Source organism: Lissotriton vulgaris, chromosome 2_1 (genome assembly GCF_964263255.1).
Source record: "Lissotriton vulgaris chromosome 2_1, aLisVul1.2, whole genome shotgun sequence".
Lineage (NCBI taxonomy): Eukaryota > Metazoa > Chordata > Amphibia > Caudata > Salamandridae > Lissotriton > Lissotriton vulgaris.
In genome coordinates, this window is record NC_141687.1 from 1,288,366,214 (window position 1) to 1,289,406,758 (window position 1,040,545).

The following is a 1,040,545-nucleotide window of genomic DNA, read 5'->3' on the forward strand; positions in this document are numbered from 1 at the left end:
AAAGACTACAGTAAAGTATAGTTTGATATAAAGGAATGGCTGAGTGCAATACACCCATGCTAGAGAGACCTTACTTCAGAAAAGAGCTTGTGGCACAGAAGTTTATTTTGGGGCATAAGGACCAGCTGGTATCATTCATCACCAGAAAGCTACTACCTCTGGAACCTCAGTGGAGTGATGTTGAAAGAGAGGCCTTTAAGGCAGAACACTAACTTGTGACTCAGCACTCAAGCACTTTCAGTCTTTCCATAATGTTCTGCTGTGTTGACAACTTCCAAGAAAACAGATTGTTCTCAGTCTTCAACTGGAGAGGTTATGTGTATGGAATGACATCATTGTGTACATTTCTTTTCTGAAGGTTATGCTGCTATGATAACTTTGTGCATTGTGAAACTGTCATTCGGTACCGCAGTGTGTGTGCTCAGTACTTAAACATGTACGTCAAAATTGGTCACACCTAAAAGGGTTATTTAACTTTCCAGTAAATGGAGTAAAAGTTACATAACATATGTGGGCTGCATTGAGTATTTACACAATCTACCTAAATGACTAAAGTATATGGCTCCAGAAAACACTATTGAGTTAAGGTTTGATTGCAATTAAAATCACTGCAATAGAATGAGACAATGAAACGTGATTTGCCATGTAGAAAACTTAATTGTATTAATTTTGTAACTTACCCTTAAGTTTGCCCTGTAAGTTGACAGTATTACAGGGCACCAAAGCTATTTTTCACTGTGTATACCCATTTAGATTTTTTCCCTGAGCAGGCCTTGTTATTAATAAAAAGCCAATTGTTGTAACATGGCTTAGGTAAATTGTGCAAAGCTAATTTAAAGTTATTTTCACTCTTTGTCAAGGTGAACCTGCACCTGAGAGTAAACAGGCAATAAAAACAATTTGGCTAGCTTCCTTTACCCCTGTGACTGCAATTAGTGTCCCCGACTAGGTGTGAGTGCCTAGCTTCCTAAGGACAATTCCTCTGGAAGTAGGAAGACTGCAGTGAAGTAAGCAGTGACCACTTACAGGGATGATCAAATGGGTGGGGACAGTAACAGATGGCAACAAAACGCGTTGGTACAACTTACTCTTCTTTCGAGAGGCAATGCCAAATGATGGATCCAGGTGACAAAAAACATTTAATGTGAGAGCCCTCTGAGGCATTTATATCTGGTAGCAGCAGGAAGTCTTAACTTTGTTTTTTGAAAATAAACGTACTGCACTAATGAAAAGCAAACTGTAGCTAACACAGCAATTAGAGACTTCCCACTCCATTTTGTTTGTGATGTTTGCTGCCAATAATCTGTATTAAAGACACTGCACACCGGGTGGTTTTCGTAGTGGAAAACTCTGTTCATCCACTGCTCTGTGTGGTTCCAGGATTTATTGTCCCTGTTGACGTTCCTTGGTACAGAGTCTTAGCCTAGCCAACACGTGTTTCCTCGCTACCATGGAGTACACAGCGACTTCTTCAGGGCTAAATTCCTATGATTACAGTCCTTATTGTTGAAGTAAAAGCTTGTGTGACTCAGCGGCAATGTTAAGAGGGGTCTTTCATTAGAAGCCTGCCCAACTAGACAGCCAATGCTTGTCTAGGACACAGCGGCCTTCAGACGCTGTTCCCACGCCTCTTCCAAAAGAAGAGTCTGAAGCGAATTGATGATAGACAATCAGATGTTGAAACGCAAGGAGACTTTGGTGACAACAACGAGGCACCATGACAAGACTTTATACCAGCAAGATATCTTTTCAGTACATATTTTCTTTTTGTGGACTTCTGGTTGTGGGGATATATAGGACTTGTAGGTTCACAAAGAACCTGAGGAACCCAGAGCCAATAACTGAGCAGCTTCTTGCAATGGTTTTTTTATTTTGTACCTTGTATATAGCAATTGATTTGGGAAAAAATAAACAGGAAAAAATCGGTATGAAAGTCACCTATGTATTTCTGAAATAGGAACAAAATATAGAGTTTACAAACAGTAGCTATTTGCACATCTTCGAAATTCTGGTTACCCATACCTGCATGTGAATTATAGGTCATTTTTCTGGGTAATCCAACCTGGTGAGATCCAGACAAGTCACGCCATCCTGGCTTCCCCTTGGTAGCTAGTTTAAAAAAATGCATAGGTTTGCTAGGTTTCCCTAGGTGCCGCCAGAACTAGGATTTAAAATCTACAGCTAGGCACTTTGCAAAAAAAAAATCTGTTTTCACTGTGAAAATGTGGTGTGTCCATGTTGCGTTTTGGGCCGTTCCTGTCGCGGTCACTAGGCCTACCCAAAAAAGTTATGTACCATGTTTCTTAGAAGACTTTGGGGAATGAGAGGCGAGTGGAATTTTGTGGATCCATGAAGATTCCAGAACTTTGCACCACAGAAGTGTGAAGAAAATGTGTTTTTTTGGACACATTTTGAAGGTTTGCAAGCAATTTTGGGTAACAGAACCTGGTGAGAGCCAGAAAGGTCACCCCATCCTAGATCCCCCTGGGTGTCTAGTTTTCAAATATGTATAGGTTTGCTAGGTTTCCCTAGGTGCTGGCAGAGCTAGGGTTCAAAATCTTCAGCTAGGCTGCAATGTGAGGAAAATGTGTTTGTTTTTTTACACATTTTGAGGTTTGCAAGGGATTCTGGGTAACAGAACTTGGTGAGAGTCTGTAAAGTCACCCCGTCCTGGATTCCCCTGGATGTATAGTTTGTAAATATGTATAGGTTTGCTAGACTTCCCTAGCTGCCGGCAGAGCTGGGGTTCAAAATCTACAGCTAGGCACTTTGCAAAAAAAGTGTCAGTTTTCACAGTGAAAATGTGGTGTGTCCACGTTGCGTTTTGGGCCGTTTCCTGTTGCGGGCACTAGGCCTACCCACACAAGTTATGTACCATGTTTCTTGGAAGACTTTGGGGAATGCGGGGTGGATAGAATTTTGTGGATCCTCGCAGATTCTAGAACTTTCCACCACAGAAATGTGAGGAAATGTGTTTTCTGGGAAAAAAATGTAGGTTTGCAAGGGATTCTGGGTGCCAGAACCTGGTGAGAGCCAGTCAAGTCACCCCATCCAGGATTACCCTGGGTGTCTAGTTTAAAAAAATGTATAGGTCTGCTAGGTTTCACAAAATGCCGGCAGAGCTAGGGTTCAAAATCTACAGCTAGGCACTTTGCAAAAAAGAGTCAGTTTTCATTGTGAAAATGTGGTGTGTTCACATTGCGTTTTGGGACGTGTACTGTCACAGGCACTAGGCCTACCCACACATATGAGGTACAGTTTTTCTCTGAAGACTTTGGAGAATGCGGGGTGGGTGGAATTTTGTGGATTCATGCAGATTCCAGAACTTTGCACCACAGAAATGTGAGGAAAATTTGTTTTTTGGGACAAATTTTGAGGTTTTCAAGGTTGGTTTACCAAGATGACCGCCAAACCTGGGCCAAAAACTCAGGTGACCCCCCCTTGCAAAACCAGGTCCTTTTAAAATAAGTAATTTTGGGCCATATGTAGGTGGCCAAATACCGTTCGGTAACGGCCGATTTTGGCCGTTACCGACCGGTATTTGTACTTTCAGATGTAGGGGGCCAGAAAATTACCGATTCTGTATATTTAGCGAATCGGTAAATTTACTGAATTGGTAAATTACCAAATTGGTAAATGTACAGAATCGGTAATATGGGATGTAGGTGGCACTGGAAACAGTGCCACAGGCCCTTAGGAATTCATTATTTACCATGAAATACAATGGCATGGTAAATAACGAATTTCTGTGTACATGCACATCTGTGCATGTACACCTATGCCATGTGGCACACAAGCCAGAATCAGGGGTGCAACAGGGTGTCAAAGTGACATCCTGTCCCCCTTGACAATTCGGTAAATTTACTGAATCGGTATTTACCGATTCGGTAATTGGCATTGATTCCTATGGCCCTCAAGGCCCATAGGAATCAATGGCAATTACCGAATCGGTAAATACCGATTCAGTAATTACCGAATCATAACGATTCGGTAATTGATACCGAATTATTACCTACATGGCATTTACCGATTTGTAAATACCGAATCAGTAAAATTCGGTATTTACGATTCGGTAAATGCCATTTACCTACATATGGCCCTATGAGGTCTTCACAATACGTTTTGGGCCCTTCCCTGCCACGGGTACTTGTCCCACCCACACAAGTGAGGTACCATTTCTTGGGGAAATGCTGGGTTGTAGGACATTTTTTGTTTCTTTCTGAAGCGTGAACATTTTGGCACAGTAATGCAAGGAAAATGTGATAGTCAAATTTTTTAGGTTTGCAGTACATTGTGGGTAAGATAACTTGTTGGGATCCACAAGAGAGACATCACCATGTACTCCCGTGGGTGTTTAGTTTACAACAATATCTACAGTTGGTAGGTTTTTCTTAGATGGAATGTACACCTTGGCAGAGAGACAAAAAAGAGAAATATTACTGCACACCAACTTTTCCTCAAGCACACACACATTCTGGTTGGATTTAGCATGAGGGCGAGTGATGGTGCAGTATATAACATTTTATTAACAAGAGATTTCACAAAAATTAAATGCACTGTCAATAATTGAAAGGACAAAAAACAGAACCAGTGACTCACAGCTCGTGAGCTGTAAAGCCACATCAAGGACTCAACCGCTTTACAAGCCATTCACTCACCTTTCGTTCGTGATATACACAAGACCATTCACACCACCAGGCACGGAACCAACACATTACAAACACTCACAAAAAGGGACAAGGTACACCCGCTTGAGAAAGACAGAAAAGACAAATATTACAGCACAACCATCTATTCCTCAAGCACACATACATACCGGCTGGATTTGGCATGAGGGTGAGTGATGGTTCAGTATATACAATTGTATTAACAAGAGATTTCACAAAAATAAAATGCACTATTAATAATTGAAAGGACGAGAAACTGAACCATTGCCACACAGCTCGTGAGTTGTAAAGCCACAACAAGGCACCAACCTCTCTATAGGCCATTTATACACCTTTCATACGTGTGACACATACAAAACCATTTACACCACCAGCCGTGGGCCCATCACATTACAACACTCACCCCAGCAGACAGCGTCATTCAAAGGCCCATCACTTTCACACGCCCACATTCCTGACACAGCAACCACACCACCTGACAGATTGCGTGGACTGGCGTTTGGCTAGCAGTGTGTGTAGTGACCAGCAGCAAGCCACTACTCACACACCGCCAGCCAAGTGCCAGTTCACGCACATGTACAGGTGTTTTGAGAAGGGAATCCCCCTCTCACACATAGATAAACACTTTAGCTCGTGTATACACATAGTCTGAATTACACACCCACTAGTTTAATCACATACACTTATTTTTATTTAGTTCTGAAGAAAGCCAGCATATTCATAAGGCACTGGCTGAAACATGTTGACTCACCAATGGATGTGGGAGGTCGTAACTCGCCTCTAACATCCAACAGCCTTATTTTTAACCGCTGACGGTGGCCCAGGTATTAAAGTCTAATTCACCTTCGGGTACTGGGACCCCCGCCAAGCCATTTTAACATCACCTTCACAACACTCTTCACCGCACACTCAGCGGCATACTTGCTCCGCTGTAACCAGACGTCGAAGCACACCCGGGACACGCTCGGTGTCACTGGGTGGGCCCGATGATGAAGCATGCCACCAACTAGGTTGGTGGGTGAGGGCTTCATGAGCACACCAACCAGTTGCTCTTATCCCATGAGAAAAACATACCTGAGTCCTTAAACTTTTTGTTAAACTCATAATGCATAAGCTAGTCTCTTTTTGATTAACTATATATAAACCCCGGGGATAAGGACTAGCCTTCTGGTCCTCTCTCTCTCTCTTGATACGCAGTCAGTTCACGCACACCACCAGCCAAATGCCAATTCATGCACACCGCCAGCTGAGCACCAGTCCATGCATACCGCCAGCCGGGCGCCAGTCCATGCATACCCCCATCCAAGCGCCAGTCCACGCACACGCCAGCCAAGCACCAGCCTGCACACACTGGCAGCCAAGCACCAGTCCATTCATATCGCCAGTCGAGTACCAGTCCACACACACCGCTAGCCAAGCGTCAGTCCACGCGCACTGCCAGCCAAGCGCCAGTTCACGCACACCACCAACCAAGTGCCAGCCTACACACACCGCCATCACATTTAAGTTTTTTTTATACAATAAAGAAAACACAAACAAATTGTAAATAGATACAAATCTACTAACACAAAATCTGAAACTAAATACATTGCACAAATGCCAACCTTGAAACTAAACAAAAAATATAAAACAATACAGACCAGGCAGTTCACTTTACCACTCATGGATGCTCCTAGAAATTATTTTGCGTGTGATACATTCTAAAACAAGCAGGTACACACAGCGCAGGGTTAGAAGGACACTCGGGGCATTACATACGAGTCTCCTTCCGTGTACCTCTTCGCCAACAGACTCTACATCTCCCACTGGGAAAGTCTTTTGAGGGCGTGGGAGGAATGTGATCAGAAAAGTGGTGATCTTTCAATCTAGATGCATCCTCCACCACTTCAACTCTAGGAACACTTGCCTGTTCCACTACAACAAGACTGCCTATTACAGTCTCCTGAAACTTAGCAAAAGTAATCTTTGACTCAGGGCAACAATCCTTGAATGCAACGAAAGCATTAAAGGTTGACAATTGGAAAAGATGGAAAGCCAACTTCTTATACCAAATGTGAGCCTTACGAAGAGCAGTGTAAGGTTCCAACCTATGATCTACTCTATCAACACCACCCATGTGCCTATTATAGTCTAAAATGCAAACAGGTTTGCGCGCTCCAGCAACCTGACCCCAAATGGATAGTAGTAAGCATGTAGATATCTCTCCTGTCTGAAAACTTCACAGCTAGAAGTTCCTCGCTACGCAACACACTGCATAGTCCCCGCACAAGCTTTTGACAAACAAGTTCTTTTGGGAAACCTTTACGGTTAGAGCGGATTGTGACACAAGCAACATTGTCCACTTTGGCCAATTCCCTGAATAACTGCACATCAGTGTAGAAGGTATCTACATATATATGGTGACCTTTGTTAAAAAGTCCTCTACCAAGTTCACACACAATTTTCTCAGTAACTCCAAAAGTGGACAGACAACAAGGGGGTCAATCTTAGAATCCCTACTGGTGCATGTTGGACTCCACGAGACCCAAGCACTGCAGGAACGTAGCATGCACCAGTCCCCTTCCCTGGCCCACAGGACACCCACAGGATACACTCTATGGGTGCACCGGTAGACCTGAAAAGAGGGTGGTTAGTTGAAAAGACACCAAGTCTTACACCCTTGTTGGTACCGGGACCCGGCCTCCTTGGTCTTTGCACTTCTGCACCTATGATGTAAGCAGGACAGAACAATACAGTTTGTGTACACTGGAAACCCCTATTCCCAACCCCCTGTGACCACGCTTTCATCAACACCCAACCCTGCTCACCTGTGATCTATGCAGGCTCTGCTTTGCAAAGAGTTGGAGTACTACCGCTGTAACAATCAAGTACTCATGTAGCTGCTCGAGGATACTGGGCAGCAGGGGAAGGGGCCGTTTTACGAATGGTCGTAGTACCAAAAACAAAATAATAAGGGGAAAAAGGTGGGCTTAAATAAGCAGCCTATACCAAAAAAACCCCGTGAAAAACTAAAGATAACCAGGGGAGGCTATTACGAAGGAGCCTTCCGTTGCGCTACTAACTCAGCGCGTTTCCTCAAACAAACAGCAGCGGAGTGACCCGAAACGTCACTACCGCTCTCAAAGAGGCGAATCGCCTACAACACAGAGACGCGCTCGCGCTTGCAGCGTCTCACAGCGCTTCAGCGTAACAGACACGCTGTAGAGAACGGGAGCCCCCGAACCCTCAAAAATACACACAAAAGGTGCTGGCACAATACAAAACAAGGGGAGACAACAAGGGGAATTATACCTGGATACCTCTAACACGCTAGAGACAGACAACACATAACGCAAAAAACGGGTCACAAGCAAGGCAGGAACTGGAAACAAGGGGAAGCCTCTTCACGAGCCCGTGAGAGGGGAAGGGTGAAACTTCAAAGGATTAGGGGAGCAGAGAGGAGACTCTGCTCAGCACGTACTGCATCCAACAACCAGGAAGGGAATCTAATCACTGGCAATATCGAGCACTGAGCCAGAGGTAGGACTAGTTTTTATACCCCTCCCTTGTCATGTGATGTAAAAAGCATGGTCACAAAGAGGGGACTAGCCCGAATCCTAACAGTGCACACCCTGAAATTAGACTTGCAAGTAACAAGGAGCCCCCTGAATTGGATTAAGTTCCTGGGTCAGGGTAAGACAATTTATGACAGGTAACAAACCCAGGAAAAATATAGTATCAGGCAATGTAAACAGAAAAAGCGAATATGCACTGAAGTGACAAGAATATTCAATTTAATAAATTTGATAAAAATATAATAAAATAATCACTGATATATTTTCTTTTTTTTTAAAAAAAGGATTAAAAATTGTTGATACATCTATTCAAAAGAGATTGATCAATAATGTTCATAATATCCAAATTGATACAGAGAAAAGACGGTTTTCTTCAACGCGTTTCGACACAATGGTGTCTTCATCAGGAAAATACCATCTCAGATAATGTATCTAAAAATAAGCAAGCAATATTTTAAAAAACAAATAGAATACAATATACAGTGCAGAATAATTTATACAACTCATTGAGTAATATATTGCTGAGAATTAGATAACACAACATGATATACCGCTATCGTGGTTACTCTCATAGTAATTATCTACTTTGAGGGAAATGTAGATAAAACATCCATACAGAAGTATAATGGTATAAACATAATTGTCTAACCAATGATTCAATTTAACATAACATTAAAAAAGAATAAGAAGAGAAGAAAAAGAAAAGATAACTCAACAAACAGATAATGGTGCTACTCCTATATGTTATACTAACATACTAACATATTGGATGGCTATATACTTACATATTAGATGGCTATTTTTGGTGTAGTTGATGAGGGGAGGAAAGAAGGAGGGGATTGTCTCGGGAAATGGTGAATTGCTATTGATTCAAGGTAATAACAGACTCTCGTTACAGGCTGAAGTGTAAGGATAACGCCCTATGATAAACATTTAATGGCTATAGCTGACAAATCTAAAGGTTTATGTACAACTCTGATGGAGCAGCTTACCTCTAAAACAATTGGAATTTTATGATAGAGGTATCGATTCTTCCTTGAGGGGTTCAGTTAGAAGGCCTGTCAGGTTTAAAACGGCACTAGAGGAGAATCCAAAAAAATTGACAATACATGAAATTGACTTCTAATGAGGATAATTTAATAATTAGCTGAAACGAGGACCCAGAATTGAGCAAGGCTATGGTCCTAATTAGAAGGCAAGGTGGAAAATATGCAAGGCATTGATTGACCTGCGAGTTGCTTGTTAGAGAAAACTATGTGTTTTGATTAAAAGTAATGTCGGAAGCTGCAACGGAGAAAAGAAACTATATTCAAATAGAAACGTTGCATGATGGATAGTACATGTGTGACATTGGAATAAATATAAAAGTGAAGATACCTGCAGAGCGGATCTCTGGGTGATGATTCAGATTTAGTGGAAAAGTCTTAAATGGTTTGAAAAGCGGATTGCCGCTTTTGGCGAAGAAGCGCTGTCGAAATCTGCAATGGTTCATCACAAAGGTAGAAATTCGAGTGCACTCCGTTTTTAATCCCATTCAAGGTCTAATAAGCTAGTTTAGATTTGATTCTTGCGTGCATCCTGGATTTGTGGTACGCCCTTCGACCACATGGGGTGATTGTCCAACACTGAATACAGGGAGCAAGGTTCAGCTCCCTTTCCAGAAGCACTGCTGAGTTTTGCCTGTTGCAATAAAGTATACCACCTTAAACTGCGTTGTATTTCTTTTATTCAAATTCTATTCAAGTATTTTCGTACTTCTTCTCCACTTTCTTTTGTCACATGGAACCACCATTTTATGTATTTATAATTCTAATGCGGTAGACGTGTCCATCAGGACTTTCATTTTCTAAAGCAGGAATATATATACATAATTCATCCTCTATAGTGTTAAGTCTCCAATGCATTTCGGGCCTGTTTTGTTGCCCTTCGTCAGGGATTCACTATAAATGTAAACGGGAGCATTGCACTCTATATGTATGCAACCCACAGGTAAAACAATTTGCAAAACATTCATTTATACGATAATATTTTAAAGAACGGCGTTTTCCCTCTAACTAATCTATACTACTATTATAAAGAGAGAACTTGCACCTTTTGGCCAGGTAAACTTGGGAACCACAGCGCCAATCTACACACCCGATACATCTATGAAAATGTCAGGGTGTGTATATGGACATAGGCTATATAAATAAAAATAAAAAAGTAAATTAAAAAAATTAAGTTTGTAAACAAAGTAGTCCCCTGAAAGTAGCGCCGGCCGGGACCTAGCGCTGGCTGTGACGAGACGTGCGTGATGACTGCGACGCGACGACGCGCGTGATGATGACGTGTTGGAGTGGCGGACATGGAGCTGCGGTGAATTGAGGAGCGCTGGCGCATCATGGCGAAGAGGAGCGGAGCGGCAGCTCAGGTAAAGTAAACCTTGAAATCAGGGCGGGAGGGAGTCGGAGCGGGAGGGAGTCGGAGCGGGAGGGAGTCGGGGCGGGAGGGAGTCGGGCGGGAGGGAGTCAGGGTGGGAGGTGAGCGTAGCTCTGGTCTGGACCCAGAGATTCAATATGTCAGAGAGAGGGCAGCAATACCAGAGTAAAGTGATGGCTACAAAGTACAGATTCACAGTAATTAATCGGAACTTTGAGCAAGTGGGTCCGCAACACATCTTTTATCAGAACACCAAGTCACCATTCAGCTGTTCTTAAGAACAAACCTAACATCATCTACGTCCTCATCTTTGCCCAAAACACGTATAACTTTAAAAAAAGAAAGAATTGTAGACCATGCTGGCTAGATAACTTCAAGGATCGCCTTCATTATTATTTTCAGTAAGTGTTTAAGGGGCAGGTGGGAGGAGTGGGGGCGGGAGGGAGTCGGGACGGGAGGGGGTCGGGGAGGGAGCGGGTATACTGCCCCCAGACCCTTTCTGCCCCAGGCAACGATGGGGCGGGCTGCTAGTCATGATTATAATGAAACCAAGTAAAGTGTCTGTCCCTCCTTCTTATGAAGCATAGATTAAAAAGGAATCGTTAAACTCTTATTCCCTTATTTCAAATTTGTAGGTTATGAGGTACCCCAACATCTTATAGACTCCCCTCTTACCTATCTGTTATGTTATGGTATGTTAATTTATTTCTTCTATAGCGCTCGGCTACTCCGAGGAGCATCCCGGCGCTTGTACACATGTATTCACCTCATTCCTCGGTCTACTGAGCGTCTAATCACTTTCAATTAACAGTTAACCTTATAGCTTCATGGAACGTAACTCCTCCTCTATTCGTTCAAGGTCAGTCATTATACTACAAGCCCCATAATTCACCATAATAGATGTACATAACGTAAAAACTCTCATTGGTTAGATTATCCCGCCCGCCCTTAAGGTGTAAACATCCGCGCCGTTATATTAAGACAGTATGCATTTGTGATATCATTCCAAAATGTATAAACTTTGTACAAATGTTCAAATGGTTGAGAGTCATGCTGATACTTCCGCGATGTCCGTTGGCGTCGGACCAGTTTGATTGGCTCCCTTCAAAGAGGAGAACTGGTTAAACATGTGACTAGCGAATTCTTCTTCCTTTACTTTTTACACCGTATAGTCCGTGGGTGCTACCTCGCAAATCTGCAATGGTAACATGAGAAATGAGAGCCTATTGTTCATTCACAGGCGAAAATAATTGTGGACCTTTATAGGAAATTTGTGGTAATACCTGGGCTGTGGTAAAGCTCAGGCTCCAATGCGTGAAGCTATGCGATCCGTGATTATCGATGCATGCATTGGGCTATGCTCGCAAACGGAGTGCGTACCCATGTGGGATAGGAATGAATAATACTATTCATTTGTAAGGACTACATTATTCATTCCTATCCCACATGGGGCCAGTCGTGACATTCTCTATGTCTGGTTGTTTTCCTGTGGTACTGCATTGTTTCCATCCGTGCCTGCATCACCTGGCTGTGCTCGGTGACGTTCCCTTTAAAAGAAGGTGGGGCTCGTTCTTTTCAGCCAATTAGCATGACGCACATATATACCAATCAGCAACGACCTTCCTACCGTTGCTTCCGATGTGAGACGACACGCCAACACAGGAGGTTTTGCGAGCCCCCTTTTCAGGTACGCACTCCCTTTGCGAGCATCTGTTCTTTATTTTTCAGACTGTGCGCCCTGTTAATAGTATACTCATTCCAATCCCTCTATTGCTTTTGTTTTAAAGTTTTGGGAGCTTGTTTTATCTTACAATGCTTTCCTATTGACGACGCCATATTTATATGAATGCGCGAACTGCCAGGGACCGCACTACTTTCCGTACTCGAACCTGAGCCTTATCTTTGCCCAGGTACAACCATTGATAGGTTTCATTTTCCGATGCCCCACCCATTAACATTTACATATGCAAGTTAGCATCATGTGTCTAACTAACAAAGTATATACTTATGCCTTTACGTTTATTTTACTGTTCATGTGATTATTCATTTATGCGTGTGGTGATATTCAGTTTCCTTAGCTTAGCTTGTGTGCCTCCATTTTGAGTATTCCTCTGTGCCTGCGAGTCGCACTCGCTCATCCCCCCCTCCCGTAGGAATAGAAAAACTCTAATGCAGCAGTTTTTCGTTTCTTAGCTAGCTGTGGCCGAAACTAACAAGTTCCTTATCAGTAATGTTCTCATGCACCAGAGACGCTGAGGCCCGGCTCCGCGGCCTTGGGCAGAGATATCCAAATGTTGCCTCTGCAGGTGCAGATGCCTCTTGTATGATGCCATTGTTCCTCTCTCTCTGGGGTTCAGTATTTTTCCAGAAGGGGCGTGTTTTGCTTCGCTGTACCATGTTATAATGTATTGCTGTGATGATATGAGTTAGTCCTCTCGGCGCACTCTTAGGGGTGAGGCCGGACAGGGCCCTCTCATATGGGAGTTTGTGGCCTAATAAAATACCTTGTTTATTCTTCTCCACTGTCCGGCTGACTTCTTACTGAGTAACTATAGGTGAGTGTGGTAAGTCACTCGCCTGGATTTGAGCCACGCTTATCACCATCTTCTGTATTTTGAGTCTGCAACGACCTTTGATTGCCATATGCAGGCACTGATACTCTATTTTGTACTACTGCAGGTCACGATAGCGCCCTTACATCAAAAGCTTTCACCTGTCATCCACATAGCCCAATGCATTCACCGATAATCACGGATCGCATAGCTTCACACATTGGAGCCTGAGCTTTACCACAGCCCAGGTATTACCACAAATTTCCGATAAAGGTCCACGATTATTTTCGCCTGTCAACAATAGGCTCTCATTTCTCGTGTTACCATTGCAGATTTCGACGGCGCTTCTTTGCCAAGAGCGGCTATCTGCTTTTCAAACCATTTAAGACTTTTCCACTAAATCGGAATCATCACCCAGAGGTCCGCTCTGCAGGTATCTTCACTTTTATATTTATTCCAATGTCACACATGTACTATCCATCATGCAATGTTTCTATTTGAATATAGTTTCTTTTCTCCGTTGCAGCTTCCGACATTACTTTTAATCAAAACACATAGTTTTCTCTAACAAGCAACTCGCAGGTAAATCAATGCCTTGCATATTTTCAGCCTTGCCTTCTAATTAGGACCATAGCCTTGCTCAATTCTGGCTCCTCGTTTCAGCTAATTAATAAATCATCCTCATTAGAAGTCAATTCCATGTATTCTCAATTTTTTTTGACTCTCCTCTAGTGCCGTTTTTAACCAGATGGGCCTTCTAACTGAACCCCTCAAGGTAGAATCGATACCTCTATCATAAAATTCCAATTGTTTTAGAGGTAAGCTGTTCCATCAGAGTTGTACATGAACCTTTAAATTAGTCAGCTATAGCCATCAAATGTTTATCAAAGCAAGGGTCACATGGGGCGTTTTCCTTACACTTTAGCCTGTTGCGAGAGTCTGTTATTACCTTGAATCAATAGCAATTCACAATTTCCCCAGACAATCCCCTCCTTTTTCCCCCCCTCATCAACTACACCAAAAAAAGCCATCTAATATGTTAGTATATAGCCATCTAATATGTTAGTATGTTAGTATAACATATAGGAGTAGCACCATTATATGTTTGTTGAGTTATCTTTTCTTTTTCTTCTCTTCTTATTCTTTTTTAATGTTATGTTAAATTGAATCATTGGTTGGACAATTATGCTTATACCATTATACTTCTGTATGGATGTTTTATCTACGTTTCCCTCAAAGTAGATATTTATGATGAGAGTAACCACGATAACGGTATATCATGTTGTGTTATCTAATTCTCAGCAATGTATTACTCAATGAGTTGTAGAAATTATTCTGCACTGTATATTGTATTCTATGTGTTTTTTAAAATATTGCTTGCTTATTTTTAGATACATTATCTGGATGGTATTTTCCTGATGAAGACACCATTGTGTCGAAACGCGTTGAAGAAAACCGTCTTTTCTCTGTATCAATTTGGATATTATGAACATTATTGATCAATCTGTTTTGAATAGATGTATAAAGAATTTTTAATCCTTTTTTAAAAAAATGAAAATATATCAGTGATTATTTTATTATATTTTTATCAAATGTATTAAATTTAATATTCTTGTCACTTCAGTGCATATTCGCTTTTTCTGTTTACATTGCCTGATACTATATTTTGCCTGGGTTTGTTACCTGTCATAAAAAAATCACCCTGAAATTAGAGACATATCCAGTCCTACTGTCACACAGCATATACATCTTAATTCCATAGCGTGCCCTATTACTAGGAATATATTGCCTAAAAACCAAGCAGCCCTTGGACAAGACCAAAGACTCATCCACTGCTATTTCTTTCCCTGGAGCATAGATCTCAAAAAATCAATCTACAAAATGATCAATGACAGGACGAATCTTAAAAATCGGTCACAATCAGGGTGATCTCGTGGCAAGGCTAAACCCTTATCGACAAAATGCAGCATCCGAAGCCGGAGCAAATGCCTATCACAACTCATAACTGCTGGAAATATAGCCGTTGCCATCAATGGACTAGTAGACCAATATGAAGACATTGATGGCTTCCTTAGCAAGCCTATCAAAAAGGTAACCCCAAGACCTTCTTCAACTCATCCAGATTTGTGGGAGTTCAGCGGGTAGCTCTAGAGTGGGACCTAAGGCTGACACTGTTGTCTCTCAAATACTGTTTAGCATACAAATTAGTCTGCTCAACTATCGCTGCCAAAAATTCATTGTCCATAAACAACTGAAAAAAATGTCTTGCCAAAAATCTTTCAGTATTCACTCTACGCCCTGGAACACCAGTAAAGTCCAGCAATGCTGGCTGCACAATGCCTGGGGCAACCCAGAGGTCAGCACTACCAACAGGAAGCCTTGCAGCCCCAGGCTGCAACCCAGATGCCTTTTGCTGCACTATCGGCACACCAATGTCCTCCTCTAAAACAGGCACTTCATCAGCACTAGGAGTAGCTTCATACGCACTGAGAGTAGCTTCATCGTCCGATGATTCCTTGTGGACAGAAAACTCATAGCCTGAATCTTCCACTCCCTCCTCTGCCACAGATGCAGAGTCAGTCTCTGAACCATGGTCAGAGGAAGACTCAAAAAGCATACCAACAACCTGCTAAGCAGTAATCCTGCGGCCAGCCATAATCCTTACTAAGAAAGGAGACTGCAACAACAACCAAAACTGTTCAACATAAGTAAGTAAAAAAAATGTGTGCCTTTATCACAAAGATATACTCAAAAACTATTTGATTCACTTGCAAGAGACAGCTACACTCACCAGCACCTACTCTGCAGAGACACAGCAAACACCAAAGATATCCCACTAGAAAGAAAAAAACAAAAGCAATTACTCACATGAGAACAAAATACACATCAAGCACAAATGCAAAAAGTTTTTCACACTCAATAAAACAGAAGCTAAACATTACACCATTTACAAAAAGACATTAATGAAGGAAAAAGAAACTCATTTAGAGTAAATAATACAAAAAAAATGTTCTTACCAAACACATGCAACTACACCAACTGCAGAACCACCATTGACGTCATTATCTGATAGTAAGTTCCCAATAGAAGGTCAATGAAACATTTCTCTAAAAAGACAGATATCTGCTGAGGCTGGATGAGCAGTGAGAGAACGTTGACAAGGCTGGTGTTAAGGAAACATCTGAGGCAGGCGTGGCCAGCACAGGCAAGAGCGTTGCGGCGGTGGGGAGCGGCGGGTTGGGGGGAAGTCGACAAATGCGGGATAGGTAAAATGGAATAAAAGAAATTAATAAAACCACTCCTCTTGCGCTCGCTGTATCACTGAGTCCGCAATGCAGCGAGCACAAGGTAAGTGGGTTTCTTTATTTTTTTGATTCATTTTACCTGTCCAGGCGCGGCTAACACAGGTAAGAGCATTGTGGAGGTGGGTCAGGGTGGGCGGCGGGGCAGGGTGTGGGGGGCAAGTCGACAGACAATGGGATAGATAAAATTAAATACAAATTAAAAAAAACACTGACCTTGCGCTCGTTGCATCGCCGACTCGGTGATGCTGCACGAGCAAGGTAAGTGGTTTACAAATATTTTTTATTACATTTTACCTATCTCATCGTCCGTCAACTTCTCCCCCACCCTGCACCACCCCACCACCCCCACCACTCTTACCTGTGCCGGACACCGCACCCGATCCCAATGTTTATCGACTTTCCCGTTCCCCAGCCACTCTTACCTGCGCAGGCCACACCTGGTCTTAAGCCCTCATTCAAAGTCACCACAGTGGAATTGCTGTGTGAAATTCGGCTGCACCCAATCACAAGTTGGCCAATATTCATGCTTCCTTTTTTCCCTGGTGTAAGAACACCAGACCCAGCTTTACCAGCAGAAAAGAATGGCTTTGACAACAACAGCAGCAGCAGCAGGGTATCTGTTCCCATCACCCTAAGTTTTTTTCCTTTCTTTTGGCAAATAGAGCAGGTGTTAAATCTGAATGTTAAACCATTCGGGAATAGGCAAATCTGTGCAGTATTAAGCTTGGTAAAGCCAAGTCTGCATTGTTATTCCCCATGCAATAGGGTTTACCTCGTAATTGCATGGTACTGGATATTACTGCACAGTACTGTTAATTATGGATGCGAAGTTTGCATCCCTCCTGTACTGTTCAATTAGTAATGATGGCCTGGAGGGGTTGTATTTTGAAACATTCAATCAATCAATGATTGATTATTTGTAAAGCGTACTACATACCCGCGAGGGTCTCAAGGCGCAGGGGAGGGGGGCGCTACTGATCGAACAGCCAAGTCTTGACTATCCTCCTGAAGGTCAGCAGGTCTTGGTTCAGTTGTAGGCCCAGTGGGAGGGTGTTCCATGTCTTGGTGGCGAGGTGGGAGAAGGATCTTCCGCCGGTGGTTGTCCTTCGGATGCGCAGGACGGTGGCGAGTGAGAGGTCGGCGGAGCGTAGCTGGCAGTTGGGGATGTAGAGGGAGAGCAGTCTGTTGAGGTAGGCTGAGCCGGTCTTGTGGAGGTCTTGTGTGCGTGGATGAGGAGCTTGAAGGATATCCTCTTGTTGAGGGGGAGCCAGTGCAGGTTTCTCAAGTGGGGGTGATGTGGCCGTGTTGTGGTACATCGAGGATCAGTCGTGCTGAGGCGTTTTGCATGCGTTGAAGTAGTTTGATGAGCTTGGTCGGGGCTCCCGCGTAGAGGGAGTTTCCGTAGTCGAGTCTGCTGCTGACGAGGGCCTGGGTGACTGTCTTTCTTGTATCAGTCGGGATCCATCTGTAGATCTTGTGGAGCATGGGGAGGGTGTTGAAGCAGGAGGAGGAGACGGCGTTGACTTGCTTGGCCATTGAGAGCGTTGAGTCGAGGATGATTCCCAGGTTGCGTGCATGGTCGGTGGGTGTCGGGGCTGCCCCCAGTGCCATCGGCCACCAAGAGTCGTCCCAGGCTGAAGGGTTGGAGCCGAGGAAGAGGACCTCCGTCTTGTCCGAGTTCAGCTTCAGACGGCTGATCTTCATCCGGTCGGCTGACCGGAGTTTGTTCACTGTGCCCCTCCTTCGCTAGTTCCCGGCAGGCTTGCTTGGAGGCAAGGAGTTCTGGGGTGAACCAGCTGGCCCTCTTGTTGGTGTCTCTGTGGGGGTGTTTTTTCAGTGGGGCGAGGGTGTTTTGGCGCAGTCCTCGATCCAGCGTCTGAGGCTGTGAGCAACGTTGTCGGTGTTGGAGGGTTCAGTTGGTGGGCTGAGAGCGAGGTTTGCATGTAGTTGGTCTTCGGTGATTTTGCTCCAGCAGCGCCAGGGGATCTGTTGGGTGCGGTGGTGTGTTTCTGGAAGGCGAAGTGGATGCAGCTGTGATCGATTCAGAGGAGATCGGTGGTGTGGCTGACGGACACGTGCGGGCTTGAGGAGAAGATGTGGTGGAGCGTGTGGCCGGCGGAGTGGGTGGGCGTTGTGACGAGTTGCTTCAGTCCGAGGTTGGCGAGGTTATCGATCAGGGTTGTGGAGTTGATGTCGTTGTTGTTCTCAAGGTGAAAGTTCAGGTCTCCGAGGAGGATGTAGTCGGTGGAGGTCAGGGCGTGCATGCTAATGAAGTCGGCGACGGAGTCGCTGAACTGGGGACGGGGTCCGGCAGGTCAGTAGACGAGGGTGCCTCTGAGGGTGGAGTAAGGGTCTGTGTGGATCTGGAAGTACATGTGTTTGGCGGTGCTAAGCGCGTTGTCTGTGCTGGTCGAGACCCTGATGCTGTTCTTGTGGACGATGGCAATTCCTCCTCTGACTCCATTGGTGCAGTCTCTGCTGGTGATCTTGTAGCCGTCTGGGATGGCTATGGCGATGTCGTGTGCGGAGGAGTCGTTCAACCAGGTCTCTATCAGGAAGGCGACGTCCGGGGATGTTGTGTCGAGCAGGTCCCAGAGCTTGACAGCGTGTTTGCGTGCGGAGCGGGTGTTCAGTAGTGTGCATCAAAGGTGGTTGGAGTCTTTTTTGGCGGGTGGTTTGTCGGCTCTGAGGCTGGTATAGCTGCAGTTCCGGCAGGTGAAGGGACCGTGTGTGCGTTTTAGGGCGGCCTTGAAGCAGGTGTGGGTCTGTCCAGAGTTGAGAGTGTCCAGCGTGCTGGCGTCCTAGTGGCGGCAGTCGTCATGGCGGGTGCAGGGGACAGGGGTTCTGGCGCTGGGCGCGGTCCAGGCGCGGACGGACACATTTGTTGATGAGTGCTCTTACGGACTTCTTTTCTTCTCCGAGTAATCCTGACACCTAGACTACATGCACAATGCATACGCGAGAAGAGTCAAATGTAACCCCTTTTTTGAGCAAGAAGTGTTACTCTTTCCTATTCCTGTTTCCTCTTGGGTGCTTATGGTTTCTTGTCAGATTGTGGGCTGTTGTGTACATTTGGGGAGTGTGATCTGAATGGCTTTTCAATCTATGGGTCTCCCCACTGTGGTATGCCCCAACCAGATTGTCATAGTGAGATTAATGAGGGTTCCCCTCTCCTAAATGAATATCCTTTTTCTAACTTTCAAAGGTGTAATGCAACTCCTCAGGGGGGCCCTTTCAGCCTCAGGGCTATAAATATCTGTGACATATTGGAGTCTGAGGGTCCACTCAACACATTTTGCATGGTGCTCCCCCCCCCCCATCATTTTGCATTACACTACTGCTCAGGTTCCCTTGGTTATATCTAGATCAGTAGGTTGTAGGCCATTCAGTCCAGAACAGCATTATTGACTTCCAATCACACCATCAGAACATGGGGAGATCTACATTGGTTGCTTGTGGAAGCTTCTTTTAGATTCAGCTCGTTATGCATCGGTATTTATTACAATGTCCTTATTACAATGATCTTGTGCACTAAAAATCCAGGATCATCAAACTCTCACTGAGTAGATTTCTGAGATTCCACTTGGGAAATGTTTACCTTTGGAAACACGAGTGTAGTCCTGAGGGGGCAGGCAGTCATCCATAGTATCGCGGCCTGCTCTCTGCGATGTCTCCTATTTTTTTATGGCAGCTCCAGTCTTTTTGATGGACACAGGCTGTCTCTCAAACCAATGCTTCTGTTTGGGAATGCAAATGCAGGACGAAGATCTGCTGTCCCTTGCAGGCTTCCATCAATGCCTTTGCAGCCAATCCCAGAGGGTCGCAAACTGCAACATCTCCAATTAGTATTCATTTGGCAGGTCATTTTGAAATCCCTTGCAAATCTACAATTTGAAATAAGACCTATTAGTACATAAGTTACATCACAATTAAACCAGTCTGTCTGTAAATTGCACATCCCTGATTTGTGAGTGGGAATAGTACATTAGGCCCATTGTATCCTTTGCTTAACGTTAAAAAAGTATTTAAAGACACCCCATTTTCTATGGCCATATGAAGGGATCCATCTGTCTGCTTTGTTGCTCTGTATGGTCAGGGAGCTCCTTGGTGGCTAGCAATATCCTTATAATGCATGTCAGTGTGTATTTCATCACATATACAAAGTTGCTAATAACTCGTCTCCAGGTGCTATACATCAAACAATTAGAAACATCATATATTCGTATTCAGTTCAGTTCAGTTCAAAGACTTTATTCGGTTATATAACATTGATAACCATAAAAGTACATGTTTATACACAATTTGCACAATGTAAGACAGTTAAAATATATATAGGTTATTAAAAGACATAGGCTCAATACAATTAAAAAGAACAGACTATAAAAGTTATCGATTTCGGTCAATAAAAAGCGTTTCTGAGGAATATAGAGACAGATGCTACCGTAAATATATCTTCTAATTTCCTGATAGCCAGAAAGGCTGGGCGGCATTGTCTGAGGTTCATATACTTTAAATTTGGCTTGATCCACCTTGCCCTTGGAACTGAATAAAATTTGCAAAAAAATAAAATATGAATATCCGATTGGGTGGATGTATCATCACAGGGGCATTTACTTATATCGTGTGACCAATCATTATTAACAGGAAAGCTCAATATTCTAAAAAGAATCCTAAGTCTGAAACGTACCAACAAAAACCTTTCATGTTCCGTCAGTCGCAGGGTTAGGTATGGTTCGATAGCCTGCGAAATTAAAATCGATTGATGGGACATCATTGGTTTTTTGGTCAGCTCAGTTTGATCTCGTGAATTCACAAGATACATGATACAGAGCCTTTTCAGTTCCTTTCTCTTGGTTTTCATCATTGACATAGGGTCATCATAAAATTCGGGGTGATTAATATTACCACAAAAGCTTTTGATGTATCTCAGCCATTTCATTCGATAGACACCCTCCAATTTTAGAGCGTCCCCTAGTATGAGGCAGTTCAAATGACACTTGTTAGTAGTCCAGACCCTGTGCCACAGGAGAACTGTCTGGATTCTAATAGTATCCTCAATATATAACATACCAAGTTCAGCGTGGCAGTTGTATGTGGATGTACTCTCAGGCATGGTTAGGAGATATCTCAAAAAGATATTTTCTGTCAGCTGCAAACTACTGACGTTGGAGATGCCCCAAATTCCCGCACCGTAAGTTGCCACTGCTACACAGCTAGTTTTATAGATTCGTAGGAGCTCATTAACTGGTTTCGTGCCCATCTTTTTACTAAAAAGTTTAAGGGCCATTATAGACTTAGTAAACAACATATTTCTTCCCTCGACTGCAGTATTCCACTGGCCTGTGCAGTCAAACACAATACCTAAATAAGGAAAGGTAGAGATATGAATTAAAGGCTTAGAATCGATGAACATAGTTTTTTCCCTCTGTTTTGTTTTAACGCCACAATTCATGGTAAAGGTTTTGGTGCAATTCACCTTTAGATCCAAACCAGTCATGAAGTGGAAAAAGAGGTGATCATGTATTGCATTGCTACGGGGGTCCTTGCCATCAGAACGGCATCATCGGCATAGATAAGTGCCGGTATATTCCGTTTTGATGCCGTAGGCATATCTATACAGTCCCTCAACAAGATGTCCTCTAACTCGTTAATATAAATTTTAAAAAAAACGGAGCAAGGACACATCCTTGTCTCACACCCCTCGCAATATTAAACATTCTAGTGCACTCTCCATTTAAGCCATATCTGATTGTAGCCCTAGGCCCGTTATACAGCTCCCTTAAAAAGCAAATAAATATTATCCTCTACTCCCAATCGTGTCAAGATTGACCATAATTTGCTGTGGTCAATACAGTCAAAGGCGGAGGTCAAGTCAACAAAGGTTAAAAACAAACTCCGCCCTTTGCCTTAGTTTACTTTTCTAATAGTATAAATAAATTAAGTCCTTGATCTACTGTCCCTACCCCTTCTTTAAAACCGAATTGCAGGTCACTAATAATCTTATGCTCCTCTGCCCATGACTTCAACCTATCCAGAATAACCCTACCAATAATTTTAACAGTTGAATCGAGCAGGGATATAGGGCGATAACACTTAAAGCTTGCCCTGTCGCCCTTTTTAAAAATCGGTACTATAATTGATTCGAACCAGGTCTTTGGAAGGCCCACTGTACAAGCTGCATTAAAAAATCTTGTTAAAAGTGGTGCCCATAGTGTTATATTATTTTTAAAAACATCCACCGGTATGCCATCTGGGCCCAGTGCCTTGCCCCCCTGACTCGTACTAATGCCCTTCGTTACCTCATCCAATGTAAAAGAGAGGTTCAAGCCTCCTATGGTTGTAGGTGCTTTGGGCACATCCTGCTCGGGCGGTTTCCTCAAAGGGTCAACAGAGCTATAAAGGGACTCAAAATGGCTCACCCAGTCATCCTCGGTGATAGCAATCTCAACCCACGCCTTGGTGTCGTCCTTAAAAAATGGCGCGTTGACTGCCCACCAGAATGCTGTCATATCCCTCCGTTCAGAGGCTCCTAGTAGTTCCTCCCATGCTTCCTTCTTTATTTTAGCCCTTCTGTTCCTAATGGCCAATTTATAAGATTTCCGGAGCTCCCTGATCTGTTTTTGGTCTTTAGAATGCCCGTTCAGTGCCTGTTTAAGTTGACAGTGTGCCTTTGTATACTCGTGATCAAACCATCCCTTCTTTTTACTATTATTATGTTTTTTCAGGCTGATCCACAGGCTTTCCTTAATACATGTTACAATTGTTGTAAAATTGTTAAATACCTCAATGTCCTTGGACACCATGTCCAGGCAGGTATGGAAACATGTATTACAGGCCTTAATTAAGTTACAAAGAAACTCTTCAGGTACAATTTTTGACCACTTTAGGGCATATCCATTCTGTCTAGAGATAATGATATCCTTTCACTGCAACCTAGGGATACTATCAGGGATGACACGAGGGTCTACAATTTCCACCCTAATGGGGAAATGGTCGCTTAGTGAAATTTCCAATACACTGTAATTTCCAACACAACCCTTGAATCACGAGGAAATTAAAACATAGTCAATTATAGATGAAAGCCCTCTGCCACAGAAGGTTGCAGAGAACGGTGCCTCTGGTTGGCATAATTTATTAGCAAAGCCTAAATCGTTCATAAGAGGATCTCATTTAAGGCATCGCCCTTTCCGTTATGCTCAAAGTGAGTCAATATGGACTCCCTGTCCAAAGTTAGTCCACAGTTTCCCTTTCCAGCTCTATAGCAGAGGCCACAATTAAATTCCCCACCCCCCCAATATGGCAACAAACTCCTTTCGTTCATTGCAAATTATTGAAATTATTTCAGAGCTTAACTTTTTAAATACTGGGGCTATATCAGCCAAAGGAACATTATTGTATACATTTATAATCAGGATACAGAGAGTATTATTCATATGTAGGCCGACAATATGGTAGTAACAATTATTAATAAAAAACACAATGCTTTTACATTTAAAACAATTAGAAACATATGTGCAGAGCCCTCGCTTGGCTCTGCCATGTGATGAGCCTATGGCCGGGGTAAAGAATGTTTTAAAACCATTCAGATGGTACGCGTCTTTAGCCCATGTTTCTTGCAGGCATATGACATCATGACCTTCAATTAATTTAGACCAAAGTGTGTTATCCAACTTTGCCTTAAGTCCTGCAATGTTCCAGAAAGTGAAAGTCCAATTATCCTTAGTCCTATCGTGTATGTTATGTATCGAAGTAGTGGTCTTAACTATGTTATTATTTAATCTTCCCTTTTTCACATTTCGGGCCCCGGTTTGTATAACTTCCAGCCTTTCTATATGTATGTTTTCCACGTTTTCTATGCTGGCCAGAGTCTGTCCTCCTCGATCTTGTGGTTCCGCATTTATTTGATAGGTCTTTTCTAGAGGGGAATCGATTTTTTCTCCACAGGTAACGATTGCCTGATCCCGTACTGGTCAGTCCACCCCCCCCAAACCTGACAGGGAATCAAATCTATTGTAGGTTGGGACATTAAATAGGTTCCCTGTCTGTCGATCATCATGGAAGTTATACTGCATGAAACTTCCATGCATCATATGTGCCCTTGGAACATGGAATCGACTTCCAATATATGGTGCCTTACTTCGTGTCGTGAATTATATGGTTTCTGGCTGCCACCAACAGCGAAAGGGGCCGGTGGGTAGAAGTAACTTAAATCCAGAGAGAAAATTCCACCAGAGTTGTCATAATTTGGAAAACCGCTAATAAAGTGCGCTACTCTTGGGTCTCTTAAATTTACAATAATGCAGTCGCCACTAATGTCTTTTACTTTAGGGCCTAACCAGTTCCCTCTACAGACATTAATGATCTCCCCACACAGGTCAGGTCTAAGGGGTCTATTTTTCCCTAGCCAATACATGACTTTGTTCTTCAGTTTATGCAAATTTTCCTCCCTTTTGTTATTCCACTCCGGTACCTCTGCAAGCACAATTACATAGGGATAGGAGTCCGGGGGGGATCAACTCTCCTCCTAAGTCCTTTGCTACTGGGTGCGACTATTTTATCTAGTTCTGGTACAGCATTATCTGGGATCTTAGTTACGCATGTTTTAGGGCTATCTAATTTAGTTTGTTTACCGGCCTTTCCATCCTGCAGAGAATCATTAGCTTTTATCTCTCCACCGTCAGGATTTGACAGGTTTTTACTGCCTTGACCCGGTTTTACACTAACTGGTGGCATTTGGCTAATTTTAGGTAATGCTAATGAATTCTTTGTAGTAGGTTTTATATCCCCCAATTTTTTCAACAGGGCAGAATTATCCCTTGTAATTTTCTCCAGAGTGTCTAGCTGTTTGCCTATCCTTCTAGTACGTTCCATCAATGGGAGAATTAATGACTGAACTAAATGTTCAATATTGTCCAGTGAACATACAGTGTTTTTGCCATGTGTGGGCGGGCTTTCTATTACTTCAACGATGGGACTTGTATGTTTTGAGCCAATTTTTTCTTCCTCCATTGTTGTTTTATTCCTATACGTAACCCCCTTATCTTGACGCATGGGGAAAGCAGTTTTGCTCTTTTTACTAGGCAAGCCTTTTTGCTGCCTTCTGCCACCCTTATGTTTTAATGTAGGGGCGTTACCCTCTGCTAATACAGGGTGGATGCGTTCTAGTGGTGGCTTACTACTAGTTGGCAAAAGGCTTTGACGTTGGCCCGATTCCGCTAAAGGATAGGCCAAGTATGAATCTAAGCTTGCGTCAATGCCCCTTATGTGGAGTGTAGATGAAAAGTCTTGTTGTAGACAAGATATTTGAACATTCTGGGTCAGTGTATGTTCGGGGGAGGGTACTGTGGCAATTTTCCAAAGTGATGATTTCCTCATTAAAACTGGGTCAAGAGATATACGCCGTTCAGTTAAGGCTATCTCCTTCTCCAAAGCGGAGACCGCCTTAGTGAAAAAAGCGTCTATAGTGCCAATTAGTCCACCTGCAACACCCGTAATAGATGTTTTGTTTCCATTGCTATTTTTTGATGCCATACTTATGATGCCTATTTGTTTGCCCCGCTTCCTATGACTAAATATAAAAGTTTGTATACACAATTAAAAAGAACTGAATATCAAATGTAGAATTAAAGCTTACTAACAAACGGAACATAAAGGGAATGGCCCAGTCCAGTCTCATCCAGTCTCTGACGGGCTCAGACAGGACCGCCCTTGGCCCGGGCTTTGCCTGGCTCGTCCCGCGATGCGCGGGTCCGCAGGTAATTTGAAGCACCTGCTCTGGGCGTGTCCGGGAGAGTGTAGCCATGCCCTACTGACCTCTGGGCGATGTAGTCTCCCACTGGATTGAGCGGACTGCTCACGAGTGCGAGCGTGTCCCGCGAAGCGGGAAACGCGAGATGTAGCAGTGAAGGTGCAGGGAACGTGCGTGTTTCAGCCCCGGATCGAATGCCTCGTCAGCTGCCGCCTTCCAAACTCCAAGTCAGGCTCCAAGACTCAACGCAAAGGTTTTCGTATTCTTCATGCATTGTGGCAAACAGAGTCGAAAAATAACTTCCTTGCATACACCCTATAAATATTTGTATTCAATTATGGATAACTAGAATCGTAACTAGAAAGTATTGATAATAATAACATGTAATATTGTTCCTGCTAAGAGTGCCATGAGGTGTGTTAAGACTCTTTGTGATACATGGGGCCCGGGGACCCGCACTAAGATTCATGCATTTGCTATGGTGGTTAACATCACTACATTGGTGAACACGCATTGTAACCCTTGACCCACAATTGTGATTCTACTCACATACAATTATATATTGATTGGAAGTGCCCATGTGAATACCATAAGGTATTTTATGCTGTGGTTAATATTGCAGTGTTGTTATATCAAGTGCTTCTAATAACAAATGCTAATTTTAACCAAGATAATGGCACTCTGATAATCCACCTCAGAAGCATACATGTCTAAGTCGTCCCAGCTTTGAACAGAACTTGCAACATTCAACCACAGTGGATGTTAATAGCAACTTCTTACATTACTGAGCTCTTTGGACTGGAGCCCCCCGGTGCTGCTGCACCTGTCGTTCCAAAACAATGCGCAGAATGCTCTTTTAACCATTAAAACTCACTCCCGTGCCTTCTCCACACCTTTTGTTTCTTTTGCAGAGTTTTATACAGCGCAAACTTGACCCGAGGGTATCGGGTATCAGAGCATTTTACATGAGCACCAGTTGCGTTACATGAGGACACATTCATTTTTGTTAGGCGCAAGGGGGCAGATTTACAAGCCACTTGAGCCTTATTTACGCCACCGTTGCGTCACCTTTGTGATGCAGCAGCAGCGCAAATCCTGCGCCATGGTGCAGGGTACTTACAGCGTGATGCGTCTGGGAGATGCGTCACGTTGTAAAGCTGTGCGCCACATGTAGGCATTCCTGGGCGGGGGGCGTTCCGGTGCAGGAACGCCTCCTAAAGTGGCTGAGTGAAATCTACAAGATTTCACTCAGTCACTTTTAGGCCCATGTTGCGTCAAAACCCTGCGCCTGCCTGAAGCAGGCGTAAGGATTGACGCAGCATTAACTAGATAGGGCCCCCAGAGCATTGCCGGAGCGGCGTCGCGCTTGCGACGCAACACCAGCAATGCGCCACTTTTACAGCACAGATGCGTCACGCATCTGTGCCGTTTTTGCCCCATGGCGCGCCGCATTTATGTTGGCGGAGCTGTGGCGCACAATAACTGCTGCATCCCTGCTGATATGCAGGGATGCGCCAGTTATTGTAAATATGTCCCAAGGAGATTTAGTGATTTGCACTGAATCACAGTATGATCAGCGTCGTTGCCGAGACTCGAACCCGGTTCCCCACGAGGTTGCCCGCCCTTGCCGTTAGGCCAACTCCTCAATAACCTTGTTCAAATCTCTTGGGACCTCCACCTATCCAGATAATAAATACATGATATAGACTTGTTGACCGTATCCCTTGATACTGCCACCTAGACACATACCCCTACCTAGGACTTAGGTGGCTTATCATTTTTCTCATGTTTTAATTGTGAGAGTCTGGACCCCGAAGTCTCCATCCATTACTCAGACACACCTGATAGCTTCCTGATGAAGGCAACATGCCGAAACGCACCTAGAACATCATAGCCTTAAAGAATTATGACTTATGGTCACAATATGTATATCAATTGACATCATTTATCTCTTTTATTGTGTCCAATTTAGTATTATCATATATCAAAATATATTTTGTATATTTTCGCGTTATATTGTTTTTGAGAATGATTAGAAGTGTATGTATGTACGTTTGAGTGAGAATATGTCTGATGAACGTTTCTTTTTGTACTTTGAATATCATTCTATATTATTATTCATTGATTACAAATATTTTTCTCGTTTTGCTATAATAATAGCAACCAGTTGTGTTGTGTTACTTTGTGCCCCCAATTCGAGAGTATATTTACTTGACTTGGATTAATTGTAAACATTACTGAGATATCCTACATTATCTATGTATGACCAGATGCCTTCATGTCACAAAGGGATGGATCATTTTCAGCTCGGAACAGTGTGAATCCATCTTTTGCTGTGTTTGCTTCATACATACATATTTGAACTGTGGAATTCTGGCATACTCAGAGGCCTAATGATCTGCTCCCAGCTGAATGTGCTCCCCCGACAACAAATGGAACATCTTGTGTGTTTTAACTGCCATGTTTGACACTTTAGTCACTTGTAATGTGCGCACAAAGGTGCCACAGCTTCTCAAATGTAACATATCAGCCCTAAGCTTGAAAGACACATTTCCCCAATTAATTGCAAAGCAAAGGGCAACGTGCACCTAAGCAGACTAGGTTGAGAACCTAGGATGTTACCATTTATTTAGAAGAAAATGAAAAATGCGTTGGTAATTAAAATGCAATTTTTCTAAAGTTGCTATGTGAACTTTAAATGTAAATTCTACACATCTGCAGTGTTCAAATCTGAAAAAAAGCTTAAAAGGAGGTGTTTTCCCCACTTCCAAGTCATAGGGTACAGTGCCCTTGTGAATGTTTGTTTTATGCTGAAAGTCCCGAAGCTTTTGTATTAGAAGTGTGACATTTTTTGCTCAACTTTATCTTTCTAACTCATTTTGAAAATGTTACTCATTTCAAAGGCTTAGCGTGGAGATAAGGTATAGATAAGTCTGCAGAACAAAGCCATTGGAAACATTGGATCTGGATTATTATCTATTGGCAATTTTGTATTTTGTTGGGTTTCTCCTGTTGTACCAGTTCGCACCGGTTCCCCATGCACATGTATTTGTTGTTGTTCCCTTTCTGTTTCCTTAGGTATACACCTGCTTGCCTTTCTGCAACTGCACTGCAGTAACCTGGCCCTACCAATCCTGCTCAAAGGTACCTGGCATGTTCTCCTCTCTATCTCCTTTGAGTTTGCCACAGGAGTTTACTCACACCATATGGTGGGTGACACCTCATCTGCAACCTAAAGTATTAAGTATAACAGATAGCGCAACATATTGCGTAGCGTCCTGATATCTATATATCTTTTTTTATTTTTTGGAGTTCAAAACTGCTTTATTGCATAGGAGTAAACACAGTACACAGCTTTTTACGCCTACAACCCGGAGGCCGGCAGCTTAGTGAGGTGACAAAACACAGCCTTGTGACCAGCATCCCTGAGGCCCGGCGGCGTAACATGTGTATAGACGATGGTAGTGGCACAGCTGGTGTTGTGGTGGGTTGAAGGATGAACTGCAGCAGAACAGTGTTTTTAGTTATTGTTCATTTTCGTAAGAGTTAAAAGAACTTCCCAACAGTGAAGAAACTAAGAGGCATTACATTCTCGCTCGGAAATGAGGTGTAAAACCGGTATGGCAACCCAGATAGGCAGAGTCATGTATGTCGCAGTAGCCGCAGCCTATTGATCTCGACGGCTTATCATCAGTGCCATTTTCTAGCGACGTGCGTGGTGTCATGGAATGTCATTGAATAGAAAAGGTGCGAGAAAATATTGTGTGTGGCTCAGGGGATCCCTAAATAGGATAAGGGGGGGTAGACGATCCCAGGAGGGAGGTCCGCAGTGGTGGGCACCGTGTGGGGTGCGTCGGGCAGGCCGAAGCCTCGCGGCCTGAGGATATCATGTCCCCTGTGGTTACCCCGAAAAGGGATGTGGAAGTATTAGTGGGGATGATGGTCTGAGTCTAAGTCCCAGCCGTATCGTGAAACAGCAGCAAGACTTTCCTCAGGTGTATCAACGTCATCTGCCCGCGCAAGCAGATAGCACACTAGAGGATCCCAAAGGTCTTCAGGCCGGCTTGAGATGGGTAACAGTTCAGCGAATGTAGTATGCTGTTCCTGACAGTAGGTCAAGTCCGCCAGCCAGTCCTTAAATTTGGGCGCTCTGCCTCGACCCCAGCGGCACGCCACACGCCTCTTGGCCAAGAGTAGTGCGGTATCAACAAATTTCCGACAAGATTTAGGGATTTGCAAAGTGTATCCGAGGATTGTCACCAAGGGGTCCATGGGCACGGCTCCCTTCGTCATCGCTGTGAGGGCACCTGTTGCCAGAAGCGCAATATCTGAGGGCATTCCCATGCCAGGTGCAGGAAGTCCGCATGTTCGGCCCGGCAGCGTCCGCAGCGATCATCGTCCGCTAAGCCGAATCTGTGTTTCCTCACCGGCGTATAGTACACCCGTTGTAGGAATTTGTAATGTATGATTTTCAGTCTACTGCTGGCGGAAATGCGAGATGTGAGAGTACAGCAGTATTGCCATTGCCCGTCAGTGATGTCAGTAGCCAGTTCAGTAGTCCAGCACGCCCGAGCACTATATTCGGGCATCGGAGCTGCGCCCCTGAGCTGGCGATAAAGTCCGGAGACCAGATGGGCCCCATCCTGTGAGCATAACAGGAAATGGAGTGGAAGTGGGATTTCAGGTTCGTCAGGGAAGTTGGGTAGAATGTCTCTCATCCCCGCTCGTAGGCGTATATAATAAAAGAGCTCGAGGGGGGTGTGGCTGTGTGACGCAAAGAACAGCTCCTCAGATTTAAACTGACCGTTAGAGAATAAGTCACCCCAGCAAGTGACAAGAATCCTTGCACAGAGGCTGCGAAATCCCTGTTCCCGCAATAGGGCTGATATCTATATATCTAACATCTACTGTGCCTCGCCATAGGTGGAGGACAAGTACAGAAAAATGTGGCATAAGGACCAGAGCTGGCCCTTCGGTGCTGGTTAACCAGGTTCGAGTCTCGGCGTCGGTTCAACTCCTGTGATTCTGGGCACATCACTTACCAAAAATGAATGTGTTCTTGTGTAATGTAACCAGTGCTCATGTAAAGCGCTCTGATACCTTGACTTTGGGTCGAGTTTTCGCTATATAAAACTGCACACAAAAAAAGAGTGATGGTGTCCTGCAGAGCCGTACTAGTGTTTTACCCCCTCCCTGCCATTTTCCCTGTTTCCCATGAGATCTTTTGTGTAGACTTGTTTACAATTAAGTATTTGCCCTCAGGTTCAAGGGGATGCAGGGCGCCGGCGTCAGTGACGTTATGGTCTGGGACTACCGACCACACTCTCCCTGTCTTGTGCACCACCATCATCAACCCCTAAAGTATTTAGACATGCAAGGAGTTTTCTTTGGAAGGCAGGGGGTCTCACGACCCCCCGGCCGTATTTATTAAAACATGAAAATAAATGACAACATTTTGAAATAAACAATATTTACACACTCATTAGTATGCAAAATTCTGACATTAGATTTACAAGCAATGTAGACAGGTATCAAAGGGCTAACCTTAATAAATGTCTAATACAGCGTGTTTCCTAACCGAATCTAACATCCCACGTATGAATTTTGCATACCTAACATTTTATGGGCCTACGGCAAGGTCGCTAACCGGTGTCAGATCCTTATTACCTAGCTACGCCCTCACATATGAGTGCGCATGCGCACAGGGCCCGTTTACCGGTATACAACCTTTAGCACGCATCTTTTAGCACGCACTACCATTACCACACATCTGTTACAACGCATACCATTACAACGCATAGCGCTTTGATGCGATCTGACTTAGGGAATGGCTAGTGAATACGTTAATTTACTATCCAATAACCTTCCCTAGTGTCCACGGGGACTGGTGTTGGAATAGTAAATTAAACTATTCACTATCCAGCACCCAAAGCACTATGCGTTGTAAAGGTATCGCGTTGTAAAAAATGCGTGGTAATGGTATACGTGGTAAAAGTGTGCGTGCTAACATCATACATCCCCGTTTACCAAGAGAGTACTTCCCCCCATCCCGGCTACCCCGTATGCTCAATGAAGTCCATTAATCCAAAGGGGGGCCCTTTCACTCTGCGCCGTTTAATGACGTCATAGTGTACGTGCGGCGTGGCTAACCAGCCCAAAGAAAGCGTGACTCCCTCCCGCGCACCCATCCAACCAAGTGGATATACCGCCCTTGGAGTTCTAGGATAGACCATTGGCCCCTCCCCCTGGCGCTCAATTAAAAAATGGTGACGCCCCCTAAGGACCTTATATTGACTGCTCACCGATCATGACCTTACCGCCTGACCAAGGACTACAATAAATACAACAATTATGGCACCTGTGAACGGGAAAAAGTCCTAAAAAAAAAACAAGTACACAAAACTTTAATGTACACAAGATTGCTCACGTTCCATTCTACAGCCTGTAAACGGAAAAAAGGCCTAAGGAAGGAATTCACACCAACAATATTTACAGTGAAAATTGCACCTATAATCGGGAAGACCGACCAACACACAGACCAAGCTTCTGCTTCAGGGGCTGGTGGGTGGGAAAATTATTCAGCCCCTTGGTGGGGGCACGGAGCGGGCTCGGAGAGCGCGGGAGCAAGAGGGTGCCTCCCGCACTCTCTTGGCCTTTTAAACTTTACTGGGTGAATGGGGGCAGGCCAGTTCCCACTGGTCCTCCCCCCCGGGCTCCTCCCCTTTGACCCGGAAGCAATCCGGTTGCTTCCGGGTCAAACGCGGGAGCCGGCACCAAACGGTGGTGAGGCGCGCCCGCCGTGTCATCAAGACGCGGCGAAGGGGCCCACTCCACCACCGAGGATGCAGGGGAAGGGGAGGCCGATGCCCAGCCATACGTGCAAGGGGGGCGAGCAGCCCCCCCTTTCCTAATGAAACCTAGAGGGACCCCTGCAAAGTACACAAAGGGAGCCCCCACGAGATGAGTTTTCGGACCGTCACTATATATCACATTTATTTAAAACATGCAAAACCATTAACTTTTAATAATGTAGCGTATTATTTCCGTGCTCATTTCATGGACACGATTAAAATTTCGAACCCTTCAGAGTGCTCTTGATGACTCTATATTGAGAAGACACGACACAAGAAAAGACAGTGGCGCCACCCTCCTGTTGAAGGTCAATGGGGATTTAGACCAGAAGAGGATAACCAACACAATGAAGAAACAAGCATTGGCATAGCCAATAGGTCTCACTTTTGGGACCTTATAAGTATTTAGTTATGCAGCACAATATCCTTTTTGCAACAGCATCAACTGTTGCATGGCTAAACACTTATAAGGTCCTAAAGGCGAGACCTATTGGCTATGCCAATGCTTGTTCTTCTTCTGAAGTAGCACTACCTTCTATCCGCCCTCCAGTTCCCACTCACCTCACAGCAGGTAGAGTTAAAGTGGCAAAGGCAGGCATGGACACAAATCATGGACTCGGCCACCGACCCCTTGACTTCAGACAGGGGCCCCTTTAAAGTGACTAAAGAAAACATTTCTCGGGTGTGATGCGACTGCTACTAAAGAAAACCACGCACCCTCGGATTGTGCCTGTCATGTAGCAGGAGGGAAAGACCGAGAATGAGATCTGTGAAAAAAAACTTCACTGCAATCACAAGTTTGAGGGACTGAATTTGGCCTTTAGCAATGTATTTTTGAAATGTGGAGGATATAACCAGCCTCAGTTTCGAGTTTTTGAACTTGCTGATGGCAGGAAGCACTAGAATGGGCGCTTCGTGCAAAAGTGAAACTGTGAACACCATGTTTGTTTAATTGGCTGCGTCCATGCCTGGTCAGTAATCTGGTTAGCAGTAATGTAACCAGTGCCAGTAGAACATATTCAGTGAAAACACAACTTAAAAACCTGAAAGCACATATACCCAACTATTTACTACAGAACATATTTTTAGGGAGTGTAACGACCCAGCCCCCCTCCCCCTCCCAGGTATACCCCTGCCAGGTAACTTTAGTGGTCGTAAAGGCCTGCAGTCTGCAGCCCTACAGACAGGTACGCAAGACAAGTATATGCCCCTGTATTTAATAATTATTTTGAAATTAAACACCGGTGCGTGGCAGAACCCGGCCTTTGAGCTGTCCTGATGCATCAGAAGTGCACTAAAAGCCGACTGGCAGAGGAAAAACCAAAACCCAGGGCCCTAAACAGCCATTGCATGCTGCGTGCTAATGAGGCTGTGCAAACTTACATTTGGGCATCCTGGTTGCTAGGTAACACTGCAAGAGTACATGAAGCAGGAGAAGACGATAAATAAGGCTGGAAGAACTTGCCTGACCTGCACATATGTGGAAAAGCAGGCAACCAATAACACAAGAAAGCACCGAAGGTAGCCAATAGGTGGAAGGCAGAAAATGCAGAGACGTGACTGGGCACAATAAAGTTAAAAATGGGAAAAAACAACCTCACGTGACCGCACAACAACGTCCAGAACAAAGTCGAAGGAGGAAGCAATCTAATGGTAAAAACACGGGCACAGTCACAAGCCAGGAGCTGCAGAAGTCGAGGATACTGGTAAATCCATGCGGACTTAAACAATATGGTGAAAAGGTCACAGCTAGTGTTTGCTTTTAAGTCCGAAAGCAATTTGCTTTTGAGTGCAAAAGTAATAGAGGTTGAGGATTTAGGATCCAAAAACAAAGTCCGAAGTGCGCAAAACAAGATCCGATACGCGCTCTGTGGCGGGGGAGGGGCTGTTAACTGAGAGGGGGAGCAGGAGGTGAGCCTGTGAGTGGTGCATGCGGCAAAAGTGAAAGTGATCGCGAGCGATGTGCACGCACCATGAGGAGAGAGGAAAGCCAGATGTCATTGTGAGCGTAACCGCATGCTCTATGCCACCCCAAAAGCTGTGGTCGGACTTTTGAAAGCCTTGGTCGACTTTTGATAGCTGCGGTTAGACTAAATGCCTTGCCAGGGCAGCGCATGTGCTGGCTCAGGCGAGACCTAAAAAGTATGTCAGACAGGGCTGACATCTCCCTAGAGTTAATGTCAAGTGGTGCAGTGTAGTTCCTATATTCCCAATAGGCTCTGCGCATTGGAATAACATAAACAGCAGTGTAGACGTAGGACTGAGGTCATCTAGGTCTCTACTGACTATGTTAGACTTAATTAGTTTTGCCAGCTAGCTCAGAGGTTACTAGAAACTTTCTCGAATGAACAGGGAGGGGATAACTTCCCTGATTCAGGCAAGAAGGGATTAGCTTCTGACAACCGTATAACATGACAACTTTGCTCCCCCAGAATAAGGAGTATATCTCCAGAGTTGTGTGAAAACAATAGACAGCTATTTCACTCAGACTCCCCCCTTTCCTCTCAGACCCCACACCTACCACCTGCAGAGTCCCCAAGGGCTCCTCCCTCAGCCCGACGCTCTTCAACGTCTACATGGCTCCACTTGCCCCCATCGTCAGAACCTACGGACTCAACATTGTGTCATACGCAGACGACACCCAGCTCATCCTCTCCCTATCCAACGAGCCCAACACCGCCAGACGAAACTTTCAAGAAGGCATTGAAGCCGTCGCCAAATGGATGAAAAACAGCTGCCTACAACTAAACACCAACAAAACAGAAGTACTCATCATGGGCCCAAACCCAGACGCCTGGAGCGACACCTAGTGGCCCACCGCCCTCAGAAACCCGCCAACCCCCACAGACCACGCACGCAACCTGGGAATCATCCTGGACTCCGAGCTCAAAATGGACCGCCAGATCAACTCTGTCTCATCTTCCTGATTCCACATCCTCCGCCTCCTTCGTAAGACCTTCAAATGGATCCGCCTCGAACACCGAAAGACAGTCACTCACGCCCTGGTCACCAGCAGACTCGACTACAGCAACGCACTCTACGCCGGAATAAACAAAAACCTCATCCGCAAGCTACAGAACATCCAGAACGCCGCCACAAGACTGGTCCTCAACCTGCCAAAACACTGCCACATCTCCCAGCACCTGTGCACACTCCACTGGCTCCCCGTCGAAGCGAGAATCACCTTTAAGATGCTCACCCACGCACACAAGGCCCTCCACGGCACCAGACCAGCAAACCTGAACAGCCGGCTCAAATTCCACGCACCCCAAAGGACCCTACGATCAGCCCAGCTCTCCTACGCCGAGGTCCCCCGCACCAGAAAGACCAGATCGGGAGGCCGCTCCTTCTCCTTCCTCGCTGCCAAAGCATGGAACGCCCTTCCGCTCCACCTCAGACAGACAACATCGCTCCCCATCTTCGCAAGAAACCTCAAAACCTGGCTCTTCGACAGACCCCCTCCTTGATGGAATGGAACCTGCACCCACCCCTAGCGCCTTGAGACCCTTACGGTGAGGTTTTAATCAGCTCCGTACCTTGGTTATAGAATGAAGGAGGTCTTATATCTCGCTCTCAGGACTCGATCTCCCAGCAATCCGCAAGGGTGACTGGAAACACTGGAGCTGGATTTCTCAGCGTGAGAAAAGGCAGCTTCTTTCCTGGTGTGTCGAAGGGAGGGACGGCTTCCTTCGGCTCTCGCATCAGCTGGGCTTCGGATAAGTAGATAGCCGCTCTGCTCCACACCCTTGTGTGTTGCTTAAGGCAAGTGTTGGTATATTTATACCTGGGAGGTGCTGTGTTTGACATAAGGTTGGACATAAGACGTCAATAGAAGATGTCACTAGGAACTGGCCGTTCTTTTAGTGCTCGCAGGAGTTCTATGACAAATCAAAACAAAGGCATGGGGAATTTCCAGGTTGCTGGAGGCTTGGTTTGTTGAAAGAACTCATTGTGCTCTCTAAGAGTCTAAGGAAGTAGCCTTGCCGTATTTGGGCTGCATGAGCTAAGACTAAATATGGGTATGACTCTTATGCCTTTATTAGGACATGATTTATTATAACCATATAAGGGCATAAATATGGAATATTTAATTAGGGTCCTAGATACATTCACAACACCCACTCCACGTATAATGTCCATCATTACTAAATACAATATATAAACATATAGATATGCATGTGTTTTCCAGCCCACCCCAAAATACAATGGATGCATTTGAAATGGTATAGATATACGAAAATGAGTATTATACTGTACGCTTTCAAGCAGAGTTATCATTCAGGAAATGCAAATATAAATATTGGTTGAATGAATTGCGAGAATTACATTTATGAAATGGCTCTGAATACACAAAAAAGGTCGAGACCATTTCATCACATAGTTATACAAGATTGTACATTTGCTACAGGCTGATTCAAAATATTGTCTCTAAAGTCTATAAAAATAGAAATTCTGTTCTCTAAGAATAGTTATACTTTAAGCAGAGTACCATGTGCCAAAAAATGGAAAATATTTTGGAAATTTGGGAAAAATAATTTCGCTCTCGGGAAGGGAGAAAAAAATAGTTCCGCTGTTTTTTAAAGTTCTGTTTATCAAAAGTGAAGGCTGAATTCAGAGTTCAGGGAACGCTGTGAGCTCGCTTTTTCAAATTTTATTCTCGTTGTTAGGGGAGAACATTACTTCTGATAGGCCGGCAAAAAATGCGTCTACAACAGTAGGTGACAGTTGGGCCAACTCCGAAAAGGTGGAAATAGTGCATATGTGCGATGCATTGCCATCATCGATGTCAGGATCAGCAATGTTCACAGAAGGTTGTACCTGTGTGGTGCCGCTTTCATCTCGTACCTCACCGCCACCTAATCGTAATGGTGAAGTCTCAACGAATGCCATCATCAGAATAGGTAGCCACTGGGGACAACACGTTGCATTAGTCGTTACAGGACAAAGCAAAGCATCGATATCCATTGGTACTGCTGATGGTAGTGTAAGACAGACGTCCAACACGCATTCTTCTCCGGATAGCAGACATCGAAGCACAGGTAAGATGCAATTTTGCCAAATTGGTCTGAATGAAAGAAACCAGGTAGTATTCATGTCTCTTAGCCGGGCCAACCCGAGGACTTTAGTGATACGTTCTCGGTATCGTATTGCTAGGATCGTTTCTTCCATCGTAGCCAGAGTTTTGTCTGTGACTTGGCTTGCCATATCGGAGTAGAAGGAACAAAATTAAAATTCCTGTTACGAGTCCCAAAATAAGAGGCAGGCCACCGAAGAGCGAATGCACAAAATTCGGGAAGATGCCAAGAGCTGCTTCGAAGGGTGTTAGCAGTCCCGAAAAATTTGTCTTGAATACATGTGCGATGCCACTGGTATCTGACATGTTTAAGGTTTGACTTAACATTTCTATGAAATGCACGGGGCAATTTGTCGATAATAGGGTATGTATCTCTGCCGCTGTCCTTGCAACTTGCAGGTCATAAGTGTCTTTGGACGAGGTTAAAGGCACAGTTGTCTGTAAAAGAATAGATTTCATTCTGCTTAAAGTATCAATTAGAATAGAAGAGATATTCACGTAAGGCCATATTGCTGCCTCCATGTCTGGATTGCTGTTTGGATACAATACTTGCATACAGCAAATGACCCTGGACTTTACAGTTACGAGATAGGCTTTTCCTGGCACCATGCCACAGCAGCTGTGGTCACTTATTAGAACGTAGCTACTGTTGGATAGTTGTCTGAAAAATGGCTCTATCTGTGTAGTAGGGGTGCCCTGCAGATGGCATGAAAGGTTTTTTGATGAACCTTCGCAGGCCCCATGCAAGTTAATACCTTGACACAGGAGTGTACTGCTTAGTGATTTTTTACAATTATTACCACTAAGAAATACCTCTTTTTTCCCTTCACTGTAACATTTGTGTGTATAAGGTAAATTCCAGGTCGACTTGATGTATCCTTTACCCAACCTTTCATACAGGCCTGCTGGTATATATTTTTACAGTATTGAAACTGAAAAGTTGTTATCGGGATTGTAATGGTGCCATGTATTATCCATTCAATGACAGGTCTTTCTGACATTGTCAATGGTAATCTCTCAAGTTTTTCAATGCTCAGTATCGTATAGTCTGCTCCTTTTTGTGCCAAACTGATTTGTTTATCAGTAACGTTAAAGATAGAAAATAATGAAGTTGTGTTGATTAAACGCCATGGCACATAGCCTGAACGCAGGTTTTTCAACGTCCAGCCTAGCTGTACAATAGAACGTAATTGGGACTGGCCATGTTTTAACATTAGCATGTCCTGCTCTATTATATCAATAACAGATGATACAATGCTGTCCAATGAATAGATTCTGGAGGACAGAGTCGTTAACCCATTGTCCACTACAGAAAGTGATTTCTCCAAATTAATACGATCAATTTCTCGTATTTTTTCTGCAGTTTCAATTTGTTTTAATTTCCAAGCTTCATTGTAAGCTGCGTATATACCGGCGTATATGAAACGTTTTTGACGCTGTTTGCTAGGTCCCATTATGAAATCTCGCAAGTCAGCACCTTCTTTAAGTAAAGTTAAGTGTTGCTTAATTTTCGGGAAGTGTGGATTTCTTTAGCCAGTCAAGGCATAGTTTTCCTACACTATATGTTGTAATTATCCCTGAATGTTGTCTCTGGGAATATCTAGGGTCTGGCCTGTTCTGTTTGAACCCCTGTATTCTGTTCAGGAATCTATCTTGACAGTTATTTGTGTCTGTGGGCCAGATCAACTATTTGTTCCAATCAGGAATTGTTCTGTTTTGTTTTAAAATATAGGACACGTCTAACCCCTCATCTGTAGTGGTGTTTCTATCATGCAAAGGCTTTGGTATAGACGGGTTGTTTAAATCTTTTATCTTGGCTAAACCAAGACATGTTGTTTGGTGAATGGTGTAATTCAGGAATATTATTTGTTATGGGATCATGCAGGCTCTAAATAATGCTTCTAGACCTTGTACCTGCCATTCTTTTGTACCCCAGATGGTTTTAGTTTCAATGTTGTTTTTCCAAAATTCAAAACCACATGTAGACATTTTATCATAAAAATTTTCAGAATAAATCAATTTAGTATTCGTCAACATGTTTTTCATTCCTGTCTTATTTAACATTTTGAAATAAAACGTTTCTGGATCAGATAAATTAAACCCTGAAAAGTATGGGAATTTTTCATAAAATGCTTTTGAACTGCCTATTGGCGGAGTTGAACAATGTTCCCACTGATTATAAGTAAAAACATTTCTAGGTTGAGCAGTTTTATGCAGATAATGATGACCATAGTGGTTGTAACATTATATTTCTTCATAATTCGATAAACTCTGTAAATAATCATGTTTTGTAAATTTTGCTTACATTTCTAAATCTGACATTGTATTATTAATATTTTCAAAGTCCCAATCATCAGAGAAAGAACTTTGTGTCACAAAGTCACTTAATGAAATCTTGAATTGGTGTGGATATTTCAAGAGCTCTACTGGGCCATAGATTTCATAGTCAGTTCTGTCCCATGCTATACCCCCAGGTATTGGATTGGCTGTGATGTTCACTGATGATAGTTCTCTTTTCTCTATGTGGGAGGATCTGTGCGGTTTCAGGACCAAGTTGATGTTCTGACTTGCTGTGTCCATTGTACTATATTTTCCATCAATAAATTTTCCCAACCACAGAACCATGATGAGCCAAAGTAGTAGGAAAAGTACACCTAACACAAACCATAGTTCAATCCAATGGGAAATCAGATATGTTTCTTTGAGTTGATGAAAGAGCTCTGTAATTTTCTTTTTGAAAGTTTTTGTTGCTGGCTTGTCTCCATGTTCACTCGTATCATCGGAAAAGTCATCAAAGTTGATAAAGTAGCCAGATGCAGTTCTGTCAATTGGTGGGATTGCTTCCGGATTTCCATTGATCTTTGCATTTTCTTTTGTTACATTTGTATAGTCCGAGGCTACATCGTTGTAGACTGGTGTTTCTTCATGAACTGTTGCAATTTGGGTTTCAAGAGGCACAAGTTCCATGGCTTTGTTGCATAGTCCTTTTTTATTCACTGAAGGTTTATCGTAAGTGATTAGTCTCTCAGTTTGAACCTCTTGGATTGTAGCAAGATTTGGTCTTCTGCTACTTCTTGGGAGTCCACTGGGCCTACTGCTTATTATTGGCCACATGATTGTGGTTTCACCAGGTCGATGGATACAACTCTGTTCTCTTTTTTACCATCAAGTGGCGGTAGTACTACTGATCTTGTTCCACTGACAGCTAAGACAGGTACTGCTTTTCTGTAAGAAGGCCCAAATTCCTTCTTCACCACGATATTTTCTCTGACCAGATTTCCAATCTTTGGAATCCAGACAGGTCTTGCTGGGACAGGTGGTTCTTCAGTGGTTGTTGGCTTAAACTTTATGTTACTTAGACTTTTTCTTGTTTAATTCGGATCACTGAAATAATATCGACCTCAAAAATATTGAGTTGCCAAAATATCTTTGACAAAATATCGATGGACAAAATATCGACTGGCTATCTTTAAACAGGTAAGTACAAAAATATCGACTCTAAAATATCGAGTTACTAAAATATAGACTGTAAAAAAATCGTTTTTTTTTAAATGTTTTTAAATTAAGTTAATACTAATGTAGTAATAAACATATTTATTATAAACTTACTTTAAATTATTCAAATAATGTTATATTAATAAATATTAATTTTAAATTAAAAATAAATATAAAAAAATAATACATAAATATTTATATACTTTTTTTATATTAAATAAACATATATAATAATTTTACCGTAGCGTAGCAAAATAGTTAACAATTATTGTAACAACTGTAGTGAATTCTACAATAGCTAAAGCGTTGGATAGCGTAGGGGTAAAATTTACTATTCCCACTCCAGTGGGAGCAACAGTAGGGAAAGCGCTGGATAGCGTAGGGGTAAAATTTACTATTCCCACTCCAGTGGGTGCAACAGTAGGGAAAGCGCTGGATAGCGTAGGGGTAAAATTTACTATTCCCACTCCAGTGGGAGCAACAGTAGGGAAAGCGCTGGATAGCGTAGGGGTAAAATTTACTATTCCCACTCCAGTGGGAGCAACAGTAGGGAAAGCGCTGGATAGCGTAGGGGTAAAAATTACTATTCCCACTCCAGTGGGTGCAACAGTAGGGAAAACGTTGGATAGGGTAGGGGTTAAAATTACTATTCCCACTCCAGTGGGTGCTACAGTAGGGAAAGCGTTGGATAGCGTAGGGGTTAAAATTACTATTCCCACTCCAGTGGGTGCAACAGTAGGGAAAGTGCTGGATAGCGTAGGGGTAAAAATTACTATTCCTACTCCAGTGGGTGCAACAGTAGGGAAAGCGTTGGATAGCATAGGGGTTACAATTACTATTCCCACCCCAGAGGGTGCTACAGTAGGGAAAGCGTTGGATAGCGTAGGGGTTAAAATTACTATTCCCACTCCAGTGGGTGCTACAGTAGGGAAAGCGTTGGATAGCGTAGGGGTTAAAATTACTATTCCCACTCCAGTGGGTGCAACAGTAGGGAAATCGTTGGATAGCGTAGGGGTTACAATTACTATTCCCACTCCAGAGGGTGCTACAGTAGGGAAAGCGTTGGATAGCGTTGGGGTTAAAATTACTATTCCCACTCCAGTGGGTGCTACAGTAGGGAAAGAGTTGGATAGCGTAGGGGTTAAAATTACTATTTCCACTCCAGTGAGTACAACAGTATAAATAGGCAAAAGTTCATAATTAATTATAATTTGTAGAAAAATTAATACCAAGTAAATTTATTTTCCTATACCAATTACTTTTATTTACCAATTATTTTTTTTTCATGGACAATTATTAATTAATTAAACAATTTAATTAATTAACTTATTTAATTAATTATGTATTGATTTACTTCCCACCCTATTACCCTATAAACACACAACCCAGTACTGAAACTAATTTACTATAAATTAATTATTTATCAATTAAACAATTATTATGAATTAGCAATTATTTTTTATTTAATTACCTATTAATAATTATTTTACAATTAATTATAATTTACATAATTAATTAATTATATTTAAATTACTACCCACCCTATTCCCCTATAAACCCACTACCCGCTACTGATACTATTTTACAATAAATTAATTATTTATCAATTAATCAATTAATATTAATTACCTATTATTTTTTATTTAATTACCAATTATTAATTATTTGACAAATATTATTAATAATTACATAATTATTTAATTCTATTTAAATTACTTCCCACCCTATTCCCCTATAAACCCACTACCCGCTACAGATTTATATTACACAATTATTAAAAAGTAGTCAAAACTTACCTTATTTTCCTTTTTCTTTTGTCTATATTCTATATAGTCAATATTATGTCTAGTCTATATTTTTGAATCGAATTTTGGCTATTAATATCGATATAACTGGATATTTTTGTAGTCGATATTATGTCTGGTCGATATTTTGTGTAGTCGATATTTTTTACTCGATATTATGTCCTGTCTATATTTTTGATTCGATATTATGTCTGTTTACCGTTTAATTCAAGTCCTGTAAAACAGCCAATCGATCTTTGATATCAAAGGTTTTTTCTTCTACCACTGAAGTTTGACAATCTAAATCCTGGATTTTCATTCTAGTGCTGAACAATAGTTCGTATGGAGTGAAACCCTTTAGAGAATTTCTTGGCAGATTGTTAAGACTACGTTGGACACTTGTTAGATGTTTGACCCACCCATCACCCGAACCTAATACCCTCGCTGTTATAGATTGCTTTATGTCACGGTTTTTTCTTTCCACAACCGCATTTCCCTTAGGATGGATGGGAGAAGAGTACCGCAATGCAAAGCCCATGCTGGTCATGGCCTCTTTGTAAGCTCGAGAGCTAAACGCAGGACCCTGGTCAGAATGTAGCATGCCAATTGCGTATGTGCCGATAAAGACTCGCAAATCTTTTATAACAGTTCTGGCGTCAGCCGAGCGCTGGGGCCACATCCAAATGAATCTTGTGCAGGAATCCACTGCGACCATGATATATTTATAGTTGCCATCCCTTTGTAAGGGACCACAGTGGTCCAGGTAAACACATGCTAATGGTTTATCTGAGATTAGAAGGGGCGTCTGTGCTGGTCGTTTTACTGTTGATACTTTCATTCTCTGGCATATTTAACATTCTAGAACGTAATTCCTAGTTTGTTTTCTCATGCGTGGCCACCAATATCTCTGTTTTAATAATGATACTGTGGCGGAAACACCAGCGTGACAGAAGCATGCCCTTCGTGTGCCGCTAAAATTAGTCCTAACCTGTGTTCCATGTTTGGAATTGCCCTATCCCCCACTCCAGGGATTCGAGCAAAAGGAACATTATGCGCATCAGTTATGTATGAGTACTTTACTGGAAAGACTTTCGGGAGTGTTTTTCTATCATCTTTTACTGAAGCACTGACAGCTTGCATTATATCGCTGTCTATTTTTGTTTTTGACCATGTGATAGCAGATACGGAAGCCGTTTGCACAGCTGCCTTCGCTGCTTCATCAGCCAATGAATTCCCGCAACGTGAACGCCATCACGTTGATGACTCAGTGTATGTATCACGTGAGTCTTCTGTAGTTCTTTCTGTAAAAGACCTACTTGTTCCCAAAGCGTTTTATGCTTGATTGTGCCTCCTTTTGCATCTTTGAAACCATTTTGAACCCAGTTCTGCAAGTATTCATTGTAAGACTGAACGCAGTAATATGAATCGCACACTATTAGTGTGGGGAATTCGCGATCAGTATTTTCAAGCGCTATCTTAAAAGCCAGTAGTTCAGCTCGCTGAGCTGTACAATCTCCTAGAGATTGAGTTTTAGTGACCAGTGGTCTAAATTTTCCTTCGTGCCAACAACCTTTAACAATCGCGCACGCAGCACTATCTGCTTGTTTACCCCCAACTGCGGGTTGTGCTGATCCATCTGTATATATTATACAGCCGTAATGCTCCAGAGGCAGGATTTCGGTCGGCAGAGGACATTCATATTCATATTGGAGAAATTCTTGTGTTTTTAAATTAGGATCAAATTTGTATACTACGTCTGGTGCAGCAAGGGAATTAACCCACTGTATCCATCTTGGATGTAGTGCCTTAGCCTTTGGAATGCTTGCTCTTGTTACTGCTTCTAAAGCAGGTACAGGTGTAACTATTATTATACGTTTACCTTGTGCGAGGGCTCTTTCTCTTGCTACAGCACTTTGAACCGCTGTCAGAATTTTTTCTATAGAACTGAATTTCATTTCAGCTTGTGTGTACAAATGTGATTTGTAAGCTATTGGTACCGTTTCTCCCTCATTAGAGGTCAGGCATGTGAATCCGCATCTTCCTGGGATGACTCGGATTACAAGGTTGCGTTCGTTTGCGCGTGTTTGCAGTTTTGTTTTAGTTAACATGTCTGTCTGTAATGATCTCAACATTTCTGTGTGTTTTTATATCCAATTAATTGGTTTGAAATCAGGTTTTATTAATTCGTAGAGAGGTTTAACCCTCTCTGCATAATTTAGAATGTATGTTCTTCCGAAATTCAGGAAACTTAGTATTGATTGTTAAATTCTTCAGTGTTTTAGGTGCTTGGAGTACTGCACATTTCTCTAAGCAATTGTCTGCTAGGCTTTTGCCTTCACTTGATAATTCATATCCTAAAAATAGGACAGTTAGATGGGCTATTCTTGACTTTTTAAAGTTGAATTTGTAACCTTCAGATGCGAACCCAAGTATTATGGTTTTCACTCTTTTCAAGTGAGTCTCCAGGTCATCGCCTGTAAGATAGATGTCATCTACATAGGATAATGCCTCATCATCATACATTTGTAGTAATTCTGTTACCCTTGCTGAGAATAATCCTGGGCTATTCTTGAATCCCTGTGGGAGTCGACAAAATTGATTTTGCGACCCCATTGTTGAGAAAGCGGTCAAATACCTGCTTTCAGATACAATGTTTTGACAGAAGAATCAATTAGAGATATATAATGTTGTTTTATATTTTTTGCGCACAATGTTATTTATTAGTGCTGCATTGTGTGTGTTTTGGACTGCAAAAGTTTTACAGCAGGAGTTTAGATGTCTGTAGTCCAAAACTAGACGATATGAATCGTCTGGCTTGGAGACAGGAAACAAAGGATTGTTCATTTGTGAGGTGCATGTTTCAATCACCCCTTGATATTCAAGTTGATCTAAGATCTCCCTGACTTGCTTTTAAGCTTCTTGTTTAACTGGGTACTGCCTTTGAGAAGTAGGTTGATTTTTTAACTGGATTTTGTGGGGAGGAGAATCCTCATCCAATCCTACATGATTTTTATATAAAGCAGGGGCTTGGGCCACTGCCCATTTTCTTGCAAATGTGTATTTTTTATGAATTGGGATATGATTTGAGAAGGCAGGCATAATTATTTCTTCGCCATGAGGGCACTCCCTGACAAACTCTGGTGGCCAGTCTTTTTCAGCTAACCGGATATCATAGCCTTTAGATAGATTCTCCCAAAAGAGACCTTTTATTTTCCTAGTTTTATCTCCCTCTATACGTAATGCTATTTCATATAGTTTATGGGGCACGCTAACTCGCGTGTCTGCAGTTTCCACTTGAATGTATTCATTCATGTCCACTGTCTCCAGAAGATTCATCAGGATCTTGCGAGCTATGGTCACTTCTGCTGCGCTGTCTAGCATTGTCTGGGCCCACTCTCCGTTTTTCAGTTGTGTCCTCAGGATTCTCGGCATGTTTAATTTTAATACTTGCTACCTTCTTTCTGGGAAATTGTAATTTTTTACTTTGATGAGCAGGTTCTTTGTCTTTGGACTTGACGTGCTCTTCCTTGTGTTCTGACCGTCCTCTTCTTTCCGATTTCTGTGAGGACGTTTGAAAAGATCGAGAGGGAGGTGTATCAATATCTTGATATCTGTCAGGTTTTCTCAAATTGTCCCTATTTCTAAGGTTGTATCTTTTTTCAGAGGGCTCCCTTTGGGGAGACTTGCCCCCTCCTTCTGGAGATCTATTTCTCCGTTGGGGAGACCTTCCTCTGGACTGAAATTGTTTTTCTCTGGGAGTGGTTTGTTTATTACCCTCCCACTTCTTCTTTTGAGAATTGAGATTGTTTTTAATAAAGGTTTTTTCAGGATTTTCAATTAGTTTTTTTAGTCGGTAGGTTGTACCGTCAAGTGTAAATTGAACTAAATCTCTATATGCTGTTGTTAATTCTTTTATTTTAACTAAGAGTTCTTTGTTTGACATTTTTTCAATGTCTGGGTGTGGTGTGTAGCTGGCTAGAACCGGCCACGTGGCTCCTGGTCTACCTAGTGGACCGAGCCTGGTAATGTGATTTTGATGTTTTAGGGCGCCATTAAATAAGAGCAGGTGCTCTTGCTATGTTAGTGGAATTTCAACTTCCTCGAAAGGAGAGTATTCCTCTGGAGATTCTGCTATTTTATAGTAGTGGAACTCACGTGTCACAGCATGTGCTGCTGGAAAAGTTATCCAGCAATAGAATACCTCTGTCTGCCGATATTCATGGGCCTCCATCACAAATACAACTGTACCACCTCTCGATGATACCCCATTTTCTATAGGTTTTATAGTTATGGTTTTTCTTATATTGACCAGGATGAGTATTGCATTCGGGTCATCATTTTGGATAACTGTGTCATCCGCTAAGAGTTGAGCTGCTAGTCTAGCTCTTTCCCTTTCGTCCTCACTGTCTGACATTTTTACTGACAGAGAGTCTTTTGTTGCAGATCAAGTTTCAAGGAAACAAAGATTAGGTGCACAATATTCTGGAACACTATATCCTTCAACGTTGACTATACCATAAACTAATATATAGGATTCTCATCCTACTAAGTTTCGGCGGATATTAACCTTTCACCCACTCCAGACGTCTATTGGAGTTTTTACGGGAAAAGGGGTCTGTGTGAAAAATCACGACTGAGTTACTCTAGTATCTTGCGTTAGATTATCGCCTTACTAAACGTTGGGCGCCATCTAGTGTAGTTCCTATATTCCCAATAGGCTCTGCGCATTGGAATAACATAAACAGCAGTGTAGACGTAGGACTGAGGTCATCTAGGTCTCTACTGACTATGTTAGACTTAATTTGTTTTACCAGCTACCTCAGAGGTCACTAGAAACTTTCTCAAATTAACAGGGAGGGGTTAACTTCCCTGATTCAGACAAGAAGGGATTAGCTTCTGACAACCGTATAACATGACAACGTTGCTCCCCCAGAATAAGGAGTATATCTCCAGAGTCGTGTGAAAACAATAGACAGCTATTTCACTCAGTCAATCGTGCATGCTTAATTTCACCAGAGTGCAGAGAAATAGAGAGACGGGCGTTTTCAATAAAAGGTGTTATTTTATTGAGCAGTCTTCTTTCTCATGCAAGAGAAATGAATTGCCACAATTGCAATACTTATCATGAAGTAAAGTGCGTACAGTAAAAGGAGTATTATGAAATAATACTGTAAAAGCATTGATATGGTTTCTTAGCCATATGATACTTTAAAACTGATAAAATATTTACATACATAAAAACATTGACTAACAAACTCAACTGGTGCTTCTAAGATACGCTTACCCCGGTGTACCTGACCTAAGCCTAATACGTGGGAAGGAGTAAGTAAGTTGCAGTTTTAAGTTAAGTTGGGTTTTTGCCAAGAATCTGAATCAAGAATTCTCTTTAAGGTTTTAATCAGCTCCGTACCTTGGTAATAGAATGAAGGAGGTCTTGTATCTCGTTCTCAGGACTCGATCTCCCAGTAACCCGCAAGGGTGACTGGAAACACCTGAGCTGGATTTCTCGGCGTGGGAAAAGGCAGCTTCTTTCCTGGTGTGTCAAAGGGAGGGACGGCTTCCTTCGGCTCTCGCATCAGCTGGGCTTCAGATAAGTAGCTAGCCGCTCTGCTCCACACCACCGTGTGCTGCAGGCAAGTGTTGGTGTATTTATACCTGGAAGGTGCCGTGTTTGACGTATGGTTGGACATAAGACATCAATAGAATATGTCACTAGGAACTGGCCGTTCTATAAGTGCTCGCAGGAGTTCTATGACAAATCAAAACAAAGGCATGGGGAATTCCCAGGTTGCTGGAGGTTTGGTTTGTTGAAAGAACTCGTTGTGCTCTCTAGGAGTCTAAGGAAGTAGCCTTGCCGTATTTGGGCTGCATGGGCTATGACAAAATATGGGTATGACTCTTATGTCTTTATAAGGACATGATTTATTATAACCATATAAGGGCATAAATATGGAATATTTAATTAGGGTCCTAGATACATTCACAACAGTGGTGACATCACTTCAGAAGTATCAGACGGGGATATTATTACAGAGACTTGATGTCATAAATCCATGCTTCTGACAATTGTCAGACCGTGACATAACTCCATGAGCCCGACGCCGCACTGTGGTTTCACGACAGAGGAGTGATGGAACCTGCCTGAAGGAACTAGGTGACAGGCTTTGACCTCACTGCTTCAACGTTTTGTCAAACTGTAACACTGCAACAGAAAAACCGGACGCCAGCCAGTAACGTCTTTGCAGGTACCTGGGGTCACACTGTAAAAATACTCCAGGAACATGAAAGTATTGTTTCTGGTATTAAAGCATTCTTTCCATTTACTTCAATACAAGAAGGCCTGTTACAGTGCATTTACAGAAGGTTGTGCTCTAAAGAAACAAAATACGCGTTAACCAATAATAGTGAAATCGTATACGACTGGGCGCAAGCAAATGAGCCGGGTGTGGGAGGGAAACGCCCTGCTGCAGGGGCACTATAGCCTACCAAGGCAAAGGGCAGGTATTAGTACATGTTGTTCCCCCTCTTATACGTCAGGTACACAAGAATACCTGTGCTTAATGTCTCATATCCCATGGCAGGAGAGTCACCAAGGGGGGGGCAGGCCATTGACATGCCTTGCCAAGACATTGATAGCCACTCACACTACCTGGAGCCTTTAGGGAGGAACATTTTGGAAACAAAGACTGGGGTGCGCTGGGCCCAAAACCCCTCACCAAAGTTGTGGGGGGCATCATGCTGTCAGGTGTCAGTGAGGGATGGGCAAGGGCATCAAAGGGCTGTAGTTCGTGACAAGGCATTTGCAGGGATGCAGATGGGTCCCAGCGGATCCACCAAAGGGACTGCAGCAAAACATGTGACACAATCTTGTAGTCCGACACCAGTACTGGTGTAAGTATCAAGGGTCAGGGGTGGATAGCAGGGACTGGGCGTCTGTGACCGGTTGAAGGTTCAGCAAGCAGGGTGGGCTGAGTAAGTTGTCAGTCCACGAAAGAGTGCAGTGTCTAATATAGGTCACCATACACATATTCGCTCAAACCTGTTTTGACACCATTACTATGCTTGCCAGGGAGCAATCGAAAAGAACGGTAACATTGTCTGGTCAATGGGGCAAAGTAATGCACCCTAGAAGAAGACCATGAAGACCACAATGTGCAAATTAGCAACCAGTTGGGGAAAGGCAAACGTTTGTGGTCTGAAATCACCCACCAGCTCCCGTGGTATGGAGCTCGGTGGGGGGAGGAGATGTAGCCTGAGCGCAGGAGGGTCATCTGCGCTATGCGTACATTCACTGAGCAGAGGGGATTTGGCTTTATTCACAGGGTGTTTTCGAGGATGATGGGGTACATCAGTCCAGTATAAGCATGGACCTGTTCTTGCTGGATAGGGGAGATGCCCTAGAAATAGCAGAATGTAAGTAGGAATGCCGGCCTTGGTGGGAGGCCCTGGCTGCGATGGTCGCCACACCCAGGGCTGTGGCGGAGTTACAGGGCGATCCAGAGGCGGAAAGGTACTCAGCAGCACAAAGGGTGCTGCGGCCTAATATCCCCAGGAAGTCTTTGCGGTGCACCCTGAGGTGCAACGGCGCTCTGTCTGTCCTATGGGCGGTTGGAAACCTGTACAACCGGGGGGCCCTCGTAGGGGGGGGGCATAAGTAAGAGGGTGGACCGATGGTTCATCGGAAGTGGGAGAGGCTATCCCCTCACCACAACCGCTAAGCACCGATTGGCTAAGCCCACGATGCAAGCTGGCCCATCAGGTGGTAGGCCACGAGGGGCGGTTTGCCCTTGGATCGCCTGTAAAATAACCCACCATGTTGGCATATTTGGTATGCTAATAAACCTGCAGCAATTTTCTCCACCAAAAAGTTGTCTTGTCTGGTTATTTATGCTACATGTATGTTGCTGCAGGAGGGCTGGTGAGTGTGGCCGATATTGGCACTATGAGCCGGGTGTGGGAGGGAAACGCCCTGCTGCAGGGGCACTATAGCCTACCAAGGGGAGCCTCGGCTGCCTGTCACACAAAGTCGTCCGGATCACAGACCGTGAACCAAACACCACTGTTACTGTAGCAGCAGAGAGGCTCTGATGGCTTTGATGCCTCCATACCTTTGTGCAAGCAGGGGTGGAAAACCCGAGGATGGACAGGGTTGGCCTAGTTATCTCCTTGCCCTTGACACACACTAACTGCAGGCTGCTCGCTGCCCAGCATATATGCCTAAGTCAGGACCAGCAGTCCGACTTGCACATCAGATCATGGCTGCACCGCAACTTTGGACCTAGAGATGGGATCGAGGTGAGAATGGGCCTGTTCTCTCAAGCAACACGGAGAGTGGGGGAGGATGTGCTCAAAAGAGCAGTAGCACGAAGAGGGGGCAGAAGAGAGAAAGCAGACGGGGGAAGAGCACATGGACGAGTAAGTGCAACACAGAGCGCAGGGGGTGAAGACAGACAAGAGAAAGCAATACAAGGCGGGGAGAAGAAGATCATGGACAAGAGAGCTGAGGAGCTGAACTGTAGGGGATGAGAGTGAATGTGAGGAGGGGGTACCCCACGGACCAAATCAAAGCAAACCAGGGAAACAGCTGGAAAACATATGCTTTCTTCCTTGAAATTGAGCAAAGGAAGGTAATGTGTAAAGTGGATATGCTCCAAGGGAAGGACAAACGCAAATTGGACCATGCAAGACATCAAATAATGGGCAGAATAGTGATAATAAAGCAGACCAATTGTAAAAACTGTGCGGGTTTCGAGCTTACAATAGGTCTTTATCAACCAGAGAGTTGCGCAGTCTAGTAGGCTCAACCTAAATATGAATGCAAACAGCAACCGTCTTCAGTCTGCAGGGCTCAGTCCTAATGAGAATCCTACCACACATTTACCTATACCTATTGCACATACATAGGGTACAGATATCCCAGAAGCGTGTAACAATAAGACTGGATCATGCAAACTGACTCTCCTTGGGACTCAATAGAAATTCAATCGGTAAACTACAAAGAATAAAGAACATTGTGACTAAACAGGTCCTCAAACTCACCAGACTTGACCAAATGGCTCTTGCTCTAAAAGCAGTACATCAGTTACCTGTGGACAGGCGAATGTCCTTCAAAGCACTCTCTGCACAGCAAATTGGGTGAAAAGCTGGACCTAGCTTACTGTAATAAAAAATAGACCATTCAACCAAATGATAATCTTCAAATCAATTTTGGCTTCAATGTTGGCAAGGTAGGCAAACTACGTAAAAAAACTTGGCAAAGAAACTCTGATCAACAGCTATATGTAATTAAGAAGAGACAATAAGAGAAGACATCTCACCTAAACTCAAATATCTCTAGCACCGCACCCCTGGTTGCTTTCTATTGGCACTGTGTAAATCATACACCTCATTTCTTTACCTGCTGCCACATACAGAAAATGTGTTCAAACGCTGCGGCATCAAGCTTTGAGCACACTCTCCAACCTCAATACAAGTAGATGACCCTGCTACCACACCCTTCTCCAATGCACGCAGCTCAGAAGGGCAGCCATTCACCTCATCAACAAAGCATTTTGGGATCACAAGAGGGAGGAAACAGCTCTTGAAAATATTAAATGAAATACAATACAAGAAACACTGGCCCATACACCCTTCCCATTCCCCAGCCTGCTGATATGTATTTAGTCTCCATTTTGTTTTTTGTAAAACTTTGAAAATCATCATTAAAATTATGAAAATATTTTTTGGCCTGAGTAATGCTGCAAAGAGGGCTCGTTCGCCTTTCAGAGTCTTAAGAAGCTTGGGAGGGACGTGGGACGGAGAGACCAGCTCAACATTTTGGCTTACATTGGCTCAGCAGGAGTATGTGATACCTGGGGTTTTTAAAGATTATGCAGTTTCTACTCAGTTTGACAGCCTCGATTGCTTTTCCATTTTTCCTAGTTCAAGGAGTGTATTTGTTCAGCAGTAGGCAGTATAATTGCCTTTAAAGAAGTGCATGAATACTGCTCAGCTCACCGAATCCAATACCTGCTCTTTTGTCATCCATTTACTAGTTCGATACCATCTCTGTCTGGTGCATGTCGCCATCTATATTACTGGGCTGTCTCCAATTACACCCCCCCCCCCCCCCCCCCACACCCCCAGCCATTTTTGGGGTACACATGCCAAGCATCACCAGGCTGGTGCTATGTAGCTGCCTAAATGTTTGAGTCCTTATGACAATTATAATCTGTGAATATTTCACGTCCGTACCCATCACAACCCCAGACGCTGCGTCCAATAAACGATAATTGCCTCTTGATAGCCACCAGGTAGGATATGAAAAGACTTCCCACAAAGACTCAAAAGCAACATTTTTCCAACCAAACATTCTACACATCGCAGCATGCTGCTATCCTGGCGGGAAGTAACTGCTATACAAATGCTACAATACAAACAATATTCAAAAGAAATTTGATGGACACACTTGTTACTGTTCTGAATAAACGAATAACTACTTTTTAACAGGGGTTCTCGTTATTGGGGTTAATCATATTTGTCAGATATCCAGATTTTTGTTTCGGAAGACAGCTAAGACAGAGAGTGACACAGTGATTTGGTAAAGCAGGAAAAGCCAGGAATGATACCTGCAGAAAACATTTGTAAAAGTAAAATAATTAAAAGGAAGAACTTTCTCACATTTAAAAAATCGCAGATCACGGAACAACGTTTAGATTAAATGTGAATGAGGCCTGATTGCTGCAATTCATCCAAAAATCGCAAACCGGTTTCCTACGCTGCCCCTCATTGAGGGTGCGATTTTAGAGGTGTGCGCCCCTTCACAGGTTTTTCAATAATTGAAAGTGATTGCTGTTGCCAACCTTTCATATTTATGTAGGTGTTTTAAGCGATGTCAAAATGTCAACTTCTAGCTGTTTCAAAGCACTTTAAGACACTTTTAATACAAATAAATATGAAGAAATGGGCAATAATGGAAGTCAGAAAATATGGACTGCTTCAGAAACAGTAAGAAAACCACATCAGGATTTAAGAAGGTTGCAGAGCAAAGGGCATTAACGATTGGACAATGAAACAAGTATTCACAAAAATGGACAGTGATGGAGCAGTAGAAGAGGATTAGGCTTGTAAAGTGTGCTAAATTCCCTGCTTCTTATAGCAGCTACATTACATATATCGCATTTTCAAATGTAACCCACTGCTTGTTGACGAGGAATAAGAACAGGGGTTCACAACTCGAACGATGTCCGTTGCGGCAATATCTGGAAAGCGGCCATTAAGAAATGCAAGAAATCTTGTCAATAGGCACACCAGGCAACATAAGGCAGACTGAAAATGCATGCGCATGAATATTATACAGCAGGCGACCCGGTTCGCGCACTCAGTTTAACAGAAGGCGGTGACACCATTCACTCGAGCAGACGGGAGATTTCCACGGATGTATGATGTTACAACGCATGCTTTTACCACGCATGGCTTTACAACGCGGTTTTTACAACGCATGCCTTTACAACGCATAGTGCTTAGGGGCGCTGGATAGTGAATAGTTTAATTTACTATTCCAACTCCAGTCCCCGTGGATAGTAGGGAAGGTGTTGGATAGTAAATTAAACCTATTCCCTATCCTAGAGCGCCCCCCAGCGCAATGCGTTGTAATGGTATGCGTTGTAAAAGTTGCGTCGTAAAGGCACTGCATGGTAAAAGTTGCGTCGTAAAGGCACTGCGTGGTAAAAGTTGCGTTGTAAAGGATGTTTCCCGATTCCCACACTTTCCAGGACAACGCTGAACCCAGGTGAACTGCTGGATACCTTGAGGAAAGCCATCTGCAACAGTGACGATGAGCTGGGAAGAAGCCATCTTGGGAAAACAAGCGCGGCCGCGAATGCAGCTGCAGTGTCCCGCTGCTTCTGGGCTAACAAGTGGAGGGGGGGTGAGGAGGACGAGAGAATATACAGTGATTCCCTTGCGGGAGTGAGCATACATATGTTGCCAAAGCTCGCCCCCGCAAGGGAATTGCCAAACGTGCACGCATTGCAATTAAAAGCAATGCAATGCGTACACGTTTTTGGCTGAAAAGCCAAAGCTATTTCTATAGGTCTTTTTTCTATGCAGCGCATAGGCGAGACCTAAAAAAGGAAATTTATAGTCTGGTGGATTACAGTCTGAGGGACAAACAACCTTATTTTCCCAGCTTTGGCCCTTGAAATTGCTGAAGAAGCTTCTAAGGCGGTAGGTCTTTTCAAAATATACCCTCAGGGGAATGCCCCTGAAGAGACCACTGAGGAGGACCTACAAGATTCACTTATAATTGAACGGGGACAACGTGGTGGCTGTGGAGGGAAGATACAGAAATTGTTGTTGACAACTTCAGCAGATGCTTTTCAGTCTGAGTGAATACAGGAGTTGTTTTTACCTGAATTCTAATATTTACGTTTATGACAAAATGTAATAAAACTTTAGACACACAGCATTGGTATCACCTGTGCAGCAGCAATGAGAGCTTACCTCACAGAAGGAACAGATGCAACAAACTCATCAGCCCTTGAGTGGAGAGACCTCTTAGTGATGATGATGCTGAAAATGTGAAGTAAACCCTTGTGCTGTGCTCGGAGTTGGGTTGGAGTCAGTGATTAATTCATAAAAGGATAAATGCTGGGGACTAGAGGCTTGCTCAGATGTCTATTCCTGGCACTGTTGAATGGCAGGCATGTCTAATACCAAGACTGTGCAGCATTGATTCCGGCTATTGCCTCTTTCATCCAACATCCGACATTCCCTGCCCATTCATCTCACTCTTGCAGGATCTTTTTCATCCATGCTTTCTCTCTTTCTCACTCTTCCATCTTTCTCGTCCTTCTTTCTCCCTTTTTGTGTTTTTCTCTCTCTCTCTTGTTTGGAGTCAAAGTTTGATGAAGGAAAATAAGTACTGGTCCTCAAAATGAGTGCTGGTGGGTTCCACCTACAAACAGCAGCTCAAATTAACTATTGGGCATGGTGAGATGACAGCGGGATAGAAGCAAAGGGCAGGCATAATGGGTGAGTGTAGATGTAGTGGGGCAATGCTGAGGCAGGGGTCACAAGGCCATGGTGGCAACATAGTAAAAAGGGAGCATTGTAAGAAAAGAAGAGCAGTATGAAGGCCAGCGAAGCACAGGGTTCTGGAGCTGGAGGAGACATAGGTGCGGCACACAGTCAGGGTGGCACCTGTCGTGCCCACATTATGTTTATGATAAAGGGCTGCTTCAGGTTTTTTAGGTTCAGCAGGAAAGCAGACAGCAATTTCCCAAACAAAATTCTTAACACAGCTCTTGCCTGCTTTTCTCTTGCAATCTATAACACTAGCTCCATGTGACAAGCAGATAGAGGAACCCTAATTGCAACATGGGGCCTACATACATTGCTAGGATAGTCCATGTCAAAGACCAGCTGCTTTATTTGTAAAAAAAATGTACAAAATAAAAAAAAGTGAAGGTGGCCAAAATATTTCTTAGGTTCCACCTCTCACTTCCCCCCTAACACAGCCACTTTCACCACTGACACCAATTGCTGCTTTAATGGACAATGCTCAACAACAGATTCCTTCAAGAGTGTAGCAGGCAAGTCTGAACCTGGCCGCATGGTTAGGCCTTGGCCTCGAAGCCCCCTGAACAGACACATACACACACACACAGTGAGTGCAGGTATCAGCAATGGCCACGAGCGACCGTTTGTCCATTTATTTATAGCCTCGGACCAGGCCTGGCCCTCAACGTGCAATAGTGGATCGTGTCTATTGTAAACGCCAGGTGCCACTCTACATCTCTCCCTTATTTTTACATTACTTTGCAGTAAAATTAAGATTAGGCTAGTCGAGCCTAACAGACAAAGTCTCTTAGTCTCAATCTAGGGGCTGGGTTTGGCCGAAGACCATACTTCTGGCTCCAGGAGATGTTGTCAGTCCCTTGCCCCTCTCGCCTGAGTGTCATCTACTGAACCCACAGCAGGGGCACTTCCTGTTGGCCGTTGCTCATGTGATGTCGAAACTGGGATGTCACTTGTAGGGGCCCTTCTCGATGCTTGCATAGTCGCCCATTAGCAGAGAGGTGGGGACCATGGAGTACTCTTTATCCTCAGCCGTACACTCGTCTGCCAGTCTATTTGAAAGATCCATTGCAGCTGGCACCAGCTTGAACCAGAAGCCATTTCTGGTCACCTGTTGCTCGCGTAGTTGCACCGTGACCATTGTCCCATCGATCTTGACTACCTCGGAGTCCAAATCTTCCACCTGGGGTGTCTATTCTTCATGGTGACAGGTCCTCCAACTCACAGAGTGGGCTCCTGCCCCCTACGACACTGGCTGGCTTTGTCAATGGTGGTTCTTTCCCACAGCTGAGTGGCTTCAACATCCATGTCAGCGAGATGCGATTTAGAAACATCCGGGATACTATCCAGTGTTGGCCTCCGAAATAGTAGGTTTGCTGGAGTACAATTGATAGTGCGGTGAGGGGTTTTCCTGTAGGCCCGCAGGAACTTATGTAAACAGCATTCGGCACTATCTCCAAGGTCAATGTCAATACTCAAGGCTCAGTTGAATGTTTGTATAAATCATTCCACCTCCCCATTCACCTGGGGCCTCTGAGAAGTGATCTTCAAGTTCTGATGATGAATGGGCAGAGCCTCCAAGTATTCCTGGAATACACGCCCCAGGAACGGTGTTCTGTTGTCCAACTTCACCACATCATGAAGGCCCACCATCGCAAATGTCTTCTCTAGGACGGGCTTGATGTGGGAGAACGCTATGAACAGCCCTACCTCCACCACCAGGAACTTGGAATATGAATCGATGATCACTACAGTGATCCAACCATTTGGGAAGCTCCCAAAATGCATGCTGATCTTTGACCAAGACTGAATGTTGGGCTCATCCATCAGGACTGGTGCAGGTGAGGGGTCGCCGCACATGATGGCGCACAAATAACAACTGCGTACTTTTCCATTGACCATTGCGTCCATGCCCGGAAACCATACCTTGCTACAGAGGTGGGCATTTGTTTTCACTATCCCTGAGTGTCCATGGTTTTCTGGGTCGATCAAATGGGCCAGAGAAATTTTGGGCATCACAATCAACTGTCCGCGCAGCAGTTGGCCATCCTGACTTTCTTTGAGTTCACTCCTCAATCTCCATAATTGCTGCTGGGATGCTCTCTTGTCCAGCTGAACATGAAATGTTGCCATTGCCAGTTGGTCAATTCTTCTTCGCTCTTGCCAGGCTTCCACCATCTCTGGTTGCCTCACATATTTCCTAGAGGGTCAAAGCCTTGGGAAAACCTCACTCACAATCATCCCTGATGAAATCCTCCATCCATTCCTCTTCTGCTGTCGAGCTCTTCTCCTCCTGCGGTGATGGATGGTGTGACAAGTAATCTGCAGGGTTGTTGGCCCTGGGATGATAATTCACCTTAAATGCGTATGGTTGTAGTTGGATGGCCCATATTTCAATTCATGGAGGAGCCAATCGGGTAGTGCCGCCAAACAGGGGAAGAAGCTGTTTATGGTTGGTGACAACCTTAAACTCACTTAAACAGGTATAATTGAAAGTGTTGACATGCCTACTTAAAGGCCAGAGCTTTGCTCTCAATTTATCCATAGCTGGATTCCATCTCAGACAATGCTCGGCTGGCATAGGCCACTGAGACCCACTCTCGGTCGGACCCTTCCAGCATAAGAACTGCACCCAAACCAACAGGTCTTCCTCTGAGGGGGAAAAAAGGCAATGGTGACATTGTAGAAAAGAGCCTCCTTGATGGACCGGAACGCTTTGTCAGCGGCTGGACTCCTGTCCCAGGGAACTGTGGTGCGAGTGAGGGTTCTTAGCGGTTCTGACATTGTCGCGAGAATTTAAATGAATCTCCAGCAGTAAGTTGTCATCCCCAGGAAACTGCTGGAGATTCATTTAAATTCTCGCGACAATGTCAAAACCGCTCAGAACCCTCACTCGCACTTAGTGATGTCGGCCTGAAGGATTTGTCAATGTGCAGCTTAACTGACTTTCCTTTTAACTTCCCTAAGCCATGGAAAAGTTGCAGGAATTTGGCAAGGAGGGCATTGGCATGTGACTCGTGCACTTGCTTCACAAGGAACACCAATTAAAGATCCTCAGTGGTATGACATCCAAGCAGAGTTCCCTTCTCACCTTCGGTGATGTGAAATTTTGCCTTTGAGGAGTGCCCATCTCTTGTGATATCAATGTCTAATGTCCCCGGAGTGGCAAATGCTCCATCTCTCCATATGTGCAGATCTTCACCCTAGCTGGGAGCTAGAGGGGGATGTGGTGTTAAATGTTCATATTGTTTAGAGTGCATCCCATTCACTGACGCTCCTGGGTCAACGAGTGCATTAAATGGAGTGCCACAGATGTGAATTACACATATGGGAGGCAGCCGCCTCTACCGCGCTGCACGGCCTGCAAAACACACAACAAAGACATAATCTTCCTCCTCATCCAGGGGAGTGTCCAGTCCATGGCTGCCAGGCTCTTCTGCCTCAGTGGTGTCATGCAGCGAGAGCTGATGCAGAGTTGCTGATGGCGTTGGTGCTGTTTGGGCATCACATAGGGTCTTTCTACATGACACGCCTTTGCAAAGTGGTAAGCCTTCCCACACTTCAAGCATGTCTTCCCTCTTGCAGGGCATGTCCCATCCACTTTATATTTGAGGCCACAGTTTCCACAGCCACTCCCAGGCTTTGGGGATGATGCCTGAAGTGTGGTCTCCGGTCGCTGTTGAATTGCATTGGCCTGCTCAACCTTGACGGTGAGAGCCTTGTGCGAGATGGAGGGGGACATTGCCTTGGCCAAGGCTGATTCCATCTCATCTGCCTGGACATTCGATAGTTTGTGCAAGCAGGCCAGAATAAGGATATCATTCAGCGAGATGCCTGGTTGGTGGAGGATCAGACGTCATAGAACAGAGGACTGACACCCCTGTATGATTTGAGCTCGGATATCTTCATGCTGGTTTATGTTGGTGCAGGTGCTTGCAAGTTTCCACAACAAAGCTTAAAACATATACACCAACTCGGTGCTCAGGTGTGGGTCCTGGCATAATTTGAAACGTTTGTAATCAGCTGGTTGAGTGGAGAGTAAAATGTATGGTTGAGCACCCTCACAGCGGCGTCCAAATCGATGTTACTTGTATTTGGTAGAGTCTCAAAGAGGTCATATAACTCTGCACCTCCAAAATGTCAAAGTAGAGATTGCTTCACAACTCCACCTGCTTTCAAAGAAATAATGCTGTAGACGCCCAACCCTGGAACGCCATTTTAGCTCTGCCATGGCAGGATCAGATAGTTCACTGAACTGCGACAATGTTGTCACAGAGGCTTGGGTTTATGGGGCTGGGTCCGCTCGTGCTGCAGCCGAAGGGTAGTCATTTTGTGGTGGCTCACTGATGTTGCCAGACTACAGGGTGCAGGATGGAAAGAACTGAGGTGACAGTGAAAGGACTTGGAACTCTTGGCAGGTAAATTATGGTGGAGCAGGAGAGCAAGAGGGTGCATGCAGCCAACAGAAACCACCATGCAGGTAAGTGCTCACAGTCAGAGGCTCCAGTCTCTATGCTCCCAACTATGTTGGAATGTGCCAATCAGTGTACTCACCCTCAGAGATATTCTCCCATTCCAAGGTACTTTCAGGAAGTTTGGTGGCCAGAGGGACTATGTCCACACCCCTGCGAAGGACAGATCTAGCATGCAGGGACACAGCAGCAGAGGCAAAAGGCGAGGGACACACACACAGCTCTCCAGTAAAATTGCCCTCCAAAACAGTCTCAAGAGCAGATGATGATGGCTAATCAGGCCACAGGCCTGACCCACCTTAGGGGGAACATGATGTCGGCTTCAGGGAGGCTGCTGTGAATCTCCCGGCATGGGCCCCAATTAGACTCTGTGAAGTAATCGGGTAAGGAAGATGAACGCTACACGTCGTTGAATGAATATAGTAGATTTATTTCATATGCCGAGTTAGGAAGAACAGGAGCCCACGCCAACCGCTGCACAGGCATACAAGGAATACCCACACATAGGATTCCAAGTTCCAGTGCATGCGGCGAGGCGAGCACGAGAAGATGCACGAGGATACAACACATCCTCCTTTCTAGAAAAGAAAAAGAAAACATAACAACATAAAATGCATACAAGCAATACAATGAATAAAGCAACATAACAGTTTGATGTGATGAAAAATCATTTTCCAACATTGTAGTCTTTGAGCCAAACATGTGGTTTCCTTAGACAAGGAGAACACATTTTGCGGGAGGGAATGGGAACAGGTAGGTGCAGATGAGAGGTTGTAGGAAGGTGACATGAATTGGAAGAATGAGAGGTTCCTGACTGGTTGGGAGAAGAAGAACCACTAGAGGGAGACGGTCTCATACATAGAGACGGAACTTTAACAACCTTGGAGAGGCTCCAAACATTACCGTCTGACAATTCCACAACTTGCCTACCCACTCTAACAACTAGCAAAGGGTCGGAGAAGTGCGACACACCAGATCTAATAAAGCCAGACTTTCTCACACGTACCCAATCTCCAACCTTGCATGGATTGTTGGTATTGGCACAATCCACAGGAGCATTATGTTTCCTGAACTTACCATCGACAAGATCCCTCATCCAGGGCTGGCTCATGTTACACACACCCTTTCTCCCCCGCATTTTTTCGAAAGGAGACAAATCACCATCGGACTTTGGAGTATTCCTATAACTCCACAAGAGTTTCCTAACAGCATCGTAGCAATTCTCACCGTTGCATACAGCAAGTTGTAAACCTTCCTTGAGCACCCTAATCCACCTCTCTACCATGCCGTTACCTTGAGGATAATACACAGAAGAGCGTTTGTGCAAAATACCATGGTTGCAACAAAAGGATTTCATCTCCTCAGAGGTGAACTGTGTGCCATTATCAGAAAGGATGGAAGTAGGGAAACCTTCTTTTTCAAAAATAGAATTTAGGAAGTCGATAACTACCCTAGAAGATACATGGGGAACAAATTTCACCTCAGGCCAACTGGAGAATTGGTCTATCAAGACAATGGCATAGACTGGACTACGACCTAAAGACATCGGACCAGCAATGTCTATAGAAACGCATTCCCAGGGTTTAGAAGGTCTCGAGATAGAATCATGTTGATATTTTATAGGTTTTTGCGATTTATCACTCACACAACATTCAACACAGGATCTTACCTTTTTCTCAACCAACTTGTCGACACCAGGCCACCAAAATTCACTCCTTATTCTCCTTTTCATACTGGACATGCCCGGGTGACCCTCATGAGCCATGTCTAAAACGGTGTCTCTTAAACCGTGTGGTACAACCAAAAGCAAACCTCTTAACAAAGTTTCACCCTGGATAGAAAGCTCTTGTGCTACATGGAAGTAAGGCAAAATGCTAGGGGATAAACTGTTCTTGGAAGGCCAACCATTTTTGACAAAAGACAAAACATCCAAGTAATCACGATCATCACCACAAGCCAGTGCCCAATCATCTTCACGGATGCAACCATTGGACACCTCACAGATTGACACAACTTTATCAGGATCATCATCAGGAGCAACGTGATTATCATCTTCTACAGGTAACCTAGAAAGGAAGTCAGCTAGGACATTTTTCGCTCCAGGAATGTATTCGACTGAGAAATGAAAATCTTGTAACTTATACTGCCATCTTGCGATTCTGGAAGTGGCTTTACTACAACCTTTAGTCGTAAAAAGATCCACAAGAGGACGATGATCAGAGCGTACAACAAAATCTGTACCATAAACATATCTGCGAAAATATTCAATTCCCCACCAACAAGCCAAAGTTTCCTTTTCCAAAGTAGAATATGTTGTTTCCGCGCCACGTAACGGTCTCGATGCAAAAGCAATAGTGGCGAAGCCACTTTTTTGCTTCTGCATCAGCACCGCACCAACGCCAACATTGCTTGCATCAGTGACAATAAATGATTTACAATTGGTATCAAATGGAGATAAGGCAGGAGCAGAAATAATGCATTTTTTTACAAAATTGAATTGATCTTTGCAATTGTCATCCCAAATGAATTGTTGTTGGTTTTTCATTAACTTCCGTAAGTGAGAAGTTTTATCAGAAAAGGAAGGGATGAACTTTGCATAATACTCGGCTAAACCGAGAAAGGATCTGAGCTGATCCTTGTCAACTGGTTCTGGAGCATTCTCAATAGCCTTGACTAAACTCAATTTGGTAGAAATGCCCTCTTTACTGATGGAATGGCCTAAATAATCTACGGAATCTTTGTTAAATTTACACTTTTCCTTGGTAAGGGTAAGACCATTGTCTTGTAAGATGGACAGGACCTTAAATAAAATTTCAGAATGTTCACATTCATCTTTGCCGAAAACTAATATGTCGTCCTGAAAATATAATACATTAGGAACATTTTTTAACATGTTGTGCATGACCCGCTGAAACACTGAGGACGCGGACACTAAGCCAAAAGGCATTCTCTTATACCTGTAGGCACCCTCAGTGGTTATAAAAGATGTAAGATGTTTACTATCCTCGTGAAGAGCAATCTGATGATATGCGTTAGATAAATCCAATGTGGTGAAGATAGATGCATCCTTAAGTTTAGAGAACATTTCTCCAATATTGGGTAGAGGATGCCTATCAATCCACACATTGGAATTTAAATCGCGCATATCAACACAAAGTCGAATTTTACCATTGGGCTTGTGGGCCACCACTACAGGAGAAAGCCACTCTGAGGATTCAATTTCCTCAATTACATCCAAGTCACATAATCTCTGAAGTTCTTTTTTAACAGATTCCCTTAAAGCCAAAGGAATATTCCGTACTTTATGTACCTTGGGAACAGCATTGTGTTTAAGAATAATTTTATGTTTAACATTTTTTAGCAAACCCAACTTGGGGGAAAAAACCTGAGGAAAAAGTGTTTCCCATTTGTTGCCAGAAGACACATCAACAGAATTGATAAAATCAGAATACCCCAGAACCTGATCAGGATGATTAGGATCAAGTTTCATCATTAACTCTCTTTGTTGTGGCCAACCCAATAAACATGACCCATCTTTGGCAACATATACTTTAGCAGGTATCGACTTGCCCTTGAATGATAAGGTGGAGAGAAAGTACCCAAATACCTCAATAGGTTTTTTACCATAACCCCTTAGTTTTATGTCAGAAGGAAATAAGGATATAACATCCGGAAATTCTTTCAACAAAACATCGTCACCAATCAACGTGTATTTTGCACCAGAGTCTGCCATGACTTTTATAGATTTGGACCCGATCTGAAGCATACAGAAAGGTGAGTCTTTTTTTTCTTCTCCAACTTCATAAATGGTGCATATATCATCATAGACGTCATCATCCATGTTCACAGCTTGAACTTCAGAGAATCTGGGGCGTCTAGAATCAGAAGAAAAGTTCTTTGATCTGTTGCGACTTTTGCACATTCTGGCAAAGTGACCTCTAGATTTGCAATAGTTGCAGAATTGTCCGATAGCGGGACACCTTGTATCAGTTGCAACGTGGCCTGGAAAACCGCATTTGAAACAAACTACTTATTTTCTGAAACCTTGATACGATGAAGAAGGAAACGTAGGTTTGTTGGGGATAGATTCAGTTAGATTTTTCTTGACGGTTTGAACCACAGAAATATTGGGTTTTTCCAAAGAAGATTCTTTTGGTTTTTTATCGGACAATTCTTTGATGCCCAACTTCATATCTTCAAATCGGTGTGCAATATCAAGGGCTTTTGAAAGAGATAAATCTTTCGCATCGAGTAACTTTTCTTGGAGTTTCACATCAGAAACGTTATGCACAAGCTGGTCTCTCACCATTTGATCATGAAACTGTTGGTAGTTACACTTGGCAGCCAGAATCCTCAAATCTTTGACAAAATAATCAATGGGTTCAATGGGAAGTTGTTGTCTGCTTAGAAACTTGTGACGTGCTACAACTTCGTTGACTTTCTTGATAAATTGTTTATCCAGTTGCATGATGGCATTTTCATAAACATCAGTTTCTTCCTCAGAGGAATTGTCTAAAGTTAGAGGAGGAAGATGAGAAAGAACTTGTCTTCCTTCAGCACCCAGAGAATGTTTGAGAATAGCGAGTTTGCGTTTATCAGTGTAATTTTCTCCACCTATGGCTTCCAGGTAAGCTTCAAAACCTTCGCGCCACTGTTTCCACTCCAATGGAGGTTCACCTGGGCTTGCTAGAAAAGGTGGTGGAGCATTAAAACACTCCATTGTAAGTAACACAGAAATACTTTCAGAGATAAAATGATGTCATAAATAACCTTGAAAATAGTTTGAATTGGAATCAATTCTTTCAATAGAAGAATTATTGTGAGGTAATTGCAGTTCTTTATTGAGCAGAGAAAAAGATTTAATAGAAGAAACGCTTTGTGATGTCACAGAGGCGAGTGATCTGTAAGAATAAAGTTTACTTGTGCTGACTCTGCCTTTGTGATGTAACCAGAACGTAGAACACGAAGTTTGCTTGTGCTGACGCTGCCCTTGTGATGTAAAATAGAGCGTGGAGCGCGAGCTTATGCGCATGCCCTAGTTTGCTCGAGACGTAGTGTTTCTAGCGCGTGATGATGCGCATGCGTTGGTTTAAATGGCAAAGAAATGGAAGAAAAACGAAGAAAAAGTATAAAAGTCTCACCGCTTTAGTAGAAAGAGCAGGATTTTCGGGATGATTTGGATCACAGGATAACAAAGCTTCGGCGAGGTGCGTGTTGAAGATTGCGCACACAACTTCCGCAACGGTAATCTTGTCCGGAGGTCCCGGGGCTGTAGGCTCCAAAAATTACGTGAGTTCGTTTCCCCGACGTCGCCAGTGAAGTAATCGGGTAAGGAAGATGAACGCTACACGTCGTTGAATGAATATAGTAGATTTATTTCATATGCCGAGTTAGGAAGAACAGGAGCCCACGCCAACCGCTGCACAGGCATACAAGGAATACCCACACATAGGATTCCAAGTTCCAGTGCATGCGGCGAGGCGAGCACGAGAAGATGCACGAGGATACAACACTCTGCCCACCGGATCATAGGGTAGACAGCCCACGCCGACACACCAGGTCAAGTAAACAGGAGGCGGAAGGCGGGCCGCGAGCAGGAGAATGGCCGGGCCGCTGGGGAGGCTGCTGGCACAGCACAGCACAGCAGAAACCTACAAGGGTGGTAGCAGCCTAGTGTAGCCACAGGCTAAATCAGTGCCTGTTGCTGGCTGTGTGAGGTGGCGCTTATGGAGGCACCCAGGGCTTACGTAGGGGGTACAGCCAGGTACAGGCATCCCCCCACTCTTTTCACAGGGTGGACGCTGTCTCCCCTGCCAAGAAGTTGGGCCCCACAGAAATATGTTAAACTTGTCCCAGTGTAAGACACCGGGTCACGTTCAGCAGCACCTGCACGTTGCCTGCTGTCCATTCCCAGCAGCAACATGCAGGCAGTGAGGGAGCCTTTTTTCACCTACAACTGGTCCAAAGTCAAGGGGCCATCCGGCCTCCTTTTGTTTGTATATGCTGACTGGGGGCCGCCTGGAACCTTACATTTAAATGTAAATGCCACAGAGGGAAACAAACTGTTACAAAGCAGGGGTTGACCCAATTTAGTCCAAGGACCTGGGTATTCAGTAGTATAGACAACAATAGGTCCTTGACATAATTCTTACCATTGAAAACGATCATAACATTTTATCAATTTAATTCACTCCACAGCAAGACTGAATCTGTAGTCTTAATTACACCGATGATACTAGCCCACATCAACAAAAAATCACACATTAGGTGCCAATAAGCCAATGAAACCAAGAAAAAGTCCAATCAGGACAGTCAATTTAATATACAATATAACAACGATTGAAAATCAATGAATCTATGTACATATATTTACATGAATCATAAGGCAAAATACACTTTTATAAAAAGAGAGCGTGCACAGAGAAAGAGATAAAGTAGGTGCTCAAGTGAATGATCAAGAGGATCAGAAAATTAGTGTAGGTCATTCATATATAAAGAAACATGAGCCTGCCCTAGGTAATGCTTGTAAAAAATACTTCTTTTTACTAGCCTAATTCTATGTACAATTCCTTGGTCCTTAATTTGCACCAATTTGCAACAGGATTGTCAGGAAGAGGGGAGGGGGGGGAACAAGGGACACGGGTCAATAGGTACAGGCTCCCAAGGGGGAATGTCGTTGACGTTTCGACCCAACCATATAACGGGTTGTTTGAGTCCTCAATAACGGGTCTTCATCAGGACGGTGTGAAAAGGGGAGTCTCTCAGAGTGCACGTCAATTAAAATTAATTAGGCACCTGTAATGATAAATGAACAACGGGGCTAAGTATCACTGTATGGTTTCAATAGAGTCCACTAGTGACCATCATAAAAGAGCACTCACCCTTCCGTGGTGCCTTGACACGAGAAAAACGTGCGACGATAGGTCCGCACTACAGTTATGACAATATCCAAAGCTTTACTGTGAAATGGAGAGAAAAAGGTAGCCATTAGTGCTACAACCCCTATCTCCCATTTGTGTAACTATACATCAAACAGAAAACGGCGAATCCCATATGGTAATTCCCGGTGTCAACCAAAGTCAATAATTCAAAAACCCTGCCAGGATGCAAGAATTAAAATTATAAAAATGGGGGCCCATTTATACATAGTGGTCCACAATTTTAGGGTCTGTTGTCTATTCAACAAAGGGTTTGACTGTTAAATAACTTTGTATCCCCAAAACAATCTGGCAAAGGTAACTCACCCAACGTGTATATTCACGGGTGTTTGCAAAGTTTCTATCCAAACGAGTCAGACATCGAATGCTGCAAAGGGGAAAGACGAAATACGTCCCCGTTAGAAATGCTGTGATTAAATCAGAAGTTGCCTGAAAACATGGTAACCTCGCCCGGTTTCTAAATTTCAACATACCCCTTGTTTTGTGGTAAAAGCGTAGACTATTCTTTCTCCTGCGCTCAGCTCAGTTGCGCACCGCTTCCACTGCCAGTCGCGTTATGGAATGCGGAAACAAGTTGGAACATGCCGTGGTTCTATTCGTAACCTAGCAACCGACGCGCATACGTCATGGCGTCCTGTCGGTTGCTAGGAGATCGGCCATTTCCGCATTATCGCATCAGAATCTAGGTCGAGCGATAATGTGCGCTGATGGCGAAATATAGAGGTAGCTCGCCAGAGACAGAGTAGAGTGACTTGTATAACTCTGTCTCTTCCTTCATCCAAATACCATTGCCATGGGTTTTACAATGTCCATTACAGGCGCTGTAACCCTGGGTCATGAGTGTGAACATGACCGTTACATTGGCTCGCCTGCTATACCAGTCTCACACGTTGGTGTGACAACCCCCTTTCTAAAATATATAAACTAATGGATTCGATGCACTTATCTAAAAATATCGGACTGTTAAATGATAGAATTTCCCAGGTAGCGATTTTTAGACAAATTACAGTAATTTTCTGGCGAGCTACCTCTATATTTCGCCATCAGCGCACATTATCGCTCGACCTAGATTCTGATGCGATAATGCGGAAATGGCCGATCTCCTAGCAACCGACAGGACGCCATGACGTATGCGCGTCGGTTGCTAGGTTACGAATAGAACCACGGCATGTTCCAACTTGTTTCCGCATTCCATAACGCGACTGGCAGTGGAAGCGGTGCGCAACTGAGCTGAGCGCAGGAGAAAGAATAGTCTACGCTTTTACCACAAAACAAGGGATATGTTGAAATTTAGAAACCGGGCGAGGTTACCATGTTTTCAGGCAACTTCTGATTTAATCACAGCATTTCTAACGGGGACGTATTTCGTCTTTCCCCTTTGCAGCATTCGATGTCTGACTCGTTTGGATAGAAACTTTGCAAACACCCGTGAATATACACGTTGGGTGAGTTACCTTTGCCAGATTGTTTTGGGGATACAAAGTTATTTAACAGTCAAACCCTTTGTTGAATAGACAACAGACCCTAAAATTGTGGACCACTATGTATAAATGGGCCCCCATTTTTATAATTTTAATTCTTGCATCCTGGCAGGGTTTTTGAATTATTGACTTTGGTTGACACCGGGAATTACCATATGGGATTCGCCGTTTTCTGTTTGATGTATAGTTACACAAATGGGAGATAGGGGTTGTAGCACTAATGGCTACCTTTTTCTCTCCATTTCACAGTAAAGCTTTGGATATTGTCATAACTGTAGTGCGGACCTATCGTCGCACGTTTTTCTCGTGTCAAGGCACCACGGAAGGGTGAGTGCTCTTTTATGATGGTCACTAGTGGACTCTATTGAAACCATACAGTGATACTTAGCCCCGTTGTTCATTTATCATTACAGGTGCCTAATTAATTTTAATTGACGTGCACTCTGAGAGACTCCCCTTTTCACACCGTCCTGATGAAGACCCGTTATTGAGGACACAAACAACCCGTTATATGGTTGGGTCGAAACGTCGACGACATTCCCCCTTGGGAGCCTGTACCTATTGACCCGTGTCCCTTGTTCCCCCCCCCCTCCCCTCTTCCTGACAATCCTGTTGCAAATTGGTGCAAATTAAGGACCAAGGAATTGTACATAGAATTAGGCTAGTAAAAAAGAAGTATTTTTTACAAGCATTACCTAGGGCAGGCTCATGTTTCTTTATATATGAATGACCTACACTAATTTTCTGATCCTCTTGATCATTCACTTGAGCACCTATTTTATCTCTTTCTCTGTGCACGCTCTCTTTTTATAAAAGTGTATTTTGCCTTATGATTCATGTAAATATATGTACATAGATTCATTGATTTTCAATCGTTGTTATATTGTATATTAAATTGACTGTCCTGATTGGACTTTTTCTTGGTTTCATTGGCTTATTGGCACCTAATGTGTGATTTTTTGTTGATGTGGGCTAGTATCATCGGTGTAATTAAGACTACAGATTCAGTCTTGCTGTGGAGTGAATTAAATTGATAAAATGTTATGATCGTTTTCAATGGTAAGAATTATGTCAAGGACCTATTGTTGTCTATACTACAGAGGGAAACAAAGGCACACAGCTGCCCTTCTCTTCATAGGTACTTAAAGAGAGGCATGCTTTTGCCTTTGTTCTGTCCCTGTATATAAATGCAGACACTGTAAGACTGTAAGATGGGCTAGTCTGTCCCAGTATTTACACAAATAATTTAAATAGCACTATTTCATTTATTTTATAGCGTTACATTGTGACTACATGAGGTCATTTGCATATTGTTTTACTTGGTCAGTCCCCCCACTTCTTTTTATAGGACTAGTGCCCTGGAGGCATCTCACGGAGCGGCATAATATGGGTGGCGTCCAACCTGCTGTGAACTCTCCTAGTTACACTGGCACCAGATCAATGCGTGGTAGTGTGGTGGGCCGGTCTGGACCGGCCGCGTGGTTAGGCCTTGCACCCCAAGCCCCCTGAATAATTAGGCGCAGGCATCACAAAAGGCCATGAGCGGCCGTTTGCCCATTTATTATATTATACCCTTGGACCGGGCCCAGTCCTCCACGTGAATACTTTGTATTATAAGCTGGGTGGCACCCTACAAATAGGACATAGCAAGAAAGTGTTGCCATCAGATGATGGTAACATCCCTGACCTTGGGCACACATTTGTGTTCTTGAAAACCAAGACTCCTTGTTTGTTTCATCAGAATAGGGTTTATTTAAAGTTCATTGTAAATTAATCGTCAGTCCGTAGAGTTATTTCCACTCTTATCAATCTTATAATTGTTCCTTTATGCTCCAATGCATTTCGGGCTTATGGGCCCTTTATCTGGGAGCTCTAAAATGTAAAACATAACTGTAAGCCACATAGCTTTATCAATATACTATAAGGAACATTCATCAGCGCTTTAGTAAAACATTATCTCAGTACACAAATAATAATAAGCCAAGTATACACAAAGATCCTTAAAAACCAGCAGCGTGATTAATGTGATGGTGAAAGTATCGGGTGTGTAGGAGCGTGTGATATAGGTGTAGGTAAAGGTATGGAAAGCACAAATCAGCATGCACGGGTCAGTGTATTCATCTTATTCGTATTGACGCAGTAAATGGCATGAATGCCGTGAATATTACACAGTGCTTAGCATGTGCGATAGTGAAACGAAATACTATTCATCACCCCCTGGGTTATCTGATCAAAAGTGATCTGTCAGCGAAAAATAGGTGAAATAAGCTTACGGTTAGGTCGATCTTAGCTTACACGTGTTCTGAAAAGAAAACACAGGAAATTATCAATGCCCGACATTTGGTATGGGCTTTAAAGAGTATTGCATTCTGGATAGACCGATTGGTGACTTACCGAAAAAGGTGGGGGCCAGCGGCCTGAAAGTTCGACAATCGCGTTCGGCGGTGTGGGTAGGCGAGTGTTGCCAGCGTTTAATAACCGGCGTGTTCAAACGAGTAGACATAATCGGTGGACTAGTTCTTCCCATTATGGTCGGCCATCTTGGACTGGTGTGTGATTAGTGTGTGAGCAACATAAAAAAGAACCAGTGTGACCCGATGTGTAGCGGCCATGTGTAAGAAGGAAAAGGAACCGTGTGTGTGCTAATGTGATTAAGTGACAATATGACATAAACATACATGTAGTATAAGCTGAATCAAAACATTTTGAGTCTAAACAGTTTGGTTACATGTGTATATCAGCCTGAGTGTATATCAAGTGCAAAACCATTGCACACAAGGGGCTTCGTATCAGACATCATGTACCCCTTAAGAGGTATCTTCAGATGAAACATGCAAATTCAAAACGGTCATTTAATCCAAACGGCTTCATAGTTTGTAATTTGTAAATCCATGCCATTTCTCGCTGTAATAGATACTTGTTATTGTCCATGTTGTCTTGCTTTTTAACTGTTTCCAAAATCATGAATTTCAGTTGAGAAATATTATGACGTGCCTCATTAAAATGATTCGCAATATTGGATTTAGCATTTTTGGTACGTATGTTGGATTTATGTTCATTAATGCGAGTCTTAATTTTTCGCTCAGTCTTGCCAATGTAAGGCTTGCCACATGGGCATTTTATTAAATACACCACATTTGTGGTGTCACATGTAGCGTTCACTTGCAACTTGATGTTATAACCCTTCATTGGGTGGGTAACCGTATTGCCGGTGATAATGTTGTGACAGTTTGTTACAGTTCAAGCAGGGTTTTGTGCCTCTGGATTGTTCTGTTTTTGGGGTCTTTTTGTTGAGTATTTCTTTAATATTGGCATTCCTGGTATGTGCAAAAATCAGTGGTTTTTCAAACATGGTTCCAAAATCAGGTTCTGTACTTAGGATCGGCCAGTATTTTAAATGATTTTTTTATATGTTGCGCTCATGGTGGAAAATGTCGATACCAGGACCATCCTTTGTTATTTGGATTTGTGCGTTCTAGCCAGGAGTTGTTCTCTCCGGATCACAGATGTTCGTGTTTTGGCTTATTCAATTAGGCTGCTTGGATACCCTTTGTCTATGAATCTTTTTCCCATTTCTTCTAGTCGTTGCTGAGTTAATGTGTCATTCGATACTATTCTCTTTACTCGTAACATTTGAGAAAAGGGTAAGTGGTTTATCAATGATGATTGATGGAAACTGGAGTAATGCAGGGTATTGTTCCTGTCTGTCTTTTTTCGGTGTAAGTCGGTCTCAAAGCCTATGCTGTGAGGGTGATTTTTACATCAAGGAAAGTAATGGTGTTATCGTCTATTTCCCAAGTGAATTGTATGCGATCGTTAGTCTCATTTAATGTTTGTAATGATTCTTGTAGTTTTTCATTTGTGTTCGTCCAAATGATGAATACGTCATCTATATAGCGTACATATAGTTTCAAGTTGTTGGTCCAATTTGGGTTGTCATAAATGTTCATTTCCTCATATTGTCCAATGAATATATTAGCGTACATAGGCGCTCCACAGTTCCCCATTGAAGTACCGGATAGTTGCAGGTAACTTGTATTGTCATATTCAAAGTAGCTTTGGTAGAGGGTAAAAATCATGAGCTCCATCAGTAGTTTTTGCATTCCTGGTTCTATGTCACTTTCCATGATAGCCCTTTCCATTGCTTCAATTCCCCCATCATGGGGAATTGATGTGTATAGGGATTTGACATCCGCAGTACACAGTATCAAATGTTCATTCTCCTCCATGGTGATTTGTGTCAGTTTAGACAAGAAATCAGTAGTGTCTTTCACATAGCTTCTTAGTTTTTTGACTGTTGGTTGCATGTATCTGTCTAGAAACTTCCCAATTGGTTCATGTATGGATCCTCTCGTCGACACAATCGGTCTAAACGAAGGGTCCTCCAAGCTTTTATGGATCTTAGGTGTCATTTGTATGGTGGGACTTTTAGGATATTCTTTTATCAGATATTTCCTAGTTCTCTCGGCTATTGTTCCATCCTCATGGGCTTTTTTCACAATGTCAGTCAGTATTTCCTTGAATTGGATGGTAGGATTATTGGCCAGCCTCATATATGTTTGTTCATCATTGATATGATCTAAGATCTTCTTCTGATACATCTCAGTATGTACAATCACAAGGGCGCCCCCTTCCCTTTGTCAGCTTTTATACATTTGATGTTATCATTGTTAGCTATTTTCTTCAAAGTGTCAAAGTCTTTCTGAGTGATGTTCCTCTTGGGGGTTTTTTGTAGTTCAATTTTAACAAATCCTCTCTCACCAAATTTTCAAAAAGGTCAATACATTTGTGACTGGTGGGTGCTTGGTATGTGCTGTGCGGTCGCAGGCCTTTCAATTGGCCAGGTTTCTGTGGAGTAGCCGGTAACACATTGTCAAAGAAATATCTTAATCTAAGCTTGCGTGTGAATTTAAACGTACTGACTTCCAGTTCCAATTGATTGGTTTCCGTGGTAGGGATAAATGATGTACCTCGAGACAATAATTCCATTTGTTGTGGTTTAAGGGTCGTCTTAGATATGTTAATCACTAAGTGCTTTTCTTCTTGTCTTTCTTTGGTACTGTACAAATAGGGGAATGAGCATGATTCTCTCCCTGAGAACATTTAAAACTGCAGTCAAATAGTACATTTTACTGTCCAATTTTCTACAAAGGCATAGGCACTTAAAAGTCATTTATGAAATAGTAAAATGCTTTCACGGTTTGAAGGTTCAACCCTTTTTTGTACACCACGTACTAATATTTTTACTGATTCAGCTATTTTGTGTATTATTATTGAGACTAGACTAGACATTTCACTGTTAAAGAAGCCAGAGCGATTGTGTCCAATGCGATGTAAAAGGGGGAAAATGTTCTCACCAACGTGCTTGAGGTGGCCTGCTGGGGCAAACATGGGATGGGCGATCCAGCAGTAGCCTAAAAAGTAGGTATTTTGAAAGTTACAGTGGCCATGCATTATTCCATAGACGGCACAATAAACGCCTATTTATTAACGATCAACTTTCTGACCATGGATTTAATTGAAAATTGCGGTACAGTGTGTAAGCAATAGAACCTAAATGTGACACTCATGTTTCACTAAAGTGTTACTAGCTGGTTCTTCCTAGGTCAAGCTCTCTTTGTCTGCCTCTCTCCCTGATGCAGGTGCAAAGTCCAGCTGAAATTAGAGTTGTGCATGATATTTGTGTGAAATGTTTGTTCTATTGTGTATTGTGATCCATGTGTTAAATGCATAGTATTTGTATCTTTGGTCTGTGTGCTGTAAAGTCAGGCTGTTACATATGTTGTATGCTTTGTGTTGTACTAAATGATTAAGTGCTGCATGCATGGTTGGACAAGTCAATGCTTATTGTTAAGAACTGTAATGAATCTTTCTACAGCAGATAGTTATCGAGGCAGGACACTCTATGTGCATGTGTTAGTTTGTGCATTGTGTGTGCCTAATCTGAACTATCTACTATTGATAGGTCATAAATAATATAGACTTCCTGCAACTGACACTGTCCAAAGTACCTCTTGTCCCAACTCCCTGTACTCCTTGTTGGTCTGCACGCCTATATCCATGGACAAGCTTATTTAATAGTATGACATATAAATATGAATGTATCTATCTACCACGAGTATAGCGCCAAAATAAGTTGTGTACTTCCCTCTGTTCTTTTCAGTATATTGGTGTCATAAATATTTTTCGGATTTCAAAGTTTCATCAACATGATAAGTACAGCTACAGAGTACCTCAAATGAAACACTTAAAATGCAGATTTAGAGTTTGAATGGCCCTCTCTTCATATCAACATTTGAACAGGAAGAAGAGGTGACGTTTTGAGGGTCTCTGCGTGGGTTATGCTTGTTAGAAATTAGTCTCGGAGTAGTCATTAGTTTTTAAACGGAGCTATTCCCGCCTCTGCCTCTGATTATTGGATACGATGTATGAAGAGAGATCGAGAGAGAAGAAACTACCAACAAAATAGGGTGTAAAAAATGTGATTCGATCCTCCCCAACCCACCGCTCACCTGCATAAGAAATTTCCCAACTTTCCATGGCCACCTTTAAATAACTTTTAGGCTGCAGACATGGATAGGGAAGAGCAGACACTTCCTGACTCCCACTTCCCAGCTATATGCACTGAAAGCAGTCTAGTATGTCACCGGATGTATAGCCACTCTATTTGGAACATTTTGGAAAATGGGAAACACGGTACTGCTTACACAGAAAATGTCTGCAAAAGAGCTGCCTGCTTCTTATTACAGAATCGTACAAAGGGCACGATGTTGTTTCATCTACTTTGGCAGACTTTGAATGGAATAGCCAAGTGGGTCGCGGGCAGCAGTATGTATCTTGGGCCCTGGTGGTTTAATGAGGCGTTTCTGGCTCCACTGCTTCAGAACTGAAGAGAATTACTGACGCATCACTGTGCTTGTCGCGCTTGCTCATAGTCATGGCAGCTGAGTCCCAAGAGAAATCTGCCTCCTCCTGTGATTAGCACCTGTGCCTAGTCCTGATCCGAAAATCAGTGGAGTTTGCTTCCTTCCAGCTTCAAAGTAAAAGAAGATATTCAGGTTCATTCCAGTTTCACTTTTTTGGAGCAACTACAATGTCACTGTGTCTGCACTCAAGCTGTGCATTTACAACAAGGCAGACAATGGCGGAGCGGAACTGCCCAGGATAGGTTGCTGTAATGTCCCTTGGGTTGGGAGATATGTTACTGAGAGCGGTACTAACTGCACGGGCAGGGCATGTGGAGAAACCCCGTCCTCCACCTGTCCATAGTTTGACCCACCTGTGACGTGGCGCTTGTAAAAATAGAAGGGCGTGGCTGGGGATGTCAGTTCCGGCCAGCCTGCATAACCACGCTATGTGTGTCCATGTGACATCCTTGTAAGCGGCACGCGGCCCAGTCTGCAGAAGGGGTTAAGCACCGCACCAACCCCACACTAGCGATGACGGCCTGCGTACTTGTTGCGTCCCTGTGTGCTATCACATTGACCCTAAAGGTGGAGGCTGCTCGTCTTCGTTCATCGCCGGCGTGCTCATGCCAAGAGAGGGCCGAGCAGAGGGCAGACACGAGGCCTGCGGCAACCCCACCGTCTGCCCTCACCCCGACTGTCTGCAGCAGCAGCCGCCTGGATTTCTTAGAATCGGCGGTACTCGTGCCACAGAGGGAGCTAGGCAAGTTACACCCGAGGCAAGGTCCCTATTGCAGGCGCAGTGGGCGCACTGCAATCTCTGCAATGTTCACCCCTCACTGGAGGCTCTAGCGTTCACCACAGGCAGCCTGCATGTGCTGCAGTAAGGTGCCAGGCACAATCGACAGAGATAGCCCTGACCCAGACACTGACCACCGGTGCCTGAGGTGCAACGACGCAGGATGCCAGCTGCCCACGGGCAACGTCGTGCCAAATGAAGGCGATGGAGGTGCTATCAGTTCAAAGGCCACTCACACCTCGCCATGTCGGGCATACCGGCAATTGAACAATTCATCATCGAGGGTGCGCCGTCCACACAAGCACCCAAGGAGAGGGACTTGTTTTAGCACCCGAGACTCTACTTTGAGGCTTATGCAGTTCCGGTGGAAAGGAAAAGAGCGCTCCTACTCAACTTAGAAGGGAAAAGAATCCACAAGATATACAAGACACTGATAGAGGAGATGGAAATGGAAATGGAAATGGATGGAAATGGATGTGCATTTGTAGAGCGCGAATTGCTGCCCGGAGGCGTCCAAGCGCTAGAAGATAATAAAGGGGACCTCATAGAGTGGCTGCCTGGGGATTAGTAGGGAAGGTTGAAAAGGAAAGTTTTTAGTTGCTTTCGGAATGAGGAATGGTTAGAGTTGGCTCTGAGATGCAGTGGGAGAGCATTCCAGGTCTTGGCTGCATTATAGGCGAACGTCCTACCGCCCAACCTGGTCTTTTTTATTCTGAGGGGTGTAGCTAAGAAGGTCTGACTAGAGCGGAGGTTTCTGGTGGGTACGTAGTGGGTGATTAGATCCCGGGTGATCATAGGACCCGTGTCCCAGAAGGCCTGATGAGCAATACACATGACTTTGAAACAGATTCTTTGACGTACTGGCAGCCAGTGAAGGTTGACCAGACCGGACATCACTGATTGTGTGCGGGGGGAGTTCGAGCAGTAGACGGACCGCACAATTCTGTACTATCTGAAGTCTGCATAGGGTGTAATCTGGGGCGCCAAGGTATAACACATTGTTAAAATCCAGGCGGGACTGTATCAAGCCCTGTATTGCTATCTGCTTGGCTTCCATAGGGAGGAGAGGCAAGATTTTCTTGAGTATTTTAAGGAGGCCAAAGCAGGTTGCAGAGAGTTTTGTGGCTTGAGTCTTGAATGAAAGGGAACTGTCCAACCATACCCCAAGGCTCTTGATGTTGTCCTTGGGTGCTGGAGGAGGGCCTAGGTCAGAGGGCCACAGAGAGTTGAAGAAGAGGGGGTCGGAGGGGCCCAGAAGCGTCAGCTCCGTTTTGTCCCCATTCAATTTAAGGGATGATGAGGACATCCAGCTTTTTACTTCTTTTAGGCAGTCTCTAAGTCCGCCTGACGCAGGTGAGTTAGCTACCTGCGCCAGTGAGACCACCAGCTGTGTGTCGTCCGTGTAAGAGATGATCTTAATCCCAAAATGGCTGACGACATCGGCCAGTGGCCTCATATAGATGTTGAAAAGAGCAGGACTTAAAGAGGAGCCTTGGGGGACTCCGCACCTCAGCGGTCTACTCGTGGACACCGCCTCACCGTCAAAGACTCGGAAGGATCTGTCCTCCAGGAAAGATTTAAACCAGAGCCAGGCTTTGTTCTTAATACCGATGCTGGACATACGGTGCAGCAAGGTGTCATGGCTGACCGTGTCGAAGGCTGCACTGAGATCAAGGAGGATCACTGCCACTGATCCTCCCTGATTCAGGATTTTTCTGGATTCCTCCGTGACCATGAAGAGGGCGGTCTCGGTCCTGTGTTTGGGTCTGAAGCCCGTTTGGGTGGGGTCTAACAACTGGGTGTCTTCTAAGAAATTTACCAGATGGTGGTTAATGAATTTTTCTAAGATTTTGCTCACCCACGGGAGCAGGGAGATGGGTCGGTAGTTGCTATGGTCTAACGGGTCTAGATTAGGCTTTTTTAATAGTGAGCGGACCATGGCTCGTTTCCAGGCTGGAGGGACTGTGCCGGAAGTGATCGATGCGTTAAGTACATCCCTGATGATTGGGAGTGTGATTTGGGATGCTGCCATTAAGATATCTGGAGGGGCTGGATCGTCAGGTGAGCCGGTTTTTACTTTCCGGGCTATGGTTTCTAGAGAGGCAAGATCCAGAGGAGGGAAGTGATCCAGAGTCGGTTGAGGCTGAGGGGAGGGTGTAATTGGAACTGCGTTGGACTGGGTTAGGGAGGTGATATTGCTGGGGGGAAAGGTAGAGTAGATGTTATTAACTTTTTGGTGAAAGAACTCGGCAACGTCGTTGCAATGAGTTATAGATTTTGTAACGTGCAAGCTAGGGGGGGTTTGGATAATTTTTTTACAATCTGGAAGATTTCTTTGGGTTTTGATTTGGCAAGGAGGATTTTGTTCGAAAAATAAGAGGTCTGGGCGGATTTGATTTCAGCTTTGTATTCTCAGATTGATTCTCGATAACAGATTTTGCTTCCTGGTGAGTAGTCTAAACGTCAACGTCTTTCGTTTTTCCTACATAGGCGTTTCTTGTCCCTGAGAGCCTCCGTATACCAGGGATCCGTTTTGTGGGCGCGTTTTAGCGTGATTTTATTTTTTGGGAGGGTGTTGTCGAGAGTTTGCGTGATCCAGTCAGCATAGGCCTGGTTGGCTAGGCCTGGATCCTCATTGTAAGGAGGTTGGTTGATGGCGAGCTTGGAAGACCAGTCGTCGACTGAAAGGCGGGACCAAGCTCGGGTAATTTTAGTGGTGGGTCCAGTCTGCAGAGGCTTAAATGTGGTCCATGTGAAGGGCACAAGGAAGTGATCTGTCCACGGGAGCGGGATCAGAGGGTCAGCTGTAAAGTATGCACAGTTGCTAAATACTGGGTCCAGTAGGTGACCCTTAACATGGGTGGGGGTTTGGACGTATTAGGTAAGTTGTAGTGCAGCTAGGTCGTCTGCCAGTGTGGTGACTACCTGATCTAATGCAGAGTCAAAGTGCAGGTTAAGATCACCTAGCAAAGTAAAACAAGACGCAGTGCTAACGCGTTCTGCGACAGTCTGCGGAAGAAGGAGGTGGAATTGCTTAAGGGGACTTGGGGGACGGTAGATAAGAGTTCCGGAGAAACAGGTATTCGGTGAGAGGTCGATGCTGAACGCGAGGCACTCACAGTCGGGGATGGTTTCGGGGATAACACGGCACTGAAACTGTTCTTTATGGATAATTGCTAGGCCTCCACCTCTCCCATCAGGCTGGTCCTTCCGAGTCATTTGAAAGCCGGGCGGGAGAGCGCTAGCTAAGGCAGGATCGGACTCTGTGGTGAGCCATGTTTCCGTTAGGAATACTATATCCGGGGTGAGTTCTTCTAATAACAGGGCGATTTCTGTCCTATGTTTCGGCAGGGATCTGCAATTTAACAACAGCATATGGTAATCGTGGGTTCGTGCAGCTGTGGGCTTAGGTTTAAGAGTTGAATTACATTTAGGGCATGTTTGTGGAATGTTTTCGGCTGCGTAGCGGTGTCGTGAACAGTTCGAGGCAGGGGGCCTTAGGCTATGAAGAGTTTCAGCATTGTAGTGCCTGGTCCCTGGTGTCTGAGGTATAGGGGGTATGGCCCTAGGCCCGGACTCGGCGCGGACGAGCGCGGACGAGCTTGCCTTATGCGCACCTTCGGCGCGCAATCGTCGCGCCCGCTGCGCTCATCCGCTGCGCTTCCGGTAGATACACATGATTACAGTGTAGGGAAAAGTCCAGGGGGCGTGGCCTCAGAGTGGGCGTGTCCCTGTTTGGGCTTGGGTGATGGCGGTTGGAGTGGCGATTTTCTCCCTTACCAGCGCTCGTTCCGCTGTGTAGGGGAGGCCTGCACAAAGTAATCGTGTGTCAGGAGGAAGGGTGAGTCAATTTAAAAAAACAATATTTTCAACAAGTTAAAAAATCGATCAAGCGCTGTCTGCTGCCTACTCCCGGCTGTGCCTCAGGCGGTTCTTTACAATCTGCCGCTCGTGAAGTCAGCGTGTTTTTATGCTGGTTGCAAGGGGGCGTGGCCTCAGAGTAGGCGTGTCCCTGTTTGGGCGTGGGTGATGGCGGTTGGAGTGGCGATTTTCTCCCTTACCAGCGCTCGTTCCGCTGTGTAGGGGAGGCCTGCACAAAGTAATCGTGTGTCAGGAGGAAGGGTGAGTCAATTTTAAAAAACAATATTTTCAACAAGTTAAAAAATCGATCAAGCGCTGTCTGCTGCCTACTCCCGGCTGTGCCTCAGGAGGTTCTTTACAATCTGCCGCGCTCGTGAAGTCAGCGCGTTTTTGTGCTGGGTGCAAGGGGGCGTGGCCTCAGAGTGGGCGTGTCCCTGTTTGGGCGTGGGTGATGGCGGTTGGAGTGGCGATTTTCTCCCTTACCAGCGCTCGTTCCGCTGTGTAGGGGAGGCCTGCACAAAGTAATCGTGTGTCAGGAGGAAGGGTGAGTCAATTTTAAAAAACAATATTTTCAACAAGTTAAAAAATCGATCAAGCGCTGTCTGCTGCCTACTCCCGGCTGTGCCTCAGGAGGTTCTTTACAATCTGCCGCGCTCGTGAAGTCAGCGCGTTTTTATGCTGGTTGCAAGGGGGCGTGGCCTCAGAGTGGGCGTGTCCCTGTTTGGACGTGGGTGATGGCGGTTGGAGTGGCGATTTTCTCCCTTACCAGCGCTCGTTCCGCTGTGTAGGGGAGGCCTGCACAAAGTAATCGTGTGTCAGGAGGAAGGGTGAGTCAATTTTAAAAAACAATATTTTCAACAAGTTAAAAAATTGATCAAGCGCTGTCTGCTGCCTACTCCCGGCTGTGCCTCAGGAGGTTCTTTACAATCTGCCGCGGTCGTGAAGTCAGCTCGTTTTTATGCTGGTTGCAAGGGGGCGTGGCCTCAGAGTGGGCGTGTCCCTGTTTGGGTGTGGGTGATGGCGGTTGGAGTGGCGATTTTCTCCCTTACCAGCGCTCGTTCCGCTGTGTAGGGGAGGCCTGCACAAAGTAATCGTGTCAGGAGGAAGGGTGAGTCAATTTTAAAAAACAATATTTTCAACAAGTTAAAAAATCGATCAAGCGCTGTCTGCTGCCTACTCCCGGCTGTGCCTCAGGAGGTTCTTTACAATCTGCTGCGCTCGTGAAGTCAGCGCGGTTTTATGCTGGTTGCAAGGGGGCGTGGCCTCAGAGTGGGCGTGTCCCTGTTTGGGCGTGGGTGATGGCGGTTGGAGTGGCGATTTTCTCCCTTACCAGCGCTCGTTCCTCTGTGTAGGGGAGGCCTGCACAAAGTAATCGTGTGTCAGGAGGAAGGGTGAGTCAATTTTAAAAAACAATATTTTCAACAAGTTAAAAAATCTTTCAAGCGCTGTCTGCTGCCTACTCCCGGCTGTGCCTCAGGAGGTTCTTTACAAGAGATGCCAAAATCATATAACATCCTGGTCGCAGTCCTCAACGCGCATTTTTAACCCATGGCTAACCAAGACCATGAAAGGTTTAGATCCCAAAAAAGATTGCAAAGAAGCAAATTATTCCCCACAGAGCTTCTATAGCAGGCTCGCCAACACCTGTGGATTCATGGATGAGCAAGGATACATAAGGGGACAGCTCATCCAAGGGTGTGCATCGAGAAAGCTGCGGGAGAACATCTTTCAAGGATCTGGAAAGTCCCTACAAGACAGTCTTACAAAGGGTAGGTCGAAAGACCTCTTGAAGGTGAGAGCATTGCACATGGAGTAGCCCTACACAGAACAGTCAAAAGTGAACCCTTGAACTCTGTCCAACCCAAGAAATCACCAGAGAAACCCAAAACGACGCCAGAAGCCCTCAAGATGTGCGGCTACTGCAGAGGGCGCACCCACTGGCCCAACGACTGCCCTGCAAGAGGAAAAAAGTGCACAGTGTGAGGAAAATACAATCACTTTGGTCAACAAAAGGGAAGACGGTCAAAGAGACCGTAAACACCATTTCAGAAGGGGAAATGGAGTCAGAAGACATGAATGACGACACTGAGGAGCATACACTACACTTGGTATTCACAGTCGGTAACACCAGCGGCACCCGTCGACCACTCCCTCAGTGCTGCCTACAAGTAGGAATCGACACAGTCACAACAACCATCTACAAACTCCATCTCCACTGTCCAAGACCAATGTCTGGGTTTTTGCATATGGGCAAGACAAACCATTCTCAAACTGGGGCGACGTCTCGCCCCCAACCAAACGCACAGCTGAATTGCGCCTTTATGTCGGTCATATAGTTATTCAACATTTATCCATGTAATCCTGTTAATCCAAACTTTTAAGTCACTTATTTCAGCTTTTTCCAATGTTATATACATCTACACGTGGAATGGAATGCCAATTTTCTGTTTTCTTATGTTCAAGGTGGGCCATCCGAACCTCTTCCAAGAACACGAATGACGCAAATTCATCTAAGACAGTATTTTATTTGTATAAAAATCCAATGCATTTCGGGCCAAAGTTGCCCTTCATCAGGGGTCACTGTAATAACAAGCAAAACAATAACCATTATAACTTTAAGCCATAATTACACATAACGTGACATTACTAATCACAAGTCAAAATGTATTTTATCTAAGACTACATTGCGAAGTACCATGCGAGTCTGCTCCCATAACAATCACTCAAAAAGGTAATCTACAGCTCTAAATCAATGAAGCCTGCGTGCAAGGTTAACTGTTCCCCAATATATTTTGTGTAACTCCCTTTTGTAACCACAGGACAATACTCCATCTAGTATTGGAAACAGTGATTAGACAGATCATTCCTCATGAGGCTCCTGCTCCTTCTCCCAGTTTACTCAAGCTTCTTTCTCCCTTTTACTTACGCACTCCGACCGCCTTACACTTTCTATCAACCTCGCATAACTTTCCTGTCGCCCTCGCATGCAACTCAACTTTCATTATTTCTAACCTCGCACTCTCGCTTACACTCCCGCACATCACCCCACTATTACATGCTACTGTCTCCCCACTTGGCTCACTCTGTACATTCCCCATACCTTTCAACCACTCCTTCAACATCACTTAAACCTTCTACAACGTTCCGTACCTGCCATAAATGTTAAGACAAACCATTACCCATGCTGGGGAGATTCAAGAGCCATATCTCCCATGCCCAGGTAGACGCCAAGGAGGGCAGGGCATGCTCCTGAGCAAAGCATGGCAGAAGCCCTAATACTGGTCCAGTTCGCATTTGGCATGCTTATAGAGGAACTGGACCACTTAATAACCAAATTCTTGAACCTATTTGATTGGAATAGGATTGCAATAGGAGTGCATGAAGGACAAAGTCATCTGGCTACACATTGAAAAAAGTATGCAACCGGTGGTACTGCTCCTCTGCCAGATAGTGTTTCACCTATGGGCCAATGTTGAAGCAGAACTGGATAAACTCGAGGAGGCAGGGATTGTTGAGAACGTCATGGGCCCTACAACAGGGGTGGCTGTTAACATTTGAAAGTGGTGGGATGAGGGAAGTGCCCCGCCGATTACCAAAAGACATAAATAAAACAAGCATGCAAAAGAAACAATCACTGGCATGCATTACACTAACATTATAAATAAAATAAATGTTACTTAACCTGGATGCACCCTTTGTGTCCTTTGCAGTCTGTGGCTCCAACGGACACTTGTGGAAGAGGTAACTTCCCTAAGCAATCCAGACACTGCTCTCATCCTGTGAACCAGCATGAGAGCAACGCCAGGATTGGATGGAGTGGGCTGGTTAGATGCTCATTCCTGTGGGCATGTTCTTGGTCTCCGCCCAGCTGTTTAAGACAGTTGGGTGGAGAGCTTCAAAGTGCACATGTTTATTTGGTCAGAGCAAGACAGACGGACAAAACTAGCTTGTTCACTTTACAGTGTCTGGCCAGCCACTGCTCTAGTCCTCCATGCAGCACAGGACATGCCCCTCATTCCTCCCGGCTGCAGGGCAGGCTATCGGCTGTGGCGTGCCTTTTGAAAAATAAAATGGCAATGAGCTGATTTCATTACCATTTTATTGTTCACATTGATTTAGCACGGATCACAGCGGGCATGGGAGTGACGCTCCCCAACCTTCATGAAGAAATCGTCACTGTCCTACTCCCTGGGTGTCCCTGATTGTGATGACCAAGAAACTAAAACAGCTGGGAGAGGTCTGTATCTGCATGGATATGTTTCAAATTATTTATTAACTTTGATGCTATATTGGTATATTTGTACATGCACCATCTGAAAGTTTCCTAAGGAAAGGTTGCCTGCTTGTGCCAAATCACCAAGGGTTAGCCAGAGAGCAGATAGGGCAAGTTTGAGGGGTGTCTAAGTCTTTGATAGCTCACTATACAAGTGAGTTGTCTGGTGGAATGACACATCTTTGACTACCTCACTGTAAATGCAGCCTCACTGGAAGTGCTTCAGTACTTGCATACCTTACTTCTCAGGGGGAAATGATTTAATACCTCAGTGCACAGGCTGGTGGTCTGAAGTGGGTTTATTTCTTTAATACCTCAAAGAAACAAGCATTTGCAATGCAAAAGGTCTCGCATTTGCTATAGTTTGAGCTATTGGCATTGTAAATAACATTGCCTTTTATTTATATATTTTGAAAACCTGCAAGTGGTGCCTAAACACGCAGTTTATACTTCTGGTCGTTGTTTATAAGAAGCAAGGCTGGCAGTAAAACAGGCACAGTTATTGTCAGCTTTGCTTCTTGTAAGTAATGAGCATAAGTAGAAATTGCATGTTTGAAAACCTACAGGTGGTGTGCTAACACAAAATTAAAAGGTATTGTAATTTACAATGCCAATAGCTCAAAACCTCACAAATGCCAAACCTAGTGCATTACAAATGCTTGTTTACTTCGTTCCCATTCTTAAATTCAGAAGATGAAAAACATTTGCAAACAAGGAAGCGGACGCCTTTAAATAAGGGATTTCTGTAGTCAGGAACAGCAGAGCCTGGGAGAGAAGCGCCGGGTTGCATGCGACCCCGGTGAGGAGGTGACAGGACAGGCAGGGGCAGAGGCCTCTAACTACAAGGTGACCTTTAATTGGCTACCTCATCCGTGCAGGTTTCTTTAACTGCCAGCCGAAACCACCCAGTTTGTTGTGCCTAAGATTTCTGGGGTGTAAAACTACTTTCTGACTCGCTGAGGCGCTGTTCGACCCCTAAAAGTGCTTTCCCATAGACGGGCTGGGTGCAACTGGTCTGTTCCAGTTTTGCCCCATCAGAAGCAGGTTCAATTGGATCACCTTCCTCAGAGCGACAGACAACATAACATCAAAAGACACACCGAAAAAGGAGATGTGGAATTCCCTGGGCAATTATCTGAGCTCACACAAACCACCTTAGCTAAAAGACAAAGACCGCTGCCCACACATACCCACACACACGATGAACCCCAGCAGGATGGCCTCTGGCTAGACGCACCAACCACCCTGTCTGCTCCGCTCTATCTCTCCTTTATGACTTTTCTCTTCCTCCCTTTGAGGGCAATAGGCCTTGGACGCCTGGCCCTGTTATCTTGATCAAGATAGTGTCACTGCTGAACCTTCTCTGTATATGAAGGGCCGGATGTTTGAACTACGTGTTACAATATCCAGCGGGAATGGGTGAACAACATTTTGCTGTAAGTATAGAATTTAATAATTCATCAAATGTACTAAAAGGGCAGAGTATAAAAGTGAGTACAGCCCTTTACATAATATGATGCCAGTGCATGGGCTTTCTTCTTTTATTTACAGAGAATAAAAGCCCACGCGGAGGCGTGGCGGCAAGGATGACAAGTGCTGTCTCTACTGCTGGCAATCATCCCAATCACCAGTAGTACTCTCAATTTTAACACCCATACATGCTAAAACATATTTAGAACATCAAGCATGTTACCAACCCTAAGCAGGTAACTCATAGTTAATAAATACATTAATAAATCTGGTACAGCATGTCCCTCTTATAGTTATCTAACAAGACAACATGCACATGGGGAAATTGTATGCTGCAAAACAAACTTAAGTGGGTATGAAATAAAATCATTAAACTTTTCAAGTACTTTGACAACTCTTTGAAGTATTTCAAAACATGGCTCCACCTGGCGTAGATAGTGTATTAACACCCTAGTCCAGAATAGTACCGCGCACCACCTTAGCAAAATTGTGACATCAGCTGGTAACTGTACGGTAGAAGTATAGTTTAGAATAGATAGAATTAATTTGATTAATTTCTGGTCCACAATCGTTGACCTGAGGCAGTTTTTAGGGGGGGTTAGTCTGTCTCTAGAAGGAGAGCTTAGACTATAATTTCAGGCAGGTAAGGACGTAGAGAAAAACTGTTTTGTGCCACAGCTGCCCAAATTGGTATAGGCCCTTGGTTAGGGAAACTGCTTCAGCAACCTGGGTCCAACGAACGCCCCAACGGGCCGACGTGGGAGACATAATAGGTTAAGTTACGGCAGGATGGGCGAAGGGTTGATGGCATTGCGGGCTCATACCAGCCTTTTCGCTTAAGGGGGACACTCACCAGCAGGTCTAAGAAGTGGTAATCCTGGTGTAGAGGGACGGGGTGCTGAGGGAGTCAGACTAGTCTGCTCGCACTTGCGAGAATGGGATCCTCGAGACCTCCAGGACAGGTTGCGGGCATGCACCAGAATTGGGTCCATCCAGGACAGACAAACACTCCAGTGCCTATCCAATACACGGGCAGTAGCTGGCTGCCAGTTGTTTAGTGGGGCAGGGTGCTAGACTCTGAGGGGAACTGGGGTCAGTGCACACCTTGGCCTTATTGATGGATATAGAAGGGTTTGGCAACACCTGTACTCAGGAATGGCCAATCATGGCTTCGCCAGGACAGAGAAAGACATCCTCACCACCTTGAGCAGGTAGAGGAGAGAAAGGTTAGAACAACAGTCGGGGAAGTCCGGGCCAAGCATCCTCTTGCGGGAACCCCTGGGGGGGGGGGGGGGGTTTAAGATTACTTAGGGGCACGGAGGGCAAGATGCGACTGCTGGAAGCAATGAGGGGGGACCTAAGTACTTGAGCAGTGAGCTGGGATCGGGTGACCTCTGGGTCAGAGATGACACTGAGACCCATATGGCACGGGCGAGATCTCAGGAAGCATTGGAGGTAGCTCGCAACCGCATAAACGCAGCCATGCGTAAATTCACAGAGATGTGGGGGTTAGGTTTCATAAGGCACGGCCTGCTGCATGCTAAATCTGTCGGCTGCTGGGAAACTGACGGGGTGCACTGGTCCAAGGTAGGCATGGCAATATTCTTGCTAGACCTGGGTGATGCTCTAGAGACAGCCGGTTGCAAATAGGAAGAGATCTAGGGAGCTAAGTGGTGGGGACTCTGGGTGCAGCGGAGGCCACACCCAGGGCTGTGGAGGAGTTACAGGGCGATCCCGATACAGGAAAGGCACAGGAACAGGACCTGAAGCCTCCAGTGCTAAGCGCACCGTGCATAAGTCATACATGCTCCAAGGGGTCCTTCTTGGGAACTTGGAGTACGACGGCGCCCCGTTAGTCCTTAGGGCGGTTGTAAACCTGAACAACCGGGGGCTTGCCTTATAGGCTCCGCCCAGCTGGGGAAGGTGTGAGTCACTCTCCCTTGTTCAGAGGGTGGAGTTGGTGGACGATAGGTTCACCGGTGGGAGGAGTGATCCTCCCAGGTACAACACCGGGCTATGGCCGCTGGTGTTTCTCTTGGCTGAACTTCAGGTGCCCTGCAACGAGGGGTTGCGGGGCGGACGGGATCGCCTGTAAGATAACCCAACTTTTATTTGTATATCAAATAAACCTGCAGCTTCATCTTTCCAATATCATTGTGTCTGTGTATTATTGTGGAATATTGTGGGGCTGTGGGCGGCGGTGTACCGATGGAGATACTATGCAGGATGCCCGTGGTCCCTGCAGGGGACCCCATAGGAGGGCAGGCCTTGTAGTATCGCAGAGGACAGCAGACAGCCAGCCCATCCTGGGGTGGGGGGGGGGCGACGCGAGGGACAGGGTAGGGGGCGGGGATATGGATATGTTGGCCCCTCCTCCCGCACGCTCTCTTTGCCTGCTGCCCCCTCTCCCGCCAAGTCGCATCCTTGGCTGCTACCAGGCCCATTCAGCCGCGCCGGCTGTAGCCAGTCCCCCTCCCCGTCCAGGTCCCTTAGATCCCCCTTTGTCATCTCCCCTCCCCACCGCTCACCCGCTGAAAAAGGGGGGAAGTGGGGAGGGGGACTGTATTAATGTTTGTTTTCTTGTTGCAGGAGGAGTTACAGGGCGATCCCGATGCAGGAAAGGCGCAGAAACAGGACCTGAAGCCTCCAGTGCTAAGCGCACCGTGCATAAGTTGTACATGCTCCAAGGGGTCCTTCTTGGGAACTTGGAGTACGGCGGCGCCCCGTTAGTCCTTAGCGCGGTTGTAAACCTGAACAACCGTGGGCTTGCCTTATAGGCTCCACCCAGCTGGGGAAGGTGTGAGTCACTCTCCCTTGTTCAGAGGGCGGAGTTGGTGGACGATAGGTTCACCGGTAGGAGGAGTAGATCCTCCCAGGTACAACACCGGGCTATGGCCGCTGGCGTTTCTCTTGGCTGAACTTCAGGTGCCCTGCACAGAGGGGTTGCGGGGCGGACGGGATCGCCTGTAAGATAACCCACCTTTTATTTGTATATCAAATAAACCTGCAGCTTCATCTTTCAAATATCATTGTGTCTTTGTATTATTGTGGAATGTTGTGGGACTGTGGGTGGCGGTGTACCGATGGAGATACTATGCTCAGGCCCCGTGTCTCAGCTCAATATGCATACATTAATGGTGCGGCTCAACGATAGAAAAGGAGTGACACCTCTGCCCTTTGATGAAAGGTCATCTGCGTCCGGAAAGGCCACTCAGGCACCCACTGGGCCACTGGCTTCATCCGAACAAAACAGATACAGCCCAAATCTGCCCCCAGGCTGCCCAAAAAAGCAGCCCACAGCTGGAACTCGGACACCAGCCCTGCCTCACCCTCCGCCCCTGCCCCAGCCGTACTGGAAATTTGGCAGCTGCTTCATGTGTAGGCACTGCTACTGAGAGGCTTCTGACCAGTGCAGGCTTTTAATTCTAAATTCCTGCCATGACCATTGAATTGAATGGAGATTTGTAGTGCGCAACTTTGCCCGAAGGCGTCAAGGCACAAATGATGGAAAATAGTCAAGTACCTATATAAGAAGTATAGGAGCCTAAGAGTAGGCTTCGGTGAAGAGCAGGGTTTTAAGGCCTTTTCGGAAAAGGACAAGAGATTCTTGGTTCCTGAGTTCCAAGGGGAGCTCGTTCCAAAATCTAGGAGCGAGAGAGGAAAACGCCTTACCTCCCCATCTCGCTTTAGCAACTCGAGGGACGGTTAGCAGGTTCTGGCTGGCAGAGCGCAAGGTCCTACCAGGGACGTAGGTTGAGACTAGGGACCTGATGCCCTCAGCACCAGCACCATGAAGAGCCCGGTGGGTGATGGTCAGGATTTTAAATTTTATCCTGGCATACACAGGGAGCCAGTGAAGATTTTTCCTGATCAAGGTTCCTGAGGAGCGTCTGGGGGCATTGACGACAAACCTCGCTGCAGCGTTCTGGACGACTTGCAGGTGATGGATTAGTTTGTTGCTCATGCCAAGATATAAGGCATTGCAGTAGTCCAGGCGCGAGGATAAAAGGGCAACAGAGACAAGTTTCCGGGCGTTGGAGGAGAGGTAGTGGGTGAGCTTTCTTAACACCCTTAGGACCCCACAGCAGGTTGAGACCGTTCTGTTAACTTGCTTGTCGAAGGCAAGTGAGGTGTCAAATATAACTCACAGGTTACGGGCGACGGGAGAAGGCTGGGGGCATATTCCCAGTGTCTGTGGCCACCAGTCGGCTGACCAAACCTCCTTGTTTCCACCAAAGACAAGGATCTCAGTTTTTTACCCATTTAACTTGAGGAAGTTCAAGGCCATCCAACCTGCCACAGCTTCCATGCAATTTCTAAAGTTAAGGGCCGTGGTCTCGACGGATTGCGACCATGAATTGCTTCTGCCCAAAAGCGCAACTAGAGGCAAATAAATTTCGGGGGTGGGGTTGCTAATTCTTCAAGCAACGTAGAGCCAAATTGCGGGGTTGGGGTGTGTGTGTGTAGGCGGGGGGGAGGTTGCTAATACTTCCAGCAATGTGCCCATGTATAATGTAACTGGTGCCTCAATACCTTGGGGTGGAGTTCGAGCTGTACAAAACTGCAAAAAAAAACAAAGCCTAATGTTACTGTTCAAGAAATGCATTCTCACAATGTGGCAGCAAAAGTAATTTGCATCTTTAAGGAATAGGCAGAGTGGAGATGCAGGGGCTCTAGGAAGGGGTGAAAAAACAGCAAAGCCTCCTTATGATGTAAATGATCTTTTAAAGACCTGTGAAATACTGGGTGCAGCTGTGATAAGATGCCAGACCAGCCAGCACACAGCAGCTCAAGAACCGTCTGTGTGTCTGGGAAGCTGCCTCAGCCCGGGCTGACACAGCGCGGGTGGGGGGCTGAAGCCCTTTGACCCCTATGGGCCTTGGGCGCCTGATTCTGCCGCTGCCTAATTAATAATTCAACGACCTCCAAGAGCTCCTAAACAGTGCTCCTCTTCCTGGTCCTGGGGATTCTTTGGTGGCTATGCCAGTCTTGGTGAGACTGAGAGCAGGCGCTGAGTGTCTAAACACAGGGCACAGCTCTGAAAGTGCGCCACACCATGACCTCTAACCCTCACTACAATCCTAATCTACACAGTGACCTTAAACCTGTTATCAAATACTTCAGATGCATGTAAAGTGCAGAGTATGACTGGAGTCCTCCCGACTGAGCTGTCCTGTACAGTGGTGGTGCTCGGTCTGTCACACACTAGTGCCAAAATACTTGTATCTAAATGTTTTTTAATTTATTCAAGTTACAGCTCTTCTCACATTCCTATACGAACTGTGCTCAGCAGTCTAGAACTTTGTCTGTTGGTTTGTTGGTTACGGGGTTGTTTTTTATTTTTTTATTTTTTTTATTTTCTTTGTCCTCATTACGCAACAGTTAAAGTCAGGAGTTTTCAGGGACCTTTCTCAACTTCGTGGCACCCCTGAGGAAAGAGACCCCTTACGTCCATATACTTATAAGGAGGAGGCTTGATTAATCGTAGTAGGTTGAGCTAGCCATTTTTTGCTACTCTTGCAAGCCTTCCTCGACATTGTTGCGATAGCGTAATCATTGGACAGTTTACAGAGGAAGTAGTGGGAAATCCAGGAATGTTACCATCATATTACATGCACATTTTATATATACCACTCCACTTAATTCACCTCTTATGATATTCTTCCCACAAGTCCCAGAATTTGTATTTTTTAGAGGCGTATTTCTTATTTTTATCTAGATTAAACACTTTCAAAACTGAGGCCAACCATTCGTTGTGAGTAGGGGGAACAGGAGTTATCCATTTTACACAAATCTCTCTCCTTGCCAAAAGAATCAGAATGAAAAGTAAATTCTCTTGAGCTTTAGTAAAAGGTCTTCCTACAATCGTTCTTGAGACCCCAAAAATAACTAGGTCCATACTTACAGAAAGTTGTCTTCCAAATACCCCTTCTAAGGTAGTACCCACTTCTTTCCAGAAGGCATCCAGGCTGGGACAACGCCAGAACATATGTAAATCATCAGCCATCTGTAAATCACACTTTGGGCAGCTCTTCACTGTGGCCCCGTTCAATTTGGATAATCTTTTTGGTGTCCAGTAGGCTCTATGTACAGTGAGCAAATGATTTCTTTTAAGAGCAGCAGACGTTACAATTGACCAGCATATGCTCATAGATACTTGCCATGCGTTGCTTGTATCCAGCGTCGGCAGGTCTTTTCCCCAGATACTTTCTGGAATTCGGAAGTCGTCCTCCCCAGCCGAGATTAGGGCCCAGTACCAGAAGGAAGTTTCTTTCCGAAATGGATTAGACGTCTGCATCTTTATCTCCATGGCGATGTTACCTTTTCTAGTTTCTTTAAGGGACTTACTCCAACTCAGTAGTTGGTAATATTTAAATTTCGAAAGAGTGGAGTTCGTGCATTGAGATAATATATCCCAATCAAGCAGTTTATTCTGAAACAGAAGCTGTCCCCATTCCGTTATTCCTGCTGATCTTAGCGGTGTTGCTAAACTATCCTTAAGGCAGTCTGGTGTGGTCTGAGAATTCCAGATTGGGGCCTTATCACTATAAAAGGGGATATCCATTGTAGATCTAATACAGTACCATATTCTAGCGGCTGATTTCAGGACCTTTAGTTTAATTTTTTTAAAGATTACGGGGTTGTTGTGTCGTGTGGGCTGTGGGAGTAGCCGCCAACAGAGATCCCTACACTCAAGGGGCACCTGGGTCATGCAGGCCTGACACGTGGCCTTATAATAAATGCACGGACACTGGGGTATGCTTCTGGCTCTGCCCGCCGTCACCGACTGGCGTACGTGCGTGCGTGGGCCCTTTTATTAAACAAGCCACGTGGTATCACGTGAGACGTATCTTGCGCACAGCACGCAAATAGACTAGAACACAACATTCCTTACCAAACACAAAAAAAAAACAAAAGGAGATACATAGCAAATCGAGAATATGTGAAATGACCATCGGCAGCCGCCTTCAGTCTCTTGGACTACTTTTACAGTCTCACTTCACAGCTTAGTAGAACAGGATAATAGAATAGTCTTACGTGAGATGATCGCAGAGGCGGCAGGATGGCTCGGGGTTTCTTCTTAGTCGATAATGGGACGCCCAACGGCCTAGAGTGGCCCCGGCCTCGGCCAGGGACATTGAGCCACGGCCACATTCCTCTGAGCCATCCCCGCTCGGCTCCCCGTTGACCTTCTCGGGCATCCCCGGCGGGGAATCATCGCCACCTGCTGGACTTGTGAGTTCCTCTTCCAGAAGGCAGCCTGGCGGGATTGGAGACTCGACTGCCGCCGGACTCGCAGCTGCTCGGCTCTCTGACCTCTCAGGCATGGAGGCAGCCAGTGACTCTGGATGAAACAATTTGAAGTGGGACACATCGCGAGTTACAGTCTCTCGGTTTCTGGTCGCAATGATGCGAGTCCCTTCTATATCAACCACTGTCCAGGGCCGGGTCTCATACGTCAACCGGAACTTCCCACTGGTGACCCAGTTCTTGAGTAGCACAAGGTCTCCCCCGGGCGAAGTGGGATGTTCTGGCCCTTCGACGCTTGCTCGTGCGGGCATAGGTTTTCTGCCGCCTGGCTTCAATCCGGCTTTCATTGGAGGACTCTGATCTCCAGTGCGGGTGATTGGGAATAAAGTCAGTAACCACTCGCCCCATGAGCACATGTCCTGGAGCAACACCTGTAGTTGTGTGAGGTGTCTGTCGATAACTCCTCAGGAAGGTAAAGAATACCAGTTCTACCGACTGTCTCTTGTCATGAGCTATTCTGATGACCTTGTTAAGGGTTCGCATAAAACGCTCCACCTCGCCATTAGCTTGTGGCCAACGAGGGGTTATTCTGCGATGTTTGATTCCGAGGGCGCTGAGGTAGTTGGCTAACTCCTGTCCCTGGAAGGGGGGGCCATTGTCAGTTCGTAGTTCTCTCATCAACCCATGAGCAGCTATGATTTTTTCCAGTTTGGGGATGACCTCGGTGGCACTGGTGGTCGGGATCACCTCTACTTCTGGGTACTTGGAATGGTCGTCGATGACTACCATGGTGTGCCGCCCATCCGGAAGGCTCCCGAAATCCAAACTGACGCACTCCCATGGCCGTTGAGGCCGAGGCTCAGCAATGACGGGGGCTTCTCGCTGGGGATCCCCTGTGGTCTGACAGGCTGTACACGATCTCACAGTGTCCTCTACGAGAGTGTCCATGAGAGGAAACCACACCTTGGTTCTTAATCGGGACTTGGTTTTAACCATTCCTTGATGGACAACAGGGCCAGTTGCACTGCTTGGGTCGTTAAGGCGGATGGTATTACCAATCTGTGACCTCACAATAGACAGCCAGTGTCATCTTCGTTAAGTTCTTCCCTCACATGATGTAGGCTTTCCATGATGCGTTGAGCCTCGGGCGTCAGTATTTTCCACTCTTCTTTGGCTCTGTGCCAATTTCCGCTCTGAATTGCTTTGATGGCTCGTTGTAGGCAGTCGTCCTTTCGGGTGGCTTCGGCAATGCTCTTCACGGACATTGGCATTGGGCACGACCGGGCCGTGATGCATCTCACGTATTCCTCAGTGTCAGCTGTGTCTTCTCTTTCTTCCCGTGTGGCAGCTCTCGGGTGTCGGGATAGGTAATCCGCGGGATTCCTGGACCCTGGCTGGTGCTCTACTCGCAGTTGTAATCTTGGAGTTGGAGCATCCACTTCTCGATGCGAGGAGGGGGTTTGGTGGATGTTCCGGAGAACAGAGCAACCAGTGGCTTATGATCGGTGGCCACCAATGTTTCCTCTAAATTGTTTCCTCTGTGTGCGGCAGTGTAGGGTCTCTGTGCGCTGCAGCCATGGCTATGGGTGCCAGGAATCAGACTGCACGTTTGTGCAGCGCTAAATATCACTTAAAAAGTTTGCTTAAAACCCTAGCAGCCCAGCTCTGTTAAGAAGACACATTTTATTCCTCTGTCTGATGTAACATTTCCTATACATTAATTTAAACACGGTGATTCAGTATCTCTGTGTAATGTGTATGTGATGTAAAGAGCCTACCTTCTTATGTATGGGTGGCGCTATTAAAAAAATATATATGAAAGAGAGAGGGGTTATGGACACTTGAGGGTCACTGTTAAAGGTTGGTAATGAGAGTATCCGTGGCAGAGGTGGTCATTTGGGCGCTAACAAACATTGTCACACCAGGCACCACCAGCACTAAAGTCAGCCCTGTTCAAATGGCACTAATATTTATAGTGAAATTATGAAAACATCCCATATTGCAATTTAAAACCATGGCAGCTATGTTGCTGCATTTCTTTTCTTAATTGGGTTGGTCTGTGGGGTTAGTGTGTGCATTTGTTAAGGTTTTCGAGTTCATTGTAGCTCATGATGGGAGCTGCGATTAACATGAAAACTTTAACAAATGCACAGGGACATCTTAAGGATTTTGAGTGACTGGGCCAAATTTATTTGTAGGACCTCTGATTAGAACAGCTTTGGATTTATAATCCAATTCCAGCTTTTTCATGTCCTTTTTGGCCAGGTCACCCACAGTGCAGAGGCACATTGGTCCAAATTCAAAATGTGCTTCCATCTAATATTCAGGGATAGTGGTATGTGTTTTCAAAATTGTAACAGCCTGAAGGAAAAAGAGAGAGGAACAAAGTAGAAAAAAGTCAGGGCGCAAAGACGAGAAATAGGGAAGGGGTCATGGGGAAATTGGTAAGAGAGGGACGGAAAGAGAAAGGCAGGCAGAGGCTTTGGAGAACTGGGACAGAGAACGGAGAATGGAAAATCGGTAAGAGAGAAAGCAAAGAACAGGCAGGGAGAGGGAAATGGAGACAAGAATGGGATGGGGAGAAGGGGAAAGTGGGTAAATGTGAAGCGGGACTGATATGAGGAAGAAGAAAAAGAAGAGAAGGAGACAGCGAGAGCAGCTGGGGAGTGAAAGAAAATAGGCCAAAACATATGTCAAAGAAGACAGAGAGTGTGATATGGCAATGCTTCAGAAGTAGCGTTTCTGCATATCGACGTTGGGTTCTATAAGGAGCCTTTTTCCCCATCTTGTCATCTCTAAATGCTTGCTCTATGTAACCGTGCTCACCTGAATGAACTAAGAAGGGTGGAAGGCTGGTTAGGTCTTGCCAAGATTTTTAATCTTGCCAAGATGCAGGTCTGAGCAGATGGCTGCTGCAAGTGTGTAAATGACTGATCCATCTGTCAGGAGTATTCTCTTCACTAACACTTGCTCCCCTTCTCTCTTTTGAAACTCAGGGGCAGCAACATTGTTGTGGTGTCGCCAGGGCTTTAAGTGGAAGCTTTCAATATTATATGAAAGCCATAGTTGCTGCTTATTTATCTCATGCAACTAACAACCACTGACAAAGCCAATAGTCTGACTTCTTGTAGGTATGTTACTTGTATAATATATATGGATGCAATGACATCCTATTCCTGGGTAACAGTGGTCTTTATGAATTTTAATCAATCAAGTATACATTATAATATAAGAGTTATCATTACCATTTGGTCCATAATTGATGCATGTTTTGAATAGCAGCAGACTGTAAAAAATATATGGAGCTACTTATAGTCTGGTTTATGGTGTGCTATATTGCATCCTGATATATAGGGCATTTAAAAATAATTTGTGATTCTACCTCTCAGTGTACTTGTCTATGTAAATGGGATAATGTGAAAGAAAGACAAAAAGAAAGAGATAAAGAAAGAAAGAAAGAACGAAAGAAGGAAATAAAGAAAGAAAGAGAGAAAGAGACAGAAAGAAAGAAAGAAAAAGAGAGAAAGAAAGAAAGAAAGAGAGAAAGAAAGCGAGACAGAATGAAAGAAAGAAAAAAAGAGAGAAAGAGAGAAAGAATGAAAGAGAGAAAAAGAGAGAAAGAAAGAGAGAGAGAAAGAGAGAAAGAAAGAAAGAAAGAAAGAAAGAAAGAAAGAAAGAAAGAAAGAAAGAAAGAAAGAAAGAAAGAAAGAAAGAAAGAAAGAAAGAAAAGCTTTCTTTTAATAGCTCTTTCTTTTCAGGTGTGACAGCCCCGTATGGTCAACTCAAATGAACCTAGGAAGTATTGGTTGTGTCAGACAAACAGATTTGAGACAGCAGTGTTTCAGTTTACCCACGGGGCTGACGTCAAGCACTGTACGAAATACAGCCTGTCTTTAGAGCCAACAATCAGTTCTCACATCTCCAACAGCACAAATCTGGGACTGGCTCGGTGGCATAGAGAAGAGGTTTTCAGTCACCTTGTGGCGCATACTTGTGAGCTTCATAGTAAAACTAGGGCTGGTTCCAGACAGTACAGTGTCAAGAAGTGAGTTATGTGCGTTCAGGATTGCTTTTTCAAAGTAGCAGTGCTTTTAAGATGAACATGCACCTTTAATGTGTGTGCTTTTGTTCCCGATTTCTGTGCTACGGAAATATTTTACAATCGGAAAGGGAAGGAGGTTAAAGGAAGAAAGGAAGCAGAAAATAAGTAAGAAACACATAAAGGAATCACTACTTTAGAGTCAGAGTGAAAGTAATCAAAAAGGAAGTAAAATAAAGTGCCAAACAATGAATAAAGGGACGACAGGAAAGAAGAAAATTAGACTGCCAGGCTGAAAAAGACAAAAAAGAAACCAACAAAAAAAACTAAACAGGTAAACAAACGTACTGACTATTTAAAGATGCATTATAGGCAAATTGAAAAAAACACTATGTAAATAAACACAACAATACACATATATGATGATCTATGCTCAAACATAATTATAATCAAGATATCACAAATCATGTTGGAATGCCATGTGGCCTTCGCATTTGACTCAAAAAGACTCCAATCACAAGAATATCGGGACAATTCAAGTTTAGAAGATTCCTAAATTATTTTGAAGTTTCAAGTTTGTGGTGATTCAACCCTGTATCGGCCTTCTGAAAATATTTTCCATGTGTTTAAGAGGACAAACTTATTCTGTTTTCTCAAGGGGGAATCGTTAATTTGCCATTCTGTGGTGAGATACAGCCCAGCTCTGTTAAGAATGATTCAGGAAGTCTACAAATATGACATGTGCTTTTCACACCGTGTTTGTAGAGTTGCTGCATTTCTTTTCTTACCAGAGCTGGGCTGCGGCGTGATTGTGGGCCTTTGTTAAAGATTTCAGGTTAATCGCAGCGCCCGTCTGAAGCTGCAATTAACAAGAAAACTTTAACAAAGTCTCACAATCACCCCGCAGCCCAGCTCTGGTAAGATGAGAAAATCAGCAAGTCTACAAACAGGTCGTGTGCTTTACACGCCATGTTTGTGGCTTGCTGAATTTCTGTTCTTAATGGAGTGTCCAGCTGTAGGGTGATGGGCATATTGTTTGCTTTTGTTTAAAGTATTCATGCTAATTGCAGCTGGTGATGTGCTGCAATTGGCATGAGTACTTAAACAACAGCACACAGTATGCACTGCAGCCTGAATGAAACACCAGTTTTTCGCGCCGCTCGCTTTTTAAGAGCAACGGCAGGAACGTTCTTGTTTAATGTGCTGTGTGTGGGCGCTCCAAACACAGCACTGCGCGCTTCATGAAAGAGAGGTGCGCACGCGCCCACCCGCGCACGTTCTTGGGAACAGTGGTGGCCACCACGAACGGCTTTCCGTATACATATAGGTGGAAATGCGGATATACCCAATGAATGGCGATCGCCTCCTTCTCGATTTGAGAATATCTTTGTTCAGTCTCTGTGAGTGAGCGGCTGGCAAAAGCCACTGGAGCCCAATCCTCATCCGCTCTTTGTCTTTGCATTAATACAGCCCCTAATCCTACCGGACCAGCATCCACATCCACGAGTGTCAATTTCCAGGGGTCGAAGAAGGCAAGTGTGGTGGCTTCCGACAGAGCTCCCTTGATTTCATGAAACACTTTTGTCTGCTCTGGACCCCATCTCCATGGCGTGTTGTCTTTCGTGAGTTCCCTCAACGGTAGTGTCAAATTGGCGAGGTCGCGGATAAACCTTCCACAGTAGTTTACCATGCCCAGGAAGCTTCTGACTTCAGTAACGGTGGTGGGAGGTGTAGCTTCCTTGATGTCCTTTACCTTGTCGGGGTCCGGGTTGACCCCGTCAGCCGAGAAGGTGTATCCAAAGAATTGCAGCTTTCGTTTTAGGAACTCGCACTTATCGCGATGTAAGGTGAGGCCTGATTCTCAGAGTTTTCGAAACACTAGCGCCAGGCGAGTGTTGTGTTCTTGGATGGTTCTGGCGTGTACCATGATATCGTCGCTGACATTGATTACCCCAGGTATGTCAGTTATCAGCTCTTGTATGACATTCTGGAATACTTGAGCCGCAATAGACACACCAAAACTGAGGCGTGTGTATCTCCTGAGGCCCACATGCGTCGAGAAGGTCGTGATGTTGCGCGATTCTTCATCAAGCACCAGCTGGTGGTACCCAGATCTCAGGTCAAGTTTAGAGAACCAGCTGGCTCCTGCCATTTCCCCGATCAGATCGTCAATGGTGGGCATTATGTGACGCTCCCTCTTTATGGCAGTGTTAGGGAGTCGCATGTTCACGCAGAACCTGACTGCACCTGGTTGTTTTGGTTTGCGTGTGACTACAATGGGTGAGACCCAAGGAGTGGGGCCTGTGACCTTTTCTATGATTCCAGCTGCTTCCAGCTTCTTGAGTTCTTCTTCCACCTGAGGTCTGAGGTGGAACGCAATACGGCGATGTCTCAGGGCCACCGGCTGAACGGTGGGGTCGACGTGGAGATGTATTTTATTCCCTGTGAATTTTCCAATGCCTTTGAAGATGTCGGAGAACTCCGTGATTAATTGTTGGACGGATTCCTGGTGGACTCCAAGAGCGAACATGACTACTCCCAGGTCTTCAGTCGCCCGGCACCCGAGCAGCATGCCTTGCCCATCTTCTGACACAAAGATGTTGGTGGTGATGGATTGGTCTCCATGCGATATGGTCGTCTTGAACTTCCCTCGGATTCTGAGGGGGATGTCCTGGCCATAGGCGAATACCACGATGGGTGACAGACATAATTTTGGGGCGAGTCCAATGTCTGATATAGAGCGGCAGCCATGAGGTTAATGGTTGCTCCCGTGTCTACCACGGCCATGAGTTTTTGTTTGCCCACTCTAATGTTGCACTGAGGTAGTCGCCTTGTTCGGCGAATGGCGGTTCCAATCATGTGTACTTTATGTACCGTCCTTTCCTCCTCCTCCTCATCATCATCCATGTCGCTTGGATTGGGATCACCCTCTGGCACAGCGTTTACCACTTGTCTAGGCTTGCGGAATTTCTTGGACCGACAAACTTTTTCGAAACGATTAAATCGGCCACACCCAGAGCACCGCTTTCCTTTGGTAGGGCAGTCTGCCGCCTGGTGTGGTGGCCCGCCGCAGTATCCGCATGTTTTTCCTGATGTCCCTGCGGCAGTTCCTGTGCTTCTCTTGTTCCATTTCACGGGGGATTTCACCGTTAATTTGTTTACAGGTTCTGCATTCACCATCGCTTGGAGGGCGGCTTCCATGTGGGCAGCGCGGGCTTTCGACAACTCTTTGGTCTTGCCTAGGGTTAGAATGTCCGCAAGGGGCTTTCCAGATTCTTCTAGAATGCGTTCTCTGAGCTTAGCGGATGCACATCCTTGTATAATTTGTCCCCGTATCTCTTCGATGACATTCGTGAATCCGCATGTTGATGCTAGATTCTTTAGTTGTGCGTGATACGTGTCTAGGGACTCTTCCGGCAGTTGTCTGGCTTGTCGGAATATGAACCTCTCATAGTCCTGATTAGCCATAGGCTCGAAGTATGCATTCAGGGCATTTATGAGTGAGTGGTGGTTTTTTGGTGTGGCTTCCACTAGCGTTTTAGCAATGTTGTGGACATCTTTTCCCCCTAGGTGGAGAATCATGGCTCGCTTCTGGTCCTTATGGACTTTGGTGGCTTCAAAGAAGAACAGCAGCCGATCTACCCACTCCTTCCATTTCGGAGCCAATGATGACGGTGATCCTTCTACCACGAAAGGCTCTATTGGGGGTATTGTGGCCATGCTTGTGGCCATGGGGCGCCTTGCGTCTTGTAGAAACGGCACGCGTGATCCCACGAGCACGTGCGTGGTTTGGAGGTGTCAGTGCTTGTCGACCGTTGTAGGCAGGTGGGCCTGGTGCACTTGGCGCATCGTGAAGCGTGTCGACGCTCGCTCCTCCCCGGTGTTCGGGCCGTTGGGGCTCCTTTCACCCCCTGTAGGGCCAGCTCCACCCCTTTTGCCGCGCGGAGCGTGTCGCAGCCAGGCCTCGCAGCGGCGCACGTGGCTCAGGGTTCTGGGCTCAGGCCGCGTGGACGTGTGCGTGGTAACGCGGGTCTTCCTTCTCTCCCCGGCGCCAGCAGCGCGCTTCACGCACTGGCGGTCAGCCCAAGTGCGGCGCTGCTTGGGTCTCCGTGGCTGGGGGTGGCAGTAGGCGCTTCGGCGCCCGGGGGCCGTTCCGTGAAGCACGGTGTAATAGGGAGTGAAGTGCATATAGCGTGCGCACATGCAGGGCGCGGCGGCTCACCTGCACATAAGACCGCACGCGGAGCACTCCGACCCGGCACCTCCGACACGTGGCCGCACTGCAGGTGGATTAGAGGGGCACGAGCGCCGCGAGCGGGTGACAGAGCTCGCGGCCACCCCAGCAAGCCGGGAGTGACACACACACAGTGTGGGATGTGGCAGTAGCCGCCAACAGAGATCCCTACACTCAAGGGGCACCTGGGTCATGCAGGACTGACACGTGGCGTTATAATAAATGCACGGACACTGGGGTATGCTTCTGGCTCTGCCCGCCGTCGCCGACTGGCGTACGTGCGTGCGTGGGCCCTTTTATTAAACAAGTCACGTGGTATCACGTGAGACGTATCTTGCACACAGCACGCAAATAGACTAGAACACAACAGGGGTCTGTAGCTGTGGTGCACTTCTTCACAAGCACTTTTACTTGCAATAAACCGGTTAAATCTTACCGGCAATTGGCATTCAAAATTCATTACGAGGCCCTCCTATGCTGTTAGTGCCCTCCATTTCTGGTGCTTGCATTCGTTTTAGGATCTATGTGCTGCCAACCAACGGTGGTTTTGGGACAGTTGCTGTGTTCATCTAGTCTAATTACTGAAGAAGGTTGTCGAGTACGTGTAATGTGTGAGGACACACAAATAACCGTTTTAGTGCCATGGATATGTTTGCACTTGCATAAATAAACACTAACCACGCCCCTTCGCTCATCCCTCGCCGCCCTGGCGTGCTGCTGCAGCAGCTTTCATTCTGAGGGACTTTTATTATGAAAGGGCACTGAGCCAGCTATACTGGAAACCCGGCTCCCGTCAGCCTTACTGCACCATCCTTAGAATTAACAGCCTGCTCGGAGTTTCATATCCCCGCGCTGCCAGTTTGTCGTGCACCGTGCTAGATGTTTTTACGAATCTTTCTGGCCACCCTCGATATATTTGCATGCATAACGATGGATTTTATATCATCCTTACTGCAGAATACACCAGGTAAGCAAAAATGACCTTCCTTTTGCATTATTTACGGCACACCGAGCGCTCAGACTGTTATTAAATGACGTTCGTTCGTATAAAAAATCCGCTTACATATACGGAAATATTGTATTTGGTTAATCTGGACGGGGTGGCGTGCGTTGTCGCGGTTTATAAACAGATAGTTTTGCATTACGTAATGACGCCCAGGCAGAGCGCACCTCAATTTAAAGTTTTGGTACTAGAAGGAATGAAATAAATGAAAGGAGGTCTGTGGTAAGTGAATACTTTTGATGTCATCACATGGTCTCCTGAATTATTTGTTCACTTTACTTGTGTTTAGTGTATAGCATGTGGTTTGGACCAGCACAGCAGGCTTACTTCTATGACTGGATGCAACTAGAAATGTCATTAACGTTCTTCTGGATATTTTATTTTAAACACAAAAATCATGTATACTGTTGAAGTGCATTTCAGTAACTTTATTTCAACAAGGTAAGTTAAGCCTTAATTCGAACTTCTTCTACATTTATTTAATGGCATTTGTACTTAAATAATTTCTAAAGAAAATTACATTTTACAAATTGCCATATATGCCCCCCCCAGCTTCAGTTTGGGTTGCCATGGTCTTTCATCATGCTGGATTGGCAGGCTGTTTACTGTGCAGTGTGTACTTTAGAAACAGCTGCGCATTACTGTATATGAATTGATTCCTGTCTATATAACCCCTTAACTGTTGTGCTCCCCTCCTTCTCCCAGTGCTTGACACTTCTATGGCGATTGGAGTAGTTCTCGCTTAGAGCCCCATAACTTTTTTTCCACATAAGGTATCCATGTCAAATTTGTGTCCATTTTTCAAACATCCTGGGAATTGTGAAAGTGGGGTTGTGGATTCCCCTGGAGGAGATCAAGAAAATAGGCAAAATATAGCTACATTTTGAGGTTTATGGGAAAATTAGGTTAAAAGTGCTTTGGATAAAATTGTCTGTGCTTTTTTCTCCTAAAAGAGGCATCAATGAACGGATTACTGTACTAAAGTCATCATCTTCCCTGCTTTCAGGAACATTAAGAGCAGAATATATATATATATATTTTTTACCACGGTTTGGAGGTAGCCCATTTTTCCCCAATTTTTTTATGCTTTCAACCTACTTCCAGTTTGTGGTGGAAACCAGTGTAAAACCCATGAGTGATTCAAAAAAACCCAAAGATTTCTAAAAAGTAGAAAATATTCCAAATTCAGCAAGGATTCATATGTGTAGCTCTCTCAAGGTTTTCCCATGTTGAAATAACGAAATTTCGAAAATGAGTAGGAATAAATGGCCATTTGTGACAACTTTTTAACTGTAAATTGTTTGTCACAATGGCGATTTATAAAAGCAATATACCATTACGTCTGCTAGACCCTTCTGGTTGCGAGGATATACAGGGTCTCTCGGAACACAGGGGGCCATATCAGGGTCGGATTGGGACTGAAAATCGGCCCGGGCACACAAAAAAAATCGGCCCCCATTTGCATAATGCCTTTCCTCAAATCAGTGCTTCAGCGTAATTGCATTAAAAAGAAGGAGGGGGGGCTTAAAATATGCACGCATTAGTTTACACTAGTGAAAGACACATGAAAACAAGTGAGGCCACTTCTACTGAGGCCCCCTGCCTCGCTCAGTATGTGCATACATTAAGGGGCCGGCCAGCGAGACAAAGGGAGTGATACCTCAGCATGCTGCTAAACCGGGGGTGGGCGATCGGCGTTGTTGTTGGCGAGGGAGGGTGGTAACGAGCGCCCATCTGCCTGCAGAAAGGCCACTCAGCCACCCACTGGGCCGCTGACTGTAATGCGAAAATAGAGACACCGCCCAAATCGGCCCCAGACTGCTCAAAAAAGCAGCCCACAGCATGAACTCATACACCGGCCCCTCGGGCATTGCCCGAATGTCCTCGTTACCAATCCGAGGCTGGGCCATATTATCAAGCATGGCGATACAATTATCGCAGCTTTAGCGGCAGAAAATTGCCCCTTAAGCGGTAATAATGGGCTTGATAATATGTCCTTGAGAATTCCAATAGAAGCCCATGTTGACACCAGAACATGGGCTTCTATTGGAATTCTCAAGGGCATATTATCAAGCCCATTATCGCCGCTTTAGCGGCAATAATTTTAACGCCCGTCCTTGATAATATGCCTCAGGGTACCCAGAGCCAACAACTTAGCTGCACCGTATAATGTTTTTTCATTGTGACTGAGTATAGACCAATTCATACAGCAAATATGTAGAGTGAAAAATGGGTGTCAAGGAACCCTATATATTTCTGAAATGGGCAGAAGATACAGAGTTTAGCAGCAGTGGATATTTGTACGTTTCTGAAGTTTTTTTGACCCCCCCATTTGTCCTCAAGGGTGGCAGAAAAACCGTCACAATAGTTCGGGGGTAGGGGCATGGCAGCCCATCCCCTATAGTTATGTTAAAGATCGACGCTGGTGTACTTTCCACCCCCCCCCTCCCCCCCGGCAGATCAGGAGTAATTACCCCATCGGTCCCCAAGGGGAAGGGGGCAGAAAGACTGTCTTTCTTCTTGTTGGGTCGGCCATGACCATCTTATTTATTTATTTATTTATAAAGTTTTGTATAGCCCTAATATAACACTAGTAGATATCAGATCAAAAAACATGCATGAGAGCCGAACATTTGAGAAAGAAAAAAATTAGGCTTGGACTAGGTTAAGGTCAGCAATATAGCGGTCGATCATCAAAAGAGGTATGCATTTTCATTTTCACCAATATATTGTCTTAGGGTAAAAACATAGTTAGTAGAAAAGATTTTTGAAGCTGCTGTGGTGGGCAGCCCACACCCCTATATTTTTCTATAAAAACATTCTGGTGTTTAGTGGGCTTTCTAACACCTAGAGTGGCAGATCAGGGGTGATTATCTCCATTCGCTTCCCAAGGGGGCAGAAAGACTGTCTCTCTTCTTATTAGGGGAGGGGCATGGTCATTTTCAATATGGGCATCCACACTCTTATATTTGATTTCAATTACCTTGTGTGTAGTGGGCTTTAAACCCCCCAGATTGGGTTAATCACCCCCATAGGCATGGGAGCCCCCTCACCTGTAGTTATTTTAAAGATTGCCCCTAGTGTCTAGTGGGCTTCTATCCCCAAGGGGCATATCAGGATTAATTAACCCCATCCGCCCCCCAAGGAAGGGTGGCAGAGAGAATATCTTTCTACTTCTTGGGGTCGGCATGGTCATGCCTTTGGTGGGTAGCCCACACCCCTATATTTCTCTTTAAAAGAAATTCTGGTGTCTGGTGGACAAGCCCTTGCCCAGGGGGCCACTCCCCAAAAACCCAGCTTGGTGATGGCTCTCATATAGCGACTCCCACGCAGGGATCCACTGAGCAGAGATATCATTGAAAAGTGAAGATTCTCCCTTTTCCAACGGTACCTTTCCCACCCCAATCAGTGCTCGACGGGCTGAGATGTGCCCCTGAGCACTGATCCAGTGAAAGTAAAACAAGGCCTTCAACTCGTTTTACTTTCATTTTAGTCTAATGATGTCACCGTGCCGTGCATGCTGATCGTCTTTACAATAAAGAAAAAAAAAACAGACTTGGGCTGCTTGAGAAGCTGCTCCCGAGCCGCCCAGGGTAAAAAAGTAATACAGGAATCTCTTTGGTACGCTGCACCAGAGAGGTCTTTATGTGACTCCCCAGTCTCGGCCAATGGAGGTAGGGGGGATGTCGCCCATTGGCCAGCACCCGCACTAAAAGGGGTAATTCTCATTCACAGGTTTGGTGCAGTAATCCATGATGTATGCCTGTAAAATAAATCCAGAATTTAAATGACATTAGAAAATTGGAATGTTGAGAGTTTCATTGTAGACGATGGAGTGGCTGCGGGCTTATCATGGAAAACTACCCCCAGGCAGGAAAACTCCAGCCCAGCCCTACTTACCTCACTGTGGATCTCTTCCTGGCGAGGCCTTCCTGCTTCCGTACCCAGTAGCCAGCAGCTAGACCACTTATTGCCTTAACCACGCATATGTGTGGTTACGTTTTTTGCGTGGTTAAGGCAGGCGTGGTTTAGCTTGCGTATTCGGAACACGCGTGTTTAAGACCACGGTGTTCCAACTGTTTCCCCTTTGGAATTTGACAGGGCACTTGTAACAGTGGTGTAAGTCTCATATGTTTTCTGCCTTGTCTATTACATGTTTTCCACCTGTATTCTTTCTCATGCTGATTGATCCTGTTGTGCGTCTTTATGTTTTTTGTCACCAAGCTCTATATTTTTGTATTTATGTCCCAATCTGATATATTTTTATATAGCACACCTGTACCATGAAAACAAGGAACGAGTACGATACATTATTTGGGGGCTAGAATGTAATATGTCACAAACAATGTGGGCAAGCACGCCCTGCTTTGGGCTAGTTTTGAAATTGTGAAAACAATATGTTTTGAGGTTCTTCGTGAAGGCAGTGAGCAAGGTTTGTGCCCTATAGAGGACAAAATTCACTGTGTTTTCTTGTCCAACGATGAATGTCAATATTATCCAGTACTTTTAAGGGCACATACAAAATGTCAAACACATCCCCCACAAGCTACACCCTCTAGTCAATAACACCTGCTTAACACGCCTGTATGTGATGTTTGTCATGTACATTCCTGCGCAGTGGAAGATGAAGCCTGGGCAAAGGGCAGTTCTGTTAATGGCAAAAGAGGCATGTTCATGGCTATCAGTTTTTCTTATCAGTGTGAGACGTTTGGTAATATTTTGTGTGTGAGTGCATCCGACCTTTACTGTATCAGCCTGTATCTACTAGTCTGCTGTAAGGAAGATTGCCACTGAACAGAGGCTCCCTGTAGGAATGTGGCTACCTGACTATGGTTCCCCCAGATTTTTTGCCTAGTGTTTAGCTGGTTTTCGACTTAGTTGGCCTGGTTCCCTGCTAATCAGGGCCCCAGGCTATCTGCTCTCTCTGTAAAATGGATTCCATGTACCCTAGGTGCATAACTAGATTGGCTTGGGTCACCTTATCAGCCCCTGTACAGAGCACTATAGGTGCCCAGGGCATAGGTGCATCCAAGGCCTACCAGGGGCTGCAGCATAACTTTTGCCACCCCTGGCTGGCTATCTAAAATTGACACAACTGGCTGATCACTCAGCTGGGGCAAGGTGGTGTAATCACCCCTTGCTTAGATATAGTATGCCTATATCTAAACCTATCTGGACACATATAAACCTATAAGTCACTCCTATGGCAGGCCTTAACAATCCTGGAGGCAGAGTGCGTGGTTTTATGTGAGATAGTGCTCTAGCATGAGCTGAGCCTGTCTGCAGCTGTCGGGACCAATTCCCTTAGCTGTTCCGGGATATTGCCATACCATATACTAATAAGTGCATTATAATCCTCGCGGTTAAATGTCAACTTTGGTTTGGCTTTATCAAAACATGTTGTGTAAGGTGTTATACGATTTGGAATACTATCCCCTCGACGGTCGTGTCGACGGGGATAGCATTCCACCCTTCTAGAGGGAGAAGACATGTTACTTTACTGAAACGCGGTTGATTTTTAAAAGAGCCTCAGATCCACAGAATGGATGCTTCTGCCACAGACACGAGTCTGACCTCCTGCAGCTGACCGAAACTCAGCCAAGGAGGCCTGGACAAAGGGTTTCCTGTCACAGGGAGGTGTCACACCACCCCAGACAGGAGATAGTGGATTGTAGCAGGGAGGTTTGAAAGAAACCAGACAGTGCCTGGGTAGCACAAGGCTTCCCCTTGCATAATCTGGTCAAACCGGTTCTGGGGCACACCAGCCCCAGCTCCAGCGCGACCTGGACAAAGGGAAAGGGGTGTAACCACCCCCTTCCTGGGTCCCACCCATAGGAGGGGACCTAGCAGCAGGTAATCCAGCCCCCTAGATTGGTATAAGAATGGGAGCAGTGCCAACGCACTCAGATTATCCTGATGAAACATAAGAAACGAAACTCTGGACCCTTCGACATCCTACTCGACGTAGAAGACTGAAGAATCTCCCTTGTGGTCAAGGAGTGACCACCCTGTACAAACAGGCACCATCCAGCACCTCGACGTTTGCGTTGTTGCAGTTCCCGCCGGAACTCGAGTGACAGAGACTGACAAGACCAAGCGTGCCTGTCTTCTAACAGCCCGATCCACAGTCCCTGCAGAGCTGAGACCCGTGGAGGCGACCGGAAGCGTGGGGCCCGCCATCTTGGAGAAACCATGAGACGCTGACTGTGCAGCCCACGAGTGACCCTCGAAGCTGTACACCGGGGTTTGAGAAGCCCCAGCCCTGAGCCTCTTTTGCACCGAAGCTCACCCCTCTACACTCACCGAGTGCTGAGTGGGGCCCTTCTGCTTCTTTTGGCTCAACGCGTTGGCCCGGTCACTTGCCCGCTGGCTTGTGGCCCCTGTGCCGACAAACTACGAAATCTAACTTGTGATTCTGGTTGCTCCAGACTTGCACTCACTCCTCTGAAAAGGAGCACCCACTCTAACCCTCCTTGTCCGAGTGAGAAGCAATCTTCCTGTCCTGCGTGGATTGCTCTTGCCAAGTGTTGTTTGCTCCAATCTTGAAGCCAACTGCGCCGACGGCGAGAGCCTTCGTGGGACAGCTCGTGACCCGCTCCTGGATGTCGCAGATGCCCTAGAGCCCACGTGGCAGCGGAGAGAAGCTCCTCGACAACCACCTGATTGCGCCCGACATTGCCTGGTTCCGTCCTGGTTCCACCCTGGTCACTGCTGAGTGACCCAGACTCTGTCCCCTCTGCTTTCAGGTACTGTACGACTCTGATCCACCCTTGGATCACACCGGACACTTCTCCTTCACATCGCCTGCAGCATCTTCAGCTTCAAGCACCAACAACCTGCGTGATGAAACCCGACACAACTTCGACCCTATGCACCCGCTTCCTGTGGGTGAGGTAACTCAACAACGCCGGTGTTCCCACACTGGTACACACCTCTAGTGTATGTGTCTTAAATTTCGTCCTTCTAGGTTAAGTGGAAGTCTCCTTAAACAGTAACTTTATAACTTTTACGCACCATTGACTTTGCATTGGTGCATGCGTGTGCTTTAAGCGCTGCACCCGAATCCCGCGGGCTTTTCCCGACTTCAGCATTGCTAGTCCCGACTGCTCCCAGCGATTCCGTAGGCCCTAGGCCAAACCACTGTTCGATTGGTATCTCTTATACCACTTTCTTAATATATGGTTTGAGTGGCCACCCGCCCTCATCCATAATTGTACAACTTTCATATGTTTAACTGTGCTTTTGTTTTAACGCTTGTGCCCCTTTGCTCATAAAGAGTACTGAGGATTATTCTAGTAATAAATACATATATTTTTATAATATATACTTGTGTGGTGTCCTTTCATTTGGTATTGAAGTATTGTGATTGGTAAAACAGCTCGCTTAACACGACCTCTTGAGTTTAGCCTTTAAGGCTGCTTAGTCCATGCTACCACTAGGATAGCTCGTCTAATAAGGTTGACTTACAACCAGACACCATAAGGGATTGTTTGGACTGATACAAGGTGGTTCCAGAATTGGAAACATCACATATCAGGCCAACTTCTCACATTGGTGTGCAGCGGTGCGGATTTGAGCTTGCTGTTGTTTTTACCATTGCAATCTTTTTATCAAATTGAAAGATCACATCAAGTACCTTAGGTACATATAAAACAAAAGCTTAGCATATTTAAGTTCTACTGAACTTAGTAGTTGTAGATCAAAGGGAGTAGCACACCCTGCCTACAACTCACTAGCAAGGTACAGTAAGAATACACTTAGTGTAGGTAAGTGCACCACTTGCACCTCACTAGCAGTCATTTCTGGCACAGGAGGAGCTTCAGGCTCTTCACCTGTGAAGGTTGACCTTACCAAGGCAACCTCCAGCTATGACAAACTTAGCCATAAAGACTTGGGTCCCTTATGCATTGAAAGAGGGCAGATAAATGGGTCAGAACCAGGATTAGGCCTAAGAACGAGGGCAATGACCAGAAGAAGGAGTCTACCAAGCCTCAAGATAAGGATGGGGATAAAAGTAAAGAAAAGACTTCCCCAGGACCCCAAAACTCCAAGGATGGGGGTGGGTCCCAAGACACTTCATCTGTTCAAAAGAAGCCATACTGCCATGTCTGCAAACAGACTGGCCATTGGAAATCAGACAGCTGTTGTCCAAAGAATGGCAATAAGGAAAATATACCTCCAAAGCCAGCTCCAACACCTCCTGTTACTGTCAGCAGTAATCCCCCAGGAAGTGGGAGCACCCCCAGGAATCTGGGTGGGTATACTTTTGGAGCACAGGTGGACCCTGGCCTATCCAGGTCCCCATCACCAAATGATCTTGTCTATGAGACTGGCATGGGGTTTTCCAACTTCTCTGATTGCCCAAATACCTTGAGCAAATATAGACAGGAACCCATCATCAATGGTTTGAAAGTTGAGGCCTTTAGAGACACAGGGGCTAGCATCACCTTGGTGGCTGACTGTATAGTCCCCTCTAAGCAACTTTTACCTGGTGCCACATACCAAGTAACAAACATTGATGGAATACAAACCAATCATCCCATGGCAGTAGTAAGTCTCAGCTGGGGAGGTGTCACTGTCCCAAAGAGAGTGGCAGTGTCACCAAACTTGCCTGTAGACTGTCTACTAGGTAATGATTTGGAAATCTCAGCCTGGGCTGAGGTTGAACAGAAAATCCATTCTAGAATGGTAAATGCCAATGGAAAGGTTAGTGGGGCTGTAATGGCTACAGCCCCAACCCAAGATGTCCTTCCTGAAAAGGTTGGTAGGGCTGAACAGCTCTCTGCCCCATCTTTAGCTAACTCCCTTCCTGAAAAGAATAGCAGAGCTGTTATGATAACAGCAAATACCCAAACTGAGTCTCCTCCTGAAAAGGTTGGTGTGGCTGTGATGGCCACAGCCAAAACTCAAACAGATATGTGTGTTGTGAAGCCTGAAATGATGGATCACCCCACCCAAACTGAGAGCATGGAGGAGGAAGAGAAATCTCCCCCTCACCAGACATTAGGACAGGATCAGCCTCCTCAGGGAACTGATCTTACCTCTGATGAAGGAACTGCCCCAGAGGTTGTTAGGCCTGGCCTGACAGAGCCTCTGATGGCAGTGGACCCTTCTCAGGTGGAATCCAGTCTGGAGCAGGTAACCTGCCCCTCTCTACCATGCCTTAGTCAGCCCAGGGCTGCAGAGGACAAGAAGGACAGTGAGTCCCCACAGGGCCCCTGTCAAATAAAGCACCCCCATCAGCAGATTAGGGGCACCGAAACTAGTAACCCTAGTAAGGTGAAAACTTTAAAAACTCCTGAGGGAGCCCCCTTAAAAGTAGTTAGGGACCTCCCACAGATGGATTCTGTTGGGAACAGCCAAACCTGGGACCCAAAGGGCCCAAACCTGAATTGTCCCTCCAGTAAGCCAAAACAAGGGACCCAGCCTCCAGCTTTAGGTAGCCAGAGGTTGACCCTGAGAGCACAGTGCAACTCAGTTGAAGAAAGAAAGGCACACATTGTGGAGGATAATTGGAGGAAGCTGAGCCCTATATTAGTGGAGCCTCACTTCAATACTCCATATCAAAACCAGCCTTTTTTTTTGCATAAACACACCCAAGGTAGTGATTCCCTATGGTGGAGACCCTCTAATACCCCAAGGGTGAGGGACTGCTTAGTGGACCATGAGACAGGGGGTACCCATGCTAGTGCAGTTACTTCCTTATATGGCCACTCAGGCAATATAGGCTTACCTGGACAAGGATAGCCTTATCTCCTTTCGTTTGGGGGGGGGGGTTATGTAGGAAGGTGGCTACCTGACTATGGTTCCCCCAGATTTTTTGCCTAGTGTTTAGCTGGTTTTCGACTTAGTTGGCCTGGTTCCCTGATAATCAGGGCCCCAGGTTATCTGCTCTCTCTGTAAAATGGATTCCATGTACCCTAGGTGCATAACTAGATTGGCTTGGGTCACCTTATCAGCCCCTGTACAGAGCACTATAGGTGCCCAGGGCATAGGTGCATCCAAGGCCTACCAGGGGCTGCAGCATAACTTTTGCCACCCCTCGCTGGCTATCTAAAATTGACACAACTGGCTGATCACTCAGCTGGGGCAAGGTGATGTAATCACCCCTTGCTTAGATATAGTATGCCTATATCTAAACCTATCTGGACACATATAAACCTATAAGTCACTCCTATGGCAGGCCTTAACAATCCACGAGGCAGAGTGCGTGGTTTAATGTGAGATGGTGCTCTAGCATGAGCTGAGCCTGTCGGCAGCTGCCGGGACCAATTCCCTTAGCTGTTCCGGGATATTGCCATACCATATACTATTAAGTGCATTATAATCCTCGCGGTTAAATGTCAACTTTGGTTTGGCTTTATCAAAACATGTTGTGTAAGGTGTCATACGATTTGGAATACTATCCCCTCGACAGTCCTGTCAACGGGGATAGCATTCCACCCTTCTAGAAGGAGAAGACATGTTACTTTACTGAAACGCGGTTGATTTTTAAAAGAGCCTCAGATCCACAGAATGGATGTTTCTATCACAGACACGAGTCTGACCTCCTGCAGCTGACCGAAACTCAGCCAAGGAGGCCTGGACAAAGGGTTTCCTGTCACAGGGAGGTGTCACACCACCCCAGACAGGAGATAGTGGATTTTAGCAGGGATGTTTGAAAGAAACCAGACAGTGCCTGGGGAGCACAAGGCTTCCCCTTGCATAATCCGGTCAAACCAGTTCTGGGGCACACCAGCCCCAGCACGACCTGGACAAAGGGAAAGGGGTGTAACCACCCCCTTCCTGGGTCCCACCCATTGGAGGGGACCTAGCAGCAGGTAATCCAGCCCCCTAGATTGGTATAAGAATGGGAGCAGTGCCAAGGCACTCAGATTATCCTGATGAAACATAAGAAACGAAACTCTGGACCCTTCGACATCCTACTCGACGTAGAAGACTGAAGAATCTCCCTTGTGGTCAAGGAGTGACCACCCTGTGCAAACAGGCACCATCCAGCACCTCGACGTTTGCTTTGTTGCAGTTCCCGCCGGAACTCGAGCGACAGAGACCGACAAGACCAAGCGTGCCTGCCTTCTAACAGCCCGATCCACAGTCCCTGCAGAGCTGAGACCCGTGGAGGCGCCCGGAAGCGTGGGGCCCGCCATCTTGGAGAAACCACAAGACGCTGACTGTGCAGCCCACGAGTGACCCTCGAAGCTGTACACCGGGGTTTGAGAAGCCCCAGCCCTGAGCCTCTTTTGCACCGAAGCTCACCCCTCTACACTCACCGAGTGCAGCGTGGGGCCCTTCTGCTTCTTTTGGCTCAACGCGTTGGCCCAGTCACTTGCCCGCTGGCTTGTGGCCCCTGTGCCGACGAACTACGAAATCTAACTTGTGATTCTGGCTGCTCCAGACTTGCACCCGCTCCTCTGAAAAGGAGCACCCGCTCTGACACCCCTTGTCCGAGTGAGAAGCAATCTTCCACCTGCGTGGATTGCTCTTGCCAAGTGTTGTTTGCTCCAATCCTGAAGCCGACGGCGAGAGCCTTCGTGGGACAGCTCGTGACCCGCTCCTGGAGGTCGCAGATGCCCTAGAGCCCACGTGGCAGCGGAGAAAAGCTCCTCGACAACCACCTGATTGCGCCCGACATTGCCTGGTTCCGTCCTGGTTCCACCCTGTCACGGCTGAGTGACCCAGACTCTGTCCCCTCTGCTTTCAGGTACTTTACGGCTCTGATCCACCCTTGGATCACACCGGACACTTCTCCTTCACATCGCCGGCAGCATCTTCAGCTTCAAGCACCAACAACCTGCGTGACGAAACCCGACACAACTTCGACCCTATGCACCCGCTTCCTGTGGGTGAGGTAACTCAACAGCGCCGGTGTTCCCACACTGGTACACACCTCTAGTGTATGTGTCTTAAATTTCGTCCTTCTAGGTTAAGTGGAAGTCTCCTTAAACAGTAACTTTATAACTTTTACGCACCATTGACTTTGCATTGTTGCATGCGTGTGCTTTAAGCGCTGCACCCGAATCCCGCGGGCTTTTCCCGACTGCAGCATTGCTACTCCCGACTGCTTCCAGCGATTCCCTAGGCCCTAGGCCTAACCACTGTTCGATTGGTATCTCTTATACCACTTTCTTAATATATGGTTTGAGTGGCCACCCACCCTCATCCATAATTGTGCAACTTTCATATGTTTAACTGTGCTTTTGTTTTAACGCTTGTGCCCCTTTGCTCATAAAGAGTACTGGGGATTATTCTAGTAATAAATACATATATTTTTATAATATATACTTGTGTGGTGTCCTTTCATTTGGTATTGAAGTATTGTGATTGGTAAAACAGCTCGATTAACACAACCTTTTGAGTTTAGCCTTTAAGGCTGCTTAGTCCATGCTACCACTAGGATAACTTGTCTAATAAGGTTGACTTACAACCAGACACCATAAGGGATTGTTTGGACTGATACAAGGTGGTTCCAGAATTGGAAACATAACATATCAGGCCAACTTCTCACACTCCCGTTGGTAGCTAACAACTAGGACATTATCTATTTTTATTTGCTGTCACAGTAACTTTTCATTGGAATCTGCTTGGCAATGCTTGCCAATGATTCATTGGTAAGATGTTTGGTCTAATATTGAACGATTTACTTTATTAAGCAGTAATGTGTCTACGCACGTTAGTGTAATGTCAGGGTTATTAAATCTGGAAATGAAAGTCCAGATGATTTGCTGCTCAGTTTCATAATGTTTGATTTACATAGAATATGTATACAATCAGATTTGGTCAGATTTCAATGTAAAATGATTGAACTTTATGTAAATATATACTTACTTTGTGTAATCCCAGAAAATGAGACAAATAATAATAAAACATTAAGAAAGGTAAGGTGTTTGGGAAAATAATCCTCAAATTTTGCAAGAAGGAATTATAACATAGGATAGTCCTTAGTAATGTTTAACAGAAGACAACACATCATATGGTAGCACAGCATCAAACCCAGAGTAATCAATTGCACGTGCCATTTCTCACTAGTCTTGCTTTCCGTTGTGGACTTTATAGTTATGTATAATACAGAGCAGGAGGGCGTGGCCACGGAGGCGACCGAAATGGCTGCCTCCACGTGAAGCTCCGCCGACCGGGCTCCCAACACTGCCAAATAATATGTAATTAGTCACCATCCTGCCCACATCACCATTGAATCCAGCAGAGGAAGCGATTCCGCACACTTTGGTGCTTTCTGAAGCTCTGGGGACGGTGTTTGTGGAAGACGAGGCGGAGAGGAGTGTAGACCTCCCTGGCCTCTGTGATATCCTCCCTATCTGCGCCCGATCGCCGGGTAAGTGCTGTTAGGGGTGCTCCCGGCCAGGCTTGCTGCCCCCGTGCTCGCGGACCGCTGGCTTTCCTCTCCGCTGCCTGGGGTGCCTGGGGCTGCGCTGTTGGGGTGCCAGTCTTCTGGGGCGGCGGTGCCGCGGCTCTCGGGCCTTGGTGTGTCCTGTAGCCGGGGCTTCGGTGTGCGGGCCCGCCGGCGTGCCTCGGACTGCGGGGTGGGGCTGGGTAGTTTGTGGCGGTGGGGATTTCTGGCTGCGGCGTCAGGTGCCCCGGGTGGTGACCCCAGTTGTTCAGTGGCGGCCCCGCCTGGACCCCCACGTGGTGGATTCCCCCCCCCTGTTGTGGGGGGTAGAAGCGCAGAGGGGACTGTATTGAACCTGGGCCCACTGGCGGGTGACATCACTTCAGCAAGCGTTGGTTGCTGCTGTGGCTGGTGGGATCCCTGCTGGGAGTGCGGCTTCCCCTAACTTGCAATACCTGGCTGGCACAGCTTTAGACCACGAGCCGGGGCCCTGATTGCTGTGCACCTTAAGATTGGTTGCAGACTGATTTGGTGTTTCTGCTCATGCCCCCAAGTCTGCCTCGGGTTCCTAGTGTTTGATAACTCATATTGGTCTGCCTCATTATTTTGGACTGCGCAATTTTAACCCGCTATCTCGTGACTGGCCTCGGAGTGACCATGGGGAAGAGAGATCCCAATCAACGAAAGCTTAGCTTTCAAGACCCCCCTCCTCATGTCAGAGGCTCCCCCTGGCTCGTCTTCTGGGGCTACCGGCTCTGTTGAAGGCGGTGATGCTACCTCTTAGGTCACAGCCATGTTGGGCGAAATGAAAGCTGGTTCAAGGCGCTTGATGGCTGCTTTGATAGCCTTGAGCAGAAACTCGCCGATATGGGAAACAAGGTCCAGGCCCACAATCGTCGCCTGGACATGGCGGAATCCAGAATATCGGATGTAGAAGACAACGCCACGAAATCGCTCAAGCGGCTCGAAAGCCTAGAGAAGATACTAAAGGAGGTGGCCATAAAAAACTAAGATTTGGAGGCGCTTAGCCAACGAAAGAACATCCGTATAATTGGCGTGGCGGAGACAACAACAACGGGGCGATTTGACACTTTCGTTGAACAACTACTCATTGATCTGTTTGACAGAGACACTTTCACAAATGGTTTTGTGGTAGAACGCGCTCACAGGTCGCTCGGGCCTCGCCCTCGCCCTGGGCAGCCTCCGCGCCCGATCATTGCCAGGATCATGAATTTCCGCGACCGTGACGCCGCCCTGCGAGATTCAGTGGCAGGGTAGTACTCTGTCCTTCTTCCCTGATTTCACACTGATGGTTCAGGAGGCAATACGCAAATTCTCTGGAGTCAAGGCGACCCTACGCAACCTGGGCCTTAAATATGGCATGATGTATCCAGCGAGGCTGTGGGTTGACGTGGCCGGCAGATATCGCATCTTTGATTCCCCCACGGAGGCACAGGCATTCTGTCAGCACTATAGAAAACAGGGGTCTAAGGGGGGCCCCCAGCTCTACACTGCGTTTCCTGTCCCGTGGGGACTCCCAAAACAGTGTTGATCTTTTTACTGACCCGGGCCCGAGGTGAAGTCTTCGCATTACCTTTTTTTTTTTTTTTTTTTTTTTACAGACCGTTGTTATTAATGATTTGATGTGGGCTTTTCTTACGCTCTTTTTGTTGCACATTGTTTTTGATAGCATTAACAGTTGTGACTCCCGTCAGGCATGGCGTTGCTACCCCTCATGGCGAATGCCCTTATGTCTTTCTTACCTTGGTTTTTTTATTGATGCTCTGTTGTTTCACAGATTGGTTCAGTTACACTATACGTGCATATAGGGAATGCCTCTACGGGGAAGTCAGGAGGCTGGGTGGTGGGTGGAGGGTGGGGTGTATTTTGTTTTTGTGCATGTTTTATTATGTTGCAATTTTTTGATGCAGTTGTTAATGGATTGAGTAGCGCATTATCCAACACTCTTTTCTTTTTGCTTGTTTCATGGCAAAGGTAGGCCTTCAGTCTGGTCCTTCCAGACTTTCCTTGATGTCCTGGAATGTTCGTGGCCTGAACAATACTAGAAAGCGCAAACAGGTTTTCAATTATGTATTACGGCATAACATTGATGTACTTTTCCTTCAAGAGACACACTTGGCACATGCTGACTCAGCCTCCATTGCTAGGAGTTGGGGTGCCCATCGAGTTTTCTCTAATTTTAGTAGGTATGCCAGAGGCGTTGCCATACGTATACACAGGCGGGTGCCTTTTGTGTTGACCAGTAGTGCCACGGACAGTGAGGGTAGATATGTGCTTATCACCGGTGTTATTATGGGTTACAAGATAACGTTTGTAGGAGTTTATGGTCCCAACGCTGCCTCCCCCTCCTTTTTTCAGGACTTGCAGGTGAAACTGCTTAACTCAGATATTGATTTGCTGGTTGTTGGGGGAGACTTTAATTTACTGATGATCCCCGCCAGAGACAGCACCTCTCCTACCTCTGATATCAAGGCACGTTCCCGCCCAGTGCTATCTGACATTTGTTCCCATTTCTCCCTCATTGACATAGAAGCCCATCTTCAATCGCACTCACCTGATTACACGCACCATTCTGGGTACCATAACACTAGAACTAGAATTGATTATTGGCTTCTCTCCCCTGGGGTCGCTGGTTGGGTCGAAGACCTTCTCACCCTTCCGCGAACATTGTCAGATCACTCCCCTATTGTGTTAACACTGCAGATACCCAGATTGGGGGGTTATGAGAAACAGTGGTGTTTCCCCGGTAGAGCCTTGGCGGACCCTGTTTTTACGGAAGAGATCCGAAGTGCCATTGATGACTACTTTGACCCTAACACCGGATCTGTGGAGTCCTGGTCTACACTGTGGGAGGGATTCAAGGCCACTATTCGTGGGTTGTGCATTGCCAAACATGTGGGTCCCTTGCGAGATATCCGCTCCACTTTGTCCCGGATAGAGAGGGACATCTCTGCAATAGACGGAGATCTGGTGACTAACCCGACTAAGGCTGGTGAAGCCAAATGCTTGGAATTACTGATGGAGTTTAGGGAGGCTGCAGAGCGGGAATTGAGATTTCTGTGCAAACAGTACACGGCACGAAAGTATGGGGAAGACGATAGGCCTGGCAGATTATTGGCGCAGCTGCTTCGTCCTCCTCACCAGGCATCATATATTCCGGAAATCGTTGACTCACTGGGTACGAGATACCATTACACCCCTGACGTTTGTGACGCTTTTATGTCCTATTACAAAACTCTCTACACATCCACACTGTCGGGGGACTGGAGGGACCCCGGTCCTTATTTGAATGAGATCGCCATGGTCTATCTCGAGAAACACATGCAGGAATTTCTTGTCACTCCCATCACTCCGGACAGCGTTATCGAAGCCATTGATGCATTGAAAGGCTCCTCGGCGCCTGGCCTTGATGGTTTCTCGGCTGATTTTTATAAGGCGTACAAAGACGAGCTGGTTCCGAGATTGGTGGGGGTGTAAGCTGAGGCACTAGAGTCTGGCATATTACCGCCGACTCCCTGTGAGGCGGTTATTGTTCTTCTCCCTAAACCTGGCCGAGACCCTTCCTTTTGCGGCTCATACAGACCCCTTTCTTTATTGAACTCAGACTTTAAGATATTGGCTAAGGTTCTGGCCATTCGACTTTCGCTTTTGATGGAATCCATTATTTCGCCGGCACAATCGGGGTTTGTCCCACATCGGTCCACCTCTTTAAATTTGAGGACATTATTCTCGGTTTTACATAGGATTGAACCCTCTACCCCGGTCGCCGCTGTGTTTTTGGACACAGAGAAAGTGTTTGACACGTTAGAGTGACCCTTTTTTTTATCAGTCATGAGGCGTATGGGCATGCCGGATGTGTTTGTATCTACAGTTGCTTTGTTATACACCGCGCCTACGGCCCGGCTACGTTGAAATGGGACCATCTCTGAGAGGTTCTCATTGTCACGTGGCACGCGACAGGGTTGTCCCCTCTCCCCTTTGCTGTTCATCCTGGCGATGGACCCTTTGGTTCGCCATTTTCAAGAGAAACACCTCCATCGGGGTCTTCAGTTTAATACTGGGCCTCTTCTTCTTTCCTTATATGCCGATGACACAATTTTTTATGTACGAACGCCTCAAACTAACCTAGAGCCTTTAGTGTTGGAAATTTCCCGTTTTGGGGAGTATTCCTGCCTCTGCATTAACTGGCACAAGTCCGTCATTTTTCCACTCACCCCCTCCACCTTACAATGGAACTGTGCCTTCCCTCTGGAGTGGAATACTGATTCGGTAAGATATTTGGGGGTACATATTCACCTCGACACGGTTTCCATAATTAGGCTGAACTACGGCCGCGCTCTTGACTTCTTGGAAGATCATCTTGAAAGATGGATTTGCCTCCCTTTGTCCATGGCCGGCCGGATTGCTATAATAAAAATTATTGTATTGCCTTGCTTTCTATATCTTTTTAATATTATCCCAATACCACTTACCCAGGTTTTCTTTTCGCAACTTTGCTCCTTATTGTTGTGTTTAGTTTGGGGTGACAAGACTCCACGAGTGTCCTGGCATGTTTTGACGCTCCTCTATGAAAGGGGTGGCTTCGGGGTACCTGATTTTTTTCTTTATTTTTTAGTAACATAATATTCCTATGCTTATTCCTGGTTCCACCCTGATGAAAGGATTCTATATTTGAAACCTGTGGCCGACCTGGTGTTACCTGTACCGCTTAATTCCTCGTGATCCGCAGGATATCCAGACAGTCTCGGCCACATGCTGGGCCTGGGAAAAGCTACGCAGGCTGCTTCAAATTGACAGATTATATTCCCCCGCCCCTCATTTGCCCAATGCCCATTGGCTCCCCATAACCGGCGAACCCGTGGTTCAACGCACATTGTCCAAATGCCAACTCCACACAATAAGCGACCTGTTTCCGGAGGGACATGTCTTTTCCATATCTGAAGATCATCGTTTTGCCGACCGTACCTTTATGGACTCTTTCATGTTGACTAGACTCCGATCCTTGTTACGTGCCGAGTTCCACACATTTCCGATTTCTCCCGATGACACTGCACCTCTCACTTTTATCATACAGAGCCGGACTGGGTCACACGTGGTCTCTAAGCTGTACAAAATGTGTTTGGCCTTGCTTCATTCTTCGGACTCCAAAGTCCGCGCTGCGTGGGAGGGGGATCTGGGTTACCCAATAACAGACGATCAATGGGCGTTGTGCTGTTGAGCCACGAGGGATGTGTCCATCATTAGCAGACATAAACTCATTCACTTTAAGTTTTTGAGACGATTGTATCACACGCCCGCCCTTTCCCATAAGCTTGACCCGTGCAGGCCGCACTGCTGCCCTAAGTGTAGAGCTCCACAGGCTGATTTCTCCCACCTTTCCTGGACCTGCTCTCTTTTGCATGATTTTTGGGTCCAGGTGCATCGCATTTTTGGCGATATACTGGGCATTGCATTAATTCCCACTCCAGAGATTGCCTTTCTGCGCCCTGTTCGCAAACTGGCTGCCCTCGGATTTCTATTAGAGAAACGCGAAGTTGCGTTGCTTTGGTGCTCTAGACGTGCTCCATGTGCACGATCTTGGCTTAGAAACATGGCTTTTTGCAATATTAATTGCGCTGAATATTCTACACAGATCCCAATTGCATCCCCTCCAGCTGACATTTGGGGGGCCCATATCGTTCATATATTGCTAAGATTACTGAGGAACAACAATCTCGGACGATGAGCTCCATTATCCCAGAGGGGGTTGGGTAGTCCTACACATTCGATTGTATTGATGATGCCCGCACTAATCTCCTTGCTTCTACCACAATTGATGTGCCTGCCGGGATTGGATGATGCTCAGAAGGTATGTGCTGGACATTGCAATATATGTGTGTGAGACATATTTACATTTACACAATATATATTATGCTGGAACTTGGTAACTACTAGGGTCAAAGTTCAGGTAGAATTTATCTACAAATGAAGTCCTGCTATGCCCTTCCTGAATCGTGTGTGTGTGTGTGTGTGTGTGTGTGTGTGTGTGTGCACTCACTGGAACAAGATTCAGGAAGGGCATAGCAGGACTTCATTTGTAGATAAATTGACCCTAGTAGTTACCAAGTTCCAGCATAATCAAGCGAGCAGGCCAGCAAAAATACCGAACGGCCCCTTGCTTGTCTGTAGGTTGTATATCAGGACTGGTGCCTCAAACATTCAATGAAAATAGGCATTTTTTTGTCTGTGTTTTTGTATATATTGTGTAAATGTAAATATGTCTCATTCACAGTGATTGTTAATTGTATGTTTTGAAAAGTGTATTTTCATGTGAATTTTTGCTACTGAAATGGTATCATTCTCTAGACATATATGAATGAAGTTTTTGAAAAATGAAAAAATGAGTAAAAAATACTAAATGAAAAGTGTGTCCGCTTAGATCAATTGGGTAAGTGGTACTAGACTTTGTTGTTATAATCAATCTACCTGGCCAATGCTTTTGCTGTTTCATTGTATGATGTGCGCTGCTCTCCCTCTTCCATGTGAATGGTCACTTGGTCTTGCTTATTTCGTCATTGCATCAATGATATATTTGCTTGTATTGCTTTATGTCCTTTTTTCTTTTGAAACTGATAAATAATTTTTTTTAAAAAATGTATAATACAGAGCATTTTTCATAACTCTTTATAGCTAGTCCTTGGTTCAGTAGCCAGTGTATTGTAGTCATTGTAGTGGTTTGTACAGCAATCCATTTTAGTACAAAATGTGGTACATACTTTTATTTTCGTTTTTCATTGTTTACCTTTTGCTTCTCATTCTGTAGGTAAGTCCTTTTTTAACATTTTCATCCACATCATCTCATTGTTTGCTTATGTACCTGGTAATGCTTATTTTACCCCACTTTAATATATAATTATCCTGTAGAACCTTTAGCCCATTACTCCTTACCTTTGCGCATATAAAGTCTCACCCCTTCCCATAACCCCTTACTCATAACCCATTCAATAACCTATTACATTTACACCCTTAAGCTCTTACCCTTTCCACTTTACCGTTAAAGCTGTACCCTTACACATAATTTCTTACCCATAACCCCGTATGCATCAACCCCAAACCTTTAACATCTTATCTGTAACCTCTTACCCGTAACCTTACTGCAGTACCCTTAACCTTACCCCTTTATCCTTAATCCAACACCTTTACATGCTTAACCACTTATCCTTAACTCTATTCCATTTTCCTTTAATTTACTTACCTTTAATCTTGTAGTTTACCCAAAACATTTACCTTTAAACCCTTAATCTCTTACCTTCTCCACTCTTAATCCCTGACCTCTTACCCTTATGTTTAACCCGACCCTTAACCCATAATCCTACTCTTACCCTTTACCCTTAATTCTTACCTTTACACTCTTACCCCTTACATTTGACCCGTACACTAAACCCCTTACCATATTGCCTTTAAAACATTATATCTTATTTGTACCCTTATGTGTACATCCTAGACTCCTTACTCTTACTTCCTTACCCCAACCCTTACCATCCTACCCTTCCCACAAATCTGTTTATCTCTTCACCTCCCCCTGGGACGCCTCTTGGTGGCCCTCCGAACTTGGTCCCTCACCCACTCCAGCTGACCATGCAGAGAACTCGGGATCATTCTGGACATCAACCTCTCCATGAGACAGGTGAATCCCATTGAAAACCAGATGAACTGTCATCCAGGCTCTAATCACAAATTGACTTGATTACCAAAATGCACTCTACGTCAGAATCCCATCCCATGTTCTGCACCCACTCCAAACCACCAAGAACACCCCAACCAGACTCATCCTGAACATCCTGTGAAATACCCACATCTCTCCATACCTCAACAATCTCCACTGGCTCTCAGTAGCGGAAAGATGTACCTTCAAGCTTACATGTAAGTCCACACATACAAATCTCTCCGCAACACCGGTCCAGCTCACCTCAACCACAGCCTCAACTTCTACCACCCACCAGACACCTTTGATTTGCGTCCCAGGCAAGAGCACACCTCCCTCGCATCAAGAAGACCAGAAGCGGAGGATGCCCCTTTTCAGACCTCGCAGCCAAGACCTGGAACAACCTCCAAAAACACCTCCAACCCCCCCCCCCCCTTCTGCGTATCCTTCTTAAGAAACCTCAAGAAATAGCTCTTCGTAACAAAACAGGCATGATCTACTCCTCCCCACTCAGGTATGTCCTATCCGGTGCCCTCAACACCCTCACGGGTGATTAGCCTTGGTCTACAAATTCAGATAACATAACAGCTCCTTAAGCCCCTTACCTTAAACTGGATATCCTAATCCCCTTACTTAGCAGTTTTACCCTTCTCCTTATCTTCTTAACTTTACATGAGTAACTCATAGCACCTCCTTACCCCACTCCCTTAACACCCTACTCCTACCCTTTACTTTTCAATGTAACCCCTTATCCATAACACCTTACATTTAATCTTTTATCCCTAACCCTTAACCCAACACCATCCTGAAATTATTAGCCAGAAATTATTACTTTTGTATTCTTATTATATTACTTACAAGAAAATGACAAATGATGAGTTGGTCTATGATGAAATTGTAGTCCACGAGGAAATTCCCACCAGGAAATGGCATGGCAATGTAATGGATGCAAACAAATGGTACGCTGGATTGTAACATCGTTGGTCAAGGAGGAGGACTAGAAAACTATGAGCTTTGAAGAATCCGTTTTTGAGTTTAATTTTTCCAACAACGTGACAATTAGATTACTGTGACCTTAGCAATATTGATTGTGTGCAGTTATTATCTAAATGTATTTTGATACATTGTGTTGGATAAAACCAGGCTACATAAGACACCCAGCTAATTCTATGCCCTTTAGTTGATGTTTCCTTCTCTGCAGTCACCATAAGTTGCAATATGTATAAATATTTGTGCTCCGTAATATGAATAGTGCATGGTCGTAAAAGTATGTAAAGATAATTGCAACATAATGCAACACAAATGGAATATGATTTGTTGAGCAATTCATGTGACACACAATTTAAGTTTAAAGTTCACACAATTTAAAAGTCATTTAAAAATCAAGTAAACTGTTTTTTAAAGTTTTAATTTAAAGCAGTATTGATAAATATTTTATTTATTTGTATATGTAATTAGATTTCTTCACAATATTGAGTCATACCTTTATGGGTGTTTATGGATTGGGTAAGGCCTCCATCATTGCCAGAGTCAAATTCCTAGCACAGCATTTAGAGTTATTGAATTACTGGATGCGCTCATGAGTTAAACATACAAAGGTCAGAGTTTTATCTTTTACTAATGATAAAAAGAGAAGCTTCATACTAATGTCTTAGTTTTTTAAAAATATATACCATGAACAAGTTCTGAAACAGGATAATTGCAGTGAATACAATGCCCAGTGTACGTTAATATTAAAATGTTAGTGGATGGTTGTAGTGAAGAGCACAGTGGCGGCTCCTCGAGGGAGTGCGGCGGGGCGGTGCGGCAGGGTGGAGGAGGGGCAGAGTGGGGGATAGTAAACTCCGGCATACGGCCGAAGGGAGTTAAGTAAAGAAATAAATAAAATAAAACTAATTACATTGCGCGTGCTGCATCGCCATTTGGCGTTGCAGTGCGCCCAATGTAATTTGTTTTATTTATTTATTTATTTATTTTCATAACTTCCTTTGGCTGTATGCCGGAGTTTACTACCCCAATCCTGCCCCTCCCCTACCCCGCCCAACCACCCCGCAGCACTCCCTCGAGCAGCCGCCACTGGGATAGTAGGTTAGGAGAATTCCTAACAGAAAAATAATTGCCTTATAAAAATACAATAGTCAACTATCAAGATACAGTACTGCAGAGATCAGATAGAAAAGTCTTGGGATCAGTCAGGAGTAGCATTGTTGCCAGTAGGTTGACTTCTCCAGTGGGTCAATGTAATAAATTATATATTACTTGCGATCCTGCAATCCCTGTGCAAAAGTTTGTCTCTAATTTCCTTACTAAAGTCCAATGTTGGCATCTTTAGCCACCTGTAAGAAGAAAACTATATAACTCCTTACCCGTAATAACTTAATAAAGTTGAGCTGTGACATCATAAAGCCTACTGCAGATTCTATCTTTTTTCGTCATGTCTACAACCATCATTTCTCTTTCATATGATAGACAAAACCCCAAGGACATAAGCAGTTTGAGAGAAGATTTATTATATGACCAAGGGATAGCCAGACAAATAAAATACCCTCCACTTTGACCCATACATGGCAATAAATGTGCGAGTAAAGTGTGTGATCCCAATCCTCCGTATGAAATGTCATGCACATTGTACCCATGAAACATAATTTGCAGAAAATTTTGCAAAATTATGACTATTATAGCATGTTTTTACAGAGATGTTGTCAAAAACTACACATTTACCAGTATGGACCTATTTCTGTCATTCTTCCTTTCCATCTTCTTTCTTTATTTTCATTCTTCTCTTTTTCGTTCTTTTCATAATCTTTCTTTTGTTTTTGTGTAGTTCATTCTTAATTTCCTTCTGTCTATTCTACCCTCATTCCAGCAGTCCTTCTTTCTAGCTTTCTATTCATCTTTATATCAGTTTATCCTTATGTTGATCCTGGCATTCTTTCACACCTACTTTGTTTCTTTCCTCTTTGTATTCATCACATTCATAATTAGTGCTATCTCTATTTTCTCCATCAATCACCCATCCTTTCATCCCACATTTCTTCTTTATTTCATTATATTTGTCTGCTTTCCTTCCTTCTCTCATTCATGTTTTCTTTTTTGTATTTGATCTTTCCTTTTATTCTTTTCATGTCTTCATTCTTTATTTTCTTCATTCCTTTTCTTTTCTTACACATTTGTTCCTTATTTCCTGTGTGCATATGTAGCCTTAATCCTCCATGCTTCCTTTTTCCTTCCCACATTATTTCCATTCCACTTGTTTTCCTTTGCACTGTCTCACTTCATTTGCTCTTTTTGTTGTTGTAATTTTAATAGTTTCTCTTTCTCTTTCACCGTTTTAGTTTGCTTTTAGGTTTTCTTTTTGGTCCTCACTCACAACTGTATTATTATAGTTTATTCTTGCAGAATTTATTAGTTTTAACTTCTGACTTCTTGTCCTGCGACCCAAAGTTAAATGTTAAGAAGGACCATAAAACAATTTAAGCTGCCTCAGTAACATCCCCTGCTAAAGCTGGTATAGTGGGTGGTTTACTATGCCTTTGTTATGGCCATCCATTATAAGGAAAAATACACTCTGCCAGTGGTTAGAATCTTGCAGGTCACTTTGGCTTTCCTTAATGGTATAAAGGAGTTTGGCCTTTGACCTTTTTCCTCTACATGTTTACATAACTTCTCAGTGACTTGTAATATCCTTCTAATATATAGCTTACGGTGCTTTATAATGTACAGTAGAGATCCAGTGCCCACAGTGGACATGCGTAGGCACAATATTTTGAGGCAAGTATCCTGATATGTTACTTGTCTAAGTAATGCCTGTGTTAACAAATTTGTGTCTGATGCAGTGCATCTGTGGCTGCCATGGAATACTTTGATCCCGACCATGGGCATTCTTGGTGGTTCTGAGTACCTACTGAAAGTTACATTGTTTTTCCAGGGCAATTTGTAAAAACAATACAGGATATATGACACATCAGAGCAAACAAAGTTCTCAGCTCGCAGTTCTCAGCTCGGAAGCCCAGCCCAAAGTAAGCATGCTTGTACTGAAGCATCTGAAGCCCCCGACTTTGCCTGCTCTAGCCCACCTCGAGGAGCTCAGAGAAACAGGGCCAAGTGGTACTGCAGGCGGACAGGCCCTTTCTTCCAGCAGCCTTAGTTGCTGCAGGGCAGGGTGAGCACTAGATGCATGCAAGCAGCTGGACTAGGTTCCAGGTCTGCTTGTCCTTGTCAATGCTCCGACCTCTCCCCCACTCAGCAACAGCTCAGCCTTTACTTGGTACATAGCGGATCATTGAGTCTTCACCTTCTTCAGCTATGTGACGAGGGATGAGATCCAACTGCCGACCACTGTGAAGCGCTGTGGATTTTCCACTAGACTTTTCTGTCTATCTCCATTTTGATATTGGGCACTCGAGTGGTGAGGGCTGGCCTCTTTAGATGGTTGAGGCACGGCAGTTGGCCAGCAGTTGGCCTGTAGAAGTGCAGGAGAGGAAACGTGGGGGAAGCGTGTGACTCTTTTGTAAATGTGACAAAGCTCTGGTGCCGCAGGGTGAATATTTGGAAAAGGGTCCTAGAGGCCCCCTTCCCTCAGGCCCCAGAGCTCCCCCCCCCCCATCGGTTGGCTTGTGAGAAAGTTGAGTTACATTTCTTTCGGGGAAGTTGAGTGAAAGGAAGGCGATTGTGGAATCTGTTGGGCACCTGTACCGTGATAGTATAGCGCCCATGCCATCTTGTTATTTGCCTACGCCATTCAGTGCACTCGTCAGCACTACACTTTATATCACCTTTACTTGGACCTGTGGGGAGCACATGTGGACCTGTGAGGTGCGGCATCCTCCTCCTTCTGGGGGACGTGGTGTTAGTATGCTGTGTTGTTTTGTAGGCTGGTGGCGTGGTATAGTCTGTAATGAGGAGTAGGCTTTCACGCCAGCATACATACTGCTTGGCCCTATACAGCACTTGTTTCTTTAGTTTCTTTATTTTATTTTATTTATTTGAAAAGTTTTATATAGCGCTTCAAGACCCAGGGGTAGCAGAGCGCTTTACATGAGCATTAAAATTGCAGTCGGTACAGTTGATTCAACGGGATCAAAAAAATATACAGACATTGCACATTAGAAAACACTTTTTCAATGTACAAATAGGCTAATAGTTAAGGCCATGAGGAGAACAAACATGTTGCGACAGACAGTTAGCACAGAAACAATAAAAAAGGCAAGGGAGTAAAAGAAAGGGGGTAGTATTAGAGTGGAGAAAAAGTCTAGGAGAGAGAGAGAGGGGAGGGGAGAAGAGTGGGACAGAAAAGACTGTCAAGGGTGGTATGAATAACGGGGACTGAATAAAGGGTTGGATGCAGCGATTAAGGACCCCAGTATTTGGAGGGAAGGTAGAATTTGAGGTCTTTTTTAAAGCTGTGGTACAAGGGGTTGCAGCGCAGGACTCTGGGGAGGGCGTTCCAGATGATCGGGGCGTTGCCCGAGAAGGAGCAGGATTGTGTGGTGCTCCTATTTGTTAGGGGGAGGGGGAAAACCCATTTAAAGTCATCAGCAGGAATGAAGGGTTTGAGTTTTTTAAGATGTCTGAGTGTGCAGAGAGCTCCCTTTGCCGTGTTTTTGATGTGGTTGTTAAGAGTGAGTTTGTTGTCAATGTTGAAGCCAAGTGATTTGGCTGAGTCAGATAAGGAGAGGGAGCAGTTAAGGGCATTGAGATCAGGGAGCCAGACTTGGATGGGGAGCTTGTTGTTTTTAGGTGAGAAGAGAATATTTTCGGTTTTATTGGGGTTGAGTTTGAGGTGGTTGGAGAAGAACCAGGATTGGATCATGCTCAGGGCATTGTTTTTTTGTTTTTTTTCGAAAACCTTTATTATGTAAAAAAAGAGACAGTTACAGACCTACAACCACGGAGGCTGGTCAGTAGTCGCACACAACAGTATCAACATCAAAGTACACAGCTTCTCAGCCGACAACCCGAGGGTCCGGCAGCGATATCTCGTGATCTTGTAAAGGCACGTGGTATAAATAGGATTAGTGAAAGGTTTCACATTTTGTATTTTATATAAATAAAACAACAAACAAAACACAAAGAAGATCGAGGCATTACTGCGTGATAGATTGGCTGTCCCGTTATGGCAGCGGGAGACGAGTGGAAGACATGCTACAATATAAAAGAGGAGAAATGCTGGGGAGGGTAGGGGGGGACCCAGAGGCAAAACAATACAATGTATTCGACAAAAGCTAAGTATTAGGAACGCACAGTCAAGGGAGAAGAAGCGGATCTGGAATGTCGGTGAATGGGGGGGTGCAAATCTCTCCACGGTACGCATTCCATTGTCCCCAGACCCTACCCCATTTCTTAGGTCTGCCACGGAAACATATACAGTTTTTTCCCTGAACATGGACCAGTCCATGTTTTCTTTCCATGCTAGGAGTGATGGCGGCCTCTGAGAACCCCACAACTGGGCTATATCTCGTTTAGCAACCATATTACCCAATGTGACCCATTGAGTTTGTGCAACAGTACAGTCATTTGGCTCCCAAACATTCAATAGGCAGCGTCTGACCTCAGGCAATAACACAACACCTGTCACCTCACCCATAACCGCATGCACTCGGCGCCAGAACGTCGCCACCTCCGGACAATCCCAGAGGATGTGCAGAAATGTAGCCAACATACCACATCCACGCCTACACAACCCATCCACAGAGAAACCCATATGTACCAGTCGTGGGCCCGTGACATACACCCGATGCAATATTTTAAGTTGCACCAGCCTAAGACGTGCGGGAATCGCGACCTCCTTGGGGAAGATATCGCCGCCTGCTAGTCTTCATCGTCCAGTTCTAGCCCGTCACTGATCCAAGCATTCCGCAATTGTATAAGGAGATCCGAGCGATCATTGATCAGTTTCTTATAGATTAGGAATATAGTGCTATCAGGGGCGTATCCGTCAAGCACTCTATCCTCGAGAGGAGAGGACTCCGGGACCGTGGTGCCAGCCAGGAAAACCGAGTTAAGCGCATGGCTAACTTGAAGGTACCGGTAATATTCCTTGTCGCTCAGTTGATATTCCCGCTGGAGTACCTCGAAGGTCTTAACTTTGCCCTTGGCCCAAAGGTCGCCCACCCTGCTGATACCGATGAGATCCCACCTGTCAAAACCCTTCGACGTCCACAGGCCACCTAGCGCTTCCGCGGCGTACAATGGGGTCGATTTCGTGAGTTTATCTGTCCATCCCGTGGCGGCGGTCGCACTTCCCCAGACTCGCACCGCAACTGCAGTAGGGCCTGTGAGGTGCTTCCGGTCGGCTCTAGAATAGAGCGCTCGATTGTAATCCCCCCGGGGAGTTGCCATCTGTCCATCTCAAACGCGGGGTTCGGGACAGGGCCGTACATAGCGTGGTTCACAGCACTCAACTGGGAGGCCCAGTAATAGCGCTTGATGTCGGGCAACGCAATACCTCCATCGTACCATGGCAAAGTCAATTTCGCAAGTGCGATACGCGGTCGCCCGCCCCACATCAGCTTCCTCTGCAAGCCCTCGATCTCTCGAAAATAGCTAGCAGGTACCAAATCAAGTGTGTTTTGAATGGCATACAGGAAGCGGGGGAGAGACATCATTTTGAACAGGGCCGCCCTTCCCAAAGGGGAAAGTGGCAAGCCACACCACGCCGCAACATCCGACCGAAGCCGGGAAAGCGGAGGCACCAAATTCCGCTCGTAGCGGGCCTTGGGGTCCAGCGAGATGTAGATTCCCAAGTATTTAAAGCCAACTCTAGAAACCGGTATCGGACAAATGCGGGGAAGAAGAGGCACATCGTCCGTGAGTGGATAAATACAAGACTTGACCCAGTTAATGACCAAACCGGAATTCCTCCCAAAGGAGCGTAGCACATCAAACAGGACACCTAACGACTTACGAGGAGAGGTAAGATACAACAAGATATCATCGGAATAGAGCGATATCCGGTCCTCGAAGTCAGGCGACCATCGGATGCCCTTAAGCGACGGTTCCCAACGTAGCCATGCAGCCAGGGGCTCAAGAGCAAGCGCAAAGAGGAGCGGTGACAAGGGGCACCCTTGCCTCTTTCCGCGACCGAGGGTGGAGGGCTCCGAGGCCCTGCCATTGACCACCACCTGTGCCAGCGGCTGCTCATACAAAAGCTTAATCCACCCAATGAATTTAGGGCCGAATCCAAACTTAGCAAGGGCAGCCCACAAATATGGCCACTCTACCGCATCGAAGGCCATCGAGGCATCAAGGGAAACCAAGATGGCCGGCTCTCCAAGAGACCCCGCCCTTGCCAAGACGCCATGGAGGCGGCGTAGATTGAGAGCGGTATTACGGTGGGGTATAAATCCAGACTGGTCCGGATGGATCAAGTCAGCAATCACCGTAATCAGCCGATTTGCCAAAAGTTTGGCGAGAATTTTGGGCTCAACGTTCAGGAGCGAAATCGGCAGATTTATTTATTTATTTATTTATTTATTTATTTATTTTTAATACTTGTAAAGCGCATGCAATGGCCCGGGGGCGTCTCGGCGCTGAGTATCTGAATATTTACCCTGAGGAAACTATGGATGATTTATTGATTAAAGAGCCAGGTCTTAAGTTGTTTACGAAACGACCATAAAGATGGACTGGCTTTAATCATTGGTGGCAGAGTGTTCCACAACTTAGGGGCTGATACCAGAAATCTTCTATCGCCCCATGAGACCGTTTTTGTACGGGGTATCACAAGATCTCCTGAACAAGATGAACGTAGTGTTCTGAGTGGACGATAAGGGGTCAGATTGCGGATGAGATGTGCTGGTCCTTGGTTATGCAACGCTTTATACACAATGCACAGGGTCTTGAATTTTATCCTGTTTTTAATGGATAACCAGTGCAACTCTTTGATGGTTTTAGAGGCAGAGTGATGTTTAGGGATATTTCCCAAAAGCCTCGCAGCAGAGTTTTGTATTATTTGCAATTTATTCAAGACTCCTTCCTGTGCATTGAGGAACAGGGCATTGCAATAATCCAAAGTGGACAGCACAAGAGAGGTGAAAAGAGTTTTACCAGCTTTTTCAGGTAGAAAAGGGAGGATTTTTTTGATAAGCTTCAGTTTGTAAAAGGCTGAAGAGGTAATCTGGTTGGCATGTGGGTGGAACGTAAGGCGGTCATCAAAGATGACTCCCAGATTCCTCACTTTGCTAACAGGCTCGGGGGGGAGAGCCTAAGGAAGAAGGCCACCAATCACTTGGAAGGATGTCTTAGTCACTACTTCAGAGCAGCATCAAGGAGGGTCTTTAGTCGAGATTGAGGTAGCTGTAATTCCCCATCTCAATGAAGATTTTACACTACCAAATGTGAACATCGAAGCGAAAAATAATCTTAGAGAACATCGACATGCTACCATAATTCTTGCAACCTGTGTGTAAAACTCAAACTCCATGCAGAAGCTTTTTAGTAGTACACCTAGTCAGAAGTCATCCAGGGACTCGGAAAGCTGTGCCTCCTCAAACCTAGAGTACTTGCTAAGCTCCTAGTGAAATCTGCCAAGATCCTATTTCGAATTCTTTGAGTAACTTAAGTCCTTGGAAAGGATCCTGTTGTCTATTCTCGCATTACTGGAAAAACTAGTGAACAATGCAGTCAATGTAAAAGACTTTCTTGTGGCAATTCTTAAGCCATTAGGGTGCTTATCCAATTCTACTAATGGCTTACGGTCCCGGAAAGAAAATAAACAGAAAAAGTGTAATCAGCAGAAAAAGTAAAAAAACGACGAAGAATCCCAAAAAACGCCCATCAAACAGTTGTTTTAAGAATACTGAGGCACTGATCTTAGCAACCAAAAAAAAGGATAATCCTAGTTTAATGATGCATGGCAAAATGGTAAGCTTGTCAAGGATCTGTGTTAATCCTCCTCAGTCCATGCCGCCACACATAGATGCTTCTCATAATGGACATTATTCTCTTAATGTGCTTCCAAATAGTCTTAATCCTTTGGCTAAAACATTTGCCTATTCAGAACCATCCAACGTTACTGGAATGTTGCCATCAGGAAAAGTTAGATCACAGATTGTGCAGAGTGTAACATCTGCGATAGACTTTACTGCAATATTTGATCAAGATGTAATTCTGAAGAGTTCTTTTTATGATATTTTTTTTGATACAAAAAGGAATTGAAGAGGATACAAAATAGTGATATTGCTGTAGTGAATGTTAGGCATTCTCAAACGATTAGCAATAAAAAGTGACATTTCATTCTAGGGTGTCCGTCCGGCCGCTGTTCCCAATAACCTGCGCGCATGGGCGCACACCCACCTCTGGTGCATGAAGCACACAGTGCTGTGTGTGGAGCGCGCACACACACAGCACATCAAACAACAACATTCGAGCCGCTGTATTTAAAAAGCGAGCGGTGCAAAAACCGGGTGTTTCTTTCAGGTAGAGCCCGGCTGCAGTGCATACTGTGTGCCTTTGTTTAAGTATTCATGTTAATTGCAGCGCCCTCATGAGCTGCAATTAACATGAAAACTTTAAACAAAAGCACACAATGTGCCCATCGCCCTGCACCTGCGCTCTATTATGAAAAGAAATTCAGCAAGTCTACAAACAGGGTGTGAAAAGCACACGTCGTGTTTGTAAACTTGCTGAATTTCTCTTCTTAACAGAGCTAGGCTGCTGGGTGATTGTGTGACTTTGTTAACGTTTTCAGGTTAATTACAGCTCTGTGATTAACCTGAAATCTTTAACAAAGCCCCACAATCACCCCGCAGCCCAGCTCTGTTAAGAAAAGAAATGCAGCAACTCTACAAACACGACGTGAAAAGCACACGTCGTGTTTGTAGAGTTGCTGCATTTCCTCTTAACAGAGCTGGGCTGCGGGGTGATTGTGTGACTTTGTTTAAGTTTTAAGGTTAATTACAGCTCCAGACGGGAGCTGTGATTAACCTGAAATCTTTAATAAAGTCCCACAATCACCCTGCAGCCCAGCTCTGTTAAGAAAAGAAATGCAGCAACTCTACAAACACGCCGTGAAAAGCACACGTCGTGTTTATAGACTTGCTGATTTTCTCTACTTAATAGAGTGCAGCTGTGAGGTGATTTACACCTTTCTGTGCTTGGCATAGTGTGCCACCCTACTTGTATTTTACTGTTTCTGTCATTGCATCCCGATATATGATACCACAATTAACATCATACCCAGGGCTTTAAGTGGGATGAAAAAACTTGGGGGTCTTGCAAAGGTGTGTGGCCAGTGTAATTAAGGCCCTGGCTTAAGACACACAAGCTAAAAATCTGTACTTAGCATGGTGCACCACCCGACTTGTATTTTGCAGTTTCTGTCATTGCATCCAGATATATGATACAACAATTAACATCATAACTACAAGTCAGGACTATTGGCTTTGTCAATGGTTGTTAGTTCCGTAAGATAAGTAAGCAGCAACTAAGGCTTGTGTGTAATATTGAAAAGGCTTTAACTTAAAGCCCTGGAGGCACCAGGACGATGTTGCTGCTCCTGAGTTTCAAAAAGAGAAGGAAAATCCAGAGAGAAAATGACTCTCTTTAAAGGATTTCCCAACCCCTAAAAGTAGGGTGACTAGAGCATGCGACCCAAAAAAACAGGACATTTCGCTAAAATAGAGGAAGGACCACAAATGTTTATCAATAAAATGGCAAATAAGGACAGTCCTCATCCTCATAGAAACACAGAACAGGCACTAAGAAAATAAATGTAATTTTTTAAAACCAGCTTCATGTCTGTTTATTAAACTGCTTACTTATAACAGCTGCTTACTAGCCCTCCTTTGAAACACCTAAAAAATATGCCTCTCATTGTTTTTAGTTCACCCTCTCAAAAAAACGGGACATGAGCCACTTTTCCCAAAATCTGCTGGGACAACTGTTGAAAAACCGGGACGGTCCAGACAAATCCGGAACTCCTGGTCACCCTACCTACAAGGCTCACCAGGCATGATGTCATGCCCTAACTTCTCTACTAGTGAGAAGTGAGCAGTGTGAGCATGCGCACATTGATGTGCCTGCTGTCACTGCAGTCTGGAAAAAAACTGACTGCCTGTGCCAGGGCATAAAACAGAGACCTGTTTCGAGACCCCCTTTAAAAAACTGCCAGTGCTCAGCACCTGTTAGACACGGCCCACTTCAAGCCCTGATCATACCTACAAGTCGGACTATTGACTTTGTAAGTGGTTGCTAGTTGCATAAGATAAATAGGCCGCAACAATGGCTGGTATAAATTAAATCCATCTGAATTTGAAAGCAGCGAAACTCTCCAGCCATCTTTTTAGCTGTGATTAGGCTGCCCATGACAGAGACTTGCTTGAGTGTCTGTTATGGTCCCGCTGGTAGTACAGTTTTAACAATACCTTTTGACAAAATGTGACATTTAACAAGAAGCAGTTTGACTGTTAATGAGATTAACTTTTTTGTACTTGCATATATTAGGGCGAAAGGGGGTGATCTTCTATACAAAACTCAGCTCTGAAATTCATCAGGTTAAGCAGACTGTCTTGTGATAGGAGCTTGCGTACATCTAGTAGTGCAGCTTCCCTACTGTGGTTGGGACAGAAAAGTAACTAATGGGAATTCAACAGTTGGCTTGCTTCTAAATATTTTTCAAATTGTAGGGTGATTATTCTTTCCAAGTTTAATGGGGTCAGAGAAAGGAAGAAAAGGGAAATGTTTGTGGTATTTCTCAATTGTTTTAATGTAGGTGCTCATTATGGCAAGTCTGAAGAATAGATTAGATAAACCTTGACCCAGTGAGACACTGATGATGGTAACCGTAGTCTTGAGCAGTGTAGGAGCATAATCTGTTTCTGTCATTGCATCCAGATATATGATACAACAAGTAACATCATACATACAACAAGTCGGACTATTGGCTTTGTCAGTGGTTGTTAGTTTCATGAGATAAATAAGCAGCAACTATGGCTTTCATATACTATTGAAAAGGCTTCCACTTAAAGCCCGGGTGGGACCATGACAATGTTGCTGCCCCTGATGTTTCAAAAAGAGAAGGGAAGCAAGTGTTAGTGAAGAGAATACTCCCGACAAATGGATTAGTCATTTACACACTTGCAGCTGCCATCTGCTCAGACCTGCATCATGGCAAGATAAAAAAATCTTGGCTAGGCCTAACCAGCCTTTCACCCTCCTTAGTTTGTTCAGGTGAGCACGGTTACATAGAGCAAACATTTACAAATGACAAGATGGCGAAAAAGGCTCCTTATAGAACCCCCCAACGTTGATATGCGGAGACGCTACTTCTGAAGCATTGCCATACCACACTCGCTGTCTTCTCGGACTTATCTTTTGTCCTTTTAACTTCTACTCCTCAGCTGCTCTCGCCGTCTCCTTCTCATCTTTTTCTTCTTCCTCTTATCAGTCCCGCTCCACGTTTACCCACTTTCCCCTTCTCCCCATCTCATTCTTGTCTCTATTTACCTCTCACTGCCTGTTCTTTGCTTTCTCTCCTACCGGTTTTCCATTCTCCGTTCTCCCTCCCAGTTCTCCAAAGCCTCTGGCTGCCTTGCTTTCAGTCCCTCTCTTACCAATTTCTCCATTACCCCCTCCCCATTTCTCATCTTTGCGCCCTGACCATTTTTCTACTTTGTTCCTCTCTCCCCCTTTCTCTGCCACTAAATCCTATTTCTCACTAGTCTCCTCTCCTTTTCCTTCAGGCTATGTTACAATTTTGAAAACACACACCACTATCCCTGAATATTACATGGAAGCACATTTAGAATTTGGACCAGTGGGCCTCTGTAGTGTCGGTGACCTGGCCAAAAAGGACATGAAAAAGCTGGAATTGGATCATAAACCCAGAGCTGTTCAAACCAGAGGCCCCGGAAATAAGTTTAGCCCCGGCACTCAAAATCCTTAAGATGTCCCTCTGCAACACGTAAACCTTAACAAATGCACACAAACACCTAGTAGCTCAACCCTATTAAGAAGAGAAATGCAGTAACATAGCTGCCAATGTTTCAAATTGCAATGTGGGATGTTTTCATAATTTCACTGTAATAATTAGTGCCATCTCAGCCACGGATACTCTCATTACCAACCTTAAACAGTGACCCTCAAGTCTCTAAAACCCCTCTCTCTTTCATATTTATTTTGTTTAATAGTGCCACTCACACCAGTGTAAGGTGTTAAGCACTTTACATTGCATACACATTACACAGAGACACTGAATCATGGTGTGTAAATCAATGTATAGGAAATGTTACATCAGACAGAGGAATACAATTTCTCTTCTTAACAGAGCTGGGCTGCTAGGGTTTTAAGCAAACGTTTGTAGTGATATTTGGCGCTGCACACAAACGCAGTGTTTTTCCTGGCGCACATAGCCACGGCTGAAGCGCACATAGACCCTACACTGCCTCACACAGAGAAAAAAAATTAGAGGGAACACCACTGGTGTCCAATCTGATTTTGCAAAATATTGATTACTTTCACTGTAGGGCGATTGATGTAATCCCAGTTTCCTCTGAAAGTAGTAGTAGTTGATGCCTCTATGAAGTGGGAAATTTCTCCCTAGTAGGAGGGTCCTCTATGAAGGAGAATGAGCTGTTTGTGCGAAATTATGACCCTCTATTAGTTTCTCTGCTGAGATAGAGGTGGAAGGGAGCCCTCCGAAAATAGAAGAAGAGTTGAGAAGATGGAGTTGGCTGCCAGCCACCCACACTAGTAATCGTAAGTTGCGACAAGCTTTTAGTAAGTGCTTAAAAGTGCTTTCCCTGAATGCAGCAGGAATGTTGAACTACACTGATAACATTGACTTTTTAAATACTCAGAGTGAGAGCTGATATCGTCTGCATCCATGAAACATGGTGCTTGAATGATTTTGTCTTGGATGGTGATTTTATGCTTAGTTGTAGGACTGCCTCCTGTAAGAGTGGTCATGCCTAGGGAGGTGTAGCTATAGTTTCGAGCAATACTCTTAGTTGGCACCACTGTAGTTTCTCAGATTCATCAAATTTATTCCAAGCAGTAAAACTTTCTCTGGTGCATGATAGTTTGCAGAAGAATAAGTGCTATTGGTAAATCTTATATTGTTCCTGACCCCATGCATAAGGCTCTTCTCCCAGCCTTATTTTCGTTTATAAATGCGGTGGTAGACAAGGAAGGTGTGCATAAGGTTCTATTAGTTGGGCACCTAAATTGTAAAGTTTCCAACCGTTCAATCAGCCTATTTTCAGACCTAAAGAAAGAAGAGGTTTTAAATATTACCTTGGCTTGCTTCCCCGCAAATTAAAAAAATTATTAAAAAAAGGTCTTTAACTCCTGGATCTACTCAGAAAAAATGAGCACATAATAGTAAGTGGTAGAATAGACTTTGACTCCCTGGCACACTTCACCCATAAGTCAGCAACCAGGTTCGGGGCAGAGCCACCTGCCATACACTGAGGCTGCAGTGCTCCAGAGCTCCCCGCTGCCTGTTATCTCCCCGGCCCCATTCACCGGTCATTGGCTCCCTGCTTCCATAGTAGAAGCTTCCCTAAGTGCCTAGGACCTTGGCGGTGCAACTGTGTTTTCTCAGGAGTGCGGGCCAAGACGTTCAGCCACTGCAGTCTCTCACTACGGATCCAGTGCCCAGGACAAGATGGCAGGCCAATTTGTTTGCCACATTATTGATGCCCGCAGCGGTGAGATTCCTTGGGGGGAGCACCTCCTTCTAGTCGGTGATTTTTGAGGGGTTCGTAGACTCAGGCTCCCCCCATGCTCCCTCCCTCAGCGGGCATACGGATAATCAACAGTGTTAGAGCACAAAACTTAATCAGCTCTGCAGCCCCAGAGGGGTTCGCAGACTCAGGCTCCCCCCCCATGCGCCTTCCCTCAGCGGGCATAAGGATAATCAACAGTGTTAGAGCACAGAACTTAATCAGCTCTGCAGCCCCATCGTCTTCTTCAGGCTGCCTTCCAGCTTCCCAGTGACCACAGAGGTGTGTGTTGCGGGCCTAGTGCCCCATGTCTTTTGATGTGGGGGGCTGTGATATGGTTGGACTTCTCCAATACCCCCCTCAGAGCTCAAGGGCTGATACGTTCTACTGCTGCCCCCGCCCTGTTTCCATGAGGACAGATTCCCATATGCCTGTGTTGTGTTTTGCAGGAGAAGTGCTCCCTTTTCGGCATTGCTGTGGTGGGCCTGTGAGTTGGTTGGCCCCACTCCACCACTTCGAGAGCACTTGAGCGCCTACATTTGGTTGCTTGCCCCCTTATCATTGGATAAGGGGGCGAGCCGCACAGCCGAACAAAGGCTAGCTGCGTTTAAAGAAGCTGAGGCTCTACACCACTATTTTGAGGTGGGGAAGTGGTTGGCTGCAGAGATTTTTGTGGGGACTTGCCCAGCCCTTCTCACTTCCTTGTTACTGGCCCATTCTGTGCCTGGTCTGGGGCCTCTTGGACTCCCTTCAGGAACCCTTATTTCCCGCCGATTTATCGCCCATTGTGCCATTGAGGGAGATGGTGGCCTCTCCTGTGGTGTTCCTTGAGAGCCCTTGCTCTTTCTAGGTGCCATTATGAGACACACTTAACACTCTAAATACGATGTGGCTATAAGCACCCCCTGCAGGTAATGAACCAGGGCACTGGCGGGGCAGACACAGCATGTATGAATGACAGGTTTGGTAAACACCTGGCTGCCATCAGCGCTTCTGGGGAGTGCTTGGCAGGCAAAATTGACTAAATTTCCATTGATTTGGGTCTTATTCAAGAATATTCGCAGAAGGTTATGGAGAAGGTCACTGCCCTGGAGACTGCAGTACACATTTTGATGCCAGCGGTTCAGTCGGCAGGTAATAGCATCTCAGCCTTGGGAGTGCACTCATCGTCTGGCCGCTTGCCTGGACGACCAGAAGGGACAGGCTAGGCTTAATAAAAGCCGCATTGTGGGACTACCTGAGCATGCTGAGGCAGACTCACTGTTGGCTTTCCTTGAGGCCTGGGGCCAGGAGGTGGTGGCCCAGAGTGTGTCTCTAACTTCCTTGCCTTGGAACGTGCGCACAGGGTGATGGCCCGGGAGCTTCGTCCTGGGGCACGCCGTGACCTGTGTTTGCATCGCCTCCTGCTGTTCAGGGACTGGGATCATCTCATGCAGCAGGCCTGTGCTCCCAGCCTATTTGTGGTGGACAATCCCAAGGTGTCCCTGTATCCTGAGTTTACCCTCCAGGTTTAAATACAGAGGGCATCCTTCATGGCAGTGAAGAGGAAACTGCGTGACTTGGGGCTGCTGTACTCCTTGCTCTTCTATGTTCACCTGTGGGTCCAGTCTGAGGCTAAAGTAAATTTCTTTACCGATCCGTCTGAAGCGTGTGACTGAATTGAACTGTACGACTAGGGCACGGTGCGTCCTGAGATCTCTGAACATTCTCGCTGTTTGCTCCCCAAGCACCTCAGCAAGGGGCAACCTGCACTTCCAAGATACAGGTTGCACTGGAAATTCGTGGGTAGTCGACCCACACTTTCAAAGTGCCATTCTTCCGCTTCAGATTCAGAGGACTCTTCAACTCCTGGTCTTGGGGCATTCTACCCCGGAGTCCGTGGACAAACTGGTTTGAAGCGCTCCTACCTGAGGTGTTTGGGGGGTCCAGCTGTGGGGGGGGCATACATGTGGCATTCTTTTACACTGTTGTCTCTCTTGAGTGTCGGTTTTCCACCACTTGTAGGTAGCTCCTTTCCAACATGCTATTTTCTGTTATGGATCTAGTTGGCTTTTTGGCCTTTACTTGGCTCCTCTTTGTCTGGACAGGATGGCTTAATGTCTCAGTCCTTGGTGGGGGGTTGGGCGAACTGTTGGGGTGTTGGTTTTTGTTTTTGTGTGTACTTGTTTAATTGCTGGCGGTGGTACATATGGGGCTGTAGCACAATGTGTTTGGTACAGTGGGGCTTGCTTGGTTGTGTGTGGTTCTGCTGCTGGCAGGATCACTAGGGGGTCCTGTTTCTTTCTTGTCTCCCTCTTATGGCTACACAAATCAAGTTACTTACATAGAATGCACAAGGCCTTTCTTCTCCCTCTAAGTGGTATATATAATGTGTTGTCTTACTTGAAACGTCAGTGGGTCCATGTTGCGTTCTTCCAGGAGACTCACAATATGGAGCCTGCGGACCACACTACTTATTATTCAGCCTTTCGTTGGGCGCCCTTATTTGGATTAGCTCTGGGGTTCTTTTCCACTTGCACAGAGTGGTTACTGAACCTGAGGGGCGATATGTCCCAGTGTTGGGGAGCCTGGATGGCAGAGAAGTTGCCTTCTTAAATATTTACGTACCAAATACGGAGCAGGCATCATTCTTTACCAGCTGGGCGTCTCTGCTTTCACTTTTGGTCCCTTATAGGAGAGTGGTGGGGGTTGATTTTAACTGCGTCAAGGACTTAAGGCTTAATCATTTTTTTATCTGTCCCTACAAGGTGTGCTCCCGGGCCGGATGGCAGCGGCAGCCCGCTTGTGGTTTGGCCAGTGGGATTTAATAGATTGTTGGTGGGTTCGTTCCCCCGAGGCCCGTTGGGTACTCTTACTACTTTGGATTCCATGATCATGAGGTTGTACTGCATTTGCCATTTTACACGTGCTAAATTACATGTTGACTTCGATTCCATGCAAGGCTCTGATCTTCCATTTTGTTGCATCGCACTTCCATTTTGTGCTGCCTTGCCCTATAGTTACACTTCAGGAGTAACATAAACATGTTTTTCACATAAACCAGTACTAGCTGGTGCTAGACATCTCGTGAGGTTATTTTGTACCTTCAGCTTGTTTTTGCACATTCTATGGTTAGCTCTAGGACAGAGGGAGGATGCGCTGTGCAAGGCTCCCCAAGGCCGGAGATAGGGAAAGGAATGTCTTTTGCCTCGGCGCACCCAAACACAATCTGGCCAGGTCTGTATGGGTGGATCTGATGCAGAGATGGGGCCAGCACCTGTGGATAGATGGGCGAGAGCACCTGCTAGAGGCTTCTCGAACATGTTGATTTAAACTATAAAAAGCGGTGTCTGTGGGGTGGAGCTCAGGAACTCAGTCTTGGAGTCCACGCACTTGCGGGAAGACTTTGGTGCCAGGAGAGATTACTTCCTGTGCCCCAGTCTCTACAGGGTTGGTGTTTGCGGTGCTTGGCCAGGGATGTTGAAGTCTCCGGTGCAGACGCATCTGGTGAGCTGCTTTGTACATTAACTGTTTATATACCTGTATTCACAGTTTCATATTTATATTACCTACTGGCAGTCGCCAGTAGGTATATATAGTTAGGATTTTTTTGAATAGGGATTTCTGAAAATTCTATGTTGAATGGCTGAAATTTTCAGGAAAATGGCACATTTTGTTTCTGAGCGTCCCCTGAAAGTTTGGGGGGGTTTCGTCAAGCGGTGGCCGAGAAAAAAGGGGGGTCCCAAAACGTGTTTTTAACATTGAGTTTTCCATAGGGCGGTTGGACTCACTTTTAGCTCGAACGGCTGAATGGATTTCTATGAAACTTGGCAAAATTGTAGAGACTGTTTGCCCGATGTGCCTTTGCTAGGTCTCAAGATATGTGCTCCAGTGGATTTTGAGAAATTAACGTTCAAAAATATATATATATCTGTGACAGCGTCCCGGTTAGCGCCCCGGTTCGCGTACCAGACGCATAACGGAACTTCGCGAGGAGAAGCGGATTGGCTCTCCGGTGACTGTCAACATTCTAAACAGTCCGGAGCGGCCGCCATCTTGTCTCTCGGTAGGATCGAGAGACAAGAGGTGGAAATAAACGAAGGGGGAAATGAATGAAAGGGGGCAAGGTAGACCCCTACTGACCCCCTAGGATTGATGTGGGGGCTATTAAAGGGCCCCCCAGGGCAAAAAAATAAAATAATTTTTTTTTCGATTTTTGGCGGTGGAAAAGCTACCCGGTACGCGAACCGGGTAGCTCACTGGTAGCGTAACGGGAGTCCGCCATCGTGTTTCGGACGAATTTAGTCACAAGATGGAGGATAAACAATGTTGGGAATGGGTATAAGGGGGCACGGGAGACATATCCTGACCCCCTAGGTTTTCTGAGGGTGGCTGAGGAGGCCCATATAAGTAAAAAAAAACCCCTTTTTTTTTCAAATGTTCGCACGGTTAGCGCCCGGTCCGCGCACCGGGTAGCGTTCCGGAAAGCGTAACAAGGGGAAAACCAAGGGAAATAGTAAAATAATATTTTAGAGTGCTTTGAGGTAGGGTAGCTCTGAATAGAGCTGTTGTATTGTGTGGGTGATGTAAGTACCAACATGTAGGTACCAATGAAGAGTCTAAAATTCAATGTACACCTTCTCCTCTGTAGATATTTTGTATGTTCTAATATGGGTTATTTAAATGTAAATGTGTGGAAAAGCACTTCATGCTTTAAAGCAATTGTATTTTTGAACTGATTGTTCTTTCCTCTTAGTCCTCCTCTTTGGTTTTTTTCCCCCACACTCTTCTTCAGCATGATAGTTGATAAATTCGTTCCCTCAAAAAATTTATATACATAAAAAAATTATATTAAATACATATAAAATATATTTTTCCTTTAAAAGAAGAATACATTTTACAGCTTTTGATATTTGCTATTAAAAAACCATTGAAATTCACTGAAACAAACATAGGTTATAGACCATATATAGTTAGGAATTAGCATTTACAAAACCTTGAAAATTCACTGAAAAAACCATAGGTTATAGACCATATATAGTTAGGAATTAGCATTTACAAAACCTTATTTTACTCACACAAAACCATTGAAATTTGCATATATAGTTAGTTGCACTAACTATATATCGCGCACCCGCAATCCACTGCTGATCATGTCACATATTACATCATTCATGACATGGTCAGTGACATCACTGATGACATCACTGATGACATCTCAAATGACATCACTGATGACATCACTGATGACATCTCAAATGACATCACTGATGACATCACTGATGACATCTCATTTGACATTACTGATCACATCACTGATGACATCATTCATGTGATTATACGATGAACCTCTTCAGACTCTGATATAACCTTAGATACACTCAGTGTAAACAGACACTCACAGACTGTCACTCATCCATGGAGTTACTCACACACCTAGTCAGTCATGCAAAGAATCAATCACACCTCCATTTCCTCAACTATACAGTTATACACACCTTACTTATTCAAACATATACTAACACATATTTACTCTCTTATACAATCCCTGATACAAGTTCACAATGATCCATACAGCCACTCACACATTCACTGGCTCTTATGCACAGTTATTTATATATGTCAACTCTCACATGTACTGTGTTTTACATATGTACTTACTTTGACATGTAGCACTGAGATATCCATTCACTCACCAATACACTCATGCACACAGTCAACCGCCCATACAGCTGTTTCCACATGCACGTTTGAACCCATACAACTAGTGAATCAACTGCTCACACATCTATGCACAGAGTCATACACCTCCCAGCCACCCACACACACACTCAGTCTCCCATACAAATACTTGGGCAACCAATCAATAACCCATATAGTTACTCATATAGCTACTGATCAACACATGCAGCAGTTTACAGAACAACAGACATATTGATGCACAAATTAAGACAGTTTAGTCCCTAACCCATGCACTCAGTGAGACACATTTAATCACTCACTCATACAGTCAGTCATGCACCTACTAAATCCTTCATCCAGACACTTATTCATCCACTCATTCTTCAATATGTAAGACATATTTTAACTTTACAGAAACATACAGTCACTGGATGTTGTCATCAGTGATGTCATCAGTGATGTCATTTGAGATGTCATCAGTGATGTCATCAGTGATGTCACTGACCATGTCATGAATGATGTAATATGTGACATGATCAGCAGTGGATTGCGGGTGCGCGATATATAGCCTCTTAAGCGCTGCTGACGGCCAACGGTCGTCACGAGCGCTACCTCCCCAGTGCTGCGCACGACCATTGGACGTCCATTCAGCACTAGTTCCAATGGACAGCGCAGCACTGGGGAGGGATATTTGCGAAGCAGCTAAGGTGATAGTTAGTGCAACTAACTATATATGCGAATTTCAATGGTTTTGTGTGAGTAAAATAAGGTCAGTGACATCACTGATGACATCACTGATGACATCTCAAATGACATCACTGATGATCATTATGTCTGTTGTTCTGTAAACTGCTGCATGTGTTGATCAGTAGCTATATGAGTAACTATATGGGTTATTGATTGGTTGCCCAAGTATTTGTATGGGAGACTGAGTATGTGTGTGGGTGGCTGGGAGGTGTATGACTCTGTGCATAGATGTGTGAGCAGTTGATTCACTAGATGTATGGGTTCAAAAGTGCATGTGGAAACAGCTGTATGGGCGGTTGACTGTGTGCATGAGTGTATTGGTGAGTGAATGGATATCTCAGTGCTACATGTCAAAGTAAGTACATATGTAAAACACAGTACATGTGAGAGTTAATATATATAAATAACTGTGCATAAGAGCCAGTGAATGTGTGAGTGGCTGTATGGATCATTGTGAACTTGTATCAGGGATTGTATAAGAGAGTAAATATGTGTTAGTATATGTTTGAATAAGTAAGGTGTGTATAACTGTATAGTTGAGGAAATGGAGGTGTGATTGATTCTTTGCATGACTGACTAGGTGTGTGAGTAACTCCATGGATGAGTGACAGTCTGTGAGTGTCTGTTTACACTGAGTGTATCTAAGGTTATATTAGAGTCTGAAGAGGTTCATCGTATAATCACATGAATGATGTCATCAGTGATGTGATCAGTAATGTCAAATGAGATGTCATCAGTGATGTCATCAGTGATGTCATTTGAGATGTCATCAGTGATGTCATCAGTGATGTCATCAGTGATGTCATTTGAGATGTCATCAGTGATGTCATCAGTGATGTCATTTGAGATGTCATCAGTGATGTCACTGACCATGTCATGAATGATGTAATATGTGACATGATCAGCAGTGGATTGCGGGTGCGCGATATATAGTTAGTGCAACTAACTATATATGCGAATTTCAATGGTTTTGTGTGAGTAAAATAAGGTTTTGTAAATGCTAATTCCTAACTATATATGGTCTATAACCTATGGTTTTTTCAGTGAATATATATATATATATATATATAGTGTGGTGTATTCATTGTTTATTGCCTTTCACTCGGTGCCTAAGAATTTATTAGCTTCAGTGACTTATTGCCTTTGTCTACAATATGAATAAAGCTAATTTTACCTCCAGAGAAGTGTTGGAGTTTCTGTGTGAGTAAGTGGTGTGCGTAAGCCCAGATTACGCAAGTGGGCAAAGCAATACAGAGGTTCGACTAGACCTGCGGTATACATGTAGGGCACCTTATGTCCTAGTGATGGGGCTGGAATATATAACAAAAATCCATTCTGATCATGCTCTTGTGCTGGACACATTCTAGTGGTCCTCCCCTATGCCTTGTGTGCCTACCTGGTTCTTTGATCCAGCATTACTGGATGAACAAGCCTTTCAGGGCTTATTGGGAGAGCACATTTCTCAGGACTGGAGGGATAGAGTGGGAAGCTATGAAGGTGGTGCTACGGTGATATTGTATCTCTAGTAGAGTGGGGGTTTGTACTCAGCCCCTCTCAGATATTCAACAGCAGGAGCTTTGGATGGTCTTCTGGGTGGGTTGGAAGGGACCCTACATGGCAGGGGACATCTGCTGGAGGAGCGGGAGAAGCTGTTTGAACTAGATGAAGAACTAGGCACTTTTATTATACGGCAAAAATGGCTAGGGCTCATGGGGAGCAGGATAAGTCAGGCAGGATGTTAGCATGGCTTTTATGGGATGCCATCCTATACTTCAGATACATGGCCCTTGAGGGCCTGATGTCTTAATCCAGGAGAGATTGTATGAGGTTTTCCTGCAGCACTGTCGCACACTGTATTCCTTTGGGCAGGGGTAGGGAGGGGCGGGTAGTGAGAGTGAAATGTTCAACTATATTGTAGATACCTCGCAAGTATTCCTTGAATCAGTGGTGATGGATTAACTGGGTGGTATATTACCGAACAGGAGGTGCTGGAAGCGATTAAGGTGTCTGTCCTTGATAGGTTTCCGACGGGCGTCTATGTTGCCTTTGCGTTGGAGCTTGTTTCCAGACTAGTGGCACTTTTCAATGATTCCTGTCAGCATGGCCGGCTCCCAACCTTGCTGAGGGAGGCTGCCGTTGTGTCTCTCCCCGAGAAAGATAAGGACCCACTTCTCGATTCTTACCGCCCCCCCTTCCATGCTAAATGTAGAATATAAGATATTGAGTAAGATCTTCCTCAAATGTGCTCTCTCGTTCACCTGGATCAGACAGGCTTCATTCCTATGTGTAGTACCATGCTTAATATTCGGTAATTGTTTCTGATCTTAGACCATTGGGAACAACTCCCACCAGAGGTACTGGTTAGCTCTGTGGACATTAGAAAGGCTTTTGACTCCCTCCACTGGGAGTTTGTTTATGCTACTATGCTTGGCTTGGGCCTGCCCTTTGTCAGGTGGACAAGGCTTTTCTACACTGACCCATTGACCAGGATTCATACTGGGCCCTTGATTTTGGCGGTCTTCCCGTTGGAGGGGGCCCTGAACAGGGTTGCACCCTCTCACCTCTGCTCTTTGCATTGGCCATGGAGATTTTCATCTGCCCTGTACTCCAGGGATTGCACTATCAGGGCCTGAACCTCACTTCTAACTGTACTTACTCTCTGTATGCAGATGACATGTTATTGTATCTTAAGGGGAGGGGCATAGACCATCTTGAGGTGGTAGCAGCATTATCGGACTTCAGAGTTCACTTGGGTCTTGAGGTCAAGTGGTCTAAGTCATGTGTTTATCCTTTGAGGGGGATGCCCCTGTGCGTGGTCCTTTCCCAATGGCCTAATGTTGAGATGGGAATGCCATACATTTTGCTCCTTAAGTGTGGCTATTTACTGCTCCTCATATTCGCTGAATGAGGGGAGCATAGGATGTGTGATGGCCAGCTGCGTAACTCCGTTGTCTTCTGGTCTGCATTGCTCTTATTGTTGAATGGCTGCGTGGCTGTGTCCGAGATGATTGATTATATTGCCACGTTTTCTTTATTTATTTGCTGCTCTCCCGCAGGAGTTGCCCCAGAAATTCTTTCGTGAGCTGGGTGACTCGCTCCTGTCACTTTATTGGGGCACCTCACATCGCAACGTGGCCGTTTGGAAAGGGTCTATCTGCACCCGACTGGGAGTTATATTACTTAGCAGCGAAACTTCAGTTGGTTGCCTGTTGGCGGGCCTGTCAGTGGGATGGTGTGGGAATACCTAAGCATGGCTCTCCTTCCAAGGGTTGCCTTTTGGGATTCCTACAGAAGCCAACACCTGCTTCCAGGTTGCGGACCTTGAATATCCTGATTAGGACTGCACATTATGTTTTGGCTCATGCTTTATGACACAGTGACAACCCCATACATTTGTAAGCTCTGTGTTCTGGTAATTGGTGTCGCTTAGGGGGTGGGGGTGGTCTGGGCTCCATGAGAGGCTGGCAGTGGGGATTGATGTCCTGGGTGACCTCTTTACAGAAGGTGAATTGGGCCCTTTTATCAATCTCTGGGAGTCGTATAATATCCTGGTGGACCATTTCATACTTCCAGTGTTCCTTAACACGAAAGATGCATGAGTAATGTGGTGCCTGTATTGGAGAGCCTCTGCAGCACGTACCTTTTCTTCCTCAATAAAGACTAAAAAAAATGGTCACTTTACTGTACAGGGCTTTGTTGAAGGGGGCACAGATGGATATTTTGTCCCTTCGGTTATGCTAAGAAGCAGACCTACATAAGCCAACACCTGCTTCCAGGTTGTGGACCTTGAATATCCTGATTAGGACTGCACATTATGTTTTGGCTCATACTTTATGACACAGTCACAACCCCATACACTTGTAAGCTCTGTCTTCTGGTAATTGGTGTCGCTTAGGGGGTGGGGGGTGGTCTGGGCTCCATGAGAGGCTGGCAGTGGGGATTGATGTCCTGGGTGACCTCTTTACAGAAGGTGAATTGAGCCCTTTTATCAATCTCTGGGAGTCGTATGATATCCTGGTGGACCATTTCATACTTCTAGTGTTCCTTAACACGAAAGATGCATGACTAATGTGGTGCCTGTATTGGAGAGCCTCCGCAGCACGTACCTTTTCTTCCTCAATACAGACTAAAAAAAAAGGTCACGTTACTGTACAGGGCTTTGTTGAAGGGGGCGCAGATGGATCTTTTGTCCCTTCGGTTATGCTAAGAAGCAGACCTATGGATGCCTCTCTCTGACTCCTCTTGGGGAAGATATTGGAATCTAGTTATAAAGTGTCTAGAAATGCCCTCTTTAAACTCATTCAATTATTTTATATGCATCGGGCCTATCTGACTCCACAATGCATACATGTTATGTTCCGGGCTGCGACCTCGGAGCGTCTCCGGTGCACCATTGAGGATGCAGATTTCTTCCACATGCTTTGGTCTTGCCCTCTATGGTTTCCCTACTGGACAATGGTTCTCTAGGTGGTTTGGGGGTCCAATGTTAGGGAATTCCTTCTGAGCCCAATGTTATGCTTGCTGGGCCTTTATAAATGGTCGGCGACTGGGGAGGCTACCAATAGGTTCTTAGATATGGCCTTGATCCTCGTCCGCCGGCAACTGACTATGAGTTGGAAGTCTATTCGGGTTCCTGATATATACCACTGGTGGTTTGAGCTGACGATGTGGGCAACCTGTGAGCTGGAGATGATTTGTAGGGAGGAGGCTCAGGAGTTAGGAAGATTCCAATTTTACTTACATAGGATACGATTTTGTTAGCTTGCCCATAAGTGGATCACAGGAGTCGGGTGGTTGTGGATGCTTCTTATTCTGACAACTCTGTGCTGGCTTCAGATGCTGGAGCGGTGAGTCTGACCTCGGCTGCCGCCCCCTAGTGGCCATCAGATCTCCCTGTTTCTAGACTCTTATTTTCTTCACATTATTTTGTATAGGGTCTTTTGGGATCAGCGCATGATGGGTGTGCTGGAAGGAGGCAGTGCTGTTTCACTATTTCTGCATTGTGAACGCTGCACCCCTGTGGTCTTACGGCCTTTTTGTAGGGGAATGTCCTTTCCCTACTGAGCGTGTTGGGTAAACATCGTTTAGAGCGATTTGTACACATCACATGCCATTACAACGCGGTCATTACAACAACCGCATTGTTACCTGGCATGTCATTACCATGCCATTCGTTACAACGACTTGCGTTCGGGGCCAGAAGTTGTTGGATTTTAAATCCAAATCCTTACCTACTGTTGCACAGACTGGAGTTGAAATAGTAAATTATACTATTCCAACAACCAGCAACAGCATCCTCCCCTACAGCTAGTCGTCTTAATGGCTTGCGTTGTAATGGTCTGCGATGTAACAACGCGGTCGTTGTAATAGCATGCGTTCAAAAAGCATGAGTTGTAAAGTGCCCTTTTCGCATGTTGACTCCGTTATTTCTGCTAACTGTACCTCCATTATGCAAACTGATTATTGCTGACTTGTCTCAATTGTTAAGCCTTCCGGTGTCTTTTTGTTTCTTTATGCAGATACGCGATATACTGTAAAATCTTAATAAAAATATTTTTTTTTAAAGTTAGCAACTGTGTGTTCTATTATTGACTATCTTACAGCCTCTTATTCAGTATATAAATTGATTCTGGAAATGTCTACTGTCAATGACTGTACTGATCACGAAGCGATTTCTTTTTGGGTAGAAATCTGACCTCTAGCGCTGGGTCAATGGAAGCTGAACAGGAATATAAAGTTTTGGTAAATTATCAGGTAAAACCCATTTAAGGCCAGTCTTGATTAATAGAGTAAAAGAGCTATTGGAAGGGACTGTGATCAACAGGAAGTTATGGGATGCTGATGTATGTTTATTATGTACTGAGACCATGAGACAGTTTGTAAGTCAGGATGGTGAAAGAGAGATGCCAACCCGGGCCAAACCCCACATCAGCCAATTCTAGCATTAAATAAAGTGATAAATATAGTCTAGTTTGAATCTAATTTTCCTCTTACTCAGAGGAAAGAGAGAAATTAATAACTCTACTAAAGAAGAAAAGAAGGCGATTAAAAGAAAGGATGGCAAAAGCAGAGTATGACTGTAAATGGATTGAACTCAGAGCGGCAGCCTGCCGTTAGGATGTGAGAAAATATAGGGAAATTATTTCTGATTTCTGTGTGACGAGAGTAAGGTCTCTCCTCATCCCTATAAAGGAAGGGTAGTGGAGCAGAAAGTTATATGAGGCAAATAATATCACGGTCCCAGATATTCAAGAGGCAATTTATAATTCAGAAGTTAGGGCTTGATTAGGATCGCGGTTTGCCCGGAGGATGCGGGAAAACCGCTGCGGAGGCACAGAAGACCCACCGCCAAATTAGGATGGCGGTGGGTCTCAAAATCCGTCCGCTGCTTTTCCGCCGCAGTCGCCTTCCGACCGCGGCGGAAAAGCCCTAACATGGCTGGCGGTGTCTGTCAGACACCGCCAGCCATATTAGGATAGCGGAAAATATATGCTTTTCCACGCCGGCTTTTCCGCCGTGGAAAAGCATACAGAGATTGCCTTTGGGGGCCCGTTGCGGGCCCCCCTGGTGACGGGGGCGTGGGGGGTGCACATGGGGGGACCTATGGTACCCCCCTGCATTTGCGTGGACAAAGCGGCGGGCACCGCGCGGTGCCTGCTGCTTTGTGCACGCAAATGCCGTGCATGCTTTTTTAACATTGCGGCGGGTGCAGCTTGAAGCTGCACCCGCCGCAATGTTAAAGATTGAGGATGTGACCGCCACCCTGGCGGTCACATCCTAATCTGCACGGAGGGACCTCCGCAGCCCCTGCAGACGGTCCCTCCTACTCTATGGTGGCGGACGGACTCAGGTCCGTCCGCCATCATAATCGGCCCCTAAATTTGGTGGTTTGTTACTGTTACCAATGACATATTCACCTAACTATAATGTTTCTTTAAACTTTATTTTTTTCAGTGAATTTCTACATTTTTTTTTAAAGTAAATTAATTTTTTAATAATAAAATAACTGAGTAATATACCCTGTGTGTGGACATTATTCTGAAAGGGAGTTGCTTTTGTATTGTAACTTAAAAGGAAAGGGTGCACACTTTGCAAAATGTTTAGAAAAACATATTTTGGAGTATAAAACAGAGTAATACAACAATATTTATATTGATATTGTTAGTCTCCTCAGTTCTTTTGACTCTCATATTGAAACATTTTCCTAGCAATTTTATAAAATTGTAATAGCATACTTTTCACAGCCTTTGATGGTGTTTTTACATTAAAGTCGCAATTCTAATTCAGAAAGAGAGCATCTAGTTTTAAAAAAATATTGTATACAGGGTTCGAAAAATCATAAAAAATTTACCAGACCTGCAAGTCTAGTAACTTGAATACACTACTCGTCCCAACTGTAATGTACTTGACCTGTGAACTGGTCTCATCCAGATTGTCAGACAGTTCACTCTACAAAATCCTCTAATTTCAGTCACAGAAAAAAAAGTACCTTTAGAAAGACAAACTGACTTTTGACCTTTGTCTCTGAAAGTGGTGAAGTGTGAAAAGATAACAAGATTTAAAGGCATCTTTATTGCTCATTCACTTTGTGAGTAAGCAGAACACCTGTTGGAAGCTCACCAGAATAAGGGAGTAAGCCCTAAAAATAGCGCATCCTGATTAAATCTAACTCGCTGTTGAGAGTTGGCGAGTGGATTTTTCGAGCCCTGGAATAATATTAACTTTAATTATATAAATGTATTTTTTAAGTGTTTGATTACTCACTCGAGTTCTATGTTATGTTTTAATCTACTGTTTAGTTCTTTTTCATGTGTTCAGTTATTATTTAATATTATACTGTCAAAAGAGAGTAATTAAATATGATTGTAAGATTCATTTTTTATTTTTTAAAAGGCGGTGACTTGTGAGACAGTCTCAGAAGTTGTACACACAATCCCCTGCGTCGACTCCAAGGGAGATGTACTTCCTGGTCGGCTCTCGCAACCCACTCACGAGATCATACATTTGGGATTAAGTTATAGCAGTATTTTTCTGTAATTCTGAAAAAAGTAACAGGTTAAGTATGTTTGTAATATTGATTATGATTTGTTCCATTGAATATATAAATAATTTATATTTTTACGATATCGCGAGAAGCTTGCTGGAGTCGAACACACAATCCACTGAGTGGACTCCAAAGGGAATGTACTTCTGGGTGAGCTCTTGCGATCTACCCATGAGACCGTACATTTGGAAGTAGGTTAATAACAGTGTTTTCTTGTAATTCTGAACAAATTAAGACATTAGCGATATTGATTAGTTTGGAAAAATTGATTATGAATTGTTCCATTAAATATATATACCAGTGATATTTTTACGGTATGGCAAGATGGTCGCAGGAGTCTCGCAAGATGCCAAAGAGAGGAACCACACCCCAAGGAAGGATTGTGATTTGCTCATTGTGATTGTGATTTGCTCTTGTGAAGAAGACTCCATCCTTTTTACTTAATTTCCCTATAGGAATTTGGTGAGAGTAGGCATATATGACTTGCCCTCCTTCCCTGTTTGCCTCTCTTCACAAAGATGTCTTCGTCAGGTGCCTCTGCACCAACTCAGCCATCTAAGCCTCCCAAGAATCCTTGGTGTGCCAATTCTTTGCAATGAGGCCAGGTAGGAAGAAAGTTTTTGCAAAGTACATTACCTGTAAACTTTGCAGCAAAGAGTTCAGCTGGGGGAGCAGAAATAAAAATATAGCATGAGTACCACAGGGATGTGGAGATACCTGAGGTCAGTGCATCCACAAAGGCTTGCACAGACAGAGTTGGCTCCTGCTGCAGAGCTAGAAAATTTTACAGGGGCTTAAACACCATTTGTTCCAGGAGAAACTGTGCAGGTTCTAAATGCAGAAGTGGATAATAACTCAGATTTTTTCATAAAGCACTATTTTGCTGCTTTTGGGTAAGAAGATCATTTTTTCATCAGAGACAAGCAAGTCTTTCCAGGAGAAACTTGTGCATGAGCGTAAAAGCCCATGTAGCAAGTAGTTTTAAAAAAAACATTTCTTGTAAGTTTTTCTCCTTTTTGTTTTTGTCAAAGTAGTTTTTATTGTGGTTTCCAAAACACGACTCAAGGCACAATCCGCCCACATGCCCTCGCAGGGGCTCTCCAAAGTGCAAATCACAACAGTTACATCACTGGCAAACAGTAAATCGGAGTGCCCCTTAGCTACCATGTAACCATTCTCAAACCGTATCACGTTTGGAGGTGTCGATGTTGGGGCAAATGGGGAGCAATTGTCACGTCCCATATAGGGAACCATCAGTAAGAATGCTATCATGTCTCTATGTGTCTCTTCGCTCCTTCTTCCTTCTATGCTCCCTTCTTCGCAAAGGAGCCAGTTTGTGCCACCGGCACGCCATGACCCCCAAGGAGCTCGAAGAAGATCGTCAGTGGGTAGTGCACCTCGAGTCAAATAATAGAAAAGAGCGAAAACAAAGGAAAAAGGACCCCAACTCATCCCCCCTCCCCCCAAACTCCACCCCCTCCCCTCCCCAGTGGTGGTGGTGCGGCACAATAGAGTGTCCCATCGTAGGGTGAATCTTAGATTTGGAATAGATGAAGGGCCCTGATTGTGGAAGGGCATACCGCCGATGGCAGACCCTTCGATAGGAAGGAGACCAAGGGACCCCAACGGAATTCAAAGTTCTTGAAATCCTCGCAGGCTATGTTGGACATACGCTCTAAGCTCAGTAATTGCCACAGGCGGGAGTGCCACAGGGATATCGCCGGTGCTTCCTTCTTCTTCCGCGCTGCCGCTACAGCCAGTTTAGCAGCCCCCATACATAGCCACATGATTCTCTTGTGGGCCCTGGTTTGATGTTCTAGTGTAGGGTCTCTAATGCCCAGTAGAGCCTCGGTCATGGCGGTCGGGACGGGATACCCCAGGATGGATTTTATCTACGCCAGGATCTCCTCCCAAAATGGTCGAATGGAGGGGCAGTCCCACCAGAGGTGTTGGAAATCCCCCAGGAGGCCACATCCCCTCCAGCATCGATCCGATGTGCCGGGAAATATTTTAACTAGTTTGGACGGGTATAAATACCAGTCCATCATTACTTTCAGGTGGGCTTCTCTCAGAGCTGTGGATTGGTTAAACTTAAGGACATCTGACCATAGGTGGCTCCAGTTGTCCTCTGAGATGTCGCGTTGGGCCATCCCCTCCCACCAGGCCTGATATTTTGGGCGGGGGCTAGTTTCCGTGGAGAGTAGGAGCTTGTATAGCGCCGAAATAGCCCCCTTCATGGATTTAGTTTTAAGGAGGAGTAACTCAAGTTTAGTGAGAGGTCTAGTGGCTCCCTCCCTGATCCGGGGGTGTAGGGCCCAATGTAACAGTTGTGCATGATGGTACCGCTCACGATCCCCCACCTCATATTCTCTTGTGCAGTTCTCAAAGGTAAGTGGGTCATAGTTGTGGAATAAGTGTGTCAATGCAAGGCAACCTCCCTCCCTCCAGGCGTTAAACGGTCCCTCTACAAGTGCAGGGGGGAAGTGGGAGTAGAAATGAAGAGGTGTCAGTGGTGAGGGGAAAGATGTCCAGCCCTCCCTAGTAGCTACAGTGTCCCATACCTTAAGAGTAGTGCGTGTTGGGGTGCTGAGGTATGCGTTTGGGGGCCTATCCTTCTTCGCGCGCCAAATCAAGTCCCATATCGTCCTGCCTGCTACAATGCGTTCCATGTGGAGCCAATGCTTTTCCGACTCCATCTGCGTCCATTCGACTAAGATGCGCAATTGGGCCGCTTTATAATAAAGTTTGAGATCAGGAGGCCCTGCTCCTCCCTCCCTTTGTGGCCGTCGAAGTATGGAGAAGGCGAGACGGGCCCGTCCTCCCTGCCAGATAAAGTGCAGGATCATTGTTTTCGTGCGCCTAAAGAAGTCCTCGTCTAGTTCTATGGGGAGCACCTGAAATAGGTATGGTAATTTGGGGAGGAGTGTCATCTTTATAGCGTGTATATGTCCCAGCCAGGAGAGAAAGAGCGGCTTCCATCTTGTCAGTTCTGTTTGAATGCGGGCGAGGATAGGGGGAAAATTGTCTGAATACAAGTTCTCCAGCGTGGGCGTGAGTTGCACACCTAGGTATTGCATGGAGGAGGGCGCCCACGCCAACGGCGTTAGAGACCGGAGTTGTAAGGACTCTGTGTGCGAGAGGGTTAGGTTGAGTATATGGGATTTACCCAGGTTGACCTTGAAGCCTGCCGCCAACTCGAAGGAACTGAGAACTTCCTGTAGGTGTGGGAGTGAGCCTATCGGATTTGACAAGGAGAGGAGGACGTCGTCCGCGAAGAGGGAAATTTTATGGGACTCCCCAGTGAAGGGGAGGCCCTCAATTCCCTGGTGCTCCCTTACTGCTATAGCTAGGTGTTCTATGCTAAGGGCGAATAAGATGGGGGACAGGGGGCAGCCCTGTCTGGTCCCCCTGGAATGGCAGAATGAGGAAGATTGCACGCCGTTGACAGAGACTTTGGAAGTAGGATGTCTATAATTGGCCTGGAGCATCGTTATGAATGTGGGGGAGAAGCCAAATCTCGCCAATGTGGCCCATAAAAACTGCCAATCGACTCAATCAAATGCTTTTTCAGCATTTAGACCGACTAATACTGCAGGAATTTTACATTTGTTGGCTTTTTCGATTAAATGGACTATACGGTGGGTGTTGTCATGTGTTTGGCGCCCTTTAATAAAACCCGACTGGTCGGGATGGATAATGAGTGGCATAAGGTCCGTCAGTCGCCTGGCCAGAATAGAGGAGTACATCTTTGCATCGATGTTCAGGAGGGCAATGGGCCGGTAAGAAGAACAGCAAGTGACGTCCTTTCCAGGTTTGGGGATTACAGCGATCACCGCCTCCGCCATAGAGGCAGGGGTGTCGCCATCTAGGGCCATCTGATTGAAGAGCCGGACCAGGTGACGGCTAATGTCCCCCGCAAAGGTCTTATAAAAGACTGCTGTGTACCCGTCGGTACCGGTTGCCTTATGGGGTTTCAGTGCTTTAATAGCTGTTTGTACTTCCTCAAGGGTAATAGGCGCTGTGAGGGTCTCATTCCATTCTGGGGAGACTTGCGGAATTGGGAGATCCTTGAGGAAGGCCTGCTGGTGGTCCGTATTGAGAGTGTCAGATGAGTACAGAGAACTGTAAAAGGACTCAAAGAGTCCTGCCTTATCCTCGTCTCTATGTAGTATGTTCCCTGCCCCATCTTGAAGTCCCCCTATGTATTCCCTTTCCTGTTTGTCCTTCAATTGTCTAGCAAGGTGTTTCCCTACCTTGTTGCCCTGAGTGTAGGATAGATTGCGTAGTTTAAGAAGGGTGAATTCTGCCCTGTTGTTATATATGGCACGTAACTTACCCCTGAGTGCCGTGAGGGTGCGTAGTGTCTGCCTAGTGGGTTTAAGTTTGTGGGCTTGTTCAGCCTTCTCCAGCTCCTCCTCCAAGCCCTCTCTTTCTTTCGCCCGGCGTTTATTCAGGGCTGAGTTGAGCGAAATGCATTTACCGCGCATTACCGCCTTAAAGGCGTCCCATGTGTTGTAATCAGAGGTCGCATCTGGATCATTGAGGGTAAAGAATTCGGCGATAGCCTTCCTCAACAGTGTCATTGATTCCTTGTCCCTCGTCAGAGCCTCCGGGAAGTACCAACGGGCTGACTTCGGGGCAAAACCCAACCATGAAAGGCACACTGTGTACATACCGTGGTCGGACACCGAGATGGGAAGTATCTTGGCATCCTGAAGGTTACCCCGCAGGGACTGACTCAGAAAAATTTAATCTAGCCAAGAGTACGTCTGGTGTACGTGTGAAAAGAAGGAGTAATCGCGCGTGAGTGGGTATACTGTTCGCCAGGTGTCTAGTAGGCCCATGCCCCCAATTTGTGTCTGCAAGGCCTCGGGGAAGGTACCCATGTCAGAGCGGCGTGTGTGTGTGCTGTCAAGGGCTGGTTGCCACACTAGGTTGAAATCCCCCAAAAGAAATAGGGGGCCCTCTGCAAAATCGATCACCTTCCCCAACAATAAGTGCAAAAAGTGCTTTTGCCCCGTATTGGGGGCGCAGAGTGTTACAAATGTACAGAGCTTACCCTTTAAGCGGCCCTTAACCATTAGCCACCTTCCGTCTTTGTCACCTTGGGTGGCCAAGGGTTGGAATTGTGCCCCCGGGCTAAAGAGGAGAGCCACCCCTTTCTGTTTAGTGGAGGCCGAGGCTTGATAGATGAGGGGATATCTTTTATGTTTAAGACGATGATCCTCCTTCTTCAATAGGTGAGTCTCCTGGAGGGCCACTATATCTAAATGATGGTCTAGAATATACTTCCAGATCTTCTGGCGTTTCTGCGGGGAGTTAAGCCCCTTGACGTTCCAGGTTCCTATAGTAAGCGGCATATTAGGGCAGACCCTGGGGTTACTTCAATGAAAGCTGCTCCCGGTCCCGTTCCCCCTCGTAGAGAGCCATACCTTCCCATTTCCACTTGCGGTTGCCCCCCCGGATCCTCATCGGAGGCAACAAGGCCTCTCACATCCTTCCCCGCAACACCTCCCCGTCTCTGGTGCCCTACATAATCAGTCCACATCGTGTCCCCCAAAAGGCCTACGATGAAACCCAGTACCGCATCCACCCCACCCTCCCCCTCTCCCCCTTCAAACCCCCCCAAGAACAAAATATTCGTGGTCCCAAACAAAGAACAACAACTGTAGTACAATGTTCCAGGCCTAAGAAAAGACTGTCCGGGCCTGCAGTACATTAGGACAAGAGTGGGTTATGTGGCAGTGGCGGCTCGACGGCTCGAGACCCCCCGCCCGACCCCAAATCGAGTTGCCATACTTAACTGGTCAGGACCGTAGCTTCAGTGTCTCAAGAGCTGGCGCCAGTGTCTCTGGATACTTCCTGAATTGCCGCTGCTTTTTCTTGCTCCATCGTTTCCAGGTTCGGCTTGAGGTGTTTCCTGGAGGGACGTCCTCTTCTCACCTTTTGCCAGCCGTCGCCATATGTCCAGAGGGATCCGGACGGGGTCCCGATGAATGTCCCCCCTCCTCTTCATCTGTTCGGTCCTCCTCTTGCGGTATGCCCAGTAGGCTACATGTGTCCTTCAGGGATCGCAGTTGATGGAGCACCCCATTCCATTTAAAGATCAGTCTAAAGGGGTGCCCCCAGGAGTACGGGACCCCCTCTTTGCGGAGGAAGGTGGTGGCCATTTTGAATGATCTCCGCGTTTGCGGGGTGATTGCCGAAAGGTCCTGGAAAAGTTCCACCTCATGGCCCTGGAAGCAAAGAGGTTGTTTAGGCCGCGCCGCTTTTAGAATCCGTTCCTTGAGGGGGTAATCTGGCAGGAAAGCCAGAATGTCCGGTGTGGGACCCTGAGCTCGGAGGGCTGGGCCCACCCGGTGGGCTCTATCGATGCGAATTTCGAAGTCCTCACTCTCGTCCAGTACTGATCGGAACAGGGCTTGCAAGTATCCTGCCATATCGTCCCCCTCTGCTTTGGACGGCACATTTCGGACCCGGATATTATTGCGCCTCGAGCGGTTTTCAAGATCCTCCGTGTGTGATTGGAGGTCAGTTTGTTGGTCATTGAGCCTTATAATTTCTTGTCTCAAAAATTCCACTTCCTCGCTCCTTGCTTGTCCCGCGAGTTCAGTGGCGGCCTCCCTTTCCCCCAAGTCATCGACGTCTCGGCGCAGCTCCTTAAATTCCCCCGCCATTTCTTGTCTTAGGGTTTGGAAGTCCTCTTTGAGAGAGGCGAAGAGGGTCTCCATAAATGCCTTGGTCGCAGGGGCCTCCCCCTCGCCGTGATCTTTCCTTTTAGGTGGGGGAGCCTAAGCTGGTTTGTCAGGGCTTTTGTCGGTTTTAGGGGGGCCTTTGCCCAGCAGTTCGGTTATGGTGCGATTGCCTTTGCGATTGGAGGAAGTCATCCTCTCTCCTCAGGGCGATCCTGCCTTTTGTCCTCCTAGATGGAACCCTGCCGAGTTACGGTGGGAGAACCAGGGGGGGGCGCTCCGCAGCACGGTCCCCTTCGTCGTGAGTCGAGCTCTTCCCGGGTCCGGGACCTGGGCCACACTGGATCGTGGCGCTTCTTGACAGTCCGTTCCCAGCAATTGAGCCCGGTCTTGGTTTGCGCCGCTTCAGGGGTTCGGCAGATTCCCCCTAAGTTCACTCCCCAACACGACAGTCCTCCCGTAGGGCCCCCCTCGGGGTCGTCACAATCGCCTTTAGCTATTTGTCCTCCTTGGGGGTCCGATCAGCGCCCCAAGCCGCTGCTCTCGGGCAACCGCAGAGGTGGCGCCCTTGCTTCGGCCGGTGGCTCGCCGCAGTAGGCCTTATGGCGTTGTCTGATTTGCTTAGTCGTGCAGCCCTGGGTCTCCGCTACGCCCGACAGGGTCGTCGAGCGCCAAAGGTCTCGGTAGGAGTCCCCGAAGGTGCACTCCCTGGCCGTGCCGTGCCGCCTCGCTCACTTTCGGAAGCACCTTCGCTGCCGGGTAGGCCCAAGCTGGGGCCTCGAGTGTCTTCCAGAGCTGGCCCTGTGAGCGCCTCCCTCCTCGGGTCGTCCCCGCGAGTTCCACTGATGCGTCCCAGCGAGCGTCTCCTCCGGATCCCCGCACCAGCCGGGGAGGCCCTCAGAGCGGCCACACAGTCCAAGAGCTGGAGGCGGGGGCTCGCATGCTCCCCTCGCCGAGGCGCTAGGTCACAGCTTCCCGCTTCTCCAACGGTCTCCGCCGGCAGCTCCGCCCTGTCGGTCTCTGCTCCGTCCCCAAGGTCCGCCGGAGTTCCCGATCACTGCTGGGGAGTCTCCTGCGCCTGCAGGTGTCGGCTCCAGTGCTAGAAGATGAGACGGTCTACTTTTAGACCCGGTTTGGGGAGCGGGGACGGGGAGCCTCCGGAGAACACGTCTTGCTAAGCCGCCATCTTGGCCACGCCCCCGACACCATCCTCCTTTTTGTCTTTAAGGAGATGCTGTTGGTATTTATTTATGTAACATTTCAGAGTCTGTGTTTTTGTTGTATATTATTAAATAAAATGTAAAATGCCAGTTTGCTCTTTAAATGTTTGACAACACAGGAACAACAGGCCTCTTGACCATCACAGGGCTCTGTTTTTTTTTTTTTTGCACTCTTGCTGGAAGCTCGCAGGACTCTCATGAGCCCACTTACCAAAATATACAAAGATTTTTTTCCCTTAATATCTCAAAACTACTGAACAGATTTACACCAAATCTAGGATCTAGCTTACTGCCGAATGTAGCATTGTCTAAAGAAGTTTATACAAAATATTGTATAAGGTGATGGAGGCTAAGCCAAAGTCTTCACACATCTTAGGCCACACACAAATTTAGGCAAATCAGTATACAAAACAAACAGAATTCGGGTTGGTGCTTTCTTGGTTTCTACACCCTGCCACCTGGGGTGTAATGCCAAAACCGTGGAAACCCAGGTTGGCTTACTAGTTTCCAAAGAAAAAAACTGAAGCACATAAAGAAGTCCAAAAATATGAAATGCAATCAGTGAAAAAGTTTTGCAAAATTGTAGTTGTGTTTCATGTGATTTATTCTTTCCACAGTTATTCACGTTCCTTGGTTAAAACGTCATATCCAGTACAGACAGGCAGCCGACTTGTTTTGTCTTAGAGACTTTTTCAAGGCTGAGAAGTTTGGCAAACAACAGTGTGTTGCCAGAATGAAGTGAGCCCTTACTTCATTGCAGTAACACCCCCGATTGTCCCCGATACCCTTCCAGGCTTATCAGGGCACTGGTCTGTACTGGCCATTTCAACTGCATACTTTCCTCACATGCTATACAGATACTCCTTATTGAGGCATTATTTTGCCTATGTGCTCACTGGGATCACTGTATTTTGCCAAACTTCTCAGGGATGTAATATGTGAGACCATATGCAGCGTATTGCGTGGACTTAAGTTATAGTTAGCTCAAGTAATTATGACTGGTGAATTTCCCTGGTTTTGTACAAGTGAAATCTGAGCTTAACAATAACGTCCCTGTAACCTTTGTTTTTTTCAGTATGTATGTATATACACACACACACAACACAGATATATATTTAGATATTTATATAAGGGTGGCAAAGGTGTTTTTAGGGTTTAGTGGTGGACAAGGGTATAGGGTGGTATGGGTGATTTTAGAGATCAGGGGTGGCTAAGGGTATTGCATTGAAAGGGGATTTTTAGGGTTTAGGGGTGTGTAAGGGTATTGGGAAGTAAGGGTGTTTTTAGGATTTAGGGGTGGAAGGGGATATGGGTCGTAAGGGCATTTATAGGGTTTAGGGAAGGGTAAGGCTATAGGATGGTAAGGGTGATTTTAGACTTTAGGGGTGGGTACGGGTATTGTGTTGTAAGAGTTTTTATGGTTTAGGTGCAGTTGAGGGTATTGGGTGATAAATGTGTTTTCAGGGATTTGGGGTGGGTAGGGGTGTGGGGTGCTAAGGGTATTCTTAGGATTTAGGGGTGATTAAGGGTATTGGGGTGTATGGATATTTTAGCATTTAGGGGTGGATAAATATATTGGGTGGTGCGGATTTTCAGGGTTTAGGGGTGGATAAGGGTATTGGGTGATAAGGGTGTGTTTAGGGTTCATGGACAAGTAAGTGTATTAGGTGTTAAGAATATTTTTAGGGTTTAAGGGTGGTTAAAGGTAAAGTTATTTGGTGGTAATAGTATTTTTAGGTTTTAGAGGTGGGTGCGTTTAGGGGTCAGTAGTCGATAAGGGAATATGCATATTTATCAATGTATATATATATTCACTGAAAAACCAAAGGTTACAGTGAAGTTATAGTTTGGAAATAGCATTTAAAAAACCTTAGAAATTCACTGAAAAACCAAAGGTTACAGGGACATTTTAGGTTGGCTCAGATTTCACTTGTACAAAACCTTTGAAAGTCAGCAGTTAAAGTTGCCTTAGCTAACTATAAATACCGCTCCCACAATGGACTGCTTATGACCTCACATATTACATCATTAATGACATGGTCAGTGGCATCAATGATGACATCTCAAATGACATCCCTGATGACATCATCCAGTGAGTGTGTAAACATATCTAAGACTTAATGATATATACTAAGATATCGCATAAGTTAAATTACTATTCTCTACTACTATATTAATGAGTGGTACTGTTTCTAATATATGTCATTAGAGTGGCACTGTGATCTTCTGTATAAGTGTGTGAGTAGGTATGTGAGGGGTTGTATGGGTGAATAAGTGGTTGTGTGAGTAGCTGTATGGTTGAGTGGGTGACTGGTAGTGGTTGCATTGGAGAGCGAGTGGGTGTGTGAGTGGCTGTGCGAGTGCCTGTTTAGATAGGTGAGGGTTTATGTGAGTGGCTTTATGGGTGACTGACTGTGTTAGTGGCTCTATGGGTGGTTGAGTATGTATGTGAGTTGCTGTATTGGTGACTGGGTGGCTGTATGATTGGCTGTATGGATGAGTGACTGGGTGTGTAAGTGGATGTATGAGTAAGTGAGTGGCTGTTTGAGTAGGTGTATGGGTAGGTGAGTGGGTGTTTTGCACAGTAAGTATCTGTGTGAGTGGCTGTATAGGCGAGTGACTGGGAATGTGAGTGCTTATATCGATATGTGAATGGAACTCTAAGTGATTTTGTGGCTGAGTGAATGGATGTGTGAGTGAGTAGCTCTGTTAGTGCTGTATGAGTGAGTGAGTGGCTGTATGGGTGAGTGAGTGGTTGTCTGAGTGGTTGTATGAGTGCCGGTGTGAGTGGCTGTATGGGTGAGTGGTTGTGTGTGGCTGTACGAGTGAGGGAATATGTCAGGGCAGAGATACCCCTAACGGGGTGATCCCAGCGCTTTATACATTTTGCATTCATTCATGCATGTCAGTAGGTGCATGGGTCTAAAGATGGGTATGTGAGTGATTGTGTGGATGTGTGAATGGGTGTATGAGAGGTTGCATGGGGGTGTGAGTGGTTCTGTTGATAATAAGTGATGTCATTCGAGATGTCATCAGTTGCGTTCCTGACCATGTCATGAGTGATGTAATATGTGAGGTCATAAGTAGAGTGGGAACATAACTACTGAACTTCAGTAGTTTTGTACAAGTGAAATCTGAGCCGAACTGTAACGTCCCTGTAACCACCTTTGTTTTTTTCAGAAAATGTGTGTTTTTTAATTCTATTTACTAACTATAATGTCCCTATGACCTTTGTTTTTTTCAGTGAATATATATCTATACATATATATAAATATACATATTATCTTATCAACCCCTGAGCCCTAAACTCACCCACCCCTAAAACCTAAAAATACCATTAGCACCAAATACCTATACGCTTACCCACTCCTAAACCCTAAAAACACCCTTACCACCCAATACCCTTAACCACCACTAAATCCTAAAAACACGCTCACCACCCAATACCCTTAGCCAACCCTAAACCCTAAAAATACCCTTACCACCTAATATTCTTATCCACCTATAAACCCTAAAAACGCTCTTATCATCCAATACCCGTCTCCAGCCGTAAACCCTAAAATACCCTAAAAACCCTTTTACTGATTTTATATGAACTGTATTGGTGTTTATGCTGTGGACTGAATATATTTGTGTGATTTAATGAACTAATAAACTTATATAGTTAACTCAGATTACTATAACTGCAGAAATCCACTGGTTTTGTATGGGTATCTGAGCCTACCTATAATATCCCAGTAACCTTTGCTTTTTTTTCAGTGAATTTCTAAGTTTTTTTTGTTATTTCCTAACCCTAACTATAGAGTGCCTGTAAACTTTGTTTTTTTTAGTAAATTTCAAAGGAGTTTTTAATTTTATTTTGAAACTGTAAACAGGAACCTTTGTGATTGGGTGTGTGAGTGGCTGTATGGATCTGTTAGTGGGTGTGTGAGTAGTTGTATGGGTCTGTGAGTGGGTGTATGAGTCGCTGTATGGATCTGTGAGTGGGTGTGTGAGTGGATGTGTGACTAGTTGTATGGATGTGTGAGTGGTTGTATGGGATGGTGACTGGGTATATGAGTGGCTGAATGGGTTTGCGAGTGGGTCTGTGAGTGTTTTAGTGGGTGTGTGAGGCCTGCCTCCTTTCTTAGCCATTCTGCAAACAGGCCTCTTGGCGCAGGACTGTTTGGGGAGGAAATCGCCTTGGCTGCACTGGATGGTTGGGGGGGAAAAGAACCCCTCCTGTTACCACCAGTAAATCCCGCTCAGCTGGATTGCTGAGAAATCCTCAGTGGTCCGGTCAGCTTTCTTAGCCACTCTGCAAACGCGCCAACTGGTGCACCACTTGGGGGATGAAGACCCCTTGGATGTGGATGGTCTTGGGGGCTAAGAAACCATCCTGTTACCACCAGTAAGCTCCGACACAGTGGTATTGCTGCGAGCTCGTGGAAGGCCCGCCCCTTTTCTTAAGCACTCTGCAAATGTTCCTCCTAGCGCACTACCGGTTAAAGGATGATGTCCCTTTGGCTGCGGAGGGTCGCACACAGAGGTATTACTAAGAGCTTGTCAGAGGCCCCACCCCCTATCTCAACCCCTCTTCAAATAGCTCTCCAAGTCAACGCCGTCTCCGCGTCCTGCTTCAACACCCTCTGAATGCTCCGCAGGATCTTCAAATGGATCCCCCCCGACACGAGAAAAACCGTCACCCAGGCCCTCATCACCAGCAGACTCGACTACGGGAACGCCCACTACTCAGGAACAACAACCAAGCTCCTGAGACGATTACATCGAATCCAGAACGCCTCGGCACGACTTATCCTCGACGTCCCCCGACACAGCCACATCACATTCCACCTGAGAAGCCTGCACTGGCTCCCCGTCAACAAGAGGATCACCTTCAAACTCCTCATCCACTCACACAAAGCCCTACACAACACCGGACTTACATACCTCAACAACCGAATCAGCTTCCACACCCCCAACCGAAGCCTCCGCTCATCCAACCTCGCCCTCGCCACAGTCCCTCGTATCCGGAAAGCCACCGCCGGCGGAAGATCCTTCTCCTACCTCGCCGCCAAGACCTGGAACGCTCTCCCTACAAGCCTACGACAGACTCAGGACCTGCTGGCGTTCAGAAGACTTCTCAAGGCCTGGCTCTTCAATCAGTAGCAGCCCCCCTTCCCCCAGCGCCTTGAGACCCTCACGGGTATGTAGCGCGCTTTAGAAATGCAGTGATTGATTGATTGATTGATTGGATGCTACGGGTCATTGGGGGCCAAGAACCCCTCCTGTTATCACCAGAAAGTCCCTCACTGCGAGTTTGCTGAGAGCTCGTCGGGGCCCGCCCCCTTCCTCACCCCCTCAGCAAACGCCATTCCTGGCACTCTAATGTTTGGGAGATGAAGTCCCCTTGGCTGCTTAGAGTTGTTGGGGGCCAAGAACCCCTATTGTAACAATCAGTAAGTCCCTCCAAGTGAGATTGTTGACAGCTCTTTGGGAGGCCCACACACTTTCTCCACGACTTTACAAATGCGCCTCCTGGTGCACTACTCATTGGGGGGTGAAGTAGGACAAGAATCTCAGTCATGCAATTTCGGCTACGGGGACCTCAGCATCCGTGGTCCGGCCTCTTGCTCCTAGCTCCCTTGGAGCACAACCAGGTTACCCAGTGTAATACGTTGGGGACCGCGGGAGCCTGAATGCCCCCGAAATCCCTGATGGCTCTCTGCCTCCAGCAGGAGCCAATATTGCTCCCACATTGCATGTTGGACAAATTCTGTCATCTATTTTCCTGCCCGCTTGACAGTGGGCAGGGAAACAGATGAAAAGTCTGCTCCTAACTAGCGGGAACAGTTTTCCTTGCCCGGCCGCTAGGAGCGGAGTTACTGTTTGTTCTCGCTGGGAGGCAGCTGTCAAAGCGCGCGCCATGTGAGAGCAAGCTGTTAACTCCCAAGGGTGGACATCTCGGGAGATAGCAGATAGCAGGACCCCGCCATGGGGGGTGGCGGTCCTCAGGCCATTAATGTCTCCAGGAGGAGGGTCGTGCCCCACCCGCCCCTTTGCATGTTCTCATGCTCCGGGAAGGTAATGGTTACCGGGTCCAAATGTGGCCTGGGAAGGCGCCTCACGGATCCTCCCTTTTCTGCTCTACTTTTGTGCCCTCAGGAGGAGGCGGTCCCTGGGGCAATTGTGAAAGAGGAGGGGAGTTTGCGCAGCCCACCTTTTTTATAATTTATAAGCCCCAGGGAGGTGGTAGCCCCCGAGAACTTTTGGGGGCCTGCGAAGGGGGGCCGCGTGGTACACCTACTAATTATAAAGCCCCAGGGAGGTAGCTGTCCCCGGGGCTCGAACTGGACATGCGCCCCCTCCCCATTTGTTAACAAAAGAAATGCCCCACGACCTGGCCCACCTGTGGCTGAAAAATCAACAAGCGCAGGATAACATGCTTGTTTTTGTAAACATTTTCGATGCAGATTCGAGAATATTTCCGATTTCGCTGCAAAATGTCTTTTTTTAAAAAATGCATTTTTGCCATGTTAGGGTCTCTGGGGGACCCCAGCACTAGAGCTAGGGGGTCAGGGTATTCCGAACCTGCTCCACTTTATTTTTATGTTTTTTTTTAAGGACTTGGCTGATGTCGAGTGCCAAGATGGCTGCCAGCACTTCCTGGTTGAAGTGTGGGAGGCTAATCAGATGTCTGCAGCAGATTGGCAATATCCCAGAATTAGTTGTGACCCTAGATATACAAATTTGAATTTCCTTTAATATCTGGAAAACTACTGAACGGATTTACAGCAAATAACACAAAGGGTGCTTTCTGGACCCAGACCTATTTTTCTGCCAATGTTGGTGAAATTTCGTCCAGCGGTTCGGGTGTAGTTGTGTTCAAATTCCCCATGGGAATTAACACGAGAAACACCATTTATTTTCCAGCCCCTGCTTGACGGATCACCCCGAAAATGTACATGCACAATAAAACCCACCCGCACACTTTTTGGGGAATGTTTCATAAAGAGTCACCAAATGGTACCAAAGATATAGCCAAGTCAAAAAACGCTTTTCCTTTGGAAAGTTATATATATAAATATATATTTGCACATCAAAGGTTCCTTACGCAGGAAAACACCGCACTCCAAGAGAGTTTGGGGCATATTACCAACGTTAAGCGATATTTATCGCTAACGATTCTTAGCAACTAATTTTTTAACGCTAAGCATCGCCAGAAATTGTCACAGAAAAACCTTGCTATTATCAAGGTTTATCGCAAAAGCGATAAAAATCAGCCGCAATGCATGAATATCGCTGAAAAATCAGCTATATTCATGCATTACCGAGCTAATGCTCTTAGCCATGTTATCCACCTTCCATTGGATAACATGCATAAGAACAGCTCAGGGCAGGTGTTAGCTTTTGGAGATATTCGCGCTTAGTGCAAATGTTTCCAAAAGTAGGTAATCCTTGATAATAGGAGAAATGTTGCTTAACAACATTTCTCCTATTATTTTTCTCTGGAACGCCCCCTTTGCATCTCATTAGAGATGCAAGGGGAAGCGTAGAGAAAAAGGGTGCTAACATGCAAATTTGCGTGTTAGCACCTTGTTGCTGATAGGGAGATAATTTTATCTCCGCTTTCTTGGCTTTTAAAGCCAAAAAAACAGAGATAAATCCCTTGATAATATGCCCCTTTGTTTTTCAACGATTTATTAAGTGCAAATCTACACCATAAACCACCACCAACGCGTTTCAATTGATTCCCAGTCTTGCTCCCGGTAGCAAGACTGTGGATCAGTTGAAACGCGTTGGTGGTGGTTTACGGTGTCGATTTGCACTTAATAAATTGTTGAAAAACAAACTCTGTTGGAGTGTGGTGTTTTCCTGCGTAAGGAACCTTTGATGTGCAAATATCGAGGAGGACAAGCCCGTCCTCTGCACCGGCACCCGCTGTGGGAAAGAGCGCTCTCCTTTGGGCTGTTTGTTCGTGCTTCTCCCCCAGTTTTGCATGCCTACACATGGGGCTGTGGGAGGAGCAAACCCTAATCGGACAGCACAGAACAACAATGGAACAACATGCAATTCTGTACCTCAGGTATATTGATGATTTGTTTTTTATCTGGAGGGGTTCCATGAAAAGTGCTACTGATTTTGTTGACAAACTCAATGTAAATGATTTAAATCTTCAGTTTACCTCTACAATCAGTAATGTCTCAGTGAGTTTTCTGGACGTAGAAGTATATGTTAAGAACAGCAAAATAGAAACCAAGCTACACAGAAAGATTACCGCTGGTAACACTGTGTTACATGCCTCAAGCAGCCATCCTCGCCATCTTATTCATAGCATCCCCTGCGGGGAGATGTTAAGAATAAAACGTATCTGTAGTAATGAAGAGGAATATAGAACAGCTCAACTACAGTGTAAAATGCGTTTTTTGGAAAGAGGTTACAGCTCAAGAATGATAGATGAGGCTATCAAGAAAACTACAAGACTTGAAAGGGAACAGTTATTAGATAGTTGTCCTGACCCTACTGATGTAACTGAAACTATGATTCCATCAACAGAAAAAATTCAGTGTAGGGCCATAGTCACTTACAACCAACAACATGCTGAGATCCGTAAAATCTTCTCAAGAAATTGGAATCTTGTACAAGGAGACCCAGTCATTGGTGATCTAGTGAAAAGTAGACCAGAGATCACATTCAGGAAATCTCCCTCTTTAGGCAGTGCTATTGTAAGCAATACCTTAGACGTTCCTAAAAAGTGGTGGGAGCGTATCACAGGTTTTAAAAAATGTCAAGTTTGTAAAGCCTGTAAGCACGCCATTAATAAAACCCACTATACAAGTCCTTTCCATGACAAGCCTATTGCCATCAGACAAAAGCTGGGATGTAAAACAGAATTTGTGGTATATGTATTGATATGCCCATGTGGCCTACAATACGTGGGAATTACTCGTCTTCCAGCCCACAAACGCATCCTCCAGCATCTAAGGGCAATCTCTGGAAAGGACCAAGCCTATCCAGTAGCGAGGCATTTCAAAAAGTGTCACCATAGCAACCCAGAAGTGCTGCAGTATTATCTGGTGGACTCTGTTCTACCTTTGAGGAGGGGGGGAGACAGAGACAGCAAATTGCGTCTACTGGAAACCCGATACATCCTCGAATTAAACAGCAAACAGCCTGGGGGGCTCAACAGCACGGAGGATCTCTATACATGTTTATGAAGGGATCTCTGTATTTTCCCACCAGTACTCTTAAAGCTGATGAAACAGTATAAGATCTGTATGTTGTGTTCGGCAGCCTGTATTTCAATTCATGAAACTTATAGCATTAGTTTTATTATATATATTTTTTTGCACAGTCACTTTAATTTTAGTTTATATTAACAACCTGCAGGGAGGTAACTAGCGAGAATTATACATTTAATATGGCACTGGTAGTTAACATTAGGTATCATCTTTACCCACTTGGGCACTATTCAATAAACACTGCCAAAAGTCATCATTTATCTGAAACATTTTACCACGTATGACAAATCAGTCGGAGTCCTAATGTAAATAAGTAGTTTAAACAAACTGACAGATTCTGTTTAGGACTAATGAGGCATATTTAATGTGAATGTTTACAATGATAATTTGTGTAAATAGCCGTATATTTATTGTACATTGTGTAAATATATGAATTTAGATCTATATATTTTTCTACAAAAAGGATTGGTTTTAGAATTTTTTCTAAACATTGAGATTCATGAATTTTTTGCCTCTCGTTGTATACCAATGCTGCAACTCTGACTGACTGTTTTATCACAAATGATCAGTGTTATCGTGAACTACTTTTGATACATGATTGTGGTGTTAATAAGGGCACTGCGCCCTTGATAATGATTTGATGTATACCCCTTTAATAGTAACAGGATATACTACCGGTCATGTGACCAACTTTGCTATTTAAAAGTTACTTCCCTCCTTCTTTTCATGACATGTGATCAAGCCTCGGCTGAGGTGAAACGCGTCATGGCAACTGGTGGGCTGTTTATTCATCACGAATAAAAGGCACTGATAACGAGAGCACGGAGTCTGTGGCTTTACTCAATTTTCCGGTTTTGCTGTGTGGCGTGGCGTGGCTGCGCTTTGCTGTGCTGCATCGGACTAAACGCAAAATATATATATATATATATATATATATATATATATATATTACCTACTGGCGATAGCCAGTAGATATATATAGTTAGGATTTTTTCTCTATGGAACTTTTGAAAATTCTATGTCTAATAACTTTGGCGTTTGTGTACGGAATCGGCTGAAATTTTCAGGAAAATGGCACATTTTGTTTCTGAGCAGCCCCTGAAAATTTGGGGGGGTTCCGTCAAGGGGGGGCCGAGAAAAAAGGGGGGTCCCAAAACGCGTTTTTCCCATTCATTTTTCCATAGGGCCTTTGGCCTCACTTTTAGCTCGAACGGCTGAATGGATTTACACGAAACTTGGCAAAATTATAGGGACTGTTAGCCCGATGTGCCTTTGCTGGGTCTCAATATATGTGCTCCAGTGGATTTTGAGAAGTTAACGTTTAAAAAAACAGATATATCTGTGACAGCGTCCCAGATAGCGTTCCAGATCGCGTACTTTTCGCGTAACGGAGCTTTGCGTAGCGAAGCTGATTGGCTCTCCGGTGTCTGTCAACATTCTAAACAGTCCGGTGCGGCCGCCATCTTGTCTCTCGGTAGGATCAAGAGACAAGAGGAGGAGAAAAACGAAGGGGGAATTTAATGAAAGGGGGCAAGGTAGACCCCTCTTGACCCCCTAGGAATGATGTTGGGGTTATTAAAGGGTCCCGTGGGGCAAATAATAAAAATTTGATTTTTCGCGGTAGAAGCGCTTCTCGGTTCGCGAACCGGGTCGCAAACTGTTAGCGAAACGTGAATTCGCCATTTTGTGTTTCGATTTAATTAAATTACTAGGTATAAAGGGGTACGGGAGACGTATCCTGACCCCTTATGTTTTCTGAGGTTGGCTGAGGAGGCTCATATATGTTGATACATGTCTTCCAGCGGCTGTGCGTGAGCGTTTTTTTTTTTTGCTGCGTGACGTCTGTTAACATTCGATTCGAAGGAAATCAGGAAGTGTTGACCGCCATTTTGTCACTGCGAGTAAATATTTTGTTAAAAATAATTGTTATAAATTAATCCTTATTGATAAACATTGTCTGCGCCATCTTGCCTTTTTTGCAATGCCACACTTTTGTTGAGCACGGCAGCCATTTTAGATGCCTTGACCAGACCCACTCTCTGCACGCCGCCGATCCTCAGCATGGCTCCCCACCCTCGCAAGCATCTCCCCCACGCACTGGTCACCCCCGCTCTCTCTCTCATGCATGGGCCATAAACCTCCCCCCATTTGCGCTGCTCTTCCCTGAGAATCACACCCTGTGCCCGCCCGACACCTCCCTTTCACCCTATTCACTACCGCACCCTCTGACACTGCTCTTCCTCTGTGTCCGATTGTCCAGGCCGGTCCCAGGCTATCACCTAGCCCTGCAGATGTAGTTTATGGCCCCAGCTGTAGAGAATCACCCCTCTTCAAAGGAGTTACAGTAGATCAAGGCCCCCACCCCATGAGATCCGTCACACCACACGCGTTCCTACTATCTGATAACCATCCTGTATTGTGCTTGGGGAGGGGATTCTCACTGTGAGGGTGTGTGGGTCCGAGCCTGAAGCGGAACATTCCAGGGATGCCTTTTTGTACATCAAAGTCTTCACAATTATGTGTCACATTAAAAATATATAGCACTCCAACAAAGTTGTAGGATTATAACACTTTAATAACTTATAAATATATACAACGCTCCAACAAAGTAAACACGTTAAAAAAAACTTTTTAAACAACTATTTACATGACATTGCTTTAACCAGGATAGACAAAGAAATGGCACAGTGATGTAAAAGTTTCTGAAAGAAATGCCAAGAACATCCCATGTGAAAGTGAATTTTATGTGGCAATTTTTTTCTTTTCCTTCTCATGAAAAGAAAGTTAATGCCAGGTTCGTTACCTGCCTCATCTGCAAAAAAAAAACTCTCGAGAGGGACCGAAAAAAAATATAGCTATGGTAATCATACCATGCATCGGCACATGGAGAGGTGGCACTCTCTTAATTATTCTAAAGCACAACTTCGAGATTTGGTGGATAATCCCCGACCGGCAAAAACATCCACCAATGACTTAGCAATAAGTGAGTCAGAGGCAAGGGAAACGGTCCCAAATCTGTAAAAGAACTTTAGGCAGATGAGATTGACTTGTGTAGCATGTGGAAAATTAATTTCATGCGGAGAGATGAGTATTACTTTAATAAATAGATCATATGAAAATCATCAATGTCCAAAACGTCCTAGAAAGTAATTTTTGTCATTTTTGAGGAAGAGAGATAACCTACAGTGGTACGGGGTCGTTTTCGTTCGTACTAGGGGGGCCAGGTGACATTCGTTCGGGGTGGCTTAGGGGCATTTAAAACAATTTCCCTGATACAGGTAGCATATAAAGTAGAGGCTAAATACCAGGATCTTTATCGATTGCTTTATGCTGTAGAAAAATGAAAAACACACAACAAATCTGGACCATTCATATTTTCAATGTTTCTGTGTACTATACTTTTTAACCCTTAACTAATTGAGCTGCTTCATTTCACCTGCTTTTTAAAAAAAAAAAAATCGGAAACAGTGGCCATTTCTTCGAAACTTACCAATCTACGCGTTACAACTACGTTTGCTTTTTCAAAAACCTTTAATAAAAATGTTGGTGCCCAAATACGGGCTTACAACCCCGTGGGCTGGCCACGGAGCAGGCTGGAACTGAAAATGGGGGGGGGGGGTATTTATTTGTGGAAAACATAACAGAGAGTCAGTGGTCGTTGATTTCATAGTAAAAAGTGCGACAAGTGCAACAAAATCATATCGATAATTCATTATGAGCAAGTACCAAAAGTGTCGACAATTCGAACCTTCAATAATAAATACAGTAATCAATGATGCATTAGAACTTAATATCAATTCATTGTTCAAACGTGTAATCAGTACACGTCCCATGTCAATTCATTGTTCGAACGTATAATCAATACCCATCCTGGATCAATTCATTGTCCGAACATATAATCAGTCTTATCCCATATCAATTCATGTGCTAAAAACTGCATACATATCTCATGATATCAAGGCTGAGCAATCGGGGCACAACAAGGAGTTGAGAGTTTCATTTGTACCGGCGCCATTTTGGGTGAGGTCAGGGAGGTCCAAGTATAGTCAAAATGTCTCCACCAACTCGTGGTTGGACCAGGACCTCTTTCGGCAGTCCAAAAGTTTTCGTTGAAGGGTAGCAGAGGGGACTGGTGAAATGAACCATCAGTGAAAGTGGGGTGGGAGTAAACAATCTCTCCTACCGGGTCATACTGGTGTCCCACCGGAACTGATCAAGTTGGTAGTCTTGCAGGATTTTGGTGATTTCAAGACTGAGGCCGGAGCCGGCATGAGCGCACCGACGTCCCGCGGCTACGTCGTGGTCGTTCCGTGGGTGATCATGGCAGTCATTCCCCATCGGGGGTCGGGGGCCCCCGTGGCTCCTATAGAATCTTCAAAGTTGAGGAGAACGTTTCTGGACGCAGGAAACTAGAAGCGTTGTTGCACCGCAACAGTGGACGAGACCCCCGCTGGGTGAGCGGAGCATCATTGCCTCGCAATAGTGGACGAGACCTTTTGTCGGGTGAGTGCAGCGCCGCTGCATCGCAAGAGTGGAGGAACCCTTTTGTTGGGTGAGTGGAGCGTTAGGGGTGCAGCTGAGGGGCCCCCACCTGGGGGGGTGGGAGAGGCTCGTTCGCGCCGCCTCTCCCTCCCAGCGCACCCCACGCCGACACCTGGCGTTGATATCCGTGATGTCCGGACCAGGCGATAAGAGGGGGGGGGGTCGGAGGCAGAGGCAAGACATCCCCCCTCCCGTGGCCTGCAGGGCGTCGCTTCAGGCCCGAACGGGGAGCTCATATCAAGCCCACGTGGGAAGCGGGTCAGCGAGCCAGTCTAGAAGAACACCCTCCGGCCTTGTTGACTGAAACTTCATGGACTCACGCCAGGAATTCAAGGCAGCGAGCACGTCGCCAAGTGTAGGAAAACCTTTACAGTATTCAGCAAACGTGCCGACACCTGGCGTTGATATCCGTGATGTCCGGACCAGGCGATAAGAGGGGGGGGTCGGAGGCAGAGGCAAGACATCCCCCCCGTGGCCTGCAAGGCGGCAGAAGAAGGGAATCGGGAGACCAGTACATTTTGGGCCATCCACCCCACGGCTGATGGCGGTTAGCCGGGCCCCGCCCTGCACGTGTCGAGGCCTCATCTTCCGGATGGGCGTAACCGTGGTCCTGTTGCACTTCGGGAGTTTCCGGAAAGGGGGTAGGTATCTGCTGATTTGTATCTATTTCATGTTACCGTTATTGGGCGTGGCGGGCGGTGGGACAGACATGCTTGGAGCAGTGGGGGGGTGGCGGAGCCTAGCTACCTCGTGGCTGCCGTAACGTCAAGCTTGGCTTTTTTCACCACTTCCATGTTTCATGATACTCTCCTATGTGTGCTTAGCAATTTCAAGTCACTTCCCCCGGGTTCAAGGGCCTTGTAAATACGTCCCCATGTGTGTCTGGTCATTTGAAGTCATTTTAAGTTTCCTTGTAGTGTAAGGCCCTTGTAAATACGCCCCATGTGTAAAATTAATTAATTTGCCCTTAAATGTTGCGTTTTTGGTAATTTTACCGATTCGGTAATTTTACCGAAAATGCACGATTGAAATGTGGGTAGCCAATTTTCCATTGGCACATGGCTTTCAGAATCGGTATTTTACCATGGAATACAAATCCATGGTAAAATACCGATTCCTGTGTACATGCACATCTGTGCATGTACACATATGCCATGTGACAGACAGACGTGTCCTTAGGGCATGTCTGTGTGCCACATTGCACACATGCCCGTTTTGGGGGTGTTAGATGGTGTCAAAGTGATACCCCCTGCACCCTTGACAAATTCGGTATTTACCGATTCGGTAAATACTGAATCGGTATTTGAATTGAATCCTATGGGCTTCAAGGCCCATAGGATTCAATAGCAAATACCGATTCGGTATTTACCGAATCGGTAAATACCGAATTTTTAAGGAATCGGTAATAAATCAGATGTTGGTACCTACATCCCATTTACCGATTTTGAAATACCGAATCGGTAAAATTCGGTAATATTCGGTATTTCAAAATCGGTAAATGTGATTTACCTACATCTGGCCCTAGGTGTATTATTGTTTTACATAAAATGTTTTAAAACTTTGTTTGAATTCAAATGCATGCACACTTAGGGCCAGATGTAGGTGGTCGTTTCAGGCCATTTACCGACCGGTTACGGCCCTTTTCGGCCGTTTCCGATCGTTAAATGGCAAATCGGTATGTAGGGGCTTAAATCCAAGGCCACGTGTAGGTAAATCTACATTTACAGAATCGGAAAAATTATTTGTTCGGTAAAATACCGAATCGGTAATTTTACCGATTCTGTTAATTTGTTATGTAGGGGGAGTCTTCTGAGTCCCAAAGGCCTTAACGAATCGGTATTTTAGCATGAAATCAAACTTCATGGTAAAATACCGATTCCGGTGTGCATGCACATGTGTGCTCGCACACCTATGTCATGTAAAAGGCAGACCTGCCCCTAGGGCTGGTTTGCTTGCCACATGGCACCTGTGCCTGTTTTGAGGGTGTCAGAGGGTGTCAAAGTGATACCCCCTGCACCCTTGTGCATACTTTTTTTTTTTATAGCATTGTCGAATCTAGTTCTTACTGTTATCGATTTACTGTTTGGTAATAGTGGTTAATAACATTTTTTATTATATTTCACCACAGATTCAACTGCAGATTATTTGGGAATTAGACAATGCTGTCTAAGGATAGAATTCGAAAGGCTACAAAACGTCAAAGACAGCTTGACCCCGGGAGCCGGCCGCCTATGTCGGGTGCGATCTCAGGCTACACCAGGGCTATAAGACTTGGGGAGGGGGTCGGAGCCAAGCGTCTTCTCCGAGTCCGTGCCATCACACTGCCCCTCGGGGGCCTCCGTCAAGCGGTTTAGGGAGGTACCGTATCACATTGTTTTCAAATGCAGTCAGGTCCACAAACGGCCCCCACTTACTTTGAGAATAGTGAAGCTGCAGCAGGTGCAAATAAAGTTTAGACAGTGTTACAAGCGCTGCTTAGAACTCTGAAGTATGGCACCCAACATCCAGGACTTATGCCATTTGTGTAAAGCAGTGACATCGAAGCAACTCAGGGACCAAAACCATGAACGAACACTCATGTATGAAAATCTTACTATTGATGCTTGACTGAGGCCAAGGAGATCAGAGTGCATGAGTCTCATGCTCGATCGATTGAGCTAGCCGGATCGGGCAACTAAAAGTATAAAATAGTTATGTAAATAGTTATTTAATAAAATGTTTTACCCTGTTACTTTGCTGGTGTGTTGTATATATTTATAATATTTGCATAGGGTTTGCCGTTATTTTGGGTGGGGTGGGTGGCGGAGCCGAGCTGTATTGCAGCCATCATCGTGTGGAGCTCAGTTCATCTCACTAGTTTCGTATTTCTCATGAGGGGTTGTTCTTAATGTTTCTATTTTAGCTAGGTCAAAAAGAGATCCCATTAGTGGCCTACTGATTTTGCTAGATTCCTTTTGTTTTTTAAAACGATTTTTCACTATCTGCAAAGACTAAACAGAGTATTGCGACTCTGTGCTTGTTTGTAAATAGAGAATGAACCAAAGAGAACCAATTCTAAAACAGTAAATGCTTGGATAACAATCAATTAAATGGAGAGAGAAGCAGACACGACGGATTAGAACGGGGGCAAAGGCCTGCGTTAACTACCCTTCACTATCTGCAAAGAGAGAGTACTGCTAAGAGAAAAGCGAGGGGGGGGGAGGGGGGGCAGCGTTCAAAGTACATCAGCGTGCATAAATACGAAAATGTTTTTACCTATCTCGTACTTCACATTTGACAGCTTTTGATATTTGCTATTAAAAAACCATTGAAATTCACTGAAAAAACCATAGGTTTTAGGCCATATATAGTTAGGGATTAGCATTTACAAAACCTTAATTTACTCGCACAAAACCATAGAAATTCGCATATATAGTTAGATGCAATAACTATATATCGCGCACCCGCAATCCACTGCTGATGATGTCACATATTACATCATTCATGACATGGTCAGTGACATCACTGATGACATCACTGATGACAACATCCAGTGACTGTATGTTTCTGTAAAGTTAAAATATGTCTTACATATTGAAGAATGAGTGGATGTATAAGTGTCTGGATGAAGGATTTAGTAGGTGCATGACTGACTGTATGAGAGAGTGATTAAATGTGTCTCACTGAGTGCATGGGTTAGTGACTAAACTGTCTTAATTTGTGCATCATTATATCTGTTGTTCTATGAAGTGCTGCATGTGTTAATCAGTAGCTATATGAGTAACTATATGGGTTATTGATTGGTTGCCTAAGTATTTCTATGGGAGAGTGAGTGTGTGTGTGTGGGGGTGGCTGGGAGGTGTGTGACTCTGTGTATACATGTGTGAACAGTTGATTCACTAGATCTATGGGTTCAAAACTGCATGTTGAAACAGCTGTATGGGTGGTTGACTGTGTACGAGTGTATTGGTGAGTGAATGGATATCTCAGTGCTACATGTCAAAGTAAGTAAATATGTAAAACACAGTACATGTGAGAGTTCACATATATAAATTACTGTGTATAAGAGCCAGTGAATGTGTGAGTGGCTGAATGGATCATTGAAAACTTGTATCAGGAATTGTATAAGAGAGTAAATATGTGTTAGTATATGTTTGAATAAGTAAGGTGTGTATAACTGTATAGTTAATGAAATGGAGGTGTGATTGATTCAGTGCATGACTGACTAGGTGTGTGAGTAACTCCATGGATGAGTGAGTCTGTGAGTGTCTGTTTACTCTGAGTGTATCTAAGGTTATATTAGAGTCTGAAGAGGTTGATCGTATTATCACATGATTGATGTCATCAGTGATGTTGTCAGTGATGTCATTTGAGTTGTCATCAGTGATGTCATTTGAGTTGTCATCAGTGATGTCATCAGTGATGTCACTGACCATGTCATGAATGATGTAATATGTGACATCATCAGCAGTGGATTGCGGGTGCGCGATATATAGTTATTGCATCTAACTATATATGCAAATTTCTATGGTTTTGTGCGAGTAAATTAAGGTTTTGTAAATGCTAATCCCTAACTATATATGGCCTAAAACCTATGGTTTTTTCAGTGAATATATATATATATATATATATATATATATATATATATATATATATATATATATATATATGTATATATATATATATATATATATATATATTCACTGAAAAAACCATAAGTTTCACACCAGTTATAGTTAGGAATTAGCATTTAAAAAACCTATTAAATTCAATGAAAAAACCATAGGTTTCACACCAGTTATAGTTAGCTGGAAATTTTACTGACATAAAACCATAGAAATTCCAACATTATAGTTAGTTGGACTCACTATAACAAGCGCCTGCAATGCACTGCTGATGACGTCACATATTACATCACTCATGACATCGTCAGTGACATCACTCATGACATCACTGATGACACCAGCCAGTGAATGTGTGTCTTTCTTTAAAATAATATGTTTAATATTTGTATTTGTAAAGGTTGATGGAAGAATAAATGGTTAAATAAGTGTGTAAATGGATTTTTTTTTTTAAATGATTGGTTAACTGCTTTATTAAGTGTATTTTATTGAATACATATATTAGCGAGTAACTTTTAAATATTGAAATATATGTATCAGTGTTTCACTTTGTGTATAAGTAGCTGCATGGGTTGGTGACTGACTCACTGTTTGTATGTGTTTTGAAGACAACATATGTGCAGGACTGTATGGGTGGATGAGTGTGTATATGTGTGTGTTAGTGAGTGAATGACTGTATCACTAGTGTGTTTTTTAGTAATGACATATATTTTATTCTAGTGTATGTGAGTTTTGATGTATATAAGTGAGTATATGTGAGAGTAAGAGATTGTAAGAGTTCCTGTTTAAATAAGTATATGTTTATATAAATGATTGTTTAAGAGAGTAAGTATGTGTAAGTTTCCTTAGAAGTAAAGAGGTAGTGTGTGTATAGTTTTATATGTAAATAAATGGATGTTCAATAATTTATTTGCATGTGTGAGTATGTGTGTGAGTAACTTTTGGATGACTGTCGGTATATAACAGGATGTAGAGATGTATCACTACATATGATGAGTGAGTATATGTATGAGTGACTATATAGAACTGTTGGTAAATGAGTGGATGTGTATGTAGATGGTGGAATTACTGAATTGGTTGTAACTGGTATGGGTATCTCCATTTTTTTGAAAATGTTAGTTTCTATTTTTGAATATCTATTTCAAGGATAACATTACACTAAAAGGAGGTCTGTCACTCTGTCACAAGGATGGTGTCATCAGTGATGTCATGAGTGATGTCACTGACGACAGGGCCGGACTGGGAACTGAAAGCAGCCCTGGCAAATTTTGGCAGACCAGCCCACGCCTGGCGCGTAGCGAACCAGCCCCCGTCCAGCGCTAAGCGAGCGAGCGTAGCGAGCGAGCCCGACGACCACTAGGGAGGTTAGGGGGAAAATTTTGCAAAACAACAGACCAAAATGGTGAATTTTACAGCACATTTTTCATTACATATTCAAATTGTATCAACTTTCAAAGCACAGTAAACAGTAGATGATGACCTTAAAGAACATCAGGTTACCCACCCAGTCATATGTATTCATAGGCATTCTTTCAGAGAGCACCAAAAATAGACACAAGTAGTGAATCAGAGAGAACAAAGTAAAAGTGCAGCAGATCCAAAGGAAGAGACAGCTTTTTTGACATTACGTTTGTCAGCCTCACTTTCCTTTGCTCCTCAAAGTACAAACAAATGTGTGATCACACGATTACCTCCAAGATTTAAACACAACTGAATTTTTAGTCATATGAAATACCACAAAAGACCTGAACATTTGCTCAAAGTTGCGTGGAAAACTTTGAAATCCACAATTGTCTCAACCTTATACAAACATATTTTGACTTGAACTTATGTAGGTTGTCTATTTACTTATATATTATTGCGGGACCTCCTCTGATGTGTATGTAAAACGTACCTTTTGCCCCAAAGATTTGTACTGAATTTTGACATTCTGTCCTGAATGTTTGTTCTGAATTTTGACCCTTTGTCCTGAATTTTTACACTCACTGTCCTGAATTTGCACCCATGCCAGTTGGTCACCCTAATCATGCTGGTTACGAGGATCATCATGAAGAAGGCAGGCTTGGCGCGGTGAGTGCAGGGGATGGGACAGCAGGGTGTGAATACTGATGGCGATGGTTTTGCACAGATGTATTAAGGGGTTGTATTGGGCGAGTGGGCGATATCTGAGGGTTACTGTTTTGTGTTTCCGGCCCCCAAACCCTCAGCCTACCGGGGGATTGCCCGGTGCCCGGACTCACCAGTCCGGGCCTGCCACAAAGTCCTGCACACTGGGAAACCAACGTACCTGGCGTCCAAATTAGTTAAGACTGCCTATACCAGAACTCTAGGGAGCACCAACACACTCATCCTGCTAAAGAAAAGCAAACAAAAAGCCCTCTCACATTCCTTCCCGGGCAATGCCCCCAAAATCTAGAATTCAATCCCAATTCACATCAAAACAAATCCTTCCTTTGTGAGCTTCAAAAGACACCTAAAGGATCTTCTCCTCGACTAACATCATAACCCCCAACCCCTAACACCTAGCCCTGATCCTGACACTTCTCCTCTTACAGTAGACTCTTTGTATGCTACTGTTGTCCTGTCACCCTTCGAACTCTGTACCCATATATATGTATATTTATATTTTTATACAGACGTGTAAATAGCTTGATACCACTCTGAGTCTTTACCGTATAGCATATGCTATCTGACTCGACCCTGTCCATACTTTTGCTCCATAAAGAGCTCTGATACCATCGGGTCCTACCAGCGCTATATAAAACTCAATAAATAAATATAATAAAATGGTGAGAAGGACAGGGCTGAGTTATGGAGACCCGTATGGTTGCCGACCTTCCATATTGGTGGGGTGGGTTGGGGGGAAGCATGGAAGCGCAAGCATGAACACTTGAGGTTTGGCCACACTTAGGCAAAGCATGTCCTGATGTATGCAAACCAGGAAATGTGTTAGACAATCAGCAACTTAATGCTGAGACTCACATTCGACCTGTATAATTCTTACACACAGCCAGGCCTGCCTGATCATTACCAGACAGGAAACGCAGGGGGCTGTCAATCACCACCAATCAATGTTCAGTCAAGAAGCTTACAAACACAACATAAATACCAGTCCCAGTAAAAGAATCAATTACTTTATGTTAAAAAAAAGGTTTCATATCAATTAAATAGACCTTTACCGAACCTCTCTCACTTAATTACATTCTAACCAATCACATTAATGAATAATTATTTCATTACAAGAAGAAAACTTACAACCCACAGCATCTCACATGGGCATAGTATCAATAAATCCGATCATAATCTATTCCCTTTACCTTCTAAATCACTGTCGGAATCACACAACAGAAAAAGAGATTTAATTTGCTGCTCCCGAGCACAGAAAGCGTTGGGCCTCTCTTCTTGCAGTGACGTTGAAGCGTTTCATTATCGCGCAAAAACAGGAGATGGTGTTCTTATTAATAGGTACATGCAGACGACACGGTCAGATGGCGTGCAGCGTTCAGAGGAGCCACCAAGATAAAGTTACAATCCCACCCCCCACGCTCCCCCCTATTTTCTTCAGTGTGCCATTCGTGGCCTCGAGCTCGTAGGTTCTACGGCACAAAGGCAGTGGCACGGAGGGAGGTTTCCCTTCACGGACGCTGACGAAAGTTAGGGAGCTGCATTGGAATTTTCCGGAAAAGCAATATGTTTGGACCATTATCAAAACAATAAAATAAAGTGCATAACTGGCATGAGTTATTTTCCGTTTCTCCTTGTAAGCACGCCAGATACCCATAAAGAAATTGACGTCTCTTTTACTCCTCTCTACAACTTCCTGTTGTTGTGTAAGGTTCGCCATAAAAATCGTCTTAATTCCTAACACAATGTGCCACTGTGAGATTAGTGATGACGCAATTTAACTTTTCCATCTCGAACAATCTAGAACCTTTTTTTCGGTGACTGCCAAGTCGCAGAGGTGAGCAGCAAATCTGCAACACTTCTCTTCACTTTGTGTACAGGGCTTGCCTCTATAGTGATGGGTTTTTAAACGTGTTCTTCTAACTTGTATTTTTGCATTCATATGCAAGGAATATTTTATTACTGTCATGTTAAATAATTATGTAATGTTATTGTCACTTTGAAGAGTCCTGTTATGCCAACAAAGGCCTCTGGGCACTAAAAGAAGGGTTATGGATGGAAGTCCTCTAGTGAATATTTATGACCTTCTGAATGATTATACGGAACAAGGTATTCGATCTCTCCTAATGCTACTAATAGAGAGGCCTGGTCTAGAGACATTTGTCAAAAGCAAAAAAGAGCAGCCAAATCTTTGGAATAAGAAGGAGAAGGGCACATCATTGAGGACAAGGTTCTAGCTGACAGTCCTGCCAAGCATCACGCATCCGGTGTGACACTCACGCATTTCAGTGAGGTGCTCTGCATCACTGCACTGAAATGCATTGTCACGCATTTCGCGACTCGCCAGCTCGCGCCACCCGCGGCGCATGTGCACGGCTCCTGCTGCGAGAGATGTGCTGCCAGTGCCAGCCGCTGCTCTAGCAGTTCGTGAATAGTTAATTGTGGCTGAGTCCGTGAGAGCGCGGAAGCGCTCGGCGGCTACATTTACAATGTAAGAAGTGGCTCCAGGATGGCGCTGCAATTATTCCTGCCGTGCCACGCGGCTTAAGTACTTTGACACATTTGTTGTCAATTAAGGGGGGCGGCACGCCCTATCAGCACAATGCTGTAACTTGCTCTGCAGCCAGGCACTCACCAGCGCCCTGAGGTGCTAATTATCCGGATGTGAAACCGTACTTGCTGTTACCTCCGGAGGAAGAGGAACGGAAGTAGTGAGCACAAGCGGCCATGGCAGGGGACTCAAATCGAGTCAGGAGTCCTCCCCACACCGTGGCATGCTGCACTGTGGTCTCTTCGTGCGCAGCACACCTGAGCGCCACAAATATAATACCGCGTTGGCCAGCTGAGCCCAGAGACGGACAGACTCAGTGAGTCAGTGACCATGATGACGGTCCCTGGCTGGCGGCCGGCGAGTGACATTTTGGCACCGGCGCGGCGACTACAGTGCCACAGGAGGACATTACAGACACAGTGTCGACTCGCTGGCCGACGCCCAAGAAAAGGCATGGGGATCGCACGGGGGCGACGGCGGCGCTAACTAAAGTTTAACTGCGGCTGGCCCTGGGGATGAGGAGTGTGTCAGCAGCCAGTATCTGTGGGTCGAACTCTTAACGACAAGACTAAGGCAGTCCAGTGCTGCAGCTGAGTTGTGCCGCGGCGGGGATCCCTGTGAGGCCTCCGGACAGACAGGGAAAAAAGTCTCTTCTAGTTCAAGTAAGTGTTTACAAGTACATCCGAGTCAATCGAAAAATAAATATTTTCACACAATACAGCATCTCATCTGCAGGGCTGCTCACTCCCATCATCCTTCCCAGTGCGCCTCCTGGTTAAATCTGCAGTCACTCAGTCAGTCTGATCATTGTGAGTGATTATTACAGTCAATGCAGGCAGGGCCGCAGCCAGGGCTTCTCTGTCTGAATCTCAGGTCTTCTGATAAGCAACAACTATGGCTTGCATATAATATTGAAAAAGCTTCAACTTAAAGCCCTGGTGACACCACAACAATGTTGCTGCTCCTGAGTTTAAAAAAGAGAAGGAAATCCAGAGCAAATGACTCTCTAAAGGATTTCCCTTCCTACAACGCTCACCTGGCATGACATCATGCCTTAACTTCACTAGTGAGAAGTGAGCAGTGTGAGCTGCGCACATGAAGTGCCTGCTGTCATTGCAGTCTGGAAAAAAATGGACCGCCTGTGCCAGGGCATAAAACAACCCGATAGAGACCAGTTCGAGTCCCTCTTTTTAAAAAAACTGCTGTTGAGACCTGGCCCACTTAAAGCCCTGAGGGGAGGGGGGGGGGTGTCCTTTTAGTAGCAAGCCATAGAACCAGTGGCTTTGCTAAACCCTTGACCGCCTGTAAGGTAGTGGGGCTGCTGGCAGATTCTCGCCAGGGCCGGAGGATGAGGGGTGGGGCATTTTTTTTTGGGGGGGGGGGGCGTGATAGTCTCGCGTCTAGAGGATCGCAAACTCATGTGTCGCCCTTTCTGCAGAAACCCAGGGTTTTTAATCTTGTTCCTTTTGACAGATTTACAAAAAAAAATCGTCTCAAAGTTCAGGTGAAGAGTTTCTGTCAAGTACTTGGAAAATTGAGAATAATTCTGATCTTTAAACAGACGTGCCTCTATGACTATGAGCCGGTTCAGGATCTGGCTGTGGATTGGGAGGGTCTCCCTCGCCTGCCCTTGAAAGCCACAACGGCCCCCCCCCTGCTGCCCTCTCCACTGTGCCATAGGAATTTTGCGACGTACGGGCCCAAACCGATATGGGGAGTAGTTGTGGCGTAGTGTCTGAGCTGCTGACTTTGGAACAGAGATGCAAGGTTCGAGCGAATCGAGCTCCAGGCTTGGCTCGACATCTTATGGTTCTCGGCAGATCCCTCCTCCCCCCCACCCCCACCCCCACCCCCTTGATAAAAGCGCTCGAATGGCCTTGTACCCGCCGAGTTCGTGCTTTATAATAAACCTGCAAACATAAAATGGAATTCCATGAACGGAGTCCCGTTTGTCCTACTTTTTTTTTTCATGCAGATATATATAGCGCTAACACAACCCGAATGTATTGGAGCGCTTTAGGTGAGAAAGACACACATTATTTGGTAGGCGCAGCGAGATTAAGTGATTTGCCCAGAATCACAGGATGTTGAGCCGACGCCGAGGCTCAAACCCGGTTTCCCAGCTCCAAGGTCGGTAGCTCTAGCCGTTAGGCTACATATATTTTCTGTCTAGGTTGCTCAACATGCACAAAAACAGGGATTTTTTAAATTTGCGGCGAGGCCCGCTACATTATTTCGGAAAATGAGGCGGGTGTACACATCTCCTGGGTACCACTTGGATACCTTAAAAGGCAAAGCATAACATTGTTTTTATTTGTTTTCTAAAGCCACAGAGAGTGACCAATATACTAAAGTGACGAGATGGCAAAAAGTATAACGGGAGGCTTTTAATTCCGTCTATAAATTGTAGTTGTATCTATGTAGCGCTTATTGTCGTACAGACATTATTTGAGCCAAAATTATGTACTCGGGTTTCTAACACAATATTATCAGCCTTCCTTCCCTTGTTTTATGTTTGTCTTTCCAGTTTATCACCTGTGCGTGTTTGCGCTCTGCACGCGCTCTTTTATAAAAAGAAAAACCAGTTGAGCACGTGACCTACACAAAATGTACATAACTCTTGTATCGGGTCATCAGGGGTGTGTTACTTTCCGAGGACCTGGCTGCTTTTCAGTCAGCTGGAACGAAGCACTAGTGAAAAACATACACATACATTGTGCCTATGTAGGCAACACTCACTCCCCGCCCTTTGTAAGGTTAGCCGGGGCAGAAATTAAAACTAACTCACCTCACTCAGGCCTGCTGCCTGTGTGCTGACTGCTGTTGGTGGGGTCGGTCACGGTGGCACTGTAGCAGACACAGGGGGGTCGGGCTAGGCGGCGCCGGCGCTAGCCACTGCCAGTAGCCACTAGTCTAGAATAAAATTAATTTATGGGCCTGGCCGCTGACCGGGACTCCGTGCGCACCTCTGCAGACTGCTCCTCTCGTCAGTCACGCGCAGTTAATTGCCCAATGCGCATGCGGGCAGCGGGAAGGAGAATTACACCAGCCGCACCCTAGAGGCAGAGGAGGGGGCAGGCATAATTCTTTCTGCGCGCTGCGCACAGGCACCGCCCCCTCCCTCCTCCTCCATTTGTTTATGTTAGGTAACGGTTAGTACGGTTGCACAGTGCACACTGCACATTCAGCACACAGACAGCAGAGCACACCGGCGGTCAATCAGGCTTGCGGGGGGGGGGGGGGGGTCGTTCGGTCGGGGGAGTGTTCGTGCAGGCCTGCATCGGGAATTCAGACATGATTGATGGGCCCCTGCCCTGAACAAAGTGAGTGACGCTGTGGCCGGGGGCAAAATCGGCCCCCAGACACAAAACCGGCCCCCTTCTCAGAAACCGGCCCCCAAAACCCTCCAGCCGACCGGGGGATTGCCCGGTGCCCTGACTCACCAGTCCAGGCCTGACTGACGATTTCATGAGTGATGTAATATGTGACGTCATCAGCAGTACATTGCAGGCGCGCTTGTTATAGTGAGTCCAACTAACTATAACGTTGGAATTTCTATGGTTTTATGTCAGTAAAATTTCGAGCTAACTATAAGTGGTGTGAAAACCATGGTTTATTCATTGAATTTAATAGGTTTTTTAAATGCTAATTCCTAACTATAACTGGTGTGAAACCTATGGTTTTTTCAGTGAATTTCATAGGTTTTTTAAATGCTAATTCCTAACTATATATAGGGCCTCAAACTTATGAAATGTAATATTTTTTATAATGAATCCTATATTGTATATTTATATAATACTTTTAAAAAAGAAATATTTTTTATTTTTTTATTTTTTTTTGCCCTGGTGCGCTCCCGGTGCGCGCCCCGGTGTGCGCACTGGAAAGCGCATTTTTTCGGAGCGCCCCGGGTCGCGCACCGGTGAGCGTCCCGTTAGCGCTATTGCTGTGAACGAAAACATCATGACGTATCGTGTAGCCGCGTCCGCGTGATACGCACGGCGTAAGCGCACCCGGAAATACTCGAGCGAATACGATCGCGCAACGTTATCATCTGACGCGCTTACGCGACGTGCCTCGTGGCGTGACCCGGGCATGCCCGGGGGCGCGTCACGTAAGCGCGTCTGGTCATGTGACCTAAAAATAACACTTTTTATTGGTGCAGAACAGTTTTGGTTTCTAAATGATGAAAGCCCTGTCATGTGACCTGAAAATAACACTTTTCATTGGTTCAGGACAGTTTTTTTTTCCAAATGATGAAAGACCCCACCTTTTTTCCTTATTCTGACTTTGTCCTTTGACTGAGGAAGACCTGTTTGGAGAACAGAAATATTTTGTACTTTAAAATGGCTACAGTAGCAGCAGCAGCTGGAGCATCTGCACCACCACCACCACCACCACCACCAAGAGGACCACCACAACATTACATTGGTGGTCAAGAAGAGGAGGAGGAGGAGGAGGAGGAGGAGGGGAGAAGGTGGCTGCCAGAAGACAATACCCCATACAAGCCAAGGCAGCACATTGTATGGGAGTTTTTTTCTATCCCAGAGGGCAAGAAGAAAGTCAATGCGCCCAAGGTGACTTGCCAAATCTGTGGCATTGAACTGTCAAGGGGGACCCCCAACAAAAAATATTCTTTTGGTAATAATACCATGATTAGGTACATGCAGCGCAAGCATCCGAACAACTATACTGCCGCAGAGGTGAGAGAACTGGCCAGCAACCCTCCCCAATCTACACCCAGCACCTCCAAACGAAAACAATCCACTCCATCGGGACCAGAGACAAGGGAGACGATCTCTTGCATACAACCACGGTTTGGTGAATTCAGGATCACATGTATTTTTTGTGGTAAGACCATCTCCTATGGTGAGCAGAGCATAAAGCTCATCCTCCTTGCTGGGGACAACCACAATTGCCCCAAAAAACCCTAATTTTTTCCTGATTTTTTTTTTGCTCCAGTTGAGCCATTTTCAGTTCCCTGTTTTTTGTTTCACCCCATAAAAACGACAAAAAAATATAAAATAGTTCATAAAAGCCAAAAAAAGTACAAAATGTTCAAAAAACATTAAAAAAAATATAAAACAACAAAAAGAAGAAAAAAAACAGTTCTTTTTAGAACTACCTCCAATTTATAAAAAAAGGCTACATTTTTTAAAAACTCTATCATTCTTTTTTCCCCATGGAACGCTTCCCGGTACGCTCCGCAGTGCGCGTACCGGATGCTCCCCCGCGCAAATAAAAAAAATAATATTTTTTTTTTGCCCCGCGGGGTCCTTTTATAGCCCCCACATCAAACCTAGGGGGTCAGGGGGGGTCTACTCTGCCCCCTTATGGTCATTCCCCCTTTGTTTTTGCCACCTCTTGTGTCTCGATCCTACCGAGACACAAGATGGCGTCCGCTCCGGACTGTTTGGAATATTGACAGACACCCGAGAGCCAATCAGCTTTGCGCGTGCGAACTCGCGTAGTGCGCTGGTTAGCGCCCCGGTGCGCGTACCGGGGAGCGCTTATAGATATATATATTTTTTTTAACCTAAATTACTCAAAATCCACTGGAGCGCATATCTTGTTACATAGCAAAGGCACATCGGGCTACCAGTCCCTACAATTTTGCCAAGTTTGGTGGAAATCCATTCAGCCGTTCGGGCTAAAAGTGAGGTCGACCGCCCTATGGAAATTAACATGGGGAAAACACGTTTTGGGACCCCCCTTTTATCTCGGCCCCCGCTTGACGAATCCCCCCAAACTTTTAAGGAAGGACCGGAGCTTCGCGAGGCAAATTTGAGGAAATTTTCAGGCAGATTTATCAACCGGCGCCACAGTTATTCACAATAGAATTTTGAGATTTTGCAATGAAAAAAATCCTAACTATAACTACCTACTGGCGACCGCCAGCAGGTAATATATATATATGTATATATGTAGAGACTTATATTTAATGTACACCGTCTCCTCTGTAGATATCTTGCATGTTGTTATAGAAGTTATTGTGGTATATGGAATCCATAACATAGTCTGTCAGGAAAGCAGAAACAGATCCTTTAAGCACTCCCTGAGAAGTCCTAGGCGATCATGGGTAGTCTATCCTGCTCCCTTATGATGAAAAACAGATGTAAAATACACATTTGAGATAATATAGTGGGAGAAAGGTAGTAACTATGAGTAAACTTACTATGTAACTCAAAAAAGTTGCACAGTATACTATAAGTCTCATTTTATAATATAATCATTTTGGTACTACTTCATGAATTACATATAAAAATGAATATTGTCTCAAACAATTTTTAATTATTAAATATAAATTTATTCTTCTGATTCTTTTTCAAGATTTATTAAAACTTCTAACATAATATTGTCCGGAATTTCCTCATAATTTTTAGTACATGATTCTATTTGTTCCAAACATTCTATTAACTGTTGGTCCAAAGATTCATCTATGAAATCAAGTTCATCTTTATGTTCTTCTGGATTTTCCACCTTTATTTCGAAAGTATAGTTAGGGTACTGTTGGGTTTAAGTTCAGACAGGTACTTCTGAGTTTTTAACAGTGAAGTAATTTTTGGGCAGTGTATGGTTTCAGGCAGGATGTAGAACTATTAAAAAGTGCATGTGATGAAGCCTAATTAAATTCATAATTATTCCAGAGAAGTCTAACTCAATCCATAATTATAACAGAGAAGTCTATCTCAATCTCTAACTCTTCCAGAGGGACAGTATATAACTATCAGAAAACATTTTCCCAAATTAACTTAAAGTGCACACCATAGTTTCCCTTCCAAATTAACAACTTACCTTTTTCAGAGTAGTTGAAGTTTTGTGTGAAAATTTTTTCAAAATGTACCTCAGGTAGTATTAGTCAAAATGGCTGTGTTTCCCTTGCATTTTTCATATATATTCATGTACTTAACCAATCAAATGTCAGCACATAAAAGTACAAAATGTAAGTAACATTTTAATTGGTTGTAAATTCCAACAGTTTCATATGTGTTTTTGTCATGTAATTTACCTCAGGATATTTAGACAGGGCTACAGCCTAAATGGCTCAATGGAATACCACCAAATTTTGGAACATGGTAGGGACTGCTATGTAGTAGGGCCTATTCTATATTTGGTGAAAGTGTTTCCAGTGGTTTTTATGTAAATTAACTTCTCACATTTTTTGGGAGCGCTTACCGGTGCGCGTACGTGTGCGCTCCGGTACGCGCACCGGGAGCGCTACGGGAGTCCGCCATTTTGTGTTTCGGTCGAATTGAGACACAAGATGGAGGACAAACAACATTGGGAATGGGTAAAAAAGGGCACAGTAGACACCCCCTGACCCTCTAGGTTTTCTGAGGGGAGTTTAGGAGGGGCATATATGCAAAAAAAAAAATTTATTTCGCGGGGGGAGCGCCCGGTACGCGCACCGGGGAGCGTACCCGGGAGCGTACTCTGGTGAAAAATAGTGAAAAAAGTAAGAGAAAGATAATCATTTTGAGTGATCAGAGGTAGGGTAGCTCTGAAAAGAACTTTTGGGTTCTGTGGCTGATTTAGGTACCTACAAGTAGGTTCCAATGCACAGTCTTAAATTCAGGAGGAATATTCTATTCCCCTCATCTGAGAAGTGCACACCATCTCCTCTGTAGATATCTTGCATGTTGAAACGCAAGTTATTGTTGTATATTGAACCCATTCCATAGTCTCTCATGTAAGCAGAAACAGATTTATTCACATGTTTCCGTGCTTTCTCAAATTGTGGACAAAATTGGTTGGACCAGTTCCATTTCCGTCTTTGACATTTATTGGAATATACCAAGGCAGTTTGTGGAAAAAGTGTCATCAATTGATCAAAGGTGTCCTTTAAAAGCATTTCCAGACCTACCCCAGTCAAAGTGCCCAAGTCATTTCCTCCACAGTGCACTATTAAGAGGTCAGGGTTTGGCAGATGCAAAAAGGTTTTTACCAATGGTATCAATTGGTGACATCTCAATCCTCTCTGGCCAATCCACTTGATTTTCACATTTGTTAAATCAAGGTTGTGAAAATTTCTGCTAGCTGCATACCTTTGAGCCCAGTGGATGTAGCTATGTCCAATATTCCACACAGAATACATGGTGAGAGAAGGTTCTGGTGCAGTCAGATGAAGTGTGGGAATGAAATGGCAGTTGGAACAGTGGGAGTTTATAAAAAAATAATTGTGGAGTTTCACTGCTCTTGAATCACAAGCAATGATTGGTGGATTCAGATAGTTGAAAACTAAAAGTTAGGGTGCATGGTTGTGTTTTGTGAAAGAAGCAATATGAATGGTTAAGAAAAAGTCATTTAAAGAAACATTTCATCGGATAAGCTGGTGTATTGAGAGGTCAAACATCCTTGCTTAGTTCACTTGCAACATTGTAGAATAAATTTTGAACCTGAGAGTTAAGTAAGGAGGGAGTTGCTATGGTAACAGATAGAAAGGGCTGAGGGGGGAAGGGTACTTGTTTGAAAATAGTGAGGGAAGAGTTTGGATTGGTTGAAATGAGGCATATCTGTGTAGAATTAGAGGTTTTCTGTGCCAGTCATGGTTGCAGTGTGTGGAATGCATACCTTTTGATCTGCTAAAGAAAAATTGGTGTGTGTGTCTGACACTGTTCTCCATCTCCCAAAGCATTTGTAAAGGTAAGAAATGATTCATTTAATTTAGATAGAGACTTGCATGCTCTATGGAGAAGATTTGGAAGCAGATTGTTTTTTTTTAAATTTTGTTTTGTGTCATGTTTTTTGATAATGCTTGGTTAAAACATTTTAATGCATAGAGGAATTGTATTATGTGAAATAGTGAAGTTTCTCTAGTGACATGGAATGCTTGTACATAGGACCTGTGCTGTGTTTCTAAAATGTTATTTAAAAAACGATTTTGGGGTAAATTAATGCCTTTTATATTTTTGAGAAGGAATTATTAGTGTTTGCCTCATTAAATAAATATATTTGAACCTTTTACAATGATGTCACCTGCATTACCTCAGTTTAGGATGCAAATTGAGGTTTTTTTCTGGTTGGTTTGTGTCATGTTTTTGGATAATGCTTGGTAAATCGGTTTTGCAGCATAGGGGAATTGCATTATGTAAAATTGAGAAGTTTCTCTAGTGACATGGAATGCTTGTACATAGGACCTGTGCTGTGTTTCTAAAATGTTATTTAAAAAACGATTTTGGGGTAAATGAATGCCTTTTATATTTTTGAGAAGGAATTATTAGTGTTTGCCTCATTAAATAAATATATTTGAACCTTTTACAATGATGTCACCTGCATTACCTCAGATTAGGATGCAGATTGAACTTCTTTCTGGTTGGTTTGTGTCATGTTTTTGGATAATGCTTGGTAAATAGGTTTTGCAGAATAGGGGAATTGCATTATGTAAAATTGAGAAGTTTCTCTAGTGACATGGAATGCTTGTACATAGGCCCTGTGCTGTGTTTCTTAAATGTTATTTAAAAAACGATTTTGGTGTAAATGAATGCCTTTTATATTTTTGAGAAGGAATTATTAGTGTTTGCCTCATTAAATAAATATATTTGAACCTTTTACAATGATGTTACCTGCATTACCTCAGATTAGGATGCAGATTGAGCTTCTTTCTGGTTGGTTTGTGTCATGTTTTTGGATAATGCTTGGTAAATAGGTTTTGCAGCAGAATAGGGAATTGCATTATTTAAAATTGAGAAGTTTCTCTATTGACATGGAATGCTTGTACATAGGACCTGTGCTGTGTTTCTAAAATGTTATTTAAATAAACGATTTTGATGTAAATGAATGCCTTTTATATTTTTGAGAAGGAATTATTAGTGTTTGCCTCATTAAATAAATATATTTGAACCTTTTACAATGATGTCACCTGCATTACCTCAGATTAGGATGCAGATTGAGGTTTTTTCTGTTTGGTTTGTGTCATGTTTTTGGATAATGCTTGGTAAATAGGTTTTGCAGCATAGGGGAATTGCATTATGTAAAATTGAGAAGTTTCTCTAGTGACATGGAATGCTTGTACATAGGACCTGTGCTGTGTTTCTAAAATGTTATTTAAAAAACGATTTTGGGGTAAATGAATGCCTTTTATATTTTTGAGAAGGAATTATTAGTGTTTGCCTCATTAAATACATATATTTGAACCTTTTACAATGATGTCACCTGCACTACCTCAGATTAGGATGCAGATTGAGCTTCTTTCTGGTTGGTTTGTGTCATGTTTTTGGATAATGCTTGGTAAATAGGTTTTGCAGCATAGGGGAATTGCAGTATGTAAAATTGAGAAGTTTTTCTAGTGACATGGAATGCTTGTACATAGGACCTGTGCTGTGTTTCTAAAATTCAATAGAAACAGGACAACCCAATAGTCCCCAAGGAACTGGGTAACATAAATTAAATAGAAGAAGGCTCCTTGAGGAATTATTTCCAATGTCTCAACAATTTCTATTAAGTCTTAAACAAGTACTTTACTTCAAAGGAAAACATAAGAAACATGGTATCTCCAAAAATTTTTTATATTGATTAGAAAATGATCTTTTAAATTTTTCACCAGCTTCTAGAAGTTCAAATGATAGGCAACAAAAACAACACTACAATTTCCTGTACATTTCCTGTAGTGTGGTACACCGTTGGTACAGTATGCAATATACAGATATATACATAGGGTGCTCCTGTACATGCAGTCAGCTAATCCATCAATACAATGATGTCACCTGCATTACCTCAGATTAGGATGCAGATTGAACTTCTTTCTGGTTGGTTTGTGTCATGTTTTTGGATAATGCTTGGTAAATAGGTTTTGCAGAATAGGGGAATTGCATTATGTAAAATTGAGAAGTTTCTCTAGTGACATGGAATGCTTGTACATAGGGCCTGTGCTGTGTTTCTTAAATGTTATTTAAAAACGATTTTGGTGTAAATGAATGCCTTTTATATTTTTGAGAAGGAATTATTAGTGTTTGTCTCATTAAATAAATATATTTGAACCTTTTAGAATGATGTCACCTGCATTACCTCCGATTAGGATGCAGATTGAGCTTCTTTCTGGTTGGTTTGTGGCATGTTGTTTGGAAATACTTGATATCAACATATGCAAGATAGAGGAATTGTGTTTTGTGAAATAGTGAGGTTTCAGTAGTGAAATTGTATGCTTGTACATAGGACCTGTGCTGTGTTTCTTAAATGTGATGCGAAAAACGATTTTGGGGTAAATGATTAGTTTTTACATTTTTGAGAAGGAATAAATAGTGTAGATGAAGTGAGGCCTGTCACGGGTATAGATGAGGTGAGACCTGTCTAGGGGTGCAGATGAGGTGAAGCCTGTTTAGGGTTGTAGATGAGGTGATGTTTGCACAGGGGTGCAGAGGAGGTGAGGCCTGTATTCAAGAGTGTAGTGGGAGAGAAGTCTGTTCAGGGGTGCAAAGGAGGTGAAGTCTATGTTTTAGTATGCAGTGGGGGAGAGGCTTTTTGAAGTCTTGTCGATTGCAATCTTCGACACAGGCCTCACCTCCTCTGTTCTCCTGGACAGGCATCACCTCATCTGCACTCCTGTTCAGGCCTCACTTCATGTGCACCCTATCACTTTTAATTATACCCAATACATTGAGGTCTGTCAAGGGGGCACAGAGGAGGTGAGGCTTGCCCAAGGGTCAGATAAGGTAAGTCAAGTCTTTGCACTATTGGACACAGTGCTGAACTCTTTTGCACCCCTGGATAGGCCTCACCTCATCTGCTTAATCTGTTTACTAATCTGAGGAAACACAGGTGACATGATTGTGAAATGTGTTAATATATTTATTTAATGAGGCAAACACTATTAATTCTTTCTCAAAAATATAAAAGCCATGCATTTACCCCAAAATCGTTTTTTAAATAACATTTTAGAAACACAGCACAGGTCCTATGTACAAGCATTCCAGGTCACTACTGAAACTTCACTATTTCACAAAAGACAATTTCTTTATGCAGCAAAATGTTTTAACCAAGCATTATCAAAAAACATGACTCATCTGAGGAAACATAGATGACATGATTGTGAAATGTGCTAATATATTTTTTGAATCATGCATATACTATCTAATCAACCTTTTTTTTGTAATATTCTAGCCTTGAGTTACTCCCTATTACACCTTTTGTCTGTTTTATACAGTCTCTCTCCCTCTTTCTGACTTTTTTTCTCTCTTCCTGTTACACCCTCTGTCTGACCTACTTCTTGTAACATCCTGTCTCTGATTTACTTCCCCTTACACCCTCTCTCAAACTTACTCTCTGTCTCTTCCTTTACAGGCTCTCTCTGTTTTAGCCTCTTTTACAACCTTTTCCCTTCTAACACCCTCTCTCTGTGTTACTTCCTGTTACACCCTCTCTCTGTTTTACACCCTGTTACATCCTTTTTCTGACTTACTCCCTTTTTTTGACTTACTCCCTCTCCCTATTACATCCTTTTTCTGCCTTTCAACATATTATACACTCTCTCTGTCTTAGTCCTTTTGTATGTTTTACTCCCTCTTCCTGTTTCTTTGTCTGAGTCTCTCTGTGTTTTTGTGTTACTCCCTCTAGCTATTTTTCTTTGTCTTTCTCCTAGTTATACAGTTGCTGTGGTATAAACTTAGATATGTTGCAAATTAGTGTTTATATTGTTTGCTTATTGTCATTGCTTTGTTGTTTGCTAATAGTGGTCTATAATGTGTTATTTTTTTCTTTACCACAGATTGAAATCAACATTTCAAAAGTAAGCAAAAATGCAGTCAAAGCAAAGGAGAAGAAAAAATACCATATGGAAAAGAACAAAATCAGGAACGGAATTAAAGGAATCCTCTACAACAAGTACTTCAAAAAACACAAAAAAAGCTGCTGGTAAGACAACTAAGTCTTTTTTTCGCAACATATGTAGAAGAAAAAAAAATGTTAACGGGAATGTGAAGATCCAGAAGGAGAGAGCAAATTTGAAAAGGAAGGAGAGGCCCTCAAAAAATATTTCTACTGGAGCAGGAGAGAAGAGTAGGGATAGCAATAGAAGGCAAAATCAATTTAGGGACATTCGTAGACAAATGTTTCGCAATAGGGTAGTTTTAAATTTGCTAAAAAATGAAAAGAAAGGTAAACAGAGAGCTGCTTTTTACAAGAAAAAGAAAAGTGTAGAGAAGATTGTTGATCAGGCTTTTGAAGTTAAGAAAAAAATATTTATTTTAGTAATCAAAAGAATTAGGATACTTAACAAGGCAATTGATGTTTTCAAATCGAACAGTAGATGAAAAAGAATAATTAATCGGACTAATTTTTGTGAAGTATTTTCTGGAGAATGGATGCATAGTTCAAGTTCTGAGCCATTTTTTAATGAGGAGAGTTACTTTCAGGAAAATGATTTGGTGCATGCAGTTGACACCAGTGGTCGAGCATATGAGGTGAAAGATGGTTGTCCGTTGGAAAAAGAGAAACTTGTGTCTAGAGATGCAGAAGAGGTGTTAGCTGATGAAGTTTTAGGGAGACGTACTAAGGGTCCAGTGTACACATGGAAGTGCAGTAGTATTTGTAGTGTGCGACAGGATTCAATCCATTTGCTTCGAAATTTCTTACGTACATATAGTAAGAAAAGTGTAAAACAGAAAATGAAGATCTTGCAAGAGTTAGATCCTTGCAGAGTGAGAGAAAACACAGTTTTGCATGGGAATTCATTGGCTTGTCTTTCTGGAAAAGTATGTCAGAGTGTTTTTCATCATTTTAGGATGTTAGCAGTGCATCATAATAAGGTGAGGAAATTAGTGAGAAGTTGTATTATGCAAAAAGTCCAGCACTTAAGCTTAAACAGTTAAACAGTGCTCTTTTGCATGGATCTGAAGTAGATGTGAAGACTATTTGTGAAGAAATTGAGTTTTGTTATTTTGAGAACAAAGAGGACAATGTAGAAATGGATATAGTAATGGATGGTAATGTGGAAGACAATGTACAGATTTCAAGTATAGAAAAGTTTGACGAGGAAATTACCAAGTTTAAGGCGAAATCAAGTGAAAGGCCTAATTTAACTTGTGTGTGTTGTCGACGGACTCATTATAAGATTCAGACTAGGTTAGTTGATTTATATGCAAAATGTGAATTGGAAAATAATAGTGAATGGAAGGATTTTGTAAGTTATTTGTTGGTGGAGAATTCTTTTGATTTGAGTTTTGATCAGTGTATTTGTAATTATTGTTTGAAAAAATTAAATGAAAATAGAATGCCTGCTAGAGCTGTTCATATTAATCTTCAGTTGATAGATATTCCTTCTGAATCGATGGATTTAAATACTTATGAATCTATTTTGATTCAATGTGTCCATCCTTTTCAGGCTATTGTTCGCATGGAGCCTAAGATAGGGAAATTGCCTCCTACAGATTTACAAAGAGGATTAAAGGGAAGAGTTGTTTATTTGCCTCTAGATCTCAAGAAAAATATTGATACAATTGGTGTAGAAAGAGTAGAAGAGGATCCTCTGGTTATTCAAGTTAATGGGGTTCCGAGAAAGAGTAAGAAAATCTGGCAAGATTTAGTGGATGTTAGGAAAGTCAAAAAAGCAACGTTGTATTTGGTCAAAAACAATGAGTACTACAAAGATGTAAGTGTTGCAGCAGAGGAAACAGCTATAGAAGAAGACAGTGATTGTTCAGTTGGCCAAATTGAAAAAGTTGATGTGTCTAGAAGTGAAGAAATATATGAACATTATACTGTTCATCCTTTGCATTCCAAAAAAGTAATGGGGAATGCAATTGACTTGTTTCAAATGAAAGCAGCAAAAGGGAGTCCTATTAGTGTATGGGAAGAAAGTTTGGAAGCTCGTTGTTTTCCACAGTTATTTCCAACAGGTCGAGGTGGACGATATGACGATCGACCAGTTCAAATTCCTGCAGCTGAATACCGGACTTTAAGATTATATGCTGAAGATCCAAGGTTTCGTCAATGCATTCCGTATTTGTTTCATCTACTGTATGAACGTGATTTGTCTGGGCTTTCTTATGCAGTTAATCATATACTGAAAAGTGGAGCTCATCTGCAAAATATTTCGGCGAGGGACTTTATGGAGAAAGTCAATCTGCAAGACAGTATTTTTGAATCTCAGCTAATCAATCTCATGGCATGTCAGTGTGGAACAAACGAGTATTGGTTCCGTCGTCATGGGGAATTGAAATGTATGCTAAGAAACTTAGGAACTCCTACATGGTTCCTCACTCTTAGCTGTGCTGAGTATGCATGGGACGACTTACTTCAATTTCTACGAGAGGCAAATGGAAACATACAAAATATAGAATTGAAAACACCTGGAGAACTGTGTTCTTTGGATCCAGTGAATGTATGCAGATATTTTAATCATAGATTTGAAGCTATGATGTCTTTTAATACCAACAAAAAAAATCCTCCCCTTGGAGAGGTTTTGGATTTCTTTTGGAGGAAGGAGTATCAAGCGAGAGGTGCTCCTCACGTACATATGTTGTTATGGATTAAAGATGCACCCAAATTTGGAACTGATTCGGATGACGCAGTGATGAGTTTCATTGAAGAATATTCAACATGTGCTGTTCCGAAAACTACTGAAGAAAACAGTTTAAGGCTACAAGTTTTACGTTTTCAATCCCATCGTTGTGGAAAGTACTGTCGTCGAAAATTTAAAAACAAGGACAAATTCTACACGAAATGTCGTTTCGCGTTTCCACGACCAGTGATTTCTAAAGGAAGAGTAAATAATTTGATGTATTCTCTGCGACATACTGTGACAAGGAAATCACCAACAAATACATGCAATTTAAAAAGAAACGAAGAGTCCAAGTACATCAACGACTACAACCCAGTGATTTTATCCATGTGGAATGCTAACATGGATATTCAGTTCGTTGCTGACAAGTCTATTGCTGTGGCTCGATATGTGACGTCTTACATCACAAAAAAAGAAAGACTGAACTGAAGGAAATGTGGGAAGACATTTCACATGAAAAGAGTATAAGTAAAAAATTATACAGTTTCAGTCTGAAGATGTTGTCGCATCGAGAAATTGGAGCATATGAATGCTCTGATCGGTTATCATTAGCAAGTCTCTATGCCAAATCAAGAACAATCATTTGGGTGAGTCTAGGTCTTGCTGCAACACGAAACCGAGTTTTGAAATCTGTAAAGAAATTGAATATTTGGCGGAGAAAGAACCAAACAGTACAGATATTTTGAAGACAAACATGTTGGATACATACTATCCAAATAGAATACTCACCTTGAGAACACTTGTTTGTATGAAGTTCTGCAAAACTACAGTTATAAGAGGAACATCACAGAAGATATCAATAATGGAAAATATGCTGTCATTGGGTATGAAGGATGTCTAGTGAAGCAGAGAAAAGGCCATTTGATTAATCATCGAAAATTGAGTTGCGAATCTCCAGACAAAAGAGAATTTTACTATTTAGCTCTTTTGCAACTCTTTAAGCCATGGCGTACAGAAGAGGAACTACTTGGAGATTTTCTCTGTTATGAAGACTCTTTTAATGCAACCAAGGATACCATAGAATGTCCTGTTTTTCCAAATTATTTGCAAATGTTGAACGATGAAATAGAGCAAGAAGCCACAATTGCTGAAGAGATTGCTAGAGACAGTTCTCAAGACAGTCAGAGTTCTACTTCATTGAGACAGGATCCACTAGGAGGACCAATTATCCAAAATGAAGCTGCAACTGCCATGGATGAGGTGGAAAGAGCTATGGAACAAGCTCAAGAGGATGTAGTTAACTTAAAAGATTTGGTAAAGCAACTAAACGTTGAGCAGAAAAAGATATATGACGAAGACACAGAACAGATTGAACATGGATTCAGACATGAGAAAAAAGAGTGCTCATGTACATCATTTAAGCCTGTCCGACTGTACGTAAGTGGAGAAGCGGGAACAGGAAAAAGTTTTCTGGTTAAAGCCATTGCAACTTATTTGCAGAAAAGGACTGAATCACCGCTGTCTTGTGTTGTAACCGCTCCAACTGGACTGGCAGCACATAACATTAAAGGGATTACTCTACATCATTTACTGATGCTGCCAGTTGAGCATGATAATAAATTGCATTACAACAAGCTATCTGGAGATGCGTGTTCTGAAGTTTCCAGAGTCCTGAAGAAAATGAAACTTCTTATCATTGATGAAGTAAGCATGGTCTCAAATCTAATGCTTGCTTTTGTGCATTTGAGAATGCAAGAAATTCTTAGAACAGAGTATGATGTGTTATTTGGAGGAAAACACATTATTGTTTTTGGAGATCTACTGCAGTTGACTCCAGTAAAAGGACAACCAGTGTTTAAAATGCTCATGAATGAAGATACCAAGAAGTCCCTTGGAAGCATTGGAAACGTTAATATATGGTTAAATTTTAAATATGCAGAACTGTTTCAAAATATGCGACAGGCAAAGGATGAAGATTATAAAAATATTCTACAAGATGTAAGAATCGGAAAAGTAAGTAAGTTTGGGAAAGAAGCTTTACATGCTCGATTAATTTCAAATTTGTATCCAAATGAAAACATTCTTCCAGAGAATATTTTTAAGAAAATTACTGAGAAGAAATCTGGGATATGTTTGATGCCAACTCTGCAAGAATGTTCCATCTCCAACAACAAAATGTTAAAGTTAAAAAATGAAGAGATGTGAAACTGGAAGCAATAGATAAAATAGAGCATATGGGTGCAACAATTGTTTTGTCAGAAAATTTGAAAACAAAATTGGATTCATTAGAGAAAAGTATATCTAAAACAGCTGGTTTTGAAAAGACTCTGAATGTGTGTTTAAATTGTCGTATCATTTTGAGAAGGAATTTAAATGTTGATAGAGGTTTGGTAAATGGAGCAATGGGTCATGTTATTGATTTTGTGAATTATAGAAATAGAGATGGAATTGAATTTTTAAAAATAAAATTTGATGGCATTGAGCAAGTACAACAAATTAGTTGTTGTTCTGCTAGATTTTTGCTTGTAAAAGACTTATATGTTCGCCGAAAACTGTTTCCTGTTTGTTTGGCATATGCGGTAACAATTCATAAATCTCAAGGTTTAAGTGTAGATAGTGCTTTGGTGAACATTGGAAGTTCTGTGTTTAAAGAGGGTATGGCATATGTGGCATTATCACGAGTCAGAACTTTATCAGGATTGTACTTGATTGAGTGTGATGAGACAAAGATTTGTGCAGATCTAGATTGTGTTAAAGAATACAATAGGTTAAGAAGAGAGTATGCTCCACATATGCCTCAATATCCTCTGTTTGAAAAACGTGTGGTAGGCCGAAAAAGAAGAAATGAGAATAATTGCAGTGAGGTAGTAGCAAAAAGACAAAAAGTAAATGAAACTGTAATTGTAAGCAGAAAGAAAAAGGATTCTGTTCAAGATGTTGTTAGATTTCAATTTGAAAACAGTTCTGGTGTCAACTGCTATGCTAATGTAGTGGTTAATGTTGTTTTTTTTTCTTAAAACTTTACAAGAACAGATTGTTGAAAATCGGGATCAAAGATTCTGCGGTTTATTGAATTCTGTGTTTCAGAAATGTAGCAGTGATAGAGCAAAAATAGAAAGTGTTTCCGAAATTCGAAATCTTTTAGATATATGTTCAGGTCAAAAAAAATGTTCCCAAAATATTCAGCAGGATTGTCAGGAATTTTTAATGTATAAGTTTGGTGTATTGGAAGATGAAGGTGTAGATGTAGAAAATCTTTTTAGACTTTCTTATCAATGGCAGCATGACTGCGACAATTGTAGTTTATCAAGTAGTACTAGAATAGACGCTGAAAGATTTATATATTTGACTTTACCAGACTGCAAATCAGTGTCTTTTAATAATCTACTTAAAGCAGCTGATCATAATATGGTTTGTTCCCAATGTAAGTGTCCAATGCTGTCCACATTATTTATACAAACTTATGGACAGTATGTCATTTTAATGTTTCAACGATGTAGATCTGATAGAACTAAATTGACAACTTCTATTAAAAATTTCGTGGCTTCTCAGTTATCAATTTCAGGAAGAACCTTTGTAACTGTAGCTATTATTTATCATGACGGTCCTTCAACAACATCAGGGCATTATACAGCTTATTTAAAATGTCGAAAAGATTGGTCTTTCTGTAATGATACTCATTTGACTTTCAAACAACGTTTGCCTTTTGACTTAAAAAATTCTTACCTAGTGTTTTTAGAACCGAAATGTAACTAAAGGTAATTGGCCTATAAAGACAGGAGCAGTGAATAAAAGTTAGTCTGCTATTTAAAATTATATTGTGAATAAAAGTGATGAACATAATATAAAAAATCCAGTTCTCATATAGGTACTGTAAGTGGATCTCATAGTAAGTGATATCAGTATTATAGGAAATGTTGAACATGAGTGATCCAGAGATGGAAATATGAATAGTTATACATTGTGAAAATGTGGTATGAGCTTTTCTTTCAAAACATCGGATAAACGGTAATTTCTGAGTTTGAAAATAGACTGATAAATCTGATAAAATTTGGCCGTAAGGAATAGTGTTGGAATTAGGAAAGAGTCATAACTTAACACAACGAGAAAAAGAAAAAATTGAGACATATTTTAGATGTTCTTTGAGTTTTTTTTATAGAAAGTCGATGAAATGGAAGTTTTAGAGAATAGCAGAGTATTTTCCAATGAAAAGGACCTTCACGATCTACTATTTGGCCTCAAGGAAAAGTAAGTGAATCAAAGATTAGTGTAAATATGTGATTTGTAAGTTTATATGTTTTTTTTTCAACACAATCTTTTAGATTGTGTTTTTTTTTCCCCGCTGTCATATGATGAATAGTTGGAACTCACTGTTTTTAGTGAAATTCAATATATTCTGAGAACAGCAAAAATAAACTATGTAACATGTTGGAGAAGTTATTCTATAGTTTGTTTTGTGTAATTTATATTGTATTACCATTGTCTCACACTCACTTTCCTTTTTCCACCCTTTTCAGCTCTCTTTACTTACTCACACTGCCTTTCTCTCACTCTGTTTCATCCCCGTTCTTTTACTCCACTTTTTTCATAACCCCTCATTCCCATTTCAACTGTCTGCATCCCCTCTGTCCCTTGCACCACTTTTCAGCTTTCAGTCTCTCTGCTTTATTTGCCTTTTCCGTCTTTTACTCCTTTGCTCTTTTACTAATTTCTCTTTACTCACTCATCTCTTTTTTCGTACTCTGTCACATTCTTTTTGTATCTTACCTTCACTTCATTTCTCTCATCTTCTCTTCCTCTTTGACACTGAATTTATCTGCCTTACTCTTAGTAATTTGTTTTTCTTCTATTTCTTTTTCACTCTTTTTGTCCTTCTACATTACTTTATTTCCCTTTCTGTATCCTTCACTCTTGCTTTATTTCTTTATACACTTTTATGATTTTTAACCTCTTGACCTGTCTCTTTTATTTTAAAATATATATTCTACTAATTATAACTTATTTTTTGTTCTCTCTTTCACAGATACAAAGTGTAGAAAAAAAATATAATTAGGTTTACATTAATTATATGGTAAGTGTGACTAAAAAAATGTAGTTTGTCATGATCCTTTGCTTTAACCTCACTACTTTTCTTTCACGCTATGTTACCCCTGTTTCCTTACTCTGCTTCCCTCACTTATTCTTATCCTCCATATTTATTTCCTTTTTCCTTACTTTCCTACCACATTCAACTTCTTTCAGTCTTCCTGCTCCCCCACACTCCCTCACTTTCCTTTCTTTTCTGGTTCACTCAGTCCCTTTCTGTCACTCCTTCCTTTTCTCTCTCTATCCTTTCTCTCTGTCACTCCCCATGTCTTTCCTTTTCTCAGTTACTTCCTCTAACACCTTTTTTTGTCTTACTATCTATTACACAGTCTCTCTGTGTTCCTCCCTCTAGCTCTCTTTCCCTTTACACCACTCTTTCTGTCCCTTTTCTTTATGCTCACTCCTTCATTATTTTCTTTTTCTTTTTTTTTGGGGTGCGCTAACGGGACACGCCCCGGTACGCGTACCGGGCCGCGCCGGAATACTGCGCTTACCGGTCCGCTTACTGGTACGCGCACCAGGAGCGCTCCAAGACAAAAAAACAAAAAAAAAATATGAACAATATACATTAAAAAAATAGTATTACATAAATATACAATATAGGATTCATTTTAAAAAATATTACATTACATAGCTATTGAAATTTGCTATTAAAAAACCTTTGAAATTCACTGAAAAAACATAGGTTTCACACCTGTTATAGTTAGGAATTAGCGTTTAAAAAACCTATGAAATTCACTGAAAAAACCAGAGGTTTCAGACCAGTTATAGTTAGGAATTAGCATTTAAAAAAACCTATTAAATTCACTGAAAAAACCAGAGGTTTCACACCAGTTATAGTTAGCTGGAAATTTTACTGGCATAAAACCATTGAAATTCCCACGTTATAGTTAGTTGGACTCACTATAACTTGCGCGCCTGCAATGCACTGCTGATTACCCTTTAACGTGGTAATTTCAATGGTTTTATGTCAGTAAAATTTCCAGCTAACTATAACTGGTGTGAAACCTCTGTTTTTTTCAGTGAATTTAATAGGTTTTTTAAATGCTAATTCCTAACTATAACTGGTCTGAAACCTCTGTTTTTTTCAGTGAATATATATATATATATATATATATGTATATATATATATATATATCACGCTCCCTGTCCCACTGGAAAATCAGGGCACTCGCGGGCGGGTGCGGTGTGCGGTAATGGGTGCCCGCAATAACACTCTGCTCGGCTTCAGAACTCGTTTTTCCAAAGAACCGCACTCGTGGAACCAAAGTTTTTGCAGTGCTCACACCATAGGTGCGACGGACTCCATTGCTATTTGGGTCGCACCTATGGTGTGAGCACTGCAAAAACTTTGGTTCCACGAGTGCGGTTCTTTGGAAAAACGAGTTCTGAAGCCGAGCAGTATATATATATATATATATATATATATATATATATATATATATATATATACACACACATATATATTTCATTGCAGAGGAAAACGTTACACTCCGTGAAGTGTAATATCTCCTTTAATTCAAAATGCTTCATTGTTGGTGCAAAGGGTGGTAGTATATAAATTGGTAATATCCCTTTGGTTTTGAGAAAGCTGACCTCTCTTTTGCCCCCCTCAGTTAAGGTGATCTGCTACTAGCTGATGTCAAACCAAAGGTACTGAGGAATTTGGCAGTGCCCAGCCGATCAACGAGCTCCTCAGCTTCGGGGATGGGGTGAGCCTCAGTCCTGGTGACTGATTTGAGTCTCCTGATGTCCATGCAGAACCTGAGTTCTGGTTTTGAACCCAGCAGGGTTACCCTTAGTATCAGTACTACAGGGCGAGACCAGGGCCTGTTAGAGGGCTCAGTCATCCCTAAAGCTAACATCTTGGAGACTTCCGCCTTAATGCTGACTCACCCTGTCTGAAAATCTGTAAATGTTGTTCTTTACAGGGAGAGTGTCTCCTGTATCAACATCATGGATGCACAGGTGTGTGAGTCCAGGAGTGAATGATTACAGTGGGACAAACTTCCCCTGCTACTGGTAATAGTCACTTCGCTGCTCTGAGGTCAGGGTAGTAGACCCATCATGTTTATGTGCAGAGAGGTCAGGGAGAGGTTTACTTTCCACTTCCACTCCCTAATCTGTCACTAGAAACATGCTCACTTCGGACCTCTCCAAGTGAGGCTTCATCCTGTTCACATGGAGTACCCTTGAAGGTTTCCTAGGGGTCTGGATGGCCCCAAGGTCTGCTACGTGATCTCATATGGGCCAGACCAGTGATCCTGGAGAGCTCTGGGCTCTACTGGTTCCATGACCCATACCTTTTGGCCAGACTGAAACTCTACCAGTGTGCCTTCTTTTCGCACAAGAGTTTCATCACCTCTTGGCTGACCTCTGGGTTACTTTTAACCTTCCTCCAGGAGCGGTGCATCTGGTTCCTCAGGGCCAGCATGTAACTGACCACATCCTTGGGGGCTTCCAGGGAGCTTGCTGCCACCCCTCCTTGACAAGGCTTAGAAGTCCCCTAATAGGGTGTCCATAGATGAGTTCAAAGACTCTGAACTCCACTCCTTTCTGTGGCACCTCCCTGTAGGCAAAGAGAAGGCATGGCACTTTCTTTAGTGATGGAGTAGGTAAAGATTGAAATGACCTGTTGCTGACCGAACCACCACCGTCCTCACTAATAACATTCCACTACTTTAGAGCTAGAAGCGCACTGCGGGATTTACTTGGGGATGAGTTACTGAAACCCCCATAGGTACTTTCTCTCTCCGCCAAACTTCGCACAGATTCCCCGAGGACACTGGTCTCGCATCTGTATTCGAGGACGCAGGAGTGACACCGTAGCCAGTATGTCAAAGCTAGACTTGAATGGAAAGCTGACCTGGAGCTCAATATAGATGACGGCATGTAAAAATATTTCTGTGAGGCTACTAAGCGTGTTTCACTTGACAGTCGGCACCGCCTTACAGTTGACATTTCTTAACCGAATTTATCACACACCTGTCCGGTTGCACAGATTTGGGCTGCGTGACACAGCTGACTGCGAAAGATGTGGGCAGAGTGAGGCTGACTTCATACACCAAGCATGGCTTTGTCCCACTATCGAATGATTTTGGCTACAAGTGTTTTCTGAATTAAGTGATATTACACAAGAGAAGATTAGCCCTGACTCGCTGCTGGCCCTATTTGGCTACTCTAAAAAGTTGAAGAGGCCCATCAGACGCCCAGTACATATGGGTCTTCTAATTGCTGAACGTGTAATTGCAGTTCGCTGGTCCAGAGGTTCCTCCCTCTCTCTGTCCCAATGGTCTAGGGATATGGTATATTGCAACACATAACGGAAGCGTAGAGCAAACTACTTCCCCCCCCAGGAGCCGCCCAAAGAACTTCTGGAGCCTATACAATAACTACATTGAAGTTCAGACTCGGGAGCTTTCTGCATCACCTGCCTCCACACGTGGGACTCAACAGTCATGACAGATCTCACCTGTATCGGGTTACACTCTGCTGCCCCATACACAAGTTGCTGTGTAGTGTTCCCTCTAAATTACTGTGATTGTCACTATTTTCTCTGCTGAACGGAATTTGATATTAGCATATGTGCTTGCCTTTTGATTTCTGATATCTGGACAATTTCATGAGGAAACTTTCATATGTGCATTTTCCTTTATGTTTTATCATTTCTAATTGTATGGAATTTGATTTTGGATTTTTGTTTATTTTCTATTGATAAAATAGAAAAACAAAATAAAAAATAAATTTAAAAAAAGAGAAGGCATGGCAAGAGGATCTCTCACTTATGCCTCATGTGCTCAGGCAGGCCCATACTCGTGCATTTCAAGATCTTGTTGAATCTTTCAACCAGACTATTGTTTTGAGGTGATAGGTTGTGGTGAACTTGTAAGTTACACCATACTCCATACTCATCCCACATGGACTTTATGTCTGCTGACATAAAGTTAGTGCCTCTGTCTGAAACTACCTCCTTAGAAAACCCAGCTCAGGGAAAAATCCCCATTAGAGCTCTTGCCACTATGGTGCAGTCACTGTCCTCAGAGGGATGACCTCTGGGTAGTGGATAGCATGGTCCACGAAGACCAGTACAAACCTGTTTCCTAGGGCTGTCTTGGGGTCCAAAAGTGCAATGGCCTCGATACCCACCATTTTAAAGGGTGTGCCAATGACAGAAAGTGGGATCAGGGTAGCTTTGTGCTTTTTACCTGATTTCCTACTGGCCTGGGAGGTGGGACAGGTCCTGCAGAATGTATCTGAGGCTGTCTTCATTCGGGGCCAATAAAAGTGGGAGACAAGCCTGCTAAAGTTCTTTTCTTGCCCCAGATCTTATGCCAGGGGGAAGATCATGAGCCAAAACCAGTAGGAAGGACCGGTAACACTGGCTGACCACCAGCACACAGGCTGTCCCAGTACCAGGAACCTTAGGCTCACTATAAAGGAGATTGTTCTCCCAATAGGATAGGTGATCTCCAGAGGCTTCACCTGCTGCATGAGACGAGGGCTATCATCTCAGACCCTCAAGAGTAGGACAGTCTTTCTGTGCTTGACAGAATTCCTCCCCAGTTGGTCCACACTCCACCTGCCAGATTGCCAGCTCAAGTAGTTCACCTAGGGTGGCAATGTCTTACCCAGTTGATTCGGAGCCTCCTCCTCAGGAACCCCGTCAATCTCCATAGCAGGAACTTCAGGGATTGGTTTCCTGCCCCCCTTGCCGCTCTCCTTGACAGTTGTCTGGGCCATGGCTCCAGGCCCGGACTCCCTTGACTCCCTTCCCGGGTAGCCTTGGTACGTATGGTCGCACAGACCCACACAGGCGATCCCATCATCTCCAAGCGAAACCTAAGCTCTTCTTCCATCTAAGCAGTATGCTCCAAGTCATTGCCTAAATGACACTCCAAAGGCTTGGAAGGGCTCATAGGGGCTTTCAGAGAACCTGAGAACCCCCCGCACACCCACTCAAAGGGAACCAGAACAATTGGTAGATGGCTCTCACAATTGTTGGCGACTACTACTTGGTGGAATGTGTTTGCTAGGACCTACTCTCCTGACACCAGCTGACACTGTAATGCTGGGTCCTATGTCATGCAGAGCCTCCACCTGTTGCCTATTAATGATGACCCACTGCCTATAATTGGAAGTATTGGGAAGCATGTGGGCTTTTGGCACCATTTCTCTACCCCATAGGGAAACTAGTGTAATCTCTGTCTGTCCCCCAAAGCTAACTGGGCTTATATCCTCCTCTAGTGCTACACCTGCCAAACCTGGTGTCTAGCTGCCACTGGGGGCTGTGTCCTTTTGGGACAGTTGGAGTCGCCTTTTATGTGCCCATGCTCGGAGCACTCTGTATATTGTGGTACAAACCTCCCTGTCTTATAGTCAAAGAAACCATTATTTTTAGAATCAGACTGGGACCGATTAGCACTATTCTTTTAGGAATTATTTTGGGGGTCTTTTGATAATTCCTTATTTTAAGTTTTTCTCCACCTCTTCCTTCTGTTGGGAACCCGGACCACCTTTGTGGGTCTCCCCCAGATACCTTTTTGTACACTCTTGTGCTATACAAGAAATGCGCCTCCTCACTCAGCTTACTGTCAACTAGTTGCTGATGTAATTCTGTAAAACAGATACTGAGCATTCGCTCTCTCATGATTAAATGATGCTACCCATTATTCACTAGTAACTTTGCTGCCCGTCACCCAGCCATTCAGTGCCTTACTGGAATAATTAATACAAATTACTCAAGACTGGTTGGGGATCTTCTGGCTGTCCCTGAATCTTTGACGATAAAGTTTCAAGGGTCTGCCCAGATTTGGCATTGAAAATAGCTTTCATAGGAGTGCACGCAGTCCCCAACCTCTAATGTCAACAGAAGTGTGTCCCTCCCAAATGTAGGCATGTGTTTCCATATACCCCCCTTCTCCTCCCCAGTGTTCCTCAGGAACCATGTGAACCTTGAGTATAACCTCATAAGCAGGAAAGTATTTATCAATGTCAACCCAAACCACATAATTGGGCACCAGATCCCTGGGTATATTAAACCTTTTATCTCCATCAGGTGTTGCATATATGCTGCCACCATCACTGCTGGAATAAGACTGCCTGGCCTTGATCTCCAGCTCTTTCAGACCCAGTTCATGAGCCAAAAAAAGTTTCTTCTCTGCTAAGGCCCAGTCAGCCTCAGCTTTCCTCTCCTCAGCTTCCATCTTTAATTTTGTGAGCTGCAGCTTGAATTCTGTCTCCTCCCTCCTCCCAGCCAGCTCTGGATATAGGCCATGGGAAGAGACGCTACTTCGAGGGATTTTCCCTGCAACTGCTGCAGTTAGCTCCTCAGAAGAGCCTATCTCAGGCTCCTATAATCCATCATTCTCCTTAGAGAGGGCTTCTGCCTTGGCCCTCAGCCCCATTCGAGCCTCCACCCTTTTTGGTGTCTCCTTGGTCAGGTCCCCCATCTCTTTGCAGAAGCTTTCTAGCTAGTTTATAATTCTCCAGCTTGGCCAGTTCACACTCCATGGCTCCACTTGTAGAATCAGCCAGAGACATGATGTAAAGGTGGAAAGCAGGGAAAAGTTAAGAATAGTTTGAAGTGGTCTTAGATGTGAATGGGTAGTGTACGCGTAGCTATTATATGGCACTGCACAAACACAAGTCCAACCCTCACCGCTGATCACCAATGTTAGCAATTGGCTCTCTAGTTGGTAGAGGTATGTACCCAGTCCAAGTAGGGACCACAATCCTAGTCAGGGTAAGTCACAATACAATCCTCAATTATCCTGTGCTCACCCTCTGGCAGCTTGGCACAGAGCAGGCAGGCTTAACTTAGAAGACTATGTGTAAAGTATTTGTGCAATAACTCAAACAACAACACAGTAAGTACACCACAAAAAGACTTCCCAACAGTTTAGAAACATACAGGATATTTATCTGAGTAAAATAAGACCAAAATGACAAAACGCCAGTCAGTGGAAGGTACGATATTGACTTTTAAAGGAACAAATGGAGTAAAGCGCTTAGAAGCAAGTAGCTCTACAAAGGTTACAGTAGGTTACTTTAGGTCATGCTGGACAGGGGTAAATTCAAAGTTCGGGGCGACCTTGTGGAAGCGCGGGCCAGCAACACAGGCCCACACAGGCCCTGTTGAAAAAAGTGCCTTTCCTGGTCGCTAACAACGAAATGTGTTGATCTTTTCCACGCAGTGAAGGCTATGCATCGGTTTCGACTCAGGCAGATGCACTGAAGTCGAGCCTCGCAGTTAGATCTCACGCTGTTGAGCCGCGCCGGGTTGACATGGACTAGCACTGCGTCGACTTTGAAGAAAACTATGTTGGTTCCAATTAGTGCAGTGGTGACGTTGCATTAGTTTTGAGCAAAGCAGCTGCAGTAACCACTTCTGAGGCCCAAAGCAAAGAGGGGGCACCTCAGGCAAGGGTAGGACACACAGAAGGCAGAGCCCAGTAGCACCAGCAGGATTGCAGGAAGTCTTTTGTGTCCCTGAGACTTCAAACAACAGGAGGCAAGTCAGAAAGCACATGTAGATCACTTGGAGGGAAGGCAGAGTCTAGCTCTCCTTCAGCAGAAACAGGGTGAAGCAGGGCAACAAGTAGGAAAACAATCTTTCCAGACTTGCAGTCCAGTTGAGTCATTTGAGCAGCACAGCAGTACTTCTGACAGGTTCAGTTCAAGATCCTGAAGTGTCTGATTTGTGTTGGTCACGGACCCAGTTCTTATTCCCAAAAGTGCCTTTGAAGTGGAGGTGACATTAAAGGCAGGTCTCTGAAGTGTGCACAATCCCTTTCAGCCTAGTGTAAGTGTCAGCCACTCCCATTCCTCCCAGCACAGAAAGACCCATCAGAATGGAGATTAATGCAAATGAGTACTGAGAAGAATGCAGACGAGCCTCATCTTCCTGTGTTTGTGGCTGTCTAGAAAGAATGCACACAATTTAGCTGTCATCCAACCCAGACGTGTATTGGAGACAGGCTTTAGGGCACAGAACAAAATGTCCACTTTCTGAAAGTGGCTTTTGTAAAACAGTAATGTTAAATCCAAATTCAACCGTAAAGAGGATTTATCAAGACCGTTCCAAACATATGAAATATGAAAAAGCTATTCCTCTCTGATCAAGAATTGCAGATTAAAGGTTTGTTAAGGAATTATTAATGCTATCCTATGAGCAGAGTAGTGAAAAGAAAAATAGGCTGTTTGTCACTACCAGGACATGTAACCCATAGAAGTACATGTCCTAACTTTTATTTACATAGCACCTTTCCCTTTTGGTTACCAACAGCCTTATATATAAGAAAAGGGAGTTTAAGGATTTGGCAAGTAGTTTTACATGCCAAGTCGAAGTGGTAGTAAACTGCACAAACATTCCCTGCAATGGCAGGCCTCAGATAGGTTTGAAACGCTACTTGTGGGGGTGGCACAATCAGTGCTGTAGGCCCACTAGTAGCACTTAATTTACCGGCCCTGGCTATATGGTATACCACTTGATAAGGGACTTACAGGTAAATGAAATATAACAGACAGGTGTAAGTCAATCATAACATGTTTAAGAGAGAAGACGCATACACTTTAGCACTGGTTAGCAGTGGTAAAGAGCACAGAGTCCTAAACCAGCATAAATGAGTACAGGAAAATGAAAGATACAGACAAAATGTTGGGTAGAACCATCATAAGGCTGTCAGATCTAACACCCCCATGTTATGGTTGGTCAAGGTGGATGGTGCAAATAACACCCTGACAAATATTCAGTATATCAATCCTGACCACATACAGATTTCTAAAACCCACCTTGACACTTGATATTCATCGACCAGTCTGAACCAGTGTCCTTTAGGTACCGGAAAGGGATTGTCACACTTCATTTAAGGTTGCGAGGCTCTAGTGAATTATCATGTGGTTCATGAAATCATACAGAGACTCCGTTCTGTACAGGGACTATTACGTACACCAGGCTGGATACCGTGGACCGCAATTCTATCGAGGTGCCCTTGGTTTGTAGGGCTCGGGGTTGGAAGGTTTTTTTCATAGTCTGTTTAGAAAGGTATGCCTTTCTTGAAAAGAGGTTATACAATTGCAAAACCCCAGGTTAAAGTGGCCTTCACAAACATAGACCAGGATGTGGTAGGGACTGTGACGTCTGCATTAGCCAAGTGAATGAACAGTCAACACCAGGAAGGAGCTGAGCTTGTGGACATGCATAACACAGGTGCTAAAAGGAAGAAATAAGCATCAAGGCGGAGGCGCCCGCCTGCTCCTTATAAAAAAAGATATGCTTCAAAAGCCTCTCACAAATGAAGGTCTTCAAGTCGGAAGAAAACCTCAAAGAACAAGAAAACAACAGCCCTAGAAATTATTTTTTTAAACTCAACAACAGCAGCCATGTCCTTTGTGCATTGCACCTCTGGAGAATGCACCAAATCTGAGCTAGACCTATTTTTCTCAAGCTTATGTAGACCAGCATCAAATAGATTTCTCATGGAAGTCCACGTCCATGCTGCTCGCTCTGATAGAGGTTTTTGTGCTAGGGTCTACCAACATGAATCTGGACCTCAACAATGCTCTATTACAGCTGGTTTGTACAAGCACAAAAGGGTACAGTGCTAACATAGACGAAGATGCTAAAGTGGTGATGAATTCTTAACCCCTAGCAACCATGTTTAACCAAGTAGATATTACCTTCTGGAAAGGGTCGATGCACTCAATGCATTTCGTCATCTCTGGGGTGTCAGGGTTCAAAATCTTTTCTTGCATTGTCATCTTTACAACACCGTTGTGAGCTTCCCTTAAGATTAACAAGTCGTTCTGACAGTAAGCTGTCAACTTGGCTTGAAAATCGAAGTCATTTTCTTGGTTTTCATGATACCATTTTAAAATGCTCTCTTTTTCGTCATGCATCATATACTGTAGCTATTGGGCAGCAGCATAGGTCCCACGTAATTTTGATTTGCCCAGGTGTTAAGAAGGTGTGGGAAATAAACTTTAGACCCTGGAAACCAAAGGCTTTTGGCAACTTAACCAATTACATCGGCAGAAAATGTAGCGTATCTTGAATCCTATATGTAAGGGAACCCCTGTGAGCAGCATCAGTTTGGAACCCTGTGTGATGAGATGTACAGAAACCTTTTCGCGAATCATATTTTGTTAAATGAAGAAGGAGTCATAAGCTTTAGAGTTATGAGCCATCAGCCTGTACCCCTTGAATTTTGTTTGCATGAAAGTGTTAAGGAAATCGTTCACGCATGAAGGTCCTGCAAATTCCCAGGCATCATCTTAAGTTATATACCAGGCGAATATGTACTTGGGCTTGTGTACATTTTCTTGAGTACATTCTATAACACGACAATGGATTCAACACTGATAAGCAGACTTGTTGCTCTAAATGTAGTTGCAATGTGCACACAGGTAGTTAGCACCGAAAAAAACTCTTCAGATTCAAGATACCGTAAAAATGATGTTCATGTTGTAGGATGTAAACAGTCTTACTTCTGAAAGGCTCTCTGCACTTGAAATGCTTTCAAGAGTCGCTGTGGTACAGAACTTTTACGGTCACATCAAAGTAATTTTTAAATGGACCCAATTCGGCAAAACCGACCTGTCTATCAGGCAGTATTTCAAAATTGGCGTGGGCTTGCGCCACTCTTGACAGTACGGTGGCAACAACCGTGCTGTGGCCTGTGAGTCGCCTGCGATACTCACCGCTAGACATTTGATGCGCTTTATTGAATTAATTTCAGTTATCGTATGTTATAAATTCAGTTTATAATTGGTTATTGTATATAGTAGCTCAATTTATTGCCTATTATTTATCTATTATATGTTCCTTCCCATTCCCTCCCCTCCCTCCCCTTTCTTTTCGTTGTTTCATTGCATTACTTGTACTTTATTTGGAACCATGAATTCATTATAGTTTTCTGTATGTCTTGTTTATTGTTACTTATGATAAAAATCTCAATAAAATATTTTGAACTAAAAAAAAAAAAAGTTCAATAACCACTGCTAGTTTTTTTTCAATGACTTAGTAGAAAAGGTACTTTTTGAGGTTCTGCACACACCCCCCTTTTGTCTCCGGACAACTAGGGCAGCTATTCTGAAGGTGCCGACAGCTGTGGTTTCTGCTTTACTTCGCAGACATTTAGCAAGGTTTTCTAAAAATTCCACAGCGTCAAATACGTTACTCAGGAACATCTTGTGAACAAAGGACTCCCAGGACCCTGACTGTGGAAACAGAGCTGGAAAAATAATTTGGCTATAGGCCTTGCAGCAAACGCTAAATAAGAGTTTGCATTGCTTGATGAATAGCTAAAAAACTGTGATCCACGGATCTTATGTGTTCTAAGTTAACAAAGCGGAACTCTTCATAATACTCCGTGGCTTGAACTCTCTCTACATTTATCTGGTATCTTCTTACGCTTTCTAAAAGCACTGTCGCTGAATCCTGAGATTAGGGCTCTGAATGGGAGATCACAATCTCTACTGAATCATTTTTCATTTTGGGAAGGCTCAATCTGGTTCTAATGAGCAGCCTTCTTAATCTGCCTAGTGACAAGAATTCTGGCTTTCTTTAATTTATTGATTAAAAGCCTTTGCTGTTTGGCGCCATTAGCCCACTTTTTTTGCTAGCCCACCCTCTTTAAACATGTACGGGTTTGTATCGTCTCGGGAGTATTCCTTGAAATCCCCCTATTGCCGTGTCACAATCCTTTACCTTGAAGCCCACAGTTTTTTTGGCATTTCCTGTTCTCTTTGCTCTGCACAACGTGCTCTTGAAACGTTTGGAGCATCTGTAGATGCCTCCTAAACTAGTATTTCAGGTTCTCAGCTGCAGCATTCTAGGGTGTGATGGCATTGTGTTTGTGCATTGTAGACCAGCTCTAGTGCCGGGTACTAAATTATTGGATAAGACTGCACCTAGGAACCTCTGAGCTTTAGAAACGATCTCCTGCATCTTCTTTTTAGGTCTCGCGCCTAGCGTTGCAGTGCGCAGCACTGCTCGTGCAACACAAGACTTTATGTAAGGGCTTTTGAAAGCTGACCACACGCTAGTGTGTGTGGTTTTGTTATCCTTGCAGGCTATTGGGCGTTGCATGCTTCTTTCTAATGAAGACAGCTCGTAATTGGGCAAATGCGAGCGCATGTCCCGCATTTGCCCCGCCGATGGCCTATTGGTGTCTGTTACCCGGAAGGCCGACATCTATTTTGGATTAATGTGCCCGATAATGCAAAACAGAGGTCTCGCTGTGGGGCGCGCGTGCACCACTTGTGTGCTTGTTTGCGCTCAAGGTTGACAAAGCCTGTCAGTGAAAAAAAAGAGGCACAGATGCTGAAGGAGGTGATGCAACCACTCCTTGCGTTTCGCAGAATAGGAACAGTCAGCCTTGCTAACTCGTGATTATAACTCGCGCTTCACAACATTTGTTAAATGTATATCCTGTTCATGCTAAGCCTTTTCATGCTTTTCTGTTGATGGAGAGTTCTCACTGTTTTAGCACACTAACTTTTCCCCCTTTTAGTGGGATTCGGTTTCAACGTTTCCTCTGAAATCGGTATGTTGTGGCAATGCATGTTAGTGGGAGATTAAGAAACTCATCGACTCAGGAACCCATGTCGTTTATAGGACCTTTTCCTTTAAATTTACATTAGATTAAGGAAGACATGATCGGGTGTAAAATAAAATGTTGAAAGCTCAATATTATATTTTTTGCACAATATTTCGGTAATCGGGCGGTCTCTGAAACCGAATTAAGGAGTACCATACGATATAGGTAGAGCAGCCTGTGAAGCAGATTTGATTCTAATTTTTTAACAGAACTGGCGAGCATCGTCCAGGGTATGTTGGCAATTTTGCTAGATTATGGGTAACATTTTTCATTTCGTAGTAGATTTTATAAAGACTTGCGCCATAGATTAGAAATTGCTAACGCACACTGTAAAGGTATTTTGTGAGGTGTGCATAGAGTCGTTTAAGTTTGATATGGTTTATGGAACAACCGGGAGAGCAGGAGGTTGGTTTGCCATTGATTTTTCCTCTTGCAAGAGTGCATGCAGGGCCGTCTCTAAACCGGATTGACCTGGACAGCGCCCTTGGCTGAAATAAAATGTGGTGTTAGTTGTGGGTGCTGGGGGACGTTGCAGTGTGAGGACAGGTGTGAGGAAGATGGGAGGAGGACAGGGGGTTGTTGGGGTGCTAATAATTACTCTGAGGTACATTACGGGATGATTACAAAGACTTTACCTGGACCAAGTGGAATGGACGACCTGCTTTTCACCTGAGATTAAATCAGGCAACTCCCTGCTGCGCACCTCGGGATATTGGCACCGTGTGCCTGACCCCATCTCACCCATGCCCAAGACCGCCCTGAGTACAACCCCTGTAACGCCCTTTCCACAGCGGCTGCCTGCCTCCTTCAAGTTCAACTCAGACAGCTATTCCAGAAATCCCAGGAGACTTGGGTGGGCTCTCCCCAAGGGCAAAGGTCGATCGGGCAGGAGGCAATTGAGGTTCAGCAGTGAAAATGTCACTTGACCCCTTGACTTTCAACATTTAAATGCCACGGACCCCACCCACAGTCATCTCTGGAAGGCTCCGGATGGGAGTACATTTTCACTGGCTGCAAGAGATGTATCCTCTCGCCCCGTCTCCCACGGGCCACCATTAAAGGACCCCCCCATGTTGCTAGGCCCGCCCCTAACCCATTCCCCTGCACAGCCGTCCTGCCCCCACGTCATCCTCCCTCCCTGATTCGGCTCGGAAGCCTTGCTACTCACCAGTCGAGCGGCGAGCCTGCTGGCACGTTTTAAACACCCGCCGTTTGTTTGCAGAAGTCAATCGCATCTTAAATTTTCAAATGTGACTTGGAATCAATAAGGTGATGGAAAAGCTTGCTCTTTGCAGACAACAAATATCTGAAAGGGCTCCTTGCAGTGCACGTCGGTGAATTATATTCCCACAGTCGCTGCTTACTCGGAGTCTCTGCCCTGAAAGCAAGGCTTGTTCAATCACAGTACAAGGGGGCACCGCTGTAAACAAGGCCTTTCTGTCTCGGAGGGGGCCCGGCAGCTGCGAGGGAGTGAGGCTGGCGTGAAGCAGAGTCTGTCATGCACCCCGAGAGGGGAGCTGGGAGCCTTGCCACCTCCCCAGCCACAAATAACATACATGACCACCCAGGCAGCATTCAAGCTCTTCGTCCATTCCTTAGGGGCTGCTGGTGCCACTGGACACCTGGCTGGGGCTCCACATCACCCTCCCCTGGCATGTGACGGCATGTGACTAACTCTGCCCCAATACTGTTGGCCTTTCAGAGGAAAACGTGGCATGTGCCGCATCTGAACAGGCCTTTGAGAGCCGAGCCTGGCATTTGACTGACCCTTCCTCAAAGCTACCTACCTCGCAGAGGCCTGCTCAGCAGGGTTGGATAGGGATTAAAAATCGCCCGGAACACTAAAAAAAGTGGCCCACATTTGCATATTGCCTTTCCGCAAAACACTGTTTCTGCGAAGTTTTAAAAATAAACAAGCATTTGCAATGCAATAGGTCTTGCAGCTACACAAGTTAAAGCTATTGGCATTGTAAATGACAATGCCTTTTATTTATGTTTTTAAAACGAAAACAAATATAAAAGGCATTGTTATTTGCAATGTCAATAGCTCAAACTTGCGTAAATACGAGACCTATTGCATTCCAAATGCTTGTTATATTGTGCTGTTTGTCTGGGCCTGTTAAACAAAAAAGTAGGCTAGAGCACTTGGCATCAGTATAAAATATTGTTCAAGTCTGACAAGGCTGTTTCACTGGAATTGAGATCCTTGTATTGTAATGTACGGATCATCTCACAAAGTCTGTCACTACCTGTGTAGTTTTCATTACCCCTGTGGGCCTGCTTCTTTTACAGTTTAACAGCTTTAGTGTTACAGTTTGATTTTCGTTTTCTGAGGCTGGTATGCATCTCTTTAATACAAGTTACTGTTGTGATTAGGGTCAGGTGTATATTGCCCTGAATCTCCCCGAGTACCGCTCTCTTTTCACCACCCCTAACACCTACAGGTCTAGTGCCTGGTACAGTTTTATCCACGCAGGTCTTGCACAGTCGATCTAGGGATTAAAAGACCAGAAAATATGCGTTAGGAAAAGTTATTTCATGCCTTTGTAGCTGTACGGTTATAACAAGCAGACTAAATCACTCTTTACATTTTCACAAAACTCTTTCAGCTGATGGAGAAATGTTAGGATGTTTTTGTGCTTTAGTTCATAATACACACTGGATTTATCCTTTTGAGTAGTAGCTTTCTTTGCAGATGGACTGGGTATAGGATCCTGAACTTTCCCTTTTTTTAACAGAGTCTCAATCCTCTGCAGGCTCTGTGTTATGAACAGGTGTAGCATAGTTGTGGGATTCTATGTCAGGACCGGAGGCTTCGGATTATGCTTTTCTTCCTTCGCTTTATTACGTATATAAAAAACACAGCAGCCTTAGAAAAGCTCCAATCCATTTTCAAACTGCAGAAAAACTTAGGAACAAACGACTTTTTCAAAGTTTATCAGTCCAGGACGAACTACAGCTCCCATGAGCCTTCGAACATTAGTCCTTCTACTATATCCACTCCAGGTATGATAGCCAGTCCTTCCTCAACCTTCCTCCTCTTTCTTCGCTGCTCATGCAGCAGTCAGTTAAGTGAATTTTTCCCTTACTTGCATTTCTGGGCTGTGAAGATGAATTTTCCCGTCTGAGGTCTGACGGTGATGTTTTGGGCTCTGATGCTGTTTATGTAATACCTTTTTCCCCACAGAGCCCGAGTCGCGGGAGCGTCCTCGCTCCTTTCGCGGCGTTCGTCCCGGCGGCGGTGCGGTGATTGAAGCGCCCGTCAGAGGGCGCTCGTACGTCTCGCCGGCTCCTCGGCGCGCTTCCCTTCACTCTGAGGAGCCGCGCTGAGGAGTCGGTCTGCAACGGAGCTTTGCCATCTCCACCCCCTTTTACGCCCGGTGCTCCGGGTCTGTATCTGGCCCTGATTTAACACTTGACGCCCTGCGGGGTCTGTACTTGGCGGCAACGACCACGGTGAACGCCGATCGGCGAGTGCACGATTGTGATAGAAGGTTTGTGTGGTTGGGGGTGGTCGGACCCGGTCCCTGTGTGGAGAGTCAGCGCGTTTGGGGGTTTTGACGTGCAGCCCTACCTCGCCAGTTTTAGCTGGCCCAAAAAGTGATTGCAGTCCAAGTTGTCTGCCTATATCTTGTTCCCTGATGCCCTCTGTGGGGAGGGTACGGCTCATAACGCAGGTTTGCGACAGTTGCTCATTGTTTAGCTTGACAGCCATGGAGCAGGGGGATTATTTTGAGGAGGAACCCCACTCCTACTTACAAGATGAGGAGTTTTATCAGGCAGTCAACAGCTCTATTTATCGCTGTGTGACTGAGGTGGTGGGTCCCATGGAGGACCGTTTGTCTGCGCGCATTGTAGAGGAATGCGCCAAACTGGCGCAGGCCCATTTGGGAGCTCCTACTGGTCTCCCGGGCCCCTCAGGTGAGGCCCTCCTGCACCAAAGAAACCCTGCAGGGAAGGAGCTCCGGAAGGGGGCAAGGGGTGGACAGAGGCGCCTTTGAGCGTCTCAGAGACGCTTTTTTGGCCAAGGCGACTGCTGTTCCCCCTGCGCCACTTTCGGGCCCTGAACCTTCTGTGGTTTCGGAGACCGCACCTCCGTCTCCGGGGCTGGATTCCCCTGATACTGATGACGACGGGGAGTCGGTCCGCTCTTGGCGCCCCTCGGGCTCGGCCGCTGAGTTACCCCGGGACAGTTCCGGCATGTTGGACCCGGATGAGATTATGCATCTGCGGTCCACTGCCTGGACGCCGGGGGACACGGTGGCAAAGTTCGTGGCAGGTCGCCTGCGTAAGCCTTTAGAAAAAGAAGCCAGGGGTTGCCTACGAGGGGAGTGTCCGAGGCCCACCTTGGAGGGTAAGGTGGCCCTAACGCCCGAGTTAGACGCAAAAATGTCCATCTTCCTCGCAAAATTTATGAAGGACCCGCGTAAGGGCATCGACCGTTCTTGGCTGTCGTGCCAGGATAAATTATTGGATGCGGTGGGGCCCGCCACGAAGATCCTTGACATGGCGGAGGAGGCGAAAGCCAATGGCACGGTTATTTCCCCTAAGGTCTTGTCCAATTGGGCTCAGAGAGTAATCATCTTTTTGGGAAACGCCAACTGCGCCCTGTCCACCGAACGACGGAGATCTCTGCTTATCAAGCTGGACCCGAAGTTAGGTGATTTGGCTTCTTCGGAAGCGGGGGCGGTCGCCCAGGGCGGCCTCTTTGGAGAGCCTTTCATTAAAGAGCTCGGCAAATTTGTGTCTACGTTCACTTCGCTGGATAAGGCGCAGTCCAGCATTAAGCGACTGTTCCAGCAGGGTTTTCCCAAGGGGCCGGTCGGGGGAGGGGCCGCCCGACCGGCCGCGCAGGGCAGCATGCCAACGGTAGAGGGCAAGGCTGCGGCAGAGGCCAATACCAGACCTCAGCGAACTTTAATAACTTTTACCCCACGAGAGGGCAACGCTTCGGCGGTCGAGGCTACCGCAAGAACCCCGGACCCAATACTTCCAACGGTAAGTGTACAGTCTTCGGACCAGGTTCTCATGGGGGGCAGGTTAGCGGCCTTTTACGAGGAGTGGGCGTCGCTCACTGCAGACGCCTGGGTTTTGCAAACCGTGCGGGGGTTCCATATAGAATTCTACGACCAGCCATTTCAGGTGTGCCCTCCGCGGCCGATCATTTTTTGCGAGTCAGACGCACGCTTGATAGACGAAGAGGTCTCGGAGTTATTCCAAAAAGGGGCCATTTGCTTATCAACGCGGCATCCCGCTGGTTTCCTCAGCAATGTCTTCCTAGTAGACAAGACGGATGGGGGCAAACGTCCGGTGATCAACCTCAAGGAGTTCAACAGTTGGTTGGTCTACCGTCATTTCAAGATGGAGGGGATTCACCTCCTTCGGGATGTGCTCCTCCCACGGGATTGGCTGGTGAGGCTGGATCTAAAAGACGCTTATTTGGTAGTGCCCATCCATCCTCCACATCGACGTTTCCTTCAGTTTTGCTGGAAGGACAGAGTGTTCGAATTCACCGCCCTTCCCTTCGGTCTTTCCTCGGGCCCTTGGTGCTTCACGAAAGTGCTGCACCCGGTGGTAGAGTTCCTGCGGGGACAGGGGATTCGGATGATCGTCTACCTGGACGATATTCTTTTGATGGCCCAGTGCCCGGTGATCTTGAATGGTCAACTTCAGCAGGCAGTTCTGCTTCTCCAGAGGCTGGGTTTCATCATCAACGAATCCAAGTCCATTCTGGTTCCGTGTCAGAGAATTACGTTTCTAGGTTTTGTCATAGACTCCGTCGGAGCCTCCCTCAGTCTTCCCTCGAGGAAGATAGCCAAGATCAGGCATACGTTACGACAGACGATTTCCAAAGATCAGACTTCTCTGCGACAGGTGGCCAGAGTGGTAGGACTTCTGTCGTCCTCCATTCAGGCAATTTTCCCAGGGCCATTGCACTACAGAGCACTCCAGCGCCTCAAGGCCCAACACCTCCGAAGGGGCATGTCCTACAACCAGATGGTACCCTTCTCGGAGGACGTGAAGGAAGAGATGTCCTGGTGGCTCTCTCACATGGAGGCCTGGAATGGTCGGGCGATCTTCGGGTCGGTTCCAGATCTTGTGATAGAGTCCGATGCCAGCAGGTCGGGCTGGGGTGCCCGTTGCGGGGAGTTCTCCACCAGCGGCGCTTGGTCATCCGACGAACAACAGTTGCATATAAACTGTTTGGAGCTTCTAGCAGGGTCCTTCGCGGTCCGCTGTTGGACCAAGGATTCTGTGAAGTCCTGCGTTCTTTTAAAGATGGACAAAGTCTCAGGGGTTTGATACGTCAACCACCTAGGAGGCCCTTGCTCCCGAGCTCTGGCAGATTTGGCAAAGGAGTTCTGGGACTATTGCCTTTCGCATCACATATCGGTGACGGCAGAATACCTACCGGGTCAGGCCAATCAGGTGGGGGACTGGCACTCCAGGCACCTGAGGGATGCCAGTCAGTGGAAGTTGGACATCCCGGTCTTCCAGTGGCTGAACGCCCGCTGGGGTCCGTTTTCGGTGGATCTGTTTGTGTCCTGACTGGACCACCAACTCCCAAGATTTTTCAGTTGGAGGCCGGACCCGCTCGCGGAGGCCACGGACGCTTTCCTCCAGGATTGGAGCCAGGAAAAGCCTTATGCATTTCCTCCGTTCTCGATGATAGTACGGACGGCGGCCCAGGTGCGCCGTCAGGAGATGGAGATGGTCTTGGTTACGCCGCTCTGGAGGTCTCAAGTCTGGTTTCCAGTTCTTCTGGAACTTTCTTGGGATTTTCCAATCCTACTCCCCCAATTTCCTCACCTCTTGCTCAATCCGGATCGGGAGCCTCATCCTCTCATCATGCAGGGCTCTCTCCACCTCATGGCATGGAGGCTTTCCGGAGACGTTGGTCACTCCCGGGTCTTTCGGGACCGGCTGAGGGCCTGCTCTCCAAAGCCTGGGCTGATAGCATGGCGAAGCGCTACAAATACGCTTGGCTTAAATGGATGCGTTGGTGTCTTCGAAGGGACCTGGATCCCGTGGTCGCAGGACTCGTTCCGATCTTAAATTTTTTAGCCGAGTTGGTAACTAAGGGCCTAGCCTATAGGACAATTAACGCTATGCGTTCCCCAATCTCAGCGGGTCATCAACCTGTGGAGGGTTCCCCAGTGGGAGAACATCCCTTTGTTTGCAGGCTCTTGCGAGGTGTTCGTCTCTCCTTACCTCCGGAGCCCCGATATTCGGTCCTTTGGGACGTAAATGTGGTCTTGAACCTGTTCCTGCCCTGACAAGCTAATGCTTATTTGTCCTTGAAGGAGCTTTCAGCTAAATTAGCTATGCTTCTGTGTTTTGGTTTCTTGCCGACGTGTGTCGGATGTACGCGCCTTAGACGTGTCGGCGCAAGTTTTTTCCCCGGACGGGGTTACTTTTACAGTGGGGCATCGCACAAAGTCTGCGTCACGCACTATCTCGTACCCAGCCTTTGTGGACACTCCCAAGTTGTGCGTCGTGCAATGTTTGAAGGCTTATGAGGACATGACGTTGGATATCCGCCCTCCGGGCGAACAACAATTGCTAATAGCCCTGCGAAAACCACACAGAGCAGTCTCTTCCCCCACCATTGCAAGGTGGGTGCGTTGGGTCATGCAGGAAGCAGGCATTGATACTAAACGTTTTGGAGCTCACTCTGCCAGGGGAGCCATGGCTTCTAAGGCGTTTTTGGTGGGAGCTCGTTTGGAGGATTTAATGCGAGCAGCAGATTGGTCCTCGGACTCCACCAGAGGTTTTATTTTAAACCGGTGGCGGATCTAGCTCAATTGGTGGTGAGTAAGCTTTAAACTAGCATAATCCGAAGCCTCCGTTCCTGACATAGAATCGAAATTTGCCTAGCTTACGTAACGGTTCGAAGGCTCATGGGAGCTGTAGTTCGTCCTGGACTGATAAACTTTGAAAAAGTCGTTTGTTCCTAAGTTTTTTTTTTTTTTTTTGTTCCTAAGTTTTTCTGCAGTTTGAAAATGGATTGGAGCTTTTCTAAGGCTGTTGTGTTTTTTATATATGTAATAAAGCGAAGGAAGAAAAGCATAATCCTCGCCTTTGTGTCCTTAATAGAATTGAAACTTACCGTTACGTAAGCTAGGCAAATTTCGATTCCAGCTCAATCGGTCGGCTGTGAAGCAAGGAATCAAGATTACATTTCCAAAAATAAGTACTAGTTTAATGAGCTCTTTTGGGGTTAGAAGATACCGGGTGTAGGTAGGCAGAGACACAACAGTGTCTCTACACTGCTTTAGGTAACAAGACCTATGTTATTTACCTGTGTGCGGCAGGTTACATAGAACACCATTTAAACCGTGAAATGCATGTTCCTCCTACTCTGAGATAAATCTTCAAATAGTGCCTCAACTTGTGCAAAGTGAGGATCGTTCCCTGTTAAAACACGTGAACACAAAAGAGCGCAGTTTAAAATCTTTCATTATCCTATATCTAATTACAAGGATGTGAAATTCCTACAGCCCGACCCCCAGGACATATTATTTGGGGCCAAGGGGAGCAAGTTTTTATGTGTATTTTGTCCTGGGACAATTAGGCCAAACCCCCTACAGCACAAACCCTTTGGCTGCCAGTTTAAAGTACCACATTATGGATCAGGAAAGGGCATTGTCTGCAGTTAAGGTAATATTTGTGTAATGCTGTTCAAACTTGTATTTATGGTTCATTAATGCAAAGCCATTATTATTAAGGTGAGCGCCCTAAGTAAATGTTGTAAGCTCGGACTGCAATACTGACAGTGGTTCCAGTATAAAAATGTGTATTAGCAATATGAGGCTATGTATAATGATCCCAGAATGCTTTCTGAATAATTGCAAATATTTGCAGAGGCTACAAAGCAAGATTAAAGATTATTTGCTTTAAAAAATGTTCACAAAAAAATGCAAATAGGAAAATAAACATTTCACTAAACTATTGAAAAATGTGAAGTACCATTTCTTTGCAGCATTATTTAGTAAAATGTGTTGATGTAAGCTAGCATTTCCCCAAAATATTTATAATGGCAAATCTGTGTAACCATTTTCAATAAGATTATGGGAAACAAACATTATTAAGCACCAGCAAACCCAGTAGGTCTGAAATTGGTGGTCAGCCTTTTGGTTTTGTCAATGTGTCTTGTTTTAGCATGTATTTTGTAAAACCATATTGGTAGGGAGCTGCTGGGCCCTCACCATTATAACAAACATTGGCAAAAGCAAAAATATTTTTTGGTCTCAAAAAGCACACGTTGCCACAGTAGTTCATGGAACTGAACCAAATTTTATGTGCCAATATGATCCTTGTTAAAGAGCAGAATACAGTCATTCAAAGTGAAGCCAGCCAACCGAGAGAGACAGGCAGAATTTTAATAAACACAAAAGTCATGTTTAACACCAGACCAAATTAGGGGCCCAATTATTAAAGAAAATCTAAAAAGTGCACACATGGTATATGTCCTTGTATTAAGTGCAGATTTGCGACTTTCATTATTCCACATGAAATTACAGAAGTAAGCCAAGAAATAGTACACCGAGAAAATATTTCCCAACTGCATTGAAACATAAGCAAATATGCTTGTGTAGATTTGCTCATGTGAAAATCTGTTGAGTTTTTACAAGTTCACTTTCCTTCCAACCATGTTTTTCCCAGCCCTGGAAGACGTTTTACGTCTGCCATTGCCAGGAGTACATTTTTTACTCTTCTCAGTATGGGAAAAGATTAAAGAAGAGTTGGTAAAAACTCTTAAAACATGCAAGTTAGTAGGATTGCATAGACCCAAAAGGGCAATCCAACCCTGGCACTACTGCTTACTACCTTTAGCCACAGCATGTAGAGCTGCGAAAACATGGCAAAATAAGGGATTGCAAGTATTCAAACCATAAAATGGTAGGAGCCCTGGCATAATCAAAGAGGCTATATCAGAGCGCTTATATAATGAGATTTCTGCCATTGTTTGACGTCGCATTACATGGCACAAAAGGGACATGTGGATTTTGTTACAGGATGCGTAGATTTATGAAGCAACTTGCCCCATGGACAAGTAGATATTTTATTAAATTCCACATCCCTGAATAACTTGTTCATTTTACATGCTGCAAGCATATACTCTAATAAACAAGTGGCACTGTAGGATGAGGAAACAATGTTACTGTGATGTTTGGCACAGAAGGGTTGAAAGATAGCATGCAAGAGCTAGACAGATAGTGGGGGCAATCTGGATGGCACAAGAATAAGGCTTGAAAGGTAGTATTCAACAGCTAGACACATAGCGAGGCATGCAGGATGGTGCAAGAACAAGGCCTCTAATGGAATCAGAGCAATGCAAAACTATCAATACAGGTATACCTTTTGTGTAGGTAAACAGTTCCTCAATGTCCCACTCCGATGGCTGTACCAGCTGCACCCAAAACAACAAACAGGGTTGATTAAAAGATGCTACAGCAATCATCTACACTTACAACGCCGCTTTTTCCTTTTCTTAAGCCCCCCCCCCCCTTTCAAAACGTGATACACCAGAAGCCTGTTATCGTCCTGGAGAGGATGATGTTTTGATAGACCCCATGGGAATTTGAGCCTGGGTCTTCTAGTTCAAGCTCTCAGTCCCAGGCGGCTTAGACCCCTATAAACCACAGCCCCTTCACAGCATACAAAGCAGAATCACAATTTCACGGCATATTCAATTTGCATTGTTTAATATAAATGATCACCCGCAAGAGCAGTGCCATCAGTCACAGTCCCCTTTCAGAACATGCTACACCAGAAGGCATTTATGATGCTGGGACGGATGAAGGTTTGTTAGGGCCCATGGGAATTTGAACCTAGAACCCCCATCCCTTTTACAGCAAACAAAACAATATCAGGATTCCTCAACATATTCAATTAGCATGTTTAACATAAATGATAAACCAGCAAAAGCAGTGAAATCAGTCACAGACCCCCCTATTCATGAACTAACCCATAAGCAGCCCCACGCCTCAGGCAGCAGGGATCTCACTAGCAAGCCCTTTGGAAAGGACCACGCAGCTTTTTGAAACAAGATTCACATCTGACTGAGCTGCATCAAATCAGTCTCCTTTAAAACAAGTTTAAATCACACTGGAGCATTATTGTAGGTGTTTAGAAACAAGCTAATCTTTAAAACTGAAGTTCTTGTAACACCTAAATAGTCAGACAAAAATAGGAGTTAGTCTAGCCGCACCCAGCGCGGGACACCCTGTGAATCACTTTTAAAACATTTTCTATATATCCTGCTTACACACACAATGCAACTATGCCCCAATATCTTGTAAGAAAAGTATTATTCCCCCTTAAATTAAATGTCTATTTATTCAAATGTACACAATGTTATTTTCTTTTTCTCAACTTTTTCATTCTTTCATTATACAAGAATATTACTAATCTGTATTTACACATCAACTCTCCTATGCACTAATAGATTAATTTCATTCTTTGGGAATATTGTATGAACAAAGCGTTTTATCACACGTGAATTTAAAATGTAATACTCAAGAGAAAATAATCACTCCTCTTTAATGTTTACTCATAATGCATACATACATACATACATAAATAATAATACACGTACAGCACCACATTTTTTCTTAAACATCTTTATAACAAGCATTTGCAATGCAACAGGTCTCGCATTAGTTAGAGTTAGAGATTTTGGCATTGTTTATATTTTGCTTGATTTGTTTGTTGTTTTGTGTACTGAATGTGTTAGCTAACTACAGTTTTGTATGTATCTGTGGAGTAAGTATGTGTATTATACCTTTCGCATTGAATATTTGCTGGTGTAATATTATATGTAGCATCAGCAAGGGTAGCAATAATGTGTATTTGTAGTTGTGTTCTTTTATTATTTGTAGATAATGTTGTGTTGTAAAATTGGTGTGTTGTGTTCATTAGTATGTAGTGTAGGATATGTTTTTAAGCATTGTAAGCATGTGGGTTGCATACATATGTCCAGCACAAATGTTGTGTTTTTATAATTTTTTTATTATACATACATTTTTGCTGCAATCAAGTAAATATTAGTAAATAGTTTCTGAATTTTTTAAAAGACCGTTTTTATTATTAGCGGTACATTATATTTGCTCAATAATTTCTGTAATCCATCCACGGAGAGACACACACACACACACACACACACACACACACACACACACACACACACACACACACACACACACACACAGACTGAGACCAGAAAGACAGAGACTGAGACAGAGAAATACAGACAGTGAGACATAGAAACAGACAGACATAAATACACAGAGACAGAAACACATGTACAGAAAAGAACACACGCAGACAGACACGCACACAGAGACAGAGACATGCACACAGAGACAGAAATGTACACACAGAGACAGAGGTGTATACATAACTAGAGATGTACACACAGAGAGACAGAGACACACAGAGACAGAGACACACACACAGACTGAGACACACAAAGACATACAGAGACACACAGATACAGACACACAGACAGATACACAGAAACACAGAGACACACAGATAGAGACACATAGACAGAGAGAGACAGACACAGAGATAGAGATACACAGAAAGAGACATACAGACAGAGACACAGAAACAGACAGAGACAAATACACATATAGAGAGAGACAGATGTGTGTGTGTATGTTGTTTGGTGGCTAAATGGGCTAATGCATCTGCTACAGGGGCTTGTGTTCAACGTCAGGATAACAATTTTTTTCTACTGTAGCCCCCGCCCACTACTGAATCCGCTTCTACAGCTGCGGATATGTTGAGTAATTTTAAGATGCGGCTTATGCGCACATCGACATAATAATTCAGCTGTAATTAGACTATGCGTAAGTTTGAAACAATGCGGATTGCTGAATGTATGAAAGCATTATAAATATCCCCATAACCGCATACTGAAAACATAGCGTTGCATGTTGATAAAGTAAATGTACAAAGATGGTTAAATAGGCACGTACTAAAAAGCAGAGTGAAATTGTGTTTAATGGAAGCGCTCTGTACATGTTAGAATACGCACATGGTATAACAGTGCCGTTGGTTGCACGTTGTGTTTTTTTTAGCACTTTATTTGTACTTTACATGCATGCTAAGCGACAAATATTTTCGAGATAGCTTTTAGGTGACTAACGCCTTTTTCGTGCAATCTTTTGTGCACTTAGTAGGCAGTGATGCACTTTGTATTTTTTATTGCACATGCTAGTTTATCTCGAGAGTACCGAAATTTGCACTTCCATGGGGGCGGAGGGGGCGGTGCAGCTCTAACCATAAACCAACTGATTATAGTTTCTATCAAGTGACAAAATGTGGGGAGCAGTACAAAATGTATCTCCCGAAGAAGATACCAGAATTCCTTGAGATGAGACTGGATGTGAACTCATCCCGTTGTCTGACTCTTGGAGGAATGTATAACTCATTAGTACACTGGGGGACTTCTACCATACCTCAAACATAAACCCCACTCTAACCTCTAACGACAAGGCGAAGTGCTCTAAAGGAGCTTTTAGATGACACAGAACTAAAGTACTACTGGATTATTAATTATAACGCATGTTTACAATACACAGAGTATCACTTTGTAATACTCTTCCCATTTCTGTCTTCTTTTAGCAATCTCTTTGAAGTGTTGTGATGCACAGAATGCACAATACACCTTCCCCACTAGTTTTTTTATAAGCAAGTGATGATGTGGGAAGAAATAAACTCAATGTAAATTAAAATCTACCACAAAGCCCTCACTAAGAGTAGTCTTTTAATTCCGATGGGTGGCGGGGGCTGGTAACAGTTACTGGCCCACCTGGGATTATGAGATCTCTGGAAACAACGCACATCTCTCAACTTTCTCTTGGAGATTTCCATGTGAAAGTTTGCCCCAGAATGAGGAGTTGCTGGGGGAATCATACCTTTAGTTACCGATTCTGTGGTAATTCCTCATTTCTTAATGGACTCTCAAAGTCCAACTCCTATTGGGCAAGATTTTCACCACATCTAGGAATTACCGGAACCAGGGAAATTGGGAAACTCCATGGGTGGAGAAAATTCTCCTGCTTTTCTGGGCCACTCATAATGAGGGCCAAAGTGGGCAAAACCATAATTCAACAACTTGGGTTTTTCATCTTTCTCTCCTTCAGTACACGTTTTGGAAGCCCTAAAACCATGCAGTTAACCAAGAGCTTAACCTGCCAATTGTATGAGCACACAAATCAAATATTCTATGAAAAAAGATACATATTCAAGCAGTAAACGCTACACGTTTGTACCACAAACTGGGTCCTCAGGACCTGCTGGAAGCTGCCACTCAAGTTTCTGGAGAGCAGTTTGAGAAATTATTTAATACAAACATGCTAAATGAAAGGCTGTGAGACATCTTTGCCATAGCACACCCCCTTACTGCTCAAATTCACATCTGACCACATAATGTGCGTGAGCTGTGAAGAGAAGCAACGTGTGGGGGGGTGGCGATCCATGAGAGGTACATGCAGGGTGATGGACAGTGGGAAAGAGATCAAGAGAGACAGAGATGGCTGCAGGGACAAGCTGGAGATTGGCTGGTGAGGTTACAGAGCTGCAAGGGCCGACGGACAGAAACATCCATCCGTTGCTCAGTCCATCCGGAGCTCAGTGACAGCTCACCATCTGAGCAGCACATGTCAAGAGTAGGATCTGAGCCTATTACTTTCAGATCCAGGAGAGAAAAAAATAAACTAGCGCGCGCTGGTGGTGAACCTGGCCGCTCTGATCTCCATTGTAACAGAAAAGCAAACAAAATGGAGCACTGAAATGAAAATCATTTATAATGGATTGCAGCGGTGGCTGGGTCGAGAGTGCCTTTGAATTAATGGGGGGCGCATCAAAAGACCAAAAAAACACATGTTAGAAAACCCCTGCCTTCCACAGGTCTCTCCCTCACCTCCTACCCAGACACAACAGGGCCAGTTCCTAATTGTTCGTTGTGTTTTCAAACGCTGGCTCAACCAAGCATGTTTTTTCAGAGTGAAAAACACAAAATGTGTCTAGGTTTCGGTTTTAGAAGGCAGCTCTGAATTTCCCTTTGACAGCACTGGAGAACATATTTTCTCTATTGGCACAAGTACAGTTTTACCAGAATCAAAATTTTTTTTGTTTATTGTGGTAGCCTGGGGATACGAACATGTTCTATTTACGATATTCACTTGAAAATACTGTTTGTTCTATTGCCATTCACCGCACACCAAGCCTGAGTTGAAAGACCATGACAGGATAGAAATTGTAACAACAAAACAAACGAGTGGTGCGCGTGCGCACCCCACAGCTAGCCATGAGTTTCAATTATCGCGCCCGTGTCTGGTCACGATAATTGAAACCACATGGCAGCGCTGCACGTAATAGACACCAATAGGCCATGGGCGGAGCAATGCATCCACCTTTGCCTTTGGCAAATTGTGTGCTGTCTTTGATAAAAAAAGATGCACGCAAAGGCCAATAGCGTGGGCTAAAAGGAAAAGCACACGCACAAGCGTGTGCGATTCCTAGGTCTGTTTTCAAACCCCCTACACGAGATCTCTCGCTGCGCGACAGTGCTGCGCACTGCAATGCTAGGCGCGAGACCTAAAAAGTAACACACTAGAAGCTTAATGTTATAGCGCTAGGAAGGCTGCTGGTCAGTTTGCCCCCCCTTGGGATTTAAAGCAATGACTTTCAACCCAGACACCGAATGCTGATGAGTTATGCCCCTACTGGACTTCAACAAAAATATATAAATCAGGATTTCAAAATATATTGATTTTACAATATTAAGTATACATTTCATACAATAGCTGACAGGCCTTGGCAGCCCCTGACATAATGGAACTCAGCTCCCGCCAGACTGCTTTCTCCCCTCACTTAAGAAGCATCCTTACACCTCACTGAGTATGCTAATCCTATTAACTCAGCTTTTGTCAACTCAACTTATATGTGCAATTTACAGCATGGAAAAACTGTACTCCGGGGTCATTTTATTCATCACATTTTGTGCATTGTATGCTGCACATAATCACTGTCCTCTAAACCATGTTTAAAATACACCGAAACTTGTAGCAACAAACTAATCTTTAAACAGAAGGCCTTTTAATATCCAAATAGTCAGACAATAATAAAAGCCAGTCTTTCAGAGCCATCATAGCCCAAGACCCTTGAATCACTTCAAACAAACAGCACCCCTTACTTAGAATACATTTACTACTACTCCACGATATCCAACTCATTGTAATAATTGCAATAAACTCCTATTAAAAAATGTGTTTATTCTACAGTTTGTCATGACATCCCAATAGCAACGTTTTCCTTTTAGATACAGCCACATACACATATAAAACAATTACACATTTTTTACATTACATCGTGACTATAATACACACATGTTCAACTTAGCAGTTTCTTTCAGGGGTCTAGTAGCTTTTCAAAAACTTTGTTATGAAGTTCATATATAAAAAAAAAATTCCATCCAGAAAAGGTGATTGAGTGTCTGCGTCTCTAGGCCGTCGTGTCTAGATTCTGCCAAATTGTTTATGGGTGAAAGTAAATGGATGGTGGATGGATGGATGGAGTGAAAGGCTGGATGGATGGGTTAAAAGGGTGGATGAATGGATGGATGGATAGAAGGAGGAGTGAAAGAATGGATGAATGAGTGAAAGGGAGTATGACGGATGGCTGGGTGAAAGGGTGGGCAGATGAATGAGTGAAAGGGTGAATGGATGGAAGGATGAGTGTGTGAAAGTATTGATAGAAGAGTGAAAAAGTAAACAGATGAATGGATAGATGTGTGAGTGAAATGGTTATTCACAGGTGGATGTAAGGATAGATGAATAAAAGGGAAGAAGGATTTATGTAGGGATGAGTAAAAGTGTGAATGGATGGATGAGTGAAAATATGGATAGATGGGTGGGTGGATGGATGGATGATGAGAGAAAGGATGGATAGATGAGTGAGTGAAGAATGGATGAGTAGAAGGGTAAATGGATAGGTGGGTGGGTGTATGAACTGAGTGAAAGGATGGAGGGATGAGTGAACAGATGAATGGATGGATTGATAGGTAGATGGACAGATGGATGGATAAGTGAAAGGATGGATTGATGAGTAAAAGGGAGGGTAGATGGTTGGCTGGATGAAAAGGTGGACGGATGGATGAGTGAAAGGGTGAATGGATGGATGAGTGGATGAGTGAAAGGAAGGATGGATGAATGAAGTGGATGGATGAGTGAAAGAGTGGAGAAGTGTGGCTCACTGGTTAGAGCAGGCAGACCCTGAAGCAGAGGTCAGACCCGGGACCAGGGTTCAATTCCCGACGCGGCAGGGTCTTGAGCTCAAATGTCCATGGACTCGACAATTCTCGCTTCGGTGCCTGACCTAATCATGGGTTCACACTCTGCAACTCTGGGCATTAAGCTTGCTTAATCTCCACAACGGCCCCCCCCCCCGCGGCGGGATGCCTGGCTTTCACCTTGGGGATGCCCTGTAGGGGCTATCTCACAGGGAAAAGCCAGGACGGGTTCCCAAGGCAAGCGCGGAGATACCCCTTCGGGGGTCGATTCTGGTGCTATATAAGAAACATAATAATAATAATAATAATAATGAGCGAACATATTGATGGATGACTAAAAGGAAGGATGGATGAATGAATGGGGATCGATAAGTGTAAGGATGGATTACTGCATGTAAGGATGGATATGTTTGATCGATAGGTTTAAAGATAAATGGAGAGATTTGGATATGAAAGGGCAGACGTATGGATGGAAAGGTGACAAACTGAATGTTGAATGAAAAACTGAATTAATGACAGATTGTAAAGATGAAGTGGTGGATATCAGCGGGTGGATGGAAGGATGAGTAGATGAATGATAGATGCTTGGATGAAAGAGACAAGCAAGGTCTACAGGAAAGGGTCAACATTACTTGTTTCGCTTGCTTGGTGCCATAAGAGCTTTTGTTTAAAGTGGGGTGTATTTTAATTTTCTGGCTACTCCCTTGGGTCCACATTTCAATTGTCTTAAAAAAATGTGTGTCTTCGAGCTGCAGGCAAGATGGAGTGGGGTCTCCCATTGGGTGATTTATACTACAAGGTCTTAAATATGTGTACTGCTTCAACATAATAATGGGGGTCCCTTCCCCAGGAACGTGGGACCCAAACTGCTAATTTATTCTTATTTTTTTAATAAAGGAGAGATTTCTTTGACCCGCAATGCTATAACTTAAGCTTATTTTTTTCAATAAAAAGTGAGTTATGTGTATTATTTTCAGCAACAAGAGGTTTTCTTATCACTCTGTCTCTGTCTCTCTGACTCTCTCTTCCTCTCTCTCTGTAGCTCATCCTAAACAAGCTGAGGCACACAAGTGTCAGTTTGTTCCTGCCTAAAAAAACCTCAGCTACCAAGACTCCTCATAATAAAAGGGTGTACCATGAGTAGCAAATGCCCTGGCATGTTCAGATCCAAACCTGCAATGAGCAGGGGTTCGCAGGTTTGTGTCTGAACATGCCCAGGCTTGTTGCACCCCTGCTCAGTAGGTCTGTAATAGAGACCCCTGAGGTGTACCCTATATGGACACTGATAGTGTTCCATCATTGTGTGTTGCCCTAGGCCTCAAGGCAGATTTTCTGCCTACAGGTCAATCCAGCTCAATCCGGATTCAGAGCCTCTTATAGCACTGAGTCGGCTTTGGTGGAAGTCTCAGAGGCTATTCGGGAATGTTTGGATGTGGGAGGGAGGGCCGCTCTTATTTTTTTGGATCTCTTGGCAGCATTCGACACGGTCCCCCACTCTCTATTGCTTACCCGTCTTAAGGATATGGAGATCTCAGGTGCTTCCTTGAGTTGGCTAAAAACCTTCCTGGATGGGCGCAGCCAACAAGTCTGCTCCCTTCGTTCTCCTCCTCACATCAGGAGGTGACCACTGGGGTGCCTCAGGGGTCCTCCTTGAGCCCCCTTCTCTTTAATCTATACGTCACCCCTCTGATTTATTTGGCTGAAGAGCTGGGAGCCAAAATTATAGCGTACGCTGACGATACTCAGCCGCTGTTTACCTGGGAAAAATCAGACTGCTCCTCGTTACTAGCCAAAAATTGCCTGGCAGCAGTCTTTAAATGACTTTCCTCAGCACAGCTTAAATGCGATGAGGACAAGTCTGAAATTCTTCTCTATGGGTCCTTCCCTCCCCAGTTAAGAAAAACTCTATTGCCAGAGGATTCTCCTTTGCCAGCTGCAACGGGGCAACCTGCAAAAAATCTGGGAGTCTGGTTCGAGGGGAATCTTTCTTTCTCTACCAAGATTAAGAAGCTTGCGGGGAACTGCTTTGGGATGCTTAAAACCCTTAGGAAATTTCTCCCGCTTCTCCCCAGAGAGGCTAAGGAAACAGTGACCAGGGCCCTGATACTTTCGCGGATCAACTACGCCAATGCTTTGTATGCCGGCCTACCGGGCTACCTTCTTAATAAATTCCAGGTTGTCCAAAATGATGCTGCAAGACTTGTTTTTAACATCCCAATGACAAGCAGTGACAGGCAGCATTTGCGATCACTTCATTGGCTGACTGTGGCAAATTGAGTCTAGTTTAAAGTCCTGGCCCTGGTCCATCGTGCTTTGCATGACTGCCGCCCCTCTTATTTACGGAAGAGGTTCCAGTTCTATTCCCCCGCTGGATATCTTTGTTTATCTTCTCAGTTCCGGACCCATACGCCCCGTTTCGAACTCACTAGAGTGGGGGGGGGTAGCTCACTTGCTGTTAGAGCTACTACTGCCTGGAACGCACTCCCTCTGGGTCTCTGCAGTATTCAAGAATTCTGTCTATTTAAAAACAAATTGAAGACTTATCTCTTTACTTAAACGTAGATTCATGCATTCCGTGCTCACTTTCCCTCTCTCCAGGCTCGTGCCGGGACTCTCCTCGGAGTATCTGTGCGCGATACATGTGCAAATAACCTAACATATAGGTGCCTATAACAGCATTATGCCACACCTGGTCATGTAAGGCTCGCATAAGGCCACATAAGAATAACCCTTATGGGGCTGTACATTACATAGGTTGCTTTACAGCTGGTGGTTGCTACACCCCTGGGGCCACGTGACTGGTCAGATGGCTAAGGTGACGTCGCAACCAGGGTCCCATGCGCCCAGGGTCGGGGTTCACTAGTGACATTACCGCTGTCACGTAATCGGTCGCCAGTCTAAAGGGATGTTACACTCCAGTAGCCATGTGACTAGTCACATGGCCAAGTTGATGTCACACCCCATTTGACCGCCCCACCGGTCTACCTGACTAAAGTGATGTCACACCCCATGGGACCAGCCCAGCAGTCACGTGACCCAAACGCTTATGTGACCTGGATATTACGTCAGATCTGTGGTGAACCCCCAGGGGTCCAGTAGTCCTGGCCATGGAAGTAACTTCACTTCCGGGGTGGGACAACTGTCACTTTTTAGTTAGTTTGATGGAAGGTATCACATTATCCTACTTAGAGACACTAGAACTCTTGTAGGAAGTGTTACTTTATATTCCAGTGAGAGTTTGACAAGTGATCGCTATTTTGGATGTTTTACTATTTCCTTTTTTCCCCTGCCCAGGCTCCAAGGGGTCTGGGTTTCAATAGACTGGCGTCAAGTTCTTTGTAAGTGTGCTGGAGGCACCCTAGAAATGTAAAATGAGCAGGGAACAACTCCACCCCTCCCAACCTGCCAGGATGGCCCTCGTTCCTCTACACTGAAGTCCTATTGTTCACTATCTGGGCCCAATCTGCATTTCAAATGGGGAGGCAATTAACAGGCCCAGGCAGTTGGAGACTCCTAGAAGGTCTCAGAAAGTTTAGGGCAGGAAATTGCTACCTTTCTAAAAGTGAAATTTGCAAAATTGTAATCTAAACCCTGACTTTACCACTAAAGAGGATTTTACATTATTATTCATTTGATTCCAAACATGACATTTCTACCTGTTCCCAAACAAACGTTAGCACCTATTGACTATAATAGGGTAACCTAAGGGAGCTATAGGATTTGCAGTAGCTGTGCCAGGACATGTCCGCCTTTTTAAGTACAATGCACCCTATCTAAAGGGCTATTTCTGGCCTTCTTTAGGGATAGGCAATATGTAGTAAAAAAAGAAGGTTTAGTCCTCTAAAAAGTTTATTTTGCCAGTTCAAATTGCATGTTTAAAACTACACTACAGGATGTAATGGCAGTCTTGAGGCATGTTTTGAAAGGCTACTTTTAGTGTGTGGAACAATGAATGTTGCAAACTAGAAGCATTTAATTTGCATCCCCATGGTACCCTGGGTACCATAAACCAGGGACTTACAAGTAAATTAAATGTACCAATCAGATGTAAGTGAATTGTACCATGATTTAGGAGGAGAGCACAAATACTTTAGCACTGGTTAGCAGTGGTAAAGTGCACAGACCTAAAAGTTAACAAAAATGGGTTCCGAACACAGGAGAGGTAAAGGCAAAACATTTAGGAGTGGCCCTGCAGCAAGGACCAAGTCGAACATGCCCCTTTTAGCAAATCAGATTGCTACAAAAGTGACCCACATTTTTCAACTGGGGACATGTTTGAACTTGTAAAGACACACCATGTGGATGTTTTTCAAGGTATGAGAGATTACATGGAAGTGTGCTTGCAGCAGGCAATGTTTGTGGTAACATGAAAATCAACACTAAAAACCAACCCATCAGAGCACAAAACAGACCCCCAAACCAAACAAAAGTGGCCCACACTCTGAATTGTAAGACCAGCCCTTCTGGCACTGCTATATTATCCTATACGTCTGTCTGACCCTGTATACAATTACTGCTCATATATGGAGTAAATCAATAAACATAATCCTGTTTGGCTGGCTGAACAGGAAAAAATTTATTCTAATACATAAGATGAACAGACCAAGTAGCTGTAAGGAGGGACGATCTTATCATGTATTCACCTTCACATGTGCTAACAGAGAGGGAGATTATCACATAGTTGTCAGTATGCTAATGACCTGACCATTTACTTTATGTACATAGGAAAGGTTAGCAGCCCACTCTGTGACGTGAGCGACTACTCATATTGCTTTCACTTTGGAAGAATTGATTGTCTGAACTAGCTCGGAAGACCCACTCACACCAGCTAGTCTTTTAGTTCCACTTTCTCTTGGAATACTGTTAGCCCTCTGTATGTGTGAGAGGTTTGTAGAGTCCTAGTGAGTTGAAGTACATATGGGATCCTCGGATTTCTATCAAAGTTGTCAGAATCTGGCCTCTCGCACTCCTTTTTTCTCTCTCTCTCTATTTCTGTCTGTCTCTCTCTCTCTCGCACACACACACACACCCACACACACACCCACACACACACACAGACACAGAATACACACACATCCTTGCTCTATCTATATGTACAATGATAGGCCATTGACCGTAATGGAAATTCCAACTCCTCACGCTTTAATACTGGTGTAGGTTATACAGCAGACCAAAGCAAATATTACTGAGCTTTTACGTTTTTTGATGCACTTGCCTAAAAGTACGTAAATACACTAAGGGGACTTCTACCTATAGCGCAATGGTAATCGCAGAAACAGTGAACACATTTTACAGAGTACAGTCACCTTGAAGTGGTGAGGGGATGTAAGAAAACATGGAGCTTGCAAGATTGCTGAGAGGAGTTGTGGGTCTTTTTGTAACCCCAGAGCTGCTAGCTTGGTCAGTGAGGGGAAGGAGCACCTGACAGCTGCAGGGGAAAACTGCTAATAAGTGAAGCTCAGCTACTGTGTCCAGGAGCGCTATGGCAGCCTAAAAAATCATAGACTGCATGAGAGTGTGTAACTGGTGCTGAACCAAGCTTAGAGGGTACCTCCCAGCTCACTGAGCTAACCTCATGTCACCCAAATATCCTGCATAATGTGGATTGGTACGAATGATGATACACCCAACTGTGCTGCACCATGAGTGACTGCTAGCGGAAGTAGCTTCAGCTCTGAGTGAATGTGAGCTGAGACACCTACAGATATGAGTAACTGTGACTTGAAATACCAATAGCTACAAGTTACACTCTGATCCACCAGAGGATGTCTTTGCTGAGGGTTAAGTGACTGGTTCTGTCTCTGCCAACCGACATGGTCCACACAACAGCAAAGCCCCCAGTCTGATTGAAGGTGGACTAGTTACCTGCCTAGCGGTGCACTGACATGCTCAGAGACTCACTTGTTCTAGACAGGGCTCATCACATCACAATGTCAATACATAGGTAAAACTAGGAGTTGTTGAACTCTCATAAGTGCTTCACACTTTGAACAAAATTAGGTTGGGGCAACGCCATAACATTAACCACTAAGTACTTGGAAATTTGTAAGCTCTTAACCTACAGGTCCCTGAAACAGGGAAGATGCTTGAGCATTGGATAGTCAACCTATGTTAAACCTGATTAGTTTCAGTGTACAAAGTTGCATAATGCCTGCCTGTATGAATGCAATAAAATGAACTTCCATTTGACCAAGTATAATGCCCTCTCAAAATCTGTTGATATCCCACTTAATGACAGTGCTGTGTTTAGTTGTATCGGACAGTGTTGTGTGCTATGCCCTGGCATAAATCTGTTCTGGTCCAGATGGACCAGAGTCGTACTCACTCCTGCCAATCACATCACCAGCACCTCTGCTAGGAATTTGGTTTTGACCTTGAGCTGGGAAATGGGCAGGTATGAACCGCAGTGGTCTGGAGGGTTGTGGTGGATAAGAATTACTGATTGTGGCTAGGTCCTGCGGTAGCTCTCCATGTTCTAGAGCCTCTCCTTAAATGTCCCGTAATGGTGTGGTTAGATGCGAAGTATACGTTTGAAGAATTCCAGTGGATAGCCATTAGGGCCAGGTGTTCTTCCCGTTCGGAGTCTTTGGACTTCTGTCGCTATCTCTGCTCTTGTGAGTGGATCCTCAAGGTTTTGCCTATCTGTGTCCTTAAGAGGTGGAATGATCAAGTCTTCCGCAAGAGGTGTATACATTGTTGTGTGTGTGTGTAGGTCGCGCTGCATATAGCTGTTTGTAAAAGTTTACAAATTTCTGTACTATTTATTGGTGATTGGTACTAATGCAGTGCATGTTTAGCGCAATGCTGGGTATAACACGCAGGGCCTGTTCCTCGTTGGCCAGCCAGTGTAACAATTTCCCTGCCTTCTCTCCCACTTCATATATTTTATAATGTGTTGCTGCCTGGGTCATGAGCCCTAGTACCTAGTGGCATAGTATCACTCTCACTCTCATTTTTTAGGTCTCGCCCTGGCGAAAGCGCGCAAAGCGCGTTCTCGCTGCGAGAACTAAAGTCGTCGGCTCAGATGACAACGAGTGGAGACAAGAGATGGGCACGCGCATCATTGTAGCATTGTAGACTGGGATTTGGTCGCGCGCGTGAGCTTCTACCGTAGACAGCATGGCAGAATCAGATTACGACGCGCGCCTTGTAGGTTTCAGTTTAGTTTTTACTTGTGCGTGTGCAGCTGGCTTAAAAGTGAGCGACGAGGCACCCCCGGGGGAGTAGGAGGCCAGTGGAGGGAAGGAAGGAGCGGCGGAGATCCCCTCCTCGGAGACCCGGGTTGAAGAGGAGCAGGGCAGCGGAGAGTTGGGTCCGAGCGTCGGCGCCCGCGGAGGCACCACAACGAGCAGCAACGGAGGTGGCGGAAGCGCTGGAGGAAGGGCAGTCTCTCATAGATGCATTGTATACTTGAAGGTAATCCTTTATTTTGTCTTTCGTGTGCAGTTTATTTTTATTATGCTTTAGTCAAGGCTCTATGTGCACGCCACAACTACCAATGCTTGAGCAAAACTCCGTCCCAGGCAATAACGTGAAATAGGCCAAGTGACAGCAAGCGTGCTGCAGTTCTTCCGACTCCCGTGAGCTTCTGGTGCAGTCAGACCCGAGCGCCTTGCAGGCCTCCGGAAGCTCCCCCCACACCGCGAACGCTGTGTAACTGTCATGCCCCCTCCTCGTCTGACAAGTCCGGGGCTCCCCTGAGCGTGGCAGCCGTGACCCCAGTGGGTGGGGTGACGCATTCCTGCGGTGAGGTTGGGACTGCTGCCTGTCCGCTTCCTGTCAGCTGAGCGTGAGTCACCGGGAGTCCCCCCCTACCGGGGGCCTTCCGAGCACGGAGGTGGCATGGAGAGCGGGCCCAGGCTGACCTCCCACCCTCCCCTTAGGTCGTAGAACCCCTCCCACATTTCCCACACAGGCGTATGGGAACCAACAGACACTTCACAGTTCCCAGCACTGCTGAGGCGGCCTTACTGCCAGTGACTGCACTCTCAGCACTGACGGGGCTCCCACTTACCACACGCGGGGCTGAGTCATGGTGGGGGGTGGGGTGAAGCGGGATAGCGGGACGTACCTGGCATAAAACACGGCAGAACGGACAACTAGGGTGCAAGCGTCCCACACTCGAACAGACCAATTATAGCGAGTAATGGGATCACAAGCTTCAAAACCATAGTGCAAGGGCGAGCCTCCCTCGCATGCCCTAGAGAAGTATAGCGCAGGCAGTAGCGATTTGAGCGTCCCTCATACTCTCAACAGGAACAGCACAGTCAGGAGTAGATGAGTAGTGCAGGCTTCCCTCACAGGTACCGGGCAGCTGCAGCACAGGCCCCGCCCTGGGCAGCATTGGCAAAGCAGGGTCAGCTTCGCACCCTCTAAGGCCGGGCACAGTGGGAGCAGCTGGAATGAGGTGCCATGCTCCTCCCGCCCCCACTGCCATCTGGGTCACACCCCCGCCGGTTGTTCCGCACACGGGATAAAAATAACCCGGTATCTGCGAGAAATATGCAAGGTATGTATGAGGGTGGGAGGTGGGTGGGGGAATCCAGGGATGAGGAGTGAGGTCACCGAAGGAGGGTACCTGGTTCCTAGGGCACCTGAAAAGCGAGATCAGCGAGCGGGGAAGTGGGGGCTAGATCACTGGGGTGGAGAGGGGCGGGTGGGTCACGGAAGTAAGATCTCCATTTAGTTAACCTGGAGGCGGGATCGCGGTAGTGAAGTCACATGAGTCGCGAGGGGATGGCGCCTGGAGAATGCGTTCACCGAGATTAATGGGGGAGGAGGGGTTTGGGGAGTTGTTCACGGTAGTGCAGAGACGGAGTTTGCTTACCTGAGATCACCGGGTGTTGATTAGGGGTAGGCTCGTAGGGGCTGACTGCGTTGAGGAGAAGGGGCACTTAGGTCACTATAGTGATCACACACACACACACACATACAACCACACACACAACGACCCACACAACCACAACCACGCATACAACCACAACCACACCCACACAACCACACCCACAACCACACACACAACCACACTGTCAGTGCACACTTTCAACAGGCACAGACACCATCAGTCGTCCGTGCACGCTTTCACCGGGCACAAACACGACCAGCCGTTTGTGCATGCTACCACCAGGCATACACCACCAGACGTCAGTGCACACTTTCCCCAGGTACACACACACCACCAGCCGTCAGTGCATGCTTTCACCAGGCACACACACACCACCAGCCGTCAGTGCACGCTTTCACCAGGCACACACCACCAGCCGTCAGTGCAAGCTTTCACCAGGCACACACCACCAGCAATCAGTGCACGCTTTCACCAGGCACACACACCACCAATTGTGAATGCACGCTTCCACCAGGCACACACACCACCAGCCGGCAGTGCACACTTCCACCAGGCACACACACCTCCAGCCATCAGTGCACAATTTCTACAGGCACGCACACAACCAGCCATCAGTGCACACATCAATTGTTAACGCATCCACAATTAACTATTGTAGCAATCGCAGTATGGAGCACTTTACTTTTAAACATATTCATCTCAAGCGCAGCATGCCACCATTGCTACAAAAATAAATACACATTTGTTTGGCCTACAATTTATAGACTAGTGTTGCAATTGGTGTTGCAATATTTAGCAATGCCAATAGCTCAAACTTAATTATTGTGAGACCTATTGCATTGCAAATGCTTGTTCTACTGCTTGGCTATCTTGTCTCATCTGGTGTGTGCACTAGCTTTCTCAGCCTTGGCTATGTCATTTTGTAACTTTAGTATCTTGCTGTGCCGTTTAGGTTTAACTGCCATCTGGTAGTATATTGCTTGTGTTTTAGTGTTGCTTTCAGTGCCTCCCAGAGCATGACTGAGTGCTTAGCTGAGTCTTTAATAATGTCTAGGTAGTCCTTCATATGTTGCTGGAGGAAGTCTGCAGAGGGAATGCCCCGCAACCACTAGACATTCAGTCTCCATTGGTCGAATTGTCCTCTGTTAGGTCGCCTGCATGTAGTTTTAATTGGTGGGTGGTTGGTTAAAGCTCTGGGTAGTATGTTTTTATAGCCTAGCATAAGTGTGTCGACCAAGGTAATCTTTCCATGGGGAGGATCAATGAGAATAGAATGTGTGTTCAGCCGTTTGGGGTTGTAGCAGACAACAGGTGTCCATGAGGCCCACTGAGTTGGCCCAATGTGGATCTATGGGTGTGGGCGGAGTCAGTGTCGATCTCTGGGTCATCACCGCGTTAAAGTCCCCACTCTAATAGTGCAACCAGAGCTGGATTTTAACTGGATATGTGGTAGTGTATGCGGGGTATTGTCTACTAGAACCGGAAGGGTGTAAACAGAGGCAATAGTCCAGCGTGTGTCTAGACGATGTGGTGTAGCTGGTATGGTATATTCTGGTATTACCACCTCAAAACAGGAAGGGGCATTAATTGCCTCATAAACGGGTTTAGTGAAATAGTACCAGTTGTGGGAGATACCGTTTTAGGTATTGGAATACTACACCTCTTTTAATAATATTAACTTTGTTCACGTTCCATGAAAGAATTTGATGAGTTTCGAGCGCTGTGGTCATATTATGTTTGTAGCACGTGTTGCCAATGGGAGAGTTTTCGCTTGGCAGTGTGGTTGCTGTGAATTCAAACATAACAAAGCTAAACTAATGGAACTGCTAAAAATTCCAGATACCTCCCACCCTACTCTTCTCAACATGAAGTATCCATTGCCCCTTTCTCACTTTAGGAATGTTCATCTTGAGGTATGTTGCTTGATTCTTGCATTGGATGGTCCACGATGTGGATTATGATAAGTGATTGTGCTGCTGATCCACCCAAGTGTCCAGTTTGTCTCGTGGTGGTCCCGTGAGACCATTTCATACACCCGCCTGACCAAACACAGCCTTTATATGCAGCACAATCATCTAAGAGAAAAAAGGATATAGAGAGTTCAAGCAGTTGTCATCAGGTCTTCAAAAGACGGCTGTTCCGGGGACGGGTGCGATTGACACCTACGTCCCTTCTCATAGAGCACTGATGCTGGCTACGCGGTGCACTTGGTCTGATTGAGTGTTTGCCACAGGGAAGTAACAGTTTTGCTTGATGGTCTAGGGTGTCGGGACCTCACTTGGGGGTCCCGTGTCTCAGAGCCCAAATGTTGAGCCAGTTCCATAAGGCTTACATTGAAGCAGAGAAGTGAATATTTCGCTGTGTGTGATTTTTAGCGTGGCAGGAAACAGTAGCATGTATGTCAGCTGCATATTTCTCAGTTGTTGCTTGACTTCAGAAAAGGATTTGCGTTGGTTTTGGACTTGCAATGTACAGTCTGGGTATATCCTAACTGTTTCTGACTCAAGCGTTAGAGGGGTCTGTACTCTGGCTTGTTGTATGATAGAGTCACAGTTGGCATAGTTCAGAAATCTGGTGATCATCGGCCACAGGGGGGACACCTGCAGGTGTCCATGCTGCTAGTGATCTATGCACCCTCTTGTTGATGAAACATGCTGATCAGCTGTGGGCTTCCATGTCTTGAGTCATGTTCCAAGGAATACTTATGACTTTGTGGCTCCCACAACTTCTAGTTTGCTGGCCGTGCGTGGGTTGTTCCTTCTCGAGCACCACTCTGCTTCTTCTACTCTGTTTGAGATAGCTCACTGTTTCTTTGAGGAGGGCAACATCTGTGGGCATTATGTGGACCGTATCCTCTGTCATGGATATTTGCTGTTCTGCATCTGTGAGCCTGTCTACAACTTTACACAAGTCCTTACGAAGCAGTCCCAGTCCAACAACTTCAATTTGTGCTTCCAAGATTGTGCGCATCTCACAGATAGCTTGTAGAATTTGCATGAGGGATGACTTACAATGGGGCAGCGTCTGTCAGAGGGTCCACCTCCCCAGGTGCTTTCGAAGTTGAGGTGGAATATATATCTATCTTGGTTTGTTGGATGGTCGTTGTTGCCTGCATTTTCCCCATTGTGTGGTTAGCAAGGGGGACCCTGTGCAGTACTGGGTTGATGTATGTGCAGCGACAGCTGCACCTCTGCCCCTGAAGATTGCATGCTCATTGGGGTCACTGCTTATTATTGTGCTATGTTATCATTGGTGGGATGAAAAGTCACCAAGCTCCTGCTGTCCTGGCGGTTGCCCTGGGAAAGATGAGGGTGTTGAAATCCTCTGTCTGTATAGTGGGACACGTCACGCTCCAGTGTATGTGGGGTTTGGAGTGGGCCTGTTTAGTGTGTCTTATTGTAACTTTTGGCTCCTTCACTCCTTACAGCTCATCTTCATTTTGTGGAGTTAGTTGTCATCGGTGTTGTGTAGTGTGCTGGGGGTGGATTGACTGCCTGCTGCTGGAGCGATGTTTTGCTGCCTGCGTGGGGCAGGTTTAGCCAATCGACTTATGCTGTGCTGCGGTGCCCCGATCTGTTCTTCCCTCCACTTGGTTCTTGATCCCCTACAACACCCCCACCCCTCGGGCACTGGTCTGGCATTCTCTGGGGCCATCAAAGTGAGTGTCATGAGTGACAGCAGGAGAGAAGGTGGGGGACACTGCCTCTTCTTCCTACTTGTATTTTGGGTTCCAGGGGGCTCCCCGAATTCTGGCGGACCCTCTGCCTGCAACCAACACTCCCCCAGGGGTTCTCAGGCTTGTAAGGTTGCTACGCTCTGCTCGTCGGTCCTTGAGGTGTGGGTGCTTGTCTGTAGGCTGCAGGATGCTGGTAGGCCCCATGGTTACAGAAGACTTCTTCAGTCTCTGCCCCCGATCTTCAGCCATGGTTAGGGCATCTGGGTCTTGGACATACTTTCCGATAATGTTCTGCTCGGGCAATGGGAAAGGGGGAGGGCCCTTTTGCTGGCACTGCAGCTCCGGCAGCCCGGCACGTGTCGTGGCTCCATAACAACGTGCCTGTAGGCCTTTCCCTGCCTCCCGTCCGGGGTGTGCTTGTTTTCCTTCTGCTGGAAGCAGTGCTCCTCACACAGGTCCCATTGGATCTCAGGGGTGCTGCTAGATGGGCTGGCCCCCTCAGATTGGGTGGCTTCGGTTGTGTTGGCCATACAGCTGCGGATCAGGTCCCGCCAGTGGAGCGAGGTTGAGTTGCGACTACCACTCCCCTAAAAATTGTAATATTGAGAGTTCACAATCTAAATTATACAAAAAGGGAAGAAAAACAAGATCTGATCAAGCATGTCAATTAACAGTTCAACATTTCTATCATTAAGAACGTTTCAGTTATTTCAATGAATGCCGGAACAAAGAACACACTTCAAATTGCCAGTATTAAACACTCCTGAGCAATTATCCAAATGCACACCAGGATGGGATAATCCTTGCTTCTGTATCTTTAATAGAATTGAAAATTCTTGTTGTAACATCTAAAAAATATTTTATTCTATATCAGGACCGGAGGCTCAGATTATGCTTGTTCAAAGCTTATTCCCTACCAACCAAGCCACATTTACAATTGGTTTATAATTGACATGAAATCAAAAGACCAATCCACCCCCCATCATATCCCCCAAACTAGAACCCAATGTGTATGATTTGGAAACCATTACTCGCCTGACCGAGTGTGCTCAAAGTTTTGAACATTAGTATCTGCTTCAGCCATAATCAATCTACCCCATCTATGCAATGTTGCAGACGACACAGGCTTGCATGATTTCTGTAGAGCAATTGGTAATTGCACCTTGTGGTTAATTGGAAACTCTGTAAAACAATCCTTATAAGCCTTCAAACCTTTAACCAAGCACATCTTATCATTATTGAAAAAAGCAAGGTATTCTAATTCTTTTAATTAAATTGAATATCCGGTGATGCACACCCACTAGTTTACCAAGTATCTGTACAAGCTGGCAGAGATAGGAGATTCAAATTATTTACCAACATGTAAGCTAGACTGTTTGCTGCCTTAATGGCCACAGTCTAATCCACCTGAATGGGATTCACATCCCATTCAGCACACCAACCCATCCTTCTCCTCCATGTTGAGGAATATTCCTTATGGGTGGAAACTGCCCATGCTAGTTTGATATAGAAGGTAGTTTGGTTTGAAATTCCTGGCATTTGCCATTGTCCACTGAAATGTTCCAAGCCATCAGTGGCATTTGATTGTGCATCACGAGCGAATCAAACACCCCCATCAGATCACTCAATATTTCTGAAAAGGTCAGAAATTCCAGTGGATAATCCAAAACCTCTCTAGAAGTACTGGGAACCATGGATGCATTTTCCAAATCTGAGTTACTACTAACAGATCTGCCGTCTGCCTCCTCGCTTGTACTTCCGCTTGTAGACTCATGACTAACAGGGGAAATGCAGAGTTCAGTTCCATCACACAATCTTGGAGGAATGCATGAGTTTCCTTTGCCATGGGTACTGGCCTCCGAATCTCTGACAGAATATCGAGAGACAGGATATCGAGAGACAAAATATCGACGCTGGAATATCGAAGGCAAGTATATCGACACCCTATCTACAACATGGTAAGAACAAAACTATCGAAACTTAAATATCGATGTTAAAAATATCGTAATTAAATATATCGTTTTTTTTGTTATTAAAAAAGAAATATAAAGTAAATAATACCTTTATATAATTTAAACTCATGTAATATTATTTTAGAATGTTTAAAATGAATACATAATACATATTTAAAGTTAAACATTTAATTAAAATTAAACATACAATATGTAATATATATTTAATTAATTATAATATTTATTATTTTTTTAATTAATTTAAAAATATTAACAAATACTATAAATTACAAATACATCAACACTCATAAAATAATAACATAAATAATAATAAATATTTATATTTAATACATAAAAACAATGAAATATACTTTCAATATTAAAAAAATTAATTAAACACAACATAATGTAACATAATAAAAAATATTATAAAATACATAAATAAATATAAATTATATTGGATAGCGTAAGGCTAAAAATTACTATTCAAACTCCATAGGGTGCAACAGTAGGGAAAGTGTTGGATAGCAGATAGGTAAAAATTACTATTCCCACTCCAATGAGTGCAACATTAGGGAAAGCGTTGGATAGCGTGGAGGGTAAAAATTACTATTCCAACTCCAAAGGGTGCAACAGTAGGAAAAGCGTTGGATAGTGTAGGGGGTAAAATTACTATTCCCACTCCAGAGAGTGCAACAGTAGGGAAAGCGTTGGATAGCGGGTGGGTAAAAATTACTATTCCCACTCCAGTGAGTGCAACAGTAGGGAAAGCGTTGGATAGCGTTCGGGTAAAAATCACTATTCCCACTCCAGTGGGTGCAACAGTAGGGAAAGCGTTGGATAGCGGGTAGGTAAACATGACTATTCCCACTCCAATGAGTGCAACATTAGGGAAAGCGTTGGATAGCGTAAGGGTAAAAATTACTATTCCAACTCCAAAGGGTGCAACAGTAGGGAAAGCATTGGATAGTGTAGGGAGAATAATTACTATTCACACTCCAGAGAGTGTATCAGTAGAGAAAACATTGGATAGCGGGTGGGTAAAAATAACTATTCCCACTCCAGAGAGTGCAACAGTAGGGAAAGCGTTGGATAGCAGTTGGGTAAAAATTACTATTCCCACTCCAGTGAGTGCAACAGTATGGAAAGCGTTGGATAGCGTAAGGGTATAAATTACTATTCCAACTCCAGTGAGTGAAACAGTAGGGAAAGTGTTGGATAGCGTAAGGGTAAAAATTACTATTCCAACTCCAAAGGGTGCAACAGTAGGGAAAGCGTTGGATAGTGTAGGGAGTAAAATTACTATTCCCACTCCAGAGAGTGCAACAGTAGGGAAAGCGTTGGATAGCGTACGGGTAAAAATCACTTTTCCCACTCCAGTGGGTGCAACAGTAGGAAAAGTGTTGGATAGTGTAGGGGTTAAAACTACTATTCCCACTCCAGAGAGTGCAACAGTAGGGAAAGCGTTGCATAGCGGGTGGGTAAAAATTACTATTCCCACTCCAGTGAGTGCAACAGTAGGGAAAGCGTTGGATAGCGTACGGGTAAAAATTACTATTCCCACTCCAGTGGTTGCAACAGTAGGGAAAGCGTTGGATAGCGGGTAGGTAAACATGACTATTCCCACTCCAATGAGTGCAACATTAGGGAAAGCGTTGGATAGCGTAAGGGTAAAAATTACTATTCCAACTCCAAAGGGTGCAACAGTAGGGAAAGCATTGGATAGTGTAGGGAGAATAATTACTATTCACACTCCAGAGACTGCATCAGTAGAGAAAACATTGGATAGCGGGTGGGTAAAAATAACTATTCCCGCTCCAGAGAGTGCAACAGTAGGGAAAGCGTTGGATAGCAGCTGGGTAAAAATTACTATTCCCACTCCAGTGAGTGCAACAGTAGGGAAAGCGTTGGATAGCGTAAGGGTATAAATTACTATTCCAACTCCAGTGAGTGAAACAGTAGGGAAAGTGTTGGATAGAGTAAGGGTAAAAATTTGTATTCCAACTCCAAAGGGTGCAACAGTAGGGAAAGCGTTGGATAGTGTAGGGAGTAAAATTACTATTCCCATTCCAGAGAGTGCAACAGTAGGGAAAGCGTTGGATAGCGTACGGGTAAAAATTACTTTTCCCACTCCAGTGGGTGCAACAGTAAGAAAAGTGTTGGATAGTGTAGGGGTTAAAACTACTATTCCCACTCCAGAGAGTGCAACAGTAGGGAAAGCGTTGGATAGCGGGTGGGTAAAAATTACTATTCCCACTCCAGTGAGTGCAACAGTAGGGAAAGCGTTGGATAGCGTACGGGTAAAAATTACTATTCCCACTCCAGTGGTTGCAGCAGTAGGGAAAGCGTTGGACAGCGGGTAGGTAAAAATGACTATTCCCACTCCAATGAGTGCAACAGTAGGGAATGCGTTGGATAGTGTAGGGGGTAAAATTACTATTCCCACTCCAGAGAGTGCAACAGTAGGGAAAGCTTTGGATAGCGTAGGGGGAAAAATTACTATTCCAACTCCAAAGGGTGCAACAGTAGGGAAAGCTTTGGACAGCGTAGGGGAAAAATTACTATTCCAACTCCAAAGGGTGCAACAGTAGGGAAAGCATTTAATAACATAGATTTTTATTTTAACATACTTCGAAATAATTTTTATATTTGAAATAATGTATAATTAATTTTTCAAATACATCAATATCAATAAAAACAATTAATAATTAATAAAACCAATTACATTTGAATAATTAATTGACTATAAATTAACAACAAACACCAATAAATAATATTTATTAAATATTACTCACCAAATAATAAATATTAAAGAATACATTATTTATCATAACAATAAAATATTATTTAAATGTAAATCAATATTAAAAATTAAAATACGTTATACAAATTAATATTTAAAACAAAATAATGTTTAACAATTAATTAATTAATTTTTCTAGTTATTAAAAAATATTTACAAATTACAAATATTAATTGACAATTTAAAAAATAATTATCTATTGAAATAATGAATTACCAATTAATAATGATTTAATACATTAATCATCTATAACTAAAAATGTATAAATAATTAAATATTGAAAATAAAATTACTTTCCACCCAATACCCCTATAAACCCACAACACGCTCAGGTACTAAAACATAACATTTAATTAAAATTAACATTAATTACCAATTAAATAATAATTTATCAATTAAAATAATTATTTGCCAATTAACAATTAATTACAAAATAAATGATACATAAAAAAAATATTTTATTAATTAAAATTAAATTACTTCCCACCCTATTCCCCTTTAAACCCACAACCCGCTCCGGTACTAAAACATAACATTTAATTAAAATTAACATTAATTACCAATTAAATAATTAATTTATCAATTAAAATAATTAATTGCCAATTAATAATTAATTACAAAATAAATTATACATAAATAAATATTTTATTAATTACAATTAAATTACTTCCCACCCTATTCCCCTATAAACCCACAACCCGCTCTGGTACTAAAACATATAATTTACTTATAAATACATTTATTAATATATAAAATTAATACACATATAATATAATTTATTTTAAATACTTAACTAAAACATATAACACATACATAATAAAAAACAAAAAAAAATACAAATATCAATATTAGTGTCATCAAATTAGTTACATCAATATATATGCTATCGATATTACTAACTTCGATATTACTTACATCGATATAAAGAATTTCAATATTACTTACCTTAGGGTCGATATTCTGTCCAACGATATTCTTGACATCGATATTCTGCACCTTCGAAATTTCAAACACGATATTTTGGTAGGTCGAAATTTAAAACACGATATTTTGACTGTGTACCCTGGCCTCCAACTTTAAAATTCCTCCAATTTTCTGTTCAGTCTGGATGCAGAAAGTTCTATTTTACATGGTCATACCCTCTACTGTATTGATAGAAAACCTTTAGGATGTAGTTGTCAGCCTTTCGCATCTGTCAGGAATCTAGAGTACCAATCTGCTATCATGTTGCTCTGAACTGGAATATATATTCTGCTACCACGGATATCCTGTGTTTCAAGCAAAAATGCCCAAAATCTTTGCCTATTTCTGCCAACAACTTAATCCTGGCCCCTCCAACATTGTTTATGTTACTGTTGAAATATTGTCCATCTTCAGCAATATGCAGCAGTTGTTCTTCTTGGGCAAATGAGTCTTTATGGCAAAAGACATAGACAGAAATTCCAAGCATTTGAAGTGAAGATCTAATTTGTTTTGAGACCATCGTCAACCAATGGAGAAATGGTGTGCAGATAAAATAGTGAGTTGGAAATGTTAAAGTACAGAAATATTGAGTCCTAAGTATTGTGAGTCCGAAATATCGAACAAGAATATGATGGTCAAGAATATCGATTTTTAGGTAAGAGATTTAGTTTTTAAAAGTATAGAAATCATGGCTATTTGTTTGCAAAAAAATAGTTGTATAAAATATGGAGTTTTTTAATTAGTGTGATGTATTGTAGTATATATTTTAAATGTGTGTGATGTATTTTTTGTATAAGAATTGTTTGTTTTTTAATATGTGTTAAATTTGTGTTAGTTATCAATTTTATTTTAATTAAATGAGTTGTTTTTAGTTCCAAAGAAGGTTGTGGGTTTATAGGGGAATAGGGTGAGAAGTAATTTAATTATAATAACGTAATGATTATTTTCGCGAGCAACATCATGAATAATGATGCCTATAGCAGATCACAAGACTACCTGGGAAGCGGAAATGTGCCCACTTGGGCGATAGTATGGAAATCTCAGGAGTGTGATTGCTGTCAGATTGATTGACATAATTAACAACCCACTTGGCTATTGTATTGTCTGCTGTAAATAAGAATGATGGAAATTTTAGAATTGTTCCCCGGATGTAATTTGAGAGAATTACAGCAGTGGATTGAGTTCTTAGGGAGTATTTCACAAATGTTTACATTGTTGATTAAGGTAGGGGAAAGAGGTGCATGATAAGTTACCACTGTATCGAAAGTACCAACATGAACTTGCCTGCCACCCCTAATCGGCTCTGCCTTTCGGGTATTCCGGTTTTGTTAATATCGTCAAGACTGGGAGATTTGAGGAAGTTGTTTAACTAAAAATTGATTTGCGAGCATGATGAACAAAGGAGCAATACGTTATTAATCAGTATGCTGTTCACAAAGCGAACTATGATAAATTAATCCAAGAAAGTATTGTGGGTTATAATGCCAAAAACTGAATATAGATGTATTTTAGGGTATTTGTATTTAAAAAAAATACCGGAATGAAATTCTTTGATATTGTTGCATACCGATGTAGTATCATTCAATATAAGTTATGCTCATTTTCACCATTAGAAGATGGCCGACAGTGTTGTTACAATAGTCCACTTTCTATGTTTGATATTTTCACTGTTTACTTTACACGTCATGATTAAGTTTGTTTAAATCTCCGTATGCCGATAATGAATTCACCCGTGACCAAGGCGGTTTCCGCCAAAACGTGTTGGGTTTTTGTTGGCTTGATGCGTCAATACATCTTTCAAGCTTCTTGGATTCGTGCAATTCATTGGGAGTAGGGCATTGCGTACTTTGATGTGCGGTGAATGAATATATATATAAATATCGTGAATAAAAAGGAATAAGATCTTGTCTCAATCTGTGTTTCGTGTCCTCTCGCTTGCCAGCTCTGGAGATTAGAGGGGATTTGCATGTATATAAATATTTGCGTGTATATAAATATATATATACCTACATACATATATTTGTGAATTTTTATATAATTTCAAAATGATAAAATACATTAAAAGTAATAGTTAATTAATTGTTTTAAAGTAAATATATATATTAATTATTATGTATGTGTGATTACATTTTGTTACGTTTATTTGTTATATTTGTTAAAATGTATATTAAATCTATTTTTTTTTTAATTAATTTTATTATTTATTTCAAGTTATTTTTATTGGTTTTAAGTTTAAAACAGTACAAGACAAACAATGGTGGGAGCCACCAGCATAGCTTACAGATCAAGAGATACAGGAAACTCAAATGGCATATTCATCTTGTGTACTAGGTCTCAACCTGAATTGACAGCATCTTTTATGTCCCCCGCTGGTTGGATTGAAATGTACCACATCTCTATTTGCTTCCATTGTGGGTCATGGCATTCTTTAGCACACGCGTCTCCCACCCACACCCATTCTTCCCAAGTAACTCAAAAATAAAATAAACTAAACAAACAGTAGTATCACGGCAGCACAAATTCAAGGTTGGTCATAAGTGAGGACGGTCTAATGTGGGCCAGGCCCGAATTGAGCCCCTTGAACCCCCCAACCGATGAGTAGCGACCATCCAGACTGTTAAATATGAAAGAGGTGGAGGGCCCTCAATCTGGGGCCACAAGCAAATAGTGGCAAACCTTCTGACAAGTATTCTACCAGGGGGGCCCAGGTGTAGTCAAACCCTTTTCTCGAGTTCTCTACTATGTCCGCCATTCTTTCCATTGCCAGTGCTTGCCATAGCCTGGAATGCCATTGGGCAAGGGAGGGGGCCTCCACATTCTTCCACTCTGCAGCTATTGCCATCTTGGCGGCCTCCAAGCACAGCCACATTACCGAGTGATCCCCTTGCGTTTCATGTTTCAGACTAGGATCCCGGACCCCATGGAGAGTGTGTTCCATTGTAGTTGGAATTGAATAACACAGGATTGTTTTAATTTGGGATAACATTTCTTTCCATAAGGGTTGGATTGAGGTGCAGTCCCACCAGATATGCCCGAAGTCTCCCCTCCAACATCTATCTGAGGTGCTAGGGAATATTTTGTGCAACTTCTGGGGATTCAAGTACCACTGGTAAATAATTTTATAGTGAACCTCTCTTAAAAACATGGAACAATTGTATTTGGAAATGTCCTTATATAGGGAGCCCCATTGTTTTTTACCAAGGGTGGTAGCAAGAATGGAATCCCAAAACCTTTCTTGTCTCTGGGTTGAACGGGGACTCAGAACCTGTATGAGTGAGTAAAGGAATGAGATGGTCCCCTTTGTAAATGCTCACGATTGAGCAAATTTTTCAATTGGGAGTAAATCTCTAGTTGCGGCCAGCTGTTCCTGGGGTTGCTGTACCCAGTGTTAAAGCTGTATGTAGTGGAATTTTTCAGAGGGCTGAAGCTTGAATGTTTTGGCGCATTCATCAAATGTCATTAACTTCCCCTTTTAAAAAAGATCAGAGATCATAAGGCAACCCCCCTCCCGTCAGTCTTCGAACGGCCCCTCTTGGTGAGCCGGTGGGAACTCAAGCTTAAAGCGAATGGGAGTGTATGGAGAAGGGAAAGTGGTTAGGGGCACCAACCTGGTAAGGTCATCCCAAACCTGCAGGGTGGTAGCTGTGGGGGGGGGCTAATATAAATATTTAATGGCTGGTTTTGTTTTTGCTTCCAGAGGAGATCCCAAATCGTCCTGCCCACTATTTGTCAGTCCATATGGAGCCAGAGTTTTTCAGATTCACGGAGGGACCAATCTATGATCACTCGGAGTTGCGACGCCCTGTAGTAACCCAGAAAGTCCCGGAGTGCCAACCCTCCTCCACTCGCGCCTTAGTTAGCAGACTGGAGGATAAACGCACCCTCTGATCCTGTCAAATAAACTTAGTGATCATCTTTTTCAGGTCAGCAAAGAGAACCCTTTCTACCGGTATCCGAAGGCCTTAAAAGAGATCAATCAGCCTAGGAAGAACATTCATTTTGATGTTGTTGATGGAGTCCAGGAGGTATAGGACGATGTCCAGGAGGTATAGGAATTTCTCCACCTAGCCAGATCCGCTTTAAGCTGCCGCAACAAGGGAAGATAATATAGCCCCGTAAAGATTCAATAGCTTTGGGGTAAGTTTAATGCCCAGATAAGTGATGTCTTTGTGTGTGCTTTGAAAGGGGGCAACTCTTCTAGGACCTTCATGGTCTCCTTAGGCGCTGTCGGATTGAGGAGATAGGACTTCAATAGATTTACTTTAAACCCTGAGGCCTTTTCAAAAGAGGTGAGCTCTGTTTGGATGGCGAGGAGAGAGGACAACGGCTTGGTGACTGGGAGCAACACATCATCTGCAAAAAGAGAGGTCTTGTGTTCATCTGTCACGAAAGGCACCCCTCCTATGTCTGGGTTGGCCCTAATTCGCTCTGCTAAAGGCTTAATGCAGAGGGCAAAAAGCAGGGTAGATAGCGGACAACCATGCCTAGTTCCCCGCGAGAGTCCGAAGGGCTCAGAAGCCACCCCATTCACCACAACCCGAGATCTAGGAGCAGAACAGTTAGCCTGCACTATGCCTATGAAGGTTTCGTTGAACCCAAACTTTCTAATTGTTCAAGTCATGAAGGCCCAATCGACCCGATCAAAGGCCTTCTCCACATCTAGTGAGAGAAGGGCTGCTGGAATGTCTTTTTTCTGTACTTTTTCAAGGATATGTACAACCCTCCTCAAATTATCATGGGTTTGCCTCCGCTTAATGAAACCTGATTAATTGGGGCGGTCCAAGATGGCGGATTGACGCCGCCAGTGCGGAGAACGGTTGCTGAAGGGTCCGGCCGTGCATACTATGGCTTGTAACTTCTAATCGGCCAGGACTTAATCTAACGTTTGCTACAGAATTCTCCCTCTTCGACAAAAGTGGAGTTTATTTGCCGCGACTGACAGCGGCTGACAGAGAACTGCGTGAGAATCGAAGGAGGGGAGTAGCGGCTTACCTGCCTCGCGGCATCGAAGGAGGGCGGAGCAGAGCTGGAGCTGGATGCTGCGGCTGAAGCAGATTGAGAACCAGGCGAGGGAGCTGCTCCAGTCTATCCGGCTTCCACGTTTCACCCCTGTAGCTTCAAGGGGCTGGACGGCGCTCGGCTGGCTCGGTCTGCCGGCTCACTGGGGCTCAGGCTCAGGCTCATCAACGGCGGTAGCGGTGCTGCTTTCAATGGCGCCAAAACCTCAGAAGAGAAATGTGCGAACAACGAAGCAGACGGGGGCAAATACTGTCACGGACAGTGATGCAGTATCTGTAGTAGCGGAGGCAGGAGCTACCATGGAGGGGCAAGAAATGCAAACTCCGGACGGCGGAAAAAAAAATACGGGAAAGCAGGAGAAACTTGGATCAAATGCAAGTAAGCCACTTCTTCGTCTGCCGCTTTTTGTTAAACCTAATTCTGTACCTGTACCTGATAAAAATATATCAAAACTAACTTCTGCGGATCTTACAATGCTATCAGACACTTCCGGCTCCTCCGGCTCCTCGAGGCCACAGGGCAACATTCTTACTAATTCAGCAAACGGGGAGAACAGAGTTACAACTGCTGTCTTTAAAATTGCTGCCAGTACCTCTAATGATGTTTTGGGTGCGAATACAATATTGCTAAAAGACTGCGCTTCCAGTACAAATGCTCAGGCTCAATTAAAGGCTCAACTTGAAACTAATGCTAATATTAATGCTAATGCTAATGTCACGGTACCTATTTCGGCCTCAGTATCACTAACAGAGATGTCGGAAGGTCTTTGTGATGAAGATGAAGAACTGACGAGAGGTGAGGAGATAATAACGGAGGCTGGGCAGCTATCAGATGCAGGAGAGGAGATAACTAGGGAAGTAACGGGGGCAGTGGAGACTGAGCAAGCTGAACAAGTGGAGGGGACAGAAACGGACGAAGATTATAGCGATTTCCCTGACTTCCCTGACCCAGGCAATAGTACACCCCCGGGCTCCGCTAAGGATGAAAAGTTAATAGTGTACGGAAAGGAAGAGGCAAAGTCAAGAACAAGGTGAAGAAGATTTTAAATAAACCAAAGCCTACTACGGCAAAAGCGAAAGTGATTGCAGAGAATAGCCCCATAAGGTAATGGGTTCAGGTTAAAGGGGGTGTTAAGTCTATGGCATTAAGACTCTCAGGGAACAGCCCTACAGAGGCAGGCGTCATACCAGGGGGGATAAATTGCCTTGGTGATGAGACAACCCCGGTAGCGGCTTTAGTAGATGGACTGGATACTGCTATTATTACAATGGAAGCAACGGAAACCTCTTCTTTTCTCCCCCCTTCTTCCCAGGTGGTAGCAACGGGGATAGCTTCCATGGCAACTTCAGTACCCGTGTTATCCTTGGCAGCTTCAGTTGCAGCAGTAACAAAAGACACCGGCTCTACTCCAATCGGGGCAGATAACATGAATGATATATCTCTCTCAAATACCTCTCAAAAGGACACACCTATCGATTGGAATCTTCATGGGGAGGTATCCTCGTCATTTCAGATGATTCTGAAACTGCTCAATGAGCAAAAACATGAAGCTCAATCTCATTATCAACAGATGCGGGAGGACAGCAGCAAGACCCAGTCATCGCTACCGGAGATGGCTTGTAAATTAGGGGCTATATCTCAGGAGGTGGAAGAGCTACAACAGAGGGTTGTTCTAACGGAAGAAAAATCAACTCATATTGAAATAGTAGTGAACACACATGAGGCTCAGATCTGTCAAATGCAAGCCAAACTTGAAGATTTGGAAAATCGACAACGAAGACAGAATCTTCGAATATTTGGTGTAGTGGAAGGGGCCGAAGGAGCTGATCCCAGAGCATATATTTTACATCAATTTCAGAAAGCATTTCCTGTGTTATCGGACTGGGATTGGGACTCACAAATACAACAAGCCCATCGACTTCCTCTGATCCAAAGAAACAAGGGAAGCCAGTACCCGCGCCCTATTTTGATTTGTGTCGGTAACTTTCTACTTCGCCAAGCAATTTCATTAAAGGCAAGACCAAATACTCCAGTTACCATTGATTCAGTTACTTTTTTTTTGTTAGATCGGACTTAAGTAAGCTCACTATGGAGAGGAGTTGGAAATTACGACAGTATATTGACCCAATAAAGGAACTGGGGGGCCAGGCTTTTCTGCAAGAACCAGCCAAGCTAAAGGTTTCAAAGAATGGCCGTGTATTCTACTTCTTGGAAGAAAGGGAGGTTGAGCAAATTATCGGTAAATAGAAGTCAGAAAAAAATGGACAATGATGTATGTCTTGTGTACTTGTTTTATGAATAATGATGAATCATTCCACATACAGGTTGATTGTGATTGGGATTGGATTCTGGCCGTTTATTAGCTGAATTGGTAGCTGAATTGGAATTTCTTTCTTTATGTTCTGTTACAAGATATGACACGTGGTTTTGAGCTTGTAGTATTGTATGGCCGGATCCTCGGGCCGTGACTACGTTTTTTTTTTTTTGCTGCCATTACAGCGGCATCTGGATTAATGGGGGGACCTGCACGTAGGCACAGAATTGGGAGGGGGCGGGGCAGAGAGCTGCAAGGTAGGGGTTGGGGGTGGGGAAGTTCAGGGAAAAAATTGCATCATGGGGACAAGCAGTTTAATAATATTAAGGTGTAGCAAGGCTGATTTCTTTTGGTATATTGATTTCAAGGACAGGAAAATGTACTACATTAAATGTATCAATTAAAGTGTTTGGTATGGAAGGTGGCGGGCCTAAATAGCAGGATTAAAAGAAATCTTGTCTTCGAGGAGCTTAAAATGTACAATCCTCAGATAGCAGTAATAACTAAGACTCATATAGCATACAAAGACAGAAAATTACTTAAACAATTGGGCTACGACATTTTGGTATGTACTGATTTTAATGCTTCAATCAGGGGGGTGGCAATCCTAAAACATAAACAGCTTAAGGTAGAAATCAACAAGACATCAACTGACAAAGCCGGCAGGTGGGCAATTGTACAGGTAACACTTGAAGGTTGCAAATATACAATCTGCGGCATTTACACGTCTAATCTAGACGAACCCAGAATTATTGATCAAATTAATGTGGAGCTGCTTAGTTGGGAAGGGGAGTGCATAGTACTGGGAGATTTTAATTGCATTATGGATTACAATTTAGATACAACAAGAAGGGTTTCATTCCAGAGAATGCGGAAGACCAGGGCTGCAATCCAGGATCTTGCAGCAATTCATTTAATTAAGGATGCTTGGAGATACTTGTATCCTAACATAGCTAGCTATACTTATTACTCTGCCGCACACAAATTATGCTCACGCATAGATATGGTCTGGGTCTCAGATTCTATTCTTGAAACTTGTACTATGGTAATATGTCCAAGAGTTACCTCAGACCATAACCCTATTCTTTTGTCATTTGATGTAGCAACTCAAAGACAAACTTCTCGCTCTTTTTTATTACCCAGATATTTATTTTTGGATTCTATTTTTTTAATGTATATCTGTGGGTATGCGTGGATATGTCTAAAGATCCTTCCACTGCACCTTTAAGTTTAACAATAGGTGTATTGCTCCAGATACTTGCCAGTAAGAGATAAAAGTAGCCAATCTCTGATACATCTAACTTTAGACAACACAGGACATACATTCACAAGAGAGACGACACTTGAAAAAATGTGTGAGTCGCTAGAAGACACCTCACGGGCGCACCACCATTGGGGCCCCTGGTTGGTACTCACCAGGGTGGCCCTGTTCTCATCATTGGTGTCAACTAGCTTAACGGAAACGTGACCGACTCCCAAAAGGAAAAAACAGTGAATGGTGCAGTGAACACAAACTTATATGTGACAAGGACTGACAACGTTCAACATATAACAAAACACATACTGAGCGCACACGAATAAGGACCTCTTTATTTGTATTCTCCTGTCCGCTAACAGTAAACACATATATAAAACAAAGAGAGAAGCGAATACTCCCTATCGATTCGCTTACAACTCGCTGCCGACATGTTTCATTGCCATGGTCAATATTCAGGCAATTTCTTCAGGGCAAAGATGTTTTTTTTAAAAAAGCCACTGCCAGCAAAGTACTGTGGTTTATGTGCTGGCTATAGCATCGACTTTCATCACCGGATGAGGAGACGCCGATGAGTCCTTTGCCAGTGATACATTTTTACGGGAGGACAGACTGCGCTTACCGAGTGGGAGTGGGTCCGCGACTTTTTCAAAATTGAAATTTGATGATTGTAATGGTATGAAAGTCGATGCTATAGCCAGCACATAAACCACAGTACTTTGCTGGCAGTGGCTTTTTTAAAAAAAACATCTTTGCCCTGAAGAAATTGCCTGAATATTGACCATGGCAATGAAACATGTCGGCAGCGAGTTGTAAGCGAATCGATAGGGAGTATTCGCTTCTCTCTTTGTTTTATATATGTGTTTACTGTTAGCGGACAGGAGAATACAAATAAAGAGGTCCTTATTCGTGTGCGCTCAGTATGTGTTTTGTTATATGTTGAACGTTGTCAGTCCTTGTCACATATAAGTTTGTGTTCACTGCACCATTCACTGTTTTTTCCTTTTGGGAGTCGGTCACGTTTCCGTTAAGCTAGTTGACACCAATGATGAGAACAGGGCCACCCTGGTGAGTACCAACCAGGGGCCCCAATGGTGGTGCGCCCGTGAGGTGTCTTCTAGCGACTCACACATTTTTTCAAGTGTCGTCTCTCTTGTGAATGTATGTCCTGTGTTGTCTAAAGTTAGATGTATCAGAGATTGGCTACTTTTATCTCTTACTGGCAAGTATCTGGAGCAATACACCTATTGTTAAACTTAAAGGTGCAGTGGAAGGATCTTTAGACATATCCACGCATACCCACAGATATACATTAAACGATTGCCTTGTGGACTAGGTCACGTTGTCTTTTTGATTGCTTGAGTGGAGGGCGACCTGGTCCTGTAAATCCCTCTGTACTCCTAGTATATGAATGTTCTATTTTTTTAAGTCAATTAAAAGATCACATAAAAGAATTTATAGATATAAATATTCATTCAGCTTTACCAATGATAGTGTGGGATGCATGTAAAGCCAGCATTCGAGGATTTACACAACAGTATATCTGGCGACAAAGTAAGGAAATGAGAAAATGATCGCTGATATACTTTACACTGAAAGCCTATTGTCTGAAGCTTTGCTAAAAGGGGTGGCTAGTGTGGAAGCATTACATTTTAAATTAATTGAGCTAAAATCAGCTTTAAAAAACCTATTCAGGGAAAAAAGCATTATTAAACTCAAAAAATATCAATTAAGTCAGTATGAAGGTGGTGAAAGGATAGGTAAAATTTTAGCGTATAAAGTGGCTGAAGATCGAGCTCAAACGGCTATTAAAGAAATCAAAGGGGCTAATAATCAAACATTCCAGGATCCCAAATCGATATTACAGCAATTTGCTCATAATTATCAAGGGCTATATACACCGGAAAGCGAGGTCAGTGAAGATAGTATTAAAAGATATCTAACTTTAAATAAAGTCATGACTATTGAGGCAGAACAATCGCGCGGGATATTACACTGGCAGAAATTAGAACTGCTATTAATTCTTTGGCATCAGGCAAAGCTACAGGAGAACACTCGATTCCTTTAGAATTATTTAAAACCTGTACGGAGGAATTGATACCGTTATTAGCTAAGGTTATCCAAGCTATTGGAAATGGGGAGCAAGCGCCAAAGTCTTGGAACTCTACTCAAATTATTTTTTTCTTAAAAAAAGGCAAACCAGCTTATGAAAGAGGGTCTTATAGACCTATATCGCTTATAAACAGCGATGCTAAAATATTTTCAAAGATATTAGCAACTAGGCTGACACCATTAATGTGACAGCTGGTGTCACCCCAGCAACATGGGTATATCCCTAAGAGGGACACTACGGCACATATTAATATGGCCATTACGGCCTTCGATGTGGTGCGGATCGAGCCAACCCCACTCGGTATGATTCTATTAGATGCAGAGAAAGCATTTGACCGAGTGGGGTGGGGCTTTTTGTGGGCCACATTGCAGGCTTTTGGTATAAAAGGTCAATTTCTGAAATGTATTCAATCACTGTATGATAAGCCTTCTGGTAAAGTTTGCTATATGGGAAAATGCTCTTCTATCTTTCTGATCACACGTGGGACAAGACAGGGGTGTCCCCTATCACCTCTGTTATTCGCCCTTATAATGGAACCATTCTTGATTGCATTAAAGAGTCACGATCAAATCTCTCCTTTTGCAAATGGTTCAAATTCCCTTAAAATAACCGTTTACGCGGATGATGTTGCGGTCTACTCCACTAACGTTTTAGAAGTAATGAAGGGCATTATAACAGAGGCAGGGGAATTTGGCTTGGTTTCGGGATACAGGCTTAATACTGGTAAAATCCAAATAATTATGAACTACAAACCAACAAACATAGTGACGGGGGAATGTGATGTAGCTACTTACCTGGGAGTTAAAATCTCCTCGAATATCAACTCAATTTCTGCCCTAAACTATGAGTCGCTATTAAAAGAAACTATTACGTCATTCAAGAAATGGCACAAGCTACCTTTAAGTATTATTGGACGAATAAATTTGGTCAAAATGAAGGTACTTCCCAAATATTTATATCTCTTCCGCTCTATCCCTTTACGGATAAATAATTCTTATTTTAATAGATTAGACGGTATTATTAGCAGCTTTATTTGGGGGTATAAGAAAGCTCGTCGGGCTGTCTCATTGCTCAAACTCCCTTTCAATCAAGGAGGATTGGGTTTACCAGACATTAAATCTTATTATTGGTCTACTTTTCTGACTCGTTTTCGAAGTTTGATAATCCCCGATAAATGTTTGTATTTTCATAAATTTATGTTAGGTGAGGATTCAGATATGTTCCTTTACAGGTTAAATGACCCTAATTATTTTAAACGTGTGAAATTCAAGACGGTACGAGACACTGTTAGCATTTTGCGCTCCATTCTTGCTAATAGCAAAGCCTCTCTCTTCCATCTCAGAACCCCTTTGTGGTTTAATCTGGGATTACCGGGAATTTTCCATGACTCAGCTGGTTTAGTGCTGTCAGAATCCGGTATTAAAAAAGTGGGAGATCTATATGACCACAAGGGGTTTTGTACATTTGAAAGGCTGAAGGTGTGCTATAATCTCACAGAGGGGGCCCGGTTTAAATATTATCAAATTAGAGACTATTTGATGTGCAAACTAGGACTTACTAATATTCTGGACCCTGATTTATGGAATTGTATTTATAGAGAAGCTGATAAAGCATGGATTAGTATTGGATATAAAATCTTTATTGGTTATAGAAGGGACGACTCTACAAAACTGGCTGAGAAGTGTAGCAGGAAGCTGGGAATTGATGTGGCCCCAAACCTGATTACTTCTTCTTTAAATAGCTTAAATCGTTCTGTTCACTCCTCTAGCCTAAAGTTGCAGTTATTTAAAACCATATGCCAGCTTTACCATACGCCAGACAGGATTCTTAAATGGGCAAATATTAACAGTATCAATGAACGTACGAAATGTCCAAAATGCAATTTAGGAGCAGTGATATTATTCACATGTTTTTCACATGTCCACAATGAATTGAATTCTGGAACGGTGTAACTAAAGTTGTGTCTACGAAACTGGCATGTCCAATTGTACTGACATCAGTAGATGTGCTGGTGGGCACGTCTGGGGGGAACAGTTCTCAATGTGACTTGCTGAATATTCCAATTTAATGTGCTAGACTAATAATAGCTAGGGTCTGGATTCAACATAACCCACCGTCGGTTATGGAATGGTGGAGTCTTGTAAAGGAAATATATAATATGGAACTTGCTCTAGGCGCAACAAGGGGTCTCCAAACTAAATTGAAAGTAGAAAGGATTTGGGGACTGTTAATGTCATGATACTTGTTTGTTCCTTTTTTCTGCTACTATATGTCCTTGAAGTCTTATGATTTATGTATTGCCTTACTGAAGCTACTTTAATGTATTAATTATTTTTGATGTTTGTATGAAACTTTTCCTGCTATTTTATTGAATGTTTGTCCCTCTTGATGCAAAAAAAAAAAAAAAGAAACCTGATTAATCTGCCTTAATGAGAAATGGCATGGCATTCTCTAGGCGAATGGCTAGAATCTAAGGGTATAATTTGGCGTCTAGGTTCAAGAGCGCAATAGGCCTGTAGGAGGTGCAACTTGTGCGGTCTTTTCCCAGTTTGGGGATAACTGAAATCAATGCTTCCCCCATGGAGGGGGTCGCCTGTTGCGTGGCTGCAATATCATTAAATAATGTCACCAAGCGGGAAACCAGCTCTGGCGCGGAAGGACGATAGAAGTGAGCATTTAATCCATCTGGGCCAGGTGCCTTCTGCAATTTAAGTGTGTCTTTTGCCTTCTGTACCTCCTCACAGGAGATAGGTCTACATAGGTCCTCATTCGTGGAGGCTGGTATCTGTGGCAAAACAAGTTCTTCTAAATATTTCTCCTGATCCCCGGCTACCAATGGGTCAGCGGTGTATAGGGTATGTTAGAAATCTCCTAAGGCTAAGATATGCTTACCAAATTCCAGAGGGGATTAAATTGCAGGGAAGAATTGGCCGCACATTTAGGTTCATGATCTGTTAACGTTTGGTATTATGGCTGATACACTGCATGATGTATATATATATTTGGTGCAACTATATTTTTTACATTGATATTTTTTTACTTAAACCTGTTAAAGTATATTGAGTTGACATTTTTGCATTCTATATTTTTATCTTGATATTTTTTACATCTATATTTTTGAGGTCGATACCTCCGTGGGAACGTAGCCTGAATACACGGGGTGGATTTTTTTTTCTGGTTCGAAGGAGAGTGGATTAGGTATGGTCTGGATTGACCCAGGGACGGGACCCGGTTCAGTTGACCAATTCCACTTACGGCTTTTTGCTTTAGAGAGATCTGAATGAGCCTGCTGATCTGAGTCGGTCTCTGAACTGGTGCCTTTAGCTTGTTGGTTGCCTTTGCCAGTGGGTGCCTTATAACCATGATCATTCTAATAACTTCTGGAAATCTTTCCCATCACCTCTGTGGGAGGGAACTGTTTAGAATTGGCTTTAACCTTCTGTTGTGGTTTATCTACTGATGTCAGCCCCTGAGCTCGAGGGTTTGCCACCTTCCTGGCTTTTTGCAGATTGTTGGAGTTGTTTTGTTAGAGATTCAAGGCAACCGCCAATACCTTGTAACTGACATCTTGTTAACTGACATCTGCACAGAGTGTTAAAGGGCTTCCAACAAGCTATTATCTAAATATTATTGTGATAACTCTGGATTACAGGGTCCATACTCCTCATCCTGGAAAGGCCTAAACTCTGCTACTGTGGAAATATCTGTGTATTTAACAAGTCCCTCTGAGAAGAAACAGATGCTCCTTAGGCAAAGCCTGTGCTCAGATTGTTGCAGCCCCCTAATGGCTCTGAAAGAGGGGGCATCAGTCGATGCTATCACTTCAGAGCCTGGTGTTTAAGCTCTGTATTGCAGATTAATGTCAGTGGTAAATCGCTGTGTCCCAAGCTACTATTTTGAAGCAAGGTGAGGTTTTTCCTCCAGTGTTTATAATTTCATGGGCGGTCGAGTGTGTCCACTAATGCGCCAGTTGCATGGAAACAGAAAGAGCACTGCAAGCTCGGTGCCCAATTGGGCTGAGTGCGGACCGTTCTTGCTCCCTTCCGCCTCACATGCCATGCATGCCTAACTTCCATCATGTTGTTCTGCTGAGACTTACACTGCAAAAATGGGGAAAAAACTAACCGTTTTTCCATATGCTGGGTAAGAGACTTGCATGATCTGATAACTGCCATAGCTCTTCTGGCTCAAACATTTCACATGTGAGAGTAGTTGAACGTTACACCAGCTAATATGGAACTTGTAAGTACACAAAGAATGATATTTGAACCTAACATGCAACTCGTCCGTATGATAAAAATGACTTTTTGAACAATGTAATATAATCTCAGTAAGAGTGTTAAGAGGAAAAAATGATAGACTCTTATCTTGACGGGGAGAAGGTTAATTGGAGAGAGGAGCAGGAACCACAAGCCTTAGCGCTTCTTTGCGCCACATCACGCCAGAGCGCACTGAGCCGCATATTTGAGCTGTCCTGGGCCCCCACCGTGCATGAGCCTGTTAATCTGAGAGAGCAGCAGGAATCACAAGCCCCAGCGCTACCTGCGCCACGACAGAGCGCCTGGAGGCGCGTATTTGAGCGGTCTTGGGCCCCCGCTTCGCGGAACGCGTGTGGGTCGAGCCGGCGTGTGCCCAGGCCCGTCTTAGTCCGGGCATAGCCCAGAAGAGGCTGGGCTGGGCCACCCTTATTGCATGTCGACAACTGACCTATTAAGGTACAACTTTTTGCTTGCCTATAACAGTCTGGTCATCGTAGGAAAGGGGGGCGAGCTGCGGTAAAACATTTATAAACTTATGAAGCACTTACAAACGTAAACAGCTTCTGCGCTCATAACAAAAGCCGAACGATGAACCCTTCTTGTTATCAGCACCTGACTTTCTTTCGCCCCAAATATTTGTCTTCCCCTCAAGTTCCAATTGGGGTTTGTGTGCACACTGTCTGGCACCCACCGTAACTGTGCCTATTCCCTAGGGAACTAAATTCAACTGAACAACCGCAAAGGTGCACCACTAAATACTTCAAAGAACAATATTTATGAATACAATCAATCACGAAAGATGATGTTTTCTTGTCTTTCTTTATTTTCAATAATGAACACCAAACAGCCGTTTCGTCCACAAGGGACTTCTTCAGGGCTGCTAATATAAACATATATACAATAAGAATTTGTTAAAAAACATGTTTTTAGAAGACGATTTACAAAACATACATGTACTAAAGGACTTAAACAAAACAAATATACTACTTGGACATCGTTAAAATTAGGCCTACCTATAAACATCACTACAAGCCAGAAAAGAGAAGGTTTGCCCAGAAACGGTGGGCCTAATACACATTTAATAAAAGTGATGCTCAAACAGACAGCAAAAGCAAAGAGACTTTGAGGTCCACAAAGTTTTCTTTTAATGTCTACAACAGCAGGGTTCTCATACAAAGGCTGAATGAGAATCCCCTGATTTAAACTCACAATTTTATTAAATTGGAATAGGGAGCAACGAGCGTGAGGGCCCACGAAAGTCGTGGGGGGAGATAGCTTAGATCTCATTTGTGTACCACTTAAAATGTATATGACACACAGTGCTGGGGGAAGTACGAAAAGTGAAAAGAAAGGAAAAAGGGGAAGGAAAAGGAGGGAAAAAGAGCAAGAAGAAAGAGACCTGGAAATAGGGGGTCAGTAAAAGCGAGAGCTGTATTAAATAAAATATAATACCTTATATTTTGAAAGAGAATACTTCCAAATGAATCCTCAATGGAAAAGCTCCAATATGGCTCCTTACACCAGGTTGCTAGCTCATAGATATTGAAAGGTATTTACTCAATATTCAAGCGCGACTCTGTAGGAATCCAGAGCAGGGAAATGAGACACAGAAAGACGAGTTTAATAATACTATCTAGAATGTTTGATGGTGTAATAGCCTTTTGAAAACAGTACTAGTAAACAAAGAGGAAGGGGCAGAGGCAACTATCAACAAGAACTTACAATCTTCACGCGAACTGTGAGTAATACGGATGACCTGTATTTGTGTGCTAGCTCTATTAAGAGTCTTGCCACAGGTTGAAACTGAGTTTATGAAAGGTCGGGACAACCTGCGAAAAATAAACACACAAGCGGATATGTAAGACATGATAGGAATATCAAAAAATGACACATAATCTGGCATAAGGACGATTGTTTTATCTATAGTGCATTATAGGTGAAGTCAATACAGCGGGTTTATATTGCTGAATGACCACACTAACCAACAAGCAGCAAATACTGGGTCAACAGGTATATCTTTTCACATCATAAACATGGAGTTGGAGAATAGACTCCGAATACACCAATGATAGGCAAGATCCAAGTCCATGAAATATAGTATTACCTATCTTTACTTATGATGTCCTCTAGGTGTCCAACTCTGGAAGTTAATCGAGCAAAAGTGCGTTGGCGACCTGTCAGGTCTGAAAAAATGAGCAAAATAAACCAAATCAGGCTTATGGACAACATCACCCGAATAGGAAGTGGTTAAACGATTGTCAACAGTCAAAGTAAACTAACACATAATATCATGTTTTTAGAGTTATAGCCAAAAAGTGGCAATAAGCGATGAGAACTCCCCTCAAGCCCGAAACCGTTGTGACTCGTAAAGGTAAAGGGTCCTAGGATAGATTCAAGTATCTTTAAGTAAAAACGGCTATTCATCTGCGACTCCTAAATACTGGCCCCCTCCCCTTTCAAACAAGGACAAAGACGTGGTAGTGGGCCCCCAAGCGTCTTATGCCCCTAATACGAACAGAAAGGAGAAATCGGACCCCCAAAAGTCAAATGGCAGCGCTGTGCTAAGCGTCCAAAATCCAAAGAAAAAAAGAGTCGAGAACAACAAAATCTATCTTCTTACCGATCGTAATAAATCGTACCGTGGGAAAGTAAGTCCAGAGAGCCCTCGCTTCCACCGTAATCCGTATTTCGATGAGCCTAAGCATGATAGCATGCCACTGCCGTATTTATAACCAAAGAAATTGAAGGCAATTGCCTACACCTGAAATTGACGCACGAAATCCAAGAAGGGGAAGCCCGGCATTTGCTTCCTGGTGCAATGAACGTGCGTCGGCCATCTTGTAGTGAGTTAAACCACGTCAAATTCAGTACAAAAAGTGTCATAATGATTGTCTCCAAGCATCTCTTATAGATCCCAATGCATAAAAAGTGGTTAAGAAAAAAGACTCAACACATGGTTTGAAACAGTCTAGAATGTTCATGTTAAATTAATTACTTGATTGCGTCGATAAGCGTTCACATTATTAGTAGAATCGGTCTGTAAAGTCATGCCGAATTTACTAAGGGGAAAAACCTTGTTACGTGCCCGTGTTAGTTGTATCAATAGGTTTAAGGGAAGCTTGTGATCGGAAAACAGAATGTTCGCAAATTGGGTTGTGAACCCCAACCATGTTATTATAATGACAACAATCTCACAGGACGCGAGTACAGCGCATTCTCCATGTAATGGACAGCGCACCTTCTACAGTGTAATGCAGCGCAGATGTAATCGGTGAAGTACTGAAACCCACTACATAGTAATAATGTCTGTAGTGCTCGAAAAGCGCCAAGAGCGCTTATTGAACAAATGAAATTTCGCACCAAACACAGCGCGCTCAGAGAATGCAAGTAGATTGTAAGCACCCCTGTCCCACAATGTGACAACAAAGTTAGGGAGAATAGTAGGAGGCTAATGTAAAGCGCCAAAAGCGCTTAGTACACAAATGAAATTTCGCGCCAAACACAGCGCGCTCAGAGAATGTTAAGTAGATTGTAAGCACCCCTGTTCCATAGTAGGACCACAGATTTATGGAGAATAACAGGAGGCTAATGAAGGGATTGATGAGTAGTAAGGCGAAGAGGTACATAATAGAGGGACAGAAGAGGGCATATAGAAAGAGTCATTATATTGCATTCATGATATATGCAGACAGTCTCACCAAGCATAATAAAACGGTGAACCTAGTTTGCATATTCGAGGAAGGGAAATCAAAGTAATCATTATAGTGGTTACATTGACCACATCTTTGCACATTTACATTTCGATGCAATGTTTAGCATCTGGCTCTGTGGACTTGATGAAATTTACCAGATTGTTGAAACTTAAAGATAATTTTTCACGTAATCTCACTCATTATGAATCTTCGAATGATGTTAATTGTGTTACAAAGTATACTGTAAATGACATAAACACCATTCAAGCAATGATGACTGTTGAAGTTGATACATCTGTTGATATTGAAAATGTTAGAAGTGAACTTAACATTGTTGAGAATGTGTCAATTGAAAGTGGACTCAAACCCAGGTTCAGATTTATTCCTACTGGTACACACCCGAACATAGACATCTTTCGGGAAAATGTTACCCAGGGCTTTTATCAATTATTGGAAAGCCCGCCAAGACCTGGCACTCACAAATATAATCTTACACGTAAAGAATGTGAAGCCCTAAAAAACCTCCAGTCAAATCTCACTATTGTCATCCGGGAGGCGGACAAGGGTGGGAACGTGGTAATTATGAACAGGGAAGACTATATGGGCGAAATTGATCGCCAGTTATCCGATACCACCTGTTACACCAGACTCAAAAGCAATCCAACAGCGGCCTTGACCACCCATATCAACATGAGATTGGTTGAATGGCGAGAGATGGGCTTACTCAGTGAGGAAGAATGCAAGTACCTCACGGTAGTGGCCCCCTCCTTTCCCTGCATTTACATATTACCGAAAATCCACAAGGGGAGCCCATTTCCACCAGGTCGTCCGATCATCTCAGGGATTAACTCACCTTCAGAAAAACTCTCACAGGATGTGGATACATTTATTCAACCTATGGTACAAAATCTCCCGGCATACCTGAGAGATACAAAGGACATCCTTGGAAAACTTGAGGGGTTTACCTGGTCAGACACTCTTACTTTTGTCACACTTGATGTCGTTGGCCTCTATACCTGCATAAAAAAGGACTTCGGCTTAAGGGCACTAGAATCCTTCCTGGACAAAAGGACAGCAGACCAACTATTATATAATGCCGTCCTACTTGAAATGACGGAAATTATCTTGTCAAAAAATGCAGATGAACTGCGAAAGGTTCCAGGTTTGCTCCCGCTTACGCCGGCCTTTTTATGGGCTGGTTTGAGCGGGAGCACGCCTGGGGACGTCATGCGGCCAAATGGATGAACAACATAATATTCTGGGGTAGGTACATCGATGATGTGATCATGATCTGGGATGGGCCTACCCCAGACCTGATGGAATACTTTGGCTTTCTCAATGCCAACCCCTTTTAATGTTTGCTTTACGATGGCACACAACCAACAAACTATTGATTTTCTGGATGTGACGTTCTTTGTGGAGAATAATAACATTCACAGCCGCACGCATCGCAAACCGACCGCTTGTAACAGCATTTTGCATTATGACAGTTCTCATCCACGGCATGTAATTGACAATATCCCTTAGGGGGAAATGATCCGGATGCGCCGCAACTGCAGCACAGAGGAGACTTTCCTTCTTAATATCAAGGAAACAGAAAAACGTTTCCAGGATAGGGGATATCCTAAAAACACCCTTAAAAATGCTAACCGAAGAGTAATGAAAACAACTAGACAAAGCACCTTAGCATCTGCACCGGTAAAAACAAATAGCACTAGACCCCTGGCTTTCAGTGCGCAGTTCTCCGATCGAAGTAGCAGAATTTACAACACTTTGAGAAAGCATTGGCACCTCGTTGCAGAGATACCAAGCCTACAGGACTCTGTGGCTAAGACACCCAAAATATGTTACAGAAGAGGCAAAAACCTCCGCAACATCTTGTGCCCGAGCTATGTTGAATCCTGTAGACAGACAAACTGGCTCACGCCCACGACCAAAGGTTTCTACACATGCAACGACTGCAACATGTGTAAATTGGGGAGAAACAGAACCAAAGAGTTCTGCTTCAACACCAGAAAAATGTACAAAATAGATCACCTGATTAATTGTAACACCAAGTACGTCACATACATTTTGGGGTGTGAATGCAACAAAATCTATGTAGGCAGTACAAAAAGAGCCCTCAAGATTCGTATTCAGGAACACGTACGTGCAAGACGCAATGGGGATCTTTGACACCCCATGACTTTCCACATGCGTGAATTTCACAAAGACACAGACAACATGTGGTTTATTGGTATTGACCATGAGTCAGTCCACCCAAGAGGAGGCAATAGGGAACTTGCCCTGAGACAGCGAGAGGCGGGCTGGATATGCAGATTACGCTGCATTGAACTCGGCCACAACACAGAGGACGAACTGCATTTCTTCCTCGAATAGCTCATTCCCTTTCCTTATTATGAACAATCTCAAGAACGCATATAATAAACAGGCACAATTGCTTTATTTAGCGTCAGGCATATTACAACAAACAGGCATTAGAATGTTAACTGTAACCTTAGAGACAACCTAAGCCTGTATTCAGACATTTCATATGCTCACATGGTAAATGTACGAAATTATAAAGAATGTTCTGTTTGTAACAGAGCCAGATGTTAAAATTGCATCGAAATGTAAATGTGCAAAGATGTGGTCAATGTAACAACTATAATGATTACTTTGATTTCCCTTCCTCGAATATGCAAACTAGGTTCGCCGTTTTATTATGCTTGGTGACACTGTCTGCATATATCATGAATGCAATATAATGACTCTTTCTATATGCCCTCTTCTGTCCCTCTATTATGTACCTCTTCGCCTTACTACTCATCAATCCCTTCATTAGCCTCCTGTTATTCTCCATAAATCGGTGGTCCTACTATGGAACAGGGGTGCTTACAATCTACTTAACATTCTCTGAGCGCGCTGTGTTTGGTGCGAAATTTCATTTGTGTACTAAGCGCTTTTGGCGCTTTACATTAGCCTCCTACTATTCTTCCTAACTTTGTTGTCACATTGTGGGACAGGGGTGCTTACAATCTACTTGCATTCTCTGAGCACGCTGAGTTTGGTGCAAAATTTCATTTGTGTAATAAGCGCTCCTGGCGCTTTTCGAGCACTACAGACATTATTACTATGTAGTGGGTTTCAATACTTCACCGATTACATCTGCGCTGCAATACACTGTAGAAGGTGCGCTGTGCATAACATGGAGCATGCGCTGTACTCACGTCCTGTAAGATCGTTGTCATTATAATAACATGGTTGGGGTTCACAACCCAATTTGCGAACATTCTGTTGTCCGATCACAAGCTTCCCTTAAACCTATTGATACAACTAACACGGGCACGTAACAAGGTTTTTCCCCTTAGTAATGTCGGCATGCCTTTACAGACCGATTCTACTAATAATGTGAACGCTTATCGACGCGATCAAGTAATTAATTTAACATGAACATTCTAGACTGTTTCAAACCATGTGTTGAGTCTTTTTTTCTTTACCACTTTTTATGCATGGGGATCTATAAGAGATGCTTGGAGACAATCATTATGACACTGTTTGTACTGAATTTGATGTGGTTTAATTCACTGCAAGATGGCCGCTGCACGTTCATTGCACCAGGAAGCAAATGCCAGGCTTCCCCTTCTTGGATTTCGCGCGTCAATTTCAGGTGTAGGCAATTGCCTTCAATTTCTTTGGTTATAAATACAGCGGTGGTTTGCTATCATGCTTAGGCTCATCTAAATACGGATTACGGTGGAAGCGAGGGCTCTCTGGACTTATTTTCCCACGAGACGATTTATTTTGATCGGTAAGAAGATAGATTTTGTTGTTCTCAACTCTTTTTTCTTTGGATTTTGGACGCTTTGCACAGCGCTGTCATTTGACTTTTGGGGGTCCGATTTCTCCTTTCTGTTCGTATTAGGGGCATAAGACGCTTGGGGGCCCACTACCACGTCTTTGTCCTTGTTTGAAAGGGGAGGGGGCCAGTATTTAGGAGTCGCAGATGAATAGCCGTTTTTACTTAAAGATACTTGAATCTATCCTAGGACCCTTTACCTTTACGAGTCACGACGGTTTCGGGCTTGAGGGGAGTTCTCTTCGGTTATTGACACTTTTTGGCTATAACTCTAAAAACATGATATTATGTGTTAGTTTACTTCGACTGTTGACAATCGTTTAACCACTTGCTATTCGGGTGATGTTGTCCATAAGCCTGATTTGGTTTATTTTGCTCATTTTTTCAGACCTGACAGGTCGCCATCGCACTTTTGCTCGATTAACTTCCAGAGTTGGACACCTAGAGGACATCATAAGTAAAGATAGGTAATACTATTGTCACGTTTCAGGCCCTACTTAGAGAACTACATCTCCCAGAAAGCCTGTGGCTTAGTCTGTTGTTTGTGTTGTGTGTGTGTTTCACTCTGTTTTCTATATCTGTCCTTTTCCTCCTCCCTCCGGTGCTTGTCACTTTTGCTGCCTGCCTATCTGATATTCCGAGGATTGCTGAAGCCTTTCGAGGCCCCTTGCCTTTGCCTTGTGGATTAATTGTTGCTCGGAGGAGCGGAGATCGAGCGAAGCTGTGCTGCAGCCTGTTCTGCTGCACGGCGTGTTACTGCCCTTTGACCTGGAGCCGCGCTGAAGGCTTTGGAGAAGCCGCGCTGGAAAGCTGAAGCCGTGGTGGAAAAGCCGAGTCGGCGTTTGAGGAACTGTTGGGTACGTGAGCTCTGCAAGGCGTTCTAACAATTGAAATAGTTATCGAACGTTTCTGTTTAGAGCTTTTCACCGGTACCTTTGTAGAAGCGGCTGCTTCTACGTTTCATTACATTTTGGAGTTCTGAGGACTGTGTTTCGTGAGCACCATTTATTTTTCTTGACAGCGTGGGACTGTTGTCGAGTCAGGACGTTCGTTCCTGTGATTTGGCATAATTAAGTACTTTCTGCATAAGCACTTGACCCGGAGATCATTGACAGGCTATTAGATTTACGAGACTTCAGTAGAGAAAGCACATTAGCTTTGGAGATGTGTATTTAAGACTAAGGATTCTGCTTTCTCTCTGGAGCTGAAAACCCTATGGATTCTATTTTTTCTTTTTCTTTTTATCACTGTTTTTCTTGGATGATTGCGGCAGTTTAGACTAGTGAGTATACTTTGTGTATCTCCAACCCTATTTCTATTGTTTTCATATAAGGGAGGGGGTGTGTATTTACACGTCTCTTTTTGTGTATCCCTGCAGACTACCTACTTTAGCAAACGAAGAAAGAACTTCTAACCTGTCTTCGCCAGCTGTAGATGGTTTCTGGCTGCCAGCCTGTTTTCTTTATTTTCTCCATTTTTTCCCCTTCCCTGGGAGGGGTTTCCCTAGAGGAGTTTTATACTTATGGCTCGTCGGGGGAACTGTTCCTAGGGAGGAAGGAAGTAGGCAACGTCATCTCTCCTGCTGCATCTGACTATCAAGGTTAGTCATCCTGCCTCGATTGTGACAGAGTGACAAGCCCGCGTTCTCTTGCGGCCCGAGCGATGGATACCAACACAGTATTGCAAACCGTGTTGGATTCTCTAACTGCTTTACGGGTAGAGGTGGACGCAGTGAGAGGGGAGAACCATGATATGCGGAATGAGATGGGGGCTCTTAGACGTGATGTTGAGGGATTGGCCCAAGCTAGGACTGCAGGAAAGCAGTACATTAGAGAGGCTACTTTACCCCCCCCTGTCCAAACATCTTCCCATTTAGCTCCAGGAGGGCAGGGTCCATCCACCATTCAGGTCATACAACCCGTTCAGCTACCATTGGCACCGCCTGAAAGATTCTTAGGGGATCCTAAGAAATTTAGCACCTTCCTGGGGCAGTGTAAGTTGCATTTTATGTGCAAACCTACAGTATTTCCGGATGACCATTCTAAGACCGCTTTTATGTTGTCCTATTTAGGAGGCAATGCTGCAAGCTGGTCCTTCCCTCTCATAGACAAAAACGATCCTGTGCTAGCTACCTTTGACGATTTCTGTGATGAAATGCGTAAGTTGTTTGATCGCAAGGCTCATATGTTGTCCTTGGATCGAGAACTTATAACGCTCAAGCAAGGGTCGCTAGATTTGTTAACCTACATTACCCATTTCAATCGTCTTGTTGTCGAGACTGATTGGCCATCTGCCAAACAAGTTTCCTTGTTTTATCAAGGATTGAGAGGGGAACTGAAGGATGTGCTGGCTCAGGTGGTGAACATGCCCACCTGTTGTGAAGAATTGATAGATCTGACTATACAGCTGGATCATCGGCTACAAGAACGGAAGGGCGATAAGCATCGCTATGATTTGCGGTTTCCAGTATCCAAACCTAGAGTGGCGTCGGAGGGAGCTTCTACTGCTGATACCACGGAACCCATGCAAATAGGGGGAGTTAGAGGCCCATTGAGTACCGAAGAAAGAACGCGTCGACGTAATCAAAAGCTTTGCATGTATTGCGGAAAGCCTGGTCATTTCATCAGAGACTGTAAGGCTAAAACGAAGAGTATCAGAAATATCCCTGCGGTTGAATACCCCTCTTCGGATTCGGGAAACGAGAAAGCTCAAACAAACCAGAGGCCCTTGGTTTGAGCTATGATGGAGTGAAAGAGGTCTCTCATGCAATAGCTAATACCATGCAACCGGCTGTGCCCCATATGAATTTGTGTGTTACCCTTACATGGCATGGAGACATACCTGTCATGGTACATGCCATGCTTGATTCCGGAGCAACGGGTAACTTCATTGATGTACAATATGCTAGGAGGCTGGGAATTCCTTGCATCGAAAAAGAAGTACCTGAAGCGGTGAAAGCTGTTGATGGATCGGATTGGACATCTGGACCAGTGTGTTATCATACCTGTCCATTAGTGATGCAAGTAGGACATGAACATTATGAACGCATAGCCTTTGATTTAGTTGATGCTCCTCAGTTTCGGTTGATCTTGGGTATGCCTTGGTTAACTCAACATGACCCGCTAGTTAAGTGGGCTGCTCGTTCCATCACATTGAGTTCAGCATATTGTGCCGAACATTGTATTTCAACGCATCCTCATGAGGAAATCAAACTGGAAACCCCTGCTAGCACGTTGGCTTCCGGAGGAAGAGAGTTGGGAGTCAACGCCATCACCACCCTTCCAGAGGTATATCAAAGATACCAAGATGTCTTCAGTGAAAGAGAAGCCAGTAAACTACTCCCACACCGGGACTATGACTGTGTCATCGAGTTGGAACCCGGAGCTAATATACCGTGTAGTAAAGTATATGCTCTCACTGAAGCTGAAAACATTTATCTACAACAATACCTGAAGAAATTGTTGGAATCCGGATTCATCCGTCCATCTACGTCTCCTGCTTCGTCGCCTCTATTCTTTATTCCTAAGAAGGAAGGGGGCTTAAGAACTTGCATAGACTATAGAGCTATTAACAGAGTGACCAGGAAGAACAGGTACCCGTTGCCTTTGATTCCAGTCTTGTTGGACCAGTTAAAAGATGCTAGAATATTCACCAAGCTGGATTTGCGGGGGGCATACCACTTGGTGCGTGTTCGCAGAGGAGATGAGTGGAAGACTGCCTTCCGCACCAGATACGGGCTTTACGAATAACAAGTGATGCCGTTTGGCCTTTGCAATGCCCCTGCGGCATTCCAATTTTTATGGACGATGTTTTGCGAGGCTTATTGGATGTGTCATGTATAGTCTATATAGATGACATATTGATATATTCATCTACGAAAGAAGAACATGTCCAGCATGTGAGGGAAGTGTTTTGTAACGTTTACAACAACACGAATTGTATGCCAAGCTGGAAAAGTGTTTCTTTCATACAGGAGAAGTGGAGTTCCTGGGTTACGTCATCGGCCCGAATGGTATACAGATGGATAAAAAGAAAACGCAAGCTATTATCCAGTGGGAATCTCCTTCGAATGTAAAAGCTTTGCAGAGCTTTCTAGGATTTGCAAACTTTTACAGAAGATTTAACAAAGACTTCTCCAGGATCATACAACCATTGACCCATTTGTTGAAAAAAGGAGCGACCTTTAAGTGGTCTGATCCAGCGGAAGAAGCCTTCCGGACTCTAAAGATTTGTTTCGTTACTGCTCCCATTCTCCGACATCCAGATGCTAGCCAACCCTATATCATGGAGACGGATGCTTCATACCATGCCATCGGAGGTATTTTGTCACAGAGAAATCCGGATACTGGTCAACTACATCCAGTGGCTTATTATTCCCGTAAACTATCCTCCTGTGAAATCAATTACAGCATCACAGATAAGGAGTTGCTAGCCATCAAGAGGGCTTGTGAGGAATGGAGACACCATCTCATGGGGGCTAGACATACAGTGGAAATTTTCACCGATCATCGGAATCTCCTTTTCTTGAAAAGTGCACGAGCATTAACACCACGCCAATTAAGGTGGTCGTTGTTTTTCTCGGATTTCGATTTTGTGATCAAATATCGCCCAGGTCCACAAAATGGTAAGGCCGATGCACTGTCAAGACCAGAATCAGCAGTGAGAGATCAACCCCCACCTCTCAAAGAGCCACCTGCCATTCTCCAGGAAGTTTCCTTTCCTCCGTCGGTTTCAGCTATTACAAGTTCTCTTGATTTCCTGAAACAAGTGGAAGAGGAAGTCAAACTAATGGATGCGCAAACATGGATTGCTGTAGAACCACAGCAGAGAACAATTCGAAAAGGACTTCTTTTCAGGGATAAGCTGTTGTATGTGTTTACACCAGAATTACAAAATCAAGTTCTGAAATGGACTCATGATTCTACACTAGGAGGACACATGGGTGCTCAGAAAACCCTGCAAACTGTCATCAGGTATTTCTGGTGGGAATCTATGAAAAAGGACATTGCGGACTATGTGGCTAAGTGTCCTGTTTGTACCCAGGCGAAGGCTCAACATCAAAGAAGCAGTGGTTTGTTACGCCCTATACCGATACCTCCAGCGCCATGGCACACAGTCTCTATGGACTTTATTGTAGAGATGCCTCTCAGTCACGGCAACAATACCATCTTAGTGGTTATTGATCATTTAACCAAAAATGGGTCATTTCATAGCACTAACTAAATTACCTACCTCTGCGGAGTTGGCCTTAGTCTTCCTGCAAAATGTGGTTAGGTTACACGGGGTACCTTCTGTTCTTATCACTGATAGGGGAACACAGTTTACCTCTAAGTTCTGGAAGGCATTGTGTGACATCTTGGATATCGATGCCCGTTTGTCGACAAGTTATAATCCTCAGACAGACGGGAAGACTGAAAGACTAAATCAAACACTTGAACAGTATCTAAGGTGCTTTACTTTGCAACACAGTGAGGAATGGAGAACGTTGTTGTGGATGGCGGAGTTCGCCTACAATAGCGCTACTCATTCATCCTTGGGATGTTCGCCTTTCTATTGTATTAATGGCTTTCATCCCAATTTCCTGCCTTTTGATCACCCTGGCATATCCTCCCTTCCTTCTATACAGGAGCACCATGCTCACCTTACAACTATAGCACAGGAGGCCGGAGAGCAGTTGGTGGCAGCCAGGGACCATGACAAAAAGCAGGCTGATAGAAAAAGATCCCCTGAGCCTGAGTATACTATAGGGGATAAGGTATGGCTGAGTACAAGGTACTTGAAATTGAAAGGGAATACAAGATTGCAGCCCAAATATGTCGGCCCATATTCCATTCTTGCTGTAATCAATCCGGTGGCCATGAAATTACGTCTCCCCTCGAATTGGCACATACACCCGGTGTTCCATGTGTCTCTTTTGAAGCCGTATGTGCCAGGTACTAGAGCTATGAAGAGACCACAACCTGTGGAGATTGATGGGGATGTCGAGTATGAGGTGAGAGCTGTACTTGATTCTAGGAAAGTGAGAGGTGTGCTACAATACCTGATTGATTGGAAAGGGTATGGGCATGAGGAACGTTCGTGGGAACCTCGTTCTAATCTCCACTGTCCTGGCCTTTTGAGACGTTTTCACGCTAAGTTCCCATTAAAGCCTGGTGGACCGCCGAGACGTCGGCCTTAGTGAGGGGGTTCTGTCACGTTTCAGGCCCTACTTAGAGAACTACATCTCCCTGAAAGCCTGTGGCTTAGTCTGTTGTTTGTGTTGTGTGTGTGTTTCACTCCGTTTTCTATATCTGTCCTTTTCCTCCTCCCTCCGGTGCTTGTCACTTTTGCTGCCTGCCTATCTGATATTCCGAGGATTGCTGAAGCCTTACGAGGCCCCTTGCCTTTGCCTTGTGGATTAATTGTTGCTCGGAGGAGCGGAGATCGAGCGAAGCCGTGCTGCAGCCTGTTCCGCTGCACGGCGTGTTACTGCCCTTTGACCTGGAGCCGCTCTGAAGGCTTTGGAGGAGCCGCGCTGGAAAGCTGAAGCCGTGGTGGAAAAGCTGAGTCGGCGTTTGAGGAACTGTTGGGTACGTGAGCTCTGCAAGGTGTTCTAACAATTGAAATAGTTATCGAACGTTTCTGTTTAGAGCTTTTCACCGGTACCTATGTAGAAGCGGCTGCTTCTACGTTTCATTACATTTTGGAGTTCTGAGGACTGTGTTTCTTGAGCACCATTTATTTTTCTTGACAGCGTGGGACTGTTGTCGAGTCAGGACGTTCGTTCCTGTGATTTGGCATAATTAAGTACTTTCTGCATAAGCACTTGACCCGGAGATCATTGACAGGCTATTAGATTTACGAGACTTCAGTAGAGAAAGCACATTAGCTTTGGAGATGTGTATTTAAGACTAAGAATTCTGCTTTCTCTCTGGAGCTGAAAACCCTATGGATTCTATTTTTTCTTTTTCTTTTTATCACTGTTTTTCTTGGATGATTGCGGCAGTTTAGACTAGTGAGTATACTTTGTGTATCTCCAACCCTATTTCTATTGTTTTCATATAAGGGAGGGGGTGTGTATTTACACGTGTCTTTTTGTGTATCCCTGCAGACTACCTACTTTAGCAAACGAAGAAAGAACTTCTAACCTGTCTTCGCCAGCTGTAGATGGTTTCTGGCTGCCAGCCTGTTTTCTTTATTTTCTCCATTTTTTCCCCTTCCCTGGGAGGGGTTTCCCTAGAGGAGTTTTATACTTATGGCTCGTCGGGGGAACTGTTCCTAGGGAGGAAGGAAGTAGGCAACGTCATCGCTCCTGCTGCATCTGACTATCAAGGTTAGTCATTCTGCCTCGATTGTGACAACTATATTTCATGGACTTGGATCTTGCCTATCATTGGTGTATTCGGGGTCTATTCTCCCACTCCATGTTTATGATGTGAAAAGATATACCTGTTGACCGGGTATTTGCTGCTTGTTGGTTAGTGTGGTCATTCAGCAATATAAACCCGCTGTATTGACTTCACCTATAATGCACTATAGATAAAACAATCGTCCTTATGCCAGATTATGTGTCATTTTTTGATATTCCTATCATGTCTTACATATCCGCTTGTGTGTCTATTTTTCGCAGGTTGTCCCGACCTTTCATAAACTCAGTTTCAACCCGTGGCAAGACTCTTAATAGAGCTAGCACACAAATACAGGACATCCGTATTACTCACAGTTCGCATGAAGATTGTAAGTTCTTGTTGATAGTTGCCTCTGCCCCTTCCTCTTTGTTCACTAGTACTGTTTTCAAAAGGCTATTACACCATAAAACATTCTAGATAGTATTATTAAACTTGTCTTTCTGTGTTTCCTTTCCGTGCTCTGGATTCCTACTGAGTCGCGCTTGAATATTGAGTAAATTCCTTCAATATCTTTGAGCTAGCAACTTGGTGTAAGGAGCCGTATTGGAGCTTTTCCATTGAGGATTCATTTGGAAGTATTCTCTTTCAAAATATAAGGTATTATATGTTATTTAATACAGCTCTCGCTTTTACTGCCCCCCTATTTCCAGGTCTCTTTCTTCTTGCTCTTTTTCCCTCCTTTTCCCTCCCCCTTTTTCCTTTCTTTTCACTTTTCTTACTTCCCCCAGCACTGTGTGTCATATACATTTTAAGTGGTACACAAATGAGATCGAAGCTTTTTCCCCCCACGACTTTCGTGGGCCCTCACGCTCTTTGCTCCCTATTCCATTTTAATAAAATTGTGAGTTTAAATCAGGCGATTCTCATTCAGCCTTTGTATGAGAACCCTGCTATTGTAGACATTAAAAGAAAACTATGTGGACCTCAAAGTCCCTTTGCTTTTGCTGTCTGTTTGAGCATCACTTTTATTAAATGTGTATTAGGCCCACCGTTTCTGTGCAAACCTTCTCTTTTCTGGCTTGTATTGATGTTTATAGGTAGGCCTAATTTTAACGATGTCCAAGTAGTATATTTGTTTTGTTTAAGTCCTTTAGTACATGTATGTTTTGTAAATCGTCTTCTAAAAACATGTTTTGTAACACATTCTTATTGTATATATGTTTATATTAACAGCCCTGAAGAAGTCCCTTGTGGACAAAACGCGTCGGCTGTTTGGTGTTCATTATTGAAAATAAAGAAAGACAAGAAAAATCATCTTTCGTGATTGATTGTATTCATAAATATTGTTCTTTGAAGTATTTAGTGGTGCACCTTTGCGGTTGTTCAGCTTCTGAGCTCATGCCCACTGAGGAATAGAGGGTTGTGCCGGATATTTCCTGTATTATCAACCGAGGAACAGACACTTGGAAGGCACTGTGTATAACACACAATTCCTGGACACTTTATCAGATCTTACATTGACCTGCCATAAAAACATAGTATATTATATTATAAATCGTTTTAGACTATCCACAGTTTGCTCTGGTTTTACTAATTGAGGAACTCATCTATTTCTGTATAGTATTTCATACTCATCTATTTCTGTGTAGTATTTTATACTTTATGCTACATTTGACAACTTCACTTTTTAGGGTGGGTATAATATACTCTGGGAGATAAAAATGGTTAAATGTAAGGCACACGTCCAAACCTCAGTAACCGACATCTCACGCACAACTATCGACTCATATTAGGTACGAGAAGTGTTTTAAATGGGCCGGTACTCACCGGTACGGAGTACCGCCACTTTTTATTTTATTCCCTTTGAGTACCAGAACTTTTCCTTCGCCAAGGACAGTACCGGTACTCTTAGGGGAAAGTCAGGAAGTGCAGGCTTGATGGCATTGGGGGCTGTGCTCTGCTCAGCTGCTGCTGAAAAAGAGAAGGCAGAATGGAGGGAGGGGCAGTGTACACATCTAAATGGAGCCGCTGCTGAGAAATCCTGCAGCGGCTAATTTGCATCACTTAAGGGCTGTTTAGGGTTGTGGATGCCCTTCGGCCCTCTGTGAATAAAAGTTAAGGGTCCAATCAGACCCTGCCCAGTTAATCACACTGTAGCTGTGGGTCTCAGCCTATCTCCTACCCCACAAATCTAATTACAGTGTGACACCGGAAATGAATGCACCTCTCAGCACAAATCTGCGAGGGGGGGGGTTCACACACTACCTAGCATCAGATTGGGAAGGCAGACATTGGGCGATGGGATGGTGCCTAAGGGTCTCTCTGCTTTTCTGCCTTGCTTGTCCAGGCTAGCGCCCTGAAGATATAGTTTGCTGGGGAAGAGGGATAGTTAGTGAGGTGGCTGTGCGTGTGCCTGTGGTTAGCACCTTCGCTCCACTGTCTTTCAGGCCTTGGTGGGGGGGGGGGTTATGATTGCATAGACTGTGAGGCATCTTGCCCAGATAGGAAAATTGAGAGTATGTACTGTTAGGGTCAGAGTTGCCTTATAAGGAACTATGGAAATAGGTTTGAGTCCCAGCTTCTGCTCAACATCCTGTGATTCTGGGCAAATTACTTTTATGTTTCATATGTGCCTATGCTCAGAGACAATCTGCATTGGTTTGACATTCCCACAATAATAAACGTAACCTTTTGCACATGGGAGGAAAAACCAAATACTGTACAGATAGCAGAAATATTTATGTATTATCAAGCACAATTGGCACTAAGAAAATGTGGCTCCCATTAAATGTTTGCCTCCAAGCTCTGCCTCTAGCCCCGCCCACAAGAGGCCCTCCTCCATTCACTGCTTAAATTGATGAGTACCTGCACATATTTTTCCCATTTAAAGCACTGGGTCGAGCAGTTAGCCCAATTACTGAAGAAATAGGTAGGACAGAACGTCGCCTATCATTGGGACCAGGTGTAGTGGCCGAAGGGCAAACAGGAGATGGTAGTGGGTTAGTACTTGAAGGGAATGTGCAATTGGAGGCAGTAAATCATATTGAGGTTCCTAGAGCTCCTGTGTTCTCCCAAAGCACATCAGAATTAGACCGCAATTTACCCCCTTCGATGCTCATGACGGAACGGTTCCGTCATGAGCATCGGTTGAGCTGTGCTCATGACGGAACCGTTCCGTCATGAGCCCGTTGGCTTATTAGAACCTTCAGCACAGCGCGAGAATTTGCGCCGTGCTGAAGGTGTTACAAACCGACTCCCCATTTATTTGTACATCTGATGGACCCCCAACCCCAAAGAGGAAGAGAGGGTGCAAGAAGACCCAAGTAATGGCAGGAGTCAATAAAGGCAAGAAGGGACCCAGTCAGATGCCTACAGACCTAGCTAGCAAGAGCATAATTGATCCAGACGCCTCCCTAAATATGCAATCAGCACAAATAGTAGCCACTATAGTATCCAAAATAGAGGACTTGGTAAATTCCACACGTGAAAAACGTGATACATTGTCCTGTGAAATGGCTAAGATTGGTGGCTTATATAGAAACATCAGTACTAACAATGGGAAGGAGGAGGATGTAGTAAGGGGTGCATCTAAGCCACTCTGCCACAGGTAATTGTCTCCTTAGACAGAGTAATAAACAATGTGACAAGTAGAGAACTAGTTGGGGTACTAACAACTTAATAATAGTGGGGTGCAAACATGGGTGAACTGAGTCCACAAATATCATCCCAAGACAACAGACCCCGATAAACCAAGACCAGCTAGAAGGCACATTACTGACTTGGACCAATCCCTGTAAAGTATACCCAGATGAGAGATAATGTTACTTATGGGGTAGGAGTTGATGTTTCTATAAATTTGCCACCTGAATTCTGTCCTTATGTGGCAGTCTTAGTTAATGTCCCATCTTGCAACTGGGTCAAAATGAAACCTATGATACCCTAAAGAATAGAGTGGTACATTGGCTTGATAGGAATTGTGGGTACCCAGTGACAGGAGCTGACCAGACACTGTCGGCGCGAAGAGTGAGCTGGATTGGCCCCTTATGGAAGCACCTTAAAGGAGTTTGTATTATTATTAATTTTAGAAATCCAAGATGGGCAGAACATACCCTAGAAGGGGCAATTCCACCAATTCAGCTCAACTAGAATGTGTAATTTCAACCTCTTGTCTTTTTTTTATAGGCACCTAAGGTTGACCCAATACATGGAGGACAGGTCTGGTCGTTTATGCATGATCCCAGATTCAGAAATCCATCCTCTATATGTATTTCCTTTCTCGAATAGATACCAAGACCTGAGTACTCTGCAAGATAATGATAGACTATTCCCTTAGTGCTAAAACCATAATCCCTAAAGATGGGAAAGGTGATCATGGTGGGGAGTATTTAGATGCCATTGCCTTACCTTATAAAGATCTGGGAATGGATTCCCCAAATACCAAGACCACCCTCTTAGCTACTATTAACCAACATGAGGATAAGGATAGTGAGTGTGAGTTCTTTACTGTCAATCCAGTGCTTGAAATTGAAAATGGATATAAAATTGCAACTTGGAATAATGCTGGTTTAATAAGTAAATGGGAGTCCTTGGGATGGTATGATTTTATCAACAAACTTGACATGATTTGCTTACAAGAAACTTGGTGCACCGTTCCTTTTAATATAGAAGGATTTCCCTCACACTGGCTACAAGCAGTTCCATCCCCGGCTGGAAGAGTGAAAGGGGGGCTCTTGATTCTTGTCTCAAATAAGCTACCGGTAATTGTAAAGAGTCGTTACAATCGGAGTGTATTTTCAAACTATGTGGTTACATTGTAAAGATGGCAGGGATGTGGTTGTGATTAATTATTATAATAATGTGTTTGATTCAAACCGTAGTAGTATTGTACTAGAGCTGAATAAGGGACTTGATACCTTATTAAGTTCTATTAATAGCAACATTGTACTTATTTGGGTTGGGGATTTTAGTACTCAAATATGACCTTTGTCTCCTACTCAAGTATGTGGGTTTAAGAACGAAGAGGGGGATGATTATATACATTTTCCACACAATGACTATGGAGGAGCCTTGAACTCAATGATTGCTAAGTATGATTTAAAAATGCTACAGAGTGCTCGTGATACCAATGGTGACCTAATAACTACTTTCATAGGTAGGAATGCGGCATCTACCATCAACCATCGAGTGCTAGTTATATGTTTTCCACTTTGCAGGTTGTCCAGTTAGCACTGAGCAATCACACCTGTATCATATTGACTATCCTCTTTTTGGGTAGAAAGGTCATAGTCTACCCAAGTACTTTAACTAATATTGCCCTCTTTAGACCTAACGGGCCCGTATTAAATGGGAGGTGATGGACCCCCAAAAAATCTTACATTAAATTGTCACAAAATGTGGTGAGTTTTTTTGTTAATTGCCTTAACGATTTTGTTAACCCCTCTCAGTTGATAGTTAATTCTATCAAAATTAATACTATAATAGATGGGATATTGACTGCTCCCTTCAGGGGAAAAAATAGGCAATGTATAGGGTGGTTTGACTGTACTTACACTCAAGCCCAAAATCAATTGAAGCATGACCTACACTGTAAACTAAGAGATAATGCATTATTTAAAAACCTACAGTATAATTATAAAACAGTCCTTGAGGTTAGGAAAAAGGAATTACAGAAGTTAGCGTGGGATAAGCTATCCATGGCAGCAGATATTGCTAATAATAAATTGTTTGGGAAACAGTGAATTCGCCATTTTTAAAGTGGGATTCATTCCCCGAGTTACTATCCCAGGTTACATGTGAAGCCTGGGTATTGCATTTTTTAAGTATTTTTAATCCCCCAGATTATGAAGTATCTAGGGCACTAAGCCTAACACAGGGTAATTGGCCCTTTCGACCACTAAATATTACAACTGAACTGTACAAATTGGACTGAAGGGAAGTAAGGGGGGGGCTTGGGCCCAGACAGGGTGCCAGTAGGTGTCTATGGGGGGCCCATTCTTACTAGGATGTTTAATACAGCTGCGACAGAGCATATCCCTCCCTCGTGGGGTCAATCTATTATTATCCTTACTTTAAGAATGTAAGAAGCCAGAAGCAAAACATTACCACTCCATATCGCTCTTAGATTCCTCAGTAAAGGTGATGAGTAAAGTACTTCTAGTGAGTTTAGTAGAGTGGGCAAATGAAAATGAGATACTCAATATGGTTTTAGGAAAGGGTTAGGGACCATAGAGCAATGTATTAACTTGGAATTACTAATTGCCAACTATACGAGCACGAAAGAAGGGAGATTGTATCTATGCTTTGCAGACCTGAACTTGTTGGCCACTCAATTCTTTGGCCCACTCTTCTTAATATTAGCATGCCTAAGCCAATCATCTGTTTCCTTGCAAGGCTCTACGAGATGTTATCAAGCAAGGTGCGATATGGGCAACGGGGCGAGTGTACACCAAATTCTGATGTAAAATGAGGTATTCGCCACGGTTGTGTTCATGAACCCTCCCCCCCTTTTTTTCCTTATAAATGAGGTGGACAGAGTTTTGCAATTGGTCCAAGCAGATGCCCCACAAATTGATAGTAACCCTATACTGGTGTTGCTATACGCAGACAATGCTGTGTTGCTTTCTAGGACCCCAGTAGGCCAACAACAATTAATTGACAACTTCATTAAATTTATTGCTGCAAGAAAACTGCTACTCAATAAAACAAAAACTTTTACTATGGTATCCGGACCTAAATTAAAGAAATGCTAAACTTTTTATATTAATAGTACCCCTGAAGATATTGCTATCTGGGATTAACCTTCTTGGGCAGTGGGAATTGGTCATAAGAATAAACCAATGTTCGATTGAAGATGATTAAGAGCGCATATGGCGTTTTTAGATTTGCGTCAAAATTAGGCAATTTGCCCAATTAAGGAAATGCTAGCAATATATAAGGGCAAATCTGTTGCAACTGCCCTATGTGCGCAGGGGTGTGGAGCCATAACTGTAGTCAGATATTGCAGCAAGAAGAAAATTCTTTTTTAAAACGTCTCTTAAGTTTACCCTCTTCAGCATCCACTGAAGTAATACATCAGGAAGTAGGATTATTATACCTAGCCAATTTGACTGCCATGCAGCCGTTGTTGTTATGGAGATCTATTTGGGCCAAAGATCAGACTAATTTTACCAAGGCTATCATTAAGGACTGCCTACTTCTGGATGAGAAAATGTGCATTCCTTGGTTAAGATATATTAGTTATACATAGAGAAAATTATTAAAGTTACACATTCAAATGAACCCTGTGCAGCTGATTATCTCAACTAAACATGTAATTAAGGATGCCTTTGTGACTTATAAAACAGTTGCACGTATGAAAGTGGTAGGGAAACAATCAACCTTTATATGCTAACAAACAATTGAATCTTGGAAGGGAATCCAAGATTACCTGACTCAGGTGACTAAGCCTACACATCATTTTTTATTGATTTGATTGAGATTAGGAATAGTACACCATTTGGTTGCTTTCCCTGTAATGAAATTGTGTCCCCTAGATCTTACCCCCTGCCCTTGTGATGGGCAATCTAAGCAAAGCACAGTGCACTTTATGCTCTTTTGTAATTTGCATTTGTTCATTTTAGCCGTTATTATCTAAAACAACTTTTTTTAAAACGCAATGTGAGAACGCATAAATTTGCAATGAAATTACTTGCTGCCCTCAATGATCCCGGGATAAGTTTTAATGTTGCATCATTTATACTAAAAGCAATAAATATAAGAAAAGGCATTGTCCTCAGATAAAATGATTAACACGTGTTTGATATGAAGTGTCCTTCGTATGGCTGCTAACATTTCTTTTAAAGGACTGTTTTTAGTCTTGTATTTTACATTTTGTAATTGCTTTTATGGTTGTTTGTACATGCCGAATATAGCTTATATTGAATAGAATTGACTGCTGAGCAGCAAAGAAAGAGGCAGTAAGAAGGCGTTTCAGTTTAAAGGACTATTGTGATTAGTGGGAGAGAGATGATGTGTCATAGATGTTCATGGGATTTGTAGTATTGCATTATTTCTCTTTATTGGCTGGTGTTAATGTCAGTTAAAAGAAAATGTAAGCATAGTCTGACCTCCGGATGTGATAAGAATTGCAATGCAACAGGCTAAAAAACATATGTAATCCACCCAAAGAGCAATGAAATATTTGTGGTCGTAATGGTTGATATTGAATACATTGATACATTCAGTGTATCCATGAGGATTAGGATTTCTATTGTAAAATGAATAGATTTAAAACTAGCACTCCAAAAAAGTAGCTGATATAGCACTTTCGTTTGGTAATATATGCAAGACATAACTGTAATAATGTGATTATTCATCTGGAGCTTTGCTGATTTATTAATAGTTACCACAATATAAACCTGCAGCTACCCTGTAACACCTGTAAACTGGTTTAAACTCAGTTGAAGCACTCTTCAACCGAGTACAGGGCATGGTGTAATTCCTTAATATTTTGAGATTCAATTTGGCCGTGAAGATATATTTCACCCTAAATCAATAGCACAGAACATCACTAGCACTGCGAACAGCAAATTATGTTCTGTTGTTCGCGTTGTTCCAGTGATTTCCCGCAAAAATGTTGCCGCGAATGGCGCGTAATTATGTAACATGGTGTAATAGAGTAATTTCTGGAATTTCAAGTAATGTGAAATTACTGAATTTATGTTTGATTATACTGAGGTTACTAAAATTATTCCTGGGCCTAGTTTATTCCACAGGAAAAGCCCCCTTTAATCCAAATGTATCACAATGCCAACATGAGTTCACATAGACTCAGGGCACAAGTTTGCCTGATTGAATACTTTTATACATGACTTACTATCCTTTATGCGGCAGAGCACTGCATGAAAAGTTGCAGCACTCCATTGCAGCTGTGCTAAAAATGTGCACAGCACAAGACCTACAAAGCTTCTCGCATCCATGAACTCATCGGCAGCACATAAGCAAAAAAATAGCCTGTTTTGTCTTATAACCAGTCTTGTGCAATGGTGCAGTGGTGAGTCAGTGGCGTCTAATGTGGGATTTGTATTCAAGGCTGATGAAAACCTGGGTACGTGAGACTTTGCAGGACTTAGCTGCTTTGTGTTTCACAAACATCATGCAAGGGTTTAGTGAAATGGCTTTGATTTCAAAACGGGGTTTAGCCAACGCCTTTAAACGTAATGAACCTCTCCCAGGTGCTTGCTTGCATATCGTTTGAAATGAGTGGAGGCATGTGCTTAGTTACTTTAGTTTTCGAGAGAAACCAGATTGTTTATACTTGTTATAAAACTCTGTACACATTGAGTCTGTGGGCCCCATTCATAGAACATTCTGTGCACCAAAGGAAAAAATGAATGTCAAAAAGCGTCTCCTCTGCCTTCCAGGTGACAGACTACGATTCTGAGAATAAGGACTGGTAGATATGTGTATCTTGGTAGAACTCGTTACTGATGAAAATCCACATAATGACTGCTGGTTGACAGTATCCACAAACTTTTCCAATAGATGTTCCTATCTTAATTGTGTGCTGAATGATTAGTTGTGAAAATGGTAAATCACAAGCACGCATACGGGCACACACAAAGACATTCCTACACAGAAAAAAAGGTTTTCACCATGTAGAGAAAAGTGGTGGGAAAAAAATTGTGTTCACTGATGGACAATCCGCAGAAGTATTACTAAAGCCTACAGGAAATGTTGATTGTGCGATCTTCTCGTTGGATATTTCTGCCCCCCCCCCCTCCCCAATACTACAACCATGCAAGGTGCATAGATAATTATGGGATGCATAGATGTGGTCATTTCGCTGCAAATCAAGCCCAGAATGCTCGGATGGCGATTCAACTGTGTAATGTGCATATCGTAGGACAAAGGGGAGATATTTCGGAGTACTAAATCATCAATTTTCATTTTCTACCTCTTAAATGTTCCCGGATTGTGCCTGATTCACAAAGACAAGTGGAATCCTGCAACTCAGTCCGAATGAAATTGTACACTTTTTCCCAATTCACACACCTGGAAACTCAAACAAAGCACAGGTTTGAGGCATACAGATCAGTATGATATGGCACTTCACAAGCACTTCCATACTTTAAATCGTCTCCAGGTAATAAGCACGAACATCTGGACAAAGGCACAAGAGGTGCTCAGAAAGTTCTGCTGGCAACGTGCTGCACGGAAAACAAATGACTAGTTGCTTTAAACTGCGAAAGTACAGTGTAGTAACCCACCTTTCTGTTGGACAGGACTCTCCAGGATGCACATTTGTTTTTCTTTTCCATCAATGCTAGAACTTTGATATAAACACACAATGCGGGTCCAAGAATCGGATTCTTCATGGAATAGATTAAAAAAATAAGTATAAGTGCTATGGGCATTAGGGAAGTGTCCAAAGGAAGGTGTGACGACATTCCCGAAATAAATACTTAAATTTGCTCTAGTATTGTTTTAAAAGAAATTATGCAGTAGTCGCTATACATAAACAAATATTAATTTGGTTAAGTGAGTGACCCTTTTTTGTGGGCATTTGTACATAGCACAAACTCGACCTATTGGAGCACGTTAAGTTACAGAACACATTCATTTTTGGTGGCATGGGGAGATTAAGTGATTTGCCCCGAATCATAGGATACTGAGCCAGTGCCAAGACTTGAACCTTGTTCCCCAGTGTCAAAGTCGGTAGCTCTGACAGTTATGCCAAATCCTGGCTCTTAGAAAATTTAAATACATTTGCGTTTTCTTTTGAGAACTCATTGTGATTCTAAAAAAAGTGATTATTCTAAGTTTACCTTTTAATAATAATCATGGGTTGTCTATAATAGTAACACTTATCAGGCCATTTTCTACATACTGCTCAGTTTACTGAATAGTTAACAAACTATTCTTAGTAACCATGATGGCTACACATTAGCTGTACCAATCTTCTCTCCACCCGCCGTCCCGTTCACCACCCCAACCGACTGACATAGCCAATAGCTCGTCCAAAGGCGCAACCTATTGACTTTGCCAATGCTTGTTTAATTTTGGGGGATGCAAAGTTGCATGTATTTCTTAGTTCTTAACTGTCGTAAATACTATAATACCGATACAGTTGCATTATTTTTTACATTTCAGTTTTCACTTTAAAATCAGGACTTTTGCATCCCTTATAAGAAAGATGTGAGAAAAAAATAAATTAGCATTATTCATCCAGTTTCAGAATTGTGAGACAAGAAAAAGGAACATCGAATTTCAACACAAGCTAACACTGTTGATGAAATGTAATCTCTTTATAGCGCTCCCTAAAGAGAGTTTAAATTTACGAGTGTAAGCATTGAAAGAGAAAAGTTACTGGCTGCGGAATGGGATGTGGCTTAACGGCTAGAGCGACTGACTTTTAAGCTGGGGAACCAGGTGCAAGTCTGGGGGAAGGCTCAAATATCATGTGATTCTGGGCAAACCACTTAATCTCCCCATGGCTAGAAATGAATGTGTTTGTCTGTAATGCTACTGGTGCTCATTTAAAGCGCTCTGATACCTTCGGGTAGAGCTCACAATATATAATGCTAAAAAAAGGAAAAGGCGGTTTGGTGAATCTTCCTAGAACTTCACCCAGGAGAAGGTAAAGACAGGCTGAAGCCGAGCGAATCTGGGCCTTCCTCCACTATAATTCCTAGGTGCAGTTGGAGGAACTGCAAGGATATAAATTAGAGATGCGTGGCATCTGGCCACCAGCCATTAACTGAAACAAGCATTTGCAATGCAATAGGTCTCGCATTAGGAAAGTTTGAGCTATTGGTTTTGAAAATAGCGAAATTAATAGCTTTGTCATTTACAATGCCAATAGTTTTAACTTTCGCAAATGTGACACCTATAGCATTTGTAATGCAATATCTGTTGTATTTACGACTTAGATGTATTGATATTACAAATAACAAAGGCTTTTATTTTTTTTAAATAATTAATACTTAAATAAAAGCTATTGTAATTTATAATGGCAATAGCTTAAACTTTTGTAAATAACTTTTGTGAAGATTATGTTCAGTGTATTTTATTGTGACGAACATCCAAGAACAGAAGTAAAATATTAACATCTTTTTTTTACATTTGTAATAAAGCTTGAAATATTGAGGGAACATATTTGAACCAGTTGTTGAATGGTTGCACAGATTAATGCTGTGGTGGCGCTGAGTGATGTTGTGGTGGCGACGAGTGATGCTGTGGCATTCAGTGATGCTGTGGTAGCACATAGTGATGTTGTGGTGCCCCTGAGTGATGCTGTGGTGGTGGTGGACGTGGACGTGGTGGTGGTCGTGGTGGTGGTGGACGTGGACGTGGTGGTGGTGGATGTGGTGGTGCTGGCAGTGGTGGTGGACATGGTGGTGGTGGACGTGGACGTGGTGGTGGTGGAGGTAGGTGTGGTGGTAATCCTGCAGGAGTCTGCCAGTGATAGATAGATATATAGATAGAGTGAGGGCGATAGATAGAGTGAGGGCGATAGATAGATAGAGTGAGGGAGACAGATAGATAGAGCAAGGGCGACAGATATATAGAGTGAGGGCTATAGATAGATAGAGTGAGGGCGATAGATAGCCTCGTGGTGGCCATGGTGGTGGTGGGGGTGGTGGTGGTGGACGTGGTGGTGGATGTGGTAGACATGGTGGTGGTGGACATGGTGGTGGTGGACGTGGTGGTGGTGGATGTGGTGGAGGTGAATGTATTGGAGGTGGACATGTTGGAGGTGGACGTGGTGTTGGTGGACGTGGTGGTGGTGGAGGTGGGTGTGGTGGTGGTGGAGGATGTGGTGGTGGTGGACATGGTGGTGGTGGACGTGGTGGTGGAGGTGGTGGTTGTGGACATGGTGGTGGAGGTGGTGGTGGGTGTTTTGGTGGATGTGGTGGTGGTGGTAGACATGGTGGTGGTGGTGGAGGACGTGGTGGATGCTGTGGTGGTGGACGCGGTGGTGGTGGTGGTGGTGGACATGGTGGTGGTGGACTTGGTGGTGGTGGACGTGGTGGTGGTGGATGTGGTGGTGGCGGTGGATATGGTGGTGTTGGTGGTGGTGGATGTGGTGGTGGTGGTGGACGAGGTGGAGATGGGTGTGGTGATGGTGAGTGTGGTGCTGGACGTGGTGGTGGTGGACGTAGTGGTGGTGGATGTGGTGGACGTGGTGGTAGTGGTGGACGTGGAGGTGGTGGACGTGGTAGTGGTGGATGTGAAGGTGGACATGGTGGTGGTGGTGGAGGTGATGGACGTGGTTGTGGTGGTGGACATGGTGGACGCAGTGGTGGTGGATGTGGTGGTGGTAGTGGTGGACATGGTGGTGGTGGACCTGGTGGTGGTGGACGTGGTGGAGGTGAAGGTGGACATGGTGGTGGTGGACGTGGTGGACGTGGTGGTGGACGTGGTGGTGGTGGAGGTGAAGGTGGACATGGTGGTGGTGGACGTGGTGGTGGTGGACGTGGTGGTGGTGGTAGACGTGGTGGTGGTGGTAGACATGGTGGTGGATTTGGTGGTGGATCTGGTGGTGGTGGACGTGGTGGTGGTGGACGTGGTGGTGGTGGAAGAGGTGTTGGTAGACGTGGTGGATGTCATGGCGGTGGACGTGGTGGTGGTAGTGGATGTAACAAGTGACATGCGTTTGAGTCGCGGTAGTTATAAGTTAGGCGCTACAGTGAAATAGGACGACACCAATTTACACCAGCGGTTCTTTTCCCGCCCAAGTCTCTCACCTTTCTGTCACTTTAGATTCAAAATCCCGGTTCTGTGTAAATAATTCACTTTCAGCACCTTCAAAATGCTGCTGCACTTGTTCAGAGGCAGAAAATAAAGAAAGGACAGTAATCAAACTAAGCATTCGGTGAAACATTGCTGGAGCAGAAGAGAAGCTGGCTGCTGGGATAAATCCGGCATTCGGCTTAGATTCACTGCACACACAGCAGGTGCCCTGGAGTCAGTACCAAGAAGGGAAAGAGTGTATGATACTTGGGGGATGGGGGAAGAACAGGCTGCTGAGTACGTTCGGGAAAGAAATGAAAATAAAAGTGCCGCCATACATAAACAATTAAAGGCGCGCTTAAAGTGAATGTGGTGCCATTCATATACAAATGAAGGTGCTAGATCATGCTATATATTAAACTGCATCACTCATTTTTAAAGATACAGGGGAAATCTGTGTGCATTCGGGAAAGAAATGAAAATAAAAGCGGCACCATACTTCAACAATTAAAGGCGAAGAGGAACACTAAAGTGTGAAATAATCCCACACGTATGTTACAAGAAATAGCACACAGAGGTAGCAAAAGAGTGTTATCTTTTTGGGTAGTGAAAGATAATTGATGTTTCGAATAAAAAAATGAATTCTGTAACAATGTAAAACATCGAATTGAAGCCCAGAATGTGTATAGCGAGCTCAAAGTTGATGGGGATTCTGGAAAGCTGAGTCACAGAGCAGACACTTTGTAACTTGCAAGGCGTCATCACCAGCGCATGGAGGCTGACAAAGAGAGAAGCACAGATATGAAGGATCTGCCCCCATTTTCTAGCCAGAGAATGCGCTGCACCCTTTCGGCGCTGGTGCCCGGAAGTCCCCGTCCGCTGTTTTTATGGCTGAGAGAAAAAGAGACATTTTGGGGAAAGCTAGAAGTACAGTTAGCACAAATAGTTTTATTAGTTGAAGAAAAAGGCACACACACTTTCAAACTTTTAAACTAGAAAGCACAGTGCGAGCTGTGTTTAAAGAGATGCAGGAGTAAAAGTGAAAGCAAAGTGAAAGCGATGACACAGCCGGGCAGCCGTGAGATGCACTCTGTGGTGGGGGAGGGGCAGTTGTGAAGTAATAGAGAAAGTGTAATATAAAGCGAAGAGTATGGAGTAAGGTAAAAGACGGCAAAGAAGAGAGAGGTGCAGCTATGGAGGCCGTGGCATCAAGTAAATAAAGGCTCACAAGAGCGAGGCCAGCAAGTTCGGGAGCGATTTCCTTTAAAGTCTGATGGGGGGCGCGGGAGCGGGCGAGCGGCTTCCTTTTAAGTCTGATGCCGAGGCTCAGACAAATGGTGGTGTGCGAGCGGCTTCCTTTCAAGTCTGATGGGGGAGGGGGGAGGGGGAGCAAATGGTGAGCGCGTGCCCGACGCACATGCACTGGCCATGATCCGCATTCCAAAGCCCTCTTTTTAGGCTTTCCTGGAGCCCCTACATAATTTCTCGCATAGCGATTGCTTACGCAATATCTAGGCTCAACCTAAAAAACAAGCATCTGTATTGCAATAGGTCTCGCATTTGCCAGAGTTTAATATGTTGGCAATGTAAATGACAATGCCTTTTATTTATGTTTTAAAAACCGAAACATAAATAAAAGGCAATGTCATTTACAATGCCAATAGCTCAAACGTGCGTAAATGCGAAACCTATTGCATTGCGGATGCTTGTTTTGTTTACCATATACTTTGCAAACGAAAGCGAATTCACTGTCTCGGGAAAAACCTAAAAAACATATCAGAATGTTTTATGTTCGTCAGTATCGACAACCACCTCCCAGTCATTTATGCTGAGGGATGAGATGTCGCAGCACATCTTAAGAACTCTTGCATAACCTGCTGAATGACACTTTAGCTTGGTATACACTGTACCATGCAATTCATTTCTCACATTTAACTCTCTTCTGCTAAGGGAATAAAAGTTGACTCTGCCATGCAACCCAAGTGTGCAACCTTTAGCGGTCAACAGGCTTTAATTGCAGATGGGACCCTGTAATTTTTCACAAGCATTTAAGGTATACAATAAGTTCAGTTTAGGCTGAGTTACAGGGTGAGAAGGGGAAAAAAACACCCTTTCGTAGAGAGCGACACAAAGTGGCAATTTACACTGAAGCATAATTATACTGTGCATTTTATTTATCTTTTGCTGCCAAAGTAATGGAGTGGAACGAAGGCTTGTTTAAATACTGTTATTAACAATTAAAAAAGAAAAAATTGAATTGCAACGTAGAAGAATGCAAGTTATACGGCTAACTTTGTTTAACTGCACCTAATGTGCACATTGACAGGTAGAGCCTACAGTTTTAGAATCAACAAGTTAAACAAGCTGGTGGTCACAACTGCGCATGAGAGACCATCCTGCTCTCCTGCAGTAAGAGAAGCTCATTAAAGAAAATAGTGCCTACAAATTAAAGAAGACGTATAGTGTACCAACCGAAGCAAAAGTGCCAGTCCTCATGGGAGTTTACAAAAATGAAGACAAGACAGTACTAAGAAGGGACTAACACACCTAATAAGGAATCAGAAGTTAGCATTTACAAAGGACAATGACACAAGCCAATGACAAATATGGGCGGAGAGCGGGCAGGGCTTCAAGTACATACTCCAGTACACCATAGCTCACAGAGCAGTGCATGCGCTGCACAGGCTCGACTTAAAAAGCTAAATTGAATGTGAAGCTCAGGCTGCTAAAAACACAACGCAGATAAACACTCAGGGCTCGAGTCAGGGGTACACGCAGGTACACGGTGTCCCCCCACTCTTTTCACAGGGTGGACGCCGTCCCCCCTGCCAAGAAGCTGGGCCCCACAGAAATATGCTGAACGTGTCCCGGTGTAATTTTCAGACACCGGGACACGCTCATCACGTGACGTCATGAGGTTATTTGCATATTGTCAGTCCCCCCACTTCTTTTTATAGGACTTGTGCCCTGTAAACACTCATAAGCTTGCGTTGAGTACTTCAGTCTCAGAAGAAACATTTCGAAAAAGAAAGGGTATACCAGGGCAGAAGTCGTAAAAAAAGAAGTGGGGGGACGCTGTCACCGGAAGTGACGTCACGACAGGAAATTACATTACGAAAGGTGCTGAGCTCCTTGTCCCAGAGAGGCCAAAGAGTGAAGTCCAGCTGTTTGGCAGGGGGGACGGTGTCCCCCCGGTAAAATAAGTGGGGGGACACCGTCCACCCGCGTGGTACCCTGACTCGAGCCCTTGGCTATACCATTTAACCAAGGCTCGTGCAGGTCTGATTGAAGAGTAAAATGTAAGAAACATAAGTATGGGATAGGTTTTAGAGGACTGTCTCAAAACTAGACTGTAACATATTGCTTTGAACACTTGCGGACACATTGAACTTTTTGAACTTTGTGTGCAGTTTCTGTTTGTAAGGCTTCCACGAGGACCAATGTTCAGATGTGCCTACTGGGCAAATTCCAGCTCTGGTTGAGATTTTCCAGGCCCCATTGGAATGACAGTTGTGAAGTGCACCTTTTCATGTCTACATCTGTGAGCGAGCAGAAGATTATGTTAAGTACATCAAGTCCTGCACATAGACATTCCTGAATAAAGAATAATTTTGAAATCAGAGAATGTAATTTGACCCCGACAGGGCGTATTCTGCTGCTTCACTGCACATTGTTTCATCTAAATGTATATAAAATGATGTCATAATGTCTGTTCAATGTCACGGTACTATTTAGGTGGGTCATTCGTTGCGCTGTGTGACAAAGTGTTAAGGAATGGCCTATTCAGGGTTATGTAGTGATGAGTGCAATATCACGAAATAACTAAAGTATAGAATTTTACATAGCGCCCAAAAATTAAGCTATTGCACAAAAAAATAAGATTTTTGAAAAGGAATAGCGAACGGTACTCCGACGGACACTATCAGAAAATAGTCCAATATATTTCAGTTGGGGAAAAATGCAGAGGTTATAATGTTGAAATAGAAAGACATGATTGCCTTAATCATCCCTGTAAAATAGGAAAAAATATGTAATAATAAGGGCACAAATAAGCTAGTGTATTTTAGATTTGAAATCTTTTTCATTTCACTGGCATATCTCTTGCACCTATAAATGGCTGTCCTTTCGCTCGTGTCCTTTTCTAGATCTGCTGCTCTCCTGCTTCTGACTCCTTCTCCCTCTTGTGTCAAGACTCACTTGTCCTTGCATTTATGGTTGCTTCTTTCCCTGCGGGGCATACATTAATGCAGATTGATCAAAATTCCATGGTAGTGGATGTTATATAACACACTTTTTGACATTAATAACATCACTGGGAGTGGTATCAGGTGACCTTTAACCCGAATTGTCCCAGGAAGTGTGGCACAAGACCATAACACTGATGACATCACAGGGATTTAACAGATTTTACATAGTAACTGGATGAATCATGTAAGTGCACAACATAGAAGTATGTCAGTTGTAGATACCATCTACAGTAGGTTCCTGACACGATATGCATGGGAAATTATGTCTTTGTTTTGAGACAGTATAGTGACAGAAAACACATAACAGCACTGTATGTATACAACAAACTGTCATGACATTTTAATAGTTCCTCTTGTGAATACCACTAAGAGAAATAGAGAAATGTATAGAAAGATCTTAGGGAGAGGGAAAAAAGACAACAAGACAATAGTAGTTGTGTCTGTATATTTTAATTGATAATATGCTGCTGTTCGAAACGCATAGGTGGAGAAGGAGAATGAGATGACTTTCTGAATAAATCTTTATTGGGTTACCAAACCCCTGGAGATTGCAGCGTGATAATTATTTGGTGGAGAATATATATATATATATGTGTATATATATATAAATATATATGTGTGTGTATATATATATATATATATATATGTGTATATATATATATATATATATATATATATATATATATATATATATATATATATATACATATATATATATATATATATATTCACTGAAAAAACCATAGGTTTCACACCAGTTATAGTTAGCTGGAAATTTTACTGACATAAAACCATTGAAATTCCCACGTTATTGTCAGTTGGACTCACTATAACTTGCGCGCCTGCAACGCACTGCTGATGACGTAACATATTACATCACTCATGACATGGTCAGTGACATCACTCATGACATCACTGATGACACCATCCAGTGAATGTGTGTCTTTCTGAAAAATAAATATGTTTTATTTATGTATATGTAAAGGTTGATGGAAGAATAAATGTTTAAATAAGTGTCTTAATGGATGTTTTTTTTTTTAAAAAATGATTGGTTAACTGGCTTAGTGTGTATATGTGTGTGTTAAAGAATGAATGACTGTCTCACTACTGTTTTTATCAGTAACTACATATGTTTTAATCTAGTATATGTGAGTATTGATGTATATAAGTGAGTATATGTGAGAGTGAGAGATTGAAAAAGTTCTTGTTTAAATAAGTATGTGATTCTATAAGTGATTGTTTAAGAGAGTAAGTATGTGTAAGTTTCCTTACAAGTAGAGGTAGTGTGTGTATAGTTGTATATGCAAATAAATGGATGATCAATAGTTTATTTGCATGTGTGATTATGTGTGTGAGTAACTTTTGGATGACTATCGGTGTGTAACAGGATGTATAGGTGTTTCACTACATATGATGAGTGAATATATGTATGAGTGACCCACTTGTGGGACACCCCCGCGCCGCACGGCCACCAGCTGCTGCGTGTGCCCCTTGCCTGCCCTCTGCCTCGCTGCTGCCTCGTTTGCCGGCTGCCGCCGCTGCGAGTGTTTTGGCCGTTGTTTTGACGTTTTTTTGTGCTTGCTTTGTTTAACTTGGTTTAACTCTCTTTTTCCCCTGTTTTTTGCGTTAATTTGTGCCTGTTTGTTCGTATTTGCATTTTCCCCGTGTCTGCTCTCCTTCCTTGTTGTCCGCCTACCGCGCCGCCCCCCGCCCTCCCTTCCCGCCGCTTGTCCCCGCCCCTTTTTTGTCTTCTGTAACCCTCCCCGCCTCCCAGCTGCTCCGCCCACCCGCGCACTTCGCCTTAAATGGCGACCGTGCGAACGCGCAGCGGGCGCGCCGATTGTGCGCCGAAGGCGCGCCAAAGGTAAGCCCGTCTGCGCCCGTCCGCGACCGGATCGCGACCAGCGCCAGGACCTTTGGACCTCGAAGACCTCGACCTACCCGCCTGACATACTCAGCCGCCACCCTCATCGCTCTCAACACCGGCCGACTCCCAGAATGCCACCAAGCCACTCCAAGACGCACCCACGGACCTTTCAGCTGCCACGCCTGCAAGTTCTCCTGCATCCGGACCAGCCCCGCACCAGCACCCGCCAAGTCGAACTCCAGCAGCACCCACCTCAAGTGCATCCTGCTCAACACCCGCTCCGTCCACAGACACGCCATCGAACTCTGGAACCTCCTAGACGCCACAGCCCCTGACGTTGCCTTCCTCACGGAGACCTGGATGAACGCCTCTTCAGCTCCCGACATCGCCATCGCTATCCCAGAGGGCTACAAGATCGTCCGGAGGGACCGAAACGCCAACCAGATGGGAGGAGGCATCGCCATCATCCACAGGAACACCATCCGTCTCACGACCAGCACCGACAACACCCTGACCAGCGCCGAACACCTGCATTTCCAGATCCACACCAACCCGAACACCACCCTCAGAGGCACCCTGATCTACCGACCCCCGGGACCACGCACGCAATTCAGCGAGGACATCGCCGACTTCATCAGCCCGCATGCCCTCCCCTCCGCTGACTACATCCTCCTGGGAGACCTCAACTTCCATCTGGAGAACAACAACGACCACAACACCAGCACCCTGCTCGACAACCTCGCCAACCTGGGACTCAAGCAACTGGTGTCCACCCCCACCCACCTCGCCGGACACACACTCGACGCCGTCTTCTCATCCAGCACAGACATCGACTTCAGCCACGCCACAGAGCTTCAATGGACGGACCACAGCTGCGTCCACTTCACCTTCAAGAGAACGACGACCCACCAACACCAGCAACAGACCGCCCGCAGAAACTGGAACAAGATCACAGCAGACCAGCTCGCCACCTCCCTGAGCCAACACCCTCCTGCCAGCTCAGCGAACCCCAGCCAGGCCGCCGACAACCTCACGAAGTGGATCAGCAACTGCGCGGACGAACTCGCCCCGCTGAGGACCCCGCCTAGCAGACCCGGCAGCAAGAAGGCCCCATGGTTCACCGACGAACTCAAGAGCTCCAAGAAGAACTGCCGAGCCCTCGAGAAAGTCTGGAAAAGGGAACCGACACCGGACAACAGGACCTCCTACAAACTTGCCACCCGGAAACACCACCAGCTGATCCGCGCCGCCAAGAAAACAGCATTCAAGGACCGGTTGGACAACAACGCACACAACTACAAGGAACTCTTCAACATCGTGAAAGAGCTTTCCAACCCCAGCGCAGGAAACAACGACATCACCCCATCGCAAGACCTCTGCAACTCCCTCGCCTCATACTTCCACAACAAGATCACGGACATACACAGCAGTTTCAACAACCAACCAACGCACACCACGACCGACCAGCCAACCCCCCCACCACCACCCTCCACGCCTGGACCCCGATCAGCACCGAAGACACCATCCGCACGATGAACTCCATCCACTCCGGATCACCGACCGACCCCTGCCCTCACCACGTCTTCAACAAGGCCGACGCTGTCATCGCACCCCACCTGCGAGACATCATCAACACCTCCTTCGACACCGCCATCTTCCCTGAAAGCTGGAAACACGCCGAACTCAGCGCTCTACTCAAGAAACCAACAGCGGACCCCACCGACCTCAAGAATTACCGCCCCATCTCGCTTCTCCCGTTTCCAGCCAAAGTCATCGAGAAGACCGTCAACAAGCAGATGGCCGCCTTCCTCGAGACGAACGGATCCCTCGACCCCTCGCAGTCCGGCTTCCGAGCCAAACACAGCACCGAGACCACCCTCATCGCCGCCACCGATGACATCCGAGCCCTGATGGACAATGGAGAAACAGCGGCCCTCATCCTCCTAGACCTCTCCACGGCATTCGACACGGTCTGCCACCGCACCCTAGTACGGCGCCTCAGCAACATCGGAATCCAGGACAGGGCGCTGGAATGGATCATCTCCTTCCTCGACGGAAGAACACAGCGAGTCCGCCTACCACCGTACAAGTCAGAGGCCTCCGAAGTCATCTGCGGCGTCCCCCAAGGATCATCCCTGAGCCCCACCCTCTTCAACGTCTACATGAGCCCCCTCGCGGCCATCGTACGCAAACACCACCTCAGCATAATCTCCTACGCCGACGACACCCAGCTGATCCTCTCCCTGACCAACGACCCCGCCGCCGCCAGAGCCAACCTGCACGAAGGGATGAAAGAGGTAGCCGAGTGGATGACGACCAGCCGCCTGAAACTGAACTCGGACAAGATGGAGGTCCTCATCCTGGGCTCCTCACCCTCCGCCTGGGACGACTCCTGGTGGCCTCCCGCCCTGGGCACCGCACCCAAACCGACAGACCATGCACGAAACCTGGGCTTCATCCTGGACTCCTCCCTCTCCATGACCAGGCAAGTCAACAGCGTCTCCTCGGCGTGCTTCAACATCCTACGCATGCTACGGAAGATCTTCTGGTGGATCCCCACAGAGACCAGGAAGACCGTCACCCAGGCCCTCGTCACCAGCCGACTGGACTACGGCAACGCCCTCTACGCCGGGACCACCGCCAAGCTCCAGAAGAGACTCCAGCGGATCCAAAACGCCTCAGCCAGACTCATCCTCGACATCCCACGATCCAGCCACATCTCCGGACATCTGAGAGACCTTCACTGGCTCCCCGTCAACAAGAGAATCACCTTCCGCCTCCTCACCCACGCACACAAAGCCCTACACGACCAAGGCCCGAGCTACCTCAACAGCCGGGTCAACTTCTACGCTCCCAAACGCCACCTCCGATCAGCCAACCACGCCCTCGCCGCCGTCCCCCGCATCCGAAGAGCGACTACAGGAGGAAGGTCCTTCTCTTACCTGGCCGCCAAGACCTGGAACTCCCTCCCGTCCGACCTGCGCCTGACCCAAGACCACCTCTCCTTCAGGAAGAAGCTGAAGACCTGGCTGTTCGAGCAGTAGCGGCACCCCCCCCCCCCCCCCCCAGCGCCTTGAGACCCTACGGGTATGTAGCGCGCTTTATAAGTGTCACTGATTGATTGATTGATTATGAGTGACTATATAGAACTGTTGGTGAATGAGTGGATGTGTATATAGATGGTGGTATTACTGAATACTGAATTGGTTGTTGAAACTGGTATGGGTATCTCTATTTTTTTGAAAATTTTAGTTTCTATTTTTGAATATGTGTTTCAAGGGATACATTACACTGAAAGGAGGTCTGTCACTCTGTCACAAGATTGGTGCCATCAGTGATGTCATGAGTGATACATATATTTAAATATTTAAAAATTACTCGCTAATATATGTATTCACTAAGATACACTTTATAAGCCAGTTAACCAATCATTTTTTTTTAAAAAACATCCATTTAGACACTTATTTAAAAATGTATTTTTCCATCGACCTTTACAAAAACATTTATTTTTCAGAAAGACACACATTCACTGGATGGTGTCATCAGTGATGTCATGAGTGATGTCACTGACCATGTCATGAGTGATGTAATATGTTACGTCATCAGCAGTGCATTGCAGGCGCGCAAGTTATAGTGAGTCCAACTAACTATAACGTGGGAATTTCAATGGTTTTATGTCAGTAAAATTTCCAGCTAACTATAACTGGTGGGAAACCTATGTTTTTTTCAGTGAATTTTATAGGTTTTTTAAATGCTAATTCCTAACTATAACGGATGTGAAACCTATGGTTTTTTCAGTGAATTTATTTGGTTTTTTAAATGCTATTTCCTAACTATAACTGGTGTGAAACCTATGGTTTTTTCAGTGAATTTCATAGGTTTTTTAAATGCTAATTCCTAACTATATATAAGGCCCCAAACCTATATTTTTTCAGTGAATTTCAAAATTTTGTTAATAGCAAATGTCTATAGCTATGAAATGTAAATTTTTGAAAATGAATGAATCCTATATTATATTTGTATTTAAAAAACATTTTTTAATGTATATATTTATTTATTTATTTATTTTGCCCTGGAGCGCTCCTGGGGCGCGCCCCGGTGAGCGCCTTGGAAAGCGTAGTCTTTTGAAGCGCCCCAGGGCGCGCTCCGGAGAGCGTCCCGTTAGCGCTATTGCCACGAACGAAAACATCATCATGACGTATCGCGTAGCCGCGTCCGCCTGATACGCACGGCGTAAGCGCACCCGGAAGCACTCGAGCGAATACGATCGCGCAACGTAAACATCCGATGTGCTTACGCGACGTGACCCGGGGTGCGCCTGGGGGCGCGTCGCGTAAGCGCGTCGGGTCATGTGACCTGAAAATAACACTTTTAATTGGTGCAGAACAGTTTTGGTTTCATAATGATGAAATCCCTGGTCTTGTGACCTGAAAATAACACTTCTCATTGGTTCAGGACATTTTTTTTTCCAAATTGCTGGTGACAACCACAATTGCCCAAAAAACCCTAATTTTTTTCAGATTTTTTTTTTTGCTCCAGTTGAGCCATTTTCAATTCCCTGTTTTTTGTTTCTCCCCATAAAAATAACAAAAAAATACAAAATAGTTCATAAAAGCCAAAAAAAAGTACAAAATGTTCAAAAAACATAAAAAAATATAAAACAACAAAAAGAAGAAAAAAACAGTTCTTTTTAGAACTACCTCCAAATTATAAAAAAAAGGCTACATTTTTTTAAAACTCTATCATTCTTTTTTCCCATGGAACGCTTCCCGGTACGCTCCGCGGTGCGCGTACCGGGCGCTCCCCCCGCGCAAATCAAAAAAAAAATTTGTTTTGCCCCGCGGGGCCCTTTTATAGCCCCCACATCAGACCTAGGAGGTCAGGGGGGGGTCTACTCTGCCCCCTTATGGTCATTTCCCCCTTTGTTTTTGCCACCTCTTGTGTCTCGACACAAGATGGCGGCCGCTCCGGACTGTTTCGAATGTTTACAGACACCCGAGAGCCAATCAGCTTTCCGTGCGCACCTCGCATGGCGCGCCCGGAGCGCGCCCCGGTGTGCGTACCGGCGCGAGGCCATCGATATATATATTTTTTTGAACCTACATTACTCAAAAACCACTGGAGCACATTTCTTGAGACATAGCAAAGGCACATCGGGCTACCAGTCCCTACAATTTTGCCAAGTTTGGTGGAAATCCATTCAGCCGTTCGGGCTAAAAGTGAGGTTGACCGCCCTATGGAAATTAACATGGGGAAAATACGTTTTGGGACCCCCCTTTTATCTCGGCCCCCGCTTGACGAATCCCCCCAAACTTTCAAGGAAGGACCGGAGCTTGGCTAGGCAAATTTGAGGAAAGTTTCAGGCAGATTCGTCAACCGGCGCCAAAGTTATTCACAATAAAATTTTGAGATTTTACATTGAAAAAAATCCTAACTATAACTACCTACTGGCGACCGCCAGTAGGTAATATATATATATATATATATGTATATATATATATATATATATATATATATATATATATATATATATATATATATATATATATATATATATATATATATATATGCCAACTCGTGTTTCTGCGTGAAAGCCTTCTGGCCCTACCAGCGGCGGGCCCGGACGGGTCCGCAAAACCCACAAATCCACACAGTCCTCGTTCAAAAGAAATCAAAAGAAACGAAGTACAGGCCACTGTCCTTAGTTCAGCGTGTGTTTAATTCACAGCAGCTCACTCGACGCGTTTCGGAGATCAAGTCTCCTTGTTCACAAGTGCGAGTGTTGGGTGCAATAAAGTTTTATATACATGACATGTGACATTTCACCCAAGTGTAAAAATAAACAACAGACTCCCTGCATGTCTGCTTGAAGCAGGAGCTAGAAGGCAGACTCACATTCTGTGCTCTCAGGAGTGAAAAATTGTTTAGAGTAACTTTTAAAGCAACTTTTAAAACAAACATATTAGCACTGCACAATTCAATATTTCATGCCACCAACTTAAACACAATGGTCAATTCATAAGAAATTATAGTTCTTACTGCATATACCTCGTTTTGCAAAATGTACTTCCGAAGTAGGCTTAAACAAAATAAATCACAGAGTCAGTTGGTGCAAACTTATTACATTCTATTGCTAAAGTAAAGTAAAGTCTACCGTCATCACAGCCCAAGTGGGCTAAAATCATCTACTGAAGAGTATACTTGGGGCGCAGTGTCTGTAGGACAATAATTCAAACATCATTCATGATGCCATGAGTGATGTCACTGGCCATGTCGTGAGGGATGTAATATGTGATGTCAGCAGCAGTGCATTGCGGGCACGCGATTTATAGTTAGCCGAACTAACTATAACGGGGGGATTTCAATGGTTTTGTATGAGTGAAATGTCAAGCTAACTATAACATGTGTGAAACCTATGGGTTTTTCAGTGAATATATATATATATATATATATATGTAACATGAACTATGTTACTGGTTTAAATTATTCCTTATTTTCAAAATGTTTTGTTTTGATTCATGGTCATTTGCAAGCACTATCACTCAAGGGAAACATGGGTAATGGTTTTATTCAAACACATTTTGCTTGTTCTCAAAAAAATGAAACATGGCACTAACTTCTTTAACAAGCATTGGTAAAGCCAATAGGTCTCGCCTATATGGGAGATATTGGCTTTAGCAATGTGTATTAGCCATTGTCTACACCAGTGTGGCTGCTGTTCAGCATGGCAAAACATTAGTGACATGGAGTTGGTTCGGTTGGGGTAGATTGCAGTGGGGTAGATTGGGATAGAGAGAAATAGGGTAGAGTGGAGTGGGGTAGTTTGGCGTAGAATGGAGTGGGTGGGTTGGGGTGGATTAGAGTGAGGAGTTTGGTAGATTAGTGTGGTAGATTGGAGTGTGCTAGATTGAATTGAGGTACTTTAGGGTTGAATGGGGTGGATTGGTTTGGAGTGGGGTAGATTAAAGGGAAGTGGATTGGAGTAGATTAGAGTGGGGTAGATTGGAGTAGGGTGAATTGGATGGGGTAGGTTGTAGTAGGGTAATTTGGGGAGGAGTGTGGTAGGGTAGTGTGGAGTGGGTTGGGTGGAGCGGGTTAGATTGGACTGGAGAGAGGTAGATAGGGTAGATTGGAATGGAGTGTGGCAGATTGGGGTAGAGTGGAGTGGGGTAGATTGGGTGAATTGGATTGGGTAGATTAGAGTAGAGTAGATTGGAACAGGGTAGGTTGGGGTAGATTGGAATGGAGTGATGTGGAGTGAAGTTGGCTAGATTGAAGTGGAGTCGAGATTCGAGTGGAGCGATATAGATTGGGGAAGTGTGTAGTGGGGATTATTGGAGTGTAGTGTAGTGAGGTAGATTAGGGTGGAGGGGGTAGATTCAGTAAATTAGAGTAGCGTAGATTGGAATGGAGTTGGGTAGAATGGAGTGGAGGACATTGTAGTGGGGTCGATTGAAAAGTGATGATTGGAGTGGGGTGGTTTGGAGTGGGGCAGATTGAAGTGGAGTGGGGTGAGGTAGAGTGGTGGTGTAGATTGCAGTGGGGTGGGGAGGAGTGGGATGGAGCGGTGTAGACTGAAGTAGATTGGAGTGGATTAGATAGGGGTAGAAAAGAGTGGGGTAGATTGAGGTGGGGTAGATTGTAGTTGGGTGGTGGGGGTAGATTGGGGTGGGGTGGATGGGGGAAGTGGGTTAGATTGGAATGCAGTGGGGTAGATTTGAGTGGGTTATTTCTAACTCTTTTCTGTTTTAGATGAATTGTAATGCTTTCTGTTTAATTCTTTGAGACCCTAAATTAGTGGTGTGTTGAACACATTTAGGCTATGCATGTTTCACATGGGTTGGCAGTGGTAATATTTGGGGAGAGTGATGTTTTAATGCAGGAGCTAAAATTAAAACCAGCACACCAATACCTGGTCAGGTCATTGAGATAGTTTACTCCACTAAGGTAAAAGTCTTTATTCAATGTTTTGACATACTTGAAATTAATTCATCCATCCACTCCTCATCCATCCAACTATCAACTCGTTCTTTAAACTATACAGCCATATTCCTGATCTCAATCCTTTAAATGATTATACTAGGTTCTATAATGAGAAATGTGGTGTAAAACACACCATATTTGCAATTTTCTTTATAAATTATTTGGTGGAGCCTCCTTTCCCCTTATTATTACTCGCCTGCTGCACTCTCTCCTAACCTGTAGTATGAGGGCGGGTCTGACAAACTTTGCCAGGTCTGCTTCTGATCCCAGTCCAGCCCGGATCAGGTTTTTGAGTGAGAGCAGCTACAGGAATCAGGTGCTAGCTAATATGTCAGGAACTAGACATTTCTCCAGAAAAGGGAGGCAGTCTGCAATACTGAGGGTGAGTTCATTGGCAAGGATATTGCAGGTGTCTAAGATGTCACTAGCTCCAAAGTCTGAGGGGAAGGAGGTGATAGTAAAATTCCTTTTTGACTGAACTCACCAAAATCCTTTGACCTGTCCTGCAGATGCCAGTGGAGGTTGTCATTACAGGAGGATCTCATTTTTATTTCTTAATGGAGTTCAACCGCCATTTAAGGGCTGAATCAGGTTGTTTACATGTCTCTGGTACAGCCATCATTCAGACTGATTTTCCCTGATTGTCACCGGCAACTAAGTTCGAAATTCACATAGTTTTGTTAGTAGGTGTTGCTCTGGACAGGGGAGATTTTATGGATTTTGGGGCCCTGGGCAAGACGTATTCTGGGGACACCTGTTCTGAACAGCTTTGTATTTATGATCCAATTTCAGCTTTTTCATGCTCTCTTTGCATTGACAGCTCCTTCGCTAAGGTGGAGGAGCATCACCCCACTGATATTCAGCAGTGGAAGGAAAAATAAAATGATAGCTGAAAGTTATTATCATTTTATTTTTTCCGTATGCAGGTGCGGCAGCTTTGCGGGTGGGGTTGCTCTGCTGACAGTGCAGGGCAGGGGAGGAGTGCTTTGCACTCCCTAAAATTTGCATGAATGTTTGGCCGGCCCTCTGGTGCCGGCCAAATATTCATGTGCACTTAGCATGTTCTCGACCCAGGCCACATTACAGCCTGGGTGTAGAACATGCCCTGGCTCCTTGACCCCATCTGAGCCCCGTGGTTTGGTGCTCAGACCAATCACAACGCTGCAAAACAGCGTTTTGATTGGCCCAAGGGAGCCTCAGCCTGGGTGCTTCCTGTGCCTTGTTCCGTCCAGAGAGAAGGGACGAGGATGACGCGGCGAGGGAGAACGGGGTGAGGAGGTAAGTTGAATTTTATTGCTTATTTACCCTTCATCCGCCTCGCCACCACCGATCCATGCCGGCCGCCACTGCCTCTTTGGCCAGATCGCTGACAGTGCACAGGCGCACTCGTCCAAATTCTAAATGTTTTTACATTTCATATTCACGAATAGTGATTATTGTAAGAAGAGACTCCACGAAGTTGCAGATAGATTGAGAGAATTCTTCTTTATTAAAACACAGGTTTCTTAAGCCACGGTGCGGAGCAGTGTGTTCTCTCGGATCACGGCCACCAACAGCTGATCGAATCCACGGGAACACACGCTCCAAGAACATCATAGCATTCTTCACAAAGTATTCCAAAAGAGAAGACATGTTCAACATTCCTAAAGACACCAGACCACTACAACACCTCCCCCTTTATATAAAACAAAAAACAAACAAACAAAAAAAACCAAAAAAACAATACATGAGCTGAAAGCAACAAATAAAGTTCAATAAGTCACAAACTACCCAAACCTAGCAGGTAATCTAATAGTGCGCCCACTTATAGCAGACCTGTCCCCCACGACATTTCTTTCCACCGGAACAGCAGCATTAGAAGAAGGAACAACAAATGCACTGCCATTAACACTGGAAGCAGGAGCAGCAACAACATTACTTCCACCTTGATCCTGCTACCAAAAAGTCCATTCCAATTCATTAGAACAACTACTCTTCTTTTTTTTTTTTAAATTAACTCAGCCTGATCTTTTCGCAACTTGACTAACTGTCTCTTATTCCACCAACCTCTACCGTTGAGGAAAACAGCCCCTTTACTAACCTTACAAACCTGAATCGGGTCATAAAAATGAGACTCACCTTTCTTAACGTTAAAGGGTTTTTTGCATAACACCCAATCACCAACAGAAATATCAACATCATCCACCGACCCTTTACCGTCAAAACGTTTTTTCATCAGAGCCTGACTACGCATCACCTTCTCCAACACACCAGAAGCCTGCACTTTCACCTCATTTTTACCGACCAACCAAGAAGGAAGAAGTAAGGAATTAACTTTTCTTACCCTAAGTAACTCAAAGGGAGTTACCCCAGTGGTGCAATGCGGAGACACATTGTAACTCCAAACTTTCTCTTCCAAAAATGAACTGACATCCAAACCAGATGCCACAGCAGTTTGAATCCCTTCTTTAAGAATCTTATTACCACGCTCCACCAAACCATTAGATGCGGGGGAGTACTTAGCAACTTTCAGATGTTTAATATCCAGAGACCCCAAAAATGAACACATCCGTACCGACACAAAATGAGTCCCGTTATCGGTGACTAAACACCTAGGAGCCCCTTCAACCAAAAACAATTTTTTTTAAAACAAGATTGTATTCTCAGTATTAGGCGCGTCCACAAAGTTATAATACATCCATTTGGAATGATAGTCAACAGCCAGAATCAAATACCTACACACCTCCGGAAGAATTAAATATGGACCCACCTTAACCCAAGCTTGCTCAGGAAATTCAGTAGGATGAAGTGACAACTTCGGAATCTTCCAGTGCTTATCAGAAAGCAAGCATTCTTCACAACCATCAATAAGTCCTCTAACTTGAGCTTCCAACCCCGGCCACCAATAATGCTGCCTAATTTTCATACAAGTTTTGGTAACACCAAGATGGCCTTCATGACCCATCCTAATAACTACTTCCCTCAATTTAGACGGGGGCACAAATTTAACGCCTCTGAGAACAACATTATCCTTTACAGAAAGTTCATCCGCGACCAAAGCAAAATTCTTTAAGTCCCCAGAAAGATTTCTCACATCAGGCCAACCATCTTTACAGCAGCTCAAAACTTTAGTTAGAACTAAATCATCCAGAGAAGCTTTACTCCAGTCCTCTTCAGAAATAAGGGCACCACAACCTTCCACTGCGTCCAACATCGCCACACACTCAACATCATCCTCCTCAAAATTCTCCTCATCATCCCTACCCATCAGCATTCTGGACAGACAATCTGCACGAAAATTCTTACTACCCTGAATATGCTTTATGTCAAAATTGAACTCCTGCAGCTTTGAAACCAATCTTGTCAACCTAGCAGACATAGAATTGGTATTTGAAACTTTGTTAAAAATGAAAGACAGATGCTTATGGTCAGTCAAAATCTGAAATTTCCTTCCCCAGATATACATTTTAAATTTCTGCACCACCCACACACAGGCTAGCATTTCCCGTTCTATTGTGCTGTAATTTCTTTCAAAAGGCTTAAGTGCTCGGTACTCAGTCAAAATATTGAATCTTTAATTTCGACTTACACTTATATCGAGTTGCTAATATCGAAGGGACAGAATATCGATGTCCAGAATATCGATGGACAGAATATCGACCCTAAGGTAAGTAATATCGAAATTACTTATATCGATAGCATATATATCGATGTAAGTAATATCGACATTACTTATATCGATAGCATATATATCGATGTAAGTAATTTCGATTTACTAATATGTGTTAGAAATTTTAGTTAAGTATTTAAATTAATTGTTATAATATGTGTTAAATATTTTTTATATAAAAAATATATATAAAAGTAAATTATATGTTTTACTACCAGAGCGGGTTGTGGGTTTTTAGGGGAATAGGATGGGAAGTAATTTATTTGTAATTAATTAATTATTTTTTAATGATTAATTTATTTTGTAATTAAATATTAATTGGCAATGAATAATTTTAATTGATTAATTGAATAATTAATTGATAATTTATGTATATTTATAAGTAAATTATATGTTTTACTACTGGAGCGGGTTGTGGGTTTATAGGGGAATAGGGTGGGAAGTAATTTAATTGTAATTAATTAAATAATTTTTAAGCATATTTTAATTTGTAATTAATTATTAATTGTTAATTAATTGTATTAATTGATAAATTAATTATTTAATTGGTAAATAATTTTTGTAATTGATAAATTAATTCTTTAATTGGTAATTAATATTTTTAATTGATAAAGTAATTATTTAATTTCTAATTAATGTAATTTTTAAATAAATGTTATGTGTTACTATTGGAGCGGGTTGTCGGTTTATAGGGGAATAGGGTGGGAACTGATTTAATTACAAATAAATTATTATATTTTTATGTATATTTTATTTTTAAATAAAAATATTATTTGCAAATAATTATTTCAATTGATTAAGTAATTATTTAATTGATAATTAATTTTCAATTAAATGTTATGTGATAGTACTGGAGCGTGTTGTGTGTTTATAGGGGAATAGGGTGGGGTGGGAATAGTAATATTTACCCTTACGCTATCCAACACTTTCCCTACTGTTGCACCCTCTGGAGTGGGAATAGTAATTTTTACCCCTACGCTATCCAACACTTTCCCTACTGTTGCACCCTTTGGAGTGAGAATAGTATTTTTTACCCACCCGCTATCCAATGCTTTCCCTACTGTTGCACCCTCTGGAGTGGGAATAGTAATTTTTACCCCTACGCTATCCAACACTTTCCCTACTGTTGCACCCTCTGGAGTGAGAATAGTAACTTTTACCCACCCGCTATCCAACGCTTTCCCTACTGATGCACCCTCTGGTGTGGGAATAGTAATTTTTACCCCTACGCTATCCAAAACTTTCCCTACTGTTGCACCCTCTGGAGTGAGAATAGTAATTTTTACCCACCCGCTATCCAACGCTTTCCCTACTGTTGCACCCTCTGGAGTGGGAATAGTAATTTATACCCCTACGCTATCCAACACTTTCCCTACTGTTGCACCCTCTGGAGTGAGAATAGTAATTTTTACCCATCGTTATCCAACGCTTTCCCTACTGTTGCACCCTTTGGAGTGGAAATAGTAATTTTTACCCTTACGCTATCCAACACTTTCCCTACTGTTGCACCCTCTAGAGTGGGAATAGTAATTTTTACCCCTACGCTATCCAACACTTTCCCTACTGTTGCACCCTTTGGAGTAAGAATAGTAATTTTTACCCACCCGCTATCCAACGCTTTCCCTACTGTTGCACCCTCTGGAGTGGGAATAGTAATTTTTACTCACCCGCTATCCTACACTTTCCCTACTGTTGCACCCTCTGGAGTGGGAATAGTAATTTTTACCCCTACGCTATCCAGCACTTTCCCTACTGTTGCACCCTCTGGAGTGAGAATAGTAATTTTTACCCACACGCTATCCAACGCTTTCCCTACTGTGGCACCCTCTGGAGTGGGAATAGTAATTTTTACCCCTACGCTATCCAACACTTTCCCTACTGTTGCACCCTCTGGAGTGAGAATAGTAATTTTTACCCACCCGCTATCCTACGCTTTCCCTACTGTTGCACCCTCTGGAGTGGGAATAGTAATTTATACTCCTACGCTATCCAACACTTTCCCTACTGTTGCACCCTCTGGAGTGGGAATAGTAATTTTTACCCACCCGCTATCCAACGCTTTCCCTACTGTTGCACCCTCTGGAGTGGGAATAGTAATTTCTACCTTTACGCTATCCAACACTTTCCCTACTGTTGCACCCTCTGGAGTGGGAATAGTAAATATTGTTAAGTAAGTATATATTATATATGATTTGTTAATTTGTATTTTTTTTTTATTAAATATGTATTCTTTTTTTTTAACATTATTAAATATATTTAAATATGTTTAAGTAATTTATAAGTATTATTTACAGTATTTTTCATGTTTTTTTAAACCCCCAAAAAAACGATATATTTAACAACGATATTTTTAACATCGATATTATTTTTTCGATATTTTGGTACTTACCATGTTGTACATAGGGCGTCGATATTCTTGCAATCGATATAATTGCGCCGATATATGTGTAGGTCGAAATTCTGTCTGTCGAAATTCTGTCATCGATCCTAAGTGCTCTTGATGCGAAAGCCACAGTTTGCTCATGACCTTTTACATTTTGACTAAGAACTGCACCTAGCCCATTTAAACTAGCATCAACAATGATCATTGAAGGACAATCATCACGAAAAGCATGCAGTGCCTTCGCAGAAATGACTAGATCTTTTACTCTCTCAAAAACATTGTTCAAATCCTCTGACCAGATACATTTTTGACCCTTCTTAAGCAGATAGCGAAGAGGTTCAACCATCTGAGCGTAATTGCACACAAACCTAGCATAGTATTCAGCTAGCCCAAGAAAAGAGCGCAAAGCATCTTTATCAGTAGGAGGCTTAGCATCTTTTAGAGCTCTAATAACTGAAAACTTTGGACTAATGCCTTTATCAGAAATCGTATGCCCCAAGTAATCAAGTTCATTCACACCGAACTTACATTTGTCAGCCCTGATCGTCATTCCATTGCCTTCCAAAGTGCCCAGAACTCTTTTTAAGAGAGTTAAATGCTCATCACGGTTCTTTGTAAAAATCTGAATATTGTCCAAGTAAGCTTGGACCCCCACCATTCCCTTGAACATAGAGTCCATCAACCTCTGAAAAATACTTGCTGCCGAGGCCAGCCCAAAAGGGAGTCTCGGGAACTTAAACGCACCAAAAGGTGTATCAAACGTAGTAAGTTCCTGAGACTCCTCACTCAAAGGAATCTGGTAGTAGGCGGACTTTAAATCAATAAGGGAGAACCACCTAGCCCCCCCCCCAAATTGCCAAGAGTTCGTGGATCTTAGGAAGGAGATGGCAATCCACCAGAATATTTTTATTCAACCCCCTCAAATCGCGCAGAGCCTAATCTCCCCAGTTTTCTTCCTCGCCACGACAATCGGGGCGACCCATTGGGAAGACTCTGTAGGTTGAATAATTTTTTGGTCACAAAGGTCATTTAACATTTTCTTCAACTCCTCCCTAGCACTCAATGGAACAGGACGTACTTTATGCATGACCGGCTGAGCGTCAGGAACCAGTCTGATTCTATGACTAAAATTCTTTATGCACCCTACTTGATCTTTTAAAACTTCCGTAAAATCTTGAAGCAAGTGCTTACAGTCAATTTCAGAACTTCCCACACTCATGACCTCCAAACTCCTCACCTTAATGGGATTCTCATCCCCTGGTACTAAATACAAGCCCATTTTTGCAAGGTCCTTCCACCCCACAATATTTTTCCCCTTAATTGCAACATACACTTTTGTCATAATACACCGTTCAAGATTTTCAACCTTTGACAAAAAGAACCCCAACATGTCAATGTCCTTTTCTCGAAACGCCTTTGGATTAATATCAGGGGGAGCTAAGTGAACATCCTTTCCCCAATTGTCATAAAAATAAGAGTCACGTAAAATTGTTATCGGAGAACCTGAATCTCCCATCACAGTAGTCTGAATTCCATCACTCAATGCTTCGCAAAAAGGACCCTTTATCTCCAAAAGATCCTCCTTATGATCCAGAGTGAGCAGCAAATTATCAAAATCTTCTGAAAAGGACTAAACATTGCTGTTCACATTGCTAATTTGAACTACTCTCTTTTGCGCCTTACAGAACTTTTGAAAATGGCCAAACCTTTTGCAATTTGAACAACGCTTGTTCAAAGCGGGACAATTAGGAAAGTTACCAATGTGAAATGTTGATCCACATCTGAAGCAAAAAATTTGAGGCTTTCTTTGAACTGTCATTGATGGAGTAGATTGTTTCTTTTCGCTGACCTTTCCACCTATAGCCAGAACCCCCTCATCAGCGGAATCTTCTTGCTGATAAACTATATTAACCTTAGCAGCACAAGCTTGCGAAGATTTAGTAGAAATAGTGGACCTTTCGATTCCCAGAGCCAAATCAACTACTTCCGAAAGAGGAGGATTTTTACAACTTAAAATCCTTTCTTGTATTTTATGTGAAGAACAATTAAAAACAAATTGGTCCCTAATCATATCATCAACTGTTGGACCAAATTCACAAGTTATAGCAAGTACTCTCAATGCAGAAATATATTTGTCCACTTTCTCCTCTTCTTTTTGTTTACGTTTATAAAACTTATGTCGCTCCAACATAATGTTAGGTGATTCTGAAAACTGTTTTTTAAGCCTCTCTATAGCCTCCAAATAGACATTCCAACGTCTATCCCCAGACCCACACTGACCAGGTGGAAGTGGAATAGGAGGTAAACTCTGAAAAATACGCTGGGCGGCTAAACCTAAACTGCCAAAAAGAAGAGCATATTTCCTTTCAGGAGCATTTTCTGTTACATCTATGGCTACAATATGGTTTTCGAAAAGCCCAAACCACTCAGACCAAATAATGTTTGGCTTACCCAAAAATGGAGGAGGTTGCGTAAGTTGACTAATTTGCTGTTGGTTTGAAGCCATATTCAAACTGCTCAAAAACTGCAAACAAAAGGAAAGATGACATAAACTCAACTTTAACGCCGTCTTGCAGGCAAATTCAAACTTCGAGATTCCAAGTATCTTGTTATAGATTCATGCAAAACAAGGCTTATAATAGTTCCACGAAGAATCCAATAAAAGAAATTAAAAACGAACTCAAAGAAAATAAATAGAGTCAAAAACTCCGAGCTGTACCTCCAATTTGACCAAAACAGGTGTGTGTATCACCATGATACACAGAAAACGAGCTGTGAAGCCATCGGACATTCCATCATGAAGGAATCGGTGTTTGCTACGCAGCGCGTAGACAAGGAAACTGCAGTCACTTTCCCAATTCAAAATGGCCGCTCTGTCATGTAAACAGCGTGAGGACGCTTTCCTGGACCCTTCCCAGGATCCTTTGCGCACACGCGATACTGTGACATCAAGGGAACACTGCTCCCTGGCCGTTAGCCTCAGCGCGAGCCGCCACTCGAGCCGCCAACGACCCCGAAGACAAAGACTTTAATAAACAGGCAATACTTGCTCCTACCGGTCTTATTAAAGGACGAACAAAGCCCGGTTCCATCAAAAAGGTAGCACCAAAGGTTTCCGCTAAGAGGATGACAAGTGACCTTCAGCGGGTTCCAGCAAGAAACTTGCAGGTGGCAGAAGAAACCCCCAGCTAATCCATTGTACTTTGCAAGCGTGGGTTCGAATCCCATCCTCATCGCCAAATACTGTAAGAAGAGACTCCACGAAGTTGCAGGTAGATTGAGAGAATTCTTCTTTATTAAAACACAGGTTTCTTAAGCCACCGTGCGGAGCAGTGTGTTCCCTCGGATCACGACCACCAACAGCTGATCGAATCCACGGGAACACACGCTCCAAGAACATCATAGCATTCTTCACAAAGTATTCCAAAAGAGAAGACATGTTCAACATTCCTAAAGACACCAGACCACTACAGTGATGTGTGTTTTCAATATTGTACCACACCAGTACTACACTAATATTACTGCAAATAATGTATGTGACAGCCTCACATTCCTCATATGTGAGCTACTGTTTTGATCTAAAAGATGCTTTTTTATGGTTGTTGCATTAAACATAAACACATTTCTCTGCTTAATGTCTCGAACAGACTCACACATCACCCACGTTAAAAATAAATGACAGGAAAATGGTGTTTAACCCCTTCGCTGCGGCGGCTATTCCGCCGCAGCGCTAACGGGGTAGGGCGGCCGCGCGGCGGTCACGTGCTTGTGACGGAACCGCTCCGTCACGGCTCGCGGGTGAGCTGTGCTTGTGACGGAACGGTTCCGTCACGAACGCGCCCGCTCAATGGAACACGGCGCGCCGAGCGGGCCGTGACGGAACAGTTCCGTCACAAGCACAGCTCACCCGAGGCTTGTGACGGAACGGTTCCGTCACAAGCATGCAAGAGCCCACTTTGCCTATGCTTTAAAACGTCTCTACCCCGGACTTAACTTTGAGTTGGTCTGGAATATTTGTGGATAAACCACGTTTTGGCAAAAACCGTTCCTGAATCTATTTCTTGTTGCTGAGTTACTGGGTTGCCTTGTGCATGGTTTACACTTCTGTCGAAATATTTCAGTGCAAACCTCGTAGAGGAAATATTCAGATTTTCACACTCTTTATTTTTGTTAGATTTGTCATGTTTTTTAATGAGAGGTTGAATGGAGCATACGTGGGAGGAGGAGACGTGCACTCACCTGCTTACACCTCATTCTAAAAATATTGAAACAAAATGTCCTCAAGCATTAATTATTCGTCCATTTTTTTAAAAACGGGAGTGAGCAACAATATCTTTTTCTTTTACTGTCGAGACATGAAGGCGAGGATTATGCTTCTCTTTCTTTACTGACATTAACAGCAACCAAAAAGAGAAAGAACACTAAACTACAAATCCTATGAGCATCTATGACACATCATCTCTCCCTCACCTATCACATTAGAGCTAGATCCTTACAAAATATTAGAGACACAATCTTGCGGCCTCAGTCTTTGCCTAATAACAAAAGCACATCATTTATTTTAGTAGAAAATTAATAAATGTTGGACAATTCAAGAAAATGTTGTTTCCACTCCTCATGTGCACTCCATGAGATCAGGCAAATTTTGCGACCATTATAATTTTGTCCAGATGTTTACGTCTGTTTCTGATCCGAGGCTGCAATAGAAAATAAAATGGGAATAGGTTTATACTTTTTAAACTTTATTGTTTTTAGGATATATATCACAATTGACAACTATTTATCCATTTATTCATGTAACGTATTGGGCTCTCCCAATTAACTATATGAAAAATGTTGTTTACCATCCTAAAACAGGGCAGTCTATCATCTATTTCCTTGAGTACTCCAACCATGAGCCCCATGTTTTCTTGTGTTTCTCGGGGGCATCCCCTCGATTTATATTTGTATTGTTCTGCAGTGTAGCAATAGTCCATGTTGCTGTCCAATTCTTCTGCTGGGAGGGAGCCTTCTCGAATCTCCAGTGGCGTGAAAAGTCCCTCTTGGCCACCAGAAAGTCCATGGCTACTAGGAGTCTGGTGCTTCTCTTGGCCCCCCCCCCCCCCCACCCCACCCCACTTCGACTATTAGACCTAGTAATATCATTTTGGGTTCTGGGGTGATACCTCTTCCGGTCACTTGTGTTAATATAGTGCAAATGCCTTGCCAGTAATGTTGGGTTACAGGGCATTCCCATAACATGTGAAAGAATGTGCCTGTCCCCATTTTGCATCATAAGCAGTTGAGATCAAGTCCCTGGTCCATCTTCTGCAGTTGTGTTGGGTTATAGTACACTCTGAGTAGATAGTTTAATCATACAAGCTACATTCGCATGGAGATAACAAGCAGTCTTGGTGACATTTTTGCCTCTACCCAGTCCTCGTCTTCTAGCTCACCCATGTCTTATTCTCATCGTTCCCTCAATGCCTTCATAGAATTGAGTGTGTTATTTACCAATGTACAATAGATATATGTGATCATGTTAGAACTGGGGATTTTTTATTGGCAGAGGTAGGTACCTTTGTCCAAATAGGGATCCATGCTTCTAGTCAGGGTAAGGGGGATACACACTTTAGATAACCCCTGCTCCCCCCTTGTTAGCTTGGCACGAGCAGACAGGCTTATCCCAAAGGCAAAGTGTAAACTATTTGTACTCAAACCACACAGTAATACAGTGATAACACCACAAATGTACACCACACCAGCTTAGAAAAAAAAAATCTTTATCTAAACTCAACAAGACCAAATCGACAAAAATCCAGCATACATGCAGTAAAATAGCACTTCAACACAGTTATTTCCAAAATAAAGCGTGTATAAAATAAATAGCTCTACCTGGGGCTATTGCGACGTCGGGACAGCAATAGATCCAAAGTATTGCACCGACCGCGAGGGTTGCCGCATTGGACGCAGAGACATGCGGACCCCCAAACAAACAGTACCTTCAGATAACGAAGTCTATGTGAGGCGTCAGTGCCCAGGTCAGTGCTGGCTCCCTGGCTGCCACAGGGGAGGTGAGGCGTCATATCTGCGAGAAGGCGACGTGTCGATTCCAGGACAGGGGGAGTGGGTTGCGTCGGCGGTGAGGCGTCAGTTCTGGTGAGGTGATGCGAAGTCGGCAAGTTTGTGGAGTTGCCTTCGGCGGTTATCGGTGCTGCGATATCAGGATGCAGGCGCTGACGGTGACTGAGCCGGTGCGAGTGCTGACGTCGGAATGCCGATAACTGCAGGCATTGGAGCTGAGGTGCAAGCCAGGGGATGCCTCATGCACTTCACGAGTGATGCCCCTGGCCTCGATGCCAGTCGGGGCATCACGTCAGCATCGCTGACAGCATCGGAGATTGCTTTTCTTGCTTCTTTCTTGCTTCCAGCCCCCAACAACACAAACAACCTCCAGAGGCCCACAACTGTAATAGGCACCTCCTGGCAGGCCAGAACTCTTCTAACAAATGGTGTGCAGAGGGATACTCCAGGGACCCAAAAAAGGGTGGAGAGATTTTTTCAAAACTGAAAGGTAAGAGGATACATACTCCCACTGGAACAATCTTAACCCGAAAAAGTATCTTCCTTTCCAAGTAGCAATGATTAAGGAGAGGGAAAAAAGAAAAACTGTACTCAAACACACTGAGTAGTGGCATGCTTCATGATCAGGTTTAACCTATCTCCTAAAGGTCAGGGGGGGCTCCGTTATATAAAACTTTATAAATAAATAACCATGTCCCACTAGTAGCATTTGATTTACAGGCCCTAGCCCACTAAGTGCACTTTTCTAGGGACTTACCAGTAAATCAAATATTCTAGTCAGGGAGAACCAATTTACGCAGGAAGCACTTGCACTTTGACTCTGATCAGCAGTGGCAAAGTGCCCAAAGCATCTAAGCCAGCTAAAACGAAATCCAATACAGCATAAAAATCCAGGCGTTAGAGGCAAAGAGTCAGGGGAAGCCACGCCAAAGATGCCCAGTCTAACAGATCCCCTTCCTTGTAATCTTAGAATGGGTAACCTGTGCCTCTAGCAGATAGTGCTATATGAGGGACTGTTGGGTACTTTGATGTCGCTAGAGCATGTTGTAATTGTAAGTAGCAATAGAATTGTTTGTGGTGCGTATCTTAAGTATTGCAGAAGTTTTAGAATGTGCATATTGACTTTCCATATGTCTCCTAGCTTAGAGACTGCAATAGCATCCTATTTTCTGAATCTTCCCAGTTTGTTCATGTGGGGCAGCCATGTCCTTTTCCATAATGTGTTTTCTGCAGTTGCCAACCTGTCCCATTTAATCCATTGCAATGCCTGATGCCAGCAGGTCAGGGTCGCATGTGTGACTGGGGGGATGTTTACATCAGCTTCTGGCCGTATAATAAGCTTAGAATATCATGCTGCTCCAGTGTGCGCATCTCCATGGCTTTAGCCGGGTCATTGGGATCTATATGGTGCCAGTCATTTATGTGGAATGTCTGGCTGACCCAGTAATACAGCTTACGTCTGCTGGGGTTAAGGGCACATTGCAAAATGAGTTGCAAAATGAGATGTATGGTTGTGATCAGCAGTGCCGTTTGTAGGCCTCGGAGAAATTGGGATGATATCGAATGGGGCTAGTTAAGTATCTTATAAGCCAGCAGTGGTAGGGAGATAATTTTGAAGAGAGTTCCCGTGCTGGTCGTGTTTAGAGGAAGACTTTCACACATGTCCATGTCTCACTTGACCCCTGCTAGGAGAGGGGCATATTTAGGTCCCATGCCTGTTTCTTCTCCCGGGTAATGTGTATTCTGAGGTATTTGAAGTGTCTGTCCGCCCATCTCATTTGGGTGGTAGCACGCATATCGTCCTGATTCCCTGTTGATAACAACAGGTGAATTTAATCCAATTCATCGAGAGCCCAGAGGCATCTGAGTACACTTAAAGCCTATGCATCAGTCTGGGAAGCGAGGTCTTGGGCTTGCTAATGTACATTAGGATGTTGTCCGCGTATAATGATAGTTTGTCTTCAGGACCATTTGTCCAGCTAAAGCTGCCAAGTTCTGCATCACGTCTAAACCATTCTGCCAGTGGCTCAATCGTCAGCATGAGGAGAAGAGGTCACAAAGGGCAACCTTGACTGGTACCCTAGGTAATCGGAAAACTTGGGGTGAGTACTCCATTAATTTGGACTCTTGTCCATGATCTAGAATAAAGAACCAAGACTTACTTTTGAGAAGTGCGGCCCGAAGCTCATGTGTTCCATTAATTGGAACATGAACTTCCGTCTGACTAAGTTGAATGCCTTCTCAAAATCTATTGATATCAACACTCTATGATCTGTGGCTTGTCCAGTTAATGCCAGTGCTGTGTTTAGTTGTCTCGGACAGTGTTGTGTGCTATGCCCTGGCATAAATCTGTACTGGTCTGGATGGACCAGAGTCATGATTACTCCTGCCAATCACATCAGCAGCACCTTTGCTAAGATTTTGGATTTGAGGTTAAGCAGTGAAATGGGCCAGTATTAACCGCACTGGTCTGGAGGTTTGGGGGGGTTAAGAATAACTGAGATTGTGACTACTCTTAGGTCCTGCGATAGCTCTCCATGTTCTAGAGTCTGCGCCTAAATGTCCAGTAACGGTGTGAATGTATGCCAAGTACACCATTTGAAGAATTCCAGAGAGTATCCATTAGGGCCAGGTGTTCTCCCCACAGGGAGTCTTTGGATAGCTTTGACTATCTCGGCTCCCGTGAGAAGTTCCTCAAGGCTTTGTCCATCATGCCTGTAAGAGGCGGAAGGAACAAGTCATTTGCATTCGAGCGTATACATTCTGGGGTGTGTGTAGGTCACTCTGCATATAGTTTTTTGTAAAAGTTTGCAAATTCCTGTACTATTAATTTGTGATCGTAGTAATGCAGTGCATGGGTAGGGTGATGCTGGGTATTACATGGAAGGTCTGTTCCTTGTTGGGCAGTCAGTGTAGCAATTTCCTTTCCTTCTCTCTGACTTCATATATTTTATATTGTGTTGCTGCCTGGGCCCTCTAGGCAGTATCTAGAAGCTTATGGCATAGTATCATTTGCATCTTTTCTACTGCATGACTATCTTGTTCACCTGGTCTGTCCCCTAGCTTCCTTGTAGCCTTTGTTATGTCATTTTCTAACTTTAGTATCTTGCTGTGTCATTTATGCTTAGCTGCCGTCTGGTAGGATATTTATTATCTGTCCTCTTAGTGTTGCTTTAAGTGCCTCTCAGAGGATGACTGAGCCCTTAACTGGGTCTTTAATAATGTCTAGGTAGTCCTTACTATGTGTTGCTGGACGAAGTCTGAAAAGGGAACTTCCCGCAACCACTAGGCATTAAGGGCCCGATGTAGGTACCAAATACCGGTCGGAAACGGCCGATTTCGGCCGTTTCCGACCGGTATTTGGCCTACTGAGATGTAGGGGACCTTTTTTTGTCCAATTCCGTATTTTACCGATTCGGTAAAATTACCGAATCGCAAAAATACCGAATCGGTAATTTTACCGATTTTTTAAATTTGGGATGTAGGTGGGACTACTTTCAGTCCCACAGGCCCTTCAGATTCGGTATTTTAACACCCAATCCAATTGGGTGTTAAAATACCGAATCCAGGTGTGCATGCACCTATGCCATGTGACAGACAGACATGCCCTTAGGGCATGTCTGTGTGCTACATGGCTCACATGCCTTTTTTGGGGGTGCTGGAGGGTGTCAAAGTGACACCCACTGCACCCTTGCACAAATCGGTAATTACCGAATCGGTAATTACCGATTCGGTAATGCCCATTGATTCCTATGGGCTTCAAGGCCCATAGGAAGCAATGGGGGATACCGAATCGGTATTTACAGAATCGGTAAATACCGAATCTTACAGATTCGGTATTTACCGAATCTGAAATACCTACATCTCCCCCCCTCTAATTTACCACTTCATAAATACCGATTCGGTATGATTCGGTATTTATGAAGTGGTAAATGTAGATTTACCTACATCGGGCCCATAGTCTCCATTGGCCGAACTGTCCTCTGCCTGAGTGTAGTTGTTATAAGTGCATGGTTGGTTACAGCTCGGGGTAGTATGTTGTGTAGTTTAGCCAAGGTAATCTATCCATAAGAAGGATCGGTGGGAATGAGAGTAGAATGTGCATTCAGCTTTTTGGGGGTGTAGCAGGCACCAGGTGTCAGTGAGGCCCAGTGAATTGGCCAATGTATTAAATAAGGTGGATCTATGGGTGCGCGCGGAGTCGGTGTCGATACCTTGGATCATCACTGTGTTAAAGTCTCCCCTCTAATTGTGTGGTCAGAGCGAGATATTAACTGGATATTTGCTAGTGTATGTAGGGTATTTTCTACGGGGACTAGAGGGGCGTAAACAGAGGCAATAGTCCAGTGAGTGTCTCCTATGTGGCCATCTATTATGGTAAATCTGTAGAGGGTGTTGTGTGTTGTATTAGTGACTTGCACAGGAATGTATTGGATCGATGCTCTTCTTTTCCGCATTGTGTACCCCCTTCGTAGTCTACTACATAGACGTTTATTGTACTACTCTCATTGATTAATTTGTCTGTGAATTTTGTGATTATTTGTCTGGGATTTATGCGAGTATTCCTGTTGTGTAATCTTTCTTGTTGTAGATATAAGATTTATGTCCTTCCTTCCTTCCTTTGTAAAGCGCTCTGATATCCGTTGGGATTTTGTTTGCGCTATATAAAACTTTATAAATAAATAAAATAAATGTGCTTATGCAGTAGTATGGCAGTCCTTCTAGACTTTGTGGTGTAGCCATTGTGGTATATTCTGGTATAACCACTTTGGGACAGGAAGGGGCAGTAATTGCCTAGTAAACTGGTTTAGTGAAATAGTACCACTGGTGGGAGATACCTTTTGAGATATTGAAATACCAAGCCTCTTTTGATATTATTAAGTTTGTTTACGTTCCATGAAAGAATTCGATCAGTATCGATCGTTGTGGTCATATTGTGTTTGTAGCGCATGTTGCCAATGGGAGAGTGTTTGCTCGGCAGAGTTGTTGTTGTGAATTTAAACATAACTAGCTAAACTTAAAGAACTGCTAAACATTGTAACTCCCTCCCACCCTACACTTCTCAACATGAAGTATCCGTGACCCTTAACTTTAGGAACATGCAACTCAAGGTACGTGGCTTAATTCTTGCACTTGCATTGGATTATGATGAGTGATTTTGTGGCTGACCCAGCCAAGTGTCCGATTTGTCTCATGGTGGTCCTGTGGGACCGGTCCGTACTCCTGCCTAACCAACCCCAGCCCTTTTATGCAGCAGAATCATCTAAGACAAAAAAGGATATGGAGAGTGCAAGCAATTGTCATCAGGGTCTTCAAAAGGCGGCTGGTAGTCTCTTGTGTTGCTGTCGCTTTCATCTGGTCTGGTGCGATTGACAGCTTTGTCCATTCTCATAGAGCTTCTTGGGTGTGCTTTGTCTCGGTGTATAGGTAATGAGCCAGTCCTATATCGCTAGCAGTGACCAAAAGAAGTGAGTCTTTCCACTGTGTATGACTTTTAGCTTGGCAGGAAACAGTAGCATGTATGTCAGCTGCATGTCTCTCAGTATTCGCTTGACTTCAAAAAAGCATTTGTATTGGTTTTGGACCTGCAGTGTATAGTCTGAGTATATGCTGTCGCTGACTCAAGTGTTAGAGGGGTCTGAAATCTGCCTTGTTGTATGATAGAGTCCAAGTCAGCATAGTTCAGAAATCTGTCGAGCATCGGCCATGGGGGAAGGGGTGGGTGGGGGACACCCGATGGCAGCTGTGCTGCTGGTGATCTAAGTTCCCTCTCGATGATTAAACATGCTGAGAGAGCAACTGTGGGCCTCCATGCCTTGAGCCATGTTCCAGGGAATACTTCTATTTGTGTGCCTTCCAATATACTGAATGTACACAAGTTGTTCCTTCTGGAGCACCCCTCCGCATCTTCAACTCTGCATTCGAGATAGCTCACTTTTTCTTTCAGAGGGTGTAATCTGTGGAAATCATGTGGGCCATGTCCTCTGCTTTGGATATTCGCTCTTCTGCATCTGTAATCCTGTCTGTGACTTTACACAACTCCTGACAAAGCAGTCCCATTTCTAGTCCAGCACCCCAAATTTACGCTTTGATGGTTATGCTCATCTCACAGATAGCTTGTAGGATTTGCACGGGGATGACCTGTGATGGGGCAGCATCTGCGGGCGGGTCCACTTCCTCGGGTGTTAAGGTGGTATATTAATCTATCATGGTTTGTTGAGTGGTTGTTGTCACCAGCGGTTTCCCATCGTTTGACTAGCGAGGGGGAACCCGTGCAGTACTGGTTGATGTATGTCTGCCCATGGAGATTGTGTGCCCACTGGGGACTCTGCTTTTGATTGTGCTATGTTATCCTTGGTGGGATGGGGATGTCACAATGCTCCTTCTGTGCGGGCGATTTTCCCAGGCAAGATGAGGGGTTTGAATCCCTCTGTCTGTATAGTGGGACACGTCACACTCCAGTGGACGTGAGGGGGGTGCAGTGGGGCTGTTGTTTAGCGTGTCGTATTGTGGCTCTCTGCTCCTTCACATCCTGCAACTCACCTTCATTTCGTGGGGTTGTCTCTGGCCCAGTGCAGTGTGCTGGGGGGATTGCCTGTCCGCTGCTGGGTCAATGGTTTGCTATCTGCTGCAGGGAAGTGTAGCCAATAGGATTATGCTGTGCTACAGTTGTGGTGCAGTGCCCCACTCTATTCTTCCTTCAACTTGATTCTTGCTTCTTGATGCCCCCTCCCTGCAGTCACCGGTGTGGCATTCTCTGAGACCCCAGTGGGTGTTGTGGGTGACAACATGAGAAAAGGTGGGGGTACGCCGCCTCCTCTGCCCACTTGTATTGAGGGTGCAAAGGGCTCCCCAAGTTCTGGGCAGACCCTCTGCCTACAACCGCCACTCACACTGGGGGTGCTGGGCTTGCAAGACAGCTCTGCTCTGGTCGTCGGTCCTTGGGGTCCAGACGCTCTCTTCCCTCATGGGTCTTCAAGTTGCCTGTAGGCTGCAGGATGTTGGTAGGCCCCATGGTTGCAGGACACTTCTTCTGGACTCTTCTCCCACTCTTCAGCCTTGGTTAGGGGTTCTGGGTCCTGGGCATACTTTTAGTCTATGTTCCGCTCGGCAATGGGTAAGCGGGAGGGCCCTCTGGCTGGCGCCACAGTTCCGCGTGTTGTGGCTCCAACTCGACATGCCTGTAGGCCTCTTAATGCCTCGTGCCTAGGCTGTGTTTGTTTGCCTTCTGCCGGATGCTGTGTTCCCCAAAAAGCTCTCAGTGGGTCCCGGGGGTGCTGCTAGACTAGGTGTTGCCCCCTCAGGTTAGATGGCTTCGACTGTGTAGGCCGTACAGCTGCGGATCAGCTCTTGTCTCGTCAGGGGATGGAGGTTAAGTTGCGACCTCCATTACGAATGGCAGTCACGCCCCTCTAAAATGATAATTTTGAGACTTAGCATTCTAAATTATACAAAAAGAGAAGAAAAGCAAGATCTGATCCAACTTGTCAATTAACAGTCAAAATCTCTATCAGAAAGAACGTTTCAGTTATCGCAATGAATGCCCGAACAAAGATCATGCTTCCAATTGCAGGTATTAAACAATCCTGTACAACTATCCAAATGAAAATCAGGGTGGGATAATCCTTACCTCCGTGTCCTTAATAGAAGTGAATATTCTTGTTGAAACAGCTAGAAAATATATATAGATTTTTAAAAATCTTTTTTATTAACAAAATAAAATAAAAGTATCAGGTGACAAGCATTGGTTTCAAAATGGTCAAGCATACAATACCATATTACAGAATAAAACTTTAAAATAACATTCCGGGATAATGGGGAATCTGCCGCCACTAACACTTCTTCAACGACTGGAGGAGTACATATATCCCCCCTGTAACCATTCCAAGCTCCCCATACCTTCCCCCATTCCTGGGGCACCCCCTGGCGACGTACACTGACCTCTCCCTGAACATACACAAATCTAAATCCTCTATCCACTTCCCAATCTGGGGCACCTGACTGGCACCCCACAACCGAACCCTCCTAGCATACAGAGCCCTGGTGAAATCTCCCCCCGGCACCTGGCCACAGTCCATTGCATATCCAGATTCTAGAGGAGAGCCATATACAGCGTGATTTATCGCCACCAGTTGGGAGGCCCAGTAGTATTCCCGGAGGTTTGGCAAGCCGATCCCTCCGTCGTACCAAGGAAGAGTAAGCTTGGAGAAAGCTATGCTGGGCCTACCGTCCCAGAGAAGCTGTCTTTGTAGGGACTCAATTTCTGTGAAATATGAGGGGGGCACCGGGTCCATTGTATTCTGAAGTGCTTATAAAAAACGGGGAAGGGCCATCATTTTAAACAACACCGCTCGACCCAACAGGGAGAGCGGCAGTGACTTCCATCTCGCCACATCCCTGCAAAATCTGGCAAGAGGAGGACCCAGGTTATTATCATATCTCAACTTCGGATCTATAGTCACAAAAATGCCCAGGTACCAAAATCCCACCTGTGCTAGAAAATATTTTAATCTATATCAGAAATGGAGGCTTAGATTATGCTTGTTCAAAGCTTATCTACTACCAATGAACCCACATCTACAATTGGTTTATAGCAGACATGTTTAAACACAAAATCTGAAGACCGACCACGGCCCTCATGATATCCCCCAAACCGATACACAGTGTGTATTATTTGTAAAGCATTGCTCCCCTGACGGAGTGTGCTGCAAAGTTTTGAACATTAATGTCTGCTTCAGCCATAATCCATCTAACCCATCTAGACAGTGTTTCTGACGACACAGGCTTGAACTGTTTCTGTAGAGCAATCGTAATTGTCCCTTGTGGTCAGTTGGAAACTCTGTAAAACAATTCTCATACGCCTTCAAACCTTTAACCACACATAACTTATCATTGTTGGGAAAGGCAAGATATTATATACTCTAATACCTTTAATCAACTTGCATATAAGGTGGTTTACCATCTATCAGTACATGCCGGCAGAGATGTTTGATTGAAAATGATTTACCAAAATGTAAGCTAGTCTGTTTGCTTCCTGCTGGGTTAAAAATTTTTAAAGATCACCGTCTAATCCGCCTGAGCGGGATCCACATCCCATTGAGCTCACCACCCATCCATCTTCTCCATGTTGAGTAATACCACTAATGGGTGGAAACTGCCCAAGTTTATTTGGTTTAGAAGGTAGTTTATTTTGAAATTCTTGACATTTGCCATTGTTTCCTGAAATTTTCCATGATTTGACATTTTATTCTGCATCACGAGAGAGCGAAACGCCCCCATCGGATCCCTCAGTATTTTTGAGAAGATCAGTTTTTCCAGTGAATAATCTCAAACCATCTCTTGAAGTACTGAGAAGAAGCCATGGCTGCATTTTCCAAATCTGAGTCACTACCTAACAGATCTGCCGTCTGCCTCCTCGCTTTTACTGCCGCTTGTAGAATCATGACTAACAGGAGAAATGCAGAGTTTAGTCCCTTCGTACAATCTTGAAGAAATGCATGAGTTGCCTTTGCCATGGGGTCTGGCCTCCAACTGTAAAGTTCAGTCTGGATACAGAAAGTTCTGTTTTGCATGGTCATACCTTCTGCTATATTGATAGAAAACCTTTAGACTTAGGGCCAGATGTAGTTAATCCAGATTTACCGATTCTAAAATACCGAATTTTACCGATTCGGTATTTTAGAATCAGTAAATTGGATGTAGGTATTCATTCGGTATTTTTTACCAAATCGGTAAGATTCAGTAAATACCGACTCGGTATTTACCGATTCGGTATTTCCCATTCATGAATGGGCATAGTGCCCACACCGCCAGCGCTCGCTCCACACTGCGCACGTTAACACTTACATACCAAGGAAACTCATGAGACATATTATTGGGAAAGCAGTGGTGCAGGTTTATTTCGCACAACAAGTAGCTGATAAGGTGGGTCATCTTACAGGCGATCCAATGCGGCAGCCCCTCGCTGACCCGCATGCCTAAGGAGCCATCTTGCACGGCGAGTCGATGCTCTGACGGTGCAGTACATTATCACTTCATTTCGTTCTACTCCCGCCCCCCCTGTCAGGGCGGAGCGATGAGGCACACCCCCGGTCGGTTCAGGCCCCCCGACCGCCCGAAGGACTAACGGGGTGCCGACACTGTTTCCTGGAACCCCCTCTGCTCCAGGTTCTTGGCTCAGGCACCCTTACTGTGCCAGGCAGAGGTATTTAGACTGTATCCTTCTGCCGCAGAGGTACCCCTACTGTCCATCTGCTTCCAGATCGCCCTGTGACTCCGCCTGCAACACAAAACATGACCATTAAAAGTTCACAACTTCCGCCCTCGCTCTGCCGCTGGGTCAGGGTTAGGGTGGGAACAGCGCAGAGCAGCCCAAGGCACCGGCGCGGCAGGAAAGACCGAGCAACGTGCTGGGCCTGCTATAAAAAACCCCGTGCACGCCCCCCCCCACCTAGGAGCGCCCTCCCATTGGCCGTTAGTGAGGAGGGGGGTTGGTGCGCTGTAGGCTCCTCTCGCGCGTCGTGTGGTACTAAGACGCTGTCTCGCCCATGCTCCCCTCTGTGTAGCGCGGCCAGCGGCATAGTGCCCACACCGCCAGCGCTCGCTCCACACTGCGCACGTTAACACTTACATACCAAGGAAACTCATGAGACATATTATTGGGAAAGCAGTGGTGCAGGTTTATTTCGCACAACAAGTAGCTGATAAGGTGGTTCATCTTACAGGCGATCCAATGCGGCAGCCCCTCGCTGACCCGCATGCCTAAGGAGCCATCTTGCACGGCGAGTCGATGCTCTGACGGTGCAGTACATTATCACTTTATTTCGTTCTACTCCCGCCCCCCCTGTCAGGGCGGAGCGATGAGGCACACCCCCGGTCGGTTCAGGCCCCCCCGACCGCCCGAAGGACTAACGGGGCGCCGACGCTGTTTCCTGGAACCCCCTCTGCCCCAGGTTCTTGGCTCAGGCACCCTTACTGTGCCAGGCAGAGGTATTTAGACTGTATCCTTCTGCCGCAGAGGTACCCCTACTGTCCATCTGCTTCCAGATCGCCCTGTGACTCCGCCACAGCTCTGGAGGAGGCCCCCGTCGATGACAGAGCCCCCCACCCACCTAGCTACTTCACTTCGCTGTTTCGTACCACTTGTACATCCAGGGGGATATGTTCACAGCCCACAGATGGTGCGGCACGTGTAATTAGGGCGCCATCAGGGAAGCCTCTCTTAAGTCCCTGTGGAACATTTGCCACGGTATTTCGCCTCCAATTGTACTTTGTTTCTCTTATAACCAGCCCCTTGTCACTTGTCCCTTCTGTACTGTACTGTTAGCTACCTCATGTATTTGTTTACCTAGTGGCGTTACTTATCCCCGCACATTACGTTCGGGATCTATTACAGAGGCACCCTTCACCTGGAACCCACCATTGCCGTCGCAACCCCTTAATTTAGGCCCATTATTCAGATGCTTAAGCCTGGTAGTGACCATTGCATTTTGGGTGAGTGATTTAGTCTCTCCTCCTTTACTAAGCCTTTAGGTGCACCTCTATCATAGTACCCTTCACCACACCTCTGAAGGGGATTGCTTAGATACGGTTCTTAGGCCACGCCCTTAGTTACAAAAGCCACACCTCTTGCTGAGATTCCTTGGCGGTTTGTAGTTTTTGTCCGGACATATTATACGGGGGATCGGCAGGTGACTATTAGCATTATTGTATCTGCTGATAATGGCAAACCAGTGATATTTGTCCAAGCAAAGTGGTGGGCTTGTGAAAGACATGTCAGTGCTGTAATAATCATGGCAGTGAATGTCCTGGCAACTCACTGCAAGATCGTTATTTGAGATTTGGTTAGAGCATGCACTAGCAGATGCCCGTAGCCGTCGAATGTCATTCCCAGTTCTCTGTTGTATTGCAGTATTTCACCTCTAATTATACCGTATTTTCCCTTGTAACCTTTGTTTGCCTTTGCTGCTTGCACAAGTGCCACCATCGCCTACATTACGTTTGTTCAGGCCTGAGTGTCTAGCACATGTTGCAGTATTTTACCTCCAATTGTACTTTGTCTCTCTTGCAACCTGCACACTTATCACCTACCCTTTCTGCAATGCACTGTTTACTACCTCCGTATTTTGTTTGCTTCACAATTCACTTTACCTCATGTAACTTAACGTCTGATTTTGTACGATTATTCCCTGTCATTTCTTGTACTTATTGTGAAGAGCTCCGCCTTCGGGTAACGTCTGTGCTACATAAAAAACGCATAAATTAATTAAATGAACAAAAGTTGACCTCGAGCAAACGAAGGACTGCCTCATTCAGGATGACGTGCTTGTCAACCATGCATTGCATAATTGATTTTTCCGTGAGAGCCAGGACAGGGGCTGTGCCGCCTGCTAGAGCACTTGGTGTTCAGACTCTTCACTATCATATTTGAATATGCGTGCATAAAACAAATTCCTTCTCTGTAAGGGGCTGATAGCCAGGTAGCCGGAAGGTGGCGACGTCACGAAGCCTTGTCGGGAATGTACTGCTTCCTTGATGAAACAAGTTCATGGGCGGTTTCGACTGGCGCCCCTAAACAACAGTTTTAATATGCCATAATTCCAACTTTGTTTGAGCCTGTCTGTGCACCGCTAGTACAACCAGATATATTAGCTAATAATCTGTTACATAACGTATCAATCACTGTTCGGTCCATGGTAGGTTACCATACATTTATTTTTGGTTTCCTCTTACAAGTGAGCTTTTACCCCAATCACTGCTGTACTCCTCTTTCTGCATGCGGAGCGCGACCCCCGTCCTAGAAAGAACCAAGAGTTTAGGCTCAGGAAGGAGCCATTCTCCGACAGACTTAGATCCAGACTCCCTAACCACAAAACTGATAGCCTTTTTAAAGACTCAAAAGTTTACGTCTGCTTTTATAAGTTTTTCACCTGTCATTTAATGTTCCTATTGTGAAGCGCTCTCACGCCTTCGGGTAAAGTATGCGCTATATGAAAACGCCTAAATAAATAATTGAACGAAGGTGACCTCAACCAATCGCAAGACTACCCCACTCAGGATGACGTGTTTGCCGACCATGCGCGCAAGTGGCTGTGACTCCTGCTAGAGCCCTTAGTGTTAACTGCACGCACCGAGGGCACCCGTATAGCGATGCTGTACCTGCAGAATTTAATAAAGCAACCATGCCCGTCCTGGTCGATTAAGCAGCGGAATTACTCAATTCCATTTTAAAATTGGTCACCTGGCAGCCACCAACCTATAAACTTCATTTAAAAGCGTGTCGAGTTCGCAGTCATTTAAGGACCCAACTTGGATACAATTATCTTTAAAATTCCCTGCCAATTAACGGGATGAAACCTAAAAAACAGCCTTGACGAAGCCAAGGTACAAAGCGCAATATGACTTCATCAAAACCAAAGGAAGCCAAACCGAGCTATCAAACCTGATCCGATCATTCAAAGACCATAACACGTCTTTCAGAGAAAGCAACGCTAGCCCCTCGGTAAGTTTCACTATTCTCTTGATAGTCGCGTTGCACGCTAAGGATCAATAACAAAGGGTAATGCCTTGTCTGATTCAGTTTGCGAATGTGTGCATATTAAGCACAGGTTGACTCTGAATATTTCTTATTCACTGAGTGTGAGAGGAACCACCACGATTCCGGGCAACACATATGACGTTACGATAGGGACTGCCGTATGAGAATTCGGAGGACTGGGGGGACACAGTGGAGAATAAACCAAGCCCCGATAAGGAAACCGAGTTGGTGCTGTAGCGTTAAAGTTAAGGCAGGGGACTACAAACAACAATAACCAGAAGAGGACAGCAGAATGCGACCAATGACAAAGGAAGCTGGGTGCAGGCCAGCAACAACTGGAAAACACTTCCCTGGGGCTTGCGGAATCCAACCCAACAGGAGTGCTACACATTCCTGCACTGGCAGATGTAGCCAGATGAAAAATTGGGAAAGGCGGGCACACGCCCAGAGCTGTTCTAACAGGCAACCTAGGCAAAGCAGTGCACTGGGCCCTGCCTACACAAACACTCACATCAATAAAATTGTTGGATAGAGCAGCATGGGCCCTATGCTCGTGGGGCCCCTGGGAAACTGCTCGGCTTGCCCATGTGTTGAAGACAGCACTGCACACGCTAGCTTGGAGAACACAAATGTTCGGGCGATATGCGGATACAGTTAAACGACAAGGAAAGGAACAACTGTTGAGTAAAATCAAAGCACCGACAATGACGCCAGAGAACTGGGGTGAAGACGCTTCTATAATGTTCGAGTAACACTTGTCTGTTTTGATGAACATTAAAACACGCCTGTGTACACCACTAATACACACCAGCTGTTTATACCATAACTGATTAAAAGAAAATCTATTTTGATCCACCTCAATTATTGAACGTGATGTCAAAGATTTTAAGTCGATTAGTATGTAAAATTATATTATATTGATACTTTACTCCTATTAAAATTAGGATTCTTGTGACACAGGACATGATGTTTCCTTAAAAAACCATAAGACCTTAAGTCAACAGATGTATTTTCTAATTATTTTAAATTTGGCAGAAACTCCTCTTCTTAGAATTTACTATGGTCCCGTCCTCCCAGTGACCTCTACCGTGACCTCTACAGTTTTGCCCTATTGGGTAAGGCTCATCAGCCGACACATTTTATATCCTAGATTCATCGAAATGCAGCAAAGAGCAAATGCCTTATCTGTGATACACTCGGAATGGTAATAATTATGGCGGAAACCTTCAACTGAACCCTGAGCCAGCTCCTGAACAATGGGCCTCAGATCTTAAAACACATATTTTATTTTGTCTTGTCCATGTTTCCAAGTATTGTGTTGCCTCCAAGGCTTGTGGGAGGATGAAAGAATGAGAGATGGCGGGAGGAAGGAAAGAGATGGATTTTTTGTCCAAATACCAAGCTTAACATGAGAGTGCTTCAGTTTGAAGGAGCTGTCTGCTTGCGTCTATATCTGACACAATTATTCACACTCTGACACTAATTGAAAGCTACTAACGTGTGTTACTCCAAATGACCCTTGCTAGCCAACACTAATATAGCCGGCCGGGCCTTGCACATGCCCAGCTCCTCTAAGATCAGTGGCAACACAGGATGATCTTCAAAGACAGCTGGCATCGGTCCCAGGAATATATATTTTTATTTTTTTACTCAATTCCTATGTTGCTAGGGACGTGAAAGGTACGCTTCTGATCACAAATTCCCCATGGTAACAGGTGGGGCGAGCGTTCAAGTTTCAGAGTATGGCAGAAAGGGTTACCCTGCAGCCGGGGCTCCACAGAGCAGCGGGTTACCAGCAGGAAGTCTTTCAACAGATACGGGGCGCGGACGCCGCGACCGATTGTCTTTCGGCAAAACTGAGCTACTAAAAAATAAAAGAACATAGCTATTTTCATCGCGTTGCTCTGAGTGGGCTTTTTCAATGTTCGCCGCAACTTTTAACTAACTATTGCTTTAGAAGCAAGACAGGTACAGATCTGTTTTTCTGTCACTCGATATTTAAACTACCACTTTGAAAAAAAAACACCAATTTTTATTGACTCAAAGAAGGAAATAATTTAAATGTCGTCGCTCGTGGATGCACCGTGCAGGTTCATCCAATACAATCGGAAAAATACATATTTTTAGCCACCAAAATTAATGTAAGTACTTAAGGTCAGTATTCCCAAAATCTATAATATAGATTTGAGAATGATATTCTAATTCCAATAGCATCGTTGACGTTGTGTGTTGGTGCTAGCCCACAAATGCAAATTGTTCGCCAGTCTGCTGGCCAGTGACTTCCATGAAACGTGACCGACAATGCACAATGGAGTGCGGCCAAATATAATTCGAAAGAAGTAATACTCATGTGTTAAAGTCAACACCGATCACATTCAAGATTAAAACTGGATAATTTGTGACTCGCACCAATTGAGGCTAGTTCATAAAGGCTGTATATAGACTTAACCCTGGTTTTCATCTGTAATAAGTGAAAGTGGAAATTAGTGTAATTCACATCTGCCTCACAAACCAACCCAGAAACAAGAGTAAGTGCTAGGGATCTTACAATAAAAACGTGTTTATAAGCTTAATTCCGCTGTTTCCAAGAACTTTAAATGACAGATGCTGCTACTACGAAATCTAATTGCACTGCACTTACCAACACCAGAAGGATATGCAGCACAACACGTCCCAGCTTCCCTGTGAATACACCCGTGTCAGATCGGAAACATGCACTATGCCAGCTCAAATGTAGGCCTCTTTGAACAATGTTCCAAAATACTCCAGCAGCAAAATGCACTAAGGCGGCACCCCAAACTGATTGTTCCGGGAGGTGTTGTAACGAGGGAACTGATACCTGCGATCAATTAAAGCGCCAACCTAGTCCCACACACCAAACGCTGCACCTCCCGGCACTAACCACACTCCCGTAACACCCGACGAACCCTGAATGGATCGCACACCGGAAATTCGCCATTTACCACCAAGACAAGACTCGAACTCACTACGTCAAATCTGGAGACCGATGCCCAATCCCCTCCGCCACTGGGTTAACGCCTGAGCAACCTCCAAACAATTTCACACACGTGGCCCGAAAATGCTATACACTTCTCTCCCGCAGAGACACGGACCCACACAGCTACACTTCCCCGGCGCATCACCGCAGACTGTCACCAGTGTAGCGCCACGATGTATCCAACGAAACCCCACAGCTCCCGCAGACAGTCCCACGAGCAGAGCACCACGAGTGCATCATGCATCATTACCAAATGCTTTTGCCTGCCACGAAACACCCACACAGCTCGCAACAGATTTTCCTGTCTAGAATTGTAATGCAACCGACAAAAGTAATTTGAACAGGAAGGATAAGAACACTGTTCACGGTGCGCAGCAAAATGGGGCTAGACGAAGGATAAGAACACTGTTCACGGGGCGCAGCAAAATAGGGCTAGACTAGCGGACCATCACACATGCGCAGAGGACGCAAAACTATAACCGAATAGCATCGTCCGTGAAATAAGATATGCGCGCATTAATGATTCTCAACATCCAATCTTTTTTCAAATGCAGTGAAACGAAAGTCTGTCTGTAAACACAACTGCCGGCGGGTACTTCCACTATTTATGTGTTGAGCACAGAAACATGTTGCTCTCAAACGGCTAACATAGCTACAATGGCGGTTCACAGATGCGTGGGACAGCACAGTTAAACAAAAGTTTGGTTGCGCCCGTGGTGGTCAACAGTACGGCAGTCAGGGACGTGCAACTCGAGGAGAAGTTGGAAAGTATAACAAACTTGGGTAACTATCCCCTGCCCGACCCCAGACCAGCACCCCAAAGACACACTGCGTGCCGGTCCACAAACATCCCTAAAACCCGGGCCAAAAACAAACGTGCAAACACGAAAACCACATCCGTCCACTCTACCCTCCACGCCTCTTCAGAACAAAGTGCCGATCATAACAAAAGGCCCGAGGGGCCATCCCCCAAAACTCACCGCTAAAGACACAACCCGGACCCGGAAACGCAACCTCAGGCCAAAAGGGGGGTCAGACGACAACAAGATGGGCGCACGAGGCAGATCGGAACAGCGCAGAGCAGCCCAAGGCACCGGCGCGGCAGGAAAGACCGAGCAACGTGCTGGGCCTGCTATAAAAAACCCCGGGCACGCCCCCCCACCTAGGAGCGCCCTCCCATTGGCCGTTAGTGAGGAGGGGGGTTGGTGCGCTGTAGGCTCCTCTCGCGCGTCGTTTGGTACTAAGACGCTGTCTCGCCCATGCTCCCCTCTGTGTCGCGCGGCCAGCGGCATACTTCAAGGGTGTCACGGTGTCACTTTGACACCCTGTTGCACCCCTGAATAGTGCATGGGTGCACATGTGGCACGCATACATGCCCTACGGGCATGTATGTCGGCCACATGGCACTGTTAAAAATTGCAAAAAATTGCTTTTTTCACGGTTTTCGATATTTACCACCAACTTGTAGTTGGTAGTAAATAACGAATCCTGAAATGAGAAAAACACTCATTTGAGTGCTCCCTACATTAAAAATCCGGTAATTTGCTGAATCGGTATTTAAAGAATTCGGTAATTTACCGATTCCTTAAAATACCGATTTGGTAAATTACCAAATCCTACAATTTGGCCTCCTACATCTGAAATGCCTAATACCGGTCGGTAACAGCCGAAATTCGGTAATTTCGGCCGTTACAGACCGGTATTAGGCTTCCTACATCTGGCCCTTAGTTGCCAGCTGCTCGCATCTGCGAGGAATCTGAAATACCAATCCTCTATCACGTTACTCTGACTGGGGATATATACTGCTACCATGAATATCCATTGTTTCAAGCAAAAATGCTAAGAATCTTTGGCTGTTTCTGCTAACATTTTGGACCTGGTCCCGCCAAGGTTCTTTATATGTTACTGCTGAGATATTGCCCATCTTCAATATTATGCCACAGGTGTTTTTCTTGGGCGAATGAGTCTTTATGACAAAAGTCCCAGACAGAAATCCCAAGCAATTGATGTAGAGATCTAATTTGTCTTGAGACCATTGTCCACTGATGGAGAAATCACTGCATCTGGCACCATTTCCTGGATTTTGGTTAGAGTACCTGAAAAGTTCAGCAATGTCTTCTGATATGCTTGCCATACCCCATCTTTTCCATTTTCTGGGCATTTAGTGCACGTTTGAAGAAGAGTTTGCACGCTTAGATCGATACATGAGTTCTCTGCGACTTTTTCAGCTTGGGCAGGTCTAGATGGCCTGTGAGGTTGAAGGGAGTGAGAACGGTCCGCTCGCAGCCCAATTAAGCTCTGGGCTTGCAGTACTCTTTCTATTTCCATGCGACAGGCGCATTAGTGAATGCACTGGACCGCACATGAAATTATAAACACCGGAGGAAATGCCTCCCCTGGCTTCAAAAACAGGAGCGTGGGACGTAACGATTTACCGCTGGCATTACTCTGCAATATAGAGCTCAAACACCAGGCTCTGAAGTGACTGCCCCCGACCGATGCCCTCTTTTGAGGTCGTTTGGGGGCTGCAACAATCTGAGTACATACAGGCTGCACCTAAGGAGCATCTGTTCTTTCTCTGGGGCACTTGGTAAATACACAGATATTTCTCCAATAGCACAGTTTAAGCCTTTTGAAGCTGATCAGTATGGTCCCTGTAATCTGGAGGTATCAGAATATTATTTAAAGGATAGCTTGGTGTAAGCCCCTGAACACTCTGTGCAGATGTCAGTTAACAAGGCATTGGCGGTTGCCTTGAATCTCTAACAAAACAACTCCAACAATATGTAAAAAGCCAGGAAAGTGGCCCACCTTCGAGCTCAGGGGCTGACATCAGTAGATAAAGTGCATCAGAAGGCTAAAGCCAAGTCTAACCATTGCCCTCACACAGAGGTAATGGGAAAGATTTCCCTAAGTTATTTGAATCATCATGGTTATAATGCGCCCATTGGCAAAGGCAACCAACAAGCTAAAGACACCATTTCAGACACCGACTCAGATCAACAGGACCAGTCAGGTCTCTCTAGACCGAAAAGCCATATGGAGCATTTATCAGCTGAACAGGGTCCCGTCCCTGGATCAGTCCAGTCCAGACCATACTTAACATACTCTCTTTTTAACCAGAAGAGAAAAACAATCCTAAGTCTCCAGACTACGTTCCCACCGTTGACAAGGAGCTGAGAAATCACTTGGGAGCAGAATGCCCAAGACCAGGGGCGTAACACAGGCCCCTGCAGCCCCTGCAGTGCGGGGGGCCCCCACGCTCCAGGGGCCCCCTCGCTCTCAGCAGAGGAAGATGGCTGCAAGCAAGGCAGCAAGCCTAAATTAAACAGTGCGTGCACGCCACGGATGGTGACAGCCTCTGTTTAAACATTAAATTACAGGGTCGTATTAATTCAGGCCCCCGCAGGATGGCCCCACGCTCCAGGGGCCCCCTCACGGGGCCCCCACCCTCCAGGGACCCCCTCACTCTCGGCAGAGGAAGACGACTGCATCACTGCAAGCTATCCAGGCATGTAAACTGTCAGTGTGCGCACCGGAAAGTGACGTAACGGCCTGTCTATTTAACCATGAATTATAGGGGCTGTTAACAAGGCCCCCCCCGCAGGGGGCCCCCTCGCTCCAGGGGCCCCCTCACTAGTCTCAGCAGAGGCAAGCAAGCCAATAAACAGTGTGCACCACCTCGGACGGTGACGTGCCTCGGCCTCTATTTTAAAAATTAATTTTGGTGCTGTGCGCTGTGCACAGGCCCTACCGACCTTCCTGAGCTTTTTTCATTAAAATAGTTGGTGCGCACTGCGCAGTACAGCTCTCTTGCTGTTTTCATAATTAAATTTGTCCGTGGGCGTGGCGGCGCGCAGTTAGTCTGCGCGCCGCGGTCTTCAGGGTGGGGGTAGGGCTGGTGACAAATGCGAGCCCATTTTGTCATGCGCATTGTAAAAGTGCGCGTGACTTTAGTACAGAGGGTGCGGCAGCCGTGATAGAAGAGTACTAGCCCCTGCCTGGCCCTGGCCCCAGTCGCCCTGTCTTCTGCCGCCTGCCCCATGCTCTCCTTCAAAGCTGCAGGCCAGCCATACCCAAAAACGATTCAGAAAAGGGGGCCATACCCAGGCCTAAGGTGAGCTGAGCGACGAGTATGTGTCTGTCGTGTCCTGATTAGGACCCGGTGGATGTAATGATAATTTATGAAGTATGCCGGCTGTGCATTCTCAGGGCGGCATTGGTAGTATAGGAGAGGCGCAGAAGGGAGATAGCGAGAACCGTTAAGGAAATATTCCTTAGCGCTGCCTGGCAGGGCTGGATGTCGATGAGATGGGTGGGCGGGGGTGGGGGCTGCGAGAGAACGAGTACCGATAGTAGTGCTGAGCGGGATCCTGAAAGCAGTAGAGTAGGTGGACCTGGGTTGGGCCAGGAAAGCTTCAATGTTCCCCCTCAAGTGCGTGCCAAAGAGATGAGAGGCCCCCAGCGTGGGGTGGATGGAGCCCCCAAAAGTCACCAGTTCCGCTGTCTGTCTCCCACCCTGCAGGTGGAAGAAATCACTAATAAGTGCTGGGGGAGAACTGTGGGTGCTCATATAGCTGAGGGTTGCTGCCTAACCCCCAAAAGCCACTAGTCCCGCTGTCTGTTTCCAGTCTCCCAGTGCAGTATCCCATGCAACGTGAGGGGAAAAAAGCGCTACGCTTGTAAAGGGTAGGAGAACTGCAGCGGAAGCTTACTGGCTCACGGCAGCTGGGGGTTGCAATCCCCCAAACGCCATCGGTCCTGCTGTCTGTGTACCACGTGCCTACCACGCTGATGCCACTGCTGGTGTGGCACTGGCACTGTTGCTGGCATCACCATTGCTCAGGGGCCCCCTCAGCAGAGCCAAGAGCTCCTGATAAAATCCAGAGCAGGGGCCTCAAATTTCGATACACCACTGCTAGAATCTGCATTGCCCCAGCTGCCAGAGATATCGTGCTACGTGTGCCTTCAACACAACCTTACAATGTTCAGCTCAAAACGTAAAAATCATAATCGCATAGTTCTCCAGCCAGAACGCGATTTAATAAAAAATATATGGAGGTCTTAGTTACAGTCAAACAAGGGTTAGTTAAAGCCACGGAGGACTTACTCAGCGCTCTGAGTGACAAGCAAGCTGCATTCACACCAGCAGGCCGCCGAGTAGCTGAGGGTGCTGAGCACCACAACATGCGCTTACAATGAAGCAAGAATACGCAGGTGCTACAGGAAGTGCTAAAAAAAGCACACCCATTATATTCCCCAACTACAGCCAAGATGAACCCTGGGCTTCTTCCTGTCCTCTTAAATATGTGCCACTGCCGTGACTGCCACCTCGATCCTGCCGACAAACACGTTTTAAAATATATTTAAGAATGAAGTTTTCTATTTCTATATGCACAATCATGATCCACGTTTGTTCACCGGTGACAGAATGGTTACAGACTGGCAATACATTTACAGTACTTAACACCTAGCAGAGCGCTGCCCACATGTACCTTACGTTTATTTTATATTTGAGGCTGATGGAGACGCCATTTTGCCCAGATCACACAATTATTGCTCAAGTTCAGATCCTTCAGCAGAGAAAGGTTTGAAAGGAGCGGAGGGTAAGTCCCTGTCTAGTGTGTGCAGTGGGTAGATAGATTTACCCCCCACCTCCCTTTCTTAAACTCCAGCAGGGCACTGCATAAACATTGTACGATCAATAGCTCCTTATGTGATAAGGACATTAATTATTTGTTTGATTAATTAAAATCATTACAGTAGTTCAGAACATAATAAATAGACAATATCAAAAAGAGACCATAGTCTAAAAAACAGTTCAGTATAAAAAAGGATTAAAATACAAAACACAGTAATTCTTATCAGATAGCTCACTCCAGAAAGGGGTGTAGTCAAAGGGAGTCTCTTGGAAGTGCAGTGTGCCTATTACTGAGCAGGTAAGTTGAGAAATAAGGACATAGTTGGGAAAGCTGTCTGGTTGTCTCTGGGAGTTGATCTGCCACTGCAGATCTATATGTTGACTTGGACCAGAGTTCAAATCCATCTCAATGCGCCTAATGTTATCAACATTAGAAGGATTACATTCTAAATAGTGCCGGGATGGGTCGGAAACCAGCAGTGGGCACTGTAGCCCACTTTATTTTACTGTGTGGCCTTTCTAAAAAAAAAAAATCACACTTTGTGTAATCTTAATCAAGATTTGGCCTCTTAAAAAATGTACCACACTGAATTATCTTATCATGCAAGTAGAGTACACAGGTTGTTTTATTATGTTATCGCTGTTCACTGTGTAAACATTTTATACAGAGAACCATATCATTTTTTGATCTTCATTTCAGCCTTCTAAGGAAGATTTTATTAAATTTTTGTCAGTTAGAACTCTATATCTTAATTGCAAGTTATTAATTTTGTTTTCATATAGTGCATGCTACAACTGATAAGTAACACGAGAAAACCTGCTACTCCAGAACCCAATATTACAGTTAAAGTTAAATAATTAATGGATTAGTAATATGTGCTTTCTTTCTTTTTCTGGATTAAATGTGGTAAGTTTGTGTACGTTTGTAACGTTGTTGAGTGATTGTGTATTTAGGTTTAAAGTATTTTATTAAGGCACAAAAACACGGGGAGGGGAGCAGGAGGTCAAGCATACATACAATACAAGAAGCGGAACGTTGCAGCGAGTCAGAAGAAAAGCAGGGAGGCAGGAAGCCCCAGAGGGTAACTAGGCAAATACAAAAGGCAATAAGGCATTGTGAACGACCCCCCTGTTGACCCCCACTCCCTAAGCAAGGCCACACCCGAATAGCACCCCGCGACACAGTAAAGGAGAAGCATACCGTACCATCAACCCCCCGACCCCAGAAAGGAAGAAGAAAGGAGAGCAAAGGAGGAAAAGAAAGAAAACAATACCCCAACTTCCCCGTCCGAAAGGCAGCAATAGAAGCATATGACCCCTCCCCCCGCCCCCAACCCCCGGCCCCCAATCCGCACACTCACTCCGCCGCAGCTGCCGGCGGCGTCAGCCTAAGGAGGCGCAAATACCGTGGACACGTGAGCTCGTGGAATTCCGTGGACAGCAATGCCAAAAAGGGGTGCCAGAGCTCCTCGAACTGGTCGACATTCCCAGCCACCGTTAGCGACATCTTCTCCATGCCCAGTACCTGCCAGAGTCTATGCAGCCAGCCAGTGATAGAGGGGGCAGTAGGGGTGCGCCAGAGTATCAGTATGTTCTGAACGGCTGAACCTAGCGCAATCGCAATCTGCCTGCCCCTGCGGGATTTCAGCGGGTACATCAAATCATTGGGGAGGCCTAGCAAGACATACGCGGGGAAGCGCGGAAGCTCTATCTCAAAATGCCTATCCACCTCATCTAAGACCGCCTTCCAATAGGCCGACAGCACCGGGCACTCCCAGAGAACGTGCGTGAGGGTGCCCTCCTGTCCGCAGCCGCGCCAGCAACCTTTATCGCCTATTTTGCGCATCTCATAGAGCCGCTCCGGGGTATAGTACCAATAGGTGGACACTTTAGTGAAGGTTTCCGTCAGCCCAGTATGGTACGCAGAGTGCCTCGCCCGATACGCAATCCTGTCCCACTCCTTGTGACTCAGGGTCCTACCCAGTTCCCTGTGCCAGCGCTCCCTTCCTGGGTTATGGTAATGAAACGGCGGGGGTTGGAGAAATTTATACAAATCAGTGATGAGCTTGGCGTCCGAGGTCCGGGTTACCAACCATCGCTCGTAGGGCGTGATTGAACGGGCAGCGACGTCACGCACTGGGGGTTGAAGAGCCCAGTGGCGGACCTGCATGTAACGCAGCCTGTCCCCCTCCGTCAGGCCAAACTCCTGTCGGAGCTGCTGGAAGGGGAGCACGCCCTCCGGCCCGTAGATCTGAAAAAGCTCCCTGCAGCCCGCACTCACCCAGTGGGAAAAAGCTCCCGGCTCCAAACCCGGGGCAAAGTCCGGATTGTCAGCGATGGGAGTGAACGGCGATGGAAAGGTCGTGAGCTCACGCAGCTCGCACACCACGTCCCACACTCTCAGCGGGACCCGGGTGATAAAAGAGGCGTAGAGATTAGGCGGGCGGTGAGCGCGCCGCAGGAACGGGACCTCCTGGAGGGTACGGCCTGCGACTGCCTGGTCCTGAAAGAGCCAGTGTTTATCCGATTCCCACCGGCTCCACTCCACCAGATACCGAAGCTGCGCCGCCTGAAAGTATCTCCGGAGGTCCGGGACTCCGAGACCCCCCGCCTCCGGGGCCAGCATGGAGAGGACCCGCTTCATCCGAGGCTTACGGCCCTGCCACACAAAGCGAGATATGTCCGCCTGCGCCTGCCGTATCCAACCCACGGGGGGCTGGAGGGGCAGAGCGCGGAAGAGATACAGAATCTGAGGCAGTATCGTCATCTTCACCGCCGCGATACGGCCCAACCACGAGAGTAGGCCCTTGTTCCATCGGCCGAGTTCCTCTTTGATCTTTTTGCCCAGAGAGGAGTAGTTAGCTGCAACCATGGCAGGCAGGGAAGGAGCAAGCAAAATGCCTAGGTAAGGCACCGTGGAGGAGGACCACTGCAGAGGATAGAGACTCTGAAGGTCCTGCCTGGTGTCAGCAGAGAGCGACACATCCAGTGCAGCCGACTTAGTCATGTTCATTTTAAAACCCGCCACACGGGCAAAAGCGTCCAGTTCCTGGACGCAGGCAGGGAGCGACCGCTTGGGGTCGTCCAGGGTCAGCAAGACATCGTCCGCGTATAAGCTGACAGTGTGCGTGTATTGCCCCATCTTCACCCCAACAGCGTCCGGGTTATCTCGAATCCTCTGTGCAAACGGCTCCATATAGAGGGCAAAGAGGAGCGGCGAGAGGGGGCAACCCTGTCTCGTGCCGCGCTCAATGGCAAAGCAATTGGAGCTGTGTCCATTGACACGCACTGACGCAGATGGTCTCCTATAGCAGTTAAAGACCATAGTGCGGAACTTCTCGCCGAGTCCCAGTTTCCCAAGGACCAGCTCGAGATATGGCCAATGAACCCTATCAAAGGCCTTCTCCGCGTCGATTGATAGCAGCATCCGCTCCCCCGGAATGCGTGAGGCCTTTTCCAGCACGTGCGTCACCCTCTTTGTGTTGTCGACCGTCTGCCTACCGGGTACAAAACCGGCCTGGTCTGCCTCCACCAGACCTGGTAAGTGTAAACCCAATCTGGCCGCCAAGATTCCGGTGTAAAGCTTGAGGTCCACATTTAGGAGCGAGATGGGCCGGTACGAGCCGCACAGGGTCCGGTCCTTCCCCGGCTTGGGGATAACCGACACCGTCGCTGAGAGAAGGTCCGGTGGGATAGCTCCCGGCTCGGAGAAGGAGTTGAACAAGCGAGCCAGTAGAGGCGCGACAGTGGGACAGAAGGTCTTGTAAAACAAGGCCGTATAACCATCCGGGCCCGGGGCTTTGCCGTGTTTTAGCCGTGCAATCGCGGAGATGACCTCCTCCACGTGAATGTCCCTCTCCAGGTGGGCCGCCTGGGAGGGGTCCAGGGCCGGAAGGGTCACGGACTCCAAATAGGCCTCAGCCTCTCCCGGTGGGGAAGGCTCCGCCGCGTACAGTTCCTCGTAAAAGGAACGAAAGGTATCTGCCACCTCCGCGTCACCGGAAACCGGGATCCCGTTCACTCCCACCAGCTCCTTCACCACATTGCGCTGCTGCGCAGCCCTGAGCCTATGGGCCAGGAGTTTACCGCACCTGTCTCCGCCGGTGTAAAAGGCATGCTTCAGGCGCAGCGCAGCATACTCCGCCCGATCCAGATCCAACGCAGAGAGGAGTTTCCGAGCCGCCTTCAGCTGCTTCCAGATACGAGGAGCCCCCGTTCGGCGGTGAACCTGCTCGAGCTCCCGAACCTGCGCTGTCAGTTCCTCCCTCTTGCGTTGGCGTTCCCTGTTTTCCGCCGAGGAAATGGAGATAAACTCCCCTCTGACGACCGCTTTCAAAGCCGCCCACTGCGTCGCCAGGGACGTGGCAGAGTTGTTATTGTGGGTCAGGTAGTCCTGGATGACCTCTTCCACTCGCTTCACGACCGATTTCTTATGGAGAAGCGTGTCCCGGAGCCGCCACATCCCCCTAGAGGGGGGGGCCGCCGGCCAAGCAAAGATTCCGGAAACCGGTGCGTGGTCGGACAGGGACAAAACCCCGATGTCCACTGCCGTGGCGGCCGAGCGAAGCGGTCCACTCACCAAGAGGTAGTCCAACCGCGAATACGTGCGGTGCGCGTGGGAGAAGTAGGAGTAGTCCCTATCGGTGGGGTGCAGGACGCGCCAGAGGTCATGCAGGTCCATTTCCGCAAGCTGGTCCTGCACCGCCCTAGAAAGCTCCCCTGACTGCGGAAAGCGTTGGGCAGACCTATCCAGGGTGGAGTCGAAGACCATATTCAGGTCTCCCCCCAAGATGATATGGCGATCGGGCGAGGCAGTAACGTCCACCAACACTGATTCCAGGAAACGATCCTGGTGGTCATTCGGGCTATACGCCGAACCAACCGTAAAGGTAACACCTCCCAACCGCATGCGATACACCAGAAGCCTCCCTTTCTGCTCAGCATGTTTATGTAACACCTCCCCCCTGAAGGAGCTGGCTAAAAGAATGGCCACCCCAGCAGTCTTAGTCGTAGCAGAGGAAAAGAATTGCGTGGGGAACTTGGCAGAGCGCACCCTATGGCAATCTTTGGAAAGCAAATGGGTCTCCTGCAGGAGGCAAATATCCGCCTGCGACCCCTCCAACAGGGAAAGGATCGCCCTACGTTTCACGGGGTTATTCAGGCCCTTAACATTAAGGGTCACTACCTTCAGGGGCGGCATCGCCTCCAGGGAAACAACGCGCTATGCAGTGGGCAAGGGATCAGCGGAGGGGGCGCGCGGGGCAGGGGCGCAGGGAAGGCCAGAGGCAACATCGCACATGTTCGGACCACTTCGGACGGGACCCCCCCCACACCAAACCAACAGTTAAACCCCCCCAGAGCCAACCCATGGCAACCAACCAAAATAAGAAAAAACAGGAAACAACACCCCATAGTCTCAGTCTAGCCCAAATGGGCGAGTCTGTAGAAAAAAGTCAAGTGGACGTCCAGCCACACACCCCCCCCCCCCACCCCCCCAGCCCCAGCTCAGCACCGTTAAAGCTAAGAACCTCTCCCCCCGGAGAAAAGTTAGGCCGTCAGGGCCACACCAGTAGCTTCAGGCAAGTTCCTGGCCGCACTCCTCAGGGCCTCCGCCATTTCTGCCCTGATGGTGGGCGAGTCCGGACGACTCGCCGGTGCTGACGATGGGCGCCTCCTCGACCTCCGCCGGCCCCGCCGCTCGGGGCGCCGCCATGCAGGTGTAGCCCCCTCCTCCTCTGTAGCAGTAAGGCCCAATACTCCACAGACATCTTGCAGAGAGCGCAGCTGATGCAGCACCCCATTCCATCGAAAGATAAGACGGAAGGGGTGGCCTCAGGAATAGGGTGTCTCATGCTCTCGTAGAAAGTCCGTCGCGATGCGGAAAGACCTGCGCTTCTGCAGTGTGATGGCGGACAGGTCCTGATAGAGTGCCACAGGTCTGTCACGAAAGGTCAGCGGCTGCTTCCTGCGGGCCTCCGTCATGATGCGCTCCTTCAGGGGGAAATCCGGCAGGAAAGCTAGGATATCAGGCGGGGGAGCCGATGACTGGCGCTGGCGGCCCACCCTATGCGCTCTATCAATGCGGATCGGGAAGTCCGCTCCTTCCTCCAAAATGTCGCGGAATAAGTCCTGCAGATAGGCCACCAAGTCCCCACCCTCATCCGCGGATGGGACACCTCGCACCCGAATGTTGTTCCGCCTGGACCTGTTCTCGAGGTCTTCCGAATGGGCCTGGAGCTCAACACACTGCTCCCGGAGGCGGAGGACGTCCTGCTGGAGATGAGTTATCTCTTCATCGCGACGTTGGGCCGTCGTTTCCACAGCATCGACCCGCTCGCCCAGGCCCTCGACCTCCCTGCGCACCTCCCGGACCTCTCCAGCCACCTCGGCCTTAAGAGTTTGAAATTCCTCCTTGAGGGAGCTGAATAAGTCCTCCATGAAGGACCTCGTGACTGGTGGCTCGCTCACGGCTGCGTCCGTCGATGTCCGTGAGGCCCCCGGGGACGGCTGCGTCCTGTCGCGTAGTTGCTGGGACCTGCCGAGCATTTCCGGCAAGGTGCGATCTCCTCGTGCCGCGCCACGTCTCCCAGCCATCTCGGCCCCCGGTGAAGCCTAGGGTCAGTCGCTGTAGGCGAGCGCCACCGTTCGCGGGCACCAAATGTGAGGCCCTCGGTGGGGACAAGGGTAGTGCGTCACAGGCGACAAAATGGCGGCCCGGTCCTGGGCAAGACGACCCCCGGGCCAGCAGGGCAGGCAGCAACGTCCAAAGTGGAGGCCTCCAGGCACGTATTCCCAGGGAGGGCAGTAGATGAGTCGGTATCAGGACAAATCGGGGCTCTCGTAGAAGCAGGGTGCGGGCGAGGGCCACCGGGCACAGCTACACAAAGACAAGATGGCGGGAGGGTGGGACCCAAGGAGGTAGCCCGGGCCGGCAAGTCCATGGGCGACCCCCAAACAGCAACGGGTCCGGAAGGGGTGAAACCGGCGGCCCCCCTCGCCACCAGTTAATTCGCCCGGCACGGGCACAGCTCGAACTCCGCCATCCAGCGTCTCCGGGCGCGGAGTTCGCAAGGCGTCACCCCCCGAAGTCCAAGGCCGGGGGAGGGTCGCCGGCGCAGGGGTGAGGTCCGTCGCCCATCAGCGGTGTTCGCCACCAGGGCACTGGTCAGGCAGCTCCGGCACTCCGCGAAGTCCGCCGATTCCGCTCCCCCGGGATCTCCGGCTTTCAGCTGTTCAGCACTCGGCCTAGCCGAGGCGAGCGGACAGCGCCGCCGTATGCTCCGCCTCCAAGCTCTTCTCCTCGGGACGACCCAGGCTCCGCTCCTCGGAGCGATCTTCGGATAAACTTTTCGGGGACTTCCCCCGGGGCCACGAAAGTCAAAGCGGCATCAAAGTGTGCCCCAGGAATTCCGGCACAGTTCTCTCGCCCGCAGTGCAGCTGCGGGGGGAGAGAAGCGCGGCGATCAGGGCTCGGGCTGAGCCGGGCCGGAGGAGCTACGGGAGGAAGCGTCCGCTCACCCCGCCATCTTGGCCACGCCCCCGTGATTGTGTATTTAGAGGTGTTTTTCGTGAGGACAGAATGATGGAATTGGATTAGAAATGGGAAGTTATTGTCTTTGGGAATAGTGGACAGGTGTGCATGTTCAGTCAATTGTCTAAAAATGTGGCTGAAGTTAGAGAAGGAGGTTTGGGAGTTCAAAGTAGTAAGAAAGGGATGAGTCAGAGAGAGGTGGGTTGGAACAGATGTTGAAGGGAATAGATCTTTTTTTTTTTAAAGAACTGAAATTAACTTGTACATCTGTAGAGACATACCCACACAGGGGCATAACAAAGGCCCCAGTAGCCCCCGTGGTGCGGCCCCAGGCTTACCCATAATAAAGAGGGCCCCATCAGCCCCTACTGATGTGAGTGTGAGGGGCCCCTTCAGCATAACTTGCAGGGGGGCCCCCTCACGTTTTGTTACGCCACTGAGGCCATGCATGCCTAACTTCCCTCATGTTGTCCTGCTGAGACTTACACTGCTAAACATGGAGAAAAAAAACAGCATGGTCAGCAACGGTTTTCCCAAATGTTGAGTAAGAGACTTGCACGAGCTGATAACTACCACAGCTCTTCTGGCTCAAACAGTTCTCGTGTGAGAGTAGTTTAACGTTACACCAGCTAACATGGAACTTGTAAGATTAAAAACAATGACATTTGAACCTAACTTGAACTTGATGTTCAATAAAAATTACATTTTGAATAATACAATATAAGCAATGTCATATAATCACAATAAGAGTATTGAGAGGAAACACTGAGAGACTCTTATCTTGACTGCTGAGCAGCAACGAAAGAGGCAGCAAGATGGCATCTCAGTTTTAAGAACAATTGTGATTAGTGGGAGAGAGGTGATGTGTCAAAGATGTTCATGGGATTATTTCTCTTTATTGGCTAGTGTTTGTCAGTTAAAGAAAGCGTAAGCATAATCTGAGCCTCCGGTCCTGACATAGAATTGCAGTGCAACTGTTTTAAACACACCCAAAGAGCAATTAAATCCTTGTGGCCTTTACAGTATTGAAATTGTTTGATACACTTTGTGTTTGAATCAGTGTGAAGACAGCAACAGTGGTGTGAATTACAGTGGCCATGAAAGACTCCCAAACACATACATAGCTTTCTTACATGCTCTTTCTTGAGGGCTTGACTGGAGAACAAAAAGCAACCACGGCAAAAATGTTCTTTTGTCTCATTCTGTTGTCTCTTTCCATTAAATAACAAAAAGAGGGGGTCCAAGGGAATATTTAACGACCTGCCTATGCTACAGGTCTGGATTCTGATGGGGATATCTCGAAACACTCAAGGAGTACCCAGTGATTGATTTTGCTATTTACAAATCATCACAGTTATTTGCTTCCTCCACAGACCACTTTTTGTCCGACCCCTTGCTACCGTTTAGTTGGTAGTTACGTTGTCTCTTTCCATCCATCCATCCATTCTCTTTCTCTTTCTCCTTTTCCCATTTCTCTATTCTTCCTTTCTGATTGCTTTCTCTCTACTTTCCTCCACCATCCTGAAATGACAGAGGCACCGGGAGTGGCCCTGGGCTTTCAAAACACCTCCAAAGGCTCTATATGGAATCGAAGGTCCGTCCGGCCATATTTTTACTTTCCTAATGTTACGCTTCACGCCCCTATGTGGGGGTTTATTTTGTGCTACAAAAAGTGTCTACCTTTCGATTTATTAATACATTTTATTGGAAAGCTACTAGCCCCTAAAAACTTTAAATCACTTTAGTACATATAGTTATGAACTCAAAATACTTCATACAATTTGAAGTTAAACTCGTTTTAAAAACAAACTTGTAGCCAATTCCACATTCAGCATATATTTAGAGCATTAATATTTCTACTGAAAAATGAATACTCTTAACACTAGCACTCCCAAAAAGTGGCTGTAATAGCACTTTCGTTTGATAATATATGCAAGAAAACTTTAATAACGTGATTATTCATCTGTAGCTTTCCTGGAGTATTAATAGTTATCACACTATAGACCTGCAGCACCCTTGGAACTCATGTAAACTGGCCTAAACGCAGTTGAAGCACTCTTCACCCGGGTACAGGGTATGGCGTAATTCGCAAATGTTGCGAGATTCAGTTATGCTGGGAGGACATATTTCACCCTAAATACATTACACAAAAAAATCACAAGCGCTGTGATTTTAGTCTCTCCAACAGTGGCGGCTGGTGACATCTGAAAGTGGTAGGCGTAAAAGTTGGGGACTGATTTGAACAGGATTCGGAGGGGGGGTTCTCCCCCTGGGAAATTTGGAGAAAAAAAAGAGTGCACAAATGGGCATTTTAAAGCACATCTGAGAATGGAAGAAGGTTTATAACACGCAGACATTACCTAAAGGGGTTAGAGTGCTTTACAATAAAACAAACAAACTACAGACCAATGTCTCTGAAATGTTACCAGGTAGTCCGCGTTTTTGGTTATGTCCTGCAAAAACAGCTTGAATGTATTGCTTGCATTTGTAAGGGGTGGAAGAGCCTGCTTTTGGCAAACCAGTTTTATTATTCAAGCTACAAGCTATTTGTCAGGCCATAAATACAGGGCTCGCAGGACCTGCTGTAAAGCTGTTGGTGAAGAAAACACCAGGCTCTTGCCTTTGACATGCAAGCACGACGACACAGTCCATTGCCAATTGTACATGTTTTATTTTCTTCATATGTGCAAGCAGCAGATCCCAGTATATGGGGAATATGTAGGAGGCTGGGGGATATTAAGGGAACAGGGGCTGGAGCAAGGGTACATGTATAGTCGCTTCAGATGGAGCAGGAAATAAATACGAAAGAAGTTCCCACAGGAGTTTATGTGGTAAGAGCTGGTTTGATAGGGAGAGGGCACAATACGACAAGTGCTGGGAGGCATGGAGGGAGCAAAGTGGCAGTCTGGGGCTGTCTAACATAGCCGGGCCTCAGGCAGCGCAAGCTCTGGGGCACATGGCTGCACAGGAATATATATTATGATTTTTGCGTCAGCCGGAGTACATCCCGCCTGTCTTCTTTCATGCAGAACAGATGTTCCCAGACCTGGGCATTCGTTTAACACACCAGTGCATTCTGAAAATGTGTTTCCAAGTGTGAACTAACATTCTTATAGAGTGCCTATGGTTTCCAGCCCACATGGATGTTACAGTTACACTGTCCACACACGATTGTAATGCAAGTTCAACATTTACCCAATTTATACTTTGGGTTTGTCAGCAGACTCACGCACCCCGCTGCCGCTGTGCTTGGTGGGGTGGCCTTGTGACATGTCTGGCTACTTGCTCCAGTCCTCTCTAACCTTTGTGCTGACAGGCGCTGCTTCTTGGCGCTTGTCCTTTCGGTTTTGCTGCTGCTACGCTGTATGTACGGTTTTTGATAAACAGAGGGTAAACTGAAGTGGACTAGCAGCGGGAGCAATGATTTAAGTAAGTTATTGAGTCCATTTGAAACACTCAGTATACGCAGCGACCAGCCAAACTTGGATTCCTGCAGGACTTACAACTAAGAATCCACGCCCACTGTAGCAACAGCAAGCGCAACGGTTATTGAAAACATGACATGCTAAGCAGCCAAGAACAAAAGGAGTGAAATACAGAGAACGTAAGTGTTCCTTCGCTTTCTCCTTACCCCCGTGCACCACCTCCTCTGATCCCCCCCTATGCAGCAGCCTTGCTGCGTCAGCAGCCAGAAGAGCACAAACCCATTGCATTTCAATGATTGTTTTCCGCTGCAGTCTCGGCCGGATGACGGGCGGGTGAGGTGGGGGGGAGGGGTGGAAATAGTGTTGTCGCGCTGCGAAGGGGATGGGGGGGAGGCGGGATAAATAATAAAATGTAAAACGTACCTTCCCGCCTTTAAGTTCCGAGACTCCAGACTCCTGACTCCCGCCACCCTGCGTTTCGAATTCCCAGGGTGCTGCTCGTCAACAGGAAGGCTGCAGGCAGCCTCCCTCCCATCCACCGCGGTGTCTTTGATTGGTCGGCCGCTGCCCCACCCGCGTCATTTTCTCTCTGTATGCTGCAGTATACAGAGAGAACAGGAAGAGTAGGTGGTGTTACTCGAGGGCAGGGGGGAGCGGCTTGCCCACTGTTGTTAATACTGTCTGTTTGGGCAGCTTGAGGCCGCCCAAACAGACATTATTAACAACAGTGGGCAAGCCACTCCCCCCTGCCCTCGAGTAACACCGCCCACTCTCAACCAGGAACTTCTGCTTTCTCGCCGTGCGAGAAGGCAGAAACAAATGGTAGTTATTACGGTAATAACTACCATTTGTTTCTGCCTTCTCGCACGGCGATAAACTGTTCTCCAACTTCTGTGCAGCAGATGAGGAACAACCGAGTAGGTCACATACTGGCAGCATTCAAGAAATCTTAGGATTAACATATTGTTCACTTTTTGTAGACCAAATAACTATGTCTGTCTTTAATAGCTGCAAAATTCTTAATGACTTAAACATTAAAGTCTGTGATTCTTTTGACAAGGTCTCTCTCTATAGAGAACATTGCTAAAGAATTCAGTCTTTCCTCAATCATGGTGTTCCTCATTTTATTCTGTTTAAAGTGGAGAAATATCATTCTGCCTCTGCAGTTGTTAAAGGAGTGTTAATTACTATTTTTAGTCAAGCCACTGTCTCTGTAAGTGACTTTTCCATATTAAGTGTCTGAATTAAAGCGAGCAAAAAAATGGTACCAGTGACCTCCCGATACACATGCATTGAGTACATTACTGTCCACTCAGTTCTCAGATCCTTTTTGTTGAGCATAGGATAAGCTTCCACAGCCACATTCAGTGCTTACTCAGGGAAGGAAGTATCATATTTTGCAAACTGATCACTTTACAGTAATGTGGCTCTCACAAAATACTTTGTAAAAAAAAAACGTTCCTGTGCATGCGCAATTATAGTGTCACATATCTACTTTGCAATTCGGAACGGACTGCTGATCTTTTTCTTGCTGTTTGAGAAACTAGAATCGTCTGCTGTTTAAATTGTCAATCCTGTCTCTGACTTTGTTTACGTTGGTGACAGACTGTTAGCTCTTTGCACAAAGACAGTATCTATTTCTCGTTTTTGTAACTGGTTGTGTAATATGTCGACATGAGGCATTATTTCATGGAGAAAAAAAACAGAAAGAACTGAAACTCTCTGTATTGTAGTGTTCTAGCAAAGCCACTGGATTCAATCTGACTTTTGGATTCAAAGTCAGCATTGGTTTTTATTGTGTCGAAACATTTCTCAAGATCAACCCTTTATTAGAATATTAGTTTGATTGTAAGTACATAAAGTTCCAGCAAGTTGGGGGTGCCCTTGGAAGACCTTTGGCCACTATTTCCTCCTGAAGTACTTCCGTTGTTTTAGGGGAACATGAGAAGAATGCTGCCATGCCTACTTTATCCCAAAAGAAATGTGTGCATCGGTGTTCTTTGCTACTTCTTAATAAGATTAAGTTGGTGGGCATAACAGTGCTCATAATGGGCATTAGGGTACACATCTCTAATTCTTTTGTGTACTTCACCAAACATTCCACTCATTACTGAAGCACCATCATAGCTTTGTGCAAATTTTTTTTTCGCTTTGAGGCTGTTCTGGAAAATCAATCTCAGTTCACACAATATAGTTGAAGTAATGGTTTCTACACTTGAGTCTCTTAAATGCGAGAAGCCATAAAATACCCCCACAACTTTACTGCCATTGTCAAGGTACCAAAAGATTAGATCAGCCTGAATAGCCACAAAGTCTGTGTTTTTCAACTGTTGGATAATATAGCTTCTCATAATCTCTAGCATAGACTCAAGGAGTTCATTTTATATCATTTTAGAGGTGCTCTTAAACACTCTAGCACTTGATAAATGTGCTTCCATTTAACTGTCTATGCTTGCTATTAAATCGACAAAGCCTCTGAATATATCAGGATTTGAGGTACTTTCAGATTCATAATGCCCTCATAGTGCCAGTTCAAAAGCAACACAGAAACAAATGCAATCAATTATTTAGGACCGTATGTGTCCATTCATGTCAACTGCTTCATTGTGTTTCTTTATTGATTGCAGTACTAGTCACTTAGCTGGGCTTCAATCGGTGTGTCTCCCAGCATTTCCATTCTCGTCAGGTTTTCCATATAGATTCTCGTATGTGCATGCTTTTTTACTTTTTCAGACAAATGCTTTAAGTCTGTTGCTCCTTTTTCTCTCCAAGGAATGTCACCACCAAACAGCAAGCGGGGGGAACAGAACAGAAAATTTGTTGAAGTACATACACCCTGTAAGCCAATCAACCTTTGTGTACCAGGTGTTTGAGAATTTACTTCTGTAAGTCTTCCTTCTGTCTTGGGCACTTTGTTGTAGTTTTCGGTCTGGCCGTTCAGGTCCTAATTGTTTTACAATTAGTTTGTCTTCACGTCTCAGTCCAATGAATGGCCTTGCAAGTAGCTGCTCTACTGTATTCATGCAAACACATCAAATTTCTGTATAAATACATATTTTGTGCATTATCACAATATTTACCCAACAGCTCCTCTTTGCTCAATATGACTGTTAAAAATATAGCCTTAAAGCCTGAAAGCCTGAAACAGACATATCTCGAGCCACAGGTGAGGGCCTATACCAAGGCAAGGGATAGTGCCTTTAACAACCATTATCTCCCCAGGTAGCAGGGCTATAAGGCTATTACATTCCATCCACTAAGGGTAGAATGTTCGAAATTGAAAAGGGGACAACATAAAGACATATTTTGGAATTATGTTGAAACAGTAGGCTTACACCAGCTGTTATTATCCCTGAACCGATTCATTGTCTTCAGTGGAGCTCTCAACATTCAAATATATATTTTAATATTTATTACACAGTTCCATGCCTCAAATTGCCACTGATTTGCACCCAACTCACCCCCATGTAGACCACATACATAGCCCTTAGCTGCTATGTAAAAAAAAATATAGCATCAGTTTTCTTACCTTAAACTCTGGGGTTGTTGTGTTGTAGAGGTCAAAGAACAGCAAAAGAGGTTAGGGACTCTTGTTCTTTCCCCAAATAATAGGTGAAGTTTGTCAGGCTTTACCAGGTGCTGAAAAGAAAAATAAAACAATTTAGTCAGCCAAATAGATACATAATATGCCAAAGTCTAGCGATGGCTGGGAAAATCATTTCAGGTGATAAGGAGTTCCTTTGGAACCCTAGTTTCAGTGCTGGCATTGGCAATTCAATGATAGGCATTGTCAAGTGCTGGTTACTTTTACTCACTAAGATTTTAAAAATGAGAGGATTTTCCTATTTGAGCGCAAGTGAAGGTGGGAGTTTGATGGGAAAAAGAGGCCCACGCCAGACATCTTGCAGTATGAGAGATACAGCGACTTGGAGCATGAAGGCAGGTATTTGTCTGGGGGAGAAACACACGAGGGAGGGAGCTGTAAAATACATGCACTGTCCTTAAGCAAAATGGAAATACATTGAATAAAAGCAAGTACGTGTGAGTGACTGTAAAGCCCACCACTAGTTTGCAATTAGTGTGCTGTAAGCCCTAGGAGTTCTAATCCTACAATAGGTCTTTTGCAGCCAGACAGCTTGTGCTGTCTGGTAGGCTCGGCCTAAAATGTGGAGCACAAGCTCTCTTATCGCGAGAACTACTTCACTCTTTACTGTAATTATGTAAAAGACTTAGATGAGCTCGCTGTTTTTCCAAAAATATACTTTAAATGGGTTGTTCTCTTCGTTTATCCAAGTCCACCTTTAGAATTTATAAGGGTTTTGTCTCTTTCTATGTATTTTTTTTAATATTTCTGCAGCTAAACCTTTTCTCACATTCCTTTAAGAAAGATGAATGATGGTTTGATAGGCATGTGTGTCCTACTATTACACCAGGTATGAAAGCTACAGTCAAGTGGCCCAACACCGGACGAGCCAAAACTATATTTTACCTTGGAACTTCCTTCTCTACACTGTAGCCATGTACTCCTTAGGCTGGGCTGGAAATAAAATATGGCAAACCCTGAAATCGGTCCTAGGATGCTTGTTTGCAGTCCAGGAAGGACCTGGCTTGGCAATTCGGACTGTACTGTTCCCATGGGGAACAGGGTTAAGACTGATTTCCATATGACTGGGTCTAAACTGGAATGGCATGGGGAGCAAAAAAACGATGGCTTTAGGCCCAGATCTCTGGACTGGGGTGATTGTATGCCATTGTTCAGCATTCTGTCCATGAATTGTTCTTTTTGCACTTGTCACCCAGAGTGGGACGGGTATTCTCAGACGTGGGTCGCGTGCTCTCCATGCCACTGGAGTCAAGCTAGCCTAGCTGATGAGGGCAGAAATCCTGAAACCGGTCCTAGGATGCTTGTCTCCAGTTCAGGGAAGACCTGGCTTGGCAGTTCGGACTGGTTGATCCCATGGGGAACAGGGTCAAGACTGATTTGCATATGGCGAGGTTTAAACTGGCATTGCATTGGGAGCAAAAAAACGATGGATTTAGGCACAGCTCTCTGTACTGGGGTGAATTATGACATTGTTCAGTATTCTGTCCATCAATTGTTCATTTTGCATTTGTCACCTAGAGTGGAACGGGTATGCCAGATGTGGGTCCTGTGCTCTCCATGCCACTGTAGTCAGGCTAGCCTGGCTGATGATGGGTAAAACTGCACCCGGCAACCATGTCTTTCAACCAATCCAGACGATGCTCCCGTGCAGCGCAAGAATTGGCTTGAGCAAGGGCACTCACTGCTAATTTTTTTTGTTTAAATGTATTTAAATGTATTTATTGATTTTCCATTTTATGGTGTGCGTCAGGTCATATAGTTACATCACAATGCACTTTTTAACAACAATAGTTAACCTGAGCGACCGTACATCTCAGTATGTTTCCGTTAAGACTTTAAACTGTTTACAACATAACATTGATTTAACAGGGTGAATAACACATTTATGCCCTCTCTCAGAGCTGAAATAATAATGGTAGCGCCTTATTTTATTTATTATTTATTTAACGATTTATAAAGCGCCTGGTGACCCAAGGGCATCCCCGCGCTATAAAGATTTGTTGTCCAGATGAGAGGGAGGAAAGGAGGGGGATGACATTATTTAGGGAATAGAAGTGTTTTCAGTTTTTTTCTGAAAATCAAGTAATTGGATTCCAGTCTAAGGGTACGTGGGAGGGAGTTCCATCCAGTGGAAGCTTTCACGGAGAAGCGTCGACCTCCAGTGCGTGTCTTTTTAAATTTGGGGATGTTGGCTAGGTGCTCATTCTCGGACCGCAGGGATCTGGGTGCTTTATAAGGGGCAACCAGATCGCTGAGGATCGAAGGGCCACCTCCATTGATCAGTTTGTAAGCCGTGCACATGGCTTTGAATTCCACCCTTTGGCGCACGGGGAGCCAGTGCAGGGCCTTGATGGCAGGTTTCGCTGACACTCTGGAGGGAAGGTTCATATTCTATAACATATTCATGTTCTATAACATATTACCATGCTGCTTATCTATTCACTTGTGCGTCACACACAGCTATGTGTTTCCCTAGATGCATGCCCGGACCGAGGTTCTCACTGCACAACAGGTGTCTGTCTTATGTTGTTCTCTTTGGCCTGGGTAAATGTCAGCAGGGGCACAGCTCCTGCCACTCAGCTCATAGCACTGAGCCTGTGACGTATGCATAAACTTGCGCATTTCAGCCTGTCCGTCAGATACTAGCTAGCCCCTCACTCAGGTGTGCTATCTGATTACACTTCATCACCAGCGGCTGCTTCCCAATGCCTATCACGCCTTCCTGACGTTATGCTATGCTCTCCGCTTGCGGCCAGCAAAGTAGCGACTGGAACCAGGATTTCGTCTGTGGGGGTTCCGGGGATTTCCATCGCCGCTTGAGTAGGCGCTTGGCTACTATAAGCCCTAAGTCTATATAGCGGGATGTCACTTTATATTTACTAGACCTCTGGTATAATCCCAAGATGCACACCTCCCACGACCAGCTGAGCGTGAGCTCTGTGCATTGTGCTAGACTTCTGGTGACTGCTCCCCAAAATGATTGCATGTAAATGATATGTAGTAAGTCCCCGCCTGCCTCACCAAATCTTGGGCAGCTGACGTCAGTGTAATTAAAGTATTTATTTATTTTGGCTGGGGTCAAGTAAGCCCTATGTACTATATGGTACTGGATGAGCCGAAACCTGGCATTGCGGGGGATACGGGTAGGGCTCTTGAGGATATCCTCCCATTCAGTTTCAGTGCTAGGATGCCGCAGATCCGTATCCCAGTAGGCGCGAAGGGATTCTGTCAGGGCACTGTGTACACCCTTAATGATTCTGCAAACCATCTAACTAGATGGCGACCCGCAACCAATTCATGTAGATTTTGCATAGTCAGATGCGTGGCCTGCTCCTGCGCAACATTACCCCATGTTGCTTGCAGTGTGCGAGTCACGGCTGCATGTAATAAGAACTGACCCCAGGGTAGGCCCAAATCTTCAGCAAGTGTATTGAATGGCAAGAGTTGTCCGTCGCTATATAAGTCCCCTAATGTTAGAATACCCGCCTTCTCCCACTGGGGTAGTTCCGCGCTGGTGATAGCTCGGTATCTTCTGGGTGTGCCTTGAATAGGGAGAGATGGAGCATACGGGGTTACATGGCCCGTGACTCGCAGGCCGAGGTAAACCCACCGCTCATTAGGAGATCTGGAGCTAGCCTCTAGTGTGCATGTCAGGCTGACCAGAGAAATTCTTCGCCCAACCTGACATGCGCACTTGTGCTGTGCGCTTACTGACACCCATCACCATTCCTATGATGATGTCACATGTCTGTGACTGAAGCTCCAACCCCCTTCAGAAATGTTGACTGCTGCGGGCCGCTTCCTGCAAATAAAAATAATAATACAATAGTAGTCATGATTGAGAGTCAGTGTGAGCGTTTTATTATACATGCAAATTGAATGGGGGACCAGAATATTAATGGCAATGCCCCAGCGCCCTATGGCAGAAACTGCCGCTGGGTGTAATAGCGTAATTGCAGGAATATCATATAACAGTAGTAGCGTGAAATTACTGAAATTCTGTACGATAATGCTGAGGTAACAGAAATTATTCCCGGCTCTATTTTTTTCCACAGGATAAGCCCCAAGCCCTCTTTAATCCAAATGTACCACAAAGAAAACATGAGTTCACGTACAATCTGGGCAAGTGTTTGCCTGATTGAATCATTTTATACATGACATACTATCCTTTATGCACCGCAGCGCTGCATTAAAAGTTGCTAAACTCTTTTGCAGCAGTGTTTAAAATGTGCACAGCACAAGATCTTCAAAGGGTTTCACATCCATGAACTCATCGGTAGCACACAAGGAAAAATAGTCTGTTTTGTGTTATAACCAGTTTTGTGCTATGGTGCAGTGGTGAGTAAGTGGTTTCTAATGTGGAAATTGTACTCAAGGTTGATGAAAGCTGGCGTTTGTGAGACTTTGTAGGATTAAGCTGTTTTGTGTTGCAGGAACAATATGCAAGCCTTTAGTGAAAGGGCTTTTATTTCAAAACGTGGGTTAGCCACCGCCTTTAAATGTAATGTACCTCTTCCAGGTGCTTGCATGTCGTTTGAAATGAGTTGAGGCATGTGCTTGGTTACTTTAATCTTCACAAGAGACCAGGATGTTTAAACTTGCCTTTAAACTCTGTACACATTGAGTCTGTGGGCCCAATTCATAGAACTTTCTGTGCACCAAAGGAAAAAAATTAAGTCGAAAAGTGTAACCTCTGCTTTCCCAGTGCAGACTACGATTCTGTGAATAAGGATTGGTAGATAAGTGTATGTCTTGGTGAAACGTTTTACTGAGGATAATCCACACAATGCCTGCTGGTTGACAGTATTCACAAAGCTTTCCAATAGATTTTGCTTTCTCAATTGTGTGCTGAATGATTAGTTGTGAAAATGGTAGATCACACACACGGACACACACACACATGCAGATATTCCTCCACAGATAAAATGTTTTTTCATGTAGAGAAAAGTAGTGGAATGGAATTGTGTTTTCTGATAGGCAATCTTCATAAGTACTACTAGACGCAGGGCTTTAAGTGGGCCAGTCCCTCTAGGTCTCAGACCCAGTAGTAATTTAAAACGGTCATTGAAAAGGGTCCCTTTCAGGCCCTATATTCATGTCTTTATATTTTCATGCAAAAATGTTCATCGATTTCTGAACAAATGAGTGTGAAAAGCTGTTAAAGTAATGCATGTCATTTCTACTTATTTTCACATGCTTTAGTTTATCTTGCATTGTCCATAAGTGTTTGGTTTTTCCAGGATGTTGAGTTACGTTTTTTTCAGGCATCATATTATTCTTGTCTAGAGCATAATTTAGATTGAGTCGCATCCAGGTCTTCTTTTTTTTAATGTTAAATATTTTTTAAATCGAGAATGCAGTAACTATACATAACAAAAAAGGATAAGACAATGGTATATATTACAGAGCATTATAACTGTTAGTCAAACTATAACAAACATAAAAATTATTAAACGCAGTCTAATATTAAAAGCGAAGGAAATAACAACTTACATTTTTCCTTTTATTATGAAAAAGAAAAAGAAGTGTAAGAGGAGGGAAAGGGGGAAGAAATAGGAATAGAAAGTAGGGAGGAAAGAAGAAGGAAACAAAAGTAAGAGTGGAAATATGAGAATTAGAACATAGGTGTGTGTGGGTGTGTGTGTGAAAACAGAAAAGGAGGAAAGGTTGCCAATATAAATCAGATTTTATTTTTTTAATTAAAGAGGATGAAGAAACAGTAGATATTCTATGCTCATCATAAAGAAGATTCCACCATGTTAACATACATAGTTTAGAAGTATCTCTCCAACAAGAAAGTATACCTTAAAAGCAAGTGAAATAAAGAGATCAAATAATACAGACGGGTGAAAGATTGTCAAAATCAGCTGACAGCTGATATAGATGGAAGAAAACATTCTGAGTTGATAGTGGAATATTACATTTAAAAATCTATAAACATTTAGACCAAATAGATTTCCAAAAAGTAAACACATGAGGACAATAATATAGTAGATACATTAAAGTACCATTTGAAGAAGAACAGGACCAACATAATGAGGAAGTAGTAGGATCAATGTTATGGATACAGGTGGAAGTGATAATAGCTCTGTTATAAGCAAAAAATAAATATTGGGTCATATTAACAGCTTTTGAGTTGTTGAAATTGTTAAGCCTTAGTTTAACCACTGATGTACGGAAAATTATATCGAAAGGTCTTTTCTCATAATAGTTCAAAATGAGGTTTAAAGTCTGACAGAAAAAGCTGTTAATAAAATCCTATATATGAATGATGAGGCTTTGGGAGTTGAATGATGATCCATGTTGTATAATGGTGTCAAGGGAATGAACAGTATAGAATTGGGAGGAAATGTATTATTCCTTAAAAAGGATTGAAGAACTAATGATAATTGAGTATATTCTTTCAAGCTAGAGTTGGGTAAATAATATTGCACTTGTAGTTGAGAAAAAGGTATCATAGAGTTATGTGAAACCATATGATAAACATATAAAATACCATTTTCTTTCCAGTGCTTGATGTAAAATGAATTATGATGAAATTCAACAAATGTATTATACCAAATGGATGATGCCAGAAAAGACTGATAAAAATCAGAACCACCAGTAAATATTGTGTGCATCAAATGTTGAAAATATTTTAAAATACGGTTTTTTGAAATAAAAGTACAGTTAGACATAACAATTACATAATTAAACCAAAAATCATATAATAGAGAACATTAAAAAATAATTCATTGTGTTATGGGGGATTTTTGAAAGTATAGTCAATGCATAAAATTGTCATTAAAAAAGCAGTATGATATAGTTTAAAATCTGAGACCCGTATACCACCTTGATTCTTGGGGCGAATCAGTTTAGATAAAGCAATACAGGCACATTTATTATTCCCAAAAATGTTTGCACAAATAAAGGTAATCTGTGAAAAATAATAATTGGGAATTTTGAAAGGTAACAAAAAAGTATGTAAACAACATGTGGTACGATAATCATTTTGATGGTATCCAATCTGCCTCACCAAGATAAGTGAAGAGGAGACCAGGAAGAATTCTTAATTTTAAGATTTAGATATTATGGATAAGCACATTAGAAATAGTGAGAGAAAACCAAACACTCAGGTATTTAATTTTGGAAGAGCACCATGCAATATTTGTGTTAGCAAACCTGTTGCAATAGCATAGAGAATTTAATGGCAAAATCTCAGTTTTGGAGAAATGTATTTTAGAACCGAAGAGTATAAATTGATCCCTTGCAAAAGGGGATCTAAAGAGGTGAGAGGATTAGATTTATAAATCAAAATATCGTCAGCGTAAGCCGAAAGCTTAATTTCAAGGGAGTTGTCTTTAAATCCAGATATGAGGGGGTTACAACAAATAAGTTCAAGGAATGGTTCTAAACAGAGAATGGAGAGCAAGGGAGAGAGAGGACAACCTTGCCTCGTGCCTCTATGCAAATTAAAATAATGGAAAAAACGAACATTAACAAAAACTTTAGCACGAGGGTCAGAGTATTATAGTTTTATGGATTAATTAAATTTAGGGCCAAAAGCAAACCAGTGAAGGGTAGTGAACATAAATTGCAAATTAATACGGTGAAATGCCCTTTCGGCATCAAGGCATAAGGCTACAAGGGGAGAGTGGAATTTCTTTCCAATTGCGATAATGTTTGAGAACACTCTGTCATTGCCCTTAATAAAAGCAGATTGGTAAGATTTGACAAGAGGAATAACATCTTCCGGTCGGGATGCTAAAACCTTCACAAATATTTTACAATCATGATTAAATAACAAAAAAATGTAATATACGTTTTACAGAGGGTAGGGTCCTTTTCAGCTTTGGGGATCAGGACAATAAGGGCTTCTAAAAAGGAACCATTGACCTTTGAAAATAATTTTTTTGAAAGGGTTAAAAAGCTCAAGTAACTTAGGGGCAAAAAATAAATAAAAGGAAGATAGTAATTCAACCGAGAAGCCTTCTAGACCAGTGGCGTTGGATTTCTTTAAAAACTTGATAGCATCAATAACCTCTTTGGAGAGTTGTATCACTTCCAAGAGCATTAAAAATATCAGGAAAAGAGGGGGAGGTGGGAACCCCAGCAAAAAAAGATTACTTGGCATGTTCTGAAGGAATGGTCCATCTGTATATAGTGATTCATAGTAAAATTGAAAGGCATTGGTAATATCTAGGTGAGAGGCTACAATATTATTGGTAAGTTTATTACGAATAGGGCCAATATTTTTCTGTTCCAATTTCATTTTCAAATAATTGGCCAGCATTTTACCAGCTTTTATTTTGACCTCCGTGAAATTTTGATTTAACTTTGAGAAGGATATTACATGTATCATTGGTAGCAAGTTTATTGAGGGTAGACTTGGCTTTAATCAATTCATGCAAAATGGAGGATTTAGAAGTGAAGTAAGTATGCTCTAGAGTTTTAATATGTTGAAGAGTTAAAAAGGTATTGGGATTTTACCTTCTTTTTTTGTGGCTTAGTAAGCAATAGTTTAAGCCCTACAAGAAGCTTTAAAAGCATCCCAGTTGTTAGGAATGGAAGTGTCATTGGGATGTTTAAAATTAAACAAATTCCTTAATAAATGATTCAACAATAGGGAGTTATTAAATCTCTAACAACTATGTTTAGAGTTATTGAAAGATAAATCAAAAGAAGATAAAACAGGGGCAATAAAATAGAACCAAATTCTTATTATTGAATGGATGTGAGTAAGGATTTACAAACTAAAATATAATCAATTCTGGTCATAGTATGGTGAACATTAGAACAAAACGTAAACTCATATATATATGAGGGTTACAAGTTTTCCATACATCGAAAAATGGATGACTCGTGATAGCGGGTTGGAATGCTTTATGGGATTTATCAGGTTCTTCAAATTTACACTTGGAATTCCTGTCTGTAAAGGGATCTAATTATTCATTAAAATCCCCAGCAACAAGAGTATTAGGATTGTAAATGGAAGCCAGCTTTAATTTAAAACTATGCCAGAATTCATTGTCATGTTTTACAGGGCAGGAGATATTAAAAAAATTAATTTGGTTGTTGTATATAATGGCATTAAGCAATACCCATTGTCCATTTGTGTTGCATTCAGTAGATAGAATTTGTACATTTAACGACTTATGACACAAAATGGCAACACCCCCTTTGCGATCAATAGCTGGAGAAAAACAACTTGGCCAACCCACTGATGCTTCAACTTAGGTGATTGAACTTCATTACAATTAGTTTCCTGTAAAAAAGCAATAATTGAGTTAAGTTTTGATAAATGAGAAACAACCTTTTTATGCTTGACAGGATGCCCCAGACCACAAACGTTTCACGAGACAACATTAAACATGTTGGGGGGTAAAAACAAGGAACCAGGATGACAAGCTGCAAAAACAAAAAGAATAAGACACCATATGTTAACGATAATGAGACATTGAAATAAGGTGAACAGAAAAAAAGAAAAGACATAAGCACTCACATGATCATAGAGAAAATAAGAAGAAAGAATACAGAATGGATAGAAGAGTAAAGAGACAGATCAAGGATAAGAATCCAGATCTGAGAAAAAGAGTATTTAAAATGAGCATGAGACGAGTCAGCACCAAAGCAAGAGCAACAGAGAGAGAAATAAGATATTAAAAAGAAGGCATACAAGTAAGAGCTGTAGAAGAAACTAATCAGTGATCGGCAAAAACCAAATACTCAAGAAGGTTAAACATTAGTGTCCATGTTGTTAGATGACACATTCTGAAGAAATGCTTTTAATTTAGCAGGGTCATCAAAAGTTCTTGAAGTGAAATCATAGGTGATTTTACAGAAACAAGGATGCAAGATACCATAATGAATATTCAATTGTCTTAGTTGAGAACGCATAGCAAAGAATTATTTCTTTCTGGAATTGGTAGAGGTGGAAAGATCTTGCAAAATGTAAATGTTGTGACCAAAGTCACGAAATGGCTGCCGCTCACGTTTGACAGGGACTCACAGCCACGCCTTCCTGACAGTTAAATGCTGGTTATCGGTACTATACCAACAAAAGTTGTGGTGAAGGTATCCGGGAGGTGGAAAACAGGTTGAGACCCACCAGGCGCAGATAGAGGCAGCAATAAAATAATATTTGTCTCTGTGGTGCGACTAGTTTAGGGGACCGCCGCCATCTTGCGCTGCACGGAAGCCACTCCCCGCATTCTGGTCTTAATAACGGGCACAACATAGTAGAGCTGAAGGCAGTGCAAGTTTCTATCTGTGCTTGTCCGTGGGGCAAAAAGGTGTTTAGTATAGTAATCATTCAATCATTGCCATAGGTGCAAAGTGCACAGAGCAATGGTCTCATATGCCCATCTCAGTTGTGATTCTATGCAAATGTGTGGGTAGGGTGGCACTATATGAATTTTAGCGTATATGTTCATGGCATGCCCTTAATTATAAATATAGGCCCTGCCCCTTATGTACCCTGCATGTTATTCATCCCACTTAAAGTCCTGACTAGAGGAAATGTTGATTGTGCGATCTTCTCCTTGGAATTTACTGCATCCCCCAAAAAACACAACATCTATGCAAGGCGCACAGATAATTATGGGATACACAGATGTGGTCATTTAGCTGCAAATCATGCCCAGAATGCCTAGATGGTGACTCACTAAAAGTAATTCAATGTAAAGGGTAATTGAAGGGCAAAGGGGGGATATTAATGAGTACTAAATCATCAGTTTTCAATATTCTACCTCATAAATGTTATTGTGCTCGATTCACAAAGGCAAGTGTAAATGTTCTGGTGGAATTATTTTTATACTTTTTCCCAATTCACACATCTGGAAACCCAAACAAAGCGCAGGTATGAGGCACACTATTGCTGCTGTTATGTAACTGTTTTAAGGCTTCCTATTTCCCCTGTTGAGAATTGTAAATTCTGCATAGTGGAAAAAGCAGCTAAATGTGCAAAAGCAGAATATTGTCTCTTTTTTTCCTTGTAGAAAAAGCCCTCCAATTTACTTCAACCATATATGGGAGAGGTCCGTTCTCCTTCTTATCCTGTAAATGGAGTAATTCTAGCACTTTACTGGTTTAAATGTCCAACCATTTCTAGGGTCACCTACATCTTTGTGAATGCTCACAAACGTTGTTTGTTGGCGGTCACAGACATATAATACTAACTGCATTGTTTAGCCCACTTCACATGCCTGCGTGGGACTAACAAGTGTTGTTTTTAGATGTCTCCTGTGACAGCAGTTGCGCTACTAGGGCATGCACTAGCGTTTGCAAGATATTGTATACAGTAAGGGGCTTGCAGCCAGCCGTTGCTTACCATTTGTTTGCATCATTGTCCCTTACATTTCCTTGCTTCCCATTGGTCACTTTGTGTGCGCTTATCTTCCTGTTTGTGTGTCTGTCTCTTCCAGCATGGACCAAGACTGATTAATTCAGTTTCCTACCACTCGTCCTGCCTGTCGACACAAAGCAGGTACTTTAGGAAGCGTTGAAACCTAGTTTCGATTCACTGTGCATCAAAATAACTTTTTTTTTAAATCATTGTTGCTTTTTGCCTCCTGGCGGTACTTGCCCGTCCCTTCCACCTCCTCCTGTGTTGCTGCATGCCCACCGCCACCTCCCCCTGCATCTCAGTTTTTTTGTGGGATGCTGTCCTGCCAGGTTTCAGTGGAACAAGCGCATGAGGCATTGCTGCCATTTACAGAGTACTATGATACAGCACTCCACAAGCACGATCCTTCTTTAAATCTTCTCCAGGCAAAAGCACGAACATCCGAACAAAGGCATGAGAGGTGCTCAGAAAAATCTGCTGCCACCTTGCTGAGGCAAAACAAACAACCATGTTGCTTTAAACTATGAAAGTACACTGTAGTCACCCACCTTTCTGATGGACACGACTTACCAGGAAAAACATTTGTTTTTCTTTTGCACTCATGCCAGAGCTTTGATGTGAACACACAATGCGGGTCCAAGAAATGGATTCTTCATGGAATAGATACAAAAAAACAAGTATAGGTGCAATTTACAATAGGAAAGATTCCAAGGGAAGGCGTGCCAGCATTCCCGAAGTATATACTTAACTTTGCTCCAGTATCTTTTTTAAAAGAAATGATGCTTATCCCCTGCAGTACTTGATATAAATAAACAAATATGTATTTGGTTAACTTAGTACAGCTTTTGAGACTATTTCTTAGAAAATGTACCTACATTGGCTTATTTTTGAGAACTCATTGCGATTCTAAAGAAAGTGATTATTCTAAGTTTACCTTTACTAATAATCATAGGCTGTCTACAATAGTAACACATATGAGGCTATTTTCTACATACTGTGTTGTTTACTTTCTTTGACTAGCTAAAAACCTATTCTTAGTAACTATGATAGCTTCACATTAGCTTTACCATCCTGCTCTCCACCCGCCATCCCGTTTACCACCCGCCCAACTGACAAAGCCAAAAGCTTGCCAGAAAGGTGAGACTTTGCCAATGCTTGTTTAATTTAAGGTGTGCTTAAAGTTGCATAGATTGTCTATTGAGAGCTTCCCTTAATTCTTGCAGATACTATAATTAATACAGATACAGTTGCATTATTTCTTATATTCTAGTTTTCAACTTAAAATCAGGACTTTTGCATCCCATATAAGATGTGAGAAAAAATAGATTGACATCATTCATCCAGTTTCAGAACTGGGAGACATGAAAAAGGTAAAGCGAATTTCAAACAAACTAACACTGTTAATGAAATACAAAATGTTAATAAGAGCCACCTAAAGAGAGTTTACATTTCGATGGTAAGCATAGAAAGAGAAAAGTTACTCCCTGCTGAAGAAGTAAAGGCGGTTTGGTGAATCTTCCTAGAACTTCACTGAGGAGAGGCTAAAGGCAGGCGGAAGCAGAGCTAATCTGGGCCTTTGTCCACTACAATTCCTAGATGCTGTTGAAGGAACGACTAGGATATTCATTGGGATGCTTGGCATTTGGTCTCCAGCCATTAACTATAAAAAATAAGTGAAGTTGAACGTAAAGCTCAGGCCGGTAAAAAACACAAAGTAGATTACTCTGTACTAAGACTCAAAAGCTTGCGTGGACTGCTTCAGTCTCAGAAGGAAACTTTCGAAAAAGAAAGGCTATACCATTTAACCAAGGCTGGTGTAAGTCTGATTGAAGAGTAAAATGTAAGAAACTTAACGAAACACAATTACCTAAGTTTGGGATGGGTTTCAGAGGATTGTCTCAAAACTAGACTGCAACACATTTCTTGGAACACTTGCGTATACATTGAACTTCTTGAACTTTGTGTGCAGTTTCTGTTTGTAAGGCTTCCACAAGAACCAATGTTCAGATGTGCCTACCGGGCAAATTCCAGCTCTGGTTGAGATTTTCCAGGCCCCATTGGAATGACAGTTATGAAGTGCACCTTTTCATGTCTACATCTGTGAGCGAGCAGAAGATTATGTTAAAAGTACATCAAGTCCTGCACATAGACATTCCTGAATAAAGAATAATTTTGAAATCAGAGAATGTAATTTACCCCAGCAAGGCGAAGTCTGCTGCTTCACTGCACATTGTTTCATCTAAATGTATATAACGTTATGTCAAAATGTGTGTTCATTGTCACAGTACTGTTTAGGTAGGTCGTTTGTTGTGGTGTGTGTGATAAAGTGTGGAAGAGTGGCATATTTAGGGGTTGTGAAGTGATGAGCGTAATATCACGAAATACCTAAGCTGCATCAAAAATATTTGACTTTCTTCAGTTTAGAATTTTACATTGCGCAAAACAAATACAGCTATTGCACAAAACAAAATAAGCTGTTTAAAAATGAATAGAGAACGGTACACCGACGACACTATCACAAAGTAGTCCAATATATATGTAAGTTGGGGGAAAAAATGCGGAGGTTAGAATGTTGAAATAAAAAGTCATGACTGCCTTAATCATCTATTTAAAATAGATACAAATGTAATAATAAAGCCACAAATAAGTTAGTGTATTTTAGATTATAAATCTTTTCCATTTCACTGGCATATCTCCTGCACCCCTAAATGGTTGTCCTTTCACTCGTGTCCTTTCCTAGGTCTGCTTCTCTCCTGCTCCCCAAGCTTCTGACTCCTTCACTCACTTGTGTTAAAACTCACTTGTCCTTGCATTTATGGTTGCTTCTTTCCCTGCGGGGCATACCTGGATGTAGATTCACCAAAATTCCAGGGTAGCGGATGTGATATAACACACTCTTTGACATTAATACCATAACTGGAAGTGGTATCTTATGGCCTTTTACCCTGAATTTTCCCAGGAAGTGAGGCACAAGACCATAACCCTGATGACATCACAGTGATTGACATCGCAAAAGTTCCATAGTAACTGGATGATTCATGTAACAATACAACATCGAAGAATGTCTTTTTTAAATGGGAAACATCATTAACAACGAAGGCAGTACTACGCGTAACGTTTACAACGAGGCACTTACCACGTAAACGTCTTTCCAACGCGTATGCCTTCAACGATCGTCTCTACCACGAAAAAAAAAAAAACGTAGGATTAAAAAGGGGGGTTGGGGGGATCTCCCCCCCCCATAAAAAAACGATCCCGACGTGCCGAAGAAAACAGCGTCGTAAGAGAGGAAGCGGAATAAACTTCCGCTTCCTCTTTACGACGTAAGAGCGACGTGGTAAAGATGATGAGGGGAAAACGAATTCCGTGGTAACGCATGCGTGGAAAAGGCATGCGTTGCAACGGAATTCGTGCTAACGTCATATAACCATTTTAAATACTATCTGCAATAGGGCCCTGACACGATATGCATTGGAAATTATGTGTGTTTTATTTGAGACAGTATAGTGACAAAACACAGGGAACAGCACTGTGAACCTAAATTATGCATACCACAAACTGTCATAAAGTATACCACAAAGAGAAATGTATAGATAAATCTTAAGTGGAGGGGGAAAAAGAAAAAAAATATAGTAGCTGTGGCCTAACATAATAATTGATTTAGGCCATATGTATATAACGTGCACTATGTTATTAGTGTGAATTATTCCTTATTTTCAATATGTTTTGATTCATGCTCATTTGCAAGCCCTATCACTCAAGCGAAACACAGAGGTGAAGGTTTGATTCAAACATATTTTGCTTGTGCTAACAAAAACATGGCACTAGCTTTTTTTAAAGCATTGACAAATCCAATAGGTCTCGCCTATGTGAGAGCTAATGGCTTTGGCAATGTGTTTTAGCCATTATGTATACCAGTGTAGGTGTTGTTCAGCATGGATAAACATTTGTTTGGTGGGGTGGGGTGGATTGGAGTGGGGTAGATTGGGCTAGAGTGAATTGGGGTGGGTTGGCGTAGAGTGGGGTAGTATAGAGTGGGATGGATTGAGATAAATTGGAGTGGGAGTGTTGGGTAGGTCAGCATTGTAGACTGGAGTGGGGTAGATTGAATTGAGGTAGAGTAGGGTGGAGTGGGGTAGATTGGAGTGGATTAGATTAGGGTAGATTGGAATGTGGCGAATTTGATGGGGTAAATCGGAGTTGGGTAGATTGGAGTGAGATGGGGTGGGGTGGGTTAGATTGGGCTGTAATGGGGTAGATTTGGGTGGCATGTGGTAGATTGGAGTGGAGTGTGGTAGATTGGGTAGAGTGGAATGGAGTGTGGTAGATTAGGGTAGAGTTGAGTGAGGTAGATTGGGTGGATTAGAGTGGGATAGGTTGGGGTAGATTGGAATGGGTAGGTCGGGGTAGATTGGAGTGGGTTAGAGTGGAGTTGGATAGATTGGAGTGGAGTAAGATAGATTGGGGAAGAGTGGAGGGGAGTGTGGTAGACTGGAGTGGAATATAGCGGGGTAGATTAGGGTGGAGTGAAGTGGGATAGATTCAGTGAATTAGAGTAGGGGAGATTGAAATGGAGTGGGGGAAATTGAAGTGGGGTAGATTAAAAAGGGATAATTGGAGTAGTATAGTTTAGTGTGGGGTATATTGGAGTGAAGTGGGGTAGATTGCAGTGGGGTGGGGAGGAGTGGGGTAGAGTATGGTAGACAAGTGGAATAGAGTTGATTGGAGTGGATTAGATAGGGCTACATTGGAGTGGGTAGAATGGTATGTGGTGGATTGGGATGAAGTGGGTTATATTGGAGTGGAGTGGAATGGGGTAGATAAGGTGGATTGGATTGGAGTGTGATAGATTGGAGCAGAGTGGGCTAGATTGTGGTAGATTCAAGTGAAGTGTAGTGGGGTTGATTTGGTTAGAGTGGAGTGTGGTAGAGTGGAGTAAGGTAGATCACAGTGGAGTAGGGTAGATTAGGAGGATTGGAGTGTGGTAGAGTGGAACAAAGTGGCCTAGATTATGGTCAATTGGATGATTTAGATTGTGGTAGATTGAAGTGGGGTATATTGTGATAGATTGGAGTGGGATAGATTGTGGTTGAATGAGGTCGATTAGAATGTAGAGGAGTTGGATAGATTGCAGTGGCGTTTGGAGTGGAGTGGGGTAAATTGGGCTTGGTTAGAATGGAGTGGAGTAGAGTCTAGTGGGGTAGACTGGAGTGGAGTGGGTTTGATTGGGTAGACTGGAGTGACTTGGAGGGGAGTGGGGTAGACTGGGGTAGATTTCGGAGGGGTGCTGTAGATTAGGGTGGAGTGGGTTGGAGTGGAGTAGGGTGGGGTTGATTGGGTTAGATTGAGTGGAGTGGAGTGGGGTAGATTGGGCTAGAGTGGAAGGAAGTGGGGTAGATTGTAGCAAAGTGGGGTAAATTGGATTGTAGTGGATTGGATTGGGGTAGTTTGAAATAAAGTAGATTGTAGTGGGGTAGATTGGGTGTAGTGAAGTATGGTAGATTCAAATGGGGTAAAGTAGAGAGGGGTGGGGTAGATTAGGGTACATTGGTGTGGAGAGGGGTAAATTGAGTAGAGTGGGTTAGATTGGAGTATATAGAGTGGAGTGGGGTAAGTGGTGTGAACTAGAGTGAAGGGGCATAGAGTGGAGTGGTGGGTGTGTTTGGCCGTGGAGTGAGTGACGCAGATTGGAGCGGCATGGAGTCAAGTGGTGTGGTGTCTTTTAGAGTGCCTTAGAGTGTAGGGGCGTACAGTTGAGTGGCATGTCGTAGAGCATAGTGTAGTGTCTTAGAATGAAGTGGCGTGGCATAGAATGGGAGGAGATAAAGTGGAGTGGCATAGTGTTGAGTATGCATGTTGTAGTAGCACACTGCCATTACAGACAACACATTTTCAATTGAAATGACCATTCCATTTGCACGGAAATATGATTTTACTGTACACAGACGATAATGTGTGCAAATGTTATCGCCTGGTGTATTGATGTAGTTTGATCGTATTCAAATATTTGTTTCCACCACAATTCAGAATTACAAAAAAAGTGCTTAATTTGTACTAAATCTGATATATTCTGAAACATCAGCACAGTTCTTTTTTTTGTGTGTGCTAGCAAATAAATCCTACACCCTCTCCTATCACATGGATATTTAGCATGAATTGCACATAAATTCTTTCACTTTGAAGTTAGAGAAAGAAAAGTAACCTCAAGCTACCTCGGAAGAGTGAGCCAGACTTTTGACCTCTGTCTTTGAATACACAGCAAATGTGACAAGATAAGAACAAGATTAAAATGCCTGTTTACAGAAAGCGAGTTTGTAGAAGAATACAGTAAACTAGGTTTGGGTGACAGGAGGGACAAACTTAAGCTGGACAGCCTAAAGTTAATAAAGCCAGCAAATAGAAAGCTTGAAACTGTGAGTCACAAACCTGATAGTAAACAGTGGGCTGAATGCATTCCTAGGTCAGCTTTCTGAATGTCCCCAACATTTCTTTAGGAACTGTCTGGTAGGCTTCGACTTATAAAGTGGTTTGTTTTCAATTCATTTTATATTTAATCAGAAAAATGTGCATTGCACTGCTGTATTGCGTATTGTGCATTTGTACAACAATGAAGGAAGTATATCAGGAGAAAGGAAATGGATGACTGCTTATATGATTTGACACATCTGATGAGACTGTCTCTGGGGAGTCGTCCGCTACGCAAAAAACACACCGCAGCCGATCCTCCAACTCAAAGCGACAAGGGCTAAAGCTAGATCTTTTAAATCAGATTCAGACACAGCTCGTAAACTTGAATGGTATTACTCGGCAACAACAATGACCACGAGCATGGTTTATGGATCCAACCCAGCGAATACTGCGCAAGGTGGCCCTAATAATCCTGAATCTGTGGCTTCCTCACCTACATTGGAGCTACTGTACACTACCCTTAAGCAGATGCAGGGAGAGGACAGACAAGAGAGGCGAAGATCACTTCAGGCCACTAAAAAACTGCAAAGGTCTGTTTGCAAAATCAACAAGTTGTGCACCGATATGACTGAAGGGGTAACCCAGGTGGAAGAAAGAACTGCTGTATTGGAGGTTGAAGCCGTCAAGCTCCAGACATTTAAGGAATCACAGGAAAAGCAGTCTTTGGACATATGCTGGAAGCTTAAAGATTTTGAAAACAGGCAACGCTGAAGTAAAGTACTCGCCTGATTCCTCACTTCTCATCATCAGCTACTGTCAACCCAAAAGAAAGAGGGGATAAAGAAAGTGCAATCAAACCAAAAAAACATTATGTGTTACACGTGTTACATAACCCATTGTAGTGTGTCAATACCCCTACCAAAATGAGATACAGACATACCACCAATTAAAAAGAGCTGAGCAAAACTGGCAACTACAACTTTATTCTGTGCTGTTGGCTCACTCTATTAAAAATTAACCAATGGTTTTTCGTTTTGATTGCACTTTCTTTATCCCCTCTTTCTTTTGGGTTGACAGTAGCTGATGATGAGAAGTGAGGAATCAGGCGAGTACCAGTCTGTCAGATCCTCCCCTTGGTATTGCTTCCGTGAGGCACTGTCAACCTCCCCTCCCCTTTTTTCTTCACAGCTGGAAGGTATAGGGAGGTGTTAGGTCGGTGGTGGATCACATAGACACACATATACAGTTTTGAGAGTTGGTTTAGCCAGTGACAGTGTTCAGCACACTCAGACAGAAGGCGGAAGTATACCCTCTATCTGACCAAACTAAGTAATCTGGGTTTTACAACCACAGAGCACAAAAGGGGCAGGCCATTTTTGAGGATTGAGGTTTGAGTGGGGGGCGGCCTGTTTCCCATTCCCCCTGAGGCTCCTGAGAGTAGCTCGTGCTTAAACCATAAACATAAGCAACTATGCATGTGTAGATTTGCTCATGTGGAAATCTGTTGAGTTTTTACAAGTTCACTTTGATTCCAGCCATGTTTTTCTCAGCCCTGGAAGACTGTATACGTCTGCCATTGTCAGGAGTAAATTTTCAACTTTTCTCAGTATGGGAAAAGATTAAAGAAGAGTTGGTAAAAACTCTTAAAACATGCAAGTTAGTAGGATTGCATAGACCCAAAAGGGCATTCCAACCCTGGCCCTACTGCTTACTACCTTCAGCCAAAGCATCTAGATCTGCAAAAACATGGCAAATTAAGGCATTGCAAGTATTCAAACCATAGAATGGTAAGACCCCTGACATAACCAAAGAGGCTATATCAGAGCACTTATATAGTGAGATTTCTGCCATTGTTTGATGTCGCATTACATGGCACAAAAGGGACATGTGGATTCTGTTCCAGGACGAGTAGATTTATGAAGCAACTTGCCCCATGGACAAGTAGATATTTTATTAAATTCCACACCCCTGGTCGTAGTCAGAGAGGGACATGCTATACGACGGCAGTTAGTACAGACTCAGCAAAACTACGCCGCTCTCCTTTTGGATGAGGCTTGTCTCGCCTGGCTGGCTACTCGCAGTCGCATATATCAATAGGGAGATAAATCCGGTAAGATGCTCCATAGACCTTGTAAGGGGCTGTTCCATGCTCAGCCACTCCCTGGGACAGTGGGCTTGAATGGGCGGCCCCTCATGGATTCCCGAGATATAGCTGAAAGCTTCTCCTCGTATTTCGAGGATCTGTACGCCCCTAAAGAATGTATTGGTGAAGACGAGATTGGACGGTTTTTAGATGATCTACCCCCGCGGGCTCTGCCGGACGACGTGAGTGTGGAGCTGGATCTCCCGCTCACAGGGGAGGAATTGGGTGCCACCCTGGGTGACCTTAATTCTGGCAGAGCTCCAGGGCCCAACGGGTTTCCCTGTGAGTTTTTCAAGAAGTTCTTTTTGCAGTAAGGCCTCACTATCGTCGGGTGGTCGAAGAGTTGCGCGAGCGATGCTGTCTTCCACGGAACTGGAGGCATGCTGAAATTGTGGTGTTTCATAAACCGGGCAGGCCCTCAGATAGGAATGCCTCCTATCGCCCCATCACGCTCCTCAACATTGAGGCGCAGATTTTGGCCAAGGCACTGGCTAATCGACTGCCAGCACACATCACTACACTTGTCCACCCAGATCAATCCGGGTTTATGCCCCAGCTTGCTACCCGACATAATATACGTCACGCCCAGGTGGCTGTGGAGGCTGTTTGGGGACGTAGTGAGTAAGCAGCGTTGTTACTGGCTGATATGGATCGGGCATTTGATTCACTTAGTTGGGTGTATCTCTTCGCTCTGTTGAGCCGCTTCCTGTCCTATTTGTCTCTGCTCTATACTGATCTTACGGCTTCGGATCGGGTGGCTGGCGAGGTGTCCTCCACTTTCTCCTTGGGGCGCGGCACCCTACAGGCTTGCCCGCTGTCTCCTTATCTGTTTGCCTTGGCAGTTAAATCATTGGTAGCATGGGTGCATATTGACGCACAAGTGATGGGTTTTGAATGGGATTATGGGTTGTCGGACCGTATAGCGCTCTATGCTGATGACGTGCTATTCTTCTTAACGAATGTAAATAGGTCAGGTCCGCCTCTGCTCCGTATAATGCAGATTTTTGGAGATACGTCTGGTCTATATATGAATCCCAGCAAATCTACATTATGGCTTCTGGGGAACGCGTTGGGGGTGGGTGACTAGGCAGAGTTGGTTCGGGTGGTTTCTAATGGCATGAAATATCTTGGGGTGTTTCTTTCTGAGTCTCCAGCGTAGGCATGGGAGAGGAACCTGGCACCAGTGTGGGAACGCGCTCGGGAGGATCTGAAGGTCTGGTGGCATATACTGTTGTCAATATATGGCCTGTCGGCCATATTTAAAATGGTTGCACTTCCTTGTTTACTTTATCAGTTGCAGAATCATCCATACCCGATTCCCCCCCAGTGGTTTCGACTGGTGAATTCGGCGCTGGGGCAGTTCTTGTGGGCTGGAGGGGTGGTGCGTGTCTCCTTGCGAACATGTTTCAGGTCCACGTATTGCGGAGTCTTTGCGACCTCGGATGTATTGTCTTATGTGGCCTCACATTTGCTGGTCCTGAATGAGTGGTGGTATGGGAATCGGGACAACCCAGCGTACGCTGTGGAGCGGCGCCTCATGGGAGATCTTTCCCTCCACATGATCCTATATTCTGCACCAGCATGCAGAGCTCTGCCGTCTGAGACTCGTGTGGTCTTTCGGATCTGGCGGCAAGCATTGCGGTGGATAGGGTGGTGGAACACATTTACCCGGGAGACCCCATTGTGGTATAATCGGCGCCTACCACAATTAGCGGCTCTATCAGGGTTTCGGGGATGGGACATTTACGGCATCTGTACTCTAGGAGACGTCATGAGGGGGACCACCTTGAAATCCTTTCCAGACCTGCAGAGTGACTATCAGATGCCTAAGACCCAATTCTATAGATATCTTCAATTCCGTCATGCCCTTTCCGGTAGCCTGGCGGGCCTGGAGACACTAGCCGAATTCAGTCCGGTGGAAGCCAAAATATTTATGGGGGATCTTCAGGACCACAAAATTTCCAAGATATATCATACGTTGGTGAGCACAGCTCCCCTACCTTGCAGAATCTCAGGAGGACTTGGGAGGAGGACCTGGGCCCTATGGATGAGGAGGATTGGATGGAGGCTCTGGCCTCCCTGCGAGGGGCGGCCATAGCGGTACGTCTATGCCTTATCCAATTTAAGTATCTACACAAGGTCTAGTTTACAAGGGTCTGGCTATGAAGGGCGGGCATGATAGCTTCCCCGATGTGCCTTAGATGTGAACAGGAGGAGGGGACCCTGCTACATACGGTCTGTCTTTGCTCTTTACTGGCGCGGTTTTGGAGAGGAGTGATGTCCTGTCTCTCAGGAATGCTAGGCTGGGACCTGCCCCGGTCGTTTAAGTTGGTAATGTTACATGTCATGGAAGGGATTGGGGGCAACACCTATAAGCGTCATCTAATGACATTAGGCTTTACATTAGCAAAGAGGGATATAGCCAGGGCTTGGAAGGCTCCGGCCTCACCATTGGTGTAAGTATGGAAGAGGAGTCTAGACTTTTGAATGGGACTGGAACTCCCGATTTTTATAGCAAGAGGCTGCCTGCTGAAACATTATAAAATCTGGAAGCAGTGGGCAGACTATCGCGGACTGACGCTGGAGCCGATTGTGGAGGGGGTTTCTCCTCTTTTAGTTTGACCCCATGTGCACACAGGTCATTCATTTGTATACATGAATGGGTGGGGGTGGTGGCTGGGGTGCAGGGTCTTGCTTCAATTGCGATTATGGGATGGTCTGTGCGAACGGGGTGGGGGGGCAGTTGGGGGGAATTATTTGTTATTTTTATCTTTCAAAAGGAGGGAGGTTTTCTTTCGGATGCATTGCATTTCTATATCCTTGCTATATTTCTTTCCTTAACGAAAAAGTCAAAGTCATGATGGTGATTATTGATTGTGCAGAGGCTTCTGTGGTACAGAGCCCTGCTGTATATTTGTCATTTGATGAATAAAATTTGTTTAAAAAAAGAAGACGAAATTTAAGACTTTACTGGTCGCTTTTAAAATCTGGGCGGCATTTAAAAACAAGATTGGTCTTAGGAGGATCAACTATTATACCCAGCTCTATAAAAACCCCATGTTTCCTGAAATATTTTCTGATGGGATCATGCGGATTGGGCAGAGTGGGAGGTCCGGAATGTTGGGGATCTGATACAGACGGAAGGCTTTCGCCAGTTTGTTGATAACCAGATGGAGTATGGGGTGGATAGATGTAATTTCTTTGAATTCTTGCAGCTGCAAAGTTTTTTTAGTAAGAAGGTGGGGGAGTTTAATGGGTTTAGTAAAATTAAAGTAATTGATATTATTAGAAACAGCAGGAAGTGCGCTATCAGGTCAATATATGCTGAATTAGTCGAGCTTAACCAAGACGATTTGGTTAAACATGTGGGTAAATGAGGAGAGGTTCTTTGACTCTTTAGAATTTGCTCAGACGGTTATGTGCTCGGCAGGGCTTCAGGCACAGCACTATAAGAATGTCTTTGCACTTTATTACACGCCGGCGAGGATTGCACAGTGGGGCGGGCAGGTAGGAATTAGTTGTCCGCGGTGCGATGCACCTGAGGTGGATCTTATACACATGTTTGCATCCTGCTTATGCCTTGACAACCTGTTAGACTCCATCACAACGTTTCTTGATTTGACATTAGGGCTTAAAGTTACGCTAACCCCTGCTCTGATACTTCTTGGAGTTAGCAATAATGATGTGCAAGATTTATCTTATAAATTTCTCTTTCTGGCTATGGCCGTTGTACAGATAAGTATTGCCTCTGCCTGGCTTGATCCGGTGCCCCCAACATTTCAGCAGTGGTTGTCGCGGTTACTCTCAATGTTCACTCTTGAAAGAGCTATATATGAGAGAAAGGGTAAGAAAGCGAGACTGCTGGGTCGATGTATTTGGGCTCCTTTACTGAGATGGAAGGAGTCATAGAAGGCTAACGATCCCTGAACCATATGCTGAGAGGGATAGGAGAATCTTTCTGGTCTGACATCTGTTAGTGAATGCTGTAAATGTTGTTGTTTGTTGCATGAATAGATTTATGGCTGAGCTTGCAATTAATTAATTATATTTTGAAGTAGGATGAATAATAATGTATTTTCTTTTTTGACTATATATTTGAGTGGGATGAACTAATGCTTATCTCCTTTCTTTGATTGCTAAAAAAAAAGTCTGCATGTAACCTCATGGTTTAATAAGTTATATAAGTTTGTGCTGTTTATTAAAATGCCAAAATTTGAATAAAAAAATTAAAACAATTAATAACCTATATATATATATATATATATATATATATATATATATTCACTGAAAAAACCATAGGTTATAGACCATATATAGTTAGGAATTAGCATTTACAAAACCTTGAAAATTCACTGAAAAAACCATAGGTTATAGACCATATATAGTTAGGAATTAGCATTTACAAAACCTTGAAAATTCACTGAAAAAACCATAGGTTATAGACCATATATAGTTAGGAATTCGCATTTACAAAACCTTATTTTACTCACACAAAACCATTGAAATTCCATATATAGTTAGTTGCACTAACTATATATCGCGCACCCGCAATCCACTGCTGATGATGTCACATATTACATCATTCATGACATGGTCAGTGACATCACTGATGACATCACTGATGACATCTCAAATGACATCACTGATGACATCTCAAATGACATCACTGATGACATCACTGATGACATCTCATTTGACATTACTGATCACATCACTGATGATATCATTCATGTGATAATACGATGAACCTCTTCAGACTCTAATATAACCTTAGATACAATCAGTGTAAACAGACACAGACTGTCACTCATCCATGGAGTTACTCACACACCTAGTCAGTCATGCAAAGAATCAATCACACCTCCATTTCCTCAACTATACAGTTATACAAACTTTACTTATTCAAACATATACTAACACATATTTACTCTCTTATACAATCCCTGATACAAGTTCACAATGATCCATACAGCCACTCACACATTCACTGGCTCTTATGCACAGTTATTTATATATGCCAACTCTCACATGTACTGTGTTTTACATATGTACTTACTTTGACATGTAGCACTGAGATATCCATTCACTCACCAATACACTCATGCACACAGTCAACCGCCCATACAGCTGTTTCCACATGCACTTTTGAAACCATACATCTAGTGAATCAACTGCTCACACATCTATGCACAGAGTCATACACCTCCCAGCCACCCACACACACACTCAGTCTCCCATACAAATACTTGGGCAACCAATCAATAACCCATATAGTAACTCATATAGCTACTTATCAACACATGCAACAGTTTACAGAACAACAGACATAATGATGCACAAATTAAGACAGTTTAGTCACTAACCCATGCACTCAGTGAGACACATTTAATCACTCACTCATACAGTCAGTCATGCACCTACTAAATCCTTCATCCAGACACTTATACATCCACTCATTCTTCAATATGTAAGACATATTTTAACTTTACAGAAACATACAGTCACTGGATGTTGTCATCAGTGATGTCATCAGTGATGTCATTTGAGATGTCATCAGTGATGTCACTGACCATGTCATGAATGATGTAATATGTGACATCATCAGCAGTGGATTGCGGGTGCGCGATATATAGTTAGTGCAACTAACTATATATGGAATTTCAATGGTTTTGTGTGAGTAAAATAAGGTTTTGTAAATGCGAATTCCTAACTATATATGGTCTATAACCTATGGTTTTTTCAGTGAATTTTCAAGGTTTTGTAAATGCTAATTCCTAACTATATATGGTCTATAACCTATGGTTTTTTCAGTGAATTTTCAAGGTTTTGTAAATGCTAATTCCTAACTATATATGGTCTATAACCTATGGTTTTTTCAGTGAATATATATATATACATACATATATAAACATATATCATCTGTATATCTATATAAATACAAACATAAATGCATGCATACATATACGTATATGCATACAGATGCATGTTATTTACATGAAAGTTGAAAAAACACTAATAAAAGCAAAGCTAAAAAGCCACCTCATTACAAACAGAATGGCTTTAACTTAAACGAGGGCGAGATCTATTGCATTTTCAATGCTTGTTTACTTTGGTTCCATCAAGAAGGCATTCAGATGTGTCACACATTTGCCATAAATTCTGAATGTTAGCACTCTAGTTGCACATTAGATCACTGTAGTAAAGCTACTGCTCACCAGGGACGTCTGCTGCTGGTATTCAAAGTGCATGTTTCAGTCTGCATGTCAGAATTTTTTTAATGAAATAGAAGAGGATTTGAGAAGTCACTCAAAATGATCCCTAATTTTTCTTTCTGAAGCACTAATCATACTTTCTATGGCAAAATTAACCCTCCCATGTTGTTCCTTTTTAAATTGAGTGTTTTCAGACTTACCACTTCATTCCAATCAAGATGGCTTCTGGTGTGCCATACTTTTGTCATAAGTAAGACTGTTAGCGCTCTAGTTGTTCTTTAGAACACTCTGGGACATTCTGTCATTGGGCTATACTTGGGGTACATCTGGGTGATATTTGGGCTACATTTAGGCTCTTTTGTCTCTGGTGGCCATCTTGGGAGACTGTATGTCAGAATTTTTTAATGAAATTGAAGAGGGTTTGAGAAGTCACTCAAAATGTGCCCTAATTTTTCTTTCTGCAGCACTAATCATAATTCATATGGCAAAATATACCCCCTTATTTTGTTCCTTTTTAAATTAAATGTTTTAAGAGTTACCACTTTATTCCAATCAAGATGGCTTCAGGTGTGCCATACCTTTGTAATAAGTAGGACTGTTAGCGCTCTAGTTGTTCTTTAGAACACTCTGGGACATTCTGTCATTGGGCTATACTTGGGCTACATCTGGGTGATATTTGGGCTACATTTGGGCTCTTTTGTCTCTGGTGGCCATTTTGGGAGACTGCATGTCAGAATGTTTTAATGAAATAGAAGAGGATTTGAAAAGTCACTCAAAATGTGCCCTAATTTTTCTTTCTGCAGCACTAATAATACCTTCTATTGCATAATATACCCCCTCATTTTGTTCCTTTTTAAATTAAATGTTTTAAGAGTTACCACTTTATTCCCATCACGATGGCTCCAGGTGTGCTATACCTTTGTAATACGTAGGACTGTTAGCGCTCTAGTTGTTCTTTAGAACACTTTAGGAGGCTGCAGTAGAGCACAAAGGAATCAACTGACAGTCTCTGTCCTTGTTGGATGTACATGTTTTACTGAGAATGTCAGACTTCATTTTCACATGACTGAGAAAGATAATGTGAATTTACAGAAAATATGCTTTCAGTTTAGCTTATAGATCCCCTTCCAAACCACTGTGGGAAAATCATGAGATATTAGTTTTCTTTCAAACAATATTCATGCTATCACAGCAGAAGGCTTTTTCACATGGTAAAATCACCTTAGAACCCACCACAATTCCTAAAACGAGTATGGTACCATCAACAAATGATTTATAATGTAACTAAAGTCCTAAAACCCTCTATTAACTACAATGCTTTTTAATGAGGTGCTATCATAAATATTGGTCCCAAGATGGCTGCCAACACTTCTTGGATGAAGTGCTGACAGCCAATCAGATCAGATGTGTGGTTAGGCTCCGCCCAGATATATATCTTTTTTTGAACCTAAATTACTCAAAATCCACTGGAGCACATATATTGAGACCTAGCAAAGGCACATCGGGCTAACAGTCCCTACAATTTTGCCAAGTTTCGTGCAAATCCATTCAGCCGTTCGAGCTAAAAGTGAGGCCAACCGCCCTATGGAAATTAACATGGGAAAAACATGTTTTGGGACCCCCCTTTTTTCTCGGCCCCCCCTTGATGAAACCCCCCCAAATTTTCAGGGGCTGCTCAGAAACAAAATGTTCCATTTTCCTGAAAATATCAGCCAATTCCGTCCACAAACGCCAAAGTTATTAGACATAGAATTTTCAAAAATCCCATAGAGAAAAAATCCTAACTATATATACCTACTGGCGACCGCCAGTAGGTAATATATATATATATATATAGAGAGAGAGAGAGAGATATGTACCAATACCATAAAATCTAATACAAAATAAATGCTATTATAAATTTAAACATTAAACTATTTACAAATCTTCATACTTAAATTTCCCACTCCAGTCATTGCAACAGTAGGGAAAGTGTTGTATAGCGAAGGGGTAAAAATGACTATTCCCGCTCCAGTGAGTGTAAAAGTAGGGAAAGTGTTGGATAGCGGAGGGGTAAAAATTACTATTCCCACTCCAGCGAGTGTAACAGTAGGGAAAGTGTTAGATAGCGGAGGGGTAAAAATTACTATTCTCACTCCAGTGAGTGCAACAGTAGAGAAAGTGTTGGATAGCGGAGGGGTAAAAATTACTATTCCCACCCCAGTGAGTGCAACAGTAGGGAAATTGTTTGATAGCAGAGGAGTAAAAATTACTATTCCAACCCCAGACAGTGCAACAGTAGGGAAAGTGTTGATTAGCTGAGGGGTAAAAATTACTACTCCCACTAAAGTAAGTGCAGCAGTAGGAAAAGTGTTGGATAGCGGAGGAGTAAAAATTACTATTCCCACTCCAGTGAGTGCAACTGTAGGGAAAGTGTTGGATTGCGGAGGGGTAAAAATTACTATTCCCACTCCAGTGAGTGTAACAGTAGGGAAAGTGTTGGATAGCGGAGGGGTAAAAATTACTATTCCCACTCCATTGAATACAACAGTAGGGACATTGTTTGATAGCGGAGGGGTAAAAATTACTATTCCCACTCCAGTCAGTGCAACAGTAGGGAAAGTGTTGAATAGCAGAGGGGTAAAAATTACTATTCCCACTGCATTGAGGGCAACAGTGGGGAAACTGTAGGACAGCGAAGGGGTAAAAATTACTATTCCTTCACCAGTCAGTGCATCAGTAGGGAAAGTGTTGGATAGTGGAGGGGTAAAAAATACTATTCCCACTCCAGTGAGTCCATCAGTAGGGAAAGTGTTGGATAGTGGCGGGATAACATTTAATATTCCCACTTCAATCAGTGCAACAGTAGGGAAAGTGTTGGATTGTGGAGGGGTATCAATTACTATTCCCACACCAGTAAGTGCAAAAGTAGGGAAATTGTTGGATAATGGAGGGGCAAAAATTACTATTCCCGCTCCAGTAATTGTAACAGTAGGAACAGTGTTAGATAGCGGAGAGGTAAAAATTGCTATTCCCACTCCAGTGAGTGCAACAGTAGGGAAAGTGTTGGATATCGGAGGGGTAAAAATGTCTATTCCCACTCCAGTAATTGCAAAAGTTAGGAAAGTGTTGCATAGCGGATGGGTGAAAATTGCTATTCCCACTCCAGTGAGTGCAGCAGTAGGGAAAGTGTTGGATAGCAGAGAGATAAAAGTTACTATTGCCACTCTAGTGAGTGGAACAGTAGGGAAAGTGTTGGATTGCGGAGGGGTAACAATAAATATTCTCACTCCAGTCAGTTCAAAATTAAAAACAAACAAAATATTACCAACAAAAATATTTAAAAAACAAAATAAATGAAATATAAATGTTAAATATTAAAATACGAATATATTTAATATTTTTTTTTACAAAACATATTATAATGTTAAATACATGCGGCAAATACGTATAAATATTATATATATTATATTAAATAAAATAAAAAATTATTTCCAAACAAATATATATTTTACATTTGAAATTATTGAGAAAATAAAACATTAGGTATTACATAAATGTACTTTTTTTATTTCGTACTCTATAACATGAGACAATTCACAACACACATCTACATTTAAAAAAATTTACTTCCTTAATTAACATAATTAATTACCAATTAAAGAAATATTATTTAAAAAAACAATTAAATCTCATACTCTTTACCCCTATAATCCATGCAACCCACAGCTAAAATTAAACTGTAAAAAACTAATAATATTTAACTAATTATAAATTAAGTCAAATCAATTTACTCCCCACACTGTACCCCTATAAAAGTAACCCCCCCCCCCAAAAAAAATAAACAAATATCCTAATTAAATATCAATTAATTAATTAATACTAATGGTCAACTAATTATTAGTTAATTAAACATAAAATGCTTCCTACCCTTTACCCCTATAACCCCACAACCCACACCTAAAATGAATTACACAATTTCCATATATAATTTTCAATTAATTAATATTAATTACAAATTAATTATTAATTAAACATGAATTACTTCCCACTCTTCACCCCTATAAACCTCACAACCCACACCTAAAATTAATTACACAATATCCCTAATTCATTTCCATTAAATTAATTAATAGAATTAACAACTAGTTAATAATTAATGAAACATAAATTACTTCCCACCCTTTATCCCTATAAACCCCACAACCCGCACCTAAAATTTATTTCACAATTGAATTGCCATAATTAATTACAAATTAATTAATTACCATTAATTAACAAATAATTGCAAATAAATTACTTCCCACCCTTTCCCCCCATAAACCCCACAACCCGCATCTAAAACAAATTGCAGAATTACCATAACTATCAATGAATTACTTCCCACAATTAACACTATATAATGTGAAATAAATAAATATTTATAAATAAAAAGAATCATTCATTTATTATAATTAAATTAGTACCCACCGTATTTCCCTAAAAATCCACAACCTGCTATTGAAATAAACACAAAATTGACTTAAAATAAAATTGATAACTACTAAAAATAAAAAACAGATAATAAAAACACAAACAATACTTTACACAAAGTAAATACATCACATACATTTCAAATATAAACTAAAATATATAACACTAATTACAAAATCAATATTTTAAGCAACTATATTTTAGCAAATGATATTAATGACTTCTATATTTTTTAAAACAATATTTGTTACCTTAAATTCAATATTCTTTTTTTTTTTAACTTTTATTTATCCTTTTGTCATAAAGGTAATAACATGTGCAAGAGCGTTCACAGTCACCATCAGCAGATAAAAAGAAACGTGTGTAAACATATAGATACATGTTATGGATACAATCATCAAGAAGACCCAGTTTAGCGTCAAGGCAATAGCTCTCAAGATACAGTTCGTACTGCTCTTTATGCTTATCCCCTCATCACTATATGGCGATCGTCTCAGCCGGTAACTCAGTATACACCAGTCGTAAATATGCAAACAATACCTATAGTGAGATCTGGGTATCAAACATTGCTAAGGTTAGAATGCATACTGGAACCAAGCTACCCAACCCCTATTGGAACTATGCCATGCTCCAGCTGCGAAGCGGAGTCTAACTGCTGGGATGCGAGGTATGCTCTGAGAGGGCCTCAGATGTCTTTGGGGCGGGATGAAGAGGGCACAGTGGTGAAGTATACCTCACTCTTCATGTTGCACGAAGCCAAGCTTCCCATCCAACTCTGTACTGTGGGAAATGTTGTGCAGCCCCAGTGGCTAGCCACATCTCTCTTGGCCAACAGGAAACTAACCGCCACAAACGTCCACATTTTTGGGGGGAATTTCCCCGCATAGCCCAGCAGCTCGATTTCAGGTATAGGATTTAGGGGTAAATTGATCATGTTGCCCAGCGTCTTATGCACCGCCTCCCAATATGGTTGCAAGTATGGACAGGACCATGCGGGGTGAGCGAAGTTGACCTGGGGGGGCCGCACATTTGCGACAGGAGTGGGGTCTGGACTGATCAAGCCTGTGAACCCTGGCAGGTGTGATGTACATTCTGTGCAAAAACTTAGAGTGTAGCAGCTTGTGTTGGCAATTGAGGGAGACATCTTTTGTAACTGCACAGCATTGAGCCCATTGGTCGTCAGATATCGGGTTACCCAGGTCGCTCTCCCAGTCTCTACAGATCTTGTCATCATTGACAGGGATGATCCCTGAACATGCTTTGTACAGTTCGGAGATAAGGTGAACTCCCTGTTTGCTCTCAATCACCAGTGACAAAGGGGCTAACAAATCTGGCTCAAGGGGGAAACTGGCGCGCATAGCCGAGTAAATCAGACTCAGTACAAAACTGTCCATGAATGTGGCATTAGGGAAGTGAGTGTCGTCTCCCGCCCTGAAGGCATGGCCGTTTGGGTACAAGTCTCCTATTTCTGCAATATCAAATTTGGTCAAGGTGCGCTGTACTAGCCGCTCACCAGTAATTAGTAGCCAGCGGGCGTTGGGGAGTGGAAGGGCTGTTAAGTACACAGTGGTAGTTTTGGTGACCCTCCTAAGTTTCTCCCTTGCCCAACTAGTTGTGGAGACAGTCTGGATGTTGTTTGGGTCTCTGGGTAAGCCCTTGGGCAATACCATGGACAATCGCTCTGGAAGTACTAGGTCCGAATCTGTGCAAAAAAATGGGATCCTGTCGTCAGGGTGTTACCTAGCATGGGCGTAGCTGCATTGAGCTACTAATTAATACAAATGTAGGCACAGCACCACATATCCGCCCCTATCATAATGAAGTGTGAGCAACCTGACAGAGAACCCGGGCCCATTTGCCAACCCATACTAATCGAATCAAATGTGATCTGAGTGTCAAGAAGAAACTGTTAGTAAAGGGGATTGGAATGTTGTTGAAAAGATATAGAAATTTGGGGAGGATGATCATCCTAATGATGTCCACCCGACCTGCAATGAACAGTGGTAACCTCAGTCATCTGTCAATTTGTGCCTCAAGGGTGCTGATTGCTTTTGTAATTGAGGCGGACAATCTGATCTGTATCTAAATGGATGTGAATGCCTAAATATTTGACGGAGTCAGCACACCACTCCAGAGGAAATTCACACTCCCAGGGGGTTGTGCTGGATGTTAAAGAGAAAATCACGGACTTGTGCCAGTTAATGCCCAGCCCCGAATGCTGCCCAAAGCGGAGTATCTCTCTTGTGAGGGGCTCAAGGTTGACCTGTGGCTCCCTAACTAATAGGATGGGGTCATCCGCATAAAGCGAGACAAGAAGGGGGGCCGTGTTAAATTGCAGGCCTCTCTGTAAATGCTTTTCTTGAAAAGTCTTATTAAAAGGTCCCTAGCGAGAATGAACAAAAGGCGTGATAACGGGTAGCCCTGTCGTACGCCGTGATGAAGAGAGAAGGGACGGGAGAGCGCACCATTCAACCGGAGTCGTGCGGCTGGGCAACAGTAGAATAGCGCAGTGGTGGCCATGAAGCCCATAGACATTCCCATGTGGCGCATGACAGACAGGAAGAAGGGCCACTCTAAGTAGTCGAATGCCTTTTCTGTGTTCAAGCAGAATTGCGGCCGCAGGCACTTCTGGAGTCATTCTGTGAAGGACGGAAAATAGAGTCCTGAGATTTAACGATGTGGAACGGTGGGGGACAAAACCAGATTATGCAGGTAAGATAATGAATTCCATCAATTGAGACAGGCGCCTAGCAATAAATTTTGCACAGATTTAATAATCTACTTTTAATTGCGACGGGCCTGTATGATTCACATAATTGCAGATCTTTGCTGGGTTTAGGGAGAAGAATAATGACAGCCTCGCGAAGTGTGGGAGGTAAGATTTGTTTCTCAAGGATCTCTGCGTACACATCGATAAGTTGCGGCGCCAGTAGGTCTTTATAAGCATTGTAGAAGTCGCCTGTGAAGCCATCAAACCCAGGGGCCGAGGACGTCCGAAGGGTGTCGATAGCCCCGAGGACATCATTTTCAGAAATAGGTTCCGCTAAGAAATCTTGCATCTTTTTTTCGAGATATACTAACACAATCTCGAACAGATAGGATTCTTGGAGAGTGTGATCACTCCCTGTTTTGGAAGCATATAATGTTTTGTAATAGGCCAGAAATTGACGTAAGCTTTGCTGTATGGGGGTCGAAGCATCTGGGCTAGCACACGCCCCGGCCTTTGGCCTTCCCTGTGCCGCTTAGTAGTCTAGTATTTGCACATAAAAAGTATCTCCTGGTCAGCAGTGTCTCTATAATCTGTGAGAAGAGCTAGACGTTTCCCCTCCATTTCAGGGTTGCGGGCATGTATCTGGGTGCTGTTGAAGTCAGCCAGGTCTTGCTCTAAGTGGGACAGTGTGGCGCGCAGGTCTCTGAGTACTCCAGCATGTTTAGAAATACATACACCCCTTATGTATGCTTTGAGCCCCTAACACAGTACTGCCCAAGTGTTCATCGAGCCAGTGTTGATAGCAAAGTAGTCTTCAACTGCCTTGCGGACCTCGTTTTGAAACAGGTCATCTGCAAGGGTGCAACTAGGGAAGCGCCATTGTCTCTCAAATCCTTCCTGGCGGGGGATTCTTAGTAGGAGCAAAACAGGAGAATGGTCAGAGTATGTTACTACGTGATACCAACTGGAGACACCGGGAGAGAGCAACCAATAATCAATTCTAGTCCAGGTGTTGTTATAGCCTACATAATGAGTATATTCAGTTAGGTAGGGGTTGTGTGTGCGCCAAATGTTTCACAGGGAGAGTTGTTCGCATAGGGACAAGAGTGCACGCCGTGCGCAGAGTTTGGAATCTGAGGAGATGGAGGTGCTATCTCGCGCCGGATCCTGCAGAATATTGAAGTCCCCCCCCACCAGAAAATGCAAGGGACCTAATTTTAAGAGCTAAGTGAGGAATGAGTGAAAAAAGTCCAGAGAGACCGTGATTGGGCCGTACACGCATAACAGGGCCACCTCCTGTCCCATTAGTGTCCCAACCACAATGGTATACCTGCCCTCACCATCGTTTACTACTGTGTGGGGTCTGAAAGGGACCTGTTTATGAATGAGAATGGCAGTGCCTCTGGCGTACTTACTAAAATTGGCAAAATCTCTATGCGCACCCCAGCTGGAGGCAAAGAGGGCAGAATCAGATGTGGGCAAATGCGTTTCTTGTAGAAAGGGGACGTCGACGTCGACATTATGTCGCAACAGATACTGTATTACGTGTCGTTTCTTGCGATTGTCATTAAGGCCCCGGACGTTCCAGGGCATCAGGGTTAGGCCTGAAGGGCCTACAACGCTACCTAGCTAGTCATCTGGTAGATTTAACAGAGATGGTAAATGTGTCTAGTAGCAATGCACTGTGACTGTAAACAAGCAGATAAACAACCAAACATGACTAAGTAATCGCAATTGTCCAACCCCCACCCAGCCTCATTCCCAAACAAGTAAGGCATATCCAAAAGTGACCAATATTATACCAAGAGTACCATTCGACTTAACAAGGAAATTCAAAAAACCCAGAAAAGGTACATCCACAAAACCAAAAACAAAACCACGGTGTACACCAGTGGAGGGTGGCAACGCAACGCCAGTTAACCAGTTATGCGAAATGTTAAATGTTGAAGAGTAGCATCCCAAAGTTCTCATGGACCACTGTAAAGAAAGCATCAGGATTGGATTATCCAGTGCCAGCCCCAGAAAAGAGCTCCATGCTCGCATCAGAACCGCCATGTTGCGGAGAGGGTCGAATGCCATCTGCAACTGTCTGAGTGTTTTTCTTGTGCGAGCGGCAGAATTCCTGGACCTCCGTGGGGCTGTCAAAAATGCGGGCCCTTCAATTGACCTCCACACGCAGTCTGGCAGGATACAACATGCCGTATTTTAATCTGAGGTTCCTTAGAGTGGCTTTAACTCCATTGTACTTGTGGCGGGCCTCCTGGACCATAATGGTGAAGTCCGGGTAGAGTGATAACTTCGAGCCCTGTCATGTGGTGTCACCTCGTTCTCTAGGAAGGCACAGAGCAGTGTCCCGGTCCCTAAAGTTCATCACACGTGCAATGATGGGTCTTGGCGGGCAGCTAGGTTTGGGCCGGGGGCCCAGCGTGCGGTGGGCCCGCTCTATAACAAGGCCAGGAGTGGAGTCCATCCCGAACATCTCAGCCAATAGTGTCTCTATAAAGACGTCCAGGCGCCCGTGGTGGTGGATTCCGGCAAGACCAGAATGCGAATGTTGTTCCTCCGACTGCGCACCTCCAAGTCTTCATTCTTGACAGCCACGTCTTTGAGGATGCGTTCTACACGCTCAAGTCTTTTAAGGGATTGCTCTGTGCCATCATCTATGTTGGAAATGCGGGCTTCTGCGACATCAAGGCGTCGGTCATGCTCCTGGATTTTTGCACCCAGATCTGCGAGGCTCCTGTCCAGAGCATCAAATCGACCGTCCAGAGCTCTGAATCCTGTGCTTATCTCTCGCAGCAGCGAACCAGCCTGACCCGTGGGGTCGTCTAGCCTCCCTGTTTCTTGTCCGCCATGCCAACCACTCTCCGGCGCCCTCTTGACGAGCTTCTCAAAGGGCAGGGTTCTCTGTTTAGGGTCTTTGCAGCCCATACCACATTCCAGTGCCAGAGACAAGCGGCAGTAGGACAGCACCAGGCGAAACTGCAATCAGAGGGCAGGGACCAGAGCGCCTCACCCCACAGAATGAACCAACACAGGAGGGAGAGACGCACCTAGTGAGCAAGCGATGCAAGCAGCGTGTGTAGAAAATCTGCTACATGCCAGAGGAATCAGTGTGCCACAGAGCGAGCGTGCACAGTCCAGCAGGAGTAGTAGTGATGGGAGCCAATGGCGGTTGCAGCATCTGTGTGGGTTCGAGCAATAATGATCCTCGTGGCAGCCGGTTAGACACAGCGGGCGCTGTGGCGTGATGTGGCCCACCTTTGTGGGTGCGATGATTGCACAGACAGTAAGGAAAGGATATTGCGGCTGTAGCAGAAGTAAGTCTCGTCCGCTCAGGAGGCAGTGCGGTAATGGCCGTTCATCAGGCCGCAGGCGCTGTAGTGACTGTGGGAGGGGAAGATAACCGGGCGTGGGTCGCAAGGCTACCCCAGCCAATATCCCGCCGTGAGCCCACGAGCCGCCCATAGGCCGTCACAGCCCAACAGGACACCACTCAGTCAGGGCAAATATCAGGCAAAGGGAGGGCAGCGCAATGACAAACCCTGCGCCTGGCGTACTCACCATCCAGGCGTCCTCCCCGTCTCGTCCGAGCGCACTTCCTGGGCTCACTCTCCTCCTACGATCGCCGAATATTCCCGGCTGTAGCCGCCGCCATTACGTAGATCGTGCTCCGCTCCTCCCACGTCAAGATCTTCACAGCAATGGCTCCATTCTTCAAGCGGGCAAGTTCACCGGACACAGTATACGCTCAGTGATCGAGCGGCGGCAGGCCCATGGCGATCTAGCCGGCCTACATGGGGGATACGAGCAACGCAACTGGAAAGGCTGGCCGAGCTTCAATGCCGCGTGGCCATCTTGGTCCGCGGCTTGGCCACGCCCCCTTAAATTCAATATTTTTTAACACAATATTCTTTCTGTCGATATTTCTGTTTCACGATATTTCCCACTCAATAATTGTTAAAGACGATATTTCCAACTCGATATTTTTTCTGAATACCGATGGCTTCACTGTACCCTCAGATGTTTGGTACCAGACATCTAGTTTTAATAAATCCTCACTGATGCCAGTAATGGATTTATTAATAAATGCATACAGGGAAGACTTTCGAGAAGGGGTACTCACAAAAATTTCCTCATGGGCCGAAATGCACTGTCTGGCTTATCCCGAGGGGCCGTACAAATGACTGGGGAGGAAGGGGAGTGTGGCGGGGTTATTTGGGATCAGGGTAGAGTCATTCGGGACCAGACATGGGGCTAAGTTGGGCGTGACATTGCATAGTTGGGTGTTTGGTAGACACATTGTACCATGTGGAGAGAAACTATGCAAAGGTACTTCTTTAAACATGTAGATAGGTTTGAAATGTAACAATTCCAAAGGGTGTTCAAGTAATTCATAGAAAATGTTTCTCTTGTGGTATAAATCACACACATTGATGTAAGAATGATAAGCTCTGTCAACTGAAAGTACATTCAACCCACCACTTTTTAAAATGTCTTTTATTCCCATAAAAAAGTAGTATTCCGATTATGTACTTAATGCGTTCTGATTATTAGGTACCACTGGCAATGTTGGGGAAACATCAATCAAATTAATATTCAAAAACAGAAAGTAGCTAATAGTAAGTACAAAGACACACAGAATGTGGGAAAAGTGTTTGCCAAGGCACAAATTTTACACACTGATTTTACACTTCATGCTCGCAAACAATTTCTTCTACTCTGGAACCTTTTCAGAAAGTTAAAGTCTCAGAAGGTGATCCAGATGTTCATCAGTTAGTTTGCTTCTCTTTTTTATTTTTTATTTTTTTAAACAATTCTTTATTGAATTTTGCAGTGGTTAAATTAACCCACCCTCCCCACCCCTAAGAACCCCCCCCCGATACAGGCAACATTCTATACTTGCAAATACATCATCTTGGTATTGTCCCAAATAAAATAGTTTTAAATAAAGTGGTACAAGAAACAGAAAAAACAAAACACAAAAACAAAAAAATTAAATAGGAAGAACAAGAAAAGCAGAAGAGGGTCCAAGGACATCTCCATTTTAGTAATTACATATCATTACTATTCATTATATCATTACTAATCCGGTCTCCCTACCCATAATCTGACCGGGTCCCAAATTTCTAATCCTTTTTTTTTTCTTCTTCAAGCCCTTCCGACTATAATTAGCTATTTCAAGGTTGTATGTAGCTAAAAAGCGCGTCCGCCATTGTTGGAATGTAGGTGGATATTGATCCAGCCAGGCGGATGTGAGGCAAATTCTTAGTACAGCCATCGAGATAAATATGAGTCCCTGCATGACATTAGGTCTAATAGCCCTATCCACCCCTAATATTATTTCTGCTGTGGTAATCTCTATACTAGTCTCTAAAATTCCGGATAGAAATATAGAGATTTCTCGTTTAATAATGTCTAAGGTGTGGCTGTGGCCAGCATATGTGTCAAATCGGCTTCGGCCATCATACATCTAGGGCAAAGTGTACCTTTGCCCACACTCAATTTAGATATCCTTCTAGGGGTGCAATAGAGTTGGTAAAAAGTTTTGTAAAATTGGGCTTGTAGTTTGGTGGACATTAATATAGAGCTTGACAGTTCCAATGCTTTATGAGCTAGCACCTCTGAGATACCTAATTTATTCTGCCAATTACATGCATGTTTATCTAGATCATCTGGTAGTGCTGCAGTTAAATCTTTATAGATCTCTCCAATTTTAACCCTATCTGATCTAACCACGGTTTCAATTGCTAAAGTTTTCTTAAAGAACCCGCTGCCACCCCCCTTCTTTACGATGAAATCCCTGACTTGCAAGTATTTTAAAAAATCGCGGGAATCCAACCCATATTTACTTTTTAAGGATTCAAATGAGTAAAAACCCATATAATCATACAGCAAGCCGAACTGTGAGATTCCAGATCTGACCCATCGCCTCATACATGAATCCATAAAAATTCCAGGAAGATTAGTATTGTTCTCTAGTGTAGTATAATAAGAAAACCTACCAATCCCCAAAAGTTTTCGAACCTGGTTCCACACGGTGTAAATACCTTTAAGTGTTTTAAAGCACACTTTTTTGAGATGGCAATCATACGTTAATTTCCATAAGTGGTTACTTGCCGCATTGCCAAGGATAAGCTCCTGTGTGGTTGGAACTGGCCGAATGGGATTAGAATCTTGCCTTGGGGTTAAAAGTAGACGACTGTATTTAATAATTTCAGCCCACCAATACATTTTAAAGTTAGGCAGCGCTAGACCGCCTCTTTCCCATGTATGGGTAATGAATCTATGGGCTCTGCGTGTTCTTCCATATCCCCAAATAAAGTGAGAAAAGATGTTGTCTATTTCCTTGAATAGTGATGGGTCAAAATTTAGACAAATTGTACGAAAAAAGTACAGAAATTTAGGGAAGAATACCATTTTGATAAGGTTACACCTTCCGATGATTGTTAAGTGTAAATTATGTAACCTAGTTAGATTTTTTTTTGTTTGCTTCAATAGTGGGTCCAGGTTCAAGGTCACTAAGTTATTTAAGTTGGAGGTGATATTTACACCAAGATATAATGCATTGTCCACAACCCTTTCATCAGAAAAGTAAATTTTGTTATTAATTATAATCTGGGTTTTTGTTTGGTTAAATTTATACCCGGAGATCTCCCCAAACCTTTTCGCTTCTTCCTTCATTTCCTTAACTATTACCATTGGATCGGCTGTAACAATCGCAATGTCATCTGCGAAAGCTAAGGTCTTAGTATCGCCATTAGAGGTCTTCATAGGTTGTATAGTTTGGTTCGTTTCCAGCCTCACTATAAATGGATCGATAAATATGGCGAAAAGTAGGGGAAAGCAGGGACATCCCTGCCTTGTACCTCTCGTCACTTTGATGGTATCAGAGATGTCCCCATTGACCATAACCACTGCTTCAGGAGTGACATATATTTTCCGAACTGCTTTAATGAATTGGTCCCCGATCCCGCTCTTTGACATGGCGGACCATAGATACTGCCAGGAGACCCTATCAAATGCTTTTTCTGCGTCAAGCAGTATTAGGCCCATAGGGTCTCCTGCTACTTCGGCCATGTCAAAGAGAGTGATCACCCTCTGGACATGATCAGTGGCAGATCTCCCTGGGACAAATCCATGCTGCCTAACTGATATAATTTTATGGATTATGGGTGCCAATCTACTTGCTAGCATTTTTGAATATATTTTGGAATCGTTATTAATTAGGGTGATTGGGCGATATGCACCTAATTCAGTGGGGGCTTTGTTTTTTTTAGGGAAAACAATAATTTTGGCTCGTGCCCAAGATTCCAGAGGGCGTCCACTCTGAAACACATGAATAAACAACTTAGTTAAGATGTCTTTTAATACACTACTAAATCTGGCATAAAAATCCACAGGAATTCCATCTAAGCCTGTTGCTTTACCAGAGGGGAGGCTATGTATAGAAAGTAATATTTCCACCCAGTCAGGAGTTTCAACGAGAATTTCATGATCTGTTTGGGATAAGCAGGGCCTTGTAACTAGGTCTAGATATTCATCAATTTTATCCTGACTATTGCCTGTCTCGGTATAAAGCTCGGGGTAATATTTCTTAAAGGCATCCCTAATCTCTTTTGGGTCATAAGTTAAGCCGTGGATAGGGTCTCTGATTGCTGTAATCATAGTTTTGGAGTTTTGTTGTCTTGTACTAATTGCCAATTGATGGCCCACCTGTTCGCTCCATTCGTAAATTTTCTCTTTGTTCGCGGTGGGGTTACTAATTGCTTTGGTAGTGAATATTTCAGAATGAAATTTTTTGCTATGGTTACTTCCCTTACAGCCCCTTCTATATTGTTTCCACCTTGTACTGATCTGACTAGGTCTTCTTCCTTTCTGGCCAGATTGTCTTGTAGATTTTTCAAATTTTGTTTTGCCTCTTTGTTATTTTGGATTGAAAATCTGAGAGTTTCCCCCCTTATCCCTGCTTTTAGTGAATCCCAGACCACCTCCAACGGAGCACTACCCATATTAAATGTTAAGAACTCAAGGATCCAGTTTTCCCTATGTTTACAGTATTTTTCGTTGATTAATAACGCTCTTTCAAAAGTCCAGTTACTGTGATCGGATTTAATTGTCTCAGTATCGAAGCTCATAATGAAAGGATTATGGTCGGAAAAGACCCTAGGGAGCCGATCTATAGTGCATTTGGAAAGAATAGTGTTTGACATAAATATATAGTCCAATCTGGCAAGTTTTTGATGGGGGTGGGAGAAAAAGGTATAACCGTGGTTGTATGGTTGTTTCATCACCCAACAATCTACTAGCCCATGATTACAACAAAGTGCTTCCAAGGCCTTATATATTTTTGGTTTCCTGCCTTGATAATTAAAGGTGTGTCCCGAAAGCCATATTGGTGGAAGGTTAATATTGAAATCACCACATATAATCATGGGAACCGGCCACTGTGCTAATTCGTTAGATAAAACAGCAATAGTTTGGGATCGTCGGTAACACACTCGTAGATTGAGCAGATTGTGAATTTTTTCCCGCTAGCATATTGACACTCGGTTATAGCCCATCTGCCACATGGGTCTGAGGCTGATCTTATAAAATGAAATCCCCCACCCCGTGCCAGGATAGCTACCCCACGAGTTTTATTTGCCTGTGTAGTGGCAACGACGACTCTATATCCCAGGTTGTTAAAGAGATGTCTTTGAGACCCCCTCAATGTGGGTCTCCTGAAGACATACAATTTTAGCTCCAATTGATTGCAGACCTATTGCTAGTCTTTGCCTCTTTTTGACATCATTGAGCCCACATATATTAATAGTTAATATTCTTAGTTTAGCCATTCGTAAGTCCAAATTTTCTTTTGTATCTCTGTGTATATGCTTTTATTGATCCTGGAAAAGTGCCCATTTCTTATCTTGCTTGTGCACCAAGTCATATATTCTGACCTATTCTTTTGCCTGTACCATCGCCCCCTCCCCTGGAGCCCCCCTACTAACGCCCCCCTTCCCCCACCCCCTCCCCCACCATCTAATAAGGCTACCTGGTTCCCGTGGGCCCAGGTTGCGGGCATCTCAGTGATCCACAGGCAGCTGGCATCTCCGCGTCCTGTCCCCTGTAGCTTTCGGGAGAGCAGGTAATTTAATACTCGGAACTATATTTCCCTATATTCCCTACACATAACCATTAAATCTTTCCATGCTGGACCTCTTTATCCCAATCCCAAGTGGCTAATTCGGGGAATGAGTCTTTGAACAGGGATATCATATAGTTCCTTGAGTCGTTCCCCTCCGCTCCCTCGTGGATCCCCAAAATGCGTAGATTATTACGCCGAGCCCAGTTTTCCTGATCCTCTACTTTCATCATTAGGTCTCGAATAATCCCATCCTGTTCTTTTCCTTGTTTCTGGAGAGCAGAGACATCGTTTTCCAAATTCTCAGTTCGTAGCTCAACCGAGGCCATTCTGTCAGAGATTTCCAGACAAGTTTGGCCTACTTTGTTTATTGCCCCTTGGAGTTTCTTGTTATCTATTTTTACATCTTCCTGAAACTTCCTAATTGAGTTAAATACGTCCCCAAGGGATGGTTCAGCTTCCCCTCCTCCATCGCCTATTTGTTTGTGCTCAGTCTTTGGGTCAGACATGGTCGTGGCATGAGGAGATACATTCCTATGTCTATGATCCATCCGATCGATCTGATCTGCGTTACTTCCTTGGTCGGTGGTATCTTCATCAATTAGTTTGTTTTGTCTCCTTTGTCTTCTTTTCTTTTTATCTTGTTTTTTCTTTACACTGTTGTCTTTAGGAGAATTGATTGTTTTTCTAGAATTAGAGTTAGAATCTGATGGTTCAGGGGAGTCAGTATTTATCTGTACGTATCGCAGTCTCTGGTTCACTCGAGGTGGACATCCCAGTTTCGTAGATTTCAGACTCAGACTCAGCCTCTGACTCGGATTCTACTCCAAGCCTGTCTGATGGCTGAACGGTCCTGTTCGGGTTTGGATCAGGGTATCGTGCTTGATCTGTGTTTTCAAGCTCTGGGCTAATCGAGCTAAGGTAGATAGGGCACCTTGATTGGCTATCTGTACACATTCTTCACCTTGTATAACTGTTCGATCTCCTGTAATTTCTGTGATTTCTGTAAGTCCAATAGTCGTAATGCTACTCAAACTGCTCACAGATCCAGTCTTGATTTTCCCATCAATAGATACCTGGTGCTTGCTCCGATTGCTCGGTAATTTTGATAGGTCGCTTAGACTATTATCCATTTCTACTGGCATCCTCTGATCAACTGGCTCTTTGGAAACTGGGCTAAAGATAGTTGAAATCCGGGGTTGAGTATCGTTTGATAGACCGCTGGTCTTAGCAGCTGACTTTAGGTTTTTAATTGCCTGTTATCGGTTTGCTTTTTTTGCCAGTAATTCCATTTTGGCCAGTGTCTGTTGATTATCAGGATTATCAGGGTTAACTTTTCCTTTTCTTTATCTTTCTGTCTCTCTTTTTCCTTGTCCTTCTCCAAATTTTTGCATTTTTCTTCTTTGTTTTTAGCACCCCTTGTCTCAACCCGCCTTGTAGGGTTTACATGGCCTTGTATAACAGGATCATCCAGTGCATTTACAGCCCCCTGAGAGCTAATCATGTCAATCTCATTCTGGATGTGGTGTATAATTTGCTCACTCAGTGCGGATCCGTGATTGGACCCCTCCACACCGACCACACCATCCATGATGGCCACCTCGTTGCACCCCAACCCCCCTCTCTGCCTGTAATGCCGTCTCTCCGGGCCAACCTTTAAGCGGCAGAGGGAGGAAAAATAGGAAACAACTTTTGCCACAGCTCCTGCTGTCTGCAAGTACTTCTTTAGGTACTTCCTAGGCCTTGACTGGTGCCTATACTGACACCAGGGCAGCCTCAGACATCTCAAAGGTCTTTTGCTGGTCAATCGGGACACAAGCCTCAACAGTCTTAGAAGAGCTACCACCGTTGGGCCCAGATAGCTAGAAATGCTAGTAATGCTAAAAATGCTGCCTAAAGTACACCCCGTTATAGCACACTGGACTCTAGTCTCGTTTTTTTTAAGGGCCTTCTGGGCCAAGTCAAGCAGAAGGGCAGAGTGAGGAAATCCGCCGAATCAGCCGGTTCAGCCGATTCACCTCCACCTCCCAAGAGAACTTGGATTTGGAAAGTGTAGAGCGTGGATCCTTCCTTCTGAGCCCGAGACCCAGGATTGAGACTGAAGTAGTGCTCACGTTCACTCTCTCTCCCTCATGATGCAGGATGCGCCCTGGGTGCGCAGGACTCGATTCTCTCACACGGCCTCACTTCAACACGAATGCTGTCAGGACAGAATCGAAACGAAGCTGTACCGTGCCACAGCGGTTCCGCAGCGCTGTAGAAATCCTGGTTTGAACTGGGTGCCTAGCTGTGAGAGCGTGAAACATCAATGCCTGAGCATACGTGGTATCGGCAGATCGGTGGATCGGAACACACGTATCATGCACAGGTACGGCACTGCAACGGGATCAGGTGCGGGTGTGGGTGCAGGTGCCGATTTTCTTGTTTTCTTGTCTTGTCTTGTTTCTCTCCTCGGCGCCCTTGCTGTTGCCGTTGGCGCTAAATCGCTAGTGAAGTGCTATATGTTAAATTGGCTTGCCTGATTTGTCTGGTTTGTCTGGTTTATCTTTATTTTGTTTTCACAGCTTTTCGTTTTTCGCTAGATTAGTTGCTTGCTTGCTCCGGCTTTGTTGTGGGTTCGCTCAGGCTTTGTTTGCTTTGCCTGTTCGATAGGCTTGGTTAAACTTAAAATTGGTCTCTCATAGTCTCTCAAAGTCTCTCAAAGGGTGGCTGTCACGTTTCACTCCAATTACATTCCAGTTGTCTTAAACGCCATCGGTTCAGTTCGGTAGTTGATTTTACCTTATGCAGTGTTTTTTACCATAGTCGGAGAAAAAGAGGTCCGAAAAAGCATCACAATAGAACCACTGGGGAATTCAATCTATTCGGTCCTCTATTGCTTGGTTGAGGCGAGGTGAGGCGCTCCGTAGACATAGCACTGGGGTCAGGAACCGTGCGGAGTTCTGCCTAATCCTCCCGATCACACCGACACCATCTTGCACAAGTCAGTTTGCTTCTCAGTTTATTTTTTAGAACACCCATTGTGAAAAAGGAACATTCGCACAAATATGTGGAGTAAAACATGCAAAGAAGAGGGAATTTTTCAGAAGGCACACTTTGCGAGAAATCTTCTGGTTCCTTGTCCATGGGGGAGGACTCAAGCACAGAGTTGTATTGGATATCAATTAGTTCCATCTCAGCTTGTGGCCTTTTCAAACCAAGAAGTTCAACAGCTTCAAGATTCCCAGCACTAACCATCCATGGATTTTCTACAAGCCTGAAAAGTGGGGTGAGAACTTCAAACTGAGAAAATCGCCTATTAATTTCCCCAATCCTCCAGATAAGTACACAGATTGAGAATCAACAACATTTCCTGAACTTTTTGAACCCTCTGGGTTAAAGCCTGCAAGCTGGGGAAGTGTGCGCGATCAGCTGCTCTAGAAACAGGTCAAGTTTACTTTCGAATAAATATATGGCACTCCTCATCAAGGTCACAAGTTTCGGTCTACCTTGAAGTGTCAGATTGAGTGTGATGAAATGTGAGAAATGTCACGCACAAAATTGAGCATGGTGAGTCACTGCTAGTGATACAATTCTGGGAAGGATTGTCATACACTGATTAAAAAGTGGTAAACTTTCTAGAACTCAACCTTTGCTCAACCACCTTACTTCAGTATGCAACGACAGTTCGGCATATTCAGTTTCGGCATCCTTTAGTAATAAATTAAAAAGTCTGTGGTTGAGTGCTTTTGCTCGAATAAAATGAACAATTCGTACAACTTGCTTCAGAACATCATTTAGTTGTCCTTGATTTATTTTCACGCACAATGCTTCCTAATGGATTATGGAATGAAAGTGGAAGATGCATCTTTTTTCTTATCAGAGATACAAAACCCCTCTCATGTCCAATCATGGAGGCTGACCCCATCTGTAGTGATACTTACAAGATTGTTAAATGTCAGGTGGTCATATTCAAATAAATTACATATGCTGGTCAATACATCCTCCTCTCTTGTGTGACCATGCAATGGTAGAAGGAAGAATAGCTCTTCCTTTGTGATGATTTCTTGTCCCAAACACCTCACCCACACCATTGACTGCGCCACATCCCCTACATCTGTTGACACAGCAATGCTAAAGAGAATGGGACAGTTTGAGAGCATTGATGACCTGTGCTAGAACATTGTCGCTCATTGATTCAATTTGACATGTGCATGTAGAATCTGATGTGCACCTCTTGCATACAGCAGTATGCACCAAGTACACTTGGCAAACACCGATGCCCTCGTCTGCACAGAGCACGGCCTGTTTAACAAGCGCTTCGATGCTCCAGCTGGTATGTAGCTGGAGCCAGCAGCGACCTTCTCAGCAACGCAGATGGGATGCGGCAGGAGCCAGCGACGATGCCCCAGCAATACCGGAAATAGCCAACAGGATCGGAACGAGGACTCTTGTTTCAGGAGGTTGTGGGAAGAATAACGAACACAGCATTCATGGCGTGGCTCAGAGGAGACTCGTAAGGTAACACAGTCGGCGGGTGTTGTGAGACACAGCTGGCAATGACGCGGGTGAGGTGAGAACCTGTGTCCCCCCTTTTGAAAGCCACTGCCTCGCCGCAAGCAAGTAATGTCAGAGAGGTAGATGAGGGTGTGGAGTGCAGGTGAACTTTGAGACATTGATTGTCTGCGCATGCCCCTTTCATGTTTTTCTTGGAGAATGTGGCTCCGAGGAATCACAACAGGTAGAAATGGTGCTGATTCCGTGCCTGCTGTTGTTTTGCACAGGTGCCTCTTGGAAAGGCCAGGCGGGCCACACGTTCTTTGAATTCTGCAGCTTTAGAGGGTCACCAGTAACCCTCCCATGCACTGGTGTGTGTCTTACTAGTCTTAGCCGGCCTGCCACCACCAGACATGTTTCTGACCTCATGGGGTGAGAGCCAGTTCTCTCAGAGGCCAGGAGCAAACCATGATCTGGGTGGGCGTACTTCACACCTCCAGGCTTGAATGTGTTACGAGAGCGGGAACCTTTAAAGGCTGTGCCACCTGTGAAATGCAACCCAGGCAGCTCTAAAAAGTGGACAATGCTAACCCCCCTTTTCTGCTTCACTTTTGGCAAGAGAAAAGGTGGGAAAATTAGCTAGATGAGGAGGTGTGCCAACATTCAGTCAGCACCACCCCTAAGGTGAGGCAGGCAATGTAGACACAACTTTTCACTTTCCTCCAACTTGAGATGGTAGAAAAATAACCTATCAGGTGTAGGGTCGTGCCCCTACCCACAGGAAGTAGTCACGTAGAGGGTGTAGGCACCCAAAAGGTAGGTAGCCTATTGGCTACTACCTTTCACTTCCTTTAACACCCCTAAATGAGCATTTAGGTGGCATCCCTGGACCTTGAAGCTTAGATTTGACAAACACAAAGAAGATATGGACACACAAGAGTTTATTACGTGAGAACTGAAGTCCTGCTACAGAGATTTTGGTGCCAATCCCTGCTTGCTGCCTCAAGGACTTGACAGTCGTGGTTGTGCTGTCTTGTCCTGCAACTGTGAGGCCTGCAAGAACCCCGGAGCCCCTCCAGCCTTTGCCAAATTCCCCGAGAACCTCCCTAGGAGTAGAGGCTCTACTCCCCTGCACCAGCAAGCACCAAACCGCAGTCTCCGGTTTACCGACTTGCTTTTTCCCAGAGATGCTGACACAGCACCCCTACCAAAAGTGAAGCAACAGCTCCAAAGGGTCAGATCTGTCCCTCCATTAAGTTGGAGAACGCCAGGGCCTGCCAAAGTCATGCCGCACCAATACCTGGGATACCGGATCCTCTGCAGCATACACCAAGATGAAGAGTCCACTCCGGACTCCCAACTGCCCAGGAAGGAAGCACCCTTCAGCTGATGTCAAGACAGCGAAGACCCACTTCATGAGTGGCCCAGCTGTCCCAAAATTACCTCTACTACTTGCCTGCTTCTGACCACAAAGACATATTGACGTACGACGCCCGGCTGAATTATCCAAATTGCACCCAGCCTGCCGCCTTGGGTAACGACAGACCAACTGTGCTCCCATGGTCCTGAGACCCTTACGACCTACTCCTTCTACTGGGACCCCCAGACCTACCATTAAGTCCTCCTGTGCAGTGTGTTTTCCAAGGGCCCCCTTCTCCATAGAGCACCAGCTACTATCGACCTCAACACCCTGATCCTGGCCCAATCTGGGACTCAGAGAAACCGATGGTTGAACATTGGACCTGGCCTTGCTACCTACAGAGATCCAAGAGGGGAACCTTGAAAGTCGACTGTATGATTGTATATGCATTTTTGTATTTTATCCCCATTGTCTTCAATGATGCCTGAGCGGTCACTAAAGTGATTTATTTAGCGAACTCTAAAAAATCATAACTTTAAAAGTACTTACTGTAGAACAAAGCTTTTGGTCTGAAAAATTATATAAAATCAATATTATTTTTGCAAATTGGTCTCAGACTTATTGTTGAGTGTGCATCTCTTGGATTACAACAAATGCTTAGCAATACACTCTGATAAGCCTAACTGCTCACCCACACTACCAAAAATAGATTTTTGGTATTATCTACCTATATCTTCCTCACAGGCGTCTTGTAATCACGTGAGGGGGAAGATGGTCTTCTCTTGCAAGGCTTTGTAAAACCAAGTGACCATGTTTGGTGAAGTTGCAGGTATAATAAGTATTGACCAGGTGGCACACCGTGTTCTGTAAGATGTTAGTCAGATGTGAGAAATGGTCCATCTGTTTTTTTTTTTTTTAATTTTTGAAAACCTTTATTAGTGCATCCACAAAAGTACAAATACGGGCCCACAACCCTCAGGCCGGCAACGAAGACTGGTTAAGCACAAATGCATGCAATACGGTGACGCAATAGCACATCAATATCAATAAGCAAGTATTCAGCAGTTACATCGGAAATCACATGCCATCACGCCACAGGAGCAATGAAGGTTAATTTAAATTTTTTTTTTTTTATAGCAGCTATTAAAGTCCAGACTGTCCCGTTTTAATTGAAAATAGAAACTATAAAGTAAAAGAACAGGGTCCATGTAGACGTGATATAACAGTAGCGACCGAGTCACACACAGCCCAGCAACCCAAATATCAAATCCCCCCAGGCGGCATGGCGGCCCATATAGTGTGCAGCAAGGGTATCAGAGCCAAGATCCTAACAATTGTATACCGCCACCCGCCCACCAGCAACATCGACACGGACCCAAGGTGGAAAAAGAAAGAAGAAATAAAATAAAGAAGAAAAAACAAGGCACCATAGAAACAGAAAAGAAACTAAAAACCCATCCCCCAACCCCCACCCTACACGCATGCAAAGGCTACGGCCTACCCCCCCCCAGCAGTGTGTCTGTCGCCCCATAAACCCGAAATATAGAAAAGAAAGTAAGAGAAGGAAAAAAGAGAAGTACCATAACACATAGGATATAGGGAGCAAGAAAAGAGTAGCCTAATCTAAAACTCCCATGAAACCCCTAAACCGGAGGAGGGCCAACCCTAGACAGCCAAAATAACCAACAGGAGTGTAAACGGCCACCACTTCCCCGACCCCTAAGTCAACCATATCCAACGTCCAGCTACCCCACCAGTCCATCACAGTCCCAGGAGTGTAAATACCGGTAGTTAAGGCAAGAAAAGGGCGGACTCAGCCCTGGCCCCTACGATCCATTGAGCCAGCAAAGTGCAGTAGCGGCGCAGCCCCGTAGAGTAGGAAAAGCAGCCGGCATGACCGCCTCGAGAGAGGGCAACGTCCATGAAGTGTCATCCAAAGCAGGACAGTGTGATCCACCAGAGTACAGTCTGGGCAGGCATATAATAACAGTCTGCCGAGATTAGACAAGGCAATACCAGGTAACATGCCCAAGTGAAACGGAGCCATCTCGTCATCAGTACCCGCTGGCGTTGATAGACCTGGCGCTGGACGGCGAGCCTCGGGTGTCCGCACAAGTATAGAAAGCACGGTGTCCTCCATAGCTGCAACAGGCAGTGCAGCGGCGATGTTAAGCTCAGTCACATGTAACCCCTCATTGAGTCCTCAAAAAGGCTGCAAATGGCTGCCGAGCCCCAGACTCGGCGATATGCTACGCTCACAGCCGCCCGCCCGGTCAGCCGAGGAGAGTAGGGGCACAACAGCGTCCAGTCGGTGCTCCAGGTCACGGGCGCTGTAGCACCAAGCAGCTCTCAGATCAGCCAAAGCTTCCAGGACGTCGCCGATACTCAAGGGCATTACAAGGCAGGATGAATTGTCAGTCCCCTGCCCACGAAAATCACAGGCGTGTGGCAACCCTCGATCCCAGCCTTCAGTATTCATTGTTAGGCACCGTGCAGCAGAGCAGCTATCAGACAGGCAGGGCAAGGACGCAGGGATCAGGGCAGCAAACTCCAATTGAGCGCCTCGCACGGGGACAACACAATGACGATCCAGCCAGGCGCCATGTGCGATCGCCAGTCACTCAGCTCAAATAGCCCCCTCTAATCCACTAAGTAGCGAGAAAACTCACAGAAGCATCTGAAGAGGGGGATACAATTGTTGCGTCGACGGGTGTGAAGCCACGGAGCAGAGAGACTCCAGAAAGAAACTGTTGCGCTGTAACTGAAGATCCTGGCAGCCTGCCGCGTCTTTCCGGCGGTTCCAGTATCTCCCGTAATGGCCGACGTTGTTGTCTTCCAGCCAGGCGTTGCCGAGAACAAAGGACCGGACCCATGCAGCAGTCGACGGCAGGGGTTCAGGGCATTCCGTCACTCCCGGTGTAGGAGGAACGACGGGGAGCACATCATCGGACTCAGCGTCGCCTCCCAAACCCGTTACCGCACAGCAGGCACGATTCAGCAATCAGGAGAAGAAGCGGTACGGGAGGGAAGCGGACGGGTCGGCGGAGCCGAAGGCTCAGGCGGCCATCGCTGTTGCTGGCTAGGCTCCTCCCCCAATGGTCCATCTGTTAACAGGTCCCCTGCAGTGGACACATTGTGATTATGCCGTTGCTGTAGTGCCACAAATGTTAAAGTCCCAGTGCCACATGGTAGGCCACAAACAGGTATCTTTGGGGCATCAGGGCATATAGAGTGTATGAGTTGAAAGACTCAGGTGACACATTACTTAACTAACTTAACAATTCTAGAAGTTTTGGGGCAGGAGGAGTTGCAAGATTTTCCTAGGAGTCGGTATGCCTTGGGGTGAACCAATGTCATTCATGAAAAGGTCTGTGAGCCAGCAGGCAAGCACTTGGAGTTGAGGCTGCAGGTAGAAATGTTCAAAGGATTGGGATCCAGAACACCTCAGCCAACCAGTAGTTATAGTTTGTATATTACAATTTGCTGGCTGCCCGTTCTCCATATCAGGTCTCAAACATACAGTATACATTATGGAAGAACCTCTCTGGGAGAACAATTGGCACATTAGCAAAGTAATAGAGCAATCGGGGAAGCATTACCATCTTGGATAAGGCTGCCTTTCCCATGGTTGCAAGTGGAAGCATCTTCCAAAATGTAATCTGGGTGTGTAATGTTGGTTGGGCTTACACTAAGTAGTCCTCATAGAAATAGGCAGACTTCCTGAAAGACAACGTTCTTTTGGATGACACGAAGTGCGGCTTCAGTATAGGTCTCGGTATGGAGTCAGTCTTGATGGTGGCCACAGAAAAAATCTGAGCCGCAATGGATAAGGAGGGCAATGCTGTCCTTATCCTATTAGACCTCTCAGCAGCATTCAACATGGTCATTCATGCTCTTTTAATTAACCGTTTTCAGAAAGTGGGAATTCAGGATACAGCCCTCGACCTTCTGAGATAATTCTTGATACAACACTTTCAATCAGTCTCTTTTAAGGATTTCACATCTAAACCCTTTACGATGCCATGTGGAGTCCTCCTTGGGCTCATCTTTTAAGCCCCACTTTGTTCAACCTTTATGTTACTAGGCACTCATTAAATCATTTGCGTTGTCACTAGTTCCTTGTGCCGACGACACCCAGATTGTGGTTTCTTTATCAAACGAAGGCCCCAATCTGAGTAAGACCTTCAGCAGCTGCATGAGTGCAGTTGGGTCTTGGATGGACAAAAAAGTTCTTAAATTCAATTCCTCAAAAACTGAAGTTATACTGTTTGGAAACAATCCTACTTTATGGTTGCCAAAATAGTGTCCAGAGGAATTAGGTCCCCTTCCAAAACCGGTTCAGAAGGTAGGAAACCCAGGAGTCATGATTGATGACCATCTGACAAATAAAGAACAGGTGAACAAAGTTATATCCACTGCTTTTTGTATGCTATGGATGGTAAAGAAAATTGGTCAATTTCTACCCATCAACATACTTAAAACCGTTGTATTTGCACTAGTGCTATCTAAGGTAGACTACTGCAATGGGCTCCATCACAATCTGCCCAAAAAAATCATTGAATAAATTGCAAATTTTGCAACACTCAATGGCAAGTCTGTTGACGTCAGCCTCCCCAGCCATTTACAGTTTACATTGGCTGTCGGTTAGAAAACTGATCTTTGTCAAGGGACTCTGCACAGCCTTTAAAGCACTGCATTGCATTGGCCTGGTGTACCTGAAACACAAGTTCAGATGGTATCTGTGCAACGTGCCTAGTAAAGAGAGTGTACGTATCCATTTGAAGGAACTTCATTGGCTGCCGGTGGCTCAAAGGATTACCTTTAAAATCCTAACACTAGCATTTAAAGCAGTCAATAATCTTGGGCCTTCCTATCTGAAAAAAAGATTCCGTCGCTACACCCCCACTCATTCTTTACGGTCGGCTGACTGTAATTTTCTGAGTGTACCCCGTTTTCGACGAGTGCGCCTTGGAGGCAAGTCAATTGCCGTTCTCGCGGCTTCGACCTGGAACACTTTGCCTTTATCTTTGAGATTGATCCAGAATTTTGTTCCTTTTAAGAAGGCACTGAAGACGCATCTTTTCAGATCTGCTTACTAGACTTTTTTAGAATCCTCTATTTTCTTTTGGCCACCTGCTGTTCCCCCTCTTTCGCGCCAGGATACTCTGGTAGTAACAGAGCGCGTTATAAAACAGCTAAAATAAAAATCTCCTGGGCAGGTCTTTAAGATCAAGTTCAGCGAAAGACGTGGTAATAATCAAGCACAGACTGACCACTTTGGGGGTGGGGCCTAGGGGTTTGGGGGGTAGGAGTATAATTCTTTGTACAGCTCAAAACTGGAATCACAGTGCCCCCGGAACTAAAAACAGCGACCTACCTCATTAGGTTCAGGAAAGCATTAAAAGCCTAACTGTTTAGGCCAAACTAGTAATCCCCTATCCTGCTTCTAAATCACTTGTTAGTGTTCAGCACCTAGATGCCTCCAGGCATCTGTTTGTGCTTAATAAAAAATCAAATCTGTGTATGATACGTAAATAAACAGTAATATCTTAATGAGTGTGGAGTCTCCGCACATAAAAAAACCTATCTGTGAATAACAATTGTAAACTTACACAAAAGTGTAGGTTTACCTTTGTGAATAAGACCCTGTATGTATCATTTCATACATTATGAACTCAACAGATGCAAGAGGAACATGTACAAATATTTCCTAATTTTCCTCCTCAGCTGATGCTGTTTTTTCACTCTCCCCTCATCGCTTCACACCATACAGATGTGCAATCACTGTACCTCAGCTTGGTACAAATGGGCACACATACGTACACAAGCAACCATAGTGTGCACTTTTGGTTTCTGAAAGTCAAGATTCAGATGTCTTGACCATACGGGGGGTTGCTGCTGCACTTCCCTGAAGTTGTGTGCCAGATAATAGTAGCCTGTTGTCTCTTTCGCAACATTGCAGTAAGTCAAGGCTTACACATATCTCTCAACCCTTACCAAGGTCTGAGTCTAAGAAATCAGGCCATTGTTCCAAACAGAGTGCAGGATGTACAGGTGCATGACCAGCTGGTTGACATTTTTTTCTCTTGAGCCGTCAGTTGTGTGCCTTTAATGTGGTATCACAGTCTGTTAATGGTAATTGTTGGACATTTAACACTTTGTGTATAAATTCCATCCTGAGACTACTCTGTAAGCCATGCATAATGTATGTAAACAACAGCTGTTGTCAAGAGTTAAATGATAGGCTATGCAACTCATTTCTTGCACATGATAGTAATTAGTATGGGCACAGTCTCAAAGAACTGCATTGCTTTGGGGAGTAAATGGCACTGCATGTGTGGGATCTCACAGATAGTGGTCATCTGAAAATGTGCCTGCACCAAGAAATAATGATTCATGTTTAAAGTCAGTGAGGATAGGCACTGTGCACAAGATTGAAACCTGCAGGTATATGTGAAACAGATGAGATTACAAATATGTGTAATCCTTAGAAATTTGGGTTACCCGTATTACAAACAATCATGCCTTCCCCATGGTTTATCTGTGGCTTGCTGTGTGGCACACTGAACAAAGGCCCTTAAAAAACTTATGTTACATGGGGGTGACAGGAAGTGATAAACTTATTATTGGTCCACTTACTGTATATTTTAGGTCCAAATAATAATCAAAATGCAACAAAAGATATACTGCTAATTAAAATAGCAATTTAATGTCAGTGTTTGAGGCACAGCAGTTGTGGTGCTGACACAATGAGGCTATGAATATTAAGAAAATGCAGTGGCCAATATATGCCCATACCCATGTTGCATCATGATGGCCTGCAGGAAACTATTGTAACATACTCTATACTCCTTCTATCGCCATGTTGCATATGTGATGGAGTCAGACAGTACTGAATGCATAATGGTTAGTATCTGTGTGGAGGTATGTTTAGGTTTCGGAAATTGAACAGATGTATGTACAGGTAGGGAGATATGTTTTGTATTTGTGTATTCTGGTACTTATGTGGCTATGTGGTTATATGTCTGTCATACATCCATCATGGTGCAAGTGTACCTGTGTAATGACCTGGAATGTCGTTGCTCAGAAAGGGACTCCTTCTCGCGCCCCAACTAAAGAAAATTGTTTTGTTTTGTGTGTGTGATGCCGAAAGCTCCAGTAGGTTGATCTACTCTGGTTGGATGTGGAAATTAAAGGAAGAAGTCAACAGACAAATACAACAAACAATTATAAAGTACAACATTTTACATAGTAACTTAATTGCATTTACGATACAACTATGATGTTTACTAATTCATGCGCATGTTCCAGTTTTCAAAACTACTTTGAAATCACCAGCCGAAATGGGCCACTGTTTGTGAAGAAGAAATCGGAAGTCAACTTTTGTACTACTTAGTATTCTGGGACTTGTAGTGTGATAGTCAAAAAGAACTACACAAGAGTATAATTCACCATGAACATTTGCACAAACTTGAAGTGACTTCCATAGTCACATTTGCAGTTCATATTAAACATTTTTCTAATAGAGTCATTGTTTAACCATCACATATTATCTGGCACCACAATAAGTTTGTCATTCACAGATAACCCATGCAGCTGGAGGGGGTGTGCATGGTGGAGAGGTCATCTTTCTCGAGAGGAGTGATACGGAGATTGTATTCCAGCATCTTACACAAGGCGTGGAAATGGATCCTCTTCTATCATCGATTACTTAATATGCAGTATAGAGATATCGGACACATTCCATCACCTGAAAGTAAATTTTACAGAAGAAAGCGACCATGCGCTTTTATGCCTAAACACTGGTTGGTCGATAAAAACAGCTTCTTCTATTCCGATTATGTACCATAAGGGGAATATTGAAATTGATAAAAAGCAGAGACGAATCTTCTGGAATTCAGGGACACTAGACTATATAAATGGAAAGATTCTACAAAACAACATTTTAACCAAAATACACTCGGAAGATCAAATAATAAACTTCGAATGTATTATGACAATCCTTAAAAGATTTCTTCTTAACGGGGAGAAACCACGCAAAAACAAAGTCTACAAGAACTCTAATGAAAACATACACAGGAGGAAATTAAATAAACTTATACGAGGACAATTTTTAGATTACTCACCTGTTATACAGCAAGAGATAAATAAGTTAAAAAATCAACTTAGAAGGGAGAAGACAAGCAAAAAAAGAATGCAACAAGACAAAAATTGGGTGGACATTCAAGAGGCGGCGAAACAATACAATCAAAGAAAATATTGGTCTCTGATAGCCAAAATAACTGGAACTAAAAAGAAATTATATGCCATACCAGTACCACCCCAGGAATGGGAAGTCTATTTAACTGACCTATATAAAGCGAACCCAACTGAGACTGGCAATAATGCTGCTGAAATTTGTCTGGAAAGCAACTTAACACCAATAGAAAAAAGTACAGCACATTCTATTGAAAATCATATAAGAAATGCCAGGAACACTTCAGCGTCAGGTCCTGACCTGATACCGATTAAAGTTCTGCAGTCAAATCCTAAGGAATGGAGTCTGATGTTAACATCACTTTTTAATCTTATCTTTTGTACCAGGAGAATACCTAAATCATGGCAAGGAAGTACAATAATCCCTATTTATAAAAAAGGGAATCGAAATGTTGCTAGTAATTACCGCCAAATTGCATTAATGGACGCTACAGGTAAAATATTCGCAGCGGAGGTACTGGACAGATTAAAAGCCTGGTGCTTCTCGAATGGAATAATACCGAAGTTTCAAGCTGGCTTTCGCCCCAATCATTCAGTAACAGATAATATCTCAATACTTCAGACTATTCTCGATAAATACATTGGGAGGAAATCACAACCAGTGTATGCTGCCTTTATAGATTATTCCACTGCGTTTGACCGCGTAGATAGACCAACGTTATGGAAAAAACTGAGAAGACTGGGGATTTCTGAAAATCTATTGCAAATTATAATCACATTACATACGAACACCTGGTCCCAGGTACAAATGGGAAGTGAAAAAGGTCTGACGAAATCAATTAATACTTCGAATGGTCTTAAACAAGGATGTCTTCTTGCACCAATTCTTTTTTCACTATATCTGAGCGATCTACCATCTTACTTACAAAAATGCTCGAGCCTGCCACCAAAGATTGCTTTTCAGAGCATACACGCGCTGCTTTACGCAGACGATTTAGTTATGTTAGACCTCACCCCTTTTGGTCTTCAAAATTTACTGGATTCTTTAAATGTTTATTCGAAGGAACATTTTCTAATCCCTAATCTAACAAAAACAAAAGTAGTGGCGTTTTCTGGCCGGAAAAAAAGCGCTAAATATCACTGGAACCTTGATGGGATAAGAGTAGAGGAAGTAGATGAATATACTTACCTTGGCAGGATTTTTACTAAGAACTTACAAAATCTTAAACATATAAACAATCTAAAGAAAAAATCTGAAATCCATGCCGGGGCACTCTCTAGAATGTATACTGCCACAGGAAGTAGGCATTTCTCCTCATTACTCAAGGTGTATAAAGTAAAAATACCCTCGGTCTTGTCCTATGCAATTGAACATCTACCTACAAAACAATGGTCTTTCATGGACATTACCGAAGGAAAGATCTTGAAAAGATTACTAAAGGTTTCTACATCAACATCTGTACAGGCTCTCAGATTGGAATTTGCTTTGACAAGCTCATATGCAACAGCTATGGCAAATGTTATTCGATGGGCGTACAACATTTTGCACGCAAAGGAAGGAACGTTGAGATTCTTGTTGAAGACTGAGATATTTAAAACAGATTCTCGACAACTCAACTTTTCTAAGAACATGTCTGAAGCCTTTAAAACAGCGAACCTGACTGAAGATATTCTGTTATCATGGACAAAACCCCAGTTAAAACTTTTCCTGAAATGCTTTATTCCAAGACTAAGTTATGATCTCGACTTTATGCATTGTAGTAAGTTATCCACATATAAAACTTACATAGAGTCGTTGGAATATAAGCAATTACGGCCATACCTGGGGCTTTGCCTTACACATGGAGCAAGAAGGTCCATAACTATGTTGCGCTTAGGCATTCTCCCAGTTTCCACTGTTACATCTAAATGGTCACCAGGAGACTCCCCTATCTGTAAACTCTGTTTTGGTGGTGATCAAGATATTGTGCATATTTTATTTGTTTGTCCACACGCAAGTGTAGTTAAAGCACGGGCTAGTTATCTTAAGCCGATATACCAGAAATGCAATATTACTACAGTAAACAATTTACTAGCATTATGTAAACGACCGACTGACGAATGGGTTTGTTATAATTTCTATAAATTTTTAAAATCTTTTTTAAAACTATATTGATTATGCTTATATTCTGTAATCTGTTTTTAAATTTGTGGTCCTCAGTTGAGTACCAAAGCAAATAAACTTTTGACTTTGACTTTGTATTCCAGTGTATCCACCAAGGAGTACTCTGGGCACCTCTATCCAGGTGAAATTCTCCTTCACCTGTCTCCTCTCATCCTGCTGCCTCTTTTTGATGTCAGTGATGGTCCGGACATCCTCCCCCAATACACTGACTGCATTAGCCAACCGCTGCCATAGGGCTGTCTTCTGGGTTGCACTGCTGATGTATGGAACAAGACAATGTCGTTTTTTTGTAGTTCTCCACTATAAATGTGACTATTATCTGGGTCTTCTCCTCTGAAGTTTTTCTTCCTCCTGATATTTAACATTCTGATGCTTGGAATGGCAAAGCAAGGTGCAGAGCAGCCAGGTGAAGTTATGTGTGTGGAAAAACAGAGCATTGGATGTGTGCTGCTTTTATTTGGTTTGCAGTGCAAGGGTTGCAGATGGCACATAGTGGCTGCAGGTGTATGAAACTTCATTTTCCCTGTCCTTATTTCAGAGCTTCCGGCTAGATTGTGGTGATTCCACCCCAAGTTTGGAATCTCTGCCTCAAGTGTGGACGCTCCTAAGGTGTAAAGGTAGTGTTTGCAAGTGCGATGGTCAATAACGAAAAGTAGTAAAGCTAGACTTTGGTCTAAGTTACATTTTTGGTCTAACTTTACCTTTGTGAATGGGGCTTTGGGTCTTAAAGGGATTCGCAGTGGAGATACCATTTTGGGATTGGTGGGTGGGGTGTGCCCCATCCAAGATCAGGGACTTGAGTGTTGTGATCTGTATTCACTCTGACAGATAAGTTGTGTGGGCAGTGAGGGAGGCTGGCAGTATAGTATGCTATCCAACCGGACGTATGTCATGTGGGATAGAGTGGCAAGAGTACACCTGTGTAGTTGGGTGCAGTCATCACCAGATGTCAGTGAACTACCTTTGTGATAACCAGCAGGTAAAATGAGCTGTCGTTGATATATTTAGGGCTTGTGGCAGCAGAGGATGTGACTTTTCCAGATTTGCATCAAGGACACAGTTATAATCACCTCTAATAACCCATGGTATATTCGCCCGTGAGCTATTATGTTCGTAAGGCACATGAAAAAGACAGGCTGGTCTGAGTTGGGGGCATAGATGCTGGCCAGGAGTACCGAAGTGCTGTGTAGGCCCTCTTCTATGAAAGCGTATCTGCCATCTTTGTCAGTGGCTGTGTAAAGTGCTTGTAAAGGACGCCTGTCTTCATCCAGGCCAGTGCATTCCTGGTGTAGGCAGACTAGTTATTGGAATAGAAGGAACTGCAACAGCACTTTTGTAGCTTTACAGTTTCTGTGGCTATCGTTTGTTTCTTCAATGAAAATGATCTGTGCCTTCTGACGTTTTATGTAGAAGAAGATTGAGGGTGCTTCAGTGCCATATGCTTTCCTCTAATATTCCAGAACATGAAGTGCATCTCCTGTGCAGTAGCCATTTATTGCTGGATGTGCTGATGAAGTATAGCGTAGGCACCTGAATAGTAATTGGACCTTCCAGCAAGGAACCAACCCCTATGCTTGTCGTCATGGAGCTGTTTTGGTTTAAAGGGTCAACTAATATGCCTATAGGGGTATGCTGACTGTGATAAATGCAAAGGGCCTGCAGTTAAAGGTGCACATCGAAACAGTGCACTAAATAAATTCATCAGCAGTCTGCAGTGTCACTTGCGGGCCTGGTTTGAAGTGGGATGGTGATGACTGCGGAGAGGTCGCATCATCTTCACTGGAGCCAGTGTGTAGACCTGAGTCCATGGAGGAGGGGGGGGGGAGGCACCATGAAAAGAATCGGCAGCTGTCAGAGCAGCACAAGCTCCGAGTGTGCCTGGCTGTTTGAAGGCATTATATCCAGGTTGAGTATTGGGTTGTTCTGCCACCCCACTTGGTGCCGTCAACAATGGATAGATCTCTGGGGTAATAGGTGGTGGGAGTTGATGCTGTCATGCCCATAGTGATGTTCGATCCAATCGTAATCAGACAACTGTTCCATGAAAAATAGATTCTTTGGTCGCTCGTGACTTTGAGTTTTTTTTTTTTTTCAAGGGTTTTTATTGAGGATATTTTGTGACATGATACAGATACAGTACAGTTGTTATGCGGGGGCACATACAGATGAGATGCAGGCATATTGTGGTAAGCATACGGCATATAGGCATGGTGGCTGATATTAGTAATCGACGTATCTGTAGGCCCCGAGAGACTGTAAAGGAAGCGTGAAAGGAGGAAAAGGAAGAAAAAAAATGAGAATGCTGCGCTTGACACTCAAAAAGTAGGAGCGCTGTCTCTGAATGTTATGGGTATAGTCGGGGAACACCAGCATTTTCTGATTGGCCAATTTTGTGGGGGCTGCTTATCTAGCCGCTTGAAAGACTGAATATGGAGCAATTTAGCCACAACCCGTTGCCGCAGTTATCCCGATGGAGACGGTGGGAAGGAACTTGATGCACGTGTTCCACAGAGAAAAACAGGGATAGTGTTTGCTCAGGCGTAAAGGTTTTTAACCAAGTCCCTATGAATTCCATCATGTCTGATTCCTTCTCTACCCTCCTAGAGGGCCACTACTTGGATATCTTTACAATGGGCTCAACCCTCTAGGTGCTCAGCCCTGTTCTCTAGGTTGTGCAGCCGGTCCAAGATCTTCACTAGTTGAGTTTGATTTTGCTTGTCTGTGGTTACAAATTCTGTATTGCACATTCCGTTTCTGCCACTTTCCCAGCTAGTTTTTTTGTAGTCTGCTGAATTTATCTTGCAACACATAACCTGTAATGCACTGGTTTCAGAAGCTGCTGCAGAAAGTAAACAGTGCTCATAAATACACTGTTTACAGCGGCAATTAGTGATTTTTAAAAACTGTGGTGCATATTTCCTGCCCTGAGTTGTAGTAAGCGAATGAAGCAATTGAGCCTGGCTTCTTCCAGGTAAGGTTATGGGGCTCTCTCTGAAAACATTTTGAAAAATAAGAATCAGATAGTGCATTTTAAAGCACAATTATCAGATTAATTTCCTAAAACGTTTTAGCCTCTGAAAAAGCAGTAATTAAAAATTCAGATCCTTTCATTGTGTGCCAATGCAATCAAACCTGGCCTTCCCCATTAGTTGACCACATTTTTTTCAAAACGTGCTGTGGGTGCTTCCATATGTCACAAATTGCCTCCACCATGCCAGGGGCAGCATTTTGTCATGGGTGCCTTACATATGTCCAGGGTGCTTATTTAGACCAAACAATGCATACAAGATGCCAGTATCTCAGGTCTAGATATTGGGTGACCCTTATGTCAATAATTACCTCTAGTATATTGAGGCAAGAATTTTGTATTATGTCATGTTGTTCCACAAATATGCCAAAGATTACTTTTAGTGTAGCGCCACCAGCATTTTGCCACTGATGCATCATGCCAAGAATAACCACCATTATGCAGTATTTTGCCACAGGAGTCACTATGTTTCAGTCACAGCATCTCCGCCTCCTGCACACCCCAGAACTGCAGTACATTGCATGGTCTCAGGGTCCCCGGGGCACAGAAGACCCAACATGAAGCTAGCAGCTGCATACTGTGAGTTTCACTCACCTGGGACTTCCTTGCCGTGTGCCTCTAGGCTCCTAGATGCAGCTGTTTGCTCCTCTAGCTCCAAAATAATTAACACCTGTCTGAGGGTTTGTAGCTGCCTGTTAAAGCTGCTCTGCTGCTAATATACTTCCGGTTTTTCATTTGCTTTTCCTTTTCCAGCATGGTTGCTTCTTCCTTTGTTCCTTTCTAATTCTTTCTAATCCTTTGTGTTTTCTGTAATGTGATGTTTTGATTGCATTTCCTTTTCTTATTCCTTTCCCAAATAAAGGCTTCAGTCTGTGTTGGAAGGAGTTTCGCAACAAAACTGTGCTCCTTTGTTTGTTTCCTCTCTCCCTCCACTTGCTGATCCTGAATCTTTGCTCGAGAAGAATTTCACTATTCAGTACCTGTTTCTTAGTTTTCGTTAATCCGTTGAAGACTTCGGGGCATCTTTACAAAGAACTAATGCCGCCAGAATGTCACTTTTTTCGACATTCTGGTAGCATTAAGTCCTTCGCCTTACTTACACTTAACGTGGCTTAATGCCGCCTTGGAAATAATGCCCCTATTCACGCAGCACTTAGTGTGAAAGGGGCGTGCAATGGGTGTTGCAGTGGGTGTTCTGCCGCAACACCCATTGGTTTTTGACGCTGCATCATATTTACTAGGGTATGGGGCAGTACCAAAAATATTGCCAGTGAATACCTGGTCTTAAGCAGGCGATAGAAGGAGAAATGTTTCATTTCTCCTCGTATTTTGCTCTTTCCATGTGTGCTGCATTCTGCAGCACACGGAGAAACAGCACATCACCTGTGAAGATTGTTTATGTGCAGGAAGGTGTCTCTTTAATCACCCCTGGAGCACAGGAACCCTTGCAACATTATGTAAGGGTGTCTATGCTGGCACTAGGCAGCTTCTTTAGCATCAGCGCTAGGGGAAATGCAGGGGTGTGCTGCATTCTTGTAAATACGGCACATCCCTGCATTTTTAAACTGACGTAGTGCTGCGTTACCAATTTTGGCGTAATACTGCGTTCTTCCAGATTTGAGTAAAAATGACCCTTTCTCTAGCAAAGAGGATTTTTACGCATTGGCCTTTTCCTTCTGAGAAGATGGCAGCTTCTTCAGGGCACTTGCTTGCCACATATACTGTGTGTGGTTTCTTCTGAAAACAGTTGCCCGTATATCGGACAGCAGAAAACCTGGGCCTAGATTAATGGTAAGCGTCTAGACCTGAACAGTATGCCAAGAATTGCCTTCACTGTGCTTGTGGCAGCATTTTTCCATGGATGTTCCTTGTTCTAAATTTTATCTCCGCAGATGCAAAAACAACAGTTGATGGACAGAATGCAGAACAATGTCATACATTCACCCCAGTACAGAGATCTGGGCCTAAATCCATCGTTTTTTTGCACTCCACACCACCCCAGTTCAGACATGGCCATATGCAAATCAGCCTTGACCCTGTGCCTCATGGGAACAGTCCAGCCCGAACTGCCAAGCCATGTCTTTCCTGGACCGGAATCAAGCATCCTAGGCCCTGTAATTTTTGCTAAATATTATCTCCTGCATGCCAGTGCAGTATTTTGTCACAGATGACTGTCATTCTAAGAATTGCCTCCAGTATGCCAGGACCAACGTCAGACTTAAAAGATTACCTTCACATTATCATTCATGCTCACTTTCACTTACACACATTTTCAAACACTCACCCTCCCTGATTTGTTCTCCCTCTCTTGCACTCACTATTACTCTCTCTTTCTCCTAATAATTCTCACTCACTTTCACTAACTCTTACTGTGACTCACTCATACATTCTCACTCAGTCGCATTCGATCGCACTCACTCTAGCTCTCACTCATTCATTCTCACTTATTCTCACTCACTCTGATTCACTCATTTTTACTCATTAATTCACACTCACTCTCACTCACATTCTGACTTACACTCAGTCACTTATCCTATCCACTTACTCAAATTCACTAGCAAGCGCTCTTCTGACTCTTTCTCATTTATTTTTACCCACACTGACTCACTCCTTCTCACTCCTGATACACTTAATCATGTTTTCATGATTCCTACTGGCATTCTTTCATGCTTTCTAACTCCTTCTTACACTTGTTCTTACTATTGTTTCTCACTCACTCTCTTGCTGTAACTCATTCTCTCACTCACTCATCCTCACTCACTCTGATTCCGTCTTATGCACTGAGACACAATCTCACTCATTCCCAGTCACATACACATGCTGACACATGTAAACAGACCCAAACACAGACACACTCTCCTCTCACACAACAGAAATCAATGTTTCTGGTTGGAAGAGTATACACCCTCTCCAAGCAGGAGCCACAATCCTAGTCAAGGTAATTCAGATACACAACCTAAGTTAACCTGTGCTCACCCTCTAGTAGGTTGGCACAGAGCAGTCAGGCTTAACTTAAGAGGCAATTTGTAAAGTATTTGAGCACACTTTAATTACAGTAACAAAGTGAAATCACCACAAAAGACTCCATCTCATTTTAGAACAAAAGAGAATATTAGTCTGAGTAAAACAAGACCAAAACAACAAAAATCCAATTAATAGAAGACGATATGAATTTTCTAATTTTAAATGCAAAAAAACAGTGCTTTGAAGTAACTAGCAGTCAAAATGTTAATTGAGGTCGCAAGGGACTACCAGTACAAATCCAAAGTACAGGCTGACCATGATGAAGGGCAGGTCAGCTACAGATCCCACGCAGGGTCTGCTGAAAAAATACCTTGTGTGGAACAAGAGTCGGCGTCGAAGGATTCACTGCATCAGTTCCAATCCACACTGTCGGGACGCTGTGTCAGAGTTGAGCCTCGCAGTCATGGTCAAAAGATCAGTGCTGCACCATTGTTGAACCTCGCAAATGGGACCCTTGTTTCATCGAATTGGCACTGTGTAAGAGGTCACTGTGTCGGTTCCGATCAGTGCAAAGGTATCACTGCATCAATATTTACAGCAAGCAACTGCAGAACCAGCTTCTAAGGCCCAGGACTGGAGGGGGGATCTCAGGCAAGGGTAGGACTCCTAGATTGCAGAGTCCAGGAGCACCAGAAGAATTGCAAGAAGTTTTTTGTGTCCTTGATACTTCATAAAACAGGAGGCATGCGAGCAAGCTCTTGGAGAATCTTGGGTGCAAGGATGTAGATAGCAGGCCCAGTCCCTCTCACTCCCAGGCAAAAAAGCAGCAGGCAGCTGGCCAACACAGCAGAGCAGGTTGCATAGTGGCAGTTCATCCTACAGCTAGCAATCAGCAAGCATGCCAACACAGCTATACAGGTAGTAATGTGGCAGTCCCTCCATCAGCATAGCTGCTCTTCTTCCAAGCAGAATGTCCCTGGTTCCAGTAGAGTTCTGATTTTGTGGTGTCAGGGGTCCAGTATGTATAATGCTAATAAGCCTTTGAAGTAGAGGAGACATCAAAAAGGCCTTTGAAGATCTCAGGATCCCTGCCTTTCCTGCCCTGGCTCCAGACACATTACAGGGGCGTATGCAGCTGTTTGTGTGGGGATAGACCCAGCCCTATTCAGGGGCAAGTGTCAGATCCTCCCTCCCAATGTACCACAGGAAACCCATCAGCCTGGTGAGGGGCCATCAGGAAGCAATTGTCACACTCCTTCTCCCTTTGTGTGATTGTCTAGAGCGAATGCACAAAGCCCAGTTGTTTTCCAACCCAGACATATATTTAGAAACAGGCAGAGGCGCAGAATGGTTACAGTAAGAAAATGCCAACTTTCTAAAAGTGGCATTTTCAGACTTACAATTTAAAATACCGCTTCACCATAAGTTGTGATTTTTACTTGTGAGTCCAGAGACACCAAAATCCAAATTTCTATCTGCTCCCAATTGGCAAGTATTCATAAAAGGTGTTTAAGGCAGCTTTTGATGTTTCTTAGTTTGTTTTTAATTCCCTGAGTTCTACTCTCTTGTCATCCTCTTCCTGCCTCCAGACATACGGTGGATATCTTAGAATGTCTAGCATGCATTCCCAAGTTTATTATTAATACTAAAAGCTAACAAAATGATGGAAAGTCTAGGTTTATCTTCAAATGCAAATATATACATGAACTTTGTTTCACATGTCATATAAGAAGCAGAAATAACAGTAAGCCTACCTTTATTAAGTAATCAATGTTATTTAATGGTTTTCGTTTTTTAAATAAAATTGTGTTCAAAACTAGTGCCAGAGTTTCAACAAAATATAATGCCCATTCAAACGTTCACATCACTAAAACATTTTTTAACCAAACACGGATACAATGTAAAATGTACGAATAAAAATTGAAGCAGAAGAGGCCACCCCTCCATCTACTTTCTTACCACCACCCTTTTAGTGAAATACCTATCCACTTCCCCCATCCATAATTACTTTTACTTCAAATTCTATAAATATTATTGTTTTAAAAAAAAAATTCAATACTTAGTTGTTTGTAAAGTATATATTGTATTGGTTGTACAAAATAATAGATTTATTTGTGGTATTATTTTTCATCATTACCTTACTCTAATGTGGTAATAACTAGTTTAAAATAAATGAATCATTGTGATGTTGAAGTCAATAAATGTAAATACTTATGTCGGGACCAGTTGATGAATGTGGCATTCAATGAGTTGGTAGCATAGGAAAAGACATTATACCCTTGTTAGGTCTCGCCTGGCGTTAGCAGCGCGCATGCACAGCTCCTCCATGCGAGGGCTTCGTGGAAGCGATCCGATTCCAGAAGTCATGTCTGAGCTCCGCCCGTACTTTTCATTGGTGTGCGTCTTGATGTTGTTGCACCTTGGCTATTGTGCTGGGTAACTAAACACTTATAAGGTCCCAAAGGCAAGACCTATCGGCTATGCCAATGCTTGTTTATTCTGGCTCTGCCTAGGAAAAGACACAATACCCTTTTTTATTTAGGCTAAGCTGAACACAGGATGGCCAATATTGGTAGCCTTCAATCCAGACAAAGTGAATGCACTTGACCAATTTTACTTGATCTGACGCAGCTAAGATGCATTTTCTCAAGCGAATTGGTAGAGTTATGGAGATGACCCCCTCATTTTTTAGCTCAGTGCTTTCTGTGAATCTCCAGTTGGCATTTCCATTCTGATTGTTCACACACTTCATTTTCTGAATTTCCGTATTGTTTTTTGAAGTACACCGAACTGCCATCATTAAGAATGCATTTTTTTTAAAATCATAAGCACTTGATGAGTTGAAATGACACACCAGTTATGTAAAATGCAGGTCTTAGAAATGTCTTCCTTAAAATACTAAATATGACATGTTTGAAATCAAACTACTTAGGTTACAGATAGATCTTACAATAACATTTGTTGTTCAGATTGTGAAGCAGTGGTGATGTACCACTGGAGATTTTTGGTAATACATGCAGCTTTTTGAAGTTTTAAAAGGTGCCCACAGATTAGCGTCTTTCGGGTGATCATGTTACCCCATCGCACTTAAGTCTAGGCTATTTAAGAAAATGGATGCTAATGCCTTTTTTAATGTTCTCTCAGAATGTTTAATTTGTCATTAGTTGGCGCATCTAAGCGGTTTAAGGACGATTGGAATACTCAGGTGCTCTCAGTTTGTTAAATGAAAGTAATAGTTTGGGAAATTTTAAATACGGGTAAAATTCCAGAGGAGGAGGATATCACAGTTTGACTTTCTGCTTACAGTTGGCATCAAAATGAAGCAATAAAGCCAAAATGTGAGACTGAGAATCATCTTCAAAGCTCTATGCTACTGTTATAATGCTCTGTAGGAGGCTGGCATAGTATATGGGGCTCACTTATGTAATTGTAGCACCCTGCACTAATCCAAACGACCCTTATGGTGATTTTAGTGCTTCATGCTTAGTCCAGAAGGAGTGTTAAGCAGCTTGTTTTACCAGTAATTAATCTTATGGTTTAGGTTAAGTGAAAAAGAAACACACAGTGTAGCTATAAAAATATGTATTTATTATAAACACTCACTAACACATTGCAATATCTTCTACTCTGAGATTTAAACACAATACTCACAAATACTTTGGAAATAAAACAAGTAAGTAGCACAAATACACCTTTGTCTCCAGGGGAAACCAAACCATATACTAAAATAGTGGAATACGAACCACAACCTAAGTCGAGAATGGACCCAGAAGGCGTAGAAGCATCCGGACCCAAGGAACCACTCAAGGTGAGTATCTAGGAACCCCTTGGAGGCCCTGTGCATTGTGGGGACACAACAGACAGCGTACTCAATGCAATTCAATGGGTAAGTCGCTGTTGCAGTTTTAAAGAAGAAGGACCCTTCCCAGTGGACCCTAAAGAAACTCTGTGGAATATGGAAATTTGGAGAGTCATCCCATCTGGGGATACCCCAGGAACCAGGATACCTACACCAGGGAAGCCAGGTGCATTGGTGCTAAGTGGCATTGGAAACCGCCGTAGACCACAATGGAGGATTTCAGAGAAGATGCAGCTGGTGAATAAGGTGAATGAGTCCGGTGGACCCCAAAGGTGGATACAAGATGAGAGGTACCTGCGAGCAGAGGGGACAGAGTATATGCCACTCACGAGTGGCTTGGAGGCACGGAAGATGAATGCCCACTGATATTGGTGATGCAGGGAACTTGACAATGCCCTTAAAGTTGCAGCTGTGCAGACCAGGATCCGTTCACGGGCTGTCCCACATCGGATGTCGAGAGCTAAGGGGTCAGTGTCCGGCAGGGGCACCAACAAGCCTTGGTTACGGCAACCAATTTAGTCGTACAAAAAGGTGCAGTGTCGGGACCAGCAAGGTCCAAGTGACTCACCAGGAGCACGTAAGTCAGAGTAGGCCCCCGAGCAAGCAGGGGAGCCCACTAGAGCCAAAGAAGACACTCAAGAGGACCCACAAGCTGGAGGCAAAAGAGTCGCAAGAGGACCTCAAGCAGCTCACCAAAGGGTTAAGGCCGCAATGCAAAGGATGCGGTGCAGGCAAAGATCTTGGCTACAGGAGATTCTTGGAGCCCCAAGATCTCTAGAGGAGAAAGTCAACAAGCCTTGGCAATGGCATGTCTACACGGTGCAAAGGGGTACTGCTCCAGCGGTTCCGCGTGGGATATTGACTTCAAACTTGCTGTGAAGACAGGACATGCCTCGAGGGAGTTGCAGAGCTACCACCTGCAGTCAGCTTTGTTGCTGTGACTGCAGATGCGAGGGAGTGACTCCTTCACCCTAAGGCAGATTCTTTCGGGTGTCTTGGATGACCACGGGCCCTGTGAGGAACCTTTATGGAGCACAGCACAGACGTTGCAGAAGACTGGCAAGACGACGAGACCAGGAGCAGCAGGAGTCTTCCCAGTTGCAGTCTCGGGTCTCAACACGAAGTCCAGCGAAGTCCAAAGTGCCCAGACGGTTGAAGTTGAAGTGGTTTCGGATCTGATTAGTGTTTCACGATAAATTCAGGGACCCACCCACAGGTAAGCCATTAATTACCCTAAGGAAAGGATTGGGACGATTCGGGTGTCCCTCCCAGAGGAGGGGCTGGACAGTGGGAAAGATATTCCCATGTCCTTTGTCCAGTTTCGTGCCAGAGCGGGAGCCAACGGCTCCCTGAACTGGTTTCAACTGGAGTATGCAAGGAGCATACCAAATGTGCCCTTCAAATAAGTCTAGTGGCACTGGCAAGAGCCCTCACCCTGTCCTAATACACTAAGTCCTGTCTGGAAAGCAGTCACATCTCCCTGTCACAGGAAACCTCTTGTCCTGTTCCTCTGCTCGAGCGTGGCTCAGCAGCAGGAGGGCAGAATCGTGTCTCTGGTTGGCAGCAGCCATATTTTGCTGTCTGAGTCTAGAAAACTGGTACCGGGAGCACTGAGGGCCTCCCGGAGGAGCTTTACAGTGCTTGGAATCATACCTTTCACACCGTTTTGTGGGGGTATGATTCCAACATGTTGGATACCAAACGTGACAGGGTTCATCACAGCCAGTTTAGAGATAGCCATCGCGTAGTGACGCATGGCCACTTGCAACCTGGGAGAATAGAATCCAAGGGTAATAGGAGTGTCCTGCTCATGCAAGGGCACCCTCATACTTACAACCTCGCACCCTGCCTTCAGGAATTGAAAGACCTGCCATAGGGTTGACTTATAGGTTTTAAGTCAGTGACATCAGATATAAGGAAACTTATATCTGTCGTAAATGGTGCTAGCACCAGCTTACACAGGCTGCAATCACAGGTCTGTTGTCATAGTTTGAGTGGGCTCTCATGGGTGGCGTACTACATGCTTCTGCCCATGGGAGACCCCTGGTGTACCTAGGCCCTGGGTACCTTAGTACCATATACTAGGGACTTACAAGGTACCTCAGTAGCCAATCTGGAATGTACCTAAGTACTTACCATGACCAATTTAGGGAAGAAGCACAGAGAATGGGATCCTGATTAGCAGGATCCCAGTCAGACTTGTCAGTAAACCTTAATGACACCAGCAAAAAATTGGGGGTGACCATGAAAGCAGATCTTACTTTCCTACAGGCTATTTCCTCTCAAGGTCCATGTTATCTTCACTAGATGGCCAAACCTTATGTTCCATCTAGAAACCAGAGATCGGCCAAAATGAAACAGGCCATCATTCCAAAATTTAAGAGTCAGAATTGGAGGTAGCTCGTTTAGATACCTCAAGCCAAAAATCGGTAACTCTCTTCCTTTTGCAATCTGTCAGGCTTCAACTGAGACCCTATTCAGGAAAAAATTAAAACCTGGCTTTTGGGTCTGATTGAGACTCGATTCAGCATGGTGGGCAGTCTCTTTTTTGGGAGATAACATCCTAGCGCTGGGACACTTTGCAAGAAGTAGCTATGGACTTTATAAGTAATATTATTATTGGTATTATTAATAATCATAATAGTGGGAGTACAGGGCATATTCTGTGTGGGTTTCAGAGTCTTGTTTTCCTGCCTGCATAAATAAGGTCCATTATGTAGTTCAGTGCACAATGGGTTGATTGATCTCCTGCATGCTGAATACTGACTGTGCATGTGCTAAACATCTATCTCTCTTTTTTTTTCCAGTTTTGAAGAACTTTATAACCAGAGACCAGAAGAAGTTGTTCTTCACCGAAAAGAAAGGATTGGAGTGCATCTCGCCCCTCTTTCAGAGTGTGGAGGAGACCCCAGAGCCTATCCCTACAAAGATTACCGGGGATGTCCCTAAGTGGATCAATGGAAGACTGCTCCGAAATGGGCCGGGAAAGTTTGAGTTCGGAAATGACAAGTAGGCATTTTGTTTCCACCGCAAATGATTGATTGAATGCTTTATTTCGATAAAAACATATCTTAAAAGCATAAATACAACAATACAGTTTGGTTAAAAACCACAAAAGCAATTACTGTAGCAACCATATTTACATATTACGTAATCCAACCAGTTACACAAAACTATGAATGATATATTCTTGGGACTACATAAGAACACAGGTTCAAAAGAAAAAAAGAGTGTCAATCCATTTACATCGAGATTTTAAAACATATATTAAACAATTTCCTTAAGCCTTCGAGTTCTGATGGACCAAGCCCATCTTAAAAATGTTGCTACACCGGATGCATACAGTGTGCGAGTGTCTGTTTTAAAAATACGCAGTGCCACAAAGTGTTGCCTGGTTCCCAGTTCTTTACAAAGGGGCTTAAGCCAATAATTCCTTGGCGATCGATACAACGGGCATGCAAACAAGATATGTGCCATTGACTCTACTTTCGTAATGCAGAAGGGCCAGTATGGCGAAGTCTGGAGGGGGGTTTTCCATCGGGCAGTAAATTCACAGGTTGGTAGGTTGGCAATCCTAAATTTAAAATACAGCGCCCGATCAAATGGATTCTGGATAGTATCAAGATAAGGTTCACAGAAAGCAACATCCTTGATCCCCAAAAAATTGTCAGTAAGTCTGCCCAACTTTGGGTCAGAGCAACGCTTGGAAGCTACCCAATTCCAGGAGATTCTCTTCAACACTGACTTTGGTGGGGCAGATTTAGTTATCCATGCATCCTTGAGGCCCAAGTCATATAACAATGTTTTAACATCCTTGAGCCACCTGATTTTGTGCCAACCAACCATGGACATGACTTCCGCCAACCCCTCCGCATACTTTGCCAGCTCGGGGACGCGCCACAACCGAGCCCATAACAACAGTGGTCGAAGCTTGGCAAGATCGCTGATTAAATGGCATCCCAAATCAATAGCAAGGGAACCGTTGGGGTGCTCTGCGGGAGTGCCATTAGGTTTTTAAAGACCTTGTTTTCGGATCTTGTCAGCTGGTCCATATTACACATGCCCCACAGTTCTGCCCCATACAAGGCTGAGCTCGCCCCCTTAGCCTTGTATATTGCTATAACCGGGGCAATGGGCCTAGTAGTTGAGGACCGATGTTCTCTTAGGATGGCCCCCCTACCCTTTTATGGCATAATAACATTTTCTGTATGTGGAAAGTCCACTGCATATTGTCAGAAATACGGATACCAAGGTAGTCAAAACCAGAAACCCTCTCCAGGGGGACAAGGTTCAGAACAGGGGCCCTGCTAAGCTTTTTAGGCGGGTTGATCACCAGGTACTTTTTTTTATCAGTATTTGTAACCAGGCCTGCATGGAGCAAAAAGACTGGAAACTATCTAGCAAGTTCTGCAGGCCTTCAGGGGACTCAGAGATAAGAAGAGTGTCGTCAGCGAACAGGAGAGTTGGAATTTTTTCGCCCGCCAGGGACGGTGCATCAGATGGACATTGCAATAGATGCTGCACCACCCCGTTCACATATAATGAGAACAAGGTGGGAGCTAAAACACATCCCTGGCGGACGCCCCTGTTCACTGGAATTCTGTTGGTCTTTTGCCCCTGCTGGCCCCACCTTACTTGCGCAAAGTTGCCATTGTGCATCCTTACTAGTAGTGACAAAATATACCCCAGGATCCCCATATCCAATAGGACTCCCCACAAGCGTTCCCTAGGGACCAGGTCAAAGGCAGTCTTCTATACTACTATTATAAAGAGAGAACTTGCACCTTTAGGCAAGGTAAACTCGGGAACCACAGCGCCAATCTACACACCCGATACACCGTTGAAATTGGCAGGGTGTGTAGATGGTCATAGGCTTTAAAATTTTTAAAAAATAAACGTTATATAAAAATTTATATTTTTACAAAAAGTAGTTCCCCCAAAGTAGCGCCGGCCGCGACTGTGCGTCGTCACGTCAGGAGCAGGGGAGGAGCAGCGTCCCAGGAGCGGCGGACATGGTGCGCAGGGGAGGAGCGGTGAAGTGAGGCCAGCGGCGGAGTGGAGAGGCGGATATGGCGCGGGGAGGAGCGGCGGCGGACAGGTGGTGAGTGGCAGAGCGGCGGAGTGGAGAAATATGGACCGGCGGTGTGAGCAGCAGAGGCAAGGTAAGAATCCGGGGCAGCCAGGGTCGGGGCGGGTGGGCGGGGCACGGGCTGCTGGGGAATGTCAGGGCAGGCGGGGGTAGGGGAAGCCAGCATTTCAGGTTTGCGTGCTCTCCCGCCCCGGCCCCCGCCCGCCACAACATTGTCCAGGACACAGACAATGTCGTGGCGGGCGGGGGCCTGGGCGGGAGAGCACGCAAACCTGAAATGCAGCCCCCAGCCCCCTTCTACTCCAGGCAACGCTGGGGCGGGCTGCTAGTTAGGTCTATAAACGTGAGATAAAGACTGCCCCTGGCCATGATAACCACCTTCCAATAAATAAGTAACAGGCGAAATGCCTGTTCTATAGTCCCTGTTCCGGACCAGAAGCCAGCTTGGTAGTCCGAAAGAACTTTATTTTCATCTACCCAATGCAGGATTCTCTCAAGAATGACCTTCCCTGCAACCTTCTGCATGGAGTCAATCAAGCTTATCGGTCGGTAGTTGGCAGAGTCATCCCTATCCCCCTTTTTGAAGATAGGGACCACCTCTGCCCCCTTCCACGACTCCGGAACCATCGCACCATTATCGATGGCATTAATTAGACCAGTGATAAGCTTCCCCCATTTAGGGCGATCAGAAAAGGATGAGGTAGCCTGGGATGCCATCGGGGCCTGCGGCTTTACTGGGCACAATACAATTAATTGCTTTCTCAATCCCCCTCTGCGTAAAGGGATAGCTGTTTGGTTCCACCGACTTAACTAGGAAGGTTGGGCAAAAAGGCTGAGGTAAGGCACACTGAGAGCATGAGTACAATTTTGAAAAGTGGTCAAACCACCTTTGGCCTGGAATGTTGCATGTGATTAGAGCATCATCCGGTCTATTCTTCTCTCTAATGATGCTCCAAAAGCGTCCAGCATCCCTCCCTGCGCTTGCCTCTTTCAGTGCTTCCCAGTATTTGTCTTCCCACTCCTTTTTTGCTAGTAGTGCTACCCGCTTGTACTCTTTCCTAGCCAACCTTATCTGCTCTTGGAGTCTAGACTTAACAGCCTTAATTAACGCTGTTTTCTTGCTTCGACACTCGGAGTTATACCAGCCTTTTCTAGCAATAGAGGTAGATGGCTTCCTTCCTAGAACTGTAGAATTCTGGACAAGAAAGAGGTTACCCAGAGCTATGATTGTATCCTGAAACATTTCAGTTACCCCGTACTGGGCACCCTGGACATTGGACAATAGATCTAAGTCAGTCACTGCTGCTGATAAGAGAACCTCAATGCTATTAAGCTTCTCGTCGTCAAGAGTAATTCTACACCACCTCAGCCGCCTTCCACAATTGGATCGATGTACTTCCACAGTTATCATGTTGGGAGCCGCAAGTAAAGGACCCCGTTGGTTTGGCCACAAGGAGTTCAAGCTTAATGATAGTGATAGGGAGGTATGGTCACTATCAGTGGTCGGGAGGACTTCCATGTCCTTCATAACTCGCCAAAGCTTGAAATCGAGGAGGATATAATCAATCCTGGAAGTGTGGTTGGTCCTATTATATGTGTGGGCCCCCATTTGGTCTGAGATGGATCTACCATTCACGGCTCTTAGGCCAAATTATGCAACTAGCGTGATCAGTTGTATGGCCCGTTGCGACCACCTCTTTATAGGTTGTAAACGAAGAATTGGAATGCCTCTTCTGAGGTCGTCCTCAGCAGTGTCCAAAAAATCCTCTGCCGCAAGGGGCTCAAATGTACAGTTCATGTCCCCCGCGATAAGAACATGCGCACCACTAGGGCGCTGCCCAAGTAAATTTTCCAAGAGACTGATCACGGGTGATGGGGCGCCTCCTTTGGTTCCGCGGGCATATATATTATAAATGTCCATTTTCCTCCCTTTATGTTCTTTGCTTAATAAAAGGCCTAGAATGTCTGTAGAGCTGCTTTGTATCTGGCTAGTGTAGCAGCCCAATGAGATGCTCACCCATATCAGGAGCCCACCCGAAGGGCGACCTCTTCCCGAGTGTGGGGGAACTGCTGGGAGAAAGAAGGTGGTATGCCCAACTTTGTAATGTGGCACCAGCCTCCAAGTCTCCTGGAAAATACAAATTGCGTGAGACTCGATCAGCTCATTCCAGTCTGGTAAATCCACTTTCTTGGAGATGCCCGCTAGGTTCCAACTCAAAATCTTTAGGGGGGGGTCGGTCTCAGCTAAATCAACAGAGTTGCGGGGGGAGGGTAGGATAGGACTACCTATATCCTGAATAGGATCCAAAGTCCTGCTTGCCTGACTAGTACACATGGGGCCAGACGTACTAACTGGCCGCCCAGGATTAGCCGATGAAGGTACACCCAGTGGTAGTGGTTCCTTACAGAAACTCACTATACCGCTTACCGTACCATGCATTGCCTCTTGAGGGATTCCCCACATTAGTTCGATCATCTTATTAGTCGTATTATTCGGGGGACTAGAGTCCTCATTTCAGTACCTACTATTAGCCCCATGCAAATCAAAATCAAGATAGCTATTGTGGGGAGTTGTGTGCCAGGCAGGGCAATTGTTGCGGTTAGAATTGCTTACCCCCCCCCCCCCCCCCCCCCCCACTGGAATGCAACTTGATCAGCGTCTTGAGTGAAAAAAGTTGTCTAAAGTTGCTTGCTCAAATCTGTCCAATCTCTCAGCTAACGATTTAACCCTCTAAAGTACCGGGAGTATAAAGGATCTCATGACTTGCTCTATTTGTACTATGGAGGGAACCTGAGCTCCAGTGCCTATGGATGGATTGGGAGTTAGCGGGGGGATAGTCGACTCTGAGCCGTTACAGGGGGATGAGCTGCCTGCAGGTGTTTCTGCTCTTGATGCTAGCTTGACTGCTTCCCCTGCCCTCGCCTTTCCCACAGCTGACTCTCTACTAGCGTGCACTGTTGCCTTAAATTTCTTGGAGGTTTTTAGGCATCCCCCCTTCTGGCCACTACCAACTCTCTTTCTTTTGCTCAGAGCATTGCTTGACCCAATAGTGTCTGCGCTCTCCTTAGAGGTATGATAGCTCTGGGTGGTAATATCAGGGCGCATGAGCTCGTGTTCCCCATTTATATTGACTGGTTGAGATGTGCCCAGAGGGTACGCCCCGGGCATATTGCCACGCACGATGGACCTCTCGGTATCCACCTCTTCGCAGGAGGAGCCAATAGAGCCTTTACATGCTCCTTCGTTATGCTCTACATTGGGAGCCGGGAAAACTGCTGATGGCAGCAACCCCAGGGATGAGCGTTTGTGGGCTAATAAATCAGTAGAGACCCTTCGCTCTGTAAGGGCAATTTCTTTCTCTAAGACAGAAAATACTCGTGTTATGAACTGATCTAATGTGCCACTAACAACACAACCCCCCCCCCCTTTTCCCTTTGTTTGACCTAGTAGACATAGACATTCAGAGGGTCCTTAGAACATTTGTGCACGTAAACCCTATAATATTACAAATGTAAGAGAAAGGAAAGTACGCTTTGTGAAAGTCAATGCTTACAGAGTAAAGTTTCAGGGGGGTGGCCCAGCCCAGCCTCCTCCGGCCTGTGACGGCCTCGGACGGTCCCGCCCTTGTCCCGAGCTTCGCCCGGCACGGCCCACTTGCGTCCTGCGAAGCGGGAGGCGAGAGGCGCTTTTCAGGCGCTGCAGGTGTAGTGAGAGGGCTCAGCACGCCCTCAAAGTCCCTCAGGCTCCTGGGACAGGTAGTTTTGCTGCCAAAATCAGACGAAGCGTCTCACCGCAAATGTTATAGCTGTTAATTTGCAGAGAAAATGAAGGAAAAATAGATTTTTTTTGAGGCTCTGTATCACATACGTTAAAGGGAACAATGGAAGCTTCCCATAATCGAAGCTTTTGCGACTAATGATTTATTTATTCAGACCTACGATTGCCAAGTTGTACAAAAGGATACACATTTTTATGGAAAGGTTTAGAATAGAACATACAGTCAGCTGAATCACATTTGGGGCCATCTTTATGAGTGGCTTGGAAAATGGCCTGTACATTTCCCATTCCTGGCGTTTATAGTTCCAGAGGTAGTGGTTACCCCGGTGGTGGTGAAAATCTGTCCTTCCATGAGGTGGACTCTGAAAGAACCCAGAGAAATAATGAATTACTGGGGGAATCAGTAATCCTGAATGTGCCTCCACCAGTAATCCTTTGTTTTTCTCCAGACTTTCAAATGTGGATTTTGGTTGATCTCAGTAGCCATAAACTCGACGTTAAAAACGTATAATGGCGATGAGGCTGCTATCTGCTATCACTGGTCGCATCAGATTTAATGGGCCACTCTTAATGAGGGCCAAAGTGAGGTGCTTTTATAACATCTAAATGATTATACATTGAGAGAAGAAGTAAGTACAATTATCCTTGTACAACCTCCTAACATACTGCCCACCAGCAATGATCTCCTGAGTGTTATCCATGTGGCCCAAGATGCTCATTGTTCAAGTATTTCTATTATCTTTCCTTAATTTGTGAAGGTCGTGTCTGTTACACTTGCTGTATTACTGGGGAGCCCGCCTCAGGTCCTAAAGTACATTGCACTTTGTCTTTGTGTCTCATTTTCCACCAGAATCTAGTTCTTGTGTCTTTCTTGTAACGTAGGCGACTTTGGGGTCCACTGGCTAACTGTTAGATATGATTATGCAACTCTTCCACTGTCCAATATTCTGCTTAAAACTTCAATTACCTGCCTATATGCCAACCACAGTCTTTCTATTAGCCCACACACTTCACAGTCTCTTACATTATGCACCCAGCATTTGTCATGTGGTCACATTAGGCCAAGGCAGAAACATCACCATTTTACACGCTCACCTTTTAAAGTTGACATCTTATCTTGAAAGTTCCTATTTAACACATATTTGCTTGCATGCTTGTACAGATAATGTTCCATGAAATAACTTTGTTTACATTTGAATATCTTCGTAATCATATCATCGTAAGCATATAATCAGAGCCTTGAACATTCTGTATGACAGCTAAAGTTCACTGTGCAAAATGTTGTTTGTTATTGTTCGCTCAGCGACAGCTTTGTCAGGATAGATTCAATAATGACAGCCTGACTCGGACTTCGGCATGACAACATGGCTGAAGTTTATTATGAAAATGAAATCACTCCTTGGTTTAGTAAGAGGAGTATTTTACTGACGCTGTCGCCCAATGCTGGATTTCCAGCCCAGCTGAAACCTATTTACCTCCTGAGACAAATGGTGCCGAGTTCTACACCAAGATGTGCTCCCAGATTAAACATATCCACAGCTACCCTCAGAGAAGGATGGGCTGTCTCGTCCTTACAACAGCCTCAGGCTGGATTCTACTTGGAACCCTCCTGTAGTTGGAGACTGGTTTGAACATTTTTGTCTGAGTTGATTTTTGTTTCCAGTCAGTCCCTGACAGTTCTGGACAGGCAATGCAGTGATATGCTTGGAGTTTGTCCCATTTAAACAGGTGGGATCTGGAGTTACAGAGGTAGCCTGTGAGTGAAAGGGGGGAGTTTGGAATTTTTAATGTAGGAGAAAGATGTGAGAAGGGTGAGAAATGGCGAGAGAAGCTTTAAAAATGAAAAAGTGAGAAAAGGGAGGTGTCCGAAAGTGGGTTAAATAATTTGAAAAGAGTGAGCCCTTACAAACTTAATAAACACACTCTCGTTAGGTCTCAACACAAGTTTCCGAGAAAATCTACTCAATCGCTGGTGGCTGTGAGCCTGTGACACATGCAGAAGGACATTCCCCAGAGAAATGCATATGAAGTTCAAGCAGTACTAACAATTTCAAAGAAAATAATACAAATCAATTTAGTAAAATATAGAACATGTTTAAGAGCAAAAAGACACAAAAATCATATAAATTGCACCATGGGAACAAGAGATTTGAACGTTTGTAGTTTTGAAGCAAAAAATTAGTAGAAAAATTAAAGTGCTATTGAAAAACAACAGTTCACGACTGAACGGAACCTAGGCATGATTTCAGGCTGACTTCAATGGAGTTGAGGTTGGATAGACCAAGCAGGTTGTCTCTGTCAAATGTGTCAACTTAGGTCGTCATGTCTGTAGTGTAAGTCAAACTCCCTCACCAAGGCAAGTTCTAAAACTGAGGCCAGTGAAGATCCCATGAAGTCGCATACATCATCATCGTCAGGCTCTTGCCGAAGCTATTAGTTTTGGTGCCAAAATATGCAAGCAAGATAAATCTATATTCTGTAGTCACCATGAATACTTTGTTGCTGTGGTTGATTTGCTGCTTCACCCTGGTTCACAGTTGTACTTTTTGGCTTAACCACTTTTTTGATTCTCAAAAAGCTTCAGTGGGGTAAGGCTGGAAGCTGTAGCTGGAAAGAGTGCCATGAGGCTGGATACTTTTAATTTGAGGTCCCTTTAATTTTGATTTCTATGTGGCATGAAGCTCTGAAGTGGGTAAACCTTTTTTCTTGCCTGCTTTGTTTACTACCTCACTGGGCAAGACTGTGCAGATTGCCTCAGTCTCTTCGAGGTTGAAAAATGTTTCAGTCCTGCTTTTCTCCCATTGTTGGGAACGGTCCTTCCGATCACCCAATAGCATCAAGTCTGTCTCCTTCCAAGAGGTTCTCTGTGGTCAGCTGAGTACTTTCAGGGTCACAAGTCCTGATTTGGGGCCTGTAGCAGGTAAACAAGAGGTCATCCACCTCACCCATGGAGAGTACCCTGGGTGCCAGGCAGAAGTCATCAGTCAGAAGTCTTCTTTCTTCCAGCAGGGCCTTCTTTTTCAGGAGTGTTCTTCCCAGGTCCCCAAATTATCTAAGGAGAGGTGGTGAGTCCAATCTTATCTAGTGCACTAGCGAGTGAATGGGTAATTTCCCCAGTACAATCCTTTCTCACTCTATGTCCACACCTTCTTGAATCACTTCCTCTTGTTTCTTCTCCAAAAATTCTGAGAAACCCTAAAATCATGATAGTAAAATGTTTCTTCCTTCCAGAAGAGATCTGTTTTGATTAGATTAGCTCCCTGATATATTGTATTGGCTTTTTGAGGTGGGATGCAAGGCAGAACTTGTTTTAAGCCAGTTCTGGCTCAGGCGGATAAATAACGTTATCTTTCCACTAAAATTATCCAAAATCTAATTCCTTGTTTAAACCAGACTTTGAAAAGCAACAGGAAAATAATTTTGAATTGTTTTACTAGCATTATTCCAAGCGAAGATTTGAAATATATATTTTAATCACACTGAAAAACTAGCCTAACTTACACAGTGAAATCAGCATTTTTTTAAATGGAAAAACAAGTGTTTTTATGTGGCATAGTCGGTTTTCTTTTCCATGTATTACTGCAGTACCTTTAAACCAGAGTTGAGCAGAATAAATCAGTACTGTAATGGTACCTACACAGGGCTGAGAGGGAGCATTCCCTCTCTTTTTAAAAACCACTGCAGATGAAACTTTAATTTGCAGTGATTTTTAAACACAGAGGAATTGCTCTCTCTTTCAGCCCTATTTAAGTACGACTGCAAGGCATATATGCCTCAGCGCCCTTACATAAGTATGTAAGGGCACCAAGAAGTATGCACTGGAATGGATACCCCCCTGTGCCCTTACATACTTATGTACAGGCACTAAAAGGTATGCACTGCACTGGAGTGCACCACATACCCCTCGGTGCCCTTACTTAAGTATGTAAGGGCACCAAAGGGTATGCACTGGAGTGAATAACCCGCTGTGCCCTTACATATGTAATGCATTGTAGTGCATCGCATACACCTCGGTGCCCTTACATAAGTATATAGGAGCATTGAGTGGTATCCAATGCAGTTCATACACAGTGGTGCCCTTACATACTTATGTAAGGACACTGAGGGATATGCACTGCACTGGAGTACACTGCATACCCCTCAATGCCCTTACATACTTATGTAAATGCACGAAGGAGTATGCACTACACATTGCAGTGTCTAGCCTGCCCCTTGATGGAATTCTGCAAAAGTTTTACATAATTCCATAGCATTCTGCAGAATTAAACTCCACCAATTCTACCCACCTTTATTTTAAAATAGCTCACCCATAGTACAGTAGTTTTCTTGGTATCTTTGTCTTTTTTTGCAACTGTTACCACGGATTTTTTACAACGCATACCATTACAACGGATACTATTACAACGCAGGTCATTTTACAACGGATACCTTTACATCGCATTACACTACAACGCACATACTATTACAACGCATACCATTACATCGTAAGTATAATTATAGGTAAGTTTTTTTTTTTTTTTTTTGGGTTTTGGGGTACAGGGTTATTTTTAGGTTTTAGGGCTGGGTTTGGGTTTTAAAGTACAGGGGTATTTTTAGGTTTTAGGGCTGGGTTTGGGTTTTGGGGTACAGGGGTATTTTTAGGTTTTAGGGCTGGGTTTGGGTTTTGGGGTACAGGGGTATTTTTAGGTTTTAGGGCTGGGTTTGGGTTTTGGGGTACAGGGGTATTTTTAGGTTTTAGGGCTGGGTTTGGGTTTTGGGGTACAGGGGTATTTTTAGGTTTTAGGGTTGGGTTTGGGTTTTGGGGTACAGGGGTATTTTTAGGTTTTAGGGTTGGGTTTGGGTTTTGGGGTACAGGGGTATTTTTAGGTTTTAGGGTTGGGTTTGGGTTTTGGGGTACAGGGTTATTTTTAGGTTTTAGGGTTGGGTTTGGGTTTTGGGGTACAAGGGTATTTTTAGGTTTTAGGGCTGGGTTTGGGTTTTGGGGTACAGGGGTATTTTTAGGTTTTAGGGCTGAGTTTGGGTTTTAAAGTACAGGGGTATTTTTAGGTTTTAGGGCTGGGTTTGGGTTTTGGGGTACAGGGGTATTTTTAGGTTTTAGGGCTGAGTTTGGGTTTTAAAGTACAGGGGTATTTTTAGGTTTTAGGGCTGGGTTTGGGTTTTGGGGTACAGGGGTATTTTTAGGTTTTAGGGCTGAGTTTGGGTTTTGGGGTACAGGGGTATTTTTAGGTTTTAGGGCTGGGTTTGGGTTTTGGGGTACAGGGTTATTTTTAGGTTTTAGGGCTGGGTTTGGGTTTTAAAGTACAGGGGTATTTTTAGGTTTTAGGGCTGGGTTTGGGTTTTGGGGTACAGGGGTATTTTTAGGTTTTAGGGCTGAGTTTGGGTTTTGGGGTACAGGGGTATTTTTAGGTGTTAGGGTTGGGTTTGGGTTTTGGGGTACAGGGGTATTTTTAGGTTTTAGGGTTGGGTTTGGGTTTTGGGGTACAGGGTTATTTTTAGGTTTTAGGGTTGGGTTTGGGTTTTGGGGTACAGGGGTATTTTTAGGTTTTAGGGTTGGGTTTGGGTTTTGGGGTACAGGGGTATTTTTAGGTTTTAGGGTTGGGTTTGGGTTTTGGGGTACAGGGGTATTTTTAGGTTTTAGGGTTGGGTTTGGGTTTTGGGGTACAGGGTTATTTTTAGGTTTTAGGGTTGGGTTTGGGTTTTGGGGTACAGGGGTATTTTTAGGTTTTAGGGCTGGGTTTGGGTTTTGGGGTACAGGGGTATTTTTAGGTTTTAGGGCTGGGTTTGGGTTTTGGGGTACAGGGTTATTTTTAGTTTTTAGGGTTGGGTTTGGGTTTTGGGGTACAGGGGTATTTTTAGGTTTTAGGGCTGGGTTTGGGTTTTGGGGTACAGGGGTATTTTTAGGTTTTAGGGCTGGGTTTGGGTTTTGGGGTACAGGGGTATTTTTAGGTTTTAGGGTTGGGGTTGGGTTTTGGGGTACAGGGGTATTTTTAGGTTTTAGGGTTGGGTTTGGGTTTTGGGGTACAGGGGTATTTTTAGGTTTTAGGGCTGGGTTTGGGTTTTGGGGTACAGGGGTATTTTTAGGTTTTAGGGTTGGGTTTGGGTTTTGGGGTACAGGGGTATTTTTAGGTTTTAGTGTTGGGATTGGGTTTTGGAGTACAGGGGTATTTTTAACCTATTTTTACAAATAATAAAATTATAATTAATTAAAATAATAATTTTATTAAAAAAATATATTACAAATAATTAAATTAAATAATACATTAATAAATATTTACATTATATTTTAAAATTATTTATTATTATTATATACTTACCTATACTTACGTTGTAATGGTATGCGTTGTAATAGTATCTGCGTTGTAGTGTTTTGCGTTGTAAAGGTATCCGTTGTAAAATGACTTGCGTTGTAAAAAATCCGTTGTAATGGTATGCGTGCTAAAAGTACGCGTTGTAACATCATATATCCATGTAGATGGTATAAATACACACTACAGCCCACATATGGCATTTAGCTCCCATGCAATATATGTATTTACTGTGCCATTTGCTCCGGCTTTACAGGAAAGTTAGGTACGCCAAACAGGGTAACTGTACAATACATGTTTAAGGAAAAAACACAGGTGCTATACCATTGTTTAACTGTAGTATGGTGCACAGGTTCCTATAGTCAGCAAAATCAGGCAGAAGAAATGGGAGGACCACGACAAACATGATGCACTTTCTTACATGGGCTCCCTCTCTTTGAATTCAGGGTGAACCTAACCATGCCCATGAAAGTCCTCATTGCTAAGGTGGAACAACCTAAAAAGACCATCGGTGCTGGTGGGATTGGACTTCAAGTCAGTGTTCCACAGTAAAGTCTATTCCCTGTAGGAGTTGACCTGCCGCAACAGTTTAGTTCTCTCCCCTGCTTCTACATTAGTCATTGGTGCAGTCTGTGGTCTGGGTCTGTCTGAACTCAAAAATGTGTCCCAAACAGGTATGATGCCAGTTTCTTCAGGGTCCATACTACTATAAAGGACTCGCTGTCCATGGCACTTCAGCTTTGTTTTTTGGGTAGTAGCTGTCTGTTAATGAATGCTATCGGTTGTTCATGTTTTTTTATCACTTGCCCATGACATACTCTGAAGCAGCTGACTGCATCACTAATTACCTGTGTACACCATGTGCCTTGAACACTTGTGCCGAGCATAGTACTTCTTTCAGGTTGTGAAAAGCTTTCTGTCCAGGTTGCCTTTTTAGTTGCATTTTGGATTTGAATTCTGTAGGGGTTCAACAATGTTCGCACACCTCTTAAGAAATCTGTGGGTATGTTTGTTGAAAAAAGGCTCTCACATGAGTCTAGGTCTTGGGAGATTCATAGACCATAGTGGGCAGAATCTTGGGCTGAAGAGGATGCATCAGTCTCCCCCGCAAACATAGTGGCCAAAATACAACACAGCACCTTCCCTATTTGGCACTTACTGGCCTTGATAGTTAGGCTTGCCTCTTGTAGAGCATCAAGTACCTTCTTTACATGTCCTTTCCAACTTGAGCTGATGCCTGCAGTTTTATCCAGGTAGGTGGTGCTGAAGACTTCTAGACAGATAGGACTTTGTTGACTAACCTTTGAAAGGTTACAGGTCAATTTTTCAGCCCAAAATGCTTCACTTTAAATGTGTGTGTGGCTCTCTGGGTTTAAGAATGCTGAACTCTCCTTTGTACTCTTAGTTTGGCAATAAGCCAAGTTCCATGAAGTCACGTTGAGTACTCAAAATCTCGCTAGCTTCTCCCCTATCAATTTAGCTCATCTGCTTCCTGGACTGAGTCAACATCAATCTTGATAACTGCATTGAGACCACTGTAGTCCTCCTCACATAACCTTAGCTCTAGAGTGTTTATCTGCGGAGTGATCTGGGGTACCAAAATCACTGAAATGGACCAAGGCCTGCTGGATGGTTCAGTCACCCCAAGTTCCAGCATTTTAGGGGCTTCTCCCTTAACGTTTACCCTTGCCTTATCTGACCAGCAGGTGACTGCTGTGCCACAGGTCAGCTTCTTTTCAAAGCTCCCTGGGATCGGTGAACTTTGAATTAATCTTGTGGTGGCTCAGGTCTGTTAAATGGTGACTCATACTGTACTCTAGCCCACACAAATTACACAGCCCATCATAGTCATTTACTTTGCTGCCCTTCTCCTAATTGACCACTGACATTAACAATACATCCACAAAATATTTACAAGGCTGCTGTGAATGATTTGTGATGTCCTTAAACTTCTGGTTTTCAGGGATTGATTACATTTCAGAATGAGGGCGTCTTTCAAGGGATACCAAAGAACCAGCTTTTCCTCTTTCGGGTTCAGTAGGGTGTAGCTCTCTTGGATTGGCATGTGCCTACACCATCCACCCCGCCAACTTCCTTTTATATTATAGGCATTTGCATGGTAGAAACATTATTGGCAACTAGTCTATGTTATCTACAACCTTATATCTAACAACAAGATCTTTATCAGTAGAAAATATTAATTACCCTTCCTGGGTACTTTAGAGTTGCTGTCACCATTCTCACTAGACTCATATGCCCTTCTGACCCTCAAGTCCATACTGTACTGGCCCTGTTCATGAGGCAGCGTAACTTTCTGCTCCTCCAAGGGCAATATACCCCTCAAGTGCAGGTGTCTCTGCTGCCTGTTTATCATCTTCAGCCAAGGTCACAAATGCCTTCTTAGCTGCCTAATTTCTTTCAGTACACGGTCTGTTTTTTCTGTTAAGGAGCCAGGTCAGCAGCAGGCGTGGCAACACGCTTCTCCCCAGCTATCAGGTCTGCCTTTTCTCATCAGCAGCCAAGTCAGCCTTTTTTACCTCAAGGACAAGGATGGCCATTTTAAGGTTAGTAGTAGTTAATTTTCAGAGTACCTCTCATCCTTTCTGTCCTGCAGCTTCAGCCTGGTGAGCCTCCAACTCTTATGAGGGCAATGAGAGGGAGAACTCTGCTACCAGCTTTGGACAACATAGTTGCTCTCCACTGACAATCCTCTTCTTGTACTAGTGCCTCATCACCTTCATACTCATTTTTTTCTGAGATGATCTCTGCCTGGTGAGTACCTTTCCACGCCCTCAGCACGTTCTCATATTCCACTTCCTAGACTCCTGGCTTCTTTCGACGTATCTGAACGTACTTTTTTTTACCTATGACACCTAACAGATCCACCTCCACAATCCGACCAAAAAATCAAGATGTAAAAATGTGATTTAACAAATGAAAAAGGAAAAAAATAAGATAATTAAAAAGTTAACCAAGGAATCTTCTTAACAATGAAAATGAAAAATGTGTTTGCTTCTAAATGTGGAATGGGATTTTTAATCCATACCTTTTAAAATTGAGTAGTAACTGCTGGACAAATTCCTAATGCACTTCTAACCAACAATGTCAGAAAGCGATTTATCCATTTGAAGCCCTTACCAATTTGAAAAACACATCCTTGTTATGTCTCAAAGTAAGACACAGAGACGCTCTGCTCAACCCCCAAGAGCACGGCATAGAAAGGAGGCACTCCCCAGAGAAGTGAGTATTTTTCACATTTAAGCAGTACTAACAATATCATAGTCAGGAAAGCAGCCTTCCTGGGTAGTTAGGCCAGGCCACTTTTCACTGACGATGAAGAAAAGAAAAAAGAAAAGGTGTGGAATGCTTGAGTTAATCTCAGCCGCTTGAAATTATAGCAACATCCCAGACCATTGGTTTTTGTTCACCACCAACCTCCTCAGAGAGGAACCAGGCATATGCAAATGAGCATGGTCCTGTTTCAATAGGAACATTTGCTTTAGAACTGCCAGGCCATTCCCCCTTTGAACGAGAAAGCTAGCAAATCCAGATATGTTTTTACCTAGTTACATTTTGTCAGTGAGGTGCAGTGTGAGGGCATTCCTGGCTCATTTAGGGATTCACACTTAAGTGTGAAATATATATTTGAATCAATCATACCTAGGGCTGTCTATGGAAAATCTAAGCATGTAGGCTTTCAGTCACTGTGAAAAGCACCTATTTCAAATATGTAATGTGGCATATATATATATTGTTTTCCATTAATAAAAGAAGCAATAACAAAGTTTTCAGGTGTGACCAAAGTTTTTTCCCCTGGGAGTTAACGTTGTTGGAATATATATATATATATATATATATATATATATATATATATATATATATATATATATATATATATTACATCCACGATTTGTCTCCAAAATGACGAGGCTGCACACAGCGTGTAGAATCCATTTAATGCCAAGGATTGCCTCATCCACAGCGCAACACACAAATAAGGCCAAACGCGTTTCGGGCGTAAGACGCCCTTGTTCACTGGCAACAGAGACCCCTAGGAATGAGCAAACCACCTAGCACAATAAATGTCCCGCCCATGTGGGCGTGTGCCGCATGGAATTCTGGTCATGATGGTCCGTTCAAAATAACACCCCAGTGGGCTCCAAAGGATCTCAAAGTACATAGTCTTACCCCAGTGGGTATGCGTTGCTGCGAGGAATAGGATAGTAGCACCCTCCATGGCACGGACACGCTGCTCCAGAAGTGCCTCCAAAGTACACTGCACTCCGGACCCGCTGTTTCTGCAGTGGAGCCCCATCCCGGCCGAGCCAGCCGTTTTATGTTACATCCACGATTTGTCTCCAAAATGACGAGGCTGCACACAGCGTGTAGAATCCATTTAATGCCAAGGATTGCCTCATCCACAGCGCAACACACAAATAAGGCCAAACGCGTTTCGGGCGTAAGACGCCCTTGTTCACTGGCAACAGAGACCCCTAGGAATGAGCAAACCACCTAGCACAATAAATGTCCCGCCCATGTGGGCGTGTGCCGCATGGAATTCTGGTCATGATGGTCCGTTCAAAATAACACCCCAGTGGGCTCCAAGGGATCTCAAAGTACATAGTCTTACCCCAGTGGGTATGCGTTGCTGCGAGGAATAGGATAGTAGCACCCTCCATGGCACGGACACGCTGCTCCAGAAGTGCCTCCAAAGTACACTGCACTCCGGACCCGCTGTTTCTGCAGTGGAGCCCCATCCCGGCCGAGCCAGACGTTTTATGTTACATCCACGATTTGTCTCCAAAATGACGAGGCTGCACACAGCGTGTAGAATCCATTTAATGCCAAGGATTGCCTCATCCACAGCGCAACACACAAATAAGGCCAAACGCGTTTCGTGCGTAAGACGCCCTTGTTCACTGGCAACAGAGACCCCTAGGAATGAGCAAACCACCTAGCACAATAAATGTCCCGCCCATGTGGGCGTGTGCCGCATGGAATTCTGGTCATGGTGGTCCGTTCAAAATAACACCCCAGTGGGCTCCAAGGGATCTCAAAGTACATAGTCTTACCCCAGTGGGTATGCGTTGCTGCGAGGAATAGGATAGTAGCACCCTCCATGGCACGGACACGCTGCTCCAGAAGTGCCTCCAAAGTACACTGCACTCCGGACCCGCTGTTTCTGCAGTGGAGCCGAATCCCGGCCGAGCCAGCCGTTTTATGTTACATCCACGATTTGTCTCCAAAATGACGAGGCTGCACACAGCGTGTAGAATCCATTTAATGCCAAGGATTGCCTCATCCACAGCGCAACACACAAATAAATAAAACGGCTGGCTCGGCCGGGATGGGGCTCCACTGCAGAAACAGCGGGTCCGGAGTGTAGTGTACTTTGGAGGCACTTCTGGAGCAGCGTGTCCGTGCCATGGAGGGTGCTACTATCCTATTCCTCGCAGCAACGCATACCCACTGGGGTAAGACTATGTACTTTGAGATCCCTTGGAGCCCACTGGGGTGTTATTTTGAACGGACCATCATGACCAGAATTCCATGCGGCACACGCCCACATGGGCGGGACATTTATTGTGCTAGGTTGTTTGCTCATTCCTAGGGGTCTCTGTTGCCAGTGAACAAGGGCGTCTTACGCCCGAAACGCGTTTGGCCTTATTTGTGTGTTGCGCTGTGGATGAGGCAATCCTTGGCATTAAATGGATTCTACACGCTGTGTGCAGCCTCGTCATTTTGGAGACAAATCGTGGATGTAACATAAAACGTCTGGCTCGGCCCGGATGGGGCTCCACTGCAGAAACAGCGGGTCCGGAGTGCAGTGTACTTTGGAGGCACTTCTGGAGCAGCGTGTCCGTGCCATGGAGGGTGCTACTATCCTATTCCTCGCAGCAACGCATACCCACTAGGGTAAGACTATGTACTTTGAGATCCCTTGGAGCCCACTGGGGTGTTATTTTGAACGGACCATCATGACCAGAATTCCATGCGGCACACGCCCACATGGGCGGGACATTTATTGTGCTAGGTGGTTTGCTCATTCCTAGGGGTCTCTGTTGCCAGTGAACAAGGGCGTCTTACGCCCGAAACGCGTTTGGCCTTATTTGTGTGTTGCGCTGTGGATGAGGCAATCCTTGGCATTAAATGGATTCTACACGCTGTGTGCAGCCTCGTCATTTTGGAGACAAATCGTGGATGTAACATAAAACGGCTGGCTCGGCCGGGTTGGGGCTCCACTGCAGAAACAGCGGGTCCGGAGTGCAGTGTACTTTGGAGGCACTTCTGGAGCAGCGTGTCCGTACCATGGAGGGTGCTACTATCCTCTTCCTCGCAGCAACGCATACCCACTGGGGTAAGACTATGTACTTTGAGATCCCTTGGAGCCCACTGGGGTGTTATTTTGAACGGACCATCATGACCAGAATTCCATGCAGCACACGCCCACATGGGCGGGACATTTATTGTGCTAGGTGGTTTGCTCATTCCTAGGGGTCTCTGTTGCCAGTGAACAAGGGCGTCTTACGCCCGAAACGCGTTTGGCCTTATTTGTGTGTGGCGCTGTGGATGAGGCAATCCTTGGCATTAAATGGATTCTACACGCTGTGTGCAGCCTCGTCATTTTGGAGACAAATCGTAGATGTAACATAAAACGGCTGGCTCGGCCGGGATGGGGCTCCACTGCAGAAACAGCGAGTCCGGAGTGCAGTGTACTTTGGAGGCACTTCTGGAGCAGCGTGTCCGTGCCATGGAGGGTGCTACTATCCTATTCCTCGCAGCAACGCATACCCACTGTGGTAAGACTATGTACTTTGAGATCCCTTGGAGCCCACTGGGGTGTTATTTTGAACGGACCATCATGACCAGAATTCCATGCGGCACACGCCCACATGGGTGGGACATTTATTGTGCTAGGTGGTTTGCTCATTCCTAGGGGTCTCCATTGCCAGTGAACAAGGGCGTCTTACGCCCGAAACGCGTTTGGCCTTATTTGTGTGTTGCGCTGTGGATGAGGCAATCCTTGGCATTAAATGGATTCTACACGCTGTGTGCAGCCTCGTCATTTTGGAGACAAATCGTGGATGTAATATATATATATATATATATACATATATATATATATATATATTACCTACTTGCGGTCGCCAATAGGTAGTTATAGTTAGGATCATTTTCAATGGAAAATCTCAACATTCTATTGTGAATAACTTTGGTGCCGGTTGAGGAATCTGCCAGAAAATTTCCTCAAATTTGCCTCCCGGCGCTCTGGTCCTTCCCTGAAAGTTTGGGGGGGATTTGTCAAGCGGGGGCCGAGAAAAAAGGGGGGTCCCAAAAACGTGTTTTCCCCATGTTAATTTCCATAGGGCGGTCGACCTCACTTTTAGCCCAAACGGCTGAATGGATTTCCACCAAACTTGGCAAAATTGTAGGGACTGGTAGCCCGATGTGCTTTGCTATGTCTCAAGATATGTGCTCCAGTAGATTTTGAGTAATTTTGGTTAAAAAAAATATATATATCTATAAGCGCGCTCCAGTACGCGCACCGGGGCGCGAACCAGCTCGCTACGCGCGGAAAGCTGATTGGCTCTCGGGTGTCTGTAAACATTCCAAACAGTCCGGAGCGGCTGCCATCTTGTGTCTCGGTAGGATCGAGATACAAGAGGTGGCAAAAACAATGGGGGAGATGACCAAAAGGGGGCAGGGTAGACCCCCCCTGACCTAGGTTTGATGTGGGGGCCATAAAAGAGCCCCACGGGGCAAAATTATTATTATTTTTTTCGATTTTCGCGGGGGAGCGCCCGGTACGCACACCCGGGAGCGTACCATGGGGAAAAAGAATGACAGTTTTAAAAAAAAGTAGCTGTTTTAAAAAATGTTCTTTTTGTTGTTTTTTTTATTTTTATTTAAGTACCTACATGTAGGTACCAATGTAGAGACTAAAATTTAATGTACACCGTCTTCTCTGTAGATATTTTGCATGTTGTTACAGAAGTTATTGTGGTATATGGAATCCATACCATAGTCTGTCAGGAAAGTAGAAACAGATACTTTAAGCACTCCCTGAGAAGTCCTAGGGGATCATGGGTAGTCTATCCTGCTCCCTTATGATGAAAAAGAGATGTAAAATACACATTGGAGATAATATAGTGGGAGAAAGGTAGTAACTATGAGCAAACTTACTATGTAACACAAAAAAGTTGTACAGTATACTATAAGTCTCACTTTATATTATAATCATGTTGGTACTATTTTAAGAATTACATATAATAATGAATAATGTCTCAAATAATTTTTCATTATTAAATATAAATTTATTGTTGTGATTTTTCAAAATTTAAAAGAACTTCTAACATTAGATCATCTGGAATGTCCTCATTTTGATTCAATGATTCTATTGTTTCAACAATGTCAAGTAATTGTTGGTCCAGAGACTGATCCATAAAGTCCAAGTCATCCATATCTTCCTCAGGATTGTTCTCAACAACAACTTCGAAAGAAATATTAATTTTGTCTTGTTTTCCTTCCATTTTCTTGCTGTAAATTGAATAAAAAATAACTATTTCAGTAGAGTTAGGGTACAGTTGGGTTTAAGTTCAGACAGGTACTTCTGACTTTTTAACAGTGAAGTAATTTTTGGGCAGTGTATGGTTTCAGGCAGGAAGTAGAACTATTAAAAAGTGCATGTGATGAAGCCTAAGAAAATTCATAATTATACCAGAGAAGCCTAACTCAATCCATAATTATAACAGAGAAGTCTATCTCAATCTCTAACTCTTACAGAGAGACAGTATATAACTATCAGAAAACGTTTTCCCAAATTAACTTAAAGTGCACAACATAGTTCCCCTTCCAAATTAACAACTTACCTTTTTCAAAGTAGTTGAAATTTTCTGTGAAAATTCTTTCAATATGTACCTCCGGTAGTATTAGTCAAAATGGCTGTGTTTCCCTCTCATTTTTCATATATATTCATGTACTTAACCAATCATATGTCAGCACATAAAAGTGCAAAATGTAAGTAACATTTTAATTGGTTGTAAATTCCAACACTTTCATATGTGTTTTTGTCATGTAATTTACCTCAGGATATTTAGACAGGGCTACAGCCTAAATGGCTCAATGGAATACCACCAAATTTGGGAAAATGGTAGGGACTGCTATGTAGTAGGGCCTATTCTATATTTGGTGAAAGTGTCTCCTGTGGTTTTTATGTAAATTAACTTCCCACATTTTTTAGGGAGCGCTTACCGGTGCGCTCTCCGGTACGTGCACCGGGAGCGCTACGGGAGTCCTCTATCTTGTGTTTCGGTACAATTGAGACACAAGATGGAGGACAAACAATGTTGGGAATGGGTAGAAGGGGGCACGGTAGACAGCCCCTGACCCCCTAGGTTTTCTGAGGGGAGTTTAGGAGGCCCATATAGGCCAAAAAAAAATAAAAAATTAAATTTTGCGGGGGGAGCGCCCGGTACGCGCACCGGGGAGCGTACCGGGGAGCGTACTTTGGTGAAAAATAGTGAAAAAAGTTAGAGTAAGATAATCATTTTGAGTGACCAAAGGTAGGGTAGCCCTGAAAAGAGCTTTTGGGTTCTGTGGCTGATTTAGGTACCTACAAGTAGGTTCCAATGCACAGTTTTAAGTTCAGGAGGAATATTCTATTCCCCTCATCTGAGAAGTGCACACCATCTCCTCTGTAGATATCTTGCATGTTGTAACGCAAGTTATTGTTGTATATTGAACCCATTCCATAGTCTCTCATGTAAGCAGAAACAGATTTATTCACATGTTTTCGTGCTTTCTCAAATTGTGGACAAAATTGGTTGGACCAGTTCCATTTCTGTCTTTGACATATATTGGAATATACCAAGGCAGTTTGTGGAAAAAGTGTCATCAATTGATCAAAGGTGTCCTTTAAAGCATTTCCAGACCTACCCCAGTCAAAGTGCCCAAGTCATTTCCACCACAGTGCACTATTAAGAGGTCAGGGTTTGGCAGATGCAAAAAGGTTTTCACCAATGGTATCAATTGGTGACATCTCAATCCTCTCTGACCAATCCACTTGATTTCCACATTTGGTAAATCAAGGTTGTGAAAATTTCTGCTAGCTGCATACCTTTGAGCCCAGTGGATGTAGCTATGTCCAATAATCCAGACAGAATACATGGCGAGAGAAGGTTCTGGTGCAGTCAGATGAAGTGTGGGAATGAAATGGCAGTTGGAACAGTAGGAGTTTACAAAAAAATAATTGTGGAGTTTCACTGCTCTTGAATCACAAGCAATGATTGGTCTATTCAGATAGTTGAAAACTAAAAGTTAGGGTGCATGGTTGTGTTTTGTGAAAGAAGCAATTTGAATGGTTAAGAAAAAGTCAATTAAAGAAACATTGCACCGGATAAGCTGGTGTATTGAGAGGTCAAACATCCTTGCTGACTTAATTTGCAACATTGTAGAATAAACTTTTGAACCTGAGAGTTCAGTAAGGAGGGAGTTGCTATGGTAACAGGTAGAAAGGTCTGAGGGGGGAAGGGTGTTGGTTTGAAAATAGTGAGGGAAGAGTTTTGATTGGTTGAAATGAGGCATATGTGTGTAGAATTAGAGGTTTTCTGTGCCAGTCATTGTTGCAGTGTCTTGAGTGCATACCTTTTGCTCTGCTAAAGAAAAATTGGTGTGTGTGTCTGACACTGTTCTTAATCTCCCAAAGCATTTGTAAAGGTAAGTAATGATTCATTTAATTTAGATAGAGACTCGTATGCTCTATGGAGAAGATTTGGAAGCAGATTGTGTTTTTTTAATGTTGCTTTGTGTCATATTTTTTGATAATGCTTGGTTAAAACATTTTGCTGCATAGAGGAATTGTCTTTTGTGAAATAGTGAGGTTTCAGTAGTGAAATTGAATGCCTGTACATAGGACCTGTGCTTTGTTTCTAAAATGTTATTTTAAAAACGATTTTGGGGAAAATGAATGGCGTTTATATTTTTGAGAAGGAATATATAGTGTCTGGCTCATTAAATAAATATATTTGAAGCTTTCACAATGATGTTACCTGCGTTACCTCAGATTAGAAAGAAGAATCAGCTTCTTTCTTGTTGGTTTGTGTCATGTTTTTTGATAATGCTTGGTTAAAACATTTTGCTGCATAGAGGAATTGTCTTTTGTGAAATAGTGAAGTTTTAGTAGTGAAATTGAAAGCTTGTACATAGGACCTGTGCTCTGTTTCTAAAATGTTATTTAAAAAACGATTTTGGGGTAAATTAATGGTTTTTATATTTTTGAAAAGGAATTAATAGTGTTTGCCTCATTAAATAAATATATTTGAACCTTTTACAATGATGTCACTTGTATTACCTCAGATTAGGAAGCAGATTGATCTTCTTTCTTGTTGGTTTGTATCATGTTTTTTGATAATGCTTGGTAAATAGATTTTGCTGCATAGAGGAATTGCATTATATAAAATTGAGAAGTTTCACTAGTGACATGGAATGCTTGTACATAGGACCTATGCTGTGTTTGTAAAATGTTATTTAAAAAACGATTTTGGGGTAAATGGATGGCTTTTATATTTTTGAGAAGGAATTAATAGTGTTTGCCTTATTAAATAAATATATTTGAACCGTTTAGAATGATGTCACCTGCGTTACCTCAAATTAGGAAGCAGATTGAGATTCTTTCTTGTTGGTTTGTGGCATGTTTTTTGGAAATGCTTGATATTAACATATGCAAGATAGAGGAATTGTCTTTTGTGAAATAGTGAGGTTTCAGTAGTGAAATTGTATGCTTGTACATAGGACCTGTGCTGTGTTTCTTAAATGTGATGCGAAAAACGATTTTCGGGCAAATTAATGGTTTTTAAATTTTTGAGAAGGAATAAATAGTGTAGATGAGGTGATGCCTGTCCAGGGGTGTAGATGAGGTGAGGCCTGTCCAGGGGTGCAGATGAGGTGAAGTCTGTTCAGGGTTGCAGATGAGGTGAGACTTGTATAGGGGGGCAAGAGGAGGCGAGGCCTGTGTGGAGTGTAGTGGGAGAGAAGCCTGTCCTGGGGTGCAAAGGAGAGTACAAGAACATCTGAGCACCATAAGAGCTGACAAGTTAACAACAAAGCTGGTTCAACACTGTTTCACAGAGAAACACACCTTTAATTGGACAGTGTTAGAAAAGGTTAAGGGGACCCCCCATAATATTGAAGGCATTCTACTCTCAAAGGAAGCACGTTGGATTTACAACGAAAAAACTGACCAAATTGGGCTAAATGAAATTATAGAATGGAACAAGGTTAAACTGTGAGTGTTACATCTGTCTAGCACTTGTCCCCTGCACACGGAGCAGTGATCTCAGGGATGATTCTTGCCTACATTTGGCAGAAGGGCCAGGGCATACTACTTTTTCCACTTGTTTTCGACTTGCTCTCCATGGTTTTTTGCCGTTTGATCATTTGGCATTTAGCAATAAGAGACCGGATGGTTCTCTGAGCATGAGGTCCTTATTGGTATGGGGCATACATAGTTCCTGTATTGTCTAGAGGCAGAACCAAGTGTCTACCAGTCATGAAGGTTGGTTGATCTGTCTATACATGGACATTGGTCTCTGCAGCCATAGCCATGCCCTAGACATACATACAATCACAGTTTTGTCTTTAAAATATATAATATCATGGAGTATTGTGGTAGCATGATTTAGGAGCCTGTATCTAGTATAACATGTTCTCGATACCACTGTAAGAGGGCCACCACACACAGTATGTGAATAAACTTCGAAGAGCGTTTTACCATCTACAATGGTTTTGGTATACATTCGGTTGGAAATGGGGTGGTATGTTAAGCATCAGGTGCATAACTAAATGTATTTTGAGCTGGTTTGTCTATAAGCTCCAGCGCTCGAATTGACTAGTCTAACATGGCTGCCGTGGTCGGCACCAGAGTCACATGACAGGAGTGCACGGGCGAAGACCGCTTGAAGCTATTACTTCAGCGCGTCCGTGCCTTGCAAAGTTGAGGTGGAGGAATAGCGTCTACCCTACGGTAACACGGTGAGTAGTTTTCAACGAGGTCTGGTGCCAGGCAGGCACCGAGACTGGGGGCAGGACCAACAGTTTGCAATTGCCGATTATTTGGGTTATTTGACTGTTCCGAGTAAGCGGGCAGGGCAGCACACGGGTACTTGTCCAATTAAGAAGGCAGATGGGCTCGGATAGTTACATACGGCTTCTCGAAGCAATCCTGGCATCTTGTGTTTACCTTTCCTTCCCAGCGCGTTTACAATTAGAGTCCGTGTGCAGTTCCCATTTGAAGACTGTTTAGCAATAGCTGAATGGGGTTGGATGTAGAATGTATAACACTAAAAACAATGTGAGCAACTGACTAAGAGTCGTGTTTTACACACTGATAAGATTGCCTCTCGTGTCTTATTAGTATTTGCTTTACAAATTTGTGAAAACATTTTTTTCAACAGAAAACTTAATGATAAGTGAAGGTGATAGCTCACTATTGGAGTACCCTGATACCTTTGCAACCCCGGAGCGGCTGGTACGACTAACTTGGCTGACTCTGGGTAACAATAGTTATGCACCATTTGTTTCACATACGGATTGCTAACTGTGGGTTTACATGTTTTTAATTACGTCTTTTTGCCTGTTCTTCTTTGACAGTGTACACAGAACTAGTGTCCACAAGTGGAGTGGCGGCATATCAGTGCAGCCCTGATGAAACTGCTTAAATTGTTATAGCAGTGAAACCTGTCGGCACTGGTACTAGGTAATGGTATGCATGAATAGCTACCAGCCTTTTTAGCACCACAGCATTATCACTTCCCTATAAATAAAGTTGGTTAAGGGAACTTTATGCTGTGTTTTATGCACTTGTTTATGTTATATGTTTGTCACTAGCAGATACCTCTGCTTTCCACTGTTTGTCACAATTTTTGTTGTTTGTTTTGGACACTTCTTTCCTTTCTTCTAATTTTCTTTGAGAATCAAGTGACTACCGATGATGAGACAGGGGCTTGTCTGGAAATTACATACCAGTTACCCCGTTGGTGGTGTTTCCGTGAGGCGTCACTTGTTTCTCACACATTTTTTCTAAGGAGAATTTAGTCCAACACTACTGTGTGGACACCTGTGACTAACCTATTTAGGTCACAATACTTGTTGTTCTGTGGCACTGTCAAGGAGAATAGGTTTTTCTTTTAACCTGGGCGGAGTGCAGTGCAGTATCTCCTTATAAATTGTATAAGAGAGCGTTAGGTAGCAGGATATATTGACTGCCCCTTTTTCAATCAATCAATCAGGAGTTTGTTAAAGCGTGACTACTCATCCGCAAGGGTCTCAAGGCGCTAGGGGTGGGGGGGTTGGGGGGGTGCAGGTTCCATTCCATCAAAGAGGGGGTCTGTCGAAGAGCCAGGTTTTGAGGTTTCTTGCGAAGATGGGGAGCGATGTTGTCTGTCTGAGGTGGAGCGGAAGGGCGTTCCATGCTTTGGCCGCGAGGAAGGAGAAGGAGCGGCCTCCCGATCTGGTCTTTCTGGTGCGGGGGACCACGGCGTAGGAAAGCTGGGCTGATCGTAGGGTCCTTTGGGGTGCGTGGAATTTGAGTCGGCTGTTCAGGTATGCTGGTCCGGTGCCGTGGAGGGCCTTGTGTGCGTGGGTGAGCATCTTAAAGGTGATTCTCGCCTCGACGGGGAGCCAGTGGAGTGTGCGCAGGTGCTGGGAGATGTGGCAGTGTTTTGGCAGGTTGAGGACCAGTCTTGCGGCGGCGTTCTGGATGTTCTGTAGCTTGAGGATGAGGTTTTTGTTTATTCCGGCGAAGAGTGCATTGCCGTAGTCGAGTCTGCTGGTGACCAGGGCGTGAGTGACTGTCTTTCGGTGTTCGAGGGGGATCCATTTGAAGGTCTTACGAAGGAGGCGGAGGGTGTGGAAGCAGGAAGATGAGACAGAGTTGATCTGGCGGTGCATTTTGAGCTCGGAGTCCAGGATGATTCCCAGGTTGCGTGCCTGGTCTGTGGGGGTTGGCGGGTTTCCGAGGGCGGTGGGCCACCAGGTGTCGCTCCAGGCGTCGGGGTTTGGGCCCATGATGAGTACTTCTGTTTTGTTGGTGTTTAGTTGAAGGCAGCTGTTTTTCATCCATTTGGCGACGGCTTCCATGCCTTCTCGAAAGTTGCGTCTGGCGGTGTTGGGCTCGTTGGATAGGGAGAGGATGAGCTGGGTGTCGTCTGCATATGACACCATCTTGAGTCCGTAGGTTCTGACGATGGGGGCAAGTGGAGCCATGTAGACGTTGAAGAGCGTTGGGCTGAGGGAGGAGCCCTGGGGGACTCCGCAGGTGATCGGTGTGGGGTCCGAGAGGAAAGGGGGGAGTCTGACCCGCTGCGTCCTGCCGGAGAGGAAGGAGCAGATCCAGTCGAGGGCCTTGTCCTGGATTCCTGCATCGTAGAGTCTGCGTATTAGGGTGCGGTGGGAGACTGTGTCGAACGCCGCTGATAGGTCGAGGAGGATGAGGGCTACTTTTTGGAGTCACTGACATGCTTGGATGCCCTTGGACTGGGTCTTTTGTTGTATTATAGGTTTTGAGTGGAGGGCGACCCTTTCCTTTCTCCCTCTGATCTCCCATTGAGAATTTGATTGCTTGTATATAGGACCTGTGCTGTGTTTATTAAATGTGATGCGAAAAACGATTTGGGGGCAAATTAATGGTTTTTACATTTTTGAGAAGGAATAAATAGTGTAGATGAGGTGAGGCCTGTCCAGGGGTGCAGATGAGGTGAAGCCTGTTCAGGGTTGTTCATGAGGTGAGGCTTGTACAGGGGTGCAGAGGAGGTGAGGCCTGTGTTCAAGAGTGTAGTGGGAGAGAAGCTTGTCCAGGGGTGCAAAGGAGGTGAGGCCTGTGTCTAAGAATGCAGTGGGGGAGAGGCTTCATGAAGTCCAGTCTACTGCATTCTTAGACACAGGCCTCACCATCTCTGCTCCCCTGGACAGGCCTCACCTCCTCTGCGCTTCTGGACAGGCCTCACCTCATCTGCACAAACTGCTTCCTAATCTGAGGTAACACAGGTAAAATGAGCAATCATGTACACAGTATCTAAACCTTGTGAATAATGTAAAACTAATTCATGTGCTGTAAATCTTTTTTTAAATAACATTAAAAAAACAGAGCACAGGTCATATGTACAAGTATTTTATTACACTACTGAAATGTCACTTATTTTCGAAATACAATTCCTTTATGCATCAACATTTCTTTACCAAGCATTATTATTATTTTTCCACCTGTCCCCTTCTAACACCCTCTCTCTGACTTATTCCTTTTTACATCCTGACTCTGTGTTACACTCTCTTACACTCTCTCTTTGACTTACTTTCTGTTACACCCTGTCTCTGATTTATTCCCTTTCTCTCTTTTTTATAGCAATTTCAAAATCATACTCTCTTACATCCTCTTCCTGATTTACTCCGTCTTACAACATTTCTCTTTGTAACATTCTCTCCCTGTCTTACTCCCTATTACACCTTTTGCCTGTTTTACACCCTCTCTCCCTCTTTCTGACTTTTTTTATTCTCTTCCTTTCTTCCTGTTATATACTCTGTCTGACCTATTTCTTGTTATATCCTCTGTCTTTTCTTACTTCCTCTTACACCCTCTCTCAAGCTTACTCTCTCTCTTCCTTTTACAGGCTCTCTCTGTTTAAGTCTCTTTTACATCCTCTTCCCTTCTAACACCCTCTCTCTGTCTTACACCCTGTTACACCCTTTTTCTGATTTACTCTTTTTCTCCCTTTCTTTGACTTACTTCCTCTCCCTATTACATCCTTTCTCTGTCTTACAACATATTATACACTCTCTCTGTCTTACTCCTTCTCTATGTTTTACTTCCTCTACCTGTTTTTTTGTCTGACTCTGTCTGTCTCTTTGTGTTACTCCATCTAGCTGTTTTTCTCTGTCTTACTCCTAGTTATATAGTTGCTGTGATATAAACTTAGATATGTTGTAAACTACTGTTTATATCGTTTGCTTATTGTCATTCCTTTGTTGTTTGCTAATAGTGGTCTATAATGTGTTATTATTTTCTTTACCACAGATTGACATCAACAATTCAAAAGTTTTGGAAATATGCCTTCAAGGCAGAGAAGAAGGAAAGATGCCATACGGAAAAAAACAAAAACAGCAAAGGAATTAAAGCACTCCTCTACAACAAGTACTTCAAAAAACACAAAAAAGCTCCTGGAAAGACAACTAAGTCTTTTTTTCGGAACATATGTAGAGCAAAAAAAAATGTTAATGAGAAAGAGAATATACAGAAGGAGAGAGCAAATTTGAAAAGGAAGGAGAGGCCCCCCAAAAGTGTTACTACTAGACCAGGAGAGAACAGTATGAATAGTAATAGAAGACAAAACCAATTTAGGGACATTCGTAGACGAATGTTTCGTAATAGGGTAGTTTTAAATTTGTTAAAAAATATGAAGAAAGGTAAACAGAGAGCTGCTTTCTACAAGAAAAAGAAAAGTGTAGAGAAGATTGTTGATCAGGCTTTTGAAGTTAAGAAAAAATTATTTATTTTAGTAATCAATAGAATTAGGATACTTAACAAGGCAATTGATGTTTTCAAATCGAACAGTAGATGGAAAAGAATAATTAATCGGACTAATTTTTGTGAAGTATTTTCAGGAGAATGGATGCATAGTTCCAGTTCTGAGCCATTTTTTAATGAGAAGAGTTACTTCCAGGAGAATGATTTGGTGCATGCAGTTGACACCAGTGGTCGAGCATATGAGGTGAAAGACGGTTGGCTGATGGAAAAAGAGAAACTTGTGTCTAGAGATGCAGAAGAGGTGTTAGCTGATGAAGTTTTAGGGAGACATACTAAGGGTCCAGTGTACACATGGAAGTGTATTAGTATTTGTTGTGTGCGACAGGATTCAATCGATTTGCTTCGTAATTTCTTACGTACATATAGTAAGAAAAGTGTAAAACAGAAAATGAAGATCTTGCAAGAGTTAGATCCTTGCAGAGTGAGAGAAAATACAGGTTTGCATGGGTATTTACTGGCTTGTCTTTCTAGAAAAGTATGTCAGAGTGTTTTTTAACATTTTAGGATGTTAGCAGTGCATCATAATAAAGTGAGGAAATTAGTGAGAAGGTTGTATTATGCAAAAAGTCCAGCACTAAAGCTTAAACAGTTAAACAGTGCTCTTTTGCAGGGATCTGAATTAGATGTAAAGAGCATTTGTGAAGAAATTGAGTTTTGTTATTTTGGGGACAAAGAGGACAGTGTAGAAATGGATATAGTAATAGATGGTAATGTGGAAGACAATGTACAGATTTTAAGTACAGAAAAGTTTGACGAGGAAATTACCAAGTTTAAGGTGAAATCAAGTGAAAGGCCTTATTTTACTTGTGTGTGTTGTCGACGGACTCATAAGATTCAGACTAGGTTAGTTGATTTATATGCAAAAAGTGAAATGGAAAACAATAGTGAATGGCAGGATTTTGTAACTTATTTGTTGGTGGAGAATTCTTTTGATTTGAGTTCTGATCAGCATATTTGTAATCATTGTTTAAAAAAATTAAATGAAAACAGAATGCCTGCTAGAGCTGTTCATAATAATTTCAGTTGGTAGATATTCCTTCTGAATTTATGGATTTAAATACTTATGAATCTATTTTGATTCAATGTGTCCATCCTTTTCAGGCTATTGTTCGCATGGAGCCTAAGATAGGGAAATTGCCTCCTTCAGATTTACAAAGAGGATTAAAGCGAAGAGTTGTTTATTTGCCTCTAGATGTCAAGAAAAATATTGATACAATTGGTGTAGAAAGAGTAGAAGAGGATCCTCTGGTTATTCTAGTTAATGGGGTTCCGACAAAGAATAAGAAAATCTGGCAAGATTTAGTGGATGTTAGGAAAGTCAAAAAGGCAACGTTGTATTTGGTCAAAAACAATGAGTACTACAAACATGTATGTGTTGGAGCAGAGGAAACAGCTACAGAAGAAGACAGTGATTGTTCAGTCGGCCAAATTGAAAAAGTTGATGTGTCTAGAAGTGAAGAAATATATGAACATTATACTGTTCATCCTTTGCATTCCAAAGAAGTAATGGGGAATGCAATTGACTTGTTTCAAATGAAAGCAGCAAAAGGAAGTCCCATTAGTGTATGGGAAGAAAGTTTGGAAGCTCGTTGTTTTCCACAGTTATTTCCAACAGGTCGAGGTGGACGATATGACGATCGACCAGTTCAAATTCCTGCAGCTGAATACCGGACTTTAAGATTATATGCTGAAGATCCAAGGTTTCGTCAATGCATTCCGTATTTGTTTCATCTACTGTATGAAAGTGACTTGTCTGGGCTTTCTTATGCAGTGAACCATATACTGAAAAGTGGATCACATCTGCAAAATGTTTCGGCGAGGGACTTTATGGAGAAAGTCAATCTGCAAGACAGTATTTTGGAATCTCAGCTAATCAATCTCATGGCATGTCAGCGTGGTACAAACGAGTATTGGTTCCGTCGTCATGGGGAATTGAAATGTATGCTAAGAAACTTAGGAACTCCTACATGGTTCCTTACTCTTAGCTGTGCTGAGTATGCATGGGACGACTTACTTCAATTTCAACGAGAGGCAAATGGAAACATACAAAATATAGAATTCAAAACACCTGGAGAACTGTGTTCTTTAGATCCAGTGAATGTATGCAGATATTTCAATCATAGATTTGAAGCTATGATGTCTTTTATTACCAACATAAAAAATCCTCCCCTTGGAGAGGTTTTGGATTTCTTTTGGAGGAAGGAGTATCAAGCGAGATGGGGTCCTCACATACATATGTTGTTATGGATTAAAGATGCACCCAAATTTGGAACTGATTCGGATGACACAGTGATGAGTTTCATAGAAGAGTATTCAACTTGTGCTGTTCCGAAATTTACTGAAGAAAACAATTTAAGGCAACAAGTTTTACGCTTTCAATCCCATCGTTGTGGAAAGTACTGTTGTCGAAAATTCAGAAACAAGGACAAGTTCTACACCATATGTCATTTCGCGTTTCCACGACCATTGATTTCTAAAGGAAGAGTAAATAATTTGATGTCTTCTCTGCGACATACTGTGACGAGAAAATCACCAAAAAATACATACAATTTAAAAAGAAACGAAGAGTCCAAGTATATTAACGACTACAACCCAGTGATTTTGTCCATGTGGAATGTTAACATGGATATTCAGTTCGTTGCTGACAACTCTATTGCTGTGGCTGGATATGTGACGTCTTACATCACAAAAAAAAAAGACAGAACTGAAGGAAATGTGGGAGGACATTTCACATGAAAAGAGTGTAAGTAAAAAATTATACAGTTTCAGTCTGAAGATGTTGTCGCATCGAGAAATTGGAGCATATGAATGTTCTGATCGGTTATCATCAGCAAGTCTCTATGCCAAATCTAGAACAATCATTTGGGTGAGTCTAGGTCTTGCTGCAACACGAAACCGAGTTTTGAAATCTGTACAAGAAATTGAGTATTTGGCGGAGAAAGAACCAAACAGTACAGATATTTTGAAGACAAACATGTTGGATACATACTATCCAAATAGAAGTACTCACCTTGAGAACACTTGTTTGTATGAAGTTCTGCAAAACTATAGTTATAAGAGGAACATCACAGAAGATATCAATAATGGAAAATATGCTGTCATTGGGTATGAAGGATGTCTAGTGAAGCAGAGAAAAGGCCATTTGATTTATCATCGAAAATTGAGTTGCGAATCTCCAGACAAAAGAGAATTTTACTATTTAGCTCTTTTGCAACTCTTTAAGCCATGGCGTACAGAAGAGGAACTACTTGGAGATTTTCTCTGTTACGAAGATTCTTTTAATGCAACCAAGGATACCATAGAATATCCTGTTTTTCCAAATTATCTGCAAATGTTGAACGAAGAAATAGAGCAAGAAGCCACAATTGCTGAAGAGATTGCTAGAGACAGTTCTCAAGACAGTCAGAGTTCTACTTCATTGAGTCAGGATCCACTAGGAGGACCAATTATCCAAAATGAAGCTGCCACTGCCATGGATGAGGTGGAAAGAGCTATGGAACAAGCTCAAGAGGATGTAGTTAACTTAGAAGATTTGGTGAAGCATCTAAACGTTGAGTAGAAAAAGATATATGACGAAGTCACAGAACAGATTGAACATGGATTCAGACATGAGAAAAAAGAGTGCTCGTGTACATCATTTAAGCCTGTCCGACTGTACGTAAGAAGCGGGAACAGGAAAAAGTTTTCTGATTAAAGCAATTACAACTTATCTGCAAAAAAGGACTGAATCACCGCTGTCTTGTGTTGTAACCGCTCCAACTGGACTTGCAGCACATAACATTAAAGGGATTACTCTACATCGTTTACTGATGCTGCCAGTTGAGCATGATAATAAATTGCATTACAACAAGTTATCTGGAGATGCGTGTTCTGAAGTTTCCAGAGTCCTGAAGAAAATGAAACTTCTTATCATTGATGAAGTAAGCATGGTCTCAAATCTAATGCTTGCTTTTGTGCATTTGAGAATGCAAGAAATTCTTAGAACAGAGTATGATGTGTTATTTGGAGGAAAACACATTATTGTTTTTGGAGATCTACTGCAGTTGACTCCAGTAAAAGGACAACCAGTGTTTAAAATGCTCACGCATGAAGATACCAGGAAGTCCCTTGGAAGCATTAGAAACGTTAATATATGGTTACATTTCAAATATGCAGAACTGTTTCAAAATATGCGACAGGCAAAGGATGAAGATTATAAAAAAATTCTACAAGATATAAGAATCGGAAAAGTAAGCGAGCACGGGAAAGAAGCTTTACATGCACGATTAATTTCAAATTTGTATCCAAATGAAAACATTCTTCCAGAGAATATTTTTAAGAAAATTACTGAGAACAAATCTGGGATATGTTTGATGCCAACTCTGCAAGAATGTTCCATCTTCAACAACAAAATGTTAAAGTTAGCAAATGAAGAGATTGTGAAACTGGAAGCAATAGATAAAATTGAGCATATGGGAGCAACAATTATTTTGTCAGAAAATTTGAAATCAAAATTGGATTCATTAGAGAAGAGTATATCTAAAACAGCTGGTTTTGAAAAGACTCTGAATGTGTGTTTAAATTGTCGTATCATTTTGAGAAGGAATTTAAATGTTGAAAGAAGTCTGGTAAATGGAGCAATGGGTCATGTTGTTGATTTTGTGAATTATAGAAATAGAGATGGAATTCAATTTTAAAAAATTAAATTTGATGGCATTGAGCAAGTACAACAAATCAGTCGTTGTTCTGCTAGATTTTTGCTTGTAAAAGACTTATATGTTCGCCGAAAACAGTTTCCTGTTTGTTTGGCATATGCAGTGACAATTCATAAATCTCAAGGTTTAAGTGTAGATAGTGCTTTGGTGAATATTGGAAGTTCTGTGTTTAAAGAGGATATGGCATATGTGGCATTATCACGAGTCAGAACTTTATCAGGATTGTACTTGATTAAGTGTGATGAGACAAAGATTTGTGCAGATCTAGATTGTGTTAAAGAATACAATAGGTTAAGAAGAGAGTATGCTCCACATTTGCCTCAATATCCTCTGTTTGAAAAATGTGTGGTAGGCCGAAAAAGAAGAAATGAGAATAATTGCAGTGAGGTAGTAGCAAAAAGACGAAAATGTAATTGAAAACAGAAAGAAAAAGGATTCTGATGAAGATGTTGTTGGATTTCAGTTTGAAAACAGTTCTGGTGTCAACTGCTATGCTAATGTAGTGGTTAATGTTGTTTTTTTCTTCAAACTTTACAAGAACAGATTGTTGAAAATCGGGATCAAAGATTGTGCGGTTTATTGAATTCTGTGCTTGAGAAATGTAGCAGTGATAGAGCAAAAATAGAAAGTGTTACAGAAATTCGAAATATTTTAGACATATGTTCTGGTCAAGAAAAATTTTCACAGAACATTCAGCAGGATTGTCAGGAATTTTTAATATATATGTTTGGTGTTTTGGAAGATGAAGGTGTAGATGTAGAAAATCTTTTTAGCCTTTCTTATTAATGGCAGCATGACTGCGACAGTTGTAGTTTATCAAGTACTACTAGAATAGACACTGAAAGATTGATATATTTGACTTTACCAGACTGCAAATCAGTGTCATTTAATAATCCAGTTAAAGCAGCTGATCATAATATGGTGTGTGCCCAATGTAAGTGTGCAATGCTGTCTACATTATTTATACAAACTTATGGTCAGTATGTCATTTTAGTGTTCCAACGATGTAGACCTGATGGAACTAAATTGACAACTTGTATCAAAAATTTCGTGGCTTCTCAGTTATCAATTTCAGGAAGAACCTCTGCAAATGTAGCTATTATTTATCATGACGGTCCTTCGACAACATCAGGGCATTATACAGCTTATTTAAAATGTCGAAAAGGTTGGACTTACTGCAATGATACTCATTTGACTTATAAACAACGTTTGCCTTTTGACTTAAAAAATTCTTACCTAGTGTTTTTAGAACCAAAGTTTAAGTAAAGATAATTGGCCTATGAAGACGGGAGCAGTTAATAAAATTTAGTCTACTGTTTAAAATTATATTGTGAGTAAAAGTGATCAACATAATATAAAAAATCCAGTTCTCATATAGGTACTGTAAGTGGATCTCATAGTAAGTGATATCAGTATTATAGGAAATGTTGAACATGAGTGATCCAAAAAGGGAATATGAATATTTAAACATTGTGAAAATGTTGTTTGAGCTTTTGTTTCAAAACATCGGGTAAACGGTAATTTCAGAGTTTGATTTGATAAATGTAAAAACATACTGATATATCTGACTCTATTTGGCCGTAAGGAAAGGTGAAGGAATGAGCAAAGAGTTATGACTTAATACAAGGAGGAAATGAAAACGTTGAGAATTATTTCAGATGTTCTTAGAGCTTTTTTTATAGAAAGTCGATGAAATGGAAATTTAAAAGAACAGCAGAGTATTTTCCAACGAAAAGGAACTTCACAATCTACTATTTGGCCTCAAGGAAAAGTAATTGAATGAAAGATTAGTGTACATATATGATTTGTAAGTTTATATGGGTTTTTTAAAAAACAATCTTTTAGATTGTGTTTTTTTTTCCCGCTGTCATATGATGAATAGTTTGAACTCACTGTTTTTAGTGAAATTCAATATATTCTGAGAACAGCAAAAATAAACTATCTAACATGTTGTACAAGTTATTCTATAGTTTGTATTGTGTAATTTATATTGTATTCCCATTGTCTCACACTCACTTTCCATTTTCCATCCTTTTTTCGGCTCTCTTTACTCACTCACACTGCCTTTCTCTCACTCTGTTTCATCGCTGTTCCTTTACTCCACTTCTTTCACAACCCCTCAATTCCATTTCAACTGTCTGCATCCCCTCTCTCCCTTGCACCACTTTTCAGCTTTCAGTCTGTCTACTTTACTTCCTTTTTCCGTCTTTTCCTCCTTTGCTCTTTTACTAATTCCTCTTTACTCACTCACCTCTTTTGTCGCACTCTGTCACTATAACTCACCCATTCTCTTTCACTTATCTTTCTTTGCTTCTTTTCTTTTGTCTCTTTTTTCGTTCTCTACCTCTATGTCCTCAGTCCCTCAATCTCCTTGTGTTATGCTCACTTGTGTTTATCTACCTTCTATCATTTCTCTTAGAACAACTTCACTGCTCCTCTCTCATCATTCTTCACCCCAGTTCTTTTACTCCGGTTCCATTACTACCCCGCATTTCCTATCTTTCAATGTCCTTCTCTTTACTTTCATCACCGAATCACATTCTCTCAGTACCACTGCTTTAGTCCTCTTCCCCTCTCTTTCCTTCTTTTGCTCCTTTACTCATTTTCCTTTCTTCACTCATTGTACTCCACTTCACTCAGTCCTTCCCTTAGTCCTTCTGTGTACTTACTTCCTCACTCCTTTTCCCTCAATCCTTCTATATTATCCTCACTCCCTTCATCCCTTCACTCTGTGACTCCCCTTCACTCACTCTCAGTCATCTTCCATTCCTCTTTCTTGTAAATGGATCCTCAATCAGACTCCTTTCCCTCTCACTCATTCCCCTTTTACTTACTCCTCTTTCCTGATTTAGTTTTGGTAACTCACATTCTTTTAGTATCTTACTTACCTTCAGTAATTTGCTCTCCTTCTATTTCTTTTTCCCTCTTTTTGTCCTTCTACATTACTTTATTTCCCTTTCTGTATCCTTCACTCTTGCTTTATTTCTTAGTACACTTTTATGATTTTTACCTCTTGACCTCTTGACTCATCCGCTCCACCAAGAAAACTGCATTCAAGGAACGACTGGACAACAACGCACACAACAGCAAAGAACTCTTCAACATCGTCAAAGAGCTCTCCAACCCCAACGCCGGAAACAACGACATCACCCCTTCGCAAGACCTCTTCAACTCCCTCACCTCCTACTTCCACAACAAGATCGCGGACATACACAACAGCTTCAGCACTCAACCGACGAACCACCGCCCCCCACCACCACCCTCCGCGCCTGGACTCCGATCAGCACCGAAGACACCGTCCGCACGATGAACTCCATCCACTCCGGATCTCCGACCGACCCCTGCCCTCACCACGTCTTCAACAAGGCCGACGCTGTCATCGCACCCCACCTGCGGGACATCATCAACACCTCCTTCGACACCGCTACCTTCCCGGAGAGCTGGAAGCACGCCGAACTCAGCGCTCTACTCAAGAAGCCATCGGCTGACCCCACCGACCTCAAAAACTACCGCCCCATCTCGCTGCTCCCGTTTCCTGCTAAAGTCATCGAGAAGACCGTCAACAAGCAGCTGGCCGCCTTCCTCGAGACGAACGGATCCCTCGACCCCTCGCAGTCTGGCTTCCTGGCCAACCACAGCACCAAGACCGCCCTGATCGCAGTCACCGATGACATCCGAGCGCTGCTCGACAACGGAGAAACAGCGGCCCTCATCCTCCTCGACCTCTCCGCGGCCTTCGACACTGTCTGCCATCGTACCCTAGTACAACGCCTCAGCAACGTCGGAGTCCAGGAGAAGGCACTGGAGTGGATCATCTCCTTCCTCGCCGGAAGGACACAGAGAGTCCGCCTCCCTCCGTTCAGATCTGAAGCCACCGAAGTCATCTGCGGCGTCCCTCAAGGCTCCTCGCTCAGTCCAACCCTCTTCAACATCTACATGAGCCCCCTCGCAGACATCGCACGCCAGCACCACCTCAACATCATCTCCTACGCCGACGACACCCAGCTGATCCTCTCCCTTACCAACGACCCCGCCACCGCCAGAGCCAACCTTCACGAAGGGATGAAAGAGGTAGCCGAATGGATGAAGAACAGCCGCCTGAAACTGAACTCAGATAAGACGGAAGTCCTCATCCTGGGATCCTCACCCGCCGCTTGGGACGACTCCTGGTGGCCCCCCGCCCTAGGCAGCGCACCCAAACCAACAGACCACGCACGCAACCTGGGCTTCATCCTGGACTCCTCCCTCTCCATGACCAGACAAGTCAACGCCGTCTCCTCGTCGTGCTTCAACATCCTGCGCATGCTACGCAAGATCTTCCGGTGGATCCCCACCGAGACCAGGAAGACGGTCACCCAGGCCCTCGTCACCAGCCGTCTGGACTACGGCAACACCCTCTATGCTGGAACCACCGCCAAACTCCAGAAGAGACTCCAGCGGATCCAGAACGCCTCAGCACGACTCATCCTGGACATCCCCCGTCGCAGCCACATCTCCGGACACCTGAGAGATCTGCATTGGCTCCCGGTCAACAAGAGAATCACCTTCCGTCTCCTCACCCACGCACACAAAGCCCTACATAGCCAAGGCCCAGGATACCTCAACAGCCGCCTCAACTTCTATGCTCCCAAACGCCAGCTTCGATCGACCAGCCACGCCCTCGCCGCCATCCCCCGCATCCGTAGAGCCACCACAGGGGGACGGTCCTTCTCCTACCTCGCCGCCAAGACATGGAACTCCCTCCCCACCCACCTCCGCCTGACCCAGGACCACCTCGCCTTCAGGAAGCAACTCAAGACCTGGTTGTTCGAGCAGTAGCAGATCCCCCCCCCCCCCCCCCAAGCGCCTTGAGACCCTCTGGGTAAGTAGTGCGCTATATAAATGCATTGATTGATTGATTGATCTCTTCTATTTTAAAATATATATTTTACTAATTATAACGTATTTTGTCTTCTGTCTTTCACAGATACAAAGTGTAGTAAAAACATGTAATTAAGTTTACATTAATTATATGGTAAGTGTGACTAAAAAATGTAGTTTGTCATCACCCTTTGATTTAACCTCACTACTTTTCTCTCACCCTACCTCACCCCTGTTTCCTTACTCTGCTTCCCTCACTTATTCTTATCCTCCATGTTTACTTCTCTTTTCCTTACTTTCCTACCACATTCAACTTCTTTCAGTCTCCCTGCTCACCTACACTTCCTCACTTACCTTTTTTTTCTGGTTCACTCAGTCCCTTTCTGTCACTCCTTCCTTTACTCTCTCTGTCCTTTCTCTCTGTCACTCCCCATGTCTTTCCTTTTCTCAGTTACTTCCTCTAACACCTTTTGTCTGTCTTACTATCTATTACACAGTCCTCTGTATTCCTCCCTCTAGCTCTCTTTCTCTAAACACCACTCTCTCTGTCCCTTTTCTTCATGCTCACTCCTTCATTCTTTTTTATTTTGGTGCGCTGACGGGACGCGCCCCGATACGCGCACCGGGGCGCGCCGGAATACTGCGCTTACCGGTGAGCGCCCCGGTACGCACACGGGGAGCGCTCCAGGGCAAACAATATATATATATATGAATATACATAAAAAAATAGTATTACATAAATATAGAATATAGGATTCATTTTATAAAATATTAAATTTCATAGCTATAGAAATTTGCTATTAAAAAACCTTTGAAATTCACTGAAAAAACCATAAGTTTCACACCAGTTATAGTTAGGAATTAGCATTTAAAAAAACTTATTAAATTCACTGAAAAAACAATAGGTTTCACACCAGTTATAGTTAGCTGGAAATTTTATTGACATAAAACCATTCAAATTCCACGTTATAGTTAGTTGGACTCACTATAACTTGCGCGCCTGCAATGCACTGCTGATGACGTCACATATTACATCACTCATGACATGGTCAGTGACATCACTCATGACATCACTAATGACACCATCCTTGTGACAGAGTAACAGACCTCCTTTCAGTGTAATGTAACCCTTGAAGCACATATTCAAAAATAGATACTAAAATTTTCATATAAATAGAGATACCCATACCAGTTACAACAACCAATTCAGTAATACCACCATCTATATACACATCCACTCATTCACCAACAGTTCTATATAGTCACTCATACATATACTCACTCATCATATGTAGTGATACACCTATACATCCTGTTACACACCGACAGTCATCCAAAAGTTACTCACACACATACTCACACATGCAAATAAACTATTGAACATCCATTTATTTGCATATACAACTATACGCACACTACCACCTTACTTCTAAGGAAACTTACACATACTTACTCTCTTAAACAAACACTTATAGAAACACATACTTATTTAAACAGGAACTCTTACAATCTCTCACTCTCACATATACTCACTTATAAACATCAATACTCACATATACTAGATTAAAACATGTCGTTACTGATAAAGACACTAGTGAGACAGTCATTCACTCACTAACACACACATATACACACTCATCCACCCTTACAATCCTACACATATGCTGTCTTCAAAACACATACAAACAGTGAGTCAGTCATTGATGCATCTATGTGCTAAGTAATACCCCCACCAAACCATACAGACACTCATACTGATACTAAAAAAAACATCTAATAACCCATATACACACACATGTAGGTACTCACCAACCCATGCAGCCACTTATACACAAAGTGAAACACTGTTACATATATTTAAATATTTAAACATTACTCGCTAATATATGTATTCACTAAGATACACTTAATAAGCCAGTTAACCAATCAATTTTTTTTTTTAAAACATCCATTTAGACACTTATTTAAACATTTCATCTACCTTTACATATACATATATAAAACATATTTATTTCTCAGAAAGACACACATTCACTGGATGGTGTCATCAGTGATGTCATGAGTGATGTCACTGACCATGTCATGAGCTATGTAATATGTGACGTCATCAGCAGTGCATTGCAGGCGCGCAAGTTATAGTGAGTCCAACTAACTATAACGTGGAATTTCAATGGTTTTATGTCAATAAAATTTCCAGCTAACTATAACTGGTGTGAAACCTATGGTTTTTTTTAGTGAATATATATATATATATATATATATATATATATATATATATATATATATTACCTACTGGCGATAGCCAGTAGGTATATATAGTTAGGATTTTTTCTCTATGGAACTTTTGAAAATTCTATGTCTAATAACTTTGGCGTTTGTGGACGGAATTGGCTGAAATTTTCAGGAAAATGGCACATTTTGTTTCTGAGCAGCCCCTGAAAATTTGGGGGGGGTTCGTCAAGGGGGGGCCGAGAAAAAAGGGGGGTCCCAAAACGCGTTTTTCCCATGTTAATTTCCATAGGGCGGTTGGCCTCACTTTTAGCCCGAACGGCTGAATGGATTTCCACGAAACTTGGCAAAATTGTAGGGACTGTTAGCCCGATGTGCCTTTGCTAGGTCTCAATATATGTGCTTCAGTGGATTTTGAGAAATTAAGGTTCAAAAAAAGATATATATCTGGGCGGAGCCTAACCACACATCTGATCTGATTGGCTGTCAGCACTTCATCCAAGAAGTGTTGGCAGCCATCTTGGGACCAATATTTATGATAGCACCTCATTAAAAAGCATTGTAGTTAATAGAGGGTTTTAGGACTTTAGTTACATTATAAATCATTTGTTGATGGTACCATACTCGTTTTAGGAATTGTGGTGGGTTCTAAGGTGATTTTACCATGTGAAAAAGCCTTCTGCTGTGATATCATGAATATTGTTTGAAAGAAAACTAATATCTCATGATTTCCCCACAAGATATATATCTGTAACAGCGCTCCGGGTAGCGCTCCGGTTCGCGAACTTTTCGCGTATCGGAACTTTGCGAAGCGAAGCTGATTGGCTCTCCGGTGTCTGTCAACATTCTAAACAGTCCGGAGCGGCCGCCATCTTGTCTCTCGGTAGGATCGAGAGACAAGAGGAGGCCAAAACAAACGGGAAAATGAAGGAAAGGGGGCAAGGTAGACCCCTTCTGACCCCCTAGGATTGATGAGGGGGATATTATAGAGCCACGCGGGGCCCAAAAAAAAAAAAAAAAAATCCGATTTTTTCGCCGTAGAGACGCGTCTTGGTACGCGAACCGGGAAGCTAACCGGCAGTGTAACGGGAGTCTGAGGAGTAGCTGATTGGCTGTCAACATTGTAAACAGTCCGGAGCGGCCGCCATCTTGTCTCTCGGTAGGATCGAGAGACAAGAGGAGGCCAAAACAAAGGGGGAAATGAAGGAAAGAGGGCAAGGTAGACCCCTTCTGACCCCCTAGGATTGATGAGGGGGATATTATAAAGCCACGCGGGGCCAAAAAAAAAAAAATCCGATTTTTTCGCCGTAGAGACGCGTCTTGGTACGCGAACCGGGCAGCTAACCGGGAAGCTAACCGGGAAGCTAACCGGCAGTGTAACGGGAGTCTGAGGAGAAGCTGATTGGCTGTTATCATTGTAAACAGTCTGGAGCGGCCGCCATCTTGTCTCTCTGTGGGATCGAGAGACAAGAGGTGGAAAAAAAAAAGGTGTAAATGAATGAAAGGGGTAAGGCAGACCCCTCCTGAACCCCTAGGATTGATGAGGGGGCTATTAAAGTTCCCTGCGGGGCAAAAGAAAAAAAAAATTGCGATTTTTCGCGGTAAAGGTGCTTCCTGGTACGTTAACCGGGCAGTTAACCGGCAGCGTAACGGGAGTCCGACATATTGTGTTTTTTGAACGTTTGTGATATGTGCACGTGTGGATTTTGTCTAATTAAGGTTAAAAAAATATATATATATCTTTAAGCGTGTTCTGGCGCGCTTACGTTTTGGGTTTGGTTTGCGCTGCAGAGACGATACGTCACGGTTATGCGATGCATCATGAGGCGTCTCACGGGCTACGTGATACGTCACTTAATAAAGAATATATTTTACAGCTATAGATATTAGCTTTTAAAAAACCAATGAAATTCACAGAAAAAACCATAGGTTATAGACCATATATAGTTAGGAATTTGCATTTACAAAACCTTGAAAATTCAATGAAAAAACCATAGGTTATAGACCATATATAGTTAGGGATTAGCATTTAAAAAACCTTATTTTATTTGCACAAAACCATTGAAATTCCATATATAGTTAGTTGCACTAACTATATATCGCGGACCCGCAATCCACTGCTAATGATGTCACATATTACATCATTCATGACATGGTCAGTGACATCACTGATGACATCACTGATGACATCTCAAATGACATCACTGATGACATCACTGATGACATCTCAAATGACATCACTGATGACATCACTGACATCTCATTTGACATTACTGATTACATCACTGATGATATCATTTATGTGATAATACATCTTCAGACTCTAATATAACCATAGATACACTCAGTGTAAACAGGCACTCACAGACTGTCACACATCCATGGAGTTACTCACACACCTAGTCAGTCATGCAAAGAATCAATCACATCTCCATTTCCTCAACTATGCAGTTATACACACCTTACTTATTCAAACATATACTAACACATATTTACTCTCTTATACAATCCTTGATACAAGTTCACAATGATTCATACAGCCACTCTCACATTCACTGGCTCTTATGTTCAGTTATTTATATATGTCAACTCTCACATGGAGTGTGTTTTACATATGTACTTACTTTGACATGTAGCACTGAGATATCCATTCACTCACCAATATACTCATGCACACAGTCAACTGTCCATACAGCTGTTTCTACATGCACTTTTGAACCCATACACCTAGGGAATCAACTGCTCACACATCTATGCACAGAGTTATACACCTCCCAGCCACCTACACACATACTCAGTCTCCCATACAAATACTTGGGCAACCATTCAATAACCCATATAGTTTCTGATATAGCTACTGATTTAAACATGCAGCAGTTTACAGAACAACATAAATAATGATTGCCAAATTAAGACACTTTAATCACTAACCCATGCACTCAGTGAGACACATTTAATCATTCTCTCATACAGTCAGTCATGCACCTACTAAATCCTTCATCCAGACACTTATACATCCATATGGTTAGATTTCTGACATAGTTTTCCAGGAAAAGCGTTTTTTTTGGCTTGTTTATAACTTTGACAAACGTTTGACAAATCGTCATTACATTTTCCAAAGAAAGTGGCATGGTATGTCTAGTTCTGTATGGAACGTTTCAGAGTTAACCCGCACGTGGAGGCCGAGAAAAAGGATGGGTGTCGAAAAATTAGCATTTTCCTTCCAGTTTCCCCTGGGATTTAGAACACGACTACAGTCCGAACTACTGGACAGAATTACACCAGTTATGGCAGAGAAGTAGCTCTTGGTCCAGAAAGAACCCTTTATGTGGTTTGGTATAAATATCTTCTGTAGTTGTGCAGTTCAATGAATGAAAGGCAAAATTGTATATCTAGGAACACGGACCCTCCCCAGATACCCGACGTTGGATCCACAAAGTCACACGCCACCAGCAATGCTGTGGTTCATTGACCACAAACTGACTGGGAGTTTTTTTTAAAAACTTATTTTATTGATCTTACATAACAAACAAAGCCAGGAGACAATAGCTGGTATCACTTACATGACAGCATAAGAGTTCCCATAGGGAATTTAAGTGCAATCAAAGAAATAGTGTAATGCGCCTCATAATCAACCGCATCATTAATCAACATTGGCAATAACATGTAGCCATATCTCAACACTTATTTTCAATCACTGTGCTATATGTTCTTGTCTCTAATAAACATGTAATGGGGCATATCCTACAGTAATAATAATCCATGGTAACCCTTCCTCACACACAAGGAGAGGCTAAAAACGAACAACTATGTTTGCCCTCCCTCCCTCCCTTACAGACTCAGCCAGGAACTCCCACAACCGAATGACCCCCAGCAATTCATGTACCTCCCATGACATTTTTTATGCACAAGTATCACAATATATTTTAAACGTACATCAGCAGCTAATTTGCAAGATACTTCGGTAAGGGGCACGAGTGAGCTTGTTATAATTAATTCCATCAGTATGCTTGTACATCTATTGCTATAAATTCTTCTAACATAGCGTTCCATTCCATGGAGATGGGTCTTTTACGCAATCCCCTGTGTTCTTCCCTTTTTAGTTCAGCACCTTCAGCTATACCCCATCTAACCATTTCATTGTACCATTCTAGTAACGATGGCGGCTTAGCGTTCTTCCACCTCATAGTAATTTTTTGCTTAGCTAGGATTAGGGCCAGGTTAGCAAATGTATTAATAGGACCTCCCTTCTTTCCTCTAGGTCCCAACCCCAATAGGCAATATTCTAGTGAGTCAATGTTTTGCATCGGGGCTACAATTTAGTATTTTATGCACTGCTGACCAAGTGCCTTAATCTGGGGCAACTCCACAACATATGTAGCAATTCCTCATTTGCTGAGTGGCAGCGGGTACAACTATCTACTATGTCTGGAAACATGGAATTCAGACTGTGTGGAGTCAAATAGACCCTATGGATGACCATGAGCTGTATAAATTTAAATGTAGGGTTCCTGGAAACTTTCATTGGATATTCCAACAGTGTATCCCATTCTTTGTCTGTAAGTGCACAACCTACGTCCTTGGTCCATTTGTCACGGATGGGCTGAAGTGACACTGCTGCAACTGTACGAGTCCCTCAGTATAGCCATTTTGTCAAATGGCTACCATTTTCTATCAAATATTGCATATTGAGTAGTGCGTGTGTTAATGGTTCTGTACCCTCTGGAGCCCAAGTGGTGCGGATGTAGTGAGAAATGTTTGCATGCAGAATTAACAGTGTATTCGGCACCCCATGTTCTCGTACAAATGCATCATGTGTCATCAGGGCACCGCCCCTGAAGAACATGCCCACTGTGTTCACTCCAGCCTCTCCCTAAGCCAATATTCTTCTATTTGTAACAGTTCCTAACTGGGAGGGGAGTCCCAAAAGGGAAATATTAGGGGCATAAGGGGCCATTTTCTTCGTGTATCGTAAAGCACTTCTCCATTACAGTAATGCAACTCTCAGTAGGTGGGGCACTGTTCGAGGAATGTTGCTATTAGGTAGAAAGAGTGTATGCAATCCTCCACGTTCCCACGTTTATAAAGTCATAGCAGTCTCTTGTAGGTTACGACCTGCAACCCAGTATGCCAGTATGCCAGCCATTGTAATTGGCTTGCATAGCAATAAGCTTGCAAGTTCAGTGCTCCCATACCCTTCTTGTTTCGTGTCCAATTGTAGTTTCACGAGTCCAATTCGCCTGTGACTCGTCCTCAGGGCCGGATTGAGAACCAAAACCTGCCCTGGCAAAGTGCTCGGCTGGCCCCCTGGGGGTGCAACCGAGCTCTTTGTCGGGCCGGTTTTCAGACGATTTTGTTACAGGGCCGCTTTTGCAGCTATGCTGCAAAAACGGCCCTGTAACAAAAACGGCCCCCTGTGCCCAAAACCGTCCCCCACCCTTGCGGCGCACCGGGGGATTGCCCGGTGCCCGCAACAGCCAGTCCGGGCCTGCCCGTCCCCCATATCAATTCTATCAATAGGGAGTCTAATAATTTAAATACCTGCGCTGGGATGATAATGTGTAAATTAGTGAAGCAGTATAATAACCTAGGAAGCACCACCATCTTAGCAATGGCCAGCCTACCCACCACCGATAGGGGCAGTGAGGTCCAGAATTTTATTCGGGGCTTGAGCGCAGCTATAGCGCGGTTTATGTTTACGTTCAAAATATCCACTGTTTCTCTGTATATCTAAATTCCAAGATATTTGAAGTTAACAGGTGCTGTCTGAAACATCCAATTACCAAAGCGTATGGGGTCTTTACGTGCCGCATCTTTGAAGAAATATGCATAGGACTTGTTCTCATTTATGGAGAGACCCGAAAGCCGTTGGAATGTATCAAAAATAGTAGGTATGGGTTCATGGTCCTTATCTAGGTTCTTGAGATATAATATTAAATCATCTGCAAACTCTGAGATGACATGTATAGTATTTCCCATTGTTATCCCTTTGGGATCCGCCAGATTTCAGAGATTATGCAGGAAAGGCTCTAAGGCCAAGATAAATAATAATGGTGACAGTGGGTAACCTTGTCTGGTACCCTGCGCTATCCTATATTGCTGCGATATATAAACTCCCATAGGTGCGTATGACGCACGCTGTGGGGTTCGCGTACAGTAGCCCCGCCCAATTAAAATATTCTTCTGGTATGCCAAATCTCGAAAGGGTATATAACATGTTTTTGCATGTGTTGGTGAGTCCGTCTGCCACTATCTCCATGCCTAGTTTGAGTCTTGTTGTTTTAGACTTTTTTACCTGAGCTCACTGTTAGCTTTCCAGTAAACATCAGCACTTCAATGATGCGATAATGTGAAGCACGATTGCTTTTATCAAGGGCCATGATTATTAATACCAAGTAATTGCATTATTGAGAGAGCCGCTACTGTTACAATGTCTACACAGATATAGACAAATAGGTGTTTGAGTATGAATTATCTCTCTTTCACAGGCCGTCCTCCACTTCTGTGGGCACTTCTCCCGCAGTTTCATTACTTGGGAGGTAGGTGTTCCCACCTTGCCATGATGTGTAGATGCATGTTACTTGGTCCTGAAGAATTGCCATTCGATCATCCTGACGAGCAAGGCAAGAAACATGTTGACCTGTATAATTCTGAGTAGAGCGTAAATATCCTGATCCATCACAGTCACATACACACCACTCTTTCTTTTTAATCAGGCAGGGAACCTACCAGAATAAAGGTCTCTTATTGGATTCCCTGACCTGTTTTAATCACTGCACAAACTCATTCACTACATCTACTCATATTAGGCCCCTCACCGCCACAACACCATACGGCGTGGAACAAAAGATCTCCGCCAAAGAGCCCCACATTGGGTGCCCATCGGGTATTGCAGCGAGGACCCGACAAGGAGCAGGCCCAATGATGAAGCATGACATCTAGCGGGCTGGGTGTGTAAGGGCCCTAGTTCCAAAAGGAGTTATTCCCCTTCTCCTCCCTGTTGTTAAATTAGTTGGACTAGCCTTACAGTAATAAATCTGGCTCTCTCTCCTGCTCAGGACCCTTACAAGGAACTACGTACCCTCTTTTGTTACAATTGTCTAGGGCATGTACGTTGAACCTTAAAAAGCCTACTTGTTCCCTTCATTTGTTAAAATATATAAAATGTATTGCCAGAGTAGGGAGTCAAAGCTTGACATACTAATATAAACAAATGTGTGGTAAGGAGATGTATTATTCTGTAATTCTCACTAGTGAATGACGAGCATACCACACTAAGTATCAAGCGAGCGCTGCACCCTCTGTCTGTTGGTAAAGATAGACCAACAGACAGAGGGTGCAGGGCTCGTTTATATTAGTATGTTCGTTATCTATTAATGATAATGATGCAAAAACATACCGTCGGGCCTTGACATATATTTTGAATATGCGCACTATACAAGTTCTATTTGTAGGTATAGGGAATTTCGATAACCTGGTCTTAGATTAGGAAGATTCATGGTTATTTAGCCCTGTGGTGGCTTGCCCATGATGAGTTACTAGTTACTGCTAGTTCTTTTTCACAGGTACATGCCATTGAATTGAGGTTTTGGTTTGTTTTTCTGAACGTGTTGATCAGCTTTGGACTTCTTCTTTTTGATCTGACTGTCCTCTTCTTTCGGGTGTCTGTGACGATATCTGAAAGGTACGAGAGGAACGTGTATCAGTATCTTGATACCTGTCAGGTTTTCTCAAATTATCCCTATTCCTGAGGTTATACCTCCTTTCAGGGGTCTCCTTTTGAGGAGACCTACCTTGGGATTGAGAATCTTTCTCATTTGAATGTCGTTTGTTATTTTTCCCACTTCTTTTTAGAAGATGCAGGATTGTTTTTTGTAAAGACCTTTTCAGGACTTTCTGACAGTTGTGGTTTAACTGGTTTCCCACCCAAACTGTCTCTGCCTAATGCTTCATAGGATTTTTCAATTATTCTGGCTAGTTCTTGTGGTTGTTCTGTTACGCCGATTGCCACTGATGCTGCTTCTCCCTCAATGTTAGATAATATTATTGTTGAGACCTGGTTGAAAGTTTTCAGTAACTTCATACCTAAATTCAGAGCAGACTCTGCCCCGTATTCGTTTTGAATCTTTTTCTGGACGTCAGGTATTATCGCCATAGACGGAACACCATGTGCTTTAGTGTAGATAGCAGCAAAGACTGTGCCCCAAGTGGTGCAGTCTTCCAAATGTGGTGTTATCCCCATTGGTAAACATATTGTTAGAATTCTATGTTTCTCATAAGGGCTAGTATTGGGAAATACCGCTTCGATTTGAGTAATGTTTTGAGCTATCCAGAATGGAATTTGTTCACGTTTTGCGGGCAAGTTACCCATGACTGCATCTAAAGTCTGTGGTGTGATTTTTAGTGTATTCCCCTGGTGAGAGGTTTGTTGTGGAATAACTAATGGTGGTTGGACTGTGAGAGCGAGTAATTCTTTGTCTGTCATGTCCTCGATTTCAGGATGAGGTGTGTAACCTTCTAAAACTGGCCATGTTGCTCCTGGTCTACCTAGTGGACCGAGGCTGGTAATGTGATTTAAATGTTTTAGGGTGCCTTTAAACCAGAGATTATGCTTCTGGTATGTGAGTCGAATTTCAATATCCTCGAACGGAATACATTCCTCAGGTGGTCCATGTTCTTTGTAGAAGTGAAACATGTGTGTTACTGGATTTAATTCTGGGAATACTATCCATGAGTAGAATACCTCTGTCTGGTGATATTCATGTGCCTCTATCACAAAAACTGCTCTACCACCTCTTGGTGATAGGCCATGTTTTATAAGTTTTAGAGTGATGGCTCTCCTTAAATTTGGAGGAATGATTATAGCATTCTCCTAAGTTTCATTAAAACCTGTATAATTTAAAGCTGCTGTGACATCGTCGGTTACAGCTCCAACGGTTTCGGTGTTAGTCTCGTTATTAGACATTTGTTTAATGAAAGTTGCAGAGCAAGTTTCAAGGTAACAAAGATAAGGTGCACAATATTTTGGAACACTGCATCCTTCAACATTGAACAAACCAAACAGCTAATGCATAGGATTTTCGTCCTACTCAGCTATGCGGATATTATCCCTACCCACTCCAGACGTCTTATGGAGTTTTATGAGTAGAGGGTCTCTGAGAAAAGCATGACTGAGTTACTTCAGTATCTAGCGTTAAATTAGTGCCTTACCAAACCGTTGGGCGCCATGTGGTGTAGTTCCTATATCCTTGATAGGCTCTGCGTATTGGAATAAAATACACTATAGTTTTGACATAGGACTAGGGTCAGTATGTCTCTATTGAGTACATTAAACTCAATTACTTGTGTGTGCCAGCTAACTCAGAGGCCCCTAGAAACATCTGGAATGAACAAGAAGGAATTAGTTTCTGACAACTGCATAAACATGACAACTTTGTTTCCCTTAGAATCGGAACAATCTCAGAATCGTGGAAACAATAGATAACAATTTCACTCAGTCAATCGTGTATGCTTCGTTTCTACAGAGTTTGCACAAAAATAGGGAGACAAGCGCTTCAATAAAAAGGGTTTATTGAACAGTCTTTCTTCTCATGCAAGAGATATGAACTGCTACAATTGTAAGACAGAATGCGAAGTATAATACGTACAGTGTTAGTAGTAAGATAAAATAATACTGCAATAGCATGGTTTGTAGCTATGACATATATTCATAAAAATACATACATAAATAACATAGGCAAAAATACTCATCTGGTTGGTGCTTCTAAAATAATTCTACCCCAGTGTACCTAACCTAAGTGTAGTACGAGGGAAGAAGTAGGTGCTATTTAGCTATAGTCTAGTTTAGCCAAGAGTTACCAAAGGTTTCTCTAGGTTCTAGTCCGCTCCATACCTTAGAATGAGTGAGGTTGGAATCTCTTTCCAGGTCTTGATCTCTATCACCCCACAAGGGGAGTCAGAAACACTGGAGCCTGATTCTCAGCGAGGAGGATGACAGTGTCTAGTCAGTGCATCAGTTGGGGACTCTACTTCCTTCCGAACTTGCCGTGGCGAACCGCGCCGTGCAAGTAGGCAGCTGAACCGTACCATACCGTAGTTTGCCATGGCAAGTGAAGGTATATTTATACCTTGAAGGTGTTTAGGAATGCCAGTATTGATGTAAAAGTCGGGCATAAGAACGTCATGAATGAACCCCTAAGGAATAGATGTTCATTCATAATAAATGAGTTCTTGGAGAAATCAATATCCGAGCAAGGGGGAAGTCCTAACGGCTTAAGAGTCTAGTTTTCCAAGAACTCGTTCTGACGTGGATTGACAGATGTGGTTGATCATGCCTGTATTTGGTTAGCATAAGCAATGCCTAAATAAGGGCTGGATTTCTATGCCTAAATAAGGGCAATGTGAATTGTACCTATATAAGGGCATGAATCGGGAAATCTATATACGGTATCTAAATCGACACACAACAGGGGCAGATATCTACATGCCATTATTACTTTTTTTCCATCACCTATTTTGTTCGTAGGAACATCCATTGAAGGCATGCTCATTTGCGCACTCATGGTCACATTGTGGGAACACATTTCATCACTGTGGCTCAGAACGTTCCCTATTTTGAGCCCATAAAGTACAGAGGCAATCCTTTACGTATATGCATTTATGTGAGTATGAGAGCTCAATTGTGCAAATGATTGTAGGTTACCGCAGCATAATGAGGAGATTTTATATTTATATCTATCTTTTTCTTTATAATATCTATACATATCTTTGCAGAGGCCCTGCACCTAGATGGATAAGAAACTCTGAAGCCCATATCTTCATATGAAGCCCATATATATACTAAATCACAGTGTACGGCCCCAATACAACTTTTCATACTTAGAATACATCTTTTAGGCAGATTAGTTCAAATAACATATCACCTATTATTTTACTCTCTATAGATAGTGAAGTGGATTGAAATCCACTTTTAAAATAGGCACTGCTGCCATATGTTCTATCCAAACCTGCGCATTGCTTGAGTGTTGAGATCTATCTCAAAGGAAATTTGTAGGTTGAGCCCTCATTCGCTCTGCAAAATACACGCACTTATATGTGGAAGTACACCACGGGAATCTTACAAGCATAGCATGTTGCTATCTATATTCACTCAGATTAATTTTACAATTATTCTTTCATCTTACTGCATGGCACACCCTTTTTTCACTACTTGGAACCCCTCTCAGTAAGTAAGAGAGGTTTCAAGGAAATGTTTGAGCTTGCATAAATGAAAATAAAGTTTGTATATAACAATAGCACTATCACGGTTATGTGGTTTAAGGTTGTTAATCTCCATCGATTCTATACTTGTGTACAACGAGTTGGTCTGATCAAGTGTCTATTTTGTATATATTTCATAGTGTATGGGTTAACAAACATATATTATTATTGTTGTTTAGATACCCACTTTCAATTGCCTGTGTGACACTTTATTCTATTTGGGCAAGGTCCTGATGACGTTGTGTGTTAATCCACCGAAACACGCGTCAACCTCGTGTGTCCAGACCTTATTGTTTTGGTTATCTATTTAGTATTTGGAAACATTTTACATCCCTGTGTTTCCCTTAAACCCAAATGTGTATATGTGTCTTGCATGACTGTGAACGACTGTGAGGAATGAATGAGTTTGATACAAGATCAATTATATAATTGGGGGTCAACATGTTTGTATCAAGTTTTGTATGCAAATTATGTTTATATAAAAAAGGAAAAAAATATTTTTACATTTACAAAAAAAATGTCATTCAATGCATTGGCTAAAAAGTCAAAAAGTCAAACTATGGCCCTCATTCTACTAGACCTTAGTGCAGCGTTTGACACTGTAGCACATTACACCTTGCTACAGTGTCTAAACAATGGGGGCCGTCACAGGGCCAGCGCTGAGATGGATTCAGTCTTTCCTCACTGACCGGGGCTTTCAGGTTAGACAGGGTGAACACTACTCTCGGTCATTCGATCTTGATCAGGGGGTACCTCAGGGTTCATCCTTGAGTCCCACCCTGTTTAACCTGTATGTTTCCCCGGTGGCCACCATTGTTGAGGGCTATGGAATCCAGCTGGTGTCATATGCCGATGACACGCAACTGGCCATTTCACTATCACGGGCGCCAGATGTTGCGGCGGTCAGCTTCAGTGCCTGCATGCAGGAGCTTGCCTCCTGGATGTCTGACAACTGCCTGAAGCTGAATGGGTCCAAAACTGAGGGGCTCGTGGTGGGGAATGGTCCGAGTGTGTGGTCGTCGGCATGTTGGCCTGCCTGTTTGGGCTCTACCCCGATGCCTTGCCAACAAGCAAAAAATCTGGGGGTAATGTTTGACTCCGGTCTTACATTTGGTCCCCAGGTCGATCGAGTAGCCGGGAGGTGCTTTGGCATTCTTAAAAGTCTACGAAAGATTCTAGATTTACTCCCAGTTGGAGCAAGACAGACTCTTGTGCACACCCTGGTGATATCTAGATTGGATTACTCCAATCTTCTTTACCTGGGAATTACAGCAAAAAGCCTAAATCGACTCCAGGTACTGCAAAATGCCACAGCTCGGCTGGTGCTAAGACTTCCTAGAAGATCTGCCTCTAGAGCCGCGTTAAAAACGCTCCATTGGCTCCCGGTAAGGGAGAGGATAACTTTTAAAGCTCTATGCGTATGTCACCGCATCCTAAATGGCAAGGCACCTAATCCCTTACGGTCCCTTATCACTCCCTACAGCCCAGGACGCAGGCTTAGATCTTCTGGTACCGGGCTACTTGTAGTCCCCAAAATACATAGGACCCGAATGGGAGGCAGATCCTTTAGATTACTGGCGGCGAGGAGCTGGAACATGCTTCGGACGGAGCTGCGTCTTGAACCCTCCGAAGTAAAATTCCGTAGAGCTCTAAAAACACATCTTTTCCGTTCAGGTTTGGTGTAGCCTCCCCGTTGTGTATGCTCACTCTCGCTTTTTTAGCGCGGGGACACGCCGGTGTGCATGATGCCATGCGCTTTATAAAATTCCAAAATAAATATATATAAAAACGAAAGTATGTCTGTCTGTCTGTTTGTCCTTTATGCATTACTACACCATTCATCCGATCGCCATGAAACTTTGGGAAGTTGTTGAGTACACTCCCGTGAAAGTTTCTGTCATTTTTGTTTTTTAAATCGGCCCCCAGGGCCCTCATAATCTTTCGAATACTGAAATAGATAGCAAATTTGCGAGCATGGTGGACAGTTATGACCCCCAAACGGAAATCGATTGGTCAATATACATCAGAAGCACTAAAGAAAATGGCATTACAAGCTTCAGAAACAGACGAGCAACAGGAAGCAAGATTAGAAGCTGTTCAAATACAAACTGCTCAAACCCGTAATTCTCAAACGAACGAGCAACAAGAATCAAGATTGGAAACCGATCGTGTACGCACTGCTCAAGCCTGCTCGAATGAAACAGGAGAGCAACCAGAATCAAGATTGGAAGCCAATCGAGGACGCACTGCTGAAGCAAAACACTTAGAAATGTTTTCAAAAATAAAATGAATAAGTTTCAATAACAATGACACAATGTAAATTTAATGTTATCATAACGAGTTTCCTTGAATTTAATTTCTTCTGAGTTCGCAGCAACGCGCAATGGGTAAGCTAGTTACAAATAAAAATCAAAAATAAATATGGGTATTTGTATGTTGTAACTATGTAACTGTGCATATGTATTCACACCCATACCAGATTTAATCATTGGTAAAGAAATATAGGTCAAAGGAGAGCACTCTTATTCTAGTTGTCTTGATATGTATTCCCCTCTTACACCTTGACCACATTGGCCTCTTAGAGGGGGTCCCATGCTTGACGATTCAGAAGTGAAGCAGACCAAGACAAAAAGCTGTCTGATAGTAAGAATTTAAGAGTTAAGTGAAAAGTCCAGGTTATTGAGAAGTCATGGGTCAGGGTACATGATAGAACACATTCATACACCCAATTAACACACCCACTCACAAATCAACAGAGCCACTTACACACCCAGGCATACACTTATATAGCTACTGACACGCACAGCCACACACCGATACAACCACTGACACATCCAAGCATACACCGATACAGCCACTGACACACCCAGTCTAATACTGATATAGAAACTTACATATTAAAAACACAGAGTTAGCTCCTTGTTTGACCAGATGGTGGTTTTAACAACAACCAGTTTTTTTTGTAGAAGGTATTTTTAACAGTTTCTCTTTTTTTATAAAAGTAAACAGGTTACTAAACGGGTAATATAAAGAAATGCAAGGAAGCAATTGACTTCAGTGTTAAATAACTGGCAACTGGAAGCAAAACCCCCCCAGAAACTAACAGCGATGCTTCTTCACTGTCTCCAAGAATGCAACCACAGAAGAAATTTTTTACAGCGACAAGCATGTGGCATTTTGCAGAGTGAGAAAGCATCTCACTTAATTGCTGGTATGATAATGACTGCAGCTGTTGATGGTTCTCCTAGGGGTGCAATAGAGATGGCCTATCCTGCTGCACCTGCTTTCTTCCTTATCATCCGGTTGTAGATCCATGAATGAATTGTTTATAAACATTTCCACATCGAACTTGCCCCATGTGAATACTACTTTGCAGTGCCCCTGGATAACTGCTTGCTGCAAATACTACCCTGCACATATTTAGCTGTATCCTTTGTTTCCCCTTAAGGTTTATAAAATGCTTCCAGACATCACTTTGTTTTCTTGCAGCCGGTGTATCTTCTGTCCATCGTCAACAGTTTCTGGATTTTCACCCTGGACAGAAAATGAAGCTTCAGCCAGGCTATTAAACTACTTGCAAAAGTGAACAAAAGCAGAGCACCACTACTTCTGAATCCTCTTTCCACAGAGTTCACTGGACAAATAACATTTTTTGGGTGTGGTTTTACATGTAAATGGGTGGGGTCCTAATGTACTCAATCATAAGGCAAGGTTTGGGTGTGTCATTGAGTGAATGCATGATTCCTGTTGCCATATACATAGAATTATAAATATGTTCACACTGATGTCTTGAAAGAAGTAGAAGGATGCACATATTTAAAATTATTTTTAAAAATTTGGCAAATCTGTGAATTTCAGTTCACTGATTTATTGCGATCAAGTGATTGGAATAAATAACCATAGAGTATTTGTACTCATGTCTGTGGTTTCAGACTCACGAAGGTACAGCGGTAGCAAAAAATAATAAACAAAAATAAAGCTTGCTCAATTACATTTACAAAAACATTATATTTTTTACATTAACCACATCGCTGCTTGACAGATTCCTCTCCTGTGCTGGGCCCCAATGTAAATGGGTGTGGTCATGAAGAGCTCAGCTCGTCATGAGCACAGGAGCACTGTACTGTATGACGAGCTGAGCTCGTCATGAGCATGGAAGGGGTTAAGTAGATTTTTACTTATTAAAATGGGTTTAAAGTATTTACAGTTTCAAAAAATATATATAACTAAATTAAAAAGCAAAATAAATTGTAGTATATTTAGTATTAAAAATAAACCTTAGAAATTAACTAAAAAACAAAACATTACAGGGACATAATACTTTGAAAATAAAACCTGAAAAACCTTTGCAATTCACTAAAAAAAACAAAGGTTACAGGGAAGGTATAGTTAGGAAATAGAATTTTCAAAAACATTGAAATTCTCTGAGAAAACCAAAGGTTACATGGACATTATAGTTAGGCTCATAATATACATGCACAAAGAAATAGAAATTCAGCAGCTATAGTTACCTCAGTTAACTATAACCTAGGCCCCCTCAATGCACTGAATTATGAACCAGGGCTCGACAAATCCATTCGCCCGCTCACATTTGCGCGGGAGAATGGATGAGGATGAGCTATTTATTAGGTCCTACTCGCCCTTTCTGGCGAGTAGGAAAACAAACTAACTTTTGACCTCTGTCTTTGAAAACGGAGCAAAAGTGACAAGATAACAAGATTTAAAGGCATTTTTATTGCTCACTAAGGGACTGAGCAATAAAGACGCCTTTAAATCTTGTTAACTTGTCACTTTTGCTCCGTTTTCAGAGACAGAGGTCAAGTCGGTTGCAGTTGGGTCGAGGGGATTTTCCAAGTTACTAGACCTGCAGAACTAGTAAAAATTTTCAAATTTGTCGAGCCCTGTGACCTCACATATTACATCACTCATGACATGGTCAGTGACATCGCTGATGGCATCAAGGCTTTTATTCACAGTAAGTCAGAATACATTTTTAATCTTAGATAACTGTTCTGATATACCCAAGGCATTTCAGGCAAAAACGCCCTTCATCAGAGGTAACTATGATATAGAAAAACACCCATCAATAGCCAAAGGTAGGTTCAAAACCATAAGCATAAATGTAGAATTGTCCATTATATAACGTGATTCATCAGAACAATGTACACAAACCATCCCCAAAACACATGATGTAAGCATTTGCACCACTGAATTTGTCGTGCTAAATTAAACATTAAAACATTTGTCTTAGAAAAAGCAGACTGACGAAAAAATACTGAAAGTTTCCACTACTACTCTGTCATAAAAAAGAATGCTGAGCAAATACCATCTGAAAACAATGTGACAACCAAATCGTGATAGTCTAAACATGACCCAACAATACACTCACTGTGTACAAAAAATTTTGATTAGAATCTGCTAACGTTACCACGCCATAACCGGCAACATGCATGTCCGATGTATCTTTCCATGACACTGACAGAATTGTGCACTAGACGTACTAGTCGTGAGCGAACCCTTCTTGAACACCACAAGTGAAGCCAATCATTTATAACAAGCTATCAGATTCAAACTTGATGACGTGACCGAAGGGCCCTGCCAAAGAATACGTATGGAAGAAATACGTAAACCCCAAAGTTGAAAGATACCCTGTGCACCTTGCTATAACATACAAATAATGCGTTCTGCAAATTGTACTGATCACAACATGATTAACTGTAAATGCACTGTGAGAATAAAACCTAATTTAATTAAAACACCTCCAAACCGGGGGAGGAGCCGCGCCAGCGACCAAGATGGCCGCTTGAGCATCGGCTCCGCCGGCCGCCACATCCTGACTTGCCATCCGGCACACTATCCTGAGCCCCGTCCCTACCATCTGGTGGGGGACCGGCGCCTGAGCCACTGGGCGAAATTCCGAACGATTTGGGCGCTCGGATGACTTGAATCCATCGTCTGGAACTTTTGGGCCTTTAGGGAGCGCTACCGGGACCCTGCGTGTGGCACTGCCCGCTTTGGAGTTCACCAATAACGGCGAGTGGAACCGGAAGTGCGCGGTGGCACTTGGTCCACAGAAGTTGGGTCATATCCGAGGGGCCTCCGGGTCCCCATCTCAAACTATGTGACGTAGCGCACCCCCGCCAATACGGAGCAACCAGAGACTGCACCGATTGCCTCTGCGAAACATTGACTTAGCTTGGTTGGTGGAGTTGGTGCCCGTACAGAAGTTGAAAATGGCGGCGAGGGGGGACCACGAAAAGCTACCCCCGAAAACATTGAGGACTACCAGACCGATCCAGTCCAACAGACTGGAAAAGTATAGTTTCTCCAAGGGTTCCCCGGTGGACAAGAAAGGCGCTCAAGTGAGTGGCCAGGAGGGTGGCCCATCTGAGGCGGACCCGACACTGAAAGACTTGATGGCAGCGATCACTGGGATCCAGTCGTCCCTCGGTAAGATGGACTCCAAATTGGACACAGTTACCATTGAGGTGGGCTTAATCCGAGCTGACCTAACTAAAACCTCGGAAAAGGTCAAATCACTCGAGATCAAAACATCGAGTCTCACGGATGATGTGACGGACATCCAGCGAGAGGTGAGAGATTTGAAGGTGTCTCGGACCCAATTTGACCGTAAGCTGGACGAGTACGAAGGACGGGCGAGGCACAATAACGTCCGCATTCTTGGCATACCGGAGAGATCGGAGGGACAGGCCCCGGATCTGTTTGTGGAGGATCTTATCCTGAAACACTTAAAACCCAAGGGCCTCAGTAACTTTTTCACCGTGGAAAGGGCCCACAGAGTCCCTGGCGGACACCCGAAGACGGGGGCGCCTCCTCGTCCTATGATTGTCCGCATTTTGAACTTTCGGGACGACGACGCTATCCTGCAGACTGCAAGAACCTCTGGACCTTTGGCATACGAGAACGCGTCCTTGCTTTTTTTCCATGACTTTACCCAGGCAGTCCAGAAACAATGGCAGAGTTTCATGGATATTAAGAGAAGGCTGCGTGCCTCGGAAATTAAATACTCTATGCTGTTCCCTGCCCGCCTCCGGATAGAACGCGACGGCAAAGCTTGGTTCTTTGATCATCCAGATGCTGCAGCGGACTGGTTGGACCGAGTCCAGGGCCGGACACCGAGGGGGACACACCGATGGACAATGAGGAACAATGATCCCGCGTTGATCGTGTCAGTTGACCATGGTGGCAAGGGCGCTGGTTTGATCGGGGCGATCTCTTAATCCCCATTGACATTGCTAATATTTTTGGGGGTTTTCTGCATGAGACAGTGTTGATGGGGGTTTGTATGCGGGTTGGGATGGTGGAGGTTGGTGGCCTGTTGTAAGGTCCTCCTCCGTTTTCTACGTTTAGATATTGTAGTTAGTTCTGGGGAGACAGGCACACTGCTAGTTGGGGATGTGCAAAAGTTGCATGCAGGGGTGTAGGGTGGGGGGTCGGGGGGTCGGTTGTGGGGGTTTTTGTTTATTGATTTGTGTTTTGTTTATGACCAGTGCTTGCAATGGATGTCACGGAATGCTTCGGAATTTTCGGGGGACGAATATGGCTTCAGCTAGATTGGGCTTGGGTGTGTCTGTTCTCAGTTAGAACGTGAATGGCTTGGGACACAAGATCAAACGCGCTATGGTGGGGCAGCTGATCAGGCGCCGGTCACCGGATGTGGTCTTACTCCAGGAGACTCATCTTATGGGAAAGAGATGTATGGCGCTACACAGAGGAGGGTATAAAATTGTCGCTCATGCCGGTTTTACCTCAGGCTCCAGAGGGGTGGGGATACTAGTTAAAAATTCCTTTCCGCTCACCATACAAGCTACCTGGTCTGATAACCGTGGCCGATACGTCGGCATCTCGGGACTCTGGGAGGGCGGAACAATCACGTTCCTCTCTGTATATGTTCCCCCCGCACTGCAGACAGACACCTTTCGTGATCTGAGCAGGGTGTTCCTGTCGCTACCCATTGGCATCGTGGTAATAGGGGGTGATTTCAATGCGGTCATGGATGGAGAATTGGATAGGCACCCCTCCCGTGTGTTACTGCCCTCTAGTAGATGGTTGTCGGATTTTGTTTCTGGAACAGGTATGGTTGATGGGTGGAGACTCCGTCACCCTGGTGATTTGGAGTACAAGCAAGCGTCCGCAGCGCACCACTCTTTCTCCAGAATTGACTATGTGTTACTGCCTGCGTAGCAGACGATTTTTGTTCAGGAAGTACGTCATTTGGCATGCGGAGTGTCCAATCACTCTCCCATTTGGCTGCAGTTGAAAGTTGGACCGGGCAATGTGGCTAGGGTTGCCCCAATTTGCGATTGGCAGTTGAGAGACCCCGCTACCAAAAAAGAGCTGGTGTGTGCCACTGATAGCTACTTCCGCGAGAACGCAGGGACAGTTGACTCTGACTGCTCTCTCTGGGAGGCCTACAAAACTGTAGTCAGGGGGGAGGCTCTCTCCCTAATCTCTGGGCAGAAGAAGAAGAGTAGGGCGGAAATTGACAGGATTGAGGCGGAGCTATCGGCCACGGAGAGAGAGGTCACTACTGGGGACCCGGGGGATGTACACCGCCTCGGTCTCCTTCGGGATGAGTGCAAACACTTGGCGCGAGATGGGGCGAGGGAATAACACGCTAACACCCAAAGCAGAATCTACGAACACGAAGATAAGGCCGGGAAACTTATTGCGTGGTTGGCGAAGGGCGACTGGGGGTCGCTTCTGGTCCCGGAGCTGCAGATCGCGGGCTCGGGGGTCACGACGGATCCACAGCTCATAGTGGACGAGTTTGCCCGTTATTATGAGGAGGTCTATACCTCGGTGGGGCTGCACACGGTGGAAGAGAATGGGGAGGTCATCCGAGACATCCCAATGCCTGTTTTATCGGCCGAGAATAGGGAGTTTAAGGATTCTGTCATAACAAATGATGAGGCCGCGATGGCTATACGGGGGCTACACTTTGGGAAAGCCTCGTTGAACTTTATAAACTTCATGCGGACCGCTTGGCTCCGTTCATGAAGGCCATGTATTTTGAGAGCAGGGAAAATGGCGTACTTCCTTACGACCAATGTATCGCCAATATCGTTGTGATTTATAAAGATGGCAAGCCTCGTTTGGACAGTTCCTCCTACCGCCCAATTTCTCTCTTAAATGCAGAGCCTAAGATTCTGGCCAAGCTGCTCGCGAATCGGCTGGTAAAAATCATAACTGAGCTGGTGCACCCGGACCAGTCCGGCTTTATGCTGCGCTGCAACACCGCTCTTAATCTTCGTAGACTCCACGGGGTGAGGGCGGGCTCCGCTCGCATTCATGAGCCAGCGGTGCTTTTGTCGTTGGACGCCACTATGGCGTTCGACAGAGTGGAATGGTCTTATCTATTTGCGGTGCTGGAGAAATTCGGGTTTGGCCCGGAATTTATACAATGGATCCGTCCCCTGTATTTAGCTCCGTTGGCCCGGGTTGTGGTGAACAACCACAAGTCCCGTGACTTTCAGCTTGGGAGGGGCACCCGGCAGGGATGTCCCCTCTCGCCACTTTTGTTTGCCCTGGCCTTGGAGCCGCTTGCAGCTTGGGTACGATGGAATAGATCGATCAAAGGGTTACGTTGGACTCCGGAGTGGGAGGACAACATTTCACTATACGCGGATGATATCCTTATGTATATGACCTCCCCCCAGCAGTCCCTCATCGTTTTCATGGATATTTTGGCGATCTATGGGAGATATTCGGGGTTTGCCATTAATTGGAAGAAATCGGTCCTATTTGTGTTGAGCGGTGACCCTCCTAGACTGCCAGAGAGTTGTATGGTAAAAGTAGAACTGGTGGGTTTCCGCTACCTTGGAGTTTACATTTCTCGGGATCCTAAAACACATTTCGAGGCTAATTTGGTTCCCTCCCTGGCTAGACTCCGCCGGGATATTGCAAAATGGAAGGAACTGCCGCTCTCCCTACTGGGTCGGGCGGTTCTGTTTAAAATGATGGCGCTACCACGGTTTTTATATGCATTGCAGAACTTTTTCGATACCGTGCCTCCCTCCTATTTCAACGAGATAGAATCTCTACAGCGTCAGCTTTTTGGGGTTGGGAGGCCGCGGATCTAAACTGATGTTACCCTGGTATGACGGTGGGATCGGACTGCCCAGTATTAGGAAATACTACTGGGCCTCCCAGCTGGCCCCAATCAATCATGCGATCTATGGCTCCCCGGCTGGCCACGGGTTCACCATGGATCGTGGCCAGTTGCCGGGGGGTGAGTATACCCGGATATTGTACGCTAAGCGAGGCAGGTTTCCTTTGTTGGGCCCGGCGTCGGCTTCGGCGCGGGCGTGGCATGAAGCCAACCGTGCTCTTAAATGTGAGGGTAAGATAACTATGGCCACGCCATTATGGAACTCTGAAGCCCTGGGTAGCCTGTGGAAGTCGAAGGGTTTCGATCGTTGGGACTTGATCGGTATCTCCCAGGTCCGAGATATATGGGGCAAGAATGGGATATTGACTTTTGAGGAATTGCAGTCTAGACACCAACTGAATGAGAGCGAGCGATACCGCTATTCGCAAATTAAGCATGCACTAGCGGCGGCTGTCCCTCGCGATGTGACGCCGCCGGAGGCCTCCCCGCTGGAGGATCGAATCCTGGATGGGTATCTTCCCACCAGGGCGATCTCTCTGGTTTACAAGAAACTGGTCAACCACACTGAAGATCCCCTGGTGAAAGTCCGGGAGCAATGGGTTGCTGATGGTCTGGTCTTGGATGATGAGGACTGGGTGGAGGCTGTGTCCTCCCCTCAGGAAGTGGCGATCTCCATGAGACTTTGGTTGGTGCAGCTTAGGATCCTTCACCGGTCCTATACCACGGGCCCAGGGTTGTGCCGCATGGGGCTAGCCTCAAACGCAGATTGTCGAAGGGGTTGCGGTATGACTGGTACCTTTATGCACATTTTGTGGGAGTGCCCTGAAATCCATAACTATTGGACCAAGATTCACGAGAAAATGAGTGAGGTGTGGGGTGTACAGATTGTGCTAGAGGCACGCCGCTGTTTGCTTAATGTATGGGAGCCTTCCGACCTCACGAGTCACGGCAAGCTTTGGGTAACGCTTGCCTGTATGATTGCTAAGCGAAATATCGCACAACTATGGGGTGCTTGCCGAGCCCCCCAGATTGGGAAGTGGATGGATGACCTTGATTTGGTGTATGTTTCGGGAGAGAGCTGTTTATGTGGCCAGAGGGAGACCCCGCAAATGGGGGAAGATATGGGATGTCTGGAATGCTTACCGAGGAGATATCTGCACACCGCCAGAAACTGATCCAATAAGTGAGGACATTGAGGCACCATGAGCCCAGCTTTGATACTCCTGCATGATTATGTACTGCTGGAACCCAAATTCACCGATACTGTATCGCAGATGTCCATGGCAGGATGGTCTTGTTATTTGTATTTGTCACTTATGTTTAATAAAAGCAATTGTAAAAAAAAAAATAACTCCTTTAAAATATCTTCAAAATATATCAATAATAAGCAGGATTTGTTAATACATGTGCAATAAATATTTTTTTGTGTTTTTTCTTAAGTCTTCGCATATGCATAAAAGAAAAGAAAACAGTTCTCCTTGAGTGATTAATCGTTGTTTGACTGCCATAAAGATGACTCTCGCTGATATCATTTAAACAATTCAGTGTTTCCAAGTTGTGTCTGGAGTAATGCTTTGCTGTTATTTTAATCCTAAATATAGGGTGCAGACTATCCAAACAAGACAGTAGTATATAGTGTGAAAATTAGTGGTAAAATGCACTCTATTGTTTTAACCATAGTTGACAATGATTTATGATGCTTAAAGGCAAAACATTGCGCGCAGGCTCGGCTTATTTCTGCCCCAGTAGCACGTGAACGTACTCATAGCTATCTGGTGCGCCATCGTACACCATGCCCAAGCCACATAGCCATCTAACAATGAACCAGAGACAGTCCAACTAATCCAAGTAGTCCATAGCAAATGTAATTGATCATGTTAGAGTTGTGGTTCCTATATTCAATGGTAAATGTTTTGGTTACAAAAATAACACCAATCACATCAAAATAAAGATAACATACACAGGTTTTCTCGCACAATTAGGCTAAATCAGTTCTCTTAACTTAATATCTATGATTATACATGCTAAAGAAACACTTCACCCAACTTCACTGTTACAACCCGAACTTCATAATATGCTGGAACCAAAGAAAAGATGAAAAAACGTATACAAGCACCTTTCATTTCCATCCTCTATAGTCAAGTATGAGTTAATTTTGACATATTTCAAAGTGCAAATTTCACATAGAACACATATTTCCTCATCTTTATTCAAACCTCTAGGTTCGTCTGTATCAAGATTGAGTATGTATTTATATTCTGATCTTCGTAGTGCATCTTCTATGGTGCCACTTCACACTATAAATAGTATCCAGAATATCACACTATACTTAAGTAGTGTAATCTTGCCCTTATGGTGTTGCAAAAGTGTCTAGCCTTGGGATTCGAACTATCATTGCTTTCCAAAGTTCTCAGATGTTGTAATATCTTTTCGTGCACAGGTAGTTTGGTGCTAACAGTACACCTTTTAGGGTATGGGCAGGTTAACATGTACACCAATTGTAATACTCCTTGAGTTCTTTACTCATGTTAAATGCTTTACATTTGGAGCATTTAAAGCAGCAATCTTCTTTCTTAAGCCAGCTAGACTCTCCTTTTTTAAAAATTTTACTCTGTGCCTATTTATCATGCATCGGCATAGGTAATCTTAAGGTCACTTTCGTTCAGTGTCTGAGCTTACACTATATGATTGGACTATTCTTAAATACTGGCTAATATTTCTGTAACATTACAGAGATATACTGAGCACTAAAATCGGTGATGAATCTGTGACTTTCATTATCTGTTTTCTGAGACTTTGAGGATGTCTTAAATAATATGTCCATTTTTTATGTTTCTTATTGCTGCTTTACTAAGCATATCTTCTCTGTACTGTCTCTGAGCCTTTGGATTGCATCAGTACTGCAATTTCTCTGAATGTGCAGGAATTCCCCACATGCAGTACTTACTTTGAGGGCAATGAGATGGAAACTGCATGCAGAGGGCTATTTCCTGTCATAGGTTTCCTAAATACATTTGTGCATATTCTGCACATTCTGTTGTCAATAATTGTTAACTCAGCAATCAAGAATACCACTGACATATCATTAATAGTGCTTGTGAAATGTGAATTAAGGTCATTCACATTAATCATGGTTACAACTCCTCGGCTTGGGCCTTTTCCTCCACACAATAAACAGATCGTCAATAAACCTTAGCCACAAAACACTGTTCATTCGTCACTGCTCCATTTGCAGGGGTATGGATCACCTGTTCCTCCCACCAGCCCATCTGCAAATTTGTATAAATGGGGTCCAAATAGATGCCCATAGCAATCCAACATTTTTCTTTAAACCATTCATTATTTAACATTTACATATTTTCTTGTAGGCAACATTCCATAATTTCTAATAGCATCAATGTATGGCTGTAGAATTTCAGGGGACGTTATCTCAAATAATGTCAAGAGGCTCATAAACTATCTTGTTGTCTTAATATTGGTGTTTAGGGATGATACCTCCATAATCGCAGTACAAAATATTTTCTCACACGATATCTAATGTATGTTTTAAAAGATCAGAAGTATCCTGTAACTAGGAAGCCAATCAGTGTACATGCAGTCTTAAGAAGCTATCTATGACATGGGAAGTAGTCTCCAACAATCTTCCTTGAGTGGATATAATGAGCCTGCACTGGGGATTGGTTTTATTTTTATGTATTTTCAGAATTGGCTATAAAACAGGTACCTTTGGATGTTATACTCTCCCCAAAAATATTTCTTATAACTGAATAATCCCCTTTCCCTGTGTGTGATTCATGTCTTGTGTTAATTGCCTATTACAGTTCGATGCTTATTTTTAGAGAGGTTATCATAGGTTTTTTGTCGGCTATACACTTCCTTCAAATGCGCATTTAGGCCACAACACAATATTGCCTTTTTATTAGATGTTTTAATGATTCACTTTTTTTCTTTCAGAGAGGGTTTTGATTACCCTATTATATTCTCTGAAATGGTTGCCCCTTCGCCCTCTTTTTTAGTATACTGGGAGCACCCAGTTGTATCAAGTCATTAGTTACACATTGTGAGAAACCATCTATAGCATCATAAGGGATCTACAGGACAAATTTCGAAGGTGGCCTAAAAGAACTACTTCTGTCATGGCTAACATCCAATTCTAAAGTTACTAATAATTGCTGTTTGTACAAGGTATAATCAGAGATAGCATCATTTGTTTCATGGTCAAGTAGAATGCCTAATAGACAAACACCATCAATTTGCAAGTTGTCAGTTTTACTACATTTGTTTTTTCTCAATTCAAATAAACTTTAACAATTTGTGTTTTTTTATGAACCTATCTAAATCTATTCCTTCCTGTGAGTAATTCAATGAAGTTTAAGGCTGCAATGACAGTCTGAAGGATAGGATATGGATCTCAGCTGCAGATGATTGTTCATTAGTTAAATTCATTACCGTTTGTTAGATCAATGTTTATTGCTGTTCCTTGACCTTTTCAACCCATTCTCCTTAATTTTGTCTCCTCTTTGTCTTTTCCACTCTTTACCAGCTCATTCTTCTCCTCTGTGTTTTTGCTGGTCCCTTTATGATCCCTACTTTACCATTCTGGCCATTCATTAAAAATGGAACTCATCAACAATACTTGTGGGTTCTGCTGTACTAATGCAGCTTCCTTTATTTTTCACTTTGGAGCTTACATCAGGGCTCAAATCAATTGTTCTGTCCTGTCGACTCATATTGTCCTCCATTGTTCTTTGCCTCTTTACTGTATCAAATTCTATGGCAAATGTATAAATGCGTTCCTGTTCATAATCTCGCCTGTTCCTTTGGAACTTTTGAAACTTTAATAGTATCATCCAATTTTGTCATACTTTTCTTCATTCTGATACATGACAGCTCTGAGATGCACTCTCCTCGTTATTTATAATCACAAGTTCTCCTCGTTCTTTCAAAAAGAGGCGCTGGAACACTCCCATAAAGTGCTTCAAGTGTTTATTCCTCCTTCGCCATCACTGAGCTCAATGTGTTTCAGCTAACAGTGTAGACTTGGTCATGATAATGAGCACCATCTTGAAAGTGCATTATATTAATCATATTCTAGAAATCCCATTATGTAAAAAAATTCATAGATTACAATTTTACAGCCAGGTCATTGTCACATGCACAATTCAAACAGCATATACTCTTTAAATGAATTCATTTCACATATCGATCACCTTACTAGTGCTACACTACGTATGAAGCACTATTAAGGTGATCAGTATGTGAAATTAATTAATTTAAGGAGTTTATGCCATATGCATCCCCATCATGCACAGTGTTGTAATTAATGATGGCATTTTAGATGTTGCAGTGATGTTATCAGTGATGTCATAGAACACATCATGGGTGCTGTAATATGTGAGGTAATTAGAAGTGCAATGTGAGGGTGCAATTTATACTCTTGAGATACCTATAACTGGTGAATTTCAGTGTTTTTTCTTTTTGTAACTTTAAAAAGTTATGTTTCAACTGACATTGTCATCTAACTATAAACTCACTATAACCTCTGCTTTTTCACTGAATTTTTAAAGGAGTTTTATAAATACCTAAATATAACTCACTTTAACCATTGTTTTATTTCAGTTAATTTCTAGTTTTTTTTTAAATGTAAGTCATTCAGTAACTAGAAGGAAAACCTATTAATTTTCTCAAGGGTCATTGCAATCTCTATCAATAAATATTTAAATACAACATTTGTAGTCAAAACAACCTTATAAGGGTGCTAAAGACTTTCTTTTACACTTCTCAGGCCACATAATTCAGCCATAAGACCAACCAAAAGGGGTCACAGCCTTCCTAAACTAAAGAGCAAAACCTCTAGCTCTAGAAATGCTTAAAATATCATTAAATTTTCCTGGAGTCACATTCTGTAGACTCCAGTAAAAAAGAGATATTTTTGTAATATTTTTGTTCAGTGCTGCATTCCCCAGGTCGGGGCACCACACAATAGGAAAACAAATGACAAATTTGCCATTGATGGGCATTATAGAGAGCACTGGATGGGGCTCCCCCGGTGGCCATAAAATAGCTTGGGGAGGGGGTCCCATGCCACTCCCCTAAAAAAAAGTAATTGGTCTAGGGGAATGGGGTCCCAGAGCGGTACTACGGCTTGGTAAGGAACGGTCCATGCCCCCTCTCAAAAACAAAGAAATCATCCCTGGTAGATGGGGTCTTCTGGGACTTGAGAAACCTCAAAGCAGGTTGTGTCGGCCACACGCCCAACTCCTCATTAAAATTAGCATTGTACAAAGAAAATAGCGTGCCTCAAAATTGCTTGGAAAGGGAACGCCACATGTCCCCTTAAAAAAGAATCGCTTGCACCGAAGTCTCCCTGGACCCAGGCCCACACCGGGTAGCTTAAAAGCTAAAAGAGATGGAGCCTCCCATTATTATTTTTTTTAGTTTTATTGCTTACCCTCAACCAAGCCGTAGGGGGCAGGGTGTCCTTACCCTGTCCCACTATATGTTTTAAAAAAATCTTTTTGAAGGTTAGGTTACAGAGTAGAAGAAAGAAAGATTTAAAAAAAACTTTTAAGTATACCTCAGCACTACTTTATTTTAAGGTATTGTGGGTTTATTAAAAGTTATGAATATAAGGTTTTGATCGAGCATTATTCTCTTAATCACCCCTGATTTATTGCTGACATGATTTGGCCCTCACAATGAGCCCGGATGGGTCTGGGGCCTTTCTCAGGGCTGTAAAGAAACATCCCTGCCTATTCAAGCATGCACTCCATGCGTATAAATGAGACCAAGGCTCTTACCTGAAAATATGCGGTTCTTCTGTATTTCTGAGGGACCTAAAAGTGTGGAAAAACATGTAATGCTTTTACAAGGGACACACAGTATGCAGTTATCTAATGTGATTATTGGTGTGGTCCCGGCGTGTGACTTACGGGGGCCAATCGTTTGGTTACCTTTCATTAATCACGCTTTACATCTTTAATGACATGTAGCTGTACCCTGCTTATTTAAAACCCACCTCACTCTTTACACCCTTAGTTGTGATTTCACTCATGCTGAATAAAAAAATGTGCAGTAATAGTGTAAGCAATATCAAGTCAATTCCAACAAATCAAATAGTTGAAAATAAGAGTGTCACACAGTGTCACGTAACCTTGTTTCCTAAGCACTATCCCACTACATGAATTTCAGTTCAGACCCCTCTCTGCTAGTATCATTTGGAGTTAGCAGAACAGACTAGCTACAAAACAACAGTGGACTAGTGTGAATAAATGCAGTCCAGCAAACCGGTGTAGAAAACCTTGATGAAATTACCAAGCCCGTGTTAGAGAGCTTTTTTCGAGAACAGTGTCAATAGGAGATAAGCATGTAGGTGAGCAGCAGAAATAAACAGTAAGGGGCATATTTACAAGAAGGTGTGGGACCGCAAGCCCTTTGGCTGCACTACGCTCCGACACTTTCAGGGCACAGGAATGCTACATATTTACAATGATATGTCACATTCATTTGCTCTCCCCTGCGCTGGCGCACAAACAGCTGCCATGCGCCGCACAGGCACCCTTGCACCATGGTGCAAGGATGCCTGCATCATGGGGAGATTGTTTTTGTGCAGGAAGGGACACCTTCCTACACAAAAACAATCACTACAGGCATTTTCCTCTTTCAATGTGTGCTGTAGAATGCAGCACGCATTGGAAGAGGAAAAAAAACTAGGAGAAATGAAAATATTTCTCCTTGTTGTATACTGACGCATTTCCAGGTTTACGAATCCTCGTAAATCTGGAAATGTGTCTGGTTCCATGGGTGTTGCGTGGGAACACCCACAGCAACACCCATGGAACACCTCTTTCTCACAAAATGCTGCGTGTAAAGGGGCCATATTTACAAGGACAGGAAAAGCCATGCAGTGTGGTTTTTCCTGTCCTTCTAAATATGGGGAAGAGAAATGCGCTGCCAGTTTGTCAGAAAAAGTGACGTATTGGCAGCTCAAGGGGCTTGTAAATCTGCCCCAAAATGTTTAGGGTGAGACATCCATTTTAAAGAAGATGATGTTGAGGCCCATCTGAGGCCTAGTTAGCGTAAGCCAAAAAAAGGAACTTTAATAGGTCAAAGCAAAATCGATTCAAAGGCATAGTGTATAATAAGAAATCAGCGCCCATCCAGAAAGTATTGTCTTTATAGTCTCAAATGTCCACAGTACATATAAAGATGCACAATCTTGTAAAAAAAGGGATCCAAATTCTTGCAGAGTTTCTTGTTCAAGTTCTTTATTATAGTATTTCAGCACAAGGAAAATCCAAGAACACAAAAGGATTTACTTCTTAGCCAGCCAACTCGTTTCGTCTCTTACAATGAAACTTCTTCAGGGCTTCAATGAGAAATGGTAATCATACATCAATACATCATGGTAAATTTCCTCAAAAACAGCATATTAAGGTAATTTTCTCTTTGTTCTGACGAGCAGTGTTCAAGAGGACAGAACCCATACAAAATCAGGATTCCCTGTCTGTTAGATAGCTGTATTGCTCACACTGTTTTTGCTGTGCTTACTCTTAGTAGTCTTAGAAAGGTATGGTAACCAGCAGTGTATCCACATCGGCGGTAGGACAGCAACTCGTTTCAAAGGCAGTAACATCAGATAAATGAACACATGTAAATTCAAGTGTAAGTTACTATTCTGCATGTTAATAATAATGCCCAATTTTATAAATGCACACAAGATTTCCTCACATGTGCTCAATACCTTCGAGCAGGGTTGCCTTGAGACACTTTCATAGAGCACATTTGGCATGACTGAGTGCTGATGGTTAAATGAAAGCTGATGTGACAGTGGGACAATGCTGATTGAGCTAGAATAGCCCATATAATTACCTTCTTGTGTTGTGTATGTAAAGCGTGACAGTTCGTCATTGCAGTGCTTGAGATGAATGCATCAGATATCCCTCTGTTTCTATAGTCAACTTATGACAGAACAAAATCACTATGTTTTTTGGGACAAGAATGTCTCTTTTAGCAAGTCTTCTCTAACTTGTAAAATATAAACTGTCGTTGTTTTGTGGCTTTTTACCATCAGCCCGCTACGTATTGAATCACAGTGGTAGTCATTTGGCCCGTACTAGCCTGTGTATGGATCCATCAGAGTACTAGCCTGTGTTCTCTGATGGATCCATGTCTTCTCTTACTGCTGGCTACCAGTAATAGTATGAAAATCAAAAAGAACTAGCTGTTGAGTAGAAGCTCAATATGTGTGTTCAGGGATAAAGAAAAAACATTTGTTTTTTATGAAAGCCCTCACCCACCAACCTAGTTGGTGACATGCTTCATCATCGGGCCCCACCCAGGGCACTGAGTGCGCCTCAGGTGTGCTACGACGCCTGGCTACAGCTGAGCGGGTATTGCTTAGTGATGGTGTTGAGAGTGTAGGTTAAAAACTGTCCTAGGATCCCATTGTCCACAGGGGTTATTTTAATGATGGGCCCTTGGCAGTATTAAAAGCAAGGCGGTGGATGTGGTCAACACGTTTCAGCCAGGCCTTTTGTTAAATCTGGCTTTCATCAGGACTTTATGTGAAAAGTAATTTGAAAAGGTGGTCTACAGAGTATGTGTGACCAACTATGTGAGGCACTCGCTAAGGTGCGATATATGTGAGAGGAGCATTTCCTCTAGTGGCTTTGTAACTGTAATGGGAAAAAAACACATAAACAAACAAACATAAATGATGATTAGCTCCAGGTAAAGCACATTTAAGTTATGTGATTCTGTACCGTCGTGCCTGTGTTCTAATCGAGTAAAAGCGGTAGTGAGATACGGTACATGACGGAATGTGATGTATAATTGTCGTTTGAGCAGTATGCACTAGGTTGGTGGGTGAGGGCTTAAAAAAACGAATGTTTTTTCTTTATCCCTGAAACACACATTTTGAGCTTCTACTCAACAGCTAGTACGTTTTGATTTTATTACGTATACTAGGGGAAGAGAACTAGCCATTTTCTGTTCCTCTCTCTCCCAGTGATACCTATTATTACCTGTAACAGTAAACATAAAAAAGAGGGCAGCTATGTTTGGAGAATACTTGAAGTTCTAAACTGGTTTTGATAGAGTTTGTACCTGTTTATTATTGTTTTCTTTGTGTTTGTTTAGTAATTTTGAATGTAGCTGTTCAGTTGATGCCTTGAGGCATTTGTATAGCAGGATGGTTTATGGTATTGCCAATGTGGGCGTTGACATCCTGGGTGGGATTTGTTATTTAATCGGCTGTTACCTTGTTTGTTTTCATGGACAGCCATGATTTGGGGGCATCTCTGGATTGGAGTTGTGTTCGGATTAGTCAATAACTATTTGGAGTTCCTTTTCCAGGGAATGCTATATAAATGCTACTACAGTTCAGTACAATAGTGTAGAGGTTTTCATTGCCCAAGGTTTTTTTTAATAGTGCATGGTTTCATAGTTCTGTTCAATTCACATTATGTATTTTTATTTAAACAACACTCTGAAAACGTACTCGGTTGCTGCACCTAATATTTGTGCTGTTTTCAAAGCAGCATTGGAAGGATGGGATATAGATACCATTGATAATGTGGTTGTGAAGATGAAATTACACACTATTTTTTCCCCATCTCAAGCAAATGTGGTTCTGTAAGCTTTTTTAAGTCTCACCCACCAGACCACTTTTAGGTGTCTGTAGGCGAAAGCCTCTTGTGAACTAACCAAAACTTACTATAAGCTTGGATCCTGCCCATTGCTTCCCATTGATTAGTTTTGTTGTTACTCTAATTTTCTTGCTTCTTATTCAATGGCTTCCCTTCCTCTTCTTGTGTTTGTCCTTCTTCTGTAGCATAGTCTTTATACCACTCGTTTGTCTTACTGACTTTAATCCTTTCACCCCTCCTAGCTGGAGAACTACTTTTTTCTTTGTCCTTAAGTGCTCTGTTCAGATGGCAAAGGGCCCCGCACTGTGTACACTGTCCTGGGTGCCCAGCTGTGAGTATCTGGTATCTTGGTTTTCGACTCTGGCCCCAGCGTCCCTCATGCAGCATGTGTGCTAAGCGCTAGGCCTTTACTTTGACATGGGAGAGGTCCAGGACTTGGAGGGGAGCACAGATCGTATTCTCAATGGTTAGACAGTGGACTGTTGTACCTGGCATGTGTTATGTCGTGCAGCAGTGGCAGTGTACCTGTTGTGGGCTGCCAAGAACTTACAAAGCTTACAGCACGCCCATTGCTTACCATTTGTTGGCTTTATTGTCACTCATTTGCTTGCTTCTGATTCAGTGGATTTGCTTGTCCCAGTTTGTCCATCTTGTTCATGTCTTTCTCTTCAAGCATAGCCTTGTTTACTATAGCTCTGATTGGCTGGTTTCTATCCTTCTGCTGTTCATTTTTAGGAAAATATTTTTTCAGTTTTGCTTAAACACTTCATGAGAGTGCATGTGCTTCCTACCTCTCTCCCTCTTCCCCCTCCAATTATCTGTCCCTGCTCTCCATTTTTCTGTCTCCTATGTTGCAAGCTGTCGCTTGTGTACTTCTCTCCCACCCAAAGTGCTCTCATCTGCTACGTTTTCCTTCTACTGCCAACTTCCTTTTGCATCAGCCCTCTTCTCATCTGTTGCTCCAACTTAAAAAAGTGCTTCTTCTCTACATTTAAACATTGCTTCTTAATTTACTGATCAATCTTGGATTGGTAAGTAAAAACAAAAAAGCTGCCTGTATCATTTTGTATGTGCGCACACGTTACGCATGCACTCTTACCTACAAAGTGGCGTGGCTGCTACTGTTTCCTTGGCCATGCTGGTCAGCATCTTTCTGATGAAATACAACATTGCCAAAGGGCAATGTCAAAGTTGATAGGTCCTAAAGTCAAGACCTATTGGCTTTGCCAGGGCTTGTTTATTCATGTAATGAGAGTGGGGTCCAGCTTGGCAAGTCCTAGTGCTAGTACATATAATGTATGCGTGTATGTCCAAGTGTAACCTGCATGGTGTATACATCATGTGGAACTCTTCATCTTTTGACGGATGTCAGATCTCAGGACAAAGTCCGTATTCTGCTTGTAAAAACCCGGCCACCAATAACGTTCCTGCAATAGAGAAATTGTAGCTGCCACCCCTGCTTGTGCAGAAGCCAGACCCTCATGTGTAGCCAGTAATAGTCCTAGTCTGTGATCACTATTTGGTATTGCTCTGTCCCCCACTCCTGGAATCTGAACATGACAAGCAAATTGTCAGTATCCTGTGTTTTTCCTGCGGGCCCGAATGGAAAAATACTTCTTCAACATGCTTTGTTTTTTTGTGTGATCAAAAATGGAATATCTTCCCTTTTGGTGTAAATTTTAAGCATGGGCGAATCTTGCGAATCCGGCGTTCGCGAATTTGCGTATTTGAGAACTCGCAATCCGCAAAATCCGCGAATTCTCGCGAATTTGTGGATTTTTTTTTTGTGTGTTCGCAAGGGTTTCTGCCAGTTCGCGAGGGTTTGGTACCAGTTCGCAATTGCGAACTTACTTGTCGGCTCGCAACGGTCGCGACTATGTTGTTTCTACGTCTGGTTCATCATCACAGGTTCCCAGGACCCTCTGTTTCACCACTGCCACCCTCTGTTTCACCCATGCCGCCCTCTGGTACATCAATGCCACCCTCTGGTTCATCATCACTGTAGATTATGGGGAGGGAAAGCAAGCACACCTGCCCTGCTTCAACTGACATGAATTAATTTGGGGTTGGTTTATTAATGTGTCACTGTTTTAAAATTCCAGTCTGGCACCTGCTTCCTTATCAGTAATTTGCTTTCTGTTGCAGTGCATTTTTTTTTCCAGGACCTTTGTGGCCTACTTGTAGCTATTCTATGAGCCTGCTGTGAGGGTCAGAGCAGGGTCATACAATTGTTGCAACTAGCAACTGAACTCTGGAGGGGCCCCAGTCAGGAAGCACTACAGGGAATGGTTACTAATGATGAGTTTGAACTTTTGCACCTGCTGAGTGCTTTCACTTTTGCAAAACTCGTTTTTCTGCAATTTCGCGGGATTCGCGGGGCGCGAACTTGCGCGAGATCGAATTTGGAAGCCGCAAATTCGTGCGAATATGCGATTTGTTTTTTTGCGGCGTGTTAGTTCGCAAGGTTTTGTGCGTTTTAGCGAGCCGCTTGTAGCGCAACGGCGCAAAGTTACCCTTGCGGTCGTTCACGGGTGCGGCCATCTTGTTTGCATGACGTATTTCCGTTTCCGGGCGCGATGTGTAATCTCGCAAAGTGTGCGGCTCGCTAGTACAATTTCGCGTGTGTTCGCGAGGAAAATCTCGCGCGAACTTACCCACGCGGTCGTGAACGGGCGCGGCCATCTTGTTTCTCATTCATTGCTATGGTTCTGGGCATGCTTTTTCTATCCTCTCTGAATCTCTGCCATCCTTTGCTTGTTTGAAGTTTTTTTTAATCTATTTTACTTATTATCTATCCCTCTATTTTTCTAGCTCTATATTTTTGTGTTTTCTGCTACTTTTGGTTAATTTTAAACTACTTTTTTAAACTCTTTTCTTTTCTTCTCTTCCCTATTCTATTTTCTTTATTATTTAGCTTCCTTTCTGCCCAGACCATGGTAAAGGGAGCCGGGAAGCATCCCGAGTAGGGGAAGGATCCCGCACCCCGTGCCCGGCTCCCGTGCGGGCGTTTGAGGGGGGAGCAGGTCGCACCCCGGGAGATCTTCAGCCCAGAGGAGGTGGCCGCACTAATTTTTTATGTTCAGCGCCGCCTCCCCAGGACCATCATGGCAGGCGGCAAGATCGATAGCGGGTACGGGATCCGGGAGCGCCGGAAGCGGTGGGAGAAGGTGTGCCGGGCCATGTACCACCACTCTCGGGTCCGGCGCACCTACAGCCAGGCCACCCACCGCTGGACGGATGTCCTGGACCGGGAACGCGATCTGCTCGACCTGCTCAGCCTTGAGATCCCCGGGCTTGGTGAGTAGTAGTAGCTATTTCTTTACTATGTTTTCTCCTGCTCTGTGTGTTATTATCTTGCAAATTTTTGTTTTTTACCAAGAGCAATAATGCTGCTGATTACATTGTAGGTAAATTATATTTCAAAATCTTCTGTGCATTTCAGGTGCACTGCTCTCCTTCTCAGTAACGCTGCTACTATGCTTATTTGTTTTCGATTTTGTGCTCATTTCATTGGCCTGTGAAATTATGCATGAGTGTAGTTTTAAAGAACTGCCTAATGCTAGACACTAAGGGTCAGATTTTTAATTACCGGCGCATCCCTGCAAAGTAGCAGGGATGCGCCAGTAATTGTGCGCCACACCACCACCACCCATGGTGCGCCGTATTTACAATGCGGCCCACCATGGGCCCAAAACGTCACCAAAGCGTTACGCATCTGTGCCGTAAAGATGGCGCATTGCTGGAGTTGCGTCGCAACGATGGCGCAGCTCCAGCAATGCTCTGGGGTGCCCTCTCTCCCCAATGCTGCGTCAAGCCGTACGTCTGCTTCAAGCAGGCACAGGGTTTAAGTCATGCATCATTGTCCTCAAAGTGACTGATTGAAATCTTGTAGATTTCCCTGAGCCACTTTTTACAATGCGTTCCTGCGCAGGAACGCCCTCCCTTGCGCCGGAACGCCCCCTGATGGCGCAGGGCTTTACAACGTGATGCATCTCCCATATGCGTCACGTTGTTAATATACGCCGCACCATGGCGCCTCTTTTGTTCTGCCGCTGCGTCACAAAAGTCACGCAACAATGGAGCAAAAGAGCCGCAAGGGGCTTCTAAATCAGTCCCTACAGACTCAAGTCCAGTCCTTCCTTTGTACACATGGCGATAAGAAGAAATAGTGGTAGTGGATTGATAGTTTGAGTATTTTAATGACTGGTTAATGTAGTAGGAAACTTTAGTGTTGTCGCTGATCTGCAATCACGATGGACTTTGTCTGTCACTTCGCGGGCTGCGGACTGCTGCCTGCCAGTCCTAGGCAAACCTTTTTAGTACTTTGTTTAGTGAGTTACATAAGAACTTTCCAAGTCGACGGTCCGCAAATCAAGCAATACTAATAACGTAGTAGACCACATGAGATCGGTCAATATATCCCGTGGAATAGTTGTCTATTTGGCCAAAATATTTTGTTATTGTTCTTTTGAAATGTTTGATTTGGTTGACAAATCTCATCCATGTTTTCTGGTCTTTATTTCTTTCATGTTGTACATCAGCTCCCCCCAGGGGCAAGAGGGCATTGGAGGAGGCTGCTGCTGCTGCTGCTGAACAGGATCGGTCAGGCGAGGGCTCCTTTGCTGGCCCCGGTAAGTTTTAATTTTAATATAGAGTACCTATTTTTTCCTAGCGTTCCTCATTCGATTTTTTCTAAATCGTCTTTGATCTTCTTGTAGACTGTATCTAAATTCTTATCCTGCCTCGACTATGACTCCCTGTGGTATTACTAGATTATTCTTATTAGTCTGTCTGTGTAGCTAAGTAAGATTGCACATTTGGCAATTCCATTGGACTCCCATTCTAGTCAGCAATAGCTCTATGCACTGAGTGCAGTCCTCTGGGATTGTCCATAATGTCTTTTCAAGTCTTCTAAATGTTTATGCTTTGACAATTGCCAACAATAAAAAGGTGAATGACCACCAAGAATGAATAATATACTACTTTACTTTTGGTTTGGATAGGAGGACAATCCATTCTACTACTGTTGCAGGGACAAATCTGCACAGACAGAACTATGGACACTAAATAGTGCATTGTTTATCAATTATAATAGGCGCAGGTGGACTTTCCACATACCTCAGTGATATCAGACTTTGAAGAACCCCCAATCTCCTTACTGACTAGATAGTGTGGCAGAGTCATTTAGCTCCCGAATTCATCGATGATTGATCCCCAATGATGAATGAATATCCAATGCAGGACAAGAGTACGGAGTCAGAGTCCAGAAGTGTCAGAGGCACGGGCTCATGCTTGCAAATTGCAAAACCTTTTGCTCATTCACTCATGACCAAAAACTACAGAGTCTATTTAAGTTTTAAAGCTTCATTAAAAGTAAAAATATTTATTAAAATCAAGCTTGTCATAAAACAGAAACGGTTGATTAAAAATGGAAAAGTGCTAATAGTGATTTATTTCACACATTTATTGTGGGCGAGCCGAGCCCTCACCTGGTTTGAACTTTAATTTTCCTTTTTGGTGATGAATCGTTGGTCCCTCTGTCCTAGTGGTGATGATGATGATTTTTTCTTAGAAGTGAAGCTTCTGTCTGTTATTAGAAAAATGGTGCGTGTTAAAAAGCAAGCATTCATCAGTTGTGCCAAAAGGTGCAGCAAGACAAGACCCTTCACTGGAAAATTTTACTTTAGAGTAGACAGTCACAAATTATTAGATTGGTTTCTGTATTCACATTTCTTCATTCATAGACAAAATGCTAGTGAGTGGTGTATGTCTATGACATCTAACATTCTTAAATGTACTTTGTAGGTGGAACATCTGGTGCTGGGCCCAGCGTGGAGGTGGAGGAGGGAAGCTCTGGGGAGGAGGCGGTGCAAGTGCCGGAGCCGGACCAAACTGCTGTGCGGGTTGCCACGGTAGTGGCGGGCAGTGTTAAGCTCTTATATTCCTTACTTATTGAGGTTGCAGACTGCATAGTGTGCTGCTCCCCGTGAGAAAACGTAAGGTTTGTCCAGATGAGAGACATGAAGAAGAATGATTGACATTTAGGGGCCTATTATGATGGCGGACGGACCTGAGTCCGTCCGCCACCATAGAGTAGGAGGGACCGTCCGCAGGTGCAGTGGCGGTCCCTCCGTGGAAATTAGGATGTGACCGCCACCCTGGCGGTCACATCCTGTATTTTTATCATTGCGGCGGGTGCTGCTTGAAGCAGCACCCGCCGCAATAATAAAAATGTAAGTTGTGCATTTGCATGCACAAAGCGGCAGGCACCGCTTGGTGCCTGCCGCTTTGTGCAGGCAAATGCAGGGGGGTACCATAGGTACCCCCCATGTGCACCCCCCACCCCCCCCTTCACCTCTGGGGGCCTGCAACGGGCCCCCAAACAAAAATCCGTATGCCTTTGCACGTCGGAAATGCCGCCGTGTAAAGGCATGTGTTCCTCCAGACATCCTAAAATGGCTGGCGGTGTCTGATAGACACCGCCAGCCATGTTAGTGCTTTTCCGCCGCGGACGGGAGGCGACCGCGGCGGAAAAGCTGCGGACTGAAAAACAATCCCCCAGCCATCCTAATCTGGCGGGGGGTCTTTTTCAGTCCGCTGCGGATTTCCCGCATCCTCCGGGCCGGCGGTGGATTCCGCCGGCCCGGAGGATGCGGGAAATCCGCAATCCTAATCTGCCCCATAGTTTGAATGGATGGATGCCTGGATCATGGTACTATCTGAGTCTTAGATAGCATATGTGTATCTAGAGAGAGTAGACGGTCACTGGATGAACTAAGTGTTACTTTGAAGAGCATGTAACACCGCACCCGTACGTCCGTCCCAGTGTAGGAAAGGCAAGGAAAAGAAGTTGTAATTTTGTCCGAATACTACCATGCATAGTAGCAGTAGTTTGTATTGCAAGCACAGCATATATCCGGCTATTACGATGGCCACTTGTTACCTCTGTTAATAAGTTTAGTAGAACTCGGTCATTCATGTGTGGATGTATCACTGTTCACTCAATAAAAAGCAAAGCACCTAAAGTCATCCCATATGTAAGTAAATACATACCATGTGCAGTGATAGATAATCAGATTATTTATCTTCTTCATTTTCCCTTTCTAGTATTCATTGGCACTGTAGGGTGAAACTAAAATTAATTAAGCAGTAGCCCTTGTAACAGTGTATTCTCAGTGCCACCCGTAATAGAAAAGTAACAGCATCACCACCTGTATGTACTGGACTGGTACAGTAACGCAAGTCTGTCTCACTCATCATGGCGGGCGTCTGTTTTCCTCGGGTGCAAGTTGACTGCGCTGGCATGATGCCGGCTTGCAGAAGTTAACGTACCAATTTTGCTAAACAAAAGAGAAGAAGAAGAATAAGACTGGTGTACTGTCATAGTCGACTCTAATGGAGTGAGTCCATAGTGCTCGTAGAATTGATTCCTTAAACTCCCACTAATGTTAGAGCAAGGGTGAAGAAGTGGGAGGTTAGATAGATACTGGCCACAATAGTTATGTACTGCACTTGCAAGTTGCTAGTTCTACTGTGACACAACTTTCTGCTGAATCATTTTTTGTTAATCTTAAAGAGCATTGGTTACAGACTATGTCTTTCTTTCTTCATATAGATGCTCCTTCCAAACCAAGCCGGAAGGAGCTGGCTACACTGGCCTGGCAACGGAGGCTGGAGGCCACTGTCGCTGAATATCGGCGGCTGGTGGCCCAGGAGGAGGGGGACACGCAGTCTACCACTACATCTACAGGGACTGCTGCATCCTCCTCCGCGCTCCCTGGGCCACCCAGACGGCGCAGGTCTCCAGCGGTACGGAGCCGGTGTACCGCAGCCACCCACCACCGCCGAGCGAAGAAATCAGCTGCCCCCCACAGCAGTTGGAAGAAACGTATGCACCGCCTTTCCCTGAGGGTTTCCTACCTCGAGCAGGAGCTGCTCAACACCAAAACCCTGCTCGAGACCCTCCGCAAGGAGCATTCCGACCTGGCCCGGAAATTCAACAGCAGCAGCCAGCAGTAGGAGGAGACTGTCCCTTGCCCCTTTTTTAAAGACTTCTGGGGGGTGGGAATTGGGAGTTGGGTTTTTTCACTTTTTTGGACTTTTCACGGACATTCGTTGGGGTTAGGGAGTGGGGGTGGGTTGGGTCTTGTGGGAGATTATTTTTGTCAGGGATATAAATATACTTTAAACTCTATCTTAGCATACGTGTTTTTTTACTGCTTTTGAGGCTGGTGGGTGGGGGTTTAACAGTAACTTTGTTTTGGTGACACTTAAGTGGCATCTTGATACAAGTTGTGTAATTAATTGCCCAAATGTTTTCAAAACTAAGTGCCTCTCACAGAGTAAGTGAATTCAAGAGTGCTAGGACTTTAGTACTACTACTGTCAATCTCTCGTCTCTCCTAATACTCCATTATACTACCTCCCACCAAACGCTTATCTTACCTGTAATTTGTGTTTGAAAGTAGGGCTAGGCCCAGGGCTGGCTCCACGGGAAATGGCGATTAAGGTTGGCAATCCTGGGCGGATGAGATGTCCTCATTGCGGTGGTACTAGTGGTGTGACACAGTGGCAGTTGCATGCCTATGGAAAAAAAGAAAATGAAACCTGGTTTGTCCTTACTGTAGCATTACAACGGTACGATAGAGAATATAGCAGGTGACAGTACACTAGAACAGTGCCACAATGTAGCCTAACAAATGGTAAAGTATTGAAAGTATAACTAGTGCTTGCGTTGAATTTCTTCGACATTGGTTACTACTACAAGAAATAGTACTGAAGCTGAGTAAGTCTAGAATATATCCTCGGATTCCTTCACCAGCCTGTTGCTATGACCTTATCCTCCCCCGCAAGTGTGTGGAATTATTGATGTCATTTAGTCACACATCAATCAAAACCACACAGCCCGGGGGAAGAGGGTTAGGGTTTGGAAAATGGATGGGAATGGGGGTTTCTTTTTGGGTAGGTTTTGTTGAGAGAAAAAAAAAAAGCACAGCATGGACAAACAATAATTGAACATAAAGAAATCTTTGGGTACAAAGCTAACCATAAATCTTTTACGTGACATAAAGGAAGTGCATGCACTACTGAATGCATTGTTACTGAAAAGTAAGTAGTACTTTCGACAACTGTGAATGACAGAATGCGACAGTACAGGGCTACATTAAATTAGGTTTAAAAAATAGCTGAAGTAAAACCTATAGAATGGCTGTAGGGATCAATTTAGAAGCAGAGAGAGATCCAAGAAATGCTGTCACACTCATAAAAGAAAACAATGGATACTGTATCTGTATGTTGTTGTAGTTGTCCTGTTGAATTTGGTAAGTAAGTTGCATGCAGCAAACCATTCCTCTTATTAGCGGCACTCCTCCAATCCAGCTGACACTTCGTCCATCAATGTTGGTGACCAGAAGACACCCTCTCCACTGCCTGCCTGACGGATGCTGAATTGCGGCTCGCTAATGTGAAGCCTGACTCAATCCTTTTTTCCCCATTGCACAGACTGAAATCTGGCCTGTAATTATTGAACGAAAAACAGGAAGTGATATTACAACACCACTGATAAATAAATATAAGGTATGTACGCTGTGTAGTACAAAAAGTCACACTTTGAGTTTCCTAATAGACAGTACAATATTTTTGAAAGTGCGTACTCTGTCTGAGTCTCCTTTTGAAGGATAAATAAGTATGGGCAAATTAATTTAGCGGATCTTTCCCCTCAAGCTAGGTGTACTGTAAACTGTGTTTTAGAACAAAATTAGACCTTCCCAGCAGTGCTCCCACCCAGACCCTTACTAAAGCCAGTCGCAAAAATGTAGAAGACCCCCAATCAGATCTCAAAAAACGAGGCCTAGCAGAAAACTGGTGACAAAACGTGCTTTGAAAGTAAAAGTAGGCCCAAATACCCCCTTACCCACCGTGGATTGTATTCAAACCACTTGCAAGCAAGCAAAAGTATCCATAGCCAGCATCGCTCCAAGACTCGAAAACCCCCCCACCCAAACACATGCAATAGAAATACTGCTAACCCTAACGAGCCCTAAGTTAAGAATAGTGGCAAAGGCTTTCTTTAACTATGCCAAATCCCCCCTTTCCCACCATGGATTTTCTTCAAATGACTTGCAACCAAAATTACACATTCCCACGAGTGCTCTAAGACCCCAGAACTCAGTTACAAAAATCTAGAACACCCCGAAACACATTGAATCCTGCTGCTAGGGCTAACCCTAACGAACCCTAAGTTACAAAAAGTGCCAAAAGGCTTTTCCTTATGGATTTTGTCCAAACCACTTCTATCCGGTATTAGACCTTCCCAGCAATGCCCCAAGACCCGCCAACCCACCCGCAAAAAAGCACAACACCCCCAAACAGCCAAAAAGGAAAATCTCATACTTACAATATTTCTCGGCCTTCGGTCCAAACGCGCTGTGCAGCTAGGTCATAACTCCCGTTTTCCACCACGGGTTTCCTGAAAAGCAAATGCAATCAAGATTAGACTGTCCCAGCAGTGCTCCCAGACCCCAAAACTCACCCACAAACACCCGGAACCCCCCAAAGAGCACCTGAAAGGCAAGCAAGTCAGCAAAACGCAAAAAAAAATTCGCCTCCGATTTGGTCCAAACCACTTTTATCCGGTATTAGAGCTTCCCAGCAATGGCCCCAGAGCCGTCAACCCAGGCGAAAACTAGTAGAAGACCCCCAAACAGCCAAAAAGCAAAAGTACAAAAATGGGGACTTGGTCATTTTTTGGGCAATTTCCAAAATCACTCCGCGCGTGCTCTGCAGCTAGGCCCTAACTCCCCTCTGCCACCATGGATTTGCTTCAAACCTCTTGCAATCTAAAGTATCCATAGCCAGCAGTGCTCCCAGACCCCGAAACCCACCCACAAACACCAGGAAGCCCCCCAAAAACGCTACATTGAGCAAAATGTCAGAAATAGCAAAAGAAAATTCTGCATGGATTTTGTACGAACCACTTCTATCCGGTATTAGACCTTCCCAGCAATGCCCCAAGACCCGCCAACCCACTCGCAAAAAAGCACAACACAGCCAAAAAGGAAAATCTCATACTTACAATATTTCTCGGCCTTCGGTCCAAACGCGCTGTGCAGCTAGGTCATAACTCCCGTTTTCCACCACGGATTTCCTGAAAAGCAAATGCAATCAAAATTAGACTGTCCCAGCAGTGCTCCCAGACCCCAGAACTCACCCACAAACACCCTGAATCCCCCCAAACAGCACCTGAAAGGCAAGCAAGTCAGCAAAAACGCAAAAAAATGTTCGCCTCCGATTTGGTCCAAACCACTTTTATCCGGTATTAGAGCTTCCCAGCAATGGCCCCAGAGCCGTCAACTCACCCGCAAAGAAGTAGAACACCCCCACAAGTGCAGAGTATTTCTTCATTGGGCGTAATCCAGCCCTCTGCTTTGAGGGAGTCTGGAGGAGGAGGATAGAGGAGCATGTTCTTGTGAATTTGTGAACCTGAGGAATGCAGACTGCGGCACCTTCAAATCAATAAGCAAACAAGTGAAGACAGTTCTGCTGATGGGCTTGTTTTTGTGATTAGGTGATTAAAGTTTGAATTATATTAACTGTGCACAACAAAGAAAGACAGACACACAGGAATAAAAGTGAATAAGGACGAAAAAGAAAGTTATTGATTCATTGTCTCATTTTCAGGGCTCGGTGTCAGTGAATAAGAATAAGGCTTCGTCATCATACTCTGCGAATTCAGGCAGGGTGAGGTCAGTGTCACCTAACAGAGAAGAAATTCCCTCATCTACGTTGCTGTCCACCTCCTCTTCATCCGGCGTGCTTTCTCGTACTTTGTAATCTGGTGGTATGAGGTGCTGATTCATCTTGATCATTGTTAACCTCTCCACATTTTTGGGCGAGAGGCGGCTCCGTTTGGAAGTTACAATGCCACCAGCAGCACTGAAAACATGCTCAGAAGACACGCTTGCGAGTGGGCAAGACAAGTAGTTTATAGCCAGGTTGGAGAGCTGTGCCCACAATTCTTTTTTCCCATGCCAATACGCCAATGGGTCAACATTAACATAGACCTCTGTTGAGTCATTCAGATAGTCCTGCACCATCGACTCAAGGTCCTCCAAGGTTTCTCCACTTTGCTTACTTTTTGCTGTGACCTTTTGAGAACCAAACCCAAGCCGAGTTAGCCAATCCTCTTCTGCATCCAATGTTACTGTTGTGCATGGTGCAGATGATCCGGTTGCCGGTGTCTTTAACGGCTGAGAGGTCACTTGTGCCACAGCCACAGGTGCAGAAGTGGATTCTTTTGACTTGGGATGGCCTGCTGATGCTGATGTACTGCCTTTTCCTTCAATTTTCTGCCGTTCTCTTTCAAACCTCTTGGCTGACAAGGCTAGCCAACGTTTGTACTTTGTAACATCTTGATCACCAAAAGGAAAGAATGCTTGGCCTGCCAGCGCCTTTTTGTAGCGTGGATCCAGAATAGTAGCACAAATGTAATGCTGCTCTGAGTGGATCATTTTAAGACGTTCATCACCAAGTAGGCGCTCTATTAATTTCTCCGCCAAAAGAAAAGCGTCTTTCATTTCTTCATCTTTTTCAAACATAGAAGACACCGCCTTCAGTTGGTGCTCCAGCATGCGCAACAATGGGATAGCTTTTCCCAAATTATAGTCCTCCTTGCTGACTGAACGCGTGAAGACCTCAAAAGGACGAAGCATGTCTGTCAGGCTTTTAACTAGGTCCCATTGCGCCGCATCTAGCCTCAGGTCCTTCTGAGCTGTACCCACTGTTAAGAAATAGTGATCGAGTACCGTATACTGCTCATAAAGACGCTCAAGCATGTAGAAGGTTGAGTTCCAACGTGTTGCCACCTCCTGGATGAGTCCTTTCACTGGCATTCGACGTTCATGTAGCAGGGTCCTCAGATGCTTCCAGGCCTTAAAAGAATGGCTGAAATGGTTGCACATTATTCGGAAGATGGCCACTAACTCGCACGCTGGACTGTCTTCATCACTCAAGAATTTTTTAACAACCAGGTTTATACAGTGCGCCAAACACGGCACTCTGAAATAGTCACCCAGCTCCATGGCCTTAACTACATTGGCGCCATTATCCGTGGAAACATAACCAATCTGGCGTTTTTTTGGGGACAGCCAGTGAAAGACCTTTGTGTTAAACTCATTCAAAATGTTCTCTGCTGTGTTACGTTTCTCCAAGCCAAACATGGCTAGTGTTGCATGTTTCCGAGCAGCTTTAAAAACTTGGTCCGGGTCAACACCTGCGTTTAGCTTTGCTTTAACCCCTGAAAAAGAGACCCAGTGTGCAATGATGCGCATGTAATCAGCGCCTGCGCCACTGGTCCACATGTCTGTTGTCAGATGTATAGTGTGAACAGCACTCTTCTGCAAAGCTGCCCCAATCACCTCCAGCACATCTTCATGTAGTGCTGGAACCGCAACTCTGGCAAAATAGAACCGGCTAGGAACCTTCCATTTAGGGCAGAGCGCTGCCACTAATTCTAGAAAACCAACCCCTTCTACAAAAGAAAAAGGGAGAAGGTCCAGAGCTAGCATTTTAGCCAGCTTAGTATTATACAGACGCGTCAGTGGGTGGTTGCGTTCATATGGCGCTTCTGTAAACAACATGGTTCTAATGTTACCCTGGACCAAGCATTTACGGGATGATGATGATGACTTCTTCGACCCAGTTACGCTCGCTGATGAACTTTTTCGCATTGGTGTCTCACTCTCTCCCACACTCTTAGTGTGGCTCACATGGGGTGTGCTGCTGACAGGGGTACTGGGTGTAAGTGAAGTGTTTGACACGTCTTCTTCCTCCTCGTCATCATCAGATGAAACATCAACGTTTTCTTGACGTGCAATTCGGGCTTCCTTGATCGCCTTTAGGTGCGCAAACCATTGGACAGCGTGCTGTCTCTTAAGATGACCTCTCTGGCCTCCGGTACCATAGTTGGTACCAAACTTACCACGACTAACTGCAAGCTTACAAATGCTACAAATGGCGAAGTTTTCCCTTTTTGGGCAAACACTAAAGAAGTCCCAAGCTGGGGACTTGAATTGTCTGTGGGGGCCGGAGGAGGCGGCGATACTGGTGGTGGTGGTCATGCTGCTAATGCCAGATAAAGTGGAGGATGTGGATTGCCGAACTTTAGTACGTTGTGCACTTTCACCACCACTAATTGAAATCGAGGTGGATGGAGGTCCCTTCTGGCGAGGAAGAAATATGGAAGCGGTACGTGTTGGTGTACTAGTTAACTCCAATGATTGTTGTGTTTCCATTGCCTCCTCGTCGACATCATCATCACGCTCAGCAGCTTCTCGGGCTAGGGTCAAAATGTCTGTTTGCTGCATGCCCGCTGGGGCTGCAGTGACCTTTATGATGACTGGGTCGTCGTCGTGAGAGCCTTCATCAGCAGCAGTATCCACCACTTCTTGTTGAGCCTCATCACACTCCATAACTATGAGACTTTGGACGAGCTTCCTTTTACGCTTAAGTACCTTTGTCAGATCATGGTGTGCCTCACTCTCAGACGGCAGTGGTGCTGGTTCCCAATTTTGATCCATATCATCAGAAGGAGGTGTGTTTGAAGAAGATGTAGACACCACCCTTGATCTCTTCCTTGCTAGGGGTGTGGAAGACAATGAATGATCATCAGGAGGAGTGGCTTCCTCAAATGATACCTCGCCTTGATTGTCGATTTCCTGATGTGCCCCTACTTCGGGAGGAACAACTATTGTGGGCACTTGTGACCCTCCATGCACCTCTGCTTGCGCATCTCCTTGCGCTGCCTCTCCTTCCACTTGTACTTGGGCTTGTACTTGCACATGTGGTTGTTGTTGCGGCTGTGGTTGTTCAACACTCGTCAGATGAGTTACAACAACCTGTGTTGATTGAGGGACATTGCTGCTACTTTCTTGCGATGAGCCAACATCACTGGTCGATGGCTGCCTCTGCAGCACTCAAGGGCTTGGACTTAACTTGGCGTGGTGGTGGTGGTGGCACTGAGCCCAATGGAGCGGAGGTGCTGCTCCCAGCTTGGTCCCCAGCAGATCCCGCTGCTGCTGCAGGCGTACTTTTTTTTTACTCCCAAAAAATGTGGCGGGCGGCACACCAGTCTCCTTGGTAACTTGCTTCTTCTGCTCCTTACTGGCAACTTTCTTGCTAGAGGAGCTACGGGGAACTTTTGTTGGGGCCATCTTCTTCAGAGCAGGTCAGAACAGCAGGCCGCAGTTGCACGAGTTGCAGAGTTGTCTGTGGCCAGACGTGACGTTGCGTGACGTTATGCTGCACACACACACCGCTACAGGACTTCTTCCTGGCACTGGTGGTTCTCTTGAGTCTTGTGCACCTAAAAGCAATGGAAGACAGAGGAACATCAGTTCAGTTATACACCCCAAAAAAACGAAAATCACAGAAGAATCAGCACAATCCCAAGCCATCCAGGCCCTCCATGATGTTTAAATTCAAGACACCCCACAGAAAGACTAGGCCCATGCACCACTCACTACCCCTGGGCATAAAGATTGAAAGCTAGGCAAAATGGTTGCAGACCTAAGAACACTGCCTGCATTCAAAATGGCCCCCTGCCTCCCAGCACATGGCCAGGGCCTGCCTGTAGCAGCACTCAAAATGGCCCCCACCCACATGGCCTGTCCCCATGAACACCCCAAAAAAATCGAAAAACACAGAAAAATCAGCACAATCCCATGTCATCCATGCCCTCCATGATGTTTAAATTCAAGACACCCCACAGAAAGACTAGGCCCATGCACCACTCACTACCCCTGGTGAAAAGGCTACAACAACAGCCCAAAAAAACGAAAATCACAGAAAAATCAGCACAATCCCAAGCCATCCAGGCCCTCCATGATGTTTAAATTCAAGACACCCCACAGAAAGACTAGGCCCATGCATCACTCACTACCCCTGGGCATAAAGGTTGAAAGCTAGGCAAAATGGTTGCAGACCTAAGAACACTGCCTGCATTCAAAATGGCCCCCTGCCTCCCAGCACATGGCCAGGGCCTGCCTGTAGCAGCACTCAAAATGGCCCCCACCCACATGGCCTGTCCCCATGAACACCCCAAAAAATCGAAAAACACAGAAAGATCAGCACAATCCCATGCCATCCATGCCCTCCATGATGTTTAAATTCAAGACACCCCACAGAAAGACTAGGCCCATGCACCACTCACTACCCCTGGTGAAAAGGCCACAACAACAGCCCAAAATAACGAAAATCACAGATAAATCAGCACAATCCCAAGCCATCCAGGCCCTCCATGATGTTTAAATTCAAGACACCACACAGAAAGACTAGGCCCATGCATCACTCACTACCCCTGGGCATAAAGGTTGAAAGCTAGGCAAAATGGTTACAGACCTAAGAACACTGCCTGCATTCAAAATGGCCCCCTGCCTCCCAGCACATGGCCAGGGCCTGCCTGTAGCAGCACTCAAAATGGCACCCACCCACATGGCCTGTCCCCATGAACACCCCAAAAAATCGAAAAACACAGAAAAATCAGCACAATCTCATGCCATCCATGCCCTCCATGATGTATAAATTCAAGACACCCCACAGAAAGACTAGGCCTTGCACCACTCACTACCCCTGGTGAAAAGGCCACAACAACAGCCCAAAAAAACGAAAATCACAGAAAAATCAGCACAATCCCAAGCCATCCAGACCCTCCATGATGTTTAAATTCAAGACACCCCACAGAAAGACTAGGCCCATGCATCACTCACTACCCCTGGGCATAAAGGTTGAAAGCTAGGCAAAATTGTTGCAGACCTACGAACACTGCCTGCATTCAAAATGCCCCCCTGCCTCCCAGCACATGGCCAGGACCTGCCTGTAGCAGCACTCAAAATGGCCCCCACCCACATGGCCTGTCCCCATGAACACCCCAAAAAATCGAAAAACACAGAAAAATCAGCACAATCCCATGCCATCCATGCCCTCCATGATGTTTAAATTCAAGACACCCCACAGAAAGACTAGGCTCATGCACCACTCACTACCCCTGGTGAAAAGGCCACAACAACAGCCCAAAAAAATGAAAATCACAGAAAAATCAGCGCAATCCCAAGCCATCCAGGCCCTCCATGATGTTTAAATTCAAGACACCCCACAGAAAGACTAGGCCCATGCATCACTCACTACCCCTGGGCATAAAGGTTGAAAGCTAGGCAAAATGGTTACAGACCTAAGAACACTGCCTGCATTCAAAATGGCCCCCTGCCTCCCAGCACATGGCCAGGGCCGGCCTGTAGCAGCACTCAAAATGGCCCCCACCCACATGGCCTGTCCCCATGAACACCCCAAAAAATAGACAAAACACAGAAAAATCAGCACAATCCCATGCCATCCATGCCCTCCATGATGTTTAAATTCAAGACACCCCACAGAAAGACTAGGCTCATGCACCACTCACTACCCCTGGTAATAAGGCCACAACAACAGCCCAAAAAAACGAAAATCACAGACAAATCAGCACAATCCCAAGCCATCCAGGCCCTCCATTATGTTTAAATTCAAGACACCCCACAGAAAGACTAGGCCCATGCATCACTCACTACCCCTGGGCATAAAGGTTGAAAGCTAGGCAAAATGGTTGCAGACCTAAGAACACTGCCTGCATTCAAAATGGCCCCCTGCCTCCCAGCACATGGCCAGGGCCTGCCTGTAGCAGCACTCAAAATGGCCCCCACCCACATGGCCTGTCCCCATGAACACCCCAAATAATCGAAAAACACAGAAAAATCAGCACAATCCCATGCCATCCATGCCCTCCATGATGTTTAAATTCAAGACACCCCACAGAAAGACTAGGCTCATGCACCACTCACTACCCCTGGTGAAAAGGCCACAACAACAGCCCAAAAAAAAGAAAATCACAGAAAAATCAGCACAATCCCAAGCCATCCAGGCCCTCCATGATCTTTAAATTCAAGACACCCCACAGAAAGACTCAGTCCACCCACCACTGAGTACCCCTGGGAAAAAGGCCCAAACAACAGCCCAAAAATCGAAAATTCCAAAATTGTAGTTGCAGCAACTGTAATGCCCCAAACAAACTTACTTGTGAAATTTCTAATCCAAAAGTGATCCAAAGAAAGTCAAAAAGGCCTCAAATCCAAATATCCAGCAGCATCCACAAAAAGTAATCCTTCCAGGTGAAGAATCCGAATGAAAGTGACCAGCACATGAAGAAAGCACTGGGAGGAGCCTGCTGGACAGGAACAGGAAGTTGGAGACTGTGGGGCACTTCCTTCCCCCCCCCCCCACAAAATGGATTCCTTGCAAAAAAAAGTGCAGGCAAATGTCAACCTGAGAAGTTATTCTGATAAAAATCATCATTTTCAGAAGGTTTATGCTGCTTGCTGGTGGATTTCTTGTGCAGAATTGCAAATTTTGTATTTTCGCGAGTGCGACATTGTTGCTGCCCGCCGCATCTACGTGTTCGCAATTGCGAACTCCCGCGATACATGATCACGGCGTACTCGTGTTGACAAATTCTGGCTGTGCAAGGTGGCAAGCCGCGATGACGTAATCGCGGTCGCCAAACTCCCGCGGGATCCGCAGCAAGATCCAAAATGGCGCAGCACTCGCAAAATATCGAGAAAAACAACTCGGCAAACGCTGAATGACGGTAAGTGAACGCCGCGCGCCGCAAAATTGTATCACCAAGAAAAAAAAATCTGCTGCGTGCGAATTTGCGGATTTTCGGTAAATTCGCGAGCGTTCGCGGATTGCGAATTTACCAAAAATCCGCAAAATCCGCGAGCGGAACGGATTTTCCGCCCATGCTTAGTAAATTTTCCCCATTACTGAATTTAATATTTGAGGGCTGATGCCTGGGTTAGCTAATTTTGGTACTACTGCTTGAACAGTCCGTGCAGGAACGACTGTCAATGTTCTTGAATTGTGTCAAGATTTCTGGATATTGTTACTAGATTATGATATAATCCCCATATCTATCCTGCGATCAGATGATCAATTTTGGTATGCGGTGTGTATACGGCTAGGACTGATGTCGCCCCCTCATTGCTGAGCGGACCAAGGCTCACATTATGCATACTATTGGGAAGGGCACCTTCAAACCAATTGTTATGTTCTTAGTAAGTCAGAGGAATTTCTACCACCTCGTAAGGAGTTTATTTGTCTGGTGCTTCGCCTACTTCATATTCGTTAAATAATTGTGTGTCATCATCAACAGCAGGGAATTTTACCCATGAGTAAAATACTTCTGTTATAAACACTTTGTGTGCCTCTACCTCGAAGGTAACATCCCCACCGACTAGTGTTAGGCCATGTTGAAGTCATTTTCGAATGACTGCATGTCAGCAGTTCTCAGAAATATTCAGTGCCATGTTCTGTAAAATATGTATTAGAGAGTGCAGCTAACACAGTGGGACAGTGTCCATTCAAGCTTGAATTTACCATCGGCGAATACATAGGATATACCTACTCAGCCTAGAAGGATATTCCCCACCACGACGGATGTCTCTGGTTTTAAAAGATGTATAGGGATCTCTGAGAAAGCACAATTGAACTACTCAGTTGATCCATACAACATAAGAAACCAACCAAATGTGGCTTTGCCATGTTGTGTAGTTTCCACTAATCAGTAGGAACTGTGCGTTTGCAGGCATCATAAACTTAGGATGCTTCCAAACTGATTCCATGCACTTCCGTAGGATGTGTTGTCTCTTGGACCGTCTAGCTGCAGTGCCACATTTAGCCCCTCCAAACCTGAACAGGGAGTGAACAGTTCTGGCAACAACTGAACATGACAGCCCTGTTCCCATCAGGAACCATGGGGATGGATTTCAAGCTTTTGCTCAGTCACGTGCGCTTTCTTGTGCACAGAGAAATATACAAAGAATACACGAAGGGGCTTTTTCAATAATTATTGAACCTTTTGTGATCTGGTCTAAAAAAATGGACTGCAATGATTAATAGACAGAAGAAGACAAAGATTATTATGTGTCAACGCAGTGAATAAAACAAAGAGTACCACCATTTTGTTGAGACAGTTTATACATGCATACATATAAAACAAATATAACAATCTAGCATACTCCTACGATGCAAACCCTAACCAACATGTCTAGGGTGTGAATTTACAATCTGCCAAGAAAACCCCAGCCTGGATGATCTACCCCCTTTAACGGGTGGGCAAGAGTGTATAACCCCGTCCTGGCCACAAACTGGACACCCCTCGCGGAGATGTCAGTCAGCTGCTATGTGAAAACCTCATCATGCAGGGACCACTTGAAGCCAGCAGAAGTGTCTCCTCTGATTATGTTAGGAAGCACAAGGCTATATATAGAAAATGGCATCCTTTTCTCAGCCGAGAATGTAATCTGGCAACCATTGTTTGTGTTTTTCAGATAGCTGTGCCGCTATATGGATGAAATAATAAAACACATTTGTATTAAATATGAGAGCCCTTGCACAAATGCCAAGGCAGTGTGATAGTATTCTCATAAAGTGCTCCGTGTCAACAAGGTTGGTTTTCTATAAAATCAGTCCAAGCGTCAGAAATACAAAATGTGTGTCAAAGGTTAATGTGGGAAAGAGAAGGCAACTTTAGGAAAAAAGGATCACGCTCATGTGATTATAGCACTAATTCCTACAGGGCCTAACTCGGGTACATGACACTTGCTCCCAGCCATCCTTCCCCAAACTGAGAGGTCTTCTTAAAGGGTGCCCATACAGAAGTTCAAAAGGGCCGAAGACACACCCTGTAGGCAAAAAGCAGGCATGCTAAAAGGATGTACCATTTACACCTCATGGGTTCTAACTAGCCCACAATCATGCCTTTCAGGGTTCGGTTGAAACTGTCAGCCAACCCATTACTCTGGGGGTGGTATGGGGTGGTGAATTTGTAGTTCACTCTACACTCCTTCCACATGGCCTTCATGTACAGGGACATGAGCTTAGTACCCGAGTCAGATACCACCTCCTTGGAGAAAACCCATTGAGGTAAAGATCCCCATCAGTGCCAAGGACACAACGGGTGCCGTCACTGTCCTCAGAGGGATAGCTACCGGGTATGGGAAAGTGTTGACTTTTCTACCCTGGACACGGCGCGGAGTGGTAGGCGTCACTGCGGGTCTTCCTCAGTGTAGGAGAGTAGGGTCTGCTATCCTATGGTCAACCCAAATTTCTGATTTTTGCTTCACTGGTTTATGACTTAATGTGGCTGTGGGCCTGCTAATCAGACCCACAGCCTGCTGTTCTCTCTCTAAATTAATGCCAATGCACTCTAGGTGCATTACAAATTGGAACTGGTTCACCTTATAGGCCCCTGTAACAGTGTACTCCAGGTACCCAGGGCATAGGTGTATCCAAGGCCTACCAGGGGCTGCAGCATGTATTGTGCCACCCCTGGCCTGGCCTCCATATTTGACACAACTGGCTGATCACTCACCTGGGGTAAGTTGGTGTAATCACCTCTTACTTAGATATAGTATACCTATATCTAACCTAACTGGACACATGGTAACCTATAAGCCACTCCTATGGAAGGCCTCTGCAATCCTGGAGGCAGAGTGCGTGGTTTCATGTGAGATGGTGCTCTAGCATGAGCTGAGCCTGTCTGCAGCTGTCGGGAACAACTCCCTTAGCTGTTCCGGGATATTGCCATACCATACCATACCATACCATACCAGTGAAGTAGTGTGGCTCACTGGTTAGAGGCGGCAGACCCGAGAGCAGAGGACAGCCCGGGACCAGGGTTCGATTCCTGGCGCGGCAGGTTTCTGGACCAGGGTCAGCGGACTCGATAATTCTCTCGCCTCGGTGCCCACTCTGATCAGCGATCACACTCGGCAACTCTGGGCATTAGCTTGCCTCATCTTCACTAACGGCCCCACCAGACCGCCGGGGATGCCTGGTCTCACCCTGGAGATACCCATTAAGGGACCATCTCTCAGGGAAGCCAGGAAGGGTTTCGCAGCGGTCGAAGCGCCTTGGGACCCTACGGGTAAGTAGTGCGCTATATAAATGCCTATACATTTACATACATTTACATATACTCTTAAGTGCATTATAATCCTCGCGGTTATATGCTAACTTTGGTTTGGCTTTATCAAAACATGCCGAGTAAGGTGTCATACGATTTGGAATACTATCCCCTCGACAGTTCTGTCGACGGGGATAGCATTCTACCCTTCTAGAGGGACACGACATGTACATAACCTGAACCCCGGTTAAAGTTAAACTCGAGCCTCAGCATCACAAAATGGATGCTGCCACCACAGACACAAGTCTGACCTCCTGCTGCTGGGAGTCCTTCCAGCGAGGGTGGCTTGGACAAAGGGTTTCCTGCCTTGGGAGGTGCGAGCACCACCCCAGACAGGATTTTGTGTATTGGGTAGGACAGGGCTTAATAGAATCAGACATGCCTGGGGCACACAAGGTGTCCTCGTGCATAAGCCAGTCCAAACCTGTGCTGGGGCTTTCCAGTCCCAGTCCTGGCGCGGAGCTGGACAAAGGAAAGGGGGTGTAACCGCCCCCCTTCCTGGTCCCACCCAGAGGATGGACCTAGCAGGTGATCCACCCCTCCGATTGGGAATAAGAGTGGGAGCAGTGCCATAGCACCTCAGATCATCGTGAATCAACTTGAAACTAAGAAGACGACTGGACTTCGACATTCTGCTGCACAGAAGACTGAAGAGCATCTCCCTTGTGGCCTAGGAGTGGCCACCCTGTGAACACAGGCACCATCCAGCAACTCAACGTCTGCTTTGCCGTCCCCTCCTGCCGGAGCCCGAGCCCAGAGCCCGACGAGACCCAGACTCCCAGACTTCCCACAGCCCGATCCACAGTCCCTGCAAAGAAGGGACCCGTGGAGGCACAGAGAGACGTGGGACCGGACATCTCGAAAGGCCCCTGAGAAGCTGACTGCGCAGCACCCGAGGCACCCTCGACGCTGTGCTCCGGGGTTTGAGAAGCCCCACCACCAGCAGCATTTGCACCGAAGATCAGCCCCCCAGCATATCCACGATCCACTTGGGGCCCTTTAGCACTTTGCCACTCAACACGCCATCCCGGCCACTTGCCACGTGGCTTGCGGCCATCTTGGCAACAAAACCTACAATTTACACTGCGGGTCTGGTTGCTCCAGACTTGCCCTCGCTCCTGTAAAAAGGAGCACCCGCTCTGACCTTGCTGGTCCGAGTGATAAGCTTTCTTCACTTCCTGCGTGGCTTGCATTAGTCAAGGCATGTTTTCTCCAATCAAGTTGCAGACACCGCCATCAGCTAGAGCCTTCGTGGGACAGCACGTGATAGACTCCTGGACGTCCTCGACCTCTTCGTGTCCACATGGCTGAGGAGACAAGCTGCACCCCATCGCCTGTTTGCACCCGACATCGCCTGGTTCCATCCTGGTTCCACGGTAGTCACTTGCTAGTGACTTTGAACATTGTCCCCTCTGCTTTCAGGTCTTCACCATTTCAGATCCACCCTTGGATCCACCGGAACTCTTCTCGTCTCGACGCCTGCAGCATCTTCAGCTCCAAGCACCATCGACCTGCGTGACGAAACCCGACACTACTTCGCACCTGTGCACCCGCTTCCTGTGGGTGAGGTAACTCAGCAACGCCGGTGTTCCTACACTGGTACACACCTCTAGTGCCTAGGTCTAAAGTTTTGTCCTTCTAGGTCAGTCGGAAGGTTCCTTAAAAACTAACTTTGTAACTTTTATGCACCATTGACATTGCATTAGTGTATGCGTGCACTTTAAGCACTGCACCCGAGTCCCGCGGGCCTTTCGCGACTTCTTCACTGTTAGTCCCGAACAGTTCCAGCGATTCCCTAGGCCCTAGGCCTATTTCCTTTCAGCTAGGTGGTTCTTATACCACTATTTTAGTATATGGTTTAGGTGGCCCCTAGGGCTCATCCATATTGTGCAACTTTTGTGTATTTAAACTGTGTTTTGTTTTAACACATTTGCTTCTGTGCTCATAAAGAGTATAGGGGATTTGTAGTAAATAAATATATATATTTTCAAAATATATATCTGTGTGGTGTCCTTTCATTTGGTATTCAAGGGGATTGTGTATGGTAAAACAGCTTGCTTCACATGCCTTTACAGAGTTTAGCATAAGACTGCTTTGTCCACGCTACCTCTAGGATAGCTGGTCTATAAGGTTGACTTACAACCAATCATCATAAGGGTTGCTTGGGATGGTACAAGGTGATCACTAGAACTAGTGAGCATCATATACCAGGCCAACTTCTCACATTGGTGAGCAGCGGTTGGGATTTGAGCTTGTTGTTGTTTTCCCATTACAATCTTTGAGAGTATCATTTGAAAGATGATACAGGTACCTGCTAGGTACATATAAAACAAGACTAGTATACTTAAGTTCAACTGAACTTAGTTGTTGTAGAGGATGGGGAGTAGCACACCCTGACTACAACTACTAGATAGGTTTAGTAGGTAAACACCAGTGTAGGTAGATTGCAACATATCCACCCACACTAGAGCAATGTCTGGAGCAGAGGGGTCCACTGGGACTGTCCCTGTTGAGAGTGACCCTCCAAGGGCACCATCCAAATTTGCTATGCTTAATTTTAAGGAATTGAGGCAGCTTTGTGCATCAAGAGGTCTCAAGACGGGTCCAACCCCTACTACAGACCACCTTAGAGAGCTTTTAGACCAGTCTGAAGCTCGAAAGACCTCTAAACCAGACCCCACAGGGAATGGTGAAGGAGGCTCTCCCACTGAAGATGACAATACTGACACCCCTGTCCCTGTAGTCCAGATAGATGAGGATGACCAAGTCACTGGAGATACTCAGCCTGATGAGGAGGAGGAAGAAGAGGAGACAGAAGGGGGGAGCAGTGATTCTGATGATGGTAGACTTAGTCAGGTGCCAGTCAGAAGGCTTACCCAGGCTAACTTAAGTGTATTTGGGACTGAGCTAAGGAGGACCTTACCCAGACCCCAAAGTGGACTTAACCAGGAGCAAATGAGGAGAAGGAATCACTCAGGTGAATCCAATACCTCCCAAGCTTCTAGATGCTCTCATGGTCACTCCAGAAGGGGGATGACTAGCCCTCAGAGAAGGGAACATGAGGTCAACATGAGAGAGGCTGAGCTTGGGATCCAGAAGAGGGAACTAGAGGTTGCCCTGGCCCAAGAGAAACTTGCTAGAGCAAGACAGCCTAGAGAGAGTGGGTTAGTACCCACTGGTGGCAGAATTATCCCAAAGGATAAAGACAGGTCCTATGACAATAGAAACCTGAGTAAGATTGTGCCCCCCTACAAAGCTGGGGATGATATCCACAAATGGATGACTGCACTTGAGAGAGCCTGCAGAGTACAGCAGATCCCTCAGGAGCAGTGGGCAGCAATCTTGTGGCTCTCCTTTGAAGGTAGAGGCCGAGACAGACTCCTCACAGTTAGTGATGGGGATTCTAGAAACTACCTGGTCCTGAAGAGTGCTCTGATTGATGGGTTAGGCTTAACCACTGAACAGTACAGGTTAATGTTCAGAGAGACCCAGAAGACACAGATTCAGGACTGGTCTGAATTTGTTGAATGTGCCACTGAGGCTATGGAGGGATGGTTGCTGGGAAGTAAGGTTACAGACTATGAAGGATTGTACAATTTTTTATGAGAGAACACATTTTAAATAATTGTCAGAACCAGCAGTTGCATCAACATTTGGTTGACTCAGATCTGACCTCTCCCCAAGAATTGGGAAAGAGGGCAGACAAATGGGTTAGAACCAGAGTTAAGCAAAAGAACCAGAACCAGGGTGGTGACCAAAAGAAAACAGACCGGAAGGGTGGGGAGCAGAAAGCTAAAGACCAGAAGTCTTCAACAGGGCCCCAAACTAATACTGAGGGTGGGTCCCAAACTTCCAAGAAGAAGAAGAAAGAAGGTCAAAGAAAACCCTGGTGTAGTACATGTAAAAACACCTCTCACTGGACAAGGGAGTGTAAAAAGGGTGGAACCCCAACACTGCAGCCCCTAAGGCACCTGCACCCACTAGTACAGTTAGCAGTGTTGGTCCACAAACTAAGGGGGTAGTGGGTATCACCTTGGGAACTGAGGGAGATTCTGGCCTAGTCAGAACCCCTACACAGGCTGTTCTGATTTGTGATGGGGACATAGATTTGGCCCCTACTATAAGTCCCAGTAATCTAGGCAAGTACAGACAGACACCTTTGATTAATGAAAAAGTGGCTCAAGCATACAGGGACGCATGTGCCAGTGTCACTATGGTGACACCTAGCTTTGTGGAACCTGGACAATACATACCAGGTGACAATTACCTGGTGACCAATGCCAGCAATGTCACTACTACACATAGTGTGGCAATTGTTAATTTCTCCTGGGGAGGTGTAACTGGCCTAAAAAGAGTTGTGGTTAGTCCTGATCTCCCAGTTGAATGTTTGTTGGGCAATGACCTGGAGAGCTCTCTATGGTCAGAAGTTGAGTACAGGACTCATGCAGAGATGTTAGGGATATCATCACATGTCCTTGCTGTGACCAGGTCACAGGCCAAAAAGTGCCTCTCTGAACCTCAGGTCTTGGATCCTGGAACAATGGTCCAAGCACTTTCCTAGAAGAAGAACAGGAGGGTAAAGGCTGTGCCTTCCCAACTGCCTACAAGTGAGGATCAGCCTTCACAGGAAGATGATCTTGGGACCCCTGAAGGAACTGTCCCTGAAGAACTTGAACCTGATCAGGTTGAGTTTCTAGGGACAGGGGGACCTTCTAGGGCAGACTTGGGGCAGGCTCAGTTAACCTGTCCTTCTCTTGAACCCCTCAGACAGCAGGCTGCTGCTGAGGCTGCTGGGAATGCTCAAGGTACCCATAAAGTATATTGGGATGATGGGCTCCTTTATTCAGAGGGTAGAGACCCCAAGCCTGGTACAACCAGGAGGTTAGTTATACCTCTGCAATTTAGGGGCTTCCTTCTTACCTTGGCCCATGATATTCCTTTAGCAGGACACCTAGGCCAGAATAAGACTTGGGACAGGCTTGTCCCTCACTTTCACTGGCCTCACATGTCTGAAGACACCAAGGAGTTTTGTCGCTCCTGTGTAACCTGCCAAGCCAGTGGTAAAGCAGGTGGCACAATAAAGGCCCCCCTGATACCACTACCTGTGGTGGGGGTTCCCTTTGAAAGAGAGGGGATTGATATTGTAGGTCCAATGGATCCCCCTACAGCATCTGGGCACAAATTCATACTGGTGGTGGTGGACCATGCCACCAGGTACCCAGAGGCAATTCCACTTAGGACCACAACAGCTCCTGTTGTGGCCAGGGCCTTACTTGAAGTTTTCTCCAGAGTGGGGTTTCCTAAGGAGGTAGTATCTGATAGAAGTGCCAACGTCATGTCAGGATACTTGACAGCTATGTGGAAGGAATGTGGTGTCAACTACAAGTTCACCACTCCTTATCATCCACAGTGTAATGGGCTTGTTGAAAGATTTAACAAGACCCTAAAGGGTATGATCAAAGGATTACCTGAAAAGCTCAGGCGGAGATGGGACATCCTTCTACCCTGCCTTCTGTTTGCTTACAGAGAGGTCCCACAAAAGGGGGTTGGCTTTAGCCCCTTTGAATTGTTGTTTGGGTACCCTGTAAGAGGACCCCTATGTCTGGTGAGGGAAGGATGGGAGTTACCTCTCAAAAAGCCTACACAAGACATAGTGGACTATGTACTTGGTCTCCGCTCCAGGATGGCTGAGTATATGGAGAGGGCATCCCAAAACATTGAGGCTAGCCAAGAATTACAGAAAGCTTGGCATGACCAAAAGGCTGTCTTGACTGAGTATCAGCCTGGACAGAAGGTATGGGTGTTGGAGCCAGTGGCCCCAGCAGCACTCCAAGACAAATGGTCTGGACCCCATACAATTGTTGAGAAAAAGGGAGATGTTACCTACTTGGTGGACCTAGGAACTCCCAGGAGCCCCCACAGGGTGCTCCATGTCAACAGACTGAAGGCATATGTTGACAGGGCAAACATGGGCTTGCTCATGGCTACAGATGAGGGGCAGGAGGAAGAGAGTGACCCTCTCCCAGACCTGCTAACTCAGAACCCTGAAGATGGCTTAGTTGATGGTGTGGCCTTAGATGGCAGCCTCACTGAACATCAGCAACATGACTGTAGACAAGTTTTGCAGTCATACAGACATATGTTCTCATATGTTTCCCCTCCCCAGCATTGCCATTGTGCGTTGCTTAACACTAGGTCCCTTCCTCGCCATACCTCGGACATATGGGATCTTCTTACGCATTCCAAGATCTCTTGTTTATTCCTAACTGAGACTTGGTTGGGAGTGGGTTCGGAACCCGACATTGCCTGTGCTGTCCCGCCTAACTACTCCATCTTAAGGAGGGATAGAACGGAGGGAAGAGGCGGCGGGGTGGCTCTGATAGTGGACAAGGCTTTTGACTGTTCGTCCTTTGCGGTGGACAACATTGCCGGATGTGAAGCCTTAGGTTTTACGCTCTATCTATCAGCATCCCAGACCTGTACCGGCATTCTCCTCTACAGACCCCCTGGACCCATTGGGTCCTTTTTTGAGGATTTACAGTCGGCCTTGTCAGTACCATGCATGCGTTCAGAGCACTGCTTGCTACTAGGCGACTTAAATTTGCACATGGACTGTCTAACAGACGTTGAAGCTGCCAAACTCCGTGATATCACGGCGATGTTAGGGTTAGTCCCGTTTATCCACAGCCCTACCCACGTGAAAGGCCACACATTAGATGTGATTTTTTCCTCCATGCCTATTGAGGTGTCCCCTCCTCTCCCGGTACTTTGGTCAGATCATTATCTGATAAACTTTGCCTTAGTGCTGGTTTCTAAGCCTAGCCAAAGGGCTCTGAAGGAAGGGTCCCGGCAGTCTAGAGCCTTCCATCTAGTGACAGCTGACATGCTCTCCGATGCTCTCTGCCAATTCCCGTGTCAATTGACCGGGGTTCTGGAAGCTGACCTAATCCTGGTCCAGGATTGGCTGCAGGCAAGATTCGAGGAGCTGGCCCCACTGAGGGCTGCTAGAACAGCCTCTCATCTTAACTCTGCTCCTTGGTTCTCGTCCTCTCTACGCATAATGCGACAAAACTGCAAGAAGTTGGAAAGGCGCTGGCGGCGCAAGTATGATCTTGCGGAGAAAACTAAATACCGCGACGCGATTAAGTCATACTACAAACAGATTGCCGCAGCTAAAAAGAGCTATCTCGAGCAGAGAATTGACAAAGCTGATAATACCAGCCGGGAACTCTTTAGAATTGTGAAGGAGTTTGTCAACCCGGTTGTAGGTACTCCTGTCCATTCACATACGGAAGAATGGATTAAACAGCTTGCCGACTTTTTTGTGGCCAAAATCTTAAAGATTCAGGACACTTTTCCATCTGTGGATTCCCGAACGGCTGACGCCGTTTTAGGGGGTAAATCGACCTATTTAGATCCCTCACAGGCTGAATCTGGGCCCCTACTATCTGTCTTTCCCCAGTTGTCCTGCGAGACTTCGCTTGAGCTGTTATCTCGGCTGCAATCTGGCTCGCCTCTGGATGCCTGTCCGGCGAAATGCTTGGGCAGGGTGGCTCCAGCGTTGAACAGCTTGCTGAACCCCCTGCTTAATCTATCACTGAGTTCAGGGGTGGTTCCACGACAGTGGAAACACGCACTCATTCTGCCGTTGATTAAGAAGCCTCTGCTCGACCCCCTGCAATGGGCTAACTACAGACCGATCTCCCTCCTCCCTGCTCTGGCGAAGGTGCTGGAGAAACATGTTCAGCACACTCTGTCCACCTTTATTGAGAACAACAAACTGCTGCATGACTCCCAGTCCGGCTTTCGTGCAAATTACAGCACGGAGACCGCTCTGGTAGAAGTTACCGACGCCATCAGGGAGACGCTCGATCATGGGGGAAAGGCGATGTTGGTCATGTTGGACCTATCGGCGGCGTTCGACACCGTCCCACACGCAGGTCTCCTCTCTAGACTTAGGGAGATTGGTCTGCGGGGGACGGTGCTGGACTGGTTTCAATCCTTTCTTGCCGACCGCCGACAGGTGATCTGGGCTCCGCCGTTCTCGGCCGAAATGCCTTCGCTGGAGGTGGGGGTGCCTCAAGGTTCTATCTTGAGCCCCACCATTTTCAACATATATATGGCCCCTCTAGCGGAGGTAGCGGAGGTAGCGGAGGCGTTTGGGGCCCGGGTCATCTCATACGCTGATGACACCCAGCTTTTGTTCACCTGCAGGAAGGGTGAGGTCTTCAACGGCGGCAGAATTAGGGACTGTCTGAGTGCAGTCTTTGCGTGGTTTCAGCGGCACAGCCTGAAATGCAACTCAGACAAGTCTGAGCTGCTCTTTTTCGGCTGTGCCCCAGACCCGGGCTGGAAGACATGGTGGCCCCAGGACATGTTCCCCCCAGAGAAACCTTCCACTCAGGTAAAAAATCTCGGAGTGGTGTTTGACGACGATCTCTCCTTTCGTCCACATATCCTGGGATTAGCAGGAAAATGTTTCAGCATCCTCAAGATGCTTAGGAAATTTCTTCCTCTGCTTTCACTGCAGTACCGTAGGAATGTAGTCCAGGCGCTTGTGGGATCCCGCCTGGACTATGCAAATGCGCTCTTTGCAGGCATACCTAAGTATTTGTTATCCAGACTGCAGATTGTACAGAATTCGGCGGCCAGAGCCATCTACGGCCTGCCCAGGAGAACCAGCGCTTCAGCGCTCCTGGCTAGGCTGCACTGGCTGCCAATCGCGGGGAGAATCCGATTTAAACTCCTCACTCTGGCATTTAAAGCTCTCCATGCGATTGGTCCTAACTATCTGAGGAAGCGTACTGCTTTCTATGTGCCACGTAGGTTACTGCGGTCGGCGGACTTGGCCAAAATGGAGGTGCCTATGGCCAAACGTGTTCGGATGGGAGGTCGCTCCTTCCAACACGTGACTGCCTGCTTGTGGAACGAGCTCCCACTTTCCCTTCGGAAAGCGAATAATCTCCTGGTTTTCAGGAAGGAGCTGAAGACTTTGCTCTTCACCAAGTAACTTGCGGTAACTGTAGTGTGTATGCCTTTGGTTTTTCTTGTTTCTTGGGGCCTCTTTGCTAAAGCGCCGGGACACCTTTTGGGGTAGCCGTGCGCTCAAAAAGTTCGGCTTACATTAACATTAACATTGACACCCAGTCAGACTAACTGGTGTACCCATGTGGTGGACCCTAGTGACAGTCTTCCTGTGAAAAGCAAGATTTACAGGCAACCTGACCATGTCAGGGACTGTATAAAGACTGAGGTGCAAAAGATGCTGGAATTAGGTGTTATTGAGCCTTCAGAGAGCCCCTGGGCTAGCCCAGTGGTTCTGGTCCCCAAACCTCACACCAAAGATGGAAAGAGAGAGATGAGGTTCTGTGTGGATTACAGAGGACTCAATGCTGTCACTAGGACAGATGCACACCCTATTCAAAGGGCAGATGAGCTCATTGACAAGTTGGCTTCTGCCAAATATTTGAGCACATTTGATTTGACAGCTGGCTATTGGCAAATCAGGTTATCTGAGGACTCCAAAGCCAAGACAGCATTTTCTACCCCAGGAGGACATTACCAATTTGTGGTGATGCCCTTTGGGTTGTAAAATGCACCTGCCACCTTCCAAAGGTTGGTGAATCAAGTCCTTACTGGGTTGGATGACTTTTGCGCAGCATATCTTGATGATATTGCTGTCTTCAGCTCCACCTGGGTGTCATGCCTCGAGCCTCCTACGACACTGTCCCTTTAAATTTTGAGCTATTTAGGACACCATGAACCACGGAGCGACGCTTCACGTTCTTGCGTCTAGCTCCATCCTGTCCTGTGTCCGTCTTGTTCCTGATTGCCTGACTTCCTCTTGGTTGGAATACTTCCTGCTTTGGCGTACCGAGGGGAGCGTCCCCGGCCCCCGCGTTTCTGAGCGGGCTCCGGTTTTCTCTCTCCACCGGTAGCGGCCAGCCTTCTGTGGGCGTTCTCTTAGGGCGCCTATTTCTGGATTGTCTCTCGTACTCTAGTGTTTGATAGAGTCGGAAGGCCGCAGGGGAAGGCTGTGGAATATTCTTCAGATTCCTGACGCTCCTGTGGAACCTACCTGCAATCCTTACAGAACGTGAAGCCCACGTGGTGTGTTCTGCCCGAGCGTCATGGATCTCGAAGCAGTTACCTTGGCAGATTTAGCAGGCATGTTAGGAAATTTGCAGGTCGAAACTCAAACACTGATGACAAGAGTAGACACTATACAAAGACATCAGACTGCAGGGGCAGCAGGCGGGGGAACGCCGGTGGTACAAGTAACCACTCCCCCTACCATACCTCTAGCACCCCCTGAAAGATTTACAGGAGATGCAGCGCGATGCGCAGCTTTCCTTAGCCAATGTCAATTGCATTTTTCCTGTAAGGCTACCTGTTTTCCCTCAGACCAGGCTAAGGTAGCCTTTGTCATATCATACCTTAGTGGGTCTGCGGCTGATTGGGCAATACCATTAGTAGACAGAGATGACCCACTGTTACATAGCTACTCATCCTTTAGGCGAGAATTCCGCAAACTATTCGACAGACATATGTATACTCATTCTTCTGATACGGAATTACTAGATCTTAAACAAGGTACTCAAGATCTAGTTACGTATATAACTAAGTTTCTCAGGCTGGTGATCGAATCCGACTGGCCTGAAGAAAAACGTAGTACCATATTCTACAGGGGTTTGCGGGATGATTTAAAGGATGCCTTATCTCAGATAGTTGATCTCCCCACCTCTTGTACAGCACTGATTGATTTGGTAGTGAAAATTGATCATAGGATCCACGACAGGAAGAAAGAGAGAGGGAAGCATGAGTACCGATATGTTGCTGTGAAGGAGAAAAAGAGTGCTCCAGAGAAAACCAGTGACGATAGTGAACCTATGCAGATAGGTATAGTTAGAGGACCCCTGACTCCCGAGGAAAGACAGAGAAGAAGAACACTTAGACTCTGCCTGTATTGTGGTAAAGCAGGTCACTTTCTACGAGAGTGCCCGGTAAAACCCACACAGTCAAAGTATTCGGGAAACTAGTAAGCCTGGGTTCTTGTGAGACGAGGAACCCAGGTAGGTCTGGTCTTACAGTCTCTTCCTCTGACTATATCACCTCTCCCACTAATCATTTATATGTCTCCGCACATCTAACTCAAGGTGCACTTGGTTTACATGTATTGGTAATGATAGATTCTGGGGCATCTGGGAACTACATGGACGTGGAGTGGGCAAAGGAGAATATGATAACCTGTACTAAAAGAGAGATAGCCAGTAATGTCACCACCATCGATGGCAGCTCTCTTATTTCTGGTCCTGTAACTCATCGTACCACCCCATTACACATGACAATAGAACCTGATCATCATGAAGATGTAATGTTCAACTTAATTTGTTCTCCACAATTCCCGGTGCTCCTGGGTATTCCGTGGTTGAGGTCTCAAAACCCTAACATAAATTGGGAGACATCTACCGTAACATTTCCTCCTGTCACACCTTCACCCTTAGTTGGGGCAGCTGTGGACGAAGTACATATAGGCAGTGAAAGTAGTGAGAGTAGCCCTGCTCTACTGCCCTGTTATCAAGATCTACAGGCGGTCTTTGATGCTAAAGAAGCAGAGGTTCTCCCCCCTCACAGGGTCTACGACTGCCGTATCGATCTCGAGGCAGGGGCTAGAATTCCATGCAGCAGAGTTTACGCCCTCACCGACAAAGAGAATGTATATTTACGTGACTATCTAGACTCCATGCTTGAAAAAGGGTTTATCCGACAGTCTCGTTCCCCAGCCTCTTCCTCTTTGTTCTTTATTCCGAAACGAGAAGGGGGTCTGCGTTGCTGCATTGATTATCGGAAGTTAAATGATGTTACAATAAAGAACCGTTACCCTCTGCTTCTTATAGCCTCTCTCCTTGACAAAATCCGCAATGCCCAATTTTTCACTAAGTTAGACTTACGTGGGGCTTATCATCTGGTGCGAGTCAAGGAGGGAGACGAGTGGAAAACAGCCTTTTGCACCAAATACGGTCTCTTTGAGTACCTTGTGATGCCCTTTGGACTTTGCAATGCCCCTGCGGCATTCCAATTCTTCATAAATGAAGTATTAAAGGACATACTTGAAATTTATGTAATTGTATACATAGATGACTTGTTAATCTTTCCCCATACCTTGACTGGATGGATGGATGGATAGGTTTTTATATAGCGCAATATCACCGCCAGGTCTCCAAGCGCTTTGCATTGGGAACCCGTCCTGGTTTTTCCCTGTGAGATAGACCCTATCCCCAAGGTGAAAGCCAGGCATCCCGCCGCGGGGGCCGTAGTGGAGATTAAGCAAGCTATTGCCCAGAGTTGCAGAGTGTGAACCTGTGATTCGAGTAGGCACCGAAGCGAGAATTACCGAGTCCATGGACATTTTGGGCTCAAGACCCTGCCGCATCGGGAATTGAACCCTGGTCCCGGGTCTGATCTCAGCATCCGGGTCTGCCTCCTCTAACCAGTGAGCCACACTTCTCCACTGAAAACCAACAGCATGTACGCAACGTGTTAGAACGTTTGTTAGACAATCGCTTATATTGTAAGCTAGAAAAGTGTACTTTTCACACCAAGGAGGTTCCCTTTTTGGGATATGTTGTTTCCCCTAGAGGTCTTAGTATGGATTCCTCCAAGGTGGAGGCTGTTCTGGCATGGCCTGCTCCTCGTTCAGTAAAAGAAATCCAAAGTTTTTTGGGTCTGGCCAATTTTTATCGACGGTTTATCCGAAACTTCTCAGCCTTGGTATCACCTATTACAGCTTTGTTGAAGAAAGGTGTTCCCTTTGTATGGTCCTGTGAGGCAGATCATTCCTTTCGGCTACTAAAAAGGGCTTTCACTAGTGCCCCTGTTCTGCGTTATCCAGATCCTGCACTGCCCTTTGTGGTGGAGGTGGACGCTTCTCAAGTGGCAGTGGGAGGCGTACTATCCCAAGCGGATGCGGTGTCTGGCGAGTGTCATCCGGTAGCCTACTATTCACATAAGTTCACCCCTGCTGAATATAATTATGCCGTGGGGGACAAGGAACTTTTAGCCATCAAAAAGGCCTTTGAAGAGTGGAGGCAGTACCTTTTGGGTGCCAGACATCCTGCTGTAGTATATACAGACCACCGTAACCTCCAATACATCAAATCAGCCAAGGCACTTTCCATGAGACAATTACGTTGGTCCCAATTTTTTAGTGAGTTTGACTTCACTGTCCAATATAGACCTGGAAAGAAAAATGGCAAAGCAGATGCCCTATCTCGATTGGGATTTGAATCCCCTACAGACCAAATAGATCAGACCTATATCATTCCCAGAACTAATATCATAGGAAGCATACAGACTAAGGAAGAATTCCTGACACAGGTTAGAATCAGCCAAGCCTCGGTAGACATGATAACGGTGGTGGGTTCACATGAAACGTCTACGAGGGGAGGACTTGTGTGGGTACAAGGGGGAGTGGTATTACCGACAAAGGAGTTACAGGAGCAAGTCTTGAAGTGGTACCATTTTCATCCGGTAGCAGGTCATCCAGGAATCAAAAAATCCACCGAAACGGTGCGTGACCGTTTTTGGTGGCCTAATATGCTTAAAGACATAGAAAACTTTGTGAAGACATGTTATGTATGCGCACAAACCAAGGTATCACGCCTCAATCCTGTGGGACTTCTCGTGCCATTGCCCTCCCCTTCTGGCCCTTGGCATACTGCGTCACTTGATTTTATAGTGGAACTACCGCTCACGAAGTTAAAGAATAATACCTTGCTAGTGGTAGTAGACCTATTCACAAAGATGGCTCATTTCGTACCTTTAAAAGGGTTACCCACGGCAGTAGAACTGGCATCCATATTCATGCAACAAATAGTTTGACTTCATGGTTTTCCTTCTGTCCTGGTGTCTGATAGAGGAGCCCAATTTGTGTCAAGATTCTGGAAGAGTCTATGTTCTTTACTCCAGATAGAAGTCTGTTTGTCCTCAAGTCACCACCCACAGTCAGATGGACAAACGGAGAGAGTTAACCAGTGTTTTGAACAATACATAAGGAATCAGGTGTTACAAACCCTAAGGGACTGGGATGAGTTAGCATGGTTAGCTGAAATCTCCTACAACATCAGTACACACTCCTCCATCAACACCACTCCTTTCTTTTGTTCATATGGTTATCACCCGAAGTTGTTACCCTCCGGTATTTCTACAGATTGTCCGACCCCTGCTGCTTCCGACAGGGTAGAGAGATTACATGAAGTACAGAAGAAAGCATTAGAGAGTCTTGAGATGGCAAAGGTGAGATACACAGAAGGGGCAAACCTACACAGGAGATTGGAACCTATTTACGTACCAGGAGATGAGGTCTGGCTCTCCACAAAATACATTACTCTGGGGGGTCCACGCAAGTTTAACCCCAAATACATAGGTCCCTATAAGGTGGAAAAGGTGATCAATCCTGTTGCCATGAAACTAATACTTCCTCCTTCGTTTAAGATTCATCCGGTATTCCATGTGTCACTACTAAAACCGGTTGAACCTGGGACTAAATTGCCTGTAAGACCTGCTCCTATAACTCTTCAGGATTCGGAAGAATATGAGGTCGAGGCCATCCTAGATTCCCGTAGAGTGAGGAATACATTACAATACTTGATCCATTGGAAGGGTTGCGGTATTGAGGAGCGCACGTGGGAACCCGCTTCTAACATCCATGCACCTCGACTGTTACGGGTGTATCATCAAAAGCATCCTGACAAGCCCAAACCGGGAGGGGAACATTGTGGAGGGAGTGTACTGTCATGCCTCGAGCCTCCTACGACACTGTCCCTTTAAATTTTGAGCTATTTAGGACACCATGAACCACGGAGCGACGCTTCACGTTCTTGCGTCTAGCTCCATCCTGTCCTGTGTCCGTCTTGTTCCTGATTGTCTGACTTCCTCTAGGTTGGAATACTTCCTGCTTTGGCGTACCGAGGGGAGCGTCCCCGGCCCCCGCGTTTCTGAGCGGGCTCCGGTTTTCTCTCTCCACCGGTAGCGGCCAGCCTTCTGTGGGCGTTCTCTTAGGGCGCCTATTTCTGGATTGTCTCTCGTTTACGGATTCTCCCGTGAACATTTCTTCCCCCGCCCTTGAGTCCCGCTCGGCGGCCGGGTTCTTCCCCGCCATCCGGCTGGGCTCAGCCCCGTGTTTCCTTTCCGTTTTTGCTCCGCCTGACAGCCGGGCTTGCTCTCCGCTGTCCGGCCGGGCTTCTTTCTGTCACTTTCTCGCTTGGGTTGCTCCACCCGGCAGCCGGGCTTGTTCTCCGTTGCCCGGTTGGGTTTTCCTATTTTTACCCGTTAGTTAGTTAGTTTACTTTTTCCCCATATCCTCCCTTCTATATTGCATTACCCCTTTCCTTTTTTGTTAACACATCCCCTTGCTGAAATTCTTGTCCTGGGATTCAGCTTCTCGTATTTGTGGATTCCTTGCGTGGACCAGAGTGGGTGCAGCTTCATCTTCTCTACGTAGAATCACGGTAACAGCGCTTTTGCGCTGCATATTATATTGTTTGAAGGTTCCTGTCACAACAGAAGTCTGACTACATGTTTTTGGTTTTATAAAGCTTCATACAAGCGTCAGTGGAGTGGGCAATAGGTTCATTGCATGCCATCAGACTAGTGGATGTTTCTTCGAGCCTTCTACAACAGTCAAAGTGAGAAGTGTAACAAGTTAGATTTTTTGCACCTACTTGTATCGCAGTATAGTTACTCACTGATCTGTTATGTCATCTTTGCCACAGCTCCAGATGAGTTTCCTTAAATAAGATCCTACATATCAATCCTGCAACATTTCAGAAAACCCTTTTTGGTATGTAATGTTATATGCATAAGGTGTCCTAGTGATTGTAGGTTTAGTGTTTTCCTTAGTTAAGGATACTTACTTACCTTTTATTGCAGCCTACCTGTTGTCCAGTTCCTATTTGGAGTTGCCACGCATCCATTCTGAAGACCACCAGCAAGCATCTTTTTCCCCAACCTTTCCTTGTTTTGTCTCCCTGTTTTCCCTTGGTGTGTCTCTCGCACTCTAGTGTTTGATATTCTTCAGATTCCTGACGCTCCTGTGGAACCTACCTGCAATCCTTACACTGGGAGGATCACCTGGTCCACCTGAAGGAAGTCCTTGAGGCTCTGCAAAAGGCAGGCCTCACTATCAAGGCCACAAAGTGCCAGATAGGGCAGAGTAAGGTTGTGTATTTGGGCCACCTTGTAGGTGGAGGCCAAGTTCAACCACTGGAGAGTAAGATCCAGACCATAAATGACTGGTCCTATCCAACTACCCAGACTCAGGTCAGAGCTTTCTTGGGCCTGACTGGGTACTACAGGAAGTTTGTTAAGAACTATGGGTCCATTGTGACTCCTCTTAATGATCTGACATCCAAGAAGATGCCCAAAAAGGTTCAGTGGACAGAAAACTGTCAAAAGGCATTTGATGACCTGAAGAAGGCCATGTGCTCTGCACCTATCCTGAAGAGTCCTGACTACTCAAGAGAGTTCATTGTCCAAGCAGATGCTTCTGAGTTGGGAGTGGGAGCTGTGCTTTCACAACTTAATGTAGATGGTCAAGACCAGCCAATTGCTATTATTAGCAGAAGGCTGACCCCCAGAGAGAAACGTTGGTCAGCCATTGAGAGGGAGGCCTTTGCTGTGGTGTGGGCCCTGAAGAAGTTGAGACCATACTTGTTTGGCACTCACTTCAAGATTCAGACCGACCATAAACCCCTCTTATGGCTTAATCAGATGAAGGGTGAAAACCCCAAACTACTCAGGTGGTCCATTTCCTTACAGGGGATGGACTTTACAGTGGAGCACAGCCCAGGGACTGACCATGGCAACGCAGATGGTCTCTCCAGGTACTTCCACTTAGAACATGAAGACACAACTGGTCAAGGTTAGTCTAATGTCCCTGCGTTTGGGGGTGGGGGTTGTGTAGGAGAGTAGGGTCTGCTATCCTATGGTCCCCCCAAATTTTTGCTTTTTGCTTCACTGGTTTTTGACTTAATGTGGCTGTGGGCCTGCTAATCAGACACACAGCCTGCTGTTCTCTCTCTAAATTAATGCCAATGCACTCTAGGTGCATTACGAATTGGAACTGGTTCACCTTTTAGGCCCCTGTAACAGTGTACTCCAGGTACCCAGGGCATAGGTGTATCCAAGGTCTACCAGGGGCTGCAGCATGTATTGTGCCACCCCTGGCCTGGCCTCCTTATTTGACACAACTGGCTGATCACTCAGCTGGGGTAAGTTGGTGTAATCACCTCTTACTTAGATATAGTATACCTATATCTAACCTAACTGGACACATGGTAACCTATAAGCCACTGCTGCCTCTGCAATCCTGGAGGCAGAGTACGTGGTTTCATGTGAGATGGTGCTCTAGCATGAGCTGAGCCTGTCTGCAGCTGTCGGGAACAACTCCCATAGCTGTTCCGGGATATTGCCATACCATATACTCTTAAGTGCATTATAATCCTCCCGGTTATATGCTAACTTTGGTTTGGCTTTATCAAAACATGTCGAGTAAGGTGTAATACGATTTGGAATACTATCCCCTCGACAGTTCTGTCGACGGGGATAGCATTCCACCCCTCTAGACGGACACGACATGTACATAACCTGAACCCTGGTTAAAGTTAAACTCGAGCCTCAGATTCACAAAATGGATGCTGCCACCACAGACACAAGTCTGACCTCCTGCTGCTGGGAGTCCTTCCAGCGAGGGAGGCTTGGACAAAGGGTTTCCTGCCTTGGGAGGTGCGAGCACCACCCCAGACAGGATTTTGTGTATTGGGTAGGACAGGGCTGAATAGAATCAGACATGCCTGGGGCACACAAGGTGTCCTCGTGCATAAGCCAGTCCAAACCGGTGCTGAGGCTTTCCAGCCCCAGTCCTGGTGAGGAGCTGGACAAAGGAAAGGGGGTGTAACCGCCCCCCTTCCTGGTCCCACCCAGAGGAGGGACCTAGCAGGTGATCCACCCCTCCGATTGGGAATAAGAGTGGGAGCAGTGCCATAGCACTTCAGATCATCCTGAATCAACTTGAAACTAAGAAGATGACTGGACTTCGACATTCTGCTGCACAGAAGACTGAAGAGCATCTCCCTTGTGGCCTAGGAGTGGCCACCCTGTGATCACAGGCACCATCCAGCAACTCAACGTCTGCTTTGCCGCCGCCTCCTGCCGGAGCCCGAGCCCGCAGCCCAATGAGACCCAGACTCCCAGACTTCTCACAGCCCGATCCACAGTACCTGCAAAGAAGGGACCCGTTGAGGCACCGAGAGACGTGGGACCGGACATCTTGAAAGACCCCCGAGAAGCTGACTGCGCAGCACCCGAGGCACCCTCGACGCTGTGCTCCGGGGTTTGAGAAGCCCCACCACCGAGCAGCATTTGCACCGAAGATCAGCCCCCCAGCATCTCCACGGTCTGCGTGGGGCCCTTTTGCACTTTGCCACTCGATGCGCTATCCCGGCCACTTGCCACGTGGCTGTCGGCCATCTTGGCGACAAAACCTACAATTTACACTGCGGGTCTGGTTGCACCAGAATTGCCCTCGCTCCTGTAAAAAGGAGCACCCGCTCCGACCTTGCTGGTCTTAGTGATAAGCTTTCTTCACTTCCTGCGTGGCTTGCATTAGCCAAGGCCTGTTTGCTCCAATCAAGTTGCCGACACCGCCATCAGCTAGAGCCTTCGTGGGACAGCTAGTGATCGACTCCTGGACGTCCTCGACCTCTTCGTGTCCACGTGGCTGTGGAGACAAGCTGCACCTCATCGCCTGTTTGCACCCGACATCGCCTGGTTCCATCCTGGTTCCACGGTAGTCACTGGCTAGTGACTTTGAACATTGTCCCCTCTGCTTTCAGGTCTTCACCACTTCAGATCCACCCTTGGATCCACCGGAACTCTTCTCGTCTCGATGCCTGCAGCATCTTCAGCTCCAAGCACATCGACCTGCGTGACGAAACCCGACACTACTTCGCACCTGTGCACCCGCTTCCTGTGGGTGAGGTAAATCAGCAACGCCGGTGTTCCTACACTGGTACACACCTCTAGTGCCTAGGTCTAAAGTTTTGTCCTTCTAGGTCAGTCGGAAGGTTCCTTAAACACTAACTTTGTAACTTTTACGCACCATTGACATTGCATTGGTGTATGCGTGCACTTTAAGCGCTGCACCCGAGACCCGCGGGCCTTTCCTGACTTCTTCACTGTTAGTCCCGAACAGCTCCAGCGATTCCCTAGGCCCTAGGCCTATTTCCTTTCAGCTAGGTGGTGCTTATACCACTATTTTAGTATATGGTTTAGGGGGCCCCTAGGGCTCATCCATATTGTGCAACTTTTGTGTATTTAAACTGTGTTTTGTTTTAACACATTTGCTTCTGTGCTCATAAAGAGTATAGGGGATTTGTAGTAAATAAATATATATATATTTTCAATATATATCTGTGTGATGTCCTTTCATTTGGTATTCAAGGGGATTGTGTATGGTAAAACAGCTTGCTTCACATGCCTTTACAGAGTTTAGCCTAAGACTGCTTTGTCCACGCTACTAGGATAGCTGGTCTATAAGGTTGACTTACAACCAATCATCATAAGGGTTGCTTGGCATGGTACAAGGTTATCACTAGAACTAGTGAGCATCATATACCAGGCCAACTTCTCACATTGGTGAGCAGCAGTTGGGATTTGAGCTTGCTGTTGTTTTACTATTACAATCTTTGAGAGATCATACAGGTACCTGCTAGGTGCATATAAAACAAGACTAGTATACTTAAATTCTACTGAACTTAGTTGTAGAGGATAGGGAGTAGCACACCCTGACTACAACTACTAGATAGGTTTAGTAGGTAAACACCAGTGTAGGTAGATTTCAACATATCCACCCACACTAGAGCAATGTCTGGAGCAGAGGGGTCCACTGGGACTGTCCCTGTTGAGAGTGACCCTCCAAGGGCACCATCCAAATTTGCTATGCTTAATTTTAAGGAATTGAGGCAGCTTTGTGCCTCAAGAGGTCTCAAGACGGGTCCAATCCCTACTACAGACCACCTTAGAGAGCTTTTAGACCAGTTTGAAGCTCTAAAGACCTCTAAACCAGACCCCACAGGGAATGGTGAAGGAGGCTCTCCCACTGAAGATGACAATACTGACACCCCTGTCCCTGTAGTCCAGATAGATAAGGATGACCAAGTCACTGGAGATACTCAGCCTGATGAAGAGGAGGAAGAAGAGGAGACTGAAGGGGGGAGCAGTGATTCTGATGATGGTAGACTTAGTCAGGTGCCAGCCAGCAGGCTTACCCAGGCTAACTTAAATGTGTTTTTGGGACTGAGCTAAGGATGACCTTACCCAGACCCCCAAGTGGACTTAACCAGGAGCAAAGGAGGAGAAGGAATCACTCAGGTGAATCCAATACCTCCCAAGCTTCTAGAGGCTCTCATGGTCACTCCAGAAGGGGGATGACTAGCCCTCAGAGAAGGGAACATGAGGCAAACATGAGAGAGGCTGAGCTTGGGATCCAGAAGAGGGAACTAGAGGTTTGCCTGGCCCAAGAGAAACTTGCTAGAGCAAGACAGCCTAGAGAGAGTGGGTTAGTACCCACTGGTGGCAGCATTATCCCAAAGGATAAAGACAGGTCCTATGACAATAGAAACCTGAGTTAGATTGTGCCCCCCTACAAAGCTGGGGACGATATCCTCAAATGGATGACTGCACTTGAGAGAGCCTGCAGAGTACAGCAGATCCCTCAGGAGCAGTGAGCAGCAATCTTGTGGCTCTCCTTTGAAGGTAGAAGCCGAGACAGACTCCTCACAGTTAGTGATGGGGATTCTAGAAACTACCTGGTCCTGAAGAGTGCTCTGATTGATGGGTTAGGCTTAACCACTGAACAGTACAGGTTAATGTTCAGAGAGACCCAGAAGACACAGACTCAGGACTGGTCTGAATTTGTTGAATGTGCCACTAAGGCTCTGGAGGGATTGTTGCTGGGAAGTAAGGTTACAGACTATGAAGGATTGTACAATTTGCTTATGAGAGAACAAATTTTAAATAATTGTCAGAACCAGCAGTTGCATCAACATTTGGTTGACTCAGATCTGACCTCTCCCCAATAATTGGGAAAGAGGGCAGACAAATGGGTTAGAACCAGAGTTAAGCAAAAGAACCAGAACCAGGGTGGTGACCAAACAAAAACAGACCAGAAGGGTGGGGAGCAGAAAGCTAAAGACCAGAAGTCTTCAACAGGGCCCCAAACTAATACTGAGGGTGGGTCCCAAACTTCCAAGAAGAAGAAGAAAGAAGGTCAAAGAAAACCCTGGTGTAGTACATTTAAAAACACCTCTCACTGGACAAGTGAGTGTAAAAAGGGTGGAGCCCCCAACACTGCAGCCCCTAAGGCACCTGCACCCACTAGTACAGTTAGCAGTGTTGGTCCACAAACTAAGGGGGTAGTGGGTATCACCTTGGGAACTGAGGGAGATTCTGGCCTAGTCAGAACCCCTACACAGGCTGTTCTGATTTGTGATGGGGACATAGATTTGGCCCCTACTATAAGTCCCAGTAATCTGGGCAAGTACAGACAGACACTTTTGATTAATGAAAAAGTGGCTCAAGCATACAGGGACACATGTGCCAGTGTCACTATGGTGACACCTATCTTTGTGGACCCTGGACAATACATACCAGGTGACAATTACCTGGTGACCAATGCCAGCAATGTCACTACTAAACATAGTGTGGCAATTGTTAATTTCTCCTGGGGAGGGGTAACTGGCCTAAAAAGAGTTGTGGTTAGTGCTGATCTCCCAGTTGAATGTTTGTTGGGCAATGACCTGGAGAGCTCTCTATGGTCAGAAGTTGAGTACAGGACTCATGCAGAGATGTTAGGGATATCATCACCTTCAGAGAGCCCCTGGGCTAGCCCAGTGGTTCTGGTCCCCAAACCTCACACCAAAGATGGAAAGAGAGAGATGAGGTTCTGTGTGGATTACAGAGGACTCAATGCTGTCACTAGGACAGATGCACACCCTATTCAAAGGGCAGATGAGCTCATTGACAAGTTGGCTTCTGCCAAATATTTGAGCACATTTGATTTGACAGCTGGCTATTGGCAAATCAGGTTATCTGAGGACTCCAAAGCCAAGACAGCATTTTCTACCCCAGGAGGACATTACCAATTTGTGGTGATGCCCTTTGGGTTGAAAAATGCACCTGCCACCTTCCAAAGGTTGGTGAATCAAGTCCTTACTGGGTTGGATGACTTTTGTGCAGCATATCTTGATGATATTCCTGTCTTCAGCTCCACCTGGGAGGATCACCTGGTCCACCTGAAGGAAGTGCTTGAGGCTCTGCAAAAGGCAGGCCTCACTATCAAGGCCACAAAGTGCCAGATAGGGCAGAGTAAGGTTGTGTATATGGGCCACCTTGTAGGTGGAGGCCAAGTTCAACCACTGGAGAGTAAGATTCAGACCATAAAGGACTGGTCCTATCCAACTACCCAGACTCAGGTCAGAGCTTTCTTGGGCCTGACTGGGTACTACAGGAGGTTTGTTAAGAACTATGGGTCAATTGTGACTCCTCCTAATGATCTGACATCCAAGAAGATGCCCAAAAAGGTTCAGTGGACAGAAAACTGTCAAAAGGCATTTGATGACTTGAAGAAGGCCATGTGCTCTGCATCTATCCTGAAGAGTCCTGACTACTCAAGAGAGTTCATTGTCCAAACAGATGCTTCTGAGTTGGGAGTGGGAGCTGTGCTTTCACAACCTAGTGTAGATGGTCAAGACCAGCCCATTGTTTTTATTAGCAGAAGGCTGACCCCCAGAGAGAAACGTTGGTCAGCCATTGAGAGGGAGGCCTTTGCTGTGGTGTGGGCCCTGAAGAAGTTGAGACCATACTTGTTTGGCACTCACTTCAAGATTCAGACCGACCATAAGCCCCTCTTATGGCTTAATCAGATGAAGGGTGCAAACCCCAAACTACTCAGGTGGTCCATTTCCCTACAGGGGGATGGACTTTGCAGTGGAGCACCGCCCAGGGACTGACCATGGCAACGCAGATGGTCTCTCCAGGTACTTCCACTTAGAACATGAAGACACAACTGGTCAAGGTTAGTCTAATGTCCCTGCGTTTGGGGGGGTGGTTGTGTAGGAGAGTAGGGTCTGCTATCCTATGGTCACCCCAAATTTTTGCTTTTTGCTTCACTGGTTTTTGACTTAATGTGGCTGTGGGCCTGCTAATCAGACCCACAGCCTGCTGATCTCTCTCTAAATTAATGCCAATGCACTCTAGATGCATTACGAATTGGAACTGGTTGACCTTATAGACCCCTGTAACAGCATACTCCAGGTACCCAGGGCATAGGTGTATCCAAGGCCTACCAGGGGCTGCAGCATGTATTGTGCCACCCCTTGCCTCCATATTTGACACAACTGGCTGATCACTCAGCTGGGGTAAGTTGGTGTAATCACCTCTTACTTAGATATAGTATACCTATATCTAACCTAACTGGACACATGGTAACCTATAAGCCACTCCTATGGAAGGCCTCTGCAATCCTGGAGGCAGAGTGCGTGGTTTCATGTGAGATGGTGCTCTAGCATGAGCTAAGCCTGTCTGCAGCTGTCGGGAACAACTCCCTTAGCTGTTCCGGGATATTGCCATACCATAAACTCTTAAGTGCATTATAATCCTCGCGGTTATATGCTAACTTTGGTTTGGCTTTATCAAAACATGTCGAGTAAGGTGTCATACGATTTGGAATACTATCCCCTCGACAGTTCTGTCGACGGGGATAGCATTCCACCCTTCTAGAGGGACACGACAAGTACATAACCTTTACCCCGGTTAAAGTTAAACTCTAGCCTCAGCATCACAAAATGGATGCTGCCACCACAGACACAAGTCTGACCTCCTGCTGCTGGGAGTCCTTCCAGCGAGGGAGGCTTGGACAAAGGGTTTCCTGCCTTGGGAGGTGCGAGCACCACCCCAGACAGGATTTTGTGTATTGGGTAGGACAGGGCTGAATAGAATCAGACATGCCTGGGGCACACAAGGTGTCCTCGTGCATAAGCCAGTCCAAACCGGTGCTGGGGCTTTCCAGCCCCAGTCCCGGTGCGGAGCTGGACAAAAGAAAGGGGGTGTAACCGCCCCCCTTCCTGGTCCCACCCAGAGGAGGGACCTAGCAGGTGATCCACCCCTCCGATTGGGAATAAGAGTGGGAGCAGTGCCATAGCACCTCAGATCATCCTGAATCAACTTGAAACTAATAAGACGACTGGACTTCGACATTCTGCTGCACAGAAGACTGAAGAGCATCTCCCTTGTGGCCTAGGAGTGGCCACCCTGTGAACACAGGCACCATCCAGCAACTCGACGTCTGCTTTGCCGCCGCCTCCTGCCGGAGCCCGAGCCCAGAGCCCGACGAGACCCAGACTCTCAGACTTCTCACAGCCCGATCCACAGTCCCTGCAAAGAAGGGACCTGTGGAGGCACCGAGAGACGTGGGACCGGACATCTCGAAAGACCCCCGAGAAGCTGACTGCGCAGCACCCAAGGCACCCTCGACGCTGTGCTCCAGGGTTTGAGAAGCCCCACCACCGAGCAGCATTTGCACCGAAGATCAGCCCCCCAGCATCTCCACGATCTGCGTGGGGCCCTTTTGCACTTTGCCACTCGACGCGCCATCCCGGCCACTTGCCACGTGGCTAGCGGCCATCTTGGCAACAAAACCTACAATTTACACTGCGGGTCTGGTTGCTCCAGACTTGCCCTCGCTCCTGTGAAAAGGAGCACCCGCTCTGACCTTGCTGGTCCGAGTGATAAGCTTTCTTCACTTCCTGCATGGCTTGCATTAGCCAAGGCCTGTTTGCTCCAATCAAGTTGCCGACACCGCCATCAGCTAGAGCCTTCGTGGGACAGCTCGTGATCGACTCCTGGACGTCCTCGACCTCTTCGTGTCCACGTGGCTGAGGAGACAAGCTGCACCTCATCGCCTGTTTGCACCAGACATCGCCTGGTTCCATCCTGGTTCCACGGTAGTCACTGGCTAGTGACTTTGAACATTGTCCCCTCTGCTTTCAAGTCTTCACCACTTCAGATCCACCCTTGGATCCACCGGAACTCTTCTCGTCTCGACGCCTGCAGCATCTTCAGCTCCAAGCACCCATCGACCTGCGTGACGAAACCCGACACTAATTCGCACCTGTGCACCCGCTTCCTGTGGGTGAGGTAACTCAGCAACGCCGGTGTTCCTACACTGGTACGCACCTCTAGTGCCTAGGTCTAAAGTTTTGTCCTTCTAGGTCAGTCGGAAGGTTCCTTAAACACTAACTTTGTAACTTTTACGCACCATTGACATTGCATTGGTGTATGCGTGCACTTTAAGCGCTGCAACCGAGTCCCGCGGGCCTTTCCCGACTTCTTCACTGTTAGTCCCGAACAGCTCCAGCGATTCCCAAGGCCCTAGTCCTATTTCCTTTCAGCTAGGTGGTTCTTATACCACTATTTTAGTATATGGTTTAGGTGGCCCCTAGGGCTCATCCATATTGTGCAACTTTTGTGTATTTAAACTGTGTTTTGTTTTAACGCATTTGCTTCTGTGCTCATAAAGAATATAGGGGATTTGTAGTAAATAAATATATATATATTTTCAATAGATATCTGTGTGGTGTCCTTTCATTTGGTATTCAAGGGGATTGTGTATGGTAAAACAGCTTGCTTCACATGCCTTTACAGCGTTTAGCCTAAGACTGCTTTGTCCACGCTACTAGGATAGCTGGTCTATAAGGTTGACTTACAACCAATCATCATAAGGGTTGCTTGGCATGGTACAAGGTGATCACTAGAACTAGTGAGCATCATATACCAGGCCAACATCTCACACTCAGGACTATGACAGCAGGGGCTGACAGCCACAAAGGCAGAGACTTCAATCAATGAAATTGCGCGAAACGGCGATCTATTGAAAGATCAAAAGGTCAGGACGAGTTGGGGAACCAATAGTGGTCTCCAAAATGTGATTTTAATTAATTAGGTTCAATTGCAGTACATCAGTTAATGATTTCGTCCTAATTGGAAATGCTGAAATTCTCCATCATCAGATTGGAGGTTTAATCAGGGGCGCAATTTCATTGATTTAAGTCAGTGCCTTTGTGGGTGTCCTGAGGAAGACCTACAGTGACGCTTACCACTCCGCGCCGTGTCCAGGGTAGAAACGTCAACACTTTCCCATCACACATGTCTACACAGTTTCCTTGACTAATAGTAAATCAGTATTGGGTCTTGCATTACATGTATTAAATAAGAAGACAGGACATTAATTCAAAATTCTTTTAATTCATGTCACATATGTATGTTTTGTATATAGTGTACTGTTCACTTCACCAGTCACCACATGTTACCTTCTCACCATAGTCACCTTTGTATTTTTGCAATTTACTTGTATTTGTGACAGCCATTTAATATTCAATACTTCTTGAAAAATATAAGAGAAAATCAACTCTTGGTGTGTTCTTAAACTGAAATTGTTTTTTCATTTATTGTGTAAAAGGAAGTGTGAAACACCTTTTCTCTTGTATTGGAAACAGTTATCACAGCAATTGTATCGCCTGACAGAACCAATTGTTTTCTTACTTACCAATACCCAGGTTCTGAGAGACACCGAGTCGCCCCATGAGCCTTAATAATGGGTCAGCTCAGGCAGGTTTCCCAGTTCGGCCACTTCTTCCCCTGTAAGTTCCTGGGCACCCCCCTCAGGTTCAGCCTCCTCCTGGACCGTGGAAATCTCAGGAGCGGGTTTACCGCACCACTTGCCCCTCCTCTTGTTGGCAGGCTCCTGGGACACTGTTTCAGGCTCCCGGCACTTTTGATTACCATGGGCTCCCATGGACTGTGTGATCAGGCACGCCAACTTAGGCAATCCCAACATGCAAGTGTGACTTGTGATCCACCTCCCTCAAGGTGGTGTGTTCCAAGTAGTTTACCAGCAGACAATCCACAGGCATAGATGGGCTCACAGCTATCCTTAACACCTTGGCTGCTAAGGGTTTTCCCCTCCGGTGCTGACTTTTTTGAAAGCACATTTATTCATGACGAGCTCAGCTCGTCATAAGCACAGCTCAACTGTGCCTCATGACGAGCTGAGCTCGTCATGAGCATCGGAGGGGTTAAAGGACTAAAACCCTTCCCCCCACTCAAAGGGAAACTGAGCTATTTTACAAAAGCGCTCGCTGTTGTCTCCTGGAACTACTTGGTGAAGCACTCCAGGGACACCAAGTGACACCTGACAGTAGTCACATTGCTCCTGTGTATCTCAGAGTCTCTACTCTTTGTCCTTTGATGGTCACCCACTGCCTGTATTTCTTAGTTTTATCAGGTATTATTTTTCTCTGGACCATCTCACTGTCCCCTGGTGAGACAAAGGTTGTCTCAGCTGATTTCCCTCACCCACCTGGAAGCAACTCCTCCCCAAGCGCTACACTGGCCATCCCCAGTGTCTTCCCAATGGTGGGGTCCTGTGCCCACTTGGGACACTTGGGACTCCCTCTGAAGTGCCCTACCTAGCTACAGTCATGACACATCAGGGGGTCCTTCCCTCCAGGCCTCCCTGGTGGGAAATAATCCTTCTTCTCAGTGGGGGACTGGGGATCCTTACCCTGGGAATTATGTTGGGGCCCTCTGGGGATCTCACCATTTTTACCCTTGCCCTCCCCCCCCCCCCCTTCTGCTGCTCTGGAGCCTGCTCACCTGTGGCAAAGTCTCCCCCTACAACCGCTTGTAGATCCTGGTATGCACCCTGCAGTCCTCCTCCTGAGCAAGCCTCCAGGAGACAGTAAGCATGCTGTCCATCAAGTGCTGGTGCAGCTCTGGAAAATACTGACTAGACAAGTAGTCCCACAGAAGCAAATTCTACTGCCCCATGTAATCTGTGACCTGACTGCCCTTCCCCCAACCATCCAGTGCTCTGTAAAAAGCATCGACACACTCAAGCCATATCTGGGAATCCATGTTCTCACTCTGCCTAAACTGATCCCTGTACTGATCCCTGTACTAGACCATCCTGGGCAAGGAGGGCATAGTTCATGGTAGGGTATGTGCGGACAGGGGTGTCCCCAAAGGCCAGCAATGTGTCTGTCTCTCCCTTCCACTGTGAAGTGATTCCACAGTCCTGCCCCCCAATTCTTCTCACAGACCTCATGCATGTGAAGAGCTGCCTCATAACCCTGAAACCATCTCTGGATAACATCCTCCTTAGTATACTCTTTCCCTATATTTTTTGGAATGTGCACTACTTTCTCTGACTGCACTGATGAAACGCTGCCACCATCTGTGCTTGACTTGGCCCTTACGTCCAACCCATTTAACCTCATCTCCTGAGCTAGCACCATTTTTCTATCCTTTTGTATCCTAACTTATCCTCTTGGAGCTCTTGCTCATGTTTCGTCTTGAGCCTTTCCAGCTCCCAACTGATGCCTCCTGGGCTCCCGCCTGTATTCCAGCTCCTCTGGTGACAGACCTCTGTAAGAAATACTGCTGCTTGCCCTAGAAGGTGCTTTCCACCCAGGCAGATCCTGATTCACAAAATCCTTATACAGTCACAGTTACTCCACATCACCATTCTCATCCTCAGTAGGCCTACCAGCCTTTCTTGCTCCCAACCAGACCCTCAGCACCTTTTGCAGCTCCTCCGTTTCAGTGAGGCCTTTAAAAGAACACTTGGAATCCCTGCAGGTATTTTTAAGCTAAAGCAGCATATAGGTTTCCAGCTTTTCCTCCTCAAACGCAAAATCTGCAGATAAAAGTGATGGCTCCCCAGACTGAGACATGATTGTGGATTACAAAAACTCTGGAGTTGCCAAGTAGAGAAGAATCAAATGTATGTGGTTGAGTAACAGTCTCAATATGGTAGTAGCGTACACCAATCACTATATGCAAAGTACAAACACAAGACCTATCCTCACCACTGGCCACCAATGTTAGAAATGGGATCTCTAGTTGGTAGTGGTTTGCACCCTGTCTAAGTAGGGATCCTCTCTCTAGTGAGGGTAAGGGGATTACACAGCTAAAATAAACCCTGCTCAACCCCTTGGTAGCTTGGCACGAGCAGTCAGGCTTATCTCAGAGGAATGTATGATGTTACAACGCACACATTTACAATGCATGCCTTTACAACGCAGTTTTTACATCGCAACATCCTTTACAACGCATTCTTTTACATAGCATGCCATTACATCGCATTTTCAGAAACTACCTTTACAACGCATTCCATTACATCACATTATACCTTTACAGCGCATACCATTACAATGCATACCATTACATTGCATTTCAGGTAAGTGTTGGATAGTCTAGGGGTAATAGTTACTATTCTAACTCCAGTGAGTGCAACAGTAGGGTAAGTGTTGGCTAGTGTAGGGGTACAAATTACTATTCTAACTCCAGTGAGTGCAACAGTAGGGTAAGTGTTGGATAGTGTAAGGGTACTTTGCGTTGTGATGGTAGACGTTGTAATGACTTGCGATGTAATGTCTGCATTGTAATGACATGCGTTGTAATGACATGCAATGTAATGGCTGCGTTGTAAAGGATGTTGCGATGTAATGACTACTATGTGAAGGTAGTGCGATGTAAGGACTGCGTTGTAAAGGTTGTTTCCCATCTCAGAGGAAATGTGTAAAGCATTTGCATCTACACACAGTAACAACACACAAAAGGACACCACACCAGTTTAGATAAATAGCCAATATTTATCTGAATAAAACAAGACCAAAGTGACAAAAATTCAACATACACAAATCAAGATATCACTTTTAAAAAGATTACTGTTAAAAATAGCTCTTAGAAAACAATAGCTCTAAAAGGGGCTATCTCGATGTTGTGACAGGTACCACTCCAACAGTTCAGCTCAGACTGCAAGGAGCGCGGGCTGGCCACGGAGTCACTGAGACCCCTAGGAACAATACCTTTAAAGTGACTAAAACAAAGGCGATGCTCAGCATCGACGAGGTGACCCAGTGGTGGTGCCGCGTTGGTTCCTTACTGCCACAGGGGAGGTGAGGCATTGGTTCCTTACTGCTATGCGGGAGCGGTGAGGTGTTGGTTCCTTACCATGCAGAGAAGGTGAGGCGGCAGTGCGTCAATTCCATATGACAGTGCAGTGTCGTTGAATTCGGAAGGTTCCCACGTTGGTGATCAACTCCTCGATGATGCGGTTGAGGTTTTGGCAGGCTTCGGGGGCTGCGTTGCAAGTCAGAGCGGTGTGTCGTGCTCTTCACATGCGGCACCCTCGGCTCTGGTGCAGGCAGCGGTGGTGTGCAGCACTGACGGAGAGGTCTGGGCTGCGGTGCAAGTCGGGGTGGTGCATCGTGCACTTCACAAGCGGTGCCCTCAGCTCCAGTGCAGGCAGCAGCCTCGATGCCTAAGTCAGTGTCGCTAAGTGTCTGTCATCTGCAACACCAGGGCAGTGGTGTAAGTCAGGGTGGTGCGTCGTGCTCTTCACAAGCAGTGCCCTCACCTCCGATGCAGGTAGCTACGTCCCTGACGGAGTCAATGTTGCTGTTCTTCAAGTTCAAGTTCAGGGATTTATATAGCGCACTACTCACCCAGAGGGTCTCAAGACGCTTGGGGAAGGGGGGTTCAATTTTTGTCGAATAGCCAGGTTTTAAGTTCTTTTCTGAAGGAGATGTGGTTTTGAGTAAGGCGGAGGTGAGTGGGGAGTGAGTTCCAGGTCTTGGCAACCAGGAAGGAGAAGGATCTGCCACCCATGGTGGATTTTCGGATGCGCGGGACTGCGGCGAGGGCTTGATTGGACAATCTAAGTTGGCGGGTGGGTGTGTAGAAGGACAGTCGAGTGTTGAGGCATTCGGGTCCTAGTTTGTAGAGGGCCTTGTGTGCGTGGGTGAGAAGACGGAATGTAATTCTCTTGTTGACGGGAAGCCAGTGGAGGTCTTTTAGGTGTCCGGTGATGTGATCTTGGCGAGGGATGTCCAATATGAGTCTCGCTGATGCGTTTTGGATGCGTTGGAGTTTTTTCTGTAATTTTGCTGTGATTCCGGCGTATAGTGTGTTACCATAATCCAGTCGACTCGTGACCAGTGCGTGGGTGACAGTCTTTCTTGTTTCGAGGGGGATCCAGCGGAAGATTTTTTTGAGAATACGAAGTACGTTGAAGCAGGAGGATGAGACTGCGTTGACTTGTTTGGACATCGAGAGAGAGGAGTCTAGGATGAAGCCCAGGTTGCGTGCGTGGTCTGTGGGTGTGGGTGCTGTGCCCAGAGCGGAAGGCCACCATGAGTCGTCCCAGGCAGAGGGGGAGGATCCTAGGATGAGCACCTCTGTTTTGTCTGAGTTGAGTTTTAGGCTGCTATGTTTCATCCATTCGGCTACTTCTTTCATGCCTTCGTGAAGATTGGTTTTGGCGGTGTTAGGGTCTTTGGTGAGGGAAAGGATTAACTGGGTGTCGTCGGCGTAAGAGATGATGTTAAGGTTGTGTTGACGCGCGATGGAGGCGAGTGGACTCATGTAAACGTTGAAGAGGGTGGGACTAAGTGATGATCCTTGTGGTACTCCACAGATGACTTCAGTGGCCTCTGAGTTGAATGGGGGAAGTCGGACTCTTTGAGTACTCCTGGCGAGGAATGAGATGATCCAGTCCAAGGCTTTTCCTTGTATGCCGATGTTGCTGAGGCGTTGTATAAGGGTGCTGTGGCAGACTGTGTCGAAGGCGGCGGAGAGGTCGAGTAGGATGAGGGCCACTGTTTCTCCGTTGTCCAGTAGCGTTCGGATGTCGTTTGTAGCTGCGATGAGGGCGGTTTCGGTGCTGTGTTTGGCTCGGAAGCCGGACTGTGAGGGGTCAAGGGAGTTGTTGGATTCAAGGAAGGCGGCGAGCTGGCTGTTGACGGCTTTCTCAATGACTTTGGCGGGGAAGGGGAGGAGGGATATGGGTCGGTAGTTTTTAAGTTCAGTGGGGTCTGCTGTGGGTTTCTTCAAGAGGGCGCTGAGTTCGGCGTGTTTCCAGCTTTCTGGGAAGGTGGCAGAGTTGAACGAGCAGTTGATGACATCGCGGAGATGGGGTGCGATGATGGAGTCAGCTTTGTTGAAGATGTTGTGGGGGCAGGGGTCGGTTGGCGAGCCAGAGTGGATTGAGTTCATTAGGCGGATGGTGTCTTCGGTGGTGATTGGGTTCCAGGCGCTGAGGTTGTTAGTTGGTGGTGTAGGATCTGAGGGGGGTGGGAAGGGTTGTTCGCAGGGAGTGTTCTCGAAGCTGTTGTGAATGTCGGCAATTTTGTTGTAGAAGAAGGAGGATAACGCATCGCAGAGGTCTTGGGAGGGAGTGATGTTGTTAGATGCTGCGGCGGGGTTGGTGAATTCTTTGACAATGTTGAAAAGTTCCTTGCTGTTGTGGGCGTTGTTGTCGAGACGATCCTTGAAAGCGGATTTTTTGGTGGATCGAATCAGTTGGTGGTGTTTGCGGGTGGCCGCCTTGAGGGTGGCCATGTTGTCGGTGGTTGGGTTTTTTCTCCATGTTTTCTCTAGGGTGCCGCATAGCTTCTTGGATTTTTTAGGGTCATCATTGAACGAGGGGGCCTTTTTGCTGCCTGAATTGATCTGGTGCTTTTTCAGGGGTGCCAATTCGTCAGCGCTGTGGGTGATCCATTGCTTGAGGTTGGTGGCCGCTTGGTTTGGGTCCAATGAGAGGGTGGGAGGGTTTTGGTTGAGTGATGTGAGGAGTTGGTCGGAGGTGATTTTGTTCCAGTTTCTCCGAGGAATAGGTTGTGGGCAGTTGTGGGTCAAGGTGGTTTTGTAGCTGAAGTGAACACAGCTGTGGTCCGTCCAATGGAGAGCTGTGGTGCGGTCGAAGGAAATGTGCTTGCTGGAGGTGAAGATAGGGTCGAGCGTGTGCCCGGCTACATGGGTGGGGGTGTCCACAAGTTGTTTGAGTCCGAGATTGGCCAGGTTGTCCAGAAGGGAGTTGGTGTTACTGTCGTGTTTGTTTTCAAGGTGGAAGTTGAGTTCTTGGGTTGCAGCACCAGCCACACGATTCCAAGGGCCCAGGAACTCGAATTGTCACCTTTTGGCAAGCATGACTCTCAGCCGAGAAGTCCAGGTGCTGTTAGGAAGATGCCAGTGAAATCTTAGATGGCCCTGAGACTTCTTGACAAGAGGCAGGTATGCAATTGCCCTTGGAGAACCTTGGAAACAGGATTCAGAAGTCCAGTCCTTTGTTTCTCAGAACAGAAGCAGCAGGCCAGCCCAACAAAGCAACAGGCAGAGTGGCAGTCCCTCCTACAGCATCCAGATACCTAGCAGAATGTCCTTAGTACAGAAGTGTTCTGATTTTGGGGTTTCAGAGGGCCAATACTTATACCCCTTTCTCTGCCTTTGAAGCAGGCAAACTTTAAAGGAAAGTCTTTGTAGTGCACAATACCCTGCGCTTCCCTGACCTGGCTCCAGACACATTCCAGGTGAGTGGAGACAGCTTTGTGTGAGGACATGCACAGCCTTATTCAGGTGTCAGTGATAACTCCTCCCACCCCTCTAGCTTCGGAAGGCACATCAGTCTGGTTATGGGGCCTCAGGATATGCAAGGCACACATCAGCTCCCTTTGGGTGGCTGTCTAGAGTGAATGCACAAACATCCTAACTGTCATACTCCCTTAGACTTGAATTCTACAGACAGGCAGAGGCACAGGATGGTAAAGCAAGAAAATGCCCATTTTCTAAAAGTGGCATTTTCAAACACACAATTTAAAACCAACTTCACCAAAACATGTATTTTCAAATTGTGAGTTCAAAGACCCCAAACTCCAAATCTCTATCTCTTCCCAATTGGAAGATACACTTGTAAGATGTTACAAGGCAGCTCCAGTGACCTATGAGAGTGATAGTCTGTGTAATAGCGAAAAACAAAATTAGAAATATTTCACTATTTGGACCTGTAAAAACACACCAGTTCATATCCTACCTTTTAAGTACACTGATCCTGCTCATGGAGCTACCATGGGCCTACCTTAGGGGTACCTTACATGTAGTAAAAGGAAAGATTTGGACCTTGCAAGTCGTTGCACTTGGCAGGTCGACTTGGCAGTTTAAAACTGCACACGTAGACACTGCAGTGGCAGGTGTGAGACATGTTTGTGGGGTTATTCATGTGGCTAGCACAATCAGTGCTGCAGGCCCCCTAGTAGCATTTGAGATACAGGCCCTGGGCACACACAGTGCCCTTCTCTAGAAACGTACTAATAAATCAAATAAACCAAATCAGAGATAAACCAATCACCAATACATTTACTCAGGGAGATCATGCAGTTTAGCACTGGTCAGAAGTGGTAAAGTGCCCAGAGTCCTAAAACCAGGAAAAACAAAATGCAGGTCACAGTCGAAAACAGAAGACAGTAGAAAAAAACGCCAAAGATGCCAGGTCTAGCATCTTCCAATGTATCCTGACTGCTATATTTTACACCTGCAGCCGACCTGTCAAAATAAGGCTTTTGACAGGGGGATACCCCCTCTTAAAGAAATTGTGAGTCACCCCTAAATAGGCCTCGTAGCTTACAAGGTAGGGTGCCTAGTATTTTGAAATGTAGAAATGTAATGTTGTCATTCCCTACGGTAACAAGTCCCCAAAAGCTATTTTTCTGTTTTATGAAAAATAGAGGACAGATTAAACTAATCATTCTGCTATCTTGAGTTTGGAACATGGTAGAGAAATGGATTGATCACAATATTTAATGTTTATTAAAAATCCAATTCAATGGTACACCCAATTTATTTTGATGCTGCCTCCTATTTAAATAGGAGGCAGTGCCAAAATTAAGACCAGGGAAAACCTGGTCTTCAACAGGTGTTTAGCATTTTCCATGTGTGCTGCCTTGTGCAGCACACATAGAAACAGCAAGTTGCCTATGATTGTTTATGTGCAGGAAGTTCCTCCTTCCGGGACATAAACAGTCATTTAAAAAAAATCTGTTTTGCAACTTCTATGTGTGCTGCATTAAGGAGCACACATAGAAGTTACAAAACAGAATTTAAAGATTGTTTATGTGCAGGAAGGGGGTCATCCTGCACTTAAGCATCCCCTCAACACATGAGGTGCCTGCATTGTCACTAGGCAGCTAAAGTTAGCACCAGCGCAGAAGGAAACGCAGGGCTGCAGCATATTCTAGTAAATATGGCGCAGCTGTGCGTTTCTAAAGTAACAAAGCCTGTTGTTAGCCTTCTTGGCTTAATGACCCGCTTCCCCACTTTACTGTAAATATGCCCCTTCGTTTTTATTACTCTGTAGCATGAGTCTTAGAAGATATCTTTTCAGTAGTTGCACCAATAAATAATAGTGTTTTGTCAAAAAAGAATGATATTGTTTGTATTATTGCCTGGAAGGCAGCCTCTAATTATAAACTTTTAAATAATGTTTCTTCTTTCTTTTGTTTAGGTACAACCACTGGTTCGACGGCATGGCTCTGATGCATCAGTTTCGAATTGCAGATGGCGCTGTCACTTACATGAGCAAGTTTCTGCAGAGTGATTCTTATACGACAAACCAAGCCTACAACCGCATCGTGTTGTCAGAATTTGGAACCATAGCCTTGCCGGACCCATGCAAGAGCATGTTTGAGCGTTTCATGTCGACATTTCAGTTTAGTATGTTTGTAGCATCTGGAAATTGTTTAGTGAATTTTGACATACGTTCATCTATGCAGTGCAAACGCACTTGGAGGAATTACAGAATGTGCAATGGTTGTTAGAGTTAGTTATCAGTGCTGAGCCAGTGAAAATGTTCCTTTTCCATTTGTTGACGAAAATCTTTGTATATGGTTCAAGGCCAATGAAATACGGTAGCTGACTCGATGTTTGAGGGCTATTTTGCTGCTTAAAATGCTATGTTGGAAGCTGCATGTAACTGAAGCAAACCTATCAGTTTACCTAAGTGGTGCATAGACTTAGTAACATTAATTTAAATCTCACTTGAAGGATTGGCTTCAGATATCATATACCCAGTCAGTCTGGTCATGCTGCACTATTACCTGCTTCAGTTTCCTGGGCACTAAGGGTGGATTGTTGGTTTTATATTTCCTTTTGATTGTCATGCTACCTGCTATTTTTTTAATTCTTTGAAACCTTTTATTCTTTAATCATATCATTGAACAAAATCAGCCTTATGATTGTTTCTCTCAAATTATGTGTAATATGTACGTCCACTCTCTGGGCTCCTAGTAGAAGTGCACTGTGCACAGAGATGTGGAACTCTACTTCACAGAGTTTTGTGAGAACCTTTCAAACTTCAAATTGCCATGGTGTTATTTTTTAAAGTAAAATAAATAATATTGTTTTCACTTCTTAGGCTAATGGCTAAACATCCCAAAATAATTTTCTCAGAAGAGAAATGTTGCCTGATGCTTGTAAGAAAAAAATAACATTAATTTTGCTATTGCCTTTTTGATTTACATTATCAGAAAGATGCACTTTCCTCACCTACAACATCTGATGCTGACAGTTCAAGCTACCACTAGAAATCGACCAAGTTAAACCAGTAACCTAGGACAGGTCCGCATAGCAATATGTGTGTGGGTGTGAATTGGCCATAGCTCTGACCCTGTATACCCCGTCAAATGTTTCAAACCACAAGATTGCATTCCTCCCAAAATATAAAATGTTCAAAATCAACAAAATGACCTAACTAAAGAAACATTTCTTTACTTGTGCACACACATATCTAGTTTAAGGTACCAGTAACAAGTATAATGTAAATGCCCATTGGTGATCTCCTTGGGAACCCCTCACAGAAACCTTTGCATTAAACTCAGGAGTCATAGCAGTCCCTGGTATATCAGATCGGGACCCATTCCTAATGAAATCCGGTTCAGTCATTGACTCTCTTGGATCAAGCTGCTCTCCTTACCATTAACTGGTCTGGTTTGACCTGGAAATACTACCTAAACTATATTTGAACCCTCTCTTCCCCACCTGTGTGCCCCTTCTCAAGATATGACACATTCCTTGTGATCACTTCACCCTCACAATGATCAGTCACCAGTGAGTGTACCATTCACCATTGAGAGGGTTTGAAGAGAAGTAGATAATTTGACATCTTAGTTCTTCTTCACAGACTGGCTGCATTGTTGCTTCTTCAATGATTCCTTGACACTTGGTCAATGTATAAAGGAGCAGTTCGGGTGTTGAAGAATACTGTCCATGACCACTCAACGCAAACAAGCTTGGTTGTGGGACGGTTTGATAATCACACAAGGAGTCTGTCTGTAATTTCTGACAAAATAATATATTGCAAGTCAAGCAGCTGATGGTTAGCATGAGCGATGTAGATAACTTTGATGATGGTGCACATAAGGGGTTCCACCTCCCCATTGGCTTGTGGCCATAAAGGAGTTATTTTCGTGTGGGGAATCTCCAATGATTTAAAATAGTCAGATATCTCTTGGCTGTGGAACGGGGGGCCATTATCCGTTTGGAGTTCTTGCTGCAGCCCACGAATCGGTATCACCTTTTCAAGCTTGGTACAACTTTTTTAGCTGACATAGTTTTTTTATTCGTAACTCCGGATATTTAGAGTAATGATCTATTACTACCAGCATGCTTTTTTCATCCAGAATGTTGCCAAAGTCTGTGCTGACACATATCTAGGAGCCACTGAGATTTTCCTCTGAGATGATGGGAGCTGGAAGATCAGGATTTCCAGCTGTCTGAGACATCTTAAAAGTTCTCACTACTGTTTGAACTAGTTGTTCCATCTGGGGGAACTGTCTTTGGGCCTGATTACAATAGCGGTCGGACGACTGCCCGACCTCCATTGTTTTGGGCAGTTGTCCGACCTACTCTATGTTGGCGATTCCACCTGCCCCATTACAATGCGAATGCCCTGTAGGCAGTGGTAAAAATGCCTTTTACCATTTCGGCATGTGCTGCAGCCCTAGAAAAAGGCTGCAGCAGAAGCCGCAATGGTAAAAGGCACGTAGCAGAGGCCAACAGGGGATGGGGGCCCTGCTGCTGTTGTGCCGCTGCTCTGTGTAGGCAGGGTTCAAGGCCGCTCCCTGCCGGTGTGCTCCTGGTATTGTATTGTGCCTTTTGTACTGTGCCTGGTTGTTTTGTGACTTTTTTCTCTTTATTGTGCCTTTTTGTACTGTACCTGCTTGTATTGCGCCTTTTTTGTGCTTTTATACTGTGCCCACTTCGCTACCTGCTTTCCCCGCCGCTGCTGCCCCCGCGGCCCCTCCCCCCTGTTGTTTCCCACTCCCGCCTCCGAGCTACGCTTCCCTCCCCTATTTAATGTTGGCTGCTGTGCTACCGTGCGAGCAAGAACCCTGACCTCCTGGATCAGTGACCTGCTTTCTCCCCCTGCAGCTCCGCTGTGAAACCGCCGCTGTTGTTGTGCCGCTGCCCTGTGTAGGTTGGGTCCAAGGCTGCTCTCTGTCGGTCTGCTCCTGGTATTGTTTTGTGCCTTTGGTACTGTGCTTGCTTGTTTTGTGATTTATTTCTCTTTATTGTGCCTCTTTGTACTGTGCCTGCTCGTATTGCGCCTTTTTTGTGCCTTTGTACCGTGTCCACTTCGCTGCCCATTTTCCCCGCAGCTGCCCCCGCGGCCTTTCCCCCCTGCTGTTTCCCGCTCTCGCCTCTCAGCTGCGCTTCCCTCCCCCTCACCTATTTAATGGCGGCCATGCCGCTGGCACGCCAAAGGAAAGCCCATCTGCGTCTGACCGCGACCAGTGCCAGGGACCGCGGATCTCCAATCATCCACCGCTACGACTCAGCTGCTCTCCACGCATTTAGCCCCGGAAGAAACAACAACTGCGAGCTGTCCATGCCTAACACCACCCACGGCCAGGTCTCCTGCCATCACTGTCACCAGACTTTCACCACACTCCCACGGACACCACCCCCATGCCAGAAGCCAACACCACCGAAGCCCTGAAATGCTCCCTGCACAAACACGCCGTAGAGATCTGGAACCTCCTCGACACCCTCTTGCCAGACGTCGACTTCTTCACATAAACCTGGAACAACGCCGCCTCCGCCACCGATATCGCCACCGCCATCCCTGAAGGATCCAGAGGAAGGACCGCCCCAACCGCCCAGGAGGAGGACTCGCATCACATATAAGAGCTCCCTCCGACTCACCACTTCTCCACGAGGGACTCAAGTCCAGCACCGAGCACCTCCACTTCCAGATACAGACCAGCCCCAGATCCATACTGTGCATCCCGCTCTGCGTTCGCCCCTACCATCGCCGACCTCGTTGCACCACACGCCGTCTCCTCCACTAACGACATACTCATTGGGGACCTCAACTTCCACCTCGACAACCTCAACGACCCCAACTCTTCAACCCTCCTGGACAACCTCGCAAACCTCTGACTGAAACAGCTCGTCACCACCCCCACCCACAAGGCAGGACACACCCTCAACCCTATCTTCACAGGAGGTAAGAACATCCACTTGAGCCACACCACGCAACCCCTCTGGACTGACCACCACTGCGAACACTTCCACGCCAACAAACCCACCGCCCCCAATCCTGCACCCGACCACTGCAAAGGAACTGAAGCAAAGTCACTGAGGAGCATCTCAACTCCACCTTCACCTTGATGGCTCCCCCACCTCGACCAATGCCAACCTCGCTGCCAAAGAACTACATAGGATCTCCAACTGCGCAGACAAATTCGCCCCCCTCGGCAACCCCAACAGTCTATACCTTAGGAAGGCCACCTGGTTCTCTGCCGATCTCCAGGAATCTAGGCGCACCTGCAGAGGTCTAGAGAAGATTTGGGGAATCAGCAAAACACCTAAAGACCGCACCAATTACAAGAACAGCATGACAGAATACCGCCACCGCATCAGATCCACCAGGCAAACCTTCATCCAGAACAAGATCCCTGCCAACGCCTGCAACTTGACAGAACTCTTCAGCATCATCCAAGAGTTCACCAAACCCCTATGCGAGGCCACGGAGATCACCCCTTCCCAGAACCTCTGGAACAAGCTCAGCTCCTACCTCCATCTGAAAATCAATTCCCTCTACGACAATTTCAACTAATGAACCCCGGACTCCGAAACCCCCCCTTTCCAACTATGCCAACCAACCCACCATCTCCTCCTGAACCCAAACCCCCACCAAAGACATCGATTCACCCATGAAAGGCATCCACTCAGGCGCACCCACGGACCCCTGCCCTCCATACATCTTCCACAGAGCCACTGCCACCATTGCACCGGAACTACGATGCACTATCAACACCACCTTCTAAACCGGCACCTTCCCCGACAACTGGGAACGCGCAGAAGTCAAGACCCTGCTCAAGAAGCCCACGGCAGATCCTTCGGACCTCAAGAACTACCGACCCATCTACCTCCTTCCCTTTGCGGCCAAAGTCACAGAGAAGACCGTCAACGCACAACTCATGAAATTCATTGAAGAGAACTCCATCCTTGACCCCTCCTAATCCAGATTCCACAGCAACCATAGCACCGAGACCGCCCTACTCGCTGCCACAGATGACATCAGAACCCTCCTCGAACAAGGCCACACTGATGCCCAGATCCTTCTCGACCTCCCCGCAGCCTTCAACACCGTCTCCCACCACACACTCGCCTCCAGACTCCGTAACACAGGCATAAGTGGAACCGCCCTTGAATGGCTCCGCTCCTTTCCTCACCGGTAGGACCCAAAGAATCAGACTGCCACTCTTCCTTTCAGAACCCACAGAGATCAACTGCGGAGTGCCACAAGGATCATCACTCAGCCCAAAGCTCTTCAACATCTACATGGCCCCCCTCGCCGCCATCGTCAGACAGCACAGACTCAACATTGTCTCCTACGCCGACGAAACCTGGCTTATCCTCTCCCTCACCAAAGACCCCCATCTGAAAGAGACACGTTAGTGATAGATTCCTTACCTTAGAATATCTCCAGGTGTCAGACTGGATCCGGAAAATTTTGCTTAGCAGTACTCCTGCGCGTCGGTAGGTGGCGTTGTGCGGCTCTGCGCCCGTCACTGGCGTTGTGAGCATCGAGATGACGTCACGGAGATTACTTAGGCGCCACCCATGCGCGCTGACGTCAGTTCTTTCTTATTCCATGCCGAAAGCACAGATCCAGATTGAGCATGTACCTCAGTCATTTTTTGACTACTTTTTTGAGACTTTTGTCTCCTCTTCTCGTCTCTTGGTGCACGTAGGGATGCCCGGATTTAGGTCTTGTGGGTCATGCTGCCGTAACATGTCGGTGGCGGACCCCCACAATGTGTTACTCTACTGCCTGGAGACCGATCATGACTGTCGAGACTGTCGAACCATGGCCCGAAGGCCTTGCGGGAGCGGTGCAGGAAGTTGCTGGAGGTCCGGCACTCCCCTCACCACCGCTCCGGGTCTAGGGGCCGTTCCCAGGACTGCTCACGTGAATGGAACCGTCGCTCCTCGGACTCCAAGTCTTCGCCTTCAGATTCCGGTAAGCGACGCCATAAAAAGAAGTCGAAGAAGCGTGTTCGCTCTCTGACGTCCCCCTGTCGCTCCCCGGAGGCAGACAAGGGGGACAGGGGCTCCGCCCCTGCGGTTCCTCTGGAATCGGGGAGTCCCGCGGCCTACCCGCTATACCTGGGTCCGTCGGCGACTCCCGAACAGATGCAAGAGTTTCTTGCTGCCATGGACTGCCTTTTTAGGCCTAGGGCTCCCGCCTGCACGCCTTTGGGCCCGGCGGTCCCGTGTCCTGATTCTGTGGGCCCGGCGGTTCCGCCACTAGCTCCAGCCCCGGCGCCACAGGATCCAGCACCTCCGCCATGAGGTGCAGTACCGCTGGCTCCGGCCCTTGGCTCCGCCACAGGCGCCGCACTGGGTGCCGTTTATCTCACCCCTGCCCCAGTTCTCGGACCATTTTGTTCCGACCTGGGATCCGCATTGGGATACGGCTCCGGCTCGGCACCGACCGTCGTTGCTTACGGCGTCATTCCTGGTGCCGCTTGCCCCCTCTCTGGCTCCGGCCCTGCCACCGCAGCCGGCTCCCTCTACTCCGGAACCGGACGAGGACTGGGACGGCTCCAAGGACCCCCTTGCCTGGCAATGTGACTCCGAGCAGGATTGGGTGGACAACCTTCAAGATGTGGGCGAGCTTGATGTGTCTTCTGACCCGGGGTTTGACTCTCCTCCACCTACTATGGAGGAGGGTGCTTCCTATATCATGGTGCTGCAGAGGCTCTTCATCTCGACCTCCCTACGGTGGCCCTTAAGACCAACCTCCCTACGGAGGTGTTCCAGACGGCGTCTACGTCGTCTGAGCTGCTGCTCCCTTTCAATGAGGCTCTCACCGAGTCCTCTTGGGCACTTGGTTGCGACCGGCCTCGGGGGCGCCGGTGGATAAAAACGTCCCGAGGCGTCATCGCCCGGTGCCAGGTGACCCCGCCTTCTTGACCACTCACCCCACGCCTGAGAGCCTGGTCATTCAGGCCTCGACGTCGCAGAGTGCTTTCCCACGGCTCAGCTGGATAAGGACTCTAAAAGGCTAGACCAATTCTGCAAGAGGTTGTTCTCCTCAGCCAGCTTGGGGTTAACACCGCCTGCCGATACTCCCATGCAGTGTGGGATTCGGTAGCTGAGGTCTTGCCTCAGTGTTCTGAGGAGGTCCAGACTGTACTTTCCCAAACGATTGCGGAAGGCAAGGATGCGGCGAAGTTTGCCATCAGGTGTGGTTTGGACACCGCCGATTCGTTGGGCTGGGCAATTTCTACGACTGCGGCATTGCGGCGCCACTCCTGGTTGCTTTTCACTGGGTTCTCACCAGATGTCCAGAGCTTGATCATGGTCATGCCCTTTGATGGTTCCCGCCTCTTTGGCGATAAGGCCGACAATGCCCTGGAGCGGTTTAAAGACTCTTGGGCCACAGCCAAGTCTTTGGGTCTTTCCACTAAGAACCCTGCCACGCCGGGGTTTTGTTCCTTTCGTGGCCCAGGCACACTCTTCCAGCAAGCCTGTGCAGAACCAGCCTCAGCGCGGCCGTGGATTCCGCGGAGGTGGGTCGGGTAACCAGCGCATGGGTCAGTCCACTTCCACCTCCGTTGCTTCCGCCTCTAAGCCTTCCTAATCCGAGCTTCAGGGAGCACCCCACGCCGGTGGGTGGCAGGATCCGCCACCACCTCCACCACTGGCGCAAAATCACATTGGACAAGTGGGTGCTACAAATAATCGGTCACGGTTATGCACTCCCCTTTCTGTCCTCCCCTCCACCCAACCGGAGCACACAGTGGTGACGGATGCGTCCCTCCTGGGATGGGATGGCCACTTGGGAGAGGCAGAGATCAGAGGCCTCTGGTTTCCGACAGAGTCCCGGCTCCATATCAACCTTCTGGAGCTGCGGGCGATCCAAGTTGCACTGAAGGCATTCCTTCCCTCTGTCCGGGGAAGTGTAGTGCAGGTGTTCACGGACAACACCACCGCCATGTGGTACTGCAACAAACAGGGCGGGTGGGGTTGTGGACCCTATGTCAAGAGGCTCTGCGCCTCTGGACATGGCTGGAACATCAAGGCATTACCTTGGAGGTTCAACACCTGGCAAGTTCTCTGAACGCCAGGGCGGACGAACTCAGCCGCCGGTGCATAATGGATCACGAATGGCGTCTGAACTCGTACTTGGCGCAAGGTCTCTTTCTGCAGTGGGGAGAGCCTTGTTTAGATCTATTCGCCACCCAAGAGAACGCGCAATGTCATCGGTTCTGCGCCGTGGAATTTCCAAGGCGGCACTCGCTCGGAGATGCTTTTCGTCTCGAGTGGAGCTGCGGTCTACTGTACGCTTTTCCGCCTATACCACTTCTGCCCAGAGTGCTGAAGAAGATCAGGAGCAACCGGGCCCAAGTTATTCTTGTGGCTCCGGACTGGGTTTGAAGAGTATGGTATCCCGAGCTACTCAGTATGAGCATCAATCCCCGATCTGTCTGCCTCTTTGGGAATATCTACTGTCGCAGCAGGAGGGGGCCGTCCTCCACCCGAACCTGTCCTGCCTCCACCTCCATGCATGGAGATTGAGCAGTGACAGTTGATGGCTTTTGACCGTCCTCCCGAAGTCTGTGATGTCATTCTATCTGCCAGGCGTCCCTCCACTAAAACGGTATACGCCTGCCGATGGAACAAATTTGTGGCGTGGTGCACAGCAAAGGTGTGGATCCCCTTTAATCAATCAGGAGTTTGTTAAAGCGTGACTACTCACCCGTAAGGGTCTCAAGGCGCTAGGGGTGGGGGGGGTGCAGGTTCCATTCCATCAAGGAGGGGGTCTGTCGAAGAGCCAGGTTTTGAGGTTTCTTGCGAAGATGGGGAGCGATGTTGTCTGTCTGAGGTGGAGCGGAAGGGCGTTCCATGCTTTGGCCGCGAGGAAGGAGAAGGAGCGGCCTCCCGATCTGGTCTTTCTGGTGCGGGGGACCACGGCGTAGGAAAGCTGGGCTGATCGTAGGGTCCTTTGGGGTGCGTGGAATTTGAGTCGGCTGTTCAGGTATGCTGGTCCGGTGCCGTGGAGGGCCTTGTGTGCGTGGGTGAGCATCTTAAAGGTGATTCTCGCCTCGACGGGGAGCCAGTGGAGTGTGCGCAGGTGCTGGGAGATGTGGCAGTGTTTTGGCAGGTTGAGGACCAGTCTTGCGGCGGCCTTCTGGATGTTCTGTAGCTTGCGGATGAGGTTTTTGTTTATTCCGGCGTAGAGTGCGTTGCCGTAGTCGAGTCTGCTGGTGACCAGGGCGTGAGTGACTGTCTTTCGGTGTTCGAGGGGGATCCATTTGAAGGTCTTACGAAGGAGGCGGAGGGTGTGGAAGCAGGAAGATGAGACAGAGTTGATCTGGCGGTCCATTTTGAGCTCGGAGTCCAGGATGATTCCCAGGTTGCGTGCGTGGTCTGTGGGGGTTGGCGGGTTTCCGAGGGCGGTGGGCCACCAGGTGTCGCTCCAGGCGTCGGGGTTTGGGCCCATGATGAGTACTTCTGTTTTGTTGGTGTTTAGTTGAAGGCAGCTGTTTTTCATCCATTTGGCGACGGCTTCCATGCTTTCTCGAAAGTTGCGTCTGGCGGTTTTGGGCTCGTTGGATAGGGAGAGAATGAGCTGGGTGTCGTCTGCATATGACACGATGTTGAGTCCGTAGGTTCTGACGATGGGGGAAAGTGGAGCCATGTAGACGTTGAAGAGCGTCGGGCTGAGGGAGGAGTCCTGGGGGACTCCGCAGGTGATCGGTGTGGGGTCCGAGAGGAAAGGGGGGAGTCTGACCCGCTGCGTCCTGCCGGAGAGGAAGGAGCAGATCCAGTCGAGGGCCTTGTCCTGGATTCCTGCATCGTAGAGTCTGCGTATTAGGGTGCGGTGGGAGACTGTGTCGAACGCCGCTGATAGGTCGAGGAGGATGAGGGCTACTGTTTCTCCTTTGTCCAGTAAGGTGCGGATGTCGTCTGTTGCGGCGAGGAGGGCGGTTTCCGTACTGTGGTTTTTTCTGAAGCCGGATTGGGAGGAGTCGAGGATGTTGTGTTCTTCAATGAATGTGGCGAGTTGGCTGTTGATGGCTTTCTCGATGACTTTCGCTGGGAACGGGAGCAGGGAGATGGGTCTAGTTTTTTAGGTCGGTGGGGTCCGCTGAGGGTTTCTTTAGGAGGGGGTTGACCTCGGTGTGTTTCCAGTCGTCGGGGAACGAGGCGGTCGCCAGGGAGCGGTTGATGGTTTGGCGGAGCATGGGTGCGATGGTGTTGGCGGCTCTGTTGAAGATGTGGTGGGGGCAGGGGTCCGTGGGGGCCCCTGAGTGGATTGACTTTATTGTCTTCAGTGTGTCTTCGGTGGTGAGGGCTGTCCAGTCATCAATCGCTGGTTTCCGGGTGTCGGGGGTGGTTGGTGAGGGTTCAGTGTGTTGGTTGTCTTCGTCGAAGTTGTCGTAGATGCTCTTGATTTTGTGGTGGAAAAAGATGCTGAGTTTGTCGCAGAGGTCTTGTGAGGGAGGGATGTCGGTAGACTCGCTGGTGGGTTGGGCGAACTCCTTGATGATGCTGAAGAGTTCCTTGCTGTTGTGTGCGTGGGTGGAGATTCTGTCTTCAATCGCTTTTTTCCTCGTTTCTCTGATGAGTTGATGGTGGGCGTTGGTGGCGGCTCTGAAGTTGTTGTGGGCTTCTGTGGATTTGGTGTTTCTCCAGGCCTTTTCAAGGCGGCGGCATGTGCGCCTGGACTCTCGAAGTTCGGTGGTAAACCATCTGGCTTTCTTGGCACGGGTATTATTTTTCTTGAGGGGGGCTATGGTGTTGGTGCTGTCCGAGATCCATCTATGCAGGGTTCGGGCTGCGGTGTTGGGGTCGTCGTTTTCCGCGATGGTTGGGGTGGAGTTGTTGAGTGAGGAGGTGAGCTGGTCATCGGTGATTTTGGTCCAGTTTCTTTGTGGAAGCACGTGCTGGTGTCTGTGGATGGTGGGTGTTCTGAAGGTGAAGTGGACGCAACGATGGTCGGTCCATGGGAGTTTGGTGGTATGGCTGAAGGTGATGGAGTTTCCTGTAGTGAAGAGGGGGTCGAGGGTGTGTCCTGCTGAGTGCGTGGGCTCGGTCACGATCTGGCGGAGTCCAATGTTGTGGAGGTTGTCCAGGAGGGATGTGGTGTTGGGGTCCAGTTGATTGTCGTGGTGGAAGTTGAGGTCTCCCAGCAGGGTGTAGTTGGTGGATGCGATGGCCTGCGGGGAGATAATGTCCGTGATGGAGTTGGCGAAGGGTCAGCGGGGTCCAGGGGGTCGGTAGATGAGGGTTCCTCGGAGGGTGGCGGTGGGGCTGGCCAGTATCTTGAAGTGAAGGTGTTCCATCAGTTCTGTGGACTCGTCAGGGAGTGTGCTCAGGCGGAGGCTGGATTTGTGGACAATGGCGATTCCTCCTCCTGGGTGGATGGGGCGGTCCTTCCTGGAGATCTTGTATCCTTGGGGGATGGCGATGGCGATGTCCGGTCCCGAGGTGGTGTTGGTCCAGGTTTCGGTGAAGAATGCTACGTCTGGGGTGGTGCTGTCGAGGAGGTCCCAGATTTCTGTTGCGTGTTTGTGGAGGGATCGGACGTTGAGGAGGATGCATTGCAGGGTCTTCGGTTCGGTTGTGTTTTGTGGGCGGGTTGTGCTGGATCCGTGCTCTTGGCGGTGCTGCAGGTGTGCCGGCAGCGGTGACAGCTGAAGGGTCCATGGGTGTCGGCTGGTGATGCTAGCTTGCAGTTGTTGTTGCAGCCTGGGCTGAGTGCGTGGAGTGCTGCTGGGTCGTAGCGTTGGCGGGGCAGAGGTCCAGGGTTCCTGGTGCTGGTTGCGGACGGGTCGCAGACGGGCGCAGACGGGCGCAGACGGGCGCAGACGTGCTTGCCTTTGACGCGCCTTCGGTGCACCAGCGGCGCGCTCGCAGCCCGCGGCCACTGCGCGGCCGCGCAGTGGCCGCCATTAAGTAGGGGTCGGGGAGGGCTGGACAGCTGGGAGGCGGGGAGCGGAGCTGGATTGGGCCGGTCGTGCTGGGGGGGGGAGGGGCCGTGGGGGCAGCAGCGGCGGGGAAAGGTAAAGGGAGGAAAGAAGGGATAAAGAAAAAAGGGAAAATAAGCAGAAATAAGCCACAAAAGAGCAGAGATGCAGAAAAGAGCAGAAAGGTGAAAGATAGAAAGGGTAAAAAAACGAGTGAAAACGAGTGAAGGAGCAGAGGGAGAGAAAGGGAAAAAGGGCAGAAATAAGGCACAAAAGAGCAGAGGTGCAGAAAGGTGAAAGATAGAAAGGGGGAAAAAACGAGTGAAAACGAGTGAAGGAGCAGAGGGAGAGAAAGGGAGAATGGGCAGAAATAAGGCGCAAAAGAGCAGAGGTGCAGAAAGGTGAAAGATAGAAAGGGGAGAAAAACGAGTGAAGGAGCAGAAAGAAAGAAAGGAGACAGAGGTCCACTGGACCACCAGGGATGAGGCGCAGGGAAACCTACGGGTGGAGGAGGGCCTCGATCACCAACACTGAAGAGTGCAGGGGCAGGGGCACCTCACTTAATGGTGGAGCTGCGAGGGTGGGAGAGCAATTTCACTGACAATGAGTCAGTGGTCTTGCTCGCCTGTCCCCGCAGTGGCCGCCATTAAGTAGGGGTCGGGGAGGGCTGGACAGCTGGGAGGCGGGGAGGGGAGCTGGATTGGGCCGGTCGTGCTGGGGGGGAGGGGCCGCGGGGGCAGCAGCGGCGGGGAAAGGTAAAGGGAGGAAAGAAGGGATAAAGAAAAAAGGGAAAATAAGCAGAAATAAGGCACAAAAGAGCAGAGATGCAGAAAAGAGCAGAAAGGTGAAAGATAGAAAGGGTAAAAAAAGAGTGAAAACGAGTGAAGGAGCAGAGGGAGAGAAAGGGAAAATGGGCAGAAATAAGGCACAAAAGAGCAGAGGTGCAGAAAGGTGAAAGATAGAAAGGGGAAAAAAACGAGTGAAGGAGCAGAGGGAGAGAAAGGGAGAATGGGCAGAAATAAGGTGCAAAAGAGCAGAGGTGCAGAAAGGTGAAAGATAGAAAGGGGAGAAAAACGAGTGAAGGAGCAGAAAGAAAGAAAGGAGACAGAGGTCCACTGGACCACCAGGGATGAGGCTCAGGGAAACCTGCGGGTGGAGGAGGGCCTCAATCACCAACACTGAAGAGTTCCTGAGGTTCTTCTGTTTCTCCTCTCTTTGGCCCAGAAGGGCTCTGCTCTGCGCACCATCAAAGGCTATCTTTCTGCCATTTCTGCCTTCCTGAGGCTTCCTGATCTGCCTTCTCTTTTTAAGTCCCCGGTTGTTAACCGCTTTTTCAAAGGCATTACACACACGTTTCCTCCTGTGCCTTTCATAATGCCTCAATGGGACTTAAATCTTGTCTTGACTTTTCTGATGTTTGCTCCCTTTGAGCCTCTTCATAACTGTCCTTTATGTCTTCTTACTCTAAAGACGGCTTTCCTGGTAGCTATCACCTCTGCCAGAAGAGTGAGTGAGCTCCAGGCTCTTTCTTCTAAACCTCCTTTTCTTTCTGTTCATCCGGACAAGGTGGTTTTAAGGACCCGTCCGTCTTTCTTGCCAAAGGTTGTCACGCCCTTCCACATCGGGCAGACCATCACTTTGCCCACCTTCTTTCCACCTCCGCATCCTTCCAGGGAAGAGGAGAGGCTCCACCGTCTAGACCCAAAACGTCTGCTTGCTTTCTATCTGCAGTGTACAGAACAGTTCCGGTGGATGATCAGCTCTTTGTTGGCTACGTGGGCGCCAAAAAAGGTTGGGCTGTGCACAAACGGACCATTTCCCGGTGGGTCGTTCTCTGCATCAAAAGCATGTTACTCCTTGGCCAAAAAGGAGCCTCCTGTGGGGTTGCGTGCCCATTCGACCAGGGCAACTGCAGCCACTACTGCCTTGTGACACGGCGTTCCCCTGCAGGACATTTGTCAGGCAGCTACGTAGGCCTCGCTGCACACGTTTACCAAACACTACTGCCTTCACAGTCAGGTCCGGAGAGACGGCTTCTTTGGCCATTCTGTGCTCCGTGACTTTCTGGTTTAATCCTGTTCGCAGACCCACCACCGGGATTGGTATTGCTGGGGCATCTATTCTAAGGTAAGGAATCTATCACTAACGTGTCTTTTCAGATGCACAAGTTACTACTTGTATAACGATATATCTGTAAGAGACATATGTTAGTGATAGATTCCTTACCACCCCACCCATCCTCCCCGTTCTGCGAACTGATTACTAGGGTTAAGGTCATCTCCTTTTAAGGCCCTAGTTTTATGCACCAATGGTCAGTATCTTCCATGGCTCTGCGTTTCGGCACGGAAAGTCGTGTACAGAACTGACGTCAGCACGCTTGGGTGGCGCCTAAGTAGTCTCTGTGACGTCATCTCGGTGCTCACAACGCCAGTGACGGGCGCGGAGCTGCACGACGCCACCTACCGACGCGCAGGGGTACTGCTAAGCAAAACTTTCCGGATCCAGTCTGACGCCTGGGGATATTCTAAGGTAAGGAATCTTTCACTAACTAATATCTCTTACAGATATATCATCACACAAATAGTAACTTGTGCGTCACCACCAGATTCAGCTTTCAGGAAGGTATGAAGGACGTCTCATCCTGGATGCGCAGCAGCTGCTTGAAGCTCAACTCGGAGAATACAGAGGTCCTCGTCCTCTGAGCCTCCCCCACCGCATGGGACAGCACCTGGTGGCCCACCCCCACCGGCAGCCCGCCTACCCCCACCGACCACACCCGGAACCTTGACATCATACTCAACTCCTCCCTTTCCATTACCCGCCAGGTCAATACCTTTGCCTCCACCTGCTTCAACACCCTCCGCATCCTTCGCAAGACTTTCAAATGGATCCCCCCCGAATCAAGAAAAACTGTCACCCACACACTCATAACTAGCAGACGAGACTACAGAAATGCCCTCTATGCCGGAATCAACAAGTCTCTACTCCGCGAACTGCAGACCATACAGAACACCGCAGCCAGACTCGTCCTCAGCATCATTCTGCAGTAGCACATCACCCAACACCTGCAAGATCTCCAATGGCTCCCCGTCGAGAAGAGAATAACCTTTAAGATACTTACCCATGCCTCCACAACACTGGACCCCAACATCTTCAGGAAGACACTCAAGACCTGGCTCTTCGTCTAAACGGAGCTGCGTCCACCCCCCCCCACCCTCCCTCCCCCCTCCCCTCTCCGCACCTTGAGACCCTCACAAGTGAGTAGCGCGCTTACAATTCCGTGATTGATTGATTGATAATAACAGATTATTTCACAACAAGACCTAAATCTCTTTTGTTTTTGGTGTAGAGAGCATTTATTTGGATACATTCACACAGTATACCTCAAATAATAGAGTCACCATAAAGTAAGATATATATATATATATATATATATATATATATATATATATATATATATATATATATATATATATATATATATATATATATATATATATTCACTGAAAAAAACATAGGTTATAGACCATATATAGTTAGGAATTAGCACAAAACCTTGAAAATTCACTGAAAAAACCATAGGTTATAGACCATATATAGTTAGGAATTAGCATTTACAAAACCTTATTTTACTCACACAAAACCATTGAAATTCGCATATATAGTTAGTTGCACTAACTATATATCGCGCACCCGCAATCCACTGCTGATCATGTCACATATTACATCATTCATGACATGGTCAGTGACATCACTGATGACATCACTGATGACATCTCAAATGACATCACTGATGACATCATGATGACATCTCAAATGACATCACTGATGACATCTCAAATGACATCACTGATGACATCACTGATGACATCTCAAATGACATCACTGATGACATCACTGATGACATCTCATTTGACATTACTGATCACATCACTGATGACATCATTCATGTGATTATACGATGAACCTCTTCAGACTCTAATATAACCTTAGATACACTCAGTGTAAACAGACACTCACAGACTGTCACTCATCCATGGAGTTACTCACACACCTACTCAGTCATGCAAAGAATCAATCACACCTCCATTTCCTCAACTATACAGTTATACACACCTTACTTATTCAAACATATACTAACACATATTTACTCTCTTATACAATCCCTGATACAAGTTCACAATGATCCATACAGCCACTCACACATTCACTGGCTCTTATGCACAGTTATTTATATATGTCAACTCTCACATGTACTGTGTTTTACATATGTACTTACTTTGACATGTAGCACTGAGATATCCATTCACTCACCAATACACTCATGCACACAGTCAACCGCCCATACAGCTGTTTCCACATGCACTTTTGAACCCATACATCTAGTGAATCAACTGCTCACACATTTATGCACAGAGTCATACACCTCCCAGCCACCCACACACACACTCAGTCTCCCATACAAATACTTGGGCAACCAATCAATAACCCATATAGTTACTCATATAGCTACTGATCAACACATGCAGCAGTTTACAGAACAACAGACATAATGATGCACAAATTAAGACAGTTTAGTCACTAACCCATGCACTCAGTGAGACACATTTAATCACTCACTCATACAATCAGTCATGCACCTACTAAATCCTTCATCCAGACACTTATACATCCACTCATTCTTCAATATGTAAGACATATTTTAACTTTACAGAAACATACAGTCACTGGATGTTGTCATCAGTGATGTCATCAGTGATGTCATTTGAGATGTCATCAGTGATGTCACTGACCATGTCATGAATGATGTAATATGTGACATGATCAGCAGTGGATTGCGGGTGCGCGATATATAGTTAGTGCAACTAACTATATATGCGAATTTCAATGGTTTTGTGTGAGTAAAATAAGGTTTTGTAAATGCTAATTCCTAACTATATATGGTCTATAACCTATGGTTTTTTCAGTGGATTTTCAAGGTTTTGTAAATGCTAATTCCTAACTATATATGGTCTATAACCTATGTTTTTTTCAGTGAATTTCAATGGTTTTTTAATAGCAAATATCAAAAGCTGTAAAATGTATTCTTCTTTTAAAGGAAAAATATATTTTATATGTATTTAATATAATTTTTTTATGTATATAAATTTTTTGAGGGAACAAATTTATCAACTATCATGCTGAAGAAGAGTGTGGGGAAAAAAAAACAAAGAGGAGGACTAAGAGGAAAGAACAATCAGTTCAAAAATACAATTGCTTTAAAGCATGAAGTGCTTTTCCACACATTTACATTTAAATAACCCATATTAGAACATACAAAATATCTACAGAGGAGACGGTGTACATTGAATTTTAGACTCTTCATTGGTACCTACATGTTGGTACTTACATCACCCACACTACACAACAGCTCTATTCAGAGCTACCCTACCTCAAAGCACTCTAAAATATTATTTTACTATTTCCCTTGGTTTTCCCCTTGTTACGCTTTCCGGAACGCTACCCGGTGCGCGGACCGGGCGCTAACCGTGCGAAAATTTGAAAAAAATATATGGGCCTCCTCAGCCACCCTCAGAAAACCTAGGGGGTCAGGATATGTCTCCCGTGCCCCCTTATACCCATTCCCAACATTGTTTATCCTCCATCTTGTGACTAAATTCGTCCGAAACACAAGATGGCGGACTCCCGTTACGCTACCGGTGAGCTACCCGGTTTGCGTACCGGGTAGCGCTTCCACTGCGAAAAATCGAAAAAAAATGTATTTTATTTTTTTGCCCCGCTGGGCCCTTTAATAGCCCCCACATCAATCCTCGGGGGTCAGGAGAGATCTACCTTGCCCCGTTTCATTCATTTCCACCTTCGTTTATTTCCACTTCTTGTCTCTCGATCCTACCGAGAGACAAGATGGCGGCCGCTCCGGACTGTTTAGAATGTTGACAGTCACCGGAGAGCCAATCCGCTTCTCCTCGCGAAGTTCCGTTACGCGTCTGGTACGCGAACCGGGGCGCTAACCGGGACGCTGTCACAGATATATATATTTTTTTGAACGTTAATTTCTCAAAATCCACTGGAGCACATATCTTGAGACCTAGCAAAGGCACATCGGGCAAACAGTCTCTACAATTTTGCCAAATTTCATAGAAATCCATTCAGCCGTTCGAGCTAAAAGTGAGTCCAACCGCCCTATGGAAAACTCAATGTTAAAAACACGTTTTGGGACCCCCCTGTTTTCTCGGCCCCCGCTTGACGAAACCCCCCCAAACTTTCAGGGGACGCTCAGAAACAAAATGTGCCATTTTCCTGAAAATTTCAGCCGATTCCGTCCATCAACGCCAAAGTTATTCAACATAGAATTTTCCGAAATCCCTATCCAAAAAAATCCTAACTATATATATATATATATATATATATATATATATATATATATATATATATATATATATATATATATATATATATATATATATATATATAACATTTCTATGGCAAAATGAAACCCCTCATTTTGTTCCTTTTCAAATTAAATGTATTAAGTGTTACCACTTTATTCCAATCAAGATGACTTCAGGTGTGCCATACTTTTGTCATAAGTAAGACTGTTAGCGTTCTAGTTGTTCTTTAGAACACTCTGGGACATTCTGTCATTGGGCTATAGTTGGGCTACATCTGGCTGATATTTGGGCTACATTTGGGCTCTTTTGTCTCTGGTGGCCATCTTGGGAGACTGCATATCAGAATTTTTTTAATGAAATATAAGAGGATTTGAGAAGTCACTCAAAATGTGCCCTAATTTTTCTTTCTTCAGCACTAATCATAATTTCTATAGCAAAATGAACCCCCTCATTTTGTTCCTTTGCAAATTAAATGTTTTAAGTGTTAACACTTTATTCCAATCAAGATGACTTTAGGTGTGCCATACTTTTGTCATAAGTAAGACTGTTAGCGCTCTAGTTGTTCTTTAGAACACTCTGGGACATTCTGTCACTGGGCTATAGTTGGGCTACATCTGGCTGTTATTTGGGCTACATTTGTTTTTTTTGTCTCTGGTGGCCATCTTTGGGCTACATTGGGCTACATTTGGGCTCTAACATATATATAGCCCAATGTAGCCCAATATATATTTTTCAAAGTTAATTTTCGTAAAAACCACTGGAGCATATATCTTGAGACATAGCAAAGGCACATCGGGCTACCAGTCCCTACAATTTTGCCAAGTTTTGTGGAAATCCATTCAGCCGTTCGAGCTAAAAGTGAGTCCAACCGCCCTATGGAAAACTCAATGTTAAAAACACGTTTTGGGACCCCCCTTTTTTCTCGGCCCCCGCTTGACAAAACCCCCCCCCCCAAACTTTCAGGGGACGCTCAGAAACAAAATGTGCCATTTTCCTGAAAATTTCAACCAATTCCGTCCATCAACGCCAAAGTTATTCAACATAGAATTTTCAGAAATCCCTATTCAAAAATATCCTAACTATATATACCTACTGGCGACCGCCAGTAGGTAATATATATATATAAAAAAAACACCAAAACATCCAATAAGAAAGCTATAGAATAATATAAGTTGCAGTTGGATAAATCAGAGTTGGGGCTGCTGTATACCTCTCCTCTAGCTGTATATTAAATTAAAATAATTTTCATTTGCATTATTATGTACAAATTTGGGGAAATTATGTGAAATGCAAAACTGCGATTTGGCGAAATATTTTAGCATGGAACGCGTCCTTTTTTCAATTTTGAGCCCATTTGGGTGCATTATTCCATGCCCTCTCGAAACTTTTTTTAACACGAATGGAGTGTAAACACAGTATATTCACATAATTTCAGTATTGTTCCATAGTCAAGAAAGGCAAAGTGAAGGATCAATTAATAACATATTAATAACCCTTTTAATGTTGATTCAAAGGCTTATGCCAAACTCCTTTTGGTTAATCTTGAGGAATGTGTGAATAAAAAAAGGGACTGCTCCCATTTTATAAAACCGCCTATCGTTCAGAATGCAGCACCATATATAATGTATTTACACTGTCCGCACCAGCCTATCAATGCACCCGGATCTTTGGGACCGAGCTCTATTTTTATAGACTATAGAAAAGTTTTGGATGCTGTACACAGCAGACTGTTATGCAGCAAGCTGCTGGCAGGGGTCATTGACCAGAACTTGCAGTAAGCTATACAGATTCTTTACAGCATATCATAGGTAAAAATAAAATGTTGTATTGGCTCTTTCCTCTTTGACACATTTGTACAAATATGGAACTATAATAGGCATCTTTTAGCACCCTCATTTTAGCCCTTGGCTCATAAAATGTAAACCTTTCCCCCCAAAATTGCTGGCAAATACAGTATGCCGATGGTACTGCAGCACTTGACTGCATGTGAATTGGTTTACATAGGACCTTAAATATGCTTGATGCCTAGAATAATGCTAATAAGTTGGCATTTAGCACAAGTACATCTAAGATTTTAATATTTTCTAGAAATGTGAATTTGGGGTACCTGGACAATCAGCAGTAAAACACAAAATTCCACTTTTACTTGTAATTAATTGAGAATATGGCTAACAGATCTGAGGACTTCAAGATATTATCCAGCAAAGCTTAATTTGAGGAGTTCATCCTTCATTTGTGCTCTCTATAAAATACATGGTAGACTGGGAAGTGCCTTTGCTCAAACTAAATTGAGAGTAGTTAAGATAAAAGGTCGTCCTTTGCTTCGTACAATGCTTATAGAAAGAATTTAACCTTCTATATTTCACCTATCATGCCACCCCAAATTGGAGCTTGTTCTACAGAGACATGAATTAGCCAGTATGGCATCATATATTTAGCTGTGCATCTGTCTCTGGTTAGCTGACCAGAGTTCCCTAAAGAGCTTAGTGTGGAATTATATCCAGAACTGCAGATCTCAATTCCTGGGCAAGACATCTAGATCCCTTACTTATTAGCTAAAACTTTTGAATCTTTGCCTGAACAATAATCTCTGATACAATTTAAGACATTTATGCCCACATGCATCAAGCTCCCGTTTTGCGTTTCCAAATTTGCGATTTTTACCGAATCGCAAATAAGGAATCGCAAAACGGGATGCATTATTGAAAGTGATTAATATTTGCGATTCGGTAAAAATCGCAATTTTTACCGAATCGCAAATATTATGCGAATTCAAAAATGCGAATTCGCAATTCCCATTGATTCCTATGGGCCAAAAGGCCCATAGGAATCAATGGAAATTGCGAATTCGCAATTTTGAAATCGCAAATGTTGATGCATTCCATGGGTGCATGGGGGGGTCCAAAGGACCCCCCCTGCACCCCTGAAATGTATTTTAAAATGGATGTTTCACACACACATGTCCTAAGGACATGTGTGTCTGTAACATGACATTGTTTAAAATGCAAATTAGAACATTTTAAACATTTTTCGCAAATTACCACGAGGTTCAACCTCGTGGTAATTTGCACTTGCAATCTTCAAGATCGCAATTTTTTTAAAGAATGATGTATTGCATTTAAGGAATCGCAAAATTGCGATTCCTTAAATGCAATCACATTTTAGAAAATCGCAAAATTAGCGATTTTCTACTAAAACCAATGATGCATCTCAAAAAGCATTTTTGGAATCGCAAACGGCCGATTTTAAGGAATCGCACCGTTTGCGACTCCAAAAATGCTTGATGCATGTGGGCAATATTTCTTATCAAATAATAATAATGTCAGGAATCTTAGAGTATGATGACTTCGCAAAAAAGAAGTTGTCTCTTTATATCGTTTCCTCTCTTTACATTATACTGCAGCAAGGTTATTTGGAGAAGCAAACGCCATGAGTCATAAAATAACATGTCTAAGATTTCTTCAGTTTACAATACTAGTATGTAAGAAAATTAACTTTATTTATAAAATAGAACAATATAAATGCACACTACCCACCACTGAAACTGCCCCTTCTTTGTAAAGAAATTGAAAGTGAATGTCAGTTTTGGCTTGGGCCCTTGTTCCTAAAAGCTTGTATTCAGACCAGCCACGAAGATATTGGGCAGTGTTTAAACTGTGATATCCCAAATATTTTCCCAGAGTGTAAAATACTTTTTAACAGTCAGTAGAAGGCCCTAATGTATAGGAAGATAGAGCTATAGACAAGTAACTATGTATATGTTTTTGTTTAGAGACAATCTATTTTTCAGCTATGACTTCTTATTAATGATGATCAATTTGCGTATCAAAAGCTTAACGGTAAATGAGTTTTACACTAAATCGGCTTACCTGATTTACTATGCCTTTTAAATTTTGTATTATGGCTAGGTTCGGTAAACCAATTGTTAATTTTTTTTAATTTGTATAATGCGTTGAATTATTTGTGCAATAAATCTAATCTCTCTAATTTGAATTTTGTTCCTCTGCATGGCCAAATATATACTTTGCCAATCCCTACTATATTACATGCCGAAATGAACACAGGTTTTTTTTTTTCACAGCATATTTTTATTGTTGACAACAAGGACAAAGAGAATGCCTCTCACGGCACCCAGAGTGCACATAGAAGATGACAAATATGGATATCAACATTTTCAACAAGGACATTATACTGGTCATGCAAACAATAGGTTACAAAGAGAAATAATAACAGAAAAACAAATAACTGCACCACGTTGCCTCTGCTAGACAGGGAGAAATGTCGCATATATAAGGAGAGTCCTTGCCACCTGTAGTCACATCCAGCATGCATATTACGCATAGTCCAGTCAGCCAAATGCACAACAATAAGTCTGCAGTATCGGGGGGGGGGGGGCTCCAAATACAGATCCCTATAGTCAGCCCACCTTTTCCAGATATTATAACATTTCCGACGGCACCCCCTTGCTTCAAAGACTGGGACTTCCATGCCCATACAGAAGTCCAGGCCTTTTTTCAAGATCCCAATCAATGGCAGGGATTCCTCCTTCCAGGCACGGGCGATGTCTCTCTTTGCCAATGTAAGGCCTAAAAATAAAAGGTGATTCTTGTACCTGTTGCCACCCAGGTCCTCTGAAATATGTAGCATGGCCAGCCTCGGGGAGGAGTGAATATCCTACCCCAATACTTCATATAGACATGTAAACATCCCCTCCAGAACCTCAACAGAGCAGGGCAGGACCATACAGTATGCAGGAAAACTCCCTCCATTGACCCACAGCATAAGCAATGTGGAGATAGCCTGGCACGCCACAATCTATGCCTGGTATAATAAGCTCTATGTAGATACTTAAACTGGATAAGACGCAGGCAGGCCGCGATCGCTGCCTTGCGCGGGGATTCCAGGGTCTCCACCCAGTCGTCTTCTTCTAAGGGACCTAGATCCTGCTACCAAGCCTCCCTAATTTTATGTAGAGTGGTAGGTGTGTTGTTGATAATGGTACGGTAGATTTTAGTTATCCTGTGGTCCCCCAACTCTCCCACAAAGACTTTAGCCTCAATGGGGTTGAATTTGGGTATCTCCATCAGGCGGGATATGTAGGGGGTAAAAGCATGTTTGAATTGTAGATAGTGGTAGAATTGCGTGCGGGGCATAGCATATTCCGTTTTTTATGTCATGAAAGGACTTGAGGGTGCAGCCATGTACAACTGTCCCCACCGTGTCTATCCCAATGGCTCCCCAGCCCAGAAAGCCGGGCAGTTCTGCCAGCTGTGGCAACTGTCAGTTATTCCATAGTGGAGTTTCCTTGGTGAGACTCCCACACCAACCCATTTGGCGGAGCGCCAAATTCCAGATACTAAAGATCGTGACGTGGCAGGCGGTAGCACCTTGAGCAGTGCAGTTAAATAGAGAACTATGTGAAAACCATTGTCTCCCAGCAGCCAATGTTCTACGGCGTACCCCTGGTCTTCATGATCACAGCACCGCCAGTTGTTGAGGACGAGGAGGTGTGAGGCCATACAGTATGCGTGAACGTCCGGGGTAGCCACTCCACTGGAGTAAGTAGACTGGAAACAGGTCCTCAGCGCAACTCGCGATGCACCAGCTCCCCAGAGAAACCGGGCAAGAATAGCGTTAAATTAGCAAAACCACGTCTGCTTGATTGGATAGGGGTGATTTTGTAATTGATAAAGAAGGCGGGGTAGGGAAACCATTTTAAAGATGGCAGATCTGCCAAAGAGGGGCAGGGGCAACATAAGACCACACACGTGTCTGATCGCTCACCTGTATCCACAGGGGGGCGAGTTTCTTGTTCCACGCCACTGACTGGGACGCCAAGAGAAAAATGCCCAAATACTTGAAACCGTCTGGAACCACCACTACTTCCTGCAACCAGTCACCCGCAATGGCCACAGAAATGATTTCCCCTGATTCATGTATAGACCAGACATCTCGCCAAAGATTTGCATAATGCGATGAAGGCGTGGACCAGTCCGGTCAAGAGTTGTGAGAAGAAAACAAAACCTCGTCCGCATAGAGCACAATGCGGTCGGAGATTCCTGGTGCCCATTCAAAACCGCGCATCTGGGCGTCTATTCGAATCCAGGCCGCCAATGGCTCCATGGCGAGTGTGAAGAGACAAGAGGAGAGTGGACAGCATTGGTGTGTTCCCCGTCCAATGGGAAAACGTCTGGAAGCCGAGTAGGCCGCCCAGACCGAAGCGGTTATATCTGTATATAATAGGGGAATAAGGTTCAGTAACCGGCGGCGAACACAGGTTTCTGGAAGTCTGTTCATTTCCTTGGTGACTGTGTTTTTTTTAAGTGCAAATAAAAGTTACTTTTATTAACTTTTAATGAAAATATCAATATGATGCTTTGTTCTATCATTGAATTTAAGGCATTCCAAAACAGTGATTCCTTAGGAAAATTATACTATAAATGCCTACTTCACAAAACATGGAACTTGTTATTTAATAAAATGTTCTAACAATGAAAGGTTCCAGAAAACTGAAATTGATTTATGCAGTAGATTTAGCTAGTTATTTGAATATCTAGGCTTTTAGCAATTCCGTTCTTTTGGTATTCGTTGACTAGACTCTTTCCTCCAGAAGGCTGAACTGCAACTACATTTTCATTTATTTCAGGATCCACAGACAATGCCAATGTAAATTACACCACTTACAAAGGCGACTACTATGTTAGCACTGAGACCAACTTTATGTATAGAGTGGATCCTAAGACACTGGAAACCAAGGATAAGGTATTAAATATTTACTGCTTGTAATTACTAAATTAAAAATGTACTGTGATGTTAATTTTGTTATACTGTTGCCTCAAAATAGAATTTCTATTTTATCTCTGCTGACAATGCTACAAAGAGAGGTATTTAATAAACCCTCACACATTGGAAATAATTTGCTTCCAGTATCAATGGCAGTAATAGGTAATAGTTACACCTATTAAAGGAAAAAACTGATAATTCTTGATTTGAACCTTAATAATTCAATAAGCCCTTTTGGTAAATTTTAGACCCATAAAAGTCCCAAAAAAAGACAAATACGAAATGATATTCAAAATGATAGGCATTGAATTGTATCACTATCTCTGGAACTAGGTAAATTGAAGCTCTGGCACATGTAGGCAATGCTTCAAATAAGTCATCATTTTCTTTAATTTAATATGTGAAGAAAGTAAACAGATGCCATGCGGGAAAATTCATCCCATTGTCATATCGGGTTAAATAATCATTTTACAAAAATGTATTTACTTGCAGGTGGACTGGAGCAAATTTATCGCTGTGAACGGGGCTACAGCACATCCACATTATGATCCAGATGGGACTGTGTTCAACATGGGCAACTCGTATGGCAAGCACGGTAGGCCTTTATGTTGTACACAGTGCTGGAAAGTAGAGGGATTGCACCAGATCCTGGTTCCGTCAGCTATTTCTGGTTCGGATCTGGGATCTGTCCAACAAAGGGAAACATACTGAATTTTTCCTGGTATCATTTTTGCAACACCTTGACACATTCAACAGCGCCTGCACGCTGTCTGCATTCCGCTCTGAGGAGCAACGTACATACGTCAAGGGGGCTTTCTGATTTTAGATTTCAGCTGGGCCCAAAACATAGCCCTGATTTCAAAGGCCATGAGCCATCCTTTGCTCCTATCATTCTGACTCGGAACCACCTGGAGCCTAACACCTAGATGCCAATGCAATGGAAGGAAAGAAACAAAGACACACAGCTTGTTACCATGTCACAAAAACTTGAGAAAAACTATTGGAGGCAGGTTTTTAACTTTATTCAACTGCCTATGTAAGAGATCTGCATGCACTGTAAGCATGCAAAATGTATCTGCCTGTATGAGCAAGTTCACAAATACTGATCTAAATGGCACCTACTAATTTTTTTATTTACTTCTTTAATAGCGCTACTCATCCCAGTGTAGGGTGTCACAGTGCTTTACATCACAGACAGCGGCACAATAAATCATACACATGTGTAAATCAATGTACAGGAAATGTTACATAAGAGGATGAGGGTTATAAAGTGTAGTAATCACATATCATTCATACTTGTAGATATTATATGTTAAAAGTGAATTGTGGGAGGAACAATATGTCAGCGATTGTGGTTGCATCTACTAACTAGACTTCATTACTTCCCAAAGGAACCCTTCTTTTCAATCATAGAATAACAACCGATTGCGAAAAATACAGTAAGGATCTAGCCCCATGACTTACAGTTTGCATGCAGCTCCTCGATACCGGTAAATAGATCATTTTCTTATATTCGAAGGTTTGCTGCTTAAGAACTGAAAGTGACAAAATTATCTCAGCATCAAAAGCAGTTGCCCGCTTGCCTTTCTAAGTAAAATACCAATCTGTAAATCTTCATGTTACACAATGTGCAGGCACATTAACCCTATTTGTTACTTTATGAGTCAAAACTGTGTCTGGACAAAACACAGAACTCTGTGAAAACTGTATTAACCACTAGAGCTAGCTTGCCACTGATATAATTAATCCCTTCATATTGACTGAGTGCACAATGATCCCTTCAGCAGATGCTTTAACCCTATAAGATAGTTTTAAATGCAGCCAGTTTGTTACCAATTAAGTAATCAAGAACACATTTACTGTTGCATATGTCCTTATTGCCCATTCCCCCTTCCCCTTTCTTTTGACACACCTTGACCCCAATTTATAGGTTCCCAAAGTATATTTTTTTCAGTTCCAGCACTGGCTGTACAGCATAAACTCATGAACATTTCTGCAGTCTCACACAAATGGGATTCTCTGTGAGCAGATTGCAATGACTCGAAGAATAAATGCTAAAAATCTACTCACTTCAATGTTCATGTGCACAACACTGCCTGTTCATCACAAATCTCTTGACTTGATTCAAGAAAGAAGTCTTGTACCAGATGCATACTGATTCAGGCTCAGATGGGAGACTCACGATTTTTATGTTTAAAGTATTTTATTAAGTACAGTGGTACAACAGTGAAGGCATAAGTGTTAAGGCAATAAAAAACAATCATTGGCGAAATAAATCAACGCCTCCTCCAGGGCCTGCCTCTACCTGTAAAGTTCAACAGTCCCAGCTTTGCAAAGCCGCCCCGGGTGGCCTGCTCATGTAATGTGCCCAAGCATTGGACCGCATGCGAGTAACAACCCCGCTGTACCTCTCTTTCAACGAAACAAACCATCCCAACAACCCCCCGCCCACCCGTCTCCCCGTCCCACCCTCCCTCTGTCCGGTGCTGCACCAAGTAAAACTCCGACACTCGCTACTCTCATCCGCCTGCTCTCCCATTTCCGGTGTGCGGTTCTGAACCCTTCCCCCAACCTCTCACTGTATGGGAGGAGTGAGTCTCAGTAGCCTCGGGTATCTTGGGCAGGTAAGCTCCTTGAATTCGGCTGCCAGTAGCGTATGGAAGGGTAGCCACAGCTCCTGGAATTGATCTACGTCCCCTGCCAGTGTAAGTGATATTTTTTCCATTCCAAGAACATGCCACAGCCTATGAAGCCAACCCGTGATAGAGGGGACAGTGGGTGTACGCCAGTGTATCAAAATGTTCTGTATCGCCGAGCCTAGCGCAATAGCAATGTGTCTCCCCCTCCGAGATTTCAGTGGATACATTAAGTCATTGGGGAGACCCAGCAGGATATAAGCCGGGAAACGGGGCAACTCTATACCGAAACACGCATCTATCTCATTGATCACCTCCTTCCAATAATCCTGTAGCAGTGGGCAGTCCCATAATGTGTGTGTCAGTGTGCCAACGTGCCCGCAATTTCGCCAACATGCAGTGTCTAGGAGTCGGTTCATTTCATGGAGGCGCTTCGGAGTGTGGTACCAATACGTAGAGACCTTGGTGAAGGTTTCCGTGAGCCCTACATAATACGCGGAGTGTCGTGCCCTGTACGAGATTTGCTCCCACTCCTTGTGGCTGAGTGTTCTCCCCAGTTCCCTGTTCCACCTCTCTCTACCGGGGTTATACGAATGAGAAGGCGGTGGTTGCAGCATTTTATACAGATCAGATATCAGTTTGGCGTCCGCCGTGCGCGTCGCTAGTCACCTCTCATAAGGCAACAGGTTCCTGTCTGCTGATTCCCGCACTTGCGGTTGCAAGGCCCAGTGTCGAACTTGCCAGTACCTCATCCTCTCTGCCTCTGTCAGCTGGTAAGTTTCTTTGAGAGCCTCGAAAGGGAGGACCCCGTCTTCACCATATATATGAAAAAGTGCTCTACAACCCTTCCCCCGCCAGTGTGTATAGGCTCCCGGTTCCGTCCCCGGCATAAAGTCCGGGTTGTCTACTATGGGCGTGAATGGAGAAGGGAACGTGGTGAGGCCAAAAGGTGTGTTAGTGGCGTCCCAAATCCGCAGCGGCACCCTCGTGATATAGGATGCGTAAAGGTTCGGAGGACGGTGCGTCCTGCGCAGGAACGGTATTTCCTGCAGGGGTCGGCCCGCCACCGCCTGATCCTGGAAGAGCCAGTGCTTGTCTGACTCCCACCTGCTCCATTCCACCAGGTACCTTAGCTGTGACGCCTGAAAATATTTTTGAAGATCAGGGACCCCCAGTCCACCCGCCTCCGGTGCTAGAGTCGTCAAAGCCCTCCTCATTCGGGGCTTGCGGCCCTGCCAAAAAAATCGGGACAGGTCAGTCTGCATCTGTCGTATCCAGCCCCGAGGGGGCTGCAGCGGAAGTGCACGAAACAAGTACAGAATCTGGGGTAGGACCGTCATCTTGATCGCCGCTATCCGACCTAGCCAGGAAATCGTCCCCTTGCCCCATCTTCCCAGCTCCTCTTTGACTTTCTTGCCCAGCCCCTCATAATTAGCCACCACCATCGCCTGTAACGTGGGAGCTAGCAGGATACCTAGGTATGGCACGTGGCGCTGCGACCAATGAAGCGGGAAACGCCTCTGCAGGTCCTGTCTCGTCTCGGGCGTCAGGGAGATGTCCAATGCTATAGATTTCCCTACATTCATTCGAAACCCAGCTGCTCCCGCGAAGGCATCGAGCTCCCCCATACATGCGGGTAAGGCCCGCCTCGGGTCCTCTAGCGTGAATATGACATCGTCCGCATATAGGCTGACCATGTGAGTGTACCCTCCCATCCGTACCCCGATCGCGTCCGGGTTCTGCCGTACTCTCTGGGCAAAGGGCTCTATGTAGAGAGCAAAAAGAAGAGGAGATAATGGGCACCCCTGCCTTGTGCCACGTCCAATATTAAAGTGCCGCGAACCGCAGCCATTGACACGTACCGTAGCCGATGGGTACTTATAACAGTTAAACACCATGGTCCTGAATTTCTCCCCTATGCCCATCCGTGCCATCACCTGCTCCAGATACGGCCAGTGCACCCGGTCGAATGCCTTTTCGGCGTCAACCGAAAGCAGCATCCTCTCCCCCGGGATCCGTGAGGCTTTCTCCAGTACATGCACCAACCTTTTAGTATTATCCACCGTTTGTCTGCCAGGCACAAAGCCGGATTGGTCCGATTCAATCAGCCCAGGTAGATACTGTGCTAGTCTCGCTGCCAGGATCCCCGTATATATTTTAAGATCGACATTTAGAAGGGAGATTGGTCTATACGAGCTACATTGAGTCCTATCCTTCCCCGGTTTAGGTATAACTGATACAGTCGCCTGCAGGAGATCCGGCGGGATGGCTCCAGGGCAAGCAAAGGAATTGAACAGCTTGGTCAGTTTGGGCGCCAGGATTGTTCAGAACGTCTTGTAGAAAAGGGAGGTGTAGCCGTCCGGGCCTGGGGCTTTCCCGAGTTTCAGCCTAGAAATTGCCAAGACAACCTCCTCAATTCGAATCTCCCGTTCCAGGTATTCGGTCTGCACCGGAGCCAGGGACTGAAGAGCCACCGAGTCCAGATACTCATCGGGCTCACCTATGCCCGGGTCCTCCCCCGCGTAAAGCTCAGAGTAGAACTCGCGAAAGCGCTCGGCTATGTCGAGGTCTTCTGTGACTGATCGCCCTCCTGCCTCCGCTATTTCCTTTACTCTACGGTTTTGGTGCGCCACTCTGAGCTTAGCTGCCAGTAACCGGCCACACCGATCCCCCCTGTATAGTAGGCGTGTTTCAGCCGCAGTGCTGCATACTCAGCTCTGTCTAAATCCAGAGCTGAAAGGAGTTTCCTCGCCGCTTTTAGTTGCTTCCATATTCTGGGAGCCCCAGTGCGACGATGTACCTGCTCCAGTTCCCTAACCTTCTGCGTGAGCTCTTCTCTCTTGACCCTTCTCTCTTTGTTTTCGGCCGACGAAATTGCTATGAAATCACCCCGCAAGACCGCCTTGAGAGCTCCCCATTGGGTCGCCAATGCGGTGTCGGGGTTAGAGTTATGCAGTTGAAATTCCCGCACGGACTCCGTTATGCGCTGCACCACAGCCTTTTTGTGCAGGAGGGTATCCCGAAGTCGCCAGACCCCACGTCGCGCCGAGATCGACGGGGGGAGGAAAGTCCCCGAGACCGGCGCGTGATCCGATAGAGAGATGACCCCCACCTCAGAGGCAGTGGCCATGTCTCGAACCGGGCCAGAAACCAGCAGATAGTCCAACCGAGCGTATGTTTTGTGTGCGTGGGAGTAGTAAGAATAGTCCCTATCTAAAGGATGAAACCCCCGCCAGAGGTCATGTAAATCCGAATCAGCCAATTGTGTTTTCACAGCGTTCGACAATTCCCCCGTCTGTGGGTACCGCTGCGCAGACCTATCCAGAGAGGAATCGAACACCAAGTTCAGGTCTCCCCCTAAAATGATGTGCCTGTCAGGTGACGCCGTGATATCAATTAAAGCAGTGTGGAGGAATCGGTCCTGTTGTTCGTTAGGGCTGTAAATTGATCCTATGGTAAACTGCAGGGGGCCCAATTTAAACCTATAAGCCAGCAGCCTCCCCTTCTGCTCTACGAGTTTGTGTATGACCTCCCCTCTAAAGGACTTAGACACTAGGATAGCCACCCCAGCTGTTTTCGTGGTGTTGGAGGAGAAAAACTGCGTGGGGAAGGAGCGGGACCGCAACCTATGGCAGTCACCGGCTAGCAGGTGCGTTTCCTGAAGCAAACAAATGTCAGCCTGAGAACCCTCTAACAAGGAGAGAATCGCTCTACGTTTCGTGGGGTTGTTCAATCCCTTCACATTCAGGGTCACTACTTTCAATCCCGCCATACCAAATCAGAGTCACCTCGCCTCAGCAGCCGGACTACAACCGGGAGCATCAAACCATCAATCGAATATGCCTGTGAGCTCTGGCATTGCGGAATGTACTCAACTAAAGCACCGGACAGATCCATCCCCAACTCCCCCCTCCCAGTTCCCCAGTCCCCCAATCCCCAACTCCCCAACACTGCCCCCCCGTTCCCCAACTCGAACCCCAAACTCCCCCCACTCACCCACCTCCCACCGCCCTCCCATGACCTCCAGTCCTGATAGTCCCAGTCCTGCCCTTACCGGACAAGCCTGTGGTGAATTACCTTTGTGGGCGACCTGCCACAAGCATCCCTCCTCCGCCCCCACCTCTCCACCCCCCCCCCCCTGAGCCCGCTCCAACAGTAATGTGTAGTCAATCTCCCCCCGGAGCCAGATTATGCAGTCAGTGCAACTTCTTCCTCAACCGCCGAGGTCCTGGAGACAGTTTGGATGGCATCCGCCATTTCCGCCCTAATGGTGGGTGAGCCAGGTCTCCGTGAAGCGGCCGAGAACTTGCGCCGCGAAACTCTCCGCCAGCCATCGGCGGCAGGATCCCCCCTCCTAGGAGTGGAGGAGTCTTCTTCCTCCGCTGTGATCCCCAGCACTTCACACACATCCAGGAGGGACCGTAGTTGATGCGATTCCCCATTCCATCGGAAGATGAGGCGAAAAGGGTGCCCCCATGAGTAGGGCGTGTCATGTTGCCTCAGGAAATCCGTCGCAATCTTAAACGCCCTCCGCTTCTGGAGAGTGGTCGCGGACAGGTCCTGGTACAACGCCACAGGATGGCCTCGGAAAACAATCGACTGCTTCCTCCTCGCATCAGCCATGATCCGCTCCTTCAGTGGGTAGTCCGGTAGGAAGGCAAGAATGTCCGGGGGGGGGCCCTGTCGCCCGCCGCCGCGGCCCCACTCGATGAGCTCTATCTATCCTGATGGGGAAGTCCTCAGATTCGCCCAGGATGTCACGGAATAACTCCTGCAGGTAGTCCATTATGCCAGTGTTCTCCTCCGTGGATGGCACTCCCCGGACCCTTACGTTGTTCCGCCGGGATCTGTTCTCTAAGTCTTCATTATGCAGCTGTAGGTCTATGTGCTGGTCCCTGAGGCGGAGCACTTCCTGCTGCAAGTGCGTGATCTCCTCATCCTGCCTCTGTGTTGAGCTTTCGACTGTGGCCACCCTCTCACCGAGGCCATCCACCTCTCGACGTATCTCGCGCACCTCGCCAGCCACCTCCTGTTTTAACGCCTGAAAGTCCTCCCTCAACGTCCCAAAAAGGGACTCCAGAAATGATCTGGTGACTGGGGGTTCTCCACCGCCCCCCACTTGGGAACCGCTAGCACCTCCCGGCGGCGTTGAGTTCCTGTCCCCTTTACCTTGGGATTTGCCAAGCATCTCCGGGAGTGTGCGGCTACTCCCTTTGCCGCCCCTCTGTCCGGCCATCTGTCCTGTGCTCTCGCAGCACGCACGTTATGAATCGTAACACCAGTCTAACCAATGCCAGGCCTGGAATACCAGAGTCCTTCCCCGCAAGCCTCCGCTGTCTCTGATCGCTTCAGATGCGTGCAGTAGCAAGGCCCGGGCCTACAAGTCGCCTGGCCGGACAGCGAGGCAGGTGCACCACCGTACCAGCAGCCACCGCTGCCCCACCCCGCGAGCGCCTCCACTCCTCAGGTCAGACGGTCTACCACTGCAGCTGCCCAGGACCAGCTCGCTACAGTCCCAATGTCCACTGCGCCATCCGGAGGAACCCACCTCGCCTCCAATGTCCGCCCACTCAAGGGGAGCCTTTCTCCGCACAGTCCCTGCTCCCAGGGGCCACTTCCCCTTCCCGGCTGTGCACCAAGGGCCAGGCGTCGCTGCGTCTTTAAGTCTACCCCGGTGCGGTGCGTTGCAGACTCTCGCTCTTCACGGGGTCAATCTGCAACACCCCTGGGCGCTCCGCACCGTCACACGCTCTCCCAACCCGCTCCTCACCTCCTCTGCCGAAATCGGGGGGGGCTGGATCTGTGTCCAGGGCCCAGCTCCGTCGCAGTCCGTCCTCGACACTCCGGCCTGCACCGCACCAGCCTCTAAGCGCTAACCGCAGGGCGCCAGGGATCCTCCTCTCCGGGACTCGCTATGTCCCCAGTGCTGCCTCTCCGGCGTTCTCGGCCTCAGGTCACCTCCAGTTAGGCCGCAGCCGCGGCCTCAGGTAGTCTCTGGGGCGGGACCGGGACCGGGGCACCCCTCGCCACCGGAGAACTGGTCAGCGCTCCCCGGGCCCAGGCTCACCGTTCCCGCTGGGTCGCCGACGTGCCACCGCTCCCCTCAGGACCTCTCGCCGGGACCTGCCACTCCGCTAGCTCCGCCTCGCCAGTGCTCTGGGCCTCCGCTCGCTCCCGGCCAGGCCGCAGCCGCGGCCTCGAGTAGTCTCGGGGCGGGTCCAGGGCTCCCCGCGCCGCCAAGTGTCTGGCCAGCCCACCTCGATCTCGGGCAGTCTGCTCCGCTAGGCCGCCGATGTGCAGCCACACCTTGCAGGACCCCTTCCCCTGCTCCCTGGGGCTGCGCCACCTCCAATCAGGCCCTCGATTCGGCCCGCTCCGCTACTGCTGCCCGGGGCTCCAGCGGCCGGGTGCACCGCTCCTGATGCCGTGGCCGGCGGGGGAACCGGAGCTCAACGCAGCCGCGTTTAGAGGCTCTCCCGACCGCGCCCGATCTTCCGGGCTGGCAAGGGGGGAGAAAAGCAATGCTTCAGGGCTCAGGGCCTAGGCGAGTGCGGGAGCTCGGGAGGAACACGTCCGTTCACTCCGCCATCTTGGCCACGCCCCCGACTCACGATTTTTAAAGCATAAAGTGGATTTATTTGAGCTTTCTCCCACCTAAAAGTGCCCCTGTTCCAATATTAATCAATGGGAAAAATAAATTCCCCGATTTCCTGTTCTTAACTCTCTTTCTTGCTTCTAAATGTTGGCATGCATGCGAATTGGGCTACAGCAGCCAGGGGTGGGAGTCTAGGAGAGTCAGAGGGAGCTGGCAGTGCTTACATGGTGGATACGTAAGACAAGTAAGGAACATCCAGGCAGTTAGTAAACTATTTCCTACAGGGTATTTCTCGCACCTTTCTTCTACTTTCCTCTATTTCTGTGAATGTCTAAGGCGGTAATACTTTGATAGAAGTGTAAAATGGGAATGGAGAGGCAGGTAGCAGAGGTGTAGGCTCTCATTGGTACTGCGGCACCGGGGCCGAGAAGCTGGAGGGTCCTGAAGCAGCAAACAGGGGGCCATTTTCCTTACTTGCCCTAGGGCATTAGCCCTTGGCACCCTTGCTACAACACTTGCGGTGAGGTATCCCCACACAGGGAAAGAAAATGAATTTTTAAAAGTATATTTAAATGCTGTAGATGAGGTGCGGTACAAATACTGTCATCTGCTGTGATCCACTGATGTAAAGTCCCTAAGGTTCGCCTCCATTCTGGTCAGGACTTCAACTTCATCTCGGACACCAAATAATGCTCCCGAATTCTGTTATGTGTTCTAAACAATATTTGTATAAATGTTGTCTGCCCTTATCGTTCGGAGAACTGAGAGAGTGTCAGGTCATTCCGATAATGACTTAGATATAACACCTGATGCGACACCCAGTGTGGAACAAATGTTCTCTTATCAGTATGCCAGTGCCATCAAGAAACATCCCCAGATAATTCCTCAAAGAGATGTAGTTCAAATTGCCGGCCCCTACTCCCATCTTCTTAACCCCTTCGATGCTCATGACGAGCTCAGCTCATGACGAGCTCAGCTCGTCATGATGTACACCTCTCGTACGCTCATGATGAGCTGAGCTCGTCATGATTGCATTGTTTTCTGAGTTCTTCAGCACAGCAGAAGAATTGCTGCAGCAATGATGGTGTTAAGGAAATGTCTAGGACCCTTAAATCTCTACACATTACTGAAATTCTGTCAGAGGTTTTTCATCCCTGATAAAGTTTAGAATTTAAAGACCACCACTCGACTCCTTAGGTAGAGGATGCTGCCCCACAGACTATCCTGCAAAATACCATCTGAAGACGAACTTGGTTAGTGCCGGCACTCAGAGAAGATGATACAGCTTGCCTGCACTGATAAGAGCCGAGTTCACGAGGGAAACTGCTACCACAGCACTTGTTTGCCTCTCGCACAGCTCTTCTGATAAAAACAATGTGAGCTGTCAACAAGGTATACTGTGCTCCTCTTCTCCCTAAGAAACTCTAGACTGTAAATTACACTACTACATGCTGTCCTAGAGTAGCTTATAGATGTAGGTTTTTGGGTGTTAGGCTTTTAGATGACATTTTCACCATGTTAGAAATGTTCATTTTATTCTCGATTACAACATGCCTTCCTGCAGTTTTTATGATATCCTGTATGATTATTTCAGATGTACTAAGAAACAGGTTTGCCCTTTTGTCATAAAAACTTTTAGTCAAAAGTGTCTGTTCTTCTTAGTGCTGTGTGTGTAATACTGTGAAGAGCGAAACAAGTTTACTGTTACCACAGTGTCCCTGATCCCTTTCCAGGATTTGTTAGTAACCCAAAAGCAAAGGCTTCACTTTAACCAAGTATTGAGTGGGGTCCTACGGGACTACAATAACATGTCTTTCACATTCAGCGCTCGTGCATTTAACGAAGTTCACCTGTGTCACCTGTTGGTGGAAAGCAAACATTGTGAACTACGCCGACATGTGGGGTGGTGTGCGAAGGGAGCAATCTCTTTGAGTTGCAGATTGATGGAACTTTTCGGCATTCTTTTCAGGGGAGTGGTGTGGAGTAGGTGGGAGGGAGGAAACAGATTAAATGTTTGTCTGAGTGCCTCGTGAAAGCTATATATAGAGGTGTATGTCAAGTGGTGTTTGTGTGTCTGAATGACTGTGGTGTGCAAGGTGTTCAGGTTTTTAGAAGGTGTTTCTGTATAGCTAGAGTGTTTTATGATATGTGTTCTTGTGTGGTTTTGTGTTCTAGTGACTTATGAAGTATTTGTGATGATTGCATTCTACTGAGTGTGTTATTCATGGGTGTGTTGTACATGGAGTTACTGTATATCCTCTTTCATGCGTCGGCCGGCCCCCGACCGTCTGACGTCACGGTGTGGGGAGGACGGCCGGGGGCTGTCCGAACTGCGGACAGTGGAATTCATCAGCACCGCGGGGGAATTCCGGCCTCAGCAAAGCGGATTTAGTGAGGCTCAGGTAACCTGAGTGTGTATGGTTTGTGAGCATTAAAGCATAAGTGAGGGGGCAGAGTTATCTGTTTCAGTGTGTGAATATACCTGATGTATCAGAATGTGGCATGTTATGTGGTGTTTTAAAAAAACAACTTTTTGAGCAGTGTTTTTAGTGATTGGTTTGTTCAAGCTAGGGCATAGTATTGGTGATTTTGAATTGAATTGAATTGAAGAGGTTCTTGTATAGCGCATGGCTACTCGGAAGCATCCCAGCGCTTGACGTTGAACAGAAGGGATAGACAAGGATCTTAGATGTGGGAACTAACTCATCTGTATCTTGGGAAACAGTGCTGTTTTAAGTTGTTTTCGAAATGCCAGCAAGCTGGGTTGTAGGCGAAGTGAAAGCGGGAGGGCATTCCACAGCCTTGCTGCATTTCGCGAGAAGAGACGGTCCCCAGATCGGGCTCTGGTGGTCCTGGGTATTGTGAGGAGGTTTTGCTGTTTAGAGCGAAGATCCCTAGATGGAATGTAGGGTCTGATCATATCGTTCAGAATGGGGGGGCCATTCCCATAGAGAGTTTTATGGACCAGACAGAGGGTTTTGAAATGGACCCGCTCTTTTATTGGGAGCCAATGCAGGGTCCTTAGTGAAGGTGCTGCTGAGGTACGATGGCTGGTACCAGTGAGTAGCCTTGCTGCGAAGTTTTGGGCCATCTGAAGTTGTCGGGTAACTGAAGTGGGGGCTCCTAAGTAAAGTGCGTTCCCATAGTCCAGCCTTGATAAAATGAGGGACTGGACTATGGTTTTCTTAGCAGTCTCGGGTAGCTGGGGGAGGATTTTGCGGATGGTTTTCATTAAACCAAAGCAAGCAGCCACTGTCTTTCTTGCCTGGATTTTGAAAGATAGCTCCGTGTCGAGCCAGAACCCAAGACTTTTTATCTCAGTTTTTGGGGGAGGCCCGGGACCCATGCAAGGAGGCCACATAGAGAAGATGTTAAAGGTGGCCTTCCTTCCGAGCAGCATCAGCTCGGTTTTTCCTCCATTCAATTTCAGGTGGGATGCATCCATCCAATCTGCGACCGCGCCCAGGCAGCTGCAAAGATTGTTCGGGGGGGAGTCTGCCTGGTTAAGGGAAACTACTAGCTGGGTGTCATCAGCGTAGCTTACCAGCTGGATTCCGAAGGGGGCCACTACCTCTGCCAAAGGAGCCATGTACACATTAAACAGTGTGGGGCTAAGGGAGGAGCCCTGTGGTACCCCACACTGTAATGGCACTGGAAGGGAGCAGTTGGTGTCTGAGAAGACCTTAAAGAATCTATTGCTAAGGAAGGACTCAAGCCACTCAAGGGCCTTACCTGTGACTCCAATTCTCTCTAGACGGGCTAGGAGGACACGGTGGTTAACCGTGTCAAAGGCGGCACTGAGGTCCAGGAGGATAATGGCCGCGCTGCCACCTGCATCCAGAATCCTCCTGGATACCTCGACCACCCTCAACAAAGCTGTTTCGGTTCCCTGTCCCTTTCGGAAGCCTGTTTGGGTGGGGTGTAACAGGTTATAGGACTCCAAATAGGATGCCAGTTGTTTATTCACCCACTTTTCAGCAAGCTTACTAATGCCGGGGAGGAGGGAGATGGGGCGGTAATTGGAAAAGTCATCAGGGTTGAGATTTGGCTTCTTCAACAGGGCCCTCACCATGGCTAGCTTCCAGTCTTGAGGTACTGTGCCAGACTCCAGGGAAGTGTTGACAAGGTCAATGATGTTTTTGCTAACATGGGGGAGGGCTGATTTCAGGATGGACCTGGGGGCGGGATCAAGGGGAGAGCCGCTTTTTATGGAGTTGAAAAGGGAAGGGAAAAGATCGTCACTGAGCGGGTGGAAGGATGCAAGGTGAGGTATGGTAGAATTGATATCATCCCTCGGTGGAGGGTGGGATTCAGCTGCTGGGAGTGGAGGGAGAGAAAGAAGAATCTTTTCAATTTTTGTGGCAAAGAAGTTTGCTAGTTCGTTGAAACGAGCACCAGATTCTTCAGATGAAAGCTCGGATGAGGGGGGATCAGGGGCCCTTGTCAAAGTTTTTACTATTCTGAACATTTCTCTGGGAGCGTTAGTGGATTTTTCGATTTTTTCAGCATAAAAGGTGGATTTGGCTACATTAAGTGCAGTTTTATATTTCTTGATTGTAAGTTTGTATTTAATTTTTTTCTCCTCGTCGAAGTGTTTTCGCCATTGTCTTTCCTCTCGTTTGCATTCCTGTTTAAGGGACCTTAGGTCTGAATTGAACCAAGGCTGTTTATTCGGACCTTTTTTCTTTGAAATACATTTTTTGGGGAGCACACTATCTAATGATTGTTCTATCCATTGGTTGAAGTCAGTATTGGCCCTATCGATATTCTGGTTGGCCGTAGGTTCGTTCTGCTTCAGAGATTCTATCCAGTCGCTGGGTTCTAATTTTGTCTAATTTTGTGAAACACTTAGATAAGTTAAGGTTTATTGATTGAGGTGTTTGTCTCTACAAAGGTTCATGTTTTATCCTTCTTCCAAAAATTAGATTCACTGTTGGGACGTTTAATCTGGCGTAATTGGTGCCATATGGTGGCACTGTCTAAGTTGCGTTTGCCTCGGACCGGGGCGGGCTGGGCATTCCTAAGTTTAAGCACTACTATTTGGGGGTCAGCCACTGGCATACTGTGTGCCACCTTGATTATACAACCTCTATGCAACCTTGCTCGAACTTGGAGTGCCTCCTTCTACTTTTTCTCCCATGCGTGTCATGACCCTACCACCACTACACCTACTTCAGATGGCCCACTGCTGCTTTAGATGCAGTCTGTGTATTACGGACTCAACCACCCCATATGCCCCTGCTAGCTTTCCTAGGTTCACCACACAATAGAGGACATCTTACCCAGCACACATTGCAGCACTGGTATGAGGCAGGATTCTCTACTCTGGGCGGCTTTTACCTAGATGGTGTGTTAATACCCTTTGACATATTAGACGACAAACATAACATAAACAGAGTGCAGTTTTTTACATACCTCATGCCTTGAATACCCTCTGGCACGCTGTAGTAACTGAGCTGCCAACACACTCTGTGATGCAGTACCTATGTGTGATAGGCATGTGTTGGCACTTAATACCATGGCGTGCAAAGGCAATTGGAGAACATACACAGACAGTATTTCACTCCTCAGCGATAATTGAGAGACAGTGCTTGCCTGGTCCTCCCTGACAGAAAAAATGGTAAAGAATATCCAGTTATAGTCTCTCGAAATGCGAGGTTCAAATCCAAACAATATTTTGTGCTCCACAGGGCTTACATGTCCCAGCTAATGTTAATGAGTTTTCCCCTGCGTACACGCTTCTCCCTCGTTAGTACTAATATGCGCACCATGATATGGTCATGTCCTTCGTTGTGCCATTATTGGTCTTAGATCATTGCCCAACTAGGGCACACTGTGGAAATGACTGTTGCACCAAGCTGGGAGATCTGCACTTTAGGAGTGTCCCTGTACACCTATCAAAACAAGACCACAGCTTGTTTCCTCTACATGATGCTACTCTTGAGTAAACAAATGGTAACTCGCTGGTAAAGGGCTCCCCTCCCTCCAACAAAAGAAGCATGGCAGTAGTCACTAATTGCATGGGCAACAGCGGAGGGTACGTACCTGCAAGCTGTGGTGGGTAGAGGTCTTCAGAAGCACCTTATGTCCATGCATAGGTGCATGCTATTGCTCCAGTTTCAGGTAGCTCACAGGCATATCTCCCTCCTTCCCTCAGTGGCCTACACCGCCACCAGTGCTGGGGGACCCTTCTGACAACTGGCCTCAACTTACAGTATCACTATTCCACATGTTGCACCTAGTGGCGAAGAGGACACACTTCCACTGCCCTTTTGCATCCTTCCCCATAGTGAGCAAGCCATCCCGCAGGAGTGACGTTCGCAAATAGCAAGGCATTCGCCTGCACCTCTATGCTCTTCTTTTGTTAGGTCTCGGCTGTAGACAGCGCATGTGCTGTCTCGAAGAGGCATGCTGTACGTACTTTGTGGGCTTCAGCCCGCCCAAAGGCTTTCCATTTGCTGGCTCCATAGTCATTCTTTCTCCCCATTTGTTCATGGCATGCATTTGTCATGCCTCTTCCTGTGTTTACCCCTCCTTGAAACCAGGGATCAAGTACACTATCCCTCCACTGCTTTATTTTATAACCATTTTAGGGACTTCTTTTGTCTTGGTTTACGAACCCTGCTCAGCAGCGCTGGTTTTTCCATTTGCAACGAGCGCTGCATTTTTTTCCTATGTCAAGTCAAGTCAAGTCATAACATTTATATAGCGCACTACATACCCAGAGGGTTTCAAGGCGCTTAGGAAGGGGAGGTGGATTATTTGTCAAATATCCACGTTTTAAGCTGCTTTCTGAACGCTAGGTGGTTCTGGGTGAGGCGAAGGTAAGCGGGGAGTGAATTCCATGTTTTGGCAGCCAGGTATGAGAAGGATCTGCCTCCCATGGTGGTCTTGTTGATGCGAGGTACAGTGGCGAAGGCTTGGCTGGAAGAGCGAAGTTGGCGGGAGGGGGTGTAGAAGGACAGTCGAGAGTTGAGGCAATCTGGTCCGATGTCGTAGAGTGATTTGTGTGCGTGAGTAAGCAGTCGGAAAGTAATCCTCTTATTGACGGGCAGTGGCGGCTCCTCTATGGGGGCGTTTGGGCGCCGCCCCCCTTCTTTTTCGCCATGTGAAAAGGCAGAAACAAATGGTAGTTATTACTTTAATAACTACCATTTGTTTCTGTCTTCTCGCACCGCCGAGAAAGCAGCAGTTCTTGGTTGTGGGTGGGCGGGGTTTCTCGAGGGCAGGGGGGAGCGGCTTGGGGGAGTGGCTTCCCCACTGTTGTTCATACTGACTGCTTGGGCAGCCTGAGGCAGCCCAAACAGACAGTATTAACAACAGTGGACAAGCCGCACCCCCAAGCCGCTCCCCCCTGCCCTCGAGAAACCCCGCCCACTCACCCTGTTCTCTCTGTATGCTGCAGCATACAGAGAGAAATGACGCAGGTGGGGCAGCCGGCCGCACCAATCACAGCGCTGGCTGCGATGGAGGGGAGGGAGGCTGCTTGCCGCCTTCCTGATGACGACGAGCGCTGCAGGAATTGAAAACCCGAGGGCGGGAGTCGAGACTCTCGGTACAGTAAGTTAAGTTTACCACTTTATTTTATATCTTTTCTTTTTCCCTTAGACCCCTCCCGCCTCCCCCCTCATCCCATCTGGTGCGCGATGACCCCATTTTCAATCCCCCCCACCGCGACTGTGAACATGTAGGAATCTAGCATCGCGCACCGGGCTGTCTCTTGGAGCCACTCGCACTCTGCGCACACCCCCGGTGCTTCCTAGCGCTTCTCAGATAGAGGTCCCGATCCTTTGTGCAAGGCTATCCTCAAAGAAACTTTACAAAATTAGCAAGACGCTTTCTCCGAACGAACATTTAACCCAGCGTTTCATTTATAGGTTGTATTAAAGCGAGGCGGGTGACTGATAAAACTGAAACTGAAAATAGATCTTTTACAAAAAAGTATGCAAAGTGTGTAGCTTTGAGTTTGATAAAAGGCGTTCTTTAAGTGTCTCTGAAACCGAAAAAATAGATGGGAGAGAGTAGAGATGCAAAATTAAACAGAACGAGAGTTCACTGCCTCTTTCAGCTCGCGCTGTTTGAGGGACCCATTATCAGTGGAAATGAGATCAAAGGAGACGCTCATTTTACAGTGCCTTTTCTGTTTACTTTCCGACATGGAAACCAGGCACTCGCCAGACAGTAAAAAAAAAGGCAAGAAATGTCCGACGTGCTTCGAGCCCTTCGCTTCTGAATATTCTAAAATCTATTGTGTGAAAGGGGTTCTCTGTCATAACGTAATTATGGGATGATCAGAGTAGGTGGCCTGTGCGAAATGTTCGGCTCAGAGTTACCTCTGGGCCGGTCCCACGTTCTGTTTTTTATCCTGTCCAGCGAGGGAGGCGCAGTCAATAACTCTCACAGTTGTACTATTCGAATATGCAAACAGCACTACTGAATCCAGGCCGACCATCCTGCTGCAGAACTGACAGCTGCGAAGGCTGGAAAGTGCAATTAAGCAGGTCTTTGCCCACGACTTTGAAGCCCAAACGCGGTAGGCACCTCACTTCAAAGACACAGGCATTTGCTGCATAAAATGATAGGAAGCAAGACTCAACTTGCTGGCCGTGGAAAGCCCTTGGCCCTGGGTAACCCTAGAATACAATATAAATCCATCCATTAGCACATTCTAAAAGCCCCATGTGTTCGGGTCTCAGTAATTGTTTTGCATTAGCAATTATTTCATTGTGGATTGATTTATGGTTAATTGTGGACAGTTTACTATCCATCAATACTTCTGCAGTGCACACAAAGCGCATATACGTCTCCCACTGTAGCCAAGTGCCTTGTGTAATATCTCTACATTTAAATTGAAAGATCCTGTTGTTTCTCCTTCCAAGGCTCGCACTATAAATGATAAAGAGTTTACTATTTAGTTGCGAGACAATACCAGTAGTACCTTAACATCAGGTCGTTTGATTTCAGTGTCCTTCTTTCCATATCTCCCAATAGCTTAACATTACATGCTGATGGTAAAGCACTTTAAAATGTTGGCCCGTGTGTGTGTTTGCAGTGAGCGCTGATGACTTTTGTGGGACACTTATCTTAACTTGCATTTTTAAGAGAAGCCTCTGTGTTGCTAAATAAAGGGTGAGGTGCATGAAAGTATTATTTTAAACCCTCCTGTTTTAAAATATTGCAGTCAGGCTAAGAGGAATGAAGTGAGATATGGGACAGGGTTAAATGTGTTACTTTTATAAATATACTCGCTTTCTGAAATTTGCTGTAACTTGCACCATTTAGCCCATTTTTTCTTCTTCCTTGCCGCAAGAGTCCCTCCAGTTCCTCTTTAGTCAATCAGGATGGCTTGCAGCACAACACACAATCACGTTTACGCCCTACCACTTTCAAAAATCACCAGCCGCCACTGTTGACGGGTAGCCAGTGGAGGTCTTTAAGGTGACCAGAGATGTGTTCGTTGCGTGGGATGTCTAATATGAGCCTGGCTGAGGCGTTTTGGATTCGTTGTAGTTTCTTCTGGAGTTTAGCGGTGGTACCTGCGTAGAGGGTGTTTCCGTAGTCCAGTCGGCTCGTGACTAGAGCGTGGGTGACTGTTTTCCTTGTTTCGGAGGGGATCCAGCGAAATGTTTTTCTGAGCATGCGAAGAATGTTAAAGCAGGAAGAGGATACGGCGCTGACTTGTCTGTTCATTGAGAGTGAAGAATCCAGGATGACGCCAAGGTTCCGTGCGTGGTCTGTCGGGATGGGTGCATTTCCGAGGGCTTCCGGCCACCAGGAATCGTCCCATGCAGAGGGGGATTTACCTAAGATGAGGACTTCTGTTTTGTCTGAGTTCAGTTTCAGACGGCTTTGTTTCATCCATTCGGAGACTTCTTTCATTCCTTCGTGTAGGTTAGTTTTGGCGGTGCTGGGGTCCTTGGTGAGAGATAGGATCAGTTGAGTGTCATCCGCGTAAGAGATGATGTTGAGGTTGTGTTGGCGGGCGATGGCCGCGAGGGGGCTCATGTATACGTTGAAGAGGGTGGGACTGAGTGAGGATCCTTGTGGTACGCCGCAGATGATTTCAGAGGCCTCGGACTTGAATGGTGGGAGGCGGACTCTCTGGGTTCTTCCGGTGAGGAACGAGGTGATCCATTCCAGTGCCTTTCCTTGGATTCCGATGTTTCTGAGGCGTTGTAAAAGGGTGCTGTGGCAGACTGTGTCGAAGGCTGCAGAGAGGTCGAGGAGGATGAGGGCGACTGTGTCTCCATTGTCCAGTAGAGTTCGAATGTCGTCTGTTGCTGCGATGAGTGCGGTCTCAGTGCTGTGTTTGGCTCGGAAGCCAGATTGTGAGGGGTCGAGTGATTTGTTGGCTTCGAGGAAGTCGGAGAGCTGGTTGTTGACAGCTTTCTCGATGACTTTGGCCGGGAATGGAAGAAGTGAGATGGGGCGGTAGTTTTTGAGTTCGGTGGGGTCTGCTGTTGGTTTTTTCAGAAGGGCGGTGAGTTCAGCGTGTTTCCAGTCTTCTGGGAAGGTAGCGGAGTTGAAGGAGCAGTTGATGACGTCTCGGAGGTGCGGAGCTATGACGGAGTCTGCTTTGTTGAAGATGTGGTGGGGGCATGGGTCTGTGGGGGATCCAGAGTGGATGGAGTTCATCAGGCGGATGGTGTCCTCAGTGGAGATTGGGTTCCAGGCGTTAAGGGTGTTAACGGGGGGAAGATGGTCAGCTGATGGTAGGGTGGGTTGCCTTCCGGGTTGGTTGTCAAAGCTGTTGTGGATGTCAGCAATCTTGTTGTGGAAAAAAGAGGCTAGGGAATCGCAGAGGGTTTGAGAGGGGGTGATGTCGTTGGAGTTGGCCGAGGGGTTGGAAAATTCCTTGACGATGTTGAAAAGTTCCTTGCTGTTGTGGGCGTTGTTGTCAAGTCGATCTTTGAATGCTGTTTTCTTGGCTTTTCGGATCAGTTGGTGGTGAGTACGGATGGCGCTTTTGAAGGCGTCCTTGTTGCTGGTGGATGGGTCTTTTTTCCAGGCCTTTTCAAGGGAGCGGCACAGTTTCTTGGATTTCTTGAGGTCGTCGTTGAACCATGAGGCCTTCTTGAAGCCAAGTTTGTGTTGACGTTTTTTCAGTGGTGCTAAGGTGTCGGCGGTGTTGGATAACCAAAGGGTGAGGTTGGAGGCGGCTTCGTTGGCGTTAGAAGAGAGGGCTGGGGAGGATTGAAGGAGTGATGTGGAGATCTGCTCTGTGGTGATTTTGTTCCAGTTTCTTTGCAGAGTTGGTTGGGGGTGGTTGATGGGTTTCGGCTTGTTGTAGGTGAAGTGAACGCAGATGTGGTCAGTCCAGAGGAGATCCGTAGTGTGGCTGAAGGAGACATGGTTGCTGGAGGTGAAGATGGGGTCGAGAGTGTGACCTGCGATGTGGGTGGAGGAAGTGACCAGTTGTTTAAGTCCGAGGTTGGCGAGGTTGTCCAATAGGGTGGCGGTGTTGCGGTCGTTGATCTTTTCAAGGTGGAAGTTGAGGTCTCCCAGAAGGATGTAGTCTTTGGAGGGGAGCGCGTGTGGGGTGATGAAGTCCGTGATGTCTTCACTGAATTTTGCGCGTGGTCCAGGTGGTCTGTAGAGGAGGGTGCCTCTGAGTGTGGTCTTGGGGTCGATGTGGATCTGGAAGTGAAGGTGTTCGGAGTTGGTGAGGTTGGCATCAGAGCTGGTTGAGATGCGGATTGTTTTCTTATGGACGATAGCGATTCCACCTCCTGTATGGTCGGTGCGGTCCTTGCGTGTGATCTTATAGTCATCAGGGATAGCGATGGCGATGTCAGGGGCGGAGGAAGCGTTCATCCATGTTTCCGTTAGGAAGGCGACGTCAGGAGAGATGGTGTCTAGTAGGTTCCAAAGGTCAATGGCGTGCCTGTGGACCGAGCGGGTGTTGAGAAGGATGCATTCTAGGTGGTTGGGGTCGGGAATCTGTGGTGTGGTCGTAGCGGAGATGTTGTCGGTGCCGCTAAATTTGCAGGAGAAGCAGGAGAACGGTCCATGGGTGCGTCCAGGAGCGGCTTGGACGCAGTTGGGGGCGCGACCGGGGTCAAGGGCTAGGAGGGTGGCGGCATCGTAGGTAATGCGGGGGGGCTGGGCAGCGCGAGGGGCAGGGGGTCTGGCGCTGGGCGCGGTCCAGGCGCGGACGGGCGTAGACGGGCTTACCTTTGGCGCACCTTCGGCGTGTCCGAAGCGCGTGGAGGCATTGGCCATAAATGGAGGGTGGAGGGGGCGGAGCGTGGGAGGGTCAGCAGCTGGGAGGCGGTAGCGGGGAGGAGGGGCAGGGAAAACAACAACAGCAAACAAGATGGAGGTCAGAGGGGAGGCGAGGCAGGGGCAGTAGGTCGCCAGCGAAAATAAATCCAATAATGCACGTTGCTACCAGGTGGGCCAATACAGTTAAATGCAGTGCAGGGCGGGCGGCGCTATAGTCACAAGCGCTGAGAGCTATGACATTAAACAAAACACTGCGGAAATTTGTGAAATGCAGGCGAGCCGATTTTAAACACAGCGCTATTTAGTCTAATGCAGGCGATACCACTGAGATAAAGAATGCAGGCGATACCGTGAAGTTGAATTCAGCAGTGCGATCCCAAGGAAGATAGCAGCAGTACAGGGAGAGGAGCAAGGAGGGAGCAACCGGTCAGGAGCGAGTCCGGGCGGTCACAAGGGCTGAGAGGACGAGGTAGGCTCTGTGAACGTGGGTGGGAGGGTCAGCAGCTGGGAGGCGGTAGCGGGGAGGGGGACCCACGCCCCATGCCCTGTGCTTCAGAACGATCACGTCCCAAAGAGTTCTCTTGTTTCTACAGTCAGCTCCACTGAAATATGTTTGCATAAATGTATGCATGCCCAGAGTGTATTTGCATGTGTGTATACATGTTTGAACCCTTAAATGTGTCTCCATTTATTTTCGGTATCATGCGCTGCTGAGGCTTTTATTTTTTTCACTCACATTTCTAAGTTGCTGTGTTGCTTTGCTGCTTGTCACTGCTGATCGGCAAATGCTGTTTTAGAGTTTACCTTTGCACCCCCACCCACCTAACAGAATGTGCTTTGAATGACAGTTGACGTCATCTGTGGCGTTCTGACTTTCATGTGTAAGAAAGAGCCTGAAGTGAGCGAGACGTGACATTCATATAGTTATAATACTGATCTCTTTATATAGCGCCACGTACCGCACCTCGGCTGCACTAGGCACTGTACATAACCGGTGTCGCTTTTGCCCAATTTATAGTACTCCATTTACTCACATCGGAAATATTGAAGTGTCAACTTGCCTTGCCTGAATTCGAACTTGTGACTTTAAGGTCACTGCATTCGTCACAGGTGGTACGTTTAATTGTCAAATTATGTAAACGTCTGCTTTAATGATTGGAATAGGAGTTTGTTAGGAATGTCTACCCCTGTCCACAAAAACTTTGCCAGTTTGCCCCCGAGAGTCTTGATTTCGTCGGATTCAGTGACTCCTGTCGTAATAATATTTTTTCATCGCACTCATATCGATTTCTGCTATTCCTAAACTCTGTAAGTAACATATTTTATGTCTCCCCATGGACCTCAGACTCCCAGGGAGCCACTACTGGTCGTAAAACTGGAGTGTGAAGGGATTATATCACACAATATGGCTACATCTGCTGTGTTCTGTTCTGCAGTAAATGTATCTTTTTTCGCCAGACAAGGCCTGTACATGGACGGAATGGTGAATGAACCTGCGATCAAACAAGGACAATTTCAAGGCAGGCAGACGAAAGTGATTGCAGTCAATAGCACCTTTAGGTAGCAAGTTCTTATTTAATAAAGAATGGAGCATCTCTACCAGCAAGTCTGTACTTTGCATTATGGCAGTACTGGATTGAATTTGAAATATAGCAATGTGATATAATTGTAAATTGTATATACCCAGTGCTTACTACCCCTAACAAGGAACCATTTTTAAAGCGGTTTTTGCATGTCTTATCTTGTCCCACTTTTTTTCTGCTCTGAGCGCCATATCACTAATCCTTTATGGGTTCCAGAATAGCGTGCTACTCGCCGAAAAAGCGCTTCAATACCTCATCAGGGGTAGAAAGCACTATTAAAATGCAAACCTTTTTTCGCTCTTCTATCCCTACGCTACCCTTCTCAATCCAAATAAGTGAATAACATCCACCACTCAAATTACTTTCATATTTCACTATACTAATTTAACACTAATCCTTTATGGGTTCCGGAGTAGCATGCTACTCGCCAAAAAGCACTTCAACACCCCATCAGGGGTAATAAGCGCTATATAAATGCAAACCTTTTTCCCTCTTCCTATCCCTCCCCTATCCTTCACAATCCAAATAATTGACTAATATCCACCACTGAAATTACTTTCATATTTCACTATACTAATTCACCACTAACCCTTTATGGGTTCCAGAGTAGCGTGCTACTCGCCAATAAAGCGCTTCAACACCCCATCATGAGTAACAAGCGCTATATAAATGCAAACCTTTTTCCCTCTGCTATCCCTCCGCTATCCTTCTGAATCCAAATAAGTGACTAACCTAACCACCACTCAAATTACTTTCATATTTCACTATACTAATTCAACACTAATCCTTTATGGGTTTCGGAGTAGCGCGCTACTCGCCGAAAAAACGCTTTGACGCCTCGTCAGGGGTAGTAAGCGCTATATAAATGCAATTACAAAACAATACAATATCCCGCTTATTTTATTAATTTACAAGCCCTCCTTAGAAGCGCTACTGTTATTATTCGCTCCGAGCTTGTTTTATATGTAGAGCATTACTCTGTTCCTCGTGTTGCCCTAAAATTCCCAAAATTTACAAAACATGGAATTGACGCTCAGGGTGCTCCTCACATTTGCTGTGCATTCAAATACATTTTAGACACTGCAACAATGCTATTGAAATCCGGCGTCATTCCATTTAGTGTGTTAACAGTTCTCTTTCTTTTGGAAGTGCAAAGGAAGTTGATTTATCCGGAAATCAACGTTTTAAACTACCATAGTTATTAATTCCTAGTCCACACAAGGATCAAACTAATAAAAACGAGTTTCTCTGTTAAATTCGAATTGGGACAAGAAACACAGAGGCCAGACTTTATTGCCCCTTGCCTTGTTTACAAGTACTTCGAATTAATTTTGTAAAGGCACAGTTGACTTGCCTTGTTTGTGATCTTTCCATGCAATTTTTAAGCCTCGTCATTATTCTGTATTGTTTCATATAGGACTTTAAAATTGTTTGTCCTTTACAACTAGAGTGAGTCTAATGAAATGTTTTTATGATGTGTTGTATTTAATGATTTGATATTGTGTTTTTTTATGTTGACCTTTTATTAAAATGTATACCTTTTAACTTTTGTTTCATTGTATTCCTTATGGAGGTGTTCCAAGTACATTACATATTAAGCTGACAGTATTGTGTTTGAATGGAGTGAATTGAAAACTGGTGTGTCCAAAGGGAATCTTTTTATTTGCTTGTCAATATAGATGCTCTGTCTCTTTGGACTGTTTAGAGCCCCTCTCCTTGTTTTCAAAGACACACAAGGATCAATACTTAAATTCACTGTCGGCATTGGCTGCCTCTATTATTACGTCGCAGGGTTGTTACATGGGTGTTGCGTCACAGGATGGAATGCCTGCCTTGATGCCTTCTGGTGAGTTAAGTATCTGTCACTGACCCATGATTGGACATGTCCGCTCGCCCACAACCCCCCTCAGAGCGTAAGAACAATGGGACTGTGGAAGAGCTGCTCTAGGGCACTAGCTTAGTAAACACTGATAGCAATCTACTGTAAAAGAACAAACAAAACTGATGAAATTATTCTCTGAAAAGTGACTAAGATCGAAAAAAGATTATAGGTGTCAGTGGGGGTTTTGAGGGTGTGAGCAGAAGGCCCTACCCCCAGGGACCTTCGGTTGGGCGGTAGTGTTCAAGGATGAGGGGCCGCCCTGATTGGTTGGGGGAGAGTGGGCAGGATTTGGTTTGGGATTGACATAACGGTTACCAGGTGCTATTTTAGATTTATGGGCACCTCGGCTGATAGGGACAGTTCAGGACGTTTTTTGATTTTTCATTAATCTGATCAACCAGTGTAAGTCATCAAAGAAGAGGTCCGCCAGGCGCTGTTGATACTACAAGATGCTAGCAGGTCATACCTATTGACAGTCGGGAACTTGGAGGGTTTTTCAATGGAGGCCCGGCCCCCGCAGCGGGCTGCTGAGGGTGTGGTGATGACTGTTATGTCCTGCGTGTCCCCCTTGAGGCAGGTGGGGAGAGACTGTTTCTCATTGACTATTGGATAATTAATTTCAAGTGAGTGGCTGTTTTTTATCTTATTGGCCCGGACTTAGTGGGATCTGTGTGAATATTTGATAACGGGATTTATCCCAAAAATAACAATGAGAAACCAGTTGCAGTTTGATGGTGCTAGCAATTATTTAATTACATCATTATTTATTGTCAATAAGGAAATTAACTGTGTTTTTTTGTCCTTTTTAGAATGCATATAGGTAGGGAGTCTTGAGTCATGGGTTAGTTAACGTTGTGATTTAATGGTGACTATGTATCTTGTAAACAACTTTGCTCATGTACATAGGCTTATTGGTATAGTCTTTTAATTGTACAGCCCTGATGAAGTCCTGTTGGATGAAATGTGTTGGCAGGGCTGCTGCACGCTTATAAAACTGACTTCAATTAAGTGGATTTGAATGCAGATGAACAAGACTCCTTGATGAATGGAACTAAATATGTTTGATTAATGCATCTTGTTGTACTTACAATAGAATAATATATATTGAAAAAATATGTTTACTTATTAGTTTTGGAGGCTGAGCTTGGGTTTGTTGCGATGAGTTTTGAACTATGAGACCTGAATTGCCATCCCCAGCGCAATATACAGCGAATTGCTGGTTGGTAACATATAAGCCCCTTCAGGGGTGTCACACCCCAGCTGGGGTGGGTGCGGTGGTCGAAGGACAGGTGGGGACCCGAGATGCTTAATTGTCCTACCGCAGAGGGCTATGTGCACTGGAGTTCTGTAAATACAGGCACAAGTGTTCGAAGTGCAGAGGTAAGCACTTGCTCTCAGTGTGGTCCCCACAGTCGGGGTCTTAGCCAGCAGGGTCAGGTCCCAGTGAGCGGTACTGAGGCAAAGGGGCAGAATCCCATGGGCAAAGGCGCTTACTCCAGTTAAGGTGGCTGAGTTGAGACGTTGGCTCGAGTTGCTGGGGTCAGAGGCCGATTAGGATTTGTTATTGCCCAGGTTTCAGTTTGTTTTTGTTTGCGTCCCAGGGTACACCAGTGGGCAGACAATTTAAAGTCGGTAGAGGTCAGGAGGAGTTGATATGGAGAAAACTGATGAAAGATGTAAGGGAAGGGAGGATGGAAGGGCCATTTGATAATTGGCAACAGAAGAATTTGAGTATTTTACTGATTGGGTGTTCCCAAAAAAGGAGCCTTATGAGTTTCGGTTGATTCATCGCCTTTCCTGGCCAGAGGGCTTTCGGTGAACAACTTCATTCCTGAGGCGTGCAGCAGGGTGAATTATGGTTTAATTGACAAAGCTGCTCAGCTGATAAATGCCGTTGGTCGAGGCTCATTGATGGCAAAGTGTGATGTAAAATCAGCTTTTCCGCTCCACCAGTACACCCTGCTGACTGCTAGTTGTTGGGTATCCAATGTGGAGGCCAATTGTTTGTTGACAAGTCATTACCTATGGGTTTTTCAGTTTCTTGTTTGAAACGTTCAGTTCTTTCTTGCAAACATTGTTTACTCATGTAACAGGGAAGGATGCCAGGACACAATACTTTGAAGATGTTTTCGTGGTGGGCACACCGGGTTGTCCGGAGAGTTTCTCACGGTTCCAGGAGTTGATGGAGGATGTGGGGGCCCTTTAGCCCCCCAAAAAGATAGTGGGGTCAGTGCAGGTGATTAATTTTTTTTGGGGGTGGGAGGGATGGAGTTGGACTCCCTCTGGATGGAAATCAGGTTACCACAGAGAAGAAGTTGCGATGCCCAAGACTGTGATGCCGGCACATATGTGGTCTGTCTGTGGGAACGTGTGAAGCAGCTTTTACTGGGCTCGCTTTCGAAGTCCACTCAAAAGGCATACAGGCATGATTGGGAAGAGTTTGTCAAGTCTGGAGCGGTACGGCGTGCTGGCATTAACAGCAGTCAGGAGAGGAGAAATTATGTGGTACATTATATTATTTCCTTGATTGGTAAGAGTTTGTCAGCCGTTACCATAGCAGGTAAGTTGAAAGGAGTGGCAGTTTTTGTGAATATGTTGTGGGGTTATGATCCGTCGGTGGGGGAAATGGGGAGGTGGATACTGGAGGGGTGGTCCCAGGAGAGGGGTGCTGAGGCATGGGTGATGCGCACCATCAAGTTGGACATTTTGAAATGAATCATCGCCAGGCTGCCCCAGGTGTGCGCGAATGAAAAGGAGGTTTCACAGTTTGTTGGTATCATGGTGTGGTTGTTTTTTTAGACTTTTCGGGTGGTGGACTTGGTTGGTTCCAAGTTGCAGGCAGGCATTCATTGGCAGGATGTTCGCATGATTCCAGAGACGATTTAAGGGTGGCTTCCTAGCTCCAAAATGGGCTATTCCGGTTGGGGCACATATGTGACAATGAGGTCTACCCAGACACGTAAATGTGTCCTTTGGAATGGTGGCAATTACTGGGTCAGCAAGGGAGTGGTTTTAAGAGAATTTTTAAAACGCAAACGGGACGTGTTTTCTGGTCTTGGGGGTTTTGAGGAAGGCCCTCAGTGTTTTTGTTTATGAGGTGCTAGATTTTGGAACACATTCATTCAGTATTGGGATGGCGACGGAGGCTGAATCCAGGGGTTGGACGGCGGTTGCGATTCGGGGAGTAGGATGTTGGTTATCCGACTGCTATCAGCGCTATCTGCGTGTGGGTTGGGTTTTCAATGATTTCCATTAACACAATTCTTGTCTCCTAGGTTGTGTTATGGGTCTAGCAAGGGTTCATTTTGAGGTTTGGATTTGTGGGAACTCATTTTTTGAATGGGCGGTGAGGCATGCAGACAACAGGAAAGGAGGACAGCAATTGGGACTGCTTGACACTGTTGTTCAATTAAAATTGTTTGGCATAGGCAGCATGAGGCTGCACTAACTGCTGCCCAAATTAAATTTTCTGGTTTGTGGTCTCCCTTGCCCGGACATATTGATTCTGCACCTGGAAGAAAATGACTTGGTTCAATTAAAAGGTTTCGCTTGGATAAAAAATGTAAGAAATCATTTGTTAGAGATCAATACGTATTGGGCAGGTACCACTGTAATTCTCATCCAATTCATTTCCATGAGATCATAGCAGGGGGCTATAAAACCAGGAGCTATAGACATAGCTCAGCGGAAGGGGAATAGGGAGTTTCGTAAATTTTGCACGATAGAGGTTTTATTTTTCATTGGACACAAAGCAGTGGAATTCTTTCAGAAGGATGGGGTCCATCTGTCCATTTATGGTGTGGAACTATACTTTATGTAGTTGCGGAGCATGGTGGCAGTGCTGCTACACTTACCAACTGGAATGTAAGCCCTACTTGAGGGGACAGAAGAGCTCAGTGGTTTTTCTGGTGGCAGGTTTAGATACGTTTATAATTTATGACAACAAAACGTAGGTCAGGTTCGGTCCCAGTTCGGATTTTGGGAATAAGTTGCAGGGTTGGGACAAGACGGCAACAGGTGGGTAGGCATGAGGTTGGGATGCAGAGAGTTGAATGACGAGAATTGTGATTGGATTTGGTTGGTTTGGTTGGTAAAGGGCTGCTTAGGGGAGGGCGGAGGTAGGGTTTTAGGATAGTTACAAAATGTATAGTCCAGACCCATTGTTTAGTATTTAAGGCTTTAGAGCCAAGATTTGTGATTCTTTTTGCACCTGTTGCATTAAAGCGGCCTTCTGTACACTTTAAAAGTAGGTGGTCATTCTTGAATGCACCGTCCCACCTGATGGAGGTTTTGGGGGGGGTGGGTAGAAGGTCCTACCCCACCCCATCCCCGGATCTTCAGGCTGGTGGTAGGGTCCTGGGGTGAGGGGCAGCCCTGATTGGTTTTGGGGCGCATTGGCAGGGTTTAGTTAGGTAGTTAGGGATTGACATTACGATTGCCTGGAGCCATTTTTTATTTACGGATACCTTGGCTGATAGAGAGAGTTCAGGAGGTTGTCTCCCATCAACCCACCTCACTTTTTATTTAGTGAGACAAGTGCACAAGGAGTATTGTTTGCTTTTTGTTTGCTGACCCTGTTAATGCGCAGGTGTATTGGTGTATTTAGATACGTTTTTCAGTTATTACAACAAAACGTTAATCAGTTTCAGACCCAGTTCAAATTTCAGGGAGGGGGGGAGTTGCAGGAATGGAACAAGACGACAACATTGGGGTAAGCATGAGGTTGGGATGCGGAGAGTTGAATGACTAGAGTTATGATTGGATTTGCTTGGTTTGGGTTGTGAAGGGTTGTTTAGGGGAAAGGTGAGATAGGATTGTTGGATAGTTACAAAATGTGTAGTGAGGACAGATTGTTTAGTATGTAAAGACTTTAGAGCCAAGGGTTGCGATCCTTTGTGCACCTGTTTGATTAAAGCAGCCTTTTGCACACTTTAAAAGTAGTCAGTCGTTCTTGGATGCGTCGTCCCACCTGATATAGACGGAACATCTATAACACAATAATTTGCCTTTTTAAACAAAATATAGAGCATTACTCTGTTCCTCGTGTTTCCTTAGCATTCCTATCGTTTACAAAACATGGAGTTGACGCTCAGGCTGAAAAAATTATTTTCTGAGTATCACACATTTTAGCCCAGTTGGGAAGCGAAATTAACACTGTAGTGCCTAGGTCACCACCTTATTGCCAAACTTCAGGTCCTTCAAAACATGTGCACCTTATGAAAGAAAATACTGATTTCATAGTTTTTTCCAGTTGTATGTTTCATTTATTTGTGTGATAAACACTAGATCTCCCCCTTCCAACCGAAACTATCCATTGGCTTGTTTATACCTGGCATGAGGGCTCAGTGAGTTGATCGTTAGCTGCTAAACACACACCTGCGTAAGCTCTGCTACTACAACAGCCTGAAACAGGTTGGCTTTTTAAAATAATTATGGGCTGCTTTTTTGCTCCAATCCCTGCTCAGCAATAAATACCATCTTCACAGTCTATTAGGTGACTGTACTTGCTGCCTATCTCATCAGTCACTCGACCATTGTTTGGTATACACTAGCCTTCAGCCAATGTACATTAATGTGTTTCACACTTATTTAAACGGACACACAGTGTACAACCAATTCTGTTTGGTTTGCTCCTGTTTACACAGCATTTCTAGAACTTCTCGCACAGTACTTTTTAAAACATTTTATGCTAGCCACGTCATCGTGTTTTTTCAAGGACATTCAGCCATGCTGAACAGCAGCCATGCTACTATACAACATGGCTAAAAGACATTGACACCACCCATTGTGGAGACCTATTGGTTTTCCCAATGCTTGTTCTTCTTTTACACATTCTGCTTAGGTTCCAACGATTCTTAATTAGTGCTTAAGGTGACGCGTTATGTGAATGCCAATGTCTAATGTGGAAAATGGTACAGGCTATACCCACCGACTCAGGCATTCGTTTATACCTGTAGTTAGACCTCAAAGTAATTCACTTTGTGATCGCTGTTAATGTATTTAAATTTACAAAAGAACAAGAGCACCCGTATGTCCATGCAAACAGGGGAAACAAGGCAACCTTGGCAAGTGTTCACATGGAACTCACTTTTAGAAACAAGTATTTTTTCACAGACTTCTCTGTGGGAAATCAATACATTAGACAGCTTTTTGAAAATACATCATTACACTCTACGGAGCATCTGTCGTGCTTTATAAATCCTTGTTCATCATTTTCTATTTACCTAAACAGGGATAAAGCCTGATTCTGGAATCCTCTAGTACACAATGTGCAAGATATCGGTTGTCGCCGACAATTGCCCTTAGCCAGTGGTGGCTGGCAGGGAACAGTGATGGCGGGGACCAGGGATTGGGGGAGTTTGAAGGGAAAAAAACGCTCACCTTTTTCCGTGGCCACCATCTCTCTGTTGGAACGTCCTTCTCTTCCTGGCAAGTCCAGAACCAGGCAGTACCAGGGCTCTCCTAATCCAACCGCAACACTGCAATGCAGCGTTGTGATTGGTCTGAGTACCGTGGTTTGTCACTCAGATGGAGACCGGAGCTTGGGCATGTTCCCCACCAGGCTGTGTAATGCAGCCTGGTGGGGAAGATGCTATGTGCGCATGACGCTTTGGCCGGGCTAAGATGGCTGGCCAAGCAGTCATGCACACTTTGAGAGTGTACATTCGTCACTCCTCCCAGGCTCTGACCCTAGCCCCACCCCATAGCAAAGAAAAATAAAATGAATATAACAAAGCTATATCTTTTTTTTTCTGCTCTCAGAGCAGTGAGGCTACGCTCCTCCGTATAAGCGGAGGAGCTATCCCTGCCCTTAGTGTTTTACTACTTTTAGCTCTTGCAAAATGCAGTAATAGCAATGTACACAGATTGGAAAAATACAAATGCTTTTTTTGTTTAAATGTAGAGTCATGCTTTCTGAGAATTCAATAAGTCCTTCGACAGCATTTTGTTGTGTGGTGGTATGTCTCCAAGCAGTGCGTGGCTGCATGGGTTGATCATTGTGTATTTTATGCTTTGACTTTTCTGGTATATATGGGAGGTGTGTGTATGTGGTGGGGGGGGGGGGGGGGGGTTAATCTTGCTTTGCTCTCAATTTTCATAACAAATGTCCACACATTGAATCGCATTTTCTACAATAAAGGGAGTGTTGATGTTGGCAACATTATCAACAAAGAGGGTCCCCTCTCCCTCCTGTGACTTTTGGCCCTCTGCCTCATTGTGACTGGTATCTTCACCCTTGTCTCCTAAATGCTTTTAAAAACCTGTCGTTGTCAAGCCCCCATGATGCCCTGTTAAATCAAGCGTTCCCCTTATTTGTTCCTGGGCTGGTACCCCTCCACCATTCACAAGAAAGAAGGAAAACATTGGTTTTGTTTATTTTCTCACTAATCATAAAACAAAAATACAACCAATATTTTTCTGCTACAGATTGCATTTGTATATTAAAATGTCATCGTGATTGGCATGCCCATTTATAAGACGTACCACCCCACACCATCATACAAAGGACATCAAAGTAATATTGTACAGGCAAAGATATGATTTAAATCAAGTGCAGACGTTTCAGAACATGTATGTTTGGAGGGGTTGGAATCTGCCAAGGCTGCATTTTTTACCCATAGTGTTGTTTATTTTATTTTAAAGCTTTTAAAAGGAAAAAATAGCAAATATATTGAAAGGGCAGAGGAGGAAACTGTTAGCTACTTTTATTATGTTTGAAGAGAATTGTGCATATCCTTTGGTGCTTCCTTGTTGTGTGCTTGTTTATTCTATTTGGCTGACAGCTTTGTCATCTTATAGTAAACATCTTGGCTGTCTGTGATTACATTACGGCTTTTCTCAAACATACAAAGAAAGAGGGGGGGGGGAATTATCGATCAAGGGCTGTTTCGAAAATCTGTTCCTTAGGATAAGTCTTAGAAATATCTCTATTAAAATAAGTAGATGTGCCCAATGAGCGCGAGCTTCTCAGTTTAACCAAACTAATAGTCAGTATATTCTCATTTAAAATAGCATGCTTTTTTTCTCAAATTCCCAGGCGTCCCCATTTCTAGTTGTCATATGGTGATGTTTTCAGTAACATAAGTAAACTTTGACAGCGCCTAGCATGGGTTGGGGCGGGAATGTCCCCCACCCCCAGGCAGCGGAGGTGCATCACATGCATTCTATGGCTTGAGGGCAGAGATCATGGTGAAGTGAGGAATCATGGAGACAGGGCTGCCAATAGAAATGCAATGAGAGTCTATTAGGAAGGGGCTGCTGATTTATTGTGTTTCTTGAGCTCTGCAGGTTAGATGGATGGGAAGTGTGAGGGTGAGACTTTCCTTTGTGTGTCTGATTGCTGCCACAGAAATGCTCATTGGCAGCCATATGCAACATCTTACGCTTCGTTGCGCTTGCGTTGGGGAAGCTCCAGGTGGGAGCTCCACCTGCCCAGGAAGCATTGCTGAACATATTTAAATCGACTCTGTTCTTCTTCACCCTGCCTGATTATCCGTGGGAAAGAGGAGGAGCATCATTAGCACAGACATCTAAAATACAACATTCCTGTTTCAATGGGGTCCTCCAGCAGATTTTATGGGAAAATGAAACCATAGTTAAACGGTATTTGCCCGTGGTGGTGAAAGTGTGCGTGCATGCTTCGGTTCTTATGGTGAACGATAGTATTGTAACGCATGCAAATAATGGTGTTACCTTCTACAGTTATGCATGCTATCTCATAAAGCCTCCGCAGTATTCCTAAAAAAACCCTGCATGAAATCTGACCATGATTTTAACCTTCTGATTGTGGCCTCACCTTTATTTCAAACCAATTTCCATTCCCTTTCCATCCTCTGCATGCCTCCTGCCTCTGAGCATGTCTACTCCAAGCCACATATATGTTGTGCCTTAAGCCTAATATTGTATGTGTGCATATTACCCAGACCTAATTTCAAAGCTCCCAACCTCAATCAATCAATCATAGGCATTTATAGAGCGCTCTACTTACCCGGAGGGTCTCAAGGCGCTAGGGGGGGGGGGGGTGTGCTGCTGCTACCCGAACAGCCAGGTCTTGAGCTTCTTCCTGAAGGCGAGGTGGTCTTGGGTCAGGCGCAGGTCGGTCGGGAGGGAGTTCCAGGTCTTGGCGGCCAGGTAGGAGAAGGACCTTCCTCCTGTTGTCGTTCTTCGGATGCGGGGGACGGCGGCGAGGGCGTGACTGGCTGATCGGAGGTGTCGTTTGGGAGCGTAGAAGTTGATGCGGTTGTTGAGGTAGCTCGGGCCTTGGTCGTGAAGAGCTTTGTGTGCGTGGGTAAGGAGACGGAAGGTGATTCTCTTGTTGACCGGGAGCCAGTGCAGTTCTTTTAGGTGTCCGGAGATGTGGCTGTGTCGTGGGATGTGGAGGATGAGTCTGGCTGAGGCGTTCTGGATCCGTTGGAGTCTCTTCTGGAGCTTGGCGGTGGTTCCGGCGTAGAGGGCGTTGCCGTAGTCCAGACGGCTGGTGACGAGTGCCTGGGTGACAGTCTTCCTGGTCTCGGTGGGGATCCACCGGAAGATCTTCCGTAGCATGCGCAGGGTGTTGAAGCATGACGAGGAGACGGCGTTGACTTGCTTGGTCATGGAGAGGGAGGAGTCCAGGATGAAGCCCAGGTTGCCTGCGTGGTCTGTCGGTTTGGGTGCGGTGCCCAGGGCGGGGGGCCACCAGGAGTCGTCCCAGGCGGAGGGCGAGGATCCCAGGATGAGGACTTCCGTCTTGTCCGAGTTCAGCTTCAGGCGGCTGGTCGACATCCACTCGGCTACCTCTTTCATCCCTTCGTGCAGGTTGGCTCTGGCGGCGGCGGGGTCGTTGGTCAGGGAGAGGATCAGCTGGGTGTCGTCGGCGTAGGAGATTATGTTGAGGTTGTGTTGGTGTGCGATGGCCGCGAGGGGGCTCATGTAGACGTTGAAGAGGGTTGGGCTCAGCGAGGATCCTTGAGGGACGCCGCAGATGACTTTGGTGGCCTCTGACTTGTACGGTGGTAGACGGACTCTCTGTGTTCTTCCGTCGAGGAAGGAGATGATCCATTCCAGCGCCTTCTCCTGGATTCCGACGTTGCTGAGGCGCTGCACTAGGGTGCGGTGGCAGACGGTGTCGAAGGCCGCGGAGAGGTCTAGTAGGATGAGGGCCGCTGTTTCTCCGTTGTCCATCAGGGTTCGGATGTCATCGGTGGCAGCGATGAGGGCGGTCTCGGTGCTGTGGTTGGCTCGGAAGCCAGACTGTGAGGGGTCGAGGGATCCGTTCGTCTCGAGGAAGGCGGCCAGCTGCTTGTTGACGGTCTTCTCGATGACTTTGGCTGGGAACGGGAGCAGCGAGATGGGGCGGTAATTCTTGAGTTCGGTGGGGTCCGCTGTTGGTTTCTTGAGTAGAGCGCTGAGTTCGGCATGCTTCCAGCTCTCAGGGAAGGTGGCGGTGGTGAAGGAGGTGTTGATGATGTCCCGCAGGTGGGGTGCGATGACGGCGTCGGCCTTGTTGAAGACGTGGTGAGGGCAGGGGTCGGTCGGAGATCCGGAGTGGATGGAGTTCATCATGCGGACGGTTTCTTCGGTGCAGATCGGAGTCCAGGCGCGGAGGGTGGTGGTGGGGGGGCGTTGGTTCGGTCGAGTTGGACGTGGCGTTCGTCGGTTGGGTGTTGAAGCTATTGTGTATGTCCGCGATCTTGTTGTGGAAGTAGGAGGCGAGGGAGTTGCAGAGTTCTTGCGATGGGGTGATGTCGTTGTTTCCGGCGTTGGGGTTGGAGAGCTCTTTCAGGATGTTGAAGAGTTCCTTGCTGTTGTGTGCGTTGTTATCCAACCGGTCCTTGAATGCAGTTTTCTTGGTGTCGCGGATCAGTTGGTGATGCTTCCGGGTGGCAAGCTTGAGGGTGGTCATGTTGTCCGGTGTTGGCTCCCTTCTCCAGGCTTTCTCGAGGGCTCGGCAGTTCTTCTTGGAGCTCTTGAGTTCATCGGTGAACCACGGGGCCTTCTTGCTGCCGGGTCTGCTGGGCGGGGTCCTCAGTGGGGCGAGTTCGTCCGCGCAGTTGCTGATCCACTTCGTGAGGTTGTCGGCGGCCTGGCTGGGGTTCGCTGAGCTGGCGGGAGGGTGCTAGCTCAGGGAAGCGGCGAGCTGGTCGGCTGTGATCTTGCTCCAGCTTCTGCGGGCGACCTGTTGCTGGTGGTGGTGGGTCGTCGTTCTTCTGAAGGTGAAGTGGACGCAGCTGTGGTCCGTCCAGTGGAGTCCTGTGGCGTGGCTGAAGGCGATGTCTTTGCTGGATGAGAAGACGGCGTCGAGTGTGTGTCTGCTTTAAAGGTCAGACCTCTGCATTCTAACAATCCCACATTTTCTGTAGCTCTTCTCATAACACCGCCCACCAATGCATGAATTCACAGACCCCAACCCCTCACTAAAGATCACAAACCCCACTCCCTAACTAAAGATCACATACCCCAGGCCCCTTACTAAAGATCACACCCAACTCCTATTCATTTAACATACCATATAGACTCTGGAATGAAAGCATGGCATGCTTTTATTAAGAGCGCAATACTAATCCCAATACCCAAAAATAACCCAAAACCTTTTAACACTGGGATCCAAAGCAGCGCGCTGCCGAGCATGAATTGCTATAACACCTCGTAGGCAGGGGGTAGTTTGGTCAATAAGATTGGGTGGATGGGAGCTTCAGATTTCCCAACAATCACCCTTTGATATCTTGCTAAAACACATTATATGAGAAGCACGACATAAGGGGCAGTGGAAAGAGAGAGGGGGCTGTATCGTTAGGGGCACCTAAAACGAAATATTTTAAAGTAATCAACATTTTCAAGGACTGCAAAACAGAGACATGAGAGAGTGTGAGTGGGTTTTTTTGTCAGTGTGGTCATGAAAAAATCACAGGTGAAATCCGACAGACACTTCATCAAACCCGACTGAAAGCACTTAAACTCAACTGTTTACTACAGAATACATTTTTATGGGGGCTGTAACTCCTCAACCCCTCCACCCTCCCTTCCCCCCCAAAGCTATGCCCTATCCCCTATGGGGTAGTAAGCACTATATAAGTACAATTAGAACATTGGAATGGTGAGAACCCCATTGAAGATAATAGAGGAGCACTGGGTGTATAATGGCAGGTCTAAGCCTTCTCCTCCATCATTCCAATGCTTGTTTTTATGTTTTTTTCCTTTTTAATTTAGAACATTCTACCCTTAGTGGGTGTTATGTTCTAATGGCCTTATAGCCCTTATGCCATGTGCATACTGGTCGTAAAAAGGCCCTTTCCCTCATAGGCGATGGTTCTGGCCTTTTAACAACCGGTGTAGCCCTCGGCAGCAGGCTAGAAGACTATATTACAATGCAAGTACAATATATAACTCACATAAATAGTAATATCATAACCCTCAGCGATTGGTCAGTTGATTGTAGTTCATACAGGCTGCTTAATAGTTCCCTTTTATTGCCTGGCCCTCCTACATTCACATTACGCAAAACTGCTAACACGCATGTTCATCACCTAGCCCATAGTAAATAAACCACCCATCACCAACTGAAATGTATTGCATAACTGAAGAAATCTACCACAGGCCAACGGAGGATTTTAATTTAATCCACCACTACAGAATCCAACTAGCTACATACTACAACCACTTCTTGACATCTCACAGTGACAATGGATGATATTAATAAAGGACATCCCAGCATCAAATTTAAACAACTCCTACATAGGATCAAAACAAATATGACATCCTTCCAACCATACACCTTACATGGTAAAGCATGTTGCCAATGTAGGCAGGCGCTGCAGGGCCCACTTAGAGGTAGTACCGGCTATTTCACAATACAATGCAACAAGCATTTGAGGCAGCTGGAATTGCATAATCGGAAGTTGAGCTTTACTTGCAGATCGTCAGGGTGAATGTAGTGTAGCATTTTCCTTAACATAAACATTTATGTGGAAACTAGTACTCGTGTGTTTTTACTTTTTGGAGTTGCAGGTGTCAAACATCCTTTCACTTAATTGGCAATGACTGTGATGGGGTTCATTTAGAGAAATAATACTTCCTTGATTCTTGTGGTCACTTCTTTGCAGTGTTTATTTATCTTTGATTGCTTTTTTCGTATGTACTTTACTATTAATAAATGCTTTCTTTTAACTTGTTTTTTTGGCTTTGCTCCATTTTTCATTGTGATCAAGCTACTTGATGTTTGTATTTAGGTCTATTTGTTGTTTTAGGGCATTCTTCATTTTTCAGACAGGAGAATCTAAGTGTGTTTGTTCAATGCACATGTGGGTTTTTTCATTGCTTTACTTCTTGCTCGATTTCAGGTTTTTATGCCATCTCTGAACTTCCGTAGGGTGGGTGCAGTTCGAAGGTGGAGTGGGAGGCCATTCCAGTTCTTGGTGGCCAGTTAGGAGAAGGTGCGGCCTCCACTTCTGCTTTTGTGGAAGCGGGCGTTTGGGCGAGGGATAGGCAGGTGGAGCGTAGTTGTCTGCCAGGTTAATGGAAGTTCAGTCTATGGTTTAGGTAGGCTATTCCTTTGTTGTGCAGGGCCTTATAGGCGTGGGTCAGCAGTTTGAGCTGGCACCTTTTTTGGAAGGGGAGCCAGTGGAGCACTCTGAGGTGGGGGTTATGTGGGCTCTCCTCAGGAGGTTGAGGATGAGCCTGGTAAAGCATTTTGGATGGTTTACAGTATGCTCAATAGTTGTGTCCATGTAGAGGGCATTTCAGTAGTCCAGGCAGCTGGTGATGAGGGCTTGGGTGATGGTGCATCTTTTGTTGATGAGGAGTCATTCGAGTATTTTCTGGAGCATGCAGAGGGTGAGTAAGCAGGCTGAGGAGACAGCATTTATCTGCTACGTCATGGTGAGCTGGTTGTTGAAAATGATGCCAAGGTTTCTGGCTTGGTCTGTGGGAGTGGGCGAGGGACCCAGTTCCACTGGCTACAATGAGTCGTCCCATAGGGAGATGTTGCTCCCAAAGATGAGTACCTCAGTTTTGTCGGTCTTCAGTTTTAGGCATTTGTTTTGCATCCAGCTGGCTTTTCTGGTCAGGCACCTGTGGAATTTGGTTTTGTTGCTGGTGTGGTTTGAGGATAGGGAGACCATGAGTGTTGTCAGCATACAATATGATTTTCATAACATAAGATTTAACCAGTGTGGCCAGGGGTGCCATGTATGTATTGAACAGGTTTGGACTCAGTGAGGACCCTTGGGGAACTCAGCAGATGACATTCTTCGACCTGAGGTGTAAGACGGGAGGCGGACACTCTGTGTTCTTCCTGTGAAGAAGGAAGCAATCCATTTTAGAGCACTTCCTTGGATTCCCATCTGATGGAGTCTGTGTAGGAGGGTGTAGTGTGACACAGTGTCAAAGCCTGCAGAGAAGTCGAGGAGGATCATGGCTGCGGTCTCTCCATATTCTAGGAGAGATCTGATGTCATCTGTGGCTGTGTTTAGTGCAATTTCTATGCTGTGATTAGCACGGAACCTCGATTGGGATGAATCCAGGAGGTTGTTGATCTCTAGGTGGTTGGAGAGTTGGCTGTTTATTGCTTTCTCCAGGACTGTAGCTGGGAACGGGGGCAGGGAGATGGGCTGGTAGTCCTTAAACCCTTGTGAAAACGTGGTAGGTTTTTTTAGTAGAGGTTTTTACTTTAATTGGGGGACACTGCCCAAACCCCCACCGCATTTTCTTATACATTTTAATTTTCTCTTAATTGTGGGAGACAGTACTAATCACTCCGTTATTTTTTACTTTACTAACCTATTCAGTTATCGACCCGTGACCCCTAAACTCACACACTTCTAAGCCTTAAAATCACCCGTACCACCCAATAACATTACCCAACCCTAAACCATCTCAGACATGCTTAGATCACATGACATCAGCATTGTCTCTTACGCCACCGACGCATAGCTTATTCGCTTTCTAACAGACAGATCCAGCACCGCCAACAACAACTTCGCCAACTGCATCAGCAATGTCACATCATGGATGAGAAACACTGCCTTCAGCTCAACTCATACAAATCGAATTCCTAATTTTAGGAAACCCTTCGAACTGGACCCCCCAACCTCCCTTACTAATCATGCCAAGAACCTCAGAATCATCTTAGACACCGACCTCACCATGAGTAAACAGATCAACATCATCATGCTTCCTCATCCTGCGAATGCTAAGCAAAATTTTAAAATGGATCCCGATGAACACCAGATGAAGTCACCCAGGCTCTAATGACAAGTAGACTAGACTATGGAAATGCGCTCTGTGCAAGAATCCCTGCCCACATCCTATGCCAACTCCAAACTGCCTAGCACGACGCCACCAAACTCATCTTTAACATCCAATGAAATGCCCACATCTCACCACACCTCAATGCACTCCACTGACTCCCCAGTCCAGGAAAGATGCAAATTCAAGCTGCTTACGAACGCCTACAAAGCACTCAACAAAATCAGACCAGCCTATCTAAACCATCCTCTCAACTTTTATCAACCCGCCAGACACCTTTGGTCAGTCTCCCAGGCTAACACATACACCCCTCGCATCGAGAAGACCAGATGCAGAAGACGATCCTTCTCACACATTGTAGTCAAAACATGACCTCCCACAACACATCAGAACTGCCCTTCCTCCGTGAGCTTTCGAAAGAAGCTCAAGACCTTACTCTTCAAGAAAAAACAGGCATGATCCCATCAGTTCCCCTTTCTCAAGCCCCACTCAGCGCCTGGATACCCTTGCAGGTCATTAGCCTCGCTTTACAAATCCACATAACCCTAAAAACACCCATACCACCTTATTCCCTTATCCACCCTAAACCCTAAAAACACCCTTACCACCCTATTCCCTTACAAACGTGCTGTCGCAGAGGGAGCAATGTTTAGTCGGTGCCCATGTCGAGACCAGGACAGCGTCTCGTGTTCAATTCCATGCAAAAAAGAAATCGTGGCACTCCTCTTGGTAACTTTAAAAGAGATTTATTACAGACTGTGATAACCTATGCATTTCGAACCGTAGTTCCTTGTCACAGCAGTGTTATACCACTGCCGTGACTAGGAACTATGGTTCGAAACGTGTAGGTTATCACAGTCTGTAATAAATCTCCTTTGAAGTTACCAAGAGGAGTGCCACGATCTTTTTTGCGTGGAATATATATATATGTGTGTGTGTGTATATATATATATATATATATATATATATATTTATCTTGCGGTCACCAGTCAGTAGTTCTAGTAAGGAACTGATTTCCATGGGAAAGTGTTTTTTACTTGCCAATAACTTTGACACCGTTGATGTATCTTCTCAAAATATTCCAGTAAAAAAAATGCGCTGCTGAGTCTTATTTTGCACAGAATGTTTCAAGGTGATCCGTCAAGTGGGGGGATGAGAAAAATGGGGTGGTCAAAAAAAGTGTGTTTCTTATGTTAATTCCCACAGGAATTTTGAACAGGACTACAGACCGAATTACTGAACCTAATTACACCAAATTTGGCTGTCAGGCAGGTATTAATTCAGAAAGCTACCTTTTTGTTATTTGGTTTAAATGCGTTCAGTCATTTTGGAGATATTAAAGCATAACCAAATTTTTATATCAGGAGGCGCAAAACATCTGCGAATCCTCCCGATCTCGTGCAAAGATCTGAAACACTGCCAACATTTTAACTAGGAAATGTTGGCAGCCATTTTGCGATTCGATTTCAGCCAAGTACCAAACAAAAAAACTAAAGAAAAGAGAAGGGGCAGGGGAGGAAAACCCGGACCCCTTAGCCCTGATGCTGGGGTCCACCAGGGACCCTACCAAGGCAAAAAGCATTTTATTTTTCAATTTTCTGCAAATTCGCTATGGAATTGCGAATTTGCAGCAAAATGTTTTTAAAAAAACAAGCTCAGTCTCCTGCGCTTGTTTCTATTTGAGCCCTGGTGCCGCCACCTCCCCAGAGCTGGCTGATTTTTATTTTAATAAAAGGTGGGAGGGGGGCACCTTCCCAGGGTTTCAATACTTTATGGGAGGAGCTGTGTGGAGCCCCCATCCTTGGCCCTGTAGGTGTTACTAGGCCACACTTATAGAATAAAAGGGGAGGGAGGGAGTGTGCCCCCCCCCCCCCTCCTAGGCCGAATTCGACCCTGTGGACCTCCAACTCCCCTGGGCAAGCCATAGAAGGACAAAGGAGGGCTGCATCGCTCCCCGGCACAAGCTCCCTATGTCCTGGGGTACCCACCCCCGGAACATAGCAGTTTGCTCTCGCTTGATGGTCGAAGCAAGAGCAAACAGTTACTCCACTCCTAGCGGGCAGGAGCAGCAAAACTGCTCCCACTCACAGGGAGCAGAGTTTTCTTCTGTTTTCCTGCCCGCTGTCAAGAGAGCAGGAAAACAGATGAAAGAATTGCTCCCACATGCAGGGAGCCGCATTTTTGGCTGCTCCCTACAGGTGGGAGCAATGCCTGCTCCTGCTGGAGGCGGGTAGCTGGCAGGGACTGTGGGGGCATTAAGGCTCCCCCCGCTGTTCCCAACACTGGCGACTGGGTGCCCTGGGTGGGCTCTATGGCCCCCAGCATGAAAAGGCTGGGCCCCGGGGGATGGGCTCTGTGAGGATGAAATTGGCATGTGGAGGGGTGCCATGCAGATCGCCCCATAAAGTTTTGGCCAGCCCCGGTGGATGGGGTCCCAGAGGATAAAATCAGTCCTATGAGGGGGGCCGTGGGCCCCCCTCCCCTTTCATATTTGGCCAGGCTCCAGGGGATAGGATCCCTGGGGCTAAAATTAGCCTGGGAGGGGAGGCAGACTGCCCCCTCCCCTTGGAAAATAATGAAACAGAGAGCATTGTTTTCTCTTTAAATTACTCTTAGTATGCAAGCGCCCAAAATCATCTGCAAGCTCCTCTCGTTTGGACCCGCCCATGTTCCTTAGTAGTATGCAAAGGTCCTCATTTTTCCCACGTTGATGGACATCTTACCAAAAGGCCCCCGAGTTCGGGTCACCCGATTTTGGTGATGCGTTTTTCATGCAGAGGAATACGAGGACATCTCCACCAAACGAACAAGCACTTACTTCATATAGCTAGGAGCAGTGACTCTGTTTGGTGGAGAGTCTCCTCTTTGTAGTCTCGTCCTCCTCTCTTGATCAGGACTCATGTTATCACAGATTTGTGGATCAAGATGCTGCAGGAACTGGTGCCCAACACAAAAAAGGATTAATTTCGAAGTCCTATGCATGGCCCGCTGAGCTATGCTGGGAAAAGGCCCCCCTCTGATCTGAAACCTGCTTTACTCATATGTGCCAAGGAGATCAGTGCGCTCTGAGAGCTCTTCACTGATGACCTTCCGCAAAGTTAAGAGAGCCAGATGTGGCGGCCGCTCCTTTGCCTTTCTGACTGCTTAGCTGTGGAACGCCCTCCCTGCCAAATTAAGACAGACGCAGCCAGAAATTGTCTTTAGAAAACTACTAAAGACCCCTCTATACTATACCTCAGTTTGATTTGCCTAGGACTTGTGGGTGTCTGTCTCAGCGGCAGGAGGCCTTTCGGTGTTAGCTGTGCCCCATATAAGACACCATGGATAGAAAATAATAGAATAGTGTCCCTGTAACCTTTCGTTTTTTCGGTGAATTTCTACATTTTTTAAATGTTTGTTTCCTAACTGTAACCTGTCACGTTTAAGAGTGGGTGTGTGAGTGGCTGTATAGGTCAGTGAGTGGGTGTGTGAGTGGCTCTATGGGAATGTGGGTGAGTGTGTGAGTGTTTTGGTAAGTGTGTGAAATGGTGTGTGTGAGTGACTGTATGAGTCAGTGACTGGATGTGTGAGTTGAGTGGCTGTATGGGTCATTGAGTGGGTGTGTGAAGGGCTGAATGGGTCTGTGAGTGGTTGAATGGGTCTGTCAGTGGATGTGTAAGGGCCTGTGCAGGTCTGTCAGTGGGTGTGTGAGTGACTGTGCATATGTGCGTGGGTCTGTGAGTGCCTCTGTAGGTCTGTGAAAGCCTGTGTGAGTGGGTAAGTGAGTGGGTGTGCGAGTACTTGTGTGGGAGTGTGAATGCATGTGTGGGTGTGTGAGTGCCTGTGTGGGTCTGTGAGTGACAGTGTTGATCTGTGAGTGGGTCAGTGAGTGCCTGTGTGGGTCTGTGAGTGGGTGTGTAAGTGCCTTTGGTGGTCTATTAGTTAGTATGTGAGTGCCTGTGTGTGTCTGTGCGTGGGTGTGTGAGTGGTGCTATGGCTTTTGGGCATTTACATACTTAGGGTATTTAAAAGGGAGAATACTTGTGTAAAGTGCTTGTGCAAATCAGTAATATGAACAAATGTGTAAATAAAACACTAAAACCATAGTTCATAAAACACAATAATCACAAATATCGCCAGCAAATATCCAGCTTGATCCTGCTGAAGGGGTTATCCCTCCATTGTTTTCCTGGCTCTAACAATGGCCTTTAGGAAAGAGCTCAAAATAAAGCAAATGTCAGGGGTGTTCAACAATTGCAAATGGTACAGAGCTTCTCTGCACCTGCGATGACTGAGTGTACTTACAATGGTTTGAGAAAATGCCTACAGGCATAGTTGAAATAATTATAGAAAAACATCTAATGTAGCAAAGACTGCTTGGAAATAACAGAACAAGGGCAGGGACGGGCTAGTCGCCGCCAAGGCAACGGAAGGATTATCAAAACACAGAAACCACCACACTGTGCTAGCTCTAAAATGAAAAAGAAGGAACCTCTCCCAATGGATGAGGTCTGGAGAAAAATAAAAAGCGAGCTTAGAATAGTGAAGGACCAATAATAGGATTGCACTGTGTTTGTCGTTAGCTTGACTGAATTGGCTTTCTTCACAATATTACAAATAGAGATGTTTGACCTGCAGTTTATGTTCCTTCTTGATACTCAAGGGGTAGGAAAATAAAGAAGACCACCCCAGGATCTGTAGAGATTTTAATATATAACTCAACCACGGTATAGCACAACCTTTATTCATACTGAGGCAATCCGTAATGACGTCTCTGCAAAATTTTGCTTGGGGATTGACCCACACGCTAACCCATTACAGCAATGGAGCCAAATGAACCCTGTCCTCAATATAAAATTTAACTCCGCATGGACAATATAGCTAGGGGCAATTGTTGGAAAATGTAAAAACCTCCAACAAATATGATGTCCCTAGTCTGTAGTAGTTTGTGTCCTTTAATAAGAAGCCCAGCACAAATCCCTCCCCCTCCCCCCAGACCCAGCTCTTTAAAAAAACAGGACCCTGCCCTAAGTCCTAAATGTGGACCACTAGCGCACCCCTGACTGCCTGTCCCAGCCCAAAGCCTTAAAAAAAGTCCTTAAAAAATCATCCAAAGCTCTAAGGCCATACCAGGCCCTGAAAACCCCCCAGCCCCACACCCAGTTCCCCTTGCCTCACGAGGAAGGGGCAGGTATTCAAGGCTGAGGCAAAGTGCAGATCTTAAAGAGGAAGCGGAAGGGTCTCTACGTCTCCTCTAAAGATGCTGATTGCCACACATATACCATTACCACTGTTACCACACTTTTGCCCTTACCCCCACTTCCACGCATATGCCTTTACCATTCATACCTTTATAACGTAATTCGTTGTAAAGGCATGCGTGGTAAAGGCAAATGCGTGGTAAAATCACGCGTGGTAACGGCTATGCGTGGTAATGGTACGCGCGTTGTAACAACAGCATGGTAAAGGCTATGCATGGTAACATCTGTGTGGTAATGTCTGTGTCCCAGTCTCAAGTGGCATTCCAGAGAGATAAACTTCAAAACGGTCTAAGGAAGGCCGATGCTCAGGACCATATGTGATTTTAGGTTGGGTTTTTGAGGCCCCAATAAAATGAGTGTTCATCTTGACATGGGGGCTCAGCGATATGTAAAACAAATCCTAATGGCATCAGAGTAATGTCGCTCCCCGAGGCAAGCTGCAAACAAGCAACAAGCAGTAGGTTATGAGCTAAGAATGGAGACCTAACATTAACAATAACACAATCTCCCGTGGTCAATAGGATATGGCTAAATTTAAGCCCATCTTCGCACCATCAGGATAGCTCTTGCATGAACGATAGGAAATCCTTTATGCTGTACTAACCAGTTAAACGTTTTGTTAAACAATTCCTCTAACGATTTGTTCTGCCCCCTATACAGGGGAGGAACCCCAATAAGCATTGCCACTTATGGACACGTAGCTGATGGAAGGTTAATTACAACCTTGTCGGGCATAGGCTCTGAGTGACAAACAGACATCATTAACCCAGCAGGGCCTGCCCTCTAGGTCCCCTCTCCTGCAACAACTGCGGTACCCATGGGTGTGTACCGATGAGTGGCTCCCTGTGCTCGGCTTGATGGATACTTCGAATGAGGTTGCTCGATGGACGAGATAACCTTGGGTGGATCATAGCCTTCAGATTCTACAGGGCTGAATACAGGAGCTAATGCCACAGTATGAGACTGGGTCGGAACCATACACACAGGCCCCACTGGTTGTAGGGGATTGCCGACTTGCTGCTAGGAAGACAAACAAGGACATGACAGGAATGGCATGAGTTTGGTTTCCATGGTCTCTAAGCGTATGATTATGGGAGAGAGTTTGGATTTTTGCTAAGCACTAAGAGGTGTATACTGTAACCCATCTCCATGACCTGACGAGTTGGCCTGTGGCACAACATCCTTCAAGGTAACGATACTATTGCAGGGCTGCTTGGGGCGAGCACCTCGTTTGAATATCCTGGAGGCTGCCGGAGAGTTGACATCGCCCCCCCACAGAGAGAGAACTGGGTGACTTCATAGAATTCTATGGCAAAAGATTTGTACAAGGGGAGTCATGAGGCACAATTGCTACAAGAGATGGAACAAAAGTCACTGGAGATGTATTAATTGAACTAGACCCCACGCCTCGGCTATGACCGTAACTGAAAATAAGAGGCAGCCACCTCTCCGTGAGTGTGATTTCAGTACTTATAACGCTCACTGAACATTCAAGCATACAGTCAATGGAGATGCTTTTAATAGGCTCAGTAGCGACAAGGCCATTGCTTGTAACCTATTTTTTCCCCATAGTTAAGAAGTTTTTACAAATTTTGTTCCGGTGAGCATTAATGACAGTCAGAGTTGCAAAATCACATGTGGGAATGGGCGCTGTCATCTAAAGAAGAGGGTGGCAAAAAGACTGTACCTTCGGCAGCGGCAAACAATAAGATGGGCCCAGCCCAGCCGATGACAGGAAAAGACGGGCCAACTCTTGGCCTGGACTACGCTCGGGCGCGTCCTACGCTGTGGGTCTCCTGAGGCACTTTTAAAACACCAATGATGTGATGATATGTGATGTGCGGCCCCTCCTTTCAACAGGGTGGATGCTTTGGGATGAGTCTCACCCCAGCAGGGCCTCCAAGGACCAAGTCTTTGGATTAAAGATCAGTACGAGCTAACACACCACCCAGAAGCGTGTCACTTTACTCTATTCCAGTGTATGCCACTGCACTCTACAACATTCCGCTGTTCGCTATTCCACTGTATGCCACACCACTGTACGCTACTCCAATCTATGCAACTCCAGTTTATGGCACTCCACACTAAGCCACTTCATTCTACGCTGTTCGATTGGACCCCATTCCAATGTACGCCACTCCACTTCATGCTATTACACTTTACCCCACACCACTGTACGCCACTCCATTATACGCCACTCAACTACGCTACTATACTCTAAGAATGACACACGTATGTATGTGAAATTTAGCAGCAATGTTGATTATGATGTGCTGAGTAGCTCAAAACAGCGAATTGCGCTGCCTTACGTTTCGCCAGATTTACCAATCAATCCAGGGCCACTCATGGTGGCCATGCGTACCTCTGTAAATCTGATATAAGTATTGCATTGCCCATGCAACATCATGAATGATGCAAGGGTACCTCAATCCAATAATACAGCTAGGCCTTAGTTATATTTCGGGCCATGGTTTACTGTGATACCTTTGCAATGTAGAGTGTTACATGATAATGGCAAGCCAGCATATGATTAAGTAATGGCTGTTTTTAGAGACTGAAAAGGCAAACATATTTTTTACTACACTTTGTTAAGTGTTAGGGCTTTAGATAAACTAAGTAGTAGGTCCCTAACTATTTCCTCTTTATTAAAGTACGAATAGGTACGGGAATTTATTTATATATATTTTTTAAAGTTAACATCAATGTACTGCGGTAGTTTAACAAACATTTCTGAAATTCCATGAACATAACATGGTGACAGATATCACTACGTTACAATGCCTTAAACCTTCAGAAATACCTACCCTACTTAAATGCAGTACCCAAAATGTATCATCTCTGCTCCATGATATATAATCCTGCCAAATTTCATGTCAATTAATTTAGCCGTTTCTTTGCTCGGTGAAATAGAATAGTCTACAAAAAAATGCGTTGGTAGAAAAACATGCTTTGGTACCCCTTTTTATCTTTGCACCCCTTACTGATTCACCACAAAAATTTCCATCATCTCAAAATGTAGAAATGCTATAGACTGGAAAGATTTGTGGTGAGCTAATATCCCCGGGATTCCTATCTTTAGGAATACTAACTATAACTACAGAGTGGCAATCAGATTTAATGAGATTTCTTTATTTTTATTCATTGTATTTGTATGTATTTGTTTATTGGTTTACATTTTCATGTGACAATAAATGTGTCTTTTAGTAGTTCATGTAGTAATTCTGAAACTTTGCATATGCAGTAAAGTTTCTTTTTGGGGCTGTCTTGCTACTTTTAGTAGGATTGTGCTACATATGAAGCCCAAAAGTCAATCATTGTTGTTATAAAAATTAAGATTCTTTATTTTCCTAATATTCAATTGTCATGTCCTCCATAATTGCTTGTTTAGGTCACTGCCAAGTCGCTTTTCAATTTTGTTGCACAGAAGTACATAAGGAAGGTGGTTTTTGTTTGGCTTGTTGAGCACAGTTTTATTGTGTGAGCCAGAGAACATTCAAAGAAAACTTATGTAGATTCAGATGTATTATATTTGTTATGTATTTTTTATAGGTTTATAGGTTTGCATTAGCCTGTGACCATAAGTGGGTCTTTCAGCTGTCCATGTAGTAAATCTGGAACTTCACATATGCAGTCTAGTTTTTCTTTTGGGTTCCTTGTTTTTTTTAGTATCATTGCGCTACAAGATATCACTAAGTTGAAAAATCTTATTTTTAAAACATACCTACTTAACTTACCTGCAGTACACAAAAGAATCATCTGTGCACCCTAATATCTAATGCTGCTAAATTTCATTATAATATGACTGTCCCTTTTGGCGCTCTTGAAATAGAAAAGTCTGTGTAAAATTAATTGGATTTCAAGCCCGTTTTGGGACACCCTTTTTTCTGTGCACCCCCTTGACCAAAAGCTGCAAAATTTTCAGTCCTTCAATAGAGAAATGGGTGCAACAGGCCTGCAAAGTTTTTCAGACTTTCATCAAACAGGTGCTGAGTTATTAAGAGACAGAAATCAAAAGAATACCTGTTTGGGGACCCTAACTATAACTACAGAGAGCCTGAGTCTATATCTATCTATCTATGTATCTATATCTATCTATCTATATATATATATTTATATATATATATATATATATATATATATATATATATATATATATATATATATATATATATATATATATATATATATATATATATATATTCAATGAAAAAACCATTGGTTATAGAACATATATAGTTAGGAATTTGCATTTACAAAACCTTATTTTACTCGCATAAAACCATTGAAATTCCATATATAGTTAGATGCGCTAACTATATATCGCGCACCCGCAATCCACTGCTGATGATGTCACATATTACATCATTCATGACATGGTCAGTGACATCACTGATGACATCACTGATGACATCTCAAATGACATCACTGATGACATCACTGATGACATCTCATTTGACATCACTGATGACATCTCAAATGATATCACTGAAAACATCACTGATGACATCTCATTTGACATTACTGATCACATCACTGATGACATCATTCATGTGATAATACGATGAACCTCTTCAGACTCTAATATAACCTTAGATACACTCAGTGTTAACAGACACTCACATACTGTCACTCATCCATGGAGTTACTCACACACCTAGTCAGTCATGCAAAGAATCAATCACACCTCCATTTGCTCAACTATACAGTTATACACACCTTACTTATTCAAACATATTCTAACACATATTTACTCTCTTATACAATCACTGATACAAGTTTTCAATGATCCATGCAGCCACTCACACATTCACTGGCTCTTATACACAGTAATTTATATATGTGAACTCTCACATGTACTGTGTTTTACATATGTACTTACTTTGACATGTAGCACTGAGATATCCATTCACTCACCAATACACTCATGCACACAGTCATCCACCCATACAGCTGTTTCCACATGCAGTTTTGAACCTATACATCTAGTGAATCAACTGGTCACACATCTATGCACAGAGTCACACACTTCCCAGACACCCACGCACACACACTCACTCTCCCATACAAATACTTGGGCAACCAATCAATAACCCATATCGTTACTCATATAGCTACTGATGCATGCAGCAGTTTACAGAACAACAGATATAATGATGCACAAATTAAGACAGTTTAGTCACTAACCCATGCACTCAGTGAGACACATTTAATCACTCACTCATACAGTCGGTCATGCAACTACTAACTCCTTCATCCACACACTTATACATCCACTCATTCTTCAATATGTAAGACATATTTTAACTTTACAGAAACATACAGTCACTGGATGATGTCATCAGTGATGTCATTTGAGATGTCATCAGTGATGTCATCAGTGATGTCACTGACCATGTCATGAATGATGTAATATGTGACATCATCAGCAGTGGATTGCGGGTGCGCGATATATAGTTAGCGCATCTAACTATATATGGAATTTCAATGGTTTTATGCGAGTAAAATAAGGTTTTGTAAATGCAAATTCCTAACTATATATGTTCTATAACCAATGGTTTTTTCATTGAATTTTCAAGGTTTTGTAAATGCAAATTCCTAACTATATATGGACTATAACCTATGGTTTTTTCTGTGAATTTCATTGGTTTTTTAAAAGCTAACATCTGTAGCTGTAAAATGTATTCTACTTTAAAACCCAAAATATATTATACATGTTTATTGATAATTTTAATTGAAATATTTTTTTTCTTTGCTTTCGGTAAGCGAACCGGGAAGCTTTCCGTTAGCTCATCTTGATGCCGCGATCTAGTACGCGAACCGGTAAACGTTACGTTAGCGGAACTGTGACTCGTCGCGGACGTATCATTGTCGCGAATGCGTCTTATGACGCGCCGCTTTAGCGCTCCCGAAAGTGCTCGGGACCGCGAACTGGAAACGATGCGGGACGCGGCGCGCACCGCGTAACGTGAGCGGAACAAGTCATGTGACTTGTTTATCAAAGTTTTCATTGGTTCATTTCACTTTTGGTTTCCAAATGATGTATGACTAGGTCATGTGACCTAAAAATAACACTTTTCATTGGTTCCGAACTTTTGCTTTTCCAAAATCACGTAAACCCCTTCTTCTTTCCTCACTCTGACTTTCATCTTGGTGAGAGAAAGACCATTTTCCATTTTGATTACAATGGCTTCTATCTTTGCTTCAGCTGGTGGACCCCCACCACCACCTCAACCTCCTCATGACAAGAGAGGACCACCATCTCAATTCATCTCAAACAGAGAGGAGGAAGAAGACGACTTAGAAGAAGAGGACACTGATGAATCTGAATTTATTCAGGAGTTGCCCCGTGTTTCCCGAAGGAAAATAAGTTTTATTTGGCAGTTTTTCTCAATTCCTCGAGGGGAGAAGAAGGTTAATGCCAAATATGCCACCTGCCTAATTTGTAAAAAAAGATTATCTCGAGGCACAGAGAAAAAGTATAGTATGGGCAACTATACTATGCATCGCCATATGGTCAGGTGGCATCCATTAAATTACAGCCGGGCAGAGTTAAGGGACCTGCAAGATAATCCCCAGACAACTCCTGTGGCCAAATCAACTTCAAATATATCTTTGAGTGCAAGAGAGGCACAGGAAACTGTGCCAAACATACAGCCAAACTTTAAGCACATGAAGTTTACGTGCATACATTGTGGTGCTATGCTCTCATGGCAACATGAGCGTAAATTTAATCAACTTGGTGTTTGATAACCATAACTGCCCTAACCCACCCAAGCAGTAATTTTTTCTTTGCTCCTCTTGAGCCCTTTTCGATGCCTGTTTTTTTGTTGTTTCCCCTCCATGAAAAACACAAAAAAAACATAAAACTGTTCTAAAAATACAAAAAAAACAAAAAATGTTCAGAAAAAAAAAATAAATAAATAAAACAACAAAAACATAAAAAAAAGTTCTTTTCAGAACTACCTCCCCTTTCAAATAAAATTGCTAGAATGTTTAACACTCTAGCAAGCTCTATTTCTTTTGGTTCGCTTCAAGTTCGCTGCCCGGTTCGCGAACGTGAAGCGAACCAAAAAAAATATTTAAAAAAAAAAAAGAAGAGTTAGTATAAGGGAAGTAATCAGAGAGTAATGTAAAAAGAAAGACAGCTATAGAGAGTAAATCAGAGATAGTGTTTAATAGATCTATTTATTAATTCAGGATGACGATAAGGTGTGATGTCTCGTGAGGTTTGTTTAAGGTGAGACCTACTCAGGGTTACAGATCAATTTTACACTTGTTGAAGAATACAGAGCAGATAAAGCATGTGAAGGCCTACCAATGAAGTAAATCATGTCCTCTTATTACATCATTCATGACATGGTCAGTGACATCATCAGCAGTGCATTGCGGGTAAAAAGAGTAGAAAACATTTACCTTATAATTCTTGTTACCTTTTTTAAATATTTTTTCATACTTTCAATCTGTAAAAGAGAAAACAAACATTTCCAAAAATATTACTACATGTATTTAAAAATTACAAAAGAAAAGGGAAAAGGTTCAAGAAGAAACACTTTTTCAACAATTTTGACATTTACAGAAGCCTCTGCTTCTCTACGTCCCCTACACAATCCTAAAGATATATATTTTAAACAAACAGTATCTTCATGCTGATGAACTGAGACCTATTTTGGAACATGGTACTTCTTTTGCACTGCTGATGTCTCACAATAGTGATGCAATAGCAGCGCAAAAAAGATGTAAAGCCATCATAAAATTGTCTCTAATATTTTAAATGATAGTTTCAGGATGCAAATAAGATGTGTGCTTTGAAGAGCTTTCTTTGAGGTGAGACCTATTCCTTTTTTTAAAAAAAACAGTACCCGGAAATACAGCACTATAAGCATTAAAATTGACACTTACAGAAGACTCAGTTTTTCCATATCTACCTCACATTTCTAAATGTATATCATAAGTACAAACAGAAGAACATTAATTATACATGTTAAATGGTTTATTTTTGCTGTTCTCAGAATGTATCAAATTTCACTTAAATCAGTAACTTGAACGTATTCATCATGTAACAGCGGGAAAAAAAACACAATCAAAATGACTGTGTTTAAAAAACCCATACAACCTAAGAAATCTGATTTCAAAACTCCTTAAAATTAACTTACTTTCAATGACGTCGAAGGATCTCCTATGAACAGCATTCACTCTGTTGTGCTATAAATATTTTCAGCCCGCCACTTTCTGAAAGAAAACCTCCATCGATACGAAAAATATGTTACATAGAAGAAAAGACTTCTCTCATTCTATCACATGTTTCCACTAGGCCAAATCATGTTGCCGCGATTCGCTACTCTTGTAATTCTTCCAATCAAATCCCGACATTTTCTATTTTCGCAATTTCAAAAAGAATACATTTAAGATTATTTTTACAATCCTGGAGTACTAATATCTTACCCTTCTTTGTCACTCATGTTCTCCTTTTCCTATGACACTGATACTGCTTACTATGAAGCAGACTTACTTGCATCAGGTTTATACAGTTGGATTTTTAAATTGACATTATAATTAAAAGTTTTGGACCAATAATCTAGACAGCATTGCAGACTTACATTCCCTCTACTTCATGAACCTTTTGCAATTCTTCACAGGAAATCCCGAAATTCTTTCATTAAAATTTTGGTTTTAAAAACACCAGGTAAGAATTTTTAAGGTCAAACGGCAATTTTTTTTTGAAAGTTACAACGGAATCATTGCAGAATGACCAGCCGTTTCGAGACTTTAAATAAGCTGTATAATGTCCTGATGTTGTTGAAGGACCATCGTGAAAGATAATTGCTACAGTTACAAAAGTCCTTCCTGATATTGAAAGCTGAGAAGCCACAAAATTTTTTATTAAAGTTGACAATTTTGATCCATCAGGCCTACATCGTTGAATCATTAAAATGACATACTGTCCATATCTACGTATAAATAATGTTGACATCATTTCAGATTTACATTGGCTACACTCCATGTTGTGATCAGCTGCTTTTACTAGCTTATTAAAGGAGACTGATTTACTGTCTGGCAAAGTTAAATATATAAATCTTTCTGAGTCTACAGTAGTAGTACTTGATACCCTACAATTCTCGCAGTCATGCTGCCATTGATAAGAAAGCCCAAACAGGTGATCTACATCTACACCGTCATCTTGCAATACATCAAGCATATACATTAAAAACTCCTGACAATCTTGCTGATTATTTTCAGAGAAGTCTGTTTGCCCTGAACATTCATCTAACAGATAACGAACTTCAGACACACTTTCTACTTTTGTTCGATCACTGCTACATTTCTCGAAAACAGAATTCAATAAACAGCATAAAATTTGTTCTGAATTCAACAGAATCTGTTCTTTTAAACTCTCTAGTGAAAAGAGAACATTAACCACTACATTTGCATAGCAGTTGACACCAGAACTGTTTTCAAATTGAAAACCGACAACATCTTCAACAGAATCCACTTTCTTTCTGCTAACAATTTTCGGTTCATTGACTTTTAGTCTTTTTGCAACAACCTCCCTACTATTACTGATATTTCTACGTTTGCGGCCTACCACACGTTTCTCAAACAAAGGATATTGAGGCAAATGTGGCGCATACTCTCTTCTTAACCTATTGTATTCCTTAACACAATCTAGATCCGCACAAATGTTTGTGACATCACAGTCAATCAAGTACAATCCTGATAAAGTTCTTACTCGTGACAATGCCACATATGCCATACCCTCCTTGAACACAGAACTGCCAATATTCACCAATGCACTGTCTACACTTAAACCTTGCGATTTATGAATTGTTACCGCATATGCCAAGCAAACAGGAAACTGTTTACGGCGAACATATAAGTCTTTAACAAGCAAAAACCTAGCAGAACAACGACCAATTAGCTGTACTTCCTCAATGCCATCAAATTTAATTTTTAAAAATTCTATTCCATCTCTATTTCTGTACTTCTCAAAATCAACAACATTACCCATTGATCCATTTACCAGACCTCTTTCAACATGTAAATTTCTTCTCAAAATGATTCGACAATTTAAACACACATTCAAAGTCTTTTCAAAACCCGCTGTTTTAGATATAGTCTTCTCTAATGAAACCAATTTTGATTTCAAATTCTCTGACAAAATAATTGTTGATCCCATGTGCTCTATTTTGTCAATAGCTTCAAGTTTCACAATCTCTTGCTTTTCTAAATTCAACATTTTGTTGTTGAAGATGGCACATTCTGCAAGAGTTGGCATCAAACATATTCCGGATTTCTTCTCAGTAATTTTCTGAAAAATATTCTCAGCCACAATCTCTTGTTCGGGATATAAATTTGAAAGTAATCGTGCATTCAAAGCTTCTTTTCCATGCTCGGTCACTTTTCCAATTCTAATATCTTGTAGAATATTCTTGTAATCTTCATCTTTTGCCTGACGCATATTTTCATGCAGTTCAGCATAATTGAAGTTTAACCATATATTGACGTTGCCAATGCTCCCTAGGCACTTCCTGGTATCTTCATGCGTGAGTATTTTGAACACAGGTTCTCCTTTTACTGGTGTCAGCTGCAGAAGATCTCCGAAAACAATGATGTGTTTGCCACCAAATAACACATCATATTCAGTTTTAAGTACTTCTTGCATTCTCAAATGCACAAAGGCAAGCATGACATTGGAAACCATGCTTACTTCGTCAATGATAAGTAGTTTCATTTTCCTCAAGACTCTTGAAACTTCACAGCAAGCATCCCCAGATAACTTGTGATATTGTAATTTGTTGTCATGCTCCACCGGCAGCATCAGTAGACGATGCAAAGTAATACCTTTAATGTTATGTGCTGCAAGTCCAGTAGGAGCGGTGACAACACAAGACAGCGATGACTCAGTCCTTTCCTGCAGATAGCATGAAATTGCTTTAATGAGGAAACTTTTTCCAGTTCCCGCTTCTCCACTCACATACAGTAGGACAGGCTTCAACGATGTACATGAGCACTCTTTCTTCTCATGACTTAATCCATGCTCAATTTGCTTCGTAACTTCATCATATATTTTCCTCTGCTCAACGTTGAGTTGTTTTTCCAAGTCTTTTAAGTTAACTGAATCCTCCTGAGCATGTGCCATGGCTCTTTCCACTTCATTCATAGCAGTGGCAGCTTCATTTTCGATAATAGGTCCTCCAAGTGGATCTTGACTCAATGAAACAGAACTCTGACTGTCCTGAGAACTGTCTCTGGCAATCTCGGCTGCAATCGTTGCTTCCTGCTCAATTTCCAAAGTTAGCATTTCTTGATATTTGGGAAAAGCAGGACATTCTATGGTCTCCTTAGCAGCAGTGAAAGAGTCTTCGTAACAGAGGAAATCTCCAAGCAGTTCCTCTTCTGCACGCCAAGGCTTGAAAAGTTGCAAAAGTGCTAAATAGAAAAACTCCTTTTTTTCTGGAGATTCGCCACTCAATTTTCGATGGTTTACTAATTGGCATTTTCTTTGCTTGACCAGGCATCCCTCACTTCCAATTACAGCATACACTCCTTTCTCAATATCTTCTTTGATGTTCCTCTTGAATATATAATTTTGTAGAACCTCATATAGACAAACATTCTCAAGGTGACTGCTTCGATTTGGATAATATGTATCCAACATGTTGGTCTTCAAAATGTCGGTACTGTTTGGTTCCTTTTCTGCCAAATATTCAATTTCCCGGACAGGTTTTAGAACCCGATTTCGCGTTGCAGCAAGACCAAGACTCGCCCAAACAATACTCCTGGATTTGGCATAGAGACTTGCTGAAGACAATCGATCTGAACATTCGTAAGCTCCGATTTCTCGATGCGACAACATCTTCAGACTGAAACTGTACAACTTCTTGCTGAGGCTCTTTTCATGGGAAATGTCCTCCCACATATCCTTCAGTTCTGTCTTTTCTTTTTTGGTGATGTAAGATGTCACATACCGAGCCACAGCCATACAGTTGTCACCCACAAACTGTATATCCATGTTAGCATTCCACATGGACAAAATCACTGGGTTGTAGTCGTTGATGTACTTGGACTCTTCGTTCCTTTTCAAATTGTATGTATTTTTGGGTGATTTCCTCGTCACATTATGTCGCAGTGAAGACATCAAACTGTTCACTTTTCCTTTAGAAATCACCGGTCGTGGAAAGTTGAAACGACATTTGGTGTAGAACTTGTCCTTGTTTCTGAATTTACGACGACAGTACTTTCCACAACGATGGCTTTGGAAACGTAGAACTTGTTCTCTTAGGCTTTTCTTCTCCGTTGCGTTTGGAACAGCACACGTAGAATACTGTTCTATGAAATTCATCACTAAGTCATCCGGATCTGTTCCAAATTTAGGTGCATCCTTGATCCACAACAACATATGTATATGAGGAGCACCTCTTGCTTGGTACTCCTTTCTCCAGAAGAAATCCAACACCTCTCCAAGAGGTGGATTCTTCTTATTTGTGATGAAAGACATCATAGCTTCAAATCTATGATTGAAGTACCTGCATACATTCACAGGATCCAAAGAACACAGTTCTCCAGGTGTCTTGAATTCAATGTTTTCAATATTTCCATTTGTCTCTCGTAGAAATTCAAGTAAGTCTTCCCAGCCATACTCGGCACAGCTCAGAGTGAGGAACCATGTCGGAGTTCCTAAGTTCCTCAGCATACATTTTAAATCACCATGACGACGGTACCAGTACTCATTAGTACCACGCTGACACGCCATGAGATTAATTAAGTGAGAATCCAAAATACTGTCTTGGACATTGACTTTATGCATAAAGTCCCTTGCCGAGATATTTCGCATCTGTATACCACTTTTTAAGATGTGGTTCACTGCATATGACAGTCCAGACAGATCGCTTTCAAACAGGAGATGAAACAAATAGGGAATGCATTGACGAAACCTAGGATCGTCTGCATACAATCGTAAAGTCCGGTATTCAGACGCAGGAATTTGATGAGGTCGCTCATCATATCTTCCTCCTCGACCTGTGGGAAATAGCTGTGGGAAACACCGAGCTTCCAAACTTTCCTCACAAACACTAATGGGACTCCCTTTAGCTTGTTTCATTTGAAACAACTCAATAGCATTCCCCATGACTTCCTTGGAATGCAAAGGATGAACACTATAATGTTCATATATTTCTTCACTTTTAGAGGCTTCTACTTTCTCAATTTGGCCAGCACACAAATAGCTATCCTCTTCATCACTTACTTCCTCTTCTGCAACATATACATTCTTATAGTACTTATTATTTGTCTTCAAATACACTGTTGCCTTTTTGACTTTCCTAACATCCACTAAATCTTGCCATATTTTCTTATTCTTTGTCGGAACCCCATTAACTAAGATAACCAGAGGTTCCTCTTCCACTTTTTCTATTCCAATTGTGTTAATGTTTTTGTTCAAATCTAGAGGCAAATAAACAACTCTTCCCTTTAATCCTCTCTGTAAATCTGCTGGAGGCAACTTCCCTGTCTTTGGCTCCATTCTTACAATAGCCTGAAAGGGATGGATACTTTGAATCAAAATACATTCATAAGTATTTAAATCCTTCAATTCAGAAGGAATCTCAACCAATTCCAGATTATTATGAACTGCCCTAGCAGGCATCTGGTTTTGGTTTAATTTATTACAACAATAAGTACACACACGTTGATCCGATCCTAAATCAAAATAATTTTCTACCATCAAGTATGTGGCAAAATCCTTCCATTCACTATTATTTTCCCTTTCACTTTTTGCATATAAATCCACTACTTTAGTCTGATTCTTATAATAAGTGCGTCGACAACATACACAAGTGAAATTAGGTCTCTCACTTGATTTCATCTGAAAAGTGGCAATTTCCTTCTGAAAATTATCTGTACTGGAAACCTGTACATTATCTTCAACATTAACCTCTACTTCAGGGTCAATTTGAACATTCTCATCTTTACTACTAAAGTAACAAAACTCAATTTCTTCACAAATATTCTTCACATCTATTTCAGAACCATGCAAAAGAGCAGCACATAATTGTTTAAGCATAATTGCTGGACTCTTAGCATAATACAACATTCTCACTAATTTTCTCACTTTATTATGATGCACTGCTAGCATCCTGAAATGATGAAAAACACTCTGGCATACTCTCCTGGAAAGACAAGCCAGTGAATGACCACGCAAACCTGTCATTTGTCTCACTCTGCAAGGATCTAAATTTTGCAACAACTTCATTTTCTGCTTCAAACTTTTCTTATTAAATGTCCGTATAAAATCACAAAGCAAATTGATGGAAACCTGTCGCACACTGCAAATAGAACTACACTTCCAAATGTACACAGGACCCTTAGGACGTCTTCCTAAAACCTCATCACTTAGCACCTCTTCTGTCTCTGTTGTCACAAGTTTTTCCTTTTCAACTGGACAACCATCCTTCACTTCATAAGCTCGACCACTGGTGTCAACTGCAAACATCAAATCATTATCCTGAAAATAACTCTCCTCATTAAAAAATGCCTCAGAACTTGAACTATGCATCCATTCTCCGGAAAAAACTTCACAAAAGTTACTACGATTTACTACTCTCTTCCATCTACTGTTTGTTTTGAAATCAGAAATTACCTTGCTTAGTTTCCTAATTCTATTGATTACCAAAATAAACAACTTTCGCTTAATTTCAAAAGCATGATCAATAATTTTCTCTACATTTTTCTTCTTCTTATAAAATGCCGCTTTCTGTTGGCCTTTTTTAATATTTCTTAATAAATTAACTATTATCCTGTTACGGAACATTCGTTTTCGAATGTCCCTAAACTGTTGTTTCCTTCTACTATCATGCACAGAGTTATCTCTTCCTCTACCAATAACATTTTTGATGGGTCTTTCCTTTCCATTTAAATTACTCTTCTTTTTCTGAACTGAAACATTTTGGCGAAAAATACGTTTTTTACTAAAAATATTTTTTAAGAATGATTTTGTGCTCTTACCCGGAGCTTTCTTGGTGTTTTGATAAGTATTTGGGGAAGAGGACTGCTGCAATAAAACATCATCCTGCTGTCTTTGACGTTTTCATACTTTCTAATTCTATTTTTCGTAGGCATTTTTCAAATTTAAAAAAGATCTGCAGTTGAATCTGTGGAAAAATATAGTAAAAAATGTTATTAACCACTATTAACAAACAGTAAATGAATAACAGTCATCAAAAACTTAACGCCCTACTTATTATTTAACATAGAAAATCTTTTGCACCAGCACTGCATCACAAGGACATTTTCAGTCATTTCCTCTTGAATGCAGGTATACAATTGATTTATGTGCTGTGTTTATAAACGATTTTTTGAAATCAATTACATTTCTGGATATGTACTGCTAGAGCTTTATAGGTTGCTTTGGGTTATATTTATAAGGCATATGAGTGTCTATAATTTTATTTTTCCTTTTTAAATGGAAAGCGTTCTTCATGGTGCAAGTTTCTTATAAATACGCTCCCACCTGCGAAACGGAACTTTGCGATGCGAAGCTGATTGCCTCCCCGGTGTCTGTCAACATTCTAAACAGACCGGAGCGGCCGCCATCTTATCTCTCGGTAGGATCGAGAGAGAAGAAGAAGTGAAAAACGAAGGGGAAATTAATGAAAGGGGGCAAGGTATACCCCTCTTGACCCCCTAGGAATGTTGTTGGGGTTTTTAAAGGGTCCCGTGGGGAAAATAAAAAAAAAATATTTTTCACGGTAGAAGCGCTTTCCGAACACCGAACTGGGCCGCAAACTGCTGGCGAAACGGGAATAGGTATAAGGGGGTGCGGGACACCATTTTGTGCTTCGTTTTAATTAAATTACTAAGTTTAAGGGGGTGCGGGAGACATATCCTAATCCCTTATATTTTCTGAGGGTGGCTGAGAAGGCTCATATATGTTGATACATGTGTTCCAGCGGCTCTGCGTGAGCTTTTTTTTTTTCTTTGCTGCGGCACGTCTGTTAACGTTCGATTCGAAGGAAATCAGGAAGTGTTGACAACCAATTTGTCAGTGCGATAAAATATTTCGTTATAAATGAATCCTTATTGATAAACATTGTCTGCGCCATCTTGTCTTTTTTACAATGCCACAATTTTGTCGTGCACGGTAGCCATTTTAGATGCCAGGCCGGTCCCAGGCTATCACCTAGCCCCAACTGTAGAGAATCCACACATACCAACCCTCCCGATTCAGGCGTCAGAGTACTGATTTCAGTGCTACTCTCCCGCCTCCCGATTCCTGCAACCAAAAACGCGGGGGTATATTACCAACCACTAACGATAACTTCTTTAGAGACAAAAATTATCGCCGCACATCGGCGATTTTTATCGCAGATAAACCTTGCTATTAGCAAGGTTTATCGCAAATGCGATAAGAAGCGGCCGCAATGCATCAATATTGCTGAAAAGTCAGCGATATTCATGCATTATCCAGCATATGCTTTTAGCCATGTTATCCACCTCCCATTGGATAACATGGCTAAGAACTGCTCATGGCCCCATGACGAACGCTTTCCATTTAAAAAGGAAAAAATAACATTATAGAAAAGAATCGTTTTTAAACACAACATATAAATCAATTGTATACCTGCATTCAAGAGGAAATGACTGAAAATATCCTTGAGACACATGAAAGCGTTTTCTGGAATGCCCTAGCACCATTTTTTGGACATTATTAACATGGCTAGGTAACTCCCATAATCAAAATCTAAATTTCCCAAGCGCAGGTGGCAACGTATTTACAAGACACTTGCCCCATGAGGAATGCTTTCCATTTAAAAAGGAAAAATAACATCAAAGACACTCAAATGCCTTATAAATATGACCCAAAACAACCTATGAAGCTCTAGCAGTACATATCCAGAAATGTAATTGATTTCAAAAATGGTTTTTAAAAACAACATATCTGTTTCAGCTTACATAAGAGACCATGGAATGGGCTTCATATACAACAATAACTTGTATAACTGCATTCCAGAATGCTACACCGAATATGCAATTACAATTTCTCAAAGTAACAAAATCTATTCCTATATCACTACAGACAAAGCCACAGTTTAAAAACACAGCTTTCTTCATCATTTTCTCCTTAATTCATACTATTCTCTATCTAAAATAAATAAATCTTTTCTCACCTTAGCAAATACTTTTTGAGTTTTGAAAACAGTCTCAGAAATACACCAAATTGTCTTCAGCAGAAGAAAAAGGATGCACTCCAGAGTCTGCAGCTATTGAAAGCACAGAAATACAGATATTCATTTCACATATCTCTCATATTAGCCAATCATAACTCTTCCCTCACTTTTTTCAAATCAAAACCCTTCCCCCCTCTGCCCTCTCTGCCTTTTTTCCATAGCAACGACCTCCTGGAAGACCTCTCATGTTTGCAAATTCACACAACAATGTTTCAATTGAACTCTGAACTCTCAGTACACCTGCGTATCCAGTGCAATCTTTCATTAAAAGTTTCTTCCTTGACCATTCAAATTACATCTTTCAAAGAACACATCCATGCACCCTAACTTTCTGTTTTCAGAAATGGAAATACACCAATCACTGCTAATGAATCATTAGCATTGGAAATCCACAGTTTTTTTTCTTTACAAACTCCTACTGTTTCAACTGCCCTTTCATTACCACACTTCATCTGACTGCAGCACAACCTTCTCCCACCATGTTTAACGTCTGGATTGTTGGACATAGTTACATCCACTGGGCTCAAAGGTATGCTGAGAGCAGAAATTTACACAACCTCAATTTACAAGATGTGGAAATTAAGTGGTTGGGCCAAAGAGGATTAAAATGTCACCAATTGATACCATTGGTGAAAACCTTTATGCATTTGCCAAAACCTCACCTGTTAATTGTGCACTGTGGAGGTAATGATTTGGGCACTTTGACAGGGGTAGGTCTGGAAATGCTTTTAAAGGACACCTTTGAGCAATTAATGGCACTTTTTCCTCAAACTGCCTTGGTATATTCCAATATATGCCAAAGACAAAAATGGAGGTGGTCCAACCAATTTTGTCCACAAATTGAAAAGTCGAGGAAGCATGTAAACAAATCTGTTTCAGCTTTCATGAGAGACCATGGAATGGGCTCCCTGTACAACAATAACTTGCGTTACTACATGCAAGATATCTACAGAGGAGATGGAGTTCACTTCTCAGATGAGGGCAACAGAATTTTCATTCTGAATTTAAGAATGTGCATTGGTACCTACTTATAAGTACCTAAATGTACCATAAACCCAAAAGCTCTTCTCAGAGCTACCCTTCATCTAATCACTCACAATTATTATTTTTTTCTAACTTTTTTCACTAATTTTCCACAAAATACGCTCCCCGGTTCGCTAACCGAAAGCTAACCTCGAGGAATTTTTTAAAAAAATGTTTTTTTTCCGCACATTTAAGCCTCCTCAGCCACCCTCAGAAAACCTAGGGGGTCAAGATAAGTCTACCGTGCCCCCTTCTACACATTCTGAACATTATTTGCCCTCCATCTTGTATCTTAATGCGACCGAAACACAAAATGGTGGACTCCCGTGACGCTTAAGGTTCGCTAACCGGGCCGCTTTCCAGAAAGCGGTCCTAAAAAAAGGTGGGAAAGTAATTAGCAGAAAAACGACTAGAGACACTCTCACCAAATATAGATTACCTCATACTACATAACAATCCCTTTCATTCTCACCAATTTGATTGAAATTTCATTTAGCCATTTAGCCTGTAGACCTATCTAAATACCCTGAGGTAAATTACTTCACAAAACACATCTAAAATATTGGAATTGACAACCAATGAAAACTTTACTTTCATTTACAATTTTTATTACCTGACATTTGATTGGTTATATACCTGAATATATATATAAAGGAAGAGAAGGAAACACAGCCATTTTCACTACTACTTCCTGAACTACATTTCAAGAGCCTTTTCACCTCCCTGTAAAGTTATTTGATAATTTGTAAGTGGCACTTTAAATTAATTTGTAAAAACGTTTATTGATAATTATTTACTGTCCCCCTGCTATAGTTATAGATACAGATAACCTCCTCTGTTACATTTATTGATTGACTTACACTTCTCTGCTATAATTATGAATTTACTTACTTTAACTTCACTGTTAAAAAAACAGAACTACATGTCTGAACTTAAACCCAACAGTGCCCTAACTCTTCTAATATAATTATATTTTTTATGCAATTTACAGCAAAAAAATGGAAGGGGAGCAAGAAAAAACTAATGTTTCCTTCGAGATTACATCCGAAGACATTGTAACTGAAGAAAATGTGGATGAAAATTTTATGGATCAATCTTTTGACGAACAATTTATTCAAACCTTACAAGAGACAGAAACATCCATGTTTGACGAGATACCAGATGATATAATGCTGGAAGTTTTAATGAACTATGAAAATAATAAATACATTTTTTTTAAATCAAAATAAATAAATAAATAAGAAAAACGAACAAAAACAACAAATAATTAACATACAGTATTAGAAAAGTCTATCATTCTTTTATCCTTAAAGTACGCTGCCCAGAACGCTTTCCGGTTCGCGAACTTGGCGCTTACCACGCAAAAAAAAAAAATATTTTTTATTTTTTTTGGACCCTCCTAGGCCCTTTTAAAACCTCCACATAAAACCTAGGGGGTCAACGAGGATCTACTATGCCCCCTTATGGTAATTTCCCCCTTTGTTTTGGCCTCCTCTTGTCTCTCGATCCTACCGAGAGACAAGATGGCGGCCGCTCCGGACTGTTTAGAATGTTGACAGACACCGGAGGGCCAATCAGCTTCGCATCGCAAAGTTCCGATACGCGAAAAGTTCGCTAACCGGATCGCTGCCCGGAGCGCTGTTACAGATATATATCTTGATTTAAACGTTAATTTCTCAAAATCCACTGAAGCACATATATTGAGACCTAGCAAAGGCACATCGGGCTAACAGTCCCTACAATTTTGCCAAGTTTCGTGAAAATCCATTCAGCCGTTCGGGCTAAAAGTGAGTCCAACCGCCCTATGGAAATTAACATGGGAAAAACGCGTTTTGGGACACCCCTTTTTTCTCGGCCCCCCCTTGACGACCCCCCCCCAAATTTCCAGGAGCTGCTCAGAAACAAAATGTGCCATTTTCCTGAAAATTTCAGCCGATTCCGTCCACAAACGCCAAAGTTATTAGACATAGAATTTTCAGAAATGCCATAGGGAAAAAATCCTAACTATATATACCTACTGGCGACCCAGATACCAATCTGCTGATCAGGGATACACAGCATTGCATACCAGCGCCGAGACGCCTACGGGTATTTGCACGCGCTCTATAAATATCATTAAATAAATAAATAAATAACACTCCTTCCAAGAAAGAAGCAGAGGCCACGTAGGGGAAGAGAGGAAACCCTTAAATTGTAGCTTGACTCGTACACGGCGGATGCATTTCGGCATTTGTAGCCTTCCTCAGCGCCTAGAGTCTTTGAGCGGGGTGTGGGCACAGGATGGAGTTAAAGCAATGTCCTGCCGCACACCGATAGGTTCGTCATTGACCCCGCCTCCTAAATAGTCGATCTACTGCACCTGACAATTTTGAGGCTACAGCGAAGACTGCAGGTTCCAGAATGCAGTTCTACAATGAGGTGAGTGATGCGGGGGGGATCAGATGCTTGCGGCGGCTAGGGTTTATCATCTCTGTTAACACAAGTGTCCTGCATGTAGCTCCTTTAAAATGCCCCCTTAAGTTCCCTGGACCGCAAAACCTCCGATATTTATCTATACGAATATAATAAAGAGAGAGCCCAAACCTTTGAGGCGGACAGTTGCAGCAGATGGACATAGGCTTACGTTTTTAATGTAAGCCTATGTCCATCATATACATTAGAAACTTAAAAGAACCTTACCGGCAAAGTACTCCCTTGTGGGCGTGGGCGGGACGCGGCATGACGACAAAAAAAAAGCGTTCCTTAAACGTGTGTGTTGTGCTGGGGGCGTGTACAACGCCAATGGGCGCAGAAATTGCGCGTCACGAAGGGGTGTGGCCAATAGGCGCGACAAACGACAGCAATTGCGCGGTACATCCCCCAAAAAAACGTGCCTTGAGGGCGTGTGGAAAACAAACGTCGGCGTTGGGCCGGGGGCGTGGCCAAGGCCAATGGGTGCGGCAATTGCGCAGGAGAAAGGGGCATGACCAATGGGCACGGCAATTGCCGGGGCTTAGGCGGGGGCAGACGCGACTGATCGTGCCTGCGGGACAATAACTGCACAGTATCCTGCGTGCTGTCAGCCAGTCAACTCTCTGCATAAAGGACCGTGCCTGTGGGGACACTAACTGCAGCGTCTCTTGCGCGCTGTCACACACTCAACTCTCTGCATAAACAAATTGACACCAGGCGCACAACATCAACCAGGGCTGGAGCCGGGCTCAGGCGGCGGATGACGCGACTTGGACGGGCTGCATATATATATATATATATATATACTCCACCCGTGAGCAAGAGGTAGGCTTACCTCGAAACGCGTAGGGGCTGTTTGTTTTGCCAAATAAACCTTATCACTGAATATTGAACTTGGGCCTTGACTCTGGTGTTTCATGATACGGATAATACGCCAGGAACGTGATAATATATATATATATATATATATATATATATATATATATATATATATAGTCCACAAACTCCGGTTTAGGAAACCACAAGCTGTCGTAGGCGGTCCGAATCAGGATACCGGATCTCCTTCACATGAACGCCACAAATTCCTCTAATATTAGGAACCACTCGAACACCCAGGCTGCTTGCAGTTCAGTTTATTCGGCAAGTGTAGAAAACGACGCGTTTCACCGTTACGGCTTGCTCACGCTCGTAACAACAATGTATATCGCCATTTTTAAAAGCGCTTCACAACGTGTCAATTACAATGAGTTACCTAACCCAGTGAAAAACATAAGCACCATTGGCGGCCATATTAGAATGTCAATATATCCCCATGTCTTAATGTAATAAAACATCCTACACACATATTATAGAATCAATAACAAATTTCAATTCATATAATTTGTAGCACTCTTTATGTGATAGAATTTAAGCCAAAAACAATAAATTGCCATAATTACGATAAAATTGTTTCAAACCATGTCACTAAACTTAGCTTTTCCATAACTGTGACCAAAAAAAGCTTAATATGTTTTAACGTTAGCCTACCAAAGCGTAATCGTATAAATGATGAATGTACATCCATATTTATTATTTGGCATTGCTATACGTAGTATTAGATCACGCCAAAGTAATACGTGTTCTAATTGGCTCTCTTTGATTTATTCGATTCGGCACTCGCAATAAAGTTATGTGTAAACTTTTTACAACTATGCCCCAGTGGGCTCGATAGTATTTACATGATTATATGGTGGCTGCACATAATGCCCAAGTGGGCTATCTTAACAACGTATAGCAATGCCTGGGTGTCCGAGTGGTTCCTAATATTAGAGGAATTTGTGGTGTTCATATATTTTTATATATATATATATATATATATATATTCACTGAAAAAACCATAGGTTATAGACCATATATAGTTAGGGATTAGCATTTACAAAACCTTATTTTACTCGCACAAAACCATTGAAATTCGCATATACAGTTAGTTGCGCTAACTATATATCGCGCACCCGCAATCCACTGCTGATGATGTCACATATTACATCATTCATGACATGGTCAGTGACATCACTGATGACATCACTGATGACAACTCAAATGACATCACTGACAACATCACTGATGACATCTCATTTGACATTACTGATCACATCACTGATGATATGATTCATGTGGTAATACGATGAACCTCTTCCGACTCTAATATAACCTTAGATACAATCAGTGTAAACAGACACTTACAGACTGTCACTTATCCATGGAGTTACTCACACACCTAGTCAGTCATGCAAAGAATCAATCACACCTCCATTTCCTCAACTATACAGTTATACACACCTTACTTATTCAAACATATACTAACACATATTTACTCTCTTATACAATCCCTGATACAAGTTCACAATGATCCACACAGCCACTCACACATTCACTGGCTCTTATGCACAGTTATTTATATATGTCAACTCTCACATGTACTGTGTTTTACATATGTACTTACTTTGACATGGTAGCACTGAGATATCCATTCACTCACCAATACACTCATGCACACAGTTAACCGCCCATACAGCTGTTTCCACATGCACTTTTGAACCCATACATCTAGTGAATCAACTGCTCATACATCTATGCACAGAGTCACAGACCTCCCAGCCACCCACACACACACTCAGTCTCCCATACAAATACTTGGGCAACCAATCAATAACCCATATAGTTACTCATATAGCTACTGATCAACACATGCAGCAGTTTACAGAACAACAGACATAATGATGCACAAATTAAGACAGTTTAGTCACCAACTCATGCTCTCAGTGAGACACATTTAATCACTCACTCATACAGTCAGTCATGCACCTACTAAATCCTTCATCCAGACACTTATACATCCACTCATTCTTCAATATGTAAGACATATTCTAACTTTACAGAAACATACAGTCACTGGATGTTGTCATCAGTGATGTCATCAGTGATGTCACTGACCATGTCATGAATGATGTAATATGTGACATCATCAGCAGTGGATTGCGGGTGCGCGATATATAGTTAGCGCAACTAACTATATATGCGAATTTCAATGGTTTTGTGCGAGTAAAATAAGGTTTTGTAAATGCTAATCCCTAACTATATATGGTCTATAACCTATGGTTTTTTCAGTGAATTTTCAAGGTTTTGTAAATGCTAATTCCTAACTATATATGGTCTATAACCTATGGTTTTTTCAGTGAATTTCAATGGTTTTTTAATAGCAAATATCAAAAGCTGTAAAATGTCAAGTACGTGATAGGTAAAAACATTTTCGTGTTTATGCACGCTGATGTGCTTTGAACGCTGCCCCGCCCCCCCCCTCTTTTCTCTTAGGAGTACTCTCTCTTTGCAGATAGTGAAGGGTAGTTAACGCAGGCCTTTGCCCCCGTTGTAATCCGTCGTGCCTGCTTCTCTCTCCATTTGATTGATTGTTATCCAAGCATTTACTGTTTTAGAATTGGTTCTCTTTGGTTCATTCTCTATTTACAAACAAGCACAGAGTCGCAATACTCTGTTTAGTCTTTGCAGATAGTGAAAAATCGTTTAAAAAAACAAAAGGAATTGAGCAAAATCAGTAGGCCACTAATGGGATCTCTTTTTGACCTCGATAAAATAGAAACATTAACAACAACCCCTCGTGAGAAATACGAAACTAGTGAGATGAACTGAGCTCCACACCATGATGGCTGCAAGACAGCTCGGCTCCGCCACCCACCCCACCCAAAATAACGACAAACCCTATGCAAATATTATAAATATATACAACACACCAGCAAAGTAACAGGGTAAAACATTTTATTAAATAACTATTTACATAACTATTTTATACTTTTTGTTGCCCGATCCGGCTAGCTCAATCGATCGAGCATGAGACTCATGCACTCTGATCTACTTGGCCTCAGTCAAGCATTAATAGTAAGATTTTCATACATGAGTGTACGTTCATGGTTTTGGTCCCTGAGTTGCTTCGATGTCACTGCCTTGCACAAATGGCATAAGTCCTGGATGTTGGGTGCCATAGTTCAGAGTTCTGAGCAGCGCTTGTAACACTGTCTGAAGCTTATTTGCACCTGCTGCAGCTTCACTATTCTCAAAGTAAGTGGGGGCCGTTTGTGGACCTGACTGCATTTGAAAACAATGTGATGCGGTGCCTCCCTAAACCCGCTTGACGGAGGCCCCCGAGGGGCGGTGTGATGGCGCGGACTCGGAGGGGGCGCTTGGCTCCGACCCCCTCCCCAAGTCTTGTTGCCCTGGTGTGGCCTGAGATCGCCCCCGACATAGGCGGCCGGCTCCCGGGGTCAAGCGGAACTTTTTGCCTTTTGGTGACTCTTCCATTCTGGACCTTGTCCCACAATCCGTTCGACCTGAAGACACGTCCTGCGGTGCCCTAGTCCGACCATCACATATTCCTGCGCCAGGAAACGGCGTGGGATGCACTAGAAGGGAGAGGCGGCGCGAACGAGCCTCCCCCATCTCCCCAGGTGGAGGTTTTTCAGGTACACCGCAGCGCTTTACGCAACCAGCTGAGTTGCGCCCGCTCTTGCGGCTACAGCGTCTCGCCCATCATCCACTTGAATTGCGCCCACTCTTGCAGTGCAGCGATAGGCGGCTGCCACAGGACTCTCAAAATGGCGGCCGGCTCTTCGGATTTAGGCCTGGCCCACTAAAATGGCCCTGGGACACCTTGGAACTCGGACGCTTGACTGCTAGGGCATTGACCCCATTCCCAAAAGCGTCCCCTCAGCCTTGAAGATTGTACAAATGTCACCGGGGCCCCCGACTCCCGCAGACTTCCGGTGGTGAGCGACTGCCATGATTGCTCGCGGAATGGCCACGACGTAGCCACGGGGTGCTCTCATGCTGACGCCAGCTTCAATCTGAAACATCCAGAAACACTGTAGACTACCAATTCGATCAGTTCCGGTGGAGCCCCAACGTGACCCGGTAGAAAAGAACTTGCCCTCCCCTTTTTTGAGTGATGGTTCTTGTTGCCTGTCCCTTCTGTTGTCATTTTACAGAACTTTTTGGACTACTGAAAGGGGTTGTGTTCCGACCGCTGGTTGGTGGAGACATTTTGACTATATTCTGGACCTACGTTGTCGCGTAATGCGTCATATGACGCGTCGCGTTAGCGCACCCGGAAGTGCTCCGGTGCGCGAGGCGCAGCTTCCCGGAAGCGATCCAGAGCGCGGCGCGTAACGTAAGCATAACAGGTCATGTGACTTGTTAATAAAACTTTTCATTGGTTCATTTTACTTTTGTTATTCTAATGATGAAAGGCTTGGTCATATGACCTAAAAATAACGCTTTTCATTGCTTTCGAACATTTTTTTTCCCAAATGATGAAAGCCCCACCTTTTTTTTTCTCACTCTGACTTGTAAAGCAAAGGACCAGATGCATTTACAGTTTATCACTAACAATGTTCCAGGCTAATGTATTTTCCCGGGAAATTTACAACTGTCCTGCAAGTAAAATATTCCTTTTTCGAGAAAAAGGGCGTTTCTTCGTCCCATGAGGGAACCGTTGAGCAAAAGAGGCTCGGCCTGCTGTCTTAGTCGCTGAAAGGCATGAATATCAGATTCTTATCGATCACTTTATGTTGCAGGAGTAGAAAACACAACAGCCCTTGACCATTTATCTTTACTGCGTTCCTGCGTATTATACCTTTTAACCGTCATGTAATTTGACTGCTTTATTTCACTTGCCTTTTACTGATTCGAAAACAGTGGCTATTATTCAAAACTTTACCAATGTAAGTACTACTACCATGTTTTGTTTTAAAAACCTTTATTGTGAAAATGTCAGTATACAAATACGGGCCTATAACCACGTGGGCCGGCCACGGAGCAAACTGGAATCGTATATGATGATGGGACATTTACACTGTAGAAGAACGTATCGGGCGGGCCATTAGGTTGCAAGAACTAAGGTGTCTAACAGTTGCGGAATCGATGGACGTACATTTTATAATTAAAATACGACAAGCCAGTTACAATAAAATTATCTAGATATACATTTGCGGGCAAGTACCATGGGTGACGTTAATTCGAACTTTCAATAGTACAGTAATCAATAACACATCAGAACTTAATATCAATAGGGATGTCGAAATGTTCAATCAATTCTCGTCCCCGCCCGCCATGTGCTTCAAAACTGCATACGTATCTCGTGATATCAAGGTTGGGCAACCAGTACACAACAAGGAGTTACGAGTCCCATTTATACCGGCGCCATTTTGGGCGAGGCCGAGCAGGTCCAGGATATAGTCAAAATGTCTCCACCAACCATCGACTATGATGATGTTCATAAGCTCTATTGATTAGACTAACACTCCTCTCTCCACATGAAATTAATTTGCCGCAAGTTAAACATGTCATTTTCATTTGTCCAAAGTTCTTCTGAAGATTTAGAACCGTTTCCCTTGCCTCTGATGCTGTCACTGCCACTTCATTGGTGGATGTACTGGCAGGTCGGGGGTTATCCACCAAATCTCGAATTTGGGCAGCACTATAATTAATCGGGTGCCACCTCTCCATATGACGATGCATGGTATAATTACCATAACTATATTTTTTTTCGGTTCCTCTGGAGAGTACATCGTGGCAGATGAGGCAGGTAACGTACCGGGCATTTACCTTTTTTGCATGTGGAGGAAAGGAAAAAAATTCGAGCGTCCGAGTTCCAAGGTGTCCCAGGGCCATTTTAGTGGACCAGGCCCAAATCCAAAGAACAGGCCGCCATTTTGAGAGTCCTGTTGCAGCCGCCTATCGCTGTAGCAGCAAGAGCGGGCGAAACTCAGCTAGACGGCGCCCCACTGCAGATGAAGTGCCTCCACCTGGAGAGGCGGGAGAGGCTCATTTGCGCCGCCCCCCCCCCCCCCCCGCAGCATTGTAGGATGGCCACACCAGTACGGCAACTTGCTGGACACCACCTCGGTGCCATCCAGATCTCGGCGCGTTGTGCTGCCTTCGGCCTACTGTAGCCACAAGTGCGGACGCAACTCAGCTGGATAGCGAGTGAAACACCAAGGGGCGCCCCACTGCAGCCGAGGAGCCTCCATCTTGGGGGCGAGGAACCGCATCACATTGCTTTCCAATGCAGTCAGATCCTCAAACAGCCCCCACTTACTGACGCCACCTCACAGGCCAACAGGGCACCCCACGGCGACTTTCGGCGCAGCATTGTAGGATGGCCACACCAGTGCGGCAACTTGCTGGACACCACCTCGGTGCCATCCGGATCTCGGCGCGTTGTGCTGCCTTCGGCCTATTCGCACATCGGTCCGCTACTGACGCCGCCTCACGGGCCAACGGATTTTTTGGGCTTTTTATAGCCCAAAGCCGCATAACAGGTCATGTGACTTGTTTTTAAAACTTTTCATTGGTTCATTTTACTTTTGGTTTCCTAATGATGGAAGGCTTGATCATATGACCTAAAAATAACATTTTTCATTGGATTAAAACATTTTTTTTTCCCAAACGATGAAAGCCCCACCTTTTTTTTTCTCACTCGGCAATCCAAAAAGGTTCTGTTAGATGACAACAGAGTGGACAGGCAACAAGAACCATCACTCAAAAAAGGGGAGGGCAAGTTCTTCCCTACCGGGTCACGTTGGGGCTCCACCGGAACTCATCGAATTGATAGTCTACAGTGTTTCTGGATGTTTCAGACTGAAGCTGGCGTCAGCATGAGAGCACCACCATCTCGTAGCTCCGTCGTGGCCATTCCGCAAGCAATCATGACAGCCGCTCCCCACCGGAAGCCTGCGGGAGTCGGGGGCCCCCAAGACTTTTGTAGAATCTTCAAGGCTGAGGGGACGCTTTTGAGAATGGGGCCCAAGCCCTAGCAGACAAGCGTCCGAGTTCCAAGGTGTCCCAGGGCCATTTTAGTGGACCAGGCCCAAATCCGAAGAGCCTGCCGCCATTTTGAGAGTCCTGTGGCAGCCGCCTATCACTGCACCGCAAGAGTGGGCACAACTCAGCTGAATGGCGGATTTTGGCACAGTGTACCAAAAGCGGGCGGAATGGCAACTGAAACGGTAAAGGGGCGCCCCACTACAGCAGACGAGCCTCCACCTGGGGAGGCCCGTTCACGCCGCCCCCCCCCCCCCCTCCCCGGGGCGCCCCACGCCGTTTTTCGGAGCAGCATTGTAGGATACCAAAACCAGTGCGGCAACTTACTGGACATCACCTGGATGCCATCCACATCTCAGCGCGTTCTGCTGCCTTGGGACTATTCGCACAACAGACCGCTACTGACGAGACCTCTCCCCCCCCCCCACACCCCGCCCCCCCGGGGCGCCCCACGCCTCTTTTCGGAGCAGCATTGTAGGATACCAAAAACCAGTGCGGCACCCAGGTGACATCACCTGGGTGCCGTCCAGAACTCAGCACGTTGTGCTGCCTTGGGACTATTCGCACAAAAGACAGCTACTGACCATTGTTGCTTCTTTTTTCAAATTTTTTTTAAATGTGTTTACTGTTTTTGTTGCGTTGTATATATTTATAAGTTATTAAAGTTTTATAATCCTACTACTTTGTTGGAGTGCTATATATTTTTAATGTGACACATAATTGTAAAAACTTTGATGTACAAAGAGGCATCCCTGGAATCTTCCGCTTCAGGCTCGGTCCCACACACCCTCACAGTGAGAATCCCCTCCCCAATCACAATACAGGATGGTTATCAGATAGTAGGAACGCGTGTGCTGTGACGGATCTCATGAGGTGGGGGCCTTGATCTACTGTAACTCCTTTGAACAGGGGTGATTCTTTAAAGTTGGGGCCATAAACTACATCCGCACGGCTAGGTGATAGCCTAGGACCGGCCTGGACAATTAGACACAGAGGAAGAGGAGTGTCAGAGGGTGCGGTAGTGAATAGGGTGAAAGTGAGGTGTCGGGCGGGCACAGGGTGTGATTCTCAGGGAAGAACAGAGCAGATGGGGGGAGGTTTATGGCCCATGCATGAGAGAGAGAGTGGGGGTGACCAGTGCGTGGGGGAGATGCTTGCGAGGGTGGGGAGCCATGCTGAGGATCGGCGACGTGCAGAGAGTGGGTCTGGTCAAGGCATCTAAAATGGCTGCCGTGCACGACAAAATTGTGGCATTGGAAAAAAGGCAAGATGGCGCAGACAATGTTTATCAATACGGATTAATTTATAACAATTATTTTTAACAAAATATTTACTCGCAGTGACAAAAAAACACTTCCTGATTTCCTTCGAATCGAACGTTAACAGACGTCACGCAGCAAAAAAAAAAAAAACGCTCACGCGCAGCCGCTGGAAGACATGTATCAACATATATGAGCCTCCTCAGCCACCCTCAGAAAACATAAAGGGTCAGGATACGTCTCCCGTACCCCCTTATACCCTGTAATTTAATTAAAACGAAATACAAAATGGCGAATTCCCGTTTCGCTACCTGTTCGCGAACCGGGAAGCTCTTCTTCCGTGAAAAATATTTTTTTTTTTTTCCCACGGGACCCTTTATTAACCCCAACATCATTCCTAGTGGGTCAAGAGGGGTCTACCTTGCCCCCTTTCATTAAATTCCCCCTTCGTTTTTCTCCTCCTCTTTTCTCTCGATCCTACCGAGAGACAAGATGGCGGCCGCTCCGGACTGTTTAGAATGTTGACAGACACCGGAGAGCCAATCAGCTTCGCTTCGCAAAGCTCCGTTACGCGACAAGTACGCGAACTGGAGCACTATCCGGGACGCTGTCACAGATATATAATTTTTTTTAAACGTTAATTTCTCAAAATCCACTGGAGCACATATATTGAGACCCAGCAAAGGCACATCGGGCTAACAGTCCCTACAATTTTGCCAAGTTTCGTGCAAATCCATTCAGCCGTTCGAGCTAAAAGTGAGGCCAAACGCCCTATGGAAAACTGAATGTTAAAAACGCGTTTTGGGACCCCCCTTTTTTCTCGGCCCCCCCTTGACGAAACCCCCCCCAAATTTTCAGGGGCTGCTCAGAAACAAAATGTGCCATTTTCCTGAAAATTTCAGCCGATTCCGTCCACAAACGCCAAAGTTATTAGACATAGAATTTTCAAAAGTTACATAGAGAAAAAATCCTAACTATATATACCTACTGGCGACCGCCAGTAGGTAATGTGTATATATATATATATATATATATATATATATATATATATATATATATATATATATATATATATATATATAATCCACACTCACCTTGACGAAAGAAAGAGTTGCACTCCCAGCAGTGAAAGTTAATCCTTTTATTTAAATTATTCTTTTTCCTTTTAGGCAGTCCTGACACATTTCAGTCAATACTTTGACCTTTATCAAAGGTTCGCTATAGCAACTGTTTGAGCAGCCACCACTATGAACTTGCTCCACTTTATCATTTTTTTCCCCCTGGTGGACGTCCTCAGTGGGTCTCTGTTGCAAATCATGCTGGAATTAGTGGTCCACTGCTGCAGTTCAATCAAGCCCTCCAGTGGGTGATGCCACAAATATTCCTTACGATGCACTTATGTGTTTCAAATTTAAATAAAGTCCATTCCACACTCACTGCTGCTCCATAACAATCCTATTTTAGAGGTTGTTGGGAACAATGCCGAAGTCAGTCTTTGGCAGCACCTGCTGACCCATTAGCTTTTTCACAGGCAAACGAAGACGGTTCAATTGCGGGCAGCCATGGCGCTCTTGCTGGCGGTGCGTGACTCACGGCGGAACCAAGCGTTGAAATATTATCCAAACTCTCACCTTGACGGAAAGAAAGAGTTGCACTCCCAACAGTGAAGGTTAGTTATTTTATTTAAATTATTCTTTTTCCTTTTAGGCAGTCCTGATGCGATTCAGTCAATACTTTGACCTTTATGAAAGGTTCGCCATAGCATCTGTTTGAGCAGCCACCACTATGCACTTGCTCCATTTTATAGTTTTTTCGCCCCCTGGTGGGCGCCCTCAGTGGGTCTCTGTTGCAAAGCATGCTGGAATTAGTGGTCCATTGCTACAGTTCAATCAAGCCCTCCAGTGGGAGATGCCACAAATATTCCTTACAATTCACTTATGTCGTTTGAACTTTAAATAAAGTCCATTCCACACTCACTGCTGCTCCATAACAATCCTATTTTAGAGGTTGTTGGGAACCATGTCTCATATCCAGCATTAAGTCCATGTCATTGACTACAAAATTTGACAACTGGGCAGCTCTCCTGTTTTGAATACCATTCGATGCAGTTTGATTTATGTTTTTAAATTTGTACGATCTTTAAAATTTAAAAAACATTTTGCAGTCAACCCCCGCAGAAATCAAACTGCATCAAATGGTGGTCAAAACAGGAGAAATGCCCAGTTGTCAAATTTTGTAGTCAATGACATGGACTTAATGCTGGATATGAGACATCTAAAAGAAGATCTTGAAGTAGATGTCTTGATCAGAGAAAATGATCTGCAAACAACTATAGATCAAGCTACAGAATTAGCCGATCAGCAAGGCTTGAACATAGCCAGTAACGAACCAACTACATTCAGACCTGCCTCGAGATTTACACTGATGTCCAGTAAAGATTCTGTGGACATTTACAATGAACTAGTTATCAATAAATTAAAAAGCTTATGTAAAAAATTGAACGACAAACAAGAAAAATTCACACAAAGTAAAAAAGAATACATTGCACTAACCAATAAATTATCCACAATTGCAGACTGTATTGTGCGCAATGCTGATAAAGGTGGGAATGTTCTTTTTTGGGGTAAGCAAGAATATGTAACTGAGGCATACAAGCAACTAAATAATTGCTTGAATTATGTAAGAGTATCAGATATTGCTATGATCAACAGCCATCATGAATACAATACCAACTTACTATCATGGCATGCCCAATGCTTAATTACAGACGAAGAATTGTCTTTTTTAAAAATCAGCAGTCCGACAACACCAGTGACTTATTTTATTCCAAAGATACATAAAGATCCCACTACCCCACCTGGGCGCCAGATAATTTCTGCAATAGGGAGTGCATTTGTAAAAACATCTAAATCTGTTGATTCATATCTATGTCCACTAGTTAAAAATTTGCCAACTTATATTATGGACACAGCAGATTTTTTTAAACGGATGCATGATTTACCATGGGAGCATGATTTTTTACTAGCAACCATTGATGTCACCACGCTGTATACCAGCATTAGGCATGAAGATGACCTAAATGCTGTTAACTATTATTTAGGAGGCAGACCAGTAAACATTTTCGGCACACACCCAAATGCTCATTGCAATGACATCTGTTTGTTTGAAAAACAACTACTTTCTCTTTAATGAACAACTTTACCCCCAGCTCTGCAAATTTGCTTATGGGCTGGTGGGAGGAGCAGGTGGTCCAAAAGCTGTAGCATGAATAATGCCAAAATAACTTCATGATTTGGAGTCGTTTTATAGACGACTTATTCATTGTATGGAAGGGCACAGAGAAGTCTCAATGATTTTATAGGTAAACTCCAAATTAATGAGTTAAACCTTAGGTTCACAAGCACCACCATTGCTTCGAAAGTAACGTTTTTAGACCTGACTATCTTCATAAAGGATGGGAGGTTGGAAACTTCATTGTATAGGAAGCCAACGGCTTCCTATACACTCTGCTCCATGCAACAAGTTTCCACCCCCAAAATTTAATTAAGAGAATCCACTATGGGGAATGCCTACGTACCATCAGAAACTGTAGCAACCAGGAAGACTCCGACAAGGAATTGGAGGTCTTAAAAGAACGCTTTAGAGTGAGAGGCTATTCTAAGTCTTGTTTAGCAAATGCCATATACAAAGCTAAGAAAAAATCAAGAGAGGATATTTTGTTTAAAAAGAGCAATGTGCAAAAACATAAATTGGAAACAGAATAAAAACCAATGTAGAATGATAACATCTTATAACAAACAGCATAAATGTGTGAGAGACATTTTGTGCAAACACTGGCACTTGATAAGAAATGACCAAGTCCTAGGGAAACTAATGCAAAGAAAACCTCAGATAACTTTCAGGCGAGCAAGATCATTTAAGCAGATGCTTGTGAGTGACCTGGTACCAACATCTAAACCTAAAGCGCCAGCTATTATGTAGTTGGGTAGAAAGGAAGGTGTTGTGAAGTGTTCAAAATGCAAGGTCTGTGGTCATGGAAAAAAACACAGTTAGTTATAAATCAAACTTTTCACTGAAAGAGAAAAACATGAAAGGCCAATTTTCCTGCAAGGCAGATTTTGCTGTGTATGTGCTTCAGTGCCCGTGTGACCTGAAGTACGTAGGCAGCACAATCTTACCAGTTCACAAACAAGTGCTCCAACACTTGAGAGCCATTAAGAATGGCGATAAAGCTTATCCAGTGGCACGCCATTTTAACCAATACCACAACAATGACATTCAGGGGTTGACTTATTTTGTGATAGATGCTGTAAAACCTAATGTAAGAGGTGGAGACCGAGAGAAAAAACTAAGAAGGTTAGAGTCATCTTACATTATTGAATTAAATACCAAAAACCCTGAGGGCCTAAACATGGAAGAAGATCTGCACACACATTTATAAGCATTGTGAACTTATTTCCATATATCTCTCAATTTTTTAACTGTTTTAACTTTTTCACTTTAGGGTCACATTTGGTTTAGCACAATTTTTAAGATAAGACGGTCGTTTATAATATTGGGATCAGTGCAATAATAACTTTGCTATTTCCCAAAAGTTAAGCAGATGTTATTAATTGTTGTAAACATGAATTGATTTCTTTGCATTTCTGAAGCTCATAACGAAAGTTATGTTTAAAACTACTAGTCTGTTTTCTTATGCACTCTGGTTGTAGTTTCACAAACGGTGATTTACGCAAAGCATTTAAAATGGCTGAAAACGAGCTGAGAACTCGTCTAAAGAGCTTCACCATATTTTAAAGGAATTCACCTCCTTTAAAAGCCCACAATCAACACCAAAAACTGAAGAATGGACGGAAGACCTTTCTAAATTCTTAGATGATAAAATCATAAACATATGCAAATCTTTTGAACTGAAAAATACACCCCCTCAATACTTACAACAGGACCCATACTCTAAAGAATCTGTATATACAAATGACTCTTCTCCGAGATGGGCCACTTTCGATCTGTTGGACAATGAAAAAACTATGCGAGTAGGAGGGAAAATCAAATCAGGCTCCCCCAGTGACCAACTAACCTCCAAACTATTTGCCATCCTTGCCCCAGCACTAGTAGACCCTCTTTCTGGCCTTTTAAACAAATCCCTGAAAGAAGCAGAGTTCCCAAAAATTTGGATGGCAGCAAGAGTCAAACCCATATTAAAAAAACCAGGCGCCGATGCAAATGCTTTTCTAAACTATCGCCCTATCTTCTTGCTGCCATACTCAGGGAAAGTGTTGGAAGCATTTGTAAACGAACAACTGGTAAACCACCTGGAGACAAACAACTTACTCGATCCTTCACAGTCAGGTTTCCGTGCTGCCCACAGCACGGAAACAGCACTGATCGAAGTTGTTGACAACATTAGGCTTGCTCTGGATAAACGTAAATCCTCTATTCTTGTCCTTTTAGATTTGTCGGATGCCTTTGACACCATCTCCCACCAGATCTTGATCAGAAGACTGTGGGAGTGTGGTGTCAGTGGGCAGGTTTTAAAATGGTTCATCAGCTACCTGACTAACCGAACAACCACACTAAAGGTAGACAATACTCTGGCTAGCACCCGGCCCGTCACAAGAGGTGTGCCTCAGGGCTCCATCTTGAGCCCCTCACTTTTTAATGTTTATATGGCTCCCGTGGCCAACGTGATCAGAGCTTTTGGGTTCGACGTGTTATCCTACGCGGATGATGCACAAATACTGGTCACACTCGGCCCAGACGTAAACGACACTAAAAGGCGTTTTAAAAGGTGCATAGTAGAGGTAAAAAATTGGCGAGCAAATGAACACTGGACCCAAGACTGGTGGCCTTCGGAATTAGGGGAGTGTCCTGTTCCAAAGGAATCAGTCCGCAATTTAGGGTTCCGCATGGACAACAAGTTGTCCATGAGAGACCAAGTGAATCATACGGTGGGCACCTGTTTCGGAATTATGCGGAGTCTACGCAAGGTCTTTAAATGGATACCAACCGAAGCACGCAGAATTTTGGTCCAGGGCCTCATCGTAAACTGGCTTGATTATGGCAATTCACTGCTTCTCACCATTAATGAGTGCCATACCAGGAAACTGCAGGTCGTACAAAACACGGCCGCCCGTCTGATTCTAGGCCTACCCAGACGATCCCCCTCATTGCCGTGCCTGAAAACCCTACACTGGCTCCCTGTTAACAAAAGAACTATCTTCAAGACCATGTGTCTGGTTCATAAACGCATGTACAGTCGAGGACCAAAATACTGGACCCAGAAGTTGACATGGTACTTGCCTGGTCGACAGCTGAGATCAAGTACTAAATCACAGCTCATGCCGCTCAGAGTTCAAACGGCCAGAAATGGTGGTTGTGCCTTTTCTTTCAGGGCACCATCCCAAGGAACGAACTTCCCTTTAGCCTACGTACAACAACTGAACATATGACCTTCCGCAAAAAACTGAAAACATGGCTCTTCTGCTAGTTCCATCCTCTGGCTCATTCTCCCACCCCAGGATCGTCCGCATGCGCCATGAGACTCCCTCGGGATGTGATATGTTGAGCAATACAAGTATCCAGACTAGACTAGACCAGACTGGTGAGCAAGCCTGCAGGTCAGGCGAAACGCGTCCGACAACTGACAAATATACTGAAAAAACCATAGGTTTCAGGGACGTCATAGTTAATTGGACATTTCACTCATACAAAACCATAGAAATTCCACTGTTATAGTTAGTTGAGCTAACTATAACTTGCACCCCCGCAATGCACTGCTGATGACGTTACATATTACATCATTCATGACATGGTCAGTGACATCACTGATGACATCTCGAATGACATCACTGATGACATCATCCACGTGACAATCTGATGCACCTCCTCACACCCTTCTCCAGATAGCTTGTGTTATTCCAACTTATTTTCATGTTCTACTGGTAACATAAGTAGACAATGTAAAGTAATCCCTTTAATGTTGTGTGCTGCTAACCCAGTTGGAGCAGTTATAACACAAGACAAATGTGAATCCGTTGTTTTCTGTAGCTAACTTGACAAACATTTAATCAAGAAACCTTTCCCCGTTCCAGCTTGTCCATTGATGTACATAGAATAGGTTTAAATGATGTACATTGGCAATAATTCTTTTCAAGCAGTAAATCCTGTAGTATCTGTTGTGTAACTTGTGAATATATTTCTTTCTGTTAAGTATTCAGACGTTCCTCCAAATTTTCCAAATCTATATTTTCCTGTTGTGCTTGCTGCATCACCATTTCCACTTCACTCATTGCTATTGCCGCTTCAATTTCAAGTATGCGTCTCCTAGTGGATCTTGACTTTGTGGAGCAGGACTCTGACTATCTTGTGAACTATCTCTAGCAATTTCAGCTGCAATAGTTCTTTCTTGATTAATCTCTTCAACATTTGGAGATAATTTGGGAAAATGGTATATTCAATGCTATCTGCATTGAAAGAATCTTCATAGCAGTCAAAATATCCAAGTAATTCCATTTCAGTCCGCCAAGGAGTCGAAGAGTTGCAGAAGAGCTAAATAGAAAAACTCTCTCTTATCTGGAGTATCACAACTTAATTTCCTGTGATTAATCAAATATCCTTTTGGCATGCTTTACCAAACATCCTTCAGATCCAATTTAGCATATTTTCCTTCATTTATTTTTTCTGTAACATTTTTTCTAAAACTATAATGTTGTATTATTTCATATAGACATACGTTTTTCAGGTATGGACTTCTACTAGTATGTATCCAATATATTTGATTTCAGAATATCTGTACTGTCTGGTTCATTCAGTGCCAAGTTTTCAATTTCTTGTACAGATTTAAAAACAGGATTTCGTGCTGCAGCAAGGCATAGACGTATCCAGATGATTCCTCTTGACTTTGAATATAAACTTGCAGATGTCAATCGCTCCGAACATTCGTAGGATCCAATTTCCCAATGTGAAAGCATCTTCAAGCGGAAGCAGTTACATTTTTTGCTAAGTGTCTTTTCCTGTGAAATTTCCTCCCACATTTCTTTCAAGACTTGGTAATAAATGACGTGACACAGCGAGCAACAGCAAATGAATTATCTGCAACATATTGTATGTCCATATTTGCATTCCACATCTTCAAAATCACCAAATTGTAATCATTAATGTACTTTGATTCTTCTGTTCTTTTTATATTATAAGTATTTTTGGGTGATTTTCGAGTGATAGTATGCCTCACTGCTGACATAAAACTGTTTATTCTTCCTTTGGAAATTACTGGACGTGGAAGGCCAAATCGACATTTTGTGTAAAATTTATCCTTTGACTTATATTTCCGTCAACAATATTTTCCACATTGATGACTCTGAAACCGTAAAACTTGCTGTCTTAAGATATTTTCTCCTCCTGTTTTCGGAATTGCACAGGTAACATACTCTTCAATAAAAGATAAAACAGTCTCATCCGAATCCGTTCCAAATTTGGATGCATTCTTGATCCATAAAAGTATATGTATATGAGGAGCACCTCTAGCTTGGTATTCTTTTCTCCCAAAAAAAATCAATAACTTCGCCAATAGGTGGATTTTTTTATTACAGATAAAAGACATCATAGCTTCAAATCTATGATTAAAATATCTGCACACATTTACAGGTTCCAGGGAACACAGTTCTCCAGGTGTCTTCAATATTTTCTATATTTGAATTTGCTTCTCGTAGAAAATCCAGTAAATCATCCCATGCGCACTCAGCACAGCTAAGTGTAACAAACCAGGTAGGAGTTCCTAAGTTTCTTAACATACATTTTAATTCCCCATGACGTCGATACCAATATTCATTAGTGCCACGTTGACATGCCATCAAATTAATTAACTGTGATTCTAAATGTTCGTCTCTTTCTTCAACTTTGTCCATAAATTCCTTTGCAGAAACATGTGAAAGATGCGTTCCAGTTTTTAATATATGGTTGACTGAATATGAAAGTGTAGACAGATCCCTCACAAATAAAAGATGAAACAAATATGGAATACACTGGCGAAATCTTGGTTCTTCTGAGTACAGTCGTAAAGTACGATATTCTGAAGCTGGAATCTGAACTGGTCGTTCATCATATCATCCACCTTTTCCAGTAGGGAACAGCTGTGGAAACAACGAGCTTCCAAACTTTTTTCCCACACTAATGAGAGTTCCTTTTGCTTTTTTCCATCTGGAACCATTCAATAGTATCACCTGTCAGTTCTTTTGAATGTAGAGGGTGTATAGTATAATGTTCATAAATTTCTTCTTTTCTGGAATTCTCTACTTTTTCTATTTGTCCACTTGAAATATGTGTTTCATCTTCTAAAGTCATTTCTTCTTCTTCTACATTTATACCTTTATAGTAAAATATTGTTTTGCCCCAGATATAATGTAGCCTTTTGGAGTTTTGTGACATCTACTAACTCTTGCCATATTTCCCGACTCTTTGTGGGTACACCATTAACAAGAATGACCACAGGTTCAGTATCCTCTCTTTCTACACCAAGAGTTTCAACATTTTTCTTAAAATCTAAAGGTAAATACACAACTCTTCCTTTTAAACCTTTTTGTAGATCTTTTGGCGGCAGCTTATGTTTTAGGCTCCATATGAATTATAGCCTGAAAAGGGTGCACAGATTGAATAAGGATGGCCTCATATGTATTTAAATCTTTAAGTTTAGGCGGTGTAGCTACTAATTCTAAGTCATTATGGACAGCTCTAGCTGGCATTTTGTTTTCTTCTAATTTATTGTAACAATATTTACCAATACACTGTACAGTACCTAACTCAAAATGACCTTCCACAAAAAGATACGCAGCAAATTCTTTCCATTTATCATTGTTTTCGTTTTCACTTTTTAAAAGCACATCTACATTCCTAGTTTGAATTTTATACGTCGACAACAATACAAACATAGTTGGGATTTTCACCAGAAATTACTTTAAACTTTGTTATTTCTTTTTTCAAACTTCACATCAGTACTATCTTCCATCTCTTTTTAAATACCTAAACTTATCAAACTCTCACTTTCTCTACACTTCTCTTGACCAGCAAAGAAACGTAACTCTATATCATCACAAACTTTTTTTACATCCAACACGGAACTATGCAAAAGAGCTGTATTAATTTCATTTAAACATAATTGGAGGACTTTTCACGTTGTATAATCTTCTAACTAACTTTCGCATTTCGGAATGATGTACTGCTAACATTCTTAAATGATGAAAACGACTTTGACACACTTTCCTAGAAAGACAAGCCAGAGAATAAACTTGCAACCCTGTATATTTTCTCACTTTGCAAGGATCTAGTCCTTGTAATACCTTAATCTTCTGTTTCACAGTTTTTCTTCCATATTTTCTTAAGAAATTTAGTAAAATATCAATAGATTGTTGCCGTATACTACAAATACTACTACAATCCCATGTAAACCCTGGAGCCTAGGTACGTCTCCCTTGAACTTGCTCAGCTATTACTCGTTCAGCATTTCTAGGAACTATCTTTTCTTTTTCAATTGGAAAGCCATTTTTCACTTCATAACAACGACCACAGGTATCAACTGCCTGCAGTAATCTATTTTCTTCAAAATTACTTTCTTCATTAAAAAAAGGTTCTGTACTAGTAGTATGCTTCCATTCCCCGGAACATATTTTACAAAAATGAATTCTATTAACAATTCTTTTCCTTTAACATTTGTCCTTCATACGCGGCATTATTGTATTTAAAGTCTTCAATCTTTTTTATTAAGAAAAATAATTTTCTTTTCAATTCAAAGGTTGTTTCAATTTCACTTAGAATCTCCTTTTTGTCTGTAAAATGCTGATTTCCTCTTAAATATTTTACATTTGTTTAGTAAATTTTGGAGTACTCTACTTTTATAGATTCTTTATCGAATTTCTGAAAATAGTTTTTACCTGCTTCCAACATAATTCTTTTTCCGATAATCCAATTTTCCACTTTTTTATAAATTCTTCTTTTCCCTTTGTTTCACTGTCCTTGTTGTATCTGTCTATTTTTTATTTTTAAAATTGGAAACTGTTTTTACAAGTTTTTAAAAAAAATCTTTACTTCTCTTAACAGAACACTTTTTCTTTAAAGATCCATGTTGTAGTTAATCTAATTCCTCTTTTCCTTTTTGTTTTAAATAAACTTCTTTTCTGTGTTCTCTTTTTCTTTGCTCTTTTCTTGTCATTTTTACTCTGTCTTAAAAATGATGCAAAATATCTGTAAAATAAGAAAAGTTTTGAAAACAATTTAATATAATTAAATTAATTATATACAAATATTCACATATATAACTTTAAAAATACATACAAAGAAACTAGATCAATGATTTCAGCAATGGTACAGTGCTACCTGCATAATGGTAGTAGTGTATGAGTACTGTGAAAGATACTAGAACGCCCCATTAATAGTACACATCTAATTATGGAACTGCATGGTAACAACCTCTATCATTCCATGAATACATGGCTAGTGACTAAAAGACTACAATACAACAAGGAGAGTGCCTGAGTGCATTTATAAGTGCTTAGATATTGGCAGAGTGATAGGATACGTAGATAGTGTTGCATGGGATTTTGGAGAAGTGTATAGGACTAACAGGAGGATTCCTACACTGCATAGGTACCAACTGGATATTTAGAGAAGTGTACCAATAGTATGTAGCTGGTTAAAGGTCTGCATGGATAGTGCACAGAATATTATAGTTGTACTTGAATTAGTGGCTAGGCCATTCCATAAGTACATGACTAGTAACTGGAATGATTGCAGAGTGCATAGTGAATGTATAAGTGCTTAGGTATTCGCGAAGTGATAGGATACATAGATTGTGCTGGATGGTTGATTGGAGAAGTGCATTGGACTGCAAGAGGATTCCTACACTGCATAGGTACTAACTGGGTATTTAGAAGACTATATCAGTAGTATGTACCTGGTTAAACATCTGCATGCATAGTGCACAGAATATTATATCTATAGTAGTGTTAATGGCTAGGCCATTCCATAAGTACATGACTACTAACTGGAATTATTACAGTGCTGTAAACAGAGTGCATGTTGATATTATGAGTACTTAGGTTTTGGTGCAGTGATAGGATAACTAGATAATACTGGATGGGTGATTAGAAAAGTGCATAGGACTGACAGCACGATTCCGACCCTGCACAGGTATTAACTGTGTATTTATAGCAGTGTACCAATAGTATGTAGCTAGTTGAAGGTGTGCATAGATAGTGCACAGAATATTGTAGCTGTACTTGTCTTACTATCAAGCCAATTCCATAAGTACTTAAGTAATACGATGAGTATATAGTGCTGGAAGGGTGATTAGAAAAGTGCATGGGACTGACAGCATGGCTCCTAGACTGCATGGGTACTAAATGGGTATTTATAGGAGTGTACCCTTGGTATGTAGCTGGTTAGAGTTGTGGATAGATACTGCACAGAATATTATAGCTATTCTTGTCTTAGTGGATAGGCCACTACATAAGTACATAATTACTAACTAGAATGATTACAGTGCTGCAAACAGAATGCATGGTGAATTTATAAGTGCTTACGTATTGGCAGAGTGATAGGGTAAGTAGATAATGCTGGATGGATGATTGAAGAACTGCATGACACTGACAGCAGGATTGCTAAACGACATGGCATGCAGAGGGAGAGCTGTGGGCCGGCTAGCAGAGGAACAGCTACGAGCCAAATACTATAGTGAAAAGTACAGGCCATCGCATTGCAAAGAGATAGCTACGACTGCTAATGTTGGAAGAGGGAGCATGAAGGAGTTATCTCGCAGACAGAACTACGGTATATTTCCAGGGTTGGCTTGCAGAGGTACAACTGCGGGCCCGATGGCTCGCTTATGAAGAGCTGCGAGCCGAATGATGGTTTGAAGAGAGTGAGCTGCAAACTGGCGGGCTGGCTCGTAGAGAGAGAGCTGTAGCCCGTGGGCTCGCAGAAAAAGAGATGCGGGCCAGCTCGCACAGGAAAAGGTGCAGGCCGTCGGCTTGCAAATCATGCGTGTGGGAAGGTGATGTGGGGAGAGGAAGCGTTAAAAGTGGTATCTCGTAGACAGAGACCTGCGGTTTATTTCCAGTCTTGGTTTGTAGAGCTACAACTGCGGGCCCGACGGCTCACAGACGAAGAACTGCGAGCCAACTAGTGGTTCGCAGAGGGAGAGTTGCGAGCCAGCGGATTAGCTCGTAGAGGAAGAGGTGCGAACCCAACATTAGTTTGCAGAGAGAGAGCTGCAGGCCGGCGGGCTGGCTCGTAGATAAAGAGCTCCAAGCCGAGTAACTGCCTCGTATAGGGTGAGCTGTGGCCTGTCAGGTCACAGAAGGAGAGCTGCGGGCCGGCTCGCAGAGGAAAAGCGTCGGCCGAACTGGTATAGTGAGAGTTGCAGGCCGTCGGCTTCCAAACGGATAGCTGCGAGACGGTGATGTGGAGAAAGGGATCGTGAAGAGGTATCTCGCAGTCAGAGAGAGCTGTGGTATATTTCCAGTGCCGACTTACAGAGATACAACTGTGGGTTGGCTCGCAGAGAAAGAGCTGCAAACCGAACAATAGTTTTCAGAGAGAGAGAACTGCGGGCCGGCGAGCTGGGTTGTAGAGGAATGCTCCGAGGCGACTAGCTGGCTCGGAGAGGAACAGCCGGCGCCCGTCGGCTCGAAGAGGAAGAGCTCTGGGCTGGATCACACAGGAACAGCTGCAGGCCTACTTCTATAGGGAAAGATGCAGGTCGTTGACTTGCAAAGGCATATGTGCGGGACAGTAATGTGGTGAGAGGGAACGTGAATGGGATATCTCGAAGAGAGACTGCTGCGGTATACTTCCAGTATTAGCTTGCAGAGGTACAACAGCAGGCCCGATGGCTCACAGACGAAGAGGTGCAAGCCGAACGATGGTTTGCAGAGGGTGAGTTGCGAGCTGGCTCATAGAGGAAACCTGCGACCGACTGATTGGCCCGTAGATGGAGAGCTGCAGCCCGTGGGTTTGCCGAAGGAGAGATGCGTGCCAGCTCGCACAGGAACAGCTGCGGGACGGCTGCTATAAGAAAAGGTTCAGGCCGTTGGTTTGCAAATCATGCCTGTGGGAAGGTAATGTGGGGAGAGGAAGCGTGAAGGGGGTATCTCGAAGAGGCAGACCTGCGGCATATTTCCAGTCTTGGTTTGTAGAGCTACAACTGTGGGCCCGACGGCTCACAGACGAAGAGCTGCGGCCCAACTAGTGGTTCGCAGAGGGAGTGTTGCATGCCGGCGGACTAGCTCGTAGAGGCAGAGGTGCGAGCCCACCAATAGTTCGCATAGAGAGAGCTGTGGGCCGGTGGGCTGGCTCATAGAGAAAGAGCTCCAAGCTGACTAACTGACTAATACAGGGAGAGCTGCGGCCCGTCGTGTCACAGAAGGAGAGCTGCAGGCCAGCTTGCAGAGGAACAGCTGCGGGCGAACTGGTATAGGGAGAGGTGTGGGCCGTCGGCTACGGATAGCTGTGAGATGATGATGTGGAGAAAGGGATCGTGAAGCGGTATCTCGCAGACAGAGAGAGCTGCGGTATATTTCCAGTGTTGGCTTGCAGATATACAACTGCGGGTTGGCTCGCAGAGAAAGAGCTGTGAGCCGCACAATGGTTTGCAGAGAGAGAGCTGCGGGCCGGCAAGCTGGGTCATAGAGGAAGAGCTCCGAGCAGACTAGCTGGCTCGTAGAGGAACAGCTCTGCCCGTCGGCTTGAAGAGGAAGAGCTCCGGGCCGGCTCACACAGGAACAGCTGCGGGCCTACTGCTATAGGGAAAGATGCGGGTTGTTAGCTTGCAAAGACATATGTGCGGGACAGTAATGTGGAGAGAGGGAATGTGAAGGGGATATCTTGTAGAGAGAGAGCTGCGGTATACTTCCAGTATTATCTTGCAGAGGTACAACTGCAGGCCTGACGGCTCGCAGACGAAGAGGTGTGAGTCGAATAATGGTTTGCAGAGGGTGAGCTGTGAGCTGGCTCGTAAAGGAAAACCTGCGACCCGACTAATTGGCTCGTAGGGGGGAGAGCTGCATCCCGTGGGCTCGCAGAAGGAGAGATACGGGCCGGCTCGCACAGGAACAGCTGCGGGCCGACTGCTATAAGAAAAGTTTCAGGCCGTCGGCTTGCAAATCATGCGTGTGGGAAGGTAATGTGGAGAGAGGAAGCCTGAAGGTGGTATCTCGTAGAGAGAGACCTGCAGCATATTTCCAGTCTTGATTTGCAGAGCTACAACTGCGGGCGCCATGGCTCACACACGAAGAGTTGCGAGCCGACTAGTGGTTCACAGAGGGAGACTTGCGACCCGGCGGGCTAGCTCGTAGAGGAAGAGCTGCGAGCCCACCAATAGTTCGCAGAGAGAGAGCTGTGGGCCGGCTGGCTGGCTCTTAGAGAAAGAACTCCAAGCAGACTGACTGACTCATACAGGGAGAGCTGCGGCCCATCGGGTCACAAAGGGAGAGCTGCGGGCTGGCTCGCAGAGGAACAGCTGCGGGCGAACTATGGTATAGGGAGAGGTGCGGGCCGTCGGCTTCCAAATGGATACCTGCAGGACGGTGATGTGGAGAAAGGGATCGTGAAGGGGGTATCTCGCAGACAGAGAGAGCGGTGGTATATTTCCAGTGTTGGTTTGCAGAGATACAACTGCAGGTTGGCTCGCAGAGAAAGAGCTGCGAGCCAAACAATGGTTTGCAGAGGGGGTGCTGCAGGCCGGCGGGCTGGCTCGTAGAGGAAGAGCTCCTAGCCGACTAGCTGGCTCGTAGATGAACAGCTGCAGCCCGTCAGCTCGAAGAGGAAGAGCTCCGGGCCGGCTCACACAGGACAGCTGCGGGCCTATTGCTATAGGGAAAGATGCGGGCCGTCGGCTTGCAAAGGCATACGCGCGGGACAGTAAGGTGGAGAGAGGGAACGTAAAGGGGATATCTCGTAGAGAGACAGCTGCAGTATATTTCCAGTGACGGCTTGCAGAGGTACAACTGCGGGCCTGATGGCTCGCAGACGAAGAGCAGGGAGCCGACCTGTGATTCGCAGATGGAGACTTGCGTGACTGGCTTGTAGAGGAAGAGCTACGAGCCAACTGGCTGGCTCGTAGAGGAAGAGATGCGGCCTGTCGGTTCGAAGAGGGAGAGCTGCGGAACGGCTCACAGAGGAACAGCTGCGGGCCGACTAGGATAGGGAGAGGTGCTGACCGCCCACTTGTAAAGAGATAGGTGCGGGACAGTGATGTGGGGAGAGGGAGCGTGAAGGGGGTATCTCTTAGAGAAAGAGCTACGGTATATTTCCAGTGTTGGCTTCAAGAGGTACATCTGCAGGCCCGAGGACTCGCAGAGCAAGAGCTTATTCCTAAAATCATGTAATCTTTCAAACATGTCACGCCACTTTTGTACCATTGAAACCGATTACGACCTTCTCTTTACACTACAGATCCCACGAACCTGCCAAAAAAAGTATAAGTACTATTTTCATATAGATAAAACTCTATTACTTAATCTTTACAAACAATACTGTTGGGTGCACCAAATGGGCGTGGAAGATTAGGAGAGTAGACAGAGGTATAATTCCTAAACTTTTATTGTACCATTCCTTTAATATACGTATATTCATGGCTTTAAGTGGGATGAAAAAAATGGCGGGTGTCTGAAAGGGGTAGCAGTGTTCAGCAACGGTTAAACCCGGTCCACTTAAAGGCCTGCATATATTCAGCACAGAGACACAACCTAACAATTTTCATCACTTATACAGCCAGATTCATCATTGTAAAATCGGCTCGCAAAGGGCCAGATTCTGAGAATCTGGCCCTTTGCGAGCGCAATTTTTGCATTTGGGATTCATCACCCCAAATGCAACAATCGCAAATTGCGAAATCGCTAAATTGCGAGGAATTGCATTTAATGAATCTCTATTTGAGATTCCTTAAATGCAATTCATGAACCTTTTTTGAATTGCGAAATCGCTATTTTTGGCCGCTATTTACCGCGAAGTCTGACTTCGTGGTAAATAGCGAAAACTTAGAAAAAAGCACTTTAGTGCATTTTTCTAATTTGTGTGTTACACACACACATGCACTTTGGACATGTATGTGCGCAACATCAGTCTACATTTTCATTTCAGGGGTGCTTCAGGGTGTCCTTTGGACACCCCTGGCACCCTTGAAATCGCATCCTTATTTGCGATTAGCAATTTTCTAATCGCAAATAAGGAAGCTGTAGAAATCGCAAATAATATTGCGATTTCTACATGAATCCCATTTTGCGAGTCATTAATAGCGATTCCTTAATAATCGCTATTAAGGACTCGCAAATCGGGACATTGATGAATCTGGCTGATAATCATAGTTAGTTTACTAGTGTGAAAAAATTGTACACAACATTTACTAAGAACATTTTGTTTTCTTTTTTATCTCTCACACATTTATAAAATATCTCGTGAAAGAAACTCCCCTCTCCACCTTTATTTCGTAAGAATGATCAATAATAAATAATCCCTTCAGCAGCATCTAGTCACTAACTACTAACACAATGCAGTGTACCCAATTATAAAGTACAAACACTGTTTAGATTATTTCTCAAAGTATCATCAAATGATTCTAAAATTGCATACATACAGAAAACAACGTACACGTTTACTTTGTCCATTTACTCTCCACGTAATCTGTGCACATTCTGAATGGGTTCGCAGTATAACACCTGTCTTCACTTATATTCAAATGTACCTCACAGTGTAAAATATAGCATCACAACCTATGGATATGTAATATTTCCAACATAACACAGTGCAGTTGTATACCATTAAAACTGATTGCAACATTCTCTATATAGTACAAACCCTACCAATATGGCAATAAACTTAGAAGTGCTATTTTTATAATACGAAGAACTGTATTAGATTATTTTTATAAACAGTACCGCTGAGGACACAAAATGGTGGTAGGAGCTGGACAGAGTAAATAAAGGTGTAATTCCCAAACTTTTTATGTATCGTCCCTTTACTATACGTAGATTAACAGCTTTAAGTGGAAAGAAAAAGTTGTCAACTGTCTTAAATGGGTGGCTGAGCTCAGTAGCGACAAGATCCGGACCACTTAAAGGCCTGCGTATATTCAGCAGACAAACACACTCTGACAATTACCTTCACTAATAATCACATTTACTGAACAAAATCGTACTGAAAATATACACAGAAATTTTTTATTTAATTTTTCTCTCACATATTTACAAAAATTGTCTTCTGAAGAAACTCTCCCAAACAAATTCCATTTGATAACAACATCAAAATCCAAAACCTCCCAGTAACACACCAGACTTCACTGATATTGAAATCTACCTCTCAGTATAAAAAATTAGACTACAGATTGTCCACATAACATTTCTAGTTTTTGTTCCATCTCTGTTAAGTTAATAACACATGAATTTTCTACTCTTACCCATTCCCCATTATTTCCACACTAAGCATAATGTAACTTACGTTCGTAGTTGGTATGCAGATTCCAAATGTCACAAACACATGTAATTCTTTCTTTGTCAAACAGTACATGTAATGCACCGCTCTCATCAAGAATGGAACCTGTAATGGCACAATTTCACTGTTGCTCCACACATAAATACATGTAAAGAACAAATCAGAATAGTTCCTTTATTTTTTCAAATTGCAAAACTTCTCTCTATTGGTTGTTTTTCAACTTTAAATATAAACAGTTTTAAAAAAAATTTAAGAACACATACAGATGATACGTTAACGTATTCTATCAACACGCTTTCTAAAACATTCTACGACACCTGCAGGTTAAAAGTTCATCATTTTTTCAAACCTAGCAATATTTTTTTTCAACGTTTTCTGGAACTTTTAACGCACCTGCAGGTTAAAAGTTCACCATTGTTTTAAGTCGAACAGTGCCTTTCAAATGGAAGTAGCAGGTGTGGTTGAACTGAGTAAATTTTATACTATCATATATACTCCACGTTGAAATTGCTTTTTATTAACCAACGACAAAGATGCAGTTCGACAAACTAATATGCACTCTACTTTTTAGTAAACAATGCTTTTCATCACCCAATCAGTTATCCTTTTGTATGAGAAAAAAATGTAGTTCCCCATCTTTAAACATATCTCTCATTCTACGAACGGACTGCATGAGCTATAGACATCTATCCATATCTTCCAGCTATACCTTCAAAATGCTAGTGTGGATTGTAGGACATAGCTATGTTTTCTGGTGCAAGAGGTATGCAGAACAGAGATGTATTGACTTAGGCCTAGGTTTACAAAATGTAGACATTAAATGGTTTGGACAGAAGAGGATTGAAGTTGCACCAGTTGCTCCCTTTGGTTAAAGCCTGTTTGCATCTCCAACACCCTGACCTCATGATTGTGCACTGTGGTGGTAACGACCTAGGCACATTGACTGGGGTAGGTTTGGAAATGCTAATGAAGGACACCTTTAGACAACTGATGTTGCTTTTGCCTCAAACTGTCTTTGTATATTCCAATATATGCCAAAGACAGAAGTGGTATTGCTCAAACCAATTTTGTCCTCAGATTGAAAAATCTAGGAAGAATGTCAACAAAGCTGTCTCTGCATACCTCAGAGACCATAGAATGGGATTGATCTACAACAACAACATACGTTTTGATATGGCTGATATCTACAGAAGTGATGTAGTACACTTCACAGATCAGGGAAATCAAGTTTTTGTGAATAACCTGAAGCTATGCATCCACACTTATATGTAGCTCCAACTAATAAACACAAAGGCTCTTTTTAGAGCCGCTTTATATTCCCAATATCGGTTCGCAGACTTACAGCTGCGATCCAGCTACCACAGGGACGGACTGGCTTCAAAAGGCATAGCTGCGACCTGGTGATGTGGGGAGAGCCAGCGTGAAAGGGGTATCTCACACAGACACAGATGGCAGTGTTGCCTCGCAGGGGTAAAACTACAGACCCGTTGGCTTCTACACGGAGAGATGCAAGCTGACGGACTAAGTCACAAAATGCCTGCCAACACTTCCTAGTTTCAACCGTTCACAGCCAATGAGCAGCAAGCTCGTACTCGTAACCCCTTAGCCAATCAGATGTCAGAATTCTCAAATATCGATATCTGTAAAATGTTACATTTCTCAAAAACTACTGAACGGATTTACACCATTTCAACAAAAGCTCGCTTTCTGGACCACGACCTTTCTCCCTGCCAAAGGCATAATTCCGTTCAGCCGTTTGACCTGTAGCCTTGTCTAAAGTTTCCTATGGAAAATGCATGGAGAAAACACATTTTGAGACTCCTCTTTTTTTCTCAGCCCCCCCTTGACCAATCACCCTCCAAACTTTCAAGATAGCAGCTGATCAAAAACGTAAAAACTTTTTGGAAAATTTCGTAAAGAATCGTCAAACAACGCCAAAGTTATAAGCAGATGGAGGGCTCCAGGAAGGGGGCTGCGCCACCCCCTTCCAACATGAGTGAAGCCCCCGGACTGCGGGGGCCCCAGCAAACCCCCTCTATTATGTTTTAAGAAATTCCCCCAGGACCTAACCCACCCTGGGGTCTCATTAAAATAAAACACGGGAACCCGCGACCCCAGCGGGAATTGCGCCAATTTTTATTTTTTAAACATTTTTTGGGGCTCTGGGGGTCCTTCTGGGACAGGGTGTTTCAACCTTGCCCTCATCTCTTGTTTTCTACCTTCGTTTCCCTGTTTTCTAGCGACTCACTTCTACCAAGCCACAAGATGGCTGCCAACACTTCCTGGTTTGGAGTGTTGGCAGTCAATCACAGTGAAGGTCGTGCACGCCCAGATATCGAAACTTTCATTTTTCTAATTGCTCATCAACTACTGAACGGATTTACACCATTTTAAAAAAAGCTCGCTTTCTGACCCATGCACTACCTTTGTGCAAAATTTGGGGTAATTCTGTTCAGTAGTTTTGGCTGTAGCCTTGCACAAAGTTTCCTATGAGAATTTGATTTTTTTACTCTTATTTTTTCAATTTCTCAAAAACTACTTAATAGATTTACAACATTTTAAAAAAAGGTCGCTCTCTGAACCAAGCTCTACCTTTCTGCCAAATATGGGGTAATTCCGTTCAGCAGTAGTTCGGGCTGTAGCTCATCGCAAAATTTCCTACGGAAATTAACATGGGGAAAACGGGTTTTGGGACCCCCTTTTTTCTCATCCCCCGCATGACAAATCACCCCCAAACTTTCAGGATCGGAGCTGACCTGGATAGACATTTTGTTTGGAGAATTTCGCAAAGATTCGTCAAACGATGTCCAAGTTATTAGCAAATCAAAAAATGCTTTTCCTATGGAAACTAAGTTGTAACTATAACTACCTACTGGCAACCGCCAGTAGGTAATATATATATATATATATATATATATATATATATATATATATATATATATATATATATATGTATATATATGTTCAAGAACGCTCGACACTGGAGGGCACTTCCACAAACTCCTGGACGCCACAGCAGCAAGGAACACGAGACCCAAAGTTCAGGTGAGTAGATTATTTAATCGGCACCTTCGTCAACATAACGTTTCGGCCTTCACAGAGGCCTTGGTCACATGACACATGGAGAGCTCGATCAAAATTTAAAGTGCAAGTGCTGAAATTACGCAACATTTCATTGGACACAGGCTAGTCTTCAAGAACTGATATCGAAGACAGACTTTAACAATGCTAAAAATCACGGGATAATCCCATATAGATAACATTTCATTTGAAAAAGTGACTTGTGCATTTCCATTAGGAATTTATCATGCTTCATATCATTATATTATTTTAAGATACGAAAACAAACAAGTGATACTGATATTGCCACAGACTGTTACTCGGAATGGCAAGAACTTATTAACTGGACAATCCAATTGCCAAAACCGAGAAACAAAAAAGAGAAAGACCACTTGCTCATACTAATTTCTCATAAACCAGCTAACTTTGTATCTCCGCCAATTACTGTATAAATACAATAAAGCAAGTGAAAAGGTAATCAGATATTGCTAAGTTGAGGTAAACAATGTACCAAATAGCCACATGTGTAATGTCCAATTATATGCGTGATAAAAAATTAAATAAACAAACAGTGAATGTGCAAACATATCTTTACAAAATATATATATATATCAGTAATATATATTGATTTATAGGCTGATCCCAACCTATACGAAGATGTTATGTACTTACTTTCCTATCAGAACTGGTTCTTTGCATAGGCCAACTACATTCCCTACTACTATCCAATATTTCATTTCTATACTCTCAGTAAGTCGGGACGTGTAGAGGGGGTGGTAACATGACCAATATCAAGCATGATAAGATGTTTACTGTACTAGAATATCTAGCTGAACAACAGTCAATACCACTGCCTAACGTGGGATGTTAAAGAGGCGTATACAGATCTTCAGTGGAGTTCAATCCTTAAGGGGATTTGCTGTTCAGCTCAATGATGTATTTTGTCTCCAACGATCTAAGGATACCCTCCCTGTCTCCACCTCTTCTCAGGGGATCCACTGTGTCGATTGCAAAGTACCTAAGGAGTGTACTGTTGTTACTGTGACACTCCTTAAAATGCCTGGCAACTGGGTACGTGGCATCGTTAGTGTTGATGGCTCTGATGTGCTGGAGCACCCTCTTGTGAACCTGCAGTTTGGTGCTCCCAACATAACGCAGGCCACACGGGCACTCCAGCACATATACCACGTACTCACTCTTACAGGTTAGCTGCTTCATGATTTTTCGGGGCGTTTGCGAAAATGGAGTAGTATATTCAGTTTGCTCACTCCGTGCAAACAATCTTAGCAATTGGAGCATTTTCTGAAACCTTTACTCCCTGCCAGCCAGATTTGGGCATGATCACCTCAGGACTAGATTTCACTAATGCATCCTGTAGAGAATGTGCCTTCCTGTATGTGATTGCAGGTTTCCTGGGCATACGTTCTCCAATCACTGGATCGAATCTTACCAGATCCCAGTGTTTATTCACAATCTTTCTTAAGGCCCCATACTGCCTGTATTAGCCCCAGTCGGTGGTTATAGAAAGTGTAAAGATCTTCAAAGGTTTTCAGCGCTTGCAACGAGCCATGAAATTACGTACATGGCCAAGATTAACATGCCTTTTAACTAAAACAAATGGGCTGAATTGTAAATAAACAAAATGTACATAGCTCCATGTTGTCAAATAACTCAAACAGTAAGATATCTGTGTTTGGTGTTGCAAAAAACCCAAAATAAAACGCCGCTAGATGCCGCTAAATTTCCATTTTTGTGCCGCTAAATTTGCCAATCCATGCCGCTATATCCTGGGGGGTCTGTTAAAAAACCATTGAAATTGCTCCTATATAGTTAGTTGTACTAACTATATTTCTCGCACCCCCAATCTACTGCTGATGATGTCACATATTACATCATTCATGACATGGTCAGTGACATCACTGATGACATCACTGATGACATCTCAAATGTGACATCTCATTTGACATCACTGATCACATCACTGATGATATCATTCATGTGATAATCAGGGGTGGGGGAATCATATCGCCCGACGCCCGAACCATGTAGATTTTTATAATGGGCAAGAAGATTTAATGTCTATTTTGTCCGACGGACAGGAAGACATTAAATCACTAAACCCGGGTCTCTGCTCTCTAGCTCCCTGGCTCTGTGATCTGGAAGCGCGATGCCGCTGCCCCAGAAGTGGAGCTGCGAGGCTGACAAAGAGATAGGCAGAGAACTGCACTGTCTCTGCAGCTGCTGGCAGGTAGAGGCCAGTGTGCGTTGGAGCAGATGGACGGGCACAGGGCCCCAAGAGTGGAGCAGGGCAGGAGGCATAGACCAGGCCCGAGAGAGGGGCAGACACAAGCCTCCAGCAGACACAAGCCCCCAGTACACTGGAAGACAGTGGCCGGGTAGGGGGCTCAGAGACAGACCCCCGAGAGAGGAGGACCAGGCCTGAGCTGCCTAGAGGACAGACGCTGTCTGGTGTACTTAGGATGGTGGGAGGAAGAAGAGGCTGTCTTCCTGCGACTGCGGGAGAAAGCGGCTGGCCACGGGGGCAGAGACAGGCTCACAGTAGCTATGATCTGAGCAGTGGGCAGGCTGCTTAGAGGGAAGGCCTGGAAGAAATGATCCGAGGGTAAGAACCGGGTGAAGAGAGGGGCAGCTCCGGGAATTACAGACCAGACGGGCTCGGCAGAGGGCAGCCTGTGAATGGGGATAGGTGTGCGTCCCTGTCAGGGCGGCCTCAGGGAGGGGCTGATGCTGGGGAGGGAGAAAGGGGAAGCCACCAGATGAGGAGAACCGGCAGCGTGGGACAGAAGAGAGACACCAGGGCAGCCGTTCTGCAGTGCTTAATTTGTCAAATTTGAAGTGCAGGTGCTCAAATCTTTGTCGGAGGCACACCTACTTGTCTTTGGCTCCAGTGTATGTAAGTGTGCGTGGTTCTATCTATATGTCTTTGAGTGAGTGTCTGCCTGTTATGTCTTTGTCTGTGCGCAAGTATTTAAGTTTGGGTGGGAGTTTTTAGGACTGTGTATGGAAGTATTTGTGTCTGGGGTGTGGGCATCTATGTATCTGTGTGTCTGCCTGTATGAGTGTGTTATGCGTGTCCAGGTTAATGTTTGCATGCGTGTTCCAGTAGCGACTAATGAATTCTCATGAAGTGCCTTTCTGTTGTAAAAAAAAAACCTGCTTGCTTCTTGGTCCAGATGTTCCCGTGTCAAGAGGAGGGCACGGAGGTCGACCCTTTCCCTCCCACATGGTTCTTCAATTCCTTACATCCCCGAGACCCCGCACCTTCCTTGCATGCCTCTATTTCTCTCTGAACAGGTATCTGCCCTGGGCTGTTCTTTGAACCAGTGGCGCTCAGCCACCTAGAGAGGGTTGGTAAGCGCCTTAGGGAGTATGAAGGGTACTTCGTGCAGCAGAGGATTAAAACCTCAGCTCTTGAGAATGAGTAGGGTGTCTTTAAGAAGTGAAGGAAGTCATATTGGCAGACAGTGTCTCCCGACGAGTATTGTTGAACACTTGAGTTCAACAGTAACACTGTGCCACTGGCAAGTCCCGTAGCAATAGCTAAGCATGGAAATTACTGTACATCAATTACGTGCACCAGCGTGTGTAGACCCGGCCCTGCTAATTAGGTGCCGGTGCTAAGCACAGGCACAAATTAAGCACTGCTGCTCTGGCCCTTCCACTGAGCAGAGAGAAGAGGCTGCAGTTAAGGTACTTCCATGGATGCAGCTCTGGAGCAGATACATTACCAGTGCTAGGATCACCCTAAACCTGCAGTATGTCATGCGGCTGTAGCAGTGGGGGCATAGGCCACACCTTTCACAGACCATCTTCACTTGGCACCGACCCGCCCTCCATGACCCTCCACTCGCACCCCAATCTTACCATCTTCCCTTATCCTCGGGGGAATGGCCTGTCCCCTGTTTAACGACTCTTCCCTTTTACCAGCCCTAACCAAAGAACCAACTCCAGCCCCTACCTGAAACCCGTCTCTGGTACCAGCTACCTCCCTCAGTTTCAAAGACTGTGCTATCAATCCAGCCATAACAGGGGCCTTCCCTAGCACTAACTTCTTCAAACGTCTCACAGCAGAATTCCTTGCTTTTTGAAAGATGCTTCCCAGTCTGCCTCTCCTCTCCCACAATTCGTGCAAGGGCTTGTTGGATCTGTTCTTCCCAGTACAGAATGTAATCATGCTTAAAACGATTATACCCTCAGTGATGTACAGTCTTTGTGCAGGCCCTGATGGGCCCCTTAATGCGCCCGTCTTTTGGGTGGAGAGAGTATGTCTTTCCCTACTCTCTGTACACACCTCATATACTAACCCCTCTCTAGGAGTCAGGGAAATGGTCCCCTCCCCCTTGCCTCTCTGTACACATCACATTCACCTTAGTGCAGGGACGCAAGCTTTGTGTCTGTCCCATTGACCCCTCTGATCCGGATGGTTGCAGGGAGAAGGGTTCCCTGCTAAGTGCGCACTGCATATTCCCACTTCTGGGTGCAGGGGGTGGACTGTCTCTTACCTCATATCTCTCAAACTTTTCTCCTTTGCGCAGGCTGTTGGTTGTCCGCTTTTACCTGTCTCTAATTGGATGGGCTCTGTTCTCCAGTTCTCTATACTCATTCACTGTATTTACACCCCTTGCTTGTGGTATCACATGTAGTTTCAGTTGTGAAATTTAAGTAAGTTGTTCCCCCCCCCACCCTCCCTATAAAGGGTGAATTCTGCGTTTGGGGAATGCTGTTGCAGTCTTGTAAGTTTTCAGCTTCTTTTTAATGTTGAATTACAGTGATGTCAAGAGGGACAACACACACAAATAAGGGGGAGTTGATGTGTGGTTTATGATTTTAATCCTTCTAAAGTTGCTAGATTGAGAATTAATTCCCATCATGTTTGTAATGTATATATTCTTCCGATTGTGTGCAAGTAGGTAGTTTATGCTCTTAGCTGCTTTTCCCTCCTGTAGAAGTTACCTTTTTGGCTCCAGTCCCCTGTGCGCTGGAGTAGCAGACTTCAGCTCTCTTTTCTGCGATCATCGGTGAGTTCTCGGTCCAGTATGCTTGCCTGCTTCCTCATCTGTGGACATGTGCACAGTGCAGACTGTCCAGCTGTAAATTATTTATGCACATCGCTCCGTCTGTGACTAGTTTATAGGAAATTCTTGCTCCTGGGCCCTGTTTCGGAGAGGGGGGGTGGGGGTGGGGGGGGGGGGACACTTGCTTCTTGACCTTGTGTTTTAGAGGAGTAATACAGTGGCAGATCAGCCTGTTTTAGAGGGCTGGCGAAACTGTCTTATTGGCCTTGTTTGACTGTAGGTATGGTGGTTTGTAGGCCTGAGTTATTTGGGTGTGAATGGGGTACTGACTTGTGGCCTGGTTTGGGAGGGAGGTTGGGTGCTGATGCTGGCTTCTGCGTCTGGTTTAGGGAGTAAAGGCTCAACTTTGTTGCAGGGCTGGAGACTCCTGGGCCTTGTCAATAGACTGGAGACTCCTGTGCGTGCTCTAGAGGTGGCTGAATACCCCTGGGTGTGCTCTAGAGGGCTCTGGGTCGAGGGACAAAATTAGGGAGGCACTGGTGCATGTGCTCAGCTTAGGAGTTGAATGGCCTAGGGGTGCTGGTTTCTGATCCCAGTTTAAGTCGAGAGCGTGTTGATTCTTGAGCCCAGTTTAAAGGTGGCGGGCCGATTCCTGGTCTAAATATTATAGGAGAGGCTGCTGGTTCCTGGAGAAAATTTATCCATCATTAATTCTGCCCTCACATAAAGCGGAATGTGATATCATCCTGCGTATATGGCGAGCAGTGGGAAAAGTACGTATTTTGTAGTTGTTTCTCGGTCAGCCCTTATAATTGGTTTATGGAGTAGGTGGGACAAGTGGATTTTACAGGACATGTAGATCTCAGTACCATTTTGTCCCTTGGCCAAGTAGATTATTCAAAAAATTCCACACCCCTGGATAATACGATGCACCTCCTCACACTCTAATATAACCTTTGATACACCCAGTGTTAAATACAGACTACCATTCTTAAAACCATTGACACACCAATACCAGTTACTACATACGCACTCACTGATTCCTAGGTCTACACACACATTCACTCATTCACCCATGGAATCACTCATACATACAGTCACTAATCAAAACAACACTATCATATGCACTCACACACCTATACAGACACTCACACACTGCCACTCATCCATGGAGTTACTCACACACCTAGTCAGTCATGCAAAGAATCAATCACACTTCCATTTCCTCAACTATACAGTTATACACACAACACCTTACTTATTCAAACATATACTAACACATACTTACTCTCTTATACAATCCTGATACAAGTACACAATGATCCATATAGCCACTTGCACATTCACTGGCTCTCATGTATAGTCATTTATATATGCCAACTCTCACATGCACTGTGTTTTACATATGTACTTACTTGCACATGTAGCACTGAGATATCCATTCACTCACCAACACACCCATGCACACAGTCAACTGCCCATATAGCTGTTTCCACATGCACTCTTGGACTCATACACCTAGTGAATCAACTGCTCACACATCTATGCACAGAGTCACACACCTCCCAGCCACCCACACACACACTCAGTCTCCCATTCAAATACTTGGGCAACCTATCAATAACCCATATAGCTACTGATCAACACATGCAGCAGCTTACACAACAACAGACATACTGATGCACACATTCAGACAGTTTAGTCACTAACCCATGCATTTAGTAAGACACATTTAATCACTCACTCATACAGTCAGTCACACACCTACTAAATCCTTCATCCAGACACTTATACATCTACTCATTCTTCAATATGTAAAACATATTTAAACTTTACAGAAACACACAGTCACTGGATGATGTCATCAGTGATGTCCTCAGTGATGTCAAATGAGATGTCATCAGTGGTGTCATTTGAGATGTCATCAGTCATGTCATCAGTGATGTCACTGACCATGTCATGAATGATGTAATATGTGACATCATCAGCAGTGGATTGCGAGTGCGCGAAATATAGTTAGTACAACTAACTATATAGGAGCAATTTCAATGGTTTTTTAAATGCTAATTCCTAACTATATAAGGCCTGAAACCTATGTTTTTTTAAGTGAATATATATATATATATATATAGCTCTATGGCGAACAGTACAAAGTCAGCCAAGAAAGGAGAGCACTCTCTGGAATTTATGTCAAAAAAGTGCTTTTTAATGTGCAAAACCTCCCAGCACTGACAGATGCGTTTCGGCGCTACGCCTTTATCGATGTCAGTTTGTATACATCCAAGAACCATTTTAAAATCTAAAGTGCATGACGTGGCAAATTTAATAAACAGTGAGGATGGCCTCATATCGTTCCACACATTTGTACAATAATGGCGGCCATCTTATAGCACGTTTTGAAACACAACAAGCAAGTCTAATATGTTTTAATCAATTTAATTCTGGGCATGTTTACCCGCATATGGGTTTCAAAAGGTTTGGTTAATTACAAAGACAGAAATTAAATAGTAAGAAAATTCATAATTGATTACTGAATTAATATCTCATCCTGTCGTAAGTAATTTTAATTTGACAGTTTCTCAAATTAGTTTTATTTACTCTCTCAATTATGCACAAAATAACGCCCTGAATGGGCAGTGCAAAAAATGTGTATAGTCATCGAAAACAGGAGGGGGGGACAGGGAGGACGGGGTGGGGAAGAGGCAGGGGGAGGAATGGTAAGGGGGGGAGGACGGAGGGAACACTGAAATACATATGTATAAGTTTGCCTGTTCCTATTTCCTATTCTCGGTGAATACCTGAGTTCCTTGTATCTATAGTAATTGTGTCTTGAATGAACACTCTAAACAGGAAAAGAAACAGTTATATATATACACCTTAGTATTGGTTGTATACTGCCTTTCATATAATGAATTCAAAATATATGGTAACAGCATCAACCATATTACATGGTTCGCCTTCATTTTAGATGGACCCACAGTTCTTGGTCATTATTCAAGCCTAACGGTGCCTCATACCTGGACTTTAATATGCGTAGACTTTTTACCCTGTCCCCCCTCTTTCATTTTTGGAGGCCTGGTCAACACAGAAGAATCTTAGTAGGTCTTGATTGCTCCGATGGGTTGTTTGGTAGTGGCGGGCTACTGGATAGCTTACATCATTTTTGGCGATTGCATGCATATGTTCACGAATGCGCTTCTTCACAGGGTGAATGGTACTCCCTGTATAGCGTTTGGGGCAGGAACAATCTAAACAATAAACTGTAAACTCTGAATTACAGTTTAATAGTGATTGATTTTCCCAACAGTTTGAAATTATTTCTCTCCCATGCAATAGTTGATAACTTTGTGGCTATATTTACAGGCCTTGCATTTCATGCATGGGAAGATACCAGTAACGCTGTCTATTTTTGGTGGGATTCGAAGATAATGACTGTGTACCAGATGGTCATTCATGGATTTACATCACCTATAGGTGATCTGTGGTTGTGTGGGAATGACCTTTTTTAATATATTATCCGTTTGGAGAATGCGCCAATTTTTCTTAAAGATGATGAACAGTGCTATTTGCCTATAAATAGAGTGGAATGTGTCAATTGCATTATATATATAGATTTTCCAGTGAAGGAGTGTGCCCAGTGGGGGTTTGAAAGCTTTCATAATACTACTCACCGTATAATTGCCAATTACACCTATTACTATCTGCATCATGGCCGCGGAGGCGTTACAGAGCCGCTGCGGTCGAACTGTTTGACGATTCCCCGGCCGAGGCGTCGTTAATGGCGGATCAACAAGCTGTTGCTCCCCAGGTGAATTCTAGTGCATGGGACTTATTCAAAAGACTGGAGAAACTAATGCGGTCCGAGTAAGCGAAATGGTGGGAGCAGAGGTCGGTTGCTCAGTACTTGGAGGTTGGCAGGGTTCCAAGGGGCTTGCGGATTACTCTAGCCCCCAGTTATGAGAATCCTGACCCTGAAATGCTGGCAGAATGGGCGGGTTGCAATTTGGACTCCTCTGCTAGATTGCTTCGTATTCTGGTCAAATACGCTGAGAGTGATAGGCTCAAACTGCAAGTTAAGATTGATGAATTAAATTTGGAGATCGCGAAAATGGAGGAGACTGAAAGCATTATAAAAATGAGGAAAGATATGCTTTTCAAATTACGAAGAGATGAGGAGGTTATAAAGAAACGCAAAGCGTACAAATTTAATTGTGACAAGTTGGACTATCAAAATGGAAATGTTTTCACCTTCGCTCGAAAATACGAGGGTGTAAGAGCCAAAGCTAGTGTTGCTAAACAAACAAACACTAGCGTTCTAAGCGACAACACCATTGCCTCCACATCGGGTTCTGATATAAGCACTGCTAAGGAAAGTGAAACTGATGGGGAAGGAAGTCGGATGCAACAAGGGGCAAAGGCAGGGGCTTTAAAATTATCCCTGGCACAGGAAATGGACTGCCTGTGCTAGGACAGGAGAGACACCTTGAGATCCCGGAATTGCCAATTACCCCAAAAAACAAGCGGGCAAACGCAAAACGCAGCGCCAGGAGGAGGTGCAGCAACCGGCGCAGGCGTGAACAAGCCTCCGAAAAAAGCGATGAGAGGGAGGTGGAATCGCAAATAGATCTTGATATGATAGCTAATACAGTGATCAACTTGTCCGATGTAACCCTAAATAAGGCAGAAACACAAATTCTTGCACTTGGTCTATTATTTAGCCCTGAGATCAGCTTTAATTATTCTGAGACCCGGATGGATGTCTACAGATTTATTCAAAAATTAAAACTGCAAAAAATTTCATAAACTCAAGGCAAAAAAGGTACCTATGAACGTTCCCAATACTATATCAAGTCCTCCTTTACTATCAGCTGGGGATGTATATCTTTTTCAGGACTTACAACATCTACAAATGAACAAGGTGCTGGTACAAGTGATTTGGGGCTGGAGGGCGTGGATTTAGGTGGAACAATCAGAACACCCTTCAAACCAAAATCAGTATTTCAACCTATATTGCCTTATGATAATCTCGATCTTTTCCATGAACAAGTGACCTCTGACTTGAAGGAACTATACAAATGTACACATCTTGAAAGTGTCCAACTAAATCGGCATCAGCATTGTTACATCGAACTGATGAAAAAATTACAGGACAATGAAAACCTCATTATAAAACAATCTGATAAGGGGGGGGAATATTGTCTTGTGGCCGCGATCACTATATATGGAAGAGGACTATTTAAAATTGAATAATGTCTCATGTTATGAACAAAGTAACTTGCAAATTGTAAAAGCCTCTTGGTTGAATTACTATGGCAGATTGGTGGCATGGAAGAGTGGGGGGGTTACTTAGTAATGATGAATATCTTTTTTTAAGAAATGACCTTCCGATAATTCCATCCCTTTACTTTCTGCCAAAAGTCCATAAAAATAATCAGAGGCCACCCGGACGGCCGATCATTTCTGCAATAGGTAGCATCACAGAAAATACATCCAAATATGTGGATTATTTCCTGCAGGAATGGGTTACATCTCTACCGTCATATATAAGGGATACCTCAGATTTTTTACGTAAAATTCAGGACATATCATGGGGGAGTGATTTGATCCTTATCACCATGGATGTTACCTCCCTTTATACTTCCATTGGACATATTGACGGGGTCAAAGCAGTTGAACACTACCTAAATCGTAGACCAGCATGTTTTTCTTTGCACAATAAGATGCTTGTTGATATGGTTAAAATGTGTCTAGAACACAATTATTTTTACTTCGATAATACTATCTACCAACAGATAAGGGGAGTTGCTATGGGGGCCTGCTTTTCCCCCAGCTATGCTTGTTTGCATATGCGGTTGTGGGAAGAGCAGGTCCTCAAACGGCAACACGAGGACATCTTAAACAGGCATGTTCCCCTATGGCTAAGGTACATAGACAACCTTTTCATTATTTGGAGGGGGTCGGAAGAACTAGCCATACAGTTTATCGAGAAATTGAATATTAACCATTTAAATCCTGAATTCACCGCCCATATGAGCAAGGAATCAGTTGTCTTTTTGGATAGGGAGGTCTTTATATCTAATGGCACCCTATCTACTAGACTTTATCGTAAGCCCACTGCTGGGAATTCACTGTTGCATGCACTTAGTCACCATCCACAGCACTCGATCCACATCATCCCCTATGGGGAGATGCTAAGGATAAAGCGCATTTGCAGCAGTGATAATGAATGTAAACTAGCTCAGGAAGCTTGCAAAAAGAGATTCCTTTTGAGGGGCTACAAAGCATCAGTTATTGATAAGGCTATTAATAAAACTAGATGCCTGACTAGAGAACAGGCGTTAATCCCAAAGGAAGCAAATCTGGACAAGGTTGAACTAGAGTCATCTAAGGTTAGGATCATCCTGACTTTTAACAAACAACATGGGGCCATTAGAAAGATCTTTAAACGACATTGGAATTTACTCCTAAGGGACGCAATAATCAGGGAGGACCTAACACAGCACAATCGGTTGCCTCAATTGACCTTTAGAAAAGCTAGGTCTATGGGGAATTGTCTTGTGAGAAGCAATCCTGAGATTAAATCGCCTTCTAATTGGCTGTCTAAACAAAAGGGGTTTTTCAAATGCCTTATTTGCAAAGCATGTAAACATGCAAAAAACGTAAAAATGTACAGTACTCCATCTTTACCTCAATTAGTAAAGATGAAGAAAAGAATTACCTGTAAAACAGAATATGTTGTATATGTTTTAGAATGTCCATGTGCACTACGATATGTGGGCAGCACAAAACTGCCCGTGCACAGAAGAGTCCTTCAACATATACGCGCAATTGTCAACAAAGACCAAGCATATCCTGTTGCAAGGCTTTTCGAGGCAGTCCATAACAGTGATCCGACCCATTTAAGCTATTTTGCTATAGATTGCATACCATTGTCCCACAGAGGGGGCAATCGGGAGAGTGCGCTTGGCACACTTGAGACCAAGTACATACTAGAGCTAAATACTAAATCCCCTTTTGGATTGAACGCAACTGAGGATTTATATACATGTTTATGAATTAACTTTTTTAAAGATGATTGATAATATTAGCTCTGATGAATTTGTTGACCGCTTAATAATTGTTCTCCATTTATGAAATTTGATGAAACTGTGCACTATGAACTTATAAGATTTTAACTTGATGATTTGTTTTTCTTTTTCACTTGGGTGTCACTTTAATTTATTTTATTCAATGTTTACTTATTTTTAGCAAATTCTCCCTGTGCCTTTGGTTAAGGGTGGTTTTTGCTAGTAGTTCGGCCAGTGCCTTTTGATAAGCTAGACTTGACATGCTGTGCTTGCCCACTTGGGCACTATTGAGAACTCTTGAAAGGATGTGGTGAATCCCAACCTTTGAAGACAGCAATTACAAAAGAATGCCTGGCAAAATTATAATTGTGGTATAATGTGAATAATGGGCGAGATGTCGGGGGTGTCTTTAATTTTAGGCACCTTAACCATTGATATCTCCCATACAATTATGTATGCAAGTTTGAGTATTTTCATATTGAACTTTGCCTAGTCTTACCGCCTATATATTTTAATGGTGGAAAAACGTGTTTATTTAATAATTTTATAAATATTCTTATCAATATTTATAATTTTAAACACAGACATATATTCCGATTTTAGATTTATCTACCATGGTTGTTTGCCATATGTATTGTATTCTTAAACAAATATTTATTAACTCTGTTATATTTATTTGTATAGACAAAATCAAATGTGATATTATGGAGCATTCATGCCGATATTACATATGTATAGTCTTTTTTCTATTACAAAGTTTGGCATGGCACAGCTGATTGTAATTGAAGTAGCACTAGCACTTTAAAAGGGCTCTCAATTGTACGTAACGCGTCATGTGATCAAGGTCCAGGTGGGACCAAAACGCGCCATGGCGGCTTTGATGCAGGGTGTTTTGAAATAAACGGCACGAAGAACTTTGGGTCCACGTGTTCATCCTCTTTCTGCTTGCACGAGAAAGGTTTGGGTGAAGTACGAGAATATATATATATATATATATATATATATATATATATATATATATATATATATATATATATATATATATATATATATAGTTGGTAGTTATAGTTAGGACCTAGTTTCCACAGATGAAGCGTTTTTTATTTTGCTAATAACTTTGGCGCCATTTGACAAATTTCACAAAATGACCAATACTAGTACACCAATCACTTCAGCTGCTGTCTGGAAAGTTTCCAGTTTATTTGTCAAGCGGGGGCCATGAAGAAGAAGACAAGGGGTACCAATACACATTTTACCCATGCTATTTCCCAAAGGAATTTTAGACACAACCAGCCTGCAATGTTGAAGGCAATTACAAAAAATTTAGAAGAAAGCTAGATCTTGATCCAGGAAGATCTTTTTCTGTTATATGGTGCAAATCCGTTCATTAGATTTTGAGATATTAAAGAGAATATATATATTACCTACTGGCGGTCGCCAGTAGGTATATATAGTTAGGATTTTTTCTCTATGGAACTTTTGAAAATTCTATGTCTAATAACTTTGGCGTTTGTGGACGGAATCGGCTGAAATTTTCAGGAAAATGGCACATTTTGTTTCTGAAAATTTGGGGGGGTTTCGTCAAGGGGGGCCGAGAAAAAAGGGGGGTCCCAAAACGCGTTTTTAACATTGAGTTTGCCATAGGGCGTTTGGCCTCACTTTTAGCTCGAACGGCTGAGTGGATTTGCACGAAACTTGGCAAAATTGTAGGGACTGTTAGCCCGATGTGCCTTTGCTGGGTCTCAATATATGTGCTCCAGTGGATTTTGAGAAATTAACGTTTAAAAAAACAGATATATCTGTGACAGCGTCCCGGATAGCGCACCAGTTCGCGTACTTTTCGCGTAACGGAGCTTTGCGAAGCGAAGCTGATTGGCTCTCCGGTGTCTGTCAACATTCTAAACAGTCCGGAGCGGCCGCCATCTTGTCTCTCGGTAGGATCGAGAGACAAGAGGAGGAGAAAAACGAAGGGGGAATTTAATGAAAGGGGGCAAGGTAGACCCTTCTTGACCCCCTAGGAATGATGTTGGGGTTATTAAAGGGTCCCGTGGGGCAAATAAAAAAAAATTGATTTTTCACGGTAGAAGCGCTTTCCGGTTCGCGAACCGGGTAGCGAACCGGTAGCGAAACGGGAATTCCCCATTTTGTGTTTCGTTTTTCATTAAATTACAAGATGGAGGAAAAACAATGTGAGAAATGGGTATAAGGGGGTACGGGAGACGTATCCTGACCCCCTATGTTTTCTGAGGGTGGCTGAGGAGGCTCATATATGTTGATACTTGTCTTCCAGCGGCTGCGCGTGAGCGTTTTTTTTTTTTTTTTTTTTTTGCTGCGTGACGTCTGTTAACGTTCGATTCGAAGGAAATCAGGAAGTGTTGACCGCCATTTTGACACTGCGAGTAAATATATTGTTAAAAAGAATTGTTATAAATTAATCCGTATTGATAAACATTGTCTGCGCCATCTTGCTTTTTTTCCAATGCCACACTTTTGTCGTGCACGGCAGCCATTTTAGATGCCTTGACCAGACCCACTCTCTGCACGCTGCCGATCGTGACGTCTGTTAACGTTCGATTCGAAGGAAATCAGGAAGTGTTGACCGCAATTTTGTCACTGCGAGTAAATATATTGTTAAAAATAATTGTTATAAATTAATTCGTATTGATAAACATTCTCTGCGCCATCTTGCTTTTTTTCCAATGCCACACTTTTGTCATGCACGGCAGCCATTTTAGATGCCTTGACCAGACCCACTCTCTGCACGCCGCCGATCCTCAGCATGGCTCCCCACCCTCGCAAGCATCTCCCCCACGCACTGGTCACCCCGCTCTCTGTCTTATGCATGGGCCATAAACCTCCCCCCATCTGCGCTGCTCTTCCCTGAGAATCACACCCTGTGCCCGCCCGACACCACCCTTTCACCCTATTCACTACCGCACCCTCTGACATTCCTCTTCCTTTGTGTCTGATTGTCCAGGCCGGTCCCAGGCTATCACGTAGCCCTGCGGATGTAGTTTATGGCCTCAACTGTAAAGAATCACCCCTCTTCAAAGGAGTTACAGTAGATCAAGGCCCCCACCCGATGAGATCCGTCACACCACACGCGTTCCTACTATCTGATAACCATCCTGTATTGTGATTGGGGAGGGGATTCTCACTGTGAGGGTGTGTGGGACCGAGCCTGAAGCGGAAGATTCCAGGGATGCCTTTTTGTACATCAAAGTCTTCACAATTGTGTCACATTAAAAATATATAGCACTCCAACAAAGTAGTAGGATTATAACACTTTAATAACTTATAAATATATACATCGCAACAAAAACAGTAAACACCTTAAAAAAACTTTTATTAAAACAGAAGCAACAATGGTCAGTAGCGGTCTGTTGTGCGAATAGTCCCAAGGCAGCACAACGTGCTGAGTTCTGGACGGCACCCAGGTGATGTCACCTGGGTGCCGCACTGGTTTTGGTATCCTACAATGCTGCTCCGAAAAACGGCGTGGGGCGCCCCGGGGGGTGTGGGGGGGAGGCGGCGTGAACGGGCCTCCCCAGGTGGAGGCTCGTCTGTTGTAGTGGGGCGCCCCTTTAGCGTTTCACTTGCCATTCAGCGGTTTTCCGCCCGCTTTTGCTGCACTGTGCCTCGTCAGTAGCGGTCTGTTGTGCGAATAGTCCCAAGGCAGCAGAACGCGCTGAGATCTGGACGGCACCCAGTGATGTCCAGTAAGTTGCTGCACTGGTTTTGGTATCCTACAATGCTGCTCCGAAAAACGGCGTGGGGCGCCCCGGGGGGGGGGGGGGGGGAGGCGGCGTGAACGGGCGTCCCCAGGTGGAGGCTCGTCTGCTGTAGATGGGCGCCCCTTTACCGTTTCAGTTGCCATTCCGCCCGCTTTTGCTACACTGTGCCTCATCCGCCATTCAGCTGTTTACCGCCCGCTCTTGCTCACCATGTAGTTGAGTTGCGCCCACTCTTGCGGTGCAGCGATAGGCGGCTGCCACAGGACTCTTAAAATGGCGGCCGGCTCTTCGGATTTGGGCCTGGTCCACTAAAATGGCCCTGGGACACCTTGGAACTCGGACGCTTGTCTGCTAGGGCTTGGGCTCCATTCTCGAAAGCGTCCCCTCAGCCTTGAAGATTCTACAAAAGTCTTGGGGGGCCCCCTACTCCCGCAGGCTTCCGGTGGGGAGCGGCTGCCATGATTGCTTGCGGAATGGCCACGACGGAGCTACGAGATGGTGGTGCTCTCATGCTGACGCCAGCTTCAGTCTGAAACATCCAGAAACACTGTAGACTATCAATTCGATGAGTTCCGGTGGAGCCCCAACGTGACACGGTAGGGAAGAACTTGCCCTCCCCTTTTTTGAGTGATGGTTCTTGTTGCCTGTCCCCTCTGTTGTCATCTAACGGAACCTTTTTTGATTGCCGAGTGAGAAAAAAAAAGGTGGGTCTTTCATCGTTTGGGAAAAAAAAATGTTTTAATCCAATGAAAAGTGTTATTTTTAGGTCATATGATCAAGCCTTGCATCATTAGGAAACCAAAAGTAAAATGAACCAATGAAAAGTTTTATAAACAAGTCACATGACCTGTTATGCGGCTTTGGGTTATAAAAAGCATACAAAACCCGTTGGCCCATGAGGCGGCGTCAGTAGCGGACCGATGTGCGAATAGGCCGAAGGCAGCACAACGCGCCGAGATCCGGATGGCACCGAGGTGGTGTCCAGCAAGTTGCACTGGTGTGGCCATCCTACAATGCTGCGCCGAAAGACGGCGTGGGGTGCCCGGGGGGAGGCGGCGTGAACGGCCTTCTTCCGCCTCCCCAGGTGGAGGCACCTCATGTGCAGTGCGGCGCCCCTTAGCGTTTCACACGCCGTCCAGCCGAGTTGCGCCCGCACTTGCTGCTACAGTAGGCCGAAGGCAGCACAACGCGCCGAGATCCGGATGGCACCGAGGTGGTGTCCAGCAAGTTGCCGCACTGGTGTGGCCATCCTACAATGCTGCGCCGGAAGAGACGGCGTGTCCAGCTGAGTTGCAGTCACTCTTGCGGTACAGTGACTCGAACGCGCCGAGATCCGGATGGCACCGGGGTGGTGTCCAGCAAGTTGCCGCACTGGTATGGCCATCCTACAATGCTGCGCCGAAAGACGGCGTGTCTAGCTGAGTTGCGGTCACTCTTGCTGCTACAGTACGCCGAAGGCAGCACAACGCGACGAGATCCGGATGGCACCGAGGTGGTGTCCAGCAAGTTGCCGCACTGGTGTGGCCATCCTACAATGCTGCGCCGAAAGACGGCGTGTCCAGCTGAGTTTCTCCCACTCTTGCGGTACAGTGACTCGAATGCGCTGAGATCCGGATGGCACCGAGGTGGTGTCCAGCAAGTTTCACTGGTGTGGCCATCCTACAATGCTGCGCCGAAAGACGGCGTGGGGTGCCCGGGGGGGGGAGGGGAGGCAGCGCAAACGGGCCTCTCCCTCTTCCCCAGGTGGAGGCACCTCATCTGCAGTGGGGTGCCTCTTAGCGTTTGACTCGCCTTCCAGCTGAGTTCCGCCCGCTCTTGCGGTACAGTGACTCACCCGCCATCTAGCTGAATTGCGGTTACTCTTGTGGTGCAGCGATAGCCGGCTGCAACAGGACTCTCAAAATGGTGGCCAGCTCTTTGGATTTGGGCCTGGTCCACTAAAATGGCCCTGGGACACCTTGGAACTCGAACGCTTGCCTGCTAGGGCATGGGCCCCATTCACGAAAGCGTCCCCTCTTTTGACTGATTGTTCTTGTTGCCTATTTCTTCTGTTGTCATTTAACGGAACATTTTTGGACTGCCGAAAATGGTTCTGGTCCGATCGCTGGTTGGTGGAGACATTTTGACTATATCCTGGACCTGCCCGGCCACGCCCAAAATGGCGCCGGTATAAATGGGACTCGTAACTCCTTGTTGTGTACTGGTTGCCCAACCTTGATATCACGAGATACGTATGCAGTTTTGAAGCACATGGCGAGCAGGGACGAGAATTGATTGAACATTTTGACATCCCTATTGATATTAAGTTCTGATGTGTTATTGATTACTGTACTATTGAAAGTTCGAATTAACGTCACCCATGGTACTTGCCCGCAAATGTATATCTAGATAATTTCATTGTAACTGGCCCTGTCGTACTTTAATTATAAAATGTACGTCCACCGATTCCGTAAATGTGAGACACCTTAGTTCTTGCAATCTAATGGGTCGCCCGTTACGTTCTTCTACAGTGTAAATGTGCCCTCATAATATACGATTCCAGTTTGCTCCGTGGCCGGCCCACGTGGTTATAGGCCCGTATTTGTATACTGACATTTTCACAATAAAGGTTTTTAAAAAAAAACATGGTAGTAGTACCTACATTGGTAAAGTTTTGAATAATAGCCACTGTTTTCGAATTAGTAAAAGGCAAGTGAAATAAAGCAGTCCAATTACATGACTGTTAAAAGGTATAATACGCAGAAACGCAGTAAAGAAAAATGGTCAAGGGCTGTTGTGTTTTCTACTCCTGCAACATAAAGTGATCGATAAGAATCTGATATTCATGCCTATCAGCGACTAAGACAGCAGGCCGAGCCTCTATTGCTCAACGGCTCGCTCATGGGACAAAGAAACGCCCTTTTTCTCGAAAAAGGAATATTTTACTTGCAGGACAGTTGTAAATTTCCCGGGAAAATACATTAGCCTGGAACATTGTTAGTGATAAACTGTAAATGCATCTGGGTCCTTTGCTTTACAAGTCAGAGTGAGAAAAAAAAGGTGGGGCTTTCATCATTTGGGAAAAAAAAATGTTGGAAAGCAATGAAAAGCGTTATTTTTAGGTCATATAACCAAGCCTTTCATCATTAGAATAACAAAAGTAAAATGAACCAATGAAAAGTTTTATTAACAATTCACATGACCTGTTATGCTTACGTTACGCGCTGCGCGCCGCGCTCTGGATCGTTTCCGGGAAGCTGCGCCTTGCGCACCGGAGCACTTCCGGGTGCGCTAACGCGGCGCGTCATATGACGCATTACGCAACAACGCAGGTCCAGAATATAGTCAAAATGTCTCCACCAACCAGCGGTCGGAATACAACCCCTTTCAGCAGTCCAAAAAGTTCTGTTAAATGACAAGAGAAGGGACAGGCAACAAGAACAATCAGTCAAAGAGGGGAGGGCAAGTTCTTCTCTACCGGGTCACGTTGGGGCTCCACCGGAACTGATCGAATTGGTAGTCTACAGTGTTTCTGGATGTTTCAGATTGAAGCTGGCGTCAGCATGAGAGCACCCAATTCTAAAACAGTAAATGCTTGGATAACAATGAATCAAATGTAGAGGGAAGCAGGCACGACGGGTTACAACGGGGGCAAAGGCTTACATTACCTACCCTTCACTATCTGCAAAGAGAGAATACTCCTAAAAGAGAAGAGGAGGGGGGGGGCAGCGTTCAAAGCACATCAGCGTGCATAAATACGGAAATGTTTTTACCTACCACGTACTTGACATTTTACAGCTTTTGATATTTGCTATTAAAAAACCATTGAAATTCACTGAAAAAACCATAGGTTATAGACCATATATAGTTAGGGATTCGCATTTACAAAACCTTAATTTACTCGCACAAAACCATAATAGTTCGCATATATAGTTAGTTGCAATAACTATATATCGCGCACCCGCAATCCACTGCTGATGATGTCACATCTTACATCATTCATGACATGGTCAGTGACATCACTGATGACATCACTGATGACATCATCCAGTGTTTGTATGTTTCTGTAAAGTTAAAATATGTCTTACATATTGAAGAATGAGTGGATGTATAAGTGTCTGGATGAAGGATTTAGTAGGTGCATGACTGACTGTATGAGAGAATGATTAAATGTGTCTCACTGAGTGCATGGGTTAGTGACTAAACTGTCTTAATTTGTGCATCATTATGTCTGTTGTTCTGTAAACTGCTGCATGTGTTAATCAGTAGCTATATGAGTAACTATATGGGTTATTGATTGGTTGCCCAAGTATTTGTATGGGAGACTGAGTATGTGTGTGGGTGGCTGGGAGGTGTATGACTCTGTGCATAGATGTGTGAGCAGTTGGTTCACTAGATGTATGGGTTCAAACGTGCATGTGGAAACAGCTGTATGGGCAGTTGACTGTGTGCATGAGTGTATTGGTGAGTGAATGGATATCTCAGTGCTACATGTCAAAGTAAGTACATATGTAAAACACAGTACATGTGAGAGTTGACATATATAAATAACTGAGCATAAGAGCCAGTGAATGTGAGAGTGGCTGTATGAATCATTGTGAACTTGTATCAGGGATTGTATAATCAGTGACAATCTGTGAGTGTCTGTTTACACTGATTGTATCTAAGGTTATATTAGAGTCTGAAGAGGTTCATCGTATTATCACATGAATGATATTATCAGTGATGTGATCAGTAATGTCAAATGAGATGTCATCAGGGATGTCATCAGTGATGTAATTTGAGATGTCGTCAGTGATGTCATCAGTGATGTCATTTGAGATGTCATCAGTGATATCATCAGTGATGTCACTGACCATGTCATGAATGATGTAATATGTGACATCATCAGCAGTGGATTGCGGGTGCGCGATATATAGCTATTGCAACTAACTATATATGCGAATTTCTATGGTTTTGTGCGAGTAAATTAAGGTTTTGTAAATGTGAATCCCTAACTATATATGGTCTATAACCTATGGTTTTTTCAGTGAATATATATATATATATATATATATATATATATATATATATATATATATATATATATATATTATGAACAAAGTTTCTCCCAATCCGAAGAACGGCACAGGCTACTTCTGGATGCTTCAAAGTGTTTTTATTAGAGGCAAATGAGATCTGTTTCTGCCACCACTTCAACTAGGAAGTGTTGGCAGCCATCTTGGGACTCCTACTTGGCCGATTCCCAAGAAGAAAAAAAAGGCAAAAAAAAGAAGGTGGCTGGGTAGAAATACCCTGATTGCCCCTAGGCCTGGTATCGGGGTCCAACAGGGACCCTGCCGGTGGTCACAATTATACACTTTTAAAATGTTGTCAGGAATGTTTTATCTATGTCATTGAGTTTGTAAAAATAAGAACATAAGTTGAACCTGAACAGTTTTGTTTTAAAATTGCAGATGTATAATGTTGATTTGATTTTTACTCATATTGCCTTATATTGATTTATATTCTATATATTTTTTTAGATAATCTCATTGAATCTAACTCTGAGCACGAAAGAGATAAAAGAATTGTTGTCTTGAGAAAGGTGTTTGTTATGCAATAATACACCGAAACGCATCGACACATTTGATATAAACACCCAAAATTCAAGGAACCAAAGTCTCAGAACTGACCAATTGGAGTCTGGACCATATAAATGTGATTCCTTTGAATTGGTACACCGATGATTATATACTAAATCACGAAATTTAAATCTCTTTCAGGTTTTTAACTGTACTATGTAGAGTGATGTTTTTGTAATTATACTGTCACTGTGAAAGTGTTTTAATGTTTTTAATGAAATGTGAATATGTATAAATATACAAACTGTATTATTAAATTGTTCAGGTGCCTTTATAATAAACCTCAGGGTAGGGAGATTGAGACTATGATCCACTTACTCATAGAACATTAGGTAGAGTTTAAGGTGGACATTGAGGTACACGGCTGTATGGTTGTGATCAATGTTTATTTATTTTTTTATTCAAGGCAGCTGGAAGGTCATCAAAAGTGGGTTGTGGTCCAAAAGTAGCGTATATTTTCACAATTTGCCCACACAAAACCATAGAAATTTAGCAGTTACAGTTATCTCAAGAAACTATAACTCTCGCCTTCGTCATGCACTGCTAATTACCCCACATATTACATCACTCATTACATCTTCTATGACATCATTGATATCAGTGCAAATTTACTGTCAAATTATTGATGAGAAAACTGTGCATGGTGGGGACGCGAGTTATAGTTATCTTAGGGCACGAGTTACAGTTTCTTGAGATAACTCTAACTATGACTGCTGAATTTCTATGATTTTGTGTGTGTATATTGTGAACCTATGACGTCCCTGTAACCTTTGTGTTTTTTAGTGAATAAATATATATGTACACACACACATACACTTATATACTTACCGGATTTATTATTCTATTGTAAGGGCATTCATGGAAAAGGCATATGTGTGGTAAATGCTTTGCGTGGTAAAGGATGTGTGGTAAAGGCATTGCATGGTAATTGCTGCCTTGTGAAGGCTGTTTCCCGAGTGGCATAGTTTCACTAACCATCAAAACCCTTTTGATGTGACATAGAGATGATATACCATAACCTTTGATCCTTGATGATTTATCCCTGTATAACAAATATATAATCTTTATTCAGGCTATAGCGTTTATGAAGTAATTTATAACGGCTATAAAAACTAGAAAAAGCATATTTTTGTTTATGATTCCCATTCAGACTGGTTAAAGTCACATTTGTCGGATTGGCTAAATTACATGGTTTGAAAAGCAACTATAGATGTAGACATTGCTACTTCCTATGTAGCTTTAAATTTCCCAGAATGTTGCACAAGCCCGGTGTTATGTTAACGTTACTGCAGGCAGCCTTCTTCTTAGAGTGTCATCTAAAGAGGCCACAATGTAATGTTATGTAATCGCTATTTATCAGTGTTCGAAGTGCATTAAGAAAAGTATGGAAACTGTGATGCTGCATGCTGTGGGGCGGGGTCAGTGAGCATGGGGCGGGATGAAAGGTGTGGTTAAAAAATTATTCTGTACGTTTTTTGGGGGGTTTATAAAGCACGACTCGACCCGAAGGTATGTGAGCCCTTTACATGAGCACCAGTTGCGTCACAGACAAACACATTCATATTTTTGTTAGTCATGGGGAGATTAAGGGCCTCATTTATGAAAAGTGACGCATTGCTGTGTGAAAACAGCGATGCTTCACTTTTCATTGCGCCCTCCTTGCGACACCAATGATGCGTCATATTTACAGTATGACGCATCATTGCGCAAGGAGTTACAGATACGTCAGTTTTTCTGACATATCTGTATGGCGCAAAAGTGACGCATTGCTGGAGTGTGTCACAAAAGAGACGCAACTCCAGCAATGTGTCCTTTCACATGGGGCAAGCCCTATGTGAAAGGGCCTGCGTCAGTCTTATGCCTGCTTTGAGGCAGGTGTAAGAAATTGACGCATTTGCGTCCTAGAAGTGGAGCAGTGAAATCTTATAGATTTCACTGCGTCACTTCTATGAACTTTTCTTGCGTCAGAACGCCCCCTGCATAAATTATACCTGGCGCAGGTATAATGTAGCACAGGGGCAGTGCTTAATTTGTAAAAAATTAAGTGCCAGGGCCCTTCTAGAAAGGCCACTGCAGCCTGTGCCATGCATTGCATCTGCCAATGACAGTACCAACATAACACCTAACAATTGCACTCCTACAAGTGTGGCAATTCAGACTACAAGCTATAATAATGGTGCGAGAGACGAGTATTGTTTTGTTTCAATGAAATTTGACGTAGAAAACACGTGTTGTCCTCATCTCAAAATGTCATTAGAGCCGGGGCTGACAACTAAGTGCTGGTGCCGAGGACCGGAAACCACCGGCTCAAATTAAGCACTGCGGAGGGGTTCACAAAGTGACGCATCTACCTAGATGCGTCACTTTGTAAATATGGTGCAACAAGGCGCATTTTTTACGCTGCTGGTGCGTCACAAAAAGTGATGCACCGGCGGAGTAAAAGTGACACACGGCCTCATAAATGAGGGCCTGAGTGTTTTGCTCAGAATCACAGGATGTTGAGCGTCCCTGCCGAGACTGAAATCCAGTTCCCCAGCTTTGAGGTCAGCTGCTCTAGCCGTTAGGCCACATGCTCTCTCCAAGGTGGTCTTTCACCTTCAGGTAGCTACTTATAAAATAAGGTGCAACTTAAATGAAAAATAAAGAAAGACAGTTAATTTAATCAGTACAAAATGCAATGTAGTACATTATGAAACCTCTATTAGTTAATGCACTGCAGAGGTCTGTGGCTGTAGCCAGGGATTTAAATCTTGGTTGGTGCAGTGAAGAATAGTGACTTGTGTATTTTTAGTGCTACAAGTCCCCAGCCTGTGACTGTGAATGTGTAAGTCAATATTTTAACCTTGCATTCCACAGTATGAGATAGACTGCTACGAAATGGTTTAAGATAAAATAGTGCTTCCAAAATGTAGACTTGAGTAATTCCCAAGCTGTATGTAAACAATTTCGTTTTATGTAACTGTCCCTTAAAAGCACACACTTCACAGCTCAGCTGGCAAGGACCATTCAAAAAGAATAAATATTTGTCATCTGAAAGCTTCAAGTGATTGCATGAATTAAAGCCACTCCCAAACACCGTTTACATTTCTAGATCAACCAGTTGTGCACATTTGTATTTCTTTCAGGCAAGCAGGCACCGCTGCAGGATGGCTTGTTTCTTGTTAACCTGTCCGCCAGCTTTCGGTTATACAGCATAGGAGACTCCCTGAATGATACTTCAATTGTAGCATTTAAACTATCGAATTTACCGTCCCGGGGGTCTTTTCACAAAATGTATGGGAATGGTTTCATGAATTAAAAAAGTATGGGAGCCACATGCCCCTCCTAACTTGCCCATTTTAACCTCTGCTATTAATAGAGCTCTCTGTTACCTTACAAGCTTCCTGGCGCTTAAAGCTGTAGGGAGAAAACAGAGCATCCGAGTTTAACGAACTAGTTTCGAGCAGCTAGAGTGCATAATGCTGTGTTTTAATGCTTTACGGAAGGTCAATATATTCCTAACAGATTTTAAAAAGGAAAGAAGGGTGGTCAATGTTTTAGCTCCCATCCCGCCTACCGTTGGGGTATAGGGCAGTGGCGTAAGGGTCAGAGCTGCCGACTTTAGAACTTGGTAACCAGGTTTGGGTCTCGGCATCTGCTCAACATCCTGTGATTCTGGGTAAATCACTTAATCTCCCTGTGCCTACCAAAAAAAAAAAAAGCGAATGTATCCTTGTGTAATTTAACGAGTGCTCGTTTAAAGTGCTCCTATACCTTCGGGTCAAGTTCACGATACATAAAACTGCAAAACAAAGTGAGACAATATTGTTGAAGTTTATGTTGGATCCAGTCCCATGTGGGGTAAAGCTTGAAAAACCTTGCCAAGGCCTTGTAGCTGCGGTGACTCAGTATAGTCCTGTGAACCACCAAGGGACATGACTTCACTGGTAAATATGGTGATATCTTGCGTAACAGTCTCAAGAAAAAGCAGCAGGTAGCTCTGAGCTGGCTTAATTCAGTTCACTCTGACTACGTTACCAGACCGGGAAGGACTTTTCTCCGTCCCACCGCACCAATCGAAGTGCTTCAAACATGGCGACCATGCCTTCTATATAATGATGCCTGGATTACATGAAACTTTACTTACAAAACACACAATTGGGTGGAATTTAATTTCACGTCTTTGAACTTTAGTTACTTGCTTTTTGATGAATTATTGTGGAAAATGTCCAGCCTGTATACAATACAGTCGAATTGTTTATGTTCTTATCAGCATAATTGGAGGATGTTTGTGGTTGTTTAACCAAATCAATGCCATGAAGAAGTCAAAATCTTTTGGACGAAACCCGATGGCTGGCTCTTACAGTACTAAAAAGAAACACAAATAAAGGAGAAATACATTTTGGATTTATGAAAATCATCATGGCTAATGGTTATTCTTTGTAAATGATTATGAATATGTTGAGTGTGGTGCACATTTGGTTGTGATACTTTAAATTATTTCCCTTTGTGAGGGTAGCATTCTTTGGACAGAAGGTGCATACAGGGAGTGCACACCACGTGATATAAATTGTTCTAATATACTTCTCTCTGGAGAGATAAGAGTGTGGGTGTGGCACTCTGTTGAGATCCACTGTCCCTTCGTTGTTTTGGTTTTTACGTATTTCGGGGGCCCTTGTATTCAACAAATTTAAATCTTATTAACCATTTCTTACTAATTCAAGTTCCATGATACCAAACGATACTAAATTATATGTTAAACTTAAACAAAGTCACACATAAACAGTTAAAATATGTCCCTGGGACCCAAACAATCCATAAGATAACACAAGGTAGAGAGAAAGAGTCCGTGGTAGTGGTAGACAGAGAGGGAAAGTAATTTATATAGAGAGAAAGTTCACTTCCTCTGGGAGGCCCCGTGGAAGGTGGAGGCCCTGGGCAGTTGCCCACTTTGCCCATATCCTAGAATGTCTCTGAATCCAATATTATGAACCAAGGCAGCAGGTACTGTGGTTTGTCTCAATTTAAGTGGCCTTAGGTCAGGTGGTAATCTAGGTACCAAGATACTACCAAAACCCTGGCTTGTTGAATTTAAAATTATTGTTGGCAAACCAACTCATCACCAAAATCATGCCCTCTTGGAAATCATTGGCGGTTTCCATGGGATTGTCGAATTGTATTACAAGCTGATTGATTTATTACTATACCGTGTGGATCTAACAATTTGAAATGGCTTTTTAAATAAACCACAGAGTTTGAAAGTCATCAAAGACTGCCTATGAACCTTTTTTTTTTTTTTGCACGAAACCATTACTTGAATATTAGATTTGTGAACATTGTGAACCGAGGGGCTCCTTTCAGGATAGGTTATGAATTCTTGTTGGGAAACTAGCTCACCACCAAAATCATGCACTCTTAGAATTTATTTGCGGCTTCCATGGGATTGTCGAATTGTAGTACAATGAGCTCAGTATTTGGTTATCGTCTGGTTAGGTTATGAATCTCAGTCCGAAATACTATATCAATTGGGCCAGAGGTATAATATTGAGATTAAAATGTGTCGGACTGAGACATGAACGCTGTGGGGCCCCTTGTCCTATCCACGCTAACTCAGATTTGAAAGAAGCCAATGGCATTTCTTGCTGTCTATCTAATAAATATGATAACCAGTTTAGCCATTGCAACAAGGGCTTTAAAATATTCTTGTTGCTAGGGGAGATATTGCCCTTGAATGACTAAATGTTTTTGGAAACTCGCCTATCTGTGCAACTGGCGTACCTGACCTTTTTTTTTCTTTTGTCCTTGAAGTTCCTCCATGGTTTATGATTTTAAGCAACAGTTTCAGGGGACCCCTACTCACAAGGACTCTCCCAGACTGCAAATTATTGCTCCTTAGGAACACCCGTTGAAGAGTCCCTCCTAGCCCCCTAAAACGGCTCAAACCAAGCCTTTGCTGGTGGCAGCCTTTTATTGTTTTTGAGGAGCGTTTGTACACCCAGTGGAGATGACTACTGCCCTTCCCATGTAAACTGAAGTGCAAAAACTCAACTCGGCCAATATAGTATTTACTAATGTTATGCACAGCCATCTTTCAATTATCTATTTGTGAACACTATTGTGTATGAATTATTCTGGATCCCTAAGTTAGGACTACCCATATATTATCGCAATGTAAGAATGCTATTTGCTGGATGGAGTGTAAGTCCTTACCTCAGTGGACAACTTAGATTGAGCCTGCCTGGAGAGAATACAAATGCTAATTTATTATAGAAGCTATTATAGCATTTACCTAAGCCCCTGCCTTTGGTCAGAGACTCTTAATATCCAAGAATCCACTCTGAGGAGGGAACTGTGATTCAGTCTGATTGGCTGGACCTTTCAATTAGTAAGGAAACGTGGACTCTAATTCGCTGTGGCTTCTACCACGCTCCTGCTTTGAGAATATAGGCTAGTGCTGTCCATCTGCTCACTGAAAATTGTTTGGACTGAGGACCTTTATGGACCACTTGCTGAAGGTAAATTCCAAATTGTGGCACTAGAGTTCTGCCTAGCTTTTCTGGGCTATCAGTAAGCTTTTAGCCCAGCGACATCTTTACTTGTCTATCCTCCTGCTGCCACTGCCCTATTTGGAGGCCCACAGCCAAACTGAGAAGACCTGTATTGGCCAAAAGAGCCTGAACCTGTTCTACTCTTCCCAAACAGAGGTAGGTAGGCAGCTATAGATTCAACCCAATGGCGGTAGATGTTTAAGAGCATGGGCTAACCCTGCACACTTTGCATCAGTGACAATGATCGCCTGCCTGCCAGATCCAACTGCAAGCACAGTTGAGACAATAGTGACAAAGTCTTGAGAGTACGCCCCTCTCTATACAAATTTAGCTTTTTTAATTTCAAATGTATTTTATTGATTTTGGAAACAGAAATTGGTATCACAATACAGTGGAAAGGTATTATGCATATAAAGCGAACGAGACAGACAAACATGTCTTCTCTGGAAATTGAGTAAAAGGCGAGGTGTATATGCCAGAGCAAGGTTATGATACCAAAGATGCAAATGATGAGCAGTACAAGAGGACAGAGTGGTAATAACAAAAACCAGAACTCTCCCCCGAACTCCAACCCACCCTTCCCTCCCCCACCCAACCAGTGTGCCATGTGTTGGAGACAGTATCAGAGGTAGTCAAATAGTGGATAAAGCAATCAAGCAGAAGAGCAATGAGGTTCAGGCGTAGTGTCAGTAAGGCGCAGAATGCGAAGGTATCTGGGGCATGTGATTTCATTGAATTCTTTGGACAGGAGGGATAGCAATGGGAGCCAAACCTTTTGAAATGCAGCGGTGGTATGTGTAAGTGTAGCCTGAATGCGCTCCATCCCCAAAGTGAACCATAGTTTGTGTAACCATCCCGTATGCGTGGGTTTGGTGGGCGAGCCCCAGAGTGACAAGACATGTTGTGTAGCTGCTTGCATGGCGATCCCCATTTGGCGGCCCCTTATAGATTTCAGGGGGAAAGTGAGTGCGTTGGTGAGGCCCAGGACAGTGTAGGCCGAGAATCTCGGGATTTCGGTATCAAAGGTGGAGTCAATGTCGTTCAGGACCGCTTCCCAATAGCTTCGGAGCTCGGGACAGTCCCAAAGGAGTTGGGTTAATGTGCCTCGTTCCCCGCATCCCCTCCAGCACAGTGCGCTGCGCGTCGGATTGCCTCTATGAAGCCGGGCCGGTGTGAGGTGCCAATACATAGCCAGTTTCACTGCAGTTTCCCTGCCCGCAGTGTTACGTGTGGTGTGTGAGGCCCTGTAGTATATGTAGCTCCATTCTTTAGGTGTTAGTGTCCTACCAAGTTCAGCCTCCCATCGCCTTTGACCCGCTGTTTTACCTGGGATGGGTGGGGGCGTGAGCATCTTGTAGAGGTCCGAAATAAGATGGCTATCTGTGTCTTTCGTCAGTAACCATTTCTCAAAAACTGTCATCGGTCGTCCCACCAGGGGGGCGGAAACCGGGCTGGTGAGCCAATGACGGAGTTGGAAGTATTGAAAAAGGTGAGGGTTCGCTATCTCGTAGCCTTGCTTGATGTCCGAGAGGGGAAGGAAGCCCCGCAGGTCGAAGAGATCGCCGGCAGAACGGCAGGCGGTACCACGCCATTGCGAAAAAGCATAAGGGTCGTTGCCCGGCGGGAACTCCGGGTTGTCCAGGATGGGGGTGAACGGAGAAGGAAATGTTGTCAAGCCCTTCTTGACAGCGACCGAATCCCAGACCCGCAGGGTAGTGCGGGTGATAGGGGAGTTTAAGATGTATCGCGGCCGGTGCTGCCGGGTGAGGAAAGGAACCCTCCAGAGAGGCGTCCGAGCCATAGCTCTATCCTGGAAGAGCCACCTCTTCTCGGACTCCGGCCTGTACCATTCCACCAGATAGCGGAGCTGGGAGGCTTGGAAATACTGCAGTAGATTGGGGACCCCAAGACCCCCCTTGTCCATGCTCCTGTATGCCAGCTGTTTATGTAAGCGCGCCCGCTTACCCTCCCAAATAAAACGGTGAAGGGCGGCCTGTAGGTCCGCGAGGACTCCCACGGGGGGCGCGACCTGGAGGGTCTGAAAGAGATATAAGATCTTAGGTAGGACTGACATCTTTACCGCCGCAACTCTCCCTAGTAGGGAGAGGGGTTGCTTTGACCAACGCGCTAGATCCGTCCGGATCTGGGTGCGAGGGTCTTGTAGTTAAGTGCTATCATCGAATCCGTCGCGGAAGTGAGAGTGACTCCCAGATATGGGAGTTGTGTTGTGACCTGGAGATCGCTCCCATAAGTAGAGGCAGACCTGTTAGACTGGGCGTTTTTGCCTAAAGGTAATATCAGGGATTTCCCCCGATTGATTCGAAAGCCCGCGACAACACCGAAGGAGTCAAGTTCCTCCAAAAAGGCGGGTATCGAGCGGGTTGGGTGGTCAAGAGCGGCTATTATATCATCAGCATAAAGGCTGACTGTGTGGGGTTCTCGGCCAAATGTGATGCCCTGGATGTCAGGGTTGTCCCAAATCCTCTGCGCTAGGAGCTCTATGTACAGGGCAAAGAGGGGGGAAAGGGGGCATCCCTGTCTCGTGCCCCGTTGGATCTCAAACGGGTCCGATCGAAGGCCACCCAGACGGACCCGAGCTTGGGGGCGATGGTAACAGCAGGCAACCCAAGACTGAAAGCGGTCCCCCAGCCGAAAACACGTCAGGACGCGCCGCAGGTAGGTCCAATCGACGCGATCGAACGCCTTTTCAGCGTCGATGGCTAACAATGCGGAATCTGAGTCCTGGAAATGGGCCTTGTCTATCAGGTGGAGTACCCGTTTGGTGTTATCGCTGCATTGACGGTTAGGCACAAAGCCCGATTGGTCAGGCTCCAAGATCCCAGGTAGGCATGGACCAAGTCGTGCAGCTAGAATGCCGGTGAAGAGTTTCAGGTCAAGGTTTAGCAACGAAATAGGGCGAAATGCAGAACAGTTTGTGGGTTTCTTACCCGGTTTAGGCAGCACCACCACTTCGGCTGCTAACATATCTGGGGGAATGGAGCTTGGGCCTTCAAAGGAATTGAAAAGCCTGGTGAGGACAGGAGCTAACAGTTGGCTAAAGGTTTTGTAAAAACCAGCCGAAAAGCCGTCCGGGCCCAGAGACTTAAGCGGACGGAGGCGAGATATAGCCGCTAGCACCTCCTCCAGACGGATGGGGGCGTCCAAGGCTTCCACATTTGCCTGAGAGAGTTCGGTAATCGCTCCCGTATCCAGATATGCATCGACCACCTCAAGAGACACCGCCTCGGCCCCGTATAGTGAGGCATAATAGGCCCGAAATGCCTCCGTAACCTGGGTCTCCTCAGTGAGGACGATGCCAAGTGCCTTTCAAGGCACTGGCAAGTAAGCGGCCAGTTTTGTTACCCCCAACATAATATGTATGACGAAGGCGGAGCACAGCGAATTCCGCCCTGTCAGTGTCCAGACTGGCCAATTGGGCCCTAGCTGCCTTCAGCTGTCGCCAGACGCGTGGAGCGCATGTGCGGCTGGGGGCTCTTTCCAGTTCAGAAACATGAGCGGTGAGTGCATCTCTCTTCGCCCTGCGGTCTTTGGCCTCTGCTGCGGCTATTGCAATGAGTTCACCGCGTGCTACCGATTTCAGGGCTCCCCATAGAGCCGACAACGATATCTCCGGCGTATCATTAATGGCTAGGTAGTCAGTGATGCATTTGTGCAGCCGTTTAGTGACCTCCGGTCTCTGTAGGAGAGTTTCGCGTAGACGCCATGACCCGCGGGGGCGAGGGGACGCAGGGAGTTGAAGCGATATCTCCACCGCATCATGGTCCGATATGGCTGCAGGCACTATGCAAACCTCGTCAAGGGCTGTAAGCAGCTCAGAGGAGCCTAAGTAATAGTCCAGCCTGGCGTATGTGCGGTGTATGTGGAAGTAAAAGGTAAATTTCGTTTCGTCAGGATGCTTGGCCCTCCAGAGGTCCACCAGGCCTCTCTCCAGCAGCCACTCCGTTCCAGTCACTGAGATAGCGCCTGAGTCTCCGTAACGATGCCCTGACCTGTCCTTGTTCGTGTCCATAACTAAGTTGAGGTCCCCACCCATGAGCAGGAGCGAATTACAGGGTTGAAGGGACTCTGAAGCTGGGCCTTTCAAAAACGCCTCTTGTCCCGTATTCGGGGCATAGATGGAGCCGATCGTCAGGCGTGTGTCGCCTATCAGAAAAGTATATGCCAGAAGGCGTCCCTTGACCTCACCAACCTTGTCACCCACCCTTCCCCGGAAGCGCTTAGACACTAAGACAGCCACCCCGGCTTTCTTTGTGGGGAGAGAAGAAAAGAATTGCTGTGGGAAATGGCGGGAGCGCATTCTATGCCAGTCTTTGGGCAGAAGGTGAGTCTCTTGTAGTAGACAAATGTCAGCCCCTGAGTTTTCTAGGTAGGGGATGACAGCCCTTCTCTTGATAGGATTATTCAACCCTTTCACATTAAGGGTTATCACTTTCAAAGTGGAATCAGCCATGGTAGAGGGGGTAGGTGGTGTAACGCAAAATCAAAGGTATGTATCCGCGGCAGACATGGATGTAGTGAACTAGTTAGCCTGCATGGCAAATAGGATTGTAATGAGCTAATCAGCTCAAGGGGACCCCTGGGAGCCGCGGTGTCGGAGGAGATAATGCATGAAGCGTCAAATATGGTGGAGGACCCATCCAAAAGTGAGCGGAAAAGAGGCTTCAGTTGAAGAGGCGAGCGTTGTAATGGGAGGCAACTGGAACATATAGCAATGCCATCATTGACAAATTCACTTTGGCACACTGGTTCCCACCCGCAGACCCACCCGTTGTCCCCAACCAACCCAAACTGAACCCGTGTCCTACCCTCCCCCTCCCCGGTCCAACCCCAGGAGCTCAAAACATGAACCCCAGTCCCCAACCCCAACCCAACTAGCCATCCCTCCCCACCCACCACCCATTTCCCAACACCCAAACCACAAGAACATATAGTCCCAGTCCTGTCAGTCCATACAGGACCGTGGTTAAGTTACAAATTGGGGTCATGTCCAGCGGCGTCCATCGTGGCCCCCCGCCCGGCACCCCCCCGGCCCGTGAGCATGATATGCGTTATGACCAGCCCCCCATCGGGCATAGAGGGTGACGTCTCCCTGGCCACCTCCGCCACCGCCGTTGCTCTCTCTTGTGTAATGATGTGGGCCTCGGGTTTCAAACGTTGTGATGGGGATCTTCTGCGGCCCACTGTTTGCCATCCATCTCTAGAGGGCCCCGCGAGGCCCGCATCGGCGTCGCGTCCTCCTCCCAGTCGAGTCCCAGAAGAGCACACGTGTCTTTGAGCGAACGCAGTTGATGTGGGGCCCCATTCCAATTAAATATCAGCCGGAACGGGTGGCCCCAGGAATATGGAACCCCCTGTTGCTGCAGGAAATCCGTTGCCACTTTAAAAGTTTTCCTCTTTTGTAGCATGATAGCTGAGAGATCCTGGTATAGGGGGACAGGGTGACCCTTAAATTGAAGCGGCTGTGCCCCTCTAGCCTCTCGAAGAATCCTCTCTTTGAGTGAGAAATCCGGAAGAAAAGCCAAAATTTCCGGCGGCGGGGCGGCAGCCCGCCTGGGAAGCCCCACTCTGTGTGCTCTGTGAATTCGAATGAGAAAGTCCGCAGGTTCCCCCAAGATGGGCCAGAAGAGTTCCTGTAGGTAGCCAGTGACATCCGCCCCTTCTTCTTTCTGAGGGACTCCCCGGACCCGTATGTTGTTGTGACGAGAGCGGTTTTCAAGGTCCACCGCATGGTCCTGAAGGTCTAGCTGCTGATCTGTAAGTCTCAGGACTTCCTGCTGGAGCTGTTCGATTTCGCTACTCCTGGTCTGATCAGCTTCTTCAATAGCCACAACGCGGTCTCCAAGACCCTCCACGTCCCTCCGGAGCTCCTTTACCTCTCCGGCCACCTCCTGTTTTAGGGACTTGAAATCATCTCTGAGGGAATTGAACAATGTCTCCAGGAAGGACCTGGTGATGGGAACATGGTTTCTGGATGACTCCGGCGGCGGTCTTGTGCCTCAGGAGATGGTGGTTCTTTGCCAAGTTTTCGTTGGGGTTTCGCCAGCAGCTCCGGGAGGGTCTGAGTCGCTTTTTTCCCCTTGGAGTTAGCCATGTCGTGCCCAATAGCTGGGGTGGGTCCGCTCGTGGACCTCCAGGGGGTTGGGGATAAAGGTAGATGTCCGGGGGTCGCACGCGTGGAAGCAGCTTATGGTGCAGGGAGGCAGCTCCGTCCACGTGGTCCCAGGGGTCTCAACAGGGGACAAGGGGACCGGCCACGTGAAACCCAGACAGCAGGCAGGGGCGGCCAGCCACTCCAATCGCCGTGGTGTGCTTCTCTGCCAGGCTCTAACCCTCTTTGTCTGGAGGGCCCCGGGCGGACAACTGCGCGCAGGGCAGGTGCAGGATGGGACCTCAGCATCCAGGGGCCCCGCCAGAGTGCACGCGGCCCCACCACTACCTCAGCAGCACAGTCTGGCCCGTGGGCCTATCCGGGCACTACACCGGGAGCTCAAATATGCCCCCCGAGATTCTTCTCTAGAGACCCTCCGCCGCACTCCTCACCTTAGTCCGTAGGGTCGCTGCGGCCTCTCAGCTGTGGGGGCGCCTAGGCCACACACCCTCTCAGTTCCAACCTCTCGGCCGCAGCCGCAGATTCCTCTGGTCAACCCAGCATCTCTGGACGGGCGCGCTGTCCGGCTCACCCCAACGCTCCGCTGGGGCCGCCCCGGGCACCACGCAAAGGATCATCCAGCCCCGGCTCACACCGAGGCTCGAAGCTGGGGGCTCAAAGTCTCGCGCCTCCCGGCCGGCTCGGCCCGCGCCGCTGGAGGTCGCTCTATGCGCAGGATGTACCTCAGGGTCGTCCCCTCTCCGGGAGCAGCCAGCCAAATCCCGCGGTGCGTCTCAGCTAGGCCCGAGACCGGGGCCTCGAGTCTCGTGATGCCCGGCCGGCACCCTCGCACTCCGCCGGCCGAGTCCCGGCGGCGGCGGCTCGCTCTCCGTCACACCCCCGCACCAGAGTCGCAGTCCACGAAGAGCAATGGCGGGCACGGCAAGCGGCCGCCCGAGCGCTGTACAAATCAGAGGCGGCCCAGGGGCAGGAGCGGAGCCGATCACCATCACAGGGCGTCCGCCATTTCGGGAGTCGGAGTCGGATGGCCGGTTGGCGCCAAGGCAGTATCAGGGGTCCCACAGGCCTAGCAGCGATATCTTGGGGTGACAGGTAGCTGTAGTCGCCTGTCAGCCAAGATTGGTGGCATTCGAGGGGGGTCAGGCTGTAGTTTAAGGGCTTTCAGGAGGGACCAGGGCAGGGAGCCACAGAGACCTGCGTCCGTTCAGGTCGCCATCTTATCCACGCCCCCCCCCCCAAATTTAGCTTTTTTGATCTTTTTTTGATCTTGCTACCTTTTTTTCCCTGTTATGTGCAGTGGGCCAGCACCCAGTAGGCTAGCCATCATCTTTATCAATTGACCTTCGTCCTCAATTATGAATCCTTTGTGCTTTAGAGCTTGTAAGGCACTTATTTCATGGATACCCTGGAATTTGTGTACCTTCTTGGTGCCTTTCTCCAAACACACAAGCTTTGAGACAATTCCCCTTTCTTTTACCAAGATACATCAGGCACTGCATTATGCACAGCCTATGTGGTTTCTTTCTTTTGAGTTATACAGATGTTTGTAAACCTCTAGGATTGAGAACCTTAACAATTAAAATTTACTAAAAAGTTCTCCTTTCTTTGACTTATGATCCTCCTTTATTGATAGGCCTTTGAGAATATGACCTGATGTGATTACTTGTGCCATACGGCATTGAGCTGGTTACATGTTGAACCATTCTGCATTGCTTCCGAGTTTCGCAAACTCTATGGCCACAATTTACTAAGTGTTCCAGATGTGCTCCTGTGGCGCTGCACATTTTGTGCTTTGGTGTCAGGATTTCTTCATGTTAAATTAATATATGCAATATTTTGTTTCCCTTTGTACAACGCAAGCACATGTGCATAATGTTCATAAATAATCCATTTGATGTTCCCAAACATCAGGTGGTGCTAGTCAGAGGCCCCGGTTTTACTACTGTATGGTGTTTAAGGATCTCATAAACTGAAGCCCAATAACGCAAGAAGATTATCATTCTTATTGTGAGATTAACAAATCATTGTACTGCTTTCGTGTTAAAATGATGTATTATGTTTTATATAGTGCTTTCCATAGATTTAATGTATATATGATATATCATTAAAGGTGTTGTGCAACACACACTTTCACACAAGGAAAGAATGAGAGAAACCTATTGACCTTCACACGCTGTCCGGACAAATCAAACGCACACCCCTAAACGTTTGAAGACCTGAAAATTGGTGGGTCCTCTAGGACCGAACACAACATCCTACAGCAATATCTATTCAATATTAGAGGAAACACCTCACCTGCCAGAATACTTCATCTTAGGTGCCTCCACTCACTCCGGTAGGTGAATACCACCCGAGTGGGCTCAACCAAACTGGAGATTCTGGGAGCTTGAGATCAAATATTTCTTTAGACAAGTGCCGGGTTCCATTGAAAAATTACTACGGGTAATCCCCGATATCTCTTTATTCAACGGGTACCCGTTTCTGCATCCAAAAAGTTCTATTGACTACATATTTCAGCCGAAGACTGACTGCCCATACGGGTCACTTGGCTTTCTTCATGGGCTAATGACGCCCTGCCTACCTACCCCTTACACTAAAAGAGTGTCACGAACAAGGAGCATAAGGATCTCCTACCTGTCATTGCAACTTAACAGAACGTGTAGGTAAATAAAACATACATGCAATAAGTTCTTCGATTTTTTTTTTAGCTCATTATGGTATTTTTTTTAAATTATGGATCTCCCGTGTGATACACACAACCATGTACACAAATACTTACACTTTATGACAATGCGGTAATAGTGGTACGCCACCTAGACCTTCCAAAACTCTGTCTTTTGCATCACGTCTTGGACTGCTCACTCACTTCTACCAGAGAGTCTAGGACATCTAAATACTTTTGTGGAGGGAGTGACTTGTTTGTTAGAGGTCCTATTTAAAACAGCCCAGTAGTCTGTCTTATTGCTAACCCAGTGAACCACGCCTGACAGCCATTTTGTCTGGAGCTCTGACCAGCCTTGCATCGGAGATGAGTACTTGCAGTTTTTATGGGATTGTAGATATCATACTTGCTATGCCATCCTGAAACCTATCTGTGCTCTTTGTGCTAAACTAAAACAATTTATTTCCTTAGGTTCAAGTTACAACATTATCCGAGTTCCCCCACAGAAGTTGGACCCCTGCGATACCCTTGAAGGGGCACAAGTAGTTTGCTCCATTGCGCCAAAAGAAAAGATGAGACCTTCCTACTATCACAGCTTTGGTAAAAAAAACTATTCTTACATGATTTTTGCTAGAGTGTCTGCTCCCTTACTGGACTTAAACAGCATGGTTGTTTTGAAGAAATATTCAATGTGCTTTATTTTGATTTTTTTACTTTATTGTCATTTTGAGCACAAAGATATAATATCATCTTGAACTCAGTTGCCATTTATCATTATTAACACAGTGTTTAAGCAGAAAAATAATAGATTGAACTCTTAAGGGTTTATTTAAGGAATTTTAAAGATCCGGAAAGGAGATATGCAGTGGTACTTGGTAAATTGGATGGGAGAGATGTCACGATCGGGAGTACATATGCCCTGAATGTGGATCAGGCTACATTTTTAGCATACCTTTCAAGATCTTTGGCGCAGGTACTGACGGGATCGGTGCTCCTGGGGGGGTATCAACAGTGCTGAATTGTGGGGCTTGACCGATCTCATCCCCTGCTCCATGATTCCCCTGATCATAGAATGGCGAGGGCGCGTAGGGACTGGCAACAACAGTGGGAATTGGTAGATTCTTGGAGGGCGCAGCGCCAAGGAGAATGGGACTATTCTTTCTTCTCGCCCCTGCATGACCTCCATTTCCGCTTGGACGCCGTTTCATGCACGCCAAATGTGCATGGGTGTATAAGGAAAAGCGAGTATTTGACACATACGGTTTCAGACAATAACCCCTTGCTGGTCTGTCTTGGGTGGTCTAGGACTAGAACGGGGAATCCTACTTGGCGACTTAGGCTGGAGAATTTGGAAGATTAGGTGTACCAGGCTGAGACTCACACAGCTATCGAACAATATTTTGCAGAGAACGCAGGGTCAGCCACAACACTCACGATGGAGTGGGAAGCGTTTACAGTGGTGCTCAGGGGTAGATGTATAGCGGTAGGGTTAAGGAGAACTCTTTTGCAAGACATGCTACAGGCAGAAAAGCTAACGCACATCGAACGCGACAGACCAGAGAATGTAGCAGCACAGAGGGAACTCCTGGAGGCCAGGGAGGAGGTGGCGGGACATATAGAAAGACTGTGCTGTTTTGATTATAAAAATTATATGGTGAGGGCGCATTCCAAGAGAGGCAAGCCTGGGGCACTACTGGCTTGGCTGTCCATTATCCTGGAAATGAGGGAGAACCAAGGGGAAGTATGCTACCGCCAGCAGGACATTAACCAGCATTACTGCGACTATTATTCCGATCTTTATAGGAGTAAAACATTCCCCACAGCTGCAGAACTTGCCACCTTTATCGAGCATATTGAATTACCATCACTCGATGCAGAGACTGCAGAGGCCTTGGAAAGGGAGATTGAGCTTAGCGGGGTTAGGAGCGCTGTTAAGACGATGGCAAGGAACAAGATGCCGGGCACGGATGGGTTCCCTATTGAATGCTATGCAACATTTATAGACCTGATGGGACTCCAATTGGTAGACTTGTACAATCAGGTAAAACAGGAGGGGAAACGTCCAGAAACCACTAGGGAGGTGCTGATTATACCCTTATTGAAGCCAGGGAAACAGGCATGGGGCAAGTCAGCTTATCGACCGTTGTCGATGCCTAACCTTGATTATAAAATCTGGCTGCTCTCCTATTACCACATATGATGGGTCTCATACATAGGGACCAAGCCGGCTTCATACTGACACGCAATACGGCAATGAATGTACGAAGACTGATTCAATCAAAATAAATGCAATATTGCACCACTAATACTTGGATTTACAAATTACTGTATAAAAGAGGACAAACACACAAAACTTGGTTGAACCTCTGACTCTGTGAAACATTGACTTCAGAGTTTGCTATTTAAGCCAGGTTTGAGAGCAAAGTGGCAATTAAATGGAGGAATGACTTGAAAACTTCTGTTAAATCTGATCCATCCATGAAATGATTACAGAGGTCTTTCATCGTGGTGCTCCTACTTTGCTCGAAAAAATTCTCTTTACATTTTCTGCACTTCTGCATGGCTGCTCAGTGGGTTAGGGTTCACAGAGAAAAACATAAAGCACAGTAGATGGTCATTAGTTTACCCAATATACAGGCTTGTTGTTCATACAGCTGAGCTGACAACCGTTGCAGCCTGTTGTTGGGCGCCAGATTGCGCACCGCCTTGCGCACCACCTTTCTGGCTTGCACTTGCACTTGTCAGTGGCAATGGTCACACTTCTTCGGGTACTGGGTATGGGTTGAGGGAATATGTAACTGACTGTATACTGGGTAGGCGGCCCCCCAAATTTGACCATGGGTGGACACCACAAAACGGCTGCCTTTTGCCATGCTCCAACTGGTTCCTGGTAGTCCTGGAAGAGGATGTCAAGAGATCCCTAGAGATGCAGCCATTTTGGGCAACTTTCAAACCCTCCAACCAACCCCATCAGTATGCTTACGTTTAGACATTCAGGGCCTAATTCATTATGCCATTTACGTGTGTAATGTTTTGGTTCACTGCTAAAAATGGCTCAATGTATGCTCGTCTGGAATCCAAAAAATGTTGCTTGTCAGGAATAAATGGTTTTGCTACCGCATACTGCACTCCACTCAACCCCACACAAGGAGTGGGCAGCAGTTTGTGAATGTCCACAAACTCGCTCACCCTTCCAACCTTGGATATTGTTTAGGTTTGCTCTATAAAAAGGACTGGAGCAACTATCTTCCAGGCTTCTAAGGAGAATAGAACACCCCATATTTTTTTGTATTGTAGGTGAAGCAGTTTCTCCACAAAGTGTTTTTCACGTAGAGATTTAAAAAAAGAATAAAAAAGGCACTTTTGCACACTGGCTTTAATTTCCTCAATACTAGGGGGCCGATTAGGATGGCGGACGGACTTGCGTCCGTCCGCCACCCCGAGGTGGAGGGACCGTCCGCAGGGGCTGCGGCGTTCCCTCCATCCCAATTAGGATGTGACCGCCACCCTGGCGGTCACATCCCCTACCTTTAACATTGTGGCGGATGCTGCCTCAAGCAGCATCCGCCGCAAGGTTAAAAGTGCATGATTTCCTTTGCATGCACGAAGCGGCAGGCACCTGCCGCTTCGTGCACGCAAACATGTGCACCCCCTTCACCCCTGGGGGCCCGCAACGGGCCCCCAAAGAAAAGTCTGTATGCCTTTCCACGGCGGAAATGCCGCCGTGGAAAGGCATAGGACCGCTGACATCCTAATATGGTTGGCGGTGTCTGATAGACACTGCCAGCCATGTTAGAGCTTTTGCACCGCGGTCAGAAGGCGACTGCGGCGGAAAAGCGGCGGACGGAAAAAGATCCCCCAGCCATCCTAATCTGCAGCGGTTAATCTGCAGCGGTTAATCTGCATCCTCCGGGCCGGCAGTGGCTTCCGCCGGCCCGGAGGATGCGGATTAACCGCAATCATAATCAGCCCCTAGGTTGGGGAAATACTAGAGGTCATATAGAATTATCAGGGGTTAGTCAAGAAAACTGAGGCTGGTGAAGGTTTTAGGTGTATTATTGGGAATGTTTCTGAATTCTTAAACATTGTACTTTTACACCTATTATATGAAAACATCAACAGGTGTAAATGTAAAAAAATTCTTTGTGATTTGTGTATTATATGCCACATAACTTGTGGGTTAAACATGAATTTGACCAAGTTGTTAACAACCTTTGCACTAATGAGGCCACCGAGACATTTGTCTTTTTCAATTCAGATTTCTCTCAGTGTATTTTGATGTACTAAACCAAGTTAGGCATCGATAAAATACACTTTCCAAATAAACATTTTTCAATTTTAAATACTGTACACTAAAAACATTGTACGAAACTTAAATTATTAAAGAAATCGTTCCTCGTTGAAATTAAATATTTTGAGTAGAGTGGTAATCTCTCCATATGGGTATTTGGATCTGCCACTTTTTTTTTAATAGTTCATTAGCGTTAAGTAAACAGTACAGCTGCTCGGCTGTACTGTTTATTTAACCTTAAAGGGCTATCTATTATTGGTGCCGGCCCCTGCCTGGAGCGAGCAGGGGCCATCTGTGCAAGGAAGTAGACAGGAAAATAAAATACCTCCCACTTTGAGCGACATGGAACAAAATATCCTACCAAAGTGAGAGATACCGACACTTTCTTTTAAAGAGCCCGTGGTATTTGTTCCCCTTAGTACAAAGCTTTAAAATTTTGCATTTCCAGCAAGATTTTAAAAACAGTTGGCAAACATGCACACTTACCATTCACTTCTTTCTTTCATCTTTTCTTTGTTTCTTTGTATCTTTCTTTCCTACCTTCTATGTCTTTCTTTACTCCATTTCTATTCTCATCATGACTTCTTTAGGTCTCGCTGGTGATGCAGCGCGAAAGCGCTGTCGCCAGCGAGATCTATTATTATGGACTTGCCTGCCAAGTGGTACAGACCGGGGCACGCGCCGATTGGGGTCTGTGGACGCGCTTCTGAGACGCGCTTACATATACACGCACACACAGCCCCTGCTTTCGCTTGGCTCGCATGCAGTAACGGCGCGCACACACACACAGCCAGCACACACACACGCACGCACACACACACACACAGACACGCACGCGCACGTGCACACACACACACACACACACCCCGCCGCCGCCCCCGTACAACTAAGCCCCACTCACCGCATTGGCGGCCTCCACCGCCACTCCTGACTTCTGCATCCACCGCAGGGCTCTCCCACAGGCATGGGAGCCCCGCGTCACCACTGCTCCTCTGGGCCAGCCACTTCGTGGGCGCGGGCTTCCCGCAGAAGACGGAAGTCCCGCCCCATGACAGGCGTGACGCTCCCGAACTTCTGGTTTTGGGATATCCACGCTCACGGCTTGTTTATATTGGTGACTGCAAGTAGCTTCCCTGCTTTCACTTTCATTTTATTTCAAAACAAGTAATTTTAGTCTCGCCATAGAAAGCAGAATCTTGCTTTTTCCTCCAGGGGGAGGAAAGAATTGGCTCCTGGTGTGTTGGATTAAAAGTGAAGTTTAGAATAGGAGGTAGGAAGTTTGGAGTAGGATTTTGCGAAGGATGATAAAAGATGCTGAAATGCCAGAGTGGGGAAACCTGCGTAGAATACCGACCAGGGGGCAGCCCCAGCCCTAAGAGCTAGAGCGCAGTGAGACCTGCCCCGACATCTCACGTTGCTCCTCTTCCCTGAGCAGTCCTATGCAGAGCTATCCTGGCAGTGCACTGGTTCCAGCACAGAGTTGTCATTCTGCACTTCGAGCTCCCCCTGTCCCGCTTGAAGCAACCCCGGCATAGAGACGTGCACCAGGCTGTCACGATGAGCCTTTGTCCTGAACTACCCCATGCACAGTGGACATAAGCTGTGCTCTCAAAGTGAACTTTTGCCCTGGACTATTCTGAGAAAAGCTCTCCTAATGCACATCTATTCTGATCTGCCCTAATTCAAAGCTACCCTAGCATTGGCATGCACCAAGGTCTCACAGGGAAATTATGTCCCATGCTACAACATCCTAGCACTGAAACACGCAGTCAGTCATGCACAGAGATCTCTCACAATGCACCTTTTTCTGGAATTGCCCATGTAGAGCTAGGCTAGCACTTAGACACGTGCCACACTCTAAAAACGCACTACTGTCCTTTCCTCCCCCTTTGAAAACTATCCTAACAAAGCCATGCATTGAGCTCCTATGATGAACTCCTATCCTCAATTACTCTATTTAAAGTTACCCTAGCTAGCATTGACACCTGCAACAATCCTCGTAATGCACTTCTACCCTGATGTGCCCCATGCAAACTATCCTACCACTGAACCAGCATCAGGTTCTTCCAATGCACCTCTATTCAGATCTTCCCAGTGCAAGAATATTTTAGCACTGAAATATCCTGAAAGCTTTGCTGACATGCCCCATGCAAAGCAATACTAGCACTGAAACATCCACAAACTCTCTCAAGGTACCTCTACCCTGATCTGCGCATCGCACTGTTACTAAGAGAATTGAGGCATTACAAACCTATATATGTACATCTATATCCATGTTGTAACCACAGTACAGTGTAGCAGAGTTGAAACCACACTATTCTTGTCTTACAAAAAGGTAGGCCTAAGCTGGTCTGTCTTTGCTTGTGTTCCTGTTTAAAGGGGGTATGTTTTTGGCGGCTCAGGTGAAACTTTTTCTACAGGAGCAGAACCAAGTATGATGTGCACAAGGCTGGTCTTTGGATTGGCGTGATGGGCAAAACATTTGGACTACAATGCAGCATGAGTAATTACTTGTGTCTGAGATTTATACAAGCTTTCCACCAATCACCTTTTTTAAAAATGTAGTACTGAATGACAGAATTCATGGTATAATAGCATGAGAGGAAAACAACTAAGTCACAAGACATTTGGGAGCAGATGTACGACCTACCAATTAGCGAGTCGCAAATTGCGTTACATTTGCAACTCGCAATTTGCGACTCGCTAACTGGAATGCGCAAGAGTGTCTCAGACACTGTTTGCGATTCTTAATGGAGTCGCAAATTGCATGCCTCATTAATATTAATGAGGCAGACGCAATTTGCGACCCCATTAAGAATGGCTAACACTCACAGGGATGGCGGCCTGCTCCAAATACCACTCAGTGCCACATAATTACACTCCACATACTTACACTGCACTCAATGCAGCATACACTCCAAATACCACTCAGTGCCACATAATTACACGCCACATAATTACACTATCTATCTATTGCCCTCCCTCTATCTATCTATTGCCCTCACTCTATCTATCTATTGCCCTCACTCTATCTATTGCCCTCACTCTATCTATCGCCCTCACTCTGTCTATCGCCCTCACTCTATCTATCGCCCTCACTCTATCTATCGTCCTCACTTTATCTATCACACTCACTCTATCTATCACATTACCACAGCATCACTCAGCACTACCACAGCATCACTCAGGGGGCACCAAAACATCACTCAGGGGGCACCACAGCATCACTCAGGGGGCACCACAGCATCACTCAGGGGGCACCACAACATCACTATGCACTACCACAGCATCACTCGTCGCACCACAACATCAATCATCGCCACCACATCACTTGTCACCACCACAACATCACTCCTCGCCACCACATCATCACTCGTCCCCACCACATCACTCGTCCCCACCACAACATCACTCATCGCCACCACATCATCACTCGTCGCCACCACATCACTCGTCGCCACCACAACATCACTCGTCTCCACCACAACATCACTCGTCGCCACCACAACATCACTCGTTGCCCCCAGAACATCACTCGTCGCCACCACATCACTCAGCGCCACCACAGCATCAATCTGTGCAACCATTCAACAACAAATGGTTCAAATATGGTCTCTCAATGTTTCAAGCTTTATTACAAATGTCACAAAAAGATGTTAATATTTTACTTCTGTTCTTGGATTTTCGTCACAATAAAATACACTAAACATAATCTTCACAAAAGTTATTTACAAAAGTTTAAGCTATTGCCATTATAAATTACAATAACTTTTATTTAAGTATTAATTATTTAAAAAAATTAAAAGCCATTGTTATTTGTAATATCAATACATCTAAGTCACGTAAATACAACACATATTGCATTACGAATGCTATAGGTGTCACATTTGCGAAATTTACAACTATTGGCATTGTAAATGACAAAGCTATTAATTTCGCTATTTTCAAAACCAACACATAAATAAAAAATTTGTCATTTACAATACCAATAGCTCAAACTTTCCTAATGCAAGACCTATTGCATTGCAAATGCTTGTTTTCTCTTCCTTTCCTTTTGTTCACTCCTTTTTCGTTTCAGCTGTATACCTTTCTGCCCTTCTAAATATTCTTGTTTAATTTTCTTTGCTGCCCTCCATCTTTCCGTTTGCACTCTGTTAAGTGTTGTTTGTCTTATAGATGTAACACATGGTTGCCATCTACACTAACTTTTGTTTTGTTTGAATTTGGTCAGGTGATTGCGACTTATGCAATTCACTTCTGTTCTTTTCTGCCTTCGTGCACGTTGTTTACTGTATACTGTAATTGAGACAAAAAAATGACATCAGTACTGAGGGGGTAGGTTTTCGCATCCCATGCACACAACTTCAGTTTTATTCTTGCTCAATATGACCGAGTTTAAAATTATTTCACACTTTTAAATGATCTGGGATGCGAGGTAGTATTTTATCACTTTTGACACCTTGACCTCATCGGCCTTTCCCCCATGGGAGTGGAGGAGGGCTCCTCACACTGGTGGGCAGAAAGCGTCAAAAATAAAATGGTAATAAAAATATTTTATTACCATTTTATTTTTTAGGCTTTCTGCCTGCAAACAGGTTATGAGGGCAAGGCGAAGCCCGTGAGTCACTGCTGCCAATGATTGGCAGCTGTAAGGAGTGACCACTTAAGTTTGAAGTGCGCATGTTGGTTTAGCTGCCTACCTTGCTACAGCCAAACCGACATGCTCAGTTCAAACCTCTCCAACCCGGCTGTCTTGGACAGTTGGGTTGGAGAGCTCCCACAGGCCCTACAGTGCCTTTTGGAGCGTGGAGCCAGCCAGCTTTAGCCGATCAAGACTCTTTATTCATGCTGCTTACAGCATGAGAACAGCTTCTTGATTGGATGAGAGATTCGGCTTTGGGCTTCGAACTCGGAGGACGTGCTGCAGAACAACGAGGACGTACTGACGAACATCGAGCAGGAGTGTAAGCTAAGTGATTTTTTTGATGTGTACATTTATATTTATGTGTATATTATTGTGTATATTATTAAGTGTTTTTGTTATGTGTATATTTTTTGCGCTCCTCCATTGTGATTTGTCACCATCTGCCACTGCTTGATCTGGCGTCTACCCTTGGCAAATGTAGACCCAAATGAATATCAAAAACCACCATAGCACATCTGAGTGTTTTACTCTTATTTAGGGACCTTGCTTACCTTTTCATATGTTGTGACACCCTTTTGGTCACATAAGTTGATACATTGAAGCAGGATTGTGTGACGATCCCGTCGTAGGGCGGACTTCGGCAGGCCCTATCTGGACCGGACATAGGCCAGGTTTCTTGATATGTGGACAAAGTAACCTGAGCACTAGGCAGTTTACAATCTCAATGGTGAGTAGTATAATATGTTGAGGTTTGTTGCCTATGTATTTCCCAGGTAGGGAATCTCCAATACTGACACGTGGTTTTTGGGTTTCTATCTCCATGGCTTGCAGGTTCTAAGCCAAATGATGTAGTCCTGAGGAGACCTGTCCATTCAGCTTGTGTTGTAACATCGACATCTTCCCCATGGTACATATATGCAATGTAATTATTATGGATATGCAATGATATGCTATCTGTTCTCATTTTAAATTAATCGTTGGACCATGGGCATAAAGTGTCTTATGTTTATGTTTTATATACTTACACATTCACCAGAGCACTAAGTCGTTTGCACATTGTATATAAAGTTATACGGATAATTGCATAGAATTTGGATAATACACATCATCAACGAAACCCTTGTCAGACTTTCTGTTTGTTTGTATAAATTGAGAAATTTCTCCATAGTGTCGTAGTTATTACATTTATTGCGGGACAAACTAATTTATAGTGTGATTTCTACCTACCAAATGTTGGTCAGTGCACTTTGTATGCATGTATAAAGATTTACCCTGATCCCTCGGGAGTAAAGTAGGCCTGGGCAGAGTTTGAGTAGTTCCGCTGTGCGAAACTCCACAAAATGACCCAAATATCCGGCCGTGCTACGCGGAGTTCCGCAAGCAGTGGAGTGCTTTATGTCACACCATTCACACTGATTTTTAGTGCCGGGTGTTTGTCCCGCACTGAAAAATCAGCACGAATGGCACCATGTGCAGCGCAAGAAGGCACTGTTTCTTTCTGTCGCTTAAGTAGATTTTCTACTTGAGCTGCAGCTTCCTCAACGCAAACAGATGGTTTCTCAACGCAATCGGTCACGACCATCTGCATCCACCCGCATTAAGAAATCTCACTGGAGGTGGTCCAGCATCTATTTTTTCGAAACTCCACCTGGTCTGCTCAGCGTGGAGTGCTATAAACTCCACAAACTGAGCTGAATTTACTGCACAGGCCTAGCGTAAAGGGTTGTCCTATTATTATATCACACATCACTGCATATTAGGCTGCCCTGGGAAGAAGAAAAATAGCATAGCCGGTGTCAGTCCTCGTTTAGGGGCAGTACATTAGGGACTTACAATTTCAGGTGTTTTGCAGCAGTTTTAAGATTGTTTTAGAGTTTCTCATTGCATAAAGGGGTGTAAGTTCTGGTATTTATCTCTTTCCATAAACTTCATTGCTTGGTTGTACTCGCTAGAAAATGTCACTCTACGTGTCACAAATTTGGTCATTGAATGTCACTCATAAGTACATTGAAACAATAGAAGTGTTACACATAAGCAGTCTGAAAAGGTGGCAGCTATGGCTGAGGCCTTCACCCCGCTCCATGCCCGTGGCTGCTTCGCAGAAGGTCAGGACATGGGTAGCATGTAGAAGCCCCTGCAGAGCCGCAAATCGCCTCTTCTCGCAAAGTGGGTAACCCCTTTGGAATAACTTGGGGTTTGGGATTGCTTAATTAAATGGGTCAAATTCTTTGCTGGTACATGCCGTAGGTAGAAGGTCGGAGTCGCCTCACTGGCTGTTTTTCACTCATCTTTTCTGTTAGAGATAGCAAGTTCCTTTGTCCTTCATTAATTAGCCCACTGTGACTCTAAAACAAAAAAATCAGAAGCAACACAATGCTTTTAAAATGTACGCTGCCTAATGTATAACGCTGAACATTGCTAGGGGAAAGAAGGTAGGGAAAGGACAAGACTATAAAATGGAAAGAAGGTTAAGAAAAAACAAGTAAACAGGAAAGAAAAAAAAACTGGAAAATTGAATTAACTGCAGAGAGAGTACAAGAGTGCAACTGACAGAAGAACAAGCAGAGGGAGTGAGAGAGAGAGGTGAACAAAATGCAAAGTGTGGGTGAGGTTGGTTAAAGATTATTGAAGAAAAATTCCCTAGGCAACTATTGGTCTACTAAGTATACAAGACCATTATAACCACATGATGAGTAAAGACTCCTTGTACAACAGTTATCAGTAAAAAAATCTTTTTATTCATACAAAATTGTTTGAAAAGACCATTGTAAGTTCTGTATTACTCCTTGGGAAAACATATATAGGACAATAACATCACAGCATAAACAACAAAAGTGACAATGATAAGTGTTTTCCATATACCGCATACAGCAGACAAAGCTGTATGTCCTATACTTATGGTACATATAAGGATAATTATACAACCAATCATAAAGTGAGCTATATACAATTTTGTATAGATAACAATAGACAAATGAAAAATCAAAGATACAATAAATGTAAAGGTGCAATTGACTGGCTTTTTGATTTAATAATGGGTCTTCATCAGGAAAGCCACAATAAATGATGTGAAAGGATCACAAAGATGGTGGTCAAGAAATGTATATCATACATGTACTGAACAAATTGAATGTTGTCAATTAGCTTGTTGTTTTAGTGGGGAGGCTCTAGAACCAGTCAGGTTATAATCCAGGTTGGAGCCCAATGCGAGATATGTAAAGGAGGATAAAAACAGCAACTTTAGTGATATTCAGTCTGCATATTGCGATAAGGCTTGAAATGATATTTCCGGTTAAGAGATGGATGTAAGTGTCCGCAATACATAGTTGTGTAAATCACAATATTTCAAAACATGCCAGTAGGTCGACATTGAAGGTTCATACGAGAGTCTTTTGTATGAACCTTCGATGTCACCCATTGAGTAGCCAAACTTCTCAGTCCAGTATTGATTTATCTGGCATGGTTATCAGAGCGCTGAACACATAGAAATCAATACATACATTCTGGATGAAGAAAAAAGCAAATAACAATCAAAGAAGGCATAAGCAGGAAGCAAAGAAAATACAGTATATCATTCAGTATCACAGATCCCAGATATGCCACAAAATAGACAGCTGAGAAGGTTCAGGACTCCTGGTGAAGGGATTTGTGCATCAGAAGCTTTTTTTCTTCTTTTGTGAAGGAGGTAGATGAGAGGTTTGTCATGGTTGCAGGAGATAATTGGTTCCAAATGCGTTCCAGCGATTGTAAGTTTACTTTTTGTTGAACTTCTCTGGTTTCAACAATAGGGAGTTAGCGCTTCTTAAGGAACGACAACCCCTGGATAGTTTTAGTTTTTTGACCAGGTAGACAGGAGTGTTATGGTGAAGGGCCTCGTGCGTCTTGCATGCAATATTCAGTTGGGTTTGTGCTTCAAACAGGAGTCATTTTAGATGTTTTAGGCCTGGAGTAATGTGGTTGATTCTTCTGGATCCAGTTATGAGCCTAACAGCTGAATTCAGTGTGCCCTTTAACGGAACAAGCTTTACTTTGGGTAGGCCAGCAAGAGCAGCACTACTGGAATCTAATTGGGAGATGACCATGGATTGTACTAATCACTGAAAATCCTCATGGGGCGGTAAGAGTTTGAATTTCCTCAGCATGTTCATTTGCTAGGCGGCTCCCTTGATGGTTGCACTGATATGATTGGGCATATTCCAGCGTTTGTCCAATGTTATACCTAACAATCAAATAGAGACCATGATGTTGGGGGAGCAGTTGAGAGCTGTGAGTTGTTTGTCTAAGAGTGATTGTTAGTGGTGATCAAAAGGAATTCTTTTTTGACAGCCGCAGCCGCTGCAGTTAAGAGCGGTGGGGCGGTAGGGGCGGCTGAGTTGGATTTCGAGAAACGACCTCGAGGGAAAATTAAATAGAAAATTAATTTTCCCTTGTGGTCATTTCTGTAAATCCTCCCCCAGATGGCCCCACCACTCTTACCTGCAGCGGCCGCAGCTGTGTTTTGAGGGTTTTAAGCGTGAGGTTTTCAGTAGGGTGCAGTTGAGCGATTAGATATCTTCAGGTGAGGAGATTTTCAAATACAATTGTGTGTCATCAGTGTATATGTGGTAATGAATGTTTGAGAGCTTTAGAATTTCGGTAAGGGGTTTCATGAACAAGTTGAATAGCATGGGTGACAGCGTGGAGCCTTGAGGTACTCCAATTGTGACCATTGTAATATCAGATAGTGGTAGATTGACTTTGATTCTCTGGGTTCTGTCATGAAGAAACAAAGCAGACCAAACATGAGAGTTTTGTGGTCAAGCTCTCATGTTTGACCACATCGAACATAGAGGAGAGATCAAGAAGTATAAGTAGACAAGGTTCATTCTGATCAAGCAATGTCAGGGTATTGTCAGCAATGTGTCTCAGAGCCATTTCAGTGCTATGTCACTTTTTGAATCCAGATTAGCAGTGGTCTAGGAGTTGAAATTGTTCAATGTGGTTGCACGTTTACACATTTTTCAAGTAACTTTGCTAGAGTCAGGATGTTAGAAATTGGACTGAAATTGTTGAGGTATGCCAGGCCTGCATTTCTTCTTTTTTTTGTGGGTGACCTCTTCTGTCTTTAGGCAATTGGGAACCCTGCCCTGAGAGAGAGATGCATTAACAATCTTTGTTAATAGTGGGAGTAAGGAAGACCTAAGCTGTTTTACGGTCTTAGTGGGCAGAGGATCATTAAAGTGAATCGAGTGTTTTATTGATGGCATTATTATGAGTATCTTGATTTTTTCAGGGATTTTGAAGGAAGCCTGGTTAGCCTTATTTTTTTGTAGAATATCCAGTACGATTGGAACTGTCCAGGAGCTGCAGTCGGAGGAGACTGCACTGGTCCTGACTGAGCAGAAGCTGAAAGGAGAGTTCCAGATCCGATTCGATCCTCTTTGTCTTATCAATAAAATGGGTGGGGAGCTCATTGACAGTTGGTAAAATCCATGTGTCTACTAAGTGGTGGTCAGAATGTCAAGTTGCTTGTTGTATGATGAATTTGAATAGTTTTTGGGGTCTGTTTTTGGAATTATCTAGATGTGCCCTAAAGTATTCTGCTTTTGATCTACAGATATGTTTGTTGTAGTCGCTTCTTAGCGGCCTCAATTGCTTGAGGTGGGAGCTCGATGGAGAGATTCTCCATGATCTCTCAACAAGCCTTAAATTTCGCCTTTCCTCATTTAGGTTGGCCTTGAACCAGGGTTTGGAGTGTCTACTGTCTCCCACTCCCCATTCGCCGCCCCGCTCCCGCCTCCCAGCTGCTCCCGCCCACTTCGCCATAAATGGCGGGGACCGCGCGTACGCACAGCGGCCACGCGCAGCGTGCGCGCCAAAGGCAAGCCCGTCTACGCCCGTCCGCGCCTGGACCGCGCCCAGCGCCAGAACCCCTGGACCCCGCCAAAGCCAGCCAACCCGACTGAGCTACGACGCCGCCACCCTCCACGCACTCAACACCGGCCGGCATGCAGCCTGCTACCAAGCCACCCTGAAACGCACCCACGGAGCCTTCACCTGCCACGCCTGCTACTTCACCTGCACTCGGTCCTGCACTGCGTCAGCCAAAACAGCCGCCAACAACAACCACCTCAAGTGCATCCTGCTCAACACCCGCTCCATCCACAGGCACGCCGTCGAACTATGGGACCTCCTGGACAAAACGGCACCAGACGTCGCCTTCTTCGCGGAAACCTGGATGAACGCCTCCTCAGCCCCCGACATCGCCATTGCCATCCCGAACGGCTACAAGATCATCCGGAGGGACAGCATCAACCAGACCGGAGGAGGCATCGCCATCGCCCACAGAAACTCTATCCGCATCACGACCAACACCGACGACACCCTCGCCCCTGCAGAGCACCTGCACTTCCAGGTTCACACCGACCCCAAGACCACCCTCAGAGGAACCCTCATCTACAGACCCCCGGGACCACGCTCACACTTCAGAGAGGCCATCGCAGACTTCATCAGCCCACTCGTTCTCGCCTCCCCCGACTACATCCTCCTAGGAGACCTCAATTTCCACCTGGAGAACGAGCAGGACAACAACACCACCGCCCTACTAGACAACCTCGCCAACCTCGGATTCAAGCAACTGGTCAACACCCCCACCCATTACGCCAGCCACACGCTCGACCCTGTCTTCTCCTCCAGCAACCACATCTCCTTCAGCCACACCACCTAGCTCCACTGGACCGACCACAGCTGCGTACACTTCAACTTCAGGAAAACAACGACCTACCACCAACCTCAACAAACCCCCCGAAGATGCTGGAGCAAGATCACCACCGACAAACTCACCACCTCCTTGCGCCTAAACCCTCCCACCAACACCACGGACCCCAACGAAGGAGCCCGCAACCTCACACAGTGGATCACCGACTGAGCCGACACCCTTGCTTCACTTAAAAACCCTCCCAGCAACCTCAACAGCAAGAAAGTCGCGTGGTTCACCAACGATCTCAAAGACTCCAAGAAATCCTGCCGTGACCTCGAGAAACGATTCAGAAAAGGGGGTGGTGATGAACAGAGTGTCTGAATTAAGCAGACCACTCTTACCCAGTCCAAAGATCAGGGCTTGATCCATCACCGTTATTTATCTCACTGCCCCATCCCAGCTCAGAACCTGGCTATATGCAAATCAGTCTGTCCCTGGCCCAGTGCATCATGGGAACAGGGCAGACTAAACTACCAAGCCAATTCTTCACCAGAAAGGAGACAAGCTACCGGGGACCGGTTTCTGGCATTTCAGCCGTCTTCGGCCCGGCTTGCTTGAATCCTGATGGAGCAGTGAGAAAGGGACTCATGTCTGAGTATACCCTGCCACACCTATAGTGGCCAAAAACGATTCAGAAAAGGGGGTGGTGATGAACAGAGTGTCTGAATTAAGTAGACCACTCTTACCCAGTCCAAAGATCAGGGCTTGATCCATCACCGTTATTTATCTCACTGCCCCATCCCAGCTCAGAACCTGGCTATATGCAAATCAGTCTGTCCCTGGCCCAGTGCATCATGGGAACAGGGCAGACTAAACTACCAAGCCAATTCTTCACCAGAAAGGAGACAAGCTACCGGGGACCGGTTTCTGGCATTTCAGCCGTCTTCGGCCCGGCTTGCTTGAATCCTGATGGAGCAGTGAGAAAGGGACTCATGTCTGAGTATACCCTGCCACACCTATAGTGGCCAAAAACGATTCAGAAAAGGGGGTGGTGATGAACAGAGTGTCTGAATTAAGCAGACCACTCTTACCCAGTCCAAAGATCAGGGCTTGATCCATCACCGTTATTTATCTCACTGCCCCATCCCAGCTCAGAACCTGGCTATATGCAAATCAGTCTGTCCCTGGCCCATTGCATCATGGGAACAGGGCAGACTAAACTACCAAGCCAGTTCTTCACCAGAAAGGAGACAAGCTACCGGGGACCGGTTTCTGGCATTTCAGCCGTCTTCGGCCCGGCTTGCTTGAATCCTGATGGAGCAGTGAGAAAGGGACTCATGTCTGAGTATACCCTGCCACACCTATAGTGGCCAAAAACGATTCAGAAAAGGGGGTGGTGATGAACAGAGTGTCTGAATTAAGCAGACCACTCTTACCCAGTCCAAAGATCAGGGCTTGATCCATCACCGTTATTTATCTCACTGCCCCATCCCAGCTCAGAACCTGGCTATATGCAAATCAGTCTGTCCCTGGCCCAGTGCATCATGGGAACAGGGCAGACTAAACTACCAAGCCAATTCTTCACCAGAAAGGAGACAAGCTACCGGGGACCGGTTTCTGGCATTTCAGCCGTCTTCGGCCCGGCTTGCTTGAATCCTGATGGAGCAGTGAGAAAGGGACTCATGTCTGAGTATACCCTGCCACACCTATAGTGGCCAAAAACGATTCAGAAAAGGGGGTGGTGATGAACAGAGTGTCTGATTTAAGCAGACCACTCTTACCCAGTCCAAAGATCAGGGCTTGATCCATCACCGTTATTTATCTCACTGCCCCATCCCAGCTCAGAACCTGGCTATATGCAAATCAGTCTGTCCCTGGCCCAGTGCATCATGGGAACAGGGCAGACTAAACTACCAAGCCAATTCTTCACCGGAAAGGAGACAAGCTACCGGGGACCGGTTTCTGGCATTTCAGCCGTCTTCGGCCCGGCTTGCTTGAATCCTGATGGAGCAGTGAGAAAGGGACTCATGTCTGAGTATACCCTGCCACACCTATAGTGGCCAAAAACGATTCAGAAAAGGGGGTGGTGATGAACAGAGTGTCTGAATTAAGCAGACCACTCTTACCCAGTCCAAAGATCAGGGCTTGATCCATCACCGTTATTTATCTCACTGCCCCATCCCAGCTCAGAACCTGGCTATATGCAAATCAGTCTGTCCCTGGCCCAGTGCATCATGGGAACAGGGCAGACTAAACTACCAAGCCAATTCTTCACCAGAAAGGAGACAAGCTACCGGGGACCGGTTTCTGGCATTTCAGCCGTCTTCGGCCCGGCTTGCTTGAATCCTGATGGAGCAGTGAGAAAGGGACTCATGTCTGAGTATACTCTGCCACACCTATAGTGGCCAAAAACGATTCAGAAAAGGGGATGGTGATGAACAGAGTGTCTGAATTAAGCAGACCACTCTTACCCAGTCCAAAGATCAGGGCTTGATCCATCACCGTTATTTATCTCACTGCCCCATCCCAGCTCAGAACCTGGCTATATGCAAATCAGTCTGTCCCTGGCCCAGTGCATCATGGGAACAGGGCAGACTAAACTACCAAGCCAATTCTTCACCAGAAAGGAGACAAGCTACCGGGGACCGGTTTCTGGCATTTCAGCTGTCTTCGGCCCGGCTTGCTTGAATCCTGATGGAGCAGTGAGAAAGGGACTCATGTCTGAGTATACCCTGCCACACCTATAGTGGCCAAAAACGATTCAGAAAAGGGGGTGGTGATGAACAGAGTGTCTGAATTAAGCAGACCACTCTTACCCAGTCCAAAGATCAGGGCTTGATCCATCACCGTTATTTATCTCACTGCCCCATCCCAGCTCAGAACCTGGCTATATGCAAATCAGTCTGTCCCTGGCCCAGTGCATCATGGGAACAGGGCAGACTAAACTACCAAGCCAATTCTTCACCAGAAAGGAGACAAGCTACCGGGGACCGGTTTCTGGCATTTCAGCCGTCTTCGGCCCGGCTTGCTTGAATCCTGATGGAGCAGTGAGAAAGGGACTCATGTCTGAGTATACCCTGCCACACCTATAGTGGCCAAAAACGATTCAGAAAAGGGGGTGGTGATGAACAGAGTGTCTGAATTAAGCAGACCACTCTTACCCAGTCCAAAGATCAGGGCTTGATCCATCACCGTTATTTATCTCACTGCCCCATCCCAGCTCAGAACCTGGCTATATGCAAATCAGTCTGTCCCTGGCCCAGTGCATCATGGGAACAGGGCAGACTAAACTACCAAGCCAATTCTTCACCAGAAAGGAGACAAGCTACCGGGGACCGGTTTCTGGCATTTCAGCCGTCTTCGGCCCGGCTTGCTTGAATCCTGATGGAGCAGTGAGAAAGGGACTCATGTCTGAGTATACCCTGCCACACCTATAGTGGCCAAAAACGATTCAGAAAAGGGGGTGGTGATGAACAGAGTGTCTGAATTAAGCAGACCACTCTTACCCAGTCCAAAGATCAGGGCTTGATCCATCACCGTTATTTATCTCACTGCCCCATCCCAGCTCAGAACCTGGCTATATGCAAATCAGTCTGTCCCTGGCCCAGTGCATCATGGGAACAGGGCAGACTAAACTACCAAGCCAATTCTTCACCAGAAAGCCTGGCGCCACAACCAGTCAACGGACAACATGACAGCCCTCAAGAACGCCACCCGCAAACACCACCAGCTGATCCGCACAACCAAAAGGTCATCTTTCAGAGAACGACTGGACAACAATACCCACAACAGCAAGGAACTCTTCTACGTCGTGAAAGAGCTCTCCAACCCCAACGCCAGCAACAACAACATCACGCCCTCTGCAACTCTCTGGCCACCTTTTTTCACCGTAAGATCGTCGACATACACGACAGCTTCGGCGCTCAGAACACGTACCCCACCACTGAACCTACACCCCCCACCACCACCATGTGTGCCTGGACTCAGGTCAGCACCGAAGATACCACCCACACGATGAACACCATCCACTCGGGCCCCCCAGCCGATCCCTGCCCACACCACATCTTCAACAAAGCCGACTCCATCATCGCACCCAAACTTCGGGACATCATCAACAACTCCTTCATATCCGCCACCTTCCCGGAGAGCTGGAAGCACGCAGAGATCAGCGCCCTCCTGAAGAAACCCACCGCAGACCCTTCAGACCTCAAGAACTTCCGCCCCATCTCGCTCCTCCATTCCCTGCAAAAGTCATCGAGAAAACCGTCAACAAACAGCTAACAGCCTTCCTGGAGATGGCCGGCTCCCTCGACCCATCGCAGTCCGGATTCCAAGCGAACCACAGCACCGAGACCACCCTCATCGCGGCCAACGACGACATCCGACCCTGCTGGACAACAGAGAAACCGCCGCCCTCATCCTGCTCGACCTTTCGGCTGCGTTCGACACGGTCTGCCACCACACCCTGACAACCCGCCTCCGCCACGCCGGAATCCAAGGAAAGGCCCTGGAATGGATCACCTCCTTCCTCTCCGACAGAACCCAAAGAGTCTGTCTCCCGCCCTTCCTCGCGGAAGCCACTAAGATCATCTGCGGCATATCTCAAGGCTCCTCGCTCAGCCCCACCCTCTTCAACATCTACATGAGCCCCCTCGCAACCATCGCATGCAAGCACAACCTCAACATCATCTCCTACGCCGACGATACCCAACTGATCCTCTCCCTCACCAACGACCCCACCTCCGCCAGAGCCAGCTTCCAGGACGGAATGAAAGACATCGCAGACTGGATGAAGCTCAGCCACCTGAAACTGAAAAGACGGAAGTCCTCATCCTCGGTCCATCCATCTCCGCCTGGGACGACTCCTGGTGGCCCCCTGCTCTGGGCCCCCCACCCAAGCAACCTGGGCTTCATCCTTGACTCCTCCCTCACGATGGCCAAGCAAGTTAACGCCGTTACCTCCTCCTGCTTCAACACTCTCCGCATGCTCCGTAAGATCTTCCACTGGATCCCCATGGGAACCAGGAAAACAGGCACCCAGGCCCTCGTCACCAGCCGTCTGGACTACGGGAATGCCCTCTACGCTGGGACCACCGCCAAACTACAGAAAAGACTCCAGCGCATCCAGAACGCCTCAGCACGACTCGTCTTGGACATCCCCCGACACAGCCACATCTCTGCCCACCTGAGGGACCTGCACTGGCTCCCCGTCAGCAAAAGGATCACGTTCAGACTCCTCACCCACGCACACAAGGCTCTCCACGACTTGGGCCCCGAATACCTCAACAACCGCCTCACGCTCTACATGCCAACCCGCCAGCTCCGCTCCGCCAGCCTCGCCCTCGCCACCGTCCCACGGATCCGCAGAACCACCACCGGAGGAAGATCCTTCACCTACCTGGCGGCCAAGACCTGGAACACTCTCCCCACCCACCTACGACTCACCCAGGACCATCTCTCCTTCAGGAAGCAACTCAAGAACTGGCTTTTCGAGCAGTAGCAGCGCCCCCCCGAAGCGCCTTGAAACCCTAGCGGGTGAGTAGCGCGCTTTACAAATATTCTTGATTGATTGATTGATTGATTGATTCTCATAAGCTGCTTTGGAGCAATCATGTCCAGTATGTCTGACATGGATTGCATGTATGATCAGTAAGATCATTCACATTCACCATGTTTGTAGGAGGAGGTAGAATGTTGTCACTGATAGAGGTTAGATCGGTGGGATTAATATTTCTTAGGTCTCTAAACCATTGTCAGGGTTTAAGAAATTGGCCTTTTCTGGACAGCACCTTTTCCAGGATAAGGATGGAGATTAGGTAGTGGTCTGACCAGCCGCAGGGGGTTATGGATTCAAGTTGTATAGCATTATCTTTTGCAATGATGAGATGTAGGGTAGATCGTCTGTTGTGTGTTGGGCCATTGCAAGATTGGGTGAGGCTGAAGTCCATTAGAAAGACCTTGAAGGTATTCATAATGGGGTAATGTAAGTCATTCTGATGGGTGTTGAAATCCGCAAGGAAGATTTGGTTGGTGTATTGGTCTGAGTTAGAAGAAATGGTCCCCATTATTTGTTTGATGAAAGTTAGATTATTACCCGGGGAGGTAAATTGTGTATAGTTTACACACAGGCTTGTATTTGTTCCATATTTCATTACCTAGGTATTCGCAAGAGGTCTTTGGAACAGTGTTTTAACGTAAGTGTGGAGCGATAAATGCATGCTATGCCACCTCCAGCTCTTCTGGATCTATCCAGTGTGATGATGTCATAGATGGGTAGTACTAGAATGTCCAGAATGGGTGAAGAAGAATCACTGAGCCATGTTTTAGTTAAGATAAGGAGGTCAAAGTCTTAAGCAAGAATTAGATCAGCGATATCAGCTGCGTATCTGTAAAGATGCTCCGTAGTCTTGATAAAGGAACAGGTACAGGTTTATTTGAAGTTATAACAGCAATACAGGTGAGTGCCAGGAAGCAGCTGAATCCAAGGACTGCTTCAATGTAACTGACACACACATACGAATGATGCACATAACACATTCTAAACTAGAACCTCGTGCATATAAACAAGAATACAGCGCGAGTCTTAAAGGCATACTAAAATAGAACGACATAACAGTGTCATACCGCCAACCTGCAGTTAAGGAACATAGACCTGAGATTCAAGTTGGTACCTAATGTTTCATGGCGTGTAAGGGAGACTTGAAGAACACTGTTCTTGTTCAACGATCTGTAGTTGAGACTGAGTTTTTTTAGCAGGTTGGAGGGAATAGTCTGGATAGTTACCGACGAGGGTGATGGGTCCTTATGTGTATTGGTATATGTTAGCAGAAGGGAGGGGATGTCAGCATCAGATAGGTGTTCTGTGACCCCTCTGGGGTCTGGAGGAAGGATTGCAGTGGGTATCAGTTCCCAGTCTTATATAAGCTAAGGGCATGCACAGATCAGTTAAATGGATCATGGGGGAAGAGAAGGGCTCATTATTAGGAGATGGTGATCTGGGGACATCAGCGACAGGTTCCCGTGTTGCAGTCGCAGGGGTGGAAGTGAGGAAGCCTAAGTGATAAGATAGAGGTGGTGATGCCTGTGTTTCGACCGTGGAGCGGTGAAGAGACGTTGACTTTGAGAGGAGATAAGGACTTGTTTGACACCGTGTTTTTGATCTTCAAGAAAATGTCATCAATTTTTTCTAGATTACGGTCAGAAGATTGTATGAGAACTTCCCATTGTTGTAAAGGGAGATGATTGCCTCAGCCTCGAAAATCGCAGAGGGCTTTATGGTGATTTGTAGTCCATGAGGTATTTTCCTGGGTGTGCTTATCTGGAGCGTTGCATGTATTAATTAATATTAATGCGAGCAGAAGTACTGAAGCATCAGCCCAAAGCCATTACAATATGCCCGCTCATTAGAAGCTCTGATGCGTGGAGTCCTTCTTTTCTTTATTGTGAAAGCGAGTCACGGAGAGACTTTGTTCTCTTACGCTGTTTAACTCGTCTAAAAAGTCAAGGCCCTGATTGGCAGTGAATAGGTTAACAGATTAGTGTTTGCTTTGCACACCTCAAAAGTATTGGAATGTTATAATAGGGCCCTTTCAGAACATTTGGATTTTATCTGAGGTATGTCAAAATTGTGTTGTACAATGCACCATTTGGTCCTGATTTATTTTTGCTCACGTTTTCACTGTGGTTTACCCCCTTCCAAACCGCTTTGGAGAAGGTCAGCTCACTGCCTTTGCTCACTCACTTCAGTTCAATTGAAGAAAGGTATTTCTGCTCCAGAACTTTCAAAGTTCACCAGCTGCCACTGGATGCATTAGAAAAAATAAATTAAACAGTTATTACAAGTTTTAAGTTTCCCAGGAAATTTATTTTTAAAGCACATTCCTCCTAAATATATAATTCAATGTATGTGACCTACTTAAGCCACTTCAAGGTTAGTGTTGTGCACTGGGTTATTTTTGCTTTTCTTTGATTTCAGGCATGACAGAAAACTATGTTATCTTTGTTGAACAGCCGATTAAGATGGATTTAATGAAAATCATCACCCATAAAATGGCCGGAAGGTCTGTGGCGGACGTCATGAAATGGGACCCGGATGAGCACACGCGCTTCCACATTGCCAATAAAATGTCTGGGGAGGTATTATGCAAAACTTGAATTTGTACAATGGTCTTTACAAATTGTCATGAAGTCTCTCAATTGAAAATGTCTAATGGTAAATACCGAAACATATTAGAAATAGAAACAACAAGACCAGTGCTCACCCAATATGCAAGGAATTAAGCCAGTGAAATATTTATGTTTTGAGCGGGCTGCTTGATATATTTATAGTACTGTATATTAGTATGTGGGTAATGTAAGAGGTCAGGGCAAACTTTAGTACAGCCCTAAATTGAAGTCATATATTACAGGTAAGCCCTTACAATTGTGGGACATATTTACAATGGGATATCGCCACCAGAATGTCACTTTTCACGACGCTCAGGTGGCGCTATGTCCTTCTTCATAATTGCAAAGCTTTTTGCGGCTTAACGCCACCTTATAAATATGGCCCCTTTAGACGCAGCACTTGAATGGGTGTTTCTGTGGGTGTTCCACCGCAACACCCATTGCTTTTGAAGCTACCCCAGATTTACAAGGATTAGTAAATCTGAGGTAGCGCAAAAAACTAACGCCATGCAAGAGCAGGCGTTAGAATGGCGAAACAAGGAGAAATACTTTTATTTCTCCTAGTTTTTGCTTTTTCTATGTGTGCTGCATTCTGCACACACCTAGAAAGAGCCAAATGCTGTTAATGATTGTTTATGAGCAGGAAGGTGTCACTTCCTGCCCATAAACAATTATTAAATAATGCGATTTGCTACTGATATGGGTGCTGCATTCTGCAACACACATATAAGTAACAAATCGCCATTAGTGATTGCTTACGAGCAGGAAGGGACACCTTCCTGCACATAAACAATCATTCCCTGCAACACAGGCTCCCTTGCACTATGGTGTAAGGGTGCCTGCGTTGGCTCGGGGCATCCAAATTAAATTTAGCACTAGGGAAAACATAGGGGTGCGCCGTATTCTTGTGAATACAACGCACCTCTAAGTTTTCAAAATGTGGGAGTGCGGCGCTGCGACATTTGGTGCAGACCCCCGCTGCAAAATTTTCTTGTGGTTATTTTCCTCAGTGTTCAAATTCTCCTGCAGAATTGTCACTGTACCCTTTAATGTTGATGCATTTATTCATATTTTAACAAAGCAGAATCATAACTAAATCAAGTGGGTGCTGAGTACCTTGGCTACATAGCTTCCATTCCACCCCATGCCTCTTTAATCCATCACCAGACACTCCCTGCCTCTTCGACTTGCTCTTTGTAGTTTCTTTTTCATCAGTGCTTTCTCCCTTTGTTGCTGTTTTTCCATCTTTCGCTCTTCCTTTCTGTTAAGCCACCGGTTCAAATTAAGCACCGATGCTAGTCCATACTTCTTGGGATATCATTTTACAATCTCAAATGTGCTGCAACAACAACAACGCAATGGTGTGAATTTATGGTTACAGAAAAGGAACTTACTGAGAGTGCACCAAGCCAAAATGTACATAGTCTTCGAAACACCCTTAAATAACTATTATAATTTAAAACACACACTAAAAATTGCAGACAGAGGCAATTTAGTGCTCCCACAATATAGGCCATAGTTATCATTGAGTTGTGTCGGCCTTGCGCCACCCAAGGGGGCGCAAGGACGACGCAATAACTAAGCCAGATTTATTAAGCATGTGCCCGAGTTAGACCCGGTAAGAATTAGTGCCATTCTTGCAACTACACAATCCTCTTCCTGAACTGCTTTCTCTTTGCCACATTACGTTTAACACACATTTAGCATTTGTGACACTTGGACTGGTTTCGCAGAAACACTGACCTTGCTGACAAGGAACACTTCACGAGAATACGATCATACTGCCTTGGTACTGGTGCAAGGCCTCTCACATGCATTATACACATGTGTTTTATTATAACATCTATATGGCGACACAGCTAACCTTAGAACGCAAGCAGTGGTTGCCTGATCACAATCTCGGCCCGAGGCAAGGATGCCTTTTTCTATGTATAGCCTTTTTTCCCTAACTCAATCAGAGGAGACACTTCTGCTGACTTTGAGGGGTCCCTGCACGGGGAAGCTTTCACCTAGCAGCTGACTGACATCGCCGCAAGGGGTTTCCAGTTCGTGACCAAGATGGGGGTCATACACTCTTACTCACCAGGTAAAGGGGTTAGATCATCTAGACTGGGGTTTTCTTGGCAGATAGTACATTCACACTCTGGACACATAAGTTAGGGTTAGCATCAGGGCCGGACTGGCCGTAGCAGTCACCGGGCGTTTCCCCGGTGGGTCGCCAGGGTGGGGGCTGGTTTTGGAACCCTGGGGGGCTGTTTTTGTTACTAGGAGCTGGCAATATCGCCCCTGGTAACAAAATGGTCCAAAACCAGCCCTAGAAAACAGCTCAGCCGCACTCCCCCCTTTCCCCCACGGGGGTTAGCCGATCAGTTTTCCAGGGCCTGTTTTGGTTCCCAGTCCGGCCCTGGTTAGCATTGTGGGAGTACGCTGGATTGTTATAATTTATTTAATGTATGCATATATAACCTGTCTCAACAAGATGGTGGAACTCTTTGTTGTATTCACTGTGTTGACACTTATAACTTTTGTCTGCTTCTATTAATAATTGCAGACCATATTTTCTATATAAGAATCTATATAAGAATCACTCTGGTTTAATAAATATTGAAAACGCCCCTTCGTGTATTCTTCGTATATTTCTCTGATGCCCAGAAAGCACAAATGACTGAACGTACGTTTGAAGTCTGTCACCACGTTCCTGGGGGATCAGAATTGTCATGTTCAGTGGTTGCCAGAACTGTTCTCTCCCTGTTCAGGTTTAGGGGGGCTAAAAGTGGCACTGCGAGCAAGCTGGGCTAAGGGACAACATATCCCACAGAGGTCTGTGGAATTAGTCTGGCACCATCCTAAGTTCATGCTGTCTGCAAGTTCCAACTGACTAGTAGAAATTATACGACACTGAGAGGGCACCAAGCAAGAATGTACACAGCCTTCGAAGCACCCTTAAATAACTGTTATATTTTAACACGCACACAAATATACGCAGGCAGTGGCAATTTAGTACCCTTCACACTATGGGTCATACTTCTCATTGAGTTGCTCCGCCCTTGCGTCATGCAAGGGGGCACAAGGGCGATGCAACAGCTAAGTCAGATTTATCAAGCTATGCAAGGGCACCGTGCATGGCTCTGCATGGCTGGATAAATCTAGAGTAACGTAGAGCAAATCTCTGCATTGAGTTACTTTGCCCCAGGGAGGTGTTCCATGGGTGGAGTGTAGGTGTTCCCACACATTCAAACATGGATGCTGGAGTCAAAATGCTATGCCTCCCCAGGTGAGGCCTAACAATGAGAAATATCTTTATTTCTCCTCATCTTTTCCTTTTTCTTTGTGGGCTGCATTCTGCAACACCCATCGAAAGAGGAAAATGCCTCAGGGGATGTTTTCTGTGCAAGAAGGTGTCCTCCACAAAAACAATCCTGCTTACAGATGCAGGCGTCCTTGCAACATGGTGTAAGGGTGCCTGCGTTGGCGCTAGGCAGCACATTGTGCGCCAGCTCAAGGAAAGGACGGGAAAGTGCTGTATAATATGAAATACAGTGCATTCTTACCCTTTCCATTCAACGCAGCTCAAAGCAGCAAGGTGGCTTGCTGCGTTCCGCTAGGTGAAGGTTTCATAAATGCGCCCCTGTGGGAATTGGATTTCAACGGCGCTTCGTAGAGGCAGGTGGCGCTTAACCAGGGAAAACGTTAGCTTACAGAAAATATGGTTACTGAAAACAAACTACTTTTAAATGTGCACACTCTTCTGAAGATTTATAAAAGAGCGACATACACATCAGGAGTTGCATTTAAGCATGTGAGGAAATATCACACTGGTAGTAAGATGTTACAGTGAAGCAATGTCTGAGGAAATGTATGACCATATGACAATTACACTCATGATAATGCATTGAGCCTGCAGTAAACAGACTATTAAACCAAGCACTGTGTAAAACTGTGAAAGGGCAGATTAGAAGTGCTAGCTCTAAAATGCTGTGGATTACCAGAAAATGCTGAAAATCTAAGAAATAGAATAGAAAGTTGTTAAGGATTGATTGTTGGAATGCACCTACTGTGTGTGTTGAACTTGTGTAGTGCGCTAACATACTAAAATCAACGAGAGCGTTAGATAGGAACAAGTGCATAGTGACTGTGCATCCTCCTGGATTAGGTGAGAAAAGTGAGGCAGGTGCCAAAAACATTAGTAGCCACATATGGTTGGGTGTTAACAGCTAAAAATTGCCCTTTCCCCTCAGGCAGTTAGGCGTTGGGGATCCTTAGAGCACAGACATTAGTTATTATTGCATCTTCAAACGCTGGCAATCTACATAGCTAATGCAACATGATCTAAAACAAATAGATCGCACTATTGAATAATTTTATCCAAAGTTACCAGGTACTTTTCGTTTTATGCCGGATGGCATAAACTCATATGGGGTAACTTCTCAACAAAAAAAGACAGTTTATCTGTGAGGAGGCAGCTAGTTTCCCTTATTTTGTTATTGACTGGGATCCCCGCTATATGAAATACAACCAACATAGTGCCATGATAAGAAGATTTTAACCAAAAGTAATTGTGCTCCAAAACAGAGATAATCCATCTCTCTTAACTACTTGCGGACAGTGTCAACATGACACCTATAAGCAACTACTGACGGAGTCCTGATGAAGGCCTATCCGAAACGCGTTGTTTTCGTTTTCCAACAAGCCGCCAGTCTCTGTATAACTAGTCATCCGTGACACATGAGTTTTCAACTTTTGATCTAATTAGTAAATTGAAAAAAAGAAAAATAGGATACGAATAACGTGCATGCAAATTATTTGAAAATTGAAATGTATTTACTGTCTAAGCAAGAGTGTACATGTGGTTCTTAGAAGATTACAAGTTTTGTACAATTTGTTTATCATTGTGTAATAATTTATAAAAATATTTTTCTATGCCAACAAAAGATATGTGAATATCAAAGATAAAATAATAAACCATTTATGTAAATATTTATCGTGTATCAGACATTTGCATTTAGAGCATATGTATTCTTTGTTAGTCTTGAGTAAACATGTCAACTTACGGTAGAACACACTGTGCCCGGTGTCCTTGTATTTCCACAGAAACCTTTCCCCTCATCATGCATCCCTTCCTTTGGCTTTTGCCCACAATTGTGTTATGTGCAAGCAGCCTCGTTAGAGTCCTTAGAAGAAAAACTTGTTCTAAGTTAACCCCCTGTGCAAGGGCACAAATTCTTGGGGCCCAATTGCAGGTTGGGCAGCACAGCGCAGCGCAGAGAGCAATACTGATGTGCCTGATCACCCAGGTGCACCAGGTGCAAAACCACCAAGCCCAAATGAACAGGCAGAAAAAGCCAGCCAGCAAAATCGAGTGTGGATTTGCCAGGGGCTTAACAAATGCCCTCTGCAGTGTGGGGCGATAGGGCCTGAGCTCCAGGGGGGCACCGCAGCACAATACTCTAGCCTGAGAGCTCCTGAGTGAGTCCGAAGGGGGGCCCCTCCATGTACTTTGCAGATAGGCCCCCTCATGTTCCGTTACGTCACTGCCAGGGGCTGCCGACACAAGTGTGGACAGACACTTCCCAACCTCTTCTTATGGCCCGAGGAAGCAGGCCATCTCCCCGCCCACAGCCTGCCCTGCCTCCCTATACTTCCCTGGCCTCTGCTCCACCCAACAGCCTGAATAGTTTCCCTGGCAAATTGTCTTTGGAATGGGTATATCGATGTAAAAAAAGGACCCCGTAATTCAGGGTCCGCCTTGTTATTCCCTCATCTGTGGACAACTTGTAACTGCATGGGGCAGGGGTTCAATTCACACTGCAACTGAACATTCCGGACACAACACCCCTGCAGTCATGCAACTTGTAAGCGAGTCCCAAATGCTGATTAAATTACCATTATAATTAATTACATATATTATTAATATATATAAAATAATTATATTAAATATTATTCATAATATATACAGTAATGATACATCTCGCTGTTCTGATATTCAAGCTCCTCACCACGATTGGTATCATAGCCTCTTAGCGCTATTGGAACACTCCTGCGCCACATTGCATAGCTCATTGTGTCATTTCGTGCCGGTTTGAATCTCGCTCATGCGCAAGTAGATTGCTTCACACACGTTGGCGCCGCATTGCTTGGACATACTAGCTGAAACCTGCATTAGTTTTTCATTGCCGGTCCTCGGCTGTGCCCCATTTGGCTTCCTGTTTACGTAGCCATTTTGTTGTTGTTGTTCCCTCTCCTGGCCCGTGTCTCCTCCTCGATCCCGCCTCCCAGCTGAGACTCCCTCGCCCCCGCCCACTCCAACTTCTACATCTGACAGATGCTCCTGCGCGCAGCGTTCACGCGCAGCGGTCGCGCCGAAGGTGCGCCAAAGGTAAGCCCTTCTACGCCCGTCCGCGCCTGGACCGCGCCCAGCGCCGGTCCCCCTGGCCCCCGTACCACCCACCCCACCCGCTTTACTTATGACGCCTCCACCCTCCTAGCCCTAAACCCCGGCAGACAGCCCAACTGCGCCCAAGCCACTCCTGGACAAACCCATGGACCCTTTACATGCAACTCCTGCAAGTATGATGGCACCAAAACCAACTCCTCATCCACCAACACCAAACAGAGACCTGGCACCAACCACCTAAAATGCATCCTGCTCAACACCCGCTCGGTCCACAGACACGCCATTGACCTTTGGAATCTACTAGACACCATCTCTCCGGACGTCGCCTTCCTAACAGAAACATGGATGAACGCCTCCTCAGCCCCAGACATCACCATTGCCATCCCGGAAGGCTACAAAATCATCCGAAAAGACCGCACCTACCAAACAGGAGGAGGCATCGCCATCGTCCATAAGAATTCCATTCGCATCTCAACCAGCTCAGACGTCGACTTCGCTAGCGCCGAACACCTTCACTTCCAGATCCACACCGACCCCAAGACCACACTCAGAGGCACACTCCTCTACAGGCCACCAGGACCCCGGGCACAATTCAGTGAAGACATCACTGACTTCATCACCCCACACGCCCTCCCCTCCGAGGAATACATTCTTTTGGGAGACCTCAATTTTCACCTGGAAAAGAGCAACGACAGCAACGCCAACACCCTTCTAGACAATCTCGCCAACCTCGGACTCAAACAACTTGTCAATACCCCCACTCACAACGCAGGTCACACACTCGACCCTATCTTCACCTCCAGCAAACATATCTCCTTCAGTCACACCACAGTTCTCCATTGGACGGACCACAGCTGCGTTCACTTTGTCTACAAAAAGACCACAGCCCACAGCCCACAACCATCCTCAACCTACTCTGCGAAGAAACTGGAACAAAATCACCATCAACCAGATCTCCTCATCGCTGCTTCAAAACCCCCCTGCCCACTCTTCGAACCCCAACCAAGCAGCCATTAACCTCACTCAATGGCTAACCAACAGCGCCGACAACCTAGCACCTTTGAAAAAACGTCTACTAGGCAGCAAAAACGCCCCCTGGTTCAACGATGATCTTAAGAATTCCAAGAAACTCTGTCGCTCCTTTGAGAAGGCCTGGAAAAAAGACCCAAACACCAGCACAAGGGACGCCTTCAAAAACGCCACCCGCATACACCACCAACTGATCCGGACTGCCAAGAAAGCCGCATTCAAGGAACGACTAGACAACAACGCCCACAACAGCAAGGAATTATTCAACATCGTCAAAGAGTTTACCAACCCCACTGCCAACTCCAACGACATCACCCCATCTCAAACCCTCTGCGACTCCCTAGCTTCGTTCTTCCACAACAAAATCGCAGACATCCACAACAGCTTCGACAACCAACCCAGAGTCCAACCCACACAAACTTCAGCTGCACCTCCACCCCCCTTGAACATCCTTAAAGACTGGAACCCAATCTCCACTGAGGACACCATCCGCCTGATGAACTCCATCCACTCTGGATCACCTACCGACCCATGCCCTCACCACATCTTCAACAAAGCGGGCTTCATCATAGCACCACACCTCCGAGACGTCATCAACTGCTCCTTCAACTCCGCCACCTTCCCGGAAAGCTGGAAACACGCCGAACTCAGCGCCCTTCTGAAAAAACCCACAGCGGACCCCACCGAACTCAAAAACTACCGCCCCATCTCGCTCCTTCCATTCCCGGCCAAAGTCATCGAGAAAGCCGTCAACAACCAGCTCGCCGCCTTCCTCGAAACTAACAAATCCCTCGACTCCTCACAGTCCGGCTTCCGAGCCAAACACAGCACTGAGACCGCCCTCATCGCAGCAACAGACGACATTCGAACTCTACTGGATAATGGTGACACAGTCGCCCTCATCCTCCTCGACCTCTCCGCAGCCTTCGACACAGTCTGTCACAACACCCTGTTACAACGCCTCAGAAACATCGGAATACAAGGAAAAGCTCTGGAATGGATCACCTCGTTCCTTACCGGAAGAACTCAGAGAGTCCGCCTCCCACCATTCAAGTCAGAGGCCACTGAAGTCATTTGCGGCGTACCACAAGGATCTTCACTCAGCCCCACCCTCTTCAACGTATACATGAGCCCCCTCGCGGACATCGTACGCCAACACAACCTCAACATCATCTCCTACGCGGATGACACTCAACTGATCCTCTCGCTCACCAAAGACCCCAACACCGCCAAAACCAACCTACATGAAGGAATGAAAGAAGTAGCTGAGTGGATGAAGCACAGCCGTCTGAAACTGAACTCAGACAAAACAGAAGTCCTTATCTTAGGTACCTCCCCCTCCGCCTGGGACGACTCTTGGTGGCCAGAGACTCTTGGAAAAGCACCCATCCCGACAGACCACGCGCGTAACCTGGGCGTCATCCTGGATTCCTCACTCTCGATGACCAGACAAGTCAACGCCGTTTCATCCTCTTGTTTCAACATTCTTCGAATGCTCAAAAAAACATTTCGCTGGATCCCCACCGAAATCAGAAAAACGGTCACCCACGCATTGGTTACAAGCCGCCTGGACTACGGTAACACCCTATACGCCGGAACCACCGCAAAACTCCAGAAAAAACTCCAACGCATCCAGAATGCATCAGCCAGACTCATACTAGACATTCCGCGTAAAGACCACATTTGTGGTCACCTGAAAAACCTCCACTGGCTTCCCATCAATAAGAGGATAACATTCCGCCTCCTAACCCACGCACACAAAGCACTTTACGAACTTGGATCCGAATGCCTCAACACACGACTTTCCTTCTACACCCCCTCCCGCCAGCTACGCTCTTCCAACCAAGCCCTTGCTGCTGTCCCTCGCATTAACAAATCCACCATGGGAGGAAGATCCTTCTCATACCTGGCGGCTAAAACCTGGAACTCACTTCCCATTCACCTTCGCCTCACTCAGAACCACCTAGCATTCAGAAAGCAACTTAAAACCTGGATATTCGACAAGTAATTCCCCACCCTTCCTCAAGCGCCTTGAGACCCTCTGGGTATGTAGCGCGCTATATAAATTACCGACTTGACTTGACTTGATGGGAGTAAAGGATCGACAGGATCACGGGTGGGAGAGAGGGTGGGTCTCTGGGAGGGTGTTAGCGGGAGCACGGGTGGGATCGCAGTGGGAGAAAATAAAAGTCTTTTTTTCATCGTAGCAGTCAGTGGAAATTTACTTTCAGCCTGTTTAAAGTTGAAGGGAAACCTGATACAGAATGGCATTGAATGAAATAAAGCTCCTGTCATGGAATGTTAATGGCCTTCGTTGCCCTAGAAGACAAAGGATAATAATGAAATATTTGGAACAATCCTCTGCACAAGTTATTCTTTTACAAGAAACCGATTTAGACTACCTTGAAGCAAAAGTTGTCTTCAGAAAATATAAATGGGTGGAGAATTTTCATTGTTCAGAGCAAACTGTGCACAACAAAGGAGTAGCGATTTTATTTAGATCTAATACAGACAGCTCCATTAAGAACACGTTATCTGACCAATCTGGGAGGTGGATTTTGGTGCAGGTGATAATTGGGGGGTGGAATTAGCTATAGTGTCCTATTATGGTCCTAATGTTGATGATCCGGCTTGTTTACTTAAAATGCAGGCCATATTGGCTGAAGTCACCATGCCAATTATAATCGCAGGCGATTTTAATATCCTTCTTAACCCCTCCAAGGATAGGTCTAATCTTAGTCGCCCTGTCACAGCTCAACGCATGCGCCGGCCAATGATTAATATGCTGCATGAGCTCGGATTGGTTGATCTATGGAGCGTAAAGAAGGAGGGTCAACCGGGTTTTACTTTCTTTTGTAAAAAATATGGCCATTCTTCCAGACTGGACTATATCCTTACAGATAGGTCATGTCTGGACCGTTTGGTTGATATCTCTATCCTTCCAGCCCTTTTGTCCAACCATGCTCCAATAACCTTCCTCTACTGTAAAGCAAAATCAACTATTGCTCCTAGGTGGACATTAAAAAGGGCGATGTTGGCCAATGAAGAGTTAATAACAGTTATTAAATCTTCGACTGTGGAGTACTTCGCTGAGAATCAGGGCTCAACATCATTGGAGTATGTTTGGGATGCATTTAAGGCCCGGTGTACTCCACAGCTGGATAAGCTCCAAAAATAGGGTAGAAAGGTTAGAACTAAAAAGGTTGGAGGAAGAGATTTCTAGATTGGAAAGGGTTAGAACCAACCATCCCTTGGATAATTTATCTCAAGTCCTCAAGGACTTGGAAGGTCTTTGCTTTACATATAGGGATAAGTTGGATCAGAAACTTAAAGCCCAGTGGGCGGTCTATAATATGGAAAACTTTGAATATGGGGAAAAGGCAGGGGCCACCCGAGCTCGGAAGATCAAAAGTGATAAGAGTGAGAAATAATATTAATAAGCTAATGGTAGATGAGATTGGTACAATTTCCTGTCACCAGGAAGATATGCAGAGATGTCTCCTGTCTTGGTTTTCCTCTCTGTATTAAGTAGACAGGGCTCCATCCATTGCCTCAATTCAAGTTTGGTTGGACAGTAAAGCCCTACCCAACTTGTCGAGGGAGGGACGAGATTTGTTAAAACGTCCATTCTCCGATGAGGAGATAAAAGCTATTTAAAGAAGATCAAAAACAATAAAGCGGCAGGGTCAGACGCGCTCCCGGGAGAGCTATACAAAACTTTGGAAGAAGTTATTGTGCCCAGACTCAGAGAGTTTTTAACTTTATTCTCAGCCCTGAGGGTAGAATCCCCCACTCATGGAAGGAAGCAATAATTGTATTGATCTCAAAGCCTGGTAAAGACCCCCTTAGGCCTGACTCATATAGGCCTATCTCCCTGCTGAATGCAGTCTATAAGATCTTCACTAGCATTCTGGCAGGGAGACTGGGTAGGGTCGCTCCACAACTGATCCACGAGGATCAAAAGGGTTTCCTGCCTCGAAGATACATTCAGTAACAAACTCTACAACTAATAGGTTCTATTGACCTAGCGGTGGCACGGTCGGAACCCTTGGCAGTAGCTGCTTATGATGCCGCCAAGGCGTTTGACCGTGTCAGGTGGGTGTATCTGTGGGAGACTTTAAAAATAATGGGTTTTGGTCTTCCGTTTATTAACCCCTTCCATGCTCATGACGGAACGGTTCCGTCATGAGCGTCGGTTGAGCTGTGCTCATGACGGAACCGTTCCGTCATGAGCCCATAGGCTCATTAGAACCTTCAGCACAGCGCGAAAATTCGCGCCGCGATGAAGGTGTTAATGTTCTAACTAAATGCTATGAAGGGGCCTCTGCCGTTATCCTGCTTAATGGTTTACTGACACCAAGCTTTAGTATACAGAGGGGCACACGACAGGGGTGTCCTATTTCGCCCCTGCTGTTTGATATCTACATTGAACCTCTGGCTCAGGTTTTGAGACTCGATGAGAGGATTACACTTTTTCGGGTTTCTGATTTTAAGTGTAAGTTAGACATCTACGCAGATGACCTGCTGGTGTATACCAGTAACCCAGTAGAGGTGTTTCCCAGGGTAGAAATCATCTTGGAAGAGTTTGGTCTGCTCTCAGGATACTCAGTTAATCCATCTTAACCCCTCCCCTGCTGATGACGGAACCGCTCCGTCATCAGCTACGGTTGGGCTGTGCTGATGACGGAGCGGTTCCGTCATGGCCCGGCCGCCGCGCCTGCGCGGCACTGATTTTGCGCCTGCGCGGCAGTTGTATTGAGCGGGGCGGGTCATGACGGAACCGCTCCGTCACCAGCACAGTTCAACCGAGGCTGGTGACGGAGCGGTTCTGTCACCAGCATGCGGCCGCCCCGCCCCGTTAGCGCTGCGGCGGAATAGCCGTCGCAGCGAAAGGGTTAAACGGAGGTTATGTGCTGGAGAGTCGAAGACTATGGGCCCTATTAGGATGGCGGACGGGTCTGCGTCCGTCGCCACCCCAAAGGAGGAGGGACCGTCCGCAGGGGCAGCGGCGGTCCCTCCGTACGAATTAGGATGTGACCGCCACCCTGGCAGTCACATCCTGTATGTTTAACATTGCGGCGGGTGCTGCTTGAAGCAGCACCCGGCGCAATGTTGAAAATGCAAGCAGTGCATTTGCATGCACAAAGCGGCAGGCACCGCGCGGTGCCTGCCGCTTTGTGCATGCAAATGCAGGGGGGTACCATAGGTACCCCCCATGTGCACCCCCACGCCCCCTCCCTTCACCCGGGGGGCCGGCAACGGGGCCCCAAAAAAAAGACCGTATGCCTTTTCGTGGCGGCATTGCCGCTGCGGAAAGGCATTATGAAATTCAAATCCTAATATGGCTGGCGGTGTCTGCTAGACACCGCCATCATATGAGAGCTTTTCCGCCGCGGTCTCGCGGCGGAAAAGCGGCGGACGTAAAAATGACCCCCCAGTCATCCTAATCTGGCTAATGACCCCCTATGTTGGGAGACACTGTGGGGAGTTTAGGTATTTGGGGATTATTATAACCCATAATATAGAGGAGATTCCCACTATTAATCTGAAAAAAGTATCTAAAGAAATCGACCATCTTTTTCTGAAATGGCAGAATCTCCCCCTTACCATCTACGGGAGAGTAAACTTGGTCAAAATGGTCATTCTGCCAAAGCTGATATTTTTGTTTGGGGCTATAACACTTGATTTCCATGGAAAGTTACTGGGAAACATTCAAAGTAAGATAGGGAGCTTTATATGGGCCAATAAAAACTCCAGGCTGTCTTGGAAGAAGTTAAAACGGAGGTTGATTAAAGGCGGCCTTGCCCTCCCCGATATTTCTTTATATTCTCTTGTTTTTTTGTTTAAAAATATCAGTTGCCTACTCTCTTCTCCCCCTAGTTCCAATGGGGATTGATTCTGGATGCTATGGTTCATTTTGAGGGAGGTAGTACCGGATTTTTGTATAAGTTTGGTGCTCCCAGATTTATCAAAAAGGTACAATTAAAAGTAACGAGGTCAGCTCTCAGAGTGTGGCAAAATTTGAAAACAAAGTGGGGAATAAGATATTATTCCGATTTTGCCCCAATTTGAGACTCTCCAGGACTCCCCGCCTGCCTAGATGACACCTTGGCTATCGCTATTAAGAGGGCAGGAATTGGCATCTGGTCCGATTTAAAATCACAGGACGGAGTTCATCCATGGGAAGTGTTAAAAGCTATAACAGGGGGTTCCCTCTCCAGCTTTAAAGTTTTTGTTGTTAGGATTAATCTTTTTTTCTTTTTTTTTGGAAAACCTTTATTATGTAAAGAAAGAGACAGTTACAGACCTACAACCACGGAGGCTGGTCAGTCGCACACAACAATATCAACATCAAAGTACACAGCTCTTCAGCCGACAACCCGGGGGTCCGGCAGCGATATCTCGCGATCTTGTAAAAGCATGTGGTATAAATAGGATTAGTGAAAGGTTTCACATTTTATATTTTATATAAATAAAACAACAAATAAAACACAAAGAAGATCGAGGCATTACTGTGCGATAGATTGGCTGCCCTTTATGTCAGTGGGAGGTGGGTGGAAAATATGCTACAATATAAAGGAAGAGAAATACTGGGGAGGGGAGGGGGGGGACCCAGGGGCAAAGCGATACAGTGTAGTCGACAAAAGCTAAGTATTGGGAACGCACAGTCAAGGGAGAAGAAGCGGATCTGGAATGTCGGTGAATGGGGGGGTGCAAATCTCTCCACGGTACGCATTCCATTGACCCCAGACCCTACCCCATTTCTTAGGTCTGCCAAGGGAGACATATACAGTTTTTTCCCTGAACATGGACCAGTCCATGTTTTCTTTCCATGTTAGGAGCGATGGCGGCCTCTGAGAACCCCACAACTGGGCTATATCTCGTTTAGCAACCATATTACCCAATGTGACCCATTGAGTTTGAGCAACAGTACAGTCATTCGGCTCCCAAACATTCAACAGACAGCGTCTGGCCTCAGGCAATAACACAACACCCGTCACCTCACCCATAACCGCATGCACTCGGCGCCAGAACATCGCCACCTCCGGACATTCCCAGAGGATATGCAAAAACGTAGCCAACATACCACATCCACGCCTGCACAACCCATCCACAGAGAAACCCATATGTACCAGTCGTGGGCCCGTGACATACACCCGATGCAATATTTTAAGTTGCACCAGCCTAAGACGTGCCGGAATCGCGACCTCTTTGGGGTAAGATATCGCCGCCTGCCAGTCTTCATCATCCAGTTCTAGCCCGTCACTAGTCCAAGCATTCCGCAATTGTAGAAAGAGGTCCGAGCGATCGTTGATCAGTTTCTTATAGATAAGAGATATGGTGCTGTCGGGGACGTATCCGTGAAGCACTCTATCCTCAAGAGGAGAGGACTCCGGGATCGTAGTACCAGCCGGGAAAACCGAGTTAAGCGCATGGCTGACTTGAAGGTACCGGTAATATTCCCTGTCGCTCAGTTTATATTCCCGCTGGAGTACCTCGAAGGTCTTGACTTTGCCCTTTGCCCAAAGGTCGCCCACCCTGCTGATACCGATGAGATCCCACCTGTCAAAACCCTTCGACGTCCACAGGCCACCTAGCGCTTCCGCGGCGTACAAAGGAGTCGATTTCGTCAGTTTATCTGTCCATCCCGTGGCGGCGGTCGCACTTCCCCAGACTCGCACCGCAACTGCAGTAGGGCCTGTGAGGTGTTTCCGGTCGGCTCTAGAATAGAGCGCTCGATTGTAATCCCCCCCGGGCAGTTGCCATCTGTTCATCTCAAACGCAGGGTTCGGGACAGGGCCGTACATAGCATGGTTCACCGCACTCAACTGGGAGGCCCAGTAATAGCGTTTGATGTCGGGCAATGCGATACCTCCATCGTACCATGGCAAAGTCAATTTCGCCAATGCGCTTCGCGGTCGCCCACCCCACATCAACTTCCTCTGCAAGCCCTCGATCTCTCGAAAATAGCTAGCAGGTACCAAATCAAGTGTATTTTGAATGGCATATAGGAAGCGGGGGAGAGACATCATTTTGAACAGGGCCGCCCTTCCCAAAGGGGAGAGTGGCAAGCCACACCACGCCGCAACATCCGACCGAAGCCGGGAGAGCGGAGGCAACAAATTCCGCTCATAGCGGGCTTTAGGATCCAGTGAAATGTAGATCCCCAAGTATTTAAAGCCAACTCTAGAAACCTGTATCGGGCAAATGCGGGGAAGAAGAGGCACATCGTCCGTGAGCGGATAAATACAGGACTTGGCCCAGTTAATGACCAAACCGGAGTTCCTCCTAAAGGAGCGTAACACATCAAACAGGACACCCAACGACTTACGGGGAGAGGTAAGATACAACAATATATCATCGGCATAGAGCGATATCCGGTCCTCGAAGTCAGGCGACCATCGGATGCCCTTAAGCGACGGTTCCCAACGTAGCCATGCAGCCAGGGGCTCAAGGGCAAGCGCAAGCGCAAAGAGGAGCGGTGACAAGGGGCACCCTTGTCTCGTTCCGCGTCCGAGGGTGAAGGGCTCCGAAGCCCTGCCATTAACCACCACCTGTGCCAGCGGCTGCTCATACAAAAGCTTAATCCACCCAATGTATTTAGGGCCGAAACCAAACTTAGCAAGGGCAGCCCACAAATATCGAGGCATCAAGAGAAACCAAGATGTCCGGCTCTCCAAGAGACCCCGCCCTTGCTAAGACGCCATCGAGGCGACGCAGATTGAGCGCGGTATTACGGTGGGGTATAAATCCAGATTGGTCCGGATGGATCAAGTCAGCAATCACCGTAATCAGCCGATTTGCCAAATGTTTTGCGAGAATTTTGGGCTCAACATTCAAGAGCGAAATCGGTCGGTACGATGAGCAATGATCACGGGGCTTGCCATCTTTATGGATGACCACAATAGATGCCAATCTCTGATCTCGAGGAAGAGATCCGAGATCTCGCGATGACAGGAACATCCGACGAAGATACGGCGCCATTTTGTCGGGGCATAGTTTGTATAATTCCACTGGTATCCCATTCGGGCCCGAGGCCTTCCTGGAGCGAAGTGAACGGATAGAGAGAGCTACTTCATCGGTGGAAAAATCCGCCTCCATAAGCTCCTTGTCCGAATCCGACAGGCTAGGCAAGGCGATATCCCGAAGTAATAAATGCGAGTCCTCTTCCGGCCTATCAGAGACCGGCGCATACACCGCCTGAAAGTGCTGGGCAAAAACTTGGAATATATCAATCGGGTCCACGACACGCATACCATCCATCCTTTCAACAGCAGGCACCACCCGATTCAATCTATCCTTTTTGTCCAACCATGCAATCAACTTTCCCGCCTTATCACCAACATCATACAAACGCCCCTGTTGCTCACGGTGCATCGCCTTGGCCGCGTCAGTGACCAGCGCCTTGTAGTCAGATTGTTCCAGGGCCAGAGAATGCACCACCTCCGGAGTGACCCCGGACTCCATCTGCCTTTTTAAGTCAGTGATTTCATTTTCCAGATCCACCACCGCAGCATTGTTACGCCTCCTTTCGCTGGCAATGAGGGACAAAACTTGACCACGAATTACTGGTTTATAAGCCTCCCACAATGTAACAGGGGAGGATACTGATCCCTCATTCTCAGCGAAGTAGTAGTCCATACACTTCACCACTTCCGACCTGATCTTAGGATTACGAAGGTGCCAGGGGTTGATCGGAGCGATCCGGCCCTCGGCACCCAACTGTATGTCAACTGTAAGCCAAAGCGGAGAGTGGTCAGAGATACCCCTGGCCAAATTCCTAATTTCCCGTACAGAAACCATCTGTGCTGCCAGTACAAGAATATAATCCAATCTCGAGAGACTCCCATGGGCTCCCGAATAGAAAGTATACTGGAGCTGTCCAGGGTGCAGTTGCCTCAGACAATCGACTAGGCCAAGCGTGTCAAGGAGCTTCCCGAGCCAAAGCTGTGCCGCAGACAGGGCTCTTGGGGGGCTACGGTCTTCATCCCCACTAACTGCAGAATTAAAATCGCCACCCACTACCAGTATGCCGTCAGGAAGCCCCAGGATCACATCACCCAAATCAGCAAATGTGGTAGCCTGCAGGCCAGGGGGGACATATACAGACAAAATGGAGATCGTTTTCCCTTCCCACCGACCCGTAATAGCCGCATAGCGGCCCCTGTCTTCCAACACTACGTCATCTATCTCCAGGGGGAGGGAAGTTCTTACCAGGACCCCCACCCCTCTCGACCCGGAGGTAAACCCTGAGTGGGCCACCAGACGGTAGCCCCGTCTATTCAGTGCGTGGCATGTATTTCCAACCAAGTGCGTCTCCTGGAGTAGAATCACGTCTGGGGCACCGCGTTTCAAGTATTGCAATACAATTCCCCGCTTTATCCTATCACCAAGACCGTTAACGTTCCAACTCAGCACCCTAAGCTCCCCCCCCCCCCCATCCCCGCATTGGGCACCCAGCCCCCCCCCCGCCCGGGAACAAGCACACAGGATAAAAGACAGAACATAGCGCAGCCTCGAACAAAACAAAAAGGAAAAGACCCCCCCACCACCCCCAAGGAACCCTGAAAAACACCCCCCCCCCACCCTGCACCCCTGCGTTAGACCAGAAAGCCACCCCAACTTGCAGTGTGCCTGTCGCCCCATTAAACTAACCTACAAGAAGAGAGAGAAAGTCCCCAGAGGAGGAAGAAGAGGCCCGATTCCCCCCACCCCCGGGTATCCACATTATAAAGCAAGTCTATCATAAAGCCACTGCTATAAGTTCGTAGTAACCGGCCCGCCGACGTAGACTCACTACTCCTGTTCAGCCAGGCCCCCCTCGGCATCTCTCGAGCCCTCGCTGCTGGTGCGGTTTGATGGCAATGTGTCCAACCAGTCACTGACCACTTCGGGGCGATCAAAGAAAAACGCCCGCTCCTCATACTCGATCCTCAGTCGGGCTGGAAAAAGCATGGCATACTTCAGTCCCATATCTCTAAGCCGTCTCTTCACCCCGGTGAAACCCATGTGTTGCTTCTGCACCGCCTGGGTGAAGTCTGGATAGAAACTAACTGAGGCATTGTCAAATTTAGTGGGACCTGTAGTACGTGAAGCTTGCAGGATAGCGTCCCGGTCCCGAAAATTAAAGATCCTGGCGATGATAGGCCTTGGTGCGGCCCCCAGCTTGGGCTTCCCACCAGGAACTCTATGTGCTCGCTCCACAGTAAAAAAGTTGCTGAGGCCCTTAGGCACAAGATGTTTCAGGACCAGATCCTCCACCAGAAGGTCCGTGGATACATCCACAGAGTTCTCCGGAACCCCCACGATGCGGACGTTATTGCGCCTGGCCCGGCTCTTGAAATCCTCCAGCCGGCGGGCAAACTGGTCGTTGGAGGTACGGAGAGTGCGAACCTCAGCCTGGAGGTCCGAGACATCAGCGGTCAAGCTTGCAGTTTTAATGTCCAGGGACTTGACCCGTTCATTCGTCTTACCCAGGTCTGGCCTAATGAGGTTAACCTCGATCGCCACCGTGTCGATCTTCGCAGCGAGGGTTTCATATTGTTGGCCATAGCCGTCCGAACACTGGTGATGGCGCCCATGATGTCCTTCAGTGTCGGCTCCTCCGTTGAAGGAGTACCATCTCCGGTTCCCTCGAGAGCCTTGCTCGCTCCACCTGGGGACCCTTTTGGGCAAGTGTAGCGCTCTATGGTCTGGGTTTGAATAACACCACCGCGATGCGTGCCCTTGGTGTTCCGCTTCTCGGCATCTGCTTTGCCCACCATAGTGGGCGATGAACTCCCACAGAGCCGGTGGGATCTGGTCAAAATGATCCCGCTCTCGATGGTCCTCAAGGGCAAAAGGGCTAAGATCCAAAGCAAGCGTAGGATCTGTCGCAGGAACGAGAAGTCGAATGGGGTGGCCGTAGAGCGCAGTCAACAATGACCCAAAGCGAAACCGAAAGTACCACAGGGGCTGTGGGCGTGTCACATTGGCCGTTGTTGTTGAATTGCCACCTGGGTACCTCGGGGACTCAAGTCCGGGGATGGTCTACAATGTAGGCCGCAAACTTCAGGATTCAGCAAGTCCGGTTCTCGGCGTCTGATTTGATTTCCGAAAAAAGTTCTCAGGATCACAAGGGCATAAGCAATAAGTACCCGTCGTTCAAATCAGGATTTGTGGCAGGATAGACGCGGGAGGCGAAGAGGGTCTCAGGATCCCTTTGCTCACGCGTCCATCTTGAAACCGCGCGAAGCTCCTCCTCCCGTTAGGATTAATCTTAATCCGACATTGGTTATATTTGGCATCGAGAATAATCCTATATACCAATTATCTAATAAGTTGACTGGTTTATTCCTGTGTTTGATATTAGTAGCCCGTAGAGAGATCTGCAGGCTGTGGAAAGATCCTGAGCCACCGCAATATGAGACCTGGTTAAGAGCAGTATTGTGCATGGCGAGATTGGACCAAGGGGAGGGGAACATCGGCGGGCCATTAATCACTTGGGGTTCTGAAATGAGGTTAGTTTAAGTGTACATTGTCCAATGATTACACCAAGCCTCGCATAAAAGAAGCAGGCCTGGTTGGCCTAAAAAGCGAATGCAAGGGCATAGACCCAGGGCGCCCAGTTTGGAAGGTGGACTTTCCTATGCGAATTTGCAGATGCTTAAGGTGAAATGAGGACAAAGAAAAAAAAAAATAAAGATGCGATGAATGAACACCCAGGGATACCTGTCTCTGTCGTGAAATTCATGTAGAATAATTTACATCCCCCAAACTGGTACATTTTGAAGGAACTAGGGAATTTGTTTCCAGTGGATAGGGTGGCTCGTTGGCTATGCCTTGTGTTACAGAAAAATTCACATTTAAGTAACATTTGCATCTGTTATTGGGCAGAAGTATTGAGGTTTTCCCCGTGTTGCATGTCCAGGGCATCTTATGTGAAGTCATCTGGCGGTGTGGGTCAATATCCAAGTTGGTAGATGCCCCCTGCAACACAGAGTCTTCATTTACATTAAATAAAAACGGACTTTTATTTGCATGATCAATAGAGAGGCCAATTATTGAATGAGCATGGCTACCAAGGTAACTTTCCCCCATCTTGGCGGGTATGATGCAGCAGCGAGCAATGTAAGGAAACTAGAAGTGCTAGAGAAGACAACACTTTCAAGCACTCTGAAGACAGTGCATAGCATGAACACTTTAAAAAAAACTACATTTATGTTTAAAATGAGTTTAACTCACAGTGTCAGCAGTACAAAAACTGTACTCACTTCCTTTGTCCTAAAGATTGGCATTCCTACCACCTCTTCCTCCATGGAGATGGGAGGTCTGCGAAAATTCTTCATTGACCACTGCGTGCATGATCATGCAATCAGAAAACAACATGGCGTTTGTCTGGCTTTTTCAGATTCTGCCTGTCAAGTACTTGGCAAAGGCATTTGCAACCTTTCATCAGATCAATGCCTTCGAGGATCAGGGCTGCATCGTTTTCGACCTCTGCTGCCAAGATAGTGGTGACGATGTTAAGATCTACACACTGCAGAACCTGAGGAAACAAGGAGAAGGCTTAGATGAGGTAAGCTGTTCTGTATGTCTTCATTTATACCATAAAGTCTTTTGGAGCATCAGCATAGCCATTGTTTGCAAAAAACAAACTTCTCTCAGGCAATGATTTATATTTTGGCGTGGAAGTAATATTATGCCCAAAAAAACACAGTTGTCTTTTGGCAAAATAACAATGCTGGATTACTCCATGCCACCAAATTGACTGATAGTAATTTGTCACAATGGAATAATAATTATTTTCTGTGGAATTGAAAAATATCAAATTGGGGTAAATGTTCATGGACTTTTGAGTGAATTGATCTGCTTTGTTAAAAATGTATTCATGGTCTGGCTTCTTTGTGCCTCAGCAGTTGTAGAACAGAAATTAATTTAGAAGTCATTTCTTCCACCTTATATTTTGCTCTGCAATATTGGGCCTTGCTGATATCGCATCATGGCGCTTCCATTTAGAAATGTCTAAAACCTTCATACTAAATTTAAATGTAGTTGCATGCATGTTACTACCCAAGAGAAACTTGGTTTTTTCGGGTTCTGTCATGCAGTGATTTAAAAAGGCAAAACTTTAATCACGTCTCTCGTGTCCCGCAATCAAATACCTTTAGGAGTTCAGCCCAATTCTCCTGTTCATATTCCTTCTGGAGTCTGGTTTGCCATGTGGTGCAGAGGCTATTGACGAAGGGCAGGGAAAAATATGGCGGCTTAAGAGGCTATTGAAGCCGGACATCACACTGCAAAAGTGTCCCCACATCCTAACATAGGAGACCAAAGGAAAGGATTGAGGTTCCCAGGGTCACTTACCCAGGCGGCGATTGAGGCAGTGCCGTAGCTGCACGAATCACCAGGACTGGGGGTAGGGGAGGGGGAAAGGCGGAATTCCTCTTGGAGTGTCACAATGGATTTGAGGGCACCCTGGTTGAGGATGTGATGGAGACTGCTGATGTCCCCTGAGCGCTACTTCTTCCAGTTCAAAATCTCACCACCTATGCGTAGGCTAGAGTTGCCCCACAGTGGTGCGTGGTCATGAAGAAAGGGGTCCACCCCAAAGAGGTGGTGGGCCCGTCACCATGATTTTACTGTGGCTTACAACATCGGGTTGGTGGTGCCCGAAATGCGCGAGCCACCCTTGTAGAGTGGGTGCAATCCCTGCAGGCTATTCAGCAGTGCACACTCTGCTAACACCCACTGCGGTGGGTCCAGCGTCCCGGGAAGCATGTAAGCAAGCTCTGGTAAGTAAAGGGCTAAAGATTAGTGCTCAACCAAGGGAAAACCCAACCCCCCACATGAGCGGTGGGACAGGAGTTTGGCGCTGGCTAAGCAGGGGTGGGAGGCTCCCCAGACGAAAGAACGTATACTCCGGTCCACGGAGTGAAGTAAGGAGAGAGGGACCAATAATGGCAGCATACCGAGGATATAGGTATAACTTGGCAGCGTCACCATTCTCATTTCTTGCACCCTCACCCAAAACATGAGTCTGAGGTTGGACCACTTCTCAAAATCCAGCTTCATACATCCCAGCAAGGGATAAAGGATATGCCACAGTTGCCCTCAAGGAAAATTAATTTTAGTACAAGGACCAGTTGTATCACCAGACCCAAGGAACAACTATGAGCAGTACATTTGCGCGGAGTCTGGCCTGTTTGTTTGTACGGGGATTATTTTGAAAAAGAGAACATTCTCTGCAGTAATAACCCCTTTTCCAGACATATCCTTCTGTGGCGTTGCTATATCGCCGATATACTGATTTTCTGGCTGGGGAATTAGGACTCATGTACTACTTTTTGTGAATGTGTTAATATCTTGAACCCATTCCTGAAGTTTACCAAAAATGTGTCAGCTGAGGCCCTCCCTTTTCTCGACCTTCTGATTTCCTTAGAGAAGGTCAGCTGCATACCACAATCTGTAAAAAAAAAAAACAGATTGCAACAGTCTGCTCCAATATGATAGTCATCATCTGAAGGCCCTGAGGGACAGCTGAACTGAAATCTCAGAACCTTTCATCCAATCTGGAAGCCCGACTCTACTCTTCCCATTGCTTCAAAATGGCATGTAAAAGGGCACAAAACAATAATAGGACAGCCCTCTTAGAACCACATACCCGCACAGAGGAAGACTTCCTGACAAGTGCCACTACTTTTACACTAAAATCCAACAAAATATAAAATATCATAAGAAAACATTGGTCTTTGCTACAGACAGGTTCCTTGAGCTTTCCCACCCCACGTTTTGCCTATAAACGCACAAGTGAAATAAAATATGTAACAGTGCATACTAGGCCACATGTGACAATCACCCAGATACAATGGTCTTTATGGGACCTACCACCTGTTAGGGGACATTTTCCGTGTGAATCATGTGAGGTGCGTGCATTTACTGTAATTTAAAAAAAAAAGTGGGTTTGATCCTCCATTCACTTGGACACAGATGACCTACTCTAATTGCAACTCCAAAAATTGAATTATATATGATCGCCTGCCCATGTAAAAAAAATATACATTGGAATGATCACTCAGGGGGTAAACACAAGGAACATGGAACATCGGAGTGGCATACGATGTAAAATAATTGACCACAATAATGAGCACCCGCAATCTGAATGTGAACTACACTGCCAGTGACATACAGTGGACAGTCCTAGAGACACATCCCAGATTAACAAGGACGCCGGGTTTAAAACGGAAAAGTACTGGATTTTTTGTTTGGCAACACATAGGTTAGGTCTTAAAGACGATATCCTGTGGAGTGAGTTGATAACTTAACCAGTCTGTACTTTCACTTGACTTACAGAGGGCTGTGTTCAGTCCAGTTGGAAGGCTGAGCTATTGACACACCACAGAATTGATGTGAAAAGACCAAGTTTAGGGATTCCCCCTTAGTACCTGTGGAAAAGAAGGTCATCTGTAAATAAATCCCACCTTGGGCCACATATTGTATATGGACTGACCTCTCACTATTTGTTTTATGTCTTGCCCACATGGTGTATTTCAGGGGCCAGGGAGTATGTTGGCTTATGACACCTTTAAGAATGGCACTTGCACCTTTTTTTGACAGTGCAACCGGTGCTGGTTTATATCGCCACCCCTGGTCATTAAAATTCAGGGGTGGTGTTTTTCAGGGTTTGGAGAGTAAGTTGGCTCAACGCCCGGTTACAAATGGCGGCCTAACCTTTGTTGACGGTGCAGCACCCTGTTGCGGCATAGTTGCTGGTTTTTCACCACCGCCCCTGGTTATTAATATTTGGCGGTTGACATGTCTATCTCGGTCCTCCCTGTTTCCTTAGACACGGAGGCATTTATTTTACTCTCCCACTGAGAAGGCAGTTTACTTCGTTCTGATCAGGGTTGGCCCTGTTTCAAGATGGTGCCACTGTAGGATTTATAAGTCAGGCCGTAAAATTATAGTTCTCTATGCCGACAAACTCTGGCACGCTTATGCGTTCTTTTCCACAATATGGCGAGGACGCTGGGCGAGTGCAACTTATTCCCAAGCTCCTACCCCTCCTGCCGGCACACACTAGCAGGCACTTGCGGGTCGCACTTTCCGCTTAAATAGATCACCCCTGATCTAGCCACCGACTCCCTCGGTGGCAGAGACAGGTCGTGGAGACTGAGTGCTCCTCTGTATCCATGAGTACAGCTGTGTTTAGAGGGTTCCCTTCAATTTTTGATCCGTATTCCTTCGGTAACAGAAAAAAATGTACTTTGATATTTTCCTACAGGCTCAAAAAGTGCTAATAGGCATGGTCTCTGCCATACCTGATCTAATATGTAGCTTACAGAAGTAGGGTAAGTTACTTGTCTGTGTGATAATTCTGTCCCCTGTTGTTTTGCCATGTGGGCATACTGCACTGAGTGGTTTACATATTTCTGTGTGTCTTGTCTTCTGCTTTCATTTTAATCCAGCATAACTATTATCAAGTCAAGTCAAATAGGCTTTATTTCGACATAAAAAATATCTTAAAAAGCGTACATACATGGTAAATTCAATTAAAACATTACTAGATAAAAAGCATAAAAAACCCTTAATATACTAAGACTCAACGTTTTTTTCTACGATTTCTGAAGGGGGAATTTATTTAAGTTAGCTAAAAAAGAAATAGGCCAGAAACGGACCATATGTTAAAATCATGATTAAACAATTTGCCTAAGTCTTTTTGACCGTATTCGCCATGCCCAACCTAGGTACTTCGAGGTGGCGCATGCGAAGAATGAGCGAGTGTCTGTAAGTAAAATTCGTAGTGCCACATTACAATGTCTGGTGCCCAAGGTGAGACACATTGGTTTAATCCATTTCGTGCGAGGAACCTTGTAGGCAGGGCACTCGAATAACAGATGGGGGACAGATTCACGGCGCTGAGGGCAGAATGGACACCATGGCGCAGTCTGGTATGGAATTTTCCAGTGGCATGTGAGCTCCATTACAGGGAGAAGACCTACTCTAAATTTGAAATACAGGGATCTATCCCATGGGGCAGAAATAATGTCCAGATACAATTCTCTGATGGGGACATCTTTAAACTCCACAAAGTTTCTGGTGGACTTACAAGTCGTTGAGGAAGAGTTTCTTTTGTTTGTCACCCATGACCAATAGAGTTGTTTTAACATGGATTTAGGCGGGGCTGACTGTTGGTGCCATGCTTCTTCCAGCCCCAGATTGGCGAGTAGAGCCTTAATGTCCCTTAGCCATTTTATTTTTGCCCAACCTGTGGAATTAATTATCTCCCGTAGGCCATCCGCGTAGCTTGAGAGCTCTGGCACTCTCCAGATGCGGGCCCACAGTAGCAGGGGGCGTAATTTTGCTTGATCTTCAATCGCCCGGCAGCCCATGTCCAGTTGCAAGGGTAGAATAGGGACAGAAGGACCGAGAGACATTAGGCTTCTCAGGAAGGCATTCTCGGCTCGGGTTAGCTCTTTCATGTTTGACATCCCCCAGAGCTCTGCCCCATAAAGTGCTGCACTCACTCCTCTGGCCGAGTAAATGTCCATTACTGCCGTTATTGGTCTTGTAGATGCTGCTCTCTGCTCTTTCAACAGGGCCCCAGTCACTCTTTTCAGGCTCAACAACATTTTAGTCAAATGACAGTCCCATTTCATAGAGTCCACCAAGCGGATGCCCAGGTAGTCAAACATCTTGGTTCTTTCCAGTGCAACGGGCCCCAATGTTGGAGGGGGGCCGAGCTTTTGTGGGGGGTTCAGAATGAGATACTTAGTTTTGTCTGTATTGATACAGAGACCTCTCTGCTTGCAGAAGTTGTCAAATCCGGAGAGAAGCTGCTGGAGGCCCATTGGAGATTTTGACAAAAGTAAAGTATCGTCAGCAAAGAGCAAGGTAGGGATTAAGCGACCTGCCAGACGGGGCGCATCTGCTGGTATCTGGGTCAAGAAGTCCACCACCCCATTTACATATAGGGAGAATAGGGTTGGGGCAAGTACGCAGCCTTGCCGCACACCTCTATTCACCTCTATTCTTGAGGTCTTTTGTCCATTTGGCCCCCAGCGTATTTGGGCGTAGTTATTTTCATGGAACCTCATGATCAGATGGAGCAAGTAGGGTGGCATACCGAGGTCACACAGCACCTTCCACAAGTTGTTTCTAGGCACCAAATCAAAAGCCGTCCGGAGGTCGATGAAGGCCAGATATAAGGTACCCTTCCCAATCGGGGCGACCTTCCAGTGGATCATGAGCAGCCTTAGCGATTGTTCTATTGTCCCTGTCCCGGCTCTGAACCCAGCCTGAAAGTCCGAGAGTATCTTATTTTCGTCTGCCCACTGCTGGACCCTAGATAAGAGGACCTTACCCGCCACTTTTTGGGAACAATCTATTAAGCTAATCGGTCTATAATTAGCTGGGTCGTCTCTTGAGCCTTTCTTGTGCAGGGGGACCACCTCGGCTGCCATCCAAGAAGCAGGGAGGGGGGCGCCTGCCATAGCTGCGTTCAGTAGCGATGCAATTAACGTACCCCATTCGCTCATGTCCATGCGGAGAAGGTCGCCAGGAAGGCCATCGGGTCCAGCTGCTTTGCGGGGGACCAGAGATTTTATGGCAGTTTCAGCCTCTTTCTTGGAGAATAAGCTCTCCTCATAGCTGCCATCACCTTGATGGATCTGAGGTAGTGGAAAGTCCATCGCTTCTACAGCAGATGCTGTATACAGTTTTGAGAAGTGTGAGTACCACAGATCTTCGGTTATATTGCATGTAATGACAGTGTCCAAAGGTCTGTGTTTCTTTCGTAACAAGTCCCAAAAACCTTTTGCATTTTTTTCTGCGCTAGCTGCACGAAGTTCCTGCCAGAAGGCATCTTCCCAGTCTCTCCTGGCTGCCTTTAATACAGATTTGTAGGACTTGCGTTTGGCAGCTATTGCTGATGCATCACCACTCTTTACTGCCAAGATTAGAGCTCTCTTTCCAGCACGGCACGCCGATGAGTACCAGCCTGATTTACCCTGTCGCATCTCATGATTTTTGTTTCCCTTGGTGTTTAGTTTAACCATGAACAAGTCCCCTATCGATGTCGAAACCTCGCTAAACATAGCTGAAATCTTGTGCGGGCTGGGAGGATGACTTTCCAATATTTCAGAAGCTGCAACAATAACGGCTCTGATGCTGGATAGTTTTTCTTCATCAATAGCCACTTTGTCCCATTTTAAACGTCTGAGGCAATTTGAGGGGACCACCCCCCCCGATGACCTCTGCTCAGATGCGTCAGGAGCTCCAAGAAATGAGCCGCTGTCCCTCCACCAGTGTATTAGGGATAATGAAAGTGCATTGTGATCACTTTCCAAGGAAGGCAGAACTATCATGTCCTCCATGTAGGCCCACAAAGGAAAGTTTAAAAGGATATAATCTATCCTAGATGAGTGACCCACCCTATTATACGTGTGTGCCCCCTCTAGGTCTGACCGTGTTCTCCCGTTGGCTGCTCTCAAGCCATACTCTAGTGTGAGGGAATTCAATTGGACGATTTTAGGAGTCCATCTTTTGACAATTGGAAGATCAAGGGACGGAACGCCTCTCCTTGAATCTTCGTCATGCAGGTCCAAGGATTCATCGGCCATCAAGGGCTCGAATGTGCAGTTAAAGTCCCCCATCACCAAAATTAGAGAGTCTCCACGGCACTCCCCCAAGGCTGCTTCCAGAGCCATGAGGGTTGGTGACGAGGCCCTCCCTGAAACCCCTCGTGTGTAAATATTAAAAATCTCCAGCTTCTCAACTTTATTTGGGCATTTTACTGTGAGCCACATCAAATCTGGTGTTTTTTGGGGATCCCATCCGAGTGATATGTCGACCCAGACTAGGAGACCTCCAAATGGACGCCCTCTTCCTGATACTGGGATACCTGCCGGGACAGAGAAGGTAGCATATCCTACTCTGTGCCTTGGTTCCACACACCACGTTTCTTGGAATGCGCAGACTGCGTGGGGCTCAGTGAGCGCCACCCAATCCGGGGCATCCAACTTATTATTTAAGCCTGCCACATTCCAGCTGATAACCTTCAGGGTAGGGCGAATCGGAGACCCAGCACATCCAGCTTCCCCACCCGGGGCCCCCGAGATTTCTACTCCTTCCATGGACTCAGTAAACTCAGTCCGACAGCCTAAGGGAGAGGGGGTGAGGGAGGTGGGCGTGGGTTGGGGCGCAGGGGGATTAACTAATATCGGGGAGACCCTCCCAGCTGTGCATGGTACAATAACCTTAGGTGAGGGGGCGTTTAATACCACTTGATCGCCAAGTCACCAACCCCATCCCTGGGGTGGGGCCGCTTGGGTCGGCGTCCATGCCCTAGCTCTAACATCCAAGGTTGGATAATGGGGGTACCATGCGCCTCTACCCCCATCCGGCAAAAACTTCTTAAACCCAGGTGACGGGGGGGGACGATAGAAGTACCCCAGGTCCCTGGTTTGTATGTCGCAGAAGTTGTGAAGCGACTGCTGGCTGCAGATCATACCTGCTGCTCTAGGATCGCTGAAATTAACCAGCACGCAGTCCCCAGTTAAATCCTTGCGTCTATTGCCAATCCACCCCACACGACGAACATAGGCTATTCTGCCATCAATATGCCCTGGGAGGGGTCTATTTGCTTTAAGCCAGGAGAGGGTCTTGTGTTTGAGATCAGAATACAACTCACAAGAACCCTCTTCAAGCTCCGGGACCCCCGTGAGGATTACCACATATGGTTTGCACCCAGGGGGGAGGCTAGCATTGGGTGTGTATGTTTTTGCCCTGCCTGATGATAATTTAGCTGGAGATTTAGCTAAGGGTTTAGGCGCAGCCTGACTGCCAGAAATGGGAATGGATGGAGTTATATTTCCATTCGGTGTGGTTGGCGCATTTCCTGATACTTTAGAGGTTGACGCTATAGACTCAGGATTGGGAGCAAAGTTAACCTTGGGGGCCTTTGGCGCTTGAGTATTGGGTTTTTTCCTTTGGGGGCCCGAACTGGGTCTAAGATTAGGGGTTTGTGGAGCGGGGCTGGTTCCAATGTTAGGTTGTAGTGTCTGTGGGGCCTCCCCAAGTACAGGCACTTTTTGGCGAGACATTGGCTCCGAGGGTACTAAGGTAACAGCACCACTCCTTGACCCTCCATTGTCTTCGCCCTGCATCTTGGAGTGAAATTTAACCAGTGATTTCACAGCGTAAAAGTTATCCAACATTGATTGCTCAAGGGTGGCTAACTTTCGTGTGAGACTGTCGATCTTATCTGCAAGGGGCGTCACCACAGACCTGATTATGCTCTCAACATCTAAGGGTGGGGTGGCGATGTCAGTGTGCACAGCCTGGGGAACTGGGGTGGTGCTAAAAGACGCTGACGGGCCTGATATGCCTAGCGGGCAAACAGGACCCTTGGGTAAAGTAACTCTAGTGTGGATGGTAGTGGTTTTTGGGTGTAGAATGTGGTTTGAGGAGGTACCCCCTTTGGTCACATTGTGCCTACTTACTTTACTGTGTGGCTTTTGAGAGCCCCCCCTGCGAGGGCTAACAGGACGCTTTCTCTTCCTGTGTGCAGCTAGTCCTGGTGTTGGTTTCCCTGATGGAGTAGTTTCTGAAGCCGCTACTAGGGAGGTACTAGCTTCAATAGGTGCGGCTATGGGGGGAGGGTTTAAAGCTTCGTTGGGCGTGACAGAAGGACTTTGGGCATTATTGATCTCGCGATCAAGTTCATAGTTTTGGGCCCCCAGCAAAGGATCAGTTGGATCAGGTGGATTTGGGTGTGTTGAGTCGTGAGCAATGTCTAGTGCAATGGTCGATACCCTTTCTAGGCTTGCCCTGATCCGACTCACCCTCTCGTCAATATCCGGAGAGTCAATTACCACCAATGGTGTAGTTGGTACATTTACAGGACTAGGGGCTAGGGCAAGGGCGCCCAGGGATGAGCGCTTGTGTGATAGGCCCTTGGAGTCCCGGGATAGTCTTCGTTCGGCTAGGATTATCTCCTTTTCTACAATGGAGACAGCCCGAGTTATAAATTGATCCATTGTACCTATGACTACGTCTCCCGCAGCTTTCCTAGATTTGCTTGCTCTAGTGCCTGTGGCCATGCTCCCGTAATTCCCGTGCCCGCTTAGCTGAGCCAAGAGATATGGCCCGGCCCGGCCTCTTCTGGCCCCTGATGGCCAAAGATGGTCCCGCCCTTGTCCCGGGCTTCTCCCGCGATGCTCCCGCGTGCTCCCGCACAGCGGGGAAGGGGCGTCCCTTTATGGGGGCGTGAAGCGAGGGGTGGGAGGGGCAACAGGTCAGCAGGTGTGCCGGGAAGCAGGGGCTCCTGGTTAGGAGAGTCCCTGCAGCGGCGCTGATGGTGCGAGCTGGATCCCTGCTCCCTCGAGTCCTCCAGTAGGCTGTGAGCAAACGTGCTCCCAACAGCCACTCAAGCCCAGAACTGCGACGCGGCACCCCCGGAGCGGGTGCGGCTAGTTGTTAGAAAAAACGGCTACAGCAGTAGCAACAGCGACCACAGGAAAACGCCGGTAAGCCCTCGGCGTGTTTGTGTCCCACTGGAGTGAGGAGTTCCGCTGCTTTTCACCCTCTGAGTGAGGGGTGGGAGGGGCAACAGGTCAGCAGGTGTGCCGGGAAGCAGGGGCTCCTGGTTAGGAGAGTCCCTGCAGCGGCGCTGATGGTGCGAGCTGGATCCCTGCTCCCTCGAGTCCTCCAGTAGGCTGTGAGCAAACGTGCTCCCAACAGCCACTCAAGCCCAGAACTGCGACGCGGCACCCGCGGAGCGGGTGCGGCTAGTTGTTACAAAAAACGGCTACAGCAGTAGCAACAGCGACCACAGGAAAACGCCGGTAAGCCCTCGGCGTGTTTGTGTCCCACTGGAGTGAGGAGTTCCGCTGCTTTTCACCCTCTGAGCGAGGGGTGGGAGGGGCAACAGGTCAGCAGGTGTGCCGGGAAGCAGGGGCTCCTGGTTAGGAGAGTCCCTGCAGCGGCGCTGATGGTGCGAGCTGGATCCCTGCTCCCTCGAGTCCTCCAGTAGGCTGTGAGCAAACGTGCTCCCAACAGCCACTCAAGCCCAGAACTGCGACGCGGCACCCGCGGAGCGGGTGCGGCTAGTTGTTAGAAAAAACGGCTACAGCAGTAGCAACAGCGACCACAGGAAAACGCCGGTAAGCCCTCGGCGTGTTTGTGCATAACTATTATGCACAGTGATATTTCAGCAGGGATTATTGTATCCAAGTTGAACCCCACGCATGTTTTTGGTGTCAACTATTCTTAGAATGGCACTTACCCTCTATACATAATGGGTTGCACTAGCTGGGCACAAACTCTGTGTGACTGGATGCTTTTGGCAGAGAATATTGAATGCAGGAGTCTATTTTCTCCTTGTATTTCAGGTCGGCTTCCTTCAATAAGGTATCAGTACACAACTTTGTGATTGCGTCTGGATGATTTTTTATATATACACATTGATCTAAGGCATCCCGACGCTCTGTAAATTAGGCCCCAGTCCTGAGGAATTTCCGTGATCTTTTTTTACAGTAATTGGCAAGAAACATGTTGACCAGACTTGATATTTGAACTAGATTAGGATCAATATGTCCATTTATAGCCACTTCTTTTAATCACAACAAGGGGATCTTGCATGACACCCCAGTGTGCGAGGGACATTGCCCCTGAGCAATCAGATTCTCCGATCTGGTACCTCAGCATCCCCCAACCATTTATTCCTTGCTTTCCTCTTCTTTTCTTGATAGGAACTGCATACCTGTTGTACTAGTGAAGTCACAGGAGAGTGTATGCTGGACTTTATGAGCTCCTAGTCCCTCCTTTTGTTGTTTACTACTGATCGAGGTTGTCTGCCACTATTAGGTCCAAACCTCTGTTTACACAGACTCACAGATACTTAAGGCGCGAGGACTTCCATTGGAAGGGGTAGGCAGACATTACCGCACTGGTGCACTGGGAGTGCCTTACTTTTGTCCCAGTTGACCCGGTAGCCCAAGAGCGCTGCAAAGCCAGGGAAGATTTCCATGAGGGCCGGGAGGGAGTGAGGGAGATCTGAGAAGGTAAGTAATACATCATCTACGCAAAGATTCATGATTGATGTCCCACCTGGGATGGGGATGCTGATATGGTGCGGGTATTGACTAAGAGAGGCCGCAAGTGATTCCATGCAAGAAGTAGCAACAGGGGCGATAGTGGGCAGCCCTGCCGGGTCCCCCTCTGGATTGGGAATGGGTCCAAGAAAACCCTTCACATTTAACTTGGGCAGTAGGTAAGTCATTAAGCCAGCAGACTTTGGTTATGAATCCCTTCCCCAGGCCAAACTATCAGAGGGCCGCAGAATGGTACCCTCACTCAATTCTGCTGAACAGCTATTCAGCATTGAGTAGGAGGGCCTCGTCCTGTAGGTCCTTGGCCGACAATAGGGTATGGGCAAGAGTACAGAGGTCATTCCTGGAGGAACCGCCAGTAACGAACCCCACCTGCTTATGGTGGATAAAGGACAGGATCACCTTTCAGAAACGACCTGCAAGGACACCAGCAAGTATCTACATGTCCTCATTCAGGAGAGAAATGGGGCTATAGTTCCCACAGAGTAGGGGATCTTTCCCTGGCTAAGGAAGGACCCCTATTACCGCCCAAATAGAGATGGAGCCAAGGCAGCCTGTTTGATCTGCCTCGCGGAAGGCTTCATAAATGGAGTCCACCACGTCCTTGCCGCCCACTTATAGAACTTCACGGAGAAAGTCTTCACTTGGGGTCCTTATGGTAGGGAAGCTTGGAGATGGCCTTCGCTATCTTGCCTTGCTAATTTCCCCCTTGATCAGGCTCCTGCCGGACTTATTGAGGCTGGGGAAGAGCACACCATCAAAAAAAGTCTCTAAATGGGCAGAGCGCCGGTCACCTCCGGGGTGAGAATTCATTGACAATGTCCTGAAGGTGGGTGAGAATAGTACAACCCGCAGATTGAATGACTGGGATGGCAAGCGCTGCCTCCAGTTAGTGCAACTACGCCGCCAGTAGCCTCCCCACCTTCTCGACTTGCTCGTAATGGCAACCCTTAAGCAGCTGTAGTGCATATTCGGCCATAGAGGTGAACAGGGTGTTGAAGTCCATGCGTGCCTTCTCCAAGCTACGGCATAGAGGGGATGAAGGATTTGCAGGACAGAGACATGTGAGAGGCGTAATCTTGTCTTCCAGAACCCTCTGCTGTGAGCCTTATGAGCGTTGGTAACTGAGGCGTCTTACATTAGCTGGCAGTGATAGTCGCTTTAGTGGCTGCCAACAAGACTCAGTGATAGGAGACAGCCCCCTAATATGTTCTAAGTAAATAGAGACGTGGGTTCAGTGCTGGGATTTTCCCTTGGGAGTACAGAGTGCTATATATTTGAACGCCACGGTTTACGGCCAAGGGAGAAAGACCTAAGTTTAGGGATAGTAGGATCGGAGAGTAGTCAGAGAGCTTGCCCTCCAGGATCTGGGATTCCCACGAGAGGGCGACTACTGAGTGGAAACCAGGAAGTAAGCCAGTCTGGATTGGGTACCATGTACCAGCGAGATAGAAGGAAGTTCCAGGTCCTCTGGGTGCGAAAGCCGCCAAAGATCTACAAGCCATGGTCAGAAATTACATACCCTAGAAGGACCCTGTGTATATTATTGCCCACATCCAAATGGCTAGAGCTGGCCAGTATGGCATCCCGTGCCAGGTTCCAGTCCCCTCCAATGAGGTAGTGGAGGCCCTGATTTCCCCTAGGAGACGGTTGAGCTGGAAAAAGAAGTGGCGCTTGGAGCCTGTAGGTGCATAGAACAAATTGATTCAAAGCAAAGAAGTAACTACATCAAGATCTGTCCATGTCTTAAGGGTAGGGAAAAACAGGGACCTAACACCGCACTTCCTGGTGGCCCAAAGCCGGCTGCCGGTGTCCTCAGACAACTGCTGTAGATCACCCACCCAACCCAGTCGCGACTCAATTTTTCAGACTCTGGATGAGAGAGGTGGGTTTCCTGCAGTAGGACCACATCCATGTGTTTAGACTGCACTTAGGACAGCACTTTCTTGCATTTTATGAAATGTATTAGGCCATTAACATTCCAGGAGACGGCTCGCAAGGGTGAGGAGAGTAGGCAGGCATTAGCGCCCATCACGGCAGGAAGATGCGGCGGCAGAGATGTGCGGGTGCACTGGGAAGGAGGAGGCGAGAGAGCAGAGTGAAATTTAAGAGGAAAGAATGAAAGAGAGAGAAAAAGAGGAAAAGAAAAAGAGGGGATGTGAAAAGAAAGGGAAGGAAGTGGAGAGACCCCTCGGACATGGGACGGCTGGAGGTAGCCAAAAACAAGAACTATGAAAAAGAAGAGTGGAAGAAAAGAAAAAAAGAAAAACAATTCGGTACTGAATCGAGGGTGGAACCCTCAGAGGGAGCCGGTGACTAAGCCGGTGAGTCCGGCCACCGGGAGTCCTACAGGGAGGGGCAGGAAATAGCAAGTGGTTATGAACCAGGTCAATGATATAACCATGGGGCTGGTTAGATGAAGGGTGGGCAACGAGCGTCAGCAGAACCAAAGGTCCTGCCCGTGGGAGGGGCGCAGGGAGGGTGCGGGAGAGGCATGAACAGCAGCAATATCTGTGACATTGAAGAGGGAGGTGTGGGGGAGAGAGGTGGCTCCAGTGAGAGGGGGGGTTGAGGGTGTTCTAATGCTGGACCCTTAAACCATAGATCATAAACCAGGGGGCTACCCGTGGACACCACTGTGGCATAATAGCTGCAAAGAACAAGTCAGTGATGACCTTAACATCAACAAACTGCCCGGCAAGCCGAAATATTGCATAACACCACGGAGCATAACAATGCAGAACAGAGCACTATGAAATAAAAGAAAGATACACCAGGACAGAAATAAACTTCATTTGACATGGCAATTAAATAGAGCTGAAGAGAGACATGCTATCAAGAGTATTATACTCATCCATATGCCTGGAGGATGCCATGAGCCTCGTAGTGCTGCTGCTGGGGCAGGTGAGTTGCAATCATGGCAAGAAAGGTGTGTCTCGGCCCTCGGGATAGGCAGGTTTCAGTGGGGAGCAAGATTTGTCGGGCCCTGATCCTGAGTAAGGGCTGCCACTGCTTTGAGGGACATGTCCTTGCCATCCTGAGACTGAGTCAGTCCAGTTCTCTGCCCCACTGCGACCCCCAACCGGAGTTCCGGAGGTAGATGGAGGGGATTTGCCTGAAGTGCAAGGTAAAGCAGGTGAGTCAGTGGGTACAAGGTTCATTCATGGTGGGTGAGTCCCTCAGGAAGGAGCATAGGGACTCTGGGTCGAAGAAGTCTTTTTGACCGGCTTTCCTTTGCAATCCACATGCAGGCAGGTTCGAACAGTCTGAACTTGATGCCCAGTTTCCACAACTGGGGCCAGAGAGCCAGGAAGGCATTTTGTCTGTCGTTGGTCTCATTCTCCTCAAAGACATACAGGCCATGAGAGTGGGCAGCAGTCAGGATTCGCCACAGCTGATCATGGTTAAAGAAACAGGCACGCCCTTTCTGATGTATCTAGACAGGGGACAATCACAGTGAGCTTGCTGTATCTCCAGGGGTAGAAAAGGGTAGCCCGTGAATGTGGGAAGAAGGTCCTTGAGAAAGCCTCTAACATCTGTGCCCTCATCACATTCCAGGAATCCGGAAAATCTGCCATTGTCCCTTCGGCTTCTGTCTTCCAGGTCTGTGAGTTTGTTCCGTGGGTATAAGAGTGCCTGGTCTCTATCCGGTATACAGTTGAGACAATCTCCACTATTGTGAGATGACCTTCCATCCCCTCCATCCTGTCCTGAAAGCCTACAATGGTGGCTCAGATGGATTTTGTCTTGGGAGTGAAGTCTGATATTTTGGAGTCCATGTCTTCCAGTCGGCGACCAACTGCAGTGACCTCCTGCAAAATGTGATCCATCGTGGTGTCTGGCTGCGAACAGGAGGGTGAGGGCACAGTGGGTGAGGCGGCAGACATTGCCAGAGGAGTGGCGATAGTGAGAGACTTCCTCATGATAAGCAGCTGATTAAATGATTTACCAAAGAGCATCACTCAGAGGAGTAGCAGAGAATAGAAAAAATGTGGACACCATCAGTAGGACGCCTCAAAATGTGGTCAATCAATTGGTCAGTTGCTCAGGCGTTGTCGCTCAAGTGAGGAGGCGCGCCCCAGATCCGTCCATATGTGCTTCTAGGCGCTGCATGTGGTTAGCCCCACCACATGCAGCGCCCTGGCAACAAGGACAAAGGAGGTGAGGGAGGCCGAGCTTTGAAGACCCCTGGTCCAGAAAGTTCCATAGAGGGCCCCTTGGGATGATGCAGTGGGGGCAAAATTGTTTAAGTTATACAGTCCTCAAGGAGACCGTTGTGGCCGATGGGGCTGTTGTGGCCCGTGGGCACAGCCTCAGTCACTCCATGGGTCCGCAGTCCAATGATGCAGAGGTGAGTGTGGGAGGGGTAGCCTAAAAGCGTGGCTCTGTCGGGCTGCATGGCCCAAGTAGAAGCGTGGACACAGGACAGTGGCCATGCTGGAGGCCACTGTGTTGTGGAATATCCTGAGAGTCAGACCCCAGTACGTGGTGTACTAAGGCCTCTGGGGAGGAGGACAGTCAATTAAAAAAAAACTAAGGGTCATATTACCAAGGGCATTATCGCCGCTTTAGCAGAAATGTTTCCTGCTAAAGCGGCGATAATTGTATCGCCCTATTACCTAGCTGTCCCTAACACCAGTTAGCGACAGCTAGTAGGAGATAGCGGGCATTTAGGTGCCCACTTTGCATGTCAGCGATAATTATCGCTAATGACATGCAAAGTCAGTATACCTGCGATACCCTCTTACCGGGGTCCGGTCAGAGGGTATCGCAGGTATACTGAGGGTGCCTAGCGTCGAGGGCGGTGTGCCAATTACGCTACCACCCCCCTCCCGTGACCCATGGTGTACACCTATTACACCATCAAAAAACCTTAATGTAGGAAGCCTCCTAAACCAGGAGTTACTAGGAAGACAATTTCTCTTCCTGTTTTTTGCACTTTTTCACTTTCTTTTTCACTTGCACGTCCCTAGGTAAGGGTGGGCCTTAGCGTGTCCATACCGCCAGTGTTTAGTACACTTATAGAGTCCTGATGAATGCCTGGTAAATTTACACCGTTTCAAAGACAGAAACATGTTGACTGACGATTAGGAAATAACCACACAATTAATTGTGGACTACTTTCCTACACATCATTTTTTTTTAAATATGTCCTAAGTGATCACATATTAAATCAATTTTGGATACACTGAAGGCATTTTTTATCTCCTCACTACCATTTAGTTTATTTTCACTGCACGCCTAAACTCACAAAATCCTGCTCCACAGTAGATCTGGCGTCGAAGCACACTAAAGAGGCACTCGGCCTCTTTAGTGGGGCCCAATGATGAAGCATGTCATCACCAGGTGGTGAGTGAGGGCTTTCCTAACCGACCTAAGTGAGGCCGTGTTTTCTATTTCTGTTTGCTCCTTCGTGTGGTCTTGCTAAACCATATGACACTCTTTTTTTGCTTAACAGACCAGTTCTTAGCCATGTTATCAAATGGTAGGTGGATAACATGGCTAAGAGCATTTGCTCGGTAATGCATGAATATCGCTGATTTTACAGCGATATTCCTGCATTTCGGCCGATTTTTATCGCTTAGGACAGTGTTCTGCAATCTGTGGGGCGCGCCCCCCCATCTCAGGGGGGGCGCACCCTCCATCCTACACTCTTTCCATCAATTCCCACGTCCCAAGTCCGTGGAGGAAGGGGAGTGGGGGGACATGGAGGGGGTTCAGCGGTCACAGAGGGTTGGAGGGGTAATGGATGGGTCACGATGTGCCCATGCTTTTATAATTTCAAGGGAAAGCATATGAAAGTCCTCACGTTTTTGAATGCTTATTTTTCAGAATCTAGCACATTGAATGAAACTGAAAATAGTAAACACGTGCTCTAGAAACCCACAAATTAGTGATGACAGCAGAAATGAGAAAAGGCAGAGTCTTGAGGGGTGAAAGCACGGCAGTAAACCAATATTCGAATAGCAGGTAGCATTATTATTTTTCCAAATGGTACTGCCCAAATAAATTGTCGAGAAGGGGAATGCGCTAGTAATGCTGCTTTGGTATACGTGTTTGCTGAGACAGACCATGTGGTAGGGTAGCTTAGTGGGTTAATGTGCTTGCTGCAGAGAGCTGTGTGTAGTCTGCTGGTTTACCAGTATGAATGATCACAACATAACTTGTATGGTTATGGTGCCTTCAGGTAATCTGCAGGTTCAGTCGTTAATGATGCTGTTGCAGAGATTCTGGCGTAACAAGTTCCATCCTTATAAGGCAGGTCACTGGGATACGCACCTTTGGCAAACATTTCAATATAATCTTCAAGGCACAAGCTTGACTTGTTAAAGGTATTAACCCAGTATTTCTTTTATTTCTTTTTTTAAAGGAGTACTAATTAGATAAATAACACTTATTTACCAATAAGTGCTCTGAAGTAAATTTGTATCATGTGTTATTTGAAGGGTCAGTGTTAGTATAACCTCATATGCACACTTTCAGTGCCTTGCCCGGTTTGTGTCTTGGCCATATTCTGAAGGGGCAGGCCGAGCGTATCTTTGCTTTTCCTGACTGTCTGTTGAGTCTGGAAACTGTGTCCTGCTATGGTCCCTTTAACCTCTGCTACTTGCTCTTAGCAAGGACGTTCTTACTAAATAAATTGCTGACTGCCCCTGTAGTGAGGTATTTTAAGTTCTGCACAGTCGTGGGGTAAATTACTTTCCAATTTCAGTGGCGGCTCGCACAGGTAAGAGCGGTAGCGCGTGGATGGTGGAAGTTGAAAGACAACAGGATAAGTAATATCAAATAAAAAATAAATAAATCCACTTGCTTTGCACTTGCCACATCGTGATGCGGCGAGCGCAAAGTAAGTGGTTTTATTTATTTATTTATTTGATATTACTTGTCATCTGTCAACTTCCATCCTGCCATTGCCTCCCTGCTCTTACCTGCGCAGCAGCTACATTCCAATTTCCGATGGGCCTCTCTACCATGGAACAGCACACAGAACGCCACCTGCCCACATCTATTAGTGCCTGCACACTGCACCTGGGCACATGAGGGATGTTCCAGTGGGGCTGGAACCTCGTTGTGGCATACGAACAGCTGGCCCAGTCCTGCGGACTACCACTCTGCCAACAAATACGCTAACAGAAGTTCTTAAAATGCTTGTGCTAGCATGGCGGTCGTTTTTGAGAAACAAAAGTGTGTTCTTGAAGGCAACAGTTAAATGGGGGCTGACACTGCAAAGTTCCATGTATATCCAGCATTTTTTAGGCAATAATAAAAGCGGCATCGCTTATATTCAGGTGTGGTTCACCAGGGTCTGGTGAGTAATGTACCTTCTGGAATATTGAGTTTTGAGCTATGAAATAAGCCTTTCTCATTTAACCACACCCACTCAAAAAACCTGCAGTTAACTAAACACACTTATTGTGTTGGACATTATTTGCCGGATATGGCCCGGGATATAAGGGTGGCGGTCGATTACGTGGTGTACGAGATTCCAGAAATTTGTCAGGTGGGGGCCGGCATGTAAAAAAAATCAGCTTGGGGGGGCTCAACCTACAAAAGTTTGAAGACCTCTGGCTTAGGAGATAAACCTTGATAATAGCAAGACTCCTAAGCGATAAAAATTGGCGGAGCTCGGCGATATGAATATTGCCACTAAACCAACATAGCGATAATCATCGCTAGTTGTTGGTAATATGCCCCTAAATGGAGTGGTGGATAGGGCCTGTGCTTTGATCCAGCTACTAAATGCAGGAATTGTTAGGAATTGTCTTTGTCAAGGCCCCATATACCAGTCTAATCGTGGGGTTGTGGCGTGCTCACAGGGCAATGAGAGCTGAGGGATGGAGCGGGCCCCCAAATACAGCTGAGGAGGGCCGTCGTCAGCTTCACACACACCAGGCGACAACAGTTCCCGGCAGGCCTCGCTGAGGTCAAGCGGCTGCTTTCTGACAGCGGTGTGCACTCTCAGGCAGTCCAGGCCAAACTGCATGAGCATGGAGCAGGCAAATTCAAAAAGCTGGGCAAGGTGATAGGTGGCAGGTGTACACCCAGGCCCCCCAGTGGGATGTTCAATGAGAGATTGAACTAAAGATGTGATTGAACCGAAAGCTGTGTCTGCCAAAGTATCCATGCAAAAAGAACGGATGACGGACGAAATGCTGAGCCAATCAAATTCACCCCCAGTCACAGATCTGGGTTAAAATCATATTTTTTTGTGCACGCCACACCATTCAAGTTTAGACTCATGCAAATCAGTCTTGACCCAGCTCCCCATGCGAACAGTACAGGACATCACTTAACTTTGCCTACGGCTCAGAGGAGAGACCCAATTTGGACTGCATCCAGAATGTTGCTGCTTTGAGGGAGGTTGGGGGTAGGGACTCCTAAGACACTTCTCACAAACCAATACAGTATCAGTGGGTGCCGCAGCACTAGGCCCTGGATGTGGGCTGACCCATTGCCGTAACCAAACTTGAGCCACCCCTGCAAGGCAGGGGGTGGGGCCCCCTCCGGTCTCCATTAGGAGCTCTGCAGAGGGGGCCCCGTTAGACCTTGCCTGCCCGCCCTCGCACTGTGTGGGGGGGTGGGGGGTCTGTGTTATGCCACTGGGCTGCACTGTTCGTGAACTCGGGAGGCCAGTGCCCGTCGCAGTACTTAATACGTGATCTATGGCGTTTAACTGTCCCATTACCAGCATTATGGCAGATTTCCATTGCACCTGTTTTGGAGGCATGTCAAAATTCAGTGGTGAGGCTTGAAACCCGTTGAAACTGACGCCCAAGGACTGTTGCGCTAGGTATAGCGCTCCTTCCACTACAGAGACAACAATTATGTTGCACCAATAATGCCACTACTCAAGTGACCATGGTCAGTCTGCCTTCAAAAGAGCCCCCCGCAGTCTTAGAAATTACAACAGCAGATAATACCACATAAGCAGTGTACGAATTTATATGTCCACAAATCAACACATTGGCACTAAAAAATGCTAAGATTTGAGTCTCGGCGTTGGCTCAACATCCTGTGATTCTGGGCTAATCACTTAATTTCCCTGTGCCTACAAACAAATGTATGTGCCATTATGTATTGTAACTGATGCTTGTGTAAAGCGCTCCAATACTTTCGGATCGGGTTCGCGCTACATAAAACTGCAGCAACAATAAAAAAAATACACAATTTACTCAGTATAATAGAAGTGCGGTGCCACCTGCTGCCCTAATGCACGAAGTACAGCCAACAGTAACAACAGTAATCCTGGCGATTATTCTACCGGACACCAACCAATGGAACGGCACCTTTAACATGCTACCTCTTGAGGAAGCTGCTACCCTTCTCCCCCTAAACCGGAGAGTTCTGTTACCGAATGAGCAACGCTCCTGCGCCTCGAGACAGCGCTCCCCTTACCTGGTTTCCCCGCATGGGCTACTCCTAGAGGAATCCAACAACGGGAATGGCAGTGCATAGGGCCCTATAAACAAGCATTGACATAGCTAATAGGTCTTGCCTTTGGGACCATAAAAGTGTTTAGCCAAAGCTATTGGCTTTCCTAATGTGTTTAAGCTTTTTAGGTCTCGCCTGTCGATGCGCATGCGCATCGAGCAAGCGAGACTATTGCGAGTTATCCACTCTTTATCCACACTGCAAGGAATCGTGGCGATTCCTTGCAGTGCCCGTGACTTTTAAGGTCAATGCGCATGCGCATTGAGCTTATGCGCATGCGCATTGACCTTAAAAGCGCGTGCGCGTGCACGTCCGTCTCCTAACAACACACACACACACCCTCTCCCCCGCTCCGCCCCCTCCCGCCGTGTCGCATTTCTCTTTCTCCTCCCCCTCCCCTCTCTTCCTTCCGTCTAACGCCGTGTCGCACCTCTCCCCTCTCCGCCCCCTCCCCGCTCCGCCCCCTCCCCTTCCCTCCGTGTCGCATTTCTCCTCTCCCCTCTCCGCCCCCTCCCCTGCCCGCCGTGTTACGGTGAAAGGCTTGTTTATATCACCCAGCTTTTTCCTCCGCTGTTCCTTCTCGTGTCATCGTTCTATGTCACACATTTTTTTCTGCTTTTCACACTCCACCGTGCCTTTTCCCCTCTCCCTCTTCTCTTCCCCCTCCCCTTTGCTGTGGCTTCTGTCCTCTACCTGTTCTGTCTCCGTTCTGTGTTCTTTCCTCCGTGACTGCCCCCTCCCCCTTTCTCTCATCTCTCGTCTACTTTCTTCTTCCCAGTATGTTAGAGCGCTCCTAGCTCCCGTCGGATTCCCCTGTGGCACTGTGTATTGTACAGTTCTGCACGTCTCCTACAAGAGCTGCCAAAGCGTGAGGCCGGGAACTTGGAATGTGTGGAAATCCCCACCGGGTCTGCAATAAGTTACTGCACCATTTACTCCTGTGCTCCATAATGCTATTTTCCAACATGTGCCCAAGGGTACACAATTTGTTTCGCGAGCCGAGCCCAAAAATATCTTTTGCATTCTTTGTTGCAGAGCAGCTCATTAAACCAAATAGTACTTGTGAGACTGAAAAGCATGTCAGCAATTTGTAAATAATATCTATTGGAAGACAATGTTATGGTTGTTCTCTCTGCTCCCTCAGGCTTGCTTTTGGTGATTAAATGTAAAATATGTGGCACAAGGTCGTGCCTCCCCTACTCTCCTCCCCCCTCCTCCTGCCTGCCGTGTCGCACCTCTCCCCTCTCCGCCCCCTCCCCCGTTCCGCCCCCTCCCCTTCCCGCCGTGTCGCATTTCTCCTCCCCCCTCCCCTCTCTTCCCTCCGGCTTGTTTTACTTTAAGGTAGCTCGAGTTTGCCAATGCTTGTTTAGAACTACACTCTCATCCCACTTCGTGCCTCCCCACTTCTCCACTTATCTCTACTTTGCGTGCAGGTGGGTGTCTGAACACATAATTGCTTTCAGTATTTAAAGGTCAACCTATTGGTTTTATCAATGCATGTTTGATGTTGTGTTGTCTACGAAATTGCACTATTTCTGATGAGCGCGTGTATATTACCAGTCGGTAACTATAGCTGAGAAATATCCCACGCTCTTTTATTTTACCGTGCTTGTCAAAACCTCCTTTTCACTTTTTAACAAAAACATTTTATAGTCAATTTCCGATAAAAGGGTTATTTTGACAAAATAAGCGAAATATAATGAACGGGGGCATCTCTGTTGTGCTGCTGTTGTTTTGCTACTTGCACGACTATTAAAAACAACCTTCAAGCGAGGTCAGGCGCGACTGTGTGCTTCGGTTCTCATAAAGGGAAATTAATAGTGCTGCCATGAGTTGGCATGGGTAAGCGAGACCTCTTCCCTACATAGCCATGTTAGAGCGCTCCTAGCTCCCGTCGGATTCCCCTGTGGCACTGTGTATTGTACAGTTCTGCACGTCTCCTACAAGAGCTGCCAAAGCGTGAGGCCGGGAACTTGGAATGTGTGGAAATCCCCACCGGGTCTGCAATAAGTTACTGCACCATTTACTCCTGTGCTCCATAATGCTATTTTCCAACATGTGCCCAAGGGTACACAATTTGTTTCGCGAGCCGAGCCCAAACATATCTTTTGCATTCTTTGTTGCAGAGCAGCTCATTAAACCAAATAGTACTTGTGAGACTGAAAAGCATGTCAGCAATTTGTAAATAATATCTATTGGAAGACAATGTTATGGTTGTTCTCTCTGCTCCCTCAGGCTCACCCTCAACCCCTCAAGCTCAACCCCTCACTCACCCTCACTCAACCACCCTCAACCTCCCTCACCCTCACTCACCCTCACTCACCCTCACCCACCCTCACCCACCCTCACCCTCACTCACCCTCACTCACCCTCACTCACCCTCACCCTCACTCACCCTCAACCCCTCACCCTCAACCCCTCACCCTCAACCCCTCACCCTCAACCCCTCACCCTCAACCCCTCACTCACTCACCCTCACTCACTCACCCTCAACCCCTCACCCTCACTCACCCTCACTCACTCACCCTCAACACCTCACCCTCACTCACCCTCACTCACCCTCACTCACCCTCAACCCCTCACCCTCACTCACCCTCAACCCCTCACCCTCACTCACCCTCAATCCCTCACCCTCACTCACCCTCAACCCCTCACCCTCACTCACCCTCAACCCCTCACCCACACTCACCCACACTCACCCCCACTCACCCTCACTCACACTCACCCACACTCACCCACACTCACCCTCACTCACCCTCACTCACCCTCACTCACCCTCACTCACCCTCCCTCACCCTCACTCACCCTCACTCACCCTCACTCACTCACCCTCACTCACCCTCACTCACCCTCACTCACCCTCACTCACCCTCACTCACCCTCACCCTCACTCACCCTCACTCACCCTCAACCCCTCACTCACCCTCAACCCCTCACTCACCCTCAACCCCTCACTCACCCTCAACCCCTCACTCACCCTCAACCCCTCACCCTCACTCACCCTCAACCCCTCACCCTCACTCACCCTCAACCCCTCACTCACCCTCACTCACCCTCACCCTCAACCCCTCAGCCTCACCCTCACCCTCACTCACCCTCAACCCCTCACCCTCACTCACCCTCACTCACCCTCAACCTCATGCTAAAGATTTACAAAAAAAACCATTAACAATTCTAAAAGCACTAACTCTAATGCTGCGAGACCTATTGCATTTCTAATGCTTGTTTACCTTTTAATTATTTATTTATTTATTTTTAGGCCGAGTTTTATATAGCGCAATCTAGACCAAGTATCAGGTATCAGAGCGCTTTACATAGCACCAGTTGCGTTACACGAGGACACATTCATCATTAGGTCTCGTCTGGCAAAAGCTGCGCATGCGCTGCTCTTGCCATGGAGAGGACCTTTTGGAATCAATTCAGCCAAAGCTGAATGCACACGTGTCCAGATGGACAAAGATGGCTGCTCCCGCCATCCGCAAAGCTAAACATGCACGCGTAGGGACAAAAAAATACACACGCTTGTGGATAGCCTGATACCATCTTTGACCCACGCATGCATTTTTTTGACCGTACGCGTGCTTTCGCTTTTCCTCCCTCTCCCCCGTCGGCCCCTAGGTACCGCATTTTTTTTCTTGTGGAAGTTTGATGTTAAGTATTTCGCCAGACGAATTGTGTGGTCGAGATTTTATGCAGTGTTTGCCCTTACTAGTTTAACTCGGGTTAACCCTGGGAGCAGACATAGGAAGGGCGCATTATGTGGACGATGGGAAAGGTATGTGTCACTGACAGCTCTGTTAACGGCAGCCGCAGTCTGGAGGGCAAGCAGCACCTGTAGCGGCCCGGGCTAATTTAGAACGAGGTAACGGGGCCATCCTATGACATCGCCGCACAGGAATGTCACGTCTTTCATCATTTTTTGAGTGGAACAATCGCAGTGGCTTTTAACGGGGCACCAGGCATTCTCTATTCAAGACTCGAGGACTCTGTCTTGTTCCACACCATGTACTCCGACAACAACGCAGTTATTCTTTCTTCGTGGGTTTGTGTTCGAATCAATAACTTTCAGTAGCAATTTCTGGGATCTGTAGCAAGGCGCTACATCATCCAGGTAAACAGAGGCTCCCCAGGAATGCAAGGCTTTTCATGAGCGCTTTATTCTCCTCCTATCACAGACTGACTAGATTAATAATCGCGTTCTTTTTTAATTTAGCGGCTATAAGGTTGAAAGGCTGAGTGGGCCCTGCTGGGATCTGAACCTATACTTTTTAGGTTTAACAGAGTCTCTCAAAAGCCACGAGCATCATTTATTGCTGTCACATTCTCGATTTAGAAGCGCAAATTTGTCAATGTTTCTGTTTTTGGGCGGTAGCAGTGCCAACATGGAATTCAATGGCCGAACAACTTCTCAAAATCGATCAACTTGTTCATACACCTTGTGCAACAAGCATTGGCATAGCCAATAGGTCTCGCCTTTGGGACCTTATAAGTGTTTAGTTATCCAGCACAATATCCTTAGTGCAACAACATCAAGTGTTGCATGGCTAAACACTTATAAGGTCCCAAAGGCAAGACCTATTGTCTATGCCAATGCCTGTTATTTTAAGAGATGTAAATTACTTGCCACATAACATAAGTCTGTAACAACTGTCCCTTGTGCAGAGTATTTAATATTGCCTCCTCTTCTATTCAAAGTTGCAAGTGACTATGCCCAGTATTGATCTAAATCTCTATTCTTTATCACACAAAATGTTGACAAGTATGAACTAAGTTTAAAATGCTGCATTGGTCTTTTACAATTAACCTGCACCTGGCTTTAAGGCACAGGCAACTAAACCTCTCCTCTCTAGTCTTTATTAACCCATTGAAGTATAAAACATCCACCGGCCATCAATTGAGTTAAATAGATAAAGTACAACCCAAACTGCAAAAAAAGAAAACATTGAAAACAATAAAGAGCTGGTTTCACTGGGGCTCGAACCCAGGACCTTCTGCGTGTAAAGCAGACGTGATAACCGCTACACTATGAAACCGATATGCACGCATTATCTGCAGTACAATATATGTAAATCCACTGGATGAAATTGTGTACGTGTTAAATATATAATGTTCGTATTACATCTAGCATGCTCACTTGCCCCTCACTCATTGCAAACACAACGTATCTTCTCGCACAGTGGTCTTCTAAATTACGATCAATTGGTGATTTGTCATTTCAGCTCAACTAATATATTTTTTTATATGACATCTTGCCTTCCAAACGTACATTTTTAAGCAATCAGCACCTTTTTCAATTGAGGAGCGTTCACTTATTTATTTATTTTGCACAATACAGAGAAACTGGCACCCCTGAGCCCAAGAGAATCGGAAGCGTTTTCTAATAACCAGCCCTGGCTGCGCTCCATGACAGCGGGCACACGAGCGGAAGGGCAGAGCGGCAAACAAGGGGCGTGAGACTCGGGATAGGAGAATACCACATAAAAAAAGAGGGGTGAAGAGGGTAACGAGAGAGGCAGGCAGACAGGGGAGCTTAAAAGGAGAGATGGAAAGAGTAGAACGTTAAGGGGCAGAGAGGTAGTAAAATGGATTTAGAGACATGGAGGCAGTTTTAATAAGAAAAGAGGACGAGATTGAGGGGTGAAAAACAAGCGCGCATGAGACGCGCTCTGTGGTGGGGAAAGAAAAGAGAAGGCGAGTGAGAGGGGTGAAAAACAAGCTTGCGCGAGATGCGCTCTGTGTTGGGGAGGGGGTGAGGCGTGCAGAATAAATATAGTCCAGAACCTGGGGTTGTGAACTGATAACCAGGTTTTTACGGTGCTGCACATTACCAGGGTCCTTTGAAGACAGCAATAGCTCCAATGAAAGAAACATATTAGGGCTCAGAAGTCTCCTTTGAAATGCCCTCGGCTGCACCCAAGGCAGCATCTTTATTCAGAGTCTGCCCGCCTACATTCAACCAAAAAATGAAATCTGTTATGGGACTTTATGTCCTCAACGAGTCGCAATTTTCTCACAATAACCTCCTCTGATCTAGCTGCATAGAGCACACAGGAGCAGCGGCAGAGGAAGGTTCATGGTCCTGGGTGCTCTATTTGGCGTGATCAGAATTTGGATTCAGTGCTTCACAGATTGGAGACTAGGTATCTTGAGAAAAAGTATACGAGAGAGACTATTAATTCAGTTTTTTGATGGGGTACAATCTGTGTCCCCAACGAAGGACAGCTTGTCCGAAATGCTTTGGGCATGATTTGTTTAATGAGAATAGTCCTTTCAGTACATAACGTAACTTCGTGGAATAACATGTAATTATACAAAAATGAACATCATGGGTCCAAAATAAAATGGATAATTGAACTAAATTTCTTGGATTACATCTGGTGATTTCGCCCATTCATTCGTAAAGCTGAATCCAGCGCATAGAGTGATGCATTCAAGGCACTATTTGTCAGTTAATTGGGTAGGTAGTTCTTTAAATAATGTTCGTTGACAGAGGGCGTACCTTATAGCATGCCAGAGTTTCAAAAATAGATTTGTAATTAAGAAATAACTTAGAAGTGGAATATAGGAACCTTCTATGGAGTGCTGTTTGTAAGAGTCACATTCCCGTGGGAAAAGCTGCCTATTGTTAAAGCCCAGTTTGTCTCCATCTCAAACAAGTCCGTAAACAAGCTCTAGTAGAGTTGTGTATAAGGCACAGAGACTTGTGTACACCTGAGGCAGAAAGCCGGGTGTTAGGCTACCTGTGTGACTTTTTAATTTTCCTTTGGAAACATTTATTAAAAACCTGATTTGCGCCGTGTTTTACTTAGAATCCAGCAATCCCCTCACATTGGGAAACATTCTACACTGACCCCTGACTGAAGAGTGGTTGTGGCAGCCATATTGGGGGAACAAGTAAGTCCCAGCGCTCTAGCGCTGTAGACTATAAAAGGAGGCAACACGATAGCTCGCAAGACTTGTGTACACCTGAGGCGGAAAGCCGGGTGTTAAGCTACCTGTGTGACTTTTTAATTTTCCTTTGGAAACATTTATTAAAAACCTGATTTGCGCCGTGTTTTACTTAGAATCCAGCAATCCCCTCACATTGGGAAACATTCTACACTGACCCCTGACTGAAGAGTGTTTCGTGGCGGCCATATTGGGGGAACAAGTAAGTCCTAGCGCTCTAGAGCTGTAGACTATAAAAGGAGATGGCCACTCCTCCGCGCAGCGGACGCGGGCAGCGGCGCCGAAGTCAAGCCAAAGTCCTGCCCGTCTGCGCCCGTCCGCGCTGAGGCCGGGCTTAGGGCCAGAAATACTGCTCTGGTAACTACTTATGTTTCCCCTACTAAAAATCTTATTTTATCCCTGAATACCCATTCTATGCACTGTCCTCAAGCTCTTGCGGTAGATAAGTGGGCAGGTCCTATAAGCTGTCAACTTTGCAAACAAAATATAGTACCCATTATAAAACAACGGATTAAAGACACCGAGAGGACTCTCGTTGGAGGCCTCATAAATGCTCGCTCTATGTGTAAGAACGCTCAGCACATATATGATCTGATTGCAGAAAAAGAACTAGACTGCCTATTAGTTACAGAGACATGGCTTAAAGACTGGTCCAACCCGGACATTGTCCAAGCTCTACCCCCGGGCTTTTTAATACAGAAGTGGGATAGACCCCGCCAGCGGGGAGGAGGGCTGGCAATCATCCATCGTGACTCCCTGAAATGCACCACTATGGAGCTACCAGACATAAAAGGAGCAGATTGTTTTGGTTTTAATCTTCAAGCTCATGACTCTTTCACCTTCTCCGGGATATTAATATACCGACCCCCTGGACAAGCAACCCAGTTTCTGGAAAGTATAGGGGAGGTACTTGCTAGCCTAATCCTGCGATTCGCAAACTTCACTCTGCTAGGAGATATAAACCTGCATTTAGATAATACTAGTGACCCAAATGTACTGTGCTTTAAAGAAACCCTACGTATTTTAGGACTGACAATTCAAACAGTAGACCCAACCCACACAGCTGGGCATGTCCTAGACTGTATTTGCTCTAATATAAACACAATCAAAGTGGAATCACCGCTAACCCAAACATGGTCAGACCATAAGTTTATTGGTTTTAACCTTAAAGTTGACAATAAAAAGGAAACTAAACTAATTTCAGGTAATACAAACTCAATTCCTTGCTGGGGGAAAATAATAGAACATCCAGACCTGAAGAGCTGGGTGGAGGCAGAAAAACCAACTCTGTCAGGGAATGCGATCACTGAAAATGAACACTATAAGGGCTGGATGAGAACTATTGGGGAAAGAATGAAAACACGAGGAACGAAATCTAAAACTATACAAAGAAAAAAATCCGCCCCCTGGTATACCTGCTCACTAAAAGAAACATTGGGAGAAGTGAGAGTATTAGAGCGTAAATGGCGCCGCCATTACAAGAGCGACGACCGGGAAAGCTATAAAAAGGTTAGGAGGAATTACCATATCTCAATCAAACTTGCTAAAACAAGTTACTATACAAACCTGATTGAGTCCACTAATAATAAGCAAAAAGAAATATTCCAAATTGTCAACAGCTTTAGGAAACCCTAAATACTATCCCAGGAAATCCCGCCATCCCAGTCTCTCTGTGATAAAATCGCAGTATATTTTGAACAGAAAATCATCAATTTTACAAAAGATTTCCCACAGGTCAATCGGGAAGAACTAGACGTAGCTTTTAAAGCCTCAAAGGAAAGATCGGGTACCACAACATGGGAAAGCTTTGCCATGATTAGCCCAGTTGAATCCTCCCAAGCCATCTCCAGACGGAATTCAGGTTCCCCTTTTGATCCTTGTCCCCCGCTGCTACTTAAGGCTGTAAAAGATGAAGTCAACCCAATGATTAACTCCATACTAAATTCCTCATTACAAACAGGAGATATTCCAACATGCTGGAAGATTGCAGCTGTTAGACCTCTCCTAAAAAAGCCATTCAAGACCCCACAGTATTGTCAAATCTTCGGCCCATATCGCTTCTCCCAGCGGTATGCAAACTTGCAGAGACCTGTATTAACAAACAGCTCACTGCATACCTGGAGGGTAATAATCTTCAATATTATAAACAAAAATGGAGAGCAAAGGGATTTTATCCACCTTAGTGGACGGAAGGGTACTCCCGATCCCCAGGTTAGGTAACTATATAACAAAATAAGGAGTACCACCATAGATAAGGCTGGAGAGCGATATCGGTGGGATGAGATTCTAATGAAGAAAAAGAAGAAGTCCTTCTTTGTTTTTAAAGAACCCCTCACTCACCGACCTGGTCGGTGACATGCTTCATCATCGGGGCCACCTTGACAGCCGAGTGCCGTCAAGGTGTGCTGCAACACCTGAGATACAGTGGAGCGGGTATGTGAGTGATGAATGTAAAGAAAAAAGTCAGTGAGTTAAAAATTGTCCTGGTATGACTTATACAAAGATTATTTATTCTAAGACTACTGGACAATAATAAAAACAGTGTATGTCGATACAGTGAAGGCTTAATTAGGACCAAATGTAGACCTAACACATATCACAGATACATTAGGTCCTAATTAAGCCTTCACTGTATCGACATACACTGTTTTTATTATTGTCCAGTAGTCTTAGAATAAATAATCTTTGTATAAGTCATACCAGGACAATTTTTAACTCACTGACTTTTTTCTTTACATTCATCACTCACATACCCGCTCCACTGTATCTCAGGTGTTGCAGCACACCTTGACGGCACTCGGCTGTCAAGGTGGCCCCGATGATGAAGCATGTCACCGACCAGGTCGGTGAGTGAGGGGTTCTTTAAAAACAAAGAAGGACTTCTTCTTTTTCTTCATTAGAATCTCATCCCACCGATATCGCTCTCCAGCCTTATCTATGGTGGTAATCCTTATTTTGTTATATAGTAGGGTAATAATCTTCTCCATCCAAATCAGGCTGGCTTCAGGTCCCATCATTCGACAGAATCTGCCCTCCTTTTTTCTAGGGAAACAATCAGAGCTGCTTTGGATCAGGGCAAAAGAGCAGTCCTGATCCTGCTAGATGTATCTGCAGCTTTCGACACGGTGTCCCACGATATCCTGATACATCGCCTAAGGAGTTTGGACATAGTGGGCACCGTGTTGAAATGGTTTAACAACTTTTTGAGACAAAGAAAGCAGATTACCATGCTAGGGCAGTACTGTTCGGAAGAAAGGGAAGTCCAGTCCGGGGTACCTCAGGGCTCCAGTTTGAGCCCCATTTTATTTAACCTTTATATGGTCCCATTGATGGAGCTCATTTCTTCCTTTGCCAACAGTTCAATAGCATATGCCGATGACACTCAACTAGTCCTAATCCTAGACGAGGACGCGGCAATTGCTGAATGCTCTTTGAGGGACTGCCTGAAGGCCACTTTTGAGTGGATGAATACTAACCACCTGAGATGTAACACCGCAAAGACAGAAATTCTACCCTTTGGTAGAAATAATCTGTTCTCCCCCCAGACTTGTTGGCCGTCAGAGGCCGAGGCTCCGCCTAGTACTATTACGGCTGCCCGAAATTTAGGAATTAAATTCGACGAGGCATTATCCTTTAAACAACAGGCAAATGAAGTAGCAGGCTCATGCTTCAATGTAATAAAGGGTCTCAGAATTTTTTTTAACCTTCTCCCCCTATCAGCCAGACAAACGGTAGCAGTGGCATTAGTTATATCCAGGTTGGATTATTGTAACAGTCTGTATGCTGGGGTAAACAAAGCAGCCTTACATAAGCTGCAAATGGTCCAACATGCTGCGGCAAGATTAGTGCTTAAAATGCCTAAAAAAACCTCAGCCTCCGCAGCACTTGATACACTTCATTGGCTTCCCATCCAAAAGCGGATCCTGTTTAAGGTCCTAATAATTACCTTTAGGGCCTTTCATAAATGAGGCCCACAATATCTGTCTAAAAACTTCAATCGATATCATCCCCGCCGACAACTGAGGTCGGCAACAGCCAATCTGATGGTCGTCCCAAAGTTCCGGCTCGTCACGAGAGGAGGAAAATCCTTAGCGGTTAGAGGAGCTAAAGCCTGGAATAAACTCCCTCACCAAATTTGTGAAATTACCTGTGAAAGTAAATTTAGGAAATCCCTTAAAACTTGGATTTATAGCTTGGCAGACACAACCTGCAAAACCCTGGTTTAGGATCTGAACGCCACTGTGGGGATTACAACTCTTACCACCTGGAATACACAAGTCAAAAAGCGCCAAGATGCTCCTCGGAGTGATAGCGCGCTATAGAAATTCCCTATCACATCACATCACACAAGACGCACACTAAAAAGTCCCTCCTCACCTCAGAACTGCTATTCAGGATATTTCCCATAAGCACTCAGCCAGGCAAGGTCAATGAGATAGGCGCTGAAGACCATATAGGGTCATTCGCATAAGAATTTGTAGAAAAAGCGACATAATGAATGGGTTGGTTGACCCTTCTCAGTAGCCAAGCTCGTTCTATGAGGTGAGGATTTTTATGAACAATATATGATTTATATACCGTTCTCTAGATTGTACGCAGCACACAGTGTTGCAGTACTTAGGCACAAGCATTTGGTACCCAAGTGGAGACCCGCTTATGATAATGTAATGTGATTAGAGCAGCGAGAGAATTGGCATCAAGGGATGAGCCCGGACTCCTCAAACCAGTACCCTCCCGTGATTCTCCATTCACCAGGCTCTCATTTGCTGCAGCCCCCTGAGTACCTATTGGACTTACTCCTACTGTTTCCCTTTAGTTGATAATACTTATAACTCTGGTTAGTGCTGGCTATTGGTGCTCAGACCCAACCGGCCTCAGTGGGTGGGAGACGTGTTTTCACTTTAACCTCCAGCAGCTAATGGCTGATCTTTTGCCCAAAAATCCTAAAGAACCTCCCATCAAGCGAGCCTCCTTTGTTAGCCCCGCATTCTTCACAGCTGTCAGAACCTTCATTGCAGCAGGCAAAACGCACATCGAAAAAGCAACTTCAAAATCAAACGTATGCCTTAAGTACCATTGAGTCAAACCTGAAAACGAATCACTCTCAGTAAAAGTGTTCTACTGAATAAAGTCTTGCTATATTTGCTGTATCCTTTCTACCATAGACACCCAACGAGTACGTTACTTTATTTTGCTTAATGGTTCAATAAAGGTGCACCGTCTTGAGGCAAACTTTGTTTTAAAGCTGCCTGAAAAAAAGATTTTGCAAAAGTACTTTTTGGTTCCAAGCTCTATAATGTCACCTGTCTCCTTGATAGGCGACATTATAAGATTGTGGTTCACTAGATTTAGAATAGCCCTTAATGATCTAGTCACCCAGACAGTGGCCAGGTCCTTGCTGGACGAATGGGTGAATCCACGTGTCCTGCACTTGTGTTTGCCTCTCATCCCATTTGGTAAACATGTCACTTGCCTGTCTCCACAAATTCCCCTTATGTGCCTCAGCCTTTCTGGTACAATCTGGCCTCTTCCTGTGTAGATTCCAAGGCCAGAGGCACGGTTGTATGAATTGGCTACCTAATAGAAACAATGTTCCTCTTGTCCTGGTGGATACCGCAGCTCTAAACAGAGACAAAGAGGAGACAAAGGACATCAAGGGGAGGCATCTGGGACATTTTGAAAAGCGTGCTGAATACTGAGTGTGATCTCAGTTCCCTCCCTGAAACTATATGGAAACTCACTTGTTCCCTTTGACTTGTTCAATGGACATCTGTATCTGCATGTAGAGCTGCACACTGATTACTTCCGATTTGTCCATGACTCTTTCTAGTTTGGTATTGCACTCTAGGTTGTAGTTATCTGAAAAACACATGCAATGCCAGTTGCTGTTCTGTTTAATGTATTCAATTGTCTTACTGATGTATCTTACTGAGTAATTATCTATACACCCATGCCACATCAAGCATTGGCAAAGCCAATAGGTGTCGCTTATAAGAGATTGATCTATTGGCTTCATCAGCGTTTCTTATACGTGTTACACAGCAGCACGAGCTACTCTGCAATATGCAATAAAAAAAGTGGTGGGAGACTACAATGGAGGCACAGGGAGGGGAAAAGCAGCATTAGGGAGATGCAGGGGAAGGGGCGGGGCACCAGACTGGGGCAGCTACATGGGCAAGGGGTGGGTGGGAGGTGAGAGAAGAAACAGTACCTCTGTCACAGCACGAGCAGCTGACGGACACTAATTAGGGTGACTCAATCTGTGCTTGGTCCATGCTTCACAGAAAGGAACAAAAGTGATGCTTGGCCTGCACTGGCCAATTAGAAGGCAACAAGGAAGAGTGACACTGAAGCAGACAAAGGGTAAACAATGGGTGGGTTCCAAGTTCTTTATTGTAAACAATAGTCTTTCAAACGAGAGCGGAAGCAGTGCATGCACTGTCACAGGCTCGACCTTAAAATTATGTTTCACTAGCATATGATTGTTCACCAAGAACTGAACTCAAATTGTAATTTTTTATCCAATATACTTTTACATTTTACTTTTACTGAAGCAATTACTTGGCACGCCTGGGGCTCATTCCTAGTTCACAACAATTCAGGTGGCTGATTACGCAACTAATAAATAGCAATTCCGCAGTGCGGTAATTACTGGGTGGGCTATTTGTGCATCCTTCCTAGTATCAGACCTTGGAAGGGTGATAACACCCAAATTGTACGCATTTTCTCTGGTTCTGATGTGGGCATAGTCGCATGTTGCACACTAGGCCAGCACAATTTTTGCTAACTTTTATCTGGCGAAAATTATGCAAGCAAACACCCACAAAGCGCGCAATTAACACTTGAGTTAGAATCCTGCTTTGGCTGCAAACTCATGTTTGTGCCCGAATTGGCCTAACGGCTACGGCGCTCATCCTCGAATCTGGGGAACTGGGTTTGAGTCTCGGCAACTACGCTGAACATCGTGTGATTCTGGGCAAATCACTTAATCTCCCAATGCCTAGCAAAAAATGAATGTGTCCTCATGTAATGCAACTGGTGCTATGTAAAGCGCTCTGAAACCCGATTCGGGTCAAGTTAGCGCTATATAAAACTCCATAAATAAAAAATAAACTAGCATGCACACCATTCACAGCATCCCTTTATTTCTGGCACCTGATCAAGATAACATCAAACTTGGAAAATAGGCAGTCACATAGAAAGGGTGCCACGAGCCCTGAAATAAGCATGGGAAATGGTCCCCCATTTTCCCAGTTGGACTGTGAAACAAGCATTAAAAATGCAATAGGTCTTGCCTTTAATTAAGGTAAAGCCAATTGCTTTGCTATATATTACCATTAGCAAAGCAAATGGATTTAACTTAATAAAAGGCGAGACCTATTGCATTTTCAATGCTTGTGTTTGTTAGGCACGGGGAGATTAAGTGATTTGCCCAGAATCACAGGATGTTCAGCGTACTTACTGAGACTCGAAACGGGTTCCCCAAATTCGAAGTCGACCGCCCTATCCGCGAGGCCAAGTTTGGCTTGTGTGCAGAATGTTGCAAAGTTATAATAAAAAAGTATTATAAGCATTTTTGTTACCTTATCTATAATTAACATGATATTATGTATAACTGAACAAACTTATTAAAGATAGAATATAAAAAATGTTTAGTTTTTATTATGTTGGCAGCTTTTTCTTGTTCTATTGGTTGATTGTTAGTTTTTTGTTTGTTGTTGTTTTGGGTGGGTGGTTGATATAATCAATGGGAAGGTAGAGGTTCGAAAATAGAATTTGACTTATAATACGAGTAGCGGACGAATATTAGGGGAGAATTAACAAATGCCAGATTTTTAGGGTACTGTGGAGCTATTGAAATGGGTGGATGTGGAACAGGTGTTTTTAAAAGGGTCATGAGTTATCTAAGCACTATTGTGCAATATGAGATAACATCAGTATTATACAAGAGGCAGTCGTTAATAGCGCTACGAGACCATAACAGTCACAGAAGTGCGTTAATCAAAAACTGAGTAACATAGCAAGCAGTGCACTTTCACCTCTGCTCTCCCTTAGTACCATTCGCATTGTAAGTGCTACACAAACAACATGACAATGATATAAAGTCAGGATACAATGTGAGGCCACCCCAGAGGCAGAAGTCTGCTATGCAAACAAGCATTGGAAATGCAATAGGTCTCGCATTAGGAAAGTTTGAGCGATTGGTATTGTAAATGACACTTTTATTTATGTGTTGGTTTTGAAAATAGCAAAATGAATAGCTTTGTCAGTTACAATGTCAATAGTTTTAACTTTCGCAAGTGTGACACCTACAGCATTTGTAATGCAATGTGTGTTGTATTTACGTGACTTAGATGTATTGATATTACAAATAACAATGGCTTTTAATTTTGTAAATAATTAATACTTAAATAAAAGTGATTGTAATTTATAATGGCAATAGCTTAAACGTTTGTAAATAACTTTTGTGAAGATTATGTTCAGTGTATTTTATTGTGACGAAAATCCAAGAACATTGCATTTGCACCTACACACACACACAGAGCCACACACACACACACACATATAGATGTGGTGGTGGTGGATTTGGGGGATATGGTGGTGGTGGATGTGGTGGTGGATGCGGTGGTGGATGTGGTGGTGGTGGATGTGGTGGTGGTGGATGTGGTGGTGGTGGATGCGGTGGTGGAGGTGGATGCGGTGGATGGATGCGGTGGTGGTGAAAGTGGTGGTGGATGTTTTGGATGTGGTGGTGGATGTGGTGGTGGTGGATGTGGTGGTGGTGGATGTGGCGGTGGATGTGTTGGATGTGGTGGTGGTGGATGTGGTGGTGGTGGATGTGGTGAAAGTGGTGGTGGATGTGGTGGTGGTGGATGCGGTGGTGGTGGATGCAGTGGATGTGGTGGTGGATGTGGCGGTGGATGTCATGGTGGATGTGGAGGTGATGGTGGATGTGGATGTGGTGGTGATGGTGGATGTGGTGGTGGATGCGGTGGTGGATGCAGTGGTGGTGGTGGATGGGGTGGTGGTGGTGGTGGTGGATGGGGTGGTGGATGTAGTGGTGGTGGGTGTGGTGGTGGTGGGTGTGGTTAAAGTGTTGGTGGATGTGGTGGTGGATGTGGTGGTGGATGTGGTGGTGGTGTATGTGGTGGTGTATGTGGTGGTGGTGGATGCGGTGGTGGATGTGGTGGTGGTGGATGTGGTGTTGGTGGATGCGGTGGTGGATGTGGTGGTGGATGTGGTGAAAGTGGTGTTGGATGTGGCGGTGGATGTCATGGTGGATGTGGAGGTGATGGTGGAGGTGATGGTGGATGTGGTGGTGCATGTGGTGGATGTGGTGGTGGTGGATGCAGTGGTGGTGGTGGATGCAGTGGTGGTGGCGGTGGATGGGGTGGTGGATGTAGTGGATGTGGTGGTGGTGGGTGTGGTTAAAGTGTTGGTGGATGTGGTGGTGGTGTATGTGGTGGTGGTGGATGCGGTGGTGGATGTGGTGTTGGTGGATGCGGTGGTGGTGGTGGAAGTGGTGGTGGATGTGTTGGATGTGGTGGTGGATGTGGTGGTGGATGTGGTGTTGGTGGATGCGGTGGTGGTGGTGGATGCGGTGGTGGTGGATGTGGTGGTGGATGCGGTGGTGGATGTGTTGGATGTATTGGTGGATATGGTGGTGGTGGATGTGGTGAAAGTGGTGGTGGATGTGGTGGTGGATGTGGTGGTGATGGATGCGGTGGATGTGGATGTGGTGGATGTGGATGTGGCGGTGGATGTCATGGTGGAGGTGATGGTGGAGGATGTGGTGGTGATGGTGGATGCTGTGGATGTGGTGGTGGTGAATGCGGTGGTGGTGGTGGATGGGGTGGTGGATGTAGTGGTGGTGGGTGTGGTGGTGGATGTGGCGGTGGATGTCATGGTGGATGTGGAGGTGATGGTGGATGCGGTGGATGTGGTGGTGGTGGATGCGGTGGTGGTGGTGGTGGATGCGGTGGTGGAGGTGGATGGGGTGGTGGTGGGTGTGGTGGATGTGGTGGTGGTGGGTGTGGTGGATGTGGTGGTGGTTGGTGTGGTGGATGTGGTGGTGGTGGGTGTGGTAAAGTGTTGGTGGATGTGGTGGTGGATGTGGTGGTGGTGGATGCGGTGGTGGATGTGGTGGTGGTGGTGGATGTGGCGTTGGTGGATGCGGTGGTGGTGGTGGATGTAGTGGTGGTGGGTGTGGTGGATGTGGTGGTGGTGGGTGTGCTGGATGTGGTGGTGGCGGTGGATGTGGTGTATGTGGTGAAAGTGGTGGTGGATGTGGTGTTGGATGTGGCGGTGGATGTCATGGTGGATGTGGAGGTGATGGTGGATGTGGAGGTGATGGTGGAGGTGATGGTGATGGTGGATGTGGTGGTGCATGCGGTGGATGTGGTGGTGGTGGATGCAGTGGTGGTGGTGGATGCAGTGGTGGTGGTGGTGGATGGGGTGGTGGATGTAGTGGTGGTGGGTGTGGTGGATGTGGTGGTGTATGTGGTGGTGGTGGATGCAGTGGTGGATGTGGTGGTGGATGTGGTGGATGTGGATGTGGCGGTGGATGTCATGGTGGATGTGGAGGTGATGGTGGAGGATGTGGTGGTGATGGTGGATGTGGTGGTGGATGCTGTGGATGTGGTGGTGGTGAATACGGTGGTGGATGCAGTGGTGGTGGTGGATGGGGTGGTGGTGGATGGGGTGGTGGATGTAGTGGTGGTGGGTGTGGTGGTGAATGTGGCGGTGGATGTCATGGTGGATGTGGAGGTGATGGTGGATGCGGTGGATGTGGTGGTGGTGGATGCGGTGGTGGTGGTGGTGGATGCGGTGGTGGTGGTGGATGGGGTGGTGGTGGTGGTGGATGGGGTGGTGGATGTAGTGGTGGTGGGTGTGGTGGATGTGGTGGTGGTGGGTGTGGTGGATGTGGTGGTGGTGGGTGTGGTGGATGTGGTGGTGGTGGGTGTGGTTAAAGTGTTGGTGGATGTGGTGGTGGTGGATGCGGTGGTGGATGTGGTGGTGGATGTGGCGGTGGATGTCATGGTGGATGTGGAGGTGATGGTGGATGTGGATGTGGTGGTGATGGTGGATGTGGTGGTGGATGCGGTGGTGGATGCAGTGGTAGTGGTGGATGGGGTGGTGGTGGTGGTGGTGGATGGGGTGGTGGATGTAGTGGTGGTGGGTGTGGTGGTGGTGGGTGTGGTTAAAGTGTTGGTGGATGTGGTGGTGGATGTGGTGGTGGATGTGGTGGTGGATGTGGTGGTGGTGTATGTGGTGGTGGTGGATGCGGTGGTGGATGTGGTGGTGGTGGATGCGGTGGTGGATGTGGTGAAAGTGGTGGTGGATGTGGTGTTGGATGTGGCGGTGGATGTCATGGTGGATGTGGAGGTGATGGTGGAGGTGATGGTGGATGTGGTGGTGATGGTGGATGTGGTGGTGCATGTGGTGGATGTGGTGGTGGTGGATGCAGTGGTGGTGGTGGATGCAGTGGTGGTGGCGGTGGATGGGGTGGTGGATGTAGTGGATGTGGTGGTGGTGTATGTGGTGGTGGTGGATGCGGTGGTGGATGTGGTGTTGGTGGATGCGGTGGTGGTGGTGGATGTGTTGGATGTGGTGGTGGATGTGGTGGTGGTGGTGGATGTGGTGTTGGTGGATGCGGTGGTGGTGGTGGATGCGGTGGTGGATGCGGTGGTGGTGGATGTGGTGGTGGATGCGGTGGTGGATGTGTTGGATGTATTGGTGGATATGGTGGTGGTGGATGTGGTGAAAGTGGTGGTGGATGTGGTGGTGGATGTGGTGGTGGATGTGGTGGTGGTGGATGCGGTGGATGTGGATGTGGTGGATGTGGATGTGGCGGTGGATGTCATGGTGGATGTGGAGGTGATGGTGGAGGATGTGGTGGTGATGGTGGACGTGGTGGTGGATGCTGTGGATGTGGTGGTGGTGAATGCGGTGGTGGTGGATGGGGTGGTGGATGTAGTGGTGGTGGGTGTGGTGGTGGATGTGGCGGTGGATGTCATGGTGGATGTGGAGGTGATGGTGGATGCGGTGGATGTGGTGGTGGTGGATGCGGTGGTGGTGGTGGTGGATGTGGTGGTGGTGGTGGAGGATGAGGTGGTGGTGGTGGTGGTGGTGGATGGGGTGGTGGTGGGTGTGGTGGATGTGGTGGTGGTGGGTGTGGTGGATGTGGTGGTCGTTGGTGTGGTGGATGTGGTGGTGGTGGGTGTGGTAAAGTGTTGGTGGATGTGGTGGTGGATGTGGTGGTGGTGGATGCGGTGGTGGATGTGGTGGTGGTGGTGGATGTGGCGTTGGTGGATGCGGTGGTGGTGGTGGATGTAGTGGTGGTGGGTGTGGTGGATGTGGTGGTGGTGGGTGTGCTGGATGTGCTGGTGGATGTGGTGGTGGCGGTGGATGTGGTGGATGTGGTGAAAGTGGTGGTGGATGTGGTGTTGGATGTGGCGGTGGATGTCATGGTGGATGTGGAGGTGATGGTGGATGTGGAGGTGATGGTGGAGGTGATGGTGGATGTGGTGGTGATGGTGGATGTGGTGGTGCATGCGGTGGTGCATGCGGTGGATGTGGTGGTGGTGGATGCAGTGGTGGTGGTGGATGCAGTGGTGGTGGTGGTGGATGGGGTGGTGGATGTAGTGGTGGTGGGTGTGGTGGATGTGGTGGTGTATGTGGTGGTGGTGGATGCAGTGGTGGATGTGGTGGATGTGGATGTGGCGGTGGATGTCATGGTGGATGTGGAGGTGATGGTGGAGGATGTGGTGGTGGATGTGGTGGTGGATGCTGTGGATGTGGTGGTGGTGAATACGGTGGTGGATGCAGTGGTGGTGGTGGATGGGGTGGTGGTGGATGGGGTGGTGGATGTAGTGGTGGTGGGTGTGGTGGTGAATGTGGCGGTGGATGTCATGGTGGATGTGGAGGTGATGGTGGATGCGGTGGATGTGGTGGTGGTGGATGCGGTGGTGGTGGTGGTGGATGCGGTGGTGGTGGTGGATGGGGTGGTGGTGGATGGGGTGGTGGATGTAGTGGTGGTGGGTGTGGTGGATGTGGTGGTGGTGGGTGTTGTGGATGTGGTGGTGGTGGGTGTGGTTAAAGTGTTGGTGGATGTGGTGGTGGATGTGGTGGTGGTGGATGTGGTGGTGGTGGTGGATGTGGTGTTGGTGGATGCGGTGGTGGTGGTGGATGGGGTGGTGGATGTAGTGGTGGTGGGTGTGGTGGATGTGGTGGTGGTGGGTGTGGTGGATGTGGTGGTGGATGTGGATGTGGTGGTGGCGGTGGATGTGGGGAAAGTGGTGGTGGATGTGGTGTTGGATGTGGCAGTGGATGTCATGGTGGATGTGGAGGTGATGGTGGATGTGGAGGTGATGGTGGAGGTGATGATGGATGTGGTGGTGATGGTGGATGTGGTGGTGCATGCGGTGGATGTGGTGGTGGTGGATGCAGTGGTGGTGGTGGATGCAGTGGTGGTGGTGGTGGATGGGGTGGTGGATGTAGTGGTGGTGGGTGTGGTGGATGTGGTGGTGGTGGGTGTGGTGGTGGTGTATGTGGTGGTGGTGGATGCGGTGGTGGATGTGGTGTTTGTGGATGCGGTGGTGGTGGTGGAAGTGGTGGTGGATGTGGTGGTGTATGTGGTGGTGGTGGGTGTGGTGATGTATGTGGTGGTGGTGGGTGTGGTGGTGGATGTGGTGGTGGTGGTGGATGTGGTGTTGGTGGATGCGGTGGTGGTGGTGGATGTGGTGGTGGATGCGGTGGTGGTGGTGGTGGATGTGGTGTTGATGGATGCGGTGGTGGTGGTGGATGGGGTGGTGGTGAATGGGGTGGTGGATGTAGTGGTGGTGGGTGTGGTGGATGTGGTGGTGGTGGGTGTGGTGGATGTGGATGTGGTGGTGGATGTGGCGGTGGATGTGGCGGTGGATGTGGCGGTGGATGTGATGGTGGATGTGATGGTGGATGTGGTGGTGGATGTGGTGGTGGTGGATGCGGTGGATGTGGATGTGGTGGATGTGGCGGTGGATGTCATGGTGGATGTGGAGGTGATGGTGGAGGATGTGGTGGTGATGGTGGATGCAGTGGTGGTGGTGGATGGGGTGGTGGTGGTGGATGCAGTGGTGGTGGTGGATGGGGTGGTGGTGGATGCGGTGGATGTGGATGTGGTGGATGTGGCGGTGGATGTCATGGTGGATGTGGAGGTGATGGTGGAGGATGTGTTGGTGATGGTGGATGTGGTGGTGGATGCTGTGGATGTGGTGGTGGTGGATGTGGTGGTGGTGGTGGATGCAGTGGTGGTGGTGGATGGGGTGGTGGTGGATGGGGTGGTGGATGTAGTGGTGGTGGGTGTGGTTAAAGTGTTGGTGGATGGATGTAGTGGTGGTGGGTGTGGTGGTGGATGTGGCGGTGGATGTCATGGTGGATGTGGAGGTGGTGGAGGATGCGGTGGATGTGGTGGTGGTGGATGCGGTGGTGGTGGATGCAGTGGTGGTGGTGGATGGGGTGGTGGTGGTGGTGGATGGGGTGGTGGATGTAGTGGTGGTGGGTGTGGTGGATGTGGTGGTGGTGGGTGTGGTTAAAGTGTTGGTGGATGTGGTGGTGGATGTGGTGGTGGTGGATGCGGTGGTGGATGTGGTGGTGGTGGTGGATGTGGTGTTGGTGGATGTGGTGGTGGTGGTGGATGGGGTGGTGGATGTAGTGGTGGTGGGTTTGGTGGATGTGGTGGTGGTGGATGTGGTGGTGGATGTGGCGGTGGATGTGGTGGTGTATGTGGTGGTGGTGGATGCGATGGTGGATGTGGTGGTGGATGTGGTGTTGATGGATGCGGTGGTGGTGGTGGATGTAGTGGTTGTGGGTGTGGTGGATGTGGTGGTGGTGGGTGTGGTGGATGTGGATGTGATGGTGGATGTGGCGGTGGATGTGGCCGTGGATGTGGCCGTGGATGTGGCGGTGGATGTGATGGTGGATGCGGTGGTGGATGTGGTGGTGGATGCGGTGGTGGATGTGGTGGTGGTGGATGTGGTGGTGGATGTGGTGGTGGTGGATGCGGTGGATGTGGATGTGATGGATGTGGATGTGGCGGTGGATGTCATGGTGGATGTGGAGGTGATGGTGGAGGATGTGGTGGTGATGGTGGATGTGGTGGTGGATGCTGTGGATGTGGTGGTGGTGGATGCGGGGGTGGTGGTGGATGCAGTGGTGGTGGTGGATGGGGTGGTGGTGGATGGGGTGGTGGATGTAGTGGTGGTGGATGTGGCGGTGGATGTCATGGTGGATGTGGCGGTGGATGTGGTGGTGGATGTGGCGGTGGATGTGGTGGTGGTGGGTGTGGTGGATGTGGTGGTGTATGTGGTGGTGGTGGATGCAGTGGTGGATGTGGTGGTGGATGTGGATGTGGTGGATGTGGATGTGGCGGTGGATGTCATGGTGGATGTGGAGGTGATGGTGGAGGATGTGGTGGTGATGGTGGATGTGGTGGTGGATGCTGTGGATGTGGTGGTGGTGAATACGGTGGTGGATGCAGTGGTGGTGGTGGATGGGGTGGTGGTGGATGGGGTGGTGGATGTAGTGGTGGTGGGTGTGGTGGTGAATGTGGCGGTGGATGTCATGGTGGATGTGGAGGTGATGGTGGATGCGGTGGATGTGGTGGTGGTGGATGCGGTGGTGGTGGTGGTGGATGCGGTGGTGGTGGTGGATGGGGTGGTGGTGGTGGTGGATGGGGTGGTGGATGTAGTGGTGGTGGGTGTGGTGGATGTGGTGGTGGTGGTGGGTGTGGTGGATGTGGTGGTGGTGGGTGTGGTGGATGTGGTGGTGGTGGGTGTGGTTAAAGTGTTGATGGATGTGGTGGTGGTGGATGCGGTGGTGGATGTGGTGGTGGATGTGGCGGTGGATGTCATGGTGGATGTGGAGGTGATGGTGGATGTGGATGTGGTGGTGATGGTGGATGTGGTGGTGGATGCGGTGGTGGATGCAGTGGTAGTGGTGGATGGGGTGGTGGTGGTGGTGGTGGATGGGGTGGTGGTGGGTGTGGTGGTGGTGGGTGTGGTTAAAGTGTTGGTGGATGTGGTGGTGGATGTGGTGGTGGTGTATGTGGTGGTGGTGGATGCGGTGGTGGATGTGGTGGTGGTGGATGTGGTGAAAGTGGTGGTGGATGTGGCGGTGGATGTCATGGTGGATGTGGAGGTGATGGTGGAGGTGATGGTGGATGTGGTGGTGATGGTGGATGTGGTGGTGCATGTGGTGGACGTGGTGGTGGTGGATGCAGTGGTGGTGGTGGATGCAGTGGTGGTGGCGGTGGATGGGGTGGTGGATGTAGTGGATGTGGTGGTGGTGGGTGTGGTTAAAGTGTTGGTGGATGTGGTGGTGGTGTATGTTGTGGTGGTGGATGCGGTGGTGGATGTGGTGTTGGTGGATGCGGTGGTGGTGGTGGAAGTGGTGGTGGATGTGTTGGATGTGGTGGTGGATGTGGTGGTGGTGGTGGATGTGGTGTTGGTGGATGCGGTGGTGGTGGTGGATGCGGTGGTGGATGCGGTGGTGGTGGATGTGGTGGTGGATGCGGTGGTGGATGTGTTGGATGTATTGGTGGATATGGTGGTGGTGGATGTGGTGAAAGTGGTGGTGGATGTGGTGGTGGATGTGGTGGTGGTGGATGCGGTGGATGTGGATGTGGTGGATGTGGATGTGGCGGTGGATGTCATGGTGGATGTGGAGGTGATGGTGGAGGATGTGGTGGATGTGGTGGTGCATGTGGTGGATGTGGTGGTGGTGGATGCAGTGGTGGTGGTGGATGCAGTGGTGGTGGCGGTGGATGGGGTGGTGGATGTAGTGGATGTGGTGGTGGTGGGTGTGGTTAAAGTGTTGGTGGATGTGGTGGTGGTGTATGTGGTGGTGGTGGATGCGGTGGTGGATGTGGTGTTGGTGGATGCGGTGGTGGTGGTGGAAGTGGTGGTGGATGTGTTGGATGTGGTGGTGGATGTGGTGGTGGATGTGGTGTTGGTGGATGCGGTGGTGGTGGTGGATGCGGTGGTGGTGGATGTGGTGGTGGATGCGGTGGTGGATGTGTTGGATGTATTGGTGGATATGGTGGTGGTGGATGTGGTGAAAGTGGTGGTGGATGTGGTGGTGGATGTGGTGGTGATGGATGCGGTGGATGTGGATGTGGTGGATGTGGATGTGGCGGTGGATGTCATGGTGGAGGTGATGGTGGAGGATGTGGTGGTGATGGTGGATGCTGTGGATGTGGTGGTGGTGAATGCGGTGGTGGTGGTGGATGGGGTGGTGGATGTAGTGGTGGTGGGTGTGGTGGTGGATGTGGCGGTGGATGTCATGGTGGATGTGGAGGTGATGGTGGATGCGGTGGATGTGGTGGTGGTGGATGCGGTGGTGGTGGTGGTGGATGCGGTGGTGGAGGTGGATGGGGTGGTGGTGGGTGTGGTGGATGTGGTGGTGGTGGGTGTGGTGGATGTGGTGGTGGTTGGTGTGGTGGATGTGGTGGTGGTGGGTGTGGTAAAGTGTTGGTGGATGTGGTGGTGGATGTGGTGGTGGTGGATGCGGTGGTGGATGTGGTGGTGGTGGTGGATGTGGCGTTGGTGGATGCGGTGGTGGTGGTGGATGTAGTGGTGGTGGGTGTGGTGGATGTGGTGGTGGTGGGTGTGCTGGATGTGGTGGTGGCGGTGGATGTGGTGTATGTGGTGAAAGTGGTGGTGGATGTGGTGTTGGATGTGGCGGTGGATGTCATGGTGGATGTGGAGGTGATGGTGGATGTGGAGGTGATGGTGGAGGTGATGGTGATGGTGGATGTGGTGGTGCATGCGGTGGATGTGGTGGTGGTGGATGCAGTGGTGGTGGTGGATGCAGTGGTGGTGGTGGTGGATGGGGTGGTGGATGTAGTGGTGGTGGGTGTGGTGGATGTGGTGGTGTATGTGGTGGTGGTGGATGCAGTGGTGGATGTGGTGGTGGATGTGGTGGATGTGGATGTGGCGGTGGATGTCATGGTGGATGTGGAGGTGATGGTGGAGGATGTGGTGGTGATGGTGGATGTGGTGGTGGATGCTGTGGATGTGGTGGTGGTGAATACGGTGGTGGATGCAGTGGTGGTGGTGGATGGGGTGGTGGTGGATGGGGTGGTGGATGTAGTGGTGGTGGGTGTGGTGGTGAATGTGGCGGTGGATGTCATGGTGGATGTGGAGGTGATGGTGGATGCGGTGGATGTGGTGGTGGTGGATGCGGTGGTGGTGGTGGTGGATGCGGTGGTGGTGGTGGATGGGGTGGTGGTGGTGGTGGATGGGGTGGTGGATGTAGTGGTGGTGGGTGTGGTGGATGTGGTGGTGGTGGGTGTGGTGGATGTGGTGGTGGTGGGTGTGGTGGATGTGGTGGTGGTGGGTGTGGTTAAAGTGTTGGTGGATGTGGTGGTGGTGGATGCGGTGGTGGATGTGGTGGTGGATGTGGCGGTGGATGTCATGGTGGATGTGGAGGTGATGGTGGATGTGGATGTGGTGGTGATGGTGGATGTGGTGGTGGATGCGGTGGTGGATGCAGTGGTAGTGGTGGATGGGGTGGTGGTGGTGGTGGTGGATGGGGTGGTGGATGTAGTGGTGGTGGGTGTGGTGGTGGTGGGTGTGGTTAAAGTGTTGGTGGATGTGGTGGTGGATGTGGTGGTGGATGTGGTGGTGGATGTGGTGGTGGTGTATGTGGTGGTGGTGGATGCGGTGGTGGATGTGGTGGTGGTGGATGCGGTGGTGGATGTGGTGAAAGTGGTGGTGGATGTGGTGTTGGATGTGGCGGTGGATGTCATGGTGGATGTGGAGGTGATGGTGGAGGTGATGGTGGATGTGGTGGTGATGGTGGATGTGGTGGTGCATGTGGTGGATGTGGTGGTGGTGGATGCAGTGGTGGTGGTGGATGCAGTGGTGGTGGCGGTGGATGGGGTGGTGGATGTAGTGGATGTGGTGGTGGTGTATGTGGTGGTGGTGGATGCGGTGGTGGATGTGGTGTTGGTGGATGCGGTGGTGGTGGTGGATGTGTTGGATGTGGTGGTGGATGTGGTGGTGGTGGTGGATGTGGTGTTGGTGGATGCGGTGGTGGTGGTGGATGCGGTGGTGGATGCGGTGGTGGTGGATGTGGTGGTGGATGCGGTGGTGGATGTGTTGGATGTATTGGTGGATATGGTGGTGGTGGATGTGGTGAAAGTGGTGGTGGATGTGGTGGTGGATGTGGTGGTGGATGTGGTGGTGGTGGATGCGGTGGATGTGGATGTGGTGGATGTGGATGTGGCGGTGGATGTCATGGTGGATGTGGAGGTGATGGTGGAGGATGTGGTGGTGATGGTGGACGTGGTGGTGGATGCTGTGGATGTGGTGGTGGTGAATGCGGTGGTGGTGGATGGGGTGGTGGATGTAGTGGTGGTGGGTGTGGTGGTGGATGTGGCGGTGGATGTCATGGTGGATGTGGAGGTGATGGTGGATGCGGTGGATGTGGTGGTGGTGGATGCGGTGGTGGTGGTGGTGGATGTGGTGGTGGTGGTGGAGGATGAGGTGGTGGTGGTGGTGGTGGTGGATGGGGTGGTGGTGGGTGTGGTGGATGTGGTGGTGGTGGGTGTGGTGGATGTGGTGGTCGTTGGTGTGGTGGATGTGGTGGTGGTGGGTGTGGTAAAGTGTTGGTGGATGTGGTGGTGGATGTGGTGGTGGTGGATGCGGTGGTGGATGTGGTGGTGGTGGTGGATGTGGCGTTGGTGGATGCGGTGGTGGTGGTGGATGTAGTGGTGGTGGGTGTGGTGGATGTGGTGGTGGTGGGTGTGCTGGATGTGCTGGTGGATGTGGTGGTGGCGGTGGATGTGGTGGATGTGGTGAAAGTGGTGGTGGATGTGGTGTTGGATGTGGCGGTGGATGTCATGGTGGATGTGGAGGTGATGGTGGATGTGGAGGTGATGGTGGAGGTGATGGTGGATGTGGTGGTGATGGTGGATGTGGTGGTGCATGCGGTGGTGCATGCGGTGGATGTGGTGGTGGTGGATGCAGTGGTGGTGGTGGATGCAGTGGTGGTGGTGGTGGATGGGGTGGTGGATGTAGTGGTGGTGGGTGTGGTGGATGTGGTGGTGTATGTGGTGGTGGTGGATGCAGTGGTGGATGTGGTGGATGTGGATGTGGCGGTGGATGTCATGGTGGATGTGGAGGTGATGGTGGAGGATGTGGTGGTGGATGTGGTGGTGGATGCTGTGGATGTGGTGGTGGTGAATACGGTGGTGGATGCAGTGGTGGTGGTGGATGGGGTGGTGGTGGATGGGGTGGTGGATGTAGTGGTGGTGGGTGTGGTGGTGAATGTGGCGGTGGATGTCATGGTGGATGTGGAGGTGATGGTGGATGCGGTGGATGTGGTGGTGGTGGATGCGGTGGTGGTGGTGGTGGATGCGGTGGTGGTGGTGGATGGGGTGGTGGTGGATGGGGTGGTGGATGTAGTGGTGGTGGGTGTGGTGGATGTGGTGGTGGTGGGTGTTGTGGATGTGGTGGTGGTGGGTGTGGTTAAAGTGTTGGTGGATGTGGTGGTGGATGTGGTGGTGGTGGATGTGGTGGTGGTGGTGGATGTGGTGTTGGTGGATGCGGTGGTGGTGGTGGATGGGGTGGTGGATGTAGTGGTGGTGGGTGTGGTGGATGTGGTGGTGGTGGGTGTGGTGGATGTGGTGGTGGATGTGGATGTGGTGGTGGCGGTGGATGTGGGGAAAGTGGTGGTGGATGTGGTGTTGGATGTGGCAGTGGATGTCATGGTGGATGTGGAGGTGATGGTGGATGTGGAGGTGATGGTGGAGGTGATGATGGATGTGGTGGTGATGGTGGATGTGGTGGTGCATGCGGTGGATGTGGTGGTGGTGGATGCAGTGGTGGTGGTGGATGCAGTGGTGGTGGTGGTGGATGGGGTGGTGGATGTAGTGGTGGTGGGTGTGGTGGATGTGGTGGTGGTGGGTGTGGTGGTGGTGTATGTGGTGGTGGTGGATGCGGTGGTGGATGTGGTGTTTGTGGATGCGGTGGTGGTGGTGGAAGTGGTGGTGGATGTGGTGGTGTATGTGGTGGTGGTGGGTGTGGTGATGTATGTGGTGGTGGTGGGTGTGGTGGTGGATGTGGTGGTGGTGGTGGATGTGGTGTTGGTGGATGCGGTGGTGGTGGTGGATGTGGTGGTGGATGCGGTGGTGGTGGTGGTGGATGTGGTGTTGATGGATGCGGTGGTGGTGGTGGATGGGGTGGTGGTGAATGGGGTGGTGGATGTAGTGGTGGTGGGTGTGGTGGATGTGGTGGTGGTGGGTGTGGTGGATGTGGATGTGGTGGTGGATGTGGCGGTGGATGTGGCGGTGGATGTGGCGGTGGATGTGATGGTGGATGTGATGGTGGATGTGGTGGTGGATGTGGTGGTGGTGGATGCGGTGGATGTGGATGTGGTGGATGTGGCGGTGGATGTCATGGTGGATGTGGAGGTGATGGTGGAGGATGTGGTGGTGATGGTGGATGCAGTGGTGGTGGTGGATGGGGTGGTGGTGGTGGATGCAGTGGTGGTGGTGGATGGGGTGGTGGTGGATGCGGTGGATGTGGATGTGGTGGATGTGGCGGTGGATGTCATGGTGGATGTGGAGGTGATGGTGGAGGATGTGTTGGTGATGGTGGATGTGGTGGTGGATGCTGTGGATGTGGTGGTGGTGGATGTGGTGGTGGTGGTGGATGCAGTGGTGGTGGTGGATGGGGTGGTGGTGGATGGGGTGGTGGATGTAGTGGTGGTGGGTGTGGTTAAAGTGTTGGTGGATGGATGTAGTGGTGGTGGGTGTGGTGGTGGATGTGGCGGTGGATGTCATGGTGGATGTGGAGGTGGTGGAGGATGCGGTGGATGTGGTGGTGGTGGATGCGGTGGTGGTGGATGCAGTGGTGGTGGTGGATGGGGTGGTGGTGGTGGTGGATGGGGTGGTGGATGTAGTGGTGGTGGGTGTGGTGGATGTGGTGGTGGTGGGTGTGGTTAAAGTGTTGGTGGATGTGGTGGTGGATGTGGTGGTGGTGGATGCGGTGGTGGATGTGGTGGTGGTGGTGGATGTGGTGTTGGTGGATGTGGTGGTGGTGGTGGATGGGGTGGTGGATGTAGTGGTGGTGGGTTTGGTGGATGTGGTGGTGGTGGATGTGGTGGTGGATGTGGCGGTGGATGTGGTGGTGTATGTGGTGGTGGTGGATGCGATGGTGGATGTGGTGGTGGATGTGGTGTTGATGGATGCGGTGGTGGTGGTGGATGTAGTGGTTGTGGGTGTGGTGGATGTGGTGGTGGTGGGTGTGGTGGATGTGGATGTGATGGTGGATGTGGCGGTGGATGTGGCCGTGGATGTGGCCGTGGATGTGGCGGTGGATGTGATGGTGGATGCGGTGGTGGATGTGGTGGTGGATGCGGTGGTGGATGTGGTGGTGGTGGATGTGGTGGTGGATGTGGTGGTGGTGGATGCGGTGGATGTGGATGTGATGGATGTGGATGTGGCGGTGGATGTCATGGTGGATGTGGAGGTGATGGTGGAGGATGTGGTGGTGATGGTGGATGTGGTGGTGGATGCTGTGGATGTGGTGGTGGTGGATGCGGGGGTGGTGGTGGATGCAGTGGTGGTGGTGGATGGGGTGGTGGTGGATGGGGTGGTGGATGTAGTGGTGGTGGATGTGGCGGTGGATGTCATGGTGGATGTGGCGGTGGATGTGGTGGTGGATGTGGCGGTGGATGTGGTGGTGGTGGGTGTGGTGGATGTGGTGGTGTATGTGGTGGTGGTGGATGCAGTGGTGGATGTGGTGGTGGATGTGGATGTGGTGGATGTGGATGTGGCGGTGGATGTCATGGTGGATGTGGAGGTGATGGTGGAGGATGTGGTGGTGATGGTGGATGTGGTGGTGGATGCTGTGGATGTGGTGGTGGTGAATACGGTGGTGGATGCAGTGGTGGTGGTGGATGGGGTGGTGGTGGATGGGGTGGTGGATGTAGTGGTGGTGGGTGTGGTGGTGAATGTGGCGGTGGATGTCATGGTGGATGTGGAGGTGATGGTGGATGCGGTGGATGTGGTGGTGGTGGATGCGGTGGTGGTGGTGGTGGATGCGGTGGTGGTGGTGGATGGGGTGGTGGTGGTGGTGGATGGGGTGGTGGATGTAGTGGTGGTGGGTGTGGTGGATGTGGTGGTGGTGGTGGGTGTGGTGGATGTGGTGGTGGTGGGTGTGGTGGATGTGGTGGTGGTGGGTGTGGTTAAAGTGTTGATGGATGTGGTGGTGGTGGATGCGGTGGTGGATGTGGTGGTGGATGTGGCGGTGGATGTCATGGTGGATGTGGAGGTGATGGTGGATGTGGATGTGGTGGTGATGGTGGATGTGGTGGTGGATGCGGTGGTGGATGCAGTGGTAGTGGTGGATGGGGTGGTGGTGGTGGTGGTGGATGGGGTGGTGGTGGGTGTGGTGGTGGTGGGTGTGGTTAAAGTGTTGGTGGATGTGGTGGTGGATGTGGTGGTGGTGTATGTGGTGGTGGTGGATGCGGTGGTGGATGTGGTGGTGGTGGATGTGGTGAAAGTGGTGGTGGATGTGGCGGTGGATGTCATGGTGGATGTGGAGGTGATGGTGGAGGTGATGGTGGATGTGGTGGTGATGGTGGATGTGGTGGTGCATGTGGTGGACGTGGTGGTGGTGGATGCAGTGGTGGTGGTGGATGCAGTGGTGGTGGCGGTGGATGGGGTGGTGGATGTAGTGGATGTGGTGGTGGTGGGTGTGGTTAAAGTGTTGGTGGATGTGGTGGTGGTGTATGTTGTGGTGGTGGATGCGGTGGTGGATGTGGTGTTGGTGGATGCGGTGGTGGTGGTGGAAGTGGTGGTGGATGTGTTGGATGTGGTGGTGGATGTGGTGGTGGTGGTGGATGTGGTGTTGGTGGATGCGGTGGTGGTGGTGGATGCGGTGGTGGATGCGGTGGTGGTGGATGTGGTGGTGGATGCGGTGGTGGATGTGTTGGATGTATTGGTGGATATGGTGGTGGTGGATGTGGTGAAAGTGGTGGTGGATGTGGTGGTGGATGTGGTGGTGGTGGATGCGGTGGATGTGGATGTGGTGGATGTGGATGTGGCGGTGGATGTCATGGTGGATGTGGAGGTGATGGTGGAGGATGTGGTGGTGATGGTGGATGTGGTGGTGGATGCTGTGGATGTGGTGGTGGTGAATGCGGTGGTGGTGGTGGATGGGGTGGTGGATGTAGTGGTGGTGGGTGTGGTGGTGGATGTGGCGGTGGATGTCATGGTGGATGTGGAGGTGATGGTGGATGCGGTGGATGTGGTGGTGGTGGATGCGGTGGTGGTGGTGGTGGATGCGGTGGTGGTGGTGGAGGATGAGGTGGTGGTGGTGGTGGTGGTGGATGGGGTGGTGGTGGGTGTGGTGGATGTGGTGGTGGTGGGTGTGGTGGATGTGGTGGTCGTTGGTGTGGTGGATGTGGTGGTGGTGGGTGTGGTAAAGTGTTGGTGGATGTGGTGGTGGATGTGGTGGTGGTGGATGCGGTGGTGGATGTGGTGGTGGTGGTGGATGTGGCGTTGGTGGATGCGGTGGTGGTGGTGGATGTAGTGGTGGTGGGTGTGGTGGATGTGGTGGTGGTGGGTGTGCTGGATGTGCTGGTGGATGTGGATGTGGTGGTGGCGGTGGATGTGGTGGATGTGGTGAAAGTGGTGGTGGATGTGGTGTTGGATGTGGCGGTGGATGTCATGGTGGATGTGGAGGTGATGGTGGATGTGGAGGTGATGGTGGATGTGGTGGTGATGGTGGATGTGGTGGTGCATGCGGTGGATGTGGTGGTGGTGGATGCAGTGGTGGTGGTGGATGCAGTGGTGGTGGTGGTGGATGGGGTGGTGGATGTAGTGGTGGTGGGTGTGGTGGATGTGGTGGTGTATGTGGTGGTGGTGGATGCAGTGGTGGATGTGGTGGTGGATGTGGATGTGGCGGTGGATGTCATGGTGGATGTGGAGGTGATGGTGGAGGATGTGGTGGTGGATGTGGTGGTGGATGCTGTGGATGTGGTGGTGGTGAATACGGTGGTGGATGCAGTGGTGGTGGTGGATGGGGTGGTGGTGGATGGGGTGGTGGATGTAGTGGTGGTGGGTGTGGTGGTGAATGTGGCGGTGGATGTCATGGTGGATGTGGAGGTGATGGTGGATGCGGTGGATGTGGTGGTGGTGGATGCGGTGGTGGTGGTGGTGGATGCGGTGGTGGTGGTGGATGGGGTGGTGGTGGATGGGGTGGTGGATGTAGTGGTGGTGGGTGTGGTGGATGTGGTGGTGGTGGGTGTTGTGGATGTGGTGGTGGTGGGTGTGGTTAAAGTGTTGGTGGATGTGGTGGTGGATGTGGTGGTGGTGGATGTGGTGGTGGTGGTGGATGTGGTGTTGGTGGATGCGGTGGTGGTGGTGGATGGGGTGGTGGATGTAGTGGTGGTGGGTGTGGTGGATGTGGTGGTGGTGGGTGTGGTGGATGCGGTGGTGGTGGTGGATGCGGTGGTGGATGCGGTGGTGGTGGATGTGGTGGTGGATGTGGTGGTGGATGTGTTGGATGTATTGGTGGATATGGTGGTGGTGGATGTGGTGAAAGTGGTGGTGGATGTGGTGGTGGATGTGGTGGTGGTGGATGCGGTGGATGTGGATGTGGTGGATGTGGATGTGGCGGTGGATGTCATGGTGGATGTGGAGGTGATGGTGGAGGATGTGGTGGTGATGGTGGATGTGGTGGTGGATGCTGTGGATGTGGTGGTGGTGAATGCGGTGGTGGTGGTGGATGGGGTGGTGGATGTAGTGGTGGTGGGTGTGGTGGTGGATGTGGCGGTGGATGTCATGGTGGATGTGGAGGTGATGGTGGATGCGGTGGATGTGGTGGTGGTGGATGCGGTGGTGGTGGTGGTGGATGCGGTGGTGGTGGTGGAGGATGAGGTGGTGGTGGTGGTGGTGGTGGATGGGGTGGTGGTGGGTGTGGTGGATGTGGTGGTGGTGGGTGTGGTGGATGTGGTGGTTGTTGGTGTGGTGGATGTGGTGGTGGTGGGTGTGGTAAAGTGTTGGTGGATGTGGTGGTGGATGTGGTGGTGGTGGATGCGGTGGTGGATGTGGTGGTGGTGGTGGATGTGGCGTTGGTGGATGCGGTGGTGGTGGTGGATGTAGTGGTGGTGGGTGTGGTGGATGTGGTGGTGGTGGGTGTGCTGGATGTGCTGGTGGATGTGGATGTGGTGGTGGCGGTGGATGTGGTGGATGTGGTGAAAGTGGTGGTGGATGTGGTGTTGGATGTGGCGGTGGATGTCATGGTGGATGTGGAGGTGATGGTGGATGTGGAGGTGATGGTGGATGTGGTGGTGATGGTGGATGTGGTGGTGCATGCGGTGGATGTGGTGGTGGTGGATGCAGTGGTGGTGGTGGATGCAGTGGTGGTGGTGGTGGATGGGGTGGTGGATGTAGTGGTGGTGGGTGTGGTGGATGTGGTGGTGTATGTGGTGGTGGTGGATGCAGTGGTGGATGTGGTGGTGGATGTGGTAGATGTGGATGTGGCGGTGGATGTCATGGTGGATGTGGAGGTGATGGTGGAGGATGTGGTGGTGGTTGTGGTGGTGGATGCTGTGGATGTGGTGGTGGTGAATACGGTGGTGGATGCAGTGGTGGTGGTGGATGGGGTGGTGGTGGATGGGGTGGTGGATGTAGTGGTGGTGGGTGTGGTGGTGAATGTGGCGGTGGATGTCATGGTGGATGTGGAGGTGATGGTGGATGCGGTGGATGTGGTGGTGGTGGATGCGGTGGTGGTGGTGGTGGATGCGGTGGTGGTGGTGGATGGGGTGGTGGATGTAGTGGTGGTGGGTGTGGTGGATGTGGTGGTGGTGGGTGTTGTGGATGTGGTGGTGGTGGGTGTGGTTAAAGTGTTGGTGGATGTGGTGGTGGATGTGGTGGTGGTGGATGTGGTGGTGGTGGTGGATGTGGTGTTGGTGGATGCGGTGGTGGTGGTGGATGGGGTGGTGGATGTAGTGGTGGTGGGTGTGGTGGATGTGGTGGTGGTGGGTGTGGTGGATGTGGTGGTGGATGTGGATGTGGTGGTGGCGGTGGATGTGGGGAAAGTGGTGGTGGATGTGGTGTTGGATGTGGCAGTGGATGTCATGGTGGATGTGGAGGTGATGGTGGATGTGGAGGTGATGGTGGAGGTGATGATGGATGTGGTGGTGATGGTGGATGTGGTGGTGCATGCGGTGGATGTGGTGGTGGTGGATGCAGTGGTGGTGGTGGATGCAGTGGTGGTGGTGGTGGATGGGGTGGTGGATGTAGTGGTGGTGGGTGTGGTGGATGTGGTGGTGGTGGGTGTGGTGGTGGTGGATGTGGTGGTGGTGGATGCGGTGGTGGATGTGGTGTTTGTGGATGCGGTGGTGGTGGTGGAAGTGGTGGTGGATGTGTTGGATGTGGTGGTGTATGTGGTGGTGGTGGGTGTGGTGATGTATGTGGTGGTGGTGGGTGTGGTGGTGGATGTGGTGGTGGTGGTGGATGTGGTGTTGGTGGATGCGGTGGTGGTGGTGGATGTGGTGGTGGATGCGGTGGTGGTGGATGTGGTGGTGGTGGTGGATGTGGTGTTGATGGATGCGGTGGTGGTGGTGGATGGGGTGGTGGTGAATGGGGTGGTGGATGTAGTGGTGGTGGGTGTGGTGGATGTGGTGGTGGTGGGTGTGGTGGATGTGGATGTGGTGGTGGATGTGGCGGTGGATGTGGCGGTGGATGTGGCGGTGGATGTGATGGTGGATGTGATGGTGGATGTGGTGGTGGATGTGGTGGTGGTGGATGCGGTGGATGTGGATGTGGTGGATGTGGCGGTGGATGTCATGGTGGATGTGGAGGTGATGGTGGAGGATGTGGTGGTGATGGTGGATGCAGTGGTGGTGGTGGATGGGGTGGTGGTGGTGGATGCAGTGGTGGTGGTGGATGGGGTGGTGGTGGATGCGGTGGATGTGGATGTGGTGGATGTGGCGGTGGATGTCATGGTGGATGTGGAGGTGATGGTGGAGGATGTGGTGGTGATGGTGGATGTGGTGGTGGATGCTGTGGATGTGGTGGTGGTGGATGTGGTGGTGGTGGTGGATGCAGTGGTGGTGGTGGATGGGGTGGTGGTGGATGGGGTGGTGGATGTAGTGGTGGTGGGTGTGGTTAAAGTGTTGGTGGATGGATGTAGTGGTTGTGGGTGTGGTGGATGTGGTGGTGGTGGGTGTGGTGGATGTGGATGTGATGGTGGATGTGGCGGTGGATGTGGCCGTGGATGTGGCGGTGGATGTGGCGGTGGATGTGATGGTGGATGCGGTGGTGGATGTGGCGGTGGATGTCATGGTGGATGTGGAGGTGGTGGAGGATGCGGTGGATGTGGTGGTGGTGGATGCGGTGGTGGTGGATGCAGTGGTGGTGGTGGATGGGGTGGTGGTGGTGGTGGATGGGGTGGTGGATGTAGTGGTGGTGGGTGTGGTGGATGTGGTGGTGGTGGGTGTGGTTAAAGTGTTGGTGGATGTGGTGGTGGATGTGGTGGTGGTGGATGCGGTGGTGGATGTGGTGGTGGTGGTGGATGTGGTGTTGGTGGATGTGGTGGTGGTGGTGGATGGGGTGGTGGATGTAGTGGTGGTGGGTTTGGTGGATGTGGTGGTGGTGGATGTGGTGGTGGATGTGGCGGTGGATGTGGTGGTGGTGGTGGATGTGGTGTTGATGGATGCGGTGGTGGTGGTGGATGGGGTGGTGGTGGATGGGGTGGTGGATGTAGTGGTGGTGGGTGTGGTGGATGTGGTGGTGGTGGGTGTGGTGGATGTGGATGTGGCGGTGGATGTGGCGGTGGATGTGGCGGTGGATGTGGTGGTGGATGTGGTGGTGTATGTGGTGGTGGTGGATGCGATGGTGGATGTGGTGGTGGATGTGGTGTTGATGGATGCGGTGGTGGTGGTGGATGTAGTGGTTGTGGGTGTGGTGGATGTGGTGGTGGTGGGTGTGGTGGATGTGGATGTGATGGTGGATGTGGCGGTGGATGTGGCGGTGGATGTGGCCGTGGATGTGGCGGTGGATGTGGCGGTGGATGTGATGGTGGATGCGGTGGTGGATGTGGTGGTGGATGCGGTGGTGGATGTGGTGGTGGTGGATGTGGTGGTGGATGTGGTGGTGGTGGATGCGGTGGATGTGGATGTGATGGATGTGGATGTGGCGGTGGATGTCATGGTGGATGTGGAGGTGATGGTGGAGGATGTGGTGGTGATGGTGGAGGATGTGGTGGTGGATGCTGTGGATGTGGTGGTGGTGGATGCGGTGGTGGTGGTGGATGCAGTGGTGGTGGTGGATGGGGTGGTGGTGGATGGGGTGGTGGATGGGGTGGTGGATGTAGTGGTGGTGGATGTGGCGGTGGATGTCATGGTGGATGTGGCGGTGGATGTGGTGGTGGATGTGGTGGTGGATGTGGCGGTGGATGTGGTGGTGGTGGTGGATGTGGTGTTGATGGATGCGGTGGTGGTGGTGGATGGGGTGGTGGTGGATGGGGTGGTGGATGTAGTGGTGGTGGGTGTGGTGGATGTGGTGGTGGTGGGTGTGGTGGATGTGGATGTGGCGGTGGATGTGGCGGTGGATGTGGCGGTGGATGTGGTGGTGGATGTGGCGGTGGATGTGGTGGTGTATGTGGTGGTGGTGGTGGATGCGATGGTGGATGTGGTGGTGGATGTGGTGTTGATGGATGCGGTGGTGGTGGTGGATGTAGTGGTTGTGGGTGTGGTGGATGTGGTGGTGGTGGGTGTGGTGGATGTGGATGTGATGGTGGATGTGGCGGTGGATGTGGCAGTGGATGTGGCCGTGGATGTGGCGGTGGATGTGATGGTGGATGCGGTGGTGGATGTGGTGGTGGATGCGGTGGTGGATGTGGTGGTGGTGGATGTGGTGGTGGATGTGGTGGTGGTGGATGCAGTGGATGTGGATGTGATGGATGTGGATGTGGCGGTGGATGTCATGGTGGATGTGGAGGTGATGGTGGAGGATGTGGTGGTGATGGTGGATGTGGTGGTGGTGGTGGATGCTGTGGATGTGGTGGTGGTGGATGCGGTGGTGGTGGTGGATGCAGTGGTGGTGTTGGATGGGGTGGTGGTGGATAGGGTGGTGGATGTGGTGGTGGTGGGTGTGGTTAAAGTGTTGGTGGATGTGGTGGTGGATGCGGTGGTGGATGTGGTGGTGGTGGTGGATGTGGTGTTGGTGGATGCGGTGGTGGATGGGGTGGTGGATGTAGTGGTGGTGGATGTGGTGGGTGTGGTGGATGTGGCGGTGGATGTGGCGGTGGATGTGGTGGTGGTGGTGGATGTGGTGTTGATGGATGCGGTGGTGGTGGTGGATGGGGTGGTGGTGGATGGGGTGGTGGATGTAGTGGTGGTGGGTGTGGTGGATGTGGTGGTGGTGGGTGTGGTGGATGTGGATGTGGTGGTGGATGTGGCGGTGGATGTGGTGGTGGATGTGGTGGTGGATGTGGTGGTGGATGTGGTGGTGGTGGTGGATGTGGTGTTGATGGATGCGGTGGTGGTGGTGGATGGGGTGGTGGTGGATGGGGTGGTGGATGTAGTGGTGGTGGGCGTGGTGGATGTGGTGGTGGTGGGTGTGGTGGATGTGGTGGTGGTGGGTGTGGTGGATGTGGGTGTGGTGGTGGATGTGATGGTGGATGCGGTGGTGGATGTGGCGGTGGATGTGGCAGTGGATGTGGCGGTGGATGTGGATGTGGTGGTGGTGGTGGATGCTGTGGATGTGGTGGTGGTGGATGCGGTGGTGGTGGTGGATGCAGTGGTGGTGTTGGATGGGGTGGTGGATGTAGTGGTGGTGGGTGTGGTGGATGTGGTGGTGGTGGGTGTGGTGGATGCGGTGGTGGTGGTGGATGCGGTGGTGGATGCGGTGGTGGTGGATGTGGTGGTGGATGTGGTGGTGGATGTGTTGGATGTATTGGTGGATATGGTGGTGGTGGATGTGGTGAAAGTGGTGGTGGATGTGGTGGTGGATGTGGTGGTGGTGGATGCGGTGGATGTGGATGTGGTGGATGTGGATGTGGCGGTGGATGTCATGGTGGATGTGGAGGTGATGGTGGAGGATGTGGTGGTGATGGTGGATGTGGTGGTGGATGCTGTGGATGTGGTGGTGGTGAATGCGGTGGTGGTGGTGGATGGGGTGGTGGATGTAGTGGTGGTGGGTGTGGTGGTGGATGTGGCGGTGGATGTCATGGTGGATGTGGAGGTGATGGTGGATGCGGTGGATGTGGTGGTGGTGGATGCGGTGGTGGTGGTGGTGGATGCGGTGGTGGTGGTGGAGGATGAGGTGGTGGTGGTGGTGGTGGTGGTGGATGGGGTGGTGGTGGGTGTGGTGGATGTGGTGGTGGTGGGTGTGGTGGATGTGGTGGTTGTTGGTGTGGTGGATGTGGTGGTGGTGGGTGTGGTAAAGTGTTGGTGGATGTGGTGGTGGATGTGGTGGTGGTGGATGCGGTGGTGGATGTGGTGGTGGTGGTGGATGTGGCGTTGGTGGATGCGGTGGTGGTGGTGGATGTAGTGGTGGTGGGTGTGGTGGATGTGGTGGTGGTGGGTGTGCTGGATGTGCTGGTGGATGTGGATGTGGTGGTGGCGGTGGATGTGGTGGATGTGGTGAAAGTGGTGGTGGATGTGGTGTTGGATGTGGCGGTGGATGTCATGGTGGATGTGGAGGTGATGGTGGATGTGGAGGTGATGGTGGATGTGGTGGTGATGGTGGATGTGGTGGTGCATGCGGTGGATGTGGTGGTGGTGGATGCAGTGGTGGTGGTGGATGCAGTGGTGGTGGTGGTGGATGGGGTGGTGGATGTAGTGGTGGTGGGTGTGGTGGATGTGGTGGTGTATGTGGTGGTGGTGGATGCAGTGGTGGATGTGGTGGTGGATGTGGTAGATGTGGATGTGGCGGTGGATGTCATGGTGGATGTGGAGGTGATGGTGGAGGATGTGGTGGTGGTTGTGGTGGTGGATGCTGTGGATGTGGTGGTGGTGAATACGGTGGTGGATGCAGTGGTGGTGGTGGATGGGGTGGTGGTGGATGGGGTGGTGGATGTAGTGGTGGTGGGTGTGGTGGTGAATGTGGCGGTGGATGTCATGGTGGATGTGGAGGTGATGGTGGATGCGGTGGATGTGGTGGTGGTGGATGCGGTGGTGGTGGTGGTGGATGCGGTGGTGGTGGTGGATGGGGTGGTGGATGTAGTGGTGGTGGGTGTGGTGGATGTGGTGGTGGTGGGTGTTGTGGATGTGGTGGTGGTGGGTGTGGTTAAAGTGTTGGTGGATGTGGTGGTGGATGTGGTGGTGGTGGATGTGGTGGTGGTGGTGGATGTGGTGTTGGTGGATGCGGTGGTGGTGGTGGATGGGGTGGTGGATGTAGTGGTGGTGGGTGTGGTGGATGTGGTGGTGGTGGGTGTGGTGGATGTGGTGGTGGATGTGGATGTGGTGGTGGCGGTGGATGTGGGGAAAGTGGTGGTGGATGTGGTGTTGGATGTGGCAGTGGATGTCATGGTGGATGTGGAGGTGATGGTGGATGTGGAGGTGATGGTGGAGGTGATGATGGATGTGGTGGTGATGGTGGATGTGGTGGTGCATGCGGTGGATGTGGTGGTGGTGGATGCAGTGGTGGTGGTGGATGCAGTGGTGGTGGTGGTGGATGGGGTGGTGGATGTAGTGGTGGTGGGTGTGGTGGATGTGGTGGTGGTGGGTGTGGTGGTGGTGGATGTGGTGGTGGTGGATGCGGTGGTGGATGTGGTGTTTGTGGATGCGGTGGTGGTGGTGGAAGTGGTGGTGGATGTGTTGGATGTGGTGGTGTATGTGGTGGTGGTGGGTGTGGTGATGTATGTGGTGGTGGTGGGTGTGGTGGTGGATGTGGTGGTGGTGGTGGATGTGGTGTTGGTGGATGCGGTGGTGGTGGTGGATGTGGTGGTGGATGCGGTGGTGGTGGATGTGGTGGTGGTGGTGGATGTGGTGTTGATGGATGCGGTGGTGGTGGTGGATGGGGTGGTGGTGAATGGGGTGGTGGATGTAGTGGTGGTGGGTGTGGTGGATGTGGTGGTGGTGGGTGTGGTGGATGTGGATGTGGTGGTGGATGTGGCGGTGGATGTGGCGGTGGATGTGGCGGTGGATGTGATGGTGGATGTGATGGTGGATGTGGTGGTGGATGTGGTGGTGGTGGATGCGGTGGATGTGGATGTGGTGGATGTGGCGGTGGATGTCATGGTGGATGTGGAGGTGATGGTGGAGGATGTGGTGGTGATGGTGGATGCAGTGGTGGTGGTGGATGGGGTGGTGGTGGTGGATGCAGTGGTGGTGGTGGATGGGGTGGTGGTGGATGCGGTGGATGTGGATGTGGTGGATGTGGCGGTGGATGTCATGGTGGATGTGGAGGTGATGGTGGAGGATGTGGTGGTGATGGTGGATGTGGTGGTGGATGCTGTGGATGTGGTGGTGGTGGATGTGGTGGTGGTGGTGGATGCAGTGGTGGTGGTGGATGGGGTGGTGGTGGATGGGGTGGTGGATGTAGTGGTGGTGGGTGTGGTTAAAGTGTTGGTGGATGGATGTAGTGGTTGTGGGTGTGGTGGATGTGGTGGTGGTGGGTGTGGTGGATGTGGATGTGATGGTGGATGTGGCGGTGGATGTGGCGGTGGATGTGGCCGTGGATGTGGCGGTGGATGTGGCGGTGGATGTGATGGTGGATGCGGTGGTGGATGTGGCGGTGGATGTCATGGTGGATGTGGAGGTGGTGGAGGATGCGGTGGATGTGGTGGTGGTGGATGCGGTGGTGGTGGATGCAGTGGTGGTGGTGGATGGGGTGGTGGTGGTGGTGGATGGGGTGGTGGATGTAGTGGTGGTGGGTGTGGTGGATGTGGTGGTGGTGGGTGTGGTTAAAGTGTTGGTGGATGTGGTGGTGGATGTGGTGGTGGTGGATGCGGTGGTGGATGTGGTGGTGGTGGTGGATGTGGTGTTGGTGGATGTGGTGGTGGTGGTGGATGGGGTGGTGGATGTAGTGGTGGTGGGTTTGGTGGATGTGGTGGTGGTGGATGTGGTGGTGGATGTGGCGGTGGATGTGGTGGTGGTGGTGGATGTGGTGTTGATGGATGCGGTGGTGGTGGTGGATGGGGTGGTGGTGGATGGGGTGGTGGATGTAGTGGTGGTGGGTGTGGTGGATGTGGTGGTGGTGGGTGTGGTGGATGTGGATGTGGCGGTGGATGTGGCGGTGGATGTGGCGGTGGATGTGGTGGTGGATGTGGTGGTGGATGTGGTGGTGTATGTGGTGGTGGTGGATGCGATGGTGGATGTGGTGGTGGATGTGGTGTTGATGGATGCGGTGGTGGTGGTGGATGTAGTGGTTGTGGGTGTGGTGGATGTGGTGGTGGTGGGTGTGGTGGATGTGGATGTGATGGTGGATGTGGCGGTGGATGTGGCGGTGGATGTGGCCGTGGATGTGGCGGTGGATGTGGCGGTGGATGTGATGGTGGATGCGGTGGTGGATGTGGTGGTGGATGCGGTGGTGGATGTGGTGGTGGTGGATGTGGTGGTGGATGTGGTGGTGGTGGATGCGGTGGATGTGGATGTGATGGATGTGGATGTGGCGGTGGATGTCATGGTGGATGTGGAGGTGATGGTGGAGGATGTGGTGGTGATGGTGGAGGATGTGGTGGTGGATGCTGTGGATGTGGTGGTGGTGGATGCGGTGGTGGTGGTGGATGCAGTGGTGGTGGTGGATGGGGTGGTGGTGGATGGGGTGGTGGATGGGGTGGTGGATGTAGTGGTGGTGGATGTGGCGGTGGATGTCATGGTGGATGTGGCGGTGGATGTGGTGGTGGATGTGGTGGTGGATGTGGCGGTGGATGTGGTGGTGGTGGTGGATGTGGTGTTGATGGATGCGGTGGTGGTGGTGGATGGGGTGGTGGTGGATGGGGTGGTGGATGTAGTGGTGGTGGGTGTGGTGGATGTGGTGGTGGTGGGTGTGGTGGATGTGGATGTGGCGGTGGATGTGGCGGTGGATGTGGCGGTGGATGTGGTGGTGGATGTGGCGGTGGATGTGGTGGTGTATGTGGTGGTGGTGGTGGATGCGATGGTGGATGTGGTGGTGGATGTGGTGTTGATGGATGCGGTGGTGGTGGTGGATGTAGTGGTTGTGGGTGTGGTGGATGTGGTGGTGGTGGGTGTGGTGGATGTGGATGTGATGGTGGATGTGGCGGTGGATGTGGCAGTGGATGTGGCCGTGGATGTGGCGGTGGATGTGATGGTGGATGCGGTGGTGGATGTGGTGGTGGATGCGGTGGTGGATGTGGTGGTGGTGGATGTGGTGGTGGATGTGGTGGTGGTGGATGCAGTGGATGTGGATGTGATGGATGTGGATGTGGCGGTGGATGTCATGGTGGATGTGGAGGTGATGGTGGAGGATGTGGTGGTGATGGTGGATGTGGTGGTGGTGGTGGATGCTGTGGATGTGGTGGTGGTGGATGCGGTGGTGGTGGTGGATGCAGTGGTGGTGTTGGATGGGGTGGTGGTGGATAGGGTGGTGGATGTGGTGGTGGTGGGTGTGGTTAAAGTGTTGGTGGATGTGGTGGTGGATGCGGTGGTGGATGTGGTGGTGGTGGTGGATGTGGTGTTGGTGGATGCGGTGGTGGATGGGGTGGTGGATGTAGTGGTGGTGGATGTGGTGGGTGTGGTGGATGTGGCGGTGGATGTGGCGGTGGATGTGGTGGTGGTGGTGGATGTGGTGTTGATGGATGCGGTGGTGGTGGTGGATGGGGTGGTGGTGGATGGGGTGGTGGATGTAGTGGTGGTGGGTGTGGTGGATGTGGTGGTGGTGGGTGTGGTGGATGTGGATGTGGTGGTGGATGTGGCGGTGGATGTGGTGGTGGATGTGGTGGTGGATGTGGTGGTGGATGTGGTGGTGGTGGTGGATGTGGTGTTGATGGATGCGGTGGTGGTGGTGGATGGGGTGGTGGTGGATGGGGTGGTGGATGTAGTGGTGGTGGGCGTGGTGGATGTGGTGGTGGTGGGTGTGGTGGATGTGGTGGTGGTGGGTGTGGTGGATGTGGGTGTGGTGGTGGATGTGATGGTGGATGCGGTGGTGGATGTGGCGGTGGATGTGGCAGTGGATGTGGCGGTGGATGTGGATGTGGTGGTGGTGGTGGATGCTGTGGATGTGGTGGTGGTGGATGCGGTGGTGGTGGTGGATGGGGTGGTGGATGTAGTGGTGGTGGGTGTGGTGGATGTGGTGGTGGTGGGTGTGGTGGATGTGGTGGTGGATGTGGATGTGGTGGTGGCGGTGGATGTGGGGAAAGTGGTGGTGGATGTGGTGTTGGATGTGGCAGTGGATGTCATGGTGGATGTGGAGGTGATGGTGGATGTGGAGGTGATGGTGGAGGTGATGATGGATGTGGTGGTGATGGTGGATGTGGTGGTGCATGCGGTGGATGTGGTGGTGGTGGATGCAGTGGTGGTGGTGGATGCAGTGGTGGTGGTGGTGGATGGGGTGGTGGATGTAGTGGTGGTGGGTGTGGTGGATGTGGTGGTGGTGGGTGTGGTGGTGGTGTATGTGGTGGTGGTGGATGCGGTGGTGGATGTGGTGTTTGTGGATGCGGTGGTGGTGGTGGAAGTGGTGGTGGATGTGGTGGTGTATGTGGTGGTGGTGGGTGTGGTGATGTATGTGGTGGTGGTGGGTGTGGTGGTGGATGTGGTGGTGGTGGTGGATGTGGTGTTGGTGGATGCGGTGGTGGTGGTGGATGTGGTGGTGGATGCGGTGGTGGTGGTGGTGGATGTGGTGTTGATGGATGCGGTGGTGGTGGTGGATGGGGTGGTGGTGAATGGGGTGGTGGATGTAGTGGTGGTGGGTGTGGTGGATGTGGTGGTGGTGGGTGTGGTGGATGTGGATGTGGTGGTGGATGTGGCGGTGGATGTGGCGGTGGATGTGGCGGTGGATGTGATGGTGGATGTGATGGTGGATGTGGTGGTGGATGTGGTGGTGGTGGATGCGGTGGATGTGGATGTGGTGGATGTGGCGGTGGATGTCATGGTGGATGTGGAGGTGATGGTGGAGGATGTGGTGGTGATGGTGGATGCAGTGGTGGTGGTGGATGGGGTGGTGGTGGTGGATGCAGTGGTGGTGGTGGATGGGGTGGTGGTGGATGCGGTGGATGTGGATGTGGTGGATGTGGCGGTGGATGTCATGGTGGATGTGGAGGTGATGGTGGAGGATGTGTTGGTGATGGTGGATGTGGTGGTGGATGCTGTGGATGTGGTGGTGGTGGATGTGGTGGTGGTGGTGGATGCAGTGGTGGTGGTGGATGGGGTGGTGGTGGATGGGGTGGTGGATGTAGTGGTGGTGGGTGTGGTTAAAGTGTTGGTGGATGGATGTAGTGGTGGTGGGTGTGGTGGTGGATGTGGCGGTGGATGTCATGGTGGATGTGGAGGTGGTGGAGGATGCGGTGGATGTGGTGGTGGTGGATGCGGTGGTGGTGGATGCAGTGGTGGTGGTGGATGGGGTGGTGGTGGTGGTGGATGGGGTGGTGGATGTAGTGGTGGTGGGTGTGGTGGATGTGGTGGTGGTGGGTGTGGTTAAAGTGTTGGTGGATGTGGTGGTGGATGTGGTGGTGGTGGATGCGGTGGTGGATGTGGTGGTGGTGGTGGATGTGGTGTTGGTGGATGTGGTGGTGGTGGTGGATGGGGTGGTGGATGTAGTGGTGGTGGGTTTGGTGGATGTGGTGGTGGTGGATGTGGTGGTGGATGTGGCGGTGGATGTGGTGGTGTATGTGGTGGTGGTGGATGCGATGGTGGATGTGGTGGTGGATGTGGTGTTGATGGATGCGGTGGTGGTGGTGGATGTAGTGGTTGTGGGTGTGGTGGATGTGGTGGTGGTGGGTGTGGTGGATGTGGATGTGATGGTGGATGTGGCGGTGGATGTGGCCGTGGATGTGGCCGTGGATGTGGCGGTGGATGTGATGGTGGATGCGGTGGTGGATGTGGTGGTGGATGCGGTGGTGGATGTGGTGGTGGTGGATGTGGTGGTGGATGTGGTGGTGGTGGATGCGGTGGATGTGGATGTGATGGATGTGGATGTGGCGGTGGATGTCATGGTGGATGTGGAGGTGATGGTGGAGGATGTGGTGGTGATGGTGGATGTGGTGGTGGATGCTGTGGATGTGGTGGTGGTGGATGCGGGGGTGGTGGTGGATGCAGTGGTGGTGGTGGATGGGGTGGTGGTGGATGGGGTGGTGGATGTAGTGGTGGTGGATGTGGCGGTGGATGTCATGGTGGATGTGGCGGTGGATGTGGTGGTGGATGTGGCGGTGGATGTGGTGGTGGTGGGTGTGGTGGATGTGGTGGTGTATGTGGTGGTGGTGGATGCAGTGGTGGATGTGGTGGTGGATGTGGATGTGGTGGATGTGGATGTGGCGGTGGATGTCATGGTGGATGTGGAGGTGATGGTGGAGGATGTGGTGGTGATGGTGGATGTGGTGGTGGATGCTGTGGATGTGGTGGTGGTGAATACGGTGGTGGATGCAGTGGTGGTGGTGGATGGGGTGGTGGTGGATGGGGTGGTGGATGTAGTGGTGGTGGGTGTGGTGGTGAATGTGGCGGTGGATGTCATGGTGGATGTGGAGGTGATGGTGGATGCGGTGGATGTGGTGGTGGTGGATGCGGTGGTGGTGGTGGTGGATGCGGTGGTGGTGGTGGATGGGGTGGTGGTGGTGGTGGATGGGGTGGTGGATGTAGTGGTGGTGGGTGTGGTGGATGTGGTGGTGGTGGTGGGTGTGGTGGATGTGGTGGTGGTGGGTGTGGTGGATGTGGTGGTGGTGGGTGTGGTTAAAGTGTTGATGGATGTGGTGGTGGTGGATGCGGTGGTGGATGTGGTGGTGGATGTGGCGGTGGATGTCATGGTGGATGTGGAGGTGATGGTGGATGTGGATGTGGTGGTGATGGTGGATGTGGTGGTGGATGCGGTGGTGGATGCAGTGGTAGTGGTGGATGGGGTGGTGGTGGTGGTGGTGGATGGGGTGGTGGTGGGTGTGGTGGTGGTGGGTGTGGTTAAAGTGTTGGTGGATGTGGTGGTGGATGTGGTGGTGGTGTATGTGGTGGTGGTGGATGCGGTGGTGGATGTGGTGGTGGTGGATGTGGTGAAAGTGGTGGTGGATGTGGCGGTGGATGTCATGGTGGATGTGGAGGTGATGGTGGAGGTGATGGTGGATGTGGTGGTGATGGTGGATGTGGTGGTGCATGTGGTGGACGTGGTGGTGGTGGATGCAGTGGTGGTGGTGGATGCAGTGGTGGTGGCGGTGGATGGGGTGGTGGATGTAGTGGATGTGGTGGTGGTGGGTGTGGTTAAAGTGTTGGTGGATGTGGTGGTGGTGTATGTTGTGGTGGTGGATGCGGTGGTGGATGTGGTGTTGGTGGATGCGGTGGTGGTGGTGGAAGTGGTGGTGGATGTGTTGGATGTGGTGGTGGATGTGGTGGTGGTGGTGGATGTGGTGTTGGTGGATGCGGTGGTGGTGGTGGATGCGGTGGTGGATGCGGTGGTGGTGGATGTGGTGGTGGATGCGGTGGTGGATGTGTTGGATGTATTGGTGGATATGGTGGTGGTGGATGTGGTGAAAGTGGTGGTGGATGTGGTGGTGGATGTGGTGGTGGTGGATGCGGTGGATGTGGATGTGGTGGATGTGGATGTGGCGGTGGATGTCATGGTGGATGTGGAGGTGATGGTGGAGGATGTGGTGGATGTGGTGGTGCATGTGGTGGATGTGGTGGTGGTGGATGCAGTGGTGGTGGTGGATGCAGTGGTGGTGGCGGTGGATGGGGTGGTGGATGTAGTGGATGTGGTGGTGGTGGGTGTGGTTAAAGTGTTGGTGGATGTGGTGGTGGTGTATGTGGTGGTGGTGGATGCGGTGGTGGATGTGGTGTTGGTGGATGCGGTGGTGGTGGTGGAAGTGGTGGTGGATGTGTTGGATGTGGTGGTGGATGTGGTGGTGGATGTGGTGTTGGTGGATGCGGTGGTGGTGGTGGATGCGGTGGTGGTGGATGTGGTGGTGGATGCGGTGGTGGATGTGTTGGATGTATTGGTGGATATGGTGGTGGTGGATGTGGTGAAAGTGGTGGTGGATGTGGTGGTGGATGTGGTGGTGATGGATGCGGTGGATGTGGATGTGGTGGATGTGGATGTGGCGGTGGATGTCATGGTGGAGGTGATGGTGGAGGATGTGGTGGTGATGGTGGATGCTGTGGATGTGGTGGTGGTGAATGCGGTGGTGGTGGTGGATGGGGTGGTGGATGTAGTGGTGGTGGGTGTGGTGGTGGATGTGGCGGTGGATGTCATGGTGGATGTGGAGGTGATGGTGGATGCGGTGGATGTGGTGGTGGTGGATGCGGTGGTGGTGGTGGTGGATGCGGTGGTGGAGGTGGATGGGGTGGTGGTGGGTGTGGTGGATGTGGTGGTGGTGGGTGTGGTGGATGTGGTGGTGGTTGGTGTGGTGGATGTGGTGGTGGTGGGTGTGGTAAAGTGTTGGTGGATGTGGTGGTGGATGTGGTGGTGGTGGATGCGGTGGTGGATGTGGTGGTGGTGGTGGATGTGGCGTTGGTGGATGCGGTGGTGGTGGTGGATGTAGTGGTGGTGGGTGTGGTGGATGTGGTGGTGGTGGGTGTGCTGGATGTGGTGGTGGCGGTGGATGTGGTGTATGTGGTGAAAGTGGTGGTGGATGTGGTGTTGGATGTGGCGGTGGATGTCATGGTGGATGTGGAGGTGATGGTGGATGTGGAGGTGATGGTGGAGGTGATGGTGATGGTGGATGTGGTGGTGCATGCGGTGGATGTGGTGGTGGTGGATGCAGTGGTGGTGGTGGATGCAGTGGTGGTGGTGGTGGATGGGGTGGTGGATGTAGTGGTGGTGGGTGTGGTGGATGTGGTGGTGTATGTGGTGGTGGTGGATGCAGTGGTGGATGTGGTGGTGGATGTGGTGGATGTGGATGTGGCGGTGGATGTCATGGTGGATGTGGAGGTGATGGTGGAGGATGTGGTGGTGATGGTGGATGTGGTGGTGGATGCTGTGGATGTGGTGGTGGTGAATACGGTGGTGGATGCAGTGGTGGTGGTGGATGGGGTGGTGGTGGATGGGGTGGTGGATGTAGTGGTGGTGGGTGTGGTGGTGAATGTGGCGGTGGATGTCATGGTGGATGTGGAGGTGATGGTGGATGCGGTGGATGTGGTGGTGGTGGATGCGGTGGTGGTGGTGGTGGATGCGGTGGTGGTGGTGGATGGGGTGGTGGTGGTGGTGGATGGGGTGGTGGATGTAGTGGTGGTGGGTGTGGTGGATGTGGTGGTGGTGGGTGTGGTGGATGTGGTGGTGGTGGGTGTGGTGGATGTGGTGGTGGTGGGTGTGGTTAAAGTGTTGGTGGATGTGGTGGTGGTGGATGCGGTGGTGGATGTGGTGGTGGATGTGGCGGTGGATGTCATGGTGGATGTGGAGGTGATGGTGGATGTGGATGTGGTGGTGATGGTGGATGTGGTGGTGGATGCGGTGGTGGATGCAGTGGTAGTGGTGGATGGGGTGGTGGTGGTGGTGGTGGATGGGGTGGTGGATGTAGTGGTGGTGGGTGTGGTGGTGGTGGGTGTGGTTAAAGTGTTGGTGGATGTGGTGGTGGATGTGGTGGTGGATGTGGTGGTGGATGTGGTGGTGGTGTATGTGGTGGTGGTGGATGCGGTGGTGGATGTGGTGGTGGTGGATGCGGTGGTGGATGTGGTGAAAGTGGTGGTGGATGTGGTGTTGGATGTGGCGGTGGATGTCATGGTGGATGTGGAGGTGATGGTGGAGGTGATGGTGGATGTGGTGGTGATGGTGGATGTGGTGGTGCATGTGGTGGATGTGGTGGTGGTGGATGCAGTGGTGGTGGTGGATGCAGTGGTGGTGGCGGTGGATGGGGTGGTGGATGTAGTGGATGTGGTGGTGGTGTATGTGGTGGTGGTGGATGCGGTGGTGGATGTGGTGTTGGTGGATGCGGTGGTGGTGGTGGATGTGTTGGATGTGGTGGTGGATGTGGTGGTGGTGGTGGATGTGGTGTTGGTGGATGCGGTGGTGGTGGTGGATGCGGTGGTGGATGCGGTGGTGGTGGATGTGGTGGTGGATGCGGTGGTGGATGTGTTGGATGTATTGGTGGATATGGTGGTGGTGGATGTGGTGAAAGTGGTGGTGGATGTGGTGGTGGATGTGGTGGTGGATGTGGTGGTGGTGGATGCGGTGGATGTGGATGTGGTGGATGTGGATGTGGCGGTGGATGTCATGGTGGATGTGGAGGTGATGGTGGAGGATGTGGTGGTGATGGTGGACGTGGTGGTGGATGCTGTGGATGTGGTGGTGGTGAATGCGGTGGTGGTGGATGGGGTGGTGGATGTAGTGGTGGTGGGTGTGGTGGTGGATGTGGCGGTGGATGTCATGGTGGATGTGGAGGTGATGGTGGATGCGGTGGATGTGGTGGTGGTGGATGCGGTGGTGGTGGTGGTGGATGTGGTGGTGGTGGTGGAGGATGAGGTGGTGGTGGTGGTGGTGGTGGATGGGGTGGTGGTGGGTGTGGTGGATGTGGTGGTGGTGGGTGTGGTGGATGTGGTGGTCGTTGGTGTGGTGGATGTGGTGGTGGTGGGTGTGGTAAAGTGTTGGTGGATGTGGTGGTGGATGTGGTGGTGGTGGATGCGGTGGTGGATGTGGTGGTGGTGGTGGATGTGGCGTTGGTGGATGCGGTGGTGGTGGTGGATGTAGTGGTGGTGGGTGTGGTGGATGTGGTGGTGGTGGGTGTGCTGGATGTGCTGGTGGATGTGGTGGTGGCGGTGGATGTGGTGGATGTGGTGAAAGTGGTGGTGGATGTGGTGTTGGATGTGGCGGTGGATGTCATGGTGGATGTGGAGGTGATGGTGGATGTGGAGGTGATGGTGGAGGTGATGGTGGATGTGGTGGTGATGGTGGATGTGGTGGTGCATGCGGTGGTGCATGCGGTGGATGTGGTGGTGGTGGATGCAGTGGTGGTGGTGGATGCAGTGGTGGTGGTGGTGGATGGGGTGGTGGATGTAGTGGTGGTGGGTGTGGTGGATGTGGTGGTGTATGTGGTGGTGGTGGATGCAGTGGTGGATGTGGTGGATGTGGATGTGGCGGTGGATGTCATGGTGGATGTGGAGGTGATGGTGGAGGATGTGGTGGTGGATGTGGTGGTGGATGCTGTGGATGTGGTGGTGGTGAATACGGTGGTGGATGCAGTGGTGGTGGTGGATGGGGTGGTGGTGGATGGGGTGGTGGATGTAGTGGTGGTGGGTGTGGTGGTGAATGTGGCGGTGGATGTCATGGTGGATGTGGAGGTGATGGTGGATGCGGTGGATGTGGTGGTGGTGGATGCGGTGGTGGTGGTGGTGGATGCGGTGGTGGTGGTGGATGGGGTGGTGGTGGATGGGGTGGTGGATGTAGTGGTGGTGGGTGTGGTGGATGTGGTGGTGGTGGGTGTTGTGGATGTGGTGGTGGTGGGTGTGGTTAAAGTGTTGGTGGATGTGGTGGTGGATGTGGTGGTGGTGGATGTGGTGGTGGTGGTGGATGTGGTGTTGGTGGATGCGGTGGTGGTGGTGGATGGGGTGGTGGATGTAGTGGTGGTGGGTGTGGTGGATGTGGTGGTGGTGGGTGTGGTGGATGTGGTGGTGGATGTGGATGTGGTGGTGGCGGTGGATGTGGGGAAAGTGGTGGTGGATGTGGTGTTGGATGTGGCAGTGGATGTCATGGTGGATGTGGAGGTGATGGTGGATGTGGAGGTGATGGTGGAGGTGATGATGGATGTGGTGGTGATGGTGGATGTGGTGGTGCATGCGGTGGATGTGGTGGTGGTGGATGCAGTGGTGGTGGTGGATGCAGTGGTGGTGGTGGTGGATGGGGTGGTGGATGTAGTGGTGGTGGGTGTGGTGGATGTGGTGGTGGTGGGTGTGGTGGTGGTGTATGTGGTGGTGGTGGATGCGGTGGTGGATGTGGTGTTTGTGGATGCGGTGGTGGTGGTGGAAGTGGTGGTGGATGTGGTGGTGTATGTGGTGGTGGTGGGTGTGGTGATGTATGTGGTGGTGGTGGGTGTGGTGGTGGATGTGGTGGTGGTGGTGGATGTGGTGTTGGTGGATGCGGTGGTGGTGGTGGATGTGGTGGTGGATGCGGTGGTGGTGGTGGTGGATGTGGTGTTGATGGATGCGGTGGTGGTGGTGGATGGGGTGGTGGTGAATGGGGTGGTGGATGTAGTGGTGGTGGGTGTGGTGGATGTGGTGGTGGTGGGTGTGGTGGATGTGGATGTGGTGGTGGATGTGGCGGTGGATGTGGCGGTGGATGTGGCGGTGGATGTGATGGTGGATGTGATGGTGGATGTGGTGGTGGATGTGGTGGTGGTGGATGCGGTGGATGTGGATGTGGTGGATGTGGCGGTGGATGTCATGGTGGATGTGGAGGTGATGGTGGAGGATGTGGTGGTGATGGTGGATGCAGTGGTGGTGGTGGATGGGGTGGTGGTGGTGGATGCAGTGGTGGTGGTGGATGGGGTGGTGGTGGATGCGGTGGATGTGGATGTGGTGGATGTGGCGGTGGATGTCATGGTGGATGTGGAGGTGATGGTGGAGGATGTGTTGGTGATGGTGGATGTGGTGGTGGATGCTGTGGATGTGGTGGTGGTGGATGTGGTGGTGGTGGTGGATGCAGTGGTGGTGGTGGATGGGGTGGTGGTGGATGGGGTGGTGGATGTAGTGGTGGTGGGTGTGGTTAAAGTGTTGGTGGATGGATGTAGTGGTGGTGGGTGTGGTGGTGGATGTGGCGGTGGATGTCATGGTGGATGTGGAGGTGGTGGAGGATGCGGTGGATGTGGTGGTGGTGGATGCGGTGGTGGTGGATGCAGTGGTGGTGGTGGATGGGGTGGTGGTGGTGGTGGATGGGGTGGTGGATGTAGTGGTGGTGGGTGTGGTGGATGTGGTGGTGGTGGGTGTGGTTAAAGTGTTGGTGGATGTGGTGGTGGATGTGGTGGTGGTGGATGCGGTGGTGGATGTGGTGGTGGTGGTGGATGTGGTGTTGGTGGATGTGGTGGTGGTGGTGGATGGGGTGGTGGATGTAGTGGTGGTGGGTTTGGTGGATGTGGTGGTGGTGGATGTGGTGGTGGATGTGGCGGTGGATGTGGTGGTGTATGTGGTGGTGGTGGATGCGATGGTGGATGTGGTGGTGGATGTGGTGTTGATGGATGCGGTGGTGGTGGTGGATGTAGTGGTTGTGGGTGTGGTGGATGTGGTGGTGGTGGGTGTGGTGGATGTGGATGTGATGGTGGATGTGGCGGTGGATGTGGCCGTGGATGTGGCCGTGGATGTGGCGGTGGATGTGATGGTGGATGCGGTGGTGGATGTGGTGGTGGATGCGGTGGTGGATGTGGTGGTGGTGGATGTGGTGGTGGATGTGGTGGTGGTGGATGCGGTGGATGTGGATGTGATGGATGTGGATGTGGCGGTGGATGTCATGGTGGATGTGGAGGTGATGGTGGAGGATGTGGTGGTGATGGTGGATGTGGTGGTGGATGCTGTGGATGTGGTGGTGGTGGATGCGGGGGTGGTGGTGGATGCAGTGGTGGTGGTGGATGGGGTGGTGGTGGATGGGGTGGTGGATGTAGTGGTGGTGGATGTGGCGGTGGATGTCATGGTGGATGTGGCGGTGGATGTGGTGGTGGATGTGGCGGTGGATGTGGTGGTGGTGGGTGTGGTGGATGTGGTGGTGTATGTGGTGGTGGTGGATGCAGTGGTGGATGTGGTGGTGGATGTGGATGTGGTGGATGTGGATGTGGCGGTGGATGTCATGGTGGATGTGGAGGTGATGGTGGAGGATGTGGTGGTGATGGTGGATGTGGTGGTGGATGCTGTGGATGTGGTGGTGGTGAATACGGTGGTGGATGCAGTGGTGGTGGTGGATGGGGTGGTGGTGGATGGGGTGGTGGATGTAGTGGTGGTGGGTGTGGTGGTGAATGTGGCGGTGGATGTCATGGTGGATGTGGAGGTGATGGTGGATGCGGTGGATGTGGTGGTGGTGGATGCGGTGGTGGTGGTGGTGGATGCGGTGGTGGTGGTGGATGGGGTGGTGGTGGTGGTGGATGGGGTGGTGGATGTAGTGGTGGTGGGTGTGGTGGATGTGGTGGTGGTGGTGGGTGTGGTGGATGTGGTGGTGGTGGGTGTGGTGGATGTGGTGGTGGTGGGTGTGGTTAAAGTGTTGATGGATGTGGTGGTGGTGGATGCGGTGGTGGATGTGGTGGTGGATGTGGCGGTGGATGTCATGGTGGATGTGGAGGTGATGGTGGATGTGGATGTGGTGGTGATGGTGGATGTGGTGGTGGATGCGGTGGTGGATGCAGTGGTAGTGGTGGATGGGGTGGTGGTGGTGGTGGTGGATGGGGTGGTGGTGGGTGTGGTGGTGGTGGGTGTGGTTAAAGTGTTGGTGGATGTGGTGGTGGATGTGGTGGTGGTGTATGTGGTGGTGGTGGATGCGGTGGTGGATGTGGTGGTGGTGGATGTGGTGAAAGTGGTGGTGGATGTGGCGGTGGATGTCATGGTGGATGTGGAGGTGATGGTGGAGGTGATGGTGGATGTGGTGGTGATGGTGGATGTGGTGGTGCATGTGGTGGACGTGGTGGTGGTGGATGCAGTGGTGGTGGTGGATGCAGTGGTGGTGGCGGTGGATGGGGTGGTGGATGTAGTGGATGTGGTGGTGGTGGGTGTGGTTAAAGTGTTGGTGGATGTGGTGGTGGTGTATGTTGTGGTGGTGGATGCGGTGGTGGATGTGGTGTTGGTGGATGCGGTGGTGGTGGTGGAAGTGGTGGTGGATGTGTTGGATGTGGTGGTGGATGTGGTGGTGGTGGTGGATGTGGTGTTGGTGGATGCGGTGGTGGTGGTGGATGCGGTGGTGGATGCGGTGGTGGTGGATGTGGTGGTGGATGCGGTGGTGGATGTGTTGGATGTATTGGTGGATATGGTGGTGGTGGATGTGGTGAAAGTGGTGGTGGATGTGGTGGTGGATGTGGTGGTGGTGGATGCGGTGGATGTGGATGTGGTGGATGTGGATGTGGCGGTGGATGTCATGGTGGATGTGGAGGTGATGGTGGAGGATGTGGTGGTGATGGTGGATGTGGTGGTGGATGCTGTGGATGTGGTGGTGGTGAATGCGGTGGTGGTGGTGGATGGGGTGGTGGATGTAGTGGTGGTGGGTGTGGTGGTGGATGTGGCGGTGGATGTCATGGTGGATGTGGAGGTGATGGTGGATGCGGTGGATGTGGTGGTGGTGGATGCGGTGGTGGTGGTGGTGGATGCGGTGGTGGTGGTGGAGGATGAGGTGGTGGTGGTGGTGGTGGTGGATGGGGTGGTGGTGGGTGTGGTGGATGTGGTGGTGGTGGGTGTGGTGGATGTGGTGGTCGTTGGTGTGGTGGATGTGGTGGTGGTGGGTGTGGTAAAGTGTTGGTGGATGTGGTGGTGGATGTGGTGGTGGTGGATGCGGTGGTGGATGTGGTGGTGGTGGTGGATGTGGCGTTGGTGGATGCGGTGGTGGTGGTGGATGTAGTGGTGGTGGGTGTGGTGGATGTGGTGGTGGTGGGTGTGCTGGATGTGCTGGTGGATGTGGATGTGGTGGTGGCGGTGGATGTGGTGGATGTGGTGAAAGTGGTGGTGGATGTGGTGTTGGATGTGGCGGTGGATGTCATGGTGGATGTGGAGGTGATGGTGGATGTGGAGGTGATGGTGGATGTGGTGGTGATGGTGGATGTGGTGGTGCATGCGGTGGATGTGGTGGTGGTGGATGCAGTGGTGGTGGTGGATGCAGTGGTGGTGGTGGTGGATGGGGTGGTGGATGTAGTGGTGGTGGGTGTGGTGGATGTGGTGGTGTATGTGGTGGTGGTGGATGCAGTGGTGGATGTGGTGGTGGATGTGGATGTGGCGGTGGATGTCATGGTGGATGTGGAGGTGATGGTGGAGGATGTGGTGGTGGATGTGGTGGTGGATGCTGTGGATGTGGTGGTGGTGAATACGGTGGTGGATGCAGTGGTGGTGGTGGATGGGGTGGTGGTGGATGGGGTGGTGGATGTAGTGGTGGTGGGTGTGGTGGTGAATGTGGCGGTGGATGTCATGGTGGATGTGGAGGTGATGGTGGATGCGGTGGATGTGGTGGTGGTGGATGCGGTGGTGGTGGTGGTGGATGCGGTGGTGGTGGTGGATGGGGTGGTGGTGGATGGGGTGGTGGATGTAGTGGTGGTGGGTGTGGTGGATGTGGTGGTGGTGGGTGTTGTGGATGTGGTGGTGGTGGGTGTGGTTAAAGTGTTGGTGGATGTGGTGGTGGATGTGGTGGTGGTGGATGTGGTGGTGGTGGTGGATGTGGTGTTGGTGGATGCGGTGGTGGTGGTGGATGGGGTGGTGGATGTAGTGGTGGTGGGTGTGGTGGATGTGGTGGTGGTGGGTGTGGTGGATGCGGTGGTGGTGGTGGATGCGGTGGTGGATGCGGTGGTGGTGGATGTGGTGGTGGATGTGGTGGTGGATGTGTTGGATGTATTGGTGGATATGGTGGTGGTGGATGTGGTGAAAGTGGTGGTGGATGTGGTGGTGGATGTGGTGGTGGTGGATGCGGTGGATGTGGATGTGGTGGATGTGGATGTGGCGGTGGATGTCATGGTGGATGTGGAGGTGATGGTGGAGGATGTGGTGGTGATGGTGGATGTGGTGGTGGATGCTGTGGATGTGGTGGTGGTGAATGCGGTGGTGGTGGTGGATGGGGTGGTGGATGTAGTGGTGGTGGGTGTGGTGGTGGATGTGGCGGTGGATGTCATGGTGGATGTGGAGGTGATGGTGGATGCGGTGGATGTGGTGGTGGTGGATGCGGTGGTGGTGGTGGTGGATGCGGTGGTGGTGGTGGAGGATGAGGTGGTGGTGGTGGTGGTGGTGGATGGGGTGGTGGTGGGTGTGGTGGATGTGGTGGTGGTGGGTGTGGTGGATGTGGTGGTTGTTGGTGTGGTGGATGTGGTGGTGGTGGGTGTGGTAAAGTGTTGGTGGATGTGGTGGTGGATGTGGTGGTGGTGGATGCGGTGGTGGATGTGGTGGTGGTGGTGGATGTGGCGTTGGTGGATGCGGTGGTGGTGGTGGATGTAGTGGTGGTGGGTGTGGTGGATGTGGTGGTGGTGGGTGTGCTGGATGTGCTGGTGGATGTGGATGTGGTGGTGGCGGTGGATGTGGTGGATGTGGTGAAAGTGGTGGTGGATGTGGTGTTGGATGTGGCGGTGGATGTCATGGTGGATGTGGAGGTGATGGTGGATGTGGAGGTGATGGTGGATGTGGTGGTGATGGTGGATGTGGTGGTGCATGCGGTGGATGTGGTGGTGGTGGATGCAGTGGTGGTGGTGGATGCAGTGGTGGTGGTGGTGGATGGGGTGGTGGATGTAGTGGTGGTGGGTGTGGTGGATGTGGTGGTGTATGTGGTGGTGGTGGATGCAGTGGTGGATGTGGTGGTGGATGTGGTAGATGTGGATGTGGCGGTGGATGTCATGGTGGATGTGGAGGTGATGGTGGAGGATGTGGTGGTGGTTGTGGTGGTGGATGCTGTGGATGTGGTGGTGGTGAATACGGTGGTGGATGCAGTGGTGGTGGTGGATGGGGTGGTGGTGGATGGGGTGGTGGATGTAGTGGTGGTGGGTGTGGTGGTGAATGTGGCGGTGGATGTCATGGTGGATGTGGAGGTGATGGTGGATGCGGTGGATGTGGTGGTGGTGGATGCGGTGGTGGTGGTGGTGGATGCGGTGGTGGTGGTGGATGGGGTGGTGGATGTAGTGGTGGTGGGTGTGGTGGATGTGGTGGTGGTGGGTGTTGTGGATGTGGTGGTGGTGGGTGTGGTTAAAGTGTTGGTGGATGTGGTGGTGGATGTGGTGGTGGTGGATGTGGTGGTGGTGGTGGATGTGGTGTTGGTGGATGCGGTGGTGGTGGTGGATGGGGTGGTGGATGTAGTGGTGGTGGGTGTGGTGGATGTGGTGGTGGTGGGTGTGGTGGATGTGGTGGTGGATGTGGATGTGGTGGTGGCGGTGGATGTGGGGAAAGTGGTGGTGGATGTGGTGTTGGATGTGGCAGTGGATGTCATGGTGGATGTGGAGGTGATGGTGGATGTGGAGGTGATGGTGGAGGTGATGATGGATGTGGTGGTGATGGTGGATGTGGTGGTGCATGCGGTGGATGTGGTGGTGGTGGATGCAGTGGTGGTGGTGGATGCAGTGGTGGTGGTGGTGGATGGGGTGGTGGATGTAGTGGTGGTGGGTGTGGTGGATGTGGTGGTGGTGGGTGTGGTGGTGGTGGATGTGGTGGTGGTGGATGCGGTGGTGGATGTGGTGTTTGTGGATGCGGTGGTGGTGGTGGAAGTGGTGGTGGATGTGTTGGATGTGGTGGTGTATGTGGTGGTGGTGGGTGTGGTGATGTATGTGGTGGTGGTGGGTGTGGTGGTGGATGTGGTGGTGGTGGTGGATGTGGTGTTGGTGGATGCGGTGGTGGTGGTGGATGTGGTGGTGGATGCGGTGGTGGTGGATGTGGTGGTGGTGGTGGATGTGGTGTTGATGGATGCGGTGGTGGTGGTGGATGGGGTGGTGGTGAATGGGGTGGTGGATGTAGTGGTGGTGGGTGTGGTGGATGTGGTGGTGGTGGGTGTGGTGGATGTGGATGTGGTGGTGGATGTGGCGGTGGATGTGGCGGTGGATGTGGCGGTGGATGTGATGGTGGATGTGATGGTGGATGTGGTGGTGGATGTGGTGGTGGTGGATGCGGTGGATGTGGATGTGGTGGATGTGGCGGTGGATGTCATGGTGGATGTGGAGGTGATGGTGGAGGATGTGGTGGTGATGGTGGATGCAGTGGTGGTGGTGGATGGGGTGGTGGTGGTGGATGCAGTGGTGGTGGTGGATGGGGTGGTGGTGGATGCGGTGGATGTGGATGTGGTGGATGTGGCGGTGGATGTCATGGTGGATGTGGAGGTGATGGTGGAGGATGTGGTGGTGATGGTGGATGTGGTGGTGGATGCTGTGGATGTGGTGGTGGTGGATGTGGTGGTGGTGGTGGATGCAGTGGTGGTGGTGGATGGGGTGGTGGTGGATGGGGTGGTGGATGTAGTGGTGGTGGGTGTGGTTAAAGTGTTGGTGGATGGATGTAGTGGTTGTGGGTGTGGTGGATGTGGTGGTGGTGGGTGTGGTGGATGTGGATGTGATGGTGGATGTGGCGGTGGATGTGGCCGTGGATGTGGCGGTGGATGTGGCGGTGGATGTGATGGTGGATGCGGTGGTGGATGTGGCGGTGGATGTCATGGTGGATGTGGAGGTGGTGGAGGATGCGGTGGATGTGGTGGTGGTGGATGCGGTGGTGGTGGATGCAGTGGTGGTGGTGGATGGGGTGGTGGTGGTGGTGGATGGGGTGGTGGATGTAGTGGTGGTGGGTGTGGTGGATGTGGTGGTGGTGGGTGTGGTTAAAGTGTTGGTGGATGTGGTGGTGGATGTGGTGGTGGTGGATGCGGTGGTGGATGTGGTGGTGGTGGTGGATGTGGTGTTGGTGGATGTGGTGGTGGTGGTGGATGGGGTGGTGGATGTAGTGGTGGTGGGTTTGGTGGATGTGGTGGTGGTGGATGTGGTGGTGGATGTGGCGGTGGATGTGGTGGTGGTGGTGGATGTGGTGTTGATGGATGCGGTGGTGGTGGTGGATGGGGTGGTGGTGGATGGGGTGGTGGATGTAGTGGTGGTGGGTGTGGTGGATGTGGTGGTGGTGGGTGTGGTGGATGTGGATGTGGCGGTGGATGTGGCGGTGGATGTGGCGGTGGATGTGGTGGTGGATGTGGTGGTGTATGTGGTGGTGGTGGATGCGATGGTGGATGTGGTGGTGGATGTGGTGTTGATGGATGCGGTGGTGGTGGTGGATGTAGTGGTTGTGGGTGTGGTGGATGTGGTGGTGGTGGGTGTGGTGGATGTGGATGTGATGGTGGATGTGGCGGTGGATGTGGCGGTGGATGTGGCCGTGGATGTGGCGGTGGATGTGGCGGTGGATGTGATGGTGGATGCGGTGGTGGATGTGGTGGTGGATGCGGTGGTGGATGTGGTGGTGGTGGATGTGGTGGTGGATGTGGTGGTGGTGGATGCGGTGGATGTGGATGTGATGGATGTGGATGTGGCGGTGGATGTCATGGTGGATGTGGAGGTGATGGTGGAGGATGTGGTGGTGATGGTGGAGGATGTGGTGGTGGATGCTGTGGATGTGGTGGTGGTGGATGCGGTGGTGGTGGTGGATGCAGTGGTGGTGGTGGATGGGGTGGTGGTGGATGGGGTGGTGGATGGGGTGGTGGATGTAGTGGTGGTGGATGTGGCGGTGGATGTCATGGTGGATGTGGCGGTGGATGTGGTGGTGGATGTGGTGGTGGATGTGGCGGTGGATGTGGTGGTGGTGGTGGATGTGGTGTTGATGGATGCGGTGGTGGTGGTGGATGGGGTGGTGGTGGATGGGGTGGTGGATGTAGTGGTGGTGGGTGTGGTGGATGTGGTGGTGGTGGGTGTGGTGGATGTGGATGTGGCGGTGGATGTGGCGGTGGATGTGGCGGTGGATGTGGTGGTGGATGTGGCGGTGGATGTGGTGGTGTATGTGGTGGTGGTGGTGGATGCGATGGTGGATGTGGTGGTGGATGTGGTGTTGATGGATGCGGTGGTGGTGGTGGATGTAGTGGTTGTGGGTGTGGTGGATGTGGTGGTGGTGGGTGTGGTGGATGTGGATGTGATGGTGGATGTGGCGGTGGATGTGGCAGTGGATGTGGCCGTGGATGTGGCGGTGGATGTGATGGTGGATGCGGTGGTGGATGTGGTGGTGGATGCGGTGGTGGATGTGGTGGTGGTGGATGTGGTGGTGGATGTGGTGGTGGTGGATGCAGTGGATGTGGATGTGATGGATGTGGATGTGGCGGTGGATGTCATGGTGGATGTGGAGGTGATGGTGGAGGATGTGGTGGTGATGGTGGATGTGGTGGTGGTGGTGGATGCTGTGGATGTGGTGGTGGTGGATGCGGTGGTGGTGGTGGATGCAGTGGTGGTGTTGGATGGGGTGGTGGTGGATAGGGTGGTGGATGTGGTGGTGGTGGGTGTGGTTAAAGTGTTGGTGGATGTGGTGGTGGATGCGGTGGTGGATGTGGTGGTGGTGGTGGATGTGGTGTTGGTGGATGCGGTGGTGGATGGGGTGGTGGATGTAGTGGTGGTGGATGTGGTGGGTGTGGTGGATGTGGCGGTGGATGTGGCGGTGGATGTGGTGGTGGTGGTGGATGTGGTGTTGATGGATGCGGTGGTGGTGGTGGATGGGGTGGTGGTGGATGGGGTGGTGGATGTAGTGGTGGTGGGTGTGGTGGATGTGGTGGTGGTGGGTGTGGTGGATGTGGATGTGGTGGTGGATGTGGCGGTGGATGTGGTGGTGGATGTGGTGGTGGATGTGGTGGTGGATGTGGTGGTGGTGGTGGATGTGGTGTTGATGGATGCGGTGGTGGTGGTGGATGGGGTGGTGGTGGATGGGGTGGTGGATGTAGTGGTGGTGGGCGTGGTGGATGTGGTGGTGGTGGGTGTGGTGGATGTGGTGGTGGTGGGTGTGGTGGATGTGGGTGTGGTGGTGGATGTGATGGTGGATGCGGTGGTGGATGTGGCGGTGGATGTGGCAGTGGATGTGGCGGTGGATGTGGATGTGGTGGTGGTGGTGGATGCTGTGGATGTGGTGGTGGTGGATGCGGTGGTGGTGGTGGATGCAGTGGTGGTGTTGGATGGGGTGGTGGATGTAGTGGTGGTGGGTGTGGTGGATGTGGTGGTGGTGGGTGTGGTGGATGCGGTGGTGGTGGTGGATGCGGTGGTGGATGCGGTGGTGGTGGATGTGGTGGTGGATGTGGTGGTGGATGTGTTGGATGTATTGGTGGATATGGTGGTGGTGGATGTGGTGAAAGTGGTGGTGGATGTGGTGGTGGATGTGGTGGTGGTGGATGCGGTGGATGTGGATGTGGTGGATGTGGATGTGGCGGTGGATGTCATGGTGGATGTGGAGGTGATGGTGGAGGATGTGGTGGTGATGGTGGATGTGGTGGTGGATGCTGTGGATGTGGTGGTGGTGAATGCGGTGGTGGTGGTGGATGGGGTGGTGGATGTAGTGGTGGTGGGTGTGGTGGTGGATGTGGCGGTGGATGTCATGGTGGATGTGGAGGTGATGGTGGATGCGGTGGATGTGGTGGTGGTGGATGCGGTGGTGGTGGTGGTGGATGCGGTGGTGGTGGTGGAGGATGAGGTGGTGGTGGTGGTGGTGGTGGTGGATGGGGTGGTGGTGGGTGTGGTGGATGTGGTGGTGGTGGGTGTGGTGGATGTGGTGGTTGTTGGTGTGGTGGATGTGGTGGTGGTGGGTGTGGTAAAGTGTTGGTGGATGTGGTGGTGGATGTGGTGGTGGTGGATGCGGTGGTGGATGTGGTGGTGGTGGTGGATGTGGCGTTGGTGGATGCGGTGGTGGTGGTGGATGTAGTGGTGGTGGGTGTGGTGGATGTGGTGGTGGTGGGTGTGCTGGATGTGCTGGTGGATGTGGATGTGGTGGTGGCGGTGGATGTGGTGGATGTGGTGAAAGTGGTGGTGGATGTGGTGTTGGATGTGGCGGTGGATGTCATGGTGGATGTGGAGGTGATGGTGGATGTGGAGGTGATGGTGGATGTGGTGGTGATGGTGGATGTGGTGGTGCATGCGGTGGATGTGGTGGTGGTGGATGCAGTGGTGGTGGTGGATGCAGTGGTGGTGGTGGTGGATGGGGTGGTGGATGTAGTGGTGGTGGGTGTGGTGGATGTGGTGGTGTATGTGGTGGTGGTGGATGCAGTGGTGGATGTGGTGGTGGATGTGGTAGATGTGGATGTGGCGGTGGATGTCATGGTGGATGTGGAGGTGATGGTGGAGGATGTGGTGGTGGTTGTGGTGGTGGATGCTGTGGATGTGGTGGTGGTGAATACGGTGGTGGATGCAGTGGTGGTGGTGGATGGGGTGGTGGTGGATGGGGTGGTGGATGTAGTGGTGGTGGGTGTGGTGGTGAATGTGGCGGTGGATGTCATGGTGGATGTGGAGGTGATGGTGGATGCGGTGGATGTGGTGGTGGTGGATGCGGTGGTGGTGGTGGTGGATGCGGTGGTGGTGGTGGATGGGGTGGTGGATGTAGTGGTGGTGGGTGTGGTGGATGTGGTGGTGGTGGGTGTTGTGGATGTGGTGGTGGTGGGTGTGGTTAAAGTGTTGGTGGATGTGGTGGTGGATGTGGTGGTGGTGGATGTGGTGGTGGTGGTGGATGTGGTGTTGGTGGATGCGGTGGTGGTGGTGGATGGGGTGGTGGATGTAGTGGTGGTGGGTGTGGTGGATGTGGTGGTGGTGGGTGTGGTGGATGTGGTGGTGGATGTGGATGTGGTGGTGGCGGTGGATGTGGGGAAAGTGGTGGTGGATGTGGTGTTGGATGTGGCAGTGGATGTCATGGTGGATGTGGAGGTGATGGTGGATGTGGAGGTGATGGTGGAGGTGATGATGGATGTGGTGGTGATGGTGGATGTGGTGGTGCATGCGGTGGATGTGGTGGTGGTGGATGCAGTGGTGGTGGTGGATGCAGTGGTGGTGGTGGTGGATGGGGTGGTGGATGTAGTGGTGGTGGGTGTGGTGGATGTGGTGGTGGTGGGTGTGGTGGTGGTGGATGTGGTGGTGGTGGATGCGGTGGTGGATGTGGTGTTTGTGGATGCGGTGGTGGTGGTGGAAGTGGTGGTGGATGTGTTGGATGTGGTGGTGTATGTGGTGGTGGTGGGTGTGGTGATGTATGTGGTGGTGGTGGGTGTGGTGGTGGATGTGGTGGTGGTGGTGGATGTGGTGTTGGTGGATGCGGTGGTGGTGGTGGATGTGGTGGTGGATGCGGTGGTGGTGGATGTGGTGGTGGTGGTGGATGTGGTGTTGATGGATGCGGTGGTGGTGGTGGATGGGGTGGTGGTGAATGGGGTGGTGGATGTAGTGGTGGTGGGTGTGGTGGATGTGGTGGTGGTGGGTGTGGTGGATGTGGATGTGGTGGTGGATGTGGCGGTGGATGTGGCGGTGGATGTGGCGGTGGATGTGATGGTGGATGTGATGGTGGATGTGGTGGTGGATGTGGTGGTGGTGGATGCGGTGGATGTGGATGTGGTGGATGTGGCGGTGGATGTCATGGTGGATGTGGAGGTGATGGTGGAGGATGTGGTGGTGATGGTGGATGCAGTGGTGGTGGTGGATGGGGTGGTGGTGGTGGATGCAGTGGTGGTGGTGGATGGGGTGGTGGTGGATGCGGTGGATGTGGATGTGGTGGATGTGGCGGTGGATGTCATGGTGGATGTGGAGGTGATGGTGGAGGATGTGGTGGTGATGGTGGATGTGGTGGTGGATGCTGTGGATGTGGTGGTGGTGGATGTGGTGGTGGTGGTGGATGCAGTGGTGGTGGTGGATGGGGTGGTGGTGGATGGGGTGGTGGATGTAGTGGTGGTGGGTGTGGTTAAAGTGTTGGTGGATGGATGTAGTGGTTGTGGGTGTGGTGGATGTGGTGGTGGTGGGTGTGGTGGATGTGGATGTGATGGTGGATGTGGCGGTGGATGTGGCGGTGGATGTGGCCGTGGATGTGGCGGTGGATGTGGCGGTGGATGTGATGGTGGATGCGGTGGTGGATGTGGCGGTGGATGTCATGGTGGATGTGGAGGTGGTGGAGGATGCGGTGGATGTGGTGGTGGTGGATGCGGTGGTGGTGGATGCAGTGGTGGTGGTGGATGGGGTGGTGGTGGTGGTGGATGGGGTGGTGGATGTAGTGGTGGTGGGTGTGGTGGATGTGGTGGTGGTGGGTGTGGTTAAAGTGTTGGTGGATGTGGTGGTGGATGTGGTGGTGGTGGATGCGGTGGTGGATGTGGTGGTGGTGGTGGATGTGGTGTTGGTGGATGTGGTGGTGGTGGTGGATGGGGTGGTGGATGTAGTGGTGGTGGGTTTGGTGGATGTGGTGGTGGTGGATGTGGTGGTGGATGTGGCGGTGGATGTGGTGGTGGTGGTGGATGTGGTGTTGATGGATGCGGTGGTGGTGGTGGATGGGGTGGTGGTGGATGGGGTGGTGGATGTAGTGGTGGTGGGTGTGGTGGATGTGGTGGTGGTGGGTGTGGTGGATGTGGATGTGGCGGTGGATGTGGCGGTGGATGTGGCGGTGGATGTGGTGGTGGATGTGGTGGTGGATGTGGTGGTGTATGTGGTGGTGGTGGATGCGATGGTGGATGTGGTGGTGGATGTGGTGTTGATGGATGCGGTGGTGGTGGTGGATGTAGTGGTTGTGGGTGTGGTGGATGTGGTGGTGGTGGGTGTGGTGGATGTGGATGTGATGGTGGATGTGGCGGTGGATGTGGCGGTGGATGTGGCCGTGGATGTGGCGGTGGATGTGGCGGTGGATGTGATGGTGGATGCGGTGGTGGATGTGGTGGTGGATGCGGTGGTGGATGTGGTGGTGGTGGATGTGGTGGTGGATGTGGTGGTGGTGGATGCGGTGGATGTGGATGTGATGGATGTGGATGTGGCGGTGGATGTCATGGTGGATGTGGAGGTGATGGTGGAGGATGTGGTGGTGATGGTGGAGGATGTGGTGGTGGATGCTGTGGATGTGGTGGTGGTGGATGCGGTGGTGGTGGTGGATGCAGTGGTGGTGGTGGATGGGGTGGTGGTGGATGGGGTGGTGGATGGGGTGGTGGATGTAGTGGTGGTGGATGTGGCGGTGGATGTCATGGTGGATGTGGCGGTGGATGTGGTGGTGGATGTGGTGGTGGATGTGGCGGTGGATGTGGTGGTGGTGGTGGATGTGGTGTTGATGGATGCGGTGGTGGTGGTGGATGGGGTGGTGGTGGATGGGGTGGTGGATGTAGTGGTGGTGGGTGTGGTGGATGTGGTGGTGGTGGGTGTGGTGGATGTGGATGTGGCGGTGGATGTGGCGGTGGATGTGGCGGTGGATGTGGTGGTGGATGTGGCGGTGGATGTGGTGGTGTATGTGGTGGTGGTGGTGGATGCGATGGTGGATGTGGTGGTGGATGTGGTGTTGATGGATGCGGTGGTGGTGGTGGATGTAGTGGTTGTGGGTGTGGTGGATGTGGTGGTGGTGGGTGTGGTGGATGTGGATGTGATGGTGGATGTGGCGGTGGATGTGGCAGTGGATGTGGCCGTGGATGTGGCGGTGGATGTGATGGTGGATGCGGTGGTGGATGTGGTGGTGGATGCGGTGGTGGATGTGGTGGTGGTGGATGTGGTGGTGGATGTGGTGGTGGTGGATGCAGTGGATGTGGATGTGATGGATGTGGATGTGGCGGTGGATGTCATGGTGGATGTGGAGGTGATGGTGGAGGATGTGGTGGTGATGGTGGATGTGGTGGTGGTGGTGGATGCTGTGGATGTGGTGGTGGTGGATGCGGTGGTGGTGGTGGATGCAGTGGTGGTGTTGGATGGGGTGGTGGTGGATAGGGTGGTGGATGTGGTGGTGGTGGGTGTGGTTAAAGTGTTGGTGGATGTGGTGGTGGATGCGGTGGTGGATGTGGTGGTGGTGGTGGATGTGGTGTTGGTGGATGCGGTGGTGGATGGGGTGGTGGATGTAGTGGTGGTGGATGTGGTGGGTGTGGTGGATGTGGCGGTGGATGTGGCGGTGGATGTGGTGGTGGTGGTGGATGTGGTGTTGATGGATGCGGTGGTGGTGGTGGATGGGGTGGTGGTGGATGGGGTGGTGGATGTAGTGGTGGTGGGTGTGGTGGATGTGGTGGTGGTGGGTGTGGTGGATGTGGATGTGGTGGTGGATGTGGCGGTGGATGTGGTGGTGGATGTGGTGGTGGATGTGGTGGTGGATGTGGTGGTGGTGGTGGATGTGGTGTTGATGGATGCGGTGGTGGTGGTGGATGGGGTGGTGGTGGATGGGGTGGTGGATGTAGTGGTGGTGGGCGTGGTGGATGTGGTGGTGGTGGGTGTGGTGGATGTGGTGGTGGTGGGTGTGGTGGATGTGGGTGTGGTGGTGGATGTGATGGTGGATGCGGTGGTGGATGTGGCGGTGGATGTGGCAGTGGATGTGGCGGTGGATGTGGATGTGGTGGTGGTGGTGGATGCTGTGGATGTGGTGGTGGTGGATGCGGTGGTGGTGGTGGATGCAGTGGTGGTGTTGGATGGGGTGGTGGTGGATAGGGTGGTGGATGTGGTGGTGGTGGGTGTGGTTAAAGTGTTGGTGGATGTGGTGGTGGATGCGGTGGTGGATGTGGTGGTGGTGGTGGATGTGGTGTTGGTGGATGCGGTGGTGGATGGGGTGGTGGATGTAGTGGTGGTGGGTGTGGTGGATGTGGCGGTGGATGTGGCGGTGGATGTGGTGGTGGTGGTGGATGTGGTGTTGATGGATGCGGTGGTGGTGGTGGATGGGGTGGTGGTGGGTGTGGTGGATGTGGTGGTGGTGGGTGTGGTGGATGTGGATGTGGTGGTGGATGTGGCGGTGGATGTGGTGGTGGATGTGGTGGTGGATGTGGTGGTGGATGTGGTGGTGGTGGGTGTGGTGGATGTGGATGTGGTGGTGGATGTGGCGGTGGATGTGGTGGTGGATGTGGTGGTGGATGTGGTGGTGGATGTGGTGGTGGTGGTGGATGTGGTGTTGATGGATGCGGTGGTGGTGGTGGATGGGGTGGTGGTGGATGGGGTGGTGGATGTAGTGGTGGTGGGTGTGGTGGATGTGGTGGTGGTGGGTGTGGTGGATGTGGTGGTGGTGGGTGTGGTGGATGTGGGTGTGGTGGTGGATGTGATGGTGGATGCGGTGGTGGATGTGGCGGTGGATGTGGCAGTGGATGTGGCGGTGGATGTGGCAGTGGATGTGGCAGTGGATGTGGCGGTGGATGTGATGGTGGATGTGGTGGTGGATGTGGTGGTGGATGTGGAGGTGATGGTGGATGGATGCACACATGGATGGATGCAAATGTGAATGGGTGGGTGAATGGATGCATGGATACGTTTATAGTTGATAGGTGTATACTTGGATGAATATATGGTTGGATGGGCCTGCCTGCATGCGAGGGTGGATGGGTAGGAGTGGCAGCACACGGAGATGGATGAAAGTGTGAATGGGTGGATTTATAGAAACTGGATAATTTCAGATACAATTTATAATAAGAGGCGCTTTGCAGGCAGAGAAAGTAGCATTTTCAATTGCCTCAGAAGACATGGTTGATAAGTAGGTCCATCGCACTAGTGTTAAGATAATTTTGAGGCTTAATATTTTTTAATAGATCGGTTGGGAAATTCATCCATCTATAATACCATGGAACGGTGTAATCATTCTAAAATCTACAGTTCTTTTTTTAAGCTAACAAATCAGCCACTCATTAAAATGCACTTCCTGTACATTTTACATGTCTCGGCAATTCGAAATAGGAAGAAAGCCGGGTGGCAGAAAAAAATGACGTTTTCTAGCCCAGAGTCAGTCTGTAAAGGTGTTAATTGTATAGCAAAAACGCCCGACTACAGTTGCGAATTGCATTAGAAACCTGGAATGAAAAATCCATCGGAGCAGTTCTCAAACGACCCTCCCAGAAAAAAATATATATACTTTCGAATTAATTGGTAAACACAACAGGCGTACACATGGCGGAAACAAAGTTATTGAGGTAAAGCTTTGTAAATAAAGGGTGCAGTCTGTAACACTTACCTCGAAAGAAACAAGACGGAGGGCATTGCTGTGGGGAGGGGGGAGGAGAAATGCGACACGGGCGGAGCAGGGAGAGCGGCCTTTGAAGTGCACTTTGCACGGCTGGCCGGCCGTGAAAGTGAAAGCACGCCCGGCCGGCCTTGAAAGCCTTTGATGATGTACAAAATTCCACATGCGAGAGTACTTACAGTAATCAGGTAATGCATTAGCGAGGTGCTGCTCAGCTGTCAGGCCGCAGGAATGCTAGCACATGGCAAGAAAAGCAAAGAAACGTAAAAAACATAAAAATCACGAGCCGGGGGCATCAGTATGAAATTACAGTTGCCACTCCTGTATGGAGATTGGTTGGTAGCTCATTAAACAAATAAACTTTTATTCAGAGAGTGTCACAGCCCCACCCTCCCCAAATGGGTTTAGGGATTTGAGTGTTTTCCGCGCCTAGAACATGCACCGAAAAAAACAGGCACTAGGATCTGTCCCTGGCATCCATTACACCTAGCTGCGACGAACCTGGTGGTACTTGCAGATCAAGTGTAGAAAGTCTTGGATGCCAGCTGGAAAAGCACGTTTTCTTTCCAAAATAATAATGGACGGCAGAATGGGGAAAAGAGGAAGTGCGGGCCCCCGTGAGGGAGGAGGAGACGGTATAGATGGAGAAGATAGGCCCAAAGGAAGGAGGGGTGTGGAGTGACGAGTGAGTGCATTAAGGAACTGCACCATTCATTGCAAACAAGCAAAACAAGTCAAATAAGGAGAAACTGAAAGCACGGCCGGCCGGCCGTGAAAGCCTTTGATCCGGCAGGGGGTGGAGCGGCACCAAGCTGGGCAACAGATGGCTGGCGATTTGATGCTGTGCACGCGCATTTTAGGTCAATGCGCTTGCGCATTGACCTAAAAGCGCACGGGCACAGCACCAAATCGCCAGTTAGTTAAAGTTTGTTTAAAGCCCTATAGTCTCGCTTCTCGATCAATGCGCATGCGCATTGATAGGTCACGAGACCTAAAAACAAATAACATAACAAGTAGTGTAGTTTCATTCCTTCTGTACCCCTCAGCACCTCAAATAGGACTATGAGCATTTTAAGCGCTATGATAGGCTTCTATCGCATGGCAGTTGTTTGTTATAAAGGCAGCAGGTAGCACCACGCAAGAAGGCCAGTGCATGGCGGACTCGCCAGCCCAGTCCAGCAGCACTGCCAGCAGCAGGACAAGCCCGGCTTCCTGCTCCATGCATGAAGTCTGTGCGCTTCATGTGAAAAACGCAGTTGCTCCTCCCGAGGAAGCGCCAAATGTCTGCCAAGTGTCTCTGCTCCCCCTGAGCTGGCTGCAGGTGCTGTGGACCACTTTTGTTCACTCGTAGGGGAAGTCGAGGCATCTGGAGTCGAAGAACAGAGGAAAGGGACTCCTTTGTTGCACCAGGCCTGGCCCCTTAAGGCTGCTGGGTATTTCCAAAGGGGGGTTTGGACTATCGGAAAATATTTTCTGCGAGTGCGCAACAAATGCTCAGTAGGTCTTTGAGTTGAGGCGGGTGTGAGTTTGGAAGAGCTCAAGCAGAAGCAACCACAGAAAGGGAGGGGCCAGGATGTGGGGGGCAGAGATGGTTTATGAAGAAGGGGCCCTGACCGAGATGACCAGACATGGGGAGAAAGAAGATAAGCTCCACTGATATACACACTCACAAATTACACTTGTGCACATACAAACACAAGTACCACAGATATACACACTCACAAATCATACTTGTGCATATACAAACACAAGTTCCACAGATATACACACTCACAAATCATACTTGTGCATATACAAACACCCCATATATACACACAGTATCACATGTGCACCTACAGACACGCACCACAGATATAGAGCCTCAAATCACATGCATGCACATACAAACACAAGCACCCCCAGTTACACTCAAATTACATGTTTGATCACAAACACCAAATAAACGCAAAGCAAAGACTCGCATATCCTGAAGCAATTGTGCACAGAATAAATTACCGGTGCGCCTATATGCACATTCCTAATACACAAGTGTAAGATGGGAACAGACACAGAGCAGGAAGAGAGGTGGCAGCGGGCAGACAGGATCAGGAGGGAAACAGAGCGTGTGAAGGGCAGTGGGAGCTAGATTGTTGGCTCTCTGAAAGGAGGAAGACAAGAGTTCCGACATCAGGGATGGTGTGGTGAAGCATTGGTAATGTTTAGGGCAAAGAGAAGTACTTAAAGGAGACACAGTGACAAAGAGGTGAAGCAGGGAGAGATGGGAATCATTGCCTTGGTGTTTGCTGCTTGTTACATTTACACCCTTGGAAAAGTTAAATGGAATGCTTTTAACCCGTGCTGCCGGTTCACATGAAAGAACTCAGAAAGATACGATCTAAAAATTCGGGGTTGGATAAGTGCAGATAGGGAGGTTCTCTCCCTGCATAACTCAATGTAACTTCAGTACTGCTCTGCGTGGTGTGCAAAGGTCAGCTGAGCCCGCGTCACTCTGGCGCCTGCTGCTGCTCCTGGGCCCCAGTCGCCTCCTATCTGTGGCACCAGTAACATGGTGTCAAGAACAACGTCAGTCACAGGTGAGAGTGGGAAATCAGAAAGCAGCTGGTAGAAGGGGGCTGGACTGTAAAAAAAAAAACGAGAGTACAGCGGAAGCTTAATGGCAGCCTTCTTGTCTCTATTATCATTGTGAAGCCTATAAGGAATGTTGTCACACCCACATCACATGACGTCTCAAAGGTGGAGTTACACAGTTTTCAGTAAACAGCGCTTGGTCTGGTGGCAGTCAGTGATGTCTGAAGAGTACGGGAGTGGAGTTTTGCTGTTGTCGAACCTTAAGTATGGCCATAAATGACCCGTGAGTACAGAGACTTGGGTCCAGCTAAGACTGGAATTTGATGTCTGGGATATGTACTTAGCTAGATTGCTTAGCAATAGGCTTTTCATACTCTGGACTTTCGCTCCCAGTACTCTGATTAAGGGATAAAGTGCGCCATGCACGCAAATTAAGAGAAACCTACAAGTGCAAATATGCATTATGCGAGTGGTGAGGAGAGAGCCGAAAGAAAAAGTAGTGCGCTGTAACTTAACATATGGCCGATAGTAAAAGGATCCATGTAGCATGGGCAGTCTCCAGGATGGGAACAAAGCAGCCAAAAGGCAGGACATATGTACACTATTCACCGGCCAAAGCAAAGGAATTTCAATAGGCAGAGCAAACAACCAACCAAAAGCGCTGGGCATGTTGAAAGCCCATACGCTTAAAGATTGAATTTTGTAGTTCGGACTGGACTGTTCCCATGGGGCACAGGGTCAGAGCTGATTTGCATATTGCCATTGTCTAACCCAGGGTGGTGTGGAGTGCAAAAAAACGATGGATTTGGGCCCAGATCTTTTGACTGGGATGAATGTGTGACATTGATCCACATTCGGTCCATCACCTGTTTTGTTTGCAATACCGCCATAAGTGCGCTGGGGATGCTCAGACGTGGGTCCCAGGCACTCCACACCACTGGAGTCAAGCTAGCCGGGCTGATGAGAGGTGTTACCTCGAAACCGGTCCGGTCCTCGGATGCTTGATTCCGTTCTGGGAAGGACATGGCTTTTGTAGTTCGGACTGGACTGTTCCCATGGGGCACAGGGTCAGAGCTGATTTGCATATCGCCATTGTCTAACCCAGGGTGGTGTGGAGTGCAAAAAAACGATGGATTTGGGCCCAGATCTTTTGACTGGGATGAATGTGTGACATTGATCCACATTCGGTCCATCACCTGTTTTCTTTGCAATACCGCCATAAGTGCGCTGGGGATGCTCAGACGTCGGTCCCAGGCACTCCACACCACTGGAGTCAAGCTAGCCGGGCTGATGAGAGGTGTTACCTCGAAACCGGTCCGGTCCTCGGATGCTTGATTCCGTTCTGGGAAGGACATGGCTTTTGTAGTTCGGACTGGACTGTTCCCATGGGGCACAGGGTCAGAGCTGATTTGCATATCGCCATTGTCTAACCCAGGGTGGTGTGGAGTGCAAAAAAACGATGGATTTGGGCCCAGATCTTTTGACTGGGATGAATGTGTGACATTGATCCACATTCGCTCCATCACCTGTTTTGTTTGCAATACCGCCATAAGTGCGCTGGGGATGCTCAGACGTGGGTCCCAGGCACTCCACACCACTGGAGTCAAGCTAGCCGGGCTGATGAGAGGTGTTACCTCGAAACCGGTCCGGTCCTCGGATGCTTGATTCCGTTCTGGGAAGGACATGGCTTTTGTAGTTCGGACTGGACTGTTCCCATGGGGCACAGGGTCAGAGCTGATTTGCATATCGCCATTGTCTAACCCAGGGTGGTGTGGAGTGCAAAAAAACGATGGATTTGGGCCCAGATCTTTTGACTGGGATGAATGTGTGACATTGATCCACATTCGGTCCATCACCTGTTTTGTTTGCAATACCGCCATAAGTGCGCTGGGGATGCTCAGACGTGGGTCCCAGGCACTCCACACCACTGGAGTCAAGCTAGCCGGGCTGATGAGAGGTGTTACCTCGAAACCGGTCCGGTCCTCGGATGCTTGATTCCGTTCTGGGAAGGACATGGCTTTTGTAGTTCGGACTGGACTGTTCCCATGGGGCACAGGGTCAGAGCTGATTTGCATATCGCCATTGTCTAACCCAGGGTGGTGTGGAGTGCAAAAAAACGATGGATTTGGGCCCAGATCTTTTGACTGGGATGAATGTGTGACATTGATCCACATTCGGTCCATCACCTGTTTTGTTTGCAATACCACCATAAGTGCGCTGGGGATGCTCAAACGTGGGTCCCAGGTACTCCACACCACTGGAGTCAAGCTAGCCGGGCTGATGAGAGGTGTTACCTCGAAACCGGTCCGGTCCTCGGATGCTTGATTCCGTTCTGGGAAGGACATGGCTTTTGTAGTTCGGACTGGACTGTTCCCATGGGGCACAGGGTCAGAGCTGATTTGCATATCGCCATTGTCTAACCCAGGGTGGTGTGGAGTGCAAAAAAACGATGGATTTGGGCCCAGATCTTTTGACTGGGATGAATGTGTGACATTGATCCACATTCGGTCCATCACCTGTTTTCTTTGCAATACCGCCATAAGTGCGCTGGGGATGCTCAGACGTGGGTCCCAGGCACTCCACACCACTGGAGTCAAGCTAGCCGGGCTGATGAGAGGTGTTACCTCGAAACCGGTCCGGTCCTCGGATGCTTGATTCCGTTCTGGGAAGGACATGGCTTTTGTAGTTCGGACTGGACTGTTCCCATGGGGCACAGGGTCAGAGCTGATTTGCATATCGCCATTGTCTAACCCAGGGTGGTGTGGAGTGCAAAAAAACGATGGATTTGAGCCCAGATCTTTTGACTGGGATGAATGTGTGACATTGATCCACATTCGGTCCATCACCTGTTTTGTTTGCAATACCGCCATAAGTGCGCTGGGGATGCTCAGACGTGGGTCCCAGGCACTCCACACCACTGGAGTCAAGCTAGCCGGGCTGATGAGAGGTGTTACCTCGAAACCGGTCCGGTCCTCGGATGCTTGATTCCGTTCTGGGAAGGACATGGCTTTTGTAGTTCGGACTGGACTGTTCCCATGGGTCACAGGGTCAGAGCTGATTTGCATATCGCCATTGTCTAACCCAGGGTGGTGTGGAGTGCAAAAAAACGATGGATTTGGGCCCAGATCTTTTGACTGGGATGAATGTGTGACATTGATCCACATTCGGTCCATCACCTGTTTTGTTTGCAATACCGCCATAAGTGCGCTGGGGATGCTCAGACGTGGGTCCCAGGCACTCCACACCACTGGAGTCAAGCTAGCCGGGCTGATGAGAGGTGTTACCTCGAAACCGGTCCGGTCCTCGGATGCTTGATTCCGTTCTGGGAAGGACATGGCTTTTGTAGTTCGGACTGGACTGTTCCCATGGGGCACAGGGTCAGAGCTGATTTGCATATCGCCATTGTCTAACCCAGGGTGGTGTGGAGTGCAAAAAAACGATGGATTTGGGCCCAGATCTTTTGACTGGGATGAATGTGTGACATTGATCCACATTCGGTCCATCACCTGTTTTGTTTGCAATACTGTCATAAGTGCGCTGGGGATGCTCAGACGTGGGTCCCAGGCACTCCACACCACTGGAGTCAAGCTAGCCGGGCTGATGAGAGGTGTTACCTCGAAACCGGTCCGGTCCTCGGATGCTTGATTCCGTTCTGGGAAGGACATGGCTTTTGTAGTTCGGACTGGACTGTTCCCATGGGGCACAGGGTCAGAGCTGATTTGCATATCGCCATTGTCTAACCCAGGGTGGTGTGGAGTGCAAAAAAACGATGGATTTGGGCCCAGATCTTTTGACTGGGATGAATGTGTGACATTGATCCACATTCGGTCCATCACCTGTTTTGTTTGCAATACCGCCATAAGTGCGCTGGGGATGCTCAGACGTGGGTCCCAGGCACTCCACACCACTGGAGTCAAGCTAGCCGGGCTGATGAGAGGTGTTACCTCGAAACCGGTCCGGTCCTCGGATGCTTGATTCCGTTCTGGGAAGGACATGGCTTTTGTAGTTCGGACTGGACTGTCCCCATGGGGCACAGGGTCAGAGCTGATTTGCATATCGCCATTGTCTAACCCAGGGTGGTGTGGAGTGCAAAAAAACGATGGATTTGGGCCCAGATCTTTTGACTGGGATGAATGTGTGACATTGATCCACATTCGGTCCATCACCTGTTTTGTTTGCAATACCGCCATAAGTGCGCTGGGGATGCTCAGACATGGGTCCCAGGCACTCCACACCACTGGAGTCAAGCTAGCCGGGCTGATGAGAGGTGTTACCTCGAAACCGGTCCGGTCCTCGGATGCTTGATTCCGTTCTGGGAAGGACATGGCTTTTGTAGTTCGGACTGGACTGTTCCCATGGGGCACAGGGTCAGAGCTGATTTGCATATCGCCATTGTCTAACCCAGGGTGGTGTGGAGTGCAAAAAAACGATGGATTTGGGCCCAGATCTTTTGACTGGAATGAATGTGTGACATTGATCCACATTCGGTCCATCACCTGTTTTGTTTTTAAAGATTGAATACAGCATGCCTCGAAGACAGCGCATGCACACTGCCTAGGCTCGACTCAGAAACTATGGTGGCTTCTACTGTCACTGGAGCCCCAGGTGAGGTAGTCGTCCTGTGAGTTGATGGAAGGACTATCCAGTGGGCAACAGTTATCCCAGGGCAGAGCAGGTGGTGGACAAAGCAACAAAGCCTTCTAGGAAAAGAAACCCTTGACTAGAATAAAAAAACAGGGCTCATCGGTGATCATTAGGGGCAACCAGGTGGCAAGGTGGCTGATATAGTAAGGTTGCCCTTTTTTGATAGAGATTTTTAGTCGCAAAATCCTCACTTTTTGAAAATTCTCAGGTGTCAGAGTGGATCCAGAAACTTTTCAGCAGTGCCTCCGCACAACGGTAGGACTCCACACTGACACGGTTCTGCTTCGGAAATGATGTGTGGGGCCTATATAGGCACCTTTCCAGCACACTGACATCAGCTCCTTTCTTTAGGTGTCACCAGATGTGGATCCAGAGCTACCTCTGATTTCTTTGAGACCTTAGCTCGAGCAAAAAATTGTTTTACAGTTTGCAAGGGACAAGTCACTTACCAAACAACAGGTTTTAAGTCCCATAAGGACTATTGTAAACAAATGTCTGTGATAGATCTTCATCAGATTTGCCTGTTGTGCCTTAGATCGATCCATGACTCTAGGGCCTACAGTGACTCTGTGTTGATAAAGTCGAAGGCCGTCTGAGACCTCGAGGTGAAATTCTACATCGCCAAGTACTGGAAGACTCTGTGGCGAGACTGGTCCAAGTCGAAAGTACGGACATAATCCTGTTTGAGATCCAGAAGTCGCAGGAATTATTCCAGGGGTCGGTCTTCGTCTCAATCTACGTCTTTGAATAAGGCAAAGTAAAAAACAAGTAATCCAGTTAGGCCTATAAATCCACTCACACTCCCCTGAGAAGGCACATACATCTCGCTCTCGAAGTTGTTTGGCTTTGGAGCCAATCCTGTAACTTGTTCTGCTACTACCCCGGGTCCCCGGGATCCGTCCTATACTCTGAAAAAGAGCAAAAAGTTCTGCAAGACTAAGCTCAGATTCGTACGATCTTTGCTTACTCCTTCTGGCATGCCAGTGGGCCACACAGAGCTGAGGCCCAGGATACCTCAACAGCCGCCTCAACTTCTACGCTCCCAAACGCCAGCTTCGATCGACCAGCCACGCCCTCACCGCTGTCCCCCGCATCCGTAGAGCCACCACAGGGGGACGGTCCTTCTCCTACCTTGCCGCCAAGACATGGAACTCCCTCCCCACCCACCTCCGCCTGACCCAGGACCACCTCGCCGTCAGGAAGCAACTCAAGACCTGGTTGTTCGAGCAGTAGCAGATCCCCCCCCCCCCCCCCCCCCCAGCGCCTTGAGACCCTCTGGGTAAGTAGTGCGCTATATAAATGCAATGATTGATTGATTGATTGATAGTATTTCTCCACCTGGATTACTGATGGCGGGTTTACCCTTCAGCACCAGCTGGATCCTCTGAGCCCCCTACAGGGTTGCCTCTGACGCCAGTCTAAACTCTGCCTCCAGCGCCCCACCTTGAGGTCAAGACCATTGTTCTCACAGAAGTCCTTCAGCCAAAGTAAACATCCTCTGGACATTTTTGCCTTTTAATGAGGCCCTTGCGGATACTTTATTGGGAGCATGGGCCAAACCTTGCTCTGCCCTCCACCCAACCTCGGTCAACCACCAGATTGCACAACTCCACTGCCTGGCTCACCCTACGATTTTATCTCATCACCCCTTCCGTGAATGCTTAGTGGTGCAGGCATCTGCAAGTAGAACTAACCCTTACCCATTTCCGACTACTCTCTCTGATCTGGAGTCAAAAAGGGTGGAAACGTTTGGGAAACAAGTTTTCTGGTCCACCAGCATGGTGCCTCAATCTGTGAATGCCAGTTGCCTACTGGAGTGCTATTTCCACGTCCTTTGGGATTTGGTGGATCTAGTCCTCCCATAGGCCCCTGAAGATCTCCAACCTGTCTGTGCCCAGGCCATACAGGACAGTCATGACTCGGCTAAATTCACATTTCATTGTGGCTCGGACACCACTGATTCCTTTGGATGTGCCATTGGCCCCAGTGTCGCCATTCAACGCCATGTTTTGCTGCAGTCCACTGTTTTTTGGGGGTTATGTTCAGTCATCCCTCATTTTTTTTTGTGAAACATCTTTATTGCATTTTGTCTTTTCTTATACAGTTGCAACACGTTATTATTCACATTCAACTTACAATACGAGAAATGTTGCCATGGGCCTGTGTACATAAAGTCAGCTGGTTCCACTAAGTGATATAGCCAGGTTTGCATCTTCAGCTCACATAGCGTTACACATGCACAACGTATCATAGGTTCTAATTGCAGACGTACACCATCCTCCCCATTTACTTATCAACATATGTAGCCCATGTGTGCATCACTAAATCAGTAACTGCCTGTGTGTGGTCACAGCAGGTGACTGAGAGATGTCCGTTGCATTCCCGGCTCCTCCTGTGACTCAAGTTGCATTTCTTCATGCGCAATGTGTGTGCATAAGAAATAATGCTAGATATCAACTTTTATTGTTATTTTTGATTCGAAAAAACTTGAACTCCAATTAAAGGAAAAGAGTGGGGAAGAGGAAAACGGAGAAAAGGAAAAGGAAAGAAAAAGAGGGGGGACCATGCACCAGAAATAGTTGAAGGTACTCAGGTGAGTAGCCTTCCAAATTAAGCTGTGGCTGAGCCGGGTTGTGTGTAATGTGTGCGGATTGCATTTTCTAGTGCGATTGTGGACATGTAGATGTCAGAACTACGTATGGCTAAGTAGGTATCTACGGAATGTCACTAAGGCCTGCGTGATCGTATGTTAGTCCGAAAGTTGCGGTAGATATCAGCGCTGAATATAGCATGATGGCCTCTCAAGTAATGTCATCTGCCTGTTGCACTGGTGGTGTGTGCGGTGCAGCACAAGGGTGCATGAGGGCCTTTAGAATATCATCCCAGGATTGTGCTATGGGGTATTTGCGCAGTCCCTCTGTTTCCTCCCTAAGGAGGACGGTGCTTTCCGCTTGCACCCATACTTCTAGGGATTTTTTCCAGCTGAGTGTCTCGGGGAGATCCTTATGTCCATCTTTTAGTAATTAGTCGCTTCGCAGGTATTAGGCCCAGATCACAAAATCTAGAGCTCACTCTGTTGGCTTTATTACGTATATAAAATCCCAGTATACAGACCTCCCACGTGTTAGGTATTTGGGTACTAGTGCAGTTTGTTATGTTATGTTATGTTATGTTATGTTATAAACCGTTTTGTAGCGCGCTCTGTTACTTGTGAGTATCCTGGCGCGGGGAAGGGATCAAAGCGGCAGAAAACAAGACAGAAGAGAATCCTCCTAACCTGCACTCGTGAATAGGTGGGTTTTCAGATGTTTTTTAAAAGCAGTGACTGTCGGCATGGAGCGAAGATGGAAAGGGAGGGCATTCCAGGCCCGAGCCACCACCACCGACAACGACATACCACCCAGTCTGGCGCGTTTGAAGCGGGGAAGAGACAGTTTGAGCAACGAGGCAGATCTCAGGGTGCGTGCCGGGATGTACTTAGTGAATCTTCTCTTCAGATATGAGGGGCCTTGGTCATGAATTGCGCGAAACGCCAGCACCAAGGCTTTAAACCGAATGCGTTGTGTTACTGGAAGCCAGTGAAGCGAGCGCAGCTCCGTGCGAACGCTCTTCCACCTGGGGATGTTAAATAATAGGCGTACAACCGCATTCTGAACAATTTGGAGGCGATTGACCAGGTATGCCGGAATGCCACTAAACAGTGCATTCGCATAATCAAGGCGAGCCAGTATGAGTGCTCTGGCAACCGACTCTCTGGCCTCCCTGGGGAGCAGGGGGAAAAATTTGCGGAGCATTTTCAGAGTGGCAAAACAAGTGCCGGTGAGTTTTTTGATGTGATACTCAAATCTGAGATCCTCCGTAAACCAAATGCCCAGATTTTTTGCAGGTCTCCCCATCTCTGTTGTGAGCGTCTCAATGACAGTGCGCCAGTAGGGCAATAGCAGGGGACAGGACCACAGCATATGAAAGGTGTTAATTGTATAGCAAAAACGCCCGACTACAGTTGCGAATTGCATTAGAAACCTGGAATGAAAAAGCCATCGGAGCAGTTCTCAAACGACCCTCCCAGAAAAAAATATATATACTTTCGAATTAATTGGTAAACACAACAGGCGTACACATGGCGGAAACAAAGTTATCGAGGTAAAGCTTTGTAAATAAAGGGTGCAGTCTGTAACACTTACCTCGAAAGAAACAAGACGGAGGGCATTGCTGTGGGGAGGGGGGAGGAGAAATGCGACACGGGCGGAGCAGGGAGAGCGGCCTTTGAAGTGCACTTTGCACGGCCGGCCGGCCGTGAAAGTGAAAGCATGCCCGGCCGGCCTTGAAAGCCTTTGATGATGTACAAAATTCCACATGCGAGAGTACTTACAGTAATCAGGTAATGCATTAGCGAGGTGCTGCTCAGCTGTCAGGCCGCAGGAATGCTAGCACATGGCAAGAAAAGCAAAGAAACGTAAAAAACATAAAAATCACGAGCCGGGGGCATCAGTATGAAATTACAGTTGCCACTCCTGTATGGAGATTGGTTGGTAGCTCATTAAACAAATAAACTTTTATTCAGAGAGTGTCACAGCCCCACCCTCCCCAAATGTGGCGGTGGATGTGGCGGTGGATGTGATGGTGAAACTGGCCCACCGGTATGCCACTGTCTGTTGCCAGGGTTGCAAAGGGCATAAGATTACCATCCACATACGGGTCCCCCATTGTTTCAACTTCACCCTCATGCCAGGCCGACAACTCCACGTCTGTCACCGCGCCTCCGCATCTAGGCTTCCTAACGAGTGGTAGTATCGGGGCATAAGGGATCGCGTCTTTATTGAGCTGTAGGCTCCTCCGGAAACACCTATAAGCCAGCTCAATGTGTATCTGTTTCGAGCGGGGAGATTTTGCCAGTGGATAAAACAAACTGTATATTTGGGACTTTGCTCACGGAAGCAACTCAGTCGCCGTATCTGAAAAGTTCCTTCCACTCAGCCACTTTGTGGCCCATTGTAGCTGGGCAGCTAGGTAATAAAGCTCCAAATGAGGAACCGCTAGTCCTCCCTGCTCAGGTGGTGCATATAATTTCTGCAGCGCTATTCTGGGCCTTCCCGTATTCCAAATTAGTCCGCGAATCAAGCCTTCCAGTTCCCGAAATATACATACCAGAACATACACAGGTAGGTTTGCAAAATAATACAATAGTCTTGGTAATACTATCATTTTGACTAATGTAATACGACTCGTGACATTCAATGGGAGAGTTTTCCAGAACTGTATCGGTGCCTTAGCACGCACTAGGTTACCGTCTAATATGTCCGCTGGGGACCTATATACGTAAAATCCTAGGTATCTAAATGTGGTTGGATACCAAGTGAGTGCAGTTCCGATACTAATTACGTCAGCTTCCATAACATCAGTTTGAAACGAGTAGACACCCGATTTAGCCCAGTTCACTCTAAGCCCGATACTGCTTCAAACTTGAGAAACAGTGTAGATATAGCTGGAGGTATAGCGTGCAGATCTTTGATATATAACAGCAGATCGCCTGCGTATAGAGACACTGCGTGGAGTCCATCGCCTAGAGGAATGCCCCATTCCCGACCGCTCTCTCGGAGCAGAGCCGCCAGAAGCTCCATGGTGAGAGAGAAAAGCAGCGGGGATAGCGGGCACCCCTGTCTGGTGTCTCTTCGAACTCGGACTGCATCAGAAATGAGCCTACCCGTGCGTACCCGCACAGTAGGGCACTGGTAAAGTAGTTGCACCGGTTGCAGATATCTATCTCCAAACTCATACTTGCGCAGAACCGCTGCAAGATAGGGCCACTCCAATGAGTCGAAGGCCTATTGCAGATCCAGCACCAGACAACCCGAACGTGGCATACTTCGGTATTCTAAATAGTCTACATATATTGAGAGAGGTACTTTTGGTTGGGACAAATCCATTTTGATCATGGTGGATTAGAGTCTGTACAAATGGAGCTAGTCTCTTAGCTAGGATGGAAGCGAATATCTTGTAAACTGTATTCAACAGAGCCAGCGGAAGGTAGGAGCCCAGGAGTTCAGGGTCTCTGTCTGGTTTTGGAAGGGAGATCAGCAGTGCCTCGTTTTGCGTAGGCGTAAGCGCTGAGTCATCCAGCGCCGTCGCGTACACCTGCTGCAATTCTGGTATTAATAAATCTGGGTAAGCTTCATAAAATTCAACCAGCAGTCCGTCCGGACCTGGAATTTTACCGTTAGAGAGGGAGAAAATGCTATCTTTAATTTCCTCCGGCAGTATGGGAGCCTCTAGCTCCTCTTGCTGGTTCGGCGCTAATCGCTGTAATACGAGGGTGGAGAGAAAGTCCTGAATGTCTGCGCCTGTCGCTCACAAATGGGTCTGGTACATTTCGGAACAGTGTTCCACAAAGGCATTATGTATGCCCTGTTGTGTATGTACAGTGATACCACGTGCGGTCTTGATAGGCGTCAAGGGTGTAGTAACTGCGTCTTGTCGTATCAGCCAGGACAGTAGTTTGACCGGTTTGTCCCCCATGAGATGGGTTTGTGCCGAATGCACCGCATAGTTTAAAAGGCGGAGCCGTTCCATCAGTCTGAAATGTTCTTCCCTATCCTGCACCAGAGATGCCGCGTGGCCTCTGAGCTCCTCACCCTCTCTCCGAAGTAATTTGCTTTCAAGTCTTGTGAGTTTCACCCTCTAGTTGTCTCTGCATACCCGCTTGTGCACCAAGACAATTGCTTCTAATCACCACCTCAAATGCATCCCAATGTTAGAAATGGGGATTTCTGGTTGGCTAAGGCTTGCGCCAAAACCAGGCAGAAACCACCACTCCAGTCAGGGCAAGGAAGTCACCCGCCAAAGATAACCCCTGCTCACCCCCTTGGTAGCTTGGCACGAGTAGTCAGGCTTATCTCGGCTTATCTTGTGTAAAGCATTTGCGCACGCACTCACCAGCAACAACATCCAAGGCCCCCCCACAAAAGGAACTCCACACAAGGTTATATCAAAAATAGCCTTTGTATTATCACAACACACCAGAAGCATAATCAGAGTATGTACATTGTGCCAACTGGCACGGGCAATATTTACAAGGGATTATGTACACCTGACAGGGCCACATGGACCACTTTCAGAATCATCACAAAGTGAACTTGGTAAAGGTGAACTAAAACATACAAGTAACATTAGGTCATAGAACGTACAGTCAGTAAACACTGATAATCACTGCACTTGCAACAGTCTGTGCCATGAAATCCATCATACACAGTATCCCACCAGTCTAACTACATTAGACCCTCACCACCTAAGTAAAACCTTACACTAGGGGCGTAAATCACACAGGGAAGTATAATCTCCCCAACACAGACCTAAACAGGTAAGACAACCTCCTATGCATAAACCATATCTAGAGGCATAAAACAGGGTGCACAAAACATACTATACACAGAACATTTCCTAACACCCAAAAAGCAATAGCACATGAATCATAATAGCACATAAATCACATTAAGGTCCAGGGTGCGCCACTGCGCCAAAACCTAAACGTAGCAGCTGCCCACTATTTGCTGGACAGCTGAGGACAAGAACAGGGCCTAAACGCTCCAGCTGGCACTAAGTGCTGCGCAGCTGGGGAAGGCTAAAGTAGGGATGAAGGAGTGCGACTCACTTATAGATGAAAAGTACATGTCCCTAGAAAGAAGAACCTAAACGTAGCAGCTACCCACTACTTGCTGGGCAGCTGGGAGTAGAATTGCGGCATGGGCCCTCACTAGCCCTTAGAACATTGCGCCACAGATTTGGAGCCCTCTAGCTCTAGTACCAATACATGCATAAAAACAGCGTGGGAGCCTGGCAGGCTCTAGGGATAAAACATCTGAGCCCTCAGGAGCCTCGTGGCTCTAAACAACAATGCCACCACAGGGGGGGGAGCGGCCCGCTGCCAACCGGGGCCGCTCTACCTTTAAAATGCCCCCGGAATCGTAGGAGCCTCGTGAGCTCTGACTCAGAAAATGCCCCACACGTTGGAGCCCCTTGGGCTCTGAAACCACAATGCCCGTGGGAGTCTCGTGGGCTCAAGACCAAGTATGGGGCCACACTAGGGGAGCGGCCCCTCTGCCAACCGGGGCCGCTCTACCCCTCCAGAAACTGCCTCCAAAAATGCATCAAGCACCACTGGAGGGGGCGGGCCCCGGCAATGTGCCCCGACGCCCCCCCTCTTCACACAGGAACAAAGGGGCCCCACTTAACTGCAGTCCAGACCCGGTGCCTTGATCAGGCACCAACAGGACACACCCGGAGCCCCCCCAGACCGTCTTCACTCACTGGACGGCTGGTTCCTGGCGAGGGCTCCTAATCTTTGGGCGGCGGTAGCGCTTGGCGGGCAATCTACTGGCAAGTAATGTGTTCTTGGCAGCCCAACAAACATATGTGGCACAAAAATCTTGATAATGTATGAGTCAACCAGCTTTCTAGATCGTGGGATAGTGTGTTTCATAATCTAGCATTCAATAAATGATATCTCTGAAAGAAACCCAACAACAACAATATCTTAAATAATTCCATAAGGGCGGAAATGCAACTAGCAATCGACCAAACTTTCAATAGAGACAACAGTCAATACAATCAGGGGTGGTATGCTACGATCTGCGGTGCAATAGTTTGCCATGCGTGTGAACTATTTCACAGAGGCTCCCCATCTTCAGGCTAAGTTCCATGGAAGAGAATAACTTGTTTGCAGTAACACAATGTCACTCCCCAGTTTGATATTTGATATTTGATATTTATGTGTATTTGTAAAGCGCAGACGTTCGCTCCCAAGGGAGCATCATGGCGCTGAGCAAGCTGCGGAGGATAACTGAAAAAGTGGAGTGTGATGAAAAAATGAAACTAAATGGCAGCCAAGACAGAGGAGTCTGATTGTTGGTAGACCCATGTCTTGAGAAGTTTTCTGAAACTGTTCTCGTTTTCTATAAGTCTAAGGTTGGCAGGCAGGTTGTTCCAAGCTTTGGCTGCCAGAACAGTGAAAGATTTCCCACCTTTAGTCTTGTATTTGTATCTGGGGATTGTGACAAGATTTGTCCCGGAGGATCTCAGGCAACGCGGGGGATTATAGCGCGTGAAACGATTTGCAAAGTAGTGGGGCCCTGTGTTTTGCATGGTTTTGAAAACTGTGAGGAGCAGTTTAAAGAGGATTCTTTTATGCAACGGCAGCCAGTGCAGCGAATTTAGTGCTGCAGATGCTGATGACCTTCTAGGGAGTTGTAAAACCAGTCTGGCTGCTGCATGGTGTATGCTCTGCAGCTTTCTGAGGGTAGATTTTTTCACTCCGGCCATAAGACCATTGCAGTAGTCAAGTCGGGAAAGAATGAGGGCTACCACGACTGACTTTCTGGCTGCAATTGGAAGGAAATCGAAGAATTTCTTCAGAGATTTTATTTGTCCAAAACAGCGACCGGCAGTAATCCTAACGTGGTCATCGAAGGAGAGAGATGAATCGAATTGCACGCCTAGGTTCCGGGCTGATGGTACTGCGCTGGGAGGGGCTTCTGATCCTAAGGGCCACCAGTCTTTCGGACAAAAAGACAGATTTTTACCCAGTGGGATGATTTCTGTCTTGGCGCTGTTGCATCTTAGGTGGTTAGTATTCAGCCATTTAAAAACATCAGAGAGACAGTTTTTGAACCGGAGGTCTGCGTCAGTCCACTGTTTGTCAATGGTGACGACCAATTGAGTGTCGTCAGCATAAGACGTGACAAGAATCCCATGTGATTCTATCACAGCTAGGAGGGGTGCCATATAGATGTTAAAAAATAGAGGACTTAATATGGACCCCTGGGGCACTCCAGATGTGATGAGTTTTTTGCAGGATAGATAGGGACCGAGGGACACAGTCTGAGACCTATTAGATAGGAAAGATGAAATCCAGGCCAAGGCTGTGTCTGTCACGCCAATCTCTCGCATTCTATTTATTAAGATGGCATGCGAGATAGTGTCGAACGCTGCTGTGAGGTCGAGCAGGATGAGGACAGCTTGCTTACCCTCATCCTGCAGGAATTTGATGGAATCAGCAAGTTCGATCAAGGCTGTTTCGGTGGAGTGACCGGAGCGAAAACCCGATTGTTGAGGGTGCAAGATGTTATGTGCCTCTGCAAATGTTTTAAGCTCCTCATGTACTAAATGCTCCGTGATTTTGCCAAGGACAGGAAGTAAGGAGATGGGGCGCATGTTGGTCAGGTCCGTTGGCGATTTGTTCTGCTTTTTCAACAAGGGTTTTACGGTAGCCTTCTTCCAGTCATCCGGTACAAGCCCGGATTCGAGGGATTCATTAATAATGACATTAATGTATGGGTTAACTGCCTCTATCAGGTGATGTAAAATGATAGGGGGACAGGAGTCAGTGGGCGCTCCTGATTTACAGGCCCGAATTGCCTTACTAGTTTGTTGCAGGGAGACAGATTTAAAACTGGAGAGAGGAGGGTAGTTAGCTGTTACCTCTGAGGGGTTTGTCGGAGGGGGAGGAAAATCTCCGATGTGGGCAAAGATATAAATGTCAGAGGCAAAATATGTAATTGAACCCTCCCTCCCAGCCCAGATCAAATTGACCGGCCTGTCCCGTGCTGGCATGAAAAGTCCAGTCAATGACTCCTACTTGTCGGGATGTAGGCTAAATGGCTGTGTCCTCCCCTATGAGATGGCTTGGTTCCTCACGTTTATCAGTGCCTGTCAGTAGATTTGTTTGATCATGCCTTCTATGCTTTCCGCAATAAACATATCTTTCAAAAAAAGAAAAATGACTCCTACTTGTATCAGGTCAACAGACAACAGCGCTCTCCGCCAAACATCCCACGGTACCTCTAATTAGAGTGGAGGCAGCGATAAAGTCCCACAGCACTCATACTATATTATAAGCCGTTTGTGGGTGACATCCGGTTGCCCATTTGAGTCTTGTGAGAGCTACAGGCCATATTTGCAATCGTCATCTCTGGTCTGTTCATGCTGGCTGGAGTTGGAAGCTTCCTCGGCCATCAAGTAGCCGCTGATTTCCGCTACCGCCTGGAGAGCCTCTCGCTGTCCACTGAGGATCAGGTCCATGTGCGGCCCCACATTAGGTGAAGATGGCATCCTTTCCCTTGCAGCCCTCTGCTCTCTCCGACGTTGACGAAAGGGGACCCTCGGTTTCGGCAGTGTCGCTGTTGCGGCAGAATCATGAGGCCCTGTGGCAGCAAAGGTGTCCATCCAGTCCTCCGCTTCTTCCGATGTGGCAAAGAAATGCGTTTTGTCATCTGCGACCACTTGCAGGCACGCTGAAAAGAGTAGTGAGTATTTCAGGTTGCTTTGCCGAACACGCCTCTTCACCGCCATGAAGGAAAACCTCTTCGTCTGCACCTGTATGGTATAGTCCGGAAAAAACATTACTTTATGGTTGTCAATTTGGACCTCTTGCAGCTTCCTGGTTTTGTGCAGAATGGATTCCCTTTAACTGTAGTTGAGAAGTCGTATGAGTAGAGGCCACGGATTCGAGCCTGTGGGAGGGGTTCTCGCCGGGACTCTGTGCGCATGTTCTATGACAAAGTGGGGGGATATGGTTCCCTCAGGTAGCAGGTCTCTGAGCCAATTTTCCACGTGAAAAGCAGGCTACTTTCCTTCCCAGTTCTCCGGCACACCCACTATGCGCACATTGTTTCGCCATGCCCGTCCTTCAGCATCCTCGGTCTTCTCCTCCAGAACTTCCACTCGGTTCAATAAGTTCTGCACATGCTTATCCGTTTGAGCCACTTGCGGTTTAACATCGGTGAGAGTGGTTTCTAATATAGTGGTGCGATCCACCAGCTTTCGGTGATCCACATGTAGGTGGGTAAGATCGATGGCCACCTTGTCGATTTTGGACTCTAAGGCGGTGCGGGTTTGGTTGATAGTGTCCTCCTGCCTCTCAACCACAGCGGCACGGCATCTAGTTTGCTCACGGTTTGGTCCCCGTGTCCCTGTTTCGCCATCTTGTGTGGCTTGGTCTTGGTAGCGGGCGGAGGTGCCTGCGCTCCTCACGTCCCAGCCTGTGCGCGGGTTCCACCCGACATGTGGCGCAGAGTACGCTCACAAACACCGCCTCTTACTCAATATGGTCCCGGTGCGAAATCTCGCGACTTGCAGCATATCAAAGCCAATGAGGTACTGACAGCAGGTGTTCCGCAGCGTAGGGCGTCATCACAGGTCACCACGCCCTCCCGCTGGTGCCCTCACCGCAATGCGTCCGCCCAGCACTTCATGGAGAGGCATCCTCACAAGTAGCGATCAAGAACCATGGGCAGCTCTCACCAAATCCGGATGTGTGCTCTGGGGCGGGCACTATATCCGTGCCACACAATCCGTCCTGTGAAGCCGCCCCTGCCAGGAGCAATCGGTGTTCGGTGGTACAGTTCACATGGGCCCCCACAAGTATCAGCCAGGCTCATTCGCGGGGCGATCCGCTCAGTGCTGACAGTGCGGCGCACCTAGCACAGAGCTGCACCACCCCCATGGGAGCACCAGCAATCAGATCTGCGGCGGATGTCCCTTATCCGCTATGTGCAGAGAAGCAGCGTTCCCCAAAATGGCACCAGGTCTCTCAAATGTCATTAATTCGGTGACCTCCCAGCTGGTGCACAGCAATCACTGGTGGAGACAGGCGCCCACTACAAGCCCTCCTCGCCGCCCCTCAACTCTCACATCGATGCCAGCAGTCTCTCTGGTAGAGCGAGGGGGCAGGGGTGTATCCGCGTCAGCTGTAGTATGTAGCATGTGGTCAGAACGACCATCACTCCGGAGGGGGGGGCAGCAAAGCATGGTAGCGGTCCTCACTCGGTATTACTCACAGTTCAGAGGCACAGCAGGGCAGCGCCGGCTCCTCGGCCCATCGTGCCGCGAGGGCAGCCCCAGTCCAGGCAGCTCCCACCCGAGCGTCCCGCTCGAGTAAGTTCCAGCAGCGGCATCAGGTAGATGCTCTGCGACGGCTCTGGCAACGTTCTGTGGCATTCCAGTGTCCGCTGGGACAGGCGGCGGCAGGAAGGGCTACCGCAATGCTGCTCAGGCGGCCCACATAATCTGCGCCATCATTCCCGGCCTCGTGGGAGGAGCCAAGCCGTGGACTCACGTAGTCTGAGCTTTCCGCACAGCAGCAGCTCAACGATCGGCTCACGCGGTCAGGGGCCTCAAATCTGGATTCAGGCAGGGCGAGATTGGCATCGAAGGTCAGGGCTTCTGGCAGGACAGTGTTTAGCCTTTTTGGGGAGCCTCTTGCGGAGCTCTACCCAGGCTCTTCTGCCTCCATTGCCGTCATAGCCAATCCCCCCGTTCAGTCGTCCCTCATAGACATGCCGTTTGGCGAGACTCACCTGTTTGAGGGCAAGGCAGATTGTCCTCATGAGCGGGGCAATGAGACCAGGGCCACAGTATGCTCCCAGGGCTTTTCTTCCCTGGCTTTTGTGGCTGTAGCGTAGAGGTACCCCATGCCACCAGACAATATAGCCACCACAAGGCACCCAGCTGTTTCACAGCTGAGGCAATGGTGCCCACCAACCCCACTGTCAAGGTCAACAGGCCGCCCAGGACACCACCCTCCTCCACAGCCCTACCTGTTAATTCCTTTAGAATGGCCTTATTGGAGCACAGCCACCTGGGGGGAGGAAGGATCCAATGATTCTTGTCGAATTGGCATGCCATAACAGCAGACCGGGTAGTACTGCAAATTGTTCGGCTAGGGTATGCCCTGTCTTTCATTCTAACACCGCCACACCTTCCACTGTCCACCCAGTGGCTATCAGAGGACTTTCTTTCCATTTTGAAGGCGGAAGTAGAAGCCTTTTTGGCCAAAGGAGCTATTGTGAGGGTGCCCATGCCAGAGGTAGGACATGGTCGTAATCCCTGCTACTTTCTTGTGCCCAAGAAGGACCGTGGCCTTCATCCTATCTTAGACCTGTGCCCTCTCAACGCCTTCCTCCATATGGAAACATTCCAGGTCTTGTCTGCCCTCGACTCTGGAAACTGGATTGTGGTGCTGGACCTGCAGGATGCCTATTTCCATATATTCTTCCTGCAGGCCCATGGCACTATCTGTAATTCGTGGTGGGGCAGAAGCACTTTCAGTTTGCTTCTCTTTGGTCTCACCAGTGCCCCCGGGTGTGATAGCAGTGGTGGCAGCTCACCTTCAGAGGTCGGGGCTAAACTTCTCCTATCTCAATGAATGGCTATTGAAAATGGGCTTGCCCCCAGGAAGCCGTAAACCTTTGCCAAACTACGGAGGACCTCCTATCATCTTTGGGGTTCATTATCAGCAGGCCAAAGTCACACCTGACTCTCGGACACTCCCTTTAATTGGAGCTATTCAGTGTTGTGCCTTTCATTGGGAGAAATAGTTCAGGACATTCTGGCTATGATCCTTATTTTTTAGCCTAAGTCCTGAATTTCAGTAAGGTCGACTGAGGCTTTTGGAATTGATTGCTTCCTGCTGGTCAAGCACGCCATGTGGCATATACGGGCTCTGCAATGGGATCTGAGGTCTCAGTGGCCCCAACACCCAAGGTACCTTTCCGACCCTGTTCAGATTTCGAGGGAGACTGTAAAGGATCAGCACTGGTCATTACGGACTGATATTGGATTAGTGGTATACTCCTCTCCTTTCCCCATTCAGAGCTGAGAGCTGACAGTGGTGACTGATGCATCACTTTTGGGTTGGGGGGACCATCTGGGAAGGTGGAGATCAGAGGCCTCTGAGCTCCAGCGGAATCCTAGCTCCATATCAAACTCCTGGAGCTGAGGGCCATCCTCTTGGCATTGAAAGCCTTCCATCGATTCATCAAGGGGAGGCTGGCACAGGTGCTCACGGATAGCACCACTGCCATGTGGTACAGCAGCAAACAGGATGGGTGGGTCACATACCCTGTGCGAAGAAATGCGCTTATGGAAATGGCTGAACTACCAAGTAATTTTCCCTGGTAGGATAGTTGAATGCCAGGGCAGACAAGATCAGCTGTCCGTTACACAAATTGACACAATTTCTCTTCCATGACTGTGGTGAACCTTGGCTCGATCTGTTCATCACTGCTGAAAACGCACAATGTGAGCAATTCTGCACTTTGGAGTTTTCAAGGTGTCTCTCGCTTAGAGATGCCTTCTGCCTCGACTGGACCTCAGGACTCATGCCTTTCTGTTGATACCACTCCTGCCCCAAGTTCTCACGAAGATCAAGACCGACCGGGTTCAAGTCATCCTAGTGCCTCCGGATTGAGCAGAGAGAGTATAGTATCAGAACTCCTGGGCATGAGCATCTGTCGTCCCATCAGGCTGTCCATCTAGGATGATCTGCTGTTGCAGCAAGGGGGCAGCGTTCTGCATCTGGGCCTTCATGCTTGGACATCAGCTTGGACAGCAGCTCTACAGCTTCGACCTTCCTACAGAGGTTATTGATGTCATCTTGGCAACCAGGCATCCCTCGACAAAATCTGTATATACCTGTCATTGGGACAGAGTTTGACTTGGTACACAGCAGATAGACCCCCTCCAGGAAAAGGTATCTGACATTTTGTTATTTATTTTGTCCCTTGCCCAGCAAGGCTTTGCTCTGTGCACAGTTGAAGGCTACCTGTCAGCTCTTTCGGCTTTTTTGCAATTGCCGGATCAGCCCTCAATGTCAAGCCACCGTATACCACCCACATCCCTGACAAGTTGGTTTTTGCAGACACATACATCCTTCATGCTTGAACTTGTGTCTCCATCCCACGTTGGTCAGAACATCACCCTCCTGGCGTTCTGTGCTCCGCCTCACCCTTCTAAGGAGGAGGTGAGACTCCACCATTTGGACCCCAAGAGAGTGCTGAGCCTATACATATATTGTACCACTGAACACAGGGTGGACGATCAGTTCTTTGTGGGGTTCTGTGGAGTGAAAAAAGGAAAAGTTGTGCAGAAGTCAACCATCTCCAGCTAGATTGTGCTCTAAATTTAAATCTGCTACACGTTGGCTAAACAGCAGCATCCAGTAGGACTGCATGCTCATTCTACCAGAGCAAAAGCTGCTACCACCACTTTGGCACACTTAGTCCCTGTCCTTGACATTCGCCTGCCGGCTACATGGGTGTTGCTCCATAAGTTCACAAACCATTATTGCCTGGACAGTCAGGTTTGCTGAGAGGGCCATTTCGCCCAGTCTGTCCTGTAGGACTTTCTGGTTTGAGTCCATCCACTGACTCACCTACAAATAGGTATTGCTTTGGTATCTATTCAGAACCTGTGGAATCTGTGACTAGAAGTCTGTATCAGAAGAAGAAGTTACTTACCTTCGGAAATGCTCTTTCTGGTAGAGACTCTATCTAACCGCAGATTCCTAACGAATTCCCCACGTTCTGTGGTTTGACTCTATCCATTAGTAAGATCCCAGGTCTACACTCTAGAGCTGTACATTGGTCAAACCAGTTTGCTTTTAGGGCTCTGCACCTAGGACCGTGGACACTGTGGAAAACAAGTGACCTCAGCGCACGAGAGAGGTGCCTGTATATACTCCACATGTCTTGTATGGACTTTAACAAAGTTAGTGTAGAGTCGCACTGCCCCAATTACCGGCACACAGAGGTATGCTGAAAAGTTTCAGAATCCAGTCTGATGCCTGAAGAATATTCAAAAGGTGAGGAATCTGCAGCTAGATAGTCTCTACAGGAAAGAGCACTACCGAAAGTATGCAACTTGTTGTTTTATCCTTTACTACTGCTCCTGACGACCACCCAGGTGATCCCTCTGGACCCCAGGCTAACCAATGATTGCATCCTGTGGGAAGCCCGCGAAAATTCAAACAATGTGTCCACAGCTAGCTGCAGGTCTGGACGGGTCCAGTCTGCCCGCATATGTCTCTGGCGCCCTTGATCATGCAATACTTCCCTTGTGTACTTGATTTCAAGGGTGCAGCAAGGTCAGTACCAACACCTCGGGCCGGCCCTCTTAGTTAAAGTGTCTTCAACGAGCACAAAAAGTGAAGGATTGAAGGTTTTTATTAATTTCAACCACCAGTAATTATCCAGGCCACATTCTAATCCACAGATATGTTTTTAGATCGAGCCTGGGCAGCGCATGCGTTGCTCTGCGAGGTATGCCTTATTGAGGTATGAAATGGAAGCTCCGCCCATTTCCAGCCCATCTTTTCAATTGGCTCCTGTTACTGTCCTTTCAAAATCATTGTTTTTCATTCGTGAATAGGCTTAGTAGTCCTTCCTTGGTACTGCCTTGTCTTCATTTGTAACCTTCCATAAGGACTGGACTTTTTACTTGTGTTGTTACACGGTCTGTTTTATGTAGTCGGTGAATAGTATTTTCTTTAATGATCTTCCCCTATTCCACCCACGACGTTGCAGCACGCTGCCCACTTTATATTGTTATTAGTAATGTATTTATTTAGTTTACAGCGCGTTCCACTTTAACTATAGCGGCCACGCTTATTTATTTATTTAATTTATGGCGCGGACCGCTTTCACTTTAGCGGCCGCGCCTATTTAATTTACGATTCAGAAAAGGGGGTGGTGATGAACAGAGTGTCTGAATTAAGCAGACCACTCTTACCCAGTCCAAAGATCAGGGCTTGATCCATCACCGTTATTTATCTCACTGCCCCATCCCAGCTCAGAACTTGGCTATATGCAAATTAGTCTGTCCCTGGCCCAGTGCATCATGGGAACAGGGCAGACTAAACTACCAAGCCAATTCTTCACCAGAAAGGAGACAAGCTACCGGGGACCGGTTTCTGGCATTTCAGCCGTCTTCGGCCCGGCTTGCTTGAATCCTGATGGAGCAGTGAGAAAGGGACTCATGTCTGAGTATACCCTGCCACACCTATAGTGGCCAAAAACGATTCAGAAAAGGGGGTGGTGATGAACAGAGTGTCTGAATTAAGCAGACCACTCTTACCCAGTCCAAAGATCAGGGCTTGATCCATCACCGTTATTTATCTCACTGCCCCATCCCAGCTCAGAACTTGGCTATATGCAAATTAGTCTGTCCCTGGCCCAGTGCATCATGGGAACAGGGCAGACTAAACTACCAAGCCAATTCTTCACCAGAAAGGAGACAAGCTACCGGGGACCGGTTTCTGGCATTTCAGCCGTCTTCGGCCCGGCTTGCTTGAATCCTGATGGAGCAGTGAGAAAGGGACTCATGTCTGAGTATACCCTGCCACACCTATAGTGGCCAAAAACGATTCAGAAAAGGGGGTGGTGATGAACAGAGTGTCTGAATTAAGCAGACCACTCTTACCCAGTCCAAAGATCAGGGCTTGATCCATCACCGTTATTTATCTCACTGCCCCATCCCAGCTCAGAACTTGGCTATATGCAAATTAGTCTGTCCCTGGCCCAGTGCATCATGGGAACAGGGCAGACTAAACTACCAAGCCAATTCTTCACCAGAAAGGAGACAAGCTACCGGGGACCGGTTTCTGGCATTTCAGCCGTCTTCGGCCCGGCTTGCTTGAATCCTGATGGAGCAGTGAGAAAGGGACTCATGTCTGAGTATACCCTGCCACACCTATAGTGGCCAAAAACGATTCAGAAAAGGGGGTGGTGATGAACAGAGTGTCTGAATTAAGCAGACCACTCTTACCCAGTCCAAAGATCAGGGCTTGATCCATCACCGTTATTTATCTCACTGCCCCATCCCAGCTCAGAACTTGGCTATAAGCAAATTAGTCTGTCCCTGGCCCAGTGCATCATGGGAACAGGGCAGACTAAACTACCAAGCCAATTCTTCACCAGAAAGGAGACAAGCTACCGGGGACCGGTTTCTGGCATTTCAGCCGTCTTCGGCCCGGCTTGCTTGAATCCTGATGGAGCAGTGAGAAAGGGACTCATGTCTGAGTATACCCTGCCACACCTATAGTGGCCAGGGACAGACTGATTTGCATATAGCCAGGTTCTGAGCTGGGATGGGGCAGTGAGATAAATAACGGTGATGGATCAAGCCCTGATCTTTGGACTGGGTAAGAGTGGTCTGCTTAATTCAGACACTCTGTTCATCACCACCCCCTTTTCTGAATCGTTTTTGGCCACTATAGGTGTTGCAGGGTATACTCAGACATGAGTCCCTTTCTCACTGCTCCATCAGGATTCAAGCAAGCCGGGCCGAAGACGGCTGAAATGCCAGAAACCGGTCCCCGGTAGCTTGTCTCCTTTCTGGTGAAGAATTGGCTTGGTAGTTTAGTCTGCCCTGTTCCCATGATGCACTGGGCCAGGGACAGACTAATTTGCATATAGCCAAGTTCTGAGCTGGGATGGGGCAGTGAGATAAATAACGGTGTTGGATCTAGCCCTGATCTCTTGACTGGGTGAGAGCTTTCTGCTTAATTCAGAGACTCTGTCCCTCACCACCCCTTGTTGTAAATATTTTTGTCCACCCTAAGCGTGGAAGGGTATTCTCAGATGTGAGACCTTTGCTCATTGCACCATCAGGATTCAAGCAAACCGGGCCGAAGACGGCTGTAATGCCAGAAACCGGTCCCCGGGAGCTTGTTTCCTTCCCAGTGTAAGAATTGGCTTTTGTAGTTTGGTTTGCCCTGTTCCCATCATGCACTGGGACAGGAACAGACTAATTTGCATACAGCCAGGTTCTGAAACTGGGATGGTGCAGTGAGCTAAAAAACGGTGTTGGATCTAGCCCTGATCTCTTGACTGGGTGAGAGCTTTCTGCTTAATTCAGAGACTCTGTCCCTCACCACCCCTTGTTGTAAATATTTTTGTCCACCCTAAGCGTGGAAGGGTATTCTCAGATGTGAGACCCTTGCTCATTGCACCATCAGGATTCAAGCAAACCGGGCTGAAGACGGCTGTAATGCCAGAAACCCGTCCCCGGGAGCTTGTTTCCTTCCCAGTGTAAGAATTGGCTTTTGTAGTTTGGTTTGCCCTGTTCCCATCATGCACTGGGACAGGAACAGACTAATTTGCATACAGCCAGGTTCTGAAACTGGGATGGTGCAGTGAGCTAAAAAACGGTGTTGGATCTAGCCCTGATCTCTTGACTGGGTGAGAGCTTTCTGCTTAATTCAGAGACTCTGTCCCTCACCACCCCTTGTTGTAAATATTTAATTTACAGCGCGGTTCACATCCCTTTAGCCGCCACACTTATTTATTTATTTATTTAATTTACAGCGTGGTCCGCTTACACTTTAGCGGCAGCGCTACAGAACCTTTGTTAATTTATTTCTTTTTGGGTGAAAGCGCCTCATACCGCCCTTTCGCTTTATGTTGGCCACGCCCCTTTCTTTAGACGTTGCTCGCTGTAACCTGGCCATGGCGAGCAGAGTTTAAAGAAAGGGGCACAGCCACCATTAAAGTGGTCTTGCATTTGCGAGAGTTTGAGCTGTTGGCCTTAGAAATGACAAAATGCCTTTTACATATGAGTTGCTTTGAAAAACATAAATAAAAGGTATTGTCATATCCAATGCCAATAGCTTAAATTACTCCAAATGCGAGACCTATTGCATTGCTAATGCTTGTTTTAGCTTGTCTGTGGCGTTTAGGACTTAGGAATGGACATGAACTAGGATGATACACCATGTCTCTCAATCTTTATGTGTTTTTCAGACTTATAACATTGTGGCGAAAAGCTTTCCTCGAAGGTTTGTCCTGCCCCTGGCCGTGGATGTGACCGCTCCAGCAGGAACCGATCTCAACCCCTTGTCCTACTCTACAGCGAAGGCTGTGAAGAAAGATGATGCCACGGTAAGAGCGTACCTTCCTGCATATGTATTTTACTGAAAATGTTCAATTATATATTTTTAATTCATTCTATATCGACAGCACTTCCGGGACAGTGACACGTCACTTACCTACAATTGTTTACAGGCCACCTAAGTTGGGTGATTCCTCGGGAAAGCAATTATGTGACAGCCAGAAATGCTAGTCACTGTCACAGTACATCTCATGGGATAAATGAAAAAAAAAACAGAGGCTGTGAAACTTTCCATCCAGCTAGGGCTTCATTAGACATGCCGAACTTAAACAACTCACAAAAAACCCTGATATACATAACCAGTAATTGCAGATTTTCTGTTTACAAGCAATTTACCCACGAAAAAGTCTGCCAGATTTCTGCCAGCATTATTGAGGGTGGGTGGTGAGAGACGTTGCCGTTCGCTATGGGTGGTAGGATTTCCACTGTGGTGACCACCCACAAAATTGTGACTTTTTGGGTATTCACCAACATTTGTAATGCTTTTACCTAAACGTTTTGCACTTTTCAGTCAATAGAGAAGTAAGGAGTGTGATAAAGTGCTCTAAACAATGCCAGTTTTCATGTAATTGTTTTTTTTAAACGAGAATATTTTGCATATGAAGGAAAAAAAGAATACATACATTTGCAGTGGTATGTACGTTTTTGTGACTCAAAAGATGATTTAATGTACGCATAATGTAGGCGTCACATATGATTTAACTGTGTTTGTTTATTTGAAAGATATCATCACCGGAGATCAGTAGGTACGTGTAAGTACATTAGGAGCGCATTTAACATGTGGCTAGAGGCGTGCCAGCTCTTTTGGGAGTTGGGCCTCAGGCTACAGTAGAAATCCCTGTCTGCCCGGTTCAGCAGATGCACTGAAACCAGAGCTGAATGCCAAGACGGTTCTTTTTTTGTTTTTGCTCACACAGCATAAGTTTTATGTTTCGACTACACAGCGCATGCGCTCTGCTGCAATATGTTTTGTTTACTCCACGCTGCTCCACTATAATCTATGCCACTTCACTCCATTCTAGTCTACGTCACTTCACTCCACACCGTTAACTCGACGCCACCCCACGCAACACAACGCCACTCAATGCAAAGATACGCAACGCAAAGACACTCTACAGCACCCTGTGCCAATCCCCTGTACTCAACACCACTCTACTCTGTGCCATTATATTCTACTCTAACACACTAACATCTACTCTGTGCCACTTCACACCACTCTAGTCTTCACCACTCAATGCCACTCAACTCCACCCCACTGTACGCTTCTCTACTTCACGCCACTCTGCTTGACATCACTGTAGTCCTTAGCACTCTACTCTATGCCATTACACTCCATACTATGCCACTCTACATCACTCCACTCTACACCACCCTACTTTACGCCACTCCACTCAATGCCACTCCACTGTATGCCACTACTCTCTGCGCCACTTCACTCCACGTCACTTTACTGTAATTCACTGTACTATACACCACTCATCTACTTTATGCCACTCCTCTCTACACAATTTCACTCTACACCACTCTACTCCACGCCACTCAACTCTATGCCACTACACTCCACTCTACTCTATGCCACTATACACCACTCTGCTGCACACCACTCTGCTCCATCCCATTATGTGCCACTGTATGCCACCCCACTCTACACCACTCCAGTCTGCGCCACCACACTCTTTGCCACTCCAATTCGCTCTACTCCATTCTACTCTATGGCACTCTGATATTTGTCACTCTACTCTAAGGCACTCCACTCTATGCCACTCTACACCACTGCATACCCCTATAGTCCACGCCACTCAACACCACTTTATGCCACTCTACTTTATGCCACTTCACTCTTTCATTCCACTCTATACAATCTACCCCATGCCCCTCAACCCTATGCCAGTCTATGCCACACAACTGTATGCCACACAACTAAACTCTATGCCAATCCACTACACGCAACTCTACTGTACGCTACTCCACACAATTCCACTCTATGCCACTCCACTCTATTCCACTGTACTCCATTCCACTCTACTTTATGCCACTCTATTCTACACCACTAATCTGCGACACTGTACTCCATTTTAATCAACCCCACTCTACCTTACACCACGGTAATCTACGCCGCTCCACTCTACGCCACCCTTCTCTAAGACACTCGCCTCTAAGACACTGTACTCTACTCCACTCTGTGCACTCTACTGTACACCACTCCATTTATTCTACGCAACTCTACCCTATTCCACTCCACTCTACCCTACTCTACTCCATGCTACTCTACACTACTCCAGTCCACACTGGTCTACCCCACTCTCCTCTATGCCACTCTCCTCGATGCCACTCTACTCTGTGCCCACCACTAACTTTTAGCCAGGCGTGGCCAGTACAGGTAAGAGAGGTGGTGCAGGGGGGGTCAACATATGACAGGATAGGGGATAAATAAATAAATAAATAAAACCACTTACCTTGCTCTCGCCCTTGGATGCAGCAAGCGCGAGGTAAGTGGTTTTATTTACTTAATTATTTTCCCTATCCCGTAGTATATCAACTTCCCCCCCTGTGCCCTACCGCTCTTACCTGTACCTGCCACGTATTCTTTTAGCGTTGCTACACAACAGCCACGCTGCTGTACAACATGGCTAAATGACATTATCAAAACTATACATATTGGTTGCAGCTACCAAGCTGGGAGTTTATCCAGTAAAAAAAAACGACCCTGTAATGCGGGGGGGGGGTTCGCCTTGGTTTTCGAAACTAGTTTGATTGCTGTACACATGGCTGATCCATCACTGATGGTCACCTTGACCTAAATAGGACAGAACAACTGCCACTGTCACCTGCTGGTCCAGTGGTGAACGGATCTCTAGGACAAAAATGTATGACAGCGCTGCTGTTTAGGTCGACTTCTTTAATTATTTCATTAGCCTGTAAAACATGTGCACTCATGCTAAAAGCTGTTTTTTTTATTTTGAAAATAGTTCTTGTAATTCGAATACCAAAACAAGCAGTTGGCAAATATACATAAGGTAAGAGCGTTATCAATGGTAACTCTTAAACAAGTGTTTCAATGCGATTATAAAGTCGAAAGGAGACTGGCAACAAAGTGCCCAATGAGGCGAATACGTCTTGCGTTTACCAAACTGCTAAGGTGGGAAACAAAAGAAAAGAGATAGGGGAGCGAGAGAGGGGTTGTGGCAGTGAACAATAAAGGCAAATGCAAGCCAGAACAAAGTAGAATGGCAAGTATCAATTGACAGGTGGGGTATCAGTTATAGTCTTGGTAGATGCTACACAGTCCAGATTATCTTGGATTTTATTGGAAGACACCACAGGTGCGAGGGCACTATGGGGGTTGACTAACTCCAAGTAGTGGTCCAGGTTATTCCACAGAGCTTTTTGGCCGAGATCCAGGGATATTGGGCAGGCAAAATTGAGTGAGCACCCCTGATATATCCAGGCATTACTCGAGGCATTGCCTAATTCACTCCAGGATGATAAGATAGTTTTATGGGCCAGAGTAAACATTAGGTCCGGCGCAGACATTCATCTCTCCGAATGCCTGTTGTATGTAGTGGACTGAAGGGGCAAAAATGGCAAATGAGAAGTTCCGAGCAGGTTTAGTGTGAAAGATGTCATAACGTCATGTTATTCCAGAATGAACAAAGTGAGGGGCATTCATATAGCATAAGCGTAGGTCAGCATTTTCAGAGTTGCAACTCGAGCAGTTGCTGTTTTCCATAAGACTCAGAGGGGCCAAATGGTGTGGGATCCAGAATGTTCTGTGCAGGATATGCAATTTAGTTTAGGCAAGATTGGGTGTTATCTTCTTATGAAATGGGGCTGTCCTCAATCTTACCCAGTTGAAGACGGCGGGTCGGTGTCCATCTTCAGTCCAATCTGAACTTCACCTCTGATGGGGAGGGTTGTACAGTGCAGTGGTTAGGGGTCTGGTTTAGCATATATATTGGAAGCAACATAACCACCTTTCTTAATCACTGTGAGGAGCTTAGGCAGTGAGGCATCTTTAAATGGGATAGATAGCTTTGTGCTTGGCATTGGCTGCTTTTAGTTTAAGGAAATCGTAAAAGTCGATGGGGCTGATGTCGTATTTTTGTTTGATGTCGGAGAATGACAGGGGTGTTGTTTAGAGCCAAGGTCACCGACAGCAGAGATGCCCTCTGCTCGCAAAGGTGTCTCCTATGGAAAGATTATATTTGATTGGAATGCCCTTATAATGCCAAATTAAGGCCCCTAGGGAGTGCCTACATTTCACCTAAGAGAAGCGGGAGTCCAGATGTAAGAGACATCCTAGTATGATTCAAAATATGGTTGTTAAAGATATAGTGATCCTTGAATTTAGTTTAAAGAGATGGCAGGGATAGATGAGTGACCTTTCAAGGGATAGCCATGGGGTATAAATTCTAGAGCATTATCTAATCATTTTGAGGCATGGGCTGCCAAGAAGACAATTTGGTATTTCTTAAGGTCAGCTAAGTTGGCACCTCCTAGAATTTTAGCCAAACTGAGTTTTTTCAGGGAGTTGTGTTTTTTTTTAGAGTTCCAGACGAATTTGTTGAGTTCAATAACCCAATTAACCCAGTTAACCCAATATTAATTTATAGTCTTCAGTTTTGGTAATAATTTCAGGTATAACTATATCGTCGTGATTGGTCACTATCAAAATGTCATCTGCATAGGCTGCCATTTCGAAATATTAGCTATCTGCGCTTAGACCGATCGAATTACTGCTCTTGTTGAGGGACAATAAAAGTGGTTCTATTGCTAGGAGGAATAACGATGGGGACTTTGGACATCCCTGTCTGGTGCCTTGTTTAAGTGGATACGAGTCGGATAGTACCCCCATTGGTTCTTATTTTAACACAGGGGTTTGAATAGAGGGCCATAGTCATCTGTATAAAGGGCTCACCCATATTGAAGCATGACATGGTAGTTTTCAGAAATGGCCATGCAACTTTATTGAATGCTGTTTCAGCATCGAGGTCTATCTCTGCCACAGGGGAGGTTTTGGTCTTGGCTAATTTAGGGTTGTGCCCCAGTAGTATAATAATGTCATAGGAAAGTCTTGCTTTGAGAAAGTCAACTTGATAAGGGCTGATTAGAGAGGGCATTTAGCTAGGATTTTGGTGTATATTTTGCTGTTTAAGTTGATGAACAATATCATCCTGTAGTTTTTAGGGTAAGTATGGTCCTTTCCTTCCTTGGGGATGAGTGCCATTATTGCTTCAGCTGTAGTACCCCGGATACACCCAGACTCTGCATTGCTGTAATATTGATCAAGAAGGGGTAAGCATAATTCCTCCAATGCCCCCCACAATACTATCCTTTTGAGAACCCCCTTTTTTAGGAAGAGGTTGGGGCAGAGGAAGAGGGGGCAACAGAGGAAACTCCAAAGTGGTGCAATGGCAGGACCAAACCACCCCACAGGGGGAGAACAGGGGCAGAACCAAGGGGAAAAGGAATTGATCACCCTGGTGGTTAACTTATCCGGGAGAACACTAACAGACATTGAAACTAGGGTCCTGGAGAAAGGGATGGGCTTTGTGCCCACTCCGAGAACTGACAGTTTCAGAGATAATTGTGAAATCCAAGCACTATTCAGAAAGATCCGCCTAAAAGCGTTCTTTAATGACACCCCTCCAGAAGAAAACCATGACTCAGGACTGAAGAACCCCTCAACTTTCACGCCTACCAACGGGATGGTCCCCCCAAAAGTACTGACTTTTGAGAAAGCAGTCATAAAAGAGCTAGATGGGATCACATATACCCGCACGTTCAGTAACCTTTTGAAAATAGAACAAGCAGCGGTCAAATCCCTAGCTGAGGACACTAGCATCACTATAAAAATGGCAGACAAAGGGGGAGCCACAATGATCCAATGCACTGATGATTATGATCAGGAGTGTAGGCGTCAGCTGAATAATACCAGATACTACACCCCTATACAGACCGACCCTACACCTAGGCTCAAAACTGAGATCATGAGTATGGTAACAGAAGCTGAAACAAATGTATGGCTATCCAAAAAGGAGGTAGATTTTCTGATCACGTCTGATTCTAAAATTCCTTACTTTTATACCCTGCCAAAAATACATAAGGGCACCTCACCGGTGCCCGGGAGACCCATCGTATGAGGAATAGGTTCCCTTCTGGAACCACTCTCCAGGTTCTGTGACCACTTTCTACAACCCATAGTGGCAGAGACACCAGCCTACATACAAGACACCACCGACATCTTACGTGTCCTTGATGGGTTGACAGACACATCAAATATCAACTTATTGGTCACATTGGACGTAGAGCAATTATACACCAACATACCCCATAGAGACACACTGGAAGTGGTGGAAAATTGGCTAAGAAACAAAGATGAGTGGGACTCCCCAACACCGGTCTCATTCATCATGGAGTGCGCGACGATGGCACTCACAGAGAACTTTTTCGAGTACCAAAAACAGTTGTACCACCAGTCCCAAGGCACATCAATGGGGAGTACACTTGCTCCGAGTGTGGCTTGTCTGTACATGGCCCACTTTGAGGAAAACATCATCAGGGGCAACAACAACCCGTATCTGAGTAACATAATACTATGGAGGAGATTTCTAGACGACATCTTGATCTTCTGGAAGGGTGACCTGAACACATGTGAATCATTCTGTGAATGGGTTAACACTCAAAATCAACACCTCAGATTCACCCACACGATCTCAGCAACCTGCATACCCTTCCTAGACCTCAACATACAACTAACAAGTGAAGGTTTCGTCACTACACTCTATCGCAAGCCAACTGACAGGAATAGCTTACTACTCTATCAGAGTCACCACCCGAAGAGCCTCAGGGATAACCTACCCTTTGGGCAATTCCTGCGACTGAGACGTAACTGCAGCTCCGCCACTGAATACAAGAGAGAGGCTAAAGTCCTAGAGTATAACCTTCAGACTAGGGGCTACCCCAATAAGTTGATTCTGGACTCCTCCAAGAGGGCACTCTACAACCCCAGGGAAACATTACTGCAGAAAAAACAACAGGAGGAAACAGAATCACTGACTTGGACTGTGGAGAAGCGTGGCTCAGTGGTTAGAGGCGGCAGACCCGGAAGCTGAGATCGGCCGTGGACCAGGGTTCGATTCCCCGCCTCGGCGGGTCTCGGGCTCAAAAATTCCACGGAGTCGATAATTCTCGCTCCGGTGCCTACTCGACTCACGGGGTCACACTCTGCGACTCTGGGCAATAGCTTGCTTAATCTCCACTACGGCCCCTCGCGGCGGGATGCCTGGCTTTCACCTTGTGGATACCTGGCCGGGATATCTCACAGGGGAATACCAGGACGGGTTCCCTAAGCAAGCGCCTTGGGACCCCTGGGTTAAAGTGCGCTATATAAATCGAAACACATTTACATTTACTTGTGTGACCTCATTCACCCCCAACTCTACACGTATCAAAGGGATCATTAAAAAACACTGGGGCATCCTAAACACAGGCTCACTAGATCTCCCGATGCTGAGATTTGCTTTCAAAAGGACACAGAACCTTAAGGATGCAATAATACACACTAGACCCAGGAACCAAGTCACCAACTAACAAAGAACCCTTTGGGATCTCCCCTCCGTCAAAGGACACTATCCATGCGGGGGCTGTTCCGTATGCAAACAGACAAGAGTGGTTAAAACCATCACCCTAACCAACTCTTTTACATGGACACTGAACAAACACACAAATTGTAACACCTCCAGATGTGTATATCTACTCACATGCCCCTGTGGCGAATTGTATGTGGGTATGACAATGAGATCAGTGAAGACAAGGATCACTGAGCATAAAAGCAACATTAGGTGTCATAGATTGACTACCAAAATGCACACACACTACCATGAGAAAGGCCATGATCCTGAATCACTTAAATGGCTATTACTAGACCACCTCCCTGGTAGCACCGGAAACACAATTTTTAGGAATGAGCAGCGCTGGATACATCGATTGTCCACAACCACGAAGGGAATCAATGACGACATACCATGGGCATCACTGAATGGAAGGTAACCCCCTGACACACGTATGTATCAAGCAACGTATGTACCTTCTATTTCTGGAATAAATGAGGGAAGGACACTCTAACTGTCACTCTAGACTTCATTATTAAAACAGCCATTGATAACACTACCTGAGGTGCATACGTGGTTCATTAGGTGATTAACTACCCAGTAACATCATATATTATTCATCATTATATGTTCCCTTTAAGAACACCATGATATTTGACCTAGCCGGGTTACCTCACATTGTGCATAGGAGGCTCTCCCCTACTGAGTCACCCTAAACGACAACGGTGTTTTGACACACCTACACAGTTAAGAATATGCCTATATTCGCCGCATTTCATCTTACATCATACCATATGTACCGCGCTATTCGCAATTCTATACCAGACGGTACAGATGAAATGCCAGCAAAATATGCCCTTTAACTGTGCAAACTGAAATAGCACACTCCACGTCTCATTGGCAGGTACCGATACTTGTTCCCAATAGATACAATCAACATCATTCGAAGATGTCCGCCATGACAAGCCAGACATCGTGGAACCTTGCTTGACATACACCCGGAAATCCTGTTGCATAACCACGCCCACCACCGCCCGTGTTCCACTACAATACCACCCTCCGGGGTAACGAGCATATCCACAACCGTGGGACCGGTGACGGAGGCTAGGTGATTAACGCGGACTCCAGATGAGTCAAGTAAGTAAGAAGGAATCCACGTTTGACTACAATCGAGGTGAGTGACTCCTTCGCCGGGCGGGGAGCCGCTGCGATCCGCAGCGGGCGGGGACACTGTGCAGGCTGCCTTCCGTGACACTGCAGGGTCTCTCAGCTTCCCAAACGGAGCCGTGGATGTGCTCCACCTTCAGTGCTGAAGGTAGTCAGTGCCCTGACTTACAAACCGCTCCTCAGACCAGGGACTTATATCCACAACATACCATATCTTTTTCCCAAGCAGGGCTCCTACTATTGAGGCGCCCCTCGACCCTCCCACCCACGTTGAAGCTCCTCGCATCTATGAGGGAGGTGAGTTTGGCCACATCTGACACCAAGCCTTGGTGTTTTCAACATCCCAGCGTAATCTTGGTGCCATCCCAAGCGGATGCTATCACCGCTTGATACTTATACAAACACTGTAACAAGTGTAATATAGTGAGAGAATATGTTGCTCTAAACCCGTCTTTATAAGCCTGTTATTTAACGTGCTGTTTACCAATTGCAACATCCCTGTGACCAAGCTATCACACAATGACAGTGCCTGACATCAATCAATGCATAGACAATGTCTGGCCTCCAATATGGGTCCAAATTGTATGAGCGGAATCACCACTGAATCGTATGTGTTTTAGCTGTTTTTAAATTACATTGCACTGTAAATTACATTGCCTAGCTAGGAGGTTTGATAAATAAGGAATGAGAATATAGAGCTGTTTGGAGATAACCAGGACACCACGTTCTTAACGTACTGTTCTCCTTTGTTTTTATATTCCCAGCTCCTCTTCTTTCAGACTACACTAACTTAGATAGGTAGTCCTCTCTGAATGGTAGCTCTTTATTTAACAGCACTGTTTAGTGTAGATACCCAACACCACCCCCCCTTTTTCACAGATTACACATATATAGGTCCTGAAGAATTGCCACGGTACTATTAGACCAACAGGGCAAGAAACATGTCGACCCAAAGAGAAAAGCACAGTAGTGAATGAACTTCCCCCGACAGAGCGGTGCCTCTCTTCTGTATATATTTCTTTTTAGTAAGGTGGATTACCAACCAGAATAAAACGTATCGCTTTGGAATATCCAACCTTTTTAATGTAAAAAGGGGAGCTAAAACAATCTAAATCTATGTCAGTTCCATCATATGCAAGACAGAGCAAACACGCATTTCTAAGTAGATATCAAGAAGACAAGGCATGCAGCAAAACATTAAGATGTCAATACATTACGACGCTTCTAGATTGAAGAAGAATGTTGCCATCTTGGATATTGTCCAGGAAAGAAGACGGGTCCCAGTAGTCGTGGAAGAGGTGTGGTGAGCCTTTGTTAGTGATGGGGAACCTGGCAGGGCCTGAAAAAGAAAAACTAATGCTCATGCTCCATAGTCTGGGTCTCAGGGAAAGGAAGCCTTTTCTCACTTGACCAGTGAGCTTCTAGTAGCCCTGCAAGATGGTGATCCGGTGACCTTCCCTGTTGATGAATTTGGGTGTTAGTATGAAATACAGGAACAGTTCACCACGTTGGTAATGCAGGGGTTTTCAGATGATCGTTCTTGGTGGACCAGCGGTGGCAGATTGGTTACTTTGGCGTGTGGGGATACGATGAACTCTCTCAAGTTCAAAATGTTTGTCAAAGGAGATTTTTTTGTGATAAGGAAGCCAGTATTTCAGGATGGCGATGCATGAGCCATATTTTCCTTCGCTGCCTTCAAGGAAACCAAATAATCTGATGTTAACCCTCCTTTTTCTGTCCTCAAGTTCAGCAAAGTCAGTTCAGACGGAGGCAGATAGCTTGTGAAATGAGTGGAGGTCTTTTGTTTTGTGGAAAGAGATTTATTCACAAGGTTGCTGATGCCTTGCCCGCTACAGATAGTTTGTCAGTGATTGGTTTTACATCAGATCTCATTCCAGACACATCCTGTTGCATAATGTCCATGCTAATTTTCATCGTCTAAGCCAGCTGTAGAACAGCTAACGTATTTTTTGAGAATGGTATCCATTGTTTCTTTCAGTTCAGTTTTGCCTTTAATGGGGGATTCTGAGGCAGGAGGTTCTGGTTTGGTCTCTTTCGTGATGACTTAGAACCTTTTTCCGCCATTCTGTTACTAAGGATTCCCCACAATGGGGAGCAGGCTGCCTTGAAGAAAAAGGGCCCAGCGTTAATTCGGGGTTGCAAGCTGTAAACAGGGTCCTTTTACACAGGATTATTGAGCTGGTTGGTACAAAGTTGTCCTACAGCGACACAGGGTGAAAGGTATGTTTTGCGATCCCCTTCAGTGGCTATGTGGTGCTAGGGAGGGAACTAAGGGAGTTATGGAACCCCAATGTTAGGTAGTGCAGTTAGTGGCAAGATAGCAAGGGCACGCATTCCAACAACGATGTAAAGTCACAGGCCAGGACTTTGGTTTACCAGACCTTAGGGACTGGTAAACCAGTAACACTGTTAAGTAGGAACATCTGAGAGGTTATTCCAAGGTGGTATGAGAAGCACCTCCCCTGCAACAGCCATCCACAATAGGAAGTGCCCCCCTCAGTTCAGATTCCCCTGCACTGGGCTCGCCAAGAGAAGGGAAGATTGTTTTGCCCAGAAAAGCAAGGCGAGGCCTGTTGGGCCGATAATGTGAGAGCAGGTAATTGAATAAGAGGCCTGTGTCAGGGGCCCATGTGGAGGTGCCTAAGAGAGCATTGTCTTAAGATATGGCTGCCAAATTCACTGCACACAAAGGAAAATGTCACTCATTCCATTTAGAAGCGGGGGTATGTATTCAGCACCGATTCCCCAAGAAGAATGAGCGAGGTGTATGTATTCAGCCCCGATTCCCCAAGAAGAAGGGGCAAGGCCTGCTAGGTCAGGTATGTGAAGGCAGGAGAATGAATAGGAGGCCTGCATCAGGGAGCCATGAAGGACTGTCCAGGAGCAAATATTGATCTTTGAATAGGCTGGTTAGGGCTATGAAAATCACCTCGCACGGAGAACAAAATGGCACTCATGCCATTTAGGAGCAGGGGGGAGGGCAGTATTCAGCCCACATCATAGATTTGTTCAAGTGCTCGCTACGATCCACCTGGATCGGTACTTTAGGCCTTGCTGCATTACGGGGCCTGGATTGGATGTGGAGCAGGTGGTATACGGGCCTGGTCTGGGGCACGTCTACCCACAGTAATCTGTGGACAAGAGGCAGTCACGAGCTTCTCAATACATTCCCTAGTAGTTCCGGAGCCTCTCCCCTGTGTTCATAGTGGTGTAAGTCAAGTCCAAGTTTCAATCTTTATTTCGATCAATTAGACCATCAAAGATATACAAATAAACACAATCATTAAAACATTGGTTAAAATTTTTTAGGCCTAACAATATAAAAATAGTCCATCAGCAGTAATTTGAGAAAGATGAATAAAAAAAAATAAAAAAAAATAATGAAATTGTTATGGGCCCAACTCCGCTTTCAAGATGCGGGTGCGGATAAACCACATGGCTGTGAGGTATTTCGCCAGTGCAAAGACAGTTGGAGGTGAAACATCAGTTTTTAAAATTCTATACATGGGGGAAAACTGTCTGCAACCAAAGTTTCTGATAAGGGGGACAAGCCAGTATTTTCTGATGACTTGGTAGGTCTTGCAAAATAGAACCACATGTAAGTCACTTTCCACGCAAGAGCACATACCGGGCATTGCTTTGTAGTTGGGCATTAGACTCACAGCAGGGCCAAGATTGTGGTGCCGAAGAGACAGAGCTCTAGCTCAAGTGCCAATTTCCCTTCGCGTCAGGCCATGCCCTCCGCTAATAAGCGGTTTAACCTACAAGACAGCGATAAGTGCAATGTAAATGAACACGATCCAAAAACAGTGAAGTCATGTGATGCACTTCAGCCCCAAGGAAGCAATAATCTGTTTATATATAATTAAATACGTTGATAAATAGATTTAGGTAGGGACATTATTTGCTTGAAGCCTTAAGCGCCCTTATCTAAATCCACACCTACTCTCTCAGCCGTCCTTCTCTTGCTCAAGAAACACCTGCCTTCAATGTTCTACATTCCCCACCGTACTGAAGAAAGACTTTAATACAGCTTGTACCTGGTTGAGGTGAAATCAGTCTCCACCGCTTTGGACCAGGCCCTGAAAAACTATAAGCCAGTGTGAAATGAGCTACAGTTTCCACTTCTATGGTTAGGACTATCTTGTAATACTTTAAATATACAATTTATCAGAATTATTAAATCAATAGCAAGTAATTACTTGCGTAGGCCTCATTTCTTCCATACTGCTTTTTTGTAGCCTAGCACATAACAGACCGTACTATTTCTAGAATTGATGATATTCATCTCATCAACCTCAGAAGAAAGAAAGATTGAATTAATCCACTGGGAGTACATAAATAGAGTCACAAATGGCAAATTTCTTTATAAACCGGACAGCGTACAGTTTGTACAGACGGGTTTGAGAACATGGTTTCTTAACACCTTGGCTGCTAGGTGTTTTCCCCTCCTGTGCTGCAGGCAGCTCTTTCCCATTGTTCATGACGAGCTCAGCTCGTCATCAGCACAGCTCAACCGTGCATCATGACGAGCTGAGCTCGTCATCAGCATCGAAAGGGTTAATACATAGGCCCTGAAATCCATAATGTTGTATTCCAGCAGGTTCTCTCTTAAAGCAGTACTGTAGAGATTAGATTTCACATTGGTGAATTTATGTGGCCTCAAATCAAATCACATTTTTTTTCATGATTGGTTACTTAAAATCATTACATGATCAAACATAAACAATAAAGTAGAGAGCCTAACATACTATTAATCTATATATATAAAAACGAATGTATGTCTGTCTGTCTGTTTGTCCTTTATGCATTACTACACCATTCATCCGATCGCCATGAAACTTTGGGAAGTTGTTGAGTACACTCCTGCGAAGGTTTCTGGCATACATTCTTTTCAAATATCGGCCCCCCCGGGCCCTCATAATCTTTCGAATACTTAAATATTCAGCGAATTTGCGAGCATCATCGCCAGTTATGCCTCCCCAAACGGAAATCGATTGGTCGATCTACATCTGAAGCACGAAAGAAAAAGGCATTACAAGCTTCAGAAACAGACGAGCAACGGGAAGCAAGATTAGAAGCTGTTCGAACACAAACTGCTCAAGCACCTTCTTCTCAAACGAACGAGCAACGAGAATCAAGATTGGAAGCCGATCGAGTACGCACTGCTCAAGCCCGTCCTTCTCAAACGAACGAACAACGAGAATCAAGATTGGAAACAGATCGATTAGGCACTGCTCAAGCCCGCTCGAATGAAACAGGAGAGCAACTAGAATCAAGATTGGAAACCGATCAATTACGCACGGCTCAAGCCCACTCAAATGAAACAGGAGAGCAACGAGAATCAAGATTGGAAGCCGATCGAGTATGCACTGCTCAAGCCACACTTTCAAATGTTTTCCATATTAAAATGAATAAGTTTCAATAAAAATTGCGCAATGTAAATTGAATGTTATCGTAACAAGTTTCCTTGAATTTCCTTTCTTCTGAGATCGCAGCAACGCGCGACGGGTAAGCGAGTTATACCATAAAATATGTTATGTTAAAAAGATTTGTAGAGCGATTGTATACCCTAAGGTGTCTTGGTACCGAAATCACTCGAACACAACTGGAAAGAGACCATTAATTATTAAATAGCCACGTTTTGAGTTCCTTCCTAAAGGAAGTCAGAGAGGGCAAGGCTCCGATATGAGGGGGAAGGCTATTCCAAAGCTTGGTAGTCCCTGTATTGAAATTTCCACCTCTCCCAGTTGTCTTTCTGAATTTGGGGACCACCATTTTCTTGGCCCCAGAGGAGCGCAGGAGTCTGCTGGGTTTGCGCCAATCGAATACATGCAATAGAAACTCCGACCCAGTGTTGTGCAAGGCCTTGTGGACGGTACTTAGGGCCTTTGAATTTGATATGACTTTTAACTGGAAGCCAGTGTAGCTTATAGATTTCGTGAGAGACAAATTGGAATTTGGGAATCCTTAATAGCAGCATAGTATGCTGTGTATTTAGATGTTGTTCTTGCATATTAACATATAGTTCATTACAGTGGCCAATTTTTCATAGAACTAAGCAAGTGATGACAGTCTTTTTGGCATTAGTTGGAATAAAAGGGAGAATTTTTGTTCGATTATCCTAAGTGTGAAAAAGGAGGAGGAGACAATAGCATTAACTTGGCTTCCAAAGTTAAGCTTGTTATCGATTTGAACTACTTGGTTCTTGGCCTTGGTCCAGGAACGGAAAGAGGATCTTATTCCTCTGACCACCAGGAAGGGGACCCCTGAAAGATATACCAGAGTGTTGTTATTAAAAAGGATTAGGACCCGACTGAAGGTCAGGTTTAGAAAGGAGGAGGCAGATAGATTCTGGATAAAACTTAAGAAAGCCGTACTTAAAGGCCAGACAAGGATTTTTTAGGCTCTTGTTGCAGAGGCTTGTGGAGCTATAATTAGATCCATCCCTGTCACTATTAAAGAACTCAAATGGGTTTCTAAGTAGCAAATGAGGGTGCTACCAATTATTTTGTAATAAAGGAAGATTGTGCTCTGTATGGACCACCACCTGAAAAAGAAATAGAACTTGTAATTAGGGGAATGCGTACTTCAGCGGCGATGGGCCCCGATGAAATACCAATTACTCTATTAATTTTAAATTTGTTTTATTGGTTTGGAGAGCGAAAATAGGCAATACAAAACAGTAGGTATGCAGCAGGCATATATAGCGAGCGAGACAGACAGGCACGTCTTCTCTAAAGGTCATCAAGTAAGCTAGAAAAATATGCCAACACAGATATGCAATGCCGATTCTATGATTAAGGTGCCATGCAATAAAGTCAACTGACCAGAAGAAGAAGAAGAACCAAACCCCCTTCCCAACATCCCCTCCCTCCCCCCACCCCGACCAGTATGCCTATTGTCTGGAGCCTCTGTTATGACATGTTCAGAGCTGTATGCTTCAGGGCATTCGAGTTTATGGGGGATCTTGTGGTGGTCCTGTAAGCCGTAGAATGCGAAGATATTTTGGGCAAGTGATTTCGTGAAATTCTTTGGACATGAGGGACAAAAGCGGCTGCCAAACCTTCTGAAATGAGTCTGCTGTGTGTGTAAGTGTGGCGTGAATACGTTCCATGCCCAATGTGAACCATAGTTTACACAGCCATCCAGTGTGAGTGGGTGTGGTGGTTGATCCCCAGAGTGATAGGATATGTTGTGACGCTGCTTGCATGGCAATGCCCATCCGTTTACCGCGAGGGGACCTCAGAGGAAATGTAAGCGCGTTGGGTAGTCCCAAGATTGTGTATGCAGGGAAACGTGGAATTTCAGTTTCAAAGGTGGAATCGATATCATCTAGCCGCCTTCCAGTATTCCTGAAGTGTGCGGGAGTCCCACAGGAGATGGGTCAAAGTGCCCCTTTCACCGCAGCCCCTCCAACACAACGCACTTCGAAGTGGGTTGCTTTGATTGAGTCTGACCGGGGTAAGGTGCCAGTATATGGCCAATTTCACCGCCGCTTCTCTGGCATTAGTATTACGAGTGGTGTGTGCAGCTCTGTAGTATACAAACCCCCATTCCTTGGTTGACAATGTCCTGCCGAGTTCCGTTTCCCAGCGTTTCTGTCCCGCCGTCTTACCGGGGCCGGCCGCGGATGATAGCATCTTGTAAAGGTCTGAGATAAGGTGCCGATCCAAATCTTTCATTACCAGCCACTTCTCGAATGGCGTCAGTCACCGACTAACTAGGGGAGCGCATTCCGGGCTCAAAAGCCAGTGGCGGAGTTGGAAGTACTGGAACGTGTGAGGCTTGGTCACTCCATAGTCTTGTACAATATCGGTGAGGGGAGAAAGCCCTCTAAGTCAAAGAAATGGCCGGCAGAACGGCAATCCGTACCACGCCATTGTGGAAAGGCACGAGGGTCAGTGCCCGGTGGGAATTCCGGATTGTCTAGGATCGGAGTGAGTGGGGAGGGGAAAGTTGTTAGGCCTCTCTTGACCGCCATCATGTCCCAAGTCCTCATAATGGTGCGGGTGATGGGGGATCGAAGAAGATATTGTGGTCTGTGTTGGCGAGCAAGGAATGGGATCTTCCATAGTGACGTCTGGGCGATTGCTCTATCCTGAAATAGCCACCTCTTCTCGGACTCTGGCCTATACCATTCCACCAAGTAGCGGAGCAGTGAGGCTTGAAAATATTGCAAGAGGTTGGGGATTCCGAGACCACCTTCATCTACACCTCTGTGCGCTACTTGTTTATGCAGCCGCGCGCGTTTCTTTTCCCAAATGAACTGATGGAAAGCGGTTTGCAGGTCAGCAAGGGCGCCAGGCGGTGGCAGGGCCGGGAGAGTCTGGAAGACATACAAAATCTTAGGTAAGGCTGACATCTTCACTGCCGCTATGCGGCCCAGCAAGGAGAGGGGTTGTTTCGACCAACGTGCAAGATCGGCTCGAATCTGAGAAGCGAGCGTTTTATAGTTAAGGGTCACTGTCGAGTCCGTGGAGGAGGTGAGAGTAATTCCCAAGTATGGGAGCTGTTCGGATGTTTGTAAATCGCAGCCAAAGTCAGGCACCGGAGTGCGAAAGTGGGCATTGCTACCCAGAGGCAAAATCAAGGATTTCCCCCGGTTGATTTTGAAGCCAGACACTCCCCCAAAGCTCTCCAGTTCCTCCAGGAAAGCAGGTATAGAGTGGGATGGTCGGTCGAGAGCAGCGATGATATCGTCGGCATAAAGCCCCACCACGTGAGGTTCATGGCCGAAGGTGATACCGCAAATGCGAGGGTTGTCTCGGATTTTCTGCGCAAGTGGCTCCACGTATAAGGCGAATAGGAGGGATGAAATCGGGCACCCCTGACGTGTGCCTCGCTGTATCTCGAAGGGGTCCGATTTAAGGCCTCCTAGCCGGACCCGAGCTTGAGGGTGGTAGTAGCAGCTTGCGATCCAGGCTTGAAAGCGATCGCCTAACTGGTAACGCTGTAGGACCTTCTGCAAGTAGGTCCAGTCGACTAGGTCGAACGCTTTCTCTGCGTCGATAGCCAACAGCGCCGAGTCTGAGTTTTGGAAGTGAGTCTTATCCACTAGATGCAATAGCCTTTTAGTATTATCGCTGCATTGGCGGTTCGGGACGAAGCCCGATTGATCCGGTTCAAGGATTCCTGGTAGGCAAGGGCCCAAACGGGCCGCTAATACCCCTGTGAACAGTTTAAAATCTAAATTAAGTAGCGAGATGGGGCGGAACGCAGAGCAATGTGTTGGGCTTTTGCCCGACTTAGGCAGCACTACTATCTCTGCCGCAAGCATATCCGGGGGTATGGAGCTCGGGCCCTCGAACGAATTAAATAATATTGTGAGTACCGGTGCTAGCATCTGGCCAAAGAGTTTATAAAAGCCTGAGGAAAGGCCATCAGGTCCCGGCGATTTAAGCGGGCGCAGGCGGGAGATAGCGGCCAGGACTTCGTCCAGGCGGATAGGAGCATCTAAGGCCTCCGCGTTCGTTTGAGACAGCGGTGTGACTTCCGCTGACTGCAAATATGCGTCTATGTCGGTAGGCGATGCTTTATCCTCGCTGTATAGGGAAGCGTAAAACGAGCGAAAGGCGTCTGCAACCTGTTTCTCTTCGGTAAGGGCCTCTCCGGAGTCGTCCAGGAGGGTGGTGATTTTTGAGCGTTGAGTCTTGGCTTTTAGGGCACTGGCTAGAAGGCGCCCGTTGCGGTTGCCTCCTACATAATATGTATGGCGGAGTCGGAGGGCGGCGAATTCCGCTCTGTCAGTGTCAAGGCTGGCCAGTTGGGCCCTAGCGGCCTTCAGCTGTCGCCAGATCCACGACCCGCCCGCTTCAGAAAGCGCTCCCGTCTCCCCATAACGGTGCCCAGATCTGTCTTTGTTTGTGTCCATGACTAAGTTGAGGTCCCCCCCAATGAGCAGATGAGAGTTAGGTGGCTGTAATGCTTCCGAGAGTGCGTTTTTTAAAAATGGTTCCTGGCCTGTATTTGGAGCATAGATGGAGCCGATCGTCATTGTTCCATTCCCTATGAGGAAGGTATAGGCTAGGAGGCGTCCTTTAATTTCTCCTACCTTGACCCCCACCCGGCCCCGGAAACGCCGGGACACGAGAATGGCCACCCCTGCTTTTTTAGTTGGAAGTGAAGAAAAAAATTGCTGAGGGAAGGCCCGGAACGCATCCTGTGCCAGTCTTTAGATAAGAGGTGAGTCTCCTGCAATAAGCAGACGTCTGCCCCTGAGTGCTCTAGGTATGAAATGACAGCCCTTCTTTTTATCGGATTGTTGAGGCCTTTTACATTGAGAGACAATACCTTAAGTGTATCAGTCATCATGGAGTAACACAATTTTGACAAAGCGTGGCAACACAACCCGTTATTGCTTATAGTAAGCAATGGTCAGCACATGAGATCTGTTGATGTCCCTCGGCATACTGGTCCCCTCCCTCACTCCCACCCCTGTCCCCCCTGCGATACTGCTCCCCACCCCGGTCCCTGACAACTCCCCAGGTGATCCCCTGTCCCCCCTCCCACCTACCCAGAACAGCCCCTACCCCCCCCCCCGCCCAACAACACCCCCCTCCCTCTCCCACCCTAACCCCAACCTGTGCTTCCCAAACAAAAGTCATAGTCCTATCCAAAGTCAGTTCAGGCCTGTAGGTTTAGAAGGTAAAGGAGACTGTGGCAGTGGTGACCAATGTGGCCCCCGCCCCACCCATTACCCCCCACCCCCCACTTTGAAAAAATGCATCAAGTATGGCTCCCTGGCTGAAACAGGTTCAGGATTTTGTAGCGGTGTCTTTAACTACTTCTTCGATGGCTGCGGCATGTTCTTTGGCGATCGTCCCTGGGTCCGGGCGGAGGCGAGTTTAGGTGTGCGGCGTCTCCGTACCTGTTGCCAACCGTCTCTAGAGGGTTGCGTCCAATTAGCTTGAGAGGACCCCGGAGTAGAGTTCCCCTCTGATGCGTCATCTGGCAGCTCAAGGCCCAGTAGGGCACAGGTATCCTGAAGCGAGCGGAGCTGATGCAGGGTTCCCTCCCATTTGAAGATCAGGCGGAACGGGTGGCCCCAGGAGTAGGGCACCCCTTTTTCCCTCAGAAACGTGGTGACTGCTTTGAAATCCTTGCGCTTCTGAAGCGTTATAGCTGAGAGGTCCTGGAAAAGTTCAACAGGGCAGTCTCGGAAGCGAAGGGGTTGTGCTCGACGTGCTTCCCTTAGTATTCTTTCTTTCAAGGGAAAGTCCGGGAGGAACGCTAAGATGTCCGGAGGGGGGGCAGGAGCACGGTTGGGCAATCCCACTTGGTGTGCCCGGTCGATGCGGATGGGAAAGTCAGCAGGTTCATTGAGGATCTCTCGGAATAGGTCTTGGAGATACACCGTGACGCTATTCCCCTCTGCCTTCGATGGTACCCCTCTAATCCGTATGTTGTTCCGCCGAGAGCGGTTTTCAAGGTCCTACGTGTGAGCTTGGAGGTCCACCTGCTGCTCCCGAAGACGGAGGCCTTCTTGTTGAAGGTGCACCAGATCTTCACAGCGTGCATGGTTAGAATCTTCCACCGCCACCACTCTTTCCCCCAATCCATCTAGGTCCCGGCGCAGTTCCCTCTGCTCACTCACCAGTTCCTGCTTTAAAGTCTGGAAGTCATCACGTAGCGTGTTGAAGAGGGTTTCCAGAAACGACTTCGTGATAGGGGCTTCCTCAGTGTTCTTGTTTGGAGTAGCCACCGATGCTGAAGGTGACGTAGGTGTTTGGGATTTCTCGCCTTTTGTGGATGTCTTCATGAGTAGTTCAACATTCGGTCGACCCCCCCCTGCGATTAGCGTTGGACATTGTGCTGTGGTCGGTCCGTCTAGGTGGTGCGGTCCGATTTACACCCCCGTTCTCTGTCAGGAAGGTCTATCAGCTGCACTCCCGTCACCCCTCCGATCCCGTGGCCGCAAGTGTTCCTAGTGATACCCTGCTAGGTCCCCAAGGTAGTTCAATTGACGGGCGTAGTGTCCCCAGCTCCTGTCGAGATAGTTGCGGTTTCGTGCCCTGCGTTGTTGATAGGGCCCAATGTCGTTGATCAAGGTGGTATCGGGTCGCGTTCGCAGGTTTTCTGCAGCTCACCTTTGCTTTCAGCAGATTAGACGTATGGCATTGAGTACGGGCCTCAGAACCTTGACCAATGGGGGGTCGCCTAGGTTTCAACAGCCTCTAGTCCACCCTAGCAATGTGCCTCGAGGCGCAGGCGGGAGCTAATTGTGTCAGAACACCCACCGGGGGCTCGATTCGTACCCCCCGAGCATCAGGTATCAGCGCAAGCTGGGGTGAGGTACCGTCGCTGGGGCCAGCTGCGGGACTCTGTGATGTGTTCTTTTTTCAGGCGTCCTTTAGATCTCTCGTAGTGGGCCTCACTTGGTCGGGTTGGGGCACTGGCACTTCGGCCCGGGTCGGTCCCCAGATGCCCCAGGCGGTGATGTGAAGGTGGGTCCTCCTCTTCTAGGCCTCCGGCGATCGCCTCACTCGTGGCTGCGTCTTACAGGCCCAAGCTGGGGCCTCGAGTTGGCGCCCCGAGGCGGGGCGCCACGCAATTTCAGGTGTTCTTTCAGAATGAGGGCCAACACGAGTCTAATCGTGCTTGACTTGCCTAAGCGCTCACCTCCAGCTCCCGTTCACAAGGTTCTCTTCTTGCTGCCAGTGTCTCACCGGCCGGTCTCTAAAGTATCGTGCGCCCGGGCCGCAGTCTGCCTCGGGTGCGCGAGCTCAGGCTCTTGTTTCTGCGACCCCTCTGTGGTTCTGGGGACAGCGGTGGCCCAGCGCCGGTTTTTAATGCTTCAATGACCCGGCAGTATGGGCCAATCCAGTTTGGGTCCGCCTCTGCCCTCCTCCGCCGGCTCCGTAATGTGTGTAGGCCCAAGCCGGGGGTTAAATTTGAGATATGCCCGAGTCGCGGGTCACTCCAGCCGCGGGGCGAAGACTCCCTCCAAGTGGCTCCCCGGTGACCCGGGGGGCCCCTGATGCCGAGGGCTCGTCCCGGTCAGCAGCTGCGACCCCTCCGGGCGGGACGGTCGGCCTCGGGATGGCAGCAGGCCCGACTCGTACCAACCAGGCCCTTTCCTCGGCTCACTCCGGCTCCAGCCGGCGATGGCGGTGAGTGAGTGCAGTTTCACCTCTTTTGGTCCGCACTCCGGGGTTACGCGTCCGCGCTGCTTCGTGCAGGATGTGAGGGGGGCCAAATTAGCTATTTCGGGGCTATTGTGGGGGGTTACAAGGGATTAGGGCGAGGAGCTCCGCAATTAGACCTCCGTCCCGGTCGCCATCTTGGCCACGCCCCCACCAATTACTCTTTTAAAACAAAATGGCTCTCTTTGGAGTAAAATTCTCCACTTGTTTTTTAAATGTTCTTATGAAAGAAAAATGCTTCCCTCCTGTTGGAAGGGAAGTATCATAGTTCCACTCTTTAAGAAAGAAGACCGTCACCTACCAGAAAACTATAGTCAATTCACACTTATTGACACAGTGAGTAAAGTCTTTGCTAAATGCTTACTGACCCAGATTAGTGAATGGGCAGAAGCTCATAAAATCATACCTATGGAGCAAACTGGGTTCAGGGCCAACATGGATCGATTGATATATGACCGCCCTTCAGGTAATAAATTATGTTAAAGTTAGAGGAGGAAAGGTATACGCAGCTTTTATTGACTTCCCCACAGCATTTAATAAAGTAGATCATCCTTTGCTGTGGAGTAAGCTTTTAAATTTGGGTATGCCGGGTTCCCTTTTATAGCTACTTCACGCCCTCCATAGTGATACATGGTGTAGAGTTTTATTGAGTGAGTACAGAGGTTTATCACAAGCTATCCCTACCGCAAATGGCTTAAAACAAGGAGGCTTGCTTGCCCCCTTCTCTAATATGAGCACCTCAGTAAACCAGGGCGTAGAGGGCTTATTCCTATTGGTAGATGATTTTATAAACAGAATAGGACTACTGAAAGCGGAATTTAGCCAATCAGTATAGTCTAGCAAGGCTTGTTCAGTGCCGTGAAAGGATAGGCTGTGTCTGTGCCAGCTGCTGGGTGAGTTGGTCAGTGTCAATTTTGTTCCATGCCCAAAAGCGGGAGAATCGGCCTGGACCCGAGTTATGAGAGAATTTTAAGGACTATTAATTCCAAACATGATTGCGTGATGGTCCGACCAGATTAGCGGCAATGCATCCTCTATACTAACAAAGGAATTATTTGTAAGGGGGTGCCATCTAGCATATGCCTGGCCAAATATGTGGCTTTATTAATTATTTGCGTCAGTCCTAGAGTGCTCTTTATTTGGAGAAGGGCTCTTGTGTCTCTATCTGAAGAAGCCTTGATATGGAAATTCAATTCACCCAGGATGGTGATGTCCTTTGCAGATACCCCAACTTCCAACAGTGAGTCAATATTTTTTTACAAAACCGCTCCTGGAACCTGGTGGGCGGTGTAATAATATGCCTTTAAATGATTGTTTAATATTGAGGTCTAAGCTAAAGAAGAAGGCTTGGCAGTCTGGGGATGGGACTGTTTTAAGAGGTCTGGTTAGCCTGTGTATCGAGAATCCTGAGGGTAATACTACAGTGAAGTCAGGATTGGATGCAGCGTCTGCCCATGTTTTAGTTAGGAACAACAAATCAAGTTTCTGATTGTCTATAAAGTCAGCCAGTTCTAATGTATGCTTAGAGAGGGTGAGCGCATGTGTAAGCGCACAGCGCAGCTTGGAGGTCAGCTCATTCACGCAGGATGAAGGAAGAGGTAGCTGATTACTGAGGGGCGCAGCAGGAGTGAGCGAGACAGGGGCCGTTATGTGGAGCCACACCTATTGCAGTCAAAGTTTGTCATAGGGAGAGCAAGGCACAATTGAAGCTTGAACAGCCAGTGGGGGAGACTGAGGAGTTAAGTGCTTGAATTTCCTTACCAGTGTAGTGATTCTAGCAACATGGTGGGAGACAGATTGTGCAGTGGTCCTGGCACTCGGTGCGAACTGTCCGCGAACAGGTACAGACAGGCTTGCCTGTTTGTATCCCCCCATTTGAGCGCGGTGTGTAAAAATGTGGTGCTGTGTAAAACTATCGCCAAACTTGGGGGGATGGGGGGGAAACAAAAAGGTGTGCACAAACCAGAGTCCAGCAACCCATCAGACCCTCACAGGTTCCCCTGTGAGGAACTGAATACTGGTGAATTAAAATAATAGTGAGAAATATAAAAGCATAAAATAAGTTAAAAAAAAAGGGGATTACTCCCTTTCAACTCGCTTGTCACTAAGCGGCATATTTATGAGGAAATGGTGTGGCGCTGTGACAAATTTTGCAGCATCGCGTCATTTAAAAAACCCAGGGATGCACCGTATTTACAAGAATACGACGCACCCCTGTGTTTTCCCTTGCGCTGGCGCTAAAAATAGGTGCCTAGCGCCAACACTGAAACCCTTGCGCCATAATGCAAAGGTGCCTGCGTTACAGGAGTGATTGTTTATGTGCAGGAAGGTGTGTCTTCCTGCACATAAACAATAAATAATGGTGATATGCTATTTCTAGGTGTGCTGCATTCTGCAGCACACATAGAAGTAGCAAATCGCCATCATCTAATGATTTGTTTGTGCAGAAAAGGTTACCATCCTGCACAAAAGGAATAATGAATGGCATTTTGCTCTTTCTGTGTGAGCTGCAGAATGTAGCACACATAGAAAAAGCAAAAAAGTGGGGGGAAAAATCCTTGTTGCGCCAATCTAATGCCTGCTTTTGCTTGAGTTTAGTTTTTGGTGCTGCCTCAGATTTACAGATCCTTGTAAATCCGGGGCAGTGTCAAAATCAATGGGTGTTGCGGTGGAACACCCACAGCAACACCCATTGCAAGCCTCTTTCACACACAAAACTGTGAAATGGTACCATATGAACAAAGTGGCTTTAAGCCACAAAAAGTGGCTCATCTACACTTTGTAAATATAGTGCAGGGCATTGCGTCACCGGAATGTCGGGAAAAGTGTTGTTCTGGTGTCTCAATACCCGTGTAAATATGCCACTAATTAAATTAAGTTGACTTCCTTTCTGATTAGGAGAAAAAATGGACTACGTTTACATTTAAAATTGGATCGTCAGGATTTAATCAGCTAATACAGCTTGGCCACAAACTCTAATATGTCTTAAATCGAACACATTTTTAAGACATTTCGTTCTTTCTACCACAAGGGTTGGACGTGTGCACATGTTACTTCCCTTTGCCCGTGTCGGTGCACGATCATGAGATGGCTGGCAGGAGGCCAAAGCGATAAAACATAATATTTGTACTGTAAGAAGCTTGGGCATCATTGCCAGTGCAAATAAATGTAACTGTTTATAACCATCCAGGCGTGCGATCGTTTTGACAGTACCTGCTGATTCTGGCAACTCTACAGTTTCCGCATGCTTTTACTGAAGAGTTTTTTTTTTTTAAACCTGAAAAGTGACTGGTGTTTTCCAAGGTTCTTTTACTTGAAGATTCTTCAGGGCTTCATCCATATACTGCTGTGCTGGAAAAATTACGTCACCTCTAATTAGTTCAGTCCATAGAAGTGTACTTAGGCACTGATCTTGTGTGTCTCTAAGTTTAAAACGACATTTTAAGAATGCTACTTGCCTTGCTTTGGTTTGCTTAGTAAGCACAAACTCCAGGCTGACATGGGCCAGTGACGCAAATCTTAGAAAATGGAATAAAATGTTCAGGGCCTTATTTATGAGGTTTTGCAGTAGGGCAGCGCCGCAGGCCTTCCTGCTGCTCTGCCCTACGGAAAAAGAAAAGGGCAGGAATGCGCCGTTATCTATTAGATACGGCGCATTCCTTTCCTTTCTCCCTGCGCCGGCACACAATGGGTTGCTGTGCGCCAATGCAGGCACCTTTGCACCATGGTGCAAGGGTGCCTGCGTTACTGGGATGATTATATGTGTGCCGGAAGGAAAACCTTCCTGCACAAAAACAATCACAAAAGGCGTTTTCCCCTTTCTATGTGTGCTGCATAATGCAGTACACATAGAAAATGGAAAATGAGAAGAAATAAATATATTTTTCCGCGTAGTGCCTACCTTATGCCTGAGGTGTTAGTTTTTGGCGCTGCCTCAGATTTACGATTTCTCATAAATCTGGGGCAGTGTCAAAAAGCCATGGATGTTGCTGGGAACGCCCCCAGTAACATCCATTGCACGCCCCTTTAACGCTGAAAACTGCGTTAAAGGGAACGATATTTATGAGGCAGCATTAAGCCAAAAAAAGTGGCTTAGTGCTGCCTCGTAAATATGGAGCAGGCACCTGCGCAACGGAACGTCACAAAAAGTGACACACCGGTGTCAGAAGGGATCTCATAAATGAGGCCCTCAATATTTTTGTAACTTATATGTCAACAGTCGTTGTTCCCTTCCTTTGAAGCACTTTGCAGCAATAGCATATGTGGGCTCTCCATTCTGGCTAACTATTGCAGTAAAAAGTGAGTTACTGATGTCATTGTTCTCTAATATCTTACTTGTTACCATTCTGCTAGGTGTGGTGCACTCATGAAAATCTTCATGACGAGTCGCTGGAAGAACTGGGCGGCTTTGACTTCCCATGCATTAACTATGCCAGATACAACACAAAGAAATACCGTTTCTTCTACGGCTTTGGGATTGGACACCTTGTTGGAGATTCACTTATAAAGATGGACGTCGAGACAAAGGTGACCAAGGTACAAAAGTTCTCTTTCGTCTTCAAAGTAGCAGATGTGTGACAAATGAGACTTCTTTACCCTGTCACTTAAGGGACCGCATTCTTTGAGACTACTGATGGTTGGATTTTGATCTTTTTGGTGGTGTTGGTTAGTGAATTCTTTCTAAATTCTGTTGTATTTCATTGCTTTCTTCCACTTGACAAATTTCCCAGAGAGTGTTCTTATCTACTATCTGCCTGATTCACAAAATGTTTTGTGCCCACTTGTGGGACACCCCCGCGCCGCACGGCCACCAGCTGCTGCGTGTGCCCCTTGCCTGCCCTCTGCCTCGCTGCTGCCTCGTTTGCCGGTTGCCGGCTGCCTCCGCTGCGGTTGTTATTGCCTTGTTTTGTCGATAATTTGTGCCTGTTTTGTTTTATTTCATTTTGCCCGTGTTTTGGTTTTCCTTGTTTTGTCGATAATTTGTGCCTGTTTTGTTTTATTTCATTTTGCCCGTGTTTTGGTTTTCCTTGTTTTGTCGATAATTTGTGCCTGTTTTGTTTTATTTCATTTTGCCCGTGTTTTGGTTTTCCTTCCTTGTTGTCCGCCTACCTCGCCGCCCTCCGCCCTCCCTTCCCGCCACCGCTGCTTTTCCCCGCCCCCTTTCTATTCTGTACCCTCCCCGCTCCCGCCTCCCAGCTGCTACGCCCACCCGCGCACTTGGCCTTAAATGGCGACCGTGCGACGCAGGTGAGTGTGACCCACTTGTGGGACACCCCTGCGCCGCACGGCCACCAGCTGCTGCGTGTGCCCCTTGCCTGCCCTCTGCCTCGCTGCTGCCTCGTTTGCCGGTTGCCGGCTGCCTCCGCTGCGGTTGTTATTGCCTTGTTTTGTCGATAATTTGTGCCTGTTTTGTTTTATTTCATTTTGCCCGTGTTTTGGTTTTCCTTGTTTTGTCGATAATTTGTGCCTGTTTTGTTTTATTTCATTTTGCCCGTGTTTTGGTTTTCCTTCCTTGTTGTCCGCCTACCTCGCCGCCCTCCGCCCTCCCTTCCCGCCACCGCCGCTTTTCCCAGCCCCCTTTCTATTCTGTACCCTCCCCGCTCCCGCCTCCCAGCTGCTCCGCCCACCCGCGCACTTCGCCTTAAATGGCGACCGTGCGAACGCGCAGCGGTCACGCGCACCGGGCGCGCCGATTGTGCGCCGAAGGCGCGCCAAAGGTAAGCCCGTCTACGCCCGTCCGCGCCTGGACCGCGCCCAGTGCCAGGACCCCAGGCCCACGAGGACCCCGACCGACCCGCCTGACGTACTCCGCCGCCACCCTCACCGCTCTCAACACCGGCCGACTCCCAGAATGCCATCAAGCCACTCCACGACGTACCCACGGACCTTTCAGCTGCCACGCCTGCAAGTTCACCTGCATCCGGACCAGCCTCGCACCAGCACCCGCCAAGTCGAACACCAGCAGCACCCACCTCAAGTGCATCCTGCTCAACACCCGCTCCGTCCACAGACACGCCATCGAACTCTGGAACCTCCTAGACGCCACAGCCCCTGACGTTGCCTTCCTCACGGAGACCTGGATGAACGCCTCTTCAGCTCCCGACATCGCCATCGCTATCCCAGAGGGCTACAAGATCGTCCGGAGGGACCGAAACGCCAACCAGATGGGAGGAGGCATCGCCATCATCCACAGGAGCACCATCCGTCTCACGACCAGCACCGACAACACCCTGACCAGCGCCGAACACCTGCATTTCCAGATCCACACCAACCCGAACACCACCCTCAGAGGCACCCTGATCTACCGACCCCCTGGACCACGCACGCAATTCAGCGAGGACATCGCCGACTTCGTCAGCCCGCATGCCCTCCCGTCCGCTGACTACATCCTCCTGGGAGACCTCAACTTCCATCTGGAGAACAACAACGACCGCAACACCAGCACCCTGCTCGACAACCTCGCCAACCTGGGAATCAAGCAACTGGTGTCCACCCCCACCCACCTCGCCGGACACACACTCGACGCAGTCTTCTCTTCCAGCACAGACATCGACTTCAGCCACGCCACAGAGCTTCAATGGACGGACCACAGCTGCGTCCACTTCACCTTCAAGAGAACGACGACCCACCAACACCAGCAACAGGCCGCCCGCAGAAGCTGGAACAAGATCACAGCAGACCAGCTCGCCACCTCCCTGAGCCAGCACCCTCCTGCCAGCTCAGCGAACCCCAGCCAGGCCGCCGACAACCTCACGAAGTGGATCAGCAACTGCGCGGACGAACTCGCCCCACTGAGGACCCCGCCTAGCAGACCCGGCAGCAAGAAGGCCCCATGGTTCACCGACGAACTCAAGAGCTCCAAGAAGAACTGCCGAGCCCTCGAGAAAGTCTGGAGAAGGGAACCGACACCGGACAACAGGACCTCCTTCAAACTTGCCACCCGGAAACACCACCAGCTGATCCGCGCCGCCAAGAAAACAGCATTCAAGCACCGGGTGGACAACAACGCACACAACTGCAAGGAACTCTTCAACATCGTGAAAGAGCTTTCCAACCCCAGCGCAGGAAACAACGACATCACCCCATCGCAAGACCTCTGCAACTCCCTCGCTTCATACTTCCACAACAAGATCGCGGACATACACAACAGCTTCAACAACCAACCAACGCACACCATGACCGAGCAACCACCCCCCACCACCACCCTCCACGCCTGGACCCCGATCAGCACCGAAGACACCATCCGCACGATGAACTCCATCCACTCCGGATCACCGACCGACCCCTGCCCTCACCACGTCTTCAACAAGGCCGACGCTGTCATCGCACCCCACCTGCGAGACATCATCAACACATCCTTCGACACCACCATCTTCCCTGAGAGCTGGAAACACGCCAAACTCAGCGCTCTACTCAAGAAACCAACAGCGGACCCCACCGACCTCAAGAATTACCGCCCCATCTCGCTCCTCCCGTTTCCAGCCAAAGTCATCGAGAAGACCGTCAACAAGCAGATGGCCGCCTTCCTCGAGACGAACGGATCCCTCGACCCCTCACAGTCCGGCTTCCGAGCCAACCACAGCACCGAGACCGCCCTCATCGCCGCCACCGATGACATCCGAGCCCTGATGGACAATGGAGAAACAGCGGCCCTCATCCTCCTAGACCTCTCCGCGGCATTCGACACGGTCTGCCACCGCACCCTAGTACGGCGCCTCAGCAACATCGGAATCCAGGACAAGGCGCTGGAATGGATCATCTCCTTCCTCGACGGAAGAACACAGAGAGTCCGCCTACCACCGTACAAGTCAGAGGCCTCCGAAGTCATCTGCGGCGTCCCCCAAGGATCATCTCTGAGCCCCACCCTCTTCAACGTCTACATGAGCCCCCTCGCGGCCATCGTACGCAAACACAACCTCAGCATAATCTCCTACGCCGACGACACCCAGCTGATCCTCTCCCTGACCAACGACCCCGCCGCCGCCAGAGCCAACCTGCACGAAGGGATGAAAGAGGTAGCCGAGTGGATGACGACCAGCCGCCTGAAACTGAACTCGGACAAGACGGAGGTCCTCATCCTGGGCTCCTCACCCTCCGCCTGGGACGACTCTTGGTGGCCTCCCGCCCTGGGCACCGCACCCAAACCGACAGACCATGCACGCAACCTGGGCTTCATCCTGGACTCCTCCCTCTCCATGACCAGGCAAGTCAACAACGTCTCCTCGGCGTGCTTCAACATCCTACGCATGCTACGGAAGATCTTCTGGTGGATCCCCACCGAGACCAGGAAGACCGTCACCCAGGCCCTCGTCACCAGCCGACTGGACTACGGCAACGCCCTCTACGCCGGTACCACCGCCAAGCTCCAGAAGAGACTCCAGCGGATCCAGAACGCCTCAGCCAGACTCCTCGACATCCCACGAACCAGCCACATCTCCGGACATCTGAGAGACCTTCACTGGCTCCCCGTCAACAAAAGAATCACCTTCCGCCTCCTCACCCACGCACACAAAGCCCTACACGACCAAGGCCCGAGCTACCTCAACAGCCGAGTCAACTTCTACGCTCCCAAACGCCACCTCCGATCAGCCAACCACGCCCTCACCGCCGTCCCCCACATCCGAAGAGCGACTACAGGAGGAAGGTCCTTCTCCTACCTGGCCGCCAAGACCTGGAACTCCCTCCCTCCCGACCTGCGCCTGACCCAAGACCACCTCTCCTTCAGGAAGAAGCTGAAGACCTGGCTGTTCGAGCAGTAGCGGCACCCCCCCCCCCCCCCCCCCCCCCCCCCCCAGCGCCTTGAGACCCTACGGGTATGTAGCGCGCAGTGTCACTGATTGATTGATTGATCGATTGCCCCAAACTTGACCTTAAATATTTATAATGACCACTTTTTCATTCCCAATCTTGAGTCACAGAATCAAGATTGGTGGCATTTTACATGCCCAAAATCCATTTCTCAATGCAGAAATGTTACCATTGCGGCAAAATTTCCAAGGTTGCAAATAGCCTTTGTACGCCTTTCTGGGTGTGCCCACCACCCAAGGTAGGTGAAGACCCACATACATGTACCTTTCTGGTTATTCGAGTACCTGTAATGTGTAGGTGCCCACCTTTAAACACTCTGAAATGTATTCCATTTAAAGGTAGGAAAAAGTGTCTTTACTAGGTAGGAATGGAGAGAGAATGCCCCATATCACATTGGGATCTGGGGGAGGGGGGTTCTGCAAAGGAAAAGCATATTTTCTCCCAGGAGAATTAAAATAAGTTGAATTTGCAATTGTTTATTTGTTTCAGATTTATCTATGCATAATTTTTCACTAGGTGAACATTTAGGATCAGAGGGTATGTTGCTTAGTAGTACTCAGAAATATATAGCTCATGTACTTTTTGTTACGTACAATTGAGATTTGTGAATCCAATTAAAGTCTGAAACTGGCTCCAAACATCTGTACATTTCACCTTACTAACTCCCTTTAAAAATATGCTGTTACTAGAAATGACAATAATATCTAGTTGGCCTTGGTTTGTGAATGCAGGAGTCGCTTCATTTATGGAGGGGCCTCTTTTTCATGGTATAATTGCCTCTTCCTATGGGGTCCTTGTGGCGTTTCAACCTCCTCGCCTTATTATAGCATTTACCTTACTCTTCTCTTTAGTGTGTTTAAGAGTGACCTAAATATCTACGCAATCTTACGTGGATACCATGCAAGCATATCTTTAATTGTCAGAGGACTTATCCTCATGTGGAGATATATAATCTGCCCTGGCTGAATTCCAGCCACAGCTGACTGGTAGGTCCCCAAGGCTCAATGGTTCAAAAACTGAGGCCTTCATCTTAGGGATCCTAGAAAGAAAAGGCAGACCTAAATAAAAAGTTTTCAAACCTACTGGACTTTTTTGATCTTTATTCTGCTGAGGCAGCCATAGTGAAATATGAAGGAGTGATTTTAACTCCAAGACAATGTTGTCACTTCAGTCCGAGGCAGAAGTTGTCACCTGCGTTTTCCAGATACGCAAGCTCAGATTCTATTGTGCCTTTCTTATCTAAAGCCCATGGCACACTGTTTGGAGGGATAGTCTTAATGGCGGTTGGACTTCTACAATGCTCTCTATTGCGGACCACCAAACAAATGCTTTTTAAGACTTTGGATAGCTTAAATTGCTGCTTTTGAGTAATTATGGGACCAAGGTGACAAGACCATGCCCCATCCTAAAGAAGCTCTCTTTACCACCTATAAGTAGGATGGCATACTCACTTCAAAATGTCTGACTTTTAAATGCCTTTAGCACTTATTAAATTCACACCTTATCCCCAAACTGTCTATCTATACCCACAGCTAGAGTTTTGGTATTTCTAAGAGGATAGCCCATGTTACACAGTTAGTCCTAAGGTTGGACATGACTTCTGTGTCAAGACTTCAAGGGCCAGATGTACAGCCCTTCAATTTTGCAACTCGCAAATTCCATCGTTTTGCATCTCGTAATTTGCGACTCGCAAAATGGAATGTACAACAGTGTCTCTGACACTGTTTGCGATTCTCGATGGGGTCGCAAACGACCTGTCTCATTAATATTCAAGATGGCAGGTTGCAATTGGTGACCTTATTGGAATGGCCAGCACATGGGGGCCTGTTGGGGTCAGCAGACCACCATGTCTATGACTGCTTTTTAAATTAAGCAGTTTTTTAATGCACCCCTTTTTCCTTAAGCACTTCGCTGCCGCCGGAATTCCCCCGCAGTGCTGAGGAATTACACATGTGCGCGGTTCGGACGGTCCCAGGCCGTCCTCCGCACACGCCCAGTGAGACGTCAGACCGCCAGGGGCCGGCCGACGCATGGAAGAGGTTAAAGGAAAACGGGATGTATTTAAAAAAGAAAAATGAAACGTTTCAGTTCCATTTGTAAAGAGTAGGCAGTGGGACCACTGCCTGCTCTTAAAAATAATTTTCGCGGCCAGTCACAAAGGGGAAGTAGTCCCCTGGGGAAACCTTCCAGTGTGCAAGTGGCTTACCACCATTTTGAAATAGGTGGTAAACTGCGAGTGTTTTGTGACCTGCAATTGCGGTTGCAAAACAAATATACATAGTAGTGCGACTCGCTATTAGGAAGGGACGCCCTTGAATCGCCCCTTCCTAATAACCCTATTTTGCGAGTCGGTATTAGGTTACTGACTCGGACAATAGGGTTTGTACATGGCACAGACCTATTTTGCTGGCACAAACAGCCCGATTTCCTGTTTGCAACCACAAAAATCGATCGTACATTTGGCCCCAAGTATCTGGAACACACTCACTGCAAATAAGATTCGCTTCAACTCTGCAGAAGTGCAGAGTCCAAAGCCCATCTTGCTTGACTAGGTATTGCACTTTAACAAGTGGCAAGAGTCCCTTTGAATAGAATTAGTCAGTAAAGCATTCTATGTCACTCTCCTTGAATTGGCATGTGAAAACATAAGAGATGACCTTTAGAGGTGTTCATCCCTCCAACGTTTCAATTTTCCAAATAAATATATCATAGTTCCAACAGTGTATGCTGACACATATGTTGTTGTTAATAATTATTGCACATGTGAAACGGGACTATCTGCAGGTCAGATAACGTGGAATGCTAAATGTTCACATAACCTCATTTTGTGCATCAGGGACTGGCATGTCTGTTTCCACATGGTACTTTTGAATGGACCTAATTGGAACTTAGTTACAGAAAACGTTGTGCATTGGATACTTTGAGATTTGAATAACTTCTCCAGAATACTTTATAATTAGAGTTTCTGTGCTTTTGGTGATGCTTTGAAGAATATTTTTCGTTGTTAGGTCTGGCGGCAGACTGGATTCTACCCATCAGAGCCTGTTTTCGTGCCACTACCAGATGCTACAGAAGAGGATGAAGGAGTTATTCTGTCTGTTGTCATTACACCGAACCAGGTGATTACAATTTTTTTTTCACTTTCACCTAGTACTGCATATTATACAATAAAATGGAAAACCACTTTTTTATTAAATAAAAAAATATTATAAATGTGCTTCGCATGCATATATTTTAATACCTCATGACAGAATTTTTTTGTTGTCAGAATTCGATTTTTTTCTGCACATCGCCCAAAATTAAAGTTATTTGTCTATGAAATAATCCACACAAAATTACAATGATATTCTTTATTTTCTTTCTTTGTCAGGGATTAGCTACTTGCAGCTTTCATTACTCTTTAGGCGGCGGTAGTGTCCATAAAAACTGCTATATGATAATGTCTGTGCAAAGGTAAACTGATAAGATTTCTGAGAACTCGGACAAGTACAGTCAGTGTACAGAAGAATCATGATGCAACACATTCCTGTGTTGTTGGCTGAGTGGTGATGTAATAAAGATAGGTTTAGCTTAGAGGTCTTGAAGCCTTCTTGATGGTGAAGCTCAGTGGTAAGGAATACTGGCCGGCTAGCAGAAGGTATAGGGTTTTATGGCAAGCAGTGGCAGCTGCCACCAATTAAAACTGTTAGGGCAGCAGGGGCGGGGGGAGAGGAGAGGTTGGAAAATTAAAAAAAATAGAATAAAAACCACGTACCTGCCACACCACTCTGCTCCCGCTGTTGGCCGCCTTGTTCCTCCTACTCCTCGCATCCCGGAAGTGGATGGGCCTAAGAGCACAGGCTCCGTACCCAATCCAGACGCTGCTCTCTCGCACGAGAGCAGCGCCAGGATAGGTCTGAGCGGCCTTGTTTGCCGCTGAGGTGGTGCCTGGGAGCCTGTGGGGTTTCTCCAACTTGGCTGTACAATACAGCCGGGTTGGAGAAACATAAGCATATGTATTTGGACAACCTGAAACGGACGGCCAAACACATATGCTCACTTATAAGTGCAAAGTACTCCTCCCTGTCCTGGCCCCGCCCTGCCCTTCCTGTCGGACGTACGTAACTCTGACAGAAATAAATGAAACGATAATAACAACATGTTATTATCGTTTTATTTACCGTCTGCTGGCAGTGGGGTGGGCATTCCAGTATACAAAGAATACAGAAAGAAGCCAGGAACAGAAAACGTAGGCTCCTAGGAAGATCAATGAAAGGCAAGACCAGGTAGGAATCAGGAGCCGAGACAAGAAGAAACAGTATTTTTCGAAGTGAAGGAGCTCCATGCAGGAACAGAAATAGATTTCTAGGATTTTGATGATCCCAGTAGTGAAGTGAGAATAAGGAGTTACCTCGTTATTAGTTCTTCTAATTCATGCACATGCTTATGGCCTAGTGCATGCTCTGGCAGCAGCCAATGATAGTCAGAGCATGTGCAGTGTCTTATGTACAATATTTTGCCGTAGGGCAGCACCTCAGGCCTTCCTGCTGCGCTGCCCTACTGCAAAAGAAAAGGGCAGGAATGTGCTCACCTATCAGATACAACGCATTCCAGTCCTTTTCCCCTGCGCTGGCTTACAATGGGTTGCCATGTAACAACGCAGGTACCTTTGTCCCATGGTGCAAGGGTGCCTGCGTTGCAGGGATGATGGTTTTTGTGCAGGAAGGGGAACCTTCCTGCACCAAAGCAATCACAAGAGGCTTTTTCCTCCTTCTATGTGTTCTCTGCAGCACACATAGAAAAAGGAAAAAAGAGGAGAAATTAAAGTATTTCGCTGACTCAGAGTTACGCTTCCTTGTAAATCTGGGGGAGTGTTGAAAAGACATGGGTGTTACTGGGAACGCCCCCAGCAACACCCATTGCACGCCACTTTAACCCAAAAAACTGTGTTAAAGGGAACAATATTTACAAGGCTGCATTAAGCCATGCAAAGTGGCTTAGTCCTGCCCGGGTAAATATGAAGCAGGCCCCTACGTCACCGGAGCATCGCAAAAAGTGACGCTTCCATGGCGCAGTCTCATTGTAAATGAGACTTGCAGTCTGCAGGGAAATGGTATCCTATTCTCAAGGCTTCATAACTTATGAGCATTCCAACAATGCATACCTTCGTTGATGGATGTAGGGGCGTTTCTTGGGCCCTAAAATAGAGATAACTTAAATACAATTTGCCTGATCCATAAAGCCTTCTGTGTCACTTCCATATTTTTACTAGTCGCCGTAAACTCTATGCTTCTTTGTGCTGTCTTCACTTACAGTATTGCCTTTATTTGGAGTTCCTTGCTTTCAGAAAGCTTGTTGGGGCAAGTGGCCCTTTTCTATCCTGGGTGCTTAAATATTGGAGCTCCCTTCCCTGCTCAAAGGCACAATTTAACATTGATTAATCTACATATGGGTGTTTCAGAGATGAATTTAAACTCCACCTGCAAGTAGCTTATAAGTACTCAGATACTATTTATGTTTTTTTTGTTTTATTTTTAAATTTCAGACTAATCGCACCTTTCTTCTCCTGCTGGATGCCAAGACCTTCTCGGAAATAGGCCGAGCAGAAGTGCCAGTGCAGATACCCTGTGGCTTCCATGGAGTTTTTGCAGCCATTTGAAAGAATATCTTGAAAAGCGGTTAACATACGTATTATATACATATCATATGCAATATTTATTATATGGAAACCTAAATGTAGAGAATATTTTTTTTTAAAGAAAAATAAAGTGCCTACTTTCCTTTATGAATATCATGTTTTATTTATCTTCTAAACGCGTTAGTGCTGGCTAGAAGATATCTGTTTGATACACTCCTGAGCTTTTAGTGACATGAAGCGCTGTACAAATCATCAGTATTTTGTAACAAAGCAGGAAAAGAATGGATAAACTCTTAGGATTTGGGGCAAGTGTACTGAACCAGTTTTGTGTCCAAAGCAACCAGACACCACCAAACCACTATCACCAAGAAATATGCACTAACTCTTTTGAGAAATCTCATGTCTTTCTCTAATATTGTCCAGTAGCTATGCCCTTAAATAATAAGCATTTTTATGGTTGCAAACACTATGTCCATTTGTGACAGCAAATAATACATTTCAAATGTAGTAATCCTATTTTAAAAGTCAGAAAATGTAGTGAAATGTATCTGGATGGTGCGTTTTTTTAGATGGCCCTTCCAAATTCCGTATGGGTTTGCTATGCGTCAAACTTTCAGAAATTGATTAGACGTGAAGAGTTGTTCAATCTGCTTTTTATTTGATGAGTCACAGATGAAATCGAATCTATGAGGGAAACTCAAAAGTTGCTTCACAAACAGCAAAAATTATCAACAAGATGAATTCTCCCAATGCATTTTGGGCTTTTTCACTCGCCCTTCGTCAGGGGAATCTAAAACCATTAACATCAACATCTGAATCAATAACTACTAATGAATCATACAGTCTCAAAATTAAGTAAAGGAGAAGAACTCATTGTCGGGCAGGCCAAATGTACTGAATATAAACAAGCTCTGGACGTGAAAACATGACCTGAGTGACCACAAGTGCTGAACAGGAAAGTATGAATGCACAATGAAAGAGGCTAAAATAGATGTTGTGACAAGATTGTGAACAAAAGAAACCTGCGTGCCATGACATGATAACAACAAAAGTGCTGCCGAAGTGCACCATACCCAACTCAAAAACAAGCGAAAGTGTGAAAAAACTAAAAGAAAAAGTCAGCATACCTTTAGCGATAACCTCAAAACGACCGACACCATTTCAAAGCACTCTCAACTGTAATATAAATGACGTAATTAACATATGAAAACCGAGAGTCTTTGTGCAAAGAAGTAATGGGCTAGTGACATACTAATGCCTTACCGAATGGTGGGCTGAACATTAGAGCACAATAAGGACTTAGGGCCATATGTATCAAGGCAAGTTGCGATCGCAAACATATATTCGCAGAATTTCAGCATTTGCAATTCCAATTTGGCCTAGTGCTATGTATGACAGCAGAACTGTCTCGCAAATTAAGGAATTGCAAAATGTGCGATTCCTTATTTTGAGAATGCATTTAGGGAATCACAAATTGGGATTCCTTAAATTCAATGTATGAAGCACCCAAGTTGTGCGAATATGGTAAGGAATCGCAAACTACCACCAACTACAGGTTAGTGGTAATTTGCGATTTCTTTAAAAAATTCACATTTTTGCGTTTCTCAAAGTGGCATGTGGCACACACACATGCCATTAGGGCATGAATGTGCGCCACATGTGCACCCATGCTCATTTCAGAGGTGCAAAAGGGTGTCCTTATGACACCCTGGCACATTTGAAATTGCATTCTTAATTTGCGATTCTCTAATTGGGAATCGCAAATTGAGAATGTTTTTCCATTCATTCCCATGGGCCTGTGGCCCATAGGAATGAATGGGGAGGTATTCCTTAATCGCGAATCGCAATATGTGATTCGCAATTAAGGAATATGTAGGATTCTCAAAATTTGTTGCAAATCCTTCATACATAGCGCTTTTGCGATTCTCAAATAGCAATTCTCAAAAATTCGCTATTTGAGATTAGCAAAACCTAACATTGATACATATGGCCCTAAGACTCTTAGCTCACCATTGTCACAGCATTAGTTGGCACACAACCATACCATAGGTCAGGAGCTTCTATTTTACTAATTCCAGGTTTTAAGTATAGACTTATTGCAGACATTAAAGACTGAAGTTCACCCATTTTTATTTTCAGAAAGCCATAGAACACACATTGGTGGTTCTCGTGCACCACAAAGGGTCAGGTTTTGAGGTGGCCAAGCACTTACTTAGATATGCAACACTCAATTACAAAGTAATCTCCTCAGAAAGCTTCTTACGAAAAGAGGACTGCATTTGGAGAAAAAACATTGATGGAAAATGCTTGGAAAACCAGTCTATGAGGGATATAAAACGTGTTGCTTCATACCGTCATTCCTACTTGAGCCATCCGTTGCTTCCATGATGTCATCCTTTAAACAGACCCTGCAGACAGGACAACTAACCCTTGTGAGCATCAGGCTTGGACAGTGCTGGCTTTGGCACTGAACCCAGAGAAACAATGTTTAAGACTTGCTTGGAATTCACTCAACGGAGTGTAGCAAGGCAAGTTGCTGGGCTGTTGAGTGATTGAGAGAGAGCCCCATATCAAAGATACGGCCCTCTTCAGCACTCTTCCTGCCCTGGTGTATTTGAGACATCCTCGCGCCAACGCAGGCCCCCTTCCACCATGGTGCAAGTGTGACTGCATTACTGACAGAGTTGTTTTTGTGCAGAAAGCGATACCTTGCAGCACACCTGCAAAGAGGAAATAAGGAGGAGAAATAAATATATTTCTCCTTGTTATTCCTCACTTGGGAAGGCGTAGCATTTTGACCCATCCCAGATTTACAAACTTTTTTAAATCTGGGTATGCACCAAATCCCTGGAGGGATGCGTGGGAATGCCCATGCTCCACCCATGGAACGCCTTCCCAACACAAGGTAAATGAAGATTGATTATACTGGAATATGTATTGTTTTATATGTTGTGCTTTTATGGTTATATCCAACCGAAATAAAGCTTTTGGAATGGAATGGAATGGTAAAGCAAGGCAACGCTGCGTTTACTTTGTATTAACTAAACCACGCAAAGTGCCTTTGCAGGGCTTAGTAAATACCAAAACTGAGTTTGCATTGGGACTGCGCCACAAAAGTGATGCATTGCCGACACAAAATCTCAGTAAATTTGCCCCAGTGTGTTTTCCATACCACTGTGCTGCTCTCATGTCTGCCAACTTTTCAGTCAAAAATAGAAGTTCAAAGAGTTATCATCATACCTCATCTTAATCCTAGAACGCGTGTGGTTTCTTCTCGGGGGAGGAATTTAGTGGAACCTTATCATCTCCAGGTTGGGTATTAAAAGCTAACCATAACTGGTTGCAGTGAGCCACTCACCCTCCTGTGCCTTGGTGGCACTGCTCTGCTGCGCTAATGATAGCCACTATCTTGAAGAGATTGAGAAGCGTTAAGGTTGTCTGTCTCTAAGCAACAGGAAACATACTTTGGAGTCTCGGTGTCTCAGTTTTACTGAACTGTTTGATCTGGGGCACATCACGCACTGTTTCTCTGTGTAGGATACCTTATCTACCCCTAAAGAGCCCTTAGGTTGTTTTGTAACCTCAATGGAGTACACGTCTGCTGAGATTACTCCTTCGAGTGCTTGTCCCTGACCCTTTCGCAGCAGCAACCCTCTATCAGCCTGGTCAGCCCAGCAGCACACTGTAAACGCAAACCAGTGTAAAGCAGGGAGCGGCTACATGTCAATCTTGCACAGTGCATCACCTCACCCCGACACGACACAACCTTGTCACAAATGCTGTCTCTGCTAACATGAGTACTGCCCCGATGTTGACCTGTTATTAAGGGAAGGGAGAAAATATTCTGTAAATTAATTTAAGCTGTAACTCTGGTGAGGCGGCACCGACAATGGCTTCACTCTTTGGGAGAATTTAAATAAACACAGTGATCGAAGTGGGGGAAAAAAAGTAGGGGAACTGTGGACGGAAATCAGAGGGCGGGAATAGCGAGAGGATTGGGTCAGTGGGCGGACTCAGAGGTATGGCCAGAAAGAGCAAAACATCCCAATTTTTTGTATTCCTTTGACTTTTCATTGACCAGTTACAGTAAATTACATTATTTAATTCAACCAATGGATGGACATGTTTATTAAAGGTTTAATACGAGTTATTGACAAAGTGGGATGCGTTTCCAATCACAGAATGTCGCAAATACGCTTAAAAGCGGAATCACAAGCTATTTGTCTCCCAGCCATGCAGTGTCTGTCATTAGCACTTCTCTTCCCCTTTTCCACAAGAGCAGTTAAAACATGAATGGCAAAATACCCTTGTTTGCAAATGTATTCCACATAATTATGGCTCTGCCATATTTGCCACATAGTGCATCATCTGCTGAATAATCTGACAATTTTAACTAATAAATTGTTCATAGCTCAAAGGGATCAAAAGTTACTAAAAAAAGTGACTTGTGTTACTGCGAAGTGGAGGGCCCTTCGCAGAGGTTGACTGGTCACCTTCTCCAGTGGCCGCTCCTTCAGTAAGGCGGAGGAGGAGCATTGCCTCCACTGCCCAAAAAGGAAAAATAAAATGACAATAACGTATTGTTATTATCACTTTATTTTTCCTATTGCTTGCAGTCAGTGGCCTGTGTGCGGTGTGGAGCGGGGCTGGCCAGAGCAGGGGAGGAGTGGTTTGCACTCCCAAAGTGCGCATGAACTATTGGGCCAACGAAACGTTCATGTGCACTTTGCTTGTTCACCATCAGGCTGCATTACAGCCTGGTGAAGAACATGCACAGGCTCCCTGGTCTAGTCTAAGCCCGGATCCACGGCGCTTAGATCAATCAAGCGCTGCATTGCAACATTGTGATTGGCTCAGGGGAGCCTGTGTGCCAGGTCCTTCCTGCAGCCGGCCGGACTGCAGAAAGGAAGAAGGAAGAGAACGCAGAAGAGGTGTCAAGGTAAGTGTTTTATTTTTGTTAATTAACCATATCCCCACCTGTAGATTGTTGTATATTTGTTATTCTTAAGTTCTCTTGTATTTACTTGTTTATCTATAAAGTTGTATGTCATTCTAATGGGAGGTAATAAGAATGCATTAGGTCACTGTACTCTGAGATCCAGAATCCTGGATGTGTATTTCATTCTTTGCCTCTCTGCCTGCTGGAGCTGTTGTGGGTCTCTGCAACTGAAATAAAGTTTCCGTACTTTGATACTTACCTGGAGTCTCATTGTCATTAATTTATTGAGACACACTCTATATATATTGGCAACGATTTGGACTTAATCAAAGGACCCACCAACCAACTGTCTCCTTCTTCCACTTATTTACGTTGGATTATTCAACTGCATGTTTCAAGAGTATTTGGCCTGAGCACCTCCTACTACCGTCTACAGATTTGCTGCTCTACACAGATATACTTCAGATTGTTTCTACGAGAGATTACACCGATACCTCTCCGATCCTTTCTACTAGAGATCTAGTTCTGACGCTGACTTCACGCTACAACTTAAAGGTACTGTAGTTTAAAAGGGTTTCATGCTTGGTTTGGAATATTTGCGTTTGGTGTCCGAAGCTAAACTTATTTGATTGCAAGTACAAAGAGTTTGTGTCTTTACTTTTAACGGTCTCCTCGTACAGTTGCTGCCTTGTTTTCCTTTGAACCTTCCTGGCATTCCACGGCGCCCAATTCCAACTCCTCTATTGTTTCGACATTCTCTTGGTGTTGATTTTCACGTCAGCTGTGTTCTTTTGAAGACGTTCCACACGCTGCTTGGTCTTCACGCACAGCACGTTGCTTGCTCATCGCACCAGTCAAGTCCTTGGCGGCCATCTTAAATTTTTTTATTTCTTCTGTGACAGGTACAAGTTTACAACAAGCATTTTACCTCTGCTTGTTTTCCGTGATAAGCATACAAAATGTATCCGTTGCCAGGGGCGCAACTAGGAAATAATTTGGGGGGGGGGGGCTAACTTGGCAAATGAGGGGGCGTGGCTAATGTTAATCAATGGGGCGGGGCTAAAATGGCAGATAATCCGGATCGGTTAATGCTCAGGTCAAGCTGAGAAAACAATGTGGTGAATTCTGCATTTGAAACTGGACAACAATTAAAGCACACATTTTTGTTAATTTGATGCATGTATATGCTATTGTCTTATGAAAAAGGAACAGAATGTACTGAATGAAAAGGCCAATTTAATACATTTTACTACAAAGCACTTTAGGAACACATTATAACCAATTTTCACAATGCCATTTCAAGGCGACGACCCTTTTTCGACAGTTCATTAACATTTGCTTCTATAGGAGGACAATGTGCTCGTGAAATGTTTATCATTGCAAGTCCAGAGAGTCGTTCTTGCCCCATTGTTGATCGAAGATAGGTTTTCAGTCTGCGAAGACAACTGAAGCACCTTTCTGGGGATGCGGTTGTCACTGGCAAAGTGGCAAATAATTTTTAGCAGGCAGTAAATGTTGGCATAGAAGTCAATGTGAGCATGAGTTAAGGTATCCATTATGTTCCCTGGCCTTTCTTCAATAGGTACCTTCAGCCATTTCATTACCCACATGTCATATTCATTTTTAGGATCCTCGCGTGTACCAGGTAAATCGTCCTCATATATGTCAAGAGCATCCTTCAAATTTTTAAAAGACTCTTGGGTGACAAATCTTGGTAGCAGATACTGCATTGTACAGGCCTTTTTCACATGCTGGCTGAATCTTTCTGACAATTCATACAATAAATTGTCTATAAATGGTAAAAATATTGAAATCCTAAAGTAAGCTTCAGGATCACTAGTCTTGTAATTGGCCCGTTGTGTCTGCCTGCCAGTAAGGCGTGGCATTGCCAGAGGTTCCCCTGCTGTGGTTTGGGCTTTAACGAAAATCTCATTAAATGGTTCTTCAGCTTTGTCTCTGCTTTCTTGAATCACCTGCTTGACTGTTTCAATCTGTCCTATGCACTCCAACATATCTGTATTAGGATTTTGGAGTGCAGCTGAAACAGGAAGCAGTAGCCCAGAAAATCGTGCCAGGATATGTAATGCAACAATGAAGTTATGGGACTGAACAGCTGCAAGAAATTGCTCAGCTTTGGAAGAGGCATTGTGATCTTGCCAATCCGAGATCTCAAGCAAAGAGTCAACCACAGCTGGGTACATATCAACAAAACGAACAACCGATGCATTCCTTTCAACCCACCGTGTCTCACATAAACCACTTAACAGTTTCATTTTTGTACCTGGCAAAGTAGCAAATTTCGACTTTAGGACAGCCATCCTTTTTGCAGAGCCTCTTACAAAATTAGACACTTCTTTAAGTGTTGAAAGACAATTACGGATTTGACGTATTTCACATGAATGTCCAATCACAAGATTCAGTGAATGACTTCCACAATGTACATAAAATGCCTTTGGCACACGCTCTAAAACTAGCACCTGTGCACCTTTAACAGAACTTTTCATTGCAGCACAACCATCGTATGTTTTCCCACGTATACGATCTACATTCAGGCCATATGTTTCTAAGGAAGTGAGAATTTTCTTTCCAATTTCAACCCCTGTTCCATCCTGAAGCTCTTGGAAGCCAAGGAATTCTTCATACACAGATGTACCTTCTATAAAACGAATTACTAGAACAAGTTGCTCGATAGTGGCACTGTCAGTTGTTCCATCTGCTAAAATGGCACAAAATGTTGCATTGTTTGCGCGCTCCACCACTCTATTCCTCATTAGAATGTTGCAAGCAGAGATGATATCATTCTGAATCTTCCAACTTGTATAAGTTGCATTAGAGGGACACGTTGCCAGATGCCATGCCAGAACTTCATCACCAGCTTGAAGTCGTAGGCGCAGAGTAGCACGGAAATTGCCATCATTCTCTTCGGGTTCCTTTGAAGTAATAGGTTGTCCGCTGTCTCTGTGTCCTCGAAGAGCTATACCTTGTTTTGCACAATGGAGTACTGATTCCACTATTGGCACAAGTCGTTTTCTGTTTTCCAAAATAGTTTTCTTCCAGTTGCTCTAGATCATAGTTGTAACAGCAACAGACTTTCCTTCAAAAACAGATGAGAAGTTAGCTGCCGCTGTCATACTCTCTTTGTGATACAAGGAAGAAGCATGGAAACGAAAATCACTTTGAGCATGTTTCCATTTTGTTATTGGCGAAGCACTAATTTCCCCACAGCTTGATGAGAACCTCTTCCAACTTCTTTACGGGCAAAGAGTATACAAGTCAAGTCAAACAGGTCTTTATTCGATTTACATCATAAAAGACAATATGCATAAAAATACAGTTCATACAGATTAGTATATAAGTTAATAAATACTTTACAGTTTAAAACCAGGTTAAAAAAGTATTACATTTAAACAATGATGTAAGAAGACCTATGATGACCTATAAGCAATACTAAGTTGCAGCTAAAAACACGTAAAAGCGAATAACATAGAAACTTCATTTTCCAAGATTCGACTACGGAGTGACCAGGCCCAGCTCAGGAATTTTGCTACACCAATGACGATAAGGGGAGTAGTATCAGTTTTTAAGATCCTAATAGCTGCAATAGCAGATCTAGTACCCAGTGAGCGGCAAACCGGTGAAAGCCAAATTTTTCTGGGTACCAAATACATGGGGCAGCAGAAGAATATGTGTTCGATGTTCTCTACTGCTGCTACACAGAAAGGGCATTTATCACTGCCCCCCGAGGACCAGGAGTGCGTTAGCCCCCGCACAGGTAACGAGCCAACTCTTAATTGGTGGTACAATTTACGATCTTTCCACTTGGTTATTAAGTCCCAATAGGCCTCGTATCTGGGGGCATCCTTAATAACCAAAAATTCCAAAGACATGATAGGGCCAACAACCAAAGTGGATCTCCTCTCTCCGATCCAGTGCCAGTAGATATCTTTAAGACCCTTTTTTGATGGGAAGGTAGCACTAGCTGGATCAACCCATAGCACCTCCAAGCTCAGGTTTTTCAGGAGCTCTCTAAGATGAGAGAACCAGGGTACCCTATGGGCCCCTTCAAGCCCCCTCACTTCAAGGATAGCCTCGGCAAATAGAGATAATTCGGGTGTAGTCCACAGACGACGCCAAAATGCCAGTGGTCTATACCGTGCCACATCCTCAATGGGTTTAACACCTAAGTCGAGCTGTAGGGGTATGGAAGGTGTTGATTGTGGGAGCCCAGTTGCCATTCTGAGGAACCTATTCTGAGCCACCCTCAGAGTGGATAGATCACTATAACCCCACAGTTCTGCACCATAGATAATTGCAGGAATTATCTTGGAGCCATACATTTTGACCAACGGGGCCAGAGGTTTAGTCAGAGATTTTGCATGCTCCTTCAATAAGGCTCCCCCCAGTTGGACATGTTTCAGGGCCATAAGATCCAATTGGGGTTTCCAGCTCATATTCTCACTTAGTGTGACACCCAAATATGTAAACACCTCCGTTTGATCCAGAATAGCTCCACTCATCGACACCTTGGCCTTCACAGCCTTGGGGCCTCGCAGAACCATGAATTTGGTCTTGCTGACATTCACCTCTAACTCCTGCTCACTGCAGAAACACTCAAAGCGGGCCAGCGCAGACTGTAGGCCCTGCCTCGTTTTAGAGATGATAAGAGTGTCGTCTGCGAACATGAGGAGGGGAATTTTCCTTCCAGCAAGGGAGGGGGCGTCAGTTGGAAAGTTGGAAAAGTACTTAGTCACCCCATTAATAAACAAAGAGAAGAGGGTGGGGGCCAACACACACCCTTGTCTAACCCCCTTGGCGATTTTAAAGCTATCAGTAGTCTCCCCGGGTGCCCCCATCTTACTTTTGCATAAGTGTTTGAATGCAGATTGATGAGCAGGGCCACCTGCTCTTTGGGCATGCCCAGATCCGTCAAGACTTCCCAGAGCTTATTCCTAGGCACTAAATCAAACACGGACCTAAAGTCCACAAAAGCCGCGAACAGAAGGCCCCCCCCTAGGTAGACCACCTTCCAATAAAGTAACATAAATCTAAATACTTGCTCCAGGGTCCCCATATGTGGCCGAAAACCTGCCTGGAGAGGACTTAAAACATCATAATCAGAGATCCAGCTCTGGATCCTACCCAAAAGAAGGCGCGCCACAATCTTTTGTACAGCATCAATTAGGCTAATAGGTCGATAATTAGCCGTTACTGAGCGATCGCCCTTCTTATAAATTGGGAGGATCTCCGCCCCCAACCACGAATCAGGGACTTTAGCACCCCTTGCCAGTGCATTGGCTAATAGAACAATATAAGGGACCCATAGGTCCTGTTCCTGCTTTAACAGATCCGCTGGAATGCAGTCAGGGCCTGGTGCTTTACCTCCCGGGACAGCCCTTAACACCGCCCTCCCTTCGGAAGCAGTAAAGACCAGGGCATCATCGAAAGTAATAGGCAGCAGAGTGGCAGAACTAGTGACATTCGCTTTAAATTGGTTTCCATAGTACTCAACCCACTCCCTTGTCTCAACACAGTTTGAGGGGACTGTATCCTGTGGGCGATTGCCCCATTTAAGCTGCCGCCAAAATGTGATCATGTTGTTACTCTGACAGGCCTCCAGCAATTCCCTCCAGCGAGCCTCATCCCAGTTCTTTTTGGCGATGGCCTGCGCATTTTTGTAGATAGCCCTACAGCTGCGGATAGAGCTCTGTACTCTCGTCTTTAAAGCTGCATGCAGCGCCTTTTGTGATTACCTACATGTTCTGTCGAACCAGGTAAAGGGTTTCAACCTAGTTCTTCTGTGGTCAGTGCACTTAACAAATAGGGTTTTGAGGTTTAAGAAAAGATCCCTGTGTACTGTGGTAATATTGTCCAGAAGGGCCGACTCTTGCCCAGATCCACTGATTTGAGTCATTGTGTCCCTAAGCAAACTTCTAATCCTTGACATGGCCTCCTCATCTAGGGCTAGTTTAGACCAACTAACCCTTCTTTCATTATTAGATAGAGAAACCTGGGGCAGGCAAACCTCTGCCACAGAGAGCTCAGAAAAGGTGCTTTCTTTAATCGATAGAACCAGGGGATTGTGGTCGCTCTCGGGTCTACTTACTACCACCATATCCAATAAAATGGGCCACATTTCCAGGTTCACCAGGATATAGTCAATGCGGGAGCCAGATTTACCATTATCGAAAGTCGATGCCCCCATCCTATCAGACTTCAATCTCCCATTGACTGCACGCATTCCTAGGTTCAGACAGAGTCCCTTCAGAAATAGGGCTGATTGTGACCACTTCTTAATGGGTTGCAATTCTAAACCCGGAATGCCCCATAGACTATCCTCGTCCTCAGTGATTATTCCATCATTCAGCCCCAAGGGTTCGAAACAGGTATTGAAGTCCCCCATTACCACCCTGTTAGTGTTCACCGGCAGTGAGTTTAAAAGGCCCTCCAACACTAGTGCAATAGGCGAACATTTTCCACCTTGAATACCCCACATATAAACATTAACAATCACCACATTCAGCCCCGAAGACGAGGTTACTCGTATTGCCAGCAAATCAGGGTTGTCCATCGGGAGCCCCTCCACTGAAACACCCACATGTTACGTACCCAGATAGCCAAGCCTCCCACTGGTCTGCCCCTGACACCTTTCACAGCTGGTCGAGAAAAGTTTAAAAAGCCAGCGCGAAATAAAGGCCAAATGGCCCAGGTCTCCTGGAAGGACCAAATGTCAGAATGGTCTATAAAGCTACCCCAATCAGGCAAATCAATCTTCGATTCAAGGCCAGCTATATTCTAGGAAGACATCTTCAGCAAAGGTATACACCGGTCAGAGGCCTCCTTCCCACCTCCAGCCGCACTAATTACGGCAGGGCTAGTTGAACAGGGAGTTGGGCTATTACCAGTGGCAGATAATAAAGAGCTTACAGGTGAGACTGACAATGGTGAATCGCCATGGGGGGCTTTATTAGAAGATAAACCAACTGGTAACCCCTGAGCAGACCCTGCTGGCGCTGCGCAACATTCATCAGAGGGGGGTGCAATTTCAGGCTCAGTGGATTGCACAGATTGTAAAGTTTTAAGTGCGGGATGTAATAAAGAGTTTGGTGCTGGATTCGCTATACCCAATGGGCTATTGTCAGAGTACCCCAGCTGTCAGTCGCAATCATCGAAACAGGAGAAAATGTTGAATCTGTTAGAAATTTCTAACGGGGTAAATGGAATCAGATGATCCATTCTCCTGTTCCCATGTAAATGGTCCAACCTCCCATGAAGCGTGCCATAGCCTCTAGCGGGGACCGTATTCCACCCAAGATCGTTCCCAATAGGCAATGGTCTAGAAACATGCCCCGTGTAACTGTTATTGGATGGCATATACATGTTACTTTGCGGAACAGCTAGGGCTCCAGGATAGAATGGGGGGTTCACTAGGGATCTTGGGTAGAAATATGTTAAGTCATAAGGGACTATGGCATTACTCCTGTTCCCTGAGGACCCATTCAGTATAAATCTAACAGCCTCTGGGTCCCTAAAATTTATTACAACGAGGTCACCATTTATATTTATTTCCCTGCTGCCCAGCCAGGGGAGGCTCCTGATGTGAATGATCTCACCATTAATATGATAAGGCAGTGGTCTATTTTGTCCTAGCCAATGCATAATTTTATTTTTTAACTGGGAGTACCCCTCCCTTTTGCCAGCCTCTAGGGTGGGGACTCCTGTAAGCATGACCACAAAGGGCACTGCATCAGGTGGTAATTCCACATAAGAGCCCTGTAATATATCATTCGTGGGTAGACTCAACCTTCCCCTCCCTGCTTGCAGGTTCAGAGAGGAGGGATTAAACCCTCCCTTCTGGGGATCGCTAACTGCTTGAGCAAATGACTTCACTACAGGCGCCTGAGGGACCTGTTGTTGGGCTCGCTGAGGTGCTGGGACTCTCAATTGGGTGACAACAGGGGGTTTGTTTACTTTATTGTTGCCCTTGGGGGCAGCCGAGGTAGGGACAGGGGGGATTGGGGACTGAGCTGTGACCGACGTTGGAGGGACTGGCCTTACGGAGTTCATTGGAAGCCCAACCCCTACATTATTACAAAACGAAGACTAAATATTCCCGAGCCGAAGTTCCACCCTCTTCAGGATATCAAGTATTGGGAGCATAAAAGATCTTAGTAGGTGCTCAATGGAATCCCGGGGGGTACCAGACAGTAAGGCTTCCTCTAGTGAGGGAGAGGCTAACCTCACTTCTCTTAATAAATCGGAAACCGGGACTATGATACTAGTGTCTGGAACCACAGAAGCCAGTGGCGCCATAGCAGATGTTTCCATTTTGTTATTGGCGAAGCACTAATTTCCCCACAGCTTGATGAGAACCTCTTCCAACTTCTTTACGGGCAAAGAGTATACACATCTTGCATAAGGCCCCCTCAAGTTTAGCACTGTAGGCAAGCCATGGGCGATAGGTTTTCAACCATTCATGTTGAAAGCGACGTGCTTGATTTCCTTCTTGAACAACTGGAAACTTGTATGATGTCTCTGGCGTCCAGGAAGAGTGCAAAAGTTGGTACCGTAAATCATCTGAGATTGATGATGAAACTGTGCTGAGTCTTGAGACATCTATATATACTCCTATATCTAAGATGGATGAACTCTTTGACTTTTCCAAACATGGACTACTAGTCGCTGGCATACCAGTGGTTGTGTATGCAGGAGACTCAGAATGAAGAAATGCTAGATGTTCTTTCTTCTGGAGGGTAGCCGGAAGCTGGCAGAGCAGGTTCTTCACCTGAATCAGAACATGCTGTCAAAGGGTCTTGAGTGGCTTGCCGACGAGTGAAGAAATCCTCTATATTTCGCCGCTTAACATTTTGTGGTCCAAAGCCTCTGGTGTTCGGCATCCTGCTGTATGCGGATAGCAATCTCTAGTGAAATATAAAAAAGGCCCTGGGTCACTTACTTAATTATTATAAAACTACGGGGGAAAGAATACTGTAATTTTGTACAATAAACCAACATTAAAATGCCAAGAAATACAAGTTAAACACCCAGTACCTCTCTAAATTATCCTAAAACTCTTTAAAGAAGCAAGCTAGAAGTAGCCAGATTTTCTGTACAATTATGATACCACACACTTACCACATGTCTAAAACTTCAATGAAATGGCTGGAATTTCTTATAATCTGAAAATGTCCAATGCAAATCACCCCCAAACAATTATGCAAAACCATCTGGGTATATAATTATAAGATTACAGTTTCTAATGTTTGGCGCAAAGACTTCTGCCCTCTATGCTTTCAATGTACGCTTACCTACAGAAAGAACAGGCCTCACAAATATTTAGGCCCAGATTTACTAAGCTTTCATGCACCACAACTTGGCAAGGGAACACGTTGTGCTGTGTTGCATCAAAGGCAGAGAGCAGAAATGTGCCATATTTACAAAAATATGACACATTTCTGCTGTCTCCCTCAACTGGTGCTGCATAGTGCCAATGCAGACATCATGGTGCAACCGTGCCTGCGTTATGAGCAAGAATCTTTCAGTGAAGGAAGGGATACCTGAATGCAGCTCACATGGAAAAAGGAAGCAACAAGGATAAATAAAGATAATTCTCCTCGTAACGCCTGGGCCTGGGAGGCGCACCATTTGGAAGCATTCCCAGGTGTACTGGCCGAAGTAACTGTGGGATTGTGTCAAAATCCATAGACAGATGTGTGGGAATGCCCTAGCTCCACCCATGGAACAACTTCCCAACGCAAGGTAACTCAAGGCAGCTCAATGCTCTGCCTCTCATTACTCTGGAGTTACTAAACCACGCAAAACCACAAAAAGTGGCCTTAGTGTAAATTAAGTAAATCCCAATTAAGTGGGTAAAATTATGGCAGCGTAAAAGGAAATCAGAATGGATGGATACAAGGGTGAAAGTATAGTAAATCTAAATGTGAGAGGATAGATGCGTTGGTGAAGGGATGGTAGAGTAAATAGATATCTGAGATGATGGCTAAAAGGATCGGTGTAAGGTTGGCAGAGTAAATTGAAATCAGAAAGTATGGATGGTTGGATTGATGGATGAAAGGATAGCAGATAGGATAACACACACCTACCCGATGTACCAGCAGGTTACAGAGTTCATTGAAAAGTGTGTTTACCAAATGTGGATATTATGCCCTCATAATTGCGATATTAGGGAGTGGAGCACATCAGCAAGCAACGTAAATACCCTCTAAATAGCTCAATACCACAATATGATTGCATGTATCAAGTCGGGACAGAGGCTCACAAATGGAGCCCTTAATTGCCTGAGCTCTGCGCTCTCATGTAAAAGTCCAGCCCTAGTAACGTTTGAGTAACCAAGATGGTGTTGTCAAATACCCCGCCTGCTTGACATGCATTTTTGATACACTGCATTACCTGCAGGAAAATCTCACATTCGAAGAGCCAATCAACATACTTTGGACGTGCTTAAAAAAAGTGTGTGTATTGGGCCTCATCAATAATCTGAAACTTATTGAAACAGAAGAGCACCTGCTAGCGGAAACTTCTTGACACCCGAAATTAAAGTTACTGAGAGGTGTCTGCATCTATTAAGGGCTGAAAAATTCATCACAAACTGGGAAAGCAATTTGAGTCTATAATCGTGCAACTATTATTTTTAGAAAGGTATTCCGGAACTAAATTTAATTTTAGATTATTACGTAATGTGCAGGTCTGTAGTACTAGATAAGAAGTTACCAGACTATGACATGTATTAGTTCTGCTAACTCTTGCGGATCCATAAGATCAGATTGAACCATCTACTGCTTCCCCCATCATAGGCTGGAGCCAGGATCCAGAACACAAGAAATAAACCACTAGCATAATAAAGGGACCTGCAGAGCTAATGAGAGCTGCCAGCATAAAATATATTATAGAAATGGTTTCCTATCTTGCACACTTCCTCATCAATCACACGACTAAGCACGGAGTCCCATAGCTCAATAACTGCACCTTGGTATTCATCATGAACTGCATGGAGATGCTTTTCACAGAGGCTTAAGTAAAGACAACACTCTTCCAACCACACACCCACTAGGTGTAACCTGCTACATGCATGGATAAGTTCTTCAGCATCGCACAAATGTATGACAGTACAACACATGCCATCACAATGCATGTCTTTGCAACGCGGTTGTAACGACTCAACAACTCAAGGGCTGTTACAACACAATACCATTACAATGCAAACTCTTCCCACGCATATGCCTTTACAACAAAAGCATATGCGTGGTAAAAGTTTTGTTTTAAAATCTAACTATTTTACAGGTTAGTATAAAGGCTACATATATATGTTTATAGGTTTATATATCCCTGTAAATGGCTTATTTTTTTTAGTAAAGTATATGTATATAAATACATATATATATATATATATACACACACACACACACACACAAAATTCCTTAAAACCCTACAACCCTTCAACTCATACCAACCCTAAGATTGCCCCCCTGGCACCCCAAAGCCCATACCTACCCTGAACCCTAAAATTACCCCTGGCACCCCAAAACCCATACCCACCCTGAACCCTAAAATTACCCCTGGCACCCCAAAACCCATACCCACAGTGAGCCCTAAAATTACACCCTTGCCTCCAAAACCCATACTCACCCTGAATCTTAAAATTACCCCTGGCACACCAAAACACATACCCACGCTGAACCCTAAAATGGCCCCCTGGCACCCCAAAACCCATACCCACGCTGAACCCTAAAATTGCCCCATGGAACCCCAAAACCCATACCCGCTCAGAACCCTAAAATTACCCCCTGGCACCCCAATCCGTAACCCACCCTGAACCATAAAATTACTTACTGGCACCCTAAAACCCACACCCACCCTGAACTCTAAAGTTACCCACTAGCACCCCAAAAAATAACACTACAAACTTACACTACATTTGCATATTTGGAGGGAACTGTCCTCTTTGACGTTTCTATGTATGTAAGTCAAGAACAACATTCACAGTAACCTTGATATGCACGCAGTAGGTAATGCTGTGCTGAAAAATGCATTAAAGTTACCGGAACTTACATTAAAAAAACTGCTGCCTGCTCCTCTGATACTATACTGTGGAGTCTGGCTGATCAGCAGCACTGTGTCCTGGCATCCAGCCCCTCGAAGGTCTCAGAGTAGATAGGTGGGGGTCAAATGGCTCCTGGATTCTCCTTGCCTGGGCCTCCTCTGCTTCTTCGCTGGTGCCCTTGGATACGAAAATAGAGAGATCCATGGCCCTGTTCACCATTTATCTGGCGAGCAGCGCCGTGGATGTGAATTCCATCCAAGTGCACAGACAGCAGGGTGAAAGGGATGGCCAGTGCAGGTGATGCTTTTCCTTTGTAAATTAATTTCTGCTGGCGTCATAGCCGATGGGTTTGCTGTCTGTGCACTTGTATGGAATACATTTCTATACAAGTGCACAGACAGCACACCCTGGGCTATGATGCCAGCAGAAATTCCTTTACAAAGGTAAAGCATCACCTTAACTGGCCAGCCCTTTCCCCCTGCTGTGCACTTCACACCCCATGTTCACAACCCATCAAGTGCTTAGGTGAAATCCCTGCCTTCAGGCAAGAATTTCACCTCTGCGGCGCCACTGGAAAGGAAAACAAGAGGTGGGGGCATGGGCGTTCACTTCCTGAAACTGTTCAGAGGCTGGCTGTCTGGCTCGGGCTGCTGGGCCTCTCAGAAAGCATAATAAAAATCACATTCTCGGATCGGATGCGCAGCCTTCTTGCACCATTTCAGTGCGTGTCATCTTAGCCCCGGCAGAGGAGGCGACGGGAGGGGGGGGGGTAAGGGGGGGGGCTGAAGCCCGGTGAGCCCAATGGGTGTTGCACGCCTGTCCGTTGCTGTGAATTCCTCGCGTTGCTGCTACTCATCACTCAAGACCCAAAATTCCCAGTGGTGACATTTATTTAGTTCTCAGGTTATTTATTTTGTTTTACAGTTTGGGGATTAATTTTATTTGTCGTTGTCATTTCTTAATTTTACCTTACTTACCTACCACCCGTTTCTTCAGTCTTTCTGCCTTCTATAGTACTATCATTTTATGGCAAGATGTCTTCATCTTCTAATTATGTTATGCAACCACCTCCTTTTTTGCAAAATCCTGGTAAACCTCTCACTCGTTGGCACAAGTGGTATAGAATCTTCGATAATTATATGGAGGCCATTAATGCTACCAAATATTCTTCTTCTAGGAAAAGAGCGCTTTTGTTCAATCATTTAGGTAGTGCAGGTCAAGATGTATTTGACAATTTGCCTGTTGGTTAAGCCCCATCTAGTGACGAAACCTGGAATGTATTTTCAGAAGCGTTGGCACGATTGGGCAAACATTATGTCGATGAACCATCTGTAATGGTTGAACAACATATGTTCTTTAGACGCAAACAGACACAAGATGAATCTATTGAGGATTGTTTAGCAGTCTAATGTGTTTTGGCTTCTAAATGTCAATTTGGTACTAATTTTGATGTTTCTTTGCGTGACCAACTAGTTTTTAATTGCTTTAATAAAAAGATCTGTATTTTTTTTTTGGTTTAAAGTATTTTATTAAAGTACAAAAAGAGCATGGGGAAGGGAATAGGAGGTCAAGCGAATACACAGTACAAGAAGCGGAACGTTGCAGCGATTCAGAAGAGAAGGAGGGAGGTAGGAAGCCCCAGAGGGTAACAAGGCAGAAGTCATAAAGCAATAAAGTATTGTGAGTGACCCCCCAGGAGACCCCCACTCCCTAAGCAAGACAGAGCTGGAATAACGTCCCGCATTACAATAAAAAGAAAGCACACCATCCCTCCAACCCCCCGTCCCCAGAAAAGGAGAAAAAAGAGAAGCAAAGGAGGAAAAAGAAGAAAACAATACCCCAACATCCCCGTCCGAAAATCAGCATTAAAAGCATATGACCCCGCGCCCCACCCCCAACCCCAGACCCCCGAGCCCGCACATTCACTCCGCTGTAGCTGCCGGCGGTGTCAGCCTAAGGAGTCGCAGGTACCGTGGACACGTGAGTTCGCGAAACTCCGTGGATAGCAGTGCCAGAAAGGGGTGCAAAAGATCTGTATTTTAACCTGTAGGAATCCTTCCCTTGAGGGACTGATGGATATTGCATTCAGCATTAAACGTTCTATGGTACCTTCAAACTTTTTAACTCAAGATACTGCTTGTAAATTTCCTAAGAGTTCCAAGGTTATGCATATCACTTGTTTACGATGTTGATTTAAATTTAAACCTAAAGCACACATGAGTGTTGAAAGAAAGGGTTCTTGTTACAGATGTGGATCCAAGTATCACAGGGACAACAATGTGAATTGTCCTGCAAAAGGTAAGAGATTTAACACTTGTTAAAAAAATCGGAAATGTTTATATGGTGTGTAGATCAGCTAAACAAAAGGACAAGGTTAATTTTCTTAGTGTTGAAGGAGATGCTCTTTGTGAGGCTACGAGTAATCCGTTGTCCACTATTGAAATTAATAATTTACGTAATGATACCAAAAGGTGTAAAGGGCCCATGTGTAATGCTTGGACTCTACAACCCGCCCCTGCAATGAAGTCTCGGCGTTCTGGAGCCACGGTGGTGTAAGCACAGAGGTCTGACCCTGCGGCCTCTGCGAAAAAGCACGGAAAGTCTGGAGCCTATGTTGGCAGCCCCCTGCGGTTGAAACGCAGCACTTAGGATTTTGCTGCAATATAATTTTTGCTTTCCTTCCCGAACTGGCAGTCGGGCGGCAAGAGATGCTGCTGACGGAAAGTTAATGGTGGAGAGGCTGCAAGCTGTAGCTGTAGACAGCAGGCTGAAAAGGCTGTAGAGGTGCAGGGTGCAGGCTGCAGGTGGAAGAGGGTGAAGAACGCAGCGTCTGAATTTCGCCACAGCTGTCAGCTTCTTTCCCCGGACCAGCATCGTAGCAACAGCAGATGCAGGTGGCAGGCGGCTGAAGCGTGAATGGTGTGGAGAGGCAAGTAACAGGGGAAACGCCTGGGAAAACGCCTGGAGCTTTCACGGAAGCAGGCTGCAGGCCAAGGAGATCGGAGAGGTGAAAGGTAAAGAAGGTGCAGAGCCCGAAGCTAGAGCCAGAGGTAGGAGGAGCAGGGCTAAGTTGTGTAATGTATCATTGGGATCAATCCATATCAATGTTATGGCTGACTCTGGCTCTCCGATCACTATACTAGATGAAAAGACCTTTAAAAAATGTTGGTCAAAAGTACTGCTCAAACCTACGGATGTTAATCCCAAAGCGTTTGGGGAATATTATCATGTCTGGTTATTTTTCTGATTCCATCAAATTTAAAGGTAGACAGATTTATACCATAATTTATGTAGCTGTTAATGGTCGTGATATTCTGGGGTGGCAAGACCAGGTGAACTTAGGCATCATTTTGAGACCTGGTCATCTTGAGCCTGTTGGCAGATCTACCCATTCTATCTGTTGAACAAGAACCTGCGAGTATTCTCCAACCCTTTACTGATTCTACTTTGGGTAATTTATTCTCCAAATATTCTGGTGTATTCAGCAACAAGGTAGGCTTGGTTAAAGGCTTCCAACACACCATTAGACTAAAAAAGAATGCCATTCCAGTGATTCTGAAATGCATACCTGTTCCTTTGTCTGCCATGAATCGTATGTGCTTACAAGACATTATTACACCTGTAGAATCTTCTGAATGGGTTTTTGCTGCTGTTGTCGAACGTTAGAGTTCAGGTGATATTCGTCCGTGTGCAGATTTGGGAATGTTTAATAGTAATATAGTGGTAGACTGCCATCCCCTACCCAGAATTCAAGAAATATTTTACCACTATTGATCTACGATCAGCATATCATCAAATTCCCCTTTGCAAAGGATATCAGTCTCTGACCACATTTGTTACTCCCTTTGGAGACTACGTGTATAAGCGGATGCCTTTCGGTTTAGCATCCGCTGCAAGTGTTTTCCAAAGATTAATGGACCAACTGTTTACACATGTCAAAGGGATCCAAGCATTCCAGGACCACATTTTAATCCACACGGATACACTAGAGTCACATTGTATACGCCTTGAAAAAGTTTTACAGGAACCGGAAGCTGTTGGCATGACTGTGAATAAGAATAAGTGCTAGTTCATTACTCAAGATGTTGACTATATAGGCCACAACATTTCTGTCAAAGGTATAAAACCTAAGTTGTCGTTACTAAATGCTATTAAGGATGCAACCAAACCGTTAGACAAAGATTTGTTGAGGGCATTCTTAGGTCTTAGTGAATAATATGCTCGCTTTGTACAGAGTTATACCATTATAGTGCAACCACTCAGAGATTTATGTAAAAAAAAAATGCAAAGTGCAGTTGGACTGAAGAAACACAACAGTCATTTGATTCTCTAAAAAAATTAATTCTGGAGGCACCAGCTATCAGAGCTTTTACGCATGGTCAGATGAGCTTTGTAACGGTGGACGCAAATTCCAAGGGCTTAGGTGCTGTTTTGAGTCAAATGATTGACGATCAGGAGTATACCACAGCTTTAACCTCCAGGACCCTGAGTGGCGCTGAAGTTAACTAAAGCACTATCGAGAGGGAGGCTTTAGCGTGTTTATGGGCGGCTGAGAAATGTAAGATGTATATTTGGGGCTATAGGTTCCAACTATTTAACGACCATAAACCGCTAATGTACATGCTTGGTGACAGTTGTTCGAACAAAGCTTCATCCAGACTTATCAGACTGCTGGCGGGGTTACATGAATTTAACTTTGATATCAAATATGTCCCTGGGGGTAAGAACGTCAGGGCAGACTGTCACATATGCCGCTGGACTGTAGTGACGGGGATGATCCTATTAAGGATTATGACTGTAATGTTGTCTTCACTGTGAGTGACTTAATGCAAGATGTCAAACTGCCTGAAAATAAATGGATTGAAAGCTGTGAAAAGGATCTTTGCCTTAAAAGACTGAGGAGATTTTTAGTCAATGGCTGGCCATGTGACAGAAGTATGTCTATTCAAGATAGTTATTTTTCGCAAGTCGCTTCAGAATTATCCATTGTCAATAATATTTTGGTTAGAGAAGATACATTTGTTCCACCTGAGGGTTTGAGAAGCAAAATTATATCCCTTGCTCATGAAGGACATTTAGGAATCTCAAGCACTGTTCGCAAGATTAAAGAAACTTACTGCTGGCCCGGTATCGATGGTCAAGTCAAATCATTTGTGGAGAAATGTCCTGAATGTTTATGTTCGGATAAACATTGGTGCACATCCACTACTCCATTATGCCCAATTGAATGGCCTAAAGGTTCCTGGCAGAAGTTAGGATTGGACTTTTCAGGTCTGTTTAACCTGCTAGGCAGTGATTGTAGGTTTCTTATTGTAATCATCGATTACTTTTCTAAGTGGCTGTACTTTTCTTTTGTGAGAAGTTCAGATTCAACTTCAGTCATTTCTTTATTACAATGTGTATTTTTAATTGACGGTCTGCGTAAAGAGTTTGTAACTGACAACGGCACTCATTTTGTTTCAAATGAATTGGAACATTTTCTGGGAGAGGTCTCTGTTAGACATATATTGGTACCTTTATATAGTCCGGCCTCTAATGGTCTTGTTGAGAGAGCAAACAAGTTGTTGAAAGAAGGTGTACAAACAGCTATGGCTAATACGTTCGATGTGTTCAAGTATGTGAAACAAAATGTCTGGAGTTACAATACGACACCTCATTCTACCACTGACGTTTCTTTGTATGTATTGTTGAGAGGTAGGAAATTCATTTCTCTTCTCAATCCCTCTTGGTTGACGGATAAAGTTGATCATGCACATACGTTAGATTTGCGCAAAGTAATGGAACATTTGAAACAAAAACAAGCATTGTACAAGGAGAACTATGACAAAAGAAAACATGTTAAAGTAACCTCTTTTTCTCAAGGTGACTGGGTTCTTATGAAAAAAGCAATTAAGGTTGGTAAGGGACAATCTAAGTTTACTGAACCAGTCAAAATTCTTAAAGTTTCAATAATGGCTGTTTTATTACAAGATCGTGGATGGTGGAACCGTAATGCTTTAATAAAACTAAGTGATGAACAAGCCAAGATAATCTATAACAAAGTTAAATACTCAATCCGATACCAATTGGTTTGATCTGGGTGATCATTCTCATTAATTTTTTGAGACACACTGCCCCACCATCCCTGTCGGGTAGCCTCTACTGCCTTTCGCACTACTGCATTTGTATGTTATACTGGAACTAATGAGGCAACGTTTTTGCACAGACTGTTAGTTTGTTTAAAACTGTCAAAAATAATAAAGTATCAGAAAATATATTGCGTTATGCTGCATCCTTTTTTTTTTTTGCTTCATAATTGGGTTAACACTGCGGCATAATTTTGTTCTCCATTGCTGCATAATTCCAGTGGCCTCAAAACAGGCAGCATATTTTAAAAGTGCTTGTGCATGAAGCAGAGAGAATGTGAAGTTTGCGAACTTAGGTTGGTGTGCGCGCATATCCGACATTGCGGATCCCTGGTAAATTGCAACTACTACTGCTGTAACAAGGCCAGTGGAACTACCAAAGGGAGAGGCGGACTGCCCTCAAGGGTCCTGTGACCTCCGTGACAGTCTATGTTGCTCTAGGGTGTGCTGGTTGATAGGCCTGCCGGCACGACTGGAGGTAAACTTCAGTATGGATTGTGGTGGACAGGCCTTTACTATTTATTCACACTTTCCACCACTAGTTTCCACCTACTGGTGCTGTGACACCAGGGCTTCTAAGGTCTTTTTTTTTTGTAAAAGTAGGTTTTATTGTATTTGCAACAAAAAGGAACAAAAGTAAGACATACAGAAAGAAAATGCAGGCAGCAGCACATAGCTATACAACACGGGCCCCACAAGAGCATCAAAGATAACCCTCAGGTGCTACATGATTGGCAAGGCACAAATAACAAGGCCCGTGGGAACGGGCGGACAGAGCCGCACTCGGTGGTTGCCATACCCCAGCTCTGCCGAGAGCACCCTAAGGGGGAAGAACGTTGGCAGGTGAAATGTCACAGAAGAGTCCAAGCGGGTAAAGTCCTTCCTCAGTGCCATAAAGCCGCAACATAGAAATCAACAATCCCTCAACCTTAACTCCCCCCCCCCCCCCAAGTCTCCCCCCCCCCCCCAGGTGGTGGTGCCAACATACATTCAGAGTCCTCACTACTCCTTCAGCAGTTATTCAATTAGATTTGGAAGAGGTGTAGCGCTCTCAGTGCCGAAGGACGGACGGCAGACGGCAGACCGTTCGACAGAAACCGCACTAGGGGTCCCCAACGGAACATAAAGTTCTTAAAGTTGCCCAGAAAGACATCCGCCATTCTCTCCATGCTCAGCAGGTTCCACAACTTTGCATGCCATAATGATATTGCAGGAGCCGTCTGTTTCTTCCAGGCCGCAGCGAGCGTCAATTTGGCTGCCCCCAGGCATAGCCACATAATGTGTTTATCTGCTTTCGTCTGGTGTTCCAGAAGCGGGTCTCGAAGACCCAAGATCACAAAGGCCAATGAGTCAGGAATTGGGTAACCCAGCACATCCTTGATGTGGGATAGGATTTCCGACCAAAAAGGTCTAATGACGGGGCAGTCCCACCAGATGTGGCGAAAGTCGCCCAGTAGGCCACAGCCCCTCCAGCAGCGATCCGAAGTCGCCGGGAATATGCGGTGAAGTTTCGAAGGGTAGAGGTACCAATCAAACATGGTTTTGTAGTGAGCGTCCCTCAAGCCCGCCGAGTGGTTGTGACTCTTAATGTCTCGCCAGAGACCCCTCCATTCAGCCTCCGGTATATCCCTACCCAGCTGGCCCTCCCAATGGTCCATGTAGCGGGGGCGGGGAGAGATCGCAGTGTCAAGCAAAAGTTTATATAAAAAAGAGATCGTACCCTTCATCGTGGCAGTGCTTAGCAAAAAAGCTTCGAGCCGTGTGGGCGGTCTCGTGGCAGCGTCTCTGAGCCCAGGCGAGGTTGCCCAGTGCATCAGCTGGACGTACCGGAAGCGCTCCGTAGGAGGCAAGCCGTAATTACGCATGCAGTTAGCGACGGTGAGGGGCTCCGTGCCATGGAAGAGATGCGTAAGGGCCCTACAGCCGCCTTCTCTCCATGGTCTAAACGGTCCATCCCGCTGAGCCGGTGGGAAGGCAGGGTTAAAATGTAAAGGGGTGAAGGGGGAGGGGAACGACGTCCAGCGTTCGTCACCTGATACCGTGTCCCAAACCTTAAGGACCGTGCTGGTGGGAGTGCTGATGTACGCATTTTTAGGTCTATCGGGCTTGGGTTTCCATGCCAGATCCCAGACCGACCGTCCCGCCACACTCCTGTCCATGTGCAGCCAGTGCTTTTCAGACTCTTGCTGCGACCACTCCACCTAGACCCTCAGCTGTGCGGCCTTATAGTACAGGTGCAGGTCCGGGAGGCCCACCCCTCCCTCCTCCCTGGGGCGCCTAAGAGTTGCAAAGGAAATGCGCGCCCGACCCCCTTGCCAGACGAATTTCAAGAGGAGGGTCTTCACACGCCGGAAGAAGTCCACTTCCATTGGTATGGGGAGGGCCTGGAAAAGGTACAAAAATTTCGGAAGGAGGACCATTTTGATGGCGTGGATCCGGCCCAGCCAGGTTATATATTTCGGCTTCCATTTATCCAATTCCCCTCCCACAGCCCGCAACATAGGTGGGAAATTCGCTGCGAAGAGGGAGCCTACAGAGGAGGTGAGGTGGACCCCCAAGTAGAGCAGAGAGGACGACGCCCATGCCAGCGGTGTAAGCGACCGTAGGCGCTCAGCCTCGGCCGGCGGGAGCGTCAGGTTCAGGATGTAAGATATATCAAAATTGACCTTGAAGCCGGCCACTGCTTCATAAGCAGACAATAACGATTGTATGTGCGGCAACGAATGGGCCGGGTCCCCTACGGAGAGGAGCACATCGTCCGCAAAAAGAGATATCTTGTGTTGTTCTCCCGAAAAGGGGAGTCCCTTAATCTGCTCTTGGTTCCTCAGCGCAATGGCTAGGGGCTCAATGCTTAAAGCAAAGAGCAGGGGTGAAAGAGGGCAGCCCTGTCTCGCACCCCTGGTGTGGCCAAACCCAGCGGAACGGTGTCCATTCACCATCACCCTGGAGCAGGGATTGCTATAGTTCGCGCGGACCATGGTAATGAAGCGGTGCGAGAAACCAAAGGCCTCCAAGGTGCGGAACATAAAGGTCCAGTCCACCCGATCGAAGGCCTTCTCTGCATCCAATCCCACCAACACCGCCAGGAGGCGAAATCTCGTAGCCTTCTCGATGAGGTGAATCACCCTCCTCAGGTTATCATGCGTCTGGCGCCCCTTGATAAACCCCGACTGATCCGGGTGGATGATGACCGGCATCAAATCCCGAAGTCTACGGGCAAGGATGGCGGAGTACAACTTGGCATCTATGTTTAGGAGCACTATCGGGCGGTAGGATGCACACCGAGACGGGTCCTTCCCTGGCTTAGGGATCACCGAGATTCTAGCCTCTGCCATGGAGCTCGTGGTACTCCCCTTGTCGCCATCTCGTTAAAGAGAGGCACTAGGAACTCGCAGAGCTCCGTAGCAAAAGATTTATAGAATAGCGCCATGTAACCGTCCGGCCCCGGGGCTTTGTGCAGCTTAAGGTCTCGAATCGCCTCCAGCACGTCGTCTCTAGAAATAGGAGCCGACAGAAGCTCGTTCCACTCATTCGACACCCTCGGGATGGAGAGGTCAGCCAAAAAGCGGTCCTGGGCCTCGCGGTCAAGAGAGTCGCCCCTATAAAGCGCCTCATAGAACTGGCCAAAGAGGCGCGCCTTGTCAGCATCATTGTGGTGCAGCGTTCCGGAGGGGTCCAGGATGCCACCCACATATTCCCTTTCTCGCTTGTCACGTAGTTGGCGTGCCAGATGTCTACCAATCTTATTTCCCTGAGAGTAAGAGGTGCGGCGAAGCCGAAGCAGAGTAAGCTCCGCGCGATTAGCGTAGTGTTCCTTCAACTTACCCCTCACTGCGGTCAACGGTCTCAGAGTAAGCCTAGACGGGTTGGCTTTGTGGGCCTGCTCTAACGTGGCCAGCTCCGTTTCCAGGCCCTCCCGTTCCTTCCTACGTAGCCGATTAAGGTTGGCATTTAGCTGAAGGCACGTGCCCCTAATGGATGCCTTACACGCATCCCAGGTATTAAAGAGGGAAGTATCCGAGGGCAGATTGAGAGACCCAAACTCCCCAATGGCCTTGCGTAGAGCCTTACAGGAGGTGTCGTCCCTGACAAGTGCTGGCGGAAAATACCAGGTTTTCACGCCGTCCCCCCCGGAAGGCCAGTGCAGCCCAAGTACCAGTAAGCTATGATCCGAGATGGATAGGGGAAAAACACTAGCCGTTCGGGCATCACCTCGGAGTGCCTGGCTCGCAAAGATATGGTCAAGCCTAGAGTAGGTGTGGTGAACATGGGAGAAGAACGTGTAGTCGCGTGAATGGGGATGCAAGAACCTCCAGCAATCAACCAATCCAAGGTCACCAATCAGTCCCTGCGTCTCCTTTGAAAACACCCCAGCTCCCGCCCTTTGCGACCTAGAACTGTCCATGTCACCATCCCAGACCATATTAAAATCACCCATCAGCACCACAAGACCCTCGGCAAAGTCCCCCGCACTGTCCAGCAGATCCCGGAGAAAAGCATTCTGGCCCGAGTTAGGAACATACACCACCACAAACTTACAGGACACTCCGCCAAGCACTCCTTTGACCATAAGCCACCTCCCTTCCTTGTCACAGTTAATCCCCAGGGGCTGAAAGTGCAGAGATGCTCGGAAGAGAAGCGCCACCCCTCTATGTTTGGTGGAGGCAGAAGCCCTATAGATCAGGGGGAATTGCCTATGGCGCAACCGAAGCTCGTCCTTACGCGCCAGGTGGGTCTCCTGGAGCCCCACAATATCCAGGTGATGGTCAGTGATATACTTCCAGAGTTTTTGGCGCTTCTGAGGGGAATTAAGACCCTTGACGTTCCACGTCCCAATACTAAGCGGCATTAGAGGATCCCAACACCCCCCCCAGCCCCATATCGCCATGACCATCACGCCCCAGCGACCTTCAGATATCACCAGGAATCCAAATGCTACAAGAGACCAACACATCATACAATCGCACCAGGCACCACCACCCCCCGTCCCACCCCATCCCCTCCCAAGAAGGCCTCCCCAGCAGTCCCCGGAACCCACCCCCCAAACAAACCCCCAGATCAAAAACAAGCAGAGATACTTAACAGTCTCAGCGAAGAGTCCCAGAACAGTGCAGCGCACCGTAAAGTCACTGGGAAGGGGGTGGAAGACCTCAGGCGGGTCTCCCAGGGCCTCCGCCTGGGGTGTCTTCTCACAAAGTTTTGGCATACCCACAGGCCCAAGAACGCGTGCCCCTCCGGCACCCTCCGGCCCGCAGCCTTCCATTTAGGCCGCCCCGGAGCTCTGCTGCGAAGTCGTCAACGCTGCCGAGGCAACGGAGGCCACAGCTTCTCCCATCTCCAGTAAGCTGGTCGCTCGATCGGGCCGCCTCCGACCCGTTTCTGATCCCACTCTGTGCCATCAGAATGTCGCCGTCGCGGTGAAGGGCTGCCAGTCCTCGGTGTCGGCGAGTCATCCACGATGCCCAGCAAGTCTTTAGCCACTTGCAGCGAACAAATCTGCTCCAGTTTGTTCTGCCAACGGAAAACTATGCGGAAGGGTTGGCCCCACGAGTAGGGAATGCTATGGAGTCTCAAGAACGCCGTCACTGGTCGAAACTCCCGCCGCTTCCGAAGAGTCGTAGCTGCCAAGTCCTGGTAGAGCTGCGGACGGTGCTCACGAAACTGCACAGCAGGAGAGTCTCGAGCCTTCCGGAGGATCCTCTCTTTGAGTTGAAAATCGTGGACGCACACTAGGATGTCCGGGGCGGTCCTCCCCTCCTAGGAAGGCCTACTCGGTGAACCCGGTCCATGCGGATCTCGCTGACATCTTCATCGCCCAGAATCTGAAGGAAGAGGTCTCGCACGTAGCCACGGAGGTCACCCGCTTCGCCGTCCCATGGCACCGCTCGTATGCGAAAGTTGTTCCTCCGCGAGCGGTTCTCCAAGTCCTCCGCATGGGCCTGCAAGTCTAAGTTCTGTTCAGTGAGCCTCAGAACATCCTGCTGCAGCTGGTGAACGTCGTTCGCCATGCTTAGATCGTGGTCCTCCAACGTGGCTACTCTCTCCACCACCGCATCCACATCCCTGCGCACCTCCCGTAGATCAGACGTTAGCTGCGCACGCTGTTCCGAGATATCCTCCTTGATAGATTTGAAAAGGTCGGTCATGAAGGCTTTAGTGGCCGGCGCGTCGTCATCGGAGGTCTTAGGAGAAGAGCTCGGGCCAGGGGACGCCGGCTGCTGGGAACTCTTCGGTTGGCCATCCTTCAAGGTCTTCCCCTTGCGTGCACCGCCAGACATCGCGGGCCCTTCGCTTCTTCGTGGGAGGCACCACGATCGTAGCCCACCAAGCAGAGTCGTCACAGGGACTCAGCCGGGCACCCCCCACTCCGGGTCCAAATCGCCAATTACAGCCCGCTGGCGGAGGCAGCCAAGTCCTTCAGGTGCTCCAGGCCGAAACCAACCGCCAGGGTGTGGCCACAGGTCAGCCTCCACACAGTTAAGAAACGGGGGGGCCAGGAAGAGTGCAGTCCGACCCTGCCCGCTCCTCCGGTAAGCGTCCCAGTGCTCGCCCCGAGGTAAGGGGGGGGAGCGGAGCCCAGCTAAAATGGAAGGCGGCCAAGCAGTGCTGGAGAGCGCCCCAGCACGTTACCCCTCACGCAGGAGCTCCAGGCCTCACAAGCAGCCTCTGCCACAGCCCGCCTCAAAGCACCCCCGCAGCTCCGCTCATCCCTGGGGTCTAGTCCCTCGAGCCGCCTCCAGCCCCAGCTGCCGGTCCCAGAGGAGGTCCCGGCCGGTCACGTGCTCGGGGCCCGGCCGTCAGCCTCTGCACTCACCGCCACAGTCCGGGCAGAAGCAGTCCACTGGGGGCCGGTCCGCTCCTCCTCGGAGCCCGCGCCTTAGTAGTGTGCTGATCCAGGGCCCCTCGCCAGCACAGAAGCCCAGGGGGTCGCGTCGGGAGCACCCCGACCAGGCCCCAGACCACGGCCTCGATTAGGGAGCGAGCCGCCTCCGGCACCGGGCGCTCCCCGCCGTGAGGCTCCGCCCCCCTCCGGGGGTCCGGGAAGACGGTGCTCGTCCGGCTCTCTTCTTCCACTGCACGGCCCGCGGCACCACACAGCACTGCCAGGGGGATACGCGGGGTCCCGCTCCTCACAGCAAGGATCCCCCGAGCTGCCACTACACTGCGCCACGCTCCTCGCCGCTCCGGACCTCGGCACTGCTCCCGATGCGGGAGCCGCGAGAGCAAGCTTCTGTCTCACCGGGCGCACATCACAGCTGACCACTGCTTCGCTGCGATGTCCGGTCAACAAACTGCCCGCAAAGAAGCTCCGGGGACCGTGCTGCACAATGCAATTCAGGGCCTGGGGCCGGAGGGGACACGAAACACGTCCTACTCCGCCACCATCTTGGCCACGCCCCCCGGCTTCTAAGGTCTTGTAAGGCCTTCTAAGTTCTAGCATAGGAATGTGATCTCTCAGGAGAGTGGTCTGGTGGACTGGTTAAGAAGGCTGAAACCAGTTCCCCCGTTCCGAATTCAGCAGCTCTGGCCATAGTATCACATCCTCTCCCCCATTGAACACCATACTGCCCCACTGAGAGAAACTCGCGCAGCCTTCAGCTACAACCAAATTGTGCCCTGCTATAGACACCTGGATGCAACTCTACTCAAATTATGCCCTAGACAAGAGTAATATTCTGGTTGGGGAAAAAAAGGAAAAACATCCTGGAAAAAGCAAACACTCATAGGGAATGCAAGATTAAGTAAAGCATGTGAAATGTAAACAGGAACAACTTGGTTACCTTAACACTTTTACACTCATTATTGAGAAAACAACAAGTGTTTTTGCCTAAAAAGTTAAGGGCATGACTATGGTCGAGGAAGGGATGCGTTTTAATGTCCATTGCTTATATCCTTCCAAATGTAAGCAGTATGGTTTAACGAGACCACATCGCTGAACACAGAGGCACAGTACACATTTATTAAAGTAAAATAAGGAAACAGCTGCTAAGGACCACGCATCAACCAGCTATTGCAGTACCTCCTGAAATGGTGCACTTCCCCACTGGAGAAAACAACACTGTTCAAAGAAAGACAAGAAAATAAAATTATTGCTTCACTGGCACACTCTGTAAAGTGGCGCTAATCTGTGCAGGTGTGGATAAAACCAATCTGGCCAATTTACAACCACTCTGTCTTGCTTTATTCCGTTTTTTAAAAAAAAATTGAACTTTTTTTTCCTTTCTGTCCCGAGGCTGCACTTTGGAATAGAAAAAAAGTCTGAAAAAGAGACATTTCCAGAAAAAGTGTTTTTCTGTTTTGGATCCATTTCACAGAGGAACAAATAAAGAAAGAAGGAAAGAAAGGGTAAGAACCGTTTCTTGAAGTCACGGTTTTCAGCAAGGGAGGAGGAGCTAGACCGAAAGAGAGGGGATAAGAAGAAGAAGAGGGGGCAGCTGACAGCGGCAGAACAGAAGTGCTGTCCTTGTCTTTGGGCAAGAAGGAAAAGACAGAGTCCTTTTCCTTCTCTGTCCGCCCGCCAGTCCCCAGGACGCATTTTTTAAATAAAAAGTAGGGAAACGGATTTCAATTAATTAAAGAAGTAGGGGCACGCCGTGCCCTGCCGATCCCTCCCACTTTGAACACTGAATAAACATCTTAAGTAATTTTTTCCGCTTAACTTTAGACAAAACAAGTCGAAAGCAGAGAGGAAATCTGCTTACTGTTTACTACTTGTACAGTCTGCATTTCATACATTAACTCAGAGAAATGATGCAATTTTACTGATGAAGAACTGAAAATAAACGTCCTGGAGTGTGCTGAAAGGGTGACGCATCAGTCAAGCAATCTTTGGAGTGTTTCTCATATTCCGTGTTAAACTGCCCACAGAAGCACTGAGGTCAGACTCTGGCATTGGTTTCCACAGTTATTCGTTTTCATTATAATTTTTAGTTGTCGGTCATGGCTTGTATGAACTTTAGACAGGGCACAAGTCCTAAAACAAGCAATTTCAATGCAATAGGTCTCGCATTTGCGAGCGTTTAAGCTATTGACATTGAAAATGACAATGCCTTTTATTTATGTGTTTTTAAAAGGAACACATAAAAGGCATTGTTGTTGGTAATGCCAAGAGCTCAAACTCTTGCAAATGCGAGACCACTATAATGGTGACCACAGGCTTTTTTTAGACGCTGCTCGCAAATGCAGGTTACAGTGAGCAGCGTCTAAACAAAGGGGCATGGCCACCACTATAGTGAAAGCGCGTATGGTGCTTTCACCCTAATTTAAAAGAAAAAGTCATTTCAAAAGCTTTGTAGCGCGGCCGCTAAAGTGAATGCGGACCGTTCCACATATTTATTTTTTCTTCTTTTTTTATCCTCATTCGCCACCAATCTCACTTCATTCTGCACCCAAGATGTCTATACCATGCTCAGCAAGCTGGAAGGTGGGCAATTAGAGTGAAAGCCCGCCCTCAGGTACCAGAGACCTACTTGGATGCTAATGAAGGACCAGCTGAGATAGCTCTTCTTTAAACATGTGAATGTCGGAAGCTGAGGCCAACCCACATTTCTTACAACAGACCGGAGAACCGTTGGAGATTTTGGAGAGCTTTAGTGGAGAGAAGTAGGCCCTATGAATAGTAAACAGGTGGTTTCTCTTCAACCATGCAGGCTTTACGAGCCGATATAAGATCTTACACAAACTCTGCCGAAGATGATCACAGTTTTGTGCAGTTAAGGAACCCCTCCCCCCCACACACACTGTTCCACAGCTAGCTTAAATTCGCCATCCACGGAGTCTGCAATGGCTTGATACCAAAATGAGACCTCCCTTCTCCCACGGGGCTTGGACACCAGCTGATGTTCTAAAAAAGTGCCTTTCCCTACAGGGTTCCTTTGATCTAGTTTTGATTGGACCCAGCTTTTTAGCTGGAAATGTTTGAACCTGGAGAGGTCTTCTCCAACTTTATCTTTAAGTTGATCCCATGAAATAAGAGTGCCGTTTTGGACCATATCCGCTCAAACCGCTAGACCAGCTTCTGTCAAAGGTATTGCCAACCTATCCCTTAAACACTCCGGGGTACCAGGGGAATCCCAGAGGGCAGACAAGCTGGAAAAATAACTAAGTATAGTTGCTCCCTAGGTTTTAGCATATCCTTGTAGGACCTTCAGCTTAATCTTTTTTTAAATTTCGTGTCCCCGAATTTAAACAAAAAGCCCTCCTCAGCTAGATTGACACCTCTATGCATAGCTAGAAACATAGCCCCTGCCCCGGCGTTAACCGGCATTTTCAACCGCATACGCAAATGGGTGAGTTGGAATGCCCAAACGTAATACTGGAAATCTGGCATGGCAAGGCCACCCTTCTCTCTCCTTGGCCTCAACTTTTTCCAAGCTATTCTTGGTGATTTGTGTGCCCAAACAAATGAATTTATATCTCGCTGTAGCATATCAATGGCAGATTTTTCAAAGTGTAAGGGGATACAGTTAAAAAGAAAGGTAACCTTCGGGAGTATTGGCATCTTAACTAGGTTCACCCTGCCTAAGATGGATAGTGAAAGCAGGGCCCAAGATTTCAGCAACCTCCGACACTCCTTGGCCACCACGGCTAAATTGGGCTCGGCAATCTTGGTGATGTCCTGAACCACATTAATCTACAGGTATCTCATTTTAGGGCTAATCGGATGCTGGTACTGTGTCCCTTCAAAATTCCACGCCATGATTTCTGTCTTTGCAGCATTGATCTCGTGTCCTGAGACCAGACCGAACTCCTGTGCCTGACTGATCACTGCAAGGAAAGCTGTTAACAAATTGACTGACATTATTAAAATATCGTCAGCATACAGGGCGACCTTCCTCTCCCACTCTCCAAATATAAATGGCTGAGTATTAGGGTTGTCCCTGAGCCGTTGAGCAAAAGGCTCAATATATCAGTTAAAACGGAGAGGGGAAAGTGGGCAACTCTGCCTTGTCCCCCTCAAAATTTTAAAGGGCACAGTGGTGTTCCCGTTCACAAAGAGACTGGCCGTTGGATTCTGGTTAATCAGCTGCACCGGTCGAATGAATTTTGGCCCTAAGTTGAATATGCCCAAGATTTCGGCCAGGTATATCCAATTTACCCTATCAAATGCTTTAGTAGCGTTGAGGGTCATTGCTGTTAAAGGAAGGGAGTACACGGATGCCACATCGATGGCTCCTATGAGATCGTAAGTAAGATCTGATAACTGCCGTCCCCTGACAAAGCCCTTCTGGTGAAGATGGAGAATATCAGCCGGCACACATCCCAACCTGGCAGCCAGAATAGAAGCGAAGATCTTATATTCCTTATTCAAAAGTGAAATTGGCCTATATGACCCACAACATGAAGGGACTTTCCCGGGTTTCAAGATCAGAATAATTGTAGCGTCAATCCACGAAGCAGGGAGCACTAACCCCTCTTGTAGAATCTGGTTGAAAAGCGTTGTCAGGGTGGGGACACTCTTATCACACACTGATCGATAAATCTCTGCTGGGAGCCCGTCGGGACCCGCAGCTTTCCGATTCTTACATGACAATATGGCTTCCCTGAACTCCGCTTGGGTGACTTCCCAGTCTAGCTGTTGCTGCTGTTCAGGGTTCAAGGAGGGAAGAGAGATATCCTCGAGCCAACTCTGGACACTAGAGTCCACCACCCTTTTGTCCTCACAATAGATGTTTTGAAAGAAGGCCTGAAAAGCATCGCAGATTTCCTCGTCCTAAGAAAGAATGGTATCTCCACTGATGATTTCTTTAATGTGGTTCCTTACCTGATCTGATTTGGATTTCCACGCGAGTAGTTTCCCTGCCCCTTCTCCATACTCGAAGTGGGCAATCTTACTAGCTTCCCATCTTCGAGTAAGCCTGGTATGTAGGACACTCTCCAACTGACCCTTCAAGTTGTCAAACTTGACCTGACGCTCCTGTTGGACGTCGGGGGCGACTTGTCCAATTAAATCGTCCCCCTCTGCCTTAAGCTGCCTTAAGCTTAGCTTCTAATGACGAGACCTCATCTTTATATTTTTTATTCCTGAAGCTTGACCTGCTTGAGATTTGACCCCGCAGGTAAGCTTTTAGAGAATCCCAGACTACTGCTATAGGAGCCGAATCCAAATTAACCCCTAAAAAAAATTCTATCTCCTGAGATAAGAAGGAAGTCTCCTCTTCCTCCAGTAAAAGGCTACGGTCAAAGGACCATGACCTGGAGAGGCTGAGTTTTGGAGACTGTAACTCTAGCAAAATACCAGAGTGATCCAAAAGATGTGAAGTCAGGTAAGAGATCTCCTTTACTCTTCCTCTTTACATTTGACTAACCAATACATAGTCTATTCTAGAAGTATTGAAAAACAAAACAGGTGTGTGGAGGGTCAAGGGGAATGTTTTATGACCTGTCTGCTCACTCCCCTACAATACGTTACAAAACACACAAAAGAGCAGACCAGGTCTAGGGGGGTGTGTACTAACAACGGTGACCGTGTGGCACTGTGGCGAATGCGTGAAAACATGCTGTTAGAGACAAAGAACTATTGTGACAGAAAGCTAAGACAATTCCCATCAGACCACCCATGTGGTGGAGTTTGCGTGATGTGGGGATTGCTAGTCTTGCCTTCCCAAGTCCGACCTTATAGTGCTGGTACGAATGGATATCAAGAGTATAGCCATGATGTGCATCCTAAAGTGATGTGAAAAAATGTGCAGTGCTCAAATAATAAACAAATGGATAAAATGAACTACTCTGACTTCAGAAAACATTTCATATAGAAGTCCGGGTGCCGAGATTAAAAACACGCCCAGTAGTAAGACTACCTTATGGCGCTGTACAGTATGGTCTGTAAAATGGTCGACATGTTTCAGCCTTATGGGCATATGACCCGGCTTTCTTCAGGACCTTGTTGATAGATATTAGCTACTGCAACTTTCTATTCAATGTTAATGTGAAGAAAATAACAGTCACAAGAATGTACTAGAAAAGTTACATTCATATCAGGAACTTAGATACTTAAGTGTCCACTGGAGGGAGAGAGTTCTATCTTCTTCCTATCAAGAAATAAGAAGCACAAAGGACACTGTGTCAAATAACAGACAAATTACATACACACACGCCGACGTACACACACAGAGACCGTGCTGCCACACTAGCAAGAATCAATTGTATTTTGCATAATAATAAACATACTAGCTTGATCACAAAGAGGCATTTCCTCACAGTGATACTCACCCAGCTTTGTGTGGGTGATGACCTCACCTCACCCGGCAACCGCTCGGGAGTATGAGGCCCCGCTCTGCAGTGTAGAAAAAAGGGGACAGTAAGCACAATACGGTAAAGTATTGTGCTTACTGTCCCCTTTTTTCTACATCACTTTAGGATGCACATCATGGCTATACTCTTGATATCCATGCCTCTTTGTGATCAAGCTAGTATGTTTATTATTATGCAAAATACAATTGATTCTTGCTAGTGTGGCAGCACGGTCTCTGTGTGTGTACGTCGGCGCGTGTGTGTGTAATTTGTCTGTTATTTGACACAGTGTCCTTTGTGCTTCTTATTTCTTGATAGGAAGAAGATAGAACTCTCTCCCTCCAGTGGACACTTAAGTATCTAAGTCTTTATGTCTTCCGATAGTGTGGCAAAGAGGCAGGGGCGTAGCTAGAGCTTGTGACGCCCGGGGCTATCCCTCAGATTGCCGCCCCTTGGGGGGGGGGGGAGTGCAGGGGAAAAAGGACGGTGAGCACTTGAAAGAGGTCCGAGAGACACATAGTATTGTCGCTAATACTTCTTCATCATACGCGCTGTCGGGCTCTCATATCACCATTGATCAGTGAAATCTCAGGCTGTGCAACTCCTTTAAACCTATCAGCCACTCATGGCTTTAAGCAGAGCAGCTCCTAAAACCGACTTTGCAATGGATCACTAATGGGCACTACAATCAACTGCTTAAATTTAAAGGCAAAAGCATGGATCCATATCTCAATAATGCTTAAAGTGTGAACGAAAATATATATACCTTTCTCAATAATGGCCATAAAAAAACCCTATAGATAATCCATGTCAGCAATGCAGTTCCTGTTTACAGCACAGAACACTGTGTCAACGACGCAGATGTTTACAGTTCATCTTCATTACATCTTTCATTACATGAGAGTATTTTCTATTTTTCGATTTATGAGCTATATCGTTCCTAGACAACAAATTAACTTCTATTCAAATAAGAACGCGTCCTGTACTTTTCTTCTGACTAATAGCATTGAATCTACACACATTTGTTTTCAAATAAGATTGAAGTAGAACATAAATAAGTCCCACAGGACTATTGATGGAATATAATACAATTACCCTGCATCTCGTTCAATCAAGGCTTAGTTATGCTGCGCAATGCACTTTGGCTGCCAATGATGATTTAGTGTCAGTGTCGTGTTGATTCGATACTACTGAGGCATAGCTGCCAAGGTTTCAGATTGCTAAGTGTGACATTTTTAGAATTTCTGTGAAATTATGAGTGACATTTCAACAACTATGAGTGACATATCTCCGTCACCACTGACCAGAGTCACCCCACCGTCACCAGCGAGTTAAGTGCGACTTCAACTAGGCTGCATGGCTGAGGGCTCCTGAAAAGTACTGTGCACTAGTAATGTACAATAAAGTAAGTTCTAATAAAATATGCATCTGTCTACTGATGTGAACTCATCAGCTGAGCCTAAACCCTTTTGCCAGAGCTAAGGTGGGCCCCACTCTCCACGTCTTTTATTATAACCCAGCACAATTTGAAGGGGGCCTAGCCTTATCGAAAGATTACTTGAATACACTGACACATAGAAAGGGTGGGGTGGGGTGGGGTGTGATCTCTGATAACCAAAGTTCAGTAAAATGTGGAGCAGTGGTCTAGGGAGTCAGGGTTTTGTTTCAGTGCAGTTTTTACTTGTACACTGGATGTGTCATTCTTTTGTACCACAAACACACTATATTACCATAAGAATTTTCGGGGCCATTGATCTCAACCTGTCAAAGTTGTGATAGTCCCCTGAAGAGAAAATCACAGGCCAACTCAAAATTAAGACTAATATGTTACTGCCAGCGCAATTAGCTTTTAGGAACTTGAAATTGTTTTAATGGAGCCAGCCAGGCCCTTAAATGAAGTGGTCGTGTGAAACCTACACAGACAAACGGGCGCAGGTGCAGGGTATCGCCGTTCACTCAGGAGAAATACAGCTTCAATCAGTCCACAAAAGCACCTCCATTCCCACACAGCAGAGTTCTCTCTGGCGCCGTTAAACACACTGTGTCGTCCTCCTGCAGTAATTACGGTGGTGAAAGGGACACGCTCAGTGTGAACTAGTCCCGATGCTCTATGCAAAATAGATGCTGTAAACAGTATGTACCCGGCACTGGATTTTGACAAAATAGCTTGAAAGGCAGCTGAGGTACACAAAAGTCACAGCTGCCCGCCAACACTAGCATCCGTGACTAGGGCAAAAATGCACTGACCAGCAGGCTGCTGATCGCGCACTAACACTCATCTAAAAGTAAATTAGGTTAACAATAAAACGCTGAGTCTGGCCCTCTCTGTGACTACTTACAAACGTGTGCCAGCCGCCTGGCCGTGACGTCAGACTCTCTCTCACTCAGACTGAGTCAGCAGCAGGGACAGCTAAGTTGCACAGAATTGTTCTTCATGCGCTCGCTGGGTCAGTGGATTGGGTCCCGAGGTCGCGGGGTCATTTATTACAATTACCGGCCGAGTAGCGCCAGCACTGCTAACATTTACCGGACACCAGCCACAAGCTTAACTGCAGCCAGCGACAGCGTGTCAGTAGGAGATGACGTGACGTCCTGTGGCGCGCAGCGCACTTATTGGCCACAGTACTGCCTCGTGACCTGACGTCAGTCACAATAAATGCAGCACAGGGAAATCTGAGTGAGTTAGCAGCTACTAACTCGGCTCGGTCACTGTCAGCCCCCAAGCCTGCCAGGAGCAGCCTCATGACACAGCGCGCTGCCACTCTTTTAGATTAATCGGCACTATCAGCGAGGATGCGTGACAATGCATGTTATACTTGACAGGGCTGCTGAGGTGCCGCCCGGCCACCCCCAAAATAGTGCCGCCTGGGGCGGACCGCCCCCCTCGCCCCCCCATAGCTACGCGGCTGCAAAGAGGACTTCTAAGGCTGAGGATGAAAAAACAGCTGCCTCTAGCCCCCCCCCCCCCCCCCCCTTCCCCCTCCCCCCAGATCCGCAAACTAGACTAGCCGGTAGAATCAACTGAGACTGTATTGAAGTGCTACCAGGCGGGCTAGAAGGACTAATCAGGTTGCGAGGGGTCTGGGACCGTGCTAGAATTCACTTGCGGAGAGCCCAAATCTGTTTCTGTCTCTGTTTCTGGCTCCATGGCTTTCTCCGTTGGGAGCAAAGTTGTTGTGATACTTGTCGCATCGAGGCTCTCCCCGCAGAAGGGGGGACCCAGGGAGAGCCAGGCGCGAGCCGGTCTCTTCCTGGGTAGGTTCGCGCGAGGATCGTGAATCAGGTGGAACTGATTAGCGAAGGGGATAAAAGGGGAGACAGGCTGGCGGTTAGGAACTGCGTGGAGGGAGGCTAGAAGGGAGGTTTGTTTTGCGGCGCGTGTTTGTACCTTGGTTTTCTCTGGACACATGGAGGAAGCGGCGGAGGTCAGGAGGGCTGTGCAGATTCTCTGCGAGGCTGGGCGCGAGGACCTGCTGCGGCCGGGTGTCCCGGCGGAGGCGTGGGTCGGAATGGCCCGCCCACCTCGCAAGGCTTCGGAGGGCGTCTCCAGGGCTGTGGAGGCGTGTCTATCCCCGGGGCCGGAGGAAGAGGAGGACGGCGAGGCGGCCATGCCGGCGGATGGGCCCATGCTCGTTGTGCCTGCCGCTGATGTGGAGCCCCCGCCGGGTGACCCGGGCGCCCCCCAGCAGGTATGTGATTTACCATTCTTTAGCGCTGGTTCCCGTGGGGTGCCCGGGGGGAGGCGGGGGCGTTCTGTGGGCCGGCAGGCTCCGCGCTCAGGCGGACCGGCCCCGGGGAAGTCGGGGAAGCCGCAGACGGGCCCAAGACCGAAGCGGGGGCGCAGCCTGGATTTCCATGGGCTCCCGCTGACCCCCCCCCTGCTGTGATGCCTGTAGACCCCCCAACCACGGTGCCCCATTTGCCGGAGGGGGTTTCCCCATACCTGTGGCTGAATGGCCAATGTTTCATGCTCTCTCCTGCCACGCCGGGGCCTGGTCCTGCCCCCCCCGCGATTTTGGCCCCCTACCTGTGGGTGACGCCGCCGCTGGGCCACGCACTACAGCACTGCCGGCTCACCCCCCCCCTGAGGCTCCCACCCCTGCCCCTGCCGTGGTTTCAGTGGGCACTGTCCCTAGCTTGCTGCCCCCCCCGGCCACCAAGTCTGCGGCCGCCGGTGTGCCTGGCCCCCGGTCTGCCACCCCCACGCCCTTGGCTCCTGGTGAGAGGGGCTTGTTACAAAACGGGGCACCCCTGTATCCGGGGCAAGCCTTGTTCCCGGTCCCTAGGGGGCGGCCAGGTGGCCTCCAGGGTGGTCATGCGACTGGGCCGGGTGGTGTCCATGGTCTGGCGTCGGTGGGCCGTCCCTTGGGGGGAGATTGCGGTTCAGCTTTAAGGGAGCAGGTTGTTGCGAACACTTCATTGTCTGGCTTGAGCGGCCGCAGTTTTCAAGCTGCGCCTCCGGCTGGGCGGCTGTTGGCAGTTTCTACGGGCCCGGGAACTGTCCCCACGGCTGTTTCCAGTGGTGGGCTTTTAAGGGAGTTATCTGGAGCGGATAACTCTTCTACAGCTTTCGGTACACACAGCTTTCAAAACATTGCCTGGCAGTTTTATGATGGGGGTATTGGTGATGGGGCTATGCCCAGTGGCAGCGCGCAAGTCGCATTTTCTGATGAAGTTTTCTGTGGGAGTTTTCATGATGATGATTTGGAAGAGGGGGAATTGAGAGACAAAGATGTTGGGCTTTTGGCAGCACGGGCCCAGGGGGGGGGGTTGGGGCAACCCACTGTTTCTCGTGTTTTGCAGGCGTCTCGTGCGGACCATGCAGCAGTACGAGGGGCGGTGAGGTCTGGACCCAATCAAGGGGATCGAGTGGCTGTTCAACCGCAGGCGGAGCAGCTGCCAAGAGGTAAGGATGGGTGGTGGTCTGTGTGGCAACCTAGGGAGAGTCTCCCTGTTAAAAGTACAAGATCTATTGGTACGGGTGATGGGGTTGTGGTTGAGCGAGTCGCTCTGGCACCGAGGCTTGAGCGGCCTGTATTTTCAAATGTTTCTACTGTGCAAGTTGCAAAAGAAGTTTCTACTGCAGGGGATGGCGGGGTGGTTGCTACACGGGTCACGGAGGATAGTATCCTACCGAAAAAGTTGCCTTATTCTGGGGTGGGGATGCCCCTTGGGTCCCATTTGTCTGAAAAAACAAAGAATCTGATATGGTCTGGGGCATTTGTGGATGTTTTTCGGCTTCTCCATAGGGATGTCCAGGCAAAAGAAGGGTCCAAAGAGGAGGAATTAGAATTGGCTCGGAGGCCTCGTGTTCCGAAGTCCATAGAGAATTGGACTTCGGCCTTTCTTATTTATGCCAGCGTTTATTGCCAACGCCATCCAGAGAAGGCAATAGACATGTTTAAATATGCAGATGTCATACGCAAGGCTCACAGTTATTTTGGCGGCTTTGCATGGTTGTCTTACGATGACGAATTCAGGGCGCGCATGAGCGCTTTTCCTGATCGTTCGTGGGGTGAGGTCGATTCCGAGTTATGGCTGCAATGGATGGCATCGGCAAATCCACCTGCTACGACCCACACGGCTAGCGGACAGCCAGTGTATTATCGGCCCTTTTCAGCTCGCCCCGCTCAGTCTGGGGCGGGGGTTTGGGGCAGAGGTCAATCGGCCGCCTCTGGCACATGCTGGCATTTTAACAGGGGTTCCTGTAACAGACCAGCTTGCAGGTACAAACATGAGTGTTCGCAGTGTGGGGGGAAGCATGCGCTCACCCAGTGTTTTCCCGGACAGCGATTTGGTGATCAGGGAAGAGGTTCAGGGGGCAGGGGACAGCCGCAACAGTCTGCTTACAAGGGCTCCTACTCCTATTAGGCAGGAGGTTCTCGATTTCTGGCTGGTGGATTATCCGGATTTTGAGGCTGCTAAGATTTTGTCTTGGGGTTTCAAAATCGGGTTTCGGATTGGGTATCAGGGACCCAGGGTGGGCAGGTGGTCGGACAATTTGAAGTCTGCAAAGGAGAGTCCCCATGTTGTGCGGAAAAAGCTGGATGCCGAGCTTGCGGCGGGTAGGATTGCGGGTCCTTTTGTGAATTGTCCTCTGCCTGACTTGATTGTATCTCCCCTGGGAGTAGTGCCCAAGAAGGCGGAAGGGGAGTTTCGTCTTATACATCACCTGTCCTGGCCCGAGGGTGCATCAATTAATGATTTTATTGATCCAGCTGACTCAACTGTCAATTATGCGTCGGTGGACGATGCCTTACGGCTCGTGCGCACGGCTGGTGTTGGGGCTTTGCTGGCAAAGAGCGACATTCAGTCGGCTTTCCGGCTCTTGCCCATCCATCCTTGGGATTTCAGTCTGTTGGGAATGCATTTTGATGGTAGTTTCTACGTGGATCGGGTGTTGCCTATGGGATGTTCCGTGTCATGCTCCCTTTTTGAAACATTCAGTACCTTTCTGCAGTGGCGCTTTACTTTTGTTAGTGGCCACGTCTTGGTCTGTCATTACCTTGATGATTTTCTTTTCATTGGGGAAGGTCGCTCTGGGCAGTGTCAGTCGGCTTTGAACATCTTTCAGGCTCTGGCGGAGGAATTGGGTGTTCCCTTGGCGCCGGACAAGACAGAAGGTCCCTGTACGTCCCTGACTTTCTTGGGGATTGAAATTGATACTCTGACTATGGTGGCGAGATTGCCCGAGGCTAAAGTGAAGGAAATGTCTGCTTTCATACATTTGGTGTTGGGGGAGCGGAAAGTCGCTTTGCGGACGGTCCAGAAGCTTTTGGGGTACCTCAATTTTGCTTGCCGGGTTGTTCGGGCGGGCAGGACGTTCTGCAGACGTTTGGGTCTTTCCATGTCCGGCGCCAGCCTTCCCCATCACCGAGTGCGTGTCACCACCGCTGTGCGTGCCGATTTGACTGTCTGGCTTCGTTTTCTGCAGGAGTTCAATGGCGTGTCCTTGTTTTTTGCGGATGAGGACATGGTGTGGCAAGTACAGTTGTTCACTGATGCGTCGGGGGCTCACGGCTTCGGTGTATTTTGGGAAGGTCGTTGGTGCGCGGCCGGCTGGCCGGCGCACTGGAAGGAACAGGGTCGCAGCATAGCGTTTCTGGAGCTGTTCCCGCTGCTGGTGGCTTTGTATCTATGGGGGGATGAGTTTCAGAATCGCTCAGTCTTGTTCCATGTGGACAATTTGGCAGTAGTACACCTTGTCAATCACCAAAAGGCTCGCGACTTGCGGGTTTTGCGGCTCCTGCGCGCATTCATGCTGCGGTGTCTGCAATTAAATATTGTCTTTCAAGCACGGCATGTTCCTGGTACTTCTAATTGCATCGCTGACTCTTTGTCTCGCTTTCAGTGGTCCGAGTTCCGCAAGTTAGCTCCTGGGGCGGACCTGGAACCGACAGCGATCCCACAGTACGTATGGGACCTGGGGGATTGAGGGTTCACCAATTGGTGGAAAATTCTGTGGCTGACTCCACACGGCGGGGTTATGTGAAGGCCTGGAATGAGTTTCTGCAGTTCGGTAAGGATTGGATGGGTTCGATCAGGGCTGGTTGGTCTGATGAGCAATGCATCTTGCAGTTTGTTTTACATTTGGCGGACAAAGGACTATCGCCCACTACTATTTCTGGCAAATTGGCTGGGGTTTCTTTTTATGGGCAGCTTTGGTGGGGAAGGGATCCGGTTGGGGGGGTGTTGGTTCGTAAAGTGTTGAAGGGTTTGGCTAGGCTTCGGGCTGGTGGTCAGCGGCTCCGGCAGCCAGTGACCTTTGAGTTGCTCCAGATGCTGTTGCCGGAATTGGAGGTGTGTTGCCATGATGCTTTTGAGTGTGCCAAATTTCGTTTGTGTTTTGTTTGGTTGTTCTTTGGGGCATTTCGGGCATCAGAGTTGCTGGGGTTACGGGGCAGGGTAGGTATGACCAGTGGTGAGGTGGTATTGGAAAGTGACAGAGTGCGGCTGTGGCTGCGGGCATCCAAGACCGACCAGATGGGGAGGGGTAAGTGGGTGTTCCTTGGCAGGAGTGGTGTCTCTGCATGTTGCCCGGTGGGGGAGTGGGAAGTGTTTGTGTCATCCCCACATTTTCTCCAGGGGCCCATATTCTGTCATGCTGATGGTAGTCCCATAGTGGCGTCTCAATTGTTGGCTGTATTGCGCAAGGTTTTGTTGCGCTTGGGGAAGGATCCTGTTCCTTTTGGTACCCATTCATTCAGAATTGGTGCGGCAACGGAGGCCGCTCGGTTGGGGTGGGACTGGTCCCAGATTCGTCGCATTGGTCGTTGGCGTTCCAAGTGCTGTGAAAAATATGTGAGAAAATAGTGCCATTTTGCTTGTCTAACATTTCTTTTTCTCCTAGGTCCTTGGCCATCAGTCGCCGGATCCAAACGGAGGGTGTGGATACTGGGGCACTCTTTTGTTAAACGGGCAGCTTTAGCCGCTGCCAGTCAGCTCTGTGGGAGATCACTGGGTCTAAACAGCATGACACACGAAGTCTCCTGGCATGGAACAGGGGGCATGCGCTGGGGTGGGCTTTTTCCCGCCTTGGCTGCTTTGGTTTCTCAGTGTTTGGGGGGCCCTCCGGATCTCCTGGTGCTACATTTGGGCGAGAATGACTTGGTTTCTCTCTCTGGGTTGACTTTGTTAAAACTGATGAAGCAAGACTTGGAAATCATCAAAACCACATGGGTGAGCACCATGCTGGTATGGACAGAGTTCGTGCCTCGTTTGCAATGGCGTGGGGCGAGGGACCATTCCGCCCTGGAGAAGGCTAGAAGTTAAGTGAACAGGACAATGCGACTTTTTTGTCACCATTTGGGTATATACAGTTTGAATCATTATCATTTGAAAGTCTCTGAACATCATTTATTTTGTGAGGACGGTGTGCATCTCTCGGCATTGGGCATCTCTTTTTACCTTCTTGAACTCAGGGATTTGATTAGCAAAGTTCTTCAGGTGCAGTTGTGGTGTGCTCCTTCCTTTCCAATTTTAGGTGGGGCAGGAAAACACTAAAGGTTTTCCTGGGTGGCGGGTTTTTGCTAGTGGGGGTGGGCAGCCTGGAGCGGGTTGGCCATCCTGAAGGGTAGCTAGTTGGGTAGGTCTAGGGGTAGTAGGCAGGAGTTTGTTCGGGGTTTTGGGATTTAGGTTTCGTAGGCTCACTGTTAGAGTTGTGTTATGTGAATAAATAAATAATGAATGTGTTATGAAATTTATGATGCACCTGTCCTAAAATAAAGTGGCCTTTCTTGCTCCTAAAGAGGTGTGGACAATGATTTCTTGCGCGAGGGGGGACCCAGGGAGAGCCAGGCGCGAGCCGGTCTCTTCCTGGGTAGGTTCGCGCGAGGATCGTGAATCAGGTGGAACTGATTAGCGGAGGGGATAAAAGGGGAGACAGGCTGGCGGTTAGGAACTGCGTGGAGGGAGGCTAGAAGGGAGGTTTGTTTTACCCCACCCACCCTCCCTCTTTTTTATTTATTTGTGGGTTTTTTATTTGCGGTGCTCTAGGCGCTGTTTCGTTTCTGTAGGTTTGCCACTGTTAGGATGGGTGCCTTTGTTCTTTTGGAGGCGGGTTTTTGCTAGTGGGGGTGGGCAGCCTGGAGCGGGTTGGCCATCCTGAAGGGTAGCTAGTTGGGTAGGTCTAGGGGTAGTAGGCAGGAGTTTGTTCGGGGTTTTGGGATTTAGGTTTCGTAGGCTCACTGTTAGAGTTGTGTTATGTGAATAAATAAATAATGAATGTGTTATGAAATTTATGATGCACCTGTCCTAAAATAAAGTGGCCTTTCTTGCTCCTAAAGAGGTGTGGACAATGATTTCTTGCGCGACGCCCCCTGTGTGGTGATATGCAGAACCTCAGGTAGCACTCTAAAATATGAGTGCAATGAGGCGGTGATCTTGCCTGTGGTGCTTACAGGGATACGCTTAGACCTCCTGGGTTTAACAGATCTAGCTTTAACTTGGTGGGTCTGAAAAGCAGAAGCGCTAGTTAGAGCTTGCGTTTTTGGAGAGGCACCGGAGGCAAAACCTAATGGCTTACTAACAGCATTAGAATTATCTGTATTCAAAACAGAATCTAGATGGAATTCAGAGGAATTTTGAATGTTCTCAGTGACTATTTTGGAACTGCTTTTTAATTGTGTTTGCCGAGTTTTGATCGAACTGAAGGTGCCCCGACGCCCTTCCTACTCCTCTTGGAACCCCTTTTAAAAACAAAGGCAGGCTGCGGGACACCCCAAACAGAAACAGAACCCTGTGGGGAGCTTGAGATTCCAAAACAGACGGCTTTTGCACATGCCTTGATTTCGGGTTATCAGTCCCCCCTCCTGCACTCCCTGTACCTGACGACTCCAAGAACTCCAAGATCTCACCGCAACTCTCCCGCTGGTGCCCCGCCACACGGGTCTGAAAGAGACTGCCAATACTGTCTTTGCTCCCCCAGAGATGACCCCAAGCAGCCGCTCTACGTCCTTTACAGAGCTCCAGGGCGGCCTGAGACCAGCGAGGGTGGAAAGAGAGCTTCCCCGCCTCTCCGCAACACATCCCCAGCCAGGAAGTCCATGACCAAGCCGGCACCCCTACCGAAGAAACCGCCGCGACTCCTGCGAACCGCAGAGAAGGCAAAAAGCTGGTGGAAGTCTCCCAAAGGCACGGAGCCGGAAAGTGAGCTATATGCTAGTATGCTGCATTAGGTCAGATGGTGAGAGCGGGTACTCCGAGAGCAAGGGCAGCTAATTCGCAGCCGCCATGTTCTCCCTGAGAGCACTGTGCCATATATTAAATAATTTAAATGAGCCTCGCCGCTATAAAGCGGACCGCGCTATAATTTGAATAAAATATATTACAATTTAAAACAAAGCAAGTGGGTTCTCTGATGCCATGGGTGAAATAGGGGAAGAGCATTAAAGAAAATAGTGCTCACCAACTTCTAAAGCGTACCGCGTAACATCCGAAGTAAAAGGAACAGTCCTAATGGAAGGTTACAAGTGAAGATAAGGCGGTACTAAGGAGAAACTAATAAGCCTATGTACGGATCAGCAGCGAAAATTTGCGAAGAGTAATGACATAAGCCAATGGCAAATATGGGCAGAGAGTGGGCGATGCTTCAAGAGCATACTCCAATACAGCATGCTTCGCATAGCGAGCAGCGCATGCGGGCTGCCCTTAGGCTCGACCTAAAAAGGATGTCCTCAGATCAAGAATTCCATGTCCTGCCACAGAAATGATTTTCTCTAGTCTGTTCTCATTTTAATCTAAAAAGGATGGCCTCCAATTGCCCAAATGTAAATCCCTATAAAACAGAACTCCCTAGGTTAAATGGTCTTCTACTCAATGGCCAGTCTCCATGAGTTACTCTCCTACTGCAACGTCAACTGTGTGTAACCTAGGCTTTTACATCAATGCTCTATTATCGCTTAAGACTCAAATATTCAAAATAGCAACGTACTGCTTTAGCCAAATGAAACGTCTCAGGAAAATCTATTCCTTCATCAATCAATCGCATCACACCAACATCCTACTAGCAGTAACCCAAGCCTGCCCAGATAACAACAATGTACCTTACCCAAACCTGCCCAAAAAGCTACTTCAATGCCTTCAACATGTTCATAACTCAGATTTCAGGTGAATTACAGGTCTGAAGCCACAAAAAACATATTATCCAAATACTGCAAACTCTTCATGAGCTGGCCAGAATAAAATGAATCCCCTTTAAACCCCATGCCAATTTTACATTATATTCTTCATTCCAAGGCTTCGATTTCTGACAGATTCTAATTGTATAACCCATCTAGCAACCACTGCTAATCTGATTATTTCCTCTTTCATATCCCCAGAATTAGAGTAGTCAATTTCAGAGACAGGGCTTTCTTAGTGGCACCTACAACAACGGAAAACAACCTACCTTTGTACTTAGGGTCACCATTCTCCCTAGTCAGGAGAAAATACAAGACTTTCCTTTTTAACCTGGGAATACCTAGGTGTGTTTTAAAGCTTTTATTACATGCAAATTCGTCACTAGCACCAAGAAAATCCAGTGAACATGTGCTAAACAATAAATTAAAGCATGACACATTTTAGTGCAGGCTTTCAGTGGCATCAACAAATTGCAGCACCTTTTTAGGTTTTGCCTAGCGGAAGCTGCGCTCTGCGCAGCTTTTCCGCGCAGGCGAAATCCTGTTGAGAACTGTAGTGTGGCTTTTGTTCGGCCCTCGTCCTTGATTGGCTGGCTCCGTAAACGGAGCCTTGCCATTGGACGAGGGGCCTGTCCGTCAATGCCGGACCAGACACGGGGGCGTTCCCGACATTCTTTGGCTTTTGCCGACGTCACGGGACGCCGGGAACGCCCCCGTGTCTGGTCCGGCATTGCCAGCACTACTGCGTCTCTTCTCCTCCGTCGCCGGCCTCCAGTCTCCTCCTCCCCGATTGCATTGCCCCGTGACTGGCCGGCCGGCCAATCCTAGCGCGGCCGGCCGGAAGTGCCCGCCCCCCGCAGCCCGGGGAAGAAGGAGAGGAAGACGGCAAGCACTATGGCGGCGCCCGCGGGGAGACCGGAGAAGTGCCTCTCCAACCTGCCGCTCTGTCTGGGCTGCCCAGCCTGTCGCTGCTTGCTCCCGTCCCCGTTCCCGCCCCTTCCCCCGCCCAGCCACGCAGAGCACTGGCCGCCCGCTCTCTGTCCCCACCGCAGGCCCGGAAGTGGGGCGCGGGGCAGTCCCTCGGATACAGCCATCTTAGATAGGTGCACCCTGGAGGGGAGCGGCGCGAGAGAGGCCTTTACTTGAGGGCCCCCCTCACAGTGAGTCACCAGCATTAAGCAGTGCCTTGGTGCCAGGGAGGGCACTCGGTCTCTCACCACTGTGCTCACCACGGAAAACGTCACCGTCTAACAAGACATCTACTGTGCGCACCAGCCCGCGCAGATGTTGGCTTGAAAGCGGGAGCCCGGTAATCAGTGACCCGGAAGAAGCGCCCTCGGGTCAAGGCCAGGTTTGCTTAAAATGGCTGCTTAAATAGAACATTGTTGTAGCTGGGATTGGGGCCTTTTCTCATCGGATACGACTTGTAAAATAATATACCACACACAAAGCGGTTCCTGTTTAATATTTTTTTCCAAACCTTGGCAGTTTGGTGATTCCGGACACAGGGATTATTTGCTTGGTCCGGCGTGGCATGCACGGTGTAGTTGTAGAAACGCGTACTCGGTTGGGTTCTGACATTTCACAGATTAGGCTTGTCCGTGGTACTATCTGCGTTCACACACACACTTCCCGTAATGTACACGTGTTAGCAGGTCAGGCCCGTGTCTGCCCGTAGTTTCGAGCTCCTCTGCTCACGCAGTGTCACAGTTTGCAGCACCACAGACAGCTCCCGTGGAACTACTGCTTCTTGCGCAGCACGTGTCAGGGTCCCGTACTTGGAGCCACCGACCGGCAGCTCTCGACGGGTCGCCGGGGGCCCGCCCGGATGAGAGTCCAGCCGGTGACAAGGGCCGCGACACGTCCCAAGGTTGCGGCAGAGCAGATACACACTCCACGGAAGTAAGCAACCGCCACACGCGCCTGAGTCCTCGGACTTTAACTGACAGGTGAAGGTTAAATCAGGAGACGGAAGGCGAATGCGGATTGTGCCGCGACGGTGGGAGTCTGCGGGGTGTTCACCGGCCAGCATGGGTGGGTGCTCTGAGTGTGGGTGTGTTGTCCCACAACAGACAAGTCTGAGGCACCGGAGATTTCTTGCCTCCTCAGGGTATCCCTGGGTGTATGTACTCGGTGGCTAGGTGTAGTGCGGGGGCGAGGAGGGGGGCACGGCTGTGAGTCTCTGGGTTCATGTGTTCTGGGGCAGGAGGTTCGTGTCCGAGTGCTGTGGGTGCTTCCGGCCACCTTCGGCTGGGTGAGCATTAGTCTCTCGGATAGTCGCTGCTGGAATAGCTACGTTGTGGGTGCGCAGAATTTTGGGGTGAGGATTCCCTTGTCGTCTTCTTACATTATGACGTCAGAGCAGGCACTTTCTGTATTGGGGAGTAGGGGAATTGCGGGGCGACTGTACGTGGAAAGGGCACTACAGCTGGCTTATTTATCTCACTTGTTGCACACCGGCAGATTTATAGGCTGCTCACTCGTGGAACTTGGATGCGTTTTTTTAGAGCGATATTTATTTGTTCATTTTCCTATTGAACACTGTCACTATAATACACACCTTCGTCATCTAAACCCACGCACGGCAGAGGGCATGGGTTGCTCCCTTTTCCCCCTGCGCAGCCAGAATGCCTCGAGTTCCCGCTGCCCTGAACGCCGCGCGATCACTGGCAGATGCCTTTTATTTCTTTCTTCTCGCGACATTTAACGCGAGGGCAGGACGGGACCCCTGTACAACAGCCGGAACCGGTGACAGAGGGAGGCGGGGGGTGGCCGCAGGGGGTTGAATGCCGACTGCAGGACGGGCCCCTCCCTGAGCAGTGATGTAGGGTGAAGGGGAGGTTTCCCAGTTACTTGCTCTGAGACGACCCTCAGACCTTTGCTTTTTATTTCGAGTGAGAGAATACAGACGCACCTGCCAGGCATTTTTTTTTATTCAGGAGTGAGTGGGACAGCTGGAGTTAAAGCCACTTTTTTCACTTTTAAGTCCGGGTGGTGGGGTGGTATTGGATAGAGAGGTCTAACAGACCGCCCCTGATAAAAAGTGTTTTTGTACCGAAGGCTCTGATGAGAGGAGAGGGGCTCGCGCGACATACAAACAGACGGGTGCCGAGAGGACGGTGACTTTTGGATGAAAGTTCCCCAAATCGGGTTGAGTAGAATAATGCTCTTTCACGGTGTGAGCTTGGTCGGAATCTGCGTCTCATTCTATACTGCCCAGTATCCTCACCTCCATAGAACGCCACAGCTGCAGGGATTTGACGTGTGATCTGCACAACTACACACTATCATGCTGTAGGTGGCACATATTGAAATAACGCCACTCTTCACACCGGTAAACAAAGCTCTTGGCGGGTGAAGAGAGTGATTTAACTGATCATTTTAGCAGAGTCCCGAATGAATGGCGTTGTGAATGGAAACGTACACCGTCTCGGAGAAGGCGCAGTACCTTTCATGAATAAGTCGGCACACACGCAGGGTTTCACACGCATAAACGCAATGAACACAATGCATTTGATGTCTTCAAACTCTGTATTTTGGTAATGCGATTTTAAATCCAACCTTTTCAAAGTTGATTTTCTTTCCCACACTTTCAGTCGTGTGTGTGGGCGGCTCTGTGTGGCTGTGTGTGTGGGGGGCTCTGTGTGGCTGTGTGTGTGGGGGGCTCTGTGTGGCTGTGTGTGTGGGGGGCTCTGTGTGGCTGTGTGTGGGGGGCTCTGTGTGGGGGTGTGTGTGGGGTGGCTCTGTGTGTGTTTGTGTGTGTCATTTGCGAGAGATAAAGCTAGTGGCATTGTAAATGACAATGCCATTTATTTATGTTAAAAAAAACATAAATAAAAATAATGTCAAGAGCAATGCTAATTGCTCTAACTTTAACAAAGGCAAAACCATTGCATTGTAAATGCTTGTTAGCCCTTGCAATGTGAAGCGAGTCAGATGGAGCAGACATCAGGTGCGAAAGGCTGGTGGGTGCAGCCTTTCCCCTCCAAAGTCACCTCCTAAAAACACAGGTAGATCTCTAAAAAGGAGTAATATATCATACCAGCTGCCATGGCTAATCAGGCCAATTAGCTTCGATTCGCAGTTATATAGTATTTTTGCAGATGAGCAGAGCACAAAACGCCAAGCCAACGTAAATAAATGTGGCAAAATAACACTATAGTAAACACACACTGACTCATTACAAGCATGCAAACGTCAAATTCCTCATGGTTATCCAATTACAACGTTCCTGATTTAAGAAAACAATGTTTATTTTCTCAGACTTCATTATAGAATCAGTTGACAAATTAAAACGCGTGAGGGCCATATGCACAAAGCTTATGAACTGCAATTCTATTTCAGTGCACAGATATATATATCCCCTTGTGCTATGGATAATGTTATGCACTTATGCCTACAACTCATGCATAGGAAAAACTGCAGGGCATAAACCATACACACAGATCAGTATAGTGTATTTATTTCAATTATAAACAGAGAGAGGATTATTACTGTCATATGCTTAGACTGTTGGTAAGGGCAGCATAACAGCTCAGTCAAAACAAGCATTGAAAATGCAATAGGCCTCGCCTTTGATTGAGTTAAAGCCATTTGCTTTGCTAATGGTATTGTATAGCAAAGCAAATGGCTTTAAGTTAATGAAAGGCTCTTATTTTTAATGTTAAACTTTATATTATATTTGTCTGTCCACGCTAACTTTGGATGAAATATAAAATAATGTTAACAAAAGAAAGTAACATTGTATCGGAGGATAAAGTAATTTACAAAACAATGTGCTTCATGCTCCCTTTCAAACATAAAAAAGTTAGCAAACTTAAATAAATTACAATAAAAGACACGCAGCCTTTCAGATAAAGAACATAAGACTGTGTGTATATGTTACAGCGTTTCCTTACTAGGTGGTGTTTATGCCATTTTCAAATATATTGCTTGCTTGTAATTGTGCCTTTCTAATATGCGAGTACGAGATAAAGGGCTACGCATCACAGTTCTGATTGTTTGCTTGTGGTTTGCTTTGCGCGCTTCTGGAGGGCAGCATGTTTTTTGTTTATTGTTTATCTATTCTGATTGCCGGCATTGCGTGTGTAGGCATGCGGTTTAAAGACCTGTGGACTAAACACAGCGGGGAATTAAAGGGTATGGCTACATACATGTGACAGAGGGGCTATGGAAAGATGAGAGGCACTGTTGGGGGGTGATTATAAGGGAATCATTGAAGAACCCCAACAAAGATTGTCGTATCCTGGTGCATAGTACGGTCTTCATTTACTATTCGTTAAAAGCTAATACAATTCAATATATATTGATAACTGTGTTGTAGACTGCACCATTGTTTCCTACATTTCTTGGGGGGAGAGCCTTCCAAATCCCCCTTTGTAGTGGTCAGGCACACTCGCTGTACTTGGGGTGGCCCATATGGCGACTGGTCTGAAAACATTTGCAAGGGCTGCTTTGGGTTTCCAGTCTGGCCCTGGCTGGAGTAGGAACCCCATACTATGAAATAAAACCAACCATTTAAAAGTTAGTCGCAGAGATGCAGCACCAAACTTCCCATTAAAAATATTGTTTTTTGCAAATTCTTTCAATATAAAATGCTAAGGGGGATATTTACAAAAGAAATGACGGAGAGTGTGTTTAGCCTCCGTGGCTTAACGACATGCTCCGCCACTTCAGAAAAGCAGGGCTGGTCCATATTTACAAGAATATGTTCAGCCTTACATTTCAGCCTGTGCTGGTAAAAAAACTTAGCAGTGTGCGCCAACACCGGCACCTTTGCACCACAGTGCAAGGGTGTCTGCATGCAGGGGAAGATTGTTTATGTATAAGGAAGGTCCCCCTTCCTGCACATAAACAATCTTGAAATGCGGTTTTGTCACTTGTATGTGTGCTGCTTAATGCAGCACACATGGAAGTTACAAAATGCCATTTTTTTAAAGATTGTTTAGGTGCAGGAAGGGTTACCTTCCTTAACATAAACAATCCAAGGTGTTTTGTGTTTCCCATGTGTGCTGCACAAGGCAACGAATATGGAAAAAGTAAAAACTAGGAGAAATAAAGTATTTCTCCTCGTTTTGTTAAGTTAAGACCTGGTTTTCCCTGGTCTTAATTTTGGCGCTGCCTCCTATTTACGCTGCCCACAACATGGGGAACGTGTTACCCGCAACAAAACCTACAGATGGTAACTGGCTCTGAGAACTTAAAGACAGCGACCAACTCTGAAATTTACCCCCGATTAAGACTTCTGGGAGGAGCTCCCCCTGTGGCTGACAGCCCTGTTGTAAATATATCAAAACAAACTCTGAACGATGATGAAATCAAAATATTGGGGAAAGTATTATCATATGTTCCCACCAGTCACCCTGATTCCTTCATCATTCGAACTGAGCTATTTCAATTTTTTCGCAAAATAAGGTTAAAATACTTTTTTCGCAATTCTGCCCCAAGTATTCAATCATCTGTAACTGGGCTGAGACCCCCATCCACCTTTGTCCCATTCAGCAGTGTCATGTCACACAAGATTCTGGCCTACGAATCGGTTGTGTTAAGAGATGTATTACAACTCCTGGGAACGAAATGCTATACCAGATTCAACACAAGCAAAAGAGAAAAATTGGCCCTACAGACAATGGCTCAAAATGCACAACTTGTCATCAAACCAGCAGACAAGGGTGGTGCAATCGTGGTGCAGGATGTCACCTCGTATGAATCGGAAATCCTCCGTCAATTGAATGACGGAACCAGTTATCAACTATTACGATCGGATCCATCGCAAGCAATTGCACGAGAAATTTTGGAGATAGCCCAAGCTGGGCGTGATCAAGGATTCCTATCGGAATTGGAGTTCAATTTCCTGAATAAACCGCATCCACGCCTGGCTACCATCTATACCATACCAAAGATTCACAAATCCATGGCGGACCCCCCGGGCCGTCCCATTGTTTCCGGGTGTGGCACAATCCTCGAGCCCCTGGGCAAATATATTGATTTCTTTTTTAAACCGATCGCTGAGGCCACTCCCGCCTATCTGCGTGACACCATGCACACCATTAACATCGTGGAAAAATTAACCTTTGATACTGATCAACAACGGTTAGCCACCTGCGACGTTGTATCGCTATATACGTGCATTCCTCAGCATGAGGCACTAGTGGTCATTACACGTTGCCTGCACCAGCGACCAGCTCCAGTTCAAGTACCAACTGAATTCATTGTGGCCCTACTTCGTATAGCCATGACTAAAAACTTTTTCATCTTCAAGGATAAATTCTACATTCAAACATCAGGAGTAGCAATGGGGGCTCCCTTTGCTCCGGATGTAGCCATCCTCTACATGGCAGCTTTTGAGCAAGACACTGTGCTCAACCAGATCAATCCATTCAGAGACCATCTTGGTCTCTGGATGCGATATATAGACGACATTTTACTGGTATGGAACGGTGATTTGGAAGAACTAATGATGTTTTTTAGCTGGTTGAACGAGCAGTCCCAATTCCTAAAATTTACGATCCAATCTGACAACCACCACATTAATTTCTTGGATCTTACCATCTACAAGAACTCAGGTCACTTACTAACCACGTTATACCGTAAACCCGCCGAAAGGAATTCACTGCTGCACTACGACAGCCACCACCCTCGAGCCTTGCGAGACAACTTGCCCTTTGGGCAATTCCTACGCATCCGTCGGAATTGCTCGAACAAAGATGACTATTTCACTGAATCAGAAGAACTGAAACAGAGACTTCTGAGTAGAGGCTATACCAAACAACTGATCAAGCGAGCAAGGAAAAGGGCCTGGTTTTACCCTTGTGAAGAGCTACTGGTTCCTAAAACCGACAAAGATCAATCTGAACAGAGAATTGTATGTGTCACCACATTCAACACGAAGAGTAACAAAATAAAACGAATAATCAATCACCATTGGGAACTCATATCAGACGACATCCAACAAACTGCCCCTCCACTACATGCTTTCAAAAAAGCAAGAAGTGTCAAAGACCATGTGGTCCGCTCCTTCCTGAAGACACCCGAGGATCCCACTATCACCACTTTGTGGAATCTACCTCCAATAGTGGGCCACTTCAGATGTGGCAGCTGCAAAGCATGCAACAGTACGATCCAGACAAAGGAATTTACATATCGTCATCACAAAATTCTGATCAAGACACACACTAATTGTAATTCTGCAAACATCATCTATGCCATCCTCTGTCCATGTCAACTAATATACATTGGTCAGACACAGCAAAAAGCTAAAGTGAGGATACTCCAACATATGAGTAGAATCCGATGCCAAGTGCAGGGCGCACCAATGGTTGACCACTTCTCCACAGCAGGTCATTCACCGGAAAGTTTAAAATGGGTAATCATTGAGAAAGCCACACTTGGACCCCGGGGTGGGAACATCTCTAACATCCTCAATACTCGTGAGCTAAAATGGATGCTCACCTTTGATTCGATAGAGTCCGGGCTTAACGAACAAGACAGCTCTTTCTCCCAATTAGCTACTCTGTCTTGAACACTGTCCCATTCAATGTACATGTGGCCTTTACCCACATGTGTGAGGTACGCCATCACTGTAATGACGTTACATTATAACAATGCGTAATCATGACATCCTGTCTCCAATGTATGAAATTCTTGTTAATTACATGCTCAACATAAGTATATTGGCCCTGTACTGTGGTCTTTACCCTTGTGTGAGAGGTACGCCACTCCGGGTTCAATATGTGATTCCTAAGTATGCCGAGTTTTGTCTCCTCCATCCATGCAATGGTTCTTTCTTCCATTAACATTGTAAATAGGTTACACACTGTTTTCTATCTAACTAATTGCGCACAACAACGCAACTCCAAGGCTAATCTAATCATTGGAATTAGGCGCCAATCCTGCTCTTAATACATATATTGCATATTAAAAGATCATGCCTGTACAATGTCACCAGTAAACCAACTCAGCATTCCGATCATGCCCATTATCTAAACGCCAGGTTTACTGTTACCTAGCAACCCCCAAATAGTCTTTCTACCATGTCTGGAGCGAGTAGTTGGTATCACGTGACTGCGTTGCCACAGTGATATCAGCATACCCGGAACTCTACCTCGCCATTGCGACTTGGAGTAGTGAGCGGAACGCGATTAATTCCGTGACTGGTAAGCATCGCCTTGACTTCTGGGGGGCTGTTACCCTTCTGCTACTTTCACGCGGGTTCGGTCGTTAACTCTACTGTGACTCCCCGTCTCTCTAGATTTAATAAGAAAAGTATCCCTGCCTGCCCGCCACGGAACACGATTCCCGCCGGACGTGTCCAAATAACGGCGTTTTGGTGAGTCTCCTGTTTCCAATGCATTGATTAGTCTGATGGTATGAGTTTCTCTATGGTTCCCTAACAGTCGCCTCCGCCTTACATTTGATAGATTTCATACTATCGATGGTGCCTGGGACCTCTATAAACCGCTGAATAAAATCAACGATTGGTATTAATTACGGTGAGTCTTTCACCTTTTACTACTAAGGTCCACGACCACTTCCCACCCTTTGAAATCAAACAATGTACCGTCTTACACTCTAACCCCACAGATCCTTTCTCGACATCGACTCCGAACCTATACATCATCGGGTCCTGTCTACACCACGTTTGTGGTAAGTTTAATAGTCGGAAATCCTAGGATTAGCACTAACTAGCTTTAATGTTTTCAATATGTAAGTTTGACAATTCTCCTTGCCCCTAACTTTGTTCGGGCTCAGTGGTGACTACTATATACCCATCAGCAGTCCTTACTAAATCTTGAAAGTGTCCACCTATGCTGGGTTTGCCTATCCTCAATTGCTCTTGACCTTATGATCTCCAATGTGTACTAAAAAGTTGTGACGTTCCAGCACAGCCAAACTAAATGTATTACTTGCTCTTATCGATAATGTCCCAGCCAGCCGGCGGGGCGCTACATAAACCTTAACCAATCCCATTAATGGGTTGATGTGCATTATTGTTTTACGTAGATTCAGGGATAGTGTTCCCGTGTTCACAATTTATATTTATATATCAAATAGGTTACGTGTCCCCAACCTTCCAGTCCTGATGAAGACCCCACAGCAAGATAAATACCGATATCTGCACGTATGAGGGTCGAAACGTCGACAACTGATTGCCCTTGACCGTCAACTCCACACCCTATTGTTTTCATTTATTGAACTCTTGGAGTATGATTTTTGTTGGAAATAACCGCATGAACCTAATGGTCCTGTTTCTTGTACATAGCTTGTAACTTTGAAAAACGAGCCGTAACTGTTGATTTTACTGTCACTTAAGAATCTTCCTTCTTTCACCAATTCCCCTCACTATCACACTACCCTCCCCGCTTCTACTTTTGGGGCACTGTGAAATCCACTGATTCGTTTTTCTAAAAATATTGCATATTCAATATACATTCCCATTGTGAATAAAACAATGTGGACTAAATTTATGTTTGTTTGATTATTTTCATCCTTGTGGTTAATGTTCCTATGCTACTGGGACCCCTTCCCGTTACTAATTTGACAACCCAGGTCCCCGTAACTTTAACTGGGTCTACCCCCCTACCAATATCCTTGTAAATAGGAGGCAGCATCAAAATCAATGGCCTTTGCGATGGAACGCCCACCGCAAAACCCACTACACACCCCTTTCACGCTAAGCATTGCGCGAAAGGGGGCCCTATTTACAAGGCAGCGTTAAGCCATGTTGAGTGGCTTACCTCTGCCTTGTAAATAAGGCAAAGCCCCTTTCGACATGCGAGCATAGCAAAAAGTGACGTTTCCATGGTGATAGGGACTTGTAAATATGCCCCTTAAATCCTTAGTAATTTGAGTATTTGTTTTGTGCGCACACATGTGTTTATTTTTTTCGAATGACTGTTTTAATGTTTGAAATTTAAATTGCTTGGGGGTCCCCGGCTCCCAGTGGTGACTCAGTGGGGTCCTCAGCAATTGACAGTTTGGGAACCACTGTCTTAGACCACCCGGTCTCTCTTCGGTTTAACTTTGATCTGATTTAGACGTTTCAGGAATCAGAGAGAAGTTTTTCTCAGATGCGAGCCTTATATTCAGCCTCTCTGTTTTTTGCTGGCCAAATCTTTGCTTCTGCACCTGCTCTCCTATCTTCCTCTCAATCTGATCCTTCTTCAATAAGCTGTTTGCTCTGATCTGGTTCAAAGTTCACTTCTGCAATCTCATCTATTTCAGAATCTGAACTCAACTCTCGAGCAGCTTGAGCTCTTCTTCCTTGCTCAGTTGATTGTCCAGCCTCACCAGGAGTTCTTACGACTTGACCTGTTCCTTCCTCTCCTGTTGCACTTTCAGTGGCACTTCTCGGAACAAGGGGAGTCATTTCCTCCACAGGCTCTGGAACTCGTGGGTATGCGAAAAGTGGATCCAGTTTGGCAATCCTCCATACTTCATGGCTGTATTTGTGACCAAAATCACCTGGTATGGTCCTCGCCCGAGCATCAAGGCAGCTCTTCCTCACGTGCTTTTGGACAAGCACACAGTCAGCAGGGTTAAAGTCATGTAGCAGGTCTCTCGAGGTGGATGCAGTGGCAGCCTCGACCTGGTGGGACACACAATTAACCACATCAGCCAGTCCACCCCTACACTAATCCAAAACCAAATCATCTGTGGTGCTTATCAATGCTGTAGCTGACACCGTACTAAATCGCATATCTCTTCCCATCAATATCTCATGGGGAGAAAGCACTGTCCTCCTATCAGGAGTGCTACGCAGACTCATCAATACCAACGGCAGCGCATCTGGCCATTTCAAAGAAGTTGACGAACAAACCTTCGATACCCTCATCTTGATTGTGCCATTTATCTGTTCCACAAGACCAGATGCCTCAGGCCTGTAGCTACAGTGCAATATTTGATCAATTTTCAAATCTGTACATAATAATTTCATGATTTCGCTATGGAAGTGTGTTCCTCAATCTGTCTCCACTGATGTTGGAAATCCGAAACGCGGCATTAGTTCCCTTTATAGCAGTTTTGCCACTGTGAGACTGTCACATCATCTAGTTGGATATGCCTCAACCCAACGTTAAAAGATACACACCACCACCAAAACATATCTTAGCCTATTGCACCTTGGCATCTCCATAAAGTCCAATTGTATCCTATTAAAAGGACCTCCTGATCTTCCAATGTGACTCATCGCAACCAAAGTTCTCTTTCCAACATTCATTTGTTGACTCGTAACACACCTGTGACACAATGCTTCAGCACACACACAAAAACGTGGGTTAAACCAAGTTTGCCTAAACACTCGCACCATGGCATCTTTCCCAAGTTGAATTGCTCTATGAATCTGCCTTGCCATTGGGCTCAATAAACAATTAGGTAGTACTGCTCTGTCATCTGTCGACACCCAAATGCCATCTTCTCTCTTTACACAGCCTGCTCTAATCCATGATGCAGCTTCCTCCTCTGGGACCTCATCCTGCAGTCGCTTTACCTCATCCCAAGTATCAGCTACAGCTAACATCATGTTGAGCTCGGTCTCTTCTGTTCTCTCTCCTACATATTCTCCATTGAAAACAAAGCACGTATAGCACAAAAACGAGCTACTTCATCAGCCTAGTTATTTCCTTTTGTAACAAAGTCCTCTCCCTTTCCATGGGCTGCTCATTCTACTACTGCAATCTCCTTAGGTTTCTGCAAGGCGTCCAATAATTGGCGCACATATTCTCCAGTATGGATTGGGGATCCTGAGGACGTCAAAAATCCCCTCTGTGACCATAACTGCCCAAAATCATGAACCACTCCAAACCCATATTGGCCGTCTGTATAGATAGTCATTCTGACTCCATTTGAGATGGTACAAGCACGTATCAGAGCAATAATCTTGGCCACCTGAGCAGAGTATACTCTTTAAACAGGCAGCTTCCACCACCCCCAAGATGGTGCACACAGCAAACGCTGCTCTGAAATACCCTTCATTGCCTCTTAAACATGACAAATCAACAAAATGGACAAAATCAGATTCAAGCAGAGGTTCATCAACAATGTCAGGTCCGGGTTTGGTTGATAGCTCAGTATCATCTAGGCAGTCATGCTCTTTACAATCCTCTCCTTCCTCTTGCGGAAGAGGCAATAATGTCCTGGGATTCAAGGCGGCACAGCTTTTCAAAGTGACATTTTCAGAAGCCAATATAACCTGCTCATACTTAGTAAGTCTGTTATTCGTCAAATACTGTGTCTTGGTTTGTCAATAACAGCTCTACTGAATGTGGTACATAAACAATAAGTGGATGACTCATCACTATGCTTTCACATCTCTCAATGCTGACCCCTGTTGCAGCAATGGATTTGAGACATCTGGGCAACGCAGAAGCTACCGGATCCAATGTAGCCGAAAAGTAAGCCACTGGTCTACGGGCACCTCCATGTCTCTGTACAAGGACCGCTAATGTCTATCCCTCGTTCTCACAGCTGAAAAGCGAAAACACTTTGTTGTAATCTGGCATTCCCTGAGCTGGAGCGCGACATAGGCTCTCTCTTAGCTCGAAGGAGGCTCGCAAACAATCGTCATCCCATGGTACCGGAGAACTAATGGCTTTTCGAATCAACCTCAATAGTGTCTTTGCTTGCAACAAAAATGTTGTGATCCACTGTCAAAAATAGCCGACCATTCCCAAAAACATGCAGACTTCTTTCCGTGTTTTTGGGAGTTCTCATATGCAGAATCATCTCTATGCGATGTGGCGACACTCTTCATTTTCCCTTCTCAATCCGGTGACCTAGATATTGAACTTCAGTCTGACAATACTGAAGCTCGTTTGGGGACACTTTGTGTCCCTTCTCTGCCAAATAATTCAGCAAAGCCACAGTGTTGATCCTGCAAGCATTCTCAGTCTCTGAAGCGACCAAAAGGTCATCAATATACTGAACCAAAACTGAGCTCTGGGGCATCACCAGCCCTTCAAGACTCTTTTTCAAACTCTGACTAAAGATAGAGGGGCTTTCTGTATACCCTTGAGGGATACAACACCATGTTAACACACTGTCTTCCATCCTAAATGCAAATAAAAATGGTCTGCCCTCGTGGAGTGGTTTTGAGAAAAAAATGCCTCACCTAAATCTATGACTGTAAACCATTCTGCAGCACATCTTTTTTTAAGTCCTCATAGCACCATTATATGCACATTGCAGACTGCCAGCCATTCTGTACCTCCCCAGGCTTTTGCAATATCTCAATAGTCCTGCGCACGAGCCCATCCAGTACCCTGGTTGCACGTTCCACGCAGGGGTAATCATAGGACTGATAGAGTTCAGTTTTTAAATTCTTATTATGCCATTCCAATTCTGAAAAGCCTCCCAGATCTTAGAATGCGTATTAAACTCTAAATCAGTATCCTTTTTACAAGTGCTTCTTTTTTGCCGCCTAGAACCATTCTATCCTGAGAGGTGGGGCAACTTCTATCCATTTTTTACAAATTTCTCACGTAATAAGTAGAACCAGATAAAAGAGCAGGGCCTGCTTATCTCTCGTAAGGGGCGAACTCGGCTTATCTTCTACTCCCAACATTATTAATGGTAAGCTTATTTTAATGTTGGCATATAGGATTTTGTTTATAGCCTTTTCCACAGTGGACCAGTAATCCTCTAACAGAGGGCATTCAATAAAACATATGTCTGTCATCAGCACTCAGCGCACCACATCTATGACATCTTGGGGCAACAGCTGTTACAAACTTTGCTAATTTATGTGGTGTCCAATAAAGTCTGTTGACCATAAAAAAATTATTCCTTTTTAAGTTCAATGGTTTAACTACTTTATAAAGCAACTTAAAGAAGAGTAGCCACAGCTTCTGTGGGTCCGACATCTGCATCGCTCCTTCCCAGATCTCATAAGGTGCTTGGATTTGTTTCTCCTCAAAAAACACCAATGTTTGATACCAGTCGCTTACTTCCTTCTTCATTGGGGTTTCATTCTGTAGTTTTTTTTCAAACTACCCAAATCCTTCGGTCTCGTTCCTATTTGCCTCCCCCAAGGACAGTAGCTGGAGATACGTAAACCTTGAGAGGGATCCCCCTGTCTTTGCCTACAATATTTCCCATGGCACCACCTCTTTCATCATCATCATAAGATCCCCCAAAAGCTCTATTCCAGCCCCCCTAAGTGGAATACTTAATTGGTCTTGCAAACATTCTGGCGTACCTGGCAAATCCCATATTGGCCCCCCCTCCCCTGAATAGTATCCAATTCCTAGTGTTTTCCTAATTCTGACCCATAGAATTAGTGTTGCTTTTAGCGTGTTCAATTTTACTTTTTAAAAAAAATTCTTTGCTCCGAATTTAAACAAAAACCCTTTTGCACCCCACTCTTTAACCATCTCCTCTAGCAAGCCACCCCACACCCTGTGCCCCGGTGTACATAATATCACTCTACAGTTCTTAAATTGGAAAGCCATACAATATAACCTTAGGTCTGGTAATGCTAACCATCCATCTGCCAATTTGCGCCGTAGTTTCTTCCAGGACATACGCACTCTCCTATCCGCCCACACAAAACTGCCCAATTTGCCCTGTATTTTATCTATCAGGCCTCTCGGGAAGGTAAGAGGTATACAGTTATTAAGAAATGTAAGCTTCGGCAATAACACTATTTTTATAAGATTAACCCTTCCATATAGCGTCAGTGGGAGATTCTCCACCTGGTTAGGGCTTTCTCAATATCCTAGCAACCCTCTCTAGATTATGTTGCGGTATATCCTGCAATGTGTTAACAATACTTATTCCGAAAAACCTGATCTCTCTTTTGACACTCCCCCCTATCTAGAATATTCGAACACATAATCCCGTTTTTTACCTTATTTACTAGGTTTCCTGAATAGGCCCCACATTCTTCTGCTAAGTCTAGTCTTGGGATTGTGGTAACAGGGTCTGCTGTATAGACAATTAGGTCGTCCGCATACAAAGCGATTTTTTTTCCAAATGCTCCCACATGGAAATTCTTAACCTGGTCATCTTTACGGAGCGCCTGGGCGAATGGCTCAATATATATATTAAGCAACAAAGGAGAAATGGGGCAGCCCTGTCTCGTCCCTCTAAAGATCATAAAACTCTTAGTAAGAGCTCCATTGAGGAAGATCCTGGCTGTAGAACGATGATATAGGGCTTTTAGTGTAGTTAAAAAACCCAATAATCTCCAGTACTGCCCATAAATACTCCCTGCCTCACATGGTATCTGAAATAATATAACAGCTGGATTTGGTACCACAGGACAACAGGGAATCAGAATTTCATTAACCCTGCGTAAATCCTGCACTATTCTGTACTTGCCACTAGGCTTCTGCAGTCCCATAATAGGTGAGTTGCATGGACTTCCTCTTATCTCCTTCAGAATGCCTTGTGCTATCATAGACTCGATTACAGGTCTTATTCCAGCCACAGTTTCTGAAGTCAATTTATACTGTGGAGTTAGTGGGAATACAGCATTTGGTTTGACCTGTATCTTAACTGGTTCAACCCCTCCAATCAATCCTATCTCCTCACCCGTGAAATCCCACCCTTTCGGAGAAACCGAGTCCCTCAAATCATGTGGTAAGTCCTCTGTCGTGAGAACTACGAACATTTCCACGCACAAACTCGTATTGGCCACTTTAAAATCGTATTGGCCACTTTAAAATCGTCATCATCATCGTTATCACAGGTTCCTCAACTGCACCAACATCAACTTGTCTTTCATTTTCTTTTGTGCCGCCTTCACTTGCTCACTGCCGTATTTTGCAGAATGCAGAATTTCGTCCACCGACTTATTTTGCCAACATATCATGTGATGCTGTATCATCAGACTAATATCAATTTCAATCCCAGCACAAACTTCAAGACAAACTGTCCCATATCTTTTTGCTCAATAGTGTCCAATCCACTATGCTGTTTAAAAGCCACTAAAAGTCTCCTAATAGTCATGTACTGGCTCCTTAGGATCTTGAGTAGTACAATCAATTGTAAGCCAATCAACAGTCTGAGAAGCTACTTTGGATTGTAACCATGTAATCACTTGCTCACATTTCTCCACTTCCTCAGGTGAAGGACCATGATTCACTGGATCTCTAGCTGGTTCTGCAGTGGGCCAATCAATTGCAACTTTACATGCTGCCCACAGATCACCTGGGACCACTATATCAAACAAAGTATTTAAATCAATCAATAATTCCTTCAAAATCTTGACAAACCGGTCCATTGTTTATACCAATAGGCAGGTTTTTCCCTCAGCTGAGGAAAATCATTAGTAAATGCTGCCAAATCACCCCTGCTCCATGGCACATGTTCATACCCCCCATTTTGTACTTCTCTCAGAGGGAAATTTCCTACTTGTCCAGTCCCTCCACCGGGAGGCAGAGTGCCTCCTATTACTTTCTTGGCACTCTTCTTTCTGGCCCACCTCTCTTCCCTTTTGTCTAATTCTCTTCACACTCGCATCCCTATCACCAATTCTCTGATTTGTGCCTTTAATCCTGTTGTTCGCTTTCCTTCCAATTCTTTATCAATATAGTTCAATCTGCAGATTCCCTGCATCATTTTAGTCTTTGTCAAATCCACCTCATACCTTCGTGCCAACTGTGACAACGCTTCATGAGCACGTTTTGCCTTTCTAGTAACATCCTTAGCTACAAATAACAACTCACTTGGGTCATATGTTTCAATTCTGTCCAGTGGTAGATTCCCTTCAATCACCTCATCCATTTCTAGTTTTAATCTTACTACATCTAACAATGGTGCCTTCAATGCAACTTTAATATTCTCTGCCTCTTTCACTTCCTGATTCCTCCCTGTCACAACTTTGTGTTCTCCTTGGACCCCCCCCCCCTATACCTCCAATCTCAAAACTGGGCGACTTTCTCTCTCACAACTCTGACTTCTCCAATGGTTACCCTCACACAAATTCTGTGGTTCGATAGTACCCATTGTGCTTCTCGGCTCATCCCCATTTTCTTTCTCCTTATCATTGACTCCCTCATCGGTGGAACCCACATTCTGATGTCTGACCTAGAGTTTGCCAAAGTTCCTGTTCATCTTGGTTCCAACCCATTGTCTATTCTCGACGGATCAGCTGTAGCTGGCAGTGGAGTACTACCTTCCACTGGTATCTGAGCCAGACTCCCTCCAGATTTAGTCTCTCCCCTTTCTCCTGTTTGCTGTTGATTTCCACCTGTTCTCTCTCTAGGGTCATATATCGAAACCACAGGTCCAATGGTAACTGGTACCGTAAGAGATTCATGTAACCACATGGTACATGCAATTTCTCCTGCTCATGATCTGCGTCCCCTATCCCTCCAGATCCTCCTGGAATTCTTGTTCCCACTGAAATCCTCCCTCTTACTCCTGTTGTCTGCTCCTCTGAATCCGTTCACTCCACCCCGAACATTTCCTCTGGTTGCTGTGTCTTCTCAGTCTCCAACCTAGAGTCACAAAGTGGAGGACGTTCTGCTAGCAGTCTTTCAAGAAAACTGTTGTCTGTATCACTTTCCTCTTCTGTCTTACTCTTTCCTCCAGCCCCTCCTTCCAGCAACCAAAATGGATACAATTGTTCTCCATCTATAGTGTCTACTCTCCATCTCTTCAGCTGTGCATCCCACCGGGCATCCTTGTATGCCTTCATTGCTTTTTTCATTCTTTCCTGTGAAGCTACTCTTCGCTATTGCTGATCTCATCCATGCATCTAATGCCTCTAATTGTGTTGGTGTGGATGGAGGTTTTAGAGAAGACATCACTCCTCTTAGCTGGTACAGCACCTCCATACGGAATGACCCATAACGAGGGAAAGCCAATACTCCCTCTTTCTCTGTGATTTTATGCCAATTTTGAAGCCACACTATAGTATGGAGTCCTACATTTGTTGCCATATAATTTGCCGGGGTATCCTCTGGTGGAACTTCTTCTCCTACCCGAGTCACCACCCCTGTGTCGCCTCTACACAAATCTCTCAACACCTTAAAACATCTCATTGTGAAAATCAATTAATTGCAACCAAAGTTTCACTGTTCAACTTCGGACAAACTTCCACCAATCCCAGCGGGGCGTTACACCAACCGACCTATCCCAGCACGGCGCGCACTGAAGTCACTGCTCCCTCTTTGCAGCGGCTCACCCTCCTTTACAATTTCACCCCATACACTTACTCACACATTCGTAATGACATGTAACTGTATGTCCAAAAGCTATTAAAACAAGTAACTGCTCCTAAAGCAGTCACAATAACTTACAGTTACATAAAACAAGTAATTGTCTGTCCACTAAAAGATCGATAGAACACTCTTACAAGAACATTCATCCGCTGTGACCCCCGACCTGCGTTGGTCACTCAATCGCTGTAGTCCACCCGGTACCTGAGCATTTCTACCGGTGACGTACTCCTGCATTCACACAAAGTTTTGTGTCACAAGTGAATCATCTATAGCGCTTCATGACACCCACAATATTGATCAGACAATTACAAAAACAAAACTATCCCAGGATCTTGGACTTCTCTTGAGTCCGCTCACCAAACCTTCCTGATCCGCACGTGTCCGGACCACTAAACCAATAAGAGACATCACGCAATTAATTAATCACCGCCATCTAACACACCACATAGTTTCATCCTCACGCTACCACTGTTTCCGCCGTACCTTCAACGTCCTCCAACTTCCATCAATCTTCGCCGTCCTCTACTCCGTGTCCAAAGCTCTATTATTTTTTCCGATCCTACTCCTAATTTCCCGTTTCTCCCATCACTTAAAGAGGCTAACCATCCACTGCTACCATTTGATTATGCTAAATTTTACTCCTTGCCTTCTCTACTAAATTCGAATCAGATGGTCTTTTATAGCCTTCAAAAAGTGTTTGAGGGGAGTAAAACAATTCAAGGTTATACTTTAAATTTAGTCATACTTTTAAAGGACCACAGACTCTGAATTTCAGTTTTGTGGATTTATTATAAGGCCAAAAATAATTGAATATAACCACACCTCAATGTCAGTGTATATATATATGTACATAAAAAGCAATACAGAGCCAAGTCTATGAATATAATTCACTCAGCACAAAAGGCATAATATAATGAACTCTACAATAACAATGCAACAAAGAATAGAAGCTGAGTCCAATACTCTTTTCGTTTGAGGAGAAAACAAACATATCTTTTCCTTCTCTGCTCTTCATGAAAATCCTACCTATTTCCCCGAAATGCTTTACAAAGGTGTCCGTACGTGTTGACTTCCTAAGAAGTACTCACGTCAAATGGGTCTGATAGCTTAAAGCTATGGAGCTCGTTCTAAGATGCTCCTTCTCCTCCGAAAATAAGCAGAAGTCTCTCGAATCTGTCCCTGCGCATCATACAAAAAGGCAATGTTCAACCCACAATACGTCACAAGATAAACTTTTACATTTGCAAAATATTTCAGTAAGTTTCCACAGAAGCTTTAATGAAGTTGATTCTTCTTCCAGTGGCCTTGGTTTCCAGATAGGCCCAACACGAAAGACGTCCTCCCTTCACGCCTACCCTCTTCTTCAAAGACATTCCGGGTAACTCCTTAAATCTAAGAATAACGAGGTTGAATTCCTGCACCTGCAGTAGGATGAGAACACACTGTCTTTGAGCACAAAAGGATTCATTTAATTATTTTTCTTGAGCAACCAAGAAGAAACGAAACTCAAAACAATCCTGCAATTTGGGCCTACAATTCAGGCAACTTAAAAAAAAGACAAATTACATTGCAGTAGTAGTATTTCATCCTGCACATTATACATACAGGAATTATAGGTTTCTTTAATACATACAAAGTCCTACTTAAATGTGTACACTATATGTCAATGCTAATATAACTTTGAAAAAATGCATCTTAATAATCATGAAACTTTGCAAACAACAAAAATATATGCGAGTGTGTTTGAACAATGAGTATAATAAACCCATACAATTTAGAGTGCTGTATGCGCTCTATCAACAATCAGCTTCGGCACCTGGGTGATTATGAACCTGATTCTAACCATTAAAGCACAAGTAACTCAAGTGGCAAATTATGCTTCTATGTGATGAGATGCCTTTGATGAATTTTCCCATGTCCCTGCTTCCCACAAAAAGTTCCAGCTACATTGCTTTAATACTCTTCCATCTTGACAATGCCAGTTACCTATACCTTTGTACACACCAGTTTTCACTGTGGAAGCTTATGAGGATCCATAATTCAGCTGCCAGAGAGTTTCGTAGTCCTTTACACAGACATATATCTCACCTGGTCATTTATCATTTCATGGGAGCCTTTGTGGCCATATCGGCGATATAAAGTGCTGTTCAAATGCTACAATACAAAACAATACTTTAGGATTACACAGATATTTAAAAAAGCACACAAGCACTAGAATGAACTTAAACTCTTTTACCAATTCATTCAACCACCTGCGGCCCACACACAAACCCACTCACACCAGCACTGCACAAGCACCTAAGAAAAGACAGTACTGCAATGTAGTCTACAATGACTACGAGGACCCCAAATAGGTAAAATCACTGACACCTTTGACATTTGTTAGGTAGATGGTCCGCAAGCCCACTGCGATATACCTGAAGAGATACACCCTCTAAAGAACGCCTCCCTCACACTGGTTTTGTAGCATGTAGAAAGGACACCCCAGTACCATTAGGAATAAAATCACAGGGAGTATCCAACATCTAACACAACGCCACTCTCAGTATACTGAGCACGGTCTGTCCAACGACACCCCACATGAGCAAACTCACAATGGCAGCAAATAAAACCGCCAAGTGCCAAAGGGAATAGAAGACATGCATTACATCATGTTCTTGTAATTTGAAAAAAGCTCAAGTTTTTGCATTTCCATTTTCAGATAATGAAATACCAAAGCAAATAAAATGAAAGAAAATATATCACATTTAATCTGGAGTTTGTGCAGTGAGACTTGTGACAAACTGATTTTTGAATTACTAATTCAGCTTGTGAAGCCCTCTACATCTGTGCATGTTCTGTCACGTTGCTAGGTACACTTTTGGATTTGAGCAAAATGTAGACCCCATACTCATTTAGTTCCATTGGTATTCTCATGAGAATGTCATTGATGAACTACGCCATGGCTGGTCCAAAGCCCAGCTGCGAAAGGAAGAGGGTTATGCATGGAGCTAGCTAACTCACCATGTACATCCTAGCTATAGAAACATCAACCACAAGCCCAAAAGACATCCCGGCCTTGGGGAGAGGGGAATCTCCTTCTTGGAGAGCTATGATGCCTTTTGATGAACCTGGACACCACAAAGACAATAAAAGTCCAGGACAGAGATGGCTGGAGTGTCCTGCTTGGTGGCCTATACTCCAGCGGTGGTAGTGGGTATAAGTAAGTAAGGGCCAGATGTAGGTAGACATTTACCGACCGGTAACGGCCAAGTCGGCCGTTACCGACCGGTAAATGGCTATTCTAGATGTAGGTGGCCTATTTTACCGAATCGGTAAATTTACCGAATCGGTAAAATACCGAATCGGTATTTTTACCAATTCGGTAATTTTGAAATGTAGGTGGGACTCTTCTGAGTCCCACAGGCCTTACCGAATCGGTATTTTACCACCCAATCCAATTGGGTGGTAAAATACCGATTCCAGGTGTGCATGCACATGTGTGCATGCACACCTATGGCAGTTGACAGACGGACATGCCCTTAGGGCATGTCTGTGTGCCACATGTCACACATGCCTTAAATCGGGGTGCTAGAGGGTGTCAAAGTGACACCCCCTGCACCCTTGCAAAATTCGGTATTTACCGAATCGGTAAATACCGATTCGGTAATGCCCATTGATTCCTATGGGCTTCAATGCCCATAGGAATCAATGGGCATTACCGAATCGGTATTTACCGATTCGGTAAATACCGATTCTTACAGAATCGGTAATTCAATTACCGATTCTGTCTACATCTCCCCCCTTCTATTTTACTGATTCATAAATACCGAATCGCTAAAATTCGGTATTTATGAATCGGTAAAATTAACTTACCTACATCTGGCCCTAAGTGTCATAAAGTGTTCTTCAGGGTGACCAACAAGATTTTCTATTGTTTTGTTCAGTGGAAATTGTGCTGCAGCTTATTTCACACAGATCAAGAAATCAGAGTATAGTGATTTAACAGGCATGTCGTGCGAACCTGCAATACAATAGTGAAAAATCGAAGTGGCCATATCTCTATAGAATACACTCCACATTTCTTTTCTTTCCCTGCTCTTAGCTTTTCATTGATAACTCTAAACATACTCATTTTTTAGTGCTGTCAGAAAACGGTAAATGACAGCTCTTCTTAGATGTTTATGGCTTTAAAATCTAATCTGATACAACTTCTCATTATTATGTTTGTATGGGAAAATCAGTGGTAGCTCAGAAAATGAGGGAAACTGACCGCAGTGATTAACCAGAGATGAATTATAAGAAGGATTGTAGTGCTCATCGATAAATGACTTACATTTTCCACCTTTTTTGTGAGCCTGCCTCTATTTAGACCTATTGAGAATATGTGGGAGGATGGAAAATGGGGTAATGAGGCTCCAGCGACTGCATGACTTTGTGTCTAAGGGCGGATACCCATTAAATAGTTCTCGGTTATTTCTATCTACCAATTATATCTCTTCACTTTTGTGCTTCCTTGTTTTTCTCCCACGGACTTTTCCAATGCCTTGCAAATACCCAAGTCTACTGTGGTCTTTAACCAACTTTATCACTCGTCGCCCTTTCTCCAAGGCGCTCTAGCCAGCAAAGTCCTCTTGGTGGTCTGAGCTGTGATATCTGCTGCTCCTAGTCCTACCTGCACCAAGCCATATGGGCTCCTCCAATTCCAGCCCCATCCCCCAATCCCATGCGTTATCCTCTTGGGCAAAGCAGTGGGTCATTTGTAAGAATATCATGATCCTTTCGATGGAGGGGCCTCATGGAGGGTACTAATAGTCGCCGGGAGCAAAGAAAGAGAACATCTGTAAGAGGAGGGAAGTGGACCATGAAACCTGCGGATAGTGAGGAGTGAATGAGATTTAGGGTGATGGTGATTCTCATGCTATGGAATTAATGATTCATTCAGAATGGTTGTGCTCTTGTCATTATTTGGAAATCAAAAGGAAAAGTCTAAGTTCAAGGATAGCCAAGACTCCAGCTGTACAGGTTTCAGGAGTAATCTGCACATCACTGATTCTCAGTCCTGCCTGAGTTCTGCTCTTTAACCAATGGTTGGATAGGGTACAAGAATTTGACATCTTTACAGTACTGCAAAGTGTAAAACCTGTAGGTGGATTCCCACTTTCCAACATCTCTAAGAAGTGATACAACTGACAGAATGCTGATCATACAAGCAAGTGACAAGGCTACTCTTCTCAAATCTTCCCAATTAATAAAATTCTCAGACCAATCCTAGAAAAATCAGATATTCTGCCCTTCAAGTCGAATCCATATTGTATACTAGTTTAATAAATTTACAGAATTTCTCTGCAACACCGATATTAGGAGCTCAAGAACAATGTGCCTTTCTCGCCATCAATAACCTCCAAGAAAAGCAGGGTGGTCTTTGGGTGATGAGAGTATTTGATGATGGTGAGGTCTCCCAAATATTGTACATTTAGGGGTAGGGTTAGACCCCAAGTGACTGACTTTATTCCACAGCTGACTTGGCTAAGGTAAAGAGCCAATAGACTCACACAGAGACAATCGAAGCATACATCGACTACAAACAGGGTTGGCCAGCAGGTCACAAGACCTACTTTCCCAACAGACCCCATCCGCGCAGAAAACATTCACTTATTCTTGGAAACCCCCTTTTCACCAGCTGCGGTCCGTGCAGGTAACAGTGGTGGGGCCAGGTAAGGGGGGATTTCGAGGGACGATGCCGAGGGAAAATTAAATAAATAAAAAATTTTCACTCAGCATCGTCCCTCGAAATCCTCCCTTACACGGCCCCACCGCTGTTACCTGCATGGACTGGGCTGCTTTTCACTAGCATACCCATGAGGCCAAGACCCATAAGCAAACCCACAACCACAGACAAGCTCTTCACTAAAGCGCTAAGAGACCAGATTATTGGTGAATACGCAATATACAAAAGAGGTGTCACATTTTTCAGCAGTCCCACCTGATACCGTATATCATGATAGATGTGGCAACTTAATGATATCTGATCATTTATCTAGAAAACTGTTCGGAAGAGACCACAAGGGGATATGGGAAATACTTCAAATCACTCAATAAAATGGAAACACATGAAATAGATGTTGTAGGAGCCCCTATTTTTTCAGGACTGATGCTGCTGTTTTTTGACTCCGCGCTGGGGCACTGTAACCTACCGCTAAAACATGTCAAATTTGGATACACTCCTGATTTGACTTGCCTGCGAGTCCCTAGTATATGCAGTGATATTTTTGTAAAAGAATGAGTGAACGGGCCCTAGGTTTTGCTCACAAGCCTATGGCCTGGGCTTCCAAAGGTCATAGTGCCTAATAACAAGGCTGCATAGTTCTGATTCCAATTCATGGCTCTTTAATTCCTCACTGGACACTCCCAGCGTCTTTATTTCAATCTTGAAGATTCGTTTTTATCCATTATTTTTCTTTTCGTCACTGTTGTTCTGTTTTTCTCATCCTACTTTTTCTCCCTTTCATGTTGTTCTCTGTCTTGCGCTGGGTCAAAGTCCAATGGTGAAAAATAAGGGCTGCTACCCAAAAATGATTGCAGGGGGCTTCAACCTGCAGCCACCAGCTCAAATTAAGCACTGAGTATATGATACAAAAGTGTACCCAGTGCCACTAAGTTGAATTACACTAGTGGGCTTCAGCACATATTGTGCTCCCACTAAAGTGGCAATGCAAAGCATGTCTCCAGGCCTGACCGTGCAGCCTGGGTAGCCAGTTTTTAAACTGCCAATTCCACCTGGCAAATTAAACCTTTTGCCAAGCCTAAACCTTCTTTTTAAAACGTATAAGTCATCCATAAAGTAGGCCCAGCAATGCCCATATGGCAGGGTACATGATATCTAAAAGGCAGGGCATTTGTACTAATGTTTTACTTGCCCTTGGAGTAAAAAATCTCAAAAGTCGTTTTTCACTGTGGTGAGGTTGACTTTCTCATAGAAAAGCACTAGATTACTTTATATCTGAATGTTTTAAGGACTCATTTAAATAGCAATGTAAAATCCAACTTAATGTTGAAGGTGGTTTTTACATTACTCTTTCTAAAAATGCTTTTTTTAAGAACATTTACAAAATTGTTGGATGGAATGCTTGAATCAATCTCAGCCACTGATAATTACTCAGCTAACATCCCAATCCATCATTATTTTACACATAGCTTGGTTCCTGTGACACAGTGTGCAGGGGACCCACGTCTGGCCATACCCATCCCAATTAGAATGACACACTAAAGCTCAGAAAAAGTAATGGATAGAATGCTTGAATAAATCTCAGCCACTGGTAATTACTTGGGTCACATTCTAATCCATTGTCATTTTGCATACCATACCACCTCAGTTTGGACCTAGCCATATGCAAATCTCTTGACCCTGCTGCAATGGGAACAGTCCAGACTGAACTGCCAGGCCTGATCCTGCCTGAACCGGAACATTAGCAACCCAGGACTGGTTTTGCCCTAGTTATAGCTTGACTTCAATGACATAGTGCGAACAGGACATAGGTCTGGGCATTCCTGTCTATGGACCCAGCCATATGCAAATCAGTTTTGACCCTGTTCCAATGGGAACATTCCATACTGAACTGCCAGGCCTGGTTTCGCCCTAATTAAGTTTTATCAATCAGGTATAGCTTAGTTCCTGTCACACAGTGTGCACGGGACCCATGTCTGGGCATAGCCGCCCCACTTAGGGTGATAAACTAAAGCAATCAAAAACAGGGGGAGAAGGAGGATTGGGCTAGGTTCACCCTCCTATATGTTCAAAGTGTCGCAAAAAGGATCTGTGGATGACGGATCAAAAGAACCTAGCCAAGGACATACAGGTGGTTCATCAATTGGGTGAAAAACAACCTCTGTTAGCCGAAAAGAAAAATGTATTTTCTTTAGTCCCCTCACTCACCCAGGGTTTCTCCTATGTGACATGCTTCATCATTGGGGCCATCACAAGCTAAAGCATACAAAAAGTGATGGATGGAATGTCTGAATTAATCTCAACGACTGGTAATTAATCAAGGACGCATACCAACCTCTCATTATTTTGCACACCAGTTTGGACCCAGTCATATGTAAATCAGTCCAAACAAGCTGCTACCTTGCCCCGCTGAGAATTTTTGACTTGTTTCAGAGACTAAGTCCAAAGTGCAAACTTCTGACTGGGTTGGACCTGGTTTCTCTATCCACCTCGTGCGCTATCGCTGTTGGCCTTAATTTGCATGTCTGTATTGGTCAAGCGCAAACAGATGAGCTTGGTTGGTGCATAACGCTTTTTTGCTCTATTTTTACAGATAAACTTAAAAAATTCCATAACTCCAGTTTGGTGTCATTTGGAATGTTAAACAATTTTTCTAAATTAGTTTCTGACTTTTCTTGTGTTTTGGTTTGACTTTACTACTATTTTGGTACTGCATACATAATTTACACATGTCTTCTAAGTTAAGCCTATCTGCTCTCTGCCTCAATTTCCAGGGGGTTGAGCTCAGGTCAATTTAGTAACCTGAAAGGTTAACCCTGACATGGTTTGTGGTTATTACTTGAGATGGGTATTCACCCTCCTCAACTAATACTCCAATTTCTTACAAATACCTTCCTAGCACTTAACAATCAAAGTCTCTGGGAATCCTGTAAAGTATGAATATTTGTCCAAACTTGTATTAATTTCTTTGTGTGTGCATATTTACATATTTTAATATGCATCATCGCCAGTTAAGTACACTTTCGTTGTCAAGCAAAGTATAACCCACTGATTTGCACAGGCATGAAGAATAGTGAGGCATTTGGGGGTCCCGTCACACCTGCCTTACACTACATATTTTGTATTTCATTTTCTTTCAGTGCACTGACCAGAATGTTAACAGTAAGTTTTAATGATAACATTACGTTTGGTGAAGTGGGGAGGGAGGTAAGTATTATAATGTACGTTCCCCATAAAATTGTTTAATCATGTCTGTACAGATTAATGTGTGCTATATGTTTATATACTCCATCATCTCCTTTGCAAGGACATTCTGTGCACAATCTGCTCCATCGTCTCCTTTGCAAGGACATGCTAGGCACAATCTGCTCCATCGTACCCTTCGCAAGGGCATGCTATGCACAATCTGCTCTATTATCCCCTTCGCCAGGGTAATGCTATACACAATCTGCTCCATTGTCTCCTTCGCATGGACCTGCTATGCGCATCTGCTCCAGCGTATACTTCGCTTGGGCATGCTATGCACAATCTGCTCCATCATCCCCTTTGCCAGGGTAATGCTATACACAATCTGCTCCATCACTCCTTTGCAAAGACATGCTATGCACAAATTGCTCCATCGTCTTCTTCGCAAGGACATGCTATGCACAATCTGCTCCATTGTCTCCTTTGCAAGAACATGCTATGCACAATCTGCTCCATCGTCTTCTTCGCAAGGACATGCTATGCACAATCTGCTCTGTTGTCTCCTTTGCAAGGACATGCATAATCTGATCCATTGTCTCCTCTGCAAGGACATGCTGTGCTCCATCGTCTTCTTCGCAAGGACATGCTATGCACAATCTTCTCCATCGTATCCTTCGAAAAGGCATGCTATGCACAATCTGCTCCTTTATCCCATTCGCCAGGGTAATGTTATACACAATATACTCCATTGTCTCCTTCGCATAGACCTGCTATGCACAATCTGCTCCATTGTATACTTTGCAAGTGCATGCTATGCACAATCTGCTCCATCATCCCCTTTGCCAGGGTAATGCTATACACAATCTACTCCATTGTCTCCTTTCCAAGGACATGCTATGCACAATCTGCTCCATCGTCTTCTTCGCAAGGACATGCTATGCACAATCTGCTTAATTGTCTTCTTTGCAAGGAGATGCTATGCACAATATGCTCCATCGTCTTCTTCGCAAGGACAAGCTATGCACAATCTGCTACATTGTCTCCTTTGCAAGGACATGCTATACACAATCTGCTCCATTGTCATCTTCGCAAGGATATGCTATGCACAAACTGCTCCATTGTCTCCTTTGCAAGGACATGCTATGCACAATCTGCTCCATCGTCTTCTTTGCAAGGACATGCTATACACAACCTGCTCCACTGTCTCCTCTGCAAGGACATGATATGCACAATCTGCTCCATCGTCTTCTTCACAAGGACATGCTATGCACAATCTGCTCCATTGTCTCCTTTGCAAGGACATGCTATGCACAATCTGCTCCACCGTCTTCTTCGCAAGGATATGCTATGCACAATCTGCTCCATCGTCTTCTTCGCAAGGACATGCTATACACAACCTGCTCCATTGTCTCCTTTACAAGGACATGCTATGCACAATCTGCTCCATCGTCTTCTTTGCAAGGACATGCTATGCACAATCTGCTCCATCGTCTTCTTCGCAAGGACATGCTATGCACAATCTGCTCCATCGTCTTCTTCGCAAGGACATGTTATGCACAATCTGCTCCATCGTCTCCTTTGCAAGGACATACTATGCACAATCTGCTCTATTGTCTTCTTCGCAAGGACATGCTACGCACAATCTGTTCCATCGTCTTCTTCGCAAGGCTATGCTATGAACAATCTGCTCCATCGTCTTCTTCGCAAGGATATGCTATGCGCAAACTTCTCCATTTTCTCCTTTGCAAGGACATGCTATGCACAATCGGCTCCATTGTCTCCTTTGCTCAGAATGGCCAGTAGCATAATATTTGCATGTCTTTTACCCTGTGCTTGGGCTTACCTTTCCACAGTGTGCCATGTGGTCCGTTCGTTGTACACTATGGCCCATAGACTATCCTTTCATCAGCATGTATCTTAACCATAACTGCACATTTGCACAAAGTGTCAGCATTGTTTTTTTACAGTCGAATTTTTCGTAAATATGTCCATAAAGTTCAATTTGCAAACCCCAGGTCGTTGACCTTTGGTGCAAAAGACAAATAAAAACCAGCTGCTTGAACGCAGTAAAGCCAACATGTAGATAACTGCTGAACTGAAAGCACAAACAGAAGAATTTATGGCAGTCTTTATGGCTTCTTCATACCCTCATGAAAAGAAGCAGGGAGGGGATGGCCTTGTGTGTGTGGAAAGGAGGGTGTAGAGAGAGTGGTGCCATCCAGATAATGATAGTGTCATAGTATTGCTTTACTATCCCTGACGAGGCGTCGAAGCGCTTCATAGTCAGGTAATTTATGAGTTGAAAGCGGTTGTTTTGCCGTTTTCCATTTGTAATAAATTGAAGTTGGCGAATTATGAATGGCTTTAAGGGTTAATTGCTTCGATTACAGAACCCCCGTTGAGCCAGGACACGGAATGCTGCTCTATTGACGTAGCAACAGAGCACTTCCAAGAAAGGTTTTACACGGGGTTTACCAAGTCGCAAAGATTTTGTAACTTTGCAAAACATGCTAAACAATTTTCATTTAAAAAGCGCAAAACCTTGAAAAGGGAGAGGTAATTAGGTACTTTTATTGGACATGGGAGGACAGGAAAATATTTCCCACACAGGGTTCTGAGTGTCAGGAGGTTAACTGCCACATCTTGGCAGCTGGACACAGGCACATCCCTCCTGCCAGACATCACACTTTTCAACTTTGGTGGCAGTTGAATCCCAAAGCATGCAGCTACTGAACAGCAGTTCTCTATCAATTTTTCGAATGGAGTGAGTTGTCTGTCGAGCAAGCACCAGAGTGAGCTGTGATCTGATCTAAGTGACATGGCCTGTGGTAATCTTTGTGTTGTGAATGGGGCTGTAAGATGAGCTGAGAGATCAGCACGAAGAGACTGAAGTAGGAGGTAGAAGTGATTGATGGGTGGGACAGGGAGAAAGGAAGACAAATGGTGGTGGCGGGGAAAATGGAAAAGGGTGAGGAGGAAAGGACTTAAAAGAAACTGAAAATAAAAGCAAATGACACTGAAAAAATCATTAGAAAATGACAAATGGAAAACCCAAGAATGAAAGGATCTTTTGCATTATTGTGGCCCTGACACAATGGTGGTGAAAAGCCCTACCATGTGATGAGTAGCTCTAATCTTTGATGATGAGGATGACAAATAGGAATGAAAGAATATATCCATGCCTGACAGTTGTACATACGGGTGGTTATGGAAACTGAAAAATGGGGGTTTCAGAACCAAACATATATTTATTTAACAAAATGTAAAGCTGTTATTCTGGGTCACAAATGCTTTTTTGTCCATGAAAATCACCAGCTTTTGTTAGGGGTAATTGAGTTAAATTATACAAAATGAAAATATTGCATGTAGTGATGAAATATCTGTATTTTAGCAAGCGAAATCGGGAAGAAGTTATTTCAGGCAATATTATTGTATTCATGGGGTATATTTAAAATTGCTATTTGAGGTGTAATTCATAATGATTTCTGAAGCCTTGTTGGTGATTTTTGTTACTTGGCCCCGTTTACTGCTGTGGCTGATATTTCATGACCAGTGAGGTATGGAGACATGTCGTTATCTGCATGAATAACCTTTCTACAATATTAAAATTAATAGCTGCCGCGATGTGGGGTCTCCGCCACAAGTGTGGAGGACCTTTGTCAATCGGGTCCTAAGTGATGAGAATGTGGTTGACCAATGCTTAATTTGAGCAAGTGGTTTTCAGTGCTTGGCACCAGCACTTGATCATCAACACCGTCACTTATGACGGTCTACCACATAGTGGCACTGTTTCTCTAATTTAGAGACAAGCCCAAAAACAGTTGTTTATTAATTCAATGGCCATTACAAATTATTAATACCTGCTTCCAAAGCACTTCTAATAGTTTTTGGGGGGGGTGTATGGAATAGTCAGAATTGTCACAACAGTATGATGGTTACTAGTTGTGTTGTTATTGTAGTTGGTAGCATTGACAGTGGCAAAAGGCAGTGCAGGCAGAAGTGACCTCCTGATTAGGGGCCTGGCAATTATTTTTTTTACTAATTAAGTACTCTGGGTTGACCACAATATTGGCCTGGCAATGCAATAATTGTGTTTCATTTTCTTTCAGTGCACTCACCAGAGTCTTAAATGACATTACATTTGGCAGGGTGAGTGGAGGAAGCAATTATAACATACATTTCCCATAAATGATTTAACCATCTCTGTATAGATCAATGTGTCATTATTGTCAAATCAGGAGATGTGGAATTAACACCCCAAAGTCCAAGGATCTTGTGATGAGTCCGTTATTCCCAGATAATTCATCTAAATAATTCTCAGCCCCACAAAATAATCTTTCCTAGGAAGATAAACTATACGCTACATGAAGTAGTGTGGCTCACTGGTTAGAGGCGGCAGACCCGAGAGCAGAGGACGGCCCGGGACCAGGGTTCGATTCCCGGCGCGGCAGGTTTCTGGACCAGGGTCAGCGGACTCGATAATTCTCTCGCCTCGGTGCCCACTCTGATCAGCGATCACACTCGGCAACTCTGGGCATTAGCTTGCCTCATCTTCACTAACGGCCCCACCAGACCGCCGGGGATGCCTGGTCTCACCCTGGAGATACCCATTAAGGGACCATCTCTCAGGGAAGCCAGGAAGGGTTTCGCAGCGGTCGAAGCGCCTTGGGACCCTCCGGGTAAGTAGTGCGCTATATAAATGCCTATACATTTACATTTACATACATACATAGGCTATTGCAGAAAGCAGTAAATCATTTCACTACAAATATTGTAATTTCATTGATTTTCTCGAAAGTCAGTGGTTTTTAGGTCGAGCCTGTCAATGCGCATGCGCATTGAGCTTGCGAGATATTGGGGCTTCACCAGAGCTTAACCATCGGCAGCGATTTGATGCTGTGCCCGTGAAAAAAGAGTGTGCACAATGAATGAATGAATGAATGAATGAAATAATTCTTTTATAGTGCATGGCTACCCGGAGGCATCCCAGCGCTTAAGCTACGATACAGGGTCTGAAAGTGAAAGATGGAAACCAGTTAGTAGTTAGTTTCCGGGGAAAAGCCGGGGAAAAGCAATGTTTTTATTTTCTTGCGGAATGAAAGATGATTAGATGCCTGACGAAGGGAGAGGGGCATAGAGTTCCATAACTTTGAGGTGTTATGGGAAAAAAGGCAACCCCCAGAGCGAGCCTTATTGATTCTGTTAACTTCTGCCAGATTAAAATCATTGGAGCGGAGATTTCTGGGCATTTTGTATTGTTTGATCAGTTTAGTAAGGATAGGGGGGCCTTTGCCTTGCAGATTTTTATGGGCAATACAGAGGGCCTTAAAGTGTACCCGTTCTTTTATCGGTAGCCAATGAAGTGATCTTAACGCTGGCTTGGCTGAGGAGCGGTGGTTGGTGCTCGTCAGGAGTCTAGCTGCTGAGTTTTGGACTACCTGGATTTTGCAGATCACAGAGGCCGGGGCTCCCAGATAGAGCGCATTACCGTAGTCCAGTCTGGATAAAATCATGGCTTGGACTAGGATCTTTTTGGCTCTGTCAGGCAGTTGAGGCAGGATTTTGCGTATAGATCTTAACAAGCCGAAGCAGGTGGCCGCAGTTTTCCTGGCCTGTGCTTTGAATGAAAGGTCCTCGTCTAACCAGAATCTTAAACTCTTGATCACACTTCTTGGGGTTGGGACAGCGCCCATAGAAGGGGGCCATAACGTAGGGGAATTGAATGATGCCTTCCTGCCCAGTAACTTCAGTTCAGTCTTCTCGTTGTTGAGTTTGAGCTGGGACTGGCCCATCCTCTTTGCTACCTCCTCAAGACAATCACTCAAACTCGTGTGGGACAGATCTGCCTGATTCAGAGAGACCACGAGCTGAGTGTCATCAGCATAGCTGATTAATTCAATTCCATAGGGAGCCACTATCTCGGCTAAGGGGGACATATACACATTAAAAAGTGTGGGGCTCAGGGAGGAGCCCTGTGGTACCCCACACTGCAAGAGTATCGGTGATGAATGGCAATCCCCTTCAAATACTTTAAAATACCTTTCAAGGAGGAAAGATTCAAGCCATGAAAGGGCTTTTCCAGAGACTCCGATTTTGTTTAGACGGGCTAAAAGGATACAGTGGTTTACCGTATCGAAGGCTGCGCTGAGGTCCAGGGGGATGATGGCCACATTGCCACCTGTGTCCAGGATCCTCCTCAACTCTTCAACCACCTTAAGGAGTGTCGTCTCCGTCCCTTGTCCAGGGCCAAAGCCTGTTTGAGAAGGATGAAGTAGGTTAGAGGCTTCCAAAAATGAAGACAGTTGGCGGTTTGCAAATTTGTCTGCCAGTTTACGGATACCTGGGAGAAGGGAGATGGGACGATAGTTGGATAGGTCTCCAGGGTAGCTTTTTTTAACAATAGTTTGACCATGGCCATTTTCCAGTCCCGTGGGACTGTGCCTGCTTCAATCAAAGAGTTTATCAGATTGGTGACTGGAGTAGCGATAATAAGCAGGACTGATTTCAGGATGTTAATTGGAACAGGGTCAAGCGGCGAGCCACTTTTTACTGAATTGATGAGGGGGGTAGCAATTCCTCGGTGAGCGGAGTGAAGGAGGAGAGTTCAGGAGTGGTGACTTGAAAGGGAGGTTTAGTTAACAATAGTGATTCGGGGATGGTAATGGGTGGGAGACCTAGAAGAATTTTTTGAATTTTAGTGTGGAAGAAGAGTGCAAGTTCTTCACAACGGGGCCCTGATGTGTTTGGGGCGAGAGGGGGATCAGGGGGTTTCAGCAGAGTCTTGACAATTCTGAAAATTTCTTTAGATGAATTAGCAGATGCAATGATTTTCTCTGCGTAGAAAGCTATTTTGGCTGCCTTTAAAGCAGATTTATAGGCTTTGATGGAGGCCCTGTATTTAGTTTTTATCTCTGGATCAAAGTCTTTTCTCCATTGTCTCTCCTCTTTTTTACATCCCTGTTTGAGTTTTCGGAGCTCTGGGCTAAACCAGGGATGATTGATTGATCCTCTTTTTTAGATTACAGATTTCCTAGGGAGATGCACATCAAAGACACCAGCATCCCTCCCACAAGCTTCCCCCAGCGTGCCCTCTGCCTCAGGCATTTCTCTTCCCCTAATTTATTCACTGCCCACGGCCGGGCTGCCGTACTTTCACTTTCACCGCCACCAGGCTGTGTCTCGCGTTTCCACTTCTCTTTCTTTCTTTCCATCTTTTCTCGCACCCTCTTTCTTCCTCTCAACTTCTCTTGCCTTCACCCTTTTCACTCCATGTCTTCGTTCTCCCTTCTTTCCCTTTCTCTACCCTTTCTCTCATCTCCTTTTCTCTACCCCTTCTCTGTTCCTGCTTACATCGTGCCTCTTCTTTTGTCCGCGCTTTAAGTAAGTACTTGTTTTTCCAGGAGATGTACGGGTAATAATCTGAGGTGTTTAACAGAAGAATGATCTGCGCCTGCTTAGATTTAAAGCTTAAATGCTCATAGTGCCCAGTGCAGCTGAAGTCTGTTAATTTATGGTCAAATGTCACCCTTTTCCCGTGTTTTTTCAGAACTGTGCTGATTACGTTTAAAAATAGACTAGAGTTTTTTTTTAAATTCTTTATTTACAGCTGTGTCTCAGAAGCATGACATTACATGTAACAACAATATTACATCAGCCGGTATTTTTAAAGTTTTCTCCCCAATCATAACTTCCCACATTGACGGTTGTATTCTCATACATGTAAACAGCAATAGTTCAATTATTTATTCATAATCTACTTTATTTCCTATTCACATGCCTGTGTGTATATTCAGTATCTACGTGGGATTAAACAATAAGACCGTCTCATCTTCCCTCCCCCCCTATCTCCGTCCCCCGTACTAACTCTGCCCTCCCCGTCTCCCGGTGGTTTAGGAAGTTCTTATTTCTTAGCTCGGTCTACTCTAACGCTCGTGTGTTCTAATTGGTGTTGTATCGTAGTGTAATGTATGGCTTTCGGGAACTCCCAGACCCAAACAAGGCAGTCTCTACCCCCTCCATCCTAGCCCTGCGACCCCTGTCCCAGTGTCTGATTTAGGCCCATATCTTAAAGTGTTAAGAGCATACCCTCCCAATCTTGGGATATGGGGTACTTTCTGTGGCCCCGCGCCTCCTCTCTCCTGAGTGCTGCACCTTCTGCTCGTCCCCATTTTAGCACCTCTGCCTGCCATAGGTGTATTCCCGGAGGCCTAGGGGATTTCCACCTCATCGTTATCGCCCTAATAGCTAATAGGATAGCCAGATCTAACAACTTCAATTGAGCTTTTAATGGCTTAGGTCGTCCACGCAGCCCCAATAGGCAGTACACTGCTTCTACCGGTACCCGCAGACTTGTGACCGATCACAACGTCTGACACACCTCCGACCAATACTCACAAAGTCATATGCAAGTCCAGGTCATATGGAGGAAACCAGCCTCATTCTCTGCACAACGTGGGCAGCCATGGGTGGAGTCCGGAAACATGTTATGTAGTCGTTTGGGGGTCAGATATGCTCTATGTAATTTCATCACTTGTATAAATCTGAACCTGACGTTGCGTGATACCCGTCGGGGTGTTCCAGAATGGTAAGCCATTCCTTCTCCGTTAATACCCGCTCCGTGTCCTGTTCCCAAGTGTGTTTAAGCGCCGCGATCTGAGTTGCAGCGTGCGCCCTGATGCCCGTATATAGCCACCGTACTAGGTGTCCTCCAGCTCCCATGTGGTATAGTAAGTAGACCAATTCATGTTGTGGGGGTTGGAGTCGTTGCAGTGCCCATCTAAGTTGTATGTAATGTGTGACAGTGGCATGAAGCAAATACAGCCGTGGGGGAGCTCCAGTGGCCTGCAATAAGGCGTCATGGTCAAGTAGGTTGCCGTCTCCGAAGAAGGCGCCCACTCCCATTATTCCAGCCGTGTGCCAGGGGCGCAGCGCTCTATCTGTAAGTCTACCCTGTGGCGTTGGGATTCCCAGCAGCGGGATTTTCGCTGTGTACGACACCGCCGATGCTGTGTATGTTAAGGCTTTCCGCCAGCAAATCAGAGCCGTGCGGAGGAGGGGGTGGCAGTCTGTGGGGATGCGGCTCCGCGGGAGTAGTAAGGTGTGTAGTTCTTTCCGATTCAGTCTCTCTGGCGTGTAGTCTATTTCGTAAAGGTTCCGTCCCGCCGTCCAGTAGGAGAGCCACTGGAGCTGACTAGCGAGGTAATATCCTTTGAAGTCTGGGGCCACCAGCCCCCCCTCTCTAGTCCCCCGCTGCAGCTAACGGAGGCCTATCCGACGTCTCCCGACCCCCCATATCAAAGTTATTAAGGGTGAATTAAGCGTATCAAAAATGGACTGGGGCAGAATTACAGGGAGATTAACAAAAAAGTATAATATGCGGGGAAGCATCACCATTTTGGAAATCGCAATCCTTCCCACAACAGACAAAGGCAGGATCGTCCAGAATCCCACAGAATTGCGGAGACGCGTGATGGCTCCTTTGATGTTCCCATCTATCTGGTCTTCCTGTTTTCTATATACCTGAATCCCAAGGTATTTAAACGTAGTCGGGCCACCGGGATAAGTTGGGCTCCAAAGGGAATAAAACCTGGGCATAGGACATCCCGGAAGTAGAAACTGATTGACTTGTCCGGGTTTATGGCCAGGCCGGAGACGCCAGCGAATCGGTCAAAAATCTCGTAGATGGCAGTATGGCCTGCCTCTAGGTCTCGGAGGTATAATAAAATATCATCCGCATAGACCAATATCAAGTTGTGTCTGCCTCTACTTGGTATGCCTCTCTGTTCTTCCTTGGTTCGTAGGGCTTTGGCCAGGGGTTCCAGGGCAAGGACGAATAACAACGGAGACAGGGGGGCAGCCCTGTCTAGTGCCACGGTACACCATGTATTTATTAGACACATGCCGTCCCGTTCGTGCCCTCGCTGAAGGTGCAATGTATAGTAGTCTGATCCACGCTAATAGGGAGGCTGGAAGTCCAAACCTCTCCAGGGTGCGAAACATGAACGCCCAAGACAGTGAATCGAAGGCTAGTCTAAGATCCAACGCAATACAGCCCGCTCTAGGTAGATTTCGTGGGGTGGTTACCATGAGGGTGTGCAATTGTCGTGTGTTCATTGAGGTGCTCCTGCCCGGGAGGAACCCACATTGATCCCTGTGGATCAGGGTAGGGAGGTACGTCTGAAGTCTTTGAGCTATCGCTTTACTAAGTATTTTATACTCTGTAGAGAGCATCGATAGGGACCTATAGTTTGCCATATCCAGGTGATCCCTACCAGGCTTTGGTAGCGAGACAACCAGTGCCTGCATAGTGGATTCCGGTAAGTGGCCCTCTTCCAGTGCCGTCCGGTATATCTTTTCTAAGACAGGTACAAGGATGTCTGAGTAGGTCGCGTAAAACTCCACCGGGAGCCCATCCATGCCCGGAGTTTTGTTGCGGTTAAGGGATTGGATGGCAACACAAATTTCTTGTTGTGTGATGGGACCCTCAATGGCCTTCTGTGCATCTACAGTCAGCGTCGGGAATGGAAGGTCGGCCCGAAAATCGGATATACGATCTGGGTCCTCCCACACAGGTCGGGCATACAATGTAGTCAAGTGATCACAGAACGCCTGGTTGATCTCAGTTTGTGTACTAACCAGATTTCCTTCCTTTGTCCGGATCTGGGTTATCACCGGGAGATCCGGGTGGTCTCGTACTAACCGAGCTAATAGTGCGCCTGACCTATCCGCCTCCGTATGTTGTCGGCGGAGATAATCCTTGTGGTCTATGTCACGCAGTGTTTCCAGGGTATCTGTGTCATGCCTGTCGTGTACATGGGAGCGGTGCACTTGCCAAACACTAGATTCAAAGGCGGTATCCCGTTAATGTTCTGTATTTTTGCCTGGTAAATAAACGTGGTTGGCAATGGTTGGCAAATCCAGTGACAAGAGTTAGGGCGCATGCGTAGTTATCACGCATGCGCTGAGGTATAGCGTTTCAGGCCTTAAACCCGCCCCGGACCTGCAGGAAGTGCTTCGCGTTTAGCCAGTGTGCGGGCCCGTTCTTGTAAATTGTGAGTTCTTAGAAGCGGCTTGCTTCCAGGATCATTATTTTGTTCTCGTTTCCATTATTTTCTTTTACCGCAGAGTATAATTGCGGTTGGACTTAGTGTTTGGTTTCCGGCTTTTTCCTAATTTGTGCAGGGGGTTTTATTACTGAGGTCGGAGTGGTTCTACAGGTTGATAGAATCACAGCGTTCCAGGTGAACGGTTTTGGAGATATTTTCGGAGCTCTTACATGGGTAATGTGGTGAGTGCTTCTCCTAGAAGAGATAGTATATGTAGGGCGTAGAGCACGCTTTACATATTGTGTTGTTTTGTGTTTAGATTACAAATACATGTACACTCCATATCCAGTCAAGCTACAGAGTTCCAGACATCTTCCTTGTTTTCCTTATTATTTGTCCCAGTATTCCACAAGGTAACATAGAGTACATGACACTCACTACATTGGGGTTATCACGGGAGGGAATAGTTTTCACTTAATTTTCTTATATCTTACTGCAGTGTCATAACAGAAGATAAGAACATCCTTTGAGTGGAAGAAGACTGTGGAGTGCCATCCATTTTCTCCCCTTCCTACCCTTGTTTTGTTCCCCTGTGTTCTCCTTGGTTACTTTTTGGGTGTTAGCGTTCATTCCTGGCACCCGGGAGGTGACGGGGGAAAGCAGGGTGTTAAGCTTTGTGACTCCAGGACACTTCTGAGACAAATAAGGTGCGTGCATGACAGAACGCGAAGCCTTTATTAAATTGTCTCACAGGTGTCATGGATCTCACATTACAGGATGTTGCTAACATGGTGGGGAATCTCCAGCGAGAAACCCAAAGCATTGCAGAAAGACTAGAGGCGTTAAGTGCACAGGGACCAGGCACCAGCAATCCTACCCCTGTAGTTCAAGTAGTCACTCCCCATACTATTCCTCTGGCACTCCCTGTAAGGTTTTATGGAGATCCCTCGAAATGTGCAGCATTTTTGACACAGTGTCAGCTACATTTCCTATGCAAAGCTTCCTGTTTCCCTAACGATCAGGCTAAGGTGGCCTTTGTTCTGTCTTATTTAGGGGGTTCGGCAGCTAACTGGACTATTCCCTTGATAGAGAAAGACGATCCCATGTTATTAGATTATGACGCCTTTCGTAATGAATTACGTAAGATGTTTGACAAACATTCATTTACTCACGCTGCTGATACAGAGTTACTAAACCTGAAACAGGGTTCAAAGGATCTTATCACCTATATCTCTACGTTCAATAGATTGGTAGTAGAGGCGGATTGGCCTGCTAATAAACGTAGTGCTCTTTTTTACAAAGGCTTACGGGATGAACTCAAAGACGAGCTGGCTCATGTTGTGGATCCTCCTGCTACCTGTCCTGAATTAATCGACTTGGTGGTGAAACTGGATCATAGACTAGGAGAAAGACGCAAAGACAGAGTAAGGCACGAGTATCCTAGATTTAGTCATAGAGAGAGGAAACCGGAATCTGAAGCCAAGTCTGAGGATCCCGAGCCTATGCAAATAGGTAGTATCAAAGGGCCTTTGAGTGAGGCAGAAAAACAAAGACGTAGGGAGAATAGATTGTGTCTCTATTGCGGCAAAGCAGGCCATTTCCTGAGAGAATGTCCAGTTAAACCCAAGTCATTCCACAAGTCGGAAAACTAGCAGACCCGAAGGTAACAGAGACCGTACCGCCGGGTCCTTTGGTTCACATGGTCTCCTCACTAATGAGCAATGAAGGGCATTTTTTTATAACGTCTAGATTGTCCTGGCTTTCACACTCTATCACACAATCCATTATGATAGATTCAGGGGCCTCGGGTAATTTTATGGACTATCAATGGGCTATCGCTCATGATGTCCCTAAGGTGCTTAAAAAAGTCCCAGAGGAAGTGTATACCATTGATGGGAGTCCTTTTAAATCTGGACCCATCACACACTCCAGTATTCTTTTGGACATGTATATTGAACCCACACATTGGGAGACTTTAGCCTTTGATTTGATCGAATCTCCTTAATTCCAAGTGGTCTTGGGCCTTCCCTGGGTACGCCTCCGTAATCCCCACATAAATTGGCATAAAACCAGCATCACTTTCTCAAAAGAAGGTGAACAACCTACAGCCCCTTGTAGTTCAGGCCTTCCAGCTCACTCAACTAAGATGATCGAATTCCCCACTCAAAAAATGATTCCTTTGGTCTCAGACGCTCCCGCAGAAATAGATGAGGTAGAACAACCTGACAAGATATTACCCCCTGTGTATCAGGCATACCAGGCAGTGTTTGATCAAAAACAAGCTACCAGCCTACCCCCCATAGAGTATATGACTGCCGAATAGATTTGCAACCAGGCTCTCGTATACCGACCAGTAGGGTATACTCTCTTACCGAAAAAGAGAATCTGTATTTAAGGGAATACCTTGACACCATTATAGAGCTTGGGTACATTAGACCCTCTAGATCCCCTGCTTCCTCTGCATTGTTTTTTATCCCTAAAAGGGAAGGGGGATTACGTTGTTGCATCGACTACCGATCATTAAACACTGTTACTATTAAAAACAAGTACCCCGGGGCGTGGCCAAGATGGCGGCGGAGTAGGACGCCTTTTCGTGCCGCTCCGGCGCTGATCCGACAAAGCTTCTAATAGCACGAATCTGAGGGAGCGCACCCACCTCAAAAGCGGTGGGGAAGTCCGTCTGACAGAGCGGTCGGCCCTGGTGTGGTCGCTGGAGCCGTGTAGCCCCGAGATTGCTCCTGGGATCGAGCGCACTCCGCGGCCTGCGAGACCCCGGGCTCTCCTGACATCGGCGCCCGGCACAGGTGGTGGGCGGGGCCCTGAAGCTCGTCTGAAGAGGTCGGAGCTGGCGGAAGGTGGAGGGTCGCTGTGATCCGACGAACAGTAGAACTGGCGGCAGATATAGTATCGACTCCACTGGCCCCCGGGGTGTTGCCGAGACATCTGCACTCCGAAGGTGTTGGCCTTGAGCGGCGGCGCTCTCCCTGCCCTGGCATGGAGTAGGGGAACGGTGTTGGCCCAACGGATCCCGGCGCAGCTGGTATCGCACGGAAGCCCGGAGGGTGCTTGGGGGCAGACGTCTGCACCTGGACTTTGTCCTGCCTGAACACCGGTGGGGCCCACGGATCGTACTGCTGTACGCGTGGGGCAAGGCGCAGCTGGAGACTACAGAGCGAGAACTGGTGTGCGTTTGAACTGAACGACGCGGCCCGCCATTGTACTTGGCCACGTGGCGCTGGGCCGGAGCACTGTGAGCCGCCATGTCTACTGTGCAACGCAAACGGGGCCAGGGGAAGGATAATGCCCCGAAGTCTTCCCAGCAGCCGGCTTCCCCTGGAGCCAGTGGGTCGGCGAAGCAGTCGGATGATGAGGCTCCGGCGACGAAAGCCTTCATGACCGAACTCTTTGCCTCCATTAAGGAGGACATCTCCGAACTTAGAGCGCAGCTGGCCTCCGACCTGCGGGAGGTGCGGAGAGACGTGGATGGCCTAGGCGAGAGGGTGGCAACCTTGGAAGATCGAGATCTGAGTGTGGCCACCGACGTCCACCTGCTACAGCAGGACATCATTCGCCTCACTGAGCAAAACTTAGATCTGCAGTTGCACACGGAGGACCTGGAAAACCGCTCCCGTAGAAACAACATCCGAATACGGGCGGTGCCATGGGACGGTGAGGCTGGGGACCTGCGGGGATATGTTCAAGACCTGTTCCTTCACATATTGGATGACGGAGACACGAAGGAGATCCAGATGGACAGAGTGCACAGGGTTGGACTGCCCCGGCGCGGGGGGGGCCCCCCCCCCCGACATCCTAGTGTGCGTCCATGATTTCCAGCTTAAGGAACGGATTCTACGCAAGGCCAGAACCCTCATGTCGCTGCAGTTCCGGGATCATCGTCCTCAGCTATACCAGGACTTGGCGGCCTCTACTTTGCAAAAGCGGCGGGAGTTTCGCCCGGTGACTGCATTCCTGAGGGAGAGAGGCATCGCCTACTCTTGGGGGCACCCTTTTAGGATCATTTTCAGGTGGCAGAATCGTCTTGCTCAAATCCGCACGCTTCAAGAAACAAAGGCGCTTCTAGGCCTGGAGGATGTGCCGCCTTCGCAGGCCGTGACTGCTTCTCCGTCCCGGAGGCGCCGCCGTTCATCTTCCTGGCAAAGGGTGGGTGAATCGCCTATCCGACAGCGGCCGGATCTCTCTGCCAGCCTGCAGGAACGTGGTGAAGCAGTTGCATCGGTGGCGTCGGTCACGTTGGCCGACACGCAGCACAGCTCTGGAGCGGCATGACCTCATGGAGTTGGTGGATCGGCGCCGGAGGGGCCCGGGCCTTCTGGTTGGGGGGTATGAAAGTACTCTTGGAGGAGACACCCTCGACTATGGCCATGGGGGATAGTGTGTTAGTCCCCCCGGCCTGCTTCTTGTACGGGAGGCTTCCTACGGACTTCGGCCTTCTGGACATGATGAGTATTGTTTCTGCACTTTTGTTTTGGTTTTTGCCCCGTTTTTTGATTGCATATCATTTGGGGCGGGGTTGGGAGTTGTGGTGTTCGGGATGTTGGGGGGGGACCCGTGACGGTGGGCCAAAGGGGATGTTTGTTGTGTGCCTGCTGCTGAGTGTGTATTTCACTGTTGGAGATGTCATGCCGCGGCTGTTCTGGAGGCTACTGGTCATCTGTTGCTTGTGGGCTGGGCTGGATGCGGGGTTGGGGGCGCTTGGCATGCTGAGAGCAGATTCTGGGATTTATACTCGCTATGCCGCTTAGCATAGGAACGTGGAATGTTAAGGGCATGAATTCGCCACAGAAGCGGCAGAGGGTTCTGAAGTATGTAACGGATCACCACCTTGATGTAGTTGGATTGCAAGAAACACACTTGGCACGGAAGGATGAGTTGAGGCTCCGCCATAAGGCATACCCCATTATTTACAGGTCCTCTGCTGTCACGAAACACAGGGGGGTGGCACTCCTCTTCAGGGCTGCGTTGCACTTTCAACCAGTGGAGGTTCGCCACGACAGGGAGGGCCGTTGGCTGATGGTTAAAGGGCACATACAGGGTCGATTGTGCACGTTTGTAGTGGTGTATTTGCCCAATGCGGGCCAGAACAAGTATCTGCAGGACCTGTTGGTAAAGGTGGGGGACTTTGCGGAAGGGCTCCTGTTCCTGCTGGGGGATTTCAATTTGGTGTGGGACAGGGATTTGGACAGCTCGGGGGGGCGCAGGGCGGATACAGGGGTCTTTTCTGATTCCACGCAGCAAGGGGTGGGGGAGTTGGGTCTAGTAGATGGCTGGCGATTTTTTCACCCTACCACGAAAGACTACACATTCTTCTCACACGTGCATCACTCCTACTCTCGCTTAGATCACATCTTCCTTAGTCAGTCCCTCAGAGGGAACATACTGGATGCCGCCATTCTTCTGATCTCGGTGTCGGACCACAGTCTCTTGGTGCTTACTCTTCGTTGGTCGCCGCCTGACACCACGAATCGAAAATGGTACTTTCCGGCGTCGGTGGTTAGGGATGAGGTTTCCAACCAAGCCTTGCGTCTGGCCATCCGTGAATTTTTCAACCTCAACCCCCCGTCGGATACTTCTTTGTCGAATACGTGGGACGCCTTTAAGGCGACGATAAGAGGGACGTGCCTGGGCCTCAATTCGCAGCTAAACACCTTGCGTAGGAAGGAACGTGAAGCACTGGAAGCTGAGGTGCTCGAGCTCGAGAGGGCTCACAAGCTTATTTATTTATTTTATTTATTTTGAAAGTTTTATATAGCGCGAACAAGATCTTTGCAGATATCAGAGCGCTTTACATAGAGAGAGTACAAGATCCTAATCAAACAGCTAAGTCAGTAAAGCTAACAGCACAAAACGATATAGATCAAAAAAATGCAGATAATGCAAATAAACATAGAGGTCAAACAGGGAGTAAGGTCTGTGTATATTCTTTAAGAGTCCGCAATAGAGGTTCAGGTGTAATAGTACACATGAATCACTTGGTGGGTTGGGTTGAGTGGGGTGAGAGTTGTATGGGGTTTGTAGCGAGAAGTTCTTTGATGATGTGCAATTCTTCTTTGACTTGGATGAGAGTGGCCATGATCTTGTCCAGCGTGGGGTATGCGATGGAGGTGGGGGCGGGAATCAGAGGTGCATGATTGCCCTGTGAATTGGCGAGCAGGAGGGGGGGAAGGCTGGTGTTAGTGCAGGGCTCCTTTATGTCAGTGTCCATGTACGGGACGGAGTTAGGGACAGGAGAGAGTTTGGGCGGGGGCGGGGTGTATGAGGTAGAGAGGGGGTTGGTGGAAGGCGGAGAGAGCAAGGTGGAGGCTGGGTGTACGTTAGTGGTGGTGGAGGTGCAGTGATGGTAGTGAGGACTGAGAATGGGGGGGGGAAGTGGGATTGATGGTGGACCTGTTGAGAGGTGGGGGAGTTAAGTAGGGAGCAGAAGTGTGTTCTACGTATCTGGTCAGAGGGTAGTGGGGACTGAGGATGGGAGGGGATAACGGGTGGGAATTGTATTTGTGTGAGTCGTTCCGGAGCTGAGCTAGGTTGTGGGTGGGAGCTGTGATGTCAGGGGAGAGGGGAGTGTGGGTGGGAGCTGTGAAGTCAGGTGAACGAGGAGTCTTTATGGGGTGTGTGGTGGTCCGAGGGTTGGTAGGGGCAGAGTTGAGGGTGCTGTCAGGGGAGAGAGGAGTGTGGGTGGGAGCTGTGATGTCAGGGGAGAGAGGAATGTTAATGGTTTGTGTGGAGATCCGAGGGTTGGTCGAATGGGAGGGGTTGGTGTTGAGGGTTATGTCAGGGGAGAGGGTGGGAGCTGTGGTGTCAGGAGAAAGAAGGGTGTTAATGGTATGTGTGGGGGTCTGAGAGTTGGTAGGAGGGGAAAGGGCGGGGTTGTGGGTGAGAGCAGTGTGGGTAGGAGCTATAATGTCAGGGGCGAAATGAGTGTTAATGGTATGTGTGTAGTTCTGAGGATTGGTGCGAGGGGAGGGGGTGGTGTTGCGGGTGAGGGTAGTGGAGTCCGGGGTGAAGGGGATGGCGGTGATTTGAGTCATCAGTGTATTACAGGAGGTAAGAATTAAAAATTAAAACGGGTGCAGTGTGCCTAAATGTACCGAATACAAGTAGATGTATGGTCAGAATACTGGAGCAAAATACAAAAACAACAGTAGGTTACATGAATCTCAGGTGACATTAGAGCGTAACCAAGAGATATAAGCGGTAGCAAATGTTGCAGTAGAGGAGTAAAATGCACCAGGTGACACTAATGCGCACCCATAGGTAAATATGAGGTAGCAGTCGGTACATTACACGTTATAATCCCAATACATAGAAACAGATAGTTGTAGACTATGAGCACCTAAAATATATGAGGTAGCAATTGGTGCATTACAGGTAAAAACAGGTTATAGGTCCAATACGTAAGGCCAAATAATTGTAAACTGTGAGCACCCCGGAATATATGAGGAAGCAGTCGGTGCGAGACAGGTAAGAAACAATTTCATAACAGGTTATAGGGCCAGTACATAGAGAAAACAAATAGTTGTACATTGTGAGCATCCAAGAATATATGTTGTAGCAGTCTGTGCATTACAGGTAAAGAACAGTTGCATAAAAACACATAGATGTAAAAAAGCTGCAATAAAAGGCAGACACTATCACAAGATACAGGCAAGTAAGGTGCGCGGTAGTAGAACTTAGACTATGTGTCTGGTCTCAGCTCTTGCTCCAATAGTGAGATTGAACTAGTCCATGATGGCCGCCACTGCGAAATATCAGTCTAAAATGGCCGCCACGAAGGGGAATCATAGTCCTCTGTTTGTTGTTATTGTTTTGGACCTGTGTGGAGGAGATATGCCGAGGAGCCTCGTGGGCCTCTGGAGGTACAGACAGAGATTTATGGTTTCAGTTAGTGACCCCTGCCCTTGTGAACAATGGCGATTTAAAAATGTGAGATGAGTGGAGTAAATAAAGTACCTTATGGTTATTTTCAGCTCAGTGGCGCCTTAGAGCTTAGAGTGCAGTATTGCCGATATCACACTTTGCAGGGTCTAGTCAAGAGGTGAAGTAGGATGCGATGAATTACTGGCAGGCTGCGTGCTAGCCCCCATGCCCGATCCTCGGTCCCCGCCAGCACCGCAAGAAGGCTGTTGGTCCGCAGGTCTGCTCCGCAGCTCCGCTCCTAGGGCCCTTGCAGCAGCATGAGAGGGGGAGCACCGGGAGTCATGCCCGCCGAAGGAACCTCGCTGCTGCCCACAAATCAGCCAGAGCTCCTAAGCTGCATCCCCTCCCGTCTCACTCGGCGATGTCGTGTGTCTCCCGCTATCCTCGCCTTTAGCCTCGGAACTCCCTCCTTACCGCATGTGCCTGGGTATAATCCGCCGAACAATATGAGGGCAGCTCCCTCGCGGATCCTCACGGTGGGCGTCTCTGCTCCCGGTCAGCGGGCAGGTATCCTCTACTGGCTCCGCTCAGCGCCACATCAGCCGGTTCCCGCCGTCCGTTGAAGTCAGCTCATTCGACCCCATAGAGCCTATGCGCCTTCTCTCCTATGGGTGCCGCATGTGTCCGGGCAGAACCGCCACGCCGTAAGAGGGCAACTCGCTTGCAATCCCTCACCAGGGGCGTCTCTGGTCCCAGACTCTTATCTCCTGCCGGCTCCGGCTGCCTAACCCCTCGAGAGTGACCCTCCGCCCGTTGACGGCGGTTAGGGGTAAGCTGAAGGCACACTATGCCAACAGAGCCGAGCTTACTCTCCTGCGACTAGGGCGGCATTCATACTCTAGTGGCAATAAGATTGGCAGACACTTGGCCCGACAGTTACGGGACAAAAGGGAACGAGAATACATAGGGGGGATCAGGGATCCCGCGGGAGTGCTCCATCATCGCGACGGGGCGAAGGCGGACATCTTTGGCCGCTTCTACGCCGATCTGTACACGGGCGACGCGCTGGATGCTGCGTCACAGCAGGCGTTCCTGCAGCGCTTGCCGCTCCCGCAGGTCTCTAGTGCGTGGAACGGCCTGTTGGAAGCACCGATCTCAAGGGAGGAAGTTCTCTCCGCCATCAAAAATTTAAAATTACATAAAGCCCCCGGCCCGGACGGGTACACTGCGGTCTTCTACAAGACCTATGCGACTGAGGTGTGCGACTTTTTGGTTGCTCTCTTTAATGACATGGCTACGTCTGGTGTGAACGCAGGGACCCTGGTGGAGGCGGTGATTACGGTCCTGCCGAAACCGGGGAAGGACCCGGAGCAATGTGCTTCGTTCCGTCCCATAGCCTTACTTAATATTGATGCGAAGCTGTATTCGGCGATTCTGGCAAGCCGTCTCCAGGACCTGCTTCCGGCGATTGTACATCCGGACCAGTCCGGTTTTATCAAAGGCCGCCAGACGCACGACAATACCCGTAGGGTGGTTCACCTTATTGAGAAGGCAGACAGGTTCCGCATTCCAGCTGTGCTGGTGGGCCTAGATGCGGAGAAGGCCTTCGACCGTGTGGACTGGGGCTTTCTATTCCACACATTGCAAGCATTTGGTTTCTCCGATAGGTTCATCACCATGGTGAAGGCAAACTTCTGTAGCCCGCGCTCGAGAGTGGCGGTGAACGGCCACCTGTCGGCCTTTTTTCAACACTCGCGAGGCACCAGACAAGGGTGCCCCCTCTCCCCCTTGCTATTTGCGCTCAGCATTGAGCCCTTGGCAATGGCAGTGAGGGAACATGAAGGGGTGAAGGGTATACCGTTCACAGGGGAGCAACACAAAATCTCTCTCTTTGCGGACGACGTCCTGCTTTCGGTGGCTGATCCCGCTAGCTCTCTTCCCTGCGTTCAGGATATTCTGCTAGAATTTGAAAAGGTGGCTGGCTTCAAGGTTAATTATGGCAAGTCTTATATTCTGAACTTAACCTTATCACAGGCCGAAGTCGCTCAGGCGAGGGCATCGACACCACTAGCTTGGGCTTCGGGCTCGATTCTTTACCTAGGAGTCCACCTGACCCCCACGGTGGGTGGGTTATTCGCGGCCAACTTTCCGCCCCTGCTGGCTAAGACGCGGGCCGAATTGGAGAAGTGGAAGCCAAAATTCCTGTCCTGGCTCGGTAGGGTGCATGCCATTAAGATGGTCCTTCTCCCCAAATATTTGTATCTATTTCAGGCCCTACCGATTCCACTGGGTACTTCCTTCTTTGGACAGCTCAAAACGTTGATCCTGAACTTTGTCTGGCAGGGTGGTCGGGCACGTCTTTCGTTTGCACTCCTGCGACGGCTACGGTCTGATGGGGGGGTCGGCCTCCCGGATCTACACCTCTATTATAAGGCTGCCCAACTCAGAGTCATGGTGGAATGGTCGCAACAACTCTCCGAGAAACACTGGCTGCATATGGACCGAAGCATGGCTGGTCGGTCCATTTGGGATCTGGCCTGGAAACCGAAGCGAGATCGCCCGGTGAATGCGTACATCAGTACGCCCACGGGGACTACAGTGAAAGTGTGGGACACCTTGGTAGGTGATGAGCGGTGGACGACCTTTCCATCTCCGTTCACCCCATTGCATTTCAACCCGGCGTTCCCGCCGGCTCTCACCGAGGGCCCCTTTGATGCTTGGAGAGAGGGAGGATGCCGTGCGCTGCTCCATCTGTTTCACGGCCCTGACCCCCTGACCTTCGAGAATTGCATGCGGGACTATCAGGTGCCGCAAACTGATAAATACAGGCATTTACAACTGCTTCATTGGGCCACGTCGCCGGGAGTGCGGGAGGCAGCCACGAGGCCTCCCTCCAAATTTGAAGCCTTCCTGCTGAAAACATCCACTATGAAGGGAGCCATCTCCTTCCTATACCAACTGCTGCTTCAATCCGCCCTTTCCCCTAGACCGCGTTACATGGAGCAGTGGGAGGAGATGGTGGGGAGGGACATCACCGATGGTGAATGGTCGGCACTATGGAGGGATCTGACTCAATTTAATCACTCGATCCTCCTGAGGGAGGCGCACTTAAAAACTCTCACACAGTGGTATATGGTCCCGGCCCGGCTTCATCGTATCTACCCGGCTGTCTCGGATAAGTGTTGGAGGGGCTGTGGCCTTCTGGGGGATTTCCGCCACATTTGGTGGGACTGCCCAATCATCACACCCTTCTGGGATGAGATTCTCTCACATATTAAAGATATTTTGCGGTATCCTATTGACAACTCTTTGGCATTCATACTCCTGGGCCTGAGGGACCCCGGCCTTGAGCACCAGACACGCGCGGACAAGAAGATTCTATGGCTTTGTTTAGGCGCTGCCAAGCTCACGCTGGCTGCAGCCTGGAAGCGGAAGGAGGCACCGGCGATTTCACTCTGGCACGCGAGACTGTGGAGGCTCCTGAGTCTTGAGAGAATGGCGGACATCTTCCTCGGCAATTACAAAAACTTTAAACACATATGGGGTCCCTTGGTGTCCTTTCTTTCTACTGGTTTGCCCTCGGCAGTATGCCCAGCATCATTGAGGACCTTACATATCTTTCAGCTTTAAGTATGCGTGACGTATGAATGGGGAATGAGTGTGGCACCGTCACGGGGGGAGAGGGTGGGACGTGGGAAGTTATGTTTGTGTTTCCTTCGGTCTGCAGTCGGGGCGCCTATGCTTCATGGACGAGGCCCCCTTTTTTTTCGTTTTTGTGACTCTTGGCCTATTCCCAGCTTGATTAGCAGAGACTCCCAGCTATGGAGCTACGTATAAGACTGCCTCTACCCTGCGACTGTTTGAGCCTAGAGTTTGCTCCCTCTTCTCGCACTGTATCACTGCCTCGTCCTGATCTACTGTTTTTCCCACTGTGTGGGATCATCTGTGCGCCTGATGTGGTACATTATGTTTACTGTTCCTTTGTGTTATGCAAAATAAACATTTTACAAAAAAAAAAAAAAACAAGTACTCCTTGCCACTCATCTCCTCTCTGCTCGATCAAGTGAAGGATGCCCAATGGTTCACGAAATTAGATCTACGTGGGGCCTATCACTTGGTCCGTGTCAGAGAGGGAGATGAGTGGAAGACGGCATTCTGCACCAAGTTCGGGCTGTATGAGTACTTGGTGATGCCCTTCGGGCTTTGTTCCAATATTTTGTCAATGAAGTGCTGAAGGAGTACCTTGACAAACATGTAATAGCTTACATTGATGATCTTGTGATATATTCCAAGATCCTTGAGGAACATATTGGACATGTTAGATCTCGAACTAGCTTTCCGAGACGACGACCGAGGAGACCGAAGGAAACAGAGACATGTTATATAGCGAAGGTGAATATTGACATCACCTTTCATGGATGTGTATCTTGACATCCTTTCCTTTTGCTGGATTATATTTATCACAGAAACTTGACCAGTCCATCACAGAACAAAAGGACATTTGCCATCCAAGTTCCTGGAGACTGGTGCCAACACAGTAGCTGGAGATTGTTTTTTTACTGTTAAAGTCCAGAACACAAAACAGTATCTTATCATTATTCGCCCTGAAGAAGTCCTTCGGACGAAACGCGTTGGCTACTTGTATGTGAAGATTTGAAATAAAGCAAGAAAAGAATACACCATGGCTTACTGATATTATTGACCTCATTGACACTATCATTGTACATTGTATGGTGTGCTGAACCATTTCTGTCGACATGTTAGATCTGTCTTACATCAGTTGCAGGCTAATGATCTTTTCTGTAAGTTAGATAAATGTTTCTTTCATCGCCACCAGGTCGCTTTTTTGGGATTTGTTGTGTCAGCAACGGGTCTGCGCATGGATACACGAAAAGTCAGTGCTGTCTTGGATTGGCCCCCTCCTAAGAATGTAAAGGAAATTCAACAATTCATTGGGTTCTCGAATTTCTATAGGCGCTTTATACACCAGTTTTCGGATCTAGTGGCTCCTATCACTCGTTTGTTGCGAAAAGGGGTCCCATTTCATTGGTCGGATGCAGCTGACCGGGCGTTTAACATTCTGAAGACTGCATTTACGCAGGCCCCCATTCTCAAACACCCTTATCCTTCCAGTCCATATGTGGTAGAGGTCGATGCCTCGCAAGTAGCAGTAGGAGGGATTTTATCTCAGGCGGACGTTGACACTGGTGAATTACATCCTGTGGCCTATTATTCACACAAGTTGACTCCGGCTGAGGTGAACTATGCAGTTGGGGAAAGAGAACTCTTAGCCATTAAGAAAGTATTGGAAGAATGGAGACAGTATCTCTTAGGTACGAATCACACAGTCACTGTCCTAACAGACCATCGTAACCTACAGTATCTAAAATCGGCGAGAGCCTTGTCCAGGCGACAACTGAGATGGACACAGTTCTTTAATGAGAACGATTTTAGTATACATTTCAGAGCGGGCAGACAAAATGGTAAGGCTGACGCCTTGTCTCGTCTGGGGTTCGAGCCATTCCCTTGTGATGAGAAGCCTCCTTGTATCATTGCTCCTCAAAGGATAATCGGAGTACTGACTACTGAAGAGGAATTCATCCTACAAGTTAAACATGCTCAACAAGAGCCCGCTTCTCAGGATATATTGCAACAACACCAGTCCATGGTTAAGACAGACCTTCATTACGTGCAGGGAGGGTTGTTTATCCCCACATTATCCCTTCAAAAACAGGTGCTGGAATGGTGTCATTCACATGGGGTAGCAGGGCATCCAGGAAATAAAAGAACAGTAGAGCTGATAAAGAGATACTGTTGGTGGCCCCATATGGTCAAGGACATACAACATTATGTTCAGACCTGTCACGTATGTGCTCAAGGAAAGTCCTCACACGAAGGTTTGGTGGGCCTGTTACTTCCCCTTCCTACACCTGTAGCTCCCTGGCAGTCTGTTTCAATGGACTTCATCGTAGAGTTACCAAGGACACAAAGAGGCAATACCACCCTTTTAGTGGTAGTGGACATGTTCACCAAATCGGCTCATTTCATCCTGTTAAAGTGTCTGCCTACATCTTTTGTACTAGCGGGTGTCTTTCTACAAAATATAGTTAGACTCCATGGTCTTCCGTCTATTTTGGTCACTGATAGAGGCTCTCAGTTTGTATCCAAATTTTGGAAACAGTTATGTAAATCAATGCAAATTGAAGTCCGCCTGTCTTCTAGTCATCACCCCCAGACAGACGGACAAACAGAATCAAAGCCGCGAGCAATTTTTGCGTTGTCAACTGATGCAGGAACAGAAAGAGTGGGATGAGTTGATTTGGTTAGCAGAGCTGTCCTACAATAATAGCCATCACTTTTCTACATTGTTCTCCCCTTTTTATGCTTCCTACGGCTTCCATCCTAAAGTCCTGCCCTTTTCTCCATTGAGGCCTTGTGCCATTCCTGCTGTACAGGATTTAGTTTCACACTTGCAGACGATACATTCCACCATCCATGACAATCTCGATAAAGCCAAAATTGATTACAAGAAGACAGCAGACACACATAGACACACAGGACCAACGTACCAGCAGGATGACAGAGTCTGGTTGTCCACTAAACATCTGGCTTTAAAGGGTGCATGCAAGTTTAAGCCCAAGTTTATTGGTCCCGTTCCTGTTGTTCAGGTCATCAATCCTGTGGCCCTGAAATTGAGATTGCCTCCCTCAATGAAAATACACCCTGTTTTTCATATTTCCCTGTTAAAGCCGGTGCAGCCGGATACTCGCCTTCCAACTACTCCTCTTCCCTCTTTGGTAGATGCTGACCATGAATATGAGGTAGGAGCTATACTTGACTCTAGGAGAGTGCGACTTCGCCTCCAGTATTTAATACACTGGAAGGGGTTTGGGGTTGAGGAGAGGTCATGGGAACCCGCTAGTCAGGTGCACGCACCTCGTTTATTACGAGCCTTTCACAGGAGGTACCCCCACAAGCCCAAACCGGTGGGGGGCGTTGTGGGAGGGGTGTTCTGTCATGCCTGTCGTGTACATGGGAGCGGTGCACTTGCCAAAACACTAGATTCAAAGGCGGTATCCCGTTAATGTTCTGTATTTTTGCCTGGTAAATAAACGTGGTTGGCAATGGTTGGCAAATCCAGTGACAAGAGTTAGGGCGCATGCGTAGTTATCACGCATGCGCTGAGGTATAGCGTTTCAGGCCTTAAACCCGCCCCGGACCTGCAGGAAGTGCTTCACGTTTAGCCAGTTGGTTTCCCTATTTGTTCCGGGTCATCTTATCGGCGTCCGAGGACCTAGTTGTTCGTGGCGGTTGGAGTTCGTCCTTTCAGGCGTGTGCGGGCCCGTTCTTGTAAATTGTGAGTTCTTAGAAGCGGCTTGCTTCCAGGATCATTGTTTTGTTCTCGTTTCCATTATTTTCTTTTACCGCAGAGTATAATTGCGGTTGGACTTAGTGTTTGGTTTCCGGCTTTTTCCTAATTTGTGCAGGGGGTTTTATTACTGTGGTCGGAGTGGTTCCACAGGTTGATAGAATCACAGCGTTCCAGGTGAACGGTTTTGGAGATATTTTCGGAGCGCTTAGGTGGGTAATGTGGTGAGTGCTTCTCCTAGAAGAGATAGTATATGTAGGGCATAGAGCACGCTTTACATATTGTGTTGTTTTGTGTTTACATTACAAATACATGTACACTCCATATCCAATCAAGCTACAGAGTTCCAGACATCTTCCTTGTTTTCCTTATCATTTGTCCCAGTATTCCACAAGGTAACATAGAGTACATGACACTCACTACATTGGGGTTATCACGGGAGGGAATAGTTTTCACTTAATTTTCTTATATCTTACTGCAGTGTCATAACAGAAGATAAGAACATCCTTTGAGTGGAAGAAGACTGTGGAGTGCCATCCTTTTTCTCCCCTTCCTACCCTTGTTTTGTTCCCCTGTGTTCTCCTTGGTTACTTTTTGGGTGTTAGCGTTCATTCCTGGCACCCGGGAGGTGACGGGGGAAAGCAGGGTGTTAAGCTTTGTCAGGACACTTCTGAGACAAATATGGTGCATGCATGACAATCTGCATGTTCAATATTCTCCTTTTGCAGATCCCTTTTCTTTTCAGGATCAATCCCTGCTTCCTGTTCTAGAATTTTTAATCTATCCTCTATATCGCAGAGCTTTCGGTGTATTTCTTGTCGGGCCCCTACCATTGTCCTATTGCTGCGCCGCGCACCACCACCTTCATGGCGTCCCACACCACCAAATTGGTGGAAGCCGAGTCCCAGTTTTCTGTGAAGTATTTGTCCAGAGTCTCTGACAAGGAGGCTCTGAAGGGGTCGTCTTCCAGCAAGAGTGGGTTTAGGCGCCAAGTCGGGACTGGGGTCGGAATCCTACCCCATAGGAGACGAAAGGTCAGGGGCCTATGATCAGAGAAGGTTTTTGCCAGGTACTCCGGGTTCTCTACCTTCGCAACTATTGATTCTGAGCATAGGAACCTATCTATCCTAGTGTGGAGCATATGTATATGTGAATAGTGAGAGTATTCCTTAATCTCCGGGTGAAGCGCACGCCATATGTCCCTCAGGCCCCACCCCGCCGCCCATGTCTGGATTAATCCTGTCAGTCTGGACACTCAGGCCATCTGTAAGGGAGGATGCGACCTGTCTCGTTCTACATCCAGGATCATATTCCAGTCCCCTCCCAAAACCCAGGGGATGCCTACCCAGTCCGCCAATGCCAGACCTACCCTCCCCAGAAATTTTTCCTGGTCAAAATTCGGTGCATAAATACATCCGAGCACTATCAGTGTACCATCCAATGTACCTTTCACTAATATGTATCTACCCTGCTCATCTACTCTTCTCTCTAGTTCTGAAAAAGGCGTACCATGTCTTACCCAGATTGTCGCCCCCCTGGAAAAGGCAGAGTAAGTTGTAGAAAAAATCGTGCCTCTCCACTTTTTCCTCATTTTAGTGGCCTCTGAAGCAGTAAGGTGGGATTCCTGAATGAAGGCAATCTGTGTGTTGTGTCTGAGCAGGAAGGAGTGAATTCTATGTCTCTTCTGCACCGCTCCTAGGCCCCGGACGTTCCAGGTAGTGATTCTATACGGTCCAGTCACATCAGCCATAGTCTTTTGTGTACTTGTGTTGTAGCTGCCAGAGCTCTCTGACCTGATCCCTATATACTAACCACCAGGAGACATCCCACCCACAACCCCACCCACAAAACTGAACAGTAACGCCGCAGCGTAAACACAAAGCTGGGCCCAACAATAGAACAAGTTTCAAAAAGGTTAGAAGTCTGGTGCATTCGCCTTCGGGGGTGGCCTAGCGCCATGTTAGCTTGTGTTGTTACCTATCGGGCTCCGCTGGCTCACAGTAAGCTGTCTCTAGGGGCAATATTACCAATGTAGAAGGGAAGGTGTAGGAAGGTAGATACCTGACTATGGTTACCCCCGACTTTTTTTGCCTGGTGTTTTGCTGGTTTTCCGACTTAGTTGACCTGGGGCCCTGCCAATCAGGACCCCGGGCCTACTGCTCTCTCTCTAAAATGGATTCCATGTACCTTAGGTGCATTACCCAATTGGAACTGGGCCACCTTGTCAGACCCTGTAACTCAGGGCATCGGTGTACCCAGGGCCTACCAGGGGCTGAAGCATGTATTATGCCACCCCTGGATGGCCATCTAAATCTGACACAACTGGCTGCACGACAGCTGGGGCAACGTAGCGTACCCGCTCGTTGCTTTAGGTATAGTAGCCCTATTTCTAACGGTACAGTGGACACCCGAGTTCCTATCAGTCACTCCTATGGCAGGCCTTGACAATCCTGAAGGCAGAGTGCTTGGAATCGTGTGAATTGGGCTCTGGCACGAGCCTAGCCCGGTTGCAGCTTGCGCAACCAAGACCCAATGGCTGTTCCATGATAACGCGTACCACATCGGTAACTTCGGTATAGCGTTATCAAGACATGTCGAGTAAGGTGTCATACGAATCGGGATGCTGCCCCCTCACCAGTTCTGGCGACGAGGTTAGCATTCCACCCTTCTAGAGGGACACGACATGTACGTAACTGTGAACCCCGGTTAAAGTTAACTGAAGCCTCAGCTCCACAAAATGGATGCTGCCACCACAGACACGAGTCTGACCTCCTGCTGCTGGGAGTCCTTCCAGCGAGGAGAGCTTGGACAAAGGGTTTCCTGTCAAGGGCGGTGTTCGCACCGTCCCAGACAGGGTTTGTGTATTCTGGGTAGGTAGGGCTTTGCGAGAAGGTGACTGCGGAGTGGCACCCCGGTGCTCACAACGCATCTGCCGGTCAGAACCAGTTCCAGGGGCGCCAGCCCCTGGCCTGGGGAAAGTCCGGCAGGGGAGAGGGGTGTAACTACCCCCCTTCCTGGTCCCACCCTTAGGGCAGGACCTAGTCATGTACCCACCCCTTTCTTTAGGAAAAGGCCGGAGCGGGGACCCTTCCAAACTAGATCATCTTTGAATCAAGAACTACTTTCTGCGAAAGGACATTCGAGACTCTTCTCAAGATTTCTCCCTTGTGACCAGAGCACTCACCAGAGAATTGCTTCGATGGTCGTGCTGATTAAGAAAGCGTGCAGGTTTTGATGATGGCCGGTCCCTCGAGGTCTCGTCGCACCCACAGTTCACAGCTGGGCTGATGACGTGGGTAGAGGTCAGAGGTGCCAGGGAAGCCGGTTCTCGTCGAGCTGTGCCGTCGGATCCTTGAGGAAGGACTTGCAGCAAACCGCAGAGTTCTTAGATGGTGCCTGCGGATGCAGGGTGACTACTCCTTAGTCACAAGGGAGAAATCTTGAGAAGAGTCTCGAATGTCCTTTCGCAGAAAGTAGTTCTTGATTCAAAGATGATCTAGTTTGGAAGGGTCCCCGCTCCGGCCTTTTCCTAAAGAAAGGGGTGGGTACATGACTAGGTCCTGCCCTAAGGGTGGGACCAGGAAGGGGGGTAGTTACACCCCTCTCCCCTGCCGGACTTTCCCCAGGCCAGGGGCTGGCGCCCTTGGAACTGGTTCTGACCGGCAGATGCGTAGTGAGCACCGGGGTGCCACTCCGCAGTCACCTTCTCGCAAAGCCCTACCTACCCAGAATACACAAACCCTGTCTGGGACGGTGCGAACACCGCCCTTGACAGGAAACCCTTTGTCCAAGCTCTCCTCGCTGGAAGGACTCCCAGCAGCAGGAGGTCAGACTCGTGTCTGTGGTGGCAGCATCCATTTTGTGGAGCTGAGGCTTCAGTTAACTTTAACCGGGGTTCACAGTTACGTACATGTCGTGTCCCTCTAGAAGGGTGGAATGCTAACCTCGTCGCCAGAACTGGTGAGGGGGCAGCATCCCGATTCGTATGACACCTTACTCGACATGTCTTGATAACGCTATACCGAAGTTACCGATGTGGTACGCGTTATCATGGAACAGCCATTGGGTCTTGGTTCCGCAAGCTGCAACCGGGCTAGGCTTGTGCCAGAGCCCAATTCACACAATTCCAAGCACTCTGCCTTCAGGATTGTCAAGGCCTGCCATAGGAGTGACTGATAGGAACTCGGGTGTCCACTGTACGGTTAGATATAGGGCTACTATACCTAAAGCAACGAGCGGGTACGCTACGTTGCCCCAGCTGTCGTGCAGCCAGTTGTGTCAGATTTAGATGTCCATCCAGGGGTGGCATAATACATGCTTCAGCCCCTGGTAGGCCCTGGGTACACCGATGCCCTGAGTTACAGGGTCTGACAAGGTGGCCCAGTTCCAATTGGGTAATGCACCTAAGGTACATGGAATCCATTTTAGAGAGAGAGCAGTAGGCCCGGGGTCCTGATTGGCAGGGCCCCAGGTCAACTAAGTCGGAAAACCAGCAAAACACCAGGCAAAAAAAGTCGGGGGTAACCATAGTCAGGTATCTACCTTCCTACACAACCCCCCCCCCCCCCCAAACGAAAGGAGATAAGGCTATCCTTGTCCAGGTAAGCCTATATTGCCTGAGTGGCCATATGAGGTGGTACATGCACTGGCATGGTTACCCCCTGTATCATGGTCCACTAAGCAACCCCTCACCCTAAGGGTATCTGAGGGTCTCCACCATAGGGAATCACTACCTGTGGCGTGCTTTGGCAAAGTAAAAGGCTGGTGTGGGAATGGAGTACTGAAGTGAGACTCCACTACTGTTGGGCTCAACTTCCTCCAATCACTATCCACCATATGTGCCTTTCTTTCCTGTACTGAGTTGCTATGAGCTCTCAGGGTCAACCTCTGGCTACCTAAAGCTGGAGGCTGAGTCCCTCTGTTTGGCTTACTGGAGGGACAGGTCAGGTTTGGGGTTTTTAGGCCCCGGGTTTGACTGTGCCCAACAGTGTCCAGCTGTGGGAGTTCCCTAACTAAGTTTAAGGGGGATCCCTCAGGAGTGTGTTTTATTTTCACTTGGATAGGGCTACTAGCTTCAGTGATCCTAATCTGCTGATTGGGAAATTCTTTTGGACAGGGGGCCCTTTGGGGTCCACCACTGGCCTCCCTGACCTCTACAGCCCTGGGCTGACTGAGGCAGGGTAGAGAGGGGCAGGTTTCCTGCTCCAGACCGGGTCCCACCTGGGAAGGTTCCACTGTCATCAGGGGCTCTGCCAGGCTAGGCCTGACTACCTCTGGGGCAGTTCCTTCACCAGGGGTAGAGTCAGTTCCCTGAGGAGGCTGGCTCTCACCTAGCGTCTGGGAGGGGGAAGGCTTTTCTTCCTCCTGAATGCTCTCTGTCTGAGTGGAGTGATCCATAGTTTCAGGCTTCACAACACTGTTATCTGTCTGAGTTTGAGCTGTGGCCATCACAGCTCCACCAACCCTTTCAGGAAGGGACTCAGTTTGGGTTTGGGCTGTGACCATCACAGCCTTGCCAACCTGTTCAGGAAAGGCATCTGTCTGGGATAGGGCTGTGACTGGCACAGCCCTCCTGACCTGTTCAGGGAGGACTTCTGGGACTGGGGCTGTGGCTATCACTGCCCCACTAACCTTACCATGGAGGTTTACCATTTTAAAATGGGTTTCTTGCTCTACCTCAGCCCAGGCTGAGGTCTCTAAATCATTCCCCAGTAGGCAATCTACAGGCAAGTTTGGTGACACGGCCACTCTCTTGTGACCGGTGACACCTCCCCAGCTGAGATTTACCACTGCTATGGGATGATCTCTCTGCACCTCATCAATGTTCACTACCTGGTATGTGGCACCAGGCATAAGTTGCCTCGAGGGGACTAGGCTCTCAGCCACCATGGTGATGCTAGCCCCTGTGTCTCGGTAGGCCTCAACTTTTGAACCATTGATGAGGGGCTCCTGTCTGTACCTGCCCAAAGTGTTGGGACAGGCTGTGAAGTTGGCAAACCCCATGCCAGTCTCACAGACAAGAGTATCTAAGTCCGGGGACCTGGTTAGGCCAGAGTCCCCAGGTACTCCCAAAGAAAATTCACCCAGATTCTTGGGGGCACTCCCACCACCTGGGGGATTACTACTAGTAGTAACAGGAGGCTGGGAAGCTTTATTTGGGGGTATGTTCTCCTTATTGTTGTTGGCCTTGGGACAACTGCTGTCAGTTTTGTAATGGCCCACCTGTTTGCAGGTGTGACAATAAGGTTTCTTTTGGGTTTTGGGAGAAGTTGGGGACCCACCCTTTTCAGAGGAATTTTGGGGCCCTGTGGTTTGATCAGAAGATTTATTCCCACCCTTCTCTTGAGGCTTGGTCGATTCCTTCTTTTGGTCACCACCCTGGTTCTTAGGCCTGACCCTGGTTCTGACCCATTTGTCCGCCCTCTTACCCAATTCTTGTGGAGAGGTCAGATCAGAGTCTACCAGGTGCTGGTGTAATAACTGGTTCTGACAATTACTTAAGATTTGCTCTCTCATAATTAGATTGTACAATCCTTTAAAATCAGTAACCTTACTTCCCAGTAGCCAGCCTTCAAAAGCCTTAGTGGCACAATCGACAAAGTCAGACCAGTCCTGAGACTGAGTTTTCTGGGTATCCCTGAACAGCAACCTGTACTGCTCAGTGGTTAAGCCGAGCCCATCAATCAGTGTGCTCTTCAGGACTTGGTAATTGTTAGCGTCCTCGACCCTTGTGGTGAGGAGCTTATCTCTACCTTTACCTTCAAAGGAGAGCCACAAGATAGCTGCCCACTGACTCTGGGGGACGCACTGTACAGTGCAGGCCCGCTCCAAAGCAGTAATCCATTTGTGGATGTCGTCCCCTTGCTTAAAGGGGGGCACTATCTTATTCAGGTGCTTAGTATCTAAACTCCTGGGTTCCCGTGGGGGAATGCTGCCACCAGTGGGAATTGTCCCACTCAACTCTTGCTCTCGAGCAAAGGCGAGTCTCTCTTTGGCTAGGGCAAGTTCTTCCCTTTCGATCCGCAGATTGACTTCCCGCTCCTTTGCTTCGTACACTCTTCTCTGAGGTGATGTCATCCCTCTTCGAGCAGAGCCTCGAGAGCCATTGGTTCGAGCAGATCTGTTAGAGCCTCTCGAGAGAGACCTAACTCGTCCGTTCCCAATGTTAAGCTGGCCCGAGAGAGGGCCCAGGGGTCCCCTAGTACCAATCTCGTGCCGGCTTAAGTTGTCCTGAGTTAGCTGACTAACTATGACTGGACCGTTGGCTGCCTCGTCCCCAGATGTCTCTGGCTCCTCGTCCTCCTCTTCGCCCTCGGCTGAGAGATGGATAAGGTCAGGGTCACCTCGGGTTCCCTCGAGGGGAGGCATTTCCATTTCGGGATGAGAAGGGTCGGTGTTACCCGCCTTCTTGGCATCATAAGTCTCCAAGAGACCAATCAGAAACGGAATGGTAGGGTTTGCACCCTGCTTTATCTTTCGAGACGTACAGATCTGTCGCATCTCATGAAAGCTAAGCGCAGCATATCTGGAGGTGACCTGTGGAAGGTCGACTGACACGAGGGGAGACTCAGAGTTTCCGCCTTTGTCCGACATGCTGTTTCTAGTGTGGTTTAAGTGATGCACCTACCTACACTATGGGTTTACCTACTGAGCCCTTGCTAAGAGTTGCAGCCAAGGTGTGCTAAGCCTTGAAGAGCTACAACAGCTGGTTCAGTAGAACTCAGAGTATTCTAAGCTAAGTTATATGTACCTGGAGTACTTATGTGATCTTTCACAAGATGTTCTTAGGATACGCGTGGTAAAACAACAGCAAGCTCAAATCCCAACCGCTGCTCACCAATGTGAGAAGTTGGCCCGATATGCAGCGTTCGCTATTCTAGCGACCGCTATGTATCGTTCCAGACGACCCTTATGGTCTAAGGTTGACTTACAACCAATCACCATAAGGGTCGTCTGGAACGATACATAGCGGTCGCTAGAATAGCGAACGCCGCATATCGGGCCAACTTCTCACAGAAGGGAGACACTCAAAGGTCGTCCCTACCATACATAGGCCACTATATCGATCACCCCCCGGCTACCACATGATACAACCACATCCCGTGGTAGAAAAATAAACGGGAGTCTGGGGGGGAGGGAAGAGGGGGGGAATTCCGGGAGGGCAGCTACAGGAACTCGAGCTGTATGCGGTAGACAAAGAGACATTAAACCAAATCATTCATTCCCGTGCAGCAACAGTATGTCAACATGCAGTGTCCCCCTCCCTCCACCCTCCAAGCAAAGAAGTACAATGTATGGTAATATCAAGAAACATGGAATATGATACGGTTTGTAGACAGGTCAGCCGCTCCCGGCTTGGTCCTCTCGCACACAATTGTCCATCGCATCATCTGCTGATCAGGGCGTTATAGTGGGAAACAGGATCACACTATGGTCCGAGTCCGAGTGGACCGTACTGTCCTCCGAGTCTGTTGTAATCTGGCGAGGGTCTTCCCTGAAGGCAACCACCTTCGCCAGAGTGTCCATTTGATGTTCCTTTTGTTGTTCGCGTGAGGGTCCCGGTCTCCGCACTCCTCGCCTAGGTTTAGGAGATGCCGTCGATCTTCCGGCTTGGGGGTCTTCCGCTTCATCCCGGTTCGATTCCTGTGTGGTGCCTCGGCTCCCGTCAATGCCCATTACTTCCAACCATTACTCGACATCCGTAGGACTCTCAAAGAAGTGCGTCTTCCTGTCATGTATTATCTTCAGACGAGCTGGAAAAAGCAGCGCATGCTTGAGGTTGGCTTTTCGCAATGTCTTTTTTACCTCCAGGTAAGAGGAGCGTTGCTTTTGGACAGTGTTGGTGTAGTCCGGGTATAGGGAGATTCTGTGGTTATCATATTGGATGAGGGATTTCTCCCGCGCTTTCTGCAGAAGGACATCCCTGTCTCGATAGTTCAGGATTCGCACTATGAGAGGGCGTGGGGGCCATCCAGCCTGTGGTCTGCCCGTCTGGATCCGGTGTGCTCTCTCCTCACAGAAATGCGGTGATAGGCCCTCCTCAGCAACCTGGTCCCTAAACCATTGCTCCATAAAATCCGCAGCCTGGGCCCCCTCACATCGTTAGGAAGGCCTATAACGCGGATATTATTACGGCAGTTACGGCCTTCCGCGTCCTCGACCCTGTCCATGAGAGAGGAGACCTGTCGTTGAAGCTGTTGAATGAGACGGTATGCTCCGCCACAGTTGGTGTGATCTCTCCGATAGTCTGGCCCTGGTCCTTGACTCTGTCCGCCAGCTTATTGTGGTCAGCTTTTAACAGGGACAGATTTGTTGTCAGGGTGCCCATTTGTTGTTCCAGCACCGCCCTAGACTCTCTTATTTCTTGTAGTATAACGTCCAGTTTATCCGGTTGTTGTCCGTCTGCTTGTTGATGTGCTGAGGAAATCGACAACGCACTCTCTCCGTCAATGAGTGGCATTGCGCGGGCCGTCGCTGAACCAGCCAACCCCTCCCTTGCCTTAACACCCTTGCAGACCATGGTGTATAGCACCCTCGGTTTTCTGTTAAATGGGCGCGTATTCCTCCCGTGATAAGCCCACAGGGGGGAGGGCGTCACTCGGTAGTGCTCTGTCCAGCGGGGTGTAGGTGTGTCAGCCAGTCCAATGGGCAACCCACACGGCCCCCTGTTGCGTCCCCACATGTAGGTGCCTCTGGGGGGGCGACCAGTCTTTTTAGATCCCCCGTACCTCACCTTCATCAGTATGTAGGGGGGAAGGGTTTCCTGTCCCCCGCTGAGGGAGGGGGCCTTCTTCAGTGCCTCCCTGAGTCCGTACTGCGTGTTTCTCGGCCTACCTGGTTGTTCCTCTCCGTCGGGAACCCAGGGGCCCGCCACATCAGAATGGCCCCTTTTGGTCTGATGGCCCCATTGCGGCGTGTAGAAGCCCACCGCAGTGCCGCCGCGGGGATCGGGAGGAGGGTATGCGCCGGAGGACCCCTACCTTCAGCCGGCCGCCGCCGTAGACTCGCGATCCGGCGAGCACAGGAGCAGGAAAACAGAGGGGGGGTTTTCCTCGCCACAGCCAGAGCCAGCGGCGTCCTCCCAGGCCTGCAGGCAGCCCACGACCGTGATCCGCCAGCGGCCTTCCAGGGTGACCTCTCCGGGGGCGGCCTTCGTCTCCCGGTCTGTCGGCGCCTCACCCCCGCCGCAGGTCCACTCGTCACTCCCACCTGCAGTCCCCAGCAGCGGCAAGATCCCTCGGTCTCCTCCTCCCGCACATGGATCCCTCCGGCGACGTAGTCACCTTCTAGGCCCGGTCCCTCGCCTTCTACAGGTTGCGCTGGCAGCGGGGAAAACGGTCTCACCCCCCACTGTCGGTCCCGGCTCAGGCCCACGCACGCCCGCAACAGGCCCCCTTGCACTAAACTCCACGATGCCGGAGTCTCTTCCTTGAACGGCCGGAGCCGAGGGGCCCAGGGTCTCCAGCCATGGTCCGGTCACAGAATCGTCGATCCTGGGGGTCTCCTAAGGCGTTTTTGTCTGGATTAGGCCCCTAGCAGCATCGGAGCTCCAGCAGCGCCCGTCCATTCACATGGCCTGCTAGCCACGCCCCCCTGGACTAGCGGTTTGATTGCTATCTAGGTAGTGTTTTATTTAATAACCTCCAAACTTTAATTTACATTTCTTTTTAGACGAGTAGCCCATTGCAATGCTGTCTTCGTGGGTAGAATAATGATGCTTTATCGTTGTGACACGTAGGCCGCGCTTCTCATTCCGCCTGGGATTTGTATGTCCCTGTGCTGCTCCACACCTGTACGCTATGCCGCTTTATATTTTCGAGGTTGCCCTGCTCACTCTCATTAACATCTGGTTTTGAATTGCACAGAGTTTTAGGCAGAATCCGAAAAATCCCAAGCCCAGTTGCCACCCGTGCATTACTGTCTTCTCATGGTTAGAACTGTTCTCTTTTTTCCGCTTGACTAACTTTTCTTTGATTGCTTGGCTAAAGCAATTGCTTTTGTTTAAAGATATGCTGCACATCAAAGCCACCAGCCTCCCTCCCACAAGCTTCCCCCAGCGTGCGCTCTGCCTCCGGAATTTCTCCTCCCCTAATTTATTCACTGCCCACGGCCGGGCGACCGTGCTTTCACTTTCACGGCCGCTAGGCCGTGTCTTGCATTTCCACTTCTTTCTTTCTTTCCATCTTTTCTCGCACCCTCTTTCTTCCTCTCAACTTCTCTTGCCTTCACCCTTTTCACTCCATGTCTTCGTTCTCCCTTCTCTCCCTTTCTCTACCCTTTCCCCCATCTCCTTTTCTCTTGTTCACGGCTGGCTCCCAGCATCTTAGCATGTTGGAAACCATTCTCAGCATTTGACGCATTCATAGTCTGTGCGGTCTAGCATTTGACATGGATTTTGTGTGAAGTGTTTCCTTTTATTGGTGAAGATTGGCTGGTATAAGAAATGCTTTACTCAATTGGCGGGCAGAAACTGAAGCTGTGTCAGCTGGAGTGGTGAGTATCCCGGCTCCTGTGACATCACTCCACAAAAACCGAACATCGACTATGGAATCTCTTCAGAAACCTAAACTCCAGTCAGTGGCTTTAATAAAGGTGTTTGATGGGAAACTGAGCCCCCCACACAGCAATGGCAATAGCTTTATGCCCCTTGCCCCCACTGGAGCCTCGGCATCACACCTCAAAGTAATCCCTTCCGCTCCCCCGCCCACCCCACCCCGCCACGTTGCATTAGTAGGCAGCCCACCCCCCTCCCTCTCCATATGGTCGCTCGAGCTTCAGGCAGCCCACCCCCTCCCTCTCCAGCGCCTGCCTCCTCTCTGCCCACGCATCGCGCGGCGCGCCTTTTCTATTCATTTGTGCCTCGCATCATCAGACTTGTTTCTCTCTGTTATTCCAGTGTTCTTTCTCGTTTTCCCGCCTCTGCCCTTGTCACTGTTTCTGTGGCCCTAGGTGAGGTGCTAAATGCAGACCTGCTGGCTCTAAAGAGGTTAACTGGTCCGTCTGGAAGAAAGTGTTCCGTTGTGCCATCATTAAATCCTGATTAAAAATGCGATTTCTCCAGAGACCTTTGCAATCAAACATTTATCTAACCTTGCTACGGCTCACGGCTGACACACTTTTTATGAATATGGTGTTTCGTGCCATTGTGAAATATTTAACTTGTGAAATATGCTGTCAAGGGTTCTCCCTAAGTCCCAGTTCTCAGCAAAAATGCAATGTATCAATGTTTAAAACTTTATTACAACAGTACAAAAAAATGTATTATTACATTTTTAATCTTTTTTTTTAATTACAATACGCTACACATAATCTTCTAACAGAATTTTTTTTAGGTAGTGCCATTATACATTACAAAAATATTATGTAATTATTAATTATTTATAAAATTTAAAAGCCATTAGGATTTGTCATATCAATACATGTACGCCAGTGAAAAAATAAACATGTAGCTTTAATAATGCTATAGGTGTCACATTTGCAAATTCTATAAATATTGGCATTTACAATAACAAAATGAATACATTTGCTATTATAAAAACATAAACATAAGTTAACAAATTATAACATTTACAAGACCAATAGCTCCACTTTTCTAATGCGAGACCTATTGCATTTCCAATGTTTGTTTATATTCTTTTTGTTTATTGATGACATCTAACGTGTTCTACATAGACATAGGTGTTACATTTATAAAGAATGCTTAAAATATTCATTTTAAGGTTTTTAAGATTATTTTACAGAAATGTGGAGTTTTCATTGTTGGTTTTGTCTGGTAGTGTGTCGTAAACTGCAGGGCATTGCATTTACAGTGCCTCTTAGGACTGTTAGCTGGGGAGGACTGCTGTGCCTTGGCGAGTGATGAGCCTATAATCCAATGTCTGGCCTAGTGCCTGTATCAAGGAGCAAGTTGAGGGTAGATACAAACGGCCAGAATCAACCCCTATATATTTTACATAGGTGATGCCAGTTTCCCTTGCCCTGAGCTGAGGGGGGGTCGGGAGGAGTTTGTGCCACCATCTCCTGTCCCCCTGTTGAGACTATTTTAGGAGAAAAAAGTGAAGTCTGTCACTTATTATCATAAGGTGCTCTCAGGGAGTTTTTAAACCCACTCCCTCTGCAAATTCCAGTGTGTATTTGAGAATTATCCCTGAGGGAGATGAATGTCTGTGATACAGTGTGTAACGGGGTCGCCCACATAAATTCTTTTTCTGACCCTGAGATTTGAATTGCCTTTTTAGGTCTCGCCTAGCGCAGCACACATGCGATGCTCTAGGAAGAGGGCCTCTTGGAATCACTTCAGACTTCCAAGAGACTTCCATGACCTAGGGGTCTCAGGAGCGAGCAGCGGCGCACGCAGGGAGGCTTCTGTATTCCTGTGCCCGCCCCCACCTGTTGTTTTGAGCGCATCGTGGCCGCGCTTTATTTGGCTTACATAAACAAATGCACCATGTTTGCACACCCTCCCACCGAGCTCTCCCAAACAGCTGGTTTGGCTGCTTGTTTTCATTAGCAGCTTGTTCTTTTTGACTATCACTTTAGGGGCCTCTGCTACTGAGGGACACCTTTACCTGCAAATTGAGGCTCCACAAGGTCACCATTTTAGTGACATTGTAGTATCAGGTGGGTGGGGGGCACCTTTTAGAAACTCTGCAGAAATGCTGCCGGGCGGTAGCGGAGTCTGATTTTTGTGGTGTATAATTGCACCCAGGGGGCCATTCTACAGTTAAATTAAGCCTACAGGCTTGGAGCAGATGGGGCCCCATTTATGGTTACTTTTTTGAGTAAATGTAATGTTCGTAAAGATTATATGCAGGAGAATGGCAGGATCTTTGCAAAGAATAGATCAAATGCTTATGGCAGAAGCTTTGCTACCACTACTGGTACACCTTTTGATATAGTTCGCCAGCAGCATTTGTGAACATTTACTTTTATGTAATATTGACATTTTTAAAAAGGATAACATATGAGGATAACCCCCCATACTTATTTCTGTGACCGTGCTCTAGGGCTTGTCTTGCTGAAATCCACATAGCTTTCTGTCTGAGCAGGGCAGGTACATTTCAGCACAAACCAATGCTAACCTAATTCTGGTTAGAAGACCTTCCCAAATACCTCTCGGAGGAAGGAAGCAATGCATCAGCAAGTATTTGCAATACAAGTACAGACTAACTCCTATGCAACACCCTTCAATTTGAAAGCAAACTGGAGCTCAAACTCAATGAACATTATTTTTACCTGGACCTGCATGGGCCATATGTCTGGATGCAATTCTAGTACAGTGCACACCTTTTGGTCTTGTACTCTTGTTGTGCTTTACATTTAGTGCTTAATTTGAGCTGGTAGCAGCAGATGGTGCAATCAGCATTCATTTCTGTGGACTTGTACTCATTTTTCATCATCAGGCTTTGATCCTGAGCAAGAGAGAGAAAAAAACAAAAGGCGGAAAGGAGAAGAAAGAGGCGGAAAAATAATGACAAAAAAACAAGGAGAAAAAAATCTAGACGAGTGGGATAAATGGGCAGTGTGTCATGAGTTGGATGAAAGAAGCATGAGGAGGAATCAAGACTACACAGCCTTGGTATTTGGCACCCCTGACATTCAATAGCACTGAGCAAAACTTTGTGCACTGGCACTTATTTTTTTACAAATTAAGCACTGGTTACACTTCCTCTGCCCCTCATCTTTTGCTGTTTGCAGCACCTGACCCGAAGTCTATGGGATGTCCAGGTAGCAAGTTACAGATGCTCTATGTGAGAAGACTCCATTAGCCCTAAACCAGTAGTTGGTTCTATCTTTCTGGCCCCAATACAATTCTGAGAGCGTGTACTCTTCCTTTGCACGTCCCATGTACGTTGAAATGTGTGTGCCATTGCTTCCACTTTTTGTGCTGTTGTAACTGTTTGCAAATCTCTTGGGTCAAAAACAGTAAACAATACTGACTTCCCACAAAGCAACCACTGTGACAGGAATACGGTATGCTTTCTCCGATACAGTGCCCTGAGTGAGCATGATTTATGTGAATGTTTCCTCTTGTGAGCACCAGTTAGCCATGTCAGACTTCATTGATATTGGCATTTTGGCATTTCCATTCTGGGTGTGTTCTGAGGTTGGCAAACATTAGAGCTACGCCTTTATATACAGTTTTATAGCCAGGGGGCCTGCTTTTACACATATACTGCTACATAAGTCTATTAATTGAGTATTGTTCACTGTATATTGCGTTTTGTTTCTAGTTTTCTGAGGTACTAATTATAGTATTTTTATTTTTTAAATAATAAAATATTGCTAAAGTAGGAACTGTGTATTGCATATGAGGGGAAATGCTTCAATGTTATATTGTTGACATGATATTACTGTGCATGTCTTTATCAGGAAAACTTGGGAAAATAACAATAATAATTTAAAAAGTATATATTACAAAAATGTTGTGCTAACACTCAGCTCTGAGTGGACATTCATATATTTATCACCGCGGTGACAAATGTGTTGTATGGCACTGAGGCATCCCCCTTGAGGTAGGCCTTGACAGCACATCCATAGTTATTCACAAGAAGGCTTCTTGAGGGCAATCTTACTCCACCAGTCCATTACCAGGAGGACCACGGACTGCTGTGCTGCCTGGCATTCTCGATTGCTGGGGTGCTTGGTATCCCCTTTACCTGCGTGTCTCAAAGCCTGATTCTGACAAGGGGGTTAGTTACCTTTGGAATGCAGAGCTGCTAGGCACTTGCCCACCACTTAACCTTTCATTTCTTAATGAGGCTGATATGTTAGAGCAGGAGTACTCATAGTACGGCCCGCAAGCCAGTGGCGGCCCGGCAAACCTTCCCTGGCGGCCCGCGGACCTTGTAAATATCATACCCGAGTTTTTTTTTTTTTTTTTAAAGTCTGTCTGCAACCAGAGCGCCACTCGGCAACTCTGCTGCTCTGTGGGGGACGGGCGATTCCCGCCGTAGTCCGAGTGGGGCTGCAGGGGCGCTGAGAGGTGATCAAGGCATAATTAACATGCTAATCGTCTATTAAGGATCTGTCAAGAGCTCGGGTGCGGCTGTGTGTGTGTGTGTGGGCCTGCGCCTGGAAGCTGTCACAGCCTGGGCACACACAGCAAGGGTGAGGAGACAGAGGGAGAGAGGGGGAGGGAGGGCGGGAGAGAAAGGGAGGCAGACACGGAGGGAAAGAAGCGAATGGGAGGGAAAGGGAAGGAGAAGGATTTACTCTCTTGTAGGATTCATTGACTGAATAATGTGCGTTTTATGTAAAGCGCTCTGTGGCCCTACATTAGAATGGGCATCGCAATAATAACAATTCACTGCGAGAGGGTGGCTATAAAGAAATGAGGGGAAGCACTGAAAGGAAATAGTGAAGGCATCCTTAGAGAAGGCGGGAAGAGTGGTCAACAAAGGCTCTCGCAATGGGAGGCTACTAACGCTAAAGCCGACCCTGCCCAATGCTATTTCAGCATTTTCAGTAATGTGGTGCCACTGTCCCACCTGGGACAGAGTAAGGCCCGTGACCAATGTTTGACCTCTGTGTCCCTGGGGGAATCTGCGGTGTGATGGATGGCTGTCTATGGGGACAGCTCGCCCTTTGCGTTTGGTGTAATTACAATTCATTCCTCTTTAATTCTCGGGGAGAGCTGTTCGCAGAGATGAAGCTCTGAACCTTACTCCTGAAAAATAAGAGCAGTTGTTGAAACATCTGTTGGAGCGAGAAGGTACTGTTGTTGCCCTTAGGTATTTTTGCATTATACTCAACCACCAGTTCGTTAACTAGTGCTTGCCTAATCTGATAGTTAAGGATGTTTTAGTATTTAAATTCAGCTTACAAGCAAAGTAACCTTTTTGACTAGCGATCAGCCACGTCTATAACCCACAACATTGGGGTTTAGGTACGCTAATAAATTTTCTCTCATACAAATTTAAGTACCTCAGCCTGCCAGCTGTAACACAACCCCACTCACCATTGGCTGAAGTTGTGCACCCTCTGTGCACTGGCTAATGTAGACCCACTGCAGTACCCTACAAAGAAGTGAGTGTATTCCTGCAAAAGGTCAGTGGTTCTACTTGGTGCTATCTTTGTGACAGGGCCCACTTTCCGATCCCATCAGGCAGCATTTTGACGAGCACATTTAATGTTGAATAATAACTCGCCAGCCGTATTTAAGAACCTGCACTTTATTTATGATGAGCAGATTTCAGGGGAAAGATGGGAGGGGCAGGGGGTGGATTTTAATGCGCCCGCTCATTTTGTACAACATTAGTATAACATTAAAAGGGCGTTTATAATATAGGAGAGACTGGAATCCCTATATTAAAGCGTGTCTCTGATTTCCATACGGTAGGCGACTTGTGACATCTCTAGTCGCCTGTGAAAAAGAACTGACATAGCTGATCAACTGTAATGCCTCATTACAGCTGAGCTCTGACATCACGCCTGCTGCCAGAGCCAGCGGCAAAGGTGAAAGGGAGGACATGGAGCATTATTAAAGCTGCAATTTAAACATGCAAAAACGAAACCTCGCATTTTCTGAATGAACGATGATCTGTAGAACGGAGACATTTATGGCAACATATATATTTTTTTTTTGCATGCATGCATTAGGAAATGATGGAAAAATATATCATCTCTGTTTCTGTCCATGCATATTGCTTCTGCACTACAACATTTTTAAAAAATCTGACATGTATTAAACTGATTCCAATATCTTTTTGCAAAAAAGTCTAACTGCCCTTTGGTGTGTTTAATTTTGTGGTACAGGTGTGACTTTTATTCATCAGGTCAGCAAACATACTATCATTTCATATGAAAGTGCAACAACCCAAGGACTTTAATCAGTGTGTGGGAAGGGTGATGGAGTCACCATATATTATAAGAAATAAAGTACCCTGTGATTTGCATTAAAAGGATATTGCAAGGCACCCCAGAGTACCAAGACCATATGAAGTGAAGGAGAGGGAGGAAGGGAAAGGTAGGCAGACAGAGGGAGGGAGTCAAAGGGAGGGAGAGCGAGAAGGAGGGAGGGAAAGGCAGGGATAGGGAGGGAGAGCAAGGGTGAGAGGGAAAGGGAGGGAGACTGAAGGAGGGAAAGGCACAGAGACAGAGGGAGGGGGAGAGGGAGGCAGAGGGAGAAGGAGGGAGGGAGTGGGAGGTAAAGGGAGGGAGAGGGAGGGAGGGAGGCAGAGAGAGGGAGGCAAACAGAGGGAGGCCTCAGAGAGAGGGAGACCTCAGGGAGAGGGAAGGAGAGCGAGGGAGACAGAGGGAATGAGGGAGAGAGAAGGAGAGAGAGGGAGACAGTGTGAGGGAGAGAGAAATAGAGTGAGGGAGAGAGAAATAGAGTGAGGGAGAGAGAAATAGAGTGAGGGAGAGGGAAATAGAGTGAGGGAGAGGAAAATAGAGTGAGCGAGAGGGAAATAGAGTGAGCGAGAGGGAAACAGAGTGAGCGAGAGGGAAACAGAGTGAGGGAGTGAGACAGTCAAAGAGAGAGAGTGAGACAGAGTGAGAGAGACAGAGTGAGAGAGACAGAGTGAGAGAGACAGAGTGAGAGAGACAGAGTGAGAGAGACAGAGTGAGAGAGAGGGAGGGAGGGAGAGGGACGGAGGGAGAGGGAGGGAGAGGGAGGGAGGGAGAGGGAGGGAGGGAGAGGGAGGGAGGGAGAGGGAGGGAGGGAGAGAGAGAGAGAGAGGGAGGGAGAGTGAGAAAGAGAGGGAGGGAGACAGAGAGAGAGATGTGTGTATGCTGGGTCTGGTGGCTCAGTGGACGAAGGCGTCCGCTGCAGGGACCTGTGATCAACCTCATGGTTGCAGGTTTTTTTGTTGCTCTAGCCCCGC

At 46.0% G+C, this 1,040,545-nt stretch overlaps 1 protein-coding gene and 1 non-coding gene across 2 annotated transcripts; one reads left to right on the top strand and one right to left on the bottom strand.

The window, feature by feature from the left end:
• The first annotated feature begins 103,064 nt into the window (after positions 1 to 103,064).
• Positions 103,065 to 919,546, top strand: LOC147732519 (carotenoid-cleaving dioxygenase, mitochondrial-like). Its single transcript, XM_086958818.1, has 12 exons — positions 103,065 to 103,197; positions 431,701 to 431,902; positions 562,969 to 563,177; positions 587,990 to 588,105; positions 588,619 to 588,721; positions 722,104 to 722,232; positions 745,223 to 745,383; positions 766,227 to 766,394; positions 882,879 to 883,016; positions 909,326 to 909,508; positions 916,789 to 916,899; positions 919,305 to 919,546. The coding sequence occupies exons 1-12, from the start codon at positions 103,110 to 103,112 to the stop codon at positions 919,416 to 919,418; spliced, it is 1,722 nt and encodes a 573-aa protein (XP_086814944.1). The 5' UTR covers positions 103,065 to 103,109; the 3' UTR covers positions 919,419 to 919,546.
• Positions 792,320 to 792,392, bottom strand: TRNAV-UAC (transfer RNA valine (anticodon UAC)). The gene has a single exon. It is a non-coding gene; the product is annotated as a tRNA-Val (tRNA).
• Positions 919,547 to 1,040,545: the final 120,999 nt, after the last annotated feature.

Excerpts from the sequence above, each read along its gene's own strand:
- LOC147732519 (XM_086958818.1), top strand. The coding sequence starts at position 103,110 with ATGTTTTTACGAATCTTTCTGGCCACCCTCGATATATTTGCATGCATA. Across the intron at positions 766,395-882,878 it reads AAGGAGAAGGCTTAGATGAG|ACTTATAACATTGTGGCGAA; the intron begins GTAAGCTGTTCT and ends TGTGTTTTTCAG. Across the intron at positions 916,900-919,304 it reads TTGTCATTACACCGAACCAG|ACTAATCGCACCTTTCTTCT; the intron begins GTGATTACAATT and ends TTTAAATTTCAG.